Source organism: Anomalospiza imberbis, chromosome 5, assembly GCF_031753505.1.
Source record: "Anomalospiza imberbis isolate Cuckoo-Finch-1a 21T00152 chromosome 5, ASM3175350v1, whole genome shotgun sequence".
Classification (NCBI taxonomy): Eukaryota; Metazoa; Chordata; class Aves; order Passeriformes; family Viduidae; genus Anomalospiza; species Anomalospiza imberbis.
Window position 1 is genome coordinate 68,226,431 of NC_089685.1, and position 1,051,067 is coordinate 69,277,497.

Below are 1,051,067 nucleotides of genomic sequence, written 5' to 3' on the forward strand. Positions count from 1 at the left end.
GGAGCTTTAAGAGAAAGAGTCCATCAGCCCCTTGGTTCCCAGTCTGGTTTATGTTTGCTCAAGTGTCTTTGGCTGAGAAGGGGATTCGTGATTCCTGTCAGGCCAGGGTGTGCCTGGCTTCTGCAGCACAGTCCAGATCAGCTGAATGAAACCACATGCCACATAAATTTAACCAGTTACTGCACAACAAGGTACCCATCGGTCTGATAAAGGCACAAACACCACTTCTGAAAGACTTGTCCTTTTTAAAGGAGTAGTGAGTGAAAGGGCAGGAGTCCGAGTCAGCACCGGCAGGACAGCACATCTGCAGGGAGAGCAGCACATCTGCAGGGAGAGCTGAGCTAAGGTCTGCAGCCCACACTGGCTCTGCTGCTTGGTGAGTTGCAGGGCTGTGTCCCCGCAGGCTGACGCATGTTTTGGATGGCCCATAACAGTAACACTCCTCGTGCTGAAAAGAAGATGCAAACCCCTTTTGTGCGTTATCAGGTTACATTTCATGCATTGTGCAGTAAAACAAGAGGCATCTGAACAGAACTGTGTGTGTTGACTGCAGGTACTGTGACACTGAACAGGCAAGGCAGCAGTGGAAACAGCAAATTGTCAGCCCTGGGATCAAGCACACACAGATTTGAGATATTTTCCTTTGCAGATAGGTTTATAGGGGTGTGCACAGCCCCTGTGTTGCCCAGGCTCCTGATTAAACATGGGCCTTCTGCAGTGCTCTAGCCGGGATGACTTGGGAAAACCTGCTTTTCTAAATCACACCAGTCAGAGAAACTGCTGAAACTACATCTGCAATCCACTGGGAGAAGCTACAAATTTAGGATCTCCTATTTTTGACAGGATCTGCTGTGCTTGTGCTTCAGATGCCTTTAGCTTATGTGGATTGATGCTGTAGGGGTGCATCAACCAGTCCAAAACAGTAATTAAAGCCAATTGCCCATGCTAATGATCTGTATGTGACTAGTGACCTTTAGACTGGGATTCTGAGACATCAAGTAGGTCTTCTCACTAGGCTTCAGGATGTTTAGAAATCTCAGGCAAATAGCCAAAGTCCTCTTTCTTTAATGTCTTTAAAAACCCTCAAACTCAAGTAGGGCATATAAGCTGGGAAAATAAATGTTTTGTAGGTGGACATACTAAAATTAGGTGCAAACAACTTTTTTGCATATCAAGCAAACAGAGCCATACACATTGTGTTGGTAGACCTTATTTCTGAATATCCTGGTGATGTATCATAAAACATAAGTGGAACAGCTGGGACCAGCCTGGGTGTAACTGTGGGGTGACAGCAAGTGATTCTCAGGGCGTGGGCTTCAAGTCCATCTGGTTTTAAGTACATGAGCAGTAGCTTTTCCCCATGTTTACAATTGCAAACATTGAAACTGTTCTAGAAGGTTGACTAAGAAGTTAAATATTTAGGCCCAGGTAGTGCAGCCCATTTGTGTGAAGCTGTTGCAGGCTTCAGTGGGAATTCAGCTCCAAAAATGTCTATGGACACAAATCTCATGACAAGGCAAGTTAAAAAAACCTTTGGCTTCTTTATGTATTGCTAAAAAGGATGGGTGGCTGCTGTAGCTCAAAACTCATCCTAGAAGGATTTTTGTTCATCTTGAGTAAACCCTTCATTTTCTGTAAGTGCACACCATTTTGGGGAACCACAAGTCTTGGAATGTGTATGAACGCTCTTAACCTTCCTTATACAATGCACAGAAGCTGGTTTTAGCTCTAAGCAGTGTATCCTCTTGTAGCCCATAGCACTGAAGTGCACATATGGATATACGTGTCTGTGCCCATCTGTGTGATCATATATAAATACACAGAGCTGCCCACTGGAAACTGTGCTTCAAGAATGCCAAACCTGCAATGGCAAAGGTCTGGAAATTCGAAAATCTACATGACTTCATGCCTAATATGCCCATGATGTAATTTTCAGTAAGGTATTTATGTAACTGGTTTTTTTGCTAGATGCTTCCTTCATTAAGTGTGAAGGATGAATTGATTTCTTCGAACTGGTAATTGTACAAACCCTACCACTGCTGCCATCCAAGACCACCAGTTCTCTGTCACAAGCCTCTCATTACTTTGGTTCTTTAAATTATCCCTCATGCTAGTGGTAGCTTAGACATTGGGAGGGCTGCTCGTGTTCGTGCTGTTGCTCCCTGAGCATTCCAGCACTTCCCCATGCCCATATCTCTGACCTGTAATTGCCCCCACTTATTTCTGGTGGGTTTGATAACCCATCTCTTCACCTAGCAAAGAGGAGTTCTGCTTCTTCAGCCACAGAGCTGATCTTTAACTGTGATCACACACCATAGACTGCCTGGGGCTTGTCAGGAATTCAAAGACTTGGAGATACGATTTGACGTTAAAGTGGAGGCAAATGGATGTTCTTCCTCTGTCCTTACTTATTGTCTACAAAGCACATTGACTTTCCCAGCCAGGTCATTCCTGGCAGCAACACAAGCCCTTCTCAAAGTCCCATATGAAATATTTGAGACTACCTGACAGCTGAAGTGACTGACACGTCACAGAAGGGACACATGTTGGCAGATACTTGCAGGCTGCAGTTGCAAAGAGCTCCAAAATGCTGCATCAGATACTCAGTGAGTAGAGAATGTGCAGTACGTGCACGTGGGATTTACAGACTAAGTGCAAAGTGCAGAAGGAGGTACATTTAATTTCAGTATCTCATTTTTTTCAGTCCCCGTATGACTTCAATCAGCTGTTCATGCCATTCATCTATGATTTAATTAATTTAGCATTAATAGTTATTATGAGTGTGGTGGTGGTGGTAGTCATTGAAGTTTGAGAAATCCTCCTTCTAGGGATATTTTGAACTGTTGCCACTTTGGCTGATATCCTTCATTATAAAGTAGCATATTTTGGATTCAGGTCTGTTTTCCCAATCCAAGTGCTGACTGTGTAAGGTGGTTTTCAGCGAGAGCTGGGGCTCAGCAGCAGGAGCAGCCAGGGAACTTCCACTCAGGCTCATGGCACCCTCCACCCAGGGAGGTTCAGCTGCAGCACAGCATCACAAATGAGTGAGTCTGCATTGCTGCTCTCTCACCCAATCTGATGCCTGAGTGACTCCTTCTCGATAATTTTGACTCTACCAAGGAGTTGATTTGGGGACCTACTCTCTTGTGTATAAATCCATGAGAATGATACTTGTACAGGATATCCTCTTTTCCTTTTTCTTTTGGTATTTTGTTTAAGCATTTTTAGCAGAATGCAGCTGAATTGGTAACCAAGCTCTTGACAGGTTTGTGCAGAGCTGGGCTCTGCTCCCAAGGTGCCTCTTTGCTGCACGGGGCACAACTGGTGAATACTTATGTCTTTACAGACTTTTAGGGCTCCAAAGACATAAAGTGAACCAGGATGAGTGGGAATTCATGCTGGTATCTCAATTGTCTGCATCAGAGGAGGCCCTACAACAGGGTTTTGTATGGAAAACCAAGAATCTCCAGCGAGGATGATGTACGACTGTGGCAAGGTCTTTCTGCTGCTCAGCAAGGCCAGAGAGGACAATGGTAGCTGGCAGCTACTGTGTCAGCTGCCATCCTTGCGTTGGATTTGTGTGGGGCTAGGAACACGCTTCCTGCCAGTTGCCTGGGCTCAGCTCACTTGCAGCAATCTGTTCAGCAGTAACTCCATGACTCCCATTGTCTCCTCAGATGACAAATCAGCAAAATGCTTTGAGGCAGTAGTGCCCAGTTTTTCAGCTCTGCCAACTTTCTGTGTGTCTCAGAAAGCAGCACCCAGTTCTGTTATCTTTATTTTTTTAATCCAAAGTAGTTACAAACGAGGGGTTTGCCTGTTACTTTGGACAGCCTTCAGGGATCTGGCAGGTGTGGCAAACACTAGAACTGCTACCCCAAAGTCCTCGGTGCTGCTGCTCCTTCAGGAGATGGTGGGAACCAGTTCGTGTCTCCTGCAAACTCCAATGTGACCATTTCTAGTACAATACTATAAAATGCCTCTTCTTCCTGCCCCAGTGATATGAGAAGCATGAAACACTGTCTTGAGGACAGATAAAAGAAAGATGATAAAAAACTTTCCCCTTGTGCATTCAAAACCCTCCATCACTGCAGTGATACTGCACACCACAGATTGTGCTTCCCACCAGTGCCCTCTGAAGGGGCCTCTCCTGTTAGTTTGGCAGCAACATGACACCTTGCATCCAAAACAGATCCCTCTCTAGGCCCTGGAGGAATCCAGACAAAATGAAAAAACTGGGATTTGTCAGCAAAATATAATGCAAGTTCACATCTTCCATCAGGAATCCATGTGCACAGCCATCCCTGGTGCAGCAGGGAGGGATTGATATTTGTCACCCCTGGTTCCTCATGGACCTGAGGAGGGTTTGGCTGCTCACCCTGGTGTGCCAGGGACAGGCAGCAGCTGCTGGCTTCGCACTGAACTGCGGGAACAAGCACTTTGCCAGATGGTGGATGTTGGAGGTGTGGCGCACCCAAAGCAATGGCAGCCTTTGCAGTCTCCCCCCAGTAGCCCAAGCCAGGCACAGTAACTTCAAGGTGCCAGGGAAAAGCTGCTCCTCACCCTTACGGTTGGAGGCTCTAATTTCCCCCTTTAGTTAATGAAGTGCTGACTCCTGACAACAGGAGCGGTAACACAGTGGTTCATGCTCATCTGTCAGAAGAGCAGATCAAAGCCACCTCTGGAGCTGCAGGCTGATATCACCACGGATGACCCAGAGGCGTCCTCTGTGTGAGTGACAGACGGGACCATGACTTCACTGGGAAAGCAGTGCTGGGTCTGTGCAGCAAAGTGAGCCAGCCCAACGCTGAGCCAGAGCTTTCCTCTGCGTTTGCTTACGGCTCAGTAGCGACAGGGGCTCGAGAGGATGACGCCAGCTTTCCCTGGGTTTGTTTTTCTGCTGAGAGGCCTTGTTCAGCACAGCTCCATTGCCCGTGCTCATCGTTAGGTGTGCAATCTCCAGATGATATCTGGGCAAGTTCAGGCAGGACGGAGCCTCGGCGTGGTGTGGCTGTGGGTGTGCTGCAGCCTGGCGCTGTGCAGCGAGGCTGTCACGGATCATTTGGGAAGATGTGTGGACATGTGAAGAGTCAGTGACAGCCACCACTTCATGCCCAGCTTGGAGCCAAACCTGATCTGGTCCGGGCTGTCCGCGTGTCCTGAAGCACGCCCACGCTGCAGCACCAACTTCATTAACTGCTAACACCTTAACACGGAAGAGCTGAGGAAATACAAGAAAATACAGAGCAAATCAGCCAAAGATGTGTCAAAGGCCAGCTCCCCCTGCTCTGTCAGCATGTACCAGCTGCAGTTCAGGCCTCTGAATGGAGCTCTGATGTCTGAGGGTTTAGGTGCCTCGTGCTTGGGAAGGTTCCCGTAACCCACAGACAATGAATTATGTGGTCCCCCCTAAAACCCGATTTTATATCTTCATGAAGGTCCACAAGAGGCAGATCTGAGCCCTCTGAACCTCACAAAAGCTTATTTGCTCTCCACAGATCTCTGTGCCTGACGTTACTCGTGCTGCTATAAAAGGGATTATATACAAGCTGTATCTTGAAGGGTGTCAAAACACAAGGTTACAATCTTCCATGACATTTGGTTCTTCCAAACACAGCCCCTGAGGCCTTGTGATGGAAAGGGGGTCCTCATCTACATTTACTAAAAAAAAATCAAAAACAAAAACAAAAACAAAAACGAGAATTCCAGCTCTCATTGCTGGAGGGAAATAATAATAATAATAAAAAAAAGTAGCTTCAGTGAACAGCAAAGGCTCAGAAACAAGAATCAAATCCACAAAAAGGATCCTCCCGGAGTGAAAAACAAGATTTTAAGCACATGAGCAAATACATTTTGGGGCATGAATCATGATGTCTTCCATTTTTGTGGGCTTCTTTGGGTTTGGGGATTTTTTTGCTTTGGGTTTTTTGGGGAGTTTTTCTTTGGTTTTTTGCAGGTGTGTATAATTACAGTCCCAGGATGTGATGAAACATTTAGTGATTTGCTGTAAGTTCAGATACCACAAGTGGTGTTAGCAGGTAGGTGCTGTGCACATCCTGGAAAATCCATGTCTCAAGCTGAAAATTCAAAGTCATCACTTCAGGATGCCAACCACAGAAAATACAGAACGCATGCACAATTGCACTTAAATTACATGGAGGAACTCTGATGTTTTTAATTTTACCTTTGCAAGAGTACATGACAGCATTCTGAGCTAGAACTCATTGGTTTCTACATCTTTAGTTTCTTGCATGTGTAAATACATACACACACACACACACACACACACACACACACTTTTTCCATGGACAAGCCCTTGAGTTGTGCCAAGGGCTGTTTGTGCCATGGGAGCATCAGTGTCCATGCACAGCCCTTTGTCTGGTGGCTGGGCCCCAGGACCATATTCATGACAACATCTGAGTGCCTTAGAGGAAAAACAGCTACTGCCTTGTGGTTTCACAGAATTTCACAGAATTCACAGAATTTTTCTAGGTTGGAAGAGACCTTTAAGATCATCGAGTCCAACCCGTGTTCTAACACCTCAATTAGATCATGGCACCAAGCCATTTCTTTCTTCTTTGTATCTTGTGACTGCACCGGTGCTTTGCACTGGTGCTTTGGTTATTATAGTTTCCATCTCTGCCTACTTGGCGTGTTTTAGTGCTGGTGTTTGTGTAAACCCATATATTACCCATGCTATTTATTTATTTATTTATTTATTTGTAAGCTTCAGTGTCCGGGGATTATGTTTGTGTTCCCTTCAGCGCTCACTGTGAAGGTGAGACTACTAAGTAAAGGCATTTGTCATCAAAGGGCACTCTGGAGCCTACAAAACATGGTGGTTTTCATACAAAGGCTTTATTGTCACCAGGTTGGTTTGCAGGAGGACGCGAGAGCAGCAGAGCCAGGAGCTGCAGAGCCTCGCTGACACTCTCCAGTTTGTCCCTGGGATTTGTGGGACCCAGAAATAAAAACAGGAAATGTGCTGTGGCTTCACTAGCTGTAAATAGTGCCTGTCCCTAGGCTGTGTGACATCCCTCCCAGGCAGCACCAGCAATCACAGGCCTGGCAGACACATTCTGTCACAGATCTCCCTGCCTGCTGCCCCAATCCTCCCTCTGCAGCCTCACAGTCAGTCCCAACACCTCCTAACACTGTCCTGCTCTGCACAGTGACGCTCCCAACTCACCCGGCCTCTGCCCACCGCCTCAGCTGCCTGGTGAGGATGTTCTTAAAAAAGAAGAGGGTGGCACTGGTGACACTGGTGGCAGGGCGGCACTGGTTGCACCCTCCTGGCTTGGTGTCTCAGCACATTTCATTTCCTTCCCTTCCACCTGCCAGGCCACAGAGAATGTGCCACCCTCCCCAGAAGCCAGCTGCGTCACCTGTGTGTCCCCAGGGCCATCAGGGTGTCAGGCTGGCCCTGCAGTCGGGAGTGCCCAAGCCAGCAGGGACGCAGAGGCACCAAGCAAGGCCAGGGAGTGGCTCTCACCCCAGGTTTGGGGTCTGTGGGGTTCTGCCCTCCATACCCACCTGCAGCGGGGCCAGGCAGGGAGAGGAGGCTGCACTCTCTTCGCCCGCCCTGTGCCTCTCTCCCCTAGCATGACCTCACACGTCTCCACGCTCCATGGGAAAGCTGGATGTAACGTCTGAATTGTGGTTGTTTCCTCCTTTAGCTGAAGTTGCTGTGTGGTAAAAATCCCTGTGATTATCAGCAGAATAATCCCCTTCCATCTCATCACTGCTCGATCCAGCCAGAGGCCTGCCTGCCTTTCAAGGAAAAAATCATGGAAGACTGTAGGAAGGAAGGAGGGAAAGGAGGGGAAGGAAGGAAAGGAAAGGAAGGAAAGGAAAGGAAGGAAAGGAAAGAAGGAAGGAAAGAAAGGAAAGGAAGGAAGGAAAGGAAGGAAAGGAAAGGAAGGAAAGGAAGGAAGGAGCATGGCATGGAGGGACACAGATCCCCTCCACCCCTGGGCAGCTACAGGAGAAGGGGATGCTGGGGCTCCTCTGTCTCTGACAGATCCCAGCTAGAGCCTTGTGTGCTCTTTCCCCAGAACCACCTGTGGATGCTCAGCTCTTGGGAGACATCTTCTTGCCAGATTTGTGGGACTTCAGCATCACTCCACAAATCTGGAGGGAGAGGGCTGGCAGGGCAGCCATTCCCTTCTGACTGGGGCAGAGCAGGAGCTTGGGTTTCATCATTGAGGGGGGCCCTGGTGCCAGCCCCAGCACTGGCACACACACACACACACACACACACAGAGGCTCTGCTGCACACCCACGCGCTGTGGTCCCTGCTGAAGCCCATCCCACGGTTACCAGCACAGCCCGTGTTTAATTGCACTGCAGAGCTCATTACCAGAGGAAGCAGGGGAGGCCAAGAACGAGGATTTTAGATCGGCATCGGCCATTCGAATGGACAATAAGAATGTCCAGAGTTTTCATAATTCATGCCGATAAAAATTTTGGAAAGGATGTACAACTCTTCACCTCGGGGTTTAAGCCAAGTAGAAGAGACTGAGGGACTTGGTCGGAGAGGAGGGAAGTTCAGGGGCAGATTACCTCACTGTCTGGCTATGGCCGTGGCCCTGTGCCTCCCCAAACCACGGAGCTGTGGTCCCTACGTGGCAAGGCTTGGGACCCTGGGCTGGCCCCAGGGCCATCTCCTGTCCCCCTTGCCCAGCAGTGCCATGGGGCAGGTGATGCTTATCTGTCCACAGGAGGGAGTGATGGGGGAACTCCCCCAGCTCCATGGAACAAAATCCAAGAGGGCCCAATCCATCCCGGGATGCAGGGCAGCTCTCTACAGCAGCCTGTGCTCGGGCTGTCCCTGCCAGCCAGCAGTGAGGGCTGGTGGGACTCGGTGGGAGGCTGGTGCTGTCCTGGTCCCTGGAGCCAGGGATCCTGGCGGGGGCCGCCGAGGGGGGCAGTTACAGTTTAACTCAGCCAGCCCACAGAACCTGCTGTTGGGAGTGCCTGTCTAATGATTAAAGGGCTAAATGAGGAGACCTGAACTCTCTGTGCTCTCCCCAGCCTTGATACCAACATACGTGGAGACAGGCAAAGCAGGGCTTCACCCCACGGCAGCCGCCGGGTCAGCCTGGTTACTGCTGTGCCCTTTAAACCCCGGAGCCTTCACAAGGGCTTCTTGTTACTTCATCTCTTGGTTTTCTAAACCCAGCAAGGGGCTTGGCTCACCCCTTTGCACCAGGACTGTGGAGGAAGAGCATGGAGTGGCAAGCAGGAGAGCTGCTGTGGGAGAGCCATTCCCTGGCCTGCTCTCCACCCCATGGACCTCTGCATTTGGGAACGCAGCTCCAGACACTGAATCCCTTGATGGGTTCCCAGATCTGCATGTTGGAGGACCAGGAGGCCAGGGGCAAACTGGACAGAGGGTAAAGTGTAGCCACTGAACGTGGAGAGGTAGTGTGGCTCTGGCAGAGCTGCACATGTCAGCCAGCATTGCAGGCTGTCTTCATCTGACCTCTGGAGCAGCCTCCCAGCCAGCAGGACCATCCAGATGCGGAGATCAATCCCAGGGACCCTACTAGTGCATCACTGAGGTGAGGAAAGGTGTTTGCACATCATACAGTTGCTGCATTCCCTTTGTGTCCTGTGCTGGCAGAAGGGAAGAGAGTACTTGGAGATGTCCACCTCTAAAGGCAGCAGCTTCTGCCTATCCCACAGGATGACCAGTGACCAGCCCCAGTCTGGCTCCTGTCTTTTCTCAGAGGGTTTTTTCCCTGAGTCCAGGTTGGATTTTTCTTGGTGATGTCAAGCCAGATGAATCCTGGTTTAATTGACCGTGAGTGAAATCGTGCTTTGATGGTTAATGTTATACTTGGGGCTGGGAAACTACTGCAAAATCATAGCAATTAGAGCTGGAAATGATTCAAGTAATCTAATTCATTTCCTCTCCCCCCTCGCTGTCTCTCCCTGACACAGGAGCAGTGAGGTTCCCAACAATACCTCTCCCCCCCCTGCATTGCTGGGTCCTGCCTCTCTGACTCAAGGAGTGGAGCATCCACGTGTCCCTGGGGAGACAATGTCATCATTTGAAAGATGTCAACATTAGAAAATGTTTCAGATGTTTAGCCTATATTTCCTTTTGTGGAGTAGTGCCACAGATTCTCAGGTCATGAGCTCTAAGCCCCAAGGAAACTGGCTGCTTCCCACGAGGACAGCGGCTGGGAATGAGGTGGTGCTTTCCTTTGGTGTTTGCAAGGGCAGGTAGAGAATGTGGGGGTGGGTCAATGAAGGTTTTCACACCTTTGAGGCAGGTCAGATCAGGTAGCTTGTCTGGAACGAGCTCTCCTTTGGCAGGAGCTCAAGATTATTTTTTTTTCCATTTCCAGATTTTTATTCCGTGAATTCCACCTTGATTCATAACAATCTCACTGCTGGAAACATGTCCAGTTCCTCACAAATTCACTTCCTTTCATTTGCTTCTACTACTGGTAGTAATCCCACCACAGGGATTGCCCCTGGCAGAGGCAAGTGGTAAAGGACAAAAAAAGTTCCATGTCAATGAAACTGCATATTCCTTCTCCTTGAAAGCTGTCCCAGGATAGGCATCATCCCTGCCTCAGCTCTACCCTGGATGCAGAATCAGCTGACCAGGGGGAAGATGATTGTGCAGGTGCAATAGGGATGGAAGAAAATTCCCAAGAGATTAGAGTTTATGAGCACCACAGACTGGGCTACACCTGCATTAAGAGAAGTTGGATCCACATGGCTGAGTTTCTAGTGATAAGATCTCCTGCTTTTCAATATATTCTGCAGGATTCTGCTCTTAAATGAGAGGGATTTATATTCCTTAATACATTTTAAATTGCTCTTCTCCTCTGCAGAATGAGCTTAGTATTTCCATATCTCAAATAGCTGGGACTCTATGCTGCTCACAGAGACTCTGTGAGCCTCTTCCTGCTCACTGGTAGCAGAGACCAGGAGGGGAGAGACACAAGATCCACTGATGTAGTAGAAGAGAAGGAGGAGCATGAGGGCAATTGGAGCCATAAGAATGTTCCAGTGAGATGAAGAGAAATAAACCAGCTTGTGCTGTCCAGGGAGCTGCATGGGTTAAGCTGCTTTTTGCAAGGGAGCAGATGGAACATCTTCCCTGGGTGTGCTGTACAGTGTCTCCCACCAATATTAGTCACATCCCAGACTCTGGTCATGGACTAGAGTCGACATCCTGCCCAGATCCATTCTGAATGCTTCCCATTATTAAATCAGCGCAGTTTAATCATACTGGGACATGTAAATAACATATGGACAACACCTTTGGAAGCTGAGACGAGACAGGAGTCCCTCCTTACTGGCAGCTGGCGCCCCTCTTCCCAACACCTAGTAAGGATCACCCCTGGCTGGATACAAGTGCCCTTCTCTTATCTGCCCTGCTCTGTAGATGGAGGAATAGCTTCAGTGGACAACACCTATGGAATGACATCCATAGGGTGGTGTTTTGGTGGAGGATAAAAGCAGTCTTGTGGGGGAGACTAGGATAAAAGAAGGCAATCAACTTTTTTCCTTCCAGGAAGAAAACAAAGACATTTTAGCAGAGAGAACACAGTAAGGTAAAGCAACTGGTGGTCTCCTGTCATCACCCACCCACACCAACACCATGACCAACTCATTCTGTGGGGTTTTTTGTCCTCAGCAGTGGCAGCACTGCCAAGGCATCCCCCTTGTGAGACACAGTCCTCTGAGATGGGCCATGCACTTCGTTCCTGCTGGCTCAGGACACTTCACCTCTTCTCAAGCCCCCCAGGTGGTCAGCTGGGAAATCACTCCCACCCAGTTTGGAGATGCACACGCCAGCTGTCCTTCCTGCCCTTCCTGGCACCCAGCACGCCCTGACACACATGTATGTATCTCCCAATGGCCCTTCTTGTCCCAGCATAGCAGGAGTGGAGACATCAAGGGTGGATTAAAGCTGCAGGAATTCCCATCTTCCTCATGGACTAGGCTGAGGCCAGAATGGTATTTCAATAACCTGGTCTCTTTTTGGAGTAATCCACATGGCCCATAGCTGAAGGTTTTAAGGAATACATATATCCGGTGCTGCCCAACCACCTCTGCTGGTGGTCCAGTGGCTCTGCCTTCCCTGGCTGCTCCCTCTATCCCTGATGCAAGACACCATCCCGGGGTGTGAAGCACTGCCAGCCCCAAGAGGATTCCTGTGAGGATGGATGAGGATCTCTGGCCTGCTGACCTGTTGTGGCCAGCTGTCCTTTGTAGCACCAAAAGTGGAAAAGCACATTACTCTACAGACCAAGCAACTTGTTACCAAGCCTCAGTTCTGTTACACTCCCCTTCACACCTCCAGATCCCCAGGAGGGGTCCCTGCTGTTTGCTGGGTCCTCAAAGCAGCACCCCGCCTTTCCTCTGTGCAGCCTTAATGTCCAAGCTAGAAGTTCAACAGACAAGCAGGGAACAGCAGCCCATATGGTAAACAGGCTTTACCTCTGAGCAAAAAAGCTGGCACCTAAAAGGTCCTGCAGCCAGCTGCAATTTCAAGACTTCCTTTGCCCTCTAATTAGTTGGCATTTGCTGTACCAACTATTATCTTTCTAGTTACACAGCACCGAGGACAATGGCTCCTTATTTCCTGCCACAAACACTGGGTTACTATTTACCTCTAGCTGTACCTCCCCTATCTCCTATTCCCATTAAAAGAAAGTATCATTAATGACGGCAGTGATGGGAAACACTGGCGCAGTTGGTCCTAAATTAAGACAGTTGGAGCCTTCAATTACTTGTAGTGTGTAGCCTGTACTCAAACACTTACCTGCTCCTCTAAAAATGCTCATGTACTTCCACTCTGAACCCAAATGGATGCTCAGAACTGTTTGAAACAAGATGCTTGTGACAGTGTGTGTCTCAAGCTGCATTTTGTCCCAAGCCAGCACAAATTTGAGGAATTCCAGGGGGCCAAATGCCTCCCTGATGTAATTCCATTTGGATCCTTATATGTGAGTCTGTGTACGTGTAGGAGCAGCAAGGTACTCTTTGCACTGTGTATGAGGCTCTGCAGCTCCTGCTGTGTGGGGACTATGGATGCCTGGCGATGTGGGGCCCAGAGACGGGGACCTGGACGCAACAAGTGTAACTTCTGGCTGCTGCAGAGCTGCCACCAAGCTCGGAGACCAGGCATGTAAATCCTGTCTCCGTGCACTGAGCTGCCCAGCCGTCCCGGGGGCTAGGCACCACTTGCAGTCACACCAACATAAATTTACGGTGATCCTGCTAATGCCTGTGCAGCTACTCCTGCTTCTGCCAGGAAAAGTGAGAACGGGATCTGGCTGTGAATCTGTGAAGTTTTATGGGAAGGAGGGCGGAGGACAGCCCCCAGTGTGATTCCTGGTGTTGCAGGCAAAGGATGGATGTGCTTGTTGAGTGCCAGCCGCATCAAGAGCTTCATGTGCTGTCTCCTCTGCCAAACTTTGCCAGTCTATTTCAACAGCATCCCCGAACCGGGCTCTGCCTCATTCGCACCTTCACTGCAACCCAGCCGCCCACCCGCACTGGGAGACAGATGCCAAAAATCCCTGCTGAGATGAAGCAGTAGGTCACCAGGTTAAAAGCCTTCCGCTGGCGCGGGCCAGAAACCCCGCTGCCCGTACTGGAGGGGTTTTGGCTCCCAGCACGTTTGTCTCCCGGCCCGGGAGCCCCATGAGCAGGGTGCTCGTGAGCCCTCACAGCGAGAAGTGGAGGGCACGGAGCTCGCCTCAGCTCAGGGCGGCGGAACGGGCCGGACACTTCCAGCCGGCGGGGCCGGGCAGGCAGGGCGTGAGCACGGCAGGGATGCGCTGGGAGCGACACACGAGTGTCGGAGTCTCCTTGCGGGGGCTGCGCTGCCGGGCACGGCGAGGGCTGCGGGGGCCGCGGGAGGGAGCCAGCCCGGTCGCCTCCAGCGCACGGCACCGCGGCGTTGTCCCCGTCGCTGCCTCACTCACCAGCACGACCCCCCCCCCGACGGCAGCGGGCCCGCAGCTCAGCCCCGGGCCAGCCCCCCGCCCGCCCCGGCCGGGGAAGCCGCCCGACCCCCGCAGCGAGCCCCATCCCGGCGGCGGCGGCGGCGGCGGTGCCCGCGGCGGGGCGGGCGCAGGGCGCGGGGGGCGGGTGCGGGGCGGGGGGAGGCGGGGCGGAGGCGGCCGGAGCCCCCGGGATCCGCCGGCATCTCCCGGGCCCGGCACTCGCCACTGCCGCCAACTTCGGCCGGGAGTCGCGCTCGGTGCCGCCGCTGCCGGAGCCCGGCGCCGCCGCGGGCACGGGGAGGGCAGCGCCGGCAGCGTCCCCCCGCTCCCCTCTCGCAGCCGGCGAGGGGCTCGGCCCGGCGCGGCGACGGGGCGGCGGCCCCCGGGGCAGGTGCGTCCCCTCGCGGTCTCCGGCCGCCGCGACGCCGCCGAGCGGGACGCGGAGCCCCGTGCCCGCCGCGGGCGCCCGCTCACCTGCCGCTGCCGCCGGCGGCGCCCGGGAGATGCAGGTAGGAGGCGGCCCCGGCCCCGCGGCAGGAGGGCGGCGGCGGGAGGAGGAGGCCGGGGGCCGGGAGCTGTTCGGCCGCGCCGGGCGCCGCAGACCCCCGGGCTCGGCTCGTCCCGGGGGCGGACGCCTCCCTGCGCGGGCCCCGAAGGGGCGGGAGGCGACGCGGGCGGTACCGGGGGTCTGCCGCTTCTCCCAGCCCGGGAGACGCGCCCGCGCTTTGCCGCCGACCCCGGGAGGCGCCCCCGGGCCGGTGCGGCCGCCGGTCGGGGCGGAGCGGGGGCTGCGGGGATCGGGCTGCGCGGAGCCCCCGCGGCGGCCGGCCCCTACCGCGGGCGGGGCCCGTCGGGGGCCGAGCCGCCGCCGCCGGGCAGCAGCCCCCGGCTGAGCCCGCCAGCGACACGGGGCAGCGGAGGGGCCACCGGAGCGCGGGGCTGCGGCCGATTGCGGGATGGCCCCGCGGTGGCCTTGGTGGTGTTACTGCGGTGGGAGAGACCTGCGGTGCCATGAGAGACGCTGCCGGGATGTGAGGGGCCACCCTCTGGTATGAGGGATGTTGCTGGGGCGCGAGGGATGCTCCTCTGGGGTGGCAGACGCTGTGCTGATGAAACAGATGTTCCTCAGGCATGACAGACATGAGTTCACAAAACAGATGTTACGCCAGTGAGGTGGACCTTGGTGTGAGCACAGGGATTTTACTGTCAGAGGAGGATCCTTTCCCTGGGCGTGAGCACAGCGGCTTTCCTGGGAGCACCCACAGTGTCCTTTCTCACCCGTGTGTGTGGTGTGGCTGCATGTGCCAGCACGAGCCATGACATGTGGTGTGGAAAAAGGTCCTTGCGCTCTTGGAAGCACAGATGAGAAGTAAAAGTCTGCCTGGTTTCACAGGACCAGGGCGTGAGCATCCCAGTTACATCTGTGGCAGACACGCTCTTTTATGAAACTTGGTTTTTCCTCTCAGAATTGTGGTGTAATACTTCCCTTAGTGGTATGTGTAAAACAACTTCCCCAAACATATTTTTGTGTGTTCTGATGCACTTCATTGCCCCATGTTTTTGATAGTTTTCCTCTGCCATCGGGTGAGTGTCCCTGTAAGTCTCTCTATCCAACTTTCACCTATCTCTTAATACATTCCTGGCTGCCCATCATCTTCATCACTCTTGCCCTGCTGCCTGCACCCACATGCTCACCTGTTCACCTTTGGGGTCGGGGTTTTTAGTGACAGAGCTTTTTCTTACACATGTACTGGCATTTAAGCTCTTCAATTTCTTCATAGCCAAAACCCTGGGGGTGTGTGCATGGTGTTCCTTGTGTGCACCTGCACATTTCCAGTGCAATCTGCTCTGCTCCACATCACCTGCATGTCAGGACTGTGTGCATCAATGCTTGCTTATCTGCCTCGGTGTTGGGGGCTCTTTTCTCGGTGCCCTTTATGAGGGCTTTTGTGCCCACACAGCATTGGGCACACACAAGGTCTCTCTCTCCTTTACACTCATCTTCGTCCATCTGCCCCTCGGAGCCTGCCTGCTGCATGCACATCTCCAGAGTGTCCCTCACCTTCCCCACACCACACCAATGCTCAGGTGTGAGCCTGTCAGGGCCCTTCCTTCCCACATTTGCTGCTGGGCATTGACACGTGAGTTGAAGGGACCACTTTTTCTGATGGTGGCACTTTCACCTGCAGGTGCCTGTCTTCTGTCACACAGGTGCAGTTGTAAGTGGAGAACCAAGCTGGGTATGTGCTCTTCTTCCCAAAAGAGAAAGAGGTGGGCTTTCTCAAGGTTGGCAGGAGAGAGACAGATTCCTCTTAAACCAGTGTCCTGTGCATGGGCGCCTGGGTTTAGCCAAGGTAAAGGTTGGGCTCTGCAAGAATTCAGGTGGAATGTTTTTCACCCCAAACATCCAGGGTATGGGATGAGTTGCCACGTGTGCAGAGAAGCTAGTCCAACTACTTGGGGTTTTATCCTTCTTTAAAGAAAATAGCTGAGTCTATGAGGAGAGAAGCATGAGGATGAGCTGCCAGTGCGGGTCAGGAGGCAGAGCTGGCGAAGTGAGCTGGCCCCATTCCAGCCTTAGGTTTCCTCAGGCTCTGTTGCTCATTCATTTCTGTGCCCAGGAGTGTCTGCAACAGATCCCTTCCCTTTGGAAAGGAGTCCCTCCCCGGCTCCTTCAGTTTTAGCACATCTCTCAGGAGCTGTAAGCAGCCCCTGTGTCCTTTCCCTTGTCTCTGGTGCATGGACATTGAAAATGTCCTTCCACATATGACTGATCTCAGTTTTGAAAAGCTGAAACTGAAGTTGTGGCTGCAGGCTCCCAGTCCTGAGAAGTCTTCTTTCTCAGCCCTTTCCCTCCCAATCTGCCAGAATTTATTACATCAGTTGAAAAAAAAAAATAGAAATTTGGAAAGAGCTGGGCCTAGAAAGTTGATGGTCCTGTGTTTTAAAGAAAAATGAACATTCTTGTATAGCATAGTCTCCAGGAGCTTGTTCTTTTAGGAAGAGATCAAATACTGTGAAATTTAAAGTTACCTTTAAGCTATTTGTTCCTTTCTCTAGCCCAGTAGGCCCCTCTGTTTCTGGACTGCTTCACATCTTGAGTATTTTGTCCTAAGGTTGTTGGGGTTGGGTTTCAAGGCGCACAGGGAAACCAGCTCTTTTCTGAAAACTGCATGATTGCTCATTTAAATGAATATAAATTGTTTCTATTCATAAGATCTTTTTTTTTTTTTTTTCTAGCAGCTGATCAAAGTTCGAGTGAAAACCATTTCGTCATTTCCAAATAAATTGGACACACATGCACACACACACACACTGAACATTTCAGAGAGACTTTTAAACACAGCACTTGTAAAATCAGAATGTGGACAGCCAAGGCATGTTATGTAAGACAGTGCAGTCTGTGATTTGATTCCACTTTTGCATAGAAAGGGATCTTCACTTCCTGGGAGAAGGCACACAGACTTTATTAAAGCTGAAAGCAGCGCAGAGAGGGCTCAGGGGAATTTCTCCCAGACTAAAAAAAATCCTTTTCTAATGGGAGATTTAATGAATGAGGACCTGTGTAGCATTTCAGGAAGATGCTACATTAAGATGTAGCGTGGTGGGATACCTGACTGCTTTCAGCAGCTCTGGAAGTAGCTGGTGCTTGGAGAGCTTTCTAATTCAAGAGAACTTAAGGCATGTGGTTGGTCATTTAGGCTCTGTTAGAAACAGGCAGTGTTTAACCTTCAGAACAAACGACCAAAGGCAGCATTTGCTTCTCCACCTTTTAAAATCTTCTGATAGAGATGGGGTGTCTCTTTGGAAGGGACATTCTACTAAAGTGCAAGTTCTTGGGCTCACTGCAGAGACAACTGGCTGAGACCATATGGGCGGAATCACAGATGAGGCCAGAGCCTGTGATCCACCACCCCCTTCCAAGCTTTGCCTTAGGACCTGATGAAGCTCAGGCGGGCCTTGCCTTGCTCTGGGAGAGGTGGAGCTGCAGGGTTCCTGGGGCAGATGGTCACTCCTGGCACAGCAGCTCCCCAGAGCGGGGGTGCTCTCCCTGCCTTGTGACTGCACGGCTGCTGGCAGCCCACTGCAGTGGCTGTAGCGTGGCTGCCTGTGGGGATCCTTCCCTTGTCCTTGGAGCTGTAAAACAGGCCCTGAGCTCTCATGGCTTGCCTCAGGGCTGCAGGCAGGGCAGAGGGGGGAGTGCTGTGTGTCCCCTCCAGTTCATGGGGTCTGGATGACTTGAGCTATAGAGGCTGGCTGAGTTTGCAAGACTAACTCCTTGGTTTTGGTTCTTTTACTCTTTTTTTCCCTCTGAAAGGGAGCTCAAAATGGCCACAACTGTATTGCTGGTTGGGTTTCCCCTGGTACGTTTCCTTTGCAAGGTCCCTTTGTACCCCGTCTACTCAGGATTTGCACTTCTCCTTATGCTGCAATGTCCTCCATACTTCTCTCAACAGCTTTCCTGCTTGCTGGGGATGCTGCCAGGCAGGAAGCAAATGCTTGGAGCAAAGGCTGGGGTAAAAATGCCCCACAGAGTTGTGTGCTCCCAGCCCACTGGCCCCAACAGCCCTATTCCGAGGTGCCTCAGCCCCCGAGTAGTTCTTTGAAGGGCTCTCCCCAGGGGCTGGCAGTGGCAAACATGAGGGTTGTGTGAACCCCATCTCTTCCCCTTGGAATGTTTACCTGTCTAATTTTAACTCCCCAGCCAGCTTCATCCCTCCTAAGCCGACCTGTTCTCTTGTGGCTGGGCTGTGGGTCTGGCTGCTGCTGCCGCGTTTCCTGGCTGCCTCAGGCTGGTGGTTTGCTGCTCGCTCCCTCATCTCGGTGGATGCTGGCTCTTTCAAGGTCCCAGGCAAGCCAGTTCTCCCTCTCCTAGGTTTTATTTTTAAATCTGGTTGCACAGCCCTCAGGACTGGAGGGTCCCTTGTCCTCTCATCTCTGAGTGTTTATTCTGCAGCAGGCTTCAGGAAATCTCCCCTTGTCCCACTATAGCCCACAGTTTTCCTCCCTGGCTGTGGTTGCTCCCAGAGACCAGGCATGCTGAGTTGCTCCCTGGCCAGCTCTAAAGGGACAGTGCCTCTTTCTGCTCCCATAGGGATTCAGCAGTGGGGAAGCAGTAGGTGCTTCCTCACAAAGGCATCTTCCTTATTTCACTTTGTTCAGAGCTGGGCTTCCCCAAGCTGCCTTTTGTGTGAGTTTGTTTGAGAAGTAGGTGATGTGCCCCTCATCTTCAGAAGAGCTAGAGAGAGGGACAAGCAGAGGAAAGGCAATGCTCCTCTTTCTGACAGGCTGGATAGAATTAGCTTTCTTTAGAATTTCTGAGTTTGGGACAGTAAGTACGGCCCAACCTGGGAGCCTTCGCCATCGAAATAAAACCGTCGGGATCAAACCATTTGTGCCCTGCATAACCCTGCAAGAGACCCCTGACGGATCTCTCTTTCCAGGCATGCCTGCAGCTAATGCTGTGGTCTGCCACATGAGAGACGTGGTTTGAGTCCTGGCCTCCTCTGCCCTTCTTTGAGCTAACCCGGTGGCCTCGGGTTTAATACTCTCATATTCAGAGCAAAGGTAATGCAGGCCAGGGCTTTCATGACTGGTGATTTGGGGTATCCAGCTCTGAATGCTGTCAAAGGTCCTGTTTTTTCCCCGAGGTTCAGCTGTTTCAGATACTTGGGCATTCTTGAGTAGTCTGGGCTTGATTACTCAAAGTGACTAGTCCATTTTGCAAAGCTTCATCTCAGCCTCTGGAGCAAAACAGAATGAGATGAATTAATGCAGAACGTACCACTCAAATGGAGTGAATTTTCCTGGGAATCAGTCTGTGGCCAGAGAGCTCATGGCACTGTTGCGTGCAGGGATGGGTAAAGAGCTCTTGGTTTAGATTAATTTATGGTTTTAAGTAGCTTGTGGGAAAGGCTCAAAGGGTTTGATAGTTTTTGTCTTAGGGGAAGAAAAGCAGAGCAACATTGTGTCTTTGTATAGCGAGAGGTTTGTGAACACACATTGAAGGATTTGAGGGAAAATATGTTTTCTGTAAACTCTCCCATCTCAATTGGAGGTGAGGGAGACTGAAGTGATTAGGTGGAACATGTGTTTCGGATTTGGTTTTGTCCATCATTAAGGACAGAGGGTTAACAAAAGTCACAGGAATACTAATATTTCAGTGGTCTCTCTAAATCTGTCTTCCTTTTCCATTTGTTCTGTATTTAGCTTTTTGGCTGGTTTGCTACCATTGTTTAACTGAGTCCTGAAGCATTGTAGCACCTCTATTATGGACAAGTTGGAGCTGTAAAGCAAATTAAATGAGAATCTCCCTTGCTTAGCTGGAAAACCTTTCTGAGCTTTGTTATGTATCACAGAGTGTCGAGAGAGACGTATGAGCCCAAGCATGTCTTCATTAATGGAACATTTTTCAGAAAAAATAATTTTTTGACTGTCAGGTTCATTACTCCCTGAGGTGTTCCTGAGTGCTTCGAAATTGTCTCCAATCATAAAAAATTGATACTGTACAAAGGCAAATTAAGTTCCTTTTTTCCCTCCTCTGTTTTTACAGCTCAAGCAATTCTACAGGTTCCTTTATTATATTCTGCAGCTCAGATTTGTTAATAATTACTGTAAATACTGGTCCTGGCAGTAGGTCAGGGTTTTTTTTAGTAAATATTTTGCCATTATCATTTCTGTGTCACAGCTGGGAAGGTTTGTAGTGTCCTGTGGCTGTCATCACTGTCAATTTTGCCCAGTTTTGCATCTCTGAAAACTAACTGAAGCTTTACAGTGTTACACTGAGATGATGCAGATTTTTATGGGGTAGCCCCATTATTCTTTACACTGCAATGGAAGTTTCTGGTTTTAGACCAAAATGTCAGCTCTTGCTCCCGTGTGTGGTGTGCACAAACCAGGTTTCACAGCAACATCTGCAGCCTTGTGGGTGGCTGCAGCTGTTATTCCACCTGTGGAGATTTCACACCCTGGGGTACAGGTAGAGTGGAATGAGTGCTCCTGTGAGCACTCATTATTATTATTAATTATGACCAATTACCTGTCCTGATTTCTGTTCTGTTTTTATAACTATTCCCCATTTCCACCTATTCTTAACTAGGTGTTTGGGAGTTTTGCCAATGTTCAAAATGAACTTCTAATAATTTTTTATGAATGACAAGGAGGTTTTTCAGCTGGGTAAGCTTGGTAAGTGCAGCACTGGCTTTGTTCAGTTTTTACTGAAGCTTCACAGGCTCTTTCAGCATCTCTGCTGTTTTCCAAGGAGCCTGCTGGAAGGCTCAAAAGCTTCCCTCCACAGCATGCTGAGAAGATGTAAGGGTCTGTATTTCTGCACGGCAACAGTTGCACCCCAGTGGTATAAAACCCCATTGCAGGTAACAACCCAAACTTTTATCTACAAGACACGTAAAACTTCTTTATCTTCCAGGAAAATTGTGCCAGTTAGGTCAGACTCACACACCAGGAACAATTTACTGTCTGAGTTTGGCTGCTTGTGTTAGACTGTGTCTGTGCCACAGCCTGTGAAAGAAGGGGAGCCACAGCATTTTCTGTGGGCACAGCTCTGACCATGGAGGCATCTTTGTCAGCACAGCTGACACTGGGGTGTTGGCAGGAGCATGTATTTTTTTTTTCCCCATTTCTTGAACTAAAAAAAGTTTAGTGGGGTAACCCTGAAAGTCTGGATTAGGCCCTACTTAGAGAGGCCAGGTAATGCTTTCAAGTCAAGCATAAAACCAAGCTAGAAGCAATAGGAATAGCAGTTAAGTTTAGACACAGTTAGTTTGTGCTACCTAGAGCCTTACTTCAGCTTATGGACAAGGCTGAACTGGGAAATGTGTTTTAAATACATTAGAGAGAATGTTCTGTCAGCTTGTTGCTGCTTTTGAGGAAGTTCTGTCAGTTTATTGTTGCTTTTGGTAAACCTGGGTGAGATCTGACTTGGCAAACCTCGTGCTTCATGCAGTGCATCCCCAGCTGGGCAGATGGAAGTTGGCCACCACAGGATGCCGCGGAGCAGGCATGGAAAGCTTTGCTGGTTACCTCTACCAATTCCTGCACCTCCCTGAGGCAACAAGGAATATTATCTCTTACTTCCCAGCTGGTTCAGTAAGTCATTCTTTCTCGTGATAAAAGAGGTGGTGATCTTCACAAAGCCGAAAACCTTTGTCCACAGCCAGGGAAGGATTATGTGGCAGAGCTGTGTGCAGGAGGTTGTGTATATGCTGGGAACTGGAGCAGGGATAGGGTTCAGTCCTGTGGAAACTGTGGCTTATTGACATCTTGGGACAGGTGGCAGAGGCTGCCATGGGGTGGTCATAGCTTCCTAAAATCAGCCTGGGATTGAAAGGGCTTCAAAGCAACACCCATTCCCAAGCTGTAGATTGACATCCAGAAAAGTCCATCAGCTCGCAGGTGCTGGTCTGATGTTAAAAGCTCCAGAGATGCTTGAACATAATCTGTTCTCCATTTGGTTTCAGGCAAATGCTGCTGGTTTGCTCAGTCAACAGTTGTGACTCCACCTAAATACATTTTACTTTTCCCTTCAGCTGCTCTGTCCACATGTACAGAAGCCTTTGGCTTTTAATACCAGCATCATCACATCAAATTCATCGCCTGGTCCTGTCACTCCTGCCTTGGCAAGGCTTTCTCTTGGCATACCTCAGCATTGTGCGGGGTGGATCTGCCAGACTGTCTTGATGAGCGGCAATCTGAGGCCATGCATCTGTGACTAGTCCCTGTAAATTGTCGTGCTGTGCCTTGTCCCGTGGGCATGAAGCAGCAGGTGTTAGGGAAATGCTGCTTTCTGTCATTGTCCCTGCTTTCACAGCAGGCTTTGGCTGGCTGTTCCTGCACAGGGCAGAGGGTCCTGGTGGTTGCACATCTGCCTAAAGGTGTCTGCACAGAAATTTTGTGGATTACTGAGGTTGGAGTTGGGTTTTTGTTTGTAGGGTTTGTTTCTGCAAAGGAATGATATTAAATAAGTAATGAGTTTTTGGAGGTAGTTTAGAGCCTCCAGAGGCCCACTTGCCTTTTCCTCTCCAAGGTTTTGCAAAGTCAGCCTTTGGAGAGAGATGTGTAGTCTTGTGTGCTGATGAAGAGGAGATGCTTTGGAGGGCATCCAGAAGTATCTGCAGACCCCACTCCACCTCTGTGGGCAAAGTGAGTTTCTGTTTGCTACTTGTCTGACACCTTGGACCATTTCCCTAAGTTAAAACAGCTGATTACTCTGTAACAGTTCAGGTTCCTAAGAAGGTCTGGGTGCCGGTGTGTTCCTGGACTTCGGTAAAGAATCTCCAGTGTGTCCTCAGCGTGGGTAACCTCAGTGCAGACATCCGTATGCCTGGAGCAAATGTCCAGTCCTCCAGCAGCACAACAAACAAACACAGAGCTGGTAAAATGAAAAAAAAAGCTCCCAGAAGAAAACATGGTTTGATCTAAATTGAAATTTTCAGAAGAAAAACATGCTTTTCTTTAGTGATGTTTCAAAACCTAATGATTTCTGTTTCCAATTGACATTTAAATGTCATTTTATGTTGGTATCCAGAACAAGAGTTTAAATTTCACATCAACCCCAAAATCTCTCCTTTTGAATCAACATTTCATTTTCACAGAATAACAGGTTGGAAGGAACATAAAGGATCATCTGATCCAGCCTTTCTTGGCAAAAGCACAGTCTGAACAAGATGGCCCAGCACAGTGTCCAGCAAATCTTGAAAGTGTCCAATGTTGGGGAATCCACCACTTCCCTAGAGAGATTAGTCCAAAGGCCAGTTGTTTCCACTGTGTAAAATTTTCCATTTCTGTCCAGTTGGAATCTCCCCAGGAGTAACCCTGTATCTTTTCCATGTGCCTCCTTGTAAGAAGGGAGACTCCATTTTCTTTGTAGCCACTGTTTAAATACTGGAAGATGATGATAAGATCTCCCCTAAGCCTTCTTTTCTCAAGGCCCTCTTCTCTCAGCCTCTCCTCACTGGCAGGCTTCCCTCTTCTTTTGCCATCTTTGTGGCCCTTCTCTGGACTCTCTCCAGACAGAGAAAATTCTGCTAAAACATTTTGAATGTTTTGTTTCTATCAACAATATCTTCCTTCCTACCCCTGCATTTTCAAATCAAGAGCATTTGGAATTGTTCATACTATTAACTAGTCTAATATTTTGACCTTTCATCCCTACTTGGGATGCAGGCAAATGCTGAAATCCCAGCCCTTCTTGGGGAACTGAGATTCTGTTCTCTGACCAGAGCCACAAAAGTGTATTTCCACTGGTTTTGCTGGCTGGCTACTTCAGTACTTTATCAGTGATGACTTGTAATTCAGTGCAGATTGAACCTGTGGTATATCCACATGGCTGGAGAGGCTGAGGGCAGTTAATCTTTCTTGCTCTGTGTTGTACTTTCAAATTAATACCCAGGTTTCTTTCCAAAGATAAATTTTCCTTCTGAACCAGCATTTGGTAGTGCACTTCACAGCTGCCTGATACATGTTCCATGCACAAATGAGGATCCTGGTGCTCTCCCAGTCTAGCTACAAGCTGTTATATGAAATCAGGATGTTTTAAAATTTAAGACTGTTTCTGGTTCATCTATTGTTTGCAGTCTTACAGCTTGCCATATATCTTTCTCCTCAGAAGTTACTTTTCCCCCTTCCCACCACTGTGGGGAGGTTTTTCCTGCTGGGCTCTGTGCAGTGTGTCTCTGAAGCAGTTTTATGGTGTTCCCTAGAAGCATGCTTTTGTCAGGCTGCCTCAAAGTGTCATCCAGGGAAAAGTCTCTGAAGCAAGAAATGTCCTTTTCTGTCTGGCTTTGAGGTGTTATCTCCCCTCTTCCCAGATGCAATTGGCTCCATCTACATCCCTCAGCTGCTTTGTTTGGAGTGAGGAGAGCTCAGAAAATCAAGGGAGGCCACACACATAAACAACTGTGTGTGAAATCAATTAATCTAAACGAGCAGGAGATTTGTTCTTGCAGGAAAAAAGCCTGGCTCTCCAGAAACCTCTCCTGTGTATGGCAGGACTGTTACAAACATTGCATCACTGGAACAGTGATGAGCTAGGTGAGTATGTTAACCTTTTTGGCCAGTATTTAGAGGAAGAGTGGTGTTTGATTGTGTTTGAAGAGCTTACCGTGCTCTTTGTATTTTAACCAGTGATTTTCATTATGGATACAGTGGTAGCGTGCTGAAGCAGGAACTGCTGAAGAGACCTGAATTTTGAAATCTTAACTTCAAATATTTGCATCATAAGCTTGGTTCCAAGCATTGCAGTCAGGGATAAGAAGCTATGCCTGTCATTCCTCTGTGTTTGGGTAACAGACATTGTCAGCGATACATATATAACCTGTAGGATAGGAATTACTTGCCGGAGTTTTGAAAAACAATATTTCGACCTCTAATTAGAGAAAAATCTTTCATTGCTTTTTCAAAAGTCTGATAAGAAAAAGAGGGTTCCTCAACTCTCCTGCAGGAGGAGGGTTATTCACATCTCAGCACATTGTGGTCCTCTGCTGTAGGGTGGGTGCCCAGGGGTCAGTAACTACAGTCATATCCCAGTCTCACTCTGCACATCTTTAAATAATAGTCTCTTCTCCTGGCTGTCTGGGGCAGCAATAACATGAGCAAAAAGCTGTGCTTGGCCTCTCTTGGCTGAGGGAAGGACATGGATATCAGGCCTGAAGGGAGCACACTTTAGGGGAAAGGAGTGAAAGTCTGGGAGACAGCCACTCTACTCAGCCTCTTAAATCATCACAGGAAAGGATGAGGTAGTGCAGCTCTGAGAAATCAAAAGTCTCTGTGCTTATAGTGTTACTCAGACATTAAAGTCTTATCATGGCCACAAATCTTCCCTGACCCCACCTTGTCTCCCCTTTGGGGAAGAGGAAAATGATAAGAGAAGTGGTTTTGTGTTTTGCACTGAGGGCTCCTTAAGGAATCATGCTCTGCTTGGGCCAGCTCGGAACTGAAGGTTCATCATTTGGAGTGAGAGTTTCCCAAAGACTTGAACTAAAGCCAGCCCTGTTAGGCAAAGCTGCAGCCAGTGGTCTTGACAGGATACTCCTGTTCACACAACTTTGTTATGTTTTGCTGTGATTTCTTGATTCATTTCTAGTATGCAATGGATCATTTTCCTGATTTGAGAAGTCTTTTATGACTAAGACTTCAGTGTGTAATTTCTTCAGCTGAGGCCAGGAGATTGCCCCACATGGCAGCCAAGAAGATGCCCTGTGTTCCTGTGTGGCAGAGAGCCCTCTTGTAGCTTTCTGGCTGGAAAATCTCTGGTTCATCACCTTGTACAACCAGCTGGTGCCAAAACCCTGCCTGGTGGATGCTTCTGAGCAGCTACTGCCTTCTATCATTCTGATCACAATAATTTGGCTTGTTTGTTATCTGATTTGATGGAGGCTGAGGAGGACATCACTTCCCAGGGCCCTGAGGGCAAAAACTCAGCCTCCTAGATCTGCATTTGTTTTCTAACCCTGCCACAGCCCTGGAAACATCTTGCAGGGGAGGTGTCCTCTGAAATAGACCAAGTCATTTGCAAGTTAGTTGTCTATACACCACTGAAATTCCTCTCCCTCGGGCACTTTTCTAGATCTCAGTGTGCTCCTTCAGGCACCCAAGTATCACTGTTCAGGTGGCTGGTTTTCCTCGTGTGACATCCATGAAAGGAGACTCCATGTTCACATGTACTGATGCTTGTGTGGTGTTTGCACCATTTTCTCTCACAAGCCTCTGGGGAAAGGGTAGATGCTGGTTTTGTCTGACTCCCGGATGGAAATACAAAGAACACCCAACAACACAAATAAGTTAAACTGCTAATTTCCAGGATCGAATTACAGCTGTTGGGTTTGCTGCCTGACCTGAAAATAAAACTCCTCTTGCAAGGTTTCCTTGTTTTGGGGCTTTATTTGCTTGTTTATGTTAAACAAAGCAAGTGAACAAGAACCATGCTACTGAGTAGGAGAGGATGGTTTGCCTGGTTTGTTTCCCTGTGTCCTGCCTGGCTTCTGCTCAGCCAGTTGTGCCCCACACTGTCCTTTGGGAGGGGCATACTGGGCTAAATATATCTGTACTGCCTGTGAAACGCAGTATGGGGTGCTGCGTCATTTGGTGCAGTTTACTTGGAAACTAAGGTGGGAAGCCAGCTTTTATTTTCAGCCTTGGGTCAGATGTGTTGGTCAGTTGTCTCACCCAGATTTTTAGTCCTGATCAGGAGTTTGTCCTTGCAAGACAGACAGAAAACCTGCTCTCTAAATAAAAAGCCGAGCTTATTGCAGTGACAAAGTCACATTGGGGCAACCATATTTTTCTTGCTCAGCAACCAGATTTACAGTGTGAGAGATAGTTCAGATAGATTACCTTGAAAGCAGCAATGAAAGTCATAGCTCAGATATCATGGTTTAATGAGCAGAGATGCTGGTGTGATGCTGTAAATATATCAGGAAGAACCCCAGCCCTGGCAGCACACTGACAGCTGGAGACCTTGGGCTTTCACTGGCGGTGGAGCAGAAGTGTATCCTTCCACAAAATGTGTGAAGAGCAGATGCAGCTTGGTGACTAAATAGGGCTTGGGTTTTGCAGTTTCTAGTTCTGCTTTTTGCCTTGTCTTCCCCTGCTTTTTCTGCTAGTGCAGTGGGAGTGATTTCAGGAGAAAGGAAGACATTCCTGGGGTGTGGAAGTGCCAAGAAGTGGACACAGCCCACCTGAGCTTGCTGTCTTCTCTGCTACACCTGAATAACAGCAGTAGGGCAGTGTGGCTGCATTGGTGACATAAATCTGCTGGGGCTCTGGGGCACATATTTGGGCAAATGAGTGTGTGGAAACTCCTGCTCTTTCTCCGTGAGCTCTCCAGGGTCACCTGCCTGCACATCTGACATGCTGCAGTCACATCTCTGGCAGCTGAATATGTTTTTCAGTCTTCTCCCTTATGCCACTGTGAGAGGAATGCCAGTATTGCTGTATGACTGTCCTGCTGAAAAAGGAGGTGAGAAAACTCTTTCAGTGTAAGATTTTACATTTATCTATGAGATCAGTAACTATGGGAATTAATTTCTGCCTGTGTAGTGCCTAGCACACTGGGGCCCCTGAATATTCCTGCAGCACAAGCCACACGTTGCAGACCAAAGCCACGCAGCTTTGCTGGCAGAGAGCTCGTGGCACACTGGGGTCCTGGTCTAAAGTGAGAGATCCAAAGGCCCTGAGACTTGGACTTCATGCTAATGGCAGTAAAGGCTTCCTGATTTCACTTTGAGGATTCAGCTGGGAGAGTGAGGGCTGGGAACTGAGGTTTATGGGATTAACCCAGCCTCTCTGACTTCTGTTAAGCCTGAGTGGCTCCTTTCCTTAGTGGGCTTCACCTGGGCACTGATAGCTGTGAGCAGCAGAGAGTGCAAGGGATTACAATTGACATTTAAACCAGCCCAGTGGTAGTTTATCCTCTCTGTTACTCAGGAGTGTGTGAGAGCAGAGGAGTACTTCTCTTTAGCTTCATTTGTGGGCTCTGTATCTGGTCGTGCTTTTTGACTGTCCATGGTTCATAGGAAGGTGGTAAGTAATTGAACAATACTGGCAGCTATTGTAGAAGTTTGGTAGCTTTCTGTCTCCTTGAGTTTCTTGTACTTTATTGCTTGGTGTCTTACAGTATGTTCCGTGTATGAAATGCTGTGGGTGCAGACTTAATATTCATTGCTTTTAATATTCATGGCTTTTATTCAACCGTTGTGTGACAATGACAGTCTGCATGGCGTGTCAAAAAGATGCCTCTGTTAGGTGAGGAGGCGCTGCATGGCAGTGTGTGTCTCACTTCAGATTATTAACTAAACCACAGCAATGTGCAATTAACCATTCAAAAATCACTGTTGCTCCTGTGTGAAGTTTGCTCCTTTCCTACTTTCCCCCTCAAGCCCTTTCCCTGTGGCTGTCATTGCTGTGGATCTCCTCCTGGCCAGTAATTTTGGCTGTCCCGTGTCAGGGGCGGGCTGCAGCCTGAGTGGGTTTTGGAAAGCATCTGTGGCCTTGCCTGAAGTCTGGGGAAGGTGAAGTTTGCTGAATCAGTTACTGGCCCTGCACAGAGGGCAGGCTGTGTGAAACCCAGTGATAATGCTGGGCTCATGAGGACAGCACGAGGTTTTTGCCCTTCGGTAGTGCTGTTGATGCTCAAGCTGGAGTTTCTGAGTTACCTGGGAATACTAAAGGGATGTGGTGTGTATTTCAGTATGTTCATGTCCCCAGTCCCTAGATCATGCCTGCAAAGGGCAGCTGATCTTGGGGTGCTGGGTACCCGAACTGCAGGTTCCCAGTCCTCTCTGCAGGGCAGTGTGAGGCAGTGCCAGCGGCTGTGGTGGCCAGGAGAAACCTGCACCCCTCCACTAGTTCTGCCCCTCGTTCCGAGTGAGAGCATAAAGCTGTATCCTGGAATCCCCTGCTTTCCCTTTGGCTTCCACATGGACCTCTCATTTTGGTGTCTTTCAGAGAACATCAGATGGGTTCAGGGCTGCAGGTCTGGGGAGCAGCCCAGCCTTACAGGAGCAATTCATTCAGCCATCCCAGCTGAAGCAGCCATGGTCTTCCCTGACCTTGGTGGGCATTGACTCAAGGGGATGGGCAAGAACAGAAAAGCAGCTTTGTGTCTGGAAAAAGCAGGGTCAGAAAAGGGAATGAATGGGATGTGGTAACCCAGATGGGATATGGCACAAGAGGAGGAAGGTTTGATCATCCACCCCAGTATTGACACTGCTACACTGCTGAGCTTGGCACAGAATCTCGCATAACCAGTGGGCAATGGCATGTGTGGAAGGAGCTGGGGAAAGGAGGGGATGTGGTGACACAGAAAATTAACTCCACTCCCATGAGTTTTTCTCACCCTGCAGGAAACAAAGTGGGACATAACTTCTTTTTATTCTTCAATCATTAATGAGCCATTGTTGCAGGAAAAAAAATAAAATAAAATAAAATAAAAAAGTAGGGAGTCTTACCATGGGAGAAATTATCTTTCTCATAGGATATAAAACTTTGTGTGTAAATGGGTCATCCTGGCACTGATGCTAATCCTGCCCAGGTCTGACTGTACGGTACTTAATGTAAAACACGTGATAATTCCTTCTGTAGTTTCAGTAGAAATCTCTGATTTCCTAAACAAGCGCGCTGTGTTCCTGTGTCCTGCTAAGCTCCTGCTGTGTGTCCCCCCAGCAGCCCTGCCTGAGCAGCCTGCCTGCTTTGCTGGGTGGTTTGGAGCCCTTTGATGGCAGGCGCTATTTAATTATCAGTGGTGTTATGTTCCCAGAGCTTGCTACATGAAAGCAAAATACTGGCAGCCTGTAATTAATCTAAGCTAATGTGCCACTGTTTACACTCCATCTCGGAAACCAGACAGATGTAAGAAGACACCCAGCCTTCATCTGGGATCCTCCCAGGTTATTTCTGAGCTATCTTTGGAGAGCTGCGCTGTGTCTGCCCACCCCGCAAGTCCTCAGAAATGAGTACCTTTAACTTTTCTCGGGAATGAGTGGGAGACTTTGTTTCCTAGCGGGGAGCAGGGTTAATGCCTTTTCACTTGCCTTACCACAGCTGAGGCTGGCTGGCATGGGACGGGAGCGCACGACTCCTCCAGTAGTCGTGAATTCTGCAGTGTGAAAGGGTGAAACAAGCCATGCTTCCTTTGTTTCTCCCCTGGCTTTGCCTGAGGAGGAGCCTGCTGGCGTTGGGGATGTGTGGGATCTCCTTGGTGGAAAGACAAGCAATTCTCTGGGTCTTAAAATATCATGCGTTCATTTCTGATCACCCTACAAGTGATTTTCTGGGACTCCAGTCTTAAAAATAAAATATCATGAGTTCATTTCTGATCACCTTGCTGCAAATATTTAGCAGAACAAGGCGATGAAAATGCCCGGAGGTGTGGAAAGACTGAAAAAGACTATGTATCCTTCATTAGAGTGAAGAGCAATAAAAAGCAACATGACAGAAGTATATAAACTTAGAAGTACAGAGAAGTAAACCAGGCATTCCTGTGTATACTTTTATGTAATACAACGTTTCCAATGAAATTGAAATTAAACATCTGACACACGTGAAGCTTATTTTTTTTGTTACAGCACATAAATAATTGAGACTGAGACCATAGTAGAATGCAGAAAGGATTAGATATATGGATAAAAGTCTTGCGCACAGTTTATTAATTTTATTCTAGCTCATTTAGAAGGTGTGTGGCTTCCTTCTCCTGGACAGTCTTCCAGCTGCAGCCAGTTAAAAGCTCTTCCCAGCCCTATAAACCTCCAGTGCCTTCCTGGGAGACATCTGACAGTGGACACTAGCTTAGAGCAGTCAGTGCCTAAGCCTTGCATTCCAGAAGATCTCTGCATTGAATGATTACTGGGATCAGAGATGGCCACAACTTTCTAATCACCTGAAGGCTGAAATGTGGGATACGAGGCTGCTGTTTTTTTCCTCGTGGACTGTAGATTCAAGGTGACACTTGTCCATCTTGTCTCAGCTACCCCTTTGCCAGTCGTCCGCTCCAGCGTTGTGGTGGACAGGTGACCTCTGCAGGTCGGAGCTGCAGGGAGAAATGTTACATCGTCAGCGCCTGTGCAGCTCCATCCTCTTAGGGGACAATGATTTTGGGTGTTCCCTAAAATGCATTGTAGGCATCTTTTTTCAGCAGAGTGTTTCATTTAGATTCACTGAGTTGTGAGCAGCTCAGTCGTGCAGGGAAGGCTGATGCTGGGTTTGACTTTTCTTGCTGGTGGGTGTATCTTTGGGCTCTGACTGTTTTCAGTGGACACTGATTTATCCATCGTGGTGCCCTCACACAGTACACTGGCATGTTGTATGCTAGGGCATCCCGGGGGTGCCTGGGACAGGCTCCCTGCTTCCACACCCCGGCATCTTCCTGGGGGGTCACAGGTAGCCTACCAACATCTCTGGCCTGGAGGGGATTAAGAGTTGTAATATCCAGCAGATGGTGCTCAAAAGCAGATATCCCAAATAATGGGGTACTGCTGTACCTCTGCATTCCGGTTCTTGGGCAGCAGAGTCCCAGTTCTTGGTGGCTGTGGCAGAGTGGGCTGGGAGGAGCAGACCTGGAGGGGGCACAGGTGGTGCTGGAGACCTGGCACCCATGAAATAGCACTGTGGGGTGGGGGAGTGTTATTTTGGACTAGTTTTTATCTGATGCCATGAATGTGGAGAATGCACAGAGCATTCCCCTCAAGCATGGTCTGCTGTGCAGTTTCTTCCAGGGAGAATCCCATTTGCAAGCTCTAAGGCTGCTCAAAGTTGCAAACCACTTGCATGGGTGGTGTGACTGGTGGGGGATTTACTTCAGGAGTGATGCCATGTTTAACCTACAGTGCCAGTGTTCCCATGGCTGTCTCTGTGATGGTGGTGGCCAGGTCTGCTGCGAGTCCCTGTCGCCTGTGTTGAGCCGAGACCTTTGCCATGCAGCTGAGTGCAGATCCTTTGGCTGCTCTCTGTTCCAGCCTGTGAGTTTGGAACTGAGCTTATGCCCAAACTGAACTGAAACTCTCCAAGTGCATCTTGGTCAAAGCTTCCAAGTTTGATCACATTTTTTACTTGCCCAAGCTGTAAGATATAGTGCCAAACTGTAACTTGCTCCTGGTTGTGCTGAGAAGAGTCACAAACATTTGGGGAACCTTGCAGTGAACCTTCAGCAAGCTTGTGCCAAATCTCAGATCCAGGTGTGTTTTCCAGACTGTGTGTTGTAAATGACACATGGCACCAAAAATGGAGTCCCCAGCGCAAATATAGAATGTGATCAGAGCCCTGGGATTAGGGAAGGAGAGGATGAATTTTTCTTCAGGTAATTAGAGGCAGCCTGTGGAAAAAAAACTCCTGCTAATGCTTAGCACCTTTTGAGAATTTCCTGTAGAGTAGACATCACTGAACTCCCTTACATCAAAAGGGGAAATACCAGTCTGATCCTTAATCCAAGGCTCTCTTGGATTAAAGAAAGATCATAGGTCTTGATTATATCAAATCCAAAGACTTTATTTCTTTCTTTACAAATCTACCTCATTTTCCCTAATGTCTTTTCTACTGAAAAAAGTCCCAGAATCAGCATACCTAATTAATAATGCTCTCTTACATGGGGTTTTCCAGCAGTGTCTTTCAGTGCATTTTACAGAAGAGATTCTTCTTGTGATCTCCCCTTTGCACATGGGGAAAGCAAGGGAGAGGAAAAGGTAGGAGAGACCTGCTTAGGTCATGCAGCCAACCAAAGGTGGGGTCAGCAATAAAATTCCAGGTTCTTAGTTTTGGGCAGTGCTGGAGCTGTTCCTCCAAGCCTCAGATTGCATTTAGGACTGGGTGAAACACAGCAGCCATTGAAACAATCCATGACAGAGCAGGGCGGAAGGCAGAAACGTAATTACGCACGCGGGGAGCAGTCACGTAGCCAAGTGCCAGTGTTTGTGCAAAGCTTCCTGTTGGCTTTAACAGCCACCAGTGTGGTCAGGTACCCGTTTTCTCCTCTGAAAGACAACAGGTCAGCGCCCTCGGCGTGGTGCTGGAGCACTGGGGCAGCGTTGACTCAGAGGAAGGAGCTGTACTGCCTGAGTCACCCACACGGCTTCCTGGAGCACCCTGGTGTCCCTGGAGCACCATGGGGACCCAGGGCTACCAGCCTGCTGAGGTCAGGTGAAAGCATGACCTGAAGTGGTCTGGCTGCGGTTAAATGAAAAGAGATACTGAAAAAACCACATCTCACTCTAAGGGCTAGAAGGGTGATGTTTTTTTTTTTTTTTTGTTTGTTTGTTTGTTTAATTTTTTTGTGAGTTTTTTTAATGCTTTTATCTTGAAGTCTAGATTTTCCTCTTTCCCCCCCGCCCCCCCCCCCGAAAAAAAAAAAAAAAAGAAAAAAAAGAAAGGAACATTCTTTAACTAATTTGGTAATAATAGTACGGTTTCAAAAGTACTTGTTTTAGCTAGTGCTGACTATATGCTTACACAGCTACCTCTGGCCTGGGAAAGATTGAAACCACAATGGCTAAGTATAGAGGCCTCTAAAATATCTTCATATATGCAGTGCCTGAGTAAACAAACAGAACTAGTCTCTCTTCTGTCTACAGGAGCAGTATTTTCCATAGGATTTGTTTTGAGAGAGGTTTTCCCCCTGCATATTTATTAAATTAAAGATCCTCTAGAAGTGCATCCATGTGCTGAATCCTATTCCATGGCCACCTTTAGCCTGATATAGGAAATATAATCTCTTCCTGAAGAAGAGTAAGCACTTTTTCATTCTGTGCTGCAGCAGACTCTTGACTGGGGATGTTTTCTGATTATTTTTCTTTGTTGTATTGGGTGGGGGGTTTTCTTTCACTTTTTAAAAAAGCGGGGAACTATTGCCAGGATTTCAGCCTTAGCTTCTGAGAACAGCTCATGCATAAAGGTGAGGTGCTCCCATCCTTGAAATGTGTAGGATCTGTGGACAAAGTGAGCAGAGGTGCATTCACCTCTGTAGAGAAAGCACATCTGTGTGCAGTGTGACACTTGCTGCTGGGATGAGCTCCTCTCTGCAGCCTGTTTTCTGGAGTCTGAATCTGTGTCTCTCTTGGAGCCTGACCCCCAACTTCTCTGCGTGCCTTCTTTTAAACCTTTGACTTAAACTGCGTGCAGTTTTTGGGTAGTTGTGGGCAAAGCAGTGTTTCTGTTCCTGCGCTGTGCGTGTAATACCTCAAGGATGTCCTGCCAATTCCCAGCTGTGGGCTGGATTTGCACTGACACGACATATTCTTGGTAAATGACAGATTTCTCTGAGCTGGGGCTGGTGCTCCTCGCTCTGCACGTTGCTGTAGGCAGTGTGTGACATTGTTCTGGTGGAAGCCAGGAGCTGGTAGGAGCGGCACACTGAGTGCATGCCCAAATTATGTGCTCCAGGGAGCAACACCTGGTGCACGGGACACGCAAATGTTGCATAGGTGGTCCTCAGGCACTTGTAGCTTCTTCTGTTGTGATTATCTATCCTGGCTCTGGATCCTCTGCTGGCACACCAGTGACCCTGGAAACCCCCCAGCTTTCATAGTAGGAATAACTTGTCCTTCATTTCTGAAACAGCAGCTTCTTTAAATGTTTGTAACAATTTGCAGGTGAACATATAGACAGTCCTTTCAACACCAAGCCTCTGACACGGCACAGCTCCAGAGCAGTAACTGCATACATGTTTCTTCAGGGAAGTGGCACGGATGGGACAGAAATGAACATGTATGAGAATGTGACAAGTTGTATCTTCATTATAATATATACCTTAACAATATTATAATATTGAAACATATGAAATCTTTGTAACATCCCAGTGAGATAAATCTCTTTACATTGTCAGGATTCTCGTTTCAGCTCTTGTGGGACACAAATACTCGTGAGGATAGTAATAGTTTCCAGACATGTTTATCACACATCTAGAAATCCACTTGTACAATGCAACTTGATCACTGGGCTCTTCACAAGGCTGACGCTGCACAGAGGTGGAGTTGAAGCATCTGAGGTGCATCTGCAGGGAGCTGAGTGCGAGTCCTCAGGGAAAGGAGTGTTCATCCAGGATGGAAGAGGCTGTCTGAAACAGAAAACTCCTCAACTTTTTTTCTGTTGCCAGTTGTGGAGAGCATTAAAAACACAGCTTAATCTGGGGAAAAAATGAAATATTTGAGGTGGATAGGGAGAAAAATTATCATAAGTAAACTAGAAGTGATTGAGTAAGGGGGCTGCAGGCTATGTACAGGTAAGATAAACCCTTTTGAGAAATGATCCAAGTATATATGATCCTACCTCTGTGCAGAATTTGGATGCTGATCTCTGGAAGTCCATGGTGTTTCAGTGATACTGTAAGCAGGGCTTTTCAAGGTTATCTGGACAGCAGACTTTGTATAAGCAGAAAGACTTATGGCTCCAACAGCAAGGCCCACCAGGGGTACTCGAGAAGAGCAGGTTGGAGGAAGATCTGCTTCCTTGGAGGTAGTAAAGGACGGCTCTTCTGTGGCACTGTGCATGGTGCTCCATTTATTTGGGTGAGAAGTTGGGGCTGGAGCTGACTCTTCACCTGTTCTTACACTTCTAGTGCCACTAGTGAATCACACAGGTCACATCCTGTGTGATCCTACTACTTACTGGTGACTGTGCATTCCTTATCTTGGGACGCTGGCGTTCCCAAGCTGTCTTGGAGAGCAGACTCGGAGAGTATCTCAAAGCATATCAGCCTTAATGAGCAATTTAGAGCGGGATTGGCAATTTGTCTTTTTATCTTACTGTCTTTAATCCTGCAAAAACAATGTCCGTGTGGGTGGAGATAATGAGGTAGAGAGGGGCAAAAAAATTGATCCAAGAAAAAACCAAAAGAAAGCCAAATGACATTTAGGCAGCATTCAACATTGCAAAATCAAAATCCCCAGCTTAGACACCACCTAGCTCCTGGAGGCATTGTAGTTCCACAAATACCTCATTTGACTTTTTCTTTGTGCTTGTCTAGGGTTTTAAAATTATTTCTGGTTTAACACCCCTCAGGTGCTGAGTTTTTTTCTTAAATGCCTGCTCCAAAGCCTGCTTGAGTCTGACCACCATCCAGAAGGCAAACATCCTGGCCCCTCAGCCTGCCCAGGTGCTTTTAGAGCACACCCAGCACATGCAGGCACAATAAGATCAGAAAGCCCCAGTGTCAGCTGCCACTTAATTTTGAAACATCTTATACAGGAAAGCTCAGGGATCACAGCCTGCTTCTCCCTTTTAGCCAACAGCTGCTTTATGCCGCCTGCTGAGAGGTCTTCGGCCGGTGCTTCCTTCACATGTTTCCCTTCTTGCTCCAAGTGTGGAATAATCATCCACACTGTAGTGTGGCTTACATGGGAACAGTGAAGAGTAGTCCTTTCTCCTGTGATTAGTTCTTGCCTTTTCCAGACGGGATAAGTTCGAAGTGAAGGGAGGCAGGGGTTAAAGCAGGTCTCCTGCTTCCTTAGGCTGCTGTTGGGAAGCAGGGAACACCGCTGCTCCCTCTGGCTATGGCTCACCTGCTCTTAGGCAAGCGGGAATGTGGCAATTTGATGGAAGAGGAGCAGCACCTGATTTTGGGCCAGGTGTGAGCACAGGCAGCTCCTGGGAGCTCTGAGCAAGGCACAGAGCCCCTCGGACAGGAGGGCCAGCAGTGCTTCTCCTCTGGCCTGCCCGCGCTCAGTGCGCTGACATGAGTGGCTCTGTGCCTGGCATTGACTTGTTTTGGATCCTTAGTGGTGTAGGGCTGCTCTCAGAGGCCACTAAAGCACCGAGGACCCCAACGCCAGGATCCACCCTTGGAGCAAAGCCCTCCAAAGCTGGGTGTTACAGTGCGCACATCTTCCGTGCCAAGTCTTTTTTGGAGCGTGCTGCAAGTAACTTGTGTAAGACCTCCTACATAATGGCTTTACAGAGCCAAAGCCCAGCCTGTCCAGTGGACCTCATCCCTCCTGGCTCCTTGGTTTTCCAGTTCACTGAGGCTCATGGGGCTGGAATAGTTTGCTTTTTCTCAAGCTTTTCTTTAAAAAAAAAATCTGAGAGTGTTGCTTCTGTGGAAAAGCACTTCTGTTCGTTGCGTGCTGCTGGAGTGGGACTCATCTAACCTGGAGTCTGGGATCTGTCCTGTGAGACAGAGAGGAGGCAAGCTGCCCAGCCAAGCCCTGGTTTTGCTGGATCCAGCTGCGGTGGTTTAGGTTTCTGGCTGAGTCCATCTGAAAGCAGCACAGAGCAGAGCACAAAGAGAGGGAGGGTCGTAAGTACCGCCATTCTCTCCTGATAATCCCTTAAAAAATAATTGCAGGCCTAAACCTCTGGCCTCCAGCAAATTTTCCACTCGATTAGAGGCTTTTGTGAAGCCGGGGAAAGGGACACGCAGACTTGCACATTGTGCCGCTGCCCGAAACTTCCAGCTGGGATTTTTTCCATGAAAAGGGGATTTTAGTAAAACCATTATAAGGGGCTTAGTCACAGAAAAGCAGTTGAGCTGAGACAGGGGTAGATTAGCTTTAACATGCTTGTTTTTGGCACTAGGGACAGGGTGGAAGCTACAGCCGGCCGCTCACATGCAGCCTCCCCTGTCCCACTGAGTCCCTGGCAGGTGTGGGTGGGAGATGATATCTCCCCATGTTCCCCCTGGTGTCCCCCTGGCTCGCTGCATGTGAGGCCAGGGGAGGTGAGGGGAAGGGGCTGGGCAGCCCGGGCACTGGTGGGCAGACCAGTGTGGTCTGGGTGTGGGGAGGAGAAGTCGCTGGGTTGGCCTCCGGTGTGGTCTGGGCAAGTCTGTGCCAATGGACAGGTGACTCTGGGGAAGGGAGACCATGAGAAGAGACAGCATTTGCAGCCTTAAGGACCGTGTGGTGCCTTTGATGCGCATGGGTGGTCCCTGCTCAGGGACCGTCCTGGTGGAGATGTCCAGGGAGCAGCCGGAGGGGCTGCAGGCAGAGCAGTGCCCGTTGTTGTGCTGGGACATGTCCCCGCAGGGCTGTCAGCTCTGCATTTGTTGGGTCAGAGTGGCCATTGCCTGGAATAAAAGCTGTGACAGCTGACGAGTTTGCACAGAGAGAGAGAGATGGCTTCTTGGAGGGGCTCCTGCTGCTGAGAGCTCTTCCACAGCCCACACTTGTACACCAGTGCTTCCAGGCTGCTGAGTGAGCCTGGTGTGGAAGACTAGGAAGATGTTCTCTGTCCTGACCCTCCCTCTCCAGGACTACCTTAGGCTGGAAAATTAATTTCCATTTTTGCTGCTCCAAGTGGCAGAAGCCAGCAGGACTGGAGATGGAAGGGGTGGACACCAGGCACTGTTTTGCCACACATGGATCTGGGACATCACCTTAGTCAAGTTGTTTCCACCTCTCTTCCCCCATTAGTGCTGATTTTCGCTTTTTGATGTCTGTGTATGTAATGAGTCTGCAGAAGCTAATTATTAAAATTCTGTAAATTATAAGGTGTAGTTGCTTCTGAAAAAGACACCATCACTGTACCTGTAGCAGCAGTGTGAGAGCTGGATAAAAAAGACTGTTTAAATTTATTTGCTAAAAAGGACGCACACATACAGCTCCTTAATCACTACAGAGGTATCCAGCAGAGTAACTGTGCCAACAACACAGCAAAACCCTGCACAACAAAATTGAAATAAAGTAATCTAAACATTACTTTAAGTTTGGTCCTGCTCCACTACCGTTCTCACACTTGCATGTTTTAAAAATAAAAAATTGGTTTTGCTGTCAAGCTATAGATGTCAGGAGATGGAGTTTTAGGGCAGAAGTACTAAGTTTAGGATAGATGCTTTCCTGGAGGCAGCTCTTCAGGCTGGGGTGTGAAGTTTTCACATGATGGGGAGCATTGATGCACATTCCAACACAAGAAGGAGATGAACCTGTTGGAGTGAGTCCAGAGGAGGGCCATGAAGTGATCAGAGGACTGGAGCATTTCTGTGGAGACAGACAGAGGGGTAAGGGTTGTTGAGCCAGGAGAAGGGCAAGCTCTGGGGAGGCCTTGAAGCTCTTTCCACTACCTAGATGGGCCGCAAGAGAGCTGGAAAGGGAGTTCTGACCAGGACACGTAGTGATGGGACAAGGGAGAGGATGGCTTTGAACTGAAAGAGGTTGGGTTTTTAGATTACTTACCAGGAAGAAAGTCTTTATTATGAGGGTGGTGTGGCTCTGGAACAGATTACCTGGAGAAGCTGTGGATGCTCTATCCCTGGAAATGTTCAAGGCCAGGCTGGATACGGCTTTAAAGCAACTGCTTCATAGCAGAAGGTGTTGCAGCCCATGGCAGGAGGATTGGAACTAGATGATCTTTAAGATCACTTCCAACCCAAACCATTCACTGCTTCTATGATTGACTGCCAGTTAAGCTATGCCAAGTGTGGCTTTCCAGTTTGGTTTATGGTACAAACCCTCAGGACCCTTCACCATCACCAAATGATAGTGGCGATGATGATGAGCAGCCTGAAAGTTCCCCATCCCTTCCCACCTCCCGCCTCGGCCACGCCGAGCTGGTTCGCGTCCGGGGCCGAACGGGTGGGCCCTTTAGTCCATCCGATTTCTCGCCGCCCCCACCGGGTGCCCCGGGTGACCCTTGAGAGCCGCGGGCGGGCGGGCGCGGTGCGGGCTCCCGGCGGCCCCGCTCCTTCCTTGCGGGGAGCGGCACTCGGCGGGCAATGCTGCCGCCTGGCGGGCCGGCCGCGCGCTGCACCCGAGCCAGCGGGAGCGGGGTCGGGAGCGGGGTCGGGAGCGGGATGCGCCACCCAGCCCGTGCGACTGCAGAGGCAGCAGCGTGCTCTCCATCTGTTTTTTGTGGTTTTCCTGGGTGTTAGGTAGACGAGCGGCCCCAGGGATCTCGTTATCCCCGTCGCCTCTGGTCAATTTGCATAGGGTGCCTTGGCCGAGCGGGTGGAGATCTGCCAGAGCCAAGTCAGGCATTGCATCCCTGGCAGCTCCAGGAGCCCAGGGGAGCAGAGGGAACTGGCTCATCTGTGCTACGACTGCCTTGCAAGACTTCTACCCAGTGTGTGGCAGGAGGGGTTTATGGCAATGAACGATGCGCCTGGTCCACGCTGAAGCTGGGGAGCCAGGAGTGCCACCTCAGCTGTCACCAAGGGAGATAACGGCAGGGATTTCTTGGCATTTCAGCTCACTGAACAAGGAGAGAGGCTGCTAGCTGCAGAGCTGGGATCTGTGTGCCCCTGTGATGCTGTGTGCCCCTGTGATGCTGTGTGCCACCTGCCAAACCCTTAAAGACATCCAAGGGTTGTAAAGCTGGGACATTTGGGGGGAGAAAGAGGCAAAGGAGGGGGAGGAACAGGACCAAGCATGATAAAATTTGTTAGGGATTTTTTTTTTTTTTCCCAGAGCTGGGAGGGGAAATTGCTTCATCATGAAATCACTAGACTGTGCCCAGAGAAACAAGACTCAGAGGAAGGAAAATAACTAGGAGGAGGTTCCCATTTCTAGATCTGGGTTAGTTTCTGTAGCAGAATATGAGTTTGGTTTATGTCTCAGTAACCCTCTCATGTGGAAACACTTGCTCAGGGCATGTGTCCAGTCACTGGTACTAAACTTTTGACACCTTGTCTAAGAAACACCACAGATTTTAGGAAATTTTTTAGGAAAATCCCATTTCCATTCATCTTGCAGGGACAGATCAGATTCGGATCTTTCAAAATCTCCATCATGCGATTTCAATTTGGGCTGTCACTGAGCTAGTGCATATGGTAAATGTAATTAAATAAGGGGGAGAAGCACTAGCATCCCTGCCAAATGTGGCTAGAGGCTTAAGTTCTGGCACAGGAGCCTGATGAACCTTCTCCGTCTCTTTCCTTCGTGCAGCTTGGGGCTGGGGAATTGAGCAGGACAGCCTGGCTGGCTGGCCAGGGTGGGGAGTGTCAGTGCAGCCCAGCCAGCAGCTCTGGCACGGGGCCTCGCTGATGTCCTGAGGGGTCCAGCCCGCACCACCCTGTCGACTTTATCCATTTAGCTTTTTTCTCCACAGAAAGCACTGTTAAAGAGCTGCTGGCTGAAAGAGTGGCATTTAAGGGAGAGGAAGGAGAGAGAGAAAACAAAAAAAGGGCTCACTTTGCTAGGAGCATCCCACACTCGTACACAGCGAGGCTGCCAGATCCAGGGACATCTGCCCTTGAGCTGTTAATGGTAGCCTGTGCTAACTTCTAGCTTTGGTTCCAAAATCTGTGAGCGTCTTGGCCACCCAGGTCTCATTTTAACCCTTCCCTGACCCCCAAAGGGCAGGTTCAGCGGTAAGCTCTCTGCTGTCTAGCACAGAGATCACCTCTGGCCGTAGCACAGGCCCCAGGTGGTTTGGCTGACAGCTGCCCCGTGACCCCGTTATTTATTACCGCGAAACAAAGGACCCCAGAGCCACCATGACAAACCGATTCAGCCGAACCCGCAGCGTGCAGCGGGAAGGTAGAAAATGTATAAATCTGTCATGCATGGACCTCCCATGTGCTAGTCCAAGGGCAGTAGGACCCATGTGGAGCCTGCTTTTCCTCCCATCTCCCAGGGAGCGGAGCCATCCATGGGTCTGGTGAGGGGAGCAGCTGCTGCAGCAGACCAGGTACCCCACGCACACGCAGGACTTCAGCTTGCGAGCTGGCGTCCCCAGCTGCTGCCCCTCAGTCCCTGGCCGCCTCCTCTCCTGCTCAGTCGCTTCATCCCTCCTCCACATCGTTCCTGCTCTGCTCTGCTTTCTGCCACCAGCTCTTTAGCGTGGCCTCTCTGCTCCTCAGAGCTGTCCATTAAACAGCTCCCTGGGCCACCCTCTGTGCCCTGCCTTGTGCAGGTGTAGGCAAGGGGCCCTGCTGCCCCACCACTTCTGCTGGGCACAGCGGTGAAGGCTGGCACCAAAGCCACTGCTGGGGCACTGTGGGCTCACAGACAGGAGACTTCCAGCTCGTTTCCAAGTAGTGGAGTGTTTTTTATGGTTTTCTACCCCAGTTTCCAACTGAGTCATGTTCAAAAATACAAGAGTGGTTGGTTATGCTGAGAAGTTATGTGGTAATTGCTCTATGGTTGTTGGCCTGTGTCTGTGTCTGAGGAGATGCTGTCACAATGGAGCATGAGAGGAAGGTATGAGGAGCACTTGCTCCATCTACGGGAACAGTCCAGGGTGTCTAAGAACGGGGATTCAGGGAGGCTTCGGCTTTGGCAACTTCCTTTGGCTTGTGTTCCCCTTAAAAGGGGATGTTGGGCCATGTGGGCAGAGCTTTTGGTTTGGTTTTTTTTATAAGTTGAGAGAAGAAGTTCAGGGGATGTTTCAGGAAAAAAAAAAAAAAAAAAATCTGTCCTAGTTCTGATTATGGAGCTTACAAGCACACACATTATATTGAAACACAGATGTCCCACTGTTATCCGTGTGAACGTGGGGCTTAATAAGGAGATGCCATTTTCACCCAAACCCAGCAGAAACAAACCTACTTTATGAGAGGTTTATCATTCCCCATCCTTGGCTGGGTCTGCTGCTTGACCCCAGGAGCCATTATGTTTTCAGCTGTTATGGGAACCTGATCTGGAATTCCTGTTGTTTATAACACTCATACATACGTGCTCTTTTTCCATCAAGAAGTTACTGTAAACTATTTTCTTAATGCAGGAAAGACAGACCCCAACACCTCCCTCCAAGTAGAGGAAGATGGATATAGTGTCAGGCTCAATTAGATCCAATTGTGGTGGCTTTCCCTAAAGCGAACAATGCAGCTTTTGTCAATGGACTCCCAGCAGAAAGCTTGGAAGTCTTGGAAAGGAGGGAGTAGAACAACGCACACCCCAAAGTCCAGACCCTGAGATAGTCCAGGGCCTTAGGATGCAGAGGAGATGGTGTTTCTTTTTAAGAGGGCCAGAGTCAGGCACTACTTTCCCCTTTGAAATGCAGCACTGCATTAGGAGGTGAGGTGGGTAGAGCTGGCAACAAGAGTATGCCCTGTCCAGCCTCAGCCAAAATACCTGTGGAGGCAGGGGCTGAGCAGGGCAGGCAGGTGCGGACGCCGAGGGCACCTCCTCTGGGAGGGCATCCCACCTGGAGCAGCACCCAGCCGCGCTGCTGGAGCGGGGAACAAAGTGGCCTGCTCAGCGCTGGAAGCGCTTAAAATGCAAATGTACAGGAACTTCAGACCATCCCCCTCCCTCCTCCTCGGCGCGGAGGAAAGCAGCTTAAATACAGCCAGGCCTGGAGAGGAATGTTAAAAAGAGGGGAAGAATCGCCCTCCTCCTTTCCATAGGGACTCGGGCCCGGCCAGATTGAGTATGCATGACTGAGCAAGCAAGCAAGGACAGCTCCTCTTTTAACTTTCCTGAACAATGGCTCTGCCTTCTTCCACCATTTCACATTCCCCCTCCTTCGAGGCAGGAAGGGGGCAGCGGGCGAGCGAGCCCCGTCGCCGGGCTGGGGGAGACGGGCTTTGTGGCTGCCCTATAAACACCGCTTAAGCTCCATCTCCAGCAACAATACAACACCCCACGTCGGGGAGGCTAAAAAGGGACCGCATCGGGTTAAAAGTCATAACGTTGAGGAGAAAGATTATGGTGGAGGACAAAGGACACCTTAGATTATTCAATTTTTTTTTTTTAACACCGTTCCACTTTTTACTTTCTCTTTAATCTTCGGCTGGGCAGTGGAAATCAACTAAGACGTTTCAGATTTCCTAGGTCTGCAAGGGCGCAGGTTTTTGGTGGTTGACACTGCTGGGAAATGTTTGTATTTGATGGGTCTTCCATCCGGGGAGGGCCACAGTTTAAATCACCAAAAAATCCTCCGCCACGCCATTCCTCTGGAGCTTAAAAAAAAGTAAGAAACACAGACCTTCTTCCCCCCTTCACAAATGCTGTCCTCTATCAGCAAGCAGTCGATTCAGCTGTGAGCAAGTTTCAGCACTTCAGGTTTGTCTGACCTCAGACTCGGCAGAAGTGTGAGCGGGGTTTGTCCCCAGGGACGCTGCCAGCACCCTCGTGGCCATGGCTGGTCCTGCCAAACCCCTTCCTTAGAAACTCCTCATGGTGATGTTACCCAACATCCTGCACAGAAGGAGGCTCCTTGCCTCCCTTCTCCTCCATCGCTCAGCAGAGCCAGCCCCAAATCCCACCATCAGCCACAAGGCTCTTCTTACCAAGCCCAACAGGTACAGGTAAACACGTCTTCAATAAGTACAGACAACACAGATACGGTTTTTTTTTTTTTTTTTTCAAAAACATACTTCATATTTCCTCTTTTATTATATAAATATGTTTAACCTTTTACTGTAAGAATATAAAATGTTTTAAGAGGATCTTTGTTATTTTTTTATACAAATTCACAAACAGTACAATTAATCCATAGGGGTCTCCGGGTTTGTGTTAACTCCGTGGTCTGGCCTGTTACTGTGGAGGATTTGAGATTTTGAACAGATAAAAAAAAAGCCAAGCTATTTAAAACCAAAAAAAAACAAAACAAAAACAAAACCCAAACTTACTCTTCCTCTTTCAAATAATAATTAAAAAATAATCTAAAGACCCAGCTCCATTTTACTGACAGAACAGAGATAAGACAGATGAACTTCAGTCTCCTCCCCTTCACATGGCAGCCCTGGGGCCTGTAGGCCAGCTCTGCTCCTCTCCACCTACAAACAGGAAGCCTGGCATAGTGACCTTTTGTAGGTGGCTTAGGAGGGGAGGGGAAAGCACTTGCATATATCCACATATATATAATTTTTTTTTTTTAAAACAAACTTGCATTTTACACATTTCTGTTAACAGCAGCCCAATCCTCAGTGTGGATTCTCGCGTTACATATTTGTGCTAGAAGAGTAAAAATGCAGAAGCACAGTTTGGGTCCCCAGTTCCCAGTGAAGAGGGAGGGAGAGGCACAACCAGAATGTGGAGGTGGGACACAGTAGGGTAAGCCTAAAAACAAAAATTAAAAAAAAAATGTTTAAAAAGGGGTGGGGTTAGAGGAGGGGATAAAATAAGAACAAACCCAAGGGGCATTATTCCAGTCTAGGCACAAAAATGTTTCAGTCTCAAAATCTCTTTCCTGTAAGAATTCCAGGGCTTTTGAGGAGGGGGAAAAAAAAAGTAACAAATTAAAACGAGGTAGCCAGACATCATATATATATTTATATATATAGAATATATTCAGCAGAAAAAAAAGTACTTAAAAATCCACAAGAACAGCAACTTCATATGTCTTTAAAAATAAAACCATGTAAGAAAATGAATACTGTAAAGGGAAGAATGAGTGAGGAAAACTGGGATCAATTACAGGATGTAAGCAAGGGATAGATGGGAGAGTAAGAGGCTGTTTTTGTAGCAGTAATTTTTTTTATGCATTTCAAAATAAAAACAGGTCACAGTATCTCAAATGAAGCAGAAATGAAGCTGGAGATTCTTCCTCATGCCCCCTAGGTAGAGAGGAGCTGGAACTCCCTTCTACCTGCTCACCCCCAACCCAGAGAGGAATGGATATGTGGCTGAATATGTCTATCCCTGCTGCCAAGGAGGAGAAGGGGAGAAAAAGAGAGAATGATGAAAGGGAAGACAAGTCTCTGTAACTCTCAGAGCCCCCCAGTGCACGGGAAGGCTTAAGAGATGGGGGGGGTCTGTGTCCAGTCCCCACAGAGACAGGAGAAAGAGGAAATGGTGTATTCATCTCCAGTGGAGAGAGAATGGAGTGCCTGGACTTTTCCATTACCCATAGTGCAGGATGACATGGAAACGTACTGACAAAAGGGGAGGCTGTAGCTATCGCTAGTCTCAGTGCAGTGGAGAACTGGAATAGTGGGAGGTTGTATCCACCCACAGCAGAGAATAACATGAAACTGGAGACTGAAGAGAGATTTAAAAGGGAAAAAAAAAAAATCAATGTACCTAGGGAGCAGTATTTCTGTCACAAATGTGTTGACAGGGGAGGGGCAAGCACAGAGGTGGAATGGTTGTTTTATCAAAAGCTCTGTCTGTGCCCAACACAGGATGACTGGTGGCTGGGTACACAAGTGTAGCTAGGAAGCCTTTGCTGCTGTTACTATTTTTTGTTCCCATCTCCATTTCCACTCTCCTTTATATAAACCAAAAATAATCTATTCTGAATACATGGCAGAACAAGGGTCTTTCTTTATCCATCCTCAGTGCTTGAGGGGATGGAATGTGGGAGTGGGGATAAAGAGGGGTGTCTCTAGCCCCAGTGCATAAGAGTGTGGGTTTCTACCTCTTCCGCAGGGAAGGATGCTGTGGGAAGGGAGAGAGCTCTGTCTCCCTAGCACGGAGCTTGAGGCGTGACCTGGAAAATGGATAGGTGCTTTCTCTCTGTCCTCCTGCACAGCAAGGATAGGTAGGCAGCACAGAAGGGTCGAGGATGTACCCTCTTTCTCTGTGTTCCTCCCTGCGGTGCCAGAGTGCGTGGGTAGCATGTCTCTGTGCATGCCCCTCTCTCTTTCTCTCCTCCTCTGCAGCAATCAGTCAGTCAGTGAGTCCCTCCAGAGGAGATGGAGGTCTCAGGGCACCCTCCTCCTCCTCTCACCTGACCTTCTCACTCTCAGTCATTTCCCAAAGTCCCAGGTTGAGCACCTTGAGGCAGGGCAGCTGGGTGATGCGCTCCAGGCCCCGCTTGGTGATGCGGGTGCAGCCGTAGAGGTCGATGCCCGTGAGCTGGCTGAGGTGTTCGGCGATGAGCTCCAGGCCCTTGTCGGTGATGCGGACGCACTGCCCGATGTTGAGGGTGCGCAGCCCGTGCATCTGCCGCACCATGCGGTTGATGCCCTCGTCACTGATGTGGCAGGAGCAGAGGGACAGCGAGCGCAGCCCGTCGAGGCCCTGTGCGATGTAGGCCAGGCTCTGGTCCCCCACCTTGTCGCAGAAGGAGACGTCAAGGCCGGACAGCCGCAGGCTGCCCATGGCCAGGTGCATGATGCCCGTGTCGCTGATGTTGTCGCAGGAGCGCAGGTTGAGGCTCCGCAGGCTGCTCATGTGCGACAGGTGCAGCAGCCCCGCGTCCGAGATGCCCCCACAGAAGCTGAGGTTGAGCTGGCGGAGGCGGCCCAGCCCGCGGGCCAGGTGCTTGAGCGAGAGGTCGCTGAGCTTCTGGCAGTCCTGCAGCGTGAGCTGCTCCAGGCCCAGGCAGCCCTCGGCCGCGCTGCGGGTCATGCCGGCCAGGTGCCCGATGCCCACGTCGGAGAGGTGCCGGCAGGAGCGCAGGTTGAGGCTCTTGAGGCGCTGCAGGCCCCAGGCGATGAGCAGGAGGCCGGTGTTGGTGATGTTGCTGCAGCCTCCGAGCTCGAGCACCTCCAGGCCCTTGAGGTACTGGGCGATGCGGCCCAGGCTGCTGTCCGTGATCTGCTTGCAGAGGCTCAGGTTGAGCGAGCGCAGGGAGCTGATCTCCGCCACGAAGGCGTGGCTCAGCCCGTTGTCGGTGAGGTTGTAGCAGCCGCTGAGGTTGAGGCTCTCGATGTCCGCCATGCCCTGGACCACGTAGCTCAGGCTGCGCCGCAGCGACAGGATCTGCACCCGCCGGATGCCCCGCGCCGCCAGGCTGGGGAAGAGCGAGGGGTTGGCGCGGCGCAGGTGCAGCTTGGCCTCCACGCCCCGCCACACCGAGCGGTGGTAGGCGGCGTCCCGCCAGGCCGTGCACACCTGCGCCGCGCGGCCCTTGTCGCGCACCTCCAGGTACCCGAAGATCATGGCGAGCAGCTCGGGGAACAGGCACGAGATGTGCGTTTCCATCGCACGCACGCCCGCCCGCGCCCGGCCGCCCCCGCCGGCGCCGCGCTGCTGCCCCTCGCCGCCGGGCCCGGCCCGCTTCCGCCCGGGGCCCGCCCGCCTTCCGCTCCGCGCCGCGCTCCTCCTGCCGCCGCCGCCGCCGCCGCCGCCCTCACATCGCCGGCGCGGGCGGCGCGGGAGACGCTACTGCGCGACCGCCGGCCCGGCCCCACCGCCTCTACCGCCGCGCCGGGCGGGCCGCGCCGCTGCCGCCGCCGCGCTGCTGCCGCGGCCGCGCCGCCCCGCGCCGCATCCCGGCGGGCGCGCCCCGGCGGCGGCCCCCGCGCCCCGTGCCCAGCGCCGGCCGCCGAGCCCCGCCGCCGCCGCCGCCGCCTCCCTTTGTCTCCGCGCTGCCGCCGCTCACAGCCCGCGGCCCCGCGCCGCCCGCATCCCGCGCCGGCGGTGAGGCAGCGAGGGCAGGGGGTGGCGTGGCGCGGCCCGGCCCGGCCCGGCCCGCCCGCTGCCGGTACCGACTCCGCCGCTCCGGGCCCGCCCGCTCCGCTCCGCGCCGCGCGCTGCTGGGCCCGGCGCCGCTCCGGCCCGCGGGAGGGGGGGAGGCGCGGCCAGGCGCGGGGGGGAGGAGGCAGCCGGGGAGGAGGCGGCGCCGGGCCGGGCCTGGTTCCCCTCCCGCCCCCACCCGCGCCGCTTGCGCAATGGTACGGTCCGGAACACGGCGAGCCGTCGCCCTGGAAACAGCGCGGGCCGCGGGGCGCCCCCGCCGCTGCCGCCGTGCGCTGCGCTGCGCTGCCCCGCGCCGCCGCCGGGGGCGCCGGCCCGGCCCCGGGCCCGGCCCGAGGGGCCTCAGCGGTCAGCGGTGGCACACGGTGGCGTCCAGGCGGCTCCGGAGCGTGGCGAGAGGGAGATGGCACGGCCTCTCTGGGCAGTCTGCTGCGGCGCATGGGCACCCGCACGGGAATAAGTTATTCCTTGTTTTCAGGAGGAACTTTCTGTGCATCAGTTTGTACTCGTCACCTCTTGTCCTACCGCTTGGTGTCACCGGGAAGAGCCTGGCTCCATCCTCTTGACTCATCCTTAAGATACTTACATTGATGAGGTCCTTTTTCAGTCATCTCTTCTTGAAGCTGAACGGGCCCAGCTTTCTCAGCCTTTTCTCACAACAGCAATGCTCCAGTCCCCTCATCATGTGTGTCACTGTTCACTGGACCCTCTCCTGGAGCTCCGTGTCTCTCTTCTACTGGGGAGCCCAAAACTGGATGCAGTACCCCAGGGCTGAGTAAAGGGGCGGGATCACCTCCCTCGACCTGCTGGCAGTACTTTCCCTGATGCATTACTAATCCTAATTCGTGCCCGGCTTCCTGCCCTTTCGAGTGCAGAGAAACCGTGTGGGGTGCTGTGCTGTCACCTGTGGCTGACAGGTCCGCACCAGGGCCGGAGTGGTAGGGCTGCACAGAGCAGCACTGCTTCACGGAATCACAGACTCAGTGAGGTTGGAAAAGACCTCTGAGATCATGAAGTCCAACCTATGACCAGACACCACCAGGTCAACGAGACCCTGGCACTGAGTGCCACATCCAGTCTTCCTTAAACACCTCCAGGGACGGTGACTCCACCACCTCCCTGGGCAGCCTGTTCCAATGTCTAATCACCCTTCTGTGAAGAAATTCCTCCTAATGTCCAACCTAAATCTCCCCTGGCACAGCTGGAGACTCCAGCTCAGTACTGTGCTCCAGCCAGCCCCCTTCACCCCGGCATCTGCCACTTGGCCACCTCCGCATCGAGGTTTGCCGAGGCCACGCTGGGCTGGCTGGTAACTCCTCGAGCTCTCTGGGAGCCCCGGGCCCGCTGAGGAGGGACAGGGGTTTGTGCAGCTGCGGAAGGTAGCAAAGAGAAGGTGGATGGCTGCCTCAGCCTTGCCTGCTGGAGCGCTGGCTGCTGTGGTCTGCAGCACGACCGTGAGGCCGTGTGACAGCCTTGAGGACCAAAGTTTGGGAACTCTCTGTCTGGGCATGCCTGCAGGAGCGATAGGACAGGGCTGGAAACAGCTCAGACGTCTGGGTAGCCGTACATTTCTGCACGGACTCTTTTAGGGCCTCTGTAATGGGAAATAGAAAATCTTCTGAAAATGGTTTTCAGCTAATGGCCTCCTTGAACTAGCTCTGAAAATTGTTGAGGTACTCACATAAACCAGGCAATTTCCAGTGACTTCCAGCAATTTTAAGAAAGAATGTTTGAAAACCATGTTTCCTATGTGTCTATAGCCTCGTGTAATGGTACCCATGTACATCTCAACACTGGGCAGTATTGCAGCAGTGTTTAAAATGGCTTAAGTTCTACCAGAGATCAGGTAAGGCTTTTCAAAACAGTTTCAGAAGAGCAGGACTGCCCTTTCTTTGTAAAGAAAAAGTAAAGTTTGCATTTGTTCAACATGACAGGGTGTGTTTTTAATACTGTCTGGATTGCTAAAATGCTGCACAAATCAGCCTAGTTACTGATGTGTTTGCTGTACTGATGCCTTCACTAACCTGAAGGAATAGGCTCTATTTTAATCATCATTTAAATTTATCTGCTACAGAAACAGTCATGGCTTCGCCTTCACATACAGATTCCATATTAGTAGATTCTATTGACTACTTAGAGGTTAAACATTTGGGTTTCGCCCTGCTTTTTTCCTTCCTTTTTGCTTCAAGTTGGAGGCAAGGCGAGTTGAAGGACTCTGAGGCCCTGATCCTGCACTGAGTTCCCCGTGCATATAAACATCACTATCAACATTTGGCTGTGGTTTGGCAGCGCACAAAAGCCAGCAGTGCGGCTCCTTTTATTGGCTTCAAAATGGGGTGGCCACATGATGTGAAGCGCTGACCTGGTATTCATTCACCCTGCCTGCTCGAGTTAATTCAAGAAGTTTTTGACAGGTTAACTTTTTACTAGCAGACTTTATGCCGGCTCAGGTGTCACTGTGCTCAGCTCCAGCCAGATCAGGTATCGTCTGCACCCCTGTGCCTGGCGCGTGGCCAGAGCAGGATTGGTGTTGGCCCCGCATCCTGCGCTCTGGCTCATTCAGCAGCAGCCTGATCACATGCCTTGGCCTGATCCCGATGAAATTTGTACTCCTGGGTGATCCAGCAATGTGTAGACCTGGCTTTAGTGATTGTGGAGCTGCAGTCACACACAGGAACTGTACTGGGGTGTTGCCCAGTATGAATTACCTTTGTAGTATTATTTTTGCAGTTTGTGCTGTTGGGAGGTTGGTTAACCATCGGATTAATTAAGCAAAAGATTAGGGGTGATAGATTTTTTTTCTCTGCAGATTGACTGTTCTCAGATCATCTGTAGAGCATCGCAACCAAAATGTGGAATGAGGAGCAGGTGAAAGGTGTGGCATCTCATGAGCCTGTCGTGGCAGGGATTCCTTGTCTGGAGGCAGTGGGATTGCTCGCAAGAAGGCTGAGTCCAGTAGACATCAGGCAATGTGTGAAGGAAATGTGGCACAGAAGTGTCTCAGTGATTGTTGCATTACTCATACCTGGCAAAGCTACAAGCAAGTTCTACAAGTCATTCTCAAAGAGTGCTAATGAAGGCTTTCACCATATTATCCCAAACTCAACAGTGAATCTTACTGTGGAAATAATGTGGAATTTCCTCTGCCTAAGCCTTTCAAACCACATTTGAAGGGGAGTAGGAAAAGGTGTGCTCTTCAAGGCAGAAAAGCTTACCTGAAATACTTTTTTCTTTATATCTTGGCACATTGTGTCTGTAATGCCTCTTGTGTGTAGCCAGCAGAAGTCAAAAATAGATGATGCATTTTCTGGAGACTCTGAAGTTCTCTTTCTTACATCTTATATACTTAGACTATCTGTCCTCCCTTGTGAACAGTTAAGGTTTACATGTTGAGTGGAACAGCCTGGAATTTGGATTCGTAATCCCAATCTACCATAGTATTGATCTGGGGGAGAGGAAGGCACAGAAGTTACTATTCTAGCAGATTTTTATTTCTCAGTCTATGTGACAGATGTTTGGAAGTAGAGGTTTAGAAAGACAAAGTACAAAGTGCATGAAAAGGGCCAATTTGTCACATGGTTGTTGGGTTGACTTTGTGTTTCCAGGAGTAAAGGAATACATGCCATGTTTTTCATGATCTCATGTGGTATAAATAGGAGGTGGTAATCACCATGTGATAAACTGCATTTTATTAAAAATCCCTGCCTGTCTCATGCACTCTGATGGCTGCTCCATCCCCCTGGAACTGTCTCTAGCATTCCAGCTCCTCGAGCAGCTCCTGACAGCCGTGCTCTCTTTTAGAAAGCATTTGCCAAATCAATGCTTCATTTTTTTTTTCCTCCAGTTACACCGGTATTCAGTGGAGGCCATACAGTTTTGCTTGGCAGGGGTTCAGGAGGATCCACATAACTCATTCGTGGCTTCTATGATTGGAAGCAGCTCGTGCTGATAAAGCTGCACTGTTGTCTATCCTGCATCTTTTATTGCACAGTTGAGTATAACATCCACCAGGTCCCTCTCTAGCTCCCATCTCAGCCTGGCCTTGTTTGTTACTTTTGCCTGTCAGTTTGCTGGGTAACTTTTGGCTCAAATTAGTAATTTAAGAGATAAGAGAGTCCTTCCTTATCCTTACTTTTCTTCTGCCACCCTACTCCATGTGCTTTTTGCATTTTCACAGCCTCGGCTGCGGAATGAAAAACTTGTGAATTTACCCACAGGAATCTTTTTAGCTTTTGGCTTTTTTTTTTGCCTCTGGGCAGTGGCCATTGGGACTGCAGGACAGAAGTGATGCAAAAACACTTGGTCAATAAAGCCCAAGCCCAGCTAACCCTTCTCTCCCTTTTGATCCATTTAAACTTAGATATAGCCACACTCCATGGGGCTACAGTTGTCCTTCACAAGTTGGCTTCCAGACCTTCTTCATCAGATTTGAAGCATTACCACAAAAATCAACTAAGTTTGATACAAGCCGTGGTCTTAAACTGGGTTTAAATTTGGTTTGGTGGAGCGTCTTCAAATTCAATTTGGGGAATGTTTTTTTGTGTATGAATGAAACCAAAAGGGTCCCTTTGTGACTGTTGCAATAGGACAGTAGTTAATGGTTTTAAACTAAAGAAGAGTCAGTTTAGATTGGATACAATTTTTTTTTACTGAGGGTGGTGAAACACTGACACAGGGTGCCCAGAGAGGTGGTGGCCGCTGCATTCCTGGAATCATTAAAGGTCAGGTTGGACAGGACTCTGAGCAACCTGGTCTAGTTGAAGATGTCTCTGGTCATTGCAGGGGGTTGGGCTAGGTGGCCTTTCAAGGTCCCTTCCAAACCAAACTTTTCAATGATTCTGTGATTCTGTGTTGCATGCGTGCATATCTGTATGCATGCACACAGACATATATAAATCAGCATAGGTTGTTCAGTGAATGGATCCCCTCTGGAATTCATGCGAGTTTTTAATTTTCATTTTCATGATCTTTCATTTTTGATCAGAGAATATAAAGAAAATGTAACTAATCAGAGGGTTATTTAGAAATTGTAATACTGGGATCCTTTTGCCTATTGAGTTTTGTTGGAAGACTAGGTCACTATGAAGCTTTCCTTAAAAAACAAAGTGGCTTTTTGTACTTTGCAGGCTTCATGTCTCTAATAGGTGCTACATGAGGATGTATTTTAGGATTATGTGGTTTGTCCTGCACAAAGTAATTCTCATGTGCCATGTATTTCCTGGAATCAGGTGGTTTATTCAAAATACGATGTAGTGTGGATATGTGGTTAGATGCTGGGGCAAAATTCAGAGCTTATGCCTCAGTGCAGACTCCAGCTATAGATTAGAGCCTTTTGGATTTGGGTATTTTCTTCAGGTCTTGTTTTTACTTGTCAGTCAGTAGCTGACAAGAACACAACTCTGCTGATATGAGGGGGAATGATCAGAGGGTGTGAAGTGTGGGAGGTTGGGATTATAGTCCCAGTTTTGCTGTTAAATTGGCCAGCGATTGTTGCTGCTCTAACAGATTGAACCAAGCGTAAATGAAAGGATTGCTCGAAGAATCAAAACAATTTGTGATTGTCCAGACAACTCCCTCGAATGCCATGTGCCTTTCTTGTCTGTCTGTCTGTCTGTCTGTCTGCTTCTGTGGGACAGGACTGTCTGGTGCTCAGAGCAGGCAACCTGGGCCCCTGCCCGCAGGCGATTCCCTGGTTTGGCCATGCATGTCACACCCTTCAGGGCTCATGTGGAGCTTGGTACTCAATGGTTAAAATCATCAAAGGGAAAGTGCTTTGGGAGGGCAGGATGTAAAACCTCAAACCTGAAATGTTTGCAGTTCATTGTATTGGGTGCTGTTTTAAGTCTCGGGCGCTATTTTAAGTGTTGGGCTTTGTCATTTCTTAGCAGTATCAAAGAAGATACTTGTTTTGATACTTTGATACTTGTTAGCAGTATCCAAGAAGATCGAGATGGCAGAAAATATCTGATGCAATCGTTATTATTAAAAGCAGTGGCACAAAAACAAAGAGACCTTTCAGGTGGTAATTGCTTTCATAAGCCATTCCTGGGGATTGAACTCTGAGACCTCTACAACTTGATCTAATAGGGACAGCCCCTGCAGTCACAGCAGAAACATGTGTGTCTGACATGCTGAGTGGTACCTGTTACAGCAGCAGGCCTGTGAAATCTTCCTTTGTAACAGCTGTTCAGTCCAAAACCCAGCAGAGGTGGATGAATGCTCTGTGTGCGTCGTTCCACTGACAGCCAACATGTTCACCCTGGGGTGGGGGAGATGCTCTGGCCATTGGCGGAGGCTCGGGCAGAGCCGGTGCAGTCTCCTCTCTGCCAAAGGCTTCCACACAGTCAGGGCAGATGTAGCATTAATGGCCAGCTTGTGAGTAAGGGGTATTTGGCTGTCAGCGAAGCTGCTCCCTGTGCTCTCTGTCAGAAGCTGCAAGGAAGAAAAGACATCAATCTCTGGGCTTTCCTGTCAAGCCTTGCACACAGAGTGAGGTCCAGGGACAAGTAATTCGTATATTCTTGCCACAGTGAGAGTGAAAAGGTAACCTCACAAGAGGCTGAGCTCAACTTTGGGAAGGTACTGATGTAGCTGTGTGGCTCGTAAAACACAAGATTTTTGTACCCGTGGATTACTGCAGTATTGCTTTTGACTCCTCCCTTTCTGGACTGTGGCCACCAGCACATTTTCAGGTAGTAAATGGCATTCTAAAATTGGCAATTCACTTGAATTGGACCAAGTTATGTCACCTGCCTTATGAGCACTGGCTCTGAAGTAAGTTCTTGGAGGATAACTGAAAAATAGGGCAATATTGTTTTGGAAACATGCTGTGAAAATGAGATTCACAGTTAGAGCTTGGCACAAAGGTGAGAGTTAGAAAATACAGTTTTATAAGGAAGGCAGGCTAAAGACACAAAATAGAATGTTATACTTAATGGAAGACTTGGGTGGCTTCTGGCCAAAGGAAGGTTACTGTAACAGTTTAATCCTGGAAGTAACAGCACAGAAATTGTTTGTGCTAAATCCCCCTGATTCTCTGATATTTATCTGGTGCAACTGTTTTTTTGGGTGCATGAAGAAATGGTTGCAAAGGGACGTCTCTTTCAGAAACTTTTTTGTTCTTGCTTCTGTTCTTGGGTTCATGTGGAAACTCTAAAACCCCATTAAGGTAATTAGATTCACCAACACGTGTTATCTATCTGTGCATGACAAAAATCTTGGAAATCCTCTCTGGAAATGTGGGGGTAAAATTAAGGACAGACACAAACAGGACAAGAAGAAAGTATAGAGTTCACAATGCTGGAGGTGGAACTATAAATGGGTAGAACAAGATCTCTGTTTTACACTTGTTCTTTCAACTTGTGTCTAAACTTTTCATTTTAAAAAATCCGTAATAAACCATTGCCTACAGTATAATGTAAATTAATGTGTGACCAGATCCCCCTCATGTACAACGAGAATACAACTTTCTCTAGTTCTGATGGTTCCAAATTTTTTTTAAATGTGTGCACACAGAAAAGTATACGCTAGAAATGCAGCTTTTACTTCTGGATTTTTCTTCCCCCAGTATACATGCTGACTAAATTATGTGGAAAAGCCTCTTTCTTTCCACTGTTTCACCCTTGAGACCTAGTATTTTCCTAGTCTTGTCAGTGTTGTTGTTCCATGCTTTTTGCCAGCAATCCTGATCTGTAGTCTTTAGGTTTCTTTTGGAACAGTGAATCCTTTTGTGAGTAGATTATTCCTTGATGCCCTGAAGCAGGAAACATAAACAAAAGTCTTCAGATGTATTGAAATCTGTGAAAATATTTATAGAATGGCAATAGTTGCCACAGGACGTGGGAAGCAACAGGTAACTCAATAATAGTCCTTTGCATATCCATAGCATCTCTCCTGTGGCAAAAGATGTCTAATCATGTAATACCTGGAGCTTTGTAGCATTTCAGGTTCCTTTGCAGGTTTTAGCCCTGCTTCATCTGTGATGAAACTGAGTCCCAAACTGTGTGCTCTTCGTGGATGGGAAGTGAGTACCTGCGGCTTAACTTTGTTTGAAGTCAGGGATGTTTGGGCTCACGCTGTCTCACACTAGGTGCCCAGAAGTGTAGGCATGAAATCAGGTTTTGGAAGCTGAGAGCTGAATGACTTCCCAGCATCACATGCTGGGTTTGTTGCAGGGCCAGGAATCCAACCCAAATCTCCTGGCTCCCTACCCACTCCCTGAGCAGCAAGGCCAGTCCTCAGCTCTGTTTCAAGGGATCCTAGAGAGCACTGGCATTTTAGCAAGTCAGCTGGCAACTTCACTCTGTTTTGTTAAGAATGGTTCACATTCTTCCATCTAATTCCCACACTGAAAATTTCCAGCTTCCTATTTTTCCCAAGCTGTCCCAGCAAGACATATTGAATATGCAGATATGGTGGCACACACGTGCTTTTCCTGAAGCAACTCCTCAAAGTTTCTTCTGGATGTTTGTTTTACTCCAGTTCCTGTAATCCCCAAAGTGACATTAAACAGATTTTTTGTTTCACCTTTGTATGAAACTGTCTCTCTGTCTGTCCCTTTATTTGTAAGGATATGTGGTTTTAGTTACATTTTGCTACATTCCCTTGTGTGTGGAGGAGACACTGCGCAAACGAAACCACATTATAATTTTTACACACCAAGCACAAGTGTCTCCTCAGACATCTCCCATACATGCCTTCTCTAGAACATATTTTTGAATGTGCACATTTCTGTATTTTCAAACCCATTCATGTAGTAAATAACTTCTTTCTCTCTACAAGTGTTGAGAAACAGGAGGGCTGTTCACTCAAAGTCTTGGAAGTGCATCTCGGAGGGAAATGAAATTGTGACTGAGAGCAGGAGTAGGAGCCTTGCTAGCCTGTTTCCTGATGCTGAATCTCTCTGTACGAAGCTGGCACTGGGCTTGACTGAAGAACTGCATGCTGTCAGCACGAGCGAAGTCAAGACAGTGAAAAAGCTGGCTTCTGCTTCAAGTGAGGAAGTTATTTTGCTGGAACAGCATAAATCCTTAATAGGATTTTTTGCTTCCCCTGCAGTGTAGAGACTCAGGCAATTCCTTCTTTCATCCTACACCTTGCCTGCTGCAAGGATGGTGCACATATCCTCATACAGCAGCTTTCTGAGGTCCACACCTGCGAGCAAGGACTAATCCCCATATGCAATGCAGCCTGCTTCCCTCTCCTTCAAGATGAGCAATTCCTATCTTCTCTGTGGATACACTGGGTTTGTTTTTTTGGTTTTGTTTTTTTTTGGTTTTTTGTTGGTTTTTGTTTTTTTTTTTTTTTTTTTTGCAGGACAAACACATTTTTCTTTGCAAGAACTTTGTAGTTTTCCAATAAAGCAGAGGTTGCATTCCTGATGTACAGCTGTTCCACCTACAGAAATTCCCTAGTCCTGTCCAGTTGACTTACTCAATAGCATATTGCCAGAGAGAATAAATATGTTCAAGAGGTTGGGGAAAGAATCTCCAGGACTGTAAATATTCTTTTGGATTGTAGTGTAAAATAGATAATTTTAATTTTCTCTATTTGAGTGGCAGTTGGAAGAACTTAACCCACTGGATTTCTCCCACTGTGTTTTCCCTTTAGTTTCAAGGGGAAAATAAACACATTTTTTTCTTTTAAAAAAAGCCATCTCCTGTAGACTGTTCAGTTGTGTGTGGTAAGTTCTGCACAAGGTTTAGTGTGAGCACGGACTAAATAATGACAGTATTTACATGTTTTCACTGGAGGATGTTTATGCACGTGTTCTATGGCCAGGGAGTGCCATTAGCACAACGGTGTGATGGTGAGTGGGGAGGGGAGGCAGCTCTGTCCCTGCTGGGCACCTGGCCTGATGTCCACCCTGTGCCCAAGGTACGGTTTGGCCAAGGAGGGGGCCCAAAGCCTCAGTCTTCCAAGCACTGGTTGCTTCTGAGGAAAACGCCCTTCTCTCTGAATTTTCACCAGGAATGAGAATCACTCAGTACCTGCTCATTTCCTTCCTTCTCAGGTGTGATTCTGAGACCTGGTGACAGTCTCACGCCATATGACACTGTTTCAAAGATGACATCAAACCACACTGCGGCAAGAGAAGCAGTCCTGCCCTCCCTCAGCTCTCCATAGCAAACCGGATTGAAAACCGGTTGGCACTAGAAGTCAAAATATCCAAGTGCCTTTCTGAAGTTTGCAGGATCGTAGTGATCTGAACTGGGCAGCCTTATACAGCCCAGCTGCACCTGCTGTGGGAACAGTGACTTTTAAATCCGTATTTGAAGGGCTGCAAAAGGTGGGTGTTAGAATCTGGGCTCGAAGAACAACTCAGGGCCAAATTCTCTGGTGCCAGTCATTCATGAGCTTGTACACTGCTTTCTGAGTAGATGAGGTGTTAGATAAGCACCTGCTTTTTCCAGAAAATTTAACCCCTTGGAGTTACGTTTCTGGTGGCTACAACATTTTTTATATCCAGAGCAGGAAAGGAAAAACACAGTTTTCCACAGGCACCTCTGAAATCTGATTCCTTGTTTTGAAGCCTAGGTGTGGGCTGAGCTATTTGGAGGATGAAATTGCCACTGGTGGAGTGCAGGATGTGCTCAGAAAGCCTCACCATGGGTGGAAAGTCAGTCTGGTGACAACTTGCACTGGCTGTGTTGATGTAAAGCAAGTTTTGACTTTGGTTAGCCCTGCTGGGCAGGCAGAGCTGTGGGAGGAGGAGATGGATGCTATTCTAGTGTCTGTACCAAAATGTCACATTAGAGTTCGTGTTGGCGAGAGAAGCAGGAAAAAAGCACAGCTTTTTTTGGAAAGCTTTTGGATAGCTTTGGCAGTTAAAATATCTATATAATATGCTTTGAAAACAGAGGCAAAGTCAGTGAAAATGAACAAATTTGAATAAAGTGTGCTAGCAGCTTCAGTTACTTTTCCAGTTGTCTTTTTTTTTTCCTTTTTGGGAAAGAGTTACAATGCAGCAAATGCTAGCACAAATACTGGAAACTTCATCTGTTATAAATCAGGTAATTTTACACAGAGCCATCTTTCAAAGTAATGCTTTGTTATCAGTTTTTTAACACACTGATTTTTTTTCCCTTTTTTTGCTATCGTGTTCTTGCACTTCAAGCCTTGACCTGATAAGACAGGGGCTTTGGCAGCATCATAGCTTTGTGTAGTTCCTGTCCAGGAGGCTGATGTTCATTCTCTGTGCAGTTGTGTCCTCGGCCTGTGGCAGTGAACTTACAAATAAAATCTGTAACAGGATACCTTTATTTTCTGCAGTTCAAATTGCACGTAAGTGATTGGTGCTAGAATGATGTTGAGATATAAAATTATCTCCTTTTTGGTACAAATTTATAGGCAGTCTATTCCCCAGACAGTTTGAATAGGTTTAGCTTAAATCTCTTGCACCCAGAATTAACAGGAAATTCCTTCATTGAAGTGTGACGGTATAGAAGATAAGTTCTGAAATTGGTTAAATTGGTGTAATCTCCTGATATAGACAGGGCTTTATTTATAGTGCTTCAACCTTTTAATGTAAAACACAGTAAGCATGCTTGAAAAAAAAAAGTGTTTTCTCTTTGGTTTGGAAACTGTTTGTGAAAACTATGAAGATGGTGCAATTATACACTTGGGCATTGTTCCCAAAACATTCTGTATTTGAATTCACTGTATTTGAGCAGGAACAACATTTAATTGACAGCATAAGTATTTGATGGTTGAAAGAATGGAAAAAGCAAGCAGATTTTAATTTTGATCCTGATTCAGCATAAATGAGTAGGGATATACTTACTTTCAGGTGCCTGGTTTAATGCTTTACTGAATGGAGGTAAATCTGCACCACAGATTTACTGTTTTCAACCTGTCACTCAGCCCCTCCTGCACCTCTCTTTCCCTTTCTGTAAGGTAAAGGAAAAACAGTGGCTGTCGGGGTTGTGAGTTTAAGGGATGGGTGTATGTGCTTGCTTTGCAAGTCTAGAGTGGAGGAAAAGCTGACCACTATTATTTGTATTAGACTAGACTTTATAAGAACCTCTTTGAAGAGTCTATTAGGAAGGATGAAAGTTATAATGAATTTGGATTTATTCCAATGGTTTACTGTTTCCTTTGGAAATGTACATGTCAAGCTTTGCTGGCAGTGATTTAACTGACAAGAGGGTCTTGATCTGACCCAGTCTGATGCTGGTCCCTGTGACCCGCACTGAGGTGCAGAATGTGCAAGACACAGCAATAATCAGTGCATCTCCATTTCCTCCAGTCATTCACTCCTGGAGAATTAAAAACCACTGCAGCAACGGTTTAACTGTACTTTGAATAATTGATTTCCTTTGGTAGTTGATGTAATGATTACAAAATATGGAACAAGCTAAAAGGAATCTATATCCAGAGCAAAAATGAGGTCCAGGCCTGTGAGATGCGGAGACATAAATCTTCTCCGTTTGGGATGGCTCCACTGGGACAGGGGTAGCTGGACAGCCCTTTAGGGAGGATGAAGGTGCTCCATGCATTCCAAGATGAGAGTGAGGAAGAGAACACTTAAAGTCATCCAACTGTTTCCATCCCCTGGCCTGTCCTAAAATCTCTGCAGAGAAGTTGCTTTGACTTGGATTGCCTTGCTCTGCCTCCTTGCTGATGCTGTCAGAGAACTTTGTGTTCTTATGCTTCCTAACCTTCAAGGAGGGCTGATGGGTGTGCTCATAACCACCATAATCTGAGCCTAGAGTTCTCATACAAATCCTGCAGGCAGCATCAGCTCCCCAGCAGGACCAGGGCTGCCCTCCTGTCACTGCTTGAGGGGTCTGTGCTGTGGTCAGATACAGCAGGTAGCAAAGCAACTCCCAGGGTTGGCCTCTGGAAAACAAAGGAGGGATGAATGTTCTTCTTTTCACTTTTCTCATGTCTTACTCCCCTCTAGGGTTAATCCTTTGTGTAAATTTAACATTTGGGAAAGCTAGACATTAGCTAGATGGCCTTAAGGGATGGAGTCTTTCATTCTTGGAAATCTGATGTTGCAAGCAGCAGCGTGGGCTTCCTAATCCTGCCTGGCCTTGTGTTTCAACCTGACCCCCCATGGCTCCTTTGAGGGGGCCTGGGGAGCATTTTCTGAAGATGAAATTGTTAGTGCAGTTTAAGGAGTTGGGGTGCTTGTCTGGCAGGGAAGCTGTGACACTGTGGGCATCTTAAATAAGCTGCTGATTGGTCAGCAGAGGATAATGCTTGGTACTTCTTTCAAATATATGTATCTAGATTTGTTAGATTTAAAATTATACATAGTAGAACTGGTCTAATTTCTTATGGGACTTTCCCATACAAATAGAGGACACTAAGAAGGTTTCACTTTGTGATTATGTGTGATTGCTGAAGCCCCAGAAACCCTGGTATTAGGAGTCGTGGGAACAAGAAGTGCAAAATTTGGGCTAGACATGTCCTGGTTTTAGGACTCTGTCTCTCAACTGAGGCTGCCAACATGCAAATAGATTTCTCATGTAAAATGGAACTGGGTGGCTTGGATCTGTCCATGGGAATATCATGAATGTGGAGAGTTTCCAGACAGCTATATACCTGCAGGGATGGGTCTGTGTTGCTTCTTTCTCGATTTCAAAAAAATCTAAATCAATTTTGTTTCAGCATACGCGGCTTCTGCTGAGTCTCTTGCACTTTTCTTTGGGACATCTTGGTCTCAGTGGACCAGGTTGTCTTGACACTAGGATTTAATCTGCTGTAAGAGTGAGTATGTGTTACCACTGAATCCCCTTGAGAGGAAGGAGGATCATGTCCTAATTAATCTTTGGAGTTTGCTTCTTTTCTTGTAGCAGGTGAGATGGTCTTGCTCCAAGTGAGCTCATTGCCTGTCGTGGAATACTGTGCTGAAAATGACAATGTTCATTGGGCTATACATATATTTTGTATCTTTCACAAATGAGAAATTGTTTTATTCATAGAATCATTATTCTTTGTACATATTCTGGTTTTAAATGGCGAAAATGTTTAGTATCTGGCTGCTTTTGTTGTCTAGTACTTCTGCTTTATTTGCGAGCTTCCTCCATTCTTGCTCTCCCTCATGAGGCATTTCAGGGACAGCTGTCACTGAGTCTGCTGAGACTGGCAGGTATATCTTGGCATTTGCTGCACTACATACCCTGGTGACAGTGAGGCTGGATGTCATTGGCCAGGGGAGTCATGGAAAAATGAAAGGGCAAGGGAGTGGTGAAAGGAAATCTGGATCTGTCAGCAGGGGTGGCAGGTGATGAGATGCAGAAAAAGGTACTGCATGAGCACATCAGGAGATAAAACTGAGCCTGTAAGAACCAAAAGAAACAAGCAGGATATAAGCAGAAATAATCTGCCTTTCCAGCAGAGACAGACAGTGCGTAACAATTCAGTGAGGCGAGGCAATGTCAAGACAAAAGGGCAGACATGAAGGACTGATACACTGGGATACTTTAAGAAGGTTTTATTACACCTTCTGTAACACCCCAGCTGTGTCTGGACCTATGGAGGTGGCTCCAGTTGCTGGTTAAGTAATAATTGCAGTACAAATAAATGAATGCATTTAGATCTGGGCAGGTTGACACCAGTACAGCAGTGTGGTGGTACAGTGCTGAGAGAGGACAGGCTGGCAGCAGGGAAGCAGCACAGAACCAGACTAGTTAGGGTGTGGTGAGATAAAAGATTAAAGATTATTTAGGTTTTTGTGTGAAGACTGCAATTTACCTTCAAGTGATTTTGGCTTTTTTTTTTTCTTTTTTTTTCTTTTTTTTTTTTTTAATCTACACTCCCTCTAAAACTGGTTCAGCTGAATGGGCAAGTATGTGACTTTAATGAGATTCCTGAAGTCTTAGTAAGAACTGTGGTTAAAGCCTGTCTGCCAGAAGCAGATGGATAGCAGGACGTTATGATACATCTCTTGATGCTGTCAGCAGCAGGTCCATGGCACAGAACCAGAGGGCAGGGATTCCCCTTGGAGCAGCACATGGAAAGCCTCCTTCCTGGGTGTGCTAGTTTTGGCTGGAGTAAAGTTAATTTTCATCACGATAGCTGGTATGGGGCTGTGTTTTGGATTTGTGCTGAAAACAAGTTTTGATAACTCAGGGATATTTTGGTTATTGCTGAGCAGGGCTTGCACAGAGTCAAGGCCTTTCCTGCCTCTCACCCCACCCTGCCACTGAGTGGGCTGGGGGTGCGCAAGGATTTGGGAATGAACACAGCTGGGACAGCTGATCCCAGCTGGCCAAAGGGATACCCCAGGCCACATGAAGTTGTGCTCAGCAATACAAGCTGGGGCAAGGAGGAGGAGGAGGAAGAAGAGGGGTTAAACCATGATGCTGGGCAGAGCATCTCTACTGGCTCCTTAAGCAGAGGAGATTCTACTTCAGTGAATATCCTTCACATCTTGAGAAGTGTCTTGTGTCAGAGAAAGCAGTAAGTGTTTCTGGATGCACTGGACATTGTGAGGCATTAAAAGCAAGCATTGAACTCCAGTCAAGCTGCAAGAATAAACAGGAACTCAAGCTTTTGATCATTACAGCAAGAATATATGTCCAGTTCTCCCCAGACCAGAAGAAATCAGACAAGTTGCAGAAATGAGGAACGCTGGAATTATGTGGAAGTGGTGTTTTCTTTCAACACTCCTTATAGTACTCAATAAAGGTCTGTGTCACATTTGGGGACATCCTGAATTTTTAAGAAACAATAAGGGTAGGACTAGGAATTTGCATGAGTAACCCTCCCTTTCTCATTTATCAGGGCTGTCTTCCAGCAAGGATTCAACTCTTTTCACGGTCTGCCAAATCTTTGCAAATGATCTCATGGACGTGACCTCCCTTTCTTGGAGTCTTGCAGCTTCCCTCCAGCAAATATGGCAGGGACAGTGTTGGGAAAGCAGTGATAGCTCTCCGATTGCTTTGCTGTGACTTTGGAAACTGGATGTGTAAATTTATGCTTCATGCACAGTTGTCACCTCCGAAAAGTGAACAAAGGCACACACAGGTACAAATTTCAGGCAGCCAGCCAACACAGGAGACAGTTGCCTAGGGCAGCAGACTGTTGAATGCAGCAGAATGCCAAGGCTTACAAAGATGAAGGCTTGCTGGCACTGCTCTGCCCTCTTAGAAGCATTAGACCTTTAATCTAAGGGTTGACATTCATGTCCTGTTTTCAGGCAACAGCTCCTTACTTGGCCCAGGTGATCCTTAGCGCTCTGGGTGCAAGCATCAGACCTGCAGTGCTCAAGCAGGTTCACTTCTGCTGTTTGAGTGATCCATGCCCACTGGAAGGGGTGGGATGGGACCCTTTTCCAAAGAAGTAAGAGCAACCTTACTTCTGTGGGTTGCTGATGGGACCCTTTTCCACAGAAGTAAGAGCAACCTTCCTGTGATTTTGGAGTTCTTCCTCGTGTTGCTTCATCCCCTAGCACAGCAGGAATGGTCTGAGTTGGTGTGAATGGGCTGCTGCAGGGGAAGGATGGTTTGGGGTGAAAGTTGGATGGGGAAGGATGGACAGGGATGATGGCCAGGAGGGGTCTGCCTGCAGTGAGGTTGGGCTGTCCTACCTAATGCTTCACTGACTCTGTTCATCCCAGCCCACCAGCAGCCCCGCTTCACCCCACCTCTCATCCTCACAAAATTTCACTGATGTCTCCCACCCAGCCCTGCCCGACAAACAACTTCTCAAAGCTGTTTGAAGTAGTCCTGCAGTTGGGCTTAAAAAATAACCCAAGCTTTTTATTTACAAAATCAAAACCTCGCATTCAGGGTTTTGGTGGCAAGTAGAAACAGGTGAAAGAGGGGAAGACCATATTCTTCAGAGCACCAGCCAAGTGCTTTTCAGCTTTTGGTGTGGAAGTTGCTGGCTGAGCCTAAATCCCTGCAGCCATGCCTCACCTGCTATTATCACTTTATCGGAAGTCATGAACACAGCTAGTGAAGAAATTATCTCCAGCACGTTTAAAAAGGACTTACTTCCATAATTCCCGTATTAGCTCAATGGCAGTTGCTTTCACCAGCAGCAGATTTTAGGTAGAATTCAGAGTCTGAGACCTCTCCTGCTGAAGGAACTCCTTTAGTTGCTGCCTTGGACAGGATGTTAGGCTGGCTGCATAAGCCATCTTATCCCATACAGCAATACTTATGTCTTGTGTTTCAAAATAAGATCACAAGCACTTGCTTGTGCTCATTGGCAGTCAGGTTGCTGCCAGCAGTGTTCATAACACTTTGCTGTTGTTAATCATCGTCTGCCTGTGCATATTAATACTTAAAATGAGATATGTCATTAATGCCATGTGTTTCTGGACCAAGTTTCATGTGAGCATCTCCTAGGCTTTCCCAGCTGGAAAAGTTTTTGTTGCCACAGTGCTCTCAGTGGGCCACCAGTGCAGGGCTGCCCGCTGGTGTGTCCTGGCTGCCCTGTGAGTGCTGCAACTGCGCACATGTGCTCAGAGAAGCTCACATGGACATTGACATCACCTGTATTTGTGGAACTGCCTCATCAGCTGCTGCTGTCTCACATTCCTGGCTGGGAGAGGCACCCGGGCGGCTCGCCATGGTTTACTCTTTTCTCAGAATCCACAGGGTGAGGGCAAAGCTTGGAGATACACTTCTCCCATCATGTCATCTATTTACATGGCACATGCCTTGTGTGTGTGTGAGACAGTGAGGGCTTTTATTTTTTCACCCCCTGCCCTAGTTCTTCTTTCTGGCTGTGGCAAGATGGAAAGGTGGGACATTCTTATTTCTGCCAGCAAAAAAGTTTTCTGTATCTTGAGGCTGGCTTGGAAATTCTTTAGGTGACATCACACCATGTCTGTGCAGACTCATTGTTTGTCATGGAAAAGCCATTCACCCATACATAACTTCCTTCCTCCCCAGACTTACGGAGATAAACTTTCCATTCTGTCTATTCCCTATAGAAACAGACCCACAACACGTATGCGTGGCTATACACACATACACCTCGCCATCCCTCCGTCAGGCTCGTGGCTGTGGGAGGAGGAAAAGGGGAGGGTATAGAAGATGTGAATAAAGTCACCCTGTTTTCTTCAGACATGGATCCCGCTGTGCCCAAGCAGTAAAACTCCCCTCCCACTGAGGTGCTGGGTCACACAAGGCTTTTTTGTCCTGAGGCTAATTCTGGCACTTGCAGCCCCACATCTGCCTGCCAGGTGAGATGGGCCACCAGCTGCAGGTACAGCACATCTGGATGGGGGAGGAAGCGAAGCGTGCTGCAAACAAACACAGCAAGTCCACCGTGGCGGGTGCAAGGAATTCGATAAAAAATATACTTCAGCAGTCTGAGCTGCCGAGGCTGGTGATTCATGTCTCGGGTGCTGCTCGCGAGGCAGACGGCAAGGCCGGGTACTCGTGTACCCCGCAGCCTGCGGGGACTCGCGCGTTCAGCCTGCCTTTGGGGACCCGCTGCTGCAGGGGCAAGGCTGGGGGCACAGCAGGCCTGGTGAGGAGGCTGGGGCGGGAGGGGCATTTTTCTGTGGAAGAGAAGTGGGAAGCGCGTGGTGCAGGGTAGGACAGGACAGTGGGAAGCCTTGTAGAGATGGAGGCAGCAGCAGCAGCAGCAGCGTCGATGCTGTGATAAGGTGGCTGTTTCCATACGACATGAAGGAGGCAGAGTGTAAGGAGCATGTTAGAAGTACCTGGGAGAGACAGGGCTGAGGAGCTGCCGGATTGCCCTGCCTTTGAGGTTCGCGGTGATTCCAGTGGGGAAGGGAGAGGGTTTTGGACAAGAGGAGCCTTTGAAGCTTTTCTCCTGACCACCTCCCCTGCCCAAAAAGCCATTAGGCTCTGGTGCCAACCCTATCGGCACTCGTCGCTGGCGGCCCGGCCGAGCCTCGCAGACGCCCCGCCCGGGGCACGGGGCCGGGGCCGTGGCGTGGGGCCCTTCGGGAGGCCGTTTTGGGGAGGGGGCAGCTCATTTCCGAGCCGCCTCTGCATTACAAAGGCAGCGGGGCCAGCGCGCCGCTTTGATGTGTCCCGCCGGCTCCCTGCGCACCTGCGGCCGCGGGGCTCCCGGCACCGCCGGACCGGGGCGCGCTTCAAAGGCGGCCGAGCCGGGGGCTGCCCGGAGGCTCCGGGACGTTCCCGACGTTCCCGACGTTCGCAAGGGCGAGAACAGCCCTGCCGTCTGTGCGCTCCCCCCGGGCCGGACAGGGAGGCTCCGGCGGCGGAGCCCCGGCAGCGCGGCCCCTGCCCCGGGGCCGGGGGCGGGCGGGAGGCAGGGCCGCCGCCGGAGCCCCCGGGAGGCGGCGGCCGGGGGAGGGTCCTGCGGGGTGGGAGGGGGCGGCAGCCGGGCTGAGCTCGCCGCGCCCCCGCCGCACGCAGGCCCCGCTCCAGGGCTTCTCCTCGGCACTTCTCCGCAGGGCGCCCCGTCCCGGCGGCCGGCTCCGCGGGGGCTGCCCCCGCAGCCCACCATGACCGGGCCGAGGCTGGCCCTCGCCGCCGCGCTCCTCTGCAGCTGCACCTCGCCAGTGGCCGACGCCAACTCCTGGTGGTAAGTGAGGGGAGCCGGCGGCGCCTTTGTCCGCCGCGGGCCGGGGACCGGGGACCGTCCGAGCCGTGCGGCAGCTCCTGCCCTGCGCCCTCCGCGGGAGCTGCCCTGCCTCCTGGGCTTCTTTCGCAGCAGCTCGCTTCTCTCCGGGTTTTCCCCCTCCCGCTGTCCCTGCCCAGTTTCGGGAGTGGTGGGACGCAGCCCCTCTCCTCCAGGCATTTCTGGGCTCCTTTTGTACGGGCTCGCTGAAATGCTGTCCGGGCTTTAGGATGTAGGGAATGCGTAGGGAGTGGATGGGTAAGGTTTCCTATCCGCTGCCAAAAGCCCTGGGAGCAGCCGCGGAGCCCCTTCCCCCGAAGAGCGGAAAATAGCCTGGCTCAAAGGCAGGCATCGCTCGCTGGCGCTGTGTAAAATAGCTGCTGGCTTTCTTCTGCAGGGAAAGTGCTGAGCTTTCTTTCTGCCCCCTTCCCTTCCCGGGTGTCTTCTGTGTTTAAACTCGGGTTACAAACGAACAGTGTTACTCCCGCTAGAGCCCTGGAAAAGCCTCGCATCTGGCAGAGCTGTGGAGGGAGGCAGCTGACATGAGAAATGCGCCCGGGCTCTCGGAGCGGGGCCGGGCTGGGCTGGGCTGGGCTGGTGGGGAGAGGTGTTGGGCGCTTCGCGGAGGGGGCCTCTCCCTCCACACTCCCTGGGATGTTTTTCTCATCGTAGGTCTTTGGCCATGAACCCCATCCAGAGGCCTGAGATGTACATCATCGGCGCCCAGCCGGTGTGCAGCCAGCTGCCGGGGCTGTCCCCCGGGCAGCGCAAGCTCTGCCAGCTCTACCAGGAGCACATGGTGTTCATCGGGGAAGGGGCCCGCAGCGCCATCAAGGAGTGCCAGTACCAGTTTCGGCAGCGGCGGTGGAACTGCAGCACGGTGGATAACACTTCCGTCTTTGGGAGGGTCATGAAAATAGGTAGGAGCACCTGGAAGCATTGAAGTTGCACACAGCAGTACGGGGAAGTGCTTGGGCGCAGCCCGCTCCATCCCTCTGTCCCGTCCTTCAAATACACGCGCAGGAGTGATGAGCCCCATTAGCGCGGCTCCTGAAGCTGCCTTTAAGGAGCTTTCCCATTCCCTGGCGTGCAGGCGCTGCCCGAGTGCTGCCTGCGAGCCGCCTGTGCCTGGGTGGTGGCACCGATGCGCCTCGGCCACAGCAGGAGCCACCTGGGGCAGCGGGGGTGGGCGAGGGGAACAGAGTTTCTTTTGGGGAGAGCACGGGAAGGTCAGGAAGAGGGGGCCTGCCTCTGTTTGGTGTGCTTCTTTAAAGGTAATGAGGGAAGAAGCTGGAGGCAGGAACAATGGCCCCGTGTTATCGTTTCCCAACATCTCGGACAGGGAATGCAGCCCTGAGATGTGGCAAATATGGACTCTCCGGGCATGGAAATTCCCCCACTCCCCCGTATTGCCACTTTCTGTGTAAACCTAAGGGATTTTTATAATTCCTGCCCTGCTGGCCGTAAAAGGCACATTGACAGGCCATTGCTGCACTTGAATTGAGGTGTGACCTAGCTACATTGTCCCAGCTCCTTTTGAAATGCAGTCATCTGATGGCAAGAAACTGAGAAATCCGGGCTCAGTTTGATATGTCCGACAGCCAGGCCAATAAAGAAAAGGTGTTAAAACAGCCACACACACACACACACTCACTCTCCCTCACTCTCCAGAACTCCTGTCTGAAGGTTTTGTTTCCCACCCACAAAGACAATCATTTACACAGAAGAATCAGAACTATTTCTCGGTTGCGAACTCGAGGGATGGAAAAAGACCTTCAGCTCCTGTACCCCCAGTATTGCTCACACTGGTTTTGGCTTCACTCTCAAAAAAAAACTGCATAAGCAGCAGGACAGGGAGAGACAACGCATCTTTAATACCTCTGGGGCATTTAAGAGATAGGGCACAAAGTCCTGTGATCTCTTCTGTTTGATCCTGAAATTCATGTGTCACCCTAGAGAATTCTAGGGATATTTCTGCACGTGGTACTCAATCTTGCAGAAGTCCGAATTCAGTACACCAGAGCTATTCTAATTCCTCCCTTTCTGCCCAGCTCATGCCCCAACAGTTCTTCTCTGGGGTGCTCCCCTGGGAAATGCCATTTCCTGGAAATACTTCCAGTTCCTGACACACATCCAAGGCATCTGTTCATCCTTGATCTCTCGCTTTCTGATAGCAAGGGTGGTGGCCAGATGGGGCTGCATGCAATCCCAGATTGTTAAAACTTGTGCTTTGGGGGATGAAAACTGAAATTTCATCCACCAAAGGACAGAAAATACACCTCCATCTCTCTTTTCTGATGTCTCTCCCTCATATGGAACTTCTAAAGAATGGTGCAAATTTCAAATCCCCAAAGAAATACTTGTGACTCCACAAGGATGCAATAAAATAGGAATCTCTCTTTCTGGAGCAATCCTCATTCTCCAGTAGCTTCCTGCAACTCTGGGTTAGTGCAGGGAGAGTGTCCACACCTGGAAATGAGAAGTAAGGGTGAGGTAGGAAGGAGCAAAGATCAGAGCTGAAGGATTAACAGCTGCCAGGAAGAATCAGAATGTGTAGAGGAAGAAGGAACTAGAGTGGGTAGTGGAAGTGGGAGGATTTCTCCTCACTAAAATCAATTTGATCCTATGAGTTAAGATTGGGAGTAGATTTCTTTGTGTTTTGGTGAAGGCAGAGGTGTTGTAGGTGTGTGATAGGTATGGCCACTAGTCCTGCTCCTGCCATTTGGTTTGTGTGTGCCTGTATTTTTTGAGTGCTGTTGTATCTGTGGTAGGAATCTGCTGATGGCAGTGTCTGAGGTGACTGCCTGCAGTTGCCCACTCTTTGAAAACCTATCCCAGCAGAGTTTTGTAACCATTCTCTGGCGAGCACATTCAGATGTTTATGCTCCAGCACCAGACTGCACAAAAAAAAAAAATGTCACTAAAGGTGTCCTGGGGTATTCCAGCGTCTTTGGTGATTCATGGCTGTTATCTGTGTCAGTGATAAGCTGCTTTGGAGGGAGATGCTGCCTCTCCTCTTTTTTATAACTTCACCTTCCGCTTTTACATTTTCCTACGCTGTAATGAGTCATTACTTATCATTTCAGCAAATATATTTTCCTCACTGGGGAAGAAGACAAAGCCTTTCAATCTCTTAGGTTATGCCAGATATAAAGTCATTCTTCCCTGGGTTCATACTGTGTGTCTGTCTCCTGTTTTCAACCTCTGAGCCCCAAATCTGGACCACAGCCCTTTTTCTGTACTCTGTGCCAATGGCATGAGAAAGGTCTGGAGACCAGAATATCTGCAAGAGTGCACAGACATGCCAGATTGTTGTGGAGAGGGAGAGGAAAGGAGATAAGAAGGACCCAGAAGGTGCATAGTGTGCCAACAACCCTCGCTGCCCACCCACCGATGTGAGCATGGCATATATTATGTGATTTCTGGAGCTGCACTGGATTGTGAGAGGGGAGGAGAACCTGGCTTGGCCAAAGCCTGGGAGATCCGTGTGAGAACGTTCTCTCAGAAACCTGGAAAAACAGTTTCCTTTCCCCTTCACAGAACTTGACTCTGCTCAGAACAGGAGAGCTGGTTGGTCTGTGTTTAATCATTACACCTTCATTTTGTGCTTTTCATGGGAGTGAGGCAGTGATACAAAGCTTTTGGAGGGGCACCCGTAGCACTGGAGTAGGCTGCTTTGGAACACTGTTTTCTCCTTGTGTGTGTGTTGTCATGAGACTTGCTCTTAGCTTTTAAATGTGGTTTATTCAATAACAATCTATAATGATGTAAAAAATTATCCTTCCGAAGTTGCTTCCTGTTTTGTCAATACAGATTTTAGACTGCACGTGTGTGTATATATAGCTCTATACATTACACACAGACACATTCCTTACTGCTGCATTTATGAGGGGAAGAAGACAGAGCACCCCAAAAGGTCATGTTAGAATTTCCTCAGGGGAGGAGAGAATATATCTCCTCCAGAGGAATCCTAAATGCAAGGCTGGGGTTTCCAGGTTAGTCCAGTCATTTCTGGAGCCAAAGATCTTATCTCTTCTGCCCTTTCAAATGCTAAAAGGGAAAAAAAAAAAAAAAAAAAGACAGTCATAAAAGCAGAGAACAAAGAGAAAATTTTTTTCCTTGTTTTTCTTCGAGATCTGCAGACTTTGGGGTAATGCTTTTAAAAACAACGAGCTGAAACGAGAACTTTCTCATTAAAAAAGTTAAAGCGACACACTTTTGTGTCCCCGAAGGGGTGCGTTCTTCTCCCATTTCCTTCCCGAGCCGCTCCAGAGAGGCGAGCCCTGGCAGCCGAGCCCAGGCCGGGTGCTGCCGGAGCCGCGTCCCCGGCGGTGGCCGGCGGCGGCCGCAGCCCGGCTCCCCGGCGGGCGGGCGCAGGAGGGCAGCAGAGCTCCGCCGAGCTCCCCGCCGCCGGCCGCAGCTCCCGGGGCCGCAGCGGGGCGGGAGAGGCCGGAGCAAATTCGGGAATAACACCCCAGCCCTTTGAGACGACAGCACAGAGGTGCGGAACTGGGCTGAACTTTCGAGAGGACGAGCGAAAACCCAAGTACTTTTCCAAGTATTTGCTTTGTGGGCAGCAAGGCGGAGTGGGGGGAACCCCACCCTGCTGTGACTTTTTCCAGCCTCTTGCCACCATCCTCAGCAGCCTGAACAACTCGTGCAGATGCACGGGCTGCACGCTGCGTTGTGCTGCTACATCTGACAGGTGGAGACTGTTAAAATGTGGACATAAAAGTGTAAATCCCAGTGTCTTTTCAGGGATCTCAGCCAGGCTGTAAGGATACTAAGCACCTGGAGTCGTGCAGTCTCTGTTGCACGAGCTGTCACAGTGTGAGGTCCTTTCCCGTGCATGTATTTTAATCTCTATAGAGAGGGAAGTGCTCTCCTTAAAAAGGATGATTGGTGTGTCCTCAGGGCTTTCTCCATACAGGTCGGGGCAAAACTGCACATTGGACTGTGTCCTTAAAAGACCCATAACGTGGAAGACAAACTAGATGAGTAAAAGCTTGATTTTGGTTACTAAAGAATTACCCTAACTCCCTTAACAGGCCAGTCTCATCTGAGTTGCCTTAACTAGGAGTCACTCCTCTGCAAGGAGTCACTCCTCTGCATCTCTTGAACCAGGGAGATTTGGTGAGCATAGGTCTCTTCTAATGACCTGAGAGTAAAGACCTCCCTTCTGTGTTATGTGTCCTGTAGCCTTTTATCAGCTGTGTTCCAGAGCAGAAACCCTCAGTGTCCATCTCTCATTTAGGTTGGGTAAAAAAATCCAAAGTTGTTCTGCAAGGTGGATGCCATTTACAGCCTTGCCTTTGTCTTGGGTCATTACCGCTAAGCTGGTGATAAGCTGCTATTAATTAGGGATTGTCAGCACGTGCGAATTGGAAGGAGAGCACACCAAATGCTCAGCTCAGCCCTGCTGAGGGAGCTGGCAGTGAGAGCCTCCTGAGCTGGTGATAAACTGTGCTTTGAGGATCTGCCCTTTGAAGTCATCAAAATTTGCTTGAGAGCATCTTGCTGGGGTTTGGTGTAAGTAGCCCTTCACAATTAGATTGCTTATTCTAATGAAGCTTTGGCAGTTGTTCTCTTTATCACCTGCAAGTTTGGTGATGAGCACAGTGGCTCTGAAAGGTGTTGGTTCAGCTATTTATTAGACACGTGGTGAGAGTGCAGGTGTGGATTGCCTCCTTGTCCCTCTCCAGGCCTGCAGACACTCAGCACTCGTGGTGCTTGGCCTCATGCAGTGCTCTGGCAGCGCTGGTGCCCCGGTCACACTGGAGCTGAATCCCTGCCAGGAATACCGAGCTGGAGACCTGATCCAGCTGCTTGGCTGCATAGGGTATGCATGCCGAGCAGGGCAGTCCCTAGTAAACCTGCTAATGGAAAGTCTTTTCATTTATTATGGTCTACATGGGAGTTTTACTTCTTCCAGCACTGTGGTTCTGCAGGCAGTGGAAGAGCCCCTGCCTTGCTGTTGCAGTGTAAAAATGAGTTTCCTTCACTTTGTCTACAAATAATTTTCAGCTGATCTTACATAAACTAAAATAAGTTCAATGAAGAGGAGCCCACAAAGACTGCATGTCCCAATTAAATGAAAGATGAAAGCTATTCCAGAGCAGTAAATGGCTTAACCAGAGTACTCCTTTTGCGCAGACCCAACCTCATAACTTGTTCTTAATGATTATTGGCAAATGCAGTGGCTAAGTCAACGGCTGTATTTTCATCAAGTGAGCAACCCTCCTGCTGGTTGAGAGTTTCCTCCAGCTTAGAATGAAAGGATCAGTGAAGGGGAAAGAGGATGAGCGGTCCCTGCCTCTGGAGTTGCTATCCAGAACAGGATGGAGCCCTTGCACTTGACCATCGCGTCCTTTAGTTCCAGTAAATTCCGTGCACCTTCTCAGAGCGCACCGTGGAGCCTGCTTGCATGCTCCTGGCCGCGTGTGGCACACGAAGCGAGACCTGTGGGGCTTAATTTGCTGTCACCCCTCTCTCACAGGTAGCCGAGAGACTGCTTTCACCTACGCGGTCAGCGCCGCCGGCGTGGTGAACGCCATCAGCCGCGCGTGCCGCGAGGGCGAGCTGTCCAGCTGCGGCTGCAGCCGCACCGCCCGGCCCAAGGACCTGCCCCGGGACTGGCTGTGGGGCGGCTGCGGGGACAACGTGGAGTACGGATACCGCTTCGCCAAGGAGTTCGTGGATGCCAAGGAGAGGGAGAAGAACTACGTGAGAGGTTCCGAGGAGCAGGCTCGCATGCTGATGAACCTGCAGAACAACGAGGCCGGCCGCAGGGTAAGAGCAGTGCTGACCCTTTCCTTTTTCTCAGAGGGAGAGTCAGAAGGCCCAAGGGGTCCAGAAGTCCAGGGGGTAGCTGGGTATCAAATTCCTTGGGGGTTTGATGGGGGATAATCTAGTGATGCCCCAGTAAAAGCATACAGTCACGTTTTCTCCATTTTTGTGAATATTACAGACAATGTTGACAGTATTCCAGTTTTAATGTCAGGCTTCCATTGCCAGCTAAAGCCAGTGAATTTTGGGGTCTCTTGAGATACTGTATGGCACACTTATGTAGACATTTAAGCCCTTTCCAAATAAACCAGGTGCTTTTATGGCCCATTTTTAAGGTTTATGTCTAAGAAATTAGCTTCCCGGAGCTCTGAGAGTAACACGCTGGTGGTGAAAAGAAGAATCTTTTGGCACATAGACTTGTCTTCTACTGCCATCATTTAGATTTTTGGGAATATAAGGTCAGGAGCCTGGCTATCTCTGAAACTCAAGCCTCGTTCAGTTACCTTGGCACTGGGCACAATACCTAGTTTGCATTTAGGTGGCAAACATTTTCTGAGAAGATTGACAATTTTGATCTGAGAACCCCTAGGGATGGAGAATCCATCACTTCCCTTTGTAGTATGATACCAGCATTAATGACTGCTTCAACTCTGAACCTAATTATCATTTGAATGTATCTGACACTGGCTTCCAGTCAGTTATTTTTCTGACTCTTTCAGCTAAATCCAAAAATCTCTTAGTAATCAGAATTTCCTTGGCATACAAGTATTTATCTACTGTAATTTATTCACCATTCTTTCTAGACAAACTAGATTGAGCACTGAAGACTCTCTAACTTTCAGAGGTTCTCATCAGCCATCAAATCATTTTCCTGTCACTTCAGTGTACTATTTCCAGTTTTCCCATACCCCTTTTGCATGCATTCAATGTATACATTTTTGCTTTTTCACACAATTCCTCTGTCTGTGATTAATAGCCTGGAAGGTGTAGCATCATTCATATGCAGTGCAGCTGTGTAATCCTGCCTCTTTCCAAAAGTAGAACAGGAATACTAACTTGAACATTTGTGCATTTTCCCCAGGGTGTTTTAAATTTTTATCATTCTTCCCTAGAAGTAAGCTTTTCAAAGGTTAATTTTATTTCTAATGTTAAAAAATCCCATTAAGTGTACTTAGTCTTGCTCTTCTGCACATTCCTAACTAATATCCTTAGTTTCCTTATCAATTTTCTGCCCTTTCTTACTTCTAATTGTTACTGAATTATCTTTCCCTTTCCCTTGGATGTCTGTCTTTTCTGCATGTAATTTCAGCTTCATTTTGACACCAAAGATGATTTGTTCCGGTTTTTTTTTGTTGTGAAATCGGTGTGTCAGGTTGAAGCATTGCAAGTACTTCATGGTTCTTTTGCAAAACCAAATTGGGGTAAATTTGCAGTGGGTGAAAAACTGGACTTGAAAGCTGTATAACTCACTGAGTTTTGGTTTGGGGTTGGTTTTTTTTTTTTTTTTTTTTTTTTGGCTTGGATGGACAGAGGCTTTGCATTTGCTTAGAAATGGGGGGTGTGTGTGGTGGAGTAGTAGCCTGATTGTGACATTCTTTTCTGCATTACTTGCTTTGGACATCCTCCATATCTGGAGCATGAACTTTTACTAAAAATGAATACCCTGTCTAAAGCAAGGAGTGAACATGAGACTCCAACAGCCTTGAGGGGTCCAGAGACAGAGTATGGCCCCTAGTCTGAGGTGCCAGGTGAACTGCAGTAACACAGATTAAATGAACACAAGTCATTTTAGATTAGATTAAATTAATTGAAGTATAAACCAGTGTGTAATTAAGCTCATGGATTAAAAAAAAAATAAACAAAACCCAAAAACTTTGATAAACTAAGGGAGCTGGTTAATAAGCTCAGCTCAGAAACTGGATGTGGAGGAGGTCTGGAACTTTTTCAAGTCCAAGATGCTAAAGCCATTACAACTCTGCATGCCAACAAGAGAAAAAAGGCTGTAGGAAGAATATCCAGACCTCACTGAATGAATAACTGCCACAGAGAAGCTGTTAGGAATAGATCAAGAGCCTACTAACAATGGAGGGGGAAAAAAAAGAGCAAATAAATAATGAAAAGCTCTGTCTTAGCAGTCAAGAAGTGTAAAGAGGAGGTGAGAACAGTAAAAATCATGCTGAGTCAGACCTTGAAAAGGCTAATAAAATAAACAGCAAAGGTTTTCTAAACTTTGCACACTGGAGGAGATTGGAGGAAGGAAGACAGCCAGTGAGGATGGGGCTGAGTCTAAAGGCAGAGAAGTTTTGGTACCCAAAGTGAGTGAGTGCTTTGCTTGGGTCTTTAAGTTGGGGTGGGGGGCACTGGATATCTCAGGGGAAAATAGGAAATAATTTGAGAAGGCTTTTTCAAAGGTTGATCACACAATCATTTAGACCATCACTGGTTTTCTAAAAGCAGACTAGATCTGATAGGTCGTATTTCTGTCAACTTCTGTGAAACATTTGAGGTACTTCCTCCATGGGAAATTCTTAGTTAAACTGGAAAATGTAAGGAAATTTGCAGTAGCTATGAGATGGACAAAAAACTGGTTCAAGGAAAGATGTCAATAAGTTGTGTGAAAGAATGTAACTTGATTTTAATGGAGTTTGATTAGAGGAGCTCATCAAGGACTTGCCCTTAGGATTTTTGTTTCTGAGCCTCAACACGAGTGATAGGAATAGGCTGATGGACTTTGCTGTTGATGCAAAGGTGGCAGGTATTATGACTACAGAGGAGAACCTGAATTTTGTACAGCAGCTAATGACACTCAGTAAAACAACATTAAGACCATAATTTGAGGCCTTGCATGAAATACATCTTTAGTCATTAGGAAAAGAGTAGGAAAGAATTGGTCTCAGCAGTCGGCTGCAAATGACTGCAGATGTAATATGGCTCGGAAGGTGGTAAATATCCTGTAACACGCTAGACATAAGTCTTTTTATACAACATGGGAGAATACTAATGCCATGTATTAAGCTCTCGTGAGGCCCCAAAGTATTGTGTGTTCTCATATTCCCAAGTAAAATGACCTCAGACTAGAAAAGCTTGTTAGGGCTGACCCAAGGGATAGGAATCTTTTCTTAAGAAAGTGTGCTAGAGCAGCTTGCCATATTTAGCCTAGTAAAGTGAGAGTGGAGAGATGTCTGTGAGAAACTGATGTCTGTGTTCATGGGAGAAATAATAGGGAAGGAAAAGTACTTTTTAAGCAAAAGGCCAATTTGGCACAATAGCAAATAGGCATAAAGTAAATACATATAGGCTGGAAATCAGAAAAATATATTTTATTGTTGGAATGGCAATCAGAATAATGGTGGCTGAAAACCTAATTGCTTTTAAAAGGGCATCCTATGCATTTAGGGAAAATGTTACTTGAAGCAGTGCCTACAATAGCAAGACATCATACTTTATAACCCAGGTGGTCCTGTCTAGTCCTGCATTCCTGAACTTCTGAGATACTGGTTTTGTAAGTAAGAAGGTGCATATGTAACTCCTCATTCCCAGAACTTTATGCTGGAAAGAAGGACTGCTGGAGACCCAGCAGTGAGCACTGCAGAGTGACCACCAGCTGCCACCCCACTGCAGCCTTGCCCTGCTTTCACAGCCAGGGATTCAGCTGATACCTTCTGATTTTTTGCATGTCCCTTCACTCAGTTTCCTATGAATGAGAAAGTTCTCCTTGAATCCTGAGGAGCTCTGGTGGCAGGAGAGAGGATTGTACCTTCTCTCTGTGGTTCTCAGAAGGAGCTGGTGGGGGACAGGAGGGAATCAGAGGTTTTTTTATCTTTCAGGCAGTCCTGACCCCGTCACCCCTTCACTCCACATCGTAGTCCTTGTGGTGGTGGCTTCTGGCTTTATTGCTTCTGTTTGTTTGTCTTTGGCTGTTATCTCAATGTGTCCTTTCCTTCCATCTGTCTTTTCTTCCAGTTGGTCTCCATTACCCTCTCTTATTGCCCCCCTTCCTTATCTGTCGCTCTGTCTGGCAGGCTGTGGCAGTCAGTCCTCCCGCACTGTTTACTCAGTCAGCATATGGCAGCCCTCAGTCATCAGTCACTCCAGCCACTGCCTGAAGAGCCTGGAAGGGGGTCTGCTTAATTGACCACATAGGAATTACCCATTAATTCTCCTCCTGCTCCCATTCCTGCACAAAAAGAATTGGAAGAGAACTTGGGCTTATGGGAAGGGGCTTTAAGCCCTTCCATTAGAGGCATTTTCAACCTGTTTAAGTGGCATGGCCATCGGTCAGATCCTCATGCCCTCAGAACTGCATGTGGGGTCTGTTATTCCCTACCTTGACCCGAGCCCTGTCGGAGAGGAATTCTCCAATTTCCTCTGCTTTCTCCTCATCTGGGCAGTGAAGGGGGAGAGTGGGAGAGTGATTTAGCAGCTGAAGTTATGGTTGGCTCCACCGCACATGGGTGGTGGGAGCTGTGGGGGGCTGAGTGGCACCATGCTCACCTGTGATCACTGGTGGCACTCGCCTTCCCCAGAACAGCTCCTGCCCACACGGGCCAGATGTTTTGAGCATCAGTTGCCTAAAGCCAAGTCAGAGTGAACTCATTCCCATGACATTAACTGAAGGGGATTGAGTTGCAGTGTTTTTCTAAAGGAACAAAGCCCAGGATTAGGAAGAATCATAATACTTTACAAAAACACATGCAAGGGCAAGGGAGGCATGAGTGGCCTGGGATTTGACAGAACCATAACCAAAAAGTGCTAACACAGGCTTATAACAAGCAGGCTGGCAGTGTAGTGAGGATATAGTAAGTGTCTGGTGCTCAGGAAATTTAGCTGTAGCCTGTCTGGTCATAGTACAGCAGGAATCCTTAAGTAATGGTGTGGTTGGTCCTCTGCAGTTGTAGTTTGATCCAAGACAAGTGCTTAACTCCCAGCTTGTAGCTGTTACACTGCACCATGAGGGATTGCCTTGGTAAATTGAGCTCTGAGGAGCAGAACTAAAGCTTTTCTGTTTTAAGGGCTCACTCCATTGACTTTCTCAGGAGCTGGATTGGCCTCCATGTGATTTAGCCATTAAGCCAAATTGAATCTTCACTAGCTGTCAAAAGCACTAGACATTAGCTAGGCAAGGAGCAACCAGTTGTTGTAGGAGAACTCTGACCTCTCCCTGCTGGTCCAGAAGGTTGTTGTAGGCAGAAGGCTTTGCTTGCAGTATGCTCAATTGCCTTAATCATCTTGGCACGTGAAAGCAGGGAGCTGGGAAGCTTTCTTCTGTGTCAGTGAGTGAGGCAAAAAAGAAACCTCTATGTTTGGCTGCTTTTTTTCAGCAGAAAACCTGGCTGAAAGACACATCACCATCTCTTTCAGAGCACCCTGTTTTTTTCTCATGTTCCTTGCTTTTCCCCCCGCCAGACACAGCTGGTGGTAATTTTGCAGCGGATGCCAAACATCTCTGCTTGGCATGCAGGATCTGGCAAAAGCACTGCAGGATGGTCTTGGGAGAGCAGATGTGAGCCTGGTGCTGAGAGGATGAGCCAAGGGCTGGGGGTTAAGCTGCTGTAGCACAGAGTAGCTCTGATGGTGAGGCAGTGCCCAGCTCTTGCTTTGCAAGCTCTGTCAGTGCCTGAGAGCTGACAGGAGCTCACGTGGCATTGCACTTTCGTACCAATCTCTGAAGTGAATGGGAAGAACAAACCCAACCTGCATTTCAGTCTTGTTTCCTTGGGTTTTTATTTCTCAGTATTTCTCTCACCTCCCAGCTAGCGTGGGGAGGAGGAGAGTAAACACCGTTTCCCTTCACATCCTGTGCTCGCTCTGATGAGGGTTTCACACTCTGAATTTTCAAGACTCTTTGCGAACTTTGATGCTGGATTTCCAGGGGTGTGATGCATCTGCAGCCCCCGCAGGCTCCTGAAAATGTAACTGGAAGCGTCTGGGAAAAGACAGCACGGGAAGCTTGCGTGTGCTGTTGAAATCCTGGCTGTTCTGCCTGGCGACAGCCGTGCTACTGGAGGGAGCCGGGCACGAGATGGCGCAGGAACGCAGCGAGGGCTCCCGGCTCAGCCCTGCGCTGCCAGGGACGCCTGGGGAGCACCTCGAGGTGCCTTGCAGGGAGATGTGTCCGTCTGTGCACCGCCACCCCTCTGCCTCTCCCTGGACCCTCCCCTGGACGAGCTCGTCTTGGGGGAGATGACGGGAAAGGGTGTGGGTCCGTGGATTTGTTTCCAAAGGATGCAGATGTATCCCTGTAACGATAGCGTTGGTTCCCGGTGCGGGTGGTAGGAAATGGGCTGGTTCCCAGGTGTTCCCTTTCTGCAGCACTGAATGAGAACAACATGCCACACCATGTGAGGTGGGGAATTTCCAGAGTCCACGCAAAGAGGGCTCCTTCTCTTTTTCTCCCGATCTTGACCCTGCTGTCAAGCCAGAAATCTGCCAGAGGGAAAGAAGGTGGGGTGAGCAAGTCTTGTTTGCAGGCAGGGTGACCAGGAATAGAAATTCTTAGGGAACAGGAACACAGCAGTCGCAACAGGGGGAGGAGAAGACCGTTGTCCCCTCTGAAGGGCGAAACAACAGAAATTGCAGGATAATCAAAGCAGTTCTGAAAGCGCGATGAATTCGTTGTAATTAAGCCAGCTGCCAGTGCAGCAGGAATAAACACAGCTCTGCCTGATTGCATTTCTTTCCCCACAGGCAGTGTACAAGCTGGCAGACGTAGCCTGCAAGTGCCACGGCGTGTCGGGCTCGTGCAGCCTCAAGACCTGCTGGCTGCAGCTGGCCGACTTCCGCAAGGTGGGCGACCTGCTGAAGGAGAAGTACGACAGCGCCGCAGCCATGAGGATCAGCCGCAAGGGCAAGCTGGAGCTGGTGAACAACCGCTTCAACATGCCCACCCAGGAGGACCTGGTCTACGTGGACCCCAGCCCGGACTATTGCCTCCGCAACGAGACCACGGGCTCGCTGGGCACGCAGGGCCGGCTGTGCAACAAGACCTCGGAGGGCATGGATGGCTGCGAGCTGATGTGCTGCGGACGGGGCTACGACCAGTTCAAGAGCGTGCAGGTGGAGCGCTGCCACTGCAAGTTCCACTGGTGCTGTTATGTCAAGTGTAAAAAGTGCACAGAGATCGTTGACCAGTATGTCTGTAAATGAAAGGAGCTGCCAAAGCAACAAATCTATATTATATAAATCTATATAAATATATTTTATATTTGTATAAATAAACAGATTATAATAATTAAAGAAGCTTATTTAAGAGACATTTTCGTTTTGAAATTTCCCCCATCAGGCCAGCCAATTTGACATTCCTTCAGTTCTGCTGGGGAATCTGTCTTCGGGTGCATCTCGCCTCGGATGTTTCCGTCAGGGTGAAGAAGCTGAGGAGGTGCTGGCAAAGCACACCAGCATGTGCTCTTTCGTTACAGAAAGAAAGCCAGTGAGAAGAAGAGGAGTGGGTTCTTTCTTCTCTCTGATCAGTAAATCTCAGCATTTTGGAATAGTTACTGCACACTGGAAATTACAGCCAGACATGGGTGAGTCCTAGTTATTCAGATTTCAAATCCTGCACTGGGAAATTTGGAACTGATTCTTGGTCCCTCTAAAGGGCTTTGTCACATTAGAGGGAAGGTTAGCTAAGGCTACGTGAGCATGGCTTAAGATCCACAGTCTTGTAAACCATTCCTGGATGTTCCCCAGACCACAGTGGGGTAGAGGAAAGTTCACAGCCTGCTGTTGTGAGGAAGGAGGGTTCAACCTGTGGCTGACCAGTGCCCAGCCTGGGGAGTGCCCATGAAGCCAGCACCTGGCTCTACTGTACAACCTGGGCCAAGGGAAATCTGCCCAGCTCAAACTACATGGCTGTGTGTGTGAGGGATTTTTTTTTCCTTTTCCTTCAAATCCCATGCTGAAACTTAATTTTTCAATAGGGAGGAAAAGCTGCCAGTGCCAGGGATGCTTGCAGAGGATATTTTGTCAGTGGAAAGAAGTGTTGCACACACACACACATGCTCATAGCTGCACTCCTCATCCTGCTGCCCGTTCTCCTCTCTGAAGTGGCTGCAGGTGGTCACCTTGTTCAGCTCTATGGAATCCTCCTCACCAGCAGCCCAGTTGTATAGTTTCTCTTTAACATTAAATGCCCCTCAATGACATTTCTTTCCCTCTGTTACTTGTGCATATGTCTGTTTTGTTTTATTCTTTTGGTGAAGTTCTTTTATTTTGCTTCTCTGTGTTTCAGAGGGCAGGGGCCGTGCTCTTCCCTGGCATAAGCTAACCACAGGAACGTTTGCTCCCAGGGTGTGGGTGTGTGTTCTCTGTGTTTTTCCTTTGTAATAAAACTGTTCCAGAGCAGAAGGCATTACCAAAGTCTGCTAATCAGTCCTACCACATTGGGATTTTAGTACAATCCAATTCATAAAGCAGGGAGCAAATGCTGTTTCTAGCACAAGACATTTCCTGTACCTCTCAGCATCTGCAGAGTTCATTTGCAGTCAGAACAATCAAGAGAAGCCAATTCCCAAAATATAAGGGTTTGCTAATATACATCCGCTTTGTTACTGACACCGCAAGGGTGTTGGCTTTTTTTTTCCCTGTAAATTTTAAAATGCTTAAAATATGCCAATAAGCAATGAGCCAGTCATGAAGATTATTATTTTTATATTAAACCTCTGTTTCTTATAAAGCATTGCAGTTTTACAGATTCCACCATTTCAACCACCAGAGAACAATTTATATGTACCTTTCATATTTCAAATATTTGAGGACTCCAGAAAAGCACAAGGAAGAGAAATTATGCTTAATAATTAGGAGCTGTTGTTTTTTTAAACCAATGTGTCCATTTTATATTTTTTTTTTTTAAATCCAACAGGCAATATATTTGCTGGCATCCCAGAATGCAGTTTTTTGGAATATAAACAGTGGTCTAGATTTACTTTATTATATAAAATCCAAAGCCAGTGGTATTGTAATTCAAAGTAACGGAAATAGTTTTCCATGCATGGAAAAAATGTGAGTGCAGTGGCCTGATCCAACTTCCATTAAACTTCAGTGGGAGTTGGACTGAGCCCAAAATCGGATCAAATGTGTGAGCTATTCACTCATGGGATACTCTGTTTCTAGGTCTGTAATAAAATTTGCTCTACCTTAGATACATCTGAAAAAGACCTTTCCTCCCACCACCCTCACCTCATGTTCTTGTCCATCCTTATTGCATCAGTGCTTGAAGGTGTCAGCTCTTTGTATATGGCTCCCTCAGGCATTGTTAAAGTGTCTAATAGTTCAAAATTACTTCATCTGGCCGTTCTGATAAAGACCACACATTTTAGGGAGTCACAACTCTCCTTGTGGTTTGGCAACACAATTAATTTTGTGGGTGTAAACAACTCTGGGAGCAGAAAAGTTGGCATTGTTAGGGCTGCTATTCATCTGGATGTCCCTGGATATGTCCTTCTTTTTCCACCTAAAATGTTGTCTGGATGGAAAAAAATACGGTTTTTGGCCTTTTGTCCCAGCATTCCAGACCTCTGGCAGGCTGGTTTGAGCCAGCAGTTCCTATTGGACTGGGACCATATAGTGATAGGAGAGAAGTGACCATTAGATTTCTTTCCTCCCTCTTTTTTTTCACAAGACCCAGGTTTCAGTATTTTAGATTTTCTGGGAATTCCGTATTCAAAAATTTGATCTCACTAAACTCTAGCTTCAAGCTTAATTTCAATGGCACTCACACATAAAAGCACCTCCAGAGGATGGTAGTATGTATAAAGTAAGAACACAGCCAGACTAGCTTGATGCAAATCCAAAGGAAGTCAAACAGAAAGCTGCAGCAGGACTGCTTCTTTCCCATGGAAGGTAAAAAGTGGTGGATTTAAAGTTGTGCCTTGTTTGATGCACAAAGTGATAGAAAGGGGTGTGCTGGGGCTGGGAGCTAAGCGTATTTCTGAGCTCTGCTGATAATCTACTTCGTAATTTTCAAACAGTTACTTAACTTCTTTGCATTTTAGCCTCCAGCCTCCTTCTGTATAAAATAAGGAGCAGGATACCTCCTTTTTCTGTAAAGATCTTTGAGAAATATGGTTGAAAAACAGTTGAATTGAAGGCCGAGGTTCTCTGCTCATAAAGTCTGGCAGGCAGGCAGCTGTGTCCTCCTTGTGTGGGGACACTCAATCCGGCACAGAGAGGCTCAGCAGCACCTTGCAGGGTCTGAGGTGCTTGCTGGGGGGCTCAGCAGGAGCCTCGGAGGGTCTGCAGCAGCAAAGCATTACTCTGGCACAATGCTGGAGGCAGGACTGCTACAAAAGAGGTCAACTCTGGGCTTGTTTATTTATGGGTATTGAAGATCTTGTAGCTAAAGTAAGGCTTAGAGAGGTCAGCCTGGTTTCTGCCTGCTCAAATTCTGTTTGCAGTTTCATATGGAGAAGATACTCACACAGTACACTGTTATATACTGTGGTCTGGTAACTGGCTGCCACATTCCAACCCTGGAGTTGCTGCACTTCAAGGCTGATAGAATGGCCACCCTTAAGTCATGTAAAACTACAATATTTTGGGCTTAAAGGCACTATGCAAATATAATGTTACTGCAAGGCAGTGAACATGGGCTCCTAAACGGAGCAGAACAGGATGCAAATCTGTCATCATTTTCCATCTGGCAACTGCTGCCTAAGTTACAGCGGGAATGAATGAGGCCTCAGTATGCTCTGCTGCAAGGTAAGCTAAGCAATAGCTGATCCCAGAACAGAAACTTTCAATTGATATTAATCGTGCTACAAAGAAGGTGGCAGGTTTGTGAGAAAATTTAAATGAACCTTTTAACACTGCTGAACTTCAGGCCACTTGAACCATTTGGAGGCTCCCATTCTTTGTCCCCAAAAAGTCTGTGCCTGCTCAGAGCTCAGTGTAGCAGAGTGGCCTTTTGCAATTCAGGAAACAGCCACACTGAATCCAGACATGCGGCATTGTTGTACTTTCTATACGGACCAAAGTTTGTTCCCTATGGGCCCTGGGAAAGCACAAATGAAGCAGATCTTGTTCAGTCATAGGAAATCAAACACGCGGGAGTCTCTCTCTGCGCACTTGACCCCATCCAGAGAGAACCCTAGTAGGTTCAAATTACACTGTGGGAGCAATTCCTCATCACCTGTGGCTACAGAAATATAGACAGTATTTTCATCTGCTGACACAGCCACAGAACATCCCAAGGAGACCTTGGGAAATACCTTCTGGTAACTACAGGGCATGTCTCAAGTGTCTGTCACGAGGCTTTTCCAGAATCAGCTGCTTATATGGTCATTAACTTTCATTTAGCTTTTGTTTAACTCTATTTCAGGTTAAATAGTTTCTAGCAGATACTCTGTGAAGTGAAATTCACTGAAGGGCAGGCTGTGAAGGAACTGTCATAGGACAGACACACAGCAGATGTGAACATAATATCATATCCCCTTCTTCACACAGGCAGACTCTGGCTATGTCTAATCCCCTGGACACAGAGATGCATCCCACGTCCTTGGTGCAGATGTGTATCCCGGCCAGATTCTAACTCCCTGGCACCAACACTCTTTGTGCAAAGGCTTGTGGATGCAGAGACCGTCGAGTGCGTAGCCTGTCCCAGCTCCAGGCTTTGGGACTGGGGCACTTCCTGAGCATACCAGCTCTGAAGTCTAAATATAACCAGCTGAAAGATAAGCAAAGGTTAGATTTCTGTGCCCAACAGAACATGTACCAGAAAGAACAAAAAGAATCACGATCAGCAGTTGTGAATCCCTAAATAACAATAATAAACCCCACAGTATGATACAACGACCACAGCATGCTCATGGCCTCCATCCATCAGTCTTCTCCTGCAGGACCTGGAGCTATTATTATACTTTCTTGTTTCTTAGCTCTGCTTAAATGACAGTTGATTTTTTTTTTTAATTAGAATTCAAAAAGGTATGACCTACATGATAACATTTCCTTGAAGAGAGAAAGAGAGAAAGGGGGCGCAAACAGGGTCAGGAGTTATCCCTGTGAGTAGTGATAAAGTGCAGCAGCCATAAAAAGAACTACTAAATACTGCCCTGTGACATTCGAGTTGGACACCTGCCCTAAGTGTCACAGTTTCCTCTCCCTGTTATCCACCCAATGCAAGCTGGCTCTGATGCCTCCCCACCTTCCAGTACTGGCAACAGTTCCAGCTGTTTGGAATGTGGTGGGTGCAGCAGTCTTCAGCAGCGTGACTGAGAGGGGAGGGTGGGGCCCTTGGTGATTTGGGAGGAGAGGAAGACTCTGATAAGGTAAGAAATACAAAGAGAGTGAGCAGACGCTGCTTTGCTGGGAGGTTGCAGTGCCTCCCCCAGGCCCTTCTCCTATCGGTGCTGCCACATGGTGCTAGCTGTCCTGGGGACTTCAGAAGGGAACTGCTCAGGGATGTTTGCCCACAGAGATGAAGCAGTTAAAAGGCTTGCAGCAGTAACACACATCCTGAAAAAAAAAAGAAAAAGAAAAAAGGTCCAGGCTCTTCCTTACCCTAAGGCAGTTTTATTCTGAATCATCATTTGTCTTGTGGCTCTTCCTAGAGTGCCATATTGCTGTGTCAGCCCTTCACAAGACTCCCAAAACACTGAGATTATGTGGGATGGGCTGGATGGGACATTTCCATGCAAGGACAACACTGCCTTTCAGGGGGAAAAATTAAAATATGTGGGGTAGATCCAGTGTTGGAGCTAATTGTAACCTTGTCTTGTCCACAGCCTCAAGGAACTGCACAAGCATTTAGCATCTACTTGGCCTGAGCAAACATCTAGACCAATTTTTTAGAGCGGCAGCTCTCTGCAGTTCGCTGTGATGATTCTGGCCGGTCTCAGTTTCATTTGCCACAGACAGATTTGTTTTCTCTTGCTCGGGAACAACAGAGTTAACCAGTAATGACTTGCCTACTTCCACAAATCACAGGGCTGTGTATACAGGACAAACACCTTCTGAAGGAATTAAGGCAATGAACATTTTATTACTGCTACATTTTCTAGGAATCATCTGCAAATGCCCAGGCAGTACATAACTCTGTTTTTGAAAATGTCTTTTACGGTATTGCATGGCACAGCTTTGCTTTTTGATTTCCAGGCTCTCGAACCAGAATAAACTACCCAAATTAATTTTATTTAATGTTTCTTGAATCAGTATTCCTATCTCATTTTCCCTCTTAATTGGCTGCATACACGTTGAGTTATGGTGACAGGAAATGACAGATGAAAATGACATGCAGTTTTTACATATATTTTTCGTCAATGAAGCTCAAAATATTTTTAAATCATTAGCGCCATTTTACAGAAGAAATCCTGAAAGACAGGGCAGGAAATACTTCATCCGACAGGCACGGGGTGGAGCTGGAGCAGCCACTGCAGCTGCTGCTCCCCGTGCTGCTGCCCAACGGCTGTCAAAATACATTTTGATAGATGAGAGAAACCGTTAGTATGTGTAAGAGTGCAACTGTAATGTTCAGTAACTACCTTGCTCCCTTCACGATAACAAAAAGTTTGATGAATGTGTGAGATGGGACATATTTTAAAGGAGACAATAGCGAATCATAGTTTTACAAACAGAGTTTTAAGGAATGGGCAGGATGTATTTATTGTTTGTGGGTATTAGGGATCAAAACAACTCAAATATTAATTTATAGGGATAATTTTGCTTCCTTTAACTATCGCATTCACAGTCAGTAGTTTGAGTTAAAATTTCTGGGTGTGGGGACAAGTGTATTGATTGGAATGTGGCTCAGCAAAGCACTACAGTACATAGAGCCACACAAATTACAGACGGGCTCTCCAAATCATCCAGTCATTCTCCCTGGCAATTGCTAAGATTGCTAAGATTGTCCTCTAACAGAGTAGTGTTCCCTTCGTGTTTTGACTGGTCTCACTGTGAAACATGCAGGTGTAGGGTTTCCACCATTTTCCCCAAGGACACTATTTTGGGAGGTGACATCTCCACGTCACAGAGGTTTTCCCGCTGCTCAGCCAGCACTTCCCATTTCTTAACAGGGCAAGTTCTTGTTCTCTTTGGTGCTCCCCCTCCATGCCTCTACACCAGACACAGGTGTCTGGGCCCTGTCACATGAGCCAGGCTTCCCAGGTGCCTCCTGCAACACCAGGCCTGGGCACACTGCCTGGTTTTCATCATCCTTCTGGTCTGGTACCAGCTGTGGCCTCCCTGTCCCGTGCCATGTCGGGAGCAGGCAGACCAGCCCGTCCAGTGAGGCCTCTTCCCCCTCCTCCAGCTGCCCTGGACACAGGGGATGTCCACACCAAAGAATCACAGGCTGGGTCAGGCTGGAATGCACCACAGTGGGTCATCGGCTCCCACCTCCCTGATCGAGCAGGGCAATCCCAGAGCAGGGGATACAGGACTGTGTCCAGATGGTTCTGGAATATCTCCCTAAAGGGAGATTTCACACCCTCCCTGACATTCTGTTCCAGTGCATGGTCGCTCGTACAGTAAATAAGTTCTTCCTCATGTTCAGGTGGAATTTGCTGTGCATCAGTGTCTGCCCATTACCTCTTGTCCTATTGCCTGGCATCACTGAGAAGAGCCTGGCTCCATCCTCTTGGCACCCCCATTCAGAAACATTCAGACCCCCATTCAGGTCCCCTCCCAATGTTCTCTTCTAGTGCCAAAAAAAAAAAAAAAATAGATCTCAACTATCATTTTAACAGAGCTAAGAAACAAGAGATTTTAGTAACAGCTTCAGGTCCTGCAGGAGAAGACTGATGGATGGAGGCCATGAGCATGATGTGATCATTGTATTACATTAGGAAGTTTATGATGGTTATTTGGGGATTTACTACTGCTGATCATGATCCTTTTTGTCCTTTCTGGTACGTGTTCTGTTGGACACTTTCCCCACAGTGAGTTGTGATGTGCCTGGACGGCTCAGGGCTGTTGCCACGGGTGGCCTCCCGGTCATGGGAGTGCTGGTGTTTCCCCTGACGCTGATTCCGAGAGGAGAGGATGACACTCTGCTGCCTGCTCAGGGCACACAGGAAGCCCTGAAAAAGGGAACCCCCCTCCAGCCTGAAGGCCATCGCTGGGGGCTGGAAACTCCATTCTTTGCCAATCCCTTCCGTTCTTTGGCCACAACAATCCCATGTAGTGATACAGGCTGGGGAGAGGGTGGTTGGAAAGCCAGCTGGAAAAGGACCTGGGAGTGTTGGTCAACAACCAGCTGAACATAAGCCAGCAGTGTGCCCAGGTGGCCAGGAAAGCCAGCGGCATCCTGGCCTGTATCAAGAAGATCGTGGCCAGCAGGACCGGGGCAGTGATTGTCCCCCTGTACACTGCCTGGTTTTCATTATGTAAAGAGCCATAGGTCTCCCCTGAGACCACTGGTGAGGCCACACCTCGAGTGCTGCGTCCAGTTCTGGGCCCTTCAGTTCAGGAAGAACTTTTTGGTGCTAGAGCAAGTCCATACTAAGGCAATGAAACTGGTGAAGGGTCTGGACACGTTTTACAAGGAGTAGCTGAGGGAGCTGGGGCTGTTTGGCCTGGAGTAAAGGAGGCTCAGGGGAGACCTTATGGTGCTTTACACCGCCCAGACAGCTGCGGGTCTGGCTCTTCTCCCAGGCAACAGCGACAGGACGAGAGCACAGAGTCCCAAAGTGCGCCAGCTGGAGGCTGAGGCTGGACATGAGGAACAACTTCTTTACACCAGAAATGGGCTGCCCGGGGAGCCGAGGCAGTCACCGTCCCTGGAGGTGTTTACGGGGAGAGCGGACACGGCACTCAGTGCCCTGGTCTAGCCAACATGGTGGTGTCTGCCCACAGGCCGGACCCGATATCTCAGAACTCTTTCCCCACCGATTCCAAGAACGTGTTCCCGGGAAGGGAGGAGGACGACCTCGGCCCCGGGCCCCGCTCCGCTCTCGGTGCGGCTGCGCGCCCGCGGCGCCGCCTCCCTCCGTGAGCGGGCCGGGCCGGGCCGGGCCGGGCCGGGCCGCTGCGCGTCCTTCCGGCCCCGGGCGCGCAGCCGCGCCGGCGCGTCCCGCATTGGCGGCGGCGGCCTCGTGCGATGGTGACGCCGTAGGGCCGGAGGAGGCGGCGGCCGGGCCGGGCGGGCGGCGGCGGCGGCGGCGGCAGCGGCGGCCGCGGGACGGGGGCGGCGGCGGCAGCACCTCCGCCGGCCGTTGCCAGGTGAGCGGGCGCCGGGGAGCCGCGGCCCCGCTGCGCTCCGCGGGGGCTGCGCGGCCCGGCCGCCGCCCGCGGGGCCGGGGCGCCCCGCCCGGGCGTGCGGCCGCTCTTGGGGCGGCGGGAAGGAGCCGCGGCGGGCGGGCGGGCGGCCTGCGCTGGCGGTGCTGCCGGCGGTGCTGCCGGCGGGGCGGGGCGGGGAGGCGGGCGGAGGGCGCTGTCCGCGCCGCGCTAGGCCCTGCGGGCGAGCGGAGCCCGCGGTCGGCGAGTTCGCTCGGGGGCACGGCGGAGCACCGGGGAATCGCCGGCTGCTGGAGGAGGCTTTAGGCCAGTGGAGCGCTCTAAGTGGGTCAAGAGCACCGTAAGTGGGTGTTGTTTATAGCCTTCCGTGCACTTGTTGCTTGTCAGGCACGGAAATCTGCTGCTGCGCCTGAAATCTTCTTACGGAGGCAATATAAGTAATAATTCCTCCGCTTGCACGGTATGGGAACCCTGTTTGACAGCAGAGTGGTTTTAAGTGCTTATATCTATAAACACTGGAGTTACCAACAGTAGATAATGTAATATAAATATTTGATATTAGGGTAACCACAGTTTGGATATTCTCAAGTGGCATCAGAAGAAACTTTTTAAAAAGTTTTGTTGGTTTTTTTTGTTTTCCTGAGAGAATCAGGTACTCATCTCTTGTTTGCTTGGGATGAACAACAAAGACGTTGAAACATATGGTAATCGCCTGGAAAACAAAGAAGAGATGACAGCTGTTGTTCTTTTCTGGTGTTTTCAAGCAGTGTTACTTTCTTCTTGTGTTTGTCTTAGCCTTACAAGTCAGTTGATTTTGTGGCTTCAGTAGATGTGTGGGCATTTGTTTTGAGAAAACCATTAATATTAAATGATAACTTTTTTTTTGTCATTCAGACTTTGTGTATGCAAACTATCACACACTTGTCACACAGGAGAAAAGCTTTTAGATGTTACCTCTTGTTTAAAGAAACTCTGTGTTCTTCATGCAGCATTGAACTTTTTCACGCAGCTGAATTGTCTTGTGTATCACAACCATGTTGTGTATTTTTAAAAACGGATCGAATTTTATGAAACTGGCCAGGCTCTCTGGGCAAACCTTTCTTGGCATAATCTGGTTTTGAGTTGATGTCTTAGAGTGTAATTTAAACTCCTGTTTTCACTCCCTTGCTGTAGGTCAGTGTCAGAGAGTATCGAATTTCTGGCTTCATCCTGGCTTTGGTCTTCACAGGTCTGTTCTGGAAGTCAGTGAAGAGCTGTGTGCTGCACAGCACTCAGAATTATAAAAATCCTCAGATTTCAAAGTCCTTTTTGTAGTATTTCAGTGTGGAGGTGCTTGTTTGCTGCAGAACCTTATTGAGACTACTTCAGATTTATGGTAGCTGCTGTAACAGAGGAAAATACGTTTGTGATCAACAAAAGTAGGTGTTGTGTCTTGGAGTTATGGGTGCAGCACCATCATGAAACATGGCCAGTTTTCCTTGTTATCTTTGGCTATGACCTAGCCTTGTTTATAGGAGAAAGGAAGTTTGTGTTTTGAGTTCGTTTTTTTCTTTTCCTGTAGGGTTGCCAGCCAGTTGCAGTTAAGAAGATTTTTTGCTGCAGTGCTTGCATTATAGGGATAACATATTAATAATGTGTGAACTTCATCTGTTCTGTGACACTTAAACCTATAGTAAGACTATAAGTGTGTGTTATTAGGCAACTTAAAAGAAGGTCATTGTTGTGTTGGAAGTGTAAGGTTAGTTGATACAATACATAAATTATTCCCTTGTCCGAGCTGACAGCTAAATAAGGTTGTGAATGAGGTTGTTGGCAGCTTTGCTGTGAAAGCCATGGAGGATAGTTGCTAATGTGGAAAACTGAATCAGAAGTAGTGATGGAGGAGCTAAAAGCTGCATCCCAGCCTAGCCCAGGTTTTCAAAATGATGCTTTCTGAGTGTAAATCAGATCTGAAAACATAATGTGGCGTGAAGGACAAGAGTGTATTTTTGGCGTACTTCAAGCAAAACCTTTCATGGTGAAAATTTCTCCAACAGATTCTTATATGTATATTCTCAAATACGGATTTAAAATGCCATGGGTATAGAAGCTTAAATTGTCTTAAAGAAGAGAACCAGACCCATGGGGCTTTCCATCATCCCCATACCCCAGTCTTTGCCCTAATGGATGTGAATCAGTGCTGTTGAGCTGGTGACATTGCTATGAGTATGGCAAGTGGCTAGGGACCAGTGGTTTTGGCAGTGTGGATGAGATTCAGACTGAAAGCCTGACTCCTGGACACGGGATTAGAAGGCTGAGCTTTGGAAAGCCTGTGCTTGCTCTAGGCAAGCGTTTCTGTAGATCTGTGATGAAGGAAAATTAATGGGAACTGGCGGGGCATGTAATGCCAGTGATTTTAATGTTGGGATCTCTGCTGTTATCTCATGTCTTCAGTTGCATGTTCAAGGAGCTGTGTCAAGCATTCATGTACGAAAGATACTCAATATTAGGCACTAAAAATTTTACAAGTTTTACAGGTTTTGGATTGCATAACCATATTGTCCAAGCCACTGTGCAAAGCAGCAAAGGTTTGCTTTCAGCAGTGGACATACTGCTTGTGCGTGAGGAAAATCTTGATAAGGAAACTTCAGGAGGTCGTTGGATTATTATGCCATCAGCAATTCAAATCCTTGAACAGAAGTAGTTCTGAAATGGAAATAGCAGTTTTGAGTATTTATGATTTGAAAGTGTCTGTCTGAGTCATTCAGTGAATTTTCTGACAGACGGTGTTGGTAGATTTGAAAAGACGTTACACAAGATAATGGTGGTGATTATGAAAAAGTATTTGGGGCAGTGTTTAAGGGGAGGACTATTAAACTATTGTTTTCTGATAGAACTTGTTTTAAATGCCTTGTCTTTTTACAAGACTTATTTCAGCTGGTTGTGCTTAACGTGGTGGCTGTCTGCCTCTGCTTTTTAAAGCACTCTGTCAAGAGAAGTTTAACAAAGAACCTGGTTTTCAAAAATTAAAAATATAGAAACAAATAAGATTCTAGTTCTGATTCTTTAGGAAACGATTCTTTAGATTTCTGAAAACGTTTGTTTATTTGAATATGCTCCTACTACTGGAACATTTGAGTTTTAAAGTGGGATGCTGCAGATCAGTGTGTAAGCTAATAAGAAGCAGGAGGTGAGTTGTTTTCACACAGTTCCTGTTAGAGAGCTTTGAAGAGAACAGCCTCCTGCCTTCTGGGTTGGGAAGTGTGAGATGTGGACTTTTACCATCATGTAACTGTAAAATTGAATTTGCCCAGTGATTACATGTATTCTCAGAAAGTCTGTGTCAATGGTGTGACATAAAAAATGTAATCTTAGTCCAGTTTGACGATGAACCTCAAGGTTCCCTTTCAGGACAGGGTGACAGACTTTCTGTTTCCAGAGGGCTGCTCACCACGTTGGCATGTGGCAGGTGGTGAGGTGATAAGCAGGCAGGCTCTCCCAGGAAAGGAGGTGCCACACAGCTTATGCTGTTGCTACTTGATTTGAGCAATAGCAAAGAACCTGAAATGAGTTGCTAGAATTGAGGTGCTTAGAAAAATGAAAAGCAAATATTATATGTCTAAATAGTATTTTGTTTTCTGATTGAACATGATTACTCATGTATTCTGGAGTTACAGGTCTCTGCTGCTCTGTTGGTGGAGGAGAGGGTCTCTTTTTCTGACCAGGCAGGATTCTTTGGACTTCAGTGAGCTGCATGTGTGTCAGTGATTTTGGGACATCTTAGGGCTGTCTTGTGGTTAAATTGACTGCAGAAAGGGGTCTTCAAACATATAGGTGGATGTAAATTTCACAGGACACAATTGTTAGTGTAGAAAAATTTGCTGTGTGGTTCAGATGGATTTCAATAGCTGTGAAAATGCAGTGGAGTCTGCTGGGATGTGCCAGCTGCTGTAGCACTCTGTGAACAGGACTAATTAAGCCCTTGTGAGAGCAGAAAATAGTCAGGCACTCTTTACAGGAGGAAAGTGTTGGAACAGGCAGAGCTGTAATCATTGGCTGTGAGGTACCTTTAGGCAGCAGTAGGCAAGAGAGTAGACAATTTACTTGCAGAATGGGCTGAAAGTCATATCTGAATACTCAAAGTGGGTATTTCAGAGTTCTGCCAGCACATCTAAGTGCATTGCCAACCTGCTAAGGGAAAGGCTACTTTCTTTTTTTCCCCTGTTTTATTCTCTTCTTTCTGCTAGTATTTTATCTCAAAATGCTAAATGTTCATGTTTCTCACCTAATGGTGAAAACCAAAGGTTTAGCTATAGATGTCATAATGTTACAGTGTTGCCTGCATTTGAATAGATCCTGTAAGAGTCCAGCTGTCTGCCAGAGTGGTTTGTTGTGGTGAAATGGTTGTTTTCCTAAGGGTATCTGTGATCATCTGCATATATTCAAAGGTGAGGTGTCACTATCACCTTTATCACCTTTATCACAAGTACACCGAAGCAATTTCTCACATCTGTTAATCTAGTTTTCCTCCTTGTCTTCTTAACCAAATTAAATGCTCTTTTCCCCCAGCATGTTGGTTCCATCTGCTTAGAGGATTGCCGAGACTGCCATTCTTTGTTTGAAGCCAAGGTCAATTGTGCTCCTGGTTTAGGTCTAGAGGGTGACAATTTATGTGCTGTGGAATTTTTTAGGAAATCACTGGATGTGTTAAGCAGTTCTACAACTTGTAGATAAGGGTCATTTTGATGGTAGGAGCCTTTAGTGGGCTTTTCTCTGTTTTAATGACAGCATTCTGGCGAAGGTCCTGTTTTAGCTCCTTACTGATGGATGTTTTTTTACTTGACAAGTTTTTGATTTTTCTCAAAATGTTGTCATAAGTGTGTGTTAGTAAATTAGATGTTTGTGGATATTTGAATAACAGGCTGTTCCTTGAGGGAATGAGCCATGGGCCTGCCTGCTGTAGGAAATATTTTCTTCATGTAATTCCCCAGACTTCATTGAAGGCCCTTACTTGTGCTCCTTTGATTTCTTGTTCAGACTACTTGGTAGGTGATGCTAGATTTTGGGAGGTGTAACCATGGAAGGACTTGAAGATCACATATGTCTGTACATTGTTTCTGTTTTTTGTGAAATGCAGGACTTGTGATGGAAATGAGATAGTTGAAGAGAAGCAGTAAAAGGTGTCTTCTGAGAGCAAGTACCAACTCTGGCTACTTAGATTAAATCAGAGTGGCAAAATTCTTCTGGCTGGTGGTAAAATTCCATAAGTTAATCTTTAACTGTTGCTTGTCCTAGAACTGTATCCGTATCTCCCAGACAGCAGTGGGAGCTGTTTGAAAAAGCCACGCAGTGCAAAGGTAAGTATAGCTGAGACTGGCTATATGTCAGTCCTGAGAGTCCTGGCAGGCTTTTAGCTGCAGGGAAAGGGATTTCAGCATTTGGAACAAGGAAGTGGCTGGCTAGTAGGACTTGGGATGAAGAGTCACATGCTTTTCAGTGTCTCTCAGCTGACAGCTTAGGTATGGTTTTGTCATGAAGAACGCTGCATTGCATTTCCTGGTGGGCTGCTCCTGAGACTGAGCAGTTGCTATTCCCAGGTGTAAACTGAAGGATTCACTTTTTCTGTTTCCTTCCCTAATGCTTTAATTTATGTGTTGGTCTCCATGGCTGGTGGAATTTGTGGGCATGTATTAGTTAGACAAATACTAAAGCTGTGGAGGTAAGTTAGTGGGGGTGGAATCTGGTACTTTCAGACATTGGGAGATGATACAGCCAATTTGCTTGTGAGGAACAATGTGCTTTGCAAATTGTGTTAGTTTTAAGAATTACTTGTGTGTCTGTGTATTCTCTAGAATGGCATGTGGCATTGCAAGGCTGGTCACAGCAATGTTGCGCTGTTCTCAATATTAATCTTTTAGGCAAATAGTTTTTTGTTTTAATGGAACATGACTGTAGAAATAAAAGTAAGAGCCTATTCATAATTTTTATTAAAGTAGTTATGTGACAAAGTGCCAACTATTGGCTTTCTGCCTGCTGTACCTTCAGTGGGGAACAAAATGGATTATTTTCTGAGGTGAGTGTTCTGAGAGTTGAGAAAAGCATAACAAAGTCAACAAAAGCTTTACTTAGTGGTTTTCTGACCTTTATATACTCCAGGCTAGAAGGGGGATGCTGAAAAAGGCTTGTGTCATGGTTGTCTTAATGTCTGTAGTTAAGTGCAACTGCTCTTTGACTTCCTGCTCTGTGATGTTTTAATAATTGGCAACCATGTGAAATCTGCAGCATTACAGAAATAGTTCAATAATAGATGTCTTATAAAAATCCTTTCCTTTTTACGAGCTTCACTAATGTGGGGAAGGAAGTTGCTAGGTATCTTAGACTTGATTTGTAAGGTATTTCTCAAGGGGCAATTTTCAAATACATTTTTGGTATAGAAGAGGAAATTTAATTATAAATACAATAGTATTTAAATATAAATACATACCAATTATTTGTTCTCGTTTTAGATCATCCCCCAGAAACAGAGTATGATTTGCTAAAGCCTCATTTTTCTCTGTTAGGATTTTTCATAGATGTTTCTTCTGGCATTTTTATATCAACCAGGACTGTAAAGAAAGAAGGTCTGTAATAAAATGTTAAAACTTCCTGGGTTACAAAAGAAATCTTTGGTTCAGTAGGAAGTGACTAGTTGCTAAAGTATCTGAAGAGGTGTCCATTGGTTTTAGCTACATTGTCTGTAAAACTCTTCTAATTTAGCCTTGAACCTGTGCTTTAGAGTTTAAGGGTAGGATGTATTCTGTCTTGAAGGCAAACCCAATTTTAAGGTAAGCTTATCCTTGATGGACAGCAAGAGAAGCCGACCAAGTTTCAGAGCCGTGACATTACTGTTTGTGTCCCAAACACCCGAGCAGCGTGTGATGCTGTTGAAAATGCCAGTTGTGTCAACTGATTTGGAAGGACTTCAGGGTACTGGTCAGCGTGGGCAAAGGGAGGTGATGTACAGGACTGTTGGAGATAATACTCCACAATCTCAAGTACTCAGATAAGGTCAGGGTTGATGTAGCAATACAGCTCTGCAGGGCTGTGAATAACCAGGACGCGTGTTGGGTTGGGGGCAGCAGAGCCTTAAAATGCTGTTGGAAAGGTGGTACAAGATGCTCTCAAAGCACATTAGTTTTTCATTCCTTCATGTAAGCCCTTTCCAGCTGACTTTTTCTGGACCAGTTAACTGGATCAAACAGCCCCTTGTTACACATCACAGTAAAGTCATTGTGAGAAACAAAGCATGATCGCAGAACCCATGACTGTTTTCCTCTGAAAACTCATGTCTTGGCTCTGCTTCAATAGTTCATTATTATACAAGTGCCTGAGGGCTTATCTGCCTGCAAGACTCACATGAGTGTTTTTTGTAGGCTAAGGCCATCCTTGAAAAGGCACAATTCCACATTCCTGTTCTTTTAGCAGTAAGTGTGATGTGTCCAGTAGTTCTTGTACTACCGCCAGAAATCACATTACATTTTGAGAAACTATCGCATGTAGACATTAAAACTTCCTTAAAGCTCAGTGCTTCCTTCTTGAAGATTCTGTTCTGAGGTAACACTTTCTCATTTCAAGCTGAAGGGACTCATGAATTGGACAGTAATGGAAGTAATGTCTTTGTAATAAATGAACAGTTCATAAGCATGTTATTTGTTACAACATTCGGAGTCACAGGTAACAGTGGTGGTATTTGGGGTTGACAAAGCATAGTTGCATAATTCCTATCGTAGAATGACATTTAGTCATGCTAATGATGGAGCAATTGAGAATTGCTGGCACTTAAAATTAATTACTAGGCAAACATAAAAAGGAAAGGTGGGGGATATACTCATTGCTGCTGCTTGCATCCGCGACTGCTGCTTCAGGGGATGTGACAGGTAATAGACCAGTACCAATATACTGTGCTACTTACGGTGATCCAGTTGCTAAGCAAACATGCAGAATGTGTATGTTAAAACTGCTTCTCTTCAGGGATTGTGCAACAGTCTTTATTCATCTTTGAACTTTTGATTTGTTTGTACTGAAATCTTGGATTGTCTGGTAAGTTGTCTAGAGAATTGATTATATTAGGAAGCAAGTGGTCTGCTAGTGAAAACCAGTTCTGCTTTCTGTTGGAAATGTTGAATAAGGAAGCCATGCATCTGGGGAGGTTTTAAACCGTTGGATGGAAGGCTTTGTATAGAAATATAACCAGCACTCATTGTACATAATGTAGTGTGTGTAATGCTGGAGCCAGATTTTCTGTCTGGTGTACTACTTGAAGTATGGATGAAGTAGGTTGTATAAATTACAAGCCTTCCCCCGTCCACTGGAGTGCAGTGAATGTCAGATTGAAACTGTCACGCTGGTGCTTTACAACTCCAGTGACACAGGATCCTAAGATAAACTCAGCCTTCATTTAGGGAAATTTTTAGGCTTTAACAACATGCCATGAAGTGAAGCAGAGAAAATGGAAACGGATTACAGGAAGTCTTCTGTGTTCCTTGCTGTTTTCGTGTTATAATATTTATGTTGTAGAGGATCTCTCCCAAGCTCTGATTTCAAACTCCCATGTGGACCAAAACCAACATTTTATATGGCTTGACAATGGTCCCTTTTCACTAACTTCAAGTGACCTGAGGCAGATTAACATGCAGATTAATGTATTTGACAGTAATAAATCAGCTTGAACAAGTACCGAGGCAGAGATTTGTTTGGCAGAGAGTTTGGATAAAATATGGTATTTGGAGTTGAGTTGAACGTTTTGTAGAGAATGATATAGTGGAGATAGTTGAAAATTTCCTGCTTTCCTTGATTTTGTGCTGGTGCATCTTTATGCAATTTAGCTGTAACTGTGTGGAGTTTAAATCAAAGTTATCTGGGTGAGTGAGCCTACAAAAATGGAAGGGTGTTAATTTAGATGAATGCATGCATTTTGTCATCCAATGTGATGTAAATGTTTACAAGCTGCTGCGTAGGACACATACTCTTTGGATTTTTTTCCCTCTCTATGTAAATTCATTATGTAGTTTCTTGTTTTCTTGGAGAAGCAGCCTTCATGTTGATTACACATCTTTCTTGTAGGAATCTTGGACTGTAAAGTTCTCAAGCTTGAATACAAACACCAAGAACCAGGGAGGAATTTGAGGTCAGAGAAATTATCTGTGCTGCCTCACAGGTAGCACAGCTGTTTGTCAAGAGAGAGCAGGTGTGTTGGGGAAAATGATTGCAGTGGTTAAGATAACTGCTGTGTGTTACTCCATGTGGAAGGTACAAGATCGGTCTGTTTGGTCATTCTATGTTGTATTTCTCAGAAATGAGGCTTATGAGAAATTTGAATGTTTCTGTAACAGGGTGACAGTGTGACAAGTGGGGCTTCCAGATTGAAGTTGATTGTTGAGGTGAGCTGCAGGAGAATATAAACCAGTCAGAGACAGGACTGGAAGATGTCATTCTTTTCCCCTTCAGGAGGAAAACTGTAGCAATGAATTTTTGAAGGGTTCATTTTGTTTGTTTTCAGTTTTATCAGTTTTTTTTTTTTTTTAATGGGGTAGCATTTTTTTGGTTAGTTTTTCTTTTCCATTTGCACCTACTGCTCTGACTTTTGTCAGTGGAAATCAGTGACATCAAGTTGCTGTGTGACAGTTTAAATACTATCCCTGAAAGAAGTTAAAAATCATAGCTAACAAAAAATATCTAATCTGTATGTAAGAACAAAAATTGGGGCATAGTGAGTGTTTTGATTTCTTTAAATCTCTGGGAAACAGCAAGTTAATTTCATTGAAGCTTGAAATTCCAGGAGAGCTTTAACATAAGCTAGTAAAACTACCTCTGGCTCAGGATTCTGCCTTCATTGTGGAGTTGCTGCTTAGGTTTCTGCCTCCTGAGACTCTCTGAGCACCCTCTTGTGTGTAATCCAAGCAGGCTGTGTGATACCCGCCCTGCCTCCAAGCCCTGCTGCAGAAACATCGTTATGTTCTTGTGCTTCACTTGCTCAGTTTTCTTGCCCCATACTAAAAGTGACAAGAGCTCCCTGAAGCAGAGAGACCAAGGAGCTTTGGGCTGGTTGTGCTCAGCAGGCTGCGTGTGTCACTGGTGCTCAGGTGTGGGGAGTATGAGAGCTGTGCCTGGCCGTGTCCGCAGCACGGATCGCTGGTGTGTCCCTGGCTGCAGGATGAAATCCTGACCTGCGGCTGCCAGATGTGCCAGGCTGCAGCACCTCTAACTGAGCCTTTGACTGTGCTCTGTCCCTGACCTTTCTAGTTGTACCCTTTGAGTCTGAAACCTGGCCAAGCTGCAGGGCCACCCAGCCAAGCTGACCATTCAGTGGAGAAGGCAGAAACCTGGCAGCCATAGGGTTTTTCTTTCCCCTTCTCCTCTTATGTAAGTCGCTGGCCAGAGGCTCTCAGGGTAGTGCCTGCTGGCTTCTTGGATGCCTTTGGGGAGCTGTTGGTGTTCTTAGGGTGCTTTGTCTGGTGTCCCTAGGAAATGTTCTGTTTCAGGCCTCATCCTTTCTTCTACAGAGTTGTTTTCTGTCTCATAATAATTGGACTTCTTTCCTCTTTTATTTTGTTTGTGTGCATTAGGCCCTTTGCTGTCCTTCCCCAGAACTCTTTTAGAGAGTTTTTAGTGAGGTTGTCCATCCCCTAAGGAAGAAAATAGCTTCTAAGCAGGAATGTGCAAGCAACATAAGACAGACATACACTGGTATCCAGAGAGGTTTTTAGAGCTAAAGGTGGCTTCATGTGCTTGATGGATTTACAGTGTATATTTGTCCATTTTCCCTGTGAATCCTCATTCTGTAGCAAAAGATTCCAAGGTTTGCCTATTGCTGTGTCAAAGCCAGATTTTTTGTGTTTGAGGTCACCCAGCCTGATCTGCTAACTCCATGTGACCTTACCTTGGTTGATGGGCAGTGGTTGGTATCTGCACTTTTTCTTACTGTTGTTTGGAGTGGTGCTGTTGTTGTAGACACAAAGATTAGGAAACCTTGTGCTGTGTTGAAATCTTAACTGCAGTTTTGAGTGGTCACCTCTGGTTTCATATAAAGATTTCTTTCCTATCACAAAGGAAACCTTCTCTCAAATAATTTAGTAAATATGTAAAATGTGATGTAAAACTTACAAACCATTACACATTAACTAGCACATATTAAAAATAGATGTCGGATTTTGTATTTCATGAGTTCAAGGCTTGTTTCATTTCTTACTTGTTTACTTAGCTGCATCTGCTTGCTTATCTGCATAGGTCAGGACTTGCCTGGTTATCTGAGCAGGTCAAAGGTCCTCCAAGGTTTTCCTTCTGCTTTTTCTCATGTATTAAATTCACAGCACTGGTTATTAACTTTCCTTAGGACTTTCAACCTGTCAGTGTCTCCTTTTTTTCCAAAATCAGTAGTGTGCCACTACTGTGCTGTCAGTATTGGAAGAGCCTTTCATGCTTTCCATAGTGGTGTACCTGGGGATACAAGTGGGTAAGGCAGTGTTTTTGCCCTGTTCAGATCTGACCCCCTGTATGGAGTTCTCAGCCAGAGAACTCAGCTGAGTACATCTTTGGAATACAAATTAGTATTGGCTAATTAGTAATTGGCTGAATAGTACTGGCTTCTACATGTAGCAGTCAGTCTCTGCTGAGAAGCTTGGCCTGTGTCTTCTGTCTGTCTGTGTGTCTGTGCACATCAGGTGAAAGAACTGCGTTGCATCTCAGTCACACCCACGGATACGGTAGCTTGTCTTCACATCAAAATCACATTAGATAGCTTATTTTTCTTACAGAGAGAGAACAAACTCGTTCTAGAAAGAGGTTCTTTATTTGCTAACTCCATTGAGAGTAGGTGTTGTCAGCCTAAGGTATTTTTTTCTTCTTTGCAGAACAGTTTATCTGTGTAGTTATACATGTATTAACACTCCTTACAGATGCAGTTAGGCTAGGGCAAGAGTACCTTCAGTAAGAATTTGAAAACTAGGACAAATAACTATTCAGTAGTTTGCTGACCGAGTTCTTGCTTTCTGCTCATGTTCCTTGTCTGGGCCCTTGTCCAGGAAATCAACTGAAATTCCTACCCTTCCTACTCTTAAGTTTGTGAAGGCTTATCGACTTGGCCATGTTTCCTTCCTGTTTTTTAAGTTTCTTAAAGAAATGGAGTGTCTCCTATGATATCTAGAGATTCTGCAAACAGAAAGCACAGACAGTGAATGCCAGGCTCACTGGTTTGTGTTTAGGTGCTGTTGTAGGAACGTGTATACGTGTATGCAAGGCTCTTAGGTACAAAACAACGCTGACAGGTCACCCCAGCACCGAGTTCTCTCTCTGGGCAGAGAATGTTACCAGTTCAGGTGGCCCATTTGGTTGCTTTTCCTGGGGCTGTTTCAGAGCTTGTTATTCTATTGTAATTTTCCTGTAACACTTTGAAGACAACAGTGGATGGAGTCTAGCATTCCAACACCTTTGTTGTCATGTTCTTGTTTATGGTCAAAGAGGAAGTACCCCTTGTGCATGTGTCTGTTTATACAGGTAAAGCAAGTATGGCCAAGAATTTATTGCTGGTACAATGGAAATCTTTACAGTGTGACTCAGTTTTTCTTTCCTAATGTCTGATTAATGATTCTAAGAATGTTGCAGTTACATACGTGAAGATGTTGCCAAATGCAGCTAAAATTGTAACACACGGACTCTTTGGTTTCTGTCCCTTCTCTGTGATTTATTTTCACCCTTCCATTGCTGCTCTGGGTCTTTAGGTCAGCAGCTTCGGACTCCTTGAGAGAGTAATGGAGGTTATCAGCCCTAGGAGTAATTTGTTGGGGGGAGTATGATCTGGATGTTGCCTGTTTCTTTTTCCTCTCTCTAGGATCCTCTTGGGTTTCTTTGTTATCTTTGCTAATATGCTTTTATTTCTCTTTTCTTTCTTCATTGCTCTAAAGCTTCAGGTTATCTCTGAATTTATTATATATGGTGCCCTTTATGTATGTTAGTTACAATTTCTTTGTTACCCCGAAAGCCAGGTTTGCCCAGCTACAGGTCTGCATTTTTTAACTGTGCATTAATGGGTTCTTTAGCTGTGGGGTCTCCTGGTGGCAAGGCTGTGTCCTGTCTCATATCCCATGCCTGTACTCCTGTGCACTGCATCCTGCTTCTCCAGTGTTGTCATGCTAGGCCAGTATTTCTCAACATCACTGTACATTCCTCTTTCTGTGGAATATAACTAGAGGTTATATCACACCAAGGTAAACAAAAATAAATGGCATCTGGGCAGTTGGAAAAGCTGCTGTCACAGCAAAACTCCATAAAAGCTAAAGTTCTTAGAGAGGGAGCCTGCTAAACCTCCATCCTGGCCTTGTGGCTTGATGGGGAGCACAAGGGCTCCTGCTGGCATTGCTGCATTTACAGGGCTGCATGGTTGTGGTTTGCCCCTCATTCCATGTCCCTAGATCCCTGCATGTCACTTGCAAGTCTAGGAAGGGTGTTGCTGACCCTCTTACGACTCTCCAAACAGGAGTAAATGATCCTGGAGCAATCCTGTCTTTGCTATCTTACCTTGTCTTGTGGGGACCTGTGTAGGTGTGAGGGTAGGCAATAGTGCTTAACTGTGATGTGCATCCAGCATTACTTACTGGAAATGCTTCACATAATGCTGTGATTACTTTTGTGAATTTCATAATTAGAGTCAATGCTGTATTCTACGCATGACAACCTGGGTGTCTAACTGGAGCTCTTTCTGTTTATGTGAAATTAAGCCTTTATTCTTGTTTTATAACAAGAGATTTGCGCAAGTATAAACTTTGTGTCTGTTTCCCTTGAGGAATTTTTCGCTTAATCTGCTGTTGTTGGAGTTTTATGTTGTACATTATCTTCTGTAAATAGTTTGACAGAAAAAATAGTCTTTATTTTCCTATGTTGGTGCTGATTGTCACTAATCCAATGTTACAGCCAGTCCTCATTGTGCTTAGCAAGCAGTGTAGCTCTATCACAAAGGGTGGATGGCAATTACATGCTTCAAAGTAGGGACACAATATTTTTTTTTTGCACTGAAAGTATTAGGAGGTAGGTGCTCCTCATTGCCTAGCTCATTTACAGCATTTTTTCTTGATTCTGTTGTGTCTTTTGGAGGGTTTTCTGGTTTTGAAGTTGGTTTTTTTGAGTTGGAAGAGATGTGGATCACACACATACACCTCCCACCCCACCCCCCAATCCCCAAATGGTTGTCTGAATGCACCCATGAGTGGTGTTAAGTCGCGGAAAACATCTAACATGTATATTCACAAAATGCTTCCTGATTACTTGGAAATTAACATGCAATATGTTCATGATCTTAAACTATTTCAGTCTTAGAATTTACACTGGAATAGCTGTACTGGTTAGACCACAGACTGCAGCAAAAACCTCTGTGGGGAACACAGTGGTACTAAAAAGTACAGAAAGTATTATGGTCAAACAAACCACAGCAGGATGACATTTTGTGTGAGTCTCTTGGTCCTGGACCTGCAGATGTGTTTTTAGTTCAAGCTACAGCCCTACTTCATTCTAGCAGTATTCTCATAAGGAGACTTGGGTGTTTTGAAATCTCTCTTTAGTCACAGGACAGTAGAAAGTAAAAGATTAACTTAACATTTCTACTTTTAAATTGCATCAGTGGTGTCTTACGATATCAGCGTCCTTGGTCTTGTTTCAGAATTCAATATCATTTTGAACTATGTTACCAGGAAATACATTTGTATCTGAAGGAGTGGCACTAAATGTAGAGGAGACTAAATGTTCACATCAGCTTTTCCTAATTCTCAACAATTTTGTCTTTTAAAACCGAAATTATTCTCTGGCTATTACATTAAGGAAGTAAAGTAATTAATAAGTAGCTTTACCTGGTCTTACATGGAACTTCAGCCACTTGACTAAATCTGCTTCTAATTGGCATAAATTAGACACAGTCTAGTTATGGTGGATCTGCCTCTTTTCCTTGAATTTTCGTTGTTAAAAAGGACTCTGAAAGATGATGCACCACTTTTTTGATCCTAAACTGATACAATTGTGTGGATGTGAATGCTATTTCTACAGTGTTCCTGTAGCATTTTTGGTACAGAAAGGCAGCAACTTCAGTTGTCTGACCTGTGGCTAAACAACATTGTGGCTTTTGAGGAGAGGGATGTGTGCTGTTTTCAGCTGAAGAAACGCCATTGCTGAGGGCAAGTGAAGCAGTAAGTTTGCTTCGTTCTTATTTTTTTGCTAATATGGGAATGCAAACATTTTGTAAACCAAACCTGCAAAGCAAAACACTGGTGAGCAACCTCACAACCTCATGAGTTAAGCTTATCAAGATTATCAATAAAACTAGAGAGTAGGTGCTTCCAAAAACTGGAAAGAGTGTCAACTTTTTACATCCTGGCCTCTATTGAAATCAGTGATCTTGGTAAGGTGTCTGGTTTGCTGTGCCAGGTGTGGTCTGCCCCTGGTCAACAGGTCATAGTAAAGGCCATGGCGTGTACGTATATAACAATTAAAGGTTAGGGCCAACAGATAACTGCCAGTATTTCATAGGTTAGGAAAATACTGCCTATAATATACACAGTGCAGCCTTTGGGGATGGGGTGCTGCCCTTTGTCACGTTGTCCACGCTGTTTCCCCAGCAGTGCTTGGAGCCAGTGCCGTTTATGTGTTTGACAGCATTTGCATCTTTCATGGCAAATGATGATCTCGTTCCCCTCCTGGGTTAATGTTTTTCCGCAGTCACCTGGAGGGGCTTGTGACAAACATCAGAGTGCCTCTGGGTAGGCAGCTGGGAGAAGTGGAGCTGTTTATTGCCCAAAGAGGGGAAAGTGGAACTGCCCCCTCTGGGCACCAGCCAGGCCTTAAATCTGCACAAGGATGGCATCTAAATGAAGAGGGGTCCACGCAGGCCAGTGAGAAGCACTGAAGGCAGCTGTCCTAATGGTTTGCTGTTGGAAGTTTGCAACCTGAAATGTGCATATTCCTCTTTGGTTTTAGAAGCATGGTTGCAGTGTTTGTTTTTTGTACAATTGCTCCAGGCCTTGGAGCATTTTCTGGAGCAGTAAAAGATTTTGATTCAGTTTTTAGAGACTGAAACTCAGGCTTCCTAGGAGGAAGGTTGGGGGTATGCTTGCCTGTGGGTTGCTGCTATCTTGGTGCCCTTTACATTCCCATGCAAAGATTCTCTCTGTAGAGGCGTTAAAGGGATGTAACCTCAGTTTACATGGTGTATGCCCATGGTGTAGCTCTGGGTTTTAGTGCCTGCTCCAAATACTTTGGTTTCTTCATCTTCACCCAACAGCTTTGTGAATTGGATTTCTTTGAGGCAGTAGTTAAAAGTATATATTCTGAATTTTCACTTAACAGGAAAGTGATGTTTAATTTCAGTCTTTCACTTGTAGACAGTCTGTGATCCCAAGTGTTACTAACATAGAAGAGCTGCATCTTTTTGTTGCTGGCAGCCGTGAAGCAAGTTGCTGTGAGTAGCATGCCATAGAAATAAAATCATAAAAGAGCAAAAGGTGGAATTTTCTCACTTGGAGAAATTGAGCCATTTAATGAAAAATGAACCAAAAGCAAGTTTTCAGATCTGGACTGTGGATATTTGTGGAATGTAATGTGAAAAGAACTTGAACTTCTGTTCTCAATTTTGTCCTACTTTTGTGACAATTCACTTGGTTTTGGTGACAATTCACTTGGTTTTGGTTTATTGAAGAGTAGAACTGATTTACAGCAGTCATCCAGTCTGTAAGGACTGGACATTGTGCTCTGGGGGTGGCCAACCTCTGACATAACTCTTGACTCGGTTAAAAAAAATGGGCTCCGATTTGCAGTACAAATTGGACAAATGTTGTAACAATGTAATGGGATCCTCTGAAATGGAAGCATTTCGATACTGCAGGCAGGCTGCTGGCTTGTTCCCTTTCTTTGAATCCAAATGCATCAGAATGTGCTCGATTGTTTGCCTCTGCAGCCTGCTGTGAAATAGCTTGGGCTGAAGCGTCCAGTGACAGTTCACAAGTTAAAAAGACAGCTTTTTGGCCACTGACCCTCTGCGGGAGCCTAATCTTTGTTTTGTAGATGCCTCTTTATCTAGGGAAATTACATCAAGAAAAGAGGTGTTGGATTACTTCCTCATTGTTCGTCTTTGTTAAAGATGACCTCTAAAGAATTTTTACAGGCTGATTTGTACTTTTCCTTTAGGGTACATTGAGAAAACAAAGTCTTCTGTGAGAATTTCCTTCCCTTCCCATTCATACAAACCCTTATTTGCTTTGTTTTTGACTGTAGCTTTAGAGAATATTTGGATTGTTAACTGTGGATGTTTAAGTCCTGAATTGAAAAAGCTCAATCGTTGAAAGACTGTTAAATAAAATTAAAAAAAAAAAAAAAATAAAAGTCCCTTATTTCAAGTTGACATTACAATATTATTTGTGAGGGACAACTTGTGACAGACCCTCCCTACCAGAAGATAGTAGTAGAAATACAATGTGCCAAGAGAACTGCATTTCAATTAATATACCTTATTTCACTCAAGGCAGCCAGAATCAACTGTTCCATAGGCACAAAATTCCCCATCGCTCTATGTAGGCTGTGTTCTTATCCCAGTCAGTCTGTCCATGGGTTGTAGTGGAAGTGCTCTGCCATTTGTACCTGTGCTGACAGTTCTGAGAAGGGAATTGTGCCTATTCTGTTACTAAGGCCTTGCCTAAACATCTTGGGATTTGGTAAAGTCTTAGTTCAATCAGCTTTGCCATTCCCCCTGCATGGTTGTAGCTGTCATGGCACATGGACACAACAGGCGAGGCAGAGTTTGTGGATTGATACAGCCTCTCTTACAAGATTTTTCAGGCACTCAAGCCCTTCATTAAATATTAAGCATTAATGAATGTTCTGAGAAATGGGTAGCCTGAAAATTTCATGACAGTCTTTTGTTCTTTTGATAACTTAAGGTCTGTTAGGGGGAATGAGCTAATCTTAGGAGGAATCATCCACTGTGTATACATTGTTTATGCTGCTTTAATGGCTGCTTTGGGACAGGATCAGCAAGGAAAGAGCATACAGTAGATTCCATTGCATACCTGAACAGGAAAGTTTCTGCCAGTAAGGCAGTTGAGAGGGGATTGTAGGGAGAAGCAATTGTCATTCTTCTTCCAAATACCAGCTACAGCCAGAATTAAATACCTTTTGAGGATCATTCTTATGCTGCTTACAGGAAAGAACATACTGACAAGAATTAAATACCAGCCAGAAGAATTAAATACAATAATTAAATACAAGCCAGAATTAAATACCTTTTGAGGATCATTCTTATGCTGCTTACAGGAAAGAACATACTGACAAGAGTGGAATACTGGCGAGATTGCTTTGCTTAGGGGTAGTGGGAGGTAGTCTGACCATCCAGGACTGTGTTTCATCCTCAAAAGGGAGTGACAGATCTTTGAAATTTACTTACAAACACTACCATTAATGTGTTTTCTTTGTTTTACTGCCATGTGTCATCACTTAGCTGAGGCAGTAAATCAGTCCTTGTGCCAGGTGAGTTCTGGGAGGTTGGAAGGGCTGCAGTGCTTATCCTAGGGAGTGTCATACAGAGAATAATAGCATTATCCTGTGGTGCTTAAGTTTGTGTAACTAGTCTTTCCTTATCATCTTTAGTAGTGAACCAGTGTCTTAAATATGCTGTAGTTGTGGGTGCTGACTCCTGTGGCACTGCACAACTGCAGCGAGTGCTGAAATAATGCTGCCTTCTAGTTCTCCTTGGAAAGATGGCAGGGCTGAGCCTCAGACTGGCACTGACTGTCCTCCTGTGGGGTTGGCTGCTGCTGAACCGGGGTGGAGGGAGCAGCTGAGGCTGCTCCTAGGGCTGTGTGGCAAGGCAGCAGCACACTGAATTGACCAAAGCCTCATTTTCTGTTTATAGGCTGTGTTTAGAACCCTGCTTGCATTAAACTGCTAAGTCCTTTCTAAAAGCTGATGGAGCATTTAGAAGTTTTCTGTATTAAAAAACCCAACAGACCAAACTCTCTAGATGCTTTTCTCAGCTTATTTTAGGCACAGCAGGAACTCACTGATTCATCTACATGCTGATATTATGTATGCAATCATTAAGTAGATTTTAAGTCATAATGGCAACTTCCTCTTTAAATGGAAGCTAATTTTAATGAAACCTTTAATTTGCATGCTACAAAAAATGTTGAAGGACTTCATTTATGAGATTGATAATCTCAATGAGACACAAAACAATATTTTCCAAGACCTCAAGTGTTCTATAGCTTTCCATCTTCTAGTTTTTGTTTTTGTGAACTGTGCAGTCTTAGACAGAATGAGGCAGTAAGTATCCTCACAATGGTTCAACCATCATCTTCTGGTTAGATTTTACTAACCATACTTAGATTTCCTAATTTCTTAAGAGAAGGCCATCCTTCACTGAACTGTGAGTCATAGAAACTTTATGCTAGAACTTTAAGACCACCTATGCCTTTCCTGTTCATAATCTTCATTGCTTTCTTTCATTTGTGAACAAATACTGCAGGCTATTTGCACTTCTGTGTTGGCACCTTCCAGTTGCATTCAGTCAGTAGTACATTTTTAAAAAGAAGTAAAACCCAGTAGTGGTGCTTTTGGATTAGCTTTTATCTTGCTTACCTTTGCACGCTCATTTAGGGCAAGCATATTTAGCACTGTGAGGATCCTGCATGAATGACATGGAAACATCTTAGTTGACTGAGTAATACCACTGTCATTTCAAGAAACAACAAATTCTATTTCTGCAAAGCTCTGAAGATCAGCTCTACTGCTCAATGCAAATCTGACTCGCTAGAAGTGAAGTGCATTTTTTATTTTTAACCTTTGTGAATGCTTGGCAGCGAGTGCTGGCGAAGTAAATCCTCAAGGCCTGATGTAAATTGGCATTCCTCTATCTTCTTTTATTAGGAGAGCCTTTTGCCAGCATCTTGGCCAAATGTGGTTCAGCCTGTTGTGTGGTTGTACTGTGTCCCAGAGCATTGCTCTCACAATGTCACAGAGGTGATGTAAGGACAGCTGTTAGGCAATGTTGGTGGTAGTGCAGCACACGGTGGCAATGCTGTTGCTTAAATCTGGCTGAAAGAAGAACCAGTAAAACTTGCTGGTTAAAGGTCTCATGAAATTGCCCAATCTGTGGAACTAACTAGGGCTGTTTCTACTGACTACCTGTTTGAAATGTATGGAAGAGCAGGCGTTGGGGGGTGAGCCTGTGGGTAACTGTTGTTTATAGACAGCTGCTCTGCTTACTTGCATTTTTCTGGTTTTAGCTACAGCTTCAAATTGGCTCAGTGTACTTACTGTGGTCTAGCCCCAGCAGGCAACTAAGACCCACACAGCTGCTTGCTGACTCTGCCCCCGTGGGATGGGAGAGAGAATCATAAGAGAGAGAACCTCTGGGTTCGCATAAAGACAGTTCAGTAAGTAAAGCAAAAGTTGTGGATACAAGCAAAGTAAACCAAGGAATTCATTCGCCACTTCCCATGAGCAGGCAGGTGTTCAGCCATCCCATCAGGAAAGCCAGGCTCCTTCATCACATGTAATGGTTACTTGGGAAGAATATTAGCTCTGCCCCAGCCAAAACCAGCCTAGCACTGTACTGAAATTGTCTCCTATAGGTTGCTTTTTAAGTTGAGATGTCCATTAGCTTCATTTCAAACTGTAGTTGTTGTTGCTTACTCTTTTCTTTCTTACATCAGTTTTGCCAAATGGCAGTGTGATTATGTCTTCATGTTTCTTGCATAAAAATAGAACTGTGAATTGGCTGCTTGAAATATGACAATAACAGTTAAAATTTCAGTTCTGTGGCTTTGTGAATATTTGTTCCTGCTGTTAAAATCTACTTGCTCAACTTCTTCACTGAGCTTCCTGTGTAATGTTGCTAAACCTCCTCTTAATTCTCCTGTGGCTCTTGTGTTTACCAAGTAAACAGCTGTGGCCATTTTAGATGTTGCTTCTCAGATGGAGGTTGCTGACCCTGCAGTGAAGGTAGCAGGAAGGTGGGGATGCCATCTGCTCCACTGTCAGATTGTCACCTTAGCATCCTGGGTGATTAAAGCAGTGTGCCATACTGAACTCGGACAACTTGAGGTATCATTTAGTTCTGCAGAGTCTGTTACCTGCTCATTAGCAGCTCTCTCCTCTGAGGCTTGCCAGGCAGCTGAGGGGATATAATATTACAAACTGCTGCAGCAAAATTAACTATAGCCCATTTGTCAGAGCTGGGAATTATCTTGCAGTGTTCGTATGTAAATGAAATGAGTTCCTGTAAGGACAGAATACATTATTTATTGTCTTTTTGGAGGTGACATTTTATTACAAAACTGTCAATATCAATTCCCCATCTTATATTTCTAATTTTCCCTCCTACATTATGGTAAATTTCAGCATCTTTTATTGGGCAGTAAAATTCCAATTTAATTATGCATACTGGCAAGTTAAAACTTGTTAGATGGGTTGTCTTAATGCTATGTGTTAGTCACATCAGAGCACTTGGGTGCTACATTAAGAAGAATGACACCAGGTGATTAGTGCAAAACGAATAGATCCTCATTCAGAGTGATTCTGAAGCCTCAGCTGTGGCTTCACTCTCATGATACATTCTGATGCTTTCTGGCACTCAGACTGCAAAGTTCTCTAGAGATTGTGCCTCCCAAGGCTGCCAGTGCCAAACAGGTCTCTCTGAACTGGCTGCTGAAGTGGCACCACACAGGGGTGTACAAAACAAATGGGTAACCACTAATATTCTTGATGAGGGCTCAGATTAACAGTTGTCATCAATTTTCTCATTTCGATCGAATCTTCAGCATTTTGAGTTAAATCTACCCTGAATCCCTTTTGCAGTGTTGTAAGTGTAAGACAGTTACTTTTCTGAGTAGAAATCATGGGTTATTGTTTTCTGGGGTACTTACCTGTTTCTGATTGCTGTAGTGGAATGAACAATGTTTAAATTTGTCTGCTCTAGTTCTTTGCAGAAGTAAAGATACTGCCCATTCCTGGCAGTGATTGTGACCATGTTAATTTAAGCAAGGGAAGCATAATCACACTGTGTACTACTGCCCTCCTTGCAGTCTGTCTAAAATTAGTTGCTGCTTGAGCTCTGCTTGAGCTTTGCTTGATTGCTATTACTAGTCCTTAATGTCCTAGTTTTGGTGAAACCTAGTCTGGATGATCGAGTCTGGGTATGAGCATTATACCTGCAAAAATACAATAATTGCAGAGTACCTGTGATAAGTAGTGTATTTCTAAATAATATTGACAGCCTGCTGCTTGCAATTTTGTAGAAATAATTCATTAAAATTGACTATGGTTTTGTAGATTTACTGTTTTTGGAAGTAAACTCACTTTCTGTCACCTTTCAAAGTTGTGTTTAACTTGTGTTAGTATATGAAACTGTTAGTGGTCTCAAGATGAGATTTCATTATCCAGCAGTGTAGAAATGTGTGTAATTGATCCTGTGGGATTTTGGACACATATAAAAGCAGTTGTCGTTGTTGTTTGGTAGCTTGTAAGCAAGCTCTTCCAGCCAACTTTTGCACTCTTCTTTTTAACTTCAGTTGAGTTATACAAACGGTTTGTCTTTCAGAGCCAAGACATAATCAGCCAAACTGAACCAAGAGGAAGGAGAATATTTGAGAAGGCCTCCAGCATCTCATGAACGAACCAACGGAACTCGAGAATGCTGGTTCTCCAGAGCCAGGTCTGCGGCTCAGAAGAGGACACATGTCTGACACTGCAACAGCACAGGCAGCCTTTGAAGAGGACAGCTCTCAACAGAGGCTTCTTCTAGTGGAGCCACTACTGTCTTCTGACCAGGAAAATGTAAGTCATATGATTGATAACCTGTCAGGTTTTCTAGGAAAAATGAATTTTGACCTAAGTGCTTCAGTGATTTAATCTAAGATTCAAAAATGTGGAGCATGAGCCTGCAACCTTTTAATGCCTGCTTAATAACTGTAATAATACCAGGAAGATTCCAGAGGTATTCAGTTGAATAAATGTATGGGAACTTGGGTGATAAGACTGGGCGTAACTAGGTTTTACCAGCTTTTATGGTTTTATTTTGTCCTCAAAGAAATGGGACTTCTAATGGTTTGTGTTCTGCTGAGATGCTGTTCATACAAAAAGATTTTTGTTCTGTAATTTTCTATTAATTGTAAATGAAAGGAGAAGTATTGGCTCTGGCTGCATGTAATCAGAACATTGGCTAATTGGTATCTCTTTGATGATTAGGACAGAAAAATTTGTTTGCAAGCATTCTTACTGGAATTAGACTGAACAGTGCCTGATATCCTATCTCAGACAATAGCCAGTAACAGACTCACAAGGGAGAGCAAAAGGATGGGGAAGCCCCTTGTGTTACTTGCCTGGGACACTCTCCCAGTCTTTAGCAGTTGTTGGCTCACAGATTTTCTGAGCCAGTGGCAATGTCTGTAAGTTTTTGGTGCATGAACCTCTATAAATTTTAGCAGCCACAACATGCAGAGAGGCATCCACAGCTTTATTAGGTGTTCTACAAAGACAGTGTCCAACATTGGACAAAAGTACCTTCTGGTTAGAGAGTTCCAGAACTGTAATTACTGCTTCTCCCAGGATATATTCAGATGGATATCAGCATAGTTAAGTGGAAGAGGCATTCATCTTAGGCTCACTATCCAGTTTATCATGGATTAATGAGTTTACTGTATCGGCTCAGTCACAGCAACTGTGTGGTTTTAGCCAGCAGCAAAAACATGCTGGTGCTACTTAATGTATGTTGGGCTGTGGCTGTAATTGCATTTGCCACAAGTTCTGGGTGTTTGCATGGCCCAGTGTCATGGATCAGCTGACATGAGAACTGGTATTTGCCTTCTCAGCTCGATGAGTTGGAGCCCTTACAGAATTTAGTTCCGAGCATTCTTGTGATGAGAAGTCAGGATTGGTATTCATGTCTAGTAAGCCAAGCCAGTGCACTCACATTTGTACAGCTATAACTTCCCTAGAACATTCTCAGTATCCTGATAAGGGAAACACCCAGAGTCTTTTTCCATTTTGTGGAAGGTGGTGAAGCATGTGTTTAAATGTGCAAAGTCTTGGCCAAAACTGGTTAGAAAAAAAAAAGTTGAGTTGTGCTAGCAGATATTTTGAATTTACATGTTTAGCTGTTGGTGTGTTTGGGATCATCTGCTTTGAAGGCTGTTTTCATTCTTGTCTCTGACTTTTCTGGCTGAATAATGAGAGTTACCTGTAGCCTGTTGATGGAATACCCAAGGTAAAAGTCCATAATTGATTATGTGCTTTAGTTATTTCTGTACGTTTGCTTAGCTAAACAGAAATTATCTGGGTGAATCAGTGTTTAATTCAAACATTTTGGCAATGAAACAATTGAAATACTTTCATTCTCTTTTTCAGTCATTTGTAGCACATGTTGTCTTTTTGATTTTTTTTTTCTTTCATGCATAAAACAAAAGTTTGTGTTTTTTTTCATTTTGGCCCACTACTTTCTCATGTTTGATTTCTCTTTCCCGGTCTTCTGAATTGCTGTCACAGAAATTTGTTTATGCCATGTGGCTTGCTGTTGCATCTTAATCTGCATCGCTTTCTCTGCCATATATGGCCTTCTGCTTTTAAAAATTTTTTTTTCATTTCATCCTTTTATTCCTGTTCTCTGTGATTTCTTGGGTTTGTTAGTATGATGTCTTTAAGTTGTTTTTTTGTCTTAAAAGGCTGAATAATTGATGCTTCTAATGGATCATCCCAAAACACTTTGCTGTCAAAACTACCAATATTGGCTTGCCAAATGGCTTTTATTATGTGATACTCTGCAGTGTTCCAGATAATCTGGAAAAAACGTTATGTTATACGTCTCCCTCTGCCTTGTGTAAGCCTCAGCACAGCTGTTGCTCAAACGTCAGCTCGGATTCACTCTTCTGCTGTGCTGTGCATTCTGGCTCTGTGCAACTGTCTCAGCAGAGCGACGTCTTCGTTCATTAGCGTGACTTACAAGTTCAAAAGCCTAATTTTCCTCTGGCCTGGAAGAGGTTCATGTTTTGATGACATAAGGATTCATACAGAGGTTCATGTTTAGTAATAGAAGGATATTGTTCTTGGCTAGGTGGCAGTAGTGCTCAGGCACTCAAGCTAAACATAGCCTTATGAAGGTCTCAAGTAGTGCCCGCTCCATCAGTGTTCTGGTGCAGAATGCAGCCACGATGGAGCTGATGGTAACAATTCCGTGTTGGATGAGGGGAGGTGATGGGGGCTGTGTCATGTCTTGACGCTAGAACCACCATTGTCATTTAATATTCTTGTAAATGCTTCTACTTAGGAAAAGCTTTTATCATAGTAAACATGTGTTCTAAAATGTACTGGGCCTAGGACTTGAAGTATTAGTGTAAAAATACGTATATTTTTATCCTGTGATAATATGGCATTGTTTATTTTCCCAGTGCCTCCTATTACCATGCTTATATCATTGCAGCTCTTGTATAAAATCTTCTCCAAACTCTCCTATACAAGATTCCTTTCCCTACTTGTATATCCACTTCCTGCTCCACTTGTAGAAGTAAGGAGTCTAAGCTCTTAAGAGGTAGTAGTTGATGAGTTTTTGATGAATTATTTTAATAGCCTTTTCTAAGAAGGAGGGCATGGAAGCATGTCATTATGTTGTTCAGAATTATTTCCATCTTCCTCACAGCTTGCTTTGTATACTATGTACTTATAATTTTGATGGAGCAAAATATTGGTCCTCATAAGTAATAAAGCATTTTTTGCTAAGAAAATGAAGATAATATTAAGAAATAAGATTTACCCCTAAAAGTTTTTTTTCCTGAGGCTTTTGACCCTGGCATCTACCTGGGAGGTTGCATAGCTGTGAACTACAAATGAAAGATCCTACTTACTGTAAATTGTGGCATTCAGTAAAGACATGTAGCAAAGAATTACTAGCCATAAGCAAAGAACATGCTTATTGAAAATAATAATAACACAGCTGCATCCTTCTGCCAGTGCTGTTAATCTGCCAATTTTATAATAATTTCTGTGAGAAGATACAAATCATATAACATCAGTATCCTTTTTATACCTGAACCTCTCAGTCTGTATTTTATTCCATTACTCTCTGTTCTCTCCTGGAGTGCAAATATGTCCATAGATTATCCCCTCTTCCCAGTACCAGTTTCAAGGGCTAGATACACATCTTGCTGTCTTTGAACGCAAAATTAGTGTAGTGGCAGGTGAGTGGTGAGCCTTCTGTGACTTGGACCAATAGTAGCCATTTTTCTGTATTATAAGCACTTGATGATGAAAAAAGGATCAAGCAAAAGCTGCATAATTCTTCTTCTTCCTTCAGCAGTTTAAATTGATTTTCCTTTTTCTGGTTTACACTATGTGCTGATAAGGCATTTTTCAGCAGGTGCTTCCCTTCTGTAGCATCCTGGATTGCCTTGCCTTTGGGACAGCATCCTTTCTCCTGTCCCAGAGTTTCTGTGTCTTAACTGCCTTTGTAATTCCAGCAGTGATAGTTGCTAAAGAAATCTCTCCTGCTGTGTCTTTGTTAAGCTGACACAATCAAATGCATGTGACTTCTTACCATGTGATGAATGGGCTCTTTATGCAGTCGGGAAGCCCTGTGCTTGACTCCTTCCTTTTGTACTTTAACCTGTCTGTGAGTGGAGGTAAACAACAGAACCATTTTCTTTGCCTTTGTTCCAGTCATGGGTTTTCCCCGTGCTTGGATGATGATTCCTTTCATCTTCCATGAAGTTGAGCTGTTGTGCAGTTGTCCTGTGAGGCATCAAAATGTGCCCATAAGGTGGAGACCTGTTGCTTTCAAGTTGTTTGATAACCTACAGTAAGGTTCTTGGGGGAGGTTTGTGTAGCACTCAAGACATCTGGATGGGCAGGAGAAATTTGGGTAAATACTCCTCTGGATTGATTTTCAGGGAGCGTGGGCTTTGAAGGGAGAGCTTGGTTGACCTCTGACAAATTTCATGACATCTCCATGTACTTACAGGATTCTTTCTAGGGCATAAATACCAAAGTGACTTGAAGGAGGAAGGCAGAAGGATGTAACAGAATTTCAGGTACAAAAGAGAATTTTTAGAGTAATTTAGGGCGAGCAAATTACTCAAGGCTTTTAACTTGAATCATAGAACTTACTCAAAGCCTTTTCTGTTGCAGAAGTGTTTACGTATTATCTACAAAGCAGACTACAGACAGACTTTTTGGTATTGCAGAAGGATGCATTTAAATAAATGGAATTGTCTCCTTGACTTTCTGGTGCATACCAGCTGAGTGAAAAAGACAGGTGAAGTCTTGAAGGTCAAAGAGAGACATTTGAGTCTTTAGAATAGTTTTTCTGGGGGGAAATATTTGTAAATTCTGATAGTGTGAAATTTCATCCTTTGTAGATCTACTTGCAAGTTGCAAACAATTTAACTTTCTTTTCAGTCTGGCATTTTTCTGTTGATTCTTTGGGGTTATGATTGAAATCTTGGCATTTGCTTCTGAATTTGGCTTCTTCCTCCATTTTGTTGCAGGTTTTGTTGGTAGAGTGTGAATGGAAGAGGCCTGGTAAAATCAAGCTTGAGTTCCCACCAAAGCACATTTCCTTTTGTTTTAAAGCTGATTGTGTTCAAATGTTGTTCTGTAGATTTCTTTATCACCTCTTCCTTACCTTCATTTTTGCAACTCTTGGGAAGAAATGTTAATTCTTTCAAAGCATGTGAGTTGACATTTTGCTTCAGATCAAAAGATCTTAACATCTGCATTTCTCCTTCACTTGCTGTTCTAAGAACTGGAAGTAATGTGAATTTTACTCCTACTGCTAGTCACTAAAATAAGTGCTTGAATACAGTACATTTTTTTTCTACAGAAAAGCATTTTTGGATACACAGAGCAGACTATCTCCAAGTATTCCCACTTAGACCATGTGAAGACAAAGGGACACGTTTATGGAGATGGTTTCCAGGCCCCACAGGCCTGAGCTGGTCAGATGCTGGTGCCTGCCTCGCTGGCATTGATGTGTCTGGCTTACGAACAGACTGTGAGAGCTTGAAAGTCTGCAGAAAAGGCAAACTGGCGATCCAGTCAGCCATGCATGGGCAGTGCCCAGAAGGCTGGTAACATGTAGGAAATGGCCGTTCTCCATGTCTGCTCTGTCTCCCAGAAAACTCTCTCCAAAGTACCATGAATTTGTCCTAGGTGATGGTTGTTGAGTTGCAGCTGGATTCAGCTGTGTCCTGTTACTCTGGAGTGTTTCTGTGCTCTGGGAGGAGAAGTGTTGGTGCTCAGACAGTGCTGCCTGTCAGCAGGTTTTGTAACCATTGCTTGCTGTGCTGTATGTTGAAAGTAGGAGAGGGAGGGAGTAGTTCTGTTTATAATTCACTGGCACAACAGTTTCCCTGCACAGGGGTTAGATTCCGTTGGTTTTGCCTTTGTTCTCCTGGAGATCCTATCTGCCTGATTTGGGCAGCAGTGGGGGGTGTGTGTCAACCTTTTACAGTGATAAAAGAGAAAAAAATAGTGTTGTACTGGTGGGTTAACTTGCATCTTCCTCCAGCTGTTTCAGATTGATAGACTGCTGTTATGTTAAGTTCAGCAGTACACTTTCAATCTCTTTGTTTATGTTTGTAACAGAGCATTTCTTTTTCCATAAGCCCAGCATGCTTGTTTTCTTTTTCTGTTGTCAGGATTAACAATGGCAGAGGAGGAACAGAAAATGGCAGATGAGACTCTTCTGCAGTAGAAACAATTTCTACAGGCCCTCCTCCAAACTACTGCTGAGCACATGTTGGCATCGAGGCCCTGGGTCCTTGTCAGATACTGGGCTTTGACAGAAAATCTATATAAAATCAGAATATCAGCTCAGAGATTCAACAGAGTCTTTTCATCTGAAGATATTTAAGAAGGGGGCTAGCTCTAATCAGAGTTTTCTAGCAAGGCTGCTGCAAAATGTGACTTTGTCCTAGGACTATTTGCTAAATGAGTTTTGAATGTTAGTGCTTGTTTTTAATGAGTGCCAGCAAGCAATCACCCATGACCAGTTGTGTAAAGCTGTTTTCAAGTGCTGTATTAAATGGACTGTATCTTTTATAAGAAGGTGACCTACAAAAGAAAAACACTAAACTCCAGGAACCTCCAAGTACTTGACATTTTGACCAATGGGCCTAAAGGGTTTTTGGCACTGTGCTAATGAAAGACTTTTTTTGGTCCAGTGACAGCAAAGGCAGCTTTGCACACCCTGCTTAGAGGGTGGATGTAGTCAGCCTTTTGGAAATTGGTGGGGCTGTGTTTACAAGCTTGTCAGGGGGAATGTGAGTTCTAAAAGGACAAAGCTGTTACTTAAAAACAACTTGGTATGTGCAGAAGTTAGGGGAAGTCAGGGAAAATTTTATGATGCTGTTTGTTTCCAGTTTATTTTTCACAGCTCAAAGAATCTAAGTTGGTGAAATTCTGAAACCTGTGCAACAGGCTTTTAGGAGAAATGGTATGGCAGCCAGCACTTATTGCTGCTTCCCCCTTATGAAAGGCTGGTTGGTAAAAGGTCAGTTGACAGAATGGGCAGAGAGGAGTTGCTGCTGGAAAAAAGCAATCTGGCCAGCTAAAAGGGATGTTACCGGACTGCCATTAGCAAAATAACATTTTTATATTATAGCCTTGAACGTGTCTTGGCCATTATTCTGAAAGCTCTCGAGTTACTGAATCTGGCACGCCACCCCAAGGAACATAAAATGATTTGAATGTCATGTTAAGCACTATTAATAATTCATCTGATGAGATCAAGACAAACAAGAGCAAAAACTCAGAGCCATGTCTAGACTTTGTGACTTCAGTTTTATGGGGGAGAAAACAGTGGTATTGTAAATGCAGCAACATATGTTTTGTAACTTGAGTTTTAAGAAGAAAATAATGTACAAGTACCATGTCATATAATATAACTCAGTGTTAATCAAGACATTTGGTTTTTCTGAGCTATCTTGCCTGTGCCCCTACCAAGGCACAGAGTTTTGCCAGGGCACTGATCAAGAAGACAGTGGGGGAGTGTCTGTCAATAGCTGAAGGAAGCAAGAATATTAAAACAAGATTCAGACTGCATCATGTTTTGAAAATTCCTGTGATGGTATGTTTAGGGCACTGGTAACATCTTGGTGGTGAATTGGCATCACAGACAGCTGAACTTTGAGACATGGGAGTTCATTAAATCCAGAGCTTAATGCTACATAGGTATGTGCATGGTCAGTTAGGCTCCTGGGTAACGGAGTAATGACTTTGTCTGAAAAGAAACTCAAATGCAGAAGACTTGTGCCCTTTCTGGGGCCTAGGAGAGTTTTATTGCAGGTGCTAGTTGTTCTGGTTTTGACTGGGATAGCTAATTTTCTTCCTACGAGCTGGTACAATTCTGTGTTTTGGATTTAGAATGAGCGTAACGTAGATAACACATTGATGTTTTAGTTGCTGCTAAGCAGTGCTTACCCTGAGTCAAGGACTTCTCAGAGTCTCATGCTCTGCCAGCGAGGAGGGGAACAAGTGGCTGGGAGGGAGCGTGGCCAGGGCAGCTGACCTGAACTGGCCAAAGGGGCATTCCAGACTGTGGAACATCAAGCCCAGTACATGAACTGGGGGGAGCTGGCTGGGAGCTGCTGGGAGACAAGGATGGGTGTTGGTCAGATAGGGGTGAGGGAGAAGGTGACCACTTTTTAGAGTAAAAGGTGGCTCCATTCAGATTTCATTTATCTCTTAGTTTGCACACTCAAATGAAAACATTGACGACACTTTCTGAAGTGATGAACCACAACTTGTTTGTCACCTGTGCAAGGAGCAGTCAAGTGCAAACTCTGAAACCTTCTAGAATTCTTTAAACTGACATCAAGAAACTACAGATCTCAACAAAATACACTTTGCTTGAAGTCCATTGAACATAACTTAGTCAAAAGTGGGAAAAATGTTTCTGGAATCTTTTTCCGCAATTATGGCTTGACTTCTGACAGGCTTTTCCATAGTAAGGATGTTATTAAACAGCATGTCTGTTAACAAATTTGAGAGTGATAGTATAGAAACTGTTAGTCTGTGTGAGGAGGATAAGCTGTTGTAGTAGACAAGAGAAGTATGTTGCATTTACTAGAGCACGTTTTACTGCACTTTTCTCTGTAAGAGGATCTTTGGCTATGTGATCTGACATTTTTGGACTGCATTCAGACGAGAAATTCTTGTACTAAATGTAAACTTTTTTTTACCTTTTGTGCTGTTGCTATAAAAGTGAAATTTTACTGTTAAACTTACTTAATGATCAGCACTGTGCAATTGAGCTCTTGGGTTTCTTGCTCTTTGTTTGCTCTGGTTCTCTAAGCCTTGGGTTTGGTATTCAACCTTTTTGATCCTTAACAAAATATGCTCTGGAATTCTTATTTAGGTGATGATCTGTCCCTGGAAGTGTTGCCTGGCTCTCCATATAAAGTGATATAATTAAGTCTGATTTCTACCTTTTCATTTATATTCTTGTCTGTCACTGTTATCACAAAAGAAGCTGTAACACTTAACAAAATAAAGTGAGTATGGATAAACCAGTAAAGCTGGTTCCTCTGGATATTTTCACTTGTCTTTCAGATTTATTTTATTCTCTGGTACCATCATTCAACTCAGATTGTGTTTATCTATCTGTTGGATAATTTCCATCTCATAGGTACCTGTACTGGTTTTTGGTAGCTTTAAGACTTTGTGAATTTGCAAAGGGAGTAGGATTAAAATTGGAACCATTGCTTGGCATTTCCATAGAGTTAAGTGTCCAGAGCTTTTAGAGTGTTCGTATCCAGAAGGCATGATTTTTGATTAATGTGAAAGACTGATTGTAGGCATTGCTGCTTGTTTTCAGCAAAGAGTGACAGCTGCTGATTGTAAGAAGTTTGCTTGTTACAAACCAGGGGGTTTATTTAAAGATACTTGAAAATGCTCTGAAGACTTCACAGAATTGTTTAGTCAAATCTGAGATGCTTTAAAAGAAGCTGAGCAAATTAGATCATGTAAAAGAACATCTGAAACATCAGCCGAGTGAAAATCCCTTTGGCCTATGGTCTAGAAACTACAAAGGCAAAAGTTATTTTTGAAGCACTTAATTCAGGATATACCACAGCTCATTAGAAGTGGGATTATCAGAATTTTCTTCTGGGCTCTCATTTCTTGCACAGTTTTAGGCAAGTGATATTATTTACCCAATATGTTTCTCATTTCAAAATGTGATTCTGTGAGCAGGCCTTAGAAGTAGTTGAAAATGTGTCCTAAAAGAATGTGCTTGCTTATGTTGTTATGGTCTAGAATTACTCATGAATTTCTGATACAGTCAGCTGAAGAGGAGAAAATAATGAGTCCTGAGATGTGAAGGAAGTTGCCACAGTGGAAATGTTACAATATGCCTTCTGAGCAGAAGAGTGGTATTCTTTCCTCTCAGTCATTGATTTAAGAACTGAAGGTCAATAGACTCCTTCAGATATTCAAGTGAAAAATGGTTTTGGTGTTGTCCTCCACTGTAGATTTGACTTTCAACAAGCACAGTTTACTGTTCTTCCCAATGAGACACTACAGGAGGGAGTCAAGATAGGACGGGTGTTCCAGAACAGGCCTCCTTTTGCCTCCTTAGCAAGAAAAGGACTAAGAAGCTGAGCTTTAGGGTTTTTTTTTCCCTTGAATGCTAATTTGGAAGTTTAATGGCAGGAAGGAGATAGTAAAATCAATTCCATTTTTTGGCAGTAATCTGGACTTTGTATATGATATGAATTCCTTTTATCACCAAAAGAAGCTCAGTAATGATTTGTTTGTAGGCACATGGCCAAAAAGCAAAGATTTTGGACTAGCTCAGAAATAGCTGTGCTCTTCAAGCTTTACAGTCGGTTCAAATTTAAGCCTTCCTATCATTCTAGAAATGAGAGTATGTGCACAGGGGGAAATGAACATTTTTTGGCTTTGAGTCACTGAGCAGACTGCAATGAATACAGGCTTTGATTCCATAAGGGACCTCTTTTCCTTCAATCCACCCAGTTGTGTAAATTCAGGTTACTAACTTGTCCACCCCATTTGAGCTGGTTATTGTGTGCTGCTGGGGGAGGAAATTCTAGAGTAGCTAAAAGGCACAGCAGTGCTTCTTCTTTCAAATGCACTGGAACTTAAATGCCAGCCTTGCTTTTCCATAAGGCATGCTCTTGGAAACCAAAGAGCATGGTTCTTTGGTTTCTAAACTGTGCAGGTGATCATGAGCATTTCCTCCAGACCTCCATGGCAGGGCACTTAGACTAGTTGATCTTTAAAGCTGCCTTCTAACCCAACCCATTCTATGTTTCTATGACCTTGAGTTAATTATTTATACTGAAAACCAAGAATCCTAGCGAGCTCCATTAGTAGAAAAAGCCAATAAAATTGACAGCGTGGGGCAACAATGTCAGTGAATCTTGTTAAGTCAGAATGAAACCAAATTTGCTTTTTATTCCTGTGCCTAACAGGAATTGTGCCTATTTTGGAAGGATATTAAAGCTACTTGTATCTTTCTGTTGCCCGGTGCCTTTCTGAATAGGACTAATGGGCTAACCTAGGCAGAGTGAGTGTATTTAATACTGTCTTTTTCTGCTGGAGAATCTGTTTAGAGCTGGTCAATATATCAATCATTGCTGTAAAATACAAGATATTGTTCAGAGGAATTGTTCACTGGAATGATAAATGAAGGTGAGTAGACAGTACAAGGGATATGGGTTATTTGTTTAGGCAATCAAATTTTCCTAGTGTGGACAATTGTGAGGTATACATAAAACTTGAAGGATGTGTACTGTGTATTACATACCAGAAATTGCATTCTGGGTAAGCAAAATTGGGCCAAGAACTGGGATGGGACCTCTTTGAAAGATGAAGCTTCAGTGACTACTGCAAGACTTGGGTATTGCAAGGCTTGGGTACCAAACAGGTATGAACGTGTCATTTCTTTATCAAAACCCCCAAAAATATTGAAGGCTCAGGATGGCTCACTGTAGGCTGAAAGAAGTCTCCTTTTATTTATTCAAAAATGAGAATTTTAAGCAGCTTATTGAGTTAACTTGACAGAAATAGTTAATAAGGCTTGACACCAAGGAGAGAGCTGTAATGTGGGACAAATGCACAGCCAGCTCCCATCCCTGGCTTGAAAGTTCAGGGCATTAATCTGAACATTACTGATAATAATTTGTAGATAAAGTAAGTGAGGTTATATACTATATTGTCAGTCACTTTGGATGGTATTATTGATACATCATCTTGAATTTAAAGTTGTTAAGCATGGTATGGGAATAGGAGAGGGGAAAGTGTTCTGGGAAATCTGGAGGAGGCCAGTGTCCCTCTATGCTGACTGTGGAGCTTTCTTGGTGTGGCCATGGGGTGTGTGGCAGCTTTCTGCATTAAGTCTTGAGGGTGCAAAAAGCTCCTTCTCTCCTTCCTAGATTCCTTTAGTTTGTTTACTTTGGAAGTTGGAAGTGTTGAATGGAGTCTTTGATGGGCCATGAACATTGTAGGAAGCAAACAGGAATGTAGAACTTCCATGGCCCCCTGCTTTTCTTCTCCATGGGAAGCTAGAGTGTATCAAAATATGCAGATGATGTGATAAGTCATGATAGAGCAGAAAACTACCAAATTGTTCCTGTAAAGCTCTTAATGACGTGTACCAGCCTGATATCCCAGCTCAGCAGATTATTTTAGTTTTCCTTTTCATAATTCTCTTGGTACACCCTGAGGATATGGATTCTCTTTATTTGAACTTGGCTTAAAACTCTGATCCCTGTTACTGCTTTTCTTTGATAACTTGCCTTTGTCTAACTGGCAGGAGTTTCATAGTAGTTTCTGAAATACCTTGAAAAATCAAACGAATGAGTAAATTCCAGTACTGGATTACAAGCTGAACAGAAGTGTCAGTTAAACAGAATAGATTTTCAGATTTGGAGTGCAAATTAAGGTGAAACATTTCTAACAAGGTAAATGGATTCCTCTCCTTGACTTACCTTTTATTACCCTGAAATGCCATATACATTATAGAGGCATTAACACTGCCACAGTGACATTGAAACATAAAACAGGGAGTAATCCTTCCCTAGAGGTGGGAAGGCTGCAAGCCTCAGACTCCATATCTGGGATTTAATGAAGCGTGACTTAGACGAGCACTGCTGGCTTCCAAACCTGCTGGAAACATATGCAGAATGGATTAGACATGTGAGTTGTTCTCAGATACCTAAGAATGTAATCATTTTTTTGCTTGTTCTTCTGAATTCTTTTCTCAGTGCCATACAAGGAGAGACTTCTTTATTTGCCAAGACCTCAAATCATAGTTTTGTATGGAAAACAGAATCACCTTCCTCTGTTCATCTTTCTACAAAGTATTTTCTCTGGGTTTTTTTTCTCTCCAGTGTTCTGAGGATAATAAACACAATGATGAGCCACCTCAAGAAGATGAAGGTTTTATGGGAATGTCACCTCTTCTACAAGCCCACCATGCTATGGAGAGAATGGAAGAATTCGTGTGTAAGGTAAGGGCACGTGGAAACTGCTGATATAATTTCCTTTTTAAGGAACGTCCAGTGGGCAGCAGACTGTACTTTGAGGAACTGCACTGCTGATGCGAGGGAGAGGAGGTTCTCACTGTCCCCAGATGGGCATCTTGTGTTCTGAGTACCAATACTGTGCATCCGCAGCATCTGTCTGTCCTACAGGATTAAACTGTAGAGCTTGGAACAATAGGGATTTACAGCTGAGACTCCAAAGCTGATCATGCAACTCAGGTGTGTCCCTTGAGAAACACCTGTGAGTGCGAAGCAGAACAAAAGCCTTCTGGTTCCAGGCACTTTGACTTACAAGGTCATTTGACCAGATTTCTTCAGATTAGCAAATATTTTGCTTTTCTAGCACCATTTGCATCTATGGTAGAACAAGCTTTGTCCCTGACATGAAAACAATGCTGTATTGAAACCATACGTAAGTAATTCCATTGTAGATTTTGTAATTGTTGACCTTGGCTCAATTTTTGCTACTTTTTAGAGCCACTGGGCTGTGTCAGTCTCTGGCCCTCTTTTCTCGCTGCAAGGAATGCTGCCTCTTTATACACTGGTTCCTGCTGGTTTTATGAACTATTTTTGATATTTTTACAGAGGGACCTTAGTTTCTTGGTGGTCTTTTGTGTATGGATCATTTTGACTATTTGCTTTGTTGATATTTTTTTTTTTTTACTGTGCATCTTTGCCTCTTTTAAAATGTTTTGTAGGGTGGATTCTGTAAAGTGAATTCCCTCCTTCTATTTCTACCTCAATTCACATTTTTTGTTCATGAACTAAACCAGTTATTTTCTTGCTGAATGTATTTAAGAACCCAGTCTTTAACTGGACTGGTTATTCTTTGTTTTGCTTCCATGCATGAGTGTGGAGAATTGATTTTAAAACTCTGAGCTCTTGTTGTTGAAATGGAAATAAGAATGTAGCTTTTTAAACTTAGTGTTTCAGGAACCTTCAGCCTTGCTCCTGTAACTCTAGCCAGCCAGCAAGCCCAAGGAAGCCTGCAGAAACAGCCCCGGTACATAAAGCAGTTCCCTGCTCCCCTGTCCTTGGCGGTGCTGCCACACTGAAGCCTCCATGTGTCTTGTGTTACTGAAGCAGTGCTGGGAACATCTGTGCACACTTATTTCCTGTGGAGCCAGCTGCAAGAATAGCTCTGTGCACAAACCCCCTCTCTCCCTTTAACGAAGAAATCTCATGGAATTGAGAGTCATGAGTCTGTTGCCTTAACTGCTCTGTCACTATCTGTTTGTGAGCAAAAATGCTTGGGAGCATTTTTTCCCCAGTCTGAATAAGGGGTTGGACTCTTCTTGCTGGGCTCTCAGCATTTCACATTTTCTGGCCCCCGTTCGTGCTAATGGGTAGCTTCTTTTGCTAGGCTTCCCCAAATGCTAGCAGATACACAGTCAGGTTGGCTTGTGGTGGAGGAACGGGCTTATTTATTTATTGGAGAGAACTAGGTGTAGGCTTCTTCAGTTAAATGGAAAAGGTGGCCTGTAAAATAACAGAATGTGGAAGCGAATTAAATGTTTTCTCTTCATCAGCAGTAAAAACACCCAGTAGCCTTCCTGTCCAGCAGAATGGTGAAGTATTTCTTTCTCTGATGGTGCAGTTCATAATGGTACAGTTCTGAACTGGGAACAGTGACTTTAGCTTGATATTTCAAGTGTAAAACCTTTTCCCCAGAGATGTTCCACCAACTCTCCTCTGTTTACAGTACTCACAGGTTAACTCCAGCACTTTTACTAAAACGGGTTTTCTGACTATTTCTGTGCACTGAAGGAGCTCCAGTCCCTGCATTTCACTGAACTCTTCTAACCCCTAGGTATGGGAGGGCCGATGGAGAGTCATTGCCCACGACGTTCTGCCTGACTGGCTGAAGGACAATGACTACCTGCTGCATGGACACAGACCGCCCATGCCTTCCTTCCGGGCTTGTTTCAAGAGCATCTTCAGAATACACACAGAGACTGGCAACATCTGGACACATCTCCTAGGTACTCTCAGCTTGCTTTAATATAATCCTAAATCTCATCCAATGGTTTTGTTGCTCTCAAAGAAAAGAGAGCAAGACAGGAAGGTCTACGGGGTTGTCAGCATTATCATTCCACTAGTAACCTGTTAAGTTAGCAGCTTGGTATCCCTCTCCTAATTTGATCCCATCAGAGTTGGATTGGACTTGCTTAATTATGGCATACTATATAAACAAATGCATTAAACATTTCCTAATCAATAAATTACTGTAAGATCCTTCTTTTCCCAAGTGTGTAGGTGTTAATTGGGATTGCATTTCTTGCCACAGGAACACACTTAAGTTGCAGCTTCTCTGAGTGGTTTCAGCTTGTGAGAGCCTTGAAGGGAAGTGGTGATGCTTGTAGAAAGAAGAGCTTTCAGTATGTGTGAGCTTGACACCTCTCTGCCTTGCCGTTTTTCAGGATGTGTGTTCTTCCTTTGTCTGGGAATCTTCTACATGTTCCGGCCAAACATGTCCTTCGTAGCACCTGTGCAGGAGAAAGTGGTCGTTGGATTGTTCTTCTTGGGAGCCATACTCTGCCTCTCCTTCTCATGGCTCTTCCACACAGTGTATTGCCACTCAGAAGGTGTTTCCCGGCTCTTCTCCAAGTAAGTGCCTAGAGAACAGGGCAGGCCAGATAGGAAACAGGTGGGAAAACAGGGCTGGGATTTGTGCCTGGAGCCCCAAGTGTGGGAGTTGTTCATTTCATGACTGCATGTACTTTGGAACAGAGTTGAGAAGAGATTTAATGCAGCTTCTTCTAATTATAGTTTGTTTCAACATGAGTTTTTGTGCTGTCATTTGAGTCTTAAAACTCCATCATTTTCTGCTGTTTGGCAGGCATGTGCTTGCATCTTGCTGCTGTAAGTAATACGCCTTGAGCTTAGTTGCAGGACTTTGAATTTTTAGCGCAACCGTTACTTCTTGTCATTTCAGCTGTTCTGACTTTGAACCTTAAACTTATATGAGACAGTTCCACAGTGTGTGTCAGGATGTCTTGGTCTTTTGGTTTTACTGCATATTCTTTTTTTGGCTGGCTGCTGAATATCTGATATTTCCTAAAACTACTCAACCAGGATTCTGTAATCTGCACGGCCACCTCTAAAGTAGCCCAGTTAAAGTCCCCTACTGAAAAATTAACTCCTTCAGATTTTGCAGGAGTATTTTGTCAGGGTGTGGTAAAAAGCAGTGGCTGTGGATTTCCTTTTTCACACGGGTGCACAAAAAACCAGTGTGGCTGAAAAATTGCAGCATTATTCCACTGTGGTCATTGAAGCTGATGCCCAACTAACTCATACTTGTCAGATACTGAAATGTTTTCCTTGGCTGTGTTCTCAGAACATACTGTGTGCCCTGTCTTTAGAGGGCTCTTGCAGTGCTTTTTTCCTCATCTTAAACTAAAATGTGAGGTTTCCTCAGAAGGCTTTGGTTTAAAGGCTGCTGAAGGTATTGCTGATGTCTCAAAAATGGCCTTCTTGGCTGTCTGTCAAGGTAATCCATTACTGTAGGTGGAAGAGTTGCTATCAGGACCTTAGCTGCAACAGTGAGAGTAATTTAGTTGCAGTAAGAAGTAGACAGTTGCTCTACTAAAGAAGAGTGTGTAGGTGTGAGGGTTTCCAAAGGCTCACACTTCTTATGATGCTGATTTTCGTTTTTGTCTAGGCTGGATTATTCTGGCATTGCACTCCTCATAATGGGCAGCTTTGTACCATGGCTGTACTACTCCTTCTATTGCAACCCTCAGCCTTGCTTCATCTACTTGATTGTGATTTGTGTCCTGGGCATTGCAGCCATAATTGTCTCACAATGGGACATGTTTGCCACCCCTGAATACCGGGGTGTAAGGGCAGGTAAGACCTGAAATTAACTGTTCTGCTTCTTGACTGCCTTTTCTGCTTCCTGCTTGCCACTTGGAAAAACCACCTTGGGAAGTCTTAAGAGAGTTTAATTTTATAGACCTAATATTCTTGAACTGGGAGCTTGGTGGGTTTTCTTTCAGCATTTATTGTACGCAGCTGGATGCACAGATAAGGGCTGGTGCAAGTCCTGGAAGTGCATTCCTGAAATGGACAGTAACACATGCAGTAGGAAAGGTGGTGCAAAGGATTTCTAGCTGCATCTAGCAACTTTGTTCTCAAAAAAACAACTGACTGCTTGGTGTTGTGTGTATGTGTACTTGTTGTGCTTGTGCTTTTTTTTTCTTAACACTAGACTCAGACACTAGCAAATCATTGAATGATTGAATCAATGTGAATGATTTGCCTGGATAAAACACAGAGTTAAGATAAAGACTATTTTTCTCTTCACATCATCAAAAGAACAAAACCAGATTTGGTTTCACATTTTGAGGAAGGAAGAAAGAGAGCTTTAGGGGGCAGCTATGGAATGTGCACACAGCTGGGTTGAATAGTAATATTTCTTGTTTCTTAACCTGCACATGCTGTCTACAGTAAATCTAGATTTCCTGGACAGGTTTGGGTACCTTCAGAGCATTCAGCTTTCCAAACTTAAAATCTCTGTACAGAACATGAATATTCCCCCCGTGCCCACTGTTTTTACAAGTTTTCTGTCCTTGCTGCTAAAATCTAAACAGATAATCAGTGTCCTCTTATATGGCAGATCACATGAGCACAGATGCTGCTTTTCTGTTTCCTAGGAGTACTTGTGCAGCATATGATAAACAATCTCTTTGTTGTGTCTCCTTGTCTTGCTCTTGAGCGGTTGTGGTGAAGCGAGGCACGGTCTGTGTGGTCTCAGTTCCCTCTACAGGCCAAGAGCAGGAACTGGCCTCACCTACATTGGAGCTGGCAGGCACAATCAGTAAATGAAATATTCCAGCTATCTGCTGGGACGTATAACTGAGTAGCTTCTGGTATATGAAGGAAGTTGTGCATTCTTTAGCTTCCTTTCCAATAAATCTCTTCTGGGGACCTGCAGCTTCAAGAGCTGTCACTCCTCTGCTGCTTTGGCAAATGCTGAGTTTTCCTTCCGTAGCTTTTGTGTTTTCATTGTCTCCCTTTGCCGCCACTGCGTTCAAACCTGACTCTCCCGCATTTTCTTTACCTCCCAGGAGTATTTCTAGGTCTGGGTCTTAGTGGGGTAATTCCCACTCTGCACTTTGTCATCTCTGAGGGGCTCCTGAAAGCAGCCACAATGGGGCAGATAGGCTGGCTGGCACTCATGGCATGCCTGTACATCACTGGTGCTGCACTATATGCCGCCCGCATCCCGGAGAGATTCTTCCCTGGCAAGTGTGACATCTGGGTGAGTCTACTGAGTGACTGATGAGGAGACCAATGGGAAAGCTGGTTCCCCTTGAGCCTGAAGGATGTTGTGCCAATGTTTTCTTACTGCAAGTATCACACTGCTGCACCAGAAGCAATAGGTCTTCAGGGGCCAAATGACTCTGGGCTCTCTGAGCCTGGCTTAGCTGGTGCCTCTGTTCCCAAGTTGTCCCAACCTTGCTGGTCTGAGGTAACTGCTGGTGTGCAGATTCACCTCAGTACATTTCTGGATAGCTTTAACAGATGGACAAGGAACTGCAAACATTTGTGTGTGTGTGTTGACAATCCTGCAATGACACGTCTTTACCTTGCTTCTGTGCAGAGCAGCACATGGTCATTTCATTGATGTTCAGTGTGTTCTCTGGGATCTTCCCCATGTCTGGCTCCTCATCTTGTATAGCCAGTGAAAATGCTGGGCAGAGATGGTAGGCTTTGGGGGGATCTCTGGCCCAGAAGAAGGGATAGTGGGGTGAGCTAGTGGATGGGTGGGGGAAACTTGGTATGAGGGAAAGAATCATGGACACTGGAGGAGAAATACCTGAGGAAGATGTAAGAAAAGAAGCTGGGTAAGCAAGAGTAGAGATGAGGGGAAGTGGACCTTTGGAAGGCCAGTGTACTTGCCCTTAGGATAGTTTAAGACCCCTAAAGAAGACCAGAAGTGAGAATGAGACCTGGCTTGTTTGAGCAGCTCGTGCACAACACCAGTCTGCTTGGTTGGTTTGTTACTATAATGAGCTAAGCTCCAAAAGCACTGGTGTACCACCAACTCTTTTCCAAGCTTCCCATGAAGCCTGCAAATACACATTTGTAGGAATATTTCAGGAGCATTATCCATGTTGGTACGGCTTCCCTCAGACAAGGGCATGCTTTGTCATGTAGCTCCCTCACAGTTTTCATTCTGCTCTACTCCAACCAGTGACGTCCTGGGCATTCATTCCAAACATCCAGTTGTTTCTAGGTTTTAATATAATACCACGTTTTTCTGTTCTGTTTCTCTGTGGTAGAGAAATAAAATACCAGCATGCAGAATCCACTTGGTAAAATTATGTCTGTGACCAGAGCAGTTTGTACCTGTTATCTGTATGAGAGGACCATTTTTGTCCATATACCACCAGTGTGTCTTGTGGAGGAACGAATTTTAAAAGTGTCCCGCTTAAGCCTTTTGCCTAAGGTTCGGAAATTCTCCTTGTCCCTTTGCAAAGATGACTTATAGCAGCTCTTTAGCATATTTTTTGGTTGACCAGCTGGTTCAGATGACTGAAGTGAAGGGGCGGGGGGACGTGTGTGTGCGGAGAATTCGATTATTTTGCTAAAGATAGTAGAGTGGTGGGTTTTAACACACAGCCTGGAGAGCTCTGCAGCTCGTGGCGTGAGGCACTGCTCCGTGTTACTGTGTACTTCAGCTGAATGTGGGTTTGGGGGGCAGAGTGGCCCCGGAGCCCCGGCTGAACTGAGGTGTTTCCTTCTGCAGTTCCACTCCCATCAGCTGTTCCACGTGTTTGTCGTGGCTGGCGCTTTCGTGCACTTCCACGGGGTCTCCAACCTGCAGGAGTTCCGCTTCACGGTCGGAGGGGGCTGCACAGAGGAGGATGGGATGCAGTAGGAGCAGCCTTCAGCCCAAGGTCAGAACCAAAAGAGAGCCGCCGGCGCGGGCCAAGCATCCGGGCTTAGCAAAAGGAATACCTAAGAAGAATCCAAGTTTCAACTGATGAGGCATGGAGCTTCATGGGGATTCTGACTAACCAAGATAAATTCTATACCTCAAGCAATGGAATAAATCAATTTGAAGACCAGGAAATTCTGAAAACCTAATTTATTCTTGGGATCTACAGATTGAGCTACAGAGGACCCTTTCCAAATCGGCTTCTGTTCAATGCCATATTTATTTGTAGAACTGGGGAGGGATAGCTTAGCAGTTTCCTTTTTTTTAAAAAAAAGAAAAAAAAAAGTCAATGTTAAATTTATATCCTCTTGGAGGGTTTGGGCGTTGATTTTAGATGCTCTTTTGGGAGAAAAACAAAATGTAAATAAGATTTCTAACTTTCTGTTTAAATAAAATTTATATAAATGTTTTAAACAATGGGTGGGGGGAAAAGGGTTTTTGTAAAGAATGCAACATGCAAGTACCACACACTGTTTCAATTTTGCACAAAATAAACAATTGCAGGAGGACCAGGTGAAATTCCCAGGAGTGAAGCACGCTGGCCCTGTAGATTTTCCTAGTGGCCAGCATGCCCTGGGCAATGTGGGGCCCTGGCCAGCACCTGGAGTAGGTTCAGGACATGTACAGGAGGGTTGTGAAGGCTGGATTAATCATGGTGTCATCCAGGTCACAGTGTGAGCAAATGGATTTGTTCCAGTGCCTGGAAAGGTGCATCTGCTCCCTGCCCGAGTGTGGGGGACAGCTGCATTCCCAGCCTGTGTGCAGTGGAAGGTTTGGGATAATGAATCCTACGTTGGTTGGTTTGGGTCTCATCACAGGAACTGGAGCATGGTGGGATAAGTGCATGTGAAATGGCAAACAGTCCAAGTCCATCAGTGCCTGCCTGCACCCAGAGGCCCCAGGGAGAGGATGGCTGCCGTTTGCAAGCCCGCTTCGTTTGCTCTGAGGGGTGATGGTCATAGACTTGTCAGAGCGTTGAGCATGTGAGGGGAAACAGAAGTGGGGTTAAGATGGACTGGAAAGAGGAAAAGCTGTGTGCTCCAGGACTTGGAGTTAACAGGCACTGCAGACCTCAGGCCCATTACCATCCTGTGTGTCAGGCTCCATATGCCAAGGCAGTTTGCAGGTTGTTCTTTTAAGGAGGAATAGATCCCTATTTTTAAAATTTTCTTTTGGTTCTTAGGTCTGCTTTCCATCTGTGCTTTAGCAATGGGACTGCAGGTATTTCTTAAGCCTAAACCTGAGAGTTCAGCTGGATTGCTGTGGTGCAGACACACCTCCTATATAAGGGGAGGCAAATACCCTTCTCCTGTGTAATTGATGTAGCTTGAGCTTTGGAGCCCAGTCAGAAGCCAGACTGAAGGAGAATCTTTGGAGTCATAAGGTGAAACTTGAACGTTTTGTTTGTTATGGCACAGGTATTGCTTGGAGGCTTTAGCTGGAAATTCAGAGCAATTAGCTCTCTCACAGATGAGTTAAACAGCTCATACCATGCAGTATTTCACAGGGAAGGAAGGTGAAGGGTGGTTGGTTGTTGTCTGGGGTGGTTTGTTGTTGTTGTTGTTGTTGTTGGGTTTTGGGTTGTTTTTTTAGATTCCCTCAAGTTTCCATTCTTCAAGGGAAAGAGATGGATTGCAAAGATCTTCCATACCCTGGATGTCACAGTGTGTTTTGGGGAGCTGCTTTGTCTAATGGAGTCAGGTAGAAGCAGAATGCCCTCCTAAAGCCGAGTGGGCATTAAGGCTTCACCCCTGGAGCGCAGTAAAGCCTCGGAGAGCAAGGGCAGCTGCAGAAGGAGGTGCTGCAGCAGCCTGCAAGTTTAGAGGGATGTGTTCTCAACAGGATCCTGACACTGGATGCCTGTAGGGCTGGAGGAAGTTTATCCCAGGTCTGTGGTATTTAAATGAAGGAAAGGGCAGTATTACCTTGGATGTAAGGGCTAATAGCACTGGCATCCCAGACAGACTGGGGAGGTGCCCAGAGGAAGTGTGCTGGTGACTGAGCCAAGCGTGGCACATATCAGAATCAGAGCTGGCTGGGAGGTGCTGTGGGATACCTCTGAACAGTACCAGCAGAAGCAGCAGCCTCCATCCTGGATCATCCCACGTTCACTCCTCCAAGGGTGATTGTAACCTGGTCCTACACAGCACAGAACTATTACAAAAACACAGTACTCCACCTGCTATTCTTAACCCAGTCTCTCTGTTCAAGAAGTTTGTGTGTTCCAATAAAAACAACCTAGCTGTGCACTTTTCTGTAGCTTTTGCTGAGAACTCTTCCCAGGTTGGCACCTGAATGCCTTACTCTCAGCAGTCAGAGGCTTGCTTGCTCTGTGTGCAGGTTATTGCCATAGAATAGTTAGGACCTACAGCTTCTTTCCTTCCCCATTAAATAGTGGCCTTGTTCAGTATATTTCTTTTTAACAATTGCTTACTGTTGGAAGCAATGAAGCACATTCTGGGGTTTTGATGGCTGGGGACTCTGGTGATGGTTCCATATAAGATGGGATCTTATTACTTGCTGTATTCTTAACTTCTGCTAATAAAAGAACCAAATTGATTATTGTCTGGTCTGGGTCTTTCTGCACTGTGTGGGCAAGAGGGGACAAGGGTGTAAAGCACAAGAGCTGGAGGGAAGAGAGGGCCATTGCTGGAGACTTTGGTGGTTGTGGGCAAAATTTTAGGTAAGTTAAGCTAAAGAAAAGAAGTTCAGGAGGCTTGGACTTAAATTCCTGGCGTAGAGGAAATGCCTCCTATCCTGTATGTGTGTAAAGGATTGATCATCTCCTCCTGGTGTGCAGGCTTAGGGGCTGGCATGAGCGGGGTTCGAATGGGCAGGGAGAGGGGCTGCTGGTGGCCAGAACAGCCTGTGCCCAGTGGGGCCTTCTGCTGTTCCTCGGCTGTCAGCTAACGTCTGGGGACTGTCTGGAAAGATAACACCTAATCCTGCTCTCGTCTTGGCTCACACCAGGTCTGGGTGTGCACAGCTGAGCTGTGCTTTTTGTCAGTTCCTTCACTCGAGGTGAGTGTTCTGCAGTGACTTGTGAAAGAGACAGCTCCTGTTAATGACCTTGACAGCTTGATGGATGTCTCGGGATGGATTGTTATTACCATTATTATTGTTATTTTAATGAAAAGCAAATTCAAGGAACGTGGAGAATGTTGGTATCAGATTTCACACAAATTACACTAAAAGTACCTGCCACATTTGAATATGGTTTATTCTGTTTCCAGAAAGCAGAGTAATACTTGAAAGTTGTCTGGGCAGGATAAAAATGCATGTCCCACCTCTTCTGTGTGCAGCTGTGTCCTTGCTCTGCCCTGTCCCAAGAATCACTTACTTCATTCATTGCCAAGTACCCTGAGTATGGATTAAAGTGTTGCAATCAAGGTGAGTGTCTGAGGCCATTGCCTAACTTTCTAATGAGTTGGAAATAAATGAAGTGCATGATTAGGATGGAAGAGCTGACTGGTTTAGTTGACACTATCAAAGGCTTCCCTGCAAAACTGGGTTCTTTCTCCCTTTCTCTTTGGTTTTTTTTTTTTTTTTTACCCCTGCCTCCTGTGTGGCATCAAGCAACTTGTTTATTAAACCAAACCCTTCTGCTGCACAGTGCTGCTGTATCTGCCTGGAATGCCCAAGCTGAAATTCTCCAGGCTGATTTCCAGGAGTGCAGAGCACTAATGTGGTTTGAATGAAGTTGCTTAAAAAGATGGATTCCTTGGAGAGTGTATGTGATAATTCCTAGGTGCATATTACTCTTGAAGAAGGAATACTGGATGTACTCCATCCTTGAGTGCATGGCAACATGGAGAATGTCACACCTGGTCATCTCCAGCAGTTTGAACAATGAGCAGTGAAGGAGAAGTGACCTGGGCAGCTGCTGTGAGAGCCTTGCAGTGTAAGCAGCTCCTTGCTCACCACTGAAGGTTGGTTCCTTGGGCAGGGATAGCGGAATGGGAGCCCAGCACTCCTGCACGGAGCTGATTTGCCAGCTGGATCTTAGTCACAGAATGGTTTGGGTTGGAAGGGACCTTAAAGATCACGTAGTTCCAACTCCTCTGCCATGGACAGGGACACCTTTCCAACCAGACCAGGTTGCTCAGAGCCACATCCAACCTGGCCTTGAACACTTGCACAGATAGGGCAGCCACAGCTTCTCTGGGCAACCTCTGAAGCGTTGGTATTCCTGAGCTGGGAGATGCTTGCACTGGAGATTCACCATGATCTCGTTTACTAGCAGCTTCATCTCTGTAGTGGCACCACTGAGCACAGAGTCTCTTTACAGCTTAAAAACTGAACTGGTCTGGTTGTAAATGAGATGGGGAAAATCACTGGCCTGGCTGGCTTCCCAGAGCAATGATGTGTTTCCCTTAGAGAGGCAAATGCCACCCCAGCCAGTTCCAGTGGCTGGCTTTGCTCTCACCTCCAACCCTGCCCAACCTGTGCCCATGTCTTGGGGCTTGGCTGGAGCTGAGCTCCCCCAGGCCGAAGTTTTCTCAGTGGCTGTGGCCGGGCTGCGGGGCTGGCACTGGCAGATGGGCTGTGGGGTGACATCTGCTGCTGGCACAGGCAGCCAGCCCTCCTGGGAGGGAGCGGCCGCTGCCACCACCTCCCTGCTGGCTCCTGGCCACGGCGGCCAGCCCGGGGCTCTGCCCTGGCTCTGGCCCAGCTCCCCCATCCCGCTGCCTGCAGGGACGGCCAGGCTGGGATTGCTGCCTTTGCCAGGGACACTCCTGCCAGCTTGGAAAGCGATATTCTGTCCCTCGGGGCCTGGCAGGAGGAGGTGACAGCAGGCTCCAGCCCCTGCTGCCAGGGGTAAAGAAGGTCACTGCTGGCTGGGATGGACAAGCACGAGCAGCCGGGGGTTTTGGCCAGAGTCACTGGTGTGGGGGCTTCCCTGTCTCTTTCCCTGCTGCCCGTGAGAGGCCAACCCTTGGCGCAACGGTGGCCTCCAGTGAGGCTGGCAGCTCCTGCCACCGTCCACAGCCTTTCTTTGAGCAGAGCTGAGGGAGCAGCCACACATCCCTCTGCTCCCTGTGACACTGATGGGAAGGACAGCGGCAGCTGCCTGGCCCTGCAGAGCCAAACTGGTCTAAAGACAGGGCTCGGTGCCCAGCCCTCCTCTGCTGCCAGCAGGGGCCTGCCTGGGGAAAGGCAGGGTGCCAGGGCTCCCAAAATTTGAGGCAGCAGCAGCCAGCAAAGCAGGAGGGGCTGATGAAATGTCCTGCAGGTATTTACAGCAGAAACGTGCTTGGTGGCGTCCATGAGGCCATTGCGGAGTGCTGTGGCTGTGGCTGATGTCACAGGGCAGTGACAGAGGCGTTGGCTGGCCGAGTGACAGGAGGTGTGAAGGCCCCTGTCAAAGGCAAGCGGAGGTGGTGGGGGGGAACAGCCTGTGCCGAGGGATGGGAGGCTCCCCGGTGCCCGGCGGGGACAGGAGCAGCAATGCCCCCTCAGTGAGGGCCCAGCAGTGTTTGGCACACGGGCGCTTGATGCTCCTTCTCTGCTTGCTTTGGAGCATCTGCTTAGCACAAAAGCATCTGCTGCATTAGGCTGCCCTGAGCCCCCCTCCCCTGCAAGCAGAGGCTTGTGTCGTGAGAGCCCGGGCTTGTGACAGTGCCACTGGGCTTTCTCAGTAGAAAAAGCATCCTGGAAAATGCTCTGAGGAGCCTGAGGTGTGCATGAAACCAAGCAGAACTGTGGTACCAGTCCTTCCCTGTGTCAGAGATGGGCCACACACACCTCTTGGCACACCTGGGGCACGTGGCTCCTGGCTGTGGCCACTGCTATGCCCAGCCTTGCATGTGCCACTCTCTTGCTAAGTGTAAGCCAACTCAGGCCAGCCTCCTTTTGTGCCTGATCCCAACTGCAAACAGCTGCTGTAAATCCCACTGATTCTCCCACTATTTTGTAGAATGAAGTCATCCCTGTGTGGCCACACTTGAAGGTGTAGCCAGCAGCCTGCTCTGTCCCCAGCCATGATTCAGGGGAGGGCACGTGTGTGTGATGCTGTGCAAGGTGTGTGTCCCTGCCCACCACAGCGCTTGGGGGAGAGCCAGGCTTACCTCAGCCTGCAGCGTGGTGTTTGTGAAGCCTGTGAGGAGTGTCACGGAGAGAATTCAGCTCCCTGTCCCCCTGCCTGCGAGGAAATCAGCTGCAGAATTCGGGCTTGCGAAGCCCCTGATGTGTGCAGCAGTGAGATGTGGGTCTGATGGACAGCTCAGTCTGCAGACCACCACTCGGGAATTTTCTCCCATACAGAACAAACCCTGCGGCCTCTGGGTCCGCTTTGTGTGCTCACAGGGGCGGGTGGGACAGGAGGGACAGCTGGGATTTACGGGATCAGGATGGCAGTAGGATGCTGCTCAGCTGGAAGTGAGAGATGCCTCCTCTCACAGCTGCTGTGCTGCTGGTCGGATCCTCTGGCCTCAGCTCGCTGTTTGCTTTTGCTGACCTATTTTCATCTGCTGTGCCCAGCACATGGCTGAAGAAGTTGGAAGCTAAGGCAGCTGCTCTTCCTGGGGATTTTTCTCTTGCTGAAAGGGCCATGAGTCACTATCTCTGTCAGAGCATGAAATAGAATTTGCTTAACCCTGTGCTGGAGTCCAGAATTGGGTAGGTTTGCTTATGGTCTGCTTTGCTGTGAAAGTAAAACCCCAGGAAGCTGGTGTGTGCTCAGGTTTTGAGTCAGGCAAACCTTTGCTTTTCTCAGTTTAAGAAATAATCAGTTCTCACCTCTGTCCATTCCCTCCAGTTAGCACTTGTGGACAAACTCACTGAGCCAACTAAGGCAGGTATAGCTGTCATCTTCACTCTCTCAGTGCAGGTATCCCTGCAGGACCGTGTTTATTGTGGATTAGTGCACCTGAGGCCAAGCATGGCTCATCCACAGCAGAGCAATGTGCATTTTTATGCCCTGTTTAAGCTGAGTGGAGATGGGGCTGCTAATCCTTTCTGACAGGGAGGTCATCCTTGAGAGTGGTGCCCCAGGAGGGCAGGCACCACGGGCAGGCATGTGGGGCTGGGGGAGCTGTGCCAGCCCAGGGGTGCCCTGAGCCAGAGGCTCCCCCATCTTTGAGCAGCTCCCGGCTCCTCGGCCTTGACAGCCGCCCCTTCTCCCTCCGTCCTGCCTTCACCTTCCCTGGCTGCTGCTGGCTCTGATAAGGTCACTGCCTCTGAAGCCTGGAACCTTCTCCACCTCCAGTTTTACTTCCAGTACTGCAGTGGCTCCTCTCCTCTTTGCTGCAGCACCGCCTCCAGCCAGGCAAAACCCCACAGGGGAGCTCTAAGGTCCTGGAAGGTCCCTGCCAGGACCTGGCTGGGACTGATCCTGTCCCCTTAGTGTCAGGTGACATGGGTGGCAAGAAGGACAGCATCCCTAGCACGCCTGGAGTGCACCTGTGGGGCCCTGCTGTGCAGGGCAGGGACAGAGCTGCTGTGAGGATGAAGCCCTTTCCCATCCAGCTGCTCTGTGCAGCAGCTGCACAGGAGTCCAGCCCGGCAGTGGTGGCTGTGGCAGTGGTGGCGTGGTGGCCCTGGAGAGGAGCCTACAGCTCCCCATGGCAGGCACACGGCAGGGCACGAGTGGGCAGGGCTTCTTGTCAGGCAGCGAGCGAGGAGGGCCTGTGGCCTGAAGGAGGTGACATCTTGCTGTGACAAGCCACACAGGGGGCCTGGAGGGGTGCAGGACACTCCCAAAGTGACCAGGGAAAGGTTCCAGCCTTCCTGCTGTAGTGCCCTGCTGCCCCAGGGCCACCACAGCTGTGTTTGCAGTCCCTCCACCCACACCCTGTCCCCACGGGTTTCTGGGATTTGTGTGGGGCTGTGATGACCACCACACATGCTGAAGCTATGGTGTCTATGTAGAATATGGCATATATTTGTTTTTAATGAGATGGTGTGGAACAGTTCATAAAAAAGAAAAAAAAAAGAAAAAAAAAAAAAAAAAGAAAAAAGGGTGCTTCCCACCCGTTGTCCGTAAAGCTCTGTGAGAAATGGCCTGTGCCCACCAGCTGGGAATGCCAGGCTCAGGGCAGGGAACAATCAAGGGCAGCTGCCGTGAGCAGGGCAGTGCTGCTCCCAGGGGAAAAGTGCCTGTTTCTTGGCTGCTTCTGCAATGAAGAGAGCAGGTAAGTCTCTTCTGGTGGGTCATACAAAACCCCTTTCCGGAGGAAAGTCCACATGTAGACAAGAACCTGGATGCTGCCCTAGCAGTGTTAGGAGAGGTCTCCTTGGCAGAGCTGGCGTGGCTGCAGCTCTCCAGTTGATCTGTGCCGCCTCCCACTGTCCAGCTCCAGGTGGGGTCGGTGCAATTCAGCTTTGGTGCCATGTCCCACGCCTGGGGTCCCGGCTGAGGACCACCCCCAAGACCAGGACACGCTGCTTCCACACCTGGGCGTTCCAAATCCCGGTGGCTCACCCTGAGGGACAGGCGGGTGGTGTCCCCTGCCCCTCCTGCTCTCCTAGAGCCAGCTCTGCCCCTCCGAGCCCTCTGCCGCCTGTAGCCCAGGCGGCTCGGTGGGAGGCAGGCTGATGTGGAATGTTCTCCGTGCCGATGATCGCAGCATTCCCGGCTGTGAGCGGTGTCTGGGAGGAGCCGCTCAGCAGCTGCTCTGCCAGGAGCTGCCCCTGCTGCTCTCGCATCTCCTTTTGCCACAGGCTTCCGAGGAGGCAGCAGCTCCCACCGTCGGCACCGTGCTGGACCTTGTGGTGAAGGACACCTCGGGAAGTGGCGGAGGGTGTCCCAGGAGGGGACCCCATCTCCTGCCCTCGCGTCGCTCTGTCCCGCCGGGTCCCTGCCGCGTAAGGCGCATCGCAGGCGGCGTCACCGCAGGAGCAGCACCAGAGGCAGGAGCAGCAGCGTCGGACACACGGAGATCCCAGCAGTGCCACCGCAGTCCTGGGCATTTTCCTGCGAGACGGGAGACAAGGGGTCAACTGGCCTGCTGCCAAGCCTACCTGTCACTTCTGGAAGAGGGAGCGATGCCTGTGGCCGAAAGATCACACCAGGAACCAAGGAAGGGACTGGGTTATTCCTGCTGGCCACAGCAGCCCTCCACGGGCTAGGAAGCCACATGGCTCCTCGGGCCCTAGCAGGGTGTGTGTGTGTGTGTGTGTGTGGGTGTGTGTGTGGGTGTGTGTGTGTGTGCGTGCTTGCTCCTGACCCTGTGGTTTCCGAGCTCAAGCCCTTCCCAGGTGCTGCTAACGTGAGATCCTGCCAGGAACCCCCTCGGGCATTCACGGCTGTGTCTGGCTCCAGCCAGCCCGATGGGCACGTGAGACATTCCATGCAAGGGTGCAAGAGGAGACATTTGTGCATTTCGGGCACGGGCGTGCCCGCGGTGCCATCCAGCCGCGAGCTGTCCCTCCCTGTCCCTGCCCCTGCCCCTGTCCCTGTCCCTGCCCCTGTCCCTGTCCCTGTCCCTGTCCCTGTCCCTGTCCCTGTCCCGGGATACCTCAGGGTGGAAGGCGTGGCACGAGTCCGGCCGCCGGCGCAGCTTCTGGGAGCGCATCCGCTCGCACTTCACTGAAGCGTTGTGTGCGAGGCTGTTAAGGACCGCCAGGGCGGGCAGGGAAAGGGGATGCATGCCACACAGACCCGCTGGTAAGGACCACCAGGACGGGCAGGGAAAGGAGATACATGCCACACAGACCCGCTGGTAAGGACCACCAGGACGGGCAGGGAAAGGGGATACATGCCACACAGACCCGCTGGTAAGGACCACCAGGGTGGGCAGGGAAAGGGGATGCATGCCACACAGACCCGCTGGTAAGGACCGCCAGGACGGGCAGGGAAAGGGGATGCATGCCACACAGACCCGCTGGTAAGGACCGCCAGGGCGGGCAGGGAAAGGGGATGCATGCCACACAGACCCGCTGGTAAGGACCACCAGGGCAGGCAGGGAAAGGGGTTACATGCCACACAGACCCGCTGGTAAGGACCGCCAGGACGGGCAGGGAAAGGGGATACATGCCACACAGACCCGCTGGGCCCCCATGCTAGTTTGGCTGGGTGGAACTGCACCACCCGGGAGGACCAGGGAAGGGCAGGTCATCCTGCACAGGCTGGAGACTTCTCCAAGCCAGGTGATGCTCTCCACCCCCACGGCAATGGCAGCAGAAGCACATTTTCCACCCTGGCAAACGCGGAGATGACGGGGCCTGTGGAGCCCTGCATCCCTGCTGTGCATGGAAGGATATATTTGACCTCTTTTGCATCCATTGGGACAGGTGGGAAGACACTGCAGTCGCAGACAGTGTCTGTGACGAGGAGCAGGAGGTTGCTGCTGACGATCTGCTGTGCCACAAACATCCTGCAAGGGAAGAGCAGGTGAAAAAAACCACAACTCTCCAGCCCAGAGCAGCAGCCCTGGAATTGCCTGAACCACAGTAAAGAAATGGAAAGAAAACAGTGATCATTGGAAACAGGGTTCCAGCAGAAAGCAGGAGAGACCAGTGAGCAGGCCAGGGAGAAGTGCCATTAGCACTCCTTTTTGGCCTCCTTTTTGGCTCTGAACTGGCTCAAATCTACAACTCCATGCTAGGCACAAAAGTCTAAATCAACCCAAGAATCCGACCAACCAGCCAAAACCCACACAAGCCCTCCCCAGATACGGCAGCACATCACAGCAGATGACACCTGAGCAAAGCCTGGCTTCACCCAGAGGTATGTCAGTGCCTATTTAATATATATTTATGTGTGTGGTTGTACAATGCAAGGGTGTCTGTATTCTATGGTCCTGGGAGGAGCAGAGTTGTGCTAAATTTCATGTTACTGGAGAGAGAAATAGAGGAACCCAGTAACATTGTGGGCTACACTTGGTGTGACAACACTGACAACAGCTGGTGTTTGGCAGGGAGCCAGCATGTCCTGGAGCCACTGGGCACAGGGAAAGCTGGGGACATCAGGCTCTGCGTGCCTGCACTGGTGGCAGGGCTTTTGGAATAAGAAATACAGGCTTGTGGGGATGTGCTCACTGCACTGGTCAAGCTGACTGTGCTGGAGCAGTGCCCAGTGTCCCTGGTTATTCACCACCTGGCCTTGCTGCCTTCACGCCTCTGGGGATTTCTGTGTCCCCTTTTAAAGGTGCTGAATGCCACACACAGCAGCTGACCATTTCATTAGTGCTCCCTGACTAATGACTGCCTTGGGAGCTTTGGCAAGCCGCCTTCAACCCATGCACAGATTCGGTCACCAGGACAGAGATGTGCCATGCATCAATCCACAAGCCAATGTTTCTGCCCAAGATGGAGCACCCAGCCTACCCCTGCTCCACCAGGAGCTTGTGGGATGTCATCAGGAATGCCTGCATGCCAGGCCCTGGCTAATGCTCCACAGAGCCTGTGGCAGGGGTTGGGGGGGGCTGTCTCTCCCAAATATCTGGATAAAAGATGCACAGGATGCACCTGGGAGCCAGAGGCTGTAGCTACAAAGGAGCCAAGCAGGACACAGCACCGGCTGCTCCAGCACTGGTGAGGTGCTGCCTCCAGCAGGGAAGGGGCAGCTCCCAGGCTTTGTCTGTAGAAGACATCTGTGACCCAAAGAGGTCACTCAGTTCCTCTGGATCTGCCCAGAGCGCAATAGAATACCTTGTTGTCATCAAATCTGCAATCTCTTCTGAAACTATGTTTGGCAAGGCTCTGCTTTTCCTAGAGCCATGCTGACTAGTGGAGGCAGTTTTTCTAAGCTTTAAGTCTTTCCTGCAGTTGATCCAATACTGAAGGCCAGGTTTTGTGGTTTTTTTTACGAGCAGTTCCAGTCATATCTGTTTGGCCTCCTCACATTAGGAAGAGCTGGATCAGTGGAAATTCATCTTTTTGTCACCTTTCCACATGTGATTGCCACTGTGCAACCACTGAAAACAGCCCCTTTTCACAATGACTTTCTTGTTACTTTTGACCGTCCGTTTACTTACAGTGACAATGGGAAATAAAAAAGTTGCCTCTTGTTTTCAGTTCTTTCAGTCTAACACTTATTTTTCCCCCATCCTTGCTTTGTCTTTTTTATTTTTTTTTTTGTTTTGTTTCTGTAGAAATACAGAAAAGGGGGAAATGAAAAAAAAATACAAGGGAAGCCAAGAGTATTGCAAAAAGGGAAAACTTTCTAAGAAGAAAACTTTTGCCAGAAACATGAAAGAACAGAAAAAGTTCCTTTCTGAAATCTGTGAAATGGAAAGATATGTTTACTTAAATGCCGTACTCTTTGTTCTCCAGCCACCTCTGCTTATCAACACATGGTTTTAATTTCTTTTTGTTGTTAAGAATCACTACCCTGGTCTCTTCACCCCTCTTGTCCAGCACGGCTCTGTGGCCAGAGCTGTGCTTGTGGTGGTGGCTGTGCCACGGGCACGGTGGCAGGTGACCACTCTCATGCTGCTGTCATCCCCAGCAGCCCTCGGGCAAGGCCCCCAGCTGAAAGGGAAGCTGCAGCTCTTACTTTTGGCAGTCTCCACAGTCGATGAGCCCGTTGGTCTCCTTGATGGCCGGCTCGTAGACGAACACGGGGTACTCGGTGTCGCAGGGCTGCAGCGTGTCGTGCTTCTTGTGCCTGTGAGCTGCGCAGGGGACGAGACAAGGGCACACGTGAGTGGCACACGGGAGCTGCCCGCGCCCCATGGAAACATTCCAGACTCGGTGATGGACTTTGCAGGAGCAGCTACCCTCCAAAGGTGGCCGGGAGCAGGTGCCCGCCGGAGCAAAAGGGGAAGGAGATGCTGCAGGAAGCAGCCAGGCAGTGATCCCTGCTCCCACTAGGTGGTGTGGGAAAACCAGCCTATGTGAAAATGCCTCCAGTATCGCCACTCGCCTTCCGCAGAAGCCCGGACCCTGCCACGCTGAGGGGCCGCAGTGGCCACAGTAGCCAGGGACCCCCTGGCCAGGCAGGCAGGCAGGGACTTTCGGGCACAGGCACCCCTGTGTTCAAAGGAGCTCGGGGGGCCCTACTGAACCAGCCATGTCAATGAAATGCCTCCCGCCTAAGCCAGCGCTGGTTCATGCAGTTTTTAATCGCTGAAACCCGTGCCTGGGCCGGCCCTCTGTGCCTGTGCCCAGGGCTGCTCCCTGCGGGAGCCCCGCGTGTCTGCGGTGGGGCTCCCATCGGCTGCTGATCCCTCCTGAGCCCACTGACACTTCCCAGCGAGCCCACAGCAGCAAACTGGACGGGCTCAATATGTGTCACGGTAAGAAGAAACCACCAGCAGCAAACAGATCTGGCCTGAGAGCGCAGGGAAACAGATGACAGCTCTCGAGGACCAGCAGAGACCCAGCTAATAAACAGCGCTGGCTCCTGGAGGGAGCAGCTGCTCCATCACTCATCAGTCACACCCCGTAGGACTCCCAAACTAATTTGGGGATGAGGGGGAGCTGAACCACCTCACTAAGCCTCCCTCAAGAAGCAAGAGCATTCTTTCTAGGAGTTGAGCAAAATCTGTCTTGCCTGAAACTACTGCCTTGGGCCCTTCTGGCAATTATTTTCTGCAGTTGGAGGTAGCAAAGCCAGCTCCTGCCTCTGTGGGACACAGGGGACCGCTGCTGATGGAAATACAAAGCTTTGTTGCTAGGGCAGAGGTGGCTGCGGCTCAGCCAGCAGCAAGTACAAGGAACGGTTTCTACATCAGCTTTGGGTCTGAGCACAAAAGCTTCACTTTGCAGCCTCCCACCCACACAGCAGCCATGGGCAGTGCTCCTGGGGGGACTGGCAGGGAAGAGGGTCCTCCTCACCTGGAGGACACCCGGTTTACCCCTTGCAGCAGAAGCGCTGAAGATTTATAGACAAATGCAGCAAACTGGGTTTTCATCAGCAAATGTATGGTGAGAAGGCATCAAGAGGGCATCCATGACTGGACGGGTGATTTTCATCACTGTAAAACCTTCACTGCTGAGAGCAATGGTCTCCTCTCCCCTGGCACTGCCAGAGCAGGCAGAAAGCAGCAGGCACCTCCCCTCAGAGCTTGCCGTCTAAACAATGTGGATTACATGAGAGAGAGAAAAACTGCATGATTTTCTCTGATTTTCCTCTCCACCATGGCAATCCAGCAACACAAGACATCCATTAAGAGCCAGGAACTGCAGCCCAATCTTGCCTCTAATGCCTTGCCCAGGTGAATATGATAGGCACTCAAACCCCTCCCTGCAGTGCAGAGTCTCTGGTAATTGTCCTTTGTGCTTTTCTTCAGAAGTCTCAAAAACCAGCACTCAGGAGGCAGCCCCCTGCTAAAATCCTCCCAGACTACGGGACCCACCTTTCAGTGACATGGTGAGGTTCATTTTGCACAGATTGAAAAGCACACAGAGCCTGACTGCAGCACAATGCCTCGTTCTGTATTCACCCTGGATTCACAGCGAATTAATCAACCAAACTTGTCATTCCAGGGGCCAGCAGCACCTCTGCCACCAGCCAGGGGCTGTCTGGCTGTGCTCTGCCACCATTTGTTGTCCCTCTGCAGCAAACCCCATGCTGCAGAGGCAGGGAAAAGCCTCTACCCTTTCTGCTGATGGAGAATGCCTCTGACTAGGACCCATCACAGGGACTGACAGTCCTGAGAAGATCTGGGATGAGCAGAAGATGTTTCTGGGGTGAATTGCAGACACTTCTGATGGGGCATGCAGAATATCCCCGTTTATGCTGTAAGGAGAGAAGCTGCAAATACCTTCTGGCTCTGAGCAGCTGCAGGGCTGGTAAGTATATTCTGGCCAGGAAAGTCCCCAAACTAAGACTAAAGGAGTGTGAGAAACAGAGCAGCATTTCTTTCAGCCTTAATTCACTGTACTGGGGGCTGGGAAAGCAGCTCCAAACCCCAAAGCAGGTGGCCAGGCTATCACAGCCTGGACCAGGGACAGCCCTTCTCGGGGACATGCTTGTGGCAAGACCACACAAGACCACACCTCAGCCACAAGCCATCCCTGTCCTGCAGAGTTGCCCCTGGATTTACAGCACTGCCACTGCAGCACAGCTGTTGGCAATGGACTGTGCAGTTCTTGCTCAGAAGAATCACTGTGATGACCACAAAGGTGCCCTCATAAAGCTGGGGCAAACTGCTTGCAAGAATTTAACATATGGCTCATGTCATGAGTGGCAAAGAGCCCTGACATACCAGGACCTCATTTTTCCCCTGTCCCTGGTAAAGAGTGACATCCTTTACTGTCTCCTGTTATAATATCATATCCTTTACTAGCTTCCTGTTATAACATCATCAAAGCAGATGGAGTTCAAGCCATATAAAGTACAGTGGTGTGAAGGATGGGGTGCAGGGAGGGGTGAACGAGACCATCAGCTTGGAAAATGCAGAATGGAAGTAGATCTGAGGCCTCTCAGCCTCAGCCAGCTGGATGAGGGCTGTCATGGTGGGCTTGGGGAACCAGGCCCTGCAAGGGAAAACTCAGTTAAAGAGACTGCATGAACCACACCCAGGATAAACATGGCCAGCACCAAGGTGTATTTTTAAACTGGCAGAAGTGGCCTGCACAGACTTCAAGTTTTTTGGTTTTGTAATTTTTTTTTTTGGCACAAGCTGAATGAAAAGAAGCTGCTTTAAAATCTAACTCCTGCACAGAGACAAGACCTATGACAGAGATCATGCTTAAGCCTACTGACACTTAATTTGCTGGGAAGCAATGCAGCTGCAGCAGTATTGAGAGGTTCAGAGAAGCCCAGTAGCATGTACATCATCAGCAAAAGGCTCAGGCTGAGCCTCTGCATGCACATACTGGACATCAAAATGTTATCAGCACCCTGAAAGTCTGCTGGTCAGGGATTAGTAAACAGCCAGAGGAGCTGATAAAAAATTGCAAACTTTATATAGCAAAGAGTGAGTTAATTCCAGGCTGTTGTTGCTACCATCTGCACTTCCAGAAAGACTTTTGTCAGACATTTGGCAACCAATCCTTCTGAGCAGCAAAGGCAGTTGCTGTGCCTTGTTATGAACTATAGAGCCCAGATTGTGAACTCTTTCCCACCAGCATTAAATCATGCACTCCAGTCAGAGGATTTACTCTGGGACACGTGACAAAATCTGACACTTAGTTACCAATATAAAACATAGAATTTAACCACTTATCTTATAAAATATCTTCTGAGTACACTACCATGGAGTAAAAAAAAAAAGAAACTTTTATGATCTAAGGAATTCTAGAAGTAGTTCTTTCTAGGCTGCATGCCTTGGCTGGAAGTATTTTTGGCTTAATTAAAAGCTTTCAAACCTGTGCTGATGTCCATAAAAGCAGAAGCCCTTGTAAACACAGAGAGAAACTGAGATGCTGAGAGCAGAGAAAAATCTGTGGCAGCAAACGTTTCTTCTCAGCACCTCTGAAAAGCACATTTGTATGATGAGTGCAGTCTGAATACATCATGCCCATATTCCAACAGCAAGTCTCACCTTCCCAAAAAACAAGAGAACTTGGGAAGCAGAAATAGGCTCAGAGCTGCAGAGCCAGAGGTACACAGTCAGGCATGGGAGAGCATTAGATCCCTGATCATTAATTCCTCTCCACATAACCCGGAAAAAATGTGTGTGCTCAATTTCTCTCTCACAAAATGTCTCCTTCGCTTCATATTTTTCGCATACACCAGCCTTGGCGTGCAGTCAAGAAAATGTTAACATCTCTGGCAAAAATCTACAGCCCCTTCTTAACAACATGTGCAATCCATTTCTTCCAGCCCCAATAGTATTCTTCCACCCTGCTACTCCCCCACACACATGGACACTCTTTTTTTTCATCTGCAGACACCCTCTCTTGCTCTTCCTCTTCTCCATCCAGTCAGACACATTCCAACTGTCTCTATTTCTCCATCTCTGTCTCACACATATGTCTTGCTGGGCAGAGAGCAAATTGGCAAACACAAGCTAGATATGGAAGCAGGGAGATACAAACACAGCCACAGTCTGGACTCTGTCTTGGAGGAGTTTCTAACTTGCCTGTAGGAACGGATTTATGAGTTATCAGTTGAACCACTTGAAAGTCCTCCTGCATTATCCCAGAGCTGGGCTGGGATTCATCAGACAGAGCTAAGCCATGGTGTGTGGAAAAGAAGACTTAAGTCACTTCTTAGTAACTGTAGTCTGCAAGAACTGTAGTCTACAAGTGTCTCCTGCAAGAAAGCACGGGTTTGGGAATAACAGCTGAAAAGAATGGGCCAGCTGGGAATCATGGTGAAGGACATGTCATGGAACACGGGCCACAGGCCCAGCCAGGCCATAGCAATGACTGATGATGCTGTCTGTGACTGCAGCTCCTCAGGAGGCTCATATGTTCCTTCTTTTATCAACTTCTCAGTGACAGACCTTCAATCACCAGCTCAGCCAGCTAAACGAGCAACAGCATCTCTTCTTTGCAGACCAGGGAAACAGAGCCAGGCTCTGCCTTGGCCCTGTCATGCTTTTCTGCAAGTCCCCCACTGTACAAAGGGTGGAAAAAAGTCTTTCCTAGCTTAGGAATTTCTAGTTAATTCTCTTTTTCTAACAATTAGGTGGTTCTACTTACAGTGATGGAAGACAGCCTTGGCTGGAGAAGTCCCGTGGCACACAGACACACAGTGATGATGGAGACACGTGGCAGATTCACAGATTCACAGGATGGCAGTGACATGAAGACATGAATTTGCACACAACAGTCATGGAGGTAATGTGGGAAAGAGATGAAGGAAGCACAAAAGGAAATGGTGATGAGAAGGATAGCAGTGACATCCCCCCTCCCTTTTTGCTCTCCTCAAGCACAGACTAAATCAGACTGCAGCCACAGAACATCCACAGCAGGAATGCCACACCTGCCTGTTCCCCTGAATGAGCAGTCTCTCCTGAACAGCCATGAGTACTGCACCTGCTCATCTGACTCTTCCTCACCAATTTCTGCATGAGTCCACTCCTGTTACCCTGATGTGTGTTACACAGCAGCCAGGGCTGCTTAGGGGACAGCTGCAGCTTCTACTACCATCTCTTTGGAGGAGGAGAGTGGGACCTAAACAGCACCCACAGACCTCCTTCTCTAGAGGGGAACTTTGCTTTCAGAAAATGACTGTTTCCCCATTATGCCAGGAGAATTCAGTGCAGAAGGACCCAGCCCCACAGCTCACATGGAAGATACCACTGTCTCCACTAAAGGCACCACTAGTAATCAATAATTAGCAAGACGAATTACAGCCCCTACTTGGCTGTCCAGAATGCACCTTCCCTTCCCCTCTGAGTCTCCTCAGGGCCATTAACATCACCCTTGCTTGCAAGAGCTGGGATGGTGCTGCAGAGATTCCTGGGGTGTTTCCAGCAGGCAGCACTTCAGCTGCAGGACAGGTCACTGTATTTCAAGCCAGACACACCCCTCTGCTGACCTCAGCTTCTGAGCAATACCATGTGCCATCATCTTCTCTCTTCCAGAGCAGGTCCAGTGGGTAAGTGAAGACCCTCCGTGTGTTACTGAACTCTAAGGTTTCTGTCTAGCTTCCTGGGACCTCTGCTAGGCTCTGGAGAGACTGCTGTTCCACGCCTGCTCTGTCTTGTCCTGTAGCAGACTGGAAGGGAGGCTTTCCAACAGAAGTTCTTTGCAGCTGATGGCCTCTCCCATCCCACTGCACATAGGGTAGGGGTCCTCAGAAAGAAGTGTCCCCTCTTACCCTGAGGAGAGCAAGCAGAGTGCTCCCAGCAGCACACACCTCACCCTGACCACCCTGGTGCTGTGGCAGCCTGGAATGGGGGTGGAAATGGGGGCAGATGGTGGGATCTGGAAGTTGGATTCCAGTGTCCGTGGAGGAAGGGGTGTGGGGCAGAGGGCAGGCTCCTCGCACAAGGCCAGGCTTCCCTGTACAGTTTCTTCTGTCACCAGTGGCTGCAACACTCACGTGCTATGGGGTGGCTGGACTCTTGTGTACTCACCATCTGCCAAGTTGTCTGAGTGCCAGAAGCTACTCATATTAAACTCCAAAAGGAAGCTGTCAAAAGAGCAAGAACAGAGGATGCTTTTTCAGCAGCCTGGAAGGATGCAGGTGTCAGGGAGATGGCCCTGTCGCCCAGTGAGTATCAGTTCTAACATGTTTACTACAAATTTCTGGCAGTGCAAGTCTGATTTTTTACATTTTAATTTTTCCCCCTCTCCACATGCCTGAATGTAGCTCTGTATCTTGGGATCTGTACTGTGGAAGATCTGAATGGGCTTTTTCTTGAAGTATATCCTGAGCAAGGGATTCGCCAGTGAAGGAAGGAACATGTATGGCAGCCCCTGAGGCTGGGAGGGGATTCAGCCACTATAGGACCCACCTGAGGAGCAGGCATGATGGCCATCAGAAGCCCACACTCTGGCTGCTTGGAGGTAACTACAGGGAAATGTTCTGTACCAACAGGCTAAATCCTCTGCCCTTTCACACACCCAGCAAGCTGAGCAGTGGCACTTCCATCCTAATTTAAGCTTGAACTCTGATTGACCCCAGAAGTCTGAGGTGAACCCAAACCCAGAGGAGAGCTCCCCTCTCTCCCCCCTTGCCTGGCACTCAGACCTGAGCTGCTTGGCTTGCTGCCTTCAGCCTTCTCCCCCGGTGAAAGGAAGACGTGCATTCGCTCCTCACGGGCAAACGAGACAGGCAAGAGAACTCGGCACCAAGGATCTGCACAGAGCCCCAGGAGACCCAAGTCCTATTTCTGACTCAGGCACTTTGTACTGAGTGACTTCAGGTAAATCCCAGACCCGCTGTGGGCCTCTGCCTCTCAAAATGGCAATAGTAATAACTTTCTGTCTCCCAGGAGCACAGTGCAGAGCTGAATGTCAGAAGGCTGACAGCAATGCCCTACGTGGGGGCTTCCGCTTGCAGCTTTCCCAGCTCTTGCCCCTCCCGGTCTGAGCCTCCCAAACACCCCCATCTTTTGGTACTCACATGAGGAAATCACTTATCAGCCACTTCACTGCAGCTACAAAGGCATAAATTGGCTGGAACAAAAGAAGAAATGAGAAATACCATAAGGACCTGGTCAGAGAATTTATAATTGTTATGCAGGACCCCACATTTTAGACTAAGTCTCTCCACTGATCAGAGCTCTTGAAGACAGGCTGGAAATACAAGGTCTGGGCATCACTGGAAGATGTTCAAAATACATCAAAAGACAGCAGAGCTGCCCTGCTACTAATAATACCTCCTTACCCCCTCCCCATGAGGGTCAGGGAGTTTATCAGGAATGTATGAAGGACTTTGAAGATGTAATTGCTTGATGATTTCTCTCCAGTGTGGATGACCTTCAGAGCTCAGAGCAGGAGAGCTAACACAGCTAAATGGGACACCACCAGTTTAGGATGCTTTTGTGTTCTGAGAGCAAGTGGTGTTTCTGGGACAAGCGACAGCACTGCCCAGGATTTAGTATTATCTGCCATTGATTGATTATGCTTAACTGTGCTTTCATCCAGCTTTTCCTCAAGATGGCATGACTTCTATCATCTTCTTGCTTTTCAGCTACAAATTGGAAATCCAGCATTATCCCAGGGACAATTCATCTGCAGAGGATACTGCTGCTTCTTTTCCTCATGGTAACCACGTCTAATTTTCATCTCCCCCTCTCATAATCATGCCCATGTCCTCAAACCCAAAACAGATGCGGTAGTCATGGGATACAGGATAATGTTCCATTACTGATGACTCCTCTTCAGCCAAAATAAGTCAGCAAATAGTAAAATGTAGAGATGGTTGGCAAATTGACTGATTTTTATGTCTGTATATGAAAAACTGACTTTTCTTGATTTCTTCATTTCCAAGAGTTTTGCTAAGAGGGGAATATGAGAGTTGGAGGCTGAATGCTCATCTTTTCATTTTCTTCCCAATTCACCTCATTTTTGGCAGCTCATAGTTTGTGACATTTCTTTCAGTGGTCAGAATTGGAGGATATAATCAAGCAAATATTTTCACTACAATCACCATATGTTATCAAGCAAGCTTAAGTATAGCCATTGCAAACCAGACATTGTTAAAAGTGTTATTGTTAAGAATGTTGTTAAAAGGCAATATTTTGTTGAAAATTCCTTTACTGGAAAAAAAAAATTACAATGTCACGCTGTAAGGGTACTTCCTGCACTCCTTCCAGTATCAAAGGATCATAACAGACATGAACACATCCCTGGTTAGGGCTGTGTCAAGCAGCTTGAAGTGGCCTAAGTGTTGAGCTTGTTTGATGCAAAGTTAGGAAGGTGGAGTGGGATTAGAGTATGAGTTTGTATCAACCTAAAGAGAGATTGCATTTGGGTACTGGTAAAACCCTTCACTCTTTCTTTGTTCTCTGCGCTACCAGCATTCTCACTCTCCCACTCCAAGCTCACTCATCCTTCCCCAATGACTGCCAGTTTTCCCCAGATGCTCTGTTCCCTGACACTGCAACTCTCCTTCTTGAGCTGAGTAAAACCATGCCCTGTAAAAGCATTCCTGTTCATTTCTGCTGCTAGCTGATTGCTTGGCTTAAAGGAGAACCTGCCACAGTCTAGCTCCTGCTCTTTCCCTGGTCCTTCCAATTTTCAGTGAGATCCTATATGGCAACAGAGAGCCACACCGGAAGCCAAAATCAGTGGCCACCGCTGCTTCAGGAATCTGCCTGAGGTGAGTTTGGACAGTCCCATCCTGAAAGCAACCATCTCCTGAAGTATTTTGGGGAATGTTGGAGATGCCCTGCAGGAGGAAGCCCAGCCCAGGGAGGGCTGCATGGTGACAGATACGTACGCTGAGCAGGGGTCGGGCGCCACTGTGGTGGTGGTAGGGCACCTTGCACATTGCCTGGTAATCATACATGGTCACTCTGCAAACAAAACACAACAAGCAAGCAGTCAAAAGCAAGCAATGCAACCACCCACAAGACAGACACGTCCGCTTTTTCTCAAAAATGTCAGGTATGGACTGTTTCCTGGATTCACTAAAGCAGTGACCTGCTTACACGTGTCTTTGCTGTTTGGCCAATGCTGGATCTTGCAGAGCAAGAAATACAGGCTCTGGATTAATGTAACTGGGTCAGTACAGGAGGAAATATGTCCCTAATTTCAGACAGTGAGTAAAGCAAGCTATGAAGCAGAGGAACTATAATTTTAACTACCTCAGATCCCCCTAGTTCCTGTTTTCAAGCCACTGAAACACTGAACTCTCTCCTGACATTGGCTGAGGGATTGGAGTGAGATGAACAGAATTTTTTTTGAGAGAGAGAAATGTGGTCAGCCAGCTGCAATGCTGCATCTGTGGGGCTCTCAAACAACCACTCCCCAGAAAGGCTTTCTGAGTGGCAGAAGGAACTGAAGCACTTCTGTACCCAAAATGCCAAGAAAAGTTTCCTGTAGCATCTTGCCCTGGAAAAGACAGTGAAGCAGCTGCAGGCCACACAGCAACTGGAAGTTTCTGTCTCTCTCTGTGTTCTGCAGCAGGTGGAAGAGCAAGAGATGAGGAGAAACAGTGTGCTGATGATGGCTGAGCCAGTCAGCAGATGGGGCAGGTAGCTAAAGGAGCTCTTGTGTCTGGATAAGAGAGTCACAGGCATCACCAGCAGGTGCATTTTCTGTGCTCAATTGCTTCTTAGAGAGACCAACATGCTCTGACCCATACACCAGCAAAGAACAAGAAGTACAGTGTGGAGATCCTCCACTTACCGCCTGAACATGCCCATGTTTAGCAGCTGGGTCATCACTGAGCCATCCACTGCACCAAAAAATTTTCCAGTCTGCAAGCACAAAAAGGGAAAAACAGAATAAACTGTAAATATTCCAAATGTTCGATGGCTCCAGCTGATCTAGTTTGTCTGGAGGCCTGCTGTACACAATGAGGGTTTTTGTAAGGAGGCAACACCGAGCTTTGTCCTTTGGCTGGCTGGAAAGCTTGAGGGAGGAGTTCCCCCTTCACCAGCTGGGCATCCTGCACCATTCCTACCACGCTTGGAAATGATTTAGCCCACATAAGTCCTGTGGCTTGTATCAGAAAAAGGCAGACTCTCAAGCTGCAGAGACACAGGCATGCTGACTCATGGAAGCCTGGACTCCCTTCTGGGTTATTGGGAATCCATGTTCTTTGGATCTGAATGTCTGAGTCTTCCATTTGAGCCTCTCTGCTACCCATGGCCACTGTGGTTTTGGAAACCTCTGCTCTCCTGCTGCCCTAGGTGAACTGGTCCACCATGCACAAGTGTGACATACAGATTTATTTAGGTAGTAAATACAATTTTACAACTCACTGCTGTGTGAGTTCTGAGCAGGCAGTGACCCAAACAACACAACACAAACCCATCCATCCCTGTAGATTACATACTGTGCACTGGCACAGCTAGAACTAAGTTGCATTTGGGGGGACAACAACCCCCCAGTCCTGCTTGCATGCCTGAACTAAAGGTGGAGCTTGTGGCTCTCTGGTTCCATGTATGCCTTGGAGTCAACAATCTCAAATAAGGACCCAATCTCAAACCTGCTAACTGCTTCTTTAAAGATTTCCTCAAACAAACAATTCTGGCCTTCCTGATTACTAAGCCAGACAAATATATTGCAAAAATGCTTCAAACCTGTCAAGTCCACCGCTTTGTTCACAAGCAAGTAAATGAAATGTTTGTAAATAATAAAAGTGCGGATATGAGCTGTCCTCTGTCTGTTTTCCTGGCTCATGGGTCCTGACAGAGTACATAGCTCCCATGTGTTATGGAAGCATTCACACAGTCTGGGATGTTTTGCTTTTCCACTGATAGGCTAGCAGTCATTTAGCATGTATTAGCAGATGACAGATGACTTCATTTATTTGAGTGGGACATTTCCACAAAAAAAGCCCAAACTCTTAGGCAGATTTACCTAAGATCACATGGTAATCATCTAGCAGTAGTGTTACATGGTTACGAGCCTCTTCCCAAAAGGCTTTAGAAGTCATTTCACTGTATAAATTGATACATAACATCAACTCCCCTTCGAGCATTTAGGCTGTAATCGTCTCAGACAGTCAAATGTGCCTGAGCAAGCACTAACTTTTTTCACCTCCCTCGCTCTTTCAATCTGATTAGGGTGATGAAGAGGCCAGCTGCTTCCATTTAATACCAGTCTGCAGACCCAGCAGGGAGATTTAACACAGTGCAAGCTGCAGGCAGTGGGGCAAGGGGAGGGGGCCACTGCAAGGCTGTAAATGAGGCCCATCCTGTCAAGAGATGCTGATGTCTGGCCCAATTTCTCCATGTAGGACATCATTTGTATAGGTATAAGAATGAAGTACACCTGCTTTGACTTCAGAAGCACTCAAAAGTGCTGCTCCCTTCCCTTCCCTTCCCTTCCCTTCCCTTCCCTTCCCTTCCCTTCCCTTCCCTTCCCTTCCCTTCCCTTCCCTTCCCTTCCCTTCCCTTCCCTTCCCTTCCCTTCCCTTCCCTTCCCTTCCCTTCCCTTCCCTTCCCTTCCCTTCCCTTCCCTTCCCTTCCCTTCCCTTGTTTTCAAGGGTAAAAACTAGATACATTCAATTAAAGTTCAGATTTTTCTGTCTTTAAAACAAAACAAACAAAAAGCCATCAAAAAGCAACCTCAGAAATTCTCAACCAACAACCTCTTTTGTGAGGTTCTTACTCCTCATAAACAGATATTGATACAACTTTTTTTAAGAAGCACATACTTTAATTTCAAAAAAACTCACTCAGTGCAAGTGAGAGTATGGCCTCATGGGAGCGTGTTCAGAAAGCAAACTGGCCTCCAACAGCAAGCCAGACATTCAAAGCTTGCTGCTGGTTTAGGTACCCTCTGCAGGTAGTAACAGAGAAAAGCATCACTAGGCAGAAAGCAAAGTTGTCCTGTAGTGGAGCAACGTTTTGTAAAGCAGCTCTCATTACATCCTGCTTCCTCCAGTGGCTGCTGCTCTCCTAGGCATCCCTCTGCTGTGTTTCTCCTAACTCCCATCTCTGGGCAGCTTTCCACAGGCCCTTGCCATTTCAGAGGCTGACAGCACGAAGCATTGCTCTGACATGCCACATGACACACGCTGTGTCATTCCCCCCTGCAGCTGAGCATACAGACACGTGTGCAGGCTGTGCACAGGAGGCAGGCTGTGCATGCAATCCAGAGCACACTTATGACTCAAAAGCTACATCACTGCTCACATGTATCCATGCATTGCTGGCTCATTGAGCAATTTACACTTTTTGTACACTCAGAAGCTGCAGACAAACAAGATCTGTCAAAATGCCCAGGCTTTGGGCAGACAGGCAGCCTCCTTGCTGCATGGCTCAAACAGAGCCAGCCCTTGCTTCTCCACAAGCTCTGAGCTCTGGTGAAATCTTGGCCTTTTGGCTGCCTCTGCACCCTGCTCCTGAAGTCCCACCTGGGCAGTTTGCAGACATCCCCTGCAAAATGCCTCAGGCAGAAGGCAGCAATCCTAGAAAAAGGGGTTTAGTGAGAGAGGGAACATCTGGATGGAGCAGGTGGAGGGAGCTCAAGATCTGTGCCTATGACTGGCAGTGAGAAGCAGCTAAAAACTCAGGGGTGGCTGTGGGGCCACGGCTGCAAACGTGACAGAAAACGCAGAGCAGCCCTCCCTGCAGCACGGCCTGACCCCGCCACTTATTTTTCCTTCCTCCAAGTCCTCACTCACTCCCTTCTCCTGGCTCTGTGTTTTAACTCTTTGCTCCCTCTGGGATGAGACTGGATGGGGAGATTAGCTCGAATTAAGAGATTACCCGTTCTTCCCCAAGTAATCCTGCAGGGAGCTTCCAACTTGTCACTCATAAAAATACTGATTCCCTTTTCCATGATGGTTTCCAATTGCCAGTAAGCTTCCTGCTGCCTTCATACAGAGGTTATTAGAGCCAATCCCTCACCCTGATCCCCCATCCCAAGGGCAGAGGAGAGCAGAGCCTGAGCCACGATGTCCTCACTCCGTTCCTGCAGGAAGCTGCTCTGATTTCCAATGTGGTCACCCAGGGAAGGAGATGCAGGCACTAGGCAGCTCTGGCAGGCAGAAAAACCAAAATACCCACAAAAACCCAGGTACAGGATTTTTTTTGGCATTTTTTAAAAATGGATGCCTTAAGGAAAGACTACAGGATGGGACAGGGAAGGCCACACAGCAGCAAGTGATCCCACGCAGCAACATCCAGGTGGCAAAGCTAGGAAACCCAGGGAATTGATTTAGTGCTGTCTTGAATTCACTGTAGGGTTTAACAGTGTGGAGACTCATGGTGCCACCAGGAAATAAAAACAGTAACTGGAACAGGATAAAGAAATCAGAAAAAAAAAGCAGTGGTGAACTCTCTGAGGTCAGGGAAGGTAAAAGCTGGAGGAGGACAGCTCTGGTGCTTGCCAAAATGCCTGATCTTGGAGGCATGTGGATAATGTTTACAATTTACCCAAATCCACTATAATGCCGTGTTTCTGCTAGTCAGATCTTTCAGAGATGAGCTTTGGAAAAACCCATTTTCCATAAGATGCAGGATAAAGCACCGAGGCAGAACCCAGGAGGGCACCGCCAAGGACACACAGGTGACATGGTAGCTAAAGGGTGTAGCTGTCTCCACTGATGGACACATGTCATAGGAGTCAGTGAAATGGCTTTGAAAATGCCATGGGCATGCCATGGGCATCAGAGGAGAAAACAGCAATTCCTAAGGCCACAAGCCCATCCCAAAAACTCAGTAGGGCCTGGCCACCCAGAGTGGGGAGCCAATGCAACTTTTACAGCATTTCTCTCCCTTAGTCTTCAAGTTCTATTTGCTTTTTTGTTTTTTTGGCACACCACGTCATTGAAGGGACACTTCTACCAGACTATTCAGTGTGCTGGGTAGGGCACTTTTCACTTTCCTACAGAAAAGAGGTTGGTTATTCCTTGCAATAAGTTTCCCTTGGTATCTGTCTTTATCCCCCCAATGCCTCTGTGTTGCTGATTGGTTTTGCTCTGTGCCTCTCAAGAGTCTCAGCCTCTCTGAACTCACGGTGCAGTGCCTGCAGAATGCACAGTCTAACCTTTTACTTTTGCCAGCCCATTCTGAATATGCTAACCAACCCAAGTCCAGGTGGGAAACCATGGGACTCATATAGCTGATGTTTTCCATCTGAATAGCCATCTAAAAATTCTTCTTTTCTGTCCCAGCTACTTTGAGATCAATGTCACTACTTCATGCTTCACTGTTTCACCAGGTTCTTGTAAGGAACTCTGTTCAAGGCTGAAGAAAACTGAAATCCAATAGGTTATCTAGTCTCCCTTACCTCCTGATTTTGTCACACTTTCAAAGACCTATAGCTGATAAGTTTTCTTCCTTCTGGAAGCTGTGCTGCTTGTGCCAATTACATCCACCAGGAGGTCTGTTACCTTAATTTCCATTTCAACCTGTTTGTCAGATCTTGAAGAAAGTAATTTCTGGGATTGGATCTACTGCCTTTTGGAAATAGCCAAACTGCATTTGTTAACTCCAGTACAATGACAATTTTAGTGGAACTCCACAATTCTGTCAGTAACAAACCCCCTTCATTTCCCACTTCTTCTCTAAGCCCACTCTTACTATTGCCTTATTGCTTTGTTGTTTATGAGACTGTTCCCACATAACACTTTCTGATGTCCAGAACTGTGGGGTTTAATTATTTTGAAAGAAGAAGCTCTGTGGTGAATTTATCAGAGAACAGAAAAGTGTAGCTCAACCATGCAGTGGCTGATAGTGTTAACTTTACCCAGCTGCACAGGATGTCACATCAAACTTGCACCCTTCAGCTCCCTAGAAATGGCTGTGGAACCACACACCTTATTTTTATTTCTATTCTGAGCCTTTTCTCTTGCTCCTTTCACCTCTGCAAGACCAGTAAATCCTCTAATTCTTTAGGTGTGTTCCTGTTTCCAATTTACTTAAATTATTTTGTCTTCGTTTTTTGCCTCTAGCATTTTGCTCTTACCATCCCCTCAGTTTTCTTTCCTGAGGAACACCTGCTTTGACTTCAGAAGCACTCAAAAGTGCTGCTCCCTTCCCTTCCCTTCCCTTCCCTTCCCTTCCCTTCCCTTCCCTTCCCTTCCCTTCCCTTCCCTTCCCTTCCCTTCCCTTCCCTTCCCTTCCCTTCCCTTCCCTTCCCTTCCCTTCCCTTCCCTTCCCTGTCTCAGATCATCTTTCAATAGCATCTGTGCCAAGGGAACAGTCTAATTTCCTTTCTTCTGATCAAAAGATATTTTGACTAGTTCCTTCCTTATCACTGCAAACTCCTTCCTCACCTAGAATGTGCTGTCACTCTGCTGGGAGCCTTCCCCCTCACTGCGCAGTTGAATTTAATTACACCACAGCCACCCTTATTACACAATTCAACTTCATTTGTTTTAACCAGCTCTGGTGGGTTATTCAGGAACAAGCAAACCCCACTCTCCTCCTTCTCTTATGCTCTCTTACCTCTTCAGGTATTTTGGAAACAAGTATAAAGCCGTTGTTGTCAATAAGGAAGCAGTTCAGAATCTGCAGAGATGGAAGAGAAGCAATATTAAAGATGGCTTTTCCCCTGTTTGAATTCAGGATGGAGCAGTGTGGGTTTGTGATTACGCCAACAGCCTTGGCATTTCCACACCAAGCCCCACAGCTCAGCTACCATGAGTTTTACACAATTCTTTTCCCTCTCTGCCTCCATTTTGGGGTATTGAGTCCATGAGCTGTGACAGAGATTGTCGCTAGCTGGGGCTCTGTGCAGGCCCAGCAGGCTTTGAGCCACACTTAAGGCAAGGCATCCTTCAGGATGTTTGTAGTGCTCTTCTCTTTAGTAATATGGTATCTAATACTTTCCATCTTCAGATTTCAGAGTTTTATAATCACTCACAAAATAACCCTCTCCCCACCACTGAGTATCAGTGCTGATCTACTTTTATTTTGCAAAGCAGGAAATGGAGGCACAGAGTTTAGAAGAAAACTCTTTCCTGCAGGGAAAACTAGCAAACAGAGAAAATCCTACATGAACACACAACAAAAAAATCTTTGGTGATCTCACTTTTCAGGGCAGAGGAGCTCCTGTCTCACACATTCCTGATACCAAGGCTGAAGCAGTGGCATAAACACAAAGAAAGGTGTCCAGCATGCATGTCATGCTGACAGCCACTTTTTTTTTTTTTTTTTTGAAGATCTGGGATACCTGGGAGACAGATTTAAAGGAGATGGACTTTCACTGGCTGGATTCCCAATGTCTCTGCCCTGGCCCAGCTGGGGAGAAGCCCTAAACTGCAGATTTGTCTCATTACTATGAGGTCCTGCCCCAGCTGTGCAATCTCTTGTGAAGAGACAACAGGCACTGCCTTTTTTGGGGAGACAGACATCTCCACAGAGCAGGTGGTCGATCACACCCACCACAGGTACAGAGAAGAAACTGAGGCAACTTACGTCATCCTGACAGCTGAGCGGACAGGCACCATCCAAGCCACGGCACTGCAAAGAGAAAAAGTGGAGAATTAACCATGGCGTGAAGGGAACTTCCCAGGCTGACCATGCAGGAGCTGCTCTGGCGGTCACTCCCCCACCACCAGAGTCTTTCATTGCTGGGACTGAGGCAGCAGCAGCTACAGTGACCCCACAGGTCTCTGACTCGCCATACACAGCCAGACAAGTTTTCCTTACTCGTTCAACTCCAGCTTTCCCATAGCGGGGTCTCAGACATCCAGAACCTTAAAGCAATTTATTAATGGTGCAGCAACACAGAAAGAGCTCGAGCCAGTGCCTCTGAGGAGGGGCCCCAAACAAAGGAAACTGAGCTTTTATACCCTCACAGCCCATGCGTGTGATCGTCTGGGGTCATCCTGCTGGGACATCTGCTCCTGCTGTGTCTCCAGGTGGCCGGACACCTGGCTGTCCCACATGTCCCCGTGGTGCCCTTTGTTGTGCAAAGGGTCAGTGCCAGGTCACAGCCTCTTGCTTGGGGCTCCCAGAGCTCAACCTGCAGCTGCACCCAGAGCCACCTGCACTGAGTGTATCCCTCAGCACATGGCATGAACCCATCTTACTGTCTCCCCCTTGGGACTGCCGGCTAAAGGTTTGCATAACAGTATCCCAGACAGCTCTGCAATTCAGCTGGCACTTCCACCAGGACAAGCTCAGAAGCACACACAGGTACCACCCCCAGGTCAGCCACTCCAGCTCCCTGCCTCTACGAGCAACATCCCCTCTCCTGAGGGCTCAGATCCCGCACCTGCCTCCCTGACATGTGCCCAGCAGGACCTGTGCACTCCAAGCAGAGGAGGCACTTGTAAAGAAAGGGCGAAAGCAAAGGTCATTGTGCACCAGGGAGAAACCAGCATGCATTTCAGCATCTGTTAGTATCTGGACTACGAATATAGCATGGTCTTTTAGATCAGGGCTCTTCTCAGGCAGGGATTTTTTTGTTGTTGTTGCTGTTGGTTTTTTTATTCTCCAGATAGCTAATGATAAAATAGGATGTGAATGGTGCACATGTAGCCCAAGGCACCATCCACTTCTTTCATTTAGAATTTCTGCATAGTGGACTTGACATGTGTTTCACAACACTGAACTGGGTGGGGACACGAGGGGTTAAGTGGTGAGTAACAAAGCCCCTCAGGTGCTTATTGATTTCATAATTGTTCAGAGTTTGCCGTGGCTGCATGTGTCTGTCTCTTTGTGTTATTTTTTAATTCTATTTTTTCCAGTAGCAGAGGCAAGAAAGCTGACACAGTGTTGCCTTTTCTGTGCATGGAGTCCCCTTTCTGCCAGAGGTTTTCTGGGTTCGGGGAAGGACACTGCCCTAGCACACAGCCTGTCTGCTCTCAGCCAGCTACCCACTATTTTCTCAAAACCCTTAGACATAAAATCCAACCCCCTTTCTGGGTGATTCTCAGTAACAAGAGGTAAATTGGCCATTCCAGATCACAACAAGACTGTAACTTTCAGTTAGAATTTGTTTCTCCCCTTGAGTTTTGCAGAACAAAACCAGTTTTCTGTCCCTCTGTTCAACTTCAGAGGAGGTTTGGAGATGCCTGACTTTGTTTCAAGTCCCACATCTTTGCGATATCGATATCACATGTTCACACTCTGAATCCAGCTGGCTTTCTGAGACTCTAGGGATGATGGTTTAAAAAAATTCCTTTATCCCCAGTTGCAAGCACCATCTCACCCCTGCCTCACCACAAAGCAAGACGTGGTTGTTTTATTTCCCTGGATGTATTCCTAGAGGTCACCTGGCAGGCTGTTTCCTTTGGTCAGCAGAGAAACATGGTTACAACAAACCACAGTTATGGCCTTGGGGGATAACAAACACAGAGCCCAGGGTTCAGATATCAGAACAGAAACCCAGGTGGACCACAGTGGTTTTTCCACAAGAAGGGCTTGTGCCTCACACATCTTCCTCAGCAGTGTGAGGGCTGAATCTCACTGCCACTGCACTTCCAGACCTAGAGAAGTTCCAGCAGTGCCTGGTGCTGGGCTGGCCATACAGCAGCAGCACCACAGCCAGGACCCTGGTTTGAGAGCACTGGCAGCTTGCAGGGAGCCCCTGAGATGGGGCAGAACTGAGCCTGTGCTCCCTGGTTTTTCTCAGGCGACATCTGCTGCTTCATGGGCACAGCTCCCTCCTCAGAGACCAGCCTACCTCACAGCATCCTCCTGCTGTTGGTCAGGTTCTGTGACCCAGAGCACTTTGAGCTTTGCCAAAGACACTTAATTACTGTGAAGACAAACACAGCCTGTGACAGGTTTGGACCCTCTCCAGAGGCTACAGACAAGGGACAGTGCCTATGATATGCTGGCACACAAATGACACAATTAGGAAGCCAAGCTGCGGCGAGGCACGCCAGGATGCTTCCCTGTCCCCAGCTTTTGTCTACTTACATCAGTGTCATTGGGCTGGGAGGCACAGCATGGACATCCAGAGCAGCACAGCATCAGTGAGGGAGGAGAGAGAGAGAAAACAAAATCTGTTAGTCATTCCTCTGTCCAGCGGTGCTGACATCCTGGGAAACCACATGGAGCTTTTTTCACACCAGCACCTACCAGGACCACAGCTCGCAGCCCCTTGGCACACAGGCCTCCTTCAAACACCCATGAGGGCTTGTTTGTATGAGAACTGCCTGGGTATGGCCCTGAGCAGGGCTTTTAAAATGAAGCTCTCTGTTGCTGTTTCAGGATGCACTCATGTGCTTTGCAGAAATCTTTTTAGCTCAGGTTATGTTTATGTGATCCCCACCTCTGAGGATGCTCCTGCCACCACAGAGTGGCTTCCTGCCCTCCTACCTTCTCTGTCATCCCCATCTGATGACAGTTCCCTCTCCTGACAGCAGAGAGCCACTTCTGATGTGTGCTGCTACAGTCCTGTCATGTTCACCCCCCCAGCAGACCTCCCTGAAAGCAAAGCCTGGGAAGAATTCCCTGGGTGATAAGGGAAAGGTGTTTCATTTTTCTTGCTCCTCAGACCAGGGGAGTTATTTTAATTATTCCACTTCCTTCAGTCCAGAAGAGTATCTAATATTAGGACAACACCAAAAGCTTATCCCTGGAGCAAATAATTTTTATTTTGGCAAGCTGGTAGCGTTTTGTTATCATTATCAAGATGATAAGAGAAGGCAGTAGATGTTTTTTCTGTGAGCCCAAAATTGCAGATTTCCATGAGTTTTCTGAAAGGCTGAATGAGCACAAGCATATTTCCACAATTAAATGTGTCACATGAAGAACAGCTAATGCCAGGACAGGATGCTGACACTGTCACCACGGCATCTGCAGAACAGACTCATGGCTCACAAGGCATTAGTGCTGTCAAAGGATTACAGAAATGTGTGACTTCAAACTAATCTACTTCATAAATCTCTTAATGTGAATTCCACAAAAGCCCTCATTAAAATGTCATTGTATGTGATGTAACATAGCATCGACCTTGCTGACGAAGAGCATTAAATTGTGTCTCTGCATGACTGCTGATGCTCTCACCTGTTGCATGGCCATCCAAAACTTGCGTTGGAGCAAATCCAGCTTTATTTGCACACCCACCGCTGCAGGAAACAACAAAGAGGGGAAGATCAAAAGAGGAGCATTAAAGACAAGTACAAACCGGGAAAAGAGGAATAAATATTTGCCCAAGGTGATGGGATGGAAATCACAATTACAACCTGCCTCGAAGTGTGAATGGTAAGCGCTGAGTCAGACTGCCAAGTGAGAGTCAGAGGTTTAACAAGGGAGAGGAAAAGGCGACACTGACTGTACCAAAGTACTGAGATTTCCCTCACACTAAACACTATGAAGCTACGAACACATCAACAACACCACAATAATAATAATAATAAAAAAAGAATAGAAACCCCCCAAAAGCCTCCTCAGGATGGCATGAGCTTTTGCCTTTGTCTTTTTCAGATTTGCCTGGCCAGAATGGATGTTTGTGATCGCCCCAGCCTCAACTCTTATACCACACAGAATCAATCAGAAATAAAGTAGGCCAGTGAGGAAGGGATTAATTTGAAAACCCACCTGTCTCAAGGGAAACCACAGAGATTTAGACTTTTCCTAAGCCACTAGAAAAGCACAGAATAATGAATGCCACTTGACAGGAAGCGTCAATTATGAATAGTGGTTTGTTACCTGGTCCCAGCCTAGTGCTCAGTGGGCTAAGCAGAACTCTGTGTGTATGTGTGCTTCTTAATGAAGTGTGTCCTAATTTCCTGGCTTAATTTCCCTTCTATTCCTAGCATCATGCTCCTGAATTAAGGCATAGTTACAGAGGAGAAGGAATGGTGCAGGGTCTCCCTGACAGGCCAACCTGGCTGTCCTGGGTTGGTTGCTACAAGAACACACAATAACCAGTGCAGTCGTGCACAGCCTGGTGTGGTGACGGGGAACAACTGGGCTGTGTGTCAACTAGTTGAATCCAAGAGCTCTGGAGGAATTACAGCCTCAAGCAGGACCTTGAAATAGAATATCAAGTGCAATGAGGGAGAAAAAGAAATACAGGGAGGGAGATCTGGGGCCTTTTTTCCCAACCACCAATATCAGGAGGATGAAGTGTTGCTGCTTCCACAGATTTCCTCTGAATTAAAAGGAACTTCAAAGGGGGGAACAGATCCTTTAAATCTGAATCATGCCGTGTGGGTGCTTTTAAGCTAACAGTATGATCTGATGCTCTAATTCAGATGGGTATGAATTAAAACTGGAGTATGCAATTGTATATTTTCTTGCCTCATGTACAGAGACCCTAGCACCTGGCATCAGCTTTGTGTTTTATACTAGTGTCCTTGTCACATCCTACTGCTGGTAGGAATTACATCTTACACATCCCATATATCAGCGGCATATTTCTCATCCAGCTCTCCCTGCTGTAAACTGCATCTGACTGCCTGTCTGTGGGGGAAAGGAATGATTCTGTAGAGCTGCATTGCCCTAAGTCTCACAGAGCACAAACCAGACAAGACAAAGAATGCAAACAAAGGAGGAGGGACAGGGCTGAGCCTGGCCTGGATAAAGAGGCCTCAGCTTCGGCTGGCAGCCATGGTTTGGCTTGGTGCCCCTGCTGACAAACCGACACGCCATGACAGCAGGCAAGCGGTGCTGCTGCTGCTGCTGAGTCCCATGAGGCCCACGCACCCAATTTGGTACGTAGCTTTAAATAAATTCATCCTTTCAAACCTTCTCAAGAAAGAGTCATTCCCCTTATCACAGCAGATCACATCAATGGGACTGAGTATTACCCAGGACATAGTTTTCATGAGACTTGAAGAGGAGTCGATACCTACATAACTAACCTTGTAATGCAGACTTACTCAGTGGCTCATGTTTTTGCCACTGGGAACACGTGGCCTCAAATTGTTCTTTAGAGAGGTCTTGGTCCCTAGTTGTAAATCCTTGCTTCTGCCCAGGAGGTATAAGTAACACATACCTAACCTGGACAGGGCTGCCTGCAACACGATGAAGAAGAAAACCTGGGGGGTCACACTGGTGGCCAGTGGCAGGGTCAGAAAGTGGCAGCCACTGGCAAGAACTGTGAGAAACTTTCACACATTTGGGTGACCTGAGTAAGACATGGGAGCTGAGGAGAAGCAGGCCACAATGAACCCCCCAGTGCTAGTAACAAATAGTCATCTGTGTGTCTTCACACTGTTGGTGAGGTCAAGGAGAAAGGAGGAAAGCAGTGATCCAGTCTGAGATAAGGATGATGCTATAGCTCAAGTGAGAGGGAAAAAAACTGCAATGAACTCCTCTGTGCTTGTTCCAAAGAACAACTGATTGTTAATGAGCCTTTTTGCTCTGGTGGCAAAGGGTATACTGCGTTAGTGGGAAGATCTGAGGTCCATGAAATGATGAGTGGCCGTTGCAGATTCCCCAGGGAGACCATGGCTAACAGTTTTATTCCTACTCATATGCAAGCAACTTGTGCCACTGCAGCAGCCCAGCAATGCAATAAAGCAGGAGGAGAAGCGGTGCTGAGCACCTGGCACAGGTAGGCATCACCGTGTTGACATGGTACCCAAAGCTGTGCACCACTTGCCACTCCTCACGCTGCCTGCAAAGCCATGGCTGCAGGGGGCCTTCCCTGGAGCTGTGCACTGCTGTTCATGGTGGAGAGAAGAGCCTTCCCCTCCACCTGTTCATCCCTCTGCTGAGCATGCCTGCTTCATTAGCTCATCCTCTGCTTGCCCCTCTTTCTGTCTGCATTCTCTGGCTTCTCTCTTTGATTATCCATATGTTGTTCACATAAGGAGCTCTCCCCAAGATTTAATTCTTGGGCCTGCTGCAAAATATAAAGGCATAACAAAGTGTCATGATTGCATCCTGCAGATTGCCTTTCGAGGTTTACCTTGCCATTCACAACCTGTTTTCATGGTAGCTGGTCCAATGGTTACATAAAACCTGTGATTCAGCTGGAAGGTACCAGAACAGCAGAACAGCCATGCCCATACCATCCATTTGCATTTTCTAGTCCCTATTTCTGAAATATTCTTATTTTCCCTCTTGAGTTAGTAACTTAAAATTTTACTTTGACTCCTCTCAAAATTTCACTTCAAAAGATAACTTCCAGACATATTAAAATGAACAAAAAGCCCAAATCTGCCTGTTTATGATACTGGACCTGACAGAAGGGGCAGTTCAAGTAGATCAACAAAACAGTAATTCTTGCAAATGTGAGCTACTGAGGTCCTCATCAAGGTGGAGGAAGGCAAGATAGGGGGCTGATTTTGGGGAGGAAGGCTACAGCGGCCCATGGGAGAGCACAGAGGAAATCCCAGTGGTGGTAGTGGGCCGGATTTGGCTGCTTACTGCATGTCAGGGAGGGCAGGGAATGCCTGTCACTGATGGATGTCACGGCACCTGACACATGTACCTACGGCTGAACACACTCTCTGCTGCACCCAAAGTTCAGGGGAACAAACTGTGGGTCTTTTACCCATTCCACTCGTTCCTACTACCCCCTAACAGCACCCCTCAAGTTTCCCCATAATCCCTAAGGAAACACACACAGGGCTGTGCTGCCCACCGTGGGCACCTCTCTGTTGTCTCCCTCTTGGATGCACTGCCTCCCCACCACGTCTCTGGAGCACTGGTGGGAAGGGGGTGCCTTTCTCCCAAGCCCACCGGGCTCTCCCCTGCCGTCTCCCCATCGCTGCAGCCGCTTGCCTCGCTCCTATACAAAAGCCAGCGCTCGTCCCCTCTCATGCTGACGCCTTTCTCTCTGAGTTTATTGTCATCAGCCGTAGCAGGGGAGAGATGGAGGGAGGGGAGGAACTGTTCAGCTCGGTGCCTTCTCTTGTAACCTGTGTCTGACCAATTTACCTCCTCAGGGGCTGTGGTGAGCTCCTCCCGCCATGGCATCTCCTCACCCCTCCTCGAGCCCCTCGGCTCCTGGCACCCGGAGAGGGATGGCAGCAAGGGGGGGATGAGGGAGAGAGAGGGACTGACAGCAACAGCCCTTTCTCCAGGATGCACTGAGAGGAATGAAAACCTCCCGAGCTCCTTCCTCTGGGTGTCTGGGATCAGATCCTGCCTGCCTGGCGGGGTGACTCCTCTGCACTGTCAGTGCGCGTTCCTGTGCGTGTGCTGCTGCCATCGCAGATGTACCCCCAGCTGTCACTTCACCGCGCACAGCTCCCTCTCCCGTCTCTCTCTCTCTTTCTCTCTCCCCCTATTTATTATTTACGGAGGATTACAGTCCCTTTCCCACGCTGTCATCTCGCTGTGCGGCTCCCCTGCCCTCCACGCGAGGCCAGCGGCTGGCTAGGGAGGGCTCCTGCCAGCTAGGGTCCGCCAGCTGCGAACAGAGGCACTTTCTGCTGGATTTGCTTTGGCATTGTACCGGCTTCAGAGAGCTGGGAGAGCTGCCATTCTCACAGGAGGATCTATTCCAGCCTGACAGAGGTGAGTAAAGACGTTTCCCTTTTGTGTTTTTTTCCCGTTCCCGGCTAAGCGAGGTGAGCGGAGCTGCCCCCCTGGAAGCGGCTTCCCCGGGGAGGGGGGTGGCAGGCAGGGGCAGCGCTGCGTGCCAGGCAGCTCAGCGCACACGGCTCCCTGGTGCGACACTGAGGGGCAGCGATTTCTCCCATGCAGCGGAACGGCAAACCTGCTGCAGAGGTTGCTCGTACTGGTTCCAGTCCAGTTTCAGTGCAGGCAGCCGGGAGCAACTTCTCCCAGCTGAGAACAGCACCGGCAGCTTTCCTTGCACCACAGGCGGCTCCGGTGCAGCTTTGAGGCTGAGAACTCGGTGCTGGGGTCACCCCGGAGCGGGCAGCTCCTGCTGAGCCCTGACTTTTGTCCGCTCCTCGGGGCTCTCAGAGGGGTCAGCATGAGAGGTGCCACTCTCCTGACTCGTGATGGCTTTGCTGGCTATCATTTTGGACTCAGCTGTCTCAGTAAGGACAACCTAAAATGGAGAAGTACGGACTAAAATCGAAGAGGTTCAGTGCACAGCTTTAGGAATGGGAGGGGGGGTGTGTAATGTGTATAAGTGCGTGGGTGTGTGTGTGCTCACGGACATGACCACAGGACATGAAGTGAAGGATGCCAAATCACAAGTAGAGCCAAAAATAAGTCCCGAGTTGCTTTCAGCATCTCCGCCAGCTGAGCCTGTGATTTCTGAACTTTTGGGTGGAAGGCACAGCACTGAGGGGGGTAGGTGAAACACAGCACAGAGAAGCTTCACAGCCTTTTCCAGCCCTGACTGGGAGGAAAGGGTGAGAATGAGGTCCCAAATGAGCCGAGGCGAAGCACACCGTGGACAGGAACATATATATGTAGATATATATGTAGGCGTTAGCCTGTCTGTGTCTGTGTCTGTGTGTGTGTGTGCATACATACGCATGCACAGACACGTGCACACACACACACATCCCACACAGGGCATTCTGCCCCCTCCTCCTCCCTCTGCCTGACCAGTTTATTACTCTCCCTGCATCTCCTGCTAATTAAGAGCGACATGTTAAACTGGAGCTCTCCTGATCTGGGGAGAGAGGATGTTTGAAGATGTTGCTCCAACCAGGTCATGACCAAGCTGGGCCCCAGGCCCACCATGTGGACTCTCAGGTAATGTGAACGTGCCACATCCAGCACAGCCCTGATGGGAATGGCAGCGGGTGGGATACAGCGCTGCTCTGCTGCAGGGGTCTGACCTGCTACTCAAGGGTGGAGAGAAATTAAGATCTCATTTGGGGAAGGACTGGAGCTGCTGCTATTGCAGGAGAAGGAAACCCTTAAAAGACAGGGGAACCCTAAAACACAGACAGTGACTTGTCCCAAAGCAGGGTACCTTCCTAGCAGTGAGAGAAGGGAGCCTTTCCAGAACTGCAGACCATTTTTCTTCTGAGCTTTGTGGCTCAGATCTGTTGGGGGGCAGGGGTGGATCTTTCCTCTAACTGCTGTGGGCAAACAACATTTGCAAGGGAATTATTCCACATGAGCGAAAGGCTTGCGGGAGTTGTCTCCCTGTCAGACATCAGTGCTGCCTCTGTTAGTGCATCCTGTCCACTTGGAGGAATTATGGTAAATCCTGAGCAAAGGGGCTGTTTGCAAAGAGAAAGGGAGGAAGCCTTCTTATATAAGTTTTATACCAGATCATAGCTTTACCCTTTCCTCCAGCAAAGTGAATGTCACATGCTAGCAAGGTGCACTCTCAGCTCACACATCTTTAAGAGTCACTCCTTCCTGCCCTTCCTCTGGCTTTTTTTTTTTTTTAAGCCTGATGCAGAAAGGATTTTCTAGGCTCTTCTACGCCACAGAAGCCTGATGAAGGCAGAGCTGTGTCTCAGTAGGGCTGGGAGATGGGAGAGTCAGCCTACGGAGCCACAAGGATACCTGGACAGAAGCATTCAGGGAGCAACAGAGGCTGGAACAGGATGAGGAGAGGTTCAAGCCGTGGGAGGGCATTTCTGGGTAGTTCTTCGGCGACTCTTGCCTGTTGCTGAGTCAAAAGACAGAGCAGGCAGTTTCCTTCACTTGCCATGTTTGGTTACAAGCAGCTGCTTACACTGTTTGACAACTGTCCCAGTCCTGGGTGGCTCAAACCATAACTCAGATGACCATACTGGGATGCTCCGGCCAGCTGGGTAATGCCTCAGCATGCTACACCATGGCACACACTCAGTTCTCCCTGGAAAGAAGCAGGAGTGGGAGTGCTAGGATGTTCCTCCTGCTGCAGGGAAATACCTTGTCACACATACCCTATTACAGCTGTGGCTTTACCAAAATGCTGGCTCACAAAAAAAGCTTCCTGTAATTGAGGGGATGATAACAGCAAGAAGATGTGCATTTTTTTTCTATAAACTAGTTCATTTCCAGACTCAAGAGATGGAAGGAACAGTTGCTTCATCTGTGAGGGGTTGGATTATGTGAAATATATTATTCACACTGCAAAAACAAGCAGTTGAAAGTTAGGAAATACTGGTACTGGAGGCAGTGTGCCACTTGCACTGGGGTTGCAGTCCTGACTGGTAGGATCACACACTGTATTTTCATGAGCTGCTTCATTCAGGGTACTTGGCTACATGGTGTTCAAGGAGTGAAGCAGGGGGCTCTTTTTTTTTTTTTTTTTTTTTTTTTTTTTTTGAGTACTGCAAAATGTGTGTCTCTTTTATTTGTTTACTGCCTGCCAAGCAAGCCCTGCAGGCAATACATCACTATTCATTGTCTTGTGGTGTTCTGAAGATGTTAGCAGCTACAGTTGCCTTGTAGCTGATGATAGAGAATTTATGCTCCTGATGAGGCAAGAGAGAATGGTCGTTTTCCTGGCTTTTGAAGGGAAAAGAGATTTCCCCTTTTAGCCACACAGGGAAGGAGCAGCAGGACAAGGGCCTGGGACCTCTTGGCTCTCATGGCTATTGAGTCCTCGAGATTGTAAGCATTTGCTGTCTAAGCTGTCAGCATTTTGGAAAACAGCTGTGAGTGTTCAGCAGTTCTGCAAAATGGCCCCTAGGGTCTCGTGTTGGGCACCCGCAAAATTAGGAATGTACAGGCTGTGGCCTCCTGCCAAAACTGTGGTTTAATATTTAATTCTGACCATATAAAAACAGCCTTATTTATTACAACATCCTCATTGTTAGCTTGAGTATCATGTGTCCTTTGCACTGAGTAAGGGACAGGGTCCTGTGAAAAAAAGAAATAGAACTTGATCGGGTGATCAAGGCAGTGCTGTGCTGCAAGTGGCTGAATGAAGGCTGGGCAAGTATAAGCTCACATTTAACACCTTGGCTTTGCAAGCCTATTTTATCATATGGCAATTTTTTCCTTCTTTTAATGAAAATAATAAAATAGTTTGCTCATTATATTTTTATCAATGGGAAGGAGACTGTCTATTATTTATGCCCTGCAATGCCCCACGCCCATCGCAGGAAGGACTGAGACTTAAATTTACAGCAAAGCCACACAAGTCAGAACTTCTTGACTGACTGCAAGATAAGCTTGGAAGATTTTCTTGGAAGACATGCCCTGCTACCACACTCCTCCTCACTTCAAGGAGGCTGGGAAGATTCCTTCCTCATGAACCATGCTCTCACACAAGGAATAAAAAAGCAAGAGCTCACTCTGAGTCTGGAGGTGAGCTGTTAAAGGCAACTTGGCTTGGCACTCATCTCTTGGGCTTCCTTTCCCCTCCTGGTGAGACTCCCTAGGGCCAGCGCTGCCCAAAGCAGGGTGTGGTGCCGCTGTGACTTTGCTGTGTGGGGGCAGAGGGGTTGAAGGTGGGCCTTGCTCTCCACACCACTTCTAGTGATTTCGATGGGATGTGACTTTGCCATAAAGGTATCTCTTCTGTGGCTGCAAACCCTGTAGAAAACTAGATTCACATCAAATTTGCAGACCTTCCTCAGCCTCAGAAAGCTCTACAGCATGAGGCAGTGATCTGTGTGCTAACCCAGATGCATCCAAAGATCCTGGCTGGAGCTCTGGGTTGCAAGAGCTGTCACCACATCTTGTTGAGCTATGCACAATGTTCCCAGCTTGTAAAAAGCATAAATGTGTCCCAGGGATCCGCAGGCACCCCTGGAGCTGAAGGTAGCAGGCCAGATCCCGTGCAGCTTGTGTGGACTTTGAAAGGTTGCCCCTCTAGGATGCTCTGGGAAGTGATGGAGGGCAATGGGGCAGCAGAACAGCTCCAAGCTCTTACAGGCAGCACCAACAAACTTGTGCCACAGTGGCAACCAAGTGAGACAGATCTCTGCAACTCACTAAGGCAGAAAAAGGTCTCCTTCAGAGTCCAGTACAAATGCATTGTGTGGGAATGATAAGAGTCAGCCTTTCCTCAGGAGGTTTGCCAGGTGCTATGGGCATGCTGGGCTGCTGATCCCTTTATGATAAGAGCTGAGTGGATTTTTACTACCAGCATCTTGTGCTCTGCCCCACCACTGTGCAGGCCTGGATGGTCTCTGCCCCTCTGCACATGGATGGTCATGCCCAGGGCACAGCCTCGTGACACCTTAGTTAAGTTCTTCCATTTTTCCAGTGTGTTCTACATTGTCTCTCTCCTCCTGCTCCAGCTGCCAAAGTGACAAGCCACTACCCTTGCAGCTCATTTTGGGAGCACAGCCAATGAGGGGAGTGAGGAAAAGGGGGAGCAACCTTGGTGGCAGCAGTTCTTCACCACGCTGACTTCTTCACCAGAAGAAAGAGTAACAAGAGTCAAGCATAAGGAAGGCCAGTGAGCTCAAAGGCCCAGAGTATTTCAAAAGGCGGGCAATGAAAAAAGCAAAACCAGTTTTTGGGCTAATGCAGAAATGAATGATGGGAAACAAGCAAGTGTGGGGCATTTTGTGTGCAAGGGATCACTCAGGCTTGCAAAAGCTTGCCTCATTTTTGGAATGAGAAACCACAAAGAGAAAAGGCTCATGGCTGAAGTGCCTTGACTCCCCATAAGACAGGGGTCTCTTTTAATTGATCTGGAAGCCCCTTGATCTGGCAGTCTGGTCATGTTGTTCAACAGAAATATAGCTTAGTGCGCCAGGGACAGAGCTTATATTGATTAAAAACTTACATTTTCCTATCCTGCTGCTAAATTGATGCACCTCCATCTACTACTTTGTTCATGTAAATGTATCTCTTATCTCAGACAGGCTGGCACCTTCCCTCTTAAATATCTGCTGCATCCTTTGACTCAAAGTAAGAGAGCCAGGGAAGGTACTGGACCATGTTAAAATTTTTGACTCCTCAGAGAATCCTTCACAAATATGGGCCCATACACACCTTCCTTCTTGAACACCACCCAAATAAAAACAAGAAAGAGAATACTTCGGGATTCAGAGCACCATCCAGCCAAGAAGTGCAGAAAATACCTGTGAGCACAGTAGTGATGGGAATGAGGACCAAGGATTCTCCCATCAAGCTGTCTTCTCTGCCTGCAACCTTTTCCTGGTTGTACCACCCACCCACACCCCCAGGGTAGGCTTGCCAGGAAGCAGGGAGCAGCATTTTAAATGCCAGTGAGCTGGAGGATGCTCGTGGGGTGTAGAGGAGGAACTGGGAGCAGAAAGGTGCCTCCCTCAGACCTGCCAGGGCAGGAGCGGCGTCAGTCCTTCTGTCAAGGGACTGAGCGAAAGGATTAAGGGCCTGAGCTACCACTTACCATAGGATTAACCCCTGCAGGAAATTAAAGTTGTAGGGAAGGCTCTTCACTCCACAGCAGAGAGAATGAGAAAAACTGGGATCTGGATTAGAACTGGCAGGGCTGGTGACAAGCCACCACCCACAGCCAACTGTTCCCGGCTGGATCAGAAAATGTTATCTCAACCTTCATGTAGAACCCCCCTCCACATCTCACTTGGTTACCAATTTTTGCCAACAGTGTGAGAAGAACAAAAACATCACCCTGTGGCAATAAAAAGAGGAGGAAACTGGGTAGTCAGCTCACGTGTCCCTCCTCTGAGCCCCTCTCCCACTCCCTCACCCGCTTCCCTTCTCAGCTGCCTCCGCTCTGCAGGGAGGAAACATGCACGTGGTCTGTCGCGTTCCGTAATACTTGGAGAAGATGCTGGCACACACATGGCTGGATTTCTTCCTGTCAACTGCCCCCTCAGCTCTCCTCCTGCTGCTGCTCTGGGCCTCCTCCATATGCCACACTTTCAGTGTGCTGGGACTTTCCTGTCACTCCTGGTTGGATATCCCGCTGTCTCCACCTGCTTCCACAGCTTCCCAAGGAATTCCACATCTCCACAGCAATCTCGGTCTTTCCCAGCAGTGCTACCCTCCCTGTCTCCCCTTCCTATGCTCTGTATTTCTCAGAGGATTTGCTGAGGATTTATGGCCTTGGTATTTCCAGCTCCTGCAGAATTTCCCAGTCTCATTATTGTGCATTGGTCAGGGAGGCTTGGGATGTAAATAATGTTTTCTACTTAAGGTATGGAATGAGGAATCAAGAAAACTGGCTTCTCTCCTGTTTTTGCCACAGGCCTGTCAGGAAACTTTGGGAAAACCTGGCCAAAAATCTTTTATTCTGTGTAACTTTGATAAGGCCTACAAATACTCTCCGCAGGACAGGACAGCATTTACAACCCCAAGTGCAAACGCTGCACTTGACAGCTCAGCTTTGAAAATCCTGAGTGAGTGGGGAACTGATGTGGACTAATGATGAAGTATCAAAAGCAAGGCAGCTGAAATTTCAGCCAGCCAAAATCAGCAGCCAGTTTTACCTGGATCATAGTTTACCCTTCCATAAAATAGGGATAAAGTTGATCTTTCTTGGAGAGTCCTGAGGAGGAAACATTTTTTACCATTGAGACATTTGCATTTCAGAGGTGCCTACAGTGCCAATCCTAAAATCAGAAGCTTCTTGACCTTTTCTCATCACAGAGAAAAGGGTGAGGTTTTTATTCACATCAGGCCAGGAATGTGGCAGAGTACCTTACAAGACCAAGTGGGTTTTACACTTTTTCTATTTGCTTTACAGCTTTCTGTATGAGGTGTTTTGCTTAGCTGTGATTGATCACTGCAAGTCAGAGGGCACTATTTCTTCTGCAGCTGGGTTCCTCATATGAATTTAAAATGTGCTTTCCATTGATTATGACAGCACAACACTACTGAATCTTGAACATACGTGTTAATAAATCAGCAAGTGCTGCAAATGAAGCCCCCAGCTCTTCAGCTTGGAAGCTCACTGGAGCAGTGACACACACTGGATGTTCCTACAGCATTGCTGAGCTTCTCTGCCACCTCTGAGTGTTTTTGCATTCCAAAGAGACGACAAAGAGAGGCTCCCATTGAGACAATGTGACCTCTTGGGATCGAAAATTTGCACAACAGGTCTGTTGGGGGACTGAATGGGTGACGTCTCCATGCCAGCTACAGCCACTTGTGGTGTGGCAGTCAGGCCACACCGATTATGTGTCTCTGCTGCCACTTGCCCTGCTAAGGGCAGGTGAAGGGATGTGCACAGAACAACGCGTGTTAGTCACTAAATGCTGGGGTGCCACTGTCCCCCTCCATTATGGGGTGATAGCAATAAAACATGAATCCTAAAAGCAACAAGGAAAGGGGAAGGAAAGAAGATAATCTCCTTAAAGTGTCCTCCATGCCCTCCCTCATGCTGCTGCTTTTCTGATAAAGGCTAAAGCAATTCAGCATTGGAAAGAGGAAAGAGACTTTGCCATGAAGGAGAGTGTGGGGGAGGGATGAAAGTCTGTGCATACTTTCTGATAATTTATTGCTGGCATCTGTTGCAGTCTCTGATACCTACCCTTCTGTAATATAGGTCACCCACATGCCCTGCCAGTGCTCATAAGCCAAGCTGTTGACTGAGTCTGATCCCTCAGCCATGATCCAAGGGTTAGTGCAAGGGACTTGGAGAGATAATCAGAGACAGAGGTTGCTAGGCTCTGTTTCTGACAGTGTCTCATCCTAGTGACACAGTCCCCTGTGTCTCTAGCCTCAGTGCTGTTGTCTGGAGAATGGGATAGATTTATCCACCTACCCAGAGCAGAAGCACTACTGGCTCTTACCTCGGCCTTACTTCTGGGGGTCATTAAACACAAAATAACACCAACTGGCAGCTACGGTAACAGCCATTCATAGAGCACATGGCACGCTTTGGATAGAAGGTGACACAGAATTGGGAAGAGTTACTAAGCCAGTATGTGGATACAGTAAACTGAAACCCTCCCTGCCCTTCTAGCATGCTCCTTGGGACCCTCCCCACAAAAGCTAGGGCTTTGGAGTGATACTGCAAACATTACTGGTGTCTGGGCACAGAGAAGCAGGCACAAGGCAGGAATAGTGCCTGCTGTAGTTTTTAGGCCCTGGCAAGTGCTGCGGAGTCATTATAATCCCCTCTGCATCCCCCAGTAAGGTTCGCTGTTCAATCTAATTAGGGGAATCCTCATTAGAGAGTCCTCTAGAGTCTGACAGCAGGCCAAATGTCCAAGTGGCACTTCAGCTCGGTGTATTTTTGGCCACTGGAGCCCATGGGCCAGAAATGGATGATTTCATTTTGTTGCTTTGGGCTGAAACTAAAGAAGTTGTCTTTTGCTGTCCTATTTGAAACAGTAATAAGAAAAGGCCATCACCAGCCCCACAGGCGACCCTGCTTTCTCAAGAATGTGAAAAGACATTCAACTCCAAGCACACAGAAGAAATCTCTGGCCACTGTGCCCCATGGATAACAGGGCATTCAGCTGACATGTTGCTCTAGGGAGAAGGAACCATCTAGAAAGCCCATGAGAAAGACAAATGCCTGGTTTGTGGAGCCCTTGGGTGACTTCAGAGCGTTCAGAGCTCCAGCAATGCTGACCAGCCTTGAGCCCCCAAACCCAAGCAATGCCAGGCAAGCTCAGAACAGATGGCACGGTGCCTCTCTTGTTGAGATAGGGACATACAGGGAGCACTCCTAGGTATGGCAGAGTGCTCACTGCTGGAAAAATCCCTGGCTGTCAGGCTGAAAGCAGTCAGACACATCTGGTGCTGCTTTGGAGAGGCTAGAGGTGTGGGCAGGTGCCATTTGCCCCAAGATTACACATTCCCAGTGCTGCAGTGGCAGTGAGTGCAGTTGGCCTGGTGCTCTGCAGAGCAGAAGGCATCTCTTGGGCCACAAGAGAACTGCTAATTAAGTCAGAATTCAAGACAAGTCAGAGGAAACCTTTAAAAAAGAAACTCTTAAAAATCCTCTCTGCCTTCTTGCTCTTTCCTGACTGTGGAATATTAATCACTAAGGCTATAATGTTCTTATGGGCAGTAGATGCGTAGGAGAAACTGTTTTTTTTTTTTTTTCTGGATCTTTGGAATTAAAATTTCTCCATGAACATACTTCTTCAAGGTATAAATGCAGAAGCTCATTGACCCTCACTTTTCAGCAGCCAAGAACTTCTTTGTATTCCAATTCTACTGCTCTGCCACCTGGGCATATGGTATGCTTGGAGAAGCAGGCAGCTTTGTGGAAGATATGGATGTTAATAAATAAGGGTTACAGAAGAGTCCCTGGAACGTGTGCAAGCCCAGTTCCGTGCACACATTTGTAAATGTAAGCTAGGTTGGTGACTGTGCATTTGTACATGAAGGTAGCTGCTTTTAAGTCTTGGAAACACGTGTATGAGTGCACACAGGGTGGCTGCTATCTATGGAGTGGGGAGTGTGGCATATATGTGACATGCTTTAAAATAATCTTGGGTTTATCAAGGCCCCTCCATCTCAGTGCATGTTGCAGTGCAGGAGACTGACATTAAAGCCTGAACAGGTGTTAATCACTATGCACTGTAATAAATTCTAAACATAGGGAAAAGGCTTATTTATACATGGCTGCTCCTCCCACCCTGCACTCTCTGCTTGAGCCTTGGTGCTGCCTGAGGGAAAGAGGCGCCCGTGAGGTACCAGGAATGAGTGCTAGAGCTGGACTTGCCCTGCCGGAGCAGAAGGAGCAGGGTGGAAACCCTGACCCTGTCCCCATCCTCACGCCTGGGTGTGCCAGCCCTGCCCTCGGCCCCCATTGTTGCCTGGGGACAGCTTGGATGAATTGCACAGAACATGGTGGGAGAGACACCAGTTCATGGCCTGAGTGGGGGCCTGGGCTGAGGGGACATAGCAGAGGGAAACCGTGTCATAAAGCACCCAAGGAAGCTGGTTTTGGGTTTTTTTTTTGTTTTTTTTTTTTTTTTTTTAAATTGCTTAGCCCCCCCTAATTGGAATGAAGCCAGCTGATACAGATGGGGTGTTACAAAACAGAGCCAAAAGGCAAGAGCACAAGGAACAGAGCTATCTATAACCCTGACAAAGTTAGATGGCGTGAAGGTGGGGAAGAGGGAAAGGCAGAGCATGGCAGGCGGCTGCCCCTGATGCTGAGAGCAAGGACGTGATCATTTGGCAACAGGATTTGGAGCTGATCGACTGGCGCTATCCAGCAGGCAGATAAGGCTCTGTGGCTGTCAGCTTAACTCTGCCGTTTATTCCAGTGCTGTAGGGAGTTAAATAGAGCACACGGAAAGCCTGCTGCTGGGGAGTGAAAGTCAAGGAGGGAGAGGGAAGGAAGAGGCTGTAATTGGGCAGTGTCCGGGGAGTCGGGTGGAAGTGGCTGCAGGCAGAACCCCTCCAGGTAAGTGCCTGCAGCTTTTCATCCTCCTTTTCCATATGGACAGGCGGGGACAGGAGACTTCAGGGGTGGCATTTAGGATGGAGACGTTTCTATGGGGGAGGCTGAAAGTCTCCTCGGTCAGGTCGAGCGCAAGCACCAAATGGGGACAGCTATTTGTTGCAGCTTCTCCTTCAGTGGGAACTGCAGAGAAAGGGCTCCAGCTCAGACTGGGGAGTGGGGGGCTGCAGCGGATGAAAGCTGAATTGGTTTCTGTACTATGAGAGGTATTTGGTGCACTGGCATTTAGGTAAATGATCTAAATAGCCTTGCAAATGTGCTAGCCTAGGTACTGAACCTGCTCGTAATTTTCATCAAGATGCAAATTTTAATATTTCCTGGTGGTTTATATTCCCATATAAAACAAATCAGTCCGGGAGCCTGGGGGACGGTGGGCACCTGGCACGTGTGTGGGGAGAGTGTCCTGGTGGCAGTGCAGCACCCAGCTATAAAATAGCTGCCGTGGATGTTGTCAGAGCCCCTCAGAGGGGATGGAGGATGGCTTATTTCTGTACTCTGGTTGAAATGTGACCATCTAACTGCTGCTGTGACTGTGGGTGGCACATCAAAGAGTACGCAGGGGGACAGAAGTGTTTGTGGTGTTTTCATTTTTCCTGCCTCCTTGTATCCAAAAGGGAAGCGGGAGGGAAGTTGAAACCTGTTGTCAGTCACTTACTGTCAGGGGAGAGTTTTATGGTCTTTGCGTTTCTAATTAGACTGAGGATTTTTCCTTCTACTAATTAAGATGCAATTCCTCTCTTTTCAACACTCCCACTCAGTCTCCCCCGCCTCAGGTCCTTCCTTCTCCTCCGAGGCTCGCTCGCTCTTCAGCTCCTGCAGTTGCTGCAGTGGGAAATCCCCAAGCTGAAGCTGTGCTGCTCTAGCCACCACATCCATTTTACCTTAAAACAGACAGGAAGTGCTGGTAGGGAATACGGCACGGGGGGTGGGGGCACGGGTGTGGTGGAGTGGGGGGAGGAGCGGGAGAGAAGCAGCTTGGCAGCCGCTGGTGCCCAGACCTCAGCGAGCCTGAGCCGTGCGTCAGGCAGAGGATGCACAGGTGGCACCAGCCTGCGTGGAGGCGACAGGAATGAGCCGGGCTCTGCTGCCCTGGCAGGGTCACCTTAGCAATTCATCATGTTAACCTTGAGCATGAAGCTAATGTAGCTACCATAGCAGGCTATTCAAGCACAAACTTCTCTCTGGCACTTAGGTGAATCAGGTTTTATTTCTGCACTGTGAGGTTCAAAATGAATTAATGTTGCGCCTTCAACACACTGCGCCTCCTGAAACACCCTCCATTTCTCCTCCAAAACAGAACTGAGGCCTCAAAGGCAAAACACTAATTGGGGAGGGGAAAGGACAGCACTCAGCTCAAGCCTGTGTGCTGCATCCAGGGAAGTGAATCTCATCTGCTCGGCTCTGCTTTCCCTCTACAGGACCTGGCAGGCAGGCTACAAGGTCATTCCTTCTCCCTTTGGGGCCCTGTGCCAGGCTGGCTGTTGGATGTGAAGACACGCTGGAGAAGACCACGATGCTGCCTACAAGTGCTGGCCACCCGTGGAGGAGCAGGTTCCTCATGAGGTGGCAGGAGGCTTGTCGTAAGTAATGCCTGCTCAGGTACCAAGTACAATATTCCTGTTCGTCAAGGGAATGGGAAGAAAATAGGTCACATCAGGGTTAAGAACAGGGGAGAGGGACAGCTAAGAATGGAGATGTTTGAACTAATTCCTGATTCCTTTAGAGGCCAGGCTAGCTGGGAGGGATATTCTGAAGCTGAAGATGGGCTTAAAGTGGGACAGCGAGTGATGATTGCTTCTGAATTCCAGTGGGCCTGGCAGGTGAGAAACAGCACGACAGACACCATCGCACAAAGATCCACCCTGAACATTTCTCAAATCAGTATCCTATGAGCTGCAGGCTCCTCTCTGTGCTGGGGGTTTTACACAGGCTGCTGAGCAAAGCTCTTCACAGCAAGAGTCATAACAGATTTTAGAGGGAAATGCAGGATGTGAAGGCAGAATTCTCCTACTGGGCACTGCCACATGTAGTGAAAATCAAGGAGTAAATAAAGAAGCTCTCTTTCAAATTAAATTGTAAACGTTCAGCCTGTGCATATTCCCAGTGGGCTGGGGCAGCTGCTACGGTACCCCCGAGTGCAGAGCAGGCACTGATAGGGTGATGTGGGGCTTTGGGAATTTATCTGCATCTAAGAAGTATCTGGAGACCACAGCGGAGTAAAGGGGACATTTGGAGAGTGTCCCTCACTACTGCATGCCCAGGCACCAAGTAGGTCTGTGGTTTCCCTTGTTCCAGTCCTCCTGGTCACATTTGGAGCTGCAGCTGTAAGAAGCTGGGGGAATTACTTCCTTCTCCAGAAAACAAACATCTTTGCAATCCATCCTCACAGACTAGACTGTGTAAATTATTTATAATGAACGCTACTGAGTCTTGACTTAATGTGATATACCTGGATCATCTTTCTGCCACCTACTAGAGTCACCAAACACCCCACAAAGCAACTTGATCTTCCCTAAACACAAAAACACTTACTATCCATCCTTCTGTAGGGCTGGAAGACAGCTTCAAGTTCTGTCTATTGCTTCCCTGCCTCTCCTTCCTGTAGAGCTGTATCTTAAACCAACGCAATGAATTCCCTGGCCTCAGCTCACATCCTCATGGATGCACTTCTTGCAGGGAAATGAAAACGAGATCTCTTTTCTGTATGATTTTAGTAAAATATTTCCAAAAGCATACAGCAATATATGGATAACAACAAGACATTTTTGGCATATCCTACATGGCTGCAGAAGCTTGGCATAAATCCACTTCCTGAACATAACCACAGCCAGCTGCCTGAGGCTGTTCCTGCCAGCCACTGCCAGCATACACACTGGTGGAACCCCACAGCCACCCAGTCGGCGCCGCAGGCGGCCAGGCATTCTGAGAGATAAGCACTGAACAGAATGCCACCTGGATAGCATTACACATGGGCTGCTCTTGCCTTTCTTGGTGTACAAAGCAGCTGTTATCTCATCATCACAGCTGCCAATCTATTATTAATACTGGGCTTTTGTTAAGCATCCAGGAAAAGATGGGGTCACTTGAATGACTCATTGCTCTTTCCCTTCCCCACTCTAGCTCCCATTTTTTAAATTCCCTCCCTACAACAAAAGTGTGACATATTCTGAACAGAATTTAAATATCAGCCAGCCAGTCAGTACCTGTACTGCAGTAGTCCATAGGCTACGATCTATTTTCATGGCAATTTCTGTTGTGGGCTCCAGCCTCTGCATGACAAGAAAGCACAGAGGTGGTCTGGGTAAAGATCTGTCTTACATTTCCCCATGAGGATCCATAATTCTCCTTAAAAGAGCACATTTATCGGCATGGCCTGGGCTGATGTACACCTGAGATCTCAACTGCAGGATAGTAAAAAATTATTGAAGAATTCCGAAAGGCAGACGAAGTAAGAGAGAATTGATATATTATCTCTGAACATTTATCCCTTCGTCCTTAATAAAGTCATATAGCTTAGGATTCAAATGGGATAGTTCTCCTTAGACTACCAGTCCACAAATCTGCCAGTTCTCACAAGGATCACTGGGAACACAAAACTTGCCATGTGCATGATGACAGGGTTGGAGTATGAAGGCATAATTCTGACAGAAGCAAAGTTGCTATAAAGAAATGGGCTGTGGGTCAGATTAAACTAAAAGTGGCACAAGGGAAGAGAGGAAGAGCAGGCTGACTGCAATGCTGCTCCAGGCAGAGCTTCTCCACAGCATGGGTCTCCTTTGGCTCCTTCTCTTGTGGGCATTCTTTTTGCAATTCCTTTAGGATTAAGAAGTAAAACACCTGCTTGTTGGTTCCTTGAAGAAAAGCAGGACAAAAGAACCTAACTGCCAGGTCAGGAAGGTGAGACAATCAATGCATCCCCTTAGCTACCATTCACCCCTAAAAAGACTCTACCAACCCAAATGACTGCCTTCTCTGAAGAAAAGTGAGAAAGGGAGAGGACAGGCATGATGTACAGACAAACCTGCTTCAGTTTTAGTCAAATGCTCAAACTTGTCACCTTAAAAACTGCGAGGGAGCTGAATTTGCTTCCCACATTGAAGAATAGTGGAATTCATTGTGTGATCTCAATTCCACAAAAGGAACTAAGATGAAGGATGCAAATGTTTGACATAGTCTGCTTAAACATAACTCCCACTCCTCTAATGACAAGAGGCACAAAGCTTGCTTTCTTGCTGATAATGCTTCTTTGTCACAAAAGTGAGAATTTGAAAAGCCACTGGCTCCCAGGGAAGGTTGGTAACTTGTGCCCTGGTGCCACTGGCAGGATCTGGACCCATGTCTGGAATCCACAGCAGCTCTAAAAAACGCTGATTTGTGATTTGTCCAACCTTGAGATAGTGTAGGAGAAAGGGGGTGTGTGTGTTAACACTTTTCCTGACACTGCTTTTGTCGGTTCCCAAGGTACACCTCTTTTCCTCATTCCCTTGTTGTGGGCCATTTTGGTCAGATGTGGTTTAAACTGTTCTTTGCGTGTCTGTTGTCTGCCCAACTGGTATCCATGAGTCAGGGTTCGCCCCATGATTTGCATAGGGCTGTAGTCCAGAATGTGTCCAAAGTCCTTAATAAGAACAATTGCTGGATCTGTACCCAGTTCCCACCTCTAGATAGGGGTGGTCACTGGCCACTCAGAGATACTTTTGGGGTTGTTGCTATGGGATTCAGAAACTGTTTTGAGAGCAATGGCAAGTACCAGGTGTCCAGTGATTTAAGGACTCCTTGTTACTTTTTGGCAGTTGTCTTGGTCATCCCTTTGTAATGTAATGTAATTAAAAAGTGGACACAAGGCTCAAGTGACACTCTGTGAATATGATAAGTAAACAATGCCCCGATTTAGAGTCTTAGATCTCAGTCTTATCAGTCACAAATATTAGGATTCAAACTGCAGGAGCACACCTGAAATGTAGATTGTTTTATTTTCATTTTTCTTAACAGCTTTTTAATAATATATCTATTTCTGAAAAATTGTAACTTTTAAAATATACCTGGTCCCTCCTGTCTCCACCCTGACTGTTTAGAAAGAGCTGTCCTTTGTCAGAGGTGACACCTTCCACCATTCTCTGCTCCATTCTCCTCTGCCAGGTACCAGTGCTCCAGTATCTGCTGGCAAAGTCCACTGGGATGCACTGTTTGCAAACAGTTCATCCCAAACAAAGTCCCAAACTTTGTTGTGAAACTGGAAGGATATTTACTTGTTCCTAAAGAAACAGGCTAAGAGGAAAGTCATGCTGTCAGGATGCAGGCCAGCAGTAAAGGAATGTAGCTGTGAGGAAGCTCATTACACTGCAGGGCATTGCAGCTGTGAGGGTTGTGTTGTAGTTGGTGGCGGGTGAGGATGGGAAAGCACTGATCTAATCCATGCCCTCTTCCTTCCCTGCTTTTCACCTTCCAGTGCTTGGCTGCTGGCTCTCATTATGTGCTGCTGAGTCCTTCTTTGCTTGTCCTTCCTCCTGCAAGTGTAACAGTGGCAACCTGGAAGTGGACTGTAGTGGCTTGGGCCTCTCTTCCATTCCCTCAGACATCCCCACAAACACCAGGACCTTCCTCTTTCTCAACAACAAACTCAGCATCCTGCCAGGAGCAGTGTTTTCCAACCTCTCTGCTCTACAGAGGTTGGATCTATCTAACAACTTCTTGGACCAGCTGCCTCAGAACATCTTCAGTGACCTGGGGAACCTCACAGAGCTCCAGCTGAGGAACAACAGCATCCGGGCCTTGGACAAGGACCTGCTACAACACACGGCCCTGCTGCGCCAGCTGGATCTCTCCATCAACGGCTTGGCCCAGATTCCTTCAGGCATCTTTGACGACCTGCCTGCTCTCCGCTCCCTCTCCCTCAGGTCCAATCGCCTGCAGAGCCTGGACAGGGTGACCTTTGAGCCTCTAACCAGCCTGCAGCAGCTCCAGGTTGGGGATAACCCCTGGGAATGCGACTGCAACCTCCGAGACTTCAAGCACTGGATGGAGTGGTTCTCCTACCGAGGTAGGTGCTCGCGTGCGGGAGGCAGGTGGAGGAGTGCTGGTCTTCCAGGAAAAGCAAGCAAAAGGCAGGCAGGGAAGAAACAGGAGCAGATACAATTGTCAGGTGAGGCTGGACAGGTCTCAGCCAAAGAGCATGAGGACCCTTCTACAATTTAGTGCCACTGCACCTTCATAGAGAAACACTGCCAGTCTGTGAAGTTCCCAGCAGCCCTAGATCTCCTATTTCCTTGTTTTGTTTCTAATCTGAACTATTACCTGGTTTTTTTTTTAATCTTGAGAGAAGAAAGAACTTTCCTCAAGTAAAATTAAAATTTTAGGATTATGAATTCACCTTACTCTTTCTGCCTAAAGAGAAGAAATGTTTTTCACACTTGGAAATAACCATCCCATTCTCTTTCTTAAGCTGAGAGAATTAGAAGTCAGATTTGGCTGTAAAGCATCAGGTTTGCTGCACCTTAGGAAACAGTGACACTTAGGAAAACCACTGCAACTCATATTGGAGAACCCAACCTACAGCTCAAATTAACAAGCCAGGCCCCAAGTCAGACTGGCTATGAAATCATCATTTCAAACCGAACAGTTTTTGACAAGTTTGCATTTCCAAATTTTCCTTGAAACACAGAAGACTAGAAAGGTACATGTCACTTATCAGGAATGCTGAAGGGATGACATGCTTTCGGGAGCTGCAACTCAAAGAAAGTTGGCACATTTTACAGGAGAGAGGATTGAAGGCCTGACCTTCTGTTTCTGGAACCAACGAGTAGAAAAGGGTCTCAAATCATGCGGATAGCAACAGTCAGCTGTCACATCCCTGCTGATCACAGCCATGCTGCAAAGAGATTATCTCTGCCTATGGCTACACTGCAGTCTGAAATATGCATTTGTGTGAGCAGAATCAAACAAACATACGAGTGCCACTTTGCACTTTTTTTCTGATTTGTTCTTTTTTCTTGACTACCCTATCACAAAGTCAATGGAAAGCATGCAGACATAACTTTGCTTTTTTTCCTTTGCTTCCAAGGAAATTGCTCAAACTCACTCAAGCATTTGTTTCAACATCTGTCATTATTTTCACAGAGCTGGATTAGTTGTCAGAAGATAGGATGCATATCTGTTGGTTTTTTTAAAAGGTACAGTCTGGTCCTATATTTTTGCTTTAATTTCTCTTTTTCTAAAGTGGTTCTTCTGAGACTTACATAACTCACTAAACAGTATGAGACTGACTTAAATGGTTTCAGAGGGCTTTTATGTCTTGGCCTATTCAGATATGCACCGGGGGCTCTTGTGTCAAACCCAACCTAGGCAGAGGCATGGCCAGCTGACATGGCTGAAGCTTCTGCAGGGAAAATACTTTAGCAGGTGTGAATGGAGGCCCATGAACTCACCCCAGCTGAGGATCTAACGCTGCTGTCTCTGTATGGGCGTGGAGCTGTGATTGACTCCTGTTATCTGTGTTGGAACAGGTGGGAAAATCGACCAGCTGGCCTGCACCTTGCCCAAGGAGCTGAAAGGAAAGGACATGCGGATGGTGCCCATGGAGATGTTCAACTACTGCTCCCAGCTGGATGATGAGAACAGCTCTACAGTGCTGGACAATACTGGCCCACCTTGCACTAAAGGAAGCCCTGCTCCTTCCAAATCTAAATCAGGCCCAGAAACAGAAGTGGAGCCCAGTGTGGGATGCCCTCAGAAACAGCGGTACAGGCCTGTGAGCGTGCGCCGGGCTATTGGCACTGTGATCATTGCAGGGGTGGTTTGTGGCATCGTTTGCATCATGATGGTGGTGGCAGCTGCCTATGGTTGCATCTATGCCTCCCTCATGGCCAAGTACCACCGGGAGCTGAAGAAGAGGCAGCCACTCATGGGTGACACAGAAGGCGAACATGAAGAACAAAAACAAATCTCTTCTGTGGCGTGAAACTGTTCTAGGAAGGAAGGGACAGCGATGAAAAAAGGTACCTGAGAGCAGTCAAGCATGGGGTCCTCCCAAAATACATCTTCCCAGACAGACTGTGCTATTGCTCCACTCACCCAAGTAGTGCAACATGCTTCTGGGGGGGTCAGGGCACCTGGCTCAATTTCTTTTCCTCTGCCCCAGGCCCATTTTGTGCCCTTTCATCCTTGGGCCCTCCCAGACAAATAAAGTAGAGTCAGACCTCGAGTGCTTGCTGTGCCTCATGCCCTTGCACAGAGCTTCCCTCACATGCCTGCTGCAAATGCAGCTGGCACCTTCTGGGACCCTGTGTCATCCTCTCAGCTTCAGTCCTGAATCATCCTGTGTCCTGTCAAGAGCTGTCCGCAAACAGAGAGCAGCTGTGTGAAACCTTACGTGGGGAGCAGGACACCAGAAGTGTCCATGCCTCACCGTTAGGTCGCTGCTGTTGTGTGACACGAAGTTGCTGCCTACCCTACAAATCAGTGCTACCAAGATTACATCAGAAGGGAGGCAAGGTCCCTGTGGTAGGGCAACAGTCAGTGGTAGATTTCCCTTCTCACTTTTAGAGGTGGAAAGATACCTATATCACCCTAACACGCTGCTAGGGAGCACAGTGTCCCTCTTTTTGCTCCCGGCCAAGTCCAAACCTTTGAGCTGACACACACATCATCTGCTGCAGGTGCACAGGCACAGTCATCCTCCTGTACACACACACACACTGACTCATTCTGATCCCAACACGCACACACAGAGCCAGTCCCAGTTCCAGGCATCCAGGCACCCCACCTGCACATGCAGAGCTACCACTCATGCCCATGCTGACCTGCCCTCTGCATGCAGCCATGGATACATCCAGACACTTTACCTTACCCTGACCATAGTGGTGCATATCACCTTCTGCTTCAGACAAAAAACATGCACACACCACTGAGGAGTAACAAAAACATCTCAGCCATAGTGCAGAGCCAGTAGGAACTGGCAGAAGAGGATGGAGAGAGGCAAAGTTGTTGAGATTACAGCACCAGTTTGTGGAAATAAGTACACGGCATGAAAAAAAAAAAGTGTGTTCTTAACTCTTTTATGTCTTCTCTAATAAATGGAGAGGGTAAGGATATGAAGCCTCCATTTAGAAATGTTTGATTGGCAGATCAGAAGTGGGTCATCAGGAAAGACTAGAGTAGGAGATGGCTTGCCAGGAAAGTAAGCCGTGCTGAGTAGTGTGAGCCTAGGGGAAGGTGTCAGGGGAAGAAGTCACACAACCCAGGAGCTGCCATGGCTGGCACAAGGGCCAGCACGGTGTGTGGAACAGGGTGATGCAGCCGGAGTGACCAAAAAGAGTGGGCAGAGTTATGGAGGGTCTTGAGGTGAAGGCTGGAACCTGGAGCACAGTGTGGCACACGTGGGAGAGCTCAGGAAGGGTCTGGCACGGAAGGCAGCAGAGCCCTCATGCACTCCCTTCACCATCACTGGGGTGTCCAATGACATCCCCAGCTGCACCTGAGTGTGCCCACACAAACAGCTGTGCACACTGCCACTGTCACGTAGGATGACTTCCCCCAACCAGATTTTAAAACCCTCAGATTGCAGTGCCTCCTATTAGTCTTAGCTCATTCTGACCTGACGGGGAAAAAAAAAACATGTGAGAGGGGAAAAAAAAAAAAAGAAAGGAACTCAACATAAGGACTCATTTTGTATCACTGGAAGTGGGATAAAATGCTGTCTCCAGGGGAGAGCGCACATTGCCATGGTAACCTGCTCTAACCCATCACAGTGGGTATTTCCTGGACGAGGAAGATGACACTGGAGGTTGTGTATCCACAGTGCCTGTGGATGGTGTGATCCCTGCCATCAGGAAAAAAGCTGGCAGCCAGCCCGGCTTTGCAGGGTGTTTCACTAGCAACCTGTGTTCAGAGCCCTGCATGGTCTGCAGGTGGATCCTGCCAGGTCACATCACCTCTTCCACCTGCTCCATCTGAATCCCACTGCCGTCGGACATCTCATAGTCCTCCTGCTTGCTGTGACTGGATCCCTGTGGAAGCAATGCACACTGGCTCCTCACTCCTTCTGGTCCCAGAGAGGTGGCTGTACTGATTTGGGGGCACACAACATCATTGATCAAAGCCTAGAGTGGCAAAATCCCTCCTGGTCTACCCAGGGCCACCGGAGCCAAGGAAAAAGTGTGCTCTGGACTGTTTTAGCATGACTTCCCTTCAGCACGGGGATGCATGGGGCAGAGGAGGATGTTCTTCGGGGAAGCAGAAGACCAGGCTGCCACGAAGAACTGGGAGAAGCAGTCAGCCCGCCCACCAGTGTGCGCACACGCTTTCCCCCGCTTCCATCACACTGTGGGGAAGAGGAAGCAAAGGAGGGGGGCTGTGAAATGTGAGGAGGAAGGACTCTTCCCCATGCAATGTACAGCCACTCCAACCATCCCATCTGCTCCAAGTGTAGCCCGCTCTGAAGGGCAGAACTGGTGCACTGCAGACTCCGTATGCGTGTTATTGCTGTTCCACACTCCCAGCAAGTCAGACTCTGCCTGCTGGATCCAAACCTCTCCCCAACCTCCCTCTCAGGGGAACCTCTCCCTTTACCATACTGGACTCCGCAATCATACTTGAAATGGGACTTGAGTCAGAGCGGTATATTTATAGATCTATATTTTACTTGCATCAAATAATGGTGACATATTGCACAAAAAAATGGGATCTATATATGTGTGTGTGTGCGTGTGTGTGTGTGTGTGTGAGAGAGAGAGATAAGAGAGAGACTGTTTTTAAGGGAATAGACTAGAGGTGAAATGAATGGGAAGAAGGTAGGGGACAATGCAGGGGTGAGGGTGTGAAATCCTCCTTTCCCTGCACCTTCTCTCTGACCTCCTCCTGCCCTGACCAATTTTTCTTTGTTGCTAATAATATTTTCTATATCCTGTGTTGTGGGGCTGGTGATGACCTTGCCCATCCTTTCCTTTTTTTTTTGTTTTAATTTATACGGCAGAAAGTCTGGATTTATCTCAACCCTAGACAAGGGACTGCTATGTTTAGAAACCCACCCAGGAAAGGAGAAGACAGGAAAGAGGAGAACTGAGTGTTGCTGGGAAACACGAAGGCTGGCTATGAGGAGTCCCTCTGGAAAGCAAATAGTCTGTTTGGCAGGCTGAGGACCTGTCCTTTTGCATGCAGAGCAGAGTAACTGGTCTCACTGGGAAGTGCCCTTTTCATGGCACTGTTTGCAAACAGGCTCTTTCTCCGTTCCCCAGCACACCTGGAAATCAGGCTGCCCTGGTATGACTGAGCTGCTGCACTGCCCACAGGCACTGCAGGGAACACAGCATCCTGAGCGGGCACAAACAAAGCTCTACAGCATGCTGGATACAGAACGAGACCCAGTGCTCCTTGTGTGCCCAGCCATGGGTTCCTCTGGTGGGGACAGCGGCTCCTGTTGTCCCTACAGGCTTGGCTGGGCATGGGGGGAATCCCCCTGGATGCACCCTCTGCTGCAGGCAGCTGCTCCAATGACACATGCAGGTGCCTGCCCTCAGGAAAGGGTCTTCTGGGGCCAGCAGGTCCAACACATGCCAGGGCGATGTAGGGCTGGCAGGGCCACCAGGAACAGCCCTCCTGTTCCCCCCGCTCCCCTTCCCCACACATCCACCTCTGGGACAGGTAGGCACATCCCTTGCAGGGAACAGATGGCACTTGTAATTGTTTTTCTTTTTTGTTACTGTTTGAGGGAGAGCAACAAGATTTTCTAAAATGATTGAATGGAGGTTTCTTTGGCATGAGACAGAAAATTTTTAAAGGTATATTATATTTCTGGCTTGTTGTTACAGAATAATAATAAAGAATGTATTTTCCTACGCTCCTTCTTGTTTAAATGAGATCTCTGATAACACCATTCACTCTTTCCCTATCCCCTGCAGAAGCAAACACCCCAGGGACACAGCCAGCCAAAGGAGAAAGTCCCTCAGTTCCCACAGATATATTCTTGTCGGTACACGAGAAGTTGGAGTGAGCGTGCACAGAAACACACTATATCAGTGTAAGTCAGGGTGAGGCTCTAGGACTAAACACACAGTGAGTGAAGGTGAGACCCTAGATCTAGAAACACACACACAGAATGCTCCAGGGACACAGCTAGACAAGGGTGATTGTATAATAAGGATAAGATACTGTGGCAGTCAGCTCATTACATAAAAGTAGAAAGGGCCAAATTAATCCCTAGTGTAAGAATGCAGGAGCCAATGGAGTTATATTCAGGTCAAATTTGATTCCAAAAGCTTTTTTTTTTTTTTTTTTTAATTAGAACATAATGTAACAAATAGGGAGCTATGGGTTCCTACATCTCCAGATTCCTGACCCTCTTGAGCAAGGTTATTTCGAAATGGATGGAAATTGCTATCTAATCCTATTGCACCCCCAAGTACACAAGCTGCTACCCCTAGAGCTAAAAGAGTCTCTATACCAGCTGTTCCCTGGCTAGGTCTATCACACACAGCTAAGAAGTTTAAATTCCCCACTTGGCCACTTTCAGTGCTAAGCATACACAATTCATCACATTCCCTTGCTGTAAGAATAAGCTCATCCTAACGCATGTGGAACTGCGAAGGATGTTAAACCCCACCACAAGCAAACCCTTGTGCCACTCTACTCACACTGCTATACTCAGTCACCCTGCTGGGCTCAGTCTGATCTTCAGAGAGAAACTGGGAGCAGAACCCAGCTACTCTTAATCCGCTCACAGCTGAGACATCTGTTCTGCTAAAAAGGTATGTGCTGCAGGAGAATCACCATTATTGTTTAATAGCATGGTGTCTATGACACATAGTTTAATCTCATTTTGCCAGGTAGGTAGAGCAGTGCACACAGATACTACTCAGCACTTCATATAATACCAGAAACACAGAGCAGAAAAAAAGCAAAGCCAACACACTCATCTGATGACTCTAGGCTTTTTCAGTTCATGAACTGTCTGGGAGCAGGCTGCAATTTTCTGCAATTATTTATTACAATTTGATTACTATTTGATATTGACCAATGTATTTATCCTGCTTACACACCTACTCACGCACACATGCAACACCCTGTATAATAACCATGTAATTCTGTACATATAACAGTTAAAATATATAAAACAGGATTCCTCCTCAGTATCTCATCCATAAGCAGCCCACTGTGCTGGCTTGAAGAGCTAGCACCGATTGGAAGCACGGGTTGGAGGGTCAGCTTCTATCCTCTGACCAGATAAATGCAAGTCCTAGCACAGGATTTCTGAGGGCCAAAAAGACTTCCCTCCAAGAATAATGGGCAATACAGCAAGCATTCACCAATGAATACAGTTACAGAATGAAATGTGAGTAAATAAACATTTCCTGCGTCATTCTGGGGTGCACTCTACATCTGTCGCAGCCATGGAAACCTGGGGACAAGGCAGCATCCTCACAGCTCTTCTCCCTTTAGAGAATGGGGGAAAAACAGCCAACAGGGGCCAGAACTGTCTTTCCCACAGCTCTGCTCTGCTGCAGACAGGCAGAGGCCATGTGCAGGGCACCTGGAGACAAAGAGAAAGCAAAGCATGACGCAAATAATAACTCTGCCTCGCACAGAGCTTCTGGGCCAGGACAACAATGTGCTGCTCTTTGCTTTGGGCTCCAGACAGAGATTTGCCCCTTCACATTTGCTTCTTCTGAGTCCTAACTTGAGAATAAACTTGTTTGTTAGCACAGCTGCAGAAAATCAACTCGGAAAGGGCACTGCAGGAGTGAGAAATGCAGGTATTTCACTTGAGGGAATACACACAGACGATACCCTGCGATATTCAACCAGCTCCACGTAAAGCTCAAGGGAAATATGCAGAGTAACAACAATGCTTTGCATTTCTATAGTGCTTGCCTTTGGCAGCTCTCTGGGAGCTTGCAAACATTAATGAATTCACAGAGGCAGAGATTCAGAGAACATAAAGGCCAGAAGGGACTTTAGATCATCCAGTCTGACCTTCTGTGTATCGCACGCTACTTGGAAATTGTGTGGAAAAGAACCACAAGCATTATTTGGGGGTGGCAGAAAATGCCTTTCTGTAAAAAGCTGAAAGAGCTCAATCTGTTTAGCTTATGAAACAGAAATTAGAGAAACTGTTCTGTAGAAAGACCAACAGTGAGTGTTTACATGCAGCTAAATTGAATCTTCCAGAAAGTCATCTACCTTTGATTTGAAAAACACTGAAAAAAGGGAAAAATAGTGTTTCCCTTGGTATCTTCTGACAATACCTATTAGTGCTCATTGTTAGCATTCATGCTTATTAACTAATTTGAATTTGTTTGGTTTTTCTGTCACAGTTTTTTGTTATTCTTTCCCCTAGATTAAAAAAAATAAACCTTCAGTAACCAGCAGCTCTCTCTGTGGAGGCACTTTATACTCTAAATCAAATAATCTCTCAGTTTTCTTTTAGGTACAATAGGCAGATTGAGTTCATTAAATCTTTCACTGAAATAATTTTCTCACCTCTGGAATAACACTAGAGCCTATTGTCACACTGCTTCCAGCTTTTTCTCCTCCTTTTAGAAGTATTCTCCTCATCCACTGGTATCTGTGCTCTATATTGTAGACACTACATGACTTTTGCCACTTTTCCCTACTCCTTCCTACCAAAGAATGTCTCACAATCTACTCACTAGGCTGTGAACATTGTTCCTGTTTTAAACACAGAGGTAAATGTAAATGCTAGGACAAAACACTAACAAGTAATTTTGAGGGAGGCAGATTATGGGTAAATGGTTCTGATCCTACCTTTACATTAGTATAAATTCAGTGCATTTTAAACATGAGCCTCCAGATTTATACAATTCTTGGCAAGAGAAAATCTAGCCCTTTATTTAAAAGGATTATCCCCTTCCAGCATTTTCCACTTTTTCATCCACTCACAGCCTCATATGGTTGTTTTTCACATATCTCTCACTGGACATAAATGTCTTGAATTCCCCAGTTATTCTTTCTCTCTCCCCCTTATTTTTGTCTTCTTGTGACCAATCATCCCCTTTTCAATGAGTGCTTCTGACCAGCTGCTTCTCAGATTCTCCCTGCTCTGGTCTACTCAAATGTCACAAAACACACCAGCCCCCACAACCCCATCTGCTTTTTAAGGGTTTGTTCTTGTAAGCAGGGGTTTTTCTACTCACTGTTCTTTACTTTGCAAAACCCAAAGCAATAAAGAGAAACCACCACAATGTCAAAGGCTGAGAGAGGGGTTAGGTCAGCCCTAGCTTCTGGCCTCCCAGGTGCTGTGCTGGGGCTTTCAGCTGCATTAACAAGCTTATTTTTATTTAGTCATGACTAAAATCATGGAGTGTGGGAACTATAGGGTTAGAATGCTCTGCCTTGTGTCCAAGGAGAATGCTGCAGTGGATGGGAAGCTCCCTGAGTGTTTACCTTGCTTGTTGCTGGTTTTTGTTCTGTGACACCGTGAGATCGGGGACTTCAGCTGTTCCTTGGTCAAGGGACTACAGGCTAACAGAGTTTCAACTCTTTGTATTCAAGGCACCACCACTTTCTTATACACTTTTCAAGCTCCAGCTTGAATCCATTGCCTTTATACCTCAGATTCTAGCTAAAGCTGCATTACCCTTACAGAGAGAAACCTACTTCTAGTTTTGCATCGTAAGTATTTTGCTACACTATCTCCATACAACTGTGTGCTTTAGTTTAAATATGTCCTCCAAGGTGCATTCATGACAGCAATCCTGTCTGCTTTGTCCTTGGTTGCACGTGGTTAAACAAGCTGGGTGCTCCAGGTTCCTCTCACAATGCCAGACTTCCCTTTCCTCTCATCATCTGCCCATCCTGTCTGCTCCTGTCTCAGCCTGTATTCCTTTGACCAAAACTGTAACACAGACTAGAGGAGAGGTCTCCCAGGGCTTTGGGTGGGAGCATCAATGTATTTTCCCCACTGGGAACACCTCCCTAAGCATTAGAACAGCAGTGGCTTTGTCCTCAACTGCATTGTACTGTGATTCACCACCATGCCACCGTCACCTAATACAGAAGATCTCAGCACTTTTTTCCTGAGCTTTCTCAGAATATGTTTACCACTAAGTCTATCCAGCTGCCTTTCAGCAAGGTTCTCAGGACAGGTCTTGGCAGTGACAATGGTTCCCTGAATTTCCTGTGGGCATCAGGGAGCAATACAGCTTTTATTGATGATCCACACTGAGGATCCTCACTGAGATTTGGCAAGACTGGCTCAACAGTTCCCAGAAGACAAGGACTGCCTCCAGTCCTGCTTGCCAGATCTCTCAGAGTTCCCAGCTTACAGAAGATTTCTATTATTAGCTGTCAAGCATATGACCTTGTCTGTCGTACTACTGAAATTCATTCTGTTTCTGGTACTCCTGCCAAGGTCAAATAAGGCTTCCTCTACAATATCCTGGTCCTTCCATGTACTAGCAATGCCTTCTAGTGTTGAATCACCAGGATACTCCTTCCCTCTCCACAGCTATCTGAGTCAGGGTCGCAGGTTAATATTAGCAAAGGCCAATCCCATGGGTGACCATGGGGAGTGTAACAAGTAACATTTTGCTAGACTTTGATAGGTGATCTTGCTGCTGCTGTCTTCTCAGATTGACTTCTCCCTCCCTGCCACTCACAACTCCTCTGCTTCACTTGATTTTCTCCACTCTGTTTCTTATGTGACACATATCAATGCTTTACTGAAATACAGAGATGAGACCTCTGAAATTTCTTTTGCCTTCCAGGAAAACAGTCATCTGAAAGAAGGATGTTGGTTCAGCCTGGTGTTATCCAGCACTGATAAACTCTTATTGCCCGACTCTCTTTCCCCCTAACTGCTTGGTAAGAATTATACTTTCCTTGAAGATCTCCTCTAAAGTGCTACACACGTTGCAGAGGTCACGCTTAAAAGTCTGAGACTGACAAACTTACTTCTTGTCCTTCTTTAATCCTAACTGCTGAATTTTCACTTCTGCAGACTGCATGGAGTCACCACTGTGTAGAGAGCTGAAAAAAGCCCTTTGCTCTAAGTGTGCATTTCCACATCCCAGCTCTCCCAGGGCCAGAAAGCAGCCAGGCCCAGCACTGTGAGTGCACTAATCAGCTTGAGCTGCTTATTCACAGCACTCAGCTTGTTTCTTTCCCCAAGGGTGATATTTCTGTCCTTATCAATAACTTGGGCACTGGGTCTTCTTTGGTTTTTGCTCAGACGATAGACTCCTTGATCCCAACTTCACTCTTATTGACCAGAAGTGGCTGTACTTCTTTATTTTTTTTTTATTCCCCAAATAGCTGAAGAACATTATGCTGTTTGTTTTAACCTCCTTTGCAAGGTCTAGCTCAGCTTGATATGTAAGCAATCCTCACTTTATCCCTACAATTCTGACCTCTAAGGGAGGGCAGGGCAGCGCAGGGCTAGGCAAGACAGCCTTGTTTGCTGTCTTTTTTTTTCCATTCCACAGTCTCTCTGCAGAGCCAGCTTAAGCAGCTGCTTGTTGTCACAGTCAGATGGAGGGCAAAAGACTCAGGATCCTCACAGAAATGGGGGCTTCACACTGTCCCCAAAAGCTCAACTTCTCCCTCCCCACACTCCAGACTTTGCACTGCTGCCTGTGAATGCAGTGCCACGAATCAACAGCAGAACACCCTCCACACATTGGGCAGCAGAGTGTAATTCTGGTACCATCCAACCAGAATTATCTGTGATCCTGTGAGTGGGGTTTCTGTGCTCCAGTGAGAGAAAGGAAGAAAAGAAAAAGGTCTTTTGAAGGAAAAGGGATGGCAGTCAGAGTCCCATTACAAAGCCTGATGATAGGGAGATTTGTGCCTTAGGTGATAGGTAGGGCAGGAGAAAAAGAATTCAGGAGGAGTTTGGTGGCTAAAAGAATGTCTCTTAGGAGGAGACTGGAGCTGTACTCAGATGTGCTACGTTTCTGTGGTTCTCACCCTGCAAAACTTGTCTGACTTGGCTGAATTTAAGCTAAACCATCACACAAGACATTTCCTATAGCCTCCTCTGCTGTGACATTTACCACCATCATCCTCATATTAACAGACTGCTCATGTGATCCTTTTCAGCATCTTCTCACGTGGCTTCGCTCCTCTGCTAAACTGTAGGTGCTAACAGGGCTCAGGACATCAGTTATGCCTGTGCTAAGGCTACAGACAACAGCACTTTACCCCATACACTTTTGCATAAAAGACATGGGGCACTGGGGGGATAGATGTGAGCGGGGTAATGAACTGGCCTTACATTCACACAGAGATTTAGGTGGTGTCAGGGGTGCCAGTGCCACTTGCTTGGCAGCCTGTGGATCTTCATGCAGCTTCAAATGAAGGTCCTGCACCATTCATTACCTTTGCACTTTGTCAGTCCCCCTAAATACCCAGTGCTTATTGACAGCCCCTGCACACTGGGTAAAACTCCATGGGATCAATCCTGTACCTACCTGGAAAACACCACAGACAGGAGAAAGTGCAAACTGCTCTGTGGTTATGAGTGTTTGTGCACGTCCCCAGCGAGATGTGCACGCAGGGAGCCCAGGGATCTCACAACACACTGCAGATCAGCTCTTTATGTATGCACATACACACTTGCATGCACAAATCACCTCACGTGTCATTTATCTACGCATCCAACGCACTCTCACAAGCACCCCTGGGCAGGGATACAGGGCCCTGCTGATGCTTGGTAAGCAGGAGTTAATGGAAGAGAGGCTGGGAAAGAAATTAAAAGCAAAAAAAGTTGAAAGCCCAGCACATGATTCTTCTCCTATCACATCTGTGAATCCTGGAGCACAAGAGTAATTGTCTGCAATGAGTCAGACCAAAAGGCACAAGGTAATGGTTGCTATGGCAACCTGTGCACTGCTCTAATTCAGCACGGAATTAAAATTATATCAAATAATTTGCAAGCAAAGGCAACATGGCAAAGGCGCTGGGTGCCAATCTAAAAAATCCAGCTATATGCAAGTCTCTCCTGAGTCAGTGTCAAGGGCTCTTTTCACTTCAAGAGCGACAACCATGTCAATCAGTGGAGCTGTAGTGGCGGCAGTGATGGATAACCTTAGGCAAGAAAATTTCTGCTATGCACAGGCAAGAACGGGGTCCTGGGCTGGAGCTCCAGCCTGGAACAGGCTCCAGGGCTGAGGATATCCTGGGACAGATTCCTCACCAGACCCTAAATGGGAAAACTCATTGCTCACAATTTTTTGTTGGGGTCCCACTGAGAAAATTCCCTGAAAGGGCTGGTGAGGGCAGGGCCGGGGCACAGGAACCTACCCACAGGGTCTGTGTTGGGTGTAGCACTGTCTGCATGGGCTGAGGAAGGCAGGGCTTACTCCCTTGGAGCTTTTTCCCTGGTAAATGGTTCAGTGTAAAAACTCAGGCACTCAGCAGAGACTACAAAGAAATATTTACTCTACAGAATTGTCTTCAGTTTTTCCCCAGAAAAGGACTCCTCCCAAGGCAATAGACAATATCTGCACACACAGGGGGGAAGCATGGTCTCTGTGCTGAAGATCTTAACAGCCTATGCAGACAGCACAAACACCATGGAAGAAAAGGAAATGGCTAAGGTCTAGCCAGGGTGAGCAGAATGCTATGAAAGATGCCTCGCATTACTGTTTTTAGCATTCTTTTGAGGTCAAAATACACTTATTTGTCCCTCCTGTCCCCAGTTACTGTCTATGCATGGAGACATCTAGCTGGAGTTCTGCAGGCAGATGTTGCTCTCTCTCCTGTTCACTGAGCGGCCTGGAGGATAATCAGCTCTGAAAAGGGAACCATGTGGCCCCAGCACTGATGCCAAACCTTGACAAAAGGCAAAGTTTGTAAGACCAGAGCCAGCGCAAAATAATGTAACCACCTCACTTTTGTCCGGCTCATGGAACAGCTTGTGTGTGCCCCAGAAACACCCCAAAAAGCAGCCTGGGTGCTTAGAGGTATCCCCCAAGGCTCGGAGTGTAAGCAGAATGCAATAGGTGGCAGGCAAGCAGATGGGGAGATGAAGAGTGCAAGAGACGCTGGTTTTGTCACACTACCATGTCATGGGGACACTGACATCGGAGTAGTGTCTCAACCCTTATGCCAGCCAAGTGTGTACCCACCGATAACAGCCTCCAGACAGATGTCCTGAGAGGTGGAGAAGGCACAGCTGCTGGTAGCACTAAAATCAGCAGCATTTCTGCCTTACAAGTGTCCCCAACACTCTCCATGACTCATTTCCAGGGCACAGCCTGTTCAGATGTCTCTGATTTTGTCGGATCAGATGGATGTACGAGAAACTGCTCAGGCTTTGGGGATTGCCAGAAGGGGCTGGCATCAGGCAGCAACCAGACATAGCAGGTCATGGGCTCTTGGAGTCTGCTTGTCTCTGTGTGTCAGGATGACCCCAAGATGGTAAAAGTCCTTGTTCTCCCAGCCCGTGCAGCCAGAGAAGGAGTCTAAAATACGTAGGATCAGCTTCTCAAGGTTGTTTATTTTTCCTTATCTATAACATTCTTTCTCTGACCTGCCGAGGTCCATCTAGAAAGGAAGCCATGGCATTCTGTGTGCTGCCTCAGGCAGGGTTTACATTTTGTACTAGAGATTACGTGTACTATATTTACAATATTGTGCCAATACCTATCACCTATGTTAGACAGGGTGTCTCTACCTTAAATCAACAGAAAAGTGCCACCATCACACCAAGACATGGAGAAAGAGAAGAAGGAGAAGGACAGGACACACCCGAATCCCTCCATCTTGACCCCCTGAATCCTAGTCTAAAAGAGCCCCAAAATTATACTTTTTCACCCTGTGACAATTCAACTATCGCACTACTCAAACCCTTGTGGCTTGTAATTCCTCATACAAAGTTGGCAGCTTTTTCCACGGGCTAAAATCGAAGCCACAGGTGTTTTTGACTTCATGACAAGGTCTCTGAGCCCCCTGCCAGGGTCTCGATACAGCCAGGGCAGCCAGAGGGATGTCCTGGACTCCAGCACTGGGCTAAAAATGAGTTGTCTTCCTTCTTTTTATCCATCATACCACTGCATGCCAGGGGGACCATGATTTCCATAAAGGCACCTGGTGATGCCTCAGGGACTCTCAGAAGTCTCTGCACTGAGACAACTTTGGCACAACCCTCAGCATGAAAAGAGGGACAGCATTCCTTCTGAATACTTCAGTACGCATTCAAGAGATCAGCTACCCTCATATTTGATAAGGGCATCTTAATGCTGCTTTCTGGACCAGCCTAGTGAAATAATTTTAATTCTCCAGTTTATATGCAGCTATTTCCAAGGAAAAGGTGTTCATGCTATTAGAGCTTATTTCCGTGCATTTTAACAGCTTCTACTGATGCTACTGTCACTTCCCAGAGAGAAGGTTGAAATGTTTTATCCGTCTAAGCAGCAAAACTGTAGGAATATGGAATTGTGTGCAGATTAGCTTGAAAAAATGCCACAGCAACAGTCCTGCTGAAAAAGCCACCTGCACCTCCTGTTCCTGCTTGCTGGTAGCGGACAGCGGGTAGCCAAAACTGGAGACCAAGGAAGAGATGGAGAGACATCAAGCTGGCCAGGAATTGCTTTTCAAATTAAGAGCTTCCATCAGACTGACAGAGGCTGGATTTTAACCAGAGGTAAAATGGCAAAATTCACTGCCCATTACCTACTTTTCAGACTGATAGGTTTCAAATTCTTTTGAAAAAAAAAATCAAAAAAATTTTAAAATCTGCTCCTGCTGTGAGTACAGAGCTTTTCTAAAAATACTGGTCTTGGTAACTCAGTGTCCCAAAAGTCTGTCTTTAAAACAGAGACAACATTTCTCTTCTCTGCCCCTGGTTTGAGCTTGCCTAGGGCTCTCCCCAAATACATCTGCATGAATTGCTTGTGTCATGGGATAACAATTTCACTGTGGTCCAATAACTGCTGGTAAGAGCAGCTACTTCCCATATCAACAGAGGAGAGAAGTGTTGTGTAAAATAAACCCGCATCTCCAAGTGCCCATTTGGATTATTTTTCTTGGGCACCATGTGCATGCCCCATTGTCTGCTGTCATGCCCTGCCACATGACAGCCATGGACCTAACCCTACCTGTCCCTGTTGGGACTGGCAGCCAGCTGACAGCCCCAGCAGTTGAACAGCCAGAAGGTCAGGCAATGAAAGAGACGTCATCCACAGCCCGAAGTGACAGCTGAACTCCTGCACAGATTCCAGCAGTTTCACTGAGGCTTTAAATCATGAAAAGCTTCTGTCAGGAGCTCCATGTGATTTCTGCCTTGCAGCCTGAGGATCAGAAAGCCCCAGGCTACTGACTCACGGGAGGGAGCAGATGACAGTGCTATCTGGGGCAGGACATGGCTTGGGGAGAATGCCATCCCCATTCCTTATTTCTCATTTCCAACGCAGTTAGTGTGCATGAAAGGTACTGGACTGACATCACAGGAGAATAGCTTCCTCCTAATTAATTATAATTAATCATCCAGGCATTACTTAATGTTTGCATAGTGCTTTGATGTGCCAAAGCACAATATAGCAGGTAGATAATATTCATTCCAAGAAACAGGTATGGTCAAGCCAGGGTTGCCTGTGTGGCTTCCCACCAAAGAGACCACACCAACTCAGCTCACACAAGTGGACCCTGCCTTAGCTCCACCATGTCCTCCAAGAAATCTGTGTGTACCCTGAACCCCTTGTGCACCCCTCCCAGGCTCATGGAGGAAGGAGAGGGATGGATGAAAAGGGGTGAGCATAGGGCTGGGCAAAGGACACTTCCTTTCCCTCCTGAATTTGGCCACCTCTCCACCTAGAGTGTGGAGTAGCATCTCTAATGGCAAGAGAAGCAGCTTGGACTCCCCCTCCAACCCATTCTAGGATTTCCCACTGAGCTAAGACAGACTGAAATGGGAGGAAGGAGGCCCTTGTGCTTCCCTCTCCATCCCTTCCTCAGCCCTTCAGACTGCAACTCTCTAATTCCATCTGACTGCTCCCTCACTCCCTGACAGCAGCCAGGTTTGTGTCATCTTCCTGGACATTTGATTTTACCAGTTTGCCTTACTCTGCCCTGGCTATGGACTGCCATTCATCTGCCAGAAAAAAAGGGGCCCAATGCTGCCGGTAACTGGCATTCTCCCCATGGGGGCACTGGGGGTGCTCCCTCCCCTTGAGCATGGCTGTAAATCCTGGAGCTTTTTCACTGCATGCATAGTGAACATTTCAAAGTGCTTAAAAATCCCCTCAAGCACCATCAAATCAAACAAGTGACAGTAATGATCAGTGACAGAATGACAGGCCAGTTCATACCACTTGTTCTTTTATAGGGGCACTTTAAAAGTCTCTGTTGTCCCCCTTTTACAGAACTGTGGCTGCATTTATTCAGAAACTACAAATCTACCCAGATACCTGGTTTTCTGGGAACCAGTGCTGGGTACCAAACTTCTGCTAGTATAACTAAATTACCATGGTATCAATCCCAGTAAGGGCTGATGCCATCAGAATAACAATAACAACAATCTGCATCCCATTCTGCTTTCACTGCCTCTTGTGTGCCTCCAAATTCCCTCCCCTTCCTTTACCTGTCTCCTGTACCCAGGACAGTGTTGCAGCTCTGCCCAGCTTCATTTCTGCTGCAGCCCCTCACAGTCCCCTAGAATCAGAATCTAGCCATTCAGGATAATTATATTACTGTGAGGGGAAATGAAGTGAGACCTACATCCTTACTCTCTAAGCTGACATCCTCAAGAAAAAAATAGTATTTCGATTGGTAGTGTGACCACTAATTGTTGCCCTTTTTATAAAATGACTACTAGCATGAAAGATTCAGATGATGAACCTTAGTCACTACTAGAAAAGCAAATGGTGATATAGCACTTTTGTCATCCCCGAACACCCCCCTAAACATTAACTGACACCCAAGCCAGCACAAAGAACCTACCTCAGCAAATCCTTGCACTCCTGCTGAAGTCAGAGGAGGCTACAGCTGGAGACATGAAGAACTTTGGACCCTTTGGGTGATAGTGTTTGCCCTGATGCTATCATTTAGCCCACCCATACCATGGATGAGAGATGGGCTGTTTTCATCAAAGCATAAGAAACCAGGAGTGAAGAACCCCCACCATGCGTGAGAGTAGCAGAAGATGCTTGTGGTCAGGTCACCTAATGGACCTGCTAGGGACATGGACCATGGTACCTTTAAGGAACAAAAGCAATTAAAAATTCATTTCTCTGTCTCAGCTTCCGTGGTTGCCAGCGAGAAAACTGGTTCTGCATAATTTCCAAAAATGACAGATTTTTCACCTTATTGTTATTGTTTTAAAACATGGTTTTGTTTCCCTATCCTCTGCTGTTTCATCCACCCTCTGCAAAGGATCCTGCCCCTTCGCAGCATGTCCACACAGACAGTATTCAGCATAACTGAATGGGTGGAAATCTCCACAGGGGTTGTGAAAAGTGCTGCTGACAGAAGAGAAATGGCTCTGTCAGGGCCAGATCCTCCTGCCACTTGTTCTTGCTCCAGTGCTTCCACCGAGAAGTCTCCTTCCCTGAATTTATGCTGAGTGCCAGATTGTCCTGGTTTCAGCTAGGGTAGAGTTAATTTCTTCTCAGTGGCTTTAGAGTGCTGTGTTTTGAATTCATAATGAGAATGTTTTGGTTTTTTGCTAAGTGTTTATCCTAAGTCAAGGGTTTTTTTCCTTGTCTCATGCTCTGCCAGTGAGGAGCTGAACAAAGGAAACTGCAGGGCACCATATCTTGGACAGGTCACCTGAACTGACCAAAGGGGCATTATACACCACAGAAGATCATGCCCACTATAGAAACGGAGGGGAGTTACCCAGAAGAGGGACCAGTCTGGCTTTGCGAAGAGAAGTCTGGCATGAGTCAGTGGGTGGTGAGCAATTGTATCTTGCATTGCTTATTTTTCCCTTTTTATTATTATTTTTATCATCATCATTCACCGTTATTATTGTATTTTATTTAATTTTCAATTATTAAACTGTTCTTATCTCAAACTGCAAGTTTTACTTTTATTCTCCTCCCCAATCCACCAGGGTGGAGGGGTGAGAGGGAGGTTGGGTGAGTGGCTGTGTGGAGCTTAATTTCAAGCAGGGCTTGAACCACAACACAGATGAACTGCTTGTGTGCCTCTGCTCTAATCCACAGGTCAGGAAAGGGAAGGAAAAAGATCATGAAAAACAAGCTTATTTAAAAAAAATGTTATTTTCTCCTCTCAAATGAATGCTTAGAAAAATGTTTCAGTGCTGAACAGAGGCCCTTGGTGTGGTTTCAATACCCTTTCATTTTCTGCTGGGTATAACAGTGTCAGCTGGTGTCAGTTTTGGGAGCAGTTTCTATCATCCAAGCACCTAATGTGAACTTTGCTGAAACCATCTCTGTTCACAGATGTCTCTGGGCAGACTTCATAATAATTTTCTGGCTTTGGGCATAAAAGTGAGATGTTCTGTTTCATAACGCTTCCTTCAGCTTATAAGTACTTTCTCAATGCCCAGGTGATAATTAAAGAGTATCATTGTCAGCTAGAACTTACTGAAATCCTGGAACCTAAGGAATGCTTCATCAGATAAAGTTAATTTGCTATAGTTTTACAGACTAGTAGTATTGAAGAACATTCCCTGTCTCCTACCCAGCCTAGGCAAATGCAATGGCAGACTGTAATCTGAAGGTATCTGCTGTATGGCCTTCTCTCTACAGGGTGGTCCTGTAACAAAGTTGTTGTTTGGTGTCCATTCTATCAGTCATTCCTTCCACCATGTAAGGCTCCATTAGCACTAACCATTCTTTCCTAAGAAGCTGTGCATCACACTAAATAATTACTCCATTACCTGTTCCATCAGCCTCTTCCTTTAGTCACTGTTTCCAGGTCTAAAGCAATTTCCATGGAGCTACATCTTCTCTTACCCCAGTACTCCTATGCTGAGTGGTTAAATTGGACATGGTGCCAGGGTTACTGATAATGCTGTTTTTTTTTTTTTTTGTTAAATGGCTGTTCTGTTTCTGAGTTCAATGCACTTCCATAAAGGCTGAAGCAATTAGTACATAAAATGGTAAATCTTCAAAAGCTTTGAGGTTCTGTTGGAAATAATGTGCTACATTAATTTTCCAAAAGAAGATTCAATTTAGTGAAGGTCTGCAAAAAGGATTTTAAGATCAGACACAGCAATAAGTTTGGCAATCTATAGGTCTGAGTTGGAGTTCTAGCAACACGCCCTTTCCACCATCAGAAGTTATTTTTCGCTTGAGATAACAATGGGGACGCACAAACACGAAGCTGTTCCAGAGCCAAAGCGTTTTGCAAAGTTTTAAACCTGCACAGACTTCCCAACCTACTCCTGCTCCAGAGAAAGAGTCTCAATCCACAAATTCACCATCACTGGAGATGGGAAGCTTCCATTCAGCAGCCTGTTTCCTTTTCAGAAGCCTGTCAGCCATTCAGTACCTGTTCCATTATTCTCTGTTTAGCCTAGTTCTCAATACCACAAGCTATTGTGGCTCCTGTCACTTCCCTTGAATGACAAGCTAACAGCTCTCAGCTCCCACACTCAGTGCAAGATGCAGCCATTTCATTCAAGATAAAAAGAGAAGCCAGAATGTCCTACCTGCAGCAATTCCCATCTTCCCGTCCACAGACACAGACACAGCCGTGCTCACTGTCACCACTTTTGGCAGGCCACCTCCCTCTGTCGAGACACAAATACAGCAGGCTTGGTTAGCTTACCCCCAAAGAGGAATAAAATGCAGCAGGAGCAGCTTGCCCTCACATTTTCCCATCCAGGACAGTGTCTACATATTCCTCAACTCTGAAACATCCCAGAATTTCAAGGGCTGTATCTTTCAAAACACAAAACCAGCCTAATGGGCTATGGGCAGATTTTATTTTTCTCTTCTTTAATAATCATGATAAAAGTGGTATCCTCAACATAAATGAAGTGTCCAAGGTGGGATTGGGGTGGGGGGAGGGTTTAAGCAACCTGGTCTTATAGAAGACATCCCTGTCCACAGCAAGGGGTGTGGAACTAATTGACCTTTAAGGTCCCTTTTCAGCCCAAAACATTCCATGATTCTGTGATAAAATGTAGAGGATTCGCCTCCTTGATTTTGGGCATATAGAGCTTCTCTTAGGTCAGAGAGCTGTTCTGCTCAATGCATCATCTAAACTCTGTAGACAGAGGAGAAGCAGGACAGGTAATTCTGACAACACTTACACACCAAAGGCCAGGCTTATATCTAGCTCTTACCCAAGCCAGGCCAGCACTACAAACTGCAGACACAGCAGCTTTCAGAGCACACTCCATTTTAGAAACAAAGCCTTCTGGGACTTTGTTGCCTAAACTCTCTTATGCCCCGGGGTCTTCCAGTTATCCTTGAGCTGCTGCTTTAAGCATCCTGTAGGTCCTGTGACACATCTGCCAGCCCAGTGCAGATCCCTGAGCTCCCACGGGGCATTTAAAATCACATGGCTGGATAGGCTCAAGCAACTGAACTCCATCTCTCCTTGTCAGGGCAGTTGTTCCAGCCTGCAATTGTCCATGTGGCAGATTCCATTTCTATATATTTTTGAAACTGATTAGATTAACTTCAGCTGGGGCACCTCTTTGGGAACTGCCAGGGGACAGTTGGAAGGCCAGGCTGATCGATGTAGTCTGCACCTGGTTCCCTCCTCGCATATGCTCTATGGAAATCTCTTCCTTAGACAGATGGGTCAGGGATTCTTTTCATCCCCACAACTCCAGCATTTGTTACTGCTTTCCATGTCTGCCTTCATCATTATAGGTGTGTCCAGAGCACAATTCAGTGCCTACCACAGTTTAGCCTGGAGGCTCTCACTAGTTTGTTTTTGTTTTTTGATCAAAGCCAGATTAACCTGCTCAAGTGTGTCAAAAGCAGTAAAACCTTTGTGAAATAAATACTCAGCTCACATGCCTTGAGTATGATCCTGCCTTTATGGTTGTCCTGGGTTGGCTATATGATGCTTGTATCCCCAGTTGTCTGTTCTGAATATGCTGGATAATAGGTTTTGCACCCTTGAGACTGGTTCTGAGGGCAAAGTGGGGAGAGAAGAAGCGCGGAGTTTGTTATCAGGGACTGCACTCACTGCTCCACATTCCTGCTCCTGGACTGTGTTGTGTGCGGATGGACAGACAGCAGGACAGAGCTCTCCTTTGCTTTTAGTTAGTTTTTAGCTAGCTGAGGCAGAGAAGTTCCCTGGTCTGTGGGCCTGTTTAAACCTGCTCTGGACTGAACACCCAGAAGAGCACCAGGAGCTTGCACTTGTGGCCCACTGGGCTGGGCCCGGGCCGTGGCATTTCCAGCGCCGGAGGGACTGATCAGAGACTGAGTGAGCCGAGCTACAGCCCACCAAGGGGGCTTTCTGAGTTTGTCATCTCTTTTGGAGCAGCAAGAGGTTTTATTGTTTATTACTGTGATTTTTTGGTTTTGATGGTGGACGCTTTGCCTGTTAAATAAAGTTTTTTTCCCACTTTTCTCTGGGGAAATCTTTCTTCTGGAACCAGTTGTGGGAGGGGCCACTTGAATTTTCTTTCTAGAGGAAACCCCTTTAGAGGTTTTCTCCCAAATTTGCCCTAAACCAGGACAATGGTGAACTTCAAATGGCTTGTTTGAGGAATGGGACAAAGAAGCAAAATACACTTAGGGTCTCTAGAAAAAAAATCTCACGCAACACATGAAAAATCTGGGCTGCAAGAACAGTACTACTTGACATGCAGAGGCTTCCCTGCTGTCCTTGTTTGCTGAGACTTCTGGACAGTGGAAGGAGGTTCTGTGTATGAATGCTTCTGATGACCTGCAGTCACTTCCTGCTGGTTTCCTCTCCAACAGAGAGCTGTTGGGGGTTTTCCTTCTTAGATGATTAGAAGCCCATCTGCCACAAAAAACCTCCTGTCACAGCAGGGGACTTGTGGAAAACATGAAAAGGGGACTTCAGCATCTGACAGAATTTAATAAGAAACTGGGTGGCCTATTTTGGCTAAAATGTGGGGCAGCCCTGCTTCATCAGACGTCAAGGAAGGGCCTGGACTCTGCTTTATAGTAAATGACTATCTCAGAAGCACTGGGTATTATTTCCTGGCCCTTCCCAGGGAGTCTCTCTGAGCCCAGCTGCTCATCCCTAAAGACTAATAATCTCCCTTACAGTTTAGGGCACAAGGTCTTCAGGGCCAAGTGCTACTTCTCACAAGGTGCCTGCAGGATTTCCAGGTGTGTGGGGTTCTAGACTTGATTTAAGCTTCTGACCCACGGCCATGTAAAATAAAGGACAGTGCCAGCTACTTGTCTTCAGTCTTTATCCAAAACTAGCTGTGACTTCTAAGAAAGCCACAGCAAGCCACAGCCCCAATATTTAGCCAGCAGTGACTACTGTGGCCTGGGTAATGGCTGCTCTAGGAAGTCCCACAGGGTATCACTGCCTGGTTTTCCAACCCATGCTCTATTCCAAAAAGCAGATGCCGTGGCTTGCAGGGGAGTAGAAGGTCCCTCCTGCCATCTTTCCCCCTCTCCACACTTGCTTTTTAAGTGAGATGTAAGGGTGTTGGGGAGAAAGAGGCTTTTGCAGGTTTCAAGTATTTTCTCTTTCCATTCCTTTCCCTGTACATCCTGGTTCATCTCTTGCCTCCCAGGCTGGTTTCTTGTCTTTGCTACTTGCTTTCCCACCCACCAGACTCCCACCACTGTGCCACAAAAAGCTTTAACAGCTACAGTGCTGAGCTCTGTGACAGAGATGGAGAGCTAGGGGCCAGGGAAGAGCACAGAGGAGATCTCTGCCTTCTGTGGAGGAGTCTCACATGAATATTTTGTTTTGCTTGTTTGTTTTTAGGCTCTTCTGCTCTCTTCCAGCCTTTGAGAAGGTCCTGGCTGGCCCTGCATGCTCACGGGAACATACGGGAACCAAGCAGGAGATATTGAAAAGCCACTCCTTCCTTTCCTCTAGTGTTTGAACTTTGCTGAGCAAGAGATGCCATTTTCTAGTATTAGGATTGGAAGGATGCGGGACACCAATGCTATGGAAGAGCCTTCCTCTCCACCCTTTTCCTCCACCATCTTCCATAACAAACCCATCCTTTCCTGTCATGGAAAGTGGTGATGGAAAAATGACACCCTCTGAACTTAGACTTCCTGGCTGTTTGCTGATCCCCCACCAGTGCCAGCTGTTACTGCCATCCAGCAGGGCTGATGTTGTTCCTTCCCAAGCCTGGCCACATCTATGTGCCGCATTCCTTCTGCAACACATTTCCTGTTCCCTTCTCATGTTTCCTGCGTTTTCCAGCCCCACAAGTACTTTGTGTTCCCCCAGCTCCCGCCTCTCTAAACCCTTCCATCTACCTAAGCCCTGCTTTTCAATTTCCATCCTTCTGCTCTGCTAGGCGGGAAGCGGCGATAAAGGTATCGGGATGGGCGCGGTGTGGGATGCGAGGTGTGAAAGGCTTTTTTCTCTTTCCCTCTGGCTGCTCTGTGTTGAGGCTGGGGTTACCTGAATCATCTTCTGAGACAATGCTGTAGATGAAGCTGCCGGGGGGATGCTCGGCCGCCCTGCGGTACCACAGAGGGAAGTGGTCCATGGTGAAGATGCTTTCCTTGTCCTTCTGTGTCAGGAATTTCCTGCCGGGAGATAACACGGTGTGGAGGAGCGGCAGCCCTCCTCGGGGCAGCGCAGTGGGACACCTGCGGCGGGGCGCATCGCCCGCACCGCAGCACCCGGGGCTTTTCTAGGGGCGAGGGCGGGCGGTGTCGCCGCTGTGCCCCGGTGTCCCCTCGGGGCAGGGCCGGGCCCTCCCTCGCTCCTGAGGGGCGAGGGCGGGCGGTGTCGCCGCTGTGCCCCGGTGTCCCCTCGGGGCAGGGCCGGGCCCTCCCTCGCTCCTGAGGGGCGAGGGCGGGCGGTGTCGCCGCTGTGCCCCGGTGTCCCCTCGGGGCAGGGCCGGGCCCTCCCTCGCTCCTGAGGGGCGGCCGCGCCCGCCGCGCCTCCCGCGGCCGCCGCCAGGTGCCGCTGTTGGCCCGGGCCAGGCCCGCGGCGGCGGCGGCGGCCCCGGGCGGGCGGTGGGGCCGGGCCCGCGGGCTCTGAGGGCCGGGCAGGGCGGGAGGGAACCGGGCGGGAGGGAACCGGGCAGCGCGGAACCGGGCAGCGCGGAAGGGTTACCGGGAACGACACCCCGCGAGCAGCGGGGGCAGCGCCGGAGTGCGGCGTGAGCAGGTGGGCTCCTCACCCCGCGCAGGTGCTTGTGGCCATTAGTTACTGCAGGGGATGGGGAGCAGGTGAGGAAAGGGGATTAGGTAGTCTCCTACAGAAACAAACCACCCACCCCAAACATAAGGTTTGCAACTGCGTGTAAATCCTCATCTCCTCAGGAGATGATCACAGCAGAGACCTCATAGCAACCTGCCAGTATCTGGGGGGCTGCTGGGAAGCTGGAGAGTGGCTCTGTCAGGAACTGCAGTGATAGGGAAAGCAGAAATAGATACAGATTGAAAGAGGGAAAATTTAGGTAAGATTCCGGGAAGAAATCTTTTAAGGTGAGGCTGGTGAGAAGCTGGAACAGGTTGCTGAAGGAGGTTGTGGATGCCCCAGCTCTTGCAGTGTTCAAGGCCAATTTGGATAAAGCCTTAAACAACTTAGTCTAGTGGGAGGTGTCCCTCCCCATGGCAGAGTGGGTCAGGGACAGATGATCTTTAAGGTCCATTCCAATCCCTTAACAAATTCTATGATTCTGTGATTCCTAGAGAGGTGGGAACTGAAGTGCTTGAGCAAAGAGGTGCTTCTGAAGGCAAGAGGATGTGCTCAGGCGAGACCTCATGAAAATCAGGTCATTTGCTTCCCTGGAGGTCCATACAGCTTGCCTGGCAAATCCCTTTGTTTTCAGACTCTTGTTTTGCTGTATATTTTGACGTAATGATAACTCCTCATTTATTATTCCTTCCTTTCAGGGGATTCCAGAAGCTCCTCCTGTGAGATATGTGGGGATCTGTCTCTGCAGTGTGGTGACTGTGACTGTTTGAAGCACTGAACAATGTTCCTGATAAACAGTGGGAATCATCACATTAGCCTCCTGAAGCACACGGCATTTCTCCCTTGTTGCCAGAGACTGACTACTCTGAGTTGTTCAGACTGCTTCAAACACATGAAGAGTGTCACCTTTCAGGCACAGCTTGAGGGTGGGACTCATGTTTGGGGAACCTGGGGACAGTGAAACAGCTGCCGAGAAGCTAATGACCACCACCCACATGGTCCCTTTCTGTTCCATCTGCTGGTGTGCCTCTGTGACCTGTCCTTTCCTACAGCAGCATGCACCAGCCTGCGTATCCAAAATGCAACAGAATGCAAACTACCCTTTCCATGTCAAAACCCTTCAGTGCACACGTACTTCTGCCTTGAGGGAGAGGACAGGAGAGCGAATGGGTTGTGACAGATGTCAGTCACATTGCTTAACGCCTCACTGCAAGGCGCTGGGATGCAGCTGCGGTGCGGGCAGGGCGAGAGGCAGCCTGGCATAAACCTGGGAGTGGAACTGAGACAGAAGGATCAAACACAGCCAAGCTGGAATGTCTCTGGGGCACTGGAGTGCAAAGCCTTTGCACTCCAAAATGGTCCTGGGGATATGCAGTAACTGCAGACATTTTCTGTGTCAGCTGACTGAAGTCGGGGAATGGTTGAAGGGTTTCATTCAGATGAATGCACTTTGGGACAGTATTTTAAGAAAAACTCAGAAGGACCAGAGGAAGACAAAGGCCACCTACTCTGATTTTGTGAATCGGCATTAATGCCATCAAGGTGTTACTCCTTTCCATTCTGTCTCCTCAAAAGCATTTCTAAGGCTGGTGGTGATTTCATGCTGCCCCTTCAGAGACACTGACAGAAACTCTGTAATGCAGCTTAGGGACTTACTTGTTGGAAATCTTCTCAGAGCCCACATACAGGGCATTCCTCATGAGTCCAGCCCGAGTGCCCAGAAACGCCATCTCAACGCCTACCTCAGTATCCCTGTGGAACAGAAATACACAACCAGAAGCAAACAGTTCTCACAAGAACAGCTGTGATCCAGGGTGAGGGCCTTTCAAACTTGAAGCCGCATCTGGAGACCTGGTCCCAAGTTCATTTGCAATATCACCCATTTACACCAGGAGTGATAGTGGCTCCTCCTTGCTAATGGCAACAGGTTGTTACTGGCTGACAACTGGCAGATTTAAGACTTGTGCTCAGATTTAAACCTTTGAAGTGTGCTTATTTCATTCTCTTTTAAGTAGGCCATAGGCTACTCTGTCCCTGCTAGCTCTGCTCCAGGCTACTCTCACAGGGCTGAAGTGCAGGAGGGGAACTACAGAAGGAGAATGACTGGATCTGGCATGCAGAGAATGGCCAGGGTAGCAGAATGTGACTAAAGAGGGTGTGTTGGTGTAGCTATTTAAAGCTGTGCTGATAACTGTGTGTCCTAGCAGGATTGTCACTGGCTCAGCTTCTGTTAGTGTAGGGATACAAGGAACTGAAACAGGGACAGGAGTCCAATGGCCATGTATATCAGTAAGTAGCACGTTGTCTGCTGAAAGAAGATCTGTGTGACATGATACAAGGCACCACAAGCAACAGGTGCCTCACTGGAAATAATAAAATACAAAGTTGTTTACTGAAGCCAGCCTGTCCACTATCTGCCTGAGGTTCAACCTGGAGATACCACCAATAGAGACAAGAACCAAACTCCCTTTTCTCCACTAGAAAAACCCTCACCAAACTAAAGACTCTCCCAAGGAGGCCCAGCTTACTGGAGTTCCCTCCTGAGAGACACTTTTCAAGCTATTTCTAAAGCTATTGAGCTATTTCTATCAGCTTTTTGAGCTATTTCTACAGTTTCTTGTATGCTGTGCAAAAGTTTGTGACTATTTCAGGCACTGCATAAACCCATAGTGGTTTTCTATCCATATTTATGTCTCCTACACTTACAAGGACATGTTGAGGGCTAGTGTTGTCCAGTAGGCCTCCATGGGGGCAGTGACCACTGCATCAAACAGCACTTCCTGGACCAACTCCTCGTCACCTAAGGAGAAAAAGGAAGAACAAAAAATCAGGAGAGAAAGACGTGTTTTTCTCTAGATGTTTTAGGGAGTTACTTGGTAAGGAGCATTTGCCTGTTGAGGACAGTGGATCAATGTGGCACAAAAAAGAGGCCTCCCATTACAGGGCAGAGAAGACGTCCTAACAGCCTGGGTGGTGGAAAACACAGGAGCAGATGTTACAGCCAAGATCACAGAATTACAGAATCAGTGAGGTTGGATAAGACCTCTGAGATCATCAAGTCCAACCTATGACCCAACACCACCATGTCAACCAAACCGTGTGGCACTGAGTGCCACATCCAGTCTTTCCTTAAACACCTCCAGGGATAGTGACTCCACCACCTCTCTGGGTAGCTGTTGCAAAAACTAATCACCCTTTCTGTGAAGAATTTCTTTCTAATGTCTAAAATCATCAGACCAGTTCCCCTGCAAACTCTGTGGAAAGGTGGTGCCCAAACAAGAGTGGGCAAGTGAGAGGCTTTCAAATGAATTTATTCATTAGACTGTCACTTGACTCCTTCATTGAGCAGGCTGTCCAAAGCCTTTGCCTCAAATCCCTGCCTTGACCTTTCTTCTGGGTATCCTGTAGAGAGGATACCAGCCAACACCTTCCACTCAAGTAGCTTCCTTCAACACCACTAGAGACTTTTTTATGGCCGCTACTCTGTCCCTTTGCTCACTGGTTTCTCTGTTAGTCCTCCTTCTTTCCTGTGAGTCACAAAACATTTTCCTGTCCTGGTTTTCACCAGATGCTCAAGCTAGTCCAGGCTACCAGTCTAATCCACTTTGGACTGGAGCTAAGAAGTGATTAGGAAAGTTCAAGGTGTCGTCATGTGCTAAATGACATGCCCCAGAACCCCATTTATTTGACCTGCTTTGTTTCTGTATTGCCGTGCTTGCACTGATCTGTGAGAACATGGTGACCATCGTGTCCCAGAAATGCCTCTTTCAGTGCTGCTCTAGATGGAGCCACCCCACCATTTCAGCGTTTCTGGCACTGAAACTTTCTGGGTTGATGATCCAGGTGTCCCTTAATGTTTTACATCAAGTTCTCCCAAATTTCTTTGCCACAGATTTCAGGATCCTTCTCTCCACAGTTGTTGTTATTCAAGCTTCAAAATCAGAGCCCACCATGAGATCTTTCCCTCTTGAGCCCCCCCACCATGTCTACGATTCATGTGTTCAAATCATACTTGTTTTTCCTCCACAGCACTTCCAAGCCAGCATATTTCTCCAAGTCAGCTGTCCTAAAACTTTCCTCCTCCCTGGCCTCTTCACACCATACATCTCCTCTTTCCAGCCTACTCCAAGGACAGCCAGGAGGGCTCTGCTCACATTGTGCAAGAGAGAAAGGATTACTGGATTGCAGTTGATTTTACTTTTAAGAGACTCCCATCCTTGTGGCAAAGGTTTGTACCTCTGAGGTACAGCCTTACATGCAAAAGCTTGTACTTGGCACAACTAAGGGGGCTGAAGGACATCCTAAAACCAAACTGCTGTAAGGAATTCCCATGCACAGCTGCCCATCTCTGCCCCTGATAGAGATCCCACTCTTCAGTGGTGCTGTATCAGCTGCAGGAGAATGGGACCCAGTGCAAAGGATGAGCAGCAGGGGGAGCAGGAAATATAATAATCCTGTAACCATTTTTTCTCTTGGATCAGTTACCTGTTGTGTTTGGAAAACAAAATTAATAATCCTTGTTCTGAAAAAAAAACCATCTCTCTAGAGGGCACCGTGAGCCCTTGGAGGATGATGCCTGGTGTCCCTGGGAAAATGAGTTGTCTCAGCACTTTTCCTGGCTTCTCCTGCCACTGTCCCTTCTAGACCAGTCAGTCAGTCAGTCTGTCTTAAACCTGGTGTGCAGCCCCTGCCAAGCTCCATTCAAGCCTTCCACTTCCCAGTATTTCCTGTGCTGTCACCTCCAATAAGGCTGAGTTATGTGTCAGCTTTGAAATGGAAAAAAATCCTCTGATGGAGACAAGGAGGTGGATCCTCAGCTCATTTCCACTTGTGAATTAATCTGGGCTTGAGTTCAGTCCTGCCTGTGTAAGCAAGTGCCACAGGGGCTCAGTCTGAGACCAATCAGTTTGTCACAGTCCCCTCTCCCTTGCGATGGGTACAGGAAAAGCCCAGCAGGGCACTTTCTGTGCCTGGGACTCACATTCCAGGTCAGGCTCCTCTCCAGTGAGGAAACGGATCACAGCCTCCAGCTGGCTGAGCTTCCGGTGGTCGGGATCAATGTCGGTGATGCAGTAAATCCTGGTGGGAAGGGGAGAAGAAATCCAAAAGGGCAAAGAGAAACCATAGTCAAACAAATGTTCCTGGATGATAATAACTGTGAAAAGAAAGTCAGCAAGAAACCTTGGTCTGCAAAGTCTTTACTTTTTACATTGCTGCATGTTGTGCCCACTCTAAATCTAACAGTGTGGCTGTAAGTCAAACCCTATCACTAAACCAAACAGCAATTAACCTGACTGCTGTGCTCAGCAGGATTGCTGTGTTCTCCAGCATAAGCTTACAACGCAACAGAGCTGTTCCAAATCCTGCCAGCAGTTTCCTGTGTTATGTTGTGTAAGATGTGTACATGTGCCTCTATAGAAAGTAACAGTGTGATGGAGAGACCTGAAAAGCAGAGGGTCATGTGAAATGTGAGACCTGACTAGGAGCAGAAAAAATAAGAGACAGAGGAACAAAGTGTGTGATGAGGAATGATGTTGCAGTGTGATATGGTGACAACAAAAGCTGTCCCACGGGGACACAAGTGCAGGAGCCTCAGGACACAGTTTGGGGAGAAGTGGAAGAATGTATTAGAAATGCTCTGTACTATAAAAGAAACCGGCCTTCTAATCCTGCTTCCAATTTTGACTGCTCCATTATCAGGACAAGGGAGAGGAAGGGGTTCTAAAAGAGAATTAAAACTCATAAAGGGGCTGAAAGGAGTGATTTATGAGAAAAGTCTAAGAGAAATGAATATGTAAAAAGTGGTAAGCTGACACCTGAAGTCAGGAGTAGAAGAAGGAGAAGTCTCTGTGTCTCAAATGTGCTGCTTGAGAAACTTGACAGCGTAATGAGAGGTGAGAAGGGGTGCAGGGCTGCTTGAATATAGTTATTTTGGCTTTGATACAGCCGGGGTTCCTGCGACTGAGTGGGACTGAATATTGGGTTCATGAAAACCCCAAACCTCAAAGCAATAAATGGAAAGTGCCGTGTTTCACCCTGTTTCATATCCAAACCAAGCAAAGCCAGAAGTTCTGCCTGCTATTTAAATGGGGGTCATAAATCACCTCCGTGTTCGCTAGAAGTTAGGTCTATGCTCAGTTCACAAGGATGCCAACCAAAAATAAAATAGGATTTAAAAAAGCATTTCAATCTCTCACCAATCTTGCAACAAAATTCCCTAACAGGTCTGACATGGTGTAGGTTTTGTAAGACAATTCTGAGCAACACGAGGAGGAACAAAGTAAGTGTGAGCACATAAGACTGAGGATAAATCTTAGCTGTTTCTTAGGAGAGGAATGTGCCAGGTCTTGGTGGCATCTCCCAAAGGAAGGGGTGAAAGCCAATTGCCTGGAGACAATCAGGTCTTTGCAGGTCCAGCACCTGAACAGCACTGCTTTTTCCCTAGGCCACAGAGGGTGGTGAACTCAAACCAGATTGCTGGGAACTTTGCCCAAATATCATGACAAAGTCCTGTGTCACTGACAGGATTTCTTCACTTACCATTCATTTGCTAAAGACAGGTCTGGCTGGAGCAGGTCATGCAAACCTGAAACCAGAGAGTACATGGAGTATTCAGTGAAGAAGCAGACAGACACATCCAGGCTCTGAAGGAGAACTGGTGACATTCAGAGTAGCTCCCTTGCCCCTTTCAGATTAACCTACCTTCTTCCACCGAAGTGTTCCCCAGCAGAATGTACTCCCCGTGCCCCCTGGACAGCACAACACCCAGGCTGCAGGCAAGAAGGAAAACAGAGGGCTTGTCAGCAAGGAAAGGTGTCATTGCCTGCAGTTCCAACCCTTAATGACATTAACTCCCTCCACAGCTATTAAAGAAAAGAACATCATTGGAAGAGGATTAAGTAAGATCCGATTTCAGCACAGGGGGCTAAGGAGCCTGTCTGTAGAGTTATGAGGCATTGCTGGTGACAATTTTTTTGGCCAGTGTTGTAGGTTCAGGTCAACGATAACATTTCTCAAATCTCTCTGCCAGTTTCAAACCATTTCAGCTGGGGAAAAAAAAGCCATCATCTCCCTCCCTCCCTCCCAACAATTTCCTTCATTTGTTATTTGTTGTTTTATAATTTTCAGTGTATAACAATGTTGAGGTTTTTTTTAAGCCATAAGCCAGGACCATACACCATATTCGGTGGAAATGAAAATTTAAGCTGTCTCATTTCTCTGAAATGAAACAACATGCTTTACCTAAGGTATAGCTGTCAGACTCTGAATTTCAGGTAAATAATAATATTCCTTTTGAATTGACCCCAAATAATATTTTAATGGCAATAGGAACAAAGAAGTCAGTTATTCCTACTGCTGTACTCATGACTTGCAGCTATATTTATGAAGAGAAGGAACTGATCTGCTGTCCCTGATCAGACTTCTGATACACTGTATTGGTGCCACAAATCCTTGCTCACCTGAAGGGTGTGCCAGTGATGTCCGTGAAGAAATAATCATTGGTGAGGAAGAGAACTCGTTTCTGAAATAAGAGAATGAATAGGAGAGACCATCTGACAGAGCAAGGGCATAGTGGTGATGGGGGCCTGGGATAATGTCCCCAACACCTCACACCCTGTAGGGTTGGCTGGAGGCTGGGATGAATGTGCAGGATTCAGCATATCCAGCACCTTGAGACTGCTAGGATCCAGGCAGCCACTCTATCTTTCCAACAAGAGTTTCAGATAAACCGTTCTTTGTTCTAGGGCTCCTGCACTGGCTGCAGGAAGGGCTCGGGGGAAGCTGCATTCCCTCTCACCCCCTCCAAGCACACGTGCTTGGGCCCTGCTGCTCTTCTGCTAGACACAGCAACTCTGACACCTTTGTACATCATCATCATCTTCAGCAGGAGGGGGGCTCAGGGGCAGATAAGAAGGAGGAGTAGAGTTGAAGGAGAGGCAGAATGGTGAACCTATCCTCTGCGTGGGTGGGCAGCCAGGGCCAAGTCTGCCCACTTCTGTGGGAAATGCTGATATTCCTGACATTTGCATTCACACCAAAGAGGGACAAAATATTAGCATACTCCAATTTTGTTAAAATCGGTTAAAAAAATTTTACATTTTCAATTTGGAAAAAAAGTGCTGTTTCAAATCCAAGCCATTTTGGTTCGCACGCCAATATTTTTTTCAGACTGACATTTCAACTGAAGACATTTCAGATTATTGAAAGCTGCCTCAGAACTTCATCTGTTTGCCAGACTGGCCTTTTCCTGTAGGAAAGTGTTGATTTCAGTGGAACGCTTTTCTAAAGGAGAAAAGTTTCTGGAAAGTTTCTATCCAAGCCTTATGCCATTATATGAACCCTAATATGTTTAAAATCCTAGACCCAGTCTGAGAACGAGGTGAGAGGATGTGTGTGGGAGACAGGGGAGTGAACACAGAAAACTCAGTGTTCCCCAGGGAAAGTCATGCCTGCTCTAAGCTGCTCGAGCTGAGCAGCCCTGGAAGTGGAGCGAGGCACAGAGGGCTCCAGCTCCACAGTGTGCACCAAGTTTGTGTTCACTGTGCTGACAGGGATGGGGGATATCATTAGGTGTGATGGGGATTCAGGCTGTTAGGTGAGGAGATGGCAGGTGGCTTAACCCCTCCCCTCCCTGCTGTGCATTGCAACTGTACTGCTGAACAACAGGGTCTTCTGCTGGGCCAAGACCACACAGAATCATTAAGGTTGGAAGAGACCTCTGAGATCACCAAGCCCATTCTTTGACCTATCACCACCTTGTCAAGCAGACCATAGCACTAAGTGCCACATCCAGGCCTTTCTTGAACACTTCCAGGGATGGTGACTCCACCACCTGGGTGGTCCATTCAAATTTTTAAATAACCCTTTCCATGAAGTTATTTCTCTTAATGTGCAAGATCTTCCAAAGGGCTGTGATACCCCCAAAGAATATCACTTGGTTGTGATTTGGTGGCTGTGGGTGGTACGAAAGGTGTTAACCCTCCCTTTTCCTGCCTGTCTGATCTGATGATTGAAGCAGGGAGGCATGGGAAAGACCTGGCCACTACCCGGAGACCCGTACTCCTTTAGCAGGGCTTGTTCTGCTCCTCGTTTTTTCCCCTGACCTGCCCCGCTTCTGGTGAGTGCTCAGCCAGCCCCAAGACAGCTGGAGGTACCACCACTTATCCATGGCATGGAAAAGAAGCAGAGGCACCCTTGAGCCAAGTGGGGCTGAGGATGATCAGGCAGGACTTGGCTACATAGCAGGGCTGAAGGGAGGAGAGCATGGGCATGTTGGCACAGTGACAGCATGGCTGACTGCCATCCCCTGCAGTCTGGAAACATGTGGATTTCCAGACTGGATGCTGTGATAGGCATCCAGGCCTGGCTATTGCCATTACCAGAGGTTTGCCACAACTTCTACCTGTGTCCTCTCTCTTTAGCTTTCACAGTCACAGCCCTTCTATACTCAAGCTGCAAGTGAAGGCATTGCTGCCCCCAGAACTCCCTAACAACTGCCTCCTGTATTTGCTCCTTGTTTTTTTCCTCTCTATCTCACTCTGTTCTCGATATCTTCCTGTAATCAATGTGGGTTATTGACATTTACGTGGCTGACAGAATAATTTCTATCCCCTTCTCTCAGGTCTTCTTTCCACAGTCTGGCCGCCTCATTCTCTTTTTTTCAAGGCCCTGTCAGCACTTTCTTTGTTTCAATGCTGCTCTGCTTCATCAGCTAGCAGCGTACAAGTGGGAATTACTAAGCTTCATTTCTGATTTCCACTCCATGTGTATTCTGATCATAGTAAAATTGTCACAGACTCAGCCTCAGTCCCCTGTTGTGCTTCATAAGGCTTCTAGAGATGCAGAATGGAACAAATAATATCTCTTTACCATGGCTGCTTTTTGTTATCTTCTTTTTCCCCTGGGTAGGGTAGCAGAAGGATGTCTCTAAAATATTGAACTAAAAGATAGCATTGGATGACTCAGAAGTGTTACTGAGTGTGCACAAAGGGGTTAAGCTAGCAAAAGAAACAATCTAGACCTACAAAGAATAGATCTTGCTCTAAAACCTTGATTACTTTTTTGATAGAATAACTAAGGTAATGGATGAAGGAAATAAAGGTCATTCAATATGTTTGGATTTATATAAAGTACTTGAAACAGCTTCTCATGAACTTTTATTCCAAAGAATCAGTTAAAGTGGGCTTAAATAAGATATAGAGGGAGAACCAGCTGCAGAACTGTAAACAGAAAGAAACAGTAAGCAACAGGCCATCGAGGGAAGAAAATCTAATGGGAGGAACAGACTCTGCCTTAGCAGCCCTTCTGTACAGGGATATATCTGTAAGACAAAACAGAACATTTCTCTGCATACTGAAAAAAGTGTCTCAACAGCCCTTGAAATTAGAAAGACTGGATGGAAAGGAGAAGTGGGTTTCATGTGGAAAAATGGCAACTGAAAAAAATAGCTAAGAAACACAGAATTGAGGGCGGCAGTTCCAGTGCAGCTGTGTGAGGGAAAAAAAAATTGAAAGGACAGCAGAAAGGAGATTGGGGGCTCCCTGTTCAGAAATATCCTATTGCAGAGAATAGCTGCTCTGTGCAGAGCAACAGGGAAACAGTCACATAATTCAGTGAAGCCCTGGTACTTGGGCACCAGAAATTATAGAAGAGTCAACAGGAACAATCATAATAGCTGAAAAGTGTGCAAATATTTCAAATGCAGATGTTAGCAATGCTCAGAAGAAAAGCAAAGCCATCAACAGGTCCATGGGAGTTACAAACTCCAAGAATAGAGAGGAAAAAAAAAAAAAAAAAAAAAAAGCAGTGACAAGATCTAGCAGGACAACCATTCAGAGGAAACAGAGGGGTGTCTTCATTAGGAAATGGTCCCACATTTCAGCAGTGGCTGTGAGCATTTGGTTTGTTGGAATTGATGCTGACTGTGGCTTAGCATGGGAACAGTTCAGCCAGTCACTTAAAAAATGCTCTCTATAAAGGATGGAAAATTTTCCTGAAATATAGAAGAGTTCTGGGCAGTGTAACTTGCAGGACTCTGGAATACTTCCTAACAGGAAATGATGAAAGCCAAAATCTTCGAGAGAGTTAAATAAATGTGAATGAAAAAGTACCAGTGAACATAAATGTACAAGATAATTTTGCACTGATTCCAAAGGAAGATGTATAACCTTGCCCTAGAGCTGGTAGGGAGTGTTCAGAAGTCTCCATTTCACCAGGACTTTTCATAAAACATCTGCAAATATTTGCATAGACATTTAATCCTGGACCTGGATAAAGGCAATCACATTCTGACGAAGTGAGGGACAAAGTTTTCATGAATGGTTTTGGGTAGGGAAAGAGGGTGGCAAAACAGTCTCCAAATCTCTTTCTGCCTAAGTTCAGCATAGTCTTCCCCTATTCTAACTCTTGAAGAGCTCTGATTCATTTCACAGCCCTATAAACAATGAACAACATGCTTTTTGGCTTTGCCTGGACAAAGTAGGGAGCTGAGAGACATTTCCAGTACCTTTCTGAGAACAGAATCTTGGTAGGTGTAACGAGCACTTCTAATGTTCTCTTGTATGTTTTAGCACATGCGTTATATATGTGGTGACACAATAAAATCCTCACACTCAGGAATGCTGAACATTGAAAACCACATCCCTTGTGGTTTTTCAGCGTCCACTTCCCATCCCCTCCCCTGGGTGACCTGAACAGAAGGATAATTTCTTACCCCTTTGTCCACAGGGACCTTCACATCCATAGAGAGGTAGCCTGTTTCCCCATTGATCATAGCACTTCTCAGCTGCAGAGGTGAACAAGTTTGGTGTTAGTGTCTCCAAGCAGGCCCCAGCAGGAATTAACAGAGCCACCTGTCATTAACACACAGGGGCTGGCAGAAAGAATCACTGTTGGCTCCCTCTCCTCCCCAGCTCTGTCTTCTTTTAAACAGAAATCCTGTTTGCAGTGATCAGAATCCTTGGACAGTCGTGTTGATAAGTGATACACAATAGTAATAGTTTATCCTGAAAGCTTGTTGATATGTCTTTTAGCAAAAATAAAGGATTTGGAATCTATGAAATTGCCAGTCCTGGTTACAGACTTCACTGTTTGGCAGCCAGAAATTCATTAGCACAGTGCTTTGAGAGCCTGGAAGAGGAGAAAACTGAGAAACCCACTAACTCCCTCAGACTGAATCCAAAGTTCTTTGACATTTTAAAAACTGATTTATAAATTATAGGCTGTATTCAGCACCACTTCTGAGATGCAGCAAAGCAGCTGTTTAGCACAGTAAAGCAAGACTATATGAGAGCAGGGTAGGCAGTGAGAAGACCACTTTATTCAACCCAGGTTCCAAAGGTAAAATGTAATTTTCATAGTGACTCCCAGCCTCTTGCAAGAAAGATCCAGGAAATTTTCCACAAGTACAGAGGCTTTGACTTCAGGTCTAGCCTGCCAGAGCATATCAAGTCTATTGCTTCAGGCTGGATAGAAAAAAATAGGTGGGAAGTAACTTATTCATTCACAAATTGTTTCCTTACTTCCAGAGACAGGCCTCCATTCAGGTGCTAGCCAGTCTCAACTGCATTGGCTTTACAAGGCCACGGTTTTGTTTATTATGGCTGTTTGATGTGGGTTATTTACAGACCTAGAATATGAAGCTCATGTTTCCCAAGGCCCACATCTTGGAAATGAAAACATTGGCTGGCACTATTACTCTTTTTGGCTAAGAGTGTTTGACCTTCTTCCAGAGGCTCAGCATACTCTCTGTTGTGGTCTGACAGCCTGCAGGATTTGCTATGGGTTCTGGGTTGAGAATCATAGAATACCCTGAATTGGAAACAAGGATCATCAAGTCCAACTCCCAGCCCTGTGCAGCACCATCCCCAAGAGTCACACTGTGGCAAGCACATTTCTCTCTCTCTCAGGATTTTTATAAAGGTGCACAGAGAGAAGTGAAAGAGAAAACAATTTCTATTTCTGCTCCTTGTTTTTCTCTTGTGGAATGTGTTTGGAGAATTGTTTACCTAGAGCGAATGCCTGGTTGGATCACGGTGGATTGTTTGGGCCTGATGGCCAATGAGATCCACCTGTGTCTGGACTCTGGAGAACAGGGTCATGAGTTGTGAGGTGAGTTAGTTAGGATAGTTAGAGAGAGTAGCATGTAGTTTTTAGTATCCTCTTTTATATAGTATATTAATGTATCATAGCATAATTATAATAAAGAATTCATTCAGCCTTCTGAAATAAGTCAGACATCATCATTCTTCCCATTGCGTTCACTGACATCTACAACATCACACCACGGGCCTGAGAGCGTTGTCCAAATGCTCCTTGAGCTCTGGCAGGCTGCTGCCGTGCCCACTGCCCTGGGGAGCTGCTCCAGTGCCCAACCACCCTCTGGGGGAAAAAAAACCTTTTCCTGATACCCAACCTAAACCTGCGCTGGCACAGCTCCAGGCCATTCCCTCGGGTCCTGTCACTGTCACCACAGAGAGGAGATCAGTGCCTGCCCCTCCTCTTCCTCTCTCATTGTAACTGCAATGAGGTCTCCCCTCAGCCTCCTCCAGGCTGAATAGACCAAGAGACCTCAGCCACTCCTTGGATGGCTTCCCCTCCAGACCCCTGGCCTTTCTCCTTTTCCCCCTCACACTATGAATATCCCTGTGTTGCTTTACAGGGAAGCCCAAACCCTTGCTGCTGCCTGGCTGCAGGTTGCACCACTGTGCATCACTTGGCGTTTTTCAGACAATGCCAACTTCCCTCTCCTGCATTTCTTTCTGCAGCTGGCTGTATTAGTGCTTGGACATATTTTTCCAGCCTGAACGTGCTGCTTATCAGCATTGCTGAGATTATACTGCAACTGATGTGGAGTCTGTCATTGATCTAATACCATAGCTACAAATATGAGTGTTGAAATGTTGCCAGCTTTCTGCTGCAGTGGGAGTATCTTGAGAGCCTCTAGACTTGCTGAAGTCATACTGCAGATATTGCTCACGTCACTGAATGTCTCTGCACCCTCTGTGACTGCAACCTTTCTTTCTTCTGGAAGATGCAGTACAGGAAGACAAAACGGCTTTTGTTTCTTATGCTGGTTTCATGATTTTTTTGTCCCCTGGATAGTTTTACTCTGATTGCCTATGGACAGAAACCTTACACTTGGTATTGTATTTGCATTCAGGTATCAGTGTCAGTTGGTCAGACAGGAGCCCACTAGCCAAATAAATATGAGAGCAAAGCAGATTTCTTTCATTTCCAGGATTATTTCCTTTTAATAGCAAACCAGGCAAAGAGGTATAGCTCTAAAAGTGGCTCCAGTGAGAGAGAAAACAGCAATGGGAGTGAAGTCCTATAAGAGATCAGTGAACCCACAAGAAAGCTGCTGGCAACTTGCATCTTGGTGGTTCCACTGTATGTAAGACCTCTTATTTTCGTCTTGCTTTCCAAATGACGTAGTTCTGCTGTGTTCCCTTTCTCAATTTGCCACTCTTCCACTTCCCAAATTCCTTTGATGTTGCCATTATACTTGGCCTACACTAGTGGCAGTAGGTACTTTGATCCTCTTGCTGCTCTGTTTGTCCTGCCTGTTTAAGTGGATATGTATAAGCATCAGATCCGTTTATCTCGGCAGTCTCCCCTGTGATCCAGAAGCATGTGTCTCACAGCTAATTCTATCTTACTCCAAATTCAGTTCTTATCTTAGTAATTTAAGTATCTATTTCCTCCTAGTTCTGAGTAAAATAAAACCAGCCACAGAGGAACCTCTCTATATTCTCATTTTTTCTGGGGTCCTAGATATGCAAAGCAGCAGTGTGCAGCTGTTAAAGGTGCACGCTGTTTCCTCTTTATCACTTGTTAATAATTTTGCTCAAAAGACAGTAGAAAAGTGTTTGGTTTTTTTTTTTTTAATCTTTTCCCTCTGGTCGGTTACTGCTTTCAGTGACTCCATGCCTGTGCTGTAAGGTGGTTTCTGGAATTTGTTTTTCCCAAGTCCTTTATCCTCTGTGTTTATTACTAATAGTGACTGCAGGCTTTACTCTCTTGATGAACGTACTGCCTTGTTCCTGATCTTGTTAGTTGAGTGGCTTCAGGTGTATCTCTACGTACTGCGTGTGTGGGTGACATCACAGGACACTGCCACACTCCTCAACTACTCTGGCTTTGTATTAAGGCAGCATTAGGCATTTTACACAAAGACTGGCTCCCTGGAGCATCCTCCAAAGTGCTTCCTTCCTCCTCCCAGCACTTCTTTGTTCCATGAGAAGGAAAATTCATACTGGGAAGGAAGACAAGCACTTGGTAGGGGAGCTTCATGCTTTGTCCTCTTGTAAACCACCCATCTCTGTTAGTCAGAGGCAGTCAGGCACAGAAAAACAGCAGGAGTGCTCCCCACACCTTCCATACAGGTACACAAAATAGTAGAAAGAAGGTGCTACAAGAGGCTAAATACACTTTGTGACACTCACTATTTCATCCTGGTCTTCCCACTCCACTTCTGAAAGATCTACGCTGTTGTAGTTTGGCTTAGGCTTCAGTTTCTTTCCTTCTTTATACTGGCATTAAAAAAAAAAAAAAGAAAAAGAAAGAAAAATGTTCAAGTAAGTAGCTAGATCACTTCCTAAACCAACACTTTAAGAATTGGTGTGTAATTTAAAAAATAGGGGTGTCTCATTTCTTCTCTGACTAGGAAGGCAGAATTTGTGCGGAAGGCAGAATTTCTTGGTCCCATGTCACGTATTTCTTTACCCTGGCAGTGAGGGGCTAGGGGAGTTCCAGTAGACAGGCTGCTCCAGGAGCAAGGGAAAGACAGGAACACAGCTAAACTTACAGGTAAAGGCTATGGCCTCCTTCTCCTAAACAGATCAGAACAACACCCTTGCCTGCAGGAAATCAGTTTTTTCCCTGCAGCTAAGAGTATAATCCCATTAACATTATAATACCAGCAGGAGATCTTTTCTGATGGGAGTCAGGCTTTAACTCCACTCACGGGAGACTTTTCACCTAGAACTAATAGCAAGAAGGCTATTCCACTAATCTCGGGGGTCAGGGAGGAGGCGTGACTCGGACTGGGAGAGGCCAATTGACGGTGGAAGGGTAAAGCAGCGCCCTTGCCTGGCTTTGCCCTGGAAACACGGCGTGTCCCTTCCCTTCATACACTGAAGTGGCTCCCGGTGCCTGTGGTCGCCCTGGGCAAAGGTGCCTTTCTGAAGGCAGGGCCACCCTGGGGCTTCACAGCAGCTTTCTCTTGTGGTGACCACACTAATGCTTATAGCTGTGAGCAGGTGGGTTTGTGCTGACCAGCAGGTGTCTGAGACGTAAAATCACCACGTGCCTGGGCATCTCAACAACGAGGCCAGCTGGCCCTCCTGCTCCTGGGTGCCTGTATGTCAGAGGCTGGTGGCCTTCACAGCTCAAAAACCCCAAAGAAATCGGAAGCAGCACTGAAAGTCACTGTGTTCAAGTCAGCAAAGGCTCTCAGATGCACAGCTCTACGTACCAAAGGACGGAGGTCTGGGTGTGAAAGGATGTAGCCGTTGTTGGTGTTCAGGAAGGCGTAGCCATGGACACCCAGCTGGAGAAAGACACATTAGAATAATCAGTGCTTTAGCTACAAACACGGCTGTGTAATGGGTGCTGCTGATACCCTGGCACCACCAGTATTCAGAAATACTTTCCTTTTAAGGGTATTGACCATCAGAAAATGGAATCCATCCCAAAGCAGATATTTGTCTGCTCTGTCTGTGCTTGGATGCACAAAAGGATGTGCAGGTAGTAAGTATGTGTGCCCTCCTACAGTCTGATTGTCATCACGGACAATTAGCACCCAGAGGCAGACTGAGCCCTCCACAGCAGAGATGCACAGGAAATGGGCAGTGATGAGAAATGTTGTAGTTTTAAAATGCTTTTTAAGGAATAGCATAATCTAACAAAAGCAGACACTGGCTGACCTGATCTGTGAGAGATTTCCAAGAGAGCAGTTACTCAGCTCAAGCCCATATATAATGCAAATTCCAGCTACACCGTGAGTTGCGAAAAACCTGCAGGTAGCCTGTGTTTGCCAAAACAAGAGGTGTTTGAAGGAAAACAACAATGAATAAAGTTGCTATCTTAAAAAAAAAAACAAAAAGTTGCAACTCTATTCCTATAGAGACAATCCTGGAGGGATAGGGAAGTGAGGAGGTAAGTAATTTACAATCTGTCTGTGCATTCAGGGAATCAATTCTGTATTTCACACATCCCAGACCAAAACCTTGGACCACCTCTACGTGAAGCAGTTTTTTGAAAAACACACTTGGTTTAACTCAGTGTGGCAAGAATGAAACCAAGACAGTAGTTCAGAAAATTTCTTTTTTGGCCTATTAAAGCTGAAATTTCCCAGCCCAGTAAAAGCACAATCATTAATATATAAGCTCCAGAGGTCTGGAATGCTGGAACTAGTCCTTTTGAAGCCCATGTGCCAGGGAATTCAAGTTGAGTACCCTAGGCTTCCAAACTGGTCTGGAGTTGGAGGAGTTTCAGAAAAGATGTGTCCTGCTGCTGATATACTGAAATCCAATTTTTTGTCCCCTCCTTTCCTGGCACTGCTTGGAGGAAAGAACAGTGACCATCCTTAGCCCAGAAGAAAAAAAATATTGTATATCTGTCCTTTGAGTGACATGGGGAAAGGGAGATAAAAAGGCATTATTCTTATACAGAAAATAATTGTATAAAAATTGACCCAAACCAGGCAGCTTTGCATGCTGAGTGCAGGCACCCTGACACTCACAGTTCCAGGGCTGTCTGCAGGATCATTTCCTACAGCTGCCTGTTAATGGTCTGCCCTGCATCCATGTCTGGAAGCACCACAGAAATTCACAGCTTCTGACAGCACTTTCAGTCCTGTGAGTCTTCAGCAATCAGATTTTGGACAACTGCCTCACTGGTGGTAGTTGTCTGATAGTTACTTAAGAGAAAACAAAAACTTGAAATGTTGGCTCAAATTGCCAGATTTCATGGTGGTCCTTGGATGTGCTCGCTGTCTCCTGCTGTGCAGCCTGACTGAACAAAGGGTCACTGCCTGGAATTTACAGCAGAAACCAAACCCAACAGTGCATCTCTGGGGGAATTTCCTACGGATGAACATTTTTTTTTTTAGACACATTGAACAGAGGGCTAATGGAAAGTTTTTTGACTAACAATTCTGGAGAGCAAATACTCTATCCAGGTAGAGCACAAAATGAGTGGGAGCCAACTTTCTGTACACTGTCCTGCCAAGAAACCATCATGCTAATCTGGAGAAAGGAACCTCTAGGCATGACAGGAGAGTTGGCTCTCCATAATCCATTCAGCCCTCAGTTTTTCTGCTAAGAATATTGACAGTGAAATGAGTACATTTTTTGCCAGCTGGAATGGCAGCTCTTGTCCATTGGGAACTGGATATAAAACTTTAATTCTTCTAATATAGGCTGTCATCTCTGAGGATTTAGGTGGGTGACCGTCAGGATGCAAAGGTTCCATGACCTTTTGCCAACCTACTGGATCACCCTGTCCTTGTGCTGCTGAAGCAGCCTAAAAGCTTGTAGTAGTGAATGATTTCATATGTGCTATATGGAAACCACGCACCACTACATCCAACAACTCTTCCCTTATGCTCATAGTTTTTCCTACAGAGCAGAGAAGTGATTTTTTCAGTCATGCCCATGGAAGTGTGAGTAGTGACTTTGCTGTGCAAAGGAACCAATTGCATTATCTCAGTCTTACCTTATACCGTGGAGCAAGTTTTAACAACTCCCTCAGTGGTACATCAGAGCCCACCACACCCAGAAGAATGCCATGGGATCGCTTTAACACAAAGGAGAATCCATTTTCAGAAGCAAAACCTGGGTAGTTTTATACCTGAAAACACATTATTGTCTCCCTAGTAGTTTCTCACCCATCCCCTCTAGGCTTGTGTGAAAATGGTTATTCAAAACCAATTAATATACTTCAAAAACGCCATACAGGTTATTCCAGTGTTTATGGAGAAGAGTAATTCTACACAACACTAGTCAGTATTTGCTACTGTGATTCAGAAGTAACATAAAATCACTGCAAACGAGTTTTGAGGGCAAACACCTGCATTCAGTATGTATAAATACCAATAAGGTCAAGAAAATAATGCAAACCAACATGAATAGGTTGATAAATTGGGCCAACTAAATCAAATGCCAAATACAAAACTGTTAACCTAGATAAAAGGAAATCCCCTCTCCATGACATGGGGCTCTGGTTGTTAAATAAGCATCTGGAAAGCACTGTGGAAAAAATACACACAGGCTCCCACTACAGTGCTGTGCTAATGCAGGCTACGGCCAGCCCCAGGTGGAGAAAGCAGACAATCACTTGTAGGACCTGGATGAAGAGCTTATCCCTTGTAAATGCTACAGAAAAGAGTATCTAAAGGGTTTCAAACCCCAGAGGAATTGCCCTTATCAAATCATCAAAATAATTCAACCTTTTTAATCTTAACAAGATAGACAGGTTTGATTTTATGGCAGTGTAGAAGATGCTTCCCATGAAAACTTACTAAAGGGTACAGGCTTTTTAATCTGAGGAAGCCATTATGGCAGGAAGATGAGGTCAGACAAATTAAAAGCAGAATTTAGACACCAGATTTTCACAAAGAATTAGAAACCACAATGGAGAGAGCTTGGGCTGGATGCTTTTCTTCAACGATGCTTTTGCCAAAACCAGGGTATTTGGCTCATCTACGTGAGATGTAAAGGTCTGCAATAAAATGCAGACTAGACAAGGTAATGATCTCTTCCAGCCTGAAATTTCAGTGTCTGTGAACTAGGCTCGCTTTGAAAATGGAAGGGGATAAAACAAGAAGGGGTATTTTAAAGAAATGACAGACTGTCATTCTGACAGATAAATTATCACCCATCTACCCTGCCTTCCCCAATGGCTGAATGTTTCTTCAGAGGCCATTTGGCTTCAGAGCCCCGCAAAGTTCCGCTGCCTCCTGTCCCCTCTGCGGGCAGAGGAGCACGGAGCCCACGCCTCACTCACCGTCTCGTTCTTCTTGCTGAACACCGGCATGGCCACTGTCGTCATGAGCAACAGGCTCTGAGCCTGCGACGCAAAGAGCTGCCACAGAACAACAGGAGGTGTGTCAGCAAGTGCAGCGCCCCAGGGAGCACCAGTGCAAGGTGCTGCAGTTCCCAAGGACCCCAGATGTGGGCTGCAATTGGCCACCTCCTTGCCTCCCACACTTCTAGGGGAAACAGATGGCAACACTTTTAAATACTGTGTGTGTCCAAGAGGACTGTGGGATGGATGCTTGCTCTTGTGGAGTGATGAGGATGGGATGAAAGCCAGTGAAATGCATTGAAGAGTTGTTTTAATGAAGAGACAGGAGCCTGAAGAAGTGGTGGCACAATTTATACCCACCACTCTTTATGTGTGTCAACATAAGCACTTATACAATGAGTGCAAAAACCACCAACACAAGCAGCACAGAACAAAGAAAAGCAACACAAATATGAGCAAAATCACAAACAAGGTATCATCTATATGGCAACCATATGAATACCACAAATGAAAAGCACCACAGACAAATATTTAAATGTCACAAATACACACAAAGCCAACTTATATACACTTGTTACTCAACCATCTAAGCTCAGGAAAAAGGGACAAAGTAATGATCCAAACAGATACACTGTAGTGAGCTATCTCTATGAGTGATACAGGACATGCATGTGCCATGGGATAAGAGATGTTCCCAATTCAGCAGAGGACAGATGCTCTCAAAGCACACGAGAGGAGGTAAAACAGGCAAGTCATATGCAAAGGAGTCTTCCAAATATGCCTAGCTATCAAAAGAGTCTAATCCTTTGCTGCCAGTAACATCACTCCTTCCATCTCTTGTTTGATGTGAGAAGCAAGGCAAGAAATGACCTCCTGTCCCTATTACAGAGCATGCTGGGAGCCATAAAGGAGCAAGTCAGCAATCTAGTCGCTTGATGGAGATTTGGACTTGGTATCTTGAGTTACTTCTCTGGATGATCTTTTGTGGAATCTTCCCATTTACAGCAACACTCATTAACACACTGCAAATAAACTTCTCTTGCACTTATTTGACATGTGGAAAAAGAGATCAGGTGAATTAAGCTACTGCACAACACAGACAGCCCTACCTACTCTGAACCAACAGCACAGCTCTCCAGTACATCCAGCATTTCCTCTCCTCTCCTTGCCAGTGCAAGAGGACTCTTATTGCTGCAGCCCCCACCCCCTCCAGATGTACAGGCCAGCTGTGGCTGTGAGGGCTGGCACTGACACACTGACTGGCACAAGGGAAACAGCACAGGCACAAAACACAGGGTGCAGTTACCTCCTCAGACTGTGGCAGCTGGTGAAAGACATGGATGAACACACAAATGAATACATGAATGGAGGAATGAATCAAAGACAGGAGAGGTTGGGACAGAGGAAGAGAATGGCAAGACAAGAGGCAAGAAACAAGATGCAGGAAAAAATCGTGCAGCAAACAAATGTCTGTGACTGCCTTGGGAAGAGTGACTATACACCAGAGTGCCAGAGGTGGCAAGTCTGCTGATAAAATAAACTTCCTGGGTAATCAGTGGCATTTCTGGAAGCTTTGATTAATACGCTCAAGTACCATGTCCCAGCCCTTGTTTGGCACAGCTCATGCAGCAGAAGATATCCCCATGTCACCCTCACAGAGCCAAATGTCTTCCCACAGGGCAGGCCTGAGCCAAAGCAGGGGGCATTGGGAGTGCTGACTGTCTGGTCTTTTGCTGTGTGTCCTTTGCCCACAGGCCTGGGCTCAGGACCACTGTGGTGAGTTAGGTCTTGCTAAGAGTGATCCTGGTGCCTCAGCTGAAATCTCTGTCTTTGAGTAGCAAACAATTTGCAGTCAGCTACTAGGCTGGAGGAAATCAGCCTCTGTGACCCTACCCTGAGCCAAAAATAATCTATTGTGTGAATAATCCTTTAGAAGGTAACTCGCTTGCACAGAAGCACATCCTAGGTGATGTTGTGCCTGTGTGATTAGTCCTGGGCACCTGAGTCACTGAAGATTCATGTCTGAGTCTGCATGCACACCTTAGCTCCACGAGCAAGCAGAAAAGAAATATTGTCTGTCTCAGTAGAGCCAGAGACCAGTAATTTCTATCAATCAACCAGCTCCTGGCTTGTTTTACCTGAATTTCAGGACTTTATTTGGGTTTTGACTCGTGCTCGAGGTCCTTACCGCGCTGTCCATGTAGGCTTCAGTCCAGATGATATCGTGGTCGTGGTTGATGACCATGGGCCGGCTGAGCACGTGCAGGTACTCCATGACATTCTCCTGGACATCTGCCAGCGTGGAGATTTGAGTGTAGTAGCCTTCATGGAGAAACAGAGGTGTGAGTCACTGTGCTGACACATCTGCCCTGTTTCTAAATGAATGCAAAGCTAAAGAACTGAATGTCAAAGACTGACTGTATCTACCCAGGCTGGGTAATCTGCTCTTTGTAAAATGGGCCTAGACATGCCTCATATCCAAAAGCATCTGTGGAAATCTAGAGTTTCAAAGCAGTGGTTCTGTTCTTCTAAAAATGCTGAAGCAATGTGCAAGATGAGAGTCTTGGTATAACCAGATTTGTGCAAAGCAGATGCAAAATATTGCTTTGGGTCTTGGGAAAAACCTTCCTCTAATCAGACTGCCTTTCGTCTAGAAGGCCAAACATATACAAGCAAAGGTTTTCACCAGGCGACCCACTTGCCCTGCCCTATTTTATATTAAGATCAAATTCCCACTTCTTCCAGATTTTATCCAGCACTCTTCAGTGTGCCTAGCTTTACATCCAAGGATGGCAACTACTTCCATCTACTTCCATTGGAAGCAGAATAAAAAGTGCAAGTTACTTATTTCCAAAGCTTTGTCCCTGCAGCTGGACCCACAGCAGTCTAAAACTACAACAAGGAGTACAGGGGAAGGACCTTCTCAAGTTACCAAAAAGGTCCTCAGAAGTAGCTGCTGGTGAGAAGTGCTAACACAGAGTAATGTCATAAGGATTCTTGTGTCCTGCTTCTCACCCCAGGCATTGGTTGCACTTGGTATAGGATAGAATACATCAGATAGATGGAAAACTTTCCCATCACCAGGAAAACACTTCCATGTGGAAGGGCTCATGTTCTGATGAGCACTGGGATGTGGAAACAGATTTAGTGTGCTCGAAAACAAGGCCCAAAAGAGTTATACAAAACGTTGAAACAGAAGAACCAGAATCAGGGAGCCCTCTGCACAGCTCAAATCTGGTAAGTGAGAATGCAAGTGCAAAGAGCACATTTTTGTTACCTGGTTATTCAGAAGAATGCATTCTGACATTTTACAGTGAACCAAACAGTACCATGAATTCTCTGTCAGTGATCTCCTGGCTGAATACAGAATCTGAAACCCAGGGGTTTGCTTCATTTAACAAAACATAAAAATATTATGTGTAATTCATAGCGCTAATTAGATGAATGCTTGAGCCTTGAGAATCCCCAGCTCACAGACATTCTACAGGCCAGCAACTCTCCTGTCAACTGTTCTCAGCAGCAAATGTTCCCATGCATTTCATGCTCTGCTGGAACCACTGCTTGGGCTGGAAAAGTTTGTACCTGACACCCAGCTTCAGTTTTCCCTTCCTTTCCCTGTTTATACAGGACACTGATGTAACTAGCATCGCTGTCTCCAGAAGCCAGGTGATGTCCAGACATGGATGGCTTTTTTTCCCCTTTCTTCCTTTACTCTTGCAGACTCTGACAGTGCCATCTTGACTTTTTAACTGGCCCCGAATGCATAGAGGTGACTCACCTACTGTGGATGGATTTTCTCATTCACTTAATTTCATGCCAGTTAGCGAGAATAGTGAGTTTGGGGTGGGATTAACAAGCTATTTTGGTACCTCAGTGAAAATCACTTACACACAAAGAATTTGGCCAGGATACAGGGGTTAACCTGCAGACCTTGTGAAAATTGCTGTAAAATCTTTAAAGCAGCAATATTTGTTTTATGTCTCAGCCAAAAGATGTCAGGCTCTCTAAGAGCTTTAGACAGATGGTCAAAAGCCAGCAACCAGGACACAATGAGAACAGGGGACTTAGGTGGACTACAGCCAGAATGAATCTTGGTCACAGTGTCCCTTGGCACGGCGACAGGAAAACGCAGTGGCTCAGCATGGAGGACTTGTGTTAGTTGGACACAGGCACACTTCATGTGGGCCAGCAGGGTCTGCTTTTTCTTTAGGTTGTCTTCCAAGCAAGGGCTTGTGGGCCCCAGCAGTGGTGGGTAAGCCTTGGAGGGGTGCAGGGAGATTGGACACCATTCCCACACAGCACCTTTGTTGTTGCAGGCGATCCATTTCACGTTCGGGGCAAAAGTGACCTCCCGTCCGATAAGGTACGTGAACACCCGGACCTAGGAGCATGCAAAGACAGGAGAATGAGGCTGTAATGTGCTACCAAATCCAAATGGCTGAAGTTTGGCATGCCCTTGTCCACTGGTGTGAATGTGGTGAGAGCAATAGCTCTGCCTTCACACAGAGACAGGAGCCTCTCGCACCATTTGTTTCCTGTTTTGTGGCCTGGAACTTAATTTCCAATTAAAATAAGCCCAGAAAGCCAAGTAGCACCCAGGATCATCTGAATAACAAAGCAAAAGTGCAAATTCTGTTTGATTTTATGATAGCAGCTCTGCCTGGCACTCAGCAACCACATGCAGAGAGGTTTATAGCTCCCAGGAGTCCTTTACCCAGGGGAACAGCTGGCCACATGAATCATTTAGAGAGAGCTTGCATTTCTCTTGGATTTGACCACCAACAAAAGAGCCAATCCTGAAATAAAACCATTTTAACAGCCCCCTGCTCTGGTCTCTCAGTGGGCTGCTTCTCTCCCTTTGTGCATTGCTGCTAGCTGGGATGAGGTAAACAAATAAATCAGGAGGGTTTAGGATGAGCAGTGGTCTATTACATTTTCACAGCCAGCTCTGCTAGTGCAAGCCTGTAATCAGACATCAGAGTAAAAAGGACTGGAAGGCATCTAGAGAGGCTGTTTGGACCATTCCCCTGGCCACCATAAGAACTCTGAATAACCAAACCTTTCCTGAACAGGACCAGTTATAAACAGTCCTATGTGGAATTAAAATTCTTAACAAAAGTTGGTTTTTAATTTTGCAATACTCAACTCAGTCTTTATAATCTCATCAGGAGAACATTTAGATTGCCCACACCTTTAGAAAACAAAGTGTATGAAAAGTAAAAGCTTCCCTGACCTAGAGATATGCATTTGTAATCTTCTCACCCCAGAAATCACTGCAGTAGGCTCCTGCCTGGCTGCTTCATTTGCTTTTACAGTCTGGCGCCCATGGGTATTCAGGTACTGGAATATGTGAATGCTCAGCTTTGCCTGGCCCATGCTCTTCTACTCCCAGCACAGCAGAATAGCACCTTTCCCCTCCCTTTCTATTTATCACTTCCCAGACAAACCTTCCGATCGGGCCAGTTGTATTTTTCAAACACAGCTTCATAATCCTCCACGGCTCCATCGGTGATCAGCATGATGGCTTGGTTACACAAACCTCCTTGGCCAGCATCTCTGAACTAAAACAGAGAGGGAGAGCACTGCTTATCCCACCACAGGCTGTTTTTGAGGAACTGCACTCTCTTCATTCATGGTGGGCCACGTCCTGGCTTCCACTTGCAAACCTCACGCTGCTCAGAAAGAGGATTGTGTTCGCATGCTGCATCTAGATTTTTTTATTTATACAGCCCTGCCTGGCACATGCAGGCACAGGAGGCTTTGCAGAAGTAAAATAATGAGGAGAAAAGTGCTGTGGAGGAAGGGTGTGATTCCCTGCTGCTTCACATCTTGCACAGTCGCATTAGTTTATGCAAAACAACTATAGATTGACCATAAACACAGCAATTCTGATTTGACAGCAATAACTGTCACTTTTTCATGGCAGAAAATGTGAGAGGAGTGGGAAATGAGACTCGTTATTTCAGGGTGAATCCATCAATCTTCCAAAGAATAGCAAAGAAGGGCAGGAGCATATGAAAAAAGAAGGCTACTGCCATTGGAGCTGGGAAAGTTTATGGACGTGCCAGATAGAGAGGCCATACACTGACATGACAGATGACCTGTTATTTATGCATAAGAGATATTTAAGGCAGAGCAGAAGTGCACCAGGACTCTGGTACAAACACTGACGTGCTCCCAAGGGCACCTGCAGAGGTGTTGGACAGATGTGCTCCTACAAGCGAGCCAGACCCTGCCTGTCCAGCCAGGGAGAAGCAGCCTTGGAATGCTGCCTGTCTCCTGCTCCGTGTGCTTCCCATGCCCTCAGGTACCTCCTCTAGAGACCTGAGGGCCTCATGCAGCACCAACACAGTGCTAAAGCCAGCAGCAGAGGCAGCTGAGGACATCCCAGGGACAAAACTTAGCAGCCGCTTCACTGCAGCTGCCAGCTCAGTGGCACTCTGTGCTTCTCCTTGTCCTGCTTCTCACTGTGAGCAAGGAAAAGTCTGATCAACAGAGGAGGGCACAGAAACTGATGCAAAGCAAAAAATTTATGGAAGAAGGAGAGACAACTGCTCTCCTGCTGACAAAGATTAATGAGAAGCAATAGCATGAGATGAGGAGGATACAGGAGACCAACTGAAGGGTGATTAAGGTTACATCAAACAGCAGCAATTTTAAACTGGAGAGGATAGTTATATCTTGTGAGAAAAAAAGCTATCCAAGTGGCACAATTAATCGCATAAAATGAAATCCCTGGATGGGAGAACAAGAGCACAGGCCATGAACTGGGAGTTTTCAGATGTTTTAGGGTTCGATTCCCAACTCCTTTCGTGTTTGGGAATGCTATGTTATGACAGACAAATGCCTTTACCAATGTGGCTGGTCCTGTGGTTCCACTGCAGATTAACATCATGACCATGAATACCTCAAAGCCAGTTCCAAGCCCAGATTTGCCCAGCAATTTCACCTCTCCTACAATTACATTGCAATTATGAAATTACCGGGCTCAGTGCTAATACCGCCGTAACATCCCCTTCTGCCACCATCTATGTTATCAGTCCTGCCTCCTCCAACTTCACACACTACCTGGAACTACACTGCAGGAAGAATGGATTCAGCAGCTTCTGAATGACCACAGGTACAAACCCCTCTCTGGCTGTGCCCCTGCTTGTATCACTGACCAGGACCAGGACAGATGATCAGGAGTGAGAAGGGTGCTGTAATAGGGTCATTTCTAACTAGTTGCTCTCAGGTGAAACATCTGTGGGAAACACCAAGTCAGGATGAGGTGTTTGGAAGTGCCCCTCCTCTCTCGTGTCCCCACAGCAGCACATTCAGAGGGGAGACAGGCAGTAAAGGCTGAGGGTGTACAACAGGAACAAGCACAGGATGCTCTTAGCAAAGGAGAAAAGCAGGTGAGAGCCTCATGGGATTTTGCTAAAGACCAGCAGGTAGGAAAAAACCAGAGCCTCAAGCGAGCTATTTCTAGGACAGAGATCAACTGGGTGCAGATTTGCAGAGAGAACAGACAGTGTGAGTGTCCACCAGACAGGCACAGGGTGCAGGAGATGCCGTCAGAATGAGGCTCAGATCACAGATATATGAACCTTGTGGTTACGAAAGCAGCTTATTCCAAACTGTTGCAATCTACAATATGTCAGTTTAGATTTTTATTAAATTAACACTTAATTAAGGTCACCCACCATTTCATCAAACTACTTCAGATCTCTTCATGAAGCTTACTTCAGAACTCATAATACTGAGATACTGAGAAATTGGATGTTGTATCAGAACCAGCAATCTCCTAATTACAGGAGTAGATGATATTTTCAACAGGGAAAATGAGATCATCAGTGTCATAGAAATGGAGATTAAAAAGACAGATTTAGAAAACAAATGAACAAGAGGTAATCCCTGATTTTTAGGTCCTTTGTGACTGGCTGCAGCTGTAGCAAATGATCTGACAGCATTTGCAGCAAGCTCTGAGCATAATTCCCTGCTCTGACTGAAGTCTCAGGAGCATGAAAGAAGGGGAGATGAGGAATAGCATGTTCACAGAAGAGACGTCTGAAGAAATGCAGGCTAGAGCTGGGTCAGTGAAGGAGGCACAGAGCTGTATAACTTCAGTCACATTGCCAGGACTAACAGGCATGATCTAATTAATTCAGGGTCACAGTCTCTTGTACTCCCTTGTTTGCTCATTGCCTTTTACTCTGCAGTTATAGGCTGGCACAGGGCTCCCAGTGAAGCGATAGGAACTATCAGCATGGCCCAGAGATGTGCAGGCACGCGTGCTGATTATGTGCATGTCTGACCAGGGATCTGAGCAGCCCCTCTCCATCTCCTCCTGCCCCATTATTATGCAGACCTGCCTCTGGAATGGCCTCCAGAACTACTGAAAATTCAGACTTGGTGGAGAGCATCTCATGGGGAGAAAATGAGCAGTAGACAAGAAAACAAAGACAGCGAGGGAGAAACAAGAAAGGGCATTAAGCAAGATAGCGGGAACTGGTAAACAGGAAATTCTGCGCTTTGCATATCCTGAAAAATATGCTGTAGAATCTGGGTCCATAAAAATGTGACTGGAATCAAGAAGCAATTTCTAAGTGTTCAGAGAAGAAGCAAGAAAGGGAGTAAAAATAATACGATGCCAGATGATAAAAACCAGAGGGAGATGGTCAGGCAGATATGCTTTAGAGCCTCCATCCTTTATAATCAAAAGGAAGATATTGTAATGGCTGGGTACTCGCTGAAGCGATAAGAAACTAAGAAAAGAAAGAATGAATTAGAGGCAGGGTGACAAAGTGGTAGGGTTAAAGAAAAAACTAATTTAAAGCATTTAAATAATCTGTGCTCAGCGTGAAGGGAAAGAATTGCAGAAAGTGTAGCTGAACTACTTGTCTCATGGGCTGAGACCTGGCTGGGACTATACAAGATCCCAAAGGATGAAGAGGCAATCAACGGAAAACAGAAAATGGATGGATAAACTATCCTTAAACATCTAGCATGCTGCTAGAAAAATTAGTAATGCATCTTGTAATGCATCTTGTGAATGTGTAAATGAATACACACTAGTGAGATGTGAAAGCCACAAACCTTTGTTTACTTGGATCAGCACACAGGTTCATTCTTTTTATGGCACCAGTTTGCTCAAGTTACTCAGAATGTTATGTCTCACTGAAATCCAGTCTGTTACCAGTTTCATCATCTTTTTCCACCTATAGCCATTCTGGAATGACCCACTCAATTAACTTCAATGTTTATGTGATTTCTGAGATTGGCAGTGAGTCAAGGCACGATTAAATCAGCCTGGTGGTAAGAGGAAACATCATTCCAAGGTGGCCTTGGAAAGCAGAACTTGGCTTTTCTTGTCCTCAACAGGGTGGGAAAAGCAACAGCTTTCAAAATACGTGCTCTGAGTGTATCCTGAGAAAGGAGGACACATGTACACTGGAAAGGAGAGGCAGTGGCTTGAACACAGAAGAGGAGGGTGGATACTGCCTGGGGAGGGATGCTGCAGAGACACATCAGCTCAACAGGAATTAACAATGTGACAGTGCCTGGAAAAAAAAAAAAAAGTAGCTGTTGTCTTTCGTCCTGTTAAGGGGACTACAGTGTGTAAAACAGGGAAGGCAATTATTCTGCTCTGCTTAGCACCTGATAGCTCTCAGCTGCAGCACTCACACACTGTTGGGAGGATGGTGTTTCAGGGGAGGCAGCCTGGAAGCAGAACGAAGAGGTATAAATCCTGCAGGAAAAAGGGGAGAGAACAAGGCAGGCCAGGCTTGTTGAAACAAGGAAGAGAAGAGAGCAGCGAGACAGATTAAAACTTAATAAATAAGAAAAGACCTCAAAAGATAGCACTTGACACCTGAAAATTTTGAAGCACTTCATAAATGTGTGCTTAAGACCATGGCTTCCCTTGGATGCATATTTTATTGAAACCACTTGGTTTGTGGCTCAATTGAAATGGAGAGCTCAAGTGCTTTATTGAGCATGGCAGAGAAGGACAGGGGGGTCTCTCACTAGCTGTTCTCCTGAAACTGATCTGCAAGTTGTGTCATGGATTAAAATATGCCCTATCTCCCCCAGAGGATAATGAAGGAGAACAAAGACAGTGAGAGATTTGTGCTCTTCTTCAACCCCTCTTTGCTACTCATACCTCATTGAGTAGGTCTCTGCTGGGCTATTAATTCTGTGAGCAATTGGACTGAGGAAAATTACCATGGAAATTTTGCAGCCACTTTCATTACAGACATTATTACTGGTTGTCTCTTGTAATCAGCAAAGCCTGTTTCATCAGCGTGATGTCGCAATTTTCATTCTCCTGCGTGTGCTCCCGTGAGCAATAACAGGAGAGTCTGTGAGGAACAGCTGAGAGTGGGAATTTGTCTGTTTGAGAAGGGGGTAGTCAATTCCACCAAAGTTCCCCCTTCTGCTGGCTGTGACTGCACAGATTTGTTTTGGGACACACTGACAAAACCCCTTTTCCTCTACTATTACCAATACAGGTCTAAGAAGTTTCTTCTCTATTACTCTTAGTTCACTGGTGTGCATGGGCAACACTCCCTGGAGGTATTTTTGGTTCAGCTATTTCAGTGGAGGATATATTTTGTCTCAGCTTTTAAGGCCCCTTCCAACCCAAATCCTTCTATGATTCTATGATCCACAACCCCACTATAAACAGTGCCATGAGGGGATGGGGGTATTCAGCTGGTTCTTGGTCCTTTTTCTTGTTACTATCCCTTAAGAAACAGAATTAAATTGTATGTTTACCTCCAGGCTACTGAATTTCCTATTCACATGAGGCAATGAATTATTTATGGTTCTTTTCAGAGGGATCAATTCTCCTGTACCTGTGATTTCTACCCCAAGCACTGATACTCAGAAAAGTGACATTGAAATAAATCTGAAGAATAATCTCTCATGTCTTCATTATCATCACTGCTCACTAATAACATTACCTACAACCAGAATTGTGGCCCTCAGCTGATCAAATTGTATTTTAATTCCACCAGGGCAATGCCCAGTTGTGGGGCTCATTAAGAAAACTCATGAGGCCACAGCCTTGCTGGCTCCTGATCCTTGCTGGGCAGAGAATGGTGGCACAAACCAATGCTTCCCCTAAGATGGGTGAGCCCTGCACACTGCTTGTCACAAATTTGGGATCCATGAGATTAGCTCCTGCCCGCTCCCCACTGCAGCACCCAGAGGGATGTGCTGTCACTGGGGGAGAGGAATGCAGGGCTGGGCAGGGACACTCGTGCCCCACACAAGCATCAGCACCAACTCTTACCTCTCTCAGGATTTTGAAGGACTCTGTCAAAGCCTTGTTCACAGTCCCCACTCCTTTTGCCTGCAGTTCCTCCACCAGCTGCTTGAAGTGCTGGCAAAAAGAGAGCAAAAAAAGCCAGGAATGAGTTGCAGGAAGGGTGTTCCCTTCGACCAGGGCAGGAGAGGGTAACCCAAAAAGGCTGCACCCATGCAGCTCCAGCAGGACTGCATTTCTCAGTCTCTGACAATCCATGTAATATCATGGAAGGGGCAAAACTACTGGAAATCTGACTTTCCCTTATCTGTTCCTTCAGGGAAAAAAAAACCCAAAAAACCATCCTATGCACCCAAAAGCAACAGGATGGGGAAAAAGAAAAATTTGTATGCTTGTCTATGACTTAAGCAGCATTGATCTGCTTATATTAAACCCTCTCTGCAAGATAGTGTCTAGGATGTTTGGGAATCCTTTGGGAAACCCTGCAAAGACATCACCCTCTGCAGTCATACTTGGTGGCCTAGGGCTAATCTGGTTGTTGAAGGCATACAGGGATGTAGTAATACAAACCAAAAAAAATGAAAGAAGGAGGAAAACAAAACAGGGAGAGAAGCTAAAAATAGCAGTCAGGAGGGTGGTGGAGCAGCTGGACACATGCTGGCCACCTCGGGCTGCTGAACCCTCCTAGATCAGAGCAGCAAAACCCCTCCTCAGAGAGGGCTTCCTAGCAGTCCACCTCGATGAAGGATCAGGCCAGGCTGAGAACATACTCATGAGCAAAAGACTGATTATTCTCATTTCTGAGGGCTGAGGATGACTAAGATGGAGACCTTTTGCCCTCTGCACCCAGTTTTTAACAAGGCAGTCTGGGCTAGGTCTGCTCGTGGTGCAGCAGTGGGGACACAGGGAAGCTGTGGCTGCTGCTCACCTGCCAGCTGACCCTGTGTCACAGCAGCCTGGGGCAATTCAGGGTTTGCATTTCATTTCTTTACATCAAGAGAGCTACCCGAGTCATGCTGAGAGGGGCCTGGTACTCACCTCTCTGTTATCTCTGTCTGCTTGGACCAGGATACCCTTAAAACAGGGCTCGATGAAATGAACATAATCATTGTACTGCAAAGAGAAAACGAGAAGAAAGGGGTCGTCATGGGAGAAAATTCACAAAATGGGTTCATGTACCTAGGTACTCATTCAGAAAGCAGCATGGAACATGATGCCATTTCATACCCATTTCCCTTAAAAATTGTTTGTAGTTATCATGCCAAACTAGGATTTTGATGACTCTTCTGTTTGCTTGAATAACGCATTAATTACAGTGTTTTGCTGAGTTTTAGCAGAGCATATCTACCCATACAAAGTTTGGGGTTCTTTTTCCCCCACCCACACCACAAAGTTTGAATCCCCACTTTATGAACTTGTATCCCTGGCCTTGCTTCTAGCACTTTTTGCACACAGTTTTCACTTCTGGAGACTCTGAGTCCCCAGCCTCCAGCTGAACCTTGAAACCTGAAGTTTGAAGCCTCTGGTGCACGGCTGAACAATAACAAACCAGGTTAGCACACATCCACTGGACTGGGATAATGAGGGGAGTGCATGATTCTAGGCTGTGACATGTGAGGTAAAGCTTGGTAAGGCCCTGTGAACTGTTTCCTGCAAGGCTCAGGAGAGTGCAATTCCTAAGAAGCCACTGATGCTCAGCTGCTCAATAGGAACTTAGGTCAGGCTATAATGTCTCTGAGCCAGCAGGTTCTTGGTGTGAGTGCAGTAAAGGAATATACATATACATATATATATATATATATATATAAACATGGTATTTCTGGGATTGCTTTTGAAGAACAGATGATATTTCAAACTCCTTAATGATTCCCCTCCATTTTTCTGCCAACCCTGTTCACTCTTCCATCTGTCCAGTCATATAAAGACAGAATTGTTGCCACTGGAGTTTCTAATTAGCTAACATAAGAAGCTATCAACAAAAAGCAGAATTTATATCTCAGTGACTGTGCCCTGGCAAGCTGTCATAGAAAGAAGCCTTGGGAAGGAGATGGTGTTTGAATTAGCTTTGAAAATTAGAAGGCAAGGAGCCTGTAACATGGCACCAAGTCTTGGTATGAGTCATGGAAAGAAGTTTTGCTTTCTGTGGTCAGTGGTGCTGGTTCTCTGTGGGTAACCAGCCCATCCTCACCCTGCCAGGGCTCAAAAAGGAAGAGAATAACACTGAAGCTTCCTGACCAAGCTCCATGCAGCCCAGCTGATCATCTCAGAACTGCAAGGGCAGCCTTGCAGGATGCTGGTGCACCAAAAAGCATATGGTGGTCATTTTCTAGTCTGGAAGCATTATCCTGAGGATTCCACTGCTGCTGCTGGACCCAAATACAGTGTTATGGCAAGCTAGGTCAATTATTAGCTCAGGAGTCTCTCTGCAGCCCTTTATTATCTGTTGTAGTCACATCCCTAAGAAAGCAAAAAGATGCAGCCAACATCCTCTGTGAGGAGAGATGAAGTGACCTGGCAGCCACCCTGCTGAGCACACAGAGCTGCCTTCCCAAGGGTCATTTGGGGAATTTCCATATGTAAGTGCTGCTGTAGGTAGGTCACTGTGGTTTGCTGAGGGGAAGGAGGAGAGGGTGTGAGGCACCAGGAGACAGCTCAGCGCAGGAATGGAGGCAGACATACTGCAATGATGTTGACAAAGTCATTTTCTCCCAGAGTATCCAAAATGGTGACGATGGTGTGCTTGGCAATGGTCATCCTCAGGCCCTTCATGCTGCCACTGACATCCACAATGATGACAATGTCCTTGGGAGAGGTGGCTGCTTGGATGTACCTGCACAACAAAGAGCATGAGGAAGCAGGGTGAGAGCCAGGGAGGAGGAATGCTGGGCATGCTGCTGTCACCGTGCCAGCCCCAGCACCACGTGCACCATGACCACAGCTGTCCAGCAGGAACAGGCTGGCCCCAGCACCTCACTTCCTCACTGGGAAGGGCTGAGCCTACTGCAGACATACATCCAAGAGGGACAAATGTTAAAGACTGAGTAAACACACCACAGTTCTGAAACTTAAATACCTCCACCACCTCCCAGTCACAGAAGAGTAATTTCCATGTGGCACATGTTAGATGCCACAGGGAAAACTGTTGCTGGCAGGGCTTCCCAACCTGCTATTACCTTTGCTTATGTACCCCCCATCTCTGGCAGGATCACCACAGGACATTAATAACTGACCAGCAACTCACCAAGGTGTCACCTTGGAGAAGAGGGAGAGAGGAAGGATAAAAGGTGCTTTGGCCAAGTCTCTCCAACACTTACCAGCCACGGTTTCTGCAGTCAAAGGAGATGACTCCGTTCTCATCTGGTAACCACTTTATTCCTGAAGAGAGCAGCAAGAGGAGCAATCAGCACACACAGGCAGGCAGGCAGGTACCTGCTCCCCAGGCACCTGCACTGCTGCTGTTCCCTGGCTGCCCCAGGGAGCACACGAGGCTGGCCAGCCACAGCAGCGGCCGTTCTGCAGAATTACAAGCAGAGCTGCTCGGTCTTTGGCAGTTCCGAGTAAACTGTTTATTAAGTTTCTCTTAAAAAAATGTACCTAGGCATAGTCTGTTCAACTGCAAAGCAACTGCTTGTACTTGGGAATTTTTTTGTCACTTTGAGGTAGTTCTCAAAAACAGAGAGGTGGTGGAGAGCATAAAAAAGCAGCAGCAGTGAGCGGGATGCATCCCAGATTCCCTGCTGCAGGCTCTGTTCTCAGCCATCTCCGCTTTCACCTTCCCCAGCGTGTGCCAGGTCACAGAACAAGGGCACGCAGCCATCTGACCAAGTGGCCACCAGGCTGGCTGCAGCTGCAGAGCATCTCATTGGCTCCTGCAAGCACAGGACCTCCCTGCTGTGCCTGACCTGATGTGCCACTCACAGCTGGCGAGTGGATGACCAGTCACGTGTGTCCTCAGAGAGGCTTTGGCCACCGCTCAAATCCACAGGGGAGCCCTGCTATGGTGTTTTGAGAGCTTTTTGGAGGACCCCTGCCAGCAGACTCCTCTGAGGCTGCACGAGCAATGTGCCTGAGTGGCTGGTTCTAAGGGAGAAAGTGGTTTATGCCTGCAGAATAATTCCTTCAGCCTTATCAGCCCATTCTGCTCACTGCATCCTGCCCTTCTCAGGGCTGGGATGGCCCCAGACTTCCCAGATTGGATCCTTCCATGCACAGACACCGTCCCTGCAAAATTGTTGCGTGGCACTGAAAGAGCAAAGCCAGTCTCTGCTCTTTTACCTGGGTACAGCCTGAAGAATCCAGTGGAGCTGCCAAAGTACTGCCAGGTCAGTGTGGGATCCCTTTCAAAGTTGTCCACAAAAACAGGATTCAGGGCTTCTGACATGTAAACTCCATTGAGTATGGCAGGGTCTGTGGGGGAGAAAACTGTGTAAAAGAAGGGAGGACATCCACCATCCCTGATGGAGGAGAGGGATGGAACAAAGGCAGCTTCAGGAGGAATGCAACCTTGCCCAAAGCTTTTACATTGATGCATTCTGCTCCCTGCCCATTCCAGTGAATCCTAGAGGCCAGGCCACCACTGGCCACCACAGGTGATCTCAGCTTGGTCAGACACTATTAACCCCATTCCTTTCCAGCCTTGTCTGCCCTTGAGCCCTACATATGGTTGGAACAATGCTCTCAGAGGCCCAGGGAGGCCATCACAGTGCTGAGCAGCTGGCACAGCCGAAAGGCAGCACTCAGCTGCTGTCTGACAGGGAATATGTGGCTCTTAAGGAGTAGCCTGATGCATCACTGACAGCCTTTCTACAAGGACTGTCTAAATTTATGCTAGGTGTAATTACCTAAGAGAGAGGAGCCCTAGGATTTACACAGTTGCACTCTCTCTCTTCTTTCCCTCATCAAATCTTTCTTTTCTTCTTTACCTGCCCTTTCCTTGACAAATCCTGGGCTATCCTACCATTCCCCCATCTCCTCAGAATAGTGAGAAACAACACTCACTTTTAACATTTCAAAGGTTTATTAAACCTTAAAATACAACAAAAGACTGAATAAGAAAAAATTTACACTGCTGGGAGCATGGAACTAAACCACCACGTGCTCCCCCACAAAAAGGCTCCTCCACCTTTTATACCTTTGGTGTTGCATCAGAATCACAGAATGATGAGGTTGGAAGAGACCTCTAAGATCATCAAGTCCACCCTATGCCCTAACACCTCAACTGGACTGGAGCACCAAATGCCATGTCCAGTCTTTTTTTAAACACATCCAGAGATGGTGATTCCACCACCTCCCTGGGAAGGCAATGCCAGCACTTTATTATTCTTTCGGTGAAAATTTTTTTTCCTAAAATCAGGTAACCCTGGCCCCTACCAAAGTCCATCAGTCAACTTCCTTGTCGTCCATTGGTGGAGATTAAGAGAAATGAGAGACTTTGTCTTTACAAACAAGATGTGGATCTGCTGGTAGATTAAACTAGCACTGAGAAATAAAAGAAACAATGGGAAAGACTCCACTGACTGATGAATGGAAAAAGATATTTGCTTTTACAAATAAACTGTAGGTTTGCTGATAAATTAAACTGGATATTGAAAGACAAAAGAAACAATGGGGAAAACCCCTAAACTCCGTAAAAATTAAAAGGGAGGGTTGTACATTAGAGAGAAATCTTCGGTATCAGGTGTTCTGGCAAGCCTGTACCTCTCAAGAACTTCAGCCAATGGGGAAAGTGAGAAGGGAAATGCGGACGGGAAATTAGGATACAAAGGAGGCTGCGTCCTCCAAAAATTTGAGAGACCCCAGGGGAATGGCCCATGGCCTCTCCCTTTATTCAAATAAAGTAAAAGGACTCCTCTGTCTCCTTTTTGGACACAAACCTCTGATGTTTGTGGATTAATTTTCCTGACAAGATCACTTTCTTGCAACTTGATTGGAGGTCAGGTGTTGCCATGCCACGCCTCCTAGTAACAAGCCTGCCCTCCTCCCAAAGGCCCTGGCCACTGAGGCGATCCGGTGACACAACACAAGGGTGAGGGGAAAGGGGACTATGGGGAGAACATACCACAATAGCATAACTACACATCAATAAAACTTCTCTTATCATACTGTCTTAGGCTGGAAATAGGGGTATTCTATTCCCATCTGTCAGAGGTGGGGCAGTTGTCTTCTGTTCACTGGGCAGTTTTCTTTATCTCTCCCACAGCCAATCCTCTCTCCAGGAGATCTCTTCTGTTCATGGCCAGTGAGTGTCTCTGCATGGCTGGGGAGCTGCTCCGCCCAGGGGGAGGAGCCAAGCATTCCTACCTGGATACAATCCGACCTTTGGGACACCACAGCAGGCTTTTCCACTGCATTCCTAGAGGAAGACCAGCCCCATCTACACCACCACTGGACCTTCAGAGGAAAACTCCACCCTTGTCCAGGATCCCTGCTCCAGCAGAAGCACAGCTGTCATTGCAGGTGGGCTGCAGTCACCATGGAATGGGACTGCCACCAACACCCTGACCCATAGGGTATCGGGTCATATTCTGACTCTGTCAGTGTTTTCTTTTTTGTTTGTACTATTACATTTGGGTTTCTTTTAGTTTTCCTAGTAAAGAACTGTTATTCCTATTCCCATATCTTTGCCTGAGAGCCTTTTAATTTCAAAATCATAATAATTCGGAGGGAGGGGGTTTACATTTTCCATTTCAGGGGAGGCTCCTACCTCCCCTAAGCAGACAGGTGTCTTTTCAAACCAAGACACATACACATAATGTTCATCCCCTTAATCGTGAGAGCCAACCGTCGCATTACCTGTCTATAACAGAATCAACAGGAAGCGGCAGATTCCAAGAACTCCCTAGGAGGCAGTGTACATTTGGTGTCTGTGTTGACTCACTGCCCCAGGAGACCAAAGAACAGCAGCAGTAGAAACAGTGAATCATGAGAAACTGGTCATTGTAGGATTAACTGTATTTGTGTCAAAAAGGGTGAGGCTTTCACCTACCACTTCCTGTTTAGTCACTACTGAAAGCAGTTTTGGTCAAAATGAGGCAAAAACTGAATCGTGACTCCCCAGGGATGAGGCCAAAGTAAGTCCTGCAGGAAGGCAGAGCCAGAAATGCTGTGGAGAACCAGGCTTGCTGCTGTTTGCAAGAGGGGGAGTGAGCACTGCGGGACGCTGCTCCCTGGAGGAGCCGTGGGCATGGAAGCAGCCCTCCTCCTTCATCTCCTGCTCATCCTGCAGCCTCAGCCAGAGAAGCTACTTGGCTCGTGGTGAGGTGTAGGGCAAGAAATTAGCTGGCTGGGCAGTGCCTCTCTGCTGTTTGACCACCTCTCTCCATACTGTGCAGAGGGCAGCAGCCTCCTTTGCAGTTTTGCCCATAGCCAGCTCTGCTGGGCGCTCTGTTGTGAGCAAGATTTTAGGGTCTGGGGCTGCCAGAGCAGATGGAACTGATTTGAAATCATGGGAGAAATAGAACTTCTCTCTATTGTGTCTCTAAAAAACAGCAGTTGTAAGCACAGTCACCAGTGAGATTCTTGACAACTAGAGGCCGTGACAGAGCCAGCCCTTCATCCAGAGTGACAACTGCCAATAAAGTCTCATCTTAGTTTATGTCACAGTGCCTTTGGCTGGGTAGAGGAGCTGTAGGAGAATACACTGCCTGCCTGAGATGGAGGCCTGTCCACCACAAGAGATTTTTCCAAGAGCAGATTGTACCTGTCACAGTGACAGCATGGACATGACTGTCCCTTAGGACAGCACCTTTCCAGCCCTGCTTTTTTTTCCTCTGTTGTTATTTTTCTATTCCCATCCTTGTCTCCAGTATTGCTGCAGATAATTTTCACACCAGCCTACCAGCAGTGAGAAGGCAGAGGCCCTTACCTTTGTTGTAGACATTGGTGGGCAGCTGGATATCACTGTAGGTTGTGTTCACCAGCAGGTTATTGAAATGCTCATTTGGCTCCAGAATGAATTCATCCCCAAGCTCCACGTAATTGTCATTCTCATCCTTTTCGTTAATCAGGAGAGAGTTGTAGTAATCAAACTGTTGATGAAGACAATGGAAAAGAGAAAGACAAAGAGAATAGCACAGACTATTACCAGCACTGCTGGGGGCGGGGAGAAACACTCTTTAAAACAAAGAGGGGACATATGGAGAATCAGGGCTTCAAAGAGGATCAAAATGAGCCACAAACAAGCTATTACCAACTGGAAGTGTCAAGCTGCCCAAATGATGGTTTCTGGCCAGTTTGTTGTTTTCATATGTCCATATGACCAAAAGCACTGTCAATGCCAGGAGCATTGCTTAAGAGCCACTTAAGAGCACAGGGACAGGGTGACAGCCTCCTGTGGCCCCTCAGACGTATTTAGGGGATTAGCTGGAAAGGTGAAGGGTCTTATGGGGTCTGGCTCCCAGGTTGAGCACAGGACACAGCAGTGCCGACCTCACCCGGCCTGTCTCTGCAGCTGTCCCTTACTGAGCTCACTGCTGACGGACATCCAGCCAGGATTATCCCCTCACTCTGGCACCCCAAGCAGCAGGCACTCACCGAGAGCAAAGGAGCAAGCACAAGGTGCTCAAATGTCGGAGTCCAGGACATCCCTCTGGCTGCCTTGAGACCCTGGCAGGGGGCTCGGGGACCTTGGCAAGAAGTCAGAAACACCTGTGGCTTCGATTTTAGCCCGTGGAAAAAGCGACCAACTTTGTATGAGGAATTACAAGCCACAAGGGTTTGAGTAGTGTGATGGGTGAATTGACACAGGGTGAAAAAGTAGAATTTTGGGATTTTTAGAATGTGATTCAGGGGTACAAGATGGAGGAATTTGGGCATGTCCTGACCTCCTTCTCTGTCTTGGTGTGATGGTGACACTTCTATTGGAATGAGGTAGAGACACACTGTCTAACATAGATGATAGGTATTGGCATGTTATTGTAAACAGAGTACATGTACATTTTGATATAAAATGTAATCACTGCCCGAGAGGGCACACAGAATGCCATGGCTTCCTTTCTAGACGGACCTCGGCAGGTCAGAGAAAGAATGTTATAGATAAGGAAAAATAAACAACCTTGAGAAGCTGATCCTACGCATTCCGACTCCTTCTTTGGCTGCACGGGCTGGGAGAACAAGGACTTTTACCATCTTGGGGTCATCCCGACACACAGAGACACCGAGACCCTGAGACTCAAAGACACCGCAGTGTCTCCCGCACCCTTGAAGGTCACTGGGGATTTACCACCTACAGTCACTTTAGTACATCCAGGGTATTCTTTGTCCTTGGATAACCTATGTTTTTGCTGACTTTATCTGAGCCAGGGGTTATGTAAGGATTACTGCTCAAGCACTAGCAGTGCTCAGAGTGTGCAAATACAGAGTCATGTACCTCAACTCACCCATGCCCCTTTATTGTGAATGCAGCTGACCCAACTAACATGGCTAATAGGACTCTTAAAAAAAGGAAAAAAAAAAGTTAGATGAAATTAGTAACCAGCTTGATTTCAAGGAGTGTTTTCATTCTTCCCACCGTTGAGACATGTACTTGCAGGGGTAGCCTGTCCTTCTGCTAAGCTGTCTGTGCTTGTACTGTGTATAGAGGACTTTCTTCCACAGCCTCTTCATTCCAGCTTCCCTCACCAGCAATAATCCCACAGCTTGGCCACAACAAACAGTTATTAAGAGAAAGCCAATAATCCAAATTGTTTGGACAGCCCCAAACTTTCACCTTAAGGGAAGTCCTGACGAGTGGGTGTCTGTCTGGTACAGAAAAGATGATGGGAGCTGTTAAGAAAGATGGTGAGAAACTCAGTTCATTTGGATTAATGGTTTGCTGTGGGTATTTGTAACAGCATCCTCCTCAGTGTTCATTCACACTCAATTTTTAGCTCATTTTCCAGTCAAGTAACCCACAAAGTGCCAGCTAATTTGCACTAAAACATCACATAATGACAGTGTTGGCCGTGCAGTAAAACTAATGCCAATAATATCACGCAGCCCAATGTCTTCCCAAATCCTTCCCCTCCCAGAGCCAATGGGACAAATCTTTTTGGTGTTCCTAGGTTTGGGATCTGCCAGGGATGTCTTGTACTCTCAGCAGTCTCCGAGTGTCCTGCAGACAAGGCCATTCCTGACCTGCCCAGGGACCTGAGGGGGGTGGGTTCCTGGCTGTGCCCGTTCTTTGGCTGCTCTGAGGACGTGTGCCGCGTTCATCGCTGACCAGGACAAACTCACCTCCAGCGAGGAGTTGTACTCATGGTTCAGGTCGGCATCTTCTGCTGCTTCCACCAGCCTCTAAAGCAAGCACACAGAAAGGAAGGTGAGTGGGTGCTGTGGCAGAGCCCTCCAGAAGTTCTTCCAGCTGTATCAGCGATTGCCTCCTCCACCACAACCACGTCTAGGTTTATAAACTTTCCTCTTTCCCTCCTTTCCTGCTGACCTGTCATTCTGTGCTACAATTTTACAGCTTGGAAGGTAAATTCTTTGCAGCTATTTATTGCCAAGTGTATTCACACCTACTTACTCCAGAGTTCCTGCTAAACCCCAGAGCAATTTTAGATATCACAGGACATATACAAACAGAAACAGGTCAATTTAGAGAAACAACAGACAGATTTAATTCCATTTTCCATGAACCCTTCCAAAAAGCCATGGGAAAGGCATTTCAGCCCCAGCTTGGTGTCAGTATCTCATCAAAGGAAAAGGCCTTGTGGGAGTCTCAGTCTGGCATTGTTACTGAGACAAAGACCATGACTGGATTTTGTAAAGGGCTGGGCGATGCTGTGGCCATTTATAAGCTCTTGCCATTTATGGAAGGCAATAAAATCAGCCAGTTTTCTCCAGCATGATGCTTCAGGGCACTAATTCTCAATTGGTACAGACTGGGAAGGGATCCAACTAAACATGTACATGTTTTCAAAGGTTGCACAATCAGCAACAGTCTCAGCAAAACTACGTTTTGCTCCTTCACAAAGAGTAAGGCAATCCAAACACTGGATAAGTCTGGCTAAGAATTTAATGTTATTGGCCAAAGCTCTGGGACTAAATATGCCCACATTTCACTTGGAGATTCAAATGATGTGTTTCTGGATGACTTTTCCACATTAGAAGCCTTAAACAGTCAAGGCTCTGTGACTACAGAAATATGCTTTTCATAGTAGGTAAATACACAGGAATATGATAAATCCTTAGATGCAGGAAGCAAGAGGGGCCAGAACGATTACCTGCTCTGATCTCCCACACTGCAACAGCTACAGACCCCTTGCCACCTCCTCCACACTTCCCCATGTACACAGCTGGAGATCCAAGCACCTTCCTTGCAGCCTGCGCTCGGGAGGTGCAGAAATTCCCCTTGAGCCACACACACAGCTGAAACAAGCCCCTAGTCTTCAGCCACCAGTGTGCATTATGGAAGGAGGAACTGAATTTTTCACTTTTGAGAGGTTTTCTTCCGCCTCTTTTTAAACAGCTTGTCTCCTAAAAGAGTGCTCGTTCCCTCATATTTATTCCTAGACTTTGTTTTTGTCTTATTTTCTAATTTGAGCAGAGGGAGAAGCCAGCATCCCCTTGTCTGAACGCCCACATCCTCCCACCAGTGTCTGCTTAAAGCTCAGCGTGAGCAGCCAGCTGCACCAGCAGGCTCTTGCTTGGGCAGGGAAGTCCTCACACAACCCCTGCACCCACACACTCCTGTGCAGGCAGGAGGCCTGTGCCTGCTGCTCCGGGGCTGGCAGGACACAGATTCCTTCCCAAAGCTCCAAAGGCAGTGGTCATACCTCAACAGCTTCCACCTTCCTGCGGAGCATGCTCTCCATCTGCTCCGAGAACTTCTTCACCAGCTCCAAGCCATCCACCTCCTTGATTTTCAGAGTTGGCTCCACATCTTTGTACTTCTACCCAGGGGAATGAAAAAAATCCTGCTGAGCAGGAGGTTCTTAAGGAGAGGGATGAGACTGTCATTCCTAACTGGGTATTGTCTTTGTGTTGAAACAACTGCTCTGATTTTATCACCTTCCATCTTTGTATTTTCCCCCTTTTCCACCCCATAATTCAGGATGTGCAGATCAGATAACTCAAAGCACTTTGACCAAGTAGAAACAACTTATCCAACTGTGAGCTTGTGGCTGTTGAAAGAAGCAAAGCACCTGAAGCTATTAGTGCCTACAAATTGGAGAGAAGCAGAAGGTCAACTTTTAAAAAGCCAAACCATGCACTGTGATGACACCACAGCAGTATGATACACATCACACACCTTAAGGCAGAGGGAAAAGCAAGGGAATGGATTAATGTGCTGTCATTGCAGCTCCTCCTATGTCACACGTGCTCTGGGGCACTGGTGTCCTGGCAGTGCAGGGGCTGTCCTGCCCCAGAGCCACCACATCTGTGAGGGAACTTGCCAGGTCTCCAGCAAGAAGGGTCTGCTCAGTGCTTACAGGGGAGACTGCCAAGGAAAGCTGAGATAGACAGGTATGATGCCACTTATTGGGCATAATTTAGGCCAAGAGCACCACAGAGGCAATTTCCAAAACCTAGGAATTATAAGCATGGCTACTTGGTGCTACCTCCATGGGGAGAGGTGCTGTAATGAGGAGGATCTAGATCTGACAGCTTTAGAGATAACCAGTTTATTCTCACCAAGTTTCATATAACCTAGGAATTAAAAAACCCCAAGAGTACACCTAAACTGTGTAACCATAATCTGCCTCCTTAAGTCTGCTCTTTTAAGACCGGCTAAAATGGTCTTTATTTCTCCTTTCCAAAAAATCCCACAGCTAACAGAGATAGCCAGAAAGAAAGATTAATGAAACCTGTGAAAGGACACAGGACAATTAACTTATTTCAGAAAAGACAGAGCCTTATCTCCTGAGCAATGTGGAAACACAAAGGCATCCAATTGCAATTCCCTGGTCCCTCATCATCAGTTTTGTCTGCAGTGTGTACAGCCCCCCTCCATCTTCACATTGTGTTAGCATCAGAGCAGCAACCTCAACCAGGGCTGGGCTTCTTGTGCTAGGAAAAAAAATGGATTGGTGAAAAGGGCAAGGAGATGGCAGGGGCTCTAGTGACACTTCTGAATTAGAGGGAAACAGCAGGGAAAGGACTTTGCATGTCTTTAGGGAGAGCTCGTGGGGTCCCTTTTGTTCAAGAAGCTCCTTGACCATCCGGGAGGGCGGCTGGGCACAGGCAGAGGAAGAAATGCCTCGAGGATGGGGCAGGCTGAGGAGGTCAGACAGAAATAGCAGCAGCATCCAGCCCACAGCAGGCATGGCAGGGAGGCTGCTCGCTCTGTCTGGCATGATTAACAGCAAGGGTTTTACTGGATTAAAAACGCCAGGCCTCGCATCCCCTCCGCTGGGGCTGGGGAGCTGGGACAGGCAGGGGAAGCAGCAGGAGGCATTGAGCAGGAAGGCTGGGGTAACCACGCTGCCAGAAGAGAAATGTGCAGCCACAACCCCCCAACCGCGGTCCCTGGCTGGTGCCGAGACCGCAGCCACATCCAGCTGGTGTCCATCCCTTCAGCTCCACGGCACGGTTCTGCCAGGAGAGAAGTGATCTCTGCCAGGCTGGGCTTTAATCAGGCCCTGCTGGGGGGAGGAGGGTAATCTCTCCTGGGAAAGCTCACCAAAGGGAGGACACACCAGCACAGGCAAGCACGTGCTTCACAAAGTGACCTGCCACCAGTTACCTCGTACCACCGCCTCGGTTAAAAGCAACACGGCTTTTCCCCCCTCTCTGGTAATTGTTTTTAACGTGCTTTTGACATACTCACAAGTAGATGTTACTGGGGTAAAAGTAATCAAGAGAAATCAAAAGCAGTCTGCTGATGGCATGCACGTCTCAGCCCTGAGATCTAGCCAGAGATGGGAAGGAAAAAACCCCAACTCCCGAAAAAAAAAAAAAATTTTGCAAGTTCCAGTTTGCTAGGGAATACACCAGGTTTGAGCTCAAATCCTATTTGAGCTTTTTTCCTACAAATGAACCAGCTACATGCCTGTATTCCTGCCATGGAAATCTCTGCCTATTCATCCAAGATTTTCTAATGGTGGGCAACAGAGTTGTGATTTCAATACTGTCACCAGACACCTGCCTGAAAGTCAGCTCAGGTGCATGTAGTTGGCCAGGATCATCCTGTACAACCTATGCTTGGGGTTCAGGCTATCAGATCATTTTAAGTTACAGAACAGGAGTCAGGCTTGGGAGAACTGGCTGGAAGGATGTGATGCTTGAAAAGAGGCCAAAAAGTTAGTTCAGCTCTAACAGAAAACCTTTTCTTGTTCATCTAGCACTTAGCATTCCCTTAAAGCAGCAGGAGCAATTCATTAAGATTCCCCTTCTGCCATGATGGGGGTGGTGATTTAAAAGTAGAATATCCAGAATTCAGTATCCTAAGTTTTATCTGTGAACAGAGATATGTCACCAAATATATATTCTTGTTCCCACCTCCATAAAATTCAGCCTATTGAAGTACACAGTGCTGCATTACTCACTGCTAGTGGAACTAAATTAAGAGTGTGAGAGACATTCCTTTCATCTTCACCCAGGAAAACGTCTTGACTGAACTTCTCAAGTTTGTCTGTTCTTTGCCATGTTTTTTGGGCTTTCTAATAACGGCAGGGCAAAGCTGTGATGCAGGGTAAAAGCCTGCCCTTGGGGATTCAAGGGATGGCTGTTAGCTCACCAGGTCTCTGGGAATAATATAGCCTGGTAGGAAGTCAACTAATTGAGTTTGCAAAGTGATTTTAGGGTTCTTCTGGAGGAAACAAACAAAAAGTCCAAAGAAAACTAAGCAAACTCAAAACCACAAAAGTATGCCAAGTATTAAAGACAAGGTTTACATACAAAGCATTCAGTGACTGAAAAATTATGACTCTTACAGCAACAGTAAGCTGGTTACTTCAAGACCATTAGGCACAAGGGAGACATGAAATAAGATACAAACTGAGATAACAGCACCTTCTGTATTTCCTCAAAGACAAAACGCCTGTTGGCTTAGACAAGCATAGAGAAAAGAAATCACCTGGACCTCTGTACTGTGTTCCCCACCCTTCTGCTGGTCTGGGCACAACCATGCACGCAGAGAAATATTTGATGTGAAAAACAGGTAATAGCCCAAAAAAGAGAAAGGTGCCTGGGGAGCAGGTAAATCCATGTGTTTAATTTCTAGACTTTGGTGTGTTTGGCTCCCCAGGCCTAACATGCCCACAATCTGTGCCAATGAGATGATCTGCATAAAGTTATTTGGGGTCTGCCAGGGTGCATGAAAAGGATATTTAATAGTAAAAGATCTGTCTGCATCCACTTGTAGTGCTGGAGGTGCCAGGGATGCAGTGGGAGCCCTCTTGGGATGGTCCCTGCTTTGAGATGATGAATTGTGAGAAAGTGCCCAACCTATCTAAAGAAAATGAGGCTGAGAGAAGGACTGAAGTGAGTGCTGGCTGCTTCTCCTCTATTTCCCAGGGAAAAAACAGGAGATGGAAAAAGCTCAAGAAGTGGGGTTGAAAGATAAACTTGAACTGCTTAAACTGCTCAAGTTAAGTTAGGGCAGAACACAACACAACGTGAATTTAGGAGAGGATTCTTTGCTGGAGTGTTCACAGAGCAAGGCTGGATCAAGCTCATCTGTACCCCCTGCTCAAAGTGACATTTCCTTTCTGAGTCACAGACACTGTCCCCTTTGCCTCTGGGAGCTATGGCTTGGGGACCCCCGGGTGACAACAGGCAATGCAGAAACATCGTCAGAACTGCTAAAAGCTTAACTTTTGCCTGCATCCACATCCTCCTGCAGCTGCCTCACGGTTAGTGCAAGAAGCACCTTTATCAGGGCTGACAGCTTTCTATTGCAGGGTGACTCTTTCCTCCCAAGAAGAGCTGGTGGTCAGCACAGACCTTGGTGATGGATGCTGAAAGCCTGTCCTGGTCCAGCCTAGCAAAGTTAGCGCTGCAGGATATGATCCCTTACTCCAGGCAAAAAGCAGCACTCTGGGGACAGGGAAATGGGGCTTAGCAGCAAGGCAAGGAATGAGATACCCAAATCCTGTGTTTTGCCTGGGATGTGAGTATAATTGCAAATATGAGGACAGAAGTTAGAAACCTAGAAGGTGTAAGGGGAAACTCCTGGTTTGTGTCGGAGAATCAGAGAAAGAGCAAAGAAAAAAGAACTGGACGGCCACAAAGTGGAGCGTGCATTCCTTTGGATGCAGCCAGCAGCCACCAGTCCCCCACAGCAGCACTTGGGAGGTGCAGAGCAGAGATCCCCAGGTCTGAAAGAGGAGCAGCCATTCACCACTGACTTAAGGAAGCTTCTCCACAGCTGCAAAAGGGACCATTTGTTTGAAGCCCTGGAGCTACACCCTTGAATGCTGGTAGAGAGTTTACTGCAATAGTGCCTGTTTGGTGAACAGGCCAAGCAAAGCTCTGCCCCCCTGGCTTCCAGGGCACCTGCCTGAAGCAGTCTTAAAGGGCAAAATGCAAAGGATTGATAAACAACTGCCTGAATAAAAAAAAAAAAAAAACAAACAATTAGTGTCAGCTGGAGAGATCCAGGAGGGGATGATGGGGTGACAATGAGCAGGTGAGTGATGAGTAGCAGAGAGACTTAGGAAAGGGGGAATGAAGGGTCAGCAGGGGAGAGCAGGAAGTGATTATCAGAGGGGAAACATGAGGAGTGCTGTTAAAAAGTATTTTTAACAAAAAGTGGCACAATTAAGGTGGTGCTCAGCAATGGCTGGTGGAAGCAGGGAAGGCACTGAATGGATCTCCCTCTGCAGTTCATGGAGAATGGCCACAGGGCATCACTCTAGGCTTAGGGATGTGGAGCTCCGTGGTTTTAAAAGACAGCTGCACACCAGTGTCTTATTCTTTCCTCCACCCTGGGGGGAGCCTTGGAAGGCACACGGGGAGGTGACATGCAGCAAAGGGAGCCCTCACAGATTTTGCCTACCTTCTGCAACAGGAGAGAGCCTGAATACTTAGTCACAATGGAGTACAGCTCCCCACCAAAGGCATCTGCCCAGGACTTCACCCTAAAAAAAAGGGCCGAAAGAAGAAAAACCAGTGTTAATAATTCCAAGTCTGCAGAGCTGGTTACTTCTTCAGACAGGTAAAACTCCATCGTCCTGAGTACAAACCCCGGTATTTCTCTAAGCCACTCTTCCACAGTGGCAATGTTTTGTCCCCAGACTCCAGCCAGACAAGCAGCAAGGCAGGAGACAGTGCTGCTCTTGGACATTCTACCCAGGAGACTGGTGAGCAGGGAGAAACACTGAGTTCTGCTGCTCTCAGTCACTGTGCTTGGCGTGGAATTTGTCCCACCTAACTTTAGATGTAGAAATTTGTTCTTAGATAGCATCTGAGCTCCTTCTGTTGCTAGCAAAGGGAAATAAATTGCTTTCTGCAGACACCTATTTGTCTCTCCTGACAGGCCCTGGGGTGAAGGGCTAGACACCCAGTGCCAAATCTGCTGAAGAGAAATAAGTGTCAGGACTTAGAGAAGGTGTCATGATTCACCCCTTGGATTCAGCTCCTCCAGCAGAGCAGGCCAGAGACTGATGAGCCAGACAAATTCTCTGCTCTCACTGGTGGTGCTGCTGCTTGATAACGCCACAGCTGATCATGCACATTGTCATTGTAAAGCACCCCCACCTGTGCCATCCTGGAAATAGTGGATGGCAGCGATCCCACGTGGAGAACATCTGGATGTTGGGGAGCAGCCTGAACACTGAGCCATCCAAATCTAAAAAGGTGGCTCCCAAAATTGACAGAGCACTTAGTCAGCACTTACATGAGCCATGTTAGGCAGCTTCACCTCCATGCAGCTTCCTCAACAAGGATTCAGTTAAGAGAGATTTATTTAATGCAGTGAGTGGCCTTCTCCACTGACCAGGATACACCGCTTATTTATGATGTGCAGAGTCTTACCTACAGCTTCCAGGGGAGCTCTTCGAGTCCCAGGCAGGCTTTAACCTCAGGGCCCGATTTCCCAGTGCATTGCACCACAAATAACACAGCCACAGAGATGAGCTCAGGAGAGAAGCCAGCACAGCAATGGTGGAATAATCACAAGAGCCCACTTCAACCGAGGAAAGCCTGCTTAGACTCCCCTCTTGCACACAGGCTTTTATAAACACATAGGGGATGATTTGGAGCAGACACAAAGCTTCAGCTCTGTAACTCTCCACTGCTATAAAAAAAGCATAAGAGAGTGGGTGCCTTTTTAAATCAATCCTTAATTGGCAATGAGGCATTCATATTTAACCACTCAGTGTGAACTAGCACCAGCTGAAATCAATTTTTTTTTTTTTTTTTTTTTTGCATTGTGCTCTGCATCTTATTTTGAGAGCCAGAGCTTTTATCTCATCATTTCATCCTTAGAGAAAAAAGAATACAGATATTTTCTAGAGACCAGGATTTATTGGGCTATATCAGAGTTATTCTAGCAAGCTTGGAATAAAAGAGGAAACGAGAAACAGGGATCCCATGGGATGCTTTCCTGTTTGTTGTAGTAGTGACTAATCATTCCCCTAGATATGAGGATCTCTGGATCAACGTTTAAATTGATGCCCATCTGCTGCTACTGGCTTTATAAGTTTTATGTAGGAGATGTTTTGTGCTGAATTTAACTAATATTCTCCAGTCTCCTCACCTTTTACCGTAGAAAAAGAGAACCTAAACATGAAGGGATAGTAATTTTAGCAGGGATGTTTATTTTTACCCCATTTCCTTCCCCCCACCTCTGTTTTGTGTCGTATGTGTAGTGTGCCCCTCCCTACTCCTTCCAGCCCTCAACATTCTTCAACCCAGCAGGGTGGAAGAGTCTGTGGTGTTAATTTCTGATTAGTGGGTGCAGTTGAGCCACTTCTTGAAAGTTCTTGAAACTCTATCAGCAGAACTTGAACAAAAAAGGGGTTCGTATAGTTTTGGGATGTCCAGTCTGGCTCAGGGACTGGTATTTCTTCTGGTCTCAAAGCAGAGGAAGAACAAGGTACAAAGACAGGGGGACCAAAGAGAGGGCCAGAGACTGGCAGCTCTGGAGGACTGGTTGGAAAGTTAAGGGGCACAGAGGAATGAGAGGGCTCAGAGGTCTCAAACCCTTGTGTTACAGGGCTAAAGTTTGTGTCATTAAAAATATCTGGTGGCGTTTCATGGAAGCTGCAAAGCAGGAAAGTGAAGAGGTGGAAATACACTGGCATTTACACGTTTAAAAGACAGTTATTTTCCAGGGAAATGAGCAACCTTAGAATACTGGTAATTTAAAGGCAACCTGCTGAACTTAAATAGGTTCCCTTAATTTTTTTTTCATAAACAAGTGAGAGAAAAGGTCAGTGTGAAATTCATCAGGTTGCAGAGAAATTTCTTTTAAGGTCTCTGGCTCTGTCCAGCTCCAGAGCAGGTGTATAAAGGCAACAGGAGCAGCCTAAGGAGGCCACACCAGGCTGATCTTTGCCTCTCCCACCAGCATTTCCCAGTGCTTCTATTAGCCCAAGAAGAAGCAGCCCCAGCTCCTCACCACTACTCCTGCCCACGCTGTGGCTGGTGGGCGAGCAGAGCTGTGTCCAGTGGGGAAGAAGAGGTGCTTTGTGTGCTGAACTTGCACCCCAGAAGCATCACTAGGAACTGACTGAGCAGATTTTTGCACTGCTGGAGTTAGAGATGAGTGAGCTCTGGAATGAGCTGGCGGTGATCCAAGCACGATGCAGCAAAGCCAGACACAGCTTGGGAAGCAGCACAGCCTGACCGAGCCTTGTGTCACCTCACCCTGATCGAACCCAGCTGCTGCTTGAAGGACTCTGCTTTTGTGTCCCCAAAATGTCCCCATGTAACCCATGAAACAGAGCCATTTTCTGCTGACTTACTCCCTCTGGGCCTCTGGTCAATGTATTTCTTTACTGAAATTTCATTTCAAAAGGGTGACTTTTGTGTTTTGGTTAAATTCATGAGTGGATTTGAAACACCAGGGATTAATTCAGCCATTGCTCTGGTTTTAGTACCAGAGAAGAGCTCTTTTTCTATTGTTTATTCTTCATTCTTGCACAGGAATAAGTTCCAAATTGTGCAAAATGACGTAAATCTCTTTTTTTTTCAGTAGTAAAGGGCTATCACATTATAAAAAAACACATCAGAAAAGGTTTTGGTCAGAGATTGTCTGCCTCTAATCCCTGCTTTTGTATTCAGTGGCAAGAACAGCAGAAAGGACAGGCTGGCTTCTAAATGCCATAGGCTTCAATGCCAAAAGGTATTCCTCTGTGATATTTATCCTGGACATGGAAAGTTGATTTGCGTGGTTTGAGGCTGACAGAAGTTGGATTTTATCTTGTGTAACCTCTGTGTCCTTTCTGTGAAACCCAGATCAGAAGCACTTTTGCTGGGGAAGGGGCTTGATAGTGCAAGAACAGAATTGGTAGCAAAGTTTCCTGAGACCCTCCTGGGTAATGGCAGTGCAGCTCCTGGTCAGATGGGCTGTACTGGTGGCACATCTGCAAGGGACTTATTGGCAATTTTGGAATAAAAAAACATTTCCCCAAATGCAGGCAAGGGTTTAAGCTGACTTGAGTTGATTTTTCAGATGTCTCCTTCTCAAATTGGCAGGCAGTGTTGTATCCTCTCCAGACCAAGCTGCTGTCCTGCACCCACAACCCTATCCCAGCACCCCAGAAGCTGCCCCACAACAGCTTTTACCAATGGCAGTGCTGACATTTCTAATCCTTAAAGGATTTAACTTGTTCAAATCAGCTTACCAAGGTGAAGTTTTTATAAACTGGGGTTGCTGAGAGCTGTTGGGCTCCTGGGGGGCTGCGTTGCTGGCGGGGAGCTTTCCGGCAGGGACGGCACCGGAGGGGCCGCTCGTCACACCGACACACGCAGGCCTATCCCTCACCCCAAAAGATGCATCAAGAGTCCCTGCATGTGCACTGCATGCACAAACCGCGGCTGGGTGTGCTTTGCATTGCAGCTCAGCTTCTCATTCCTTCGCTCCGGAGCTCTGGGAAGGGCCATTACGCCTTTTGTAGAGAGGTGGAGCCAGCACAAGCAAGAAGTGCTGAGGCCTCTTTCCTCGGGTCAGCCTCCTGTCACTAACATCCTCTGAGAGCCCCACACGTGAACAAACTCGGCTGTGTGTATGACCCAGACCCTTTTCAGCCAGCAGTGATCCAGACCAAAGCGAGGGACCAAAGCTTCAGAGCTGCAAACCTTGCTCTGCACAAAGAGGTGTATCATTGCTCAAACGCCCCGTGTGCTCCTTCCACAGCCAGAACCTGGCCAGTGCTGGGCATCCCTTGGGTGCTCCTGGCATCCCAAAACCCAGCAGCGCCTCCTGAAACCACCCTGCTCAGCTGGGAGCTGCCAAACTGGGGCCACTCATGTCTGCCTCCACGGTGGGATCTCTGCGAGTTGCAGCAGCAGCAGCAGCAGCGGGGTTTTGCAAACGTGTCTTTAAACTGCCTTCTACTGCCCAGTGCATTAGGCAGAGCATTAATAGATGTACTTAACCAAGGGAGATGAGTACCATTTCTATGCCTGACAAGTGGGGAAAAAGAGAGTGGAGAGCACCCTAGTCTAGACCTGGGCACAGCATTGGTGGCTCCCACGTCTGTGTCCTCTGCCAGGAGCCAAGGAAGGGAAGTGCCACCCCCTGGAGCCATGTGCCCCTCCGGAGGAGCCTGCCCCCGCCGTGCCTGCCACTGCCGGAGAGACATCCCCCCGCCTGTCCGTGCCCTCGGCATCGCCCGCTGCTCGCCAGCAGCACAGAGAAACACTCACGTCTCCAGCGGGATCTTCGTCTGGGCCCTGGCACAGGGCGGGAGGCAGAGCAGACAGAGCATCATCCAGGGGACGGCGCAGGGCCCCATCCTCCAGGCACCAGCCATCAGCAGGGGCTCCGGCCGGCGGCATGCGGGGGCTCCCCGCCGTTCCTGCTGCCCCGGGGCAGCTCCCCCGCCATGCTGCCGGGCCGGGAGCCCTGTCGGTGCGGGGCCGAGCCCCGGGGGCACCGCGGCCGCCTCTGCCCCGGGAGCGCCGCTGCGGCTGCCGGCCGCCGTCGGGGGTGTCCGGCCCAGGGCACCGAACCGTGCGGCAGCTGCGGCCGGGAGCGCAGCCAGGGGAGCGGAGCGGCTCCGTGTCCCGGCCAGGGGAGCGCAGCCAGGGGTGCGGAGCGGCTCCGTGTCCCGGCCAGGGGAGCGCAGCCAGGGGTGCGGAGCGGCTCCGTGTCCCGGCCAGGGGAGCGCAGCCAGGGGTGCGGAGCGGCTCCGTGTCCCGGCCAGGGGAGCGCAGCCAGGGGTGCGGAGCGGCTCCGTGTCCCGGCCAGGGGAGCGCAGCCAGGGGTGCGGAGCGGCTCCGTGTCCCGGCCAGGGGAGCGCAGCCAGGGGTGCGGAGCGGCTCCGTGTCCCGGCCAGGGGAGCGCAGCCAGGGGTGCGGAGCGGCTCCGTGTCCCGGAGCGGCCGCGCCTGGAGGGAGCTCCGCGCTGGGAGCTGCAGCGTGCGTAATCCCCTGCCAGCCCTTAATCCCCTCGCCAAGCAGCAGCAGCCGCAGATTTAGGGAAGTGGAGTGGGATAAAATCACCCGGGATTACTCTGATTTCTGAAGACGGGTCTTGGCTTCTCCAGCCGGAGGTCAGGCCGTGCCTGCTTTAAAGGGGTCGCATCCACATCCCCCAAACCCTTCCCTGACCTTTGATCTCTGCCTAGCAGGGCCTCCCCGACCTGCAGGATGCTGGCGGGTCCCTCCGAAGGTTGTCCCAGCGTTCTCTCCTGGCCAGAGGGGATCGGGGGCCGGCACCAGCAGCGTGGGGGCAGTGGGGGAGCCCTGACGTGCCAGAGGGTCCGTGCTGGCCCCTGCCCCGTGCTGAGCTTTGCACAGGGACGATGAGGCCGGGCAGAGCCTTGGCGGCATCCAGGATAGCTCCAAGGCAATCTCCTTCCAAGCCATGGCTGTGGTTCTCTGGCCAGGGCAGAGGAGGGAAAATGAGAAGGAAAGCAAAAGAGACATGAAAGAAAGGGCTCTGCCAGTTCCAACTGATTGCCTCCTAATGTGAATGATTATTTATTAATAGCCAGACCTTTCAGTTTGGCCAACATACACTTGAGATTGCCATCCCCTGGTCTGTGTCTGGAGAGCAATGAATCAAAGGAGCCCAATTGCTGAGCTTGATGAATAGCAGGAAGCAGCAAACTGCACACTTGGATGAGGGACACACTGTGGAAGCTCATTATCATCATGAGAAATATGAATTATAAATAACTACAGATATGGCAGCAGAAAGAGCATAAATTACTGCTTCAACCTGTTGAACAGCTTGACTCTATGGCTATCAATTAAGCCATTTATTACAGCACCTTCCAATCATCTTCTGCACATTTACAAATGGCTTGTTTAATGCAAAATGCAGATGTTAATGTAACATGCAATGTAAAATGTGAAGCCACACTAGATCGTTGGGCTTCTCTAAGGACATGGAGGGAGAAGCTGGCTGTCAAAGCACTGAAATAAAATTAAGGCCTGTAGTATAGATGGCAACTCTAAGGAAAATTAACTGTATCCCCCAAAACCAGCACAGATGCAGTTTAAATGGGATAATGGAAGTGACAGAGGAAATACTGAAAAGGGAATAAAACCAGGAAACATTGAATAGAGGTTAAATTGTATGATGAAGAGGCTAAAAGCCTGTGGTAAGGAATTAAGTAATTCCAGGAATAACTCACCTCAGGACAGGGTGCTTTTGTCATTTATTACAATATTTACTCCAGACTGAATGTCTTATTGAGAATTACAATCTTCTTCAAGCAGAAGCTGTGGGCCTGGAGGACATAAATTTCTCTTATGTTTTTAAGTCTGTGCAAAGGGTTACACAGGAAAGTGGAAATGGTTCTTTCTGACCTTAAAATCTACAAAAGAATCAATTTCTACACAACAAACACTCAAGAGACAGTGCCTTTAGCACATCACATGGCTGCACAGCAGCTGCCTGAGCCAGCTTTGGAAGGCAACAGGCAGAGAAGATCTGGGGCCATGTAATTCACCTCTCTCCAGTGGCCAAAGTGTGCTGCCTCCTCCTGCCCCTGCAGCTGGAAAATAGGAGAAAATTGCTCTTAGAGGAGCTGGGAAGACTGACAATGAAGGCTTCATTTGTCTGTGCTTACCAGGATTAAAACTGAGGGGTGGCATCCAGGGTGACAGGCTTCCATGTCTGGATACTTGAGGGAAGAGAGGATAAAAATTCCCACTCCAGAAAAGAAGAAAAAAAAAATCTGCAATGAGATCTGAAGGCAGGACCATCAACATTTTAGATAACATTTTCTCTCCACTTTGCAAGGAGCCATATAAATTGTTATTGTGAGCGATTTTTGCAGGATCTCTTCAGTAACCCTATGTGCTGTTTGCAGCTGGGACCCCGGTTAATCCAGGTGGGCTCTGGCAAGAGCCCTTGTCTGGGTGTGTTTGGTAACCCCTGAAACATTGGTAGAGAAGGCAATGAGACAGCAGCACGCTGAACTGGGAGATCCAAATCCCTTTATTTGGATTTATCTAATTTACTGGATATATCTCACTTAACCCCTTAATGATCTAGAATTGCAAGGAAGTAAGATTGGAAGATTAAATGAAAATAGCACTGAAAACTGAAGACCCCAGGTGCCTGGAGGGGCCTTAATGGGATTAGTGTGCATCCAGTTGCTTCTGCAGAGCTCAGCCTCCACCGTGTGTGAGCACAGTTGGAGCAAGTGAAGGAGATTAACAGCAGGGGCTGACAGGGGAAAAAGAAAATGAAATCTGTGAGAAAGAATGAAAGCAAATGCATAACAAGGAGTGAGAACTTGAGGCTGCAAGAGATACGAGGTGAGCAAGTGCAGCATTTTAGAGCTACATTTGCAAAACCATGAGGCAATAAAAAAAAAAAACATCACCAGTGTGATTTTGTGCTGTAAACACAGGCAGGGGAGAGATTTATCTGCTCTATTTATTTCTGGTTTGACTAAAACCAGAGTTTGGATTATCATGTTATGAGAAGAGACTGGCAAATGTTACGACCAGGAAAAGAACAAATCACACCAAAAGACTGGTTAAGAAGTGTAGTCTCACAGTGGGATATGGATGAGGAGAATGTATGTAAAACAAGCCATGATGGGAATAAACAATGTGGCCTTGTTCCCAGCAGATGCATTTACATGAGGTTGTAACCTTGTGCCTCTCATTATCTCTTGATGGGGCAACGTAGATGAGCATCTGGGCACAAAATCTCCTTTCTACCCTGGTCAAATACTCTGCTTATGACCCTGTGTTGGAGCTGGTGTCCCGTTGAGGAGACAGGAGGATGGTGTCTCTGCCTTGTGTGAGCAGGGGTGACCATTCCCCAGGGTGGTGTGGACAGCAGGCAGGCAGTGTTTTGCCAATACTACAGACCCCAGTCTCTCTGTCCCAGCAGCTGCCAGGGGAGAGGATCCTTGCCAGAGGCAGTGATGGAAAAGTCCTTTTAGTCATGGTTTTACTGACTGGTCATGCAGATCTTTTGGCATCGAGTTTCAGTGCTGTGGAGAGTTAGCAACCTCTGCAAGCTGAGTTTGCAGAGGCGTGGATTGGATGGGAATGGGAAGCAGCTGCCCCTGCACGAGTGGTGGTGCTGTAGCTGGACCAGGGGAGGTGTCCCCAGCTGAGTGCTGCCCTTCCAGCCCATTTGGTCCCATCAGGACCTGTGCAATCCCAGCTGAGCTCTGGGAAGCAGGATGAGTTGGAGCACACGTGTCCTCCCAGAGCCCACATCACACCCGGGGGCTCTGTACATCTCTGCCTGAAGACACATTCATCTGCAAGGCACATGCTCTCCCTGCAGTTTATAGAGCAGCCACATAGGTGTCATATTAATTAATGCCTTCAGCTGGTTACTTTGCCTTTTTTCCTTGTTAGTTTTTGTTTTTTTCCCCCCACAGTTCTGCTCTAAATTTAGACTTGTTTAAATACTCCAAGATTAAATGAGCATTTTTTTAGAAATTTGTTTTTGCTAGCAGCATTTTAAGCCCTCATCAGACACAGTGTTGTGAGCAGTAGGAAATTCAGGGCGCAGAGGGAGACACCGAGGGAGAGCAGAATGCACAGGAAACAAAGAGCACTGGAGCATCTTCCTCTGAAGTCATGGCAAGAAAAATAAGAATGAATTAAAGAAAAAAGAAAAGGAAAAGTAAGTGAAAGCAGATGCTCTGTTTGGGGAGAACTGTGAGCAGTTCTCCCTCACAAGAATGCAGCTTTCCTGTGTGCTGCCACAAAAGCAGCCAGAGGGAAAGTGAATTTTATCCTTCTTTCTCCACTATCAAAGGGTTAAACTTAATCTTTTACATTTCAAGTCCACCTGAAGGAACTTGATTAAGAGAAAGGGAAATCCCATTTTAAAAGAGATTAAAGCCTTTTGTGATAAACTGGCTGCACTGAGAACAGCTTTCTTGGGGAAGGAGGCGTTGCTTTGTGGGGAGCCCCAGGAATTTTGGTGCATCAAGTGACTGAAGAAATGATGGCAGTCATCCTGCCAGTGTGTGCTGCAAAGACACCTGACTCGGTGCACATCTAGCAACATCATCTGTGCTGCCAAATCCTTTGTGTTAAAGGCATGATGCAATGACCCTGTTCGGGGAGCTCGCTGCAGATCCCTCCTCCTCTCTGCTCGCTGTGTTAGTGAGGATTCAGGATTTTGCAAGGTTATCAGGACAGAGGTATTCGGGCCAAATTAGAGTTGTTCCAGCCTGGCAGGGCTACAAAAAAGGAGGGTCCCTCCTTCTTCTGTTCCACTGTCAGGGTCAGCGAGTGGGGCAGGCACAGAGATGAGTTCATAGCGATCACAGTTGCCTTTATGATCCGATGTTACTGGTTCACCTACTTGCTGAAATCCTGATAAGGATTTATTAGGTCATGGCTGTAGGGTGTTTTGGAAATACAGTAATTCTCGGAGCTCTTGCAGGGGGAGACAGCAGAGCCTTCGGTGCCAAGGACCCTCTTCTGGCTTGGCAAGTGATCTACAGGGATGAAGCAGCAAAGCCCCCCGCTTCCCTGCCCTCCCCTGGTGCATTTGGATCACACTGCCAGTTGACCAGGGAAGTTTTCTCTGTTCCCTGGCAGTCGGGGTGGCTCAGGGAGGCCGTGGAGCTGGGCTGCAGCACTCTGCAGGCCTCTCTGTAGTGATCCAAGCATCAAACATCTGCCTGTCAGGGAAGATGGCATCGGCACAGCTGAGCTGCCTCTCCCCAGCACAGCGCTGAGGGCCACGGGCTCTCCATCTGTGGGCTGGCACAGAACTTGTGCCTCTTCCTTGGGGAAGCTGCTGCACGCTGCCACGGCATAAATAAATGGAAATGTCTGGGCAGAAAGATTTTTTTTTTTTCATCTTTCAGAGGTTGAAAATCTTTGAATCTTCCCTGCTATTTTTGTTTCATTGTCGATACTGAGTGTTCAGGCAAGACCTGTTGTAGAAGTGTGTATCAGAATTTCCGGAATATTCAAAACTTAAAAAAATCTTAAAAGTCTTATTCTTTCTTTTCCCTTCCTTTGATTCACAGAAGGCATCAGCTTTGCCAAAATTCTAGGTCACAAATTGTAACATTTCATGCTTTTCTCCTTTGAAAATGAGACCACTTTTTTTTTTCCTCACAAAAATCAGAGGCGATCAGTTTCAGTGTGATTAAAGATAAAAGCTGGGCTTTGGATACATTTTACCACACACTGATGTAGGTGTAGATAAAAACAGTCCGTTCTTTCATGAATATTAATGAAAACATGTTTTGTGATTTTAGGCAACCATCAATTGTTATTAAAAATACCCTGACAGTTCTGAAGAAGAGAAAGAGGTGGGGGAAGGCTCTGCAAAAGGCTTTCCACATCCAGTTAACACCGTTTTGTGTTTTACTGTGAAATGACCCTGTACTCAGTGTGGAAGGTGCTTCCCTGACCTCCAGCTGCTCAGCGGCCTGGCAGGGAATGGTGTTCACCCATCCAAGCATGGCAGCGCCAGCACTGCTCCTTTTAAACTCTTTTAACCTCTGGTTACAATTCAAGTCACTTCCCGTCACCCTAAATTGCCTCTGACTCCGTAATTAGCTCAGTCACCTGCCAGCTTCCATAACACACACTCAATTCTTCCTGCCTTCGACATCTGACAGCATCTCGCTCTGCGAGCAGCTTTCCAACAGATTTCCCCTCCACCCCAGGGCCTTTTGTGCCGTGAGCCTGCCCTGAAAGGATGAAGCTACAAATCACGTTGTGCCCAGAAGGATCATTAAATGCCTTCTTTGATTTCCTCCAAGGAGCACAAACAGGCTGAGGAAGCGAACCAGCGCGTTTCTTGCCAGCATTTCTTGGGTTTTTTTTTTGTTTAAGTGTTTGAGCCCTCCTCGGTGTGGGGTGATGATGCTGTCCCTCCCTGGGGTGGGTGAGGTCTCTCCAGCTCTCAGCCATCTCCTCCCGACGTGGGTGCTGGCTAAGGAGACTGCCACCCCCCAGGACAGAGTGGTTCCCAAGGATTCAGCCTGGCCTGGGGACATAAGTTGTGAGAGAAAATAACCTCTCTCTTACTGCTGGAACGTGTAGCAGTGCACAAAGCCTGAAAAAATCAGTTTCCAGCAGCCTGGCTCCTTCTGCTTCCCCCCGCTGTTGTCAGCATCTGGGCAGCACATGGGACAGGCAGGAGAGAGACAGGGAGAGCTCAGCAAACCGCTGTGTCAGGGACAGAGCAGCCTGCAGCACGCTGGAGATAAAACCAGGAACTGCGTCCACTGTCCGCCACAAAAAATGGAACGTAGGATTGCAAGAGGTATCGAGAAATAATATTTTATATATATATAAAAAATTCAAATATAAAATTTAAATCGAGCAAATATATCTAAATTTTATGTTGCAAGAAAGGAAATTTCTGTTCCAACTTGTGATGTCTGTCTCAAATCATCTTTCATTTGCCAAAGCTGCATTCCAACTCCTGCCTTCTCATTAGTGTAGCCTTGAGGCTGAAGTTTACATCTTTCTGAGCCAGAGGCTCCTGAAGTTTCAGACAGAAGCCAAACAGTTGAGCCCTGAGGGATTCCTTCACAGGAAATCTGATGTGCATAAAGTAGGCAGAGCTGCGCTGAAATCTCATTAGAGATGGTTGCTTGCTGCAGCTCTGACCTTGGCTTAATTCCTTCAAGTGATGCTGGAGTTAATTGGCGTTCTCAGTTTGGAGTGATTCCCTTTTACAAGGGCACTTTAAGCCTAGATCTACTCCGCTGGCCAGGCCTATAACTCCCCTAGACAGAAAAAGCATTACCTGGCTGTACTTCTGCTCAAATGCACGGCGTCACGCTCGGACAGCCACACTCCACTCCCACGCAGAGCCCAGGGCTGGAGGGAAACCGCGAGCAAACACAGCAGCTGGGTTTTCCAGCAGATGCTGTCACGCAGCCTGAAGGCTCCTCATGCTCTGCCACCAGGCACAGGGACTGCCACCCCTCCCGGGACCCTCCACCTGCTCTCCTGCTCCAGCAAATGCTCAGCCTGCACCTCCCCCTTGCCAGCTCTGGCTCATCTGGGAGGTGAATTCCTGGGACTGACTGTGGCCCTCTTTGGTTGTCAGGGAAGCACACAGGGCCAGAGACACAGCCCTCCTCATCCTCCTCATCTTCCTCATCCCACCTGGAGATGGGAACTAACTGTGCCCAGGATTCCATAGGTCCTTTCCTGGGCCACCTTCAAACTGTGCCGTGCTATTGTCACCATCCTCAGTTACTGGTCAGCTTTGGCCCATCCTTGAGTGCCACAATTTTCTATTTGCCTTCCAGAGGTTTTTCTAGAGCTCTGCTGGTATTTTTTCCTAATAGCTGTTTTCACATCCGCCACCAGCTATTTTTTTCTCATCTACCCAGGCAGAAACAGCAACTGGAAAGGTTATTCACTTCCGAAGCCTTCGCTCCAAGGATGGGCTGCAGCAGCAAAGGGCAGGCTGGTGTTCTTTCTCATCTCACAAACCTCTGTTGAGGGTGATCAGGAAAGAAAGGAGCTCACTGCTTTCACAGTCCTCCAAAAATGCTGGGGGAATTCCAGCAGACTTCCAAATTCCAGAGCATTTTGGTCATACTCAGGATAAAAGATTAAAAAGGGATAGCCTTACACAGCTAGTATGGAATAAGATGGAAGCAGAGAAGGTTGATGTGACTAGAACTCCTTAGGATTGATTGCTTAGGAGGGCTGAGAAATCCAACAGGTTAAAATAGCCATGGAGCCCTTTGTCTGCTTTTTGTCAGGGAAGACACTGATTAGCTGAATTCAGTACGCTGCTGAACGTGTTAACCAAGGAGAAAATTGATATCAGCTCCAGAAAATAGCCAGTTGTGCCATGGCAGCTCAGGGCCATGAAGGTGTAGAAACAAATGCAGAGAGCACAGAGCGAGCTGAGTCTCTGGACAGGGTTTTTGTGGAGATCAGGTGAGCAGATCCTGTGCCCTGTAGTCAGGAGGATGTTTTGTCACCCACAGTGGGTTGTTTTCAGCATTGCTGAGCAGCTCTGTTCCCTAGCACATGAAGACTGGGGTGGCCAAGGGCAGAAAGAGACCTCAATAGCTCAATAGCCCACCCTATTCTGGCAAAGTCATGCTAGTGGGGAAGGAGCTACAACAGGAGGTTTTGCCTTCTCCTCTCCCAGTGAAAATGGACTTTTTGTAATTCCAGTCTTTTCTGAAATGACAGTAGCAATTGCTCACCTCTGGACAGACCATCAAAACCCCTTTAAGACTCCCATTAAGCTGCTGCAGTCATCAGGCAAGAGAAAAACATTTCTAAGGAAGAAGCACAACAACAGCTTTGACAGCAGCACGTCGCAAATCGCATCAGAGACTCTGAGCAGAGAGCGAGGGAAGAGCAGAGCTAATGGGACAGGAAGGATAATGGGAATCTTGCACCAACTGGTCTCCTAAGTGTCATCTTTGTCACACAGCTGGAGAGAGCATATTTGGGAGCAACTGTAATTTGTTTTTTCATCAATACAGGAGCTGCATATGAAAATACTCTTGCTGTTCTGGTCACTCCCTGCTGGCTTTGTTCATTTGCCTGGCCTACAGGAGGCTCAGGGCACGCCAGGCTGCCGCGTGCCAGCCACCGGGATGCTGCAGAGCAAGGGAGAGGGGAAGGGATTCCTGCTGGGTGATACAGTACCTGCAAAGGGAAGGGAATACAATATCAGAAATCCCACATTTGTCTGGACTAATTTTTGGTTGCTAGGCTGCTGCTGTTGCCTCTGTCTGCTCTTTGCTTTTCCAGTTTTCGCTGCTTACACAAGATGCTGATCTCTTTACAAAGTGCTGGATCTGGGAAACAGAGCGATTTGGGCTGGACTGAGGGATTTCTCAGTTGGCTGCAAACAAAAATGAAGTGTTTGGAGAGGAGTGAAGCCGCAGTGAGGTGTGACTGAGCATCAGTCTCTGCCTCTTGACTTCTGTGACCTCCATACATCCGTTATGGAACTGCTCCTCATGCCCATTTTAAGTGGGGTAATATTTCCTTCTCTCTCCTTTAGAAGGGTAATGTGTATAAAAAGCACTTCTAGACACTTCTATCTAGCTATTTATGTAAATGCACTTGTAGAGCAATGTTGAAGAGTTAAAAGATATATGTAAGAAACAGAATTATTTTAAAACCATGTTAAAATTTCTCATCCAAAGGGGAATATGAAATCATCACTTCCAGAAAAGGAGCAGAGCACTTTGGGTTGAATACCTGAAGAGTGTTTGTGCCCCTCCGTTCTGTATTTGAACCTGTTCCTGTTCCCCTCCTCACCTTCTGTCTGTCCAGGCCTGCCCTCTCAGCACAGCCTAATTAAGCAGCTTCTTAATTACATTATGGTGTGGCGAGAAGAGCCCCACTTCCATCTTCCTGTCACCTCCTAAGCTGATATTTTATCTCTGAGGTCTTCCCATTTCATAACCTGCTTGCTTCAAGGTGTGCACAGCAGAGACACAAGGGCGTGTTGTCTTCATCTCTGGGCATGGGACTGCTCACTGCACTGCACACTGGCCAGCCTTTGTCTGCAGGACTTAGCAGCCCCCTGCAGTGAGGGATTAGCTGAGCGTCCTGAAATTTAATGCTCTCTAAGTTTCTGCTTTTAGCCAAGGAAGTGAAAGTTTTCCTGAATAAAATGATGTTTTGTTTGTGCTCTTCTATCTCCCTGCTCCCTGTTCTGATTTTCACGCCTTCACTTCTGCCCCTAAAGGTGAGCTGAAAATTTCCAGTTTTCACACCTCTTTAGAAGTATTCACTAATTTCAAAGTCCTTACTGGATCTTCTTGAGTATGCCATCATAATTTCTTCATATCTCTCAGACAAAGGAGTTAACTCAAAGGAGACAAAGGAGACTCCTCAAATTTACATTTCTACTCATTCCCTCTATCCTTCCCTTGATGAAGCTCCTGCTTTATGATCCCTGGAGGGACTTTTCTCAAAGACAACAGTACTTTTATTTGTTACAGGAGTCATCATCTTCACCTGTGGTCCTGCTGACACTCTGAGACATTCCTAAGCTGTGGCACACGTTTGGTGGGACGTGATGGACTTGAAAGGAGCCTGTGGTGATGGCCTGTGCTTGCTCGTGGGGCAGACAAGGGTTACATCATCTCCCTGCAGCTGCTTTGGAGGAACTGGAGGCGGTGATTTTAGGAGTTGGGGCAGGGGTAAGGAGGAGGGCACAGATGGCTTGGAAGCACTAGGTTTTGGCCTTCAGGGGTGAAAACAGGAGAAGGGAAAGAGGGTGAGACAGCAGAGGAACGAGGATGATGCTGCTTGCAAACACACCTCTCACAGAGGTGGGAACTGCACCTCTGCTGCCAAACTTCCAGCATTAAGTAGGTGATTCCTGAACTTTAGTATGATTTTGCAACTTGGCAGCTCCCTTAATTCAAGCTCTTGGCTGCAGCTCGCTGCATCCATGGCAGAAGGCAGGAGAGGCAGGACTTCCCTGATAAGGATCCAGGAGGGGAGCCCCAGGCACAAAGAAACCCTGCTCAGATGAATGAAATGCAGGCACTTTTGCTAAGTGGTAGGTCTGGGGCTACTGCTCCAGGCAGAAAGCAGGCAGCTGTTGGTGAGCCAGACTGCAAAGCAGCAGTAAAAATGAAGGAAAACAGAGCTTTTGTTCCCAGCCTGAGTAGCCCTGCTCTGGGAGGGCTGCCAAGAGCCTGCACGCTCCTTTCCTCTCCCCCTCTCAACCTCGTATTTACAGGCAAGTGCTGAAGAAAAACCCAGAGGTGGGCAGGGTTCTGAAGTGACATATTAATAATTTCTCTCTCCCTTCTAGGATGTTAGAGAAGCAGATTTCAGGTCTTGGTGAAGAAATCCAGGGTGGGTGGCTGTACCTGGAGACAAAGGGTGTAACAAGAGACGTATGGCAGCAGCACTTGGGCAAGAAAAATGTTAATATTTATATGGGATCTGACCATGGGATTAATATCCCTCTGTGCACACAGTAGCAGCTGTAGGAATACCGTCATGTTCCAGAGTTCCCTCATGGCATGGAAGCAGGATACTCTCTTGCTGATAGGAAGATGTCATCCTTTCTATTTCTTTTCTCCTGTTTAGTCACATGCTGGAGGGTTTTCCCTTCTGCCTTTAGAGGGCTTACCTTGCTTTTTGTGGCATTTGTGTCCAAATAGAGAAAAAACATATTTTAATTAATGTATGCTCCAAATGGCTTAAAAAAATGTTGTGTAGGGTTCTTTTAATTACCTGTTTGACTGAAGCTGCTGCTCTCAGAAAATGTGCAGTGACTTCCTATTGTATACACCAGATGTTTATTCTGAATTAATTTATTGGATTTTTTTATGTTGTTGCTCACCTATTGGAAAGAAGCATGGAGATTACTTGAAACTCAAATTCTTTCCACAACAGCTATAAAGGAAAGGCATTCCTACATTAAACATATTTCTCCCAAAATCTGTTCTTCAAAGTGACGTAAAAATCTCCTTTTCTTCTCCACTTTACCCTTGCCAGTACTTATTTCCTGCTTGTTTCAGTAGCTTTTTCCAGCTATACTTAAAGCAATATGGTTCCTGCATTTCACATTCGCTTCCATGCTGGGCAGATTTATATCTGAACACTCTTCTGGTTTGAGGGTACAATCTCCATTACATTTAAACCCCCACAGATCTGAAGGGCAGATTCACGCCATCCTCTGCTGCACTCTGGGGAAAGGCAGGGGCTGACACTGGTGCCAGTGCAGGTTCAGCACAGGGTGCTGGTGCTGGGGAAGGCGCTGCCCAGGCTAACTTTAGCCCAGACACTCTAATCCCCCACGCTAAATTAGGTTTGTGCTGAGAGCTGCCCTCGCCAAGATCCCATCTTTGCACCGGGTCTGCGCAGAGATGAGGCTGGGGATCAGCAGCTGCCCTGTGGGAAGGTACCTGCAAACACTCCTGGATTCCCAGAGTCAGCCAAGGCAGGGGGTACAACAAAGACACCTTCTAGGACTTGTGGCATTTGCCAAGTCTTGATGTCAGCCAAGAGCCTTTGGATGCCAGTTTCCCCAACACCTCAGAGCAGTTCAATGCAGAGCTGCAGCTCCTGCCTCTCTCTGCCCTCCCCACATCCCAGCCCAGGGCTGCACAACCCATCCATGTGTGAAATACAAAGCTGTGTTTTGTGTCAGGTAAATGAAGGCAACCTGTGTAATTGTAATTGTGAAATGTGTGGAACATGGCCATGGGACAGTTACAAGGATGAGTTCTAATAAACAACTGAGGAAAGCATGGAAGAAGGCTTTTGAACCAGTCTTTTATTTGCAAATAACAATGTATAAGTCTTAAGCTGTTTGCAATCAGAACTTTTGAATTATAACTTTAGAATCTTGCTTAGTATTAAGGATTTTAAACTGTAGAATGTATAAGTCTTAAGCTGTTTGCAATCAGAACTTTTGAATTATAACTTTAGAATGTTGCTTAGTACAAACAATTTTGAACTGTAGCTTTAGAATGTATAAAGGATTTAAACAGAAAGGGAAGTGACCCCATCCCAAGCTCCTAGAGAAGGAAGATGGACATCAAGGTTGCTGATTAATGATTTTGAAAGGGGAAGCTGGACATCACTACCACAGATTAATGATCCTGGAAAATAGAAGCTGGACCCCACCATCTGGACACACATCCTGGGATGTACACAACAGAGTATAGAAATTGGAAAGGAACCAGACATCACCATCACAGATTTACGATTCTAAAGTATAGAATTGTGACGTCAAAAGGACCCTAAAAGGATCAATAAATACCAGCCAGCCCAACAATCAGTGCGCAGTTGGAGGGGAAAACCCCCACCACTGTACCCAGCACTGTCTTTGCTCATACGCTACCATATTAATTAATAAATTGAATTGCTACTTGATATATTGGCTGAGTCAAGCATCTCATTTCTAACACATGCCCTGATCCAGTGCCTGGGCTTCCCTCTGAGCCACACGACATCAATCCCAACCTTAGCATGCTGCATTAATTCTGCTGCAAGACATGTGCAGCCATCTTAAAATAGAAAAGGAGACAAACAAAGGGAAAAGGCAGAAAAGACTGGTGTGGGAGCGGGGATGAGCAGCTAGAAGTGAGTGGTTGGGATGGGCTTCCCCTTCAGCAGCAGAGCCAGCTCAAAGTGTTTATAAAGCCACAACCTTGGTTTCCTCAGTGTCTTGCAGAACCTCATTTTCCACTTGCAGCTTGTATCTGCCAAGTTCCCTGCTCTGGTATTCCCAACTGAGCTGTGCACAGATTTACATCTAAAGGCCAGAACAAGCTTGTTAGAGATATTCACAGGAGTTTGGAAAAGGCAAAGACTTGTAAGAGTCTCTTAAAAGTCCTCAGAACTACAAGTAAGGTTTACTGTAGGTTGACTGAGGATTAAAGTTTTAGTGCATTATTCATCTCCAGGAGTGGAATTTTGCCTTTCTCTAGGTTTCATGGACCCCTCTGGGTAAAACTGCCTTCTCATAACATTTTTTTCCACTAGAACCTCCAATGCTTACTGAAAAATGTCTTTTAATTTTGCCTTTTCCTTAGCAAAGACTTCCAAGTTTGCTAAAATATTGAACTATGATTTTAATGTCCCAAAGGAACACTGGTATCTTCAATACCCACTACTTTTATGACTGAAATTCAAAGCTCAACACATTCTAAATAGGCTGTCAGAAGAGCTGGAGCATCCTGCCTGTTTAGCTGCATCCTGCTCTTGGGAAATTTTATTTTGCTGCACCATTTTAATTATCCCCATTGCAGCTACAACAAGCAGGAACAACAGAGAGCTAGTGAATAAAAATCAAAGTAAGGAGTGGAATTTTCTGTGAGAAAATATATGGATGCCTTCACTGAGTATTGTGGATTTCCATGATAGACACGGACAGAAATGATGCTTCAGTGTTTTACTGACTTTTTACTCCTTGTCTTCTCACTCTAGTTTAATAGATGTGGAATTTTTTAAGGAAGTGGACAGTGGTTAAGTGGAACGACACTGAAAACAAATATCAGCTCAAGGCTGAAAAGGGGATTAATGCATAAAACACTGGTGCAACTGCTTCTGGAATTCTTGCTGGCTCCAAATGTTATTTAAAGTTATTTAATTCTGCTGGGAGAAAAAAAAAACCAACCAAAAAACCACAACTCAAAAGGAGCAGTATCACAAGAAGTACATAAACAATAAAATTACACATGCATACTGTGAAGTCATCTAAAGTAGAGTTAATGTGATCCTTATATCCTTTCTGATTTTCTACTTGCTCTCTTTTTTCCATATTCAGATAAAGAAAAAACAAAACACGACCAAAGAAAGGCAATTCTAAACTGCTGAAGTCTTTTCTTCTCAAAAGGCCTTGTTAGCCTAAGAGCTCATAGTTCTAACAGTGTCTTAAAAGAAAATTTAAAAATTGAGGAACCTGAATGTTTGCAAGCACCATATTCAGAGGTGGTGCATTCATACTCACCAAATTCGGTATCAAATTCACCATATTTGATACCCAAAACACTTTTTTTTGGTATCATGCACAGACCTGGCTGCACAGAGACACTCCCAGCTGATACAGAGCTGCTAAAAATCCACAATGCCAAAAGGCAGAGATGAAGTTTTCAGCATTCCATGACACTGGAAGCCTCCAGCTGTATTTCTGGATAAAGCCTTTTTCTGAGAGAGGTACTTCAGTTTGCAGTAGAAAGGGCCATGGGTCAGTTCTACACTCCAGTATGACCCAAGCTCAGTCTCCAACTCTGTCCTGTCCTCTGAGATGGAAACCTAGACAAGAAGTTTGGCTTCATTTCTCCACAGATTTCTCTCACTACTTTTCCTCTTCTTCTCATTGTCATAAAACTCAGGGCTTCTTACCACTGCTGTTCTTGGTAAACAGGATAGACTTTAAAACAGCACCTCCATTCTTCAGCAACAACTTTTCTTCTCTCCACAAAAGGCAAGTTTATGCCTTCTGAATAATCCCAGAAATCCCTTACAGTGCAATACAGTGAGAGAAATCCAATTCTGCCAGCATTACTTGGTGTAGATGCAACCAGAAGAGAGGGCAGCGAAAAGAAACCCTGAATTACCTCAATCCTTGTCTGCTTTAAGATAAGCCTCAGCTTGTCAAGCATAATGCCAATACTACAGTTTTCTTAAGCACCCAGAGTTAACAGATGTTGTAAAAAATATGCCTTTAATTTCTGTAAATTGCTCTGACAAGTAATAAATAAGAGTATTTTTAAAACTTCTACTTACCTTTTTGTAAATAAAATATTTGCCCCATAACTAGAAAATCGATTATCAAGATGGCTTGAGATGCCTAAGGATTATTTTTACCCACCAATTACAGAAGTTCTGCATGTCAAACGAGGTCTTAACTATGTGTCCTCATCATCTTTAAAATGCACTCTCAGATAATCCAACATCACAGACACCAATTATGCATGTATTTAGTTTCAAACTCTTTTGTGTAGATTGCAATATCTTCCACACCAGTTCATTCCGAAATAATACCAATTAACTCAGTAGAATCCCATAAATTATAAAGGCTACATACATTATGAAGACTACAGGATTAGAATTTGCTATCTTTAAAGTCTGCTTTTCCTGCTATGTGCTCAACACATTAATTCCACTGAATCTGCAAGAATCATAAACTAACAACATGCAACCAGAGTGTGACTTGCTGTCTACCGGCTACTTAGCGTAGGGAAACTCCAGCAGTTTCTTGGGGTTATTTGCTTATGTGAATAAAGAAAGTAGCTCTTGACTTTTTGGGTTTTTTTCTTATGTGTTTAGAGCTTTTCCCAAGAAATGGCAGCAAATCCCCCCTACCCTTGCATGGGGCAGCAGCAACTGTTTGACTCATTACAACTCTACTAATTGAAACCTGCAGCTAAACTGACACTGAAGAACTTTCACAGATGAGGCTACTGAGTTGTGCCTACATCAATGCCCACCAAAAAGAAGATTGAATAATCATTCATGGATTACAGTTTGGGTTCTCTGCGCCCACAGAAGAAATGCCTCCTCAGCAACAACTGTGTATTCCTAAACTGTAGTAAACTGGCACTTCAGCAGCAGATGCTAATAAAAATATACATAAAAATCCTTTCAATCATTTATTCTAGTTGATTTAAAACCTCGTGTGTCTTCTGCCAAGTGTAAAAACATTGTTGAGTCATACAAATGAAATATATAGCCCATGGTGCAATAAAATGAAATCAGCACACAGGAGGGATTATCCATTTTTATTTTCTTTAGAAATGGATCAATGAAATCACTGTGCTCCAGGAACATGCTTAAAAAATGTACACCAGGTAGCATTCCCCTTAACAAATTTTCACATTGCTTGTAATTATGCAGATTGGACCTGGAATAATAGAAACATGAATCCAGTGTCACCCCAGAGCTCTGTGCCAGCCAAGTACATCATTCACAACCCACCCCCCCCGCCCCCAATTCCTCGAACACCTGCAGAATCCCATTTCTATATCTAGCTAAAAATATTCTTGTCAAAATAGAAAAAGATTTTCCTACAAAAATTTTGGGGGACACTTCTTCTAAATTGCTTTGCAGACAACTAAGTACGATGATCAGTGTTCCCGAAGCCTCCCTTTCCAAGATTTCAGCGGGATTTTCATGTTCCTAAAAATAGTCCAACATTGCCACCATGTGGTCAGGGACGGGCGCGTTCCCCGGGACAGCCGCGCGGGACGGCTCAGGGAAAACCAGGGACAAATACCTCGGCAATGAGAAACCACGCTGCAAGAGAAAAAGGAAACTGGATCCTGAGAACTGAGTCCTTATGCCGGGAAACCAACTCTAAGTATGGACCAGGTTAAGAAAAATAATTTAAGATATTTTGTGATTAATTCTTCAGCGTTGCGACGCTCCCCTTGCTAAAGGCACAATCCATTTCTGCTCGCTTTTTTTTTTCTCAGTACAACATGTATTTGCCATCAAGGAAAATCTAAGTGTATGCAAAATGCCTAAGACCATTCATTTCTTCAAACATAATCATACTTGAAAATTTCAAAATCTTCTTCCTGGAGTTCAGGAAGCCATGGAAATTGATTGAAGAGATGATCTTTCACATTGGCTTTTTCATCGCCGCCTTCCGCACACTGAAGAGATATGCTTCATAAATGATGTTCAAGAAGTTGTCATCATTCTGAAAAACAAAACAGGTCATTGTCAGCAGGATAACTGGAGTAAAGAGATCAGAAGGTTATTCCATTTTATGGACCAGACACTTTTCAGCCTTACTCTTTTTTAAAAAAGGGAACAATAGCGAAGCCCTTTCCTTCACCGAAGATCTGTTTTATCTCCCATGACTGCACCTCAGTAAGGAGCAATGAGTACACAGAAAGAAGATTTTCTATACTCACAGTGCATTTAAATAGAGTCCAGTATTGTTGCATAATAACTCAGTGACAATACTGTCATTACAACCCTGCTATTTCTCATTTTGCCCTCATTTTTCTAGGGACTCCCTTAAATTTGTCCTCTGTCAGGTCAGGGATAATTCCAAGCATGTCTGAAGGAATAATGAAACACTCTGGATTGTGATCCTACACCAAAACCCTACCTGGGAAAATCCTTGCATCTTGTTTAGCTCTTTTAGGCTTAATGCTCCCTATGGGATGCTGCTCCTTTTGCTCTGATGCTTAACTTTTTCCTTCTGAAGAACATTTTGCAAGAATGAGTCAGCCCACATTAAGAAAGAATGTTATAAGTAGCTCACATAAACATATGAGGATAATTACAATAAAGATAATATTTAAGGAAAATTAGGTACATCCAAGATTGCAGTTTTATATAATGGAAAATGACAGCTAACAAATTGGCAGTGAATAATTTCAAGGTAACTCAGTTAATCCTAACTACCACCAAGAATAGCAGGGTTAAATATGTATTTTACAAGTACAAAGTTACAGAGGGTAAACCCCAGTCTTCCTTGAGTAGTTTTTCCTCTTTAACTTCATGTATGGTTTTAATAGTATCCACACACTCAAAGTATGTAAAGGCAACATAATGTGGTATTTTTTACATCCCAAAATAAAAGTACAGGGAAAAATGAGAAAGCCCTCCAGCCTGTTAAAGATACTATTTATTTTCTGAATTTGTAACTTAAATAACATTTTAAGTAACTTACAATTATGACTTTTAATTTTATTCCAAAACCATGCAAGCACATAGTTTTGACCTAGAAACTGGACGTGTTTCTCTGCCCCTTGTGTTCTGCAGCCAGGTTTTTAGTTATGTAATCTCTCCTCAACTTCTACTCTTCAGATATTACTCACACAGCATGATAAAGAAAAAAAAAATCATAATTATGCATCATGCCAGAGCAGTAAACAATCATCTCATACATAACATTGTTAATGCTTTGTCATAATTAAACCTGAAAAACTGCAGCAAAAGGAATTCTATTTAATGTAATTCTCTATTTCAAATGCTAAACTGAATGAACATACATTCATGTTATCTAGCCCATATTTTAAAGTTGCTCACACTCATCCTGCAATTTTAATCTCCCATCTGAATTGCTCTTACTGCTTACACACATCTCTGAAATATCTGGCAGCTAGGATAATCACCCATTATTTATCCTTGGCTAAAAATATAATAGATGTCTCTCTGGCTCAGAGGCTGACCTTACAAAGCTTTCAGTCATCTTTTTTCTTTTCCACCAAATGTATTACCTTTTCTGAACCCCAAATCAGATGCATTAATCAAAATGCAGTTGAGCCAGCAGTGTGCAAGGAGGGAGAGCCTATCTCATCACCCTGGCACAAGTAGCTCCACTTCCAACACATATTTAATTATGCATTTTGCCTTTAGAAAAATACAACAATTACAGGGTGCTTGTATCAAAACGGGCAGCGGGATTTTCAGCAAAGTGGGAGAACTCCTGGCACTGTACCTGGATGAGGTGTAGGAGTGTTTCCTGCAGCTGCATCTTGGTGATGGAGGTGCTGCTGGCCACGGCTGCCTCGGGGGCTGGCAGGGAGAGGAGCAGGCTGGCCGAGCTGGCAGCGGCCTCGGGGTTTGCTGCTGCAAAGCGCCCGCTCTCAGCAGCTTTGGGCGGAGCGGGCGTGGGCTGGCTGAACACCATGGGGGACATCAGCAGGGTGGGGGTCACAGTGGCAGGAATGTGCTGAGGGGACATTACCTGTCAGGATAAGAACACGGGCATCAGTTAAAGCTGTCTGCTTCATTCTGTGGGAATGGAGATGGTGAGAACTGCAGAGAGACTGGCAGCGGGCACAGACTGCTGGAGAGCGATACTGCGGTGTAAAACTCCAGCTCAACGCCACCTCTGGGATCTATTTCTGATGAAAAGGCCTTCCATCCAATTTGAGATTGCAGACATGGAGTCAAGTGTGATAAATCTATCTGATAGGCAAATGATCTTAGGACAACAGGATTTTATTACAGGAATTGGATTACTAATAAATATCAGCACTTAGAGAATGCAGCTGTAAAGTCTTCCACGCAGGGACAGCAAGCCAGGAAGTTTAATCTTTGAGAACATGAGACATGCAAATATCACTGTTAAAGACTAGTCCCTGTACCTAATACTAAAAAGTATTTTCCAATTATAATTTTCAAATTACTTTATAAATGTATATATGTGTGTATTTTACCTTCTCATTTTACTTAAAGACAGAGAAACCAAAACCAGTGATTTAGCTAAAGAGCCATAGTGAGCTCACGGCACTGTCAGAAACAGAACAGACACACAACCAACACAGAGTTGACAAAATCAAAGTGGCCCTCAGAGAGAACCGTGATGCTGCAGCAGTTGCCTCAGTATCTTAGCCACACCAACCTGCACATCTGCCAAATAATTTTCACCTTCAAATTTTGCAGTGAATCTTGGAACTGTAAAACATGCAGGATTAGCAAATACTATCAGATACAATATTAGCAAATACTATCATATGTAATATACAACATAACAGAAAGTTAATTCACTCAGCTTTCAGACATCAGGTCTCTCTTCAGGTAATTCCAGCAATAAATCTTATCCTAATCAGCCATTTTCTTGCTGTTCAAGTATCCAATCTTTTTAAAGTACAGACAAAGGAATTGATACAAGCTCACCAAAGCTTCTCCCTTTTGGACTGGAGCACGGATTTATTGCTACCATATTAAGGTGAAAGGCTACGGAATCACTTCACTCTGTGTCCTGGATTACATTTGAATTTTGAAGAAAAATTAAGAGAACTGAGGTTGATCTCCTAGGTATGCAAAACCACAGAGATTATCATTAAAGAACAGTCACATTTTTGTAGCTTGTCCTTCTCCTAGTTATGATTGTTCTACCCAAGACATTTCTGAACAACGTTTGTGAGACCACAATACAAGGAGAAATAGAAACAAAGAGGACTGAGATTTCACTCTGTTTTATGGAAAATTTAAGGAAGCAGAAAGACTAGGGGTCAGGAAAAAAAGCATGCAATATACACCTAATGCAAAAGTCTTGCTTTTGTTCCACCCAATATTTACTTAGTTAGGTAAATATTGGGTCTGTTTCTCACACACAGAGTACCACAAAACTCTAGACTACAGCTTTCTTCCAACCCTACAGTACGTAATCAAAACAGCAATGACCAGGTCTGTGTTCCAAGCCTCTGACTGAGCAGAGGTATTACAAACTGACTGAAGCTTTGCACACCTACGCTTGAAAAACAACACTCATTTTAGAAGAAAACCAGTACGAGTCCAAAGTGACATCCTTCTGTAGAGTGAGACCTTCAGACTCTGCACAGGTCTTGTCCTGCCTGTGGAACACCAACTACCCCCAGATACTCATCCCAATGCTTCTGCTCTACTTATCCATGCTGTTGCAGCAATTTCTCTTTAATTTACCTCCAACAAAACTGGCAGGGCTTGCTTAAACAAGATGAGTCTTCCTAATGTGATTTCAAGAATGCATATACAAAACTGCTCTACAAGGGCAGGAACCTCCTGCAAAGAGAAGGTTGGAGCAGCTGGAGGAGATACAGTGTCCCACTAACACAGCTTAATCTACAGCAGACTCTGCCAGCCCCAGATAACACAGCTTTCGAAGTCAAAAGACATTTTTCTCATTTGCTCAAGGCAAACAAACGAAACCTGAGACAAACCGTGCCCTTAAAAATACACAGCTCCTCCTGACAAGCACATGGTGTGGTTTGAAAGACACATGAAGAATGCTTTGTCTTCTCTGGATAGGAAGGTTTGTTAGGTAGGACATGCCAAGCATATGGAAACTATATGGAATGAGCAATATTGCCATCTGCTGGTGACACAGCCGACATCTACAGGGTCATGCAGAACTTCAAATCGTCAGAAGAATAGAGAGTATATGCGTCTTCTTTCAGTACATAGCATTGCTGTCTGTCCTCAATGTTAGAATGTATTTTTTGCTAACAGCTCAAGTTCAAAGCTTCTGCCATTGAACAAACCTTTACATAAAAAACATGGATTGTTTGGGATTTGTTTTAAAAAGAAAGCAAAATTTTCATTTGAGATTCAGCTCGGATCACCTTGAGTCACTGGGACAAGTGGCACCCACCAGAAAACAGGGTGCTGATCTTGGCATTACCAGTGCAACTCCTGTAACACCACGCTTTTGCAGAAGGCACTGTAAATGCTCTGGAGGGACACAAACAGGCTTTGGACCAATCTTTTAGCTTTGAGTAACTTCTCACCAGTCACAACAGCCCTTCCTAAATTCAGTTTATCAGCTTCTTACCCACAGAAACGGAGCTGCTTCTTCATCCATTATCTCCAGCTTTCAGGTCAACACTTAAATCTCTGAGTCACTAATAACAGAGTAGGAGTCTGCCGTCAGCTGTGCAGCAATGAAGTAAGAACAAGAAAAATGTGCAGAATAACTTGTGCAGTATCTAACATCCTTTCCCTGAAGCTCAAACGCTCACTAAGATATCAGACTGGTGCTCTGTGTGGCTGTTGGCAGCTGGGTGACACCATAGCTGGCATGAACCAAGGAGTGCACTGGGTCTCCTGCAATGCAAACTGGAACCTTCTGTTGTTTCCTCTGTGAACAGAATCACAGGTGGATCAAGTGCTCCTCTGGAGCAGCAGCACCCAGTGTGTGCTGTGGGCCTAAACAGTTTTCAGAGGCAATGCTTAAAACTGAGGACATAATTCTAAGAATGGTTTAGGAACTTTAAAGGCAGTTAATTAAAATAAAGCTAGCTACAATGCTAACATTGCTTTGTCTTTCAAGTTTAATTTAGAATATTTTAATTGATGTTTAGCTACAGAAGCTGAAATTACTTTTTGAAACAAGTTTAATGCACCTATTTGCATTATGCAATTGCTGAAACTGCAGTCAGGACAACAGAGAAGAAGTGCTGTGATGCTCACACCACAGACACTGGGGTTTCATGCACATACTCAGAAGATGTAACATTATGTACAAAATACATTCTTGATGGAAAAATGCCCCAAGAAATGCAAAAAATGAGATATGCGGTCTTCTGAAGAAATGATAAATTTGTGTCTGGGTTATTGTAAGCCCTTTTAAAACCATAATTCTGATTAACATAAACACTTAAGCATGCATGCATCTATAATCAGGATAACACATGCCTAACACTAAACATATCCCTAAGAGCCCACTGTAGATTAATGCTTTTTTATTGTCTCTTAAGCACACGTTACTCACTGTCTGCATAAAGAATATTTCACAAAACAGGGCTGGCACCAGACCAGGTTGAATGCTTCCAAGTATTATTCTTTGGCTTTTGCTTTTTTCCTTCTTTTTTTTTTTTTCCATTTTTTTGGTAACTGGTCTCTTCCTTTTCATGTGGGAGATCACAGTTCTTGTACCATATGGAGATGCAGCAGAAGCCAATTTAAACTTGGACTTGTAATGTGTCAGTTGTGGAAAGGACTATTGCTTACATTTTCTTAGTGCTGCTGATGGATTTAGGGTGTTCCTTTAATCTGATTTTTCCAACAACACACACTGCTCAGATATCTCTCTATTCCTGTCAGATTTTTGCTTTTTCTGTATGCTGAAGCGTAGTAGGAGAGGCAATACCAAAAGACAAATAATTACAGAGAACAAACCTTTTGCTGCACTTGTTGTCAGAATCTGCTTTGATCAATTTTGCATGAGCATGTGCAGATATATTTGTGCCAATTCAATTTCACTCAAATATCTACTCTGCAGGCATGGCAGCACTTGAAGCCTCTGGTCTACTGCAAGGATAATATTATAAAAAGATTAATGTTGGTTTTAAAAGTTGGTTTTTATCTTCCAGGTTGTTTTTCAAAAGCAGGCATGTTTTGTGTGGCTAATTCATGGCTTCCAAAGGAACAGAGTCCTTCCTTCATTTTTAGCCTCCCTGCTTTAGCTTTTGTGGCAATCTGCTGCATGTGAAAGAGGCCATTCCTCCCAGACTGCAGAGCTTTACATGTCCTAAGCAATAATTAGTGACACTTTTGTTATTATTTTTAGTCTATGCATTAAATCTCCAAATTTAATGCATCTAATATTGTGTTGATAGCAGCTGTGGCAGCCTGTGAAGCCACTCCTCAACAGCCTCAGTCTCCTTGTTCTGCTCACAGCCATGCAAAGGAAGACTGGGAGTCTCAGTTGCTGCTTTTTTTTTTTTTTTTTTTTTTTAAGGCAAACTTGCAGCAATAATCACAGTGAATGAGCCTTGTTCCACAGAAGACTTTTCTCACAAGCTGCTGTTCTATCCATACTCAAGCAGTCAAACTGTTGCAATTGCATTAGACCATACCTCAGGAATTGCCTTTCCATACTGCAACTAATACTGGCACCACTGTCTTTTTCATATATACAAAATTAAAGTCATTTGCCATAGTGGCATCTGTAGGGATTTTTTATCTGAAAAATATATCAGCATATTTCCTTATTTTTTATTCATGCATACTGACTTACCATGTAGAGCTTGGACTTGCCTCATTTCACTTTTACCTTCATTATGTCCTCCCTCATGCTATTAGTACATGTACCAATGAATCACACAATTTCTTACATTTAAAGCAGGCAGGTTCCATTCCCAGTGAAAACAAATCAATTTGTTTGACTTTGGATCCTCCTTTTATTCTTTAGATCTCCACCGGAAAGTCAAAGTTACCATCTGTAAGCAACTGATTCTGAATAATTTCAATGACTAATCCCCAAAAAACTCTTCCATACAGATTCAAATCCTACTGCATTAATTAAAATAACAAAAATAATGATGGCTATTCGCTGTATCAAATTAATATTCCTCCTACCTCTCTCATGGAATTAGAAAACTTGACCTGTCACAAACTTAGTGACAGATGTGGCTCTTTTATTATTACTCTTTCAGCCTCTTCATGTATAGAAGAACTTCCTAGCATGTTGAAATATCCTGCAGTCTTTCAACGAGGTTTTGACAGAATTAGAAAAACAGAATAAAGGAGAAAACCAGAATAAAACAGAAATACAAGAATAGAATAGTCACAATAGAAAAGCAGATTTCAGCTTTACAGTGGAAAGAGGAATACTTGGGATCAGCAACTTCTAGACTCCCATACAAGTCAGACTCCAGTACCCCACAGCCTATCCCCAAAAAAAAGGAAGCTGAAGGGCTTGATAGATTCCCAGACAAGACATGTAAAGACAGTCTAGTGTAGAAAATCCTACAGAAAATGGTGTTGTTAAAGACAATAGTTGTTTTGGATGGGATATTTTGTAATTGCATATGTTGCTTTTCTGAAAAACTTAAAAATGTACTAATCAGAGAGACACAGTCTCTTAACATCTCCTGAATTTTTTAAGACACCAGTCTGACTTCTAGGATCAAAATAAACAGAATTTTTTGAGGTCTTTTAGGCACAAGACCTTTTGTCAAAATAATACACAGCAAATTAAAGAAAAATAACTAATGAATATCCAGAAGTAGCAGGTGTGGTATAAGATAACTAACTGAACAATATACAAATACTTCTAAAAGCTGCTGTTAGAAAACAAGGGACCTTTCAAGTAACTTTAGCAACTGGCATACAAAAGAATGCACATCTACACAGAGAAAGCTGTGACTAATTTTGCAGAAAATAATTATTAAACCCAGAATATTACACTCAGTAGCAAGCAATTGCACATAACAGCCCAAGTATGGGAAGCGAAAACTAGGCGACTTTTCAAAGGGGTTCTGGAATAACCCTGCACTGCAGTATTTCTGATCATCGTTGGTGTGTAAGAGATGTGGCCTTCAGGATTTACAATATCACATCTTGGTAAATCAGAACTTACTCGATGTTGGGAAAGTATCACCTGCAAAATGAATCATGTGCAACATGCAGCAGTACAATGAAGGCAAGACTAACCTCAGAAAACATCAAGTTTGAAAGACTGCTGGATTTGTATTTATTTATGATGAAGAAGTTCCCCATTTACCTGGAAGAGAGTGCTCTGTTTTTCTGTGCCTGGAGCCTTTTCTATCCAGGAATCCAGTGGTTTCAGGGTATTGGTGTTCTGGGTAACAACTGGGAACTTAGCTGCCAACGTTGGTCTGCTGGATACATGGAGCTGCTGTTCCTGTTGCACTATCTGGAGTTTTTTCAATAATTCTTGAGGTGAAATCACCCCAGAATTGGTTGCTTGATTGCCAGAGAGAGGAAGCGGCTGTCTGGGAAGTTTGGATTGTTCTTTACCAAGTGTCTGAGCCTCTAAAGTCTGGCCTGGTAGGGACCCATTGAAATACACCAGAGGGGGCTGGTTCATGTTATTTACTGGGGCAGCTGGTGCTCCAACAGGAGCAGGAGTCCTGCTGAACACGGAAGCTGTCGAGTTCACAGGTCCTGTGGCACTGGGCTCCATTTTAGCCACCGACCCTGACTGACTTTGCAACTTCTGCAGTAGGCTCTGAGTGCCAGCAGTGTCCTGAGCTCCGTGAGACGTGCCAATGCCGTGGGAAGTCACAGGCTGGAAGAGGCCTGTGAAAGTCTCCCCCACAGGGGGGATGCTGCCGTTTTCACAGAGGCGGCTCTCGGGGAACTCGGCGAGGGGCTGGAGCTCTGTGCCCCGCACCATGAGCTTCTGGATGGCAGGGCACAGCTGCTTCTCTGCACAGGGGGACTGCCTGCTGGGCTCCTCGTAGGACAGCGAGCGAACCACACCCTGCCTGACAGGGAGGTTCTCCTGGTGCTGCTTGGAGAGTGCTTCTGAGCCGTCTGCCTTGTCCTGTTTGCCAAACAGCGCTGTCAAAGACAAGTGCTGCGGTTCAGGATCCACGTTCTGTGAGGGGACAAAGGACAGGAGTAAACACAGCTCCCTCGTGCAGAAGTGACATTAAGTGGCAACAATATTTAGCCAGCAGAATTCAATGAAAAGCTGGGAAAAACTGCTATGCTCTTTTTTTCCCCCAAGAGGAATTTTTAATAGTTTTGTCACATAGGAAGGGCAAGAAGACTGTTGTCAGGCTGCTAATGTGGGAGAAAATCAGTGAATCTGAGACATAGCAGTGGCTTTGCTTTAAATAGCATGAAAAAGCATCTTCTTAACAGCCATCAGTACAATATTAGTAAGAGACAGAAATCTGCCTGTGGATGAAGCAGAGCCACTTCTTGTGTCTGCTGGTCACAGCTGAATTTAATTTTTAGGATTTTGCACTGAAGATATGCTTGAAGATATACCAAGAGTTTTCTTTATTTCAATGATTTCCTCTGAAAAAAAAAAACAAACAACGAACAAAAACCCACAAGAAGTGTGGCCCAGCAATTGACTAGATCAGCTTGTGATCAAAACAGCACCTGAAAATTAAAGACCAGTATTTCTTTGCTGCATCACCACAGTACGTCTGTAGTTTATGTGTTTCCACATCATACAGTGGGGGTTAGAGAGCTTTTACAAACCAGACAAGTTGTGCTTTAAAATCATTCCTTACAGTGGTTCCATCTCAAATTCTTGCAGTGACCTCAAATCAATGTTCCTGTTACTCAGTACAGCAGCAGCAGTCAGAAACCACCACAGATTTTACCTTGCTCTGCTGGGAGATTCGCTGATGCTGATTCTCACTCGGCTTCACTGGAATGGGTTTGATTAGGTTGGGGTTGTTATAGATTGCAGAGGAACTGGTTATTTGTTTGGGCTCTGAGCAGGTCTTACACTGCAACAGAAAAAAAGGATTTTTAGTATGTGTGACAATATATTTTCCCCTAGTTCCCAACCACAGTAAAATAACAGACATAACCATATATTTAATAACCAAAAAAAACTAACGGCAGCACTGATGATGAAGTATTATACTATTAGAAGAACAGTAGCAACTGCAACCTAATTTTCTAAAACCACAAGACATGTAAAAACGAACACTTGATTCCAAGATTTCCCTAGTATGAGACTTCCCTCTAATTTAAATATCAGTTCTCTTTTTGGCCTTCTGCTTTTCCTGCACTTCAAAAACAAAAAATACTTTTTAAAAGCACCTTAAAAACTAAGCAACAGACAAGGCTTTTCCTGCATCCAACAGACAGCTAGAAGTAGTTTAGATCCATGAAGGACTAATGTGCCCATAAAGATAATTTAAGATGTTTTTGTCAAAAAGTAGAATAATAACTCTTAACTCTTTTACATAAATCTTCATACGGTAGGAACTTGCAGGATGCATGTACAAGCACAGAAAGGTAATTAAAGATTTAATCAATTTGTAGGACCAGTAGGATTTCTCATTATGAAAAAGATGGTCAGAGACAGATTACTAAAACTGATCAGGAACAAAAAATGTCATGTGGAGAGAGAAGGGCATGATTTAATTCAGAAAAAAAAATGACATAAAATGCTCCATGAAAGAGAAATAGTAAATGGAAAAGGAAAATGTGAGTAAGATGCTATATATAAGAATATAGTCAATGAAACTAAAAAAGCATTGGGTATACATGGAACACTACTGTCAGTAGAAAAGAAGACAGTCTCTTTGAAGTCACTGTCACTTGATACAGTTAAAACCAAGAAACTGGAAAGATTTTAAAAATAATTATTTAAAACAAAGTTAATTCTATTAGCTGTCAATTATGATATTAATCCTAACCCCAGCTCTCAAATATAGAAAGCTGATCAATTAACCCATTTCTGACACCTATTGCAACAATAAATAAAGACATGCTGGTTCCAGGGCTGCCCGGTACACCAGAACTGGAGTTCTTGTGGGGACTTAAGGGGCTTTAGTAGGTCCTCAACACTTTAAGTTGTTTGTCAGGTTGGACAGATCCCTACATGGGGCAAAACTGCACTTCAGTAAGATTAAATAGCTTTTTATTTTCTCCCAAACAGTTCTCTTTCTAGTGATTCTGCCTTTCCTTCAACATATCTTCTTCTCATTGATATTTTTCAGCCTAACTTTTGGGGCAAAAAGCACATAAACTTTTTCTTTAACACCATGGCTAACATACTATTGAATATTTCTCAGAGAGTTCTGCAGAATTTAGATAATAGCCTTATTTCCTCAGGGTATTTTAATAGGCTGAGTTCTTCAGAAACCTTAAGTACATTAGATTCCTCTGTCATACCCTGCATAATCACAGAACTGAGCATATAAAAATGAGGTGAGAAGCAGCAGTGTTTAACAGAGTCATCACTATATGAGCATATTTTAGACCAAATTCCTCAGCCAAATGAGCATCAGTACACACAAGAATGACATTGACCTGACTTGGTATCATTGCTGTGACTTGATAACAAGGCTAGTAGGTTGCTATCAAACACAGAAGCACATGGAAGAGAAAAGAAGCCTGTGATGATTCCAGAGGCATCTGTAACTATTGGAGCTCAGAATGTAAAGCCATTTTGGCAGATGGGGAGCACAGCCTTGCTGATGAGTAAGTTGGGAGCACTAGCATGGCATGTTAAGCAGCTGTCAGGTAGGCAGGTAAAGAAGATATCAGATGCTATTATCAACAAACAGCAAAAAGCAGCATGAAAGAAATCCCACCATGCTGTGTAGTGAGAGAACAAGAGAACATCTGGCAATCACTATGTCTTGCCTCACAGGTCTGCCCTTAGTCAGGTGTCCTATTCAAAGCTCTGCTGCTACAAAAGATTCCTAAGTAATCAAAAGGTTCTAAGGTCAAGTCAGAGAAAGGCTCAGCAACACTGGAACAAAACTGGACACATATGGTCCATGTGGATCAAAAAGAGCAAGAAAATCACTGAGAGGATTTTGGCAAGTTTGGTAGACACAGATATTCAAAGCAAACAGCAGCTCTGTGTTGTGAGATTCATACTCCACCTGCACAATATGAAGCTGAAAATGCTAAATGCTGGGAGAAGAACTGTGCAGCAGAGTTCAACCTGGAGCTTGTCCTGCAGTACACGACGAGGCACAATGGTTAAGGAGAAACCCATTTTTTCATGCTTTGTTCTGTACCCTTGCAACTCTTCAACTGGTTTTCTCCCTGGCTGTCAGTGAGGCCAACTTTTTCTTACCAGAGGTCAAGAGAAGGCAAGTGTGTAAGAAGTACATTAAAAAAAATAACTCAGTGGTTTAGCATCTTAAAACTCCATCATTTCAAAAAGGAAGGGGAAGCTGTGTATTTTATTTTGCATGTCATGTAACCTCCAAATGTGTAACAGAATTTGGGAACAAGGAACTTCAAAATTAGTTACACTCTTAAAAACTGAGCAAAATTCCTTACAAGTTTGAAAATTGATGCTCTTATTCTACAGCTTTCAATACTTTAAAACACTCTTCACTGAACAAACACAGAATTGAAAGAAGAGAACAACATATTTCATAACTAATTTCAGCACATCAGACTGTAAGTAATAAAACACACACTGACAAGAAAGTAGATGTCATAAACCAGTCAAAACGCACGACTGTTCTGAAACATATTGACATTAAATAGAAAAATGGTTGTCATTGCCTTTATTTATCACACTCTTTAGAAATTTATATTACTAGCAATACAAGAAATCATACACATCCTGTTCATAAGAGGTCAGGCATTCCTAGCACTCATGTCTCAGATGAGGAGGAAGTTTACATGTTATTTTTTATGTCCTTGGCAATCCCTTAAATGCAGAAAGATTAAAGATAAAGTAAGAAGCAAATCTGCAAAAGATTCTAAAGGGAAAAGAATCCTAAAAGCTATTATTTAAACAACAGAATTTCCTCTCCTTTGTCTTGATTTCTGTGTGCTAGTGCAGAAATGGAAGGTAGCATCTTTTAGATTTATCACCCTCTTTTCACAGAATCTGAAGACAGCCTAATATTTTTCCAGTTTTCCATTTGCAGTTATCTATTTAAGGTTATCTAATGAAAACATCTTAAACATTTCAGAACATCTCAAATCTTATTCTCCGATGCCAAGATTAGATACTGATTCAGTATTAAAAGATGGCAAAAATACCGTGTTTTGGAAGTGTTTGTCCACTATAATACATTAAATCTCTACTACAGAAAATACAAAGGCCCCAGGCTTCAACAGAAACTATATGCAATGAAAAAGGCTCCATTTCACCCTGACTCAAACAGTTCGCTATCATCTTTCTGAGGATTTCATTAGTAGCTACATTTCAGAAAAAATAAACACAAGGAATTTAAGGAGATAAAAAGTTAAGATATATGTACATTTCCAGACTCTTATGGAACACTTAGGAGCTGTATTCTCGCATGACAGCACATAAGCAATACAGGAAACAGCACCAGGAACCTGCAGGCTCTGTAACAATTTGCAGCTTATATATGGATAGTTAAAATTATTAGATTTTTATTCCCCAAAGTAAAACGTTTTTGATTGCTCAATAATAGAGAACATTATTAGTCCATTAGTTACTTCTTTATTTAGAAGCCTCAGAAGACCAAAGCAGCACATGGGCTGAAATCATACTACATTTCAACCGTTTCATTTCCTTCTATTAGTGCCTGAAAGGAGCTAACAACCACAATTAAAAGCAGTAAACTTCACTGTCAAAAGTCTACTGAACCAAGTCCTTTGTACAAACCACAGAAACTATCACCAGGTAAATACTTTACCCAGAAAGAGGGCACAGTTTGCAGGTGCTCCTCAATAGGCACAAGAGCTCTAAGAATCAGAATGAAAGGCAGCCTCTACAAATAATAACAATACAAATAATCATATAATAATAACAACAAATAATCATATCCACATTCTCCTTCCAGAACCTGTTATTGACAGCATTAATTTCTTTTGAATTTTTAGCAAATTCTGTCCAAACTTTTTTTACCAGCCACTTCTACACAAAATAAGAGAGCACACTGTCCAAAATCACTTCGAGTAGAACTATTCAAAACCCAAAATCAAACCTTTTATGTTTCATAATGTAAAGTGGGAGCAAGTCTCACCTTGGTATACTCATCTTTGGCCTTGGTAAGCATCCGTAAGATATCCACTTCTTTGTTATTAGCAGAATTCATGATCATGGGGGAGACCCCTGTTCCTGTGCCCTGCTGTGCTTTGAATTGTTCCTGCTGAGTTAGGCTGAAAGGTGGAGGATATATGAGAAAAAAAGTACAAATAAAATATAAAAACATAACCACAATTACTGTACAATACTTAATTGAAACTCAAATATTTGTCTTTCCCCATCTACATTAAAAGGTGCAGTAAAAAAATCGCTATTAAAAGATCTCTATAAAATCATAGTTTGACATGAGATTAATTTTCTCCAATCTTGAATACACTAGACCATAGAATAAAATTTCCATAACTGAGTCACAATTTCTATACCCAGAAGAAGCAGGGAATTTATAGTGTTATTCAGTTCTGCTGGTGGTGGAGGATGGCAAACACACACAAATCAGGCATTAAGTACTAGCAAATGACCAATTTCCTGCCCCAGCTGTTTTATTATTATTGTAGAATGCTGAGAACTAAAACACGCAGCCAATTGGCTGAGCAACAGGGTATTTTTTTATCTATATGAAATACTGCTATTATAAACCACTACACATGGTTTACATTTGTATGAATCCTCTGAAAACTAGGTTTTATTGTAGTAAATTACCAGTTTGAGAGCACCTAATCACCACCAACCGAAACTTGAGCTAGTTAACTAAAATGAGCTGTCAAAAACCTGGGTTTCCTAGGGTTCATTGTTTATTTCTGTAAATTCATCCCCATCAATTATTTCTTGGGTCACAGCTGACTCATTTTAGAGCTGTAGGATATACAGCAAAACCAACAAACCCACTGAACAAAACCCCACCACTATCACAGTCTGCATTTCACACAGTTTTGTCACTGCAAAATGAAAAGCAGCAGGTATTACTTCAAAAAAAGGATATATGAAGGAAAGATGACTACCTTTCCAATCCAGTATTTTATCACAAATCCTATCTGTGTCTAACCCCATATACCACAGGCAGCTGGAATAGCCAATCACTGTCTGTTCCTACCCAGCCCCTTTACTACATCCCCCACGTTATAGCTCTAAAAAATGTAGATTACATATGCTGATAAAATCTGTATGACTTCAGCGCCCTCGTTCTCCAAGCAAACATAAAAACCTGCAGGACACAGTCCTAAGAAAAGGGCCCCTGCAAACAGTGCAGAAGAACGAGCCCTGTCCGTCCTGGCCATGAGAAGAGTGATGCTGAAAAAGCTACCCATATGATATTGTTAGGTTAAAATACAGCTGAGAACACAGTTCTGTGTGAAACCTTCACCTCTGGCTGGACTGCGAAATTCAAGTTTAAGATTTAGGAAAACACATTTTTATGTGCATGAAAGCAATGACTTAAAAGCTAATTGAAGTCTTGCTTTAAATGCTGAAAACAAAGTGAATTTTGTATCTATTGCTAAGAAATGAGGAAGCAGGAATTCAGCCATGCTGTACAAACTGGACAAAACCCACAGAAATTGTATTAGTACAGCACGCCCTCATGATTTCCTGCACTTACCTTGATATAAGGAAAAGAAAGAAAGGTAACAATATTAAAAAATAAAATCTTCCCAAATTGAAAAATATATTAAACCCCCAAAGAATACAATTCTTCAAAATAGGTTTCTGAGTCATCAGGAAATAAATCATATCAACTGGTACACTCTGATGTAGCTGGAGAGCTGTACTACAAATTAGGAAAAATTACTGCAATACAGTGACTTATTTATGATTTTATGAAATGCAGGCTTGACACTTGCAACAACGTTTGTAAGTTTAAAGTAGAAAGGTATAATAATCCTAAAACCATAAAATGTGCATGTATGTACCAAAAAACATACATTAAAAAAGCACAGAAGTCTTGTTTACCCATCACTTACTTTTTCATGAGCTCTGCAATTCTTTGGCATTCTTCCTTATCATAAAACCAAATCCCATATATGGACACTGTAAATGCACATCAAACACAAACTATGAGCATCTTCTCAAACAGCAATTCTTTCTGGTAGATATTTAAATGTGACCTGTAAATTAATCTTAAAAATTATTTTCATCTTACGTTTCCCCATCTAGAAACACAAAATGACACCTCAGAGCCTATAAAAATCACGAAAGATCAAAGGCACATCTCTAAGCATTTAAATTACAAGCTCTTAAATATTCAATTAAGGCAAAGGTATGTGATCCTTTTCTTCAGAACACTAAACCAGTGGGGTTTTTTCTTTGAAATCTTTTTCTCTGTCCTTTATTTCAGTTGTCATATCCATTTGACTCCACTACAGCATGCTGCAGGGAGCAAGGCACACATATGGAAGTAGGAAAATCTCTTTAGTTTTCAAAGAATGTTCAGGTCTATCTTATAGAGCATCAGCGCTAGTGGAGTAGGATGAACATCTCTACTTCCCTGGAGATTTGCTATTATTCTGCTCACTGTTTTCTACAGGAGATCCTGGGTTTCCTCCTCCTTCTCTCCCTACCTTACTGCATGCAAGAGTTGTCTCTTAACTTTACCAGGAATTGGCAGTTCCTACCATGCCTTCCACCATACTGGTGGCTACATTTCATTTGAAAATGGATTTCATTTGAAATGGGTTGAGCACCTGTTCAAAAACAATTGCAACACTGACCCTGATGATGTAATAATTCCTAACATTAGGTGAGTCCAAAAGCAATAACTCCTTCAATTCCATAGAGCCAAACCCGTGGCATATGAAGTGTACCTTGGCTTTGTTAATGTTTGGAAAGAAAATGAATGTACGGCTGCTTGCAAGACACAAGTATGTTATTTTCTCCATCCTCCCCCAAATTTAAAGCTGTGTGTTGTCTTCTGTAGAACTAAAAATGATCCCAGTGTTTAATACACAGCACATTGGCAAAAAAATCTAAAATATCTCACAAATCAGACATCCTGTAGACATACAAAAATTAACTTTTAAAATATGTACTGTCCTTTTTATGATTATTGAAAAGTGTGATGATTTCTACTGTTCACCTAAAAAAGGCAAATAACAATATGCACCAGTGGTTCTACAAATGTACAATGTAAGAGCTGAACTGCACAAGTAATCTCAGGTCTTTTAAGAGAAATATTAAAATATGCATTTCAAATCCACATTAATATTCTAGCATATTCCAATGGATGTTCAATAATAAACTGTGGACCTGTAGAAAAGTGTGTGAACAACTCATAAGGTTCCAGAACACTGACCTGCTATGTAAAATTCACATTAATATTCTAGCATATTCCACTGGGTGTTCAATAATAAACTGTGGACCTGTAGAAAAGTGTGTTTACAACTCGTAAATTCCAGAACGCCAACCTGTTATGCAAAATTTTCATCCTTCTGATGAAACACATTTGAAAATTTGTCCAAATCGTAAGTAATTCCATATTCCTCAATGCAACAGCACAGCAAGCAGACTGAGAATCCCAGACAAATCAAATTTGTTTTAATCAAGATTTTTATTCTTTATAAAAGAATCTCCAGTGGAGAAGAGTATTGATGAAATTTTGGCCATCTGCTCCATCTTCCCAATTTTTTTTTATGTCTACCACAGTTTGTGTTACCATCAATTATGCAGTACAGGTTGGACAGCTTCACCTTTGGCCAACAGAACAGACATGTCACAGACTATTGATGAGTATCTAATAAATCTGAAAGCTGACAGTCCCTTGGAAATGCCAAACTGCTTCTGGCCATTAAAAGCTGCAAGACTCAAACTGGCTTGCTTCTGCTGTTGATTTACCTCAACTCAGTGACAAACACAAGTAAACCGATAACCAGAATAATGACAGATTTCAGATTTTACAGAACTACAACTCATATTTTGAAGTACAATTGCAACAAATACAAATCTATTTGGGTCACAGAACAAGGACACCGAGTCTCTGCCACCAAATAAAACCACAGCACCACCCAACAACATATCCCATCTTAACTCCAGTTTTAAGTTAGGATACTGCAGATCCAGAGACCTTTAGCCTAGAGTTTAGCTGAACTTCAAACCTACCCACATTTACTTTCTCCCCTTGGTTAAATGGTATTTCCAACCCAAATTAGGAAGTACAGCTGAAAGCAAGCTAAGACCAAAGCCCAGCTTCCTCTGAGCTTAGAGCTCACCCTATCAGTGGTGAAATCTTTCAGAAGTGGACAGTCCTACTGTTCTTCCTTCCACACTGCTCCCATCTGTCCAGAAGAGATGCACACTTGAAGTATACTGAGAAACAATCCCTGAACTTGTGGCAGCACAACACACCCCGAACTCTTTTATTCATGTGAGAATGAGGGAACAGTCAGAACACAGCAACTTGTGGAAATCTGAGATACCTGAAGTAACCATGGCATAAATTCACACTACAGTAACTATATTCTCCTATAATCTGTATTTAAGAGAAAAAAGCATAGATAGTAGTAGTAATAAAGAGTATTAATGGCCTCCATCTTGATTAATGATGAAGACAGAACAAAAAAAAAATTCTTATGTGTGTGGCAACACATAAAACCCCACAATCAGAATGAGAACCTAAGCTGATAACAACCTGTAACTGTCTGGGAGCCTGGCACACTCACAGACACACAATACAATTTCACTGCAAGCTTTCTACCAGCATGAAAACGCTGCCGGTTTTATCAGGATTAAACATAAACAGCTTACTTTTATCTGCCTTCCCACTCTGTCAGACTGTTTGACAAAATAGAATTCCACATCTAAGTATCATGTGTAGAGTGGTAATTTCATATTCATGTTAAAAATGAATCACGAAACATTGGAGACACAAAGCAAATTTTTCTACTGCCAAACAGAAGAGGAAATATTAAGGCACTTTTAGGCCCAGCTTCAACCATAAAGTTATGTAAGAGGAGATTATTGTAAAAAACAGAAAAAAGTAAAAACAAAGTCAAGTAATGAACTGATGACATTAAAGGAAAAAAAGGGCCAAAATTACAATGTTGTTAACAAGATTACACAAAACTATGACATAATGCAGCTATGAAATCAAGAAGATCCAATTAACATTGAATGGGAAGCTAAATAAATTACTTAAGTAAACTGACAGAAATTGTTAATTATTAAGGGTATCAGTATTTAGAATTTTTAGAATTTCTAAAAGGCAGGCTACTCATAAATCAAAACTGAAAAATTTTACCCAAATCTGTGAAGCTCCTTTAATAGCTCAGTGACTGAATTTCAGGAAGGACACTATTTAAGTTTTAAATCACGACTTCAGAGCCAACTCGAAAGCTTCCGCCTTACAATTTTCATTTTTTTGGCTATGGATTTCTCCTGTCCTCACTAACACTAGAACACTTGATACTATTTATAAGCAGAAGCTGACAGCTGCTATCTTTCAGAATTATAGATAACAATTTCTAACCTCTCAATATTTGAAACATTAATTTAGTTATTACGATAATATAGAATTTCTTATCAACTTCAATCATTTGCGTTAAGTATTCTATTAAAAAGAAAGGCATTTTCTAGGACTATTTTTTTTCCTCTTCATTATTCCAGTGATTAGATTTTTGTCTTCTGGATAGACATTTCCATTATCAAAGCTTTTGTCTCAGTGTACCAGCAACACGTGATTTTTAAGCTATTTCTCCACAGAGACATCAAGTCTTTAAGCTTGGTAAAAATGGATACAGAAATAACTACTGACTAGAGATTCCCCTGTACCTAGGAACTGTTTTATACTTGCCTGTATTAAAAATACCAATAATAATACCCCAATTATGAAATGTTTGTGTTTTATTCTTGATTCCATGCTTCTTAAGGTATTTTGCTCTATGTATAGTCTAGACTCTTGCTCCTGAATATGTAAATCCACACATGGCTATATGAAAAAGAAGTTTCTGTATCCATGTCTTGCAAGGCAGGCAGACACCTTTACGTTGCTATGTTTAGGACTGCAACAAGGGAAAAATATAAAAAAACCTGAGCAGACAGCTGCACACTATCCTGGAAAGCTGAATTCCATCCCAGAGATGTTATGCAACGATACGCAAGCTGTGAAATGTTATCTGAAGTGGCTGCAGTGGCTGTGTGTGCTTCATTTCCCAGTGGCTGAGTCGAGATCCTAGACCTGGGTGCAACACTTGACTGTGTGGCCTGCAAAAACACCAATCATCCCAATCTGAGTCTGTAAGAAGTGTTTTTGAACATATGACTAATAAATACACTGGAAAAATTTGGCTTGAGTAATTGAAGTCAGACACTCCATTCTAATTGTAACTACTCTGCCCGAGGATCCCAATTAGTGAAATGGGAAGAATAGTATTTCTAATCTGAGCAAGGTAAAACAGTTCTCTTTGTTCACGAGTTACCAGCTTTTATAGTGATGATTATTGGAGAAAACAACGTGAAAACCCAATAATTCCGACTCTAGTGCAGAACTCCAGTGGCATATAACAAAGGCCATACATGAGTAATGAGGAAAAAACCAGAACACTGAGTAGCCTCTCGATGTGAACACCACTCCAGCTGTTTGGTAGCTGAAACAAAATCCTTATTGCAAAAGAAGAAAACCACACAATATAAAAGTCCACAAACAGAGAGATTGCACAACCAGCCTTAACTTTGGCATTTCCTAGTTTAGGATTCTCTAAGTTCTTTCAGCTCTAAGTAGGCTTTAAGTTTTTTCAAACACAAAATATTCCTCTTAAACTCAAAACACTAGAAAAAAGATTTCAATTGTATCCTTTTCTACCATATTGATAGAAATGTGGCTCATCAACACGAGTGAAATTTTTAGGCCTCTTGCTTCTCAACATTGTGCAAAGCTGCACAATACAAAATATGTATTAGGTAAAAGTTTTTGTTTCTAAATAATGGAAATTTCTCTCTGGCTATATCCTGGTATTTCTGGAAGATTTTAAAGAGAAGTCAAAATTTTAATAATTCCTCAGGCATAAAAATGTCAATAAACTGAAGCAAGGAAAGAGTTTTTCAAACAACAAAAATGTGTATTTTGCTATGAGCTTAACCTAAATTCCTAAAAAGCTCTGAAAAGGCCCTACCTGTTAAATTATCAGACACTGATCCACTTATATAGGGAACTGTTAAAAAAGACAGGGAAAAGGATGACTTTTTATTTCCATTATCTCAAATGTTTAAAATATTATGTATGAACAAGCAAGCTACAAAAAAATGTCACTCAGAGACATGTCAATGCAAAGCGATGATTATACAGGGCCATTTTTCAGCTTAACCAGTGAAATTCAACTGAGGAGGGAACTGATAAAGCAATTTTATTAAAAAATAACCACAAAATATGCAACAACATAACTCCCAACAAAATGAAAAAGCCCCTCCAGACCCCTTTCCCCAAAAGCAAATGATTTGAGAGTGGGCAGTGATTGGCAACATTACTGAAGTCAAGAATAAGTTCGTCACTACCATCTGTTTAATTGTTCTTGGAACTATGCCTTAAAAACAAGACAAAATTTTTGTTAATAGAATGGACCCTGAAATATTCCTACCATGATCTATCAGCTGTGAAATTTGGGGGACCAATTTGCAGACTTCCAGATAGAGCCAGCAAATATTTCTGGTTTCATGAGGCAAAAAAAGGGACAGCACAGACATGGTGGATGGTTTAATAAATCATGTCTGTGACTCGACTGTGAGAGACTGACTTCGGGCAGATATTTAATCCAAATTTATCAGAAATTTTTATTAAGAAAAAAATCAACTGTGTAGCAGTCAAACAAAATAGAAAGCCCCCTAAATGGCCTCAAAGCTGAAGTTCTGTTAGTACTGCAGGAAAATTTAGAGCCCATTGATGCACTTATTTCCATAAAGCTCAGCAGATGAAAGAGTCCATCAGCAGGTTCTTTACTTTTTTTGGAAAAGAGCCCAAATGCAAACTGTATTTGCAAGATTTCCCTTAAATATGCCTTCTGTTGATGCTACAAGAAATTTTTAGTCCTGACACAGGAATAGCATCTATGTTATGGTCCACCTGGCTTAGAGATTTTTTTTTCCCCCCACACCACTGGTTTTCCAGTCACACCTCTTGCCATTGCATCATCAGTTCCAAATAATTTTTAAATCATGATGGTGCATGACACTGAAATTAAGGCAGGAAGACTGTAGATGCCAGGCTATCAATTTCTTAAATAACAAGCTGTTCTTAAGAAATACTTTTTCTTATAAATAGGCCCTCTTAAATAACAAATAGTTCCCGTTACTATTTCACAATAGACTTCCAAAATGTCCCCGTCAGATGAGAGTTCCATAAGCTAAAAAATACATCCCAATATCCTCATTCAACACAAGCAGGGTTCCTGTGAAATAAAAATCCATCAGAGAAAGGCTTACTGGAAAACAAAAGCAACTCCTCAACACCTGAAATGAATATTTTTTTAGCTTACCTGTGCTCTATATTCTCTGCTAACTTTCTAAAGCAAACAATAAAACATGTCTTCAACACACCGAAATGAAGCCAGGCCCTGATCTACAGAAATCACCTGAGCGGAACACAAAAATGCCTTACACAAATATAGGCTAAATATCAATCCATACCTTCCATCAGCAAAAAGGCTTATAATAATAGAAGACTGTCACAAGTGGAAGAGGTTTAACTAGAAGCCTTTTCTTGATTCGGTGCACTTCACTCCTACCAAGTAACAAAAAGCAAAGAGAACACTGCTCAATCAAGAAAGGGACAACACAGCTTTTCCAGCCTGGAGACAAGAAAAAAATTACTTTTATTGGCAAGAACAGAAAGGAGAGCCATCTTCAGTGTCTCAATTTCCAGCCTTTTTCTTTCCACTATGTTAAGAAAAGCAGCAGCTTCCGTGTGTTTCTTGTGGAGTATCTGGGCTTCCAGTCCCACGGGGAAGAGCTGCTCTGCTGCCCGAGACACACACACAGCTGCTAGAGGACTCACCAGGATTCTCACATCAAGGTTTTCATTTATAATTTAGTCCAATCTAAGAATATGTTCCCAATTATTTTTAAAGTGCATCTCTGAGGTACCTGCCAAAGGTACACCTCTAATTCCACAGCTATAGTTAAGTTCAAGGTCAAATTGTTTTCCAAACTCTGACAATGCCATTTTCCAGTATATTAGTAGAGGTGGGGGGGAAAAGAGAAGACTATTTTAACCTCAAATAGGTGTTCAATAACATGTCATTTTTTCCTGAAGCCTGAATTTTTACTATAATCAGTATGATGAGCTGTCACTCCAAATGGTTTAACTCCCACAAAATAATGAACAACTTCAGAAAGGGCTTCATGAAGAAAATAAGCAACCTTAACTATACATGATGTTTCTAATTCTGACTGTTGTGATCTCATCTCTTATTTCTCCACTGCATACCTTCAGATCCTAAGTAATGGAAATACATTTGCAGATCTGGACTGAGTTCTTAGCCTGTAACAATAAAAGTCTGAGTTACTTGTATATCCTTGTTCTTGTAACAAGAAACACATAAGAAATATCCTAAAATCAAGAGAATTTAAACCCCCCATTTTTGTATTTTTCCATTTCCATACTCTATACACAACATCCTTTTGGACAGGCAATTGTTTCATTTTTCCTACACCATCTCTAGTTCTAAAATGATTAGAAAAATAATTTAAAAAATCCACATAGAAATAGGCAAAGTCAACTACTCCTCCTGAGATCTCAAACAGTTGGTTAGTATTTACAGCGTATCTTATGCATTCCCTTTTATTGCTCTGCCACAGCCTGTTAACAGGTTACAGTCCACACATTAAAGACTTCTCTACTCTTCTGTAACCATCCCTTCTCTTGCAGTCAGCTGTTACACTGCCTTCGGTAACATCTGCTTGTCTGTAGAGCTGCAGACAGAAACTTTGCAGTACAATTTTTAGCAATATAGTACAATTTCACAGGCACAGAAAGGACGTTCACTGTTCTCACAGAATGACAGGCAAACCGTGGGTAGGCTCACACTGTGTTCACAAGCTAAATTTCACCCTGAACCCTTTACCATTCACATATGGTCACTACATTCTTACATGCTTGAAAGCTGAAGGATCATTAAAGTATTAATAATAATGTTTCACCTGCACTTTACTTGCGAAATTGCAGTTTAGTAATTTCTTTCATGAAGATACAAATACACCCCTTTGAAGTACCTTGTTGCTTTTTTCCTTTGATTACTGTAATTCTACTTTAACATATTTGTATCTATTTTAAAATTTTATTTTAACAATCGAGGTTAGTGTTCCAATTATTCAGAAGTTTACTGACTTTCCTATAATCTTGTTCACAAGACATTCTCTGTGCAAGAGTACAGAACATTCTGTGTATATGAACAAAGAGAGAAACAACAAACTCCTGAGATCAAGTTTGTCACCAAGAAAATGTAATTTAAAGAGTAAACAGTTTCTTATTTAACCTGTAATTCAACAGAAGAAAAACCCAAACCCCTCACATTTATCAAATTCATTTTATATTAGCAGCTACGTATTTCACAACAGCAGCACTGGGAGGTACCCTGCAACTCTGAATCCCTCATTACAGACTAGAGATACAATCATATTTAAATAAAAATTTGGGGTTTTTTGCATGGGACTATTTTCACTGGAGCAACTGTAAAGTAAAAATATGTATTTCATTTTGGTTCAGAAGTCAGCAGTGTTTTACTAGCTTATACATAATCCTTTAGGAATAAAACCTAAGAGTAATCATCATCTGGTTCTTCAGTCTTTCCCCTCCTTCAGTTTTTAACTATCAGTGCAAATTTGAATATCTACTTTGCTTTCCGTTAAAGAGTGTTAGAAATATTCACATGAGAGAAACCAGAATAAAAACAAGTAACAATAAACAGAAGGCAGCAAAACCCTGCAGGAAGACATCGCATACAAAAAAAAAAAATTCCAATGTTAGTTCTCTCCTTTTTCTAATTATTATGAAATTTCATGAACTTATTAATTGAGAGACGCTACACATGCCTGTAGAGAAGATTTAACACTGTATGTTGTTTAGGAAAAGATGTTGAAATTTTACAGAAAGGCAGTTTGTTTGACAAAGACAAAAGAATTGGTACAGCTCAAACAGAAAGTCCATATCCTGTCTAAGACAATGGGCAGCAGCAGATGATCCACAAAAAGAATCTTCTTAGTCCCTTTATTGCTGACTTCTGACCTGAAGCTTGTGTCTTACATTACTTACTTTTTTTTTCCCCTCCTGGCTACAGAAACTCTCTGGTTGTTTTTATGCATGCAAATAATACCTCTGTTATACAATGGGATTATTAAAACAGGCTCTAAAAGTCCTAGGCATATGTATGTCCAAAATAATCATGCCAGCAGGAAAAACCCACCAGGGTATTTTCTGAGATTGATTTTAAGCAATGCATTATGATAGGAACACTTTATACTTTATGAAAGCCCACAACTGGGCTGCAGCCACAGCCATTGAAGCAGAGCAGGCAGCAGGCATTAAGCCCAGTGCTGTTACTGGTTTGGACAGCAGCTAAGACAAAAAAGCAACACAGCCTTTGCAGCCTGAGTGAAATTCCACTGGAGCACTTGCACCATGTTTCTGTATATAACACATTCCTTGTCCTTTAAAGGGTATGCTATCTTACACTTGGGAAGGGTTTCTTTCCTCTTCCCTCCTGTAATTGAAAAGTATTCTTTACTGCCGATTTAAGGTTTGTTTTGACAAAGAGAGCACTGATGAGGCACTCAAGAGCTTGTATTAAATCAAAGTTAGACAGAAGTGAGCAGCTTGTATATGTGCTGTGGGATACACTTGCTCACATATTTATCTTCCATGTTTTGAGAGAAGGTTACAAATATTTTTATATATATACACACACATATAAAAGAGTGTGAGTAAGCGAGCTCACATTCCAAGAGAAGTTTTCTGGCTATGTCAGGAGTGTAGTCCACCCTCTGCTAAGCAAACCTATTTTTTTCAAGCACAAGAGGATATTATCAGAGGAGCCCGTGTGGATATACAGAAACCAGAGATCGTCATGGCTCGCTGAGGTGATGAGCTGATGGGTGGATGGCACCCATTATCTTCACTCCTCAATCCAAGTTTTCCTGAAAAACGGACAGGGGGAGGAGGAGGCTCCAACTGAGCATAAGGCACAGAGGACAAGCAAAGGATTAGGAGTGAACAGCAAGAAAAGGAAGGAGAATGCAAAAGATATTGAAAACGTTTCAAAGAGCTAGAAAATAGTTCCTAGAGTAGAAGATCCAGTTGTCAGCCATTTAAAACAATATTCAGGTTTTAACTTCTGTACAAGGCTATTACATAACCCTGAAGCAAGGAAATTAACCAAAAGGAATGTGCCTTTACTATCTATAGAAAATACACTTAGCTTCAGCTGCTTCAGCGCTCCTTGGAATTTTAAAATGTTTCAAGCCTTGGTTCGGCAAGCGTATCACCCCCTGCCCAGCCACCAGCCGGGGGAACCCGACGCCAAGTACAAGGGGAAGCTGGTGCATGAAACTCAGCTGAACTGCTTCTACATCAAACCTGGAGGTAAGACAGTATCACCCACTTGTGTGCACAGAAACTGTACTCAGAGCTGCCGTAAGTGTTGCCTTCTTGTTTAACTAGAGCAATCTGTGTAATGTAGGAGACTACCCTAATACCTCACAGCAGTATTTGGTGATAATGTACTGGGAAGCCCTGAATGTGTGATCACACCACCACAGGATTTAGATAATTCTAGAAATTCTCAAATCTGGGGAGTTAAGTAGATGGACGGCTTCTCTTGGTTATATACTGTATTTTGAGCATCTAATGAACATTGCTTTCTCGCTTCCACTGTGACACGATTGAACAAAAGGAATGAAAGTATAAGGAAAAAGAAAGAAATGTTTTTTTTTTTTATTGTAGACAAAGAGACTAAGAAGTTTAAAACATAGAAAAGCTGAAAATACTAAATACATGTGTGCGTATGTGAAGGGATTAAGCTGCAAAGGCGGTTACACAAGGGATTTGTCAAAAGCAACCAGCTCTGGAATATCCTCGTTTGCAGGAGAAATATGTAGGCACTCCTGTACATATTTCTCCTGCTCCTGAAACACCTACCATTTTATGCTGTACAAGGAGGGATGTGTGAAGTAGAGGTTATACAGGTAGTCACGTGAAAATAACCCCTCTGAAAAAAATCATTATCTGCTGCAAGCCCAACTCTTGAGCATTACTGCATCATACGCCTATCTTATCTTGAAAAGACGTCAGGAATGCCCAGCACTGGCACTACACTCTCCACAGTAAACCTCCAGACACGCTAATTTGTTGCTTATATGCTGACATCCATAAATGGGAAACAAAGACTCTGTCTAGCAGATATATGCAGCATTACTCTCCTGCCATCCCATATAGAAACTCATCCCCAAAGGTGGGATGTTTGATACATGGTTCTAATTCTATTCCATACCCTTTTCCTACTGATTTGTTTGCCCAAGCTGAGATACAGCTGTACCATGCACAAAATAATTAGCAGCCACCCAAAAACTACAGCATTTTTGTCTTAGCTTCTTAGCCTGCTTCTTCTCACATAGCATACTCGGACTTCCAGACTGGGCTGAAACTGAAAACCTACATTACCATTGCTGCACTTCTCTTCCTTACTTTTTTTTAAGCACCTTCAACACACAACAACAACAAAAAAAACATCATTAGAGCAAAAGGAGGGCTGCAGTCATCACAGTTACAGCTGCAAAATGCCACTTGACAAATGAAAACCTGTTTGCTTTGCTTAGCCAAAGGCTTCCACAATTGTCACAAAATCCTCAGGGTAGGAAGGGTGAGGAAGAAACAACTAAAACATCCTGTTTAGAAAGTCTGAATAGAAACTATCTGTGCTGCACTGAGCGCCGTGACCAGGGAGGTGGTGTTTCACATCAAAAATTAAAACTGAAAGCCTTCAGAAGTGGTGTCTACAAATTGTATGTAGTTTAAAGGAAAATATGAATAATAAGGCAGCCCTGGAAAAAGTAAATTTAGAAATACTTATTAGTACAAAGAATTTTACTTTAAAAACGACAAACAAAAAGGAATTTTGTAGTTCCTCCTCCTTTTTTGTTATATATGAACCATAAAAACCTAAACCATAGAACATTTACTCTCCACAACACACAGAAAAAAACCCCAAACACCCTAAAGCTGAATTAATTAACAGCTGCTACTCCTAGAGTCACAATAATAGTTTAGTTTGGCTGCGGCCTCTGCAGTTCACTTAGTCCAGAGTTCTGCTCAGAGCAGTGGCAGCTTCAGTATGAGAGACACTTGGGGAAAGAAGAAATCATGATCAAATACCAGTTTCCATAAAAAACTATATTCTATGGCACTTTTTCAGTTGATTTATTTTTAATTCATTTTCGTGTTCCCTTCCCTAGGTTAAAAATCCACTCCTCCTTCCATGGAATTAAGCAGAGTTTAGCTACAGGTTTCAAACTCCTGTAGTTTGTGCACTCTAGAACAGGCAAGCCAAATAACCTGACTGCTAAACCATAATTACTGATGTTAAAACCCACTTTCCTTGAGACAGCACTGCTGCATGTCCATCTATCCCTGACTGCACTATTAACTTACACCATCAAGTTATAATAATATTTTTATATGTCAGCAAGCAGGCATTAAAGATTTTCAGGTAGCCTTGAAAATTAAAATGACACGGAAAGCACGAAAACCTAACGTATAAATGCACATATTTTGTGTTTTAGTGATAAAAATGTAAATTGATATCTATACTATTTCCAAGGGGCAGTTTATTATTTTCCTTTACATTCTGAAGTAATTTTTACCATTTTCTAAGTGCATTAAAATCATTGGTTAGTTGAAGTATAGACCACAAAGGCAGGAACTATATGGGAAATGTAGCAGAAAATTAGTAATGCCTTTATCTATGCTTTTATAAACTGGTTTATGAACAGGTAATTTCCGAGTGTCGGTGCAAGGAAGTCAATAAACTGAGTGCCAGAGGCCATCTTGCATGAAAAAAAAAATTATCATCACTATGAATCCAATAAATAGAGGCAGTAAGAAGCTTGCTTGCTTCTCTCAAGCAAATTTGCAGATTACAAACTAGAAAACAGTTAAGTTGGACAGAAACTTAAACAGGTTTCAAAAAAAAAAAAGCATGCAACATGACAAAGTTCATGCTGCGTCCTTTATTTTCTGGGTTTAGAATTAATTCTTACAAAAATATTAATTATTTTCAGCGTGTATGTTTCCTTTGGAAATTTAAAAAAGGCAAATAATGCCTATGCTCAAGAGTGCTAGTATTCCAACACCCCCAGCAAAACTGAGGTTTCACTTTAAGGCCAGGAACATCCAGGGAAGATAATCATGACCTCTGCTGTTGTTCTGCCTTGCTGGATACACAATGAATTTTTAAAATGCTGATCAGAGGAGCGAAACTGGAATGGAAAAGAGGAGAGATTTGTTCGTATCTGAGACAAAAATGTCTCCAAGGACAGAACCTCAGGTAAACCGCAAACATTTGTATTCTGAAACTGGCACTAGTCAGTCCAGGCAGACTTCAAAAACAGCTTTACCAAAAACTGTTTAGCAAAAAACCAGGCTGAGAAGAATACGTCCCTAAGAAGGGCAAGGCCTGTTGGGGAAGATGAAACAGGAAAGCCTTATAAATATGATTGCCTGCCAAAAGATTTTGAGAATATGGAAACTATAAGCGAGATTGAAACGAAAGCAAGATTTGAGACACCAAGCCTTAGTTAGTGAACAACTGGAAAACAACGGTATGGCTGGCTGAAGGTAATCCCCTTTTAATTAAAAAATACTCTCTGCTTGCAGACAGCTCCAAGGGTCAGAGCAGACCCTACTAGCTTGGCAGAAGGGGTCCGAAGAGTAGTTTTTAGGGTTTAAAATGTAACACAGTATGGTAATGTGATGATTCCTACAGGCTGTAGGTAAATGCTATAGCATTTGCATCTTGTACTAGATTGGTTACTGAAAATTAGAATATTCAGCACAGAAGCAGATTTATGGTATTGTAACAGGAACTTCCTTGCTCTTTCGGGCCTGCTCTGAGCTGCAGCTGGCAGCTGCAAGAGGGCCCCTGCACCCACACCCTTTGCAATAAACCCCAAGTGCCAAGCCCTGGCTTCAGAGATCTTTCGTCTCCGTCTGTCCCACCCACCATCACTACAAGGTCCTTCTGCCAAAATTACTTAGAATTTCTACAGTTTGAGTTTGCACTTTTGTTTCAAATTGACTAACACTTTTCAAAGGGCTTTAAACTACAGAAATATTTTCTTAAACAAAACATGCAGGTTGTAGCAGGCCAGAATAAGACTTCTGCAAACAAACTAAAGCTCAAAAAACCTGGTTTTAAGTTATTCAGTAGTGACAAAAACACTGCATTTTGTGTAATGATGCAGCAACAGAAAGCCATGTAATGGTTCTGAATCAGTAGACCACTGATTTGGAGACATTTAGAGAAAAAATAATACAAACTGGACTAAGTTAAACACATTTACATGTATTTGTTTCAAAATTCTGAAAGATGAATGAGCATTTGGGGAATAATCAATTGAATACCCATTTCTATTTTCTGCATTCATCCTTTTGGGGTTTTGATATTGGACCTGATACTGGATGTTGGCATGACAGAGGCTGATAAATGAGGTTCTCCTTTCTAAACCGGTATTTTTACCCAAACCAAAAACATCAAATGGAAACTCTGTTACATCATAAAGACAAAGGCTGGAATATCTATTTTGCCTGTCTCAATTAAGCAAGGAGTAGTTTATTGGTCAATATGCAGAAGGCCAAGGTTATGTACAGACCACATGTGTCTGGACAGTTTTGCCAAAAGCAGGCATGTCTGCTCTGCTTTGGTACCACTTGCTGAACGTCTGCAAAAGCCCAAATTCAGCAGACACCTTTCACTGGGAAGGCTTTATTCCATTTCAGGTTTAGGAGATGAGGCGAGCAAAGCCCTTGCTACACTGTGGCACAGAAGTGAAAAGTAACTTCTATGTCCAAATAGGTACAGAAACTGTCAGAGAGAAATGCTGGTTGACATGTCACACAATTTCTCTCTCCTCTCAATATAGCAGAAAAGCACCCAATTAACCTGTATCAGATCATTGTCACAATTAGCATACTATTTTAAGGTAGGATCTTGTGTTCTTGGCAGCTAAAATGCTCAAGGTGAAACCAGTTCTGAGATAAGGAACTTAATATTCCCCAAACTCCCTTTTTCCTATAAGCATCAAAAGCAGAATTCAGTGATGAAAAGGTAAATGAGTGAAATCAAGAAATAATTCCCTGACCCAACACACAGACAAAAACACTTGGCACAGTAGAGAGTGAGGAATAGCTGTAATTATTATACAGCTGCTAAAGGGAGATAATTAAGGTAATTTAATCAATAATTTACTGCTATGTATTTCTTCTGAACTACCTCGTATCAATCAGCATCAAGGCTTAAGCAGCAAGTTCTGAATATTGGTCTTCCCAATAGCTATCACCAAAAACTAATGAAAAAAAGTAATAATTATGTCATTAAGATTAGTCAAATACGTAACTCATGAAAATTTAAAAATTGTTAGATCTTCTAAACAAAACCAGAACTACTGTCTTGCTCTCAGAAAGCAAACATCTAAAATTGCACTTAACTATAGAAGTTTAAAGGTCACATTGAAAATTGCCTGTTTGAGCCATAAACCTTCTGTTCCTTGGTGGACAAAGATTTCTGCTGGCATTAAAAACTGTAATTCGAGCTTCCCTCCTGGCTTTGAAATGAATAACCTCAGCTCTACCCTAACAGATTTCCCAAAAAAAACTTTGCTCTGAAATAGCGGATCAGAGCAAACATTAACTGGCATGGATCCCAAATCCAGCCTGAAAAGTCCTGGAATTAGACTGTGCCTCCAACATGATGTTTAGACAATAATTCAACTTAAGATGACCAGGATCATATGAAAAAAATAAAAGAAATACGGAAAAAGAAAGTAAAAAGACAAAATACACCCTTTTTATTTTAAGCATATCTAAAACTTACATTTATTGTGTGCAGTTTTGGATTTTTTTTTCTATTGTGATCATATATTGGATACAAAGCAAGCTTTACAAAAAGATAGGTATTACATCACAAAATGTTGTCGGGCTTTTCCAGTACACAAGTACCACCTTTTGCTGCCAAAAATATTTATTTTAGACTGTGTAACACAACTAGCCACAGATACTCAGATGTACAAAATGAATTTTGAATATTAGAAGAAACAAAACAATGGGCAGGGCCAGCAATTGGGAACACAGAGGAAATTGTTAGTTTTGTTAGCTCTAATAAGAAGACATGCATGAAAAGCAGCCTAAGAAGTCACCAAGCCAAACAAGAGGTTAGAAAAAGATAATTTGTTTCCAGATACTGTTAAGTGTTACTGCCAAACTGTCCACTGTTCTGCAGAGTAAACAGCTATTACTGAGTACTCCTTCTTAGTACATGAAAGCAGGAGATAAAAATAATACAACATAAGGGCCTAAATGTCCCAGTTTTGTAAACTTCATTTAACAATAAACCTCAAGCCTTAGTTTTGTAAAAAAAAAAAAAAATAAAGGCAAGCTGTACAATAAAGCACAAGAGCAAGAAAATATTCATATAGAAAATTCAAGAGGATATTCAGAACTGTGTTTGGATGAGACCCTTGTGAAAACCCATACTTATTGTCGAGGAGATCTCTTTATTTCATGTTGCAAAGGCTTTGAAATACAAAATAAGGAAGAAAGGGCAAGATGTATGTGCAACTCAGTGAAGAAATCATGAATTGTAGAGACCTAAAGAAAACCTGGACAACTCAAATGAATTGGTAAAAACTGTCTACCTATTTGCTCTGGAAACAGATGTCTTCATGAAAATCTGAGAAAACAACAGCTTTTGCTTTGAAGCATCAAAACCTTCAGTTTTCTTGAAGAAATAATTATTAACCTTTGTAAGAATATTTTAGGAAGATAAATAGCTAGGGGTAACATAACCTTATACCAGAACTCACCTGATACCGACAGAATTCATAGGGGGTTTTTTTTAGTAAAAACAAACATGAATCTGGTCTCAAACAACCAAACTCTCAATTCAATGAAGAGGTACAGATTTACCCATGGTTAGATCAAACAGCTAACACTGGTAAAAATCAGATCCACAGACCCAGACATCCTGCTCAGAAGCACAGGCTGCTACTTTTATTTGACACCCTGCAAATCTAAAATTTTCATGTCTCTCAGTGAAAAAAGAGCTTACATCACCCAACTCCTGATTTTTCTCTTAGTAAAAAAAATAGTTACAATTTATGTGCAGTAATCAGACTAAAAACTTATTTTCTGTCACCACAGAATTATGACAACTTCTAATTACTTCCACAGAATTATGACAACTTCCAATTACACTTGTATCAACAAAAATGAAAAATTAATAGGTCAGCTTTCAAAAGGTAGATATTGGTAGATACATACATAAACTCCTAATGAAGTTCCAAAATGAGATTAAACAAGCTTATAGCTACATAAGCAAAAGCCTTCAAATCAGATGGAATAAAGAGGTGTCACAGTACTTAAAATCCTAATGTCTGGCCCAGTCTAGGTTAGCCTGGAGATGTCTGCAAGTCTTTTCAGTTTCCTTCTGAATTCCTACTCCTTGTCAACCTAGGAAATAGTCTCAAAATTAGCAGTTTCATTTAGGCTATTTAGAATGTTCTTCCTCTATTGCTTCGACCACATAGTGTGTGTAAACAACAGGATTCCCTCTTGATGTATTTCCCAACTCCAAATTAGTTTATGAAATAAGAAGGTCTTGCAGATTATCAAATTGGGCTACTTTGCAAGCCAGGGATTGCTTTTGCCTTTACTTCATCCAGAGGGAACACTTGAGCATCACAGTTCACATAGACCATTTCTGAAATCTGCTTTTATGCATAAAGGACAAAGCCCAGAATAGGTACTACAGCTCTGCTTCCAAGCACATCTACAAACGGGATTTACAACTGCTCCCTGCACATCCTAACGGTCTTTGTGCAGATCTGCATGCACAAATAAGCTTCCTCACGTCTTCCACTCATTTCTGAGCTTGCCTGACACTTGCTAATTCTTGAGCAAAGATAATCACACAATACCAACAGAAAGCCCAAAGTAATAACTTTGTCTTTCAGCGGGGTTTAAATTAGACCCAGCATTATGTTGTCAAGAATTACGCCTAAGAGCTGAGAAGCAACCTGCCTTCCAACATGCTTTAAGAACAGTGTTCTGGAGCTGGAGCAGAACACAGGGTTTGGATTGGCTGCATTTGTCTATTTTTATGCAGAAAATCAAGACTACAAATATTACACTGAGACTTCCTAGCAGTGACTGGGGTGCATTCAGAAAACACACACAAACTGTCTCTCTCAGCCCATCACCTACAGGCAACCACAAACATCAACAATTTGTCAGTTAAATGAGGAGGTTACTCCTAAGCACATCCTAATACTTTCTTTAGTAGAGTGGCATTTTAGGGAACACTGAGAAATTCTTTTCCAGCACATCAAACAAGCAAAATTCATTCCTTCAGTTTCACCCCTTGAATGCTGCAGTCTCAGCTCTCGGACTACCTTAACCAAGAACAGACTGAAGACAGCCTGACTCCAGTATTTAATCCAATGTACTTACATCTGGCATTTCTGTAGAGCAGAAAAGGGTCCTGGAGCTGGAAATCGAGGTCTTTAGTAATGGGTTCTGTTCGATTTTCCATGCTTAGTCTGTTCATAATTGTGAAACCATGCCTTGGAGAAGCCGATCTAAAAAAGAACAAGTAGAAAAGGAACAAGTCGAGGAAAAAGGAAATCACAAGAATTTCTTTGTTGTGTAGTGCTCCAAATTCATTATTTATTTATTTCTAAGAGATGCTACAAAACCCAATTTTGTTGCCAAGGAAATAACAATTGACTCTTGCAGTCTTGGTAATCCTTTTAATTATGACAAAGCCCTGCATTATGTACGAGAAATAAACAGACCATCAGCATCACATGATTCAATGCCACCATCTACCCTACAGCCCCTCACTGGACTGGAAAGCAGCAATTAAAGCAAGTCAGAGCAAGGCAAGTTCTCAGCACTCAGGTGAACAACAGTCATCAAAAAGAGAATTTTCCATACCACCTAAAATGTAAGGGTAGAAGTCACCATGTGAGAAACTGAAACAGGTTGCCCCAGAGCAGCTGTGAACCCTCCCCCATCCCTGAATAATCCCTGATAAATGATGAACCTAAACCATGCTATGACTCTAAGCCATTATGCTCATTCATGGAGATTACACTTTAAGTCACTTAGATAAAACTGCTAAAGCTGTCGTGATCCTGACAGGATACACTCCTTTCAAACCAAGTTTGGCAATAAAGGAAAAGATGATGGCTAAACATTTGGGAGAAGTGCCACCTCTGCTTAATTGCTGGTGTGTGGATTTCTCTATGAAACGAAAATACAGGAACCTGTATTACAGGATTAGAGTCAACCAAAAAAAAAAAAAAATCAAAAGGGAAATCCTTGACAAGAACCCTTGTTTGCAAGGGTCAATATTTCACTTCAAACAAACAAACAGTCCACTTCCACTGGTGTTCATCCAGTTGGAGGTCTGACTTTTTGACTTCTTCTAATTCACAAAGATGAGCTGGGCAGTGAGTAAGTCAGCCCAAGTAAAATGGTAACATCATTTTTACATTTGTGACTAAGGTAATGAGAAGAAACAAAGACGGCACCACTGGTCTCCAAACTGTCTGCTGGCAATGTGCTTTCCACAGAACTTCATAAATTTGTTTGAAGGTACAGAAAATTAAAGTTAAAACTGATGATGAGGGCAATGCGTGCTGTTACTCACAGCTGTTCACAACCTGTTCCATACTGCTGCTAAAGTGCAGCTAGGCAGCAATTTGTGCCCTAAATGGAAACTTCCTCAAGCAACAAAAACAACAGTGAAAGATAAATACCAGAAGGACCAGGTTTCATATTGTCAGTTCTTGAGCTTTCAAACCACCATACCAGGAAACACTGCTTCTGTTTTTCAGCACACAAGTCACCACATCCACCTAGTGCCAGCACAACAAAGGGCTGCTGCTTTCCTCTTGTGGTGGTAATTTTACAGCCTCTGATCTCCACTTACCTGAGAGCAGCTTAGAAAAACTACTGATGACCATTGCCACTGCAGGTACAAGAGAGCTGCAGAGACTGAAACCAGCATTCCCACTTCCCACAGTGCTCACAGGCTCTTGGGCCTCTCTGTCCCCTCGCACACTTCTCAGAACCATCTCTTGCTTTCTCAGCTCTCCTACCAGATCCTCTTTGATATAAAAGCTGAAAAAGTAACTTTCTGCTTTGGTGTCACACCTCAGCAGCTACTGCAAGAGCTGCTGACTGTCTAACTTCCTGATTTTAACAGCAGTCACAGAGAAATTCTGGGGCACCAACAAGGAACCCCTAGCACAGGGCTTCACAACAGAACGAACACATGTGCTAGAACAAATGGTGCAAAAAATGATGCTCTGAAAGCCACAACCAGAGCTGCTGCTAAAAGAAAGCGTGAAAACCATCCATAATGTTGGATGAAATATGCATGAAAAACTAACAGACACAAGTAGTAAGAAAGTTCCCTACGTAGTGGACACAATATTTCAAAATCTCTGCCATTCCCTTCCTTTAAACAATATAATTATCTATTTCACTCTTTTTTGTTCAGACAAATTTAAATTGAAAATCCTATTTAAACCATCACAGAAGATTTCTACAGTTTACCCATACTGACATTTAAATCACATTTGGAAGTCTTATCAAAATACAAGGTCATGTTTCCTTCAGAGGGTTTTCTTTCCCACATTTGCTTCTGGCAGTTTCAGTTTCTCTTCACCCTTGAACAAAGGGGAGCACTTTATTTCATTTAGCCACGCTCCATCCCGGCCAGCTTTTCCATATCCACAGGTTTCACCTGTGTATGTCAAAATGTGCTCACCTTGTGTAAACAAACAGCGTTCCCTCCACATCAGTCTTCTCCTGAAGAAAAGGAACATTAAGAAAGTTGAAAACAGGGCAGAGTTTTGGTTACCATCAGTGAGCCCCCTTTTCTCTGTTTTTTACCAGTACCATCAGTTACGCCTCTCTCACCCAAGCCAGGAAAAAATTACTAAACCAAATTTCATGGGTTGGGGGTGAGAGGCTGGAGCTAGCACGGGTCACCATGCAGCTCACCCAGGGTTTGAGGTAAGATATGGAAAGGTTGAAGGCACACCACCCTGGCACTAAACATTGCACTGGGTTAATTCTAGGCTATACCTGAGCACAACACACAGCCAAGAGGCAGAGAGAGGAGCTTTCAAAGGGCACCTGCCCTCCGGGGTGTTGTTTGGCACAAAAATGGGGGAAAACAACACAAAAGGCAGATTGGGCCTTTTCAAAGCAGATTGGGCTTTTGGGCAGATTCAAATACAGACCCTGAGTCTCACCCTTACAGCAAATCAAGAACCACCTGCCAAGAGCCTAAATGTTCTATTACCTAGAGTTTCCCCAAGACAATTGCATCGGTACATCTTGCAACAATGCTTTTAGCACTGCTAACTCCACCATTCATTTGCACATATTTGGGTCCCGTTACAGGTGTTGGAAGGGCAGAGGAGTGCCTGAAGCCCAGAGCCCTGAGTTAAACCCCAGCCCTGGGTTACACACCCCAACCCTCCATGGCCGTGGGATAAAAACCAGACTTGGGTTAAACCCCAGTCTTCTATGGCCTTGGGATAGAAACCAGACCTGGGTTAAACCCCAGACTTCCATGGCCTTGGGATAAAAACCAGTCCTGGGTTAAACCCCAGTCTTCCATGGCCTTGGGATAAAAACCAGCCCTGGGTTAAACCCCAGACTTCCATGGCCTTGGGATAAAAACCAGCCCTGGGTTAAACCCCAGACTTCCATGGCCTTGGGATAGAAACCAGACTTGGGTTAAACCCCAGTCTTCCATGGCCTTGGGATAGAAACCAAACTTGGGTTAAACCCCAGTCTTCCATGGCCTTGGAATAGAAACCAGACTTGGGTTAAACTCCAGCCTCCACAGCCCTGGGTTAAACCCCGATCTTCCATGGCCTGGGCTAAACCCCAGCCTACAGTACCCCAGATTAAACCACAGCCTCCCACGGCCCCAGGTTAAACCCCAGCCTCCACCGCACGTCGCGGAACTCCTCCATCCTGCAGCCTCCCAGAGCTCCATTCCCGGGCACCCGGGGGCTCCTCAGCGAGCCCAGGCCGGCTGTGCGCGGCACACCGGGGACACGGGCGGGGGACACGGCCCGGGATCACGGGCGGGGGACACGGCCCGGGATCACGGGCGGGGGACACGGGCGGGGGACACGGCCCGGGATCACGGGCGGGCCCCTCCCGCTCCCCCACCCTCACACCTCGGCGGGGGGCGGGGCGTACCGGGAGGGGCGGGGCGTACCGGGAGGGGCGGGGCGTGGCGCGGGAGGGGCGGGGCGTACCGGGAGGGGCGGGGCGTGCCGCGGGAGGGGCGGAGCGTACCGGGAGGGGCGGGGCGTACCGGGAGGGGCGGGGCGTGCCGCGGGGGGCGGGGCGCGCACGTACCCACTGGCTGGCGCGGTGGCCGAAGGTGTAGAGCGCCACCTGGCTGGCCACGTCCACGATGCCGCTGATGTAGGGGTCGTGCTGCCGCAGCGCCGCCAGGCTGATGTCCAGCCCCCGGCCCAGCGCTGCCGCCATCTTGCGCCCGCCGCGCAGCCCCCGCCAATCCACCGCCGAGCCGCGCCGCCCCCGGGAGCAGCCGCCGCAATCGAGCGCCGAGCGCCGGCCGCTCGGGATGGCGGGCGGTGGCGAGGGGCGGGCCGGGGACGGGGCTGGGACGGCGGGGACGGAGAGGCGCGGGGCCGCTCGGTGTGTCCGCAGCGGCGCAGGGACGCGCCGTCCCACGCACGACACCAGCAGCCGGGCTGAGCCCCGTGGCTCCCGCTCCTCCCTGTCCTGCGAGTGCTGTGGTGCTCCTGCTGCGGCTGGGCTCATCCTTTAGGAGGGGACATGCGGGAGCTGCGCCTGTTCAGTCCAGCTCCAGGTTTCTGTAGGAAAGAGAAAGCTAAGAGGGATCTCATCAATACGTGTAAATATCGCCAAGGCAGGTGCCAAGGGGAAAGTGGCAGACTTCAGCAGCGCCCCGCCACAGGACGAGGAGCGGCGGGTACAAACTAAAACCCGAAGTGTTCCACCTCAGCATGTAGAAGAACTTTAGACTGAGAATGGCAGGGCACTGGAACAGCAGCCCAGGGTGGCCGTGGGGTCTCCCCGGAGACATTCCAAGCGCACCTGGAGGCGTTCCTGTACTACCTGCTCCAGGTGGCCCAGCCTGGGCGGGGGTCGGACGGGATGATCCCCAGAGGTCGCTTCCGAACCGAGCAGCTCCGCGTCTCTGTGGGTGCGCTGGTGTCCCTGCAGAGAGCGGGACCGAGCGCGTCCAGCCCGTGTGTCAGCGAGCTCGGGGATCCCTGAGGGGCTCGGGATCCATGAGGGGCTCGGGATCCATGAGGGGCTCAGGGATCCGTGAGGGGCTCGGGATCCATGAGGGGCTCGGCTATCCATGAGGGGCTCGGCTATCCATGAGGGGCTCAGGGATCCGTGAGGGGCTCGGGATCCGTGAGGGGCTCGGCTATCCATGAGGGGCTCAGGGATCCGTGAGGGGCTCGGCTATCCATGAGGGGCTCGGCTATCCATGAGGGGCTCAGGGATCCGTGAGGGGCTCGGCTATCCATGAGGGGCTCAGGGATCCGTGAGGGGCTCGGCTATCCATGAGGGGCTCAGGGATCCGTGAGGGGCTCGGCTATCCATGAGGGGCTCGGCTATCCATGAGGGGCTCGGCTCGGCTATCCATGAGGGGCTCGGCATCCATGAGGGGCTCGGGGATCCGTGAGGGGCTCGGGGATCCGGGAGGTGTTCAGTGATCCGTGAGGTGTTCAGGGATCCGTGAGGGGCTCGGGGATCCGGGAGGGGCTCGGGGATCCGGGAGGTGTTCAGTGATCCGTGAGGTGTTCAGGGATCCGTGAGGGGCTCGGGGATCCGTGAGGGGCTCAGGGATCCGTGAGGGGCTCGGGGATCCGTGAGGGGCTCAGGGATCCTTGAGGGGCTCAGGGATCCGTGGGGGGCTCGGGGATCCGGGAGGGGTTCAGGAATCCGGGAAGGGGTTCAGGGATCCGTGAGGGGCTCAGGGATCCGGGAAGGGGTTCAGGGATCCGGGAGGGGCTCAGGGATCCGGGAGTGGCTCCGCCCGGCTCCAGCCCCCCGGGCCAGGGAGAGCAGCGGGCTCGGATCGCCGAGCACAGCCAGCCCGTGTTTGCTGGAGAACCCTCACCCACCCCTGCACCCAGCCGAAGGGAGCAGCATTGCACGCTAAACCATCACACAGCCCTCGTGTGCATAAATACACACACACACACACACACACATATATATATACACTCGTATGTGCAACAAGCAGCTGAAACCTAAACAAGCATGCTATAATATGGAGTTACACAAACAGCAAGCAACAGATGGACAAGACCAAGGATTCAATTGCCACCTTTTCCCACCAGACACACATGTTTATTACTAATCTGTTGGTACCGACAGTTTACAGCAAATACATGAGCTTTATGAGGCATGCAGATAAGCTCAGTACATACTTCCATGGAAAAGATTTGCTTAACCCTCCTGCCTGAACCCTCTGCAAAAGCAATTTTTTTTTACTTGATCACCTCAGACTGACGTAGCCATTCTGGAGGCAGCCACCACCTTCCCTGTACAGAAGCAGTAGTGTGATATATTTACTTCCAGAGAGCAGGATGCCCTGGAAGAACCAAGGTGGTGGTAGTGGATGCTGTCTTAATTGTTTGCAATATTCCTGACACAACACTTTCGAAAGGACAGTAGCTGGACAGAGGGGATGAGGGTCTGCTGTTGTGTTTTCTTCCCTTCTTCTTGCTTCAGGCCAGATGGAGCTGGTGGGGTAGAGCGAGCAGTAGCATCTGTTCCAAGAGCACATGGGCAAGCCTAGGTAAAAGACTCCCATTGTGTGAAGTGAGGATAGGAGAAAATTGAGAGACAGCAAGCTGGGAATTCATAGAATTAAATGTATGGACAGTGAGTCTCTTGAGTGGAGTTAGGAGTGGCCATGTTGTCAAAAAGGACAGAAAGAAAGGCTGGTTTTTGGGACTTAGGAGAGTTTTATTGTATCCCAGAAGGTCACCAAAAATGGCATCACTAAGAATAAGGACCTACAGCTTGCTCTGCAAGCATCTATTAGGAGAGGAAACATACTCTGGTTATAATCTGTCTTACTCTCATTTCCTTCTTGTCTAAAGCCACCTTGTTACATTTGGGGCTGTGATGAAATACAGCTTTAGAGTTTAGAATTCTGTGGTTTTTTTTGTGATGCTTGTGGTAGGAAAATGGCTCTAAGCAGTTCCACTGCAGAGCTCTGGCTGACCTACAGATCCTGTAACAGCAAGGAAGATACATGGGCTCATGGTGGACAAGGAAAACTGCTGACCTTGGTCTGGACATGACCCAGAGTAGAGAGGAAAAAAAAAAAAGTAGTAAGTGGGAAAGATAAGTCAGCTTTTGCTTAAATAATTAAAAGATGGGTATTAGTTTCTTTTTGCTGATTAAATAGTTCTCAATTCACAGTTTCCAGGCACCCTTAAGCACATTCCTCCTCATGTGCTGGGGGCTTCCCTTTACCATCATCTTCAATCCCTTGGCAATTCCCCTGCTTACACAAAGTCCAAACATGTCAGCAAGGCTTAGAAGCTTAGAAGTGTGAAACTCTTGGAGCCTCACTCCTTGACTTTTCCTTTACAGATGCTTTTCCTGCCTCTAACAATAATACTTTAAAAAAGATGCCCTGCTTTTTTTTTTTCCTTTTTTTTTTTTTTCCTCCCCAGTTCAAATCTCTTGAAGCAGACTGTCAGATATTTTGGCTGTGTGTTTCTGTTTGTTGCTGCTTTTTACCATCTCCCTCCCAGGTCCCCATGCCCCTTTCTCACACAGCTGGACAGACAGTTCCCTAACATTGTATTTTGAGTCAGTGAACCTGTCAGGCTTCTGATGAGGCCTTTTTATATTTTCTTTTACACTCTGAGGTACCTTCAGTGGGTTTCAGCTGTTTTCCTGCATAAGTGGAATACAATTGCTCCTTCCATTTAGCCTGAAGTAAATATACTTAATAAAGCCATTAGTTCTGCCCTGCTTTATGGGATCACTTGATAGCAGACTAAAAATTTTCCAATGAAACAAGACTCTGTTAAGAAGAGAAACGCTGTGAATTCTCTAAAAACTTAAGGATATTTTAGCAAAAATGTCACAGTTTAAAAACATTGGTTACTTAAACTACGGTTCTTTTTCTTAGAATCAGTAATCCAGTAGTTCATGACAATTGTAAAATTGAGTCTGAATGATTTTGTAATTTTGTTTATGAAACAAAGTCATTTTCTAGCTTTCAAAATGTCATAATTTCATGAAGTATATAATTAGAATGTAACTTTTTTTGTCTTTTACCTACCTGGATACTGTTTTGTTAAAAAACCCAAACTGCATCTTGCTTTTGATATGGCAAGAAAAGGATTTTGTGTAGGTAATACTCAGGCCAATTTAAGGCAAAATCCATGCAGCATGACATTTTGAAGGTCTCCTTTAATAACAAATGTAGAGATGGTTATGCTGAACATTTTCACAAGGGTTGTTCAAGCAGTTATTAAACCTTCACATTCAAGGATCTGTGACACTTTTAAAGATTCAGGCATGCTTCCTCCAGCAAATTATTGGCACCGAGCGTGTGATTTTCTGTGGATTTATTTGGGGGCAATGCTGAGCATGTGCAAGCCCTGCCCCAGGTCCCAGGCATTCAGTCCTGCCCTGCTGGCACCTTGGTTCTGGCCTGGCACAGGTGTGTGCGTGGCCTCAGTGTGAACCAGACAGATGGGGGAAATGAACTGTGTGAGAAACAAGTGTTCACAGCCCTGCTGAGCTCACAGCCTCCCCTGGCTGCCTGCCTACCTGCCCACACTCGCTGCTTCCTCTGAGCTGCACCTTTTCTGATAAACGGCAGAAAGCACTTGAGCCAGTGTAGAGCTGAGCACCTCATTTGCCTCACTTCCCCTTCTCCAGCCCCTTAGGAGCTGTTATTGCATGGTAGTTGCCTTTTCCTTTTGATTCCTTCCCAAAGACTGCCACAGTTTCCTTCTCACCCTGACTGGTGGCACCACTGCTGCCCCTGCTAGAGGAGAGAGTGCTGAGGCAGCACTCCTAAGTTCCTCTTGCTCATCCAGGGCCACTTAAATGCATTTGTGTGATGCCTTCCAGCATGCTGCTTTCCTGGGAGCAGCAGGTTGCTCTGGTGGAGCCAGAATGATCCAGCAAGGCTTGATTACCCATGCTCCACATGTTCCTGGGCATGTGCCTTCAGTGCTGCAGCATGGTAGGTCTTCCTCTTTGGCAACCAGTGCCCTATGCTTTGTGCTGGAGTCTGGCTGCATCCTTTCCCAGGCACAACTGAAAGATGTGGGTTTTTCAGCCCCTCTCCCCCTTTGGCAACCAGTGCCCTGTGCTTTGTGCTGGGGTCTGGCTGCATCCCTTCCCAGGCACAACTGAAATATGTGGGTTTTTCAGCCCCTCTCGCCCTTTGGGAACCAATGCCCTGTGCTTTGTGCTGGAGTCTGGCTGCATCCCTTCCCAGGCACAACTGAAAGATGTGGGTTTTTCAGCCCCTCTCGCCCTTTGGGAACCAATGCCCTGTGCTTTGTGCTGGAGTATGGCTGCATCCCTTCCCAGGCACAACTGAAAGATGTGGGTTTTTCAGCCCCTCTCCCCCTTTGGGAACCAATGCCCTGTGCTTTGTGCTGGAGTCTGGCTGCATCCCTTCCCAGGCACAACTGAAATATGTGGGTTTTTCAGCCCCTCTCCCCCTTTGGGAACCAATGTCCTGTGCTTTGTGCTGGAGTCTGGCTGCATCCCTTCCCAGGCACAACTGAAATATGTGGGTTTTTCAGCCCCTCTCGCCCTTTTGGGAACCAATGGCCTGTGCTTTGTGCTGGAGTCTGGCTGCATCCCTTCCCAGGCACAACTGAAAGATGTGGGTTTTTCAGCCCCTCTCCCCCTTTGGGAACCAATGCCCTGTGCTTTGTGCTGGAGTCTGGCTGCATCCCTTCCCAGGCACAACTGAAATATGTGGGTTTTTCAGCCCCTCTCCCCTTTTGGGAACCAATGCCCTGTGCGTTGTGCTGGAGTCTGGCTGCATCCCTTCCCAGGCACAACTGAAATATGTGGGTTTTTCAGCCCCTCTCACCCTTTTGGGAACCAATGCCCTGTGCGTTGTGCTGGAGTCTGGCTGCATCCCTTCCCAGGCACAACTGAAAGATGTGGGTTTTTCAGCCCCTCTCACCCTTTGGGAACCAATGCCCTGTGCTTTGTGCTGGAGTCTGGCTGCATCCCTTCCCAGGCACAACTGAAATATGTGGGTTTTTCAGCCCCTCTCACCCTTTTGGGAACCAATGCCCTGTGCGTTGTGCTGGAGTCTGGCTGCATCCCTTCCCAGGCACAACTGAAATATGTGGGTTTTTCAGCCCCTCTCGCCCTTTGGGAACCAATGCCCTGTGCTTTGTGCTGGAGTCTGGCTGCATCCCTTCCCAGGCACAACTGAAATATGTGGGTTTTTCAGCCCCTCTCACCCTTTTGGGAACCAATGCCCTGTGCGTTGTGCTGGAGTCTGGCTGCATCCCTTCCCAGGCACAACTGAAATATGTGGGTTTTTCAGCCCCTCTCGCCCTTTGGGAACCAATGCCCTGTGCTTTGTGCTGGAGTCTGGCTGCATCCCTTCCCAGGCACAACTGAAATATGTGGGTTTTTCAGCCCCTCTCCCCTTTTGGGAACCAATGCCCTGTGCTTTGTGCTGGAGTCTGGCTGCATCCCTTCCCAGGCACAACTGAAATATGTGGGTTTTTCAGCCCCTCTCGCCCTTTGGGAACCAATGCCCTGTGCGTTGTGCTGGAGTCTGGCTGCATCCCTTCCCAGGCACAACTGAAATATGTGGGTTTTTCAGCCCCTCTCGCCCTTTGGGAACCAATGCCCTGTGCGTTGTGCTGGAGTCTGGCTGCATCCCTTCCCAGGCACAAATAACTTGAAATATGTACTCTTTTCAGCCCACATTTATTAAGGTTCTCAGTAGCTTTGCACTGGAACACTTTCCTCATGCTCGAAAGTTGAAATTTTCGGTTGTGCTCTGAGACCACTTCTTAACTCCAGCCCTAATGGTTAAAACAATTTTAGTCTTTTTGTTAGTAATTTATTACTTGCCGAAGGTTCCTTCTTGAGGATAGGATCAGACTATTACGGTTTCATCTGTTGCTGTTATTAAAATACTCCCTCCCTGCACTAAAACTAAATCTGGCTGCTTTCATTCCAATTCTAAACAGCTCCCCTCCTGCCCCCAGATAAACCCCAGCACATTAGGTTCTTAGCAAGCACGTGCTTGTCTGCAGTGTGGCTCTCTGGTGAAGTTTATGAGACTGTTTTGAGATTTTCTGCAGTGTTAGTCCACACAGGAATGGGACAGTGTTCTTCAGCATTGTTGGATTTGGAATTCTGATATTACACATACCGTGTATAAAATATTAACTATAATTTACTGTGATTTTGAGGGTTGAATTTTTCCTGCATGTAAGAGCCTGGGTTTTTACCAAAAGACTTTTTTTTTTCTTTGACTGACTTACTATCATAATCACTTCACAAAAATATAACTCTTTACTTCTTCTTTTGCTATGCATTTATTTGGAAGGTACTGAGCTTTACCTTTTTATAGGCCCAGTTTCTGCCCGTGGCTTAGCTTGGGGAGAGCTAGAGGGAAGATACCTGCTATCATTAGTAGAGCTACGTTTTTTCCTTTCTGACTTCCTATGTACATATTGCAATTGTGAAGAGTTCTTTTTGATTTACCTTCAGTCACTTTTCAGAGGGCATAATCTGAGCTGCAAAAACAAATTTAACACAAGGAAAAGGCTTATTTTGGGAGGTGGAAGGGACAGTCTATACCAATATAATTGCATTGAATTCTAGTGTCATTCAGGAAAATAAAAAAAATCTTCCTTGTGAACATTTAATCAGTAAAAACTTTTATCAGGGTTAGATTTTCAATGCTTTAAGTGACTATATGATTTCACTGTCGTGTCTTTAGGTAAGCAGAAATGAGAATATGATAAACCTAAAGAAGGTGTGTGGAATATTTTGTGTGTGGAATATTTTTCCTGGTTGTGTTGCCTTTATCACCAAAATTTGCCTGACTTCTATAGCTATATGTCTGTAAGTATGATTCTGTCAGATCTCTTAATAAAATTCTAGATTTCATCCTCCAGTCTGTCTCTAATGCTGATAATATTCCAAACATGTATTGTTGATTTCCCTGCTAGAGCAAAGAAAAAATACTGTCAAAACTTACAGAAGGCTTTTCCCTCCTTCTTTATTTATTTAATGTAGCAGAATTCACTAACTGCAGTAACATTTCTCATAAGGTTTAACTTGACAAATTCCTTTACTTCCACCCCCATGCTACTTTAATTAAAGTTAAAATTTAACACTAGATTTTATCCTGAGAAGGCAACCATTTGGAGCCAGTTTGTGGGGTTTTTTTCTGTGATTTTGTTACCACAACTGTCTGTGCTAAAGTTCAATAAAATATTATTGATAGCCATTGCCTTATTGCTATCCTGATAAACTGACATAAACTGTTTGGAGCCATCAGTTTCATTCTTTGCTCAGTTATTGGCTAGACAAGCCACTAAAATATTGAAGGGGATCAGGCAGTCCTGCTATTTCCCATAGGTTAATAAGGTACAGTAGCAATTATATCTTCCCTAAGATAATGCCTTTCCAACCACATCTCCCTGGTAATCGCCATTTAATTTGGCAGAATCAAACACCTGTTGCTCTAAAAGAGGTATTTTCCAACCAGTTACAGAGAAGATGTCCCTGTTTAATTAATTCCTAGTATGGAAAGTTTCATTAGATAATTACACTAAGTCAGGACCTTATTTTTATGCCTCATCTGGCAGAGCAGCTCTTGCCCTGTGAAGGGAATGGAGTCATCACAGAGCCACTGCTGCTGCTGCAGAGAAATCCACAGTGCTGGGAAGCTGTGCCTGTGGTGCCCAAATATCTTTTTGTGAGTTCTGAACATTCCCATCAGCTTTTGTTTGAGCTCATTGAGGAAGTAGAAATTCTGAATAACTTTATGCTTTCAGCTGTTACAGTGTTACTTTATTAAGAGAATTTGCATTATTTCCTTCTCAGCTGGCAGAAGTATCCTCTTGGGTTTTGTTGGCGTGTTTGTTTTTTTAAATGAAGAATGTTGGTGTTTGTTAAAGACTGATACAGCATTTCATAGCTTTAGATATAAGTGAATGAAGAGTGTTGCAACAATACTGAATTTCAGAGAGCAGATAAGTATAAGGAAGGGTCCATAAAGTTAAAGAAATCAAGCAAATAAAGTGACGTTTCTGTCTTAAATATTCCCCCAATGCTTTTGTATTTTTGATAGCTGCCCATGGATATTGTTGGGGGGGAAATTCTTGTGCTACTAATGGCTGTTTCAGCTCTGCTCCTCCAGGTGGGCAGAGCTGCTGCAGGCTCTCACAAATATACCTTCTGTAATTACAATTAGACTTAAAAGCTATTTTAAGTGTCTTTTAAGTTAAGATCACCTAACCTTTAATAGCATGATTTTGCCACAACAACTTAAGTGATCATTTTCATTTGTTACTGGCTTTATTTCACTAGAAAATATGAAGAAAATATTTGTTTTAAAGTAAGCTTCCTTTCTAACTGAAAATAGACTTTTTTTCCCCTTTTGTTATGCAGCATGTTGCAATAAGGATCAACAATTACCTCTATGTTTTAAATGCAATTACTTGCAGCTTCCGGAAGAGTAAAAATATTTCATTTTTATTTTAAACCTGCATTTTGGGCTTTATTTGTGTTGCTTTAGGGTCTGCGATAATGAGAAGAAAGGCCTCTGTAGAAAAAGGAGTTCAAATTTGTGTAACTGAACCAGAAAACAAAACTTGGTAACATTTGAAGTGTTGCCCTTGGAAACAATAAATGCAGTCTATCCCTGGTTTTTAGAAGGGTTGGATTTAGGCAAAGGCACCTTCCATCAGGCAGTCAATACAAGATTTAAGCACTTTTGAATGAGATTTTGAAGTGGAAACTAAAGGTATTAGCACCACAAACCTCCAGTGAGTGTCTGAGTCTAGGTTTATTACAGTTGTGTGAATTTGTTTCCCTCGGTAGATTCTGAGAGCTGTGAAGGCATTTGGCTCTCCTCCTCTTACAATCTGATTTTGTCATTTTTTGCTGATGCTGTGCTGCTTCTTCTGTCAGATTAAATTTACAGGCATATTACCTCGCCTGACAGAAACATGAACTGCATGGATTTTTCAAAGGAAAGCTTCCATAAGGAGTAACAGGACAGGGTTTCTTATTTTTCCCCCCTCTTACTTTTCATGCTGCTTTGCCCAAATCTGTTAATTTTATTATCATCCTAAATTCATCTTATATTATTGAGCTGAGCTTGCTTCCTTATCGACAATGAAATTGCTGTGTCATTGAAGCACTAGTAAACCCACCAAGAGTGTGTACAACTAAATCAGGTTCATTTTTGTTGGGGGCTTTTGTCATTTACTTTTGACTTGCTACTCAGCTTTAAGGAAAGATCCTTCTGCAGCTGTTTTACATGGCTTCTGAGGGAGTTCTGTTATTAACAGGTCAGCTGATAACAGCATTTCATGGTGCTCTCAGAATTGCAGGGTTCAGATTGAAAGGGGAGTCTGAAAGTGTTGCTCAACATGATCATAAAAGGGGAGGCGAGGGTTGGAAGAAAACTCCTGAGAGTGTTGTGTCATTGTTGGTGCAATACAGAAACATCCAGACTGGGCAGGTGGGATGCACGAATCACAGCTGGTGTCACGAGGGGACAGAAGGACCAGGAAGCTTGGGATGGACTACAGGAGGCAGGGCTGAAGTGGAACAAGGCATGATTGGGAAGGCAGGATTGGTATGCAAGCGAAACTGAAGGAGGTTTGCCACCAGAATGGGACACCTGCTAGGAACAAAATTAAATAGAGAGGACAGACTTGTGTGGGGCTGGAGGAAGGAAAATTCAGGTAGATAATGCAACTGGAAATAGAGTGTTTCTTTCCATCAAAACCAGGAGTGTTTTGAAGGAAGGAAATGCTGAGCACAGGGACGGGTAAATAATGTGCTGTCATTACCAAGAACTGTCCTTCTGCCATGACCATTTTTTAGGTCACTTTAATTGCTGGTTGTGACGTGACCTAGTTGGAAGTGGCTGCTCCTACAGAACAGAACCTATGGAGAGTCTCCCCTCATGCAGCACTGAGCAATTGGAAAGCAGATACAGCATCACATAGATTTTCTGTCTCTCTGTCTCTGAGGGGTTTCTGTGGGATACAGACCAGCAGACATTTTCTCTCAAGCAAGAAAGAGATGTAGACTTAACAATTGTAGGAGAAGTTGATTGACCATCAAGAAAAATGTTGTAATGATTGAGGAAGAATTTATGAAATGATAAAGCCTGCTAGAAAGCATCTCTGTTTTCCCTACTACTTGGCAACAGTTGCCACAAGACATAGAAGCCCTTTGTACAGTTCCAAGAGAGATGATGTGGTCTAACATTTTCAAATGTCTAAGTATCATTAACTCCAGCTGACAAATAGCAGTTTCATTTTATCCTAAAAGTCGTATCATAAAAGTATGTGCATAGAGACAGTGGTTTGAAATGTGGTTTAGGATATAGAGGGAGTTTTCCAAAATTATATAAACCAAGCTGTTTTGTCTGAGCTTTAGGTAGTATATGTATGTGTGATTGTATACAAAAACAAACAAACAAACAAAAAACAAAACACAGGCCCAAAAGAAGAGACAGGGTCATTTTACTTATCACTAAAAATTTCAAGCAATGAAATGGTGTAAAGCTTCTCTGAAGTTTGATTTCCTCTCATCTGCATTAACTCCATCAGTGATTACTCCATTTTCATTCAGTGTAAGTGAAAAAGATTGCCTGACTTATGGGTTTTTCCTTTCACATGACAAATCTATCTTGCTATACTAGGAGAGAATGATAACCAGATTAGTTTTGTAGCTGCATTGATTTTGAGCTGTCCTGTGGTATTGAGGAATGTGATCTTTGTTCTGTGAATGAGAATATTGTACTTCAACTGCTATAGTAATAACAAGAAAAAGATCCCAAATTTGCCTTTTCTGTAACAGTGTTTCTTAACAGATCTTTTACTTAAACTATAGTATTCGCAATGGGAATGGAGATTTCACAACATTTCTGGGCAACCTATTCCAGTGTTTTATTACCTTCATAATAAAAAAAAAAAATATTTGTGTCTGATTGAAATTTCCTCCTTTATGACTTGTCTGCTACTTGTCATCCTTTTGCTATGTACCTCTGATAAGAGACAGGCACCAACTGCTTAATACCCTCCTCTTGAACACCTGAAGACAGCAAAAAGGTCTATCTTAGTTGTCTCTTTTTCAAGCTTAGCAAACCCAGTTCTCTCAGCCTGCACTCACTCAGTGCGTGCCTCAGCCCCCTAATTCTCTTAGAGGCTCTGGACTTGTTCTTATTACAGTGTCTTGTACTGAGCAGCCAAAAACTAGATGGGGCATTCCATTCATGGGCTCTCAGAATGACTCCCCTGTGACCTGCTGGCAACATTTTTGGTGAGTGGGTCCAGGATGTGGTTGGCCTCCTTCACAGCTAAAGTGTGCTACTTGCTGGTGTTTAGCTTTATGTCTACCAGGACACCTGGCTCTCTTTTGCAAAGCTGCTTCCCAGCCTCTGCTGATGCATGGGATAATTCCATTCCAGGTGCAGGGTTTGGCATTTGTGATTTGTGGCAGTGCAGGGAAATTTTCATCTTTCTTCCATACCTAATCTACAGCTCTGCAACTGAGCTACAAAGTTGTATGGGAAGCTGTCAGAGGCCTTGCTAAAGTCAAGGTAAATATCACCCAGTTATCCTCCCCTTGTCCACAGAGCCAGTGATCTTGCCATAGAATAGTCAGGTGTGTGGGGCATCCTGTGCTTTTGGTAATTCCAAGCTGGCTGCTCCTTTTTATCCTTTGTCTGCTAGGATATAGCTTCTAAGATAATTTACTCCATGGTCTTTCTGAAGTTATGTTGACTGCCTTCCAGGAGGAGCTCCCTGGCTCCTCCTTCTTGGAGATGGATATGGTGTTTGTCTTGCTGTTCATCAAAAGCTTCACCTGACAGTCGTGGCCTTTCAAAAATGAGAGGACAACTTTACAGTGACATTGGCCACCTTTCTCCACACCTTCAGATGCAGCTCATGTTGTTCCAAGGATCTGGGTACGTCCCACTGGCTTATATGCACCAGTCCCCAGAGACTGACCTGGGGCTTCGAGACTCTGAAGGCCCAAAGACAAACCTTACCAGGAACTAAACCCCTTCCCCCAAAAAACCCCAAACAACCCCTCCCCTCACCAAAACCAAAAGTAAAAACCAGAAAAAGATGTAAGGCAAACCAGTCATGGAGTACTTGAGCCTTATCAATGTCCTTTTCCACTGCTTTTCCTGCCAGACTGAGCAGTGGGGCCATATCCTTCCCAGCCTTCCCTTTGCTGCCAATGTACTTACAGAAGCCCTCCTGCCCTTTAATCTCTCAATTTTTCCAGCTACATCTGAGCTTTGGCACTGGCCTTCCATCTTCATGTTCTTGATCTGAGATGGGAGTTCCCTGTTCATCTGTGCTGGCTTCCTGCCACGCTGGCTTCCCTCTTGCCTGGCAGACTGACCTGTTCGTGTGCACTCAAAAGAGGGTCCACGAGGACCAGCCACATGCTCTGGGTCACTCAGCCCTACAAGGCAGCGTTCTGTGGGATGCCCCACAGCCCATTCCTAAACAATCTGAAATATAGTCCGAATTCCAAAGTTGTGACTCCAATATTTTTCTTGCTCAGTTTCTTCCAGGATGCTGAACTGCAGAATGCTGTGTTTGTTGCAGCCTTGTTGCCCTTGACTTTCACATCTTCTAGCCCCTCATCCTTTTTTTATGAATACCAGGCTGACTGCCTTTCCTAGTTATCTTCTTGATAAGCCACATCAAGAAATTGTCATCAACATATTAACATGATTATTTATGAGAAGGAATTGATTTCATGAAGCGTCTAGTTCAAAATTACAAGCTGAAGAAGTTTGAATAAGTTTCTCAAACTACTGTGTAATTATCCAAACAGAACAGTTTAAAGCACTTCCACTCCTTGTATTAATAGGAGCCACAATATTCCCATGCTGACTATGAGAGGAAAAATCAATATCAGCAAACGTACATTCATATTGATTTATCTTCCCTTTTGGTTTTCTAATTTAGTAAAGGCTACTAATGCAACATTACATAAAGATTCTCAGGAGAGTAAAAAGGCTAATAGGAGCAGGTATTGCTGTTTGTTCTGGGGAAGTGAACTGACTGTACAGTTGAGAGTCAATTGCTGCCCAGTCTCTGATACATGGACTTTTGAGCTGTGTATCAGAGAGCATTATTCCAGGGAAAGGGGTTAGAAGGAGGCACCAAGATGACTTTTTGGAATGCAGGCCCAGCACACTATTAGGATTTTTGAATGTTCTCATACACATGTTCAAAGCAGTTAGTAACCTTTGTTAAATTAGGTTAGAAAAGGGTCTTCAGATCACATCCAATTCTTATGCATATATTTGAATTTAATGCATTATTTCATGTCTTGTATGAGAAAAGAAATGAATGCCTTATGAAAATAATAATTTTGTTTCAGTGAATCATTCTAAACAAAGCAAAGGGAAGCAAATGAGGGGAGGAAATGTTTTGTATGATTTGAAAACAGAAGTTTATGACTGTCCAGGGCATCAGAAAGCTGTCATATGGGAAAATGAGTCAGCCAGACACCTATATGTTACATCCCCAGAGATTAAATAGGGATGTGATATAGTACAAGCTATTGCATGTTTCAACTGGTATAAAGCTTCATAAAAAACCTTTCAATTAAAAAAATACTCCTTGTAATATTACAAACATGAAAGTGCAGCAGGTTATAAAATGGGAAGAGCATTCTCTGTGCTCTTACTGTGCACCATCAATAGGCACAGGTTCATGATTGGAAGTTCTCCACATGGTTGGGTTGTTTTTTTTTTCCTCCCCTTTTTGAGGATACAGCATTCATGAGGACACCGTCAAAAAGTAGGACATTTCCTTATCCTACCAAAGGACAAGGAAAACAACAGATTACTGAAAAATAAGACAGAATAATTAGGTGATTGAAAGTCTGGGCTCATAGAGGTATTTAGTGTCCCAGAAGAACAGCTGATAATCTGCAGCTGGAAAATCACAGTTTGAGGATGATTGTAAAAGTTGAGTTCTGTCTTCCAAGGCCCAAATTCCCAACTTTTTTTTCAACTTTTTTTTTGCATTTGGCATCAAGGCATTTTGTTAGAGAAGTAAATGCAAGAACAGCCTTTGTCCCACTCTGATGGAGAATTAATTTTCCTTAGTCACCTTCATGGAACCATCAACAAGTTCTTGCCTAGGAAGGAGGATTCCAGCTTGATTTGGAGTACCAAATGACGGGGTGACTGTCTCCAAATGGCCATGGCATCATAGTTTGGAAGACTATGTTCAGCCTGCTCTTTTCTATTGTTCATCAGCAAGGACTCTGACTCCTGCTGGGGGTTACAGCGATAGCAGAGTGGTTCACCGTAGAGATATGCCTTTTGTCCAGGGGAAGGGGTTTCAGTATAAATCCAACCTCTTTACACAGTCTTTTAGTTCCAAAAGTAGAGAAGAGAAATCAATATCACAGAAGTAAGGTATTCCAGGGGTTCTGTCTGGAAGTAGTACTTGAACATAATGTAAATATTATAATTCCATGAAAACAGAATGATGGTGTTACTCACAGAGGCTTAATTCTTGTATCATTCACACAGTCTTTTGGATATCACTTTCTTGGTATGCACCTCCTGAAAGACACGCTTTCAGCCACCCCCAAATTTGAATACACAAAACTGTTTTACTGCACAGTTTATTAGAATTCATATTCCTTACTTTACCATTTGGAAAACAGGAGAAACTGATAACAAGTGTAGGTGATCATACTCTTATGTCAGCCCTGAGGAGAAAAGAGAGGCTACACCTGCTGGAGAGTGTAGAGCTCCAGGGGTGAAGTCCCAGTTAGTTTTAGGTTCAGTGCCTCTTGTGTTCTGGAGTGGTTCTGGCCCTATAGCTTGTTCTTTTTCCATACTGAGCATATGGAAGTCACTATTCTTTTATGGAACTTCAACTCAACAAGATTCAAATCATGTACATGACAGAAGGCCTTGAAATCTGGGCAACGTTGCTTGTCAGATTGCAAGTCCTGGCTCTGAAGCATTTATTACCCATTTTCTTTGGGAGTTGAATTTTTTAATATTGTAGGATAAAGCATTTCTTTTAAAAATGACTGATTTTTTTTTCTCCATAAACTTGCAGAATAAATTCAACTTCCACCCTGAGAAATTTCAATCCAAACAGTTAAAACTTTGTTATTGAAAACTGAAAAGAATGTCTTGTAGTAGTGCTGCCTTGTACTTATATTGTGCTAAAGAGGGGTTATTTTTAAATGAAAATCAAATGACAGGGTACCATTTAGTAACGCTGTAGTTCATGTGGCTTTTCAGTTCTTTCATTACAAGGTCTCAAACAACTTCACAAATACCTCAGTGAGATGCAGAAATACTATATTCATCTTATTTTTAAATAAAAATAGGGTGGGAAAGGCTGCATTTGGTCAGTGTGAATGAGTGAAGAAGCAACACATGTTTGAGGTTAGAGATGAAATAATTTACCAAGTCTTTTCTGGTAACCTTTGAAACTGCAGGTTTAGGGATTCCGTAATAGTTCCATTTTTGTTTAGGATGCCTGAGGTCAGTATGGCCCTGTGACTTCAGTAACTTTTAGGTCTCTTACTGTTTGTGCAGTCACAAAAAACTTGTTAGTGGCAATAATTTATGTATTTTTTTACCCTTCATATTCCCAGGTAATGCCTGGGCATGTCCTGCCCAGGTGTCTGGCAAGTGAATCAAGTAGTTTAGATATTCACTTCCATCATTTTGGTCTGGCTATGGGAAAACCTGTGATATCTGGTCTAGAAAAATGCTTCTCAAGGCAAAGATTAATTTGGAAATAATTATGGATAGTTTCTAATAGAGGACTCTCTTGGTGCCCTTTCTTTAAAGAGAGTCTGTTGACTTTAAGTTAAACGGACACGCATGAAAAAAAATTTCAAGAGGAAAATTTTTAATGTGTTTTATCTGTCGGCCTGTAGCTTTTAGAAATATATTTTTTTAAATCCATACTGATACTGTTTGCTTATATTTTGCTTTGGATTCTTGTTGCAATGACCAGTGCCATTCTGCCTTTACAATCATTTTTACCTTCTGCTTCTAATGCACTTATGTAGCTTGGTGAGGTTATTACCCTCTTTACATTCACAGGTTTGCCCATTTTAATGAAATACCCCTGAAGATACCTAATATATCACATATGGACAATTTTCTGCTGGCAAAAAAATAATGTGAATTATTATTTCAGAAATATTTCCAGTATTTAGCAAGTTTGCCAGTCAAAATATTGACGGTGCTGTATGTAAGTGACATTGTTTCCCTCATGTAGAATTTAGCAAGGACATGTCAAGCCTGTGTTCCTTTTTCTGTAAGCTACAATAATAAATTATTCTGCACTTACAAATCTACTCTTTCCACCCTTAACTGGGAGCACACCAGCTTCCATGGTGCCACAGGAAGAAAAAGGTGGGAAGATGTCAGTACAAACATCCTTACTAACTCTGTGTAGTGGTGGGAAGTAAAGGGCGGAGGACATGACAGTTTGGCTTAATCAAAATATGTCTTGAAACCAAAGAAACTGAAGAAATTGTCTTTCTCTCTTTCTGGTACTTTAAATCTGATCTGAACCCAGAAAGCTAAGGAGGGATAAGAATGAAAAACCACAAGGAAAATATGCAGAAGATGCAATAAATCGATACCTTAAACTGTATAAAGTATGGAAGAAACAAAAGTAAAATACGTTGCATGTTTTTTTCTTCTTTTTTGAGGAGGGCAAGGGTTGGGTGGGTTGGGAAGCTGGGACAGCTGGTAAATTTCTTATTTAAATATAGTGTATTTTAAGGTGTACTCTGGCTTATCCTTTGGAACTCAATGACAGCAAGTGTCCAATAACAAAGGTTTTGAGTATTTCAGAGGTCATTAATCTTTCTCTGAGGATTCAGTAGTCACTGTCACTCAGGTATTCAGGGTGACAGAACTCTTTTCCTGGATATTTTGTTATTATGGGAGTCAATTATTCAGGAGCACCTTCTTTCTGTACCACTTGTAGTAACTTCCACGTGTTGGCCTCTCACAGGCTGACATTTTACCCATTGAGTTCATGGTGCCCACGTGGTTTTCCCCTGCACTTTATGGGGGAGCACATGGCTCAGGTCACTTGGTGAGTGTATTCCCTGTTCAGAGCTGAAGGGAGGTTATGTAGAGAGGGCAGTGCAGCGTGCTTTTGCTTTTTTGGATATCCTGTGGTACACACAGCTGCAGGTAAGTGGTACCTTGATCCCTCTTGGAATCACTTTTTTACATTCAGAAGAAATAAAGTGGTGGAAAACAGCTTCATTCCCACCCTGCTGCATGTGTGTTTTCTGGTGGGAGAGGATAATTCAGCTGGTGATGTCTTCATGATGTGCATTGTAGTTTTTTGGGTGCAGCTCTGCCAAATGTGTAGATGGTAGCAAGCCAAATGCAGCCTTTTAGTTATGTCTACAAAGAGCTTAATTTGATCCTGGCATTAGTTCTGGTTGCTTAAAGCCACCAAGCAACTTTTTTACTTTCTTTTAACCCTACACAAAGGAGACTGCCTCTAGTGTTGCAAAATAATTGAGCCAGAGCCTCTTGCAATCAAAAGATGATTAGCTTCTTGTGTTAGTGTGTGTTCTGATGCGAACCAGTCTATTATGTCTGTTTTGTGTTCCTAGGGATGCACTGTTTTTATGTGGAACTTGCAAAAGCAGACACAGTTCACTGATGTTTGTTAGTGACCTTGTCTTGTCCTCTGCATTATGGACAGTCTGCTTTGAAAATGGGGAAATGCTACTAGCAGTCATTAAGTGGATGTTAGGGTTTTTTGTAGTTGTTTAACCTCTCCAAGGCCCTGCTGCAATTCTAGATGTAAAAAAAAGAGAAACTGAATTATGGGTGTTTGAAGCTGAATATTTATAGAAGCAGTTTTTTATTTAAAAATAGCATTTGTGCCTGAGAAGATCAGATGTACCACTTCAGTATGAAAAGCCAAACCAGATTTTAGTTCATATTGTTAATAGAAATTGCATGAAATTATAATGTAATTGAGCTGAAAATATTTTCTTGCAGTCTAGGTTTTGGAGTGGCTTTTGTGTTACTAAATATTATAAAGAAAACTATTTTTTAAAAATTCTGTATTCTTTGTAGTTATAGAATGCAAAGAATGCGAAGTTGAATTACTGTTTGTTAAAGAAGAGACTATACCAAATATCGGAACACAAGCCATAGAGATGAGATCTCTCAAATTAAAACAAAAACAAATGGTATTAGAAAAATCATTTTGCTTACTAAGGGAAGATAGATGGGGATTCCATCACCAAAAACGTAAGATATATTAAGATAAAAGTGTGTTCTAGAAGTAGATTACAATTAAAAACTGGATTATTTAGGATCAAAAGTTACCTTGATTGCCTGTGAGGGAAACTTATGTGGACTTGAAAATCCATCTTTATTAAAAATGAAAAGCAACAGTCTGTGAAATCATTAAGTTCTTATTGATCTGAGGTCACTATTTAGGTTGATTAGCATTTTACCTGAATGAATGTAAATCCTTTAGGATGCGGCCCAAGTGATTTGAAAGTGGTGGCAATTGTTAAAGCTCCAGCATCAAGATTGTAACCAAAACTGGGTTGTTTGGAAATGCTTCCTTTTTTAAGAAATCCTACACTGATGGGATTGAAAGAGTAAAGAAATATCCTAAATTTCTCTTCTGAAGTGCAGGAAAAGGGTGTAACACACTGTGGTGTTTTTTCAGCTCAGTGAAATGAACTCTTGCACATTCTTTGTAAAGTGCTAAATTGTGTCAGGGAGTAAAAGAAATGACTTGTGAGTTATTGCTTTGACCTTTCAAATATTATCTAAGAGTAGAGTTTAGGGGGAAGAGAAGTGCCCACAGAGCAATGATCCACAACTTCAAATAAAAAATGCAAATTTGAATGCATTTTGAAGACAGGTATTCACAATACTGTGACAACTCTGTTAAATAAAAATTTGAAGATAAAAGTCTGCCTAGAACTTTGGCTACTGACTATAAAAACTAAATCCTGTCTGAACAGGGAGAAATTCTTTCTTCATCTTTCCTTAGAATGACAGATCTTGGCTTTGCAGTCCTCTTCCCCAAACCAGAGTGAAGCAGCACTCTTGATTAGTCAAGAGAAGGTTCAAACTAACTCCATCACATCACACTATCTGGCTCCACCAGCTTGGAAAAGATGGCCTTAGTGGTGTAGCTTTCCTTACTCATGGCTTTCAGGAAACAGCAAATTAACTGGGAGTCCAATTGTGATTTACCTTTTACCCCTTACTCTTGACCCCCATGGTCTACCATTCATTTTGTCTTTGAAAAGCCTAACACTTCGAAATGTCTTGTTTGATCTATGAAGAAGAGAATATTTTTGTATGCTGGAGCACTGAGTATATAAAGAAAGACAAAAAGTAGGTGGAAGCTGGCGTGGAGCTTAAATTTTTCTTTTAGAAAGCCACAGAACTCTTTTTAAGCTACAGAGTTGAAGCTACTTTTCTGTGAGGTCCATTAAACATTTCTTCTCAGAGGTAATTATGGACAGAGAGGAGAATGTTAACATCCAGGAATACTGCAAGGCAGCCACCAACTCACCTTTTAATTTCCTAGCACAGGATTGACCTGACACCCTGCTTTATTTGAAAACACCTTTCGTCCTGCCTCCAAAAGTATGATTTTGCTACAAAGTTTCCAAGATCCCTGTGACTTAGTCAGGTTGAGTTCAAGCATAAAGAACAAGATCTTGTTTTCTGTCTTCATGGATACTCTAAAAATGGATTAGTCAATATTTTGCAATGCTTTAAAGAGTTAAAATTCTATATAAACATGGCAATTTGGTCCTTCACTCCAGTGTAGCCCAGCTTTTAGTTGTCCTACTTGCCATAGTGCCAGCAATTGAGCTCATGCCAAATCAGTTGATCAGTTGTAGTTACTAATCCAATGGGACTTCATGAAGAAATTAGGATAAGAGCAGATGTAGTAAAGCTGGTCAGCAGTTTCCATTATTCTCCTGGAAGAAGTACTGAGCTAACAAACTATGGTTTGGGTTTCACTGTGCTGCCTGCTGTGCAGCCCCTCTGTAATTGTAACATACAACTGGTAGCTCAGCAATTTATGGTCATGCTACATCTCACTGAACCTTTTCATATTCATATTCTGACCAAGTTCTTACAATAGTAAATCATTTCACATAGCATTTTTCAATTCCGGTTTCAAAGTACGGTGCAGTGTTAATTCAAAATGAAGCTTTAACTCAAATGTCAATTGTGACTAGTAAAATTATTTTTAAACACTTTTTGTGTGCTCTGAAGATTTTTTTTTTTGGATGTGAGGCGCTCTGAATATCATCAGTGACTGTATTTTATGCTGCTGCAAACTATGGGAGCTTCATCTCAAGGACTGAGGAACTCAGAACATGGGGAGTCACGAGCGTGTTCTTAACTGGTGCCAGAACATCAGCTCAAGCTGATTGCTCCTTTGTGTCACTCTTAGGGCAAGAGTGTGATTCATCACTTCCATTCTGCTGAATACTCAAGCGCAGATGGATCTTTATGGGTTGGATTTTACTTCCATTGACGACTAAATGGCATTGTGATCTCATTTGTAATAATGTAAGTTGGGAGTAATTTGGTGAAGGCAATTGACCTACATCGGTATAATTCTTGTGTGAAATCTTGTCAGATTCGACAGCTTCTCTAGAAACAGTTTTGATCTTAGCAAATACATATGTTTAGTTCCCCAGGAAAGCATGTGGATTTCCCCTGCTCTGGGGAGCATCTGTGGGTTCTGCTTGTTATGCATCAGTAGAATATTTTAAAAATTAACTAAGACATTTAAACCTTGTGTTCTTCATGTGTGAAAGTTCAGGCATGATGTGGCTTTCAATGAATTGTTAGACTTGACCACCACTTCACTTCCATTTTGACAATAATACCATCTGCCATTCTTTCATAATGTGCTTGTTCCTCTATCTTTGTAACTCTCTTGATGACTACATTGTTTTGATATGCTAGGCCAGTTAAGCTGCAAAAATCTAGTTTAAAAATAGCTGTATGATTTTAAAATGATTTTTAAAAACTGGAGGAGCGCGGAAGAAAAAATTGTTTATATATGGTTATGGATCTATTTTTGTAGTTCTATTTCTGGTAAAGTAAAGCTGATACACCAGCACAAAAAGGGAGATTTATGTAAGTATAGATATGGAGTCATTTCAGGCTGTGGTCAGGATCATCTTACTGGCATGTCTTTGGGTCACTGGGCCAAGCAGGGTTTGTTTAGGTTTTGTTGTGCATTTTTCTTTCTTGATTTTTTTGCTTTTTTCCCCCTCTCTGTAGCATTCTTCTTCTGTCAACTTATTTTATTTTGAGAGCAGAATTTCCTCCCTAGGTTCTTCCTTCTTCAACTAATTGATGTCTTTTGCTTGTAGACATCTGCTGGGCTGCAAAAACAGCAGTACAGTAGTGTAGAGCTAAATACAGGTATTCAAAACGTGAAATCTGTCAGTCCATCCCTTGGGCACAAGTCTATGCCTTTGCATGTTAGAACAGCCTTATTAAATCAGGTGCTCTTTGTGCAGCCTGAGTTCTGTGTATTTCCTCTGCTCTGCTGTTGTGCTCATGCTGATAAGAGTTCCTTCCCCGGGCTGCAGTGGAACCAGCAGCCCCTATTGTGTGTGGTAGCAATTGCCACAAACACCATGGATTCGAATTGGAGAGAAATGGAATCAGAGGGATGTAAAGGTCCCATATTATTATTTTCTAAATTCTCAGACTCTACCAGCCTGGAACTTTCAGGCTACACATTTTCTTTGGGACTGACAGGCAGAACTGACCAGTAGAAAGCTCATAATGTGGATATCTCCATTTCCCTGCCTTTCTCCAAAGTTCAAGCTGTGTTTCTTCAGGAGATGGCAGCAGATGATACAATAATTGTAAAAGTCAGACTTTTTGTGACTGAAGAGGACAGCCGTTGTGACTGAAGAGGAAAGATGGCCAACATTTACTCAGTTAAGTAACAAAATGATCAAACCTTTGGCATTGCAATGGTACAGAGGGAAATGAGTAAGATTTTAAGCTTTTTGTGTTCCTTTGATGTAAGAGAAGAACCCTTCAGTCTAAAGAAAGATGGTCCAGTGTCTGACAGCTAACAGTGGGAAAAAAAAATTTTCATGTCAAGTTGGATCATGCTGTGTTTTATTTTATGAGCACTCGCACCTGTTTGTAAAGAGCATGGCTTTGTTTTGCTCTGGAAGTCTAGAAGAAGAAACTGAGGAACTGGATAGAGACTTCTTCAGGGATTTAGTTGTTAAGGAGCCAGGTCTGAAATGTTCATCTTGCTTTCACTCATCCAGTCTTCTTCTGAAGTCACAAAGTTCACACTGTCTATGGAAACACAGATAAATGAGACATAGAGGACATCTGAAAAGGCAGCTGGGGAACAAAGTGGGAAGTGGAGCTTCTTCTGTTCTCTTTACAGTTTGGTTCTTGTGCAACATTGGGTCAGGCATTTATTTGGTTTTTACCAATATGAAAGATTACCTATGAAAAGTATAATTACATTTTATCAGGATTAAGACCTCAGTCCTTTACATCTCCTGGGGCTTTTTTCTGATTTAAGAAAACAGTGCAAAAAGCTGAGGAGAAGGGGACAGGAAAGGAGGATAATGTCAAAGAATGAAATTATGCAATTACATGAGCTTGCTATATGTGTAATTGGCGTGAGCTTTCCATTATCTTTTAATTTTTATATTCTTATTAAAAATTGTTAGTTTCTCTTCCCATTGTGTAAAGCAAATATCAAAAAGACTTAAAAATTCCACTGTGCTTTAAAAAAGGATAAGTTATGAATCCCTAAGCAGTCTTAGCCAGTGATGTAACCTATTCTGAAAACTACCTGTTTTCCCAGCACTGTAAAACTATTGCTATTTGAAGTTCAAGCAGAATAGGTCTTTCTCTATTTCTCTCTTACTCTCCCCTAAATCAAAGAGATTATTAAACCTGATCTGGAAAACTTATTTCTGGTGATCCATTACTTTCAGATAAAACTGTCTCTTCTTTCTCTTCTTTCTTGCTTTCTTTCCTTCCTTCTCCTCTTCTTGTGTATGTTAGGAGCTTAGCTTGGTCATTCATGGTCTCCTGCAGATGCAACTCTTATAAACTAGTGTACACACTGATGGCCTTATAAAATAACTGAACTCTTAACCATTTCTGTTAAGGAAATATAAATAATTCCTTCAGAACATGTGGAACCAGTGAGTAAAGATGTTAAAGTCGTTTATTGTTTTATTTTGCTTGTCTGCATGCTTAGGCAAAGATGGGAGAATTAAAAGTGGAGACATAAATAAATTGTTCTGATTGTGTGTTGGAGTGGTAGTTTAAATAACAGTATAACATTTTTTTTCTCAGCTTCTAAAGCTTCAGATTTTTTTGAGAAACTGCAAACATAATGGGCATAATGTAAATTCAAAACCTACTACCTTACTGTATTGTCCTCCAAATCAAATAATGCTCTTGACTTTGCTGCCTGCCACTTCACCTGTTTTTCTGCTTCTGTTCCACCAAGGTTCCACTGCAGCCGAGGAAGCTTTGGAGAGCACATATTCAGGCAGCCACCCATTACATATTGCTACAAGTATTTGGAATTATTTTCAGCAGTCTTGGAGTTCACAGTGACAGCCACACAACCATTTTTAAATTAAAGCTATTTGAATAACTGTTGTGTGCAAGTCCAGATCTGTGCAACAGAAGCAGATTTAATTTATACAGCATTCAGGAACCTTTTCAGGATACCTTAAATATCTCTCCAGCAAAAAGCACCTCTAAACACTCTGTTTCACACTTCCAGAACTTCTGTAACATTTTAAAGTCCCACTAAATGAGTTTTTAGGATGACCTAGCAGAGGGATTAGTCAAGATGGCACCTTAATGAAATAAACATTTTTAACACTGATGATGTAACCATTTCAATTAGGGTCTGTGTAGCATTTGCTTTTGGTGTTTTGACAATTATTTTTTTGGAAAGAAGAGAGCTCTTTTGAGCAGTCTATTGGAGCTAATTTTGTTTTAAAGGGCAGTTTGCAAAAAATCAAACACAATGTTTAGGTGGTGCTGAGATAACTCTGATTTGTCTATAGTCTGTAATCATACAGCTCTGGAAAATGGGGTTGAAATCAAACATTGCTCCCTATGGAACTTGTTTCTAACTTTGTGCCCTTTTTGAATTGACCACAAAATCATTATTCAACTAAACACAATTACCAGTCATCTTAACAGGAGGCAATAGGAGAACTGCAAGTTGTGGGACAGATTTTAAGATCACATAAAATAAAGTTGCTGCAGTTGAAACAGAGGTTGATTGCTGGGTGAGTTGTGTTTTTCTTCATTTTGGAGAAAAATAATTTGGGGGAAAACAGCCAGAGGAACGCCACAAAGATTGCATTATAACCAGATACACTTACGATGCAGTGTAGCCCTTAAGCAGAGAAAGAGTCATTGTTGAAGATGAAATGTTGACATTGTATAACAGGGCAACATCACGGTAACTGAGTATTTTAACAAATTAATCTAATCATCTTCCTTGCAGCTGATCCGTAAGATGATGTATTTTTAGACTATTTTATCTCATTAGTGATTATTGCAAATCCTCCAAAATCTGTCAGAACTCCAAATTGCTGGCTTCCTTGAGTTTGTCAATAATTTTCTGTGTTGACAAAGCATATTTAAAGGTTTTGAATCTTTAAATTCCAAAAGACAAGGGAGGAACTTGGTCTTAAAGCCCACCCCAACATCAGTTTGTTTCTCTTTTTTGAACTCAGTTTATGAATTTTACACTTGGAATTGGTTTTCCTAGCTAAATATGTTTTTCTGCATTGCCTTTTTATTTTCACTCTGTGTAGTTTTCATTGTTTGCTAATTAGGTCCACTGAGGTTTCCAAATGTCAGCATCATGTAATTCTTCTAGTCACTGTCAGGTTTTCCTCAGCAACTTGCAAACATTTATTCTTTGAAGAATCCCTCCCTTCCAAAATAGTCTTTTTGTGCTTGCCCTAAATCCAAAATTCTGTTTAGTTCTCAGTTAAGAACAATCTTCAAACTCCATATTCTTGAGTATTTTCTAGAACTATGATGGAAGATTAGAACGGTAGTAAGCTCTCAATTTTTTGTTGTGTAAGCTGTGGCAAGTATCTAAGATACACTCAAGAGTTTGCATGATTATTTTCACCAATGTAGGCCGATTGGATTAAAATTTCATTTGTCATTGTACATCTCCTTCTAGACATTATAAGCCCATGTCTTGTTTAACTGATGATTTTAGACTAGTATTAACAGCAACAATTTTGCTTCTCTCTCTCTTTTTTTTATTTTAAATTGGCAGAAGCTAATGAAACAATGTTGAGTTTAAATCTCTTTGTGTCAGTACATAACAAATCTAGATAGACTCAATTATTTCTTATTTAAAATAGAAACAGTGCAACACTTTTTGTTAAGTTTGGGCCTTTCCCTTAAACTTGTACGGGGGAGACACCAAATTTTTCCAGACAATAAATTCTGCAAAGCTGTTAAACCTTCCTCCTGGCCAGGTATCCATGATGATGATGGCATAATGAAAACTGCTAAAAGTTCTTTTCAAGTCTGATAAGCATAGCTGCATTTATGTTTTAAGTTGGGACAAATTTTGTTTTTTAGAGTGTTCAAGCAGTTGTTTGCTGTTACATCTTAAAATTGTGCATGGATTCGTGCAATGCTGCATAATAATGAGACATCAGTCCCCTGTTTACAGGGATGAATGGTGACTGCTTCCATTTCTACAGCTGGAATTAAAAAAAGCACTTCTGCCACCACTCACTGAGTCACAGATCACAGCTGACAGCTAGGATAGCCAGTGAGATTTGAATAAAATCACACTTCTGGACATCTAGGTTACTCTCTAGAGGCTTCTGCAACCTAGAAAACCAAAACCTACTTGAAGACCATCAATTTCATCTCCTTCCTTCTCTTCTGTCTAATGACCATTTATTCTCCTAACTAGCTACTTTCCTACCCAGCAGTCAATTATTTCATTCTTTCCTTTTTTTCGCCCTTAGATCTAACATTTTCTGTCATTTACCCAAGACTAGGCCTTAATATGCTTTAGTGGGCCATACAACTACTTCAATAATCTTATCATTTCCCTTCTAACTTTTTGTAGTTGCTTGACAACATTTAAATGCAAATATAAAAGCTAATGACTGAAATTTCAAGGTCAGCTAACCACTTCTTTTAATTTGAATGTGAAAAATATGGCCAAATTTCCCAACTTGACTTTGAAAATCAATCTTTTTCACTGTATAAAATTTCAAAAATTCCTGTGTGCATGTAACTGTTCCAGATTTTAAGAAATGAGATCACCTGGAAATTCTGATCATCAGTCTTCTGCTTCCTATCCATACCAGCCTTTTTTCATCTTGAGAAAATCTCCCGTGTACTAGCTAGCTGATAATTTTGAAATGTCTGCAGTTTCCTGACCACACTTTGCATAGCTTTAGGTAGGATTATCAATTGCTTTAATTTCAATTAAAATTAAGCAACCAAGAAAAGTCAAATAAAGAACATTTTTATAAATCTGTATTCATAGGTTCAAAAAAGTAATTTTTTTCATTAACAAATAAGAAGTGTGGAGAATGATGCAGTTTTAGATGATACATAGTTCAAAAGAATCAAAAATAACTGGGAGAATAATTCTTAGCACAGCAATCCTGAAATATGAGAAAAATTTGTTATCATCAACATTTCATTAAAAAAAAAAATATTACATTGTAGTTGTGCAATACCAGCAAATACCCAATACTGGTATTTTACTGTGTGTGGACCAACAATGCAGTCTTGTCAGAAATGACAGGAGTTGTTAGGAGTATCATGTTGTTCATGCACAGTAATTCTTTAGTGTGCCAAGGACTTCTCAGGCTGCTGCTTTAGCCTGGAATGGTCATTTATTTAAAATAATATCCCAAAGTCTTCAGTGCAAGAAAGTTCAGATTCTTATGAGCAGCCTTCCCTGTTTGTTGGCAGAGGTGCAAAACCTAAAATCCATGGGGAAAAAATACCTTTCAGCAAAGTAATACAGAGCTCTGGCACCATTTCTCTGAGCTGGCCCTGGAAGGAATTGCATTTGTATTGTGAACATTAGTACCATTTCTGGGATAAAATGCATTTCTTTTCCACTTTTGAATAATTTACCCTTTTCTTTTAGAGTAGAAGGCATTACTGCCAAAATAGTGTGAGCATAATCTACTGCAATTAGAGAGCCTATGCAGTAGGCCCAGTGGAAACCCTACATCATTTTAGGAGTACTGAGACTGCTTAAAAGAGCCTTACAAATAATAAGTTATAAAAATAGTTCAGTGCAGAGTTTTTGCACACTCTGGTCTGCCTTCATCCCATTGCTTTCCAGCCCCATTTGTTCCATACAGCATGCCAGTGACTCCTCCTTTTGGAAGCAGGGAAATGTTCTCCTGCACAACCTATTCAGGTGATCTCTGTTCTGAAGATGGATGCAGGTCCTCTGCTGGATTTTGAAGAAGTTGTTGTGCCCAGTGTTCTCTTTATAAGGCTGGATAACAGGGAAGGGCTGCTATATTGTACACAGAACAAAACATTCCTGACATGAAGAAGGGACTTGCGTGTTCACAGTATGTACCCTGCAAAGTCATTTTTGGACACTTTACAACTTTAAATAGCAGTTTTTTCAGGAATCTCTGACTTGGTGCTTCATATGGCCCTCATCAGAATTGTTCTCAGAGCAACTGGAGAACATTTTTTCTTCTTGTACCATTGTATGGGATAGAAAATTTGTATCTCCACCTTATATTCAGCCTAAGGCTGAATATCCATTGGATCCGTTGTCCAGTCTATCATCATGTGCTTAGAGAAAGTCCACAAGCACTGATGCAGGCTAGTGTGAGATACCCTTGTGTCTGATCTTTGCATTGTCCTTCTCACCTCCAAATCTGCTGACTGCCATACCAGGCAGGGACTAAGAACTTTTGTATTGGTTTTGTGTTGAAATAATAACTCTTCCATAATTTTCTTTAAAGCTTATCTCTCACTTGTATACTCCTCTTTGGGGGTGTGTGTGGGGATTGAACTCTGAAGAAGGCTAATTTTCCTAGTTTCTATGAAGGTTAATACCTCAAGTTCTTACCTGATGGAATCCATATTTAATGTACATTTCAGTAATCACATTAAGAAAAACTCTTACAAGCAGCTTTACTTCAAATGCCACCTCTTTACCAAGCTTGTTTTCATGGACTACATCTTCTTTGTGTACTTGGACAATGCAAAAACTTTAGGGGAAGGTGTGGTGTTCACTCTTATGCCACTTGATTCATTAGCAGGATCTTTCCATCTTAATCCTACAATCAGTTTCTTTCCACGTCTCTGTACAGGAAATTATTTTATTAGAATTGCTGAGTAAGGAAACCTCAAATTATAGTAGAATTTTATTTATGCTGGATAAATTAATGCCAGCTAATAGTGTTGTTTCTTGTTCTATTTTTCTTTGGTATTTGATTTCTGGTAATTGGCCCGACTTGTGTCCTACTGTGGGAGCTTGGCAGCGAGAGAGGGATGAAGAACGGAGGAAAAGATTTGTAGGTGTCAGAGACAGCTTGTGTATGTGCCTGCATACATATGTGAGCTGGCATAAAGCAGGGCTATGTGGATTTTAACTGTTGAAATAATGCTGTACATTATTCTTCAGCTAGCTGAGGATGTGACCCAAGAAAGGCAAAAGAAACATTTACAGGTGCTCCACCAGTGTTTGGTTTCTGGGCAGGGGGTGATCAGTATGCATTTACTTCCCAAGATACCTTGTCCATGCAAGGGTGAATCATGCAAGGCTCAGTTGACTCATGGATGGAAAAACTGGAGTTAGCACAACTCAAAATGGCAAGGATTTGTGGTCACAAGAGAAAAACAAAATGTGCATTGACACAACAAATGTAGGCACTGAAGTATCTTCTGTTCAGTCCTTTTTATAATGGTGAAGGGAGGACTTCACTTTTATAAAAAAAGGGAAACTTGAACTGGAAATAAAAGCCAATATATTGCCATTCTACCTCTAGCTAAGATCTTGCCTGATCTGGCAAATTAAATGGGTAAGTGCATGTGACATTATTAAAGAAAATCTAGGCAAGAGAGGACAGAGTATTTTAATTGCTCAGAGGAACTCTTCCTCCTGAGTCAGAAATAAAGCTGTGCCTCTACATGCTGTCAATGGCAATATGGTGTTGGTTAATTACCCTTTGAATAGCATCTAATGCAGAAGTTGTGATGATCAGTGGTTGCTAGAAACCAAAATGACCTTTATTTAGGACAAGTGATTTGGCTGCATCCAGTTTTTGGTAAGTGCTTTGCATCTATTCTAGTTTTTCTTGTAGTTCCAAATGGATGTGTTGTGTGGTGTGTTTTTTTTTTTTTTTTGGTGGATTTTTTTTTTTTTTTTTTTGGTTTCTTTCCATGAACCTGTTAGCTGGTGGTGCTTTCTATAATATTTTGAGTTCCAGTTGAAAGACAGCTCAATTAAAGTGGAGGGGAGAAAGCCTCATGAGGAGATGGATATTTGATACTGTAAGGCATCTATAGAGAAGGCACTAAGTTTGGTCAAAAGTATTTCTTTTATAGGAGTATTACAAATTGTAAATACTCTCTTTTTCTATTTAAAATGGAAAACCACTTGAAAGGAAATAACCACGGTGTTTTAAGCCCCACAAATAGTATCGCATGCCTGTGATGTTAGGGGGATAATCGGTTATGGTGAGGATCTACAGCCCTGGGTTTGCTCCTAGGACATGGTATTCCAGGCGTTCACCTCCGCGCACGTCAGAGTGGTTCAGTTCTTTGGGTTGTGGCAGTCTCTGCAGTGATTCTGAGGAGTGTTTTAGGACTCTGCATCTCTTGTTTAACATGGCAGCTCGAAGCGTCCAGATAGGTTTAACATGTACTGCATTCAGTTCGCATTTCATTTTAAAGGAGTCGTTTTTGCTCTCTGCGGAGGCTTCAATTATAGAGGGCCAAATGACAGGCATAATTAAGGCAAGTGGTGGGATACCAGCGGAGCACTTCGGCGTTTCCACCAAGGATTTTGCAAATCCTAGCTTGATTAATCTGTTTAAACATCTGTGCATCCTCTCGTCTGTGCAGCTCACCCCTGGGTGTCTCTCCCATCCGCTGCCTGCCTGCCGAGCCCGTGTCTGCCTGCCCGCGGGGGCTCGAACAGAGCCGCAGCCCGCTCCGCCGCCTCGCTCGGCGCTCGCACACGATGCGAGCGGCTCCGTGCTCCTCGAAATGCAGCTCACACTCGCATTCCGTAGCGGACCCGCAGGGCAGAGCCCACACTGCTGAGAGCGGATCGGACCGGAGCGGGGCCGGTGCCGCGGGGCCGGGGCCGTGCCGCTGCCCGGCCCCTGCCCCGGCCCGGCCCCCGCCGCTCCCCTCTCCGTCCCCCGCTCCCCCAGGCAGCAGCCGGCTCCAGCTCGCCTCCTTGACGTCATGTCTGTGGCGAGGCTTCAGCAGGCGCAGTGGAGGCAGGCAGCGTGTTAAACTTTCAGATCAAGTCCGGCGTCTCCCAGCGCCGTGCGCGGGGAGCTGCGTGCAGCCGCCGCAGCTGGAACATCTGGAAGCGTTCAGTGTGTCTGTCTGTCGGCGAGAGGCAGAGAGCGGGGAGCGAGCGCGCTGAGGGAGGGGAGGGAGTAAGGGGCTGGGACTGTGCTCTCTTCCTCTGCAGAAACAGCTCCCTGCCAACACAACGCGCTCAGAATGGCTTTGAAGAGGAGGAGCAGCAGCGTTTGAACATCTCCCCTTTTTTTTTTTTTTTTTTTCCTCTTCCTCCTGTTGTTAATCTTGTAGTTGGTGGATTTTAAAAAGACATTTAACCCTCAGAGGTTTGTCCTGGATGCTTTTGCTTTTTTTTCCTTTCCCCCCACCCCTCCTCTCGTTTCCCCCCTTCCTGTTCTTTTTTATGGTTTAACAGCCAGAGGTGCTGTGCTAAATTCTTGGAAGGGGCCCGGATGTACTGAGGATGCATTGCAATTTCACTAAAGGAGGCAGTAGTGGAAAGGATCAGTTTTTGGTGTTTGATGCAATAATGGGAATCAGGTAATAATAAAAGGGGAAATTCTGCAGCTCCATTCTTCCTTGAATTTTACCAAGCCGATTTTCGGAGGGATTATTCTGGACTCGTTTTAAATGGTCAATGAAAACAAGAGGATGTACATTCCAGAAGAAAACCATCAAGGTAAGCCTGAGATTTACCTTCGAGGACCTAGCAACCGTTCCCTCCCCTGCCCTTTGTCCCTTATCTCCCGGCTCAGCTCAGTCGCCGCCACAGGCAGAGGACAGCCTTTGACACCGGGTTCCATTCGGAGCACATAGCTCCCCTCGGCCGGCCGTGCTCCGGGGAGACCCCCGCAGCCCCTCACAGAACGGCTTTTCTTAGGAAAGCCCGGGCAAAGAAAAGTTGCTTTAAAGTCGCCGTCGTCGCCTTCTCGGGCGAAGGGGCGAGGAGGGGCGGCCGGCGAGGGGGCTGCGCGCTGGGGCCGGGGGCTCGGGGGAGCCGCGGAGCAGCCGCTCCTCCGTGTCAAACGAGGATTAACTCGCAGGGCCGCCGGAATTAGGGGATCTTTCCCAATTAACGTCCTCCCGGTCCCCCTAGCCTCCATCTGGGTACGGCTTCCTAAGGCACCGGGAGAGGAGCCCTTCCCTTCTCTTACGCTATTTCCAATCTCTCGCACGAAAGGGGAGGGGAAGGGAGAATTATCTGTTTACACACATGTGCACCATACATGCGCTCATACTGAGAGAACGAGGGACACCGGGGGTGTCTGTATTAAAATGGAAGTTGGGTTTTACTCGGGGCAGTGATTTCTCGCCGAGCTCCTCGCAGGATCGCCTGCATCATGGATACCAACCCGTGCTGTTGCTCCTCGGCATTAGCAAATGTCCCCCGCTATTCCCTGTAGTAAAACTTTGTTTGTCCAAACTCCAGAAGCCTTCCCCCGCCCCCGCCCAACCCCGATCTGCCGTTCCTGAAGTTATTTTTATCCCGTTACCTGCATGGTGTCACCCCCTCCCTTCCCTTCCCTCCAGCCCTGGCTGCACACACATTCGTCGGTCGGTGTTGCAGAGCAGGCAGAGCCATTTCCTCCCCTCGGCGAGGGAAGAGCAGCGCTCCGCCGGGAGCAGCTGCCGGGGTGTCTCTCTCCCCGCGGCAGAGCCCCCAGCCCCGGCCAACTTCTCCCTCATCGCCCCCGCCTGGTCCTCAGGGCAGCCCCTCCCCTCCCTCGGCCGGCGACAACTTCCCCGCTGACAAACGTGCCCCCGCCCGCCGGCATCCAACACCTGCTCCGGGGGCGAGCGTGCCCCGCTGAGCCCCCAGGGACCCCCGAGCGCCTTGGAGGGGCGGCTGGAGGTGCAGCTGGGGAGGGGCAGCAGCGCTGTGGCAGCGCTCAATGGTGGAAGGGTAGTGGGGTTTAGAGATAACACCACCCTCCTTCCGACTGAATGCAGATTAAAAAGAATAAAACCACCCAGCACCCCCACCCCTAAGCACTCCATCGAAATGAGGTGGGAGGGGAAAGGAAGCAGCCCCTGATCCAGAGTGCTTCTTCCAAGTGGGAGCGAGTCTGCAGCACATGCATTCAGCAGGCATAATTGGGCTGCTCTTCCTGGTCCAGCGCTGATAAAGTGGATGAAGAGCTCAGCCTCCATAGCAATATGCCAACGCTATGGCAACCTAAATCCAGCTCCCTCCTTATCAGCTGCAGTGATTATATAATTGGAGGAACAGTTTTGCATCTGTCTCTTGATGCGGATTGTCATTACTCCCAGGTGAAAGAGCAACTTCTAAAGCAAACAGAAAATCAGCCAGGTGGAAGTGAGTTCTGTTCCCCGATAGTGCTCAGGTTGCCATTTATTTACAATCTATTTTTATTTTATGCAAACAGCACCTGAAAGGCTAAATTGATCAGTAGTCAAGAAAACCTGGTAGTGAGGAGATGGGAGCAAACCAATCACGAGGTGGAATGGAGCCATTAAAGCAGCCACAGAGCCACAGATTGCCAGTTGCAAGGTAGTGATAGGAGGGGGGTAGAAGATGAAGCCAGGTCTGGGATCCTGGTCTTCTACTCGCTTCTGACATGCAAGACTGATTTAGATCAGTCCTTGCTCTTGCATCCTGCACAGTTGCTGGCAGCAAGGTGAACGTTCCAGGTTCTTGGGGGAGCAAGACAAATTTTGATGTCTGCTGTTGAGATGTGACTGATGTGAGCGGGCCTCTGCTAGCAGCTGCTGCCAGCACAGGTCTGATGTCAGCCAGCTCCTTGTCAGCCCACCTGAGCTCACACTCGGCAACCTGGGCAGCAGGGGAGCTGCTCCAACAGGGCTTACTCAAGGTAAATAAATAAAGAAAGCATAGAGAGGCCATTAGTTACCTTGTGAGGGCTGTGGGGAAGAGGAACTCTATTTGAAGGGGCTTCGTTGGCTTCTTAACTGCCAGTTTGGGTAGGTTTGTAATAATGCTTGTTTTATACTTCCGAGTGTGACTAGGTATCCTGAAAATCTTTGGCCCTAAAGTAAGAATTTCCTCATTTTTTTGGTTGCTAAGCCTGCTGTGCTTTCATTACAGTCTCCTATAGCACAAAGGCTAGTAAATAGTGTTATTTGTTGACGCTGAGACACAGTGTTCATTTTTTTGCTACACAATGGAGTCTATTTTTTAATAGTAATTATTAATTGATACAGCTTATGTTTGTCTAGAAAACGACAAAACCCCACCCAAGAGGCACCAGCGAAAGCTTCCAAAACTAACTACATCACATCTAGTGCACATGTGGGACTGGGTGGAATCTTAGACGGGCATCTTTAGTGCGTTCCCTCTTAACACCGCTGAAAACTTGCTCTCTTGAAATAAAATAGAAAATCGGTTTGCAAACCCACGTGTTGCAGCCCCCTCTAGGGAGGGAGCGAGCGGAACGAGCCCGCCTGGCCCCGGGGCTGGCCGCTCGGGGCGTCCGGCGCTGCTCGGACACGCACTAAATAAATTCGCTGCTGGCTGGGATCTGTGCCGGGCAGATACGGCTGGAAAGGAGCCGGAGGCAGCGGTTTTGCTGCGGCGATCAGCCCCGGGGCCGGGCTGGGGAGGGCAGCGGGGGTCCCGGTGCCTCTCCCGGAAGGTGGCACTGCAGCGCCGCGGAGCCGGGGCTCGGCAGGCGGCACTGCCCGGGATGCTGCGGCCAGCGCGGCTCTCCGGATGGAGCGCCGAGACATCGGTGTCTATCCCGGAATAAAATTCATTAGGATTGAAGAGCCCCTGGTAGGTCATTTATTCCGCACAGTAATGAGCCTCTGAGTGAAAAGCCATTTCTGCTACCGCGTCTGAACTGCCCTGCCTTCAATTTCAGATAATGCCTTTGGGCTTTGTCCTTATTGCATATTTTGAACAGATTTCTACCTGCTGCTTGTAGAAAGAGAACCCCCTCAGGTATTTGTCAACCATAATTAGGTCTTCTTGCAACCTCCTTTCCTAACCTGCACATACCCTGTTCTTGAAATGTTTCCCTGTAAGGCACTCTTTTCATAGTCCTTGTATCTCCTGTATCTGTTAAATTAAGAACTAATTAGTATACCCTTTATTTCTCAGAAGCCTATTGATAGCGAGAGGGTCAAGTCCCAAACATACTCCCTAATGCATTTTCTGACCTGAAATGAGGGTCAAACCCACAAATATTCCTCTTAACTTTGCAGGTATAAATAGAGATGATTGTGTACACTTCACAGCTGATTTCAGTTGAAGAGCTGAAATCTGTCTCATGCTGTGTCACAAAACAAAGCCATTGGCTATAGGCTCTAGAATTTATTGGATGTTTGCTTTAATTTTCTGCTCTATTTTCAGAATACCAGTTTTATTTCCTGTTTGTTTTGGGGCAATGCTTTCACGTGTGGGAGAAACCACACACTTTCCATGGTGACAAAGTGACCATATTAGCAAACTTAGTTGTTGTTTTTGAGTATTTGCTCTTGTGCTCTTGTTTTGCTGTAAAGCTTGGTCAGAGTAGGCATCAGTCATGGGGCATAAAGAATACCTCTATGTGGTCTGAAACAGCTTATCTTCAGGATTTTTGGAGAAAAAGAGTCAGAATCACTGTTTAAAGATGCAGCACTAGAATTCCAACCTCCCCTGATTCAAGAATAAACACTTGTATTTATGAAGTATTTATCTTCTGCCTCAAAGTACCTGGAACTTTTGATTGGTGTAAAGCATTTAATTCAATATAATATGAAATAGTGGTGTAATATAAAAATATTTAACATAATGTTAAGTAACAGAACTTAAACATTCTGCGTAATACAGTGCACTGCATTTATTTGTGAAAGCTGCCTGTAGAGCCTTCAGAAAGGTATTTAAGTGCTTTCAAGCATTTCCTATCCTTAAAAGGAGTATTTAAGTGTCCTGCAAAACGCATGGAATTCAAAGTATATACTTTTGAAAGGTTTTCTTTGAAATTATCTTCAGTCACAGAGACCAGTTTTGGTTAGGTCATCATCAGTGTTCCTGCTGACTGGATCTTCCTGAAGTTTGCACTGCTGTCATGAGCCCTCACCTGGTGTGCTCTCTGCAGCCAAGGCACCTTTATGAACCCCCTCTTGCTTGCATCTCTAATGTGTTTTTGGGGTTACATCTGAGTAATTCACTAGAGCAGATGTGACACAGCCTTGCCGTGTGGAATTAATTTATCCCACTGAGATATTTACTTTGAATTCTTTGTCCTCATATTTTTGTTTTGTTTCCTCAAAACGCTTCAGAGAACATGTTCTGTAGCTGCAGCAGTGCCATATGTACTCAGTTTTGGCTTCCTTTCTTTCAGTTTTGTGGAAAATGGTTCTACATCCATGCTTAAAATAGGGTTTACCTGAATGGCAGTCACTCTTAAATTTACTCGTGTGTGTGTGAATTGTCATTGTGGCCATCAACTTGCTGGGAAGTGTCTTGTTTGACCCTTTCTGGGAAATAATGAAAGGAACGGAGTCATTCAAGTTCAGGAGCAGCAAATAAAAGAGCTCCTCTGAGCAAGTATTTTCTAAATTTATTGACTATCAACCAGAATAACAGATGTGACTGCGTGCAGTAAAAGTCTCTCTTAAATTATTGAACACAACAAATCAGATCAACACCAAAGAAAGCTTTAACCAGTGGCAGATATATGCTTTACAAAACATAATATTATTAAATGCTTCAATTACCTATCTTTTTTTTTAAGACTGTATACAAACCCAGTATATTTTTTGTCAATTATTTATCTGAAGCATTGGTTTTATTTAGATAATGGGGATGATAGGAATTTGAGAGCAAGTGTATTCATTAAAATGTTTATTACTGGATTTCAACATCATTAATTTTAAAAAGAGAAAATGCTATTAAGGGTTCAGACATGCTGGGAGCCACTAAACACTTTTCCTTTTTCTGGTAGTTCCTCTAATACCTAACATAAATTTGGCATTTCTTCTTAGTAATATTACCAATGAAAGTTAAAAAAGAAAAAAATATTTTAGAATTTTTCTGTTTGGTTGGAGTAAAAGCGTCACTGTGCATTTAAGCTATGTCAAGCTTTATTTTTTTCCCTCAGTTTTCCTTTATTTTTCTTTTCTAATGAGAGAGGAAATGCCAGTCCATCTTCAGTGCAGAGAGGGCAGTGATGGGCTCGTGGTGCTCCTGCCAGAGAGCAGGTGTGGGTTCAGGTGGTGGATTGGTCCTGTTGAGATCTCTGATATCCAGTAGTGAGGTTTTATGATCACAGAGGCAACTGTTGCTATTGCAGGGTTGTTGTGAAATACATCGGGGTGCAGTTGATAATACATATAAACCCTTTTGTGAAAGAAAAGGAAGAATTCTGGAAGAATTTCTGTCAGTTTCTGTGGATGAGGCATAATCACGAGAGTGGAATAAACTCCTTTAAGAACTTGTGATAGTTTCAGAATAGGTCTGTTCCAGCTGGAAGAATCACAGGTATCTCTGTACCATGTATAGACATTTCCAGAACAAAAGACCTGGCTGAGTTTCCTCCAGAAACCCAAACACCACATTAAAGACTGTATGGTCTGGATAGGTGCCTTTGCTGGTCCATGAGAGATGTGGGAGGGCCAAAAAAAAAATTAAAAAAAAAAAAAAAGTAGAATAGATTAATATATGTGTTGTAGAAGGTGACAGAAGATTTGATGGAATCACATGTTGTCTTTATTTGCTCAAATTGGCAGTTGTCCAGATAGCAAGGTTGAGTTATTGCAATCTAGAGCCGAGAGATTATTAGCACAGTTCATCCTCAGGAGGGGATTAGATTGAGGAGAACCTGCTGCTGATGGCTTTGAAGGTGGGCTGCTCTCTATGTCACTTTCCCAGGCATTCTTCCCAAAAACACAGTTCTGGGAGGTGCTGCTCTCCCTGGCTCAGGTTTCAGTGCAAAAAATTGCATTTCTGGGAAGTGAGGATTAAACAAAATGGTACTATGTGATGGGAGGGAGCTGCTCACCACCCCCCTCCAAACAAGTTTGATGAAAAGGAGTTGTTCAGGGCCACGTCCAGTCAAATCCTGAGTGTCTTTGAGGATGGAGCTTATCCAAGCTGCTGCAGAATTTAACCTCATAACAAACAAACAAACTCACCACGTTGTTCCTGGTATCTGCTCTGTATATTTCAGTCTGTATCTGTGAAGATGGAGAGCTCATTTCCCAAAGTCACCCAAGAGCTGAGCTGCTGCCACTTTTCTGTGTTGAATCAGACACAGAGGCTGCTTGAGGGGCTTTTGCTCAGTGCATCACTCCACTTTTGGAACAGTTTGCTTTTTTTGGAAATCTCTGGGAATGTTAGAAGCTTGTACAGGAATGTTAAAATGGTGTTTTTTTCAGTCCCACATAGAAAATTCTAAATTTTGGTGGCAGTCTCTGCAGGCAAAGCATTCAGAATCCATGAAAAAACACCAGCAAGTTGACTGTCCTTCAACAGCTGGGAGAAATTAGCAAAGTACCAGTTAAAGCCTTGTTTGTGGGGGGGGGGGGGGAAAGTTATTTAACCTGGCCTCTGTCAAGAAATAAAAGCAATCCACAAATATCACCTGAGCACCGAGAAACTCTACAAATTTAGGAGGGAGGGAAAATGTGCTTCTTTAATAAAGACAGAAGATTAAAACAAAATAATTATTAAGGGTGACTGGAAACATAGTGATTTTCAAACCAGACACAGTAATAAAAAGAAATCTGATTGCACAGGAACTATTTTTGAATTTTGTACACAAACCTTAAAGAGTTAATTGTTGCAAGGAAAATACTGTCTGAGTACCACCTAACCTTAAAGAATTCTTTATGATAAATTTGAAATGTCCTTCTCTAAATGACATTGTTTTTTATCTAAAATATTCAGTTTTTTTAACCCACTGTGTGTATGGTTGCCTTCGGGTATTTTGGAAAAAACAATTAAATATGACTGAACATGACATTATAATTACAAAGTAAATATGCTCTAATTGAGTAATTAACTCAACATTTCTTCCTAAAGGCATTGTAGGAACAAAGTCATGTTACTGATCAGATTTCAGATTCTTTATTCAAGGGAGAAAAAAAGGCTCTCCTTCTCCAATATGGCTGGATGTAAGACTTCTTAAGATGCCTGAATTTTAAAATTTAATATGTAATCTTTTACATTTAATATACATTATTGTTACATAAGATATTCTTCTAACATTTTTTTGTCCAAAGAAATAATCTTTTATGTAGACAAAAAGAATACTTGTGTCTCTTTGCTTGTAAATCAGCTCAACTCTCTTAGGTAGCAGCTATACTCAGTTTCATGTACTACTGGCAAAAATGATAATTTTGAAACTGCAACTTGTGTGATACTGCTGTTAGTAGTAGAATTCCTGAATTTTAGCTCCAGGAATGCAACAATGACCTGTGTGAGAAGCAAATGTAATCTGTGTGAATACAGGAATTAAAATTGATGTATGTTGAAGACAGAGGGGAAAATGAATTATTGCACCTAAATATACTGCATAGAGGATATATGTTGAACCTTATTTCTGATGCAGATTGACAAATATCAGGAAGATGAAAGTTGAGACTGATCTGTAGTGCCAAACTTTGCTGGGTTTTCCATCTTGTAGCTTCCATTTAGTTCACAAAAGAACATTTTCCATACAGACCCTATATGAAAACATTACACATTTGAATTAAGTACGAAGGCGTCTGATTTCCTTGGGATGAATTTAACATATTGACAGCAAAGTCAGCAAATGAAGTTGCATAGACCCAAGGGTCATTAAGAAAACAGAGGCAATCCATAGTATTCATTACTCTCTGGAGTTGTGCACAAATAGACTCATGCAGGGAGGAAAGCTTCACCTGTGTGCTGAAATTCACATATGATAATTAAATTGCCTATTATTGCTTTTATAAATTGTATATTGCCTGTTATTATTGCCTATTATAAATTGTATAGATGCACAGAGTGTTTTCAGGTGTAATTTAAATTCAAATTGGTGTCTTTAGAGAGAAGTAAAAGGCATTTATGGGGTGAAAATTGAAAGTGATCAGGTTTAATTGTGGGTTTAATGGAACTTTAGTGTGACTGTATCCAGGAGCAATAGCTAGGAGTGGAATAAATGAAATTTTTTACATCACTTTCACCTAAGTGAAAATTTTAAGTGAAAAGCCTGAGATTTGCTGGCATCAGTTATGTTTAGTGCCAGCAGCATCAGAAGTTGAATTCATAAATCAGTGAATGGCTTTAGCCTTAAAACTCCAATATCTTGCCTGGCAGATTCTCACTGGCTTTGGCTCAATTGCACAAATTCTGTGAGTGTGAAAGGTTTGTTAGCAGGTGTTTGGGATGTGCTGGTCCTGCAGGTAGCAGCACACACTGCTGAGTTCTCAAAAAAATTGCTCCACAGTTCTCTTTGAGAATTGTTTGCTATTTGTTCAATGTGATGAAACTTATTGCTCAAATCAGAAATGAACACGTTCTTGAGGGTATATGCTGAGAAAACAAATCCTTAATTTAGTTTTTTGGGCTTACATTATGACCAAGAAGTTAACAGTTTCATTTAAACTTTGGATTTGAAATGGATTGCAGTGAATTGGATTTGCAATGGCACAGTGATGACTGGAATAGAGTAACTCTGAGTATCTCTTGTCTTTTCAGCCATTATGGCAAAAGTCAGAAATAAAAGCAAAGTGAAAGACTAAGATGAACATGACTTGAAGGCTTTTCTCTGCTTTAAGGCAAAGGGTGTCAAGAAAGATCATAGGAGATGGAAAATCGTGTCCCAGCTTGCATGCAGTGATAAAAGATGCTATGCATACCAGGAAATCAGTCAAAAAATGACAAGAGGGACTTGATACTGGCAGTTCTTAAACACAACCAAAGCATTTCAACATAAAATTTTGAAAAATTCAGACATCAAACTTTGGAAAAATTGAGCATGGGTCTTTACAGGTGCCTGGCAGAATCCCTGGGAATGTATCATGGCACACGGTCAAATGTGAAGTGCTTAAAAAAGGATCACATCTCCAAGCATGAATAATTCAACAAAACACTGCAGGAAGTTTTTAATGCTGAGAATGCAACTTCTGCTACTTTCTATGAAACGTTATGCTTAGACATCTCCTTAAGTGCTTTTAATTTGCAATGTGGTTTACACAGCTTGGAGTATTTCTGTGGAGAGTTATGCATTTGACTGGAGCATACATCCTGCTGTTTCAAGGCAAAGCTTGTATCTAAATGAGTACATATGGGTCAGCAGTTCTTAATCTATTTTTTCCAGTACTTAGCATTCTTATTGAGAACTTTGCTGTTATATTTGCCTTGAATTTGCTCCTATTTCACCAGAACACTTTTCTACTTTTGCTTTGGGGTGTGCATTCTTGAGATTTTGTCTGTTGTGCTTTAAGGCAGTTTCTGATGGAGAACATCAGTGCCCAGAATGCACTGAGTGTTCCTAAGGATTTTGGTGTGCATGCTGTAGGGCCAGAAATAATTCCTCATTATTTATGAGAAATACGGATGGGGAAGCCCCGTGTGGAGTCAGCTCTACAAATATCAGAGGGAAGGAAATTGATTCTTTTAGCACGTATCTGTGGTGTTTGATACTTCAAAAGGAATGTGATGTAAGCTCAGCCAGATGGTTTAATACATTGGTGGATTTTATTACTCCTCTCCCTAAGTCGTGCTGGAATACTATTTTAGAATACTATTTAGAGATGGAATTACTGCAGAAGATGGAAAGCCCCACTTGTCATCTTAGGATTTAAACCTCTAGTTCATGTAGCTAGTTGTTCTGATAACAGCAATAGAAAGTATCTAAACCTGATTCTGCAGCTACAACACACTGAACAAAGATCTGACAGACTGGCAGGTGCTGTTTGGGACATTAATGTAAAGACTGGAGTATGGACATTGAGAGGAGCAGACTGTGTTCTAATTTATTTTTGTATTAGGATATAGACTTTCAGAAAGTCTCATATCTCCATAAAAGTTCTATTTCTTTCCTTTTGGAAGGCTGAAAAAGAAATATGTTATCTGAAGTTATTTACTTCTGCTCTTACATATTTCCATGGTCATGGTCCCTGGTAATATGAACATCTTCCAGTATTAAAAGCTCTCTTCATCTTCCCAATGTGCCAGGTCAATAGGCTTGGAAAATTAATTTTCTGTCTTCATCAGCTATGTTGTGTATGCTTATGTGAAGATATCACCCTAGGAGGTGCATGCAAAGGAATTAATAAGCTATTTAATTTTAATAAAATCCATGTTATGAAATGGGGTTTAGTTACTGATATCATCAAGCCTGGAACAGACACAGCAATATTGGGATGCTTTATCCCTGTGTCTGTAAATCAGAGAGAACAAACCTGCCCAGGTCCTCCTGAATGCACAAGCAAGTTTGAGTCTTGTGCTATGATTAGAACCTCAGGCTGGTTATTTTGTCCTTGTGCAGCTGTGGTGGTCAAGGATCAGGGCTTCTGATGAGTACCCCCATACAACTGTTGTGCCATGATTTCTCTCTTCCCATTTCTGCTGACTTGCTTTTTCTCTGATCTTGTGTCTCCCTTGTCATTCCAGTCTTCTTCAGAATAAACAACCTGACCCTAGTTTGGTTCTTTTCCAACTGCACCAGCTTTTCTACCTCCATACCCAAATTTGGTGTTTCTGGTACAGGTTCTCAGTAATGCTGGTCTTATTTCACATTCCTAACACAGTTACCAGGGCACTGTTGTCCCTGGGATACTCCCCTATAGGACCCCAGTACTTTCCTCAACTAAGTGTGAAGTTTATTCCTCTCTGAAAGTCCCTCTGAACTGTGTGTGGAATGGGGCCATTTCTCACAGTGCCACCTGTAACTCCTGTCAGCTCCTCACTTTGTTGCCACTCCTGGTGATTTCTCATGTCATAGCCAGTAGTTTTCCATGTCCTGTTTGGTTGCCCAGGCCAGGCTGAGTCATCTGCCTGCAGCCCTAACACCAATTATTCTGAGCAGCCTTAACTTCAGTAATGAGTGCTGTGTATTAATAAGTAAAGAGGATTCTCTTCCTTGTCAGTGTAATCTTTCCCTGGTGATGATCAGTTCTACAGTCAGGATGTAACAGCCATGGGAGGGGGCTGATGTCTTCTTGGTAACTGGAAACAAATGGCCAGACAGGTTTATAAGGAGTCAGTGCACAGACCTGTGAATTTTGAACCAGAGGCTTAATGATCAGGATGTGTGCAGCTTCCCTCTTGGATGTAAGTTGCAGAGACGAAGTCTGATTTTCTGGAATGCAGACATTGCTGTGATCAAATGGGAATCTGATAGGAAAGGGGGCTGTTGTCTGGTCTCTCTCTGGGGACTGCATGCTGCTGTGGGGTGTCACACAGCATACTTGGATGGGAGGAATTAAATCTCTCTCTTCCTCCCGAACCTACACATACTTATCATTAGGCACCTCCAGGGCTTGACTGGAAACCTAGATATACACATATTTCTGATTTTTATCTGCTATCTTTCCAGTGCGTGTATCATGAGGCATTTTTACTTTTTTGTTTCCAAATAGCTGGGAAAAAAATTGATCTACTCTTGGGAGCCATTAGAATGTCTTTGAGATGTCTGCAGTTGCACTGTGCCTACACAGTTGTGTGTATATACAGGCAGAAGTATAATTTGCTTAGTGGACCAGAATGAATAAGAATTTAGATGTGTTATGAAAGATTTTGAAAGAAATAGAATAGTATGAAATAAGAGAGAAGTGCTCTAAGTTTTCATTCTAAGAATTGTCATTGTTCATATAGTAAAACTGATCATTTGGCATAGATTAAATTTTACCTCACTGTAGGTGTTTAAATTGTCTAGTTAGAGCTAATCCTTTAGAGCTGGTGTGTAGTCAGTAGAGAGGAAGGCAGCCATGGCCAAAGAACATTCTAGATATATGAAACAGGTGGGGTAGGCTGCTTTTTTGGGAGCTACTTAACTCCGCCTTGACTACTTAGCTAAAGCTTTGGTGACTAAATTAGACTAAATGTCAGATTTCAGATTGCTGGAACTACTGAACTGAATTCTACCTTATGCATGTGTGCTGCTTCTAATTTTGGTTGTCAACAACAGAAGCATAGTGGGAACAAAGGAGTTCTATGACCATTTTAGTTTAAAGTCACCTGTCTTTCAGGTGGCCTGCGTGAATGCAAATGCATTCAATGTGTAATTCCTGGATGAATGCTGTTAAACAAAAGAAATTGGCAAAGAAAAGCATGATAAGGAAAATAACAGTTGGAAATTCATGGAAGCTGCTTCTTGAGGAATATCCTCGCTAAATCCCTCTGTTGTGACAACAATTCATTTTTCTTGAGATTATGTTTAGGAGCGGGAAACTTTGTGAGTGCAGAACAGGCAGCTTCAGGAGGGAGATGGGCTTTCCAGTGTCAGAGAGGAGTGTTTTGGGAGTGTCAGAGAGGGATGGCAAGTGTGGCAGAAGACACAGCATCAGAGGAATTATGCTGTCCTCAGTTCAGGCTTTGCTTCCTGGCTAGTGAGTGTGGGTACCTGAGCTAGCTGCAATGTACCAAATTCACCAGGAGAGATTAATAGTTGGGTGGTAGCAATGCAGAGAGGGCTCTCTGCAGTAACTCTGTGGTTTGTGTGGGCTCTGCTTTGGGGTGGACAAATGCAGAGTGTCTGGTTTTGAGAGTGCCATTTTTGAGTTGTGGAGAGCTCCTTCTCTAGCAGGGTCTCAAAGAGAAGATAAACTGAGGTGTGAAATTCGTTTGGTCTTATGAACTTGGTGACTTTGTTGAACCTTGGACATGCTGGCGAATGGGATTCTGCCTGCCAGAGCTTGGATTTCCAGGTGTGCTGGATCTGTGCTTTCAGCCAGAGGGAGAGCCCTTGTCCCCCAGCATGCAGCCAGGGGAGCAATGCTTCTGGTGACATCAGAAGCAAAGACGAACCTCTCTCGGCAGAGAAAGTTTTTATCATCATAAATAAAGGGTGGCACACTCTCCCTTTATGTCTGTGCTACTATATCACCTCAAAGAATATGCATATTTTCAAATTTCTCCCTCTCACTGCAGCAAGCAGGGACATGAAGTCGCTCTGTATCATATGATCTCTTCAGGGCCTCTTTGCCCAGGGTTTACAGCTCTGGCTCTGTCATGCTGCCCTTTGCACAAGCTCTGTAGTACCCAAATCCTGCTGTGCCCCGGGAGAAAGGCTGTGCCACAGCACCTAGGATTTGTGAAGCAGCTATTTCAGCTTCCTGGAGAGCACCAGCCAGAGATTCTCCTTGCAGAAACTGGTATCTGCAATGGGATAGACCAGCTCAAAGCAATGCTTGCCCTTCTCTGAGGTGCTGGTGAAGTAATTGAACTCTGTGAACTCAGCTGTGAAATCTGAATTTTGAAAATAGGAAGTAAGGGAATTTAAAATTAAATAACAACCTCTAAATGTAGCATTTACCATCAGTGGCTTCCAGTTTAATCTTTCTGAAGAAATCACAAACATATGTTTTGCCTCTTTGAAAAGCTATTCCGTAATTTTGCATAGGGTTGTCTCTCATGTTTTCTGTCATCGTTTCACCATTTGCTTTTGAATGCTCATTTGCTGTCTGTGCCTGGTAATGATACAATGACTCAAAACAAGAGAATGTTTTGGGAAATGTATGGATTTCAGTGGGAGTAATTTACTTAAAATAATGTAACTGTTTTTGTAACACTACCTTTCTGATTAAGCCATTGTACTGCAAATAACTTGAAGTAAGGACAATGGGGATCCCCAGTCTACGTGTGAAAATGTTGGATTTATCCCACTGTAGGCCTCAACATGTTGCAAAAGACACATTTTTACAGAGACATTTCCAATTGGTGTACTTTAAAGATCATCCTGATGCCTTTGAGTTTCCTGCTCTCCTTGAGCTGTCTGTGGGTAACAGATTTTTGAGGACATCTGCCAGGCTGAAGAATCTCTCCCAGCAGTTTCTGAATGCTGCTGTTTGATCACCAAAAGGGTGAAAATTAAGCAGACCTGACCTGGGGGGATAAAGTGGAATAATGTCAGGAAGTGACCCCTGACATTTCACAGTTAAGGTTCCACAGGTTGTTGCTCCTCATTGTGACCAGTGTACACCTTATTGGGCATCTGACTTTGCTTAGTTATAGCTACCAAATATGGAATATAATAAAGGTTATTCCATTAAGTTGAAAGGGTCATGAGGTGTGTCAAAAACCTTTCATGTGCTCATGCTCATTAATTCTGATCAATTCTTTATAGCCGTCTCTTACGTAAGACTAGATGCTTCAGCTATTTTTAGTCTTTCATGGAAGATATTATCCTGCTTTACATTTCTTATAGCTCTTTTTTCCAGTTCCCTGGACTTCCAGGCTTGCATGTAGATTGGAAATCGTTCAGGGTTGTGTTTCTGTGTGTTGGTTCATTCTGTCCAGGATGAAAAAAGCCAACAAGGACAAAGCTGTTCAGTCATAGAAGAGGAGTTAATCTGCAGGCACCTCCTTCCTCCAAAAGGGAGGGCACAATACTTATGGCAATTTTTAAATAGGCTGGGTGTTTTCAGGCCTTCTGTTATGTTTTTGTTAGTTTGCTGGCTTGGGTTTTTGTGTTTTCCTTTTTTTTTTTTTTTTTTTTTTTTTTTTTTTTGTTCCCTAATGAGCAGTAGAAACACGGAATCTCTTGACCAGCAGCATTCAGATGCTACCAGATGAATGGTTTATAGGAAATTTCTTGCTTCTTTTTTCATGCTGATCCTGCAAAGTGTGGAGCATCCCGAGGAAGGAACACAAAAGCCTCAGCTTTCACCATCTTTGGTGAGATCTGCAAATTCCAAAGGCAGAGCTGGAGCAGCAGCCAGAGCCTGCTCCCAAAGGCAGTGCTGACACAGAGCCTCCTGAGCTCTAACCAAGTGCTCTGCAAACCTGCTGTGCCCTGCTCTGCTCTGGGTAAATTCAGCCATGATCAATGGATCTGCTTTTATATAAACAGGAGCTTTTATTTTTAGAAAGAATCTACAAAGACTGCCTCAAACATTTGTCTGCATCCACTGTAGAAAAGGTCACAGAGAAGAGGCTTAGCTATCTTTGTGTAGTCACCCAGTGACTCAAGAACTATTTTGGGGTTACGTGTGACAGTGTTCAGCCTGGGATGGAAAGCAGATGCTGGTTTTCCTCATACAGGTGCTTGCAAAGATTGCCTCCTGCTGATTTTCCCCACCCATTATTATCCTTCGCCCTCAGCTCCCCTCTTTGCTGCAGTTGCAATCTTCTGATTAGTGCCTTATTTAGGTTGGGAATGCTCATAACTAGCAGAGCAAGCCAAGAGGGCTTATTTTTGCATCTGTATATTACACATGCTTAATATTTAGACATGGAACATTCAGCAAGAAGATACCAGGAGCTAAAAAAATATTAGAGAAAATTCTGCGTGCTGGAGATAGAATGTATGACTTTAGGTACCAAACAACTCAGTAAAATTATTTTCCTCTATGCAAAGTGCTATAAAAATGACTCTAAATCTATTAATGCTATAATACCTCTAGACCACAAAGGTCTAGTTTGAGTAAATGAATTGTTTTGTGTATTTATTTTTTTTTTAGTTATCTTTTAACATCACCCTGAATATGAACCAAGCCGCTGTTTCCCTTTGTTGTATAGCATGGTTTACATTCATGTGGTTCGTAGTTTTCTCTGGGTTTGTTTGAGGGGAGGTTCATAAGGATTTCCTTTTCCTTGGTTTGCAGAGCATGTTGTATATACGGCGTTCTCTTGAGGATTTTGTGGATGAAAGGAAATAGAGAGAGAGAGAATGGAAGAAGCTTTCATTCTTCCCTCAATTCAAATTTTGCCTTCTTTTGCATGATCTCTTTCAAACACCTTAATGATGCCAAGTTACAAAGAGCCTTCCTGTTTGAATACTTTTCTTTTGTCTAAAGTTATTAAAAAATGAGATAACGTTGATTAGGTGACTGAAATTAGTAGGAACACCAAAATTTTCTATTTTTACTTACTTAATTCTTAGGATTTGATTGAACCTTTTGTACAGTTTGTTTCAAAACGTTCCTCTTCAATTGGTTTTGGTGATGTTTTGTTGCTATAATTCCAAGCAGCAGGGGAAGAAAAAAAAAATCAGATTTTAAAAATAGAAAAATGTGATTTTTGGAACACTAAGATTAATAGCTGAAATAAAAGTCAGTTTTGATGCTGCAGCATCTTATAAATACCTTTTCCTTTGAACCTCCCTGCATTTCAAGAAGGGAGTGCATCTTTAATTTATTAGACTTTTGCATGCATGATCTAAAATTGGGTAAATGTAACTTAAAATAATTTGTTGCCTTTCTGGAAAGCAAGAAATAGTTTTAAAGTGCCTGTTTTGTGTGTGTGTGCTAATATCTGGTTTTCACTGAGTAGTAGGTACCTCTGGAAATTGGAGAGATTCTATATTGAGATGTGTGTGTATATATCTATGTATTTATATGTATTTTTATATGTATATACATATATTCTCTTAAATTGTATGGCCACTACCTGAATGAATCTTTGATTTGAGTGAGCTCCCACAAGCCTGCACAGGCTCAGAGATCCCAATAATGCTGCAAAGTGTGGGGCTGGAGAGCCAAAGAGGTCGATGAAATTTGACCACTTGGAAGGAGGGGGCTAGAAAAGGAGGAGGATGTGGAGCAGATGGCCCTCAGAGGTCCCTTTTAATCAGAGTTCTTGTGTCATAATGCAGATTAATGACTTCCTGGTGTGGGTATGGCCACTGCCAGGGAGGGCTGGCAGCCAGTGCTCATGGCTGGTATAGGAAGTTTAGATTTACACTCTCCTTCTCTACCCTTGCTAAGCTCTTCCCCACAAACTCTGCTGCTCTCTGGGTTTGTGCAGCTGAAGGCTGACTCCATAAACAGCAAGAGGAAGAAAAAGCCCTCACCTTGCCAGAATTGCCACTGTCTGTGGTCTGTCAGGGCTGATCTCCATCTAGATCTGGATGTAAAAGTTTGATTCCTTGTTTATGTGCGTGTCTGTATTGAAATGTCTGTTGTCTGTAACTCAGATGCAGACCCACACAGAGATCCCTTTGTGCTTTTTAGCCATCATCTGCTGTAAATGTGAACAGACTGCTGTTTCTGGACTGAGTATGCTATGAGTTGTGGAAGAACTGTGATTGATTTTTCTAGGATGAAGACTATTGAAATTGCAGGCTTTGAATTATTTAGATATCATATACTTGTACATATTTTCCAAATTGTGTCACATGCTTAGGGCCAAAAGCAGCTCCAGAACTGGGCTAAAAGCAGCTGCAGAATTGCTCTCTACCTTGTGCACAAGCACATGTGCATGCATGTGCTCCCCACAAATAAATGGGAGTCATTTAATCTCATTTAATCCACTGAAATTTGTTGTGCAATTAAACTTATGTTTTAGATTACTTCTGTATAGCAAGAGAGATTGGCACTTTGAGCAGCTGCTTTCACTTGTATTTCAGAAATCTGTCCCAAGGATGGAAGAAATGATCCCCTGCGTTGACTGTGGAGGGGGTATAGACAAGATCCCTTTTTTAAAATGGATTGGGTAGGGTGAGGCAAATCAAGTTCACAGGTTTGTGTATTGGTTTCTATCCCACTCCGCATTTTCAAATGGAATCTGGAGACCATCTAATACAGTGAGGATTATTTTTGAAGTGTGAGAGTTTAATTTCTGTAAAGAAGTTATATTTAAATTACTCACTAATTGAAGAGTAATCATTCACCAATAAGAAAATGACAAGCAGTTAAGATGACAGGTTTGTCAGAAGAATCCAATTTATTGTTACAGTAAATCTCCAGAGAAATTTTACTGGAGTCTAGGAAATCTTACCAAAGATGTGCTTGCACCCAGGATTGGTAATGGTGATAGTGATAATTTAGACAAACAGTGGAAAACAATTGCAATTAAACAAGAAAGCTCTCTTGGTGTCTCCATTTGAGGATCTGTGCCTGGAGTTTGCCCAGGAAGCCTGGTGTCCCTCCAAGCAGCTCACCATGATGTGTGTGCAGGTTACTGCAAAGGTTTTGCGCTGACAGGTGCCCTAAAAATAGGTGTCCTACTTTAAAATGATGTATCAAAGCAATATGCCATGAGACATGCATCTAGAGCTGCCTGAAGGCGAGGAATTTTGGGGTTTTATTTACTTGCCCTTTGGTGTTAGCATTGCCCTTGTGCTCTGCGTTCTGCTGGAGATTGTGTTATCCCAGGAGAACTGTGGGTTTCTGTAAAAAATACCCTCTCTAGCTGTTCCTTCAAACACGGGGCTAATTGGGCTCTCTCAGACAAATACAAATCCTCTTATCAGCAAGAAGATGTTTGTCACTGGTCCTCTGCTGCTGCTTTTGAGTTTTATGAACGTTTCACTGAGCTGTGGTAGGAGGAAAGTGTTCCCTGGCTTGATTTCTGGCGCCACCAGAAACTCATCTCGAGAAACCAGAAAGGATTCTTTGTGAGTTTCTTTGGGTTTTCTTGCAGCTTGAAAGTCACAAAAGAAAAAAAAAATGCAAGTGTTTTGAAGGAAATTGCCCTCTTAACACCTCCTCACCCTAATAAATTTATCTCCTGATAGAATTTGTGATTCAGCTGAGTTGACCTCTCAACAATTATCAACACATCAGGCACTTGCCTCAGGTTCTATTATTTAGTAGGGTTCATGTTTTTCCTCTTCTTCCTCCTCTCTAAAAAAACCCCAAACCTTACCTCTCAGACTGTTTCTTTTGAATCCATAGTTACAGAAGAGAATCACCCCAAGCTAGATGGATCTTTGTGTCTGCTGAGAATTTTCAAACTTTGAGCTTTCTAGGTTCTCCTGGGAAAGGTTTGAGATGCCTCTTTGGTTAAGGGGCAGAACAAAGAGTGGCTTTAAACCCCAAATTTATCAGTAGACAGGAATATAATTTGTTTTTACTACAAGTAATAGATGGTGTCTTTTATTAGAAAAGCCCACGGTGCAAAACAAGCAGTACCCTTTCCTTTCTCCCCACCCTCCGAAAAACAAAACAAAAAGCCACAAAGCAAAAAACTTCAAAAAACTCAAGCCACCCTCAACACCTGAACTGTGTTCTTTGAAAACCATGGCATTTTTAAACAGAAAAGTAAGGGAAATCCTAGAAATTTATATCTCACTGTCTGGATCCCTTGTGCATCCAAGATTTATGCATGTAGAAGAGTGACCTCATTGGCAACATACTCTGAAATATGGGATTTTTGCATGGAGACAACTGTTTATGTGGTGATTTTAAGGAAGAGCTGTCCCATGCTTTATTTCAGTAGGGAGTTATTATTGCTTGTAGTCTTGTGCCTTATTCATGAGCCAGAAATCCAGTGTGCTGCCTGCTCTACCAATGTGGAACCTTTCTCAGAAAATTCAAAATCTAAATAGCGTTGGCAAAATGACAATAATTTGCCACGCAGTGTCAGTAGTTAATTTTCAGGCGTAAATATTTAACTTGGAGGCATTTGGTACTGGAAGTGAGAGCAGCTTGTGCACTTGTGCTCTACATTGAAATGGACTTTTTTTTCACATTGCTAGGAGCTCATTGCATCTTCTGTGAATGGCATGCAGAAAAAAAATCCTTACTTTTGAGGAGGGAAATAAAGGAAAACCAGGATCTCATGTCAACTGAAAAAACAGTTCTTGAAAACGATATTTTGTTTAGATTTAAAAAAAAAAATGTTTAATCTCAACTATGGCAAACAAGCTGTCTTAAATCATGTGTTTTCTATATGCGTGTATGTCCTGAAACTCCCAAACAATTTGCAGGAGAAATTCTTAACTCTCTTATCTGGACTGGAAACTACACTGAGTCTTAGCCTGATGTGATATTTAAAAGTGTACGCATCTATTATAAATTTTCTTATAGAAAAAGCCCTAGTTCAAGTTGCAATCCAGCTTTCATTATAATTCCTACCTCTGCTTACAGAATGCCTTCAGAAAAACCTTCTGTTTGGGGGAAAGAAACACCTAGCATCACTTTAGCTGTTAGAGATCAGAATGAATGCCTTGTCAATTTTTAAAAATAGGCTAATAAGGAAAAATATCCAAATCATGCTTAATAGAAAGAGTTTTAGGTGAGTGCAGCCTTGTATTTACTGCAGGAAGGTTCTAGGCATGGCAACTGAAAAGTTACTAAAGATTTCTGGAAAAAAACCTGCTTTCTCATATAGATAAGTGGGTTTATTTCATGTCAAGATTTTAAATTTTGCGTGCGACTGGTTGTTGTCCTGAGATACTAGGGTTAGTCTGTTAGGCTTTTAAAATGTAGGCTTTAGAAAGTCTATTAGGCTAAAATTTAGGCATTAGAAAGTCTATTAAGCTTTTAAAATTTGCCAAGTGAGGTTTTAAAGCCAAAGAAAGAGTTCCAGGCTGATGGTCCTGAGCATCCCCATCTTCCCCCTGCTGTGAGGTGATGAACACAGCCATGGAAATAGGAGCTTTAGGAGGTGCTGCTGCAGCTGATCCTCTAAAGGCTGGAGTGAAGAAGGGTTTACTCAGAGGGGTCTCTTTTGATGGGCTAGCTGGTGAAATAAATACATTATCTTTCTGTGCACAGGCTTTTCTTCATGTCAAACTTGCTTTAAATGAACAAAAGAAACTACTGCTCCCTAGAAACCTCACCTTGGGTGTGTGATTGCAGGTAGAGATTTTTGCTGGCCTGGTCTGACAGACTTGAGAGTGTGGAAGGTGCAGCCTGAGTTTTTCTTACTGCAAAACCCCTTGCTTATTGCCTGTGAGTTTGGTGATAGATATGACCTTTCTGTTCTTTGAAGTACATACATATATGCCTAAAAAATATATATATATCACATATATACACATGCTTCAAGGCTGTTATCATGCCACCCTCCCCTCCCCAGGAACAGCAGGCTGAGTCCTGCCATTCCCATTCCTGTGGCTTTGCCTCGTGGCTGATGTTTTCCAGCCTTTGGGTTGGTTTCCCTGCCCACTTTGGGCAGCCTGACCTGAGCTAGTCTGTCTGGGGTGGGGAAGCCACACCTGCAAACCCACTGCATTTCAGCTGAAGCCCTGCCAGTGCCCAGCTGAGGGGAAGGGTTACTCGTAGTGCTGCATGGCTTTTATCCCTGTTTATGCACTACATGGCTATGACTGCCTTTTAATGGGAAGAAGGCAGTATGACAATATCAACTTCTGCTCTGTTGTATGACAGTATCAACTTCTCTTCTGTTGGGGATCCAGTGTAAATCCCCAAGGCTTTTCTGAACATAATTTGGGCAGATGATTCATTTTGCTTAAATACTTTGCATTTGTCCCTGCTGAACTCCATCCTCTTTTAAAGACTTTTTCTTCAATTCATGGAGTTAATTTTAAATTCAGATCCTGTCCTTCAGTGTATTTGCTTTACCTCCCAGCTTCACAGTTACCTGCTTGTTTAATAACACTATTCACTGTTTAATCATCCAGATCATTAATTGAGCAGAATCAAATCATGGAACAGAATCAGATCCTGGGCAGGCTCTTGGGTACCTCCCTGTGACACATCCTCCAATTTAGATGTACAGCAATGATAACAGCTCCCAGGCATCCACTGGTTTCATATTCCTGACATACCAATTTTTTTTTTGCTTGTATGTCCCTAGAATACTTATGAAACTATCATACAAGGCCTCATAGAACTATTAATAAAATCAGGAGGTATGGACCCTACTGTTTCCACCTTGCCTGTGAATTGCTCAGTTCTGGAGGAAACTGGTTTTCTTTGAAGCAATGTGTTCATGACAGGTCTATGTCTCTTGCTCCTCGTTTTCTACTTGTCCTACAAGTACTTGCTGATGCTTGTTTATTTTACTAACTTCAGGTCTTTTTTTTTTTTTTTCTTTTTTGAAAATGGAGTTAATCTGGATGTAAATTTGCCCTCCTTCTACTTTTTTTTTTTTTTAACTGGGATTTCCTCTTACCATTTCTGAGTCCTCTGAGATCTCTCCTGTCTTCCATGAGTTCAAGGCATCAGCCAACAGCTTTGACATAACTTCAGAAAGTGCTTTAAATATTCTAGGGCTTAGTAAGGTGCAAAGTAGCTACCAAAGTACCTGAAAGCATAGACATTATCCAATGACTTGTTTCCCTTTTACAGTAGGAAACAATACCTGTTTTGGTTTGGGGTTTATTTGTGTTAGTCATCAGCTCTTGATGGTTTTTGTTTTTTTAGTAAAAATTGATGCAAAAATGTCATGTAATACGTAATCCCTCTTGGAATCATATGCTCTCCCTTTTCCATGGGATCAGTGTTTTCCACATTCCTCCTCATTAGCAGATGATCTCATACACAGACTTTTTTTTGGTGTTGTTCTTCATGCTTCTGATTTTGACACCTCTCACTTCAATATTTTATAACATTTTTCCCATGGGCTTGAACTGGTCTCACACATGATCTTAGCAATGTGACCAGTTTCCTACTTCCTATTTGCAGTTAAGACACTGAGTTAACCAATCTCATCTTTTACTGTACCCAGCTCTCCTCTGCTCTCGGGGAAAACACAGCAGTTTCAAGGTGTGCAATTTCAGGATCTGTGGTTTTTAAAGTGTTGGGGGAAAAAAATACATTCCACATCAGGATTGGTCAATTTTTCATTTATATAATTAATCTAAGCACAAATTTTTCTAAAATAAATGTATGGCTAGATAGAGGATGCAAAACCCCTCAGAAGCTGTGATTCCATTGTGTCATTAACTTGCCCATTTCTTGTATCAAATGATCACTGCATAGTTGGAGTTTTTTATGATGCTTTTTTAAGCTAGTAATAGGTGGCATGACCGATGGTACTAGAATTCAAATACCACCTAAAATGGTCATCACCATGTATTTCAATAGTGGTTTTGGTAATGACAATTTTGGTGATTTAGTTGTGAGCTTTCAGCATTGGGTACTTTGTGCAACGTGGTTCATTTCCTGTCGTAGAGCAACCTTGCCTGTTACTTTTGTGACTTAACTCTGATTTTTGAGACCTGTGTTTCTGTTGTTTCTGCATCTGTTTTAGTTCTACAAGTCTGCATTTTTTTTTTTTTTTTTAGAAGTGAGTCTTTCCCAAAGACTTTGTAATCAAACTTGTTCAGATATATGGACTTTTCTGTTTAATTATATTCAGATACTTAAATTCATGATCCGTAGCACAGAAGGGCTTGAGAGGGCAGAATTTTGTGTGCCATCTGGACACAGTCAACAGTAGAAATTGTTGCTGAAGGGTGGTGGGGATTAGCAGGGTGATGATGCTGTGGATCACAGTGCTTAGTGAGTTATTGCATTTGGGTGGGGGCTCAATCTCCATTTCCTAGTTCTAGTCAACATCCAGCTTAATAATGGTGTATTTGATAGTGTGAAACTTCATTTGTAGCGGGGAAATTGAGTGGAGTATTTCACTGCTACACTGCAAAAAGAAAAAAAAAAAAAACAACCCAAACCAAATCCAGTAACTGCAGCTCTCAGGTTGCAGCAGTTTTGTGGTGGGGGAGAAATGAGTGCTGTCGGTGAAATTTCAGCATTTCGTGCCTCATGAGTTCAGCAGGAACTGTGTACTCCTTACCTCCCGGGAATTAACCCTAAGCATTTAGATTATAGGGTAGAATTTCATTCTCCCTGAAACTTTGGCTATGCTGTCTTTGAAAATATTTTGCTCAGTTCTTGAATGTAGCTGTGGGGGCTTCTCTCTTTTATTCAAGATATTTCTATAAAGTACTCCCAGAACAAGTCTCTTGTCATTGCCATTTCTCATTTACTACAGATCCTGTCTGCGGCCTCAGAGCTTCATAAAACAGACAGATCTTTATCAGTAATCGATATTTGTAATATTTGTTAATATAAATCTGCCATTATTAGCTCATCATTTGAAATTAATTTGAGACAAAGCACTTTATTATGGGACTGCTGATCATAATAGAAGGGAAACCAATAAAACAACCAAAAGCTGGTTCCTTAATTTTGCTGGCACATCAAAGTCAAACGCATGACTTGGATCCTCGTGTGAAACCTAACTAATAAGTAATAGTGATGAAACCTGATGCATTCCCAAATTGCAGAAAAGTCTTCATTAAGAAGCAGCAGCTGTTTATTTACAGGAGCACATGGTCTAGTCAGCATGATAAGACCACTGTGGAGAGAGATCAGCAAGTTTGCTTTTACTGGAAAACACACATCTTTCTTCTCCACTGTAATGGGTCAGTATTAAAGAAGAGCTGGAGTTGGAGAATAGAGTGATTTTCCATTTATTTTTCCTTTCCAAGATGCCTCAGGCTAGGGAGGTCAAATAGATGCTAAGAGAAAAACTGCATCTGGAACAAGCCTGAAAATAAATATGTATCCATGAGTAGTGCTGTGTACAATTTGCTTAGCCTTGGAAAACTAAGTTTGTCTGCCACTTGATTGCCTGCTTCATCGAGGAAATCTGCTTAGCCTGTAGGATTCTGAAAGCTCTTTTTCTTCATTTTCAAAATGCCAGGGTTGTGAATTAACCATTTCCCATTTCTTGTTTCTTTCAGCTTTCCCTTTCTCATATTAGAGTCACGTTACTCATCAGCTTCCTTTGGCCAGTTTGCAGCTAGGAGGTTTCTCAGTGAGCAGAGACAAGCTCTGGATTTCCCTGCTCTGTAATGAGACTGTAACAGCCTGAAAATCTTATGGCAATGCCTGACATAAAATAACATCTGACTCTATCATGTCCTTCCTTGTGATCCAGTGAGATGAATTTACAAATCTTGAACGCTTTCTAGGTAGAGGCATATCATGTTGCACTCTATGTGTCAATGTAATTGTATTTATTCCACCTGCTTTCATTCATTTGTAATGCAGTCAGTGCTGTGCTACCTTGGCACTGCACATCCAGCTATGAAATATGCTTCTTGAGTAATTATTTCCATTCAAGAGGAGCTTTCCAAGTCCCTGGTTTTAAATGTCTTTCATCTGATACTGTAAAAGAAGCAGTGTTACAAGTGGTCTTCCCTTCGCTTTGTCTAACAGACTGCAGGAGCCCATCTGTCCTATTTAATAACACCATATTTCTACACTAATCTAAAGTGGAACGTGGTCAATAGGAGGCTTTAAGCTTGCTTTGAAATAGATGATCTAACTCCTTGACTGGGTTTCCGCTCTCTGCCCCCTGTGTGTGCACTTTTTCTGAAGCACAGGCTGCTGCTCAGATGTCAGTGGAAGCACCATTCAGGTGCTTCCTGAATCAGGAATGGGCAGTCTCAGGAGTGGGCAGGGTTTTGAAGCTGAACTGTGGAGGAATAAGATCTGTAGACCTCTCAGGCCTCCTTTTACCTGTACCTCAAATTATGGGCCACAGGCAAACTCACAAGTCCACAACAAGTTAAATAGTCCCTTAAATGCAATACAGGACATACCTAAACAAGGCGTTCTTCTTAATCAAAGTCTGCTGTTGTGACTTTCTGTAGATGTTGTGTTGCACTTTTTAAACAGGGCTTACATTTTCTTCTCTAAAGTGTCTGGGATAAAATTCAGTTGATATTTCACAAGTTCTAGCAGAACTCAACAGAAGTATAGGCCGAGGAGTAAAGCAATCTGTTTTGAAATTTCAAAATTCTCTCCTCTTGAAGTGATGGAGGTTTTCATTTGGGTCACTGGAAAAACCTCATTGAAGGGGCACAGGTGCCTTAGCTGGAACATCTGCACTGGCTTGAAAGAGTGACTTTATTTTTTGTACTGCTAAGACCTCCTCAATATCAGCCACATGTCACCTGATGTGTATATTCCTTTATTATGATTAGGCAAATGCATATACTTCCTCACTTTTGGCTGAAGAAGCTGCAAGACTTGGGACTGCTAGGTTTTAGCATTCTTATTATTTTATGCTTTTAAAATGAATTTCTCCATTGATTCAGTAGTTTAACAGGGTATGGAGATAGTTCCAATTTCTAAATACATGGTTGGCCTGAACTCTCTGCACAGGAACGTACAGAGCACAAAAGCCACCAGCTGTGTTTTTGTGTGCTGGTTTCTGCTTCACTGTAACTTCTGCTCAGGCTGCTCTTAGACTTGTTTGCAGGGAGAATTAAGCTTATTGGCAAAATTTCACCTTACCTTCAGGTAATCTCCAAGAAGCATGAAGGTTTTTATGATAGGACTGTACAATTTCATTTGGGTCCTTTGCCATGTACCGGATAGCATCGTGCTGCGTATCTGAGTGGGAAAGCGATGAGGACTACCCTCACCTTTTGAGCTTTCAAACAGTCCAAATTGCAAAATACTTGGGTAAAAAAACAAAAAAGAAGGGATAGTTTATTTTCTCTGAATCTCTGGAGACTGCATTGATAGGAGGCACTTCTAACAGCTCAGCATCCGTCAGTTTTATTGGTAGTCTCTTGCAAGACAAAGGATTGCATAGTAGTATTACTTTACAATGAAGAATTTGAATTATCTACAATACCCTACCCTGAAGGTTTTAAAAAACCACTAGCTCCCTCTTCCGCAGTTTAAAAAATGTATCCGCAAATTTCTCTGCTTCATTTTATTTTTAATTTTTTTTCACCCTGCAGGTTCCAACTATGGGAGTCCCCGTCCAGCTCATGCCAACATGAATGCCAATGCAGCTGCAGGGCTTGCCCCAGAGCACATCCCCACTCCGGGGGCAGCTCTGTCCTGGCAGGCTGCCATCGATGCTGCCAGGCAAGCCAAGCTGATGGGCAGCGCGGGCAACGCCACGATATCCACGGCCAGCTCCACGCAGAGGAAGCGGCAGCAGTATGGCAAGCAGAAGAAGCAGGGCACCACAACAGCCACCCGTCCTCCCCGGGCGCTGCTGTGCCTCACGCTGAAGAATCCCATCCGGAGGGCGTGCATCAGCATCGTCGAATGGAAATATCCTTTAGCACAGCCAAACAGGCCTTTGTGCACATCAGCTCCTGGTCATGGTTGGGGGGGAAAGTCCATGCATCAGGTGGAAATCCATGCATCAGGTGGAAATCCATGCATCGGGTTGAAGTCAACGCGTTGGGTTGAAGTCAACGCTTCAGGTTGAAATCTGTGCGTCACATTGAAGGTTCCACCTCTGGGAACTGAAAGGGCACGAATAATTTTTGATGTCTTGCCTGAGGTGGTTTATGCTGAAGTGGGGGCAGGTGAGGAAAGAGGATTAGAACTGGAACCTTAACTACACCCCTTGTGAGAGACCACTAGAAGCTTGAATAGCTTGATAATGGTTTAGTGGTTGAATTCTGCTCTTTAAAAAGTACTGCCCAGGAAATGCATGGGAGGTATTCAAGGTATCTGGGGCCAGAACTATCAATCTAGGGGATTGATAGCAGCTCCTGGCTTTCCCTTTTTAATTTTTATTGGTTTTTTTAGAGGCGTCACCAGTCCAAAGCTCTACTGCTTTGAATCATACACTTTTTTGTTAAACATGTGACGTCACACTTTCTACAGTATGGAGAAAAAAATGGGGCAAAAGGACAAGGCAAAAACCCCCAAAGGGATGCAGTGAGACCCTGAGACTGGGCTGAGAACTGTTAATTATATTGGAATTCTGGTTAAAATCATAAGACTCAGTATTGTATGGTAAGGGATAATGGTTATCTAGAAGAAGGGAAAAAGAAATACAGTTAAAGTAACATGTCCAAATGCAGTGCAGAGCCAGATCTGACAGTCTGAACAAGAGACAGATGGTGTCACAGATGATGGATGATAACCACTGACACAGAGCTACAGAGTGAAGGGGTTAGTGCTGCTTGCCTGGAAAGTCAGGGAGAGTCTGATTATTGCTTTATTGTGTGCAAAGAGCAAAAGCCGTTTTAGTCATCCAAGTCTGATCGGTGCAAGCTGGAGTTTGAGTTTTTGGTGTGAAACTCAAGCTGAAATGAAGTATGCCTCCTTTGCATCCTCAGAGAGAAATCAGGATTAACCCTGAACAGTAATAACATGCTAATGGGGTTCTTCAGGAAATACAAAAGAAAAAGAATGTTTTTATGGGTAGATAAGCATGTCAAGGAAAGGCAGTACAGAACTTGGCAGTAGTTAACATGATAAAAAAATGAATTAAGGCATTTAAGACAATGTGATAATATTATTCCCTTGGGTGTCTGGTTGGATGCTGGGTGTAAACAGAAATTAGTATATCAGGTGTTGCTGACATGGACATACTTTTCAGATTGAGAACTTGTTAAAAATGCTACTGTCAATCTTTCAGTGTCCTTAAACTACCTGCCTGCCTGTTCCTTTTTTCTTCAGATGCTAATTTTTAATCCCCTGATTAAGTTTGCTACTTTTTATTGCTTCTGACATAAGTCTGATACTTTAAACATAAGATGATGGGTGATGACTAACAGGATAAAACTGAATATTGGTTTACTTAGCAGCACCCCAGTCACCACATGTCTTCAGAGCAACATTTGATAGGTGAATAAGATCAGCAGTGAATGATGGGAATGAGGTGCTGTAAACCAGGGTACAGCTGAGATCAAGAGATGACCAAACAGTGCAATTAAAGCAGCACAAAGATGCTGAAGCTTGCAGTTTGGGATTTTATTTGTTTTTAGGAGAGTTGATGGAAGTATTTTTTTTTTTCCATCAGAACCTCTCATTGGACAGCTGCAGTTTGTAAACCTGAAACACTTCAATGACAACAAGCAATATCAAAGGGTTGTGACAAGGTTTAGTTTAATTCTATATTCTGACTTTTCCTACTTGCTAAAAACTACTGAGAAAGACTTAGCCTAATTAGTTGTACCACTAAATTTTAAGCATAATAGATATTAAGCAAATATCAAATAGTACTTCAGTAGTGTTTCTTACCCAAATGTTAGTGTTAAGAGCCTGAATGAGCAATTGCATTCAAGAAAAAGTGAAATGAAGTAATTACCTTATTTTGCAAGGGTTTAGCTGTGTGTTTAATTTTCTGCCTTTTGTGCAGTGCATTTGTAGATTTTATAGAATTTAATGTTTACAGTGCAAAAAGAGAATTGAAGTGAAAGGAAATATGTGTAAACAGTGATAATTTAATGGATAATAATCCTGCCAAAACAAACAAACAAAAATCTGGGGGAAAAAATGACTGAGAAAATGAAAGCCTGTGGAAATCCAGGTCTTTAAGCAGTAAACATTCTACAAACAGCCTGGGGTACTACATAGCTGAGAAGTCTTATGATTTCTCATGTAGATTTCTCTTCCTGTCCTGATCTGCTCTTCTGCCTCTGCGGTACCATCTATCTCCTATTATTCAGAGGCTTAAGCACAGTAGTCTGGTGAGTCTGGAACCTTCTGACTCTTCTATATGTGAAATGTAGAATGTATGTGAGTATAAACAGCAGTCAGGTGCCTGGAATTCGTGTATATCTTGCAGCTCAGCTTAACATTCAAAGATCTCCTGTTCTTTCTGCTCAAGCCTGCTGAGAACAGCAGTCTGCTGACCAAAATCGTACATGCTGTGCTGACATTTGGCAGTCCCATGGTAGATAAAGTCATGCTCAAATGCACTCTGTGGCACAGGTTATGCTTGGCATTCTCTCCTGCTCCTCATTCCCCTCCTGAGTACTGGTGAGTTATCCCAGAAGTAGCCTCCAGGATGTTCTTGCAGGCCAGTAAATGTAGACAGACCGTAAATCTGGCCTCTGGTCTGAGTTTGGAGACACTTCACAGCAGCAGAGATTAGGGAGACCATTGGAGTAGATGAAGTGCAGTGCCAGGAGACTGGGCAGTAGAAAAATGCCCTTTGGTTCCCGTGGACAGCCGGGGGGGCACTGAGCTTGTGCAGGATTTCTTTGTTGAACTTTCCAAACGTTTGGTTTCTACCTTCTCCAACAAAGCTGATGCAAGGTTGAAATGCCTCTGAACTGTTTCTTTGTCAGAAGGGACTTTGTCTTTGTCTTTGTCAGAAGGGACTCTCAGCTTCCTGCTGTCCCTAAAATACTGAACTTTTGTGTTCCCTCTGATGCCAAATGAAATGCAAATAAGAGAAAAATAAATACTCCCTCAAATCATTTTAAAGCAAAACAAGTATACATGGCAATGTGCAGTGTAAGCACATTTTGGACAAAGACTTTTTTACCTTTACAAAATTTATCCTTTTTTAAAGATCTTCTAACCGTGGTTATTACTGCTTGAGCTCTCACTTTTAACTCCAAGATATGAGAGAGAAACTGAGAAAGGGGGGCAAAAATGCAACAACAAAAGAAAAGAAACCCCAAAATATTTGTTTAAATTATCTGAGAATTTATAAATGCAGATGAAAACAACCAAGAAAAAATAATAATAAAAAGAGCAAGGGCAGACATTATAGTACAGGTTTCTCTTATTAAAACTAGTGCAGCCTTGCTCAAAGGAAAATTGGGAAAATGCAATCTAAATAACTCAAAGAAGAAAAAACTTTTAAGAAACCTTTGTTTACTCTGGCACGTGACTGGCCTACACTGCTTTTGACATATTAGGAAGAATTTTGGCTGGGAGCTCCTAAACGCACTTAAAAAGGCATATGTTTCTTTTCAGAGTATAAGAGGCTTGGAATGCTTGCTTTAAACAGAGGTCTTATAATTTTTTTTTTTTTTCAAAATTTCTTTTTACTTTTGCGTGCTCATTTTGGAACAATTTCCTTAACTCCATTCCTCAGACCATTTGAAATAATTATTTTACTGACTATTTTTGCCAATTGTGTGGCCTTAGCTATCTATATCCCCTTTCCAGAAGATGATTCCAATGCCACCAATTCCAATCTGGTAAGTCCTCGATGGTGTTTAGTCTTGCTATTTTGAAAGTCCTTTTGAAAAGCGATCGTGGAGACTTGTGAAGGCAGGGAATGTAAATATATCCACCAAAGATTAGAACATCATAAAAATTGGTTTTTACTGCTATGTCTTGTCAATTCATTTTATTACCTGTCGCAGTGGAGCTGGTTTTAGAGAAGAATATTCCAAAAAGTTGCACAGGTGCTGTGTGTGATGTTGAGGTTAACAAATTTCAGCATGCTGCAAAAGGGCTTGGCAAATTTCAACCTGCAGGTATTTGTGGGAGATCTCTTTTAATCAGTGATTATCTAGTTGCTTTTGTCTTACCGTGTGCCATTGTGGAAATGGTGCTGTCCTCCTCTCAAGAGAGTGATGACTGATTAATGCTTGCATTTCAGACACATGCATTGGTTTGGCTGAACAATATTTGTGCAGTGGGTGTTTTTTTGTTTGGTTTGATGGGGTTTTTAAAAATTTTTGGTTGTTTTTGGTTTTTTAGTCATTCCCTCTTGTTGGGGGAATAAAGGTTTTCATCCGTCACCACTGATGCCAGTGTTGGTACTTTGGGATTCAGCTGTCTGTATAAAAAGGAAGAGTGTTTACTTTTGGCTTAGCATGAAGCCATAGCAAAGAATTCTGTTCAGTAAGGGCAAAACACAAACCAGCTCTGGAACACAGTTCACTGAATTAGCAGAAAACATTTTCTTTTTCCCCTCTCAAATATGTGAATAAATCTCCTACTTGTCGGGTTGAATCAGGATGAAAACTTACTCCCAGAATTTAGGAGCAGGGCTGCTATTTCCTGAATAAAATTTATTGAGACTTAAGAAATTTTGGAGCAACAGTGGAGGAGAACAAAAGCCATACTTCTAAAGTAGCAACAACTGGGGTAGCTGACAGACACTGTAATTAAAAAAGATTCATGCCGCTCTTGGAAATCAGTCCTCTGATTAAATCTCTCTTGAAGTTTTAGAAAACACATTGCAAACTTCAGGAATTGCTGAAACAATACTTTTATTCTTAAAAAAAAGAAATAAAAGAAAAGAGTAGTAAAAAACTTGTAGTGTGGTGCAATTGCACTGTAACTCCTTAAAGAAGTACAAAAAGAGGAACAGGAGGTGGTAAGTGATCGTTAACTATTCTCTACAGGTACAGTACACATGAGTTGGTCTTGTGTCTCTTTGGCTGTTCTTTGTTAGTGTGACTTAGTGTTTAACAATGATCAGTTGTGTGTATATTTAAAAAATTTCAGCAGGGAACCTCTCAAAAGTTACTGTATTTTATTTAACAAAAAACACGTTCAGTTGATCTCCTGGTGAGGAAAAAAGGTATGTTCATTGCATGTTCTGACTTACAGGGTTCAAAGAGGAAAATGAAGCAGATTTGAAGGTTAGAGGACTCACAATTTGGTTTGAATTTAATTGGGTTGTGTGTATTTGCCTCAATTCAGTGCGGAGACTGCTGGCTGAAACCAGGCTGGAGGTATCTTTGTAATTGAAACTGTTCTGCTATCAAGAAATATATGCACCTTGTGATTTGAGTTTCCATCCTGCATTTGTTTTCCAAGACATCTTTTGCATAATTTAGAATGCCTATAAAAACTCTTGTGTTATTTGTAGGTGGAATTTAAAAAAACCTAGCCAAGCAAGAGTTATCATCTCAGGAAAGTTTGGAAATGTTACAGCCTTGAGGATCAGGAGGAATTGTTAATTTACCTAAAGAGCTGTTTCACAGAAGTAGGGAAAGAAGAAAGTTAAATGAGTAATCTGCTTGACTCCACTTTGTTCTTTGCGTCTTCATGGAAAAAAAATAATTGAAACTGGAAAATGGGATACTTAGTATGGACTCGTGAAGTCAAGGCCCTTCTACATTATAGATAAAAGCCTGGAGCTGTGGCTGCTCAGTAGGCTGTGATCTCCTTTTAGTCTGTGTTTGCTGTTGTTGGGTTTTGTGTGTGTTGTTGCTGCTTTCTCAGTTTACATACATATCCCTTGGCATGTGCACGCCGCTATTGAGGAGCACACTGGGTACACAGCATGTGCTGCATGCTGTGAGTAAAGTCCAGAGCAAAAGGGAGGGGGAGAGGGGGCAAATGGGGTGAGATAAGGGTGAAAAAATGTGTTAGTTGTGTTTTTGAATGGAATGAAAGAATGGATGAGAGTTAAAAGTTACTCCATCAGGCAGGAATTGTACAAGGGTGGGACCTTACTGCCAAAGAGCCAAACTGCACATGGAAGGGACTGGAAAGAAGCTGGGGTTAATAATATGTTCCTGTAAAAGCTCATGTACTCACTTCATTTTATTTTCCTACCTGTGAGCATCTATTTCACAATCAGATTTATTTTGTAGCCATGAAGTCGAGGGCTGCAAAGGCTGTAATGTGACACAGGCGAGGAGTTTTTGTGTGCATGTGGGTCATGCACAGATGTGTGTACTGTGCAGAAAGGTGATTGAATGCACACAGAATTTTTCTAGCTGCCTATAACTCTTGATTCATTTTCATGTTGCAATTTAGCTGTTTTAGGGTTAAAGCTACCTCAGTAGCTCCCTGGTTTCCTGAGACATCTCTAACTTCTTGAGATACAAGAAACTATCTACAGAAAACACGATGGGCAGTAACTGTTTCACAAGCTCTGAAAGTGCCATAACACTTTTCCAATAAGCTGCCAGATTTGCCTTAGGCTCAGAGTATTCCTTCTCCAAAGTTTCATCATAACCTTTCAAATAACATTTTCTTTGGTGACTGAGGTTAAAATTCAGTCAATTGCCTTCAGCAAGCTAATGGAGTAGAGGGTGGTGAGGGAAGAGAAAGGAATCCTGGATTATGTGAGTGCCTTCTTTCCTTCTCTCTGTAAAAGTAGAAAAATGATGCCTAAATAATGCTTGGACAAACAACTGCTCTGTGTGGATTTCACACGTGACCAGTCATGGTCACGTAGGGCACATGCAGTGCTGTGTGCCTTCCCCATGTACCTGAACAAAACCAGTAACCTCTTCCATGTCTCCATTTGTCTTTAGCTGCAAGACCCATTTGATATGATGCCTCAGTGGTGAGCACTGAAACTAGATACAGAGGAGTCCAGTAAATAATTCCTTCCCTTTTGCATTAGCCAGGAATTGTAAATAGCTGTTGTGTATTGCAAGGTTGGGTTTCACACCACATAGATATTCTGCCTGTTTCTCTGCAATCTGTCTTCCTACAATAACAATACCTGTAAATCTTCAGGCCATTTTTATCAAATCTAGGGACAGTAACTTGGACTGTGAAGACCTTTCAGTTTTGAAATGAACATTTATCCTAAACCCCACATTTCCTATTTTTATGCTCACTGCAGTGTCTTTGTCACTGGCTTTTAGAAATATGCCAGAATAGTATAATGTACTCATAAAAAATGCTTGATATTGGCTTCAGAAGTTTTTATGTGCTACTTTTGTAGTGTTACTGAAAAAGTAACTAAAAACTATTGTTACTGGAAAAAAAGTACTGGAAAACTATTGAACTTTACACAGATGGAGGGCAGTTGTATTAGGTGCATTTTTTTTTCTTTCTTTTGTATTAAAGAACTTGCTGAGACTTAATTTAAATTCACAAATAAAATAAGCTCGTGTAGAACCCTGTGCAAAGAACAATTGTGTGTTAATGCAACCAGAAAAATTGGAGCTAGTTTGAGGGGCATGAAAGTCAGTCTGCAGCAGAGGCTGTGACTGATACGGAGGCTTTCTGCTTGTTGTCCCTGCAATTGTGCATTAGGACAGAGATAACATACATTTAGGAATAAAACTATAGACTGCCTAAGATAGGAAGCTGAGAGGAAAATGCTTCTGTCACTTTACTGGCAACTGCAAATGGCACAAGCCTGGTCATTGTCACAGCACGGCGATAACATAATGAGGTTAAGACCAAGGTTTACAACACGTTCCAGGGAAGGCAGCTCTGTTGGTTGTTTAGGCTTAGGGTAAAGAGCAGGGAAATCTTCCTGCTGTTGCTTTGCTAGCTCTGCTTTCCCTTCCTTGTCCTTCTTACAGGAGAGAAATCCTGTTGTACACTAGTTAAATGTAAAGAAAGATCTCTTGTGTTTATATGTGAGCCTATAATGGGACGTCAAGTTCGGGTTAATTTGTTAAACCTCAAATAGGACTCCCTGAAAAGAAAGATGGGATTTCTGCTTGCTTGTCAGTTCTTGTGCCAGCCAATGTTTGTGTCTGCCTATGGAAAGGGGGCTTGCCTTTCAGGAAGTATGGCTGCTTTATTATCTGGTCATTATGGGAGTGTCCTGTAGAGCAGGGAATTCCTGTATTAAAAAAAAAGTAGTTTCATTTTTTTTTTTTAACTATCTATTGTGACTATCTATTACATTTGACTGTCTATCTATTACATAGATAGGCATGTGGATGTGACTATCTATTACATTTCTATACATTGGCATAACAAACTTTAGCAATTTTTGCATCGGAGAATTCTAGAGTCACCACACGGAACAGGCTCAATTTTTCTTGTGTGACATCAGGAAGTGTTAGAGAGCAAAGTGGGGGTGAGGGAGCTGGGAAAAGAAAGGATGGCTTTTCTGGGTGAGGGTGAGGAAGAGCACTGCACAAAAGCTTTTGGTTCTGTTGTATGGCTGCCCTCACCCTCGTGTGTGCCATTCCCAGGTAGTGAGTGAGCAGAGGATGACAGCATGGGGGGTGAGGGGCAGAGTGCACACCCAGCTAATGAGCTCTGACAGGTTTATTACCTTGGGCCTGATGCCAGCTCTGCTGCAGCTGGGGGAGCTCACACGGTTACAGGGTTTGAGCAGTGAGGGCTGAGTGACAGAGGCTGGAAGAAGGATGCTGAGGCGGCTGGAAAGGGACTGGAGTCAGGATGAGAAGAAAGGAAATTGTGCCAAATAATCCTTGAGGGTTTCTTCCAGAAAGATTGTGAATCACTGTGTGATTCTGAGGAAGCTGAATGTAATGGAATTTAGGCTCAACATTTCCCAAAGTTTTCGGAAACCCTGCTTCTGACAGGGTGATACTCAGCACCCCTAGCTGCAGAGAAGCACAGGTGGAAGAATAAGCATGGGGTTTAAGAGGGAGGCATTCAACTTATGTTCTGGTCCTGGTATTGGCAATCTATGTGGCCTTGGATAAATTGCCATCTCAATTTTTCCGTCACACCACTACAAGAAATGCTGTAAAAAATACTGTAAGGCAAGAAGAAAATCCCTATCAGTCAATTCCAAGATAGTAGTCACTAACCAGAAAAGAAATATAAAAAATAGGTGTTTTGTTGTTTTTTTTTTTAAGATAGTCTTGTCATTTCCTAGGCTTTGTGGAGATGAAACTGGTAAAGCAGAGACTGACACATGTGTTACTAGTGGGAACAAAGCTGTTGGATTCAGACTCCTGACCAAATCCCAGCTTCTCTTTGTACCAGTGGCCCCAGAGTCCTCATCCAGTGTGTGCTTGTTGGTGTTTGCCATCTCTTTATGGCATTTGAGATCTCTCATGGCTGTGTCCCCCCATATTTCTTTTTGCTTTTTAAATTCATAATCCTTGCCAAGTAATCCTCCTTGTTCCAGTACACATTCTAACAGACCCATCCCTTTTCCATTTTCCTCCTAACTGCAGTCTCCCTTCCAGAGTGGTTTCATGTTTCCCACCTGTTTTCTCATTTGACCTCAGTGCTCTGCTTTACTCAGCTTCCTGACCACTTCTCTTGTTAATTTTACTTTTGAATTCCCTTTCTTTTCCTAAATCTGGACTCTGTAACCAAGTAATTAATCCCAGTGCACATTCTATCTCCTTATTTTTTTAGCTTCATTCTTTACCCATTGGTCTCACATTGTCTGAGCCTTTTGCTTTTGAAATCGGTGATCTTCCCAGTCTGATGTCTGAACACCAGCAGTAGACATGGACACTCGTATGCACTTGCAGTAGGACTGTAAGCTGTGTAAAATGCAAGGAATGATAAACTGTTACACTGACTAATCCAACTCCATGAAAAGAGGAACTTGAAATTTGTAGGTTGTAAGTTTCTGTGTAAGTGATTTTGAAATTTTAGTTGTATGTGTTGGTTCTGATTGATGGCAGGTTTATCAAGTTAGTCCAAACATTAAACCATTTATCCCATTTTTGTAGACAGCTCTGATTACCCTTTTCCAGCTCTGATTACCCTTTTCCTTTCTTTATGTGTAGGCTTTCTAAATCTTAACAAGTGAGGGTTTATTTCAGATCGTAATTATTCTTGTTTATCAAACCTCAGGTTCAGTGTAGGATTTCTGTGTGTGTGTGTTTCGTTTGGATTTCTTACCACTTTTTTTACCTGTTTAGGAAAGACAAAAAAAATGTGGAAGAAGGCCAAATAAGAGTATTTAAGTAGTGATGTTTTCACTGTGGTCTCATTCCTCCCACCACAAAAGTAACAATCTTCTAAAAGCAGTGGAAATTTTCAAAATGGCAGGTCATATTTATTGTCCTTTTTGATAAAAGTATCCTTGCCCTTCTATAAGTCTTTGGGATGTTTGACTTCTTCTGTTCATGAGCTCTTCAGAATCTTTTAATGACATTAGGAAGGAAATAAGAATCTAGAAAATCTGGAAATTCAATTGAGCGTATTACATATTACCTTTAGATTCCTTTATGTATTGTTTATATTACACCACATTCTTGGGTTTTAAGTCAGGCAAGCTTCCCACTGACTTCACTGGAGAAAACCATGCACTAATTCAGTGCATGCCATTGACAAACAATTGCTGGAACATCGGGCTTTGCTGGCGTGTACAAAATCATTGACTCTGAAGGCAATGCTTTGTGCACTTGTTCAAACTAGAAAATACCCCAAGAACTTTTTGTAGCTCCCTTAGAAACAAAATAATGGACGTGCTGCTTGCCAAGGGACAGAATTGCCAAAAGGGAGGAATGTTTTGTGTGTTTGTCCGAGTTTTGACTGACTATTCCTCTTGAAGACAATTCCTATTTTCTCCTATGCTTTCTGACTCCTAAAACACGAGGGTCTGTATGTCATAGCAGCTCTTCAATCCTCCTGGCTGAATGACAGCCTCAAAACAAAATGCGACCATTCTTGGATTTCACCTTCAAAAATGCTGGACAATATATAATTGACATTGTCTATAATCTTGTGGAATGAAATTTCTTTTCCTGCTTGTACAATTCCCATGAAGAGCCTGTACTTAGCAAAGACATTTCTTGATGAAGAATATGATGCTGAGAGACCACTGGTTAGGGAAAGACTTCCAGCAAGCAGCAGGAAATATTCATTAATGTCTTTGCAGTGTGTTGCATTTCTGGCAGATGTTGGCTGAGCAGGTTATCTCCTGAAGACACCCTCAGCAAGTTCTGCTTCACCTAAGCCTAGGCAAGGGAGCTGGACCATTTTTGGACAGCAGTGTTTTCCTGACTCTTTGCCACAACCTTAACAGCTTATGATGATCTCTGGGACACCAAGGAAAGAATATTTTGCTCAGTGGAGACACTTTAATGGTGTATAGCTGTAAAGTTTGATAGACATGAGATGCAAACTGATGCCTTGGTGCTCATAGTGAGCTTACCCATACAGAGCTTGAGCACTGAGCAGCCAGCGGAGCACCTTTGAAAGCTGTTACCTTCCTGGGGTTGCTGCTGGCACGGTTCCTTTCCAGCCTCTCTAGCAGGGGTGCCAGAACCTTTAGCCCTGTGTGCTGAATTTGGCAATGGCACGTGTGAGGCGCCCAGCTCCCACAGCAGAAGCTTTCCAGAATGGAAATGAGATGTGTGTTCTTCCCTGGCTAGCTGTGTTGGCAAGTGTGCAGCTGTTTTTCAGGCTGTCCTGATAAACTTGCACTGGTGGAGAGCTTGGGGGTTTTGGAATTCATCATCTTCTGCTGGTTTGTCGCTGTCTGTTGCTTGTAAAATTTATATTTAGGTAGCTTATATTAGGAACTGAAGCAAACGTCTTTTGCATATGGTTATCTTCATCGGGTATGTTGAAATGTTTTTCTACTTAGCAATAAATGTGCTTAATCTTTTACTATGGCTCTTTGATCTGTGGCATGGTGAATGCTTTTTATGTGGACCTTTTAAAATGTTTCAGTTCTGTTACATGCCCTCAAATATAAAACCTCACACAAAAGCGGAACTTGAATGTAATTTTATTGTTGTTATTTTTATCCATTGAAAACCTCTTACAGTGCTGTTACCCGTGTCTGAGTCACTTTTAAACAAGAATCCCTGTTTAGATGAGATTATGCAGGCAAACATGTGGTCACAAAAGATTTTTTCAAGATCTAGTTGTATAATTGTTTCACAATCTAAACTCGTATTTAAAAATAAACAAACAGAAAGCTTCTCCTCATTATGGTCATCAAGATAATGCCTGAATCTGTACAAAAGGCACATCAATGCCCTTCAGGAGCAGTTGGCTGAGATGAAAAATGTGAATTGAAATAACATCAAAGGGAATGCACAGCTTCTATAGCAGTGGCTAAATCATGACAATGACAAAGGAAGGTCTCACACACAGGATTGGTGTCACTGTGGTGACAGGTATTGGGGCATTTAATTGTTAAGGGTTGTTTTGCTGCACAACAAGGAAATCTGCTGCTTCTGCTCTTTAAAATCACTGCTGTCCATGCCACAAAGGGAAGGAAATAGAGGAATTCCAGCTTCCCACTTCTGTTAAACACCTCAGGTGCCTCCTGAGTCCAAGAACCCAAGTGAGCATTTGCTTGTGCAAATACTGAATAATCATGTGCAATTACATGGGTGGTACTGGAGTCTCATCTGTGGTTTTCTGCAAAATCCAGTGCTGTGAGTTCAAGTAGGGAGAGCAGTAGGTAAAAGCTGACACCTACATGGAGATGTCTGGGCTGGATGTGCAGTTGTGGTTTACAACTTATGTTGCATTCATATGGACCAGGAAAAATCTGATAAATCTCCTTTCACCCAAACAACTTGTATGCTAATTGTTATATGTAATTATTCATGATATATTCCTCCTTTATTCAACCTGAACCAAGTTTTAGCTGTGAAACAAGTCACTGGCTTTTTTATAGATCTTCTTGTTTAATGTTTTCATTTAATCCTACTTCTCATTTGACAATTACACAACTTTTATCCATCTCAGGGGTGTGATGCTTTCCTCCTGACATAAATAAATTCTTGTTTATAGCAGTTCACATTCCAGCATTGCCCTTTACTTACTCAAATTGAGTGTTTGCTACATTTTACGTGCTTTAAAATTACATTCCAGTTTCATTTTTTTTTTTTTTTTAATATTGGATATAAATCTTGATGTCCAGATCAGCTTGATCTCCAACTGCATTGTCCCTAGGATAAAATCAGCACTGCTGCTGCTTTGTTTTCCTTTGACACATCAGGCTGCTGCATGCAAGTATTTGACAGATAGGGGGAAAAGGAAGAAGCTGAAGCAAAATTGAGTGTTGTAGCCTTTCAGAGGCCATGAATATGATAATGTTTGAGTATTTTTGATGTTTTTCCTGTACTGAAATCTTACGGAGTGAAAGAAAAAGAGGTGAAAAAAAATAAATGCGGAAATGCATTTGTAACTTTTAGAAGGTATGATTCTGCTAAATTTTGAGCTTTCACTTAACAGTCCTTGTACAGAGGATATGGCAATATGAGGGACTGAGCAGTACAGAAGAGCAGGAGCTAATCTAGGGAAAATGCAGTGTGGTATTTGAGAGAAGTAACTGCTGATAAAACCCTGGAAATACTTCTGGTAAACAGCTCTTGAAATAAATTCAGTCCTGGCTGAGAGTTCCCTTTGGAAATGTTTACCTTTGCTTTCACATTTCAGTACGTATTGAAAAAAGAGACCAAGACAGATCACAGCTTGTGTTCAGGCTGCTGCTCATGGGTTTCCCTCAGTTCATCTTAGTCACTCAAGTCATTTTCCATGGTACACAGCTAGCACTTCAGGGCTCTGATGTGAATTTAAGGAGTGTGTTTTAAAGAGGGTTTTAACAGGTTTTAAACAGTGGTTCATTCCCACCTTCCATCACCCAGACATGAACCAGACACATCTGCCAGTTTGTGTGTCCAGTGCTCCTCTTAATAATACACGAAGAAAAGTTTCACTGGATGCAAACAATTCTTAAATAATTAGAAATTTCCCAAGCAGGATTTTTTTATCACTGGTTCTTCAGTATGTCTTGGGCTTTATTATTTTTTTTTAATCCTCTATTGAACCATTTCATTGAAGCAGAACTTATGAGGAACTTGGTTCTACCTTTGCTGGGCTCCACTTCTGAGCTCTTCCTGTGGGTGAGGGTTATGGATGTTTCTGGGTGATGCTCGTAGCAAGTCACACCACAGCTCTCACTGAGAGGCTGTATAATTGTCAGAGCTAGCTCTTTCCCCCATCATTCCCAGTCTTTTCCAAAAGCACCCAGTGGTGCTGACACAGGAGTTCAGGGGACAGGCACCAGCTGGAGCTGCTCCCTTGCCTTGCATGCAGACACAGCAGCAGCTGCATGCACAGGAGGGGAGCCTCTCCCTCTGCCTTGCACCTTCCCTCCTGTCTCACTGGGGCGGGCGGCAGGTCCTCTCAGCAGTCTGTGCAGGAGAGAAGGCTGTTCTGCCTTTGGAACAGAGCAGGTGAGGCCTTGCACCGCTCTCCTTTGGGCACCGTTTCAGCTTAGGTCAGGAGAGCGCTCAAAGCCGCCTCTGATGGAAGCAGTGCATGTGTGGATCTCAGCACAGCTCAGTTCAGTGACAGCCCCGCTGCTCTGGGTGCCTCTGGCTACAGAAACTGATGTGCCTTCACTGTTCCAGCCCAGGAGGCAATCTGGGATCTGCAGAGCCTTTCACCTTTTGAAAGCATGAAAATCCATAGGGAGCTAAAAATTATTCCTTTTTCATTGAACTGCTTAAAATAAAGTGGCCTATGACCTCTCGAAAGTATGACTGACCCTGTGGGACTAGGGAGAGACCAAATGAACTAGACCATAGCAGGAGCCAGAGGTGAGCACAGATTCCAAGTTTTAGGCAAATTCCGTAGATCAGACAGTATTTTAACATGGGAGGTGATGATTTCAGGCCTCTAATGTTGCTTTCTACTGGTCATATAAATTCCTGCTGTAACTGCTTTATCAAGAAAAGGGAAGATGTTTATAACGTACTGGTAAGAACAACCTCACTTCTAATTGAAAGCTGTTAAAGGATGATATAACCTGAAAAAATACACAGGGCTTTTTCCTCCATGCATTCCTCTACTTCTCTACAAATTTACACTGAGAATGAAAATATACTTCTTAGCTCTGTGTAAATTCTGACAGGTTATGCTTGATTGTCTTACAAGGGCTGTAATTTTTCACTGGTTCTCACTATTTCCTGATGCTGATAATTGTTTTTGTTCTTTCTCCTGAAAACACTCATCAGCATCATGTTTGAAGGATGGCCACTGGAGGTAGATAAATCTGTTGATTTTGCTGTCACTAGCACAGCAAAGAAGTTAATAACTCATTGGGCATCCTGGAATCTTATTAGCCATGTTATCCAAACGCTGCGCCCTGATGCTTGTGTTGAGTTGACCTTGGATGTGATCTGGAAGCTTCTCTGAGAAACTATTGTTCTTCAACGTGTAATAACAGTTTGATAAGCTTGACCTGTGTTCCTTGATCCCAAGCTCATGCCTTTGCTTTTGGCTATGCTGAGACTGATTGTTCAATATTTCCCAATTCTCTGATAAATACACTTAAGCCTGCCCTGCTTCAGCAAAATTGGAAACATGGAGGTTGATCTCAGTGGGTGAGTGTCGCTTGAATGGCTTGTGAAAAAAATGTTGTGTTTCCTTTGCTGTTTGGCTACTCCTGCCATGTCTCTCCATCTTCTCTCCATCGTACCTGCTGGAGCCTTGTACTGCACACAAGTGATTATGGAGTTATTCTCTCCTGCTATCAGCAAATACGCTTTAATTGGACTACAGAGCAAGAGACTGATTGTGAGTTTTGAGTCTGTTCTATTTGCTTGCCATATTAAAACCTGTTATTTTAGATTTGCTGGTCTGATTCAGAAAAGCAAGGTCTGAAAGCTTGTAAGCAAATCCAGAACTTGCTTGCTAAGACAGGGATAAGAACATATTCTCCCATGTCATACCTAAGTGATTAAAGGGGTGATGATTATAAAGCAAACACTGTGCAGAAAATGGTTTATAGAAGAATAATACACAGAAAAAGCACTGAGTAATTTTTTTGAAAGCCCTCATGTTACCCCTGGCCATCAAGGATTGTACAAGAATTTGTTCAGACGTTTAATGTAAGGAAAAGAAATTGTTCCTGCTTCAGGATATTTGCTGTTTTCTTTACCATAGTGAAATAATGTATACAGCCCTAAATGTTTTGGAATCTAATCTCATCATGTCCATCAGATGACCATGCTTGGGGTATTTATTGATGAGGCTGGATAAAGCTGAGCTGAAGAGAACACCACTCATCACAGAGTGAGTAAAATCCTGGGCATGATGCCAGGCTCTCAGGGACAGTTTTGCCTTGATGGCATATCGTGATTTATACTTGTCTTTGCTTCCATCTCTGAGTGCTAGAACAGGGAGAAGAGAGGCAGGAGGAAAACAAAACACTGCATTCTCACGTGGATGTTATTTACTTGGAAATGAAAACTGCTCATTGTCTCATCATTTTCTGTTAAAAAATACTCCTAGCTTTGTTGTAGATTATGGAGTCTGTGGTATTTCACAGATATGCTGGTAGTTGAGTCTTTCTCATCCTAAATAATTTTTTTTTGTTGAAATACTCATAATCCTGTGGCAGCAAAAATAGTTTGTTAAATAATCTTTCCTTGAACTGCTGATAAATAGGCCGAGTTCTTAGTAGTTTTTTTCTTGCTACTTGGTGATGTTCTGTTTCAGTAAACAAAAGTTCATTTTCCAGTCTGCTTTCAGTGAATTGGATATGTCTACAAGCTCTATGTGTTGGTCAGCTTCCATCTTTAAGCAGCCTTTTATGACTTTCAGTAAAACCTTTTGTTTTGATAGCTTATTCAAATGAAGTTTTGCACTCGGGAGCTGAATGACTGACTTATGCAAGGAGCAGTAGTTCCCACCTATTCCCTGTAGCCTCACAGAAAAATAGCATTCCCGGACAAAAGTTGAGTCAGGAGACAGGAATGACTCATTCTTCCTACTCTTCCCCTCTGACATTACTCCAAGAACAAGCAAGAGGTTTAGTCGGAAGTGTTACTGTTGTATAAAAATGCAGAAAGTTTACATTAACTCCAGAAGAGAGTGGAACAAGAATTTGGAAGGCAGGTCCATTGAGGATTAATAATTACATAAACTGCATCCAGATGAGGAAATCCCCTGAGCTGAAAGTAATTGGAAGCTGGGAGAAGGGTGAAGGAGAGATACAAGCCTGTCTTGTCATTGATCTCCCTTTGGCTTTTGATTTTGGTCACTCCTGGAGGCACAGCTCTGAGTAAGATGAAGTCTTTTTTGGAGTGGTGGGGGAGCCTGAAAACCAGAATTCTGGGGTTCAAAATACAGAAAGAGTACAATGCTTTTTGCTTTATGGCTTTGTGGCCAACCTTCAGTTGGTGTGGAGGGGAGGAGAAGGAAAGGAACCAGTGTATTTTGAATATCTGTCTTTTAAGGTCAGCAGTCCTTGACTTTTCATAGAGGAAAAATTGTTTGGGTTGGAAGGGACCTTAAAGATCCTCTAGTTCCAATGCCCCTGTGGTGGGCAGGGACACTGTCCACCAGACCTGGTTGCTCAAAGGCCTGTCCAGCCTGGCCTTTTAGTTTGGTTTAAGAGAAGGTAATTGGAAGTGAAGCTGAAGATTTGTGGCTTGTTACTGTAATTAAATCTGAGGAAAGAGGAAGTTCAAGGTTGTCAGCTGAGATGTTCTCTCTGAGACAGTAATGTAGGAACCACCAAACTCAGATGGACATCTGAAAACGCACTTTTATCTCAAGTTGCTGATTTTGTTGGTAATAACGTTTGGTTTCATATGTATTGTGGACTTATTCTGAGTGAATTTGGGAAATGAAATCTGATTGTGACAGGTAAAACTCTTTAAAGGGAATTTTCTACTTCTGCATCCCTTCACGTGGGAGAATTCTTCCCAAGAACATGCCTTTAATTCCTTCTCAGTGGGTTTTTAATTAGGCTTGTCATCAAAACCACATCTTGTAAACCAAACACACCAGAGATTCCTGACAATCCCATTAGCACATTATCCATGTGATAATGCTGATCATATGTGTATTACCTTGGCATTTCCAAGAGAAAAAACTAAATTCTGTGCTCTCCTGAATCTTTCAGGATGCTGTCATTTATTGTAAAAGAGGTCTTCTCGTTAAATCAGAAGTGTTTCTTTGGGGAGCTTAGTAATTGTGAAAGAATATTCAGCAAAATTCTTCATCTCAGAAAGGTACAAAGACTTAAAAGAGTGATATTAAGCTGAGGTGGCAATCTAAGCTAGAAATTAAGGGGAAGTGAGACAGATAATTTCACTGTTGGTTTGTTCATTTGTGATATAGCCCTATATTCAAAACATGTGTGTTTAAATCTAATTTTGTTTTCACACTGCAGTTAAGCAAGAGAAACTTGAAATATGTGAAGTGGCACTGTGAACCCTGCTTTAGTCTTGGCAAGGCAGGTTCACAAAGAAGCTGACAATTCAGCATCAGAACTGTGACACTTTGTTATAATCATGATGTCCTTCAGTAGCTTTATTTCAAGGAGCTTTTAGTGGAGAGTCACATACAAGGACTATAAAGGAGATGGCAGGACCCAAGACATTTCAGCCTCTCTCCAAGGAAAACAGACCTAGCAGCATGGTCTAGATACTGTCCCTATTTTCATCAATTCCCCAGCCACTCTGAATCCAGATATAAATGTCCCAGATATCTGAAAAAAAAAAAAAAATGGATCCCTCTAAGGCCTCAGAAACCTTGCTGGAACAGAATCCTCTCAGTCTTTCCAATAACGTTCCTGACTGGGGAACTTCCTTAAAAGACGGCTTAGGAGAGCAGGTTGTGCTCAGCGCTCACACACGGCACCAACAAGCACCAGCTCTGCTCACACTGGGATGTCCCACCCCTTTTTCACAAGGTACCTGCTTCCCTTTCAGTCCTGCCACTTCTGTGGAGAGGGAGCACAAGACCAGTTTGACATTTCTGCAAGGTGGCCTAGCCAGTTTGCCACTGTGCAGAGATTGTACTGGAACCCATTCAAGAGCTGGCTACCGCAGGACTTTGAGGGGACTGCATTCACCCTCTGTATTAGCAATGAAAGGGAATTTCTCTGGGCCCAGGAACTAGCCTGGGATGAGCTCTGTGGCATTTAAGGCAGTCTGTAGTGTTGTCTGGGCGCTGACTTTTTATGTTGGAAAATATCCTGCTGGTTTGGCATTAGATTTTGGCAATTCTCAGATTTTCTAGGAAGACAGTTCAGCACAACTATCCTGAAAGCCGGTAAAAATAACTTGAAAATTTGTTTTTAGCTGGCTAATTTATCAGCAGAATGACATTAGAATCCAGACAAAGATACATTTGCAAATAGAGATATTTTTCTCTTTACTTCTGTAAAATTTTGCTGTTAAATTCATCTTTTGTTGATAAAGTTTCTTTTATGGACTGCTATTGGTTGCTACTCCTTTCCTGAGGGTGTTAAAATACTCTAGTGCAATTTGGAATTACGGTTGTGAATTTCTTAAGATGGGTAAGCAAATCTGCTGTGTTACCCAATCTGTGATTGGATCTACTTGGCTTCCAATTGGTCATTGTGCCCTCTGTATCAGCAGATGTGGAGGATGATTGGCACAGGCCACTTTCTGGATCATTGAACTTCTGGGAAACCTCACATTCAAAACAGGACAGCAATATAGGAACATATCCCACAGGACTGAGAGGGTCTCATAATGGTTCTTCAGGTCACCGCATTCACTTTTTGCACTTTACCTAAATTCAATCTCTGTGAAAATGTTGATGGAGCTCCATTTTTTTTTCCTCTTATTTTTATTTTTTATGGCCAAGAAGTCTGACCAGAACCTTTCTTGTTATATCATTCCTATCTTCACAACTTCCCTAAGAATAGAGCTGTCACATGAAAACAATAATCCAGTCACAGTTAATAAGGAAATGAGTGATATGCTTGTTGTTTCTCTGCATTTGCTTTCATTCCAGAGTCAGGTACTTGGAGTTAGGACAGGTATCAGTTCCTGTCTAACACTTCTTAAAGAGAACACTTTCAGCAATGTCATGAGAAGGTCACAGAGCCCACATAAGTGTCATCTGTGAGGGGTTATAATATTCTGCACTTGTAAATTATAAGTGTATGTATCATGACAATGCCTTTGTCATTTTAGTAATAGTTAATACAGTGATTCTATGAAAAGCCGTTCACTTCTGTTAGGAACACTAATTATACACTTCTGAAAAGACTCTGATAGTACATAGGACAAAGGAATTATAAAATGGTTATAAAAATCCTTGAGTTGAAACTTTCCGGTAAGTGACTCAGGCTGTTAGGCCTAATTCAACCAGCACAAATAAATCCAGTAAAAATATATGTGACCTAAATTATGGCAATAGCACGATGGGCTCTGAGAAGGCTCTGTGTGTTATCACTGATAGACACTTTTTAAAAGACTAATTTAAATTGGAGAAGTAAACATTTCTATATATCTCTCCAAAATAATGATATCATTATCAGATAAATTGTCAATAGCAGTAAAATTATGCACATGTTTATTGAAAGAACTTCTTTGGAAAAGTGAAGGAAGCTGCATTTATTAATATTTATCTGTTTTTTTTAAGCAGCATTGAACTATATCAAATAATACAAGCAAGATAATGTACAAATGCGGATTTTGGGATTGTTAACAATTGTGAATCAGTTCGCTGTTTTTACATTATGTTGGTGCTCTGAGAGGTTCTATGTCCATTCATTACTGACATGAACATTTTGTAGCTGGCAAAATGTGAGTTCTGCCCATGGAGAAGCGTTTGTTGTTTTGGATGTGCCCGTGAGGGCATTGGGAGGATGGAGGAGGGTCTGTGGCCATCACTGCTCAGGTGAAAGCAGTACAGCAGCAGCAGGCTTTCAGAATTGAAGCAGCAGCTTGAATTTCAAGCTGATTCTTGAAGCATTTTGTGTATCCTGCTGAGACTATCTTCAATACAGATTGAAGTGAGTCTTGTCATCTGGGCTTTGCTCTCCGGAGTGAAATAGCACTGCAGCAGCACAGAACATTTGCCTCGGCAGTGTGGAGCGTGCACAGATTGATCCATGTGTGCCATCCCTGCCATCAGCCTGCATGGAAATTATTTAAAAGCTGCTCCAAGCCTCAGAGCTAGGCCCAACCCCATTGTGCTAAGCATTGCAGGGAACGAAAGCTGATCCCTGCCCCAAATCTCAGCGTAGTGCTTGGAAGAAGCAGTCCTGTGTGACTTGAGCAGTTTTCTCCAAATTCTACGTTCCTTTTCACAAGGAGAGCAGAGAATTGATCTGCCAGTACAAGCTGTTATCTCAGTGAGCTTATCTGTGTATCACGAACTATCTTGAAGCCAGAGACATGTATCAAAGCAAGTGGCAGATATCGTAGCAATTACTGCTTTACTCTTTTTAAGAACACCTGAGGTTACAGAACATTTTCAGGTTCTTAAGCTGTGTAAATTTACTAAAACAGAAGGAGAGGGTTTAGGATTACTCTGTTATAGCACTGTATCTGTCAGTGTAAAACTGAAGTTAATCTTTTTTTTTTAAGGTACTTTTTCTGACATGGTACAACTGGAAGAAGAGGTGTCTTGTTGCTTCTTGCATGTCTAGAAATGCAATAAAGTGCCACTGCCTCTAAACAAAGCATTTGAGAATATAAAAATATCACTGGGTATTTTTTTTGCTTTACAAAAATAGCTCTGAACTATGATAGCTATGTTTTCACCTGTAGCTAATGAATACAAGACCAAAAAAGAAAAAAAAAATCAGAAGAGGACAGCGTAAATTTAAAACAAACGAAACCATCCAAAAACATAATCTCATAAATTGGGGTTTTGCCATCTTTACAGAACTTTTCCCTCTGCCTGGAATAAATGTCATGACTCTGTTACATTGCTGCCGAGTGTTGAGAACCTGGGTGTTCAGGCCCATTCTGGCTCACTGAGGATTAGAAGGGAAGAAAATGCCCCCTATAATTAAGCAGTCCAATTTCTGTAATATTTCTGCTTACATTCTGTGTTTAGGTTCTCCTTGTGCCCAGACCTCCTCAGTTTTTGTGATTTAAGGTTTGAGAACTGTCATACCTTACACTGATTAAGCACCAAGGATCATGGATGTAGCTACAGCATTTTGAAATTAATTTTTGGGTGATTGATTTGAGACTGTGGCTAAAAGGTTATGTTTTTTTTTAATTTACAAAGAGTTTCCAATTTTGTGGTGTAGGAATTAAAATTCAATCAGGGAAGTGGACTAGGTTGAGAGAAGGAGCAATAGACTTAAGGACTCTGTTCTCTCTATTCTCTTGATTCTCTCATTGCCTTTAGATACTCTACAGGTGGATAACAACTCAAGATTGAACAACACATAATTTTTAAAGAACTATGAGTTACGATAACTGTGCTTAAAAAAAAAAACAAAAAAAAACAGAAAATAAGCTTTTTAACTAGCAATTTGGAATGGAATCATCATGATAAGTTGCGCCCTTATTTTGTGGCTTTTGCAGCTCTGCTTTCTCCTGCCTTCCTTGACCTCTAAAAGCAAGATGAGATACAGGCACTAAATTTTTCATCCCACTCCTCACGTCCAAACCTTGGAAGGAGATTTGTTGTTACAGATTTCCATAGTATAAAATGGTGTTTGAGGACCAGGATGGAGAAGGAGATTTTTCTTCTAGATCCAGAGAGATTCAAATCAAACAGTGTAATCATTCAACGTCAGTCATTGCAGTGAGTCACTCTCCTGAAGACTTTGTGGTCTGACACTGCAGTGGATTAAGACAGACTCTTGCATCTTTTCTTTGGGCATGACAAGTGATTTGGAAAAGCTGTGTAGCTGGCAGAGGGGAGATGTGACCACGTCTGTCTCCTTGACAGGCCTGACACTCTTCCAGCTACATTAGGTAAAATTAACTTATTGACTGGGGGCAGCTTCCAGTTTGTGCCAGGACAAGGAAGAAGACCTTGAACATAATTTACCTTAATTCTGTTTTTCATAAAGTTCATAGCATGTGATTGTATCAAGGGTAAACATATTTGCTAGGAACACAAGTGTTTTTGTTTTATTCACACATAACTGTGCACAGAAATTTGTGACATGCCTATAAAAATGTTAATTTGTAGGACTTCTGATTAAACAGTGTGGAAGCTGGACTCCAATAAAGGAAATTAATGATTATCATAGTCTAATTATGCAACAGACTTTGACACAGGAGGTCTCATTGCCTGTGGGAGTCAGTGAAGCTCCTTGCATATCTGTGCTTTCCACATGGTCACAACTTTCTAACCCTGTCCAAAGCTATGATGGAGACTTTGTGTTTTCTATGAAATGCTGGAAACTGGCCACTACCCAGTATAGATTAACTGACCAGATCAGTGATCTGGCTGTACTGGATGTGAGTTTGTAGGATAATTTTGATTATTCCCCTGTCTGACTTTTTTAATGTATCAGGGTGGCAAAACTTTGATCCTGTGGTTGTTTTTGAAATTCAGTAGGCTGTATATTGCTGTCTTTGATCTGGAATGTCAAAATTTGTATTCTTGATAAACTCTTGGCAGTGCATTGTATTAAGACCAAAAAGGAAGACTAAAGCTATTTTTGTGTCCATGTATGGAGTATGTGGCAATGAATTTCAGTATTGATATAAAAGTTTTTATCTATTTAGTCAGGCTTTTCTGCTTTACCTGTTAAATTTCCTAGCTGTTTCATAGAAAAGAAAAGAAAGCATGTCAAATAAACTTTGAAAACCACACTTTCTTAAGGAAAAAATAAGAATTTCTGTGGCTTTGATTCTTTGTTCTGAAAATTCAAGCAGAAGCAGTATGCTCAGCACTTTTGAGAATGAAACCACTGCTTCGGATGCTGTGGAACAGGCGTAGAATGCCAACTTCAAGCAGCTGCTTGACAAACTTTTGATTTTTTGTAACAAATATCAGTGCAAACAGGTAATACCAACAGCAGTGTGACACAGCATGCCAGAACCTAAAAAGTGAAAACTCCTGTATGATCATAGGTTGAATTCTATTTAAATTTCTGTTTCCTGGGCTGATTCTACTGCAGCCTGGACCAAAGAACTGCTGAAGAGCTGGAGATAGGAGGGAGATAACTATTTCATAGAATGATGGTATTCTCTTACCAGTTTATAAAGGCTGAAATTCATAGCCCTGTCCTCTCCATAGAAAGCTAGTAGTAATCCAGTTTTTAAGTGGGGGAACTCTAATTTATTAGCAGAGGTGTTTTGAGACCAATTTACATGGTTTCATTTATGAAGCTTGAAGAAAAATAGTCCAAATGTGGTTGAAAGTTACATGGAAAAAACAGGAGAAAATTTAAACTATTAAATTGGAGAAGGCCATTTATGTGCATTTTGCTATAAGAGTAAATTGAATAACAAAATAAATGCATTAAGTTTGACACAATAAATCATGAAAAAGAACTAATTCATTAGAGCCTAACTAACCTTTTAAAAGTGGAAATTCTATCCAAACACCATTAGTAGATTGGAGCAAAATTTATGACACAACCTCAAAATATATTTTTTAAAAGATGGTAAGATACGTACAAAAAAATAAAATGCTCTGAAGATGTGATGTAAGATAACTGAATATTTAAACAGAGGCTTCTGCTTCTACTATCATATGACCTAAAGAAATGGCTTTTTCATAAAATATTTAGGAAATTGTTCATTAAAACTATTTTTTAATAGAGAAATTTAGTATGGCCTCATGAAAATGAAGCTTTTGGATCAGGGTTATGTCTCTGTGTGTATTTGTAGTTTGATGTTCTCCTTGACTTGCACAGGATTGTTTGGAGTTTTTTGCATTGGAATGATGGCAATTTGTTGACTTTTTTTTAAAAAATGCTTTTATTTAAGTTCTTATAGTAATAATCAGAATATAAGGAGAAAATGAGAGCAGCAGAATCAAACTATGTCCAAATGAAGCATTTTGAACAGATAGACAAAAATGGAGAAGTTAATATCTATGTTTCAAAATCTGGGATGACTAAGGATATTATTTTATTCCCAGTCAGTTTCTAGATCTAAAGCATGAAGAGAAATGACAGATAAGGGTGAGAAAACATTGTGTATCCACAAAACCAACTTTGATCAAAGACCTGAACTTGCAAAAACAAAAAAAAAGGAAAAAAATTCCCCGAACTGTGAAGACTCAGAAACTGAATCTATTTAAGGACAGAATTGTTTAAAGATCTGAAGGCTGCTTTGTCTGCATTGAGCCCAGAGCCTTCATGGGGTTGGATTACCCCCCCGAGGTCCCTTCCAACCTAGATTATTTTACAGTTCCTTGTCTCTCTCTGCTCTGTTTAACAGTAGGTACAGGGAGGTACATGTTAGCCCGGGCTTGTGCCAGATGAACTCAAGGGATTGCAGGTCCCTGGCAGTGCCTCGTGCTGTGGTACAACTTGGCACACAGAAATGTGCCTTCTGGGGGCTGTGCTGACTGGCAAGGATGAGTTAGGATTTGGATTCTCACCCTGCCACAGGTGCTTTGCAAGTGAACCACTGAGCTCAAGGTCAGGAGGATTCTTGAATGCAATTTAATCTTCCTTTCTTTGGGAATTCAGTATGATGAGTTGTGTTTCAGCTGTTGCTGAGTTCACCTACCTGGGTGTTGTATCTGCATTTGAAGACGTGGCTAAGATGAAATTATTTTCCTTTTTTAGTCTTCTGGTCAAAATTGTGTAAATCAGACCTTGGTTTTTAATGACACTCTATGTTCATTAGAATAATATATAAATCTGCTTGAAGCTTGGCCAGTAGTAGTCCTCTCTGCATTGCTTGGTGCCTAGCAACCATCATCAGGGCCAGTATTTTCATCCACTTTCCCTTTGAAGTGTTTTCCAGTTCCTTGTAGCTAGGGTATGAAATAAAAACAGCCTGAGAGACAATTACCTCTCTATGTAATGGCAATAGCTGATTTTATGTACTTCAGGGCAAGCTTCCTGTGGTAGGCAGCCCTCCAGATCATTCTTTATTATTCTAATATTGTGATTTGGACTCCTTGAATTTAATCACTTGGAAACCCTTCCCATGCATGTGGTGGGAAGATGCAAGAATTTGTGTGCTTTCTGTCACTTAAAAAAAAAAAAAAAAGGAATCACAGGTCATCTGCAGGGAGGAAAAGAAATAAAAAAAACTACTCCCAAAAAATCGCTTTCCCAAAGTTGCTCTACACATGTGCTATCAAGAGGAAATGAATGCTTTCTAAATAAGCAGACAGCTTGCAGATACAAATAGTTTTTCCTCTTTGTGCCGTTCAGACAACAATCCTATTTTCTCAATATTAATAACCCCAGCAGCTTTGGAGGGAAAGCTACACTTGGAGCAGATGTTAAACCAAAACTGCATAGCCTGGGCCTTATGTGCAGACTGCTTGCTTTCTTTGCCAGGTTTCAGTTGGAAGGTACATTTTTCTGGTACCATCCTTTTTTTTTTTTTTTTTTTTTTTTTTTTTACTCTGTAAGAAAGGATATTGTGCTTGCATTACTCGAACAGCATCACGAGACTTGTAAATGTGTTTGCAAGTGCCATTTGTCTGTTGCATAAGGCTGCTTTCCCTTGTCCTGGCTTAGTATGATCATTTCTCTTGACAGCAAAGTAAAAGAAGAAAATAAGGATGCTGCTTTCCTTTAAATCAAGTAGCTTTAAAGAGGCCTGTATGCATTGTGAGCTGCAGAATTTTATTTCTTAGGGTGTAATAGCTCAGCCAGAGCTTGTGGTTCACAGAGGTTGTGCAGAGGCAGCTCAGGCCCTGCTGCAGAACTCGCAGTTCCCTTGCACAATAACAATACTTGCTCTAATGAAAACACAATTAAAACCAGGCAGGAGCCTCAGGACTCCTACTATAAGTTATTTAATTACAGCTCATGGATGACCAGTGAGATGAGATCATTTCTGCCCATATGAGGCTCCTATGGTGATGAGTTACTTGTGAAGATGAAACAGTTCACAATAAAGTATCCCAAACAAACAGCAGTCTTAGAGCTGGATCCTCAGACTGTGTAAATTGGTGTAGCCACACAGATTTCAATGAGACTGGCTTTTAATTGCTTGAAAACAGAATTTTCATGTTAAAAAACAAGCTGAACTGTGGTGAGGGTGAGGAACAACCGACAACTATAAGCTCCTCTTCCCCGAGCATTTCCTTATTTTACTGCTTTCCTGCAGTCTTTCCACCTACATAATCATCTTTCATCTCTAACTGTCACACCAAAGAACAAAATCTATTTGTGCAGTTACAATACATTTTGGGAGACTGTCCTCAGGCACTGGTTGCTGTAGCAAAAACATAAACTAAGGGTGTGTTGCTTGAGTCACACGAAGTTGGCTGTTCGAGTGAGAAAAGATGACCTGCAAATATTCTTGCAGATGGTGACTGACCTTTGCCTAATGGAGGTTTGGGGTTTCCTATCTGGTTACCTCACTTTGCTGAAACATTGCACTCCAAACTGGGGTTCAGGATTTCTTTTTAGCAAACGTAATGCTTACAGCTGTGAAATCAAATGTTCTGGATTAAAGTCTGGCTGTCTTATCCAATGAGAAATACATGTCTCACCTCTTGCTGAGCCAAGGGTTGTCCTGTCTCTGATGCACAGACACTGTATTGCCAGGATGTATTTTCTATTCATTTTCTCACGTTCACAGTCACGTTCCAGGTAAAATTTTAAAATATTACATTTTTCATGTTCATTTATTTCCTCTGAAGTAGCAGTTCTGTTACAGAAGCACCTTCAGATAATAAAAAAACATAGCCATGTATTATTGCATGTTATATAACAGAGGTAGTGATGTTCCTTAATTTGTCAACCTTAATTTTGGAATGTCCTACTGTCCTGGATTTGGTTGGAGGGGAGAAAGAATTTAATGATGGAGGGACTGGTTATTCCTTTTTTTTTTTTTTTTTTTTTTTCATGGTTCTTTCATCTTTGGGCTCCTATGTGCATGAGGAGAAAGAAGATGAGGAACATGATCACCAGAGTGTGCTTGTTAAAATGTGTGGAAGGAAGGTGGTTAAATTTGTCCAAGATGGCATTACCATATTTGCCATCATATTGCTCATTTATGCCAGATCTTCACTTGAGTCATCCAGATTCCTGTGGTAGCCTGTTTACACAGAGATGGAGGAAGCACGGCAGTGGGTGATATTTTTTTGATAGAAGTCTCATTTTTGAAGACAGAGAACCCAGCAATTATGTCCTCTAATTCAATTCCAGTCATGTAATTGCACAAATCAGGCTGGAGCACGTGTATGTGTCACAATAGCCACTTTTTATGGCAGTGTACGCTATCAGCTCCTGCAGGAAAAGCTAGTTAGTCTCAAAGAGGAATTTATAGTTAAATGAGAAAACTCAGAACCTGAAACAGCCACTGGCAGCTCCGTGTCCAGGGCTCTCACTTGATGCAGTGATTTAGATCCAAGTCTTCAGACAGCTCAGCAGCTTAAAGCAGTGGCTTCTCTACCCAGCAAATGCCCTGACCACCATGCTACAGAATCATTCCTGTCTTTTTTCCTGCCAGATATATTCTTGGTGAGATTAATTACAGTGTGGAACTAGTGAGGGGAGCTGAATCCATGCCCACAGTTAGGACAATCACTAGAGATGTAGAGAAGAGATTCAAGCCTGGTCCGCAGGAAGTCAATCATTTATACATAACGAGATCTCTCCAGCAGGAACTTTTGGGAGGCAATAATTCTCTATTTGCTAAGACGTTATTAAAAAAAAAATAAGTTTCAACTCCTTAAATAAGTGGAGCAAAAATCTGTATTGGAATTTCCCCAAACCCCAAGATGGATGCCATACTCAGCTGCAGAGATGCTACTTAATGCAGCGGGTAAGGGCTCTGTTTTTCCTTTTAGGCTCCAGAATACCCTCATCTGTAAGTAAAACTAGTTGCCAGCTCCTGCAATAGGAACCTAGAGACTTGTTTCATGTCTGGATTCAGTTGTCTGGGTCTAGATGGGGTGTTACACAGTCCCTCAGTGTTAAATATGATAGGTGGCTTCCATTTCAGGTGTGTATTCTTTTGCTGCTGTTTCATTAGGACTCTCTGTGGACAAAGGGTGTCAATCTGTGTACCAAATTACTTTCAACGGACTTCTTTGCAGCTCCCCATATAAATGGTCAGAAAGAATTATGAAAGCCAGTAATAAAGCAATACCATTTGTGTTATTAAACTGATTTTGTTGTTTTGCAATGTCTCAAGAAAAGCAGGAAGAAATTTGGGAAAAGGCCTGCGTATGTTTCACTGTGATGTTTCAGTTACTTTAACCCTTATTCAATGAACTATACTAAACTAAGTGCCTAAAAGCCTTATAAATTGTCACAAAATTTGTAAGCAGCCTTTTTGAACCCAGATCAGACAAATGAGAAACACTGATTTAAAGGAACCAAATAACTTTGGCTCAAATTAGAAAATGAGACAGGAGAACGTTTTACTTGCTTCAGTAGCTTATGTGAAATGAATTGGTGGCCCTAGTCCAGTTTCTAGTAAATGTTTCTCTGCTACAGTAATAGTCTCTATAAATCATCAGTAGTGCCCACATCAGAAAATTCACCACTGGTATTTGACCATAATTGGCTGAGTGATCATCCTCATGCAAGATCATCCTCAATGCCTTTCAAAAAGCATTGGCAAGGAATATGGAGTGTGGGGAGGGAGAGAGGACAGAAAGTTTGGTGATGTTGGTACAGATGTTCTTTGGGTCAACCCCCTTGATTTCTAATTCTGTAAAAGTTTCCTTTTTGTCCAAACTAAAATTCAATGACGATAAAGAGGAGGAACATAAAGAAAGGTATTGAAGGGTGCAATCCTGACTTTCTTCTGTTCTTATGACTGATGTTTCAGTTATGATGTTTCATTCTTCTGCTGCTGCCTTCCCAGTCAATAGTGGTCAATAGTGGTCAGTAGTAATTCTATTTTTTAGTGTTCACAGAAAATATATTCTGCAATTCTTAACTTAGTTTTAACACTTGCTGCTGTTTTCTCTACCTGTAATACAGTAAAGCTGGTTTTATACTCTAATATTTGTTCTGAGTTGGCTGCTAATTTGTTTTCCTTATGGGCCATACTGTCTTGCCTACTGTCCCGTTGTTTGTCCTAGGGAATCTACACAATATGTACCCCCTAATGGGAGCCAGTAAGATATGCTTGGTCAAGCTGCCAGTTTGTCAGCATAAAAACCTCTTCAGAATCTTAAAAACCCAAAACCTATGTCATAGCATTGGTTTAAGAGCCACAGGACTGTGTTATTAGAGCACGTAGGACAGCCATTACAAATAGGTGAATCAGCTCAGATAAAATTAGAACTGGCTCTGTCTTTACCAAGTCCTTGAACTAAACCTAGATCAGATTACTTTTGAAGTAACTGTGAAATCTCTCACATATTTTTAATTGAAAACGCACAGTCAGGACTCTAATGTTTCCATTTTATTAAAGTTAATCCACTTTGGTTCACTTTTATGATCTCCAAACTTCCTTGTTCTACTGAAGGCCTTTTGTTCATGATCTGCACCATGGAAGGGCAAATCTTCCAGCCAGGCCAGGCTTGGGAGGGACCAGAAACTTCTCATGGAAAAATAATATTGAATCAACCAAATACAGCAAAGCAAGAAACACAAATTCCCACATCTGTTCTTGCCACACTTCTGTGTTAAAAGACCAAAGAGGTTTGGTAAAGGTTTGGGAAATCAGCCATTTGGTGTGCTTTAACAGAACCTCAAGTCTCCAATGGTTTGCCTGTCACTGCTCAGAGTTAAAAAGGTTTTCCTTGACTGAGAGTACACTGCATATCTAACAGCCAGTCTCTTTCATGGTATGCTCCAGACACAGCGGCATGCTATTAGCATTAGCAGGCAGCTCTCTTAAAGGTCAGATGGAGTCAGAGAAGCATATTCCTCAGTGATAATAAAATTAAGCCAAATCTGACACTTCAGTAGCAACAAGGAAAATGCAGACTGTTTTTGTGTGCGTGCATGCACGCACAGGCATCAGAACCAGAAAGCCAGTTTCTGCATTCTTTTACACCACCACAATGAGTTCATAAGGAGTAGGTTCCACAGAGAAACATAATATTGGCTCTTGTAATGAGAAACTTTTTTCATTTTCTTGAAATACTAATTAATAAGCATCAGTGAGCCACATGCTGTGGCTCGGAAAATGTGACCCATGCCGTTTGCATTTGTATCTTTTTTGCTTGTGACAGATTAAAATAATAGAATCATTGGAGATATCTGAAGAGTAATTCATTAGGAAGGATAAAATCATGGTACTTTTTGTTTTACCTCATCCTACTTTATTTCCATATGCTATTCAGGGTAATCAGTAAGACTTTGGAGTGGCGTGACAGATGATGCTGGGAATGTTACTTTGATTAGGTTATTTCAGTATTTACTCTACAAACATATTTAGTCTAATTGGGGCAGCAGGTAAAAAATCAGAACAAGCAGAGATAAACAAGTGGCCCAAAAGCAAATAATTCACTGTTGGACTTTGGAAGGCTGTTTTCTTACTCAGCGCTACGTATGAGAAGTCCAAATTGAAGTAAACCACAGCAATCTAACTCAGTCATGTCTACTGCGTTATACTGCAGCCCACAGCCTGTTTATGAGTTAAAACCATGGCAGTCACCTGCAATGTTGAAAAATGAAGCCCAGGAGGTGCAGAGAGCAATGACTGTACAGAAACATCAGTGGAGCAGAGGAAATCACCTGTGGTGCTCCTCAGGCTGGAGGTGGGTCAGCAGCTGTGTGCCCATCGACTGCTTAAAAAACAGAAAATCAACTTGGGTTGTTGTGACCCAAGTGCAGGACTCAGCACATGGCCATGTTGGAGGTCAGCTCCTCCTTCCCATGCCCATCCAACATATTGGCAAATAATTTTATTCAGAAATTAAAGCTGCTTCCTAATGAGGCCCATCTATGGAAATTACTGGACCTTCTAGAAAATTGAGGATAAAATATATTCTCTGTAGCAAGGTAGCTGTCAATATCATGTTTGTTGGTCTTTTCCAAAATCAGGAATAAAATGTCTTATTGCATACAAGAACTTCAGCACTAAAAAGAAGTAAATATTCTAGCAAAGCTGAAGAGACCTTTGGTCCTATGAATGTAAATAGTTCCTATTTTTTGTTGAAGGTGTCTCTTATCTCACATACTTGCTTGTGAATGCCTCAGCTAGATTCAAGCTCATGGTCTTCTGCCTGCTGCTCCTACATATCTCCCATTTGAACCACAATGTGGAGATGAATGTTCTCCTCCCCTTTCTGGTACAGATACAAATGTCTGAATGAGACAAAGAAGTTCCTGTTTAGAGTTACACAGGGGTCCCTCCTCCTTCTAGACTCTGAGGTGTGTGAGAGGATGGATGCTCACAGAAAACCTTAGAGGGGATGCAAATGTGTGCAGGCCTGAGTGATGGCTGGCCAGGGTGGTGGTCACGCAGAGTAAGGTGTGCTTTGAAAATCAACCTGGAAGAGAGCAGCAGATGGGGCTCTGTGAAGCATTATCACAGGAGGGTGATAACCTCATCCTGTACTCGTGAGAGTTGTAGGATGCTTCTGCCCTTAGCCTGGAAAAGCTGACCTTGGAGACAAAGTTACAGAATAAATTAGGTTACTGGGGACTTCTCAGGGTCATCTGGTCTAAACCACCACTCAAATTAGAGCTAGCTTTGAGGTTACATTGAACTCATTGCTCAGTGCCTTGTCCAGGTGAGTTTTGATTTTTATGGTGTAATTATTATTATATATATGTAGGTATTTCTTCTGTGGTTTTGCTTTCTTCAATGAGAGTCTTCTGATCAAACAGCTTTCTTTCCATCTTTTGCACCATCTCCATGATTTGACCTTGGTTCACCTCTACTGTTCCTTAACCTGACTTAATTTTGCTAAGATGTGCCTTCACGTTTTGCCCTTCTGTTAGGGAGCTAAATACTCACTTCTTGTTAGTTTTCTTTCATTTCAGACCCACCGCTGTTCTTGGATGGTGTCCACATCCACACCATGCTGTTCTGCTTTCTGTTAACCTTCTGAGTAACAACAGCTTTTGTTTTCTTGGAATGGAACTGATGCTTGTTGTTCAAGTAATCCTGAAAGGGAGAACATTACAATGCTAAGTATCATTGCTTCAGGAAGGAAGATGGAATAAGTAGTGTGGAGTAGAATATCTGAGATGATGGCATTTCAGTCATGTGAGGAAAGCTATTTGGTTGTTAGGAACCGGCTTATAATCTTTGGCATAAATACATTCACAGCTTGAATATTCCCAGCTCTTCCATCATTTCTGTCAGCTTCTTAAATCTCATTAGATGCTGGAATAGATGTGTCCCGGAAAATCAGGGAGCATGTATATCATATCTAGATCTGATGAAATAGGAAGCGTAATTAGAATGCTTTAACATGTTTGTAGTTGCCAGTAAATCATCAATCAAAGATTTACCAGGAGCCTGTGGCCAGTAGAGATGAATGTGTGAAAGAGACCAAACAAAGTCTTTTTTAGTGTTTTTTCTTTTATGATTTTTTTTTGAGTAGACAATGAAGAGAACATGAAGAGATTTCAAATATCTGATTTGGAAATGTAAATTTTATCTTTCTTTGAGGTCTAACATTTCATTAGGGAGCAGTCCTATTTTGGTATGAGGATTTGGGGGTTTTTTGTTTCCCACAATGGAAATTCCCTGAATACTAACATGTTTTGTTAAATATATTATTTATTGCTATAGACATTGAATAAAAAAATTAATAACATGCTGATGGAAGTTGCTGGTCACTCAAGTCATGAGACATTATTGATTTGATCAAAGATTTGAAATATAAGAACAATTTGATGATTAGACCAAAGTAGTAGAAATAAGATGTAGTCTTGTAGCACAAAATGCCTTAAGGAACTAACAAGAAGAAATGTTGCTATCATCTGGAAGAGCATTTTGGAAAAAGCTAAGGTGACTATAGTTTGGCTAGAGGGTGAGTGTGAATTTCCAGTGTAACTTAGCTGAGAAGGAGGTTAATGTGTTCCTTGTGTCAAGAGAAGTCCAGTAGATTGAAAGAGGTAATAACCCTGCTGTACATGGTACTCCACATGATCTTTAATGTTAGATCTGAATGAACCCAAAGGGTGGGGAAAGTCGTAACAGGAGGAGGAAGAGAATGAAAACCATTATCTATCAAGCTGATTGCAGTAGTTTCACTAGTCCTGCTTAGAAAACAAAGCTGAAGGGGAGGTACAGTTACTGCCTACAAGTTCTCAGGGAGTGAGAGTTACATAGAAAAATACCATGTTTAAAGGATAATTTAGTGGTTTATAGTATTGCTGGGGAAATAGTTTAGCTTCATTTTAAATTTGCATTGATTTTATATAGAAAAAAATAGAACAATTTTTCATTCCTTACTACAACCCAAACAACCCCTGCATATTTTGAAGTGGAGAAGGTAATAACCACACAGAGGCATGAATAATATTGTCCACAGATGCAAGTTCCTTGCTACAAGTCTTGGTGCTGAGGGAGTGGTGGAGGTTGAGCTGAGTAAAGGCTGAGCATGTCAGTGAAGTAAAAGGAGCTCAGGTATGAGTAGTGAGGAATGTTATATACAATTAAATGTTATTGACATTATTTCCACAGCCTATCCATGTTAAATTGATGTGCACATATCTCTTTAGAGCAGCAGAAAGACTGAGAGTGTAACATTGTATACCTGGAGTGTCCCATTCAAATATTATGGACAGCACCACTGCTTTGTTTTTTTTACCTTAATAGAGTCCAAAATCCATTGTACCTGCAGCTGTGAAGTAGGGTTGGCTGCTTTCTTAGGGATTGGTCACAACTGAAATCTAATAGATGCTGGAGATTTATATGTTTCCACAAAACCAGCTTGAATATGCCCTTCAGTATCTCCCTCCCTGTGAGCAATGAAAACATTCCTGAGGTGCTAATATCCCAAGGTCACTCTGAAAGTTTGAGCTTTTCCTGGTCCTTTCCTGTTCACGGTTCTTTGTGGACAAATATGGCTACAGTTTAACACCAGGAACAACAAAGAAAATCTAAACTTAGCAAAATACTGACTAATGCTTGATTTTAGGAGATTTTCTGGTTTTTCATAAGGGTCTGCAAATCCCTTAAAAATGGTTGCATAACAACTGTGAATAGGGCTGGTAAGGAATTCTTTTTTTTCATCTAAATGATTCCATCTGAAATTGAGTTCACTGAAAAGAAAGCTTTTGCAGGAATCTAGTGGTTTTGACAGAACTTAAATCAGAAGGGGGTCTGAAATCTTGGATGGGATTCCTGGCTAGCAGCACTTCTAGCGTGGCCAGTGTTGTGGCTGATGAAGCACTGGCTTGGGACACAGGAAATGGGGCTGAGTTCTCTTCTGATTCCTTCTGGGAATCTGGGACAGCCCTTCAGCTGGAATGGTTTGACTGCTGGAAAAGTGTAGCTTTGTTCATTGCAGTGAGCAGGTGAGAGCTGGTTTTCCTCATCCCACAAGAGACTGTTAAACAGTGAGGGCTACATTTTTCTGTCCCTGTTGCTACTTATCCATACAGAACAGGATTATTACATCAGGAGGAAGTGGGAGAGAACAGCTGTGGCTGAGTATTCAGCTGAGTTTAGGCTGTCTAGGATTATAAGCTTTGTTGTTCTGGCTGTGGGAATGGGTTTTAAGATTCCATATTCTGCATGTCAGAGGCATTCTCTGCCATGTACCTAGGCAGATCTTTACAGTACAGCACTAGGATAACTTTTAAAATAAAAAAAATATGAAGTATTTTTCATTTTTGAGGCAGCTTTCTAAATCTTAAAAACCTTCTGTGGGAGAAAAGAGATTTTATAAAATTTCTGTCATTCTTTACAGATGAAACGTTGCTTCTTGAGGAAGGAATATTTCCCTCTTGAGCCAGGAACTTCTCTGTATGGAGTCTGTAGGGACAAGAAGTGGTCCACGGGCCAGAGTTTGCAAGTCACAGGTTTCTGTACTGGTCATTGTAGACCTCTTACAGCAGGAGAATGTAACAAGGGAGGAGAGCAGAACTAGCCAGAAAACAGTTATGTACCTGAAATAACAGAAATTAAAGCATGTAATACTGTGTCAGGGGCTGTTAAAATAACTTTTTTTTTTTTTTTTTTCAGAAACCATGTACCTATTTAAACTGATAACTATTTTCCACAGAAAATAAATCTCTGGAATTATGAAAATAGAAGAGTATTTTCACCCATTGCAATTCATCTCTTTTGCATTTGATGTATATACAACAGAAATTTAAGAACGAGGTTGTGGACTGTTTTGCAAGAAAGGGCATAAAATTTTATGTTCTTGTGTTGTTTCTTTCAAGACCTGAGGTGCACTATATTCAGTCAAAAGGGTCAGCGCTGCATGTTGCATCTGTTGAAATAGGAGTCACTTATTTGGAAGAGGGAGCATTTTTTTAACATTTTTCAGATGGTTTTGATAGAAAACTGACAGTATTCTTATTATTTATTAATTTTATAGTGAATTGTTAATCAATGTATTTAAAGGCAAAATCTCATAGAAACAAAATGCTCAGTCGTTTTTAGGGGGGAAAAACCCCATCAAAGATATTGCAGCAGCATTTCAGTCTTTTCAAAAGCTTTCCCTCTGCCACACCTCTCTGAGCTGCCTTAATGACTAGAATGGAATACTTTTCAGGTAAGTTTGCCCTGATTTTTCCTGTGTGTTCTTAGATACTCTTCTTCTATAAAGAAGGTGAAGTTCACATCCCGTTAGAAGGACCAATACAAGGCCACACTTTGTTTTCCACCGTTGAAAATAAAAAAAAATAGAAGATTTTTGGTATAGGAGGGAAGCAACAGAGAGACTGAATAGGGAAATAGAAACTAGAATCATGGAATCATCAAAGATTTTAGGTTGGAAAAGAATGTTAAGATAAGTAAGTCCAACCACTAATGCAGCTCTGACAAGGCCACCACTAAACCAAGTCCCCAAGTGCCACCTCTACATGCCTTGAGAATACCTGCAGGGATGGTGATTCAAACACTGCCCTGGGCAGCCTCTTCCAGGGCTTGGCAATACTTTGGGGGAAGAACCATTTCCTAATATCCAATCTAAACCTCTTGTGGCACAACTTCAGGCCACTTGGTCTCATTCTGTCACTTGTTATTGAGAGAAGAGACTGACCCCCACCACACCACCACCTCCTTTCAGGTCCTTCTAAAGAGCAGAGAGGTCTCCCCTCATGCTCTTTCCTTGAGGCTTAATTACCTGGAGTGGGCGTGACACATTGTGTGACTTTGTGCAGAACAACTTGCAATTTCTTCTAACTCTGTATGAAGCTCTAGCTGAGATGGCCAAGGAAAAAAAGTGTAATATAACAAAAGTTATACTGAAATCAGCTATGGCAACCTAAGATGAGTTTTGTGACAAAAGAAAGAATAACACCACAAATTACATCTTTTTGAACTGTATTTTTGCATAGGTTCTTGAAGAAAAAAGTATGTGACAGCACTTTCTGTCAGTCTCCTGCTAATAAGTTTTGAGTTTGCTGGCAAACTTTAGTCAAAATTAGCATGTTGACAGATAACTCGGAGGTGTTGAGTTCCTAAAGCAATTATCAAAACCATGGCTAATTAAGGCAGGGAAATCCTGTTAATGGCCCCACTGACAGAATGGCAGAGAATACTCAGCCATTGTCCATGGAGTTTGGCAGGAGCTGGTCAGGCAGACAGCACAAGGGTGCAAGTCAAGCAACCAGCACAGGAGGAGACAACCCATCAGCAGAGAGCATGCACAGCTGTGGGCCAGCTCGTGCTCTGCTTCGCCCAAACAAGACATGTCAATGGGTTTTGGGGCAAATGAGGAACATTGATGCCAGGAGATGAGGTAAAGGAACGTAGAGAACAATGTGGAATAATAATGCAAATTTGGGGATAAGCAGAAAGTCTTTTGCAGGTAGCTGTCATTGCAGGTATTTGTGCAAGCCTGGAAATCTGATGGAAGTACAGCAGGAAACATGGGGTGAGCCTGGCTTCTAAACATGAAAGTACAGGAGGCGGAAGATGTGTAAATCTGGCCTAAGGAGCCATTTTTCTCTTTTATTTTGCATGTGTGTGTTTGTGCACTGTTCTTCCTTTTAGGTAGAGCAGAATCTAGTTGAGGTTTAGAGCTTGCATCTCTGCATAAGGATTCTCACCCCAAAGATAGATTGGAATTGTAAAAACTTTAAATATTGTGTGTATTTGAAGACTCCATTATTAAGAAAGAAGATCATCGTTAGGTTTAATTTGACTCTGTCTTGGTTGTCACATTCAAGTTTTCTTTGAAAATTGTAAATTAGAGATTTGTGCTATGTCAGAGACCTTTCAGAAGAGTCAGAAATATCCATATTCAAGAACCTCATGTTCTTTGGATGCTGATCAACATCTCTGTTTTTCCTTTGTGTCTCTTACCAGATGAAGCAAAAAAGATGTGTCATGTTACCTTTCTTTTAGTTTTTTTAGTCATTAGGGCTGTATTTGAAAGTCAGTGTTTAATTTATCATTTCATGTTGGTTTGTTCCTCACCTAAAGTCATAACTAAAGCTGATTAAATCTTTCCTTTTCTTCCCAAGAAGTAAGATGCTTCAGTTTTGATGACAATTACATAAAATCTTGTAATTTCAGCAAAACAGGTATGGATTAGTGTAAATTACTGCATGCACAAGGCATGGGAGATAAGTGATCAAGTCCTTCATTTCATAAAAAACCAAAAGAGATCAAAGCTTCAAAAGCACTCACTATGTAAATGTGTTGTTTTCCTGCCAGTCTTACCAATATTCCATATGTATATGTTTATTGTTTGAAGGTGACAAGTCTGTTTCAATGAGATGGGCTAGAATAATTAAAAAATAATAAACTGTAGAAAATATGGATCACTTTCTGATCTGAGCCTTTCAGATGGTGCATCTGGTTTTCAAAAGGCATTCATCCCTCTTTGAGTTGTTTTGAGGAAAAAACCCAACAGAGGTGGATTGCCTGTGGGTGTTGTGAAGAAATGAGGGTGGAGCAGCAGGGTGGAGTGACAGGGATGAGGCTGAGTGGAGGCTGATAGGTCTCCTGGCCTCTCTTGGAGGCAATTCTCAGGAAAGTGGTGCAGAACCACTGCACTGGAGCACAGGATGATTTGTAGCCTGCTTTCCAGAGCTTCCCAGGAGATGGGATGTGGTGATCTCTCATGAAGGACAAAATTCTGTTCAGTTCTCCTGGGTGTCTCTGAGGGAAAGCCACCCTAACAAGGGGCATGTGAAATGATTGATGTGAATTTAAAGTACCTTCTAGAGCTTTCCATGTTCATTATGCCCACTTTCAGCTTTCATAACTGACTCAGACCTCAAAACTTGAAAGACTCCTGAAATTGCAGTTCTTCTCAAAATGTGACTTTGTTTAAAAAGAAAAAAGGTGTGATAGGTTGTCATGTTTCTTTCTCTATAACTTCAGATCAAATATATTTAGATTACAGATATTTTTGCTGTCAGCCTTGCAGACTTAGCAAAGAAAGACAAGCCTGATTCCTCCCTACTTTGTGCATCATCACTGATAATATTCTGCAGCATAACTTGACTCTCAATGAAACTTATGCAAGCCCATGGTTTGACAGGTGCCATAAACTTCCAAATCTGGCTTCTCAATGGAAACTTATAAATTGATATATAAGTCAAAAATGAGCCTGTGTGACTTTGATCAACATGTTTGTTCCTCATTGATAGGAAGAAGAAAAGGAACTTAAAGCAGCAATTAGGTATAAAATAGTTGTGTAGTTCCTGTTCATGTTGATAGAATTATATTTATGAGTTGCTTTGTAGAAGAGAATCCATAAAGAGATTTGTGAATCTTTTAAGTATATTTGCGTAAATTATAAGTTTTTAGTGCAAATTAGCTGCAACTCAATGATTTTAGGGAAAATTTTACTCTACATTTTTGGTTTAAGTAGAGTTACACTGGCAAAAAAACCATCATGCTAAAATGGATATATGTTCATTTTAGGTGTGTAGTTTTGCGCCAGAGATTTTGCAATTCTTACCCAGTCAATTGACAAGAGTAATCCTGTAACTACTGAATTAACTACAACTGAGCAAAACTGCAGAAGAGTCTAGTGAAGGAAAAGGATAAATATTTTTGTGCTGCTCTACATTTGGAAGAAAAAATACGTTCCCAGATGACAAACCTCTTTTACAATGATATATATGCTTTTACCTTGCAATTAGGGTGAAATCTCAAACTGAACAATGGCTCAGTGGAACTGGGGAGATGAGATCTAGTGCTGCACTAGAATGAGATCTATGCTCTTTTTGGCTACAGGTCTTATCAGCAATTTTTTTCTTCACTGTGGAATCTCTACATTTTGGGTTAATAGAGAGGTTTGTTGTGTCTTACATGCTTCCTGCTGTGGGGCTCCAACCAGATGCACTTCCCCTCTCCCCTCATTTGTTATTTGAACAAAAAGCTTTTTTTTTTTTTTATGTTGCAAGGAAATGAGTTAATGTTGTGAGAGCTTTTTCATTGTATTTCATGGGATAACTGTTGTTCTAACTATGAAATATAATGTGGATATGAAAGAAAAAAAGGAAAAAGAGAATAAGTATAAAACTATTCTGGAGGCTAGAGGAAGAGACATATATGAAATTTTTTGAAGTTAAATTCTATGTCAATGCCAATATTCTGAAGATAAATTAATAATCACTTTTTCTTGAGTGTGTTCTATTTAGCTGATGCTCCTGGCCTTTAACTCTCTTCCCCAGAAGATTCATGTGAATGTATGACAGTTATTTGTGTCTGAAAAATCAATTTTCCTCTTCTATGGGAAATTTTAAAATTCAGGCAGAAAATAATTTCAAGTTGCAATATTTAACATCTTTGGGATTGAAATTCAAAACATAGCAATCACTTTAGTGGTATCAAAACATTTTGATTAATTTTACTTCCACTTTTTATTGTACTACCTCACTAAGAATAATATACATTATTTTTGCATTTATGATTACAATTAACAGTTTAGTGTGAGAGTAGATTAATTGCTGTGTTCAACACCTGAAGTGGAAAGCTTTGACAATGTTCTATCAAAAACTTAGTTGACATCAACATGCTGCAAAAAAGCTGCAATTTTGTAAAAGTTATTTTTATGCAAATTCTCTGCCATTGTGGTTTTTGGGGGGAGGGTTGAGGGGGGGGGGTTGATAGAGTTTTTTTTAAGTATTAAAAGATGACAAAAAAAAAAGAGAAAGACTCACTACAGGAAAAAGGAGCACAGGTAAAATAAAAGCTGCTGGGGGCAGCACTGTGTCCCTGGCTTATTTAAGCAGTGTGGAGACAAAGGGAGTCTCGAGCATGGCACGGGGAATAAAATGTCTTTATAAAGTCATCCCACTCGGTGCCCTTCCTCAGGGGAACTGGGAACAGGCACCTCCATATATGCCAAGACTTGGCTTGGGCTGAGCAATCTCTAGTTGTGCTTTAGAAACAAAGCTCAGAACGTCAGAGAGTTCAAAATGAACTCCTTTGAACTTCAGAGAACATTGTATCTCTGGAAACCATCCCTGGGATGGGTATTTGTCTTTCCCGAAGGGATGGAACAAGAGGGAATAATCAAGTCAGATTTTTTTGGTATTCAAGCTTGAGGCTTCCTTAAAGATTATCACCACACTTGCAACTGCTTAGTGTTTTTCGGGGAGTTGAAGCCCATTTGGACAAAAATCAAATTCTAGCTGAGTTAACACACAGTTCCATTAAGAATTCTGTGCGTCTTCCTATGTTTGTATAAATTGATCTTATCTGATACTCAGCAGGTCAAAATGTATAAAATTCAGTCATGGGTGCCAGAACAAAAGGAAGAGGATAAGAATGAGTCTTATAACTTGAAGAGGCATTTAAATTTTCAGTCCTTTCTTAAAACAAACAGTCACTAGTAAGAAACACTGCTCTCATTGTTTTAGCTTCCTTTGTATTGTTCTAGTTAATTTTTTGGGAGTAATTTTCCACTCAAATTCGGCCTTATTTATTTTATTTTTTTCTTAAATATTTGGTGCCTTTGTTTCTAAAATACAGCATGCTGCTATTAAGTTTATTGTGATATTTTCCACTTCCCACTGATTCCTAATATACACTGAAGAATATACATTATTCATTGAAACATGGAAAAGAAAAAAGTAAAAGTGAGGGAAGCATTGCCCTTATAGTGCAATTTAGTGTTCTGTCTTTCTAAACATAAGGTCCCATACAGCACAGAATTTAGGGGGGCAATATTTTTCTGGGCTGGGTGCTTGAGATAGAAGAAGACTGAACATCTCACCAGATTATACTGCTACTGAAACACAGATTTTGCAATACCCAGGGTGTTTTAGAAATCGCTTTTTTTGTTGCCAAGTTACTCATTTGAAGCAACAATGTTCAAAAACTACCAAATGTTTCATTTTAACATCTTAAGCATTGAAAGTTTACACTGTTCATATCTAAAGTTACTTTCAATTTCATAATCCCTTTTTTGGCTTACATCATTGCATTTTGTTTTCAGCTTACAAAAAAAGGCAAAAAAAACCAACAAAACACCAGTGTTTCCTAATAGAAAGAATTAGTGTTCCATCAAATTGTCCTTACTTTAAATAAAAGGGGGAAAAAAAGTAAAATTCCTTTTTTTTTTTTTAGTCAAGCAAAAGGAATTTATTTATTTTGTACACTGAAATGTATTCAGACTCAATATTTCTTTCATTGTCTAATTTTTCCTGTGAAATGAATCAGCCTGACAAGCAGTTTGGCCCAACCCTGCAGTATTTTTGCCATGGGCTTATCCCTTGAATCCTCTAAGGAATGGTTCCAGGGAATCCAGTAGCACAAACGCACGCAGATCTTGGAGTCAATAACTGTAAAACACAAGTGGTTACAATTAGACTTGATTTCTAATATTTTAGTTTGCAGGGGCTCTTACAGCTTTCTTTCCCTTAAAATACTTGTTCCTGGGAAGAAAGATGATGCAGATCTGTCTTTCCATGTGGTCTGGAGTGACCTGTGGTTAGATTTGGGTTAGTTTTCTTTGTGTTTTCTTTTTTTTTGTTTGTTTGTTTGAGTATTTTGTTTGCTTTTCTGTTTTTTTGCTGTTGTTTGTTTGTTTGTTTGTTTTGTAATATATCCATGTAGCGACTAGGAAGAAGAAGGAAAGGCTACCTTTTCTCTTCTTTGTAACTTCTGCTGAGAAATTTTTCACTGCAACATTTGCTTTCACAAACCCTGTTACAGTGAGACACAGCGCATCCTGTATTCCCATCATCTCCTCAGTATGAGGATGCCAAAGCCCTTGATGTCCTCGGTTGCATAATCTCCTAAGTTGCATTTTCTCCTATTTTATAGGGTCCATATGTATATGGAATATTTAGGGATGAAAATTAAATCCGTTTTTCCCCTATCCCTTAAGTACAGGACAGTTCCTGCATGGGTGATGTAAACCAGCAGAGCTGCCACGCTTTCTTACTTTGCTGATGCAGAGATTTAGAAAGAATTTAGTCTTTTATCTGTCAGTTTCTTTGAATATTCAGAACAGTTTTTCTCCTTTCCTGCTTTTTTAGTCTCATGTTTTCACTGATTTGGAATATCTTCCCACCATCATGTTTTGGTTGTGTTCGTTGCTTAGAAAAACGTACTAATTTGAAAAGGTGATCAAAGCCTGTGGAATAGAAACACCCCGTAAATGCCGAGATCTTCAGGGAGTTTTATTATTATTTTGCCTGTTGCATATGAGCACCTAGGGGGAAAACCAAAGCAAAACAAAACAAAACACAAAAAAAAAAAAAAAAAAACCCAAAACCCCCTCCCAAAAAACAAAAAACCTGACACCTTTATTTTTAGGCCTTGCTAATTCTTAGTCTACTCTTAGTTGCCGGCTACCTGGCAACAGTGAATTGCCATGGCAACGGTGCTGCTGCTCCGGGCTCGGCCTGGCTGGGGGCTGCAGGCCTGTGATGGCCACTGAGAGCCACAGCCCCGTGATAGCCACAGCCCCGTGATAGCCACAGCCCCGTGATGGCCACTGAGAGCCACAGCCCCGTGATGGCCACTGAGAGCCACAGCCCCGTGATAGCCACAGCCCCGTGATGGCCACTGAGAGCCACAGCCCTGTGATGGCCACTGAGAGCCACAGCCCCGTGATAGCCACAGCCCTGTGATGGCCACTGAGAGCCACAGCCCCGTGATGGCCACAGCCCCGTGATGGCCACTGAGAGCCACAGCCCCATGATGGCCACTGAGAGCCACGGCCCCATGATGGCAAATGATAGCCACAGCCCCATGATGGCCAATGATAGCCACAGCCCCGTGATGGCCACTGAGAGCCACAGCCCCGTGATAGCCACTGAGAGCCACGGCCCCATGATGGCAAATGATAGCCACAGCCCCATGATGGCACTGAGAGCCACAGCCTCATGATAGCCACAGCCCTGTGATGGCCACTGAGAGCCACAGCCTCGTGATGGCCACTGAGAGCCACAGCCCCGTGATGGCCACTGAGAGTCACAGCCCCATGATGGCACTGAGAGCCACAGCCCCGTGATGACACTGAGAGCCACAGCCCTGTGATAGCCACAGCCCCATGATGGCCACTGAGAGCTACAGCCACGTGATGGCCACTGAGAGCCACAGCCCCATGATGGCCACTGAGAGCCACAGCCCCATGATGGCACTGAGAGCCACAGCCCCATGATGGCCACAGCCCCGTGTTGGCCACTGAGAGCCACAGCCCCGTCATGGCCACTGAGAGCCACAGCCCCGTGATAGCCACAGCCCCATGATGGCCACTGAGAGCCACAGCCCCGTGATGGCACTGAGAGCCACAGCCCCGTGATGGCCACTGAGAGCCACAGCCCCTGGCTCTCTCCTGGCGCTGCCCTGTGCCAGGGCCTCCTGTGTGCTGGAAGAGGGGGAAGGAAGGAACTCGTTGCCTGGGGTTCAAATTTCTGCTGGGAAATAGACCTCTACTGCTGTGGAATTCATCTCATCTTTCGAGTCATTGTCCGGACTCTTGTGCACTCATTGTCTTTGTTCAGATCTCTGCTGCAGTTGCATTGGTACCTGGTTTTGTTCCTTTGCTTGCTCACAAAGCTTTTCCTTTAACCCTCTGTGAATTTTGCTCTCAGCCTGAGGCACCCAGCCCATGCTGATGGAACATGTCCTGATTACATTCATATAGTTCATGCCTGGAATTGCACCTTCTGCAGGACACCAGGGGTAGTTTTGTCACTGATGTTACAATTTTACCTGAAAATTTAATGCTAAAGTTGTAAAACAGGGCAGAATTTTGACCATTTAATGCATTGAGGTAAAACTAGTGCAACAGGAGAAAGCTGTATGTCCTTTTGTAAATTAATGCAATGGGTAATATCAGTTCAGATGTAAGGGTCTTTAACATTTTTTTGCTTATTCTACTTTCACTCAAAACATAAAAATTTAGAGTTTTTTTGAGTTTCTGGAATCTTGGCATGAAAGTTTGCTAGAGAAACTTGTGGCAGAAAGACCATTCTGTCCTCTGGGTGTTAGGACCCATTGCTTGCTTTGCTGACAGCTTTGGTTTGCATTACAGGGAAAGCTTTCCTGCCTTTTGTGGGAAATGAGCATGACCAGGTACACATCTGAAGGGTCTGTCTGCTCATACACATGGTGTAGGGAAAAAACAGGAGGAGTTAGGGTCTGTGTGCACTTTCAGAGCTTCAGAATCATCTGAACTGCAGATGTGGTGGGATAGCTCACACAAGAGCAGCACAGTAATAGTTGTGCACAAACTCATCAGAAAGTTTGGGCCAGGACAGGATAGGGGGAGTTAATTTCCATGTGAGTGAGTTGGGGGAGTGTATGGAGCTCTCCCTCTGAGAGAGCCAAATGAGACCTTATAGAGTAGGGCTATAGGTTAGGGGGCATTCTAACAAAATGAATGTACACAGGTCCATGGGACCTGATGGAGTGCACTCATGAGAGCTGAGGGAGCTGTCCCAGTCACCATGAGACCACTTTTGATTATTTTTTAAATTAGTTTTGACAGAAAGCATCAATGTGTTATCAACATAATTCTGTACCTGAGACAACACCACCTTACTAGCTACTAAGAAAGAATGAGCCCTATCCCAGCCAAAACCAGGGCAGAGGTATGGCAATAGAGGGTTTCCTGCAGACTGCAGCATGCTGTAGTTTTTCCCTTTGCAGTGTGAAAATGATGTGATGCACTAATCATAATAATGGAAGAAAAAGTAAAGTCAAGAATGCCCTCAGACTGGTAATCAGAAGCTGAATTTTGCTTGGCTTTCAAAAAAACCACAACCTAATAAACACTGTATGTTAAAACTAAGTCAGTATTATCTATAGAAAATCAGGCTTGTTTTTCTGGAAGTTCTGCCAGTTTCAAATTTGATTTTGCTCACAGAAGTTTCTGTGGGGATAGAAAGGCTGCTCTGAGTCACTCATATTTGGACATGATACCTGCTGGTTTGCCATTCTTTTTGGGTTGATGTCGATGTAAAGACAGTGGTCAATAAACAGCGTGTCATGAAGGTCTTTGATTTTGTCACTGCCTTTTTGAATATGTAAGGCAGCTCTGAACAAGATTCCTTAGAGCAAAGAAGCAGCCTTGGTGTGTGTGCTGATGGTCAAACACAGAAGGGATGAAGTGGCAGAGAGCAGATCCAGCACAAACAGAAATCTGGGACATCAGGCTCCCTCAAAAACATTTGCAAGGACAAATTCCTCTCAGGGCCTGCTTTCAGAACTGAGTGGGAGTCTCTGCCGTGTACTCATGAAGTGACTGACACCAGCATCTCTTGGGTCCTGCTGAGTTTCCACCAGCACATTCAAATATTCCCTGTCTGACTTGGGAAAGAAGCATGAAGCTTGATACTCTGTACTTGGCAGGTAGATCACAGACATTTCTCATCTTGAAGGTGAATTGGTAGGTTTGTGACTTTTTTCTTAATTGTTTGAATTTTAATGTCTAAGATTTTCTGTGTGTTACTAGATACTGGTAAAGTTTCGAGGGTTTTGGTAAAGTAGAAGTGAAACATTTTTCATTTTTACCCAACAATACTCAAACATACGCTATTAAACCCCAGGTATGCTTCCCTTTGGGGGCCTGTAGTTGCCCATAAAAATACTAATTTGATATACTCATTTCCCTTATCTTGAAGAGTAATACAAAAGCACTAATTTGGTATACTCATTTCCTTTGTCTTTCAGAGGAATAGAATACTCTGTGACTGGTCTGACGTTTTAGTAGCTGTCATCTCATAGTGTTTGTTAGCAGTAGTAAAATACCAAATGCTAATGCTCAATTCCATAGATTTAAACTTGACTGAAATTCCTGTGTTACTGCAAACTACAGAAGTAATGAATTTGTAGAATACGCATCTTGATTTAGAAGATGTCAGGGGGAGAACTTGAATATACAGGTGGATATATATTACAAGGAATGGTGACATCTAGTATTTTTACCATTTGCTTTGCCTTCTGCACCATTCCTCATTCATGGTTAAAATGCTGTATTATGTGGCATGTGAAATTATGTTGATTTCAAGCAGCTGCACATAGTAATTTGGATTGAGTTTAAAAAAAAAATTGGTGTAAGGCTCCAGATAAAATTCTGATTGATACTTGCTGATTGAGAGTATTCTGTTTAGTATCGTTGGGACTTACACCAGTTTCTTGGTCTAGGACTCAGCAGGGTTGAACCCCATGACTTAAATGATCTTCTTGTCAAGATAGTGACCTACTTATTGGAGTTTACTTTAAAATTTTGTAAAGGCATGATGTTATTGTAAATTCCTTAGCTATCTGAGATGACAATCAGTACAGTCTCATTCAATCAGTAATTGATCTTTACTCCAAGTCTAGATATCACTGTTAGATTGCTGAGGTTCTCATGCAAGGATTGGTCAAAATCTTAATAAATATGAATTCTAGAAGAATTTAATTAGTACAAAATACTTTAAATGGTTCAATCTAATCTTTATAAAGAGATCCTTTTTCATTTTGATCCAAAATCTACGGTATTATTTAGAGCTTTGAAATCTTTGTTAATAATTTTACAGTTTGTCAATCCTGGTCAGGCCTCTGGAAAAATTAAGGGTATCTTAGGTTAAAGACTTATTTTACTCAAGACTTCCAAGAGTTTTATTTCAGCACTTTAAAGCTGAGGTTATGTTCTTTGTTGCCTCTACTTCAGTTTCAGGGCTTTGTAATTCACCCTAAGCCCTTAACACAAGGCTTGGGAACATTCTGAGTCTTTTTGGTATCTGTAGGAATTGTTAGTGGAAGCCTTAGACAGACTTTGTAGTGGGAAAACATATGTCTCTTTTACTATTAAGAGAGAGGGAGCTATTGGAAAGAATACATAAACAAAAGAGAATCCTCTAATCACTCAACTGCTCTTCCAGGATAAGGAGTTGGCAGCGCTGGGCTGCAGTGTGCTCACCGTGATAAGATAGAAGATGACTGACACCTTTGGAAGATAGGGAGGAAAGGATGAGGTGCTGGGGGCCTTGCAAGACAAAATTCTTCTAAGGTTGAGAATATTCGTACAGGCATCATTCTTTATTTTAGCACATGGCTCTGTTCTGGGGAGAGACTGAGCATTCATGTGGGGTTTTTTTTCCCAAATATAATTACCCTGCTGACACAGTAATCACTTTATTCTGTCAATAACATAATATGTCGACCAAGCTGTTGGCAGGATGGAAAATGCTGTAGAATATATCCAAGCTACAACTCTTTATGCAATTATTGCATTGTTGCAGGTGGTTACTTGTAGTTCATAATTCCTTTGGAAATAAAAGCCTTAAAAATTTATAGAAAAATACAGCTTTTACAAATAGGACTATCATAGAGTGGAAGGACTCTCTTCTCCTTGGTAGACTCTTAAAATTGTATGCAGGATTGCAATTGTTAGTCAAGCCACAGTTTGTTGTCTCTTGGCATCTCAGTTGCTCAAACTGGATGATTAAAAAATAAAAATGCTGCTTCTCTCTCCTTTCTGGCAGCACCTTTGTGTCAGGTGCTTCCCCTGACAGCCACATGGCAGCTTCCTACCAGAACTTCCCAAATTCCTCTTTGTCCTACCCTGCCTCTCTCACCCTGAAGTTGCTTGCCCCAGTTGTGGTGTAACTATAATTGCAAATATGCAGCGCTTAAGGGTATGTGAGTTTTGGAGAGAAACAAAACCTGAGGTGAATTCTAACAGCAGCTTTGAGGGGTGAGCTGGTAGTTTGCTTTAACTTTCTATCAATTGCATGTAAGCAACAAAAGCAGAAAAAAAGAGCACTTCTGGAGCTGATCTTTTTTTGTTGCTAATCCAATAAAGTTACTGTGTGTGTGTAACTTGCCTGAAGAGAGAAGTGGGATGATTCACAGTGCTAAAAAGAGGAATAAATACTGAAATGCTTTAGGAGAATACGTCTATGCAACTCTTCATTGTAAATTACAATTATGGAGCAGAGTCTGAATGCTTTTATTTTTAACTGTGAAGGGTTGACAGTGTGTTATGTAACTTCAAAATATTGCCCTCATGCTTTTCTCGAACATCTTACTTAAACTCCAGGAACAAAAGCATGTAAAAAAAGAAGTGCTTTGTGTTGTGTGCTCTGTAAGCATCATCAGCTTGGGCTGAATATGCAATGCTGTGTAGTGTTGCTATCACAGATGCATTTCTGCAATCAAAATTTTTCCCTTTCACAAGATGAAAAGATATTTTCTTAATGTTCATTAGAGTGTATTAAGACATTAGTGCTCAGATCCTTTCAGTGCATTAGAGAGAGCACTGTCATTCTATTTTCTCATCAGATGAAATAATCGTTTATCTGAAATTGCATTACCTACAGAGAAAACAGGGAAGGATATGGGCTCAAGCTTTGACAATCAAGGCTTACTTTAGATAATGCAGTTAACCACTTGAAATAGCAGAGTGAGACATCTGAGCCATTGCCATGTAGCAAAACAGCAGAAGATGGGCAAGGCTTTTGACTTGTTCTACAACACTGCATGTCTATTTTAAGACAAGACCTAAAGCAAAGGTCAGTCTGCTTGTGATAAACTTTCAGGCTGACTTTGCATTAATAGGTGAGAAAGACAAGAAGCTGTTGGGGAAAAATAAGAAGATGGTATTTTCATGACTTTATTTTTTATTTTTTTACAGAGCCACAGATGTTTGTGGCACTCTGCAGACAAATAAAACAACAGGTCCTGACACTGAAGAATTGATATTACAGTGAAATATTACACAAAGGGATAACAATATTCACAGGGATATTGGAGGAAAATGTTTTCACTGCAGTGAAGTATCTTGAAATGTGTTTATTGCACACATTTTGATGTCTGACTAATAAAATGCCAAAGCAAAGATCTACTTAATACTGTAACTGGTGTCCCAGAATGAGAGTTGAGTTGAAGGTCACTGATGGAAAGATGCCTGAAAAATTTAGAGCCATCAGGTGTCTGAAGAAGGAGAGATGAAAGACAGGATCTCGGAGAAAATTACAAGCAACGGGCAGAGCATGGTAGGAAAAGCCGTGGATTCTGCTAATCCCCAGCAAGTGATACTCAAACTGAAGTTTTCATTGTGGTTGCCAACCTGCAGAAATAGATCAGTGCAAGACAAATCAAAGACCCCATTCACTTCCAGCTTCCTGTGAAAAAGTGTCTGTTTTCTCTCCCAGTTTCTTGTGAGTGTAGGGATAATCTGCTAAAGGTGGTGGAAGTGACTGAGCAGTCAGTGGAGGGGAGCAAAGAGCGGGAGGCAGAGATGACCTGGGTTCAAGCAATCCATGGGGGGAGCATTTAGACCATTTAGCCTCTGTGGAAATGAGAAACTTAAGAAAAGTGGGGGAAGTTTATAGAAACAGCCTGCTCTGCTGATCACATCTCACAGACTTTAGAGCACTCTGGATTGGGGAAAATGTGTTTTCTTCCAGACAATTTGTAATGGGGCTGTTCTCTGGATATTGTGGTGCTAAACCTGTAAAGTTTTGTTGGAGATGTTCTGCTGAGCCCTCTGTGAATTTCATGACTAGAATGTTCTTGCTACTTTTCCCTTTGAAACAAAACAACAGGGAGTATTTTCAAGGAAAGTTGGATTTTTGCCTGTTCTCTAGTAACTGAAATAAACTGTGTTCATAGAAATGAAAATCTGCAGAGATCTGCTGTTTATTGGAAAGACCATTTCCTGTTTGATAGTTGTGTCTTAAAAGAGACTTCAAGATGATGTGTAGTTTGCTTATTTTATTTTGAATCCAAAGGCATGGAGATCAAAGATTGAATTCAATTTCTGAACAACTTCTAGAGTATTTGAACCCGGACAGAAAGAGAGCGGCATTATCAATTGGCAGAATTTTATGTACCATAAAATTGTTAGTGTTAGTCATCTGCTTAGCAGTACCTCTGTATTGAAGTGGAGTAATGATTGAATATTGAAAATAAAGCCCTGAATTTAAGTGGACTATGAAAGGCTTTGGGAACTGTTTGCCAGATGTAGTTCAGTCATAATAAAGACACTCATCAGCTTTAGGGGGCTATCGTTCAGATATGGGATTTTTCAGACAGGGATGCTGAATTGAAAATAAAAACATTGTTATAGATGTGCTTTTTCCAAATGCATTTTAAACTCAGGAATATGTTAATCCTGACTTTTTGTTTGGTTTTGGGGTTTGTTTTGTTTTGTTTTTAATCAATCTGACTAGAGAGGCTCCTGAAGATTTTGGGAATAAAACAATGTGTTTTGCATCTTTGATAAGCTTAATTATTTGAGTAAATAATTTTAACTATTTTAAAACTTATCTGAATAAATTTAGCGTGACAAATGAGAGCTGGAATGCATATTGTGAGATGCTGAGGGGTGTTTTTCTTAACTAAGAATAATAACAATGTACCAAATCTATTTCACCATATTACAACAAAGATAATGTCTAGGGAAGGTCAATTGCTTCCTCCTCCACATGCATAGGAAAATGATACTCTCCTGACTCAATCCTGAATTCCTTAATCAGTTTTCACTGGTTTATTATTCAAACAGACACTTTGCTAACTTCACATTGACTGAAGAAAGAATGAATGAAAATGTTGGGAACTTGTCGCTCGAGGCTTTTTCGTGGTAATTTAATACAATGCAAGAATATTTTGGGATTAGTAGAGAATTCCACTGGAAGAGATGATGTGTTTTTGAAGTGAAGAAAGTACAGTTAGCTGCCACAGAGTCATTCTCAACAACAATTTGCATAATAATAAATAGTTTACAATTCTATAGGTCCTTTCAGCCAAGAATCATAAAATGCTTTAAGAAAAGGCTCCATATTATTATCCTCACCTTGCAGATAAGAAATTGAATTAAATAGTGTTTGAAGTCCATGTTGAAGGTCTCGACGGAAGCAGGCATGTCCAAATTCATAAATAAACTTCCTTTTTAAACCACAAGGCCATCCTGCCAATCCTTGTGACACTTCTTTTTAACACACAAACTTCAGCAGATTGCAGTGAGATTTTTCTAAACTGACAACCATTTGGGCTTCATGAGTGGCTGGTCTTAATTAAGCAGATTTGCAATCCTTGCACAAACTGAGATTTAGGCCTAGTTGTTAATTATATCTCTTCATTGATGTCAGGGCAATCATCAATTCTTTCAGCTGACTGAACAGATTCACACTTGGCTGTTAGCTTGACCTCTCTATGTGAGCTGATTTTTTTCCTTTTTTTTTTTAGGTTTACTCACGAGTCTTTTGATACATATTTTATGAGTTTCATCTCTTCACACACAATTTAATTTAGTTAAATATTTCAGTCGCTAATTTCCACACAAGAAAAATTGCATAAATTATACTTAGGAATAGCTGAATCTGAATCTGTCAGAAAATAAAATTCTTGCTGCACACTTCCACTCTCCTAAGCAATTGCACAGCACTGGATTTGGATGGATATTTTGACACTCAAGTTTGTGGTTCAATATTAAAGACAGGTGCTCTAATTTCCCAAGTCAGCAGAAATTAGGAGTCAAAATTTAAGTTGAAGCTGGGCAATATTGTGTATTTGAAGTGTATGGGAATGCATGAGAACAGGTTGGCCTTCCCTTCCCACTATTAGCATCCTTTAGCTCCACTCTTCCTTCTGAAAATCATAACATATATCTTGGGTTCGTGTTTTCCCAGTGCTCGTTTTTTTTTGTGGTTACTTACTGTTACTCTTTTATTGCCCTCAGTTCTCTCACATTTGTCTTCCTTGTCCACGGAATATCATAATATCTTTGAGACATGGACTGTCTCAACTGATGTAGAAATATGATCCTAGAAGTGATGGGAATTGAACTTCCATAAGCACTCTTCAGCAACAAAAAGATAAAGCTTCAGGGAAAATAATAATTCCTGCATCTCGGGTGATATGGAAATATATTACACAGACAAAAACTTTTGAAAAACCTACTCAGAAAAGTACTTAAGCATTTGTAAGACTGCTGCATATGTCTAAAGTTAATAATTTTCTTAAACACTCTTCTGTGTCCAGGCCCTGAATTATATTCTGTAGCTGTGTGTTTATTTTTTTCAAAGAAAAGCTTCATTAAAATGCAAGTTTTCATTACTGTTACTCGTTATTTGGCAAGCTGCACAGAGAAGTCACTGGAGAAATAAAAGCCAAAGGGACAGGTAAAATGTCATGATTGACACTGAGAGAACCCCACTGCGACTAAATGACTAAATCTCATTAACATTGTTGTAGGACTGAACTGGGTAATCTCTTTCCTGATTTCCATCTAGCATGGAGAGATAGTTGTCATGTACATTAGTAGCAGAGAAGAATCCCAGCTATGCAGCTTAAGTATTTTCTTTATTAACCTTTGAGAAGGTCTATTTATGCTGTCTATTGTTCACTTGTACCCAGCAAAGTAACAGCGAGGAAATCCCTTCTTAAAAACAATAAACTTCTCTTAAAAACAATAAACTTCGAGCAAGAATCCCTCTTCATCCCTGTGGAAGTTTTTGAAGCTGGGGAAAAATTTTGTTCTGAAGCCAAACTGAGCTGCGTTGGACCTACACACCAGCAATGGCTCTTTGGTGTTACTTTTGCTATCAGTTTTAGGAACTTTGGAAATTAATTGTATTGGCAGGCTGCAGGATCCAGGATCCTGATGTGACCATGTGGTTTAGCTAATCTGATGGATGACATAATTCTCAATGATAGAATAGTTTTGCCATTCAGCAGTGTAAACAAGGACCCAGTGGTTTGAAATGTTAAAACAGAATAGATCAGTACGTAGAAAATTAATGGCACATCTGAATATCAACTGGATATACAGTTTATCACATAGATTTTGATTCTGTGTATGAATTAATATAAAATATGCATGAGACGTCCTCCAAGACTTGCAAACACAAATCACTTTGTGATTAGATAAGCATTAGAATTGAGCTGTCTGCGTTCAATTCAGAGATCTCACATCAGATTAGGTTATTCTTAGGGAGTTGATAGCATCTGGGATTAGGCATTCTTTTTCATTTGTAGAAAACTGAAAAGAAACACTCATTCATCATCAGTGAGTGTGGCTTCTGTGGACCTGTATTATTATATAAACCTACCAGAAATTAATTCACAAAGGATGCCTGCAGAATACTGCCACAGGAAATGAGGACCAAGGAGACCTTCTGCATGGTTCTGTCAAGTTAGGGATGCCAGGAATCAACATCTCTGCTTGTTTTCATGCATGCAAATAGAGAAGCTGCTAAACAGACCTTTAGGTTTTAACATGATCTCTGCCAGGTTTTATTTATCTGTTTCTCTCCAGTCTTCAGGTAGTGTGCTGAAGTGGCTGCTATGGTAACTTCAGATCGAAAGCCAGCATAATTTTTTTTTTTAAATATTTCCTTTGCTTTTGCCATTCTCTCCTTACTTTTGCCAGAGTCATATTCCAGAATTCTATTAACAAATAAGGAAAAATAATTAATTTACATTATATTTGGTTTTTTTAAAGTGAGAATTAACTAGGCCAAGAAACAGCTGGATAAATTAGTCCAGATGGAGGAAGGTGAGAGACAGAAATGCTCACTGTACACCTCCAGTGATGTGTTGTTGTGACATTATTGGAAAACTGTTCAAACAGGGTCCTTTCAAAGGTCTGCAGTGAAAAGATGACACTAAGAATCAAAAGGCTGTCAGTAGGGTCTGTATGGCATAAGCTCCAAATGGCAGCTTGCAGGATTGATTTGGACTGACCTTTATTAACTCAATAAGTTTAAAAGCAGTTGTGTTAGCATATTTGGAGATATATAATAAATAAATAAATAAGTATGTAAGTGCTCTCTGAAAGCTGATAAAACTGATGGATTAATTAAAACAAAATTTTGCTAAAAGGGATTCCATAAACAATTAGATTTGAGGAGTGAACTGATCAAGAGGAATAATACTAACAATACATTTGTTACTTAATAATTTAAAAATAGATGCTGATAAATTTAAACCTGCACTTTCCAGTACTATATGCTCAAATTAGCATGAAATTGAATTGCCTTTTTCCTGCCTCTATTTATTCTGTATTCTCTACAACAAGATTCTCTTAGTCAGAAGTAACTTCTCTCATAATGTTTTTCTCTCTGTTGTACAAGTTCTACCTGACTTCACAATGAGGTGGAATTTGCTCTAGTTCTCATTTGGTACCAGAATGCTTGCTGGAAGGACTAAGCCAATTTTATTTTGGTTTTGATATATCTATAAGATCAAGGTAACTGTGTCCCCAGTCGTGACAACTTCATTTATCTTTCTGCAAAACTTTCTGGACCTGGACTTCAGAAGCAATTAGTAGGAAAGGGCAGAAAGACTGTCTCCTATCCCATGAGATGTTGCAACATTTGAAATATTGACTCAATGTGTAGATAGACAGCTGTTTCAAAGAAAGGAAAGATGCTCCTCCTAGAGCAGTAGGACAGGTACTCCTTTTCCATGATAAAGTCTGTGCCTACCGAGGCAGTTTTAAACCTCCCACTCTGGTTAGAATATGAGTTCTCTTTAGAATATGAGTTCTCTTTTACTTATTTAGATTCTCTCACTGCCAAACTGAGCTTGGTTAAACCATTCTCCCTTTTTTGGGTATCTGTCTTCATTGATACAGGCATAGGTGTTCATTTGATGTCTTGACTTCAATTTATCAACATCTCTCAGGAAAAATCCAATAGATATATAATTGAAAAACCTTTAGCCAGCTTTCAGAGATCCTGTAGTTGAAACATCTCTCTGGTGACTGGTGTCAGACTTTGGACAGGACTCTTTGTCTCAGAAGATGCAGTTATCTGCGTAATGGACATCATAACCCCTACCTGCCTCATATAGAAGTTGTGGGGGTGAGGGAGTTTATGTTTGTGCCTTGCTGGTTTTCTTCCTGAAGCTAAGTGCTGCCTGAGAATGAGAGTCCTGACCTTGAAATTGGATGTAGTACTGTTATAGGCAAAACTTATCACCGAGAAAATGTGCCAACCCTCTATTTATCACTCACCCAGCTGTTCTGCTAAATTACAGCTCCTTTAAAATTACACTGTAATTCATCAATAATTCAGCACTGAAGTCTTATGAAGAAAACACTAGATGCCATCTTGAATAGCTCCACTACCAAATGATAAGCTATTCAGAGGGGGAATACCGCTGAGGTGCTGTGTCTCTGTTACCAAGGGAAATTCATTTCGCATTAGAGAAAGCTACAGCACAACAGGGCTCAGGAGATTGTTTCACAACAGACCTTTGGTAGACACAGAACAGAATGACAGGAGGGGAGAGGGAAGCCTGTGGGGTAAATATATCGATGTGATCTTCTTGCAGCTTTGCAGGCTTATCTGGGTATTTAAAGCCCACACAAGCCAAGCAGATCAATGCCTCACCCGGCGCATCGCGCATGAGCGCGGGGCTCGGCATCGCTCCAGCCCCGCCAACGCTGCAGTTAGTCAGGGTGTGCTAAACAGATGTGTGTGTGCTATCCCCGGCCCTGGCAGCCAGGGTTAACCCTTTTGGGGTGCCTGGCAGAGCTCAGGGGTCTGCTCCTCTGTGCTTGTCTGCAGCTCTGGCCTGTCCAACGAGGACACCTGCTCATCCTGCAGTGCTGGAGAGGGGTGGGTGCAGCAGCACATTTGTTTTTTCCAGTTTTGCTATGGCAGAGTCATTTCACTAGCACTCAGCATCTTGGAAGACTGTCCTCTCTGCTGCTCCCTTTTTATCTGTGTGTTCTACTGCGTGACAGAACATTTGTAATGACAGATCCACACAGAAGCTGGATGTATGCATTAGTGCTGTCAACCATGGGTGAGACAGTGCATGGTTAATCATGGTTAGATCAAATGGATCATACCAGTGCAAATGAATTAACCGGTCATTAACAGTCAATTCATCTGCCTTCAGTTTTGCTTTACACTGAAGTTCTGATCGGCTTTTAAGCTTAAATATAGTTTTGAAAAACATCCCAATATGTTGTAAATATTATTCTAAAGAAAATATATTTGTGAGATCGAGAGGACTTTTGTCAAAAATACTTTATGTTTGTAGCTCCAGCATTTTGTATAGTAGAAGATGAAGAAACCTTCTCACAAAACAGTTTCCTTGCAAAATATCTGACCCTTGGAACCCACTCAATATCTGACCCACTTGGAACCCCTGCAACACTGAAAATTAGCAGCAAGGTGGAAGCTGCAGCATCCATTACTTGTACAGCTCTGGGTGCTTCCATACAAAATTTGAGGTCTATCAGAAGACAAAATTTTCTCTTTTTCAGTCCTGATTGTGCTTGCTTGTCCACTTGATCCTTTTGCACTTGATCCTTGATGGTCTTCCATCAGGCATATCTTTCTCCATGCCCTCCCCTTAGGTTTGTGGCAGTCACATTCTCTGGACAGAGAGACATAATTCTGTCTCTCAGGAGAAGCACAGAGAGAAGAAGATAAAACAATCTTTATCTCTGCTCCTTTGTTTTCCCCATGTGGAATTCGGTATGGAGATTGTTTACCTGAAGTGATTGCTGGATTGGATTCTGGTGAAGGTTGTTTGGGTTCAATGACCAATGGGATCCAGCTGTGTTGGACTCTCAGCAGTAAGTCACGAGTTGTTAGTGAGTTGATAGCTAGGTAAGTAAGAAGTAACTATGTAGAATAGGATAGTCTCTCTTTAAATAGCATATTAATGTAATATAATATAGTTTTAATAAAGCTACCCTGCAGCCTTCTGATCTGGAGCCAGACATCATCATTTCTTCCTACATCTGGGGTTGCCTTTTTTACTATATAGGTTCCTGAATTTTTTTTTTTTTTTTTTTGTTATTTATCTGCCTCCTTTCACTTTAGGCTACCAGGGGGATTTGCTTATTGTTCCATTCCTTGAAGAGAGCAGCCTTCAGAGTCCCTGGATTGTGTAACAGCTACCCTTCTTTTTCAGGGATCACCCTGCAGGTCTAAAATGAGCTGCTCTGTGCGGATGCTGTTAATCTCTTGATGGGAAAAACTCACTTTTGCCTCAGAATCTTGGTCCACTACCAATGTTAGCTGTGGTTATTTATATATGGTAATGCCCAAGAACAGCAGTCCTGCCTAGACAATCGTTCTGAAGCCAGCAGAATTAGAGCACTGCACTTACATGTGAAGCACTCTCAATTTCTTGTTTTGTTCTGTTTGTTTAAACAAGGAATCACTCATTTAAAAATTAAAATTGAGTAATACTAAATAAATAACATAGTTTTAAAATGCAAACAGGTTAGAAACAAAGGCAGCATGCTACTATCCCTCTCTCTCTTACATATCTACAAGCTCAGAAGGGAAGCTGGGAAAGTGCATTAATAAACATAAGGCCAGAAGTAATCATTAAATAAATATAATTCTAAAAATCCCCTTGATATTTCAAAAACGCTGAAGGCTTTTGTTTAATAAAAAATGGGTAGGAATATAAGACGAAATGGATACTGTAGAGCAGTGAATTCCACTATCAGGAAATCAGCCACAAGAAAGTACATTTCAACAGGCAGCAGCAGAATCCCTGAAACAAGGATGCTGCCAGGTCAGTACAGAGGTTTCTGTGCTATAAAGGGTCTTTCCAGCTGGGGTTTCACACCACAGTGACCTTCCAGACAAAATACCAGTCTGAGCAGCCCCCAGAAAGCACTCAGGGCAGCCTAAATCTGCCGGCTCTTTGTGAAGCAGAGGAGCAGATGGGCTAATCCATCCTGAACAAGCTGCGAGCTTGGAAGCTGCAGAATCTCAACCCTTCTGGCCATGTGGTGACCAGGGCACGTGTTGCTGCTGTGAGATTGCATTGAGTAAGGGCACCACAAATGTAAACTATGCAATGGGAAAAACATGTTCAGTCATATATTCACATCTCTTTCCAGGGAAGGTCAGAATTGATGGCAGGATTCAGCTCACTTGCTTTCAACTTCTGTGAGTGAAATGTTGGGCCACAAAAGAGGGAGCCAGGAAGGGAAGTGGTAAATTGTCTGGTTCCAAACTGGATGTGTTGACCTCATATGCTCAAATCATCAGAAGCTGTAAAGAAAATAATATCTGTACTTAAAGAAAGTAATACCTTTTTTTACACATACTGAAGGTTGTAGAGTGGGAAGTATTTTCCAAATACACACAACATGAAATCTTTTGGGAATTATAAGACTCAAAAGCAGCTCCTTATTCAATTGAAATAGCTGACAGATCGATTGGAACAATGGCATATATAACAGCAGCTTGTGCAAAAGTAGCAGAGCTAGCTTTAAAACTGAATATCTTGGCTAGCAGGAGCTCTTTAATCAGAACAGCACAGAGTTCAACTCAAGCTAACTGCCCCAGTGTTTTTGGAGCTTCTCATGGAAGCCTTGCAGTTTGTTTGGCACCCTGGGATTGCCAGCCCAGAACATCTGAAAGCTGTGTTCAGGCATAATTCTGGGAATGTGGCTGTTCATAGACTTTGCACCACTTGTGAGTGGGATCTCCACATATTCAGTCATCCCCTTCAGCAAATCCAAAGGAGTTTGCATCATTCATTTCTCCTCCTGTGACACATAAGTCGCAATATTTTGCAGTTACCATGAGCTCAGTTGTAGTATTTGATTTTGGGAATTCAACGTTCTTCTAAATGAATGTGTTGGTGGTATTCCTGGCATCATATAGGCAATACTTGATAATGAAGAGCATTTTTGCTCATAGATGGTGTGAATCCAGAACATTCATTTTTTATAGACCTTTTATATCTAATTGACTTTTATTGTACCTATGAAATGGAAATGCATTAAAGAGCACCTCCATTTCACTTATAAGAATAATAGCCAATTTTCCATTAAAAGTCTTTTGAGAATTCTTAATTGTCTTTCGTAATTAGGTATCGGTAGTGTAAACAATTATATGAGATAATAAGGGCTCCTTTTTAATACATATTATACTGTAAATGTATGAATGTTATGTTGCTGCAGCAGTGTTTCCTGTTTCTCTTTTTGCATTGAATTTTACTATTGTAATTTCTGTTCCATTTTCAGTTCTGCATATTTTCTTAAAAGGTAAAGTATTAAAAAATCTAACAGTTTCTAAAACTTGTAAATTATGTAGTCCCCAGAATTTTTAAGGAACCCAGAAAATATCAAAACACTCCAAAGGGATATCCCAGTTTTTAATGTAGAATAGTTACTGTTCTGTAGCATCTGGAGACATCACAATCCATATTTTTCCTGGTTTTTGTCTTTCACCCCAAAAAATTCCACTAGCAAGTTCACACTGCTGTACTTTGCAAAACATTGCTGACTAGAAAGTTCTGCAAGTGGAGGTGATGCCTTAAGTTTTAGCTTTCATATTTTCCAGACTCTGTACTGCCTTAGTGTGTGACTCTGAACTTCACATAAAGCGTTAGCAAGTTCTCTTCACAGTTTAGTCAGACAAAACAATCCTTTTCCAGCCTGGGAACCAAGGACACTGCTGCAGCTTTGGGTCCAAAAGTGTGAACAACGGTGAGGAGAGCAATCTGGGAGGATGGGACTTCATAACCTGAAGCTGCAATTGGACAATTAACCCCAATATGGAAATGGACCAAAACTTATAAAAGTGTGGAAACTCGTGACCCAGGGTCCATCTTGGGTGGAGCCACGGCCGGGCTCTTGTACTGCCCAAGGTGTAACCTTTGAAGGCCTTTTAATAAATCCCTTCTTTATTCCTTTAACTCTGTCTAGCCTCTGTTCTAGGTAGACTCTTTAGGCATCAGAGGAATATCTATTTTACCCCCCAGAGCAAAAACAGGTAAATGCAGATCTATGTCAAGGTGGTTTTTATTGATTTGAGGGTTTAGTATTCTTTGTTCTATTTGAATTCATGTAACATTTGGCAACCAGAGCAGTTTGCCTTGAGTATTTCATTTGGAATGGCAGTGGTTCTCGTTTCTGATATTCATTATGCAGTTGGTGGGAACCATCATTTGGTATCCAACATCACCTGTACTCGTCATATGAGCTATCAAGTGGAAGGCTTGGCTACAAGTCTTATATTTGCAGAATTCATCTCTGCTCATCTTGAGGGACTACTCAGTCCATCCAGCCTATGCCATTGAATAGATCATCTGAGCTTTGGAGCTGTAGAAAAGTCACTCATGTAAATGATCAGATAATATTTGGACAGCCACATGATACCACTTAGTTCTGAAGGACATACTCAACTGTAGGAAGGAGCTAATTGGCTCAAACAAGCCTTAATTTGGACTTGATGGGCCATAGAGACAGATCTCTGTCCCAAAGTACTTGAAATTGTTGCTGTTGCTTTATAACATATGCTGAAACATGTTTTTGCCAAATTTCCCTTTGGTTCATGCTCCTCTGCAACCCTTGATTTCCATAGTAGTTATTAGGGCATGAACAGGGAATTCTTTGTGTCCCATGATGGATGGGCCTGTACAGTATGCAGAGCGCATGCTATAGATCACTATTCTCTTCCATTTTTTCCACTCAAGTTCCTTCCTCCTGTAAGAGTTTGACCACTTTTCCCTACAATTAATAAAACATTTTAAATGCAGCAAGCCCTGCTTGCATCAGGAATCAGACCTCATTTTGGGTTTTGGCTTTTTTTTTTTTTTTTTTTTTTTTTTTTTTTTGGTAGAAAGAGCAGTTTGAATATCAGCAAGTGGCTGCTCCTGTGATGTTTTTGATATGCTGCTAATCTTAAGTGACTGAGGGCCTCCTGTGCCGTGGGTAGCGTGCTTAGCTTCCATTGATTATTGAGGATAATCAGGGCCCTGCAGGACAGGCTGCCAGAAATGCTCCAGAAAATGGGAACTCACAAGAGCAATCACAGTGCTAATGAAAGCAATAGGTGGCTGTCTGTGAAATACAGTTTTTCCTATTGAGTTTGTCTTGAGAGATTAAAAAAAAAGGTTTTGCTCGAATTAAGTGTGTATAAACAAAAAAAAAAAAAACCAAAAAAAGAAAAAAAAAGAAAAGGAACAGCAGAGAAGATTATTCATATTTCAGGTTTCTGTTCTTAATCTGCCATGCTAGGCCTGCTCAAAGGACATGTCACTGGAGTTCTTAGACAGAACATAGAGGAAAGAACGTTTTCCTGTTGGCTAATAGAACAATTATCTCTACAGAAATAATTTTTAAAAATCCCCCAAACTCAGCTTGAGGTAGGATGAAAAAATTCTAGCAAGATTTCTAGTGTGTCAGTAATGAGTAGTGGAAAAATACATTTCAATATGGAGCATTTAACAGCCTTGAACTCTCTTTGCTGACAAGAGTTTTGTCACCTGTGGCAGCTTTTTTGACCAATTGTAGAGAGCAAGTGGGACATGTTAGAATGGTGTAAATCTAATACTGAAGAGAACCTTTTCCAGGATGGATTTAGAGGGTTAAATAGAGTTAATGACAGGAAATTGTAACAGGTTAATTTTAGATCTGAAGAGAATAGATTGTGGAACAGAGAAATGGTGGGAACCCTAATGTTGACACATTTAAATATAGACTGGACAAAATGTTAATAAATGTACAATAGGGAACCATTTGACATTGTACTCAAGGAGATGGAAAGGATGCAGTAATGACTCTTTTAAAAAGAACTGTCAGGTTCTCAATATTCTTCATTGTGAAATTTATTTCACTTTCAATGTGTTTATATTTAATATAAATACAACAATATTTCTCCTATTTAATAAAGGAAGTTTTAATATTTTTTCCTCCCTATTCAAATACTATACTTTTATATTCAACTCCCTGTCCTTGGTTGTCTTGTACAGTGTAGGGTTTTCTGCTGACTTTCACTGAGTAAGTTCATAGACAGTGGTAATTTATCTTTTTGAGTCTTAAAGGCACTAACCAGTTCTAGAAAATAATCCCAGAGAAGGGAATGGTGTTCAGATATGATCCTATGAGCCTAAAAACCCACTGGAACTGTGGAAGGGAGGAATGTTTATATGGAAGCAGTCATAGGATCTGTTAGATTCCGCTCTTTATATTTTCTGTGCTTCCTGTTTGTATCCCACAGCCATGAATCACCCGTACTAAACTGCTGAAAACAATCAGCACTATCAAAAAAGTAATTTTTAATTTGCAGGCAGGAGTACTGGTGGAGCTGCCAGCTAAGGAAAAGATACAGTCAATTGAATATGTCTTTTATATGATTGAGTTGTGTTAATTTAGTTCATCCTTTTAAACTCAAGCAAATCTTTAAAAAATGGTGTTTGCTCTAGTATAACATGTTGAAAAATAATTAAAGGTCCTTGACATAAAAGTTCTAGGTTAAGTGTAAGAACTTACAAATCTAGGAAGAAGTGTCTTTCCAGTGACATATAAAAATAATTTACATTTGCTACTGATTTTTTTTCCTGGAGGAGGTCCAGCTATTTTAAAGCTTCCACACTTGTGGTAAGGTCTTAATTTCTCACTAATGGGAATTTCTTGTTTATAAATTGTTGATATACAAACTGTCCTCAGCATTCTATAGATACAGGAGCAGCCAGTCGTTGTCCAGAGGGTTTGCTTGCTAATAACACAAGCAGGGAGACACTCCAAAATGAAGTCAGCCACTCTTTGGGTTATAACATTGTTGAGGGAAAGTCCAGTGAGAAAATATTTCTCTCTGCTATATTTACCTCATCTTTGACTAAAATTATTTTAACTTAAGGATATCCTGCTTATTAATTAAATGTTACTTGTTGAGTAACACTACAGATAATAGGTGAAATCCAAAAGTGAGGAGTTCCCAGCATTTTAAGGTGTCCTTATTGTTTTAATGTTCACCAGAATTCCTCTGCCTATCCAGAAATATATGGCTTTGGAAGTGGATGGGTTTATGAGCAAGCTAGTAAATTACAGGTGATACCTCAGAACTTTATGGCAAATCAAAAAGAATTACCTTTCTGTGATATTGTATATTTTGAGATTCATAGTCACAGTTCTTGGGAGGAAAATGTGTCCTCCTGTTCATATATAATGTTCACTATCTCTAAATTATATATTACAAAAACATATTTCTTAAAGGATTTTCCTACATGATAGGAAACCTCCTTGAAATTCTTATCAGAGATTTAATAGCATGATATTAAACCAAGAAGCAAAATAAAGAAACCTAATATGACACTGAGCTTATTCTTGAAAGAAGAGACCATGTGCTGACATAGTTCAGTATTATAGTTCCACTTACAGAGAATCCCCTGGAAGCAATGTAAACCTTATACTCAGTTTCATATTTAAATTTTTCCTTACTGTGGTCTGTACATTTCTTATGGCCATACCTTTTCACAAGAGGATATTAAATGACAGCCTGTGATTAAAAATAATGGTACTGAAGGGGTTTTACTTTTAAACTGAGATGAGCATTACAACATGAGTTGGTCATCCTGAATGGAAGGTTAATATTCATCTTTGCTCCCTTCTCTGAAAGCGAACATCCCATGCCTCAGTTCCACAGCAGAAGAAAACATTTTTTTGTGTTGGAAAGGCTTTAGATCTATAAGCCCTTAATTTATAGTCTGTTAAACAGCCAAGGTCCCATTGATGTCTGAGATAATGGCTCTGGTAGCTCTGTTTTCTCCTGGGATATTTCAGCACTGGGGGCTGAAGGAGGATCTGCCTCACCCTTGTCTGGCCTACCTGGTGTGTTTGATGCACTCAAGTGTGTGTTACCCCTGCAGGTATAAAAATGCTTCTTTTGTGGATTTTCTGGCAAGCATGGAGGCAGAGGAGGGGATAGGCCAGGCAGTTTGACCTGCTCCTCAGCAAGTCTGAGGGAGCTGAGAGTGAGCCTGTGAGCACGTCCTCCAGTACATTCAATCCTTTGTATGCTTGTGATGAGTGAGTGCTCATAGCTGTGGTTAGGAAGGGCAGGAAAATTGGGGGCATCCCAAATTCACAGAACATTATACCAAACAGGGCAAGACTGAACACAAGGCTCCCTGTTGCTAAATAGTGATTTCTGTAGCAGGGACAGAAGCAAGTTGAGGAAAGACTAAACAAGATTAAATGGTTTTTTTCTATTCTATACTTTACATTCATTCTAAAACAGCATGAAAGAAACCATGCACCAGCCAGTTCCTTGTGTCACCTCCTGTTTACCTGCCCTAGAAATGTTTTCATTAAATGACCTAGATATATTAATAATATCAATTAAAAGTAAAGAACGGGAACATAACTGCATGTGTGAATTCCTTAGCTGACGGGGTGAGAGGGACCAACAGACCCGTGGATACTCAGTTTTGTTTTCCTTTTTGTACAAACTGCCATTTGTACAACCTTGTTTGAAAGAACCTGTGCTGCTCTGGAGAACCTTGTGCTAACAGGCTTTTTGTAGCACAGCTTTGTTGCAGTCACATTTGCAGGCTGGCTGACCCTCAGTGGAAGGAGACACCCTCAGTCTGCCCGAGCAAAGCCGCCACCTCTCCCTTTCATTTGCATTCCACACGCCATGTTTCGCTTTTCCACCACTAAACAATAATTTGTAGCTCTGTATAATCTTTTATTGGGGATCTCAGAAAGCTTTATGAATATTGTATGGATGAATGGAGCCTTGCAACACGCCTGTGAAGTACAACTAGGTAAGAGTCGTTATCGCTGTTTTATGCAGGCACAAGATAGGATGCTAAAGCTTGGGAAGATTAGGCTCTGAATTTCATCCCCAAATTGTGAAAGCACTATCTCATAGCAAAGCAGACACCTGTTGAACCAGTATATTTGCAAAAGGCTGATATGGGCAAATGCAGGTAACTTGAGTGCAGCTTCAAATGAAAACCTTTTATCTTCAAGGTCATGTAGCGAGTTTAGTCAGAGCGAAGAGAACTGATGTCTTTAGTCTCCCTGGTCTCTGTTTTAAACCCAGAGCTATTTATCCTCCTTGAAAGACTGAAATTAACAGGAAAGCTGATATATCCCAGTGAGGATTAATCCTCCATGTGGATTTCTCTTATTTATTTTTTTGTGTTTGTGAAATAGTTGTTTTGATTTTTTTTTCTCCTCACACTGTCTTTTCAGTCAGATTGTTCCCCACTGAGTTAAAAATAAATGTCCAACAGTATGACTTAAGGAAAAATCCATGTGTTCCAGAACTGCTTTCCCCAGGAAACACTAGCCAATTAATAGAGTAGAATAAGGGATTTTGCCTAGGGAGCCATTATGAAATAAGTGTATATAAATACATGTAAAAAAAGACACATACAAACACATTAAAAGAGCATTTCATTTGGACAGGATCTGCTTATCAGCATGGAGATTTATGAGTCACTGTACAACATGGACAAGCAAAAATCACAGGGAGGATGCTATTTGGAAAGGCTAATGAAATTTTCCTTGTATATATTTTTTTGCAGCCGCAGCAGGAATCATCATGAAGACCATGAAGCTGTTATTGGTTAAGCCTCTGCTGCAGAAGTCCTTAAACAGATGTATTTCCACCAAAACACTTAGGAGAATGTTATAATTCATCTATTTACTACCATTGTCATGCTAGAAGAAATTTCCCTGTCATACAGCTTGAGTATCTCTCTCTGACAACCTTCAGTAACCATTTTAACTCTCTCTGTGGAGGCCTGCTCTAATACCAATTACACTTGATATTATTTCCTTATAGCTAGTGAGATTTCTGGCTGGGTTTCAAACCCAGATTTTCTATATTGTCTATGTACAAGTTGCCTGCATTGTTTCTAAGTGATCTGTGTGCATTACATACAATATAAATTCATCCTTAGATCACCCACACTTGTCTTAATCTTCCCCACTTAAAGGCTAGTGAATATTCTCATATGGAATTATCCCAGCCATGTCAGGTGGGAAAAAAGACTTCCTAAGAGAAAGACTCACTATTAAAAATGCCAGACTGCTAAAAGAAATAACTCACTTTCTGAAATCTTAGGGATTACTAGTGGCAGAAGCAATAAAAATCTTCTTTTAAAATCTTCTGTGAATTATTAAATAAATTTCTTTCAAACTGCTTCATTACTCATAGGAATTGTATCAATCAACAGTAAGAGCTAAATTACTAGATCAGTCAGAAAATATTGTTGCAGCTAAAGAACCAATGCTAATTGAATCATTAAGGCATTATTACATGAAACACAAATACCTCAGGATGATAACTCTTCGCTCTGCTTGATCTATAGTCTACAAAGAAGACATAATACCAACAACTGTAATGCTTGATTGCTCTCCTAAGCATTGTATTTCCTCAATGCAGCATTTTTCTCTAGTGGTGTCCTTTTGCTTATAAGTCTCCCATTAGTAAAAAAAAAAAGGAAAAAAAAAGTGACTTTAGATTAATGCAGTGCAAATTCTCTCTGCAGTTCAAAGGCCAAACTCGCTTCAGCCACACTCTCACTGACTGCAGTAAAGTTCAGAGCTGGGGGCATTTTTAGCTTGACCTATTTTTGCATTTTTGAAGGGTCTTGTCAGTGCTGCACTTACTATGTTGGTTGAAGCAAGGTTGGGTCTCATGGAAACTTTTTATGATGTGCAGTAAAACTTACATTGATTAAGGCAACTCTGTGCCTTGTGTCTCCTCTATGTGTGTGTTTTGCTCTGGTTCAGTCCTCACTGACAGCCAGAAAAGTTGGCTGTTACTGCAGGAGAGGAAGGCTATGGGTGCTGTCGTTATCCCTGGGTTTACCAGGCTCTGGTCACACTGGATGAACAAAGATGATGTGGCACCCTCTGAGTGCTGCACGAGCCCCCCAGCAATGAATAACTACGGTCAGTTTGCTAGACTTTGTTCCCAGGAGACTGAATGAACATTTCTCTGTCTTCTGCCTGAGGAGACATCACTGTGTCATGGCTAAAGTGTAGTGACAGACCGACAGCCCGTGGACTACTGACGTGGATGTGGGTGAGAAAAGGAGTTGATGTGACTGTGGTGCATATGTGCCAGCAGTGGTGATGAGCATCCTATTTAGATGGAGGCCTGCTGGGGTAGATGAACAAGAGCATCTATGTGAGAAAATGTGTGAATATGTAGGTTAGAGTAGGTTTGAGATGGTGTTTTTGTTTTGGTCTTCCTACTCCCTCTTTTTTTTTTTTTTTTTTCCTATGAAAAAAACAACTTTGGGTTTAACATATGTGCTTGCAGTCATAGCAGGATTTTGATGTATGGGTTATGCTTCTCTCTCATCTTCTCCCAAGAGTAAAACCCGCATATCGTCTGTCAAAGAAAACAGAGTGTTTCCAGCCTCTTGATTTATCATTTTTTCTAGTTAAGGAATATCATCTTGGTGTATAATTTTTTTCTGCAAATTGACACCTTCTATTCTCATCAAAGTTATTGAGTATTGTTTACATATAGTGATCAGCTAACAAGCTGTATGGAGCTGGGAAAAATAATTCAAGGAATCACAGAAGCAACAACATACTCTTTCATTCTAAAATTCTTTGGCTGCATTAAGAAGATTAACGAATAAAAGGTCTTGGTGCCAGCAAAGGCCTGGAGTTCACCTTTTGAATTTGTGTTCATGTAGTTTAATGGGTAGAACAATATAGATGCATAACTTCTTTTCTGGTTAGGGTTTGTTTTTTTCTTTTCTATTAAATTAAACATTCTGGTTTGTATTTATGCCAATGGCTCTGCCACAACCTTTCCAGGTTTTTTGCCTGCCAATCCAAAATAGCAGCTGAGAAACTTACAAAGTACTTTCTTCTTTCCCCACTCCTTCCACATTTCTGCTCCTCATTGGTGCCCCAAGCAAGCACTTGCCAAGTTTTGTAATCACAGGGCTGCAGAGGCTCATCATGCCAGGCTGGTGTGTAATATGGAGCAAGATGCAGTGGTGGGGGAGGGCAGAAAAAATCACAAAATCATTTTCATTCGAGTCAAACTATCTCCAAAGATTTTTTTCTTTCTCCTCCTCCATCATCCCCACCCCTCATGCCCTTCCTTCACTCCAGTTTCCAGGCCTGTGTAACCCAAGGCAATGCAGCACGATAGGCATCTCACCCAATGAAGTTCTTATCTTAGCAGTAATATTTTGGTTTTCCTGTTTGGCAAACAAACAAATCCATTAGAAGATCCCTCCATAGCGAAATAGAACAATTGTGTTAAAATATCCACAGTTACAGCATGATTTTAGAGGAGACATTTCTGGGCATATCAGAAAGTTAAGAAATAATTCCTGAGGTGGAAATTTATCTGGGGTATGAGGCTAACAAATGCACTCTGGGGTTATGTGGGTCTTAGGAGAGACAGAGATCTGATTCAAAGCTTCCTCCTGCTACTGAAGAATGGTCCCTACATGCAACCACAAAATGCTTCAAATGTAGCCAGATTCCAGAACTAATTCACTAACAATCCTTGCAGTCTGTTATTTTTTTTCCCTTTGGAAAGTCTCCATTTGAAAATGACCTATTCCCACTTTGCAGTACCAGGGTACTACAAACTGAAACGGTGACAGCAATATGGCTGAATCAGAAGATTTTCTGCCATTCAGGGGATTTAACAGTGATTTACTAGCTCATCTGTCTTGTGCATTTCTTTTTCTGTATTTCCAATAAAGGCCTGTCAGCAATTTCTTCAGACCTCTGCAGTTTAATTCATGGGGTCTGTGGCTAATCCTACTGATGTTATTGCAATTCATTCCATATTTTCGGTGAGAACAGGATTTGATATATAAAGAGTGGATGAAATATTTGAAAAGAAAGGGAAGGATGCTAAGAGCTCTTTCAGGTTAGTTAAAGGTAAAAAAACTAACATAGGGAAAAATGAGGCCAAGGATGAAATGGAAAGGAGATTTTACTGCTGAATACTCTAAAAATACCAATAACAATATCTAAAACAAAGGATGCAGAAATCAACATAACCTTTTCCATCACCTGCAATTGTGACAAATCTCAAATCCCAAGTTTCTTTTACAAGAACAGGCTCTAAAGCTTATTAATTTCTCTTGCTAAAATAAGTATATTTACCAGTTGATTTTAAGAGGTTTTATTCCTGCCTGCAGTGCTCCATATTTGAGTGTCAGGGCTTAGAAATCAGGTGTGCTTACCAAGATCAGTGAAGCTAAATCCTGTTTTCAGTCTGCACCTTCAGAATGTAACTCCATGCTCATATTTCAAATGTGGCACTTAGGCCACATTCTTAATATCATTCACAAGAAGGCTGCTGGCAAGAGTCAGTCCTCAGGTACAGCTAGAGATGGTCTTGCCTCCTAATGGAGTCTAACCTCATGAACTTAATTCTCCCATTCTCTGTGCTGCCAGGCTTCTGTTCCAGGATACATCATCTGCTCATTCCTGCCTCTAGATGTGTACAGTCCATGAGAACAGGCTTTGACACAGAGCTGGATGATGGCTAGCAGAGGACTTAGGAATCTGAGAAATGTTCAGAACAGAAAAAGGCCACTTATTTCTCTGTTTCTGTTTTTACCCCGCTTTCCTGATTTTACATTCTGTCCCTCGATTCTCCTCCAAAAATAAATCTGGACATTTCTTCAGTTTCTGAAATGCTTTGATTTTAAAGGCTTGTTCCATCAAGTAAAGTTAGCTCCCTATAGTAAATCCTAAAGAAATTTTCAAAGAAAACAGATGATTAAATTTTTCAGTGTTGGATTCTCAGAACCTCTTAGACTACCAGCAGATCATCTAGGCTATGCAAATCAAATCTCACATGAATTCCAACCTAGTTTCTAGGTAGCCTGAAAATAGTTATTGAATTTGCTCACCATTTTTATTTGGGTGGACAGCTTCTGGTCTGCAATTGCACGTGACTTTGCATGTTGACCTTCTCTGCAAATGTTCTCCTACTCTTAGAAAAAGCTGTTGACTGGGATCAGCTGCAGCAACAGACTTCCTGCTCAGTCTGGTGCCAGTAATTGGCTGTGTTGGGATCTGATGGTGTTAAGAAAAGCACAGTGAGATCTGTCTGGAAAGTGCCCTTTGGACCAGAGCTGTGACACTTGCTGGTGATATTTGAAGGGAAGGTTTTGAATGGATTGCAAATGAAAAGTAGATTTTCTGAACTGGACTTGATGTGAAATATTCAGGTCAACTTCACTCTTTATGGAAAGACAGTAGGAAGCACTGACTGCCCATTTTTTTCTCACAACCATCCCATTCTGTGTCCTTGCAACCTGTGTGTGATCTGTGCAGCTTTTGTCCCTTCCTAGATGAGCTGTGTTATAGCAGGAGGAGACGACAGTCCGGTTCCTCTCTGTTCTGCACCCAACTTCCCAGGCTTTGGAAGTCAAAGGGAAAAAGCATCACCTACATCATTCTTGGGGCAGTGGTGGCCCTGACAATATGCAGTACTCCTTCTCCTCCAGAGATGCCTGGAGCAGCTCAGGATCAGGAAAAAGAACAGGCTGATGGCATACAATGTGAGATATTGAAAGCTGTTCAAGCTGATTTAGTCAGACCAAGAGTTGAAAAAGCAGCTGGTCTGTGAATTGTATGCTGAGTGCCCTCCCTTCTGCTGCTGCTGGCCCCTGCCCAAGTGCTTGGGTGAGTAGGAGCTCCTGTGTCCTCTGTGTGTCCCTAGGCTCCCTCTCTCCACCGCATCCTCCCGAGGCGGATGCTGCTGTGCTGCTCTCCATGCCCCTGACTCTTGGTGGCAATCTTGGTAGAGAGAACAGCAGCTCTCATGTGACCCCGTAAGCTGTGGTTTGTAGGGCTCACACGCTGTGCGACCAACACCACTCCTTTCCTTCCCCTCTGCTTGCTGCACCTCAGACCCCGGCTGGCTGGATGCTGGCCAGGGCAGTTCTGGCCTGCTGGTGGTTTCCTTGTCTAAACCCTGTCCTGAGTAGAACAGCAGCTTGACGATCGAGGATCTGTCTCAAAGCATTTCCTGTGAGCTTTCCCAATCTGTTCTGTTAATACTCACTGTGAATTGATTGGCTTCCGCTTTTTTTGCAGGATGGTATGACAGTGTATCGTATTGATGTTGAGATGCTTCATTATGCAGAGCTGCATTTGCTGTCTTTGTTGCTGGGCGAATGTGTGGCTGCATATCGGTCACAGTCCTCAAACCCTCCAATAGTTTTTGTTTTGCTTGACCATGAATCCTGTGACAGTATTAATTGAAACTTAGAGGTCCCAATAATTTAGGTACAGATTCTGCCTTCAGCTATCTGTGTTCTTTCCACAAACAAGAGTTCTCTGTTTATTTTAGATTCATCTATCCTCATTTTCCTTTGATTTTTCAGAAAGGCATTTGCTATTGAAATTCAGTGCAAAAATAAGGAACAGAAAAATATAGAAAACTTCTTTAAAATTCAGCTTTGAATAAGGCCCTGAGTTTTCTCCTTCTCAGATTGTGCTGGGGCATCCCTCACTCACAGAGGCTTCTTTCCTACAATCCTCCCCAAAAATTTCAGATTTATACTTTAGTACTCCGGAGCTATTTTGAAACGTAAAAGCACCTAAAACGGCTCAGGCAGAATCTCCCTTTGGGGATAATCATCTACACATTCTGCATTCCTCTTCGGATTGTTTATGCTGAGCATTCTCCTAATCCCACTCACTGTAGTGCCATTCTCTTTGCACAAAGTAATAATTCAGGCTCGTGGTGTTCTCTCCTCTGCCACCCACCTTTAGTCCAGGGCCCATGCTGAGTGAGCAGACCCAGCTTCAGTGATGGTGCAGGAATGCTTGGAATCTCTCTGATCTCTTTCCAGGGAACATTTCCCCATGGCATGGCCAACAAGCAAGATCCTTTTCCTTTACCTTGCAACAAAGCTGGAGCCCTTCCTCCACTCAGGCTTCCCTGTGCCCAGGTTGTGCCCCTGATCCCAGAACATTTCTGGAACATTTCTGGAAGTGGAATGAGGGAAGGAGTAATGGCAGATGGTTTTTCTCATTCACTGCCATGTCTACAGAGGGGGGAAAGGCTAACTGGTTCATCTGTACTTCTCTGCAAAGTCAAATATTTGAGGTACTCAGACGATGGAAAATTCAAGTGATATAATTAGAAGAATATCTAGGACCAGGCCTTAAGTAAAGTTTAAAGGTGTGATGAAAATTAGGCTTCTACATGTTTCATCATCCCAGGTGGGTATCTACTGAGATCTGTGCTTTTTAAAACGACACTGCCTTTCTAAATATTTAAATATGAGTCAGAAGCTTATTTTCAGAAATCTAGTTATGGAAACATATAGCAGAGTCATACAAATATTTTTCTTAGTCTTCCTTTTAATGAAGATGGTACTGATTTGCAGCTCTTCAAATTATCTATTAATGTCCAGCAGCTTGACTTCAAAAAAGACTTCCTCAAGTACTGCACTGTCTTTAATACTAAAAGCCATATCCCATCCTTGTTTGGCAAATTAATATAATTACTTCTATTTCGAGAATAAGGAGCAGAAGGATTAAAATGATTGGTCCTATCTGCTGAGAAAGTTGGTGGTAGTGCTTCAAAGAAGAAGAAGTCTTGGCAATCAGTTTTTCAATTTTTAAAAATCTTTGGCTTTTTCTGCCTTCAGGATATTTTGAAGGTAGAATTTTTTTTTACAAACTAGAATTTGTTTTATTTGCAGAAATAAAAATGATTTCATTCCTTTGTTTAAATTGAAATTCTAATTGCATTTACAAATATAAAACCCAGGACTATTTATGGGTTTTCCCCCTTTCCTTGTTGGCTACCAAACACTCTTTTTGACTGAGAAACAGAAAATGAAGTAGAAAATTAAGGTTAAGGATTTGGCAGCAGGGAAGAGTAACTCCTCAGACTTGGACAATGAAAAAAATCTAGGCGAAAATTTTAAAGCTGGGAAAATGAATTACTTTCTCTTATTCAGTTTTCATTCTTCTGATGATGAAATTTTGAAAGTTTCTTCTTTTTTTTTTTTCCTTATATTAAAATAGTATTTTCCTTACACGGAAGTGAATTAATGAAAAATAATGGAAAGGCATTTAAATTCCCTCTTTCCAAAAGTAAAGAACCTTTACCCTATGTCCACAAACATGTCCCTGCTACACATATCAGCTGTAGTAGTGGGTTTTCCAAATCTAGTCTCACCAGAGGAGAGAAGAAATGAAACAAATTATTGAAATCTGGGGCAATAGCAACCCAAAACTGTCTAGATTCAAACTACTGGAAAATACATTAGTGCTGAATTTAGTAAATATTTTCAATTTTAAGAGGGCATTAAGCCAAGTATTTTGCCTTATCAGATCCCCATCTTCATGTTTTTGCCTTTTGTAGCCAGTCAGAACTTCCTGCTAATGTCTGAGAACATCTGGCAGTAAAAGCAGGTGCTGTTCCAGGTGCACAAACCACACGAGTTAAATGAGACACCACCTCATATTGATGGAATTGGAAGGGCCATTGCACACCCATAAAAAATTTGGGTTCTATTCAACCGAGAGCAGTGGTGTAAAATGCACATTAAGAGACAATTAAAGACAATGTCATTATAAGCAATCTTCTTGTTGGGTAGCTAATGCAGCTCTTTGACTCTTTCTTATCCTCTTATGTTATGTTGGAAACCTGATTATTCTGCTGCCAAAGGATAAAATGCTCTGGAAGTTAGTCTATTTTATCTTATGTCTCAAGTGCCAGTGCCTGGCTGCCACTTCTCTTTTGATATTTAGGGTTCTGCATCCATGGACTGTTTCAGCATCAAAAGCATGCCCCTCACAATAAGTGATAAAACAGGTCCTTGAGCTGGGTACTCTAAGCACTTTGCCAGCTCTACCAAAAACATTCAAAAAGAATTAATTAAAATGTCCAGTAATTTCCAAGAACCAGTGTGCTCAGGGCACTGAAGCAGTGGAACACACAGGCCATGCCTTTATCCAGCTCTCTGAGCAGGAACTCAGCTCTCCCAGCTGCTAAAGCCAAACCTCGACAAGGGATATAGTACCCATATGTTCCCTTGACATTAATTTTGTTTCACTTTTGTCTGTCTGAATTTACATCTGCATTGCAAAACCTTTCTGGAGGAGCTTGCAGATAGGAGAAAGGGGAATCCACATACCCAGGTGCCATCTCTGTCTGCTAAGGACTGTGTACTTAAACCTGGTCTCGTAGGTGTGTGACCTCTATAATCACAAGAGTCACTGCAGGAAGGGGCTGTGCCCTGTTCTAATCAGAGACCAAAAAACAAACAAACAAAAAGAATAGGAAAAGCTTCCATTAAATGGAATTTATACTTCCTAGCTGTCCTGGTTAGAAGATGAAGAAAGTCTTATGATCTTAGAGAAGTTCACCTGTGTTTAAACACAATGTAGAAGTGATGTAGAGGGAAGATGTACAATAGCTTCTGTCAGCATCACAGGCTCTATAGATGGTTTTGGTTCTCCAAAATACGAAGGCATCTAAGAAATTTCAAATACATTTTTAGTTCAGTAAGAAAGTTCCACTGTTTCTCTTAGGAGAAAGGAAAATATTTGGTCAGAACACAGAGAAATAGGAAGGGATATGGAGCCCTTTCCAGAGTCCAAAAATAAATACTTCTGTTCACTCTGCTCTCAAAAGGTATGTGCTCACACAACCTAACAAGCATTCCTTTGGGAGAGTTAGGACATGAGGACATTTTTGTGGCAAGCTTATATTTTTTTGGCCCAGATTCTGCTTTGGCACCTGTTTGGATTGGCAATTTAAGTTCCTTTCTGAAAAGCAGGGTTTGTCTCTTACCTGCGTTGGAAATTGGAATCTCAGTGGGAATTTGTGATCCCAGCAACTTGTAAACAGCCTTTGTCCTTCCACATCTGCCCTCCTAACCAACCCCTGCAGAATTTAAAATGTACAGGAGCCTCCTAAGCAATGGCTTGTGCCATTTCACTGACTTTTACTTCTAACACCACCAGTAACAATAAAAGCAGTGAAATGAAAGCTGTAACAAGCTGCTGCTTTGGCATAATAGCTTGGAAGTATTTTATCCATAGTTAATATGCACCTGGTGCACTCTCAGATAAACACCCAAAGCAGGGACCAAATTAAAAATAATGCCCAATACATATCTGAAAATAGTACAAATGATCTTTGACATTGCTAGGATCCTTACTGCATTGTATGCGTGTTCCCCACATCTGGAATGTGTAGTGTGTTGGTCATATTGCATTGAATCTCATCTTTCTCAGACATTCGAAAAAAAAAAGGTCTTCCTGCAGCACTGGGAAATGTAAAGAAGAGTAGGGATGACTGGTTCTAGATGAACAAATAATGACTGAATTCAATGCCAGGGATCTGTTTCTCCTATATCCTTTATGTTTTAATTTTCAGTTACTTTGTAGGAATTAGGAACAATTTATGAAGAACATAGGCAGGGTATGGTTGGATTTGGTGTCTTGATTTGTGTCTAATACACCAACTCTAATACCTTTACCTGGGAATGCTGATCGTTTGTGGCATCAGAAGAACGTAACAAAACCCAAAACCCCCACCAGCATTCAAGGCATGCAGGGATCTTTTGGGGTGAGGAATGAGACTTTTATTCCCACAGAAGTGCATTTTGGACACCAGTAATAGTTTGTGTTGCTCCTCATGTTATTGATAAAGTTATGCAACTCATCTTGTCCTTTGGCTTCCCCATGTGATGAATTAAGTCCTCAAGTTTAGTATAGAAAGAGTAAGAAAAAAATTATTTCACTTCTGAAATTCAGTTTCTCTTAAATTTACTGAATTTTAGTTTTCAAATGGAGTTAGGAGTTGTATAGTTCCTTCTATTTTTATTCATGCCTGCAGTAAGTAATACCTATGCATCCTCTACTTCAAAAGGCTGTAAGTTGAGCTATGGATCTGACTCCATTTGGATCAGAATTATGGATTTGGATTAGAAAGATTTCTTCCTTGTTTACTTGCATGCATTGTTGCATACTTCTCTTTTCAATGTGCCCTTCCTGGCTTCACATTTGAATGGGTTTATCTGCCTTAAATTATTATTAAATCTCATATTTTACCCTAAAGGTATAATTTTGGTAAGGAGATTTTTTTAATGTCTAGAGATCTTTAACCTCTTGGTACATTTGGTGTAGCCCAGACAACTTAGATAAGAAAACCTCATCTAGAATGAAAACAGAACCTATTCCTTCACAGCTGGTACCCTGCTGTTTCCCTCTCTTTTCTCCCTCTTGGAAGGTCATGTTGCAGTGTTAAGTGCAAATTTCCATTTGGTGTTACTTTAATAAGGGTTTTCAAGCTGTTCTATTTTCCATATTGTCCTTTGCTCAGTGATTTGGTTGTGCTCTGTGGACAGAATGACTCAGATGTGTTGCATTGAGTATAAACTTGATGGCAAAGCTGAGAATTTAAGTCCTTTTTGAAAATATTGTTTTCAGGCTCTTGCAGGTTATTTGATGAGTCAAACACAAGTGGAACTCTGACTTAGAGAATCTCCTCAGCCAGTGCTCACAGCCAGCCTGAGGCCTATGCATCACACCCACCCTGCTTACAACACTCACATTAGAGCTAAATATTAATAGCATTAATTATATGTATTAATAAATAATAATGTATTAGATCTCAAGCTTTATGCTGGGCTTTCACACACAGAATTCATCTCATCCTCCCACTTCAAAGGAAACTTGCATCGACACCTCCAGTAACCTCGTTAATGACATTACTATGTGTGAGTTAATTTTAAAAGATTTTTTAAATGGTTGAATTTTCTGTTGAACTGTTTGAGTCTATGAAGGGCTGTGTTAAGCACCATATCAATTGAATTACATTTTCCCCATCCTGCAGAATCACTGCCAATCTTTGGAGGGTATTAAAATGCCATTTACATAAGCTTTTGTCCATTCATAAAATCTGATAACAGGAGTCTTGACTAACATTTTAATATACAAATAAATGGCCAACTTGACCTAATTTTTTAACAATTGCTTGTTCATTTTGTTGTTGTAGTTATTTCTGAAAAGAAATAATTGAATGTCTCAAAGGGTAAAAAGATTTTTTTCAAACAAGAATATTTTTTTCAAACAAGAATACTTTTTCAAATAAGAATATTTTTGATAGATAGCCTTTTGTGTACAGACATCTCTTTTAAAATATTTTGGCAGTTAGTAATTCCCAGGACCACAAATCACTTCCAAAACTAAGCCAAATAATTTAGTTCTTACATACCACACTGTCTTAGCCCATCAGGGTTGAATGCCCTCAGCAAATATTATGGCTTTGTTGGACTGGAAAAGAACAAGTTGGAAAACTAAAAGGATTGAAAATTGCTGCACACCAGACTGGGAAAATAATATTCCCATTATCATATTCAGGGCATTATAACAACTGGGTAGATTTTCAGGTTGTAGAAATTTCTCTTTGCTGATCATAAAATGGTGCAGGATAAATATTTGTAAAGCTTTGTGTGCATCTCCTCAGGTAGTAATTTTTCAGATGAAAAAATGTGACCAAAAAAAAAGAAAGTCTGAGTTCACTGTCTACACTGTGACAGACAAATAAATGAGCCACACCTTAGAATTAAGTGATGGGCCCCATGTGGCATAAATACATCCATGCAGTTCTCACAGTGCTCAGGCCCAGCCCCTCTTTTCCTAGCTCTATGCCTTCTGGGTTCCACCTCCATTCCAGACTCACTCCCATTGTTTAAGTATTTATTTCAGTGTTACTTTTTTCTTTTTAATTACCCCATTATGGCCCAAATGAAAGGTGGCTTTACCTTAGCATTTTGGTACAGAGGAGCGCTGCAGTTTTGAAACAAATACTCTGATTGCCCACACTTACCCCCTCTTGCTACATTTCTCATGTGTGGTTTTGGTTCACGTTAAATAGATTCTTCTGAGATCAGAAGCTCTGGTCTGCCTACATGTCCAGAGGATCTAAAATCCTGAAGGAAGCATGGGGGCTGAACCAGGGATCCGTCTGCTAGAGCACTTTACATCACGTACACAGTGGGCATGCTTTGATCCAGGAAAACAGATTAGATTTCACCTGAATTTACAGCAGAACTTCATATGGGGGAGAGGTAGGGGCCTGAGCATCAAGTGCTCTGACCTACTGATCCTCCTCTGTTGTGTTAGAATAATTTCTTCTGTAGACATAGTAAAAAAATGTGGGTTTTGAACCCATGGGTTCTCAGTGTTGTGATAAAACTATCACCAGCCATTCTTTTCCTCATTCTCCTTTCCACTTCCAAATGATGGGACATCGTACTGCATTCTAGAGCTGCACTTGATGGAGGAAAATAAGGTGTGTCACAGAATAAAAAGGGAAATATTGTCACAGGACAATAGTTTTCCATTCTTCCAGCTCTGCAGGCAAAGAACAGATATTAGCTGCCACTGTGAAACAAAATTGAATGACACACAAAATGCTAACACGCTTTCCTAGTGGGAGTGCTTGTAGTGGTAGCGGGTAATTGCTCGTACTCCTGCTCTGGAAGGTCACTCTGGATTGAAACGCAGATGCTCCCATCTTGTCCTTGCTGTAAGTACAGTTACAGAGAGAAGAAAAGGCAGCCTGCTTTAATGGGAGCCTGCTGCTGCTGAGCCTGCGAAAGGAAATTCAGGATAATATCTTTCTGAGGGTTCTGCTACTATGAAAAGAAGATTAAAGGATAAGTGGCTTATACTGTTACATTGACCCAAGCCTGCAAAACAAAATGGCAGAATTTTCTTCCCCCGTGGCAGTTTTGATGTGCTGGTTGTCAGTAGTGGGATAACTTCCATCAGAGAGTTAAAGGAACAGATGGGAAAATGTATTTTACTCTGCAGGGAAGAATTCTGTATTCCAGGGCAAGAATTGTGAGATACATAAAAATTGGTATTCTAACAAATTGCTCCGTGAGTTCAGGTAAGTCATACTTTCCAGCATTTTCAAACAAAACTGCCTGAAATTAGGTCATTGCAGTATTGAAGCTTGCCTAACTATAAGAAAGAAATGAAGAATGGCCAGAGTCCTGCACACACATGGAACATTTTTCTGGTTGAGAACTTTGCTTGTGGGGAATCCTCACTATTAGGCAGAATTTGCTGCTTTCAGAAAAATAAGTGGTTCACTTCTGCTGTCCTCTAAGGAAAGCCTTTTGAATCAGCTGTTTGAAAATTCTTTTATAAACATGCAGCAAGTTTCCTCTGCAAAAGAAACGTGAAGAAATACCAACTTCTAATCCAGCTCTATCACCTAATATTAGTAGGGAGCCAGCTACTCAGGCAGAGGGTGGAGGCACACCTAATTGCCCCAAATCTCTGCTGATTTACTACACAGGTAAGGGGCATCATGCACAGGTGACCTGCAAATGTCAGTGCTCAAAAGCACTTTTGTGATGTGCATCACCTTCTTCTTGCCAGGATACAGGCATGTAATTTCTCTTTCTGCCTGCCTAGTTCTGCTCTGCTGGAATTCACTTATAAATCCCTTGCAGAGCCAAGGTGGATTCTTTCTGCTAAGCCACAAACAAGGACTCTCGAGGTTTCATTCTTTGAGATCCAAGCATGCTTTTATTCCCTTCCCAGAGAACTGACTACATGTTTGCTGTCTTCACTTCTCTCACCAGGAATATAAACATAAATTTAATCCTGCAAAGGCACACAAACTTTATTTTTTCCCCATTGTTACTGATCAAAATGCTAAGCGAGTTTGGTGAGACTTGACTTAAGTTTTCAAGCAAAATTATCTTACAGGGTAAGGACAGCATAGAATTAAATGCTCGTGCACTGTCAAAATACTGACAGTTATGAAAGGCTCCAGCCAGTGACTTGTTGGAGAGCAAGCAATGAGCAAAATTGCTTCAATATGCGGGAGAAATTTAGATGCCCTGAGGGAATACTAATTCAGAGAGATATTAATAGGGATTACTACTTGTTTTATGATTTGGCCTGAAAGAAATCAACAAGCCCAGACCTGCTGCCTGTGCATGCACTAAGCCATAGTCACAATTCAGAAAGGAAGATGTTAGCCATTCACCTTGGTTTCATACTGCCTCCTCCGACCTCTTCTGCCCCTCTTCTTTTCTTCCTCTAATTAAACAACTTTGTGACTTCATCTGTCCCTCCCATTTCCACCTTGTACCTTTCTCTGCCTTACCTGAAAACTTACTGAGTTAATAACCTGCTGGAGTTGCCCCAGGTGCCGCCTCCTCCAGTCTGACAACCTGTCTGATAACCCACTCCCACCTGCCTTCTTTTTCCTTTATTCTGTGGTAACTGCCCTTATTATGGCCCCGGGAAGTTTCTTTGTGGACAAATCCCCTGTCCTCTTTGCCACCCTGTACCCTTTTGCTTGGATGTATCATTCCTAAGGAAGTTTTCCTCTGCTCCTTTTTCCATTTCCTCCTTTGCATCTTCCAGTTAGCGAGGAGTTTCTTCTGGCCCACTTAAGCTCCAGTTTGGAAAAGGAAATTGCACTTTGGCATGTCAGCCTGGAAATACTATTGACCCCTCATTTAATTTCAGCTGTCTGACATGCTCAGCCCTCTGCTCTTTTGCTTTGCAATGTTTCTTCTGCCACATTTTATGGAAGAGAGTCAAAAGATGGAAGGATAATCTGTGAGTCACTTGTGCAGTGACGGCTTGCAGATTTTCTTCTTTCCATCCTAATTTTTTTCTATCCTGCCAATCTTTTATTTTAGTTTCTTCTGTAAAGGGCTGAGAATTCATTTTAAAAGAACATTGAATGCCTCTTATTGCGAAATATTTTTAAAATATTATCAATACTTACTGAAGAATTTCTCCACTTTCATCTGCAGAGTGTATCTAAAGGATTTTTCTTTTTGTCAGAAAACATAATCTTATCACCGAGATTTTAGAGCCCTATTCATGACAGCTCAGACAGGGAGATTATATACACTTTGAGCTCTGCTTCTCTGATTAGAAGCTAAATTTTCCTTATGTGCTTGTGTTTTTTCTGTTCTGCCCCATGCCTCCTTCTCCCCCACCCCCTGCCACATTGTTTAAACTTGGTTTGACCATGGGGATACTGTAATCTGATGATTTAGGATACTGAAAAAATAGTAGTTATTATGGATATAGGATATCTTTGTGGTGGTTGAGTGGGGAGGTATAATTTAGTACTGCCCTGGACAATTTGGTTTTGAAATTACTAAGTACTCTGGAAGTCATCTGAAGCATCTGATTGTGGCACACATTTGCCTTGTCATGTGAGTCTATCAGTGACAGTCTAGGCAGAGAAGAGAAACTCTCAAAAGAGAAATGAGAGAGAATATTCCATAGTTTTATTTTAAGATATTTGCTGATAGCATTGTTTTGACTATATCTTTTGGTTTTTTTTATCTGCCCATGAATTAGTTATTGCCATATGTTCTATAAGTAGAATTTGTGTCATTGTTCAACACTCATCATTGGACTACGAGACTTAACAACATTTTCAGTTTCTCCTCTTTGACATTTTTAGGATAAATATGTTTGTGCAGTGGCTTGGTTTATTATGCAGTCAAAGCTGCTGTCAGAGCTACCCAGGCAGCTCATCCCTGGTTTGTGACGTCTCAATTATTGAAAACTGTAATTTAAAATAGGGATAAGGTCACTAATTAATATAGTTAGTAAAATAAAGTGGATTGTTTGCAGATAATCTCAGAATTTAACATGTAAAGGATCCTCTTTTTCAAAAGGTTAGAAAATGAGAAATATCTTAAAATATTACTTCAGATTTAAAAATTGTTGGATGACTGATCAATTGACATTTTGTCATTCTTCCAGCGTGTACTGGAGCTTTCATAGCTCTTAGGGCATAAATCTGAAAGGTTGCACAAGACTTCAAGACTTCTTTAAGAAAGCAAGCTATGAATAATAAAGGGCAGCCCCCTTTTTTGATTTATTTCTGAAATGTAATATATTTCATGAAATTCCACAATACCTGTTGCAATTGGAGTGAGTTACTTCTTCATTTGATTTTATTTTTTATAGAGTAGGAGTGTTAGTCACTATAATAAAAATGAAATGTGTAATTTTTTACTAAAGAAGCTTAGCATGTTTATGTTGCTAGCAACATGTGTTTGCGTGGAGAAACTTGTCGAAAGCTGACCTCATACTGGGAAAATTGCTAATCTCCAAACAGAATCCTAAATAACTTAATACCAATATTTTACTGCATTTATTTGTGAGGTCATCTTGCACATTCTGAGACAGTATTTCATTGCATATTGGCAATGTGAATGGCTTGTGCCTCCAAAATATTTTGTTTCCCAAGGAATCTTCTCATCCCTACACCATGCCATGGTTGCCTCATTTAATATTTTCTCAAATGAACACGTCAAGTTCAGCCTTTCTGTTTTGGGTTTCTTTGTTGAATTGTAAAAGTCTCTTCCAGCCTTTGAGCACTGAGTGAAATCCTGGCTTTAACTGAAATTGGTGGCAGATGTACTGAGTTCAACACAGTCATGGCTTCCTCACCTGAATGTATCAATTTTATATTAATTAACAATTCTAAAACCAATAATGATCTCTTATGTCTCAAAGGTGTGATGGCTCAATTTATCATCTTTAAATATCTGAACAGTTTTGGATGAAGGAGGTGTGAAGTATTATTCTTAAGTGCATATCTTAAAAATATGTCTCAATTTCTTTTGCATTTACCTAAAGGAGTGTGATAAAGAAGTCTTGGTGAACCTTTACTTGTCCCATCTTCCCAAGGAATTCTTCTGGAGAGTCTGGCTGCTAATGTCTCTTTACTGGGTGAAAAACTGGCTGTATGGCTTGCCCAATTATATTTTATTTCCTTTCTGTATTCCCTTGTTTTCATATTTTGTGAACTGATTCTTTATAAAGAAACTTTATTCTGTGGTGTGTCATGAAGTGCCTTGGCTCCCGAATCCAAATCCAGGTGCGAACTTAACGTGCTGTTAATATAATTAGCAACAGCACATTTTACCAAATGTTTCTTTAGTTCTATACTAGCATTTAACACTTGCTACATCATTTATGTGGTATTTCTATGAAATTAGCTAAAAAATACTACAGATAATTTTAGAAATGGGAAACACTCCGGTTATAAAATAATGCTGGTGGTCTGCAGCTGGACATGGAACTAAGCAGGTTTACCACACTGGGGTTGCAGTGGCTCTATGGCTTATCCCCTTTCTTGTTAAAACATTAGGGCTGGCTGTAGATCTCACATTTTGATTGTCTTTGAGCAGAGCTGTTTACATAAAGCCCCACAATGGAATTGTTTTCATGTGTTTTTCCTGTGTTGCATATTAAGATTTAATTAGCAAAAAAGATCCTATTACTTCAACACTAAAAGTGAGACTAGCTAAGGGACCTCCTAAATATAAAATGAAATGCACAGTCAACATTTAAGCTGGTCATAATGCTGTTACCTAAATATTATTCTAAGTCCTATCATAAACTCTGATTTGATTGATTTTGAAATGTTTTTACCCAGAGTGTCTGGCACAACTTGTTTTTGTGAGTACGCTGAAGTCAAAATATCTGAACTAAAGAGACAACTGCTCCCAACAAGCTTTATTTGGGGTTTTCTTTGGTTCAAGTGTCCTTTCTTCAGAATGGGAACTGAGCTGGAATCCAAGTTGAACTTAAACCAAGAAAAACAATTTTCTAAGTGTACTTTAATCACCCATAAATATTCTCAGGGCTCTGAGGACTGTCTTTCAAAGGAATCTGTTTCTGAAGGAATAGAAGGCTTTTCTCCTATGGTATTAGAAATTGCACTAGTGGGTGCAGAACTAAAAGGTAGATGTAGCACAGATATACACAGGAAAATACATTATTTTGTTCAGTTTTTGTTTTGGGCTGAGAGGTGTGAATCCAAAGTTAGATGGATGTTTTCCCAGTGGGATACATGAGGAAGGGCAAATGAAGGGTCTCTTGGTATCTGCAGCTTTAGGGATATCTTGACTATTTCTTACAACAGTGAAAAAGGCTTTTGGTAGCATGCCCTCTGCAAAATCTATTGACTATTTTTTCCACTTAGTTTTGGCTGCTAAGTCCTGTTTGTATACATGACATCTTTCTGGTTGGTTTTGTATTATGATGTCTCAGCAGCAATATTTTGTCATGGACACTTGTTTCTATACTCATCTATTAACATAGTGATGGGCATCTCACATGTTCCTCTGTTTTAAATTTGGTTCTCAAATCATGCTTTGAGAACAGATACTAAAGTTGCTGGTGTAAGATATACATCTGAACTTTTCTGACAGCAAACAAAATATATTTGATCCAGCTTACAGTAAAATTTGAGATATATAACTAAAAATTTGATTATGCTTGCTCTTGCAGCTTCCAACCCAGAAACTCTCTTTGTTAGAGAGAATCACACAAGTGATTTGTTTTTATGGTTTAGGAACAGGATATCTCTTGAGAGGATTAGGTTTTGCAACAGTTTCAAGCAGTTTGCAAATGAAAGAGGATTTCTTTAGTCTGTGTTATTATTTATTGCAACATTTTCTAGAAACATTACTTGAAATAAAACTTGTCTTTTGGAAAACTTAAATTTTCCTTCAAAAAACTGTTACCAGTGTTCTGTTTTCCTTGCAAGAGAAAGAAAAATATTTAATTTTGAGTCTGGTTAATCTGAAACAAAATTTTTCATAGTGTTAAACCGTACAGGAACATCTTCCTTTTGCTGTTGATTTCCTGAGCTGATTTAATGCCTCACAAGAGAAATAGTTGAAGTATCTGCTGCCTCTCTGCTCTGTAGGGATTAGCCTTGGTCTACAACACACTCACAGCCTGTTCTCTGTTGTACACTGAGCATCCATCATGGGAGATCTGATCCCTGGAATGTGACATGAAACACCACAAACACATCTAAGAAGCAATATCTCAGGTTGCAAGAGCTCCCACTAATATCATATTAAACTTAAAGAGTTTTCTTTTCAATGCATAGTGGCAAACATAAATAGTGCAACAATTCTGAACATTTTTTAACGTCTTCAAACAATTGCTGGAAGTATTTAAATAACCTTCAGCATGTTTTAGGTTCAACAGCTCTGGAGAGGTGGTTCTTGTTTGTCATTCTGAGTGGACAGGTATGGAAAAAAGATGCAAGAGGAATTGCATTTACTGGTATGAAATCTTGCAGCATGGAATAGAATACTTATTAGAAGACTATAGATATAATAATTCAAATTCCTTTGACCACCACACCTTGGCAGGTAGTCTGCAGTTTCTGGAGCACACAATTGGTGTCAGTGTATTGATTTTTGTGGTTGGTTCACTGACTTGCTACTCGTGGGACTTCATAGTGCATTAATTAAGTTCTCCCATTTGTTTGAGCCTTTACCTGTGTTGCTGGGACAGCTCTAAAACTTTTCCACTAGGCAACAAAAAAGAAAATTGATGGAAACTCCTCATTTTCTCTCTACAGCTCCCTGAAAGGGGGCTGTAGCCAGGTGGGGGTCAGGCTCTTATCCTAGGCAACAGGACAGGAGGACAGAGCCTCAAGCTGTGCCAGGGGTAGGTCAGGTGCGCGTCAGGAGGAATAACTTCATGGGAAAGGCTTGTTAAGTCTTGGAATGGACTTCCCGGGGAGGCGGTGTTGCCACCGTCCCTGGAGGCGTTCAAGGAACAACTGGATGTGGCACTGAGTGCCAAGCTCTTGTTGACAAAGTGGTACTTGAAGACTGGACTCAGGCTCTAAGGTCTTTCCCAGCATAAATGATTCTGTCATTCTGTAATTCCCTGGGAATACATCTTCCTCTGCATTTCCTCTGTTTATTAGTTCTGGCCCAAAATAAAAAATGCTGACCCAACACTGGAAATGCATTCAAGATTTGCTTGGGGTTGAACCCACTTGATATTCAAGGGGGGAATGTTGATCTTGCCATGATGCATTTTCCTGCTATGTGCATCAATAGCTGGGGAAAGCTTACTGCCCCTGACTCAAGTAAAGTTCATGTCTCAAGTAAGCCCGTGTTTTCTGCCTGCTGTTGTCATGCTGCAGCACCACTGTGCTACTCATAAAAGATGTCCTGTGGCCATAAAAGAGCCTGAGGCCAGGCTCACCTGCTGCAGGGACAGATGGGATTAGTCAGCAGCCTTATTTGGGCAGGAGGAGACAGATTTGAGGAGAATATGTGACAGCTGCCAGCTGATCCCAACACTAGCCAGTCCAGGTCCAGACATGAATAACCTCCATGTTTAAACACCAAAGGCTGCAAGTAGGATGGCTCCCTCCCTAAAGCAGATGAACCATTTTAAATTACTTTTGCACACTACAGTATTCCTGAGTTCTATATTTGTATATATTGTTGTGTATTTGTCAGATTTCCTTATCTTTCTTTGGTTTTGTATGCATTTCACTACTGCTTTAAATTTGTGCTGTGTTAGCTGTCCTGCTTCCTGCTAGCACAAAGTATGGCCTGTGCACTTGTTTTAACACAGCTCTAGTGCCATGTGATTCTTTGCATAGAATTCTAATTTTCCACTTCTCTTGTGTGAGCTCTTCTTGAACATTTTCCACTATCATGGTGACCTGATTCCACCCTCAGTGAACTAGATTTCTTTGCAAGACCAGAATTTGGGGCCCAGGACCATATTCTTTCCCAAATAGGTTATTTGGAAAAGAATAACGTTTTCTGCCTCCAAAAAAACTTAAGAAAAGCAGAACAAACAAACAAACAAAGAACCTCTTCGATCCACAGACAAGAAATTCTTTAGTTCTTGTATATGTTATGCAAAGATCAGATTTAATTTAGATATTTGAAATGAGAACATCATCTTTCAAAATAGTTTAGAAACAATGCCTGCTTTGGTGTTACAGCTCTCCAAATGTTCAAACTGAGCAGGAACACCTGAGAGTGGATGCCAGCTTTTTAGTTACTTTGAGCAAAAGAAGTTAAATTATTAGCCCTCCTCCTGAGAGGGACAATTGACATGTCTGTTAAACCAAGCAAAGGAGACAGCAAGAGGGGGATTTTTCAAGTTGCCTAAAAGACCTGAAGTCCCAGCATGGGTGGCTTTGAAAAACCCATCTTAAAAGTTGTCAAAATAAAAAAGAAGAAGGGAAAGGAAAAATAATTGCCTGAGCATCTGAGTAGATCTAGTTCTTCAGGCTTCACCTTTATATTCCTGACATTCTTAACAGATTTTCTGTCAGACCAGCTCTGCAGCAGAATAGTTGGCAGTGGAGGTGAAGGAGAATCCCTCAGAGGGGACTCTTCTGGATCAGCCTCTCCCCCTCCTGTGTTTCCTAGCTGGGACCTGAGCTATTGCATTGCAGAAGCTCCCTCACTGTTCCATTATTAATTTGTGTGCAGAGTACTAATTACAATTTACCCAAATGTTTTTCCATTTTCCATCTATCATGTTCTGAGTCTATAAAAGAGTGGGTGAGAAGACTTGTCAGTAAGTCACACCTCTTCCATTTTTTAAGCTGTATTTTTAGTTGACTGACTCAGATGGACTTTTGCTGTCAGAATATCAAAAAAGCCTTACCCAGCATGTGTGTCTCCTTCCATTATTAATCATTTAGAATTTGGGATTTGAGTTCATGAAGGGATGTATTTGTATCCTCAGTTTACTGATTTATTTCAGCTTAGACATTGTTTCAGTCTCCTGAAGGCTGAGGGTAGATTCCTGAGGGTATGAATGTGACTTACTAAAATCTTACTAGTTGTTTCTTCCAGTAGTTCCAGTAGTGAGCATCTGCATTTTATGGCCTGATTGCTATTGATCCATAACCTGACATTTAGTTCTAATTATATTGCATGTACTGATGAGTCTGTGGTCTCTGCAATGGCAGTGAACTTTTTTGAGGATGGTAGAAAAACTTGGAGTTGCAATAGGATATGGAAGAGATCTCTTGCTGTTCTTTTGATTTCTCTCATGATTTCTCCATGTCTAGCACTTCTAACACTTCTACTTGCTTTTCATTTTTTCATTTTTATTGTGTTCTTTAATAATGATATGTTATGGGAAAACGTCTTTAAATTGTTTTTTTTCTAGTAATAATATTTTTTTCTTATCTATTTCTTACCTGCTTGCATATACCCATAGTCACCATGCATTTTTACACCCCCTGCATACAGCAATTGCACCTGCATGAGAGCACACAGTTCTTTTTGTGGAAAACAGAACTGCCAGAAAGTCTTCCTTATCCTTTTTATGTCAGTCATTCCACATAACAGTATACCATCTTTTGCAAAGACGTATTCTAAAGAGCTGCTTCAAGTTCAAAGCCCAGCCCTGAACACCCTGGAGCTCCAAAAACTCTGTTTCTGATCTGAAAATTTGCAGTTTTATGCGGTCGTCAACACAGAGGCTCAGGGTGAATCTGTGGTGTGAGGGATTGCTGCTTCCCAAAGCATATGTCAGTCTTAATTTCAGTCACTTCCATTATGGTCAGAGTGCTTAAAATGTGAACATCCCCAACAGGAAACAATTCATTCCTCATTGATCTTTGCTGGCAGCTTGCTTCCTCCCTCCAGTGGAGTGGAGTAGTGCACCTTTGGGCTTTCCTGCCACACAGCTGGCTACTTCAAACCAGCGCTGACTTTACTGGGGCTTTGTGGAGCCTCTCACCATGGGCAGTTAAGGCCTGAGTGTTTCATGTCTCCTCAGTGGTTGTCACAAAGAGGAACAAAACACTTCTTGAGAGATTGCAGGGACAGCCCTGACCCAGCTGTCCCAGAAAAGGTAACAGGAGCTGTGCAATATCACTGCACCAGCTTTGCTCCTTTGATCTAATCTTTTCAAGGCCTCTTATGGGAGCCAGTGAAGTTCCACCTTTCCTCTTGTTCTGTCTGTGCTGTCAAAGCTGTAGTGAATTTCTGCCCAGCTCTGTACTCTCTTCTCTATGTATGCTTTTTCTTGCATTCATACGTGCTAAGAAATTGCTTTTATTAAAGCCTTTGAGGTTATCTTCATTTCACGAGGTTTCTCCAAGCGCATCACCAGCTTTGATGTCCAGGAAAATATGAAAGTGCAAATCCACTTCCTGCCTTCTGTAGCACAGTGTGGAAAGTAGCAAAAGAGCTGAAAACCAGGGTGAAGAAACCTGTCTTCAGTTCTCTGCTTCTAGGAATCACAGATGATCACTGGCATGACCTTGAGAGGGGTGTGTTACCTGCAGAACCTGGCTCATTGCTAAGCTGAAAAGGGCACAGGTGTTGACTTTGCCAGCACAGGTTGCTCTCCTTAGAGCAAATCACCTCTAAGAGGGTGTTCCTGTGCAGGACAGGGAACGCAGATTGTTGTGGTGAGGATCAGAGGGTTACCCAGGTGTCCTTCGTTACCCCCATTAGGGGTGTGAGGGAGCCCCTCCTTGCTGGGGCAGAATGGGACATAAAGAGGGGCTCCCTTGAGGAGGAAGGCTTTCTTCAAGGCTGAGTTTGCTTCCCTTCACACTGGCACCTGCTGAGCAATATCTCCTAGCCCTGACTGACCCCCTGCACGAGCAGCCCTGTGAGTACAACCTCTGACTAGCCTGTGTTTCTCTTTTTGAGATTGCTGGTACCCGTTAGCCATTGTTACATCGTGTATGTGTTTCCAGGGCATGTGTGGTTTATGGTAAGCCCATGTTTTTTCCTGTGTGGTGTTCCCTTTCCAAGGGTTCTTTTGCACAGGGCTGCATAGTGAATGCTGAGAGTACAGCAGCTTGTGTATGCAGTGAATGGTTGGGGGAGAGGCCACTGCACATACTGATGAACACGCAGCTCGATTTGCTGCTATCTAGTGGCTCTTGCAGCCTGTGTTGAGTAATATTTAGTGTGCTTGGTTGGGAGAGCTGTGACTGTCAAAAGGTAGCACTAATAGGTGCATCTGACCTGAAAATTGTACTATGAACTGCAGGGCAGTGTAGGTAGTATAGCTAATTTTAATTAAATTCTGCTCAAAAGCTATGTAGCTTGTTAAAATGACAGGATGCCAAATTGTCAACTTGCCAGTCAAGCTAAAAGGGTTTCCATCTAACAGAGTGGACTGGTTTAAAAAATATGGTTTATTGAAATTTGGCACCTTTGAATAATTATGTACTAAATGTGTCTGCCCTGTAGAGCAACACCACGATGGATGGAGTTGTGTCTGGCAGGCAGAAGCTTCCTGAGCAGTAAAGAGGCTGTGAGACGAGTACAGTTTGTGCATTAGGTGTGCTGAGGGCAAGGAGGGGATACACAGTGGCTTGGCTGCAGGACCATCATTATGTGGGTCTCTGCTGGTTTAAGGGAGTCTTTTCAACCTGTAAGTTTTGTGATTTGTCATAGAAATCGGGGATTTTAGGCCATTTGAGATCATGGCTATCTAGTGTTTCTTGCTAAGTCACTGACATGGCTAAATCTGGGTACATCTATGGTAATGTGATACAGGTGTCTCTAGCTGTAGCTGCATTTTAATTGTGGTGTGAAACTGCAACTTGAGTCCATTACCAAATATTTTAAGTTTGCTAATTGAGCTCTATGCAAAATGCTATTAAAACTGCTTTACAAAGAAGGCATTCAACACCATTTCTGAGTTAAAGTAATCCATTAGTAACTGCAAGCACGTTCTTTTTGTCCTACTTTTCCAAGATCAGGGTCATTCATAGGTTCTATGTTAAACGTGATATTCAGAATTCTAAATATTTTGATATATTTTGTCCTTACCTGATGAAGAGTAATATTTATAATCTCAAGAGGAATGGGCTCTGGAATATTCTTGATACCAATAACTCAGAAATAAAAGAGGAAAATGTCCTGTTGTATTTTGATAACTTTTGCTGATGATGTTTTGTGTAAAGAATATTCTCAGGTTTGGATGAGTCTATTATTCATTTGACAGACAGAAGGGAAAGCAAATGAGCAAAGGTGAACAGGAAGGCTTTGCTGTAGTAGACAAATGCCTTTGATGGCCTTGATTTCTGACTGGTACCAAAAATGCTGGACCTTTTTTCTTCAACAGTAAAACACCAGCCCGTTTTCAGGGCTTTGGTCTGGAAGTGCTGCTCAAACAGCTTCAGGCTATGAAGAACATCTTAAAGGTGTCAGCCTGCTTGGCATAAGAAAGGTAGAGCCATCACAGCTCTCCAGATAATGAAGTATGGAACAAACCAGGAGCAGTATATGTTGAATTTGCCTTGGCATTTCTTGGACCCATTGATTTCCTACTTGTGACAAGTAGGAGCAGGTTATGTTTTTCCATTAAAAAATCCCTGCTGGTATCTTCAAAATAAAAAAAAAAAAAAGAAAAAAGAAAAAACCCAAACTGGGAATGCTGAAGGTAATGAACCTGTTTCAATTTAATAACTGCAGCATTTTCACCAATGTGAACCTTGGTTGCGTAATATTGTTGGGTCTTACTCCTTGTGTTTGCAAGCTAAGTCAGATTTTCGTATGGACTACTCATGGCTATAAGGCAGTTCCTTTGCTCTCAGAGATGTTGGAGACTTGTTGCCATCTCCCAGAAGGCCCCAGAAGGGAACATGTAGGTGCTCAACACCTGGGGAGTGCAGCAGAGGTCGACAGGTGTTTTTTCTAGAACAGTGCAGCCACATCAGAGTGTGCTGCAATCTTGAAGAAATGCTGAACAGAAAAATAATAATTCAGGCTGTTGGGGCTATGGAGAGGCTGAACATTGTAGGGGTTTTGTTTTCTTTGAAGATAATGGGCAAACAAAAGCAAAACTGTGGTTCAATCATCATTTGTGGACCTTGCCAAGGAGGTGCACTTGCATTTTTCTTGCCTTTAATTACATATTTCTGGCACACCTCTTGTGCAGCTCTGTGGTGAAGCAGATCAGGGTGAAGGATAAAGCTGCAGGAGAGCCATGGCTGGTTTGCAGTGGAGCTGAGGTGGATGAGAAGTGTCCCGGGATGAGGAGATGAGTGACCAGACTGCCCCTTTGGACCTCAGAATGTGTTAAAAGATGGGCACTGAACCTTATGAATGTAGCTGGGCAACTGCAGCATTCAACCTATTTATGGTCATGAGTTGTGCTTCTTTGCAAGGTTTGGGATGTCAACCTCTCTAACTCTGGGAAATACATTCCTCTCTTCTAAATCACTCTTTTGGCTGGATAGGATTAGCTTCACATGTTGGCTTTCAGTGCTGCTACAAATACTCTCTTCTCCTTGAACTGAGGTGGGGAAGGCTTCAGCAATGGGTGAAATATAGATATTTTTTTTTTTTTTGTAAATTATTTTTTTCTTTATCTCTTCCCTGCCTCTTAGGAGGCGTTGTGATGCCAATGATTCAAAGATATTCAGGAGCAGTTGAATCTAAAGCCGTGTAGGAAGCCAGAGCACTCTTAAAAGGTGCAAGAAACCTTAGCATTCAAGTTTTTATTTATTTGCCCAACAGAAAAATGGTGGTTTCCCTGCCACTTAGCAAAAATTCAACAGCAGAGTGCTGCACTGAGGCCTTCTAAAAGCAAAGGAGTCTTAAGTAATAAAAATATGCCCAAGGGCATTTACTATTACTGTAAGAAATATTATCATAAATAACCAGCACTATAAATGACATTTGGGAAATGAATTATCGAAGTACTTTGTGCAACGTGCATTGTGCTTGCTTTTGTGTTAGTGCCATTTCTTACTTAATAGACAAGAAAATTCAGGAATTTCCCCCATTTCATGATGAAAGAGCTGAGAAATGGCAACTTAATCTGCAAATTTAGTATCTGAAGGCTATAGTTTGGTCACACAGAAAAAGAAGTTCAGTGACTTCTGTGAAATTGTACTTAGCGTCCAACTAATGCTGAAAACATGATAAAAATGGGCAAAAATACGACGGTTTTGTGCAATCAATGTAAATAACTAGATGAAAAAGCAAAAACAAATGTTTTGGGACCTGAAAAATTTTAAAATTTAAAATATTGCATTGTATGTATTGAAGACATAATATTTTTTTAGATTAAATGTTTTTTTTTTTAATCTAATGACAATCTGAAACCTTGTGAATGCAAGTATTTTAACATCATTTTTTAAAATTCTTTCTGCCATCTAGGCTTGGGGTGGGTATGTGTTTTAATCTAATTATTCACAGAGTGTTTTGCCACAAACTGGCTCTACCTTGATCTTCTATCATCTCTTTCTCACCTCACAAAAACCAGAGTTAGTTTTCCCACTTGTGGTGCACAGTTCACACGAAAATATACCTTAGTCTTGGCCTTGTAGCTGAATAAATGTGAACCTTTCATCTCTTGAAGGGAAGATGAACGTAATGAGATGACACCTAAAAATAGGTGATTTGGTCCTAGTTTTTATGTTTCATTCATTACTCAAAAAGCCAGTTCCTGTGTTCAATAATGTGTTACAATTGGATGATTAGAAAAAATCTGGTGCCTTGAAAGAGAAAATATAATATCACTCTGAAATTTTGTAGGAGTATTAAATCCCCTTTCGCTTGAAGGAATGATGGACAGATGAAATAGAGCAGAAATTTGAAAGTAGAATAGCTGGTCACTGGTATCATGCAGCCACACACAAACTGGTGTTATCAGGTGCAGTTTTGATGTGAAAAACTGGAGAATTTTTTAAATAAAAGAAAGTATCATCTCAGAGGGAAGTAACAATCCTAAAATAGTAAATGTAACTGTACTTTGGAAGTCCGCCGTTGCAGAATATTGGGTTTGGTTCTTCTAAGTGGGTTTTGGGGTATTTTTCTGTCTTTTTTTCCCCTTTTTTAGAGATACTGATATCGGCTATTTAGATAACTGCAGAACTTGTTAGCACCACCTATTGGATGAGAAATTTTCCTTAAATCTAAATAGCTCCTGTTAATTTCTGTACCAAAAAAAGCACGGTGTATCCATTTGAAGCTGAAATATCTCCAAGCAGTCAGCTTTCAAAAGGGCATTTTGTTTTGTCAGTGTTTCAATAAATACAGTAATTTAATAATTAGTTGCGGGGACTGAGAAATTTCAGTGCTTTGTTGCTGCAGCATGAGGGCTTTTGTATGCTGGGAGTGTACCTGAAGCTGCTGATTGTTTAGAGGCTGAGCCCACTAATACTACAGCTGCCACTCTGGGGACAGGAGGAAGTGCTGGGAGCTCCAGGCACCCATTATTTTTTATCAAAAATTGCTTTTTGTTCAACCGTTTGTACTCATCTTCTCAATAAATAAAAGGTGTTCAGGGAGGGGCGGAACAAACAAGACAACCCTCCTGCCTGAGCTGTTTTCTTTGACAAGCTCTTACACCGAGCTAAAGCTTCAGCTCTGCAGTAACTATATTTAAAATAGAGCTATGCTTTTCACTGCTTTTTAAAAATAGATTATTTATCCTTCCATGTACACGAACACAACTGACTCGACAGGCAGAAAGAATAGTTACTTAATTCCACTCCTACTCTCTTGTTTCTTCCCTATTAACATTATCTCCTTGGTAACACATCCCATGAATTGTGTCTATGATATGCCAGCTACTGCAGTTCTAGTGTCTTGCTACTTAAATGTATTTGGATTTTGTCTCTGAGGTCCCACCCTACATGGTGGAATTTTTTTTATTGTCTTTCCTGAGTGTGTTCAGGGGTGTTTTTTGTGTTCATTGACCCCAGGTGTAACATGACCCCTGCCACTGAAATGAATGACAGGAGCTTAATTGAGCCTGAATTTCTCAGAAATTTCTTTTTTACAATCCTATTGATCCTGCTGCAATATCTACAATTGCTCAGATGTATATCTTTAGTACAGTAAGTAATATCTCGCCCAAATATATGTTTGTGTATAAGCTTAAAAGGAAAGACTGTCATCATTCTGCCCCTGCATTACTTTTGCACAAGAGCTTACAGTCTTTTGTTTTAAATGTTTGATAATGTGTAATCAGAATCCATCTGAGCCTAAAGCATTGCCACTTTTAATATCAATTATATTCTCCTTTGAAGGGGGCAGATCAGACATATTTATATATAATTTTTTGAGAATTAGAGAGCGTGCTTTATTTCTTAAATATGTACATTCTGTATAGGGCTCCTCACAGCTGCTGGAAAAACTGCTTAACTATTTGGGATGGGATAATATTAATCTCTGCAAATCTCTACTTTGACACAAGGATACTTGAAGTTATTGGTTTCAGTGTCAAAGAGAGAACCTTTTTAACTTCCGTGGATGAATAAAATTACTTTGCATCCTGGAGAAATTTCTTTCACTTATTAAAACATCATTAAATGGCTTCCCAAAGAAATACAGGGACCTAGAAGTTACATCCAGGTCATTAAAATTCTCCATTGGGAACAAGCTCCCTTTTCTATGAAATTCTAGCTTCATTGATTTAGAATTTTCTAGCAATAAGGAACGCTACTTTGGCTAGTTAAAAATTGACTCAACTCTATTAAAAATCTGTGTCTTCCTTCTTTTTATCGTAATGAACAAAAGCAGAGAAGTGAAGACGCTTTAGTATGGACTCTGAGAAGCAGGAGCTCGCCTCCTCGGGTGTGCCCTGTCCAGCCCTGCATAGCACAGGTGTCTGAAGCAGCTTTGGATACCTTTGCAATACAGTCCAAACGAGCTCCCAAAATCACTGCCTGCTGGCAGCAGCCCTGTCTTTATATAGACATTTATTATATATTATAATAATATAATATATATTATTATATATAATATAATAATTAGTATATATTAATATATACTATATATTAGTATATTAATTATTATGTATTAATATATAGTATATATTAATATATAATATATATTAATATATGTTAATGTATATATATAATATTATTATTATTTATTAATATAGACATATTATAGCAGCCCTGTGTTTTATAGTAGCAAAACAAGATAATAATGGAAGTCATCTGTATGAAATACATAAATACGAATAGTCACCAAGTGAAATTCTAGCTGGTGCAGATTCCAGAAATGCCAAGTGCCCGAAATCCACAGCAGTGAGCTGGAGACACCGCAGAGGGCAACTGCTGTAACTTAATGCGGAGATAATCCCGGAGAGATAACGGGGTAATGGCCGTGTTAGGGGACAGGGCTTGGCGTGAGTAACCTGCTAATGGCACTTGTATGTCTCAGGTGCTAAAAGCAGCTTAGCAACCCGCAGCTGAGCGTGCGGGCACATCCACAAACGCGTGTGTCCTGGTGGCAGCCAAGGCACCGCAAACACAAAGGAAGAGTCAAACACCTTCTTTGGCATCAACAGGGCTAGATCATGTTGAGCTGCCCCGTTTGCCTTACCTGATTTATTCGCTGGTGAGAAAACAGACCCTTGTCTGTATGTGAAGCATCCAGAAAGTAGCAACAGTTTCTTGGCAAATAGGTGAAGAAATCCCTCCAGCGTTAAAGGGCTGGGAGTAGTGTTGTTGGAAGTGAAGATGTGCTTAAAAATATGATTTTGAAGGTTTATGCATTTATTTGCTTTGTCGTTGTCTATACTTTCCATGCCAGGTGGGGCTAAGATCCCTTATTCCAGTAACTTGTACACCTGTGAACACTTTTTGTGAAGTAATCCTTACTTGCTTAGTAAAAGAGGGGGTTTGCTTTTGAGTTAGTAGAGAGATCCTCAAGATACGAGTGCTTTGGTTTGTAAGTCTGATATTCAAATATTCAACTATCTTTATATTTTAAGACTGCCAAAGTGGTCTCTGTGCTTGGGAACTAGAGAAAGTGGGAAGAGAAGGATAGACAGAGAGGAGGAACAATTTTTAGCTTTTTAAATAATTGGCTTAAGAAAGATGAATAAACCATCCTGGGGACAGGTATTTAAAAAAACCCATGAAACTGCACCCATAAATAGCTAGGGAGGTCAATATTTTTTGGCTTAAAGAAGATTAATAAACCATCCTGGGGACAGGTATTTGAGAAACCCATGAACCTGCACCCATAAATAGTTAGGGAGGCCAATATTTTTGCTGCGAAGAGGGTTGACAGATTCTTTTGTTCTGAGGGTTTTTGAGATTTATAAACCAGGCTCATGCAACTTGGCCACTCTGAACTTCGAGGAAGGAGCGTTTGTCGAGTAGGGTGCCTAAAAATGTGTCAGTGCTTCTCAGGAGCGACTTGTGAATGACCCTGTGATCTCGCAAGGAGGAAAGGAAGTGGAATGGAAAGAGATACGATCGCTGCTGGGAGAAAAAAATGTTGATAACGTAGGCAAGTTGAATTTCATCCGCAAATTTTCTGAACTCGTTTATTTGCTGTTGGTTGAGGTGTCTAAATTCCTAATGGCAATTACCCACAACGAGGAGGAAGGGGAGAAGGGGAAATTACCTCCCACCCCCGGTGCTCTCAGCACTGAGAGCTGCACTATTGACAAGCAGCTGTGTTTAAAGGCTCTTTGCTTCCCCAGCCAGCTTGGCTGCGTTATAAATGGGATACAGTAATCGTTCACACCAGCTCAACCTGACAGCCACAAAGCCTTTGACGGAAAGGCTGTTGCTGGGCTGCTCGTTCGTGGCAGGGTTTCCTTATTACGCCATCCCCTGTTTGGAGAGCAGGAGCGCTGCCCAGACGGGCTCCGGGCTGCGCTGCCTCTCCCTGCCAGGCCAGCAAGGTGGCGAGCAGAGCAAGCCCCCAGGAGCTGGGGTTTGGCTGCAGGGAGCTCTGATGTAATGTGCTACTTCAGTCCGCCTTCTGGGAACAGCTCTTTAGGAGCCCTTTGCGTGTTTTCTCTCTTTTTTATTTTTTTAATTTCTTCCTAAGCATAAATGACCCTCAAATTGCACAAGACCCCTTTGGAACAAGATACAATCTTGGCTTTTATGATTAGCTGCAAGTGAAGCTACAAATGTGGCTTTCTAATTCATGTGTGCAAAAGGTTTGCTGAGCTGTGATATTTTCAAAAAGGTTCCCAGAGTGTTCCTTGCTAGGCTTAATTTAAACCTCGACATGACCATTCCAGCTGAGCTGTTGGGTGTTATCACCAGGACCACAAGGCTGACCTGTTATAATTTTGTCAGTGTTCAGTGAGAAATGTCCTGTGGACTCAGGTGTCATGAATCAGGCAAAAATTATATCCATACCTGCAGGATTTAACTTGTGAGCACATCTAAATTTGGCAAGCTCTGTGTGCGTGCTATCCATGTGCATTCTGCATATGTTTTTATGTTAGGCTAGAGCTGCTTGGGCAAGTGGAAAAAACAGAAGCCTGAGAGATCTTACAGGGGTGCCACAAGATTATAGTGTACTTGAGTGGCAAGTGAAAGGGCTCATCCAGGTGTCAAGGAGGATTTGAAGAGCATTAAGAGGAATGAAGAAATTGGGTCAGACAATCTGCAGCCCAGGCAACAAGGACAAGACATTTTGCTGCCTTCCAGCTTCAGGAACTATTCTGAAAGCTTTTTGAATCAGGAATTTAATCTGGGCAATATAGTTATTGTTTTTCCTCAGGAGCCCCACCAACATGAATGTACAAACCTGCTTCCCTGACAGAAATGGCAAGAAAATACTTAACGAAGGCTGACAATGGAAGCTTTCAGAGGAACCTGCTGGCAAAACTACTTGAGGGACAATTTGGGTCAAGTACAAAATTGCATTTGATAAAGGGCTATAAAATAAGAAATAGTGCAAGTTAACATAAGCCAGAATATGTACAGTTTTCTTTTTTGGTTTTAAGAAATTCGTAGCCATGTACAGTAAACCATTCCTTACTCCTGTTGCACTCAAGTCTCTGTTTGAGGGAATTCCCCTGCTATGTGGCTATGGCTGAACAGAATAAATTGCCCAAGGTGACATCCTTAATGGAGTAAAATAATTGCTTTTTATAAATATTCTAAATACAAGAAGAAATTGCCCTTTGGTTTACAAATTGTCCCCACATTTCCACCAGCACATTTAAAACAAATGTCCAAAACATTCAGAAATTGTAATGAATACTTAAGGTATGCCATGAAGGGGAATGCAGGCTGGCAATCAGTCCTCTTCAGCAGAATAAGAAAATGCTTAAGAACTTGATACCAAATTTTTCACTAGAGATAGCAAAATAAAGTATTACACTGTTCACCTCTCATTGCATTGACTACAGATATATCAGTGACAGATTTCTTAGGTGCAAGTTAATATTGAATTAATGTCTCGTTGGACCTCCTGAGTTGCTGGAGACCTAACAGAACACAGGATCAATTTCTGGCTGTCTGCAATAACTCTGAGCAGTTCACAAGGGTAGGAATCCTGCACACACACGCATATATATGCCGTATATATCACATATGCCAATCAGGGAAAGTGATTTTTCCCTGCTTCATTTTGTGGCAGGTTACAGCCGTATTCAGTTCTAGTCCTAAAATGTTCTGCAGCACTTTTTCCTGGTGGTGGTTTTTGGGTCAGAAACTCTACTCTGCGTCCATGCCCTTACTGGGAAGGTTCCCATGTGTGGAACCCTGCAGTTGCCCTCTGCCCAAGCTCAGCACAATACTGCTGCTTTTGCTCCATTTCCCAATTTTGCAACCTTTCTAATGTCACTGCTCATAATATGCTTCCAAAATGAAGACTTTTATCAAAAAATTGACATATAATGCATGAGGAAGATGTTTCTAATAAATTATGGTGTGCACAATGAACTTTCCAATGTTCTTAAAGACCCTTTTCCCAAAGGAAGGGCATGTTCCTCAATAATTCTCATTAAATGTCTGGGGACATCAGACTGTTCCACGGAATGTGTGCTGGAAAATGCTGTCTGCCATGATGGAGTTTTTTGTGTTAAACCTACAGCAGCTCTTGTTAGCTCTATTTCTTTTGGTAGCTGAGCAGGATATAGGTTAGCTCCACTCAGGGCTAAACCATGACCAGGGATTTTGCGTTATCAGGGATTTTTTTTGAGAGAATGTTGTCCATTTCCTTCTTACCTGTATGCAGCTCAGTCTGCCCTGAACCAATTCCTCATTTACCTACACTCAGTCCCTTTACTATGGTCACTTTGCACCTCTGAGGGGATAGACTTCAAGGAAGAAGGCAAGGATTTCTGGAAGTATGTTTTGTAAATTTAAAAACATCTGAAGTAAAAGCTGCTGTTTACCCTCCAGCAAGTGTAACTAGCATAAGCTATTAGAAAATTTTCGTTCTTTTCTTTCATAACTTTTCCATCTGGGCATTACATCACATCAATTTGTAACCAATGCCATTACTGTTTTCTAAGGGAACATAAATTCCTCATATTATGTTTTTTGGTTTTTTTTTTTTTAAACTTTTGAGTACACTGCAAATCAATCCTGTATGAAAACTACTTATCTGAAAACAGGCAAAATCTTATGAGAATATCTATAAATCCTCCTCTTCCCAGAACTGCTAGTGGGGATAGAAATAGAAACAGAGAAGGTGAGGAGTGTGGTCTGCTAATGCCTTTGTCACTTTGAGAATAGCCTGCTTTGATGAGCTCTGGGTGAGGCTGCATCCAAAAGCTGTTTGGAGATTGCAGTGGTTTGCAGGCAGGGAGAGCTTTTGTTATTTAATGAATGTGTTGGCCCTGTCCTCCTCAATCTAAGCCCTCTTGTTCTTTGTTTGCATTTTGGGCAAACTTTCTCTAGTTTGGATCTACTCTTTGAGAAAGTTACTTATCATAATGTTTGGATATTAAAGGTAGGATATTAATGTTTGGATATTAAAGGTAAATAAAGGAGGGGAGAGTGAGTAAGGGAAGAATCTTGGCTGGCCAGACTTTCTCAGGTCTCTTAATCTTTCTTCATTTGCTCAAGCAATGCAGTAATGAGACAATAAGCAGAATATTATGTGTATCTCCTACTCCAAGTGTAAAATACCTCCTTGTGGAGCTTATTTAACTTAATTCAGGTATGCTTTGGTAGGGTTTCCTGGTGGGCTTGGTTTTGTTTGAAATAAATGGAAATAATCCCATAACTGTTGAGTGACACCACAGACACTGAGGTGTAGATCTCTAACCTAGGTCTCTGCTTAAATCCTTACATATTGGTGTTTTACAGACTGTTGGAAGGAAACAAAAGCTGCAGGAAGGAGGCAAAGCACATAGCCTTTAAAAATTAAACTCAAAGAAATAGGGTGAATTTGCTCACCAAAGTTTTTCAGACCTATTTTTGGCTGTTTGAACATGTTGACTCTTACATAAGGTTCATTCAGAATATACAAACTGTTCAGTAAATATGCCCAAATGTGAAAACTCAGATTTCCACCCATTTTGTTTGTGTCTTTCACATTTGAAAACAGGCCATGGTAGGATTTCAGATATGTTTCTGCATTAGCCAGAAGCATTAGCATGAAGTTCAAGCATAGATTCCCAAGCATATGTCATATATTAATAATGTTGCAGTGAAGTTAGGACTTGAGCAGGAAGAGAGAGATCATTTGATGTGTATTTAAATAAGCTCTGTATCTTGATAAATGCATGTCGTACTCTTATTTTTAATCCTTTTTGTGTCACGTCTGCCACACTGCAAAGCTGGGGCTATGTTGGTGAGTTTTGCAATACAGCTGCTTGATCACAGAGCTGCTTCACCATGTATTTAACCAAGGGTATGTCAGATTTCCTGCTCGTAGCTGTGCTTGGAAATCAGGCTTTGCACAGAGCAAAGCTGACTTCTAGCCAGCTGCCCAGAGAAGCAGAGGTTGCACTTGAGCCCAGCCTTATGTTCCTGAGTTTCTCTGCCAGTAGAGGAAAACCAGAATCTGATTAAAACCTGTTGAGGAACTCTGGTCTCAAGTGCAAGCCTGAGTTCTCTGGTACCATGAGATAACCACATTATCTCTGTTACAAGATGTTGAGGGTGCTTTTGATTGCATAAGTGCAGCTCAAATTCCTTGCGCAGGCAAAGTTACAGCTTAAAAAAAGCAACTTTTTACCCCCTGCCCCACTGAAAATTACCCAATGTTTAAAATTATAAATTGTCTTTTATTCAGCTTGCTACTTCTTGTCTCCTACTAATTTTAGGTGTAACTTCAGTATGAGTACACATATTGTTGAAGACTAAGACTCCTGGAGAACCACAGGGTTGATCTGAGGAGGTTTGATGCTGGGGCAATAGATTTCACTCTATGGCATTTTATGTATGAAACACTGCAGTGCAGTTAGGGTTAGCTTGGTTTATTTAGGTTAAAGAAATCTCTTTTGCTCTACTTTTTTCTATTAAAGTTCTACATACTTAAGTTTAACCTGGCTTCCTCTTGTTTATGAAAAAATCCTCTGCAACTATTTGGTGACAACCCCAAAGAAGGATAGAATGAGTTCCCTGACACCCATAGCTTCCATTTGACAACTATCTACATTAAATTCCACTGATCTGGAGCACTGTGTAAAAGTTGTTGCTGTCTCCAGTAAGAAAAAGAAGATGCAATCTCCAATGCTGCACAACTTGCCTCATGTTCTGCTTCCTCCATGCAGATTTAAGAGCCTGCCTAAGTGTTTCTGAGCATACACAGAATAAATAATAGGTAGGGGAAGCGTTGGAGAGATCTAAAACAAAACAAGGCTTTTCCAGTCCTGCCAAGTTAAATAAATTTAAATACTTTTTCCTTTCAAGAAACAAAGTTAAAGACCAGCATTGCAAATAATATATCTCCTGAATATTAATCCCTGCTCCCATTCAAGGCTTGTTCAATCTGTGGGCTGATATGATCTAAGATTACTCAAGGGGATCATGACTGGGCAAAAAGCACTAAAGCTAACTGTAACATCAGAGGGAGAAGGCTCACAACCTCCTCTTTTGTTAGCTGTACAATCCCAACAAGTAGTGTGTTGCAAATTTTCCACAGAAAAAAACACATGGAAAAAATCTTCCTGGAGAAAAAATGATTAAAAATCTTAAGGCCCAGGATAAAATATCATTTAGTGAAAAGGAATGTTGACGAGAAACAAGGCTTAATGCTAATAACAAACATCTGAAACATGAGGCTTCTGGCTGACTCAGAATATGCATCAGAGGAAGCCAATTCCAAACCCATTTTGCTGGTGTCTGTTGTGGACTATTTGAAAGATGATGATTTTGGCTACAGCAGTTTTGGAGTCACACCCTGGGTGAAGGAGGGAGACACTTTTGGGAGAGATGCTGTGCCTGGAGCTGGCAGCAGCTGTGGTTTGGGTTAAAGCTGCACAGTGATGCTCCTTGCCCCCTGTAAGGTGAGTTGTTGGGCAGCTCTGCAGGCAGGGAAAAGCAGCAGGTCCCTGCAGGTACCAGCCCTGCTTGACCCTTCTCTGCCACCTGCTTCCTTTACAATCAGGAAGCTGTTCTGCTCTGTATTTTTTTTTTGGGAAAATGAGTATGTATGGAGATTTTTATTATAAAATGCATATTAAATATGTAAATATATATGTATATACATGCACTATTTTTTTTTCCTGAATCATTAACAATTTTCTAATAACATGCTTTCTCATAGAGGAAATTACAGTTTTGCCTATAACTATTGATTTTTCTTTTTGGAATTAAAAATGTCATTTTATTTTAGAGGTACAAGCTGCTGAACCAAAAAGTTCTAGGTCAATGTGATGTTAATCCTTGTTCACCTGAATTTCTGTGGTCCCGTGTCAGTGCTTCTATTGAGATGGTGCATATCCCTGTTCCCTTTCTGGCTTAGGCCCTTCCTTTGGGCTTTTTCAGTTGATACCCTTTGTTTGACCATTGTAGTGTATTACAAGACTCATAAATTCCATGCAAAACAGAATTATTTTTATTCAAAGTATGGCTTTGTGTTTCAATTTGACATTATTGACAAAAAAAAATTGCCTTTGAAATTTTCTGGTACTTCATGTTCTACAAAACATGCATGATGTTTTGGCTTTTTGACTGAGTTTTGGCATACTACCTGGATAAAAAAAGCCAGTGCTGAAATACCAAGTGGCACACTGAACTTCCCATGTTTGCTTAGCTCTTGTCTGTTTATGCTCTTCCAGCCTCGGTGTCCTCAGTTTGCTCTGCAGCATTACAAAACCCCATATTTCACACCAGTCAAGGCTTCAGCGTGTCAATAGTAATTTCTGTGTATTCCTAGCAGAACAGAAGCAAACCTGGATTGCCCAACTCACAGTAAACAGTGAGTAGCACATGGCAGGTGCTGGTAGCAGGGGCATGACAGCATCCTCAGGGCAGGATCAGCAGTGTGCCTGAGTGACTTGCACCACATATGATCTCTGCCATCAGATCAGAACACTTCCTAAATGTATCTCTTCAACCAGCTTTATCGGCACCATCTCAGATCTCAAAACAAACTGCTGCTGCTTCACCTTTCCCTCTTTTATTTTTATTTTTTTTTTCCTCCCACCCACCCCATCTCACCAGTAGCCAAAGCATCCCATTTTCTCTTAACCTCTGTGACTGTCACTCAATGTGGCTTCCTGTTACTTCTCTGCTGGACTGATTTCCCCTAATTTCCCTGAATATATTTTCCTGCATGTTGTCAAATATTCCAGCCAAGGTCACACATCTCTACATTAATTGTCACACTTTTTTTTTATTTTTTTGGGGGGAAACAAAAGTTCTGCCCAGATGGTGGTGGTTTTTTTTTTTTTTGGTGGTTTTTTTTTTTTTGTGTGTGCGTGTGACTAGTACATTTTCTACCTTCCTAATGAGAATTTAGTAGCAAAATAACATTCAGCTTCTAGGTCCCATGCAAAATACCCTTGAGACACAGCTGCACAAAAAATAAAATGAGAAATTCACATTGCATTCTTGGTTTCTGGTGTAGGTCTTTATATGCTGTCAGTTTTACTGCAGCACAGTTGAAAATTGAGGGTTTTTCCTGTGGTCTTCATGGCATTTTATGAGCTTTAATTGAAATGTAACTTTTTCTTGAAAATCTAAACTATCTGTTGGTGCCAGTTCACAACTCAGTTGACCTAACCGTAATATAATGAGACTAGTTTGAAACAAACAAAATCCCAATGTAATACCTCTAAAATGTTTTATTCCTGATATTCTAGCAAATTAGTCTCACATAAAACAGTTGTCTAATAAGATAAGACATAAAAATTCAACTGTTCCACTGATCCACATCAGTTCTTTTCCTGAACAATTCTTGAAATCTCAATCTTTTAGCAGCCTTGTTTAAACAAAAAACAGAATCAAGCACAGAGGCATCTTTAATCCAATGCATCCACTTGTACTTCCTTGATCAAGTCTTTTAGGGTAGGATTGAGTATACTATGTCTAAAATAAGATTAATCTGCTTCAAGGTAGATGTCAAATAATTGGTGGAATCTTAGCTTAGAACAATTTCTTATTTGCTGCCAACTTGAAAAATAATTTCTAAAATATCTCAGTGACTATTTCAGATGAAGACTTTTAATAGAGATGAATCCTTTCTCTTCTCTACCAAAATCCTGGGATTCTCATGATGCATTTCACATAATCCCTGATGAGAAAATGGAGGAATAGTTTTTCTTGGAATAAAACCTCTATGATCACCCATGCCAGCAGGTCTGATTGCTGGTTGAAAACACTTTATTAAATTTAACTCTAAGGAGGCAGGGAAGTAGCTATTTGAGCAAAATATGTTATCTGAGCACTTCAGCATGCCTGAGTGTGATGTCTGATACTCCTGTTGCCATTTCTGCTGCAGCATGGAAGATGCCACCAGGGGAAATGGCGTCTCATGGTGTCACCAAGCATTCCTGCTGGCAGAAGTGACAAAGCTCTGCAATGCTGTGGGGAGGAATGTTTGGTGATTGATGTGCTTGACACAGGGAGGAATAGTCTTGGGAAGGATGGGTTAGATGCCATGGGGGAGAGACTGTGGTTGGTAAGGGCAAAGGAAGGGTCCTTAGATCTACCCTCACATGGCTGGAGGACCCTGCATTGCACTGCAGATGGAAGTGGTGGTCACTGCCCCCTCTTCCATGCAGAAGAACCACAATACTGTTGTAAAAAGCTGTGGCTGGGTGTTTGCAGCTAAGTCAAGGAGAAGTTATCTTCCCGTTAAGTGAAGCACACCAAATATTGACAGATTCCTGCAGGTTGCTTCTGCCCATTCCTGAGTGATGCTTATATTTGGGAAAGCAGGGCTGCTTCCCTGCAAATGACCTTTGACTGGTGACTAACTTCCCAAGGCATGGGTTGATCCAACAATCAGACCACTTGAGGAAATTATCCTCTTCAGCTGCTGCTGAAAGGATGAAGGCTTTCTTCCCCATCCAAGCTCGTTTTCCTTAATCTGGTCAGAGACTTGTTGTTCCTACTGTACATTTGTGGCTTTTGTTAGTCATTAGGGTTTTTTAGGAACAGGTAAGGGGTATCATTCAACTGTATGTGAGCCTATAAAAGCTTGTGTTGGTGATGCAACAAGAAAAATGAAATTGTGAGTAATGTAGCTGTGACCAGTGTTTTGACTGTTTGCCAAGACTAAAATCCAGCCAACACAGCAGAGAATAACAGAACTCTCAAGAAAATAAAATCTTTTACTTACATGTATTTTGTGCAGCTACTTTTATAGATTTTTCTTTTGGTTCTAGATAAAGATTATAGTTCTGACTTACACATTATATTACCTGTGACACCATTTTTAAAAATATCTTTATTAGCACCCTATAACAAAGCAGGCAACTTCCTTAAGTGCAGAATTGTAACAAAACAAGACCATATAGACCCAGTCTTGAGTGATAATTGTCTCTTGAAAGAAAGTGATGGCCCTCAGGTCTTGAGTGTTAGCAGCCTAATTCCACTTTGACTGAAGTCCATTGCTGAGTTTTCCCACTGAATTCTGTGCTAAAGCAACCAGGCTCCAGGTGAATGACAGCCTGAAGATAAGAGGGAGGGGTTTTCTCTAGTGTGACTTCCTGAGGGTTTCCTTTGCTTATTTTACAGCCTTGTGGGGGTTTTGGCAGAACTCTAGCTCTCTGCTGCCTAACATGATTTTGTGCATTAATTGTTTTTTAAATAATGCATCATAGAAATTAATTTTTCTATGTCACCTAATGCTAATGTGACTGTATAAGCCTTTCATGTGTTTTGGGTGTTGTGGTGGGTTTCTTTCTGACTGCAGGTTAGTTTTTCTAAGGGGCTTAAATAGCAGACAAGCTAATAAACATTTTGATAATGTAGTATGACAATTTTTTTTTTTTACTAAAAGTGATTATTTCTGGAGATTGGATTGCATTAAAATTTTTAACAAGAAATTTAAATTTTCTAATGTTAGAAAATTAAGTATTTAAAGTTGAATTTGTTTCAGTTAGTTACAATTTTAAGTTATTTAGTTTCTAAGTCATTTTGTTATCCATATAATTAGCACATGCTGTATAATTTATAAGTAATATCTATACTGCCACTCTCACGCTAATTACAAGCAGTAAAACTATTCATTCTTTCAGCACTTTGTCTTCTGCAAGTGAGAAATGCAGGTTGGGCATAGGTATAATCTTAAAGTTTGATCACCAAGATGTGTTTTGGATTTGAGAGCTGAAAATGTGCTATTTCAGTTTAAAATTAACACTGCTTAGAAGGCCCTGTTCTTTGAAGTCAGCAAATACTGGAACTTGTAACCCTCTCCCAGGTTAGGAATAGGCTGTAAGGAAGATGCTTGTGTGCTATTTAAATGTTTGCAGCTGTTTGGGGTGCAGATGAGTCTGAGAGCTCCACAACAGCCCAAAGCCACCTCAGCAAAGAGTTTGGGCTGGCAGGTGAGGCTGAAAATGCAGTGAGGATTCCAAATGATCGGCTGAGAGAGTGTGGTGACTGTGCTGTCACATCCAGGAAATATTGCCACGTCCTGCACTGCCACTGCCAGCTGTGTCCTCTGAAGGGCTCCCATTCAGCAGCTGACCCTGAGGGTGTGGCAGTGCCAGCTGGACCGGCTGGAGGCTCCCAGGGTGTGCTGAGATACCAGAATCTGCAGCAGGGGAGGTGCATGTCAGCTTTGCAATGAAAAACCTGTGCAGCTGGGGTGACCCAGGAGATGTAAGGTTTGACAGGGCCCCTGCACACATCAGAGGGGACAACAGATAAGGAGCCCTCGGCCAGTAAACGTCGTGCACATTTCCTCTGAAACTGTTCTGCTGGTAGCCTTCGTAATTTGGTATTGTTATTTTTGCAATTCGTACCCACACAATCAAAAGTAGTTGCTTTTAATGCTGTAGAACATAATTATAGGCCTGACAGGCTCTGACAAGTTGGTTGAGACATTTATTCTTGCAGCCGGCAGATGCTTAAATGATTTTGTATTGGAAAATGCTGTCTGTGAAATGTTCTGTCTTAGTCGCTGTTACTAAACCCAAATTCATAATGAAGTCTAGCATCAAATATTTATGTAAAATTACTTTAATCTGTAAATAGTTTTAGTTATGAAAGATAAAAACAGCTGAGGAAATTAGTCAAGGGGGTTTCAGAAGTTTGTGTTGCAAAACAGTGATGTGTTTCTTTTCTGGTCTCTAAAAGTTGTTACCCAGCTGGAACTTTACAGAGAAAGAAGTCCACAGTATCCATTGCTACATGAAAGATGTTCATGTTCTAAGGTATTAATAGCACTGTAACCTATCCCTCTTGGGTCACTATTATTAAAATCCTCTACAAGACCCATTTGGAAAAGCAGAAGGCTTTATATAATATCCATGGAGCAGTCATAAATAAAACACTTTCCCACAGAGTTGTCCCCAGTCAGATTAATTCTCACTAGGAAAAGCCAAAACTGTATGCACTGACTTGTACCTCTCCCTCCTACCTCTGAGTTTAAGCTGTGTTTAAACAAGGAAACCCTCATTTGCCATGAACCAACTTCACTGCTTGTAAAGCCACAAGGAAGAGAGGGATGTCTTCAACTCTTTGAGCTCTTACTCAGAGGTTTTGACAGTGACTGATTTTCTTTTAATGAGTTGAGTCATTATTTGGAGGCTTCAGTTGCTGGCAGTTCATCTGCAGCATGGGTGAGTCTGAAAGTGAGTGCATCCTTATCCTATGGAATTGCATATTCCCTAAATATTCTAATAGCAGCATATCTTCCTGGGTCCGCTTTTTCTAGCTTACGCTCTCTGATGAAGGGCACTACAGAGGCTCTGCTGATCCCTACCATGAGGGAGGCATAAATCTCAACCACTGACTCTGCTTACAACTTTGTTTTTTATAAGGTTCCTAAAAGTAATCCCTTCCTAGACACTAATGTGACCTAGTTACTATAAACTGGTTTCTCTAGGATGAAAGGGTCTGTCTTTCCTCTGGGACTACTGCACTGGGACTCTCAGGTATTACTTAATGGTTTTTGTACTCTCATCTGCGGCTGTGGAATTTGGATACCATCTACTGAAGTGTTTGTATAGTCTGTGTAGCCGTTATATCTTCATATGTCAGAAATATTTAAAAATTGGTGGTCTTGGTCAATTCCTTTCCAGTTTGGAGAAAGGAATTGTTTGTTTTAGTTACAGGGTTTTGTTATTTGGTTGTTTTTTTTTTTTTTTTTTTTTTTTGTGCTTGCGTGTGGGTAAAAACTTGTCAAGGGAAAGCTCAACAGGAAAGAAACCACTGAATTTTGGTCTGAAACTAATGAAACTATGAACAGCTACTGCTCTTGTATGATTTTTGACTTAAAAGTTGTGACATCATAAGCTGTGTCAGTGAAAATTGGATGTTGTAGGAATGCTGGGACAAGGGGAAATGGTAGTTCTATTTTGACCAAAAATAATCCCAGGAAAACTTTTTTTTTTTTCTGAACATGAACCTTCAGCTCTGTGTCAGGCAGAGGATTTTAGTAGGAAGCTGAGTATTGCAGGGAAGTCCCTCTGTGATTTGTGCCTCCAACTGCATAAATATCTGAAATAACCATGGCAGCAAATACAGGTGCTTGGGTGATATCCTCCTCTCTGCTCCTGTTTCTCTCTAGACATGCACAGGATTGGGCTTTCTTGCTACAGTGGCTATTTGGGTGATGTCTCAAGGAATGCAGATGGGACTAAATAGACCCCAGTTAGAAAATCTGAGGACAAATGTCTCTGAGAAGAGAGAAAAAAGCTGCTTCTTACCACTGTTACTCAGTGGTGTGTAGGTTGCTGAGCAGTGGGTAGGTTCTGTGCCTCCACATGCTGTTTTCATAGAGGCACTGAGCAAGCTGAGGAATGGTGCTGTTTACATGTGATAAAAAGGAGCCTTGGAGCTGTGGGCTGGCTCACAGACTGCCAGCACCACAGGGTTTGTTCTCTCACTTCTCACTGGCTCTCCCAGCAGCCTGGTGCAGACAGTGGCTAATGTGGAGGAAAGGCTGGATTCTTCAGGACTCCTCCAATGAGGACTCTGGAAGTGAAAGGGCAATTTCCCAGGCTACTTCTGCTCAAGTGAAGCAAAACTATTGCTCATTCTCCCCAGAAAAGGTCATGGAGTAAGTGTGAGATTCAGTGCTTTGATTTCTTTATTGAAGTCTTGGAAGGATTAAAGCCATCAGGTTCTCCTCTGCTGGTAAATGTGTTAGAGAGAAGCCCAAACCTTTCCTCCAGAATAGTAACTGTTTAGATTTTTGAGTCTTTCATCTAGCACTTATTATTCATACAGGTCTCATAAAGCTTTTGGTAAAAAATATATTTTGCCCTGAACTCAGTGAATGGAAACTGTTCCAGCATAGTCCCTTGGATTATACAGGAGAAGAAGAAAGAGCCTTTCTTTTTCTCAGGAATAAATAAATATCAGAGACTTGAAAGTGGAGTTGCAGAATACCACTTCTTGCAGACAGCAATCAGGTGTGTAACTGCCAGATTTACCTGTACACTCTACAAATGTTTCTTTTTATGCTTCATTGCTGTACTTATTGGACATCTTGGAGTTCTTATAGATCCATGGCACCTGTGAATTAGCTCATAAAGAAGAACTTTTTTCAGACATCTGCTTTTGGTGTCTGTGGAATCCATTGACAGGAATGGGACTGGACAACTCAAGAAAAAACTGTTTAAATATTTTTCATGTTTGCCTATGGAATGCACAGCCTGGATTCCCACTGTTACTTGCAGTGTGTGGATGCCCTCAACACTACACACTGTTACTGAACTGCCATGGGAAAGCTTTCTTAGCTTGCAACCCCTTAGTTCATTTCAGAAACTAAAAAAATAACGATGTGGTCATCTCACTGGTTGTGTGTGCTGTATGGAAATTATTCTGGGGTCAGCAGTCATCCTAAAGGCTTGCTAAGGGCTATTGAAGTATTTCCACGATGGGAGCTGCAGCTGAACCTCTTCCTGTGATAAGGACATAACAAATCTAAGAGTGCTCTAGCAGGTATTTAAACCTTTGGCAGGTCTGGTTTTATAGATCCATAATCACATACTCAAAATGCTTCATTCCTATAAATTAAAGGTGTGATAAGCAAAGCAACAGCAACTTTTCACAGAAGTCAAGAGAAGGCTGCCTGCCTCAGCTGGGCAAGTGGCTGTATGGTTCAGAACAAGTCAGGAAAACACTATTTATTCTTCTTTATGGGGGGGAAAAAAAGGGAAAGAATGGAGGAGAGACAAATGTCAGGGAGCAAGGGCAGGAAAAAAAAAATCTATGTCTTTCCAGAGCTCCTGTTAAGATTCCATAATGGAATGCAGCAGGTGAGGAAGTGTAGAAGTTTTCAATTAGAACATCAAGCTCCCAGCACTGCACAGCCTAGGTACTACCTTGCATCTTTAACTAGCTTACCACTTATCCAAAAAAAGACACCTGGTTTAGCTCAAATTCCCATGAAATGATTAATGTCTGCATTTCCTAGCAAAATAATGTTTCATATTGAGAAATAAGATTGTAGCATCCTAGATTTTTGAGTTCAATTTTGTAGAAGAAAATGTAGAAGCACTAAGTGTAGCAAACACTTTAACAAGGTTTGCAGCTGTAGTCCTGGGAAGTTACACAATCATTATTCTGGCAGCTCTGTAGCCTCTATGCATTTGCCTTCTGTAGATATAAGAATACAATGGACCCACAGCTGTGTGATTTAGCATTTTATTTGCCTTGCAGCTATAGGAACACATTAGAGACTGTCGTGGTTTAATCCCAGCCACCAGCTAAGCACCACGCAGCTGTTTGCTCACTTCCCCCCTCCCCAGCCGGTGGGATGGGGAAGAGAATCCAAAAAAAGGTAAAACCCGTGGGTTGAAATGAGAAGAGTTTAATAGTTGAAATAAAGTTAAATATTATAATAATAGGGGAGAGAGGGGAATAAACCCCAAGACAGGCAATGTACAATGCACCCACCCACAGATGGATGCCCAGCTTGTCCCTCCACAGATCAGCAGCTCCCAGCCAGCTCCTCCCAGTTCATGTGTGGAACAAGAAGTGCTGTGGTGTGGAATATCCCTTTGGCCAGTTCAGGTCAGCTGGCCTGGTCCCTCCCAGCTTCTTGTGCCTCTCCTCACTGCCAGAGCTGATATTCTGCAAACCTCTTGACTTTTAGGGTAAGCACTGCTTAGCAACAATTAAAAACTCAGTGTGTTTCAATGCTATTCTCATCCTAAATCCACAGAGCTGTACCAGCTTCTAGGGAGAAAATTAACTATCCCAGCCAAAACCAGGACAGGAGTTAATGTATCTAGAAACCTGCTGGCTTTGTGGTACCCACTCAGAGTTAGGTCCTCCACTGCCTTCCAGGCTATGCTTGATTGGTGCTCTTGGAGGACACAGCTCTGTTATGGTGTAGGCTGGGAGCTGCTCTAGTCCCAGCATAAGAATCTCACAGCAGGAGTAAATTATATTTCTGAGGGCTGTGGCCCCAAATGGCTCTTCTGGCACCCAGGAATTATTGAGGCAAAGGCAAGATGCCTCTCTGATAGGAAAAGCAAGGAAGTGATATTAGGAAATCAGCACAAAGCCAAATAGCCCCTTATGCCCTTTTAAGGGGAGTAGATGCAATCTTTGGTTGTGCGAGCAGGAAAACAGGATGCAAAAGAAAGGACAGAACCCTTCAACCCTCCTGAGCATTGGCAAGGCTTTCGATGTAGCATGGAGGCAGTCCTGGGTAGGACATGTTAAGGGAGGTGTGCACCAGCTGCAGAGAGTGCAGAGGAAGAAGGATCAAAGCATGACTTGCAGCTTAAGAATGTTTAGTCTAGAGACAGGAAGTACAGACTAGATATGAGGAAAGAGATCTGAACAATAAGGATGGTGAAGCTTTGAAATACATTGCCAAAGAAGGCTGTGGAGTCTTATTCACTGGAAGTTTTCCAAAAGACTAGGCAAACATCTGTTAAAAATGATGTAAGCATATTTGATTCTCCCTTGGAACATGTAGAAGGAGTAAATTATGGGTAAAGAGATGAAATAAACTGGTGATTTTCAAACTGTGGGTCATGCTACTCTTGAATTCAAAGAACCTTAAAGTGTTAGCATTGGTTATATCTAATAGCATTTGACCTTGATGTTTCTGGCCCCTATTCACATAATTGTTGCATGAAGATATATAACCCAAAAGGGAGTTGTGCTTTTCAGAAGATGAAAATCATTGTAATAAATGGATTCTGAAGGTTCTTCCTGGCCTTCTGACTCTGTGATCCCACAGTACTGCTGCTGGAGCAATGAAAAGCAAAGCGGGCAGAGCAGATCTGAAATTCAGATTTCAGTTTAGGTTAATCTCTATCACTCACTCTTAATGGATTAACAAATATGATGGATTTTGCTGTCAAAAATTAAGCTAAATGGCCATTGGTGTTTTAAGCTCTAGTAATTTTTTTTATAGCTGCTCAAAATGTTTCTGCAGAAAGACACATGAAAATTTTTCTCTCCATGTAATTTGTAAAAAGGGCAGAAATACTAGCTAAGTCCTATGGACAAAGAATAATTATAAAATGTTCTCCCCTGCAGACATTTTGCTAAAAAGGCATTTGTGTAAGACATAGCATAGCAAAACACAGGAAGTCTTGATGGTCAACCATGAACAAATCTCCCTTTTAGTCTCAGTAATAGAGGAAGGCTGTTAATTCTGAGACTTGGACACAAATGATAACATCTGTAGAAGTGCACGAGTGAGCCATGAAGCAGTCAGTTTATTCAGTGGAACAGTGCTGGAGTAAGACCTACTGCCCATACCTTGGGAAGAGAGACCCTGTCTTTGCATCGTTTACACTTGGGATTTGCAGTAATGGCTCATCTCTGTTACTGGCTTCTAACAGATGCACAACAGAGGAAATGTAATTTTCTGAGTAAAAAAGCAAAAACCACAACACCCTCCTCCACCCCCTAGTTAATACTGCTAGTTAAGTAAATGTTCTGCTTCAGTGTGTGTCCAGGTGATGTGTTAACAATTCTGTTAAGTTCTCAAGGTAATTGAGGAGAGGTCAGGATGATTTGTGGAGTTGCCTGTTCTTAGCACCAAACATCAATGTTTAGTTGTGAAATTTTACCGTAGCATAAAGAATTGATGTTGAGAATCTACTCACGCTCATCTCATGGTATGTGGTGTACAACTCATGTTTTACACAAGGTGCATGGTTGTACTTCTGATGTTGTCAGAGATTTGCGCTTTAAGAGGATGTAGTGACAAGTGTCTTCATAAAAGAAAAATGACATCACCACTCCCAACAATGCATAAATTGTTCTTTCCATTTGGTTCATAGAGATATTCCTGAATATAAAGCTCACTATCTCCCAGTATCTGCCATCTGGTTACTAAGACACAAACCCTCTAATTTTATGCCAAAGGTCAGATTTTTAATGATTTTTTCAGCACTTGAGGTGTTTGGATGCCCCATTATTATTTAGGCCTGTATATTCTATTTTCAAATGAGATTTAAAATCGTGTTTTGTCTTTTGTTCCTCCAGTCTTTCTTTTCTCTGTTTAAGAAGACTCTTGAATTTTTAAACTTTTTTCTTTGCCTAAGCCTATCCTGTGTTTCCACAAAAGTCATGCAATCTGTGGTCTCTTATCTTAGATGCATTGGTTGAACATTGCTGTAGTCAGTATAATTAATTCATGGCACATTTTATATGTATTGATATACAAAATATCCCAGAGAAACCAGAAGAGATTTTGTATAGAGCTATGGATAAAATTTTCCTCTCTAAAAAATGCTCTCTAAAACAGCTGATGTGGATAAAATGGTTTGAGGTTCCCCCCCCCCTCTTTTATGCTTACCTATCATAAGGTATTTTTGCTTAGCATCTGTGCAAGATATTTAAATTAACTTGTAATTCCTATTTTTTAACTTATCCTAGGCAGAGAAAGGAAAACAAAGTTGATACAAAATTTAAGAACAAGCTCTCTATTTTATTGCAGGATGCTTTTTGTTGAGGTTTTTCCTAAGTCTACGTAGATTTTTAGTAAGTTTTTGTCAATGTTGTATCGCATTGATAGCTGGGGAAGTAGGAGAAGCAAAGTATTGCTGTGCTGCCTGGCTCAGCTTGCTCTCTGTGTGGGCCCCTATGTGCACATGGATACAGGAAAATCCAGTAATTAATTGCAGCTGGGGCTTTGCCCAAGATAATTATGGGTCAAAGTTTCTAATAGATGGGCTGGAGCAGGTGTGGAAGCTGCCCAGGGCGTGTCCCCAGTGGAAGGACTCGCTGAAGTGTGACATGTACCGGTGATGGGATCAGGGCTGTCTTCAGTACAAAATTCAGGGTTGTTTTCCTCCCAAGCAGAAAAGAGCTAATGATGTGAGATGGCATAAAACATGATTATCGCTTCAATGCTGTAAAATTGTGGTCCCAGTGAAGACAGCAGATGTTTTAATTGGCTTGGGACGTAGGAAAGTTGTAATCGTTGCATGTGGAAATTCTGATGTGTGACTATGGACTGATTGTATTTTATATAGGGCTAAGTTATAGCTGTCCAAGCAGGAGCACCTCGAGCTGCATTTAATCCTGTCAAGAAGAGGTTCCTCCTTTCATAGATACACATTTTAATCTTTATTGCTGAGAGTGTCCTTGGTGTAATAATGTCTGGTTTGATTATATAGCAAAGAGGTTTTCTGGAAAATCTGCTCAACAGTCTGATTTTGTCATTACTTGGAATTGTGCTCTAATACAGTGGTAAATACTGCAAAGACTTCATTATAAAGTGACTTCTTTAAAAAAAAGTTGCCTGAAAGATTAAAATGCACTTGAAAAATCTATTCTGAAGTGTAGGTAGTATTACTGCTCTGCTTGAGCTTTTCACACTCAATGCATGCTTTTGAGAGGATGAAGTATGCAATAATAAAAGCTATAAATCACAAAGAAATTATCATTACTGGCCTAATAATTCTGTCTCTTGCCCAGATTGCCAGGAGGGTCACTTGGCAACAATGGTGCCTGTTACATGGATAAGGGTGTGGTGGGAACTGAAAGGAGAATAAGGCTTCAGTTTATTTGATTATGGTAATGTAAAGAGCCCCCAGATATACTTGTGTAGACAAATCCTTCGTAACAGGTTAGATCCTGACACATCATCCACACATAAAGGATGGCAGGAAGTAGCTCAAGTTTCTTCTTTCAAAACCACTACAGGTCATGTTAGAGAATGATGGTGCATCGTGCTGCTCCCAGCAGTCACTTTTTATGTGCATCCACTAAGTAAGGATCTTCTGTGGACCTCTGCATCCACTTCTTTCATTTCATCTGATCTCTTCTTTCAGCCAATGTCAAATCAATAAATTTGACAGCACCTAGTAATTTCTACAAGCATTTTTGTTGTTGTAGTTTCAAAGTGTACTCAGAAAACGAAACCTGTAGGGAAAGGAAGGGAAGATAAGAAAAAAATAAATATTTCAAGGTAATTTGATTACCATGCCATGGAGGCTTCAAAACCTGTGAGAGCTCTCAGGTGTTAACCAAGATTGTGCCAAAGTAAGCAAGCTTTAATTCCTGCGTTTAATTCCATGACTCTCTTAGAAAAATGTGGGTTAATTCATAAGGATTGTAGCTTCATCCTAAATTCCATCTAAAGATGATGGAAAGCTGATGTTCTAATGAACTATGAATGCTCTTAATGACTGTGATGGCTCTTGCCTAGGGTAGACCAGAGGTTTTAAGAACAAGCACCTGTTTTGCTACTCGTGACATAAATACAATAAATTCTGCTCTTGTCAAAGACTCCATGTCCACGTAGCTGTCTACTTCCATCTCTCCAGAGCCAGTTTAGTGGTGCATTGAATAGAAGCCATTTCAGTCTGTTAGTCAATCTTTGCTAGTTTCTGGAAGCCACAATGGATTTTTACCACTTTTGTGCAGGACTCTTGCCTAGACCTTGACAGGAGTTAAGAAAGAAGTCAAACACTGGACAGCTTGGGTTGCAGAACTGTTTTCTGGCATTGAGTCACCTTAATCCTCGCTAATCTTATTTCTTTTTTCAGAATTATATGGATTTTTTTCCCTACCTTTCCTTCAATACCTATTTTGCAGCTTTCCTGGCAGTGCAAGACCACATCCTTTCTGTTTCACTCTGGCCTAGCCTCTTTTAAAGTGCTGCTCCAGGGACCAGCAAAAATGGGTTGCTAGATGAAGCATTATCTCTAATTACAGCCAAAAAGTACTCTTTGAAACAAGATGGAATAACTATTTTTAAAAGGTTGCCCAAAAGAAGCGGTTGTGAGCACAAGTGCAAGTACGTAGGTTAAGAAAAAGTTTTAAAGTGTTTAGAGACCTGTTTTCTTCTCTTCATGTAGGGTTGGGATTTTTTGGTTGTGTTTTTGGTTAGGTTTTTTTTTTCCTATGGTTATATTTGGGTTATTTTGTTGCTTTAGTTCTTTATTTTGGGTGGTTGGTTTTTTTCCTAAGTTGCATCTAAAACCTTATTGAAGTGCTGCTATCTGTTCAATTCTGACAGATTTTTAAATATTTTTCAAGCCTAAAATTTTGCTTCCCAAAGCTGGCTGTTTGATAGGATTTTTTGGGAGTTCTTATGCTTAATTTTTCTTTGAAGTTAGCAATTCCCTAACCTTCCTAGCCATTAAGTTGAGCAATCAGGTGCTGTTTGGTATTGATAATCCTGGTTTCTAGGTAACCCATGTGGGGCCATTTTACAAGGCAAGAGTATTCAGACAGTGTCAAGTATATTGAAATATCTATGCAAGAAAATGTGCTGATGCAGGAGATCAAAAGTTTAATCTTCAGGAATTCCTTCTGATCACATGCCCCAGTTGTGTACTTGATCAGAATTCCTTCATCGTATCAACTCAGAAGACAGTTGGAGTTTCAGTTCTGTGAAATTTTTACCATACAGGCCAAATTATTTTGTTGGTTTAAATGAATATAATTGAAACACTACTGCAAATTCAATGTGCTGATGGACAAGTGAACTGTCAGTCTCAGCATCAACACCAGATCCAGGATAAAAGACAATGTTAATAATCTCGATGAATTTTCCTGGAAATTTTATAGGACTAGATACCAGATTAGTGTTTAGTTGACTTTTATACTTTATATCACAATGATCACACCACTTTTTTGCATACACACCACGTACGTAAAATTTTACAGACAGATCATCTTTTTCAGTGTATCTTCATGAAATCTGTCCTGATTAATTCAAGAATGGCTAACTTGCTAGCACAAACCAAAAGCAAGGAAAGGATAAAGTAAGCAAAAATACCTCTAATGTGTTTGAGCATTGGAATGTGTGTCCTGAGACCTGTGAAAGATGCTGAGGCTGGGGTAAGGTTGGAAGGTATGACCCCACAACAGTGGTGTTTGGGGATTCCTTATCAAATGCCACCAGGTTGCTTCCAGGTGTACAAGTTGGAAGCACAACGTGGTCGAGGTTGAGATCTCTTCTGCTGCTGTGTTTGGAAACAGCAGCAGAGGCAGTTTCAGACCCGGTTTTCCAATAAAATTGAATGTAATGCAAGTGAAGGAGCAGAATGCAAACACCTTTGTTTATGTTTTACTGATTGCAGGTATTCAGAGGAAATGTGTTTATTTCTGCCCACGTTCAGTCCCAGGGTCTATGGCTCCTATTTTTAGCAACCACACACTATTATTAATCTGAGATTTTTGACTATCCAGTGAGTCAGAAGGTCTGACTGCCCAGAGATACATGAGTCAGACAGGCAGGAATAGTCTGTTCTTCTTCAAGACACCAGGAGACATAGATTTAAAAAAGAGGTTTCATACTTGGTGAACAATACAAATGGAAACATATAAATAGAAATCCTTTTACCCTTCACGTTGGATTCTTTTCCCAGGAGACTCTTGTCCCAAAACTGTTACTTACTACACTATCTATTTGTATATGAAAATGGGTAGCTTGTCACCCTTTTTATTCTTTTCATATCCCCTGTCTATTGGGTAGGTAATACATTTCTAGGACAGACAATCCTCCCACTGTGACATAGCTATTCCCACAGTAAAAAATGTAATATGTAAGAAGCTTAGAGAAGGGGTGTGGGTCAGGGAGGATAATTTCATAATAATTTAAATTTATCTTCTGAAATGGTTTCTCTGCAAATTGCATTAAAATAGCAAAGACAGGGGTGTATGTGGTCCTGAAGTTCCTTTCTGCAGCGTATTTTGGGTTTTATTTTCATATACTGATACCTTTATGAGTCTCCCCATGACAGTGGAAAATTATTAGCAGGTATAGAGCTGCACATAACATGTAATCGAGGTATGTAAGAGTAGACTGTAAAAGGATGAATGTTACATACTCATGTTCAGCCCCAGCATTTGCAAAAGTCAGGAATGTCCAACCAGCTATAAAATTTCATGGGTTCTGAGCTGGGGATCAAGTAAGTGCAAGGTACAAATGCAGACTGGAATGCTTAGTAATGGAATAACAGTGCTTTGGCAGCTCAATGGTTCAGGAATGAAACAAGGATATTTTTACTCAAAGGTCATTGGTGTAAAAGCTAAACTATGGTAGACTAAAATGCAAGGCAGAATTCAGAGGGACAGACATTGGTGATCTTAGGCCTAATTAGAACATATGGGTACACCAACAGTTTTGGCTGGCTGCCTTTTGGTCACCTGCAGCAGGGAGACCTAGGATAAAGATTCAATTTATCTACTCTCAGGGTAAGAAGGCACATGAATCTCTAGGAATCCAGACGTTCATTTTCAAAATGAGTTGCTCTGTGATGCAAATAAAATGAATTTTCTAACATGGATATTTAGGGAGAAGTTCAAAAGGCCTCCATGGGCTTCTAAGTCCAGTGAGCTTCTAGCAAGCTCAGAGTACCCTTCAGTTTTGGTTCAAGACAAAGTCCCATGATGGGATTTGGACAGCTGACTCATGCAGCTTTTTAGATGTAGTGGCCTGTAAATGAAACAGGAGTAAAATATTTCCAGTTAGATTTTTTTAAATGAAAGAAATCGGTCTTTTATGTAGCCTTTATTTCGATGTCTGTAATATTTGTTAAACTCTAAAACTTGAAGTGGTACGTGGATTCTTTAGAGCCAAATATCTTCCATGTGGCAACGAGGTTAGAGTAGACTAGAAGGGACCTACAATAATCATCTAATCCAACTGTCTGGCCGCTTTAGGGCTGACCAAAACGTGAAACCTCTTACTAGCAAGAAAGCTTGTCTGAGCCACCTTCATTCTTGGAGCTGTCTGTTCTTAATGTGTCTTCAAGAGCTGCCTCCTTTTCTGCCACGTGGGCACTTGGGTGCTATTTCCAGGAGCATTCTTAGCTCTGCAGTTGACAATGCAGGAATGTCCAAACTGAAAGGCTGCCTTAAAAATGGACATTGTGTTGTAAATGCTAATGAGTACATCAGTTTTTCATTGCTGGAGGTATTAAGATGTATGACAAAATTAATGCAAGTTTAGTACTTTCCCACAAAACAATAGGGAATACCCATCCAGGCTTCACTGGATGCCACTCATCTGAATTTCAGTCATCTCTTCTCCCTCAGCAAAAGTTCTAAAAGCATTGGTTTTGTTGAGACAGCTGATCAGAGCCACCAGTTCCACAAAGATGTTGCTGAGTGTGCTGAGTGTCACAGAGAATCTGCACGGAGTTACTGATGAATATTTGTATTCTCCCCAAAAATGGAACTTCTGTGCATTGTAATACACGCATGTTTTGTTTCATGGCACACTCTTGTTTCATGAAAAATGCCAATAAAAATGGCAGTTGTTTGAATCTTTGAGCAATGGATACCAGTTTTTGATGAGTGATCAATGTGTGACATGCAGGGATTAATGAAAGGAAATCAAGTTTGTGTAATTGAATGCTCATTTCTTCAAGTCAGTGATCAACCAATCTACCATCTCACCATAAGTGTCATCTGACTTTACATTCCAATTAAATAGATAAAGGAAATATTAAAAGTTCCTGCAGCTTTTTCACTAAGGCCAATCCTTGTTTTGTTAAACATTTAATTATTTGGACAATTTCAAAATTATTGCATTCATGTGACTTTCTGATTGATCTTCTGCTTTTTATCTGCTATTCAGTCTCAAGCCAAAACTACTTAAATCACAACAATTCCCATATCAAAGCCAGGCTTAAGCAAAAACCATAATTGAAGCTAGGAAAATTATGAAAAATAGTATTTGAAAGTTTTTCTGTGGAATCTATTAGATTTTGATTAGTGCAGTTTCTCTCCTAAACTGCACCTGCTGTAAATTCATGGAGCAATACTGATACTACTATTTCAGTAGAGAAATGAGGCATCACTGTCCTGCACTACACCTGGGTGAAAGTAACAAAGTGGCCCCTTTTTTTTCACAGGGGGAAAAAAGCAAAAACACAAAAGAACCAAATAAACCAAAACCAGGGAAGGAGAATACACATGGGAGGTGAAAAAGAGAATGAAGGTGTTCAGACCAGACCTGGAAGGGAAAAAAAAGAAGAAAAAAAAAAAAAAAAGAGGCAAGAAAAATAAAAAACAGGGACTCCAACTCAAGGAATGGAGGGAGGGCTTGTGGTCAGGGCTCACTTCCCATCCCTTGGGACCCCATTAGTTGGATCCTTTGGTCTTGTCAGCTCCAGTGCATGACTGCTGCTTGCTCCTTCAGCCTGAATTCACTCCTGGACAAAACTCTTTTCCATCCCATAGGAAGAAATTTGGATAGTGATAATAGCAGGAACCAATGCATCTGCTAAGGAAAAGATGACCTAATAGATTATTTTCAAATATTAGACAAGTAGAGGATTCCTTGCTATTAAATATTATCGCTACCATCTCTTCTCTTCTGTCCATCAAGCATTACTTTGTGACAATCTGTAGCTCAGAGATAATTGTTAAGTTTTATTCAAATTACATTACTAACCCTGTAACTCATACTGTGCATAATTTTAGCTATCTAAAATGATTCTGTGGGAGGGCTGGCTTTCAATTTACGCCAACGATTTTAGCATTTCTTTCCCCTCCATTGTGCAAAAATTAGCAGCAAGTTCTAACAGAATTATATGAATTGTGATAATAAAAATTATTGCTAAAAAATGTTATACTTTTCCTCTTAAATATGCTGTGCTGCTGTTCTTTGGAGTTTAACTAATCTCATTTGGCAAAAGCATCTTCTCGAAGTTTCATTATCCCTTGACTGATGTGAAGTCAGTCTTTAACTAAAAAAGTGTCTCCTTCCAATAAGTTTTATCATGATAAAATTAATTTCTTTTCCATGCTAAAAGAGATGAAAGATTTTAGAATTTCCAGTTTTGACCATTAATACTATTTTCTTTATTGGAGCTGCCGTCTGCTACATGAGCAAAAGAAACTGTTGCTAAATTTCTCTCACTATCTGCTTGCCAAAAAGTTACAGTCTCCAGCTGAAGTGACTCCAGATTTTCACTAACATGCATAGAATGAGAGCGAATTGCAAATTTTTCAAGATGGAAAAATATCGTCAGACTTTAAATCTGAAATATAAGGTTCTTATTTTTATCTACAATGATGAAGATTAGGAGCACTCCTAATAAAGCTAGCAGAATCAGCACTAGTGAAAAGTGAGATCAGTGCAAATGAGAGGAGAATCAGGTGGAATGGAAATGATCTTCTCCTGAAAAATCTGGTTCAGGCTTAATTTATGAGTGTGCTAGGGGCCAAGATGATCCCTCTCATGAATATACAGGCTTTGGTTATGGGTTAAGGCAAGTAGAGGCTTGGCAACAGCTACCTTGATCCTGAATAGTTGTTGTCAATCTGTTTCATAAATTTGACCCAATAGGGCAATTCCTATTCTGAAGGACAATGGGTATCAATCAATACAATTATTATTTAGTCGCTCAGCTGGAGAGAATAAGATGGAAGCTGCAGGCAATAGGGAGGTATGAAAGACATTCCACATCATATTCAACCCTCAGAGGGAGTAAATAGAGCCAACAAATATATTAGAAGTATGTGATGAAAGGAGCAGGATGAAACCTTTCAGCCCTCAAAACTGGATTGATTTTTGTTACTGAGGTTGGCTCTGCCACTGATGTGAAAATCGGAGTGGAACAATTCTGTCTTCCATTTTCACTGTACAAAGGTAAATCACAGCATTGTTTAAGAAATGAGACTTTGTTGTATGCCTTCATAAATCTCAGCCTGAAACAATGCCTTGAGCACTAAAATAATTGTATAGAAAAACCACTTAGGGTAATTTGATAAGGCACTCTGATTCCAGAAGAGTGAAAGTCCTCTGCTTTGGTTCTGGGCTGCTGAATAAAAATCTCAGAAAAAAGAGTGTCTGGAGAAGAATTCATATGGGATGGATCTACCATGCTTTATTTTAGAATCCACTTCAGTGGCCTGACTTGCACACGTTGTTCATAAATCCTGATAGCCACACAGTCTACATTTATAGAAGGATTGGTACCATATGGAGAAGATGTAAAAGTGGGTGTTAAATATCATATCTCATATGATATTTCATAACAAAAACTGTAAAGCTTTTCCAGGTAGAGCAGGAGCAGCACTACCCAAGGGTCTCTTAGAATATCAATATGTATATTGATAAATGCTTCTACTCCAGTCAGCAACTGGGTACCACTTTGATTAAAGTTATTAATCTGGGTGGTTTTAGGCTCATTTGAAGGCCAAAATTGGTAAGAGCTCCAAGATTCCACATGGTTTTCCCTTCTTTTGTTTTTCCTTATTAATGAGAATAATTGTATAAAATGTCTAACTTTAATTCATCTATTTTGGCTTATCTTCAATATGTGAAATTTGTGAGGTATTTACTGTAGGCTTTTGAAATTAATTTGTTGTCCCAAAAGTTTCTGATTATAGTGAGGATCAGTACAATTAAAAAAGCTGCTAAAGAGGCAAATGATTTTTTTTTTCAACTAATAAGCTACATACAGTTCCCTTAAAGCCAACATGTTAGTTGTCTAAAAATTTTATTTAAAGATGTAAATTTGAAATTGTATTACAACCAGGAAATCCTAGTTGCCAGTTATATAATTAATCCACTAGATCATGCTGCCACTTAGCTCTGCTATTAAGAAATGTGTGTAGATGCAGCCTCTCTGAAATGGGGCCTCCTGATGAGATAATGTATTAGGGAACAATGATGGCTTGTTATGTAATGAAACCAAACTTCTTATAATCTACGGCTGTGCTGGTTAAACAGGAAAAAAAATGCTGTTCAGCCTATTCTTTCAAGAGGTATTATTCTGTACTTTGTCCCTCCTTTAAAAAACACCCCATAAAAAAGCTTTCCAGGATCCTTTTTCCAAGGTCAAAAGCCTACTGCATCTTGTGAGAACCTAGATGTAAGGAAGAATAGGCAAAAAAGCAGCTGTAAAAGGTTGAACTGTAGAGGCAAGAAAGCAGAGTCTGAAAGCAGACAGGGATCTGAAGATGCAGATCTGTGCCTAATGAGATTTTCTGAAGTGCATAAGCAGGTTAGGGCTGGGGAGATGGATGCCTGACTTGGTTAGTTGTGTCTGAAAATCTCACTTGGCTCTATTAGCCCTTTTAGTCTTCTCAATAGCTTTGAACATTTGGCTAAGGGAACTGAAAATCTGTTTGCTCTGTTCTAGGAACCTGGCAAGTCCTGGGTGTTGGGGAGGTTCCAGTGATTTCCAATGGACAGATTTTTTTATCTGTCCTTCTGTTTATGGGCAATGTGTTCCAGACAGCGCAGGCTGCTCAACAGCCAAGAATTCCTCTTTCTTTTGTGAGGGTTTTATGGTATCTGCTCGAGGTGATAAACTTATTTCTGAGGCACATGCGCTGCCATATGAACTCATCTGCCAGCACAAGAAAATGAGGTGTGTTCTTTGATCAGGAATGCTCAGCAAGTGTGGTACACATGAGTTTGCTTTCCCTTGAGCTGCACCTCAGCAATTCACAGGGAGTCTAAAACCTGGGCCTTCCCAAGCTGTTCTTGCCTTGGCTCCCACACACTCCAGGCAGCAAAGGCAATTGTGTTCCTTTGTTTGCCTTCTCCAGTTCTGAGGTTGCTGCCTGGTATAAATGAGTTCTTTTTCTACTTTTTTGCCTATTAACAGATTAAATTCCATCCTTCATTCTTAGCATAGGTTTGTACGTGTCTCTATGTCCTTATAGTTGAAGGAGGCCACCTTTTTTTCTATTTTAATTTTCTTTCTCTCTATATATTCTACCTGTGAATAAGGCTAAGCATTGCAGGCTCTTGGTCTGGGAGAACCGGCCAGGGATATCCCTTCGTAAAGGGGAATTACATAGATGACACAAGTGCTAAATCATTCAATATAAAAGCCGCTAAATAGCAAATGAGAACTGGAAGATAATACAAAGTCACTTTTTCTTGGCCTTTCCACGAGTTTGCAAGTCAACAAAATTAATGTAGCAGCTGCAGAAGGCCCAGTGATAAGGCAAGGCTTCAATCCCTCCTTGCTGTTTCATTGTGCTCTGTTTCTCTAATGCTGAGGATGTGCTTCTCAGTAAAATGTAACTGATCAAAGGAGGCACAGGGAAAGACATGGAAGCTAGTCCATAGCTGACCCTGCTTTATACAGGATTTTCTAGCTGGTTGGATTCGTAGTGAAGAGGACTAGAAAAAGAAACAATTTAGTAGCAATTCTTTTTAAAACATTTTGGAGGGAGGGGGAGATTATTGAGGCAGTAACTCTATAAAGTTCAAATGGAAAAAGAAAACAACTCCCCACCAAACAGAGAACAAGGCACTTGATTTGTTAGGGCTGAATGTAATTATAAAAATTCTGATCAATTCTAGCCTGAGATGGTAGTTGTGTTACCATGGATGCAGAGGCCTGAAGGAAGAAGGTAACAAGAGGAACATATCTGCTCTTTTACCCCATTTTTACATCTAAACATGTGGCTTAAATAGGTCTTTGGTTGTTTATAATTAAATTTTCTTGAGCAATACATAAGTTGGCCATTTCTCATCTGTCTGGGGCATCTGTTTTCACATACTTCAAATACAATAAAGATTTTTGTTGTGTGTTGGGTTTGGGGTTTTTCTGCTTGTAGGTTTTTGGGGAGTTTTTTTGACTTTCTGTTCAACAAAAGTAAGAATGGATGCAAACTTATAATTGGATATGACTTTTTTGGTACAGACAGCTGGAATAAAAACTACATGAACCCAATTTTGTCCTTAGTTACTCCTAGATTGTCTTATGAATCTTAAATTCTACAGGTGTAGAGGAGAGACAAAGCTATTCTTAATTGTTCTTTGTGGAGCAGCTGTGTCCTCTAAGGAAACACTACATTAACAACCCTTAACCAAAATACCCTGAGCTCAGGGTTTTCTTTCAGTCTGTCTCTGCTCTTTGTCAGAGCTGATGTCAAAATATTTGATTTGCATGTTTTTTAATACCGCTTCTGGAACCGGAATTTTTTGAACACTTTAATAAATTGCAAGTGGCTTTGGTAACATGAAAAACACCCACTATGTTGGGCCACTGGACAATTAAATATCTAAGGAGCTAAAAGCTCCAAAACTTTTTGTTACACATGAACTCATCCTGGCTTGGTGTCAAAGGCTCTCTGATTTTTTTTTTTTTTTTCCTGCTGTTTTTCATAAACTTCTGGTGCTTGGAAATGAAGGCTGGTCATTCTTGTCTCAGTAAAGGCATTTAATATCAAGATGTTTATCTTCATTTTTGCCAGTGAAGTTGAGCTACATTTGTTGTCTATTTTAAAATAACTTTGAGCTTCTGATGTTAAATCTATGGAGGAAAAACCCAATACCATTTTAATTAAAGCATTTCAGCAGTATTGTAGCCTGCTTTTGTGGTTTTTCTTTCCTCCTGTGTTGTAATATTTTTATTTATCATATGACTTAAAAAATGTATGTTCTGAATGAAGCAGACCTTTCACCATTTGAGGGAAAATGTCCAGAAGCAGCAGAATGCTACCACAGAGGCTTGGGTTTTCTAAGTCTCGAAAATGGTACAACCATAGTAGGGTACAATCAAATCATTCTTTGAAATTGCTTTTAAGTTTTAAAGTACTTGATTTTGTGGATATGTTTTCAGTTTTTGTCTTTTTAAATTTGTGCCATCATTTGATCTGTTGCTTCAAAAGGTATATTTTACATTCCAAAGGGAGAATTTTTTCACTTTGTTCTAAAAGAGTGAAAAACTGTACAGATTTGGGGTGTACCTTCAACTCTTCGCTCTATACAGCCAGATTTACCAGTAGAAAGATGCAGGTTACATTGTCAGTGTTTCATATGGTTTTTTCTTCAGACTTCTGATTTTTCCATGTAAAATTCTGTCCATTTTAGATAAAGAATCATTTAAAACCTCAGATTTTTTGAATTTTGATTTTTTTTTAAAGCAGTGCAGCACTTCTCAAAGACAGATTATATTCAGATAAATTTAGCAGGTCTTTCAGACGAAATAAATGAAAAGTGCAAAGAAGATACCAGAATAGATGAGCAAATCTATTTAACACTGGGTTAGTTAGTGCAAGGAATTAAATATTGGCTTTATAAACTCTTTGTGGCCCCACATACAATTAGTTCCTCTTTCACAGTGAATTCATAGAGGGATTGTCTTTAGAAACGCTGTAATGGAATACTTTCTTCTTTTTTGATAGATGACAGAAAGATTTTATATCAGAAAGTTTTTATATCAGAAACTTTCTTAGGAGAAGGTGATTGGGCCTGGTATGATCTCTTTTATCTCTTCTTTGCTTCAGTTCTCTGTTGCTTTTATTCCCCTGTTCATTTACATCATTGCTCCAGCTCTGCTTTGAAATTTCTCTTCATAATACAGAATTCCCCCTGGAACGTAAACATCAATATTTCTGTCTGGGAGACTGATCTATCAGGATTAGAGACTTTCTCCCCCCCCCTTCACTTAAGTATCTTTCTGAACTGATAGTTATCTGCTCATCTTTTGCATAATCTTTTAGTTCATTTTGCAGATCTATGAACACTAGCACGATTTTGGTAAGCCATGGCCCATTTTGATAAGCCCATGTTGTATTCTTCTGTGAAGCCTATTTTGCTTGCATGATATTTTAAATATAGTCCAGTGAGTGAAATTTAGTATGTGAGTATGTGAAATTTAGTATGTGAGTGGTGCAATAAGTATGGTTAATACTCACTTTTGTGTCTTTCTGCACTGAGCTGTAGAATTATTTTTTGGGCTATTTCTAGTTTTCCTCATAATGATTGTTTGTGACCACTTTCCCTGTCTTTATACCAAATCAGTGAAATCTCTGCTAGCACACAAAAAATTATGTAATTCTTTTTTGTTTTGCTGCATTAAAAAAATGGTACCTAAGAGTTTTGAGATAACAGGGTAGAATATGATTAAGGTAGTGTTTGTAGCTTAAAGGATTAGAAGAATTCCAAACAGTCCCGTCATGAAAGCTGTTTAGGGATGCATAAGCTAGTTTAGATAAAATAACAGATAACTCCAGTCCTCCCACAAACCTCAAATGGAGGTCTCTTTGTATTTCAGAAATGTTTGGCCACTTTTTTCCCTTAATTTTTCACATTTTTCCTATCTCTGCAGTTTGTGCAGAAGCATCAAGGAACCGCAATAAAGACTCTTTGGCAGACCCAAGGGATTATGATAAGCATCACATGCTGTAAATGCCCATCTGAACCTTTAAGGTATTTGAGCTTTGCCCATGACTAATTTCTGCCTGGCTCTGGAGGGAGCAGCTCAGGATGGACATTTTCTGTGGTAATGTACCTGAAGATGTTGTTTTTTTCACCAAAGAGGCTTTTAAGAAAGTTTTCTTCCCTCTTTCAGGACATAAACCATTCCATTGATTTTTGTACCACAATATGAAGGGCGGGAGGGGGAAAACTACAATCTCTGTAATTTCTTCTCTTTTGGCTGGTGCTGCTTATCTACTTGCTTCAAGTGCTGCTAAGGATTGCTAATGCATAACACAGGGTCTGCCAGTTGCCCTTTTGCTGTTGATACAGCTCTTAAAAGTGCATTTAGAGTAAACAGGTAAAATGTCAGGGTAGCTGGAAAGAAAAGAGCAGCGAAGTCAGTTAATTTGATGAAGAACTACAAGTGGAGTTCTGCCCTTAGCCATACCTGCCCGAGCTCCAGGGCAGGATTTCGGGTGGGAATGGTAGCAGACTTTACCTGGATGTGTTTTGTTAAAAAGCCAAATGGTAACAGCACTGAGGAGACTGTAGTTACAGGCTTCTGCTATTGGCACTGTGCTCAAAATCTCCAGGGAGAAAACTTCCCAGTAATAATTTGGGCAGTTACCTCTTTCCAAGGAGTTAAGAGTGTTTTGACAAGAGGGTTTTTCGTGATATTTTGAGGATCGGTATGGAAGTGCAGGAAAAAGTAGAATATTCCATGCAAGTAGAATAAACATTTAACTGTAGAATAAAAGCAGAATAAATATTTGATCAAAAACTACTTGGAAAGTTTTGAGATTTGCTTTAGATGAAAACAAAAGTGCAGATAATTTCTTTTTGGTTGTGGAAGTAAGTACATGCCTATGGTGAAATGACAACTCTTGAAAAATGAAATTTTTGTGTCTTCCAAGTACTATTTTCACCCAGCTTTCAAACAATTAGCATTGCATTTAGTCAGGAAAGGAAGAAATGGAGCTGCAAATTCTTCATTGTTATTAATCTTGTTTGTCATTTCTCTTGCATCTGGGAAGCTTCTACTTCTAAAATATCCATAGTAGACAAAGAACTATTTCCTCATGTAGCCACAGCAATTCAGGACGCAGAATATTTTCAAAAAGTGTGTTTGACTTTACAGCATGATAAAGAAGAATGGGTAGCTATTTTCAGAGACAGGCATATTTCATCCATCTCCATCTCTTTAATTCTGAATCTCAGGAAATACAATCTACAGTACAATATAAGACTTGGTTTCTGTAGGTTCATTAGTGAAGCACAGATCTGTACAGATGTTTCAATCTGTACTTCAGTCTGACATGTGCTTGAATCTCTTATTAATTGTCTGGTTTAAGACAAATTTCACTAGCATCCTAGGCAGATAAAAGGGAAGCCACCCAGCCTGACAATTTACTTTTCTTAGAGAACTGAGCATGTAGCTACACATACCAGAGGATAAACCACTCAAAGTTGTCCCTGGAGTAGTAGAGTACAAATCAAAGTTGAGATGAGACTGCATTGAAGTGTATTGAGGCATTGTGATTAAATCCTGTGTTTAGAGTGCTTGTCCCTGCCATGTGGAACCTCTTTGACGAATCTGTTCTAGCACCAAATGCCTATTCCATGATTTTACTTGCATTGAAGTGTTTAGAAAAGCTTTTCTAAATAAATTGTGCAGCAAATATGAGGCAGAACAGAATATGGAGTACATTCTTGGTTTGCTTTTTCTGCTGGCTTCTTTATAAATCGTCTCTGTAACATGTTGGGATTTTTCCTCTTTTGTTCTTGCTTCTCCTCAACTAGCTGGCTGGTTTGGCATCTTATACTTGGGGCTATATTTAGCATCTCTTGAAAGACTCAGAGATGGATTCCTGCTGCTGATCAGCCAATGCTGTGTTCTCCAGTAGTTGCCATCAAAATATCTCAGATCTGCTTCCTTGGCACTCTTTACTCACCTATTTTTTTTTTTATTCAATATCCATAATATTTATTTCCTAGCAAGTGTTCCCTCTTTTGAGGGAAGGAGACATATGGGTTCTAGCTGCTACTCTGTATGTCTTTTGCTGGGACTCTTGACTTGCTGAGTAAATACCTGTCAAAATCTTTAGGAGTGTATTTCCATGGTGATTGCAACATGTTTACTGTAGTATCTGCCTTGTATTTTTTTGGTGTAAGCAATCCCTCTTTGTCTTTGCTGCGTTCTGTGATTCTGCAGCAATGTGCCTTTACAGAAGTTCTGTCAAAATAACATTTCTTTATATTTAATGTGATGGGATTTTTTTTTTTTATTGAAGAATAACTAAAAATGAGAGAGGAATTGTCTTCCGAACAAAGACTGTAGAGTTGGTTTTCGTTTTTCTTTTAGATCTACTGATGCAGTAGCTCCCTTATATAGAAACATGAGTTTTCTCACTCTGAACTCAAAGAAAATGTTCTTAGTTATTACCAGCTGTTTATTAGCAATGGCAGCTTTAATATCAAAGCTTGCAGAATCAGTAACCTCTTTCCTGGCCCCTCTCAGGACACATGCTGGGAGCCCGGAGTGGCTGTGCAGTACTCACTGCTGTGTTCCAGAGACATTTCTTGCTGAAGCTTTTGCTATGATAAAAACGAGTTTGAAGTGCAGGCAAACAGGTAAAGGACAAACCTGAAAGTGAGGCAAGACTGGGTTCAGGTCTCCTTGCCTGGAGTGGGGTGGGACTGCCACTGCACCTGCCCAGTTCTCAGTCCACAGCACAGGTATGCTTTTACAACGGGGTCAAACGAGGACACTCTTATACACTGCTTCAGTAGGAGAGCTCTGCCACCTACATTGCTGAAATGAACACCTCCTTTATTTCTTTTTAACTCTGCTTGCTTCGAGGGCCAGATTTCCGACCCCCAAAATACACGAGCTGGATTCCAAACAGATTTCTGAATTAGCAGACTTTCCTGGGAGACCCTTGAGGAGCCATGGGAAAGTGGCTGTCTTGGTGAGCTCTCTCCACCTCAGCTGACAAAGACAGCACCGTAAACAAGGCTTGTAGCACTGGCAGGTATTCCCCAGGTGTTGCTCAGCCTTTTCAGCATTACCCTGAAGAGTGGATTATTTTAGATTGATTACGTCCCCCGTGCCTGTCCACTTCCACCCTTTCCTGCTCATGTGGTAAAGATGAAGCTGTGTTATATTCCGAGTCTGAAGCAGCAGCACCTACACGCTGCACGTTTGCCATCAGAGGATGGAGCAGCATCTTGGAAAACTCATGGTTTATCAGGAGCAGCCTCATGTGCAGAAAGCTCTGGATGTCAAGTTTCACAGAAATGAGCATGTTTGTAACGCATGTGCCCAAAACAGGAAAAGAACAGATTTGAAATGCCTGCTGATGAAATCTGGGAGTTTTTAGTCCACAGGTATCACAGGATACTGTGAAGAGAGGGGAAAAGATGGCTCACTAAAGTGGGAAAGCAGAGGCACAGAGAAGCCAGGGCTGATTGAGAGTTTCCATTCTCACTGATCAGGGTCTGCATGTGCCATGCTTGCTGTGCCATGTCCAGCTGCCATCGCAGTTTCATTATGTTTATCTCAAATATATTGCTGAAGCCTTATTTATTCTCCTCTAGAAGCTTATTTCTTGCACATTTAAAACTTCCAGTGACGTCAGAGACTTGGACATGCAAGGACATACAAGCATGGAAGGGGTGGCAGGCTTAAAGCTGCTCAGTCCTTTAGCTCTTATTCGGTATAAAAATATAAAGATGGAATTTCTTATGTGGAAAGATAAGGCTTTTGATTTTCAGAAACAATCAAATGAAGCTTGGTAATCTCCCTAAGGTTTTGTTTTCTTCTGTTTGGCTAGGAAAAAAAGACAGCAACTAATATGTCTTACATTTTGACAGTGCCTTTCTTTAAACAGCAACTAATTCAACTGAACTCTCAGTTAATTGATTTAAAAATACGAAACCGCTCAACTAGGGTGTGCAGTCAGCTTTTCATAGCACATCCTGGAGTCAGTTTCCATGGCACTGGGAAAGATTTTTCGTCTCCATGGCAACCTCAGGTCGGCTTGTCGCACCTTTTATCTTATGCAGACTGAAAGCAGCAGCGTGTGTGTGGTATCGAGTTAATATGTCAAGGAGGAGGCAGATACCAGAGAGGTGTTGGGTTTTTTGGGTTAGTTTGGGGTTTTATTTTCCCCTGCTGTAAACTCAGTAAGTCTGTTCATTATTGCTAATCAGGCTCATGGCAAGAGCAGGCAGTAAGGGACAGGTGGAAATGGCACTGCCTGGTGGGTACTTGGATAGACAGGGTGCTCCTGGGGGCTCTGCAGCAGGTGGGAAATCTCCTCCTTTCCTTCCATCCTGGGAGAGCAGCCTGTGGAGCTGGAAAGCCACAGCTCCCTGGGATTTTTGGGACCCCTTTGCAGCTGGTTGTTCTGAGTGGCTCTTTGCAAACCCTGCCATGAGAGGAGTAGTACCTTTGGTCCTCTGTAGTCAGTGTTTTAGTCAGGCAGCTTCTACAGAGTAGTTTGGGTGGGAGGGGACCTTTTAAAGACTGTTTTGTTTAACCTCCCTGCCATGGGCAGGGACATCTTCTAGATGTTTAGCACTAAACCAGGTTCCTCAAAGCCCCGTCTCTTGAACTCTTCCAGGGATTGGGCTTTGGCTCTGGCCAGGGCTGATTCATGACCTGGATGCTGCTGTAAGGTGCCCCAGTGAGAAGCTGTGTCTCCAGACCATCGGTCCCCCCTCTCGCTGGTGGCACCAGCTCTTGCAGCGTCTGCCATGCAGTGCCGTCGAGGTCCTCTCCTGCTGCCTGCATGCAGCGGGAGGAGCAGGACAGCCCATCTCAGGGAATGTTGTCATGGCCTTCAGGAATGAAGGAGATCGAGAGAAGGCACCAATTGGGCACTGGGAAATCGTGCTTCAAGTGCACGCTTTCTCAAACTGCTCATCGTGTTAATGTTGGGCAACTTGTGCTCTCCTTTATCTTTCTGACCCACCTGCGCAGGCTGTTGCATGTGCTCGTGTGGGATTTTGTTTTTGCTTGTGTTTGCTTATCCCTGTTGAAGCTGTGGAGGCTACACCTTTAGTTACTACCATTAAAACTGGCCCTCAGCAGCTGTGCTATCTGGGGCTGGAGGGAAAAGCTGCCTCCTTGGCCTTCTGGCAGAAGGACTGCCCGCCAAAGCAGTGTGCCAGAGCAAGCAGTGTCAGCACTCCTGACTTCCCTGGCTCTCCCTGTCTCTACTCACACTTCCCAAGCTTTGCTGTACCTCTCTGCTGGATTGCCATGGTCAGGAGGCTGTTACAGGAGGTAGGGTCAGGTCAGAGGCCCCAGTAAAGACCCACATCTATTCATGCATTGGGCTTGTCTTGTGAAATCACACTGGTGGTGTTCAGGCCTTGTTGCTGGAAATCACCAAAGAGTTTCTGGAGCTACCAAAAAAAAAAAAAAGGAATTGTACCTCTGGCAACCTAATGCTTAGAGCTGCTTGAAGTGGTCTTCTGTGCACTCACTACTGGTTTTCCTTGAAATTGTAATGGCTGGAGAGAGTAGGCTGGTTAGGGAGATTGCAATAGAAGCAGGAATTAAGGCACTATTTTCTGATTTTAGGGCAGATTGAAAGCCCTTTCTGTTGATCTTTTCTGGGATTTTGTGTGCTTTCTGGGTAGAGGGGCACATCTGACCAGGAGACAGCTGTTTAGCAGTGGGTGTAAGTGGTGTGAGGTGAAGCCTCTCTAGTTACATTGCTGACTAAAAATAGTCAATGCATAACCCATGTTCCCGGTGATCTTGGAACGTTTGGTCTACCAGGAGCCTCCTTAATAGTCTAACACAGATCTTCCCTACTGCCTGCTTTTAAAGCAGAACATACTACAAATAGCAGGAGCAAATAAGTTTTGCTTTCAAGGATGAGTAGACTGTGTTCACATGAAACTGGCAGCCCTGGAAAACTTCCGTTTTTCAGACAGATAAATGAGCATCACAATGCATTTTAAATGCCCCTACATTTTTCACATGTATTATCTTGCATTCACACTCATGTCTGTATTATGGTTTTCATGGAAATGTTGTGGTAACAGAGGGACTTCAGGGGTGGTTTCCATGAGAAGCTCCCAGAAGCTTCGCCATGCCCAACAGAGCTAATCCCAGCCCAGCTCCAAGACTGACCCACTGCTCTGCAAGGCAGACAACAGCACATCAGCAACAGGGGTAGCACCCCAGGGATACCAAATTTTTTAAAAATAAAGGGGCGGGGGGAGGGGAAATATTGCTGGGCAACAGTAATTGTAGCTGGTGAAAGGAGGGAAAATATGTGGCAGGAACAATTCTGCCAACATCAAGGTGATGGATGAAGATGGGGGAAGAGAATGCTCCAGGTGCCAGAGCAGAAATTCCCCTGCAGGCCATGGTGAGGCAAGTGTGCCCCTGAAGCCCTTGGAGGTCCACAATGGAGCAGAAATCCTCCCGCAGCCCACTGGGGACCCCACACCAGAGCAAGTGGAGGCCTGAAGGAGGCTGTGACCCCACTGAAAACCCGTGCTGGAGGGGGCTCCTAGGAGAGGATGTGCGATCCCATGGAGGGAGGAGCCCACCTGGAGCAGGTTTGCTCACAGAAATTGTGACCCTGCTGGGGACCCACGCTGGAGCAGCCTGTTCCTGAAGCATGGAACTCATGTTGGAGCAGTTTGTGAAGACCTGCAGGCCCCTGGGTAAGGATGTGGGAGAAGTTCAGGGAGGACTGTCTCCCATGGGAGACAGCAGAAGAGCTGCTCCCATGGAGCAGCAGAAGAGAGTGAGGAATCCTATCCCCTAGGAAAAAGGAGTGGCAGGAACCACTGGCTGCATCCCCTATTACCCATCCCCCTGTGTTGCTGGTGTTTTATTTCTCATTATCCTACTCTAATTTGATTGGTAGTAAATTAAACTAATTTCCCCAAGTCGAGTCTGTTTTGCCCGTGATGGTAATTGAATGATTTCTCCCTGTCCTTATCTCGACCCATGAGCCTTTTGTTATATTTTCTCTCCCCTGTCTGAGCAGGTGATGAAAAAACCCTCAGGAGGCCCATAGATTTATTCAGGAGGTTTTTGTTAAACCTCATTTGGGCTATAGAGTTTTCTGCTCCCTTAATGTGGAAAGGAAAAACTTTCCCTCCAAAATCAAATCTTTTCTCAATTTTGTCTCTAGTTCATGACCAAGGGAATATTTTCAGGCCTCAAAATAGATTTACATTTCATATGGACACAGGCTTTGGTTGAGTCTTATTTTATCATCTGTTCTTAAGTTAATGATGGGGCCAAGGAGCAAAGTTTGGATCCAGTTTTGGAGGAGGAAAGTATGTGTTGCAATGAAGGCTGTATTTGTGATGGTGTTAAGCTTTTTCGGCTAAATTTAGCAAGTCTTCTTTAAGATTCAGAAATGACATTTTTGGTATAAAGAATTGATACAAAAGTCCTTATGCTTTTAGATATATGGATTTCATTTAGAAATCTGACAGCCAGAATTGAAACACTTAGCTGTGACATAGAATTACTCTGTTAGATATCAGGGAGAAAAGGGAGAAGAATTAGCAAAGATGGGTACCAGATGCAAGAGCATGTTTTAGATCAATCCCAGCATTAGAGGGGAGTGCTCCTTCTCTCACCTGTGCAATGGCTGTTCTGCACTGGAGCTGAGCAGCTTTCCTGCAGCTCTCCCAGCAGGCAGCTGCCCTGACAGCATCACACTCCTGCTGCCTGGAGAAGGCAGAGCTGGAAGGGTAAAGCTCCTGTTTACGTTTCAAATGCTGCTCTGGCCAATACGCTGAAAGACAGAAAAACATGCATGCTGAATTTGTAAAATTCCACCAGCTTTTCGAGTTGGTTCTTACATTGCATGCCTCCTTGTTTATTTTCCTGTAGCACATGTGTTAGAGAAAAACCTGTGACTGCTGTAAGGGGCAATTATTTGCACTGACAGTGGTGGCTTTCAGTGCTTAAAACAAAGCTTAACAAGCACATAACATCCCTGTACAGTGTTTTCAGGAATTGCTCTGTAGCAACAGAGGGAAGGAACAAGCAAAGGCAGAGCATGTTCTGCCTTCTGCCTGACTTGAGATAAATGACAGTAATCACATAGACAGTAATCTGGCCTTTTCTGCTCTGCCCACCTGCTGCTGCTGTTGTCATGCTCTGCACTCTGCTGCCATCCTCCGTGACAGCAGCGCCTCCAGCTTGGCACTGCTGGGAATAATTAGGGGTGGCACAGCTCTGCAGCTGCTGCGGCGGTGCCAGGGGGTGCGGGCAGAGAGGGCGCAGAGCTGGGCTGGAGCGAAGCTGGCAGGAAATTGGCTGAGCTGTCATGCCTGCAGCAGTGAGGGGTTTAGCTCTAACGTGATCTCGGGGCATGAAAGGGAAATTTTTGCATCTGGGGGATGAGAGGCTGGAGGGCAGCCCTGCAGACAGGGATCTGGGGGTTCTGGTGAAGGACAAGGTAAATATGAGTGAGCAGTGCCCTGGCAGCCAGGAGGGGACATCTGTGTCCAGGGACCATCAGGCACAGCATCGCTGGCCAGGTAAGGGAGGGGATTGTCCTGCTCTGCTCTGCACTGGGGCAGCCTCACCTTGAATATTGTGTTTGGGGCAGTTTGGGTGCCACAATGTTAAAAAGACATTGGGCCATTAGAGAGTGTCCAATGGAGGGCAACAGAGGTGGTGAAGGGCCTTGAGGGGAAGTCGTACGAGGAGAGGCTGAGGGCACTTGTTCTGCTCAGCCTGGAGGAGACTGAGGGGAGACCTCATGGTGATCTTAAACATCCTCACAAGAGGAAGAGGAGGGAGAGGCACTGGCCTCTTCTCCCTGGTGACCAGTGATGGCACCCAAGGGAATGGCCTGGAGCTGTGCCAGGGCAGGTTTAGGTTGGGTATCAGGAAAAGGTATCTCCCCAGAGGGTGGTTGGGCACTGGAGCAGCTCCCCAGGGTAGTGGGCACAGCACCAGCCTGCCAGAGCTCAAGAAGCATTTGGACAACGCTCTCAGGCACAATGGGATTCTTGGGGATGGTGCTGCAGAGGACCAGCAGCTGGCATTGATGATCCTGATGGATCCCTTCCGATTTGGGGCATTCTATGAATCCATCAAGTCCATGACTGTGTTACAAAGGAGACAACAAGGCAAAATGAGAAGTCCAGCCACAGTCTGAAGTGTAAATTGCCAGAATGGAGCTCTGATGGCAGGCCTTGGCATCTTTTAAGAACAGTCATGATCTTTTAAAATGACCTCTGCCCTGTGCAAGGGGAGCCCTTCCTAGAGCAGTCATGGCTTCTGTGGAACTGTCCAGGACAGAAATCCTCCTGTTTGAAAGGGCAGGCACTGTCAGATTTCAACCTGGAGTAGATCTTAAAACTCTTCAATACATCTCAGCTGTAATTAATAAAGAAACACAAGCCTTTAAGTGTGGAGTAATATTTTTTAAAATAACTATTAATAGGGGATTTAAGAATGCAATCCTACTGGACATAGCTAATTGAAAATGTGATTGGGATATGGAGAATAGGTAATGAATGACCTGGTAAATAGAGCAGGATAAAGAGTAGCAATTTGTAGGATATGGGTCTCCCCAGGCTCTGAGTTCTCAGGCTGAATTTTGAAAGACATTCCTAGGAAATATAAATCTATATGCTTGTTCTGAGGACATACTGCAGTGTTTTGTGTGTGTATATATTCATATATTTATATGTACTTTTATATATGCACAGTTTAACACATTCAGTGTAAAATTGTACGCTGCCATGACAGTGTCCAATCATTTTGGGCTGATTGATTGAAAAACATGTAACACAAAAGATTAATTTTCCAGAGTAGATAAGCTGGAACTGATCTTAAATTATGGAATAAATAGGGACAGTCCCTTTCTGTATCTTTACTGAAAGTTACTATCTGGGGACTTCTGACATGGAAGATGCTTAGGATTTATCATGAGTGCCAGTGCCATGGGTAGGCCTCTGTGGATTGTGGTTTTGAGCCCTCCCCTAGGTTTCTATTGCTCACTTTGGACTTGCTTTAATCAGTCCTTGTGTGGCATCAAGAAATGAGCACCCAGACCTGAAGCCTTCAATAGAATGGAAAGATGATTTTGCATGTTAACTTTTCTTATGCAAATCAATACTTCAATATCAGTTATGATTTTATTGTGAAGTAATCACTAAAACAGGGCTCCTACCAGTTTAAACCTTTTTTCATCTAAGTCTAGTTTTTCAACATTTGCAGCACATAAGAATGCCTTATGTACATTACTGAAGTTGTGTTGTACAGCTCTACTTTTTTTTCTCTCTGCTGCCAGGTGCTAAAAAGAAATTAAATTGGTGTGAGATGATTTTTTCCACAACAATTCTCTGCTGGATGTTGATAATTACCTTCTATATAGTTACAAACATCTCATAATTTGTTCCAGAAATTAAAGTTAAACTGGCTGTTTCCAATTCACTTAATTCTCCTTTAATGTCTTTTAAGAAATAAAAAACTAGAGAAATGGGTAAGATATTAGACATCACATCTACCTTTCTTAATGAGTTATCAAAATAACTGCTAAATGCTCTAGATCTCATCAGTCAAACCTTTAGGTTTGGTCTGGAATGAAGCTCATTAGATCCAGGAAATTTGAAAACAATTGAATTTAACTAATACTTGTTAATTGGGGGAGGTTTTTTTTTTTTTTCTATTCAAAGACTTAGCTCTTGCTCTTCTGTGACTGGAATCAGAGCTGATATGTCTGATGAAAGCTTGTCTTTTGTGATGATCAACACACAAAAAAGCATTAACAACTTGACCCTTTTGACCTCATACATCAATGACTTTGAGGCTCAGTTTCACTTCAGAACTCTTAAGCCTTCCTTTATTGTTCATCCCTTTACTGAATGATTTCTTAACATTTCTTGCTGGTGACATCCAGCTTTGTACCCTGAACACTGTTAGTGAGTAACACTCTGTATTTTAATGTAATCTTGTTGGGCTTTGGTACATTTTGATGGTTATCTGATAAGGTTCTCACTGCCGGTTTGCTTCCTTCTCATTTTTCAGGTCAGTGAAGAGCTCATGGTCTAGTCAAGGTTACTGTGCCACTTGTCTTTTCTCCATCATGAAACAGCTGGCACATAAGGCCATCAGAATTACTTCATTAAAGAGCTTCTATCTCTCCTTAATGCCTTTTTTCCTTAGACCATCCTCTGCAGACCTTTCCTGCCAACCCTCTGGGATTGCTGAAGTGTACTCCCTTGAGACCCATTCCTTCGACTTTCCTGCCATGCTGCCTTCCTATGCCAGGTTGTTTAGAGTAGAAAAAGGAAGAACTCTGAATACTTTTATCTTTTTCCTTGTAATCGGTGCCACCAGATTTTTCTCATATTGTCCCAGATTTTACATACAGGAGGGTATTCATTCATATCCCCTCCCTTTCTCAGGTGCCAAAGTTCAGAGGTTAGTTTCTGTCAGCTCTTGGAATAGTTGATGAGAAGTCATGGGAAGTGTGTTTGTGTTAGAAGAAGTGGATTCACTTCTTGCTTTGAGTTACAGTCTAGCAGAGCCCCTCAACTGAATACCTAACATAGGGTTTTAAATTTGGTGCTCAGATTTTGGCACTTTTCCATGTGATGCCTTTCTTTGTACCCTCCCCAAGTCCATTTCAGCTTTGTGCTGCATTGCAATGTCTCTTTAGGACAGAAATGGAAGACCTGAAGGCAAAAAATCTGATCTGGGAAGTCACAATGCACTGTGCAATTTTCTGCTTTCTGGCTGATAAATTATTGTGTCTTCAGTGTGCTCTGGCATGCAGTGCAATTTGGCCACACAGCAGTGAAGATAGGCTGTCCTGAGCTAATAATCAGGGCTCCTTTGTTTAGACTCCTCAGCCTTTTAGGGAAGTCTTAAAAAAAGACTTCTTATCTCTTTGTCTGTTTTTATTCATGTTTTATCATAAATGGAGAAAGCTCTTAGTCTTGAGAGTGATCACATTAAGGGTGATCACGTTAAGAGGCAATCTAAGAGAAGAAAAATAATCAGCACCCTTTGCAGCAACAGATTGTCCTTGGTATCTCAAGAAAACAGTTAATGGAATGTTGCAAAATGGTTAGAAAAGGAAAGCTGCCTTTCCTGTCATACATCTGAGACCTTAACTTAGCTCTTCAGCTTTAAACCGGCATTTTTAACCACTTAAGTCTGATTATTTGTACCAAAACTATTAATTAACTCTCATTCTTGAGGGACTGGGGCTGTTTTCTGATGACAGATGGAGCAGGAATTGTTCCATGGCGGAATCAGAGGCTGGAAGCTGGTTGTCTCCTCTTGAATGTTTGTAGTAGTAAAATGTTTTCCCTTTCTCAGTATGGTCTGTCATCTTTCCCTGCAAAATGTAATGCTCCCTTAAGGATGTTTTAATTCCATTTAAGAGTTTTCTTGAGTTTAATGGTAGAGAAGTCTGTGCTTCAAGATTCCCTTATTCCTGCTTTAGGGATTTGCTTCATCATGTTAGACTAACTTCATGACTGTTTCAAGATCAGTTTTAAGTAATCAAATTAATATAGATGCAGTAGGATATCTCACCTACCTAGAACTTTTAAAGAAGCTTTGCAGCTGATTTCAATGAAAGTACTCTCTCAGTTTGTTAGGAGAGGCCACTTTAGCAAAGACTTTTTCCCCCCCCCCCACTATTTTTTTTCCTATGTCAACAAGGTATAGCCCAGTGAGATTGGTGACTCCAGCTCTGAGACATTACAGCATGTTCTGTACTACTAGGAACTCCATGGAGCTAGTCATTAATATTTCCATGAAAACTGTATTTTTTAAATAAGTGGATTCATCAAAACTGAACCAGCTCACATTACAAGTTAGTTTTCATTAAGTTTTGAAGACAAATATTTTTGGGGAAGAAGAAATTTTCCAAATTTGCAATACATCTACTTTGACTTTTTTAGATTTAAAAACAGTTCTTTTTCATTTCAAGACGACCTTTCCTTTAGAGAGCTAAGCTAATTATCATTGAAACTTTTCAAAACTAAAAAGTTCAATATTTGATAGTTTAAGTAACATGAATGGATTTTTTTTTGGGGTTCTTCTGGGACAAAAGACTTCATTTCTGCACAGCCACAGATGTTGCCTGCCACTGACTGGCAGGGGAGCTAAAAGCCTGCATCGAAGCACATAATACAGGGTTTAGTTGGGTGTACTTCTAGCCCTTTTCTATTCAATGACATAGTCTGGGAAAAAAGATGTTTCTACACAAGATAATAACTGTAGCCTTTTTGTAGTTGTATTTATAGTTGTAGATCAGCCACCTGTTCAGCACTGATAGCAATTCCTTCAGAAACAAACCTGACCCCTAAACTGGGGATGATGTTTGATTTCAAAAAACCTTTTACTCCTCCCTTCTCATGAGATTTTCACGTGTGTTTTGTGAGTGCTTGCCAGGCTGTGGACTGAAGTGGTGTACTATTATATTAATAAGTTTTGAACAATTCCTATGGGAGATCCAAAAGAAGGACTTGTATTCCACAAAGTAAGTATCAGAAAGATGCAAGTGTTTGTTGCAGAAAGAGCTTTTCTAAAAGCACTCAGCTACCTAACAGCAAATGCCACAGCTATTTTTGTTAGACTCTCCAAAATCTTATATTTCTCAGGGAACATCTGCCAGGGCAAGAACTGACCTGAGTTTTCCAAAGCACTCTGTCTAGAAAATATAACATTTCTTTAGCCCATCAAAACATGGGAATTCCTTGTTAAAAAAAAAACTTACATTTTCCTACTAGGGTATGATATCCACATTTTATTTAAGGCTGCTGTGTGTTGATCCCACCACTTAGAGCCCCTCTTTCTTGATACAGAGCTACTGAAGTGGTAAATTCTGCAATACTTAGTGGGTAGAAGTTCACTGTCAACTGATCCTCTTTGTAGTGTGCAATTCATTTGCCTTCTCTCTTCAGCATCAGTGCTGACTACTTATTCCCTACCCTCATCCCTGATATTTTCTTCCTCTTGCTTATTTATGCCCTTTTCTTTAGCTCTACTTGTGACGAGTGTGGAAATTCACAAATGGGTTTTTTGAGTAGCGCATAACTGAGGCACAGAGATTCTCACAATATCTGCGGATTCTTCACTGTATTTATCTGGTCTCTTTCTGCACAAACTATCCAGATTGTTCCTTTCCCAGCAAAGTTCTTAGCTCCACGAGGCCTCTGAGCACTAAACTCAGGTCCAGCTCTGCTCAAGAGTCTTTGAGGCTTTTTGTTTCTTGCACCTCTCTCAATCTCTGCAACATGTAAGATAAAGGCCCAATTTCTGCCCTCGTTGTCTCCTTGTGTGGATGTTCACCACTGTTCATGTCCCAGCCTTCTGTGGAAAGCTTCTTTTGGCCATCTCCTCAAGGGAAGCATTGAGGTTGAAAGAGTGCCCGTTTTCCTTGACTGGGAGGTAGACAATGATATGAGGGATTTCTCTTGTGTGCTGAAGCATCCCATGGATCACAAATTGCAGCATTAATAATCTCTAGGTGAGTAGATTCCACTTGGTGTTAAGCCTGAAGCTAAAATTGATTGTCACCTAGATTAGACTCTAAATCTGTGTTTTGGAGGATCCTGGGAGTAGGAGGAAGAGAATGGGGGTGATGAGGAGTGACAATAAAGGTCAAAGCTTGTAAAGGAAAAACAGTGAAGAGGAAGAGGAAGAAGCTGCTGTGAAGTCCCCCTTTCAGTAGTATAGTTAGAACTCATGGCTAGAGATTCTAGCTTCTTGTTCTTTTAAAATAAGGACAAAACCAATGTCAAGTAACAACAGGACACACCGAGATTCGAAGTCAGTGTTTCCTGTTCTGCATTTTTTACATGTGGATGTCATTGAGGTCCATACTGTCCCAGCAGCTACTCTGCATTTCTCCAGCATTGTGCCTTCACTCATCACCTTGACATACTTGTTATATAAGAAAGCTGAAGTCACCTATTTTTTCCTGTGTAATCCTTGCCAGTTGTTCCATTTAGGTCTCCCTGCAACTTCCCATGAGATGCTATATACATTGAGGATCTTTTTGATGAGATAGACACACAGCAGATGAAGCCTTGATAATATTAAAGGAGCTATGGAAGCCTTTGGGATGCTTTTGGACAGTGAGGGCAGAGCAAAAGGAAGCCCATATGTTTAGAGAAGCAACATGAAATAATCCAGTTGAAGTACATCATATCTTATTGGGGAAGATACCTATTCTGAGTGATATGACAGATAAATTAAGAAAAAAGTTAGAGGAGGACCTTCTGCAGTTATACATGTAAATGCACAACAGCACATCCATCAATAGTGCTACTTGTGAAAGATTCCTGCATTACTGAGGGAATCACACAACTCAACATGTCCAGAAATAATTTCATCACACTTTTATTTCCATGAGATGATTTTAGTGGCAAGATCTAGCGCTGAAAAAAATCAGGTGCCAGATTTGCAATTAGTTGGCTTTGTGTTCTAGGATAAGACATCTAACTTCCTTGAGCCTATGTTTAAACCTCCATAAATGAGAATAATTCTCACACATCTTCCAGGCTGCTGAAATGTTTAATTAGTGTTTCAGAACTGTTCTGCATGATCCAGATAGGAGGCACAGTAAAGTGCTGCTATTACTTCTGAACACTACATATACCTTCCTTCTATTTTATTTGTGACTGTAAAAAACCTCTTTGCTGCAAGGTGTTTTATTCTATCACCCTATACTGCCTTCCAGACAGAAAAAAAAAAAAAAAAGAACTGAGCCAGACATTGAAACGTTTACAGACACTTTTTGGTAATTGCTGCAGTTAATAGAAACTCCAGTGCTTCAAGAGAAGTTTTCAGTTTATGGCTGTGTTTGAATTTAACATGCCATGAAACCATTCTGACATGCACAGAGCCTGAAGCTTTTGCTGCTCAAACCTTTCTCCACGAAGCTGAGAATCTTAATGAGAAATGAAGGCCTTGAGCTAAGGATCTCACAACAGGCTGTTGCTGTAAACAGAGCAGAAAATGCCCCCCAAGGTGAGAAATTCTCTTTAAAATATTACTCTGCTGTGGAGATGGTGCAATGCCAGTGCTTTCATTAGTAACCAAATAATTTGGAGCCAGGTAGGTGTTTTGGCAGCCACCATATGATAAAGAAGGAAAACCCCACAGCACTCTGGAATGTTTCTGCAGCAGTGCTCAGGCTGCTATGAGAGCACCAAAGTAAAACCCCTCCACTACTGGATCTTCTCTTTCCTGACAGTTTATTTAATTCTTGCACCCACCAGCCCCTTTTTCCCTCTGAAGCACACACTGATGGATGTATTGGTTAACTGCGTTTTGCAGAAGCGAGATCGGTGTTAACTCTGGTTCACTTCTGATATCAGGGAACATCTGAGATTAAGGTCTGGCCTCCATTTCACCAGGGGGGTGCTGAGGGCCAGCATGGGCAGCAGCACAGCCGTGTCCTTCCTCCGCCTTCTGGGCAGGCAGGTGAATCCTGCCACTTGCACTTGTCACATTCAGAGCAACCAAGTTGCGCTCAGCCAAAGTCTATTTCTGGTATTTGGGTTATTTACAAAGAGAGATCCAGTGCAATGCAGGAAATTTAGCCTGAATTCTTGGTTTGCTAAGCTCCTTCACAAAGTTGGCTGTGGTCTGCATAGGGCATTTTTAGAGGGGTGGCGCTGCCACCAGCCAGGTATTCTGGTGTGGCCATGAGCCACCTACCCCAACAACACCCACTCTGTGTTTTCCAGAGGGAGATCTGAGGTCTTCAGGCAGATTGAGGAGGAAGAGGGTTAGATGCAAAAGGCTGGTTTATAACAACCTCTGTTACTCTGCAAAATATTATCTTGAAATAGAACTACATAGTAGTATTGTGGAATTAAAAATTCATACCTAGTTAGAACGTGTCATTTCTCAAGGCAGTAGCAAAAAAATGTGAACTGGGTGCATATCTGATTAGTGCTAATTTAATGAGGGTGCAGAACCTCTAACTTACCCCTGCTGCTTTACATCATAAACATTGGGGATGATTCTGGTTTTGCTAAATGAAAACATTTTAAAAATATACACACGTTTATATATAAAAGTACACACAATTATGAACACACATAAATACATAATTTAAAACGTACTAAATACATATGAAAGATCTGGAGAGAGACAATTATTTCATATTTGTGTTGTTGCTGCCAAAACTGAATGAACAGTAAATGAAACAATGCTCTCTGATCATTATTGTAATCAAATTGAGTGTAAATATTTTGGCAGACACTCTGATTTATGTCAACAATTATTAGTAAAAATATATTTGCTCTTTGACTGAAAAGCAATTTTCATGTATGTCACCAAATTTAGCTACCCCAGGGCATGTTTTCAGTATTAGGTGTGTGTGTGTGCATTACATCAACTGAAAAAGTCCCAGCTGTCTTTAATAAATTAATGTGAATTATTTAACAGTTGCTTGAATTTTTCTTACCTGCCTTACCTGGTTGCTCAATGTGGAAAGGTCCTTCTCATTCCATAATCTTTTCAATTTTATGCTAATTTGGGAGAAGAGAGAGCCATACATAATTGTGTCTGTCTGAAAAAGGATTTGCAGTCTCTTCTGACTGCTTATTTTGAGGATTTATTTGTCCCATACACTCATGTGCTGTTTGTTTTGAATGCAGATGGCACAAGTGACAGAAAAAGTGCCCACTGACATTTTGGCTGATAAAAATAAAAATTTATTAATGGTGACCTGCAGCCAGAAACTGTCCCTGTACCTGGGGCCTTGGTCTCCCATTTTGCCACACTGCCTGCTCCAAAGCTGCACTGAGAATTTCCTCTGGCTGTCCTTGACTTTTCTTAGTATTTAGATGGTTTAATTCAGCTGACCATAACATATAATCTCCTCTTCTGTCCTCCTTGGCTCTCTCAGTTGCTTGTCAGGGCAAGAGCACTCATCAAAGATATTTGAATTCTTGTTGTCTGGAATAGCTGGCTTTTTGCAAATGGAAAGGAAAGGGCCTCCCAAAATGTTTGCAGCTATTTTTGACAAATGTGTGGCAGAAATAAATTCAAATCCCTTTATTTTTGTAACTTATTTCTTGTCCACAAGGAAAGTTTACAGTTAGACAGCCAGTATTACCAGAGGCTGTGGAGTCATTAGTAACATCTTTATCTTTCCGAGGAGAGAGAAATAAATCCAGTCAATCAGATTACCCATTAGTTGGGTGGAAGATTGGTTTTATAGGTTGTTTTTTCACCCTTTCTCTCATAAAGGGAGAAGGGGGTTTGGAAGCTGGTAGCTTTGAACACCTAAGAAAAGAGTCATGACTCACCTTGTTATTTCTCCTGAACAGGGCAGATTGGGTGCTTCAGGAGTGTAACTTGGCAATCAGAAAGGATCTTCTCCTGTCATGACCATTCTAGTAGCAGGACATTCTCCTGAATTTAGTGACACTGAGTGACAATTTGCCATAAATTCCATGAAATCAAGTGGAGCCTTTCAGCCTCATTGCAAGATATGATAGAAGTTGCAGAAATTCCTTTGGAGGATCTGAGTTTCTTTGTGCTACAGTTTCTTGGAGTTGGAAGGGGGCTGGTCTATCAAGAAACCTTAAAGTTAATAACATGACAACTAAAATGGAATGAAAATGCCCTTTTTCTGTTCAGCATTACGAGTTTCTTAACAGATATGGCAGAGCTGGGCCATAACTGAAGCTGGAAAATTGCAGGAGTCTTTACAGGCAGAGCATTTCTATTTTGCCACTTCTGTTTTTTTGTAAACAATATTAGTAGGGCATCTCCAAGAGCAGACAAACCAAATAATTTGACCTTCCATCACTTATCAATGGAAGTGGAAGGATGCTGTTAATTTGGAATATTGCATGGAGAAATCACTGAGCTCTAAAACCCTTTGTTAGCGACAAACATGAAGCAGATGCCACGTTGTTTGTTACTCGTGACACCTTCAGAAAGCAGAGAATAGCAAACATATTTTTCTCTGTACCAGAGGGACCCACACAGCAAAGTGCATATTTGACACATATGAGAAGAGAAAGGAGTGCTCTCCATGTGCCATCACTGAGAAATGCTGAGAGGAGCAGGGTGGAGTCTGTGAGTAAGGAGAAATGGAGGGGAGCACATGAGCCTGGGCTCTGGAAAGCAACAAGGGGAAGAATTGTAAGGTAATTGCAGGAAAGGGGACTTCTTGTTTAGAGCTGTAACAGAATGAATCAGAAGAGGATAAGCAGTTGGGGAGATCAAATGTAAGCTGAAAAGTGGACTGTGGAAAATAGAAACGTTGGGGCATCCCTAATTATTTGTGTGACACACCAAAGGTGTCCTTGCTTGTGTGAGAGATTCCAGGCTCCTGGAATTTTATGTAATCCTGAAATTTTATGTAATTTTGCAGGGTATCCTGAAAGGGCCGAGCAGTGGGAGTTTGGTTTGGAATCCTTTCTGCTTTGATTAATCTTAGCCCATTCTCTGGGCCCTGAAACACAGGCAGGCTGCCTGGAACTTGTGGTATCACGTGGCAGCATCCTCACTGGCAGTCTGAATGAAAAAATGAAAAAAAATGGTTTGGTATCAGGCTTGAGTTGGATGTCCTGGCTTAGTTGAAAGGAGTGAAATTTAACATGCTAAAGTAAGACATTTTTCTGTGCAACATGCAATTCAATCTGTCTTGCAATGGGCAAATAGGTTAGAAGACTGGACTTGTATTTGAATAAAAGCAGTGATTAGTCTGGTTTGCATAAATGTATAAATGCCAGCTCCTTGTGTTTTAAGGAACTTGTAGCTGGCATCGGGAAGAAATTGTGTATGCATGCAGCTGGTTTATGTTACCAAGATCTTCAAGGCTTTGTGGAGGTCAAGTACTGAGATTTAGGTTTTTCTTTGGCTCTTTTTTGGCTTTTGCAAAGGGAGCAGCTGACATTGCTGCTGAAGTGTTTCTGTCTGTATTAGTTGTTATTCTGGGGAAAGGAAAACTTAAAGCAAAATTTGGGAATAATCACTGAAGCCAGGTCTCCTAGTCCTGCAGTCAAACCACAGAGTAATCCCTTTTACAGGCTGGTCAAACCCCATTTTACAATAGCTCTCTCTTACTTGGGAGGCTGTTCTAGGATCTCCATTCTTTTTTGGTTAGAAATCTTTCTTCTAATTCCTGCTCGAGATCATAGGCATGAGCTCGTTCTTGAGCCACAGTGTCCTTTTGGTTAAATAGCTCTTTTCTCTCCCTTGTACATACCATGATTTGTGCAGAGGCAGCAATGACACGGTGTGATGTTATTACTGGCTAGCCTCAGGTGAAGGGATCACACACCAAACCTGCCTTGGCATGAGTGGGAATGCATTCCCTTACAAGAGAAAATGATGTAGCCCCATGTTTGGGACCTGTTGGAAGGATTTGAAGCAGCACAACTTTGAGTGTTGATCGAGCCCATGTTTATTCTACTCCTCTAATCAGGAGGGATGAGTCACTCTGCTGTGCAAACCCGGGCCTGGGGCCTGGCAGCAGCTCCAAGGAGAGAAGTGATGCTGAAGGGATAACATCACTTGGGTCGTGCTGCTCATCTCGCCCAATGCAGAAGCAGTTTCTGTTTGTGAAAGTTTGTTTGTGAAAGTTTTATGTTTGTGAAAGGATCTACACACTTGACAGGAAGATTGTGTCCGCTGCTGGTGTGAAGCCTCAGCCCTGTGGTGGGATGCAGCGGTTTCTTAGCAGAACTTTTTGTTGTCACCATGAGAACAAAGGAGGTGAAGATCAAACTTACTTAAAACTGCAGAGTAGCTTGATGTGCGTTGGAGAAGATGCTGGGCCAGCCAGAGTACCTGCCTTGGCACTGAGGCCTGGGAACTTTTTTCTATTTTTGTAATTTTTTTCTGTTAACTTTGCACTACCTCAGTTGTGTCTGTTATTCCTGGTGGAGCAGGAAAAGGCCTTAATGGCAGGGCTGGGCCTGCTTTCCTTTGCTTTTGATTAATTTAGGCTTTTTGATTAAATGGCAACTTTCATCACTTTCAGCAGTCACTTTGTGACAAGGCAATTTATAGATGCATTGGCATTATATGATTAGGACAAGCACAGTAAATAACAAGTGAGAGCAGTGATTTATTTTGATATTTAAACAGATCCTCCTCCAAATTCAAAGTTCATGCTGTTTTCATATACAGAAATATCTTTTATTTGTTTGCTGGGCAATCTAATACTTGGTGCCCCTTTCAAGGATAACTGCTGCCATGCAATTCTGAACACAAAACACAAAATATTCAATATTTCTGTGAAATTTGGTCTGTATTTCTGCAAACCCCAAGCTAACTAGATAGCGAGAAGGAAAGGTTAGAGTACAAACAACTCTTTTGGTGTTTCCATCTCACACCAAATGTGCTGATAATTAAATGTCACATTCTGGTTAATCAACTGCAGTTAATCTCCAGCTACCAGAGTAACCATCTCAAACTGAAGGTCTAGAGCCTCTCACTGGGCATATTAACCCAACTGTGCAGAGACAGACAAGTGCTAGTGACTGACACAACTGCTGGAGTTGGTTAGACATTTTCTGGAAGTATTTCCCTTCTCCAAAAGTAATTTCAGCAAATTTGAAATACTTGAAAGATGCGTGTTAAATTAGACAAAATAAATAAAACACGGGAAGAACAGAAGCAGAACATCCTACCATTTTCTTTCCAGAGTTTTGGAACAGAATATTTTGTTTCTTCATTATGAAACGTTTGTTTTGTTTTCAACGGCTACACTGATGTTATAAAACAAAGAGATGGAATTTAGATAGAAGGTGTTACTCCCTGTGAAGAGAAAAGGATTTGCTTCATTTTTCTGGGGGAATACTCAAGAACTTTGGACTTCCTTGCTTCTGTTGAGGATGTGGTTAAGTGTTACAGAGTTGGGTTCCTCTGGGAGCCACAGACCACACCAGCCCTGGCTGCAGTGCAGTTTTGTACAGTCCCACAGGAACAAGCTGAAGGATGGGTAAGCTGAGTGAGGAAATTCCTGACGTTATGTGACGCTACCTTCACAAATTCATATTTGGACACCTCCTCTGGACAGGCAGTAATATGAAGCACACAGGCCCTGAAGTGGTACATGGAATAGAGAGATATTTAATAGGGATATCTTCAACCAAATGTTGAGAAGGCAGGGCAAGAGAGTCACTTTGGTATTAGGTGTTGTAGGTGCGCATAACAGAGCGGTGAATTGTCACCTACTGGTGCCTGATAACAGGTTAGCTGCAGCTCTGGATGCTTTCCAGCAGCTTCTTCTAGAAAGCAGCTCTCAAACTACCAACCCAGAACAAATAATAGCATTTAGAAACTCATGAAGTTGACAAGGCTGAAGGTAAAACATGTTCACCTACCTAAGAACATGCCATCTTCTCTGGGAATATTTTGAGTGGATCCTGCTCCTGTCCTCACCAAAACAACTCCCTCAAATGTGGGGTTTCCCTTTGACTTGGTTTGCATTTCCAGGGGCAAATATTGGGGCAGTATGTCATTCTCACTTGGTTGTCGTCTATAAGAATAGTTCTTGGGTCCCCTTTTTCCTCATTGAAAGACTCTGAAGGAGTGTAATTTTTCTGCTCTCACTTTTGTTTTACATGCCATGCTAATTATCTTGGTTTTGAAAAAGACTGATTGGTCTGTTAGTCTTCTGCTGGTTTGTTTGTCTGAAACCTTTAAGGATGACATAAAGAAGCAGGTTTCCCTTTTTAATGTAATAAATGGGTATAAGTTTGAACAAGGACTCAAATAGAAATAAAAGGTTAATGGCAGACTACTACCAATAAAAAAAAGGCAATTTTGAGGGTGGGGGTGGTGTTTAAATATACAAGAATAGAAGTATTGTGAAAGGACTAAGACATCACACCCAGATAGCTGTACATGTTTGCCTGCAGATGCCTACAAAGGTCACCCAAGCTGTCATGCAAAGATCTGGGGTTCTGTGATTCCAGTCTATTTATGCTGATTCATGGATTAGAATAGTGTCTCTGAAATTTCTTGAGATCCTTGCTAATGATAAATTCTTTCTTAAAAGCATTCTTTTCCTCCTAGATAGCTCTGATGTAAGACTCTCTGGCAGACTGACCAACATGATGTTTTAACCCTTGTTTGGATTGTTCTGATTTCTCTCCTGTTCAGTCTTGTTAATAATCTTTACTTGATTTGCAGCCACAGAACTAGGCAGCAGAATTCATCTTGTTGTCACAAGGAGGTGCATGATGCACCTGGGGATTATTTAACTGGATACATGCAAATTCTGTTGATGGAGAAATAGCACTTTCTCTGCACTGGGGTGGGGAACCTTACAGTTCCCTGTGGGATTTAACTCTGATTCCCTGAAAGTAAGGGGAGGAACAAAAATCTGCCAAGTTAAAAAGTTCTCGGTTGGGGAAAAAGTAGAATTGATGGATGAGCAACCTAAACAACAGATATCAGGATTCAATAATGCTGTTTGAGATGGAATACTATAGGTGTTAGTACCTGGCTTTCCCAGAGTTTAAATGCAAAGGATGGTGTTGAAACTTACCCCTTTTTTGAAACTTGATATTTTTTGTGAGATCTCTTCATTGTAAAGCATAAATTCCCTGACAGACTGGATAAATCTAGGGAAGATCTATGTAGAGGCTTCCCTGTGGCACACAGTGGAGGGACTAGGAGGTGCCAGGAGCCAGCAATGCCCTGTAGTGCTCCTGCAGCTTCTGACTCAAGAGCTCAGGCAGATAATCCTCCCTCCCTGCTGAGGTGAGGCTGTACCTTGGCTCAGAGCTTTGGCTATGTCTCCATGAGTGCTTTATCCTCTAGCACACACTTCACTGAAGAACCCTGTGCTCCAAGAAGCAATAGTGAACCTCATACCCTGACCCTCAGGTTAGATGCTGTAACCAAAAGACCTCCAGTTTTACCTGGTAGCCCCAAGAGCTGGCATAGCTCTTCTGCTTAGAAATGTTAACCCCTGTAGGTTAAACATATGTTTATTTAAGTTCTCAGGAAGCTGCAAGTTGAAGGATGCATTTTTACCCTGGTTTCTTTCTGCCTATTTAAGGACTTTGCTTCTAGGCTGCTGCTGGTGCTGTATGTGGTGGTTAGAGACACTCAGACACTGGGACATCCATGCTTGAGAGGAGAGTGTGGGTGTGTTGATGGAACTACCAGGAGGTACTATGCATGCTAAATCTCAGGAGGCTGGAATTAAAAGATTTTTATTACCACACGAGAGCAGATGAGTTGAAATGGGTGTGCTACTTGCAGAGCTCATGTTTGGATTTCTTACTAACCCTTTTCACATTACTTGTTCCATTATGCCTTTTTCCTTTGTGAAGAGAACAATTAGGTACAGTTGCAAATAATAATTTTATAGTGGGCATAAATCAAAATCCAATCAGGTTTGAAAATGAGGAGTTTTGGATCCATTGTTATCAGTTAATTCTTTTCCCCTTAACGTATAACCACCCTTCTAAATTTAGAAAAGCCAGCACACAAAATAAGAATGTGTGTAAATCTGGACCTTTCCATCCAAGTTTGTTTCTGCTTTTGGCACTGACTTGTTCAAGTCACATTTGCAGTAGCTGCCCAAACTGTGCAGAATGTCAGTGGATGAACACGTCTGCAGAGCAATGCACAAATGCATTCAAGTGTACATTTGCCCATGAAGAGGCTGTAACTGTCTCTCCAGATACTGGGTAGGTGTAAACAAGTGACAATTTCTGCACACACGAACAGAGAGCATTTATAGATAGCACAAAAATGGGATTTTTCTGGAGGCTGGTAGGAAATGCGATCTTCGGATACATCCTTAAGGCAGCACCATCTCTAAACTGAGTTTACATCTTTTATCTCTGTAAAACCTTACTCCAGGTTTCTGGATCTTTTTGCTTCTGCTCAGGAGGTTGCATTGAAAATCTTTCTCTGTTTTCCTTGGTATTAATTGTCCTTAGGTGTCAGCCAGAGCAGTGGGCTCTACATTTCCCCAGCTTCTGAGGAGAGAAGCAAGTCCTAGAACAGGAATGTACAGGCAAGAGCAAAGCAGAAACTCTGCCTTGGCTGCTTGATGAGAGGGCTGATCCAAGAGCCAAATCCAGTTCCTAAATCTTGGTTTCAACCCTGCATTAGTAACTGATAATCCCGTGCACCTGATTTTCCCTACCACTGACTAGTTTTAAAATACTTACTTTGAGAAGTATCAACATCTAAAGATGATGAAATTTTGCATAGTGTGGGTTCTATGCTGTCCCACAAGACAGTACTTTCTTCTCAAGATCTTCTGATCTGTAAGTGGAGGAATGTGTGAGGCTTTTCTGTAAATGTGATCTGGGAGCCAAGCTGGGCTGCTCCTGGTTCAAGCTGATGTATTGTTCTGAGGCACAACTAGACTTTGAATAACAGTTTTATTGCTAATGCTTATGATACAGAGGAATGCATTTAAATGTCCTTCCTTGAATTTTAACTAAAATATGTAATTCAGGCTCATCAAGTATTTCTCATCATTAATACTACTATTATTATTTTTACTGCATTTCACTTTCAGGCAGCTGTTTTTCACAGTAGTTTGCTAGTCCAGCTAGCGTGAGGTATGGACTGAGCCTCTCTTCAGCAAGCTGTTGCTGAAGACACGGCTTTGTCAATGTCAAATGACGTTTCTAAGTGCTTGGGGACATTGTAATCAGGCCTGGGATATCTCCTTTTCTGTTTTCTACCTGATCTGGTAGGTAGACTAGAACAAGCTTTGTCTGTTTGGTCCTTAATTAGGCAGATTTCCCCCAATGGCTGGAAGGAGTCTAAGCAGCAGAGCCTCCAGCCCTGAGGCTCAGTTTTGAAACAGCTGCAGGTTGCATGTTCCTTCCCTATCCAGGGAGCTGCTTGTCTCCCTGCCACACACAGAAACAGCACATTCCCACACGAGGAAATGCTTTTCTCAGTTACAGGTCCTGCTCATGTCTGCAGCCAGCACCTGGCTTTTTATATTGCTGCAAAAGGAGGGAATCTGTCCTTTGGGTAACCAGCTGCCTTCAATCACAGCTGAACTGTGCTTTTGATAGCTGTGCTGCAGAAGCTGCTGTGAGATTTCCTAGATCCTGCAGGCAACTGAGTGGAAAATATGTTGTGTGTGTGTGTTTGTATCGTTTCCTGTACTTCTAGAGAAGTTTGGCTCTGTGCATTGGCACTCTTAAAGAGAGCATCTAGCAGTTTATCAGCATTAGGAAAGGAACAGGTGCTCCTCAGGCTGATACACCTATCCAGGGAGAGCTCTGGCATGGCTTCCTACCAAAATGACGCTCATGGTTCGTGTAAGTCAGGCTGGTGCTTTATAGAGGAATAGACATTGTCCAAGAGCTGTATAGGAACAGCTCAGAATGGGGACCATCCTCACCCTTCTTGTGTCTTTAGCTTGGTGTTTGAGCCCATACCGTGTGTGGTAGATTGATATTTTTTTTCTTCTTGTCACAGCTATTTCAAAGGAGGAATACTTAGAGCAAGCAGTAAGTCCAGATGGAGTGTACAGGTCTCTAAAAATAATGTCTGTGGAACTGAGCATGCTATTTTAGCCCAAACAAAAGAGGTTCAAATGTGAGTAGTTGTAGGTTAAAAGCTTCAATGGCAAAAGTGTATCTTCAGGTACTTTTCTTCATCACTCATATCTTCCACAAATTCCTTGGGTTTTTTGTATTGATTGATACAAGGTCAGCAGCTTTACAAAAAGCCAATAAGCCACATCTTGCTACAACCACGTTTCTTGGCTTCTGTGCAGTCAAAATCTAAACTTTATGCCCACATGGATTTTATTTAAGCAGTTACATACATATGCAATGATTTAAAAAGCTCTCCCACAGAGGGTTTCATGTTTGTATTATTGTTTTGTTTATACTAGTAGTAGTAGCTGACTAGAGATATATCAGTGTCTTCTGGGGAGGCTTGTCCTTTCTGCATATGTGTGTTTGTGCATGCATAACAATACACTTTTGTCTTATTTTATAACTCTTAGGCTATTTATGTCATTACATCTTCACACCCAGCCCTGGTTTAAAAGCATTAAAAATTATTTTTTTCTAGAATTTTTCAAACTTTGAATATAAGTATGGAATTCTTGAAAGATAAAGTACTTTTTAAAGTTCTTTAAATTGTGGATTTCTTTACCTGGTGGTGCAAAAACCCAGCAATCAGCTTTTCCAATCCCAAACAAGTCCACATTCAGTTACAAAATCAGCAACTGTAACTTTGGCTCCAATATGGTGCATACAGTTTGTTTCACAAAGAGATGGTTTTGCAGATGGAAATGATTAGCAATAAAATGTATTGCAATAATGGAGCATGCTAAGGTTACATAAGTTCAAAAATAGAGTAAAACCAGACTGTCATTTGCCTTCTCATGGAGCTGACCCAATTAAAAATGGTCACTGTGCTGCACCACATGAGCAGCTGTCCTCTCAGTTCTATCCACTTATCTCCTTTCTTTATTTTTCCATTAATTTTCCTCTCCTTGCTTGATCTACCAGTTCTTCCCACTTTGTGTTCACGTAGCCCATCTTAGCCTCCTCTCTGGTGTTTCCACAGGAGATTTTTATTCCCTCTCTGTGGTTCTCTGAGAAGGGATGTGCAGAAAAGACAAAAAAGCCTGGTGTGATTCACCCCAAAGTGCAACCCACAGCACTTAAGGTGCAGCGCTGCTGTTGGGAGCTGGGAAAATGTGTGTTGTTGATGTGCGGATAGATACGAAGGTTGCCCTTTGTATTTCCTCCAGGAATGTCCAGACAGCAAATGAATCAGTGAGTGCAGAGGGAAAGTTCATTTAATGATAAATCACACTTTCCCCTTCCCACCCAAGGCATATAAAAGGACCTTTCTCCCACAGCAGGGAAGAGGCAGGTGCAAATTCTGGGACTAAGGAAGTTCTCCTGTGCCTGGCAGTGTCAGGAACAGCTGTTCCCTTGTGGGAATCCAGGGTATCCCTGTGGCTGCCCTGGAAGGTCTGGGACCCTGGCAGGGGGTCAGGAACACCCCTGTACAGAGCCCCGAGAGACACTGTCTCTGATCTCTGTCCATGGAAGAGTTTTCAATCTTACAGGACTAATTACGAGCTCTGAGTGTTTGATAGAAGTAGTAATTAGTGTGGCACAGGTGCAAAAGTAGAATTTAAGGATTCTAGATAAGGGGTTCAAAGGGGGCAAGATGGAGGAAACTGGGCGTGCCTTGTCCTTTTTCTTCTTCTTCATGCCCTCCATGTTTCACCGTGGTGTTGGCATTTTTCTGTTGGTTTGGGCTGGGGACACACTGCTCAACATGGGTGATAGATATTGGCGCGTTATTGTAAATATAGCACACGTAGTTTTTGGTATATAATGTTTGTAACATCCCATTGAGGGGCAGAGCCCCGCACGCTGTCCTGCGAGACAGACCTGCTGCAGGGCAGAGAGGAAATATTTTAGATAAGAAAGAATAAACTACCTTGAAAACCAGCACAGACGGATTACGACTCCTTCTTTGGCAGCGGGGCTGAAAGACAGAGACTTTCTACAACCTCGGGAGCATCTAAATATCATGGATCCCAACACTGCCTTATCCTCTGTTCAGGATAGCTGCTGGGGACTGGAGCATACATGTGCCACAGACAGTGTATTGCATTACAGTTAGCCTGAAAAAGCCATTTTCAATTGGGCTGCATTAGTGAAGGACATAAAAGTCTGCGTGAAGCTGCTCAATGAGGTTTGCAGTTAACAAGGCAGGATTAGCCCACTGAGGAGGGGGAAGATGTAAGAAATTACATTTAGATTGCCTTCCCCCAGCTTGCTTCATCAAGTGTGATTATCTGACTACCCTCTGGCTTGTTAACCATGTACAATAACAACTGTACAGGAGAAAAATAAAAGCCAACTTGCTCATTCAGGGAGGCACAAGTAGGATAAACACCACAGCTTCTGCATGGAATGGTTGTGCTTTGTTTTTACAACTGCCACAAGGTGGGAATCTAGGGAAATAGCGAATCTTATCTTCTCCTATGTATGAATTCTGACAGGCAAAGGATTACATGAAACTAGCAAGCGACAGGGCAGGCTCAAAGCAGTCACAGGGACTTGGCTTTTAACATGTCCTAGGATACATATGTGGATCTCCTTCATGCAGGGTGTCATGGATATTAAAGTGTTCACAGAAGTTCAAGAAAGGTCTAGTTCAAATATGTCTCATCTTGGTTTTAGTAACTCTGGTCTGTCTAACCACCCTATGATGGGCTGCCCTGCTTTGTACAGTAGTGGCTACAAATTTTCAAACAGCTCAGGGATTTTTTTTTATCTCATGAGATTGTTGGAGAATGAGAACCTTTGACTCTGCCACTGCTCCTCATGGTCCTGGTTCTCTTCTTTTCTCATTGGATGTCTGTCTCTACCTTGTGGTCTTCCACATTTAGAGTGCAATTCAGCTGCTTAATCTTGGGTACCTGCCCTTTTAGGTACCCGGACTATCCTACCTGGCCTCCAAGGGAGCTTGGCTCTTCATTAGGGTCCATGGCAGATCTGCCAGCCCAGCATGGCTGCCTCAAAAACTTTTTCAAGTTTTTCAAAATGTCTCTGTTCAGAAAATTGAAACTTGTCCTTAAAACACATGTTTTGTTTAGCAGTTTTTAGTACATTTGCATTTGACTGTATGCTTTGAATTCTTTATTTCCCTCCTTCCCTCCTTCCCATTTTTCCTTCATTCTTTTTGTGAATTTCTCTTCTTTTTACTTCCTATCGATGTCACCTCCTCTTTGTGCCCTCCCCCCCCTCCTCTAACTCTGTTAATGGGATTGCTCTCCATCAAAAAGGCATTTTGGAGTATGGGAGCTCCCTTCATTTTGTGAGCTGAAATTAGCCTGTGGATTGTGTAGTGAGCTCTGTGTGTGTGGCTAGAAACTGTTAACTGACACCTCCCAAAGAGCTAAATTACACAACAAAAGAAAATCACTTAAGTTTTAGCTGATGACTTGGCCTTCCCACATGCCCATTAGCAAAACTGCAATTGGGATAATTCATTAATGAAATCATCTTCCAATAATAGTTGTTTGGATTGAATCAACTGCATCTGTGTACCTCTTCCTTCTGTCTGCCTTGTGTTGGGAGTGTGACTCAAAGGCTGGGAGCACCTCGCTAGCCAAGCGTGCAGCCTCTGTTCCGTGGTGGTGCCTGTGGCAAGCGCCAGCCCCACCAAGAGAGGCCAGGACAGCCAGGAACCCAACCCTTCTTCTGAGGCATCCCCTTCCCCTCACTTCCCTGCCTCATCTCTGCAACCCTAGGCGCCAAAATCACCGAGCAGTTCCAGATCCACGTCACCGAGGAACGGGTTAAAATGCTGAACGGAGAGAGTGGCTGTGTGTGTAATGCCTGCACAGCCACCCACGTCCTGAGCCCCAAAGGGAAAGCCTCAGATCTCCTTATATGGGGATCTTTTTTCTGAAGAAAGTGGTCAGGATTTGGCCGTGTCTGTGTGAGCGCAGTGCTGTCACCTCCCGTGACCTGGTGCCACTGCCTCCGAGGCAGGAGGGAGGCTGTGGGGGTCAGGACAGCTCAAACACTGCTGCTTTTAGTAGTGCAGTGCACTCACTAAGAAACCCGGTGGGTATGAACTTTACCTTTGCAGCCTTTTTTTGAGACCCGTTAACCCTGTTTGAATATTGTGCTTCTATAGATTTCCTGCTCCAGCTCTCCTGTCCAAAATTATTCTTGTATTCTTCTCTGATTTTTTTTTTTTTAATTACCACTTTCCAGGCATGGGCACGTTTGTGTGCACAACAATGCCCACACATGCACTCAACCCAGTACAGCTGGCCTGCACATGAGCACAAGGGTGTCTGAATGTGCAGGGGGCTTGGGATGATTATTTACATTTCCTTTTATGGAGATCTCTGCAAATGTAGTTTTCTGGTGATTCATGTTTTGGCCAAAGCTTGAGTCTTTTCCAGCTTTTTCATTAAAAAGGCTGTTGTGTTTAGTGATACTTTGCATTTTTGCCCCGCTGGCTGCCTTGAGCTGTGCAGTGCTGTGTGTTGCACTGGTGGGGAGGAGAGAAGGAAAAGCAAGCTGGGACACAGGAGTGGCTGGGAGTGCAGTCAGGGCTACAGACCTGCCCAGTCATTTCCCAGTGTCCTTCCAGAGTGACAAAAGCAGTGACTTCCATCTTCCCTGCCTGCCATCCAGAGCCTGCAGCTTCTTCTTTCATTTCAGTGCTGTACCCAGGGTGAGAGAGGCTGTGCTCTACACACAGACTCATCTCAGAGCCACAGCCATCCCTGCCTTTCTCTCATGGGTGGGCTCCCCTTCCTGCTGCCTGGAGTGGCCCTGGGGTGCATGCTGGCAGGCAGCCCCAAGCTGAACTGGAGTTTGGCTCTCCCTGTCACTTCTGCACTGGATGGAGGTTCCTGTGGCTGTGCACTTCCAGCAGGCTCACCTCGGAGCAGCTGCATGGAATAAAAGCAGTGATGTCTGTCAGGCTCAGCAGGGTGGGGGCTGCCAGGTCCCACGGCCTTGTAAAGGATATGTATGGGGAAACTGAGGATGAGCACAAGCTAAGAGGGAAGCAGCTGTCAAGCTGTGTGGCACAGCCATTGCCAGGCCTGGGTTCAGGTGTGAATGTTATGATTCCAACACCTCAGTGCTTCTTTTTCTCTTTGATGCAATAGCTGTAAGCCATGCTTCTCCCTCCATTCTCCATCCTTTCAGCTTCACTCTAAGTCCTAAACTGAAGGAAAAGGCAGGTTTTGCAGAGACCAGAAAACCTTCATGCTCAAGCCCAGATCTTCTTTCACTGGGAGACCTCAGTTCTCCAAGCAGAGCGACGGGCTCTGGAGCATGGTTCAGCAAGAGCATCCACACATCCCTCTGAAACCTCAGCTCCTCAGGGAGCCCTGTCTCCTGTGAGATGGCAGTGTTCCCATCTCCCAGGTGTGAAGGAGAGGCACTGTCCCCTCCCTGGTGTTTTGACACCACAGGACGCCTGCTCTTGTGGCAGTGCATGTGCCACACTGTGAGCCGGGAGTCACTGCCGGGTATCTACCTGCAGCATGAACCCAGCATCACTTTGCTCTTAGAGATGCAGTCACGAAGTTCTATTTCCTAAATGAGATTGCAGCTGGATCCTGCCTGCCCCACCCCATTTTCTTAGGATCCTGTAGTAAATTCTCTCTGCCTTAAGCTGAGAAGAGCCATAACTTCACTCTCCCAGCAGAGGTTTAGGCCACTGCATGAGAGCTGTGGGCAAAGTGATCCAGTGGGATCCAGCTGCGGCCCTTCAGTTCCATCAGTGAGCAGTAACGTACAGCTGATGCTTTCCTTTTCCACTGGTGATGCAATTGCTTCATCCCTTTAGAAAGACTTGAATTAATTTCTGAGGAATTGGACTCTTCTCATCAGGCTGCCTGTGACCCCTGATAGTGCTAATACTACAAACCCAGACTTGATTAATCATTAGGCTTTTAAAGAAGATTTCCAAGCCTAGCTGCCTGGATTATCTGCAGCCACTGCCAACACTGACACAACAACCTTTAGTAGAAAGGGACATGGTTGATGTTCAACTATACAAACAAACAAGCATTGCTATTCCTTCTCTACAAGACTAAAGTTTGGGAAGGGCTTTTTAGTTGCACTGAGTCTGTTTTCAGACCCTCAAAGTAATCACTTCATTTCAGGTCAGAAAGGTCTCTCTTCAGTTCCCCAGCAGCTATAAAAATCAAATCATCCAAATGCCTGAATGAGAACATGATCTGTGAATTCAAACTTGGCCATGTGTAACAGGTGCAATTCTTTTACTTTTGACCCTTCAGGCTGTAAGTCCCATTAATTTGAAAGATCCTTGTGGGTCTCTTCCAACTCAGAATGCTCTGTGATCTGTGAAAAGTGCTGCTAGTAGCTTTAATATAAAAATGTTTGTGCTTCTGTTGTCACATTCCATACACATTCAGCTAAATGTGTCCATTCCACCATGTGACTGGTTTGAGCTGAATACCTTTCATCTTTCTGTGATTGCTGCCAGGCTTCTTGGTACCTCTTAGATTACCTTAGATTACTGAAAGTTGTTTTTTTGGGGTTTTTTTGTTTGTTTGTTTGTTTGTTTTTTTTTTTGAGGGAATGATCTTTTAGTCATGACATAAGCATGTACATGATCAAGGGAATCCTGAGTGTCCATCTTCAAGATACCCCTGGAATCAATTTGTGGCTTCACCATTGCCTAGTCCTGGACTCTCAGGAAGTCATTTAAACTGCCATTTCCTGAGTGTGTTTCTGTATCTGATTCCTTGTGGTTTGTATCCTTTAGATATAAAAGAGATGTGTCTGTTGAGTTCTCCTTCTTTGTCTCTTTGCCAAGGTCTGCATATTTATATTTTCCTTAGTCCTTCCTTTTAAACGGGTTACACCGAGTTTAGATGCAGTGATGTCAAACAGTATTCAATAAGTGATGTGTAATACTTGTGTAATTTGTGGGACCTCTTGAGCAAGAGAAGATAAATTGCTATCTTTGTGAGCTAGAGAATCTTATGCTAATGGCTTGTTTCAAAATAGATACTCAGAGAAGTCAGAGTAAGGCAAAAATTTATTAAATCATGAAACTTCTCTGGCTCCTAATATGGAATATTTTCTGTATAGAGCACTTTCAATTTTTGTCCAAAATCTTTCGAAATACCCTTAGCAATGGAGCTTTTGAACTTGCTTTTGGAAGACTGCTTGATGTCATACTAGAACTACTTGTAAAGACAAATTGATGTTTCAATGAAAGTTTATCTTTTCATAATTTATTGTCATTACTCATAGATTTACTACTTCTTGCACAACCCAAAATTCCTCTCCTTTCTTAGTGTTTATAGCCTTCAAGTATTTGTCATTTCTGGTTGTATTCTTTTTCTTCGTTGTCTTTGAGCCAAGGTCTGTGTATTTCATTTTCTTAACGTCTTCTTTTAAATCAGCCCCTGGATGTTCTTGTTTCTCTTCTGCTACTGCTTTAGCTCCATTTTTATTTAAGTTAATGAGATTTCCCAAAGTGAATGAAATATCCCTGAGTGTTCTAGAAAGAGGAACAGAGTCTTGTAAAACCATTTTAATTCATGGGACTCTGAGGAGGAGGTCACAAGATCCCTAAATCAATGTGGGAATTCCCAGATATTCTGTTTATTACAGGATTTTCTATGTAAATAGAACACCTTGTAAAACAGATTTTTTTTTTTTCTCTCTGTTTCTGGTCAGCCAGCACTCTCAGCTTGCAAAGGCTCCTAATGTACCTGTGCAAATAAATTGTGCAGGTAGAGCAAATCTGGTGACTTTAATTCAATAGGGAGACCAGTCTGAACCCTGCCACTTGCTGTGTGAACACAGTCAGACTTGCTGTCCTCATGTACTTGGGGTTTCCAGTTGTCATTCCAGCCTTTAAATCTACTTTCTCCTAACATTCTGATTTCTGATCTAACTTTCTAACCATTTTTTTTTTCTTTTCGTTTTTAACCATGGCATTCTTTGTTAATAGACCCTTCACTTTTTCTGGAGCAGTGATGAAGATGTTAGGTAAAATGTGGACTAACATTCTTTCATATAATATTTCAGTAAGCTAAGTGTGCAAACTTGATGTAGAGACAAAACCCAGATTTTTGTTTGCTGTCATTCGGTCTGTTTTCACTTTGGTTGATTGTGTTCCCGTTGAGATCCAAGCAAATTAATTCTGTGAGTAATGTTTCCTGAGATGCTTTGTCAAATGCTTATGCTTCAGATACATCATGTATGCTATATTCCCTACAGCCACAAATTTTACAATTCTGTGAAAGATACTCAGGTTTTTCTGGCAGTCTCTAGTCTTTAGAACCTAGTGCAGCTGAAAATTTTGTTCCATTATTCTGCAGTTTAGAGCTGACTGACTGTGGTCTGCAAACCCTAGTTTTGTGTTTCCTGTGGTCTGCAGAGAATTGTCTGGTCACAAAGTGCAGTCTCTTCCCTTGGACACTAAATTTCATTATGGGCACTTAGAGTACATTAAACACATTTCTTAATACTAGTCATATGTATAAGCTGCTCTTCTATTTGCTACAGGACTGTGATCACAAATAAAAGGAAAGTAATGTATATAATAGAATGAAGAAAGGGTGTTGTGTCTTAATTAGTTTGCATTAAGCAGTTGACCTCCCTCCAGAACAGAATATACTCTCTGGTAACAAAGCTCAGCATCTCTTTGGCCTTGGAGGAAGGCCTGTAAAAAGGGAGCTACAAAGGAGCTCCACACCTTTTATATCCTCTGCTTTTGCTGTGAATAATTGCAGTTCTCTTTACGCATAGAAGAGCTTCTCCATCTCTGTGTTGCCAGCCTTACATATCCTTCTTCAGGTGCTGGGGAGTAGAGAAAATTGTAGCACAGGCTGCTGTCCTGGCCTCTGGGTTGTTGCTCTGGAGTCCCCTCCCTCCTTGAGTTCTCCTTGCAGCACATCTCCTGGTGTTCCCTGGTGAGATGCCATCCTTGTCCTAGTGATTGTTGCTTCCTCTTTAATTTTAGACTTCCTGTTTTGATCTGTTCTAATTTGTTGCCAAACAGAACAAACAAGAGTAATCATCAGTGCAGCTTCATATCTTGTGCTTTGTAGGTGTGTAAGTGCATTTGCACCTAAAGGGTTTCAGGCATTTTTGTATTCTCCTGCCCTGTTGTGCCTCCTGTTACTTGTATGTGTCCTGTGACATCGTTCCCTTCCTGCCACGGGCCCTGTGCCTCTTTCTGCACCTTTGCCTCTTATGTCTGTAGTTTTGCACCCCTAGTTTCCCTTAGAAGCCAAGTTGTTCCATTGTCTGTGCCAGGGCTCCAGGGTTTTCTCTCTTGTTTGAGGGGCCCACAGCTCCTTTTTTTTTCTCTTTCAATTTCTTGTGCCCTCCATTCGTCATGGAGACGAAATTTTATCCTCCCAAGTACTTACTTGTCTCATACCCTTTTCCTCTTTCCTTTTCTATCATGGAGACTAAAGTGGAGCCTTGCAAAGAGTCAGTGTTATGATACCTAGATTTGTCATTTCAGATACTGGAATTTATAAGAAAGTAAAATTTTCTATATGGCCTGTACTTTTAGAATGTGTTTAAACCTTTGTCATCTTGACCAAAATTGCTCTTTGGATTCTCATATTGCAGAACATAAATATATTTTATTTTCTTCCTTCCTCTAATATTCATGCATTTTATTCTATTTTCCCCAAGTGGGACGAGGTTTTTTGCAAGGTCTATCTCTTGCAAATGAGAAAAATAAGATTTGTTTTACTTTGTAATCTTTCATTTTCTTCACTAAATATAATCACAACTGTGAGTGAAGCTTACTGTTGACGTTAGTTCTTTAAATCTCTGTTTAGGACAAATATCAGTGCCTTAATGACCTAGGAAAACTTGTAAAAATTAGTTAGATATGCAAAATAAAACCTTTTATCATGATGATGAATTTTGGGGCAAAGAAAACTCTTTCTTAGCATATCTTTGTCTTCTATTACTACAAGTACTGCACAAATTCTTTCACAAGTGAAGGCAGATAAGAGAGCCACATAAAGAATATCTTTAGATGGCTCTGACCCAGTTAGCTCTCCTCAGCCAAAAACCAGAATACCTTTGTCTTGTTTTCTGCTGGCCTGTGTTTTTCTTAGTAAATTTTTCACCTGCTGGTATCTCTGATTTTGTATTATTGTTCCCATTACTGCAATCCTACGAGATTTATCCTGTGTGTATTAATGTTCTCTGCTGTTGAACTTTTCACCCCTGCTGAATTCCCACTGATGGAAAGAGCCCCTACATCCCTGGGTTTCATTTGGCTAACAGCTGTCCCATTTGTTTAAGCTCCAGGAGAGAAAGAAATTGTCCTTGCTGCTGTTTGTGGACTGACAAGTGAATTTTCCTAGTTGTTTGATTATACACCCTTTTCCCACTCTCCCCAACTTTCACTGTTCCACACACGTTTCACTGAGCTGTGACTTGCACAGTCAATGAAGTAGGGAGATACTGGGTAGCTCTTCCAGGTGGCTGAAGCCACAGAGAAGGATATTGTAGTGAGAGTGTGGGATACTGTGGGAAGGACAGAGGGAGCAAACAAGAAGCAGATCAATAGGATGGCCTCTCAAAGCAAAAGGACCTTGGTTTTGTTTCTGTGCTACCTCACAGGGTACTTGTGTCCCTGTACCATCATGTCAGTCAGGATTTGGGGAAGAGGGGTAACTGATGCTTTCCAAAGTGCTCCTAACTCTGAGCAGCTGCTGGGTCTCCCCTACCTAAAGGCTGATCTGGAACCTTCCAGTGCCAGACACGGCCAAACTACCTCAGGTGAGTCATGGAGGAGAAGGTCACACACTGGCTTTGGGTCAGGCAAATGGGAGTTAAACGTCTTGGCTCATGAAATGTCCTAGATTGGTTTGAACAGTGCTGAGAAAGTTCCCTCTGCTAACAAGATTGGCTGCATTCACCCAGCCACCTTGGGACAGCAAAAGGAGAACAGCGTGCCAGCGTGTTCTGCCAGTGCAGCTGCTGGGGTCTGCTAGCTCTTGTGAGTCCTGCCTTGGAGCTTTCCCAGGATTAAATTGCTGGTACTCCTTGCATCAGCAATGAGCCAGTGGAAAGTCCAGGTTGTCTCTGCTTTGTTTAGATCACCTGAGCTCCCTCCCCCCACACTCTACCTTTTTGGTCTGAAGTTAGAGACTTTGCATATTGCATTTTGGTGTCCTTGCACCCAGTTACTTTGTCCTTCCTCCTGCTGACGTAGGTGAAGGTTGAAGAGGAGCGTGCCACTCTCCATGGGGGTCACTTCACGTCATCAGGACCTGTGATGATAAGATGGGCTATTAGAAATAATCTGTCTGCCTTTCAGCTGCCTATTAAGAAATTGGTGCAAGTGTGCATGTTTGGGATTTTAGAGAGAGCAGACATGTACTTGTAGCCAGGCCACCTTAGGGAGGGATCTCACCAGCTGTGAAAGCCCCAGAGGCTCCAGATCCCCCAACACAAAATGTTTTACAAGTGGGGGCCACCAAAGCATCTCCTGAAGCTGGTGAGACAGTTAAAGTGGATGCCTACTTGATGAATGAGTGTCCAGAACAGTCCATCTTGGAGGGGCTAAAGGCAAACCAAATAACTGAGCTTTACCCCTTTTTAATCTCCTTCCAGTCCAGGAGCAGCAGTTTCCAAATAATAGTGGCTGGTTGTATGACTTTCTCCAATTCCAGAATCTTAAGGTCCAAAATTAAATGGATTTACTATAAATTTATGACTGACAGCAGCATCCTTTATGGTCTGATGTCCTTTTTGTACAACCTGTGAGGTGCATGTACCTGAGACTGATTAAAATGTCCTGCTGCCCACCTCAGAGAATGTTACTTGTCTTCTCCAGACCCAGAGTCCTGCAGTCTTTGAAGAGCAGGCTTCAGAAGGAAAAGGTCAATGCACTTATCTGCAAACAACTGTTTTCATCTGTGCATGAAAAAAATTTTATATTAACACAATTTGTACATACAACAGGCTTCATCTGCAGCTTCGTGTATTTTCCACTTAGAATAACCCAAAATAACAAGTTCTAAGAGTGCATTAGTAAAGAGAAGTATTTTCTAGGGTAACCATTACTCCGGACTGCACAACAAGCCTGACCCTGAGGACTCTTGTTCTCTTGGGAATGGCAGGGAGAAAGGAAGTGCTCTGGGCAGAATCCCAGTCCTCAGGGCACTGCTTAATGCACATCCATCCTTGTGTTCACAGTTATAAACAAACAGTGAGGTCCGAGTGTGCTTTGCCCCGTTTGGGTCCAAATGTATTTCCTGGCTGCTTCCAAATGCTGTGTCTGAGGGCGTGCAGCCCTTTCCTGAGCAGGAAATCAAGGATAAATGGGGGAGCAGAAGGCTGAGGCGTGGTGCGCCGCAGTTCTGTTGGAGCCCAGTGATTAAGCCTTGTGTGCTGGCTCCAGGCTGCTCTTCCAGCCTGTCCTGATTGCAGCCCCATGGCTGGAGTGTGCTCAGCTTCCTCCAGCTGCAGCAGCAAAGCCACTTGTGTTTGTTTTGGTCTCGCTTATCCTGTTGCTGATTTCATCCTTACACCAGCTGATAAACCTGGAGCAAAGATGCAATCTGTAGCCTTGCTGCTTGGGCAGCACTGAGATCTTCCCTGGGAATGTGTAATTGTGTAATTTGAAACAAGGTGACTTTATCTGTGCCTAGTTCACTTTTCAATCTCATTTCTGTTTTGCATACTCTGGGGACGAATCTGTACTCCCTTTCCCGCCCCGGTTTAAAATTTCTCTGATCCTATTTTAGTAGACTTTTTTCCTAAGCCCTGAATAAAAAAGGGTTGATTTCTTAGTGCAGAAAAAAGCAACACTTTTGCAACATATTCTGAAAAGACTCAAAAGAGAACTCCTTGGGTTTGGAAGATGATTTGGAGAAAGGAGATAGAGTAAAAGCTAGTAGTATTTAACAAATAAAATGGTGACTGAAGTATTTGGAAACATTCTGATTGTGAAGCTGCCTGGCTTGGAGAAGAAGCTTGAAAATCAAGTAGTGGAAGCTCTATCTGTATAATGTGAGCATAATAAAAGCATTGAAGGGGAGAATATGCTGTGGAGCCCAGCCCTGTTTCTCCAGCTGCCACTGTTACAATTATTCTGATTTTGCTGTCTGGGCTGTTGGTAGCTTTGCTTCTGCCATAATAAGAAGTATGTGTCTCTGTGTGGTATTAACCATCAAATGAGAAAAAGGGGGGTCCTTCAAGGCCAGGGGTGAAAAAATGAGTAAATCTCTTCTTTGTTTCTCTGATCATCTCTGAGGGCATTTTACCTCCCCTTGCTCTGCCTTGTTCTCCTCTACTCTTTGTCAACAATAGGGACAGAAATCTAAGTTTTATATATAGCATTTATGGGGCCTCTGTGCTTGGCAGCACATTCTGTTGTGGTTTTGGGGCTGGAAAACAATTAATGGGGTATTGTGGCATTTTTGTCTATCCTTGGCAATTATCTGCAAAAAATCAAATTTAAGTGAACTCTGCAGCTCTTGGGTTATAGTGACTGTAATACCTGGGCTGAAACATGAGGGACACTGTGCCTAAATTGATTAGAAATACTAAGAAGGTGGGGCTTTGTAAATTTATATCATGAGACATAAGAGTCTTCTTGCCTTTTGATCATATGCATAGGTTGCTGAGAGTTTACAACATTTTTTTCTGGACCCAAAGTGATCTTTTTAAAACATACAAGTAGCATTGCTGCTTAAAATGCAGCGAGCCTGCATGAGGGGCTCTGCACAAGACAAGTGTCATTATTTGATTCCAATAATCTGAAATTTTGGAGGATTTTGCGCCAGCTGTGAAAAAAGCTCCAGCTGTAAGCTTGCAGCAGTTGTCTGTGGCTCTGCAATCTGGCCAGCCCTGGAGTGAACATAACTCCAAATTATTGGAGGTACATGTGTGCTTTGCACACTTGTCACTGTGCTGTAGGTCTTTGTGATCTATGACCTCAAGATGTTTGAAAAAGTATTAGCCTTTAATTAGTCAGTTCAGATGGGTCATATGACTGAGGGAAGGACAATTATTGATTATTAAAAATTAGATTAGGAAAAGTATATCAACTAGATTTTTAAAGTGTTGAGGCAAAATGTTCATATAGGCAAGATATTAATTAACAATGAAATGCTGGACTGGGCTCTGCTCTCAATTTGTAATTCCACTCTAGTTTTAAAAAAATCATACTTGTGGGAAAATGGTGTGAGGGCATGGAGGCTTAAGGCTCACACATCTAATTTCACTGCACACATGTCATTAATAAACTGTGAACTTATGAATTGCAGTGATATGAATACCTGAGAGCAACTTTCTTCTCACATGACACCAAGACACTTGAAATTCCCCGGAATGCTCTGACAATGGCTTCAAGGTTAAGGCAGGATGAAGCCGATGGCAGGTTATATTTAGTCCAGGTCCTTGACTCCAGGACTCTGTCCCCTGCTGGTGCAGCTGGACCCATCTCCAACGACCTTCAGTTCACATTGTAAGATGGATTTAATTTTTGGTACATTTGTAAAGAAGAATTGGGTGTGGATGGATTTTCACAGGTTGATTATTTTGTGATAGCCCAGTCCTCTGCAGTTACATTTCTTTCAGCTTTACTTTTAAAAATATTAACATTCTAGCCTGCATAGTTTTTGCACTTTGAAAAAGCGTAGTAAAGCCTCAGAAATTATAAATCAAAGAAAAACATCGATAAACACAGTTCTGCTGTTCTTATTAGGCCCTTTTAAGGCAAATTCAGGATTTGTGTGTTGAAGTGCTGTTTGTTATAGTATGTCCTGGTTTGAAACAGATTCAGAGTTCTTAGACAAAAAGTCATTTTTAAAGAGCAACCAGCAGTATACAAGAGAGTGCAAAATGGAGTGTGGAAGAGCTGATTTATGATTTACCCTAAAATTTGCTTGAAAAGGAACAGAATAGGGGACATGTTACAAGGCAGGTTGGTTTGTTTATCCTTGTTATCCATTAATCATGCTGGGTGCAGTGCTGCTGAAAGCTGTAGGAGCTGTTCTGGTTTTTTTTTGTTTTTTTTTGTTTTAAATAAAGTCAGCCTTTGGGAGGGAACTGAAGTGTAGATATCCCAAAGGCATCTCTCCTTTCTAGACGCTGTCGCATAAAGGAGACTGGCAGGAGCATGTTGTTTCTCTCACCCTGAGAGAGTGCACTGCACATTTTGCTCCTTACTTTGCATTCCCAAAGAGTAAAAGGTCTTAGCTGCCCCTGAAACTGCCAAATGGAGGTCTTAAAACCATACTCAGTTAAGCTGGAATGGCTGAGTGATGTATGTTCCTCAAACTGAGGGCAGTGAGGAGGCCAAAGTCTTCACGCTGTATTGTTTCTGCATTCATCTCATTCCGTGCTGTCCCCCACTGGAAGGGAGGGATGAGTGCCGCAGGTGGGACCTGATCCTGGGAAATTATTACCAATATTCAAGGTACACCGTGACCAGGCTCGCATGAGTTTCTTTAGACCTACTTCATAGCCTGTGCATTCTAAAACTTTCCTGGGATTATATAAATCTGATTGCTTACTGTTCATGGCAGAGCAGAGCTGCAGCAGATGAGCTCCTGCTGCCTCTCTTGGGCTCCTGCTGGAAGAGAGAGAGTCTCGGTGTGTCTGCCTGCACTGCTCCTGCTCATTCCTTCCACCCAGGCCTGCTGGTGTTTGCTGGCAGCCTGTCTTGTTTGTTAGTGTCAGAACTGGGCAGAGAGCAGCTCTGGGGTGCATGAGAGGAATGTGGGCTCTCAAACAGCTGCTGCAAGGACCACCACAGGGACCATGGGTGGCCCACTGAGATGCTTCCTTTTGCCCACGCCTTTTTAGGGAGCTGTTTGTGCTGGCTTTGATGGCAGACAGGTGAATTGGGTATTGTGCAAGGTGTCCAAAATGCAGCATGTCTTTCTATCTGTAACTGGTCTCCTTTCTTGACTGCTCTTTCTGCATCCTAATAAGTAAATCCAGATTGGTTATACTAATAATGATCCACTAGAAGTCCAAAGCCTACAGTCATGGAAATTTACTTCTCCTTTCAATGTACCAAGATATAAGCAAATAATTAAGTTTTTAATATTTGGTAGCGCCACGCAGAAAAATAATATCCGTAAATTTCCCAACACCAAAATCAAATGGAACCCACTTAATTACTAACAAGTAAACAATGATTCTTCCTCCTTAAAATACGCAAACATGTTCATAATTAGCTAATTAAACCACCACATAAATGATTATTCAATATAAAAGAGCGACGGAGAGGCGGGTAGAGGAGGAAAAGCAGTGAAATCATTACCCGCAGACACATTTCTTTCTCCAAGGCAGCCAGTGAATCGGTACAGGAGAGATGAGTAGAAAATAATGGGAACAGCAGCAATAATTAATGTGCTGGCAATAATTAACTTGCCAATATCTGCAGCTTGAAGGCAGTCAGTGTGTTTGTTGGCCAGAGAAGACCACATGTGAGAAGATAGTCACCTGTTTCTGAGCACTTTCCCGTTTTCTGCAGTGGACAGAGGAGTTGCCCTAATTCAGAGCTGCTGAATGGCCCATGTAAACCATCACTGTGCCTGCTCAGCCTTTGCTCGTGGTAGCCCAGGACAGGAGAAATAGATTTCCTCTCTTTCCTTCTTATTGTAGCTTGAGAAATCTGAGAGGTTACGGAAGATCTGAATGTTTTGGTTAGGGAGGCCAATTAGAGAACTAGAATTTGATGTCTCTTCTGCAAAGTGGTAAGAACTGGATAAAAAAAAAATCAGGAAAGGTTGAAAATCAATCTCCTTGGTGATTGGGTGTCAATGCAGAGTTTTTAATGACACTGCTGCTAACATCTACGCAAACCAGCAAACTCCTGCTGGCATATAACTTCATATAGACAAATAAGTTCATTCAGGTGATGTTGACATACCCAAAAAAAAAGTGTTTAGTAAGGAGCCCCATTGGCTTAAAAAAATGTTATAGAAACATGAAATGGTTTGGTTGTAAGGGACCTTAAAGATCATCTAGTTGAAACCCCCCCACCACGGGCAGGAAAAGCTTCTACTAGACTGGGCTGTTCAGAGCCCGATCCAGCCTGTACTTGAACACTTCCAAGGATGGGGCATTCCCAGTTTCTCTAGGAAACCTGTGTCTCACCACCCACACAGTAAAGAATTTGTTCAAATAACTAATCTAAACCTGCCCTCTTTCAGTTTAAAGCCATGACCCCTTGTCCTGTCACTACATGCTCCTGTAAAAAAGACCCTCTCCAGAGCTTTTGAAGACCCATGTTGTGAAGGTTGAATTTATATTTCCAAAAGCATATAAAAGATAATTAGCATTCCTTAATTTCTGCATCTTTTCAGTGTTTCCACTGCCTTTGTCACTCTTGTTCCTGAATCTTGTCTTTCAGCTTCAAGGCAGTAGTGTTCCTCTTTCCCTGCAGGGATCAGGCTGGGGGGATTTCAGTGTCTACCCTCAATAATCTGCCCCACACAGCAAATATCCTACAGTGATATTCTGGTTGTTTAATGTTTGGATTATTTTTTGCCTTTAGTTTTTTGGGGTTTTTTTTTTGGGGGGTTTTTTTGGTTTGTTTGTTTTTTGTTTTTATTTTTTTTTTTTTAATAACAGTTAAAAAGAAACATGACTAAAAAGGCTATTTGTTAACCAGGGAAAGAAAAAAAAGTTGGAAATACTGTTCAACGGGATGAAAAATGAATTTGCCTACTGGGTTATGGAGAAAAATGTCCTTTAGTAATTGTATGAGTCAGATTAATTCTTTTCCAATGTGGTAGATCAGTAGGCTTTAATCTTTTTTACTTTAGCAGATTGGTGAACAACACAGATCTGTTGGTTTTCTTTCTTTATATCTAAACAATTTTTATAAGACTCTTTTGTATTTTGGTTTCGGAGACGCTGTTTTTATGATCACTTGTGACGTAATAAAGTGGTAACATTTCTGAACAAGCATTGCAGAGCTGAGGTATGGGTTTTGTGCCCTTCAGATTCTCTTTTCAGAGAGAACTGTGTGCAGTGTCGGGGCCTTGATAACTTAAACTGGGCAATAAATTGAAGTGATGTCTTAATCACTCTGTGTTTTAGCTTTTCTGCCATGTCACTGAGATGTTTGTGCTGTTGGAAGGGGAATTTTTGTTCAGAGGCTGCTTAACAAGAAAACTGCTGATTGACTAAGGGTAAAAAAAGAGGAAAAACAGAAATGAAGCGTAGGGACAGGGACCAGACATGAGGGATCCCTGCAGAATTGAGCAGTCTTGTCCAGAGTACCCAGCAAGAAGCAGCTTCTGGGCAGGTGAAACTGGCCTGAAAACCAAGTGGACCAATTTTGGACAGCTCCAGGCAATTTGACATGAAGGGGAATTGAAAATAATAAGATGCTTATCTGCCACAAAGACAATTAATTGTAAAATTTTGTGTTAAATGTACAAAGCTCCTGGCATAGCTGAAAAAGACAACTCTCTTTTTCCATGAAACACAAAGAGAGCTGCTGAATTAGCTCAGGAAACATTTGTAGATGCTTTGATACAGACAGGGAGACCAGAATTTGGATGGATGGCTTTCAAAATATTGGTTCTAATTCACTGCTGTGCCCTTTGCAGGACTAACAAAAGCATGGAGAATGTGGCTGTGGGATTTTGGGGTTTTCTGGGAATTGCTAGGGAGTAATTTTGACCACAGTACAGGTTAGAAGCTTAGTAGCTCTTGCCTCCAAAGGTCTGGACCAACAGGTGGGAATTTTTGTTCAGAGGCTGCTTAACAAGAAAACTGCTGAGTGACTAAGGGTAAAAAAAGAGGAAAAACAGAAATGAAGCCTAGGGAGAGGGACCAGACATGAGGGATCCCTGCAGAATTGAGCAGTCTTGTCCAGAGTACCCTGGAAGCAGCAGCTTCTGGTGCCGTCTTGTTTGGACTCCTCATGCCTCATTGTCAGCTTCTGCTGACTCCCAAAGAACACACTTTTCTTGTAAGCTTCCATTACAAAAAAAAACTAGCCTAGGGATTAAAAACATCATTACTATAGGGTCCTTGCCGTGTTTTATCAGGAGCTTGGGAACTCTGTCAGAGTGTGACAGAAGTAAAAAAAAAATGTATCTAAATAGGGGTGATAAAGTGGGATGAAAATGGGAGAAGTCACAGGTAGGAGGACAAGAGACAAAAGCCATCAGGAACGAGGAAGAAAAACAAAGGAGAGTCGAAGTAACAAGCAATTAATTTGTAAAACAGTTTCCAAGTTAAGCTCTTTTTCTGTGACTGTGCTTGCTGCAGTGCTCCATGTTGTCTTGTATCCACGATGAGGATCCCTGGAGACAGCAAGCCATCTCTCTAAAACAGGCATCTGTCCTGTGTGCCTTGCAGAATGCCATTGTCCTCTGTCCTGCAAAGCTGCCCTCGCTCATTCCCTGTGGTAAACTGCCTTCAGGCTTTGCAAAACTATGTTCAACTGTCAAGTTCTCCAGAAGAAGCTGGCCAAATACAAATTTTCAAAATTTTGCATATTCCTTACATTTAAGTATTCTGAGTTCAAATATCCTTGCTTATATTGAGCACATCTTATTTCTGTTCCTTTCCTTCATCTTGTCTATGTAGCTCTGTTATTCCTGGGTAAGCTTCACAGCCAAGTAATCTTTTTTAGTTATTGTTTTTAGCCATAAAAAAAGGATACTCACTCTTTATGGGGGAAATCCTTGGGCTAAATTGTTTTCTCCACCATTCTTGGCCTACCACTGAACATGGTGCTGTGATCCTCAGCTTCACCTAGAGGCAGCTTGGCTTCTTTCTGTGTGCTCTTTTGAAAGCTGTCTGATGTGCTGACTGAGAGACAAATGCTGTAATGAGAGAGGGAGAGGAGAGAAAAAAAAATATTTTTTGGATATAGGATGTCCTTTTCCTTTCCTTAAGTCATTAGAGGGAGATGTCAACACTTCAAAATAGGCAGCAAAAGTCATTATTTGGTGCACAGATGGCTTTCCTCATATACTGAAGGAGTTTTAGGGGCATTTCAGAGTTAGGTACTTATGAGGAAAATTTGAGGTATGGAAATGTTGGCTGCTTTTAGGGTAAAACCAGACATTCACCAAGAAAAGAAAGGTACCTTGAGAAGAGACCTACAAGTGGCTCAACAAAAAAAAAAAAAAAAAAAAAGGAATGTGAATTCTTTCTTCCCATGCCCTGGAAGTCTGTTTCTCATCGTGCTTTGGTTTATCTTTTCTTTCTCCCTCTTCATTTGCCTGTATCATTTTTGTTTATCGTTCTCTGTCCATTCTAGTTTTAACATCCCGAGTTAACAGGGCACAATGTAAATATCATGCACAACTCTCTTACCTTGTAAACAAGTGTACATGTTAGATATTAGAACATGATTAAGCAACTCTGAACACATCCTGTGTCCTAGATCCTGTATGACTCATATGTCATGGCAGTTAATCAGCTATAATTGAGTAAAGCAGGAAAAAAGGATAAAACCAAAAAAGAGGGGGCTTGGTTGATTTTTGTTTTCTTCTTTTTTAAATAGTACAGCAATTCTTTTCCATTAATAAAAGAAAGGAGTTTTTTTTTTGTGTTGCCTCCATTTAAAGATCTGGGAATGCTCTGTGTGTTCCTTGCAGGCAGATTGGGAGTATACAGAGGGATTAAGCAACTCTCCACAGGAATGCTGGCATGCTGAGCAGAGATACAGATTTTAAATGAGGCAAAGCCACTGAAGAGCTCAGGGTACAAAGTAAAGAAAGCTTCACCAGTCAAACAAAAAGTGCAGAACATGGGAATTTCTCTAATCAAGATAGACCTTATTTATCTAGCAGAAATTAGTCAAAACGAAGAGTGGCACTTCTAATTCATGAGGGGGAGACTGTTGGGATGTTAATATCACATCATATTAAATTGTTCAGAAAGGAAAGTTTCCTAAGGAAGCTTGGGATTTGGGGTTACAGAGCAATAGAGATGATGCAGTGCATTTTTAGGTCTCACTCAAAGGTGGGAAAACTCAGAGGCTAGATATAAGAAAGAAATGTATCCATTAAAATATATTGATGTTCACAGGCTTGCATACATGGCAGCATTTCTTTTTTCCTCCTAAATGGCCTGAATTTCAAAGAGTGAAAATCAGAAATTAATAATATTTGTTTTTCTTGGGTGCTTTTGTACCTAAACACCAGCATATTCTTAAATAGTTAATAAAAGCTAAAGCTGCAGTATTTATCTCAGGAATTACTGCCTGATAAAATGCAGACCCATAAAAATTATTTTAGAAGGCTGTAAAGCTCCTCTTGGGAGAGTACAGAGTAGGAGTCCTGGTGAAGGGAAGTGTATTGTGGGCACAGCTGGGGCAGGAATAACACTACATCCCTCCTTCTGGGGCTCCACCAGTCCACATCCCTCCTTCTGGGGCTCCACCAGTCCACATCCCTCTTTCCGGGGCTCCACCAGTCCACATCCCTCCTTCTGGGGCTCCACCAGTCCACATCCCTCCTTCCGGGGCTCCACCAGTCCACATCCCTCCTTCCGGGGCTCCACCAGTCCACATCCCTCCTTCCAGGGCTCCACCAGTCCACATCCCTCCTTCCAGGGCTCCACCAGTCCACATCCCTCCTTCTGGGGCTCCACCAGTCCACATCCCTCCTTCTGGGGCTCCACCAGTCCACATCCCTCCTTCTGGGGCTCCACCAGTCCACATCCCTCTTTCCGGGGCTCCACCAGTCCACATCCCTCCTTCTGGGGCTCCACCAGTCCACATCCCTCCTTCTGGGGCTCCACCAGTCCACATCCCTCCTTCTGGGGCTCCACCAGTCCACATCCCTCCTTCTGGAGCTCCACCAGTCTTTCTGGTTATTAGAGCCCTGATCTCCCTCCTTGGGAAGGTTTTCCTTGCTCACACTGCAATGCTTTAGAGCAGCACCACCTTGCCCAAAGTGCTCCAGGAGCGTGGTGAGTTTGCAGGAGACAAGAATGCTTACTGTCAATAGAAAGTCAATATTCTCTCTTTTTACTTGTGTCCTGTTCAGAATTTGATCTGGAATCTGCATTTTCATCAATCTACCCACAGCATGAATGCTCTTGATCGCCTTAAAGGAGGAGTTCTGTTGCAGTGAGCTGTACTGTGCTTGTTTTACAAGAGACATTTGGCAATGTACCTCTTGTTCTGCACTCACTAGGTGCACCATCTTTTTAGATAATTGGTTTTTATTCTGTGTTTTAAAGAGGAGAGGCCTTCTGCACTACTCTGTCACAGTCCTGGAGAGTTCATCCTGTCAGGTACTGTTTTACTCAAACTGCATCACAATTTTGTGAGTGAAGTTTTGGTTCTGCAGAGAAAAGAAAAGATGGCAGCAGGCTGGTGCACAGGGTGTAACTCAGCTTCACTGGGGCCCTGTCAGCTGGTCCAAATTAGGGTTAATAGAGAACAGGAGAATTGTGTTGTGCAGATAAGCACTGAAATTCCCTCTCTGGTGAGTGCAGCCTGTCCCTACTGTGCAAGGCAACCTCTGCACCCCAGTCAGCAATCAGCTGTGGGTTTGACAGCTAAAACTGAGCTTTTAGCAAGTGAAAGTTCCTACCAGCTGCAAGGCAAAGAATTCATCATGCTGTGATATACCATATCTTCCTGTAAAAATGTTGCAACAAAAGGCTGCTGAACTGTTTTTGGTAACTTCTCGTTCAGACAATTTCCTGCTGAGAGATAATTTTGGTGCTTCTGGTCCCCATTGGCATTGCAGTTGCATTTCTGAGGTCCTGGTGTCATTTTGATGTCACAGTGCAAATGTCACCAAATAATAGGTGTGTTCCTAAGGCACTATGTGTTAGTTTGCAAAAGTGAGCCAAAAAATCATCCTTCTGGATAAAGAAATTTCTCTGGCACCTCCCAAACATTGCCTGCTACATACACCATATCTATGATGTGGAATAGCAAACCCCCCAGGATTCCACCATCCCTCTCCTGATTTTCTCATGAGGTGGTAATCAGGTAGGTCCAATTTCCAAACTTGTCTCTCAGTTTTGAACAGCTTTTGGTCTGGACATGGAGATCCAGATGTCTGTGCTTTCAGCTGAACCTCTGGAAATCCCTGTATCCAAAAAGAAAAGTGGAGTGCAAAACAAAGCAACAGAAGAGACAAAGAGGTTAGAGAGGTGGCAGAAGCACGAGGCAGGAGGGGGAGTCTAAGCAACAAAGAGTGGCAGAGATGGCAACATCTCAGTTTTCATCCACCAGGAATTATTTGGATTTCTAAACATTTAGACAGGGTCTTTCCATGCCTGTCAGAGGTTTCTCTTCTGTAAATTGCTATTAGCTTGTTAGCTGGTTAAATCAGTCAAGTCACTGTGCCAAGCTCCTATCCCTAGAGGCATCATCACTCCAATTAGTCAACAAGCCACTTGGTGTCTCTGGAAAAAAAAAAAAAAAAAAGAGTAAATTCAGGCTGTCCTTGTCCTAAAACGGGTACTTAGGAATTGGAAGACCTCAAACCTTCAAATACCTTCATCCTATGTATTTCTCAATTTTCCCAATTGTGAAAGAGAGACGGTTTCTCTTTTGCCCATGGGGTACGATTTACATTTTAATTCATTCATTACTGTCTGTGGAGTCTTATTGCAACCTTTGGATGAAGGAGACTGTATTTATTCAAGCTGATAGTATTGCTGCTTTGAAGACTTCTCTGATCTATGGAAATCAGTAGGTTCAGTGGCCTAAGCCAAATTCTGACTCTTTCTCTGCTGCTTGTAATAAGGAAACTCCAGCATTGCTCCAGAGACATGAGGAATTCAGCAGTCCACTAATCCCCACATTTCTCTAAGTCTAGGATTAATTACAAATATGCTCAGCAAATCTCATAGATTTCTGCTGCAGGAGCTCTGTGGACTGAAGGCAAAAGAGATCAAAAGAAGACTAAACATTCACAAGGTGGTGCTCCTGAATGCCCTTCAGAACCAAATCCATTGAGGAAGAGAAACTCCTGTTATAAATATCACCAGCCTAGATGAGAATCAGTCAGAATGATGGTGCTAGAGAGTCCTTCCAGGGAGGAGAAAATCCCTCCTCTTAACTTGGGCTCCGCAGCGTAATCTTTGAAAACCCTGAAACTGCTACACAAGAACAGAAAAACTTGCTCCATCCCAGCACAATTGCAGTGACATTTCCAAACTGATGAGCGCTGGGGAGAAGCCTGAATTCTGTTTCCCCCAAGAGAAATACTGAGCTCCTTTTTCAAATGATGACACATGGAAGCATTCCTTGAAATCCCAAATGACTAATAGATTTCTTGCCTCGATCTGCCTTAGCTGCATGGGTGTCAGAAACATTTTGAAAGGTTTTTCACTCGTGAATAGAGAAGGACTGTCCCCTGGAGTCTTTCTGTTCAAGCCCAACAGACAGCTGCCTCCCTGATGAGACAAATCATGCTGGACCTTGAGGCCATGGACAGCTATTAGAGCCTCAAGAATACAAAAGTTAGGGCTAGAAGATACCCTGGTAGGTCGTTTAGTCATCCTACCCCAGAGGAGAATTTAACCTCTAGGGATTTAAAGTCTGTAACTTCCCAGCCAGTGTGCTTTGTCACAGCCTTTTCACCAATACTGGCATCCCAAGGAAAGGTTTCCTTGATGTTCATCCTGGACCTTCTTTATGCCCGTGTAAAGCCTGTGGTTTCCAAAGTGAAAATGGGCAAATGAACTATTCCCCACCTCTCTGCAGTAGTCTAGAGCCTTGGCTTGATTTACCTTCTTTGTGCTGAACGGTCTCACCACAGCTTTTCCTCTCAGGTAAGTTTTTGTACACTTCAGGAGCTCCCTGTTAATCTCTCTTGGATCATCCCCAGACCATCCATGCCGACTTTCATTCACAGAACTTCAGCCAAGCTTTCACCCCCACTGCGTGGAGCAGAAGGAATTTTTCTTGCATCTTGTGGCTCGTGTGTTTGTTTACACATCCTAGTGTGGGGTTTGCTTTTTTTGTTTTGCAATAGCATGACATTGAGTCACATTCAGTATGTGATTGACTATATAACCCCTGCAGCCTTCTCTGAAGATCCAAAGCACTTACATGATGAGACAAACTTATCCTTTCAGTCTGGCAATCTCATCCTTTCAGGCAGCTCCAGAAAACTTGTGGGATAATTCAGCCCTATTCGTTTCATATCTGGCAAGCTGTACAAGAGACTTCACTGTCAGTTCCCATTTCTGTGCAACAGCCCAGCTAACTATAATATAGTGCAGTGAATCTAAAAGCACTGGTTCTTGGTAATTGAACTTTTCATGAAGGGAATGATTGCAGAAGGGAAGCTAATTAAAATTAAAGAATTTCCCTTAATTATTTTATTTTATGGCATTTGCCATAGGCCGGTGGTTTCATAGTCTTCATTGCTTATGGGTTTTTTTTATCTCCTTGTGAAAACAAATTGAGTTTGAAATAAAGCAGGGTGAGACAGCATAGGAGAGTGAAACAGAGGACATGCATGTGACAGAGCTGTTTGGAATATAAATTTTGGAAAGTAGTTTGTGGAGTCATGCTCAGGGGCTTAAGACATGTCCTTGTTGCATGCTACCCTATGAATGTTTTTCTACATCTTCATGCATCCTGATGGATTCCATAAGGAAGAAATTTCTAGGAGAGAAGAAAGTATTTTGGAAAATTTCAGTTTAGACCAACTGACTAAAATGAGAAGACTTCAGCAGAACACAAAAGCGTTTGCGAAAATTGAATCATCGGCTCCTTTTTCATTCATAAAATAGTCTATGAATGAATTTTAGGTTGCTGTGTTTGTTCTTGCAGTCTGTCAAAGGATAAGGATAAACTGAGGACTGAGCAATGCTTATTACCTGCAAAACTGGCTCCCCTTCCATCTGTGCGTTACTAACAGTACCAAAGACAGAACAGAATGAAGGAGCAGTATCAGCATTATTTTTCCATGTCTGTGTTTGTTCTTTTAGCACCCTTTTCACTGTTTCATAAATAATAGCAGCTTATTCCATTTAATTATAGTTTTTAATTAGTTCCCCTATTGAACTCAAACATTAGCACAACACTGCCTTAGCACAGTTTGTAGACAACTAAAAAAAAATGCTAAAATCCCCCAAGTCTGTGCAATTTGATTTTGTGTTAGTGTAGAATATTTTGGTGTTACTAGGCCGAAGTTTGCTGTCCTCTGTTTTTCTCAGTTCTTGTTTGTACAGACCTTCTAGAAGTTGGTGGAAATCACATCCATATAAAGACTTAATTTAAAATATTTTTCCAAAATCAGGTCTTTGTTTCATAAGAAATTTCATCATGTTTGTCTAATTTATATTTTTTAGGGGTTTTATCCTGTTCTGGGAGTTGGGTCTTGGCCAGCAGCAAGGCAAGTTATGTGTTTAGTGTGTTGCTGGTCAGTCAGAACCACTAGTCAGGATGAAAAACTTGGAAGACATCCATTACAGCAGCCTATAACATTAACAGCATTAAAAATAATTTTCAGACAGATCAATATGAGCCCTGTTTGCTCTGAGCCTGAGGGTGATTGAAGAGAAAGGGAGCCTTGGGAACAGAGGGAGTGAAAACACAGAGTGTAACATCTTATTTTCATCAAGTGAACACAAAATGTTTGAAATTCAAGTCCATTTGGCAGGATGCTTGCCAGCCCAGAGCAGTGCTCTGACGCAGAGGAAATCTGGCTGAGTCCTTAGAGCTGTTTTCACTGGGATTGTTCCCCCTGAGTGATGGGTGCCACAAGAATTTGACTTAAATGATAAAAGGGAATTCTGGTTCTGGGTGGGGTTTAGATCTTTCTTATTTCTTTTTCAGACAGGCCAGCTGAAATCTACCTTTCCCTTTAGACAGAGATCCCACAGCCTGCAATGCTTGCAGGAGACAGAGCTGCCCCTGCAGCCAGGGAATGTAGGAAGAATACACCTTCTTGCAAACCAGCCAGAAGATAATCAAGCTGAGTTTAATTAAAGAATAATATAGGATATTAATAAGATTCTTGACCTCACGGTGTCCAGACTAATATTTTTCTTAGTTTTTATTTTGAGTTTATCTGCATGAGAATAAATAGTGTCTTAAGAATTTATCATAGTAAAAGAAAATACAGGTACATGGGATGCCTCTCCTCTCTTCTGGCATGATAATTAGTGCTCACCACATTTATTTACAGAGTTTTCAATTGCAAAAAATAGCATGGGTGCAATCTTCATTTCTTATTAGTGTATGAACTTAATTAGAAATTCTTCTTCCTTATTATTAATGAATTAAATGCCTTAGCATTTATTAACCCATTTCATAGCTGTTTCTCTCTTTTTATTCTCCATTTTTCTTTCTGCTGGTTTGTCAGTCAGGCTGGTGGAAATAGAGGTATTGTCTGAAAAATTCCAGTATTTCAAAACTTGGTTTTGTTGAATATTAGAAGGAAAAGTTGTAAGTGTTCTAAATGCAATATTCCCCTTGTCTGTGAAGGGACATTGTCAGAGAGCTTCAGAAAGTGCAGAAATAGCAGAGCCCCATGTTTAAACATTTTTATTGAACAGAAATGTTTTAACATTCCCAGATCTGTGTGTTTGGCTTGTTTGAAGCAAATCCAAATATTTTTTTAATGACACAACCTCGTGTTACTCTGCAGCCACCCCAGCACTGCCATGAGCTCCGTGGGGCTGGTGGAGTGTCCTGCAGGCTGGGGGTACCCCAGCCTGGCGGGGTAGGAGCTGGTGGCATCCAGTAAGAGTATTAGTTTCTCTTTATCCCTACAATACACACACCTAGGAGGATGAGGCACACACCTGTCTTACGAGAAATGAAAATTCCTGGCCTGGTTTGACTGGGGGAGGCTGGGCAAGAATCTGAATTCCATTTTCCAGCTTCTTGTCCCTGGGTCTATTTCAACATCAGTAGCAGCTGCAGTGAGGGTCAGCAGAGTGGCTCTTGGGAGTCAACCAAGGGACTGAAAAACTGGCAAATTTCTTTGGTTGTTTTTTTTTTTGTTTTTTTGTTTTTTTTTTTTTTTGTTTTTTTTTTTTTTTTTTTTTTTTTTTTTGCTGCCTAAATTAGCAAAACCTGCTAAAAACTAAAGCACTTCTTTCACTTCTCCTTGCCCAGAAAGTCTTGCTGCTCTGCAGAGCTGCAGCCCTGTGAGCTTTATCTGTTTAAAATGAAATCAATTTCTATTCTCTGGGTAGTGCACAGGTCACAGTCATGTTTTTAATTACCAATTAGCCTTCCATTAAGGAAATAAAATGAGTTTTATGTGCTGGTTGTCAGAGGTCCTTATATCTGCCTAATTTCATGTGTCCTGTCTGCTCAAGCAGCAAGAAACCAAAGAGAAACTTATGCGGGGTAGTAAACAAAACATGAAAACCTTTGTCCCACGAAAGGAAGGATGAAGAAGCTGCAAGGACTTTTCACTTTTTCATCCCCTTAAGTTGTGTTTTTCCTGTCTACCTTGAGCACCGTGAACAGAAAGTTAAGTATGCCCTGAAGTTACCCATGGAAAGAAAAATCACACATGTGCACTCTCTCTCTCTGTCCCTTTCTCTCTTCCTTTCATGCAAGCACGTTGTGTGTTTGTATGAATGTGTACAGAGAAACCCCAACCCTAGAAGACTGAGCTGTGGGACCAATTTATTTGCTGAGAAAATTCAAGAGGGAGAGGTTATAAATAGTCATAAATTCAATTTATTTATAAAGCATTCCATGTCAGGCATCACCGCACAAACAATTATGAAAGAATTCTAGTAGATTAAAAACATAAATTAGAGCATCCCAAAATGTGCAAGAGTGATGGGATTAAAATGCATTTGACAGAGATGTTTCAAAAGTGGGATGTGGTGAGGTGTTCTGGGTGGTCAGTCAGAGAGAAAAGTCTAAAAACAGGGGTCCAGGGCCAGATTTCTGCAGGGGCTGTCTTGCAGCTCTGTCTCTTAGCTCAGCGGTTGAGAGTGATCCACAGAGGGTCTAAATATTGCTGGGTGTGTGCATGGTTTATTGAGGAGCCTGTGTTTGCTGAGATCTCTTCCCAGGAGAGCTGCCCAAATCCTCCTTCCTTTGACTGCTGCTCCCTTCTGGAAATGTTCTGTGTGTCAAGGTCTCCTGGGGAAGAGGCAACACCAACCCTTCTGTCAGCTCAGCACATGGGGGTGCAAGTTGGGCTTCCCCTTGCAAGGCAGTCTAGGGACAGTTTATAATTTTTTAGTGTTACCTGAGAAGTTGTAAAGACAAAGAAGTGGGCAATTCAGCCTACAGACAAAATTTGTAGCAAAATTCTCCCTGCTTAAAACTCTATTTTAGCCTAACCTAGCATGCACTAGAATTATTCAAAACTTTGCAGGAGCAGAGAATTTTTAAAAAGTAAAAAAAAAAAAAAAACACAAAAGCAAAAAATATCAAACAAAAAAAAACCACAAAAGCAAAACAACCCCACCAAAACAAAAACAAAACCAAAAACACAACCAAACCAACAAACAAACAAACAAAATCAACAAAACCCCAATTTTCTGAGAGAAATGATTCTTCATTAAGTTAAGGGTATGGAATATAACTCTTCCACACCTCTTATCCATGAAGGGATCATAAAAACCCTTGGCACATAGAAAGTCTCATTACTGGTATATTTTCAAAGAAGCTCACTATCCCCATGCTGAGCTCTGTTGGGAATTCAGTCCTTCATTTTGGAGCCAAATTTTTGGTCATCTTTTTGGAAAGATGACTGAATGCAACCGTGAATGTTTCCCAGTGTGCCTGTTCATGTGGCATGTCTAAGTTTATAGGGCAAGCAAATCACAGTTGCCATAAAGTTGATTGCAAGCAGTTAAATCATCAGCTACTGAAATCATGTAAATGATTATAAACTAATAAATCTCATGGGGGCAAGGTTACTTCTTTTTTTTTCAGATGGTTGGGTTTCACCTTTGTTAGGCTTCTTGCCTACCACTACGAATTTTAGAAGCTCATAGAAAAAGGATGTACTGAAAGCACTGACTGTGTAATGATGGGCAGATTAAAGTGATATCGTGATAAGAACTCCAGACCTCCCAGTCCCCTTTAGGACTGGGATCATGGGTGGTGCAAAACACAAAAATCATTAGAGCTGTTGTTGCTGAGGTCACGTAGGCTGTTTCCAAAAAGCAAGTGTGCTGGTGTATCCTGCTTAGAGGATGCACTCTGGAGAAGACCTTTTAGAAACTGTCCTAATGAATCATTATTTAATTAGATAGCTCTCTAGAATCCCCCCTTAAGTGGAGATAAAGACACACACACACACACACAGTTCTGTCTGGCAACAAAACACTCAATATTTAACACTAGCATGTTTTTCTAAGATTAATAATGATTTTAAAAATTAATTAAGTGGGGCACTGAAATGCTTTGTGGCTGCTGGACTTGTGTATTTCACTGCGTACGTGATTGAGTGCAGACACCTGAGCATGGTGAGTAGCCAATTTCTCACTTATCTGAGTCACTGGATGAGCCACACATGCCTTGTGATGATCTATTAGATACAGCTGTTGTCCTGGGGCTGCTCTGATTTAAATTGATGTTTCTGGTACCCTGGTCTTGGCCAGTGGTTGGTAGATGGAAAAATGATGGGGGTGTTTCTAATGGCTCTGTTAACCTTGGGAGAAGACACTGGGCTGCCTCACTGCCTCAGAAATGCATAAAGGAAACCAGTAAAAGCTCCTTTTTGGGTTGAATTCAATTCCTGGTCATGGTAACAGTACCTTGCCAGCTTTTAATTTCTATGCAGAGATCCTAAATGAGGCTCTCTCAGTCATAAACTTTATGCTGCCTTCCCTGATTTTGCTTCCTCCTAGAAGGGTAATCTCTTATTGATCTGATCAAAATATAAAGTGACAGTTCATTTCAGTTTAATCAGAGTAGTGGACCAAAACAAAAAAAAAAAAAAGAGGACACAACCTTCTTTGCCTCTTCAGAGCTGTTCAGTTTGGAATATTTGTTTATGGCCTGTTTGTATGGCTTCAATTCTTGGTCATGCCAAAGAAAATCTGAACCCATAAGGAACATATTCTCTGGATTTGACACATATATAGACTGGATCCTATTGTTCTATTTCAGTAAAAAAAAAAAAAATAATCTTGAGCAACAATGCCCAAGAGATTTCTGCTATTGCTAGACAAAGCCAGAAAAGAAATATTTTATAATGGTTAGACATTGTCTAATTGGCACCAGAGTTCAAGTTTTAAGTTTGAATGGATGCATAATCCTTTATGTGTATCCAGAAAGGTGCATGCTTGACCATCTCTATCATGAAGAATGAGGTATCCCACTGGAAAGGATTGGTGTACAATGGAAAGGAAATATCAAGTCTGTTAGATTATTCTGAGGGCTAGAGGCACATTTAGAGTTAGAAAACATGCATTTAGATTTTCAGAAAAAAATATGGGTTGAATTGGGATTTTTGTAGGTTGTCTAGTTCAAATTCTATCTCCAAGGAGAACTGTCTACAAAATTAATCAAGCTGTTCAGAACTTTCTCTAGTATAAAGGTTTTAAAACAATATTCCTATTGTATTGCCATCCAAATGTTATTGGCATGCCACCCCTTTCTGGAATTTAGGACTCCCAGTAGTTGCATTATTATTACTTGGAGCTTGTTTTCCCACACTCTGTTAGTGAAAACTGCAGGTGAAAGGATGAGAAATCAGAAGAGCAGTGGCATTCACCATCTGTGTTCTGGTTTGAGTGAGCATGAGCACATGGCTGACTGGAAGGGAAAAGTGTGTTTGCGCTAGGTAACGAGCACGGGGGATTGACCCCACTCCTAGGGTGACTTTATGATGCTTGTGTCCCCAGTTGTCTGTTCTGTTTATGCTGGATATTAAGTTCTGCACCTTTAAGACTGATTCTGAGAGTGAAGGGGAGAAAAGAAGTGGGCAAAAAGTCCACGAAAAGGACTTTCTGAATTTGCCATCTCTTCAGAACAGCAAGAGGTTTTATTGTTTAATATTCATTTTTATGCTTGTGAATACCTTGCTTGTTAAATACAGAGGTTTTTTTCACTTTTCTCCAAAGAAATCTTTTCCCAAACCAGTTGAGGGAGTGGCTGCTTGAATCTGCTTTCTAGAGGGACCCCTTTGCAAGGCTCTTCCTAAACCAGGACAACCCCCTTCTACCCCGGCTCTGCATTACAACTGGACTCTGACACACAGCATAGTTCCACTAAACTTGTAAATAAATTCAACTTCATCCTTGCCAAAGTGCTCTAAGAAAAACTAGGACCTTATAGACTAAATTGTGCAAAAGAGTTCTGCATTAAGTATTCACTGATTTGCCAAGGAACTCCTGAATATAGGGCATGTGTATGAGGCCTGTAATAATTTAAAACTATTTATGTTCTCTCTTCTGTTCATTTCAGGGGAAGTTCTTTAAATACATCGTGGGCACGTTGTGAATTATCATAAAGTACTGAAGGCTGGCTTGCACTATATTCCTGTTTTATAATTGCTTCTTTCAGATTAGTGAGAATTCTGTCTTTCATTTAGTCTTTTGCTGGACACCTTTAAGTTAGATGTGAGTGAATTCCCATTTACCAGGGGCCAATTAAAAGTTGGTATTTCTGCAGTGCTTGGTTGGTATTTCTGCTCATTTGAAAGCCTGACACTGTCTTTGGCTGGACTGGAGAGAAGGCAGTGCTGATCATATTTGGAAATCAAACCTTTCAGAAGCCCTCCTGACTTGTGTTTACCAAAACGTTGGGTTAATCTTTAGTTCAGTAGTAGTCACCCACTTTCTTCTTTGGGCTTGTTTTGTCAGGTAAAGTCAGATAGTGTTCTTCTGCTCTAATTTTGGGGATATTCTTTTTGGGGAATGTGTAGAAGGGATGTTGTGTTTTAGGACCAGAAATAGCATCAAATGGAGTTATGTCCAGCAGTATGGCATCTTATCATCCATTTCTGTCTATTAAATGGATATGACCACTTGTTTCTGCAGTGACAGTAGTTTTAAAGAGAAATTGAAAAAAAATCCAAACATGTTCTGTCCTTTAAGTTGTATTCCCTCCCGTGCTTGTATATTTTCATGCATATTTAGCTGAAAATGTCTTCTGAGTAACTGAGTATACTCAGAAGTAACTTATTGTCAACAAACCTGTCTTAACAACTTCTTTATTGAATTGATCCTCTGAGTGCACACACTGACTCTTCCTCACCCAAGGTCCCAAGGTCAGTTATCCATGTTAGCAGTAGTCTCCAGGTTAGCATATTCACACAGTGAAGATATCCATATCCCAGATGTGATGATAACCTGTAATCCAAGAATCATGAAAACTTTTTTCATGGAGTCTCTGGGCCATCTTTCCCAGCACTGCAGCTCAGTCTCCTTACTGACCATCAGAAAAGATTGTTTTCCCTACTAGGGGAAATTCTGAGTGCTTCCACTCTGATTCATATCTTTCAGAGCCTATTTCCACAAGCATTGCCAAAACATCCTATATGACAGAGGCCCTTAAAATACTGCTGTTTTCCTTGGATATCTGGGTATTTGCATTACTGAAGAGATGTGTTCTCTTATGTTTAAGGAAGCTTTAGGGAATAATAATGCAGGCTCAGATGTAGCTGAGGTCAAAAAGGCAGCCCCATAAAGGTTCTAACTGCACAGAGCTTGTGACTCATTACTTCAAAAATATAAACTGTAGTTTTTGAAACATGGTTTGTAGCAAGCTGGTCAGAGTGCAAGGAGAGAGAGACAGCAAAGTCTGAGAAAACGTTCAGTGACTGAATTTTAGATTGCAAGCTCTTTCGACTGGTGTGCATGAAATGCAAGAACCTGATTGTGATTTAATCCTTCTTTGCAATGAAAATGTTATAACCAAGCTGTGCGGATGGATGGATGGAGTTTAGAGAGCTGGGATCAAGATATGGTGAATCATTCTGATGACTATTTCTCAGAAACAGCACTGATCTACTCATTTTCTGACAGGAGAAAAGCCTTATGACACCCTAGAGTAATTTCCTTGGATTTCCTGTTTTCAGGCTCTTTTTATGAACCCAAGATGACATTAGCTACAGTTTAAAAATTATAAACAAAACCAAACCTATGACTTCTTCGGAAGACACAAGGGATTAGAGGGGTTTCATACATAATACAGTAATCCTCTCTGGGTAATAAATCTTAGAGCCTTAACAGTAAGTGAATATTTGTTTTTGTTATGAGTGAGATGACGTACAGGTTGCTTCTTGGCAGTGTTAGTGCTGGCTGATCTATCAGCTAGGGTAGCTGATGCTCATGTCCTAGATCTACAAAAAAACCCCAAAGTCAAGCAGGGGTACAACCAGCCCCATAAGATGTGTGCCCCAAGGACTCTTCCACTTTCTAAAACTTTTATCTTTTCTTGAAGTCATATTTTGTTGATGTTTTTTTCTTTGGTTTTCAAAACATTTATGTTCCCGTTGTCTGAGGAGGAAACTCCTGCTTTGTAATTCTGCAGCCTGCAGTATGCTTCATGTGCCTCAACCACATGACCATAGTTCCCATTTCTAAGAAACAAATAAAAAATACTGTTCCTTCTTTCTTGCAGCTCCAAAGTTCACTTTTTTTTGATGCTGTGCTTTGGATTAGTGTTCCAAGGGGCAGTGATGTTCCTATCTCCTTTCAGTCCCACAAAGGTAGTGCTCAGCTCCCTCCCTCCCTGTCAGCAGAGAATTCTCTTGGAGAGAAATACCAATATTTTTCTAGCTTGGCTTCTTCTAAAATTGTACCAAATTAGCTTCTCAGAGGAGCTGTGATGATGGATACCTTGCAGTGCTGTGTCCCTTGGGAGATTGAAACACTGGGCCGTGGTCCACCTCATCTGTGAGAGCAAACCTTCAAATGAGCAATAAAAAAATTCAGATGCCCATTTAGCAGAGATAAATTCATTGTTCTGTGGCTGCTGAGGGTGAGAGACAGTCCTGTCACTTCTAACCTGGGGCAGGGAGTGGCTGAGTCACATCTCTGCCCTCTCTGGGCAAGGTGGTATCAGAACTGGGACTACAATACACATTCTGGGGAACTCAGTTGTGTTATGTCATTGCTGAGTTATGCTCTGTTCATAAAGGCTCTTTAGTTTTATAGTATAGGAAGAAAAGGGGACACTAATTATTTAGTAGGCTTTTCAAATTCTTCTTGAGTCTGAGCAGGAGTTGCTTTCTGAAATGGTCTTGGAGCAGCTGCACTGTTTAATCTCAGCAGTATTTTTCCTTCAGTTTTACACCCTGAAATCATTAATTCAAGTGCAGAGGATCATAAAATCTATCCTCAGCTCAACATTCTGTATCTTATGTTAATTTCAGAACCTTTTATGGAATTTTATTTTTTTATTAATCTTTCCACCTTAGCTGAAGAACTATAAGGAATTTATTCAAACAGTTTGTAGTTGCATATATGTATATATCAATGTATAGATGTATATGCATGCGTGTGTGTGCAATATTTTGGCATATTATTACCCCCACAACATGGTTCAACAAGCAGCATTTATTACAATAACAAAAAGTGCCTGTATTCCCACAGGCATCTTTAGAGACAAAAAAGGTATGAGGCTCCAAACCCAGCCAAATGGAACACGTTAGTTGTTGATATATTGTCTGCTCTGTACAACACTAAATATTTTTAAAATAGCAATTAAAAAATAGTAATTAAAAAAAATAAAAAAGTTCCAGAATTTTCCCAAGTCTTTTCTTTCACGTTTTGCTCCTTTTGCTGGCACTAGCAGAGGTATTTCAGTGAAATTCGTGGAGTGGAAAGGCTGTGCTGGCCAGACAGGCCTGCACAGTGCTGTGGCTGTGCAGCACAAAGCCAGACAGAGCTGGCAGCAGCGTTTGTCCCTGGGGGCCAGTGGCAGTGTCTGCTGTTAAACTGCTGGGCACGGGATCAGACTTGGACCTTCCACTTCACCTGTCCTGCCCACCTGCTTCTGATGGGCCCTGGAGCTGCTGAATGAGCAGTGGGCTTCCCCACATCCCCTTGGACCATCTCAGCTGTGGCTGCTAAATGAGGTTTTAGGGCCTGCAACACTTTGTCATGAGCCCATGTGCGTTTATGGAGGGAGATGAGCTGAGTGTCCAGGGCAGCCCCAAAGGTAGGATGAGGAGTCGTTTGGCCCTTTGTGAGAGGGCCTTGCCCACAACTGTGCAAAGCCCCTGGTTGAAATACGGAGTGAGAAAGGCTAACTGGGCTGGGTTGCCATAAGAGAAATCTTTGTTTCCATTCTCAAAGGTATTCATTTGGCGCTAGTGAGACCATGTCCATCTCTGGCTCAGCACTTCCTACTCCCATCCTCAGTTCAGGGAAGGTTCTTCCCGCTCAGAGCCTATTTTCATCTTTTTTAAATCTCTACGCAGGCTTCACCTTGTCCTTTCAGACATGGGGCATTGCTCCATGAGGCAGAGCCCCCATGACCTGTCTGTGGGCTTGGCCTCGGGCCATTTTGGTAGAGCCAAGTGGGAGCATAAAGGTGCAGGGCGGTTGGGAAGACCACATGGACTTCCCATCATAGGGTCATTTTGCATTTCTTTTCAGTTTTGTTCACGAGATTCCACAATAGCTGGTCCTACTTTACAAAGGTGTGCGTGGAGATTGATCATTTGGGTCTGCTTGGCTGTGATTTGTGTATCAGTGCTCGAACAGTTTTCAGCTGTACTGGAAAGAGAAGGGCCACTGTGTCAGAGCCACCATGGAGCTCTTTCCTGTGCTCAAGCCCCTGGCTGGACTTCTGGTTGCAAGCACTTACTATTTGTAGAGCTGGGAACACAGTATTGTATGCTGTTGTTTCCTTTTCTGAGTTCAAGGGAAGGGAAATCCTTGGTGTGCTGCTGTGTCTCCATCTGGGACAACGACAGACAAATCCTCTGCTGTGGGTGTGTTCAAAAGCTTTACTACTGGATCAGATAACTGCAGAATGACACTTTTTCTTTTTTAGGCATTCCTTGTACTAAGCACTGGGGGATACTGCAGGCATTGGGAAAGCATTGTCTGAGGCAAACCAGCAATATTTTAAAGCACAAACATGTGCCTGCTACTGTCAGATGGAGTTTCTCAGTCTTTTAAAATATCACGTTAATATAAACATGCAGATGAACAGGCAATTGCTTTTTTTTTTTTTTTTTTGATCTGCAGGCTTCTAGTGAGTTGTTAATTACCTGGAGCTGAATAGAAGATATTCAAATGGACAGCTGCCAAATGATGGAACTAATTTTTTTGTAATTCTGTTCATTCTATATTGCTGTATAATATGAAAATGTCATACATGCATTCAGCTGGACAGAGGAACAGGGCAGTTGCAATTTGGAGCAGAAAAGAAAAATAATGACTTGTCTGTTGTGCTAGGTATCCTTTAAGATTTGTCACGAATGCCTAGGATGTTTAAATTTGTATTTCTCTCAGATTTTATTTCTTCAGTGTGAACTTCTAATGACTTAGTAGTTTAACCTTGTAGGGACTTGGTCTCCTTTTGCTGTCATCCAGTTTTCATGTACTTATCTCCCACTCAGCTTGCCACGCAGCACTTGTGTAGTGATTACCTAATGCTGCAGTTTTCCTCCTACATAGGTGTAGATCCCTACCATTTCTGCAATACTGCTATCCTCATTCCACACTGGGGCTTAAAGCCCTGAGGATGAGAGATGGTGAGCCTGTGTACTGACTCCAAAAGCCTGCTTTCTCGTCCTAAATCAGGCTCTACTGTAACTGGAAGTGCCTTTGTTTGGATATGCTTAATTGCAGCCTGCATTTTGCAGGGATATGTACAATTCTCACAGAATGACTAAAAGCCTCTAGCATTAGTCAGCCTGATCTGTGAATCACTTACCACCAATATTCAGCCTACTTATTCCCCAGCAGCAGAAAAGGGAATCCCAAAGAAGGCTCCTTTTGACATACACATCAGTCTCAGGTGGGCTCATCTGAATTTTCCCCATCTCTCTCCACAGTATTGCATGCAGCAACGTTTCCTCTCCAGAGGCAGAAGAGGGCAGGATGCAGTTCATTCCTGCCGACCCTCTCCCCTCCTGCTTTGCACAGGCCGGTTCAGGGGTCAGTCCCTGCCAAGAAAAGGGCAGCAAACTTCAGAATGTAACTAAAATTTACTGCCGGAGTGACTGCAGGCCATGCAAGGCTGAGGAGCAAAGCCCTCTGGCCAGCAAGCTGAGAGTGGGAGGTGTACCCTGGTGGCAGTCAGTGAGCTGGAGGCTGCAGGGGTAGACTAGGACAAAAGAAACCATCCTGATCTGTGATTTGTCACTCGCACTAACCTGTGTCTTTCTTGTTCTCTTGTCTTCCCCAGGAACGAGTGGAATATCTCTTTCTCATAATTTTTACAGTGGAAGCATTTTTAAAAGTAATAGCATACGGACTTCTCTTTCACCCCAACGCTTACCTCCGCAATGGCTGGAATTTACTAGATTTTATAATTGTGGTAGTAGGGTGAGTACCAACAGTTTGTTTTTCAAGGCACTGTCCACATGGGGATAGTGGCTACCTTTGGGACCATGAGAGTGGGTCAATGCTTTGTTACATATGGGTGATGTTAGACGTTGCCGTCCGTTCTGTTCCTCTGGCAAACACTGTTTTAATGGTTTGCAAGACAGGGAAATCAAACTGCTCTTTGGGAGCCAGAGGTAAAAAGAGAAAGCAATCCAAAGCTGTTAGATCAAGTCAATTTCCTGAATGTGCTTAACTGCAAGAAAATGCATTTGTTTTTAAATCTATAAGAATTTTAAAAAATAATATCTAGGTAATTCCTTAATTAAGATTCGGAGTTTGATGACAGATAAATTCTGCCATCTTGTGAACTTTTGCTGATGTTTCTCATTCTGCAAGATGGAAGAAAAATTTAAATCCCAGGTTTTTCTACTTACAAACAAAAATAAGTTCCTCAGTTCAATTGCACTGCTCAGCTGGTGATTTCAACACTTTTAATTTTGACCCTTTTAATATTTTAACCTTTTTGAAGAGTAGTTTTACTATTGTAGATCACATTGCCACTTTGAGCTGCAACCTTTCTAATTCTCTTATTCCTCTCCATGTTTTTGAAGTTTGGCATTTAATTTATTTGAATAAAAACAAAATAATACATCATCTGCTTTTTCTGCCTAAGGGTCAGAGATAAGCAAGGGATTGGAATTGTGGTTATTGAAGGGAAGAGGTGAAGGATAAACTACCTCTGTATACAAAGGGAACAAGTATTTCTTTGCCTGAATAATTTGTCCCGTCCTCCCACCACTCCATTGTTAGAGAGTTTCATCGCCCACAAAAACTTGTAGTCTTTTCACCTCTTTACCTAGGAAACCCTGCACGAACTCCTAGGGAAAGCATCAAAAGGGACACTCCTAGTCATCAAAACCCCCTCATAATTTCTGCCCCAAACCAATCCGCCTTCCTGACCATCTTTGTGCTGGCCCCAAAATATTTAATCAGCAAACTGCTGTGTGCTTCCCAATACCTCCCACTTCCTGTCACCATGGATAAGAGTGGGTGGAAGGAGAATTCCCAATGAGGGGGAGGGAGAACAGGCTGAAGCCTATTCTTAGTCTCAAGACCTCTCTGCCTCCACGTGGGCATAAAGCTTCTCCTTTTTTCCTACCCACAGACAGAGGATCCCTTAGCATGTCAGTACCTGAAAACTGGAAAATCCCCACCCCTTCCCTGGTATTGATGTCCAATTCCATCATTGGTTCTGCCTTTGAATGCCCTCAGATATCTCACCTCTTTGGAAATTGCTACCTAAGTGGAAGAAAGATTGAAGAACAAAACTCCTGTGAATGTGATTATTCCCTTTTCATTGTTATGAGAAAGAGGCATTTTAAAGAGAGGACGCATTGCCTCCTCTTTTTCCATTGGATGTGAGAGAGCAGGACTCCAGAAATCACAGAGCAGCATTATATCTAGTTTAAGTACAGTCCTTTTCAATTTTCCTACGAGGAAAATTGCAGTTAATCAGCAAGATGATATTCAGGCTGAAATTAATTCCCTTGCCAATGACACAAGCTGCAGCTCTCAGCTCCTCTATCTGCTTTTGCCTCCAGCAGCTCTTAGTCACTAGATGGGGAACAAAAAATGTAACTGGGGAAGAATTACATGAGTATAATAAACATGGCCAAGACCCCAAGGTCTCTGTTAAATAGCAACAATCTCAAGTGACAGATTCCACTTCAAGGCCAGATGGGTTCCTTTGATGTTTGTCTGTTTAAACTCACTCATGCAGTACCACAGCCTAGGCTGGTGCGCTGCTTTTCCTCTCCACAGCCCCTCTGCACAATCTACTTGGTGATACCATCTGTTCCTCTCCTGCCCTGTCTTCTTTTCCTAGGGGCTGTCTGAAATCCCTCAGTGACATTATATTTAAACTTCAGTGTATTTGAATATTTTGCCAGGAAGGAAGCCCCATGGAAAAGGTTTAAAATAAATTTGGAAGATAGAGAGGAGGGAGGAAGAAAGCAAGTGCTGATAACAACATTTCCTTGTGGAGCCTTTTTCTACCTATTGATGGAGCTATTGGAGAAAGCTGAGTAATTTGAACAGTGGGGCAGAGAGATTTGGTGTGTGGAGCAAAGGATAGTGTGACTGTGGTAATTGCCATTTGTGCTTGCTCTGCCTTACCAATCATCTCTAATTTTCAAAGATTTTCAAAACATTGGCTAGGTGGGAAGCACTTCTTCAAGTACTGTTACAAGTTAAAGGAGGAAAAAAAAAGACAGATTTTAGATCTTTCAAATCCACCTGTACTCATTTCACCACACATAACTTCAATAGATAATAGCACATCTGGCTTCCTTTACCTTAAAATGAACTAGTCAGTAGAGTAAGAGGAAAATGGACATGTGTAGGAGCAGGTATACATTTTAGAGGGGAGTCACAGCTCCTGTAAAAATGTTTATAATAATGTGCCTGTATACTTTCCCCTGACTTCTGAAGATAGGTCCCCTGATATCCAAAGGGATATCAAGGGATTCTAACAAGGCCATAGGAATATGCAACAGCAGCAGAGGGAAGCACTGAACACAACTGCTCTGTTTTCTGGTGAAAGGATACATTTTAGACTGTAGGCTTGTAGCAGCTTATCATTCTTGAAGTGTGGGAGAGCTTGTTTATTCATCAGCTATGTCTTTTAGAGTTTGAACCTGGCTTCTCTTTAAATAGCCTCTGACCTTGCTATAGCAGCACTTTAAATGCTGTTTTGAAGAATGTCCGTGTGAGGGTATCAGTCAGAGGCTCTACCAACATTATTAATTAATAGCAGAAACCAGACCCCTAAGCCACTCATCGAGGCACAACCCACAAGCACTAATGGTTAGGCAAATTGTCTCCCACTTCCTTCATTTTTGCTATTCCTCTTTAGGAAAACACTAAAACTTTCAGATATCACAGTGTTGTCCCTTAATATTATGAATTTTCTCTTGAGAGAAGACCGACCAGCTTGACAATATTGTGATGGAAGAATATCTGTCTTTCCTGGCAGTGCTGTGGTTTGTCTGCCAAGCACAGTCATTCTCCAAGGACCTGTAACTACTGCCAGAGAAAAAGGTGTTGTAATTTGAAAGACAGTATTATAGTCTAACTTGGGAAGGTAAGCAGTGAAGATATTTGGACAAGATCTGAAGTCAGAGCAGACTGGAACATGTGGCTGCAGTTTCTGTCTTTCTGAAGACCTGTGGGGAGTTTCTAGAGGGAAGATCCAAACATTTTCACACTCACAATTCACAGGTGAACTGTAAAACACTGTGGAAAAAAAAAAAAATTTGTGTTTTACTTTTTATTATACCTATGAGGATTTTTTTCAGCCACGTTTTTCTGCTGATTTTTTGCCTTAGAAATACCAAGGCCTCTGTTTTCTTTCTGTACTTTGGAGGCCCTTGACATATTCTTTTTTTATGCTATAAAAATCACAGTGTACTCCCCACAGAGGAAGAGATGAAGAACAGGTTACAGCCTTATCATGCTGCTGTTGGGGTCATCTAGCAAAGTGAAAACCCTTTTGATATATCAAATGTCAAAAGGAAAATAGAAAACTACAAGCAAAAAAAACCCAATGCAGCTAGCTTCTTACTTCACAGGTAAATGTAAATAATCCGAAACAAAGCATGGAGCATATCCACACATGCATGTGATAAAAATTTGGTTTTCTGCTCTTATAGTTAATGTCTGTCAAATGAATTTAGTTAAGGTCACAATGAAATTCAGAAAGAAAGGTGATGTTAATTGTGCTTCATCAGTGGAAAGTATGATTTCCAAATGAAAATGGGGCATGAATTTATGCTGGCAGAAAGTAGTTAGGTGGAACTAAATAAAGGTTGATGTCTGGTTTTTGGGGGGAGGGGAAGTTTAATGGTGAGATTTCCAGTGGCCACAAGAGATTAGCCCTCTTGCCTTTTTTGTACCAGCCAAACTCTTATTCTCTGTCAGCACAGTGTTCTCTCACCCTATGCTTGGAGCATGCTAACTCACCTGCTGATAAAGGACTGCACCTCGCTCCACCATACCTAATGAAAAATTTCCCAAAAGGTTTTCATCAAAGAGCAGGACTTCCTACATAAGATAGAAGTGACCTGGCCTCATCTTTTGTATCAGTAGTTTAACATCCATCTGGCTGTTTTAGTCTCAGAAAACAATTATCTGCACAAACCCAGAGCATTAGGTAGGTGTGCATCATGGATGTCTGCCCATGCCCTGATAGAGGGAGGTGCTGAAGATAAAGAAGAAAAATTGACAAGGTATACCATAGACTTGAAGAGTGGAGTAGAGATTCAGTAAACCACACTGGGCACAGTCTAGACCCCAATACAGAAGGCAAGGAGAGTGAAATAAATGAGAGAAATTAGAAGTTGTAATGCGTTAGAAAAAAGCGGGATTAGTATAGGGGAAATATAAAGCATGGAGTAAATGCATTAAAGCAGGATTAGCAGGAGTAATGCAATTCAAGTTTAAATGTAGGTTTTTAAATGAGGAGCAGCAAGAATTACTGCAAATTATTCCTGAAGTGCAAAAGCACATGACTGTGGGTACCTCAAAAGAGCACATTTATCATGCCAGTGCTGACAAAAATAAGGCCGGCTGGCCTGCAGTCACTAGTCACTGGCCTAGCTTCACTAGTCTGGGAATGCAGGCTCTATCTCCAGAGGAGTGAGCTGTACTACTGGTTGTGTTTCTGCTCCTCCTGAACTAATTTAGGACATTGCTTGGGCAGCAGAATTCTAGAGCAGTCTGGTTTGCTCACTGTGCAAGTGGCAGCAGAAACAGCCTCGGTGCCCAGTGCCAAGAGCTGCTCCTTGGGAAAACATGGGGCCAGTGAAAATGGGGATCAGGAAAATGGACTCCCAGTTTTGCACAATTGCTGACTCAGAGTTCTTTGAGATTCCTAGTCTTGGAGCTGAAAAACAGTATTAGGAGGCTTTTTGCAGTAGATTCTTTTTCCTTTAGAGGATCCCAGGAGACTGGGTCTACTGTATAGGTATGTCACTCATCATCTATTATGGGAATCCTGTGGACTAGAAAGATGGAAATGTTTGAATGTGAAACAAAGCATATTACTAGAGCTTAATCAGTCTCTTACTGAAAATATATTAGGCCAAATTTGACCCACAGTGTTTCTATTATGAAGACCAGCAGATAATTGCAACTGTATAATTTGTGTACACTGCTCAAGAAATACATACATTCCAATAATTCACATTCTTTGCATCAACCCTTGTTTGTCTCTCTCTGTGATATCTGTAGTCAATGCAGTATTTCTCACAGGCTCAGTTTTTTTCTTCTCTGTATCCTGCTTCTGCAACACCTACAAACTCAGCATCCAACCTCCTCACACACAGTTTTTCCCATGCTCGTTACCTAGCTGTTAAATCTTTCTGCAGTGCTTGAAGTTGAGGCTTTGAATAGATCCAGTTAGGAGTTCCTCAGTCACAGCTGACAAGTTTTATAAGACTCTCAATATGAATTAAAAAACAAAACAAAAAAAAAAAAAAAAACCTGTTCAAGAAAGGAATTTTGCATTTGCGGTCCCCTAATGAACGATTTTGTGTGGATTTAGTGCTAGGGGAATCTGTTGATTTACATGTTTCAGTAAATGAATCTTCATTTTAATATCCAGTAAGATTTATCTTCAGGCTGCAGGCATTGGAGCTGCTTGTTAAGCCATCAGCCAACTAACTCAGTGTCTGCTTGACCCATGGTCTGGGGACTCTCTGTGGAATGTGCCAGTCAGGATATGGATGAGATCCTGGCAGGGGCACCACAGACTGCAACGTCTGTGAGAGAAACCACTGCTGGATCCAGGCCTCTCCATTTGGACTGGTTCTGTCATCCCAGGAAGTTTCTTTCAAGTTGTCTGTGGTAGCTCCATGGCACCTGACAGACCGAGGGGTCTCTGCCACTCCCAGGCAACCCTTATTTACCGAGCGCCAAACATCCATTTAGGCTGGAACAGCTTTTAACCTCTACTGAATTTGGCTGGGCTCAAGCTGAGGATTTCAAGGCTGAAAGCAATATCATTAGCAAATTCATGAGGAATCTGTTCTCCCCCAAATGTACTAATGTTTTACCAGAAAAATGGAAGCTGCTTCCTGAAAGCTAATTTATTAAATCAAGTTCTTATTAACAGATAGGGTGATCCTTCAGGTTTTGTACAGAAGAACATTGCCTTTTCTTTCTTGCTCTGCCTTTTTAAATGCATTCTGAGTGAGACAGCTTCTCCTTAAAGCATCTACTCCTATTAGCCAACATAAAACATTAAGGCTGGTATAATAAAACATTCTGATAATGAGACTCCTACAGTTTTGCGCTTTCCTTAGCCAGTGCATCGGGGGATTTACAAATGGATCCACAAGCACACAGTGTGAGCATACACTCTATCTAAAAACTTGCCCCTTGAAGTGTCCTCAAGTTTACACCAAGTTCTACCTGCAGTGCCATTGGTGAATCTTAATTCTTTGGAAAACTGGTGGCAGATAATTAATGATTGGCTTAATTAAGGGTGATGATTTTCTCCCCCAAGGTGGATTGTTGGTTAATAAAGACGGAAAAGTGTTAGTAGCCTGTAGCTGGCTGCAAGGAGCCATGGAGGAACGTGAAGGAGGAGCTTTTTGTCATGTTTATGTCTGCTTCAGAAACAAGTGTTTTGCAAATGGTATAGACATCACCAATAGGCTGTTGCATATGGGAAGAGTCTGTCTCTCCTCCACCATATGGGAATGTCAAGAGAGAGGTGTGACAGCCTTCACAGGTCTGTGAGATAGTTTGGGTGATATGATGGTGATGATCTCTGTTCCTGTTTAGCCCAAGCCTTGCTGTCTGCCTACAGATTGTTTCCTCTTTCTTTTTGCAGGCTTTTTAGTGCAATTTTAGAACAAGCAACCAAAGCAGATGGAGGGAATTCAATAGGAGGAAAAGGTGCCGGATTCGATGTTAAAGCACTGCGGGCTTTCCGAGTATTACGTCCACTACGGCTGGTGTCTGGAGTTCCTAGTAAGTAATGCCATTGCTTTCTTTTCATCTATGTCTGTGGTGTGGCAAGCAGCAGGGGTTTTTTTGTAACAATTTTGAAGATAGAGCACGATACAGGTTATTTTTGGTGTGTGGGGGAAGACTTTTTTCAAATGTATGTATTTGTGAAAAGCGTGATATTAATCAAAGGATGACCAAAGCAGAGCTGAAAAGGAATGAAGTCTCATGGTATGTCAGTCTGATTGTGCAACCTTTTTAAATAATGATAGGGGAAGAAGATCCAGGAGATTTGTGATTTCAAGCATAAAATCCTTTAAATGGTGAAGGCTGGTATTATAAATTCTTGACTTTGGAATTCTGTATGGTCATGTGTGTTGATTTTGGAGGGAGAGGAACTTTTTCATTAAAATTGCATTTTCTTCTTTGCATGTGATGTTCAGATCAAGAGAACTGGGAACAGTTTAGAAGCAGCAGAATACAGAACAATGACATACTCACCTTCTCAGTCTGATGTGCTTAAATTATTTGTAATGCCTCTGAGAAAGTTCTCAAGCAGCCTTTGATAGTCTTTCATCTCTTTTCTTGTTTACAATGAAGCTATGAGTAACTAAGTCTGGTAGTTCCATTGTGGAGGTGGAATATGGACATGACAATGTGGGAATACTATATCATTTTGCTTGAGAGTTTGTTATGGATGGGACCTGTTTACCTTATGGAGAGAGAGGTGGTTGAAAACTGTCATTGGTTTCCATGATTATAGCAAAGAGAGATGTTGGGAGCAGAAAAGGAGTTAATCTTCTCCAGAATAGCTGTAGGGAGCACTTTGTTTATTTTCATTTCAGGATCTTGCTAGACTGGTATCTTAAAGTACTTCTAAGCTTAGTCATGCAAAAACCTTGAGTTGAGTTGTCATAAACTCCGTGATATCAGTTGTTCTGATACAGACAGCTTGGCTGTGTTGCTTGGTGCTCTTGGAGGGCTTGAGGAAGCTGAGGGAACCAAGCCTGAAACAGTTCATATCCAATCGCAATCCCAACATAGACTATCTAACAGTCCATTTGTGAGTTTTCTCATCAAGGAGTATCTAATTTGTACCAGAACAGAGCCAGGGAGCCTGCTGCAGACTAACAAACCCTTGGTCTAGACAGCAAAATGCTAGTGCAGTGTAAAGCAAGCAAACCATCAACTCCATCTGACAAGATAACCTCCATTAATCTTTCTGGTTCTGGCTAGGGAAACATTTGTTAAACCAGACTTCTTGGGGGCCAGTGTGGCTTTAAAGAACCTACTGAAATCTGCAGCTAATGCAGCCTCAATCTTGACTGGGCATTTTTTAGTTGTACAAATGCCTGTTGATTAGCCTAGAATAGATGTTATCGCATCCATATGTATTAGAGCATAACTTTTCTCATGAGGCCTTTTAGATAAGATTACCTAAGCGATCCATAAATAGCACATTACAGAATTACATTCTTACATAAGTTTAGTGCAGAGGTTTAGAAGTCAAGTCTCAGGTCCCATTCAAGTTCTGTCCCTGAGGCATCGCAAACACCAGTGGGTGAGTTACCAACATTGCAGTGTTTTGCCATTTATAAAGAAATGCTTTTTTGCTTCCTTGCCCTTCCAAAATGCAGAAGACTTTCCCCCATAAGGAAAAAAACCTGCACAGATTTGTCCTAAAATTGCATGAATGTAACATACGCTGCAATTCCTTCTCGCTTAACAGACTCTATATGGAAGCAGCAGCTCTTTAGTGAGGGGGGATCCTCTGGGTCACTGGCAGCCGCCTTCTGCGTGGAAATTCCAACATCTGCTGCTTGGCTTGAAGTCCAGATCTAACTACCACTATTTGGAAAAAAGTGTGTAAAGCACAATGATTCCTATAAAACAAATTTTTGAAACACATGGTGAATTTTTGCATGCAAATCTTAAGCTCATTAGAATTGGTCTTGGGAAATAGTTTGTCAGAGGTAGAGAGATTGGCTTGCAGCATGGAATAATTTTTTCTGAGCCACAAGGAGTTTACGTGGATTTTTTTGTCTCTGGCTCGATCCATAGGAAATAATCCAATTTAAGAGGGACATGTTTTGTATTCAGGTTCATGCATTTAATGACCTGTCTCAGCATATAGAGAGTTTCCACATAAGTTTGATTTGAGGTAGGGGAAAGACATATTAATTGCCCTCTGAAGTAAATCACTGGTGTCTGCATTTTGCAGATTGAGATCTGGAAACAAAAGTTCAAGATTTAACACTTCCAGAAGTGGCTTCTAATTATTTATGTTTCCTATTGGCTACCAGTGCTAGACATTTTGGTCAACACAACAATCCAACAGCTTCAGATAGATGGATAGAGGGTATTAAGAGCTCACAGTCCCTTTTTTCCAAGTTCCATGCATGCTTAATTTCTGGGACTTGGCTGTCTCTTGCCAGTAAATATCTCAACCAAGAAATGGGGGACTGTCCGTGCAGTAAGTGCCTCCTAAAATCAAAAGGGTTTGAGATCATGAATTCAACAAAGCCTGAAGACTACATCTGGGCAATGGTTGTGGGCACATCAATATTTCATAATCTTTAAGAGAACAGATGACACTTTTATGCTTTGTGGTCATGTGGACATTCGCAAGACCACTTGTTATAAGGAAGAAAACAGACATTTTGTTCAAAAGATAAGACAGACATTTTTAATCCATGTTACAAAAGCCAACTGTACCATCACGGGAGAAGCCTTCAAAGGCACTGAATTCAAAGTTTTGGGTTCCCAGTACAACTTAAAAAATAGTGTTAAGTATTTACACATTTCCAAGAGACTCCATAGGGATCAGCTGGGTTTGGTGTGAGGGGTTTTTGTGTGTTAGATTATTTTTTTAAATAGTTTGAGTTCTTTTCCAGGAAACCTCTTTTGGAGTGAGAGGTACAGTTCTTATGTGTGAGGTGTATGGCAGAGCAGTAGATTAGATACTTCCCACAGCTGTCATCCCAGTGCTGGCCATTGCTTTGTGTACAAAATAGAGTTTGAGCTAATTAAGCAAATTCTTTTTTCCCCACAACTTTTTTTTAAGTCCTACTGCTTCTGGAAAAATGGTCCACACTCAGTCCTTCTAGCCTGGCATTAATGTGTAGCTGAACGGTGATTATTTTGCAAAGCACATGGATTATTTAAGTTTCATCGTAGTAAAATCACTTTTGAAAATGAGATCTAAGAACTTGATATCGTTGATACACAGGCCAGATTTCACTGTTCAACTTTTCTGTTATTGTCAAATTAACACAGTTCTTGTGGTGCACACTTTATTTTGGTTGCTGAAAGAACTTTACTGCTGGAGTACCAAAGCAGTCTCCTTGTAAGGAAAACTTCACACGTGTCTTAGAGCCCCTGTCTCGATGTGTGGCATTAAGATCAATATAGTAGCTTGAGAAAGGAGAGAGAAGGAAAACAATTCCCTTGATGGACATAAGTAGACAAGTGCAAAGTCAGCATGTCTACCAAAACTTAATCACTCTAGTGTCTTGGAAACTTACCCAGTATCTCCTTTGGCAGGAGTGTAAAGTATTGTAAAGCTTTCTAGGGACAGAATCAAGTAAGCCCTTTTGTGCTATGAGTTTTCTGTTGATTACTCTTCCCCCTCGATTTTATGTTATTACATATTTTAAAACCTGTTTTAAACATTTTGTGCTTCAGGAGGGCGAAAAGAAACATCCAATTGGGCAATGAAGAAACATGATCCAATTAAAAAAGAAAATCACTCCTGACTATTGGAAAGGGCAATGAGTTACTCCTACGCATGCTAGCTCACGCTCTTTTAACTTATTAAATTCCATTTCTATCACCTTTATTCATGCTGCTCAATTATACCACCTCATACATTCTGTTAATTCTCTTTATGTTGTACTTCATCTTAATGTAACTGCATTTTTGCCACTGATTATTGTCAATCTGATATTTGCCAGACTTAATTGATAAGCTCTCCCAGACAATTTGGAAGTCACATCATTTGAGCAGCTGCCATGCTGCATATTTGTGTGCAAGGTCCTCTGCTGACAGCACAGATTTATGTGGGCAGAAGACCCTGCTACTCTTAATGAAGCTAGAGAGAAAACTCAACTGTTCCACTGGAACAAAAACTTGCCATAATGTCTTTTTTTTTCTTTTTTTTTTTTAATTTTAAAACCACAGAAAGCTAAGCCTGTGATGTGTTCAAGCTTCACTGGAGTCTTGTAGCAGGAGAGTTACTCAAAGGCAGTGTAGGTACCTCTCTAGCACCAGTACTTACGTGGTCTGCTGGAGATGCAGCAATTGTATAACAGGGAAAGAGAAGGCATGAGCAAAAGGACCTAAACCAAACCCTCCCCATGACAATGCAACGTCCTTCTGTTAGTGACACAGCAGCATGTAGCTGGCAGAGTACAGTTTTGAGCTGAAATCAAGTAAGACCAGAATTCTCATGTGTAAATGCCTAGAGATGACTACTTTTACGTGTATTTAAAGAATTAACTAGAACACATACTTTTCCAAAATGATGCTTATGTTTAAGTCCATGATTACTCCGAGTTTATGAGAAAATTGGACACCTTCAGACAAGGTGGATGAAAAATTTAGACATTTTTAGATTTTGGTCTATCTCATTGCAATTAGTAATCTGCCCTGAAATGTTCTATTAAAATGTATAATGCTTTCTCAGTCTCAGCAACGTTCTCTACCCCATATTTATTGCAGTGTTTTCTCATTGCCACAGCCATCTTCTATCCTTATCCCAAACTCTCTGGCATTAATCAAAATATTTCTTTGGACTTTGTAACAGGTAGGAAAATACTCTGCCTCTCCTTGCAATGTTCCTGATAGAGCTGAGGTCTATATATTTGATGTCACCTTCACCACGTACAGCAATGAAGATGAGAAGCAAAATTCACCCTGAGGGCTCCATGGGGAGAGTAATGCACGAGGAAAGATTTTGCTCATTTGAGAGATGTTGGATTGGCAAAGTCGCCCAGTTGTCTTTATTGTTAATTTGCCATATTATTGCATGTAGATGAAGCAAGGAAATCACAGGTGTGATAGGACTGGATATTTTCCTGCCTAGGTGTGTGCGGCTGCTTAAATATATCACGTGTGCTAAATTACATCAGGTTTTTGTGGAGAAGAGCAAAAGCTTTCAAATGCTTACGAGATATTGAGGTTATACTCTGTATTTTCCAATAATGACTGTTCTTAACACCAAGACTGGCAATATTTTTTCTCCCCCTTTTCAAGGGATATGTTCTAATCTAATAATTTGAAATCACAGGGGAATTCTGTCTGTATGGGCTCATAATTCAGTGACAACCTCCTCCCGAAAAAAAATATGGGAGTACATTTGCAGCAAAATACAGAGTAACGTACAGAGTTTAAGACAGCAGAGACATGTCAGAACCACCATGGTCATCTTTCTAATGTAAGACTAAGCAACTGCTATCTCATCTTTGATTCTAGAACTTGGAATTTGCTATTGAATGATTTATAGTAAAATGGGTGTTTGATGCTTGTTGCCCATAAGAAGAGCTCTTAATGCTGTGAGCTAGAAACTGATACTATAGCACAGACTTTGTATGCCACTACACCTGATTTAGAGGTAGTGTACTTAACTGGGGTGAACAGGTTCAACATTTTCTATCTTGCATAATCCTTGTACACCTGTATTACTCTAGAAGCCAAACTGAGCTTGTTTGTAGTTGAAATGTCCTCGGAGCCCCTCTGCTTGGTGTGTGTAGAAGGCTGGGCCAGTTAGGAAGGATCAAGCACCACACAGAGAGCCCAGCTCCTGCTGCAAGCACTCTGCCTCTGGAACCTTCCATTCTGCCTGGGCTGTGTAAAGCAGGGAGATCAAAATGGTGACGTTTAACCACCCTCAAATGTTCTTTCCCAGGGAAAACACACTATTCTCATCTGTAGCATGATTCCAACTGGGGCTTGCCAAACCACTTTGCTGGAGGGTGACAACAGGACCTAGAGCAGCCCTCGATGTTGTCAGCTCTCTCTCTCTCTCTCTGTATCCCCATGTGCAGTGGTGACATTCACCCTAGTCCATCCCAGACATTTGACTGTGTGGCCTGGGATTGCCCCACTCCTTCCCAGCCACTGGGACAGCACAGCTCAACTCGTTGCAATGTTTTCATTTTGCAGCAGTTGAAACAATGCGCATTCAATGCAATTATCTGGTTTGCATTCGGGATTCTTTTTTTCAGTGTCCAATGAAACTTTTCAACTGTAATTTTTCATTATTTTCTGTTCTGTGAAAGAAAATTAACACTACAGCGTAGAGTTGAGGAAATAATGTAATTGAGGTAACAAACACAGGGAATTCAAGGAATCCAAAATGACATCTCTTTCGATAACCATGTGTTTTTGGAATAAGGCAAAGACATGTTGAGCCATTGACTGTTTCCATATGTTGAATAGCAGGTGTTATGTCTTAAGGAAATGCTAACTGGCAGTAAGGAAGCCTACTTTCTTTGAAAATGTGTATGCTTCTTGCAACGTACAGTTGACAGGTGTGTCTTGCATGTGATTTGCATTTATTCACTGTCACTGGTGGAGCAAGGGACTTAAATCTGCCCTCCTGAGGTTATGCTATGACCTGCACACCAGTGCAGGATTGTGGCTTGCCTTCAGTGGGAGGAGATAGGAGAAGTGGCTGGATCAGAGCTCTCCAAGTGTGAAAGGTCTGTGTGTAGGAACTAAAGAATACAGTAAGCTGTATAAGGAGGAAACAATATTCTTAGGAGTTTACTGCCACCAAACCTACAAGATAAAGGTCCTTGACAGCATAGAGAATTACTTCGTATACATTTAGGCAAAATTTGGCTTCTAAATATTAGTTCTGCCTTAAATTTTGCTGCTGTTACACTAAATAATGTCAGGATTTGCCAAAAAAACTTCCTTTTCTCTTGAGGCCCAGAAGCTGTAGCAAACGTGCTCTCAAGCAGATCCCTGAAGTTCTCCTTTGTTCTTGAACAAGACTTCTTAACTCTCTGTGCCATCTCTCCAGCACATACAGCACCATGAGAGGACAAGTTGCACCACCTTTCCCATGTCCTTGCCTCGCTGTTTTTAATCTCAAGTGGCCAATTTGTTTTGCTTTCATTACAAATGGGGAGGGAGTGGATTAGGAAGGATAGAACAGTCTGAACTAAATGTCCTCATTAGGCTTGTTTCTTCATAGTTAACTGCAAGCTCTACACATGCTGGCAAGTCCTTTATTTACTCAGGTCACCGTTACTCAAGGGAGTAATTTGATTCCAGCATAGCATCTCCCTTAGGTAAGGATCATCCCTGTGAGTAGGGATTACGCAATCAGGAACCAAAGCCTGCTTCCCTGAGAGGTACAGCCTGCAGAATGATGTCATTTATGGCAGAAGAAGTTAAGTCTGTGTAGCAGTAGCAAAGAGGGGTTCATCTTGCTAAGGAGGATTACTCACAGAGGCACATTGTTGCTCTCATAAAGATTTCTCTCATGTTTAAGGAATGCCAGTGAAAACAGGGAAATACTTATTTGATCTTGTCTATGTAGCTCTTACAAAAATAACACTGACTACAAATCTACCCAATAACTGCCTCAGCCTTTATCCTACGAGTTACTGTGCATGCTGGCATGATTATTCAGCATGTCTTCACAACAGAAAAAATCCCAATATCATAATATGGGACCACATCAGGGTGTAGGCAGTCCCTTCCAAATGAAGAAAACAAACCCCATGCTGACATCAAAGAACAGACAGGGAGGTAGTAAAAATATCTCTTGGCTTAGTAAGAGAATTTCCAGAAGGGTTCTGCATGGATCAGACATTTCTAGTACCATTTTTCATTCTTCAAGCAATGCCCAAAGTTATTCAGATTGGGTGTAGGGCACAGGTCTGAAAGGGAGCCCACGCCACCAAGATGCTTGTCCTGAAGCATCTAAAAATCTAAGAATGCCATCTGCTGTCTCCTCAGAACAGTTTGCATTGTATCTGTACAGGTTGTAGCTAACTGGTTCAAACAGGAACACACTGGGTTCCCAGTTGCTCACTTGTAATTGCTGGCTGCTGCTGTCACCACACTGGGGAGGGAAGATTTGGCTCTTCCACATCAAAGCAGTAAGGGCATGGTCTGCTTTGGGTTTTTCTTATGTTCTCTCCCAGATGACACCTCTGCTGCATCTGGTGTCATCCCAAGCTTACAACAAATGTCATTGCATACTTTGATTCCAGTTGGCTGAATTTTACATTACTTATTAATTTAAGATCTTGTATGCAATGGTTTGAAGTCCTTTGTTCATTTTCTCTAGTTTCTGTGTGTCTATTAATGTGTTGCTGCCCTGATGAGACTTTTTAACTTTCTCTTTCTCATCCTGTCCCAAGGATGTGACTGGCACACACACTGGGTAGCAGTCAACTCAAAAGTGGGACACAGGAGAATCCATAGGTTTTGCTCAGGACACAACATGGTACATGGATGTTCCACCGCTCTGGCATCATTTGAATTACTTCTGTCTGTCCAAGCCTTCCAAAAGCCTTGTGGGATTCCTGTGATCCTTGTTGTGATTTTCACAAAGCATTATCAAAATATCAGCGAAGCACAGAGCAGCAGATCAGTCAGACAGTGCTCTCAACCAGTGAATGCATTTTAAGCCTTCCAATATTTATTTTCAGTGATAGTCTGAATTTATAATAATAATGCATCCTTGTTCAAGTGCTATAGTAGGGAAAAAAAAAAAGCATGAATTAAGTACAGTCAAAGATGAGGAAATAATATCTTTAAGTTTCAGTGTCTGCATAAATCTATGGGAGAACCTTCATTTTTAATGTAGATTTCTCTGAAATTAGGTACTGCCTTCTTAGTTATGTCTGCTTTCTATTACTGTGCTAGATGAGAGCACAGGCATGTTGGCTGGTATGAAAAACTAAAAAACTTTTCAATGCTTAAGATGTTCACTGATGGAACAAATTTGCTGTTCTGATACTAGGGGAGTATGGAAATGACAGCCCACCTAACCTGCCCAGTCTCTTAACGTTTTATCTAAGTTTTCCTTGTGCCAAGGAAAAGGGAAGGAGATCAGATATCTTTCTTAATCTCCCTTTTTTTCCAGAAGCAAATCCAATTCCTGTTTAACACATGTAACAATAACTTATCCCATATGTGGTTTGCCCTTTGTTGCAACTATTTTTTATGAGTTGAGCAGCTATGCCTCTTATTTTTTCAGTTTTAGATTATCTTCTGCTGGTTTGCCCTGCCACATCAATCACAATTCAGAAAACATCTGCTAACCCTCTGCAAAGAATCTTTTTTTCAATTTCTGTACTGCTAAAGCTGCTCAACAGTTTTACATCAGAAGCATTTTTGACAGAATGTAGCTCACGGGATAAAAGAAATAGAAGAAATTATAAAAATTCTATTTTTGTCACTTCTTTCCATAGGCCTTACTAAATGTTGTTTTCTTTAGCAGTGGAAATGGCTATAGAAATTCAATTTCTTTACAGGATTACAAAACATCCTCTCTAAACTTTCTTCAAGCATGTCATCTTTCAACCACACAGTCTTCTTGCAGAGGGCTAAGGCATTGGTGTGAGAACTGGGGCATATCAAATACTATACATCTTAGAAGTATAATCTGATGGGGGTGGATATTTTCTATTATTGCTCTCACATTAAGCTAGCAGCCTGTCTGACATTTCTCTTTTTTTTTGCCTTGGTTGTTGTGTTTGGTGATTGGTCAGGGTTTTTTTTTTTCCCTGAAATAAGTTGTTCAGGACTTTTCTACAGTTGGCATTTTCTTGAAGGTTGTTGCTGTACATTGGCTTTTATTTGTACTGAAAATTACCAAAGGGTAAAGTTCCTTTTACTCAGGTTTGATGTCTTGGTCATCAGAAGTCAAAACAATAGATCCAGGTATGAATACACACAGGTTTTATAAAGGCCTGTTCTAGATCTAACAGTTTTGGTTTTTAATATGAACAGCACCCAGTGAAAGAATTTAGCATTGAGTCTCACCCTTCCCCTCACAATATAGGTGAAAATTTAAACTCAAGCCTTTAACCCACATTTGCTTTTCATATTCCAGTGCTGAGATTATTTCACTTTAAAACATTACTTCAGAGGAAGTCAGATTGCTCTCAGATTTATATTTGTAGATTTCTGTATCTGTTAAGAACTTTATTTAGCTGATCAGATTGCAGCAGGAGAGCCTTATGATTCCCCCTTGACAGCTTATTATATGTAAAAGGAAATTTAAAAAAATAAATGTTTAATTCCAGTGCATTCTAGCAACATATACACAATCTGTACCAAAAGCATTTGAACTGTGCAAGTTGTAAAGAGATTTGCAAAGAAAGCAAATACCAATAAAGAACCATTCTTTCTTCTGAAAAATACAACTTTGTGAAAATAGCAACCATTAATTTTTCTGTCCAAACATACTGGAGCTGCCTGGTGAGCTAAAGGATGTTTTGCTTATTATGTCAGAAAGCATTTTTCCCCCAAAGCATTTTATTATCTGATGTGTGCAAGAAGGGTTTTAAGTCTAATCAGGTTTATAAAAATCAAAAGCAACAGTCTTACTAGTGTGGAAAAAGAAAGAAGGCTGGAGTTTTAGGTATTCTGAGATGGGACTGATTAACCACTGAGTTTTAAGTCCCTAAATCCACTCTTTGTTCTTGCAACAAAGAGTCAGAGTTGCTCAGATTTGTCTAGCCATGTCTTTTTATTTTTTTTCCAGTTGTTTAGGAAGAGAAAACACATCCCACATGTGCATCAAGACAGTAACACAGCAATGATCACACATTGTGGAGTTTGCATCCGCTCTTTAATTACCTGATCAGGTAGTTTCTATTGTTAGATTCTTAAAATTCTCCTAGAAACCCTCCATGACAGTGATTTGAAAATGCCACACTGTGTCTCTCCAGAGCTCAGTCCCATCTGTGCTCATTAAGCACTATCCCAAGTTGAGAGGTTGGGTCAATTTTCCTCTCCAGGGTTATACAACCTATTATTTGTCACATACAGTGCTGTACTTCTACACAGTCATCTAAAGACAAAGTTTTATAATTTATTCAATATTTTGTTGTAATCCTTCTATCATGAGGAGTTCAAACTTCGTGTAGCTCATAGTAAGCCACTTGTTGTTTTCTGGAGCATTTAACCTGCAAGATCAATTGCCTTCATTAATATATTTTTATTTCATTAAGATATTTTTTCCACATAGTAAAAAACTGTAATCTTATCATCCCTGGCTAGACTTCTACATTTACAGAATCCCTGTTAATATTTGTTAACTTTTAAGCTTTTGCCTTTTCTGAACCTGTTCACAAGTGATGAGTTAGAACATCTGGAGAAGGACATCAAACAAATAAAATACTCTTTATTGTTTATAATAGAGAAAGGATACTAATATCCACTTACCTGAGGAATTTTGTTAATAAACTTTAAAAATGTTAACAATTTTATAAAGGCCTTTGTAAACCAAAAGTCATTAATCTTCTACTCAAATTATTTAGACCCAATTGCTTTGAGCCCATTTCTGCTACCATGAGGCTTTAGCACTTCCAGGTCTTCAAAGTTCCTTGTTTGCAAAACTATTTCCTTAGGACATGTCTTAGGACATGTTTCAGAGATGCATACAACAGCATTTGACATCCTGAAACAAGGCTTTTCCATCATTATCTCAGTTCAGAGGTTGTTTAACTCTTGGCTTGGGTTTTGTTTTCTTATGTTCACCTGTCCAGACCAAAGACAGCATGTCATGTTGACATATTCCTACCCAAGTTTTCTGATTGAATCCAGTGGCATGGGACTAGATCAAAATTTCCCCCTGTAAATATTTTTCCCTGTCACAGCTGTGCTTGCATATGAAGAAATTAAAAAAATAGAAATGTGATGGGTCATTTCACTGAGAACTGGGGCAGTCTTTGGGCTAGATTGTCTTTGGGTTTAGATAGCTCTATAGGAAGAGGAGCCAAGAAAAATTCTTCATTTCTGTGGTCCTTCACAGTGGTTAATAACAGATAAAACCTTTACAGTGACCCCATGAATGGTTTTCTCAGTCCATGATCACCCTGTCAGCAGAAAATCCAAGCTATTTCCTGGGAAATAGTGGCAACTGATCCTTGCTGGCCTAGGAACTGCCAGGGCTCCTGAAGGCCCTTTACCTGCCTTAAATTTAATCCGTCTTTAGAAGTCTCTGTCTGGCAGAGAGTATTTGACCTCAACCTCCCCACTCTGTGTAAGACTACTTGGCAGCACTCTGTGGTCTTTGTTCAAAATAGCTTTGGAGTTTGCGCACTGAACTTCATTTTGGTTTTGTTCAAGACAGCCTTTTTTTCTGTAATGTGGAATTTTCTGTAGGCACTTAGTTGCTGCTTTTCTCTCCATGCTCTTCCTCTGTATTCAGGTAGCTGCATGGGAGGGACACCACACCATTTTTAGGTTTGATTTTTTTACATTTAAAGTCTGAAGATCTTGCCTGGATCTCATCCTCAGCTGAACTGAGCTAAAATCAAATGGTTAGAGAGCAAGGCTGAACTTGCAGGAGCTACCTCTTATGTTGGAATTGGAAAGATGGAGAAAGTCTTTTTAGTCAACAAGCAATTTTATAGGAAAGTGGACACTTACATACTTTGAACAAAAGGCTACTAAAAAAAAAAGCCCCCCCAGGAGGAGAGAGGGATGCTTCTGTGAGTGGTACTAGAGGTCTCTTCCAGCAGAGAGTCGAGGAGCCCAAGCCATGTGTGCATTTATCCAAGCATCCTCCTCAAGCTGGGGCTGTGTGGCCACCATGCTCAGGACAAGCTGCATTGTCTGCCAAAGTCAGGTCACTCTGGCAGGCAGAGGATGCTCAAGCTGAGCTGCTTCTCAAGAGAAAAGGATCCAAAAAGAAGAGCTGGGTTTTGTTGTGGCTTTTGGTTTTGTTCTGCTGATCCTTTCTCGCCTCAAAGGATGAGGCAAGGGTGGTATTGCAAGACATGGCAAACATAAAACAATTGTGTTCACATCCACATGCCCATTTGCACGAATGCCCTTGTGTGTGACTGTTTCAGTTTGAGAAGTCAATGAAGACATGGTTTGAAAAGGCAGGAATGAGAACATCATGAGCAGATGCCAAAACTTTCTTTTTTCTATTTTTTTTTTCAGCACGTGGTTTTGAATTGACTGCTTGTATATGTTTAAAAGGCATTGCCTAGTCCAAAGTAGTCACCCTGCAGCTTGAAGATTTTATTTCCTATTTCTTTTCACATCAACTAGTTTTCTGTCCTGTGCTGTGTCTTTCCTTACTATTCCAAGACTTTCCCTCTTATTCTTGAAATATAAATGACATTTGCAGCCCCAGGAATGCTGGGCTACACCCACAGAATTTACTTTCTCTACCAATCTGCCACTAACATTTTGAGAATCCAGCAAGACAGAAAAAGACTACCTCCCTAAACTGCTATTGTACAGCTGTCCTTAAATGAACTGTGTGATATGATTTCCCTTTGCAACACTGGTGAAGAAGTGTTTTTTTCTCACAAATCATTGTAGATGTACTTATCTAAGATATCTTGCCATGAGTGTGGACCTTTTTGTGCTAAAACTGTCTGTTGTTTTCCAGGCTTCCTTTGAAATTGCTATAAAACCTTTCATATTTATAAATATTTAATATTTTTCAATTTTCTTAGCCAATGTCTACATTTATTAAGTGATAAACATCCACTTTGGGCAATATTACTGGTTATATTGCTTGTGCTTTGGAAATAGAACTGTAGTGGCAGTCTCTCAGTGCATAGTCAGAAATAAATGTGATTTGTGGATAGACCTTGCTTGAGGCTGGGGATGGTGCATCAGCTCTACCACTGGTTCCCAGAAGTGATCTGACTCAGGCCCTGTGCTGAGTCACAAATCCTCCCCTGCTTCCTCCTTGCTTGCATAAAGTAGTAGTTTTCTTCTGAACTGTATTAGCAGGAAAATAATTGCTTCCCACAACCCTGGCACTGCCTTAAGTATGAAGATGTATATATATATTTTTATATATATATATATATATATATTTTTTTTTTTTTTTTTTTTTTTTTTTGTGTATAGGAAGGCAGAGAAGGGATGGTCCTCTCCTTTCCCTTTTATTCCTGCTCACTTCTAGGAGGTCATTTGTATGAGACTGTGCCTGCTCACTCCCCTGGTTCAGGCAACCCCGTGGTATAGGCAAAATATAGCCCTGGAAAACCAACGGAAGAGCAGACTCAGGATATGCTTTCTCTGAAGACCTGAACTGCTAATATGATGGGAACAGGAAAGTGCCCTGTCCAGCAAACAAAGTTTGATCCAAAACTGAAGGCATGTGAAAATTGTGAGAGAGGACTCTGCTTGGCAAAGCCTGAATGTCAGTTCTCAGACCAACATCTTAAGAATGTTTTAAGCTTTGCCTGCGGAACTCGGTCACGACACGCCACTTCCAAAGCAGGCAGCAGGCAGAAGCCTGAGCCCAGGAAACGAGCTCAGATGAAGGGATGGCCCCAACTGAAAGGTGCAGTGTTTGAGTGTCCAAACACACTGCCCCTTGGACGAAAGCTGCTAGCTCCTGATAATTGCCATGACACTCCTAAATGTCCAAACAGCTCCAGAAAAGGCATTGACTGCTTCAAGAGCAGGGCTCCTGGTCACTGAGTGTCCTTGCAAATAAAATCAATTGTAATGTTGGTGGCCAGGATGAGGTCTAAAAAGCCTTAGGCAAGTTAAGAAATCACAGCCCCAGGTGTGGTCAGTGAGGATGAGGAGGGTCAGACCAGCCCCAGGTGTGGTCAGTGAGGATGAGGAGGGTCAGACCAGCCCCAGGTGTGGTCAGTGAGGATGAGGAGAGGGGCAGGGCAGCCCCAGGTGTGGTCAGTGAGGATGAGGAGGGTCAGACCAGCCCCAGGTGTGGTCAGTGAGGATGAGGAGGGTCAGACCAGCCCCAGGTGTGGTCAGTGAGGATGAGGAGGGGCAGGACAGCCCCAGGTGTGGTCAGTGAGGATGAGGAGAGGGGCAGGGCAGCCCCAGGTGTGGTCAGTGAGGATGAGGAGGGGCAGGACAGCCCCAGGTGTGGTCAGTGAGGATGAGGAGGGGCAGACCAGCCCCAGGTGTGGTCAGTGAGGATGAGGAGGGTCAGACCAGCCCCAGGTGTGGTCAGTGAGGATGAGGAGGGTCAGGGCAGCCCCAGGTGTGGTCAGTGAGGATGAGGAGGGGCAGACCAGCCCCAGGTGTGGTCAGTGAGGATGAGGAGGGGCAGACCAGCCCCAGGTGTGGTCAGTGAGGATGAGGAGGGGCAGGACAGCCCCAGGTGTGGTCAGTGAGGAGGAGGAGGGTCAGACCAGCCCCAGGTGTGGTCAGTGAGGAGGAGGAGGGTCAGACCAGCCCCAGGTGTGGTCAGTGAGGATGAGGAGGGGCAGGACAGCCCCAGGTGTGGTCAGTGAGGGTGAGGAGGGTCAGACCAGCCCCAGGTGTGCTCAGTGAGGGTGAGGATTGCCCGGCCCTGCTAAGGGCAGCTCTCAGGGGGGTTACTGTCCCTGCTGGAGTGGGTGACCTCCGGGAATCTCTCAAAGGACAACAGTGACAGCATTTGCAGGGCAGGGGGAACACCTGGGTGCTCCTGGGGCGCTGCTCAGGCTGTGCCAAGGGACAATCCCTGTGCCCCAGGACAGGAGAGGGGAGCAGCACACCTGAGCAGGTGGGGCAGTGCGGGCAAGATCCTTTTTCTTTCTCTTTTTGATTTCAGCTTCCCAATCCCATCCCAGTGCATCTAGTCCCCTGCCCAGTGCCCCCAGTCCCTCCCTAGTGTGCCTCAGTGACCCCAGAGTTTGGGGGAAAAGTAATTTCAGGAGAAATTTCATTTTCCCTTATTGCTTGTGTTTAAATTGCAGAGGATCCCCCTTCACCTGTGATTTTAAGGGTATCAATGGAAAGAAAACCAACCTTTTCCATGACTTAAGGGTATCTGTTGAAGAGGAGTTGTTGTTTTCTAGTTTAAATGGAAGGGGATAACGTTGCTGATGCTATTTTATGGGTTTGAGTTGAGGGAAAATCCCCCATTTTCATCATCTTAAGGCTTAAATTGCAAGGGAATCCCTGTTTTCCCTGGTTTTAAGGGTTTAAATTCAGAGGAAATCTTCCTTTTCCAATATATGAGTTATTTAAATAGAGGGGGGAAAGGGAAGAAAAAAAGAGAGAAAAAATGGCAGGAAAAGTGAAGTGAAAATGGCAGGAAATATGAGGAGCAAAAGGAGAGAAAAAAGGGTGGGAAATATGAAGGGTACAAAGGGACAGGAAACCTAAGGGAAAAAGGGGCAGGAAATGTGAGATAATTAACACTCATGCACCAATTAATTGGGAATTTATGAACACCACTGTGCAACAGAGATATTATCTTTTTAAGGAAAAACTTGGCAGAATCAGTCTCAGAAAGAAGATTTTTCAGGTCTGAAAGTTCACAGTCTTGGAAAAAAAAAAAAGGCAAGTTAGGTGTTTCTAAGAATTGTCTTACTTCTTATAGACATGTCTTTCTTGAGAGGAATTCTGTATTAGCAAGCCTGCCATTAATTTCCTTGGATATGTTTCACAATGCAACAATGCCAAGTGTGTTTTAGCAGCCGGGTCTTCTTCTTGTGCCATCTTGCTAAACACTGGTTGAAATCCAAAAAAGCTTGTAAGTACACAAGGGGATATGTAGGTAATCCCATTGCTTTGGGTGCAGACGCTCACATGCTCAAAGATAAAGTGCATTCTTCAATAACTGCCTGAATCGATGAGACAGCAACCAGCCCCTCTCATCATCTTCCTGAGAGAAAAACACAGCATCATATAATGGCTCTAAAACACCTGCAGCAGCCCTAAAAGTGCATTTCCCATAGCTTTGAGAAAGATCAGTGTTACTTGGTAAGAGCTTTTTTCTTCTGTTCTTCCATAGTCCCTCTTCTTCCCAGTTGTATTCTCAACTTTTGGGTTAATGCAGAGGCTAAAAAGGGCTTGACCTGGTATAAAAAAGCAATGTTTTTCCCATGTAATAAATATTTAAAATGCTTTATCAGTGTAAATAAATGCTAAATTCTGTGAGCTCAGGGAACAGCATTAGCATGTTTTGCTTGCCGAAACATTTATGGAATCAGTGTCAGCTAACAGAACACAGCCAAGAGGATTTTTTTAAAGGTAAACTGAAGTGCTTTTAAAATAAATACTAAGAATTGTTTAAGATCTTCAATTATTAACAGATGAAAAGTGTGGGCTGAAAAAGTGCAAACAATCCCTTTTGTTGCACTTTCCCTAATCCCTGTGCAGCTCTCTGTGTCCAGCTTGGAGTGAGCTCCTCAAGGCAGATGCTTCACCTTAACAGATGTCTGGAGAGAGTCTAGCACACAAATAAGTAGATTTAGAATGCCAAATATTTAAAAATCCTTTCTTTTTTATATTTACTTCTCAGGACTTAAGTTCAAGACCCTGTGTTTATGGTTGGCCAGTGCTGACATTGCCAGCCTCTGCAAGCAGCACTGTAAAAACTTGGCTCTGCTGTAGAAAGCAGTCATTGGCATCACCTCCTTTAAATCCAGAGGCCAGCTCTGCAGTCTGATCAGGTCACCAGGCACTCTGATTTAATTATGATTATCAGCTGCACAGCTCACTGCCAGGAGTGCAAGCCTTACCTCCACAAGGGAGAAAAAAATGCCAAAGATATGCAATGGTGTGAATACCCATGTGGGGTGGTGCCTATGCATTGCACCATGCACAGATTAAGAGCGTACATGAGTTGGGACATAGAAATCATTATTTTATAAGCTGAACTCTCTTTTCTTCCTCTGCACAGAGAAAGAGCCCATAAAATGTGTACAATTCTCACCACTGGTTAGAAAAGTCTTTGTGACTGCTTATAAGGGGGTGGTTTGCCTTGGTTTACTCTGATCAGGAAAGTGTCTGCACCTCTGGAGTTTCAGAACACAGATTTGATGTGTTTTGAAGCATGTGAGGTTTTTATTAAAAGAGTGGCTCTGTTCCACATACCCATGGCTCCTCCCCTGTCCTTTAATCCCTCCTCACCTGCTCTCCCTGTTCTCCCCTTTGCCAGTACCAGGAGTTTCCTGAGTTTCTGTGCGTGGTTCCTCGTGCCATTCCTTGCAGCAGCTCTTTGTGCTGCAAGCAGCTGCCTGACAGAACAAAGCAATTTGCAGCAGCTGTGTTGCAGCAATGAGCTCAACAGCAGTGTGGGCAGCCTGGTGCTGTGCATGCATGGATCTCTTGCCCCTCTGCAGATAGCATCCATTACATCTCCTGAGGGCATTTGTAAAGTTGCCACATAGTGGTTTTTAGCTTTTAGAAACTCTCTGAATACTTTGATGGTAATGTATTTAAGTTTGCCTATTACTGGAATCATCTGGATTTAAAAACAGGCTGCCCTAAAGGGATACTGCACAGCACACACATCAATTCATGATAAAAGCACTCAGTGCCTCATGTCCTCTTCAAAGTTGGCTTTTCTCTAAGCTGGCTGAAGGTGCTGTACATCTTCTGGTGGTACATGTTCCCCTCGACCGTCTAAACATCATCTCAAGTTTATGGTGCAAAGCTTTGTTTTCACAAACGCTGCTTTGTTAACACACAGGGCATTGCCTTGTGCAGATATTATCTTCTCTAGACATCTGTAGTAGTCTGAAGCACTTTCATGGCATGGGTGTTAATGAAGCTGTTTTTAAAATGAGGGAGCTTTTTTGTTCATCTTTTTGTCTGTCCTCAGTACTCTCTCAAGAGTACCGATATAGCCTATAATGAATGTTAAAATTAATTAATAATTAAGGGTAAATTACATAAAACCTGGTGTTAGAACTCTTAACCTCATAAGCTTGGCTACATTTTGCATTAACAATACTCCTAAAGTCACTGAAAAGGGAGACCTTTCTTTGCTTTTGTGAAGATTTATTTGAAGCAACAAATATTTCAGTCTTCAAAGTTTGTGGGAGTTACTTTCAGGTTTGCAGCCATCTGTAGTCTTTTAACTTTCTTGTACTGTTGTACCTTGTTTGGGAGAAGGTGAGACATTGTTTTAATTTTCTGGGGTATGTAACATTCCTGATGTAAAGAATTGGAGCAATGCTGGTGTTGACTGCACTTCATTTTCTGTGCATATTTAGAATTAGTAGGCTGAAAGAAGTGGGCATTTAGAGGAAAAGGTTGACTGCCTCATGTAAACACAGCAATTTTTTTCCCCAAGACATATTGCTTAATGAGAAAAGCACCCAGAGGCAACTGAGCAAGCAGAGTGGCCCACTCTTGTGCAGGATGTTTTGATGCTGTCAGTAATGTAGCTCATGTAGGAGTCTCTGAGAAAGCCAGAATGTTTCATGCTGAATGGCACTACCTTTGGATAGCAGCACATCCTTTGGATAGATAACTGAACCACCTGTAGACACCTGCAAAATTGTTCTGACATCTGAGAGATGCTAGAATGCAGCCAGTATTTGCTAGGAGGCAGTGAGGGATGCTGCTGGCCAGGGCAGCTGATGCCACATTTGGTTGCTTCTGCTGTGCTTCATCATGGCTGTGGAGCAAAGGCAGTCTCAGCCTTAGCTGTAAGCTGACAGGTGGATTGCCTACAAGGGAAAGTGTTTGTCAAGAGATGTGTCACCCTCGTTAGATAGTATTTAAATTAGTTTTGGAGAAAATAAAAAAAGTCTAAGATCTTAGCTAGATTTTAAAAGTTATTAGTTATCACAAGCTCTCTTGGCAGATGTATAACAGACATTTACAACTCATGAATCACATTTTTCAAAAATCACAGCTAATACCAACTTCTCTGAGGAGATGACAGCATTTGCAGGAGACATTAATGACTTCTGGCTCTCAGTCATTGCAAAATCATGAGCTTGTAATTGTTCTGATCTGGCTATTTGTAGACTATAGATTTCTAGAGGCCTCTCAATATTCCATCATTAATAACTTGCCAGTGACAGTGATTGCCATCATTCCTACTCAAAGTGATAACTTTAAGATCTTTGTAAATGCAAATCTTTACTAAAGACTTATGAGGCTGGCTTTATTATTCTGGTTTTACAAAATGAGGGGAAGGAGACAGAGGGAGGCACATGAATCTGCAGCTTGAGTCAAGTGCATCTGAGGGTACAGCTGCTTACTGATTTAGAAAATTTGTCTACAAGTCACCTTCCCTGGGCCATTCTGGGAATGTCTGGCTTGCTCATGATTAGGGCTTTCAACAGCCTCATACCTTAACAATCATGTAGTAATATTTTGCTCATATCCATTTCTGGGCAACCTCTGTTAAAAGGTGATCCATAAATTCCGGAACAAAACCAACACTTCTGGTTCTGACTCTCCCTCTGTTGGGACTGAAGTGGATGAGGTGGGTGTGGAGCACAGGAAGATCCTAAGAGGGCTGGGAGCTCTCACTCAATATGGGTTTGGTGATTCTTGGGTATCTCAGGCTCTGCCTGGGACTGGCTTGACTTCTGGAAGCCCCCAGCATCAGAGTAGGGACATGACCAGTTTGCCAGCTCTCCCCATGCTCCGGAGTGCAGCTCTGTGCTCCCCAGCATTTGCCCTCTCGTGTGTATCATGGCTCTTGTCCCTCTTCAGGCCTGGTTGTTCCTTGTTTTCCCCATGCTTTACTCTCCTCAACACCATGTGTGCAACACCTTAGGTGGGCTTTTTAAGAACAAGAAAGCTAGCTGACATATTCCCTCCTCAGGATGGGGGTATTTTGGTGACAGGTAAGACAATACCTGTTTCACTTTGGTGTGTGATCTGGAAGCAGTGGTAAATTCTTGAAATGTTTGGGATCTTTTGGGGGAGATAATCTGTAAATGTACATCTTTGCATCATCAAGATAATGAGTTCAGGTGAGGAGGAAAAAAATAAAACTGAAACACTACTGTACAATTTATAGCCTCTCTGAATTTTGTTCTCTTGCTGATAAGTGCTTCCTTCTGTTCTCTCTACAGGTCTCCAGGTGGTTTTAAATTCTATTATCAAGGCCATGGTCCCTTTGTTGCATATTGCCCTGCTGGTGCTGTTTGTCATTATTATCTATGCCATCATTGGACTGGAGTTATTCATGGGGAAGATGCATAAGACCTGCTACCATGTGCAAGGGGGACTGATAGGTAAGGGGAACACACACAAACATGCAAGATTTTCACAGGGAGGCTTTTCCCATGTGTAACAGAGCATTTATTCTGGCACAGGAGATGGGTGGGTGTTGCTCACTGCTTATGTACTTCTTAGGGGTTTCACAATTTCACCACTGCAGATTGAGCTACACAGGAGATGTGTCACAGGCATGAACACCTCAAATATTTTATTATTAATTTCATACACAAATGCATCTTTGTTTTAAGCCAGTATCATTGTAAAGGAACACATAATTCGGGGCACTGCCTTTTTTTTTTAGTCACAGGCTGCAACTTTGGTTAGAAGTTCAACCAGAAAGAAAATGAAATTATATTAACGGGAAGAATATTTTTTACATCAAATCCATCACAAAATGTATTTATTTCATATTATTTGCAGAAAGAAATATTCACATTTCAAAATAATTCAATTGCACTGTCGCTCAGCTAACCGTCTGTTAATTTTTGTTTGATTTATTGATCTTGAACAGCAGCTATTTCTCATGTGATAGAGGGTATTAATGCCTCGTACCCAGCTCAGCTCATAAGAAAACAGTGCACAGCAGAAAATTTTTTTCAGAAGTTCTGCATTTCTGCTTTTATAATGTTGGCAGATTTCATTTTCTGGACATGATGCTAGAACTATAATGAGCTGTCACTGCGGTTTGCATCGTTAAAGTGGGTGTATTTTTCTCCATTCTGTCTGGAAGTATTTACATTACAGCGTCTAATTCTGATATTACTGTTTCTGGCATTCTTTCGTGATTGGAATGTGATCACAATTTTGGAAAATTACATTGTTTACCATATAAAAATATGAGAAGCAAACACAATTACCCACTCCCCTACACGTACATGCATACCTGCAGCTGTTAAAAATGTAGCACTAAGATCTGAAATCTCTATATTTTAAAAAATCACATTGTGCTTATAAAAAATGTTTTCTGGAGCGTTCTTTATATACCAAAGCATTTAATTTGCTTTATTGTATAGGTTGTCAGGTCTTTGAAAACACCTGTACAGGATAAGGGGTGGATAACCAAGCAGCAGTCTTAGAGTTTCTGAGTGCCACTGGGCTACTGATAAAATGCCACACATCATCTAAATGCCGAAACAGCAGAGCCCCAGACAGTCCCTGCTGTACTTCAGCAGTGGCCCAGAGCCACATCAGGCTGTCTCCAGAGCACTGAAGCCTGTCTGCTGCAGGGGCTCAGCCTCCTCCAGCAGTGCCAGGCAGTGCTGCACCTCCAGGATTAACCCAGATGCCAGGTGACTGCAGCAGGAGAGCGCTGGCCATGGCATGCAGCCTAATGAAACATGATAGGCTTGATCTGATGTTCCCTGTCGTGTTGAAAGGCATGAATTCTTCCTCGCAGGAGGGTATGCTTTGGGAAAAAAAAAGTTCATCTCTGTTTTGACTATAAAATTTGACAGCTTGGCTATTATTTTCTGCAAAAAGAAAGTGAAGCTCGACAGTGAGCAATTGCCTGTGTATTCCTGAGAAATCTGTCAAACTCACTGCAAAATACATTTGCTGAAATCTGATATCCTTCACTCGCTTATCAGTGTGCCAAATGGTTTCCTTCAGCTGTTTTCTCCCCTTCTCTCCTTTAAGATACGCCTGCGGAAGATGACCCGTCTCCGTGTGCCCCCCAGTCTGCCCACGGGCGGCAGTGTCAGAACGGCACCGAGTGCAAGGCGGGCTGGGAGGGACCTAAGCATGGCATTACCAACTTTGACAATTTTGCTTTTGCCATGCTCACGGTGTTTCAGTGCATCACCATGGAGGGCTGGACAGATGTGCTGTACTGGGTACGTATCCGAAAATGATGGGCTGAGGGTCCTGCTCGTGCTCACAGCTCTGTTGAAATCTGGGGGCTTTAGCTTTCTTGCTTGTTCTCTAGAGTGAAGGCATGGTTGCTAGCATGGAGCTTCAATTAACTCTGCTTACTGTTTGGTAAAGTGGAGGGGTTATCTGGTGCAATGAAAACAAATGTAAATGTTGACTTTCCATTGGTATTTTAATTTTGAATTATGGCAGATGGCTTATTGATTTGAAGGTTTGCAATGTGCCTTGGTTGAGCAGAAAGTCATGGAAAGACCCTCTCTGCAGGAGTGAAACACCTCGTACATCTCCAGATTATTGATGTAGAAGAATTTGTGACAGACAACCCCCATGGCATTTGTGTTACAAAGGCACTACACTGATCAGCTCATAGGATTTATAGGAAAGGCCTCACAAATTCCAGCAGTACTCCTGATTATGACTTTTTGTCATAGAAGAATTTATTCTAATGCTATTAGCTCTGATACTGGTATCAATCATGCTTGCATATTTAGCCAAAATATGATGTTACCTGTCATAGAAATGGAGACTTATCTTGTCCTGTAGCCTAATTCTGGACATTTCAGCAGCTTTTTGTAAAAAAGTTTGTACCTTTTAATTCCTAATGTATTGGGAAATTCAATGCAATACAACTACACTGTAGGAGTCAATATCAGGTTTATCTTTCACCAGTAAATCAAAGATAAATGTGTTTCTGGATCTGCAGCCCTGGCCATCAGCTTTTGCAGCACTTTGTCATGACCTAGGACTTTCATTCGTTCACAGCACAGTCCTGTCTGTCTACGACTGACCCAGACTCACACCAGTTTGTAAGTCTGGCGTGTCATGACACACCTGGATTTCCAGATGGTACGATGTGTTAGAATGCATGATGCAGTTTAACTTGAGAAGGCTCAAAGCACACAAAAGGATGTTCTGGACTGAGGCAGCTTGCACTGTTAGTCAACAAGCTTCTCTCTTACACATGAGCCCAAAGCTGCCTTCTACCCAGAAGTGATTTAGAGTTTGCAAGATTTCCCTTTGAAGATTTAGCTTATCTGCAAAGGATGGTTTCTATGTGGAACAGCTAGAAGTTGTCTCTTTATCTTCTTAAGCTTAGATTAAAATAGTGACTATAGCTTCCTTTTAATGCCTGAGATAAAGGGCAGAGATCAAACCACAAGGGGAGTCTGGGTCTCAGAGAAAAAAAATTGCCATTACTAAAAAAGAGGGTATAAATTAATAAAATAAAGAAGAGCAGAAGTTAAAGTCAGAAGAGAAACCGAGTGAAACTGCTCTACAGTTCAACTATGGCTACATATAACATACCTGTCTTTTTACCACATTTAGCTCATATTTCTCCATGCTGTGGGTGATTGAGAGGATTTATTTACAGGGGAAATGGGAGAGAGTAATTGATATTAGAAGAAGGAATGAAAATATTTTTGGCCCTGTATACCATTCAGAATTGTGAAACCTCTCCACAAGTTATCAGTTTCTCCAAAGACATTTGCTGAGGAAGACCCTTCCAATTCCCACCCTTTAGGGCCCATGTGTTATTTTCATGACTTGGTATGAGTCATGTTTAACTCATTATCAGTTATCTAATAACAGGAGCCAAAAGCAGACACTCACATCCAAAAGATTTTCTACCATGACTGCAGCAGACAGTCTGATTTTTATGGTGTCCCTGCAGCAAACTGGGTTTTAGTTGCTGGCTTTTGTTTGGTATTCAGCCAGCTTTTTTTTTTTTTTTTTTTTTTCACTGCTTTCCTGAGCTGTTCTTTTTTTTTCCTTTGGAGACAGAATGCTGAACTTAGACCTTAAATTAATACAGATGGATGGTCAGTATTTTTAGGGGCATGCATATAGTGAGCCTTTTAGATTATGGCATTGTTAGAATGTTTTCTTTGGGAAGAGCAGAAATATTTGTTATCACCAGTTCCCAGTTATTCCCAGACAAGACTACAAAAGATAAGAGTTAGCACTGCAGGAAAAAATTTCAGTAATTGAGGAGGAGGGAATTTATTTCATAAAGAAAAAAAAAAAGTATCACCTATGTTTAAAGACCATGAAATACAAAGTTTGAGTAAATACCTGAACACCTGTGCTGGCAGGCATTCTTGGTTAAGCTGCTGGAAACAATCCTAAGAATACTATTGTCCCATATGACTTTTGCCTCTTTGTGCTGTATTGACAAAGCAGACAGAACTCAGCTCTGATCAGTGTTTGCCTTTCGGTAAGGGAGATGCCTGAGGTGTTTCCTTCTGCAGAGAGGTCTGTGCCATGCTGGGGGCAGGTGTTGCTTGGGCACCTACTGCAGGGCACACCTAGGAGAAACACTATTGCTTTTATATTTATGTGTAGAAACAGTCTCTAAACACTCACGCTGTCATTTCATGTAACTTCCAACCATATCTATTGTGGTTTATACAGTCAGATTAAGAGCCCATGGCCAGGGCATTCCAGCTTAATTTAGCCAGATCAAAAGGAAGAGTACTTTGGATAGTAAAGGATAGAAAAGATGCAGCATTTCAGTTGCTGAAGGAAGAATTGTAGTGAGGTAGGATACAAATATCTACCTTAAACTTACTGTGAGCCACTATTTCCTTACTGCAGTCTGACTCATACCCAACTTTATTCCCCGGTCTTTGCCTTTTTGGCTGAGGAAGAGTGGACTTGTCATAGACAACCCATTGGGAGCCGCATCTCCACAGGGTGCAGAGATAGGAGGCTATTCTCTTCTCAGCTCTGAAAAAATCTCCTGAAACCACAGTGAGGTTACAAAAAGTAAATTTTGCTTTATAAGGAAGTAAATCTGCACGGTTATTTAAATTGGAAATACAGAGTTTGTTGTCCATTTTACACTGAAAGTACAGATAGAAAAACAGTGTAAGAAAATTTTGGCTGCAAATTAGACAGTTTTGCAGACAAAAATTTTAGGTGATGATTTTCAGAAGTCATTCATTATACTTAACAATGTAAGCTAATGAGCTAATATTTAAAATGCTGAGATTTCAAAGCTCAAGCAGGCTGTCAAGTTCTTAGCTCCTCTGCAATTCAGGGTAGATAACAAGGTTTGAATCTGGGGTCCTGCTGGGGTCAATGGCAAAATTCTCATTAATTTCAAAAGGTCAGGATCTCACTTTGTATTTTGCAAAATCTTGATCATCCTGTTGAGATTTCTCACATGCAGTCATAGTACAACATGAGGACTTACAGATGCCTAATCTGGGCCTTGGTATCTGTTGAGAGTAGTCTTCCAAGGACATACATGCGGATGCAGAGAGTTTTCTTCGCTTCCTTCTTAAGCCTGAAAATGTGTGCCTGACCTAAAACTCAGCAGAACAACAGATAAAGCTCTGGGCTGAATGATTTGGCTGGGAGTGTTGAAAGAATGGAGCAATTCCCTTGCTTTGAACTTTCCTATGAATGCTTCTCAATTATATCTTCTTGTTTTCTGGAGGTAAAAAAAAAAAAAAAAAAAAAAAAACCAAAACCAAGAACAGCCCAACTTTTGAAAGGTTCCTAGATCTCTGCATTCCTCTCAGTGGGGATGGAGGGAGCTTAGCACATTTCAGCATGTTGCCCTGAAAAATATAGTAGCCGTTTCATGAAACCAATGTCTATCCTGTGCCACAGTTTGCAAGGTTAAAGTTGCATGCTTGGAAGTTAGAAAGCTCTGTGACCTTCCACAAGCCCTAGACTCCTAATTCACTTAATAGCTCTTCAAATTTTAACTTCAGTTTCCTGCTTCCTTCTTCATGCTTCCCAGTGCAGCCTTTCCTCCTGCGTAGGGAAGCCTGTCTCCTCTCTCATGGAGTACTATTTCCCAGCCTGTGATCCACATCCTCACAAAAAGATAATCAGAGACAGGAGAGCAATAAACTTTTATTGCCTAGAAGGACTTGATATCACTAAGATCAATACACTTTCCAATCTCCTCTCTCTCTCTTAACAGATAAGACTTGTGAGTAGATTGGTTTCTTTTGAAATGGGAAAGAAATATGTTAGGGAAAACAGGTTGACACTGCTATCATGGAAAGTAGGATACTTACTTTAAAAGAGCCAAATATTTAATGTGAAATAACTATATTGAACGGGAGGAAAATCTGTGCAAAACAGCCTTGTTGATTCTTCACTGAAGAATTTATCTCTGTTGAAGGGAGTGTTAAGTGTTTGTAGAAACACATCTCCTGTACTGCCTCAGTCTTACAAGTTTATTTTGCCCCATGCCAGACACCTTTGTCTCATGGGCAGTCAGTCCACAGAACCACTGAGTAGACGGGCACCTCTTGTGATAGGTCACACTATAACTTTTCCTGTGCATTACAGAAGGATTTGAGGTTATTCTTCTCAAAACTCTCCTTAATGTATGATCAGCCAGCATTAGCAGCTCGCTTGGTGCAGGCACCAAGGCCCATTTCTGAAGGCCCATCCATCTTGGAAACTTCCAGCAGCAGATGAAAGTCCAGATGTTGCAAACTGAATCATTTGGTATTTTGTAATCAGTCTCTGCTGCAGTCCATTATTTTGTATTGTCTTGTTGGCTAAGGAGGAAAATTAATCTCTGAGCAGTTTATAACATAGTGTTTAAATATTTGTAGGCATTGTTTGTCTTCCCTTAATCTTTTTCTGATCTGAGGAGATTCAGTTCTTTCAACCTTCCCTAATGGATCATCTTTTTAATTATTTTTAATCAGTTTGTTACTCTCCTTCAGGGGAAGCTTTGTTTCTGAGTTAAATACAATTCAGCCAGTGCCCTGTCTCTAAAAAGGTTTTCATCTTTGTGTGAAATGTGCTCTGCAGCTGGAGACCTGTGACACTGCATGCAAATCTATCCACTGCAGCCTTAGTTTTACAGGCCTGGTCTCTCCTCTGCCCCGCATCTAAGCAATTGCACATGTAAATGAAAACAAAGCACAGAGAAATTGCAAAACACAACCATATGTTCTTGTATTGGGCTGTTCACGTTGCTGGGTGGTGGAGAACCTGGTCCTGAGTTGTTCTGCTTGCCCCTTACAGCTTGAATTCTAGGATTGAGTAATTCTGCTTGATCTGCTTGAAGATTATTAATACTGAGCAACCCTGAGCCTTCCATCAGTTTTGGAGTCTTGGCTTTGACCCATGTCATTTGGACAACACTTCAGAATACTTGGTGGAGTCTCTGCAAATAACATGCAGTGCCTCCAGGAACAATTTACCTCAAGGCCCTAAGTGTAAACTTAAGAGTGTGGTATTATTATAGATGGACTAAGGCCAAGCCTGGATGACATCCAGGGCACTAACCTGTGCCTGGAAGAGATGTCCAAACTGGCACATAAGTTGATTCCCTCAGATTTAAAAAAAATCCTTATTAGTCTTCCCCAGTCCCTATGCAAGAAAATGAGTTTATAATAGTCTAAAATAGTACAGTAGAACCACCACAGTGCAGTGAGAGACACAACTCAGGGAGATTGAATCAGTGCAAACCTTCAGGAGCATCACATCCCCAGGGACAGCAGAGAGAAACACATGTAGATGAGGTGGCTTAAACAGGCTGTACTGGAACTTCCCTCCACCTCTCAGTCTTTGAGATCATACTTTCAAGAGTCTCTAAATCAGCTTGAAACATGGGCTTACAGTCACCCTTACAGTTCCCATCGTGAAATCAAAATGGAACAAATTGAACAACAGATGTAATTTACTTTGCTGACAGCATTGACAGATTCTGTGAGCTTTTCTCACCCCCCTCCTCCAGCCTGTTGCAGCCAATGAGGAAGACGTGAGAAATTCAGAGATATTGCCACAAAGTGGAAGACATAAAACGCAGAGCTGCAACCCCCAATTTTCACCAGCTGTGTTTTTCCTTCTAACCCTTTATTCTTGCAGCTCTTAAGCTTGAATTAGTAAGGCTTTCCACAAAAGAGAATGATCTGATTCTAAGAATATATCTGTCTGTTTCCATGGTGTTTATTCCCCATCCACCTCCGCCCCTCCAAGAAAATGCTGGGCTTTTATTGTTGTGGGGTTGAGGTTTGTTTAATCATCTTTTTGGCAGGGGTTTGCATGAATGTGAAAAATTTACAAAGAATAAGCATGCAAGTGTGAGCAACCCATCACTGTGATTGCAGAGGTTATTTCATCTCCATCTGCTGTAACAGTGGTGGGTAAGGGGAGAGGGGCCATAGTTCAGAGCACTGAAGGGCCAGGGCATCAAAGCACTGAAAAAGCAGTTTACATATTTAATTTGCATAAATGCTGACTTCAATCTGTTTTCCTTTTCCTTGTTAACAACTGCACATGCAACTGCAATAGTTGCTGTACCACTGACTTGAAAATGAGTAACAGCAGTGAGTAACTCATTGGCACCTGCCATGAAAACCTGCTGCTGAACATTTGTTCAATACACTTGTTATGTGAAATGAAGTCTTTATGAGCCCTTCAGAACTCAACTTTGGACTTTGCAGCCCTCTTCCTCTGTATAAAAAGAAACTCTCTATTAAAAATAAGATTTTTTTGGGTTGGTTATGGGAGGTGTTAATAGAGACCCTCTGCCCAGTGCTCCTGTGTAGGAAGGACCTTTGTTATAGCCCTGTCTTTCTGTTGCCCTTTCACTTTTCTTTCTTCTTTTGTTCTTCTTTAGACTGTATCCTAATTGCTGCTGTCTAATCACCACAGAGACTGTTCTTGTCTTTTTAATCTTTTGTCCCAGAGCTATAAAATTGAGAGCTAAACTACTGGGACATTTCTACACGACTTAGGATTTTGAGTGCCTCTGTTTGAGAGTGCACTTCTTGAGCCCTACCACCAGTTTTATCAAGAAATGATGACTGATGCCTTCTGAAAAATACATCATCAGATTTCTTAGCTGTGGACCCACATCTGCTAGACAAATTCACAAATAACAGACTGGTTCATTATCTAGATCCTGGGAAAGAAAAAGACAAGGAAATAGACCCAAGGTCAGGACACAAGTCATGGGTATAGAACCATTTATTAAATTATTGTCTATTTTGAGTTTAACTTGTTTCTACATCTTGCTTTTAAAACAAAGGGCAATACAATTAAATCTTCACCAGTCATGCTGTGAATATCAAGTCCTTCCTGCCTGCAAAGAGAATTGGTACATTAATATTGGCTTTATTCATTGGTTTCAGAGGGACTTGTTCCTGGGCAGGATTTGAGGGCTCAGTATGATGAGTGGTCATAAGGGTGTAGTTTATCTGCACCCATGGCCCGCTTTAGAACTGTCTCCTTGTAACTCCAGCCCTCTGAACTGCACCCAAATAGGAGACCTAAAAACAATATTGAGCACATCTTCCAAAATATACAGAGACCAGAAGTGTAAAATGAAGGGTTTAGAAGTCAATCAGAGGTATCAGTCTTCCTGCTAGGAAGGACTTGTGGGTTTTGGTGGGTGAGAAGCTGGACATAACCCAGCAATGTGCACACAGCTGAGTCCTGGGCTGCATCCAAAGCACTGTGGGCAGCAGGGGAGGGAGGGGATTCTGCCCCTCTGCTCAGCTCTGGTGAGACCCCACCTGAGTGCTGCATCCAGCCCTGGGGGCCCCAACACAGGCAGGTCATGGAGCTGTTGGGGTGAGTGCAAAGGAGGGCCATGAAGATGATCAGAGGGCTGGAGGAGCTCTCCTATGAGGAAATTCTGTGATCTGTGAAAGGCTAAGAGAGCTGAGGTTGTTCAGTCTGGAGAACAGAAGGAGAGCTCCAGGGAGATCTCCCAGTACCTAGAGGGGGGCCTACAAGGGAGCTGGAGAGGCACTCTTTACAAGGGCATGTAGTGATGAAAGTGACAGACTTAGATCAGATATAAGGAAGAAAATGTTTCTAGTGAGGGTGGGGACACTGGCACAGGTTGCCCAGAGAGGTGATGGATCCTCCACCCCTGGAAACACTAAAAGTCAGGTTGGACAGGGCTGTGAGCAACCTGATCTCGTGGAAGTTGTCTCTTTTCATTGCAGGGGGTTGGACTAGATGGCCTTTAAGGGTCCTTTCAAACCCAAACTCTTCTATGAATATTCACCACAGAGCATCGACTCTATTGACTTTTAAGCATATCTACAGTGAATCAGTCAGGCTGTTGTGTTGATCTTGCCTACCTGGTGCTGCTTCTAAGACTCATAAGAAAAGGAGAAGGGGTAGCCTTGTCTGTCAGCAATGCAGTTGCAGCTCATTCAGGCTCTTTGATAGTAATTTCTCCAGCAAACCTCTAGAGCTTTTGCAATATCTCTTGAGTGCCTATCAGACAAAGGTTTATTTTCTTTTATTTGAGAATTTTGTATGTGATTTCACAACTGGAAACTGGATTAATTATCTAAAATGTAGAATTTTCCTAGGACTCCTAGATTGTGAACTGGATATGGAAGAACTTGGGATATACTGATCAAGTGCTAAAAAATAATTTACAGTCTTACCTTGACTTTTTTAAGAAGGCAGTGATTATCTACATCTTACAGTGCTGTTTTTCATAATCTTTATTTTTAAGGACTTAATTGACTATGGAAATCAATGAATAGTGTATACTTTTATATTCCTGTGTATGCAGCAATCAGAAGTGTTCTGATGTTGCTGTGGAAGAATTTGCTATCAGTCTGCACTGAGATAAACAGAAGCATTTATAAAACAGCAATACAGTTATACAGGCAGAAAATCCTTTCTGGATAATCAGCCATGCAAATGTGAACACAAAATAAACAGAGACAGGAAGGGATACCCCAGAATTCTAAGATGAAATTACCTTTTTAGATTTGGAAGCCCACCATCATAGCCCACCATATGCTTGAATTGAGCACTTTAGTTTTTTGGAGTGAATTTCCAAAGACTTTAAAGGGCAAAAAGGTTTTTACATAACTGAGTAGCAGTAAGAGATGGAACTGCTGCAGTGGCTCTAATGAAAGAACTGTGGCTAAATAGCCTTTGGGCTCTTGGATGACTTTTTCAAAACCCAACCTTTTCCTTTTAAAGGGGAAAAAAACCAGTTGTGGGACACAACTTATGTGGGAATAAGGTGACTCGCATAAAGCTCTGTGGCTTTTACCTCTGGAGTGCTGAATTCAAATCCTGATTAAGTCACACGAGTCCAAACAATTTTTGGAGGTCACTCCATGGCATTTCTATAAATTGCAGATTCACTCAACAAGCGCCCATGTAAACAGTCACATGAGAGGAAGCAGAGCCCTCATGGCCCCTCTGCTTTGGCAGAACACTGCAGGTGGATCGATGGCAGGAACCTCCTCTAAGCAGATCCACTCTTCAGGAACCATGAAGAGCAGAGTGCTGAGCAGGCCAAAGCAATATCACTGCTGATGTCAGTTGTTGGGTACAGAAGAGGTAGGGAAAATGATCTGTCAGTCATCTGTATCAACAAGCAGAATGGACCAAGAGCAAGGGCTTGGCATAGCAGACTGCGGGATGTGCTTGTGGCAAGTCCTGAAGACCTGCTCAGTCTGGGCCTCGTGTCTTCAAGAGCCCTGCCTGGGTCTGACTGGCCTGTTTGTCCCCACTGGTCTGTGTGACCCAGACAGCTTCAGAGCAGACAGAGTGACCTGAGCCACCACTGAAAAAAAACCAACTAACTTCTGAGGGAACAGTTTTAGGGGAATTTTTTACGTCCTCAAAGTGCAGCCGTTTCAGCATGCTCTAGAATGTGAGTTGCTTTATCACTTTGCAGTAATTGAATTTCAATATTTCACTTTTGGTTAACATGTTCCATGTTAAACAGAATTGAGATACATTCAATTTTTTTTCTCTCTTTTACATATTAAGCGTGGAGAAAGTGAGTGAGATGGCAAAGCAAGAGTTTTATTGGAGCTTAGAATTTTTCTTTGATGTAAAGGTTTCTTGCTGTGTAACTGATGTTTTTAGTGGGAGTTCAGAATCCCTGTATTGCCAAACATGCTGCAGAGATATGTAGCACCCTCCAGTTTTCCCAGAAAAACAGAGAACTCCCTCAAGAAAGCACAAAATTACAGGTGGGATGGGAGGATGTATTCCTGATTATTTTTGTTTCTCCTCCCCTAGCTGATTAGAGGAATTTCCCAGAGGTAGTTGTACTAACAAAGTTAAATATGCTGAGATTTTGTCGGCAAATCCACTCTTCAGATAGCTGATTTGCCACGATGATGCACATCCCTTTGGAGCACTACTAGTTGCTAATAAAAGTTGCCACTTTGTGAAAACAAAGGCCAGTAACACTGCTGGGATTTTTTTTTAAGTGAAGGGAGAGCCTAACAGTTTTTTTCCTCTATTTTGAAAAGTGTGAAGTTAAATGGCCTTTGCCATCTGTTGAAGTTGTACAGTAAACTTGGGTGAAGGCCATTAGAAACCACAGATTTAACTAGGACATTGCTAAACACATTCAGCATTTCCCCTCTAGTGCTGAACAGGGTGTTGATTCTAGGTTGGTGGTTGGACTCAGTCTTCAGAGGTCTTTTCCAGCCTCAATGGTTCTATGATTCCCTACCTCTCCAGCAAACACAAACTGCTGTGCTAGAGAAGTATGGGATCAGGAAGCATTTTAAATAGAACTACCTTGCAGTGGAAAACAGCTCAGCTGAACCATTGTGTACCACAGACATTTTGACCTGCTGGTATTTGAATGCAAGCTGTAATTCTCTTCCTTACCCTCAGACAGAGACCTTGGGTTTTTTTATAATGGCTGGGTCTGGTAAAGAACATGAGACTGTAAAACACAATGTGCACCCAAGCCGAAAACAGATGAAATATGAATGTGGAACTTCACTAACGAGTGAAATAATGTTGTGGAGTTCAGTACTTATATACCGAGAGCTAAAAAACACAGTGGACGGACTCAGTGACAACATACAGTCAGTATCAGTCATCTGGGACTAGATGGATGAAAGTTTGGTCTTTTTCTACGCTTCTCTGACTTTATACAGTCTTTCCCAGCTGATCAAATGTGCATATCCTTGAAAAGGGGCCTGTATTTAATGAGTGATGAAAATGTGCTGCTATAAAAAATAAGTGTGGCAAATTCTACTCGTAGCAATTCACTTCTCTCAAACTGTATGCAACTAAAGCAAACATGGTTTGCTCCATCTAACAGCCAAATGACATTCCTGTATAACTTTAGAGAAGCTCATACGAGATATTTCACATGTTTTCCATTTTGCCATCAAGCAGTGACCTGGTTCTGAGGCAGAGCTGATCTCAGCTGCCACCTTGCTCCTGCAGGTAGCACGAACGTGGCAGGACCCTTCTGTGGGACTCCTGCCTTTGCACAGTGTCCCCAGGAAGCTCAAGCCAGTCAAGGTGTATCTCCTGCAGGAGTGTGTTCTCTCATGGCTCTGGAGATAGAGCACCAGCACTGCTTCCATTTGTCTTCTGTGCTGTGTGGGGAAGCTTGGACACTTCTGGAGACGGCACCCTCTTGTCAGGGAGATCAGGCAGTGTAGTAATGAACTGTAGCTATAGCAAAAGCTTTTAATTTATAAACCACCAGTTATGCTTCATCTGGATGAGGGCAGGTGTAGTTGGGTGAGGACATTTATATCAGTTTCAACATCTTTGAAGACCTTCAATCTTTGTTAGGAGAGGGGAAGAAGCAACCTCTGTAGACTCCTCATTCTCAGATTTGTCTGCCACCTTCCCCTTGTCTCTTCTGGACTCAACTTCCATTGCTGCAGAGTCTTTGATTCTTTCCCAAAGGGTTCTCTGTTGCAAATTATTTTTGATGTTTCTCTTGTTCTCATCAAGGCAGTCCTTTCTCAGTCAATGGCTCCATTTAGCTCCTGCAGAGAATTCTGTAAAAATTGCCAATCTTTCTGCCTCAGAGTGAAATTCTAATTTGCTCTTTCCATCACTACAGAGTATACCAAATGACTGAGGAACCAAGCTACACATAGGAGTCCTCTTATTTTTCCTATTATTTTTCCAACATATGATGAATCTTGCCTACATTATTCATTTTTATCCTACAGTGAGTGTATGGCAGAATAACCTCTCTGGAGCATTCTCTGCCCTGGCTCATGATCCCTTTGCCCTTGTCTTCACCCAGCTCTGTCTTGCCTTTCTCGTAAAGACACTGAAAAAAAGTTATAGGTATTTATAGGTACCTAGAGAATGCACATACAGAATAAGTAAAATTCCATACTTGAGCTAACACAGTAAGTAGAGCCTTAAGAGCTCAGAGAAGACAGCTTAGCTTAAAATTTCCTTTTCCCTTCAGTACTTAAAATAAAAGAAATGTGATTGTCAAAACAGGACCAGCTGATCAAGTGATGCTCGCTCCTTTGACTGTCATCTGTTCAAACTGAAGCTGAGTTGAACTCTCTGGTGTCTCCTTTGCATCCATCTGATAGCACCAGCTACAAAATGTGAACAATTTAGGAACAGTTTTAAGGAGTGACTGTGGCTCAGAGTCCCTCTAAGATTATTAGGGTGTTGATGCTTAGCAAGAAATTCTACCCAGACTAAGAGCAAAGACATCTGGAGGCCTTTGCCTGTGTTTTAAGCCATTGCTCCTAAGTCAATAAAAGTAAGTCTAATTTATTTTAGTTTTTACGTTTTTGCTTACTACAAAGGAAGGACTTTTTGTAATTTATTTACCCCCATCTCTCTCTCTTGAGTCTGCTCTGCGACCTTAATTTTCCACTCCTTTTCACCTGTCCTAGAGACTCAGAACATCTGAAAGCCTATTCCAGGTCAACAAGATGATAATACTTTTCATGATGCACTCAAATTCATAGATGGAAATGCTTAAATGTTTTTTTGTCATTTTTTAGTCACTATGTACATTAAGCTTCAATTTTTCCCCGAAGAATTTCTGAAGATTAACTCCTAATCATACATTCCTCCCAGTCCTGTGTCCCAGCCTATTCAAGCAAAGCACTTGTGCATATCAGCTCATTTCCACTGGTAAAAATAATATTGACCATTGGCCTCAATGGAATTATTCATTTATGTGCCTTAAATTATGCACATACATGATTGCTGGATTAAAAGCCAGCCAAGGAAAGACAATTAATTAGATTTTAAATAATGGAGGATCTGCAAGGTGGAATCTGCATGCTTGGTGTAATAATGCACTAAATCCACTTTTTAGGATATAGTGCTGGGTAATAGCAAATATGATCCTTTCCTTGCTCCTTTTCTGAATGGTGAAGTCAGATGAATGTATGTTGTGTCTATAGACTTATTTGAAGTGTATATGGAGAGCAACCAGGAACTTATGAAGTAAAAGTATGCCTTTTTTCATGTCTTTATTGACATGATGCACAGCAACCTCACACCATTCAGGCTCCAAACAAACCGGCAGATTCAGGAGATGCAGGATTTCAGTGCTAAAGAAACGATCTCACAGTTTGCCCCACAGGTTGGAAAAAGTGCTTACTGAGCCTCTCATACAGAGAAAGTCAATTTTAGTACTGTGTCCCTTGTAACTCAACCTTTAATTCTGTGCCACCTCATTGATATAGTTCTGGGGCTTCTTTTCAGCATTTACAGATTTGTAAAATTAGAAATTGTGAATAATAATAAGCAATTTCCTTGTTAAAAGCAGCAAGGTTTACAATACATTAAAAATTGCATAGTTAATATAATTATCACAATTATTACATTAAAAAGCCCCATTATAACATAAGAAGTATACAGTTTAGAAATCAGATAAAAACATAATATACAGGATTCATTACCAGAGCTGCCAACACTGAATTTCTGCATATTTAGGGGTTGATTTATTTGTGTCACAGTCTCAATAGTCACAATCCTCTTACCCACCTACAAGTTAAGAGCATGACCAAATGAGACAATTCCCAGATGTCTCAGATCTCTAAGCCGAAGTTGAGAGAAAGGCAGCAGTCAAACCTTCTCATCACACGTCCTCTGACAACTCCCAAGAACTTTCAAGGTAAAGACTCAAAGTACTGCAGAGCCAAGGGTTCTTAAGCCTAAATCTGGTCTGCAGTTCAGAAGTTACCCAGAAGATATGGTTTTGTTGAGCATAATATTTTTTTTTCTTTGTAGAGCAGCCTCAAAAATCCCGCTGCCACCAGTTACGGTTGTTAGTTAGATGTTGTTAGGAACTGCCAGCAATATAATTTTTCTCATTTGGGATGAATATTTTGTTCTTCATCTGTTTCTGCTGATGCAATATATCCAGCATAAGGAAAGGTAGATCTTTCAAAGTTTGCTTCTTCACCAGACAGATTTATGCAGACACTTTATAGGAAATTCAGCCTACCTTAATTATTTCTGAATGATCACCTGGATTTATGACATCTTTTTTTGTTCCCTGACTGTATGAGTGCAAATTTCAAAAGTAGTGAAGTTTCAGAAACAAAGAAAAGATTTAATGATGATGAAGTCAATGTGAAGATACAAAGGAAGCCAAAGAAAATAGTGTAAGAGTAGGAGTACTCTACTTCTGAAGTCACTAACCCTAGTCTGAGATGTAGGGTTTACCTCCTGTCTGTGATATGGATACTTTTTTTCTTTAATATTGTCAACTTAGCTATAGCTGTGAGGAGTAAAGCACCACCCTTTGTGTAATATATCATAATATATTATATGTAATTATTATATTATAACTATATATAATTATTATTAGCAGAGTTTAAAGTTTTAGTTCCATGAGGTTATATGTGAATGAAATGCATTCATTCAAATATTCATGGGAATAGAAGGAGAGAGGAGGTGGAAAAGGAAAATTTGTGTTTGAAGCAAAACCTCTTTGATAATGATAAATATCCCAATCTCTCATCAATACCTGCATGGCCCTTTATGCATCCCCTGAGCTCTGCCTGCCAGTAGCCTACCATGATATCTTTGATCTGAGCTGAGGAAATTCTACCCATCCCAAAAGTTAAGAAGGTACTTAAGTACTGTTTCTAAAATAGATGGTTTTCAAAATAAAGGCTTCAAGTTGGAGGATAGATTTAGTGATAGTTATGTGTTATCTCTTATTTCTGCTGTCTCCTGCTCCCAATACTCTGAAATTATAGATTGCCACAAGAAAGACTCGGTTTCAGCTAGAGATCTTCCTACTGGCCATAGCCATTAGTTTTGGCTAGGTTGTTTTCTGAGGCAGTAAATTCTACAGATAGGTTACAGAAAATAGCATTTCTATGCAAAATTTCCAATTTTGCTGCCCTTTAATTTTATTAAATATGCTGCTGCTCTCAATGAATGTTACTCTGTGAAAGGTTACACACTTCCTTATAGAATACTACACTTCATTATAGAATACATGTAGTACTAGCATTTCAAAAAGTATTATCACACCATTCTATAGTCATTAGAAATCAATTAACAATTTATTTGAGGAACAGAAGCCTAGCCCAGGTGCCCTAATTTACATTAAGCCGCAGGTCTCCAGCACTGTGCACTGAACAAGGCAGATTTCATTTTTTATTCAGCTTGCTGCTTTCCATTGACTGATTTTCAGCTGCCCTTTTCTGATGGATTAAACTTTTCCTGTGACCCTCTGTTGGTTTTGAAAGACATTCACAACAAAGTGTCAGGGTGTGTGTGTGAATTGTAAAGTCAGCAGAATTTAGTGAATTGTGCCTGCCCCCCCCCCCATTAAGTGATGGAAAGCCTGTGCTTGGTGATGCTCAACCACTGTGGTAATGGGTTATATGTCTCTAACATTGTCTTGGAACTATGGTGCCTGTGGTCTCAAGGAATAAGACACTTGCAAATGTGCCAGACTATTATCCCTGGGAAAGAAAAAAAATGACCAAACAACTAATGCATTAATGTCTCCTGAGGCCTTGCCAATGTCATTTCACCCATGTCTTCTGAAGAACCAGAAGACAAAGGCACAAAGGTCTATTAAGAAAGACTTTTATTCCTTGGCTCCTACTGAAACTGCTGATAGTAATTGCGATCAGCAGAATACAGAATTAGAAACCCTGGTGTTATTTCTAGGTGATTACCTGTACCATTGAGAGAAATGCTATAGGCATGGTAGCAGTTAAGGGTGCTTGGCAAAGATGGAGCTCTTCCAACAGACCTCGTATATGCTGAAATGACCTCCTTTTGTCACGAAACTGAGTGGTTTCTTTGACAGTACCCAATGAGGCAGGCTAGTTCCCCACTTTGCAGATTGGAAAGCTGAGGCATAATGAGCCAAATGATGTCCCCACAGTGCCAGAGAGAGGATGTAGGAAATAATAATGAGAAGGAATCCTTATCTCCAAGATCTCTGAGAGATGATGCATGAATGCTCTGAAATGTGCCAGCTTCCTCACTGTTGAGAGTAGTGACATGTAAGTGTTGAGATGTGAGCTGTGATAGGTCGGGCAGTTTGACTCAGAAAGCAGAATTATTTCCATAAATGACAATCTGCAGCTTCCCACTGATTCTGAGCTTCCAGCTGACGTAACTACTGTTCCACACATGCTTAAGTTGGCATCAGGTTGCAGTCACCTGGACTGAAAGTTATAATTTGGACCTACACTGGTTGATGCTATAGTTTGTTTAGAACTGTGAATTTAGAAGGTGATCTGCCTTTTCTGTTGGGATTCCTAGGGTTAGTAGTAAGCACTCAGGGAGAAGTGTTGCACACATGCACCACAAAACTGAGCTGTGTACCAGGAGCTGTTCATCCAGGCGAGGTAACCTATAACTGAGGCAGTTCCTGTTCACTGGGGAAAACAGAACAAAACAAATTTTGCAGACTTCACTTTCGGCACTCAGGAGGGTGCAAAAGGCAACACTCCTGGCCTTGCTGTTACTGTTTTGAGTAAGTCTATTCTTATTCTTTTTCTCCCAGTTTTCTCCAACCAACCTATTTCTCTGCATTTCTCCTGCAGCTGTTTTCCAGGGGCAAGCAGTAAGCTCACAGTGGACTGTTTCCTTATTGCAGGGAGGTTTTTACATAATTTAATGAACACTTAACATTATATGATCATATAACATGCATCCCTGTCACCTGTGGGTCAGTCCCACAGGAATAATCTCACCTCATAATAATGGAATAATCTCACCTGCCACTAAAAAAGAAAAAAAAAAAAAAAAAAGGAGAGCACCAAACATAGGCAAGTCCAGCAACAGAGAGAGACTCAGCCATCTGCCAAATACTGACAGTTTCTCTCTGCTTCAGAAGCTCTTGCTGTCTCTGTCCCTCAGCTTCTCTGTTACGTATATAAATGTGCAATAAAAAGGAGGTAAAAAGCTGACCTCTGAAATTTTCAGTCTGAGAAGCCCCAAATGCTCTGCTGTACCAGATGCAGACCAATGCAGGTCTGCTTTACAGGACTGCTTTTTGCTGATGCTAGCTGGTACAATTGTTATGCAATTGTGCAGGCATTGGGAATAACAGAGTACACTATATTCTAGTTATATACTTTACTAGGACATGGTGGAAAATTCTTGCCATCTGGAAATTTCTTCATGCCAGGGAAGGTTTGTCCTTCACCTGACATGCATCTGACCTCTGTACCTGGCACCCTGGCATTCGCTCTTTATAATTCTCTTGTACCACAGCTTTGAGAAGTTCTACTTTTCAGGCTGACTTTCCCAGCTGACAAAAAATCCCAAACTGATGATAGATAAATACCGTGCAGCTCAGGCTTTTTTATCACCATCTATCATAATTAGAGGGATGTCAATTCATCATTGTGCCCACAGTGGTAAATTCTTTTGGTAGTTTTTCAAAGTCATCCATACTCATTTTTTGTGCAGATTGCTTTAAATAGATATTGGTATTCTTTGTAGGAGAGAGAGGGTGTTAAATCTCATGTCTTTACTTAATTCCAACCTGGGCGTTTACATTTTGCCTTCCTGGTTTCCCAGCTGGGATGTCAGGTGAATTTTTGCTTGCATCTTTTTACTTGAGGATGTTTTGTTCTCATTAAAGCCCTGATGTGCAGCAGACACCGGGGATGCTACTTTTTGGTCACGTGGGATGAAATGTGGCTTGCAAGCGTAAAGAGTAATTAGTATGATTTATAAACTAACTGAAAAATTCTGCAAAACTATAAAAAGGGAAGAAGTTTACTGTGCTTAGGGAATGTTAGCAGCTCAGGTACTCTTCTGCCCACCACATGTATTTATTCTGTGAGGAAGGAGCTGTTGAACTGTTTTCACAGAGGCAGATTTTGAGCTTATTTTTTAATGAGTCTACTTCAGTTCAGTCACAGCAGAAGGAGCCCTGAGATGGAGTTCTGGATCATTCCATTGACTGTGGACTATTGCCAGACAAGAACTTTAGTGACTCTGCTTTAGAAGAAAAATAGATAATGGGCTTCCATCCACAAAGAACTGATTATATTAGTGTTACTCTCCTGACTTGTCTTATTGAAGGTCTGAAATTCCTTTCCTGAGTTGTTATGAATCTTGAGTGAAATTACCTCTCCTGGAGTGTGTCTCATTGCCTGTGTATGGAAGGATATTTCTTCTGTGATTCCAGCAAATGTTTAGGTTGCAAAGGAAAGAGCATTTTCCTGGAAAGAGAAGAAAAAATTTTCAAAATAGTGGAAAACAAAGGAAGGTAGATTTCTTTATGCCTTTAGGTACTTAAAATTCTGCAGTTTATGTTCATAAATCAATTTAGTGCTCCTGAAAATGTTAACCACCATCTGTTTCTTTAATGATGCTGTTTCTGGATCCAAAGATAATTGTTTATGAAGAATAAAGAAGGGACTCTGGTATTTTTGATACCATTATAAAAGTGAGATTGTATTAAGGTATCCAGCAACTTTCCAAAATTTTGAACTTTGGAGGAGACTTCAAGATGAAATAGCATTTATGTACTAGATGCTTTTAGAATATATACAAGATCTTATTGTGGGCTAGAACTAGACCTCACAGAATACAGATTCTGATGCTAAGTCTCCCTGCTTCATGTGCAGATGCTTGAAGTAGTGTGAAATCCGTGTCATCCAGTTTACACTCTCAGATTCTCTTAGTATTCCATTGTGTAGGAATTGTGTTTTGATAAGTGAATCATCCTTCAGGACAAGAGAACGAAGCTTGTGAGGAAGATTTAGAAAACACTTGACCAGGTCAGAACATGGTGGGCCTTGAAAAGACCTTCCTTGAAGGAACAAAGCTACTGCCCTCACTGTGGTGGACTGTGAAGATTCCCAGAGCACTGCCAGGGAAAGATCAGTATTTGCCCAGTTCCCACCTGCTGCTCTCTGAGGTGCCTGTGCTGCACGTGGGAAGTAAATGTGGTCTGACAGTACACTGTGGCAGTGCCCACCAAACACTAGAAGTATTTTCCCTGGCAGCAGAGGGTCATGTATGTGAGCAGCCAAGTTTAGAATTCACGGGGTGAACCCTTTGTGATGTTTGAAGTAAATTCCAAAAAGTAAATCCACAGTTTTGAGCATCCAAGGAAGTGCCAGTAGGGCACATCGTTATATCTTAGGGTGTATTAGTCACTAACTAATAATAGGTCAATGAGGAAATTGATGAAAAAAAAAATCAAACATCAGAAAGAATACACAGAAACACTTGGTATGATTTATGTGTAAACCAACCACAAGCTCTGTTTACAAACCTTTCCATCTGCTCCTTTGCCTAATCATTTCTGCTTTCCCTCTCTGTCTTCTAACTTTCCTTCATCTTTCCAGATGCAGGACGCTATGGGCTATGAGTTACCATGGGTGTATTTTGTCAGTCTGGTCATCTTTGGATCCTTTTTCGTTCTAAATCTGGTTCTTGGTGTGTTGAGCGGGTAAGCTGACAGTTTTGGTGTCCTTTTTCCAATGCTACAGGGCAAGACTCCATAATAAGGGTTCTTCCCTGTCACCAGGATACTTTCAGAGGGATTAAAAATCTGAATCCAAGGAAGCTTCACATCAGCTCTGAAATACTTTGACAAAATGTTCAAATATTGCAAATAACAATACAGGTAACAAAAGCGGTGTTATTCCCTGACAGAGAAATTCAACCTCAGGGTCTGCAAAATTATTTATGTCAACCTGTCATAAATTTCCAGAAAACTGGCTATTGAAGAACCTTACTGCTGGTGACTTGGGATCTCTTTGGCTGGAGCCTTGCAGTGCTCAGAATCTGAGCTTGTCTCACTAATTATCATTCCACTCTTCCAGGTCAATGATGCCATAGGAAGGGACTGGCCCTGGATCTATTTTGTTACACTAATCATCATAGGGTCATTTTTTGTACTTAACTTGGTTCTCGGTGTACTTAGCGGGTAAGCAGTACCAGGAAAATGTTTTATTATTGTTTATTTTTAAAATTTTGCATTTCTATTCCTACTCTCTGGTTACCAAAACAACGGTCAGTGGCGGGTTGATCTCAAGAACCTTAAGAGAAGGCCCAGGCTACTGCTGAGCCAGTCTTTTGACTAAATCAAAGGAATATAAGACAATTTTTGTCTGTAACACATTCCTCTACCCGTACACTGTGGGAAGAGGACAGTGCTGTGCTCTCCTGTGGGCAAAGCAATCCATGCACCATAGAAGGGGATTATAGTAAAATTTCTGGAAGAGTCAGTAGGACTGAGGGAGGAATGAAAGCATGAGACAAATCCCTTTACATCTGTGGGATGAGATTCCTGCCAAATTATGTCTTCTCACAGGATAAATTTTCACATTGTTTAGAATATCTAAAGCACAGCCTACCAGGAGACTATTTTCCCTGGAGAGAGTCTTGGGCACGTTTCTTCTTCAGTAAGCCCATCTTCTCTATTGTGCAGATTACAAACTTGGCATGATGCAGGGAGAAAAAATCATTTCCCTCTGACCTTTTCCAAGGATGAACAGAGAAGCAGGAGAAGTCCATTTAGTGTTTAAGCATTTTTAAGACATCCAGACATTTAGCTGTATTTCAGTTCTGCAGTACAACCCTTGCTGCTAAGCATCATTTTAGTAGCTTTGATTAAAAATTAAAAACAATGGGTATTGTCCCCAGTAGTTAAAAATTTTACTGCCCCTGGGGAGACACATAATTTAAGGAATCAAGCCAGCAAACATTCCTTGCAAGATTTAAAAAAAAAAATCTTCTAGGATTAGGCTTCTAGTTCCATATTTGGGCATGACTGGGGGCTACAGACGTTCTGCGTACATGGATAAATATGGTATGAGGACTTTTATGCATCCTCTTTTTGTTCCTACCATCCTGCCTCCTTTGATGAGCTCTAAATGAGTTTGATTAGAGCCTGTACCTGTTGCCTGAGCAGGCAGCCCTGAAGTCCCTTGTCTTTTGATCAAAAGAGAGGGAAAATGATCTCTGAGCAGGAAAGAGGACTTGGTGCCTTATAGAAATGGTGTCCTCAGTACTTGGGCCAACAAGATTGGAAGGGCAGCAGTGGGACTGGGGAAAAAGATCCACCTTTGGCCATCTGGCAAAGAGACAAGTAATAGAAAGTCTGCAGGAGGTATTATTTGTATCTTCATGACTCCATTGAAGGAGACTAGCCACTGTGACAGCTGCTGCAAGAGGAAGGGTTTCCACGCCGTAATGGAAGTGTGGAGGAAGTCCCGGTAATGAAGTGTTGGGCAATAGTCTGTGTTTGCATATCTGGAGAGTGATGCTCTGGTACAGTTTTGAAACACACACTCCGCATTCCTCCAGGTGGATACTCTGCCCAGCAGGTAAGGATGTCAGCACTCTAGTGAAGGATGATGATCAACTGGCAGGGAAAGGGATCTGTTCTATCAGAGGTGTGCTCAAGGACCGTACAGAAATGTTGTTAAAGATTATATGGTGTCTGATTGGATAAAAAGTGCCTATGATCCCAGCCATGGGGAATACGTGGCATTGAAGCACTGCTAATTCAATTTACCTGCACTAGGATTTGTACCTGTGCATAATTAATAATTTAATTTCCTCTCTCTTTCATTTTCAACTCAAGAAATTGTTTTGAGGCCTAAATCTTCCACCTTCTGCCATACTGCAGCTAAACCACCACAGTTAGTGGTAGGAGATGGAAACAGTCTGTAGAGGGAACTGAAATCAAAGATGAAGTTCACCTTGTTTAAGCTGTGAGTCACTCTTTCTGGCTGTCTTCACAGTGTTATGACAGCTGCACTGTTTCTGTAGAAATGTCCCCAACTGGAGAAAAGTAAAAAGAAACTTAAGAATTTGCATCCATGAAAAAACACAGAAATTATGGGAGAAATGTTCCAAATTTTCTTTGGTCTATATAAGCAGTTCTTAAACAATTAACTTTCTAAAGCAGTTATAAATTCTGCTGAGTTACAAAGTGTCTTCACTTTGCAGATTTAGCTTTTTTTCTTGGAGACTTCTATTGTTAGTCTGATCTATGCTAATGATCCACCTGTCTGTTCTAGATACAAACCAGCATTCCTGTTTATCTCTGAATATCCATTCTGGGCATTTCTGATTTTTTTCCCATTTATCTGTTTCAGGAGCTTCAGCAGGCATGTTATGTAGGTAGACTTCACAAATGACAGATTAGCTTGGGAGGGGTTTAATCGCTTCTGAATACATAAGTGTAATTAATTGTACTCACAAAGACACCTTGATTGCACCTGCAAAATTAAATGCTGAATTCTGCTCTGCTGAAAAAGCTCTTTTATAATTTGTTTTTCCTCAGGTATGTCATACATTCATGGTCCTGGTGAATTTACTAATCACATACTAGCCTAAATAGCATGTCAGAGTATTTATATGTGGAGCTGTAATCTCTTCCTGACTTGGCTGAGCGCAATATAAAATTCATGTTCTCCAAAGGAATATCCAGTCAGCAGATCTCACAGTAGACCTCCCCAAGCCCGGGCAAAACAATTCCACGTCATTGCTCTGAGCACTGATAAGAAGTCTCTTGAGATCAGAGATGTTTGCTGTGTTATGTTTCCGTTAATTAATGAGAGAAAAAAAAAATGGCAGAGGGGGTTCGACCTTCAGACAAGTACACCAAAGAATATAGAGTCCCATTTCCTTTATATTCTCATCCAAATCCCAGGACACAGGCCAAACAAGCAGTTGCCTAAGGCAAACAGAGGGCAGGAGAACAGAGGTTTCTTCTGCTTTGAGAGGATCCTGTAAAACACAGTTGGCTGCTTTTGACACTTTTACTGCCAAGAAAGAGGTCAGAGTGAACAGGAGGCTGGCTATGATTGTAGCTCCTCCTTGAGCAGTTTTTGTGACCTTTCAGGTATTTTTCCTAATCTTCTGTCCCCTCTTCCAACCCTTCCCATTCCCTGATGTACTTCTCAGGGTGGATGAGATTTGGAGCCTTGTGCTCCACTTTGAGTAGTAAGCAAGAGTTTTGAACTGTTAGAATTCTGATGTTTTGCTCACTTTCCATCTCGCCTCTAAATGTGAGAAATCATATAAACAAGAATAACCTAAATTCCATCATTGGGATAGGAAAGAGAAATTTTCTTCTGAAACAGCACATGATACAGAGCTGGGTGTTTATGATCTTGACCCACTCTAACCTCACAAAGAGAAAGCATCTCTCCAGAATACTCTGCTCTCTGGTATTCCCACTGGCAGACATTTCTACAATTTTGTGGGAGAAGTAAACCAAAGTGAAACAAACTGAGTTGTGGTAAAAACAATCAGATTCACCCACTCTTATACTGATGTTTTGGGTTCACTGAAAAGAGACAGATTGCTTGCTAGTTCTGCGAGCCTTTGTTGACCTTACCCTGCCATGACTGTGCAGACTTTTTTGAGAAGACAACCTCTAGACTGAACGTGACACTTCATCAAAAGCTTCTCTGGTCCTTGGCCTGCCTGCTGGAGCTGCAAACAGTGGCCATTTACTGCCAGCTGTGCTGGAGGCAGCAGTAGTGTGTGCACCTGCCTGCAATACGCCCTGGGCCCAGGCCACCCACTGCCTTCCCATGGGATGGAAAACGACCACTGATAGGAAGTCTTGATTGTGAGCTACATTTGTGCCATTCCACGTGGGAGGTGGTTTGAATTGCAGTAGCAATTTCCTGAGCCACCTGTTCTCAATGGTTTAATGTCAGTAGAGCATAGAAATTAAGACAATTTAAACCAGTTGTCTTCTTTGGAGAGTCATCTGAGATGTGGAGTGTCATGTGTTGTACGAAGGGAAGAGACATGGCTTTACAGGTCATTCACACAAGGCAATCACAGTATTTTGCATTGTGTTAGAAAACTCTAGGTTCAGCCCATTTCAAAATTGGACCCATTTGTTTTAGATTCTAAAATAATACTTTATGAGCTAAAAAAATGAAATCTTGGAATTTGATTTAACAAACAGGCTTAATAATACACAGATTCATTTAGTGATTATTTTTTTAAGAGTTAATTCATTAACTTGGACACGGCACTGTAGCAGACCCAGGGGAAAGGTGTTATTGAAGCAGAAAATATAACTACCACTGATGGATTTTTTCCTAACAATCTTTGTACAGTTTTTATTATTATTATTGTTGGGGTTATTTGTTTCTTTTATATTGTAAATAGTAAAATATCACTCCCACTATAAAAAAATTTCATTTTTCATTTTTTCCATGTCTTGAGGCTACATTTGGACCCAGAGCTGACCGTGGACTAACTTCAGGCCAGAGAAGCTAGTGCTTCTCTTCCTCACCTCCACATTTTTTATCACACTTCCTTGGGAGGACCTGAGCCTCAGCAGCGTAACAGGGGTGCAGATGACACTGGCATACCTTGTCACATGTTTTGGCTAGAAATTAAGAATCATCCTTCTTTGGTCCTGCTGCAGTGCTGGTTTCATGCACAGCTCAGAATTCTGAAAACCTGATCCAAAGCCTGTGAAGTCCATGGAAGTATTTCAGCAGGTTTTGGATCCGACAGGAAGAAAGTATCTCACCATCACTGTTAGAAACCCATCTCCATCTCAGTCACCTGGCACTCACAAAATTGACATTTTGGCTAGGATTTTCATTATCCTAATATTATGCCACCAAAATCAGTGGTAGATTTCCTATTCATTTTTGCAGGAGGAAACCTAAGACAAATGCCAAGGGAGAAGCATTTTGTTAAATCCATTCATTGCTGAAAGTCTTCAGCAATGGGAGTGGATTATGCACTGGGGAGAATGGCTTTACCTCTTTTTCTAGAAAGAGTGGCCTGTATTATCTGCTGTGTGTGTCTTGTGTAGTGATCTGCTTCAGCAGATGTAAGACTTAATGCTTTAGTACTCTTGGTCCAGCAATTTTCACAATCATTAAACTTACTTTTTAAAATACAAGTGTTAAAACCTGGTTTAGAACCACATGAGTCTCCAAGTAAGGGAGGTCAGCATTTCTTGAAAAAAATTATTGCTGTACAGGTGTCTCTGAAGGAGGAGAAGAAACAGCACTGCAGCCAAAGGGAAGACAAAGCCAAGAACCCAGGATCCTAACTAAGCAACAGGAAATTCTTGTTCTTATGCCCTGTTTTAAGTCTATATTCCCAACAGTGTTCTTTTATTGAACTATCATCAAATGTTTTGCCCTGTCTACTTTCTGGCAGAATCTATTAGTTTTGTGTAGCCATAATTTATTGTATTTGTCCATCCAGCGTGAGATTTGAAAAATATATTTCATGTCAGATAACAGCCTCAAATCCTGAAAGTCTTCATCAAAACTTTGAGGTCTGAATTTTTAACTATATTTTAACTATATTTACTATAATAACTGAGTTATTAACTATATTTTCCAGTACTGTAGGTGAAATGGTCCATAATTAAATGTGTACAGGACTGTGAGTACCATTAATTACACTTAAACTTAGCCCAGTTTAGTTGTGATGAAATATAAAATCTTAAACACAAATTGAAACCTGGCTAAAAACTAGAGCCACCAGCTCACTCTCCAGATGTCAGATTATTGTCAAACAGTTCATCATTATCCATTATTCATATTGTCATTTGTAGATAACTGTTGGAGAATAACAAGTGTTTACAGAATGTTAGAAAATGTCTGGTATTGTACACAAAATTGTACATAAATGTTGCATATATGTTTTATTTGAATTGTCAATCAAATGCTGAGGAGGAAAGTTTCAAAAAAGGTATCAGTCTTTTCCTAAGTATTGATAGATATGTGGACACTCCAGCTGTTTCGCATGTGTGTGCACAGCAGGGATGCTCCATACATGTGTTTGTTTGGAGAGAATAGAAACAGCTGGATGTGCTGCACAGACTGAGGAGGCTTTCTGGTGGAAATCAATCTAACCCATTGTTTTTCTTCCATCTCTTCCTTCTTTCTTCCCATGTCCTGTCCCTGCCTCCCTCTTGCTAGGGAGTTTTCCAAAGAAAGAGAAAAGGCTAAGGCTCGAGGCGATTTCCAGAAGCTACGGGAAAAGCAGCAGCTAGAGGAGGATCTGAAGGGATACTTAGACTGGATAACTCAAGCAGAAGATATTGATCCAGAAAATGAAGATGAAGGCATGGATGAGGAGAAGCCTCGAAACAGTAAGCAACTTTCTTCTCTCACTTTCTTTTTCTTTTTCTCTCTCTCCTTCTCTGTCTCTCTCCGTGCTTTTAGCCATAAAGCCTGTGCCCATCTGCTGTAGTGCTGAGGTGGCTTCTAAGGAAGAACAAGTTCTTCCTGAGACATGCAATATGCTTCTACATGATTCCAATTTAATGCTTGTAGGAAACCATGGGAAGCAGAAATACATGTACAATAATTGATATTCTGTTTAGTCTGTGATAGGGGCATTAGATCCTGATGTTAAACAGATGAAAGATCAATACTTGCTGGTAAAGTCCACTACTGAGAAAAGTTTTAAAATACAAGTGTGCCTTCTACTCCTTTATTTAATTGTAGCTTAGTGTTGCAGGCTCTTTCCACATGGTTGGTTCCTTTGAAAGCAAAGGTTTCTCAGGGAAAGCAGAGCTACAATATGGGAGGAGGGCCAAATCAGCTCTGTTGTACCTTAAGGGGGCCATCTGTAACTCCTTCGAAATCAGTGGATTTGTGTTTGCTTTTGCCAGGCTGGATTAAGCTCTCAGACATTTCTACTAAGGGTGTTATTTCTTACTCTTAGTTTTTGGAGTTGACAAGGTGTTTGTACAAAGTTCAAATTCACCAACAATCCCTTATTAGAAATCCTGAAGAAGAAGGGGCTTCAAGAAAGCAGTGCTTCCCCAACATTTCATTACCTTTACTGAATCTTCTGCCACCTTCTCTTTTACCAACACAGGCTATGCAGCACTTCAGAACCACTTAGCAGTTGTCATTGCAGGTTGTGCATTTGGGAAATGCATTTGGGAACCTTTACACAGCCCATGGACAATGGTTCTACTCTTGGCTTTCATCACGGGAATGTGCATTTTCTTTGTTTGATTTTGGAAGAGAAGACATGAAACATGTCCCTAGATATCACTCTTCTTACCAAACATTCAAAATCTATGGGATGATCCCATCACAAACATATATTCCAGTAATAGGAAGATTGGACATGGGAAAATTGTGCCTTTCTTTCTTTCTTCAGCAAGATTTTTAATAGATGTTCACGACCTTTAGAATATTAGTAACCACTCTTACTGCCAAAACAATGAAATTCTTTAAAAAAAGAAAGGGTCGTTAATATCAGGTTATACCCATAATACTTAGGTATCTGGACTTGAAGGAGTCACTGTGGTGACTTGCTCAGACTTTTCCCAAATCAGGTTATTATGATTTTTATGCTGGTGTTTTCATAGCTCATATAGTTTACTTTCACAATTTAACCTCAGCAACCATTCAGAAATAACTGTATTAATCATGTCCAAAATTTGCTGCTCCACCATACATGAATAAATCAGGTGAGGATTCACTGCATGTACTGTTGAGTGTGGTCAACCCATATTTGAGCTACCAAGCTCCTTTTATGGGTGGTGATATTATGAACTGAAAGGTAATGCATCTCCAGCTTGCTGTCAGTTCTTCTTGGTCAATTTGATAAAGGTGAGTTTTGTAAGGCATGGTTCATCAAAATTAGTCCTCTCACATCGGAGTCAGAAAAACTGAGAAGTAATGGTCTCAGCTTAAGGTAATATCACAGAAAAGGTACTGTGAGTAATTGACAGGGCAGGGCATTTTGTTTAGGGTGAGGTTTATTTTTGGTGTTATCTCCTGGGTTGAATGTTGTGGCATTCTTGCTAGCAGTCAAGCACCAGTAGGGTTAAGTTGAAAGAGAAAGATGGTATTATTTCTCTTCAAAAACCATCTACAAAATAAGTAAAGGACAGATGGCACAGATGTAAATTCCCTCATGATTCCCTTTGGCTTGAGTGTTCCCAAGACATTTGAATCCCCCCTACTCCCAGTCCAAGCTTACATCACCAAGACTCCAATGTCTTCCTTGTTTTCTTGTGTTTAGCTCAGTTGCCTCCTGTGCACCTTCAGTGTCTTTTGTTCAAGTGCTCATCAAAGCTCATCACTTTCTGTTTCTAGCACAGCATCCTGAACTCCATGGCTGACTGTTACTGCCCTTTCAAGCACGCTTTGTTCAGTGACTAATTAATGTTGACTTTTGAGGTATCAGCCCTGAGAATTTCAAATGACAGATCACTGGAGCACACAGGGGAGATCAGATCTCCTTAAACTGCTCAGTAAACTTCAGGTGTGGCCTTTGCATTAGTGGTGTTGTACTGCAGGTGTGGCCTTTGCATCAGTGGTGTTGTACTGATGCTCAGAGGACATGTGCTCCTGCCTGACCTCTGACAGTGATTCACACTGATACTTTCAAGAAGTCACGTCAGTTTTTGCTTCTTTGTTTTTCCCTGGGTGGTTGTTTGGGGGTTTGGCTTTTTTTTTTTTTTTTTTTTTTTTTTTTTTGGATAAAGAGTATCAGAATAGTTCAGAAGTTCAAATAAAAAAAAAAAGTTATTAATCTAGGGACTCAGCTAACGTAAGTTCTGAGAGTCAGCGGTTTACACCATCTGGGCTCTGACCCAGGTAGTCTACCTAAACTGAATCATCCCAAACATAGAGAACATATGTTTCCCATCTTTTCTTTGTCCTTGGCAGCTACAGAGGCAGATTTTGCTGTCTTTTACCTTTGTAGAGAGTGCTGCCCGCTTGTCAGCATGAGCACTGCCTCCTGTAAAACAGAAGACACAGGCTGGAAGGGAAGAGAAACTCACTTGCATCCCCTTTTGCTTTGACTGCCTGTGACAGTCTTAGGGCATCATCAGTCATATTTTGCATATGCTGCTGCTTTCCCGAGGCTCTCAAACCTTGCCCAAAGCCTCACTGGGTGTTTGCAGCCCTTAATGACGTTACCAAGTCCAAGGATACAACAGAGAGGACCTTAGTGAAGGAAAGGGTAAAAAAGGAAGATAAATGCAACCAGAGTTGGACCACCTGTGCAGTCTTTAACTCTTCTCTCCACAGCACAGGTCTTGGCATTTTGCTGAGGGAGCTCATCGCCACTTGTCGCTCACATGGATTGAGAGACATTCACAGAGCAGGCTGAGTTCACTCCCAGTCTTTTGAGGAAGTACCACATTTAAGGCAGTTTTTCCATGCTGTTTGCAAACACGGATTTGCCATTGTGGCAGATGTGAGGTGGGAAATGTGAAAAGGCTTCTGGGGGCTGTTTGTGTTGATGGTTTTGTGCTGTGCTCTTTCCCTGATGAGCCTTCCACATAGGAAGAAAGCTTTAATTTGACGGAGGGGAGAAACACATCGTGTCACAGAACAGCTACTGAACTCAAAATTACACGATGGCAAAGAAAACTATCCCTCCTTCTGCCACAGTTCCTGGGAGTCCCTAAAAGTAAAAAAGCCCACTGCTTTGTAAAGGCATTCCATGATTCCAGACAATTAATTCTTCTTGTTAAGTCATATCCAACATAGTACTGTAAATTCAAGAACTGATTTGCAAGTAGCTTACCCTACTAAAATTAAAAGTCTAATCATTCTTCAAGGCCCTACTGTAATGGAATTGATGGCTGTAGATAACTAAGTTTTCGTGTAGCACAGCAGAAAAAAACCCAGTACAAATCAGTGTGTTGCCTATCAAAATAATATAATATTTCAGATGGTACATTAAATAATGAAATATGTGTGTCTGTACATGCAGATTTATGCCTCTGTTGAAGTGGAAACAGTGCACAATTGAAGACAAAATGTACAGACATACCAGGAAGGTTTTAAAATATATATTAAAAATGAATCAGTTTGAAAAGAAATAGTCCTCAATCTTCACCTTCAGAGCATTGCTGTAGTGCCTTAGTGACCTTTGGAAATGTTCATTAACATCTGAGATCGCTGCCTCTAAGGAATCTATGACAACCTAACTTTTTGGTGGACTATAGGTTTTGTCGCACTCATTCAATCATTGTTACTTTTGAACATCACCATAACTAGGAATTAGACTGCATTTAATCACAGGTTTATGAGAGTCTTCCCTGGAATAAAATTATTTAGAGACAAGGAAGAACTTTTCAGCAGAAAAAGCAAAATTTCATACAAAATTGGTACCTCTTAGACCATTACAGCTTTTGGAAAATCTGGGTCTTTCATGGGAAGAATTCGTGCTTCTGCACATCAAGCCATAAATGAGAACAGGAGAGATGGTAGTTTAAATAGGAAGAAGAGTTTTAGAACTCTAGAAATAGAAGCCTCAGTAATTTCAACCCAAACAGGGCTTTATTCCCAAGAACTCCAATAGTAGTTTGACTCTATTATGTAACAGGGAAAAAAGCATGACCACCTGTCCCTAAAAGTCCAGGCATTTTAGGATTTATCTGTCCAATTCCTGTTGACTTGACTTCCTTTTGCACAGTCAATTTATGCACCACAAAGAGACTGTGTTGATTTCAGTAAGGTTATGTGCAAAACACCCTCCACAGACTTGAATGAAACCAAGATAAAAGAACACCAACTTTAGTTTGTGCATTTGTTCAATTTGTGTATTTAGTAATTTCATACGTCAGCCTGCTCAGTGGCCTCCAAATCATGTGTTTAGTGTACTGACAAGTAAGTGCCTTATTACTTTCAGCCTGAAATAAAATATCATGGTTCTCTGGGATAATGTCTAAAGTAGGAAGGATTTTCAAAGACTGGGTTACAAGCTAAAATTTCAGAGTGGCCTGAAATACTCTTGGTTCATCTTCTGCAATGAAGTTTAATGGGTAAGGGCACAGCTGGGGAATCAGCATGGAAGATGCAGAAGGGAAAATGAGAGTGGATATTTAAAAGATATCTATTTTACATCCAGTCTTGACCCTCACTGCCTTAAAACCCCTGTCTTCATACTGTATGAGCAAAAAGATGCTGTTCTGAGTTAATTTCTGTTTAGCAGAGCATACTTGAACTTGTCTGTCAACAGCAAACTAGTTCATCCTGTATTATTCTAGTTTCATCCACAGAACCTGTCCTGATGTATTTTACATACACATGGAAGGACATGGACAACCACCCCTTGACAGGCAGGTACAGATATTGTCAAAAAACAATTAAAAATCCCCACATGGGGCTAGCATGGAATTTAAGATCATCTAAACAAAAGCTCTAAGAGGCACAGGCTGGAAAATGAAACCCTCATTAATTTAATTCATCCAATACCAGTTGGTGGCTTGGGAAAGGCATCATAGAACGTGGTTGCATTTTGCTTTCCATATTTAAATACAAGGAAATCGATGCCAGTCTTGTAAAATGATGTATTATCTGTCAACACCTCATCTAAAGAGGAAGAAAGCACAATCTCTTTTACTTTTATCATTGTCCACTGATGTGGAAAATAATCATCTGGTAACCAAGAAGAGATTAGCTGCAGTGCCAACAATTTGTAGGCATTTCACAAGGGCATCTGATAAGGACTTCACAAGTTTAGTAACTGGGATAATTCTATTCTCTGTCAACTGGAGACAGAAGGACAATAGTGCTTTTTGGTGCCCACCAGTTTGTTCTAGGTGAAAAAACAACCCATGTATTAATGTGCAGAGGTTCCAACATTTGGTTTACTTGGACAGGAGTGACAGCAGCTCCCAGCTCTGTGCTGTGCCCAATAGAAAATTGTCCCAGTGGCTTTTTTCTACCTTGTCATCTTTTGAAGCAGCTCATACGCTGCTCTTAATATAAATACCAGAGTTTGAGGACACCTAATTAAAGGCCTTTGTAAATGATAAGTCAGCTTTGTTTTTGTTGTGTGGTTCTTCACAGAGAAGCTCAGGTTGCAAAATGCAGCATGGGTTTGTGCTACAGATGTGAAGCCTGAGTCTATAATTAGGATGCTGCCTAGAAAAAGCTTCTAGGACATTAGTTCTCACATTAGGCTGAATCACTCCTACAGTCTTCAGGCAAAAATTGTACTGAAATTCCTGGGGATTTTGCCTGGGTAAGGACTCGGGCTCCAATCGGTTTCATCCAAGGTCAATAACAAAATATGCTCATGTCAGCACTCGAAAAGGTTGCCCAATGTGAGGTCTTGGAGCACAGAGGCTTCTCAGTGCTCACACATTACTTCAATATTGTGCAACTGGCACCCACCAAAGGGAGAGCATGAGGTATCTGGGGTCTGAAATCACTTACAGCACTGAGCAGTTTGCTGAGTACTGTTTGCCCAGTGCATCATTCCACTGGCTAAAATGCAGTTGTATCTGGCATGAATTCAACCCACAGTCATTACAAGCGTGTGGTTTCCATAACTATATTGAGATAAATGCGTGGTCAGATCCAAGTAAACTCTGATATCCTAAAAAGGAAAAGCTATACATATCAGGAAGAATAATAATAATAACAAAAAAGAGCATTTGTGAGGCTTTATAGTGACCCTGCAGGTAGCTGTGGTAGCAGAGTACACAGGGCAATGTTCTTCAGTGATGTAGGTGAAAGTAAAGCTGCCATTTCCAAGCATCATTTTCGTTGTATAATTTCTGTGCAGCTCAAGTAACAAAGAAAAAGATTATTTAGGGTGATTCTTCTTCCTTTTCAGCAATGTCCACAAAACTATGATGTCAACATTTGACTTTTCCCTACTGGAATAAAATCAATATTCAGAGTAGATTTTCTTCCTGACTTTCTTCATATGTTGCCTTTTTTTTTTTATTGTGAGTGAAAAAACAAGGATGCAGTAGATCCTTATCCTTGGATGTTTTGTCTTTCTCGCTTTCCAAGAGGAAATACTTGGGAAAAAAGTTATTCTTCTCAACAAAGTGAAATTTAAAACTTGGGGGTTTATATTATGCTTTAAAATGCTTCAGCTACAACATTGGTTCTTGAAATATGTGTATTCAGGGTGATATTTAGAGAGGGTGAAATAATTTGCTGGACTCCTTTGTCCAATAAAAAAAAAAAAAGACACAGGAAAGCTAAATTAAATTCTCAGGATCACCCACCCCCACAATGCCAGTGGCACAGGCTCTCACACCATTTTCTACCCTCTAGAGCAGAAAGAGCAGAATTTTGATCTTGGATTACATCACATAAGGCATTTCCAAGTTTGATCAGGGTAGTTTTCAACTATTTTACTTCTCTGGAAATTCACAGTAGTTATATTAATAATTTTAAGAAGTACAGGGTTTTTTGTGGTTTTTTTTTTGGTTTCCCTGAATGTATAGATGGTTCACTCCATGTAAGTGAATCAAAAGGTCTGGTTTTCTGGTTTTTGTTAGTAGTATAATTTAATAACCCAGCCTTTAGCAAAAGCAGCTTTTAGGTTCATTGTCCTGTAGATTTCACAACTTCCCAGTTTTTCTTTCTGTCTCAAAGGAAGATTTGATCATAAAACAAAAAGCAAGCAACCATTTGAAAATCTTCTTTCCCTTCCTTCTCTGCTGGTAACTTACTGCTGGGTTAGGTAAATCCCACCTAACCCAACAAGATGTTAAAGCAGTTTAGCTCAAGCCTGCATTTTCTGTCAAAGCACAAGTGTGGAGAAAACAATGTTCCCTTTCTTTGAACAGAGAGCAAAAGAAATAACTGCTGGTATTCAGGACAAAGCTGTGGCCAAAGTAACAACCTATAATTCAGCAGTAATTTATTCCAACAGAGCATCAGAAGGCCTGATATAATTTGTTGAAGAGGGAAGTGTTTCTAGGAATCAGGGAAATTCCCCCATTTTGGGAAGATGGGCTAAATTCAGGCACGTGCCTGACTCCATCAGCCAGCTCATTGAGTGAGTGCTGGTGAATAGTCAGCTCTGAGATAATTAGCTGATCCTAAGAGGGTCACTGTGATGGGCACCAAATCTCTGTGCCACTTCTGCATGGGAGAATGGATGCCAGCATGAAGACCATACTCCAAAACCGTGCTGATTTTTGCCCACAAGCTCATTTTTTTCTTCTTGCTCCCTTGCAGGCATCAAAGGGTACAGCAATTAGATAAGCTTCTAGGTTACTGCAGTTTACATCTTGGGGAAAAAAAAAAACCTCTTCCTGTAATATCATCTCTGACTAAAAAGGTTTTGTGGTGATCTACAAGTGCTCTTGCTGTCTTGCAGCTGAGAATTTGGCTCGCCTTGTTCAACTCACAGGTCTTTCCATTTCCTCCCTTCCCTGGTTCTTGTGTCCTGAAGCACAAACAACATTATACTGAGAACTGCTGGAGCAGTGGTGTGTGACCAGCTATAGCATATAGAGACTGACATTAATGTTGATAGGGCACTAAGTTTATCCACTATAAAAGCTATTTCCCTGGCAAAGACTGACTGGTGAAATAACACCTCTGGTTTTCCTGCTAGAGGACAGACTTGTGTTGATGTAGGAATTCTCTTATTCTACCAGTTTGTTACATAGAAATATCTTTGAAGGTAAGGCTTTAGAGGGAATCCATTGTTTCTATAGCTGGCAAAGACACCTTTGTGCAAATAATTTAATCTCTATCTGCCCTGTTGGTGAGTATGTCTTGAAGCTGTCAAGATTAATCCATTGACACTGGTTGTTCTACTCAAGAGAGGACATTAGTCTGTGAGAAAGCTGCCTTTGCCATACCTTCTGATGAATTGCTTTATTTCCCATGGTTAGAGAGGCACAGAAGGAATTTGGTACCAGTATCTCCACAGAAAAGTTTTGGAAGAAATGCCACAAATCCCCAGGATGAGTATTCATAGAGCAAGACCATTTTTTATTGAATCTTTTTAAGCAGATGCCTAAAGTGTGCTCTTAAATCTTTGCAAGGACACTTATAAAGTGGTTTCAAAAACTCTGGAGTATTCAGCAGTTCCTGCTGAAGTCAGTGAGAATGGCCCATGGTCAGTGTTTTAAAACAAGTTACCATTGCAGATGTAGTCTCAAGAGTCTCTTCACTGAGAAGAAAGCACTGGTGAGCAGGACTGATAGCTGAAGTCCTGAGCATTGTTTTGATGTGGTATGAAGAGCTGTCAGGAGAGAGGCTGTGGTGTTCAGGAACGGTAGCTGAGGGACATGAAGCATGTGTTTTGAGTTAGAAACAACTGCTGGGGATGAGAACCAGTTTTATTACAGTAATGTCAGCCAAGATCAAAGCCACAGCGTGTCTGGCGTTGTATATACAGAAATTAAAAGTATGTTTTATGTATTTCCTTTTTACAGGAAATCAAAACTAGTAAAGATGGTGTTCAGCTGACTAAACGCATTAATCTAATGCCAATTTAGACACCTCATCATACCCAAGACTTTCATTGTGCACTGACAAGTCAAATATAGCAGCCTAGGCTTGTACTCTTGTAGTGTGATAGTTGGAAGGAATATCCCAAATAGAGTGTCAAAAATGTCATCCAGTGCCTCAGAAAAGGCAATTAAGTGTGGTTAGTCCACAACATGTAGGAAAAGTTTAGTACAAGTAGAACCTTCAATACTGATCCTGTAAGCTGAATGTCTTAAAAGAGTGTGATGGAACCAGCTGTAACAGAAATTGTTCTGGTATGATGTTTTTTTTTTCCTTCCTTATCTAAGTGTTTATTCATCATGACCTGTCCCTTATGTATTTTATGTTATAATTGAAGATTCATGTGCAGAGAGGTAAGTACTGAAGCCGAGACCAAGAGCTCTGTTTGGGGGGGCTCAGAGCAGGAAGTCTGGAAGAGCCCAGGACAGACTGAGGGGTGCAGGAGGTGCATTAGCAGAGCTCTCCTGGGAAAACTCTCATTTCCTCCACCTTGCCCAGCCCTGACTGCCCGGCAGCTTGGGTCGTTCATCGCTTGCTTAAGTCGATTCACAAGCAAGCACACCAGAAAGCAAAGATAAAGTATTTTGTTTCAAACACAAGTGAGATTAGAACGCTGACTCTGCTGTTGCACGGGCAGTGCAGTGGAGCTGTGCAATGAGCTGGGGCTGACGGGAGAGCTGAGGCACAGCTCAGAGACAGGGAGTCTCGGTGGCATTACACAGCTGAACTGGCACATATGTAACCAAACTGGCAGCCAGTGCTGGGCAGCTGAGGAGAATCCACAGCTGTGAATGGCACCCAGCCCTTTTCAGCGCTTTGGGAAGCTTGCAGCAGGATCCTGGGGCAGGCAGGGCTCCAAGGGAGCAGCAGTCACACCCTCACTCTGTGCCTGCTCCCTTCTGCTTACTGGCCATCCACTCAGTACAGTCTGCTGATGGGATAAAAATCTCTGCTGTATCTCTTGTGTTTGCTCCTGGGGAGAAAAGCAGGTCTCTCCATGCCAGTTATCTCATAGACAACATCAAGCCTGGAGAGGTGGCGGGGGAAGGAAAATGCTTCCAGCTGAGGAACTGAACTGAAAATAGCTGTGGCACTGAGTCTGCCTGCTGGTGACAGCAGCTCTTCAGTTAGCAGGATTTTAGAGGCAAGACAAGAGATTAGAGAATTGGCCTTTCAGATCTGGAGGCCTAAATTCAAATTCAGCTTTAGTGCCCACAGGTGTTCGTAGGGCTGCTCACATCCTCATTCCCATTTACAAAGTTCACAAATCACAGCGTGATGCATCTCCCTTCTCCTTTTCCACTCGAGGAAAGGCTGCCCTCAGACATGTCAGTCCAGGTTCAAACTATAAAGGACTTGTAGTAACCCCAAGGATAGGGGTCCCTTTGGATCAGGGTGAGGATGTTACCAACTACACTGAAATGCCCAGTCTGAAGTAGCAGAAGGGGTAAGCATCAGAACAAGGATGCAGTGGCAGAGCTGCTGGATCCTCACAGATGTGCAGATCAAAATGTAAGTGTATTATGTGGCTGTTTGAAGAACCAGGAGCTGAATAACAGGGCTATGCCAGGTCATGAATTACTTGTTTTAACAGAGCTGTGTGAGGGCAGCTTGCATAACACCTGCCCACACTAAGCTTAGCTCAAGCTGTTGTTATCAGTCCCCGATTCTCCTGCGTGCTGGAAGTATTTGCAAACCAGGAATCTATTATTTCAAGGCCACCATAAAATGCTTATTTCTTTGGCTCAGGTAATTAGCCTATTCTCAATGCCTTGCTCAAGAGGTAGAAAAGCTTTAATCATTTGTTTGACAAGCTGACTTTAGAGGCAAGGCTCTTTAACTTCAGTTTTTGCTTTTCTCCTGGCTGCACAGTGATACATAGCCTGCCTAGCTAGCATGTCTCGTGCTTCTGACTCACGATATTGTGATTATAGTGTCTAGTATCAGACTAGCCAATATGTTGGTAAAAGTGTCTGAGAGAACATCACACGCAGGAGCAGCACACAAAATCACAAGCATTTTATTTACTAGGCACAGAAGAAATGTAACAGACCAGAGCTTCTAAACAGAATTTTATGCACATTTGGGAATAGTAGAGGTGAGCTCCATGTCAGGTCATGAGGCTGGATTGAATCTGTTCAGTGTGATGCAAGAATACAACTCCAAGGGGCCAGTGCTTTTACAGGAGAGACCTAAATCTCATGTATGTGTTGCTGTATCTGTTGATCAGTGAACTGAATTGCTTGATTGTTTGCCATCAAGGAAAGCATCATCCCTAAGCCTTCTCACACATCCCACATGAATCCTGCTATTAGAAAATGTCTCCACTTGCTGAGCACTCATCTCAGTCAGGCACTGTCTGTTTAGAAGGACAGGGCCTTGCTGCTGTTTTTTCTTCATAATATTAATACTTAAATATTTTAAACACTACCCCTAAATTGAGTTTTCCCAAATGCAGGGAGCACACAGTATTCTTCCAGCTTGCAGAGTGGTATTTCAGGTTAAAAATTCTCAGTCACTTTTTCTTTCCCACCGTCTCTTTGCCTGTGTCCCAGACACTACCCAGTTGTTCTGCCTGTCCTTTGAAATAATACAGCCCAGTTTTTCCCTCACATTCAATTTTGTGGTTTTTTTGTTTGTTTGTTTGTTTGTTTTGGGGTTTGTTTTTTTTTTTTTGGTGGGTTTTTTTTGGGGGGGGTTCTTTTTTTGTTTGGTTTTGGTTTTTTGTGGGTTTGGCTTTTGGGTGTTTTTTTTTTTCCTTTTTTTTTGATTTTTTGGGGGGATTTTGTTTTGTTTTGTCTGCCAACAAGAGCCAGGCTTCTGGATAATACTTTCCTTCTTCTATACCAGAGAAGATACACCTTCTCATTGGCACAATTCCCGCCCAAGGTGCCTGGTTGTAGGGTTGTGCAGGCTTCCTCTGGGGAAAATGTCCATTGTTAGCTACCAGGGCATGATCTCCCACCCACTGCACCCCCCAAACAGTCCCTGCTGTCCTGATCTATCCTCTTATGTGCTCTAAATCACAAACTGTAGGCCACTCACTGAGTTCTTGGCATCACCCACCTTGAAATGGCTTTTGACAGGCAGGAATGTCATGAAACAGCCAGAGCTGCATCTCAGTCCCTTTGAAGCTTAGCAGTCCAGGTGTAAAGCAGACACCCTGGAGAGTTTCTGATGACCTAAGCAGATCAGCTTGGAAGTAGCTTCTATAATTTTTTTTTTTGCTTCTCCCGGACTCTGCAGGGAAGATGGATTCACAGGGCTGTGCACTGCAAGAACAAAGATGCAGCTGCTGAAGTAGAGATCCTAATCAGAGTTACCACCCCATCATGCCGGTGTATATTTGTGTAGGTGGGCAGATGCAGAAGTTCCCCATGAACAGGAACTGCAGAATGGGCTGCAGTTGCAGAACCCAGCACATGGGCTGCTTTAAAACCACATTTGTGCTTAAAACCTACGTCCTGTCTATTTTCATTAATAACTGCCAGTGAGAAATATTAATAACTTCGTTATTATTAGAGGCACAAAAAGCAGAGGGATTTTTTTAGTGGTTTTTTACTGTCTCGAGGGCATTTCCTTTGTCATTAGTTATTTTGCTCATGATCAATGTTTGTATCACTTCCCAACACATTATCTGCAGTGTTTGCAGCTCTCATGCCCCCATTTCCAAGGCGCCTGCAAGACCAGCCTGCAATAATGGAATCCTTCTGTTTTTCTAGTGAAATGGTCCTGCTTTCTTTGCCCACATATAATTTTGTGGGGTTGTTTCAGGAGCGTTTGATGGCACTGCTGCCTGTCCTAGTTCCTCTGCTAAAAATCATAAAGAATAAGATAGAAAACTTGCAGAACTCTTACAAATGGGCTGTTGTGATTTTTTGCAAAATGCTGTTGAAAGAGTCATAGATCCTCAGCAGTTTTGCCTTTCCTTCATTTTGTCTGTCCATCCTTGAATTGCTTCAGAATTCTGTGGGGAACCAGAGAAGTTGCTAAAAAGTATTATACTGGCACAGAAACACTATAAACCATGTCCTGGCAAATAAATGCCTTGCACTTTGGCACATTAGTTGTTGCTCCTAGCAAGGCAAACGATGCAAGTCATTTATCAGACAAGAAAATCAGTTTAGGAGGTCATAGGAAGATCCAGATTCAGGAGAAAGATATCTTTCAAGGTGTGTTCTGGTAGCACCTCTGTCACCCTGTGACCCAGCCAATCTGTCCTCCTTCAGCCACAGGGGTTGTGAGAGTTAGGTGCATTGTCCTAGCAGGCAGATTCTCTGCATGGCATGGGCTCCTACAGCAGACTCAGGTGTTTGCTCAGCAGCACAAGCAATTATCCAGGGACACTGCCCCTCTTGCCCTTTTCAGCAGAGAGTTAGACTCCTTTCTGCAAAGTCTGCTTTTGGGTGAGTCCCATGCCCTGTGCTTACAGGATATTTTGAGATACCACAGGTTATGCAAAGAAAAGCTTTGTCCTTCAGGCAGCAAATGTAAAGAGATTTTAAGTTCTCCCTTTCAAATCCAGAACAGAATATGTGTGGCACTGGCAGACTGTCACTTGGCAGGGCCAGCAGTTTGGCTGTGCCCATTACTTGGTCCTCTGTGCCACGTGCATTCCACTCACTGGCTGTAATGAATTTATGGAATGCAGCATATTACTGTCAATATTGCTATAAAAAGAAGGCAAATGGCAGCTGTTCAAACTAGCTGAGGAGTTTGTTACAGTAAAATAAGTCCCAGGAAGATTAATTAGTAGCAAGGTAATGTGTTTATAGGTGTGCAGTAATCTGCATGTGGTAATGACAGATCTGTTAATCACAGGCCTGCACAATTAATACATTTCACTCTCTCTCCTCTTCCCCCTCTGTAAGGTGCAAATTTATGTAGCCCATAGCTATATCCCCTCAACAAGTGTATGGACATATGCTGACCCTCTGGAAGGGGAGAAGGACGAGTCAAAACAAGCCTTTATAAATAAAATACATACTTTGCAATTTATATTGTAAAATAGGTGATCTATCTATGAATGAAACATTTGATGTTCCAATACTCCATCTCAGTATTGGCAATGTTCCTAACTTGTGCTGCTCCATTCAGTAAAGCAGTGTTACACTGCATCAGCCTCTGTGGTGCAGTCCAGTGCCCGGCCTGGGCTTGGTGTAATCACAGGTCCTGTCACTACACAGTGGCTGTGGTGCCTTTCATGGATGGAAAGATGTTTTTGCCAAAAGCTTTTTCCTGTTTGACTGAAGTGGATGCAACTGGCAACTGCTTTATGCCTCTTCACTGCTATCCTTGTGTTCTGTGGCTGACCTTGAGTGAGAGCGTGAATCCAGCTTGTTCTCCTTGCAATTGTATTCATTTGTGCATAATCCAAAATCAGGCTATGCAAAGTGTATATGTTACATGTGTTTAATGTAATATAGTGTATAATACTGTCCGTTATGAGTATTTGTCTCTGAGCCCTCAGAAAATACTTTTCCAGGTATTTTCACAAATTTTCTGGGTATTTTTTACTGTATTAGATTTATTGACACATTGTCTAAGTTTGGGAGGCATGCAATCTCCAAGATCCCACACATAGTTCGAGTTCCCTTTCTTCTTCTCCTGTAAAAGCTTATCTGTCACAAAGCTCCTTTTCAAAGCAGAAAACACTAAAGAATTCCCCAGTCACATCTACTATATTTTCCTGACAAAATCGGGACATCCATGGAAAACTAATGTCTTACTTCTGCAATTTACCTTTTGGATGCTGCTTGCATTTGAGAGCATAGCCACTGATTGTTCCCAAGGCACTGCATGCATGGTGCAGAGTGAAAGCTGTATCTTATTTAAATTAATGAATAAGATGAATGACTGCAGCATTTTCAAAACAGGCAGAAGAGGAAAGCTAGGCAATATTCACATATTAATTAAAATGAGAGCTCACCATCAAAAAAACACGAGTCAATTGATATTCTGTCCATAGACTCGTTCATGAAATGATGGCCATGAAAGGCACCACTGGAAGCAGGGTTTTACCAGAGACAAAGTCATTCACTTGATACACAAGCTGTTAAAGGAAGCAGCCTGGGTATTACAATTTATTCTTGTTGTGCTTGATGGGAAAAGAAATCTTAAAACCAGCTGGAGAATTCACAGGACTACTTTGCTCTTTAGGTTTGCATTATAGCTGTGCAGAGTCCCACTTGGGAGACATTAGCATCAATAATAACTATAGCACTTAGCACTTACTGTGATATGTGTCATCTGCACCTCTCAGAGAGGCTGGCAGGGCAGCTGCAGAATTACACCCCCCTGGCAGAGAAACTGAACAGGTATGTAGAAAAGCTTGGTCATATGGCCAAGGTGAGACAAAAAAGTGAAATGATGGGCAAGTGGCTTCAGGTCTCTCTGACCTCAAATGCCAGTGTAGGCAAAAGGGGTTATTTACACCCATATTTTGCAAAGTAATTAATTAGACCTCAGTAGACCTTGGCATATTGGAGAAATTAGAGTCTGAGTGAGCATATTTTAAAAGTCAGTCAAATGTATTGTTGGCTTTTTTTAAATCTGAAAACCAACTGCAAAGCTCTTTCACTATGAATACTGCTGGATAGTCACACTGTTTCAAGTCAAGTATCTGACCCAAGGATGTAAAGTAAATATCTTCTTTAACCAGTCCATAAAACTGTGGGACACATTAGCATGGCATTCAGAAAACCTGTGGTTTCTATCTGCCTCTGTAGCCTAACTCAAACAGCTAAATCAGAGAGGGGAAGTCAGACAATGTGAACAGCCTCCAATATATCCAGTTTTATAGTTAATGCCCAGATCTGCAGAGTCATGTAGTAACATGTCCCATTTAAATCTGTGAACAGTTTGTTTTGTCTGTATTTCTGGAACTGGGCACCATTTGCCCAAGCATGATTGACTCTGAGTCTTACAATGTCACAGTATTAAAGTGAGATTCAGCAAGAAGTGTGACAGCATTACATAATCCATGGAAATAAATCTGAATATTAAAATTACTTCCACTGCCAAAATGACAAGAATTTCAGAAATGCAAGATGCAACAGAGGAAATTATTTTTTCTGAACTGGGAAGCAAATATTGTTCTCCAAGTGTGTGAAGGAAAAATCATCTCAGGACTGCACAGAAGGATATTTGCTCGTGCCAGCTCTCTGTTTCAGTAGTTGGCTGTCTTTTGGCAACCTGCCATCCAATAATTCATTGCATGCCCATGGGGCATTTCATCAGGGGAGGGACATATGTTAGTGCAAGAGTAGAGCTGGTATCAGTGCTTGATGCCAGTGACATGGAACGGAGGCTCTCAAAGGGTCTTGCACATCTGTCTAGTCAGTCACAGACTGCAGATTCTGCTCTTATTTTTCTCTGTCTGTTAGGTCTCAGAGCTAGAATTAACATAACACAGAGCATTTTTTCAGATTGGTTTTGAAGGAAGTTGCTATATAGCTTTTGTTGCTGCTTTAACTGCTGCAGGAATGCTATGTAAGCGATGTGAAATTGGAGTTTAGGCAGGAGAAAAAGTCTATGTTCAGTGATGAGCCACACTGTGGTAAGATGTAAGAAGTGCAAAGCCTTCAGAAGGAACTGGAGAGAGAATATCAAACCTATTGGTCCTTATGATTTGCACTCTGTTGAAACCATGCGACACTCGCCTGCCTTTAGAACGTTGTTTCGCTTCACTTTAACAAAATTACCATCTACACTACCTAGAGAATATGTAACTAATGGGAGATTTCATCAACTCCAGTGGGTCATGGATACCCATAAATATAAAACAAGGAGATTCCCATGTAAGCAAAGCCACCATGATTTGTATCAGCCTTTGCATATTTTTTGCCTTTGTCTCAGCTCCCAAAATTACAGGGAGGAAATGGCCATTGAGACAGCACTGTCTGTATGCCATGGTCCTAAACACAACTCTGGCCTGGACTTGAGCCCACCATTTGGAAAAAGCATCTCTTCCTGATTAAAACATTCCTGTGGTGGATTTACCACCAGCATTCTTGGTACATGGTTCCAGTAATTAATTACCCGGACTGCAAAAAATGCCTGCCTTGTTTCTAGACTGGAGCCAGGGTGTGGGCACAGGGTCTGGTTTCTCTGAGAACTGAGTCAGATAAGAAAGCCATCTGGGCTGTGCTTGGTCTACTTCCTTTCATATTCAGCCCCAGTTTATGCACAACTCTTCTGCAGCTTCTTTATTTTCTGGTTTTGTTAACTGGCGTGAATGAACCTCGCAGCACTGCACACCTGATTGTCCCCTGGCAATGAAGGTGGTCTGAGGTGCCAGGTAAAGTGATTGTGCTTCTGAGCACATATGGCATTGGGGAACTCAGCCCTAATGTCCCCTCTGTCCTGACCTTTATCCTCTAGACCATCATTCCTCTAATACTTCATACCATCCTAATACTTTTGATTGTCCTTAACATTTTCCATCAGTGCAGTGTAATGAGCTCCTGTGAGGTGGTGCCAGCAAAGTGATCCATGGGGTCTCTTCAGCCCAAGTACCACTGCACCTGCACCTCTCATTTTACTGAAGTTTGACTTTCTGCAGCAGTAAGGTCAGGGAAGTACGGGGCACACTCTAAAATGTCTCTGGGATATGACCCATAAACTTAAATTCATTAAGTTCACGTTCTCAAGAGCCAGATATAAAAAAGAACAGAAAGCGAGTGAGAGTTATGGTCTGACAATCTGTTAGTGATATTTCATACCTCTGTATACCTTTGTTTTGCATTTTGCACTTTTAACTCACATGATGAAGTTTTCAGACAGAAGTGGATATCAGGTGTAAGCTGAGTTCCTTGTTTTTTTCTTTTGCCTGTCACTGGCTGCATGTTCTCTGTTGATGTCTTGTTCCTGGTACTTGACACTGACCATCTTGTCTGTGAAAGGAAGCCCTCCAGCTGGTTTGCCTGATGAGAAGAAAGGAAAGTTTGCTTGGTTTAGTCACTCCACAGAAAGCCATGGTAATGTTCCACTGCGCTCTGTGTCCACACTGCATGTGTCTGTCCGTATATCTCTGTGCATTCTGGCCTATAAATCAGATTTGTGTTCTCCTGCATGTGAGTGCCTGGCTTTGTCTGGTGCTTGTGCAGTGTCCTCCTCATGCGCTCAGGATAAAAAGCTGCTCTGCAAATCAATCTCGTGCTAACGTCTTCAGAATAGTTTTCTATTTGCAAACAAGCTCAAATATGGCTTGAAAGTGTTTTACCTCATCTTCCAAACTGACTTGTGAAATATTAGCATTTTGTTTTATTCCTTCAGGGCTTACTTTGGACAAAAATTAATTATGGATGTTGTTTTTTTTCTCATAGCTTACTTGACTGTTTCATGTGTATCAGAACATGAATTCAGTTTATTCCTTTAATAAACTTTGTCTTTCCAAATAGAGTATTAAAACGTCTGTCTTCATAAAGGAGTAGGTACCATTAGAGTACAATATTTCATAGTTCTGTTAAAAGTGCTAGAGAGTCTGGGTCTGACCACATTTCATGTGGACTAAGAACACAGTACAGGAATTTTTGATTTCCCAGTAAGTGTGTTGGAGATATGTGAATTGTGATGGGATGAAGGAAAGATAGCTCATTTTGAGGGACATTTCTACCATAATGCTTTCAAAGTGGCAACCCGGAAAATTTTTGAAAGGGCCTTCTGATGTCTTTTTAGCCCCTGGAAGAAGACCATGGCCCCATGAGCATCTGCCCAATTGAAATGCAGAACCTATTTCTTCTACATTAGCTCATTTTGCACCAATGACCCACAAATAGACATATTATTGAGTTACATATTTCTGCAGGCTGTTAGAAATCTCTCCAACAGCTAACAGCACATACCTCATCTGAGGTATGTATGCAACAGCTAATGCAGGTCATGTTCTGAAGTTCTACCAGGCTCCTGGGAGATCTGTTTGACTCCTCCATCATTCAGTCTTAAGTACAGTTTTTTTCTCTTTTTTTGTGTATTACAAAAGGGGTGAAGAGGGAACAGGACACATATTGGATCCTAACTATTTTCCTACCTTTAAAATTATGTGTAAAGAGTGATTGGAGCTTATGCAGGAGCTGTGAGCAACTGATGAAATTAAAATGGTGTAGGTTGGAGGGCTTTTTTTGATCTGTAGAAGCAAATAAAATCTTGAGGTCTGATAACAACTAAAACCAGGTTCTTGAATCTAGGTGAGAGAGGTTCACACCTAAGGTTGCTTTCATTTGATGTTTGTTCCATGGTACTTCTGTAAAAGCCTAGAAGGTTCTGTCCAGTTCTTAGCTGTGAGAGTCAATATAAAGCTGCACCAGAGTCCATATTCATTATCTCCTTTGTTGATAATACCTGAGTGGGGCAGAGAGTCTGAATTTCTCTCTTATACCTCTAGGTCCAGTTTCTAGGTGTAAGGTTGAATCACATTCATGGTTAGTAAATGACAGATGGGCCATCAGTATTCTTCATGTGGTATTTGTTATCAGGCTAACAGAAGCTGTTTATCTGCATGCACCTCAATCTGGGTACCTTTTATTTGTATTCTAATCATTGCACAAAAGATTGGGGAGGGCAGTGAGGTGGTTGGGCTGATGCAGGTAAAGAGGCTTTTTTTTTTTTTAATGTTCAGTGGAATCAAACAAAAGCTTCTTATTGGGTTTGTCAGGTTTTTTACTTTCCAGTGGTTCTCATTCATAAAATTTCCAGAAACTGACTCTGAAAGAAGGAGAGCAGCTGCTTCTTCCCTTTTCTTTAGCATTTGAGTAACTTGTATGTTCCTGAAGTCTACCTGCCCAACCTGCTCTGTACAGGGAAGCACTAGACTTGCTCAGCAAATTGTTAAATCCTCAGGGGCTGCAGCTGAGGGTCTTCTCATGAAGCCAGTTCCTTCAATCATGCCCTCATTAAAAGATGTGCCAGGTTCTAATGGGCATCCCTCTCTGTTTCTTCCCTTTGACCCTTGCAGTGAGCATGCCCACCAGCGAGACCGAGTCCGTGAACACCGACAACGTCCCTGGAGCGGACATGGAAGGCGAGAACTGCGGCGCAAGGCTGGCGTGAGTACCCGCACCCAGATCCTGTGTCAGGGCCTGGGCTGAGCTGGGGGGGAAAGCCAGGCACGTGCCAGGCTTTTCAAGGTGAACAAAATCCACAGGGAGTGAAAGGAGAGGCTGAAGAAGATCTGTTGATCCAGGTTCTTATCTTAATTGCGATATAAAGTCACTCTGGACACTGGTGAAGAACCTCTTGTTTACGCAGATGTAAATAAGGGACAGAGTGCCCAGGATAAGCAGATCTGGTTTTGTATAACATCTAAAAGAGAAACTGGTGGATAACAGTGTTCTTATTTTAAAATTCCTCATTGGTGATAGACTTTCAAAACCAGTATATGTAAACCAAAGAGTGGAGATGAGTGGTCTATTTTAATTTTTCTAAAGATTCTTGCACACTTTACAGTATCTTGCAATAGAAATACATTGAGGGCAACTCCCATCCTGCAGACCAAATTACAGCCTTTAAATGCTGAACAGTGTACCGTAGTGACAAAGAAATACGACAATTAGGAGAGATTAATGTCTCCTTGAAATTGCACCATTGTAATAAGTGGAGATGCTCAAGAATGTGTGAGATAGCAGTTAAGAAATGCCATAATATGGCAAAATATAATAATAGTTTTAGCCTCACAGAGAGCGAGTATAGGCAAGAGGAGTCTTTTATTCCCTTTTGCGTTATTTCAACAAGAATGGACTTTATGCTGTGGAGCAATATGTTATTCCCTCCAAATTTCTTTGACACATGAGCTAAACATATCAGTGCTATAGCTTGTATCATGCTGGAGTATTTTGAGGCTCTGTCCTATCCTGGGAGCTACCTTGAGCCCTTGGATGTTGCTTGAATGGACCAGATGGGATCCATCCCAGGGTGATGAAGGAGCTGGCAGAAGAACTCTCCAAGCCACTCTCCATCATTTATCTTCAGTCCTGGCTCACCAGGAAGGTCCCAGATGACTGGAAGCTGGACAAAGTGACACCCATCCCTAAAAGGATGATCTGGGAAACTACAGGCTGGGGACAGAGTGGGTGGACAGCAGCCAGGCAGGAAGGGACCTGGGGTTATGACTGACAGCAGCTGAACATGAGCCAGCAGTGTGCCCTGGTGGCCAGGAAGGCCACTGGCACCTGGCCTGGATCAGGAATGGTGTGGCCAGCAGGAGCAGGGCAGTGATTCTTCCCCTGTACTTGGCACTGGTGAGGCTGCACCTCGAGTGCTGTGCCCAGTCCCGGGCCCCTCAGTTCAGGAGGGATGTTGAGGTGCTGAAGGGAGTCCAGAGAAGGGCAGCGAGGCTGGTGAGGGGTCTGGAACACAAGTCCTACAAGGAGCAGCTGAGGGAGCTGGGAGTGTTCAGCCTGAAGAGGAGGAGGCTCAGGAGGGACCTCATCACTGGACAAGCACCTGAAAGGAGGGAGTAGCCAGGTGGGGGTCAGCCTCTTCTCCAAGGCAACTACAGCAGGACAGGATGACCCAGCCTTAAGCTGTGCCAGGGGAGGCTTAGTTTTGGGAAGAAGTTCTTCACAGAAAGAAAGGGTGATTGCACATTGGAATGGGCTGCCCAGGGAGCTGGTGGAGTCACCGTCCCTGGAGGTGATTGAAAAGGCTGGATGTGGCACTCAGTGCCACGGTCTGGTTGGCAAGGTGGTGTTTAGTCATAGATTGGACTCGATCTCAAAGGTCTTTTCCATCCTAGTCAATTCTGTGTTTTTTCTGTGATCTGCCTTAAAAGATGTGGTATGTGGAATATATTGTAATAATTTCAATCTCTGCTTTCCTTTAAGAGTCAGTCAGTGATTTACAAGCCCCCTGAGAAATTATGTGTGATCACTTTCTTCCACCTGCCTGCTGTTGGGAACCTGCTGAGTCTTTTAGTTTAGATTATGAACCCTTTCCTGCAGGAACCAGGCTAGATGTATGCACAGCACTGGGGCACTTGTAGCTCTTTCTTTGCACCCCACCAAGTTGCTTGTGCTCTTGGCACTGTACAGGAAGCATCAGCTGGATCCACTCTGGAGAACCACTTTATTCTGCAGCTATGGTTCACAGAATGGGCCAGGTTGGAAGGGTCCACCCTGGCTCATCTGGTCCAGAGTGGCAGCCAAAGCTGACCCAAACCTTCACATCTCCAACAAGGCCTTCCCTGTTTGTTGGTATGAGGTGGAGCAGCACATCATTCCTTGTGGGAACCTCCACAGCCTGTGTCAGAAAGTTGACATTGTTGCTTTCCAGGAAACTCCTGGACTGTTTGTGCTTTGCTGTGTTGCTTCTTCAGAATGTCATAGTAAAATCCCTCATGCGTGTGGACACAGTGCCAAAAAGAATGGCAGCAGTTACTCTAAGGTTTCATGTATTTTTAATATTACAGCTTGCATTCATTTAATGTTCTTAATCCCAAAGGATCCTAAAGCACTTTATGAACTGTAAATGTGGGGATTGCTTTCACAACATTAGAGTTCAGCCACCTACAGGGTAAAATGTGACAGGTGTTTAAAAACAACAGGCACAAGTGTTTAAGGGGTTGTATGAGGGATAACTTGTTTTGGGCTGAAACTGCATTGGGAATTTTGGCAACCGGAACATAATTATCTTAGCTGGAATGTGGCCAGGAGGGCTGAAGTTAAGCCCAACTCTAAAGGTAATCATGGCTTAGAATGGAGTTTACTTAAAATAGCCCAGCGTGCTCACGGGAGAACGACAGTACCCTGATTTGGCATTAAGAGAAGGGATGGCTAAGTCAAATATATTTTAGGGAAAAAGACATAGGAAAATTACAAGAAAACAGAGTTTTATTTCTTCTTCTCATGTTTTAAATGTTAAAACAGGGCCCAAAGTTTCAGCAGAGCAGGACATGTAAGATTCAGAGAGATAAACAGTTTCCTTGCCACTTTTCACTTCATCTGGAAATGGGTGATGTATAGTAGGCAAATTGAAATCTGTTACTGAGAAGGGTTTGTTTAGTCCTTACCAAGGACAGCTGAGAATCCTCAAGGCCTCCCTCAGATTGCTTTTCATCTTTAAGAGATGGATAGGCTCCTTCCTCCATGAAATGAATGGCTGTATCACTGATTATGAAATTCTGGAGTGAGATACAAATTTTGCCAATGCTGCCTGCTTTTGTAAAATGTTTGTTTCAAACTTGTGGATCTGCAAATTCATTTATGTTATGGGCCAATTGAGACCTGCCCCTGATTCTGAGACTTAGAATCCTTTCTGGTTTCTTTATTACCGTATTGAACACTTAGGCAGACAAAGAAACCAGCTGTCATTGTTTCAAGAAGTATTAAGTACTCTTCGTTCTACTGAGCTCTCATTCAAACCCCCCACAGGTCAATATTCCTTCTGGAATGTATAAAGTATAAGCAAGGATTTCTTTGAATGAGTGTGTTCTTTTATTGGAACCTAAGAATCAGAATTTGGCCCAGTGTTCAAGAACAGTGAAAATTCATGTGGGAAGTCAGTTGAGCTTTTAAAAAAAGTTCCTTATCAAGCACTAGATTTTGAGTACTAGTATTAATAATATACTAGCATATAGTCATGTCATCCTGACTTGCTCTAGTTGAAGATTAGGCCTGGATTTCTGAGCAGTCACCTACTCTCTGTTAGCCAAGATGTTTGTGTTTCACCTATTGCAGATGAGTCTCAGTGTTTTTAGCAGCATTCTAAACCCACCCCGAGGCTCTGAGTCCCCATTGCTTTGCTATAAACACACTCTTTCCCAGAGGGCAGAGGCTGCTCTGGGCAGGCTGCAGCCAGACATGACTGAAGCAACATGGGCCTTTCAAGTCAAAGGCAATATATTTATTTATTGACATCAGGCTGCCTAGGGCATTTAACCAGCCCAGCACCACCACTACATTTATAGGCTGAGCTTGCTATCAAAATGCACTCGTGATAAAAGGAAAAAGATGCCCAGGAGACTGAAAGAAAATGCTTTTTCATTGAAGGCAACTTAGAATTACTCACTATTTTTTTTCTGTTATCTTAAAATCTGTAGAGTTTTGAAAGGATGGGTCTGTGACTGACAGAAAGATGTGCTTGAGAAGCCAGGCTCAAATGTGCCTTTTGGAAAAGGAGATCTTCTCTGACAGCCTTTCTCAGCTCCACAGAGACATATGCTATGTGAGATCAGGAGAGTACCTCTCAAACACAAACTATTGCCTACTGCTGAATTGTCTCAAAGAAGCTTTTATTTCTCTAGTATCCATACTATAGAAACTGCCTCTATCAACTGTCCTGTCTGGAGTAATGCCAGCCTTCAAACCAGCAGGAATTTCAGGAGGAATCTAGGAATTTTAGAACTAATCTAAGACCTTTAGAACGATAACAAAACAAAGACCAACCAATTTAATTCATAATGATTTCTGGTGTAATTCTGCTGGCATTGGGAGTGCTATGGCACAGCACAGTTTATTTCCTAAAGAAGTGCACTTTATCAGGCATCTGAATTTGAAAAGGGTTTTGCAGGCTTCCACAGGACATTGAAAAGCATTCCACAACTTCCACAGTATATTATTCCTGTCATGGTATTGCCTTGTACTGGGCTGACATCTGCCCTGCAGTAGGAGCACAACAGTTTTTATCCTGAAGGACAGCATTTGGGAGAGGAACTTATCTTCTTTTGATGTGTCACAGCTTTCATAACCTGTTGCCTCAGGGTACAAAGAAAGACTTTTCCTCTGCAGCAGGCACCAGTGGGACAAACCCAGACCCAGGAGCAGTGAGGTTCTGTTTGCAGGATATTCTTATACCCAGAGCTTCCCAATAGCAAGTAATTTCTTGAGCCTCTGGGGTTACTGCTGTGCAGGACTCAGATTCCTGAGGACAGACTATTGCTCATAATCAGGAGTAATCTGTTCTGTGCAGGGTGTCAGCATATGTAATCTTCCAATACAAGCAGAATGTTAATTTTCTAATACAACCATACAGATCTGGAGTGCCACAATAGAGCTTGCTTTTATACATATGCATTAGCTAAAAAAAAGACGTTTGTGGAAGCTAATGCTCCATAGAGCCTCATTAGAAAAGTGAAGCACTTGAGCTCAAAGGGAAAGAGAGCTTAAAATTATCTGCTTTCACTGAAACAATAACCCACTTGGCATTTTCGCCTTAGCCAGGATTTCCATACGTACAGGGGACAGTTCAGTTGCTTTTCCACCAAAGACAGTTCAAACAATAAAACAGGATAAACAAAAATGAACAACATACACTGGCTTTCCAACTGAAAACAGTGTGTCCTGAAAGTTTTATGAGCAATGGAACGTTTCCCTGGTAGCTGAATGGTCAGTGATTTTTCCCTTGGTGCTTTTCTGGCATGGAAATTAATTCCTGTGCAGTGCTTACAACAATCTGTGGTAAAGGTAAAAGATTTCTTGCAGGTTTGCTGTAGTTGTCACTGGTTTTCACCTTATGAGGAGATGGGCTCCTTGTGATGTGATGGAACCAAAGTTCCCATCACATCAGGAGCAGTGGGAAGAAAAGTCTGCCAAAAGCTCTGAAACCACTGCTGACTTCAGCAGGAAAACTCACAGGATCAACCTTATGTGTCAGTCTCAGATACTGCTCCCCAACTTCTAAAGAGCAAGGTGCTTTTAATATTCACAGTTAGCTCTAGGTGTGTGTCTAAAGAACAGTAGCATGCCCTTATGGAAGAGGAATTTCCTTCCTGCTTCAGATTCTGTGACACGCCTTTCCTGTGACTTGCCACAGGGAGAGCAAGATTATTTACTGAATGCTTAGATTCTGGCCTGTTTTCCCAGCCTGTAAGAAAGCCTGTTGAATAGCAAACCAACTCAATTTTATGTTAGACAGATCCAGTTTTCTTAAGGCTTTTCTGTAGATTCTTATTGTGCCACCTTACCAGTTACTGCACGAATGCACCACATTGCACCAAAGCAGAATCCATGTCACACCAGGACTGCCTTCTCACAGCAATAAAATATGTAAGATATGGCCAGAGAAGCTCTTTGGATGCTCTCCAAAGTTGTATATAACCTAGAAGCTTAGTAAAGTTCCTCTCTGTGTCGCTGCTTTTCTGACAGCTTTTCCTGGTATCCAAAGGCTTTTAGGAGTCCTCATGAAGGTATGGTTGCGTCTAAGTTGGGATCATACAATATAAAAGTAGTTGTGACCAGAGAGTTAAATAATGGTCATGTTTGATAATGTCCACACCCAGAAAACAACTGTAATGTGGCCTTTGTGTCATGCTTGGTGACCTACAAGGTTTTTCTAGAGTTGGAATGTTGTGTGAATGCTAGAATTGTGTGTTGTGTGTACAATTCCACAGAGCCCTCAATCCCTGTTAAACAAAACTGTCACAGCCTTCACAAACACCTTCTCTGGTGTCCACCATGAACAGGGAAATGAAGACTTTATCTCTCAGAATGTGGGATAGCTCATTACATTTGAGTTATGCTGATTATCCAGAGTTTATGTTGATAAAAACCTTTAAATTTCACCATCTTATCTGTGTGTTGTACATAACAATGGAAGGTTGGAGGAGTTCTAGAGAATTTCAAAGATAGCTAGTCAAACAGAGATCTGATTTTTGTGTTTGTTTTTCTAAAAGACAAGCTGAGTTACATGGATCCTGTGATAAAAGCACTCAGTAGTGATCTGAAGTGGTTTTCATTAGGCTCCTATACCATAGTTTTAAACAAGACTTTCTCAAGGCATTCCAGAGTTGGACACAAATGGAGTCACCCTCTTTCTCCCAACCACATAAACCTCCCAGGACACCCGAGATGCAAAGAGATCCATGTTTAAGCTCAGCACAGAATCTGCTCCACACTGATCCCATTAAGTGCCAGCTTGGAGTGTCACAGACACTGTGGCAAGGCCCCATTTCCAGACTATTTGACAGCCCCTAGTGATGCCATAAAAGCATTTTTTTTATGTGACACTGGCAACCCAAGTTCTGAAAAAAAAATTTAATCATAAGAGTCATTTGAAAAATGTGTTTCAGATTCATGCATAATGTTTTCAGAAACCTTTATTATACAATTTATTTCCAAAATTCCATTTCGCTCTCTGATTCTGCCTCTAAATATAAATCTAATCCTCCTTCCTTGTCCTCTTCCATATATATAGCACACCCACATGTGATAAAGCCTTCTGCCACAGCAGTAAGGCAAGGTGGAGGGAGGGGGATGAAGGCTGTAGGTAACCTGTGGGAGCACTGAATGCACTTGGCTGCTGTTCATAATGCTCCAAAGATATAATTATCACATGCATGATGAGTACTACACCTGCTGCATCTCTTTTGCTTAAATAAATAAAAGATTCCAGTGCTGCCTCACTGTGAAACCATTAACCAGAGAGGTCACCAGAGGATTTCACACTCCCTGTCCATCCCCTTCCATCTCTCGCTCTTGCTCTCACTCTCTCTCCCCCCCTCTGTCCCTGCCAAACTATTCCTATCAAAATCCTCACCACCTCCTTTCCAGTGCTCAGCTTTCTGCTTCGTTGTGATTTTTACATCTTTTCACTTCCCCTCTTTGAGCCCTCTTTCATGTTGCCTGTAAATCTGCTCCATTACAGTTTGTAGGTAGTGATCCTCAAGCCAGAATTCTCAGTGAGAAGCAGGAATAGCTTTAACATTAAGGATGTGTTTTGTAGGTGCTTCACTTGGCATCCTTGTTAGAGCTTGCTTTGTCCCTGCAGCATAATTTAGCATTCTGCTCTGTCAGTGCATTATTTCTTCTTTCTCAAGAGTCTTGCACGTGTCTGTAACCTCACTGCTGCCCAGTGTGTGGCCTAGACAAGCTGCCTGTGACACAGCAGGAATTATGTATTTGGATATTTGGTGCAAAGGCCTTTTTCTTTTTTTTGGCTCAGCCCATCTGCTGGTGAAAAGTTCCCCTGACTAAAACCTCTTCCAGATAAGGAACCTGACCTATCACTGATTACTTGTCAGTAACTGATGTCCTCAAGCAGGGACGGGACCATTGTGAAGGCTGCTACAGTAAGAAGTGCTAGATGCTTGGAGAATTACATTCTCCCATCTCTACTAACAGTGAATCCAATTTTAGGGCAGAGCAGTAAGACCTCTGCTGACTGCAGAGGTTTACATGTCAGTAACTGATGTCCTCAAGCAGGGACAGGACCATTGTGAAGGCTGCTACAGTAAGAAGTGCTAGATGCTTGGAGAATTACATTCTCCCATCTCTACTAACAGTGAATCCAATTTTAGGGCAGAGCAGTAAGACCTCTGCTGACTGCTGTCAACAGTGACCCACTTTCCTGTCATAGAGGGAGCCTCAAGGAATGCTTCAACCCAGCAGAAATACTTTTTCCATAGTCATTCCCCAGAGTTTCATTCCCGCTGCTATTGGTGGTAGATTTTGCAGCTCCACAAGTCACCTCTGACTCACAGTATTGTATCCACATTTATTTCTCTCTGTGCACCATTATGGATTCACCAAAAGACAGCCAAAGTGTTCAAAGGCCTTACAGGACACGTGTCGAGCACAGCAGGGTAGTGGTTTAAAAACTGGGGCCTATTTCTAGCTTTGCCTGCGACTTCTCATAAAAGATTAATGAGACTATGTAGGTGAATAAATCCAAATTCATGGAATTAGATATTTAAACACATATATAGTGGGAATATGGCCAAATTTTCAGGAGTGCTTAATTCTCAAAATTTCATTGATAGCAACAGAATCTATTATTGTACAGACTCATTTGAATGCAAACCGATTTACATAAATAACCAAGACCAATAAGTGTTTGTATCTAAGTTTGAAAATATTTGCCATGCACCTTTTTTCCTTCAATTACTGAAAAAAGCATTATTTTCACCATTATTGTTTCATAATGTGTGTATACATCCTGAAGTGACAGGTGATGTATGAAAGGAACAAGTCTGTCTGTATAAAGTCATACATTTTTATTATAAGAAAAAATATTAGTGACAAAAAAAAATCATACTTGAAGAATAAATTTGGTAGCAGTTGTAGAGTTCACTGGTATCTATAAGTGGTAGAATGCCACCATGGCATGACTCCTGCTTCATGAGTCCCAGCAAAACACAAGATTTGGTTATTGGGGAATTCTAGCCATGCCCAGTACCTACACTGACTTACAACAGAAGCAAGGGGAAAACAGCATGGATTAAAAAATGCATTGAGCTTAACTTTGTTTCATTCTATTGCTATTTTCACAAAAGTCTGGGAGGTGTGGGACAGCTTCAGAGACTCTAATGACAATTCTTGTCTTTCAGGCATCGGATCTCAAAATCAAAATTTAGGTAAGTAAAACCGACTTTTGCTTTTCCTTCTTTCTACCAATTTTGCTCTTTTCTGAAGCTTTTTATACCAGCATTGCTGGGATGCAGTGGTGATTCTAGGAGATCCTGCTAAATATGTCAGAATTTAGTCATAATTTTTTTCTTAGTTTCACACTGAAATAAGGCACAGGGAATACTGACTACTGAAATACCTATCTATTCTACCTTTGTATCTCAAACCATAAAATACAAAATCAGAAATAAAAACCCAGTTCAACCACATAATTATACTACATCCGTCAACATCAGCCCTGTCTGCTCAAGGCGCTCTTTGTCGAACTTCTCTGCTTTGCTTGATTGTAAAGATTTCAACTGATGAAGCTGGCATCTTACTTGTGAAATTCTCCCATTGAACCTGGGACATGGGGAGCTTCTCTGGTGGTGTTTGGTTTTCTGTTGACTTAGAGCTTTTGGAAAAGTGAAGCAGTCCTAACATGGCTATTTCTGGGGTGTCACTGGAGAGGCTGACTGAAGTCATGGAACTTGGTTGTTAAGGTCCATTTCTACTGCTTTGGTGGGATCTCAGCTGCCTCCATAACCCTGAATTCAAAGTCAGGTTTATAAAATACTAAACGAATGTTCAGAATAACTGGAGCAAGTGTGTTCTCGCCACAGGCCCCCAGCTGAGTAATAATTAGCATTGACTCTGTGATTGCAGAAGGCTGATCAATTGCTTTATTATATCATCTTCTACTATATTATCCTATACTTATTAAGAAACTCAGTAACCCTTGCAGCCCATCCAATACAGCTTTGACCTAATTGGTCAATCAATCCAAACACCATCCAGTGTCCAATTAAGAAACCACCCTTTGGTAAACAAATCTCCATGGCACATTCCACATGTGCACAACAGCAGGTGCAACAAGTGGAGATAAGAATTGTTTCACATTCTTTTCTCTGATTTTCTCACAGCCTTCCCCGGGAAAACGCCTGGGGAAGTCTGTGCCTGCTCTCTGTGGCCAGAGAGCTGCTGCCACAGTGTGTAACTGGGCCCTTCTGCTTACCTAAGGAGCAATGAGTAATGTCAGTTTGGGAAGCACATATGTGACATCCCAATGTAAAGAGAGGAGGTGCAAGCACAGAAAGCACCATACATTGTCATGTGCACATACATTTGTGCAAAAGCACGCACAAAAGCGTGTGAGATTGCAAATAGTTTAATGACAACATTAATGTCTAAGTGTGGTGCCCACTTTGGAAGTTGGGAAGATTATTTCTTGCCCCAAATCCACTGCAAAACACCCAATGTATCTGTTTGTGATAGACTAGGTGCCTTTGTAAATTGCACAGGTAAAACCCCCTAGATATGACCACCTGTTAAAATGTTGTTGCAAGATCCTTGTTCACATTGTGTTTACATGGTCTGGCTTTGGTTCCTGTAGATGAGAGCCCTGATCTCAAGCATGGCTATAGTTTGCCACTGAAAATTACACAAAGGGCAAGAGTAGCCAAGAAAAGTTCTATCTCCTGTAACATCGTGTATGTGTGTGTCACTTCAGACACACACACATATATATGTAGTATCTATATAAAACTATTAGATTTATTATACAGTGGCAAGTGTTGCCTGGAAACTGGTTGCTATGCAAGTTAAATTCTGAAGAGTAGGAGGTGTGTAATTAGCTTTAAATATCTTCTGTGGTTAGTAATTACCCTAAGAAATCAGTGACACAAGGGGATGTGTTCATGGAAGGCAAACTTTAAAAACTCTCTTGATTAGCAAATGGTACCCTTAGTTCCAGGCATGAAGGTGAGATGCTGAAGTCCCCTAAGTTTGGGATTTTTTTTCAGAACTAGCCCTTTTATTGGGCTTGCTCCTGAATGTTGCTGAATGCTGGAAATGTTCTTTGGATTTTATTTGACCTCACCTCTCCAACGCCTTAATCCTTCAGCTCCATGTGATAGAGAATCTATTGACTGTCCTGAGGCTGGGAAAGGTGCCGTTGCAAGCCACAAGAATCAAGTACAAGGAGAATATTTATTTTTGTGGCAACTGAGCTAAAAAATCTCTTGAGGTTTATGCTGTGGGTGTCTTACTCAGATTAAGGTATGGCTTGAAGCTCTTGCAAATTGGTTTAGGACAATCTTTACTCCTACAGCTATAGGAAGGATGTTCACAAGTGTAGACTGAGATGACAGAGTGTTTCTCAGGGTGAACTTGACTTACTCCCTACCACTCTTGAACAATAAATCAAGACTAAAGTCTCCCTTAACAGAGAGCTGCAATAGCCTAAAGATCCCCCTCTCTGAAAAGAACTTTCCCTTCTTCAATTTTTCAAGTCGCTACTGGCGCCGATGGAATCGATTCTGCAGGAGGAAGTGCCGTGCTGCTGTCAAGTCCAATGTTTTCTATTGGCTGGTGATCTTCCTCGTGTTTCTCAACACCCTCACCATTGCCTCTGAGCACTACAACCAGCCAGACTGGCTCACGGAGGTCCAAGGTGAGGAGGAGCTTCTGGTTCTGTTTATTATGGAGGGTGTCGGAAAAGGGAGCTGAGTGAAGAGCTGATGCATTAAACCACACAAGGTAAAAGGAGCGTGCACAGCTCCAAGCACTCCTGTGTCTGTGGAGGGTCCTAAAGAATACAATAAACTTATCTGGCTGTGGTGGAAGAAGTTATAGAAAAGATGTAAAAACCTCCTTTCCAGCCAAAGCAGCATTCCATTGGGTGTAAGTGAAATCGGAAGCTTATGCTAAATTTATATTTGCAGCAACTGGATTCCCAATTTATGGATAGCTACTGGGAACCCCACGTTGTCCAAGGTTTCCCCTGAAATGGCATTTATGATAAATTCTAATTATTAGGGAGCTGATGAGTGATTTGTAACATTCTTCTGTCTGCAGAACAACTGAATTCTCTCTGGAGGTGAGAGCAGCTGAAAAGGCTTAATTAAGCAACAGTAGGTAGCACAGCAGCTCTTCTATTCCCACTCTCCTCTGCAGATGACGGGTGTGAAGGCAGGTTGTGCATGGGAAGGCGTGTCCCTGCCATTGGAGGTTGTGTAATACATTGCAGCTGTATGTGCAGTACATGAGAATTGCTGTAGCCCTCTTGCTGAAGCATTTCTGTGAATGAGATGCCCACGCTTTTCGAGTTAATTCTTTGGCCCAAGTTATACAAAGTTAACTTTTCAGGCTGATCCTTAAAATGCTTTCTTAGAAGCAAGGGCCGATGATGAGTTGTGATGATCTTTTGACTAAGTTTCCTTAATCTGTTTCTTTTTGCTTTTCATGAGACACTGCCAATAAGGTGCTGCTAGCTCTTTTCACGGCAGAGATGCTGCTGAAGATGTACAGCCTTGGTCTCCAGGCCTACTTTGTGTCCCTGTTCAACCGCTTTGACTGTTTCATTGTGTGTGGAGGCATCCTGGAAACCATCCTGGTGGAGACAAAGATCATGTCACCGCTGGGCATTTCTGTTTTGAGATGTGTGAGACTCCTAAGAATATTTAAAATCACAAGGTACTTTATTGCTTCTTTGGGGCTGGAGGAGGGCTGCTGCTCAATGTATGGGTACATGTCACTCACATCCCTGTTTACTTTCACTTTTTCTACCACTAATTAGGTAGTGAGAGTGCTACAATGCTAGATTAACAGTCCTCATCTTCTGAAGTCTGTAACAGGGTGGGGAGGGCTGTACAGACTGGACATCTGTCCCCAGTGTGAGTGGTGAGGAGTCTGGCACGGGCAGCTGGAGACACCTGATACCACGTAAAGTGTTAAAATGAAATTTGGAATTATGTGAACTGACCTCAGGCTCTTACAGTTCTCTGCAAAAGAGAAAGAAAACCAAACCAGCAGATAGCCTTGTGACCTCCTCTGATGCTTTTTGATGACAGAGAGGAGTCTGAAAGGCTTTGAGCCAAAACAGCATTTGACTGAGGAGCCCATGCCAGCTCCAGTAGACTCAACAGTGACCTGAGTGGGAGATTGTGTCAATACCAGCAACTACAGGCAAAGGATGTTGCCAGCTATACCCCTTCCAAGGAGTCCATCACGAAGCAGCAACTTTATGAAGAAACCAGACTTTTTCCATCTTCCAATATCTCCTCTTTTCCCTTTTCATTCTTTCCCCTCTCCCTCTGCATAAAGGCACAGTAATATCTATTAAGCAGTCACTGCTTGCTGAGCCAGGTTCCTCCAAAACACCAGCTTGGTTTGGCAGGGCTTTTTCAGCTTGAGGGGAATTTGTAGGAGAGATCAGCTCCAAACTTACCCAGAGCTCTTGCTACAAATCTATCCAAGCACTTGCCCCAAGTAGCAGAAAGTTTGCCTTTTCCCATGTGGGCACCAGCCAGCACCTCACAAAAAGCTTGACTGAGGTGGTGAAAGAGTTCTTTTTCTGCCTGCTCAGCCATCATCATGTCCCTATAATTCCTGTAATGCCCCCCCACCCCCGCAATCACCACCACCACCAGAGGAAATTTCTGACAAATTTGAGATAGAAAACACAGCACATGAGAAAAACAAGTCCAAAGCTGGATGATAGTCAAGATGGCTGAGCTGAGAGGCAGAAAAAAAACACCAGACTTGGAATTGTGCATCATACAAGATTTGCCCTTGAAGCTTCTGAGGCTCAGATCTCTGGCAGGATGGATGGATCTCAGGGTCAGATGGCAGAGACAGAAAATTGGTTCACAGTCTCAGAGAGAGAGGCCAAAGCAAGCCTACAACTATTTCAAAAGTGGGGGGGAAAAGTGATCTGTTTGGATATGTGATCATAGAAGAGGGGAAAACCTTCCAGAGGGGAACGAACGTTCCCTCCCAGAGAGGGGAAACGAGTTTCCAGCAAGAAAGGCATCTTTGCTCTTTCAGAAATAGTGGGGATCTCTGGTGTGGGGATTGTTTTTCCTGGATCTATCCATTACCAAGTCCCAGGCCTGGTTTCTGAGGAAAGCAGTAGCTGTTTCAGGCACTGGGTAATCAGATACACCCAGGGCAGCATACCAATAGCTATAAAAGCATGAGCTTCGACATAGCATCCTGGAGAGGTCATTGTTTTTTCAAGATATGTCTCCACCCCTACACGAAATATATAAGCTAGCTAAGAGAATTCTCTAATAGAAAGGCAAACACAGAGAGAATATCATTAATGCTTTAATAGCATTAATGCCCAGAAAGCCTGGGCTGGTGGAATACTCACATATTCCTAAAGCTTCTGGCAGAAATGTGATGATGGAACCAATCAGCAGTGGGACTGGTTACATTTGCCTTCACTCCGCAGCACAATTAAAATACAATTTTTCCTGGAAAAAGTGTTACCTGGAATATGTCTCCTGCAATTTTTGCATGGGTCTGTGTGTAAAGCACAGAGCTAAGGAAGAACTCATGATGCATAATGTATTAATCAGATTTTTCTTTCTTTCTTTCCTGTTCCTAAAATATTGACAAGTAGGCTGCAGTAGTTTCAGATTTATATGTTTTGTAATTATTCATAATTTTCTCCATAATTCTTCACTCTGTGGGTGAAGTTCACCCTCATGTGGAAGACCCTAACACAAGCCTCCGAAACAGTATTTTAGGCTCACTCATGCCTTACTGCAGGACAGAATACTTTGGCATTAAAGCCAAACTTTTGCCTTCTCCAGTAAATTACACATTTTTCTGTTGTTCACTCAGCTGTAAATACAATGAGGATTTTTTCAATGACATTATCAGCACCGGTGGAACACCCCACCTGAGTACAATGGTAATTCAGAGAGATACAGCACTGGAAAGCTGGGAGGGGCAGGAGGAATTACAGAGTCATGTTTTATATCACGCATACATTCATGAGCATATGGGGACATACAGTGGAAGTGAGAATAGTGATAATCGAGGATATTTAAAAGGTACAAAGCAGGAAAATTACTCTGGTAAGACTATATGAGAAGGTAGACTATTCTTTATATATTTACATCGATTTTCCATGGTAAACACCATGCACAAACAAATTCTGGGTCATCAAGATGATACAATTCTACAAGAAACACAAATATAGCTCCATAATAGAATAGAAACAAATAAAGATACCATCAGGTGAACAATGCATCATTTTAGAAACATCATTTTGAATTTCAAGACCAAACATTTCTTCCAAAATTATGAATACATTAGACAAGCAGACAATGTAATCTGTTTTATTCTCCCTAATTTTTAAAGTGCTGTGCAGAACATCTCACTTTGTTATGCGAAGACAGATTCTTTTCTCATTATAAATAAGCTTTTACTGCTTTATATGTATTATAATCCTTTGTATTTAAAAATTAAATCATATAATTTGTGACAGCATACAGAAATTTGATGGTTTATACCTAATCCTGCCACTAGGTAAGTCACTGTTATTTGCAGGGAGGAGAGACAGGGTGCCCCATTTTTTGTGCCTTCTGTCAAAAATCCCTGTCAAAGTGGTTTTATATTGGATGAACAGGGCAGGCAGCTTTCCAATAATGAGTCTGCCAGCTGTTGCTGCTGTTTTAAGCCCTGCATCTGTGATTGCTAGAGATGTGATCATAAAGCTATAGGAGAAGGCAATGGAGAGAGAGGGGAGGGAAGAGAGTAGAGCAGGTTAAGCTCTAATCCAGTTCTGCAGTTGGTTGCTGTGTGAGGCGTTGAACAAACCACTTGACTTCTCTGCATCATTCCTCCTTTGAAACAGGGATCACAGTCATGTCCTGCTCACCTGGGGGTTTGCAGATCCTTGTTCACTGGCACCCTCAAGGGCCTGGGATCTGCAGTGGGGGCTGTTCAGAGGCACACCCATTTCCCCATAAATCTGGGGCAGCAGCACTGCTTTCTCTCATACTTCCCACTAAAAGCTGCCTGGTCCAAACCCTCCTATTCCATCCAGTATCCAGGGCTGATTTTCCCTCTGTAGTAAGGTGATAAGCAGAGAGGGTGAAGTAGTGAGACACTTCTTCTTTGTCTGGGCTTCAACCATTGCTGACATGAAACCCTTGTGTTTCACTGAGTAATCCCAGATCTCACTTTGAGGGACTTCATGTTAGTTCTTCAACCACCAAATGGGACAGATGGTAACCTCAGGTCGGCTTCTAGGACCCTGAGATAAAACTGTTGTTATTTTCACGTCCTAATCAGTCAATCATTTCTTATCCTCTCCTTTTTCCTTTTTCTCCTTTTTTTTTTTTTTTTTCCTGATTGGTTTATTTACTTTTCTAGTGGTACTGTACTTCTAGCTAGCAGTAGTACACAGATAAAACAGCACTAATCTTACCACCAGGCCACCTCAGTTAACTGCTTGAAGCTCAATACTTATATAACAATCTGAATGCCAGGTATTGAGCCATTTGTAAGAAATGCAGAGCTGATAGAAGTCTGCACAGTTGTGAGTTGAGATAGCAAGGCCTTTAAGCTTAAACTGAGTCACTGGGACTGTTCAGATGTGTAACAGCTTCACTGCTTCTTAAGGGCACTGCTAGGAAGACCTAGAAAATGTGTGTCCTGGCTGACATTGGAGGACTTGGAGATATCCTGGAGCCCATCAACCTCTGCTTTAAGGATGCTGAATTCATTTGACTTTCATCAGAATGAATTTTTCCCTTCTCCTGTGTCACTTTCCCATCTTTTCAAAGTGTGAAAGTGTGTGAGCTGTGAGCATAACTGCAAACACAGGGAGCTGTTACATTGCACATTCCGTGCGGATATTTGGTGGCACCGAGCCCACAGCTTCCATGCCCTTACCTTTGCTCTGTAGTTTTTCATTGCTCATCTCTTTAATTGCAGTTAAACTTTAAAGCATCCTAGTTCTCTCTGAAGTGCTGAAGCTGGGCTGGAGGGAAAACATCACAGCTCTCTTTGAAGCTCAGTCCTTGGAGATGAACCTGCTGCTGAACTTGAGAGGACACGGTGATGTCCCTCTGCAGATCAGATTGCTAATCATCCTGAAGTGATTGGGCTGCTCAGGCAGTCCTGCCTTCCACAGGACAAGAAAAGTATTCTTTTTAGATCAACATTTAAAAAGTATTAATTTAACTAGGATTTTAAGAACCCTTGTCTCTAATGAGGATGTATACTCCCTTCAGAAAAAAATGATGAGTTGAAGGATAAGGCTTCCACAAAAGAGCCAGAGCACCAGTCTGCCATCCTTTTTACCTGGAACTTTTGTCTTCAGGGAAAGTAGGGTTAGAAATGCAGAGTCCTCTGAGTAAAGAAATGTTCAAAGCTGTGGGCCCTGGGAAAAGGGACTAGAGGGCCTTGGTGGGCTCTCAAAGCATGGTGGCAGGCCAGGTAGAAGGAAGAGCACAGGCAAACATTGCTGGCTTGCTGACCTGTGAAAGTTGTTAAAGCTTTGCCAATAATGTGCATCAAAATGAGGTGATTGGAGGATGAGAGCTAATCTGCAGCCCAGTCTGAAAGCTCTGCCAGCCTCAAAGCACAAAAGAGAATAGCTCATGACCAGCTAAGCAGTAGATTAGGAGTGACTGAGCAGATGCAAGACCTAAGTGGAAGTTGCTTCATGGGTGATGTGGTGAATTCTTTAGAATTTTTTTCTAAAGCCTCTTCCCAGCTTGTGACTACTCTGCAGGCTGGCAAAGAATGCAAATTTACATGCTGCAGCAAACATGCTGCTGGCATCTCTCTGAACCCTGAACTGGAACCACAAGGGCAAAAGGATCCTCTCCCTGCATCATACATGAGTCTGAACTGCGTACAAGCTGAATACACTGGGAGAAAAGGTCTTAACCATCCTGTCTCTTGAATTTGAAAGCCATTTGAAAATGTCCTGCAGCCTGTTTGAAGAGGTAGAGTAGGTTTGAAAACCAAAAAAGCAAGTGATATTGTGGTCTTCCAAATAAAGGTAGATCTGGAGTTTGCTTTCGGGTCCTTGTAAAAGGAGCATTGATACCTTTCTCATTCCTCCCAGTCCCAGAGAGCTCAGCAACCTCTCTGTGAGTGAGCCCAAGCACACACTCACACACTCCAAATTTTGGGCATGTTTGTATTTGCATCCAAACAGTTTCCCCATCTGTTCTTGCTAGTTATTACAGGCCATTCTCTGGAGTGAGGTATTCTGGCTGCCACAACATCTGTGAGTGTTGTAATGAGGTTGGTTAGAATGTAACTCACTGAAGCAGCAAGAACTAATCACTGTATATTGATAGAAGATGTGCAGAGCCTTAGATGGAGAGTGCTGTAATAATCTTCTGGGTGTGTGTGTGTGGAGGGAGTGGGGGGTGGAGGGAATTGTGTATGTACACGTGTGGTAGTAAAATTACTCATTAGCTGCGGTAGGTCTCGTTATCTTAGGGAGGCACATCAATGATTCACTGCTTAACAGGGTGTTTGGAAATGCCTGCTTTGCACAGAAGGCATCCTGAGCCAATATCCTGTGCAGTCCACGAGCACCTGTCTCGAACCGAAGGAATTTTAACTGCTTCTGTTTTCTCTCCCAGATATTGGAACTCCCTGAGTAATCTTGTGGCTTCACTCCTGAATTCAGTCCGCTCCATTGCTTCCCTGTTGCTGCTTCTCTTCCTCTTCATCATCATCTTCTCACTCCTGGGCATGCAGCTCTTTGGGGGCAAGTTTAACTTTGATGAGATGCAAACCAGGAGAAGTACATTTGACAACTTCCCTCAGTCCCTCCTGACTGTGTTTCAGGTAAGGGCACGAGTGGTCCCCGCGGGCCAACACGTTGTGTTTTCATGGGGCAAGATGGGTCCTGCAGCCTGGCAGTCCCCAGGAAGGGGCTGGACCCTAACAGCTCCAGGAGGAGGGTGCCTGGTTGTGCTCCAGCACGGGGTATTCCTTCCCAAAGTAGGAGCCAAAGATAAAACCCCTGTGTGTTGCAAGGCCACGGGGTCTTGGCAGGGCAGGACAAGAGAACAGCCATTGCCACGTCCCAGGGCAGCACTTGCTGCCAAAGCCCAGCCCTGCTGCTGTCCTCCCTGCTCTGGGGAACAAATACCTGCTCACAGAAGTAATCCCCTGCGCCTTTGAGCTCTCTGAAGCTTTGGGAGTGACCCACCAAGAGCCTCAGGATCATGATTTCACTGACGTGAGGAGAAGGGCAATGGCCTGGAGGGCTGTGCTGAGGGCAGTGCTAAAGGCTGTGCAGCCTGTCTGAAACAGCAGGCACCTGGGAGGGAAAGGCTTGGAGAACGGGGAGACTTGAAAGGATTTGTCTAGGAGAGCCATTGCCTTCAGCCATCATCTTCGAGAACACACTCTTTGGGGCTTTTTCCCACTTTGAGCACAGGCCTTCTTTGCATTTTCTTTGTTCTGTGGTTGTTTTTTTTTTTTGTTTGTTTGTTTGTTTTTTAATGTTCTAGATGGACACTGCCTGAGTCTCCATCAGCTCCATCCTGGGGGAGGGGGTGTTCTCTAGGACAGTGGGTATCTTTGTGTTAATGGGGTTTTCAAATTCTCTGTGTGGTCTAACACTGTATCCCTTATTGGTGGGAATGTGTCATTTAGATCCTGACTGGGGAGGACTGGAATTCGGTGATGTATGATGGGATCATGGCTTATGGCGGCCCCTCTTTTCCAGGAATGTTGGTCTGTATTTACTTCATCATCCTCTTCATCTGTGGAAACTGTATCCTTTGATGCTACTCTTTTCTGCAAGAGGGGATGAATTAAAACCACTATTTACTTTGATATGTCAGAAAATAGTGAATTTCACACCTCACATTTTTGCCTTTTCCTTAGGTCTGAATTTTAGTGTTACACTGCCAAAAGTTTAAAAAGTTCATTTTGTTTTAGCTGGTGCTAAGACATATAAACAGTTGTAAGAGCCAGCTATGCGCCAGTTCCACATGCTAGTTTTTATTTAGTATCTTTACATGTTTAGTGTTTTTATTTTTCATTCCCCTTAATTATCTCATAGGTTTTTCTTCCCTGCCTTCTCCACAAACTAATTTCTGGGTGTTCCTACTGTACTTACTGCTTTTTTTTTTTTCTTTAATGGCTTTTTAGTAATATATTCCATGTGCTTCCATCCAAGCCTTATGTGGAATAAAAATATGTATAATCTGCAATATGCTATATACAAATGCTGTAGTAGGAGTAACATATGTTTGACATAATTGATTTATGTGAGATCATGTAATAATTCATGTATAAACTAATAGGACCTGTGTTCCGTTTCAGTCCCTGCAATCTGTGTGTTCTTCAAACAGAAAATTTTGTGCTCTGTTATCTTCCAGCCTGTGCTGGTCTTGAGTAACTTCAGTTCTGTCTGGCTTTAAGGTGAAGTGAGGGCACTGTACTCACCCCAGGAGGCACAAAGCACATTGCAGGATTGTGCTGTGAGTGTCTCTTCACAGGAATTTGCATGTAACGTAGAGCTGCCATTCTGTTCCCAATCTCAGTTTGCTCCAAATTTGTGTGTTTAGTTTCTGCTTCCCTAATAAATGGCCCTCCTGTGTCAGAGGTGACACTTCCTTTTATACTGATGCTTCTATAAAGCCACCTTATAGACTCAGCCCAGCTCTTCTGGCCTGGGCCCATAATTCAGATCTCTCAAACCCTGTTATTTGACATTTTGGTTGACCTGCATGCCCTCACTTCAAAGTGAGATGGTGCAATTCCACTTATCTGAAGGTCAAGGTAGGCAATCTGGCTGACAGATTAAAAAAGCTACAACTTGGATCCCCTTGTGAAAATGTGAGCCAACTCTACAATGCTGGCTGACTTTGGAACCTTTAGACCTTGGAGCCCAGGGAGGGGGGGATGTCTGTGTTTCCAGACTAAGCCTTGAACCAGGGTTTGCTTAAAAGTTATCATGGTATAATAAGACTTACACTCAAGAAATGTATAGAACAACCTTATGGTCAGATTTGTAACATGAGATCTGAACACTGACTGGTAAGACAAGAAAACAGTTGTGATTCCTTGCCCTTCAGCTACATGGGCATGACTGGCCATGCATGGACTCTCTGCTAGGAGATGGCAGAGTTGTCAGCTCAACCCTTCACTGTCCAGACTAAATTAACCTCAGAAATGCTCATCAGAGTACTATGCTTGCTGTCCATAAAATCCACTCGTGCAACCTAAACTGTCAAAAGATGCAAAGCATTCCATACTCCTCTTATGTTCAGTGGGATTCTCTGCACAAAGGGAGATGCTCTTGGGAAACTGGAAACTAAAATGTAAATCTGTAAATCTGCTGTTTTACATCAGCCATTCTGTCATGAAATTTTGAAAACCCACAAAGTGTGTTATCTGTGTGGAAGGAAGGTGTAGATTTGTGCATGATGGATATGCAGTTGTGTGAAATGGAAGTTTGGAAAATCCAAGAGATCTGATGACAGGTTGCTAAAAATTTTCAATTAAGAAACCTTTGGTATAATCTTTGCCTGCAGTTTTCAAAGCCTGTTTTCTTTAAGTAGCACACAAACAGATATCCTGCTGAATGTATTTTTGGCCATTGCTGTGGACAACCTTGCTGATGCTGAGAGTTTAACATCTGCACAGAAAGAGGAGGAAGAGGAAAAAGAAAGGAAAAAGCTAGCTAGGTAAATCCATTTGCATACACCTATCTGCACACATTCCCGTGATTACACACAGCATGGATATATTTATATGAATATGATGCCCATACATACATGTGTGTATGTGTAATATATATAACCTGTCTGGACACGTATAGATTATACATGTGATTCATGTCATTATATTTGGAGTTATGTGTATATATAAAGGAATTCCAACTGTAAGACAGGAAAATGTTGTGAGCTAGGGATCCCCCCAGTTGCAGTGGTATGAGCAGAAGAAAGGAAGTCTGGGTTACTGATGAGCTTTCAGAGCAACAGCAGAGAATGAGTATGAAATGGTGTCAATCCCATTTGAATCTCCCTACTATCTTCTGATTGCTTTGGGCCATGAGGAATATTTTCTGTCATTCCCACAATGAGATTTAGCAGCTTCTTTTTCTTTTGATGCCACATGCTGTTCTTCTCTTGCCAGCTCTTTTAGTGCTTCTGCAGACACTTAAGGGGCACAAGCTGGATGAGGAGCTCCTCTGTCATTCCCAGCTGCCAACAGCAGGGAAGCCTCTCCTTACTCCTCTTGTTCACTGTCTTCCAGGCTGCTTGGAGGGAATCTCTTGTGCAGCTCTTTCTGCTTCATCCTGCATGCAGCTCAGCAGATTTCCCTCCCTCTAGGGGTGCAGTCAGGGGCAAAACATTTGTAGGCAATATAGTTGGAAGTTCACAAGATATGGGTTGAAAATGGCCCATGCCTTTGTCGTTGGGTGAACAAAGGGATCTCAGCTGACAGACCTAAAATATGCATTTTCACAAGCACACACACAAACACATGCCATTGAGAAAGCTACAAAATAAGGGACACCACATAAAAATAGATCAGAGCCTCTGCCTTTGCCTGCAGATGAGGACAAGGTGGAGCCTGGTATGGAAGCTGAACTCAGAATGGAGATGCCAGCCAGCTGATTGTTCTCATGGTGTGTGCTGTACTACATGAAGTTCCTGAAAGGGAAGCAGCTTTCCACATTTGTAACTCTTTGTTTTTTATCTTGTAAAATTGCTAGGACTGCTAGTCCTGAAAAGAAACAGGAGATGGAAAAAACAGCTGTGGAGGAAGAGACAAAGGAGGAGAAAATCGAGCTGAAGTCCATCACTGCTGATGGAGAGTCCCCACCTGCTACCAAGGTAGGGTCTGCTGGCAGCCAGCACTCTGCAGTGATGGCATGAACAGCTTGGGTTTCTAAGGGAATGAAAACCGTCTGCCTTGTCTGATAAAGGCTTTGATGCTTCTCCTTCCATTTCTGTCAGATCAACGTGGATGATTACCAGCCCAATGAAAATGAAGAAAAGAGCCCTTATCCCACAACAGAAGCACCAGGTACACATCTCCTTCCTTGTATGCCTCACTCGACAGTTGCTAAGCTCCAGCTGCTAATGTACACAAAGCCAAACTGTGGTAGCAGGTCTGCTGGAAATGCTTTCATGATGGGACAGGATGGTGTCCTGGCATGTGTTTGCACAAGTGTGGACTTGGCCCTTTGAAGTCCCTATACTGATCAGTCATATTTGATTTGGTCCCCTGTAAAGCTCTTTGTTGGAAAATACAGAGCTGTACAGAGAATCAAATCATTTACACACCTCCGTGTTTGAAAATATACACATGACACTGTTTTCAGTGTGCTTTATCAGTACTCAGTGGTCAGGGGAGTCTCACAACAGATAGTCATGAAAGGGAAAGTGCTTTTTGCACTGTTTTCTAATCAAAAAGGATAATGTGACACAGCGTAACTCTAAAGGCATAAGATCTCAGCCTAGAAGTGTAAGAAACAAGCTGTAGCCTTAGGCTGGTTTTCAAGCCAGGTGGGCCTAATTAACTTCACTCTCAGGTACTTGAGAGATTGGCTGAAGAAATCTCAGAACTTCAAGCAGTGTTCAAGAGACCCCAGATGGGGGAAAGGATTGGAGCTAGTCAGTTCAACTTCCATTCTTGGAAAAGTGCTGGAACAAAGGATTAAACAAACTATAAGACCACAAGATAAGGAGATGATCAGCAGCCAACACAATTTGCCAAGAGCAAATCAGATCAAGCCACTCTTATTTTCAAGGGCTGAAAACACTTGTAGGCAGGAGAAAAGAACTAGATGTCATATTCTTTAACTTTGCTAAGGCTTCTGACCATCTCTTACAGTGTTCTCATAAGCTGACTAGAAAAATATGGTCTAGATGATGGTGAGAGAAATGATCAGACCCTTTATGGGGAGAGTGGTGATAGCCCAAGTGAGTTTGTACAACCCAAAAGCCTGTCTAGAGTTCAGCTCAGTTCATTGTTAATGACCTGAGTGATGGAAGAGGCAATATGCTTATTACATTTGTAGATGACATGAAGCTAGGAAGGACAAGAAGCATGCTGGAGGGCAGCATTAGAATTCAAAGAGCTCCTGAGGTCCTGGATAAATGGTCTAAATAAAATTGAAAGTGCCAGGCTCTACGCATAGACAGGAATAAACAATTCACAAATAAAGGATCTTAGGTGACAGCTAGTTAGGTAACAGTCCTTGAGAAAAAGATCTGAATCTTACGTCCACAAGCTCAACAGATGTCAGCATAAAAACTTTCTACAGATAGGAGGAGAATTATCTCCATTATGAAGCAACAGATTTAATAAGATTCACAGCATTTAGAATTATCTAATTGTGATGCTGTAAAAGTTCACAGAGATGGTTGTGGAAGCCCAGCATCACTGAATGTTGTTAAGGACAGGGCAGAAAAATATCTCCCAGAAAAGGCTTAGCTATAATAATTAATTGCACCTGGCTTGGCAGAGGCATTTTTGTGATCCTTCCCTGCCCTGCTCTTCTGTGTTTCTGTGATTATGTAACAGGCTATAAAACACTTTCTCTTCTATTCCATGATTCCTAATAAATAAATGTCTGATAATAGGTTGATTTGATAGGCTAAAAAAGAACACAGGAGTTCATTTTTAGTAGATGGACAAGCGCTTCAGACAAGCAAAATGGAAAACTGTTCCTTGCATTTGATTTTCAGTACAAGAAGTGCTCACATATGCTGTACTTGTATTCTTCCATATTTATAGCAAATTTATCAGGAGTAGAGTGTGGGTCTAACTCTGAGCAATACTATTTTAACACTGCCTGAGGCAGGTCACTCTGGATTTCATCTTTCCATCACCTCTGTAGGCCCAGGCACTTACTGAACACACATCCCCAGTTGCTAAGGGGTTTGTGAGAGTCTTTAGTAAGAAGCACAAATTAAAACAGCTTGATACAGTTTTGTTTCTGTTTCTCAGCTGGCTTGGATTTGCAGAAAATTACATTTTTTTCAAGTGAAATAACAGTCATCTGAATGTCAATTATAAGTCTACTGCTAATAGAATTGGGGTTTATTTACTTTCTGTAAACAGCTTAGAAAGAATTGCTTATAAATGGAAAATACAGCAAAACACTACATCTACTTTTTTTGTCATGCATAGAATTAGAGTGCAGAAAATCAAGTGAAAACATTTTTAATGCCTGCCTCAGGGTGTCAATCCCTGTCTTAACATACTTTTGAACACAACCTAAAATTTGAATGGATTATCAGGTTTTCTCCTGTCTCCTATTAGAAATGCAAGGGGCCACCGTGCTGCTCACTTGCCATTGTATGGCCTCAATGACATTTCTAAACAGATCTGTTCCCTGAATTGTTTATCAATTCTTTGTGAAGGCTGAAGATTCTGTGTTCAGAAACCATTTGAACTGGTCACTTCATCTGTTTTTCCTAACAACACAGGTCCTTTCCTAACCTACTTTGCTCATTCTCTGATTTGTTTCTGCTCCTTTAACCAGTTTTTAACCTCTCCTGACTCTGTTTGCTGCACAGTGTTGCTCCTCAGCCCCAGAATAGTTGCAGCTCCTCTGGTCACCTGGCCTCTTTTTTGGAAGGACAGACTAGTTCTCCCAGAGATTTGTGTACACTAGAAGGATTATTATGATGATATGTTTATTACAGGAAGAGAGGGAGCTAGCCTTGCTGTCTAGTACAGAAATAGACAAAGAATTCAGAACGTCAGATGAAGGTAAAAGCTTGGAATGATTCATGGGAGCTTGAAGCAAAATAATGTCCTTATACGAGAGTTCTGGTCTTTGTACAGTAAAAAAAACACTTCCCATCATCGAATTTCTCACTGATAGTGCACTGTAGCCTGTTTGTGCTTGTCTCCACAGCCAAAGAACATTCACTTCTATAAATGTGAGCAGCTGTGCTGCTTCTATATGGAGGTAGATAGCATGGGCACTGACCTGGGATGAGGCTGTAATCGTGCTACTCTTTGTGAATTTGGCCCTCAGTGTTTCCTTTCTTCTGCACCCTAGACTCTAAGTGTAAAGTAGAACATTGATCTTTATCTATGGCTGAGGAACTGAATGAGGTTTTCAGTCTGAAAGTATTTGGTTACCAGAGTCATTAATCGATATTTCTTGCCGTATGGCAGACACGAGAAAAAGAGGAGAGGAACAATGTTCTTTATGGTCTTCATGGGGCTGATCCTTCTGCTGAGGGTCTCTTTTCCAGAGGCATTGCTCCATGCCCATTTAAAAGTGTATTTTAAGCATTCCTCTGAGTAATAAAGGAAGAATGATCTCACATTGAAGGCACAGAGCAGGGACCCAGAATACTCTTCTTAAGTATGAGTTTCAAATATCCCACATGATCCCAGGCATTGGTTTTCTGGCCTGTTAAAGAAGAAAAAGAATTTGCTTTGTCAGCCTCCTCTGAAGCCCGTAGATAAGAGCAGCACGTGCAAAGTATGGTTATATTACATAAACCTGCACATTAACCTTAACACCTATTCTACAAGTCCTGTGTAAAAAAGTACTTCTGAAAGATATTTCTTTAATTAATAAAGCCTGTAGAAAGAGTATTATGAAGCATATTACGCATAAAATTGAGCTGTTAAAAAATAGACTGACTTAAAAAGTACAAACTCTATGTACCAGCTCAAACATTTATGCAAAAATCTATCAAGTGAATTTGAGCTGAACTCCTGGTACTGGAAGTGTAAAGAAAGAATCCTATTTACATGTAATAATGGCATGCCTTCAAAAAGGGCACTTTTCTCCTCTCTCTGATATCTAGATCAGGGTCTGTGCTGATTCATCTCTTCTTTCTGATGTGTCCTGTAACCAGATCAAGTACAGTATCTCACCCTAAAGGAACACCATTCCTGGAGCTTATCTCCCTTTATGGACTCAAGATGAGCCTTTTAATTAGAGTATCCTTCTTTGCAGTGCCTGGAAGATGAATCTGTTGTATTTAACATGCCAGGCTCCTTTCTTAAAGATTTTTTTCCGGTCTTGCTGATTAAGTGAGAGGATTGGTATCTTTAAAATAGCAAAATCCTATAATGTCATTTACAAAACAACATCTGACTTCAGCAGGTAGAAGGAATCCTCAAAGGCAGAAGCTTCTCTTTCAGGTACCACTTAGCCTTCATCTCTGCATTTTCTATCTTGAGGTTTCTCATTGATCTGCCTGGAGATGATCAGCCTCATTCTCATCTTTCTGACCTTCCTCCCCACTACATTATAAAAGGGAACAATTTTAAGACTTTCTGATCAGTGTAAGTCAATGTGCATGTGCTCACTGTTCTGGGGCATACACGTGCTCATCCAGACACAGTTCCAGATGTAGCAGCAGCTCCATGGAGATGCTCACAAATAGAAGAAAAACAATCTTCATAAACTGGAGGAATGGTGAAAAGAAAAAAATATGCCCTTCAGTAAGGATGAGGTCTGAGTGCCAGTTTTGGGAATAGCAGCAGAAATGCAGAGCAGTGAGTGACAGGCCAGATTGTTGCTCTGTAGTAAATAATCTGTGCTTTGTGCATATCAGACACTGATGGCAAATTAATGCCAAAGTATAATGAAAAGTCTCCATGAAGGACATTTAACAGGAAGATAGTATCACAAGATATAAGAAGTAATCTAGCTTTCCTCTGAAGCAGTAAAACCTCAGCTGCAGGTTAATCCTGCAGACAATCTGGAAGCAAGTAGCAGGAGTGATCAGAGACCTGGGGAACACAGCACCTCAGGAAAGGTTGCTGCTGTTTTGCTCTAGGAGCCAGATATTCTCCCAGAGGCATAAGAGTGGTTGTCAAGTATGCAAAGGCTTTCTGCAAGAGGAAGGCAATTTTTTATTTTCTGTGTCCATGGAAAATAAGAAAACAAATAATGGATCTAGACCTCAGCAAGAAAGATTCAAATGAGCCATTAGAAGTAGCCTTTCTGTTTGTTTTTTTGCAGAAGGAACTGTGAAGCATCTGAGAGAGTGTTGTGAGAATGTTGTAGGTTTACCAGCACTAATGGTTTTACAGAGAGATGAGAGCAGTGTCTGCCAGGGTGAGCACAGGGTAAAGGGCACTGTCTCAAAGGAAGGAAGGGCAAGGAAAGTCAAGGCTTCAGCATCCTATTTTAATGGTTTTTAGCCCTAGTTATGACAGAGACAAATGCCTCTTTGGAACAGGTTGTATTTTGCAATAAAACACAAAAATGCTTCTTGCAGCAGAGGAAGATGAGGAAGAACCTGAGATGCCTGTCGGCCCTCGACCTCGCCCGATGTCTGAGCTACACCTCAAGGAAAAGGCTGTGCCCATGCCTGATGCCAGTGCTTTTTTCATCTTCAGTCCTAACAACAGGTACTTAAGAGATTGGTTAGCCAGAAGAGGGAGGTGAAGAGCTGGTACTCCTTTCACATTGGGCCCCAAAAGTTATGAGGTGCAGAGCTCCCTTTCAGCAGTTCATACCCGAGGCCTCCTTTGACCCACCTCTCCTTTAAGGCATGAAATCCTCTGAAACCACAGCTGTAGGGAGTACAGTGAAAATATGCAATGGGAGTTCATGGCACGTGCAAGGCTGATTGAGGACACAAATCATGAAAGCTTCAGAAATAGGGGACACAGAGGCGAGTCAGCAATTGGAATTTCCCGACACATCCAGGTCCAAACTGCAGGAGAGCCATCATGCAATCAATCAAGTGGGAGGTAGCAGCTTCCTGCCCTAAGCTCTGCCCAAAATCCACTCCCAGTAGGGAGTTCATGTGTCTCTGCTCATTGCTGCACATCAAGAATGAGCATAGAAGAAGAAATGAGAGGGGGGGGAGAGTCCATAGCTCTAAGAGGAGCCTAGGGAGCACGGCTCTTCTCTCACACTTCGCCCATGGGCTCCTGCAATGCAGCCTCATGTTGTCACACCTGCCTTTCCAGAACAGATGTGCAGCACCTGTGGGTGGAGGGCTGTTAGGAGACAGGTGAGTTTATCCTTGCAAGGGTACAGCAGTGAGCTCACTGCCCAATGCTCTGTGCAGCACCTCGTATTCCAGTGTCTCTCCTGAGGACCCAGCCTTCAAACACAGCCCCAAAGGAAGGCAGGGCTGTCCCTGCACCGCTGAATTCAGAGCCATTTTTTCCCAGCAGAGCTTGTGCTATTCCTCCTTGGGTATGTGTTACAGGGAGGGGCTGAGGAGGTCTGGGGCTCGTGGACTGTAATGCTAGCTTCGCCACCCACCCCCTGTCATTTGTAGAACTAAATTAACCTCTGCAGTCATCTGTAAAATTGCTGTAATAGGGATTTGGAGCCCTAACAGCCAAGAGTAGAGCTAAATAGATTAATGAAGTGCCTGTAGAATTATGCACAGAGCTATTATGGGGTTTAACTCCTCACATCCTGCTACCAACATATGGAAAGCGGCGTAATGGTCTCCAGAAACAAGTTTGATGGGAGGCTGCTCCTTCTTTACCTTTTAGTTTCCCACTAAGAGCACCAAGTGGGCCTGTGTTTAGCATACAACCTGCATGGCATGATGTCTCTCAGAAGTCATTTGCTGATGCCAGCCTGCCCTATACCCATTTGGCCAGGCCTGTACTCTGTTAGCAAGGTAGATCCCCCACAGCTCCTGTTAAATGACACTTCAGGCCCAGCTCAGAAAGACACTGGCACCCTAAAGCCTGTTTCTGCTGCCTTCCTCCTGAATGAATCAGGAATGGCTCCATAAATGAAAGCAAGGGATGTAATTTTGAGCTGGCAGGTTTCAAGCCACATGGAAATCACAAAAAGCTCTGTCAGGAGGGAGTGATTGTTCTCCATTCGAACACATCGAGTGTGAGTCCTGTGTGGAGAGCCAACATTGCCCTGCACACCTTGCCCCTGTGCTGGGGCAGAGGGGAAGATGCTCTGCAGGGCAATCCTCCAGTCCTGCTGGCAGAAGAGGAGGGGGGGAAATGTTTCCCAGGTCTTAGTGTTCTTTGAGAGATAAATTTGTGCCTCTCCTCTCTCTTGCAGGTTTCGTGTCCACTGCCATCGAATCGTTAATGATAACATTTTCACCAACCTGATCCTATTTTTCATCTTGCTCAGCAGCATCTCCCTGGCAGCTGAGGACCCCGTGCGACACCTCTCCTTTAGGAACCAAGTATGCTCCACATCCTCCTTCCCTCACTGGGTATTGCAAGTGTGGGACAAGCAGATCATGATTTGAAGCCAGGAAAGGCAGAAAAGGCTGCATCAGAGGCTTGGGAGTGCCTGTCTTTGTGATTTCTGCCTTTTGTAGGCTGTGTGTGAAATCATTAGGTTTTGCAGGAAACATGAGTTAGTGCAGAATCTGGCCTCTAGTTCACTTCAGAAGTGTGTGTAGGGAAAGGAAGAACAGGAGGCTAAAACAAAATTATCGTTCCCTGGGATTAAAGCATTAGAAATGAGCTGTAAAAACATTGATTGGGGATACAGATAATTCAATTTTGAGGGATTATCAGGTTCCCTTTGGAACATTTGTTCTGTTGCCACATGCTGTCTTTTAAACTAAAAAGCCCAGGGCCTGATTTTCATTTTATTCACCCTGGTGTAAATCAGGAGTAACATTCTTGAGTTTGATGCTGTCACTCTGGGGGAAATTGATGTCACCAAGGTTAGGATCAGACCTTTTGAACACGAGCCACAAAGCTCTCGTTAAACTTGAGATAACCCTCAAAAATATGCTGTGCTCGTCTCCTTACCTTCCTGGGGAGAGAAGAGGAAAGCATTCAGCACAGAGATACATTCTCCCCCTCTTTCCTGACCATTCTTATTTGCCTTTTAAAATGTTCAGTGCTCCTTTAACTTTGCCAGTGGTTGTTTCCATTAGTCAGGGGTCATTGCTGAAATGAAGAGTCAGCAGACATATGCAAGACCTCTGACTTCTGGTGTCTGCAGTGGCATTTTGGTGCCTCGATGCCTGAACAGTTTGCTAAGATTGAAAAGCGGGATAGTGTTTTCTTGTTTAACAATAAAACCTTAATTTACTGCTCCCTGAAATATCCTGGCCTGAGCATGCGTTTGAACACATATGTGCATGCAGAGAAGGTGTTAATGGAAGTCTATTCCTGAGCGTATCTCAGAGTGGCTTTGCATTTTGTCCTGAAGGAGGATGCTAAATAATCCAACCTGTGCCACCAATAACCCACTTGTGCACAAATGAGGGTACACACTATGCAGGGAAAACTGAATGCCAATATGCATTAGTGCTGCAGCATGTCAGCTGGCAGATTGGCTCCTGACATGCCCCAGAAACTGTTGCAGAGTCTGTAGCAGAGAGATTTAAATGAGAGGGAAAAAAAGAGTCAGAGCTGGTTGTGCTGGATGAAAAAGCGGAAGGTTTGAGGCAAAGCACTGTTTTGAGTATAAGAAGCCACTGGTGTTGCATGAAAAATCTGTGTTTAAATTTTGCAGGTACAGATGTTTAAAATGTATCATACAAGGGGACACTGACAAGATGCTTGGGTTGCAAATGTGGCCTGCCTTTGCACTGTGACAGTAGAACAGTGAGATCATGTCCTCCCCTGTGCCCACACGGAGCCTAGGAGGAAAAAGGAAGAAAGCAAGCTGAAATCAAGCTGAAAGCAAAGCTGCCTCTGCCTTCACTCAGCATGAGCCTGTGCTCCAGGACTTGTGCAGACTGGGGATGCTGCTGGCACAGACCATCCCAGAGCAGGAAGACAGGGACAGAGAGCCCAGCAAGGGCTAGTGGAGAGGCTTGGGCTCTGCTGCTTCCCTGGGGCAGGCTGTGTCCTTTTGTGTCACACAGGGCTCAGGCAGCGAGTGCTTGGAAGTGCCAGCCCAGTCTGACCAAACAGCCTTTGAAGTCCAAGCAAGTGCTAAGACTGTGCTCACAACATTCTCCTGCTAGCACCTTGGCAAGGTGCTCACTCACTTTAATATACTCTAGAGCAAGTTCATATTTAGATAATAACAAATATGCTTGAGACATATGTACAGCTGATAAATGGGGCTGCCTGCACAGGTGGGGCAGTGACCATTTTCATTAGGCATGACTTCATCTTTGCTAGCTGCAGCTTTGGGGCCACTTTCTCCTGTGTGTTCTAGATCCTTTGCAGGCCCCTGGTGAGGTAAAGCAGCAACAGGTACAGCTTAATCATTCACTTTAATCACATTTGCAGCTTCTTTATGTTGGTGGAGTCATGCAAAGCAGTTAGAGAGTACCCGTGAGTCTGGCCCATTGATTATAAAATTATTCCATTGATAAAATAATCAAATGTCAGGACTTCCAAAGCAGCAAGGCAAAAGGATATTTCCAGCTGTAATGTATGTAAATTAATATAGGTTAAAATCAAGATCTGTCCCTTTGAAGTGGCCCTTTCTTAATTCTCTAAACTGCAAAAATTGGTAGAGCCCAAGACAACCTTGAGGAGAATTTGGGATTAGAAACTGAGCAGTGACCTAAGGAATTTTGAGTTATATGGTAGCAGTAAGTGATACACCCCCCTATTTGACATGCAGTGTCCGCAATTCAATCCAGATTTGGATTGTGCTTTGATAGTGCAATGTGAAATAACCCTGGAATTTGCAGTAGCTGCCCCTCTGCATAGCAAGCTGTAAGAATTTAGCCACCTATAAATCTGAGTGAGGATACAGGCACTGAGATACAATAAATGCTGTGGGATGGGTGCGGGCAGTTCCCTGCTTTATGTTTTTTAGTGTTTTAGCAGCAAAGGTCTAAATTTCACAATTAATCCGTTTTCTACAGCTTCCATATATTGGCCTTCTGGTTTAAAACATGATGATGGTAAAACAACAGTAAACCATGAGCATGATGCTTTTGATGTTCAACATTTGTAGTGTAGATAGCACTAAAGTGGATTGGGATGTTAAAATATATTGGAAACAAAGAGAGTTCAATCCTGGTCCCATAAATCAGTGAGAAAGTTCCCATTTACTGTGGGATGCCAACGTATTGGCAGTGAAGGACATTCCTGTCCTTGATGCTGCTACTTTGAAAGGCCCTTTACACTTCTAGACTTCTCACTGCCTCCTGTGACACCACTTTTTGTGGTCTGTGCATGCCATGGGTTTCTCCATCACCAGGCCTAGGTTCCTGGGAATGAAGAGCATTTCAGCTGGCTGGTTATTCAGGATGCAAATAGAAAGATGCAGGATCTAAGTTAGGCACCTTTAGCAAATGACCAAATTATGGTTGCAATACAAGGGCTGGGATGCTGTTCAATTGGCAGAGTCTTTGTTATTCATCCTAATCCAGAGCAATTCAGGACAGAGAAAAGAAATAGCTAGAGTATGATTTTGCAGTTTGCTTTCCTTCCTTTGAGAGAGGCACAGGACAAGACTGAATGGAAGTTAATAAGAAGGAATCTCATGTTTTCCACTGAGAGACCTGGAATTCTTTGTATTCTCAGTTTGGAATCCTATTTGGGAAAACCCTTGAATGCTCTTTATGAGATTCAAAAAAAAAAAAATCCTACAGCAACCAAAATGCTATTTTGCCTCTATAGTGCTCATGGGATTGCAACTCAGGAAAGATTTCATGTAATGTGCTTCTTGTCCTCTGTGCCAGGACCTTCACTGCATTCAACAGGACGTTGTTACAAAACCATTCCCTATAGAGTCGTCCTCATTCCCTCGTGAAAAGGATTCGTGCATTTGATTTTAACTGTGATTTCCCACTCAAGTGATCGGTCACTGACCTACCCTCCCCACTCCTATCCCCTTTTGTTTTTACAGATTCTCTTTTATTTTGATATAGTTTTTACTGTCATTTTCACCATTGAAATTGCTCTGAAGGTAAAGTGCCCATCTTCTCTACCATTACTTGTTCACAAGCTTTCTAGTTTTCTGCCAGTCTCTGTTGCTAACACACACGCCTGTTTGTTCCCAGGTCACGCTCAGTACCACTAACCCAACTGTGCTTATTTTTCAGATCCTAGGCAATGCAGACTATGTCTTCACTAGTATCTTTACATTAGAAATTATTCTTAAGGTAACCAATCTGAGAAATACACTTGTTGTCTTCTTTTCTTTCGCTTTCTTTCTCTTTCCTTCACTCTTTCGCTCTTTCTCTCTCTATTTTTTTTAACCCCGTTATTATCTCTACACAAAGGGTTGTTTTTCTTTTCATTTGACATTTCAGTAGATGCTTTAAAAGTCTCCTGGGAAATTTTGATATTCAGACTTGTAATTGAGGGCCTATAGCAAAATAATGCTTTTTAGGGGAATTGCAATGAAAGGATGCAATGTTGAGAAATGTAAGAGAGGACCAAGAAAAAGGCCATCCCCTGATAAATTTCTCCCTCCACCCTGGCCAGTGCTTCCAAAAGAGGATTTTTCTGCTCTGCAAGAAACTCTGAATACACACACCTCTTAGACAGGCAAAGAGAAGCTCTCCATTCTGCAGAAACCAGCCCAAAGGGTGCCTGATGAGTTCTGTGAGCATACGGGGTGCACAGCAAAGCAGAAGGCGGGGAGCACAGTGCAAAAGCTCACTTTTTAGGTGTAGAGAGAGAACCAAGAGTACAAATCACTGAGACACCAAGGACAGTAGCTGCCAATGAAAATTGCTGCATCAAAACCCAGCTTCCCGTCTCCCAGGAACATGCTCTGTACCAAGGGGAATGCGCAGGAGAATGGTTTAGCTTGGAAGAAAATAAAAATAGGCTGCCTTGTTCTTAACTCTAATTTTCCCAAATTAGTAGGCTAATAATTTAAATAACAGTAATTGAGAAAAGTTCTGGCTTTCTAAATGCTAGGTTCACTTGGCAGCTGGGTTTTTTTTTGTTTTTGTTTTTTTTTTTTTCTCAGCAAGCTAGTTCTAAGTGCTGGCAGGCAGTGCCTTGGAGTTGCTCAAATTTTGCAGCTCAAGACTCTAATAACAGTATCTATATGGAAGGCTGGAAAGCAGGGTGGCCCCTGCATATTTTTATAGAGAAACATGCTTTTTTTATATGACTTGAAATTACCAAAGCCGTAATGTTCTCCAGAGAGATGCACGCATTATGCCTGTGTGCAGTTTGCATCTGTGTTCCCACAATAAATCTGAATGTGCACAGATCACACGGCAGATCCAAAAGGCCTGTCAAGAAAAGGAAAATATTAAACAGCAACGTTTAAAAAATAAAACGATAGTTCAAGGTTACCTGTTTGGACTCACAGTTACTAATTCTGCTTGCTCTGAAGGAAGTGGTAACACTCCTAATGACTTCAGTGGAAGCAGAGCTTAACCCAGCCTGGGCCTTCCAAGGTTCAGTGATTTATGACAACATCCCTGGATATTCTCTAAGTTCAAGTGGGAGAATAGTGCAAGGACCATAAGTGTAAATCACAAATAGCTTGTTTTCTCAGTGCATGTTTCTCTGCTGCCTTCTCTGAGCACATTGTTTTGTAAATCAGCAAAGTTAATGTAGGTGGTGGAAACAAAAGAATGAATGGCCATGGGATGTTCAAGGCTGTAGAGGAACAAGCTTCATCTGCCCCCATGCTGCTTAGAACAACACCTGCATTCTGGTGAATGTTGGCAAGGTGACTGCCAAGGATTTTTAACTGGCATCCTAAAAGGCTGTAGCTTGTTTTATGCCCCAGATGGGAGGTAGATACAGATTATGCACTCTCTGAGAGTCTCTTCTGAGATGACAAAATCTCTCAATAGGCTTGAGAGAACCACAATTTGTACCGAACTTAAACTCAGCAGAGCTTCCCCTCCTGATTTCAATGGTGTCTTTATTTCAAGATTGCCATACAAAATCTAACCAGTAAAGGGCATCTTTACCACCTTTGTTATGGCAAGAACCCCTCCTCCCTTCCCCAGCTGAATGTGTGTACAAGTATAAATTCTAAGCCAAGACCAGAGTTTATACTTCCTCCTCCTCTGATTTCTGTCTGATTGATAGTCAGTTCCCTGATGTCATGGATGTTTGGTGAAGAAAATCCAATATACCATGTGCCCTTCCACCTGGTTCTGAATAAAGTTGTCACAGGCTGGGAACTTCCAGCCAATACACCATCCTGAGCTACTGGTGGCAGCCAGAAGACTCCAGTTTGACTTTCCAGTTCACACTCCCCAGCTGGAATTCTGGCTACAGCTCAGTGTCATGGTGTCCACCTCAGGTTACTTTAGACACCTAACTTAGATGAGATTCAGAGGACCAAACTTAGAAGCCTGTATTCCTGGATGGGAATGAGAATTCCTAATGAATGAACATTAGCAGTTGTGGGGATGGGGTTTCTTCAAAGGAGCTACATTAGATCACTCACCAAATCTAAGGTAGGTGGTACAAATACCCCATCAGCTCACCCTCTTTAACTGTGCCAGGCTCATATTCAGTAAGAGAACTCTGTTTACACTGTCACTCAGTCCAGTTCTGGAGCTGTGACATCCTCCTCAAAGCCAGCAGGTTCTCAATACCCCATCACACCCAGGCAGGGCAGAGCCTCCCTTGCAAAATATGAAACTGTTTTCCCTCCCTCTGCCCGGTGATGTTGATAATGATTACCTCCACAAAGAAACTACCCTGTTCCAAGGAATACAGCCTGGGCTTTGTAAGGAAAACTAAAGGGAAAATGCAACTGCATCTAGAGTAAAAATTAATAGGAAAAGGGCTGTGGGACTGAGCTGAACAGAAGGACCAAGCTGAAGAGAGCAGTAATTCCTCCTGTTGTTTCAGTTCAGCTCTAAAGCATCTTTTCCCTGAGGGATTCTGTTCTTCCTTCATGAAGGGAAGAGCGATCAACTGTCCACTGCAGCTGGTCTAAGTACTGAAAAGCATTACACAAGAGCCCATTTTATTTTGTATTTTTAATTCAATTTTGCTAGAGAGGCTTTTATATAATACAAGTATCCTCTGTCACTGAAGAAAAAGGGGAAAGCAAATGATTGCAAAGAGTAGTTTTTGCAAACAGTCATTCTGCTGCTTTGCTAATTCTAAATGTTATGTGCACTTAAAGTGCATATTTTCCTCGCTTTCTTTAGTTAGGCCTTTCACAGTTGTCTTGCTGTCTTTTTCACTCTCTTTTCTTTCCATTGGGGCTCAACTTCTCCTTTGGGGTCTGGGGGTAAATTGTGTGCCAACAATAGAAATACTGCCCCCTCCCCAGTTATCCACTCTGAGCGCAGCCAGGTGGGCTTGGCTCCTGAGCAGCTGCTGATGGCAAGGTGTGTTTGTGTCTCCGTGTGCCTCCCTGCAGATGACCGCCTACGGGGCTTTCCTCCACAAGGGCTCCTTCTGCAGGAACTATTTCAACATCTTAGACCTGCTGGTGGTCAGCGTTTCGCTCATCTCCTTTGGCATCCAGTGAGTGAGCTATTCCCAGCTGGCTGGTTTTGGAGGGGGGGGATTGTAGGGCTGGGCTGGGAGGGATGGCTCAGGCTCATTGTCTTACCTGGGTAAGATTTTTCTCATTAGCCTGTTGGGATATTCATGAGGTGTTTTTTCTCAGATGGTCCAAGGCCATTAAAATTCATCCTCAAGGGAGGAGGTAGTAACTGGGAAATGCTGCTCTGATGACCTGGAGGGGGGGGAATCTTTCAGAAAGAGCAAATGAGAATAAACAATGGTTGTATTGGGAATCATGACACTTAGCTTTGTTCCAAGGCCTTTGTTTCACTGAATAAGTTCAGGACAGTTCAGTGACTTGTGGTTCCCTCCAAGACTTTTCATAACCTCTTTGGAAAATGAGGTTGATAATGTTTTCCTACTTCCTAAGAAGCTGAGTTTTAGTCAATGGAAGGCCATCAAGCACTTGATGAGTTTTGTGAGAATCTTCAGAGTGGTAGTGTCTGTTCTGTCATGCTGTTTTCCTTTGGTTCATCCGTTAATTTACTTAGCAATTTATAGATTTACTCAACTATGTGTCAGGTAGGAAGTTCCCTAATTAGATTAATATCTGATAAGAAACAAGCTCCCAGTTGTTACCATCATAGGTTAGCAGCTCACATAATTTGCACATTAAGTCAAGTAGGACAATTTGTAGGGTCCATTGGGCTTTCAGTCAAAGTCTTAAGAATGGCACAGTTCTTGTTTTGACCTGCTGTTTCTTTCTTCCAGACCTAAGTCAGACTCTTGGTGTGTTAACATTAAAACTGTTCCCAAAATCAGTAGGAGAACATGATGTCATTGAGCACGAGGAAGATTCTCAGTCAGAGTTTTAGTCTTGGAAGGCACAGAGAGCTCTGCTGCAGAAGATAGTTGTGTTCAGTACTTAAAAATGAGCACATAAGTCATCTTAATCAATTCAGTGGGAGCTTTCACATCCTTAAATTTATGTACACACTTAAATAATTTGTGGATTCAGGGGCCAGACACATGGTAGGATCAAACTCCAGGTGGATAGTCTACCTTTAATGCTGGAGTCTCCTGGACTTTTCACTCTTCTGTGAATATTTCAGTGGAGTGCTTCTTTGAGCCTTGTCTGAAAATGCCTTGGTAATGACTACATCTTGGCACAATTTCTATGTCATAGATATCTACAGAATCTGTTTGCCCTGGTCTAAAAATACACCTTGCCCATGTTCCACCCCCCCTCTATTAATACAGCAGAGATTATGAAATCCAGAACAAGAAGCCAGACCTCTGAAGAAAACATCAGAAACTGGTTTCCTTACCCGTGAAGTGCCATGGCAAAGAGTTGAATAAATACCTTATGCAGCCTCAGGCTGTGCAGAATTTCAAAGGTCTGTCCTTGCTGCACACTCCCCACATTGCTGTATCTCTCAAACCTTCCAATACTTTCTTCCAGGTCCAGTGCCATTAATGTGGTGAAGATCCTGCGTGTTCTACGGGTACTTAGACCACTGAGGGCCATCAACAGAGCCAAAGGACTAAAGGTCAGAAAAGTCCCAGTGGGTTCTATAAACTATAAATTCAGGTTATTTCAGGCTACAAGGGTGTTTGCAGTGGTTCAAGTAAAGTTTCAGCAGAATCACAGTATGGCTGAGGTTGGAAGGGACCTGCTCAAGCAGGGCCACTGAGATCAGGTTGCCCAGGCTTCAGAGTACCTCTAAGGAGAGAAACTCCACAACCTCTCTGGATGACCTGTTCCAATGATCAGCCACCCTGACAGTAGAAGTGTTTCTCAATGTTCAGATAAACCTACTCTGTTTCAGTTTGGGCCCGTTGTCCTGCCACTGGGAAACACTGAAAAGAGCTCCTCTGCATCCTCCCTTCAGCCATTAACATACATTGACCAGATTCCCCTGAGCCTCCTCTCAGATGAACAGACCCAGCTCTCTCAGCTTTTCTTGTGGGAGAGATGCTCCAATCCCTTAAGTCATCTTTGTGGCTCTTTGCTGGACTGGACTTCCTCCAGTATGCCCATGGTTCTCTTGTACTGAGGAGCCAGAACTAGACCCAGTACAACAGGCATAGTCTCACCAGTGCTGAGTAAAGGGGAGGAATCACCTCCTTCAACTTGTTAAAATCTTGCCTAATGCAGCCCAAGATAGCACTTGCCATCTTTGTTGTGAAGGCTCATATTCAGCTTTGTGTCCACCTGGATTGCCAGGTCCTTTTCTGACAAGCTGCTTTTCAGCTGAATGGCCCCATCAGCACAGAAGTGAAATGATGTGATTTTCTGGGGTTACAGATGGGTCCACAACCCTAAGCATAACCTTTCTGTATTAGATAAACTCCTTCCTGTGTGCTGTTGGGTGCCCATTTATGCAGGGAGTTTCAGAGAGCTGAGTTCTGGTATCTCCTACCTGCTTCTGCCTGCTTCTAAAAGTACAGCAAGAAATGAAATAAGTTGGTCCCCTTTCCTGAGACATTACTTGGGCAATGGGTATCGGTTAAATATTTTTTTCTTATTATTTTTATTTTTATTCTTGGGCCTTTCCCTTAGCCAGAACAGTTGAGAACAATCCCACAAGTGGCTTTTGTTCCTCTCTTCCATTTGCAGCACGTGGTCCAGTGTGTGTTTGTCGCCATCCGAACCATCGGGAACATTGTGATTGTCACCACTTTGCTGCAGTTCATGTTTGCCTGCATTGGAGTTCAGCTGTTTAAGGTAAAACCATTGGACCCATTCATTCATCCATTGCATTGAGCTGTATTCAGGGATGGGGAGAAAAACAGCATAAAAAGCTTGAGGAAGGGAAAATGGGGTCTTTTGTGTGTAACAGGCAAGACATTTGGGGCACTGTCAATGTTACCTGGGCTTCTGCTACCAGCAGTTCTCCGACACTGAGCCAGGCATATGCAGAACTCTTGCCCATCATCTGTGATCAGATGAAACGATCAGTAATGTTGTTCTTCCCTAAACAGCTTTGCATTGGCATGACACGGTTCCGGGAAGGTGAAGGGAGCTGTTCAAAAGGAATGTTCTTTGCAGGCTCTCTACCTCTCGTCTTGCAGAGGAAGGGGCATACCAGATAAGCACGGGGGGGCTGTTCATTCCCTTCTTTATGTCTGCTTTTATCTCCTTGCCTTTCACCACCCTCCTGACAAGTGTTCAGGACATACACATAAAAGTACTGTGCAAGCAGAAGCTTCATTCCTCTTTCTTCCTTTCTCAGGGCAAGCTGTACAGCTGCACTGACAGCTCCAAGCAGACAGAAGCAGAATGCAGGTGGGTCTGAGCTTTTCCAACCCCTCCCCTTGGCTGTCAGCCCACCCGCAGCGCCTCGCGCCGGCGGTGCAGGTGTGCCACGTTCTGCCTGCTCTCTCCACCCACAGAGGGTACTACATCACCTACAAGGATGGGGAGGTCAGCCAGCCCATGATACAGCCCCGGAGCTGGGAGAACAGCAAGTTCGACTTCGACAACGTCCTCACTGCCATGATGGCCCTCTTCACCGTCTCCACCTTTGAGGGCTGGCCAGAGTGAGTGTTTCTCGGACCGGTGCAACACTAGCAATGTCCTCATTCATTTCAAAAGAGAAAATTCAGAGGCAGAGCATAGTCTTTCCCTTTCTAATGATTTAAATAAGTCTAGAGTTTCAAATATAGCAATAGTAGCACTGTAGTACTATACACTTTGTAAATTCCTCAGGGACTACAGGGATTTCTGTTACTGTACTTGTAAACAGTGTAAAGCACTGTCTCTAGTTCTTAAAAGATGATTTCCATTAGTGGTAGTGATAATAGTATTTGTTACCATTATTATGTGTATAAATGAATGTAAAATGCATATCAGGTCCTTTCCAGCATTGCCAGGTTTCAGTCTCCCCGTGGAGCCAGCAGGGCAATATGTAACACTGCCTCTGCAGTACTGGCAGACATGGAGTGTCTTTCCAGGCCCTGCTGTCTGTCCCACTGGAGCTGGGGACTCCCACGGAGTCACTCAGGGTGATGAGGATATGCAGGGTATCAGGGGCTGACCCTGACCTGTGTCACCAGGTGATGCCAATAGCAGTGTTAACAACTGTTGACTCCTGGGATTCCCTTTTCTCAAAAAACTCAATTCCCAACAACCCTGTTGAGACTCTCCTGCCTTTTTTTAACTGAAGAGCATGATTTTGTTCAACCACGAAGGCATTTCACCCCTGAACAGGTTCAAATGTAGAATTAGTAAGAGCCAGGTCTTCTCCTTTGCAAGCGTTTGCACTCAGATTGGTGCAAGTCTGCACATCTCTGAGTGAATTAATTTTTATACAAGTGGAAGAAAATCACAAAGTTAAACTTTAATAACGTCACCTATAAGGCCTCAAGGCAGTTGCAGATTTTCTCTGCATTTGGCTCCTGTTTGCTTTCAGGTTGCTGTATAGGTCCATTGATTCCCACATGGAGGATGTGGGACCCATCTATAATCACAGGGTTGAGATCTCCATCTTCTTTATTATCTACATCATCATCATTGCTTTCTTCATGATGAACATCTTCGTTGGTTTCGTCATCGTCACATTTCAGGAACAAGGAGAACAAGAGTACAAGAACTGTGAGCTGGACAAAAACCAGGTAATTTACAACTCCCTGCTGTCAATAAAGGTAGAAAATGCATCGAGAATAAGCTTTTAATAGATAAATGCATACAGTGAGGAAAATGTTAAGCTTGCCAACAAGATAGAACTGTAAGCTGGCTTTGCTGACAACTTTTAGGAGTTGGGTAGAAAAAAATCTTGCTATAAGATTTGCTCAAGGGACAACGATTGCTTAAAAATGTTTGCTGTACCATTTGTTTCACTGAGATTAGATGAGCACAACAGCAGTGTCTGTCCAAAGTAATTGCATAGAAAACTCTTTACCAGGTAGAATGTGCACATTCACATTGTGACCTAAAAGAAATTCTTCTGCTAAGCTTTTTCATTTCAGAAAAAAAACTTGAAACATATTGTATTGTTTATTACATTTGAAGGTAGCTGACCACCCTGATATTTTGGGTTTGAGTTTTAAATGTGCCCTGCCTCTCCCACAGCGCCAGTGTGTAGAGTATGCCCTGAAAGCCCGGCCTCTGCGGAGATACATCCCTAAAAACCAGTACCAGTACAAAGTTTGGTATGTGGTCAACTCCACCTATTTTGAATACCTGATGTTCGTTCTGATCCTGCTGAACACCATCTGCCTGGCCATGCAAGTAAGTCAGCAAGCAGAAAACCTCCAGGTGATGAAGCAGTAGACTTTGTTGGGGGAAATGCACAAATGGCTGAGGTTGAGACCTACTTTCACCTTCACACCATGTGTTGAGGGAGAGGGACAAGCACATAAAAAAAAAAAACCACTGTACCCTGTTCACTTCTTCTGACATGCAGTTGAAATGAGGAATCTCTCACCCTCTTCCTGCTAACATCTGACACTTTCAACAATTCTGTTTTGTCTCCTTAAAAACAAAGAAAATTCTCATTTCTAAAAAGAGTCCTGCAAGTACTAGAGCCTTTCAAGAAAAATGCCAAAAATGTCTCAACACTGTATTTTTCTTGGCCTTGCATTCAGCTGCAGCTGAATTGTTTTAATTGGAACTCCTTTGAATAAATCACCCTGTGCCAATACAGAGCATCAAAATCCATCCCAGCTGTTTGAAGTTTATTAAAGATAAGCAACTACAAATGGAGTCTTGTAACATGAACTGGAAGGTGACCTTAGAATAAGGCAGTGCAATCAGTTCAAGCATTATGATCTGGAAATAGGGGTATGAAAAGTGAGGTGGCAACACTTGCAGAAGACACTGTTTGAATTAATCAATAGTAAAAGTAATCAAGAGTAACTTCATAAGATCTTAATAAAGTAAAGTGAATGGGCAGCATGGTTGCAAATTTAATTCAGAGTTGACAAATGCAAGATAATGCATATTGGGAAGATATGATTTGAGCTGCTCATGTACTTTGCAGAATCCTGAATTTAGTATAATTACTTGGGGAATGGCTTGGTATCATTATGGACAGCTCAGTGAAACCCCTGCTCACTGTGCAGCCACAATCAAACAAAAAAGTAATCCAAGTGTGAGGGAAGGTTGAGATAAAAAACACCATTGAAGACTGCATTGTAACATTGGGCAAATTTATAATGAGCCCTGAATTGAAACTATAAGTATGATTTTGGTAGTCACACCTCAAAAAGATTCTTCTGAAAAGAGATCAAGAGCCACGTGGCAAAAATGGATAGAGGCACGGGAGTGCTTATGTATGAAGTGAAATGGGAATTGTTAATTGAAAAAATGAAATGCACTGGGATCTTCCTTAGAGATCCTTGGCATGAAGGGAGGCCGGGAGGGGTCCTGTGTATTCCTGGCTGCTGGCACTTCCTATCCTCACACTCCTGCTGGGATGCTATTTTTCAGCACTATGGTCAGAGCTGCATGTTCAAGGAAGCCATGAATATCCTCAACATGCTCTTCACTGGCCTCTTCACTGTGGAGATGGTCCTGAAATTAATCGCCTTCAAACCCAAGGTAGGTGCACTAGGAGTAGATTTCCCTGGCCTCCGTGTGTGTGTGCATGTGTGTGGGGCAGCTGTGAGGAGAAGGAGGAGGTGAAACTTTCTGATCTATTACCCCACCAAGAACTGAGCTGGACAGTTGCTCTCTGGATTGGAGTCTCGCTTACGTTTAATAACTTTTTTGCTGGAGAGTAGACACACTTAAAAAAAAAAAAAAAAAAAAAAAGTAAAAAAGGCAACACCTGCTAATAGAGATGGTTCCTAGTTATCATTAAGTTATCATAGTAACACTGCTAAGGTTATGTCTTCCATTCTGAATGTTATTCTAATGCTCTCTCTCTGACTTTCCTTATAGAATTTTAAAATAGCATCTCATGATTAGTCTCCTGACCCAAGTGAAGTTAATCAAGCATGACTCATTTTGAGTTATGAGCTTTGGAAAAAAATGTTTCTTCTGGGAGGGCTACATCTCAGTGATGGCTTGGATTGCTCTGGTTTTGAATTTAAGACTTCATTGATAATATTCAATACCCCAGCAGGTCCTGTCTGAAAGTATTGTCCTGTGCATTGGGCCATGATATTATGCTAGTACAGCTGCACTGTGGGGTATAGTTATAACCTCCAAGCTCTTCTAGTTAAGTTCTCACAGCTGCTGCAGGACAAGGACAAAGATCCTGACCTCACAGAATTACCCAAGACTTTCTTCTGTGGGGTTTAAACTCAGTGATGTGTCATAAACAGTTGAATCCAGATACTTAAATATAGGTCCCTCATGTCATTTCATATCTTCAGTGGTACCTTGACACATGGAGTTGTGTCTTGAATGGTGCTTTGAAACATTGTGGAGATGGTCAAGATGCTCTCTGAAGCATCAGTTATGAATTGGTAAAAATGAGAACTTTTATGTCTGGCAGTCATACTTGTCCTTCATTTTAATGTTAGGGGATGACTGAATTTAGCTCCTCCCAGGTGCAATCTAACATCTTCCTCATCCTCAGTTCAGAAACTTTGCTCTCCATTTCTACTGAATTTGGCCCTATTTTTTGCTTTTCAACTCCATGTTGACTTTATTCCCATCCAACTTCTTTCTTCCACACTTTCTAGGACTTCTTCTTGTAATAGTCACAATTTTATTTTTCACCCAAGCCCAATATCACTATCCTATCCTGGATGTAGTTCTCTTGGAAGCTAGGAGCATCTTGGCAGTCCTGCTGAAAGATGGGTTTTGGAGTTTTTTTGTGAGATCTCAAACACTGTCTTGGGAAATTTAAAAGCATCATTATCTTTCAGCAGAGATTTTAATTTTCAGGAGACATCTAAGTTTGATTTTTGAGACTTCACCATGTCTGTTAAAAAGCAAATTTTCTGTCACTTCATAAAAGTTTTATCTGCACACCATGTACCCAGAAATGCATCTCACAGGCTTTATAATGTTCTTCTGATTTTGCAGTTCTGCTTCACAGGAGATTCTTAACTTTCAGGAATATGAAAATCTCAGCAGAATTTGGTTTAGAACATTTAGGGGAGAAGTTCAACCAGGTCAAATACTGAGTTCTGTACATATACAAGGAAGGCTTTACCTGACATGGTTGCTTCTTACAGTACGGAAATGGCATTGATGATAGTGGAAGGCCTTTCTACTTCCTGTGGTTTACTTTCCTCTGCTCGATCTCCTTTTCAAGTTTTACTGCACAAAAAAATACTAAAAAAAAAAATCAACTGAGGGTAAGCAAGTATCTCAGGATGGCAAAACTTTGAAACAGATTTCCTAAAGTAATTGTGGAATCTCCATAGTTCGAGGATTTGAAATTAAGTTGGGGGAATCTTTAATTCAAGCAGTTTAGGAATCTGTGATCTGTCTTGAGACAGGCAGATGGAATAGACCACAGGGCCCCTCTCAGCCCAGTTTTCCATGATTCTGTAATTTCCAAACTAAATCCCCAGCTACTACACTATAGTAAAAGTGAGAGTAAAAAATAAATTTTCCTTGTCATGAGAATAGTAGAGTTTTAATGAAGTCTTTTGAGCTAGGACTCGGACAACGACCTCAGGTGAAAGAATAGCCTGCACTAAAAATAAATGCTTCAAACCCTGGTCTGGCCTGTATGCCAAAGACGGTGCGAACTCATACCTCTATTTTAATTAAATACCTTAATGAAAGAAACCTCAACTTTTTAAAAACTGAAGCAAAGGATTACAGGGAAGAAAAACATGACTGACCTTGTGAAAACAGCTAACACAGCAAAAAGACTTTCCTCCTGCAGCATATTCACACTGAATTTTGTTAAGTAGCAGTTCAGTGACTTGGGTTTGAAAACACCAAATTCCTTGTGTAACTTGTCATTGTTATGTACGAGGATTTGGCTGCAGCCTTCACTCCCTGCTCTCCAAAGAAGGCAACCCCTTCTCCCAGATGACCGCTGGGACTGATGTGGTCCAGCACTGGGGAGCAGCGCTCTCTGCTTCTCTTCAGGTTGCACACCAGTGCTGAAGATGAACTTGCCTAGAATGTGTTCTGAAGTGGGAGTTTCCAGCATGGAGAAAGTAGTTACCTCCATCTTCTGCTTGGCTAGACCTTGTGGCCAAACTACATTTGCAGATGGAAGTTGTCTCCAGGAAGACCAGCTGGGAAAGTCCAAAAGCATTTCTTTGTCATCTGGGAGAACATCACTACCTATGCCCTCTAACCAACCAAGTCCCCCCAACAAAGAAATGAGACACTGAGTGTTATTAGTGTTTCCCAGATGGGAAATGGCAAGGTGAAATGCTCATCTCTGCTGCAGACAGGTTTGTCTGTCATTCCCCGAGCAATAAAACACAAATCAGCCTTTGTTTAAGCTGTTTTGTCTCATTTTGAATTTGTGCCTAAACATCACTCTTTTCTGTGAGAAGAATACCCTAAAATAAAAGAGCTGTAAGCTTTATGACTGACAACAAGAAAGGAGGAAACTTGGTTATATGAAGGTGTTGTGTTCTAATGACAAGCCCCAGGAGAATGTGGCAGAACAGAACTGAGCACAGAATTGAAGCTGGCAACATTCAGTCTGTTTTCTCCTTTTTTTGGGTGCTTAACCCAGTCGTGGATGATGCAGCTTAACCTTCAAATGCAGCAAGACAAGCAGGAACTGAGTTGTGGCTCTAAAGCAGCCACCACAGAGCTCTCCCTTTCACAGCCACTTCCTAAAGGCACCTTGGAATGAAGGGTCTGCAGCAGCAGCAACAGAGGGATGAGGCTTTCTCCATCTGCACAAGGTGGAATGTGCTGCTGTTTATTCATACCTTCACAGGGAGAGCTGGAAAGGGAACTAGGACACATTCCTGAAGTATTGGGAGCTGCTATGGTGCTACCTTCTCACAGAAGTCACCACAGGGATGTGCCCATGTGGAACAGCTTTAGGGGAAGCCCAATCTGCAGAGTTCTTGCTGCTGCCCGTGGTGTGGCATCCATGATTATAGATGCACGGATTCAGTTGGAAATGGGTTGGAAAATCATCAAGATCGTTCAAGATCATCAAGTCCAGCTGTTAACCTACCATTGCCAAGGTCCACTAAATACAATGCACACCAGTGCTACTGTGAATTACCTGCATAACAACAGAAAAGGTGGCAGCCTGACTAAATAGAATTTTTTACTCTATCGCTTTTTTTATTTCTTCATTTCCATTCTGAGATGTCCTCCTGACTTGCTACTCTTGATACTAGAGGTGAAAAAAGCAAACACAATCAGTTGCACAGATAAGAAGCAGGTTCACACATGTGCCTGTCTACAAAGAACCAGCATGGATAATCCACCCCTGCCCCTATTTCTTGTGGTGGGAGCAAGGCTTTACTTATTGAAAGACCAGCTGTAGGAATAAGGAGCCAAGTCCAAGTCAGGGCTCGTCTCCTAACACTTACACAAAATATGTGAAGGGGGTAGGAAGACAAGGGCTTTCCTAACTAAACATACTGTTACTGCTGAGATTGGTTGCTCTGGTCAGCAAGTCCCTTTGAAACTTGTCCTTTTAGCTGGCCATCCTCTGTGAGCAGTGTTTTGTTTGCTTGGTCTCCTGGGAGGCTGTAGAGAAGAGGGGTACATCAGCTGGGGCAGCTGCTGCTCTGGCACAGTCAGTGCGTGCCAGGCTGGGACAAGGCTTCTGAGAACCCTGTGGGTTTGTGTGACACATCTTTTGGTGCAGAGGGTCGGTCACCCCATTTTTTTTGCTGGATTAATCTGAGCACTGTGTCAGACACAGCTCATCCATGTCTGCAGTTTTGTCAGGAGGGTGTGCTAACAGTGAGCTCGAGCGATTTGGGATGATTAGGGCTGCTGATAAAGAAAACATCCACTACATAGCCTGCATCTCCTTACAGAGTATCAATATGCTGTTCTGAAGCAAAGCGCTCAAATGGACCTCAGTGCTTGCTTTGGCTGGTGCTCATAAACTGATTCAAGACTAGTTACTTCAAAGAGACAGACAGTCTAAAAGTAATGCTGTTGAGCCAAGGCCTTTTGCTGCTTTGTTTTTCTAATTTTATAAATTCTCCAGCCAGTCTGCTGAGCTATTTCCCAATTCCTGCATGGAGAAAGCTGTTGCTGCTGCTTCAGGCTTTTTCCAGTGAAAAGTACTAAAGGGAATGAGGTGCTGTGCTGTCTGTGGTGCTCACAGCTACCACTGTTCCTGCTTCTTAAAGAAGAAATCCCCACAAGAGCCAGTCCAGGAAGGGCCAGCTGCTCTACAAAACCTTCCTGGGGTTTATCTTTTCAAGTTGAAGACAGTGACTTAAAATTCCTATTCATATGAAGCTTCACCATCTGTCAATGCTAATGTGAAGATGGATATTCCTCCAGGAATTTCAGATCTTTCCAGCTCTCTGGAATGGCTGTTTTCCTCATGAGCCACATCTACTTTTTCTTTCAGGAAACAACACTTCATCTGTTCCCTTATTAGCCAGGGCAGGACCACTAATCCAAGAGCTATGAATTTTCTCCTGCTGTGCCTGTCATCTCAAAGTAGGGAAGACATATCCATGGAACTACTGCTATGCATAAAGTAAAGCACATGATCATATATTTTGTCAAATCTGTGCCTGAGTGTGGAAAGGCAATCTTGGAGATTTCCTCTGTGGGATTATGACTATCAGAGAGACTGCAGATCACAAGTCTATTCCATTTACCAGACACTGTCAGCACCTTTCTTCCCTGGGTGTTTAAGGATGTTGCTTGTAAAGCAGCCTGCAACAAATGCCATCTGTCCTGCCTCAGTTACTTCAGTCCCTCATTTATCACTGCTACTTGACTCTGCATTCTTGCCATTCTTACGCGTCATTTTTGTGCAGCAGAGTTCGGACTTCAGTGGGCTGTTTCAAGCAAGCTTCACATTCAGCACAAGGCACACAGTCCCATGTGATCCCAGGAAGAGCTGCGACCCTCTGTGCAGTGGAAGTCACAAGTGCCACCCATTATTTCTCAGCCTCCATGTACTGACGGGTCTACGTGTCCTCAGTGTTTCTTTCTCCCCTGATGCATTTACACTTCTTCATTCCTCTTTAAGCTCCTCTCAGTCAGCGTTTATCATGCATTTGATGTACAGATATTTCTTCTAAAACCTGCAAAGTGACTCATCTGTTTTTGTTCCCTTTTTACCAGTACATTTCTCATGCTTTTATGCCTATAAACAGATCTTTGAGCAGTCTCTCCTAAAGTCACACAGGCTGCTTCATACTACCTGCATTCTTCTTTCTCACCAAAACCATAATCTGTTATTCCTTGGTCGGGATAGAGGTCTCAACATTTTCACAAACAGCTGAAATTTATATCCATAGAAACAATGTTGGTTAATTTTGGAAATCTAATGCTTTTTGTACATCATTCTAGTACATGTAGAAAATACCTGTATAGCTTAGGGTGCTGCCCTGGCATCATTCATCACAGTGTTTTATTTCTCCAGTTTATACAGAGTAAGGGAGGTAAAGACATTCTGCACTGATTTAAAAAAAAAAAAAAAACATCAGGAAAACCAGTTGCAACTGAGTGGTCTTTTGCTCAGAGCTGAATAACACTTCAGCTCCATCCAACAGGAATCATATTTAGTTAAAAATCACATGCTCTGGGATGCAGTATGGTGGCATAAATTAGTGGTTTAAGCTGTGTAAATGTGAGCCCGTGGTGCAGGCAGCTGCTTCCCTCCACAGACTGTGGCCACACGATGCTGTGTGGCCAAATGGGGTGTTTGTCAAGCAGCTCTTACTTTGCAGACTTCCTTTGCTGGTTTTGGCAGGTCCTTAACCTTGGTAGCCACCTAATTGTTTCCTCAGCTTCAGTATTATCTTTTCTGTTTGGGAGGGGCAGCTTCTACACGTGGAGTATTTGATGAGTCAATTACCCCCTGCAAGAGGAAGGTCAGTCTCCAATCACCACCCTGGCTTTGGGTGAAAGAAATGCTTTAAAAGGCAAAAGAAAGAGCAAGAAAGCTGATTATGTGTCAAAACCCGTGGGTGGGGAATAATGTACATCATTTAACAAAAAGGAAGAGTGAGCTCTGCTTGATGTTGGGTAAGAAGCAGTGAGCATGGAGAGAACTAGGAATGATCAGGTAAGACAATTTGTTAGCTGAAGAAAAGGAAAGAACAAAACCAACAGGAAGGACTAGGTCTGAGAGGAAAAGAGAGAAAGCCCAAGTCCACAGAGGAAGAAAAGCCATACAGATGATGAAGAGTGGGAAAAGATAAAATATCCTCAAAGGCAGAAAGAAAAAAAAATAAGACCTTGAAATAGTAAAGTATTAATAAAATGGAGGAAGAAGTGATTGGACAAAAAGTGATGAAATGAAAAGAAAAACAGAAACAGGACTGAAAGAAAAAGTAAACATGGGAAGGGATTTTTAGAAAATTAAAAACTGAATTAAACCCCATACCTTTTAAGCTAATTAGCATCTTTTTGTGCTTCTACATTTTATTGAAGTTCCCTGGCAGGCATCCCAGGTCTCCATGTTCAAACACATTAGAATCTCAGCCACAGAGCCTCCCTGTGTACTGTCTCACCAAAATAAGTTGCAGTAGAAGTTGGGTACAGTATGTTTCCCTACTTCTGTGGATTAAACTCAGTTTCAAAATGCATCATCGGGTTACCTCAGAAAGGCTTTCCTTTTTCACCCCAAATTTTGTCGTGGTGAAGTCTGAATGTCTTGTATATTCCTCTGGATCTTCTATACCACCAGCAGCTCAGCTGGAATTGATCTCAGCTGCTTCAGCGAGCCCAGCAGCTGCCATACACCCAGAAATCCCTGAGGTCTTTGTCGTGCCCAGATAAAGATACCAGTGACTGCATTTCCTGTGCACTCAGCCTGAGGCTCTCAAGGAATTGCTGAATCAGCCTCGAGGGTTTCGGAAATAAACTAGAAAAAGGGGGGAAAAAATCTTATCCCTTCATTAATCACTCCTCTGCTTTCTCTTTACTGTGATTACCTGTCTGCCAGGATTCCCATGCATTTTGTACAGTATACACATCATGCAGGGACTTGAGCATATTGTCTTTCATGTCCACAGGTCTGGAAGGAAGAAGGGGCCTCTTTTCCTAACCCTTTCTGAAAAAGTAAATACTAAAAGTACTGTATGTCAGAGCAGCATGTTTAGGTGACTTTGGTGGGAGGAAATACTTGGAATAATAATTCTGGACATGGATGACCAGGTCATCCCAGTTCTTTCTGCACATCAGTGGGTTGGCACAGTCAGCTGGTAGACTTGCTCCTGGAAGCTGCTTGCTTGACAGAATTTCTACATGCCCATATGTCCAGGAAAGGGAAGGAGAAGAGAGGCTAAGAAAGAAAGTGAGCCTCTTGCAGCCCAGTCTGTGCCACAGCATTCTCTCAGCAGTTCAGCACTGAGGCTTTCTCACAGACCATGGAAGACCCCACTAGCCAAGAGCCAAAGCCTGGGTTTGTTATTCCAGGTACTTAATTGAAACTAGTCAGGAGAGAGTGCTGCCAACAGGTTACAAGGCAGTGACATTTGAAGAAAGAGGAACTACATCCTGGTGCTTTAGACTGCTGGCCCATCAAGTAAAGCCTTGAATAATAAATCATCTAGTCAATACAGAGAAAGGAAATTTGCAACAGAATGCTCAGGGATGAGGTTGATTTAGCGACAGTTTCTACAGAAGAGGAGTTAGCTAGCAGATAACTGCCTTCTCTATCATGTGAAAGCACAGGGAATCCTCTTTGATGGCTTCTAGATTTCACTGAGCTCCTCACCAGTTCCCGAGTGTGTGTGGGAGAGGAAATCTGGCCCTTCCAAACACTTTAAAGGAGAAGAAAGTAGTGCCAGACTGAAGTTGTTCTATTGTGCATATGCTTATATTCTGAGATGGCATAGGCGTGACTGAACCTAAACAAGTCATGCAGTGTGAAAAACACTTGGTAGGTGAATGTAACAGAAGAAATGAGATGGATGATGAGAAATGAAACTTTCACCCTAAATCCTAGCTCATAACTCTACTTGAATCTGGGTCAGGAAGCATCAAAGCCTTCCTTGTCAGCACTGGTTGACATCCTGTATAAAGTGGCTCTTTCCCATTTTATTGCAGAAAATAAATATATCTGGCACAAAGACATGAGCACAGTGCACCTTATTTGGTTTCTTTGTTGCTGCCCCTAAGAAAGAGGCCGATAACAAAATAGTGTCCAGAACAAACTTCCCTCTTCAGGAAAAGAATTTGCCCTTTCATATTGTGGTGGAAACAGTTGGTGAGGGACAAAAAGGCTGTTTGATCTGCTGCTCCCTGTGTTAGATCTGTTGTTTCAACGCAGGATGTTCTCCTTCCTGGAGGACAAGGCCAGCAATTGTCTGCAAATAGATCCCCTAATTACTATAGAGAACGTGTGAAATCTCTCACAAGAATCAGCCAGAGCTGTGCAATCCTCCAGCTTTCTGAAGGATCAGTGGAGAATTCAGTAGGGAGACAAGGCTGTTAAAGGAGCTGTGTAAGAGCTTCAATGACAGAGGACCTTTTCCTTCACAGCAAACATACCCAGAGAATTTGCATATTGCTGCAACATTATGACAGATGTATTTTCAGTCTGGCACTTGGGGGTTTTAATGTCGTTATAAATGATCACAAATAATTATATGACTGCACAATGCAACAGTGTGGGAAGCACTGTATTAGCTATTGCACTTAATTATTTAATACAGAAAATTATCCACATGATGTTAAAAGCCCAGTGGGATGGTGAACCAGGGCCTCACTCGCAGCAGCATCAACAGCAGCAGCAACAGCCTGGAATGGGAACAGTGTCAGGGAAAAGCAACTTGCTCTCCCTCTCAGGCAAAATATCCCAACCCTCTATCACTTCCTGTGAGGTTGTTTTAAAGTGTCCAAAGCTCTCAGAGATGTGAATCTTCACGTAAGAATGGTACCAGATAACAGACTGTGATACAGCACCTGTTAAGAACCATTTGTCATGTTAGAAAGTGATATTTCCACTGGCAAATGGTCACCTGGCTGACATCTAAGAGAGGTGATCTCTCTTCTCTCATGCATCTGGCTTTTGGAGACCTTGGAAACTTTAGACTCCTTTGTTTCTGCTTCCCCAAGAGTAGAATGAGAGTAATCATCCTCTTTTGGCAAGTTATGATTGAAGGATTGCATAAAAATAAGTATTATTTTACTACCTACTCTAATCCTTATAAATTAAGCCTTTTTTGAAAATGGAGTAACTTAAAAAGAAATTATGTAAAAACCTACTGCTCATACCTACTGTGCTGTTTCTTGAACGTTGTGCCTTTCTGCCACTCAGCATCCACTATCCACTCAGCAGCCACGTCAGGGCAGTCCACAGCCTCTTCCATGCTTCACAGAGAGAGAGAAGCTGGTCCAAGTGCAGCCCCATATTCAGAATGCTTCTTCACCCACTGCTTGCCACTGTCTCATCTTCCCACAACTTGAAGTGACTCTTCGCTCTGAGAGATACGGCACTTCTGTTCTTGTAGCCTGAGTTTTCCTTCTTTTGAATCACTCTTGCCTGGGCTGGGATGGCAGTCCTACTTTAGGAGATAGACCATCTTAAACAATAAAACCCATCCTTTAGCTCTTTTCATTGGAGTGTTTCATATTGCTGAGTTGGTTTATTGCCTTCAGGAGTTATTTACTGGCCCTCACCAAGACATGCTGCTTCTAGACCTTCCAAAGTCTTTGAGTACTTGCAGCTTCTTCCATGGAATTTGACAGCAAAGTTCTCATGGAATGCCCTTTATTATAAAAGATCTGTTCACCCATCACATTCACTTTTCAGTCTTCCTGGTAAAACCGGTGGTGATTTTGTTTCTCTTTGCTGAGAACAAGTCTGGTTTCTGGCTGCAGGGCAGTTATTGTTAACTGACTGCTGTGAGCTTACTGTTCATGAGAAAAAGGGCCTAATTCCTCATGGGGTATTGCTGTGTCACAATATACCTGTGGGAAGGTCAAGAATGTTTATCTTATTTTCTAGGTGGACAGTAAAATTTATAAGAGAGCTTTCAGCTATTCTGCCACCATTTTCATGCATTTATATCAAGGAGGCCTTAGTCATTATTGTTCAGAGGCATTACTCACCCTCCTTTAAAGGCACTTACGAGCAATCCAGGCCAAAAATTACATCAGGATCAGCTGGTTGAATCATCTGGTTTCAGCATGCTTTAACTGGTATAGTTCCCACAGGCCTTCTCAGCATACTGCCTGGAAATACACTCTTTGCTATGTCTGAGAGATGCTTTCATAAGAAATGCTTCCATCTTGCCTTTGCCATGCTTCTTTCCCAGTCTTTGGAGGACCTGGGACCAGAACTTGCACTTCGAGCCTCCCCCGTGGGTGAGAGCCTGTGTATTTCAACCACTTTACAGTAAATGCAATAGAGGGAGATGTAAGACGACTGTGCCACCAAGTGCCAGCACCTTCAGCACCCGAAGGGGGCCTGCAAGAAGGCTGGAGAGGGTCTTTTTTGCAAGGACACATAGTGATAGGACAAGGGGGAATGGCCTCAAACTGAAAGAGGGCTGGGTTAGATTAGAAAAAAATCTTTACTGTGTGGGTGGTGAGGCCCTGGCACGGGCTGCCCAGAGAAGTTGTGGGTGCCACATCTCTGGAAGGGTTCAAGGCCAGGCAGGATTGGGCTTTGAGCAACCTGGGATAGTGGAATGTGTCCCTGACCACAGCAGGGAATGGAACTGAATGATCATTAAGGTCCCTTCCAGCCCAAACCATCCCATAATTCCATGTAGATGGGCATAGAGGCACTCTCGGTGCTCTTTAGAAAATACAATTCTGATGAAATTAACTGGATTGCAAAATCTGGAAATGGAAGTTCTCCATTCACAGCTATGATACAGTCTTTTCTAGTCATGTCTTCCAGACATTATCAACTATCAATAGGTGTGTAGAGCATAAAAAAAGAGATTGTATATTTCCAGCCTCCATAAATGTTTGACAGCTTTGTCAAATAGTGGCTTGGGGACTTTGGTTGAGGCAGTGGGGTTTTTTTGGTTTTTTCCTGTGATGAAGATATTTGTTCCCCAAAGCACTGGTGAGACCTGTGAGAATTTGCTTTAGGACCTACAGGATCTCAAACAATAATCAGAAGGTGTCCACTTCAAAGTGGCCAGTAACGAGGTATCTCAATTTTCTACCAGCCACCTAGAAATAAACATCTGAGGTCTTTTTCCAGATGACAGAGCCATTCAGGTTCTCCAACTCTCTTGTTTCTGTCAAGAAGAGTGTTCAGGATGTCCAAGCAGGCCCTCAGTCCTCAAGGGACACCTGTCTGCTTTCACAGGTGCCCTCATTGTGAGAGAGAGCATGAAACAAGTGAGGGAGGATAAAGGGGAACATCAACATTTCTGAATGTCCATCTTGGGCTATAAGTTGGTCTTGTTTTCTCATGGAATAAGCAAAGAGTCATGAGGCTCCTTCAGAACTCACCAGAATAGTCTGGAGTGGTGAAACGCTCCTCTTTTCTTTGCCTGTGTGTGGAAAGATTTGAAGGAGTGGAAGGGAGCCTTGTTTAATTCCCCGCAGCAGTGACTCATTACAGTGACTGGTAGGTGAACTGCAGGGACTCTGTCTCAGAATTAATCCATCAGCAGATGAGGGTTGATAGATAGTATGCAAATAGATGCTGTTTTCCTGCAGCCTGTCAGGAACTCCAAGCAGCTGCATGCTCCACTTGATTCCTTCTATATTACGTTCTGCTAATTTCCCTGATTGCTGTTATGGCTAAATGGTATCTTAGCACAACAGAATTTGCATCTGACACACATCTCCATTCCATGTCAGGAGCCTTTGTAAGCCATGTACCTTTGTAAGATTGTTCAGGACACACGTGAATCCCCCAAATCTGCTGTGAGAGCATGTGCCAAGAGTTATGGAGCTGTGTAAATGTCCTTTGACTCAATACTGTCCCTTTTGCAAAAGTATTTTCAGGGAAAGCCTCTTTTAATGAAGTCTGAGAACTGACTCTCACAGCTTTAAAAAGCCTGCAGCATTTTCAAAAACGAGTCCTTGTATTAACTCAATATCAGCCAGACGAGCAGTTCATCTCATTTTGCAAATCCCCAGCAAAGTCTGCTTTGCCCTTTACAATCAGCAGGAAATTTGCGCTAAGGAATCCCACCGAGTAGCAGGGTATCAGCTCCTTTCTCTCCTTCCTATGTACTCTCTTCAGCTGATTTACACTTGAAGCTTCTTTTTGTTGTTTTAGCATGCAGAATTGTTTCAGAGAAGTGGTAGCAAGGTCATCCTGCAGTCTGCCCTCCTTTCAAGCTGTGCAGTTATCTCTGTGTCTTAGTTTCTCCTCCTTGATGCTTCATTCCTGTATTCATAAATACAAACCTGCATACATGCATGCCTATCCTTCCCTTTTTTTCCTACAACACTGCAGCATCACCTTCTACTGGGGACCATCCCACCTACATCCAGGTCCCACCCAGTGAATAGCCTTGACCTTGCTGTGCTCTTCATCTTTAGAGACCTTTTTCTCAGAGGGGTTTGTTAAATTTTGCCAGCCACCTCAGAAGAGGCAGAAATGAAAACCTGTGACTAAGCAGACAAAAAACTGCACGTAAAATAACACACAAGTGACCCTGCAGGTCCTACAGGGCTCGATGCTCAAAACCCAGCCAGTCCCACGACTCCCCAGCACCTTTCCCCTGAGGACTTCTATGCTTCAGTGGGGATGCACAGCACCCCAGCTATCACATATTCTTTTTATGGCCTCCAGGTGACTGAGCTTCAGACAGACTCCCTTGGGCAATTTTCCCTCTTGTTATTACTGAGGCTTCTTAGATGCCCTGTTTAGGATCTCATACTCACAAAGAGTAGAAGAAATGGTGTCCAGAGATGTCAGTGCCTCCGTTAGCACCTAAATAAAGCCTAGTTTCTTTAACAGCTAATCTCAGCAACTAGGAAACCTAAAAATTATTGGCATACTCATTTTGAAATGTCTGCTCCTCTCACACAAATGAGATTCCATTCCAGTCAGCTACTGCATATTTATGCTCAGCCTTTCATAAACTTATTGATCATGTGGTGATACACTATCATTTGCTACCTTTGGGGGGAAAAAAATGGGAAAAAAATGTGCTCTACTGGTGGGGCTATTTCATGCTTCCTGAATATTCAATCCAATCCTCCTGGTCTCTCTCTGTCCTCTTTTCTCCCCAAAAGCTTCATGGGACTCCAAAGACATCCCACAAGAGAGGATGACTACCATTCCCCAGTAAACCCCTGAGGATGCCATTATGTGGCATGCAATAATAGCTAAATCAGGGTCAAGCCTCTCCCTTTATGGGTAAAATATGGTATTACACTCTAAATTCCTGTACTGCAAAAACAAACAGTGCCATCAATTCATTTCCAGTCAGACCTCCACCCTCTTGGGAAAAGTATGCAGAACTTTCTGGTGGGAAAAATATTTTGGAAATACAACCTCTTTATTAGAGTGAAAGCTCTTCCCTCATTCAGTTTGTCTTTCATGAGCCACCCTGGTACACTCCAGTGGGGAATGTGGCTTGAAGAGGTACTCTGAGGTCACAAGAGGCAAGTCCTGAAGGGGTGTAGCTCTCTCTCATTGCACACTCATAACTCATGACCAGGTTATGAGGTCTGACCCAAAGCTAAGTCCCACAGGGCCATTTGTAGGTAAATGTCTCCAAGGAGGGTGGGTGGCTTTTCAGGGAAGGATTCCATCACCTTGCACCCCAATGAAGCATCTGTGTTCTCTATTTCCTTGAGCTCTCTCACTGTGAATAATGTCTTCCTATTTTTCACCCTTCTGTTTGAAACACAGAGGGAGCAGGTGAGGAGGAAAGGAAGGTTTTAAAATCCATGTGTTTCCTTAATTCAACACTGGCATTTTGGATGTGGGGTTGAGTAAAACTTCATTCATATCCACGGTTCCTCTCTATCACTCATCTAAGGGACACAGGAGGAAGAGAAGGTCTCTGTGTTCACCTGACAGCCACACAATAACAGACTGGGATAATGCTCTTTCTGGGATCCCAGAGCAGAGCAGCCCATGATTTTCAAGCAAGGATCTTGCTGCTGAGACTCAGTAGAGCATCCCAGGAGAAAGAACTTGCAGTGTAAATTTGGAGCAACACTGTTGAAGTCAGCAGAGTGACTCCAGATACACTGTGGTGTCTCAGAGGTCCAAAGCAGCTATTTTTGATGGCAACGAAAAGGGGACCTTTTCTTTCCAGGCCTGAATCTCTCCTGAGATGTGCCAAGTCTGTCATTGCAGTGTCATTGCTTCCAGTGAGGTTGTATTACTACTACTGGGAGCAATAAATCACTGACTGGCTTTGGTGGTAATCTGAGGACAGGATTTGATGCCACTTTGATGTCACCTGGGATCCATGTCAACAGCAAATGCTCTTTTACCAGAGCAATGATTATTGGGCTCTATGTAAGAAGCTGCTCAGAAAAAAGAAATTGTAAATTTGGCTACACCAAAAACATTCTTTCAGTATTATGTCAATCATAGTAAAAACACCAAATATCTGTCTCTAGAGATTTGAAAATCATTAAAAGTCATCATCTAAACAACACATTTTGGATCTTTAGCCTTGCAGCTGCCCAAAATCAAACTCTTGGGTTTTTTGGAAGTTGTTTGGATTCCTGCTGAAATTCTTAATAATTCCTAAACTATGCAATTTGAGAGGAAATAGAAGAGAACCATGCTATTGAACATGTATTCATTTGGCATGTGGGCAGTGCCATTGCCTTCTGCAGGACTGTGCCCATGGACAGGGGCAGGAGGATTGGCTCTGTTGTCTTCTACTCTCTGCTTTGATCCTGCAAGTGCACTGTCTGCCAAGGTCACATCAGGCTGCAAAGGCACTCTGTGTAACTCTGTATGATCTGTGTCTATCCTTTATTTATTCAAAATGCGTTTGCCTCTACAATTTAATCTGCTGTTCTCTCCCTCCCCTTCCTCTTGGTGAAGTCTAATTACAGTTTTATTCCAGGTCCATCTGGTTCTTAATGATGCTGGACATCACCGCTGAATTCATTCTAATATTTGTTGTGTATTTCTAGGCTGGACGCTGAATAATAATATTCTCTGAATTTGCTTTTGCTCCTGTTTGCTTCCTCCCTGTTGTAGCTAATTGTGTAGTTATGTGTAGCCATGGGATGGTTGCTCCTTCCAGTGTAGATCTACTAAGAGAGTTGCCTGTTTCAGGCTGCGGAATAAAGGTGTTTTATTCTGGTTTTGAGGGGAAGATTTCAAAGTCCTCTCTACCAGCTCCCTTCACTGGCGTGGAACCAGCTGGGCAGTGGCTTTTTCTGCTTCATATTTTCTTTTTTTTTTTTTTCCCTGCCCAAAGTGTAATGTTGTTCATAAATGTGAGTCTGAAAGTCTCATGGAGGCAGTGTTTCAGCAGATAAAAAGACACTTTTTGCCAGTGCCTGCTCCACGTGATGGTTGAACCCACAGTAATCTGAGGTTCCCAAGCCTGACTTTGTACAGTGCCAGTACTGGGATAAGTTGTTTTTTTTGGTTTTTTTTTCTTTCTTGTCTTTAATTTTTTTTTCTTTTCTCCTTTTTGCTTTCTGCAACACTGCCTGGGAACACAGGCTCACACTTTACCCATGACCTGACTCTTGGACTAAGAATAGCAGTCACAGTGCAGCTTGGGTTCAGTCTCACAGGAGACAAGCTGCAGCTGGGAAACAGGGAGGTCAGGTTAGCCCATGCTCACAAAACCAAACACATGAAAGGAGCACGGAGGATTTTGTATGATTGCCTCCTTTTAAGACTGCAGAACAAGGGCAAGAGATGGCACAGGTGCTCAGTGAGCCAAGATGAATTTTCTTTGCTCATGACATTGACTTGTAGAGGAAGTTTACGTACAGAGGTTCATCTCCTAGGCTGAACAGGACCTTCTCCAAAAGGGTCCTGTGTCCTTGCAGCTTATCCACCAAAAAACTATGCAGGATAAGGACAGTAAGCAGTGCTGATTAGCATCTCCTGAGCTCTGCTTAGGACAGTGAGATGTTTGGGGTAGCCCCTGAAGTGATCAGCTATCACTTGTCCTGGACAGCCAAGGTGACAGTGCTGCAGTGGCACTGTCTTTGGCAGGAGTGAGCAGCAGGTCTGGCTCTGAGCAATGCTAAAGCTAACTTTGCTCCTGTTCTTCCCCTTCCTGCTGGGACAAGCCAGGCTACATTCACAACTCCATTTTGTGGTGCAGGTGTGCTTTCAGAGTAACAGAGATACCAGTCCTGCTCTGTATGATTGAGACAGGACCTAAAGCATTACTGAAAGAAACTGAGAGGTGAGATTTAGATAGAACATCCCCAGCTTGACTGTGCCCTTTCCTCCATGGCACAGCAGCCAGCTATTCCCTGTGCCAGCACAGAGCACTACAGCTGGAACATGGACTGGAGGATTGATATTGACAGTGGGGAGCCATTTTTTTGAGGAAACCACGTTACGCTATTCCTGTACTCTCCCCCCTAAGTCAAATGGGAAGGTGCTGCACTGCCAGGAATGGAGATGTCTGGAGGAGCTGGTCCTGCAAGCCCCATTCCTGCCAGCGGCCACGCTCAAAATGATCTGTGTGACTTCCCTTCATCCCCCGTCTCAGAGTTGGAGGGGAGGGGTGGCTTCTCTGGAATAGCATGAGCTGAAGAGGGGCTGCTCACACAAGTCAGGGAACCCAGGCCTAGGTTACAGCTTGAGACACAACAAGTAGACTTAAGAGGAAAACCCCTTGATGTGTCAGGGCAGAAATTCTAATGGTAATTTTGAACTGTTTTTGTCTGTCTAACATTCCTTTTTAATCCCCATCCTGCCTGCCCCTTCCTTATGTAGGGTTACTTTAGTGATCCTTGGAATGTTTTTGACTTCCTCATCGTAATTGGCAGCATTATAGACGTCATTCTCAGTGAAACTAATGTGAGTATTACTCTACCCTCCCCAGGATACCACCACCTCCTCCTCCTCTGCTGTTCCTTCTCTCTTTCTCTCTTTTTTTCTCTCTCTTTTTGTTTTCTGGTTTTTTTCCCCTCTAGTCATGCTTTTATTGAACTTGCCGTCGTCCTTCTCCTTCTCCCAGGGAAAAAAAAAGGAGGGGGGGAAATGCCTCCTTCTTTTTCACTTGTCATAGCTGGCCCCAAGGCTGTGACTGGTGAAAGCGCACAGAGTTTGGGGTGTGTGTGCTTTTTTTCCCTCCAAAAGGTAGACATGCTTGAGTGTAACTTTCTGACTAACCAGGCTTTTGTTGATACCCTCCATCATGTGAAACGTTACAGAGGTTTGAGCAACCAATACTGTAGAGTGGTAAGAGACTATTTAATATGCCCACATAACCTCTTTCTTTTCTTATTTTTTTCCTCTTCTCTCCCTCTTTCATGCTTTTGTTTTCTTTTTATTTTCATTTTATTTTATTTTACTTTTTTACTTTTTTCCCCTCTTTTCTCCCTTTCCCTCTTTCTCTCCCTTCTCTCTCTTTTTCATTCTTTCTTCCTCTTCCTCCTTTCCTCTCTCTCTCTCTCTCTCTCTCTCTCTCTCTCTCTCTCTCTCTCTCTCTCCTTGGCTTCTCTGCCACATGCAGCACTATTTCTGTGATGCATGGAATACATTTGACGCCTTGATTGTTGTGGGTAGCATTGTTGATATAGCAATCACCGAGGTGAACGTAAGTAGCTGGCGTCTGTCCATGATCGTGCCTGCTCTAACATTCGTCTTTCCCGGGTTCTTTTTTTTTTTTCCCTCCCCCTTCCTCCTTTTTTTGAGTTTATTTTCAGATTTTTTTGTTTTGTTTTGTTTCAAAGCTCTTTTTCTCTCTTTTTTTTTTTTTCATTTTATTTGGTTTGGTTTTATTCTGTTTGAATTTTTTTTTGGAACGACTTAAAGGACTTTTTGACTGTTGCATCATTTTCTTCCCTCCATAATCCGCCTGGCATGAATTAAACTGTATAGCAGGAAAAGCGATGGGAAACGTGGAGTGTAAGTGAAAAAGCTCTTTGTGCCATGGGAAGCTGCTCGAACAGGACTTTGGTCTGCCCAGTGTTATGCTGTGCTTCCCATGGCAGCTCAATCCTCTCCACCCCACAGAGAGATAAAGGTCAGTTCTTTCGAGGTGGAACTGAGGGAACCAAAACAGGAATCCTCCCTGTGCCTCCTCACTCAGGCTTCCTCCAAAAGAAATAAAGACCAAATTGTCTCTGTCTAGAGGAACCTGCTCCTAATGTTCCATTTCAAATGAGAAAATAATAATAAACAAAGGTAGATAAAATAAAAATAAAGCAGAAATCACAAAGAAAAACAAAGCACCAGAGTGCCAACCCCCCCTTTTTTTTTTTTGTTTGTTTGCAACCTGATTTGCTCCATCTCTCAAATTGCACCAGCCCAACTGGCACTGATTGGCCCCCCTCGTGCCCATCTCAGCAGAGAGGTGAAGGATTGAGTGAGCCATGGAGACTGAAATGAGCATCTGGTGTGCAGGAAACAAATCACACCAGTCATTTTTTTTTCCCTGTGTCTCTTTTTTTGGAGGTAGATGGATATAGAATTGTAGGATAAATGGACAAAGGACAGGCAGGAAACAGATTTCCAAAACAAAGACTATGATGGGTTTATGAGCATGGACAAGAATTACACTGAAAAGTCCAGCTTATAAAAGCCAGGAAAATAGAAAGTTTGAAATGAAGTTGCTGTAAATATGTTAAAGAATAGAAAATCAGTCGTGAATTTTCAAAATTGTGTGGCTGTTGAATAAACATTCCATCTTGGAATTGTGTGTTGTAAAGGCAACCCATTGCAAGCAGAGAAGTGACAGCATAGTTTTCACTCAGTGCTGTGTTTACATAAAAATAATCAGGCAGCATTTTGAAAAATAAAAATGCCTTACTTGAAAGTTTCCGCAAAAAATATTTTCGTATCTTGGTTCTAGTTTAATTTCTGTTCAACTTTTTTCTGTTTTTCTTTTTTTCCTTTTTATTTTATAATTCCAAAACAAGAATATTTAATCAAGCTGTAACATTTTGATTTTGAATAAATGAATTTTTATTTTTTTAAGCTAGTTTATTTTCCTTGTCTTTTGAAAGAATGGAAAATAGTTTTTAACTAAAAAGTAACTTTTATTTTGCATCTCTTAAAAGTCCTCCTTTCTGGACACAATAAGTTGCTTACAACATTTCCCACAGAATGTTGTAAACAATTTTGGTTACCCTTTTACTAGGTAGATATTAGTCTGACGTTGTAGAGGGATGCTACAATGAGGCTGAAGTTGTTAATTTTTAAGAGTGAAATTAAAACCTTTTCTCTGCCACACTTGTCACAAGTAAACTAAGTAGGGAACCTGGCAATAGCCTTCAGATTGTGGAAAAGTTCAGTTCTCATCCATAGAGAGAGAACTGTATATGGCACTGGAGGGAATAAGCACAGTTAACTGGAAATGAATTATATTAAACATCAATAAGACTTCCCTGACTGATGTATTTGAATCCAAACAAAAGTCTTCTGAGCAGAAAGGAAGGAAATCCTTTTGTTTTGGTACATAAATAGTCAGAAATCCTAGACTGCCAGAAAATCCAACGGGTCTTTTTGAAGAAATTCAGATTCATCTCCTCATTAATTTCCACTGTCTGAGAGGAAGAGAGTCACAGCCAGGTGACCTCTTGCTGCTGGTGGTGAGGGATGCTCCCCTCCCAGGCGCCCTGGACACGTCTGTGACAGGGCAATGAATTGCTATTTGGAGGTGCCCACCGGTGACTGGTGAGCGTCTAGGTTTGTTAGGTTTGTCTAGACACCCGGCTCGCAGACATCAAATTTAAGCAGTATAAATCACATTCATTCTCAGCATCTTGTTGAGACAGTCATGTCTGCTGATGATTGTTGTGATCTTCAGTCTCCAGGGCTGTCCGTGCTGGTGTGTTTAATTGCCAGCGACAAGGCTCTGTCTCAATTCAAGTTTTTGTCAGGCAAGCCCAGAATCCAGTTTTCAGTTACAGAAGCTTATGAAAAATGAGGGCATGCCTCTGTCCACCCAACCAGCACCTGTCTTAGGTGAGGAGGCAGCAGGGTTGGCCCTGACTCTTTTAGTAAGGGCTGTGAAGAGCATTGTGTGATGGTCCCTCTGTTTCCTCTAAAGAATCCTTTCCTTCTATACAGTTTTACAGATCTCTGCACACATCTTTTTGTTACTTGGCATGTTTAAACCCTCTCTTTTTATCTAGGCAAGTCCTTTGCTACTAGTTTCTAATGTTTGTTACTAAAAACTTGCACAACCTTTTGATGCACTGATAAATAAGCGGCAGCTATGGATTGAGTTTGTTCTGAAATGTTCTGAAATCCCTTTGCACTTATAACCCTTAATTGAATAAGAGAATGTTTTGTATGTTGGTTTGTCCTGTCAGATTCCCTCCCTGCTAGCAGCACTTGATATGTTACATCTGTAGAAAATGGGCTTGGAAGTAGCAGCCCATCTTGGACGGACGGTTGTCATCTTGCCAAGCAGTGCGAGGCAGTTTATCAGACACACTTCTCCCGTCTCCTCAGGGGCTTGTTGCTTCCTTGCTGTCTGTGGCTTTGAGCAAGCCCTGCCCTGTGTTTCTGTACACTGTCTTGTCTTTTTCCGAGAGACCTGGGGTCTGAAAAGGACAGAAACAATAAACCCTAAAATGCCAACCAGCTCCACTAGCAGGAGATGTTTAGACTGGTCAGGTGCAGGTAAAATATTTCTGCTTAACTCCTTGGAAGCTGCAGAGTGCTTGTGGTAGGATCTTGGAAGGTGCTGCTCTTGGAGTGAAGGGTCAGTTCTTACTGTCAGGGTCAGTTAGAAGGGAAGATGGAGACTCCTGGCCCAGGTCAGTGTGACCTGCAGCCATGGACACATAAGCTTGAAATCTGTGAGGTTCACCACACGTTTGCACTCAGGGGAAGCAAACCCAGCAGGCACTGAGATGTAGTCGTGAGGAGAGCCCTGACTGACTGACAGCCTCCACGGTGTGTGTGTGTGTGTGTGTGTATAGGTATGTGCTAGCTCTTGTTTGTGAAGTTCCCCATGTTCTGGTTTGTCTTTCATTTTTTCTTTTGACATTTATTTTTGTTTCTTGAAAAGGAATTTCCCAGACCAAAACCTTCGTTAAGATATATGTGAGTGTGCATGGGTGGGTCTTGGTGTGTGCACTCCATTAATGGTGCTCCATGTCCCTGAGCGTGTTTGGATGCCTGTATGGGCTACAAATCCACAGGAGGGTGTCCAGACATAAATCCATGTGTGGGGGGGAAAGGAGTGTGAATGCAAGCACAAGTATTTCACGTGTATTTCTGCAGTGAATGGCTGTTGATGGATTCAGAGGTTGCTGGGTGTGTAACTGACTGTCTCACTGTGAGAGCTGGACCTGGTTATGGATGAGTGTGCCTGGGAGCTTCCTGAACGCAGGAATGTTCCCCTGCATGCCCGTGGGTGAGTGTGCACGTGCATGCCCAGCTCAGCAGACGTTCATTGGCATGGCCGTGCATTCCAAAATAGTGGGAAGCCGTGTGCTTGCGAGGTAGACCCCCCTCAGAATTTCTGGGGAAACCTTCACCTAAAACACCTCCATGGAGGGGAAATATGTCAAGCAACAAGTCCAATCATGTTGGGCCCTCTTGCTTCCTGCAACCTGGGAACATCTCCCAGGTCCCCCTAAGGAGCTGCACAGACACACAGAGGCATCTCACACAACTGAGGAAGTGCAAAGAATCTGGTGGGTTTAAAAAATTCAGGGTGGCACAGTTTTTGCCAAATTCACCTTTAAATTGCATCACTCTGACGCTGCATTTTCAGAGCTTTCCTCTCAGTGACTGCTGTACAACTAACTTTCTAGCCACAAAATGAAGCATATTTTTTTATTCCCCCCCCCCCAAAAAAAAAAAAGTTTTTTAAATATTTAGTGTTTCAGTGTGGGGGCACTCTTATGCCACTTCTTAAGTAACTAAAGGGGAAGGAAAGGACTTTTTAATCTTTCGTAAAAAAAGAACTTCCAAGGCAGAGACCACCTCTACCATGTGTCAGCTAACTTCATGACAAAGAATGACTTTTGGAGAGTAAGATGAAAAATGGTATAATGTATGAGGCCTGTGGATTATATTCCTTGGACTTTTATTAGATTCCTGTACCTCAGTCTTCCCATCAGTGAAGACTGTTATTATTCCTTATGTTAAAAAAGTATTGTTATTAGAGTTTACAAAACCCTTAAGCTCCTTAGAAGAAAATGTTAAGGTGGTAAAAAATTATTACTCTCTATTATAATTGGAAATAAATCTTACAGGAGTTGAAAGAAACCAGCAGGTTTGAACTATATCATCCCAGAAGTAGCTCCAAGCACAGAGTAGCAGTTCCTTCCTTTCCACATCAGCAGACACAGCCTGGAGCTGAGTACTGTAGAGGTAACTAACAGTCTGCTGTCCCTTCCTCCAGGCAAAGAAAGTTTCTCATTATTGTTTGTTGCTCTGTATCAAATGGGAAAATCAAGCTCAATTTGTGCTGCGCCACAGTGCCCAAAGTAATGAAAGGAACACAGTCAGACCCTGAGTCACTGGGAAAGCTGTTCATGTGACCTCCTTCCCCTTGGTTGGAGAGGAAAACTGACTTTTCCTTGTTCCACAGGGTCCTTTTTCCTTCATCCTTTCCCCTGCCAGTGTCAGACCAAAGAGACTGCACGGCTCAGTCCTCATTTGGCAGCAAAGCAGTGCTCCTAGCAGTGCCCACTGAGCTGGAGGAGCCTCTGGGGGTTGCTCCTCCAGCTGCAGAGGGCAGCTCATGGCCTGCAGGTGTGTGAGACTTCCAGAGGCATGTCCAGGTGGGAGCACCTGTGTCCCCAGAGCAGCACAGAGACAGTGGGGGTGTCGAGTGTTTGATTCCATCTGTCTGTCTGGAAAGGCTGTCAGGGAGGGAGGGTTTGTGCCTGCCTGTGGGCCTGTCTCTGAGGGCTTCTGCTGGTGCCTCTGAGCACGTCTGCATGTGCAGGTGCCTCTGTGTTTGCCAGCTGTGCTTGGGGGTGCATGAGGATGACTGAGAAAACCGTCTGGACGGGTGTCCACCCTGCCTGTCCATTCAGTGCCGCAGCTGCACAGTGTCTGAGTGTGTCTGTGACCCCTGCAGGAGGCACAGGGCAGGAGGAGTTACCCAGCACAGGTACACAAGGATGCAGCAGATGTGATGAGCCAGGGGGCGAGCATGGTTACAAGATGAGAACTGTCAGGGGTAGAGAACCAGTGACTTGAGGGCTTTTGTGAAATAATGCGATCTTTCCGTGCATAAAATGCCCTCCTGTTGTAGCAGCACACATTTCCCTAAGAGTGAACATTGCGAGTGGTTTGAGGGTTGATGGAAATGGTGGGTTTTAATGGGGGAGATGGTAGGAGGGGAGTGCAGTGTTGTGTGTGGGCATCTGGACTTGGGTGCCTCAGGAAGTAGCCCCCCTGTGAAGAAGGTTAGGAAAACACAATCCCCATCTTGGTGTATTACTTCCCTAAAAAATGTTGGTCGGGTCTGTTTTGCCCCATCCTTATGGGTAATGGTTTGATGTTTGTCCATCAGGTGTTCAGGAGAGCTGAGTACTTTATGCCTCGCACTTCTGGAAAGTTTTCCAAATTCTGTTGAGTAGTCAGCAGAGGGTTGCAGCTTGATTGACTCCTGAGTGCAGTAAGGCCAGAGAAATACCAAAGCATTGAGCTCCCAAGACTTGGAGACTTGTGCAGTGATTTCTCATTTAGTCTGTTTTATTTCTGATGTAAAGCAACTGAGGCTTAAACCAGGCGCATGAGGCCTTTTTTTACAATCATCTTGCTTTTGGTGTCAAGAGGCTTCATATTATTTGCCATGGGCTCCTGCTCCCATTCTTTAGAATATCTGAAAGCCTATACCTAAATCTCCCTTTCACCCTCTCCTGCACTCCTCCCTTTTAACCCACACCCTGCCTTTCTTCCTTTTCTCCCTCGCTTTCCTCTCCCCGGTCTCCAGCCACACTAAATGCCATGAGCTCATTTTCCCTCTCGACCAAAGTGTCTGAAGGCAGAGAACCAGTGGCTGAAATCCTGCAGTCCTCGTTCAGGCGCCGCCGCCTGCGCAAGGACTGCAGCGCTCGGCCCTGCCACACAGTCCTGGGCACACACCCCTCCAAGGGAGCAAGGATTGCGGGAAGGACGACATGCATCCAGCCTGCACCTCACTTGGGACTGCCATTCATATCTGTCGCTGTGTCTGTCTGTCTGTCTGTCTCTCTCTGCCTGTCTGGTTCTCTCCGCTTCCACGCCCTTTGCTGCTCAGATTTTGGCCGTCAGCTGCTGCCACCGGACGCAAATCTTTGCAATTCCCACAACTTGCAAGCTCGTTTACCCAAACCTTCCGGAAGAGGCAGAAAACATCTCCCCCCCAACTCCTTCCTCTCCCTCTCAAATGCCATCTGGGTAGCAGAGGCCTCCAAATTATGTAGCAAAGGGCTGGAGAAGCACAGTGGCTTCTTTTGACATCTTGTGTTGTCACACCCTTACTGCTGCCATCCCAGAAGTTGTCCGTAGTCCTGAGCTCTCCCTGTGTGCGTGTCTATGTATGTATATATGACTTGTTTTCTTTTTGGAAAAGCCACTGATAAGATTGATGCTGGGTGGGGGAGGGTGGATTTAGTTTGCCTTTTTGGTTTGTTTGGTTTTTTTGGTTTTTTTTTTTTTTTTTTTTTTAATCTGGTGGTGTTTTTATCACTGAAATAATTCAGGTAACACACCACGGTGGCCCCAGCTGTAGGAAGCCACGTTGAAGCATGGTTGTGAGCTGTAGCAGTGGCAAGAGCTTTGTTTTGCCTTTGAAGAACATCAGGAGAGCTGCCCTGGATTCTTCCACAGATTAGGATTAGATCAATTTGAATTTGATCACCTCCCATGCTTAATCAACAATTTTAGTGCATGTTTTTCACCCTGTATTGGTGAGAAAGAAGTATGGTATGACTATCCAACCACAACCATGTTTGAACAGGGTTATTTTTGGCTTTATTTATGTATATATTTGTCATGATAATGGGGCCTCTTTTTTTTTTTTTTTAATTTTAATCTCTTGTCTTTAAAATGTTGGTATTTTGAGTGCATTTCCAGAGTTCATAATGTGATTTGCTCTTTAAAAGAGGTGATTTTGGTAACTGCACAACCTTTTCTGTATGGAAATCTATATGAAATATGGACAATCAGAAAAAAAGTATGTATTTTCTGCAAAAGAAGGGGATAGTAAATGCAAATTACTCCTTCCTCAGTTTACCTGAGTATTTGAGCTGTTGCTAGCAGCACTAGCACCATAAGAAGAAGGCATGTAGTTCCCACTTTGAAAGACTCTTCATACCACCCAATTTTAAGGATGTACCTCAATATTGTGATTTCCACAAAATTGTTATACTTGGCTTCTGACATTATTCCAGGCCCACGGAAAAATCAGAATGTATTTTAATGCAGGAAAGACTTAAGAGTAGCATAAAAATAAATTTGCCTTACTGGAAAAATTTAACCACAAACATTCTCGTTAATTAAAATAGGAGAAACCGAAGATAAAGACTCCAGGAGAACAAATTTTTAGAAGCTAAATGTGAAAGCAGCAAAAAAAGAAAATTAGACAGCCCTATGATTGTAAGACCTGATACATAAACCTGTCTGGAGTCCTTCTGAATGAAAATGTTTAAAATGGTGGCCCACAACATCTCACTGACTGCCCTGAGGAGTGAATTGTGCTTTTAATTAGTGCAGGCTTGCACATACCCAAAACCTTGCTGGGTCTTAAGGCCTTTAGAGCAGGAGTCCTGTTTTCTTATTTGACTGTAAATTATTGTTACAATAACAGTAACAGCTAATAGTAGGAACACAAAGAACCACAGACCTTGTCCTGTGTTGGTTCAATAGTAAAAATAAGTGTATGACATCTTCATTTCAGTACAAAGAGCTCTTTAAAAAGCCTATATCCACATTTTCTGACCAGTATTTAATTTTACTTGTCATTTTTCTATCACAGTACTTTGAAGAAAAAACTCATTACAATATTCTGGCATCAACATCTGTGATATATTACAGTTATATTTCATTTTCCTTTTAATTCCAATGTGTTTTTCCACAAAGCTAGTTAAAACACTCAAATTAAAAAGAGCTACCCCAAGCTGATTATTTTTTCCATTGGCTTGCTAGCCAGGATAAATCATTCCTTTTGCCTAGCAGAAGTTTCTTTTAACTTTCCCTGAACTCTAATAGAGATTGTATCTTTATATGAATCCACAGGAAAGTCTCTTGATTTTTTCTTGACTCTTGATTCCTTAGATCATCTCTAAATATATTAATGTTAATGATCTCTAAGCACTCTAAGTTAGATCGTCAAAAAGGTGCTCAGGTGAGTTCAAATCCAGCTGGTTCTGTCATCTTAGGCAATTCCCTGAAGCAGTGAAAGATGTTTCTGGCATTTAATTCTCTTTTTTCTCAGACCTACCTTGCTGAGAATGCCCAAGGAATTTTCCAGTGTCGCTGCTCTCCATGCACAGGCTGCAGTAACAGAGAGGGCACCAACCCCTGCATTTCACTCACTCAGTTTTGCTTCAAAAGCTCCTGTTCTTCATGCAAATCACAAGAGCTTTTAGTATTGGTGCTACAAGACCTCACTGCGTGCACCATCTTGTACAAATTTAGAGAAATTCTAACTCATCCCAGGCTGCACTGCCAGTTGCAATGAAAGCAACGGAGGTGATGGAAGAAGAGAAGACACAACACAAAGCTTTTTTTATTTGTTTTCCTCTTTAACATCCTCTTCTCCCCCATCTTCTTTTCCCCAGTGATTTTCTCTCAATTTTGCTGAAATCCTGGGCAGCAGACATTTGCAGCAAGGCAGTAGGAGGTTCCCCTCTATTTTGTGTAGCAGTAGATTTTCCTCTCTGTCTTCAGCCAAGATCCCATCAGTCCAGGGAAAGAGCTGCACCCTTTGGTGAGGGTTTTTGCACGAGGCACTGGGCAGCCTTTCAGCATGGTGATGGCACCAGTCTGCAAACCCAAATGTACAGACCTCCCTTCAAATACACATCCAGTTGTGGGGACTTGGCTGCTCACCCAGATTTGTAATCAAAGGTAAACACATATAAATTAATTTTACCCTTTCTAATATAGTCCATATGGCACCCTCATTTAGCTCTTGCCTTGCTTCCTCTACATTCTCATGCACCACCCAGGCAAACACAAGAGGGGTGGTTCTTTTATTATTTCTTAATAGACATCTGGTTTTTGAATGGTTGTGCTCTTACCTTCGCTCCCTGATCTGTTCTTTGTGGAGACTGTCTGGCACAGCATGCCAACAAAACCACTTCTGCTTCATCTATCTTCCCAGGCTTCTGCTAAATGGGACCCATTCCCTGCTGCAGCCAGATGACCAAGCTGTGGGGACTGGAATCAGCTTATGGTCAGCTGATTGATGGCCAAAAAATGTGACTTGGCTCTAATTGGTGTTGCAGAGTAATGGGACATCCCAGCTGGTCACACCCCAGTTGTTCTCTCCAACTCCATTCTGAAGCTCTGAGGCACCAGCCAGCAGTGCTGCCTGCTGAGCCTTGTCTGAGTGGCTGGGAGAAAATCTCCTTCATCCAAAGCCAGACATCATTATATAAGATGAATAGACATGAAGGCAAAGATGCCTTAGCTGTAAAGAAACACCTGTTAATAGGAAAACATCAAAACAAATTGATGTTTAAAGACAGGGAATTTGAGACTCAACTGTTTGACCATACTTGAACACGGTAAATCACACACAGTGAGCATTACATATCATCTAAACTGTCCCTACCCTTGTTGGTCTTTTTTTTTTTTTACTAAACAATTCATCAAATCAGTAATAATTTATTCTTGGAAAGATGTGTAGAACAAGAAAATTTTGCCCAGTAGCTTTGTAAGATCTATTCCCAGTCTCCATATGACCACTTCTAATGTTTTCTGATAATGCCTGTGATTGGCATTTCAAATCCCAGACTGACACGTACAGACTTTATTGTATCCCATAATATCATGTGGAAATCCAATGAGTCTGTAGGCTGGTTTTTTCCTAGGAAACGTTCTGCATCAACATTAAATAACTTTCTAATTTAAAAGGCAACGAAAAGACACAGACTGGGAATTAAATACTAGCTGCTACAAATCTCAGATGAAAATGGTGCATAACAATCTCTCTCTCTGGGCTGCTGGTATCTCTGGATAGCCTCCCTTGAGCAAAGATTAATTACACAAAACTGACAGGGGCTGATAGTTCACCTACAGTCATCCAGAGCCTCTTGCAATCCACAGACCTATTGCTTTGAAACAAAGGTGGATTGGGTTTCCTCCTGCTTCCACCAGCATGTGCATTTTCTTTAAAAGCCTCCATCAGAGCACAAGATGGCTCACCCATCTTCACACTATCCCAGAGCCTTTGTGCTTCCCAAAGGATGGGTCCTGGCAACACTGCATGTGGAATCTTTCAGCTGGTAGCCTACCTGCCTCCCTTCCCAGGAAAACCTGCTCCTTGTCCAGTGCTCTCTGGCTCCAATAGTCCCCAGATTTATACTGAGGAGTGGGGATTTTGCTGCACACCACAGGCCTCCTTCCAACCTTAACACCCCCCGTGTAATCAGGACTTGTACAGTACAACAAAGATGCTACTGAAGCTTCCTTCTGGATTCACGTGCTGCTGGAACCCTACAAGGCCCAAAGGTCCCCCTCCTCCTTTCAGCCTGAGGCTGACCAGAGAAACCCCAGAAATACCCAGTACTATACAAGTTTCACTGTTCTTCATTTTTCCTTCTTCCTTGTCCTTTTCCCACACCATGAAATCCCATCAGCTAATTCAGAAATAACTAACAAATATCTGCAGAAGTGCTCAAACATCCAATGCAGAGAAGACAAACACAGCCATGGCAGCAGAAGGACTCCTCTGGGAGTTTGCTTCATTCCTCACAGTCTGCAGGGAAGAAGGAGCCTGTAGATGTCAGTCACCCTCTCAGTACCAATGGAGCATTGCAAGGTGTTGGACACAAAGTTCCTGCCTATCAGTGGCTCACGAAGTTCATCTCAGAGAAGAGCTCTGTTGCCATTCTCATTTCCAAGGCAGGCTGTGGGATGCTACAAGAAATGGAAAAATCCGTTCTTACACAGTGCACAACAAAGTCATTTGGACTGGTGTGGATGTTTTGGACAGCCTTTTTCTTCTATTTTATTTTGACTTCAAAATCGGTGTCATGGTCTCAGTACACAAGAGCCTGAGCAGGCCAAGTGTGTCAGAGAACATCTCCCAGCTTGCAGCCCTCCACAGCAGCTGTGCTTTCACAACACTGCTGCAGATAAGAAGTCAAGATGATGGATTTATTTGGGTGTTTGGGATGGGACAACTGGATTTGAAAATAACTGTTACTCAGAATGAAAACCAGATGCAGGCTGTGCTCCTTTTGGAAAACCTGTTCCACAGGTTTCTCTCCCTCTTCCCTCCCAGACAATGAAAAAAAAAAAAAAAAGAAAAAAAGGGGGAAGAGAATAATGAACAATGTAATTCAGAACATAAATCTCTCTAAAGAGGTGGAGGAAAAGAAGACTGCCCTTTCCAGCACAGTGATAAATACACTGCTGAGTTTGATGTTTAAAAGCCATGTTAACTTTGCCTTAGGAAATGCAGTGAAGCACATTGGACTGCTCAGGAGCAGAAATTAGGACACTGTTGGCATGGATGGTAATCAAAGTGAGGAAAGCTGGAAAGCTAAATTCTCACTCTTGCTCTCTCTCCATCTTGCTCAGTGGCCTGTTCTGTTCCCAAGGTCATCCCCCTCAGGCTGCTCCAGGCTGGGACAGACTGATCATCTCCTTTGGGAGCCATTGCCTTGTGAATCAAGAACTGGTCAAAGGAAAAGCCAAGTTTAATGAAGAAAAGTTCATCACACATGGCTCCTGGCAGAGACGTTCAAATCAGCAAAACCTCTCCTCTCTTACTCAAACAGAAGATCCTCAAAGTCACTCCACCTGTAAAACAAAAAGTCCTGCACACATGTAGCCTTTCAAAAATTATTTTCATGGCTCAATTCATCTTTAGCATCTCCTCATCCAGATGTTCTAGGGCTTCTTTTGGCTGCCTGTCCCAAAGAACACAAATGAGGAAACACAGGCAAGCTGCACCTGCCTCTCTGAGTCAGACCCGTAGCTGTACCTGAAGATGAGCACTGCATCTCTGATAGTGGTTACTACCTGCTTCTTTCTCAGGAGCCCCCCAGGCTTGATTACCATAAGCCTTGATTTCCCAGAGCTAATGAGAAGGATTATTAAAACATCTTTAAAATTAAGAATAATTTGCATAGATACACTTTACCAATTGCTCTGCTTTTCTGAAAGTTGTGGGAAAAAATAGAGCTTTTAGCTGTGTGAAAAAGCAGCCCTTTCATTACTTGTCCTCTAATTGTCAATCTAGGGTAATCTGCATAACCAAATAAAAGCAATTGACTTTCCTTATATTTACCTTAAGGCCTTAAGCACTTGGAACCATAAGACTTCTGTCTGGCAATTTTGTGGAGATATATATATATATATATATATAGATATATATATACACATATATATATCTATATATATATACACATATATATATCTATATATATATATATGAAATTAATAATCTATATATATATAATATATATATATATATATATATATATATGAAATTAATTAATAAGCTATTCAAATTGGTATGATTTGCATATTAGAAGCTAATTAGAAAAGCAAGCTCCAGAATTTCAAAATCTTAGAATACATAGGAAATGAAGGGGAAAAAATGATAGCTGCAGGACTCATTTGCTTAAGAAGTTACCTTGCCCTTATTAACTGTATTCAAAACAGGTTTTTGTTGCCTGGGGATATGGTAATGTTTCCCCAGAGGTCTGAGATCATGTGGAATCAGTGAAGTATAAATGCATATATATTGCATTTGGATGAGCTGACACTTGGTGTCTCTTGGCCCCCATGAGTTAAGGCAGGCAGAAATGCAATAGCAAACCTCATTGCAGATGTCACATTTTCCCTGACTCCCCTCATTGCAAGAAATGAAATTTTAACTCCCTGCTGCAGGAGAGTTCAGTCTCCTCTGCAGAGCTGTCTGAGCATCAGCATGTTATATTGCACTGGAACGCCCTCAGAGCTTTTTCCAGGGAAATCCACAAGGTGTTCATCAAGGTGTGATGCAGTAAAGGCAGCATCACACTCCTCAAGTCCCTGTTTTCCTGGAAGATGGTGCCCTTTTCTAATAGGCATTAAATGATCCAAAAAAGCCTCTAGTGCTTCACCCAGATTAGAGCTCGATTTTTTTGTTTCCAAAAGCCCCTTGTAACATTTTTTTCTGTTTTAAAATAGAAGGAAAATTTAAAGTTGAAAAACTTTCAGTAAAAGATCATTTCTATTGAAATAATCAAGATTCAAGACATATGCTTAAGTAAAGTAAAAGCAGTTTAATCTGGCATTGATTTTTTTTTCTCAGTTATATATATGATTTATAATGGAAATGTAAACCAAATTAAAATGTGTGAGGACAAAATGTGAGATTTCAACCTTACATTTCTGAAATGCCTGTTTCAGAATTGGCATGTTTCGACAGAACATTTGACTTTCGGCATCAGCATTCTTCTAACAGAAAATATTTTTGCAGGGGAAAAAAAAAAAAGAATTTTGGCTAGTTTTATTCAAAATGTTCCCAGAAATTTTCAAAGAGCTCTATACTTAAAGGAAGAATGCACAATTTGAGAAGATTTTCTGATTTATTATTGTGGGTTGTTTTTTTGGGTTTGTTTTTTTTTTTTGTTTTTGTTTTTTTTTGGGGGGGGGGATGTTCCCCTGCTAATAATTTGATTTCACTGTAAGGTTGTGGGAATTTACAATTATGCCTTCTGTAATCCAGTAGTATTCCCTGTCAGAGAAATACCAGGTACGTTTCTGCCTGGCCTCATAATAACCTCACATACTTTTGGTGGCTGGTGGGTTATCTCCAGGGCTCTTGTGATCAAAGCCTCAGACAGCAGTGGCAGACAGATGGCTCTGGAAGGGGCTGTGGTAACTCCCCAGTGCAATGGCAGACGATCACCTGCCAGCAGTCAGGTTGATTTGAAGCCCTGACTTTTTCCAGCTCTCCACAAAGACTTGTGCAACTCAGCCTCCTGAGGTCACTTCAGATTTTTGACACTACAAATACAAGAGGATGTCTAGTGTCTTCTTTTACCATGTCTCTACAGCAAAGATAACTTCTAAACCTCTTTTTTTTCCCATACCTTGGTAAATTCTTGTTCTTCTTGAAACTCACAAGCTTGCAGATCCCATCTGAGTGTAACCACATGGGAAGGAAACATCTCCAGAAGAGCAGTGGGGTTTATCATTGCCAAATGGGTACTCTTAATTCTCCTCCACATCTAACCTATGGCTTTGATGAGTTCATTTCCCCAGAACGTCTCTTGCCACACGTCACCTTGTGTCCAAAGTCACAGATGCAGCATGGCTGAAGTAGGACTCTTGGAGGAGACCTCTATGTACAACGACCTTGATCTAGAAAAGGCTGATATCCTACAAGTGCAAAGGAATACAGCACTTCAGCCCGCTCAGGCGAGCTCTGCAGAGCAGATTCTCAGAGGCACCCTTCCTGCAGTGAGGAGAAAAAAGCAAGAAGTGAACATGTATCATGTATTCCTGGTCATGGGACAAGGCTGACAGGCCAAGTTTCCAACAGATATGGCATCTTCACTGGTAACTTTTCACTCTCCAAATTCAACAACAGCCAAGGAAATACCTTAGCAGACATCCATCAGCAGCAACCAGCTGCTCTGAGTGGGCTCCTAGAAGCTTCATCCATGAGCCACAGTTTCCTCAGCGGAGAAAGGCCATTACAGGTCGTTTGTCACAAAAGGCAGCCTAAGCATCTGACCACTCGTTCTCCTGAGAAATATGAAGCTACTCTGTCATATTGTGGTGCCAGCACTCAAACACACATTCCCTCTCATCTCTTCTAACCTAGGGCTATCAGGCATAACTAGAAGGCTGCAGTTGTACCTCTGCATTGACTGAGACAATTCTAGTGAAGCAATTATAACATTGTGCATTCAGCTGCTTAAATGCTCTCCACAACACAAAGGTTGAATTATCTCTTGCAAAAAAGGGATTCCTCCCTACGAATGAAAGTGTTGTTGGAAAGTAAAAAGCTATCAGCAAGGAAGTTTTGCTCCTCAAACACTGGGGAAAAGATCAGTTTGGACTTCCTAGCAAAGGCTAGATCCTCTCCAAGGGAGTTGAACTCATCTTCAGTGTGTTCTGTGGTGTAAAAGAATTGCTACCATCAGCACTGGGAATGCTGCCTGCCTGTCCTGTCATCTCAGTGCAGTCAGGCTTCAACAGCTACCAAACAGCTACTGATACTTACCCAGCAGTGGAGGAGCCTCCGTGGTTATATGGATTTAATACATACTGTACAGATCTAATGAAGCTCCCTTTCAGGCATTTCCAGGTGCTGCTTCTCTGGAGAGCCATTACAGCTGTCAGCAAACCAGCCAAAAGGAGCTCAAACCTCCCAACATGGTCCTCTGTCTCCAGTGTTCCACAAGGATGAGGTGGGATTAATATCTCTTCTTGGGAGTTTCCTACTGAAACTTTCATTTGAATCTGCCTATTAACACACTTCCTTGTTTTCTTCCAAATCTTTATCCATAAGATATTCTAAGACATGGATATTTCAGGGAACTTTGATACTACTGTAACTATACAAAGCCTTTTAGCTCATATTTTTGCTGCTGTCTTTACAGGTCTGAAAAGCCACATCATCCCTTCTTAGAATTTCAGAATTTCATGGATTGCATTACAGCATAAATATCCTACTAATATTGACTCTGTTACATACTGCTCTTGAAAGATTGAGACTGGTTCTCCTGGAGTGCAAATTTTATCCTCTCCTGGCTTCCAAAGCACAACCCATTAGATACTTCTTCCTTGGTTTGATGGCAGTATCAGACCCCAAGTTTGATTTGTGAGACATTATGGAGGTTCAACCTGGAGGGGTTGTGCTCTTCACAAGTAGTTCCCAGTAAGCCTCGCTCCCACCTACCCAGGCAGAGCACGATTACCAGGAAGACAGTTACCTTATCCAGGGCTGTGGTCTCTGAGATTTTAAGTATCTCTCCATTGAATAAACCTGGCTTCTCTCCCAGAGACTTCCTTACCTGGGATCCTGACTTCATGATGGGCACAAGCTTTGGCTTCCTCCTTTGTGCCTGTAAGGGCTCTAAGAATGCTCACAGGTTTGCAGCAAGTGAAGCAATTTATCTGTTTAAAAAGCTGGTGCTCTGGTACATGAATGCTCAGCAGGATGCAGGCAATAATATCCTGAGGAGGTTTTCAGACATGTTGCAGGGATCACTCAGTCTTTATCCTACTGAATTTTTACTTGGGCTTCTAGAACCTTCTCTTCTCTTTCTTGGCCTCTTCTGTTCCTTAACATCGCTGTTGCTGTTTTAAACATAGTGACATAAAAAGAAAGGAAAAAAAATACCCAAACAGTTCTCATTGCACTCATCCCCCTGAGTGTCTTTACACAGGTGCATCCTGCTTCAGATATTTCTTTTCCCACTCAGCCTGCAGGTTCCCTTCTATATCACTCTAAATATGGCCTTGCACTTGTGATCTATACTTCAGATCCCTTTTCTGTACAAGGGAAACTGCTCAGAACATCACCTCTGACTGATCTCCCTGCAGTGGACCTTTCCCATTCAGTGTGTTCATGCTACTCATGCCCCAGAAAGAGAAGGGCAGGACAGAAGGCTTGAAGTTCCTTTGCGGGTTAAAGCCCACGCAGGACAGGGACAGCTGCAAATGAAACACTACAGCCAAGAGTGCTTTCTGCTCAGCGCTGTAGCTTCCCCAAAAGCTCTTTCAGAGACATTAAACAGATGAGGGTTTGTTTTTCCACATTGTTCTGAGATTTGTGGAAATGAAATCCTGTCCACTTCAGATGGGCAATAGACACTGGCTTTAATTCCAAGTACTTATCACCATGTCTCCATCTCTGGGAACTGATGTGACCACTACATTCTCAGGTGCCAGTTGCCTGTCTTTGTCCTAAAATTGGCATTCCACATCACTGGCAAGGCTGAAGATTCTTGGATAATCTAGCAGTAGCTCTCTCAGCTTTAGAGCTCGGAATGGCCACACTTAAAAGTTCCAGTAAAGGGTTCTCAGATACCTGTGCTCAGGTCCATGGGGTGCCCCTTTGGCACAGATGGTAGGATTTGTCTCCTTTCTGAAATCTTTGTGGATATCCAAAAATGTATTCAGCAGCCCACAGCTGGGGGCTGATTTCCCCCTCCTGAACTCACACGCTGCGCACAAGCATAGCAGGAACCTCAGCCCACAGTGCCACAGTTTGTACAAATCCCACTCCAGCATTAGCAGAACCTTCCCCATGCTGCTTTTGAGCCTCTACCATAGGTAGTGATATAATTTAGTAGATTTTTGACCACATCTTAGAACACAGCCCAGTTAGCTCAGGGAATAGGAGAGGAAATGACAATGAAAGCACAGTATCCCAAAGCACCTCAAAAGGCTTCTTCAGCATGTCAGTCACAGATGCACAAACACCATCAGCCAGGAAGGATGGAGAATCCCAAAGATTTTTAGGCCTCCTTTAGTTATTTTGAAGGGCCTTTGTACCTTCGACCAGGAATGCAGCAAGAATAAGGGTCCTTCTACTGTTAGAAAAGGTGATTTGCAGAATTAGAAAGAGGAAGGGGGAAGAGGAAAGGACAGAGAAGCGCTTTGCTGGAAAGATGTTTGCCTAGCAACACAAAATCAAAATCTATGCCTGAACTGTAAGAAATGTCTCTATGGGCACTGCTTCTTCATTTGGTATTCAAGCCAACTTTTGCCTGTATGTGATCTGAAAACACAAGAGCAAACATGTGAAAGAGGAGGATGAAAGCAATGAAAGCTGACACTACCAAGCCAATGAGTTAACCCAAATTATTAAATGAGTTGGTGTACCTTGGGTTTTTAATTGCTCTCATTTGCCCGTCTCACCAAAATAGGCTGTGCATCCAAACGACAGGTTTTTTTAGGTAATACAGTGCCAGTTTGATTACTGCAGCATCCTTGGAGAGCAGGAGCATGCTGCAGGAGTCCTCCGTGGCACTAGAGGGGAATTCTGACACTGGCAGAAGAAGAAATACATCTTTATGCTACTTTAGCAGACAGGTTTGGCATATGGTAGAGGTTAGGCCTGAAGGATTACATTACTATTGAACTGAAGGACTCCTAACAAAGACAGTTTTATTTAATTTACAATTCTGCTTCTTACACCTAAGGATACTTGCAGCCTTGGGTATATTTTAGAATTGCTCTCAGTATTGGAAATGGCCCCAGAGGTTAATCAAGGAACTTCAGGCAGAGTGTCTGCAGCAATTTGACTCTTCCAGGCGTGACCAGGGCTGGGCTCAGCTCAGCCTGGCCTCCAAGAACACATCCACTGAGTGCCTAGGGCTTTGCTGTGAGGTGGGTAAAGGTAGAGCGAGCTAATTAGCTGCACCAACCCACATTCCACAGCTGGTGCTGGGTGTTGTAGGGCTGCCAAGAGCCAGTTAGACTCTCCCAGCCCGTTGCCTCACCCAGAACTGTGTGTAAGGGGATGGGGATATATAAACAGAAAGTGTTGCTTTAGCACTGGGATATTATGGGTTTACAAATCAGATGCACTGGAAGCTGGCTGGTCCCTGTGCAGACATGGCCTGGATCTGAGCTGGACAGCTAAATCAGCCCCTGTATTGAACTCGTAGTGCTGATACAAGAAATATTTTACCAGTACAGTACCTCCACTGCCAGGGTGTCCAGCACTCAGGAGACACTGGGTGTGACTCACGTGGTGGTAGTGGAGAGAGCATACATCAAATTCAGAGGCAGTTGTACCCACTTCTGCCACAGCCAGCCTTGATCCTGGGCATCCTAGGGAATAAGCCCAGCCTCTTGTGCATTTCTTTCAAATTCCCTTTTGCCCTCTTCTGCCATTTTGTTGCTCCTGTGTTAGCCAAAACCTAGTTTACTAGGGCTCTTGATTGGAGATTTATTACAGCTTATTTCTGTCTGCCTTTCTTTAAAGCCAGCTGAACATACCCAATGCTCTTCCTCTATGGTAAGACCAAAAATACAGACCACCCTCCCAGCTTCTGTGACACTCTTTCTAACACACTCCTTTTTTCCTCTTCTCCGTGATCACAAGTTCTCTCTCCAAGCCCAGCCTAGTTATTTGTGCATGAAGCTGCCATGTCATGTATTGGTGTGAGTCTGGTGTTCACATGAGCTGTGAATATGCTGCACATGTGTATCTCTTGTGCATCCTGAGCTTTCCTTTGGTCAAGTTAACTGTTGTTCTGCCTTCTAATGAACCACCAAGAGAGAACTGGACCTGGTAAGATTTCTTGTTAGCCACAAACTATGTCCTTGTGTCACTATCAGTGTGACGCTGAATGAGTTTGCAGTGTGACCTTATGTTCAAGCCTCCAGAAAAAAAAAAAAAAAAAGGGTTGGGACTCTGAAGCTCCTCTTCAATGAGGTGATTCAATATAACATTTGTATTTTGCACAAAAAAGAGTAAGTGGTGCAATGGTGCACAAAACACTGCTGCCTTGGTGTGCAAGGCAGTTCCCACACCACCCCCACAGAGCTGCAGTAGCTCCAGTTTCTGGATTGCCACTCTGCAGAACCTCCCTCCTCTGGCAAGGAGGAGGCCTTCAAAATATGCCTTCGAAAAGCTGGATGAAAGCCAGGAGGAAGTAAGCAGGGCTACTCAAGCATCAGCTAATCTGCAGCCACCTAGTTTTAAAATGACTGTAATCTTCTGGGGCATCGCTGAGTTTTTGGCTAAGTGGTTTGATGCCAGTAAGTTGCAGATTTGCGTCAGGGAGGGATTTGTTCTATTTTATCTGCTGCTTAGACTTTGTCTGCTCCAAGACACTAGGAGGGCAGAGATAAATTTCTGCCTACAGTAGCTGCCTCCTCTCAGCAAGGAAGGACAAAGGAATACTAAAACCTCTGTCCAGACCCATGGCCCAACTTGCTGCCACCTAAAGGGCCAAGCCAACCAGAGGAACAGCAGGTAGAATAAGAAAACACTGGTTTTTTAGTCACAACCACAGCATGATTGCTGCCCATACAACCTCTAAATTTGGACCTCAGCTCTGTTTTAGATGGTATTAGAGCTTGGCTTGTACAGGACTGGAAGAGGTATTTGACCTTACAGTTATCCCTCTGGGACTGTAGCGCTGAGAGTATCCAGTGCCGTGATTTTTGATTCCTTGGAGGCCACATTCCCTCCTTCACCTCAGAGCAACTCCTTCTAATTTGCTGAAGCCCACAGCCTGATGTCCAAGTAATCAAACAAGGATGATGTGAGGGGCAGGGAACACTCAGGCTTTTCGTGACACAGCCTGTTTCCCTTTTCTTTTTCACCCAGTTACTCACAGGCAGCGAGTGTCAGCCTTTGGTACAGCCTGGAGGAAGTTACCTGCTGACAGACACACCACAGACAGACAGACAAACTGCAGCTGGGTGCAACCCTGATCTGTTGCACATGGTGCTGAGCTCTCTCTGTGCAAGCAGGGGTCACATCCAGCACACAGCTACGGCCCCTGCGTAGGGACAGGGACGGAGCTGTGCACCAATCAGCTCACCCTGGCTCAGAAACAGGAGCACACCCAGGTACACATCTGCATCTGGGCATTTCATCCCAGAAACACCCAGCCGGGCTGCTCCTGTGCCTTGGGTTTTACCAGAAGCAGACAGGCAAGCAGCTGCTGTTTTCACTGCCCAGTGACAGGAAATCCAAAGGGTCTGTTCTCTCTTGGTTTACACAGTGGTGAGTAGTTAACAGCAGGGGTGATCTGCACTGTTTCTTCCTCCTAAATGTTGCTCTTTTGGTGGTGTTTAGACTCAAACTGCAGTCTTTGCAGCCTGGGTGGGGACAGAGAGGGGGTTTCCATGCACTTTGCTCCACAGCAGGTCAAGTGGCAGGGTGACAGTGTTATCTCCCCCTGTGACAGGAGGTCACATTCCCACAGTGCTGCTACCGGAAGGCACCGGCTCCACAGGCTTGGCACAGTATTTTAGGGGGTTAATAAAGTGGGAAACTTGGCATTTGCTGTGCCCTTGAGCTAGGCAGCAAGTCCTCTGCCAAGGCCAGGTGAGCCTGCTGCTGCAGCAGCCTTCAGATGGATGTTGCCTTCACACATGTGAAGGCTGAGGAACGTCAGAGCTGGTTAAAACCCCAGGGGAAAATGCTTAGGGACAAAGCAGATGCTGTGAGAAAAAACAGGCCAGAAGAAAGACTATTTTAAAATACTCCAGGCTTGAACAGTAGCAGCGAAGCCAAAATAAAATGTTTTTAAAAAAGCAAAAGTCAGTGCACAGACTGTGGGAAATACAAAGGGGTCATGAGAAATGAGAAAGGCCCAGCAGCGGGAGCGAGTGACCAGAGCCCAGCCCGCAGGAGCACGGCCACAGCAGCACAGGGACAGCCAGGCTGGCAGGGGTGCCAGTGACACCAGCACACACCGTGCCCCCGTGGGGTTTTGCAGCCAGGGGCAAATCTGGGACCTGCTCCTGTTTCCCAGCAGAGCAAGCGGCACATGGCCGGTGCCTGACACCAGATTCACCAGAACTGCTGGCTGAGGCACTCACTGGGGTGAACCACTCAGACAGGCCAAAAGGGAAAGTGTCTTTCCCCTCCAGTGCAAGGTCAAAGGGGAATTGCCTCTTTCCCATGTGAGGAGATGTATTAGAGGGGTATGAGCATATCCTATTCCTAATCCCTGAAAGCCCAGGCAAACTGAAGGGGAGAGGCTGATGGCCTTGAGAGGCCCTACAGAGCAGCCTCACCACCATGGGAGACAGGGCAGGCTTGAGGAGCCTTGGCCTGTCCCTGGGGTGCCGGGGAGTGGAAGCCCAGGGAGCAGTAGCAGGACAAGGAACAGTGCAGTGAACCCTCGGCGTAGCCTCCTCTGTGGCCCAGGGCCCTCGTTGCTCTCGTGCTGTTGTAACTCCTGCCTCTGTGCCAATGGCTTCCAGAACGCAGAGGAAAACTCTCGCATCTCAATCACCTTCTTCCGACTCTTCCGCGTGATGCGTCTCGTGAAGCTCCTGAGCCGAGGGGAGGGCATCCGGACACTGCTTTGGACCTTCATCAAGTCCTTCCAGGTATTCCTTCACTTATCTCTAAGAAAGACCTAAGTCCTTTTGATCTCCCTTGGTGGCCTCTCGGGGAGAGCTTTCACCCCAGTGCCTGAGCTCAAAGGTGCCCAGGGACAGGTGGCACAAACGAGTCAAGTAAATGGAGCTTGCAGGGAGTGACTGCCTGGGTATGGGTTTCATCTGTAAAGCATGAGTAATTGCTTGAGACCCTCCTGAACAGCCTTAATAGTTCAGTTCAACTCAATTACTGCCTGTCTGTAACCTTTCGATGTCATCTTTTTTTTTATCCCCTTATTTGAACTATATTTCGTATGTGTAACTCCAAGTGAAATACATCGCTGTGGGGGGAAGGCCTGTGTCTCAATTAAGTTTCCTTTAAGCCTTGTTTTGAGGATTTCCAGTGAGTATTAGAGGTGTGTGGCCTCCATACTTTCATCCAGGAAGAATTCACCTTTTTAGCCTTACTCTTTTGAGCTGGTAACAATGCCAAGTTATTAAATTGCTGCTGCTTTTTTTCCCTGGAGACAGGTTGCATTTCAGTGGTAGGTAAAGTTTCAGAGTAGATAGGAGGAAGTGAAGAATATCAGACTGGATAAGAATCATCACCTTTGGAGGAAAACAAACACCACAGTTATTTGCTGGAAAAAACCTGGCCACATATAGTAAAATGATAGTTAGAGATGAAGCATGGCATACTCCTACATTCTAAAAGTACTTGACCTGGATTTACTGGACCAGCATAACCTGGATGTTAGCTGGGGCTTATCCAAAGGAAGCAGCAGGGAAACACAGCACAGGAATACAAATAGTGGTCTAAACATGAGCAAATATGCAGAACACACCACTGGGCAAAAGCATGAAAGAGTAACTTGAGCAACACACAAGTCTCGAAACAGCAACTATATAGCCCTCAGCCTGAGGCTGTAAATGGTCAATAGCTGTGGTATTGACTCAAATGGAAAAGGAACTGACCCATACTTTAAAACTTAAACCTCACCAGTGACAGCACAAGCTGGGACCAAAGCCTGCAGTGCTGCAGCTCATTGCATTGCAACTTCTATCTCTTCTCAGCAGAGGTAGCACACGTGCACACCAGGCATCAGCATGGACTTATTCCAGTGCAGCTCTCAGTGGTCCCGGTAGCCAGACCACCAGGCTGATGCAAGGGACTCATTTTGCACACTCCTTGACTGCCAGAGGACCTAACCCTGCACAGCAGGTTTCTGACACATCCATGCCACAGTGACTTTTTCCATTGCTTGCAGAGTTACCAACGCCCAGGTTGTTATTTGAGCAGTGCCACTGGGAACCATTGTTTGCCTGCGTAGGAATGAGATTCCCTTGGCACAGCTCAGCCAGCCCTGATGCAGGGGACAGAGTCACACTTTCCAGTTCCTGCTTCTCCTCCCCTTGCCCCTGTGCCCCTCCAGCCTCTTTAGCAATAGCTTGCCCTGAGGTGAACTTGTCATGGCTGGAGAGGAAGAGATGGATGGGAAAGGGAGCACCTGGTACTTCCCCCCAGTGACCTTCAGACCTCTTCAACTGGAGAGTCACTTCAAGCAGGGTTGTAGGGTGGTGGGAGAAAGTATGAAGGGAGGGATCTTCCACAGCAGGGGAGGGGGAAAAAACAGGCAGCGCTGCAAGCAAGTGCCTTTTCCCTTGAAAGCCTTTAGCCATTTATAACATGGAATTCTCTGCTCCAAGCTCCTCCTCTAGCAACTACCGGGAGGCTCCTTTGGTAGCTAAGAATAGCCACTGTGCCGCTCTCAATTCAGCCATCCCAATTTCAGAATGTGGGATCCCAGCAGACTTTGGCACAGGCCCTTCAGTGTCCCCACATGCTTCCAGGAAGCACCTCTGCTCACACAGGGCAGCCTAATAAGCAAGGAAGCCATGGAGTTAGATCCCGTGGTAACTTCCACATGCCCTGGGCATGGCATGAAGTGCTGACGTGCAAGCTGGGGCACTGGTGAGAGCGGTGGGAAAATGCTCAGCGGGGTTTCCGTCTGCAGAGACAGCAACAGGGTCAGCCTGGGGAGTGGGAGGAGTAGGAAGTGAGAGGGTGCTGAGGGCACGGCAGGACCGTGGGAATCACAAGGAGAAAGTGGTGACGCCAAGGAAGGACAGAGCCAGAGGAGGACAGAGACAAATGTAGAATTTTGGAGGTGGAGAGCTGAAGGAGCCATGCGGAACAAGGGGCAGGGATAAGCAGGAAGGTGCATTAGTGGAGAGGAATGGACTGAGCAGAAGAAGATGAAAAGGAAGTGAAGGGGCAGACAGAGAGAACAGAAGACATCCATTTTCCCATCCATTTGGATGGGAAAAACAGAAGTACTTTCAGAAAACAGAAGTATTGTTAAGGTTATACACCTCAGGTCTTATCTGGACACTATCCCAGGAGCTCTTAGATATTGTCTGTATCAGGTCACAACTAAATCACACAAAATGTTTGGAGCCCAGTTCTGAGCTGGTGGTCTCTTCAATGACACTGTTGAGTAAACATACTGATTTGTCTGGCCCCCTAAAAACCCAGAGGATTCTGTGCTAAGACTCAAGGTGATGATTACAGACATCATCTAAAGGATTTGATAATTTTTTGCCATTTTACTATTCAGATCTCTTTGAGATGATTTTTGCAGATCTTAGTCAAATCTCCATGGTGGCCAGTGAAAATATTCCCTCGTTTTTTCCTGCGGGATTTAGTTGTGTTGAATTTAGGATTACAGAAGGGTTTGGGTCAGAAGGGACCTTAAAGATCACCCAGTTCCAACCACTCTGCCATGGGCAGGGACAACTTCCACTAGACTAGGTTGTTCAGAGCTCCATCCAACCTGGCCTTAAACACTCCCAGGGTTGGGGCAGCCACAGCTTCTCTGAGCAATCGGTTCATGTCTCACCCACCCATACAGCAAACAATTTCTTCCTAATATTTAATCTAAACCTGCTCTCTTTCAGTCTAAAACCATCACCCCTTCTCCTATCACTTGAAAAAAAAAATCCATCTATGTCTTTATTGTGGGCCCCCTTTAGGTATTGGAAAGTACTCTAGAGTCTCTCTGGAGCCTTCTCTTCTCCAGGCTGAACAACCCCAGCTCTATCAGCCTGTCTCCATAGCAGAGGTGCTGCAGCCCTCTGATAATGTTGTAGGCTCGTTATGTTCTGATAAATTGGGTGTTCAAAATCTAGATCGGGGACATTTTCAGAGTGAACGTGTCCACCCATTTCCTCTGAATCAAGTTCTGAAAGCCTCTGCTCTGAGCGCTAGATATTTCAAAAGATTCCTGCTCAAAAAGCCTGAGCCTGGTGAAGTCCCGAGCCCTTGATTCCTGATGGTGGTGGAGGAATCCGGGAGCACTCGGCACTTGGCTGATTGCACTGACCCCTTCCTAGGGAGGCAGCTCTGCGTATCAGGGCTCTGCATGTCCTCTTCAGCAGCCCATCACTGACACTCGGTGCATGGCAGACACCATCAGGGACACCTAACACTCAACAGGGAAGGTGCTCATGCTGCCTTAGGTACTTAGGGTGGTAGCAGCCATTGTAGCAGGAGCCCTGAATTAAGATTCCAGCAGCTTTTATTTCACCATACTGGATGCAGGGAAATACCACATTGCCATTAGTGCCAGACTAATGCTGCCTGCGAGAGCTTTCTCCTCCTGGTAAGCAGGTGTCGACACCGGTTTTCCCTCGCTTTCCTGGCTCGGTCAAGGGCGGGAGTGACAGGAAGGCAGCGGAGCTCCATCCATCCCCCATGGCACGGAGCCGAGCCTGCTGGGCTGGGCGGGCCACCAAGCGTGGGCCTGTAGAGGCATCTAGTGGCCACCTGCCCGCACTACCGAGCCGCGCTGGGGCCAGCCGCGCCCCGCGTCCCGAAGCCAGCAGCAGCACGACCCAGGCAGAGACACAGTGCTCTCTCTTTTTTTTTTTTCCTTTCGTTTCCAGGCTCTCCCCTATGTGGCTCTTTTAATAGTGATGTTGTTCTTCATCTACGCTGTGATTGGGATGCAGGTAAGTGATGCTTAAAGAGCCCGGGTGTGTCTGTCTTCTCCTGCTAGAGCATGGGAACAGGCTTGCAGGGTAACTAGATCGGTGTGTGGGTGTGGGGGCTTACAGCAATGTTTTCACCCAGTAAGGTAAGATGGAAGCTAACCTTGGCTGGAGAGCATCATCTGACTCGGTACTTCCAACAGCAGCACAACATAGTCCAGGAAAAAAAAAAAAAAAAAAAAAAAACAAGCAAATAAAAAAATTGACCCATTTAAGGGCAGAACACAATATGCAAACAGCCTGCCCTCCACATTCTCGAAGGAATATCCACAAAGAAGATTTACTGCCTTGCTTGTTGGTCCAAAGCAGTTTTTTAAGTGGGCTTATGGCCATGCTGCACTGAACAAACCAAAATGTTCTCTTGCATCTCTTTCACACTGGCATAACTTCCACTGAGTTGTAAAGAGCAGCTTTTGAGCTACACCCATGAAGCTAAATATGGGATCAGACCCAATGTTCCAACACTCAGAGTTTCTCCAGGAAGCTGCATCAACACAACATCTTACTCAGTTTGCAAAATGCACTTGGAATCATGTTGAGCATTCACCTGTGCAAGGAACTGATGTTGCACAGAGACCCTTGAAGACAGCACGGGGTATAGGCACAGTCTGTGACAGTCCCACCCTCATTTGCTGCACTGCTTTTCAAGCTAAGCTTTACTTTCCACTTGGATGTTAATCAAAGTTCTCAGACAAGTCAGCCATCTGGGATCAGAGGCCACAGTATGGAAAGGCATGGCATAATTGCTTCCAGAGGTCTTCAAACATGACAGGCTTCTTGGTTTCATGATGACAACAGAATTTGTAATGAAATTCACCTGACCTCTGTGACCTTGTTTTAATTTGTTTCCTGTTAATATAATCGCATGTTTTCACAAACTCCATCTACTCTGCCCCACTGTGAAAAATAAAATTAATGTTTTCTTGAATTATCACAGGTTATCTCAATAGCCCCAGTAATCACAGCTGTCATTTACTCTACTAAGCTCATACTGTAAACTTGCCAGTTTTGCCTTTAATACCTAAGATGGCCAAGATCTTACAGAATTTCCTGTGCTATACAGAAAATCACTTCAGAGTATTAAGCTGGTATTACATCGCTGTACAAAGCATTATAAGTGACTTCCAAGCACCCACACAGATGGGGTCTACAGTGGTCAGGGCACAACCAGGGCCAGATGCTTTATTCTGTAATTCTACTCCTTTTTATTTCAGCTAGTTCTAAGTTACCTATTTAACCCTTGGCTTACATTCAAGCCTCTGTTTAAATCATCTCAGCAGTCTGAAGATCATACATCTGTCTTTCACATTGATCTAGATTACTAGGTTGCTTCATGCCCTCATGCCTTCCAATAAGAAAACCAACTTTTTTTTTTATTTTCCCTGTTTGCCCAGAGCCCACAGACCTGTGATTATGACTTCTTGTCCAAATGGCATCTCAGACATTTTGTGTGCAGCCCTCTTGAACGTGCTGATACACAGAGCTCTCTCACACACAGGGACACATAGGAAGGAAAATCACCCCTCACTCTATTAAGCCACGAAAGACTGTATGTACCAGAACTGATAAAAATATCCGAATTTCCCATATAAAGGAGACCTACTACTTTATGTCAGCTCCTGCCACAACCTGGAGCGTAACAACATTCAAGCCTCACTGCCTAATGTGCTCAAGTGGAAACAATCCAAGTTGATGCTGATGGATGAAGCTGCTCATAGGATGGCCCAGGAGGCACAGATTGGAGAGGCTGTAAGGGAGGAACCTCCACTGACAGCTCCTCCCAGGTAGCTAATGCAAAACACCCACAGCAGCTGCTGCCTCCTGCGTGAGGGAAGCTGTAGGGTCCAAAGGACGACCATGGGAAGCTCCCTTAGCTACATTTGCTTGAAATGATAAATATGTGCAACTGGGGCAGTCAGAGCTGCCTGTGGCGTGGGGCTGGCCCGGCAGGGGAAGGGCCACGCATCCATGAGGAACCCCTGTGGAAAACTGCCATGTGTTGACCCTCCCTCCCGTATGGCAGGGCCGTGCCACCATTGTCCCTGCGCCCCTCTCCGTGCCGTTGTTTCTCTCGGCGTGCTAATTATCAGTGACATTTCCTTGAAAAGAAGCTCGGTGTTCTCTCAGAGCTGCTCTGTTCCTGCTGCTTGTTTTGGCTACAGAGAGATTACAGCTCTCAGCCCCCGAGATCTCTGCCACGTTGTTATCAATGGGGAATAAATAGTCCTGACTGAGCTGTGTAGAGACCTTTCTGCCACACAAGATTTGTTTAAACTCTCAGTCCCTCGGCCTGAAAGTACCACAGCTATCCAAGATTTTTTTAAAGAAGCCTGAAACCCTGCTGCACTGGGAACTTCACACCTAAAGACAGGCAACTAAAAAGGTTTGCTGATGGTTGCAGGCTTCATGCCAGGGCTGGATGAACTAGTTTTTGTGGCATGGGAGGAAGCCCTAGGACATCCTTGTCTGGGCAGATCTGGTCATCATCTTCATGCTGCTGAAATCTGGGAGGACCCCTGAAACACCTGCTGGTGACAAGCATGACTATAGAAGGGCAGGCATTTGGACAATTCCAGATCCAAGGCAATGTATTTACATTGTTTTGTGAAGATCCAAGGCCCCCCACGGAGATGGAAGCTCAAGGCTTTGCAGCTGCTGGTCTTTTGCTATCATTTCATCCTGACAAAGATAGATAAGCAATGAAGGAAGGAGCCTTTTCTTCTCTGTTACTGATTTCTTTCAGCTGGGCTCCCTTCCCAATTGAGTGCCAATTAAATCAAGGCCCCACGTCATGTGTTCAGTGAATGAATAAGGAAGGACACCTTGTTTTGACACGAGATGCTTTTTATTGCAGAATTAGTGCTTTTCTGGTTATAAAGCAGAAGCCAGGGAAGCAACAACAAATATGAAAGATGCACAGAATTTATTTTTTTTTTACTAGAAGAGCAGATTGCATTAAATATCAGAGTCAGGGCCAGGCCAAGAGCTACGAGTGACAAGAGGTTTGGGGATTTTACAGGGCTAATCTGAAAAGACCTCTGCTTTCTGCCAGGTGTTTGGTAAAATTGCGCTGAACGATACCACAGAAATCAACCGCAACAATAACTTCCAGACCTTCCCCCAGGCAGTGCTGCTGCTTTTCAGGTGGGTGTACGACAGCTCTGCATTGTGTCAGCCTGGGAGCACGATTCCTCTGCTCTCGGGCACAGCTTATCTCCTCCTACCGTGTCATGCTCACGAGGTGAGTAGTAACATGTTGTCCTTCAGTGGGGGAGCCCGGGAATTATGTCAGATGGAAGGACCAGTCCATTAAGTCTCTTGTAGCCCAGCAGCTCACCCTGGTAACGCTCAGTGCTGGGGAGGGACACGAGTCTTCCTACACAGAAGGAAGGCAGCCAGTTTTCAGTGCTCTCCGAAATTGATATGCATCAAAACCTTCTTTGGTTCAAATCTGGCCAGTGTGACTTCTAGCAGGGAAAGGGACATGATGAACTTGTGCTTAGGCATGGCCAAGCCCAGCTTAGCACATCATCCTACTCCAGCTGGGGCCAGGGAGGGGTGCTGAAGGGGTGGGAAGTTGGCACAAATTCGACACTGTCATAATTTTGAAGGACTTCTTTTGATGCAATCCGCAGCCATGTCACACACATCTCCATGATTCTGCTTGGAATGTGAGAGGCCCGTACCCACAGCAGCCAAATCCAGTCAGAAATGATATGCTGATGATGGCAACAAAACCAAACAGAGGAGCAGGATATGCCAGGGGATGTCAAAGCCATCGGCCTAACTTGCTCTTAATTGACCACAGTGGCAAAATTCTCATTAATGTTCATGGGATCAGGAACAGGTTGCTAATGTACCAGTCCCTGTCGCATCCACGGTCACTGCTGTCTCCCCCTGCCCTTTGCCTTGCCCAGGTGTGCCACAGGTGAGGCCTGGCAGGAAATCATGCTGGCATGTCTCCCGGACAAGAAGTGCGACCCGGAGTCGGAGCCAGCCAACTCCACGGAAGCCGATCACTCGTGCGGCAGCAGCTTCGCCGTCTTCTATTTCATCAGCTTCTACATGCTCTGTGCCTTCCTGGTGAGTCCCCCCAAGCCAGACCTTCCCTCTGCCAGACTCAGCCTCTGCTTCCCCAGACGTCAGCAATGCACAGGACAAGAATGATCTCAAAGAGGGGAAATCTCCCCATGGGTCTTTCCCAGCATCATCCTTTCAGTGACAACACCCGTTCCCTGCCTCCCTCCAGCTCTGGGGGATGCTCTGCTTCCAATCCCTGTCTTTTGTGCACAGGGATTGCTCTTTGCTCTTCCCCGCTCTCCCTAAATGAGAAAACCAAATTAGTCTGTTGTGGGCTGTGCTGAGGCTAGCAACGCCTCAGCCACACTTCCCACCTTCCCTCCTACCTTCCTTCTGGCTGCTGAGCAGTTTTTCCTCCCCTGCCAGCAGCAATGACTGTGAGAATACACATATCCCACTTGCATCTGCTCTGTGTTGGCAGTGTGGCACTGCTCAGAGAGACAGCACACGCTCTGCAGCTGGCAGCAGTGCCCAAAACTCTCCCAGTGAACAGTAGCAACATTTTTAAAGTTTTGGTCTTGGGCCAGAAGAAAGGACTTTTATCTCAGCCCCACTGCCTATTGAAGATAAATCCCACCTCATTCTGCCAGGCAAAGACATGGGTAAATAAAAAGCCACGACAGCAGATCTAAGAATTTAGCAAATTTGTGCCTCATCCATTTAGTAGGGAAGAGAAAAATGTAACCAGCTGAGAATATTCCACCTCTGGGCTCTTCCCATTTAAACCAGGGGGCTGGCATGGGGGAATAAAGAAGCTAACCCCAATGGCTCCCTAGTTTTGTGAGTCCAAATCCAGACCTTAAATGGAGAACGTGGTAAAATTTACTGTTCCTTGCCTTACCCATCACATCATCTCTGTCCTTGTTTGCAGATCATCAATCTTTTTGTAGCTGTTATAATGGATAACTTCGATTACCTGACACGGGACTGGTCCATTTTAGGACCACACCACCTGGATGAGTTTAAAAGGATCTGGGCAGAGTATGACCCTGAAGCTAAGTAAGTAACCCAGCCTGGATATCAGAGCTCCTCAGGAGAACAGGCCCATTATTTTCTGTTCTCTAGACTCAGTGCAGTAAGTGCCATGTTCCTCCTGCAGGAACTTTTTTTTTTTTTTTTTTTGTACAAAACTCCTAAAATAGATATCACCACTAGGTACTGCTGGTGAATCCATAAACCCAAAGTGCAAAGATACTCACAGAAATCTCAGCATTTGGGCTGCACTGATCCCTGTCTGGCCATTGCTTTACTTTCTGTTGGGGAGATATAAACTTAGTGAGGGGCAGCAGGAGACTGAGAAAAAGAGGTTAGGGGGTTGGATTATCGTTGTAGTTGTTTGTGATATTGTGACTCTTCTACTTGACTTTGTACTCACAGCAGAGCTGCTCTGCTCAAATCTCTGGTTTTTCATATGTCATATATGCGCACCACAACCTGTATGCTCACATGGCTGCATTACATTGTCTGCAGGGCTATTGACAAGAGCAGACTTGCAGGGATTTAAAGTTACACTACAACAACTCACATGAGGGCTTAACTGACATTCAGTATTACATGCTCTGATTGACACATGCTTAGGCTCAAAGTGCATTTAGATCCCCGTGGCATTACTGTACTGTTGACAATTGTAATTGCAAAGCCCCTTCATAATGCAAAGGCCATGGAAAGAGATTTGGGTGTAAACTAAAAGCAGATCTCTGTAGGAAATATAGTGTCAAGATTAGTCTGGGCTTAGGTTCTGCCATATGTGTCACATTATGAAAGTGATATGTGAATTTAAACACTTCTTCCCATTCGGGGTGACTTCCTGGGCTGGGGACTTTTAATACGGATGGGGAATAAGCACAGACTTGTAATAAATACACCATTTGTTAACAAAACAGATGCCACTATTTGTGCTTCTTTGAAGGCAAGACTGCAGTGGCTGAAGCCATATAATAGATAGCCACTCAGTTCAGATGGCGTCCTGTTCCTCCCTGTTTAAAAATGGGAAGCTCTTTTATTCCTCTTCCCCATCCATGTCCCATGCCCCTCCTCTGGCTCTGGTAACTTTCCTCCCTCTGTGAGAGAATTCTTCCTTTGAGATGCCATTTACCAAATTTAAGAAAAACCCAACTCCTGCTGTGAAGGAAGTTCAGTACTTTGGTTTGTGCTCACTCTAGCCCAAAGCATAAACATTAAAGTAGTAAAAGGCAGTGGCTTGGGGCTATTTATGTGGGAGGTAAACCACAAGGAAATAGACCCTTTACACTTCTCTGCCTGCTATAGGCCTCAGCCCAACAAGTAAATAAGCAAGTATTTATTTTGAGCAGGTCGGTGAATGGGAAGAGTACCCCAAATTATCTGTTCATGCACTAAGAGACTGCAGTGTTGAAAAGGCTGAGGTCAATTCTTGCAAGTATTGACTCAAATATGACTGAGAGCTGGGATTTCTGCACTAGTAGAAGTTATATGAGTGCCAGGCAAACCCTGCAGAAGGCACCAAATGCAAGAGGCCTGAAATAATACTTTAAGCTATGCCTGGGCTACAGGGAGCAGCAGCACGAGGCTGGAGAGACCTTAGTGACACTTTTAGCTGTGGCTGCCCTCCGCAGACAGGTCAGACCTGGTCAGGCTGCAGCCCTCACTGTGCTTTCTTCTTTAGGGGACGGATCAAGCACTTGGATGTGGTGACCCTGCTCCGGCGGATCCAGCCCCCGCTGGGCTTCGGGAAGCTCTGCCCTCACCGGGTGGCTTGCAAAGTAAGGCACACTGCTCTCGGGGAGGCTGGGCTCACAGCAGCTAAACCAGAGAATCAGCCAGAGAATACAGAATGGGTTGGCCTGAAAGGCACCTTGAAGACCATCTAATTCCACCCTCTGTGCTTGGGCAGGGCTGCCTTCCACCAGACCAGTTGTTTTAAACTAAACAGCCTTCCATGGCATTTCCTAGCTGACCCTGCCTCACTCACTGGGCACATCCCAGCTCGCTGCCCACCAGGCAGAGCCAGCAACAGCTTGTCTGAACAACCCCTGGGCTGCCCCGTGCCTCTCACCAGCTCCTCTGGGCTCCAACCACCCAGTCGAGGGCTGGAGGGTCACCAGCAGGTGGGTTGTGCACCACTCAGGGCCACCAGCCTTTTGTCTGGTTAGGAGAGCACATCTTTGCTAAATACAGCTCTCAAGTACCAAGAACACCCCTCTGCTTGTACTGTCCAACACCCATCTCAAGACAGATTAGGAGAGATAGAAACAACAGGGCGTTCTCATTGTGTAACTAATCCACAGGCCATGGATATTCACATAAGAGGCATGGCAGGTCTGGAGGGCCTCAGGAGGACATAAGGAGGAGCATGCTTCAGTCCACGTGTGGCAGTGTGATTGTTGTCTTTCTCCTCTTCATCCCACAGCGCCTTGTGTCCATGAATATGCCACTGAACAGCGATGGGACCGTCATGTTCAATGCCACTCTCTTTGCATTGGTCAGAACAGCACTGAGGATCAAGACAGAAGGTGAGAAGCTTGCTGACTGCAAGGATACAAAGGTGTTCATGCCAAGGTGTAATAAACCGACAGGGACAACTTGTTGAAAATGATCCAAATTACTCATATGCAGCACGTGGGACAAAAAGTATGTAAAGAGGTTTGGAGGAATAATATCTTCTAGGGAAAGCACAGTGTTTCCCACTTCCCCCAGGAAGCCGGTGCTTCCTGTAGTATCATCTCAAATTACTGATCACATTCTTTACTGTGGTCTGAAAGTTTGAAGTTTTAGATCAATGTCTGCTCACATAGCAACTGGGAGAAGGATGAAGGGCAAAGAAGCCTCCTCTTTGTACCCTGTCTGCAGAACTGAGCCATTTCTTGGCTGCTGTTGCCACTGATCTTCCAATCCAAGAGAGAAAAAAGAGCTTGGACTCGAGGGTCTCATCTCACACAAACTCCTCCTGTGCTTCTATTAGCATGAGTTAGCATTACATTATAGTAACAGTGGTGTTGTAAAGAGATATGAGAAGTAAAGGGACTATTAATAGCTTTGCATAGACAGCAGGTATATTTGAGGAAAGCAGACAAGATTTGGGGCTCAGCTTGTCCTCTTTGTTGCTCTCTGTCACCTGCTGTAATGAAAGATATTGGTCCTGAGTCAAAATCTGGCTTCATGTGTTAGTGAGATGCATTAAAAGGGAGTGTAGGTCTGTAATTCACAGCTAAACACTTCTGCCTCAGGAGTGGCTGCATTACATTTCAGGCATGGGGAAGCAGTGACCAGCAGAACTTTACCTTACAGTGCCAGCTGCACACAGCTGAGCCAAAAAACAGTGGCAAAACGAAAAATGACATTAAGGCCTTGAAAGTTGTGCTAAACAGAATTTGACTGTATGCAAGAGACTCTCCTGAGGAAAAAGCCACCCACAATCCCTGTAAGACATCTTGTGTCTTATGAAACAGAGACCCAAAAAGGATTCAATTCTCTTTTCTGTCTGAGAGAGCCTCAAACTGTTGGAGTCATTGCCAGTGAACTCCTGGGAAACCATCTAAAGCCTCAAAAGCTTGCTTGCTCTCTTTCTTGCCTTAGCAGGATCTTTTAAGTGGTCAGGGCAGGAGTTTGGAATTAGCCCTGCTGAGTCAGATTTCTGCCTTTGATGCTGTCCATGAGCTGCATCCTCAGCAAGTTATTCCATGTCCCTATCTTCACTGCATCCTTTTACAAGAACTACTGCCATGCAGAGCCCTGTGCAGCACCCTCAGGAGCCTTAGTGCTGGGGAGAAATAAGAAAAACTGCAGGAAAAACACCTTTAGAAGGACAAAATATTGGTTTCAGACACCTAGAGAGAGAGAAGAGAGTGGTTTGAATGTACATAAATCAAGAAATAAAACTGAAGGTAACTCATTTGAGAGGAACTGGGTATCTAGAAGGAAAGTCACCTCCCTACCCAAAGATGACTATGCATATTTAGGAAGAAGACCTCTTGCTGTGAGGGAGCTTTAGGAAAGGTCTGAGCATCTCTTGGCCCTAAACTTTCCACTACTGAAAGCACTCTGATATTTACCTCCTGAGATTTCCATGCCAGACATTAAATTGCTCCTCTGCAGGGTCTGCTTAATTCCTGTCTCTGATGATTTTCACCCTGCAGGTAACCTGGAGCAAGCCAACGAAGAGCTGAGAGCAATAATTAAGAAAATCTGGAAGCGCACCAGTATGAAGCTGCTGGACCAGGTGGTGCCTCCTGCAGGTGGTGAGTGCAGGATCTTGTCCCTGTCTCTGAATATCTCTGGTTTTTTCCCCCACCTGTCCTGTCCTGCTGCACCTCGCGATCATCAGGTGGAATAGGGGGGACAGGCTTTCTTCTCAAAGCTATCAGTATTTCATCAGGCTGAGGCCTGCTCTATAGTAACATGAATATGCTGTTCTTACTGCTGAGAAATCGGGGAAAGAAAAAATCATGCATAAACAGGAACTGGTGCATAGGCATCCAGTGAGGCATTCACTGACTTTCCAGGTGGCCCCATGGGCACAAAACAGCACTTGTCTGTCAGCCAACAGAAGCAGCCAGGTCCTGAGCCTTGCTCAGCCTGCTCTGAAGACAGTGGACCATGCCTTCTAAAATTTCCAGTGGGTTTGCAGAAAGGAGGAGCGCTACCTGGAGAAAAACGTAGTGCACATTTTGGCTGACCGACAGTTTTTATTGTGTGGGAGCATAGCTGTGACTGCATTTCAGGGGAGAGGTGATCTTCTCTGTTCACTCACACCCATGTTAGGCACAAAGGGACAGAATTCCAGTGCAGAGAAGCGTCAGAGCAGGCCTGGGATGGATGATCAGTCAGAGGCTGTTGGCGAGCCAGCCTGTGAATAAGTCTTACCCCAGGCTGTCACAAGACAGCAGCATGTGTTGACCCAGACTGGGAGGCTGCTGCTATAACAAGATCCTTTGTGGTTGACCAACACCAGAGACTGCTCCTGCTGCAGGAGTTCTGTGCCAGCAGAGCCAGTCTGCCCCAATGCCACCTGCGCCTCTCCCGCTGACTGTTCACAGCAAGCTCTGGCTGCAGAGCGACCCCTTCCTTCAGCCCTGCATCCTGATGCCACAAAAGGCAGAGATGAACGGCAGTGCCCAGTGTTCCTGCAAGGCTTACATGAGCAAATACACCGATAAATCAGCTGCTTATTGAATTTATTTGCTCACCCCCCTCCCTTTGCAGATGACGAGGTGACCGTGGGGAAGTTCTACGCCACCTTCCTGATCCAGGAGTATTTCCGGAAGTTCAAGAAGCGTAAAGAGCAGGGGCTGGTGGGGAAGCCCTCGCAGCGCAACGCGCTGTCCTTACAGGTGACAAGCGGGCCCCGAGTGGACAGGGGTGGTACAGTAGAGACAGGTGGCCCCACTTCCCTCTTCAGCCATTCTGGGGGTTGCAGTGGGCTGTCCCTGCTGGAAAGGAGTTCGTAGACCACTTGAATTGTCACACCAATCCTTTTGGATGAATACCTGTTTATCGTGGGCTCACAATCCCTTAGCTCTGGAAATGGAAGGCACAGGTGAGGCATAATCACAATTTATCAGTCTGCCAGTAATATTTGAAATTTGGGATCCTTTGAACTGGTATGAAGTGTCCTGCAGACATTTGCTTACGCCCACATACATTTGACCCATTCCGAGTGCATGTTGCCAGGAGACAAAATCACTTAAAATGCAAAAAGCATACCTGGATGCCAAGGCCATCCAATGGACAGGGCATCAGACAGTAAGGACTGGGATTTGTTCCCCCCTGTGATACATGCTCACTCAGCAGGCTGTGTGACAGAAAGAGAAAACCCTGTTGACTGTACAAGCAGTACTATTTATGTCCCTCGAGGATACTTTGAGAAAAACGGGTGACTCTGGACTTTCTGCAAGCTGAAAAGTGCTGTGATGTGGGCACAAACACAGAATGAGGCCTCGGTACACCCACAGCTTACCACCCTGGATGGACTCTTTGGAGCACACTCCAGTCAGTGAGGGGTTTGAGGACTTTGCAGGTCCAATGCCAGAAGCTTAGTTATTAAATCCATATTTAAGCTGCTGATTAAAAAGAAGAGATTTTCTGAGGCACCAGAGTACATGGTTCAGCTGGAACTGTGGCTGCTCTAGAGCTTCTGGTTGTGGATCTGAGAACCCAGAGTTGAAAGCATGCAGACCTGCTCAGTCAAGCCTGTGGATTTATGTCTGTGTCCTGCTGTGATGAAGCCAAGGACTAGCAACAAACATTCCTTGGTTTGTATTGCCAAGAGTTTCTCTCTCCCTGAGGTGGAGATGAAAGAACAGGGTTTGTTGTTGTTTCTCTAGGAGCTGGGGGTGCTGTGTTAACTGAAGGGGCTCCACAGTGTTTAGGAAGAAATGGCAATGCTGTTGTCTCTCCCGTGCCCACTCGGAGATATGAAGCTCTATAGTTTGCTGTTTTGCAGGCTGGTCTGCGCACACTCCACGACATTGGGCCCGAGATCCGACGAGCAATTTCTGGAGACCTGACAGCTGAAGAAGAGCTGGACAAGGCCATGAAAGAAGCTGTTTCTGCTGCCTCTGAAGATGATATCTTCCGGGTAGGTTCTGAACAAGTTTGCGAGCTGAGGCTGAGCTCAGAGTGCTACATTCTCTTTTGTTCATTCTGCTTTCCAGCTGGGCCCTCTTTGTTTGGTAGATCTTACTAGAAAACAGTGTGGACCTAGGTCCTAAGTTTATCCCAATTCCTTCTCTCTTTCTCTCAAGAGAAACTCCTCACTGGAAGATTCCCCTCATGAAACCTAAATTAAAGAACAGATCAGTGCAGCCATCTTGCAATCTGCAGAGCAGCAGCCAGGCACACTTCACTGTTTTGTTCACTCCTTTCAGTGGCACTGGTAGCATCCTTCCAAAAAGTACACAAGGACCCAGTAGAGCTCCTATGGAAGGAGAAAATTTTCTGAGCAACTTAGCTAAAACATCTCTCTCTTATTTCATTCCTGTTTCTTATAATTATTTTCTTTGGTAAATTGTTTTCTTTCTTTTCCTGTCCTTTGGCATTTTCCTCCTTTCTTTACAGAAAGATGCTGTCAGTCCCTTTCATTACCCAACTATACAGTACATAACTGGCTCATTTCTCTTCATTTCTTCCTCCAGGTGCTTAATAGTTTCTGGTGCTCTTCTCAAATTCCCCCTCATACCTAAACATTCCTTTGTAACTGCACTGGGAAAACCAGACAGCAGCTCCCTGGTTCTTGCATCCATACCCCATCCTGGACCCCCAGGACTGGTGGGAGGTGTACACCTGCCAGCCCTCTGAAGCCCCAGCCTGTGTGTAGCTAGTCTCTGTGACAGAGAAGTCCTCACAGTGCCTTCTGGAAGAGAGAGCACCAGTGCCATCATGCACACTTTGGTCCTCTTTTTTTTTTTTTTTTTTTTTTTTCCTGAAGAACAGTCTAAGAAGGAAAACACCGGGGCCCTTGCACATCTCACTCACAAGGAAAAAATCCTTTCTGTTTCTCTGACAGAGAGCTGGAGGCTTGTTTGGAAACCACGTGAGCTATTACCAAAGTGACGGCAGGAGTGGGTTCCCCCAGACATTCACCACCCAGAGACCTTTGCACATCAACAAGTCTGGCAACAACCACGGAGATACCGAGTCTCCATCTCACGAGAAGCTGGTGGACTCCACCTTCACTCCCAGCAGCTACTCATCTTCAGGCTCCAATGCCAACATCAACAATGCCAACAACACTGCCCTGTGTCGCTTCCCCAGCCCACCCAGCTACCCCAGCACTGTCAGCACGGTGGAAGGCCATGGGACCCCCTTGTCACCCACCATATGTGTGCAGGAGGCTCCCTGGAAACTCCCATCCAAAAGGTAAGTCTCCCAGCAGAGAGGGAGCCAAGGGAGCAGGTGTTGGAAGGTGCACGCAAACACCAGAGCACTGCTGCCAAGCCAAAGCCACTCCCAGACATTGCCCAGCCTGCAGCCTGGATTGAGCCTTCTGGTTCTCCACTTGTGCCAAAGCCCACAGACACACACCAACTGGCCACTGCAAAGCACCAGCACTCTTACTGACCAACACACTTGACTTCTTTGGGCTTTATCAGGAAGAAATCTTTGTAAGATCCAAAGGGAACCTTATTTATCCCTCCTTCACCACGGGGAGGTGTTTTATCAACTGGTAACTCAAGGAGACTGCTCTTTATTTCCTAATCGCCCAATAGGGAGCTTTGTTGAAGTCAGTGGGTTTTCATTCAGCAGGTCACATCCCTACAGAGGTCACCAAAGACATTCTGGGAGGAGGGAGGCAAGGTTTTCAGAAACAAAGCAAAGAAAATCCCCTTCTCTGGACAGTTTTCAAGCTCTCTACACACAGATGACTAACACAAAAGGAATATAATTTTTCTCAGTGGGGGATTTCTTTTAATACTTTCAGAAACAGCAGGAAAGAGATGGATTTTTTTTTTTTTAGTGCAGAGAGTGAACAGTGTGAAAAGGTGGCCAAATGCTGCCCCCAGAAAGGACAGAATAGGACAATAAGACAGAGGAACTTCAGTGGGTGCAGAATTGCCCAAGTGAAGAGTCCTGTGGTTTTTCTATTTCATGCCTTCCTGAGGGAGTTGCACAGCATGTGTTCCCTTGTGCCCTCCTCCCTGCTGGACTCATGCTGGTGTGACACTGCTAACGGGGTGTTCTTTTCTCTCCTTGCTTCCCTGGGCACGTTCCTTGAATTAGGACACATTACTACGAGACACTGGGACGGTACGTGTTCTCCATACCCCCCTAATGCTGCCTGGGTGTAAGACCCTCTATCTTCATCCTGTTCAAACTCCAAATTCCCATTATGCTGAATATGACCTCTCCTTTTTGGTGTCAGTAGGGCTGAAATAGAGATAGTGAGCACCGTGACAGCTCCAGAAAATACTCCCAACTTGGGGCAAGTAGCGGTCCATGTTCTGGCTATTTTCTAGACTGGGGTTTTTTAGAGATTCTAGCTGGGCTCACACATCTGCACATCCTCTGATCAAAGCACAGTGAAGTACACCCTGGCACGTTCATGCAAAAATTCCGCATGGTTTTGGCTAAACACAGACAGCTGAACAGGAGGAGATGCCAGGTACTGATTTTTTTCCCCTCTGCACCTTAGCAGTTTTACTTGCCTCCCATTTCAGAGGAGGGTCACTGCAGCACTGTCCTACAGTAAGAAACTGAAATAGTTTCCACTACCTCCATGTCCACACCTCAAAGATTCAAGCTACCTCCAGATTTTACTTTACTCCTCAGAAAAAGCAAAGTCCAAATGAAGCAAAATACAAGTGCTGAAATGTGAAACAGAGGGACAGAGAGGAGGCAAGCAGGGAATTAAGGGCTGGCACACCTGAGGCTTTGAACAGATCCTACTGAATTCAGTAGAAGCACTCTGCAGTCAAAAAAGGGGACGAAAGTTGGAAAAGCCAGCAAGGATGAGAACGTGACCAGGAGGCAGAGGGCAGAGCTGGTGCAGACTGAGGGATTTGGGAGGCAAAGGCCACACATCACAGAGATGAGAGGGTTACTGTGAGTGTCCAGGAGGCTTCTCTAAAATCCATAACCAAATCTTTTGCAACAAGGGAAAAAGCTTATTCCTGAGAGCCCATCTCAGATTTTACTGTGAGTTCAGTGAGGCATATCGTTGGAAATGTGGTCAGTGTGATGTGCACATTCATAGAGTGCAGGTAGTCACAGAGGACAAAATACATTTACAGTTTAAGAATCTCATCCTGTGAAAGAGGACACAAAGATTGTTGCCTTGTATTTGTGAACTCTGTAGCTCTGTTCAGTCATTGATTTTCCTGTGAAGGGTCTTCAGCATCATAATAAACTGAGACAGATGGAGCCTGTCATTCCTGTCTTTGTAACAGGTTGTCTTCTCCATCTCCATATCTTGACTTGTCTTTTTTGCTCATTAGCTCCAGTTCCAGAGACAGCCAGCTGGCAATTGTTTGCCAAGAGGAAGTGTCTCAGGATGAGACTTACGATGAAAATCTGAATGAAGACATTGAGTACTGTAGTGAACCAAGTCTGCTCTCTACTGAAATGTGAGCTTTGCAGCTTTAGTCAAGGTGTTCGGGTGGTTCTTTAATTAAGGGGGAGAGGTGGGAAGAGGTGGCATTTTCTACAAAAATTTCAATTTATGGGAGAAGGTCAGAAAATTTTAGACAAATCAAATTTGAAAAAATAATTCCAGTTCAGCCCTAGAAGTAACATTGAAAAGGTTATTTTTCACCTAGGATTTTCTTTCTCCGAATGAGATATCTGCAGGGCTGCCCCCCACATTCTCTTCTACCTCCTGATGTTCCCAGAGCTCATGTTTAGAGATCCCTGTCTCATGGTCTCTTGTTACTGCTCCTGGACCATAGTAATAGTTTGAAGCTAGCTTGCTCTTGCATCCCTTTGCTAGCATGACCTTCCTGGCTTCCTTGCTGGAAGAGGGCTTTTTCTGCCCAATATCAGCTGCTTTTCTAAATCCCTCTGCTCTCCTTCCCAGGCTTGCATACCAAGATGATGAAAACAGACAACTCACTCCACCAGAACACAACAAAGGAGAGGACAGCAGGCACTCTCCGAAGAAGGGGTTTCTGTGCTCCTCAGCTCTAGGTAAGCTCCCAGCAGGGCTGGGCTGTGTTTCCTCCACCTTGATGGAGTTCCCACATCTCCCTGAAAGAATCCCAGCCTGTGTGAGCACGAGTGTTGCTGTTTGCTGCACTCAGCTCCTGAGACCAGGAATCCCAGGGCATGCAGACAATCCTGATCAGGCACATGGCTCTGCTGGCTTCACACTCAGTCAGCAGATGAACCTGTGGTTGTTTGGACAGTCCCTGTGATCTGTTTGACCAAGCCTGCCTGTGAATTAGGGCAGTTTATTTGAGAGCTGTAGGCTCTCCAAACAATCACCAGGAAGTCACTGAATAGGTGAGCCTTGAGCCTGTGGTGTTCTGCTCTGTGTATATTCAGCAAGGAGAAATGAGAGACTGTCTCCTTTGTCTGCTGCCAGGAACACACTGAATGTCAGATTAAGTTAATATGACATACATTTGCCTTCTGCTGCAATTGTACCTGGAGATTTTCAACTGCTTCACTGTGAGATGAAACCCATGAATCACAAGGTTTTATGAAAGTATCAAGAGTCTGTGACAAAATTAACTCTTAGGTATAGCATTTTTCAGCCTTCTTCTGAGTATTGATGTGGTGGAAAGGGGCATTGAAGGGAGAAACTAAAAAGAATTGGGTGTATAAAATACATTTTTACAGAATAACAGTGACAGACTAGTAGTGTCATATTTAGAATGAGGCTACTGAGCCTTCACTGAAATCCTTCAGGATGCTTCACTGTTCTAACAACATTTACTTTATTTGAAATCTTAAAATATTAGGCAATGACAACTTCTGTATCTATCTGTAAGGCAGTCAGCCCTTGATACAATGCTTCACTAACTACATTCTAGTGAATATTTATATACTGGTGTCATACTCATTTTAGTAGTTGGTTTTTTTCTCTAGAAAGAGGAAATATTTTTAACCTGCATTGTAACATTAATTCTCTAGGTTATAACATATTTTTTCCAGCCCTGAGAGGGCTTTTTCTCAACAATCCAATATAAAGATACTTATTCTTTTCAGAATTCTATTTTTCTTTCCTTCTTTAGGAAAATGTCAACAAAATGAAGAAGACCACAAAATATTTTCGTGTGCCATGAATCTTTAATAATGAAATTATTTGCCATTTTTCAGAAGTAAAGCACTTGATCATAAACATACTTTTCGGTAGTTTTAAATTCCTCATTGGGAGTACCTTTCTCATATTTAGAGAAGTAAAATTTAATTTTATAGCAAGTAAAGAACTGTGTCTGTTTCAGCAGCTCCTTCTGAAATGTTTTTTTCTCTCTTCCCTTCCTTCCAAATTCCAAAAATGCTTCATCTGTGTCTAAGTCACCTTCCATTTACCAGTAAATTCCCCACTGATGGATTCAGTTGCACTTGACCTTGCTATAGACACGGTCTCACCAAGTGTGGTATGTCTGGCAGCTGAGGGACACAGATCACATGCAAGCAGGGTGCCAGTGTCACCTGAGCAGCACAATGTGTGTTGTGTGCAGCCAGCCCAGCACCAGAGTCTCAGCTGTCCCATCCTGCTGAGGGCTCTGCCTCAGCCACAGAGGTCTGAGAGCACTGCCACTGCTTGGGAGGGAAATCAGCTGCACGTGTTTTAAAGGAGAAAAGTGTTCAGAGTCCTACCTTGAAGCAATCCTACCTTGCAGCTTGCTTGGAAGGTGGAGTTGGTTGGTTTGTGATGTCTGAGTGCTTTCTGTAAATACATTTGCTTTGGAAAGGGCACGGTGCTGAGGGGAAGTGGACAGAGCCTAAAGCATGTGAGTCTTTGCTGTAGGTCCAGTGGGACTGCACTAAAAGAAGCTGAAACCAGATTACCTGTAGTGTGTTATGAGTGATGGACACATCGTGTGTGTTGCTGTTTCAGGTCGAAGAGCATCTTTTCACTTAGAGTGTTTGAAAAGACAGAAAAACCAGGGTGTGGACGTCTCACAGAAGACAGTCCTGCCTTTGCATCTGGTCCATCATCAGGTGAGTGTTAATAACCCTGCCACCTGCAGTGCCCCCTAGAGCATCCCAACCCACTGTTTCAAAACCATTTGGGATAGATTCTCACCCATACCAAAGGCTCAGGTTTTAGCAATCAGGATTTTTACCATTCCCAGAATGCTAGAGGAATATGTACCTTGGAGTCAGCCACAGTCATCACAGTCTGATGCTCATGAATGAATAAAATAAAATACTAGCAAAAAGATGAAAATAACTACCCAAATTGCATGCTGCAGTGCACTTACACTGGCTTTGATGGCAGTATGCACATGAATAAAGTGTGCACATTCTACTTTAATATTAATTAAAGGTAACCAGTAAGTGTAATTAACCGTTTTACAACACAAACTGATTACATGTAATCAATCAGCTTCTTAAGCCCTTTGTAACTGTGTTCGGCAGCCTAGCAAATGTATGCCTAAACATGTACCTGAATGATTAGCCAGCTGTCAGGCTCCAAAGGAGAGCTGTGTCTTCTGCTTTGATGATGCCACTTTTTGTCACCATAAAACAAACAGGTGGAGATGGCAGTGCCAGCCTCGCAGGTGTGGCATCCTGCTCTGTGCAATCCCCTCAGGCCGGGTAGAATGGCCTTGCTGCTTCTTTAGGCTGCCACAAGGGCAGAAAATGCCACACAGTAAGAATGGGAGGAGTGAGAAGTCAGAGGAGTGACAGAGGGGTGGGCTTGAGGCTCCCTGGCTTTTTTCACCTCCACTTCCAGAGAGTTATCCTTTCATTACTGAGCTCCAGAAAGCAGTGGTCTGCAGAGAGTTACAGCTGTGGCAGGGACAACCAGAAAACGTGTTGGAGCAGGGAGAGTTGGTCGGGAAACAGCTTCCCACGTTCACCACAGCACCAACAGCCCTCCTGAGACTTCCTGCCCTCCCACGGCAGGCCAGGCAGAGGGGACACAGGCCTTCCAGCCCTCCCAGCCCACACAGCTGACAGAATCACCTCCCTCCAAACCTCTTCATACTTCCCCAACCAACCATGCAGCCCAAAACCTGGAGGGATGGGGCTCTGCCCACACAAGTGTCACTCAGCCAGACTGAAGGGCTACCCTGAAAGAGGCATCTGGCTGCCAGCTGACAACACTCAGCAATGTTCATGTTTACAAAAATGTTAACCAGCAGCAGTACCTAAAATGTTAACCAACAACAGGACCTAAAATAAGACCAAAGAGTGGAAAGGCTGTCTCTGCTAAACCTAATGGATTCTGTTGCCGTGAATGCTTGAAGAGGCGTTCTCATGGAATACCTGTACATCATGAGATGTAAATGTGTTCAGCTGAAGCTCAAAGCAATCCTACAGAGCGTCCTTCAGCTTCCTCAGAACCTCACATTCTTGATAAAACATTTTGTGTAAGTTTCTGCCAGCAAGCTGGAAAATTGGTTCTGTTGTCCTGCCTGACAGATCCAGGTCTCTTCTTGAAGTCGTGGCAGTTTAAGGGACGTGCTGAGGCCATCATAGCCTGCAGGGTATGACTTATTCAGAAGTTTTAAGGGCTTTCTTCCTCATTGAAATTTGATAGGAGTCTGACATCTAATTACTGAGAAAACCTCGGTGAACTTGCAGGTGACTAAGAATTAATTCTTTTTTTCAGAATGAAAAATTCTTTTTTTCTGACACTGAAGTCATCAGCACAACATAATTATCAGTACCCAAGGATTTCAGTGGCAGATGGACTGAGCTTCACTGAACATTAGATCACTTTAAGTGAGCTGTCCAGTTTAAATTAGTCAGTTCAGTCCCACTGTGGTGAGTGGAGAGAAGGAGCATCACCAAAGGGCAAGTTTAAGTCTTGTGTAAGTCATGTCTTTGAGGCAGTGTTCTCAGGCAGGCATTGAAGAGCAGGGAGGCTTGCCAGTGCCTTTCTGCACAGTTAGCTTAGACTAAACACAGAGCTTTGCCCCAGCCTGAACACAACACAATCCACAGGCTTTTGTAGTTTCTGTGCATTTATTTCATTGTTCAGCCATGAGCTCTGTGAGATGAGCTTATGACTCTGACAGTCTTGCTTATAGAACAAGGAAGCAGTCACCATCAATAAGGCATCAGATCTGCCCTGTGCAACAAGAGGCCTCTTGAGGAATTCATTTTAAGAGGAGGCTGAATGATTCAGAGGTTGTGTATAGGATTACAGGAAGGACTGGATGGCGAAAGTATAATCATCAGATATTGATTCTCCCACCAACAGCAGATGCCTTAAAATCCAGTGGTGGATTTCAAGTTATTGCCAGCCACACACACATCTAAAATTCATATCTGGTATCTGTTCAGGTTCCTCAGTAGACACTTAAAACAGCAACTGGCAATAAAAGTCTATGCTGTGTGTCAGTGGTGGGAAAATGAGTTACTGTCTCCCCCACTGGAGAAGAGGTGGTGTTTCTGGTAGAACCGTGGGGAATGGGGCTGCATCCTCCTGGCAGTGCTGTGGGAATGGGGCTGCATCCTTCCTGGCAGAACCGTGGGGAATGGGGCTGCATCCTTCCTGGCAGTGCCATGGGAATGGGGCTGCATCCTTCCTGGCAGAACCATGGGGAATGGGGCTGCATCCCTCCTGGCAGTGCTGTAGGGAATGGAGTTGCATCCTCCAGGCAGTGCCATGGGAATGGGGCTGCATCCTTCCTGGCAGTGCTGTGGGGAATGGGGCTGCATCCCTCCTGGCAGAACCGTGGGGAATGGGGCTGCATTCTCCAGGCAGTGCCCTGGCTCCCAGGCTAAAGAACTGCGGTTCTGAAAATTTCCAATCCAGTGCTTGGCACTAGCACAGGGTGCACCATTAAAAGGCAAGCTTGCAAAATGACAAGATGAGTTTGCAGCACACATCCAAACCCTTCAAGGAGCTGGCGGCGGTGTTCATAAGCCTCGAGACTCTCCAGGCCTTTCTCAGATGGTTTCTCCATCACCTCCCTGTTCCAGCCCTGCAAGCTCTCACTCACGTTGTCCCTCCTCTGTCCGCAGGCATTAGCAGTGGCCGGCCTGAGTCCCCTGCTCCAGCGAAGCCATTCCCCCACCATGTTCTCTCGGCTGTGTGCTACGCCCCCGGCCACGCCGTGCAACCGGGGCTGGCCGCAACAGACCATCCCAACGCTGCGCCTCGACGGGGCAGAGTCCTCGGAGAAGCTCAACAGCAGCTTGCCGTCGGTGCACTGCGGCTCCCGGTACCCGGAGAGCGGCGGCAGCCCCAGGAGAGCCCGGCCGGTGTCCCTGACCGTGCCCAGCCCGACCGCAGGGAGCAGCCGGCAGTTCCACGGCAGCGCCAGCAGCCTGGTGGAAGCGGTAAGAGCGCACGGGCACCGAGGATGCTGTGGCACGGGCAGCTAGAAACACGGCCCTGCAAGAGCAGGGCGGCAGATCTACTACTGCCCGCAATGCCAGCAGTAGGAGAGCCCTTCTCCCTGCAGGGGTTTGGAAGCATGAATGGGAGAAGGAAGCACAGCAGTGAAGAGGGTTGTGTTGGAGGTGTGGCAGGGTTGATGCTGCAGGGTACTAACACGTGTCTTTGTGTTCTGGCTCCCCACCTGCTTTTGAAGGTCTTGATTTCGGAAGGACTGATGCAGTTTGCTCAAGATCCAAAGTTCATTGAGGTCACAACCCAGGAGCTCGCAGACGCCTGCGACATGACGATAGAAGAGATGGAAAATGCAGCAGACAACATTCTCAATGGTAACAGCAAGCAGAGCCCCAATGGCAACCTCTTGCCTTTTGCTAACTGCAGGGACCCAGGGCAGGACAGTGCAGGAGAGGAAGAGGAAGAGGTGCAGAACCCGGATTGTAGGATAAGTCAGGAGGAGCTCAAGGACAGCAGGATTTATATCAGCAGCCTGTAGTTGCCAGGGCTGGAAGCGATGCTGGTTTTTTATTTGTTTCAATGTTCCTAATGGGTTTGTTTCAGAAGTGCCTCACTGTTCTCGTGACCTGGAGTAACCGGAACAGCGTTCTTCATTCATTTCTGTTGGGACGAGTCGCAGAGTTGGGTGGTGTAAGAAAGCTTTTCAGGAGCGGATATAACCCCAGCACGTGTCCATGAAGGAAGAGTGAGGAGGAGGAGAAGAAGAGGAGGAGAGCCAGCTCCCTCTTTTTTTCAGTCCCTGCACAAGGAACGACAGCTGCCTCCGGAGCACGAAGGGGAACCTCAGCTTCCTGTGGATCGCCCTAGCCAAAAGGACCCTGCGCCAAACGGGTGTCTTTCAACCTTGCTTGTAAAAATCATTTTGCACATATTCTGTATGAGCCTCACCGTCTCCATAAAGCCAAGGCCCTTTGCTTCGGAAGGAGAGGAAGACTTCTGCTGTGGATTCCCACGCGGCCACGGGGAGGAGGAAGCAGGAGAAGCCCGAGGCGCGGCCCAGCCCTGCCGAGACTCCGGCAGCGGCCCTTGCCGGCCAATCAGAGCCCGGGCGGTCACTCGCCAGCCAATCCGAGCTTAGGCTGTGTCCTGCCGGCCAATCAGAGCTAGCGCGCCAACTGTGCCAGCCAATGGGAGAGCAGGCATGGCGGGGCTGAGAGGCCGCCGGGCCTGTGCAGAGTTCTTGTTTCGCAGTTTGGTATTTTCTTGAAAGCATGTTGCAGTTTTTATTTTGACTGTTTTATTATTATTATTATAATTATTGTTATTATTTTGAGGGAGAAGGGAGTGTTTACAGCGTTTTGTAATCACCTACCTTTTTTTGTTTTGGTTTATTTTCACCTTTGCAGATGTTACATTGGTTTGATCATGTTGTATTATTTAAACTGGGGTCGGGGTGGTTTCTCCATTGGAATTTGCTGGGAAGTATAATGATAGATGAGTTTTGCCAACCATTATGTACACCGAGGATTTGTAATTTTATTTACTAGCAACTGAAACCTTTTGTTGTCGTTGTTTTATAATTTAAAGATAGTAGGCAATGCACTTGATATAGTCTTGCACATTTGAGTGATTGATTTGGGTTCTTTTTAGTGCTAAGTGTACCTGTGAGTGTGGGAGCAATGGGAGCGAGCGTGCGTGCGTGCGTGTGTAAGAGCAGCTCTCCAGGTCCTGGTTTGGGCTGCTTGGTTTGGTGAGATCTGTATCTGGGGCCATTCGAATGCAAAAACAAACCACTGTCTCTGCTTTCGAAAAGGGAATCAGTAACTTTGCATTTTCTGTTCCACAAGATATGCAAAAACAATGCAATAATATTAATTTTAAAATAAAATTGTAAGTTGTGTCGGCATTAAAACTGTATAGAAAAAAAAAATTTACGGGGGTGGGGGGAAGCAAAAAAAGAGAAACAAACCAGAAGACGTTACGCTTCTATATATTCCGTGTGATGTTTTATTGCATTGATAATGTTTCTGTTGAAGAAACCGTTATACTTGAATTCAGGTCAGTTTCAGTATTTTTCAAATATTTTTTTAAAATGAATTGCAATTGTGCCAAGCAAAGATAATGAATTGAATTAAGTTTGTTTAAAAAAAAAAAGAAAAAAAAAGAATCACTTCTTGTATATTTTGCTGCATGTCAAGTGAGTCATTTCGTATTTGGAATGTGCCAAGCTTTACCTTTGAACTTTTAAGTGCTTTTTTACGTGTGGTTGGGGAAAGGGTACTACTTTATTTTGTTTTTTCCTTTTTTAATTTGTACGATGAACAAAGTGTACCTGGTGTAAGTAACTATTCTGCAATCCACTGACAGGTTGAACGTTACTGATTTTGCATATCTTGTGTTCATTTTCCTTCTTCCTCACTCCCTTTTAACGTGCACGATGACTTTATCGGTAGAGAATCTTTCTTCCCAAGACTGGGACATTTTATTCAGGCTTTGTTTTCTTTCCTTTTGCTCAGTTCCTCTAAAGGTCTCGTCCCACTCAAGGGTGGCAAGACCCCCAAAGCCCATTTGGCGGATCCATCCTACATGTTCAGCTGGCACCAGCAATTTAAGGAGCGGGGCGTAAAAAAATCTGGCTTCAAAATTATTTTATTAAATAGCTGAACCCTGATCAATTTTAGCAGGCTCCTGGGATAAGAAATGCAAGAATCAGAACAGTTGGCAAAGTAAAGTTATCTAACCCTGGTCTGGGCTAAAAGCAGAGGGAGAGGGAGAGAGTTGTGGATCTTTATTAGGAGAATTGCTGCAGGCTGGTCAAGATGCAGGTGCCAAGTGACTTTTTGGTGTTCCTATGCATGGTCTCAGTCCTCTTCCCAGACTTTAGTGGATGGTACTAAGTCACAAAACATCTGGCAGCACAGCATGTCCCAGCCACAATTCCTGACTAGTAAGTGTGAAACTCTCTCACACTGACGGTTGGCCCTAACCCTGAGAGAGGCTGAAAAAACAGGCAGGTATTGTTAGATTTTATGCAACTGTTTTTTGTCTAGACTACTGCTGGGTTTTTTTCCCTCCTCAGGATGATTCATAAACTTGCAGATCAGTTCTGAGGTGTGATCTGACTCAGAACTAAACTTTGATGGTTCTGCAGATGTCCGAGAACACCCTTCACTTCATACATCGATTACGTTATTTTTGTGACGCTCTTGATTTTCTGCTCGATTCTCTGGGGCATAAAGGAGAAATAGCAAAGGGTATTTTGGTCTGTACTTTTTGAACTGGCCAGTATCAGCTCAAGATACCTTGGAAAAAACCAAATACTAGAGAAATATGAATCCATTTGTACAAGCATCTATCATCAAAGTCATAATTCAAGGCTTCCCTGGAGAAAGTAACCAGCTGGTGAGGGTCAGTCTCATCCTTTCATCCCTGGTGCCTGTACGGAGATGGGCACACACGTGTGTCTCCCTGTGAGTTTGCTGCTGCTGATGTGCTCCAAAGGGAGTTGAAAGGGAACAATGCCCGTGCCTGGCTGTTCCTGAAAATGCCGTGTAAGGGCTCCCTAACTCATCTTCTTTCACTGCAAAGTCCATCTGACCCTCCCAAAGGAAAACAGGGGTTCTTCACTCCTGAAAAACAGCGCTTACCTAAATCAGTGACAATGCGTGTTTTGGATGCTTGACAGCCCAACTCTTAGGCTTTTTCTTGAGGGAAAGGAAAATGACAGGAAGGATAGTGCCCCAGCCATTCTTGGTGAAAGATGTTGCTCCCTCGGGGGTCAGAGCCTATGGCCAGGGAAAACCCCACTCCCCTGGAAGACCTCGTAGGTGCTGCAGAGTGGAAAATGAATAGCTAGCAGAGAATGCAAATGAATTCTGCAGTTTGAGGGGGAGCTGTTAAATTTAGTAATTGCTGGTGCCAGCTGTGCAAACTTCTCTTTCTGGGGAGGGTGGCTTTTTTTTCTTTTTTTTTCATTTCAGGTACTTCCAATGTGCACATTGTGACAGGCCTGAGCAAAGAGCTGCTGCCTCCTGCGAGTGAGGCAATGTCTGGGGGACAGTGGGAAGGAGGGGGCAGGTTTAGTTCCTGGAGTGTTTCCCTGTGTATGGGAGTGGATGGTGGGTACAATCACTGTGCTGTGGATGGAAGCTTTGACGGAACCGATGGCTGAGAAGTGGCGTGGAAGGAAAGAATGGGGAAAATGATCTGCTGTTTGCCTCTGAGCATCTCTGACTCGCGAGAGGACACTGCAGACTAAAGACGTTTCTTATAAAACAACAAACCTCCTCCCTGAATCACTCCTGCTCATTAGTCCAGACAGTACTGGGTCAGCCACATCGGGTGCATTTCTTTTTTTCTTCCCTATTTCTGTGTGGCTGACGTGATGGGAAAGCAAGTGGAACTCATGATCCAGAGCTGGAGTTTCGTTGTCCACAGACCTTTTGTGCATCATCTGCCTCTTCAGCTGGACGTGTGGACGATGATGGTGTAGATGCTGCTGCTACTGCAGGGGTTCTGCCTGTTTTCTTGCCCTGCCCACCACACCCCAGCACGGAGGGACAGCCAGAGAGGCGCCATGTACAGAACCGCATCTATTTCTGCTTTGTTTTCTGACTCACAACCCTGCCCCAGTGACTACGACGACAACAACAACAAAGAAAGGGCAAATGCATTTTTTTACATTTCTTGATAATTTCCAAAGCAATGTATCATTGCTTTCTTTAGACTGACGCCAATATAACAGTTGTATGGGTCTCAGCCAGGCTCCTGTGTCTTTTCTGCCCGAGTTTCAGATTGCTGTATGAAATGTATGCGCGTTTGCACACAGACACAACCAGACGAGGTGGCAGCACCCCGAGCCCGTGGGGTTGGTCACCTGTGTCACAGATGGAGTTGCAGGCCTTGCTTTGTACGAGTAGATGAGAAACCCCAACCCACTGGTCCAGGGAGCTGAAGTGAAGCAGCCCTAATGAGACAGAACTGAGTATCCTGAGATACATCCATGGTCCTGCTGTGACTGTCCCCACAGCAGGGGCACTGGCGGGAAGAGGAACACTGAATGGGGAATTTGGAGCACAACAATACTGAAGTAGAATCCAGTCAGGGGTTTCTGGTAGCAGTGAGATTTTATCAGTTCTCATAAAGAAAACTGTAGTGCATATAAAGAAAATATTCCAGGTCATCAGAAGCCTCAGTTCCCATCTTGCTAACATGAGGCTGGAGGGCATTAGAGGCCAAGGAGGTTGTATTGATGCAAAGGATGTGGAAAACATAATTGGGCCCTGAAAATTTTAATTACATCTTTCCCCCATTTATTTTCTTCTTCAAAGGAGTCTAAGAAATACAATTCTCAATAGCTGCACAGGGTTTCTTTTTTTTCTTCTTTTGAATGTTGTGAAACTTTTAAAGTTTTACGCTGGGTGAGCAAGCCCAGGGATCTAGAAAGTTTCCAACAGGATCTCGGTCCGTGGAGCTTTTATCTCTGTTCCTGCTTTGTTTCTGGAAAGCTGAAACCACTCTGGCCTTGCTGCTACAGCTCCCTGAGGTTGGGTGGGTGAGGGCAGAAGCACAGCAGGAGATACGTCGTGTTCTGAAGACACATTGGGCTCCAATTGCTTTCAGAAAACTCAGTAGCATGACACTGGAATGGAGAAAAAAAAACCCTCTTCTGATACAAACCTTAGTTCTAGTTAAACTCTCCATTCTTCTCCTCTCCCTTATGGGGAACTTAACACTTGAGCATAAAAAACAGGCCTTCTTTAGGGGCACAGGGCTCGACTCAGTTGCCTAAATGTGGGTGTCCACTGTCATTTGAGATACCCTACAGTATCCTCTGCCAGGTCTGCCACGGCTGGTGGGGAGAGGCACAGCTCTGGCCCACGCAGGGCTGGTGTCACAGCCCCCAGCCCCAGAGGAGGGCAGAGATCTCAGGTGGCAGGGGACAATTAGGCAACTTAATCAAGTCCCTTTCTAAAGGGCTAATTGAGAAGAGCAGCACCAATGACTGATGTAATGAGGTAATTTTCATTAGCATTACCAAGGGCTTAGGCAGGATCAGGAGCTTGTCTCCACACTCCCATGCTGTTGTTTTTCTACCCCATGTCAGGCACCTGCCTCCACTCCTGCGGCATGAAGTTGGCTCTGCCTGGTCATTTCCTTAGGCCAGAATTAGCAGCTGCATCCCAGGCCCAGGGGAGCAGGGACAGGCCCAGGCAAGAGCAGGCCTCACTCCACTCAACCACAGATTTTTCTGCCAGCATTCCAACAGCCCCTTTCCAAAGCTTTTCCCTATTTGAGACAGAACCACAAACTCAGACACCATTTGCTGGCATCATCATTCAGGTGATTAAATACCTGTGTTTTTCTGTTAGCTCTCTCCCAGTTAGGCTGAAATGCTTTCAGTATTTTAAGCATCCTAAGTCAGTCTGTTCCCATCTCAAGCACCTAGGTGGACTGGCAGCCAATACTATCCAAGCATCATCAACTTTATGATTGCTCATAGAAATTATTGTTTCAAGCTTATTTAGTCTTAACAGTTTGAATGTGGGAAGATTTTGGAGGAGGAGGAGTGACATTGTAAATATCTCTAACAAACATTGCTGCATCACACACAAAAAAAAGGGGAGATACTTAATAAAACTGCCTTAAAAATCAATTCCGAATGATGAATCTCCCTCCAAACAATTGCCGCTTGATAGAGCAAGGAATGAGTCACTTTGGGTGAATTCTGGCAAGAAGTGGTTGGAATCTAGTCCGGTTTCAGGAGCGAAAGTGTAATTTAGCAGCTGATCTCTCACTCAGTCTGAATTCACATCAGCACCAAGGACTGAGCACTGCAGGATCCAAAGGGGTTAAGGTCCGGGGGTACTGTCTGTGCATGGTTTGGGTCTGGCCCAGCAGGTACTGCGAACCGGTGTCTCCCAGTGACTTCAGGGAAGATGGGGTTCCTCAGCACCTCTTAAGTTCAGGCCCTGGAGCACCATTTCCTGCTCTGATCATCAGCTATAAATGTTGATAAATATAAGTGTTTTGCCTTCATTTGAATTGCCCAGAGCTGTAAAATGACCTCTCTCAAGTATAAATCAGTCCAGATATAAACCTCCTCTCCCACTCTTCCCTACGCTCCCTGCCCACCTTCCCAGCCCTCCTTTGCACCTCCACCCAAGCCCTTCCCTGTCTCAATTCTTTACCTCCTTCCACATTTTTATATCTAGTTTTCATGAACCCACAGAAATGCTTTTGTAAATACTGCTGTACAGTTTGTAACCGTCATGTAAGCCTGTCATCAGTGCCAGAGTCCGTCTTGCCCTCTCGCACGTTTTAAAATCAACAGAGGAAGGTTAGAGCGAGTGGCCCGCCAGTGAGCTATAGGGTCATCTCTGTGTGGGACAAATGTATATTCCTGTAAGATTGCATTTTTATCTAAGGAATGATGTTATTTTAAAATTGCTAATAAATTTCTAAACAATGTCCAGATTCGTTCAATATTGTAAATGGTATCAAAACTCCTTTGACATTGCTCCCTCCTACCAGCAGTGGCTGAAAATTAAAGACAGCTTCCTGCAGCCCCTTATTTCCCATCGGCGGCCCTGCTGCCCTTCAGGGGCTCTTGTCCCTATTTAAGGGGCTGCAGAACGGTCTGCACAGCCACAGCCTGCCCTACTAAACAGCAACTTAGGAAATCCACCCGCTGTCTGTACTGCGGTCACCACAGAAATCCTGACGTGTCACGATGTCCAACGTGTGACTCAAGTGCAACCACACACTTAACATTTTCTCTACTGGATTCCTTCTTACCAAGCACATGCAACAGAAAATGAATGCCCTCAGCTTAAATACAGTGTAATTAGGATATACATAAGCCATGAAGCTAATGGGATGATAACAAGTAACGTTCCACACATTTGCTTGTCGATTGAGCAAATTTGTTCTACCATGGTTATCAGGAAATTACACCGCAATGCCAGCTGAGCACTGTGTTTGTGTTGCAGCATTATAAATCACCGTGTGCTCAGCCCAAGTACATCAGTCTAAGATTCAGTAAAATAATGCCTAAAGAAAAAAGAACGGGTTTTTTTTCAGTTACACATGTATATATAAATATTTTTCCCTGACTTGCACGTAACTGTCAGAACTGCAGGCCCTGCTGTTACTTTTAAATTGTGGTGGCACAGAACGTTAAATCCCAGGAGATGATGAAAACCTGTGGGTGTCATCAGTGCAGGGCAGAAGGCTCACCAACAGAAACCTCATTATCTGCAGGCTCAGACTGGCCACCAGTTAGACATTTGCCACCACTAAACCATAAAAAACCACTGTGCTCACGGCTGTGGGTCAAAGCCCAGCAAAGGGCTCAGCTTTGCTGGAAAACTCCCTGAGCTGGCAACTCAGGTGAGTTACAGCTCTGTGTGAGACCATTGGGTGAAATCCGTGGCAAAGAACAGGCAGAAGTGGCTGTGGGCGTGCTGCAGTGTGAAAACAGTGAGACACCTGGAGTGAAACCTGTGAGACAGCTGAAACAGGGAGAGCCTCGGGAATGAGTAACAGGTTTGCAAAGTCCCCTGTGAAGCAGATGCATTTAGAACAGCCCCACAACTGGAAAAGCAGAGCATACAACTATAATGCTTTTTATTCAGCAGCTGCAGAGCACTGCTGATGTCAGTTTTTAATGCTCACGGCATTTACCCGCAGCCCGAGACCCGCACTGGGAGTTCCAGCTGAACACGAGGAAGAACTTCTTTACATCCAGGGTGGCAGAGCCCTGGAACAGCTGCCCAGGGAGGCCGTGGAGTCTCCCTCTCTGGAGACATCCCGATCCCACCCGGGCGCGTTCCTGTGTCACCCGCTCCAGGTGACTCTGCCTTGGCAGGGGCGTTGGAAGGGAGGATCTCCAGCGGTCCCTTCCAACCCTGGCGATTCTGTGACGAGCGCGCACACTTCGGGACCCTCCCGCTGACCCGCGAGCAGGAAGACGACCCGCAGGTCGAAGCAGGTTTGGCTCTTTAACCCCAACCTCAGCCCAAGGACGGCGCAGTCCCCGGCGGGGAGGAGCCGCTCGGCGCTCCCGCGGCCCGGCCCAGCCCCAGGCCGAGGCCGAGGCCGAGGCCCAGCCGCGCTCCCGCCGGCCCCACACGGCGGCCGGCCCCGCTCCGCCCCGGCCCCTCCTCAGGTGCGGCCCCGCCCGGCCCGGGCCCGGAAGCGCCGGGCGGCGCTGCGGGGGCGATGGCGGGCGCGGGGCTGCTGCCGCGGCTGCTGCCGCTGTTCCTCCTGCCGCTCCTGCCGCTCCTGCTGGCCCGGCCGCCCGCCGCCGCGGCACTGCGGCTGCTGCTGGACGCCGCGCCGCCTTTCACCTGCTCGCAGCCGGTAAGCGGCGCCCGGAGCGCCGGGAGCCGGGATGGTGGGACGGGGAGCGGCCTCCCGGCTGTGGGGCGCGGGGCCGGGCGGCGTCGCTGTCCCGGGGAGCGCTGCACGCCCCGCTGGGTTGCCCCGGCCGGGGAAGCCCTGCCGCGGGTACCTCCGAGCGGCCGGGGCTGAGCCGTGCTGGAAGCGCCCGCAGTCCCTGGGCAGGATGTGAGTCTTCGCTAAGAGCTGACGTTGCCCAGTGTCCTAAAAGTTTTAACCAGTTCCTTGCAGATGAGGGAGTTTTTAGGAGTGCGTGGAGAATCAAACATTACCCGTGCCTGAGGTTTTTGAACAGGCAGATTTTGGTTGCCTTTTCTCCCTGTGAAACCGGCCGGACAGGAGCTGCCAATGCAGCGTCGCTGTAAAAAGTGAACCAACCAACCTGAGCGAACTTTGAATATGAACTCCTAGCTGGTCACTCTCTCCGGTGGTTTTTGAGGATTGTTTTGGTTTTGTTTTGTTTGTCGCTTTTTTGTTTTGAGGTGTTTTTTTTTTTGTTTCGTATGCATAAAAGGAGTTTGTAGGAGGGGGAAGAGATCTGCTTTTGCTTTTTAGTTCTGTTAACAACAGCAGTTAGACAGGAAAATGGGCGGTTGTCGTCTAAGCTGGACAGCTTTATATGCTATGGTGCACTTTCAGCAGTCTGAAAAAGGCAGATAGTCAGGTACAGCTATAGACAAATGTAAAACAAAATGCGTCCTTTGGGGTGAAAGCTTCTATCATCTTTTCCTGTACACATTTCCTGTCTTTTGTCTAGTCTGACACTTCTCCTGATGTTTGATTATATCCTTAACCCTATTTTACCACACCTCTGCTCTGCTGCCTTCTGTTTTATTTAAAGAGACCCCAAGAAAACAGACCAGTTCTGCAGTTTTACTTTAGGCTGAACATTGTAGAGTTACAAAGTGTAAACTTTGGCAAAGGGAAAATTACAGTATTGCTTAGGCATCTCATGTAACCATGGTATCCCAAACCAAATCCCACAGAGATTGACAGTAATATATTAAAGAGTCCCTGGAAGTCCTAGGATGGTTGGGCTCTGACTGACTTTGTTTTGCTGTCTGTCCCTTTTTTTTTTAGGAAATGTCACCACAGTAACTGGGCGAGGGGTTCACCTGAACATCACCAGCTTTCACAGAGGAGCTGTGTTGCCCTGTGATCTGGTGTGCACACAGAGCATGCATGAATGTTGTGCTGCTACATGCTGTGTGAAAGGGCTGCTACACTGGCCCTTTCTATCAAAAAGCCAATTTCCAAAGTGCGGATAGACTTAAGGAAAAGGAGTCAGCTTAAGCCTGGGAGCAGCCTCTTTTTTAAGCAGTTTTGAAGCTGCTGACTCATGTAGGAAAAAGCCCCATCAACTGAAGCTGTGACAGTTAAAAACAGTTCCCCCTTCCCTTTCTGTGGGTTGTGCTGTTTTCAGAGGATGATTCGGTAACCCTCCCAACGTGTGGCTGTGGTGTGGCTCAAAAGCAGAGCTGCTGCTGAGCAGGGTGGGTGAGACCCACTTCCTTTGTCCAACCCACCTTGCTCAGGCTGCTGTTGCTGAGCTCTGGAGCAGGTCAGGCTGAGCCATGGCAACTTCCTCAGCAAAACCTCATGTGGTAGATGAGGTGGTGGAGGGAAAGTGTCATATCAGTATCAATAGGTGCCTGAAGGGAAAACTAAATGCTTGTTAACAGCTCATCTTATTAAAATGCCAAAAAATGCACTTAGTGGGCATAGTCAACATCAATCCATCAAACTGTGCTCAGCTCTAGGGCTGAATAGCACAGCTGCAAATCCAGCTCTTATCAGTAACCACTGCTTGTATATGTCTTCTGCAGGGGCTTTTTTCCTATGTGCAGGGGAAAAAACATCCCACAGCTTAAATACCCATCTGTTTTTTCACCATCAAGTGTTAAATCACTGTTTTCAGTGGTTGTGCTGTAACTGTTTTGGGACGTGGCATGCCTGGGGGACCTGGAGGAATGCAGTCTTTATAACCCTGCTGTCTTTGAGGGGCTGGATAGCTGTACATGGTTTGGTCTCTGAAATTTATCTTGCCAGCTTTCTTCACTGGAAGTCTCTCAAGAAGAACTGATGTAACATCTCTCATGAAGACCAGCCACGGTGTTGCATGTGAGGACAACTTTTCCCTGGTCTCCTTTGCAAATGTGTTCATTTGGCCCTTGCTATTGACTGACTTCTGTCATTCCCCTCTGTGGCATCTTTCTGCTGTGTAGGATCTTAACATAACCCATGATCATCCATGATCACACTGAGTGCTGTTAAAATATTTCTGGACTCCTTGGCGTGAAAAGGATTCATGATCAAAACTGTTGAAGTTCAGCATAAAAAGTAGTGATCAAAACTATGAAAATATTATAAAGACAACTTTGTAACTGATTGTTATGATGAAATTTTAACTTTTGAATTTGGATTTGATTTTGCTGAGAATTTATATGAGAGCAAGATAAAAAGTTAGAAACTATAGAGAAAAATGCTTTAAAAATTAAAACAATTTTGTAAAAGATGCTGGTTTCTTACAAGCCTTAAACAAATCATCCTTCAGCATTTATTCCTGTAATGTATTCATGTGTTGATCTCTGCTTCTTTTTACTGAGGAGTTAGAAAAGGGAAACTACAGTAAATTTCAAATCATCCAAGCCTCAGAAGATACTTAGAGTGGTTCAAAGTTGAAAGGCAAATTTTGGAAAGCTGGAGCCCTTCCCATTCAGCAGCCAATTCTTAAAGGAAAACTGGACACTTGCCTGGCTCACAGCTGTTTCTTTCTAGTTACCACAGCATCCTGCTGGGAAATCTTTGCCTCTCATTACTTTAATTGAATTGTTATGGGATGGTGCTGTTAATCAGTTTCCCAGGTTTATTTCATTCAGATTCAAACGATTCTCCACGCATAGGGTCTGTTCTTTCTTATGTCAAAAGCAAAACAAAAATCATTAGAAAAGAGCAAAAGAAACAGTTGCTTACTTTTTTTGTGAAAATACAGCAAGTAAACAGGAAGAGTTGACTGTGCCTGTCCTGCTGAGAATAGTCTCAGCATCACCTCAAAATCATCTGCTTCTCATATTTATGCCTCCCATGTCTGTAGCTTTGCTTGTCAGGCCTGGTTTAAGCTCCGCTGGCAAGTAAGCCCCACATAGCCACTCACTCACTCACTCCCCCACCCCTGGGATGGGGGAGAGAATCAGAAAGGTGAAAGTGAGAAAAAATGTGCGTTGAGATAAAGACCATTTAATAAGCAAAGCAAAAGCTATGCATACAAGCAGAGGAAAACAAGGAGTTGGTTTTCACCACTTCCCCTGGGTAGGCAGGTGTTCAGCTGCCTCCAGGACAGCAGGGAGGGATCCATCATGCATAACAATGACTCGTGAAGACAGACACCATCACTCTGAACTTCCCCCTCTTCATCTTTCTCCCCGCAGCTTTATATGCTGAGTTTGATGCCTTACAGTATCCCTGTGGGTAGCTGGGGTCAGCAATCTCAGCTGTGTCTGCTCCTGATTCCTGCACCCCCAGCCTTCTGGCTGGCAGGGGTGTTAGAGAAGCAGAAATGGCCTGTTCAAGCCCTGCTCAGCAAGAACAAAAACATCTCTCTGTTACCAGCACTATTTCCATCCCAAATCCAAAGCATTGCCCCATACCAGCTACTGGGAAGGAAATTAACTCTATTCCAGCCAAAACCAGCACACTCAAGTAGGGAAACTAGATTAAATACTTCTGCTGTCCAGAGCTTTGTTAATGTACTCTGGATGATCCAATGCATTAAGTAAGATTTTGTGTTGGTCAGACCTTTACAAGGAAAAAAAAACAAGTATTCCCTCAGGTGCTGAGAAGGTAGCCAGTGCAAATCTGGCAGTGCTGGACTTACTGTGCTGCAAACTGAACTGGTCTTTTGCTCTAATTGCTTCTTGGCTTTTGAATGTCATTGTCTGGAGTTATACTATTTTGTACAAGTGTGCCCTCACCTATGCCCAGACTTGTTCACCTGGGTACTCTACAAAAAGGATATGGGGGTTTTCATGGCAAGTCCTTTCTAGGACTTGCCTTTCCTTGAGCTTCTTATACCTCTGCCTGTAGTGTGGCTTTATCTTCACTTATTTTTGCTTCCTTATGCCAGTAGTGAGGACATCCTATGTGGATGAGTTGTTCTTACAAGCATTTTCATTTCAGCTCTTGGGTCATCCCTGTAGTGCTTTGAGGACTGGGAAGGCAGAGGACCAAGAAGTTAATTGGTGCCCTGTGGTGAGAGAATCCTTCCCCTCTTCTTGTGGCAGACCTGCTAAATGCTCGACTAACTGATGGCAGCTTAAAACACTTCAGTACAGTCAGCTACACATTAAAAAAAAAGTTGCTGGCACAGCAGTTAAACAGGTTAGTGCATGGCAGGAAAAACACATGTGTAGGTAGTCCCTTGAAAACTCTGAGTGGGGTAGGGGAAAGGTGATAAAATACTGTTGGTGATAAAATACCAGATAAAATACTGTTGCTCTGAATCCTCATTGACAGATGGCTTCTCATTGAGCTCTGGAGTTTTTAATAAATGTCAGGAAGGGCACAACAGCCTCATCAAATCTGGGAACATCCTTGTGTGAACACTTCACCTGGGATAATAGACCTGGAGGAAGAGAGGATCCCTTTGTATGCTGTGCTGGATCAATATTCAATTCATATTGATCATTAAACAAAAAAGGGGAAATGCAGCATTTCCTCACTTGTGTTGTCAGCTATGACACAGAAGCCAGCACTCAAATGAAAGCAGATGTTGCTGCTCTTCAGATTAATAATGCCTTATATTTTTTATAAGGGCTTTGTTGTGATGCCACGTACAATCATTACTGATGACTGGAACAAAGACAAAATGACTGAATATTTAGTAATAGGCTTTAACAGAAATCATTACATTAGGAAAAATCCCTACGGTTAGTAGCCAGTTGTTTTTGTTTCCTCTTGAGGGTTCATCCCAGAGCAGCCACTACCTCTTTGCCCTCAGTGGAAAGCACCGTTGCAGTTGCTGAGAAGAAAATTAACTCCATCTCAGATAAAACCACTGCACCTTTTCACATAAGAGGCTATGTCAGGCCACATAATTTACCTTGAAAAGTCTGATTAAGGGTCTGAAGTGTTAGGACTAATTTTTTTCATAGCTTAATCTGTTCTTCCATACAGGTATTCACAATTTTTATTTTTCTCTTTTTCAGTGATTGTAGTTAGCCAGTTTGGATTTGGTGGTTTGTTTTCCTCAGCATTTGCTTCTTTGCTTTTCATTTCTTTTTTTTTTCCCATGAATGAAGGATTTAGGTTGCAGGTGCTGTTTTTCAAGATGCTTCTATCTTGGGTGCATTTGTGGTACAATAATTGGAGTGTGGATGTGTTTCTTGTGAAGGGTGCCTGAAGGCTGGATTTATACCTCTGTGTATTGTTGTGACTTGTGTAACAAAAGCCTGGAAGAGATTTTCAGGGTTTTATTTTTCATATAAGCCTGAGGAGCTTAATGCCAAATCTTCCTGCTTTCCTTCCAAGGAACAGATACATGAGCTGAAATGTGAGCATTGATCTCTGAAGTATTTTCTTTACCAAAAAGGCACAGCTGGCTTGTTCAAGCACCCTTTCCTAAAAATGTAAATAAACCTTTGGACACTAAGCCCCAAATAGAGTTGCAGTTGACCTTAGGAAGTTGTAGAGAGTTTAAAAACCCAACTGCCTTCCCTGCTCCACTGAAATGAATTATATGGTGGCAATGGTTGACAGTAATACCCAGCTTTATTTGTCATGGCATAGGAAATGAGTGAGAGCAAACCTAGCCCTTCTCTTAATTTACAGTGACAGCTTCAGGCTTCCTTCTCACTGGGATCTTGCATCACACTAACCAAGCAAGCTGACATGCTCCTCCCTGGTGACCGTGGGGGCTTCCAGTATAAACAAAACATAACTGGGAGAAGCCAGGCAGAGCCCACATAACTTCTGATAGCTTCTTTATGATCAAGGCATCTTTATTCTTAATAAGAAAGTGTCTAATTCTAATGAATTTTTCTCTCCTCAGTACAGTGGTGTTTGGTCATAGGTTGGACTGGATGATCTCAGAGATGTCACATAATTTGTGCCCAGGTTTCATGCCCTGTGTCCTTGGTTTTTTGATTAACAGCTCAGTCCAGTGTTTCCATCATGGTTAATTCTTCCAATTTGTGTACGTCACTGGAGTGCTTTTTCCTGCCCCTCTCCCAGCACTGACCAGAAGCAGGTTGCTGTCAATTTTATTTTGAGTAATATTCTTGTTTCTTTCCCCCACAGGATTTAAACTGTCTCGTAAGAAATAGTAAGTAATTTTTTTCTTTGTTGCAGTTTTCTCATCAGATCATGGGTTTTTTTTCTTTTTTTTTTTTCTTTTTTTAACTGGGTTCATACAGCATGTTCTTCCTGCTAGAATCAGAGAGTTGTAAAGGGAACCACTGCTATCCTGCCTTGCTTTGGGAGTTTACAGTTTGATCCATTATAAGCTCCAGCAAGAAGAGGAATGGAAACTTATGTCTTTTTTGGGATAGAGTTTGGGGGTAGACAGTGGCATGAGTAAAACCCAACCCAACTTGTTTAGTTTCTATTTAAAGTTGGGATCATCAGTTTTTAAAGAAATGGGAATTTAAGGACAAGTTTGCCAGTAAATGTTCATTACAAGCCATTATGATAGTACTTGATGAAAAATTAGTATATGAACTAGAATTAAAAGAAGGGCATAGAGGGGTGCAGTTGAGAGCAATTAATGTAAATTATTGGGTGTAAGGGGTCAAGTCTTAGCAATGGCATGCATCTGAAAGACCTTAATATAATTATGGGTTATGTTGTGAAAAATGTTCTTTAAAAAAAAAAGGAAAGTGTTCTGGAATTATCCATTGGTACCTGGAGGCAACTGGGCAGTGCTGCAGAGCTCCTTGGCTTTTCTTTGCAGCCCTTGTTCTAAGCAAGCTCATTCCTGACTCAGTGCCCAACCCTGTGTCATACTGGCACAAGTATTTTTTGTAGCCAGTAGTATTTTTTGCAATATTTTTGTTTGGATTGCCAGATCAGGGAGAGGACTGTGCTGAAAATAACCAGATTTAAAACTTCTTTGGCAGGAGAGGGTTTGGGTGGGATCAGGTTGGCTGATATTTCCCACTGGCACACAGCCACTGGAATACAGCTTGACAACATGGCTACGCCAAAATGCAGCACCAGCATTAAAATGCTGCCTAAGTTAAATATTTGGTTTAAATTCTGCCTTATGGCTTTTGTTTTGTTTTTCTGCTCTAGGGGAAATCTATTTTTTTTTAGTGTTTAGTACACTCTTTGCTGAAAGGTACTTTATTCTTGTCAGGCTTTTTATTGATATTTTTTGTAAAATAAGCATTTGAGGAATGTCTGAATGCTCCTAAGCCATACTGGTGGACTGAAGGGATAGTGCCCACTTTCCACTGTTACCATCCCATATCCATCAAAATAGACCCAAAGTGTACTTTAGGGGGTCCTGACTGTGCTATTTTTAACATGCTCTGAGAAGTCAAATGTGTTACAAAAGCCTAAGTAGATCATGTCTGTCTAATGCCTGTCATACCTGATTGCACTTTCTGATGACTTTACAGGACCAATTCTCCCTAACACTGTGTTGACAAGCATAGTTTATTTTTCTGTCCAGGGAGCTCATTAATTTAGGCAAGGCATAACAGGCAGTTGTTGGAAGCTGAATTCAGATGTATATTCAAATTTGAGGAAAAGCAGTTTGCAGACCCAAGGTAATTAACTATTGGAACAATTTCCCTGGGTATCTGACAGATTTCTTATAATTGGAAGGCTGGAAACTACCACAAACATGGGTCTGTTTCAGCAGAAGGTTGAAGGAGATACTGAGTAAACTTACTAGACCTGTTTAGCCTGACTGCATTGATTCTGACAAGTACCAATGGATTTTAAGGAAAAGAGGAAGTGGAAGTTACTGGAATAAGTTCAGATTATTACAGGCAATTTACAGACTACTTCCATACACAAAACTGCCTTTCTGAGCTGGAAGCAGTCTGTCACCCCGTTTTTCCCTCAGAATAAGCCTTACCCAAAGAGCAGATCATAATTGCAATTAAGCAGAGCTTCCTCAACCCCGCTCTACATGTGGATTTCATTTGCTGGACAGGCACTTGCATGGAGTCGAGCTGGCTGCAGGTTGCTGCTTGGACTCCTTCTGCTCCAAGCAGTCTCCACGTTTCTTCTGATGTTTTCCGTAAGGAGGATGGAAAACTGGTCCCTGTGCTTCAGATAGAGTGGAAAGTGGCCACGGATGGTAAGTGGTGGTTGTTTAATTTGAGCACGGAGCAGAGGAAAAAGGTGTGATCTAGTAAGGATAGAAAGGAGAATTACGACTTCAAGTCATGAAAGCAGATCTTTGAAATTGGAGAGGTTGGCTGTTTAATTTTGTTTGGCGGGTGTAATCTCGTCTTTGTGTGCCTTGATAAAGCAATAATTGTCTCATTGTTGGAGCCTAAATGACTACCAATAAGTCACATTTTCTCACTCCCCAAATATCTTTGATTGTTTGTCTGTAAATGATGCTTCCCTCGCATGCTCTTGTCCAAAGTTTTGCACTGCTTTAAGACAGAATTAAACACGTTCATTCTTCCTTCTGCAGGGGCTGTGTCTGAGGGCTGTAGAGTTATGACCTCTAGCTATGGTAGTGTAGAAGCAGGTGTGACTCAGGCAACCCAGTCATTGAACTCACCTGTGCTTCTCAACTCTCCCACTGGCACCGTGTGTACCAAAATAAAGGCGTGTTTGCTTTGGCACCCAAGCTGCACGAGGCAGCTTTGAGGGACAGAGCACAGCACAATACCACATCTGTGGAACTGCCAGGGTGTGTGGAGAATGCAGTCACCTTCTCCTCTGCTCCTTCATTTGCACAGATGTAGCTTTGCCATGCAGGACAACCTTTAGGCTGAGAGCGCTGTTAGTCACTCCTGCATGCTCACTTTTCCATGGCCAGTTGTCTCTACGATGACTGCACCTCAGCACCTCAAAGCTGTTAGACTGTGGCAAGGCTAGGCACAGTGGTGCTCTGTGGGGGCTGCAGCCTCTCCCTGTGCAGAGGAGAGGGAAAGATGAACACATCCCTCTGTCCCTGTGCCTGCAGCCAGCATCCGCTGTCTGGAAGGGGCAGAGCTCGCCGTCATGCAGGTCAACAGCAATCAGCAGATCTGTGCCCAGTTTGACTTCCAGAACAATTTGCCTCTTCAGGTCCGTCCGGATGGAGGCCGGGTGAGTGCAAAGGGCTCCAAATTACGTTTTCTAGTCCATGAAATTGTTTCTGCTTTCACTGTTTTATGGCAAGGTTATTGATTAAAAAGTACAGACTGCTTAGAGTCTGTGTTGGACTTCACATCTGCTGTCATTTCCCATTTCTCTTGCACTCTGCCCATCCTTCAGGTTTTAAGAATTGCTGCTTTTAGTTGCCTGGCATGTTTCATCACTCGGGAGGTTGCTTAAAGCAAATAATTGTAGGGGTTCTTGCATTCTGCTTGAGAGCATGACATTTTATAGCTTTTAAACTCAACTCTTACTATTGCTTCCACTTCTTTCTCGTACTCTCTTGTTGTGGAGGAAAGCACCAACCTTGGGGGTGGTTGTTCAGATTACATTCCTTCTAGGAAACTCATCAGAAAAGTGCTGAGCATCCACAACAGTAAAGAATATAAACAATAAGGAGTTCATTCCTTAACCACACAGAATTTGGCTATAGTTAGCTTACCACTTACCAAATACCACTCTCCCAGAGTGCCTCTCCCAGAATTTGCACAGTATTGCTGATGCAGAAAACAGTATAGATTTAAGAATATATGTATGGAATGGCCAGTTACAGCACTACATATGTGTAAATGCAATTCTGAATGCTCAGCACTTGCAAAGTGCTACAGAATTCACACTAGACTGGAATTTCCATCTTGAAACTGCATATTTTATTCTAGTCTCCTTTCAGTTCAGAATGTAGTTTGGTGGAAGTTCCACACAGTGGTTTGGCATAAAACTGTTGTATCAGCTCAAAGATCCTAAGAAAAAATTAACTCTAAACAGAAGAATTGAGTTGGACAAAGAGACCGAGTATAGTTAATACATTTGAGTTCCAGTTTTTCATGGTCAAGCTTCAGTTAAAGGGTTACATGGCATGAGGGAACACAATGGAACGGGGCCAAGTCAGCTGTTAATTTCAGTGCTTAAAGAGTAACACTGTCCTTTAAAGTCCTTGTGTTTTGTTTTCAGTGGAATTTCACTTTTGACCGTTTTGAAGTAGAACCTGGCCAGACTTACCAAGTGACTGTGTATCACCTGCCCAAACTGGGCATAAATGGAGACTACAATTGCAAGTCCACGTCTCTCACAATGCCTGGTAAGAGGTGATTTAGTTCGCTTAGGCCTTGAGTTTAGGAATGTGGTGGTTTGTGGGCCTCTGGCAGGAATGTGAAGGTTTGTGGACCTGACATCACTGCTGCTTTTACTTAATTTTAAATCTTTCAGAGCTGCCCCTCTGCTTGTGGCAGCTGGAAGTACAAGCCAGAATTTTCAAAGGCACAGTTAGGCATAATTTACCAAGAAACTTGGTAGTGCTGGGTGCCTGACCTTTTCTTGTAGATGTGAAAATTTTCCTATCGCTAAAAGAATTTTTACTGTTCCCCAAGGTTGCTGAGCATCTGCAATCCCTCTGGCTGCACTGACTACTTCATAAATATTTGGTGCTTAATACAGATCTTGAAAACTGGTTCTTAAATTTTTTCTTAAGTTGCTTATAGTTGTCAAGCTGACTTTGTAGTTATAAAATGGCAAAGTGTGGAGTGTGTCAGTGAATGTGAGCTGGAAAAGGAGAAGGGAGCACTTCATTTTCAGCACTTGTACCCTTTCTTCTGCTTGTTCACTCTAAGAACTTCCTGGCTTTTATCCTTTACTACTCTTCAGAAACCTAATGTGTGGTGTTAAGCTCAGCAGCTGCAGGGAGCTTTGCTGGTTAGAGCTTACAGATGAATTGCAGAGACATTGCAAATTTGTAAACTTTGTAAAGTTTAAATTGGTAACTTCAAAAGTTGGAAATTTGAGATATGAAATGTTTTATCTCAACTATCTAAGCAGGGAGTTGTTACATTTCCTTTGTCCAAACCCTGGAGGTGAGACATAATTTAAGGCTGAGAGTTGTAAATCCCACATTGCTAAATGTTGAATATGTCACTCCAGATTTAACTCTGAAGGAAGTCCCAAAAAGCAGGGGCAATCTGCTAAATAAAGGGAATTAGAAATGTGGAAGAGTGTTTTAGGATTAAGAAAGATTCCAGCCTCGTGATTTTCCTATGTCAGAATGCCTTTGGAGGAAGCTATAGCTGAGATGTGATTACAAGGTGTGGGGATGAATATGAAGTTTTAATTCCACTACTGTGACCCTTTCTGCACCAGTGGTACATTATTGCTGTACTATTAAGTGTGTTGTGTTTTTATTCTCATTCATTTTCTCTGTTCTGAGAAGAAAAAGAAGAACCAAACACACCATGACATCAGTGTAGGGACTGTTTTATGTGCTGGAGACCAGTACTGTTCTTCTACAGAATTTTGCCACTGCTTTAGAACTAAGGTGTCTACTCGTTTAGGAGAGCTTGGTGAGGTCTCTGGCTTCTGATAAAAAATGTATTTTTTTCCTAAATGGAAGTACAATGTTTCTGACTAGCCACCGATGGTCTTTCTTGCAGACTGCAGGGATTCTCTGATGAAAAGAACCATCCCATGTATAAAGACAGGTAAAAATTTTTGAGTCACATAGACGTAGGTGCTCTGTTGGAATATTTGACAGTTGAGAAACACGAGAATATCTGCCCTACTTCCAGGCAGCTTGTGGGAACCCAGGATCCAGGGTAAAAGTGTAGATGATACAACTCTGCTTGTGAGCTTCCAGCCATGGATGGAGCCGGCCCGGTACCAAATCCATGTGGCCAGTTACCTGAATGAGAAGAAGTGTAAAATGATCACGCAGGATTTCACTGAGGTAAGTCCCTTCCCAAGTCATACATTCTCTGGAGATTTAGGCAAACATCTTAAATGCTTGCTAAACCAGGACCTTTGAGCAACAATTTTCAAGAAATTATTTTTTAAATTGTCTTTGGAAAGAGGAATTTGGTGGATAAAAGATCAAAAAAGAGGTTTTATAATGCATGAAGAAGCCTATAAACACCTGCAAAGTCAAATTTTATGTTTGACTATCTGGGCTTTATTACCTTTTTCAAGCCAGTGCTTGGGGAGCTAAGACTAAGCAAATTAGCCAAAACTGAGATGCAAAGTTTTAATAAATCATTGAAGTACTTTATCAAAGATGATCACAGGAAGGTGTTAATTAAATCTTTTATGTAAGAATGAGTGCCTTACTAACAGATGCTTCATTCAAGCTGAGAATCAATTTCTATAGGTCTTGCAGTCTGTGTTGCTGAGAAGCTCAAAGTGTCCAGACTGTGTTCCAATAGAAAAAATGTTTCCCTTCAGGCATTTGAGGGAGGAGAAATACTGATTATTTGGAATCACTCTCCATCCTTCCTTGCATCAGGGCAGATATGCTGGCATTCAATTTGTTTAATCTTTCTATTCCTGAACACTTAAAACCCTTGCATGCACTGATATGTTTAAGCTAATACTGACCCAGATGGGACAGCTGTGTGAGTATTTCCCTGGTGGAGGGGAATACACCTCATTTTGGAGTTTGTATCTGCTAATCACTGTGAAGAATTAGGTTGTCGTGATAGTGATTGTGTACAGCAGGTAGCAAGGGCAACTTACTTGCCTGTTCTAGTGTCAGAAGTAGTGTTGGCAGCTGCTTTTAATTAAAAGAGGAAGCATGTTGGTGTTTACACATTACACAGCTGGAGACATCTGCATTGTTAAGAAACTGTAAGTTTAACTCCTTTGAAGTTGTATGAGGTACATCCCTAATTATTTCCTGTTATCTGTGCAATGTTAGCCTGTTGTCTTACTTGCATTACCACATCTGTCACACAAGACACCTGCAGAGATGGTGGCCAGATCCTTTACCCATTCTGTTCTCTGTAGGCTTCTTATTCAAAAGGAAAAAATAGCTTCTGCTTCTTTGGACCACTGCATTTCAACATGTCAGCTTTTTCTTTCTTTCAGTTTTCTTCCCTCCCTTATAACTTGCATCTGATTTCTGCAGGATGGACTACAACAGCAAGTGAATGTCACAATCAAAATAGAGAAGAACATAAAAGCTTGCTGTAGCTACAAAGTACAGGTGGGATCACACTGTTGTCCCTGTGGCCTTCCTTCACAATCAAGGCAGTGAGCACCTGAGGAATGTTAGGGGGTTTTTTCACAGTGTTTTGGTCTGAGATTGGCTAATCTGTAATTACCTGCATCAGGGAAATATTATGGCTAAAAGGATTTTTATATAGGTATTCTCTGTAGTCAGTGGATTTTCCTTAGTACAAGGCTGCCAAGTCAGAGATTATGGGAGTGAGAATGGCAAATGTGCAACCTCAGGAGCTCCCAGCCTTTGTCATGTATCGTGTAAGAATTCTTGATTAATCTTGTTTTCTGAAGGGAAGTGGGAACTCTGTGTGTCTGTGCTAAAATACAAGGAACGTTGAGGCAGGGAGAAAGTAAATCAGGGAACAAAATTTCTTTTAAGAATAACTTCTGTTTTCTGGATTCTTTTCAATTGCAGATTCAGCCATTCTTTGCAAACTGTGGCACGGACTGTCTGAGACACTCTGCTTTCATCCCATGTGAACCACTTCCAAGTGAGAACCACTTTTCTGTAAATTAGATTCCCATTGTTTTACAGCTGAGAACTCAACTTTTAACATAACTCTTGTCTTTTGCAGGTTCAGAACCATCGGGTAAGAAGTTCTTCCAATACCCTGAAACTTTTTTTGCTGCTCTTCTCCTGTTGTGTAGAATGAGAAATAATCCTTCCTGCTAATGACCCAATGGGCAGGAAATGTCCCCATTGAAAATTTTATATTGTTTGAAAATAGTGAACCGCCCATAGCTGGTACACAGGTGTCTATGAACTGTACCAACCATATTGGGAACCCACCAAAGCTCCCACTGAAACCTCAGAGGATGTGAAGATCAGCACTTGGCAACCACTTGGTAACAAAACACCAAACCAACGAAGAGCAAGGAGACCCCAAACCCTAATAATGCTCTTGGTCTGGACTGTCATGTGAGGGATGGAGAGTTTAGGTCATAAGGGTTTAATTGTTCAGGGATTTCTTTGTTCAGGGTCCCTCTTTGGAGACACCAAGCTCACCCAGCCAGGTGTCATAATCAATATGTGCAATAAATCTCTCTGGTGGAGATGAGAGCCTGGTGTCTAAAATTTCTTTAACAGTCCCCTTGTAACACTGAGTTCAGAATTAACTGTGCTAAGAATGACTTCACCATGATTTAATGAGGCAAGTATTTGTATGCAGTGTGAACCTTAAAGAGCAATTTTTTGAGAGACACTTCACTTGCATAGAATTCTTTGAGAAGCAGTTTTGACAAGAAGAGTCTTAATATAAAATACTTTCTGTCACTTTGCTTAGTGTTAAAAAATTTGCATAATATAAAGCAGCTTTTGGAGAGAATAGCATGCATATATTCATTTTTATGAATGTCAAGATAACTTGTGCATAATAATTTGACATCTTTTTTTGGCTGCAACACCTGTAAGGATCTTTTGCCCAAGATTAAAATTTTTTAAAAAGCAGTAACACCTGTAAACTGAAATTCATGACCCAAAATAGTGAAATTTTAATTTTTTTTAAACTAGATTACATGAACAGGCAGGACATGGGCGGCATGCCTGTCAAAGCTGGGTAAACATTGCTATTTAGAGGAACGTTCTTGATCTGTGTTTTCAGTGTGCTGCACATATGGTTCTTTGTGTGGAGCAAGTTTATGGTGTACAGTAGCACCATGAAAGCAGGAATTGGTTTGGAGAAGTGACTGTGGGTTGTAAGGGGGAAGTACTGGTCTACTTATCAAAGCCAGGGTCCTCCAACCTTGGCTTCTGCTGCTCGAGAACCTTCTGCTCTGTGGTGAAACTCTGTGTAAGACAGTGTCTGAGGAGTGGTTTTGTTTTGCAGATGATATGATGATATGGCTCTACTGGTGTATCACTGGGATCTCTGTGTTCCTGGTGGGGTCAGTCATAACAGCTGTGCTGTGTATGACTAAAAAACGAGCAGGTGAGACTCATACCAGTCAGGAAGAAAAAAATCCAATGCTAAAGAATAATTTTTCTCCTTCTGTACCTATTCCTATTGCAGTTTTGTTCCTTGCTGTTCTGATGCCTTGCCTCTGAGATAATGCCTATGAAAACATCTTCTGTTTTACATTATAGAACTTGCAATGCCCTTATACATCCACTAGATAAGTAAAGCTTTCCACAGGTTATCCCCTCTGATGCTCCGGGTTCATAGCACTTCAGAGTTCATGAGGGGAAAAAGGAATTTCATAGTTCAGCCCTTTGTTTCCTGCAGATTGCTGCAAATTTTTGCACTTATTTTTCCCCTGCATTGCATAAGAGTGTTGCAGAACCGAAGCTTCCTGTTTGTCCACACTGTAGTCTTCCCCCTGTTCCCCAAAGTCTCTGTAAAATTAATTTTATACTATTGTGAGATTAGATAAAGTTTTTCAATTGAAGTAGAAGAGAAAAAAACCACAGGATAGAGACTGACATAAAGCAACATGGAAAATTTAGTAGTTAAGGGCTAACTTCTAGTTTTCTTTGCTGCAGCCATGAGGCAGTTATCTCAGGGAAGCTGTGTAACTCACTGCTTGTTTTGTTTTCTTTTTACACGAGAGGATAAATTGGTAATCTTTTGGAAAATTTCTTAACATCAAACTCATCTATAAGACACAGCTAGGGACATTTTAGTCACCTCTTCAGAAGAGCTTCTTAAGAAAAAGACATATTTAAAAAGCCCTTTCTCCTTAAAGAGAGGTCACAGAGCAGTTGGGGTTTCTGACTGCCGGGATTTGGGGAAGATGGTGAAAGTTCATTTTGAGTGCATTGTCTCCTCTCAAAGGAAGACTATGGCAAGAACTGGCTGTAGAAGAGTCTTTATTCATTCAGTATGTTTTTTTTATTAGGCTTCTCCATCCTTACAGCTTTTTCTCCCTACACAGCTAAAGATTTTTTTTTAACCTAATCTGTGGAAGGTGGTGTGATTTTAAGCATTTAATCTTACTTCATGTTTTCAGAACTGACAGTGACTATCTCTCTTTCAGGGCGCCGGCGAAGGAAATGCAACCACGACAGTTTGCAAGCTGGTAAGATGCCACCTGTGTTCTGTCAAGCACCTGTCACGTAGGTCTCACACAGCTGCCCAGAAGGGGCTTTTGTAGGCTCCAACTACTCTATAGATGCTTCTTGAAATCAAAAATTAGCCTTAGGATCTTCCTGTTTAGCTAAAAGAAGCTTTGTATATGGAATTTGAAATGCTATATTTGTGAGATGGGAGGTAATTGCTTTGCAATGTGGGGAGACTTTTGACCCAGCCGAGCCTGTACTAGCAGAAGAAGCTTCGCTAATCATCTAGGCCAAAGGAACAGGAGATTGGTTTGGGGTGGGTGTACTCCACCAGAGAATACAGCAATATTTGCAAACCTCTTGAAGCTGCTGTAGTGTTTTTGTGAGGTGAAAGTTGATGAATCATCTGGGCATTATTATAAATCACAGCTTCACTGTGTCTGTACTTTCATATTAAATTTACAAAGTGAGATGTTGTCCACATACGTTGCCAAAATAGCATTAAGGCTTAAAAGTTTTGTTAATACCCTCCTGTGCTGATGAGTGCTGACTCACACCATTCCAGTTTGGGGAATGTGGCTGTAATTAATATTTTTCTGTCTTCCATCAGCACCGCACACCGAGCTGTCCCTGCCGCCCTTGAAGCTGCGGAAGGTTTGGATCGTGTACTCTGCTGATCACCTGCTCTACGTGGACGTGGTGCTGAAGTTTGCCGAGTTCCTGATGACGGTCTGTGGCACTGCTGTGGCCTTGGATCTGCTGGAAGACCAGCACATCTCAGAGCTGGGGCCCTTACCCTGGCTCACACGGCAGAAGAAGGAAATGGAAGAGCTGTCTTCAAAGATCATCATCCTGTGTTCTCGGGGCACCCAGGCCAAATGGCAGGCCATGCTCGGGAGTGAGCCTGTGTGTCTCAAGCAAGACCAGCAAAAGCCAATGGGAGACCTGTTCACCCCAGCCTTGAATCTGATCCTGCCAGATTTCAAGAAGCCAGCCTGTTTTGGAATGTACATAGTTTGCTACTTTGAGGGAATAAGTAATGAGAGAGATATACCTGATCTGTTCAATGTCACATCCAGATACCAACTGATGGACAAGTTTGAGGATATTTATTTTCGGATTCAGGATCTGGAGAAGTTTGAACCTGGGCGGATCCACCGAATCCAGGAAATCACAGCTGAAAATTACATCGATACCCCCAGTGGGAGGAAGTTGAAAGAGGCCATAGAGAAGTTCAAGAACTGGCAGACTGAGCACCCAGACTGGTTTGAGAATGAAACCATCTGCTTGGATAGTGATGAAGAGTTGCATTCCCTGAACAGAGAGAGCCAGGTAGATTCACTGCTGAGTGAGCCAGGTGGAATTGTGAAACATCAGCTGCACCTACGTGAGCCTGACCCCAGCTGCTGTTACGCCATCAACCTCCACATGCATGAAGGCGAAAGTACAGGCTGCAAGCTGCAGCCTCAGCTTAATCCGTGTGGGGATCCAAATTCCCAGACTGTGGTCCTTCCTATTGATGTTCCTCCAATTCAGGTAGTGGAGCCAGTCTCTTCCGTGGAAGATAGAAATATACTCAGTCACCATGTGCTGAGCAATGAAGACTGTATGGAAGGAGTTCCTCTTCTGGAGACGAGCTTTCCAATGAGGCATAACGTCATCCTCCACCATGGCTCTGAAGCTTCAGTAGCTGACCAGAGTCCTGCAAACTTGTCAGATGACCTGAGTGACCATCTGAACGGACTCATGTGCCCTCTTTATCAACAGAGTGTCATTCCTTCGGAGCCGTACCTCTGCCAGGGGGAGGCTGACGAGCAGAACCAGCTGGTCTTTGATGACCCCTGCAAAGACCAAAGACAGTCAGTGCAGTCAGACCAGGGCTACATCTCCAGATGCTCCCCTCTGCCTCCTGAGGACCTGCTAGAGGAGGAGGAGGAAGAGGAGGAGGAGGATCAGGAACAACAGGAGGGCTTCCACGAACTCTCTCCAGAGGTTTTGAACAGCCTGAAGAGCCTCCAGAAGCAGCTGTTTTTCCAGGACATTCAGAGGCGCTCTAGCTGGAGCTATCCAGCAGAGGTGATGGACATGGACCAATCTTTGGAGGACTGTTAGGTTCTGCCTGGAACCTGCTCTGTTTGAAATACAGGGATGGAAGGTGGTCCCATGCAGAGTAGTACTGAGACTGTATTCCCAGCACTATCCTTGTCCTTGTATTGCAAATGGCTTAGTGCTGGGACCTTCCTGTGTGCTGCTGGGATGCAGCACTGCCCAGCAGATGTGGAATGATGCTTCCAATGTCTGTGGAAAGAAGCCACGAGTATTGGCCACCCCTGTGAAAGAACAGGCAGTGGTTCTGTTCCTTGGGGAAAAGCATTACACTGAATTCTCACTGATGGATGGCAAAACAATTACTGTGGCTCATCCACTCGTGCCTTCAAAATGCCCTCCAGCTGTGCTGATTCTATTGCACTGGATAAAAAGTCACAGGCATAGTTTAGAAAATAGGTTTAGATAACATGGCGACATTTGCATTGCAGTTTTAATGCACAGTTTAAGCATTTCCTTGTAAATAATGTATTAAAGGTGTGTGCCTTAAATTTCAGCTAGATTAGGGATGTCTCTAGCTGTTTGATAAATGTGCCTAAAGATTTTTTTTCCTCACTCATCATTCATTTGCAGCTGCATTTCCATGGTCATTCAGAAATCAAGTGGAATAGCTGATAATACGTGGGATATATGTTTAAATTGAGAGTTTCCATAACTCTTCCTGCCTCTCTACTTGGAGGTATGTGCTTGAAAACTAGCAACAGCAGTGAAGGGGGAAGAGACCAAGAAATGGAATTGGGGGTTTTTTACAGTTTTAAGAAATGTGAGGAAGAATCAGGGGAATCTGGTGTATTCTGTGACAACACTGCTGCAGTGCTGTTTGCTTTTGGATATCTTAACAGCAGGAAGATGTGAACTGAAGATATAGATAGTGACACACAAGGAAATAAAGGACTATTTTGGAGGAGGAAAAACTGTAGCCTCAGCAGATGCTGTTTTAGAGTGGAAATTATATCTGAGTTAAGGGAGGCTGAGCGAAAACGACTGTAAGGTGTACTTGTGTAGATTTAAGCTCAAGCACAGGTAGTTCAGGTTAACTACAGTGAAATACAGAGTAGACTAAGGGATTCATCTTCCAGGAGCAGTGATGGTGAGGCTGGCATTTACCCTGTTTCTTATCACTGTTTCTGCAGCCCACTGGATAACTACCTGTGAGATGTAAATATATCCAGGCCTTTCTCCTTTGTCATCTTCCCATCCATCTAAGTTTACTTGTCAAAAAATCTTTTATCTCAGCTTTTTTAAATTCTAGTGTCTCAGAATATAATCTATTCTTCTGTCTTGCAATTTATTTTGTATTGTGTGTATTTTATAATTTTGTGTCTAACCTGTGGGGTTTTTTTCCTTAAATTAAAAATCAAGACTATTTTTTTGATATATTCACTTAAATACTTCTGTGTCCTCAACTCTGCCTAACTCCTTTTGTGGAGTTATATTAAGTTCTTAGTATTTGTTACAGAAATCTGAGGCAAAACTGAGCCAGAACTGAACTGGCTCATGAATGTCAAAATATTCCTGCAAAGCACAGTATGGAGACGAGCTGGACGGAGCTGAGGGCCTGGAGCCATGGGAAGCACACATCCCATCAGAACGGGTGGTAAAGGAATTGTTTGTAATTTCCATGCAGGACTCTTAGGACAGCTTAGTAACAAAGGGACAGACCCTGCAGAGATCCAGACTTAAGGCTGGGAGCCTTCCTGCTCCAACAGGAATCCAATCTAACCCAACGGGAGCTAAGCAAGAGGCAGCTGTGATCTCAGTGCTTCTCCAGTGAGAACCCATTTCCCAGATTATGTCGGTAATTGCCATCTTGATGATCCCACTTCTAAAAGTTTCTTTTATCTTACAGCAATTAACATGTAAATCTGATTTTTTTCCCCCATGAGTCTTTTTCAAGTGGTATAAATTCCTATAAATCACTTAAATAGGAAGTTCAGAAGTGTCATCTGAATTTCCTTGCCTTAGTCATTCCCTTCTCAAATAACTCCCTTGGTGTTACAGCTCTTAGAATTTGCTTTCACTTACAAAAGGTTTGTTTGAAGGGAAAATCCAGACACTATTTTAGCAACCCAGTATGAGGAAAACAAGTAACTTTAACACATCTGTTGGTCCCTATTCAATATAAAATTGAATAGCCCAGCAAGAATCAAAGGAGGGGAAAAAAGGAACAAAATCAGCCACAAGTTTCTAATTTTATTTTAACAATCTTGCTTTTTAAAAAATACAAGTTCTGATTAATGCCAGGGGGATGCCAAGTGTCCATCAGCCACAGGCCTTATCTCTCACTTCCGTTTCCCCTCCTGGGAGTAGTCATCTCTTTTGTCAGGACAGCAAACAAAGAGCAGTAAAATGCTAAATAACTGAGTTGTGTAACAGAATCCCAAGGGACCTGTGTCTTAGTATGGCACAAATTCGTTCAGCAAAGTGTTACTGACCTGGACCAGTAATTTCATGTTGGCACAATGTACAGGAGTTGTGCAAGGTGCATCAGGAGAGGTACTGTTTACACTTTCGTGGTACCACCATCTCTCTTCTGCAAACAGAAAGGTTTAAGTGGAAGCAAGAGTTCAATTACCAAAGAGGAGGGAATTCAAGGGAGGAGCAGGTTTATAAACAGGAAACTGAAGATCTTTAAATGTTTTTTCATAGTAAGTAATTGCAGGAGCAGCAGAGCTGCCCTTTTAGTTGCAAGGGGGCTTCTGTATAGCCAACTACAAGAGCTTTACACTCTCCAAACAGCACATTTCCTAACAACCTAGAAACCATGGCACCACAAAGAACAAGTTTTTCTACAAAGGAATTCTATGCAACACAAGTGTCATTTTGCAGGGTCATGTGTCCCGGGCAACCTTTTCATCCATGGAAAAATCTGAACTGTGAGTTCACTGCCAATAGGTTAAATATGCCATGGCCAGATGAATTTCAAATATGCCATTTTTCTCAATAACATCCTAACTGGAAAAAGGCACTCACTTTTGAAACAGCAACTTTCTTATGGGCTATGAAGGGGTACTGAAGTAAGACTCAATAATAATTGTGCTGTGATTATTTTGATGTCTCAACTATGCTCACGCTTCAGTGTATTAGGGATTAGCACTTTGGTGCTATTGGGAACTTGGCCATAGGAGTAGCCAAACATAGTTGGTGATGAAAAGCATTTTTTTTTCTTCAGCTTGTTTTTGGCAAAGTTGGTTGGGGACTTTTTTTTTTCCTTCAGCTATTTGACTGAAGAATGGAGTAGTCCTAGGTTCAGGTATCACCTTATTCTCTCGAGTAATTATTTCTGGGCTTCTACTACCTATTTAATGCTGAAAAAGGAAGGTGCAAGGAAACAACTATCTGCACAAGCATAATATGCCTGTAATTACACCTCCTTTGGCCAGGAACTTAGCATCCCCTCAACACATTTCACATCACATAGGAAAAATTCACAGTACCAAGTTTTACAATCACAGTCACTCACAGCACCAAGATTGTCCAGACAAGAAGAGTTACCGAATAGAAAGGCCACTGGCCAAAATTCACACAACTGCCCATGTAAGGGCTCAGGTTAAAAATAAAGCACTGGTGGGAAAGTTAAGCCTAGCTTTTGCTAACTCTCCATTTGGCATGAGGAGAGCAGCCAGTCACCCATCCTAGCTGCACTTCTGAACAGAACAGCACTATTGACCCATCAAAACCCATCAGCCACCGAGAGCTATGGGAAGAGACCCCCCATGGCAGCCCCACTTCTGCCTCTGGGAGCTGGAAGTTACCAGACTGTAAACATTTTGTTGTAGCAGTCCACCGGAGCAGGCAGTTGATCCCACTCTATGACAAGGAAGGTGGGACAGAGGCTCTGAAGCCCAGGCCCTGAAGGAAAGAATGAATGTGTGTGTGGAAGAAGTCTGGGCTGCACGTGCAGTCCTGCTGTGGGTAGCAGTTGGTTGTGCTTTATTTCCCCTTCCCATCAGGACAGCTTGAAAAAAAGAAAAATAAACTTGCGACAGGAAACTGTTGTTTCTCACAATTATTGCAGCCTTGCCCAGATAACAAAATATAAGCCTGGGAGGGGTAAAGTCCTTCCTCCGAAGGACTTTGGTCTGTGTGCTCCTCCTTCCATGGGGCTGGTTTCAGGAGCAGCGGCAGCCAGGCAGAAGAGCAGGCCTTAACCCCACCCAACATTCACGGAGCTTAAAACCAAAGAAAACTGTGTTCCTATGAGAGGTTACTAACAATCTTTCCCCACCTACCCTAAACCACATGCACACAGAGGACAGGATGCTGATACACGGGCTTTCACCAACGCTCGAGAGCCCCTCTGCCTCAAGGGCTCCTGCAGCACCTGCTTTCTGTGCTGAAATGTGAGGTTCACTGAGCATGGAGCCCACCCCGAGCAGTGCCAGCGTCCTCTGCTCTGCTCTTGGAGAGGCGGCACTTTGCAGGCTTAGCCCCATCTCTGCTCTCTCAAGCAGGCATGGAAGGGAGCCAGAGGAAACTTTCCAGCCTTTCTGGCTGTGTAAAGGAAGACCCTACGCTCCGTGTAAAAGAAAACCAACGCTGATCCCGTAAACATGCATATTCACAGAGAAATGAGAGCCCCAGCACCTGGGGATGCCAGCAGGAGGCTGCTGTAAACCCTGTTCTCACCAGAAATAAATGTCTTGGTGGCTATGAAATGGGGCCTAAGCCCTAGCTTATGTCCATGCTGGACTGGTTTCTTTAGCATGTGAAGTCAATGTAAGATGCAAAAGGTTGAAGCACAGAGGTAGACATTTTGGCTAGGAGAAGGTGGCTCATGGGCTTGAAGTGACCGAGTGGCCAACATGCTTCCAGAGGTTCCTTAGCTGGTACACAAAGGCCTGGGAAACACAGGCAGCAGCTTTGCAAGACCTAGGGAAACCAAAGCGTGCTTCCTTCTGTCCTTCCTGAGCCTGGAGGCAACATCTGCTGGTCAGGCCCCTCTTGCATCTCATTATTGTGGTCAGCAGTTCTTAAAGGAGGGGACAAAATGCACTGGTCCCTCGAGGATGAAAAGGAAAAACTGAACCTTTTCGGTGACAAAGCAACACAATGTCCTGGGAGGGGGGGGAAAGTGGGACCCTCCAGGCAGTGGAGAGGCAGAAGCACTAGAAGAAGTCTTGTCGTGAAGGACACGTGCGTTTTCTGGGGACAAGTGTCAGCCGTAGGCTCCTGCAGGTAGTCGGGTTTGTGCGGAGCTTCCGCTGCTGGATTTGTCCATAAGGAAGGGAGGAGGGGAACGGGAGTCTGACAGGGAAACCCACGTCCCCTTCCCCTGCTCGGCCACGGCGGAGGGAACCTGAGCAGAACGCAGAGACAGAGACTCTGCCGGGAGCGGGCCCGGAGGCGGCGGGAGCCCGTCCGGGGGGGGTCAGCCCTGGGCGGTGACCGCCAAGGCGTTCACGTACCCGTGGGGACCCACGTCCACGTCGGAGAGCCCGTGGGCCAGCGGGGCGGCGGCGGGGGCGGCGGCGGCCGGGCCGTACTTGGCGGGCGGCGGGGCGGCGGCGGGGCGGAGGAGGCAGCAGGTCTCCAGCGCCTCGAGGCCGCGGCAGGTCAGGAAGAAGAGGTTCTTCAGCATGAAGAGGGACAGCGGCTGCTGGTAGCGCAGGAGCAGGAGGCAGCGCAGCGCCAGCAGCGGCGCGTCCAGCAGCCCGGCGGGCAGCAGGAGGTGCAGGGCGAGGCGGGCGGCGCCGGGCGGGCGGGCGGCGCTCAGCTCGTACAGCCACAGCACCGGCGAGGCCAGGCAGAGGAAGTAGACGGCGATGAGCAGGTAGCGCAGCGGGGCGGGCAGCGGCGCCGGCCGCCCGGGCTGCAGCACCAGCTCCAGCAGGGAGAAGCTGTCGAGCAGGTCGAGGCAGGTGGCGAGGAAGGCGGCGGCGGCGCGGTGCTGCGGCGGCGGCTGCGGCGGCAGGAGCAGCTGCCCGGCGCCCTCGGTGCCGATGGCCCGCAGCAGGCAGTACAGCAGCGGCGCGGAGAGCGCCAGGGTGATGCGGAAGCCGGTGATGCCCAGCGGCAGGCGCAGCTCGATCAGCTCCAGGATGGAGGTGCCCAGGATCAGCGCCGCCTTGGGCGTGAAGGCGATGGAGTAGATGAGCCAGGCGAGGTGCGCGTAGGCGAAGTCGCCGCCGCGGGGGGGGGACCCCGGCCCCGCGGCCCCCGGCCCCGCGGCCGCCGGGGGGGCCGTGCAGCAGCAGCGGGTGCGGCGGCGGCGGCCCGGGGGGCGGCGGGGGCCGCTCCCGGCGGCGCGCCCGGCTGTTGCGGCAGAAGAAGATGCCCCAGCCTGCCGCCAGCACCAGGTCGGTGGCGATCCAGCTGCACCAGTACAGGTCGGTGACGGCGATCAGGTAGAGGTCCAGCAGCGCGCCCTGCCCCAGCAGCAGCACCAGGGACAGCGCCTGGAAGCCCCAGCGCCGCCCTCCCCCCGCCCCGCCGGGCCCCAGCAGCGCCCCCGCCGCCGCCCCGCCGCCCCCGGCCCCGCCGCCCGCCGCCGCCGCCCCGTACAGCTCCGCCGCCGTCATGCTGCGGCCCGGGCTCACGCCGCCGCCGCCGCCGCCGCCGCTGCTGATGCTGCTGCTGCTGCTGGGGAGCGGCGAGGCGGCGGCGGGCAGCGGGGTGGCGGGCGGCGGCACCAGGGGCTTGCTGATGCTGCTGCTGTCCTCCTCCTCCTCCTCCTCCTCCTCCTCCTCCTCCTCTTCCTCGGCGCTGCTGCGGGGGCTGCGAGGGCGGCGGGCCCGCGCCGAGCCCGAGCTCGACCCCGAGCCCCGCCGGCTGCCGCCGCTGCTGGAGCCCCTCTGGAAGAGGGGCTGCCGGTCGGCGGCGTGCGGCGGCAGCGGCGGCGGCGGCGGCGGCGGCTGGAAGGAGCCCGAGGAGGAGGAGACCGAGCGCTGGTTGGAGGCAGCGCGGTGCATGGTCCTCCCCGGCCCCCGAGCCGGCGCGCCGGGCCCGACGGCCGCGCCGCGGCCCCCGGCCCGCCCCCGGCCCGCCCCCCGCGCCACCGCACCGGCCCCGGGCCCGGCGGCGGCGGCGGCGGCGGCAGCGGTGCGGAGAGCCCGAGCGGCGGCAGCCGGCGGGGGAGCCCGGGGGCGGCGCCGAGCAGCAGCCGCAGCAGCTGCCGGAGCCGGGGCGGGCGGCTGGCGGCGGTGGGAGGGCTGGGGCTGGGGCTGGGGGAGAGGCTGCGCGGCCGGGGGAGGGGAGGAGAGGGGCGAGAACGGGAGGGTGAGGAAGGCGCCCCCGCCCTGTCCCCGGGGATGCTCCCCTTCCACATCTCGGGGAGCATCCTGCCTCCTGCCCCGCAGGAACCCCGCGAATGGGGCGAGCCGCGCCTGGGCGAGTCGCCCATGGACATGCCACAGCACCGCGGCACCCACTCCGTAACATCAGAAGTGCTTCAGCCTCCCCTGGTCTCTCTAGGCTGGCCAAGACAAAGACCAGTTGGCCTGGCACAGAGCCTACATTGAAGCGCTCATTTGTGGTTCATCTGTGCTGCTGGACATTCATCTGCCCCTACATTTGGTCTGGTGTGCTTGTTCATCAAAGTAAGTGTCTTTTATCCCACCAATTTTCTGAGTTCAGCCAACCCACATGCTGAGGGCCCTGCCCGGTTTGCCATGATGGGACAGAGCCTTTGAATTTATATGAATAGCTCTAGAGTTATTACTTCTACTGAAAGCAACAATCAGGACCTTTATTGACCCACTATTAATGGCCTCGGATTGAGCTTAATGGCTGGCTGCATCTGTTTATCACCAGCACTAATGGCTTGGCACGTCATGTTCCAAAGTGGCTTGGTGCTCAGCGTCACCAGTTCCTCATTTGTGCCTGTGCCCACCAGTGATGAGCCAGGTGCTGCCTGACAATGATGTGAAGCACATCAAATAAACTTTCTCCACAAATGTCTGTATTAACTACACTTTGCGATAAAGATGCAAAATAGCTTCACGTTTTTAGCATGTTGCTGAATCAACACATGGCACTGAGCAAATGCTGCTTGGTACTGAGAAAGGACATCCAGGACAGCAGTGACAACCATCTAATACATGTTATTGCAGGCTCCCTGAGGAGCAATGTCCCTGGCTGCTCTTGGTTACAAGGAGAAATCAGTCTGGGGTACAAGGAGGATTCATGCTTAAACTTGAAGCAAAGAGAGAACTGAGTAAGGGAAAATGAGAACATGGGGTGGATTGACACAAAGATTTCTTTGGGCACACAGCAACAATCAGGAGTACAAGCACGGGAAGAGAAACAGTCACAGCAACAGCATTGCTGTCAGTGAAGACTGGAGCGAGGGGGTGCAGATAAATTAGTTTTCTAAAAGCATGGTCAGAACAGAGGGGGAAAGAGAAGGTAACTGGAGGCTTTGCAAGCTTTAATATGGTTATTTGGGCAGCACAGGACTGCAGTGGTACCACATCTAGGGATAGCATCAAGCAGCTGTTCCCATGGTCCCCCGCACAGGTTGTTACACTGCCCCTAAGCCCATGCTGCTGCATCCCTGCCGCCACACCCTGCTTGGATGGGCTGCAGCTCGGAGGGGGAACATCTATTTTGTGCTACACTCACGCTGTCTTTGCAGTGCTGGGATACACTTGCCAAGATTCAACCTTGTACCAGCACTGCCTGTGTCACTGCCTTCCTCTCAGTCCCCTTGTCAGGGTCCCCAGCAGCAGATGAGACTGAACACACCATGTGCTTCCTCGCTAACTCCACGTATCCATTAGCAAATAAAAACAATTTATTTTAAGAAGATCACCAGTTTTAGCCCTCCAAAGAGGCTGTTGCCATTTCTTTTCCAGCAGGTGACTACATGACAGCCTGAGGCTGAAGACCTCTCCGAGCAGGCTCCCAGCAGCCCTGTGCAGCACTGCATTTAGCCCAGGCAGCTCATGGGCCTCTGTCAAGGTGCTTGGCCCAGGCATCACACCTCTGGCAGCCCCTCTGCCTTCCCCAGGGCTGCTCCCCGTGATCCACGTCCCACATCAATGCCTCGAAAGTGCTGCAGCAACACAGGGGCCATTGTTCCCTCTGCATTGTGGGGGTCCACAACCACCCATCACAGGAGAGTGGCAGGGTTCTGTGTGCCTGAAGCAATGCAGCACAGTGAGCAGCTTGGTCTGAGGACATTCAAGATGCGAGACAGAGAGCAGTGACCCTCCTCCGTTCCTTGCCAGATACACTCCCATCGTGTTGGCTTTGCTCTCCAGCCTCTAGAGTTGTGTGGATTGTCAGGGATGAGAGCCTGGGCAAGGCTTTCTCTCTTTGACTGACTTTGCTGCCCAAGAAAAATCCACGGCCAAACAATTGCTTAGACTTTTGTCTACAAAAGTCTACAATTATTGTACAGGCCCACAAACACTCCACTGAAGGCTCTGTGGGTGGTCTCTGTTTGATAGGGAGCAGGAGGCTGGAGTCCACGGCCAAGGAGGAGGATTGCTTTCTATGGTGCTCGTTCATGTTCCTCGGCAGGTGTTGGCAGTTGCCCAGTTCAGGACAGCTCAGAGTGGTGTGAATGACACCAGCTGTGCCTCCTGATTTGGTTTCCACAGGAAGGCTGGGTTAGATGGCAGTGTAAGTCTGTGTGGCCCGTGGTGAGGATAAAACCACATTCTTATGTTCTGGATTCTGACTTTTATCCAAGGTGGGTGGGCCCCTTCACCTGACTCTTCTCAGGCAAGCCATGATTCATGTGTGGTCACCCTCAGCATTAGCTAAATTGGTCTTGGTCTTGCCACATTCTGCTGCAAGGGGAGTTTTCCACTTCTACAAGAGGATGTGGAGTGAAAACCAAGCATCCGTCTGGGCCGCTCAGGGCAACAGCCCTCATGCAGAGAGGGCTGGTCCTGCCCTACCTGGGCAGCAGACAGTGACAGCTTTGCCTCGTTGGCTGTCGTGCTCTGGATTTCCTGAGCAATGCAATTCCCTGTGTGCCACAGGCTGGACATGCTCACTTAGCTGCCCCGGCAGCCTGCCACAGGCACTCACTTCACAAAGAAGCCTCATTCCCTAAAGCTTTGGGTGGCTGCTTGGTGTCCCACCTGCTGGGGTAAAGGGAAGTGGGTGGGGATCCCTGGGCTTTGGGAGGGGTTGGGCTGTCACCCACAGCTGGTGTGCGGACCTGGGAAATGGGCACCCAGGTGATGTGGGGAGCTGGGAGCAGGGAATTGAAGCAGCTGGGTGTTCAGGGGGCCTGCTGGGCTGAGGCTGTGTGAGCAGGGCAAGAGCAGGCTCGTGGAAATGGTTCTCCAGACACCACAGGATGCCTGCTGGGGCTGTGAAGGTTCCTGCATGCAAGGTAGGTGAGTGGGAACAGGGAGCACCTGTGGTTGCACGGCAAGGGGAGCTATGACAAGGAATGGGGGAACACCAGGCAGGAGGGTGGAAGCTCAAGGGCTTCCTTGGGCTGAGCGTGGGCTCCAGCAGTGCGAACACAACGCAAAGAAAGAGGTGAGGGTGAGAAAGGAGCTTATTTGCAGGAAAGGAAGCAGAAATTGTGCCTCTGCTTTAAAATGGGAATGAGGGGAAAAATGACTTCTACATGAGAAAGCACTGAAGAGCTTTTTGTAGCACACTGTAGGATGAGATATGACAAGCTGATGCTTCCCATGTGATCCAGTCATTTAATGCAATGTGCACTCCTTGGATGTGTTATTGCTTAACCATTACTGTTAAAACATTAAAAAAAGTGAAGCTATAAATAGCTTCTACTCTTTAGCAGCTCCCAAGCTATGTTTTTGGCTTTTTTATGTATTGATGTGTATGCATAGAGATGTGTGTGTATACATATATTCAAAGGCAAACAGCAGACAGAGTTTTGTGCAATAGCCATACTGAATATCTAAAATGCTACCATTTTTAGTTTACACTACAAGTGGAAACAAGCGTGCCCTCAAAAATACCCCTGCTGGGGGAGGGCAAAACATTCTTGAGGGCTGAACTTGGGAGGAAACAAAATAATGACTCCATTTCTTGGGGGAAGAAAAAAAAAAAAAAAAAACAGGGCAGATATATGCCTGAAAGAAAGACCAGAAACTAGATACCTAATTATACCCTGCAGTAAGCTGTCAGAAACTGGCAGCAGTGGGAGGGAAGGAGGCAAAGCTGATCTCAGGGAGTTCAAGCATAATCTGCTCCAACCATACTTAAAATGCCTTTTGTGTGGGAAAGGAAGGTTCTGGGATTCTCTGACACGTGCTTTGTGCTGCCCTTGTCTAACCCATTCAAATGGTCAGGGCTGAAGTGACAGATAAATGAAAAAAAGTTTCACCTGGCCAGCACCAAAATTCAACGATGCCTTGGCTTCTGAATGCAGCCTTTGTAACTAAACTGCTGATCCTGTGTTATGGTTCAGGGAATGCAGATCCTCTTCAAAAGGATATTGAAGTGTTAACAGTCTTTTGCTTGTAATTACATTTCAGTTCAAAGAGCTTTCAATGCCAGCAGAAAGTGCCAAGACATTTCTTTTCATGCTTGTAGCAGGGCAGGGGCTTGGAGAGTGGATTTGGGGTTTGCTTTTGGTATTTTGTCTTCACTCAGTCTTAGCATAGAGCATCTATTGATCTGACCTTGAGAAAGTGAAAGTTCTTCATAGTTCAGATGACTGAAAAGAAAAAGTGGGTTTATTATAGTGAATTTAGAGAAGTGTTTTCTTGATGGAGGTTTGGTTCCTAGAGAGCACGTAGCTGCCCTGCTGGTGCAGGGTTTTAAACTGTTGCAAACTGGATCTATGAAGGTCTGTAAGTGCATAGTGCATTCATCAAATTAACTGCAGCAATAAAAAAAAAAAACAACATAAAAATTTGTGCTTTTATAATTGGGGTTAGGAAGGCCTGGCAATTGAAAGGTTTGGACAGGCCCCTAAAGGTACCAGGGCAAGCAGGGACCAAGCCCTTCCCAGGGGTCACCCTGGCAGGCATTTCTAACAGCATTCCCCTGGGAGCAAACTCCTCCAGGGCTCTCAATCCTTTTGTTCAAGTTGGTCTTTCCTCAGTGTTTAACTCTGCACCTTAGGCTGGGTAAGGACTTCTATGGGACTCTAACTTCCAGCTCAGCCTCTCCTACAAGGGACACCTTAACCCTAGGCTGCCCTTGTGCTCTGACAATAGTGGTTAAAAGCATGCACCTGGGAGTTTCAGCTTGTGATCTCTCCCTGCTTAACTAAACCATGATTAGCTCCACCTTGGGTGAGTGCTCCAACTACCAGAGCACTGGATAAAAGGAGGAGGCTGATTAACACTTTTTATCATTATTTATTAGAGGCTGGGACTGTAGGTCACTTCTCCAGGATGTAGACTATAATTCCTTTCTCTGCTGAGATTGGGAATCCTTGTCCAATCCCTCCAAAACTGCTTTAGTGATTGTTGCTTTCAACATCAAGTTCTCAGGACTCTGCATCACACTTGTTTTGCTGTCTAATGTGCCTCCTGTGAGCTGTGAACTTTGTAGATGGGAAACTTTCTGATAAAATATAAAAACAATGCAAGTGGATTGGCTGTTTCTAGATTATTAAAGGTGATGGTTTCACCTAGCAGGATCTTGAGTTTTCCATTGAAATCAGGGGAAGCTTTTGCTTCTAGTCTGAAAGTTTGCTAGTTAATTGCTGAAGGGGTATCTTTCAGGGTGGTTCCCTCAGGAAAATCTGGTAATAGCTTGAAGAACAGGGAAAAAAAAAAAGAAAAAGCAAACAGAATTTGCCCTAATAATCTTCTAGGGCAAAGATGTGAAAGAGAGCAGGATAATAGCCATTAAATGTACACACAGGAAGTTAAAATTAATTTCAAATGAAACATCTTTTATTATTTTACATATGTGCTTGAACAAAGCAGCAACACTGTAACTGCATTGAAATTAATATGAAATTGAAAATAATCACAGTTTGTGATTTCTCTGAATGACACATAATCACTCTTCTACAGTGCTCATGACACAATCTGAAACATTACCATTTCTTGGAGGGAGAAAGACATGGCAGGATTAGGACTGGGAGGAAGGGGACAGCAGTGTTATCTGATGCCCTGAATGCCAGGTTAGCAGTTGCATGTGTCCTGTGGAATAAAGGAATTGACTTCTCTGGCCACCATTCTATCCCATGCCACAAAAGCTCTTGGCTTCAGATCCAAAACAAGGTCTAGCCCTTGGTTCCTTCCTGCTAGTCTCAGCTGCAAGCTCCCTTCTGGCTTGACTAAAACCTGCTCATCTTTGGAAGATGGAGTTGCTAGGATCAGGTCTTTGCCCTGTTTGTTGCATGGGGCAGTGCACCATGTAAATATTAAGGTATTGGATCAGCAGTGAAGTGCCCTCTCCTGCTTGGTCCCACAATCTGCACAGAAGGATGACAGCTCCAAAGGACAGAAATACTGCTTCAGAGACACCTCTTCTGAGCAATACATGAGACAAAGGAAGAGTTTTATTCCAGCTATGCTGGAAGCTAATTCCAGGAAGCTGCAATTCTAAGGAAAAAGGATTTCACTGAATTCTGGCAATAACAGATGTCCATAAATTAACTGGAGATAAGCTACAAGCCTGTAAAGCACTCTAGCACAACTCATGGAACACAGGAGACCTGCCAAGCAGTGTCATTAACAGAAACCTTTCAGAATCAAGCCACTGTCCAACAGCAGCTGGAGAAGCCAGATTTCCTACTCCATCCAGTGGGTCCATGCAATTCCCTGGCAGGGACTTGGACAAAGTGCACTGTTTCAAGGAGCCAAGAAGGGGAAGAAGGGAAAGGTCTTTGCCTTGCTCAGACCAAGAGCAGCCCATCTGGCTAATTAGTACAGAGAGCAACAAAGCAGAGTTTTTTATGCAACCTTACTTGGTACGAATTAGGGAAAGGGTACAAGATATTTCTAGATTCCTTCTCCTCCCTTCTGTTCAATTCCAACTTGCAAGCACAGCATTTTTTTTTTAATTCCTTATCACCGAAGTTCCTCCTATGCATTTTTAAGACTCACAGGACACTGGTGGGGAAAAAAAACCACCCAAATCCAGAGCTAAAAGCAGATTTGACATCTGAAGCAGATTCACATCAGTCAGCTCACCTCCACTGCTATTCCAAAGACGGAGATGCCTGGCTCCCTCTCTGTGCAAACACAAACCTCTTCCTTGGAAGAGGTGCCACAGCCCTCAGGGTACAGTGGTTCAGCAGCACCTTTTCTCTGAGTAACTGGCACCACACTTCTAACAAGACACAGCTCTGCCAAAGGCTGGCTGCAGAGGGACAGACCTCAGCATTTCTGCAGTCAGCACTCACCACGCTGAAGGTGTGGCTCGTTTTTCCTGCCAGCAACCAGCTCCCTGAGGTCTATCTATGAGGACCATTCCAAGGAATCCCATGAAAGTTACCACCCAAGTCAGCAAGCACTGCAAGCAAAGGGAGTGTTCCTCTTCCTGCAGTGCATGGCCCCTCTGAAAAGCGAGGCTGAGGGACACTGGAGATAGCCTAGGAATAAATGGGATTTGGGCTCCAGTTTCAGGCCTTGCATGCTGGGTGCACAGCACAGCTGTGACTGTGGAGAGGTGCTAAAGGACCTGCCCTGTGTTATATCCCAAGTCCTTCCCTGTGCCTGCTCTTCTGGGAACTGCAGACAAGCCCTTGTTTTGTGCAAGGAGATGAAATGGTAATTTCCTTCTCTCTCTAGTGAAAGGAAAAGGATTCAAATCCATGTTCTTCTCATTATAGCTGCTTTTAGAGGCAGCCAAGCAATTCTTGTCCTGATGAGACAAAGGAGAAGAACCCCAAGTAGTGGTAAGAGGAAGAAACTGCTTCCCATTGTGGATTTCACAGAGGGAAACACATGCCAAGAGGTATCTTCCTGCTCTTATTCATGAAGTGAAGGATAGAGAAACAGAAAAGGAACTCTTTTGCCTGGATAACTGAAAGAGCACCTGATCTGCTTCACATACAGAGCCTGGCACAACTTAAGAACAGAGCCTACGCTGCAGTGACCTTCCTAGGAGAATACATCCATATTGAGAGGCTGGAGAGCTGCTGGAGCAGAATTTCAGTGCACATGGATGCTGAGATTTCGATCAAGAACTCAAACTTCTGTGCAGAACATCTTGTTTGAACCCTGTGTACGGAGCTGCCTGGTAAAGCAGGAAGGTGGAAAGAAGAGGCAGAGCAGACCCGTTCTGATACTTCAGTGTGGTGTGAGCTGACTGTAATTAGCAAAACCAACTCAGTTGTGCTGGCTCCAAGGCTTTTCATCATATACACAGGCTGATTTGTGCTTCTAAAATCACAGTGCTCCTCTGGAATTAAGACACTCCTTGCTAAGCCAAATCTTTCGCTTTAATTTCTCATGCAAACCTTGCTTATCTTTGGAATGTCTGTGGAGACACAAGTCTTATCTTTCTCTGCATAGGAGAGCTAGGAGAACAGAGGCAATAGAAGGTGCATGTTGTTAGGGAAATGTTCCTGGGCAGGCAAGTCCCAGCTGCTAATTCATGTTAGGAGGACTCTACCTGCATGTTAAAGAAAGAGGAGGGACCAGAGGTCAGATTGTATGGGGTATCCCTGAGCTGCAAACCACATGAGAGATGAGAGGGACAAAAGAACTGGAAGACACAGACATTTGTATTCTGTAAGATCAGGCCTGGGAGTCTGGGGCTCTGGTACTATCCTGGCTTGATGATCTTCTCTTTGAATCTTTGCATACAAGGAAGGAGCAAAGGTGGACTGTGACTCTTTTTGTTTGGCCCTTGTTCCAAAGAAGGGCCCCTCTTGGAAGCTGTCCCAGCTGGAGCAGGTGGATGTTCCTTGCAACAGTTGGGATCAGAGTGGGTGCCAAAAGAGCCTCTTGCTGCAGCACTGAGTTCTGGGCAAAGACAACTCTGCCAATTCAAACTCTGTGGTGGTTTCCTCTGCTGCTGAGCGCAGGCTGCTGGCTCCCTAGTGGGATGTGAAAAGGCAGGGGTGTTCACAGAATGCTAAATAGGGGGGAGGGAACAATATAACTTTCACCTCAGCCCTGCAGCAAGTTGCTCTGGCTACTGAAGCTTCCTTTGAGGGGCCCTGCCTCTCCACAGCTGCCAGATGACTGCAAAACAGAACTTTGTTTCAGGCTGACAGTGATGCAGTGGCAAATCCCCAGGCAAAGAGAATTTGTTAAAGTCCGTAGGCACTTACTCTTCACGAGGAGAATGCTAAGCCTTAAAGCCTTCTCTTGGCACGGAGCCACCACAGCCCAGCTTCTGGTGTGCTCGAGTCACAGCCTGGACAAACAGCACATTCTACAAATGGCTGATGGTGGCTCCTTGTGTGGGGAAGAGCTTTGCCCTCAAACACCTCACAAAGAGGAGGGTGGGCTCCCCTGATCTTTGCACACAAAGTGTGGAAAAGAATGAGCTGTGAGAGCTGAACAAAACTGGGATTGCTGGGATAAGCCTACTCCTTATACCCTGTTTCCATTATGGCTCAATTATGGCTGGCAGCAATGTACAGTCACAGTTGAAAGTCTGTGGGCAGCTGTCAGGATGGCAGATGAGTATCAATAACATTAAGGGGCTTTTAGTGCTGCATCAGGGAGTTTTCTTTAACGTTAGCTAGATTAGAAAATCACCCCAGGTCCCTCCCCGTTCTTCCCCTCTTCCCTCTCCAGTACATAAAACCCCTTACAGCAGATCTTTAGGCACACCTGTCTTAACCCCTAGCTCCAGTTTTCTTTTTTAAAAGCAAGTTGCACAGCATCATCCACATCCTGCACTACGTAAGATGCCTCCACCAGGCTGGGGTCGAAGCAGAAGTCCCGGTGTCCATGGAACACTGTCTCCACTGTTTTCTTTGGAACGTCGCCGTTGTGGCGGTAGACCCCAGTGCAGACCAGAATCGACTCGCAGCTCTCCACTGAATTGTCGCAGTCATTCCTCAGCTCCAGGGAAGCCTCAGCCTGGGGACTGGCTGCCTGTGGGCTCCTCTTCAGCCCAGCCTGGACCTGGTTCTGCTGAGCTGACTTGAGGTAGTTGTTGTAGAGGTTTGCCCCATAGACGTCAGACATAGGGTTATCCCTGGATAAGGTCACAGTGTGAAACAGAAAGGAGAAACAAGCCCATGAGAATGGGCTCAGAAATGAGAAACAAGCCCTCTGGCTCTGGGGGACTGAGATGAAGACAGCACTGAAGGAGGAAGGGGTGTGAGATAGTTCCTAAGATCAAGAGGAGCAGCTGGAGTGGGCCAGTGAGTCTACCCACCAGTGAGTCCTGCTCAGGACATGTGCACCTTTCAAAGGGGAGACCGCACATCCCAAGCACCCAGAGCAGTTTCAGCCATGACTGGATTACAACCCCTACATTCCCAAAGTGTTTGGCCAAACTGATCTAGCAGTACTACATCTGGGTCTCTTAATTTTGTCTTTAATTAAGTTGTCCTATGTGCACTCTGCATCCTACAGTCCACAGCTTTGCTGTGTAGGGTACAAAAAGCTAGCAAGCCTCTGTTCCAGGATGTGACAATCCAGAGTTACCATCGGAATTTTGATATTAACTTTAGAAATATCCACAGGGAAAAAAAAAAACGAGCAAGTAAGCAAAAAAAAAAAAAAACCCAAACCAAACAAACCCTGCCCCACACCACTGAAGAGCAGTCAGTTTGCAACTCCCCAAGGAAACCAGCAGGAAAAAGTCTCTTACCCAACTGCATAGAGGCGTCGGATGGGAGCCTTCCAGCCCTGCTTCTCTGCCTGCTGTTGGATCAAGTATTGGGCATAGCGGTAGGTGACTGGGCTGGGTTTGCCAATCAAGGCCTCGTACTTCAGCTCCCTGCCTGTCACCTTCTTGTAAATGCTCTCCAAGCAGAGAAGGAAAGTGCCATGGCCAAACCTGCCCCAGAAAGGAGGTCATCATCATCCCCAGAACCACCACTGGAGCAGCAAGCACTCCTTGGTTATTGCCTGTTTTGGACACGGTGTCCACACACACACTTCCACAGACAGTGGTCTGGCTTTTGCTGCTCCCCAGGTTTTAGCCTTTTTTTCTCATGCAGCTTTCATATCTCTGCTGCTAATTACATCATACAATCAAGCTCTTAAAACATTCAAATGCTGAAAAAGCACAGTAGGGAAAGATCATCTGCACGAGAGGAGTATGAAATTGGCTAAACCAAATACCACACGTGCTTTTCACCTGGGCATCTTGGCTTCAGCCATCCACAGGAGGTCCATGTTGCAGGCAAGGATAGGCAGATGAGGGTATGGTACATCCTGCAGCTCTGCCCCAGGGTTCCCATTGCTCAGGAGCACATCAGCAATGAGTTGCAGGCTTGTCTCCCACCTCACTGGCTCACCAAACAGAATCACCCCTGCAAGATTTTGAGGAAACCGTTTGGAAACTCACAGCATCCAAAAGCCACCCGCTAACAAAACCCCTCCTGTGCTGGGCTGCCCTGGCAAATACAGCTACCAGTGGAACGTGGCTGGTGCCAGGGCTCCAGTCTGCACATCACTGCACCGTGTGCACCACTGGTTCCAGATCCTGGCACACGGCACAGGGAAAAGTTGCTTTTATCCAGCTTTTTGCAGCAGCGAGGCTGCCTCCTGGCTGTACCCTCTGAAGATGCTGCCCATGGATAGCAGTGAGCTGACAGCACATCCGTAGCTCCCATCCCAGCTGGCCTGCCTTGCTCTTAGCTCTGCTTGCTGCTCATATGTAAACACAGGCCACTGCTTACCTTCTATAGTGGGGAAGCCAGTGGTGGGAGGAGGCTGCCAGAATAAAAGGAAGGCTGGATTAGTAATGCAAAACCTAATGCCATCTCCAAAACAAAACTAAAAATGCCTCCCTTGAACCTGCCAAGGCAGTTCCATAATAAGGCAGGACAAAGCCACCTGGAATCCTGAAGGAATATTTTTCCCCCTCCCCCATCCCAGATGGGATTTCACAGCTCTTGTACTCCTGTCTCAGAGCTGGAGATGTCAACCAAACCACCTTACCCCCCACGGCAAGGAACAGCAATGGAAGGCAGGCGTGGCATGAGAAAGGAGAGGGGAGAGTCGCTGCCCTTCCTGCAGAAGCCAACTTCTGCAGGAAGAGCAGAGGGTCTGCTTGCTCAGGGTCAGTGCCAGGCTCCTGCCAAGGGACCTCACTGGCAGCTGCCCTGTCCCTTTGCTGCGTGCTGTGAGCACCTCTGCAGCAGAACACCCCTTCTGCTGACGCTTCAGGAAATTACCAGTTCTTTCGGCCTCCGGCTCAGGTCCACCATGTCTAACAGGGGATATGCCTTCCTCAGGGCCTCTATGGTGACCACGTGCTTGAACCCCAGGCTAGTTCAGACCATCAAGGAATGTTGTGGAGACTGGTTTGTTCGGGGTTTTGTTAAGTGACAGTTTTTCTTTAAGTTACTTGCAGAAGCATCTATAGGATTAAAGAATGCAAGTCCTAGTAACATAGCAGTTAAATCATAACCTCATGGCTTTCAGCAAGGCAAGAAACCCTTCCACTAGACCAAACTGCTCAAAGCCCCTTCATATTTGAGTTCCTTCAATTGCTGTCAGATTCTGGGGAAAACCTTATCCCTGGGACAGTTGGGAGTGATCTCTAATGGGCTTTGCTGTGAGAGACTGGGAGAAGCATAACTTTATCTCAAAAGTGAGACACCTAAAGCTGACGGAGTCCTCATGGTCCCATCCCACCAACAGAACAGCAATCACAGGAGAAGTCATGAGCGTGAGAAGCCAAACACTGAACAGGGGAGCCAGGAAGTGACCAACACGGAGATCAACAGCACCTGAGCCTGTCCATAAGGAGGCTGCCCCACAAGGTAAGCCCAATGACCTTTGTGTCTCCTTGTGCTTCAGAAGCTGAGCAAGCGAGTGCCAGGGGTAGGGGCAGGGCAGGAGCAGCAGCCTTGAGCCGGGACGCCGCAGCAGGATGCACAGAGCACCAGAGGCGCAAAGGATACTTGTGGGCGTTCTCCTCCACGGGCCCCTGCCCGGCCACCAGCATGCACCTCTGGTGGAACTGGCTGAAGAGCTGCAGGGGGCTGTGGGACAGGATCACCTGCTCCGGAGACACCTGCGGGACGGACGAGAGGCCGGCTGGGAGCCGCAGGTAGGGTCTCGCCCCCTCCTCCCGGCGGTCGGGTGGCATCGCCGCCCCTCTGCAGCCGCTCGGGCCGGGGCCAGGCCGGGCACTCGCGGTGCTGCCCTGCCGGGGCACGGCTCGGGCTGCCTCCTGCCGCCGCTCCCGGCGCCCCGAGGCCGGGACGCCGCTCCCGCTGCCCCGTCACCATTACCTGCAGCCCCAGCGCCTGGGACAGCTCTCGGGCCTTGGCCGACCGCAGGCAGTTCCCGGCGTTGGTCAGGAACACGACGGGCACCCGCAGCCGCCCGCCGCCGTCCGCCAGCCTCTGGAAGGCGCGGCGGGCGGCGGGCACGGGCTGGCTGCCCCGCACCAGCACGCCGTCCACATCGAACAGGAACCCGAAGGCCGGCGGCTGCAAGGCGAGCGGAGGGCACGGTCAGCCGGGAGCCTCCCCGCCCGCCCCGCGCCCGCCCCGCGCCCCTCCGCGCACGCACCCGGCCGCAGAGCCCGCGGGCGGGCGGCCCCGGGGCGCGCAGCAGCGCCCGGCCGGCCCGCAGCGAGCCGCGCAGCGCCATCCGCCCCGGCCACCTCGGGCACACCGCCGCCCTCGGACTACGGCTCCCATCCGCCCCTGCGGCCGCGCCGCCGCTCCCGGCCTGCAGCTCCCCGCGGCCGGCGGGGCGGGGCGGGAGAGCGGCCGGCGGCCCGGCGGCCCGCCCGCGTGGTTCTGGGTGTTCCGAGGGAAGGGTGCTGCCCCTGCTTCGGGCAAAGCGGGGCTGCGGCTGTGGGGAGAGCTGGAGAGGGGAGCGGGTGTTGGAAGCAGCGGCGGGGCTGGCGGGACCCGGGCGCAAGGGGCGTGCGCCGGCCACAAGCAGCCGTGCCGTGGTAGAGGCGCGCAGAATAACCGGCGAGGAGAGATTTGGGCAGGAGGCAGCGAAAGGCTTTGACCCCTGCAATGCACTCAGAGCGGGTTTATCTCGGCCCTTCACAAAGCCAAAGAACGGGAGACTCCCGGTCTGTGAGCGGAGCTGCTGCAGAGCTGCGCGGCCCCGGTTTCGCGGTGAGGGAGGCGTCGGCCCGGGCGCAGCCTGGTTTGGGTCTGACTGGCTGCTGCTTACCCTGCCTGCCGTCTGCGTGCCAGGGAATCGCACCGCAGCCCGTCACCTCTGCCAGCCGACCGCGGCAGGGATTGTCCCGAATCACAGAACCACAGAACGCTGAGGTTGGGAGAGACCTCTAAGATCATCCAGTCCAACCCGAGCCCTAGCACCTCAACCGGACTGGAGCACCAAGTGCCACGTCCGGTCTTCTTTTAAACACATCCAGAGATGGTGATTCCACCACCTCCCTGGGAAGGCAATGCCAGCACTTTGTTATTCTTTCGGTGAATTTTTTTTTCCTAATATCCAACCCGTACCTTCCCTGACGGAGCTTGAGACCGCGTCCTCTTGTTCTGTCAGTGCTGCCCGGTGGAAGAGACCGACCCCACCTGTCCACAGCCTCCCTTCAGGGAGTTGTGGAGAGCAATAAGGTCACCTCTGAGCCTCCTCTTCTCCAGGCTGAACAACCCCAGCTCCTTCAAACGTTCCTCACAGGGCTTGTGTTCCCAGCCCCTCTCCAGCCTCGTAGCCCTCCTCTGGACGCGCTCAAGCGTCTCAACTCGCCTGTGTTCTCGGCACTGGGGAGGTCCCACCTCGAGTGCTGCGTCCAGTTCTGGGCCCCTACAAGAAATTGAGGCGTGGAGCAAGTTCAGAGAAGGGCAGCGAAGCTGGTGAAGGGTCTGGGGTTCTATGGGGAGTAGCTGAGGGAGCTGGGGCTGGAAGAGAGGCTCCGGAGACATTATGGCTCTACAGCTCTCTGACAGGAGGGCGCAGCCAGGTGGGGGTCGGGCCCTTCCCCCAGGCAACAGCGACAGGACAAGAGGACATAGGCTCAAGGTGTGCCAGGCTGGACATCGGGAAGAATTTCTTCACTGAAAGCGTGGTCAGGTATTGGAACAGACTGCCTAGGGAGGTGGTGGAATCACCATCCCTGGAGGTGTTCAAGAAATGACTGGATGTGGCAGTTACTGCCATGGTCTGGTTGACAGGGTGGTGGTCAGTTAGTCTGGATGACCTTGATGACCTTGCAGGTCTTTTCCAACCTTAAGAACTCTGTGAGTTGCTGCCCTGCCTTTGCTCAGCCTTTCCTATGCAAACCCTTTTTCCTACAGATAAATAAGGTTCTCTAAAACTCTGGTCACTTTTTTTACTCTGACAGACTGCATCCCTCCTTCCTGCAACCTGAAACAGAAATCTTGATGCTGAATTCAGCTGAGGCCCTTCCAAACCTGGGGAAAGTAAAAGGTTCATTTCACATCCATGGAGATGAAACAATGTTTGCTTTCTGACTGGGCTTAGGATCTCCTGAGTCCCTCGACAGGGCAGTTTTAACACGTATGACTTTAGGCATCAATTACACAGTGTAATTGTTTGTTTTTACGCTTCCATTGCCATGAACACCAACCTTAATTTGTTTTTGACCCACTTGAACACCCAGAGCCCTATTTGCAGAGCTATTAAAGCACCGGCGATTCAGAGGCATACATTTGTACAGATGGTTATTCCTCCTTAAGTGCTTTTGCCTTAACTGAATTACCTACCGTTTATTTTTTGTAATTTCCTCAATTTGCCAGGATCACTTTAATTTCTCTGAAGTGTTTGCAGCTCATCCTGCTCTGGCAAAATTTGTGCTGGCCTTGGAGACATTACTGAAAGTATTTATCTCCATGAAGAACTGGGCTTCCAACCTTCTTCCACCAGCACAAGGAAGCCAGCTACAGCTACTCTGAGGTGTGCCTTCTCAACTGTGTACAAACCAGAGGCCTCCAACCCTCACCTTCCCTGGCTGTCGATGAGAAATAGTCAGAGAGAGAGGCAAAGACTATTTTTTTGAAATTAATGACAAACACAGGAGCCTTGTCTCGAGCGCTTCTCACCCGTCCACCAAGGCGGTCCCTCCTGGCAGAGTGAAAATGTGATTGATTTGCTGTGATTTCTGCTTAGGGTATTTGCTAACGTGGATTTATGGCCTTTTAATGATACAGCCACTTGCAAGTTAGGTGGGTTGTTTTGCTTGCTGGTTTCGGTGCCTCTAGACTGAACTGCACTGTTGGGGTCTGCCAGTCCCTTTTATTTTAAGTGTAGAGATACTTTTGACCCTTTCTTTCCGTTCCCGAGGCGTGCAAAAGAGCTGGGAGAGGCATCCACCCCGTTCCCTATCGCAAAGAAGATTTCATTGCTAAAAAAAAGGGAAAAAATTTAGTCTATTAAATATCCAGGAGTTCTGGCAGGGGAGAGAGGGGGACACATTGGGGGTTTTGGGGATGGGGGTTTTGGGGGTGGGGTTTTTGAGGGTGGGGTTTTAGAGGTGGGGGTTTTGGGGGTGGGCTTTTGGGGGTGGGGACTTTTGAGGGTGGGCATTTTGGGGGTAGGGTTTTGGGGGTGGGGTTTTAGAGGTGGGGGTTTTGGGGGTGGGCATTTTGGGGGTGGGGTTTTAGAGGTGGGGCTTTTGAGGGTGGGCATTTTGGGGGTAGGGTTTTTGGGGGTGGGGGTTTTTAGGGGTAGGGTTTTTGGAGGTGCAGATTTTGGGGCTGGGGGTTTTAGGGGTCGGCGTTTTGGGGGTAGGCATTTTGGGGGTAGGCGTTTTGGGGGTGCAGATCTTGGCGCTGGGGGTTTTAGGGGTCGGTGTTTTGGGGCTGGGAGTTTTAGGGATCGGTGTTTTGGGGCTAGGCGTTTTGGGGGTGCGGATCTTGGCGCTGGGGGTTTTAGGGGTCGGTGTTTTGGGGCTGGGGGTTTTTGGAGGTGGGATTTTGGGGCTGGGCGTTTTGGGGGTGCGGATCTTGGCGCTGGGGATTTTAGGGGTCGGTGTTTTGGGGCTGGGGGTTTTAGGGGTCGGCGTTTTGGGGGTAGGCGTTTTGGGGGTGCGGATCTTGGCGCTGGGGATTTTAGGGGTCGGTGTTTTGGGGCTGGGGGTTTTAGGGGTCGGTGTTTTGGGGCTGGGCGTTTTAGGGGTCGATGTTTTGGGGCTGGGGGTTTTAGGGGTCGGTGTTTTGGAGGTGCGGATCTTGGCGCTGGGGGTTTTAGGGGTCGGTGTTTTGAGGCTGGGGGTTTTAGGGGTCGGTGTTTTGGGGGTGCGGATCTTGGCGCTGGGGGTTTTAGGGGTCGGTGTTTTGGGGCTGGGGGTTTTAGGGGTCGGCGTTTTGGGGGTAGGCGTTTTGGGGGTGCGGATCTTGGCGCTGGGGGTTTTAGGGGTCGGTGTTTTGGGGCTGGGCGTTTTGGGGTGCGGGTTTCATCCCCCCGATGCGGGTTGTTGTCCCGACGCGTCCCTGCGGGCGGCGCTCCCGCTCCACGGCACGGGCGGGCCCGCAGCGCTCACCGGCGCCCCGGCTCGGGGGGCTCCGGGCGCGGGGGATGCGGGTGGGGATGTGGGGTCTGGCCGGAGGGAGGGAAAGGAACGCGTTGTTCTGCTCCCAAGGGGACTCTGGGGGAATCCGCCCTTGGAGAGGTGTCCCCAGAGTGTGCGTGTGCTTTGCTCCTGCGGGCTGCCGGCGCTGCCGGGTTGATTTTTCCGAGGAAGGCTGTCCAGCAGGCTGGAGCGCTTATTTTTAAAGCGACACGGGGGGACTTTGCCAGCGGCCGGGCACAGGCTGAGCCTGGCAGGCGCAGCGGGGACCGACAGCGGCAGGGCTGGCAAGCCCCGCGCTGTGCAGAGCCTGCAGTGGCTGCTGAGCCCCAGCCCTCCCGGCACCCGCAGGCAGGCTTTGGTCCGTCATCCCTGCGCCGAATGCTCGTTGTGTCTTTTTCCCTTCAAGCGCTGGGAATATCTCTGTGGCTGCTTGGAGCTTCCCATTCCGCACGCTGTACATGGACGGACCTCGTGATTTCCTCTGCAGGCACATCTGGCAGCAGCCGCACCCCAAATACCCCTAGGGATCGTCTGTCTGCCCCTCTCACACCGCCCACAGGAGACTCCCTCTTCTTCCCCTGTCCACACCGTGCTTGCATGTCTCCCACCCCCTTTCAGAGCTCGCTTTAAAGACAAGCAAAACAGGCAGTTGCCCACAGCCTTCTCCCGTGGGTCCCTGTGTAAACTTTGCAGCTCTGTTTTCCCTGGACTCACAGCCCTGTCATCACTCCCCTCTTCCTGACCTTCTCACACGCCCCTCGAATGCAGCCATACCTTCCATCTCTTTCCTTACTGCAGAGGCTCTAATGGCCTGAACCGGCCCTCCCCCCACGGTTTATCTCTCCTCTTCCCATGCTGCAGCCTGCTCATGGAATGATGGACAAGCTAAAGGTTGAGAAAATAAAGTAAAATGCCTTTCTTATCCTGTAATGACCAAGGGGGAGGACACAACCTGATAAAAATGACAAACCAGGAGAATTGAGAGCCAGACCCTTCACCTGCCTGTCCCTCAGTGCACAGAAAACACTTGATAGACCTGCTGTGATTGCAACTGCTGCAAGCCTGGAAAGAAAGGAATTAACGACTGAGCCAATTAGAGCTACAGGTTTCTGACCAAAGAAATGTCCTTCTGCTACTTGTGAAGAGGCTAATTCAGAGACTTGGTTAGGAAGAAGTCCTGAAGCAGGCTGATCATTTGGAGCTGGTGGAAAACGCATCTGCAGGCCTGTGTTTTATGGCTAGAGGGCTTTTCTCAGCATCTGGCACCTGCATAGTCCCACTGCAGTGATGTGGGCTCACATGACAGATAGATCCAGCTGCTTGCTTGGGCCTATCTCTGTTTTCAACCATTTACTTTGCTCCTCTGTTCTTATTGGCATGATTTTTGACAGCAACCACTAGTGCTGGATCAGCCATTTCCTGGCAGTGAGTGACCAGGAGGCAAACATTTCATCCTCTAAATTGCCCCAAAGGCAGTCTAGGATGCTCTGCAGCAAACACTTGTGCTGCAAACAAAGCTCCATCCACCTCCCATTTAAACAAACTGAACCTGGAGAGGCCACAGGGAGTGACAGATGGGGAAGATAACAGCCATAAGGCTTTAGGTATTGCTATGGCTGCTTGAAGTAACTGCAGTAGGAGCTTCCATGAATTTTCTACTCTCCTTCCTTGCTCCTGAGTCTGGATGGAGACTGAAGCAGGCTCTTTTTGCCTCTTTCTGTTTGCTCAGCTATTGAAGCTCTCTCAAGCTGGCACTTTCTTCTCATGCCCACCAGCAGTACTTTGGGCAAAGAGCCTCACTTTGTACCCTGTAGTCACCTGATGCTCCACAACGCAATTATATGAAAAAAATTCACTTTCTTTGAAAAGAATGGGCTGATCATTTAGTCTTCTCCTCACTTCCCTCTATTCCCTTCCTAAAATCATGCTAAAAGGAGGTTAAATGACCTTCAGTAATTCCTTTACTGTCCCGTGCTGTAAGAACCACAGAGACGGTACAAAACTGTAGTGGGAGGAGAGGCAGCACGAGCAAATCCTGTCTGTCAGGTGGTCTCTGTATCCAAACACAGCCCTGAGCTGGATGCAGCTACTGTGGGGCTTGGGGAAGGGGGAACAGGGGACCTGTGTAGTGTGTTGGCCAGGACTCAGGACTGTGTTAGCTCCACAGGTCAAGTTGCCCTTTGCAGCATGCTGAGAAGGCATTTCAGGCTCCCTGATCACTCCAGGCTGAGTGATGTGAGACATCCCCCTCCACGGCATGTTCCAGATTAAAACCTCCCTTCAAATCCAGGTATCCCCTGTTCTTTTTAACAGGGAGACAAAAAGGAAAAAAAAAAAAAAAAGAAAAAAGGAAAAATAACCCACACGATTAAGACGGGTTTGAAAATTTAATTAGACTATGTTCTGAAAGAGACAAGCAAGAGAGCATTATATGTGATGTATTTGCCAACAAATGTGAGCAGGGAGCCAAGGTACTGGGCAAAAGGGAGTAGACTGGCAGCAAAACCCTTGGAATAGTGCTGCTAAAAGCCAAGTCTCAGTGAAGCCCTGCAGCCAAATTTACCCAAAGCTTGAATGGAGCTGAATGAATCGATCTTTTATAACTGCTGTGGTCCAGCCTAAAGTCCTCCTTTCTTGCACACCTGGAGCTAGACAGGCGAAGATGCAGCCTGGGCTTCTGAATCTGCACCTTTCTCCCAAGTAAGACATAGTCCAAGGAAGAGCAGATTCCCAGCAGGAAGGCGGGCTGGCCCTCCCTCTGCCACACACATTTTTGAGGGCTGCATCAGACCTGTGCCATTTTAAACCCCTGTGCTTTTTGCAGAAACCTGATTCTGCTGTAATCCTGAACATCACACACTGGTGGCTCCAGGCACTTGGCCCCATCACAGCACAGTTGTGAAGTAGGTAAATGACCATGTGCACAACAGGCTTTTCCTAGGAAAGCAAGAACCAATTGGACACAACAGGTAAACTGGTTCCAGCAAGCATTTGGCAAATGGAAGATCTAGCCCTGCAACTACTGCAGGTAATAAGGAGAAAGGAGGACTACAGGTAACCAAAAAGTGGTTCAGGACCTCAAGAGACCATTGCAGGAAGAGCTGAAAGCTTTCTGCTGTGGTAGAAAAGGAAGGGGCATGGGTCAACCTGTGTGAGGAGCTCAGCTCCTCCCACAATGGCTCTGTCATGATTAGCTTCACCTTGGCAGCAAAGAGGCTTATTTAAGGGAGAATCAACTCATGGCAAATAAAGATCTTCATCCATCCACATATAGCAAAGCTGAAAGATCAGGTTGCTGAGAGGGACAGGGCTTTGGGTCGCTGCTCAGCAGCTGTTCTGCTCGTTTGCTGTGGTTCTCCTCAGCAGCATTACTTGGGAAGTAAAGCACTTCCCAAGCCAGCATTTATAACCTGGCCATGACCAAAGCCTACCCTGGGGACTTGAGTCTGAGCTCTGTGTGCAACACCCATGCAGGAGGAGGGAGGGTGGCTCTGCTCTGGCTACTCCTCCAATATAAAACTCCTTCCCAGGACCAAATCTGTATCAAGGCCCAGGAGAGGTCAGTCTGTAAAACAAGCATCAGGATGCTTCAGAGGAAGATGCTGGGGGTGTGAGCAGAGAGAGCTGGAGTAGAAATAGCTGTGGCTGAAAAGGGCTGGGGGTGTAAGGCACTTAGGCCCCCCCAGTGGGCGAGGGGTGTGACTGGGTTCTCACTTTTTCATTTTGGTGGTTTGTGTTGCTGCCTTCTGCAATGCACACACCTGCGGTTTGTTGTGATTTTATATGTGTTCTGTGATGGGGTTTGTAGTGTGTGTGGTTTGGTTGGTTTTTATTTTCTCTGGGATAACCAGAGATGAAGTTGCAGCCTGTGAACTGTGGGCAATTTCACACAGGGCACACAGGCTGTGCAGCTTCATCCACTTCTGTAATAAGTGTGTTTGCCTCCTGCTAAGGTGTTCCAGCCAAGGTCAGTGGAAATAAACACTACGGCCAAGCTCCTTGAGACAATTAACAGAAAGCATAGAGCCAATTGGCCCAGGCTGGTCAGATTAGGAAACAACAGCCTTTGCAAGTCTGTGGTTCAGAGGAGGGAGACGTCTTTCAGCAGGAACTTTTGTCAATTCTCCCTTGACTGATGCAAACCAGCATGATTGTACCGAAGTCAGGGGAAGATGCTTTTTGATCCTGGCTGCATGCTTGGCATGTGTGAGCTGAAAGATTTTTCTGAATTTATTTAGCAATCTGCTTATCTGCTTAAGATTTCTTTTTTCTGTTTATTTTGTTTGTTTGATTGGTTGGTTTTGGTTTGGTTTTTTTTTTTTTTTAAGTCTCCCTGCAACTAGTTCTCCTTCTGATATTTTTGATGATGTTAAGACAAGGAATCAGCTTGTCAAGAGACTATATCTTGTGTGGGTTTTTTGGGTGGTTTTTTTGTTGTTTTGGTTTTTGTTTTTTGGTTTTTTTTTTTTTTTTTGCCAAGGAGCTGGAAACCACAGATGTCCAAATGAGCCCTGTGGATATCCACAGCAGTTCTCTACCAAGGTGAAAATCTCTCTGACAGGCTGAATAAAGCCACATTTGCACGATGAGTTCAGCAACAAAGGCTGGTAGTGGAACTCCCTGAAACCAAAAGGTGTTTCTTATAAATGTCTGTGTTAACACAGCCTTGTGCAGGGGGATAGTTTTAATCAAGCTGGGTCTGGGAAGCCAGGATGTTTTTGACTTAACCTGAAGTGTGTTTTGTCTTCCTTTTGACCAGAGGACAGGAAAAGACTTCGTAGTAAAAAAACTGCTGGCAACTGAGGCACCTCTCTTCTGGCTTTATGATCACTGTGCAACCAGGCTTAAATGTTCTGGGAGCAAGTTCCACCAGCTTGTTTCCAGCCATGGTAGGTCCTGAAATAGCAGACATCAGACCTATGACTGGTTCTTCGACCTAGCAGTGCTATTTTGGCAGCAGGCCCAGGGTTAAACATAACAAGAGTCATTTTCAGTCCTTGCTCTCTTGAAGGTCAGTGGCCCAAATGGTTGGATGTTTGTCTTAGCTGTTTCCGGACAAGGTCTGCATTTTGTAATGATAAGGCAAAATTTAGAGATCCTCATGTTGGCAATCTCCTGCTGACTCTAATTGGAAAACATGTTTTTCCTGAATAAGGATGTCAGGATTTGGTCATTGGCAATTTTAATTGTTTTGGCTCTTTTGAGCAGGGTGATTTCTTGTGGTTGCTCTAAAGGCTCACTGCTCCCTTTTACCTCCAGTCCATGAGTTTCACAGGATAGTGCAGCTCCTTCTTAGCTTTAAGCCCATTAAGCCTGGCTTAGCAGAGTCGCCCGCTGCCAGGTGAGACTTTGACGTCTATTCATCTGCTCAGGTCACATGGAAGAAGCAGTCTCCCTCTTAGCAATCAGTCTGGCTCACTCTAGCTTGCCAAATGCTTTCTGAGATGAGCCTTGTCCTCTCTACAGCTCCCTTAGAAAGCTATCAGAGAGGTCAGCCACAAATTGGTCCCATTTTTTCTGCCAGAGCTCTTTGGCCTTGGCTTTCTCATCCGGTAGCATGGCACTGTATCTGTGAGGAGGAGGAAAGTCAGTGTCAGGCAGGAGACAAGGGCAGCTATTTCAAGAGCAGCACCGAAATGAAAAGGCAGAAGGCAGCAAGAGATTAACCCTTGCAGGACATGCCTGCACCACACAGAGTAACATGGTATATAACAGACAGGAGCCGAGGAATGTGCAGGAAGGCCCTGGGCATCACATCCAAACTATTTTTTGGACATTCAGAACTGTCCAGTTAAAAGAAAAAGGGGTTAAACACACACAAACAAAATGCTAATTGTTTTCCTGTGTTTCCCAGATGAGTCATTGCAAACACTGCAGCAAGTCAAACTTTGGCAGAAAAAGACAAGTGATACAAAGACATACAATTTCTCCCAAATCCAGAACCAGGTGGTGGAGGCAAGGTCACAAAGAATGGAAAAGAAGGAATACACTGGGGCATGGAGTCAGAGAAAGACACTTGAGAACACAGTGGCAGAGAAGCCTCTGGGCTCCCTGCGTCCTGCCTTTGGACGAGACACACAGAGGAGATTTTGGATTGACCGAAGCCCAGCTCATGTGGCAGAGGAGACTCTGGGGCCAAAACCCAAATGCAAGCAAGGGGGGAAAGCTGATAGTCTCCTTATGAGTACTATGACAAGGTGAGAGAGGCGATGGACTTACTCTATGGAGTTGAGTGCAAGCTGTTTTAGGGTCCTCAGGTCAGCATTCATCCCTCCGATGGCCATGAACACCTCATAGAAGTCGTAAGAGACTCCCTTTGCCCCAAAGATGGGGGGATCATCGGGGCTGATCACAATGGGGTGCCCTTCAGCCATGAGGTCGGCTGCAGGGTGACTCCTCAAGTCAGCTACCAGCAGCAGGACCTGGGAGACAGCACCACGCCAGGTTATTGCTGCAGCTGTGTCACACTGACACCTGCCAGGGCTGCCTGTGACAGCAGGTAGTGGTCACGGAGGGACAGGCTCCAAAGGACTGTTCAGAATGTTTTCTGCTCTGAACTGCTGCAGGAGGAAGCAGCTTGTCTCCACAGACTGTACAAGGAGATAAATTTCTTAAAAAAACCACCTTAATGAAGTCCAGTGGGGTGAATAACTTGTGCTTATTTAGAGCAATTTGACTGTGAGCAATTCAGGAACAGTCTTTTGGTTACACATTTGCTGTGGTGCTTAGCTTGAGGTGTCTGGAGCTGGTATCAGGGTTCTCTCCCTTAAGGCTCACACCAGTAAATCTCCACCCAAAGTGTCCTTTCTGCTGCACCCAGGGGACAATGGCACCACGCTAATGTGCTGCAAAAGAGTTCCCACTGGTTATGAATTCTGCAAAACCAAGGACTTCCAGTTACAGTCCTGGCTTGTCAGCCTCTGGCCCTCCTGGCTTTGAAGTATTTTCAGTTGTGTCTCTTAAGGCACCTCTCACCTCTGTGTCTCTAGGCCTCATCTCCACTAGGGAGGACTGCCTTCCCGAGTTCCTCTGGACAGGAATTTAAATTATTTTTTTGCTGACTGGCATTGCAAGCCTTATATATATTCACAGTGTATGTCTACGTAGCAAACTGCAGTGTAAGGTGCTGCAAAGGAGCCTAAGCCAGCCTGTGTGCATCAAAACTTGTAGGTGCCCCCCAGCTGACCCTCACAGCGATGGTGAAGCCCTTTACAGTGACCCAGCCACATAACAACGTACCTGGTTGGAGATGGGACAGACTTCTACAGGAATATCCCTCTTCAGAGACAAATTTTTGGCTACTGGGTGTTTAATGAGAGCAAGTCCATGGCCAATCCTGCTGGTATTCAGTAGCAATGCATCCAGCACGTTATTGTCTACAGAGGTGCCCTGCCAGTCTGAGCAGAGACAGACAAGAGTCACTGCAGTGCTGTGAGGAAATAAAGCTTCTCAAACTGCTAGATGATTTTGTTAATAGAGGTCCCAGTTTGTGAGGTGAGAGGGTTGCTCATGCTCAGAGTTTCCACTTGCATTTTCAGTGAAACAGGGATCTAAATCTGCTCAGGATATTGGCCAGCACAGAGATACCCACTCATCTCACCTGGCTTTAGATGTTTCAGTATTGCTCTTGCAGCTGAGTTATTTATGCTGGACTCCATTACTTGTCAATGGAGAGAAGTAACAATTATTGGGGAGTAGCCTGTGCATTAGAGTGAGATGTATTGTGGCTTAGATGTGCTCGCTCCTGCCTGTGGCTATAAAGGGAGCCCAGGGTAACCACACTTGTTCTGTTGATGCCAACATGTAACACACAAGGCACGTGGCTCTCCTGGTTAGGATAAATCCCACCAATGCAGACTGAATAATATATTGCCCATAATAACACATTGCCCCAGGAATGAAGGGTACATCAGTTCCTTTGATAAGCCTGCTCAGTTAAGACTCAAGTCTGGCTCAAACATTATTTCACCTTTAAATGTAAAATGATGGTTGGGGGACTCTGCTGCTGCTGTGGATGGGAGGTGAGTGCTGTTCCAAGGGGGAAATGGCTACTAGCAACAACTCCTACATGTGACTCCTTGTCACACCAGGTCAAAGACGCTGAGCAATGTGACACCTACAGTCAAAAGCAGGGAGGGGTCATGTAGGAATGCCACAGCACCAAACTGACATAGGGAGAAGCATAGGGGAAACTGGTTATGTGCACGTGTATGCACGCACATCCTCTTGATACAGCCAGCAAGCAAGCCAGGCTTGCTGCTTCTGCTTTTTGCAAGATTTCAGTCTTGCCTCTGAAAGCAATAACAAGCTTTGAGTCCTCATGCTCACCAGTCTCCCCAGCATGGAAGAAGTATGGCAAGTTGACCCCCATGGAATATGGGATGGTCAGGGCATCCTTCAGGTCCCATAAAGAATGACCTTCGTCCTCATCACCAACCTGGGGGAAGGAAGAAAGGTATTTTTGAGCACGCTTGGGAAGATGGTGGGACTTACAGCTCTATATAAATGAGGTGCCAGCTGTGCTGAAATTACAGTGCTGTGGGGTAGGGAGCTGATTCTTTCAGGGGATTTTGTCAATTACCCTGAACAAAATCCTTAGCTGGAGGATTTGCAATTCATTAACACCGATTTCAGTGCAGCAGTGGAGGTTCTGGCTTTGGTATACAACATATGCCAGGGTATATATGTGGTTATATCACCAGGGGTTAATGTGAAGCCCCAGAAGAAATACAGTTACCAGGTCGAAGCCTGCCAGGGTGTCTGGGAAGCGGGCTCTGAGTGCCATGGCAGTGACGATGGCTTCTTTAATCTGGGAAACATTCAGCATCCTAGAGAGCAAGAGAGAGAAAGCGCTGCAGAAGCTGACTCCCATGGGCCTGCCTTCTCAGGGTTTGAGTTGTGAAATGGGGCCCCCAGGGGTATTTCCAAAATGAAAGTTGCCCTTGAATCTGACAACCAGCTTCAGGTCTCTAGAGGAACAGCAGTAGAAAATTGATATTATGAAACAAAACCCATGAATGACCAGGAAATGCCTGGCTAGACCCTGCTGTCACTTGTGTTGAGGCATGCTTGTCTAACTCACTGGATTTCCCGTTTACCGAGCAGGGAAGGGAACACAACAGTGTGGAGAGAAAATGTTTAATTATTTTGTTTCCTCACGGCTGTTTTGTTGGGAGGTGAAGCAGTAACTACGTTTCAAGAGAGTTTTACATTTAGGTTTCTTCTAGCCCTATCAAACTTCTGGGTGCATTTTGCAGACTGTCCATACTCAAGCTGGCCAGAGAGGCGAGCCAGCTCTGAACTGGAGAGGGCATTGTGCCAAACCAGAGCGACTAAGTGCTGCTGAGAGGTCTGCTCTACTTGCTGAGGATCACCTCACATGACTTCATGGCATCTGGCTGCCTTGGAGAGCAGCCTTGTGCCCGCCTGCCCGGGCAGCAGCACGAACATACCGTACACAGGCTGCAGGGGAGCAGCGTGTGCCGGGTGCCACGGGGACCTCTGCCACACCGAGTGCCCATGCTCAGGCACTGCCATCACTGCTTCAGTGTCTGCAGGGCTTGGGAGGAGAGCAGGCACGGCTTGGACACGCACACAGCAGCCCTGCCCGGGCTCGTTCCCGCTCCCGGGGTTCACGGACGCTCCTCTGGCGCGCCCCGCTCGCTGGGCATGCAGGCAGACCCCTATAGATGGGTTCTCACCCTCAGCCTTTCACATGTGCCAGGGAATGTCTCAGGAGTCAACGCCCCGGCTCTAACGACGCACGTGGACATTGCCAACTTTGGCACTCCAGCCCAGCATTGCCTCTCCCAGCCCTCCGCCCACCTCCGACACAGCACAGCTGCTCTTAGCCCTGCTCTGCCTCTACCTGTGCGCTGCAAATATAATCTTGGCTCCAACAAAGTCTGGATGCTCCTTCACGAACTGCCTGGTCACTTCCCGGTAGGCTGCCACAGACCATGATTTATTGTGCTCGGTGCCATCCAGTTCATACACCTGCAGCGTGAAAAGGACGTGACAAGCAGTAGTTAGAAGAGGCGTTTTACTGGAAGGTGGGAGAAACGAAGTGACAAAAACCTTGGGAGAAGCAGAGTGCTGTGGTCCTGAGAACAGAGCAGGAAAACAAAAGCAGTAAAATCTGTGCAGAACATGTCCTTCTTCAAGCCTCTACCAGCTGGCAAGAAACAAAGAGTGGGTTTCCTCCCTCCTATGTGATACAAGTCTCTCCGTGTTCAGATGTGGCAAGCAAACGCCCTTGAGAGCCCTGAGGAGACCGTGACTTCTTACTCCTGTCTGTATCCAACGCTGCAGTGTTTTGTCCAGCTGTCTGCAGCTCACACATGCTCTGTGCCTTGCAGTGGCAATCTGTCAGCTGAGGCAGCCCCAAGGCACGCGATGGCTGAGCTCCATAAGCTACCAGCTGAGCTGGACTCCTGCTCCCCTCTGCCAGAGGTTTGCTTCATGACCTTGAGTCAGTCATTTAGTCTTCCCATGCTTTCCCAGATCTCTGGCTGCAAACTGGGAAAAATAATCCTTCTGGCATGCTCTGTCTCATCAACTTGCTCTGGAGGTTCCTCTCTACCAGTGCTGTTCTCAGGGCTTTTGCCCTGATTTCAGCAGGGGTGGAGACCCTGAATCGATACTAACCCACAAAGGCCCTGCCTGCAGTCGCTCACAGACAGCAGCTGAAACCACTCCATCAGTTGTCCTCTCACCCTTTTCACCATTCTTTTCTCTGTCACCTTTCTCCTCCAGCCTTCAACTGCTCCACTTCACCCCCTAACTTCCTCTCTGGTGCTGTCCCTTGCAGGGATGCCCCTCGCAAAGCCCCACACCCTGTCACAATGTGATGTCCCCCTTGCAGGCACCAGCAGCCGTGGGGCAGCTGCAGATGCTCAAAGGGAATTTTCCCCAGCTGCAGCCCATGGGAATGTGAGACTTTACACAGCTGAATCTGCAAACACAGCTGGGCTTAGGGGGCTTTTCCACAGTGTTTGCTGTTTCACACTAAATCCCAGTTTCATTTACTTTACCTCAGGGGCCGCTTCTGGCAGGCTTTGCTGCAAGGAGAGCTCTTGCAGCCTCAGCGCTGCTGTCCAAGCCTTGTGGAGGATCTCCAGTCACACGAGCATCTTGCTATGCTTGTCACACCCTGCTCACCTTGACTTTCCCCATGAAGAATTTCCCTGCCTCTCACCCCAGCTTCAGCCTCGCTGTCCCTTCATTGCCCACACTGCCCTCCATCCCAGCATGGCCACGGCTCCTGGCATTCCCTGCTGTGGTACCCAGGCTGCAGGCAGCCTGCCTGGAGCTCACAGCGTTGGAGCTCACAGCGCTGGAGCTCACAGCACTGGAGCTCACAGCACTGGAGCTCACAGCGTTGGAGCTCACAGCACTGGAGCTCAGAGTGTTGGAGCTCACAGCTCTGGAGCTCACAGCACTGGAGCTCACAGCTCTGGAGCTCACAGCACTGGAGCTCACTGTGCTGGAGCTCAGCTCTGGAGCTCACTGCGCTGGAGCTCACAGCACTGGAGCTCAGCTCTGGAGCTCACAGCTCTGGAGCTCACCATGTTAGAGCTCACAGCGTTGGAGCTCACAGCACTGGAGCTCACAGCTCTGGAGCTCACCATGTTAGAGCTCACAGCGTTGGAGCTCACAGCACTGGAGCTCACAGCACTGGAGCTCACAGCGTTGGAGCTCACAGCACTGGAGCTCAGAGTGTTGGAGCTCACAGCTCTGGAGCTCACAGCACTGGAGCTCACAGCTCTGGAGCTCACAGCACTGGAGCTCACAGCGCTGGAGCTCACCGTGTTGGAGCTCACAGCGTTGGAGCTCACTGCACTGGAGCTCACAGCGCTGGAGCTCACTGTGCTGGAGCTCAGCTCTGGAGCTCACTGCGCTGGAGCTCACAGCACTGGAGCTCAGCTCTGGAGCTCACAGCTCTGGAGCTCACCATGTTAGAGCTCACAGCGTTGGAGCTCACAGCACTGGAGCTCACAGCTCTGGAGCTCACCATGTTAGAGCTCACAGCGTTGGAGCTCACAGCACTGGAGCTCACAGCTCTGGAGCTCACCATGTTAGAGCTCACAGCGTTGGAGCTCACAGCACTGGAGCTCACAGCTCTGGAGCTCACAGCGCTGGAGCTCACAGCGTTGGAGTTCACAGCACTGGAGCTCACTGCGTGTCAGCTGCTGGCTGCGGGCGAGCCCCCGGGCTCTGCAGGCTCCCAGCATCAGGCTCTGCTGCCGTCAGCATCAGGAGCTGGATGGGAAGCAAAGCTTCCCTGCCAAGCCTCTCTTCAAAAGGACTTCCAGCCGTGCTGGTGGTAAAGGCAGGGTATTTTCCAGTCAGGCCCACGCACTTGTATCAAGGCAGATACTCTTGGCCTGGAAACCTGTGTGGCCTGAGGGGACGCCAGCGCTCGCGCTGCCTCACAGACAGCGCAGGCATTTTGACATTGCTGTTATTTTCTCTTTCCAGGTACCCCAAAGACAGGTGGTGGATGAATTCAGAGCAACTGGCTTATGGCAACCCCCAGCAAAGTAAGACTCATGTAAACTTTGTGGACTTCCCTACGTCCTTTTTTTCTTCTTTCCCCCCTTTGCAATACATCCTTCTCCTCTCAGGCACAATAGACTGATAGAACTCCCACCCCCACAGAGTCCTGCATGGAGCTTGGCTGGAGAATTGCATGGGAAAGGTGTGTCTGCAGTGACAAAATTGTCACGGGGGGAGTGGGAACACTTAGGGTGGTGTGGTCTGCTGGTGCTTGGGGAGGCATTAGGGCAGAGTGGGTTTGTAGGACAGCCTGACCAGCTCTGGGTGACACGCAGGGAGAAAGGCCTGAACCATTACCAGATTTTGGTGTTAATAGCAATGAAAGCAGTAGTTCATACTTCATACACACAGCCAAAATTTTAGGTTGTCTGCAGATCGTGGGAGGTTGTGTTTTGCCAGTCGATTGACTCATCTGTTCAGAATAATTGTTCTGAAATAAGCTGAGGATTTAAAATAACGTAACTATTCCAGAATAAGTCTCTATCCAAGACAGGACATTTGTTCAGGGTAGCTGCCACAGAGCAGGTGATTCTGGTGCAGACAAAACTGAGCTACATCTTCCCAATGAGCAAGATTGTGACCCAGCTCCCAATCTGACTGTAAATGCAGTTCTGTGCCTGTGTCACAGCAGGTATCTCCCTTAGCCATTAAGAACAAAGAATCTCTCAAGCCCTTGCCTATGCAAATCTCCAAGACAGACGTTTGAATACGATCAAGGTTTTCCAGCATCCTTAGAAGGGCAGGTATGCAAACATCCAAAAACTGAATTCAAGATAGGGCTTGAGAAAAGTTATGGAGAAATAAGGATTTAAAAGATCACTAGAGAAGCCAAACCCCACGTACCGCAGGCAGGATAGCTCTTATCTCAACGTACTGTATGTTATCTTCATAGAGCTCCAGCAGCCCCTGGTAGAAATAGGCCTTGAACACAGGTGCGTAGCAGATAAGTCCAGAGGCAATGAGAAAGACTTCTTCAAATCTTTTCCAAATGAAAGTCTGAGAAGGGTAGGCCAGCTCAGGGGCATCTGTCACCAGGGTCAGGTTTCTCAGCAAGCTATAGAAAAGGGAGAAGAGAAGGAATGAGGAGAACAAACAGAGCCTGTTGGCGCTTCACTATAGCAGTGACTGGTGAAACTAGGAAGCATTCAGGTCATTTTTTTGACACCTGTATTTACTCCTCTAATGGCTGGCACAGAATTTGTAAGATACATGTTGAGCTGTAAGCAGGGTAGGAGTAGGTGCTTAAAACCTGCCCCGTCCCTTTTTCAAGGAACAGAGTTACAAAAGCAAGTATGGTGCTTTCATTTCAATAACACTCTGCTACCCAGGGTATCCCTAATCTGAAAATCTTTTCTATCAATTATATTCTGCTACCCAGGGTATCCCTAATCTGAAAGCAGGCATGCACATTATTCCTGCAGACAATACGTTTTCCCAAGAATCTTCAGTGCCAGTGCCAACACTTGGCCCTTTGTTCAGCACCTAAAAGGCAGATTGAGTTTACAGGAGATGCCATGTACTGGGCCACCACCAACCTGCTTGCTGAGCCCATAAGTTGTCCTGGTGTATTTTGACCTTTGTATTGTCAAAATATGCCATCCAAAAAAATGCGAGGGGAAGACAGTTCTGAATCAGAAATCATTTTTCCCAGCCACTGAGAACAAACCTGATGCCCCACCTGCCTTGCTGATAGCTACTTCAGGGAAACAGCTGATAAGAATCTCAGTCCTGGCTTTTCCTTAGAGTGATGGAAATGTATTTATTTCCTCCATACACTCAGCTGGCATATAAGCCTCTTTCAGAAATCCAGAGAGACAGTGGGTAGTTTTATCAAGCAGACTTTAGGGGAGCCAGTAAATTGCAAGAATATCTAATTGTGGGTGACAGCTTGCATTTAGGACATCTGTGCCACACCACCATCCTCTGGCAAGCTGATAGCCATAATCCCACCTGAAGCCCTTCCCCTGGCAACAGCCTTCCTTCTTCCACCTGAAGAGTAGTTCATCATAAATTTCTCCTACCAGTGGGCAAAGTCGAAATGGCAATGCAGGGGTGCTTAACTTCATTCCTGGGTGGACAAATGGAAGCCATCACAGAAACCTACAGATGTTTTCTTGCTGGCCCAATGCTTATCTCGTGTCAGGGGCTAAGCAGGTTCAGACAGAAATGCCTTCAGCCATGCTTCAGCTTTCATCTGGGTATATTGTTTCCCCTCAATAACAGCTACTGATCTTTAATAATGTTTCCTGTTTGATGTCTTGGCCCCCATCCTCGTGCAGTGCTCTGCTCTGTTATATGGGAGGTGTGGCTTTGATTTGTGATCTTATTATCTTCATCCAGGACACTTCTGTGGATGGAATTAAACCCCCACAGCCCCCCTACAGATGTCAAATGTGATCTGGTCCAAATTCATAAACTGAGGCATCCTGGACAGATATGCCTTTTGAATCCCTCCATCCTGCCCGTAAAACAGAGCCTGTTTCCCTAGGATTTGCCTGCTGTTGCACTCTCCAAGGATTCTCTTCCAGGGCCTGCAGTTTCATTTCTTCCACACTCTGTTAATTTCTTTGCCAGGAACTATTTTAGAAGCAAACCTGTACATAAAAGAGATGCTACTACTGTTAAGGACGAGACTTTAAGTGCTCAACAGTCAGGAAAATTCAGAATTAAGGTTTCCACAGCAACTTGGGCTCTGCCCTGCCATGCATTACAACAGGGGCTTTGGTTATCGCAGGACGCTGGGCAACCCCAGCTCCTGTTCAGTAATCCATGCAACCAGAGAAGACCGAGCTGGACCACGGAAGGGGCGGGCAGCGAGGAGCAGGCAGCAGCCGGAGACACCACGGCATCACCCTAGAAACCAGGAATGCAGGAGTCGGGAGCATCCCGGAGGCGCTGATCCAGCAGCCCGAGCTGCGGAGGGGGCAGAAAGGGTGTGCTGCTGCTCCTCAGGGAGGTTTCGTGTGGGAAGAGCTGGGGGAAGGAGCATTTTCCCCTTCCCTCGTGGCCGAAGGGCAGCTCCCCTCCAGCTCGGCACCTGCCCGGAGCCGGGAGCCGAGCGGGGCTGTTCCCACCGGCGCTGCGAGCGCCCAGGGAAAAACCTCCCCGTGGATCAAAAGGCCGTGCAAGCCCGTTCTCGCCACTCCAGGCAGCTCCGTTTCAGATAAGGATGGGCGCTTCGTCGGGCTCCCACCACTTTCTGCCCTTGTCCTGTGAGAACTCGGCTCCTCCAGCAATGAGCGCACGCAGGGCTCTGCTCCCTGCCTTTAAATCTGGCTGCACAAACTCGCGGTTGTTTACTTAGCCTGTGCTCTTGGGCTAGAAACAGCAATAAATCCCCACACCACCCTGCTCCTAAAAGCACATAAATCAAATTGTACTTCTCTTTATAATCCCCTTCCCTTTGAGACTGATTATTGATCCTTACAACTGCTGAAGATTTATTGCACAATAGTGATCCATCCTTGATAACCAGATAATCTCCTAAGGGTTCGGGGGCTTTCGCCATCAGTAGCTCATGCAAAGCTTCATAAATACATTCTTTTTTTGCTTCTTTTCTGGAATGGCCCTTCACCAGTGATCAGGTGCAGACTACAAACAGCCTTCCATGTCATGTCATATATGCACTGAACAATGCTATTGCAATGCATATGCCCAAAGGGGCACAGCTAAAATGACTTGCCAAGGATTATTTACTTTCATCTGTGGGTTTGCTTTCTCTTTTCCTAGGTTTTTTCCCCCTTTTCCTTTCCTTTCCTGTGCTATATAATACAGAAGTGAAAGGGTTTGTTGCCTTGTTTTTAAAGGGATTCTTTTTCCTGCTCCTTTTTCTGTTCTCGATGGGTAATTATGCCCCTCTCCTCACCGTAGTATCTAAATGTCTTCCAGTGGTGCATTAAATAGTGTGACTAACATCTGTCACATGTGGTTCATTCGCTTTCTCTCGCTCTCTCTCATCCCCTCTTCTTCTCCCCAAGGGGAGACTTGTAGAGGGAGCGGAGTGCTTTGTTTCTGTAGTGGATTTTTATTCCTTTTTTCCCCCTCTTACTGCACACACTGCCCTATTTTTCTGTGAGATAAGGCAGTCAGAAGACAGAGGGGAAGGTGATGGCAGCCCGGGCAGCCACCAGCGCCCAGGGGAGTTGTCCCTGAAGCCTCGGCCGTGGTGTCAGCTCCCTCACAGATGACTTCATCCTGGTGATAGAGAGCTCTGCTGGGCACGGCCTCAGTCCCTGTGCTGCTGGTGGGGGCTGTGCGGTGGTATTTTACAAATATCTGGAATGTCAATGCTGCTTCCCTAAATATCTGGGGGCATGCTCTTGCTTTGGAGATGGCAGCCATTATGTTGCTTCTTGAGGGAAAGAATGGCATTCTCCTGTATCGTAATTGATTGTGAAGAAAATAAGTGAGGATTGTTTTTCCTTTTAAGTAGGAAAGCAAAATTCCCTTCCTTTCACTGTCCCTTGGCCCGTGGTCTCCTGGCTCTCCTAACAGCATCCTTTTGGAAGCTCACTAGTAACACAATACTCCGGGGTCTTGGCCCATGGGATGTGTGTTTTGAATAGGAATGATCAGACTTTCTCTTGAGGGAAACAAACAAAAGGAGTCCCTTCCAAAGCATACACACACACACGTGCACGCACGTATATGTACCTAAAAATGCAAACAGCAAAAAAAATCTTGCAGATTCCCCTTTCTTCCACCCCTTCCTGGTCAGAAATGCTGTAAGGTGAAAGAGGTGCAGCTTCTCAGAAACATTTCCATTGTTCCTTCACATTTGTTGATCCACCCTGTCTTGCATGAGAGCCCTTCCCTGCTGCCATATTCCCTTGATACTTCCTTGAAACCACCCAACTATCCATCCGTTCTTTCCTCTGACATCTGCTTTCTCTCAGCTTGTCAGTGCTCAAGGGCAAAGAGGAGTGCAGGAGAGAGGTAGCCTGGGATGCACATGTTCAAGAGACTGGGAGAGTTTCCAGAAACTGAGAAGCAGAACAGATTGGGGCCTATTCCTGGCTAGAGACCTATTTCCAGACGGCCAAAAACATTCCTAACCCCTAGACTAGCGCCCAGGGATTAGATGAGAATAGGAGGGGAAGTGCCTCAGTGTGGCTGTTGTTGGTGTGTTTGCACATTATGCGCAATGACTCCTCTGTGATTTTGTGGTGATGAGCACAGAAGGGCAAGAAATGAAGGACAACATACTTAAATGGATAAGCGAGCACCCAGGATGCCAGAGATCCAAGTTTGTTCTTGGCTCAGGCTCATGTTTGCTGAGGAAAATCACTTCATTGGCCTCTGCCTCGGTTTCCCCTCCACACCTGGGAAGACCCTCTGTGCAGTGCCTGCCACTCTGAAGTCCTGCTCTGACTTGTGGCCACCAAACACTGTCAGGCAAATACAAAAGAAGAGGAATGTGGCAGTACTGCCTCTGAAAACAAGTGTTTCCACACAGGAACAGAGGGAGCCACACGATGCACAGCCCCAGTCACCCAGGTGTCCAGGGTATACAGGATGCCCTGCCCTTCAGCCTCTGCCAGAAAGTGGCATCATGCCATGGAAACACAACTTAAGTGCGACGAAGGGCTGCTCCTGAGACACTTCTCAATGCCCAGTGCAATTGCTTGTGCTTTAAGGAAGTGAAGCTGTTTCAAAATCCAGTCCCTTGCACATTATTTATGGGTCTCCTGGTGTGGTTGAAGAGAGCTGGTGCTGTCGTCTTTCCTTCCTCATCACTCCCAGCAGAAATGGAAGGGAGCTAATGGGGAACCAGTTTCCTCTCTCTGGAAGACAGAGATCGGTGACTTCTCACTGGATCTTATTTCGTCCATGACGTGTCAGGGCAGTTGAGCCTCAGGATATAAAAGGTCAAGAGCCCAGGGTCTGGCACTTTCTTCGTCCCTTCTGGAGTTCCATAAGAGAGGGACGGTGGATGCCCTGGAGAGTCAGACCCCTGTGCCCTGCCCCATTGCTGGTTTTGGGGAAGGAAGGCAATGCCACAAGCTCCTCAGCTTCCCAGCCTGCCCTCCTTCCCAGAACTGCAGGGCACAGAGCCCAGACAGCTTCCACGTGGAGGGGATACCAGCTCACTAAGAGTTAAAAGGTCTCTATTTAAGAGCACACAACCTCGCTGAAGAGCACTGCAGTAAAACCCACCAAGTTTCACTTCGGAAATGTTGGAATGAGGGTCATCTGCATTGCCTTAATCCAGCCCTCTCCTTGTGTGTTGGCATGGCAATACTGTCTGTGATTACATGACACCCCACACTTTTTTTTCTGCAGACCCCAGGCCCCAGAGCGCCACGGACAGCGGTGCCCTCTGAATGGATGGCTACTCAATATTTTCCTTTGTCCTCATCGCTCAGTGTCTGACTTCATGCATTATTTAGCATGCTCTCTCCAGCCCCCCACACACCACGGCAGAGCTGCATGCTTCCTCTTGGCCTTTTCAGCAGGGCTTTGTCCCGGGATCAACGGCCCCTGGATGGGGAGATAGGACTCTGTCTTCCCATCACCACTGGCTAGAGAGGGAGCCAGGCTCTTCCCAGCCACCTGTAAGTGAATAAATGCCAGGTGGTTCAGATGAGCCCGGCCCTGATAAAAGGCTGCCAGCAGTAAAGGCAGGAGCTGCCTGCAGGGAAGGGAGCTCCTGCAGGAGGGTGAGTGATGCTCTGGGGCACCAGCTGAGGTGTGAGCACCTGGACAGCTGCAGGAGCCTTGCCTGTAAGGGCAGAAGCTCTGTTAGCAGGAGGGTGTTTGAGGGGAAGGAGCCCCAAACCAGGCAGGGGTCCTGTGTGTGGGGTTCCTTGGCTCAGCCAGTGCCCAGGAGGGCAAGCCACAGCTCCTGGTGCCTGTTGGGAATGAGTGCCTCATGCTTCCAGGTGGTGGGTGCCAGTGGGGTTTCAAAGGCAGGCCTCAGAAAATAAGTTTGGTGTTTGGAGGGACAGTTGGGTTGGGTTTTATTTTGGGAAGTTTGAGAGGTTTTGCTAGTGCCGTAATTAACATAAACTGCCCATCTTCTTGCTCTGAATCAAAACAATGACTTTGCAAAGGACTTTTCTGCTGTTGGGGAGAGCCTGTTCATCAGCTACCTGGCTTCCTCATCCAGTTTTTGGATTCCTCACTGGATGAGGCACCATGCAGCCCCGTCCTACACCGAGAGCCCATTCATCCTGGGTGCTGAGGAGAGTTGGAGACAGGTCTCATAAATCCACTTCAGCTACTGTCCTCAGCATGTCTGTACAGAGGGCCGGAGAGAGTGTGCCCAGAAAAAACCCGTTTTTATGGTCCCTGACTCCGGCGCACTTAACGCCGCAGCCTCCAAGCTCTTACCATGCTATTTCCTTTTCCACGTGCACAGCCCTAGACGGAGCTCCTCACTCGCAGAGCAGCGAGCGGAAGGGAAAAACTGGACCAGAATGCTCCGACAGGCTGGCCACCCCTCTCCACTCACCCTCTGTCAAACTCGGCCACGTCCCTCAGCTGTCGCCGGTAGGTGTCCAGCAGGAGCCACTGGGAGCACTGGGCTGGCGGCGGGCGGCCGGGGCGCGGCCGGGAGAAGCGGAAGCGCACGGAGCCCGCGGGCGTGAAGCAGATGTAGCAGTCGGGCAGGTAGGAGGCATTGAACACCAGCCAGCCCGCGCTCAGCAGGGCGAAGTCGTGCAGGTGGAGCACAGCACCTGGCGGGGGACAAGGACGTCCTGATGAGCCCAGGCAGCTGGGAAGAAGGCTTAATGCGGTAACAGTTTGTCTGCCCGCCCGGGGCTGTCTGGAAGTGCTCCTAGAAGGATGGGAGCGAGCTCTCCCAGCGAGGGCTGCGCGGCTGCTCTGCCTCCCCCAGGCTGGAGGATGCGGCCCCTCCACATCAGACACTGGGCAGGCAGAGCGTGACAGCTCCCTGGGAGCACAGGGAGGGGGGAAATCGAGAGGGAGCTCTGCTTCTCCACTGGGATGGAAAATGCTCCGAGTTACCAAAGGTCTTTCAGGCAGACTTTGCTGTGAGCTGGCTCAGGCCCCACTGTTTTAAAGGGAAACTTGCACAGGAGGCAGCAGTTTACAAGGCATGCTGGCTGAAGCACACCTGAAGCAAGGCTCTGTATCTAAGCTGTTTGGATCCCAACTTCAATTTTTGTGTCTAGTGCGTGTCTCTTCTTTCAACTCTCTGGAACTCTGGCATACACCAAAATCCCAGACCACGTTACTCTGGGGAATTGCACTCGGATGCAGAAGTACAATTTACTTCTGTGCCTTATCAAAAGCATGCTCGCTTACATTGTACATCTGCTGCTGGCCAGCACGAAGGGCCTCTGGGGCACTCTGTTATTGTGCAGTATGTGGGCAGCTGCAAGTCTTCCTGGCACGGGAAGCATCCTCTGTATGCTCACCTTCCTTATCATTTCGTTTTGCTGAAATCTCTCCTTTTCCAGAAACTCCTGGTGTTACTGGTGCTTGAACTAAGCCTCACCTTTGTAAAGGGAAGATACTGTGAGAGCTGAAGTCTTAGATATGTATTTTATTAGTCTAGGGGAGACGTCTTAGTCAAAATGGCTTTGATGCCCTTAAGGGTAAAGGGAGAACATGAACAGCGAGAACAAGACACAAGACTGGTATGTATTTGACATTAGATTAAGTTCCAGACTATAATTTATAGTGGACTAATCTAATATAGACTCATGTCTCTGATCTCCCACTGCAGAGGGTCTGGTTGTAAAGATGCTGAGGAGCTGTGGTTGCTGCTCTCAGCAGAGCTGGTGCACCAAACTGGGCAGGCTGCAGCTGTCTGACCCTCCTCTGGCTGGCAGTGTCACCTTCTTCCCTATGAGAGCAGCAACAGACATTACAATTGTGCTTGAAACAACTGGAACTCCCAGAGGCTCTGATCAAATCCTACTCAAACAGCTACAAGGATGTGATCTTGCCCCTAAAATCTTACAGCCCTTGCAAAGAATCCAAGAGCCCATTTAAACATTGCCTGGATTGAAAAGCGTTATCTGTTTTGACTCCCGCTTGGTATCAACGGTACTGGAGGTGAAGAGGGGACTACTTTTAAATTTCTCACTGTTCAATTCGGCCATGAAAGGACAATGACATTTCTGACACACTAATCGTTTACGGTAACGGATTGGGATGCTGCAAGACTGGGATCTCCATCCCACAGCGGAGACTGGGAGGGAGAAGTTGGGAAGATTGCTCAGGGCCACATCCAATCTGGCCGTGAACACTTCCAGGGATGGGGCAGCCACAGCTTCTCTGGGCAGCCTGTTCCAGTGCCTCACCACCCTCTGAGTAGACTTAGTAATATCTAATCTAAATCTCTCCTCTTTTAATTCAATACTGATCCCCCTGGTCCTGTCATTACCTGCCCAGGTAAAAATGTTGCTCCCTCTCCCTTTTATAAACTCACTTTAGGTGCTGGAAGTACACAGGCTTTGCCTTGTACACAACAAGCAATGAAAATAAAGATTTCAGTGTTAGAGGTAGCCCCTTCCTCCTCTAGTGCCCCCAGACTTGCCAGCACACTTCCAGGTCTGCTACAGAACCACCTGCAGACACACTTCGTGGGGGATGGAACATTTTTGGCTGAGATACAGAATAAGGTTGGTAGCCTGTTTGTGGAATGTGTATGTGGGAAAAAGAGAGGCCCTGGCTGGAACATGCTGACTAAATGGGGATGTCTGTTAGTTCTTCTTGTCTTTGCTTCCTCTGTCCCTTCTCCACTCTTGAAAACTTAAGGATCCATATTGTAAGTTAAATCAAATGCCACAATTGCTGGAAATGTGTATTCACTCAATCCATCCCCCTCTTCCTCTCTCCCCCTACCCCATCCCTGAGCTCGAAGTCTGGGCTTTTCCTGAAGCCCAATGAGCACAATTTATGGCTCTCAGAAGCTTGTCTCCCACATCCTGTGTTTTGTCCCAGCTCAGAAAGCAAAGGATGAGTAAGATGAGACTCCTTAAGCCAAGCCTACCTTTAGGCATGCGCTTTAAGATGCTGAACACCGTGCTCTGATCAATGAGGCTTTTTGCCCGGAAGAAGTGCATGCTTGGAGGAAACTGTCCTGTAGTTATGGCTGTTTCCACTTCCTTCTTCTTGAGGTTTACGAGCTTTGTACTGAGCTGCTGCTCCTGCCTGCTCAGCACCAAGTTGCCACCTGTCTGATGGGCTTTCTCCTCCTGCATCAGGGAGTCCCGGTCCTTCCAGAGAGGGATGGGAAGGCAGAGGGAAGCCAGGCTCAGGAGAAGGTATGCCAGCCTCATGCTTTGCCCAGGTGGAGGTTTCATCTTAGAGCTGCACCTTGACAGGGAGAAAAGACTGAGGCATTAGCAGAGGTCAGAAGGGAGCACCTCGGCAGTGGGCTGTGAAGTTGTTGGCCCATCATGCAGAGGCAGTGGGTTAATGGGATGCTCAGAACTGGCAGGGACACCTGGTACCAATGTCCCCTGAATTTAGGGCTATCGGATCAGCACGCTCCCAAGGGCTGCTGACTACGCACAGCAAGGCTGGGTAGGGTGAAGAGCTGCTGCTCCTTGGATCACACTGGCAGCACATCATGCAGTAAGGCAAAGGCCCAGCCCTGGAATGGGGGATTCAGCATGTTGCTTGCAATCTAAGAGGGAGCTCTCATTGGATAAGGTGTGCTGGTGCCAAGGTGCTGGCTGTGCTGATAATGTCTAGGTAAGGGGCTTGGCTCGAACTGATCAGATCCCGATTCCCTCCAGTTGATAGAAGATCTTGTTGCACCCTTTTAGTATATTCCAGCTATCCAAAGGGTTAATTTACAGGCAGGATAACCCAAGGCTTTCTCTGCAGTAACAGAGGTGGGTCCTTTCCTTGCAATCCCAGGGGAAAGGGGACGGAAGTGAGACCATGGGAGTAGTAAGAGATCACAGGAGACAGGCACATGTGAACTCTGAGCTCTCCCTCCCCCCCAAAAAAGCACAACTGCAATATAATCCTTCAACGCCAGGCTTTAGTGACCCTCCGTGCCAATCTCTCAAGAGCAAAACAGGCTGGAGAAGGGCTCAATATTTTGAAATAAGCCTATGTGAATTACATAGAAAGGCCCTGCTTGTGCACATGTCTTCTCCTTCCAGCCTCTCCTCCACCTGGAGGTCCAGGAAGACATCCCCAGCCCCTTTATGGGGTCCTGGGGGTTGAAGGCATGCTGGGGAGCAAACAGAGCGATGCAGCCCCCTACCAGGCCTGGCTCTGAGCTTAGAAAAGGAAACATCCCCAAGGAAGTGTCATCTTAACCGTGGTGAGACAGACTCACTTACTGTCAACTCTCCTCCTCCTGGCATCCAGAGCGAGCGCGGAGCGGCTCTGCCTCCTGCGAGCCAGCGCTGTCCCAGCCCGCGGAAGGATAAGGATAAAGAGCGGGGTCCGTCCCGGCCGTGCGGAGCCAGGCACACGGAGTTCCTCTTCCTGTGCAGCCGCCCCGGCTCGCCCAGCTTTTATTTCAGCCCAGCTGCGCTGCTTCATGAATATATAAGGAGGAGGAGGAGGCAGGGGAGGTTATGAGAAAGTGGGACGCGGCCGCCCGGGCAGCGGCTGAAGAGCCGGGCTGCCAAAAAAGCGGGGTGGCTCAGGGGAACCCCCCGGCTCTTTAACCCATCGCTGCCTGGCAGCGAGGGCATCTCTGGGGGCTTGTCTGTGCAGCCGTGCCGCGTTCCCTGGCGGGCACTTGCGGCTTTGAAACGCCCTGGGAGAGGCGCGCTCCTGGCGCAGGGAGACTGCCAAAAGCCTGCTCGCTGCCCCAGGAGCACACAGGAGCTTGGATGTCCAGCTCTAGTGCGATACATTAGGGCATATGCGATACATACAGAGCGCTGAATGCCAGCCACACGGCGAGCTCTGCTCGCTGCTGATTTTACACCTGAGAAAACAGCAGTTTGTACCCCGAGATGGTCTTGCCCAGTCTCTGCCAGCTCTGTGAGTGGGGCAGGCATCAATCCAGCCGGCTGCCCTGAGACACGCAGGGCAGAGCTGGAGCCTGGGAAGCAAGTCAGGTGGAGGGGGGATGGATTTATTTAAAAAAAAAAAAAAATCACAACAAATACAGTAATTTCAGCATTTTATTTCGCACAGTTAAACGGACTGAGTTTTAAACTACTTGAAACAGACATTACATAAGCAGCTTCCAGGGGAGAACAAAGTCCATTTAGTTTAATTTAGTCGAAAAAATTTAATAATTTTAAATACAAGACCTTTCTTTTTGTTTTTATAAGTTAAGAATTATTGAAAACAACCCACAGTAGTCACAACGATTGTTTTTGAGGCAGAGACAGTAGAGTCTGGTCAATAATATCTTAAATTTCATTAGCTGGCACAATAGACCGAAAGCAGGGTGTTCAGGCTGCCCACCCTCCCCTCCCTGAGTGTCCCAGCCAGCTGGGAACCTGCCAGCTTTTCCTCCTCTCCTGGTCCCTTCACTCTCTGCTGTCACTAAGATCAGTCCCAGCATCCATGCAGAGATCAGCCAGGGATCCCAAATCCTTCCTAAGCCCTGTCCATGGCAGCCTGTCCAGAGGGTGGCTGTGCCCCCCTTGCCTGCCCCTCAGCAGGATGGGTATTCCTTGAGTCTCTAGGTGATCCTGCTCCCCAAATGGGAGATCAGTGGAGTGGAAAGATGACCCAAACATGCTTAGCAGCAACTATTGGTTGATGAAAGCAGCTCAAGGATGGGAGGTTTGAGGAGGGAAGTGCATGGAGTGAAAAGGGATGGTTCAGTAGGGACAAGAGTTCTGCCTCCAAATACCTTCAAGGGAACAATATCCCAGAAGGAAGGGAACTGCTTTAATTTTCTTGTAGTAGTAAAGCCTAGCATTAGTTCCGTAAAACCAAATTCGGCCCAGGCAGTTGGAAAACTGGCTCTGTAGTGAGCAATTGGGTGCTAGAGACAGGTTCCCACTGTGGAGCACTGAGGGGGGTTAAAATGCTGTGTGAGGGATCTCAAATAGCTTACAGCCAGGCGGGGGTCTTGGGAATGCCTGCCAGAGGGCCTCAGAGATTTGAAGTGGTTCATCCTTTCAAATCACGTTTTAAAAACCAAAGTCCGGTGCTCAAACGCTTCTTTGATGGGGCTTTTCCACATAAACAACTGCAGACGTTGCCAGGAGAGTTTTGTACAGAGGTTGCAAGGGTTGGACTAGGAAATAAGCAGGTGTTTGAGAGGCTTTGCTCTCTATTAAAACGTGGTGCGTGCTCTGAAAATAAAAAATCCTGGTGAAATGGGACCACAGCTGCTTTTAGGTGGGATCTGTGTGGACATAAAAGGTGGAAAGAGGGAGAAGAGGACAACCAGGAGCCCCATCTGGGGGACGATTGGGTTCATCTAGTGCCTGCAGGCAGCCAAGACCCTGGCTTCAGAATTCCCTGGGAACTGAGGCATGGTATAGGAAGACTTGGCCCATCTCAAGGACTAACAAGGAATGTTACAGTTGTCATTTCCACACCAACACATCTCTCAGCTTCTTTGCATTCTTCCCGAGAACCAAGTAGCCTGTTTGGAGGTTTTGCAATAGCTCTGTGTCTGTCCACAGGAGCATGATTGCAGTTCCTGTCCAGTCTTGTGTGGCCCCTGGAATAGTCTTCAGCTCCTGGCTCTGGTCCCACCTGCTGTTTAGCCAGGCGTGCCCTGCTCCTTCATCAAACAGCCCAGCTTTTCCTTGGTTTCTGGGGTGGTTCCTAGCCCCTGCTGACCTCTCAGCTGCTGCAGCTGTGCCCAGCAGTGTTCCAAAGCCCCTGTCCTGGCTGTGTCTGTGCAAGCTGCAGGCGTGCCCCTTCTTTATGCCCAGCTGCACCTCAGATGCATCTGAAGCTTTAAATAGCTGGTGGCCAGCACTGAGTGCTCACAGCGAGTTCCCCCAGCTCCAGTTTCAGTTCCACGTGTGAACCGCTTTCCTTCAAACCTTTTGAGCCTCTTGAAGGTCTCAGGTACCGTTCCCAGAGCGTTTCCCCACCTCTCCCTCCTGCATCTCCCCAGCTGTGGCCACGGGCTCTCCCACCACCCCGTTCCTGGAGCAGCAGCAGCCATGCACGGGGGAGCATGGGCAGCTCTGGGGCTGCAGGAAGGGGGAAGGACCACAGAGGCAGCAGCAACAGGCTTGCAGATGTGTGTTTCTCACTTCATCTTTCAGCTCAGGCCCTGCACAGTCCCTCCTGCTGCTGTGGAGGGTCAGCTTGCAGTGTGCCACCGCAGCTCCCAGCCCCAGCTAAAGCCTGGCAGCGTGTGTAGGTGACAGCAAAAGCTACAGAGATAAATCCAGCAGAGGCAAGACCTAGGGGTGATGCAGACCTGGCTGTGTTTTCTCTGTGGGGACACCCATTTTTGTGTGAGCCAAATGCAAACCAAGGAGCATTTCTGAGAGCACAGAGGGTGGGGCTGCCTTTTACCTTCCTAGCCTCTCTGAACATGTTGAAATCTAAGCTACTTTCTGGAAATATCACTGTAAGGCCGGGAAGAGAAGACTGGAGCAGGGAAATGTGTTCCTAGCTCACCAGTTAGCTATTCTTTCTGTGCCAGCTGCCTCATTTGTGCAATGGAACCGATTCCCTGCCTAGCTGTGATGGTTATTTGCTGTATTTGCTGGTGCAAAAGCCGTGGTCCCTGGGCCAGCAGCTGTTGTAAAGCAAGTCTGCATGAGAGACATAGTCTAGTTTGGAGAGGGAAACCATGAGATGGGACAAGGGGCAGGAAAACAGCCAGAGGTGGGCAGGTGCACAGGTGAGTGAGGGCAGGCTGTGGAGAGTTCCTGCCTCTGCTGGGTGAGACCACAGTGCCAGTCGCTGCTCTGAAGCAGTCCCAGTCTCTGGTTAATGCCTGCAAAATGCTAAGAACACGTAACAGTGCTTAGTGCTATAAATTATAATTAAGAATAGACTGTCCTGGGATGTCTGGGATCATTAAAACCTCCCCACTGGACCACTAAATAACCCCTGCTTTGGTCTGGCTGGGCACAGGTTGGTATTTTTATTTCTTTCAGTCCCAGCCAGGCAAAAACATGGGCCATTTCCCAGCCCAGCGGGGACATCACTGGGAGCCCTACAGCAGAGAGACTGCTGGTGTGCCCTGGCAGCATTGCTCCCCAGTCTACAGCCAAGCTCTGCTCATCCTCAAGGTGCCCCATGCCCCTTCCAAAGCCCTCCCTCCCCTTAACTGCCCAAGAATGTCTCAGTGCATCTGTCCTTCCACTCCTGCTCAGCTACATCCATAACTATGCAACGATTTAAAATGAATAAGACACTTGAGATGCTGCAGGAGCAGGAGCTGCTGATGGAGAGAGCCAGGGAAAGGGCTAAATTCCCAGGTTACTGATGAATCACTCTGGGAGTGGAGTCATTGATTTGTAATCATTGCCTGGCTCCCAGATATAATAGCCATGAATTCCTCTGACCAGCAACCAAGTCAAGGCGCTTTGGGCTATTCCCAGCACACCTGCAAAAGCCCAAACCTTGCTCACAACAGCGGGGCTCGGAGCTCCAGGAGCCGAACAGCTCCATCAGCATTTGTCCTCTAACGGGAGGGGCTCAGCAGTCAGCGCACACACCCGGCTGTCACTGCTGCTGCTGGGGCTTAGCATGCAAATAAATGAGTGAAACGGCATCGTTTCCTTCCAACCCTCCACAGGTGCCCACCCGAATTCCCTGCTGCTGTCACCCCACCCTGGAGGTCTGGGAAGGGGAAGTACAAAACCAAGTGAGCCGGTATGTATTAACACCCCTTTGCTTTGGGGGCAAACAGCAGCCTGCCAAGGGCTCCCAGGGCACGAGCTGAGAGCAGTGGGTATTTGGGAAAGGGGCTCAGTGCCATCCAAGGCAGGTCCCAAGCTGTCACCAAGCCCTCTGTGCAAAGATTCCCAGAGCCTCAAGTTTATTATTTGTATTCTTGTATTCTCTTCCTCTCCTACCCTCAGGGACAAAAATGAGAGCAAACTAGGCGACCAAAACATCCTGGATTAGCAAGTGTACTTGAATCTCTCTCTGGGAGATGACTTTAGGGAGGGTGGAAGCCCAGTGCTACCATGGGAAGTGTTTTCTTGCTTTTTGTGTTAGTCACATCAGGTTTCCTGCCTGACCTATGGTGTCTATCCATCCCTAGGCTGTGCTGGGGGATGGATACACAGGGGTTAGTGTGTTTTTGGAGGGATTTGCCCTAGCATAAGAGCAGGCAAAATTTCTGTTCCTAGGAGCTCTATTCCATATAAACATCCTCCTCACTCCCATCCTCCTACTCCACCCACCCGACTTCCCCAGACAGAACCAAAAGCCCACCACGTCTCTGTCCTAATCCCTCCACCTCTGTCCCAGGGGTCCAGCACACCTTGACACAGAGGATCCGAGTTCATCTTGGTCACTGCAGCTGTGAGCATCCCCGTGACCTCTGCCAGGACATCCTGTGTCTGCATGTCAACCATCTCCTCATCTCAGTGCCCCTCCATTTCTCTGTGTCTGCATCACCCACACGGCTCCACCATCACACACGCTTCAAGCCCAATCAGTAAAAAGTACAAGGCCTTGCAGTGACACTGCACCATGTTTCCCTCTCTCTCTGACCCCAGCCTCTTATGGAAGGCTCACCAGAAGAGACATTCTACACTGCATCCCAGAGCTATGGCTCTATCTTATACTTTAAGGCTCCAGAAATATTTTGCAAGAGAGGATAGCAAAGGCTGGGGAGCACTTCAGCAGATACACCCGACCTTCAGCTGCTCAGGAGTCACCCCATTTTGTACCGTTTCTTTTCCTCCTGTGCGTGAGACAAGCAAGTCAGCATTTAGAATGGGTTTATACCAAAAAATTAACGGTAGTGAGGAGTATTTGGGTTAAGACATGACTGGCCGAAAGTGCCTGTGTTGTAGCCAAGCTTCATCCCGCCTAGGCAAATCTCCAAACTTTATTAAAGCCTTGAGATGTCAAAACAAGGCTTCTGCACAGTTCCCTTTAGAGGTGCCTCCATACACCATGCTGCAAATGCAGACACTGGCTTCAAGCCAGTCAGCAATAGCAGCCCTGCCAGCAAAACCTCATTCCCCCAAGCTCCTTAGGCGGGGTTTTGCTCTGCAGGGATTTGTATTGCTCTCAGCTATGGCAACACCTGAGCAACAGAGTTTAAAGCAAGGCGAAGGGTGCTCATCCCAGCACCAGCCACCTGCCCAGGGTACACCCTGAACAGCAGAGCCCAGCCACTTGTGATCCTTACAGACAAAGCTCAGGGCATTTCTGGCATGCCTAGACTTGTTCATCCTGTTCTTCAGAGGCATTTCAATTTCAGCCCAGCCCAACTCACTCCCGTCCCCTGGCACCTCCCAGCCTTACCCTGCAGGTAAGGGTACGATCTTACCTTCGGCTAAATCGCTGCATCTCCCCAAGAGATGCTCTTCCCCTAGAGCACTGCAGCACTGCCTGCCTCACCACAGCAAGCAGCCAAGTCCTCAGGGCACCCACCCTAACAGGGTGACAAAGGCATGGAGCACACAGCCAGGGCCACTTTTACAGGACCTTCAGCAGCAAGCTGCAATGAGATCACTGAACTCACAAAGTTCAGGCACAGACAGACACTTTAAGGAGGCTTGTGGGGTCTTTGACCCAAACAGCCCATGTGTTTTGGTAGCCACGAGAATACAAATACTTTTTAGCCCATCCTAGGAACAAAGAGCTCAAGTCTACCTTCTTCTAGTACTGGTGAGCAAGCCCTGTCTCTTGAACCTCACTGACGGCTCTGAGAGTGGCTCTGTGCGGCCGTGCTGCCGCGAGGTCCTCGTGGAACCACCAGCTGTGGGAGCCAGCACAGCTGCAGGGCCCAGCTCACCCTGGCATCCCAGTCCACACCCAGCACAGCCCCCTCCAGGGTGGCATGTTGGGGAGCCATTATTCACAGAATTCACAGAATGATTAGGTTGGAAGAGACCTCAAAGATCATTGAGTCCAACCCCTACCCTAACACCTCAACTAAACCCTGGCACCCAGTGCTACATCCAGTCTTTTCTTAAACACATCCAGGGATGGTGACTCCACCACTCCCCAGGCAGGCCATTCCAGAACTTTATCACTCTTTCCATGAAAAACTTTTTCCTAATATCCAACCTGCATTTCCCTTGGTGCAGCTTGAGGCTGTGTCCTCTGGTTCTGTCAGTGCTGCCTGGAGACAGAGACCGACCCCACCTGAGCACAGCCACCTTTCAGGGAGTTGTAGAGAGTGATAAGGTCACCTCTGAGTCTCCTTTTCCTCTAGGCTCACCATCTGCCTGAAATTCCCCTTTCCCATGGCCTCCTTCAGTGTGTGGAACATTCTTCCCTGCTGTAGCACACATTCAGATTTTGGTATGTGGCACATGGGTACGGGAATGCTGCTGCCCATTGCTGCTTTGAATTATAATATGGGAGAGCTTCTTCCTTTCTATTCTGCCTGACCTATATGTCCTCTGCAGACACAGGGTGACTATTTCCTGCTGTGGTTTCACTCTGCTGGTGACAATCCAGGCAAAATTACAGGTACCATCAGGGATGCAGGCATCAGTCAGCGTGTCACCTGCGAGGGCTGGCTCCATGGAGGAAGGTGAGCCTGGAGCTGGGGATGGCAGAAGGCAGGCGTGGGGCAGTGGCCAAACCGGCAGAGGTGCAGCCACAGAGTACCCAAGCAAGAAGAGCAGAGCAGATCTGGTGATGGCAGTCAGGCTCAGCCACAGCCCAGTGACTGCCAGGCCAGTCCACGGTGACGAGACAGATCCCGGGTCAGCTCAGGGACTGAAGTCCACAGGCCAAGGTCCACATAAACAGGGTACATGGCACAGCTGTAGGTGCAAGGTAGCCCAGCTGGGGAGCAAGGGCAAGAGCCTTGGCTAGTGAGCAGCCTGACAGGCCCTCACCAGGGCTTTTTAGCAGAGCTTTCTTGCAGAGCTCTCTTCGACATCAGGCACTTGTGTGATTATCTAAGTCATCCCTGAACCCAGGCAGTCAAAGCCCCAGGGGATGATGTCAGAAGCCTGACTCTAGCTACCATGCTGTGTGAGCCTTCTGAAGGCAGGTGGAGATGCAAGGGATGAATATAATCTGCTGCCAATCCCCAGCTGAAGCACCACAGCTCCTCAAATGCTGATGGTAACAGCAGTGGGCATTTTAAAGTAAAAGGTCTTTACCAGACAACCCTCTGCCTTCTGCAGCAGTGAACTTCTCCACTTTTATAATGATTACATGGAAAGAATGTGGAAATTTGCTGTTAAGAAAGGGAGCAAATAGTGAAATTGTAAACTGCTTAAAAATGACTGTTTTAACAAAGTTTTGAAACCGAGCTGGGGACAGAAGTCAGTGCAGTGCACAGGAGGGATAATATGTGTGTACACAGTCCTTCTTAAGGTAAAACAGTATTCACATTTTCTGGAGAGGGAGAACTATCGGCCAAACTGAGCTTCTAACTGACCAGTGGTTCTGGTATTTTCTGTTTGTTCACCCTGCTATGAGTTGACCTGAACCAGATCCTGTCTGCATCTCTTTCAGGTGTTCGAAACCCACTTCTGGGAGACAACAGGAAACACTCAGCATCCTCACCAGTCCCTGAGGAGGAGAGATGGCTAGCAGCCACCAGCACCCTTTCTGGACCAAGATGATGATGTATCAAGGTACAAAAGTGTGCTAGGTTCAGAGATTTTAGACTAAATAGCTGTAATTCCCAGCATGGGATGGGGGCCAAAGGGAATTCACTGAGGCAGTCAGGCTCTCCAGCAGCCTGGCAGCTCCTTGGTCCACAATGGAAATTAATCACTGAACTCAGGGAAGCGCACCTTAAATGACAAAAAAAAAAGCACCACCAGCTTTGCTGAGGCATCACCTTAAATGGGAAAATCAAACGCCACAACTACGCACGTCCAGCCTGTTGAAATGACACTGTAATTAAAACTTAATGAAAAGCGCCATTTATCAATGAGTTTTATTAACCTTGTCTAAAACCATTTGGACAAATTAAAACTCCTCTTGGTCTTTTCCTGCCACGCTAAAAGCGGCGAGTCACGAAACAAATCGATAATGCTGGCCACATTGGTTCTTTGTTCGGGACAGAAGAAAGCTTTGCTGCTGGAAAGCTTCAGCTGGCTTGGCTTCAGCCACCGGGACGCTGCTCCTGGCCTCTGCCAGGGCCCCTGCTGGCGAGCCCAAAAGAGATTGCCAGGGTACTTACATGGGCACATAAAGAATGCTCCCAAAAGCGCTACCGGGGACCAGCTGTCCCACTCCGGGGGACACTTCCAGGTTATTTGCATGAGCAGATATAAATCTATGCCCCAGAGAGCACTGCCAAGGCCCCTGCTGGCACACAGCAGGGGCTGCTGCCAGGGTACTCACCCAGCACAAAGCAGCGCCGCCCGGGGTGAGGCTGTCACAGAGCCTGTGTGTGCACATCTCACCCCTTCCAGGGCGCTTCGTGGCACTACCCCTCCCGGGATCAAAGCCACACGGGGCCCTGCATCCCAGCTGGAACCCTTTCTGCTGTTCCTTTGCCGGCCACAGCCCTGTAAAGCAGAAGGACTGCCAGACCTCGAGCTCTTCCCTTCCCTTCCCTCACCCAGCTGCGTCCGTCCCTCTCCAGCCACACGACAGCTGAGCAGCTCAGCACTGTGCCACCTGCTCCCCACCTCCAATATATCCCCCTGCAAATCCCAGCACAGCCACCCCAGGGATGCTCAGTGCTTCGCCTCTAGCGCTTGCACCCTCCTCCTGCAAGGCTCCAGCCCCACAGCAGCCACGGGGCCACTCAAGCTGTGTGCAGTGGCCAGGAAACAAGTGGAAACCTTGGAAGGAGCTAAATACACCTGGCTCAGGCGGGCTCACACTTGTTGTTAGGCTTGCTTAGGCTGCAACCCTCGTGCTTGCCCTGAGGTCCTGCTGTGGCTGGGGGCTGCTCTTCTCCTCCTTCACTCCTTTGCTGTACTTGGCAGCACTTGCCACAGGCTATCGCTTGTGTGGAAACCACTGAGAGTGTGGATGTGGTGGGGTAACTCCAGTGGTTCTCACACAATCAAGCAGACACCAGGCTGGGCCCTTTCTGGCTGCTGAGAAACCCTTAGTCTCCGTTCCAGCCCAGGGGAATGGTGTCACTGGGCCGGCAGCCCTTCAGCAGCTGCAGCCGGTGTGTGCACACTGCAGGGGTGTTCAAACGGGTGAAGCACTTCTAGAGAGAAAACATTCAGCAGCTTTCTCTTTGGAAGTGCCACTGCTGCAGCATGGCCAGTGAAATCAGCCCCTGGGAGAAATTAATAAGAAGAAAGTTTGCCTGTCTGCTTCCCACCTAAGTAGATAAGCTGTGGAACCCGCTGCCCCAAGACATTTGTTTAAGGCAAAGGATTTTTTTGCACCTTTTCATGAGTGCCCAACACGAGCCCTTATGGGAGTCAGGACTCTGTGGACACCACCCCTCCAACCTTGCATTGTCCTTAGGACTGGTCAGGATTACAGTGGGCATATTTGATGCTCAGCGGTTTAAATAAAATAGAAAAATCAATTTGTGTTAGGTAAGACTAACTCTTGCTCTCTGCTAGATCTCTGTTTTTGCCAGGCATCAGCATCATGGGCAGGGACACAAAAATCTTCAGTAGGTACGAGCAGGGGAACATCCCTACTGATGAAACGCTTCCCAAGCTCCACTGGGAAAGGTTGAATTCAGCTTTGGCAAGCAGGGCTTACATCACTACCAGCCTTTGTTACTTTAATTATAGCTTTTAATATTGCCTATAAAAATGTTTGAGACCTGCTGAACTCTTTTCCGAATCCTGCTGAGACCCCTGGGCTCCATCACACATGGCAGAAGCACATTCCATAGGTAAATGTGCACAGTGTGAAAAGGGATTGCCTCCAATTGCCCTCATATGATTTCTAATGTAATTGAAGATCTCTGGTTTTCACACAATGAAACACAGAGATGAGTTCCCAGTGAATCTTTTTGAGCTGCTCATTCTTTCATGGAGTTTTATCAAGCTGCAACCACAATGACTTTTACCCAACTCTGTCTGGAGACTCTGCTTTTGTTTTTACTGCGGGGTTCTGCTTCCTATTTGCATTCAGAATTATAAGTAAGTACTCTGTCTAGTGTCAAAAATAAGTTCTTGATGCTCTTACCTTTCCCGCGCTTTGGGTTCATCCAGTGTTCTTGCAAAAGCAACGCCAAGGCAGGAGATTGATCTGAAGTGTTAGTGAGCAAAATTTGCCACGCTGATAAGTGCATGTGAAGAGGAAAACCCCACTAAAGCCTCAGGCCTCCTGTTTAGTTTGCAGGGTTGCAGAACATAAAAAACCCTCCCTGTTTAATAAATCGAGCCAACGTAGTCCAGAGCAACTAAGAGACAGATGTGGAACCCTATGATGCCAGCACTACAGACTTGCTTTTCAAGCTAGAACAATACTTTAAAATGAACAATTCATTACTCAGATCTGTGAAAAGCAAATGAAGCTCAGCCTTTCCTAACCTTGACATTTTCCAGACTACTGGCCAAATCCATGGGTAGAACATTTCATGTTGGTAAAATAGAGGAAATAAGGCAAGAACTGTTTTTCTGCTGACAGCCATGGTTTAAAATATAATAGGATAAAAGTTTTATTTTATTTTAAGTGCTGGAAACACCAAAGGAAGCAAATGCACATCTTGATTTTATACAGAACTTGCTCTGTAGGATGGCATTGTCTTTAAAGGTAGTTGAGCTTCCTGCTTTCTCCCTCTATTTGAGGTGGGTTTTTTTAAAACAGTAGTTTCAAGGAATTTGTTTGCACTAATTCACTCTTCACAAACATTAAAGCCTTTCATTTATGTCTGAGATCCTTTGTCAAAGTTGTCTGGCTGTGAAGAGCATCAGAGTTTGCTTCTAACAGGAAAAAAGGTGTGCAGCTGTCTGTGTTTCTGCAGAAAATGAGCCCAAGAATTGAACTGTGGCCTGGGTCAGTGTTGTGTGCTCTTGAGTGCAAGGCTTCTCCATTAAAGAATTTTCTCTTTCTTCTAACATGGTTTGTTAGCTTTCTAAAAGGAGACCTAAGGATGTGACTTAACCCTGCAGAGGGAAGGAAACCTCAAATTCAGGCTGTTCTCCCATTCTGAACTTACTGCAAGTCTTTGCAGAGGGTTCGGTATTCTTGCTAAATAAATACAAAACCACTGTACTGTGCATGGAAAATAGAGAAAGCCTGGCTATGCGTGAGTATTCCTTGCTTTATAGAAAAGACATTTGCTTAAGGACATCTTGCATGTAAGTAAAACAGAACAGCAACCTACATAGGTTCAATCATTTCAGTCCAAAGGAGAAAAAATCCCATTCTTCCCTCCCCACCTTTCTTAGGATGTGGGGACAAAATCCTTGTTGATACACAGTGGAGGGTTGGTTCTTATGGCAGGTGGCTGCTAAGGACTCTGGGGGTGCTGGCTCTGGCCCTCTGATTGGGGTCCCCTGGGATGGAATGTAAGGCTCCCCGTGTCCCAGTCTGGCCCCAACACCCTCCCCAGTCCCTCATGGGATGGAAGAAGGTTTGGGGGGCTGGGGGTGGCTGTTGGCTGCTGTGGTTGGCAATGCCCTGGGCTGGAAGTTTTGGCCAGTTCCCACAGTGGGGCTTTTGATGGCAGCGAGACTTGGTGGAATGAGGGCCACACCCTGGGGGCTGTGCAAGATGATCAGCAGGACAGAACTCCTCTAAGGAATTATTGAATTGGGATTATTCAGCCTGGAGAAGGCTCTAGGGAGAAGTTACGGTGGCCTTTTAGTACTGAAATAGGTTTTTAAAAGAAAGCTAAAGATAGGACACATTTTTAGTGGGGTATGTTGTGGTGGGACAAGCAGTACTGGTTTTAAACTAAGTGAGACTAGATTTAGACTAGATAATAAGGAGCAATTTTTTTTTTTTTACAGTGAGGGTGGTGAAACACTGGAGCAGGTTGCACATAGAAGTTGTTGATTCCCCATCGCTGGAAACATGCAGGGTCAGGTTGGATTGGGCTCTGAGCAACATGATGCAGCTGAAGGTCTCCATTCTCATTGCAGGGCAGCTGGAGCTCAACAACCTTTAAAGGCCCCTCCCAGCACAAACCATTCTGTGGCTCTATGACCCAAGCATGCACACTCCCCCTTCAGAGGGCCAGCTGGCCTGATAGAGAATGCCTTTCTGATATGACTTATCTTTGCTGAATGACACCACGGAGTCCCAGAGTACAAGGCACTGTGCATCTCTGTTTTTAATGACTAGAACTGGCCATGGTAAAGGCTTTATGGCTCTGAGTGTTCCCTGTTCTGATGCAGTCCCCAAAGACATAAGCCAGAGGAAGACCGAGTGAAAGCAAAGTGCAGCAATTAGTAAGTTCATTCACCAGAAGGCCATTTGCATGTCCTATTGCAATTGCTGCTCCACTTAGCCACTGTAGGCTGTTTTGGCTGCCAGGGGCTGCTCACTGGCATAACTTAAGGTCCTCTTTGCTGTGTGTTTTGTCCCTGTGCTCTCCAGTTCTGCCTGTTATGTGACAGTTTCTGCCAAACAGTGTTAGCGCATTAGCCACTTTTCAAATGATTGCTTCCCCATTGGGCAGGGTCTCTTCAGAGCAGGAGGATGGAGACCACGAGCCTCTCAGCTCCAAAGAGATTTTTCCCCTCTCCAGTTAGTGGTATTCCCTGAGCCCTGCTGATGAAAGACACAGATGTGTCTGCAGAGGAGGAGCTCTCAGCGCCTGCCTCATTCCCCAGAGTCCTCTTCAGCCAGTTTGATGTCTAAGTGGAAGGGAAGAAAATAAGCTGACAGTGGGGTTACCACCCAGATGATTTTCTGAATTGATTAGCTGCTTTTTCACAGGTCTCACAGCCACACAAACCTCCTTGGATCTCCCCAGCTAAGTAATGACCTGGCTAGGAGAGCCCTAGAGAAAGACCAGCCATAATGATGTGCTGCTTCCTGCGAAAGAAACAAAGAAAAAGCCAGGGGAAAACAACATGAAGGGAACTAAATAACAGCTAGAAAGAGGCAAGGGAAACAAAGCTTGCAAGAGGGAGGTGAAAAAGAAACACCTTTCAGCAGCAGCTGAAATTTATACATAAAGGGCGGGGTAGGCAAGGAAAAGAGAGCTCAGACCACAACTTTTTGAGGTCAAGCCTGTGAGCACAGGGCAGGCTCCTCAGCAGCTGAAGGCCTTCTTTGGGTGTGTTATGATAGAGGTGATGTTGTAATAAAATCCAGATCCCTTCAAGCTGTCACGTTCTGGCCAGCCCGCTGCCACACGCGGGGTGGCCAGGAGCAGCCTTAGCAGCTCTGGCCATTACCTCCCTGAGAAGCACCACCCCCTAAGCTGGGCTCCTGCACCCCAAACCTTGCCCAACAGGCGATTTCAGCTGGGCTGGGCACGCTCCATGCCGCAGAGCCTCCCACCAGTGCTGCCCCCCACTCCCAGGCTCTGCCCTGCTGCTGCCGGCTGGGAACAGTGGCAAAAACCTCTGGGATGCGCAAACGGGAGGGCAGGAGTGCCCAGCCCAGCAGCTGCAAACTGCTCAGTTTCTCCCAGCATTTCTGCTGGGGAAGGCTCTCCTTCAGCATCCTCGGGCAGCAGCACTGAGAGGAGGATGCATGGCAGGCAGGGAGGGAGGGTGAAGCCCCTGCAGAGCGCTTTGGGGTCCGGCAGCGTCCCACGGAACGCCCGAGCTTCGCGTGCCCCTGGGCAGAGTGCAGGCTGGGCTACACTCTACTGAGGTGGTGGGCAGCTTCAGAGGGGTGAGCTGTGGGAGAGGGGAGGCTTAGGCTGGCCTTTGAAGGATTTAGATCACACACTGAAAATCTGTCTTGGAGTGGGAACAAATGGTCCAGCCTTCCTTATCTTTCACTCCTGCCTCCTTCTCATAGCACAGAGTGATGCAGATTAGAAGTGTGCTGTGGAGCCTCCTCCCTCTGCTCTTTCCCATCTGTGCCGTGCTATCCTGCCAGAGGTTTCTAACTTGACCATAAGGAAAAATTTAAAAAAAAAAAAAAAAAGCTACAATTAAACCCCACAGCCTCTATCTTTCCTCTGCAAGCGCCCCAGCCCAGAACTGCAGCCTGCTGCTCTCAGCGCCTCTAATTAGCTAAGCAAGGCAAGCACTCATTAGCCCCACCTGGGTCACTCTGCAACTGGGAAAAGGAGCCTTAACCCCCACATGGCTCCAGAATAAAGAGGTGAGAGGCGGATTTGTGCCCTGTGCCAGCCCCTCCTGGCAGCAGGGCCCCAGCCAGCCTGGCCCTGGGTGCCTTTGGGTGCTGACAGTGGTGGTGCTGGCAGGGATGTCCTGCAGGGAGGCTGGGTGTGCTGACACTGCTCCTCTGTGGAGCCCAGTCTCCCCGGGAGGTGCTATCGGCTCAGATTTGGAGGGGCAAATATTTGTTACAGCACTGCAATTTTAGCTGTTCTCGTGCTGCGAGTGCCTCGCTGGTAGTGGCTCCGTGGGGAGAGAGGGAGCCTCTGGCACGGTGGATATGACTGCAGTGACAGAGTTTGGCTTGACACTGATCTGCTCTTTCATAGCCACAACTTCAGAAACAGCTAAGCAAATCCATCTGCCAGCTTAATTAGATCTGGTTTTTTGCTACAGTTACAGCATAAGGCATAAGTGAACACCAGAACTATTCCCTGTGCTGTAACACAACTATTTCCATCCTTCTAGATCAAGGTTTTTCTCAGATCAGCTGGGTTTTTTTTTTCAGCTGTGGTTGTGCATCAAGCCCCAGTATAGAGCCCAAGGCGATGGGTAAAACACATACATGTGGGACAAACCAGTCAGTCTCAGGCAGTTTGTAGACTTTAAGTAAAGGCTCTTACAGGCTGGATTCACCCTAAATGGGCAGGTGGAATAAGGTTTAGAATAGAAATAAGTGTTTGGTTCCTTGTTAAGTTCGTTATTATTTTCAGGAAATTGGTGCTAAACCATAAGAAGCACCTCTCTAGGAAAGGACGAGGGAAGGATGGGAGTAACAGCTCTGCCTGGAGACAGGAGTTGGTGTGCAACACTGAGCAGTGGTGAGTCCTCGAAAGGAAATCTGCCTCTGTCCATCCCTCTCTGTTACAAAGAAATTAGGCACAGCAGCTGCAGCAGCCAACAGCAGGAAAAGGATGGGGAGTACCTAAAATACTTGACCCTGACCAAGTCTTGGGACTGCAGAGTTCTGCCTTCCTCTGTGTCCCCCACCCCGCAGGTAGGAGGATATTTGGAGCTGGGAAGGCCAGTGGTAGAGGCTGGCATGAAGGAGACCCCTGTCAGAACTGGGATTTTGAGGCAGACTGATCACTGATACTAGCAGCACTAAAAAAAAAACCCAAATGATACTATTTTTGTTAGCTCTTTCCCTCCTGTATTTTTTTTTTTTCTCAGCTGGATCAAAGGGATTTGTTTGGCTGGTTTCTCTTTTATTTCAAGTCATCTTTGCTTTTCTTTCTGTTTGTTAGTCTTCCCCAGAATGGTCTTCAAAGTTGGGGTTGGAAAGGCTGCAGGGGAATTTTGGTTGTCTGTTTGGTTTATGTTTAATATCACTGTTGTAATGGCATCTGAATGTTTTGCTAAATCAATTTTTGCTTGGTTTTGCTTTCAACTTGATTTCCATGATGCTGCTTCAGACAAATGGTAGCCTTCTCTCATGGGAAAGAAAAATGAGTTGAACAAAGTACTTGCTTTGGAAAGATGAGGGTAGAGTTGTGATGGCTGTTCAGAGACTCTGCATCAGAAAGAGAACTGATAAATTCTGCACCATAAATCTTCCGCCCGAGGTGGGTGAGAGGGCACTTCTCCACCACATCTCTCGCTGTGCCCAAACACTACCAAGGAGACTTTTAACCACCAGGACTGGCTAAAATCTATGTACAGCATTGCCTCTTAGAAGATAGGATCTCTGAAAACTCCATCCCCTTCCCTCTCCAAATGCACATTTTCCCTGTGGAAACTGAGCTTTGCCCCCATGGAGTCTAGGTAAGGTTGCACATTTTGTGTCTCTGGTAGGAGCACAAACACTAGCTGGGTGTTTGTGGTGACAAGAGGTGGTGGGAGGATTTGCTATTTGCCTGATGTGCTGGTTCTCTGATTTAAGTTTCTTAGCACCCTCAGGCTCACTGTGGCTCACTGCCAGTATTTGATCATATTTTCAGAATAGGATGAATTATGCTTTATTGCTTGTTCAGGTAGTGGACCAGTATCATCATTTAGGCTGGAAAAGACCTTTATGATCATCAAGCCCAGCCATTACCCAGCACTGCCAAGCCACATCCCTAGTGCCACATCTACATGTCTTAAATGTCTCCAGTGCTGGTGACACAGCCACTTCCCTGGGCAGCCTGTTCCAGTGTTTGACGACCCTTTTGGTGAAGAAATTTTTCCTAATATCCAATCTAAACCTCTTGAGGCATGACTTAAGGCAATTTCCTCTTGTTATATCGTTTGTTACCTGGAAAAAGAGGTAACACTCACCTTGCTACAACTTCCTTTCTGGTAGTTGTAGAGGGTGATAATGTGTCCCCACTGAGTCTCTTTTTCTCCAGGCTGAATACCCTCAGCTGCTCCTCATAAGGCCACGCTTTGGAGGAGGGAGGAGATGTGCCCTGTAATTTAGTAACCATTCATTCTAAACGAGAAGGTTAATAGCTTGGCCACTTCATATTTTAACCCCAAGCTTTTTCCCTCCCTAATTGTAAAGCATAATAGGTTTTATTTCCATACGGCTGTTCCCTATGGGGCTTTCTCTGGATATATAAATCAAAGCCCTCCTGCCACATTTTGGGGGGCAGATTCTGCCCTCACGAGAGCATAAAGTAGGGTCACCCAGCTGCCAGCAAAGTCACCCCATTTTGCCAGCACTGCTGGGAGTGGCCCCTGGGAACAGGCAAGGGAAAGATGGCCACTCAGATAACTGGCAGGATGGTTGGGTGCTGAGGACTTTGCAGATTGGATTGTTGATCTGGGTGATTAACTTCGAGTGGTTGGGTTTTCCTGGTGCCACGGTCTAGCAGGGCAGACAGTATCTTGGGGGCTGGGGCACGCAGACAGAGCTGCTGGCATACATCCCTCTCTTCCCAGCAGGAAAATGAGGCTTAGACATGAAGGTGAACCAGGAAGGCTGGGTGTGGGAAACCCAAACCTCGAAAGCTATTAAGTGCAGAAGAAGGAATAAATCACCTGGCCCTTCTCTTGCCAATTTCTCTTTTCTCCATTGCCTGTTTACTTGTGTTTTCATCGGGTCACAGGTTTAAAACAAGTCAGTGCTTCCACAGGCGCAGCCGTTCCACCACAGGCAGGTGGTTTGCAGCAGGATCCTCATCTTGAACGCAGGGAAAAGCAGAAGTGCCTTGGCAGAGCTGTTTGGGGAGCTGGGAACAGGAACCTAGAGGTTCTTCTGGCCAAGACTGTGACCTGTTTATCAGATCTCTGTTCAGGAGCCTACGGCATCCTTCCTGCCTAACTGTAAGGAGCACCGGCAGCTTGTATTGATATCCTGCTAGCATGGGAACCTCTGGAGCTGAGCCTCAGGTGTTTGGTGAGAGCTGGTGAAAGTGAACCAGCTGGAGGAGTCAATGGATGACAGTGTCACTACCAGTGCAAGCAGGTCTTTTATTTCCACTTCTGCACTGCTGGTTTAAACTGGGCTGGTGACAAAGAGAGCTGAGCAGCCCCTGTCATTGTGTGGCTGCATCCAGCCCAAGGGGGCCACCGAGCTGATTTTCTGAGCTGAGTACCAGGCTGAGGTACAGGGGTGTGCTTCTGGTGCCTTGGAGGATGAAAGTGATAGGTGCAAAATGCAAAGTGTAAAGCCACTTCCCAGCCCCTGTGGAAATGCAGTGGGAGGAGCAGCCTGTCTCTTCCAGGCTACTGTCAGCCCTTGGCTATCCAGGCCCCCCGCCTCAGCTGACACAGCTGCTGGAGAGGCTGGGGCCAGAAGGGGTGCAGGCAGCCCCCCCATCCCACTTTCAGCATCTCAGGTCTTTTCTAACAGCCCGTAAGTTCAAGACTGTGCTCCTGTGGGCATTCAGGCTCTCTCTTAACCCGTGACAGAAAAAGCTGAGTGTCTCAAAATTCCCTAGTTACAAGCAGGACTGTTCTGGGAAAGGTCTGGAGATGACTCACTGGATTAGTCACTAGCTCTTTTTTTTTGAGGCTGGGCACCTAAAATCCCTTCAGTCCATGAATCTGCCAGCCATCCCCCATTTCAAGCTGCCTACAGTCACTTTCCTCCAAGTTGACTTGACAGGTCTTGAAAGTCTTTTGTGGACCTTGTTCTGTTTCCCTGACACTGGAACCAACATTGTGTCTAAACCAGTTTAAATTATGTTTATCCTGGGTGAATTTATTTACACATACCAAATTAAGTAAACCAGCAATAGTGCAGCTTAACTGTTTCAAGAGCAACTACATTAGGAATCTGGAAAGAAATTATTTTTGTTATATGTCAGGGAGATTTTTCTACAAGGAAGGCAGACCTCATGCTAAAGCCAATACTGGGAATGTCAACTCCCTGTCCTTGGTATTTACAGAGAAACTGGATTAAGTCGCTCCACCTCATGCAGAATAATAATGTTTAGCATGTAAGTAGCATTTTACAATTTCACAGCGATAAACACAGATACCATGGTAATGAGAACTGACAAGGCGCTAGCATTAACTAATTAAGTCTTGCAACTTCCCTGAGGTGTCGAAATATGACCAGTCCCATTTTATAGATGAGGAAAATATACCTGAATTGATTTACTCGCAGTCACAGAGCAATTCACTGAAAAAGCTGGAACCATGACTCAGTGCTGCTAATGTTTGGATGGCTGCTCAGCCCTCGGTGGGGCTCTGCCTTATTTCTAGACACGTGCATCAGCACAGCCTGGTGTCCCACCCTTCGCAAGATTTAGAGATCAATCACTTTCCATTTCTGCTGACTGCTGTGGAAGGAATGGGATTTGAATATCTCTCTAGCCAAATGCAGCAGCCAAGTGTGGAGGTATTGGTGATGTTGGAAATGGATGCTGGTGAAGTCACAACAAGTTAGCACTGGAAAGCTGCACTCCCCACAGAAGCAGCATAGCAGGAAAATCAACTGGCAGGTGGGTGTCAAATGAAGCTTTGGAAAGGCTGTGTTGGCTGAAACCACCACGGGCTTTGCCTTTCCAGCCCCACCACAGCTGCAGGAATTGGTGTGCACGCAGCCAGATCATTTCTAATCTGTATGTCCTGAGTGGTTTACACCAACGCAGCATCTGGCCCAGAACCCTCGGCGGGGAGCACGGCACTGGCACCAGCACTGAACAGGAGCCACGTTGCTCTGTGCAGTAGGTGCTCAGAGCACCTTTCTTTAGACAAGAAATACAGCTTTCCCTCACATCACCTCTTCAGGTCCAGGCTACGAAACCCTGCTTACAACAAAGAGACCTTCAGCCACTCTGCCAGCTCTGCTCATACAGCACTAATCCCCATCTAAGAAGGTGTTGAACAGAGAACTGAATTGTCGTGGCTTGAAAGTAAAATGGTGTTTTAATGCCCCTCTAGGAACATAGTCTACCTCTGCTGGAGTGACTGATGAGGACGCTGCTATGCATGGAGCACTGCCCTGCCATGCAGCATCCTCTGCATTTTGTCTGGGGCCGTTCCCTGTGCCTGTGAGCGCTTTGCTCCTCAGCACAGTGCGCTGCACCTGAGCCGAATGAGCTCCGGCTGCGGCGCTGAATCCCACTGAGCCCCTGGCTGGTGTTCGGAGGCAGCCTGCAGGAAGCAGGCCTGGAGCACACGGCACACGTACCAGCACCGCTGCGAGCTGCTGGTCTGGAAACAGCCCAACATCTCCTTGTTTGTGCCGAAATACTGCTGCCTGCCCGGGGAGTAGCCGTGGACAGCAGGAGCAGAGACAGCAGACCTGGGGAGGCGTAGAAGCGTAGGGGCTTGTGCGTGTCTCCACTCTGCTTCCCAGGGAGGTTTCCAGGGCGGATTGCTGGCTCCCCATCTTGTTTTGTGGCCGTTCAAGCCAGCCCGTGTCTGACTCATCTCTCTGCCAGATGTACCCGGCAGCAGCTGTGAGCGTGGATGACCACAAACAAACCCCCACGCAGCAGCGGGCCCCTCTCCGCTACTCTTTGGGGAAAGACTTGGAAAGATCCAGATTCCCTGGCTTTCAATCCATTGCCACAAATTATCATTAGCCTGTTGATTGCTCTCTAGGGGACAAAACATCAAGTTACAACCTGTGGTTTTCAGCCCCAATGGGTCAGGAGCAGAAAATCTGTTGAGACCTAAGGCTTAGATGTGTTGGTTTGATATGTAGTTCAGTAAAGCACACAGGAGAGGAGAGTGATGGAGGGTGCTTTGCCACATCCGTGCTAGCCAAATTCCCGGTAGGGAGATGCTTTTCAAGGAAGAGAGTCCATGCAAGCTAAAGAGGCCTTTTTTTTTCTGCCTAAACCAATGGTGATGTGTGCAACTGCTGCTTTGCTTCATGGAAAGTGTGGCTACACTTCAGTAATGTGAAATTATTTCTCCTTTCCAGTGGTTTGTTCAGCTGAAAATAGTGTTGTGGAGTAAATATCTGGGATGTTACAGAGAGCATCCATCAGATTTTCAGATGCTAGGTCAGGTTCTCAGAGTGGCTGCCTTCACGTTGTCTTTCACATTGGACAAATGGAATGTATACATCCAGGAGACAAAAGAAACAGGTCTTTCACAACTGCAGTGTCCATGACATAACAGCTGGGTCTGTGCCTGAGGAGCTGGAGAGTCCATTCTAGCAAAGCAACAGGTTCTTCAGCAGATGAGCCTCAAACCCACACTGCTCAGGATGCAGGCTGCACGAACCATGGAAAACCTTCTGGTGACTCGAAGCTGGAGAGAAGTGTTTGTGTCCAGCTAAACCTGCAGCCCTGTTTGTGGTAGCTGAAGTTTAAGTCATTTATTAAGTCATTAAATTTAAGCCATTTATTATAATTTCAATGATAATATCATTCATTGATACCACATATCCGACTTCAGTAACAGACCAGTGCAAGCTGGTTCACTGCATCACAATGCCAAAAACAGTGGGAATGCCACTTTTCTCTTGTTCTATTGCTGCTTCCAATTCCTGCCTCCCACGCTTTCCAGCACTGTCCCTGTTCTCTCTCATGCCTCCATTTCACAGCTGTTGTCTGCGCCCACCCATCTCTTTTCTATTCTCTGCCTTAACTGCTGGCTCTCCTTTTTATTGACACCCTCATCTTTTCTCTTGATAACTTACAACTTCACATTGTTAGCCTGTTGAGACCGACTTTCCTCATCTCACCTTCTTATGCACGCCTGCAGCATCCCACTCACCAGCAGACCTGGTGATGCACACTTCATTGTGCATTTCTTGGTTTATTCAGCTTATCCCTCCCTGACTGCCATCTCTCAGACATTCCCCACTCTTTCTCTCTCTCTCCCTCACAGCAATCCAGCTTCTTCCACTCCACAAGTGTTTGTGACTACAGACTTTTCCTTACTCCCTGCTAATTAGGGAGGAGATGTATTTACTTCCCCCTCTCAGATTATTTACCAGTTTCTCTCATCCCCTGCTTCCCTTGTGTCTCTCTCATCCTGCACAATCTCTTGACTGTAGTGCTGTCCTCTATTTCAAATCTGTTTTGCTCTCTTTCAACCACTCCTCTTGGCTTTCATACCTCTTATGTCAGCCCTTTGTGTGCCACTGCTTTCCCTACTTCTTATGGAATCATAACTAGTGGCTCAAAAGTAATTATCAAAATGCAACTTGGCTTTTTTTTGTTCTCTTGACTCTCCTGGTTTAGTTAAAAGAAGCGAAATTTCTCGTCTGCTTCCACACATCATCTGCAATCCCTCTGGCTGCCTCTGTGACTCCAGCTGTACCACTACCCAGAAAAATCTGTGCCTTCATTTTCACTGTGTGTGCCTCAGTTTCCTTGATTTGTTGTTTGAGAAGGAAAAACAGATCCAGGGGTCAAAGCCAGACCTTCCAGAGCTAAATACTGCAGCCTCTGCTCAGGAATGTTTTTCCACTGTGCTATGTAAACCAAAAGCCTCTTTGCTCAGGAGGCATTGAAAAGGGAGCAAGGAACTTGAAGATGGATCAAAGTAAGAAGAATCCTAGAAGGCAGAATTAGTTTGGGGTGAAAGTAGGTGGCTAAATCTCGTCTGTCTTCTACTTCATAACTCAGCAAAAAGAAGCAAAGGCAGTGAGATTTGCTGGTGTTAGATTGTTGAGGGAGGTTAACACAGAGAAGGAAGCAGGAAAATTCAGACAGGCTAGAAAAGGGAGATGAAGCTCCTCACAGCCAGAAATGCGAAAGTTCTGTTTTGAAGGAACAGAAATGTTAGACTTTATCTATTGTTAAATCACTTCCCCTGAATTAGGAAAACTTGAACTTCCCAAAGCCAAGTCCTTGTGAGAATGTGCTGCTGGTAAGAGCAGAATCTGAGGTTTGCTTGGTCCCTCTGCAAATGCTTTTGACTCCTTACAAGGGAAGGCTGCAGTTCCTCCTGAACCTAGTTTATAGGAACATAGCCCAGCGGGCTTTAGCTTAAAGCCAGGTGGTGGAAATGCAAGGAAGTTAAGAGTTCTTTTAAAAGAGATCTTTATTAATGATAATATCATTTCAGCTGGTGAGGAACTGACCTGTGCCTGTCAGTAGTCTATTATCTGTCAGAGGCAGGCTACAAGAGATCTACCTGCCATCAACCTAACATTACCTTTAAGCTTTAGATCAGTGTTTCTGGAGAAAGTGGAAAACACTCCTCCCTTCTTTTTTGTTTCTAGATTAAATGATGTGTCATACAGGAATGGGGACATGCAGTGCCTGCAACTCTACAACCTTTTTTAAAATTTGCTTTTGGCACTTTGAGTTTGGTATTTTTTTCCCTCTGGAAAGTGAGCTCACAAATCCAGAGATGACCTGGAACAATGAAAACAAGAGGATATGATTTGGTCCATCAGCCTCAGTGTGGCTCTACATGGCACAAGGACTCAACCTTCAGCTAGATTGGGAAGAAAGGATGAGAAAAAGCACAGAAGACAGGGGAGGAGTGTAAATATGGAAGGTAGTGAGCAGCCAGTATCCAGTCCTGGATACTGAGCTAAAAAAATCAGTGGTAGGGGATGTCTTACCAGCAGCCTAGGAAAAAAACAAACTATCAGAGGAAGAATACAGCATACTTGGAAAGGACACTGGCCAGAGCAGGCTTTGAAAACTCATAACCAAAGGTGGCTTGGAAGAGAAGGAGCACATGGATCAAAGAAGAGGAAATGCCATAGTGTATTCACCAAGTCTCTGCCTAGCGTTGAATAGCAGTGGGAGAGCAGAGCTTTTTGTGCTTGAATAAGAAGTGTAAAGAAGTCTTTTAAGAACAGTGTAAGAATCTAGAAAAAGGAAACAACCTCAAGTGATTGTGGGCAGCCCCTAGCATCCTGGAATAAAAAGAACAATATAAGAGAAAACACAGTCCAACAGAAATAATGGGGACGATAGAGGGAGCCAAATTAATTCAAAAAACATTAGGCAAAATCGGTACCCTAGCCCTTCTGACAAAAAGAGAGATTAGGAGTCTTCATTTAAAGTTCACAAAGTTCTTAGCAGGGTCGAGAGTGGGGATACTACAAAGCTGTTTGACCCAGTGTCAAGAACAAGCAAAGATGCAGCAGTAAGATAAGGCACAGCTGGACATTACAGGAATTCAGGGAGGAATGTCAGCATAGAGCAAGACAGAAATGCAACATAAACTCCCCTTACATGGCCAGGGGACCAAAAGTTAGCTCCATGGAAGAACTGGGCATTGGGTAATGCTGCAGAATTCTGTAACTAGCCCAAAGGAAGCTGTGCCCGAGGATTTGTCACCTCTAGATCTTTCACACAGAACTGTTGGTATTTTACAGTGATCTTGCTTGTTGACAAAGTGCCCTGAGTTGGCCTGCCCTCTCCTCTCACAGTTACTGCAGGGAGCTGGAGCTGGCTCAGTCCAGTGCAGGCAGACACAATACACCAGAGATCAGATTCTGTCTTGCTCAAGACCAAGTCTTGCAGTCATTGTGCCTTGAAACACACTCAGGGTTTCAGTATAGCATGTTGGTCTCCTTCAGACAATAAATGAACCAAGTCAAAATCTTTTAGGGAAAACAGATGCAAAGGCTGAACTTAGAAATATAACTAATAAACCACTTTAAAAATAGAGTATATTTTTGCAAAAACCTTGGTGAGGAAGGCATAGGAAATCTATTTTCTGTGTGAAATTTACAGTGAAGGAAAGCAAGGTCTGTGAAGAAAAATCAGCTGTCTGATGACACCTCCTGTGCCATCCTCTTTGCCACACCATTTCTCAAGTGACCCTCATGGACCCCCAAAGAGCACAGCAGTTGCCACACCAGATGAGCCTGGTAGCCTTCCTAATCCAGTCTTCTCACTTGAACACTTGCTACTCTCTGGTACTTCAAAGAAAGGTGCAAGAAACCCCATAGTGGACAATTATAGAATAACCCGCCCACAAGGGAAGTTTTTCTCTAATCCCTCACCATCAGTTAGTGGTTATATTGTGCCTTGAAGCCTGACAGTTTATATCCCTTCTAAAATTTATTTATATCCTGTCTAATGTGACCATGAATGTTCTTGGTATCCATATAAATGTCTAATCCTTTTCTGAATCCTGCTAATCTCCTGGCCTCAATGAAACCTCGTGGTAACAAATGCCATGTGTTAATTACACATGGTACAAATATTTCCTTGCACCATTTTAAATTTGCTTCCTTCCAGTTTCACTGGGTATCCCTTGATCCTGCAATAGGAAAAAGGGCAATGAAATTAGAGCTTGTTCATTCTTGCTGAGCCACGCTGCTGCTCCTTGATTTGTTTCTTCTCTAAACTAGCTTGTTCCCATCCTCAGCCAGTTTTCCCTGGCCAGGCTGTTAGGCAGTGGCCTGAGACACAGCACAGAGCTTATACTTCACCTAACTCTCTGTTGATGAGTTCATTTTGAAGGGAAAAAGGGAGAGGAAACCCTGGAGACCTCAAAAGTGCATGCTGGTCGGAGACTCTGAAATCAGGCTGCTTTAAGTCAGCAGGTGTTAGCAGCAGTGCGGTGGCGCTGGCTGATGCCACCGGCCTTTCCCTCTCTGATGCCTCCAAGTCAGAGACAGAGCAGGGTATCTCCAATGTGTTTTCCCCTTGGAGCTTCAGGCTGCTCCTGGAAGGGGATATCCCTCTCCCACTCCAAGTCGGGCATTTCACCGCTTCCTCGCATCCACGCCAGTTAAGACCAGGCTGTGGGATTGGTCCAGTTCTGAAGGAATCGCCCTCAGCCACAGGCTAACTCTGCACGTCTCTGCTTGGCTGTGACTGTACTCCAGTTTCACAGTGGTTTCACTGGAGGTAAGCCTAAGCTGAGGCAGCTGGGCACAGTGATCCTTGTAGCTGTTTTGAAGCTGGACCGTGGTGGCCACAGAGAGGTTGTCAGGTGATGCAGTGACAACGCTGCGCAGCTGCGACTTTGTGTGCTTCCCTGGAGCCCCGTCCCATTAAGGCAGTTCCGCAAGCAGGGAATTAACACCTATTTGCCGCTGAACGTTTTCCCGTGATACAATTCAAAGCAGGGCAGCGGTGCTCTTCATTTCCGAGCCAGGAGGAACGGAGGGACTGGGAGCGCGGGTGACACACACGGAGTGTCCCAGGGCACGGGAGCCAATCTGGCTCCTCGTGGCAGCCGCATGCGGAGAACGAGAAGCGCCGCTTGGGCTCCCCCACTCAGAGGCACGAAGCGGGAGCAGAAACCCTGGGGGATTCCCAGGCGTTCGCTGCACCAGGAGCCATCCGCGGCAGCTGCCGGTGCCGACCAAGGGACCGGCACCGGGACCGGCACCGGGACCGGCACCGGGACCGGCGGAGCCGCCGCGTGCGGCAGCGCCGCGCCCGCCGGCCCCGCCCACCGCGCTGGCCCCGCCCCGGTGGGCGTGGCCGAGGGCGCCGGGGGCCTGTTGTTGTGATGAGCGCCGGCCCCGCCCCCTCCTCGTGCACGGCCGCGCGCCGCCCCGCCCTCACGCGTTTTCTCCCCTCCCCGCGCCCCGCCCCGCCGGGCCCGCTCCGCCCCGCCCCCCGCCCCATCGCGCCTTCCCATTGGTGCTCCCGCCCGGGGGCACGCCCCCGCGGCGCGCGGAGCCCCGCCCCGCGCGGCCCCACCCCCACCCCCCCCGCGCCCATCTGTTCCCGGCGGCGCGGGCGCTCCTGCGGGGCGCGGGCGGCGGCGGCGGCGGCGGGGAGGCGGAGGGCGAGGGCGGTGAGCATGGGCCCGCGCAGCGGCGGCCGCCCGCGGTAGGGGGGGCAGCGGCAGCAGCAGCAGCGCCCCCGCCGGCCCTGAGCCGCCCCGTGCGCGGGCGGCAGCGAGGGGGCAGCGCGGGGCCGCCGGGGGGCGGCCGCTGAGCGGCGTGGCGCCGGGGGGCGGGCGGGGCCGCAGCGCCGAGCGGCGGCGGCGGCACACGCAGCCGCCCGCGGAGTGAGGGAGGCAGCGACCGAGCGGGCGGACGGCGGCCGCGGGAGATGTGCCCGGAGGAGGACGGCGGCTGCGGCGGCGGCGGCGGCGGCGGCGACAGCGTTGGCGGCACCGGTGGCCCCGAGGCGGCGGCTGCGGTGGCGCTGGACGAGCTCCGCTCCTGGTGGGAAGTCCCGGCCATCGCGCACTTTTGCTCGCTCTTTCGCACCGCCTTCCGCTTGCCCGACTTCGAGATCGAGGTGAGAACCCCGCGGGCGCCGCGCCGCGTCCCGCCGGACAGCCCGCGGGCCGTGTCCGTGCGGCCGCTCCCGCTGCGCCCCCGCCGCCCGGCGGATCCCGCACGCTTCTCCCGCTGCCCCGCGATGTGGCGGGGGGCACCCCCGGCCCCCGGCGAGCCGCTGGGTTCCGGCGTGATGCAGCGCGGGGTGTTCGCTCCGCTCGCGGCGGACCCGGCAACTTCCCCGTCCCACCCGGGCGCGCTCGCAAACTTTCGGCGCGCCCGTCCCGGGCGGCGGCGGGCAGGAGCCCCCCGGCTCCGGGGCCGGCGGGGCGCACGGCGGGGGCGGCCGCGGGCGCAGCGGGGCCGGCCCCGCCGGGCCGCATTGTTCCGCCGGGCCGGTGTCCGCACACAAAGGTGGCGGGGCGACGGACGCGGCACGGAGCCCGCGGTGGGTCCCCCGTGCCCAAAATGGTGGCGGCGAGAGGCGGGCCCGGCCCGGTAACCCCCCGCGTCCCCCGGGGGTACCAGCGGCTGCTGCTGGGGGCTTTCCCCAGCCCGCTCAGCTGTGCCCGGGTCGGCTCCTTTTGTTGCGGGTGGGGGTCCCCACCTGGCCGGTGCCGCCGCGGGGTCGGGGGCGCGGAGGGTCCTGCCGAGCCTTTCTTCCGCATCCCGGCGAGGCCGGAGGGCTCCGCGGGGCACCGCGCCGCTCATTGTGCGGCTCCGCGGAGCCGCCGGGGGATCGACGGTGCCTTCACCACCGCCCCTGTCCCCCACGGAGGGAACGCTCTCGGCTTTCGTACCTTCTTACCCGTTTTCCCTTGTAACTTTCTTGTGTGGCTTGTTTGGGTTTTAGTTTGTTTGTTTTTTGTTTTTGTTTTTTTTTTTTTTTTAACTTGTTTTTCATTCTTATTTTCATGTGCGCCGCTAATGTCCCGTAAATATTTTGTGCGCCGGTTACAAATGTTACAAACGAAGTGTGTCCTGGTAGGAAATCTTTTGTGCTTGCTGTGAAAAGCTATTCTTGCCAGCGCGTTGGCAATAAACCGGGTGAATAACGTGGTGGCGTGTGTTTTTTAAAGACAGTAATTGCCCCGTGAATGTGAATTCCAAAGATGCTTAAAAGTTCAATGGGATGCGCGAAGCCCTAAAGAGCAAAACTCCTCGAGCAGGATGTGGATTTCTGAAGAGGGGGAATCCCTTATGCGGTACGAAATCTTGAAAGGGGATAAGATCTCTCAATGATGCAACTTCTTGCGAAAGAGAACTCCCCTCCCCCTCCTATTGATGCCAAACCATTAAAGGGGGAGGCTCTCCGGGCCCAGCAGCGTAAAGTCTTGAAGGAACCTGAATTTACAATGATAAAAGGGCCAAGGCACTAGCCTTTCACCTTTGGAGGCAATTAGCATCTGGCTTGCTTCACAAATGAAGTAAATGTGGGCTCCCCTTTGGTTCCCGGAGCACGCTTAGGCTGGGGGAGTTAACATCATCACTCGGAACAAATCAGCTTGCTTTTTTCGGGGGGGATGCCCGGGAGGAGGAGGCGTGCGGGGTGCTGGGGGTGTTGCAGAGCAGAAGCAGCACGCCGAAAACATCGTCAAAAAACCTCCGTGCACGTGGACGGCCCGCAGCCCTCGGCAGAAATGGCTTTTAAAGCATGGCGTTTGTCCGAGGGGTCGGTGGGAATTGCGGTTAAAATCGGGATGCTGCGAGAGGACGGATGCGGCTGTCAGAACTCTGCGCCTTTCAGGCACGTGGAGTAAATCTCCTCCTTCGGCAGAGCGTGAGCAGCCCAGCACCACAAGCAGCTTCAAGAGTTGCTGTCCCTTGAAGCTCACCATCTCGATACCTCTTGCCTGGTGTAGCTGTTCCAGTCTCACCGCTGGTATCGGGGATATGTGGGAACGGATCTTTGCACAAAGAGCTTGCTCAAATAGTTCGTGTTTTGAAACCAATGGCCAGCAATGGGAGTTACACTTTTTTTTCTGAGAGTACTAGTCTGTGTGGTTTTGGTGGTTTTTTAATTTGTGCTTTATTTAGCTGCATAAAGAAGATTTCTTCCACGGTTTTGGACCTAATAATACCAGTGCCCCTTCTGGCTGGTCCTGGCTATTCTTGTAGGGGTTTGTGGAGATGCCAGGATTTAAAACACGTTTTAGGGGGAAATAAAACCATAGCTAGCTATCGAAAAGTGAATCTGTGCTCACATATGAATGATGTTTTCTTGCTTTAGCTTCGGTTATTGTGGAGAGGTGTGCTTGGGGCTGAACACCAACAGATTGGGGTGTGCCCCTGCCCTCAAATTTACTGACCCTCATGAGTAACCCAGGGGTGATTGCCCCGGTCCATTTGGACACAAGAGTAAAACGAGTGCTTTGAGTGAATCTGTGTATGCCGAAGGAAAAATGGAGATCTCAAGCTCAGAGGGTTCCAGCTGGAGGATGCTCATGCTCAAACCCCTTGAGCTTCACAGCTAATGTTTGTCCAGCTCTGCCCAGTATCTCTAAGGGATGGTCTTACACTGGACGCAGCTGTCTCTTCTTGGATTTTTCTCTTCTTCCTAGGAGGTGTGAGCTCCTCTGAGCTTAAATTCTGGCTGGTGGTGCTTTTCTTGCTGCTTTTCTGATACCAGTGTATCTCCAGAGGGGAGTTTGGTGCTAAACTCTTACAACATCCTTACAAAAGGCAGAAGTTTTAAACAAGCCTTAATTCTGCCTGAAACAAATGTCTCCCGCTCTCGCTCTCCCTCCAATTTCAGCAGGTGGGTCAGGTTAAGGTTTCACTGCTACCGTCCCTGAAGTCCTCGAACCAGACAAAACCTGATCTTCCAATTTCTGGTGTTCTGTTGGTCATTTTTAAAAAGCTCTGGGTATTTTTTGTATTTCTCCCCCTCGCCCCCATACCTCCCTGCCCCTTCTCCCCTGATATTTTTTTTTCCAGTGAGTCTCTCCATAGCTAGCTGGAAGGTTCTGTAATGATAGGCCATCTGGACCTGTCCCTTCTGTGCTGAGCAGATTTGCTGAGGGTATTTGAGAAGTTTGGGGCCTTTAGTAGTCTAGAGAGGCAGAATGGAGCGCTTTTTTTTTTCATTTTTTTTTTTCTTTTTCACTTTTTAAATGCAAGTCCTTTACCCTCTACTTATTGGCTCCAACGAAAGTGAAGCTTCCAGGCTTCCAGATGTGGGACTACCATCAGCAGCTGGATGGCAGAAACCTGTGAAGCAAATGTTTTCATTTTCTTTTTGCTGGACCTGTGCATAGCCAGAGACTGCAGGGGAAGGGGTGTCCAAGAAGAAAGAGGCGCATCCATCAGGCTGGACTCTGGGCATTGTTTGGGGAGGGGGTGGGCACAGCTGGCCCTCATGCTGGCTCTGGCAGATGCAGGCCCCTGGGCTCCTCTTTTTAAATCTCTGCTGCAGCATCACCCGGCAATGGACTCAGGAGGGGTTCAGCTACTGCCAGCAGGTCAAAAGTTCAGTGGGACAGAAGCGGGTGCTTCGGGATGTGTTCAGCTTCATGCTGTGTTTTTACATGGATCTGAGGATGGCAGAGAGCACTTCAGCCTTCTGGGGTGGGTTGGCTTTTTTTTTTTTTTTTCCTTCCTCCCCGTTTAAATGGCTGCCTTGTCAGCCATCTGCTGTACAAAACTTGCGTGCCACTTCAGAAGTGGTCTTTTGGTTGTGTTGGCTCGGTTGTCGTGGCATATTTCTTGGTCGTTTGTAGAATCGCAGAATGGGTAAGGTTGCAAGGGACCACACTGAGTCATCTGATCCAGCCTCACTAATGTGCATCAGGGAGTTTGTCCTTACCTACTCTAACAGCACTGCAGCAGGGGAAGGTGTGCCTGTGTGGGGCACGTCGTTTTTATTTTTTTTTTTGGTTGTCATTGCCTTGATGGACAGAAAGGATGCTCCCCACAGTCAAGTTAGTGCAGGTGATGATAGGTAGTTATTTATTTCCCTCTTCAGGACTGGACTGTAATGTGGGACACCTCTTGTGTCAAAGTATCTCCTGACCATGCGCCCTTCCCCTCTGCAACAGAAATGTCCTCCTGGCAGCTGTAGGGATTGTTTGTATCAAAAATATTGGGAGAATATTTAACGTTTTCAACCGTATTTCAGCACAGCTTGAAAATGCTGGACGGGAGCCAATGTGGTGTGGCCACCCAGCTCTTTGGCATGTGCTCTCAGGAGCTGTGGACTCCAACATTTAGGAACTTCTACCTGGGTAGGTCGAGGGGAGGTGACTTTCCAGAACGTGCTTGAAAATAGTCAAAACGTTGTTAGCTTAGTTTATTTGGAAAAGGGGGAAAAGCCACATTACACAGGGAAAACATAAATCTTTTCCTGTGGTTTTTAAAAGCACCTTTGGGCAAATTGCCTCTGCTGTTAACTTCACTACAGCTTTAAGATGCTTTTCCTTGCCTCTTGCCCCTTCCTAGCACTTCAGGCTCTGGCTCTGCCTTTAGGTACATTCCTCCCACCCTCTTGCCTACCTTTTTCCTTCTCTAGTGTGGTATCTCTGTGCAGGTCCTTGAACAGGCTCTTTCTGTCAAGAATATTATGTGGCTGTTAAAAACCAGCGGCTGCTACTGCTCCCCCGGGTCTCCCAGGAGGAGGAAGAGTGTGGAGAGAGGGAGAGCTGGAGAAGGAGAGAGCAGAGAACAGGGTTTCTTCTATCTGTGCAAACCGGATACAGCTTTAAAAGAAAAAAAAAAAAAGTGTTAAATGGTGTGTTAGAATTTTAATACTTTGAAAGGAATTTTTCCTAGTGACGGCAGGATGGCCAAATAAGCTTTGACCTCCACTGTTGTATCATGTTAAGTCCTGCTGAAAATTCTCTGTGGATCCCCTTACTCTGCCCTTTGGGTGTGTCCCTTGTGATCCATGACACCAAAATGGCACAACCTTCCTGTTCTGTCAGTGGCTTGTATGGGGTTAATTACACAAACAGTAGGGTTTGGTACCCAGGCACAGCCTCCACCTCTCTGTAGCTGTTCGGGTCTGGTGCTGCATTATTATTGGCATTACAGTAACATATACGATGTCTGCTGGCGTCTCATCTTGCTCTGTGATAGCTGAGCTGGCCAGGTGGTTTCTGATCAGAAGGATTTAAAATCAGTGCAGCAAGAAGGTGCTGCAAGCTGATGAAAATGTTGGTGAATTCATGTAGGTCAGCTATGTTCACTGAGGTTAGTTCTGAGTTTAAATGCCTTTTCAGTAGAATAGTTCAGTCATTGGGATGTCCATCCCTCTTGCCATTTGCCTGATCACAGTAGGCAACATTAAAGTGGAAGGGAGTGGGCAGTGACTGAGGTGACAGTGAACAATTGATCTGCTGCCTAAACTTCCCTCTGTGTGTGTGAAGTACCTTGCTTTAGGAAAAAACCACATTGTCTGAGGAAAGGCAGAGTAACTGGCAGTGCAGGGAAAGGTGCTGTACAGAGAGTAGACAGGGTTGGAAACGATGATGGAATTCACTTATACTGGAAAGACAGTGTTGATCCTGTTGTGTGGAGGAATCCACTTATGGCCCACTGTGTGAATTTGGGTTATACACTATGGTCACTCTGTGATGGCTCTGCTTCCCCTGGGCAGCATCAGCTTCATCGGAGTAGAGGGTGTGAGTTGGGTGTTTGTTGTTTAAAAAACCAAACAAAATCAAGGGCCAGTACTGGTTTTATTCTTCTTTCTGTCTATCCCATCTGCTATTTGTTTCAGTTGCCGCAGTGCCCCATCCCTTTCCCCATATCTGTTCCGGCACCACTCCTTAGGTTTCTGCTCTTTGCTTTTGCTGTCTTAGTTATTCTATCCATAATAGAATCATTAACACTCTACATGTCAGTGCTGGGCTCTAGAGTTCATTGAGATTAATGGAGGGGGGAGGCAGAGAGATACTTCTCAGAGCTGTTGTTTCAAGTGGTCTGCAAATTGGAAAGCAGTTTCCATTTCAAATGCAAGTCACATCTTTCCCAACTGTAGATCTTAAACTTGTACACGAGTGTTTACATTTTGTATAATGATACTCTAGTGTAATTGGATACAAAAAAAAAAAAAAAAAGAAACAAAAAAACCCCACACTAAAAACAAACCAGAAAAAACCCAAAATAACAACCACAACAAAAAAAAGGAATAGGTAGTTCAGGAGGCTGATACATGAGTTAAAACGCTATCTTAAGCCGGTGAAAAGGCACAAGTAGTGACTGCACGAAGCCAAAGGGTGTCTGAACAATGGATAAGGAAGGTTATTTTGACAGCAGCATTTTGAATGGATCTGAGTTAGGTGACAGGGGAGTTGGGGAATGACTGTAGCAGTAGAAGGCAGAAGGGAAGGAGGAGCACGATAAGAATTTCAGAGATTTGATGGAGCACATGTAGCCTGATATTACAGATTTTATGTGGTGTTAGTATAGGCAATTCTGCTGGCACAGCTGACACTGAAAATCGTGCCTGGTGTTAGCTGAAGTGTTTGTGTACCCACAAGTTTAACAGTTTAAGCTGAGCTTATTTTAAGACCGATTTAAGATAATCAGGTGCAAGTCTTTCCCCACTAGGAAAAAAAAAAAAACATAATGGTTTGTGCAGGAACTTAAATATGGTTTGCAGATTGCTTTGTTTAAGAAGACCCAAGTACCACAAACAAACCTGTGCCAGTTCAATCAGCCGATTTAAACCTCTGCACAGCGCCCATCTAAATCGGGCCTTCAAAGTTTTTCCTTATGGAATTTGCTCTAACCAAACCAGCTAAAAGTAACACCTTTAAAGTGTTGCAGCTTTATATGTAGACCTGCTTAACTGTGGTCTTTCTCTCCCAGCGCATAATGCCGGCAGAGCTGTGCCATTCTGCCCCTGGCATCTGTTAAGTGCCTGCATGAAGGGTGAAGAATTAACTTTTGTAATGGCAATGGATGCTTTCATAGACTTCTTTCAGGCAAAAATCTCCTCCAGAAGAGAGCTATGGGTAGAAATGACAGCAGCCAAGGAGTTAAAATTCCTGAATTAAAAGTTTATCATGTAAACATTATTGTAGGTATGTATGAATTTTTAAAAAAAAAATTTCCCCCCCCCCCTCCTCGTTACCAGAAGCAACAGCATCTGCTGTGGTGGTGGGAACAATGCAGCCTAGTGATTCCTCCTTCCTTACAGTAGAGAATCCTGTTAAACACACAAGGCTGTGCCTCAGAGTGTATCCTTTCAGCAGGCTTGTTCCTTTTAATGGGTGCCCATTCCTGGGGTCTCCATTGTTTCACCAACAATAGCACTAGGGGCAGCTGATTTGGTTGACAGAAAATGCGTTAATTTAACAGATCTATTCCCTTTAGCCGGTCTCCTTCCTATTGTGCCCCAGTTCTCCCCCAGTTCCTGGGGAGGAGGGCCTCGAGAGCAGGGTCTGTTAGGTGGAAGGCTCCTGCAATTAGGAGGGGTTTGCAGCCTTTTGTGTGAGGAACAGAAAACAGCTGATGGGGAGAAGTGGTGAGAGTGCAGTTTGCTTACTGCTAGAACACTCATTTTTCTGCTTTTTGGGGAGGGCTTTACAGACTGCCTTTACAAGGGAGGGGGGAATAACTCCACACGAGGTACTGATGGCAGTCAAGGTCTTTGCTTTGCTCAGAGGTGGTCTTGCAGCCCAATGTGGCAACACCATCCAGTGCTGGCTCAACTTCTTGACAAACTCTTTATATACTGTAAATGCTTAGCTAAAACACCAGCTTTCCACTGAAAAAGCAAAGCTGCTGGTATTATCCATGGTAGGATTGCTAAGAGCTGGCTGGGGAAGGCAGTACGTAAGGTTAACACCAAATTACTTGAAACATGAGGGGCATAATGGTCCTCGGGGACCCCTTCCCTGGGCTAGGCCACCACCTTGGGTGCACTTACCCAGGTTCAGCCCTTCCCTGTAGTAACTCATCTTGGCTCAGTAGCAGAGGGACGCGTCTCTGTTGGTTTCCACATCGGTGTGGTCAAGCGGACACATTCAGCCCGGTGGGCAGGAGGGTGCGGGCACTGCTGAGGGGGCAGTGAAACATGAAGCTCTTCTGCTCCTGGGGGCTGCCGGCTGCCAGAAAGGTCTTGGCTGCCAGAAAGAAGATCTCGCTCCCTTTCAAGCCCTTGCTTCAGCCACGCTTCTGACTCTGTGGTTTGCCCCTTTCCTGGCAGCACGCCCAGCTGCTCGCTGGGTCCTGGCCGGGTTTTTGTGGGGGTTGCAGGTCTGTGGTGGGAGCAGGACCTCCTGCTTTTGGTGGCTGCAAGCTGCCCGGTCAATCCACTGTGGCTCTTGAAACTCTAGCCGTAGTTTAGTTCTGGTTGCTGGGGCTGGTGATGTAAAAGGAGCTCTGGAGGGTCTTTTTCCTCCTCTTTGGTATAGCCGTTGATTCTCTGGCTCTTTCTCTCCAGCTAAGCCTGCTGTAAAGGGGCCAGAGCTTTGTATGGCCAAAGGGTTGGAAGGCAGACCTAGTATTCTCCTTTTTGGTGAGCCCTCTCTGTAAGGAGTTGTGTGGCAGCAAAAATATTTATATATCCATAGCACAAGGCAAAGAGGGTTGTCGTTGGAGGTTTTTTTAGGTTTTTTTCTTGCTTTTTGTTTTTTTTTTTTTTTTTTTTTTTTTTTTGTTTTAGGAGGCAATGGGTGAGAGTTCACTTAAAGAGCTTGACTCTTAATAGAGCTTGTCATTGTTGCTAATATAAAACAAATGATGAGCATGGGAGAGGAGTCAAAGGCTCCCTCTTCTGGTGTTCTGGGAAGGTTCAAATACTGAAAAATAAGCAAGGAAAAAGACCCCTTCCGTGCTTTCTTGTGCTATTTTGTGACCTCACTTAGGCCTAACCCTTACTGGCCCACCACCTAAGTGTCTTCATGTCCCGTAAATACACAACCTCAACGGCTCTCTGTGGAAGTAAAATGCATTTTCAGATGTAAAATATCTTGCACTTGTAAGTAAAAGTGAGTCCCGGTTTCAGAAGGGTTTCCAATGTGGCCATGGAAAATGGCAGCCCTGCATGTCCCTGCCTGTGATGTTTGTCAGTGCTTCCCTGTGCTTCTCCTCTTTACTGCACCCTCCTCTTGCAGTGATAATGGCATGTCCCGTGCATTTCCCAGGTCACATGTGTACACTGGCATGTAAACATGTTTGGGATGACTGGAGTGGCCAAGTATGCTGAGCACTCCCTCTAGGAAAGCGTGTCCAAGGCTCTGGCACTGCTGTTGCTTTAGGTTGAGTCAGTCCAGAATTCAAAGCTTATTAGTGGTTGATTGATTGAGAAATGTGCACAAGAAGTAGTAGTTTGTTGGGAATTTTAGATGAATTTTCTAAAAACCATTATATAAAATGTAGTACCTCGGAAATTAATAGGATTTCAGAGCATTAGAGGAGGGACATTTTTTTCTTTCATATTTTTTTCTTCACTGGAGAGCTGGCTTATTTTTCCCTGCGTTGTTAGTGTGGACTCGTGAGCAGTGTCTGGTGGAACCTGAGGACATCAATTCTCAACCTGCCTTCCACGGCAGCAGCAAAACTGCTCGCCCGGATTAAAAACTTTTCTCTGAAGTGAGCTGTGCCTCACCAGAAGCAGTTCCCCCAGCCAGCTCCCTCCACAGCCCCACAAAAGGGTTGTACCAGCATGACTGAAGCAGTGGCAGGGGAATGGAAACAGGCAGCGGGGAGGGGAAGGGCTTTTTATAGCTGACACTTCTGCTGAAAGAAACTCTCCTTATCGCACTGCAGCCCCGGGTAGCAGGTGGAGTGAGCCTGCACAGGTAACAAGAGGTCATGCAGTAATGAGGGCACCTGGGGAAGAAACCTTATCAGTAAGACCCTCCCTGAAAGGGTTTTGGGTTATACCAAGCCTTGCTGCATTTCTTTTTTCAAGTGCACATTCTGGTTAGAAAAGTTTCAATTTGGAGTTAGATGGTGAGCCTTTAAATTGTTTATTCCATAGTCAGTCCTGAACGTGCAGCTGAGATCGGTTAAACTTCGCTGTAGCTGAGAGCCTTGCACAAAACCAGAGCAGTGCAAAATTCTTTCTGAGAAATTCAGGCTTTCTCTAAAAAAAAAAAAAAAAACAAAACAAAAACATTTCCCACAGAGAAAAAGGTTTCCCTGTGGCGCTGGTCACCCACAATGCAGATATCTATCCATCAGGATTTGTTTGCCTGTGCTGAAGAGGCTGGAGCAGCTTGCCTTGTCGGACAGGGCAGCCATGTAGAATAAACAGGGAATAGCAGTCTCGATTTCCTTTCTTTCAGCCTGATACAAGGTGCAGAGGCACTGAAGACTATTTTGCCCTTAAGATAATTGTGAGTTGGAGAGGATCAAAGGGCTTGAGGGGGCTTTTTTGGTTGAAAGGGGATTTTCTCCATGGACAGCTGCAGTAGTGCATTAGTAGTGCAATGGATTATCTTTCCATGATCTGTAGGATCTCAACCAGCTATCGAGGGGCCCCACTGAAGGCTGCTGCTTGTGGGAGGCAGAGTGAAAGTCTCCTCTAGCAGGGAGACCTGTAATGCCTGGGAGCTCGGACCACTTGACTCCCCCTGCCCCAGCAGGCTGGGTGGTGCTGGATATTCTTAGACTGCAGATAGTGCTGGGAGCATGAGGAAAGGGAGCCCAGCTCTCAGTCATGACTAACTGCAGCTGATGCCCTGCATCCACCCTGCTCTCCAGTGGAAGTGCTTATTAAGGAATGTGAGAAGTGAGCTGATTCCAGCTGCTGTGGCATCCCCTAAAGGGAAATGTGTAATTTGGGAGGGTGTTGCGAGTCCCTTGGTGGAACAAACTGCCCTCTGCAGTAAACATCTAACCTGCCAAATGCCCAGACTTTGTCATTTTGAGAGGTTTTGGATGATGGCTGATCTGCAAATAGCTGTGGCGTTGAGAGGGTGTCCCTGCACATGCCTGGATGGGTATCTGTATCCTTGCTCTGCGCTTTTCATTCGCTGCGAGGAGGCAACACATCTGGCCTGACTGTGGCAAGGATGGCAAGAGGGGATGGGACAGGGCTTGGTGCTATCAGAGGTGGAGATCAGGTCATGCTGTGCCTCCCTGACCTGCTTTCAGGGCCCGGGGATGAGGGGGCTGGAATGTGCAGGGCGGCAGAGCTGTCAAGGAATGCAGGTTCCCAGGTGGCCAGGTCCCCAGGTGGCCACTTCAGTGGCTTGTGCTTCAGTCGGGCTCGAATTGCATCTGTGCTGGTTGATCAGTGCTGGGGCAGCCCTGCCAGGTCCTCCTGTGCACACCTCCTCGGGTAGTGAGTGGGATGCCAGCAAGAGAGGGGTGACCACAGTATCTTGTGGGGCTTTAAACTCGCCCTCCCAGCACTTCTAGAATTTTCTGTTAACTTTAATGATGGAAGCTTTATGGCTTTTTGGTTGGTTGGGATTTTTTGGGGCTAGTGAAATGCAAGATGGGATGAACCCAGCTTTGGATTTCAGGGCTGAGTTTTTTTTTTTTTTTGGGACAGGCAGTTAGAAAGCCTTGTCTTTATTTGTAAGCAGGACTGGTTTCAGAATTTAAGGGCCGCCATATGATGTTGTCTTGTTTTTTCTTGGAGTAGCAACTACAGTTTATAATCATTGCCTAGTCCTTAGCCAGTTGGCAGGAAGACTGCTGTGAAGGGATTGATTATTAGTGGATGCTTCATTGTGCTGTCCAAGCCTGACTTTCTTGATCTAACCAGTTTCCTTCAGTTGGAATGGCTGTAGTCAGCCGAGGGAAGAGAGGGACATGTGTCTCTTCCCTCTCAGCAGCGCTGTTCTTGTTCATGGGATATACTCAGGATAAGAAGGGTCAACAAAACGTGTCAGCACTTGAGCATTCTCATAGTAAGCCAGCTGGCTGGCTGGCTGCTGGGGACTGCTCGCAATTTTTCTGCTTCCTCTTGTGATTGTCTCAGTATTTGTTTTCGGAGTGGTGACTTAAAACTAGCGCTGTTTGGTGTGAGCATCCTGGAGGCTCTGCCCTTTCCCTGGGAGAGGCACGGACGGAGTGGAAACATAATCAGGACGATGATCTAGAGCTCAGAAAGGCGAAGACACGCTGGCAGCTGTGGCAATTGAAGATGAGTTAGCGTTTAAACTGGCAGTGAGCACACACACAAGTACAGAGGCAGCAGTGCAGGCTGGAGCTTGGGCAGCAACATCTGCCAGGCTCCTTGGATAGAAGCTAGGATGGTTTGGTCGTGCTGAACCACATCCTGCTGCAGCCCCTCTGATAAGCCTGGGCTAGCTAATTAGAAGCTAGGATGTGTGCAGCTGTGCACTAAGCAGCCGTGCTGTATTGGAGTAGCTGGTGCTGCTGTTTGGGAAAGGGAGTTTGAGCTGGGGCAGTTAGTGAGGAAGGGGAGGTGTGTGTCAGGCTTGGGCTGGGCTGCACATCCCACCCTGCTATGCTTAGGCTGAACAACAGTAACTGGAAGAGGACAGCTGAGCTAATGCTTAAAAGGTGGAGGGATGGAAGACTCCACGCCAGGTCTTGGAAGTATGATCCTAACCCTCTGTTTGGCTCCTGCTTTCCTCCCCCACTCCCAAAGCCCCTCTTGGGCTGTGTGGAAGTGTCCCAGTTCTTGCAGCTGTGTTAGTTGTAATGGGTCATTTAGTCCTGAAATCCCTGTTTAAAAGGGGCAAGTCCTTGCCTCGTGTGACAGCTGCCTGTGACAGCTGCCGCCTTGCACTTTTCCCCAGGCTGGAAATAACTGCATATGACACAGGAGCAGCCCGTGGCATGGGGGAGGGAGGAAGGTTTCTGGCTTCCCCTTAGTGCTATAATGGCTTTGCTGTGTGCCACTTCTCCCATGTGGACCATAGCAGAGCCATGCCCCACATATTTAGCAGATCTCTCAGCTGGCAGTGCCCAGGCAATACTCTTAACAGCCTGGCACTCTCCAGGCTCTGTAGACTGGAGTTTTCCTGTGCATCTGGGAGCAGGACAGAAGGGATGTGAGGAGGTGGTGGTGGTGGTGATGCAGGATGCTCGCCTGGAGCATCAGGGAGCCTCGCTGTTGTGTGCAGAGGCAGAGCCAAGGAGAGGGAAGGTGGGAATGTTTCTGCTCCCTCTTCCCTCTTCAAAATCCAAAGCCTTGAGCCCATGGAAACCTGGCCAGCTTTTCCTTCTAGCTGAAGGGCTGTCTCCTGATTGGAATGACAGCTTTGAACTGGAAGACATTATTTCATTAGCGTGCTAATCAGATACAGAGATTACCTGATTGGCTACTTAATAATTAAATGAAGTTGCCTGTAATTCTTTGAGCACACACAGGACTAATTAAATTAACCCTTCACTGCCCTGCATGCCTGGGATGCACTTGTGTGAAATGGAGAGGGCAGCTTTCCCCAGTGTGGGGACTGTGATCAGAAGAGGGTGGTAGTCATGAAGTAGGCACTGCAGGACTGCCAGAGTGGTCCTGTCAGGAGCCTGGAGAGGAGAAGATGATGCACTCTTGTACCCTTTCACTTTAATTTGGCACACCTGGTATGTGATCAGTGTGCCTGGCAATGGGCTACCAACAGATGCTGTGTCCAAATAGCCAAAAGAATGCACTGGGCTCGTGGAGTTGATGCCAAGGCTTGTGCCGTAACCCATCCCATCACTTAGGATCACCTGGTGAAAAGCAGAGAGAAGGAAAACCTGCACTTGACAGTTCTTGAGGAGAGACAGTCAAACAGAGACCAGACGATGTTCTCCTGTACTTTTGAAGCATTATTCTTCCCTGTCCTCACTGGCACTCAGGGACAAGCCAGGTTCTTTCCTTGCATTTGGCAGGATTCCACCAATTCAGCTTCTTGTTGACCATCTATTTCTCTCTACTCCTGCAGTGTCTGCTCCAGGAACTGCACTTTGCACGTACTCACGAGGGTATATTTCCAACAGTTTGAGGAGGACACAGAAGTCATGTCAGTGCCATAACTTTCTTTTATTATAGATTGAAAAAAAAAAGTGAAAAGAGTAATAAACAGAAAATTTCCTTGTGTTCTCCAGCCCCCGTGCTATGCCCAAGCTTTCAGCTTCTATAATGCTAGAGGTGTGGCAGTTTGAAATTTATAGTGAAAGGCTGATTTTTATAATGTGTGAGAGAATTGTTATCATGTTGAAGACACTCTGTGTTTGATCATTTCATTGCTAGGGTGAAGAGTTAGCATCTATAATTTTTTTTGTATCCATTTTTAGTGCTAAGCACTGGGTTGAGGCAACAGAAAAGCTACCTTATAATAATCCAACTCTCTTCCCTTGCTGCTGCCACTGTCTCCTTCTAGACTTTGCCCATACATGTTAAAATGAAACTGTCAAATTAAGCACATTTCACTGTCATCCAGAGCTAAACTTGGCAGAGAAGAGCCCTTGGACCTTCTGGCCTAAGTTAACCACGGCTGGCTTCAGCTACCCCGGTAAGGAATTGCTGTGGCATGCAGAACAGCTTTCCCCTTCCCCGTGGTCCATGTTGCTGACTCTGTCCTCTTTTTCCCTGAAGACTGGTTGGTAGCAGCAGTGTCCTTGGAACCAGCAGAGGGATAAATATCTCGAGCCACTGCTTTGTCTTTAAAATCTGGCTTCCACATGACAGGCAGCCCAAAATGCTTTCGAAAACAGGTCAGGAGACAGAAGAAAACAGGGAGGATGGGAAACAAAAGGGCAGCTTTCAGGGTAATTGGATGGTTTCAGTGCTCCTTCTGGCAGGGAGCAGTGCTGGTGAGACATGACCCCCTGTGCTGAGTCTCTACGGTTGTGGGTATGCTGGCAGGGTTTGAAGGAAGAACAGAGAGAACACCCAGCGAGCCTTGGGACGTCCTTGTGTCCCTACTGATCTCTGAGATTTAGCATCTCCAGTTCCAAGCCCTTGGGTCTGCTCTCCCCACAAGCCAACCTTTGCTATCCATCCTACACTCCCCTCTGCCTTCCTGGGTCAGACCCAGGTCTCTGGTTCCCACCTGCGACTCCCAGCCAGGGTCTCTGGGAAGATGCTTGCCCCCATTTTATGAGCCAAGGGTCTTAAAAGCGTGGGTTTGGGGGAGGCAGGGAAAGTGGGTACAGTGCAAGCAAGGTCGAGCTGGAGCCCAGATACAGCTGGGCTTTAGTGTTGTTAATATTTGATGGTGTCTGTTGTAAAAGGGGCAGTAAGTAAGGGCTGGCAGATCTGTGTCTGGGCTGTTGCTGCAGTAGAAAGCTGTTCTCAGAGATTTCTGAAACAAAGGATATTCCAGTGTGTGGTGGAAGTGGCCGTTTAAACAGGTCTGACCATAAAGACGCTCCCTTCGAGCAATTTTGCTATCAGAGCTTGTGGGGCTCTCCTGTGGGCAAAATCCTGCTCCATCAGACAGAGCCTGAATGCTGGAGATTGGGTTTGGGGATGGAGTTCAGGGAGGCTTTTTACCTCTTGTATCCTCCTCTTTGTTTTTGTTTATGGGTTTACAAAGTCCGATTAGCATTTCAATGTTGGAGGCAAAGCCCTTGGGCAGTGGTGGAAGGCAGCCTGGTTCAGCAGGTTTGGGATTACTGCTCCTTTCCCAGCAGCGGTGGGGAGCAGAGCCCGAGGCTTCTCTCTGTTGGGAATGCACCCAAGCTGCAGCTACCCCTCCAGCGTGTCTGAAGGTAGATGGGCAGTGTCACCGGGAAGGGCAATTAGCCTTCTTTTCAGGCAAGGATAATTGTTTTATTATTTTAAATAGTAGCACAAGTTCTGGGAGAATAAAACAAATAACCCCCTAAGAGCTCTCGATCCAGAAGCTGTTCACTTTTTCTGGTTGTAACCGATGCTCTAATTGGTGTTGCCTGTCCACAAGCTTGGCTTTGCTGTAATCTCAGAATGCAGAGTCCTATAACTTTAGTAAAGCAGTGTGTTGAATAAAAGAGAAGTCCGTGCCCCTTTCCTCTCCCTGTCAGGCATAATGCTGTACTCAGTCACACTGGTGAAAATTTAGGACAGGTCCAGTGGGTTCAAGTTAATGTACTCCAGACTCGTGTTTTAATTGCAGAAGGTAGTGTTTCTTCTGAAAGCAAAATTTTCTCTTTGGGCTATTCTGTGTTTGTTCACCAGAGCTGGCTGCTGCTCCATGCAGTACCCAGTTCATAGGCTGAGAATGCAGTGCATGGAAACAGGCTTAGGTGCTCCTGCAATGCAAGACTCTTGCATGTGGTTGAGCTTGCAAACTTGCATTCACACAAGAAGTTTAAAGAAGAGGTGACTTAAGCATCAGAACTTATTTGTGTTTATTGCTTCTTTATTCTGAAGAAAATGTGACGATCTTTTTGAAATGTTCCCCCAGTTTGATTAAATTGTTCATATGGCTTTTCTCCCCATGTGCAAAGATGGCACTGTATTCTTTCTTGGAAGACTCTAAAAAAATCTTCTCAGCTTGTAGCTATTAACAAAAAAAGGAACTGAGTCTGTTTAAAAAAAACCCTTTTTTTAGATTTGTTCCACCTGCTCAGGTGCCTCAAGTCAAGTTCTGATTTCTTTTGTCCTAATATATTTTATAACCCCCAGTACTTCGTGCTGCCTCGCTTGTACATACTAGGACACTGTGCACACCTTCATTCCTCACTCCCCTGCACATTACCGTTTGTCTGCTGTCTGGCAGAGAAGTCGTTCAGGGTGCCAATATGTTAAGCTGTTGAGAGAATGGGGAGAGATGAGATGAAGGTATTGTTATGCTGGAAGGTGTTAATTGGTGCTATCAGCCACTTGTTTGATTTCTAGACCATTACAGCAGTCCTTGAAGTTGTGTCTGAGCCAAGCAAATGGCCGGGGCTCTGCAAGTCCTCCATTTTGTCTTTTTTTTTTTTTTTTTTTTTTGAGTGCTTATTTCCCCACTGCCACTCACAAAATTAGCAGAGCTCTCTCTGCACCCTTGAGCAGAGAGGATGTGCCTGGGTGTTGAGGAGCCGGCTGGGTGTACAGCACAAGCACGTGGCTTGTGAGCCCTGGCCTGGCACAGTGGCTTGGCGGGGGATGGAGAGGAGATGCTGAATGGTGTGGGGATATTTCTGGGTTCCTTAGAAACAGAGGAACTCATGTACTTGGGTGATGTTTTCTTCTGTGATGTTTCCTGCTTTAGAGACAGGCACTTGATACTATTTAGAGCAGAGTCCTCCTGTAGGGCCAACCCCCAGCTGCCAAATAGAGCCTCTTACTTGTAGTCCAGGATTTCTGCCTGGAGAGAGGACAAGTGAGAGTCTCCATTGCTCCCCCTGTAGCAGGGACAAGATCTGCAGCAGAAGAGTGGCTGGCTCCTCTGGAGCCGGGGGAGAAATCCTCTCCTACAGCTGCCCTTTCTCCTACAGCTGGGAAGTAAGGAACCATCCCGATTTCCCTGATTTATTTTTCTGCTCTTTTCCTGGGTGCAATAAGAAGTGGGATGGGGAGTAGCACCTGCAGAAGCTTGGAGACAGGGTGCATTAATACCTCCCTCCTCCATCCAAAGGTCTAAGGTGTGTTGAACATTACTCAACCATAACTTTGTGTGGACCTCTTGGCATACATAGAGGCACATGAATCCAGCTTCAAGTGCCTGCTCCTGACTTTCCTTTGGTCATGATGGGAGGAATATTGCCACCCCGGTGTCCCTCCCTGGTGTCTTGGCTTTGCTTGATGCTTTTCCTGAATGTTCATGCTGTGCACCTCGTTTTGTTCTGTGTCATATGTGGAAAATTGAGTGAGGGAAGGCAGCTGAACAAAGAAGTGATGCTAAATGGAGGCTGAGAGCTTGAAGGTGTAAATGTCCAATGAGGACCATTATGAGAGGAAAGTCAGTCAAGACTTGATTTCAGAAAAGACTGATAAGGAAACCCCAATATAGAATCACAAAAATGTACAGTCAGAGTGGACCTCTGGAAGTCTTTTATCCAACCCTTTGTCGGATTCAGGCTGTCACCAACAGTAGGTCAGGTTAACCATGGTCTGAAGAGTGCATAATTTCTCTGTTCTTTTCTGTTCTCTGAATGCTTTTCTCTGTTCCTTTCCCTTTTCCCATTCCCCCAAGAGAGAGCAGAATTGTGAAAATAGTTAAGAGATTATTTAGCAATGCATGGTCTGAAACTGCTGAAATTCAGCTTGGGCAAAAGGGGAGCTTTTAGTTCTGAAGCAGGGATATATCTTTTGCTAGGGTTTTTTTGGAACTCCATTTGAACTGTGACTGACAATAAGTCAGGGTTGGAAACTGAGGTCCTTTTTTTCATTCTGTAGGGAATTGTTTGCCTTTGAGGGGTGGTTGTTGCTTGTGCAGGAATACCTTACTTCAGGAGTCGTTAGCAGGCACTCCAAATGGGACCTGTGGGTAAGCACCACACAAAATAGCAGCTGTTGCCTTGAGAAAAATGCCTTAGGCCAGACAGGAAGATTTTTATTTGTTTTATTGTTGAGAACAGATAGCTAAGAGTTCTGGCCTTTAGTCTTTTTAATACATAGCTTGTTTTCATCCACTCCTACATGCCTGAAATCTGTGTGATTTTCTAGTCTCAAAATCCCTATCAGCACCTCCACAGGTGCTCCAGTGCAACTCTTTCTGGGGCTACATTGAAACAGGTCAGGCAGCTGATCTGGACAGTGGATAAAAAAAAAAAAACCTAAAACACCTCAACTCCCATTCCCTCCAGTTATTTTTTGCCTGGATTAGTTTCATGAGCTAGCTTATAGAGTGGCCTGGCAAATAGTTGTGCCAGCCATACCGTGGTATGGAGTTTGGATAAGCGGTGGGGATGAGCAAAGGGGCAAGAATAATTTAGTGTTCGGAATGGACTGTCATGTCAGACTGATCATGCAGGCATTTATCACTGTCAGTGGAAAGAAATTGAACTTGGAGAGATGAGAGGAGTCTATTTTAGACTGACATGAATCACTCTGAAGGTGTTCCCCTCTTTTCTTCATGGATGATGATGGGGAACTGAGTGTACCAGCTCTGACAAGACATCAAACTTAAACCTCACTTTTTGACTCTAATATTTTAATAATGAAAGTATTGGCATACCTGATTATTGGTCATAACGCCTCACCTTCAGTGCTGTTGTAAATACAGAAAATGTCACCAGCTGGAAGCAGAATCCCAAACTTCCTAGCAGGGCAGTTGTGAGCAATAGTGATGCCATGAAAATCCAGCTGCTAACCATCTAAGTGGTTGAAGAGCTAAATATTAGCTTTGGGGGAAAAAAAGCACTTTTAACCACTGCCCATTGCCTTACCTTTGGGTAAGGCTGCCAGAAAATGGTGGTGTTCCTGCACACTTTTCAGCATTTCCGTCCTGTAGTGCTGCATTCAAAGAACAATATTGCCTGCTAATGTAATTTATATTTGAGCTCAAGTGGTGGTGATGGTAGAGAACGTGCCTGCTTCGAATCACCACTGTGACATGATAGTGAGGGGCTTGTTGTACATTACTAGGGTTTTTTTTTTTTTTTATGTTGAAACCGATGCTAAATGATTGCAAATTCAGTTACTTGACAGGAAACACTGCAACCTTTCATTCAGTGCCTTGTACCTGTGGACGATGATTGGTTTTAATTACAGGGTGCTTTACATTATGCTTTTTCCAGGGGCTTGCTCTGGTGTATGGTAGGTGGTGCTGAGAGTACAGAACAAGGCTGTGCACCGAAGGAAGCTGTTGGCTGTGTGGTTCTCACCTTGTTTGCTAAAGGAGCTCGGAAGTGGGCAGGATATGAGAGATGGAGGCTGCCACAGAGCAAGAAAGGATGTCTGTTGGTTACATGAGGGTGTAGTGCTTTATCTGTCTAGCCAGAGGCAAGGCAGATATGAGGTCCAGAGCTTTCCCCTCTTCTGCCCTGTGAGATGACAGCTCCTTTTCATCCACCAGTTCAACTCTGTGGGGCTCTGCTTGTGCAGGGAGGAGAGGGAATGATCCATGTTTCAGAAGCTAAATTTTGGAGGGATTTTGGTTTGTTTTTCTTTTTCAACTGATATTACTTTGGTTGTCTGGCTCACAATAAAGCCCTAAGATGGGTGGAATAGGAATAGAGGAATAAGGATAGGTTTTTCCATCTGAAACATACTGATGTTAAGTTGCATTTTCAGTCTGAACACTCATTTTTTTGCAGACTTATGACTCTGGGTGAGTTGCTTAGACCTCATTTTTCACAAGAAATCTTATTTACCTGGCTGGGTAGTGGCGCTCTCCCCCAGAGCAGCTCAGGAGATGTGCCTCTCCTCAGCTGTGGAAACAAAATGCTTCACAAACTATTGTGGGAGCTGGGAAAGAGCTTAGGTGAAGCCAAGGGAGACTGGCATAAGTTACTGCATCAGCTGGAGCACAGAGGGCAAAGGCTCCTTCGCCCACCATTTGTGCTCCAGAGCTCCAGCTTGGGCCCTGGCTCCTTCCATGTGTCTCCATTCCCTGCAGCTGGTCATCCAGATGATCCAGGGACATGCTTTTCATTCACTGAATTAGCCAGCTGAAGAGCAGCCGTGGGTCTTGGCCAGCACAGGGAGCCAAAACAGGGAGATGTGTTAAAAATGCAGAGTTGAGTTTATGTCAGTACTGCTCTGGCATTTTTGGTTCAGCCTGAAGCATCCTAACTGTATGGCCAAACTTCAGCTTTAGAAAAGTGTTGGACTTTTGGTGCTGAAGCTGGGATTGGGAACAGTGCTGCAGGGAAGAGCCAGCCTCTGTCACAGGTTCTCTGGGTGGCCTCGGATAAGGCACCACACTCCTCCTTGCTTTCCCTGCCTCTGGGGTGTATCGCTGCCTACCCACCTTTTCCCAGCCCTGGGAAAATAACAATTAAGTCTCTGTTGTGTTTTAAATGCTGCCATAAAAATGCCAGGGATGGGGCTTTTGGGATTCTTTACGGGGGTGGGGGGGACAATCTCAAATAGAGGTGCATCTCTTAAATAGAGAGGTGAGTTTTGCTGGTGTTGATCAATTTTTCCCCCCACCGATTTCTCATTTGTCAAATCAGATTAAAAATCATTAACTTGTAAATAGATTGAGGGAAAAGTTAAAGCTTATTGGATTGAGATGCTGTGTGGAGGCCACCACAGAAGAAGGTCTGTGAAGCGATTAATAGCGTATTTGGTGGCCAGGCGAGGAAGCAGTGTAGCAAATTAGGCATAGGAATACATAAAGAATAAGAAGGATAAAAATCAATATTGAACAGCTGTCTTTACTTCCTAGTCTCACACTCCCATGTACTGAATGAAGTGTAATGGGGATGTGATTACTCATTTTATTACTATTGTAAAGGGTTTGAATAAGGGGACAGACCTCAGGTTGGTTTTATAGTCCTGAATGTAGCATTTCCCCCTTCACTCGCTGTCACCTGGACCGTTGCAGAGAGTCAGCAGCCTGCACAGAATACACGAAAGAAGCAGTAACAAGTGAGGCTGTGCAGCAATGTAAAACCTGAAATGCACCACTTAACAATGGGTGAAGAGTGGAATAAAGCTTTGCTTGTCCTCATTTGGAGGAGAACAGGAGGGAACAGGGGAAAAAATGAGTACTGAAGCTACTGGAATTGAAGGAGCTGAGAATGGAGGGAATTGGCTGGATCAGCAATACGCAGAGTGCCTTACTGGTTGTTGGTTTGAAGTGTCCTGGTATCATATGGCTTTCTGACTGTGTGATTACTAGCAGACTCAAAATTGTAGGATATGCAGCTCAGACTCAGAAGACAGATTATTTTTTTGATATACATCTGTAAGACCTAACTTTTTCTTTTTAATAACGTAACTATTGTAGTCTCAACAGATCCATGATTGCAAAAATGCAAATTTCTGTATGTCTGATGAGGTCGGCTGTATGGGGTGGATGTTGTCAACAAGCTGGCTGGTGCTGCTGCTGCTCCAGTCTCTTCAGGGATAATAGAATCTGGGAACAATTAAGAGGCAGTGTAATCAGTTCCTGGGGGCAGGAACATACCCTCTTGCTTTTCAGCATTCCCTTGGCTGACTCATGAACTCTGTTGATTGACTTGGGAAGCAAATGAATCCAGCTCTCCTCCACAAGGAAGAGTTATGGAGGCAAGGTGGTGAGAGGAATACATCAGATCTCAGGCAGCTTCTGCCCTCTGTGCTGTGAAATGTGTGGAATTTACAATGGTTACTTAGCTGTTAAGCAAGTGGGATTTTTCTTTTTTTTTTTTTTTTTCACTTTGTTTTTGCCCTTAAGCCCTGTCCATCCTTTAAACTAAGGACTACAACAAGCTATAGCTGGAAAATGCTCACACATAAGCACAGAGGTCAGTCTTGGCAGCTTGCTAGAAAGCAAACTGTAACTAACTATAATTGTCCAAAAATATATGCAGCCATAAGATTTGCAAGCACTTTGTACGGGCTTTGGTAAATGAAGGAAGTGGTGTGTTTGGATTGCCATCTCCTTGGGCTCTCCTTTGTTATTCAGCTGTTTCCCAGCTGGCAGCTAAGAACTTTAGGGTGCAGGTACCCATCTCTAATGCACTCTGTTTCCACATTTCCTTCCTCCCAGGAATCCTAAGTGTCCGTGGCTGGTTAGGGAGTGCAGCCAGGCAGGATCCCTGGGAGCCGGGCAGGATCCTGGTCTCACAGGTGTGGTGCAGAAGGGTGAGGTGACGAGCCACAAGGCTGCTGCGGGACCATGGGCAATCTGCAACACACACCAGATCCTCCCTCTTCCAGCCCTACATGTGGGGAACACAAGAGCGCTCAAAGCACGAGAGCACTCAAAACGTTTCTTTTTTTCCTTTAGCATTACTTAGTTCTTTTGCCAAACGGTCTTTTCGTTTTTCCTTTGATTTTAACTACTCTGTTTTGATGGTGGTGTGCTCTAGGTAGTTACTCATCTCCCAGGCACATGGGGAATGAAAGCTTGCAATACACCAAAGGAAGGGATCCTGCACGAGCGGGATTTGCCCCTAACCAAGTTTGGTTTATGGTATCTTGCATTCTAGGATGAGAAAAGGGCCAGTGGTAAAAAATACTCCCAGGGGCTGAGTGTACTGGTGACAGGAGAGGAGACGAGCCCATGGAAAATAAGCTCCTGCTCCCTCAAAGACGTGCATGCAGAATGATAGCAGGGTGGGTGCGGGGGCGTGTAAGCAAGTAACATCCCAGAGCTGGAAGAATAAAATGAAAAGGCAGCAGGATCAGCCCGCAGATGAAAGGCAGCCCCTTTAACATTTGCTCCCGGACTCCGGCAACTCTCAGCAGTTGGCTGGAGACTAAGCTGGACGGTCCTGTGGAGCTCCAACAAAGGGACGAAACAAACCCCCGTCCCCCGGGGCCCCCCTCCCCGACAACGCGTGAAACAACTTGATAAATGATTGCTCTGTCAGGGGACGAGGGGATGGAGACGTCTGGGAGTGCAGGGGGAATGTATCTCATTCAGGCATCGGGGGAGCTCATGAGGGCTGGGAGAGGGGAGCAGGCCAAGGGGCAGTGGGATGGGAGCGTGAGGGTCCCCTGCCTCGGCAGCAAAATTATTAAATACGGCAGAGTGGGAAGGGGCGAGTGGCTCTCTGCAGAGGTTCCTGGGGAGCAGGCTGTCGGGGCTTGGGGGGCTCGGGTGAGTCCCCCCGGCTGTGCCCTGCCTCCAGCCCCCATGCTCGCATTACCTCATTTACTGGGGACGGCAGGAAATCCAAACCTCCCCCCGCCGCTCCCGGCCCGGTCCAGCCCGGGCTGCTGATAGCACTGAAAGCTGCAGAAACAGGAGCCCGTGCCCTGGCTCTATTCAAGGGAACATTAATTACCCTAAAACAAAAACAAGAGGAGTTCACAGCTGGGGCCCAACACTTCAGATTCCCCCTCCCTCTGTCCCTCCCTCTCTCCTTCCCTGCTGCTCCTCCAGTTTGTGCACACCAGCTATTTATACAGTTCCCCCTCCTGAAAGACTGACACTGGGCCTGAGCACCCTTGGTGCCCAAAACTGCCAGCCGGGTTTGTAGGGACTGTGCAGGCATCTTGCAGGCAGAGATGGTCCAAGGGCTGGAGCTGTGCTGTGAGAGGAGTGGCGTGCCACCACCACCCACCGAAACCAGGCTGTGTATTTTGTGAAAAGCTGTGGCAGCTGGAATAACGAGCATGGTCCTACATGGTCCGGATGGCTGCCGATGGAAACCGGCCCTTGGGCGGCTTATCCTGGCAAGTACAGGAGGGAGCACTGGGGAAGCTTCAGGGAGTCCTGCTGGAAGAAAATAAGGATTTGGTGGTGGTGTATTTTTCTCCCTCCCCCTCTCTGGGAATGGAGCAGAGAACTTAATTTAGAGTCCTCCCGAGCTGCTGGTTAATAGACGCTTGATCCAGGAGGCAGCTGCTGCCACCACTTGCAAGGTGACCCAGAGCCCTGTTCCAGCGTGTCCCAGGCCACTATGTCATGAGCACCAGTTGCCAGGAATAGAGAGTGCAGCAATGTGTATAAATAAATAAAATAGGGTTTGAGCGTACTTCTGTTTTCAGCTGATGAAGAGGAAGGGCCTGGCTTCAGGAGAACTGAATGCTGAGCTTTGTTATCGTTTTGGTAGCTGTCACCCATCCAGATAAGTTGGCCCCAAGCCTCACTTTTGGGGAGCATCAGCAAGAAATGATAACAAAAGTAGGGAAAATGTGAGGAGGAGAGTTCTGAAACATGTGGAGGGCAGTGCTTGCCAGCTGTCAGCTTCCTGTCTTCACAGGAGAATTTGATCTCCCCGGGAGCTGCCCCTGCCCTTCTCCTCTCTGCTCCTCCCTGCCATGCTTTGGCACAGGGTAAGGTGGTTTGCCTGCAGTGGAAGTGTGTGCTCCTTTAGGCCGCTGACCCCTCTGACTGTGCACTAAAGGCTAAATGCCCAAGTCTTCAAAATCCCCTAGGACCTCTTCTCGTGTCTCCAGAAAATTACCAAATACCCTGCGGGGTGTCTGAAAATAACTTTTTAACTCTACAGTTGTGATGTGAAAGCTGTGAGAGGAGCACCTGGAAGTGCTGGGGTGAGCAGCCCCTGCCAGAATCCAGCACCTGGAATATGTTACTGCAGGGTAGCCACTGGCATTCATTTTGGGTTAAGTGAGACGGTGTTCAGCTCAGTTAAGCAGACCTATTTATAATGTGGAGTGGCCTGGTTCAAGCAGGGCTGCAGATTAGGAGGAGAGGAGATAGGGAATTAGTCAGCCCTGTTAATGCTTTACCTGGCAGTGAGGAGGAACTGTGGATGGCCATGCCTGCTTTCCTCCTAGCAATGCAAAGGCCACCGGTGCTTTGGTTTGTCACAGAGATTGCTGTCAGCCCTGGTAACCCCCTCGGACTTCACTTTTACTGTTTGCCAGAGTCGCCCTGTGTCAGAAAAACCCAGTGTGTAGAAAGACTCTTTGTGCTGTTTGGATTGTTGAGAAAGGAGTGGAGAGTAGAAGGAGGTTTCACAGAATATTGTCTCCACAGTCTTTTTTTGTGCTTTGGTTTATTTCTTGTGGACCTGAAACAGTGAGAATAAATAGTCATTAAACCCACAAAAATAACTATACTAGCAAGGCAAAGAATGATGTTCTTTATGATCACTTGCATTCGGTTGCAGCACCTACAGTTATGCAAGTGTAACTCAGGATACTTTTTAGAATGCCAGACCCTTTCTTGCAGTCTAGCAGGGAACAAATCCTGTCTTGAAACACTGGATTTTTGCAAGTGTATACAACAGTCAGGAGCGTAGGCAGACTTTTTTTTTTTCAACCTGGGGCAAGTTGCCAATGTGTTTAGACCATTACCCACCATCGTGATGTAGAACTCCACCTTTCTCCCCAGCACCTTTGTCTAATAGTCTGGGCAGTAACCTTTGCAGAAGGCCAGAGAGAACAGCTCAATGCAGTGGTTTCTTCTAAAGCCCTTACAAAACTACCAAAACTTGCAGTCTTACATAGGGATAGTTGTTGGTTGATGGTTTCAAGGGGAGGTTTTTTTGGCCTTTTTTTTAAGGAAGTAATTTCCTTCACAAAAGGGAAGTATTTTTTCATGCAAGACATAATTAAACTGGAATTCATTGCCACAGGATGTTGTGGATGCCAGAAGTTGAGATAGGTTCAAAAAGCAATTAAACAAATTCATGGAAGCGAAGTTCATAGAGGGCAATTAAGCACAAAGATACAATCTCTGGCACAGGAAGTCTTAAGCCACAGCTTGCTGGAAGCTGGTAGGGGGGAAGCCTTATGGTATGCTTGCACCATTCTTACACACCCACCAAGCATTTGCTGCTAGCCCCTGTCTGGGGCAGGATATTGGGCTCCATGGGACCTATGGTCTGGCCTGATCTGGCAGATAGATTCATCTGTCATCTGTGCTTGAGGCATCCCAGTTTTGCTGAGGAAATGCTAACAGCGTGTAGAGATGTGAGTGATCCTTCAGAGTCCCATTTCCTGTGTCTTTTTTTGCCAGCAGAAAGCAGAATCAGGACCAGGGCTGATGGTGGCACAGAGAGCTGGGCTCACGGGTGAGGGAGGGGGGCAGTGGGGAAGGGAATGAAACCAGGCTGCTCCACCACTGTCCTGCTGGCACATGACGTGGTCTGCAGAGCTCTCATGGTGTGGTGTTTGTGGATGAGCTCCAGACCCTTCATGTGCTTCCAGAAAATTTGTCTGTGTGAGTCCTGTCTTCCAATAACCTGCCCTTATCAGCCAACTGCTTCCTCTGGTGTGCCCAAAACACGGGGCCTTTGAAAGTGGACTTAAAATGAGACTTCATGCTGATTAATAGCATGTAAATACATAGAGTAATTCCTGAGATGGAAGTTAACTTGACTTTTAGCCTTTTCTTTAATTTTAGGCTTCCTGCTTTGCTTGAGAAATTTAAGCACTGCTAATATGACATTGTATTAAGTGGTGTCACTCAACGTAGATAACACATGATTATAACTTAGTTATTAGAAAACACCTGATTTATCTCAATTGTGCCTCTTAATTTATACTGAGAACCAGAAAAGCAATAATCAAACCCCCTCAGGTCCTCCCTCCCTCCCGTTGGCAAGCCTGTAACTAACCTGTGCTGTGAGAGGATATTTATCAGGGTGCCACAGGGCCCAGAAGTAGTTTCTGTCTCCAATTCACCAACAATTCAGAGGAGGAAGTAGGCAGAGTATTAATTCATTGGAGTAAAAAAAAAAAATGCTAAAGGAGTACTACTCAAAACTGTAAGAGCCTAGAGAGGGATTAAAAGTATGGATAAAGAAATTCAAGTTGGAAAGTTTATGCTCTCCCACGTGGACATAAATAATACAAACCAGAGCTAGTTGTTTGGAACATTCTGGATGTGAGAACAAGTGTGCCATGTCCTGTGACTTTTAGCCAAAACCAGCATTTCGTATTTGCTTCAACCTTCTGTTCTTGAAGATACTTAGAGAACGTGACCCAAGTGTATTCCCAGTTCGGAGAACCAAATTGCACCCAGTATTTATTGTAATTTTTAAAACATTGTGAGTCCATTGGGTCATGTTAGTGTTGTTTCATGGAGTAAAGCAGATCACTGGATCAATCAAGGGAGGTTGTAAAAGTGTGACGCTTTTCTTCTTAAATGTAGCCCCTGCCCTTTTGTGTAACTTTGTTTCTGGATGTCTTGGTGCAAAAAACACTTGTGGGGAAGTCACAGAGTATCAAGCAGAATAACAACATGAGAATGGTCCTTTTAGAAAGAAAGATTGAAAGGCCTGAATATACTGGATACTTACCTCCATCTGTAGGACAGAGACACCAAGAGAGACAAGGAAATTGGATGATTGCAATAATAGGAGAAAGGAGAACGAAAATTATTCGAAACACAAAGGAGTGTTCCTAAGAAGGAATAGGAAGTTCTGCTCTTGAAACAATTAAACTAGACAAATATATTGTGTCTGGCAGAGAATAGCCTACAAATAGTCCTAGGTTAGAAAGAGAATTTTGTATGCCTTTTGTGTCCCTGAATTTTATCCCCAATAAAATGGCTTAGAAAGCAGGGGATGGTTAATATCGTGGGTTCATCTCAGTAGCCAATACTAGAATGACTTGAAAAACCAGGAGAACAGGGACACTTGAGATGTGTATTCTTTTGGCACATTCGGGCTAGGTACTGAGCAAGTGCCTTGGGATTTATTGGAAAGTCTAAGAAGGAATTAGATGGCACATATACAATGGTTTTGCTGTGCACGTCAGTGCTCTGGAAGCCAGCCAGCTGTGCTCAGAGGTTGGTTTTTGATGGAGATGTTTTCCCTCACCACAGGGAAAAAAGGTTGGCATCTCATTAAATACTGTTTTTTTACACCGATGGTAGGTGGCCGTCAGGTTGGTAATCTCACACACTCGCCTTTCTCTTTGCCTGAAGTGGGCCATGGTGCATGACCTCCAGGGCAGGAGTGCATCCCTCCTCCTCTTTAACATCACAGCAATGTCCACTCCAGGTCTGGCCTGTGCACATTGCCATTCAGCAACAGCTATTCTGCTTTTCAGGCCTTACTCTAATCTGAGTGGATAGGAAGGTGTTGGGAAGCCCTGCAAAAAAAGTCTCCCCTTTGGTTTGGATGGAAGAGCTGGTGGTAGTAACTGCAGAGTTGATATTGGTGATATTGGCTCCTACCACTTTTCACGGAAGACTGAGTGTTTTAAAGATGAAAAGCTCTGTTTCTCAGCTTTTTTTTTTCCCTGCTGTTCTTGTGGTGACTTAAAGCATCTTTTCCTTGAATGTAACTCACACAATGAAGTCAAAATCACATATTTCCAGTTTCCTTCCTCTTTCATTTTGAGCTACTTTCATGTACAAACCATCCACCTCCTCAGAGTGAACCCTCTGAGCAGGTTCTGGATGAGGCCACTGGCCCAGGTTGTTCTCATTTCTAGTCCCAAATCATGCCTAATATTAGATACCTTGGAAGAAAGAGTAAAATCCTACAAAGACAAGTGGGAAAACTGCAGAATTCTCTTGACTCCAATTGCTAAAACACTGTTGATGTTTTGTGTTTTTAATCTCATTAGTATTATTGCTTCAATAAATACCTTGCAGAGAAGAGTTCTGTGCGTTACTTTTGTAAGTGTGGGTGCAGCAATATTTTCTTTCATCACTTCTAAATCTATTGTCTATTATTTAGTTGGACGACTCCTTGCTTCTGTCCTATTGGGAGAAAAAGAGGGTGGGAATGGAGAATAAGTGCATCCAGATGGCTTTCTCTGACTGTTTTATGTTATCATGTGGTTGGATTGTTTCACCTCTTACTTACCGCCCCTTGAACGTAGCCCAGAAATTTGAAAATCATTAGGGCTCCTATTCAGCAGACTTTTTAATGGACTGTAGGCCATCCGAAGTCATGCTAACAAGGGTTCAATGAGTCTGGAGTTTTGTAATGTGAGTGTTTTGTAACTGCGTTCTCAGATGAGCATCTTACTGGGGCTCAGTTTTTATGTCAGTTCCTTCTGGACTTTTAAGTTTCTGAGGTTTTGTTTTGTTACAGAAGCAAATGGGTTGAACGCCACGTTTGAGAGAAAAACTGTGTTTTCCATATTATTCTTTATCTCTCTCTAATACAAGCTCCACATCTGGTTTGTGGTTTTGACTATGACTGGAAACTAAGCAGATGTTTTCCCTGTGCTGTCCACAAGGCCACTTAGATCTTTCTCCAAATGGTTACAATTAATGTGAAACCCATCCGTGTCTACAATTAGTTCAAACTCTCCTTGCCAATTTGCATAACCTTGCACTTGTGTGCAGTAACATTTATTTGCTGTAACTTGGGTGGATGCTTCAGATTCGTACTATTAGTTCTTGCTGGTTTTATTTAATTTATAGAGCAGTATCATCAACAACTTTTTCCCCCTATTTCACATTGTATATGCCCCTTTCCAGATCATTTAATATATTAAATGTTGATCATAGTATCCACCCCTGGGACTTCCCCCATTAACCTTCTTGAAAACTGGCCATTTATTCATGCTGTTCGTTTTTCCTAAATTAGCTTTAATCTATTGACAGATGTTTACCTCTCACCCCATGACTAGTTTCCCTAATAGACTGTGGTGATTAATATTACCAAAGGCTGTTTGAAAATTCAAATTAATTATATCTACCAATTTTTCTTTACCCACTGTCTTGGCACTCTTTATAGAAAACACGGATGTGCCCATTTTTCTTAGGGAAATACCATGCTAACCTGGGCTTGCTGTATGGCATTAATCTAACCTTCATAACTACCCAGTTGAGCCATTTTACCAGGTACTAAAGTAAAGTTTACAAGTGTCTGTAATTCCCAAGTTCACTGTTGCTTTTTATACACAAATCCACGGCATCACCTGCCCTGCAGCTTTGCCACTTCCTATTTAATTTTAATGATCAAGCTGCCAGCAAAATGCATCATGTGCCGCTTAACTCTTAACATTGTTTGAAACTCGGGTGAGCGCTACCTGGGCCAGTTTGTTTCCAATTTAAATTAATTTTATGTGACTCCAGGCATCAGTGGCAGGCTGCCCTGGGTTTTTACAGCGCCTGCTCTTGAACTGCTCGTTACCGGCGCCCGCCAAGGGCCCCTGCAGGGCTGTGCTCTCCATGCCTTCTATACCCTTCCTATACCTCTCTTATACCAACTTGTTTGTTGTAGCCAGCCCAGCCTCTCGCTGTGGAGATGTTCTTTGAAAAGCTCTTCCAAGTATCTTGACAACCCCTTACCCTCAGACTTCTGGGAAGCTTAACCTGCTCCGTTAAAACTAGAGTTTTTAACTTTTTAATTCAAACAAGCAAGCACTAGAGCATCATTTGAGTATGATTTTCCTGATTTTTGCCTTTTATGTTAGTTGGAGTTGGATTTTTTCTGTATCTTGCTGCAATCTGGAGGAGGGTTACAGCCAAATTAAGTCTTTGCATTCAAGTCAGTATTTTCTTCCATACAGTATCATTCAAGCCAATATCTTCTGTCTGAGCAATTTATGGCTTTAATGTACATTTGCTTGAATTTGTTTTAATGTTTTAAGTTACAAAATCATAATTGTTTCTTCCTGTTTGCAGAATGAACTGTTTCTCATGACCTGTATTAAAGGGTTTTGGTTAAAAAATTAAGCTAAAAATGCATTGCAACTTTTTAAAAATTGGTTTGATGATGAAGTTTAGTATTCCATTGTCTTAAGTGAGATGCTTAGCACCTAAACCTGATTTACTGCAGTTAGCCAGCTGTTCTGGTTTGTTCCCCGTCTTTAGGGTCTCTGTGGCCCATCTCAGCATCTCCCACTCCCCTGAGCGCTCAGGTCTGTGATCAGGCTGTGGGTAGGTGCTTGGCAGCAGCCAGGGCACTGTGAGATGGGCAGAGGAAGGCTGATCCACTGCAAAATAACACAGCAAAGAAAACTCAGCCAGACAATCAGTTTTAGGATTAAAAACCCTAAAACCCTCCCCATAGCCTGGCCATTGGTGGTGCCCAGGGCTGTGAGTAAGCACAGGGGTCATGCAGGTGGAGGAGCTGGGCAGTGTTGCTCTAAAGTTACCCCTGAAATTTCATCCAGAGTGGAGGGAATAAACAGAAATGAAGCGCGTACTCCTCGTCGCTCGCAGATGGGCTCCACACATGTCAAGGCTCAATTTATCCTATCAGTAAGGTCTATTCTGGGCTCTTCTGTGTTTTCTGCCAGTTCAGTCTGGGAGTTGTTTTACACCTCTTGGCAAATATTTGGTTTGGGAGTTTCTAAGTATAATTTAAGTGATTGATTAAAAGTCAGGGAAAGCTTCAGCTCTTACCGGTTAGAGTAATTTCAAATTTACCATTAGATAAGTTTTAAAGATATTAGTGCATGTTAAGCATTTAAGAGTAAAGCAGAGGATCCAAACAGCCTGTACTGCTGTTCTTGAAGACTTTGTGCTGGTGCTGCCATTCCAAGTTTATATTTGCTTTGGTGATACAGTTAATATTCAAATTATTAAAGGTTTATATTCCTGAGGGTGGGGGGATCAGTAGAAAGCATTGAAAACATTAGGCTAAGCATTGCTTCTTTATTTCTGAGTACTCAAGTGTATACTGGATGTAGACAGGCATTGCAGTACTTGGTACATTGTACCAAATCATCCCTGTTATCTCTACTCCTGGTAGCGTCAGGCTGATTCCTTCCTATAGTTTGCAGCATTGTCCTTCAGAGGCATTACAAACCTGCCAGCTCCTTAAGCACACTTCCTGCATCTTATATTTTGACCTGCTTGGAAACCTGTTCCCTTCACACCTTCTTGGGTTTAATTTCCCTGAGCTGATTTCCTGCGATAGAATTCTTTCCCCCGTCCCTGCCGCTGTGGTTTCAGCCCACGCTGGGACTGCTGGGTGTTTGCTGTCCTAACTGTGCTTCTTCAGGCCCCACAGAGCATCCTGGATATTTAAAGAATTCAGCCTCACAGCTTTCCTGTGCATTAAGAAAACATTTTCTCGGTTTTGTGGAACAGCGAAGTGAAATGCCCAGCATTGTGAAGGAAGGCTGTGGCTCAGCTGGGGGATGAACTCTGATCTCCACGTGTCTGTCCAGTGCCTTGATTACGTGATCATCTCCACTGCTTCATCTCAAATTCATCTGCTGAAGTTGAACCAGTGTGTCAAACTGCATTTTTCATCTCTTTTCCCTCGACTCTGCTTATAGCTTGAGGCACTGGAGGAGAGTGGAGTTTTTACATGTTGGGAGTCTTCTTCAATACTGTTCTTTTATCCCCTCTTTTTGCCTCCCTTCTTGCATCTCAAGTTGTGTGAAATCAAGCATCTATTTCCTTCTACAAATGAAATGCAGCTTTCTGTATTCATGCACATACTTGCCATCAAAAGTTTAATCTCTGTCCTCCGTTTTAATGCTGTAACAAGATTTTATTATTTTTTTTAGGACCCTCTCATTTTCCTTCCTCTATGACATTCAACCCTAGGCAACCAGTATTTTCTGCATTTAGCATCTAAGTCACGTTCTTTCCTGGTCAAATTTTAGTATCCCCAGCCTGATTCAGCATGTAACAGAAACCCTTTTCTGCCTTGTACACAAAAATGGATGTACAGGGTTGGATCAAAGGTCCCCCTAGCCCAGCATCCTGTCTCTTGCTGTACAGCAGATACCCACAGAAGAGTGTCAGTTCAGGGCAATCAAGCAATGATACTTCCCTAGACTGTGCTACCAGTCTCTTCTCATTTGCAGCTCAAAAACTTCATTTTGTACTTAACAGCTGTTGATAATTTTTTCCCCCCTTCTGTTAACTTGCCTTTCTTCTGTGAACCCATGTACTTTTATAGCATCCACAATATTCTATGGCCAAGAGACAGAAGAATTATTGCTTGTGGCAAGAAGTGTCTCCTTTTTGTTGTTTCTGTCCTGATAATTTAATTTGCTGTCTGTCCATTCTTTTTTCAGAAGGGACTACAAGCACTTATTCATTCTCCGTGTGATTTCTGGCTTTTTATTGTTTTGCATAATTGTTTTTTCCTGCAGAAGCTGTTTCATGCATTTAATCACTGTTGTTCTTCTCCTCCAGCTTATCAGTTCTTCTGTGTCTTCTTTTCCCCCAAATCTGGGGTCCAGAACTGTGTGCAGTGCTTGTGGTGTAGAGTCACTCTGCATTCACACAGAGATGTATTGATGTTTTATGTTCCTTTCCTCAGCATGCCTACTATTATTATTTCATTTTTGACAGCTTCCACTATATTGCTTCTACTTTCAGGGTTCTGCACACTGCTGCCCAAGCTGCATCTCTGCTTCTTGCACTCTTGCTTGTGATCTGGACCCTGACAGTTACTCTTGCTTCACCTGAATTTTCCTTTTCCTATTTTTTCTGCCTTTTTATGCTCCCACCATATCTGAAAGGGCTTTTTTCCTCCAGTGCTCCTACCCACCTTGATCTCTAAATTTCTGTCAAAGAGTCATACTACAAAGCCCTTCAAAAGCATCTGCTCTTTTTTCCTCCTTATCTAGTCTACCAGCACTGTCAGGCAACTTTCTATTATGCTGGAAATAAAAAATGTCTGTAAGATGTGTGCCAAGCTCACAGAATGTAAATCCACATATGTATATCCAATCCACTCTTCTTTTTTCTCCTTTCCTCTTCACCATCTGTCTTCTAATCTGGTTTCTGTGGGCATTAAGGTATAATTTTACACCAGTCCGGTTAATTCCAAGTTTAGTTCTAGTTTCTACTGTTTAAAAGTGTCTCATGCTAATGGAGCTTAATCTGCTCGCACCGTGCACAGCATCTCAAGGAAAGCAGCTCTGATTTTAAGAAGCAGTCCAGGAAAGTCTGGGGCCTCCTCTATTCCTGTCTGGGAACCTTTGGATAGAAATCACTCACATGATCCGTGTCACTTCTGCCTAATAAGCCTGATGTTCCTTTTCTGTGTTGGAGCCGCCGCAGCACTGATGTGCAGATGTGCAGCCTGTTTGTCTCCCAGACATGCTGGATTGCACACAGACAGACTCTGTGATCAGGGAACGTGCACGTGTGGGGCTGGAGGCACACCAAGAGCACCGTGTTTGTTGCTTATGCTGAACACTGGGTCAGCACGTAAGCGTTTGTCCAGAGCTGTCTTGGATTAGCGGTGCTGGCGGGACCTGTAGGAGAGGAATCTGCCATCAGGTACAAGTCCCAGTGTTGCTGTAACCCTGAGCAAGGTATTGCAGGGGAGCTCTGGTTTTGTAGCAGTATAACCCACAGTTATACTGCTGTATGTATCAATATTGCAGATGATTAAATTACCCCGGTTCCCTCTCTCTGCCCTAAGAGTGTAGAACCTCTTCCAGAAGGAAGTTGTGATGGGCTCCGAGCATTTGAAAAGTTGGGTGTTGTGTTCAGTTGCTCCCATAAGGACTTTGGACCTTTGTGATGGGGTTATACATCGCCCCGTGGATGCAGTGATCAAGGAACAGTGTCCTCCTTCCCCTTTCCTCCACAGCCACGGAGTTTATCTGCAGTGTGGTTTTGAAGGCCAGCAGCATTTCAGGTCCTCCAGCTATGGAGGTGCTGAGGATAACTCTATCCTTTAGGCTGCATCATTACATTTACACATAAAGATGTGATTCACAGAAAAGCCCAGATCTCTAATGCAGAGCTCCACACCACCTAATAGTGGATTGGCAGAAACCTGTTAGCTGAGCATTAAGTTCAGTTAAACTAAATTAGAAACTGATTAATGCTGCAATGGCCAGAGGTCTAGCCTGAGAGTTGTTGTGCCCAGTTTTAGTGCTCTGCATTTGGCTTCCTGTGTGATCCTGGGCAAGTCACTTAGCTTGTCTGTGAGAAGCCCACATGGATGTTGTGAGGTTAAATGCCATAGGGATGCATGAAGTCTTGTGTGTACATTACTGGGCTCATACAGAGTTTGAAGATAAAGTTAGCAAAACCAGTCCTTCTTTGTCAGCCCTTTCTGTGTCCCATATGGTTCCTGTGGCTGGAAAAACCCCACACTTTAAAGTTGCCATATAACCAAATTTCACAAATACACTTGCATGTGCACCTGAACAAATGATGTCAGCCCTTCAGTGATTACTGCTGAATCTGATGTTGATGGTGATATTGGCAGTGTGATCTGCTTCTGCAGTGAGTGTGGCTCAGAGCCATTCTGATGTTAAAAAAGGGACAGAAACAATCAGTAACCCCTGCTGCCTGGCAAAGGAAGGATGAGGGCTGGAGCAGACAAAAGCTTAATCTTTCTCTTTCTCTCTTTTTCTAACAGTTGGAGCTAATCGCTGATAACCAACACTAAAACATCTGAATCATAAATCTGTTCAGCTGCTGTGTGACTCACAACAAACAGAGTATGAACTGTTTGTGCCTTAGCTATTCTCTTCCCTGCTGAGCTCTGCCATGAGTTATCTCACATATAACCCTTTCTCGTAGTCTTTTCAGGTTTAAAGCAAAATTCCTGTAACGCTTTTTACGTTCTAAGTCACTGGGGCACTCCTTCCATGCTAGCTCCCTTTTTAAGGTAACTTTAGGCAGAAGATGAAATCACAGCAAGGAAGTCCAAAGACCAGGGATGCAGCCTACACACTCATCTTTCTCCCTTCTCCCCCACTCACCCCCCCCAAGAGCTGGGACTCCTGCTCTTGTCTGACCCACTATTGTCAGAATTAATCCTTTAGTGCTCCTTGCTGCTCTACCTTCCATATAGCCAATAAGCACAGAGTGACTGAAAGATTGGATCTGTGTCCAAAGGAATGAATAGCAATGGATCACACTGCTCTAGCTCTTTTGCAAGTGCTGTTAGGAAAATATTATTTGGTTTTGTTTGAAAGATAATTAAGATATCTCAGTTTATACAAAAGTGAGTCTGAACATCTTTGGATTTTTCTTTCTTTCTTTCTTTTCGGATCAATGGACTGCTGGGGAAGAGGGGGGAATGAAATTCCTAACTTTGGACCCCAGCTGGAAATCAATACAAAGATAGCCCTGAATGCTATTCCTTGACTGCTGGCTGTGGATGTGCTCCTGTGTTGACTGAGGCTGCTCACAGTGAATGAATAGGTGAATTTTTTTCAACACTAAAATTTATTTTGGAGGAAAAGGAAGTGACATTACGTTGTTGTGGTCAGTTAACTGTCTTCTGTGCAAAAAACCCTGGAATGAGTAAATTTTGTAGGCTGCAGAGTAGGATGTGATTTTTTTTTTGTTTGTTTGCCTTTTCTTGTTCTATTTTGACTGTGTGGAAATGGTGTGGAGGTTATTGAGTTCAAACGACTTCCTGAGATTTCTGCATGCTAGAAGGGAATGACTTGGGAAACAGTCTTTGGAACTCCTCTTACTGAAGCTTTATTTTATTAGCAAGGCTGAGTCAGAGGAAATGTTGCCAGACATCGACACAGTGGGACTGAGTTCCCTGTCAGTGACCAGGTCAGAGTCACCTGAACTCATGGGCAAGTAGATTTTTTAAACAGGAGCAGCATGTGAATGCATTGATCTAAGGGCAGGGGTGTGCAGAAATGAGCTGTGCTCAGTCTTGGAAGATGTGACTCTGAAATGTCACACTGCAGAGCACAAGTAAGGCTCCCCACACTCTCTTTTGGAGATCATGGGATTGTTTTATGCTCAAATGTTCTGTATGCATTTTATTTAAAAGTTTGAAGGGGGCTACTGTATGGACACTAAAATATGAGGAGTATGTAACCATGACAGTTTGGGAGGGATGGCAGGCACCTTCTGAAAGGAGACTCTAAGCCAGTATTGCTTTTCAGTGGAGATGCCTAGGATGAATATGTTAGGAAGGAAAGTAGTGATCCTTGCTCCCAACACTGAATGCTCTGTGTCATCTCAAAATTTTGGTGTTTTTTTTTTTTTTTTTAATTGTACTTTTGAAATGCCTCATTATTCTTTTAAAAATTAATTTTGTTGTCTTTTGGTTTTTAACATTCTTGGGGTGAAATCAAATCCTGAGGAAGAAAGCTGTTGTTGTCCAGGCAGCAGCATGGCTTTTCCTAAACCTGAACTTTCCCTAATTTCTCAGTTTTGCTCCTTTTGAGCACAGCCTTTGGGCAGTAATGCTGGAGAGGATAAGCCATTTCCTTCACTGCTGAAAAAAAATGTTGTGACTCAGGATTCTTGCCCATATGAGGTGCCCAGTGCAGGTGTCCTTTTCTGGTATCTGTGGGACCTTCTGTTTGGAGACGTTTGAGCTACCCTGCTTGTATGGAATGGCTAAACATCATCTGCTTGGAGGGGTCTGTGAAGAGTTAAGCTGTATTCAGCCTCATGGGAGATTAGGTATTTGTCTCTGCTGTGCACATTGAGAAAGAGCAGAGAATAGTCAAGTGGGTTGCCTGAAGTCATCCAGCCTGGCAGAGCTGGGAATAGGTTTCCTGGCTCACAGTACTGTACTTTAAACCAGGTTTTTTTGAAAAGGATAATCTATATGTTCAAAGAAGGCTTTATAAAGCTGCCATTAACCCCGGTGCCATACCTAGTGAGGAATCTAATTTATGTTCTGGCAAATGAAAGCAGTTTCAGAGACCTTGGTGCTGCAGGTCACTGTCAGACCTTCAAGGTTCGTTGCCACCAGTTTAATTTTTCTCCTGGTTGGATTCGACTCTGTTGTTCCTGAGAAAGGAGGAGCAAAATTTACTCCTGAGATTTCCAGAGACATCCAGCTGTGGATAACTGAGAACGAGGTCCATGCAAGGGCTTTTGCTCTGCTATGCATTTTAATGTATAGAATGTCTAATGTTCCTATTCCTCCTTGAAAGAAAGAGAGACCTTCTGTAAAGCTGTCTCTTTTTTTATTGCATTTTATCACTTAGTCAGAATCTCAAGATCTGAATTCCAGTAGCCAATGACTGGAAATGTCCTTTCAAACTAAAATGTTGAACTTTGGAGTTTACCCCCGAGTCCTCAAGCTACCTTATCTGAACAGCAGGGGAAGTTTTTTCCCAGTTTTCTCTTCTGTTATCAAGGTGGAACACAGCATCTGAATGTTAGAGGAGTAGCAGTACATTAACCTCAGCCTTGCTTTTACTCAAAGATTGCTAGTGTTCTACAGGGTTGGCTAAAAATTATCTAACATTTGGGTGGGGGAGGAGGGAGAGACGGACCGAGATTTAGCTCTCATCACTGTGAATGCATGAAGTGAGAATAAAAGCCAGGCCTTTCCTGATCCCATGCCCTACTAATAACACTTTTACAAGCTGGTTATATAATTATCTGTTATTGTGAGCTTTTCCCCCCACTTCAGGGACATCAACTATTTCATCCAACCAGAGTGTTTTGTGCAGATTTTTGGGTAATCCAATGTCATCAGTTCTGCACTGAATTGCAGAAACAAACCTGGCTATTACAGTTCATGAGATGCAACAGACTTTTGGGTCAGATTTTTGTTTGTTTTAAAGTATAATGAAACACGTCTGGGTTTTTTTTTCCTTTGTTTCATATTCTGGATGTCAGGAAAGTTTAGAAGAAAAAGGTACTCCAACTAATGTCTGTAGAATAAGTATTATAGCAATAGAACTGTGTTCCTCTGTGTCTGGGCAATAGTTTGCTGCTCTTCTCTCAAATTAGTAGGACTGTTTTTATAATATGTGTTTTAAGAGGGTAGTTAGCATTAACATTTATGAACATCATAATAATAATTATTTGCCATTTATATCCATTTATACATCCAGTTATAACTATTATTGTGTAAATAGCCAAGTGTTTGTAGCAATCTGCAAATTTATTGGCTATAAAGACAGCTTCAAATTAAGCTGGAGAAGAATTCCTACATGGCGTGTGTGTTGAAGAAGATTTTTATCCCATGCTCTGGAAGGAGAGCCACAAGCACTCCATCACCTTTTTTATGGAGCAGCCCTGCCAGATGTGGAGTAAAACACAGAGCATGACTCCTAGGCACGCAAAGGGCTCTGTGTTGTTTCCCTTGGCAAACACACGTGTGAGCCAAGCTCCTTCCAGATGGGAGTGGAAGTGGATGGTGGTTCATGGTCACCTCGGGCCATGGGGAGAATATTGGGTTGCTTGCAGTGCGTTGCTAGAAGCAGTTCCCGAGTTTTTGCACTTTACTCTGACTCAAAACCCTGGGACTGCTGGCTTTTTTGCTTTGTTTTCTTGAGCACCTCCTTCTCCCCTCTGCCTTTCCCCAGCTCTGGGGAAAGGAATGGGAATTCCCATGGGGCTCCTGGCTGCTCCTAGCCCCAAGAGCAGTTGCCTCAGTCACCAGGCAACCCTATTGGGTCGTGTTTGGGCTTTCCTTAGGGCAGCACCGCGTGTTCCACAGGACGTTCAAACAAGTGCTGGATGGGGAAGGTGTGATAGGCAGCAGTTGCTGGGGTAGAGGCTCTGAGCCCAACCAGGCTTTAAAAGCTATGGCAGGGTGGTCTTTCCCACATATCCAATGAAATACAGGTCTTTTTGGGCAGGGCTGAAGATAGGGTGTGAATCAGGAGAGATAACTTCTTGTATTTATTTTGACACTGGATGCTGCAGTGACGTGCCTTAGGAAGCCAGCTCTGTGTGACTCGCATTACAATATTCAAGTGGCTTGAAATAGCATTTCCTATTTCAAGCCTATCCCTTAGTGCATATACATCTCATTAAGGTGGTAGCATCTGTGTTTGTTGTAGTAATTTTTTTAAAATTGTTTTAAAGCCATTAATTTTTGTATTGAAGTATGTCTGGACTGCATAAGCATGGAATAAGTTCAGTTATCTGATAGATAAACAAAATGATGCTTTTGGCAATCCAGAGGAGGGCAGACACAGATCTAAGAGTATTGAAAAGACACATTAGCTCTAGTTCTAGCAACTGTTATGCCACATGTTTTTAAAACTTATTCTTAGGCTTGAGACTAAGCCTGTTGCAAAGAGGCAGCTCACACATCTGAGTAGCTGCCTGGCTGCTTCATCAGGGTTGATAGCAGTAGGCAGCTATTTCATACTTTTTCAAATCCTTCTTTGCTAAATTAGTAGGACAAAAACCGGTGCCGGGACTTGGATTTCACCGTGGCACTGTGGTGGAACTCACCCACCTTTCATCCCGGCGGGGCACCGGTGTGTGGCTGCTGGCTCCCCCTCTCTCGGTGGCTTTCCTTTTGTCCCACCCGGAGTAAGGAAGAGTTTTTGGTGCTGGCAGCATTTCCAGGCCACTCTCCCCACTGAGCCCCAGGTAGGGTTTGTTTGTGCTGTGTCTGCTGTGGGCTGCACTCTGCACAGCATCCAAGGAGGGGCAGAAGAATGGCTGGCTGTGGAGATCAGAATAAAGGGAAATTCAGCCTGTTTGTACCTGAATGTGTTTTACTGTTTCACCCTGCTTTTTCAGAAAGTGGTGAGCAAGGACCTGTCTTCCCCTGTTGTTGTTTTTGTTTGAGGGGCAGAAGGGATGTGGGGAAATCACCTGACTCCTTAAGGGATGATCTGGACTTTCTGTTTATCTCCAGGCTCGTGGAGATAAGTTGTTTCATGGCTTGCATATCACCTGGCAGCTAATAACATCCTGGAGGGGGGGCGATGTAAATGCTGGAGGAGCAGCACTGGTTGCTGTACAGGAGAAGTTTTGTGGGGAGGGTGCAAACCAGCTGCGTAGCTTGAATGCCCTGGTGCCTCAAAATGGCAGGGAGTAAATCCCCCGAGAGTTTTGGCCAGTGCAGGAACAACAAAAGTGAATGTTATTTAGATAGACCAGTCCAGCTGGTATCAAAAGCAGTGAAAATTCCCTTAAAAAATATTTTCCCAGTAAGTTCTGAAATCTTTGCAGAAACTTTAGCCAAGCAATCCATTCCAGATTTTGGCACTCATCCTTCCCCTTCCCGGTGCTCATGCTGAGCAGATGAGGGCAATGGCCAGACCTAAAATGAAGAGCATCTACAGTCTGATCTCATCCTCCCTTGCTGCCTTTGGCTGGAGAGGAGGAGGAGCTTTGAAATCGGATTATTACTTCGAGCCTCTTGGCTTTGGAGCTACAGACTGTTCCCCACGTTGCCAATGGGCTTAAAAGCTTAGCAGAACTCCCACTAGGTACCCAGGAAGCCTCTTACCACAGGAGATGGTGACACGGCAGGATCAGCTGTTCTTTATTTATCGTGCAGCTGAATTGTCTGGGGAGGGACCATCGCTAACCCGTTGCTGTTGTTTCCAGAAACAACATCAAAAACAGGTAGAGCTGGTGCTGTTTCCCACCAACAGGACTGCGCTCACCCGAAGTGCTGTGTAAAACACTTGCTAAAATTTTTAGTCTTTAACCGCTGGTAGTACTTAGCTCATAAATAGGAATGTTAAATCCATATGTGGAGAGAAAGAGTTTGGGGTTGTTTTGGTTGGGTTTTACCAGCAAGGTACTGCTGGCATGGGACTGCAAGGGCTTAGTAGCGCATAATCTGTACAGTATTTTGGGTTAGTTCCAGAATGCTGCCCGTCTCTAGGTGCCTGCTCACCACTTTTCTCACTCTTGTCTTCCCAGAATCCTAAACCAGTCCAGTCTGCGAGTAGTTCAATGATCTGAATAATTCTGATACTCCGTACAAGCACAGCTATTGGGAGAGGGCCTTTCTAGGCAATAATCAATGATATCTTTCTGTGAGGGTGAGGCAAACAGGATGCAATTCAAGCAGACTGTGTTTCCCCTCACACTGTTGTGTTTGGAGGCTATTTTCAGCTGGAGGAGTTGAACTTGTGGCTTGGGCAATAGTAGCCAGTCACTTTGGGGTGGGGGGGAGGAGGGCAGTGTTTGGTTTGGTTTTTTGGGGGGTTTTTTTGGTTTTTTTTAAGACCACAGTGTCAATACTTTTTCCATAAAGGCATAGATCCCTGATTAGAAATTTAGGCAGACTGGTGATAGGCTTGCTTTTCTTATTTGCCCTTCACAGGCCTCTTGGAAGCCTTCCACGGGGTTTGCAAGAGGTCTGCAAACCAAAGGCTGGAGGTTCTGCTGAGCCTGAAATTTCCTGTGAAGCCAGCTCAGTGCCCAGTGCGATGCTTGCCCCTCAGCCAGCATAACTGGCTTATGGTAAATGGTGTAGATTATCTGCACTGAAGGAAGAGGGGATTATTTTGAAAGGGAGAAATTATCCTTTGGAGGGAAATAGCAGGATCTCCAGAGGCTTTGGCTGCTCATAAAACTGAGGAAAAAGAAAGATGATTGCCATGGCATCAAGTGTCAAGCCTTATGGCTTCTCTCTTAGCCCCACCACTGAGTGAAGCATACCCACGGTGTGGACGCTGGGGCTTGTGTCAGTTGTGTCTGTGAAATTGCTCTGCATGTGAGTGTGTGCCTCCCCTTTCTTCACAGGTGCTACAAGGCTTTACTGAATGGCCTTGAAATGCTTTGATGCTCTGGGATGGCAACTGCTTTAGAGACATAAAGTACTAATATCTAACTACTGAACAGAAGCTAATCACTTGTTACTTCAGAGCTTCAGATGCACTCTGTCCATCTGAAAAGGTTCTTTGCCAGGGGCAAGACATGGAATGAGTAGCAGTTTTACATCTTTAAAGTGACGACAATGCATACATTCATAACAAATGTAGTTCTCAAATCACTTGCACTGCAGGCAAGATGAGCTAGGAGGAGAAGCAAGCATCATTAGCACTGGTACATGGCTATGGGGCATGAGGGAGACTGGATTGATCAGTCTGAAATCTCTTTTCAGTACAGTTTAGCCACCCAACGTGAGTGAGCTGCTCGTTTGTGTTTGTATTACACAGCAGTGAAAAATTCCACTTGGAGAGTAAGGAGCGGGTGTGCAAATAGTGAGGGTCCCTGTCCCAAGGGAGAGATCAGGCAGCAGGTCAATGTGGATGGAGAACTCCAGCTGTTCTGGTAGGTGGGATAGGTGGTACATAGAGAGCATGGTGGTCTCGGAGTTTTAATCCTGATAGAGGGGGTAAAGGAATGTAAGTTTGCCTATAAACTAAGTCTGGAAAATTCTAGCCTGACACAATGTCCACTGGCATGGCAAACAGTTGCATTTGCAAATCTACTTAGGCTGAGCTGAGCAGAATTCAGTGTCTGTTGCATCCCCTTTCATAGCTGGAGGGAGCTGCAGGAGGAGAGGATGGCTGACATTACCCCTTGTGCTGCTGGCACCAGCGGGGAGCATGCAGGATTTGTACTTTGCAAACAGCCGTAACGTGGAGCCAATGTGACAAATTCTCCCTGGCTTTCTGTTTATAGCCAATCTCCCTCATACAAAGCTGTCATCTCACACCTCTGCCTAGCCCTGGAGTAACATTATGCTCCTATTTTACAACATGTTTGAAATAGCCTTCAAAGTCTGCTCTCAGAAAGTCAAGGAAGGAATACATTTCAGAAGGCACTGACATCAAGGGGGAACCTGAAGAAACAGGAAAAGGGAATGCCTTTTCTGCTCTCTCTTTGTCCCCCTCCCCAAATGATAGCTCCCTTCTGACGGGATAGCTTTTTTCCTCCCTCAGGTTTTTTCTCTTCATCCTTGACCTCCCACACACCAGAACCAGAGGCTCAGAGAGGAGCTGGGACCACTGTGGTGATGAGTGTCATTAACCCCTCCACCTCACACCCCAAACCTACTGTAGATGGCCAGCTTGGCTCCCTCTGAGCTTGTGGCCCCGAGATGAGGGTGAGGTGAAGATGATGATGTTTCCTTGAGGCAGCTGCTGACTTCATCCCCACTGCCAGGAGCACAGGGAGGGCATTTAGCACCCGTTTTCCTTGCTGTGGAAAGGCAGAGTGAAGAGGTTGGGGATTATTTTAGCTTAGGAAACCTTGAAGCCCTGGAGGATCATAGAGGGAGAGGGCAGCATGCAGGCTCCTGCAGGACTCTGGGGAAGGTGGGAGAGGTGCATCCAGCTGCAGACTTGGATAACACATAGTGTTTCCAACAGCCACTTAAGATGGCATGTCCGGGAGACTCCATCAGGACCAGGAGCCATAACTTCTGAGTTTATGGCAGCCAGCTAAACCCATTGCTCTTTGCCCTTGTCGGGTCCCCTGGCCCTAGGAACACCCCTAATGCCCTGCAGTGCCCTCCTGCCTTGTCGTGTAGAACACTCTCAGTTGGCTTCATATTTTGGAAACTATTTCCATATGGTGGCAGGGATCCCAGGCAGGGAGAACACTGCACTGGGCTGCAGGCAGCGTGCTGAGCGGGGCTTGGTTCTCTGAGGCATTCTGAGAAGGTGATGGGGCTGAGCACACTGACTTCACACTGGCAGGGATAAATGGTGCTTCTTGGAAGCGTTTCAGGCCTGCACTTGACTTTCCATCTTCCTGCCCGTTCCCACTATCCTTTGGCGTGAGTTTGCCAAACTTTTGCCCAGATGCCTGTTGTCATTAATTGTCTGTGAGGGGAAAAGATCATCCTGACTTGATTCAGTGACGACATTGAAATTTCAGAGCATGGGTCGGGGCTGGCTCAGCACGTCCCGCTGGTAGCTTTTGGTGATCTCCTAAAGCCTGTTGAGTCACTTTGGAGCATTGCAATGGAAAGCTGATAACAGCAGCTGTATGGAAATAGAGCTGAAGGGATTGGGGTTTTTAAACTGATGGCTAACTTGGACATGGCTTAACTGTGCTTAAACTCGTTATGTCCATCACATTCAGTTATAGATGATTCAGCTCCAGCACAGAAGAAACCTCTAAACTGTAGTCCTGTACCTCTGCACCCAGCCTGCTCACACTGGGCTCTCGCAAGTTTGGAGGAGTCTGTCTTCCGAAACGAAGACCCCAAGCTTTGTGAGGCTGCCCTTCGCACAGCCAGCTTGCTGGAGCAGGAGCTGAAGGCTGGCTGGCTGCTTTCCACAGCTCAAAAAATAAAAAGCGTGTGCAGCAGCCCCGTGGTCACCCCACGCAGGCTTGGTGACAGTGGCGTCGCTGTTGTGGACTCGTTTGTTTCCTTTCATCGGGAAGGTTTGACTGTCCTCCCTCTCAAGAATCCGGGCAGATATCAAAAAGGCATCCAAAGCAGCGTTTGTTTCAGGCCCCCAGCTGGTGGGGTTAACCATCCCTGCCCCGCTGCCGGCTGTGGGGTACCCGGCCCCTCTGTCCCGCTCTCCCAGGCGGTGGGGACGGACGGGTCGGTGCCTCTCGCCCGCCCTGCTGGCCCCGCTTTGGGCCAGCGCTCCTCCTGGGAGAGGTGGTCACCCTTGCTCCCACCCTTGCTCTGGCGATTGCCTCTTCCCAACAGTCCTTGCCTGACTCAGGGGGGATTTAGTACCGGGCTGGGGGGAGGGAAAGACGTTAAACAGGCTTTTCCCTAATGAGGTGTGACGCCAGCTGGAGAGGGGGAGAATCCTGCTTTTCTCCTGTCTGTTGCTCTCTCCAGCTAGAGGAGGAGGAGATGTGTGTCCCCCCCTTTTCCTCTGCTGATTTGCTGCCTCTTCTGTTTCCTTTCTGTGCTGTCCCCAAAGCGTTTTGGCAAGGTTCAGATTTCTGTGCTCACAGCTCAGTGCTCAAAGAGAAAAGAGGAAAAACAAAAGGATTGGAGGCGTGGGGAGGATGGTGGCGGGGAGGAAGCTGAGCTGCTCCTCCTGGCCAGGCTGGAGGAGTGTGGGGATGGGTGACCAAGGCAGGCTTTGCCCTTAGGACCAGGGGGGTTTTAGTGTCCCTGGCATCAATTCATCTACCTCTGTTTAGATGTGCTGCTTGAGCAGCGTGCTGCTTTGCTGGCTGTCCCTTGTTGGAGGAGAGGGCTGGAAAAATCCTCCTGCAAAATGTGGGCTGAAGCACTAGGTGAAAACCCGAAGGGATACTAACTCTTTGTTCGTGTTCCTGAGATGTTCAGATTTGCATCACATCCTCCTCGTGTGTCTGTCATTCCCACAGCACTCGGAGTGTGTGGGAAGAGTCTAGAATTTAGGTGTTTGGGGACCGGAAGCTGGAGAAGCCAGCGGGATGGAAAAACGTGACTTTCAGATAAACAGGGCCAATGGACCCAGCCCTGGGTTCATTGTTCAATCCCTGTGTTCATTCATCAGGTTCCTCTCACTGCTCTTACTCTTCTGTCACAAGCAACAATAGTTGAAATGTAGACAGAAACATTACAGGACAATGTCAGTAACTTTTTTCCAAGACAAATAATCACAGTATTACTTGGACTGTGCCTTAACTGCAATATTCTGGCACTGAGTGCTACTGTTTGCAGGGAGCAGAAGACAGCCTCACGCCTGCCAGGAATGGACCTTCACTGGCCCCATGCTGTGTGTGTGCTGATGAATCTTGGCTTGTTCCAGACCCCCTTAACCCAGCATGGCACTGGGACTCTGCACCCAGCCCCACGCTGGTCTGCCCCGAGCCTCCTTTATCCAGTGGCTGTGAGATCCATCTGGGTCTGGATCGGGTCCCCAGAATTGGTGCTACAGCTGCCATTGAAACAAGGACATGGAGCATCCTTCTGGGAGGGAGAAAGCAGGAGGAGAGGCAGGGGGAACAGCCCATCCAGGTGTGTCTCCCTGCCCAGGAGATGGCAGCTTGCCCATTGCCCCAGGAATGCCCCCCTGCTCCTGGGGTGACCTGCCAACTCCAAAAATGTAAAGGTCACTCTCAGGCCTGGAAAACAATGGCTGCAGATAGGGGCTATCTGAGGCAGTTGTGGCCACTGCTTAAGGAGTGTTAGCCAAACAGCAGGCTGAAAAGGCTCACGGGAAGCAGTTTAAATATTCCTTCATACAAAAGGCCGTCACATCCTAGCAGGGGCAGACTGCTGACTGACAGCTTTAATGAACAAGTGGATGTGGATGAGGGAGAGGCTGAATGCAGGGAGGCATCCTGGAGACTTACTTTCCCCTGCCCATCATTCTGGGTTCCAACGTGCCATTTTTCACAAGCTGCAGGTTTATTGTGGTAATGTGGTAACACACCTGGGATGGTTTAGCAGATCACGTGCTTTAGGTCCTCCCTGCTGCCCTCTCCCCCAGGGATATTTATAGAAGGCATGTGTCCACTAAAATATTTTACAAATAAAGTAAGTCAACACTTCTAAAATACTAGCCACTTTTCAGGTGGTGAGTAGGGCCAGGAGTGGGACTCAATGCTTGTGGGTCCCTTCCAGCTCGGGACATTCCATGATTCTAAACGAATTCACTCGGTAATGACTGTTTATATAGCGTGATTACTATTTATACAGCAATAATACCACTCTGTCCAAGGGATGGCAAGCAGCAACTGCAGATTTGGTATTAACTTGTCATTAAGCAGGGTGCTCATCTAGAGGCAGAGAACAGAGATTCCTGGTCCTTTCCCTGTCTCTGTGGCAGGGACACTGCGTCAGGCTTTGGCTGCACGCTGCCCTTTCCTTACCTCACCTCCAGTTTCCACGTGTAATAGATGTGTTTAGTACATTCTTCGCGGGGCAGGTGTCAGGCTTCCGCTCCTGAAGCACTTTGCATGTTGCACAAGAAGTAAATAAGAGCAGTGTGGGTAATGAAAATATGCCATTAATACATTTCCAATAAAAAACTACAAGCGGCATTTAAGCTGCAATCTGTTATCAATAATTTTATTACTGCAGTTACTGCCGTCTAATAAAAAAAGCACTTTCTCTTCTTTATTGGGTAAGTGCCAAAACGTTTATCCTTTATTCTCTTGCCATTAACCTTTATTCTGTAGCCATTAGCTTGGCTATTTGTGTAACAGTCTGTTGAGTAACATTCAAGAAGGAATTTGTATTCAATCCATTATTTACTCTGAAACCCAAAAAGAATAGCTTCTTATGCCTATATTGTTTATCCATATTAAATCTTCTTAAATGCCGTATGCTAGTGATGATAAGTCCTATAGAAAGTGGATTTTTCTTACTGTGAATGATTTTCCGGCATACAAATAAAACTGTAATTAACCAAATTATATTTGGAAAACAAAGCTTGAAACTGGTAGCTGAAAAAAAGATATTTCATACAATATGTGCAAAATTCATAATAACTAAGTTTCAGGAGTTTTTTATTATTATCCTTTTTGTGGATCAATTTCTGCATCACATCTTTGTGAACTCCGCTGTGCTAGAATAAGCTGTGATATTCTCCATCGAGGGTGGAGATTTTGGGTCACAAAGTCTGACATCCCTCCATGCTTTCTCTCTTACTGGAGCTGGGAAAAACCAGACCTGTATAAGAAATAAGCTAAATAATCAAAATGCCTGCTTTTCTCTGAGGCATTTGTTTGCTAGCTTTCAGCTTTTCTGGCAATCCATCTGAAACTGCTGCTTCTGGGTTGTAAGTGGCTTTTAGTGCCCTGCTTTCTGAGCACATCTTTTAAATTGAGCTCACCAGCCTTAGTGAGTGGAGGTAAAGCAGAAGAATGAAACAGTTGCTTCCTGTCCGTCAGGTGAACATGGGACAAATCGTGCCTTTCTTGTTAGGCTGGAGTGTATCTCAACCTCACTGAACCCTATTTTTCTGCGCCCAGACAAAAGCATTAGTCTTCTGGCTGGAGAGTGACATTCAGTAAAAACCTTTCAAGGTCTTCCCATAAACTCTTGCAATGGAGAGGTAGTAGAAGCAGTATTTTTAATGATGAGGGAGGTCACTTTACCCCATGTGCCCTCTGCTGCTCTACACATACGTGAGGCTGTTTGGGTCTTTTTGGTCCAGATGAGCTAGCAGGAAATTTTTAAGGAATTAGTTTAATGGTTGTGTGTTTTTTTTTTTTTTTTCCCCTCTCCTTTCTGCTCATTAGGAACTGGAAGCTGCTCTTCACGGGGATGATGTGGAGTTTATCAGCGACCTGATCGCTTGCCTTCTTCAAGGTTGCTATCAGCGCAGAGACATCACGTGAGTAACCTCGCTCTATGGCTTAAGCACTTTGCAAGGGGAGCTAATTAACGCGGTGGCGGGATGTTTCACGGCTTTGGAGTGATGACACGGCAGTGATCAGCAGCCACCAGCAATCAGGCCAGATGCTTCACAGAGTGAAAGGGAATTCGAGTTCTCTTGGGTTGAGTTGTAGCCTTTTAATTGTGCAGACCCGTTAAGCAAACTCCTTTGTTCAGATGCCGTGCAAAAGCGTGTTTGATGCTCTGCTGTAGCCCTAGTGCACACAGTGAACATTCACATCTGCCGTTATGCTCTGCACTCTGTTTGCTCAAATTAGTGATATTAAGTCATCACATATGTTTTCAACATTTGTATGTATTGCATAGCGTAAAACTTGCTGCTCTGCACACACCTCACTTGCATGAAAGATCCCATTTGCTTTACATAGGGCCAACAATTATTTTCTTAGAAATCAAAGTATTGGCATCACTTCAGCGGCAGGATGTTGGAAAATGATTTGACATGTTCTCTTGAGGTTTTGACATCCAAAGACATTTTGACAGTGTCCACTAAAGCAGTCTCCCAAATGGAGACATCTGCAGAGCATCATCCTTTAGAAGACTGCCACTTGCACAGCAAAATGTGCTTCCAGTGATAGCAAAGGCTTCTTGCAGTGTGTTTTATTTGTTCTTTTGTGAATCATGTTAATAGCAAAGCATAATTGCGGGGACAAAGACAGCTTGGCAACACATGCAGTTGCTTGGAAGCAGTCCTGCTCCCTAAGATCCCCCTATTGTGGGGGGGCTTAGGCAGAACCATAGGTGCTTCCATTGAAAGCTCTATTTCTAATTGACTGATTATGTTCAACAAAATTTATATAGTTGATTTATATATGCATATGCCACTTAATTAAGTTCTCTTTCATTGCTGCGTAGACATTCAACATCAGCGAGTATCAGGAGGTAAACCAGTCAGCTGCACTGCTTCTACTTTCTCCAAATGATTGATTGTAAAGGGTCTGCAGTCATGTGTATCTTCTTCATCAAAATAGCCACAGAGCAATATATACCTGCTTGTAAACATGCAGTAAGTTTATTTCTTCATACCAAAGCCATCAGAAAGTAGAGGCTTAAGTGTTTTGCCCACCTGAACCAGCTTACCCTTGTAGCAGCAGTGAAAGATTTGTCTTTGATAAAATTCATTACTTTTGTGAGATTGTGAGGTTCTCCAAAACTCTCCAGATCTAAGAGTGTCCACTGAGTGATTGCACTGTGTAATTGCCTCCCCATTTGCAACTCTTTTAACTCAGAAAATTCAGGGATGAATCATGGGTGAGTCATTGGACACTGGCAAGTTGTCTGTCTGTCTGTCACCCAAACACACAAACAAACAAAACACACAACCCAACACCTCTCACCCAAACAGTCCTGCTGGGGAAAGTGTGAGGTGCCTGAAGGAGAAACCAGCTGCACCATTTCTGCAGCCTCCTGTCGACGGGGGTTACCTCGTGGGCATGGGGATAATGAGGAAAGAAATGTCTGCAGAGGAGATGGGGAAGAGGGCACAACAGGAGCAGTGCAGTGGGAATGGCTTAAGGGATATATCAGGAAAACTGCCTGAAACTGCTGGGATGTTAGAGAGGTGAGCTTCGATGCACTGCAGAGGAAGCAATGGGGGAGGCTACCTGGAAACAAGAGTGAAAGATGCTGTATACAGAGGGGTGTCATGAAGGAAGGAGCATTAAGATGTAGTCTAAATATGAAAAACTGAAGATAAATAAGAATAAAAGTGATGGCTTGGATACACTTCTCTGAAACAAACTTGCCACACTGTTTCACACTTAAAACCAACTGCGGAATCCAAAAGCCAAACATTCTTCATTTTCCTTACATGTTTCCTTGCAACACCTTTTTTCCCCTCTAACCCCAGTTCAAGAGGCATAGGCCTTGGCTAATGCACAGCTTCCCTTCTGCATTTTGTTTTTCCATAGTTAGTGGTAGGAAGCTGAGCCTCTAACTGATACTTTGAGTGCTCAGCAGACAAAGCCATGCAAATGTGGTGCGGGATTTGTGTGGGGTTTAGACTTGGCTTTGCACAGTGGCCCAGGACTCCGCACTTCTCTGCTGCAGACAGATAGGAGGTATCTGTCTTGGGTGGGAAAAATCGGCAGTGTCACAGATCATCCTGGTGGTGTTACAGCAGCATCTCTCCAGTCATTTGTGCCCTGCATCCTCGTGCTGAGGCTGTGAGCTGTCACTATCAAGGCTGTACATTTTTGTTCCTTGTTGCACCTCAGAGAGAAAGGCAGGAGCTTGTTCTCGTGCCTGTTCTCGGGTTGGGGCACTGCAGCTCAAGCACGGGATGCTTCATAAAACCTCAGTTTTCCTACCTCTCTGAGGGGTTTTGAGGTTTAATTAGTTTTGTGTCGGGTCTTACATCTTTGATAGCCAAAATGTTATCTGCCTATGCTTTCTCACAGTCTGTCTGGGAGCAGCTTGCAGTTCTTGTCACATCTGTTTTGACGGTGTGCAGGACTGGGCTGCCTGGCTTTAATCATGCATCATAGAGGGGTATAAAACTGTCACATACCTTTGCTAATTATAATGTGCTCTCAAGTAATTTTGGAAGTGGCTGAGAGCCCTTCTAATGCTCAATTTAACATGCTCTAGTTTGATTTGCTTTCCATTCTTTGAAAAAATAGAAGAGATTATTACTTTTGTAGGCTTCTATGATCCTTGGTTTTGAAGTAGAGAAACTTTGCCTTGATTTTGATATTATTTATGACAGACTTTAAAAAAAAAAAAAAAGATTCACATACAAGAGAGACTGCTTTTTACCCTGCTTGATGTCTAAGGAGCGTTGTCTGGTAACACAAGACTTTCTTTGAGTTATGGATATCTGTGTTTAACTACAGAGACTACTTAATGGGATGCTACGTGATCTTCTCCAAAATCTTATTTATTATAAGCTATCATAGCTGTTAGGAACACTCCATTGACCTGGTTCTTGCTGTGTTAAGTACTGTAGAAGTACAGAACAAAAACCAGTTGCCTTCCTTTCTGCATCTGTAGCAACGACCCTGTAGCTGTCCTTGCCTGGCACCAGGTAGTTTGAGCACTTGGCCAGGACAGTTTCCCCGTTGCTCTCCTATTTTTACTCTGAGCCAAAATACTTGTGTGTCGTGATCTGCAGCTTTTGTTGTTTTATAAATACCCCTCATAGTATCCATATACCATCTGTACCATCTGTATGTAACTACTACGGGTGCAATAGGTACCTAAGGCATGCTTTGGTTTGATGCCAGTGAGATTGGCCACAGATTTTTTCCTGCTCCCAGCTTCTTTGCACAGGTCTTAAAATGTCTGTGTTTTCTTTTCATTGCTTCAAAAGGCAAATGCCCAGAAAAACTCTTCCTAGAATTAGGGGGGTTGCAAAAAACTAAATAAAAATTAAGCAGTTGGAAAAAACCCTGGTGCTTGCTTCAGATTCTCTCTGATATAAATTGGGTAGCTGCATAGTCCCTAGGGGCTGCCACTTTAATTCCAGCAGGAAATGTGGCTTGATGACTTGTATGAAGACAGGAAGATCAGAGCTTCAGCTAACGGCAGCGGCCGCAGCAGGAGCCTTCTGCAGCTGTTTTTAAGTAAGAAGTGATGGTGTGACATGGATGTGTACACTCAACTAAAATATTCCAGAAAAGCTCCTGCTGTTCAGCTTTTCTTTGGGTGAAACTCATTCTTCAATGTTCTGTTATTGCACTTTTGCTTTTTTTCTAATGTGATGGCATAAAAAGTTTTAGTAACTTTATTGTGTTTCTTATTGGGAAGAATTTTGTACGCTGCCACTTTGTCTCAAAAAAACATCTTTACTGCTTTTTCTTATGTTTTATTTTTTTCAAAACACACAAAGGCCAGAATGTGAGGAGGAAGAAAAACAATATCTCTTGCTTTTTTATTTCCCTATGCCCCATGAGATTCTTTTCTTTTTTTACACCTCAGGGGATTGGTCCATCGGTGTAGCTGAAAACTCTCTTTTTGACTTCTGTGCCACCAGAGGGGATTTGCTTCCTTAGGAATTTCAATTGTTTTTTTATTGTTATTTCTTCCCTAATGCATTGTAATTTTTTTCTTCCCAAGGGGATCATTGGTTTTGCATCCACCTTAAGCTCTTACGGGGTCCTTAAATGATCCTTGGAGTCTTTGGCTTGTAGTTTGCACCTGGTTTTTTCTTATAAGGATAATAAGAGGATATTCCTTAACTCCCCTTCCTCACAATTGTTTAAATTATTTCTGCCCTATCCTTAGTGGTGGCATTGAGAAACACTCCCAGTATGGCATCTGAGAGCTGTATTTCCTACTTGCTGATTTGCCAGTCAAGGACACTGTGTCTGCTCTGTGTATTCTCTAACACTTGTTCTGTAATTATTTATTTGAGCTTTCATCAGAAAGAGAGAGATAATTTGAAATTTTCTAACCTACTGAGGAACAATACCTGTTTCTGAGGACTGTTTTTAGTAGCTCTGGGTATTTTGCTTGTTTCTTCTGCTTTGTCACTTTTGTCCAACCTTGTCCTGTATTCAGTGCGACTGTGTCCTTACAGGTGCTTTGGGGGTTACCCCAGGTCTCATATTTTGGTAAAAGAGACCTCAGTAAAATGCTTAACATCTTGAAATCACCCTTGTGCATGTGCCTACATGAGCTGTGCCCTTCCAGAACTGCTGTTTGTCAGACTGGTCGGGGGGATAAAGTGGCAGGTCAACAGGAATAGCTGGCAAACCAGTGCTGAGATTTCAGTGTCATGGATACCGTGGGAACTAGGCTGTGGAAAGAGCTAAGCCAAGGTACTAAGACTGAGCTGAATGAATTCAGTCCATGCCATAACCTCTGGGGCAGCCAGCCTAAGCTCAGTCACAGAAGACCTGGTGCCCACCACCTTTGGAAAGAGTTTTAGCAGCCGGCTCTTGCAGTTGTGCCGGTGACCTTGTCCATGGCCTGGCCACAAAGCACCTCACTAACTCAGAGTCATATTCATGAATGCCAAGTGAATATCAACAAGATCAGCATTATTTACAGTCTGACTTTTAACAAGTGCTGCCTTGCATACATCATGGATATTGGTGGATGGCCTCTGGAATCAACCTGGTATCGTCAGCACAGGAGATACCGTGAGGGGGCAAGGGAGATGAAGTGGCTGCATTGCTCATCTTGAATCTAATTTTAATATTTATTATAGTAATAGCCAAGCCATGCAAGGTGAGCCTTTTAAAGGGTAAAAAGTGAAAATGAAGCAGCTGGCAGGTGTTGGCAAAGGAAGGATGAGATTACAGCAGTAAAATAACACGGTCATTCAGAGATTAATGAGAAGCACAGTGGAATAAAATTATAGAGTTGAAATATAACTAAAGCTAAGTAAATGTCTTTGATTCTCAGATGGATAAAATGAATCTTTAAAGAAGAATTTGAAGAAAAGTTGGTAGCATGTTCTGGAAGTGCTATTCCATGTATGTGGTGGAGAAAAAGGACTGAAAGTGGTGAAAGAGAAAGAGGAAAAGCTGTGCTGTTATTGTCAGGGCAGATGGATGAGAGACAAACAGATTGGATTGCTGGGGAGAGGGAGTTTTGCAAAACATTGACAGGGAGGAATAGGTGGCTAAACTTCAAAGGAGGAATAGGGAACAGTCAGCAAAGGGTCTTGGAGACTGCAGTGATGTCATCATGCCAGTGTCAGAGCATGAAATATGAAAGGGACAGCTGTATTTACAACTTCTTGATGTTGCAAACCAAGTACTCTGGAGAGGAGGAAGAAAGCAAGAATGAAAAAAGAAACTGAGAAAGCAAGTGAAAATTTCTCCTTTCAAGGAAGAAGGCAAAGGATGGGGTAGAGAGACAGATGGGGTATGGAAGTTTGCCCGATGTGAAACCCCTGCCCTCACTTTTGAGGCTTACAGTGATGCTCCAAAACACTGGTGCAGGATTTTTGCTCCAGCACAGTTGGTTTCGCAGACCACCCAGCACCTCATCCAAGTTCAGAAACCAATGTTTAGTCCAAGGGTGAATACTGGAGAAGATCTGAAGTAATTTTTCTGGAGCCTTTTTGCCTCAGTGGGTTTGATGAACAGCTGGAATAGCTGCTGGCCAGCTGCTAGGCCACTGTGATGATGTGGTGTGTCATGTCAGTCTCTGTTCTAAGTCACCTATGCTTTTACTTTTTCTCCTATTTTACCTTCCAGCCTTCCTCAGTTTCTTTCTGGCTCAACAAATGCAGTCATTTAAACTTTAGAGAGAAGAAGATGGAAGACCTGTTCTGAAACAAATCCCAAAAGGGACTTCTTTAGGATCTGTTTATCTGTAAAAACTTGGGTTTATCCACGGTCTCCAGAAACATATAATGTGTGGGGCTGGTTTTAAGAGATGAATTTGCTAAGCTTATTTGCTTCAAGGCAACCCCATGCTAGGTATTTTGTGCCTCACAGGGGACTCTTTTCTCTGACATTAAGTGTATTTTTCTATGAGCAGTAAGGCACGGTAAGGGCTTGTTTCATATGGATTTGTGCTGTAATACAGGCATGTGTCCTATTTCCCCATCATCATCAAGACAATAACTCCAGCTTCTTCCCCACAGTGCTCATCAGCACTGTAACACCCTAAGGTCCTTTCTGCAGTCCCCAAACAATCAGAAGTGCTTATGGCACAGCAATACTGTTGTCTTTCCTTGTGGCAATGAATCGGGGGGCATGCTTTCTGTTGATGGGCACTAGGAATGAACAATGCAGCATTAAGCTGGCTTCACTTGTTCTTCAAGGATCCAGGAATGAATAGTAAGTAATGATCCTCTTCCAGTCTCAATGTGGAGCACAGTAAGCCCCATTCCTATTTGCTCCTTCAGAATATAGGAGATGTATTTGGGTCTTTTGTAAGTTAATCAGCTCCAGCCCCCAAGGAGCTTCTCAAAAAGAATCAAATAACAGCAGTAGAAAGAAAGAATGTGGATTAAAATTGGCAAGTACATATTGAAGCCTGGCTAGATGCAGGTAAAGGTCATTGATGGGAGAAGTGAATTATCATTGCAGAAAAAGCAGAGCGCTTGCTGTTCAATCACAAGGTGAAATTTGGGCTGTAGGTCCATTCGTTGATTCTGGACCATCCAGATGACTGTGTTCCTCCCTCCTGAGACAGAGAGTACTGTGGCTTGATTTTGATCTTGCTTTCATCATGTCCAGAGTGGCTTCTTGTTGGGGCACACGTTGTGTGCTTGGTTGTTGAGGTGACACAGAACAGGACACTAAACAAGGAACAACAACATCCATGCTTTAAAAGTCAAAAGCGTGCACGTGAAGCAGATGTAGCAAAAGAGGGAGTGCAGCAGCCGTTCTCACCCTTCATCTGTCTGTGTGGCCATCAGCATCCCCCCCTGCACTTCTCTAGGTCAGAGCAGTATGTGCTGGCTGTGGTGCCATCGTGCAGGAACCCAAGTGTCCCTCAGCAGAGCCTCTCAAAGCAGTTGGCAGCAGCCTGCATCTTGCCCGCCCTCTCACCCCAGCGCCTGTGTTACCCAAATCCTCCCCAGCCATCTTCCCCAAAGGAGCTTGTTCATTCCTTTTTGAGCGCTCAGATCTCTCTTGCTCCCTTTTCTTTTTCTGTCAAACTACCTGTAACTAGTTTTTGGGTTAGTTAATAGTTCTAACACTGGCTCTTTTTGTTTTCCATTTTGATCCTTCAAGAGATTGCCCTTTGTTATTCAAAGCCGAAGGTACTTGACACAGAAGCAATGCAGAAGCCCCCGGGCTTCAAGCTGTCCTGGCTGTGTGATCGTTGTGCCTTTGAGCGATTCCCATCCTCAGTGTCTGATAAGCCTTGGGGAAGAAATGGGAAAAGAATGCAGCACTTCGAATTCCTGAGGGGTGCTGGGAGGCATCCTTGCATGTGGGGACTGGAGGACATTCACCTGCTGACCAGGGCCTTTCAGAGTCAGCATTTCACGATGCCAGAGGAAGGACCCTCCCGCCTTTGACTTTCTTTACCAGGCTGACAAAAATCTGGCTTCCAATCTATCTCTTAGGGAGAAAGGTATCTTGCCTTTGCTAAATGGTTTGCAGAAATGTCCAGGTCAGGTGGTTTTGTATTCAGGCCCAGGAATTGCTTCTTGAGCTCTAAAACCGACCCTAGGAGCTGCTGTCTTCTTGGATTTACTGTACTGCTCTCTGGAGAACCCAGCTTCTTTGGTTTTGTGTCACATCCAAAAAGTGGCATAATTTACTGATAATGTTAACTCTGTTGGTGTCATCCAGCCTGCTGATGTGCCTGTAAAATCTCCGGTTTGGCATCAGCATGGCTTAATTTTCTCTTGGTGATCTTAAGCTTCACCAGGGGACCAGCTGTACTCCACAGGTCAGAGCATTGTTCCTTCAGTCTTACTGTGCACCTCTGTCTTGTGCACCAGTACCATCGACATCAGAACCTATCATACAAACATCTCTTTGCCATTATCTTCCCATCCTTTAGTACCAGTGTTTATCTTGTGCCTTTAGCACACAGGCTCCTGTTGGCTCTGAGACTCAGGACCTCTCTTCTGCCTCCTGCCATTCTAGCTTGGCCACTGGCCTCTGTCACTTGCTTTCTGATTTTGAACATGACAGAGTTCTTTGTACCTTAGGGTCTTGGGAGATTCTTGTCTCCTGTTCTGAACATGCTCTGAGGGAAAATTTCATATTTTTTAGACGGGGAAAAGTTCCCAGTCTAGCTGCGGTGATAGATCTCATTGGATAGGGAAGTGTTGGGCTCAGCTCTGCTCAGCTCTCCAAGCCTATTCGCTAGCATGCCAGGGAATTCATTGCTTAATGAAAGCCATTTTCCCTGGCCTTCCCCAGCCAAGATCAATGTCATCACATGGCAGGAGATGGCTTACCCCTAGACATCTCCCTTGTGTGTTCTTGTAGAATCACAGCTTGACAGCAAAGCTTTTTATGTGTAATAGGCATTTTCAGTTCTGTTGTTAATTTATCATAGGTGATGGTGTGAGATTAACTTCTTCCCTTGGTCCTTTGCACCTCAGATGTAAAATGTGATGGCATCAGAACTAGAGCCACCCTGTTGGTAGTACCTGCTGTGCATCCCTTGCTGGGGAAAGCTTTCATAACTGACATTGCCTCTTTCTTGGGCTCACTTGGCTCAACAGGTTCCTCAAGGCAGGAAAAGAGTAGCTGACCCTTCTGGGGACACTCAGCTTGTCTCCTCTTTAGTTGCTGAACTGTTCAGTGTTACCCCCACCAAAGAAGCAGAAACCTCTTGTTTCTTTTCAAGAATTCTTGACAGACATTGGAGTTTTCTTCCCGTTCAGACAGGCAGGATGTCTGACCAACTTTCTCACCAGGAGTTTTCTGGAAGTTCCTGTGTATTTCCAGATGCACAGTATTTTACCATTTTAGCCATGTCTCAAGGAACTGAGGTCTCTATTTCCAAGCCTTCCTCCGTGCTGGAGCTGTAGTGCAAGTTTCAACACGATGGTTGAAAATGCATGTCAGTGACTGATTACAGAGCTGTTTTCCTCTGGGAGTTTAAAGCTACCCTTGCTGCTTTCAGGGGCTGTATATCACACTGAATGCACCTGATTTGTTACTGCACCCTTTGACTTCAGGGTAGTAGTGCCCTAAAGGTAAAATTGAATAAACTGTGAAGTACAGAGTATCTGTGGGGTTAGTGTGTCAGCAAAGCTGGGCAGGTGTGTTTAAACACACGTTTGGTGTGAACACAGTCACCCTGAGTCAAAAACAACAATGCCCATGGAAAGTAGCATCATCACTCTTAATTTATTGTGTTATGCAGATGTAATTAAGGGGCCAAGACAGTTTTAAAAACTGTCTCAAATTGTCTGTTCTTTCTATGCATTCAAGGTAAATGATCCTTTCTGTTCATCTAATGTTGCATTAATTCATGTTTTCACAAAGATGTGTAGCAATACAGTTTGCTCAGCATAGTGATGTTTCAGGAACTTTTAGGAGAATTCTTTTCACCCTCTTTTAATCCACTTATCCAACTCATTGATTTGTCATTATTGGTTTTCACTCAAATTGCAGCATCAGTAGTGTGGGTTGGAGTTCCTGCTTCTCTGTCCAAAACCCTGCATGTAGTGAGAGCACAAGTCATCCCTAGATAGAGATTGTACAGATACTCACTGAGTTTGAAGGAAGGGTTGAGCTAGCCTTGAAAGACAAATAAATTTTATTTTAGTCCTGTTAATATTCCCTGAATCTGTCTGGGCAGTGTATGTATCCTCCTGCTTATCCCCTTTTCCCCCAGGATTTTCTCTTCCTGTGGTACCATGTACCTTCAAGTGTTGTTTGGGATGTTTCTGGCTGCTCTGGTTTCATTGATGCCATATTCCTGTTTCTTCCTTTCCCTAATCAAGCAACAAAAACACTGAAGCAGTCCTTGCTCCTACCTAAAAAAACATATGCAGGCCCCTGCACCCAGCATGCATCTAGTTAGCAATATGCGTCTTCCTCATCCTCCAAGAACTGCATAATCCACCAGGCTTGGCAAATCCAACCTCTTTTCCCTCCAATGTTTCACATCTTCACACCAATCGCTTTCTTTCCCTGGCTCACTTGGCCATGTAGGCTGCTGGTCTCTTGGGAAGGGGAGATGGATGCTGGGCATCTGCTCACTCCTTCCTCGAATTGTGGGGAGGGTGAGGGAGAAAACAGCAAGGCAGATAAGGGCAGTGAGGAGCAGCTGGGCATAAGTGAAAGAAGGGCCATCAGCGCCTTCAGGTTGTGTTTCCTTCACCTAAAATTACTTTCACCTTCTCACGCAGAAGGAGAAACAACAATATGCCTTTTTGTTGCCTCCCTGTACTGTGAGGTGTTAGAGGCAGGGCCACAACACGAAACACTTGTGGCCCCTCCTGCTGAAAACAGAGCAGCCCTGGCTCACAGAAGGGTGCTTGGAGCTCCTGCAAGCAGAGAGACAGAACATGACAGGACAGTTCAAAGTAACAGGTATGTGTGATTTCTCCTGCCAGTGCTGCCTTTCTCTCACACAGCCCAATTAACAGGGGTCACAGAGCACTGATTAGCTGCCTTGGCGTTTTGTGAACATTAAGCAGTGAAAAACCCAGGGTGAATGGGGGAAAAAAGATCAAATAGACACTTATCTCAGCACTCCTGCCTGTCCCTGGCATTTGCCAGCCTAAGGAAAGAGCCTTTCCAGAAGAGACCAATGCAGGACAGTGCTGTATCTGTGCTGGTATCTCTGCTGCTTTTCTGCCCTTCCTCAGCAAAATAACAAACAAGGCACCCCCAGCAGCTGTTGTCGTTCATAGGGTTGTTGCTAGATAAAAGCCAAATCACTGGAGAAGCGTGGGCCACAGGCAGCTGGGGAAGATCAGAGCGTGCCCTTTTGCCACACTGGTGTGTGAGATGGCTTCAGCTCCTCCTTGGGAGGAGTGGACTTGCTGCCTCCTGTCCTTCATGTGAGGGAAAAGGGGTGGGAGGCAGCACATACCAGTTCATGGGAGGTAAAAGGGCATCTCCATCTAGTTTGAGACTTGCTGAGAGTGGGCTAGTAATGCTAAGGAACCCTGGGAACTTCCACGGTTGCTCAGGCTGTGGCTGGGGTGAGAAATCTGGACAAGCAGACCTGGAATGTTCCTGGAGGGTGGGCAGCTGTGGTGACCTCGTGCCTTCCCCTCTCTTCCTTCATACCCCCGTTATTTTGGGGGTAGCAAAGCAACGCTCCCGCTTCAGCTGTCATACCCAGGTTAAGTGGCTGCACTTGCTTCTGTCAAGCCAACACATGCTCCTGTGGTGTGATCCCTTATTAGAGCAGACAGCCCACATCAGCTCTCCATTCTCCCTGCCTCCCCAGAGACACTGCCTCGCTCCAGAGCTGTTCCTATTCTGCTTCTCTGTGGGATGCAGCATGTCTGCCAGCTCTCCTTCCAGCTACCCCGGGTTTGATTGCATGGAAGATGGAGGAAGACAAGGAGTAGGGGTGTTCTTACACCTGCTGACAGCCATGCGTTTTCATAGATGATTTTTTCCCCTCTCCTAAAGACGAGTGTTGAGTTCAGGTGGGAAGTCCATCATGTAAATGAGATCCAACCATGTGAATTGGATTTCTTTAGCAGGATTGTGCCGCCCTTCTGCTGGTGAACCTCCTGTCCTAGCTTAGTGTTACCATGTTGGAGGAAAGGTCCAGAGCCCTGATGTCTTCTCTAGGCATTGCTTCAGCATATTCTCGAGGTGGTCTCTGGTCTCTGCCACATTTGAGTTCTGGAAGTGAGTTGTGGGATGGACAAATGAGGAGCAGGCAACAGGCATTGCTAGGGTGCTGAAATTACTTTGCTGTCCTTTACTTTTGTAGAAGACATGGGTATATCTTTCATGGATATGGGAGCCTCCAATTACTCACATTTCAGACTGCCAAATCCTGCCTGGAGTTAGGCCAGATTGTTTTAGGGAATAGCTGCTGCTACTTAATATTTGCTAACTAGGTAACCTTTTGTCCTTCTGTTTTGAAACAAAACAGTGGTTCTAATGTAGAAAGATTGTATTCTCATGTTCAGCAATGGTGAAGACAAATGTCCTTGTGTGGAGAGCCCAGTGCCATCCACCTGCTTAGCTCTTCAGATGTCTTTCTCTTCCCTTACCCGATGGCCACACAGGTAAGCCACAGAGTTACTAAGGTTTGGGCAATGTCTGCATTCAAAAAACTAGTTCTAGCTTGCCATGGGGGACAAAAGGCAGACCTGTACATGCCTTGTGATGGTCTTGTGCTCCAGCATTCTCTGCTGTCTTTACAAACTCTGGGAGGAGAAACTTCACTCTGGAGGTCTGATCAATGTAATTTGAATTCACCCCCCCCACCCCCGCCACTTTGTGATCTCATTCAGGGTCCATTAATGTCAGCTGTACTCTTGTTCACAGCCACCACAGCAGGTTTTCTCCAGGCATGATTCAAAACAGGCACTGAAAAGCAGGATGTGTCTGGGTGTTTGTTTCCTTCATCACCAGAGCTCTGCCTTGTTGGACCTTGCCCAGGTCTGTCACAAGTATGGTGTGGAGTTACTGCTCCCTCTAGACTGTCCTTGGCTGGAACTTTTGAAGTCTGTCCCCATCAGTGGTGCAGCTGGTGGCACTGCTAAATGTGGCTGGTAAAGTCCAAGGTCACGGCTCCTGGATCTCCAGCTTCTTGGTCATTTTGCTCTGCTGCAGGGAATGTTCTGTGGAGACACCCCTTCAGGGTGCTCGTGTCCCTTGGGCCTCAGGCAGTTTGGTCCCCCTGATGGCAAGTTGGCCCATGGTCTGAGCAATATGTGCTCACTGTTGGCTTGCACGCCTCCTGAGCCAGCTGCACACACAGGGCTTGGAAGGATTCCTCTCCAACCCTCTTCTCCCCCTGGAGGATGGGGTAGTATCTCTTTCCCCCTGCATCATACCTGACTTAGTTTCTCAGTAGGGTAAATTGAAGGTGAAGTACAAGCTGGTCCATAAAGCTTCCTCCCCCACCTCAGATAAGAAAGCTCATTAATACAGTAGAAAAAAGGTCTCCATTGTTACATGAGAGCTCAAGGTCAGGCTGGTAGTAGTAACTCATATTGCTTCTAAGGTCAGCCTAAGCTTTCTCTTTCTGACAAGCCACGATAGATTGATCATGGGGGCCCTTACATTATTTTTTTTTTCTTCTGAAATAGGCTTTGCTTCTCCTGACCCTGTTAATGATGTTTGACTGAGGTCATCCCAGCAAACCCTGAATCCTTCCCATTACCTTCCAGAGGGCTTGCCTTTGTGGCAAAGCATTGTATGCTTGTTAAGAATTAAGCTTTCCTGATCTCTGCTGTAGCAAAGGAGCTGTCTTCATTGGAGAGGCAAGAAATATCTTGAATGCCATCTGTCAGTTAATGCTCTCATTAACACCTGAGTGACTCCCAACACCAAGCTGGTGCCTTTTTGCCAATTCAGAACTTAAAAGGTGCCAGCCCATAAGGTGAAATATCTTCAGTCCATAAAATTAATTCCATTAAAAAACGTCTGTTCTGGTAAGACCTAGATTTTTGTTGTTGTTGTTTTTTTGGTGTTTTTTTTTTCTTTAACTAGAGAGATCACAGAGCCAAAGCCAGTTCTCTTGTGTGCTGTGAATTAGATGCCCAAGAAGTCTTTTTTCATTTAGCACTGAGAACTTCCTAAAATCCACGCTTGTGCTCAGTGTCTGAATGCATTCGAGTCTTTTTCAGCTTTTAAAGCCTTTACTGGACAGAAGTACCACCTCTGTTATTTCCCTTAGTGGCTAACTCTGTAATAGGAACTTCAAGAGTAATTGCATTTATGTTTAAATGATCTTTGGTAGAAAGGCTGAGCTCTCCCAGTCTTGTTTTCCATGTTCCCCCCACATACAGCTCTTGGACAGGAGTTGGAAGAGGTTGTTCCTGCTCCCTGTCATCCTCTGGTTTTGTCAGGGTTCTTGGTGTTAATCTCAAGAACAATATACTGTCTGGGATTAGATGCAGGTCAGCCTTGCCTTTTTCCCAGCAGTTTTAGCTCAAGAGCATGCCAGTATTTACTCTTCTATTGCATTTTGTAAATTAAATGAAACAAGAGACTTAAAACACTGTCAACATGATAGATATTCTAGCTAGTGGGTCCAGGCAATTATTTGGCATCTAAACTTTCAGAAGGCTTATTTGTGTGTGCCAGCAATGTCCAAACATCGTTGGTAATTTTTTGTCTCCGACATTTCAACTCCTTACCCTAATGTTTCCTTTAATCCAATATTTGCTCCCATAGGACCAGAGATTTTGTGAGGGGTGGGTTTTAGGGTTTTTTTTAAAGAGATGTGTGTGGGGGGAGGGCTTGTAAAAAAATTGGCAGCAGTAGACCAGATAGGGCAATGTGCTGTGACAGTAATTCCACACTTGGGCCATGGCATGCTGCCTGCAGGAAGCACAGATTGACACGGGGACTCTCTTACTGAATCAGTGTTTGGTTTAGCTTTGTTTGTTTGGCTTGATTTTGTTTACAGTTTTCCAGCCAAGATTTGATTTACTTTGGAGTCTTTAAAACTAAAAGCACAAGTGACTCCGCTTCCTTTGGGCATGAGGATTAAAAAAAACAAGAATTGTGTGTCTGTACACATAATTCCAGCCCCAATTTGCTCAGAAGGAATTTCACATTGAGTTTGTTCATACAGGGTCCCTGTGGGGCTGGGGTCTCTAGGTGCAGCTGTTCCCTGCCAAGCGTGCACACCAGAAGCTCCAACCAAATTTTTCCATCTATCCCATCAGCTCTGTGAAATTCTCACCCTCTCTTCCTGAGGTCTCCAAAGGAGCCCCTCCAGGAAGCCGGGCACGGTGAGGAGCGCAGTGGCCAAGCTTCTTTTCTCTGACAGCAGAGCACGACCCCACGCGTTCAAAGCCTGGGCGATGGGAAGGGTGCCTCTCCTTTGAGCAGGGAAAACACTGGGATTGCCAGGCGGGGGGAGGAGTCCTCAGCTCCCCTCTCGTGGAGCACAGAGAAGCCTCCCTCTTTGGGAGGCAGCCGGGCAGCAGATGGCCGGGCTGCGGCGCTGAGCTGTCAGGGGTGGATCATTTCTCTGGCTGCTCTGGGCGCTGATACCCATGTTGGAGAGGAGCCCCTCCCTCAACTTGCTCCATCTTCTTTATGCCCTGATTTTTTTGCAGCTGCTACTAAAGATCACAGGCAACTTGAGCTGCAGCCTCGGTGGTACTCTTGTGGATTGCCTGATGCTGTTCCTCCCCTTTGACACAGATGTGCTAGGTCGTGTCCTTCCCTGTGCCCCAGATTTCTCTTTGTAAATGCAACATACGATTAAAACTTTCAACCACAGTTGCAATTCGACCTCCTTTCTAATCTTTGCAACAAAAGATAGGGACCTCTGACAACAACCCTGTGGTTTCAGAGTGTAGCCTGGGATAAGACTAAGAATCGCACTGGGCTCTTGAAAAATCACCTGCATCCATGTGGGATGTACCACATAGAAATGCATGTACCATTCCACCACTGCCCCACTACAGCTATCCAAATTGCTTTGCACACTGGGGGGCAATTGCAAGGGATGTTTTGACAAGTGAGTGAAAGTTTTTCTCAGTTTTATGAAATATTAATGGTGCTAGTCAAGTTGGCATGGGAGAAGTTTTAGAGTTGCAGAGTTCTTCGAGGTACCTTTTCTGATCTGTTATAGCTGGTTTCTGTAGTACTTTTCCTTGGTTACTGAGCTGTGTGGAAGCTGCCTGTGCTATACATCAGGAAGTGGCTGAGAGGAGGTGAGAGTCGTGGCCCACGGTCTCACACTTTCCTTGTAAATTGTTACTAAGGCTCCCAATTTACTTTCGGTAGAGGGTTGGTCTTCCTTTGGATACATGCCCTGAGACAGAATGTGCCCACGTACCAGTTCAACCTCCTTGGGAATGCTCCAGTTTGTAGAGAAAAGGACACGACTGACCTAACACTGCCTCCAGTTGCTGAGTGTTTTTGCACATCTCAGTGATGCTGAGATCCTCTGGAGAGGAGATACATCTCTTCTCATACTTCAGCTCAGTGATTTCCTTCCTGCCTTCTTCCCACTGACAAAAGAATTTTTGGAGGTTCTCAGCTGCAGCAGACACTCTGTAGGGCTTTCAAGTGTATTGGTGTCCTACTGCCGAAGCTTGAAAGAAGGGTATTTAATGGACTGTATCCAGGTAATTCCATTCCTGGATCCAGGCTCTCTGATTCTTTGGTTTTAATTTCACTGGTAATTCTAAACAGTTATTCCTGGGCATTTCTGCTTTGAGCAGGGAAGAACCCCAAGGGCAGGGTTCTCATAGATTGCTGTCCTCCCTGCAGATTTTCTTTTCCAAACCAAGAGAGCTGTTTCAGAAACTTTTTCAAAGGGAAATATAAGAGATGGGATAAGTGAAACTAACTGTAGGTGTGGCAGACAGGGTGAAGATGAGCACCATACATTTGTCTGGAGAAAAGGGGTCGGTTCCTATTAAGAGGGAAAATATAAATTAGGTAAGATTGAGAGTGATTGGGAATGCCTTGAGACATCTGTTTCCCATCTCTGGTTCTTATTTCTATCCTTATTTAAAGCGACAAATGCACAGTAGCTGTCTTTGAAAATTGATGGGGGTAGGAACTCAAAAGTACTCTTAAGAACAGAGCTTGTAATGCACTGAACACCAGGTGGACAGCGGAAATTTCTAGTGTTAGCCACTTATGTGAAAGTCAAACTGAAACCAAATTGCTTAAATCAACAGAGCCAATCCCTAGGGGGAAGGAGAGTTACATAGGCAAAGATTTCAAATGATCTTCTGGAATTAAACGGCTTCCTGGATCAGTTTTCTTTGAGAGCAGCCAAAGTGATAGAGCAAGATAAGTGAACTCATGCAAGTGGTAAAAGTATCTGTCTGATCCATGCCTGCTTTTTTTTTGGTAGAAAAAAAATAGGAGTAGATAGAACCCTTTTATTTTTGCCGTTTCTTCCTGTCAATCCTTTTCATCCACTACGTATTCAGGATCCTAGGGAAACTGCTTTTTCAGTCCATTTTTTTGGAAATAGCTAGAACCTCTGTATCAGATTTGGTGAAATAATCTTCTGCCTTGAGCGCTGGCAGAGTTGAAGAACTGAACTTCCGGGGCTGAAACTTGAATGCTGTCTGAGAGCTTTCAATCATTTGTCTTCTGATTCTGGACTAAGCATCCAAATGCAAGTGATGCTTTACTGCTTTCAGGAAAAGGTGTTCTAGTCACTATTTCTGTTCTGGGTAGACAATCAAAGCTGCCTTTCTGTCTTTCTGTCTTTCTTCATCTTTCTTCTTTTTTCTTTTTTCTTTTTTTTTTTTTGTTTTATTCTAATGGCTTCTGTAAATATCTGACATTTATGATTCATTATCAGATAGCACTCTTAAAAAGTCTGTAACAGGAATCTGTTATTGCCCCCTTTCCCAAATCTAAGTCTTTACGGAAGCTAGGTCTTGGGGTATTTGAGAAAGACAATGCAGGAATGCTCAGCTACTTCAGGTGGGTGTACTGTGTGCTGAATATCTCACCTTTAAAAAGGATGTTTGCTGTAGTTTTCACCCTAAAATTACTACTTGAGGCAGTTCTGAGGCATTTCATAAAATGTCAGTCCTCCCTTTGTGACTGAACTTTGTCAGCACAGGGGGCTGTTCCAAGTTATATTTGTCTGATTGCTGATATTAGTGAAACAACAATACTTGGGAACACTGATGCTTTGCTTGTGTCATGCAGATGGAGCAAACTCCAGGTTGCAGAGGGCTCTCGGTCCAGGTACACTCAAGCATCTGCTGTTAAAAACGAGCAGAGGGCTGGTAACAGTGGTGTGGTGAGAGCAATATCTCTGGGAGGTCAGCTTGCATTCGACGTCAGAAAGAAGCAGGCTGGTGAGGAGTGATCTGCAGGGTGATCTGTACTTCTCTCTACTCAAGGAGGAAGGGAAATGCTGCCAGGTGGACATGGTTTGAGGCATCTGTTCCTTCATTCTCACGGTCACTGTCCAGTCATGGTCCTTGCAAAGAAGTCTGGTCTTTATCAAATTGGTGAAGACCCCTGTCTAATAGCTAACTTCTTGTTGACTTTTAATGATCTTTCTTCAGCTGGATCACACTCCTCCACCTCTTTGTTAAAATATAATAGCTTTTGTAGAAGTTAGCAATTTCTCAGGGAAATGCAATTCTGTAGTGCTGGCGCTGTTCCATTAATCATATAGAGTAATCTGCTTGTGCCAAAAACCTATCAAGTGGAGCTGCCTTTTTGAGAGCTGGTGGGAATGTGTACCCAGTGGTGTTCTTGCTGGCATATGGACTTCCCGTGTGTGCAAGAGTGGCTGGGGCATGGGGGGGTCCCCTTTTGCTGTGTTCAGGGTACACAACTCGAGCAGGCTGAGCAAGCCTGGCAACTCTCAGGACTCAAGTCATATGGACACATCTTCAGAAAGTTTTCTATTTAGGAACATGGCCCCTTTTACTGAAATTCCTTCCCCTGAAATTTTGAGCATTCAGAGTAAAGGCTTAAGGCTGGCTGAAATATAGACAGGAGTTCTTTTAGCCTTAAGCTCCATCAATGGTCTTAAACATGTCATATGGGGACATTCACTCTCAGTGCTAGATGAAGGTAAGAAATATCTGCTTCCTTGGGTTTTATGATGAACTGCTGGCAGTGAAAGTAGGACTTAATGTGACCCAGATAGAAAATTGGAAAGATCATTTTAATAGTAATGTTTATGAAGAGCTCAAGTGTTCAGCTTGATGATCTGAGAGAGTAAAGAGCGGGGAGTCCTCTGTACTGACTCCTTTCTGGGAGGCGCGCTCCTGTTGGGGATGAGCCTTCTGTGTGGCAGCGTCCACGCCACGTGTGTGAGGTGGGCTGTGCAGACGTCCTGCCAGAGCCACCAATGGAGGAACAGGCAGAAAGTGGCAGCACCCGTGGGGATGGAGAGAGAGGAGGTCAGGGACCACGACAGGAGTATGGGAAGCATACAGCAGCAAAGTGGGGAGGAAGCAATCAGCGATGCAAGGTCTCGATTCACTGAACCAGGGCATGAAAAACTTCTTTAGAAGTGGAGAGGAGCAGGGCTTGGCAATGACAGATGTGAAGGGCAAAGGGAAATCTGAAGAAAATGGTCTCCACATCAAATGAGAAGAGTTGGAAGGGGACCAGACTCATAAATTTTGTTGCACCCCATTTTAGTTAAGGGTGGTGGTTGATACCAGCACAAGGCCATTGGGGTAGAAAGGAGATGAGTTGCTACCATGTTTGGCTCATTCTGCTTAGAAAGAAAAAATAGTGTGTGTACAAAAAGCTGTCTGTGTATAACATGGCATCCCGTGATGTTGCAATGAGATTGCTGTGTTTTGGGAATGTGGATGACAGAGCTGCACCCAGCCATAGCCGACAGTTTTCCTCCAGGTGCTCTCTGTCTCTGCATTGTGTTGGTTGCAGTTGCTTGGTGCACCAGGTGTTTCTGGACATGGCAAACTACAGTAAGTGTGTGAGATTTTTTTCCTTCCTTGGTTAGATCCCAGACGTTTCACAGCTACCTGGAGGACATCATCAACTACCGCTGGGAGCTGGAGGAAGGGAAGCCCAACCCTTTGCGGGAGTGCACTTTCCAGGAGCTGCCCCTGCGCACGCGGGTGGAGATCCTGCACCGCCTCTGTGACTACCGCCTCGATGCAGATGATGTCTTCGACCTCCTCAAGGTGCTTTGGGCAGCAGGGATGAGGGAAACCATGTGGCCACAGAAGCTGGGCCAGATCAGAATCTTCCTGGGACGAGAAGGGGTCACAATGGGTCAGCAGTTCCCTTTGACCTCCTCTGCCTTGCTCAGAACTTGGGCCCTTGTCCCGTGTGGATGTATTTAGAACATGGGAGTCACTAAGGAAGTTGGCTTCATTGGCTACTCTTTCTGCAAAGAGTGAATTTGGAGATGCTTTAATGGTAATGGCAGGGCTGTGAGAGCAGAGACTGCTGCCTTGCTGAGGGATGCTGTGGGATGAAAGGATGGGGGTGAAGTATACTGGGGGAGCTGGGGGAGGGTAGAGCAGGGGATGGGGGGAGGGAGCTTCTCAGGGCTGTGCGTGACTGGTGACTGTCGCCAGCACTAATTAGACCTTCCCTGTCAGGAGCACCAGAGATGAAATCTTAAAACGAGAGAGGCCATTCAAATTAGAGATGCCAATCTAAATCCCTCCCTGGACAGAGAGAGAACGTCATCTTCCCCCTGGAGTAACATTTTCCCAGCTTGGCCGGGAGGAGCAGCTGTACTGCTGCTGTGGCATGGTGGGAGGGAAGGAGGGAGGGAGGTGTTTACGGAGGGGTGTCATCATGTTTTGTGTGACAATGTGGCCGCTTTTCAACTTGTCACCGTCTGGCGGGGGGCTCCCGGCGGGCGCAGGGCTTGGACGCCGACAGCCTCCGCGTGGAGCCGCTGGGCGAGGACAGCAGCGGTGCCCTGTACTGGTACTTCTACGGCACGCGGATGTACAAGGAGGACCCGGTGCAGGGCAAAACCAACGGAGAGCTGGCTCCAGACAGGTAACGGCCCACGCACACACCCCCTCCCGTGTCTGGGTGCAGGGGCGAGGGGGGCACGGCCCAGCCAGCCCGGCTGGAGGGGGCTCCGCCTGACTGCTGTTGTGCCGGGGGGAGCGCGACCGGAGTTGCCAAGCAGACTGGGGGCTGCCCCGCGCCATGCATTGTGTCGCAGGCAGCCTGCAGCCTTTGTGGCACCGGCAGAGCCTGCTGTGGGAGCGATGCTGCCTGCCCCACCGCATTCCTGCCCGTCTGCCCCGCACCGTTCCGTGCCGTGCCGGCGGCTCCCAGATCAGGCTCCCAGCCAGTGGGAATCCCTCCTCTCCCCTCCCTGTCCTGTTGCTGCTCTGATTTAATCCCTCCTTTGGTTGGGATCCTAGCAGCTGTTCCGATTTCAGTGCCCTTCTCCCATCCTGCCAGCCTCGGTTCCCTTGCTCGACAGATCTTTCATGGTGGTTTTGCCATTTTTCAGGGGATGTGGGGGGCAGACGAACACCCCAAATGTTCCTGGGAAAACGGGCAAGAGACGAGGGCGACCTCCAAAGCGGAAAAAACTACTGGAGGAAAATTTGCTGAGGTACGGAAGGGTATTTCCTGCAACAGACATAAAATACATACATTCCCAGAGGGAAGTATAATGTATTTCTGGGGTTCCCCCAGTAATTATGTATATACCATGCAGCCATAATTTCAATGCAATTCAGAAGTGAAGCAAGCTCAGACTTGGTGGATGCTTTGATTACTCTCCAAAGCAAATTCTGACTGAGCTGGAAGTTTGTGAAACGGTGGGCATCACTCTTCCAACCACCTCACTTCAAATGCAGTTCCACCATGCGGTGCTAGGGAATTTGCTCCTGATAAAGAATACTTTTATTTTGTGGCTTGAAGCCAGAAATCCTGGCCACTTGAGTCCATATAGAGTTTGGGATGCTTCCCTTAAGAACTGAGATACTGTACTTGCCAAACTTCACCCTGCACCCTTCACTTATAATAACTTTACGAAGCTATGATAAATATATCTTCAAAAATACATATCAAACGTGTGTTCTGCAGTGTTCTTTTCATGGTTTTGCTCTGCACTGGATAATTGCGGTGTTCCCTACTCTTCTCCTCGGAAACAGCTGCATTTCGGTGATGTGATGTCCTTATTGTATCACTCCTTCTCTTTCTTTTTTGGTAGGGAGAAGGCAGAAGAAAGCTTGCTTATCCACGAGACTCGGATAAGAAATGGTAAAGAGATTTTGCAGTATTAGGGTTGATACCACCCGCTAATAAGGCTCTTAAATTATCAAAACCCAGAGAGATGCCTGAGAGACAGCCCAGCCTTTCTCAGGAGAGTCTTTCTGCTGGTGCTAGGGGCCAAGTTTGGAAGGAAGGGTTTGTGTTACAGAGTGCCTGGCATTTTGGAGCCTGGGCACCTGCAGGCTTCCTATTTTGTCATGGCTGAGTTTGGGATGAAGAAACCTAACCTGCTGGGATACACTGGAATTCAAGGGCTCACCTAAAAGAGCAGGCTATGAATGGTGCTCAGTCTCCTAGGAGTAAGGTAAAAACACACCCCTCTTGTTAGCAGGTGTGTTTTTTCAGGTGGGGAAGAGAGTGGAGTCAGTGATGCTAAGATAGGGAAGGAAGAACCTTTTTGATCCTCTCACTTTTCCTTCCTCGTGGCCATTGGGTGGCTGAGAGTGGTAAACGATGTCTTGGGGGTACCCAGCTAAGGGTTAACGAGGCAAAAAGCGAGTTAGCAACATGATGTGAAAGTGAGTTCAAGGGAGCTGGGACTCATTTGTCATACATGTGTATCCACTGCCTTCCACAAAACCCAGGGACTCGGCCTGCCTGTTGCCTCACAATAAAAGGCAAGGGTGGCATTGTCTTTCCCGTGCCTCCTTCCATTTGCCCTTTGTCTTCAGATTTCCTGGCGGCCACTCCGGCTTCTCCGGAGCCGGGCGGCAGAGCCGGAGCGATGCGCGTGAGGCGCTGAGGGTTTTATCAGATCATTGTCTTCCAGCAAATTGTGTCACTTCAGCTGCAGAGTAATCTTCTGCTGGCACAAAGCAGTGCCTTGGCCCTGTTTGCTATTGAAATGAGTTGTCCATGGGCAGCTGGCAAGGGAATGAGAAACAAGGATGCAGGCTTTGGGGGCAGGATGCAGGTAAGCTCCCTGCTGCGGGTGGGCGAGGGATGGACGGCTTTGCGTAGCCAGAGCGGCAGAACCAGCACATGGCTGGACCTCTGCTGTCTCGGTTACCTGTCCCCAGTGCATTCACAGAGCTGAAACTCTGTGCCACTGCCACTGCACCCCAGGCACCTGGCAGAGGGCAGGTCCTGGAGGGAGCCTGCAGCTTTCCAGCCTTTCTAGGATGACCTGACAGCTTGCATGTCAGAGCCACTCGCAGCTCAGATCCACAAAGGGCCCAGAGTCAGGTTCAGCTTTTTTACTTCTTTTTGTTTCTCATTGTTAGTTTGCTTGAAAATGTGGTCAGAAGGTGCCTGACATCTGCCAGTGATGCTGATAACCATTGCTTTCTTTCTGGGAGCTAGTGGTTAGCCCTAGAAAAGTCTGGAGGGAGCTGGGAACCCCTCAGCCTGAAGGTGTTTGATCCAAAACTTTCCCCACTGGGAAAAAAAAAAAAAAAAAAAAGAAAAAAAGAAGGGCAACAACCTTTTTCTGCTCAGAGAGCATCCTGGGGCAAAAGCATACAAGTTGCAACCCATGAGGCTTCCCTGCTCTGTGTAAACATTTGTGGAGCAGGAACCACATTCCCTATTCCCAGGTGGGTGTTCCGACCACAATGCAAGAGAGCCCTTCCTTCACAATTAATATTCAAATGTTTCACACAAGGTGGAACAGCTCTCAAAGTGTCTTGGTGGTTGGGACATGCTTCAGAGCAGTGGGTGATCTGCTTCAATCCCACTCTGGATGGAGCAGGGATGGGATGTGAACTTTTGGAACTTCCCCCTCATCTGGCAGCCTGATGAACCTTGTCCTTCGCTTCCTCTTCTGCTCTTTCAAGTGCCTGCAAACAAAATATTTCACTTGCAGGGAGCAGGGGGATTTGTTTCCCTGCAGAAATGATTTGCAGTACTTTTTTTTTTTTTTTTTTTTTAAGCTTATTTCAAATTACATTATTTTTTGATGACTTTATTCTGCTGCCAGACCAAATCAGACATTTGCAGTTCCCCATGTCCTGCTCTGGCTGACAGCCGGCATTACAAAAAACAATTTGAATTCTTTTCTCCAGTCTGCAATAACTGGAATGTGAACTTGCTACAGAGATGTCACACTACCTGTGTGTTGCCACGTGGCACCATTATTTCTTCACCTGTGTACTTCCTCTCTATCTTGGCATCACTCTCAGAGGTAGCAGTGCTTCTGGTGCAGGAAGAGAGCTTTGGGTCTGTAGCAAATGGAATGTTTTCCATAACAGTGGTCATTGCCAGTGTCTTTTGCTCTTCCTGAGCCCTGAGGAGAGAAGAGAAGGGATTGAGAGGAGCTGCTAGTCATAACTGCTGTGGAGATAACATCCTTTCATGTTTTTGAAGGGTCCCAAGGGCCTGGCCGTGGGACATGGTGGTTGCTGTGCCAGACGGAAGAGGAGTGGAGGCAGGTCACAGAGAGCTTCAGAGAGAGGACTTCCCTTAGAGAGAGGCAGCTCTACAAACTCTTGAGTGAAGATTTCCTGCCGGAGATCTGCAACATGATTGCACAGAAGGTGAGGAGACATGACATCCTGTTTACCTCTCTTTGACCACTTCCAAGAGCATGGATGCTTGCTGAGTGAAGGAGAGCTAAATCCAAGCAGCCTGTCAGCCCGTGCTGCTCCCTGCACCTACAGCCTGCAAGTGTCATGGATGTTGGGGCTGCTGAGCTTGTGCATGGGGGAAGACTCTCCCCCATGCAGTGGCAGTGCTGGAGTCGATGCTCAAGGATCTGGTTCTTGCACGGCAGCGTAGGTAGGGCGGCTGAAGGGGTTACTGTCTTCAGCCATGTTCTGTGGCCCTTTCCTGCTAGCAGGGGATCTCTGTGCTTTTGAACTGCTTCGATTTACAGCCTGGCTTTTCTATGCAAACTGCCTGTGATTCCACTTTTACTGCCGTTCCTCTGCTGGCTCTGCTGAAGGGGCACTGGCTGCTTAGCTGTCCTAGCTAAGACTGCTTTGAGCTGGTACGTCAGAGCCCCAGAACTCTGAAGGGTGTTGTCCGTCAGCTGAATGTTTCCAGGTGGGACAGATCTGGAAAGGGATCCTTCGGCTAGATGGCTTTGTAAAACAGGCTCTGCAGTCAGCGTGATGTTCTTGGATTGAGTTCAGTTTGCTTGTTTGCTACCCTTGTAAAGCTAATAGGGATTTCATGGTCACTTCTAGCCCTCAGAGTTTCTCCTGCCAGTGTCACCGATGTGCCTTAATTTCCTCCACTCTCTTTTTCCTTCCCTCAATTCTCAACCCTGTTTCAGGAGAAGCGTCTGCAGCGGACAGAGTTTTCTCCCAGGTGGATGTCTGACCATCAGCCCATCAAACCAATCAAGCAGGAGGTGAGGGGGGGTGCGAGGGGGAGGACGACGGAGGGAGGCGAGAGCAGATGCCTCCTGGGGGAGGAATAAACCGCAGCATCGCATCGCCATTCAGTGGGAAGGAGCCGCTTGAAAGTGCCTGTGCTGAAAGAGAGATGGGTGGTAATGCCCGTCAAAGGCAGGCTGACACCCGGGGTTTCTATGGCGAGCAGGGAGGTGCTGCCCTCTGGATCGCAGAGGTAACCGGCCTCGCCGCAGACCCCGCTGCGGCTGCATATGGAAATCTGCGCTCAGTCTGGGGAATTCCACTTCAATGAAAGTGCTGGCACATCGAGGCAGTTCAAAGAAAAGTTGAAGAAGGATGAGAGGGCTAGAAGAACCGGCTTACAAAGGGAAATGACAGAAATTCAGCCAAGGGGGAAACGTGAGGCTGCAAACACATGAGGGTGTAGATAGCGTTGAGGGAGAGAATGACTGACGCAGTATGGAGCTGAGCTAGGAGGGGGTCTGCTGGAAATGGAAGTCACAATTTAGGCTCCTTAAAGAAATGCTTATCAAACTGCAGCCTTGTGGGCTCAAACGGCGCTTTCTGTGCCTCCTCACCCTCATCTCCTCTCTACCCCATCAGTGCAACAGCACTGCTGCTGCTTGAGGGTCTGTGCAGTGAACCAGACCCAGGAAAATGACTGGAGTTAAATATAACCTTTTTCTTTGGTCAGGTTATTTTTAACATAGATCAGTTTTCCGATCCAGTTCACCACACAGCCCCTAACAGTCATGCCGACACAGGCGGGGACACGGGGCCGTGGAGATGGGGGATCTTTGAACTGGCAACTGCTACCCAAAGCAGTCGGTCAGACAACACCAGATTAGCTTCGGAGGGAAAAATTGTCTCAATTCTATCAGGTTGGGGCATAATCTCTCACTGTAGATGTAATGGAAACATAGTTACCTGGTGTTTTGTCAAACCCTGGGAAATTAGCCTGCAGGGAATAGAGTCAGGGGTTCCCCCAAAACAAAAGAGAAGGTACAGGTCCCCATGCAATAAATGTAATTACTTAGAAACAGATGAATAAAAGGAAGGAAGAGCCTCTCATCATGCTGCAGATAAAAGTGTGCCGAGAGGAAAATAAGACCCCAGCGATGGTCAGTTTAGGGCCAGAATTTCTCTCTGCAAAGCCCACCATGCAGGAAGCACAGGGACACATGTTTGTTCACAGGCAGCAGAAATCCCAGAGGAGGAGGGGAGTGGGAAACACATGGAGCCTGAAGGATGCTAATCAGTACCGCAGGTGCTCCAGGTCTGCAGCGGCAGAGGGCTGTTAATTGCCGCCTGTGGGCCAGTGAAACATTTCCAGCGAGCAGGGGGCCCTCCTGGCACCCCCTGTGCTGGGACACAGGGAGCCAGCCAGAGCCAGAGTGGTGATGCTCACGCTGCTCCCCAGCAGGATGGGGCAGCCATCCCTGCCATGGGGCAGCCAGGGAAGGTGCCAGCATGTCTGATGGCTTGTTCCTCAAGCCAGGGTGGGCAGACAGCGAGCCGGGGGGAGAAAACCTCAAGCCGGTGCAGGTGACCTCTTTCTCCTGGCTGCTGCTTGAGTTGGAGATGTAACTGCTCCATGGGCTCCTGATCCTGCAGGGGATTTCTCAACAGGTGGTTCAGATTAGCTCCTCATTAAGAGCCTCCTGAGCAGCACCCTCATTAGGAGAGCGCTGCGGAAACCTGAGCAGTGGGGAAGGTTTGGCGGATGAGGGGCCAGGGCACTCAGGGCACCCGCACCTTCTGGCCTTCTGCCCCTGAAGTCTGATACCCACTGTCTGGAGAGCAGAGCTAAAGGCAGAAGTTTGGCTCTTTCAGAGTCCCAGGGCCAGGGGACAGCAGCGATGTTGTGTCCTGGAGTGCTCTCTGCCGGAGGGAAGGAGGCAGTGATGCCTTGGTCGCTGTGGTATTTATCCTCTGAGTGGGGAGGAAGCTGGAGAAGCATCCTTTTGCCACCTCCGTGGTCAGGAAGGAAGTTTAACTTGTGCTTGGTTCTTGCTTTTGTCGTTCCAATAAGCGTCTGCTTCCACCAATCCAGTAGGAGTTTACTGGTTCATGTTTGTCTATTTTTTTAACCCTGAGTTGAGCACATTCGTCCCCAATGGACTTAGGTGGGACACCAGGCAGAGGTGCCTCTGAAAATCAGGTTATTTCTGTGTCTGAAGTGTCTCAAAGAGCCCATGCAGCACTGTTGCTGCCCTGCAAGTGCTGCAGGAAGAAAGTGCAATTGTGGGTGTCTGCTGCAGTCCTTGGGGCTTGCTACACTGTGTTGGTGCTTTCTGCTTTTCCCTTTTCTTTGCTTTCTAGATCTGGTAGGATGACACCCTCTCCTTTGTTTAAAAGTGCTTGGTTGAGGTCGTATTTGTGGTGTGTTGCTCTGGAGCATGCTGTGGATCCACTAAAGCGTAGGGTGCTGAGTGTGCCCTGCAGGCTTGGAAAGGTCCTGGTGCAAGCAGTGCAGCTTGGATATTGTGTTTCCATAGGGCATGAATGGTGGAAGTTGTATTAATCCAGGGAAAGGGAAGGTCTCACCTGTGTACCAGCAATCAAAGAAATCCTAACACGCCAGGCTGGCTTACGTCTACTGGTTTGAGAATATAAAGGCTGATGGTCGCATCCTCATTAAAATATCTTGGCATACCAAGTTTGGTGGCTGGTTCCTGCTCACCTCTTTCTCTTTTCTGCAGAACCTGACTCTTTTGGGTCCTGTCGCAATTTAAAGATTTATCAAGAAAGTCAGAGGAAAACTGGCAGTGGTCAGGATCAGGTCTGAAAGGAAGTTGTTTGCAGCTCATGAGTAGCAATTCAGATGGCAGAGCTTTTGAGAAAGGGATATAAAAAGAATCAAAAGTGGAAATGTAGAACCCAATTCTCTAGGTTCTTCACCTGTTGTCCTGTCATAGCACAGTCCTGAGCATTTTGGTGTTTGGATATTGATCAGGGAGGAAAGGTCTGAGAGACAACTGGAATAATCATTCCAAGGAACTGAAAGGATTGCTTTATAAGAATACATATAATCTAACTGTAAAAATGTGGGAGTGTTGTGTGTCTGAGGAAGTCCATAAGGTATAGGCTGGAATGTGACTGAAGAAAAGGAGAATTTATGTTCACCCAGAAGAGCATAACTAGGAATAATTGGATGGAATGAGGGGTTGACAAACAAACTTCAAACTGATTGTGAGGAGAAGCTGGCTAATCTCAAGACACCTGAACTCACAGAATGATTTCCCTAGAAGAGGGATAGACGAGTGAAGTGATAACATTTTGATAGAGATATAAAATGGAAAAGAAAATGTTCGTTCTGTCATGGTGAGATGAAGCTCTGGGTTTCACCTTAAAGAATCAGCACAGAATAGGTGGCTTTTATTGCCCAGTCTGCCCCTAAATGCAGGATATGGTCCTAATTTTGTCAAGAGTCTCATGAACCTTTCTTGGACACTTCTCTGTTACTGTTGGTGGTTGAAGCATAATTCTCTTAATGCATTGTTTCTGCTGATGATGATGCATGGTGCTCATCTACAGAAAACTGGAGTGGGAGTTTGTAGGGCGGCACAGGGCTGTGTAGGGGAAGGAGGACAAAATAGTAATCATGGTGCCAGAATTATTTTTTTTTCCCTGGGGATTAATAATGGGCCTGGAGAAGTGGATGGTCTGAGCAGCAGCCAGTGGACCCCGGCTGATTGCTAATCCTCAGGAAATGCCTTCTGCCTAAGTGGTGGTTGCTGGTTATTCCCTGAAAATGAAGTTGGAGCAAACTGTATGTACATTGTTCTTTTCTGGTGGATACTCCCTGCTGATAAGGCGCACATATCTTGGTCACAGGGGTAGGAGTGGCTGGTGGATGACTGATAGATATATTTGTCTTAGAACTAAATTAAGTTAATAAAGATAGTTCCACACTTCCATATACATACCTTATACTTTACTGGAGAAATAGGAGCAGGCAGTCCCTGGTCTGGGAAGCCTGCAGTCTTAAGTAGGATCAATCGCAGCCTTGCAGCCTGCTGGCAGTGGGGAGGTGAGAAAGCGGGGCAATAAAGGGCCAGGTGTCCTTGAATGAGAGAACTGGTTTTGGGACCCAGCAGGAAAAATGTCCAAACAAACAAATGAGAGCCAGTTCAGGGGAGATTAGCGCACAGAAATTTTGAACAGGAAAGGAAAACATTCCTAATGATACCTTGATGCAAGGCTGTACCAGACGCTTTTCCTATTGAAGTATTCTGTGTTTTGCAGCAGAGACAGGTTTGGCAAAGTAGTCCTTCTCACACTTACAGTCAGAGCTCTGCTAGCTGGAAGAGGTAGAGGTGTTGTGTAAGGGTGTCAACAGCCTGAATCTTTTGCCCAGAAGGGAAGAGAAATGTGCACGGTGCATCCCTGACAGAATGGCAGCTTGTCTAACCCATCGCCTCTCCTTCCATTGTCCTTGTATCAGTAGGATTTCATTGCTTGGCAAATAACTTCCCTCTCCATGTTGCTTTTCATCTAGGAAATCATACATACAAATCCTTTTTTTTTTTCCCTTTTCTTTCCTCCCAGTCATTTATTGTAGGTGTGCTTTAATGCCTCCTCAAAGTAAACCTGCCTCTGCTGGGCTTTCAATGAGCCACCCCTTTACAGTTTTTGGTGCATCATTCTGTTACAGGTAAACCCGAATGTGCTGAGCTCAGTGGAGAAGCAGAGGCGCAGAGAGGAAGAGGAGGAGCGCCAGATCCTTATAGCAGTGCAGAAGAGGGAGCAGGAACAGCTGCTAAAGGAGGAGAGGAAGAGGGAGATGGAGGAGAAGGTCAAAGCAGTGGAAGGTAACGTGCAGCCAGTGTGGAGCAGGAGTGGAAGTTTCCAAAGTCAAGACTGAGGTCTTGAACTAAAGTCTGCCATTTGCATTCCTCCCCTGCCAGACTTGCTAATGAGAATCTTTTCTTGCACTTGCCTCTGATAAATTGGTCTGACTGTAGTTTCTTTTCCTTTGTCCGTCCTCTCAGTGTTGGCGGCTGTTCCCTAGGGCACCTTTAGAATGTGTTGTCTTCTTCAAATCGTGCTAATTTTCTTCCTTGCCCTGGCTGTCAAATTTTTTCTCCTGCTATTCATGTTGTTTCTCGGTTCTGTCTCCCCACTTGCCGTCTCGTGATTTCCGTGTGTGTAGGATTAGCTTGCTTTGCTCTCACTGAGATAGCATTTGGTTCTTTTGGCCCAATGCATGATGAAGGAATTCCTTTTGAGGAGAAAGGGAATGGGATAACATGGGAGTGGCAAGAGTAATATTTTTATATTGCTGCTGGCCTTACCAACAGGAGAACTAAAGATGAAGGGACCGGGCTGCATAGAGCACCAGAGGTGGCAATTTCAGGTGTTAGTCTAAAATGTTTGTGGCTATGAATTAAATGTTGCTTTAAGCTGTTCTGGAACAAACAGCCACGTTGTGTTGAATACATCAGATCAAGGCACGGACAGCAGGCAGTCAGCCAGTACATGTAGGTGTGGGGGTCAGAGCAAGCTCATTTCTGACCACCTTCTTTCTGCTGGCCTCCCTTACGGGGGCTTCCCTTAGCTGCTGCTTTAGCCACAGTGACAGGCTGGGCTGTTGTAGTTCTACAGAAAGGCTGAACATCCTCAGAAAACTGTGGCAATGTGGGGCAATATCAGTATCATGAGTCCCGAAGTGGATAAAGAATCAGAAAAGGAAAAAAAAAATATTAAGCTCGTGCAAACCTTGTAAATTTTCCAAAATGAAACAGTTTGCTGCCAGATGTTTGGTGGGAGGCCAGATATTATCTAAGAATAGCTTATTTTACCTGCTTACCTTTCTAACCATTAAAAAAACCAATTACTTCCTTGGCCTTTGTGTATTCCTGGCTGCTAGTCCTAGCTAATCAGGTGCTTTAAATTGAGACTCATCCAGCTTCAATATCTGCCACAGATATGTTTCCCTTGGCAAATTGCATATTCTCTGTGGTTTAATGCTTCATCTTTATAGACAATATTAGTCTTGAAGTTCCACAAGAGCTGCAAAGATAAATGTTCCTGTAAAATGATTTTGTTTTGGTATAAGCCACTTCCTTTTCTGGGTAAATGCAATCATTACATCACTGGATTCAAAGGCACCAGAGCCATGCAAAGACCCTGGCGTGAGGTTGAGCAGTAGCCTCTTTTAAGCCAAGTTAGCATACATTCTTGCTTTTATTGGCACAAGTGCTTTAATTTTGTTTTGTGCAGTTTCTTTCACTTAGCTTAAACTCTTTTCTAGTCCATTTAGGCTTAGTCAAGAGAAGTCTTCTTTTAAGCTGGTGCTAAAGATGTTTGCAAAGGTTGACTTGCTCAGTTAAATCACTACAATATTTTTTATGCCTAGAACCAGCAGCTCTCCAGGTAAAACTGGCTTCTTAATGATCTTTCCTTAGTGCCAAGAACACCCACCATTAGCATTTGCTGTCATGACAGTTCTCATGATGGAGGGGAAATTATTTGAAAATTATGTCATTTGTTTTACTTGGTTCAGACTTGTTAAAACTGGACATCTGACAACAGAAATTTTAGGGTAACAAAGATTTTCTTCTAATTTTCAGTCTGTTTGGAATGTAATATTAATTTTATATGGCCTTCTGTAGAGGGGAGATGGGAAATATGTTCTCTGTGATGAATTTCACCTTCTTCCCAGTTTTGGATGGTATTCCTGTTCTAACATCACATTCCTGTTTCCAGCCCGAGATTACACTTCCCCCAACTCCAACACAACCCCCAGGTAGCAAGTTTCCTGCTGGGCCCATCTGTACTCTCCTGAATTTATAAGTTAAAGCAGATTTCTAGATTTCTACCACAATATCAGGTTAGAGTTGCCCAGTTCCCTTTCCAGGTGCTGCTTCAACATAATCTCTCTCACAGATGACTTTCTAGCTGGTTGAGGTACTTTTTAGGGCATTATTTAGATTTTGAAAGCTGCTGGGTAGGACTCGACCCAGGCCAACAGTATGAGAATGAGCTCTGCCAGTGACCTTGGACACACTTTGTTAATCACTAGCTGTGGTAGAGGCTCCTGCTAATAATCCTAGCTGAGATCTGCAACCAGGGTAGCACTCCTTGATTCCTGTCAGTTTACCAGGCTAGATCCTTGGCAGATGCTGGTGGATTTCTAAAATCTACACCATCTTTACCTCTTGGCTGCTGCTGTCACAAGATTTTCCATTTGCTGCCCAAACAATCACTTCATGTTATCCTCAGCTTTCTCACTTAGGCATCCATTGCAATGCCATCTAAGGATTGCAAATTTTATGAAAGAAGCGTGAATTCTGAATAGTGCTTGGACAGACTCATATATTCTCTGTTACCTGAAATTGGATGTTGGACTTCTGGTCATGCAATTCTCTTAGTTTCTGTAGGACACCTTAGATGCAAGTACTATAATCCCAACTTCAGTGCTACCCTGAGTGTTTTAACAAGAAATTTGGACTTTCTTTTACCAGTCTTTGACATATCTGCCAATGAATGTTCCTACAAACACTCACCTCATAGCTATTCCTACTTTTCTTGTACTCTCAACCTCCATCCCAGATTTATTCTTAACTGTCAGAGTAGGATTTTAATAAATATTTCTCCACCAGAGCTGGTATCTCTTCAGTAGTTTGCATTTTTCAAAGGCAGAGCCTCTGCTAGAGGGTGTTAGCCAAGTCTCCCTCATCTTTCTTTCACTCTGGGTGTTCTCTGACATGGACGTTCCTGTGACATCTCTCCCTGAACATTACTTTCACAGAATTCTGCTCCTACAGAAGGTTGGTCCAACCGCAGGTGTTTCACAAGTCAAATGAATTCAGATTTCCTATAAGAAAAAGGAAATGAGGTTCATAAGAGCTCATAAACTTTCTATTATGAAGCAATCTGTTAGCCAGCTGTCTGGTTGCAAACCACAGGTTATATTACCAGCATTGCTTCTTCCTGTGTCTCACTTCTTTAAACAAAAGCTGTCCCAGTGGCCCTCGTGTGTGGCAACTTGCTCACTCTGGCTGCTGGCCATGAAGACCTACCTGAGCAATCTTCTCAAAGCCAGCCATGGAGGATAATAATGACCCCAGTTACTCATTGCTACTCAGCTGGTAGAACTTCTCTCCCTCAGCACCGCTCTTCATCCCATTCTGTGCAAAGGCAGCTGCCTCAAGTTCACCTGCCTCAGATGAAGTCCCTAAAGGAAGATAACAATGAGCCAGCTCTTTCCACAGTGCTGAGCTGTGCCTAGGGCTGGGTGTTGAACTTCCCTCTTTGTGCCACACCACTTCTGGAAGTTGCTTAAGGCAGCACTTGTGTCACAGTGGTGCTTCAAAATTGGCAATTGTAACCAAGGGAGGACGATGAGGCGTGTTGATGGTGCACTGTATTCTCACCTCACCTGCTCCTGTGCTGTTGCTGCTTTTGCTGAAAGGACAAGATTCACTGGAGCTCTTGAGAGCTCAGGGGCACCTTCTGTTTCCCTGCAAAATGTGGGCAAAGTGTGCTGAATGTTTTTTCATCTCTTTCCACTGCAGAACGGGCCAGGAGGAGGAAGCTTCGTGAAGAGCGGGCCTGGCTGCTGGCACAGGGGAAGGAGCTCCCCCCCGAGCTTTCCCACTTGGATCCCAGTTCCCCTGCCAGGGAAGAGCGAAGGACCAAGGACATGTGAGTACACAATGGGGCATTGCAGCACACAAGTGTCTTGAAGCAGAGTAAGTATGGCAAGGAGAGGAGTGTGATCATTCACAGGAATGCAGAGGGAGAAGTGAGGCTGGAGAACAGTGAGAGGAGTAAGCTGAGAAACACGTGGGTTTGGTCCATATGAGAGGAGTGTTTGTGAGGAGGCCTATTGGCCAGCATTATGGCACTGCATGGGTGGAAGAGAAGATGAAGTACAGAGCATGTCTGGTCTATCCTCAGTCTGCATATTCACTGTGGTGCTTCCCATTACAGCTTTGAACTGGACGATGAGTTCACAGCCATGTACAAAGGTTAGTCCCACCCCAGCTTTCTCAAAGTGAAATACTTCTCCCTGTGTGTGAGTGTAACCATGCACCTTTCTCTTGCTACTGCCAGTTCTAGATGTGGTGAAGGCTCACAAGGACTCTTGGCCCTTCTTGGAGCCCGTTGATGAATCGTATGCTCCCAACTACTATCAGATCATTAAGGTATGGAAAGTGGCCCAGCCATTTCGACTGATGCACTTCATTGACTGGGATGCAGCCTTTTGGAAGTGTTTTGAAGTTTGATGGGCTGTATTACTCTCACAGTCGATCTCCATGATTCTGGCAGTCCCTTCTAGCCTTACAAGTCAAGAAAACCAAAGGAGGATGGCTGCCTCTCTGGAGAGCATCCTCTGCTGCCCATGTCCTCTCTGAGCTCTAGCTTTGTAAGCCCCACTATGCTTTCTGTAACTGAAGGGAGGTTTGGTTGTATTCCAGGCTCCCATGGATATCTCTAGCATGGAGAAGAAGTTGAATGGAGGTCAGTACTGCACCAAGGATGAATTTGTGGGTGATATGAAGACCATGTTCAGGAACTGTCTTAAGTACAACGGTGAAGGCAGTGGTAAGAGCAGTAAGATGCTAAATTTGTCTATTTGCAGTGCTCAGCCAAAGCAAGCAGTGCCCTCTTCCTCCTCACCAGTACTTGATTTGTGATTCTTCTCTTTCAAAATATTTTTGGGAGACCAGATAAAATGGTAATAGTTACTGAGACCTGCATTGGGTTTTAGTGAGGCTTTTAGCACAGTTTGGTCATGCTGAACTGGGGCACGGCATACTAAGGACTGCCATGCTGGTAGATGGTGAAGGCAGAACACACAAAGAGAGGAGAGTCTGTTTCTTTCTGAGCTCATTCCTTCATGTGTTTATGTGTGCCTGTGTGCCCCTTTTTCTCATACTAACTAATACAGACTTTGAAAAACATCGGAGTCTGGTTAACTCCCAGTGTTTGTTGAGTACCACAGGAAAGTGAGGAGTGAACCATGCCTGTCCTTCGGATGGAAAATGTAGATTTTAGGTTCCTTGGCTATTGAAGGAACAACATGAGTGTGCAAATGGGAAATCCTGGCTTCAATTGCCATGCCAATTAAAATTCTGTGTATTGCTTAGATAAGAAATCAGTTCCCATATGGTGGGTCATCACTGCAGACTGTCTCACCAGCAACACCTGGTGAGAAAGGGAGAGCAACATTAAGAACAAATCAGCTTGCTGCTGTTGGCTGCAAGTAAAAGCATACCTGCACCGCCACTGGGAGAGCTCTGTTCCTCAAGGAACTTCAGGGTTAGTTTAGTGGAAACAACTGGAAAGTCACTTGTTTTAAGGCCTTGTTACCAACGACTCTCACGTGTCTTTTCCTTCCTATCCACTCAACAAAAAGCAAAAGCTCATCTCAGCAGAACTGTCCCGTAGAAATGATGCAGTGGGGACACTGGTGTTGGCAATAGCTTTAGTGTCAGGGTCAGCAAGTGCTTTGGAAACTACACAGATAAATGTGTTTGCTGATTTTCCTCTGTCTTGTGGCCCACAGCAGAGATCTGAAGTAGTCCAAGAAAAGCCTCTGAAAGTAATCAAATAGCATCGCTGGAAGTTCACATTTCTTCTCTCAGCACTCCTGCTGGCTAACTGTGCAGGTCACACATCTCTGTGAGCAGAGGTGGTGCTCTCCTAATGTAATTCTTGGCACTAGGCTGGAACACTGAGTTAATGCTGACTCTGCAGGCCCTGCTGCCAGTGGTACTTTGTCATGCCTGTGTGCCTGTCCTCTGGTGGGGTTACTGAACAGAACTGATGCTGTGTTGCTTATGGAGTTTAGGAACCAAAGCCAACTAGTTAGAAACAAAAGTCTTCCTTGGAGAAACTTGGCAGAGGGGAGATGATTTATCTGATGTTGCATAATTGCTTAATTGCTTCTCTCTACAAGGCTCTGATGTTCTTGAGGGTTTTTGACTGCAGAATATACAAAGATGGCTTACAACTTGGAGAGGTGTTTCCACCGAGCAATGATGAAGCACTTCCCTGGGGAAGAGGGAGACACAGATGAGGAGTTTTGGATCAGAGAGGACGGGAGAAGAGAGAAGAGAAGCCGGCGGACCGGCCGCTCCAGCACAGGCAGTGTCTGGACTCGATCACGAGACCCAGATGGGCCTGGAAAGAGACAGCAACGCCTGGAAAATGGAGGAAAACCTCCACCATATCGAGCTACTTCCAGGGCTCCTGCTTCTTCCTCCTCTTCCTCTTCCTCCTCCTTCTCCTCGTCCTCTGTAGATGACCCAAGTGGCAACCCAATGCAGGCTGCTCGAGAAGTGGGCCCTTCAAACGGGCGAGGCTTCCCCCGCTCCCTGCAGTACGGCGGCATGCCCAGCCCTGTGCCACATCCTGGACAGATGGTAAGGAGCAGTTCCTGCTGTCCTTTGCCCATCAGGACAAGGGAGGGAGAGAGGGAGGTAAGGGGGAATGAAACTTCCTACCATGAAATCCTTAGTGCATGTCAGGAACCTTTTCCCAGAGATAAAGGGTCAGGGCTATGGTTCCTCCAAGTGAAACCTTTCAGCCCTTAGATTTAAACTGGTGAAATTTAAGTCTTTGCCACGTTAGGTAGGGGCAATCTCCTAATAGTTCCCATGGCTGGCATGTCCCAGTGTAGACTTGCACAAACTGATTCCCCAGATTCTCTTCTCTCCTTGGAGATTAACCCCAGTGTGCATGGAAAGCTGTAACATTTCTTCCCTTATCCCCTAGTTTATGAAGCTCAACAATCTGGTCTTCTTTTGTCTCAATTGTTTACAGATGCCTGGTAACTTCGTGCCATCTGTGTACTACTGCATTTCGTGCTTGAGTATTTATAAAAGCAGTAAACTAAATCAAACAAAGGCCACCCTGGACTGCAGCAATGACCTATCTTTAGCCCAGCGTTTCTTCTCTGAATGCCACCTCTGTTCTGCCTCCCTCTGGGCTGTTCCTCACCAATCCTTCACTGCCTTTTCCATTTTAACCAGCGATGGCTTGTGGTGTGATGTATCTGCTGTTCTCCTGAGATCTAGGCTATCCGTTGCCCTTTAAGCTAGAGATCAAACAAAATTTTTAGAGTGATTCTTGTGCTGCAGATAGTGGGAGGTGGTAGGAGAGCTGGAGGCATTGAATGTTTTGAAGGAAATCCAGCACATTCTCTGTTGTCTTCCTGCTTCCACGCTCTTGTGGTCCATTCCTCTTCTTAAAGCAAACCACTGCCCCCTCCAGTCTTCTTTCTTGCTCCCCAGTATTGGGTGGCAAGTGAGTGTATTGCAGCCTTTAGTTCAGGGGTGAGTGGCTGAGGTGTGATAGAGTGGCTTTGATAAGGCTGTGTCACCTGATAGAAGAGAGTACAGCTTTTTCCGCAGTACCTCCAAAACAGTCCGGCTGCTTATTTGTGTGGTTACTCCAGCCTTGGCTTCCCCTCACCTGCAGTATTTCTGCTGCTGTTATGCACTTCACAGACTGTTTTATTTCTCCCCCCTGCACCCCTCCCCATCCCTCAGAGACCAGCGGTGCCAGGAGCCTTTGGCCCTTTGCGCGGATCCGATCCCACAAAACTGTACGGCGCTCCGCGAGTGCCCGAGCCCCATCCCGGAGACCCGGTCCAGCAGCACCAGCACTTTGCCATGCAGGTAAGCCCCTCCTGCCAAAGGGATGCGGCACCCCAGGCCCCGCAGGCACCGTGGCTGTCACTGAGACCCCCCTCTCTCTCCTCAGCCGGCCGTGGGACTGAGCGAGCACCGCGGGCAGCGGCTGGGCACTCCGGAGAAGCAGGCGTGCGCGGCGCCTGCCCACGTGGCCGGGCTGGGCCCCCGGCTGGGCTCCCTGCAGCTGGGGCGCGTGGGCGGCCCCCCACCCGACGCCATCTACCCACCGGCTCAGTTCCAGCAGGGCTTCCTCCCACCACGGCACAACGGGCCCCCGGTGAAGCCGCCCGAGGGCTCGGAGGTGCCCCCAGGACACATGTACCGGCCCTACAAGTACCTGAACCGCGCACATCCAGCCCTGTGGAACGGCAGCCACGGCCCCGCTGGCCAGGCTGCCGTGGGGCCGGAGGAGAAGGCGCCCATGGGGCCGGGGCCCTCGCTCCAGCCCCGGGTCCTGGGTCATATGATGGACCCCCGGGCCATGAGGCCGCCGCTGCCTCCCAGCCAGTGGAGCGAGCAATCAAATTTCCTACCTCACGGGGTGCCTCCCTCAGGGTACATCCGACCGCCTGGCAAAGCCACCGGTCAGAGGATGCCGCAGCCTCCGGCCGCTCTCTTTGGGGGACCACCTCAGGTTCAAAGAGGGTGCCAGGGCGGGGACTCCATGCTGGACAGCCCGGAGATGATCGCCATGCAGCAGCTGTCCTCCCGCGTGTGCCCGCCGGGTGTGCCTTACCACCCTCGCCAGCCGCCCCCGCCGCACCTCCCCGGGCCCTTTCCCCAGCTGGCTCACGCCGCCTCTGCCGCCGGCCAGCCCCCAAAACCCATGGGAAACGGGAGCTCACAGGATCCAACCGGCCAGACCATGGATGTGGACAGCAACCAAGGTAACGCCCTGAGTGCCCTCTGGTAGCACGTGACCTTCCCTGCCTGCATCTGTCGCCTCCACTGCGCAGAAAATAATTCAGATCTTGATTAAATATTTGGGGCGGAACAGAGTTTCTACACATAGTTTTATTTTTTTTTTAACCTAAGTTGGAATACCTTTTCTACTCAGGGCATTGCTTAGATTTTTCTAGGATTGTTTTGTTTCACTGTAGCCTGCCAGAGGTCCCCTCTGTCCCAGCTTTACCTGCAAGTTATCAGTGTGCCACGAGATGCAAATGCAAAGCATAGTCTGTAATTCTTCTAGAGCTCACCTGGAGTTAATATAAAAATTGGATCTGCAGAGAGTTAGGTAAGGAGAGCAGATGTTATGTGAATAAATGCCTTATATATACTCCTTCGAGTGTGTGTAAGTATAGCTTCTCCTCTGAAATGCACATCTGCCTTATGAGATCTCAACATCTTAAAATCTTCACACACCAGGGCTGCCCAAAAGTCCCTGAGAAGCTGTATCAGTTCAGGTGGGATGGCAACATGTCATGCATGCCCTTCCCAGCTTCTTTCTGGTTGAATTTCATTTGTTCTATCCGGTAAACTACAGATAATAAAAAAAAGAACCTTAAAAATAAAACCTAATATAGAGATCAAAAAAATTCAGAGATCAAAATTTTTTTTTCATTAATTCTAGCTGGTAAACTAGAGATCAAAACCCTTGTATCTTTTATCAATCCCTTGTGTGCCTTGCACTAAGAGGAAACTCTTTCCTTGTGTGGCATTGCTTAAAAGTTATCATCATAATTTAGCTCTCTGGATACAGAACAGAGACAGGGGAGAACGCTGAGTGATTGCAGAACAGAGCAGTCCCATCTCCAAACCACAGCTGGTTAAAATACGGCTGTGATCAGCTCTGCAGTATCTCAGGGCATGGTGGTGCTTCTGCCCAAGCTGGATGCAAACAGGATTTGTGGAGGGTGGGCTTAAATTTGATGTTAAGAAGAAATTCTTTACTGTGAGGGTGGTGAGGCACTGACACAGATTGCCCAGAGGAGCTGTGGATGCCCCATCCCTGAATGTGTTCAGGACCAGGATGGAGGGGACTTCGAACAATCTGGTCTAGTGGAAGGTGTCTCTCTCCATGGCAGGGGGGTTGGAACTTCATGATCTTCCCTTCCAAGCCAAACTATTCTATAATTCTATTACCAAAAGGGATAAGGCAGCCTGAAATCAAGCTGCCAGTACACCAACACCTTATGTTGCTTTCATGTGGACCCCAACTCTGCCTCTCCTTTAGGCAGCCTCTGCATACCTCTATGTCAGAGCAAACGTGTGTGCCATATTATTCCAGAGGGGTTGTGACTTAGCAGAGGCTTGCAAACGACAATGACTCTTGCCATTTTCTTTGCAAATGTTTTATTTAATCTCGCTTGCAGTGGGGCAGAGTCACTGACTCAAGTGGAAGTTTACCTCTTGTTATGAACATCCTTAATGTTGCCCTCTTTTTCCCTCTTCTTGCTTTGACCCTTCTTTCTATGTCAAATTTCCATCACAGACAGGTAGAAAGATGTCTACCTGTGCCATCTTTCAGAGATGCAACCTCATGAGCACTTTTTAAAAGAGCACTTTTAAAAGAAGCAGCTCTTAAAGATCACCCAAATTTGCATATGTTTGACTTTCTTCCCTCTCTTTCAGTGGACACACTGGCAGGCATGGACGAGAAGTCTCAGTGCATCAGCATTCCCGACGGGGCCTATGCCAAACTCCTACCTCATCCCAAGCCCCCGCTGCCCATGGAGTGCACGCGGCGCGCCTTGCCCCCGGATGGGGAGGGGGATGACCCCACTGTGAAGGGCGACCTGAAGACAGGGCAGGGCAAAGGCACGTGGTCAGCAGAGAGCGGCTACGCCGGAGACCCAGGCTGCGTGAGGGACCTGGTGCCCACCTCCGAAAGAGCGGGTCCCCTGCCTCAGAATGGGGCAGCGGGCGAGGGGCCGGCAGCCGGCCCCGAGGGGAAGGGGCTGGCTGCCAACCTGCTGGAGAAGCCTCTCTGCGGTGGGGGAAAGGCTCTGCCCGAGGGAGCCGTGCCTTGCATGGGACAGGGCACCGGCCTCCCTGGCGTGGATGCCACCTCCATGGGGGCCACCCCCAACCAGTTTCATCCTCTCTACATGTCCACTCTGGAATACCCGAATTCAGCCGGGCGGTACCACATCAACCCAGGCCTGCAGGGGTTCAGCCCCGTGATGGGGGGGAAGCCACCTCCTCCTGCCTCCCATCCCCAGCATTTTCCCCCGCGGGGTTTCCAGCCAAGCAGCGCCCACCCCGGCGTCTTCCCACGGTATCGGCCGCCCCAGGGAATGCCGTATCCTTACCAGCCACAGCCCCAACCCTCCTACCACCACTACCAGCGACCGCCCTACTACGGCTGCCCGCAGGGCTACTCGGACTGGCAGAGACCTCTCCACCCCCAGGCCAGCCCCAGCGGGCACCCCGGTGCCCACCCGTCCCTGGCCAGGCCCCCTTTCCCAGAGCGGGGCTCCGCCGGCCTGCAGGGCTGCGAGGCGATGAGCGCCGCCCTGGCCTCTCCCAACCGCATGGACGTAGCAAGTGCCAAAGAGGTTTCTCCAAGCGACGGGCAGGAGATGGGGCCTGAAGATGAGAAGTCCGAGGAGTCCCAGGAAAGACCGGAGAGTCCCAAAGAGTTTCTTGATTTGGACAACCACAATGCAGCCGCTAAGAGGCAGAGCACAGTGGCAGCGGGGGAGTTCCTCTACGGAGCCCCCCCGCCACACCTGGGTGCGGGGATGGGATTCGGCCCGTCGGCTTTCCCTCCCCATGGGGTGATGCTACAGACTGGCTCTCCTTATGGATCCCGGCATCCAGCCAGCCACTTCCAGCCCAGGACGTATGGATCACCCATGAATGCTCACCTGTCTCATCATCCAGCCTCCAGCCAGGCCAATGGCCTCTCTCAGGAGGGCCCCCTGTACCGCTGCCGAGAGGAGAACGTGGGTCACTTTCAGGCCTTGCTGATGGATCAGAGAGGCAGTGGAGGTGGCATGGGGGGGCCACCCCAGGACTTGTATAGACCCTCGGGGTAAGATCGTGTTTTCTGCAAGAAGGCAAGGTGGGAGGGGGGTGATGCCTGGGTGACCATCACTGTTGGATACCCTTGAAGGGATATGGCTTCAAGTCACAGGAGATGGCAAGTCAAGTTGAAAGGCTAAGAGGTGGCTCTTGGACTCTTGGAGTAAGAGTGCTAAGATGGAGAGAGAGAGTCTCATTGCATCTCCTTAAAGCGAGGAGTGCTTGCTGTCATGGAGAACCTGTTAGCCTGCTTCATCCCTCCCCACACCAGTGCTGAGTTTCCCCTGACAGTGTTTTGCTAATGTGTCCTCCAGGGTTGAGCACCTCTTAATCACACGGACTCTTGCCATTTTCTTTGCAAATGTTTTATTTAATCTCGCTTGTAGTGGGGCAGAGTCACTGACTCAAGTGGAAGTTTGCCTCTTGTTATGAACATCCTTAATGTTGCCCTCTTTTTCCCTCCTCTTACTTTGACCCTTCTCTCTGTGTCAAATTTCCATCACAGAAAGTTACTTCTCACTGAGACTGCATATCACATTTTATTCCCAAGTGGAAAATACTGCTACTCCAACAATTCCCTGTTCAGTTTTTATGAATGTGCCTCAACTATTACTGTTTTGTCATCATCACAGCATCAAGTCCTTCCTTCTTCTAGTATTCAGGGAACTTGGCTTAAAGCTAAGCCATTGGGGGAATGGCATGGGTTGAGGGCTGTGTTTTGAGGGGAAGCCAGACAGAATATACAAGACACATGCTTGTATGTTAATGTTGTTTGTATGCCTTCAGTGAAGTAGTTTTAACCAAGTGTGGGGATTTGCTCCTGACATTCATGTGCTAAAACTCTCTCCATTCAACCTGACTCCAGAATGCAAATGCATCAGGCTCAAGTTCCTTTCCCGAAGATGCCCACAGCAACCATGGCCCGGGAAGATTTGACATCACAAAAACCATCAGCGTTGCCTCTGGATCAAGTAAGGGCTGCTAGAGTGAGCAGAGCTGAAATGCAAGTCTTTCTCCTCCCAATGGTTAAAGGATTGAGGTGTTTGATGAGGGTGGGAAGAACTGGAGGAAGCTGTGAACTTGGGCAGATCACCAGTGTTAGCTTTCAACTGCAATCACGAGATTATTCCTTTCTGAAGCTGCCAGCTAAAGCCTCCAACTCTTGTTCTTCCTCTTCCAGAGCTAGTCCAAGAAAGGACAGACTTCATGAAGATGAAAGCCACCCATGATTTGGACAACAGAGAAGAGGGGCAGGCCTTGCTCCCAGCCTCCCCTCGCCCGAGCAGCACGGAGCTTCCCGGGTCTGTGGAACACGGTGCCGTGCCGGATTTTGTGCTGGAAACCCGCAGTGGTGCTGGGCCCCAGCCAGCCGAGCAGCTGGCTCACCATCGCAGGGCACCCCAAACTAGTGGCTTTCCGTGACCGGAGACTGCGTCTCATTCAGGGTTTGAGGGATTTTTCGGGTGGGGAGGGTGGGGGTGGGGGTGGAAACTTTCATTGATTGCTAAACTCAGGTATATTTTTCAGGGTGGAAGAGGACGATGATGGAATTTTACTTGTAGTATTAACGTGTGTGTTTTGGAGCTGGATCCAGTTTACAGAATTTAACCTGTTGCCTTTCTAAATAAATTTCTGTTGTTGGTGAATGTATTGTACATAATGGGGGAGGGGGTGGGCCCAGCTTGTAGTGGGCTTAGCACTGGAGGAATCGTTAACTGTTTACAATCATATCACACTGAAATCTTTCAGGATAGGGTGAGGGTTTGGGGGGAGTGGGGAGAGGTGAGGGAATGTGTGATGGATGACTTGCTGTCCTCCTTCCTGTCCTCTGCAACCAAGACACGACCCCGTGGCCGGTTGACTTAATAGCGGGAATTGCTCAGGAGCATAACATGTCCTCCTCTTTTTCTTGTCTTCTTCCTCCTTCCCCTCTCCCCCCACCTCCACCCCTCTGGATCCAGGGCCTGAGTGCACTTCCAGCTCCTGTCATCATGGGGGAACAAGGAAACCAGGACCAGGAATTGAAACCAGGGCAGGACACCCATGGCGTTGTCCCTTCTGCTAGTATAGTACCCTTCTCCCTGCCTTTCTGATAGAAGAAATGTGTGCTCTAGAAAACAGAAAATGGCATAACTGGTCATCTTAAAACCTATTTTGGTGAAACCAGTGCAGTTGCAGGTGGAGCAGCACCTATCCAGTAGGTCAAATTTTGTGCAAATCTGTACTGCCCTGCTGCCTGAGAAGAGGAGCGGAGTCCCCACCTCTTTCTCTGACCCTGGGCTAAATTCACTTCTTTGCAGCAGTGAAGCAGAAAGTGCCACAGGCTCCCTGAGCACTCTTGCTGAGGAGGAAGAGCAAGAGGCTGCCCCAGGGGAATGGTAGGGTTACTGCAATGTGAGCCATTTGTTGGATTTGGCATTTGCGAGTTGCAGGTGAATTGGAAAGCACTCAAGCACTCATTCAGAGTTAGATGTTGAGGTCAGAAGCTGAGGGACAAAAGGGCTGCATGCTAGAGTTGAGTTGGTTTAACTTTGCTGTCAAGCAGCAGGTCCTGCAGGGCCAGTGGCAGCTTCCATGAGTATAGTGACAGTACTGCACTGGGAAGAGCCCTCTGTGCCAGTACTTGGACAGCCGCTGCTTGTTCAAATGAGTTCCGTAGGAATTTCATCTGAATTTATTCACATCTTAAAGCTAACAAGCAGTTGATTATTCTTGGGGAAGCTGGAGTAAAATAAGGGAGTTGTTAAGTTATGAGACTGGGCAGCAAGAGCTGCTGGGAGCGTAGCTCTTGTGAGCAGGCTGCTGGTTGCCCTGGGAGAGGACAGTGGTTAAAAAGAGGATCTACCAAGGAGTGGGACAGAGTATGGCAGCAGGAGAAGGACAGAGCAGCATGCCCCTTAGTCTGTGCTACCAGCTAGAGGAGGGATATTGTCTCCAGTTTCTGGAGTATTTTTCTGCCTGCTTTCTTGTTTTGGATGGTGCCATCACCCATGTCTTTAGCTGGATTACACCAGGATGCATGACTGTACTGCCTTTGTCCTGCTGTGTAGAGCTGGCAGAGCTGTTCAAGTAAATGGCAGGTAGCATCTGACTGAGCCATTGCTCCTTCTGTCCTAAGCTTTTGGAAGAACAAAAAGCCTAAAAGATGAGAAATATTCTTTCCTGAAATAGTTGGGAAAAGGAAGGACTGCCATGTTAGTGCCCAATGAGCCTCACTTCTCTGTTGCTATAGTACTTTTGCCTCTGATGAGCTGTGTAGGGCCAAGGCATTTTCCAAGCCTAACAGGAGTTAAAATTCCTCGTGTGATTGCACAAGTGTTCTTCCAGATGCAGTTCTTACCCACTGCTGCAGCCAGCCTGTGAGCTGTAGCAGCAGGCTGCTTAGGCCAGGCAGTTGCCTGGGGCATCTGTCAATGTACTGTGAATAACTTCCAATATCTATCTACAGATGCCACTACATTAGGAAAGGGAAGGTGGGGTTTTTGCTGTGGGTTTTTTTTGTGTGTTTTTTTTTCTTTTGTTTGTTTTTTCTTTTTTCTTTTTTTCTTCTGCATTTGCATTTGTATTCATCTGTCAGGGAGCAATTGTGACTGGTGGATTGATCTAAACTGGAAGAGATGATCCTGGAGGTTGACCTTTGACTGAGAAAGGGGTAACTGCTTTCCCCAGCCAAGAACATTATGTTGTGTCTCTTCCAAATTTGTCCCTAAGCTGGCTCATCTGCTGGCAGTGGTTTTCAGAGGTGCCCCATCTGCTCCAAAAGGCAGGCCTGGATCCTTCACTGAACAGAATCACAGAAAGAGTAGTAGATATTAATGAAAAATTGTGCAAGTATTATAACTCCTCTTTAAGACAACAAACCTGGGACAAACACAGTTGCTTCTCCCTGTAGAATAGTCTTTACTTCACTGTAGATATAAAAAAGATTGGAAATAACATTTAAAAACAGAGAAACTGGAAAATATAACTTGTAACAAAGCATTGAAAACTCTGGAAATGTGAATGTAGATTCTGCAAAGAAGCCCTGCCATACTTGAGCCTGTCTTCTGTATCACAGCCAGCTGAATATTTGAATGGGTCTCTCATTCAGCCCGTTGTGAACGTTGCGGAACAGGAGGTTTTTAGATGCTATAAAAACTCTCCAAGCAAGCTGAAACACACTTCAGCTGGAACTGGCACTGAAAACGTGGTTCTAGTGGTCATGGCCTCTGGATGAGTTCCAAGCCTCAATCAAAACAGGAGACAACGAAGGATGGCAGGAATTGCTTGTGGTCTGTCTGGAGAGGGTGGTGCAGTGTTAGACAGTGATAGATACCCTCACCTGACATGAGGTAAATCTGGGAAAAGGGTTTGACTTGCAGGTGTGGAAGACAAAACCAAGTAGTGAAGCTGACTCCTCTGGAGGGTTTCTAGGTAAATGGCTTTTGATGTAGTCAGTAATTTTTATTAAAGTGGCTAACAGGCTGCTGTTGTGAGGACAGATGGTCTCTGTTAGAAAAGTACTTATAAACAATACAGGGAACTATGGCTGGGCTTTCCTGAGGACAGGACACGCTGAGGTGGAGAGATGCTGGTGGAATCTTAGATCAGAGTTTCCAGATTTCCAAATGCTTTGTTCATAAGTGAGGGTTGGGGGTTTTTCCTTCCCTCCTACAATATCTAGGGAACCCCTGAAAATCAGAGCCTAATTTTGCTAGGTACAATCTGAGCAAATCTCTGAAAACTGACTCCCCTCAGAGGACACAGCCCTGGGAGAGGATTGCTGGGCTGGAATACCCATGCAAATGTAAGGAGGAACAGCTAATGTGAATTTTATGATTTCCAAACCATGCTGCTTTGTAGATATTGTGGAAGGTAGGTATGAGGGATTTAGAAGAGTAGCGTCGCAGCTGTTTATGTACAGAGTGGTGTTTTGTGCCACGAGTTGGCTTGCAGTGCAGGAGAAGTGTGGCTGCACTTTAAAATAACATGGCTTTTGAGTGCCATACTTGTGCCACTGTCTTAAATTTTTAGCACAATACAGAGAAACTCCAGTGCATTCCCCAGCATTGTTGTAGTACAGTATATTACCAGGTGGTCCTTTTTCAGAAAGCATCCTGAACTAGTGAGTTTGCAAAATTTCCTGTAGCTATTACTTTTCCCATCTGGAGGATGTGTTTTGCTATAATTACAGATTTTGTGTTAAATGAGATTATATAATACATAGAACAGTTATGAAGTTGACCCTGCTCAAGCACGACAACAATTTCCGATGTGCTCAGAAGAGTTTTGTATGCTACTCTACCTTTTTAGCCTCTTGCTCTCCTCGCCACTTCCTCCTTTCTAAGTGGTGTGTGGTGTTCCCAAGATCCCTAAATGCCAAGTTGCCTTTGCAAAGGCTGTTGTATAAAATCCCCCTGAGACTCGGAATCTTTTGGCATCTTAGGTGATACAGGCCCTGGCAATTCAACTGGAAAGGGCAATCACTGAGGCTTCACTGTGACTTTTAGCAAACTTAGAAGAAGTTTGCAGTCTATAAATTCCATGGTGTGACCCACCAAACCACTCAGTAGCAATCCAAGGCACCAGCCTGCAATGAGGAGGACAAAAGAGGAAAGTAAATTTGAAGCTTCAAGGCCCAGCTGGTTTGATTTGTGACTTTGAGGTACACGGAGAGACTTTTCTTGAAAGCTTCTGATTCTCTCTTGTCTGCCATACGCCTTTCCCATGCAGACTTTCTGAAGCAAATCGCCTGTGTATATTTTTGTAAGTGTGGTTTCTCAGGGTCTTGGAGAGCTATCAGCTTTATGATGTCTTATCTGAAAGCAAGTCAGAGGCTGTCTTTCATTCTGCTGACTGAGGCAGCTCCCCTGCAGGTTCTCACCCCAACACTTCTCCATTTAAAATGAAAGTATAATTAGAAAACAACCTTTCTTTATTTTCTTCACTGATCCCTGTCAGGCTTTTGTTCACCTCTCTGTTCAAACAGGGTGGTTTCTTTGTTCTTGATGACTTTATTCTGCTTTCCTTTTCTGAAAAGACTGTGTTGCTCTGTGGAATTTCAGCGAAGGTGCTGAAATGAGTGACAGGGAAGTGTCATCCCAAAGGGTGGCTTGGAGAAGACCAGCAGGGGAATCTGTGATGGTGTAGTTGGTCCTGGTTCCCCTTGCTGCAGAGCAGCCATGCAACTGGGTCTGCGCTTGATCAGAGCAACCCCTTAAAAAGTTTTTGTTGCGGTGCATCAGTGGAGGGATGGAGGGGTTTGCTCTTGCAGAATTCCTGTTTTGCTTTAAGGTGGGTGCTGGTGTTTGCAGAGCAGTTGTGTGAGTGCCAGGTCCTTCCTGCAAGGCCGAACTGTGCCTTCTGGTTTTCACTCTGCCCACCTCCCACTCTGAAAAAGAGCAGGGGAGGGACCCATTTCCAGCTGTCTCCCAACGGGAGCTCCTGGGGACAACCAGGGCAAGGCTCAGTCCACTCTAAGGCAGGGAAATTCAGGACAGTATTCCTGAATATGAAGCTAGACAGTAACATCCAAGCGTACCTTTGCAGCGAGCTGTGTTGTGCCCTTCTCTTCTTGGTCACTGTCTCGCCTTGGCTGACATGCAGGATTTGAGAGACCGTGGAGCATTTTGTAGATCTAACACTGCTGGTCTTGCATTGACTGAGGGCTTTTTTCCTTCATTTGCAGCCGTGGCCTAGATTTCTTTTGGCAAAGGTCTTCCTCTTTTTGATACGTGGATATCAAAGTGAACAGCGCATCCAGGAGAGAGCTACATCCACCAGGGAAAGAGGAGACAAAGGATTAATTAGGACTGAGGCTTAATTGGGATTTTCACCAACTCTAGCAAGTCCCTCTGTCCTTTGCCCCTTTTATTTGCAAACACTTGGCTCACTTAGCATAAGGGCAGTAAGTGGAATGTCTTTTAAATAAAAGCAGAACTGACTCTGTGTGAGCACAATTCCCTTGTTGTGAACACAGTCAGACCAGAGAGCCACTGGGGACTCCTTTGGGCATCAAATGAGTCAGAGGCCTGCAGACATCTGGTGCACTCAAACATTGAAACATGGCAGGAGAGCAGTGTTCCTTTCCGAAGCCATCCAGGCAGCTACAGGAGCCCAGGCCTCAACTCTTAGTCTGGAAAGTCCTCTGATTCCCTTTTCTATCATATGCCAACACTTCCCCTCTCCTTGCTTCCCAGCTTTCAAGCCTCTTTTCCTCTGCTGGCTTCACTGCAGTCGGTGGCTGTCAAGTGCAGAGATGAAAGCTCACTGCCCACGCGAGCACAAGGGCACAGGTGCCAGCTGCCTCCTCTGCACACACATAGACAGCAGGTGGGGAGGGCACATTTACTCTCCTCATGAAATTAGGGTGTCTTCAGTGGCTCATGAGTGTTCTCTCGTGTGCCCCAGGGGTTTGCCACCCAGGCACAGCAGTGTCTGTCCATCTGCCAGTACCAGGATTTGCTCCTGGTCCCAATGCAGGGCTCCCACATGTGATCCTGGCACGTCTACCTCCAGGAGGGTTTAGGTTAAAAATGCCTGTGCATATACTGTGTACAACTGTGGAAACTCTTGTCTCTCCTCCTTGATGGATCAATGAACGCTGCTGCCTGATCTTTTTCTGAGCAATAATAACATGCAGCAGTGCAACTTTGACCTTCCTTTACTGTTTTAGGGCTAAGGTGGCTATGGAACACACTGGGGGGGTCTTCACAGTCTCAGTGGGAAGCAAGGTGCTCTCTGTGGCCCTACATTTTATTTTTACCATGTTCCTGCTTTCCCAGAGACTAGTGGGTTGATAAAGGTAACTATGAGAGAGCTGATTGCTGTTTCTGTGTTTGGGAAGGCAGAGAGGGAAGGGAGCAGTTGGGTAAAGTTGAGCCTCATCCATCCATCCATCCATCCATCCATCCATCCATCCATCCATCCATCCATCCATCCATCCACAGAGCAGAGCACATGGAGGAGGGGTGGGTGGACCACTGATTTAATGCCTCTGGGGGAGGAGAGTGACTCACTGCTGCTTCACCTGGCATTGCTGGGAAGGGACTGGGGGAGCCTATGCCACTACATCCATTCATTTTTCTGAAGCTGGGTAAACGTTGGGGTTGTTTTTGTATTATTGTAAGTTTGTAAAGAATGTAATCTGTCTGTCGGGGGCACAAGGAGAAAACGGGGGCCTTTCTCTTTTTGGGTGAGGCTGTTCTTATGTTGCTGTGCTTTTTGTTGTTGGGCAGGGAGGGGTCTAGTGGCCATGGGGGCAAAAGCCTGGCCCTTGTCAAGGGCTTGCAGCTGTCCCAGGGTGACAGGAGGGTGAGCTGAGGCTGCTGCAGAGACCTCCCACACCAAGCTGTGAAAATGCCTCTGCCTGTGTCCCTCAGTGGGGGAAATCTGACCTCTGCAGTGGGGCTCTGCACTGGCATATTTTGCTGGGCGTGCTGGGATGGAACACTCGAGGACTGGGCTTGCTTGTCCTCAGCTCAGTTGGAAACTGGGCTGGAAAGGTTGGACTGGATGGGCTCAGGTGATCAGCTCAAGAAGGAGTTCATGCTGGAACTGCTCATCCCAGCACGTCTGTCCCCAGCAGGGCCTCAGGGGCTGCACCTCTCCATCACCTGCAGCCCGGGAGCCCCGCCTCCCTCCCCATCCTGTAGAGCACAGTGTCAGGGATCCTCTTCTCTCTCCTGCTGCTGCAAAGTTGTGTGAACTTTCCTGGTCAATACTGGAAAGGGGAATGCTATTTATTTTTATATTGTGTATATTTTGTCTTGGTCTGCTGATTACCTTTGTTCCCCAAGAGCGACAGTTACCTCAATAGTTAGTTTAATACTGTGTGTTGGGTAATTTTTTTAAAGAACTTTTTTAAAATCTTGATCCTTGGAGGTCTGTAGATTTTATTTCCATATGAATTGGTTATTTTGTATAAAGTACGTTCTTAAAATAGCAATCACCCTTGCTGTATGTGTGTTTTCTTGTCTCCTGGATGGTCTCCCTCTTCCTTTACAAGGGGAAGCGGATGGGGGTGGGAGGATAACACAGAGGGCTTTTTTTCAGAGAGACAAAGCCCTGGACTGCAGTCAGACACCGTTGTACCACCTGTAATCCATTTACAAGAGAGCACCTGGAAAGCTAATCGGGATCATTTCCCTTCAGGAGCACAGCTGTCTGCCTATGAACAGCCCAGCTGTGGAAATGAGATGGTGTCACTGCTTTTCCCCCAAAGTCCCTGGTGGGCTGTGGGTTTTCCTGCAGCCCAGGTGTGCCGGGAAGCCTGCCTGTCTCCCCAAAACACACCATGCTTTTGGGGCACAGGTAGTCTGTGCCCCCACATCTACGTGAAACTTCTCTGCTTTAAAAGTGGTGGCTGCCCTGAATGGAGCCCATGGAGTGATGCTGCTAAGGAGGAGCTGATGTAACCTCTGTGACTCCCCTTTGTGCTGGTTAATGATGGCCCTCAGGGGCTGTTAGAGGAATGGAAAGCCTTTGGAGCCCATGTGTGGTGGTCCAAATGAATATTGGGCCCAAAAGGGCACTTACTGTTTGCTGTTTATTCAATCTCCCATGTTAGGTGGGGCAGGGGTTGCAGCCCTCCCAAAAGGGAGGTGTTCAAAGACAGTTTGGCTCTTTCTCAGCAGGCATCAGCATCACAGCCAGCACTGGCCATACTGTTTCATGCTGGAAGGTGCCTGCTGTAGGTGCATGGAGGCAGCTTGCACTTGGCCATTGCAGAGCTGCTCCCTGAATAAATAACTTGCTCAGTTCTGCTGATTTGGCAGCTTTACATCAGGACAAAATTAAGGTGATTCTCCTTAAAAGCTGGTGCCAGCAGTCAGAGGCATGTGGGGATGAACAGCAGAAGGATGGAGGCACAAAGGCTCCCAGGTGCATGCTGCAAGCAAGCCTTTTCCTTCTCCTCCTCAGCTCCATCCAGTGAAATCTCCCTCTGTTTCCTCCAGGGCTGGTAACAGACGCTCATATCTCCTGCCAAAACAGCCCTGCAGCGTAGCCTGCTTGCTCCATGGGCTCCATCTGCCCCTCCTGTGGGATTCTCACCAGGGCTGGGGCTGCTCCCAAGCTAAGCATGCTCACCTGGCTCTCAGCACCAGCGCTGCCTCTGCAAAGAGATGCCCAGGGAACATTTTTCCATGGTGCAGGACTCCAATCTCGCTGGCCAAGCCAGGGGCCAGCATCTTTCTTGGCCAAAGAAGCTCACAGAAGCACATGTAGGCAACTTCCCATCCTGGGCCTTTGGAGGAGCCTGAGATGTGATCTGCTGCACCCTGACATCTTGAGTTCCCCAAACCCACCAGCTGGGTGCCAGAGCTGCCCGTGCTGTGCAGGGCAGGCAGATGAAGTCAAACATCCTAGCAGGGTTTTTCCCAGCATAGCTGCAGCTCCAGGCCCTGCAAAGGCTTCTGAGGACCTTGGCTCCTTGCTCCTAGGGAGGATGAAGGACTGCTCTCTGTCACGTATCCCCCCTTCCCCTCTCCCCTCCACAGGGGCCAGAGTTCGGGGAGACAAGAGCAAGCTGTCCAATTTAGGAAGGGGAGGAATTTGGTCACCCTATCAGTCCCAGGAAGTGTTTGGGTCAGAGGGGATTGGCACGGGGTGATTTTTAATCCTGGGGCTAAGCCGGCACAGAGTGGAGTCGGCACTAATTGGAACCAGTCCTGGGGTGGATGGAGAGTTGCTCCTTTCAGAGCTGCCTTGCAGCCCAGGCAAAGACAAAGCTTATCTGTGCTATAGGAAATGCCTTGTCCTGATCTTGACAAGATGCTATCAGGAGTGTAACAGGCAGTGTCAAACCAAGCCACGTGTCCCTTGATTTTTTTCTACCTTTCTTTCTACTACTATCCACAATTCTTGATTCCTCTCCTCTTTCTTCCATAGGCTGGCTAAGCTATTCCCACCCCCTGTACAAAGGGAGCTTTCCTGAGCTCGTAGGCTGAGGCTTTAAACTCTCTCCCTCTCTAGCCTCCTTCTACCTGAGAATATGGATGCTTCCCAAACACAGCTTTTTTTCCCAAAAAAAAAGCCATTTCAAAAAACTCACTTGTTCATGTAGGCTTGAACTGGGGATGGATTTGATGAATCAGTTTCAACAGGGACCAGTTTAGTGCCCAGTTTGGGTGTGGAAATAAATGGCAGCCACTCACTCCCATGGTGAGGAAAGCTCTGATGCCAGGCAGGCTTTGCTACAGCTGGAGGATGCTGCAGCTGTAATGGAGCTAAATGCAGCATTTTGGAAATGCCTAATGGTGAAGGAAGGACCAGAATGTCTTTGGCATAATCAGTGGTTTTTTGGGGTTTTTTGGGTTTGGGTTTTGGTGGGGTTTTTTTGAGGGGAGCATGTTGGTTGGTTTTGTGTATTTCTATAAAAAATAAAGCATCTGGCAGGTAAAGTTCCCATCTTGAATTTTCTCATTAGTCACCACACTTTAGGGTGGGAGAGCCTACCTCACAGAAAGGCAGGACTAGGACATTTGAGATAGCTCAGGAAGACTCAGTTTTAGGCTAAAACAATTTATTTCTAATCGCAGAAAAGTTCACTTATAGGTATTAGGAAAAATAAATGCACTCATAAGTTAAAAATTTAGATTTTTTTTTTCCCACATTGAGATGTAAAATGCAACTTCTCCAAGCAGACGGGGACCTCTTGAAGGGTGGGACCCTGCTGTATCTCCTCCAGCCCACAAAGCCGCAGTTTTTGCTTGGTGGAGAGGTCAGAGGCACAGGTGGGCAAAGCCAAGCCACTGGCCTGGTGGGGCAGTTCCCACTCCCGCCTGGTGAGAATGTACCTGAACCCCTTGTTCCCAGCCATGAGCTTGGTCTGAGGTGCAGGCTTGGTGCCTGGATGTTTATACACTCACAAAACGAGTACTGGCGTCTCCCAGGTGTTAAAATAAAAGTAAACTCGTTCTGGGCCATAACAAGAGCGCCCAGATGGGGATTCCCAAGGGCCAGCAGCAGAGACAGAGCTTTTACTGGAGGAGAGGGAGGAAACGGGAAGGGGCAGTGGCCAGGGTTGGCCACGGGCTGGGGCAGCGTTTCAGGGCTGCTCCCTGCTCTTCTGTCAGCTCCCGGAAGCCTCATGGCCACTTTTTAAAATTCCTTTCCCAAAGAGACTGCCAGGGTGGAGGGATCGTAAAAAGTTCACCCCCTTGCCACGAATGCTCCCGTTCTTCCGGGGCCGGTGGGCAAAAGTTGTTAGCAATTTCCTCAGGCCGTGACCTTTGTTTTGACCATGGCAGAGGAGGATTGCAATCCATCAAAGCCTCGCCTGGCCTGGGGAGAGGGCTGAGCAGAGAAGGGGGAGCCTTTACGAGGGGCAGGGGGCACAAGGACACGGCTTTGCCCCTCGGGTTTGGTGAGGAGGCAGGGGGGGATGCCTCGCTGCTGGCTCAGCTGGAAACTCAAACTTCCCAGTGTGGGAGCCAGTGAGGGAAACGTCACTGGGTGGGCCACAAGAGAAATTTGAGAGGTCGCTTTAATTTTCTTTCTCAAGAGGGATGCTGGATTACAATTTACTGCACCAGCAGAGTGGGGAAAATGTCCTGCGGAGCTTGTGCCCACCGGCTGCATCAGCACCTAATTCCAGCAGGAGCCTGGGCAAAATGGGAGATGCCAGTAGATTTAAAACCTCCCAAGTCCCAGCCCCTATTGATCTCTGGCTTTTCCAGGCTGCATGGGTTTTTGGAAGATCCCATAGGACTGTGTTTTGTTAGGAAAATCAGCAGCAAACTAGAACTCCCCCCTGGGAAATGGCTGGCTCCCACAGACACCTGCCTCTCCACTCAAGTTCCCAGGGGGGCAATTCATCCCTGGAGCATCCCTGGTGCTCCCCTGCACCCTGGTGTCCCCTTTGAAGACATACCTGCATATGAAACCAATCTCCCCTGAGGAAATGCAGCCTGTGCATACCAGTCTGCTCTGCTTTCCTTGGCTGCCTGCCCCTGCCTCCCTCCCTCTGATCTCCGCTTCCCTAGGGAAATGCACAGATTCCCTTGGGAAGTTCCTCTGTCCGTTATCCCCCTGATGAGGCCCTTGGAGAGCACCTAGATTTTGGGGTCAGCTGGGAGGGTTGCAATGTTTCACCTGTCCCCTTCCTAACACCAAGCGTGGCTTTGTAACACCCAGACCTTCCTTTCCAGCCCAAATCACTTGCATGACAACCAGGGCACTTTTTTCCCTAGGAAGCAGCTGTGTACTCGCTTCCGGGCACAGCAGAGCATGATATGGAGAAATGTCCTGCTTATTTCTTTGTTTGACGAGGATCTATGGAGCTTGGGGAGAAGAACAGAAGGGAAAGAACTTTTTACACCTCGAACTGAGAACCTTAGGCTGTGTGAGGTAGCTCCTTGGACTGGGAGTCACACGAGTCCCCCAGAAAGTCTGGAGAAGGGAAACCAGACCTCTCTGTAGGAATGATCCTCTGCTCCCAGGTCAGTTGCTGCTGTGCTTGATAGCCTGTGTGCCTGAATGCCCACACCACTTCCCTCTGCATCTGTATTTTGTCTGCTTGACTCACACCAAACCCACACCTCTCTCTGCCTCTGTGCACTGCAGTCAGCAGCGCTGGGGTTTGGTGTCCGTGACATCCCCCTACACCATGATCAGTTGTACAATTTGTACACTGCGCGTTGGCCCCAGGCCTGTTGGCATTTAGCATCTGCCACCACCAAAACGCTAAACACAGCCCTCCTTGTCATCCTGTGTCCCATGCCCATCTCAGAGGGCACGTCACGTTGTCTAGGCTCAGAGCACCCATTCTCAGGCCTCAGTGAAATTAAAGCCCCGAAGGCCGCTCTCCTTTGCCCAGGTCCTGCTCTGCTGCTCTCCCTGCAGCCCAGACACCCCTCCACGCCGCAGCTCCGCGTGGCTCTGAGAGGTTTGAGGGGCTGAAGCCGGGCGCCGAAGCGCTTGCCCCGGGCACTGGCGGGCGTGGGAACGGCGAGGAGCCACAGGCGCCTGCCTTTCCAGCAGGGCTGATGCTGCCTGGCCGCTCTGAAGGAGAGGGGCCGTGGAGCATGGGAAACAGCACCAGGCTCTGGGTGTGCATCCCCCTCTCCCAGGCACGCATGGCTCTGGGCCTGCCCCACAGGCGGATGCCCACGGACCAGATGTTCTGGGAGATCAAAGTGGCTGCTCCTGCATCCTCCCGTCCACGTGTGTGCACACACCCCCCTGCGCCTCCCGAGAGACTCCTAACGCTCTCTGTCTTCTCTCCAAGATATTTTCCTTCCCTTCCTTTGTTTGCTTTCCAAACCCCCATTTCTTCTTTGGCACTCCCAGCAGGGGAAGGCACCCTTTGCTCCCACTAACCACATCCAGCGGCAGGGGGGGAGCCGGGAATGCCTCCCGGGTTTTCCGCCCTGCTTCCCTGCCTCTGGCACTTGCTGCTTCTTGGGAGGGAGGCACGGGGACCTGTCACCCAGGGGGTGCTTTGCAGCACCCCTGAACCTCCTACCCACGATGGCTGGGAGGAGCTGAGGGGTGTCACAGCTTCCCACGGTGACCAGCAAAACCCCTGGTGATGTCTTGCCTTTGCCCCCTGCAAATTCCTGCAGCCCTTTCATCCCCTCATAGTCCTGGGGGAGTTTCTCAGCCTCTGCTGAAGTCCTGAGACCCCTGTGGATGCACCGGCTGTGATACAACACCTCTAGCACAGGGGTTACTCACCAGCATGGAAAGACTTTTTGGTACATCAGAGGTCTCCAAAGTGAGGTGCATGCAGAAGAAAACACTGCTGGGGTGCAGGGGAAGAATACAGTTTGCACTATTAATGAATAAAAAATGTTTATTTCATATTTATATAATCATTTTTAATTTATAGTTTTGTTATGCTTTATAATAGAATTAGTACAGTAGTACCTGCATAAAATTTATAAATCAACATATTTATTTGGGGCATATGTCCCTAGTATGTTTTTCACTTTTACCAATATGGGTGCACAACCAAAAGGGCTGGCTTAAATTACCAGCCAAAGGGTTAAAATCAAAGCAAAAGGTGAAGCCTGAATGCCAGAAATCCACTCGGCAGCATGGACACCTCTTCATGGAGATAAAGTAGCCAAGCTTTGGTGATCTCCAAGGTTTTGCTCCAAGGGTTTGCCTCTCTCCTCTTTTTCCCCCTAGCACAACACAGCCAGAGATCTTCCAGTCACTACGTGTAGCTGGTGCTCCATGAAAAATGGAAACACCAGACGAAAAATGAATGGTTAGCACAGAGCAATAAAACCATTCAGATGCAGGGAGATATGGTAGCAATGTATTAAATGGGGAACAGAAAAAAAAAAAAAAGCCAGATGGTTGATCCAATTTCCTTTACGACTCCAGATGACTTCACAAAGAGGTCACTTGGTGAAACAGAAAGGCAAATGCTTCAGCGTGGATGAAAGCAAACAGCTCACGCCTGCCAACGTAACAGGGAGGAGACAAGGAATGTCCTGCTGCAGAATGGCATTGACAGAGCTGGAGAAGGAACATTTTAGAAGGTTTTTAATAGGTTATCACCTTTAGCCTGCATTGCAGCTGTAGCCACTGTTACGCTGGGATTAACACCTCAAATGCCAGGATTGAGAGTATTTTTGAGTGATGAACTGCTCATGCTCTCCATGAAGCGCACACAGAACAGCAGCACCTCCTGCCACACAGAGGTGGGATGTGGATGTCTTCAGTGTTAAAATTCTCATATGCCCATTCCTAAAGTCCAGCAACTCAGCAGTCCTATCCCACAGAGCCCACTGGTGGTGGCAAGGACACCTGGCAAGTCACCCAGGCAGCAGGTGAGAGGAGCCTCCCAATTCCTGGTGTCCCAGCCCTGGCTAGTGATGATAGCCAAACACTTCAAAGCATTTTGGAGCTGAGAGCAGAAGCATGGAACAACTGTCTGTGCTTGAACTGCTTTATTTTTTGTGCATGTGGAGAAAATAATAATAATTTAATTTTTTAGACATTACTAATTTTCTTGTGCTGCCACCCAAACAGTGCTTTGGGATTAACTTCTGGCATATTGCTGATGGAAGTGAGGCTCCTCTCTCCTTCCGCAGCCCTCTGAGGAGAAGCACCAGCCTTTCTCCAGAAGATGTTCCAAAAAAGGTTTTGTCTGTAACCACCTGAGTAAAAGTGGCCTTTGCTGGGAAAAGGAGTTACAGTGGCACTGCAGGCAATGGTCCCAAGCGAGCAAGGTAGAGACTGTGTACATGTGGATGGAAGAAGTTTTGCAGAAGAGAACTGCCCCTCTCAGTACTAGGAATACTTCAATGTGTCCCTCTCTCCCTTCCTTGTGCTCAGTTCTCCAGCTAAGACAGCTGTTCCCTTCTCCTGTCCACTTCCAGCCACGTGTCAAGGTGCTGCCTCTGTATTTGGGACCCTGCAGCCACGGAGGAGAGCTGAACAGCCCCAAGGCTTGCACTGGGGTCGGGTTTGTGCAGCCACTCTGTGTTCAGGCAGTGCATACGTGGGCCAGGGGCTGACTGGGAAAAGGAGCTGATCTGCAAATCCTCTTGGACACAGGAAGGAAAAACAGCCTCTAACAATGCTGAGGGGGACCACCCTTGATAGTTTCTTTGCAGTCTCTCCCAAGAGATGAGCCTTGAACTACCTAAAATAACGTGGTAGCCTTGATTTCCACAGCTTTTGATTTCCAGCATCTAACAAGGGCTGGGAAATGACATTTTTGGCACATTGTCAGTATGATTTTAACCCAAGAATGCTCCTGTACAGATGTTTTTCTTGCTTTCTCTAAAGCAAAGCCAAAGAAACAGTATGGGATGCTCTGAGTGAGATGCCTAGGAAGACAGATTTGGGGTTTCCCAGCCAGCTCTACTTTGGCTGAGAGCAGCAGGAACGTCCCAGCCCTGGAAGGGCCTTCTTGTCACGGCCTGTTCCCTGCAAACATGTTTGAGAGGCAGGATGGGGCCCCCACCTGCCTCTCTGAGCTGCCTGTATCAAGCAGCACACCCAGCCAAACCACGCTGAAGTCTGTCTGGGCTCTTGCTTAGGGCTAAACACCTTTTGCCAAGTTGCTTTACTGCACTATCAAGCCTCTGCTGCCCAGAGTAACAGCTCAGAGTTCACTTAACTAAAGAAAATGTTTTGCTTTGAATTTTCCCCTGGGGTGGTTCACTTTTATTTCCAAATTTTTCTGTTCCTCCTTCCCTGCACTTTCTTTAGAAATGGGTAATTTTCTTTTAACCTCCCCAACTATTTCAGGCACAGGCACAGGCACAGGAGGTGGCCCCAGCCTGGCTGCTCTGTGTGTGCTATTTGGCTGTGTAAGGTATGAGCTTACACCTTCCTATTTTCCAGGAGATGCATATTCTGCTTGCTACCATCAGCAGGTCAGAACAGGGGCATGCAACAAGCAAGGTACCATCTTTCTGCCAGCTTCTGAGTGTTTTCTTCCAGGCTTTCTCTCTTCTTGACACTTGCATGCACTTTCAGGGATCATTCATACAGCCTGATCTCCCTGATTAATGTTAATATGCCTAGGTGTGAAAACTACCTTCTAAAACAGGGTTTTGATTCAGATGTGCAGGAACATTTCAAGTCTTCTGGTGACCACTTAAGTGTCAAGCCTGCTCTTAAATTTTCCACAGCCAACTGTGCAGAACAAGAGCAATATTATCCATTTCCCTAACTCCTTTTCCATTGGGCTGAACCATCTCACTGTTAATCTGCAGTGCTTGCCTCTCCCACATAACTTCACAGAGAATTTTTTTCCTGATTATTGCCTCCTTTGTTCCCTGTATTTGTCCAGTTTCTTAATGTGGTGATCTGGCTTAGGGCTTGCCCAACTGGAATATTATGCATGTTTATACAAAGATGAGTAAAGATCAATATTCTCATGGATTTGCCCTGAGTCGTCAGGCTACTTTCAGCAGTACAGTTCAACTTACAAAACCCTGCTGCAAAGATGCTCCAGGAGGAACTCTGAAATTGTTCTGAAGTGATGCTTTTGTATCACATTTGACTTGCAAAAATCCGTGTACAAAGACTGAAGGAAGTTTGGATGAAGACATCACAGGGTTGCTAACACTAGGTACACCTGGATGGGATATCCCCTTTTCCTCTGCATCTCTATAAAACTTGATGACAGTTCCTCTTACCTGGAATAAAGGACAAGGATGTTCCAGATAATGCCTCAGTCAGCATGGGGGGAGCTATAGGGGGTGCAAACCCCCTACTCCTGGACTTCAGCTGTGAGGTACATAAATCTCAGACCCTTTCTTAATGACCTGCTTTGAATCACTGCTGTCATTGACCAACAATGAACACATTCTGGAGGACAGCAATTTTTGAATCCAAGTACAAGAAGTTTGTTCTTCTTTCCTGAGAAGAAAGATACAAAACTAACAGAGAAAAGGTAAATAACTCCAACAACTTCCAGTGTGAGATTCACAGTCAAACACTTATCTAGTTATTATTTTGCTTTTCAAAAGTATGCAAGACCTGGATTTGTGAAGGTCTTGCTACCAGTCAGATCCTGTACAGTCTCATTTTGTCACAGACAAGCATCTGCAGGTAGCTTACTGATGAGCTGGATGAAACCATCAGAAAGGACCAAAACACTTCTGCTTCAAGGAGTACTCTTTGAATCAAGAAAAAACACAGCTAAGCATGCACATGCAAAGGCTTAACCTTCACTACATGTGTGTCATAAAGCCAGAGCCCAGCGCTTAGTCAGGAAGCTGGATCAGCAACTGTTGCAAAGAGAGAAGCTGTAACAGGTATCCAAAATCTAGAAAGAGAGGGACTTTAATCCAGACACACTTATTGCCCAGTCACAGAAATGTGCTGAAAAGCAAAGCACTGAAGAAATAAATACCATAACCATCTCTGTGGAAAACAAGAGCTGGCACCTAAATGCAACAGCAAAGAGCAGTGAAACCAAAAAACCCAACTTTGCTAAACAATCTTATTTCTTAAGAGCAAATTTAAAGCATTTCTTCCAGAAAGAGATTAAATAAGCTTGGAATCAGGATTTCCTTAGCAATCAATCTCCATTTGAGAGGAATGAGACAGTAAAAGGCTTATCTAGCATTCAGAGTCTGCTTTACATGAGGGCACACACATTAGAGCCTCAGGTTAAAAACACTGCATAAAACCAGTGCTGTTGCATCTTGGCAAATGCCCTTCATGGCACAATGCAAAATTCCTACCGCTCCTGATTCACTGCAATACTTAGAGAAGATGATTTCAAAACATAGTTAAGTTGTAATTCATCAGCTTCTATTTTCCATGAAAGAAATCTCAGAACTGAGCATTAGGAAGAGTCAGGGCACAGTCTGGATCTCCTGCACAGAAGTCACAAACTTGTGAGGGGAAATGGATTGTGTTTGTTTTATCTAAGTAGCACAGTTGTGTTACTGTAGTTTTCTCCTGTGACAGAAGACAGAAGGAGCAGAACTACTGACCCATTTTTCAGGGAGAATGATGCTCCAGAATCCTGGAGCCTTGCCTGCAATTCAACATTACTCCTGCAAATAGCTTGACACTACTCCTTGCACTTGAATTCCAGCTTCACAGAACAGCTCATACACACAGCTCAGGTCGGAAGTCCTTGCACAAACAATCCCACTTTTCAAAGGTTGCTGCCAGTACCCCAGAGAGAAGTGACAAGGAACTCCACACACACACACGCTTTTTTATTTTAATAAATAGAGTTTTACAGGCTCAGGCTTTTTTTTTTTTTTTAATCACATATACAGAACAGGAAATGCCTGACCAAGTAACATGAACTGAACTACTAACCTTGGGAAGGAATACATGCTCTCTAGAACACTGAAGACCATAACTGAAAGGGGATTTGACAACAGCAGCATAGTAATTTACTTCACAGATCAGATAACTTGAGAGAGACATGGCCAAAGCAAAGAGAGTGACCCTAAATGCACCACTTGTCTTCATAGAGTCACAACAGTGTAAGGAAAGCCAAGAGCCCAAGTGCCTCCATTTTCTAGTGCCACTTCTGGATGAATATGTATGTCTTCACATCCTTTGAGCAATGCATTCTAACCACAAGTAGAGAGGCTAAGCACAGCAGGTATGCAAAATTATTCGATTGAAGAACAGATACTGGATGCCACAGTAATGTTAAATCTCAAGATTTTACATTAGCAGATGCTTGTGCATCCCCTTCAGTATGGCAGTGGAACAGATCCCACCTTCTCTCATAGAGGTTTAGTCCAAAAACTTCCTGTTGGCATTAGCACCAAAGAGAGCCACTCTGATTTCTGGCATCATCTGTAGAGAAAGAACACATCAGTTATGTGAAATGGGCAATAAAACTGCTGTAGGTTCTTCCTGCAGGCACTGTGGGATAGTTAGGTTGGTTTCCAAATTAACAAGTCAGTTCATCTGAGCTTTCTGAAGTCTTTCTCTGATCACACATTGTCTGCTACTCTACAGACTGAAAGCACTGCCTGTACTGCAGCTTAAGAAAGAGATGCCAGAGCTAGGGATTTTTGCACTTGGGTGTAATAGGTCTCAGCCAAAGTTTGTACTTCAGCAATTCAAGTTGGCCTCAGCATTTCAGCATCTTGATTGCAGTGCAGTCATAACCAAGGCTTTCAGTATCATAATTTATAGAGTTTTATGCTTAAGCTTAATTCAAAAGGAATCATTCTGGGGAAAGACATGTTTTTTTTTGCTGCACAAACAATAGGTAATTTGCTTCTTTCCATTGAAAAATAACTTCCTACTTGTCATTGCCAATGGAATCTGATGCCATGCACTATTGTGACACTTTGGAAACACCGGGATTTCATTACAAGAACAAACTGGTAAATTCTTGTATATTATTTACCTAGGTTGTTGGAGAAACTCACCTGCTGGGCTACAAGGTCCAGGCGACTTTCCAGGGTATTGGAAACTTTAATTTTACCATCACTGTTGTAGATTTCAACACCTCCAGCACTAAAGTTGGACAACAAAAAAAAAAAAAGAAATAATTCAGTGAAATCCACGGGTCAGGGTCAGAATGTGGCAAACATATCCCAAATCAACATTTATAGACAAGTCAGATACATGGCTAACTTTTTTTTTTTTTTAAAGCAATCTTTTTGATCATGTCTGAACAGGAATCAGCACAAAGAGATCCAGTGAAGCAGCAGCACAAAGCATCTTTGGAGTTATCAGAGACCACATCTATGTGCAAGGACCCTCATTAGCATGTTTTAAATGAAGTGGAGCCTTCAAAACAGCTTCTGACTCTGTGTTATTAAGACAGCTGTCACATTTTGGAAAGTGGGGAAAAGAGCTACGAGTGCTGTTTGTTGGCCCATACATAAAGATGGCAGAATATACAGCTTTGTCTATGGTACCTCTAGGATACCATATGGAAACAGAGCCTTGCAGACAGAACTGACATGAACCCCATCAAGTGATTATCCTGCAGCACCTTATGACTCAGTTTGCTTCATCTTGAGACAGAAAGCATGGCCACATCCATATTTTCTCTCCTTAAAAGACCAGTGGTTCAGTTCCTATGCACAGTTATTCCCTGCTCCAGTACTGTGAGTCAGGCTGGAGATTGCACAAAACTTTTCCTCACATTTTTGGTGGAGACAGTGCTTGTCTGGAGAAAACTGCAGCGTGTGTGTCTGATAAACTCTTGTTTCACAAAAAGAGCAGCAGCCACTTTGAGGACATTCCATACTTAATTTTCTGGCACTAATGTGAGCTGTGGCTTGAAAAGTTGCATTAAGTTAGTGCTCTGTACAAAACAATCCCATTTTCCTTACATATCTTCTGGCAGGAAGCTGTCTTGGTCAATATGAACATCCACATCCCTTTTTATGGCATTTTTGTAGATGGGAATGCTCTTCTGTACAGCAGTCTAGGACACAAGATAAACCTCCAGTTAGCACTGACAAATGCTACTGCAGCACCCGGGTTTGATCACTCAATCACTTGTACTAATCAAATGAAGGGATTGAGGCCTCTTTTTTTTTTTTTTTAATTAAGCAAATGCATTCAGTTTGGCTCTTCAGCCAAACCCAGTTATTATTCTTAATACTGTAGCCATGTCTAAAGTTTCCAAGGTAATATCCAAGCAGGGAAATGACCCCCAGCTTTGGAAGCACGCTGTAGCCGCAACAGAAGTGCAACAAGCAAAGCTTGTTTCCATATCACACCGAGAGGGGGATATGAGCAGCAAATACATGCAGTCAGGTCTCAGCCTCTGTGAGCAGGGCAGAGTCAAAATATTCTAGGTGTCTTACCTTAACCATGGGGAGATCCTGCTTCCTGCACCGAACAACTAATCTGGGCTCAAGCAGCTGGTAGAATCCCTGCAAGGAATAACAATTTCAGTTTCAGGAAGTCAATGTGTTCTTTGTCACAAATTATTTAACCCCAAGAAAGGAAAGAAGCTGATCAATTTGAAACTCAAGTCCCAACAATATCAGCCTCATTTGTTTAGATCTTTGCTCACAAGTTCACCTCATGCAGACATTCTGAGAGGACAGCACCAACGTTTGGGGAAGAGCCCAAATAGGGATGATGTTTTTGGAACTCAAGTGCAACTAAACATATGGAATCCCAGGACTGCGTTGGCCAGTTACACATAAGGATCCCTGCACACGTAAGGATCACTGCGGTCTAAGTAGACAGAGCATGCAACCAAGGCCTTGAAGACATGCAGCAGTCTCTAATAACTCCTGCCTTGCAGTTCCTGAGGCTAGAACAGAATAAAATAAGTTTAGCTCCAGTTTGAAGGGACCTACAATGATCATCTGGTCCAGCTGTGAGCACAGATCCCTCACTGGATCTAACATAACAAGCCAAGAGAAGTGTGGCCAATTTGTAAGAACAAAAAAGGGGTTTTATCTGATGTACAGCAACACCAGACCTGCGTGTGAGAAAGAAACAACGCCCAGTTGGAGGCACAAGCTGGTAGGAGACACTACTGAGAAAACTCTGCCATCCAAGTGTGACAGGAGAGCTCGTGGATGGCTCCTGGGAGCTCACAGCAACAGGACCAGTCTGTGCCAGAAGGAGGCACCAGAGCTCACAGGACTGACCTGGCCAACGCTTACTGGACTCTCAGCTGTTCATTTCTGGGGCTTGAGGATGTTCTTCTAGGCAAGCAAAGCTCTGGTTTCTGCTTTCTGTGCCTGCTTCTGTCACAGGCTCATTCCATACTGCAGTAAATTTGTCAAAGCTCATAAAGTCTCAAATGCTGAAAAGGTTTTTGAAGCAGATGGGTATCGACTGACTTGTGGGCTTGGAGAAACAGCCTCTGACAAAGGGGCATTTGATCCAACTCATCACTACAGGAGCTTAATGTGTGCACCCTAAAATGTGTGTGTGCACATCTGCAATTATTCTTACAATGGACCTGCTGCTGGTATCCCAGGTTCTACACCTCAAAATAGGCAGCAACCTTGTCTGCTCAGAATCCAAGACTCAAAGAGATTGAAGTGATGTTTAAAGCTCAAGGATCACCCAGATCAGCGTTTGATCCAGACTCCAATGCAACTGTAACTTTCACAGGGCTATTTCTAGCAAATGAAACCTAGGGGGCTAGGGCAGCAATGATCCATTTTTTACAATTTAAATATTTACCTGTAGAACTAGTCCATCCAGCAGTGTCTGGTACCTGGCAGTATCCTTCACCACCTTGGCAAGTCTCTGCTTGGCCTCATTCAGCAAATCCTACATTCAGAAGAAATGAGATCAGCAGAGCCCATCTGTTTGGCATTTGGTTTCATGCCTACCGACTTTCTGTACTTCCATTATAGCTCTCACACCCTGCCAACACGTAAATGTACACTCCAGCTGGTGTTCATCCAAGCTAGACCTCCATCTCTGTGCATGGCACACTATCCCTGCCCAACACTTCCCTTCTTCCTGCCCTGGGCTGACCTCATTAGAACCTGACAATAATTCCTTTTGTGTGAAAAAGGGAGAGCTTGGGAGTAAAAGCATGGTACTTAAAATGTTAACTTAGATAAACTAAATATGTAGTAAATAATTACTTAATGTAAAATACTACAGTTATCCAAATAAATATTTGCAGCTTTATGGCCAAGCAAAGAAATCCAATCTATTTTTCCATCAAATAATATTCAGGTTAGGTATTCTTTAATTGTAAGTAAATGCAAATCAAAATTTAAAAGAGAGAGCTTATTTCTAATTTGAAGTAGTTCTCTTGATTATCTTTACTCAGCAAATCAGCATTGGACGGGACTGAATTTTGAAGAAATTTTTAAAGAGTCAACTCAAAGCTCCTAAAACTGAACCATCAGAAATGCTTCGGATAAAGAAACTCTCTCCTACCTCATGGTGTTTAGAAAAAGAGTGCACAGTAACACAATCAGTATGAAGATAGAAAGCAATCACAATTTACTGTCATGGCCAAACCTAGTTATTCTGTCCTCCCTAGAGTAACACTGCATTCCTGGAACTGCTCATCTCTCATGAAGGAAGCCAAAGATCTGATAAGGGAAGAACGAGTGAGCAGCATGTGACTTTAAATGTCTTAAAATGAGGAAGACTGCTTAGAATTACTCAGAAGCATGAGGCTGAGTCAGCAGATAAATGAGGAAGAGATTACCCAGCAGAGACTACCACAACAGAGTTAGCCCTTCAGCAATCCACCTTCCTCCTCTCTGGGAATGCAATCTAAAGTTTGAAACTCATTTTAAAGAGTCAATAAACTGGTGATTTTCTTCCGCTAACTCTTCTTTCTCATGGTAGCATCAACCTGAACATTTATCCCATCTTTTATTTTTGACTTCCACAGGCCTCTCAAGCTTTTCCAACAGCTCAACAGCCCCATCTAGCAGAACATGGAACACTCAAACTGTCTCTGAGGTGGGAGAGCACAGCAAACCTGCCCACTGCTCAGTGAGCAGAATGGGGACACGCTGCCCGTGGTGAGAGATAAACACAGGAAACCCCAACAAGCCTGAACGTAGCCTGCTCCTGATGAATGATTACTCAGCCCCTGTGTCAATACACACAATGATCACCAGAACAAGAAGCAAAACTTTTCATGTACTATGGGCCATTGAAGGACACAAAAAATCCCAGTTAGTGGTGTTCTAAGTCTCCTTGCTTATGCCATGCTGGGGTTTTCACATAAACGTTGCTTCAGGCAAGCAGAATTTCAAAGTTCTACCAACTGTGCAAGAGAGAGTTGCTGCTCTTTAAAGAAACAAGCTACTGTGCAAATGACAGATACAACAATGCCTGCAACGTTCCTGGCAGACCACTGTATTTCCCTAAAATAGCAGGTAATGGTAACAGTGAAAATAAGGAGATAAGCAAAGCTGGACTAAATTCTCAAGGCCTTTTCAGAGCAGCTTGGAAAGCCGTTTTTTTGTATGTTGAAGAAAACATCACCCAATCAAAAATCATATTTTCTTTAGAGAACGGTTCCATTTCCTAACATATGGCAGAAACAGAGACTGTGCGTTTACTTCAGAGATACTCACTGCAATAAGGTCATCCCTTGCCTTGAGGACCTTCAGCCTTGCTTGATTCATCAGGTTGGACATCTGACTGCAAGTTGCATGATAAAGCTGAATCAATCCATCAGCCTTTGACAGAAGAACTGCAACATTTAACTGCACGCTTTGCATTTAAAGGTAACGATTCTACAACACTTAAAAACAAGGTCTGTTCACCTGTCTGAATCTGTTTCTGGACTTGCACAGAAGATTAAACTGCAGAACCCCTTTCCTGGTGAAGACCCAGCCAAACTAAACCCGACATGATCGTGTGTGCCAGGGTAACAGACCAGGGTAAAGTTCTAGACGTTAACTACATCAAGAAATGCGAAGGATTCTTTCATCACACTGTTATACCATTGTAGGTCAGCTTTGATAACTTCTCCCCAGAAAAAATCAGAAACTCAGAATTAGAACTAAATAGGTTGTCTACAATTTGAGTGTTTGCAAGGACAGAAGGATTTTGTATAAAATTAACAACAAAATGCCAGCTCAGGCTATGAAGTCAGCTGTCTAGCCCAAGCAACTTACATTTTCTTTTGCTGTTCAATTTGCTTCTCCTTCTTTTCATAATACTCCATGATTTTCAGCCTCTGTGTCTGAACAAGGCGACCCTTCTCAATGTTGAATTCTTCTTCTGCCTACAGTAAAAATTAAATAACTGAAGTGGAAATTGATTCCTTGGGCTGCAAAAAACAGAACCAAAATGTAACAGAGCACATTCACAGGCAGGACAGGATGATACAATTTATGGGTCCATATAAAAACCCTTCACCTCTAAGTAATTCCTACACAAGGAGGGTGACAGTGCTGCTGTTATTTTTTTTTTTTTTAAACCTCACCAGATAGAATGTAAAAACACATGGATAATTCCTCTACTTATATCTGAGAATCCAATCTCAACTTCTAGATTTTGTTTGCAGATCTTCAGGAAAACATGCTTTAGTACTGATTAAATATTTGTGTAAACCTAAATGTTTGAGGGAGATTAAATATTATCAGCAACACATATGCTGAGTCCAATACCAACAAGGCATTTCACTAGTGGTGTAATGCAGATTGTTGGGGCTGGAAGGCACCATTAATCCTTCTTCAGTAAACATCTATATCACCAGGTTAATATTAAACCCAGTCTCTTGTGGCTTAACCTAAGTGAAGCATTCTGCAAGTAATTCAACTCCTGCCTTAAACACTAATTTAGAGGGAGAAGGTGTTCTACTCAATCCAGTTGAGTCACATTACCTCTCAGCTCTCCTGATTGCTTAAAAAAAGGGGTGAACTTTGATAGGAATATATTTATATTCAAGAACCACCAAAACACTGACCAAAACCAGCTCTGAGTCATTTTCACTTGTCAAAAGCTAAGAAATGCTACCTTTATTTGGTACAACAACTTTTTATCTATAGTAACTAAACAGAAATCAGCTGTAGCTTACAAAAGTTCCTAGTTCTCTCTGACTGCAACCTTCAAAGCAGGATGTGGGATGCAGTTTTCCTTTTGCACTTACTGACAGTGAACTTCCATTTTTACCTTTGCATCTATTTCTTCAGCCTTTTCATTGGCTTCCTGCTCAATGAAAGCCATCATGTGCTTGATCTGCAACAAGAGAGAGAGGAAAGAAAATGTTTTCTGTAGGAAAGGACATTGACCAGAGGATGTAGGTGTATATATATCTACTCACCTGTAGATCCTCCATATCCATTTACTCTTTCATGTAACAGTGTTTTGCAATGAAATTTAATTGAGCAAACACACTGAAGAGTCAGTTCATCTTGACATATATTACTAGAAAACTTATTTCCCCAATAAGTCTATAAAATGCTGTTTCACTAGCTGCCATTAGAAGAATGCACTTCAGGTATGCAACTATAAAAAAACTCCAAACGAACCAACCAAGCCCAAAGTACATTTGTATAAATGTGAGGCTGGGTATTTTTGTTCTTCATTAACGAGCCCAACTTTTTCACCCCTGGGATTATGAAACAAACCTCCCAGGCTTCAAAAAATCCTCACGCAGCAAAATGAGTCTGTTTGTTATGACATTTACACGAAACATAAAGATTAACATAGATGGCATCTGAATGAACCTGGGCCTTCCACAGGTGAACAGTGAAGCAAGGCAAAGTGCCACTGACCACTCTGGTCAGATCTGTACAGCCAGAAGTTCCTTTGAACACCAGAGATACTTCTCTTGGGAAAGTGCAATAAATTCTGTAAAGACCTATAAGGTCAGTTTGGAGGAGCTGGGGAAGGAGACAGCAGCAGCAACATTCTGGGACCCAGACCACATCAAGAATGTCACATGCTGCTTCAGAGCCCCACAGGAACCAAGAAGTTCTACTTGAAAAACATTTCTGAAGCCACCTCAAAGCACTACAAAGGCCAGGTCCAGCAGCCTAAAGACCAGGAAAGCAATCAGACCAAGTTCTGTTCATCCATCACATGCCTTTCTGTGGCCAGACCTCAGTTCAGGTTCCCATTGGGGCAGACTGGAAGGACTCATTCCCAACCAAACTGCAACTGGGATGAGGTACAGACACTTTCACGGCCAGATGGAGCAGACCATAAAAACCTTTGACTTTTTGCTTGCACTTAAGTGAAAAAACTCACACAAAAGACTCTATTTATAGAATCCTCTGTTAAAATTAAATGTTTTAAAGAGATTAGAAAGGTGCCAAGGTGAAAATTGAGCCAATGTGCAGAACAGCACTCAGCCCACAGAGATGAAAAAACAGAAGTGAAGAGACAAGTGGAAGAGTTTAAACATGTGTTAACACAGTGGAAGAAGTGAACAGTAACATCTACATCCTCAAAATCAAATCAGCAGGTTTTCTTTTAATTCATGTTTGCAAATACTCTCAAGTGCTTGTCTACCTACAGCATCAGCTTCCTACCCTGCATTTCAGAAAGGCATTCAAAATAAGGATTTTTTTTTGCTGAATAGCCTATTGTTGAAGAAGACTGAAAACTCAGCAGCAGCAGAGTTTTTTAACTTTGTTGGGGCTGACTTTATGTTACTGAGTCGCTTCCTCCAGTGTAGTCTGGTTTCTGAATTTTGGAAAAGCACTTTTAACACTTCTGGGTGTTTGGGAAACATCCTCTGTGTAAAGAAAAGGAATGAGATGGAAGCAAGGTAATATGGAATCCACTTCTCCTAGACTGATAACACTGGACTGTGCTACTTCCTTCAAAAGCTGCTGTACTGAAATCCCCTTTTGCTTTTTATAGAAAAGAAGAGAGATCCAAAGCAAGATTTTCACATCTATAAATAGGATTAGTTTTAATAACGGTGACAAAAATGTATTTTGAAATGAGAGACTTATTTGAAAGCAGTATTTCCTATAGAAAGGAAGAAGGGGTTTTTCCTGTCAGGAGCAGTGTGATTATCCTTTCTAAGGGAACTTCTAGATGTTAGGTGGCTTTAGAAGGGACCAGATGGAACAACATATTAAATACCTTTGACAGAACAACCAAGCAAGTCTGTCAGTGGGAAAAAGTCTCAATCAGAGAGGATTTTCAGAGTGACAGCCATTGGAAGTGTGGGGACAAGGAGTTAAGAGGACCAGCTGGCAAGTTCATGCCAGATTCATCCACATGCAGGACTGTCAGCCATCAGCACTGTCCAGTTAACAGGATGATCCTGGGCCCAGGAGTGAAAAGCACTGACAGGAGTGCTGCAGATGTGAAATGCTATCAGTATTACATGCTTAATACATCACCAGAGCCTGAGCTGATCCTTGAAGTTCAGGTCCATTCTGGCTGAGCAAGACCACCCTAATGTCAGCTTTATTTTTATTATCTTCATGGAAGAGGCAGGAAAAAACCCCCCGAGCTTTGCAGATAAAAGGAATACAATGTAATGTGACAATTCTCCTTCTGGAGAAAAGGCAACCTACCAATTTTACTTTCATCATGATGCTTCCTTGCCAAGAGACCATGTTTACTAAATGAGAAAGTGAGACACAAGTACTTGTGATGCAGGGGACAAAGGGAACTTGCCTGATCTGCTCATCACCTGCAAGAAACTACCCAGACCGGTGCTGACTGGATCCCCATGGCCTTTAACACCACACACCATCTCCAACCCAGCTGAAAGCAGGTTTTTTAGCTGAGGGCAGTGTTTACTGTCAACAGGGACAGGGTGTCCTGCCTCTGGAGGAGCGTCCACAGCCAGACTGCAGGGCTGGAAGTTTCCATTGCGAGCCAGCCCCAGGCTGCACCACTCCGCTTAGGATGTAGACCTGAAAAGGGCATTCAGGAATGCTGTGAGCAGGCCACCCAAATGTTAAAGTACAGCTAACTGCAGGCAATACAGCTACAAGCGAAAATGAGACGGGAAATCCTTAGGGATCCACAGAATCATTAAGGTTGGAAGAGACCTTTGGGATCACCCAGTGCTACCATCAGTGTAGCACTACCACTGTAACCTTTAGACCACAAAACCACTTCGGATCCAGACACCTCCTAAAGACCTCCGGGGATGCTGATTCCACCACCTCCCTGGGCAACCTATTCCAATGCCTGACCCCCCTAACAGTGAAATATTTTTTTCTAATACCTGATGTGAATCTGCCCTGTCTCAGCTTAAGGCCACTTTCTCCCTGGTTCTCCCACTGCAGGCACGGAAGAAGAGACCAGCCCTCACCTCCAAGCATCTACCCCAGCAGCATGGGAAAACACAGCTCTCATCTAAGCTCCGTGTTTACCCGCCTGGAGGTGCAGATAGCACACAGCCTGCTGGGGAACCCTCTCGTTACAATCTGGCCTAACACGTCACCAAAACGCCCCGCTGGGGCCCATCCACCCCGGCAGCGGAAGAATCGCTCTGTCCGGAGATTCCTCTATCCCAGCCAGGCTCCTTGCCCTCCACCGACCCTCCTTTCGCAGGGCAGCGCCCCGGCAGAGCGGCACAGCCGGGCCAAGCGCTGCACCGCGGGCCCCGGCGCGCCCGGGCCCGCTCCCCAGGGCCCGTCGGGGGCTCCGCTGGGGCCGGGGCTCGCGGCCCTACCTGCTTCTGCACGTCGGCATCGCTGAGCGCCATGGCGGCGGCGGCGGCGGCGGCGGCGGTGGCGGCGGCGGTGTCGGCGGTGTCGGTGTCGGTGTCGGCGGCGGTGTCGGCGGCGGTGTCGGTGGCAGCCGCAGGCCCGGGAGACGCGCCCGGTGCCGTCGGTGGCCGCGAGCGGAATCAGATCCGGTGCGGGTCACGGCCGGGGCGGGGGCGCCGCACGCCCCGCCCACCGCGCCTCCGGACCAATAGGAACGCGGGTGGTGAGTGACGTCACGTCGCCATATATGGTGGGGAGGGCGTGGCGTCACTGTCGCCGTCACCGTGAGAACGGAGCCATTTGCAGGGAGTTAAACCCGCGGCAGACAGCGCGGGGCCGAGCTCAGAATCACAGAACCACAGAACGCTGAGGTTGGGAGAGACCTCTAAGATCATCCAGTCCAACCCGAGCCCTAGCACCTCAACCGGACTGGAGCACCAAGTGCCACGTCCGGTCTTCTTTTAAACACATCCAGAGATGGTGATTCCACCACCTCCCTGGGAAGGCAATGCCAGCACTTTGTTATTCTTTCGGTGAATTTTTTTTTTCCTAATATCCAACCCGTACCTTCCCTGACGGAGCTTGAGACCGCGTCCTCTTGTTCTGCCAGTGCTGCCCGGTGGAAGAGACCGACCCCACCTGTCTACAGCCTCCCTTCAGGAAGCTGTGGAGAGCAATAAGGTCACCTCTGAGCCTCCTCTTCTCCAGGCTGAACAACCCCAGCTCCTTCAAACGTTCCTCACAGGGCTTGTGTTCCCAGCCCCTCTCCAGCCTCGTAGCCCTCAAGCGTCTCAACTCGCCTGTCAGGCCCCAGAGCAGCTCCGTGTTGGCCGTGCCCTGGGCTCCCCTGGCAGGAAGGAGAAGCAGAAGGGTGCAGGAAAGAGCTGGACAAGGGGAGGGGAGGAGGGCCTGGCAGGAGTTCCGTCGCTGCTGCCATTCTTTTCGTCATGGCAAAATTCAAACTTCATCATCTGCGATAGTATTGGTTTGTTCTAATCGGCAAGAGGCTTCCACCTCCACGCTGCAGGAACATTTGGTGGAAAAGACAAAACCATTCCTTTACAAATCAGCGTCAAATGTGGTATTCGTGACATCCATGCTTCTTCCGGATTTATTCCCATTTCCTTAATTTTTTCTGTGTTTTTTTTTTTTTTTCCCGTGTGTGGAAAAGTTTATTATGAAACTCTGTGTGTAACTTTGCTGCCTTTGCATATTGCCTTCATAATGCTGAAAATCAGCTTGTACTTTGGGTCTGGAGAACACTATCACTTCAGGCACCATCTAAAGAATATTAAAACCAAGTTTTAATACAGAAACAAATAAGAAACAACAGCAAATGATAATGATGCCTATTACTGTAGAATAAATACTGCTGTGAAAAATGCATATTTTATGATTGGCTTTTCGCAAATATTAAATTGAATACTATATGTGTTATGTTACATTGATTAGAAGTGCTGTATTAACATTTTAATAGTATGGTAAATGTAGTTTTGCAGTTAAAATAGAACCTATGTATGTGGGGTTTTTTTACTAGCTCAAGCAAGAGATGAGATACTGAAGAAACTCTTCACACAGAGATGACAATGATGGGGGCCCATAAAGAATTACTGCCTCCTTATCGGAAAAGACAAACATTCTTCCACCTTCTCTCCGTCTGTATGGAAGCACCAGGATTAAAGGGAAGAAGTTGACAAAAACCAGAAAAGTTCTTAATTTGCAAGGAATTTATGCATCATGTATGAGATGTATGAATATGCAACAGGCTATTGCTTTTAAAGATTATTCCTTTGTTCACAAGGTATGATTATCGGGCTTAAGTGCCCGAGAGCATCCGGACGTCCGGAATTCTTTGCTTTTTATTGTCTTGTAATTGTCCCAACTCTAAATTTTCATTACTCTAATTGTATTGCTATTTTTATAGCTATTTTATTATTATTAAACTTTTAAAATGTTAAAAACCAAGTGACTGGCGTTTATAACACCGCCAAATGAAATAACAGACGCAGTTGGAATTCCGCCCAGGCTCTGTTTCTTTTCCGTTCGCTTTGGGACTCTTGACCCACCTCAGCCACACCTGTAGCCACCGGGAGGTGAGGGCCGCGGGAACCGAAGTGCCAAGGGCTCCGTTCCCTCGGAATCCCCGAGGAAAAGGGCAGAGGCGGGTACGAGCCCCCCCCCCCTCAGTCCCCGTTCCTTCCCGGTGGCCCCGTCACCGGCCCCGGTCCCCCCGCTCACGTGACGCGGGCGGAGCCCCCGCCGGGCCCCGCCCCCCGGCGCGAGCCGTGACGCGCGGCGCGTCCCGCGCGCTCCTGGCCCCGCCCCCTCCATCATGGCGGCGGCGGCGGCGGCGAATTAGGGCAGAGCCCGCGCGTCGGGCGCGCGCCCGCCCCATCTCTCCCTCCCTTCCCCCCCCCCCACCCTCTCCTCACCGCCCCCGGCGGGAGCGACCCGGGAGCTGCGGCCGCCCCTCCGCCTCCTCCACCTCCAGCTCCTCCCCGCGGCTCCCGCAGGTGAGGAAACGGGCGTGGGAGCGGGCGGGGGGCTGGCTGTTTGTTTTGTACATTTCTCTCTTTCTCTCTCTCTTTCTTTCCCTGTCTGCCTGCATTTAATTACCAATTTAAGGGTGGCGGGGGAGCGGGGACCGGCGGCGCCGCGCGCTCCCGCCACCCCCCCCCCCCTTTTAATGGGGGCCGGGGGGGGACGGACCCGGCCGGGCGCGCGCGTCTCGGCGGGGGCGCGGCGGATGGGGGGGGGGGGGGCAGGCGCGCCCCCTGGCGGCCGGTGCCGCCCCCGCCGCGGCCGAAGGACGCGCGGGACCCCGCTCCGCCCGGGACACCCCCGGGACACCCCCGGGACACCCCCGGGGCACCCCCGGGACACCCCCGGGACACCCCCGGGACACCCCCGGACCCGGCGGGCAGCGGCGGCGAAGGGGCCGCGCCAGGCCCCCGCCGGCGGCTCCCCCGCTGCAGGCTGCGAGTCCCGCACGGCGCCGCCGGTGAGTCATCCCGACGCCGTGCCCGCCCGCCGGGCATACGCCTCTCATTCATCGCCGTAGTAACTGAGGGGCTCACGCCGCGCTCCCGCCGGCGGCTCCGGCGCCGCTGAAACTTGGAACGGCTTTCCTCGGCTTCTCAAACCCAGGCGGGCGCGTTAAGACAGAAGGTGAATGGAAGCTCGCTCATAAAAGCTGCGTTCGTCGTAATTTAACGTTGTGCTGAGATGGTTTGAAGCTGCAAAGGGTTGAGGACCTTTGTAGTAGGTAGCGCATGCCGCTTTTGTTTTCCTTCCTAGAAGAGAAATCACCCCGTTTGCCTAGAATGCTCACTTAATTGCATTTCTGTCAAAGGTCAGCTGCAGCCTCTGTCCAGATAAAGAACAATTAATGTTTTCCAGTATTTCTATCCATTAAGTGCCACCAGAGGATCAGTAGTGGCTGCAGTATTGATTCATTTCCAGTAGGAACTGACATGTTTGAACAGAGTAGTCTTCAGTTTATTATAAACATTCTCTTAGTCATACCCTCATACTCAGTTGGAAAAGTACTCCGGGGAATTTATCTCCCAAGTTGATCACAACTGGATGCTTTGGATAGTCCTGCCTGTTATGGGAAGTGTTTTCAGAGACAAACTGCTGCAAGGTTTAACTAGTCCACACATGCAAGTCTCACCCGAAATCCCCACACAAGCCTTCTGCTAAGGCTGCCTGAATATTTTCCATCTTGTTGATATGGGGTGTGGCTTTGTAGACCTGCAACTCCTTGAAATTCGGTGCCTTGGTAAAGGGCACCGTGCAAAGCCGAGGCTGTGGATGCAGCTGAGCTGGGAGTGGCTGCCTGTTGCAGAGATTGGTGTCAGGAAGACGACCCAAACCGTGAGCGTATGGATGTCAGGCAGCCCTAGAAACGATCTGAGCTGCAGTGCTGCCGTGGTGTTGCCTCTGTGCCCGCTGGCTGGGGCCGTGTGTGCCTTGCAGTAATTCAGCAGCAGCAGGAGGTGTTCTGCCACAGCGGTGACTGGCTTGCAGCTGGTGAGTGAGGCCTGGGCTCTAGGTGGGGAACGCACCCAGCGCTGGAGAGACTCCGTTTTGGACTGGAAGCTGAGGGCCGTGCTGCTGCTGCTGTTGGGAAAAAGCTCTGGCAGTGCTGGTGTTTCTGAAATCCATAGGTGACATTGATTGCCTACGGTTTTGTTTATACAAACCAGCTGAACTGCTCTGGGCAGTAGAGCAGTGATGTTGCATTTTGGGGCTTGAATGACGCACAGTAAACACATGTTGATGCACGGTAGGGTTTTACAAATCGGGGACTGAAACACAGCTGGCCTCATCGCTGGGGATTATATTCGCTGTATTCATTGGTAGGCTTGTGCTGCCCATTATCCAATTTATAACTCTGCCGTGGATTAGGACGTGACAGATGGGGAAATGTCAGTCCTACTGCAACTCCTGCTCTCAGGTCGCTTGAGCAGCTCAGCCCACATGAAACAAGCGGCAGCAGGGCCGGAGGAGTGACAAGCTAAGTAAGCTTCAACAGGTAGAGCCTTCTGTGCCCCCCAAGGGAGCTGGGAAAGGTGATTTTTCTTGTAGGGAGTAATTGGTAATAATGTCGATCTCTGTCGTTTTTTAAGGACAGTATTCCTTCAGAGAACCTGTTAGACCAGAAGCAGCCCTCTTGCCCTGGCTTCCAGACTTAGGGAGGCTGTGTGACGCCTTGTTTCCTCTGCTCCGCTGCATCGCCTGTACAAGCTTATGGTCTTAAACACTTTCTTGGACTCTCTTCCATTCTGCTCCTTTAGCGGAGAGCTCTCTTTCCTCTGATCTGGTGCCTCAAGCTGTGTGTCCTTTTTCAATCCCCCTCATCCCTGAAAAATGGCCTTTTCTGAGATATTTACAGTATCTGAGTCAATATTTCTGTGTTTGTCTTTGTAAACAAAACCAGTAATTCGCAATCCTAAATGAGTCCTTCGCTTACTGTGCTGTAGGCTTCTCTCAAAGGAAGACCAGTGATTCTGAAGTGCACTTCCACTCATGACACTCTTTTATGTGAATTTGAAGATTTGTTTCATTCAAGTTCTTAAGTCTCCTTTCTCATTTCATTATAAAACTGCCTCTCAAAATATATCCACCAAGGTAATTTTTTTAATCACTCTTTCCCCAGGGAAACATTAGCCACTATTTAAATAAGCAGTGGTCTCATTCTCTCTCTCTCTCTCTCTGCCTATTTTTTTTTTTTCCCTCCTCCCCTCAGAAGTGCTGAGCTGTAATTTTTGTGAATTAGGCCTCCCTGTTGCACTGTGCTGCTTTGGATATCATGCTGCTTTTGATCAACTTTTAAAATCTAATTTTCCGCATTGATTTGAAATTGTATTTTGAAGAATAATCTCTATTATATATCCAGACTTGTTCTTTGGTCCACAGCACAGTTTCTGGATATCTCCGGCCCATCTGTCAGGCTGATTTTTTCAGGAGAGATCAGTTCAGGATGTCTGGAAGGGCTCCCATTCACTGTGTATGCGCTGCTAGAAGCATTTCGATTTCAGGGCTGCGGATCTCTACTGAACGAACCAGAACTGGAACATGCTGGGGAGCTTTTGCTTTTTGGGGAATGGCATCTTTCACACCTGGTGATGAGAACACGTGATGTGGTGACTGCGTGTGGTCTGAAGAGCTCGTCTATTGTTAAAGGATCCTAGAGTCTTCAGAGCAGTTATTTTTTCCAGATCCTCTTGCTCTATGAAAATCTCAATTATGGAGGAGGCTCATGGGTAACTGTGTTGTGCAAAAGCTGTGGTTCTTCTCTGCTGTGATATCTTAGGTTTCTGAAGCAGGGTGTGTTGCCCGTGGAGCACGTGGGATGGAAGAGGCAGCGTAGATAAAGTGTTGACTCCAGGTTTGTTGCTTCCTTTGTATATAATTTGCTACTTTGGTTCAAGCTGTAGCAAAGACACAACCCAACCTTTCTGGTAAAGGCTTTGAGGCATTTTTCAATACATGGGGCAAGAGGCAGGGCTGCCATAGTATGGTCCTTTTCTGGTTTCAGAAACTGGAGTTTCTAAAGAAAATAGTCAGCCAATTTTACACCAGTTCTTTTCCATTTGCAGCTTTTAGTTTGGTGGTAAATTTTTCTTTGCCAAGCTACCTACTCCCACAGCAATCATGCCACAGCACAGTTCTAGTTCTGTTTATCCTCAGTAACCAGTGTACAACTGCAGTTAATCTGAATTCTTTCTCAGGGAGGAGGGATTAGAAGTTAGCCCAAGCACCTTGAACAGCTAGACAGGCAAGTGCTTTTCTTTTGCTTTCTCGGTTTATTATTATTATTTTTAACCTTGAGGCTTCATTTGCAGATTGTTCTTTGGTTTTGGAGCTTGATTCTTTCTTTTAGGCCCAAGGCATTTCTAGTGCAATCCATAATTCTCTTGAGAGGGTCCAATTTCTCTTTCTTGTATATAGCATTTTGCTCATTCTAACTGCTTTAAACTTGATAAAAAATCTTCTAAATGTAACTGCAGTCTCACATTACTAAATTATCTGGCTCTTTCAGTGCCTCTTCAGTAGCTGTTCTGTAGCACAAACTTCCTTGTATGCCTTTCATTTACACATCCATTCTGGTGGCCAAGAATGGGCTACTGCTTGTTTGGGAATGACTTTTTGAAGTCCTGTAGAGCTTCACTGTTTGTCAGAAACCCCTGGATAGTATTATTTGATCCATTAAGTTGACAGGGTGTTGGAAGTAGTTATCCAGACTTCACCAACAAAAAGAGCTAAACCATGTTGATTAATCTCAAGCATCCTTTTAATCTGTTGGATGTCTTCTTCCCCACTTCCATGTTGTTTTTTGAGATTTTACTTTTTATGATGTTGTTTTTTAATTTCTCTCTACTTTAGTTTTTCCTGCAGGCCTTATTTGGATATTTCAAAAAAGCAACAAAGCAATTAGAGTGAAACAGGGAGGAGTTCTTTAGCCAGATGTTGCTGTTAGGTGTGGACTTCTGGTTTATACTTAATAATGTCTGGGTGAGAAGTCCAGGACAAACAACCATCTGTTCTTCCAATCCCGACAATGAATGTGGAATTTACTCTGTTGACTCTGTGTTTTCCATTGCTGTTGGAACAGTAAAATTAATTGGAGGCAATTTTGGTCACTTTTTCTCCATTACGATTTTTGAGCATCACAGTAGCGAGTCTGAGGAAGCAGAGAAGATATTGAGGGGAGGCTTTGGGAAAGGGAGACTCCTCGGAACCTGTCTTGTCACCACATGTTGTGGTTAAGGAAATGTTCAGACTCTGTCAGGTCATGAACACGTGTGGTTTTGTGTGTGGTTGAGATGGGAGGTGTTGGGAGGATGACACAGGCTGAGGGGCTGCTCGTTTTGCTTCCAGGGGAGTGTGACCCTGGCAGGCAGGAGTGAGAAATGCCACTGCTGGCAGCAGGCAGGGAGCTGCACTGAGGCACAGCTGGGTTTACTCTGCATGGTTCTTATTAAAATAACAATGCATATGATATCAGGGCAAAAGCCTGGGTATTGCTTCAGGGTTGTTACATAATTCCGTGTTACGTGCGGGTTCACGACCTGTTGCAGCCTTACAAAGCAACAAACAAAACCCTTTGCTGTTCCCTGACAGCCTTCCTGGCTCCCCAGAGCGCAGCCGACGTGCCCCCGCAGCACAGCCACCCCGATGGCGTCCGCTACTGCCGTGCCTGTAGGATTTCACTATGAAACCAAATACGTAGTGCTCAGCTACCTGGGCCTTTCAGCACAGGACAAGCCACAGGAGCATCCTCCTCCTCCTCCTCCTCCTCCAGCTCAAGGTAATGTTTGCATATTCATCTCTAGCCATTTACATGTGCAGCTGGATTTGCAATTACTTCTTGGGGTGTTTCTGCAGGGATGCAGAGTGTGAGCCTGATGGTCTCTTGGTTTATTCAGTGAAAAATTAATAAATTGCTATTGAAAAATGAGAGATGCTGGTGGAAACAAAGCTGTTTGTATGTAGATTACTGTATTAATTTGAGCTATGCCAGGACTGACTGGTGTTTAGGAAGCAAGTAAGTGGTTTTAGTCATTGTCCTGGGGCTAAAGGGGATGGATATATATTACCTTTGTTGAGCCAGCATGAGAATTTCAGCCCATGCTTGCTATTTTTTTGGGACACAAGTGGATGTAAGCAGGGGTGAGGTGATGTTTACTGGCATAAACTGAGTGGTGTCTTGAGCAATCTCCTGTGCTAAATAGTTTTGCCCTATTACACTGAGGCTCCTGTTGTTGTCAGTCAGTGCTGGTACAGAGATGTGGCCTACGCTACTTCTGCTTATTTATTTATTTATGAGAAGTCAAGGACTGCACAGAGTCAGATGTTTCTTCCAGGACAGGTTTATGGATAAAAGAGGTTAAATAAATAAATAGAAGGCAGAATAAAAGAAGTTTGGTAGATTGTGCTTCACATAAACCTAGGAGGTAAAACTGTTCTTTATTTTGTGGTGTCAAGCACTTAAGCAATGTTGTTTGTCACCCAAGCCTGGGTGACTTGTCACTTCTTAATGATGTTTTAGTCACTACTAGTTCTGTGATTGAGAACTTATTCTGATGAAAGGAGACTTAAAAAGACTCCAAACCAAACAGAGACAGTCTTCAGAATCCTTGTTTTCTTTGAACAATCATTTAAGAATGCATATGCTGTCATTTACTGAACTTACCTGTCATCAAACGAGAAATTCCTGAAAAGAAAAGACTGCAGCAAGGTTATGACAGAACTGCTTTTCAGTTTGGTATTGTATCACATATGCTGATGATATTATATTATATATAATTCATTAAATTAATTTTAGTATATGTAATCCATGAAATTAGCCTTCATGCATTTAAGGTATGTTAGCTGCTTCCATTTTCACTGCATCTGTGGTCCATGAAAGGAGAGGGACCTTAGCTGTTTCATAAAACCCTTTGTTGAAAAATGTACTTATTTTAGCAATAACATGTAATTCTGAACATCCCACCCATTTATAACTGGGCTGTAACTGGAAATGTATTGAGTACATTTAAAGGTTCAATGTGTAAGAGTCTGCTTTGTTCTATAAATAGAAGATTTAGAGAGGAAAATGCTAGTCTTAAAGCTTTTAAAAATGATTTGGCTGTGGTTACCTTTGAAGTATTTGCAAACTGAGGTGAAACCTTTCATTTTCAGAATCAGTTACTGGAACCTCTAAGCTTCTAATCTGAACTACAGAGGTCTATTTAAACTTTCTAAAGAGGAAGCTACAAATTCTTAAATGAAAATTTTGTAATGACTTAAGAGGACTTCTCAGATATTGGTTAGATGCGTTAGCTTGTGTCACAGCAGTCTGTAGTTGGGTTTGCTACTAAAATACTCTAAAGCATTCATACTTTACAACTTCTAAAGAAGAAATCTTCCTACATTTTCCCCACCTTGTTCCCCAAACCAGACAGTGACCACAATGTCTCCTCTCCTGGTCATGTTTCACTTTAATTAGGTCTGTCTTTCAGTGTTTTTGCTGCTTTCTGATCAAAGCCTCTGGATTAAATGATTTTGCCTTACTTTTTAATTTGCCAACTTGCTTCTCACTCTGTTTTGTAATGCTTTGAATGGACTTCAGGCTGTATTGAACTAAGAAAATGCTTTATCCTTCTACTTCAGGATTTGTTTCATTCTTTCCTAACTCACTTTTCCTGGTGGTGGTTTTCTGCCTTCCATGCTTCTGAGAGGTTTCTTTTGTCTGCTAGCTACATTTTAAAAATCCTTTCTCCTACTTTTGCTCACCTTGCTTGTAATTAAGCAGTGTTTGAGCTGCACTCCTGGGCTATGTGTGATTATTTCAGAGTGCTGTGTGCATCTCTGTTGACTGTAGAGCAGTTGATATTCCCAGGGTGTTTCTCCTTGTTGTTTGGCATGTGGCTGATGCCTGCTTGCTGTAATCTGCAATCCCCTAGGAGGGGAGCACAGCCTATAATGGATATTTCCTGCCCTGCCTAATGCACTGCTGGGAGATGTAGCTGGGTGTTATTGTCCCGAGTGTGAGCTGAGAAACCTGGCTAGAACCAGAGGGATGGGAAAGCTGGGAAATGGAAACGAGCTGTTGCTGTCTGGAATCCCATCTTGAGGAGGAGACTTCTGGGTTTGGTGACAGACACAGGAGGGTAACAACAGCACAGCATTGCTTCCTGCTTGTCAGTCTGTTTTCCAAGCACCATCACCAGCTGTTGATACTGCACTTTGAGTGATCCCAGATTCCTTTCATTGTAGATTTCTGTGGCACTTCAAAATGCTGGTGAGGAGTCTTTCTACTCTATGGCTGAACACCATAGATTTGTGAATTGAGAAGATTCCAATAAAAAACACCTGTCCTTAATCTTATTTTGCTTTGATTTGGTTATTGTGCTGACAGACTTTCCATGGGAGGTAATGAAGCAGCAGTTTTGCCTATTGCCGGTTTCCTTTCCACTTGCAGAACAAACTCCTGTATTTTGTTTTGTTCATACGAGGCCTTGACTAAGGTTTGCAGTACTTTCTCTTCATTTATTTTTCTTAGATCCAAATAAGACTGTACTCCTGTAAGTTTTCAGAATAATTTTCAGTATAATGGGAGTATCCTGGAAGACAAGTTTTAGCTTGTCCTGGTGGAGTTAAGCTCCTTGTCTGCTTGAGAGGGAGAGTGAGGGACTCCTCTAGAGGGCAGTTCCGTGCAGGATCCCAATTCCAGCCACCTTGTGTCACCCACTGGAGGATCTTCTGCCTTTGCATGTGTACCAAACACGGGAGATGAAGAAAAACGGTGCACTAGGTGTTGTTAGGATCTCTGTATTTCACTTGAGTCTCCTTGTACCACAGTGTCCCAGATTTCAGTGAAGTTTCAACACTCCAGTTAAACTAAAAGGTGTATCTGGTGGATCAAAAACACCCAAAAACACCCAACCAAAAAAGTGATCCTTCCCAACAGGAGTGGTACTATATTACCTCTGCCAGAACTGCCTCTGTTACCATCATCTGCCTCTCTTTTCCTGCATTTTGTACTAGTTTTTTTTTCTGGTGTACGTCTTTCTGTTTGAAAAACTGAGATAAGAATAAAACTTTAGATGGGTTGATAGGTTTCCAGTTAAAACTTCTCATTGTTTGTAGGCCTAATGTGCTTTGCAAGACTGATGGGTTTGGGAGGGTTTTTATTCCGTGAATAGAAAATTCAGAGAAATTACATAGACAATTACATTGCTGTGTTTCCTTTTGGGTCTCTTGGTTGGTCTTGGTTTTGTTGTAAGAAGGATGGCTTCAATTACAAGCACTAAAATCACTTCTGGCTTCAAGCAAATAAGGTTGGTCTAAATCAACACCTGATGAGCACTTGGAATTTTTTTTTTTTTGCTATCTTCTTTTCAGCACAGGGACTGAAGAGAGAGCCACCCACAGTATTCCAGACTCTTGAAGAAAAGACAGTTTTACTGGGCAAGCCAATCTTTTAACACTGTAGCTCTATAGTGGTCTGTAATGGATTTCAGTGTCTTCAGAGGTAAATCCAGCAAATTTAACTGGATAAATGCTTTGAGAGACTTTTCCTATTAGGTTTTTTCAGAATAGTGATTCTGCATAACAGTCACTGCAGTTTATTTAAAGCAAAATCCATTAGCAGTGTATTCTGTTACTTCTTGGTAGGTTCTCAGGTAGGTGAACAAATCAGATAAATTGATAAAACACATAGAGTAGCATCACCTGTGTGAGTCGATGTGGTTTGAGGCAACAGATGAGTACATCTACTTAAAATGCGTGGAAGCGCTCAGTTGTCTGTTCATTAGATTGCAGAGAGATGCTTTGTATTTTTTCAGAACTCTTCATACCTATAAGTACTGGTTCTGACACAGAAAATAATTATTAAGTACTGGAAAACTTCTCTACACTTTTTCCCCTGACGTCACTCTCATTACTGAAGCTTCCACTCTGCTGCAGTTGTTAGCATTACTAACTTTTCAAGTGAGTCAAAGTACTTTGGTTTTATGATTCAATGTATTTGTATTATAAATGTTTCTTTATATTTTACCAGGGAGTGACTTTTAATGTATTTCTCGATTTTAATCTACTTCCCCATTGCTTGGCACCATCCCATGAGCTTGTGGCTACGACAAGCACCGTGAAGAAAACTAGGTTTTCTGTGGTTTTCTTGACAGAGTGAAAAATCATAAATAATCCCTTAGTTTACAGAGCATCTGAAAGATTTCTAGTCAGTGCCACTACTGCATGGTGACATAGGTTAGTCAAGAGGTGAGCAAGGTTTTGACAGCTTTACCGCTTCCCTGAGGTGCGTGCTGTCTACAGTACTTTAATCCAATTATGGTGCACAATGTCCTTTTGACCATTGTCTTTTTGGAATTACCATATCAAGTGCTGTATGTAGTTAGTGATTGAGCCATTTTCCTGGTTTCCCACACACAAGGCACCTACTGTTGGCTTGTAGGAAGCTGAGTTTTTTAGGTGGTTTTTGGGCTGTTTGGGCTGTAAAGATTCACATTGTAGGTCAGAGCAGTCGAGTTCATGGTAATAAGAGAGCTATTCCCTGAACTGAGGCAAGGAAAAGGAGCTTTTTGGGAGCTCTTCCCTGAACTGAGGCAAGGAAAAGGAGCTTTTTGGGATGTGAATTCCCACTCGATTAAGCCTCCTCTCTGCCCACAAAAAAAAAAAAATAGTGCTAGTTGGTGATACCTTGTCTCTTTTTAATGTTTTAAACTTTTTCAATTTCTTTTAAGCTGAGCCTTCTTATGGTTTATAAAGAGCTTCTTTTCAACATTTCTGAAATGGAGGCAGTCCATGGTCTGGAGTTTGCTGGTGTAATAGATGTACCTTTCATTAAAGGAAAGAGATAAATACATTTGTAAAGAGATTGTGTATATCTTTGTCACTTCTCAGTGCTTACAGTAATTTTAGAGTCTTAATGTTTTAAAAGATGTGAGATGTTAAAGAAATATTACAGTCATGCTGAAAGTAAGTTTTTAAGTCAACTGGACAGAAGTTAATAGAGAGACGTAGGAGAACTTGAAAATGAAGATATTGCTAAATTAAAATTACAGGCATGAAAGAAAAAAAATCAGGAGCAATCTGTGACAGCAGTGGCTTTCTTTTCCAATCATCCTTCATTCCCTTGAAGTAAAAAGGCATGACATCTTCTTAGTCTCTCCTTATAGTTGCTGTTGCCCCTTGCTAGCTGAAATTTTGGCTCAAGCACTGTAGAATGAGATGTGCAGACTCTTTAGCTCTTATGGATGACTTCCCATCCCTCCTCCTTTTGGGATCAAACCTGGCAAACAGGTTAGTCTTGTGTTGTTACTGAGCTTCTGGAGTTTTACTGAAGTATTACATTTATTTAGTGGTCAGATGCTCCCTGATGCAGTGCTTGATGGACTTTCAGAACACATTTTCCTCTACTTTTTAGGTTACTTCCAAACACCTGAAACCCAGAATCTTAACAGGAACATAATTGTGCCAAAGTGAATGTTTATTCCATAAATAGAAAGTAGAATGCACTAACTTGGTTATGTAAGAACACATAACAGAGGTTTGTTGTGCCTCTGGGTTGGGAAGAGGCCTTGCAGAGTTGGTTTGCCAAAAGCCCAGACGAGGCAGACCCATTTCTTGAGCACAGGAAAGCATTCAGTGCTTATGGCTCTTACAAACACCATTTCTGAGAAACGGTGTGACCATTTGCATCTTTGATAATGAAAATATATTCTCATCTAAAATAAGCTGGTTTTACTGTTTTCTTTTACCTGCTTGTGACTTGGAAGTTGCATAATTGAGAAAAAGATACCCCTCACTTAGGACCTTTGCTGTGTGCAGTGTTTGTTGGTAGCAGTCAATATCCAGGAGATGCAGAAAGCTGAAATGCACTCTTCATGAGGGGAATAACCGGTGCAAAGTCACTGCTCTGGGAGGGGTGGGGTTTTGCTGTTTTGGCATGACTGAATAGTCAGGTGCTCTCAGAATCAGCAGCTGCTGCAAAGTTGTGGGTGTTACGAGACGGAAACCATTGACTGCAGTGCTGATTATCTAAACAGCTCTTTTGTACGCGGACAGCGGTGGAATTTCTCTTCTTCCATTTTCCAGGTGACTTCTTATCAAGTATGACAGCTTGTCATGGGTGATCATTGTCACATTAGTCCCGTGAGAACGGGCGCTCCTGTGTCCCTTCCGGACGTGGGGAGAGCACAGGTTCACACAAGGGGTGGCACTTGCACACACTTGTTGCACTTGACTCAGGAGCAGTGCTTCAATTCTTCAAAGAAGCAACTGACAGGGACTGACAGGGCATTAACCAAAAAGAGGAACAGTTTGCTCTTCTCTGGAATTTATTACTCACCCTGGCAAAGAGGCGCTACTTGGGAAGGGATTTAAGAAGTTAAGTAAAGTTATTCTGAACATGTGTGGTTCAGTCAAATGGAATTAAACTGACTGGTCACAGAAACATATGAAAACATTTTATACCAACTTAAGCATACATTAGTTTAAGGGGGATCCTTGCTGAGTTTTTAAGCATTAACACATGTTCAGTGGATTGATACTGTGGATTTTTAACATATTTTTCAGTTGTAGGAGACCTTGAAAGCTTATTGTCTAGTGTTTTTTTAAATACAGGAAATGCCCAGTGTACTTCACTAGTGTGTAGTTAACTACACGTCTGTGTGTGCTAAGTGCTTTTATGGTTTTCACACACCCTTTTATGAAATTGAGTGATTATATGTGTCCATTGTGGAAGAAAAGGGAAGGCAAGACAACATTGAAACTGAAACAAACCAAAGGAAACAGGCCACAAAGCTGCCATTCACAAGACCACCAAATTATGATTTAGTGCCTTCAAAACAGGAATGAAAACAGATGTGCCAGAAAGCTCTGCTGGCTGTTAGAGCACTTGCCTGAAGATCTGGATGTGAAGTGACAGTGATGAGGAGGAAATTGAGTCAGATGATGCCAACATCACAGATACAAATCTTTTCCCTTATTATTTTCTTGAACTGAGTGAAGAATATCTGTAGAGCAGAACATTGTCTGGATGTCTAGGTAGAACTGTAGCCCTGGGTGTAGGTGCAGAAAGGGCGAGAAATTGAGATGTCCTGAGTACCTGGGTTTGTTTGGAAACAGTTTTGTGTCTCTTGGTACAGCATAATGATTAAGATGATTGAGAGTCTGTGTAACCCTGAAACAACTTTTGTTACCGATATCTAGAGTCAGCACATAGAAAATGCATTTGTGATCCCAAACCATGGCATGTGAACTTCTGGGGATATGTAGCCATTTCAAACTCCTGAATTTCTTGGTTAAGAGAGGAGAATTGGCAACTGACTGACAGTTGTGAGGTCCTTTGCTCATAGCCTTGCTTGTGAACCCAGTGTTGAATTGTGGCCTGTAGACTCCTCGTGGCCAGAGGAATGATGCACAGTTCACAGGTTTCAGGATTCTTCATTGATGTCATGAGAACGTTGAACGTTGTAGATTTTGTAGATTTTGCAGGCATCAATACACATTTTATATTTTGCTATTAAAAATCAAGCTTATGTCAGTCTGCTTTGTTTTGATGTAGTTTGATAATAAATGTATTAGGTGTAATGGCTGATTGTTTATATGCCTTGGTTTGCTTTTGGTCTTAAATTGAAGATGTTGCTTTTAAAGTTCCTATGTATCCTGTTTGTAGCTTTACAGTTCTTTTTTTCTTTTTCTTCATTTTTTAATTTTTAAAATTTTATTTAAATTGCCAGTTCTACCTTGAATAGGCCTGGAAATTTATCTGTTTCTGGGTTCGTGTAATAAAACTTTTGTAATGAGTCCTCTGGAGGGATCATACTTGTTGCTGTCTGAAATTGAATTTTCACCTCAAATTCCATTATACTTAATATTTCAATACCGTGTTCCATTATCTACCTTGTTTGAATAATTAAATTAAAACATTTGGTTTCTTTCAGGGACTCAACAACAGCTTATGGCACAACATGCTCTGGAGAAAGAGGCTTTGGAGAAGATTAAAATAGAAATCGAGGAGGAGCTAAAACGTCTTGATGAAGAAATCTTGGAAGGTGCTCTTCAGATTTTTCTGTTTCAATCCATAATCTCTATGCACTGTAATGGTGGTTAATTTGTAACAGGTACTCCGGTTAAAGAGATTTTTGAATGCCTTGAATCTCTTTATCCTCCTCCCCCCACAAGATTTGTACACATTGCCACATGGAGTAAAATAGTTAAACATTACCATTTGGAGTGGTGGAGCCTGGCCAAAGCAAACAACTGGATGATAGTTAATAGTCTACTATAAATAATGAAAAGTAAGAAGCCCTTAAGCTGCACTTGATGGTAGAAGTCCTCAGGAGCTAGTGTGTCAAGGAGTGTGGACTTAAACCGTCAGATTTCTCCCTTCCACCAGGTTTATTTTTTGTGATATGCTTTGACCTGTACATGTGGCTTTTATAGGACTCCCAGCAAGGAATGATTTCAAACCCATCTTTGCTTTGCATGTGTGTTGCAAATCAGAAATCTGAAATAGAAACACTCTAGAGCTGTTTAAGTTCTTTCATATGAAGCTTTCTTAGAAGTTTTAAACTGAGAAGGGAAAGACTATATGAACAAAATAATATTTTAAAAAATGATACTCTAGTACTGCTGCAGAGATGTCCATGTGTGGGCAAATTTACTATGAAAGAGGCTCTTCTGCTGCTCCATCAGGGTTAGCATCAGCTTAAAATGGGAGAATAGCTGCACATTCAGCAAACTTGTTGGTTAGGATGCAATTGTGAAGCAAGAGCTGGTGGGGAAGTGTAGCTCGGTCATCTCTGCCTTGTAAGTAGCACTTTCAGAATGTATCTGGACAATTGTGCTACGATTTGTTCATTGCATGCTTTGACTACAGAGTTGTGATTTTTTTTGTCCCTTATGTAAACTGTGTAAACTGCTGGGATAAAAAAAAATCTGAGGCTGTTGATGTTCTTTTTGAATCTGTTTTATTTTGTGTACCTCCTTCTCTCAGCATTTACCACTACAGGGTTTGACTGCCACACTTCCCCAGTGTTCAGCCCTGCCAATCCAGAGAGCTCAATAGAAGACTGCTTGGCTCATCTTGGGGAGAAAGTGTCCCAAGAATTGAAGGAACATCTGCACAAAGCACTGCAGAGCTTGCTTAGCAAGTGAGTTTCCATTTGCTTTTTCAAAGGTGTTTCCTTTTGCACTGTGACGGCTGCTGAAATGCTGCAGTTAGGACTGCATCTTGTATTTCTTTCTTTTTCAATCTTCCTTTATCTGGCTGGGTTTCTTTTTTGTTTGTTTGTTTGGTTTGTTTTGTTTTGCGATATAATGTGCAAATACTTCTTTGTGGTATTTGCCCTTTGCAGCAATGTAAGTTCTAAAATTTTTCTAAGCTTTTGCAGTTTGAGTTGCTGGTGAAACTGGCAGCTCCCATTACCAGTTTCATGAATGCTGGGCTGTAGCCACATTAATGTCCTTATCCTTAGAGCTGAGTGGAGCTGAAGGTTTGTTTGTGGTCTGGCCCATGATGAGTGGGAGAGTTTCCTGGAGAGGATGGTAGTTACAGACCTTGTGACCACTCTTCAGGTGCGCATCTGAAGCAGATGTGGGTGCCTTAACAGCTGTCCTGCCAGTTTAAGCTGATTGTGTAAATAGCACATTGCAGTTGGCATGCTGGTATCTTAATTAATGTCTTTGCAAATTGGTACAGTTTTTGTGGCTGGTTGGTTTTCTGTTATAAATGACCAGCCTGAAATTCAGTGGATCTACATGAACTACTTGAGGCTTTTCTGAGTGACCTCCAAAATGTGTTGGTAGAGAGCTGGAGTTGGAAGGTGCTGCTTTAGGAAGAGTTGCATAAATGCAGCCATGCATTTAAGTGGTTCCAGCTCGTTAATATTCTGATGTTCTAGGCTTCCTGTGTTTTCTATAGGGAAATACTTGCTTTCTAAGTAATTTTTTGTTTATGTATGTACATACATAAAGTCAGAAATGCCTGTGAAACTGTGTTGCCTTTTTCTAAGGCAAACTAGAGTTACTGTTTAATCTCTTGATAATATCCCTCCCGCAGCTGTTCCTGCTCTTCTCATCCCACTGATTGATTAAGATTTGGTTTCAAAGAATTAACGTGCCAGGGAAGTCAAGAGAGTGCCCTTAAAATGACAACCCCAAATTATGTTTTCCCCACTGTGCTTTAACTTGGTTCTTTTCCCCCTGTTGCTAGAGTAGTGCTATTTGATGCAATACTTACTAATTTGGCTTATATTTTCCTGCCCTCTGATATGCATATAAACAAGTGTTTACAGTATAGAAGGTACAGTAGGCTGTTAGATCATGACGGGGTCCTGGAGTTCAATAAGCAGTTTTCTGTCCAATGCCAGTTGCCACTGTTTCCATGAAACTGAAGTCTCAACTTGCTTTTTGTAATGATCTGGGCTGAGGACAGCTGCTTTTGAAGCAGTGCATCTTCTGCTGTCACTTGGCAGAAAGCCTTTGCTGTTATTGACTCCTAGGTGCCAAATGATCTTGGAGAAAGAGTATGGAAGAGAGGAATTTCATCATCCCAATTTAGAGAAGTAGAGATGTGATAAATCTTGACTAGAGGTATCTACTGAAGTATGAAGGGGTTTTGTGATCAAAAGTGCTGTTTCTTGCAAATAAAGGTTTCAACTCTAACAATGTTAATGCAGTCAGTCTGCATTAGTCCATGACCTGTATTGTTTACAAAATTTTACTCTGCATTGGCCTCTAGCTCAGCTATGAATTTCTTAGTGGAATTTTCTGTCTTTAAAATCTTAGATTATAAAAAAACATGCAAGAGCTTAGAAATTTTCTAGCATATCAGAGAACCTACTTATCTAATGTCTTTTAAGCTGTAGAGTATCAAATTACTAGGAAATTCACCAGTTATATCAAAGTGTGTAACTGGGAGAAAGGTGATGCCTTCCTGACTCTGTCTAGTGCTGGTGTTTAATGTCCTGAAACACAAGACTTGTTAGGTCTTGAAAATTACTTGCTGTAATACATGTGAAAATATTTTGTTCTCTGGAAACTGAGAACTTTCTTTTATTCACGCTCTTTTGTTTCCTTTTATAACTTTCAGTGTTGGTTTAACTTCTGCAGGCCGGTGACATATCAGGAATATCGGGAGCGCACGCAGGAGGCATCTGCTCATGCCAGTGGGTGGAACAAGGTACCAGATCAGTGACTTGTACTTGGATATGTCTTGTGTTGCCCTGATTTTTAAAAGTGTTAAGTTTTCTTTTATAGTTCTTTTGAAAGTTTTAAAGTTCTCATAAAACTTCTTCAGCCTTCTGATAATGTTTACATATTTGAGAGTCAGAGTTCCCACACAGTTTCATGTATAAATAGAATAGTTTACTTATTTCTCTGTAAGTGGAGAGAAATGATTGATTGATCTTTAGACCAGTGTAGTTGGAGAGGTGGCAATTCCATCCTCCAATCCACGGTCACCTTTGGAATTCTATAAATACCAGATGTTTGAATAAAACGGGCTCTTTTTCTCTTTCAAACTTACCAAGCTTCTGTGTACTCATTTTGTGTCCAATAGCAACAGTCTTGTGTCTCTTTGATGTCCATATTGTTTGTACTAGCCACAGTTGGGCTTCACAGAGGGTCAGAAACAGAAAGAACTTATGTATGAAATAGTATGAAATAAATTGCACTCTCAGAGTGGTAGATGTGCACATAGTGGGTAGTTTTATAGATAATTTAGCTAGAAGCTACTGAATGGAAGTGTTAGGTCAACCTTCCTTTAGTTTGGTAAAATGAAGAGTTAGACATGTTGCTTGACTTACTTGTTTTAAATTCCCAAGAGAGGTTAATTCGTGCAGCAGTTTTGGAACAAAATCGGAGAGGGTTTTTTCATAACACTTCTCTACTCCTTCTCTGCTCCAATGTCGGGTTTAAAATAAATGTAACAGAGTGCTGAACATGGTGAAAATAAAAATTGGCAGTATCTTAACGATATTTAAATTGTTCAGAAAAATGTAGGGATGGTGTTCCTACCTGTTTTCAAGGGTAGTTATCTCTAATGATAGGAGTCTTCTTTTTTAAACAAATTGCAAATCTGTAAATGAATTATCTTAAATTACTTTTAATGTAGAATGAGTAGATTACTCTTCCCAGTTTCCTCTTTCATTAATCATTCAAATTCATCATTGTAATCATTCTCTTATGGGTTCAGTGGGCATCAAAACAGAATGAAATAACTATTTGCAAATGTAGTCACAATTTGAGTGTTAAAATGTAGTCTTAAATTTAAAATAGAACAAGAAATCTTTTCCCCCTGTCTTTACACTTTTTTTTTCCAGAAAAACTTTTTCCTGACTAGATTTCCCTGCTTACTTCAGAAACTGTTCATCTAACCAAGGGTGTGGGCCCTTGTAAAGCAGTTTAATAAACATTGCATGACAAGTTACTGCCCATGGCTCCAGCAATTATCATTGCTTTATGTGTGTGCTCTTTCAATTTGTCATCTTGTGATTCACAGCATTTTGGTTTAAACAGCCATGAAATGTGATTATCAAGAAGGTGGCTTAAGCTAGCACATTTCAATTTTCAGCTGGTGAAAGCTAAAACCAAGCATAAAACCAGGCATTGTGGCTCAGCTGGCAAGGGAGGAGGTGCATGGGGCTTCTCAGGTCAATATGCTTTGGGTCCCCACCTCCTGAAGATGCAGCCCTGGGTGGATGAATGGGCTGCATTTGGGGGTTTATGATCCAGCCTTCATTGCTGCTGCATTCCTGGCTCGTGGATTTCAGTCCCCATCAGCTTGTGGTGGAGAGCATCATCCAGAACATCTTTGTCATCAGCTCTGCTCGCCCGTAACACTTGCTGCTACAAAACACATGGTCCATATGAAAATGCCATAAAAGCAAACCAGAGTGGAAATTTTGTACCCCAGCACAGCATCTGTTTGTATTGTTTTTCTGGTGGCTGGAGCTCCAGGAATGCCCAGCAGTTCCTTCAATAATCCTTGTTTGGAGGAGATGCAATACATTTGTGTTGGTTTCATTTCCTTTTAATTTCCTTTATCATCTTAATCAAAATTGTGTTTTGTAACAGAAGAAATCTTGATACCTTTCCTGCCATCTCAGCTCAGCTTAATTTTTACTCTAAAGAAGCTGTTAGAAAAACATGTTGATGTTGAATTCTATAAATGACAAGGGTCTTCATCTTTTATTTGAAATAAGGCTCTCATTGAAAAAAAAAAAACACCTCAGACAGGGCAAATTGAATTTCTGTAATAAAATGAACATAAAAAAAATGAAATACTGCACTGATGAGTTTTTACACTTTTTGCTTCAAACTGAATATTTTACATATATATCCAGAATGCATAATCCCACTGTTGTGCATCGTCTGAAAGGATAACAGATAATGAATGCTATGGAGAGCCAGTTGAACTGGTGAGTAGGGTAGCAGTCATCTTAGTGTCCCATTCTTCCTGATTAATGGGGGCAAAGAACAGTGCAACAAAAATAGAAAAAATAATCAGGTGAAGAATTAGATTAATTTTAAGTTGAAATAATCAAAAGGTACACAGAACTGCAATAATTTTGGATAGAGCTTCCTCAAAAAACTACAGCTTCCTCAAAGCCTCTGAACTTTCTTTAGGTCTTTTTTGTGTACATTTGAATTTGTAATATTGTACAATGGGATTGCAATAGTGTAGTGGACACAAGTGTTTCATTTACACAATCAGCCATCTTCTGATAGCAAAGTGGGTTTTAGAATGATTCCCTGGAAGTTTTCTCCTGCCAACTATTTTCTGTGTGTGTTTTTCTTCAGTCAAAATATCAATAGCCCCTAGCATTCCTTCCCTGGTGGAGGGAATTGCAGTTGCTTTGAATTGCAAAGGCAATTCAGTTTTTACTTTGTTCTAGTTAAATCTCACCACGTTCACACAGCTGCTCTTCTGTATACAAAGGTGGTGTTAACTTCCATGGAAGTGCTGTGAGTCAGTTTGTTTGGTGAATTTAGGGCCAGCCTCATGCAAACCTGCTCCTGTTCCTGCTGCTCTCAGAGCTGGAGTGTCAGTAATTTCAGCAGGAAGGGAAAGCTGGGTGGTGTTAGTTGGTCTGTGTGGAACTGCATCTTAGAGTTTGAGTTTGGTCCCTCACTCTGAGCCCTGAAGAGGCTTGCTGAATTTGGGGTGAATGTGTGAATTAGGCATCAAGTTGGCAAAGGAAGAAGGCAACAATCATATTCACTCTGCCAACATTTTAGCTCCCTTCATTTCCCAAGCAGCCTTTCCTTGCCTTTGTTTCTTTTGCCTTCAGCTTCATTAAATGTCAAATATTTTGAGATCTTAGTGTTCACGCTGCTGTAGAGTTATGTGGGTATGCCCAAAGCCTCTGAAAGATCCCTAGCTTTGACAGCTTGAGTTTTTTTGATTCCTCTTGACACCTCATCTTGACCTTTTCCTTATATCTGTGCACTGTGATCTTGCACCTCTTCTGCCTCTGAGTTGAGATGAATTGCAAGAAACTCAAAAACCCCAACACTTTTAAATGCAAACCCCTTTAAACCGCTGGCACCATGACATCCCTAGTGAAGTGTTAACAGTTACCAGTGTTAACTGTTCAGCACAGAACAGCAGTACTATAACCTTGTTGTAGTAAGTCAGCTGAGACTCCATTTTCTTAATGCAGGAAAAGCCAATTCTTTATTCACACAACTCATTTTATCCAGTTTTTACAGCCCTCGTGTGCAGCTTTAATTGGTTAATAGCTCTTGCCAATTGCTCTGTTGGTTACTAAGAGATATTTTACTTGTCTATCCAGTCTCTCTGTTCTTGAATTGTTTACCTATTTTCTTCACTGATTCTCTTGGGACAGATTTAATGTTTATGCAGGTGCTAGTTGTTTTTCTCCCCAAGAATTGGTTGTTGTGTTAACAAACTACTCCTACCAAGATTGTTTTTTCATGGGAACTTGCAAAGTACTTAGCTGCACTTAGAAGAAGTGACAGGCCAGCTATTAATTTAGCAGAACAGGCCTGATCTTATGAGCCTTTCTTTTATAATTTCTCTGCCTGTCTGTGACATAACCTGTCTGCCACAGTCTTGGACTCCTTTGTTAATCAGCTGGAGCATCTTAAATTTATCACATTTATCAGGGCATTTTTTAGGCCCTATCTAGTTTTAGTAGTCAATCTCAGTGTGATGCCACCATGAATTTAGTACAAATCTCAATTTCAGCTTACTTTGCCTATTCATCTTCCTCCAGCTTTGCACACTAAGGTGTGATTTCTGGTAATAGTAGTGCAGGATATTTACAGAAAAGAAAACCATGCTGATGGGGGAAGAGACTGGAGAGGGAAGGAGGCTTAGGAGTTGAGTGTGAGCAGTAGTAGAGCCTTCCTCTCCCTTGTGCAGCTGGGAAGCAGCATTCCAGTCTGCACAGTCAGTAGATGTGCAGTGCAGTTGCCTCAATTAAAATGCAGTAAAACAAATATTTTTCTCTTGTGTCCTAATAATGCTTTTTCAGATGCTAATGACTTCAGTTCCTACCAGTTTCCCACCCTTGGCGAGGTGCTGCATATGAACAAAGCCCAGAGGGCCACTTGCATGCTCTAGGAGAATAAATTTAGAGTTTAAAAGTTCTACTGCGTGTTGTTTAGGTAAACAAAAACATAATTTCAGAAGGAAGTGTCTAGAACTGTATAATGTGAAGGAGGTGGATTCACAGAGTCTTGCATCTTCCAGAGCAATTTAGGTTAGGGCTGGGCATTCAGTTTAAAGGTTTCTAAAGAGGAATGGGAGTAGGAAATGAAGGAGGAAGATCTCTCTGTGTTAAATTTGGCATCAGAGGGAGAGTTTGACATGGAAAGGGCTTTGTGTTTGTCATTTCAAATATGTCTGTAATGCTATGCTGCTGGGTGGAGGTGTTTGTTTCTGTCCTGCCTCAGAGCTAAGTGTGAACTTCTAGAGAGACTGTCTAGTGCAGTGTCCCTGTTCAAGAACGTGTATGAGTTTGCTGTTTGCATGCGGATGCATATCCCTTTAAGCTATTTATGATGTCGTGTCTTTCCACTTCTGGGGTAGCAAGTTCTGGACCTGTTCCACTTCTCTACCTGGACCCTGTGTTGGGAAGAAAGTGGGGCTTAAAAAAGCACTGTAGTGGTGTTCTGTGAAATTCTCAAGTTAGACTGTGGGTTTTTGCTTAGCAGATTAAGTGCTTCCTTTTTAGTGCATTTTATTGTGCGTTTGCCTTGTGTCTTCTCAGAAATGAAGCGTAGAGTCCCTGCTACGTTTGGACTTGAAGCCTCAGACCTTTTCTGTGGACACATGAATTCTGTTCTAGCTGCAAAGTAGTATTGACAATGCTTTCTGTATTTATTGACACTTTTTTTTTTTTTTTTGGAAGGTCTTGGTGCCCCTGGTTCTGTTACAACAATTTCTGATGGAGCTGACCAGACGGGGCCAGGAACCACTGAGTGCCCTTGTGAACTTCGGGGTGACATATCTAGAAGATTATTCTGCAGATTATATTATTCAGCAAGGAGGATGGGTAAGAAGACCTCATTTCTAAGTGTGATCCTAGTAGGAGTGAAAGCTAAGAGGGGTTGCTAGAAGGAAGCAGATGCAAGGAAGAATGACTCAGAAAAAGAAATAAAAGATCAGGAGGTCAGGACCAGAAAGGGATCTTGGGCAGTCATCTCTTTTTCTTCTCTGCCCCAAGGCAGAGCTGACTTTCACCCGTTCATTTCTGTTGATATTAAAGACCTGAGTGATTGGACTCCGCAATTTCCCCAGGCAGTCTGTTCCAGTTCTTTGCCCGTCTGGTTTGCTGAATTGCTGTTGAAATTAAAGAGGTCCTTAGGTGTCAGATAACAATTAATTTTCATACAGTGTGTGTTAAGGTGCTAATTTGTTGCAGTATGGTGAGCTTTGTGCTTCCCTGTTCATATACATGGAGCACTGCATTTGGAAGCAGACGCCTGTAACAAGAGGTTATATGCCCAAGAGGCTCCTCTTTTTCATGGTATCTTCATCCTCTGGTGACTGCTGGAAAAGGTATATGGTTTTTTTTTCCTCCTCTTAAATTTCAGAGAGTTTCTTAGCAGATAAGTAATTGGGGAGCACTTGGTACGAAAATGTCAATAGGTACTAATTTATTTTTATAATAAGTGATAAGATAGCTAGTGCATATTGGAGTTTATAGCTGTATAGAAACGTGCATAGAATAAGCAATCAGGATTTCTTTGTACATTTTTCCTTGTAGAAATCTTTCATTCATGCTAACCAGTGTTCCTGAGTCATGGCATGCTGAGGAAGTTTCATTTAGAAATACTTCAGAAAGGCAGCTCCCAGCTGATGAGCTGGGTCTTGAAGGCTGAGCCTAAGATTACTGGGTTTGGGAAGAATGCCAGATTTGAATGGAATTAGTCTGGGATTTGTCAAATGGCTCCAGCAGGCTGATTCATTCTAAAAAGAAAAGCTGTTCAGGAAAACCCAGTGATAAAAAAAGTACTAGTAGGAAAAATCTCTTTCAGAAGCTTCTCGTAATCCAAGAGTTTATCGGAGGGGTTTTTTGAAGAGCAGCTCGTTCCAGAATTTCTGCACATCTGCACCTCTTTTACCTGTTCTCTTCCCGGCAGTTGTGGAGAGCAGTTCTCAGGGCCTGTGGGAGGGATTGGTTGTCTTTAATGGACAGAAGCACTAACAGCATGCAGCCAAATGACCTTAGGTCATTTGATAAATGCACTCATATCTCAAAAGTATTTTCAGCCCAGGGCAGGCCCTTACTTGCAGCTTTTAGACAGATCGATATTAGTACTTCTTTGCTTTTCTGCCTTGTTTTTTGACCTCCAGAAGAGCTGTGCTGTGTTCTCCAGCCCCTTTTTGAGGCCTGTGCTGTAAACACCACTTCACAAAGCTTCTGAAAACAAGCAGCTTTCCTGCACGGCCTGTGAGGGAGGGCTGAGCTCTGTGTCTGGCTGGCGGTGCAGGGATGTACAGATCAGGGTGGTGCTGTCCAGCGCGCTCCCAGCGTGTCTGTGCACATCCAGCCAGGCAGAAAATCAGACTGACACGGGCAGTGCAGCAAACAAGCCAGGGCTATTTTTGAAACAGCACAAGAGGCGAGGAAAGAGACTAGGTGATGAAAATCCTTTCCAGATGAATTAATGTAGCTGCACTAATCTCTGTGAGTTGCTCTGGGGATGGGCTTGGGACCCCCTGGGCTTTTTGTGGAGGAAGGGGAATATATGGTTATATTGTATTTTTTCCTCCCTGTAAGGAAAAGGTTAATTTTCACCCTGTGGCATATTTCTGGGTTTGTTCAGAGTCTATGGGATGGCAGTGCTGGGAGCAGGGCGTGGGGCCAGGATGGGAGGGGTTGTGTTCTGAGAAGGGCCAGGAAGAGCCTGGCAGGCTGGTAGCCACACGTTGGAGTGTTTGCATTTTTTAAGATATGCATCTGCCGCAGGGGCTCTGTGTGCTGGATCAAGTTGTCAGTAATTTGCTTGAGCTTTAAGGACAATGTGTAAACCTGGCAGTCTCCAGTGACTCATGTTGCTGTGACAGTAAGAAGTTCAATTTTTTTGTTATTTTGGAGCTGTATGAAGTTAAGTCTTTCCTGCAGCAGCTAAGAACTTGCTTAAAAGTGAGATGCAAGAATAGCCTGTCTGGTTTTCTGTGGATCTGGAGCAGAGGAGAGCTTCACAGGAGTCAGCTTTTCAGGGGCAGACCTGAAAAGCTCTGTGGTGTCTCTGGTGCTGTCTCATCCTTTGGCACCATTTGGGATCTTCCTCGCTTTTTGGATGGAAGCAGTCTTTGTCAGGAGGGGAGTAGCCAGTCAAAGGTGAGGGGTCAGCTGAGCCCTTCCTGTGCCTCACTGCGGATCTGTGGAGTCAGAATTCCACAGAGCTGTGTCATCCATTTGCTGCATCATTCTCTGCAGCCACGATGCAGCTGGAAGAGCTCCCAGCGTTCTGCATGTGTGCGAGACTTGAGGTTCTCCTGTGAGCTCAGGAGGCTTCTGGGTCCAGGAAAGCATCTGACTGAGGATGGTAGACAGCTAACCAGAGCCAAAATTTCCAGCTCAAGTGAATAAAGGTTTACAAATTGGGTAGCTATGCAGCAGATTTCAAGAAATGGCATGGCTTATGGGAAATGAGAAATTTGATATACTGGAGGATGAGAAGTTGCTTTTTTATTTTCCATGCCAGTCCCACAGAGATATGATGATGAGATAGTGTGTTGAAACAATGAGTGTTGCCCTCCCATTCTCCCTTCAGCCACTAAAATTGTAATTCAGCTAACTTTTGATGACAGTGAGGGACTGGAATGTACTGGTGGCTTGGTTGGGTTGGTGAGGGAATGGCTGGCATAGTTTTATGTTCCCTCTTTCACTAATTGCTCTGACAGGTTGGGCTGCAACTCTTGCATTTATCTGTTCGACTCTTTAAGTTTTAGTATGACCTCTCTTCTGGAGAGAGCATGCTGGGCATTCCAGGTTCTCTAAACAGACACGTGGGGACACACATTTCTTCCTCCTGGCTAGTGGGTCTGCTGGTCCTACTCAGACCTTCTTCCTTTATCATCTTGAGCCATTGCAAAACAATACCCAGCTGGATTTACAAGTAGCTTTGTTCTTTTCTTTCCCAAAAGCAAAGTTAGGGCTCAGCAGACACGCAGTGTGTACATGCTCTCCCCACCCCTTTCCTCCTCTCCCCTCCCCTTTCCTCCTCTCCCCTCCCTTCTCTCCTCCTACCTCCCCTGCCTTTTTGCTCTCTCTGACTTCTCCAGGGCTGAATGCTGCTGCATCAGAAGCAATTCTTGGTCTCCTGGAAAAGTGCACAGTAAGGCCAGTCCGTTGGTAAGGATTTTTTACCTCTTCCTTTCCCATCCCTTTCCAAATAATTTATTTCTTCTCAAGTTTTGCAGACCCTGTTTTTCATGGTTAGATTTCATCTTTGTAGAAATATCTGGGAATGTTTATAAGGAGCAAAGAGTGTAAGTTTTCTTGGAAGCTAGCTGCCCTTTTTTTTCTCTCCGGTTCACATTCCTGTTACCAGCCCCTCTGCTTTCCCCTTGTTTGAACCTATTTATCAGAGTGCAGTTAATAAAACCTTTCTTCTCAGCACAAGCCTGGGAGTTCTATTGTGACCTGTGGCAGAAATTGTCTCTACCTTCCCAAGGGTTTTTCTCATGGAGTTCAGACCTGGATTTGCATTTAACTAGTTAAGAGCCCATGTTGAAGGGGTAAAAGTAAATTTGCTTGAAATTTCCATAGTGTTTACAATTTCCTATCTCAGCCTTAGAGGAGCTGTTTTCTCTGTGTCTCCAGTGTTTTGTCTTGGGCCTTGCAGCTGGTTTAGTTGTTTTCTTTGCTGCTGGTGAGTGAATAATACACATATTAGAGAGTGTTAAAAACCAGGAGGAGAAAGAGAGGAAAGAGGCAATTGTCATCCTGGGGAAGCGAGGTGGTCAGTTTGTGCTTCCCAAGATGAAAATCTCCTGCAGCAGTCCAGGTGTCTGCCCTGGGAATGACAATGCAGAAATAGAAAGATGTGCTCTGCTGGAGGAGAGAGAAGTAAGTTGAACGTGGCAGAGATGCAAGAAAAGGCAGTCTAGTTAGAGGAGTCCTAGAAGGGAGCTTTCCCTTCAAAATAATTGTGCTTTATGCTTGTGTCACGGAATACTGCAGCAAATTGTCCACTTTTATTTCTATGTAACTTCTTTGGTACAGTAATAGATTTTTAAAATTTTTAGGCACCGTGGCTGAAGAAGGACATTAAACAGTAAAGGAGCAACTAGATCTCCTTTCTCTTTTCCCTTCCAACAACTTCAAATCTGGAAAAGTGGCCTATAAATAACTGAATTTACCTAATTTTAAACCCATAAGAATGAAACCTAAAGGGTGTTGTTTTGGTGCTGACTTTCTGCAGGTTGTAGAGATTATGTTGGAAGGCAGGGATGGAAAAGGATCATTTCGGCAGGCTGTTCTAGCCAAAGCATTCCTTGAAGGGAATGAGGGCAGTGGCTGCAATATCAGAGTGCTTTGATGTGGTTCACTCGACCTTCTTTTCCTTTTTTTTTCCTTAATAAAAAGTGCAATCCTATTTGTAAGAACTCTGCTCTCTTTTTCTTGGCTCTACCTATCGTGACAGTTTCAGAGGGATGAACAGAGAGGCACAGTAAGTGCCTGAGGGCTTTTTGGGACTTGTTTGTATTTTAAAATGTTTTGTTCTGGATCCGAGTGTTGTCAGAAGCTCCTTTATAATCCATTTCTCTGAAGGATTAGCTGGGTGATGCTGTCAGATCTGACTTCTCGAGGGTCTGAAAAGGTTTGGTGGAACGGGGCTGGGCACCGAGACGGAGCAGATGGAGCTGCAGCCTGGGCACAGCCAGGTGGGAGTGAAGCCATGCCTGGGCACAGGCACCCCTGCTCCAGCACACAGATCATGCAACGAGCACATTCCCAGCTCCAGGGAAGTTTGTTGTTGTGGGAAGTTCGCTTATTTCCCCGTGGGAGATGTCTTAGGATCCCTGGACATAGGCCAGTCTGTCACTCCTTGCCTCTTGTTTTTCAGACAGTGGATTTTAAGCACAAATGCATTTGATGGGTTCCTAGTGCTCGTTGCTGTGCCACTGTTGGTGTGGGGAAGGTGGCCGTAGAAGCACAGTGTCCTGAGTTGGAAGGGACCCGCGAGGATCCCTGAGTCCAAGCCCTGAACCACACCATGTGCCTGAGAGCGTTGTCCAAACACCCCTTGAACTTCCCTTCTCTCTGGGATAGCTTATGTTACAAGATACTCAGTGCCCTCACCTAGGAAACCTCCTAGCTGAGTTGAGTGGTTGAAATTTTTATCATGGCCAAGACTGCTCTCCTGGGACGCTGTGTTCTGCAAGCATTTCCTCTTGAACCTCAGGATACTCTTTTTCTCAGGGATTTTATGTGGCTCTGTTTAGTTTCATGTTGAGGGGTTGGAGCTCAGGGAACGTGGAGATTTTTTCCTCTGGTGGCTCTCTCCGACCTGTACAGAATTTTTGCCTGAGTTGGACAAAATCAGGATCTGGGGGGTACAGGTGGCTTGCTGGGCTGTATATTTTTCAGGTGGGCTTTTTTGTGCCTTCAGAAATGAGTTTTGTGAGTTGCCTATCCACATCCTTCCTTATTTCTACTTTAAGAACTGAACCAGAGAGACCAGTTGAGCTTTTAAGAACGCTTAAATCCAAACCCTAGAAGAAGCTTCAACAGCAGGTAGACACAGCTGTTTTACATTTTCCTGGTCTTTGAGTTTACAGGGCAGGGCATTCAAAATCTGCTCTAAGATGCAGCAAATGCTCTATTGGACACCTTAATGGGATCTCTTCTGTTCTAATCTAATCTCATATCTATTATAGATGCAAAGTGTGTTACTACTCCTATTAGGTTTTGTAGAGAAATGAGTTGCTTTTATCTTTGAGACATTCAGAATTTTTATTTGAGTATCTCTTGGCACCACAAGCAGCTTTGCATGAATCGTGCTGAAATTATTATTTTGTTAAACAAGGATTTTTTTTTCCTTATATATAGTTAAAGGTTTTCCTGTTTAGCAAATATATACTATAGGTAATGAGCCTTTTTGTTTGTATACACTTAATAATAGACATATTGGAAAACTATGAAAGATAATATAGACAACATAAGAGTCAGTTTCTGTGTTTTGGGGGAAGTTTAGTTGTGTTTGCTGTCTTTAAATCATAAATGAAAGTTAACAGGTGTTTTTAAGTAACAGTTGTGTACTATATTATTGTAGGAACTTTCAGACCTTTTTTCCATTACTTTGTTACCATTTTGCTGCTGTCCCGTGTAGCTCACCCTGTAGCATACTGGCTGCAGCCTCTCCTGAGGGCAGGAGTGCCACATTTGTTAACAGTGCTTCCTGTCACTTGTAGAAGCACCGTGCAACATTCCTGGGTCAAACCCCATAGGCTGAGGTCAGTGATTGATTTCTGTAGCTGATCTTTCCCCCAGGACCGCCTCATGGGATGTGGCCATTCTTGCTGTGTTCTAACCAAGCAGGGAAATGTGCAGTTCTGTCTCCTCGTAAGTTGTGCCAACTCTTCCCTCAAGTGGCAGAGGTTGGGATCAGGAGTGGCAGGAAGCTGCAGTGAGGGACTCCAGCTTTTCTACCACACCTGATGTGGCTCTCTAAATGTGCTGGATGAGGAAAAGCACTCCCAAGTTGGCAAGTTTCCAACCACAAATACAAAAAAGAGCAGCTCTGTTGATTCTGGTTTGAAGCAGTATACTGTCTATTTACAATAAACAAAGCAGATAAAGAAATGCTTACATACATTCCTTACTTACTATTAAATCTAAAGTGTAGGGCTTATATAAGGCCTCCTCAGGTTATTAAAAATCCTTCCACATGTTCCGTCCTGTCCTGAAATAATCTGCCTGTTGGAGCTTTGCTTTTGGGTCACATCTGTAGATGAATCAAGAGAATTGTCCTAAATGTCATTCAGCCTTTATCGCATCTGCTTTAAAAGGAAAAAAAAAAAAAAAAAAAAACCACCAAAATGCAAACCTCAACTGAACCGTCGCAAAATCCGAGCTTTATCCGCTTGACTTTATGTATTAAATCTTAATTCAGCTCAAGAAATATTATTGATGTATCCTAAATAATGCCTATTTCTGTCTGGATTTTCAATTAAAGCTTCATAAGCTTTTAATGAAAAAGTGCTGGAACTGCCAGTGTGTCAGCTCTGCCCCAGCCTTCCCAGCCACGGGTGATCTGTCTCTCCAAGCCTGGGGAGCTGTGTTCCTGGGGCGCTGACACGGAAGGTAAATTGTCTGTAAAGACAGAAAGGAATCAGCCAGGCTGCATAAGGCTGTGATTTATGGGGAGCCAGCAGCTGATAACTCTTTTGAGGTCAGCACAGTTTGCGTGAGAAAAGGAACAATAAAACTCTTGAGTCCCTTTTGGCCCTCCTCCCTGCTGCTGAAGGCAGGCTGCACGTGTAGGGTTGCTACACGTATTAACAAGGTATTTGAAACGATGAGGATGGCCTGTGTTCCTTGTATAACCATCCCTTCATTTCCTTACCCTCTCCAAAGATGTGCCCAGATCTTGCCTGTGTTTTGTGAGAAGCAAATCTCCAGTGAAAGTCTGGGTTTAGAAGTACCAGGTTGGTTGTAATTTCAGGGCAGTCTCTACCTGCTGTCCCCAATGGCTACAGGTGGCTCCATTCTCCCCTCTGTGGGCTCAAAGTCATGGCTCAAAGCCTCTTGGCTTTCGCCAGTGCACAGTGTGTGACTTCAGGAATTTAGACCATCTCAGTGTAGCCCTCGTTGGTGGCTTTTTTGGTACAATCACCAGAGCTCACAAATCCTCAGCAGCGTAGTGTGTTTTTGGAATATTTTTGTATGTACCTCATGCTGAGTGAGTCACAGCAGCATGTGTGCACTTCACTGGAATGTTAAGAGCAGAGCAGTTATCAGTGGTGTGTGTCCCTGTTCTTTCTTCTAATGGCACACCACAGACGTGGTCTAGTGTGTTGTGATGTGGTGTGGACAGGAAATAAATTCATCCTGATCTGTGGAAGTGGAGAGCTGAACAGAGAGGAGGACAGTACAGAGGTTCGTGAGACTGCAGGTTTTACCCCTAATTATTTTGTTGTGTAATTGCCTTCTGAGTCTGTGTCAGCTGTGGAAATGAAAATTGTACTTTGATCGTAGGAGTCTGTTAGTGGCTTATATTCCAGTGAGAGTATTTCCTACTTAACAACATCCAGGGCAAAACCTGCTGGTCAGAGGAGCGAGTGTACAATCTCAGAGAGTGTGGGCAGCAGGCTGCCTGTCTGTCCTCAGCAGAGGGTGGTGGGAGCCAAGGACAGTGACTGACTCCCTGCTGTGCTGCTTTCCAGTGTCTGCTGGAGCAGGACAGCTTTGGAGTCCTGTCCTCCCATGCTGCACAGCAGCTCTGGCCCTCACTCTGTTCTTTGGATCCAGTAACCTTTGCCTTTACTTCAGTTTCTTGGCTCTTCTTTTCCATTGCCCTTAATTTGCACTGCTGGGTGCTTCCTCCTGTGTGTAGAGCTCTGTTTTGTTCTAATGGCCTGAGAGGCATTATTTTAAGAAAAAATTGGTTCTTCTATGGGAACATGACTTTGAGGGTACTGCAGTCTTGAACTGTCTGTGACTGCTTGCAGAGCAGAGCTTGCTTTGGGTTTGGCACATGGTTGGTGTCTGAACATTTTCACAAATATAATGCTTTACTCATTTTTATTTCATTCTGAATTAAGACTTTGTGGTGATCCTCAAATGGGTTAGTGGGCAGCTTAATTGCTCTTAACCCTTTCCCTGAGGAACTCTTTGCATTGTTTTACTTTGTTCCTGAACATCTTAACAAGCTGGATCATCTTCCTCACACCGAGCAACTTAAAGGCATTTATGAAGAAAAGTTTTCAAGTGTTCTGTAATACTTCTTTGCCCACGTCCAAATATCTTACAAAATTCCATGGGCTGAGGGTTAAAAACTTCTCCACAAAATAAGAAGTGTGTTTGTTTTTAACTGGGATGAGTTCCTGACACAGGTCACCGTGTGGATCCATAAAAAGTTGTGAAACAACCAGGGAGGTATCTTGGAATGGGAAACTATAGGTAGGAATCAAGCCCCAAATTCACAGGTGTTGGGAAGGGTTTAAAAAAGGGACAGCTGCTCAGAGTGCTTTAGGAGAACTATTGTGTGTGGAAGGGAGCATGGAGAAAGAGAATGAATGGATTTTTTTGTTACAATGGATTGTAGAGGAAAGTTTGGCATTTGCACAGAAGGGGCTCCCAGCACTGCAGTACTTGACTGAATGTTCAAGTCATTCTTGTTACAAACAAGAAAGTTACTGAATCTTTGTTAATTATTTTACAGACTTCTGTTATATGGCACAGGAAACTTTGGAGTGCCTCCCTGCCCCCATCTCATTGTCCTTGTTTCATTCAGCTGGAATCGAGTTCGTTTTCTTCCTAGCTGTGTTTTGGATTTAGAATGAGCGTAACGTAGATAACACATTGATGTTTTAGTTGCTGCTAAGCAGTGTTTACCCTGAGTCAAGGACTTCTCAGAGTCTCATGCTCTGCCAGCGAGGAGGGGAACAAGTGGCTGGGAGGGAGCGTGGCCAGGGCAGCTGACCTGAACTGGCCAAAGGGGCATTCCAGACCGTGGAACATCAAGCCCAGTACATGAACTGGGCTGATTGCGGGGAATCAGTATTTTACACTTGCATTTTCTCCAGTGAAACCCATTGTTAATTTTTTAGGATGCCTACAGATTTTTCCTAGCTAAATAAAAGCAAGCAAACCCTGTCACCATCTCTGGGTGTCTGTGCTTGGTTGTTTGTTTCAACTTCAGTTGTGTAGCCAAAGTTATGATGGCAGGTTTTGAAAGTGAACTTGTTGAGGAATAACTAAAATTGTAGTAAAATACGAGAATTATTGTAGATTCCAACTTGTTGGTACAAAGCAGGCTTCACATAGCACTGGAAATGGGATAAAATTGATATAAGAGGAACACTGTTAGATGAAAACAGACAGGCAATAGAGAGCACTTGCACAGAAGGGAGTGGGGAGTGGTATTCAACTGGGATTGTGTACTTGCATTTGCTTTCTTTTTCCTTGGTCTGTTGCAGTTTGGTTTCAGACCTTAGTGTCTTGTCAGGTTAATAATGACCACGTGGTGCGTTTTGGTGATGTCATGGCAATAAAGTCAGGGAAAGGAGGAGCTCCCAGCAAAGCTCATGTAAGGGGTTCCATTCTCTCTGGACACACCAGCTGGACCAGCTGGGTTCTGTAAACTCTGCTGAAATGTAGGTCAGGCAGCTGCTGTTCCTGCAGAGGCCCTCTCATCTTTCTTGCAGCTCACCAAGTTTCCAGGTGTCCTGTTCTGTTCTGTCCCATATGGAGGGAGCACTGAAGGAATTGCTCACGTGTTGTGTCCTCCCTTTTGTTTGCAGGGAACAGTCTTCACTTTGGAATCCGAAGAGGAAGAGTATCCCGGGCTCATTGCAGAGGACAGCAATGACATCTACATCCTGACCAGTGACAACTCAGGGCAGGTGAGCCCCCCGGAGTCCCCCACGGTGACCACGTCGTGGCAGTCGGAGGGCCTGCCCGTCTCCCTGTCGGCGAGTCAGAGCTGGCACACGGAGAGCCTGCCGGTCTCCCTGGGACCCGAGTCCTGGCAGCAAGTGGCTATGGATCCCGAAGAAGTCAAAAGCCTGGACAGCAACGGAGGGGCTGAAGAGAGGAGTGAGAACAACTCTTCCAACTCTGACATTGTTCACGTTGAGAAGGAAGAGATACCAGAGGGGATTGAGGAAGCAGTGGTGCCAGCTGGTGCTGCAGAGACCATACAGGCAGCGTTTCCAGAAACCTCTGCTTCTTTACAGGAAATAAAACCTCCTGAATTTGCTGCTGCTGAAAAAGCACATCCCTCCGCACTTCTGCGTACAAAACAGGAGGAAAAGGGAAAAGCAGCTGAAGAGCTTGGTGAACCTGAAATCCCCGTGTTAAGTAAACCTGTCCCAAAGTTAGCCCCATCGGAAGAAAAGGCTGCACCAGAACCTGAGAAAATACTGCTTCCAGGTGAAAAAAAAGCAGGGAAGGAGGGCCATTTGGAAGAGATAGAAGAGAAGTCCTCAGCTGCGGAGGAGAAGCCTATCCTGTTGCCAGAAGGGAAATCTATACTGCTGTACGGCGGGGCTGCCGCGGTCGCGATACTGGCTGTGGCAGTCGGAGTGGCGCTGGCGCTTAGGAAAAAGTAACGCAGCTCTCTTGAGGAGGAGGGAGGAGAGAAGAGAGCAGATCCAATTTTTGTAGTTGTGTTACCTAAAGGTTGAGCTGCCTGCTGTTTAATTGGACGTTTGAGTAACTCAGTGGTGATGAGGTGAGGTTGTTCAATAAGCCTCCAGCTACGGACAATCATGTTTTTAGTAGAATCGGGGCGGGGACTGGTTTTTCGTGATTAAAGTACGGGGGTATTTTTAAAAAAAAACAAAAAAATCTGCAAATTTAAGAACTTAAAGTGCAGGTGCTGAAGAAAGGGGTGCTCATACTCTAAGAACTGGAACAAAGAATCCCCAGGGGAAGGGGAGAGCCAGCTGCTGCCAGCCCCTGGAGATTTTGGCTTCTCAGATTGACCGCTATCGCAGCTGTGCTGTCTTGTCACTTCCCGTTGCGCCCCCGAGCCCCTCCTAACAAACATTAGCCAACCTGAGTCCTGTAGCGAGAGGCTGGTGTCCCTTTTGTCTCAGCTTCCTCTCAGGTACAGCACTGCTCCTCATAACCTTCCAGGTTCCTCCTAAGCCCCAGTGGGACAGTGCTTTTTCTTACCTCTTGGCTCACACTGGTTTTGGCCCCTAACGTTTACTGGAGCCCCATCCTGTGAAGATGCTGCCTCTCTATAGCTGTATTATCTCTGAGCATCCTGGTGTTCCTGGGGCAGAGCTGCTGCCCAGGAGGGTGGGAGGGACACTGCTGTTTGCTGGTTTGAGAATCCATTTGCTCTGCTCCTGCCCAGCCCACTTTACCGCAAATCCTTCAGTTACCAGAGGTACGAAATTGATGCTGGACACGGTGCCGTTGGGATCGCTACTCTGATATCTGGGGTATATTCAGCAAAAATACAGCAAAACCGTGTGGAAGCAAGGCCAGTGCCTCAAGTGCAATTCAGATGTTAAACGCTCTGCTGTCCTGCGTCACGCTGCAGTGTACATTGTCTTTCCCAAGTTAAGCACAGAGTGTATTTAGTCCTAACGTGGTCTTCTTGCCTGTGACAGAATCCCAGATATACAAAGCAATGGATTCTAGTAACTGAGCAAAAGAGCATTAAACATCTCTATCTGCTTGTTCCTGACCTGGCCCGGAGTGCTGTTCAGTGCGATTTCTTTTGCGACTGTGAATCTGTAATTACCTAAACTTACAGGTTCACAAATGATGAGCAAATTACTTTGGCAAAACAAGGAAATCCCCCTTCCTGCAGTCACAGCACTTGAGGTGTGTGTGGAGAGAAGCCTTTCAGTTATTGCCCTACTCCTTAGTGGGATCCAGCTGCAAGCGTTCCTCTTTCAGCACATTTGTGTGTCTGTCCTTGTCCAACCGCAGCTGCGCGGGCGACACCTTGGGCTTCCCAGGCAGAACTGTGCATGCACCTCTGAGGGTTGGTGCTGGCACTGTGGCTTACACCCGATGGAGGAAGGTGAAAGGGAGCTTGTGATAATGTAAAAAACCAAACATGAGCTGATGGGGGAGTCTTCACAAAGCACAAAGACAAGGTACTTTTATTTCTAAATAACCATATCAAGAGTACATCTCCTGATGAGCCTGTTTCTTAAGGGATCTCAGAATGAAGAGATCTTAGCATATGCTCTATTTTAGGATATTCTTGCTGCATTTTCCTATCCCAGGATGCTGGAAAGTTAGTCAGAATGTGTCAGATTCTGAAGAATTATTTTTGTGTAAGCTTTTGTGAAATGGATTTTCTAGAAAACTTACTGGATTTTGAACTCTGTGTGTGTGAAGCTGACTATTAAGAGGAAGGGTTGTGTATATACTGCCACTGTGGACTGAACTTGGGAGCTCTGGAGTTCTGGACTGTACTGTTGATCACTGATGGCTCTTCTTCCATGTACAACACATAGCAGGCTGGCCTTATCAGAAAAAAAAAAACAACATATCTTTTATCACATTGTAAAATGAAATTGACTTTTTTTTGCCATTTTCAGGTGCTCTGCTGGTACTCATTGCTGTGCTCTGTCCCCAGAAGGGGTGGCTGGGACCTCCTCGTGCCATGGGCTCTCTGGTGTCTGCCTTCCCACCAGGGCAGCTCCCTCTCCCCTTGCAGGAGCTTCCCCCTCGTGGAGGAGAGGTCTCTTTATGCTCCATCTGTCACAGACATGCAGGAGCAGCTCTGCTGCGTTTCACATGTGGTGTTTATCAGGGAATGGTACAGCCTCTGAGGTGGCAAGGGCAGCTTTATTGTTTGGTCAGTCAGGGCAGGGCTGCCCCTCTCCTGCTGCTTTGCTGATGGCTTTGGGTTCTTCTCTGGGCACGTTTGCTATGGGAGAGAACTGTTCTTAACCTGCATCCCCTCCTTCCTGAAGACAATGAACCTGCTTTTGGTACAGCCCCACCTCTAGCCACACAGCTGGTTACTCTGAAGCAGAGATGGATTCTGTGGACACTCTGGATAACTTGTGTACCAATGGGGGGAGGGTGGAGGCAGGGCTGGTGTTACTTCATCTTCTCTGTGGATGGGGTTGTTTCAGTAGTAGTGTGGAGAGGTAGAGGACAAACAAGAATAAATCCAGGCTGGCAAGGAAAGAAGTTGAAAACTTATGGCCTCAAGGAGCCCAGCGGGGCATGAAATAAAAAGCTTCCACGCACAGCAGTGAGAAGGTGGCAGCAGTGGTAAGGAAAATGAATTACTTTGCTAGGCATTTTCGTGGTCAGGCAGAAGCCTTGAGTATCTGGTGTGTTGCTACATTTCATGGAGCATCAGTTGCACCGTATGTTTTGGTTGCTTGGTCCTTTCTTTATAATGTTCTTTTCCTTCTGGGGTCTTTTAGATTTGGCAAGTCGGCGAGAATTTGAACTGACCACGTGTTCAGAAGATTTATTGTACGAGTCTCTTTCCTCTGGGAACGCTCCACTAGTTAAAAAGGTCAGCTGTGGGGTTGAATTCTGCAGAGTTTGGAGTCCTGTGGTCCGAGCTGGGGCAGGCTTTGTGGAAGTCACCAAAGGGTGGGGGGGAACTCAGCTGGCAGTGTTCTACAGACCTGAGTGAGAGGCTGCTCTGTTAAGAGGTGTGAATTAGAAAATGGAAGTTTTCAAGTATATTACAGTAACCTTAAACTGCAGGGTCCAGTTACCCTGCAAGGTGTGATGCAGCCTCTCTTTAGTGGATCTCTCCTAGCTGGCAGAGGGAAGGCAGGAGCTATATACTTGCAAAAGGGCATATAGAATTACTTCCACTTGTGTTGCTCATCCCCTTCCCAGAAGTGCCTCAATATCTGTCCTCTAGTGGCCTGTACTTTAACAAAATATCTACCTTAGAACCATGCTGTCTTCACTTTATCCTTAGCATACCCTAAAGCTCAGATGCTGAAACAGCAGAGGGCTGGATCTGTGAAAAAGGTGGGAAATACTTAAGGAGCTGCAGTGGGCAGCATGCTCAGTAAGGGGCTGTCAAGGGAAAGGCTTTCAAGATAAGGTGCAACTTAAATTCAGCTGTGATTAATTCTAAGCTGTGCTTAGTTGGGCATTGTGGCACTGCAGGAACCAGAGGCTGAGAACAAAGACAGAATTCCTCTGTTACCCAAAAGCCCAAAGTGCAGATGCAGAGCCATGTCCCAGCCAGTTGCAGCTCTTGTGTGCTGGAGCCTGGTGGGCTCCTGCCTCCTGAGTCCTTTGAGCTGTGGGGCAAGTCAGCCCTACAGGAATCCATCCTTGCTGTTTGTGAGGGCTTCATTTTTCACTCTGGCTGTGCTCAGGCAGCTGCAGCTCAAGTGCCAGGTGGAAGCTGCAGTGCTGAGTGCTCTTACACAGGACAAGTTTTGCTGCCAGAATCCCATTTCCTTCCTTCGCCCATAGCACTGATCACAGCTAGGCTAAAACTTTGGACTGGATTTTTAAACTAATCAATGCTTTCTAATGGCCACAAATGAAAAGTTTAATTAGTACTAAACAAGCAAGCTGCTAAAGTTTGGTCTTCTTTCATTTTAATGATTGTAGTAGGTAAAATAATATGAGGTTATAAACCTTCCCTATATTTAATGTCAGTTACAGGGTTTTGGCAGTACTGGCAAAGCCCTAGTAAAGTAGATGTTGCTATTCTGGGAAAAAACTAGAAATGCTTCTGGCTCTGCAGTCGCTCATTCACTAAGCCAGAGCAAGTTCCTGTTACAGAGTTTCAGAGTGTAATTACCAGAATCTTTTGCTGTGAAATGGGAGAGGTGCACATGGCTGGCACAGGTGTGATGCCTACAGGCATCAGAAAGCCCAGGGCTTCAGCAGAATGTCATATTCTGGGCTCTGTTTGTGTCTGCTCATGTTGGAGCACAATGGGAGAAAGTGTTTCCCAGTGAAAAATTCCTGGTCAGTATCTTTATTGATGATCCGGATGAGGGGATCGAGTTTAGCATTAGCAGATTTGCAGATGACACCAAGTTGGGTGCAAGTGTTTGTCTGCTGGAGGGTAGGAGGGCTCTGGGAGGGACCTGGATGGGCTGGATCCATAAGCTCAGTCCAGTGATAGGAGGTTCAACAAAACCAAGTGCCAGGTCCTACACTTTGGGCACAACCCCCTACAGTGCTACAGGCTGGGGACAGAGTGGGTGGACAGCAGCCAGGCAGGAAGGGACCTGGGGTTATGACTGACAGCAGCTGAACATGAGCCAGCAGTGTGCCCTGGTGGCCAGGAAGGCCACTGGCACCTGGCCTGGATCAGGAATGGTGTGGCCAGCAAGAGCAGGGCAGTGATTCTTCCCCTGTACTTGGCACTGGTGAGGCTGCACCTCGAGTGCTGTGCCCAGTCCTGGGCCCCTCAGTTCAGGAGGGATGTTGAGGTGCTGAAGGGAGTCCAGAGAAGGGCAGCGAGGCTGGTGAGGGGTCTGGAACACAAGTCCTACAAGGAGCAGCTGAGGGAGCTGGGAGTGTTCAGCCTGAAGAGGAGGAGGCTCAAGAGAGACCTCGTCACTGGACAAGCACCTGAAAGGAGGGAGTAGCCAGGTGGGGGTCAGCCTCTTCTCCAAGGCAACTACAGCAGGACAGGATGACCCAGCCTTAAGCTGTGCCAGGGGAGGCTTAGTTTTGGGAACAAGTTCTTCACAGAAAGAAAGGGTGATTGCACATTGGAATGGGCTGCCCAGGGAGCTGGTGGAGTCACCGTTCCTGGAGGTGATTGAAAAGGCTGGATGTGGCACTCAGTGCCACGGTCTGGTTGGCAAGGTGGTGTTTAGTCATAGATTGGACTCGATCTCAAAGGTCTTTTCCAAACCTAGGTAATTCTGTGAAACATGGAGGGGTGAAGGGGTGAGACACAATATCTGCTGTGGCAAATGCTGTGGCTTAGACTGCTTAATGTCAGAATGAGAAAGGTTGCAAGAACAGGATTTGCTTTGACTTAATGTATGTACTTGTGCTTAAGAGTGCAAGCTTGGTATTACCATAACAAAAAAAAAAAAAAAAAAGGAAGGGGGGGGTGTTTATAAAATTTAACCTAGCACTACTTGATTCAGGTAGAGCAGGGGCTGCAGGGCCAGGTCTAGGCAACAGAATTCATTTTGTGTTTGATACAGTGAAGGTACCTGACCAGGACTTGGCTGGGGAATGGCACCAGAATGACCAGAAGGGTCAGTAGTGTTAAGTCCAGAGGAAACACAACACATCCACTCAGCTCCACCTCCTTAAGTTAAATAACTTTATCACTTTTTTTTCTACTTTGAGCTGACCTTCTCTCAGTCTCTTGGGTAGGCTGACTTGCTTCCTCCAAGCTAGAGGTCTGTGGTCATGCTGTAGAAGTGGGGGAGCTCCTGTTGGCTTCCAGTGGAAGCTGCTTTTGATCTCCCTGCAGTATCTGCAGGGCAGGAAAGGGACACTATCGATGTGGACACAACAAACTGCAGAAGATGCATCTTACTGCTGTACCTTTAGGGGCTTTGTCCTCAGTTTTAACTTGCAGGATAAGCTTTTATTCAACTGTAAACCTAAAAACCCACTCAGACCAAAAGAATGACACTTGATTTGTTAAGTAGCAAAGACTAATGGGACTGACTCTGAAGCTGCAGGTTAGGGGATCTCTTCTGCTGGGCGTAAGCAAATAGTGACAGACTTGCAGGGAGTTTGGATTCTGTTCTCAAGAGGCTTGCCTAGGGCAAGAGACCCTGACTGGTCCTCAGGTCACCCATTATCCCAGGAACTCATCCTACTGTTCCTTCCAATGTGCAAGTGCAGCCCTTTTGGGGAAAACTGTCTAAAGCTTCTTGTGCCATTTGGTTAATAAAAGTGTTTCCACCTTGACAAGGAAGTTCTTTCCAGCTTCATTGTTCAATATTCAGTTCAAGTGAAGGGGTATGTACATTCTTTCCCTCTGCTAATGGGACACTGCTGTAAGACCATGCCCCCAGGTTGCACTTTAATAAATGGTACAGTTTTCAAAAACAACGTGTAGTTGTTCTACTTCTGTGCTTTCACTCCCCCCCCCCACCCGTTTTAGTGCAGGCACCAGAAGAAAAGGTGGTTTTACTTACAGGAAACTTGCTTGTGCAAGGCACAGGACCAGAGTGTCTCTACTGCTGGCAGCTGCATCATAAGCCATGGTGAATTAGAGGAATGCCGTAAGTACTTGCACAAAAAAAAAAATTCAGGTGGAGACTGAAAGTCTGAAGAGCTGTAGTAGCCATCAGAGATGAAATTTTTATTTAAGTTAAAAAAACCTACAAAATATTTACATATTTGGAAAAGTCCTGAGGCAGCTGGATCACAGGTGACATATTTGCCACCTTGTCTGATTACGTATAAAACAACCTGAGTCCAAGTTTGTTCAGCCTGAGATGTGACTACAAAATTTGCTACTTTTTCTTAGGCATATTCAGGTTGCATTCTCAAAAAACTTTCCCTGTGCCTACCCTGCCCTTTTCTTGAGTTTTTCTGTCAGTTTTATTTTTCAAGCAAACGCAGGTGTATGGTGATTGATACTGAAGTATCCTGGTGTCAGGCTTCTCTGGCCACATCCTCCTCTATCCCTCAGGGCTGTTCCCCTTCTCATCAAGCTAGACCTGATTCCTACCCCCCACCCACCCACCCCGCTGATGAACCACCCATTCCACAGCCTGAGGCCTTCCTGGGAACAACATTCAGCACGGCTCAGCTGCAGCTTCGCTGGGAAGTGAGGAACTAAAGCAAAATGCAAAACCCACAGAGGACAGGCCCTGTGCCCCCTGGGCCTGCGGAGGCAACAAGGCAGGCTCTGCTGCTAAAATAAAAAGTATTGTGAAAGGAGAGAGGCAAGCACTACTTCCTACAGGTACTGGCAGAGCTGGCAGGCAGCTCATGCTTCTATTACTGCTGTGCTAGTCTACAAAAGCCTATCTATGAAGCTCTGCCACCCCTTTCACAGCTGTCTTTCAGAAGTTGAGAGAAAATCAAGTCATGTTCATCCATCAAGGAAAGCCTTCAGGAATTCACATGCTTCACACAGGCCTGGAGAGCTCACTCACCCAGCTGGAGGGAGAGAAACAGAAGGGGCATTATGAACAGCAGCAGGATTCTTCTCCTGCACCGAGCCCTGCCCCGTGCCTGCCCAGGAGCCCGGCAGCTCCAGCGCCATGAACGGTGCGTCAACACTGCCATCTGCCGTGCTGCTTCCCGTGCCAGCGGCGGGGACAGCCTGGGACAGCAGGGACACGGCCCAGGGGACGGCGTGGGACAGCCCTGCTGCCCAGCTCCAGCCCTGTGCCTGCCCTCGGTGCTGCCGGCCAGCCGGGGCAGCAGCACGGCCGCTCTCACACACAGGTCATTCATTTCTGCCAGAACTCAGCACCCTGGAGCCAAACTGAGTGAAGGGCAGGGCAGAGTTGAGGGACACGGCACGGTGACACCGTGCCCGGGGTGCTGGGGGAGGCCAAGTGACAGCGTGAGCCGGGCCCATCTGGCAAGGCTGCGGTGCAGGAGTGTCCCACAGGCCTGCAGCACAGCACGACTGTGTCACCTCTGCTTCTCAGGGGATCACAGCCCTGCCCGCTCACGTCTCAAGCTCAAGGAGCACTGACTCTTAACAGCAGTGTGTGTGTGTGTGTGTGTCCTCTCCCGTCCCCAGACCCCTGAGTTACTGGAGCTGGGGCCTCTAGCCTGGCCTGCCTGCGAGCTGCACAGCCTCCCCACCTCTGCTCAAGTGCCAGCAGAGAACAAGAACAGATCTGACTGTTTCTCATTGCTTCTCTGCTAGTGTTAATTCTCAAGAGCAATTCCTTTCCCCTTCCAGTTCTCCCAAGCTCTAGGGAGCTGAGGAAGACAAGAGCAGAGAGCTCAGGGTCAAGACACTGGGGAAATGCAGCCAGCAGAGCTCAGGTCAGGCTTTCCTTCCCCAAGGGAGTGAAAGAATCATTAACTAGAATGTTACTGGTAGAGCTCCCTGAGGAGATGCAGGGAGGAGAGGAGCAGTCACAGCTCTCTGCCCAACAGAACAAATGCACCCTGTTCACTGCTGCTCTGGGGTGGGGAGGGGGGGCAAGCAGATGTGACATGACCCTCTCAAGCACACTCATTTCCAGAGCTCTGCAGGGACTGACATTGCCTTCTGGCCCAACCTCCAGAGCACTGCAGGGAAACCAGCAGGCCACAGGCAGTTCAGAGCTAGGCCACCCCTGAGGGAAAAACCCAGGACAGATAAAAGGCTGGCTGTGACTCCCACAGAGCTGTTTGGCAGCACTCACCATTTCAACAATGTAGTTGTGGAACTGCTGGTTCATGTAGTTCAGAGTGGTGTTAACGACACGGCATAGAAGGGAGGGCACCGTATTCACAATTTTCTTAGTCAAGAGCATTGCTAGCACCAACATGGCCTTCTCTTGTTCCATGTCTGAGGGGATGGCTCGCGTAAGCTCTCTCACTGCGCTGGACATGTGCCGGATTATCTCCTGTATGGAAGGAAGAGAGGGATCTCAGTGCAACAGCTGTGGCATAAAGGGGTCTCAGCACAGCCTGCCAGGACTGTGCTAATAACTGCTGTGCTTGTTGCAACACTCCACAGGATGCTGCTCCCCTTCCTCCCAGCCACGGCAGCCAGCCTGTTACATAAGAAAAACACCCCCAAAAACCTATGGCCCTTGATCCAGATGTAGAGCTAATCCTTGGATAGCCTTCCTTTTCCTTTTTAACACAAGAGACCTCAAACTGTACTTCTCCTGCGCAGCAGCAAGGCATGTTAGATGCTGGGCTACCTGCATCTAGGAAGAGGCCACCCCAACAGGTCACACAGCCAGGCCTAAACCCACTGCTACTCCCAACACTGTGCCTATGAACACACAGCCTCAGAAAAGGGTCTTATGACTTGCTGTCTCTTCAGTGCTCAGTAACAAGCACAAGTGCAGCTCCTGTCACTAACCTGCTCAATCTTTACCCATATGATGGTCAGCAGATATACAGGACTTTGCACCAAAGTACAAAGATCTTAAGTACTAAAACTAAGCCTTAGCCAGACCATTCATCTTCCAAGATAAGCTATGGGGCCATCAAAAGGACAAAATGCCTTAAAGTCAGTCCTTTTCCACAACCACCATTTCACCATCTGCAGAAAGGAATGAGCCCAAGGAACCCAATTTACAGATTAACTTCTGCCACAGAATCACCTCTAATAAATCTTCAAATGTTTGGGATTAATTTCCACATGCCTTCAAAGTCACAGCAGGAAGGATGCAGAATATTTAAAAGGAGAACTGCTTTTCACTCACCTCGTTAGACAGATGCTCATTCAGAAAGTGCCGCGCTAGGCCATTTACTACTCCTTCTTGGATTTCTCTATCAAACTGGTCTCCAATCTCAGCAAGCTGAGCAGCAATGATCCGGATAACCTCTTCATTTGTTGGAGCCAACCCTGCCAACACAAAGAGCAGAATTTAGTTCACAGGCTCTAGTCAGACCAGGTTCAGTACAGGTCACAGCATTTTGCTAATCTCCATTAGCACCTCCTTTCCACCCCTGAGGGTATTCATGACAGGTATCTTTAAGTGCACCCAGGTTGCTTACCAGAAATACTGGCAAACGGGGTTTGTAGCTGTAGTTTAGTTAAAGTGCATGTTAGAACATCTCCAACCAAAATTTGAACAGAACAGTTACAGCCAACATCCTGCCCAGAGAGGGGAATTGAGAAGCTGTGCATGACCTTGAAGGTATTTTTCAACCTAATGATTCTAGACTTTAAGTGACTCGTCTCTTAAGCACCACCTAAAATACAGCACCTCATAGAATAGTTGGAGTTGGAAGGGACCTTGAAAGGCCATTTCATCCAAGCCCCCTGCAATAAGCAGGGACATCTTCAACTAGATTAGACTGCTCAAAGCCTCAGCCAAATTGACCTTGAATGTTTCCAGCGGTGGGGCATCCATCACCTCTTTTGGGCAACCTGTGCCAGTGTTTTACCACCATCATCGTAAAAAACTTCCTTACATCTAGTCTGAATTTGTCCTTTTTCAGCTGAGAACCTTACACCTTGTCCTACCTGTTTCTGGCATGAGACCTATGCAAATTTGTGTGAGAGAGGGCTATTTAGCAGTTCCTCCTCACCCTGCTTCAGTTGAGGTCAACTTGCCAGCTGACACACCCTGGGCAAGGGGCAGTAGACACCCTGCATATGGCTAGCAAAGCAGGAACAGGACCAGAAGCTATATGAGGAACAGCTTTCACCAGACTGGTAGAGTAGAAAGGGATTCACCCAGTACCAGAACTCCAGTTGTTCCAAGATCCTAGCCCAAGTATTGATACTGCCTGAGGAGCAGCATGAGGCCTAACTTAACTGCTTAGTATCACACTCCTTGAGGGCAGCTATCACCAGTACCAGCTTTGTGCCTTTGTCTGATGTGCTGCAGACAAAACCCAGTGACAGGTGCTCTAGAAATCCATGGAGAGAGAAAGTACTAAGTACCAGTTGTCTTAACCTAAGTGTTAAATTCCTAGCCAACACCGCCAACAGCCACAAAGTGAAGTTTCTCAATAGAGAAAACATTACTCCTCTGAAACAGACAATAAATACAAAGATAGGAAATGGGGAAAGAAAACCACCATGTTCAGAGAGATGTGTAGGATGGAGAAAAGCTTGCTCAGCTAGCTCACCATTCTGAAAGTGGCCACTCCGATTGCCATCGGTCTGAAGCTCATCGTCGTCGTTTCCTTGGCACAACATGATCTGCTGGCTTTGCAGGGAACGCAGCTGGTCTTTGAAGTTACAGTCAGAGGACACCTCCAGGAAGGTGAACAGCAATGCATGCTCCATCTGAAGAGGTCCATTGATCTGAAACGTAAGGAAATCACTGTTAAGCCCGTGCCTAGAAAATGTCCCACTGAGAGCATCTAGGCATGCGCTGTTTTCCAACCCTGAACATGTCTCTGTGGCCTCCTGTGGGCACCCTGAACAGCATCAGCCAGGGGGTCCACAAGGCCTCAGCAAATGCAGACTGACTCCTGGATGTGGACCCACACAGGACTGTCCCACGGTGAATGACAGAAGGCTCTGCTCTTACAAACTGGTGTCGAAAACCCAGCTCACCTTCTCCTCACCTTTCCAGCTGTGCCAATGGCAGCAACCCCAATTTGAGTTCCTCTTTTGAAACAGGCATGAGTTCAGCAAAAACCATCCATTTCCTTTACTCAGACACCTGTGTTTGGAAGGGTTTTACCCCTTTATTTGGGAACTGGGCATTCTGCTTGCTGTGCATAAAGAAGGCAGGAGCTCCCCACTTCCATGTAATCAGAGCAGAGCAGTAACAAGGTGGGAAATAGAGATAAGAGCATAAGCCTGCAAAAACCCCCAAGGTTCACATTTCTTCTCCCTCTTCAAAGGAACCTCAACTAGATCCATAATAAACCTGTTCAGCTCCTTGTAGAGAGCCAAGCAGCTGCTCACAAGAAAAGTGACATGAGATGGCAGATCAGTGCCACCTCCAATGGCACACTCACCCCCAGTAAATGGGCACATGCTGTCTCCATGGCCACACAGCCTGCAGCCTTCAAGCAAGGCAGGCCACATTAATTAGGTCGAGGAAGTCCATGGGGCAGGTAGACTGATGGGAGGAAGAGGCCCCACTGGAGCATCAGGCCTCATAACCAACTAAGGCCTCCAGAAAACCAGGAGACTCTCCAAAAATTTTAGAAAAATAGGTAAGAGAGTAGGATGTGGTATAAGCACAGAAATAAAGTAAGAAAGAAAATCTTTCCTCTGTAAGAAAATACTTAGGCCTAATTTTATCTAGGGAGAAGAAAAATATTTAAAGAAGAATGGTTTGTTACGCTGACAATATGCAACCAGGATGAACTTGGTAACTGAAAGGGAGTTTTGGGGAGTGGAACCTTGCAAAGCCTCAACATAACCATATCTGACTGGGCAGACAAAAGGAGGAACAAAGTCAACAAGAGGCAGGGTTCAGAAATGAAAACAGATGGAAAATAAAGGATATGATCAGTCAGAGATGAACAGAAGGCACACCTTCCATGATCTGAGCATGCATGTTTACAGACAGTTGTGCAGGTCACCTGGTACCCAAGCTCACTGGGGCACCAGTGGCAATCCCCTCCAACGGCCTGCTCCACTGGTCATTGCGTTTATCACTGATACATTTTTTAATCACACAGTGTTCAAAAGGCTTGTAGGAGGGCAGAGTAGGGGGTTAGAATTGTATCCTACATGGGCTGGGCTAGGAGAGGTTGACAGACATTTCAGTTACAGTTCAGTGTGCAAGATTTAAGTGACAGCATCATAACTGTGTTTAACATTGCACAAAACAATGCGATGCATTGATCACAGGGCTGTGCCCACTCCTTGATTAGTTTTCACAGTTCGTAGCTTTATCAATAAACGTTGTAGTCTCTCACATAGCTACATCTCCAGCTTGCACTTCCAAGGGGAAGTGCCACGCTGAGAGATGCAAGGAAGCAGCTTGCAACCTAACTGGTTCCATCCACTTCCCTGTATTCAGAGCAGTGCCAGGAATACTGCAAAAATTCTGGGAAATTCAAGGACGCAAGCCAACACTGAGACTTATTCCCTTTAAAGTATCTCAGGACAAATGCACCAGAGAACCACTGTACACTGTGAACAGCTGACTTCAGACATGTTTGACTCTAACCTGTTCCATAATGGATCCAGGGACAGAGCAGCTCGCGTCACCCTCGGCTTCAGACCAGAAATCCTCGTCCTGTGAAAGAGTAAGAAAGAAAAGTGAAAGGAAAAAAATTCCCTTAAGTCTACATCTTGCAGCTGTACTCAGGTATCTGGCCATGTCTCATAGTATATGTCCCTTTTTAGTGATGCATATCCCTGTTTCTGGAGCGCTGTCCATCACACACCATCAGTCATGAAAAAGGGCTGAGGAAACTACAACTTGTCTTGGTGAGAGGGGCCCTGTGAATGAGAGGCACAAATCTTCCTGCCACGTGCCAGACAGTGGAGTGACACAACCTACAAACAGGGCTTTAAAGCCAAGAGCTGCTGTTGAGTAAGGGAGGGACAACCCTCCAGGGAGCCAGAGGCTGGAATGAAGAGCAGGGTGATCAGAGAGGAACTCCTGAGAGCAGGTGAGCTGACGGGTCTGCATGCACAGCAGAATATTCTGAAATGAAAAACCCAGCTGACATTGCTACCCATCCACAGGGCCTTCAGGCTGCCTCTCTCCACCTCCATGCAAGAGATCCACGAGGATACTCAGGCTCATTTTAATACTTCCCAGCAAGTATCATGATGGGGAAGGTTGGACCAAGAGCCAGCAGAGGCTTCCAGTCACATGAGTGCAATTCTGCTAAGCCTCCAGGGAGGCTAGCTAGGAAGAAGGGAGAAAGCAGGACAGAGCCCAAGGGAAGAGGCACGCAGCGTGGGAGAGCACAGGGCAAAGGAGAACCTCTCCCTCTCCCTCACAACGGGGAGATGAGGAGCACAGTGCTCCCTCCTCATCCTGCCAGGAGCAGCTGATGAGTGGGTCAGAACCTTGCATTTGTGCCTTAGACACAACAGCCCCACAGCTGCACACACAAGTGTCAGGTTCAACTCTTGATGAGCAGGGCCTGGCTGAAAGTGGGCACTCCCTCCCTACCAAGCCTTCTTCACCCAGGGCAATAACCTGGTTGTTATGCAGGCACCTTCTAAACCAAGAATGGGCTGAAAGCACTAAGGAACCCAAAGTAAAGGCCTGCTAACCATCAAAGACCTGGATAAATGACTATGTCACAGTAACAATCCCTCACATCTGTGTTTTAAATAACTAAGCGTGCTGGTAGAGAAGAGGGAAGTGAAAGCAGAAAGAAATTCAAACTCTGAAGCAAACCACAGTCGTATTTCAAGAGACCATGAATCTCCCAACTTTCAAAGGCTCTTGGAAGTCCAAGACCAAAACACAATCTGCAATACGTCTGAAACGTGCAACAGCCCACAGGAAGCCTCCTAACCATGAGCTCTTCTTTTCATGGAATTATGTCAGACTAACAGCTACAACACAGGCTTATCCCTTGCTGCTCTGCATTTTCCTGTGTTCCATTCAAATCCCTATTGCCGCTACTCACCTCTACCCTAAGGAGTGCTCTGGCTGGGGCAAGTCCTCTGTCCTGTTCTTTGGGACCTGAAGGGGCTCTGAAACAGGTTAGGGTGATCTTTCCTCTGGGCTTGACTTTGCTGGAAGAGACACAGATGTTAATTAAGGTTTGAAAATTCGAAACAGAACACTGAGATTAAGAGGAAAGTGGGGATTTAGAATTAAGTCTGTGGCAGGACTTTGGCTTTGTGCAAACTCCTCAGGAGTTATCACCATAAGCAGTATTTCTGTAGGTTAGGTAAAGCCTCAGAATGTACATATTCCAGTTTTTGAGATAACATTTCTTTTCAATGCAATTTTCCCACTCTCTGCTTTAAATGAAGAGGCACAGACTGCTCCAGCCCAGCCAGGTGCCTGCTGCACCTGCAGATGTCAGTAGCTGTGCAGGGAGAAGAGACCTACAACACATGTGGGTTCTTCCCTTCCCTCAGGGATCAAATCAGCTCTGTGTAGATACAGACACTCCTCAGGCCAAGTCCACAAAAATAGAGACATTAAAAAAGTCACCCACCATAGCTGCAAATAGCAATTTTGTCTACTGCACATGAGCACAGATAAAACAAACACACAAACAGAACCATGATAAGTTCCACCACCCTCCAAAGTACTAATATGGCAAAAAATTAAGACAAGGGAGCCAGAACACAACTTCACAAACCGAATTTCCTAAACCAAAGATTGACCACCCATGCAGTGAATGACCCTGAAGGCAATACCTGCCCTCAGCTAAGAAAGTTCTGCTTGGATGGTCAAAAACACACCAGAGAAGAGGAAAAAGGATTTCTCTCCACCCCAAAATGGCTTCCTACTTCTACAATACAGGGCAAATTACTTTTTATTTTAGTTAACTAGTAATTACAGGAACCTCAAGTTTTACATAACTACTTTGAATCAATGCAAAGGGCTTCGATAGTCATGAAGTTCCTGCTGAGAAGTCCAATTCCTTAATGGAATCTAAAAAAAAAAAAAAAAAACAAAACCAAAAAAGTCAAATGTAATCATCCCAATATCACCCAAATTTTTTAATCATTAAGACTTTGGAATCCTGGTAGTTTTAGATTCAGATTGAGACTGTTTCTGGTGGAGGGAAAAAGGTTACCTTATATTGGGTAAAAAGAATCTTTAGTTGGAGAAGGAGAAAAGATGAATAAAGGGTACAAACACCATCTGCACTCAGATTCAGAGTCAAACTAGATCATTTGCTAAGGCTGCTTTAGGACTGCTCAAGTCTTGGAATGAATTTTTACAGAATATGATATTTTAATTGAAATATCAACTAACTTTAACACATTGTTCATTTTTTACTTCACTCCTTAGACAAATGAACTTTGTGAGAAGCTCACATTTCTTTGTGAGAAATGAGTTGCTTCTGAGAAATCACTAAATGCCTTGACGTATTCAACACGTAAGACTACAACTAGTTGTTTAGACCTGTTCTTTCTCTCTTTCTTAGAAAAAAAAAATTAAGGGGGTACTTTAACCACAAGTTTAAAACCCTTAAATCAGTTCTACAGAATCAGGGTAGGGCACGTTCATTCCAATTCAGCATTGCATGGGATGCAGGACTGTGGGAGAGGCATATGGTAAGAAAACATAATTACAGTTGGAGAAGCACATCCACCAGCAGCCTGTCAGTGCAGTAGGAAAAGACCTCATTCCACCCACACACAGCAGTTTTCACAAGTGAATTCTGTGATTTTTCACAAGTGAACTCTGTGCATGCTTCCTGCAAGGCAATCACAGCTCTTTAGGTGGGGCTGAGTCCCACCTTGAGGGATGGGACTTGCTGCTCTCCAACAACACAGCTCCTTCAGGTCTGGTGTCCCACCTTCTGTTTCTCCCTCCCATCGCCAAGTTACTAACCTTTAAATCTCACAAGGAACTCACCAGAGGAGCTTTTCCCATCTGCAGTCCACCAACGAGGAGTGGCATCACTAGAGGCAAGAGCAGGCAGGGCCAGAACCCCCTGACTCCAGGGGAAGGAGAGATGGCACTGCAAGTTTGCAGGGTGGAAAAGAGGGAGAAGCAGGGACTGCAAGACAATTGGCACTCCATGCCTCTCTCGCACATCACACAGCGAGGGGTAATCCAAAGGAAAAGCCTCATACACTGTATTACAGTGCTGGGGGAACTCCCCACAGCTCTCAGGGCTGCCATAACAGCAGCAGGTCCCAGAATCCCTGCAGCAGTGCTAAGTCACCCTACAAATCAGTTTTCATCTCCACACTTGCGCTACATCTTCAAGACAGCTCAGAAAAGAAGCCACCCCACAAACAGTGCCTCTGCTCACCATCACCTCCCCTCAGATTCTTCACCTCTCCTCACAGCTCAGCCTGGGAGTTACTATTCCCAGCAGATACTGTCTGGTTACTGTTTTGAGCAGGGAAGCCACAGGCCTGTAAAGACTGACTCCTTTAATACTGCATCTGGATGACGGGTCAATGGACCTATTGTGTGAGCTGTCAAGATGTTTATGTCTCATGTCTGAGTTAGGAGCAATTAAAATCTCCAAAGCAGAAACCACAATAAAGCATCAGTCACTGCGAAGTCAAGAACTTCCAATCTGAGCATTGCTTTCCCTGTGTGGCAGCTGAAAGGTAAGAACTTTGGGTGTGGCAGACAGGATGACATCATTATTGGAAGAAGTAAAACAGTGACTATTTCTCCCTTCCAGGATCTGGTGGCACTTACCTGTCCTGTAGGCAGATATTTCACTGCCGAGCTACAGAGCAAGGGCATCATTCTACAGGCAGGGAAACCAAGTATTTGGTATGTCCTGGCATTTTAAATCCATATATCAAACAATAACCACTCATTTTTACTGTCCTCATGAGAACTTGCCACAGGCACAACTACTTTACATATCCAGTCACTACTGTAAAATAAAGAAAAACAGCATCACAGACTAAAGAAGTTCCTTACTTGAGGACACTCTGAGCTGTGCCACTGTTTTCTGCAGCACTTCAGGTCAGGAGAGTGTAAGCAAATACCACATCACAGAGCCCAAAGTCACCAAAAGCAATGCTCCACTTCTAGCCCGTAAACCCAACAGGAACTAAACAGCCCAGAGGAGGTATCTTGTTGGTGTGCCAAACCAAGAGTGCTGAGTAAATAGGATGTTATCATTACCTGTCCCCATCGCTCCTTACTCTGCAAAGGATTTGCCAGCCTGCACCAGCGCTTAGAGCGCCCCAAGAATTGCCTCACCTGAGACTCACCCCTAAAGCAGAATTTGCTTCCAGGCTTTGGAAAGCGAAGCAGTGTGGTGGGAGAACAGACATTGCAATGTATAAGCCAGGTGAAGGATGGGCTCAACAAGACCCTCTGGGCACGTATGGATGCACACACACAGCTGGAAACTGTGAAACTAAAGGATGGCTTGGTACACCTGGTTAACACCAAAGCCATTGGCTTGGCGAGTGCCAGCACTTTCACTGCCACAGGGAACACTGCTTCCAAACTAAGGGTATTTTCCACCCATTTGCCTCTGAGGCAGGAGGCAACATCAAGAGCTCGTTTTGGAAGTGGCAAAACCGATAAGCCGTGAGGAGCATACTTGCAGATACCAGCAGCTCAGTGGCCCAGAGCAGGACACACCTCTTCCCCCAGTCACTTGCGGTTTATTTGCTTGGCTCTTGGGAGGAATGTCCTGTTAGTCAGGAATCATGAGACTACTTAAAATCCAACCAGGACAACTCTGCCTGATACTCCTGAACAGGACAGCCGACTGCTTGAGATTATCAGCTTTTGTTTCTCTTCCTCTCAGCTTCAAATTGCCTCCTCCTTTAGGATGTAAATAATGCCACTACCAATCTCTCCAGCAAGGGAAAACAAAACCCAGCACCAACACAAAGCCATTTACTCTTCATACACTTGATGCAAAACATGCCTAATACTCACTACTGCCTTAGCTGGGGCATTTTTACTTTTGCTTCTTTATGCTGCTTTACTACAGAATTATCATCTCAGCCTGGACACCAAGCACTCTCAGCTGTGTATTTTGGCTTAGAAATACATTTCACTCCTTGTTTAAAGGGGGTTTATCTTCCTCTTTGGAAGAAAAACTTTATTAGAGACAATTCTAAAAGCAAGTTGTCAGCAGGCCTTTTTGATAGAAATTTATACAAGTTCCTGAAGGTCTTTTGCCTTTTCACAATGACACAAATTGCAGCAATCTTCAGGTTATCAGGGCAGTACTTTGACTTCTTAGGAAGAAAAACATCCAAATCTCTCATCAACCACTCTTCTCATTTGGCTCAAAAACTTCTGGTGACCAGCCCCCACGCAGCACATGAATGAGTAAGAAGGAGCACTGCCATATTAAGAATGCTCATAAAAAAAGCGGTAGGCAGGAACTTCTAATCAGTGTGGTTTCTGTACTGGATCAGTGACAGAGGCAGCATGACAACATCTTATTCTTCAGCAGCCAACCTACAGACACAGCTGAACTTAAAACTGAGTCAGCAGGAAGCCTGCAGCTGGAATTTGAATTCAGCTAACTACAGCTGGACCCAAACAGAATTTCCACATCTCCACGTTTTGGGCATAGCCACACCTAGGAGGCAAGGGCAGGACTTGGATCTTGGCTATCAGAGTGCAGGCAGTTTCTTGGATCCGGCACTGGGCTGAGTTTTTCCCCTCTGGTGTTGAGCAAAGGAACTCCAGCCCTTTGGAGGTAAGCTCATCCTGCACTTCACCTCCTCGGTAAGGTCAGGAAAATCCTTCTATCTTTCCTCAGGACCAGGCTGGAGGGAGCAGAGCAAGCCCTGATGAAAAAGCACCATCACCACTATCACACAAGACTGCTGGTCTTTGCAGGGCTAGCTTCCTGTTGAAAATCGAACTATTTCAGCCCAGCAGCTACAACAGACCCTTGCTATAATGGCACAGTGCACATGCAAGCAGTTCTCATGTCTGCCTCTTAGAAATGATGGAAAAGCACTGAGGAATCACAGTTCCAGTGTTTTGACATTATCAAGGAAGGACAAACAGACTGAGAGCAGGCAGTACCGGGACAAACTCCAGTGAGTTTGGTGAGGTGCAAGTGACAGCATCCAAGGAGAGAAATGCAAGACTTGCTTCTGGATTTAGAGCGTGCTCCAGCTGGGCCACGGGAACTGCACCCTTGCACTCTGGCAAAGCTGCTTTTACACTGGAGCAGTGACAAAGTGCTCAGCTCCTGCAGCAGACACAGTCTCGGCACTTGGCAACAGTGCTCTGAGAGCTGCAGGTGCCACTCGGACAGGCTCTGCCAGCCATAAGAGATCACTTTGTCATCTCAGAAAGTGGGACTGGATACAAGAACTGCCATGCCACCCACAGCACAAAAGAATCCTCCCGATTTCAGTTTTCATATGTGTACTACTGTTCAGTGCCAGCATGAGCAGGAATGCCATGTCATTTTGAAACTTGGATGCATTTCACAGCTGATACCAGCAGTAAAGAGGAATGGAAATCTGTCTTTCCTTTGCCTGACTGGCAAGTTAGATAAGCAAAGCAAGAAACTGGTCAGCAGTAATTAAAAAAAGAACTCAAAAAGACAGCTTTATGGACACAGGTTGCCCCTAACAGTAGCATTCCCTCTGCCTTTCAGGCCATATGAGTAGGCAAGAACTGCCTTTCTAGACTGGTAAGCACCAGGGATATCTGCACTGCTTTCTGGAATAAACAGAAGGTGTAAATATGGTTCAGTGTGAAATTTAAATACTCAACCAGAGTGGCCCATCAGTAATTACACATCCAAAGAACAACACTTCAGCACTTCAGGAGCTCCCTGCTTAGGTACCGCAAGGGTGCTGACGCAACAACCAGGATTGCACTCATGGAGCTGCTAAGCAATGATTCAGTGCACTGGACAATTTACTGTCAGAGAATTCTCACAGCTGGCATTCCCCAGAATGACTTCAGTGGAGCCTGCTCACCCTCTCAGGCTCTGAACATTAATCATAAAAAGATTCAAAGCCTTTCTAGAGAAAATGGTACAAAGACGAATCTTCACAGCTGCACACTCATGTGCTCTGACAGCCTCCACAACCCTGTGTCAATATTTGACAGTTTTCCCAGAACATGAAAATGAATTTTCAACAGGCTCGCTTCCTCCTAAACATCAAGTGTATCAGAGATGTAAACATCTGTTACATGCCTCAGTTTTATGAAACAACTGTGCACCAGCAGACAGCCAGAGATGATCCCCAGAAGGAAAGTCTGACACAGATCCTTTGATTCCCTTCTCCCACTGTGCTGCACTGCAACCTCCATTCCCTCCATGACAGTTAAACTGATGAAGCCAGTACAAAAATATTTTAAAAAAGTTATCAAGATAGTCTTGAAGGAATCTCTTAGGACAGGAGCCCAGAAATCCTCAAGAACCTTAAAAAGGAAGTTGTGCATCAAACCAGTCAGCCAAAAATAATAGCAACTCCAAGCAGCATTCATCACTGTGATCAAAGCTGTTTGACAGCAGCAGCTCATCCACTGTGAGCATAAAAGAAAGCATCTTCTCTTTTAAACACCTTTCACAATGATACAGAGCTAAGAAAACACTCCCTCTCAAAGAAACGCTGCAGGAGCCATTTGGGAACTGTGACAGGAAAACTGCAAATAGGTGCCTGCAGGAGCACACATTTCCTAGTGCCAGGCAAACAGGAGATGCCTCAGCACGTTGCTTCTTCCACTCAACGCCTACGGGCTCTCTTAGCTGTAGGTCTACACACACAGTGAAAAAGTGTCTGTTCTAGGAGAAAACACATGACTGTGCATGAATCAAAGCAAAACCATTTCACTTTCAGTTCTACCTTAGGAGGAAAAGGCGGGTGTTGAAACACAGGAAGAGCTTACAAACCCTAAATAGAGCAGCTGCTGATCTAAGGGGATTTGTTTCGTGTGGCTGTCAATCTGAAAGTATTACAGCAATTACACTGAACAACCACAAGCTACACTTACCAAGGAACACATGTGGCCTTTAAAGATGAAGAAAATAGTCCAAAATATTTGAGGGACCTGGGTATTGCCCCTTCTATGAACAGCAGTAAGAGCACTACCAACTGGCCAAAGGTTACAGTGGCAGTATTTTACCAGGAAATATAGCAGACTTGCAGACATTTAAACAAAAATCCAACATCCGCATGTGCCATGATGGCACACACAGTCCAGCTCCCCTGCTCATACTTCAGTGAAGCTGAATAAAAGGTCTGAGAGTTTAAAGGAAAGAGGGGAGCAAGTTATTGAGGTAGGAGGAGTTTAAAGCCCCAATAACACTGTCCTCTCATGGGAGAAAGAGCAGAATCCCCATAATGCATGAAGGGTACAGCCTTTTCCTCATGTTTGCCAGCAAGGGCAGTCCAGCCAAAACCCATCAGGGCCAAGCAGCACCTCCAAGCAATGCCATGGTGGTGCACAGAGAAGAAAAAAAAAAAAAGGGGGGGGGGGAAGCAGCAGACTGGATCAAGAGCAGAAGTCACCAAGTGCTCAAGGCAATGCTAACAAGGCTCCCAGTCATGGGGCTACTCAAGGGGAGGGGGCTGATGATCCTTGGAGCAGCTGTTGCCAAGAAGGGTGTGAAAGACAATAACAACATAACCCTATGCTCTACACTGAGCAACTGCTTCAGAACACACTCAGGAGGCAATCCCTGCCATCTCACCCGGGTGCAAGGAGGAGCCTAATCTACACCACTGGCAGCTCCAGAGAGTCCTGTTCTCTTCCCAGTACAGATGAGGTAACAGCAGTATGTCAGGACATGGGTCACTACACACATCTGATACAAATCAAGGCAATCACAGGAAGCTTAACAGATTGCTACCCAACCTAAAGAACGACATTGGACACTGTGTGACTCAACATTTCCTTCTATATTTTATGCCTCCTTTCCCTATATCTTTCTTATCTTGTCTGGGTCAAAAAAACCAGACTTGTAAAATATCTGAGGGAAGGACCCCCCCACACACATACCATAATCACAACTGATAAGCTTTAGTTAAAGCTAAACTCAGCACCCTGCAACCTCTCCCAACCCCAAGCAAAGCTATCCAAAACTAAAAGGGGCGCAGACCTCCAAGAGTTTTGCATCTTTGGCTAAGCCATGAGCTCCACTTGCTAATTAGAAATACTTTCATGTACTTGGCTTTGCACAGTACACAGATATGCAGGTAATTCCAGCCCCCAAAACTCTGTAACCTGACAAAAAGCCATAGCATGCCAAGGAAAAAAAAAGGAGAAGGCAGCTCCTTGAGAAAAAAAACAACCCAAAAAACCAACCCAAAACTGAGAGTGAATTCTGCTCTTTCACTCATCTAGGAACTGCTAGGCAGAGAAAATGAAACCTGCCCATCTGCACACAATTCCCCTCAGCAGAGAAACCGCAGACCAGGCTGGTTCTTTCCTGCTGGGGAGTTCATACCCAGAGGCCAAAGGAGCTTCCTTATCAAGGAACCAACACCTCAAGGCTGCTCCTCCAGAGTCACACCAGCACTCCTTGCACCAGGCACAAAACCTGTTCAGAGTTAGCAGAGACAGAGCCTTCTCCCCCATCCGATGACGTCCAAGAACCAGGCTGCCCTAGGAAGGTCTCCAAAGGTGACAGTCACTAGATTTATGTGTCTGCCTGCTTCCACTCTAAACATTTTCATTCCATTACAGAAAAAAAAAGAAAAAAACAACCCTGTTTGAGCTGTCAGCTCCTCAGACTCCTGCTGAGTGTGGATGACTCCTGTCATCCTGTTGCAGAGGAAAAACACAATACAGGGAAACATGGCATGAATGACCTCAGGTGAGAGTGTTCAGTGAATACACACACCCCCCATATGATCCCCTAATTATATATCACAGTTCTTACTGGTTTCGGATCTAACAGAAATAAAAAGCCCCACTGAGCACCTTTACAAGGCCCTCACGTTATCCAGAGGTGTAATGTCCTGGTTCTGGGTTCAGGCATGCCCAAATCCCAGGAGCACAGACTCCTGCTTTGCACAGGCAGCCCTGGTGGAGTGCTGCACACTGCTCTGCTGCCTGTGCACAGTGAGAAACTGAGCTGAACTCACAGTCTCAGCTGGCCTAATCTGGTTTTAAGAAATTGGGAGGGCAGGAACCCAACAAAACCACCTAACCAAAAATCAGTCACATTTTTTCCTTCTGAAATTCAGCAAATGTCACCAGATGCAAACAAGAAGGTGCTGACAAATCAGAAGGGGAGGTTTGTCACACCAGACTGTCTTGGTACAGGGCAGCCCATCCACAGGTTTACAATCACCTGTTACACTCTGCACATGCACAACTGAAGTGTTTTGCCTCAGCAGGTCCCTAAGCCCTGCCAGTTGCCTCTAATGGAAGACAAGAGACCTAAAAAAGGAAGACAAGAAAATGGGAAGAGTCAGGTTGTAGAAATCCAAGTAGAAAACAGAGTACTAGAATGCTACTTTTTATACAATGCATTCCCCCAGTGTGTAACACAGAAGAGATCTCCAAGAATGAGCGTTGCAAAGTTATCCTAAAGACACTGAACAGCACTAAAGTAATGAAAAGAGGTTATAGAGGAAAGGGAAAAAAAAAACCCACACAGAAACCCCCTTCTTTTTAAATAACACCTTTTAAGATGTTATGCTTCCACAGGCAGGTGAAAACAGTTTCAGTCTGATTAGTGACAAGAAGTTACAACAGACCAAAAACCACTCTTCCCACAGGTGGACTTTTGCAAAAAGTCCTTTACCGAAAAAACAAACCAAAACAAAAACTTCAAAAACAATTTCCTGTCGGGGAACCAGTTTGCTCCTTCCTCCACCAAACACTTTAACCGTTTTGAACAGATAACAAGTATCCCATGACAAGATTATGGCCCAGATACTCCAAGCGAGAAGGGGTCACCGTTTCTAAATAAGCATTGACTTTCTGAATGAAGGCTTTAGTGATTTAAATAACTTTGAGGCACTATACCTTTTTGTTTAATTAAAGCTACAAAATATTATCCTTTAAAAGAAGACAAGAACATCCCCCCTTTGCCAAACCCACCAGTTTCAGAGCCAGAGTCACTCCAAGGCACAGAGACCATCACCCGAGCATGTAACTTACAGAAATACTCTTCTAAGGAAGGAGACCCGCTCACGCCGTTCCCTTCCACTTCACACACTGCACGCAGCCTCCTGCCCCAGCCTTCACTCGCCCTGAAGCCAACACGTCCAATGTGAGCGCTGCTCACGGGCAACAAAGGGCCAGCCAAAGGCCAACAAAGGGCCAGCCAAAGGCCAACAAAGGGCCAGCCAAAGGCGCTCACCACTTCAAGGGGCAGCTTACAGCTTTGGGGAAGGCAAGGAGCAGACAGAAAAGCTCACACCGAACTGACTCATCTGTACAAATCCCTGCCTTGCCGCCTTGCTGGAGCTGCCACTCCCGCACCCCTCTGCCGCTGGAAGGCCGAGGCAAGGGCGCGTCCCCGCGGAGTCGCCACCACTGGATTAACTCTTTCCAGCCGATGCCGCTCGTGTGTGACAACTCTCAGCAGCAACGGAGGGCGAGATGCTGCACTTGGCCACGCAGTCCGAAGGCAAAGAGAACTTTCTGTGGCTTTATGAAACGCCACCTGAGCCGGAGGGAGGCCGGTTCGCGACGGGAGCGGGGCCGCGGGGGAGGCGCGGAGCGGCCCGGTGCCGCCGGCGGCAGCTGCGGAGGGGCCGGAGCCGGCGGCAGAGCGGGGACAAGCGGGACCGAGGCAGCGACCGAGCAGCAAGCAGAGCAAAGGAAGAAACAACCGCACCGCTGAAACGCAAGGCCGGATCCGGCGGGCAGAAAGGAGCCGGGAGGTCGGCCGGGAGGCAGAGGAGTTTCCAGCAGGCAGAGTAAAAAGCAGAACGCGCAGACGGATCCCCGCGGCGTCACCTCACCCCTCGGGCTTGGGGGGGGCTGCGAGCTGCAGCCGGCACCTCCGGCCCCGGCGGGCCCGACCGACACTCGCCCCAGCGCCGCCACGGCCACCGGCGCGCCCCGGGCGGGCCCGCGCGGCACCGAGCGCGGCCGGAACGCCGCCCGTGCGCACCCCGCGAGCTTCCCGCCCGAGCCGCGGGCGACACTCACCGCGAGGCGGAGCGGGGCTGCAGGACCGCGGGGCTGCAGGACCGCGGCGCTCGCTCGGCAGCGGGGGCCGCGCTGCCCTCGCTATTTCAGCGCGCAGCCGGCCCCGCCCCGGCCCGGCCCGGCCCCGGCGCGGCCCCGGCCCCGGCCCCGGGCGGGAAGGCGGGCGCGCGGCACGCTTCCGCTGCGGTTGGTCGCGCGGGCTGAGGGCGTGGGCGCCGGGAATCGCCCTGGGAGCGGAGATCCGCCCGATCCGGGCTCTACCGCGCTTCTCCCGACAGCGATACTCCTTCTGGAGAGTTCGGATGGGTGCCCAGCTGGTGCTGCTTGGCCAAAGGCTCCTCGCGCCCCACCTACAGCCGCTTCTCTCCATGCCAATTAAAATGCAGATTTTCGTTTAAGATCGTTTTGTGGGCTTAAAAATCACAGACATCACAGGTTTGCACACATTTAGGTTGGAAATGACCTCTGAGATCATCGGCTCCAACCTGTGACCAAACACCACCTTGCCAACAAGACCATGGCACTGGTGCCACATCCAGTCTTTCCTTAAACATCTCCAGGGACGGTGCCTCCGCCAGCTCCCTGGGCGGCCCGTTCCAGCGTCTAACCACCTTTCTGTGAAGAAATCATTCCCCACGTCCAACCCGAACCTCCCCTGGTGCACTTTAAAACTTTGTGCTCTCGTTCTGTCACTTGTTGCCCGGGAGAAGAGGCCAGCCCCTACCTTGCTACAACCGCCTTTCAAGTCTTAGTAACACAGTCCTACTTCGACTAATTTACTCCTTAATACAGCCTTACACTCCAGCACAGCTCTGTTTTCAGCGATGCTTAGCTGGTATTCAGTACACGTGCCCTTCCTGGCACATTTTGCTCCCCAACACGCCCGCTCACCGTGCCAGTGCCACGCTCAGGCTTTGGATGGCCCCACAGGGCGTGCCAAGGGTGCCCGACCTTAGGGTGCTTTTTAAAGTTATGGGATTCTGCAAAACAGACCGAGTCAATTCTGGTTCACGTTTGAGTCATGCTGGCTACCCGCTGGGAATGGTGTTGGGCTGGAAAAAAATGACACGCAAATATGTAAATTTCAAGGAACCGAGTTCCTGTTTTCCCAAACTGTTTAGCTTTGTCCTGCAAAGTCAGCACTGCCCCAAGCAGCACTGTCCCCCCTCACCCTCCTGCCCAAAGTGTGTTCATTTTTTTTTTTTTTAATACCTTTTTGTTTCTGGTATCTGAGTAATAGGGATTATATATATGTACAGAACCTATGAATAATAAAAAAGAGATGTTATCTCGTGCTTACAGAAAGCCACGTGATTTCTGCACCTGAGACATGCAGAAAAGCAACACACACTAGGAAATACAAGTTTATCCACTTTCCCGGTATCCACAGGCATTCACACTGTTCCCGAGGTGCCAAGGCAAAACAGCACTTTTTCCAGAACTGGTTTCTGGAGCAGTGGCTTTTTTTGTTCCTTGTTTTGAGTGCTTGTAAAAGGATGCAGGCTAAGGAAGGAGGCAACTCTTCATCATATCCTTCAATTAATATCTGTAGAATGAATAATGAGGCCCCTTCTTCCCTGTGGCTCCAGGAGGAGATGCAGCCACATGCCAGCACTTTTTCTTCCACCCACTGCCACCTAAAGGGTCATTTTTCTGGTAACTGCTCCATTGCGGCTGATGCTTAGGATTTAAAGCAGGAAGATACAGCCAGGACCTGCTGGAATTCTTAGGAGATGTGTGGCCAGCTAGAATCTTTACAGGATCAGGTTTTCATTCTCCAATGTGTGTGACTTAAAAATGCAGTTGTTGACGTAGAGAGCAAATGCTAATTGTTGTCACAGCACTGATGGTGAGGACTTTTCTAATAAAACCACGAGGGAAGCCAGAACGGCAGGGGGCTGTAGGCATGACTTTCCCTTAGTTATTTTTCCTGACAAGTTCCTGAGAAGTTTCCTGTCTTTAGCCAGGCCGAGTACAGCCAGGAGGGCTGTATAAGATAAAATATATCTGCTGCTGCCAGAAAGAGGCTCTGCACACTTCTTAATGAACCCACTGACAACCCACCTCCTGCGCTC

General features: G+C 44.6%; 15 protein-coding genes, 6 long non-coding RNA genes and 1 pseudogene across 80 annotated transcripts; 11 read left to right on the forward strand and 11 right to left on the reverse strand.

Annotated features, from left to right (window-relative positions):
• The first annotated feature begins 14,362 nt into the window (after positions 1 to 14,362).
• Positions 14,363 to 82,226, forward strand: WNT5B (Wnt family member 5B). 3 transcript variants are annotated; one of them, XM_068191773.1, is made up of 5 exons: positions 14,363 to 14,488; positions 68,019 to 68,149; positions 68,858 to 69,105; positions 74,682 to 74,974; positions 81,659 to 82,226. In XM_068191773.1, the coding sequence occupies exons 1-5, from the start codon at positions 14,483 to 14,485 to the stop codon at positions 82,115 to 82,117; spliced, it is 1,137 nt and encodes a 378-aa protein (XP_068047874.1). In that variant the 5' UTR covers positions 14,363 to 14,482; the 3' UTR covers positions 82,118 to 82,226. The 3 variants fall into 3 exon arrangements, with proteins under 3 accessions (XP_068047874.1, XP_068047875.1, XP_068047873.1); XM_068191774.1 differs by lacking the exons at positions 14,363 to 14,488; positions 68,019 to 68,149 and adding an exon at positions 28,355 to 28,517; XM_068191772.1 differs by lacking the exon at positions 14,363 to 14,488 and having other exon boundaries at positions 67,516 to 68,149.
• Positions 35,153 to 38,105, reverse strand: LOC137475050 (uncharacterized). The gene is made up of 3 exons (XR_010999665.1): positions 37,565 to 38,105; positions 35,748 to 35,827; positions 35,153 to 35,604 (listed from the first exon to the last, which is right to left on the reverse strand). It is a non-coding gene; the product is annotated as an uncharacterized lncRNA (long non-coding RNA).
• On the reverse strand, positions 44,671 to 48,441 carry FBXL14 (F-box and leucine rich repeat protein 14). The gene has a single exon (XM_068191771.1). It carries the CDS (start codon positions 48,164 to 48,166, stop codon positions 46,964 to 46,966), a length of 1,203 nt encoding a protein of 400 aa, XP_068047872.1. The 5' UTR covers positions 48,167 to 48,441; the 3' UTR covers positions 44,671 to 46,963.
• Positions 82,227 to 90,959: 8,733 nt separating the features above from the next.
• On the forward strand, positions 90,960 to 136,183 carry ADIPOR2 (adiponectin receptor 2). Of its 4 annotated transcripts, none has more exons than XM_068191784.1 (8): positions 90,960 to 91,123; positions 113,724 to 113,959; positions 126,526 to 126,645; positions 128,489 to 128,660; positions 129,099 to 129,285; positions 130,340 to 130,527; positions 131,748 to 131,941; positions 133,433 to 136,183. In XM_068191784.1, the coding sequence occupies exons 2-8, from the start codon at positions 113,792 to 113,794 to the stop codon at positions 133,562 to 133,564; spliced, it is 1,161 nt and encodes a 386-aa protein (XP_068047885.1). In that variant the 5' UTR covers positions 90,960 to 91,123; positions 113,724 to 113,791; the 3' UTR covers positions 133,565 to 136,183. The 4 variants fall into 4 exon arrangements, with proteins under 4 accessions (XP_068047885.1, XP_068047888.1, XP_068047886.1 ...); XM_068191785.1 differs by lacking the exon at positions 90,960 to 91,123 and adding an exon at positions 91,367 to 91,478; XM_068191786.1 differs by lacking the exon at positions 90,960 to 91,123 and adding an exon at positions 96,535 to 96,636.
• On the reverse strand, positions 108,972 to 110,863 carry LOC137474836 (uncharacterized). The gene is made up of 2 exons (XR_010999518.1): positions 109,408 to 110,863; positions 108,972 to 109,297 (listed from the first exon to the last, which is right to left on the reverse strand). It is a non-coding gene; the product is annotated as an uncharacterized lncRNA (long non-coding RNA).
• On the reverse strand, positions 134,790 to 266,149 carry CACNA2D4 (calcium voltage-gated channel auxiliary subunit alpha2delta 4). 9 transcript variants are annotated; one of them, XM_068191783.1, is made up of 39 exons: positions 265,776 to 266,149; positions 260,959 to 261,040; positions 255,794 to 255,910; positions 254,253 to 254,312; positions 251,905 to 252,067; positions 248,316 to 248,447; positions 247,355 to 247,415; positions 246,720 to 246,870; positions 245,079 to 245,153; positions 244,068 to 244,157; positions 238,237 to 238,350; positions 237,092 to 237,170; positions 234,978 to 235,111; positions 232,769 to 232,846; positions 231,479 to 231,559; positions 229,236 to 229,310; positions 228,205 to 228,291; positions 224,472 to 224,543; positions 220,219 to 220,280; positions 219,461 to 219,528; positions 219,299 to 219,344; positions 217,740 to 217,837; positions 215,465 to 215,558; positions 214,415 to 214,510; positions 212,009 to 212,136; positions 208,122 to 208,202; positions 166,450 to 166,511; positions 165,358 to 165,372; positions 162,904 to 162,948; positions 161,932 to 161,994; positions 156,212 to 156,282; positions 155,301 to 155,376; positions 153,480 to 153,532; positions 152,488 to 152,543; positions 151,106 to 151,126; positions 146,064 to 146,181; positions 143,828 to 143,940; positions 143,083 to 143,165; positions 134,790 to 142,538 (listed from the first exon to the last, which is right to left on the reverse strand). In XM_068191783.1, exons 1-39 carry the CDS (start codon positions 265,880 to 265,882, stop codon positions 142,452 to 142,454), a joined length of 3,294 nt encoding a protein of 1,097 aa, XP_068047884.1. In that variant the 5' UTR covers positions 265,883 to 266,149; the 3' UTR covers positions 134,790 to 142,451. The 9 variants fall into 9 exon arrangements, 8 of the variants coding, with proteins under 8 accessions (XP_068047884.1, XP_068047876.1, XP_068047878.1 ...); XM_068191775.1 differs by lacking the exons at positions 134,790 to 142,538; positions 143,083 to 143,165; positions 265,776 to 266,149 and adding an exon at positions 261,936 to 262,276 and having other exon boundaries at positions 143,664 to 143,940; XM_068191777.1 differs by lacking the exons at positions 134,790 to 142,538; positions 143,083 to 143,165; positions 245,079 to 245,153; positions 265,776 to 266,149 and adding an exon at positions 261,936 to 262,276 and having other exon boundaries at positions 143,664 to 143,940.
• Positions 149,635 to 150,634, forward strand: LOC137473522 (uncharacterized; annotated as a pseudogene).
• LRTM2 (leucine rich repeats and transmembrane domains 2) lies at positions 170,240 to 189,749 on the forward strand. 3 transcript variants are annotated; one of them, XM_068191790.1, is made up of 6 exons: positions 170,240 to 170,859; positions 181,353 to 181,492; positions 182,308 to 182,453; positions 182,968 to 183,129; positions 186,999 to 187,589; positions 189,052 to 189,749. In XM_068191790.1, the coding sequence occupies exons 4-6, from the start codon at positions 183,063 to 183,065 to the stop codon at positions 189,504 to 189,506; spliced, it is 1,113 nt and encodes a 370-aa protein (XP_068047891.1). In that variant the 5' UTR covers positions 170,240 to 170,859; positions 181,353 to 181,492; positions 182,308 to 182,453; positions 182,968 to 183,062; the 3' UTR covers positions 189,507 to 189,749. The 3 variants fall into 3 exon arrangements, with proteins under 3 accessions (XP_068047891.1, XP_068047892.1, XP_068047890.1); XM_068191791.1 differs by lacking the exon at positions 182,308 to 182,453; XM_068191789.1 differs by lacking the exons at positions 181,353 to 181,492; positions 182,308 to 182,453 and having other exon boundaries at positions 170,241 to 170,859.
• A 16,560-nt stretch (positions 266,150 to 282,709) lies between the features above and the next one.
• Positions 282,710 to 322,571, reverse strand: DCP1B (decapping mRNA 1B). The gene is made up of 9 exons (XM_068191833.1): positions 322,403 to 322,571; positions 320,787 to 320,827; positions 318,458 to 318,585; positions 299,727 to 299,793; positions 297,809 to 297,944; positions 293,483 to 293,611; positions 291,901 to 292,740; positions 285,406 to 285,654; positions 282,710 to 283,650 (listed from the first exon to the last, which is right to left on the reverse strand). Exons 1-9 carry the CDS (start codon positions 322,535 to 322,537, stop codon positions 283,570 to 283,572), a joined length of 1,806 nt encoding a protein of 601 aa, XP_068047934.1. The 5' UTR covers positions 322,538 to 322,571; the 3' UTR covers positions 282,710 to 283,569.
• CACNA1C (calcium voltage-gated channel subunit alpha1 C) lies at positions 309,783 to 767,092 on the forward strand. 37 transcript variants are annotated; one of them, XM_068191810.1, is made up of 52 exons: positions 309,784 to 310,321; positions 381,368 to 381,689; positions 385,429 to 385,534; positions 576,297 to 576,436; positions 583,332 to 583,471; positions 604,405 to 604,566; positions 606,188 to 606,384; positions 625,939 to 626,042; positions 632,524 to 632,696; positions 650,709 to 650,783; positions 652,760 to 652,850; positions 662,063 to 662,089; positions 664,412 to 664,572; positions 665,369 to 665,594; positions 671,525 to 671,732; positions 672,549 to 672,669; positions 674,476 to 674,590; positions 675,625 to 675,745; positions 675,869 to 675,938; positions 681,119 to 681,251; positions 682,894 to 683,023; positions 686,620 to 686,679; positions 686,816 to 686,875; positions 690,073 to 690,179; positions 691,624 to 691,711; positions 692,782 to 692,889; positions 693,398 to 693,450; positions 693,558 to 693,704; positions 694,577 to 694,778; positions 695,236 to 695,394; positions 696,595 to 696,705; positions 714,020 to 714,103; positions 714,762 to 714,845; positions 734,325 to 734,357; positions 737,288 to 737,416; positions 741,353 to 741,418; positions 744,510 to 744,601; positions 745,375 to 745,540; positions 746,409 to 746,536; positions 748,182 to 748,278; positions 748,926 to 749,028; positions 750,652 to 750,753; positions 751,718 to 751,845; positions 752,943 to 753,092; positions 754,020 to 754,372; positions 755,234 to 755,260; positions 756,448 to 756,576; positions 757,026 to 757,135; positions 759,015 to 759,118; positions 762,101 to 762,418; positions 762,673 to 762,805; positions 763,035 to 767,092. In XM_068191810.1, exons 1-52 carry the CDS (start codon positions 310,192 to 310,194, stop codon positions 763,064 to 763,066), a joined length of 6,615 nt encoding a protein of 2,204 aa, XP_068047911.1. In that variant the 5' UTR covers positions 309,784 to 310,191; the 3' UTR covers positions 763,067 to 767,092. The 37 variants fall into 37 exon arrangements, with proteins under 37 accessions (XP_068047894.1, XP_068047896.1, XP_068047911.1 ...); XM_068191793.1 differs by lacking the exon at positions 625,939 to 626,042 and adding an exon at positions 626,419 to 626,522 and having other exon boundaries at positions 309,783 to 310,321; positions 762,673 to 767,092; XM_068191792.1 differs by having other exon boundaries at positions 309,786 to 310,321; positions 762,673 to 767,092.
• A 4,525-nt stretch (positions 767,093 to 771,617) lies between these two features.
• Positions 771,618 to 793,185, forward strand: IL17RA (interleukin 17 receptor A). Its single transcript, XM_068191835.1, has 13 exons — positions 771,618 to 771,794; positions 778,128 to 778,152; positions 779,992 to 780,138; positions 780,982 to 781,106; positions 782,106 to 782,232; positions 783,575 to 783,622; positions 783,710 to 783,867; positions 785,041 to 785,118; positions 785,551 to 785,626; positions 785,711 to 785,725; positions 786,962 to 787,063; positions 788,109 to 788,150; positions 788,741 to 793,185. Exons 1-13 carry the CDS (start codon positions 771,654 to 771,656, stop codon positions 790,240 to 790,242), a joined length of 2,586 nt encoding a protein of 861 aa, XP_068047936.1. The 5' UTR covers positions 771,618 to 771,653; the 3' UTR covers positions 790,243 to 793,185.
• Positions 793,186 to 795,581: 2,396 nt separating this feature from the next.
• TMEM121B (transmembrane protein 121B) lies at positions 795,582 to 797,239 on the reverse strand. Its single transcript, XM_068191834.1, is given in 2 exon segments — positions 795,582 to 796,390; positions 796,392 to 797,239. Coding segments are annotated over 2 exon segments (1,539 nt in total). The 5' UTR covers positions 797,148 to 797,239; the 3' UTR covers positions 795,582 to 795,607.
• An 8,553-nt stretch (positions 797,240 to 805,792) lies between these two features.
• HDHD5 (haloacid dehalogenase like hydrolase domain containing 5) lies at positions 805,793 to 810,885 on the reverse strand. The gene is made up of 8 exons (XM_068191836.1): positions 810,744 to 810,885; positions 810,461 to 810,661; positions 810,128 to 810,240; positions 809,396 to 809,489; positions 808,898 to 808,931; positions 808,354 to 808,528; positions 807,862 to 808,050; positions 805,793 to 807,240 (listed from the first exon to the last, which is right to left on the reverse strand). Exons 1-8 carry the CDS (start codon positions 810,822 to 810,824, stop codon positions 806,883 to 806,885), a joined length of 1,245 nt encoding a protein of 414 aa, XP_068047937.1. The 5' UTR covers positions 810,825 to 810,885; the 3' UTR covers positions 805,793 to 806,882.
• A 6,136-nt stretch (positions 810,886 to 817,021) lies between these two features.
• Positions 817,022 to 830,054, forward strand: LOC137474844 (uncharacterized). Its single transcript, XR_010999521.1, has 3 exons — positions 817,022 to 817,749; positions 827,176 to 827,395; positions 829,828 to 830,054. It is a non-coding gene; the product is annotated as an uncharacterized lncRNA (long non-coding RNA).
• Positions 819,500 to 837,540, reverse strand: ADA2 (adenosine deaminase 2). The gene is made up of 9 exons (XM_068191837.1): positions 837,221 to 837,540; positions 834,707 to 834,932; positions 828,097 to 828,307; positions 824,564 to 824,691; positions 823,433 to 823,523; positions 823,024 to 823,132; positions 821,935 to 822,092; positions 820,915 to 821,117; positions 819,500 to 820,264 (listed from the first exon to the last, which is right to left on the reverse strand). The coding sequence occupies exons 1-9, from the start codon at positions 837,531 to 837,533 to the stop codon at positions 820,156 to 820,158; spliced, it is 1,548 nt and encodes a 515-aa protein (XP_068047938.1). The 5' UTR covers positions 837,534 to 837,540; the 3' UTR covers positions 819,500 to 820,155.
• Positions 821,116 to 822,093, forward strand: LOC137474843 (uncharacterized). The gene is made up of 2 exons (XR_010999520.1): positions 821,116 to 821,635; positions 821,866 to 822,093. It is a non-coding gene; the product is annotated as an uncharacterized lncRNA (long non-coding RNA).
• A 9,214-nt stretch (positions 837,541 to 846,754) lies between the features above and the next one.
• On the forward strand, positions 846,755 to 858,507 carry LOC137474845 (uncharacterized). 6 transcript variants are annotated; one of them, XR_010999525.1, is made up of 4 exons: positions 846,755 to 846,869; positions 854,138 to 854,245; positions 854,840 to 855,188; positions 856,293 to 858,507. It is a non-coding gene; the product is annotated as an uncharacterized lncRNA (long non-coding RNA). The 6 variants fall into 6 exon arrangements; XR_010999524.1 differs by lacking the exon at positions 846,755 to 846,869 and adding an exon at positions 852,980 to 853,407; XR_010999527.1 differs by lacking the exons at positions 846,755 to 846,869; positions 854,840 to 855,188 and adding an exon at positions 853,002 to 853,407 and having other exon boundaries at positions 856,457 to 858,507.
• Positions 858,508 to 865,491: 6,984 nt separating this feature from the next.
• Positions 865,492 to 966,067, forward strand: CECR2 (CECR2 histone acetyl-lysine reader). 4 transcript variants are annotated; one of them, XR_010999528.1, is made up of 20 exons: positions 865,492 to 865,939; positions 914,853 to 914,947; positions 934,966 to 935,149; positions 935,845 to 935,984; positions 936,454 to 936,558; positions 937,162 to 937,211; positions 939,528 to 939,697; positions 940,438 to 940,515; positions 945,177 to 945,333; positions 949,042 to 949,171; positions 949,460 to 949,497; positions 949,583 to 949,674; positions 949,948 to 950,074; positions 951,464 to 951,897; positions 953,026 to 953,154; positions 953,240 to 954,056; positions 955,744 to 957,148; positions 958,004 to 958,109; positions 958,319 to 959,339; positions 959,385 to 966,067. XR_010999528.1 is itself a non-coding variant. In XM_068191839.1 (19 exons), exons 1-19 carry the CDS (start codon positions 865,748 to 865,750, stop codon positions 958,322 to 958,324), a joined length of 4,455 nt encoding a protein of 1,484 aa, XP_068047940.1. In that variant the 5' UTR covers positions 865,492 to 865,747; the 3' UTR covers positions 958,325 to 966,067. The 4 variants fall into 4 exon arrangements, 3 of the variants coding, with proteins under 3 accessions (XP_068047940.1, XP_068047941.1, XP_068047942.1); XM_068191839.1 differs by having other exon boundaries at positions 958,319 to 966,067; XM_068191840.1 differs by lacking the exon at positions 940,438 to 940,515 and having other exon boundaries at positions 865,494 to 865,939; positions 958,319 to 966,067.
• On the reverse strand, positions 938,214 to 953,836 carry LOC137474848 (uncharacterized). Its single transcript, XR_010999529.1, has 3 exons — positions 953,703 to 953,836; positions 948,031 to 948,341; positions 938,214 to 939,447 (listed from the first exon to the last, which is right to left on the reverse strand). It is a non-coding gene; the product is annotated as an uncharacterized lncRNA (long non-coding RNA).
• A 10,685-nt stretch (positions 966,068 to 976,752) lies between the features above and the next one.
• On the reverse strand, positions 976,753 to 987,740 carry ATP6V1E1 (ATPase H+ transporting V1 subunit E1). The gene is made up of 9 exons (XM_068191843.1): positions 987,587 to 987,740; positions 984,109 to 984,174; positions 983,109 to 983,218; positions 982,563 to 982,629; positions 980,689 to 980,778; positions 979,344 to 979,412; positions 978,864 to 978,958; positions 977,949 to 978,036; positions 976,753 to 977,364 (listed from the first exon to the last, which is right to left on the reverse strand). Exons 1-9 carry the CDS (start codon positions 987,617 to 987,619, stop codon positions 977,302 to 977,304), a joined length of 681 nt encoding a protein of 226 aa, XP_068047944.1. The 5' UTR covers positions 987,620 to 987,740; the 3' UTR covers positions 976,753 to 977,301.
• Positions 987,741 to 995,271: 7,531 nt separating this feature from the next.
• BCL2L13 (BCL2 like 13) lies at positions 995,272 to 1,024,496 on the forward strand. Its single transcript, XM_068191844.1, has 6 exons — positions 995,272 to 995,439; positions 1,003,580 to 1,003,690; positions 1,004,635 to 1,004,791; positions 1,006,752 to 1,006,821; positions 1,012,022 to 1,012,165; positions 1,022,596 to 1,024,496. The coding sequence occupies exons 1-6, from the start codon at positions 995,307 to 995,309 to the stop codon at positions 1,023,403 to 1,023,405; spliced, it is 1,425 nt and encodes a 474-aa protein (XP_068047945.1). The 5' UTR covers positions 995,272 to 995,306; the 3' UTR covers positions 1,023,406 to 1,024,496.
• A 6,113-nt stretch (positions 1,024,497 to 1,030,609) lies between these two features.
• On the reverse strand, positions 1,030,610 to 1,033,250 carry BID (BH3 interacting domain death agonist). Its single transcript, XM_068191845.1, has 3 exons — positions 1,033,090 to 1,033,250; positions 1,032,073 to 1,032,276; positions 1,030,610 to 1,030,861 (listed from the first exon to the last, which is right to left on the reverse strand). The coding sequence occupies exons 2-3, from the start codon at positions 1,032,259 to 1,032,261 to the stop codon at positions 1,030,850 to 1,030,852; spliced, it is 201 nt and encodes a 66-aa protein (XP_068047946.1). The 5' UTR covers positions 1,032,262 to 1,032,276; positions 1,033,090 to 1,033,250; the 3' UTR covers positions 1,030,610 to 1,030,849.
• Positions 1,033,251 to 1,051,067: the final 17,817 nt, after the last annotated feature.

What these genes read in the sequence shown, in the direction of transcription:
- FBXL14 (XM_068191771.1), bottom strand. Translation starts at nt 48,166, where the DNA reads ATGGAAACGCACATCTCGTGCCTGTTCCCCGAGCTGCTCGCCATGATC.
- WNT5B (XM_068191772.1), top strand. Translation starts at nt 67,626, where the DNA reads ATGTGTCCCGCCGGCTCCCTGCGCACCTGCGGCCGCGGGGCTCCCGGC. An exon ending in GCCGACGCCAACTCCTGGTG is followed by an intron (nt 68,150 to 68,857) that starts GTAAGTGAGGGG and finishes TTCTCATCGTAG; the next exon opens with GTCTTTGGCCATGAACCCCA. An exon ending in ACAACGAGGCCGGCCGCAGG is followed by an intron (nt 74,975 to 81,658) that starts GTAAGAGCAGTG and finishes CTTTCCCCACAG; the next exon opens with GCAGTGTACAAGCTGGCAGA.
- ADIPOR2 (XM_068191784.1), top strand. Translation starts at nt 113,792, where the DNA reads ATGAACGAACCAACGGAACTCGAGAATGCTGGTTCTCCAGAGCCAGGT. An exon ending in CATCTGGACACATCTCCTAG is followed by an intron (nt 128,661 to 129,098) that starts GTACTCTCAGCT and finishes GCCGTTTTTCAG; the next exon opens with GATGTGTGTTCTTCCTTTGT. An exon ending in CTGGCAAGTGTGACATCTGG is followed by an intron (nt 131,942 to 133,432) that starts GTGAGTCTACTG and finishes TTCCTTCTGCAG; the next exon opens with TTCCACTCCCATCAGCTGTT.
- LRTM2 (XM_068191790.1), top strand. Translation starts at nt 183,063, where the DNA reads ATGCTGCCTACAAGTGCTGGCCACCCGTGGAGGAGCAGGTTCCTCATG. An exon ending in GAGGTGGCAGGAGGCTTGTC is followed by an intron (nt 183,130 to 186,998) that starts GTAAGTAATGCC and finishes TTCACCTTCCAG; the next exon opens with TGCTTGGCTGCTGGCTCTCA. An exon ending in GGAGTGGTTCTCCTACCGAG is followed by an intron (nt 187,590 to 189,051) that starts GTAGGTGCTCGC and finishes GTGTTGGAACAG; the next exon opens with GTGGGAAAATCGACCAGCTG.
- CACNA2D4 (XM_068191775.1), bottom strand. Translation starts at nt 262,261, where the DNA reads ATGCCTCATTGCCAATTAAGGATTGATTTAAAAAGGCACCCACTCTCT. An exon ending in ACAACTGGCCCGATCGGAAG is followed by an intron (nt 237,171 to 238,236) that starts GTTTGTCTGGGA and finishes GCATGCTCCTAG; the next exon opens with GTCCGGGTGTTCACGTACCT. An exon ending in GAAGATGGGAATTGCTGCAG is followed by an intron (nt 166,512 to 208,121) that starts GTAGGACATTCT and finishes TGTTTCCTGCAG; the next exon opens with CGGTGGGTGTGCAAATAAAG.
- CACNA1C (XM_068191793.1), top strand. Translation starts at nt 310,192, where the DNA reads ATGTTTCAAGCCTTGGTTCGGCAAGCGTATCACCCCCTGCCCAGCCAC. An exon ending in TGTGCAAGGGGGACTGATAG is followed by an intron (nt 604,567 to 606,187) that starts GTAAGGGGAACA and finishes CTCTCCTTTAAG; the next exon opens with ATACGCCTGCGGAAGATGAC. An exon ending in ATCTTCAGTCCTAACAACAG is followed by an intron (nt 681,252 to 682,893) that starts GTACTTAAGAGA and finishes TCTCTCTTGCAG; the next exon opens with GTTTCGTGTCCACTGCCATC.
- DCP1B (XM_068191833.1), bottom strand. Translation starts at nt 322,537, where the DNA reads ATGGCGGCAGCGCTGGGCCGGGGGCTGGACATCAGCCTGGCGGCGCTG. An exon ending in CCAAAGATGAGTATACCAAG is followed by an intron (nt 293,612 to 297,808) that starts GTGAGACTTGCT and finishes TTTCTGTTGCAG; the next exon opens with TGTAAGACCTGCTCAGAGCC. An exon ending in GAATCTCCCAGCAGAGCAAG is followed by an intron (nt 292,741 to 293,482) that starts GTAAAATCTGTG and finishes GTCCCCTCACAG; the next exon opens with AACGTGGATCCTGAACCGCA.
- IL17RA (XM_068191835.1), top strand. Translation starts at nt 771,654, where the DNA reads ATGGCGGGCGCGGGGCTGCTGCCGCGGCTGCTGCCGCTGTTCCTCCTG. An exon ending in CTTTCACCTGCTCGCAGCCG is followed by an intron (nt 771,795 to 778,127) that starts GTAAGCGGCGCC and finishes TTTCCCCCACAG; the next exon opens with GATTTAAACTGTCTCGTAAG. An exon ending in CATCCCATGTATAAAGACAG is followed by an intron (nt 783,623 to 783,709) that starts GTAAAAATTTTT and finishes CCCTACTTCCAG; the next exon opens with GCAGCTTGTGGGAACCCAGG.
- HDHD5 (XM_068191836.1), bottom strand. Translation starts at nt 810,824, where the DNA reads ATGGCGCTGCGCGGCTCGCTGCGGGCCGGCCGGGCGCTGCTGCGCGCC. An exon ending in CCCAGGCGCTGGGGCTGCAG is followed by an intron (nt 810,241 to 810,460) that starts GTAATGGTGACG and finishes TCCGTCCCGCAG; the next exon opens with GTGTCTCCGGAGCAGGTGAT. An exon ending in GTGGAGGAGAACGCCCACAA is followed by an intron (nt 809,490 to 810,127) that starts GTATCCTTTGCG and finishes GGTCTGAACTAG; the next exon opens with CCTGGGGTTCAAGCACGTGG.
- ADA2 (XM_068191837.1), bottom strand. Translation starts at nt 837,533, where the DNA reads ATGAAACCTCCACCTGGGCAAAGCATGAGGCTGGCATACCTTCTCCTG. An exon ending in TCTGTCCCATCTCCAACCAG is followed by an intron (nt 821,118 to 821,934) that starts GTACGTTGTTAT and finishes GCTGTCTCCCAG; the next exon opens with GTCCTGCTGCTGGTAGCTGA. An exon ending in CTTGCACTCAACTCCATAGA is followed by an intron (nt 820,265 to 820,914) that starts GTAAGTCCATCG and finishes TCCTCCTCACAG; the next exon opens with ATACAGTGCCATGCTACCGG.
- CECR2 (XM_068191839.1), top strand. Translation starts at nt 865,748, where the DNA reads ATGTGCCCGGAGGAGGACGGCGGCTGCGGCGGCGGCGGCGGCGGCGGC. An exon ending in TATCAGCGCAGAGACATCAC is followed by an intron (nt 914,948 to 934,965) that starts GTGAGTAACCTC and finishes TTCCTTGGTTAG; the next exon opens with ATCCCAGACGTTTCACAGCT. An exon ending in GGATGTGGACAGCAACCAAG is followed by an intron (nt 954,057 to 955,743) that starts GTAACGCCCTGA and finishes CCTCTCTTTCAG; the next exon opens with TGGACACACTGGCAGGCATG.
- ATP6V1E1 (XM_068191843.1), bottom strand. Translation starts at nt 987,619, where the DNA reads ATGGCGCTCAGCGATGCCGACGTGCAGAAGCAG. An exon ending in AGGATCTCCCCATGGTTAAG is followed by an intron (nt 978,959 to 979,343) that starts GTAAGACACCTA and finishes CTTGTGTCCTAG; the next exon opens with ACTGCTGTACAGAAGAGCAT. An exon ending in AGCTTCCTGCCAGAAGATAT is followed by an intron (nt 978,037 to 978,863) that starts GTAAGGAAAATG and finishes GTCCAACTTTAG; the next exon opens with TGCTGGAGGTGTTGAAATCT.
- BCL2L13 (XM_068191844.1), top strand. Translation starts at nt 995,307, where the DNA reads ATGGCGTCCGCTACTGCCGTGCCTGTAGGATTTCACTATGAAACCAAA. An exon ending in TCCTCCTCCTCCAGCTCAAG is followed by an intron (nt 995,440 to 1,003,579) that starts GTAATGTTTGCA and finishes GGTTTCTTTCAG; the next exon opens with GGACTCAACAACAGCTTATG. An exon ending in TTATTCAGCAAGGAGGATGG is followed by an intron (nt 1,012,166 to 1,022,595) that starts GTAAGAAGACCT and finishes TTTTGTTTGCAG; the next exon opens with GGAACAGTCTTCACTTTGGA.
- BID (XM_068191845.1), bottom strand. Translation starts at nt 1,032,261, where the DNA reads ATGTCCAGCGCAGTGAGAGAGCTTACGCGAGCCATCCCCTCAGACATG.